At 43.7% G+C, this 1,120,820-nt stretch overlaps 2 protein-coding genes across 6 annotated transcripts; one reads left to right on the top strand and one right to left on the bottom strand.

Annotated features, from left to right (window-relative positions):
- Nucleotides 1–42,251: 42,251 nt before the first annotated feature.
- Nucleotides 42,252–280,449, bottom strand: LOC115097050 (carboxyl-terminal PDZ ligand of neuronal nitric oxide synthase protein-like). Of its 2 annotated transcripts, XM_029612482.1 has the most exons (12): nt 280,158–280,449; nt 247,497–247,568; nt 179,831–179,887; nt 132,985–133,077; nt 132,467–132,525; nt 124,300–124,408; nt 123,050–123,191; nt 122,401–122,555; nt 87,728–87,895; nt 56,234–56,399; nt 48,753–49,113; nt 42,252–46,786 (listed from the first exon to the last, which is right to left on the bottom strand). In XM_029612482.1, exons 1-12 carry the CDS (start codon nt 280,260–280,262, stop codon nt 46,219–46,221), a joined length of 2,055 nt encoding a protein of 684 aa, XP_029468342.1. In that variant the 5' UTR covers nt 280,263–280,449; the 3' UTR covers nt 42,252–46,218. The 2 variants fall into 2 exon arrangements, with proteins under 2 accessions (XP_029468342.1, XP_029468343.1); XM_029612483.1 differs by lacking the exon at nt 179,831–179,887 and having other exon boundaries at nt 280,158–280,448.
- A 68,341-nt stretch (nt 280,450–348,790) lies between these two features.
- Nucleotides 348,791–854,404, top strand: TTLL11 (tubulin tyrosine ligase like 11). Of its 4 annotated transcripts, none has more exons than XM_029612609.1 (10): nt 348,791–349,474; nt 430,824–430,923; nt 432,359–432,492; nt 550,143–550,718; nt 564,372–564,467; nt 567,583–567,701; nt 581,990–582,049; nt 597,215–597,239; nt 671,677–671,909; nt 771,313–771,437. In XM_029612609.1, exons 1-9 carry the CDS (start codon nt 349,262–349,264, stop codon nt 671,881–671,883), a joined length of 1,530 nt encoding a protein of 509 aa, XP_029468469.1. In that variant the 5' UTR covers nt 348,791–349,261; the 3' UTR covers nt 671,884–671,909; nt 771,313–771,437. The 4 variants fall into 4 exon arrangements, with proteins under 4 accessions (XP_029468469.1, XP_029468467.1, XP_029468468.1 ...); XM_029612607.1 differs by lacking the exons at nt 597,215–597,239; nt 671,677–671,909 and adding exons at nt 794,452–794,558; nt 853,029–854,404 and having other exon boundaries at nt 348,794–349,474; nt 771,313–771,570; XM_029612608.1 differs by lacking the exons at nt 581,990–582,049; nt 597,215–597,239; nt 671,677–671,909 and adding exons at nt 794,452–794,558; nt 853,029–854,404 and having other exon boundaries at nt 348,795–349,474; nt 771,313–771,570.
- Nucleotides 854,405–1,120,820: the final 266,416 nt, after the last annotated feature.

Raw genomic sequence — 1,120,820 nt, 5'->3', positions numbered from 1 at the left:
GGGGGCAAGCTGGTGTTGGTTTAAGTAATGGGAATTCAAATGCTCATCTACTCAAAGTAGTAAAGAACCAGAGAGGAAGACAACTGGGCAGACTGGATGGGTCAATTGGTTTTTTTATCTGCCCATCATTTACTATATTCAAAAAATACAAAGACTTGGTCGCTCTGTTCATCTACAAAGAAAATATAAGTAATCGAGATTATAACCATGGTAGTGGTCAGGAAAAAAGGCGCATGAGTAAATATGGGAATTTAGTCAGTAGTACGGTAGCGTATGAAAGATTATAAGCATGACACTTTCACTATTTTTCTGTGCTGGTCTGTGGGGGTTTGTAAATTCACTTGTCTGAAACAAACTAAGCTTATTGGTTTTTTATCCTATAAACAATGCTATAATTTTGTTTTGCATGTACAGTTGGAGCATCAAATATTAGAGAAATTTAAGTGAAAAAAAATTGTGTTGGTCCATCCTAGGTAGCCAATAAGTCTTGGTTATTTTTTTAAACTTTATATTTATTTAATTTCAAAATACTCCACAAGACAAACTTGTTAAACAGAAAAACCAAGATTTCACAATTGAAACTACTAAGACATTTAAAAAAGAGAATTAAAAAAAAGGAAATCCCAGCATTGTCGTCCACAATTTTTTTTTTTTTTAGGGGGGGCAGGGGTTGGGAGAGAAGAAAAAAAGAAATGCAAAGGGAGAAAAATATTTATGGAAACAGAGAAAAAGTAATTGCTTAATGGAAAGATTGGGCCAAGTAAACGCAGTACTCAACCATTACCATCCCCATCTTATTGGAACATTATAAGAAAAGACCTAGGTTGTTCAGGAAAAAGAAAAGCAATTAACATGAGCATGCGTAATTAAAAGTCAAATTTTAAAAGCCCTACGCGTGCCAAAGCCGGGAAGTATGCAAGTATTCTGGGATGGCGCACGCCATGCAGATTTTAAGAATTGCGCCAGTATGCGTGCATCTCCTGCTACGTGACAAATCAAAAGGTTTTAAAAGGTGGTGGGACATGGGCGTTCTGGGAAATTGCTTTGAATTGTGCGCATAAGTATTTACTCACAGAAGAGCGCGTCGGGGTCCCCTACCGCATAACTTTACTTCTGCTATGGATGGCCTGAAAGTATTAAAATAAAAAAAAAAAAAAAAAAAAAAAACTAGGCGAGTCAGCAGGGTTTTAAGAGTCGGAGTTAAAAGGGAGGCTACATAATGGGGGAAGGGGGAGTTTGGACGTCCAATCGATTAACTGGGTGAACTAGGTCTGAACTGGGGAAAGGGGCTATTGCGATGATGCGTGTTGCTTATAAAATCCCCCACTTCCACGGTAGAACTGGCATTTGCATGCACATGTGCACATCCATATAAAATTGTGCGTACAGCCGATTTTAGGTCATGCCTGCATACGTGCATGTTATAAAGTGGCCGCGTCCATTCGCGCGAGCCAGCATATTCTTGTACATGTACACCCGGTACAGTTGTTTAAAAATTACCATCTAAGGGGAAGATTGTCAAAGGATTTACACGTGTAGGGAGCTTATGCATGCCGGGCCTATTTTCAAAAGGCTCGGTGGCGCGCGTAAAGCCCCAGGACGCATGTAAGTCCCAGGGCTTGAAAAAATGGGTAGTCCAGGGGCGAAGGCAGGGCGGTCTAGGGCGTGGCCAGAGGCCTCTTCAAGACCACTGGGCCAGCAGGTGTAACTTGTGAAATAAAGGAACGGGGGGGGGGAGGGAACGGGGAAAGCCAGCTGGTCTCACCGATGGCTCAGCGTACGCAAGGTGCACTAGTGTGCACCCCCTTGCGTGCGCCAACCCCTGATTTTATAACATGCGTGCAGCTGCGCGCACATGTTATAAAATTGGGCGTACATTTGTGCGCACCAGGTTGCGCGCATAAATGTACACCGCGTGCTTATGTTTTAAAATCTGCCTCTAAGTGTTTACAAGGGTAATGCAATTTAAAAAACCCCAAGAGACCTTGTCACTTGCCACATTGACAAAATGTTCTCTCTTCTTTCCTGAGTAGATTTAGTTACTTCTGGGAAAACCCAAATGCATTGCCCATAAATTCCTCTGTGGCTTTCTAAAAATATAAATGAAAAACACTGTCCATATCTTACCTGATCACAAAAGACGCCAGCAGAATGGCTTTGTTGGATGCCTCATTTCTACAATTCTCCAGTAAATTAGGTAAGAGAGTCCAAATTATTCCTTGCTGGCGCTTTATATGAACCTACATTGAAAAATGGCTTCCTCTTCTTAGGAAGATAATAAATCTCATTTCAGGAAGACTTTCCTCAGCAGACATTAAAAGGATATTCATGAAAAGATGAATTTTAAAAGCCCGGTGCACATCAAAATTGCGAGATGTACACACATGTATGGTTTATGCAAGCTGCCATATTTTAAAAGCCATCCCAATGCGCATGTATCTCCTATGGTGTGCACATCTCACCCAGATTAAAAAAGGGTGTGGTCTGGGCATTTCGGGATGGGGGCCCAGGCACACGCCCAAATTCAGTGCTGTGTAACTTTTTCTTCTGCTATTGATGAAGTCTAAGTCTAAATAAAACCAGTTCCAAGCATCGCAGAAGGGTTTGAGGGATCTAGGTTAACTGAGGGGGGGGGGGGCATGCAGGCTATAAACTAGGAGGGGGGTCTTGAGGATCTACTTCTACACTGAATGAACTGGTGGACAAACTGCTGAAACTGGTCTTGGCATGGACGTGCACAGATTTTAAAATTCACTGATTTATGTTACTGAAACCTGATTTGCATGGCTGGGCATGCACAAACTTAAAATTGGGTGCACTTATGCGTGTGCCCAAGCTATTTTATAATATGCGCGCAAGTTATAAAATACACGAATTCCAGGGCGCACACCGACATACGCACTCCTGTTTTGAAAGTTAGAGTTCAGGTATTTTTCAAACGTTTCCAAAAGAGAAAGAAAATTTTCCAAAGGTTTTTGGAAAATTAAGAAAATGAAGGTTTAGTTGTTTTTTCTAGTTCTCAATCTGCTCCATATATCTATGAATAGAAGTTGTATTTTTTCAAGAAACATTAACTAGTTTGTCTTTCAAAACGACCAGCATCTCATTGAATACAGGGACAAGATCATTAACAGGACAAAAGGATTATCTGGAGAGTGGGGGCAAATGAGCTACATCTGGGAAAACTTGTCAGGGCAGTTCAGGGATAGGTTGTCATGACAACAGCATGATGTGTCTCTGTAAATGAGTCTTTGGGCAGTCACGTAATTCTAGAAACTTCGACAATACTGTATGTTTAACTATAAAAGAAGGGTCACTTCCTGTATTCAATGAGATGCTGGTCGTTTTGAAAGACAAAGGGCACCCAGTATCCAGCATCTCCCAAGAACACTTATAATGCCAAATAAAATTTACTTTATACCTTTTACTGAGTCTAAGTGTTCTTGTGTCCCTGGCCCTAAGTACAGAAAATTATGTACAAGTTAACATCCTTAAGATCTTTTTCAAGCTTATTCATTTTATCCTTCATATCTTTGATGTCTGCATCTTGTTTCCTAGCTAGGGCTTTAACTGACTCCTTTTACTTAAAAATCTCTCTAGATGAAGCAGTTATAGAGGAATCCAGCCTCACCAACACTGCCCAAATACAATCCAGTGTTACTACAGTGGGGGGTTACCAGAAGGAACCAAAAACTCACAATCTTGGAGAAAGAGTCCTGCAAGAACTACTGATTGTGAATTCAGCCTTACAGAGGGAAGCTCAAACTGCAAGCCTTCCAGGCTGTCCTAATACACCCAAACTGCAACTCCTCATCACATTGTGCTGAGTTATTGTGGGCCCAGGATGTTGAACCTGGATGGAGGCAGTAAGGAGTACGGAGGTGAGAGAGACTTCTTCTCCAGCTGATGGCAGCTCTCCCATGCCCACATTGGCAATGGATCTTTCCTCCTGCGAGCCCAAGTCAGTCATCAGGAAGGCATCGAGCTTCTGTTGTAACAATGGTAACAATGTTGCTTTAGGGAAAACTCAGACCTTGCCTTTGCATTTAGAAGACATCACAAGAAGAAAGCAGAAAAAAAACAACAAAAACAAAACAATGCAGCAAAGGTAAGATATTTTAGGAAAACAGCAAGTCAAGCACTACCCTTGCCTCACAAATCTCCTACATTTTTTTGAAGGGGTGAATAAACATGTGGACAAAGGTGAACAGGTAGATGTGGTGTATTTGGATTTTCAGAAAGTGTTCAACAATGTTCCTCATGAGACGCTTCTATGAAATCTAAAATGTCATAGGATAGGAAGCGATGTCCTTTTGTGGACAGAAAAGGAGAGAAGGATTAAATGGTCAATTTTCTCAGTGAAGGAGGGCGAATAGTGGAGTGCCTCAGGGTTCTGTACTTGGACCAGTGCTTTTCAATATATTTATAAATTATCTGGAAAGGAATATGACGAGTGAGGTAATCAAATTTGTAGATGATAAAATTATTCAGAGTAGTTAAATCTCAAGCAGATTGGATGAATTGCAGGAGGACCTTGTGAGACTGGAAGATTGAGCTTCCAAATGGCAGATGAAAATTTTTATGTGGACAAGTCAAGGAGAGGCATTTAGGTTAGGTTCTATCACAGGAGTTACCACCCAGGAAAGAGATCTAGGCATCATTGAAATCATCAGCCCAGTGTGCTGTGGAGAGAAAAAAAGCAAACAGAATGTTTCGCACTGAGGATATCTCCCCAAGGCCTACTGCCCAGGAGGGAAGGGTTAGGTCGGCAGTCATAGTTGGTGATTCGATTATTAGGAATGTAGATAGCTGGGTGGTGGGTGGGCGTGAGGATCGCCTGGTAACATGCCTACCTGGTGCGAAGGTGGCGGACCTCACGCGTCACCTAGATAGGATTTTAGACAGTGCTGGGGAGGAGCCGGCTGTCGTGGTACACGTGGGCACCAACGACATAGGAAAATGTGGGAGGGAGGTTCTGGAAGCCAAATTTAGGCTCTTAGGTAGAAAGATTAAATCCAGAACCTCCAGGGTAGCATTCTCTGAAATGCTCCCTGTTCCACGTGCAGGTCACCAGAGGCAGGCAGAGCTCCGGAGTCTCAATGCGTGGATGAGACGATGGTGCAAGGAAGAGGGATTCAGTTTTGTTAGGAACTGGGGAACCTTTTGGGGAAGGGGGAGTCTCTTCCAAAGGGATGGGCTCCACCTTAACCAGGGTGGAACCAGACTGCTGGCGCTAACCTTTAAAAAGGAGATAGAGCAGCTTTTAAACTAGAACAAAGGGGAAAGCCGACAGTCGCTCAGCAGCGCATGGTTCGGAGAGATGTATCTTTAAAGGATACTAATGATGCATTAGAATTAGGGCATCCTGACAGTGAGGTTCCAATAATTAGAAAAGTAGTCCAAGTGCCTGTAACTAAAAACTCACCTGAGCTAAAAAATTCTAACTTATCCCTATCAATTAAAAAGCAGAAAAAAATACAACAAAAAAACAAACTTTGAAATGTTTGTATGCTAATGCCAGAAGTCTAAGAAGTAAGATGGGAGAATTAGAATGTATAGCAGTAAATGATGACATAGACTTAATTGGCATCTCAGAGACATGGTGGAAAGAGTATAACCAATGGGACAGTGCTATACCGGGGTACAAATTATATCGCAATGACAGAGAGCAGCAGTCGGGAGGAGGTGTGGCGCTTTATGTCCGGGATGGCATAGAGTCCAACAGGATAAACATCCTGCATGAGACTAAATACAAAATTGAATCTTTATGGGTAGAAATCCCTTGTGTATCAGGGAAGACTACAGTGATAGGGGTATACTACCGTCCACCTGGTCAAGATGGTGAGATGGACAGTGAAATGCTAAGAGAAATTAGGGAAGCTAACCAAATTGGTAGTGCAGTAATAATGGGAGACTTCAATTACCCCAATATAGACTGGGTAAATGTATCATCGGGTCACGCTAGAGAGATAACGTTCCTGGATGGAATAAATGATAGCTTTATGGAGCAATTGGTTCAGGAACAGATGAGAGAGGGAGCAATTTTAGATCTAATTCTCAGTGGAGCACAGGACTTGGTGAGAGAGGTAACGGTGGTGGGGCCGCTTGGCAATAGTGATCATAATATGATCAAATTTGATTTAATGACTGGAAAAGGAACAGTGTGCAAATCCAAGGCTCTCGTGCTAAACTTTCAAAAGGGAAACTTTGATAAAATGAGAAAAATTGTTAGAAAAAAACTGAAAGGAGCAGCTACAAAAGTAAAAAATGTCCAAGAGGCGTGGTCATTGTTAAAAAATACAATTCTAGAAGCACAGTCCAGATGTATTCCACACATTAAGAAAGGTGGAAAGAAGGTAAAACGATTACCGGCATGGTTAAAAGGGGAGGTGAAAGAAGCTATTTTAGCCAAAAGATCTTCATTCAAAAATTGGAAGAAGGATCCAACAGAAGAAAATAGGACAAAGCATAAACATTGGCAAGTTAAATGTAAGACATTGATAAGACAGGCTAAGAGAGAATTTGAAAAGAAGTTGGCTGTAGAGGCAAAAACTCACAGTAAAAACTTTTTTAAATATATCCGAAGCAGAAAGCCTGTGAGGGAGTCAGTTGGACCTTTAGATGATCGAGGGGTTAAAGGGGCACTTAGAGAAGATAAGGCCATCGCGGAAAGATTAAATGATTTCTTTGTTTCGGTGTTTACTGAAGAGGATGTTGGGAGGTACCCGTAATGGAGAAGGTTTTCATGGGTAATGATTCAGATAGACTGAATCAAATCACGGTGAACCTAGAAGATGTGGTAGGCCTGATTGACAAACTGAAGAGTAGTAAATCACCTGGACCGGATGGTATACACCCCAGAGTTCTGAAGGAACTAAAAAATGAAATTTCAGACTATTAGTAAAAATTTGTAACTTATCATTAAAATCATCCATTGTACCTGAAGACTGGAGGATAGCAAATGTAACCCCAATATTTAAAAAGGGCTCCAGGGGCGATCCGGGAAACTACAGACCGGTTAGCCTGACTTCAGTGCCAGGAAAAATAGTGGAAAGTGTTCTAAACATCAAAATCACAGAACATATAGAAAGACATGGTTTAATGGAACAAAGTCAGCATGGCTTTACCCAGGGCAAGTCTTGCCTCACAAATCTGCTTCACTTTTTTGAAGGAGTTAATAAACATGTGGATAAAGGTGAACCGGTAGATATAGTATACTTGGATTTTCAGAAGGCGTTTGACAAAGTTCCTCATGAGAGGCTTCTAGGAAAAGTAAAAAGTCATGGGATAGGTGGCGATGTCCTTTCGTGGATTGCAAACTGGCTAAAAGACAGGAAACAGAGAGTAGGATTAAATGGGCAATTTTCTCAGTGGAAGGGAGTGGACAGTGGAGTGCCTCAGGGATCTGTGAGTGAGATAATCAAATTTGCAGATGACACAAATTTGTTCAGAGTAGTTAAATCACAAGCAGATTGTGATAAATTGCAGGAAGACATAGTGAGACTGGAAAATTGGGCATCCAAATGGCAGATGAAATTTAATGTGGATAAGTGCAAGGTGATGCATATGGGAAAAATAACCCATGCTATAATTACATGATGTTGGGTTCCATATTAGGTGCTACAACCCAAGAAAGAGATCTAGGTGTCATAGTGGATAACACATTGAAATCGTCGGTTCAGTGTGCTGCGGCAGTCAAAAAAGCAAACAGAATGTTGGGAATTATTAGAAAAGGAATGATGAATAAAACGGAAAATGTCATAATGCCTCTGTATCGCTCCATGGTGAGACCGCACCTTGAATACTGTGTACAATTCTGGTCGCCGCATCTCAAAAAAGATATAATTGCGATGGAGAAGGTACAGAGAAGGGCTACCAAAATGATAAGGGGAATGGAACAACTCCCCTATGAGGAAAGACTAAAGAGGTTAGGACTTTTCAGCTTGGAGAAGAGACGACTGAGGGGGGATATGATAGAGGTGTTTAAAATCATGAGAGGTCTAGAACGGGTAGATGTGAATCGGTTATTTACTCTTTCGGATAGTAGAAAGACTAGGGGACACTCCATGAAGTTAGCATGGGGCACATTTAAAACTAATCTGAGAAAGTTCTTTTTTACTCAACGCACAATTAAACTCTGGAATTTGTTGCCAGAGAATGTGGTTCGTGCAGTTAGTATAGCTGTGTTTAAAAAAGGATTGGATAAGTTCTTGGAGGAGAAGTCCATTACCTGCTATTAAGTTCACTTAGAGAATAGCCACTGCCATTAGCAATGGTTACATGGAATAGACTTAGTTTTTGGGTACTTGCCAGGTTCTTATGGCCTGGATTGGCCACTGTTGGAAACAGGATGCTGGGCTTGATGGACCCTTGGTCTGACCCAGTATGGCATTTTCTTATGCTCTTATGTTAGGAATTAAGAAGGGAATGGCAAATAAAACAGTTGATGTCATAATGTGCTTGATTTGCTCCATGGTGAGACTGCATCTTTAATACTGTGTACAGTTCTGGTTGCAACATCTCAAGATAGAGTTGCACTGGAGAAAGTGCAGAGAAAGGCGACCAAGATGATAACGGGCATGGAACAGCTCCCCTACGAGGAAAGGCTAAAGAAGTTAGAGCTGTTCAGTTTGGAGATGCGATGACTGAGGGAGATATGACAGAGGTCTACAAAATCATAAAAGGATTTGAACAAGTTAATGTAAATCAGTTATTTTCTCTCTCAGATAATTAAAGGACTAGGAGCACTCCATGAAGTTAGCAAGTAGCTCATTTAAAACAAATCGAAGAAAATTCTTTCACTCAGCAAATAGTTAAGTCTGGAATACATTTCCAGAGGCAGCTAGTGTAACTTGGTTTAAAAAAGTTTGGATAAGTTCCTAAAGGAAAAATCCATAAACTGTTATTAATTAATAAGCAATAGTAGCTTGAGCTCTATTTAATGTTTGGGTTCTTGCCAGGTACTTGTGACTTGGATTGGCCACTGTTGGAAACAGGATACAAGGCTTGATGGACTCTTGGTCTGACCTAGTATGGCATACCTTATCTTCTTACTCTGTGTCACATCGCCATTTTGTCTCCTACTCCTCCCATGTGTTGAATATTTTGTGTTTCCTTTTTTACCTCTTTTGCAGTCTTTCTTTATATATGAACACAGCATTGAATTTTATATAGACACTGAATTGCTATTGTTATATTTAAAAAATGTAATATACATTTTAAAAAAAAAAACATGTTTTTTCATCTAATAATTGTCCTGAATGAAGACGATCAGCGTTTCTGTACTTCTAAGACTATATAATATGTAATCCCTTCCTTTACTTAGTTTGCAAAAAACTGCCATCACACTGAAGTTCTTAGGTTTGTAGACCTATTATTCGAAGAGTGTGGTGTTTTGTTTTTTTTTTTTAATAAGGGATGGAGGCAGTGCATGCAAATCTTTCTCATGCATATTTATTGTAGATATCCTAAAAACCTGGCCTGTTTGTGGCACTTAAGGACTGGAGTTCGCCATCACTGTCTTAGGTTCACATCCTAAAACACCCATTCCCTACCCCTTTTTGAAAGCTTTCGAGATGTGCACACTGCAGGAGATACCCGTGCAGGGGCGGTTCTATAATGAGGCAGGGTGAGGCAGCCGCTTCAGGTGGGTAGAATTTTGAGGTGGCAAAAAAAATGCCCGTCTCAGAACATTGCTGTGGCATCTGCCTCACCCTTCCTGCCCCTGCCGCAGTTGCCTCAGCTTAGGCCGGCAGCGGCCAAAGAATGGCTGGGTGCTGCCGCCAGAGCTCAGGCCAGCGGCAGCTGAAGAAAGAGAAGATAGAAGAGGCCCCACCTGAAAGAGGCAGCTTGCTTGCATGTATGCGGGCGTGCACTTGTGTGAGAGGCAACTTGTGTGAGTTTGAGAGGCAGCTTGTACAAATCTGCATGCGTGTGAGGCAGCTTGTTTGTGTGTGTATGTGGGGGGGGGGGGGGGGGGGAAGGAGAGAGATTGCTAGCCTGGGGGTGGTGAGAGCATTTGTGAGGGTGTTTGGGGTGCTGTGAAAGAACATGTGTGAGGGTGGCTTGGAGGGGAGGAGAGAGCTTTCATGCGGGTGCCAGAGAGAGAGAGCCGATGGGGAGGGGCAGAGGGAAGGAGGGGGTGCCATCTCATCCTTCGCCTCAGGCAACAGATTGCCTTGAGCCGCCCCTGTACGTGTGTATCTCAGGCTTTTAAAATCAACTCGGTTCGTAGGAGCTGACTTCTTCATGCATCGGGCTTTTAAAATTCACTAAGTTTGAATAGGTCAGGGTAGGAAAGTTCTGGACCTTTCCAAGCTAATACTGAGGCCACTTACTTCAAGAAGGAAAGAGTATTAAAACACAATATGGTAACACTTTTTTGTCCAAAGATCTGTGAAAATATATGGGGGAAAAAACCTGAATAGCAAAGATTGCTCTTTTTCTTTAAAACTGGGGATTTATTGTTATGACAAAAAGACCTATGTACCAAATGTTTTCTCCCATTTCATGTCACACTAGAAAAATTGCTTAGTACATAGGACCCAGGGTCCAGAGTTTCCAAGTTTTGATATATGGAATTCTTGACACACGATAATGAATACTTAGTTGAGCCTGGAGGAAGAGAACTGTAATTTTACATGACACTAAAAAAGCCATTAGCTACAGTAGCAGTCACTACACCATTTCAACAAACCTTTTTGGATAAGGGACAGCGAGCTGAGACAAGTGATTGATGCTGTGTGTATAAGAATCCTCACAAATGATGCATGTGATTTTATCTTTGTTTTTCCATTGTCTTGGACAATTTATTTAATGTATCCTCCAGTGCTGTTACTACTTTGCTCCCCACAACTGTAGAACTGTTGAGGGGGGGGGGGGGGTCATGCCCTAAATAATTGAAGGATAAGTTGAGTTGGTAAGTACTAGGACATCACTTGAGATCTAGCCAAAGTTAATTGCTGGCTGTTCCACTATTTCAAGTTATGAGTAAAATCAGGCTGAAAGCGAGAGTATTTTTAGTAATAGCTATGTTTTGGAATCTACTATCAATGGAAATTATAGCTGAGAGGAATTATCTGACCTTTTGCAAAAAGGTCAAGACCTGGTTGTTTTCCAGAGTTGGTTGAGGATTGTGTTGGTGGGAGGTGAATTGAGTTGGGAGTGGGTGACTGGTCCGATAATAGCCTGATAACAGTATGTGGGTGGGTTTGAAAGATGCAGTTTTGTTTTTTAAACTGTTTAAATTTTAATGTTTAATTTTTTATTGTGAAGGGTTTTTTTGTGTTTGTGATTTTATTATGCATGGTGTGTTTGTAAATCACATGGGGCAATCCCTTTTTTGGCTTGGGAATACATTTATGATTTTTTCAAATAAACAAACTGGAATGCTTATAATAAATCTTTGTTTTAAATTAGGATTGCAGGGTTATCTCAGAGGAGAGGTTTTCAGCTGATGAGCCAGGATCCAGAAAAGGGGGTTTCAGATAGTTTGCAAAAGAGTGACACATGGAGACCCCAATAGGACAAAAGACAAAAGAAGAGTCATACCGCATTTTGCTAGAGATCCCATGATTGCATCTTGGCTCGAGTCAATCCAATAAACATTTGTAAACACTGTCTCAAAATACAATGCATATACTATAAAGAAATACATGCTGCAGTGCTCTCAAACAGGCCGATGCAATATTGTGTGCTGAGCCTGGTACACAGGTTAATGAGTGCTTGGACATACATTTTGGATGTGTGTCCATAACCTTCGATGCAATAAGTGAGATCTGCGCGTCCAAAATGTGCATTCAAACTCATGCATAGCTGATAGTCTCATCTACATGGAATTTACATGTGATGAGCGCTATTAGCTATTACCACGCGAAGCAAGAAATCCCTGTGCGCCTGAAGCACACTTTTTTACCTGTTAAATTGTACATAAAGCCTTCCTGCACATCAAGGGCTTAATTTAAAAACAAAAAACTGCTTTTCTGTGGTTCCTCCTACTTAGTATGGTCATGATACTAAGTAGAAAGAACCACAGAAAGCAGCACCATTGCAGAAAAAAAAAAAGTCTATGTAAAAAAAAAAAATTCAGGGTACACAGTATACACCCACAATATATATGCTCAGGGCCATATACATGCTTGAGTGTCCATTTTGTAACCTGCATGAACAGGATGCTTTATATTCATTTATTCACTGCTTCACTTAGGCTGATTGGTTCATTCAGTGTCACATATCAGTGAAAGGATCAATTCTCTTCCAGAATGCTGTTCTGAAAGGGGATTGGTCTGTCAGTGAAAAGGACCAAACAGAAACAGCCCTGCTGAGGAATGAGGAAGGAGCTCTGGCCAGGCTGTTGTGAACGCACAGCCACTTCTCCTGGGTGCCCAATGCAGAGCCCTAGAAATGATCAAGTTACCCAGTGTGCATCCCTTTCAGCATGGCAGCTCACTTGCGCATTGCATCAACGCCCAGGAGAGGTAGATGTGTATTCAAAAAACATGCATCCTCTTTGGACGCACTTTTTTTACATGCATGATATTGCAGCGGCCTGATAGAGAGCGAACCCACTTGCAAGAATCTGCTTCTATAATCATTTAGTCAGCAATTACATAGGACTCAGAATTGGGTAGTGTTAAACAGTTATTTATCCATTCAGCATCTTGACCTGGACCATGAACGCTTTCACCAGCTTTCTTCATTTCTTATATGTGAACTCTTCCATAACTTTCAACTTCCTTTGATAAGCATCCGATAGAAATACACAGCATACAGAATTTCAAAATAACTGAAGTCTACATCAATCCCCCTTAGTTTCATGACTCAACCAGAATATTCAATGCAGCAACTAAGTGACAAGCGAAGAGGTTTCAAACCCAAGTGATTATTTTTGCCCATTGGGAGAAGTATCATCATAGTCTTAATGATTATTACTGCAATCTTGCATGGCGGAAGGCTACAAACTCTGGAGAAAGCTCTTCTAGAAGGAGGCATAAACCAGATCTGTCCAACGTTGAAGACATTAAGAAGCTTTAGAGGTTACAGATGGAGGCAATAAAGGGAAACAAAACAGCAGAGAAATAATGAGACTCTTCAGGCTGGTGCTGAAGTGCCTCCAATGACACTGTTATACATATAATCATTACTTTATTCTAATATTCCAAAGCTTCAGTAAAAGTAGCAGCTGCACTGATAAACAAGAGAAGAGTTCAGAATGCTTTCAATTCAAAGAACTGATTATACTAAGGGATGAGATGCTGCCTGTCCAAATCCACAATATATAAAGCTAACAGGACCACTTTTGGGATATAGCTGCAATATAACAACATTTATGATCCAGCTTAGCAATTTTATGTCCCTTATCCTACACTATTGGCTTCTTTGTATTATTGGTGCAGAGATGGAAAAAATATAGCCAGACCATAAAGGAGAACAGCAGTAAAGCTGAATAGCTCCATTACTGGTACTTGCATTTTTTTTTTGCCTTGTGGACAGGTGATCCTATGGCACAGTTCTTGGCAAGGGCCAAAAACAGGTGGAGTTCTCAGGGTATTCACAATGATCAAGCATTTGATGCATCGAAATACATTTGGTTTTAAGAACCAAGCCTGTAATGCCTAGTTTGGATACCTGGAAAACCCAGTGTGGCCCTCCAGGATCAAAAGCTGAGACTTCCTACATTTTATGGGGGCAATTTTAAGAATTTAGCGAAAGGTAGGGTCTTCCGATACTCACAGATTTTACATCAGTTTTCAAAGGGGAAAAGCTCCCTTTGAAAATGTACCTGCACAGACTTGCACTTGCTAATCGTGTGAGCACTTTTTCCAGCAGAATTTACACGCAGACGTTTTTAAAGCAAAAGGTATGTCCACGTCTACCTCCAGGATTCCTCTCCAAATGTCCATGTAAGTTTCTGCACAGAATCTAAGAACGTGGGTGAGTCTGCATGCAAACCACGTGGGAAATTTTCACAGGAGCCATTCATGCAGGTAAAGCACTGCTTTGAAAGTTGCCCTCTGTATACATATATTAGGCATTTAAATTGGGTCCCTCTAACAGTGAGCCAAAGGAATTTTTACTAGTTGACATTCAATCAATATTTTTCTCTAGCATTACAGTTTCATAGTTAAGTTACAATAGGGAATAGGAGTGTTCATGGGAAACTTTCAGGATTGCTTTTTTTTTTTTGTAATCAAATTCTCCTCCCCCCCCATTTCTTTTCTGCATTTATCACATACTAAAACCCAGCACAACCCAGAAACTAATCAAAACTTTTCTTAGGTATCTCAGATTGGAAATGGCACAAAAAACTCACAAAAAAAACAAGCAATGTCATTGGTGTTTTTCGAGGTTGTTTTGAATGGTTACACATATGCTTACATGTTGGTTATCATGGTATTCACAGGGTTGCTCACTAACATTTCATGAAGAAGCTGCAGTGGAAATACAATAAATATAAAAGAATTATTGCCTCCACTACACAGTAATGAAATGTTTAAGCGGCATCTTATATCACAATTTCTAGTTCATTAAGTTTAGTAATCAACCATCACACATTCCTGCCTTTCTTTACCAATGTACTAATCAAGTAATGGTTTTCAGTCGCAGGGTGCCACAGGCACAGAGTTATCTCTTTCCTTCCACCATGCTATAGTCTGCCAGAACATCTGATATTTCTTTTTTTGTTTGGGGGGGGGGGGGCAGCATTTGCTATTAAACTAAATATATTTGGTATTCTTGTCAGCAGACATCTCTGCCCATCAGAAATCAATAAAATCAGAAAGTCTGTAGGGGGAATTATTTTTTGCATATATAGTAATAAAGAGTGAACATTTGTAGCTGAAATTTGAAGTAAAATTGACAGGTAAAAAGCTCCATTCCGACTGCCTGTCAAATACAATTAAGAGCCATCTGATTTCTGCACTGTATGAAGGGGCCAGAGCCCTGATCTATTGAGAGCGTGCATCATTAGCTGAAGAATGTAAACAAACCTTGCTGTTATTATATCACTCTATGTTTTGATCAAACACTGGATATATTGCAGAAATAAATATTTTTAGCTCACAAAAAATCTTAGGCAGTGAATGAGGACAATTTAATCAAGTTGCTAATGCTGAAGACTTTTCAATATAGAGAAAAGAAATAACAAGCAGAGAGTGGAGTAGTAGCCAAGAGCTAGCGCAACAGTTTATTGATCAGTGAAACCAGAGTTCAAATCCCTGCGCCACTCCTTGTGACGCTCACTTTATCTTCCATTGCCTCAAGTACAAACTTAGGGGCCGATGCAATATTTATTTATTTTAAAACTTTTCTATACCGTCGCTAAGTTAGGTACCATCGCAACGGTTTACAAACAGGCACAAATAATGTATGTATATGTATGTTATACATTCTAACAGGTGCCAAATAAATACGGTTACAAACTCATTAATAAAATCAATGTTTGAATAGTGATGGTCAATTCTGGGTGTGTTATTGAGATACTCTTCATATTTATGTTAATATGCATTTTTAAGGACTGTTAAAACTTCATTTTCAATTGCACTTCTGTCTTTTCTCTCCTCTTCCTCCTTAACCTCCCGTTTCTTTAGGAAAGGCTTGTTTGAAGAGCCATGTCTTTAAGGTTTTCTTAAAAAATTTGATATCACTCTGCAATCTGATTTCGGTGGGCACTGTGTTCCATAGGATGGGCCCTGCCAGGGATAGGGCCCTTTCTCTTACTTGGGTTAGTTTTGCTGATTTTACTGAAGGGATTGTTAGTAGTGCTTTATTAGCTGAGCGAAGGTTTCTTTGTGGGACATGGACTTGAAGGGCTGTGTTTAGCCAGTCTGCTTCTTTATCATATATTAGTTATATTGTGCGCTGAGGCTATCTCACAGGTTAATGAGCACTTGGACGTGCATTTTGGACATGGGTCTAAATAGTAATATTGTGCGCTGAGGCTCTCTCACAGGTTAATGAGCGCTTGGACGTGCGTTTTGGACATGGGTCTATAACTCCCGATAAAATAAGGAGACCAGCGCATCCAAAATGCACGTTGCTAATAGCACTTATCACATGTAAATTTCATGTAGATGAGACTATTAGCTACTACCCTATGATGCAAAAAGTCCCCGTGCTCCTGTGGCGATACTAAGTAGGAAGAACCACAGAAAGCAACACCATGCAAAGAAAAAAAAAAAAAGTTTATGTAAAACAAATTTTGGGGTTCACAATATACACCCACAATATACATGCTCTGGGCCATGTATATTGTGGGTGCATATTGTGCCAGCAAATTAGCTGCTGTGGGATAAAATGGATGCTCATAAATTGAGCATATGTTTTGGTAACTTGCACACACAGGGCACTTAATATTAATTTATTCACTGCTTCACTTACTGATTAGTCCATTCACTGTCACATGTGTGATAAAGGACCAATCCCCTTTCAGAAGGTTGTCCTGAAAGGGGATTGGTCCTTTCACTAACACTTGTAGGTAAAATGGACCAATCGAGAACAGCCCTGCCAGGGGTGGGGAAGGAGTTCTGGCCAGGTTGTTGTGGATGCACAGCCACTTCTCCTGGGTGCTCGATGCAGGGCACTAGGCACCCATGTGCCTTTTAGTGCAGCAGATCACTTGCGTATTGCTTTGATTGCCCAGGAGACGTGGATGTGTGCACATTCTAAAAACATGCGTCCACTTTTGAGGTACGTTTTTTTATGTGCATATTGCATTGGCCTCTTAGATGTAGATTTACTAAACGTTGATGATAGCGCATGGTAAATGATATTTAACATGTGTTAAATGCTATTTATCACATGATATAGACAAAGATTTCCTCCCCTTATAGAAATAAGCTGTTTGCAGTCATTTGCATGCATAAAATTTCCTATTACATGCACAGCAGCTTATGCTAAGGCAATCCAATGAAAATAAAATAGCAGCTGACTAGAGAGAGGTGTAGATACATTTCCTCTGGGAGCATTAGGAAACTAATGCTGGTCCCCGATGCTCCCTTGGAAAATTTAAATAGCCAAGGTGTCCAATACACCCTCTCCCCCCAAAGACATAATGAATTACCCTAGGGTCAATGTCAACTCCAACCAGCACCCTCCACTCCCTGCCGCCATCTAATGAGGTGGTACTTGGCTTCTAGGGAACTAAAGAAACTTTAGGCACACGTGCTACAACAGCCCTTATCCTCCACCCCTCCCCTTCAATTCCCAAACTGAAACAATAGCCCCTCACACACACCCCCATTGCACCTCCACCCCATATGAAACTCCCTTCCAAAAAAATATCCCTGGTGCCATATCCCCCACCTGTACCCCAAAAAGTAGGACCCTGGTGGTCTAGAGGGGGCTGGTACACCCCACCCTTCACCACAGTACCTTGCCAAATGGTCTTTGATAGCTTGCTGGGGGTCCAGAGTGCCCCCTAGCCTCAGGCCTGATCAGGGGCAAGGTCCAGAGTTGGACCTAGACCGCATGGCTTCTAATGGTGCCAACTGGGCCTGGGGTTTAGGGGGCACCTCAGGCTCCCCAGCGAACTATTTAAGACCATTTGGCAATGTACTGAAGTTAGGAGAGGTGGGGTGTACCAGCCCTCCAGGGTCCAACTTTTGGGAGTAGGGGAGCATTGGGGAGGGGGGGGGGGGACTATAGACACCAGGGATTTTTTTTTTAATTTGGAAGTGGTGGAGAATCACATGATGCGGTGAACCCAGAGGGACAGTTGAATTCGGGTTCCAGGTGCTGCCCCTGAAACATCTAGTCCCATTGCAGAGAAATTCATGCGTTTCTTGCCTAATTTTTGCAGGTCAACAGCTAGTATATGGATAGATTTATAACAAGAATTCCTAAGGTTATGTCTGCAAGGTTTGCAAAAAAAGATAAAGAGAAGCCATGCCTCTCTGAGTTTAAGATGGCCACTGCAAAAGAGAATGATTCCCCAACTTTGGTAAAAAAAAAAACCCCACGAACATTACAGCACTGACTGAAGCAGTAGTGGGAGCGTTGAGCAGCATATTTGATACTACATCTGCTCAGATAATGGGGATACAGACCACGATAGTGGACTTTGGCTCCCGATTAAATGTGGTGGAATGGAGAGTTGGAGTAATGGAGGACAACTCTGCTATAGCAGAAGGGAAAATACAGTGTCTGGAGAAATTACTTCTGAATCATATCTGAAAAACTTGAGGATTTAGAGAATCGCTCTCACCGCAATAAGCTGAGAGCCGTTGGAATCCCTGAATCGGTAGAAGAAAGATTCTTAAAATCGGTGTTAGAAACGGGTTTTGGCAAAGGAATTAGGTCTTTCGCCAGACAGTGGGCCTATAATTATTGAGCATTGCGCATATAGCCTCAGTGGTGTGATTGGCAGGAAGAACCAGGCCAAGAGTAGTAATTTTTAAACTACTTATGTGCAAAAGGTAGTGATCATACAATTATATTACAAGTGAAAAGAACTGCAATTATGTGATCAACGCATTCTCTTATTTCAAGAATTTTCTCCCGTGGTCTCTAAGAGGAAGGAGTTTGCAATGCTGTATTCGGCTCTAGTCACTAAGCATATACGCTTTTCCCTTCTTATTTAGAAGAGGAGTTTGGATGGGATGGGGGGGGGGGGGTGGATTGTGGAGCTATCACTTTGGGATTTGAAGGGAGGGGTAGAGGGTAAGGGCAGTCGTCACCATGCAGGAAGGAAAGGTACTGTAGCACGCTTATTGCACATTTTTTTGCTGCAATTAAAAAAAAAAAAAAAAATCACATTATGGTACAACTGTGCTAAATTTGTTGGGAAAGGGCCAACTTTTGCAGGGATGCTCCTCCATAATATTTGGTCCCTCCTGTGATAAACTATCGCAGATTAGTAAATCTCCTTCTTAGATTGTAAGACCTCTAGGGATAGGACCACACCTAAATGAAATGCACTGTGAACTAAGTGCCATAAAGGAAAATAAATAAGATAAAGGGAGGAGGGGAAGCACTTGCAGTTAGAGAAAACAAGCCATTTGTTCTAACTTTTCCCCACCACTGGCCTCCATATCAGTTCCAAGCACATTCAGAACCTGTTAATGTACTAACATCCACCTCCACCAACTCATCTTCCTTTCTGACTCTTACAAGACCAATACTAAATCCAACACCCAGGCTCCACCTCTGTGTTAGCAGCAAGGCTTTCTAAGAATCCACACAGGTACTAAAACCAGCAAGACTGTTGTCCAAAACACCCAGTCTCCCTGTGCTCTTTGAAGTAGGGCATTAACCAGAGTCATTCCATGCAGGTTACCCCAACTTTCTTAGAAGCCCAATGCAGTTATACTACTGCGATTTTTAGGGTTGTAAGCACCACTCTGTAGGTTACTCAGATTCATTCTTGGGAGCTGGATGCAGTCTGATCACAGCTGTTAGGGTCATAGCTTGATACATTTATACCACCGTCTTAAGAGTATTAATTGCCACTACATACAGTTTACCCCTATTGCTAACCCATGGACTAGTTCATCTTCCACTAGCCCTTCCCTATCCTAGGCCTTTATGAAGTCTTATTTTAGCCTCCACCACCCTTCTCCATGAAAAACATTTTTTTCCAGAAACTGTTTCTGACTGCCATCTTGGGCTTCATATCACCCCTACTTCTATAATTTCCTTTCCATCAAAAAAGGTATAATTTGTGGATTAAGAACACCTTTCAGATATTTAAATATCACTATCTTATCACCTCTTCTAGAGTATGCATACTAAGTTCGTTAAGTCTTGTGCCATTAGCCCACCACCACCACCATTTTACTTTCCTTTCTGTGGATCGCCTCTAGCTTGGCTGTATCCTTGCAGAGGTGCAGCTTCCAGAACTGAACACAGTAGTCTAGGTGAGATCTCACCAATGACCTGTACAGCAACATCACCACCACCTTTTTTCCTGATAGTTATGCCTCTCTGTATGCAGCCTTGCATCCCTCTAGATCTGGCCATCGCCTTATCACACTGCTTCACAACCTTGAGCTTTTCAGACATTGTTACGTCAAGGCCTCGATGCAGTTTCTCACCGCTCATTGTGCACTGCTCCCTCAGATTTCTGTACCCCAGATGAATGGCACTGTACTTTTTAGCACTGAATCTTAATTGCATCTTATTCTGTCTACTACAGGGGTAGTCAATGCCAGTCCTGGAGTGCCACAAACATCTGGATTTCAGGATATTCACAATGAATATGCATGAGGTATATTCATGTTCACTATCTCCACTGTATGCAAATATAGATATTCATTGTGGAGCTATTGACAACCAGATCTGTTTTACAGCACCAGGAGAATCCACTCCGTTGCAGATAATCATTCACAAAAAGGCAAACTTTTCCTTCTAACCCCATCACAATATCATTCCTAAAGATGTTTAACAAAACCAGCCCCTGGACCAATCCCTGAGGCACTCTAATAATCACGCTTCTCTCTGCATAGTAAATGCCATTTACCACTTTGCTTGTACATGCCCCAAAACATACAGTTTTCATAAATGTCACCTAATTTGTTTTGACTACTGGAGGGTTTGCATCACTTAAGCAAAGATATTAAATAGGGGGCCACTGACTTTTTGGCTCAGATACCCACACATTTCTGATCTGAAATCCCAGACTTGATTGAAGTGAATTTTAATCTCACCTGGAAAAGGAGATCATCCCTCCATCCCTAAATCATCCCATTTAAGAACATAAGAAAATGCCATACTGGGTCAGACCAAGGGTCCATCAAGCCCAGCATCCTATTTCCAACAGTGGCCAATCCAGGCCACAAGAACCTGGCAAGTACCCAAAAACCAAGTCCATTCCATGTAACCATTGCTAATGGCAGTGGCTATTCTCTAAGTGAACTTAATAGCAGGTAATGGACTTCTCCTCCAAGAACTTATCCAATCCTTTTTTAAACACAGCTATACTAACTGCATGAACCACATCCTCTGGCAACAAATTCCAGAGTTTAATTGTGCGTTGAGTAAAAAAGAACTTTCTCCGATTAGTTTTAAATGTGCCCCATGCTAACTTCATGGAGTGCCCCCTAGTCTTTCTACTATCCGAAAGAGTAAATAACCGATTCACAATCTACTCGTTCTAGACCTCTCATGATTTTAAACACCTCTATCATATCCCCCCTCAGTCGTCTCTTCTCCAAGCTGAAAGTCCTAACCTCTTTAGTCTTTCCTCATAGGGGAGTTGTTCCATTCCCCTTATTTTGGTAGCCCTTCTCTGTACCTTCTCCATCGCAATAATAATCTTTTTTGAGATGCGGCGACCAGAATTGTACACAGTATTCAAGGTGCGGTCCTCACCATGGAGCGATACAGAGGCATTATGACATTTTCCGTTTTATTTAGTTGGTATTATGTTAATGTGACTACTCCTTTACTATATGCATGGCTTTCTAATTGCAAGAAAAGAAATCCCAAAGTGAAATTTCGTGTCCACAAAAATAAAATAAGAATTTCACTGAAGTCCTATAAATGTCGCAAATAAGAGAAGCATCAAAGAAGTAGCACCCCCATGACTACATATATGTATAAGATGGACTAATGTTTGAAGCTGGTGCCTTAAATTTAAAGTCTTTGTGATGCACAGTTTTTCACTATAAATTATATAATTTTTTTAAATGCTTATAAAATCAAGTTGAAACAAAGTCTACACATATTGTGTGAAATCTGCATGAACTCTAGAACTGCCCAAAGCCCTCCGGGGGAGAATGGAATGGGACTGATCTTGGATTAAAATGTACTCAACACTGCAACATTTCCAGAGCCCTGCTCTCCATTTCAGGAAATCTGTGATTATTCAGTAGCATCTTCCATTCATTGAATAATGGTCTTGTGAAAAGAAATCAATAAAAGCTGTTCGGGACTTATTCTGACAGTCTGACGTACAGGTATGATTAACGAATGCACACTGAGTGTATGGTGGTAAGGGAGAGATGGTGCTTTTCAGATCATATTCTGCTACTCAATGTTTTTTAGGGAGATGAGGGAGGGGGTTGGGGAGAAGAGGTCATATGGTTGTCACTATCTTATTTCTCCTCACAGTTGCTGCTGCCTGCAGTGGAATGATATTTAGGAGGGCATAGCTCTGGGTTCCCAAACCTGTCCTGGGGGTTTCCATAGCTGGTCAGGTTCTCAGGATATTCACAGTGAATATTGCATGACAAACTGGCATACATTGGAAACTCAGTTCAATGCAAATTTATTTCATACATATTCGTTATGGATATCCTGAAAACTTGACTGGTTTCAGCAGAATGAGTTTGGGAAGGCCTAGATCTTTTATAACAGGCCCAAGACATGCTTCAGCTCATCTCAACAGCATTCACCAGTTTTTTGGTGGTTTTTTTTTTTTGTTTTTTTTTTTTTTTTTAACTGTGGCCATTATACAAAATATAGTTTTAAGATTAGTATGTTGGATTACTATCAGAAATAGCTTAATAAAGAACAGTTATCTGTTGGTACGCAGAAGAAAATAGCCTTGTAGTATTTAGAAGTTAAGGTAGCAGCATCTACTTACATAAGCATTTAAGATGAAACTTATTCTGTGGGTATGGTGTTTACACACAAAGGTGTTATGGAGAGGCAACATTATCTTGTAATTTTGATTGATATTAACTTGAGTTTATATCTATGAAACACCAAGGTCTATTTCCTTTAAAAATAGCATGTTAAATATCCTGGGATGAAATTAATTTCCGTAGCAGCCTAGGTAACTGTCAATAAAAGATGTTAACTACATTTATTTTTCCAAATACACTAATTAACATTTTTATCCTTGCTAGTATGGATATAAACCATGAGGCCCTGAGAGGGACAGAGTGCACAGTAGTTTAATTAAAGCAGAAATGATGGCTAATGGCTATGTTTATGAGAGCTATTAAAAAAAATGGAGAATCCACAGTGGACCAATAGTCAGCCTCAGGATCTGCACACATCACTGCCATCAGTTACTGTCACTGTAAATGCAAGTGATTGTTGCTCACCGATGACAATGCTATTTGAAAACTTTAGAAAATATTAAACCCATGTGATAGGGAAAAGTTATTGCCAGATAAAAATAGCTAGCTTAATGCAGTATTCAAACCTGCTCACTGCTTGAGATGCAGAAACGAGGACAATCAAAGGTGTTAACAGGTTAAGATTGGCAGCAATAGATTCTGGTTTATAAAAGTCTGCCATCCAGTTTTTTGTTTTTTTTTTATCTAATGGTGCTGGGATACATTTCATTTGAAATTAGAGCACATTCTGTCTCATAAGGGATTTCCAAACCCCAAAGCATCCTCTAACTCTTGTTCTGTGCCTCAGTGGTAAATGGTCTGATTTAAAGATGCAGAACTTTGTGATCCTTTTCTGTGACATCCAACTGGTATAGAAATTTAAACTACTACTAACATTGATTATTTAGATAGTGCTACAAGATATGCAGCATTGTTCAAGACCATGTCTTCTTTTGATCATGGTGAAATGGTAACATTATACATTACAACTGGTACAGTAATATAGTATTTGATGGCAGAAAAAGACCAACTGATCCATCCAGTCTACACAGTTAATTCTCTCCTTATCCAAGAAAATTGTTTTGCCTTTTTCCTTGGCACCCCAACATCTTGAATAATTGGCACAAGATCCCCTCTTGGTGCCATCCCGCAGACCACCTTCCTCAAGCCTAACCACATAGCTTTTTAATAAGGTAAACAGACAGCAATACTAGCAGGGACATCACACAAACATTAAGTCTCGTTGGTCCCCTGCAAAGCCTTCTGAGACACTCAGCTACATGAGCACCTGTGTTTCCGCCAGGTCTTCTACTTATTAGAGTCCTTGCAGCCTGCCAGAGAGTTGATAATTTGATTCTAGGATGGGTACAGAAGTTTGCTCCTCGAAAACTACAAGCAGGACTGGAGTTCAGGATATCCACATTGAATATTGAAAGGGGCGGGCCAGGGGCGGTCTCAAGTCCTCCGGCACAGCAGCCGGACAGCGCGCAAGATACGCTGCAAGAGGCGGGCATAAAAAAGAAAATAAGGTTGGGGGGGGGGAATTAGGAGGGCTGGGGGGGTGGGTTAGATAGGGGAAGGGAGGGGAAGTGGGGGAGACCGAAAGAAAAGTTCCCTCCAAGGCCGCTCCGATTTCAAAGCGGCCTTGGAGGGAACGGGGAAAGCCATTGGTGCTCCCCTCGGGCTCAGCGCGTGCAAGGTGCACATGTGTGTACCCCCTTGCGTGCGCTGACCCTGGATTTTATAACATGCGTGTGGCAGCGCGCGCATGTTAAAAAATCGGGTGTACATTTGTGCACGCCGGGTAGCGAGCACAAATGTACCCCCCCGCGTGTAAGATTTAAAATCTGGCCCAATGTTCTTATTTTCTTCTCCACAGAGGCCAAAGGATCTTGAGCAGAATTTTACTGGGTGGTTTTGCTTGAGCTCATGGTCTCTATGAGCCAAGCTGGAGTCATTTATATAACTGACAGATTATTGCATCTTTGACTAATCACTGAAAACATTCATGTATGTACTCTGAGAAGCAAACAATTTAGTTTATGCTAAGGGTGTGCAGGCCAAGAAATTGTGTCATTTATAGCTTTTTTTTTTTTTACAATTTTCTTTTTTAGGTTTCAGAGTGTGTACTAAAAACATAAGGGAAAAACTCAAAATTTAAGGGTTTTTTTCTATGTCCATTTTGAAAAAAAATTAAATAATGATGTTGACACTGCCTATGTCATTGCAAACTAAAGCACATCCCTAGTTCGTGTAGTTCATGAGATTTTGAATTTATTAAAAACAGTCTGCAGATTATAAAGCATTACATTCTTAAAATTGATAAGCAAATATAAAAGTCATCCCAAAATAATAATGCAAGAAACACACAAAAGTTCCGCTTTAGATCCTTATCGGCCTGCAAAGATGGACAATTATATAGATAGGCTGCTGCATGACTAATTAGGCAATACTGGTTATATGCCTGCTTGAACAGGTACATTTCAATGCCTTTGTAAAAGGGGTATGGCATGCAATTGTTTGCACCTGGATCGACAAAGCATTCCGGAAAAGAAGTCCTGCCATAGAAAATTCTCCTCTTGCAGCTTCTATTGAAAGACATTTACCTATAATAAGGATTTTGGACATGTATGAGCCACTGGTAGGAGGAGGATATGAGAGGTCAGGTGGAAGACATGGGGTGGAGGGAAGCTGTTGATGGTTTATATATGGGGATTCCAGAGGAAGTAGGGCAGACTGCATGGGCCAATTAGTCTTTAACTACTGATGTTTACTATTTACAAATTCAAGGCGATAACATGTGCTTGTAATGCATCTTGTGAAAGAATAGGCCCTGACTTTCAAATTTTCCTACAGTTTAAGATACTCCAAGAGTGTGAGCATTTAAGCTTTATACTTTAAAACAATGTTCTGGCTCCATAGGTCAATTCTGACCACCCTAGTTTTAGCACCTCTCAATTTCTTAGAAGGACAAAATATGAATATTACCAGAAATATTCAAACAAAAGGAAAGATGGCTTCTAGGAAATGTGAACTGTATGTCATTGCCTATATTCCTGTAAATGAAGGAGCAGTGAACAATATCTGAAGTTTGAGCCTGACCAACACTATTCTTATGGGGGATGCCACCCCCAGATAATTCAGTTGCATTTTATTTCTACCACAGATGCTGGGTTTCAGGTGGTGAAACTTATAGAACCCTCTGGTACAGCTTGGAAGAAACCTGGATAGTCTTGTAGCAGCAGTGGCGTATGGGGCAAGAGTTCTGGCCCAATTAGTGATTTTTGTTTAGTATTCCTGGGATGTTCTTGGGGTTGGTGAAGGAATAAATCACTAACTATTCTGGCTCTAGAATGAAACTCAATATCCATTTATATTCATGAAAGTTTATTTATGGTATTTCAAACTTCCCACATATTTAAAAGTGTTTACTATACTGCTTTCCGCAAATGCATCAGTTCAGAGGTGAACCACCTATCGTCAAGCTGGCATTGCCTTGCAATAAAAAATGTAGATCAATGACTTATAGGTTGGGTACGTAGATTGTTGATGACCCTGGCTAAATATCTGAAGATAATACGAAAAGGATATTCACATGTTTTGGTAAGTTGAAACTAGCTCCATGTTACACTGTAACCCTGTAATTAAATGAACACAATTCTCATTTTAAGATAACAGTAAAATATATTTAAATTAACATTTGAAATGTAATTTCTATATTTATAAATTTCAGGGGGAAGAGGACATTACATTGTTCAAACAACCAAAAAAAGAACAAGCATAAGCAACTCTATATAATGTGATCTAATTACAGTCTGCAATAAGGGGGCCAATCAGGATTTGTTCTATTAAGGAAATAAAGGCAATACAGCTTCCTTACTAAGTAGTTGCAGAACTTAGGAAAATGATATAGGAATAGGAGTCAGGAGTTCAATCATGCTCTGCTGTACATACTTATCACTTAAGAGCAGTGTTAACTGTGCAGGACTGAAAAATATATAGGAAACATTTTTATATTTTAGGAAACAAGAAATTTAATAAAAAATTGGGCTCCTCTTGGCCTCATTAGCAAACATTGCCTACACCCCTTCTGAGTTATCTTACAGATATCAGCAAAAACTAAATTTTACTCTAAGAAATTTGCATTATAATACCTTTATAAAAGTAAAGCCTTAATAGCTAATCTCTATTGGTATCTAACACAAAGATAGCTATGAGAGTTGCAGGTTTACTTTAGCCAGCGTATCAGAGGTCTTCAAGAAAGTGGTTAAGTCCAAATTATTCTCCGATGCTACCAGTTCTTCCTTCTCACATTCAGGCTCTTTCCCTTTAGAAAGAGGCAAATATGCCCATAATATTGGCAGAAGAGTTTGAGTAGGTACTTTGAGGACTTCAACCATCTATCTATGGAGCACTTCTTTAGCTGACAGCTTAGGCAGCCTGGGAAAATTTATAAAACAAAATCTGCCATCTTTTAAGGTGTTTTCAGTATTTTCAAATTTGACCAAAAGCCAGACATTATCCTTTATTATAGATTATTGAACTGCAGCAAGTTGATCAGTCTTAACTGTTAAGTACCGACAAACACTGTTCTGCTAGTTTCTTAAAATGTTCCAGATCTAAGTTTCTGTTCAGATTTTTCCCCCCAATCACCACAGCCACTTGGACATATAACTAGTCTCCCAAGACCCTCAATAGCTTCCCAGATTCCAGCGTAAACACAAGGGGCTTTTGCAAACAAAACCCTTCAAGACTGTTCAAGGGTTCAGCCCTAGAAGAAGTAGGAAGTATCTGTTCCTGTAAAGCAATTGGTCTTTCTGTAGTACAGAAACCGCCTTCCAAATTCCTGATCCCTCCAGATAGGCCGTCATTTGTCCCGCACATGGGTGCAAAACTCTGCTCCTCATCTGCACACCCTGCCCTGAGAAAAATGCTGCTGATGTCATTGATCTGTGACAGTTCTCGCCGCATCTAGAAGACCAAGCCACCAGATCTGGAGGAGGTGCCCTCACTGCAGAGCTCAACAAGTCTAGGGTAGCTGGAGGCAACACTCCCCCCCTTCAACGATGAAGGACAAAGCCACTGCCAAAACAGACAAATGAGTCCATAGCACCTGTTTCTACTGAGGAAGATGTTGCTGCAGAGTAAGCCATAATTCTTCCCTTCCTTCTCCTAACCATTGCATGGGTAAGGAAGCAAAAACAACACTGTAGACACAATAATCAGATGATAGATACAAGGACTCAGAGTGATAGATGCTGCCATGCTATCTTGAGATACAAGTTTTCAAGATCTGACAGAATTACCTCAAATGTGTACAGCTAATTGTAATGCTATTGAAAGGTGAACATCTGGACCGCACTAGAAAGTCAGTATTCTCTGGCATGGACACAGATTGCCATCTTCCTCTCAGGGATGGGCTATGTACTAATTAAAGTAAATTTACATTTATTGGATCTCCAGTGTATGGAGATTTATTTCTTGATATTCATTGTGGATATCCCAAAAAATACCTTGACAGGCTGTGAGGTTACCAGGTTAGTGAAGCCCTGACCTAAGCTGCCAATCACTGTTAAATAGGATTGCCATTTTAATCACATGGACACTTGTCCCCAAACACCCAGTGCCATCCACCTTGGCACTGGGTGTTTGGGGACATGGGCACTAGAAACACAGATCACTCCTCTGCAGACACTAGAGGTGTAAACAATTATGCATAGTCTGTGGAAGAGAAATATCCCCTGAGCCAGCCTGAATATTTTTATGCTGCAAACCAATTATCTCCAGGTATATAACCATTTACCTGATGCAGGAATTTTTCCAAACTGGTCCCACTGTCACTCCCAGATGACTCCTGATACTTCACAGCTTTAACAAAAACATATTTGAATTCTGTCCTTTAAAAATTATTTTTCTCTAATACTGGAAACTATGTCAAGTGATCATACTTTATAGTAACTAATCAAAACATCTGAAATGAATGTTTAAATGTTTTATTCAATTTTTAGAGAAGAAACCATAAATATTACAACATAAACCAGTAACAAAGATAAAACCAGTTTCTTAGATGCAGATATTTACTTCAATGTATCGTAATACCCCTCCCCTGCCATATCTCCCAGTTCGCAAGTCTAATTATCAATAACCCATATACATCTAGATTAACTATATTCAAAAATCATTCAAAATTGGCTGCGTTTATTATGTGGTAGCTTGGAGATATAAGGATGCCATATGTCCAATATCATCATCTTTCTTCTAGTTTTCATAGCTTTACACGACATCTGTTCCATGAATAAAGGATTGTGTATTTGAGTCGTCCAGAAGGTAACTGATAGAACTGGTTGACACCAGAAATGTAGAATTGTGAGTCTCGCCAATAATAAAACCTTCCGTAACCAGGATCTCTGAGATGAAGTACAATATCTTGCAGAGCGTATATCTCCAAACAGTGCCAACAGTTTATCACAAACCAAAATCTGCCACACATCTCCCATATAATCATACAAGCCGTTAAGCCCGTTAAAACGGGCTACATCCCTCTGTCTCTCACCTCCCCCTGATTCTCCTCGCCCCTCACTCTTCATCACACCCCTACCATCCCTCCCTCTCACCCACTCCCTCCCTCTCCTCTCACTCACTCCCTCCCCCTCTCTCCCTCCCTCTCCCTCCCCCTCAGTCCCACTCCCTCCCCCTCCCCCTCAGTCCCACTCCCTCCCTCTCCCCCTCCCTCCCTCTCAGTCCCAGTCCTCTCCTCCCTCTCACTCAGTCCCACTCCCTCCCTCCCTCTCACTCAGTCTCTCTCACTCCCTCCCTCTCACTCAGTCCCACTCCCTCCCTCTCCTCCCCTCTCACTCAGTCCCTCCCTCTGTCAGTCCCTCCCTCTCTCTCTCCTCCCTCGCTGCCGCCGCCGCCACTGCCACCCGCCGCCGCCACCCGACGCCGCTGCTGCCACCCGACGCCGCCATTTTTTTTCGGCTCAGACCAACGTGCTCGCCCGCACATGCGCGGTAGAGCTGGTCTCTACTGCGCATTTGCGGCACGTCAGTCATCCTTCGTTTATTAGGTAGGATATTTGCCTCCAAAAAACTTGTATTTGAGGTCATGCCCAGAAAGAATGCCCGGTAGTACCAACAGTGCTAGACAAGTCTGACGTTGTGAATCAAATGCTCTATTTAAAACATACAGGGGCAGATTTTAGAAGCCCTACATGCGTAAATCCAGCTGGATTTGCGCGCCGAGCCTATTTTGCATAGGCCCAGCGACACGCGAAGCCCCAGGATGCGTGTATGTCCTGGGGCTTGAAAAAAAGGGGTGGGGTGTGGGCATGGCCAGAGGTCTCTGTAGGGCCTCTAGGCCGGGGGATCCGGCAGGCACAACTTGCATAACAAAGGTATGGGGGGGGGGGGTTAGGTAGGGCTGGGGGCAGAGGGAACAGGGAAAGCCATCGGGGCCTGGCGCGCGCAAGGTGCACAAGTGTGCACCCCCTTGCGCGCACCAACCCCAGATTTTATAGCATGCGCGCGGCTGCGCATGCATGTTATAAAATCGGGCGTAGATTTGTGCATGCCGGGTTGCGCGCACAAGTCTATGCCCGCACGTAGGTACTAAAATCTGGCCCACAGAGTTTCCCTTAACGATACATTGCTTGTCAACTTTTGTATACCCAAAAAGCATGCTATAAAATGTTTTCATTGATAGTGATATACAAGTCCTCTGCCCATCTATTCCTTAAATTCATGAAATCCCATCCATCCTCAGCACAAAGTAGTGTTTGGTAAAGTGAAGATAATTTAGATCTCCCATGGTCCTCAATCTCAAACCATTCTTGTAAGCGTGACTAATTCCCTTTAGCCAGCTCTAAATGAGGTATAGATCCCATGTAGTGATGGGACTGGAGAAATGTAAAGCAATCATTCTCCAGTAACTCAAGAGTCCCACAGATCTGCAAATTTGAGGGGCTCTCCCCGATCATTTAGCATTTGTTCTATAACTATAAACCATTTATTTTTCCATCTGGTAAAAGCCGCTCTCTGTATGCCTGGTAAAAAGTTCCCATTGCCCTCTAGAAGCAAAAAGGGAGAGTATGAACTACTGAGCTGTAATTTACGAGTAAGCCTGAACTGAATTACAATGTATTTTTATACATATATTCTGATTTATATTTATTTTATTTATTTAACAGTTTTTTATACCGACCTTCATAGTAAATTACCATATCGGATCGGTTTACAATTTAACAAAGGGAAAAAAAGGGAAAAAACTAGAGTAACAAATTCACGTAAACGAAAGATAACAATAAGTAGGAATAAGTCAAAGTTACAATCAACAGGGGGAGAGAACTTGGAAGCTTGCAACAAGCTGGAAAGAAGATAGGCCGGTAAAAGAAATTTTACCATAGAGTGTACAAGTTAAAAACTTAAGGACGGTGCTTTAACCTGAATGTCTCCGAGTCCATTTATTTTTTCTTTGAGAAACGGAGTGCCAGACCGGGTAGGAATGAAGGGAAGGCTTGTTGAAAGAGCCAGGTTTTAAGTCTTTTTCTGAAAGTTAAAAGGCATGGCTCCAGTCTGAGGTTTGATGGGATACTATTCCAGATCAATGGGCCTGCTATCGAAAAGGCTCTGTCTTTGGTCGTAGCGAGGCGTGTGGCTTTAGTGGGGGGAACATTAAGAGTGCCTTTGTAAATGTCTCTAGTTGGTCTGATAGAGGAGTAGAGTTTGAAAGGTATTTCCATGTCAAGTTGAAGTTGATAATGGATGGTTTTATGGATTAAGGTGATTGATTTGTATAGAATTCTGTAATTTACTGGTAACCAGTAATATATAAAGCAATATTTTGCAAAGTCCAAAAGAATTAACCAGTTTTGTATTAACAAAAGGCTGTACCAAACAAAGCCATAACTAGGCATTATAGCAAACATTTGTGCTTCCATCCCCAACCTGATCCTTTGCCTCCTTCTCCCTCTATCACCTTCCCATGTGTGGATGGTAGGAGAGCTACACTCTTTCTAGTTATTCATCTGCTGCCTGCACACACTTGCTTTTAAATCATATTTCTATCTCCTGGGCAGCTGCTCACTCATTCACCCCTAGTTACGGTCCAGCAAAGAAATAAGTAAGGACATACCAATGTTTAGAAAGTTTTAGTGGATATTTAACCTAAATTCAAAAGTTGCTTAGTGTAAAAGTGACTAAATTTTGAACTAATAAGCAGCTTAAACTATAGTATAGTCCTGAACTATATTTATTAGGAATGTGCCCAGCCAAAATTTACAGATTGGTTCATTATATTCAATTTTGATCCCTCTTATTGTGCAATTTTGTTTTGGGATTTTTTTCTTTTATTCATTTATAATTGTTTCAGAAAATAGTGCATGCAATTTTCCAAAATGAACATAGATGAAAATTCTAGCATTTGTTTTATTATATATTTGGAATCTTGAATCTTCTATACCGGCTCTCTTGCATCTAAATTGAGGAATTCTCTGTTTTTTGGGGGTTCTCATGTTAATTGGCAAAAGACCGAAATTATGCCTTTAAATCTTTTAGGTGTCCAGGTAGATCTTGCAACATATCACTTCAAAAATGTGAGTGGAAGCCTTAAATATTTGGGTATCCACTTTTTCACTCTCTCTCAAATGATAAGTCATTGTGAAAGCTCCCTCATTCAAATGTTTCAGAATTCTTTCCTTAAATGGTCGCCACTCTCTCCTTTCATGGGGTTGTCTAGATACCATTAAAATGGTGATTGCCCCACAGATTAACTACTCCTTTTCCAAGGTCTCAGTTTTCTTTTCCCACTTTTATAAAAACTTGGATCAGATGCTATCCAAATTTTTGTGGAATCATAACCAAAAATTGTGCACTCTAAACGTAAAGTTCAGAGAGAAATGGGTGGAGTTAATTTCCCTGATCTTTATAGCTATCACCAGGCCTATATACTCCAGCAGGGATTTCATTGGATATATGTTTTGGATATCTCTAATATTCCAGACTGGTTGGGGATTGAGAAACATGCAGCATCGTTTTTTCATAGAAACATAGAAATGACAGCAGAAGACCAAACGGCCCATCCAGTCTGCCCAGCAAGCTACGCACTTTATCCTTTTTTTTCCTTTTTCTCACTCCCACCTGTTACTATTGGCTTCCAGTACCCTCCATCCCTAATTCCCCTCCACCCCACCACCAATGTAGAGGAGCAGCGCTGGATCTGCATCCAAGTGAACATCCAGCTCAATTAGGGGTAGCAACCGCTGCAACAAGCAGGCCACACCCCTGCCCCATACTCTTACCCACCCCTGTTTTTTTTTTGGAGATGGCAGCCCTCCATCCTTCCGCTCCGTGAAGGTGGAACACCAACCACTGGTATCCCACTCCGTGATTTTACATGGTACGGCTTTATCTCATTTGCTTATAGTGTTCCCAATAATTTACTCAACATAGAGCTTACCCTGAATTTGACAATGCACTCATCTTTTCTTCTAAATGGAAGTTTTCACTTTCTTCTCTAGGTACCATCTTTTTGTTAAAATTCATAATAGAAGTATAAACTGGACTATATGGCAGAATTATGGAAAACAGTTTTGTGGCAACTGATAATGCACAAATGCTCCCTTTTACCTCTTTAGCCTATTAGGATTACATGCATTGCAATATTTTCAATGGCTACAATTGCATTAATACATTAACTCTGGATCTGCAGGCTTAAATCTCAGACTGCCTTCCCAAATTAATATACTTATTTAGAGATCTGGGCTTCCAAGGCCCTCTCACTTATTTATTTATTTAAATACTTTTCTATACCGAAGATCATGTACAAGTACATATCGGTTCGGTTTACAGTGAACCAACATTTGGAAATTACATCAAACAATATGAACTTAATTTAACAAAAGATTATTTGTATAAAGCGATTAAGCAAATCAAATTTCCTGCAGTGGCAGGAAGATATGGCTCTCTGATTTGTAATCTGATGAGGAGGTTAACTGGTTTCACTTAAGGAATTCTACCATACACATTTCCAATCTTTCTTTCCGCTCCATCCAAAAAAACTGTTGGATTTTCTGCTCACCATCGCTATTAAAATGATTCTCTCTAATTGGAAGAACAGCGATTTCCTGAATGAACATTTTTGGTGGAATTCAGTATGCATGTACTATAAATAGAAGGCTGATGCCATCAAGTTCAATAGACTGGCTAAATAGCTAGAGAACTGGGGACCTTTACACCAATATTTTATGACAGCTCCCACCCTACCATCTGTTTAATCCTTTTGGTCTTCTGTTATGTTAAAGTGCCTCTATTGATTTTGTAACTAAACCTTACATTTATATTGCCTCTTAGATTGTTGTATTTTTTGTTTTATATATTTGGCTTATTTCTCCCTTCCTTTTCATATAATCTTTCAATAAAAAAACATTTGAACTAAAGATTTGGGGGGTTTGAGGCCATTATCTATTTGCTTCAGATTAAACAAAAAAAACCCCCCAAAAAAATGGCCTGATTTGGAAAACATTTGTTTAAAATGAATTCACATCCCTAGTATTTGTTAGCAAAGCAGACAAGGCATAAATCGGTTTTAAACATTTTTTTATGGCTTTTAAATGAACCTCAATACACTTGAACCCTCTGTAGAAATACACATTAACTGTTCTGCCAAGTCAAAAACTGATCAAAACAGGCAGTACATTGTACCTCTCTCAACTCTAGAATCTGACAAGGAATCAAACTCAAATATAAGAAATACTAATTCCTTTATGAATAGAGCTTCTGATTTTAGGTTTTAATTGATAAACCCCAATAAAGCATTCCAAACGCAAAAAATAAAAGTGTTTATTAGATAAATATAGGAAAAACACCACTTCCTCTAGAATTCGTTCATCTCATCTTTGCCTACACAGGATCTTCCGCTTTGTTTTTGAGCCTTTTCCATGCTAATGACTCCTCTATCTGCATACATTTATTGGATTCAACTGGAAAAAAAGGTACTACTTGCATCGCAGACAGAGCAATTTTTGGTACTCCCAAATAACTCCTAATTAGCTGGAAAGTAAACATCTATATTTACAAATTTATGAACAGCTAAAATCAGAAGCCCTATGTATGAATCCACAAGTGCAGATTCCACACCTTGCACAGAAATCAATGTCATGTAATATGTTCTGGGAAAAAAAATATCAATTAAAAAAAGGTATAAGATCAGCTTTGTTATTCCAAGCAAATGCAGTATAAGTTAAAATAATAAAGACAAAAAAGCATTAGAAAGAAGCCTATACCGCAGGGAATGTTCCTGGTGCATCCTGTGCTTTCACAAACACACCTCATAGGCCTTCATGCATGAGAAATAATCTTCTGGTATGATACAATCAGGCTTCCCACCAGGGGTACAAAATGCTCATGTTACACCTGAAATGTTAATTTACCTAATGCTTTTTGCAAGGCAGTATTTTCATTGAACAGTGCTAACTGCAGATTCTATGTTAACTATAAAGCCCTCTGAAACTAATATTGTTGGCTGGATGAGTATCATTTTGTCCTCCCTGAAGTATTTCCAGTCATCGCGAGTCCTTACTTGACCTTCAACAGCTAAATCATCCTTTATAGCTTAATTCATGGCCTAAGTAATTACAGACTAAGTTGCTTCCTGCAGTTCCCTAAATCCATAGGAACAAATACATTAGGAGGAGATTCAGAAATAACATCACACCCTACTGGCTCAGATTCATCCATCTTGGCTATGACATCACTAGCCTCAGGCATTGGTGACTTTTAAACCAGGACTGCTCCAAGAATTGCAGGATATTGCAAATAGTACCTTACAGAAATTAAAATAGAGGTGTGATTCTTAACTGACACAGTGCACATTACAAATTAACATATATACTTCTAGAATGTAGACTATGTTTTTCATGTACTCTTTTGAATTAAAATATTTAGCCCCATTTGGAACCACAGCAGTGACTTCAATCTCAATCTGGACCCAGGAGAAGTTAAGAGGAAAAAGCATCTTCAACAGGGTTGGGGGAGAGGAGAAACTTGAAGGGCAGGAGGAGAGTGAGAGCTGGGGGAAGTGAACTAAAAATATTGAGAAAGAGAGACCGACCTCAGTGAAATTCGGCGGTGGTGGGGGGGGCGGGGGGGGGGGAAGGAGAGCAAGGGTATACACATGCAATCAGGAATCAGAAGTAAATGGTGTGTGCATATTATTCTCTGGTGAATAAATCATGGAGAAATTTTAGAATCTTCCATAATAATGGAGATCCTTAACTGGACAGTCACAGAATGATAAAGCAGAGTTGCTTACCTGCAACAGGTGTTCAGAAAACAGCAGGTATCAGTCCTCACACATGAGCAATATCATCCAATGGTGTCCAGCCTGGAAAATTTATGTTAATGTTTCTCACTGACTGTGCCTCACTGAGCATGCCCACGTATTCCATTATGCCACATGTCCACACTTGAGTCCTTCAGTCTTGCATTTTAAGAAGAAAAATACAGAAAACTTCATAGGAAGGTGGACAGATTTCATGAAGATTAGCATCCTGCTGTCCTCTGAGAACACCAAGGACAAACAGAACGGCAGTCCTCACACCTGGGGAATCCCTAATTGCAAGTTGCTCCTAATGAATAAAGGGGGCACAACATTTGTGTTTGGCAACAAGCCTTTTCCCCCCCTCCAATATATACTTAACCTATGAGGACAGACTACTAAAAGCAACCGGGCCCTAGCAGGGAAAGTTATTGGATTCTACAACCCAAACAAATTCTGTAAAACAGACTGGCCAAATTTACTGTTGCATCGGTCATTCCTGTCCAAACAGTAGTGAGGTGAATGTGTGGAGAGAACTCCATGTCATAGCCTTGAATATCTCCTCCAAGGGGACTGATTGAGGGTGAGCCACCGATACTACATTTGCTCAGAGTGATCCTGAACATGGCCCACCAGATTTGAGCCGACCTGGGCATAGCAGAAAATGCAAGCTGCTAGCCCAGAGGTTCCCAATCCTATCTTGGAGGATCCTCCATCCAGTCAGGTTTTTAGGATATCCATAATGAATATGATGGAGATAAAATTTGCATGCTATGGAGACAGTGCATGCACATTTATCTTATGCATACTCTTTGTGGATATTCTGAAAACCTGATGGGTTAGGGGTCCTCCAGGACAGGTTAAGGGATCACTGTGCTAGCCAATTAAATAAAGTCTGTTTGGCAATAGTTATCCCCAGTTTGCTATCGTCAAAAGAAACAAAAAGCTGGGTGGACTTTCTATGGGCTTCAATCCACTCTAAAGCTAAGGCTCTCTTACAAGATGAACAACTACTGCATGGTTTGGACTGTAAGACATGAGGCCTAGGCAAGAATGTTGGAAGGATGATTAACTGGTTAAGATAGAAGTCAGACACCTCCTTTCACAAGAACTTTGGATGGGTGAGCAAGACCACCTATCATAAAAAAAACACTTGGTATAAGGTGGACAAAACCTCAAACGGGGGTCTTGAGCCCCGCTGGCGGGACTGGAATAGGAGAACCGTCTCCGCCTGGGGATATATCATTGACCCTTCATTCTGTGCCGGTCTCACCGGAGTCGTGGGGGAAGGTGAGGAGTTCCCTTGTTCCACTGCCCCGTCGAAACATCCACCCGGCAGAGACAGAGCTGCGACGTCATCCGCAGGCGACTCTGCCTGCATGGCGGGGCTTGGAGAGGTAGCCCTCGGCTGTTCTCGCGGCTCTGGTGGGGTCAATGATATATCCTCGGGATCACTGGTGCAGGTAAATAAGTATATTTCCATTCAATGGTAAATAACTGTTTTATTATTGAAAAGGTTCCAATATCCTTACTGTGGCAACTCCATACAAAGTAACAGTCAAGAGTTACAGGTCCCCCGACACGGTCCCGTGTTTCGCGGTGGCTGCATCGGGAGGGACCGGATGACATTCAAAATCTTATAAACAATCATCAGGAGCGCTCCTGATGATTGTTTATAAGATTTTGAGTGTCATCCGGTCCCTCCCGATGCAGCCACCGCGAAACACGGGACCGTGTCGGGGGACCTGTAACTCTTGACTGTTACTTTGTATGGAGTTGCCACAGTAAGGATATTGGAACCTTTTCAATAATAAAACAGTTATTTACCATTGAATGGAAATATACTTATTTACCTGCACCAGTGATCCCGAGTACTTGCTTATGTGCAAGGTTTGCTTCTGCTTATGATTGGATAGTCAATGATATATCCCCAGGCGGAGACGGTTCTCCTATTCCAGTCCCGCCAGCGGGGCTCAAGACCCCCGTTTGAGGTAAGGGCGTTGCATATTTTAAAATGACATGCTATCCGGTTGGAAGTGAGGGTTCGGGTGGATATACCCTCACTTTACCCTTCCTCTTATGAGGCATTACTGAAGAAAAGAAGTAATAAATTTGCAGAAAACGGAAATTTTCGGGAGCGTCTGAGTTTGCGACCACACAAGGAGCCATCTTGGATCTCTCTCTGAAGAAACAGTCTTTTCTTCTCTGTGTGAAAAATAGTCATATAAAATGGCAGCCAAAAACATTACATGGCCACAAAACTCCATTTTGTCTCGCTCTTCAGGACTATACTTTGGTTCAGTCTGTGTGCAGTGACAGGCTTCAAAGCTCATGCTGCACATCCTGTTTTAGGGTCACTGGCATCTACCTTACAGGTAGTTAAACCCTAGTAACTCCAATATCCAGATTGTCAAGTGCATAGATTCTACTGCTCCTGCCTCAGAAGTACTCTTGACCAGTACTTCAATCTCTTATTTTCGCCAGCACAGACTATTGTAATGCCTTACTACTAGGCCTACCCAACACTACAGTAAGACCTCTGCAGATTTTACAAAATGCTGCAGCGAGAATTCTCACTGGAAAAACCAAAAGAGATCATATAACAGGTGCACTCGCCACACTACATTGGCTTCCCATTGAACAAAGAATATAGTTCAAAGCGATGTGCTTAATACACAAACTTATCCACGACAAAAAAGCAGAATGGCTTAACACAGCACTTAGAGTACATGTCCCACACAGAAATTTAAGGTCAGCAAACAGAGCGCTCCTTCCCATTCCTTCTGTGAAAACCGCAAGACTTACCTAATTGAGGGAGCGAGCTCTGTCTCTAGCCGGTCCCATATTATGGAACTCCATGCCCCTTGACCTAAGACTCCAGAGCAATCAAACTTTTCAAAACAGCTCAAAACCTGGTTTTCATACAAGCCTTCAAAAAAGAAAATTGATGCAGGCATTTAAGCAAAGATATGCGGCATAAAGCACCGAATGCCTAATTTAACGCTCCTTACTGAAGTAGCTCAACCTTTTTAACTGTAGGCAACCCTCTGGACACATTACTATGAAACACTCAATCACCCAAAATTAACGCCTTTTTTTGTTACCGAATACTAATGGCACAACCTATGTAATGTATGACCCATACTTATTAATATAGGTGCCCTATTGTAAACCGTTATGATGGTGAATAATTTAATGACTGTATATAAAAACTCTTAAATAAATAAATATACTTTCACCCCAGCTTGCATAAGTGCACTGCTACCATGGCAAAGCATTTTGTAAACACTAGGCCAAATGGCAGCATAAAATACTGCAGGCAATGGTCTCCCACTATGAATCTCATATTTCCTGTGACAAGGAAATATTTCTATGTGGGTGTAAGCATCATTTAGATTGAGAATGCATAGTCAGACGCCTTTTTGTAGAAAATGCCCAGGGAAACCATCTTGAACTTTTCTCTCTTGATAAACTTGGTCAAGGCCCTTAGGCCTAGGATGGAACAAAATTCCTTTTTCTTCAGAATCAAGAAGTAATTGGATTAGAATCCTCACCCTCTTTCCCTTGGTGGAATGGGCTTGACCACAGTGGCTTGTAGGAGAGGAGAGCAGCTCCTTTTTGTAGCAGTTTGTTATGAGGTGAGTGACCCCCGAAATAGAGTCTGGTGGTTGATTTGGGGGGGGGGGGAAGATACCCAAATAGATTTAATTTGTACCTTCTTCAGACACTACGTGGGACCCACACATCTGAAGTTACTCTGGGCCACCAGTTTACAAAAAAAATTGCTACCTGCCTGTGATGGGAAGAACCCCCGGCATAGGTACTGGTACGCTGGCTATGCTCTCCATGATCCAGTCAAAACCTTGTTCCAGGTGTTGACTGGGTTGCTGTTGCCATGGATGGGCATGTGGGGGTATGTTGATAGACTGAGGGGCCAGAGAATTACTCCTCCTTGGTCAGAAAACGGGCTGTCTGCCATCCAGCTCAGAGTTATTTGAGCATGGCACAGTGTTCACGGGTCCGTGAGAATCTACTTTCTTCACACACTGAAGAAATTCTCTCCTGTACACAACACAGTCAAGTCCTGGACTTCTGGTCAGAGATCAGAGGCCCGCAGCCAGGCGAGTCTGTGGGTGCCAATCGCCATAGCAAAGACTCTCATAGTGCTCTCTTGAAAATATTGAAGTCAAGTAGACTATGTTTTCTACATTCCAGGCCCCTGTGAAGGGCATCTTGCTGATTTTGAGGAAGCTGCTCAGCCACCCCTTGAATCTGATTCAGCACGCCCATGAAAAGCTGGTAGGAAGCTATATGGGCACTGAGCATAGCTCACTAGAATACCTCTTCCCAAGGAGTGACCAAAGTCCTGGTTTCCTTCCCCAGGGGTACTGAGGAATGAGTCCTAGATATCTTGGCTTTCTTGAAAGTAGATCTGACCATCACCACAGACTGGTTCAGCAGCTGTCTCTTGTCAAATCTGGGAGCCTTCTGGATGAGAAATTGCACCTGCCTTCTTGCTGACAGGATTCATGGGGGGAGAGAGGGTGTTCTCTTACATAATCTGTAGCTCTTGAAGGATTATGTGGACTGCGTTGACTTCCTGGGAGATGGAGGAGGCTCCATGAACTGAAGGATGTCCAGTACTTTGTTTCTGATCTTATCAGTCTGTAAATACAATGGACTCTGCCATTCTCCTGAGAAAACCTGTGAAGGGACTTCCTTCTCTCTGGAGGAGTGGGAGGGAGGGTTGGAGGGGAGACTCCTGGTCACTTCTTCAAAGGAATCACCTAATTCATAGCCATATCCCCATTAGTATTCAGAATCTGATTTCTCCTGATCTAATGGAGGTGAGGGCTCCTGAGATGACCAATGCTCATGGAAGGTGCTCTTGAGTTTTTTAGCCTGGATCCCATGGAGTCTCATTGACACACAGAAGCTTCCTCCCCTAAGAAGCCAGAAATCAACAGGGAAGTGGGCATAGACCCTGATCCCCCTTTGGGAATCGGCACTGGTCCTGGCACCAGCACTGATGCCTTACTGCCATGCAGCTGAAGGGAATTAAGCAGCAGCTGGAAGATGACATAAGGGCAGTCATCAGTGCTCTCGATGCCATGCACCAAGGATCTATAGTGTCTTCTCCAAGGCCTCATCAGCCAATGCCAGCACCAACTGGGAGGTAAGAGGGGTAGCAACATCCTCCTTGGAACTGAGAGGAGTATCTGTGATTAACACCAAGATTGCTGGAGGCTGTCAAAAGTCTTGATGACTGGAAGGATGAGATCTCTTCACTACAGGAGGGTTCTTGGCAGGTGCCAGACTGTTCTTGCTCCCAGCATCGGTGAGTGATGCAGATCTGTCTTCAGCTTCCCTTGATGCCCGGTCTCAACTCCTCGCTGGTGTCAAAAAGGCAGAACCCTGTGCCTTCAAGTGGGAAGAACTGGACAATGGCCTGTCTCAGGGTTCTCAAATCTCCACTGGTACTGAGCAATCTGACAGTCCCTCCAATGCAAATGACACTACTCCCCGACGTAGCTCCTAGGATCCTCAATGTCGATGTTTCTAATGCCAATGGATCAATCTTCTGGTGCCCAAAATGTTTTTCCGGCAGTTCCAAATAGGAGCAGCAGCCCTTCTGGGTTATAGTCGCATATTTGCAAAACCCATGGACATCATGTGATGCCCTCAGGCACAGAATATATCTATCGTGGCGATCCATGATATACATAGTTCTGTTGCACTGGGGGCACCTCTGGAACCTGGTAGACATGTTCAACTGAAAAAGAACTAAAGCAAACGATGCCGTCGCCCGCCCCCCCCCCCCCCCACCAGGAACCAATGGCAGAACCGAGACGAGAACAAAACTTTTAGAACACAAAAAAAGCTTACGTAGGGAGCTATTGGGTAAGATAATCAAGAGGCCCCCCCCCTTCAGCAAATGTTCCTGCTTCTGGAAAAAAATTCCTGAAGGCCTGGAAGCAGGAGAAGGGAGACAAAAAACTGTCTTGAGGGCTCCACAGAAAAAGAAAGGAAGATTGAAGGTCTCCTGTATGAACACATGGCATAATGGCATGCGCGGGCATACTCTATGACGCACGAAGTTCTAGAAATTTTGACATGTTTTCCAGACCAAGCTCCATTGGAAGATGTCACTCATGTATCAGGACTGTCATCCTGCTTTTCCTCACAGAAAAATATTAGATTTCTACCTACAGTCCATACAAATTACTTCTCAGTCTTTTTGGCTAAGACCTAAATGTAAGATCCGAGGTGTGAACTGAGCAGAGGCCTTCTTGGCCTTTTGGCAGAGACAGAAGTTGTCTGTGAGGAATGGAGGAGATAATGCCCTGGCATGCGACACCAGTAAGGAAAAAAAACTGTTTGGACCTTCACCAAATCAGGAAGATTAAGCCTCCTGCAGTTAAAAAGTACAGACAACAATTTAAGAAAACAGTAGATATTTTTATTTTTTAAATTTTTAATACAGTGCATTCACATTTTCACCCAAACAAAATTGTATGTGTTATACTATAAAACAGATTTTAAAAATAGTCTCAAAAGTCTATGATAATTTTAAGACTTACTGGCTAACCAAGTTCCCATTTTTGTATATTGAATTTTAAATTTTTCTGCACAATAGAATAAAATTGGAGTAAGCAGTGCTGTAATCTGCTGGCCCTTGCTCATTGACATTTTTGTGCCCCTTAGTAATCTTGTGCACAGGTTACTAAGGAGGAGGTGGGTAAATCAGGTTGGGTTTGGAATGGAGACTCCACCTCGAACAGTCATCTGTCATCAGGGCCAGACGTGTATCTGCAGTAAGGATGTGCTAGCGTCCTGGTTCGGGGACCCCGAAACCAGAATGAATTTTTCCCAAAATTTTAGGAAAAAATTCTGTTTCGGGTTAGTGCGCTCTAACGGGACTTAGTGAGCGCTAACGTTACAAAGGCCCGAACCACGGGAAATACGATATTTCCTGTAGTGGGCCAAAAATTAAGGTTCAGGCTTTACACATCCCTAGTCTGCAGTCACATGGCAGAGCAGGATAAATGTTACTGGCCTATATTTAGAAATCAGGATTCAACATTCCTTGCCTGGCAGTACACAACAGCCTCCGAGTACAGATTACACAATACTAGTAAAAGCAACTGAACATTATGAGGGGACTGTCACTTATGTTGCTTGTACAAATGTTCGACTGTCTTTGTCCCTATTCCTACTTCATAACAAAATATCTTGTATAAATCACATATGTCCTTACTGCTTCTAGAATGTGGTGCTAGTCCACTGCAGAAAGGGTAGAACACTGCTTTCAGAAAAACACTGAAGACAGGTTCACATTAACCCCGTGTACCCCTCAACAGCTTGTACTTATTTGAAATAAGCAACAAATTAAAAAAAAAAAAAAAAAAAGAGCCAGAACTCAAAAAGCTGTTCCAGAGAAGGATTTTCTTTTGTAATGCAGCTTGGCAACCTAACTTAGGTCAAACCCCTTGTACAGAAGTTTAACAGAGGGAAAAATAAAATGTTCTTCACCATGCTAAACGCATTTGTCATTCTGGGTGCATAGACTCCAAAGTAATTTATGCTTTGGAGCCAAAAATTGCAATTGAATAAATTACCAAAGCAGCTAAAAATAGTTTCTGATGTATGATTCTTCATTGTTTGCTCCTATCCCATCTACTTTTTAGTGATGGTCACTCCCATCCAATAACATACCATATTACCTTGCCCTGGCTAACATCCACCTTTCTCCTTTCCCTAAACTTCCCATGCCCATATTCTGATGCTTGTCTTCTCCGCCTCCCCCCCCCCCCCCAACTCTGTACTCTGATGCCCACAGTTCATCATACCCAAACCTACATTCTTTCATGCCATCACACCTACCCCACACCAAGCCGTGCTCCAGCACCATCTTTCCCCCTAACAGTGCTACATACTTCAGGGCCCCAAGCTTCTTGCATTATCCCATGTCCACACTCCCTGCCCCTACCTTTTCCTTTGTGTATGCTTTCTGCATTCAGCTCTCATTAGCCATAGGACCTGGGCCATGCTTTTGGATTTAGTTCTACCACAGTTATAACAGAGAGGGCAAATTTTGCAAAAGTAGTAACTTTTTGTAATACATACACATTTTTTCACACACAACTGTCTGCTGCTCATGGTCTTCATCCAATAGTTTAATATCTGTGAAAGGTTTTGCTATATGGAACAGTTCTTTAAATGTACTATTGAATAACTGTCTCATTCCCTGGAGGGCGAGATGCTGCATTTCACAGTTATCCTGTTGAGTAACACTTTCTATAAATAAACTTTTGTCTGCCAATACCATACAGGAGATGAACATTGCACAGTGCTCATTGCAAGTAATAAGACGATTAATATACTATGTTTATTTATTTTTTTTTTTTTTAAATCCATCTAATTTTATATACCTTTAAAAAATATATTTTATACACTCTACATTTATATAAAATGCCTACATTAGCAATGCATTATCGATAAGGAGACTTGGTGCATTTAAGCTTTAACATCTTTAGGTTTTCAAAGTCTTGTTAATCTATGTTGACACCCTCAAACTGTCTGTCTGCCTTGCTCTCTGAAAAAAAGTAAAGAAATTAAAGAAAAATTATGGTAGAGAATATCCACAAAATTATAAAAATAGAAGTGTGTGTGACCCGTTCTTCATAAAACAAAAAAAACTTTTTTAAATCACTTCTCCAAAAGAAGTTCAGCCTGAACAGCCAAAATGGTGCACAAATCTCTTCCAGTGTGTAATGCAAGTATCAAATTAGATGGTGATCTTAAAAAAAAAAGGGGGGGGGGGGAGAGAAGATTCCTTAATTGAACAGATAGGCTTCTATGCACAGGAGGCAAGATTGGTCATTCCCAACAAACAATTCGAACAGCCATTCATTGCAGAACACACACATACAAAACCTCTCCCACTGATTCACAAGCAATCACCAGACAAGTCCATTGAAGGAACAAAACATCTAACAGCTGGTCAGAAAAAAAGAGGTTTTTGGCAGTCTTTCAAGAATGTGCTTAAAACTGTGGCTCAAGTTTTTTTTTTAACTGAATGCTTTTGAACATGCAGCTCCTTTTTTTGAATAGGGTGGCAAAAGGGTCGAACAAAAGATTTTTGGAGTCCAGGATCAGTATTACCCATTATCACAATGCTCACTGTAACTAACCACCTAAATAAGCCTGCTGATTATGGAGGGTCCCGCTTCAGAACTTCCATGGTGAAAAATTTGCAGTCACATTAATTACTAGCAAGCTTCATTCTAGAAGTTTTCATACAACAGTTTGTTAAATCTTACAAAACTATTCTGAGTTGACAATACACTATTAGTTTTGAGGGGGAAATGAATATTGCACTTGCACTGGATGGTGTCAAACTGTAGAGCATTACTGTGCTGTGGAGATGGCCCACATGACAAACTTTGCCCTTGTTCCTCAGTCTCAGTCCTGGAAAGCTCTTAGCTTCTGCTTAGCCAACTATATCTTATCTCTTTGTAGACACTTGCACGGAAGAAAGGATATATGCTACCAAAATGCCTAACCTTATAAAACAAATGAAGAGCATCTGCTTTAGAAGCTTTAAAAAAATAAGCTTGACTCTTCTATTAATAACCTATTCAGAACTGTAGTGGTTAATTTTTAAATATGGTTTGACCCTTGAACTACAAAGCTTAATTTCTAAGAATTACAACTTGAAAGTAAAGGAATCCATATCGTTTTAAGGGGCAGGTAGATAACAAACTGAGGAACTGTAGAAAACTATTGCTTGGTCATGAATGAAGTTGTCCCATTTGCCCTATGCCAATCACAAAATCCTACCTGCATGCAAGATTTTATTTAGGGCAGCAGATGAAAGATGACAGCAATTCCTAATTGCATATCACCTTACATGTATATATATTTTTTAATTATTAACCTTTTATTCATGTACATAGAGTCAGCAGCAACATATTGCATTTGTCAAAAACAGTAAAGGTCTTAGTTGAGTATCTAGTGCAGCCAGTTTTGGGCAAGAGTTCCAATATAGAGAATGGCAGACTTTACTTTTACTTCCTTACCATGTATCCTATATAGGTTTCCTGAAGTCTACACTTCTGCCATGTAAATAAATTCAGTTCACACGGAAGACTTTCCTAATTCAACTCTAACTGCTGTGGATATTTTACTGCCTCTCAACACAATGGTACCTCAAATCAAGGTGAAAGGCTTACATTGTATTGATATCAATTTAATAGGTTGCCTTCAGTGTAATTTCTTCAACCATTAGAGTCCCAATACTTTTTTTGAAAGCAATTATAAAGATTTATGCTATTAGAAATCTCAGCTAAAGATTTTGCTTTAAAAAAAAAAGTGCATTCAGAACAGAAGTTAATCTTTTGACTTAATTATTTCTAATTGAGTACAGCTGATGTTGCCCTCTTGGGGTGTTGTCCGAATCATTGTCTGGCATTTCATCTTCGGAAAAGCTGATGTGTAAGCAAGTTTCATTGGCCACAGATGAAAATGGAAGCGTATTGTCACTGGCAGATTCTGTTTGCTCTAAGCCTTTAACTGGGCTTTCACTGTTACCAAAACTAGATCCAGAAGAGAACGGCCCTTGCAAATTATCATAGCTGCCAGTCATGGAATAAAAAATTCCTTTCAATTCAGAAATATCATTGCTGAATGACAAACGAGCTGGTGGTTTGACAGGGGAGATGTCTGTATTTTCAAGACTAGAGACCTGGGATATTTCTGTTGCTGATCCCCTAGTTTTGGATTCAAACTCTGAGGCAGAAAGTGAGCAGGAAGTAATGTTAGTAAAGCTGGTAAGGTGGAGGTTTGAAAGGGTAGTGATACTTCCATTCTTCATTGACCTCGATTCTTCCTCCTGTTCTGAAGAGATCTTGGGTGGTCTTTTTCTGAAGATTGGTGGAGGAGGGTTTAGTTTCGGGATAGCTTGCTGCAATCTTGGAAACAAAATTAAAAATATTAAAGCAAGAACACGGCAATCTAGCTTTACCCTAACAGCTTTCACAAGATAACATGGAGACAGAAGCTTATCTTCAAATGCACAATCTAAGAACCTTTTTAGTGTATTTATTTGTTACATCATTGAGGAACAGTTATCCAACCATTGGGCACTCTTCAAATAATCTTCAGACAACAGCAAAAACCAAATGGGAAGTCATGCTATGCAGAATATGAACATGGTGTCTGCAGAGGGGATGTAAGATTTATGCACATTGTCTCCCGTGCTGTGTTCCATATATTTAATTGTGTTATACTGAAGGAGTGTTAGAGGCACCAAGTACTATAGATATTCTTCCGGTAGCCAAGAGTCTAAGCTGGTCATCTTGCTGCTCTAGTCCCTGTTGACCTGAGAAATAGTTCTTCACACAATTTCCTCAACTCAGCCCCCATGTATAAGTAAGGCTACAGAACCACAGGATGAAAAGGTTTATGAGGGAATATGTCACTGCAAAATTGAGTTGCGGTAATGGTTTGATGCCTGTAGGTTCTGTCACCAATAAAGGAAAGAAAGATGCCAGCCTCCATAAGTGCAATGCAAAAACTGTTTGATGAAGTTTATAACACGTCCATGATAAAGTTTTTGCAGAATGTTTTCCATTTAAATGTATTTAAAAAATGACCATGTCTTTTCCAAAATGCATAATATAAGTGCTCTTTTTGTTCTCCAACTGTTATATAAACTGTGTGCTAACTCATATACATTGTTTTACAATTGAAAGGATACTCATTCTCCATGAATTAGCTAACCATTGATGGATTGGGTACACTATAGGATTTTAAGAGAATCCTGAAGGTAACAAGTCTGAAATTGTGTGTTCTACTTGATTACTAAGTACATCAAACTTTAGAAAACCTCTTGAAATAATTATCTAATCTGCCAATTGCTAGCTCAAGTTAGTTCTTCTAGTGAAGGTTTGTAAAGATATTCTTTTACTCTATCAAGGTTTGATTTGTTTGCTAGGGAACCAAGAGCTTGATCCTTAGTACATGTTGCTTCCATATTTGATTTTGTCACACAGATTAGTCATCTCTGTTCTTGACAGCATTATAAACACAATTGTGAAAATGCATTATGCTACAAAACCTTCCTTGTAAAAAAGAATTTAACTCAACTAGTCTGCACTCTGTAGTTAGGCTATCGAACTAGTGGTGATGAGACTTACTATCAGAATGGCCATTCTACATACTTGTGATATCACATTATTCTCAAAATCCCTGGTTTCACATGCACTACTACAATAATGTTCCATGGTCAACCATAACACAGCCAAGAATTTTACTAGGTTTTTTTTTTAAACAAATTGCCTTTACTAATTTACTTGACCTTGAGGCACCTTCACCTCAGACTGCAAGGAGAGGCTCATTTTCCATTTCAAGTAAAATAATCATAGCTACAAATGCTTCTTTACAAGTGTTATAGTTTAGTACAGTAATGTTCTCTCTGGAAAGCAGCTCTCTCTTCTAAAGTAGAGAGAATGAAGTCTTTCTGGCCACATAAGACAACACCAAACATATTGAAATTAAAACTGCCTATCCAGATTTAGATACCTGTAATTCTAGTATGGTTTGGAACAACTGTCTTAATTCTTATTTGTCATATCAAATTCCTTTTGCTACTTGCTGCTCTTCCCATTTTTACAGGGATCTTTCTTGTTCACTATGATTAATGTTATAATGTCCTATGCAGATACATGTTTGACAGCATAAAACAGCTGGTTGAGTTAATATATAAATGGAGCCCATACAGTTTTTAGGGTTTGTACAACTTCATACCAACTTACTGGGGCCACAGTCAAAGTAGAACAGTGATGGGATATAGCTGTTGAGAACCCACAGCAATGAACTGTTTATTTTTATCATTTTATATCTATAAACAAGCAAGAGATTTGACCAGGTACCTACCTTTCATCTTCTATTCGGATACTCAAATCATCCAACTTCACTCTGTCTGTTCCATTATTTGAAATGTTTTTGGCAACATCAGAACCCTCCACCTTCCTGATGAGCCCACTGGGTTCATCTGAGACCAGCTGGAGATCTTTGCTCTTCTCTATGTTGGTGCAGCCATGGCCTTTGTCCATATTAATGAGACTTGGATAGGAATCAGCAGCAGTGACCCCACACAGTAAGCCAGTATCAGAGTTGGCTAGGACGCTGGATGGCGTGGAGGTGGCAGGAAGGTTTATTTCCAGGCTGTATAGGTTCTTCAGGTTAAGTGACAGAGACTGAGCAATTGTCAAATTTTGTGAAAACTTCTTTTCAGCTAGAAAGCCAGAAGGAGAATTCAACTTAAGACAAATATTTTAAAAAATGTAGTAAAAATAATGTATTAAAACTTGTCATTTGCTCACATTTCATTTATTGCTTACATATTTATTATTATTTTTTATTTAAAAGTTTTTATATACCGTCATTAAGTTATTTACCATCATAACTGTTTACAATAGGGCACATGTCAAAGAAAATATAAATCATAAATTACATAAATAGTGCCATTATTATTCGGTAACAAAACATTATGAATAATATGGTTTATGATGAGGAATTTACATTGTATGTTTATTGCAATTCAACCTGTTGGTTTGACTTATAAGAGGGGGAAACTAATTTCCAGTAGTATCTGGAAACTGTGCGCTAGGTGCTCTGTCCGCTTCCTTATTTGAACCATGAAACCAGGTTCAAAATCCTGCTCAATGAGCAGCACATTTAAAAATACAATCCTATAATCTGCATATATTTCATTTTATTCCAGCTAGAACCACGGTGCTCATATTTGTAAACCTGCAAAATACCTGGCCACAAGACTGAATTTTGAGCTTTGCATTGTTTAATTATTCTTCAAACAATTGATTCAATGGTACAACCACAGAGATGGGAAGTTAGAAAGCCATCGGATTTGAATTCAATCTTTGCCACACTCTCTATGACCTTGAGCATAAAATGCATGAATTACCAGGGATGAATCCACCCTAGCTTGTATCACACTATGCTGGATTCTAGCTATTCCCTATGGTAAAGGGGATTCTGTTTTCATGGCTGGACTTAGAAAAGAATCAGAATCGGCTGAAATGAGTGACTTTGGAGCATAGGAGAAATGACTACATCTGCTTTATGATGTATTGTACTTTTCATCTAGAGTGAAAGAAATGAGGCAGCGTGACAGAGCACTTTATATAGTTTAGCAGCAATGTTCACTTTACACCGGGGAAGGGGGAAGAGCAGTAGGGATGTTGCATTTTCAAATTTCTGCTCCCACAGCAAAATGTGTGTGTAGAATGGCCATTCTTTTTCTCTTGCGTCTTCTGGGAGATCCGTGCTAACCAGCAGTTCTAGGTTATTCATTGTATTTAGGGAAAAAAGACATGTTTTGCTGAAACACTCAAAGTACATAATTAAGAGCACACAGCATGGCTCTTCCACATCTCATTTTAAATCTATTTTAAGCATTTGCAGTTTTTCTTTAATGACTTTACTTTGAAGTGCCGTGCATTAGTTTTTATCCCTGATGTAATGAAGTGATTAACTGTAAAATGTTACAAGAATGAAGTTGTGAAGCTGCTATACACAAAATAGATAGATTAACACAACATGAATTGACAATAGGTCCATTACATTTCACAGCTGAGCTGTGTGTGTGTGTGGATCCTCCGTCATTTCTTGACAGTCTGAGTGAACAGCAATGTTGCTTTCAAAGCTGAACCTACCTTCTTTAAATGCCCTTTTTTTCCCCCCACTTAAACATGAATGCAGACTGGAAAGTGATATTGGTTCCCCAGTTATATGTAACAGAGCAAATGGATTGGTGGGTTTTGAAATGAAAAAATTCTACACATTAAGGTAAAAAACTGATTAGTAGACAGAAAAAATTATATTAAAAAACACAGCATCCCACAGACGTTAGATGTATGGAAGACAGAACATTTTTAATCTCAATTTTGAGGGCACGTCTGATTCAGCTGGAGAGTGGTTCCTTCATAGGCAAGTTTCTTAGCATATGGATAGGTAGATCCAGAACAAGTGGGTTATGCACCTCTACCAGCAGATGGAGGCGGGGCAAAGCTGACATCACGGTATATATACCCCTGCAGTGACTTCAGCCTGCCAGTATTCTCCATCTCCAGCAGATGGTGGATGTGCATCTCCCTACTGGGGATTGCTTAAAAAAAAACCACACATTTTTTTTTCCAAAGGAGACGAGAAGGAGATTTATTCACTCCGCTCTCCTGTGATGACACCTTATGGTCCCTCCCCTCAGTTGAGAGTTCCTGAGGTGATATTTTTGGATCCCACCCTCAGGTGAATGCCTTGGTCAGGTAACTGGTTTTTGAGCCAGCGTGGGCTTAGTTATATAAAAAAAACCAAAAAACCCACAACTGAAAGGCAAGCAGATGCAGGAAGCAGAGCGCAGCAGTGAAGGTCCTTGCCCTTTCCCCCCACAGAGACAGACCTTGTACTCAGTCAGGATGGGCTGAGCTCGGGTAAAGAGTAATTTAAAAAAAAAAAAAAAAGAAAGAGAAGGGTTCGGTAGGTATTGCTCATATTTGGGCATCCCAGCTTGGTGTTCCCTCTGACGTGTGTCAGCACTGTTTGGAGGCTCAAGGAGAATTGCCTCCATCTGATTTTACTAAGCCCAGTTCTTTACAGCCTAATGCGGGAATAGAAAGAGCTGCCAGAGGTGTTTCCTGATTTTGGTGCTTCCCTAATTGGTTCATCAGTGGAGGGAAGGTAGTTCAGGGGGTGCAGGTCCCATGCCCCCTGGTTTTGGAATGGATCCCCTCTGCCTTTTCTTGGGTAGAACGTTTAAGGACTGCAGTCCTTTCTTCAGGCACAGTCCTTGGCCCCAGTCAATTCATAACAGGTCAGGATTGCAGGCTGTGGATTCCCACACACCTGGTGCTGCGGGTGTCAGACTACACCTAGATCTGCTGTGGGTCTCCCTGATAAGGACCCAGATGGCACAGATGATGAAGCCAATCTTTACTCCCTGGAGGATGGGGAAATTCCTCAAGGAATGGAGCTTTATAGAACTATGTTACCTTTCTTTCCTAGAGATGAGTTACCAGCTCTGATTTCCCAGACACTGAAGATGCTGGAAGTACCAGGGGCTGAATCCATGTCTGAGCCAAAGAAAGAAGGTTGATTTCTTTGTGTAAAGCCTCTTGTTTCCCTATTATGGAGGATATTAAAGAGACTAAGACCCCTATTATATTTCCATGACTTCAGATATGTTCTACAAACAATAATATTCTCGAAAATAGATTATTGTAACTCTTTATTGCTTGGTCTACCCGCTAACACTTTGAAACCTCTACAATTATTACAAAATGCCACTGCGAGGATTCTAACCAAATCCAACAAAAGGGAACATATTACACCCATCTTAAAGAACCTTCACTGGCTCCCCATCAATCAGAGAATCTTCTATAAAACCATAACAATAATCCACAAAGTCATCAAAAACTCTTCTCCAATTGAACTCACCATCCCTTTACAACTTCACACCTCTTCCCGTCCAACGAGGCTAGCCCAGAGAGGCACGCTTAAGGCCCATCCGCTCAAAACTTCTCTTAGTAAAAGAGCTCTTTCCACCGCTGGACCTAAACTCTGGAACTCTCTCCCTCCTGACCTGAGATTGGAACAATCGACTCCCACCTTTAAAAAGAGACTCAAGACTTGGTTGTTTAATCAAGCATTCTCCTAATCCCAATAACTATTCTGATCTTTTCAATATTCGACCTCAGGCCCGACTCATTCAATTCCGAACATATATTCTCCTAAATTATTTTGTTATTTAAATTGTACTCTCCTTGCTCCGTTGAAGTTATTTATTGTTCTCATTAAGTTATTTTATTTTATTTTTCCAAGTTAAATCTTCCCTGTTCTCTGTAAGACATTATTCTACATTCTGTCAATTTTATTGTTACAATGTAAACCGAATTGATTAGTAACTTTGTTGCTAGAACTTCGGTATATAAAACTGTTAAATAAATAAATAAAAATATTCAAGAATTGATTGATCTTGAATGGGGCACTCTGGAAGCTAGCTTTAAAGCGAGACAAGCCTTGGAAGGGCTGAACCCCTTGGATCCAGCTGCAAGAGAACAATTGTGCTTTCCAAAGGTGGATGCGCTTGTGTGCTGCTACCAAGTGGACGACTATCCCCATAGAAGGGGGAGCGATCTTGAAGGATGCACAGGATAGGAGAATTGAGGCTATCCTGAAGCAGGCTTTTAATGCAATAGCAATGAATTTGCATATAGCTTCTTGTTGTTCCTTGGTTGTTCGCTCTTATTTAATTCTCTCTCAGGTGGTCAACGAATCTAGTGTCAATTTTAGAGCAGTGGTGCGATTTGGTCTGCACTTTGGTCAGAAGGATGGGCTTTGGTAATAGTGGCCAGGCATCAGCTATGGTTGAGAAATTGGTCGGCAGATACAACCTCGAAATCTAATCTTAAGAAGTTGTCCTTTAAAGGCTCGCTCTTGTTTGGGAGCGAGCTGCAGAAAATGGGCAATAAGTGGGGCGAGTCCCAGGCTCCTCTATTACCAGAGGATAAGAAACAGGCACCAAGCTCCTCCAGCATGAGAGGTTGTACTAGGGGGTTCAGATGTTTTCAATCCTACAGAGGAGCAGCTTTTTAGATGGCTCAACCTTTGGGTAGGTCTCAGTCCTTTCGTCCAGGGCAGCCCAGATGGGGTACAGGCTCTGGTAGTGGATAATACTTTAAAATTGTCGGCTCAGTGTGCTGCAGCAGTCAAAAAAGCAAACAGAATGTTAGGAATTATTAGGAAGGGAATGGTTAATAAAACGGAAAATGTCATAATGCCTCTATCGCTCCATGGTGAGACCGCACCTGGAATACTGTGTACAATTCTGGTTGCCGCATCTCAAAAAAGTTATAGTTGCGATGGAGAAAGTACAGAAAAGGGTGATCAAAATGATGAAGGGGATGGAACAGCTCCTCAATAAGGACAGGCTAAAGTGATTAGGGCTGTTCATCTTGGAGAAGATATGGCTGAGGGGGGATATGATAGAGGTCTTTAAAATCATGAGAGGTCTAGAATGAATATGCGAATCGGTAATTTACCTTTTTGGATAATAGAAGGACTAGGGGGCACTCCATGAAGTTAGCATGTAGCACATTTAAAACTAATCGGAGAAAGTTTTTTCACTAAACGCAAAATTAAGCTCTGGAATTTGTTGCTAGAGGATGTGGTTAGTGCAGTTAGTGTAGCTGGCTTTAAAAACATTTTGGATAAGTTCTCGGAAAAGTTCATTAACTGCTATTAATCAAGATGACAAAGAATAGCCACTGCTATTACTGTCATCAGTAGCATGGGATACACTTAGTGTTTGGGTACTTTGCATGTACTTATAGCCTAGATTGGCCACTGTGGAAACAGGATGCTGGGCTTGATGGACTCTCGGTCTGACCCAGTATGGCAATTTCTTATGTTCTCGGATTGATGGCGGCAACCCTATAGGTGATGCCGTAGGCGAGAGTGCATATGCGGCCTCTTCAGCCCACAATCTCAGAACTATTCTATTTGGCTCCACTTACCAATGGAGATCTGCATACACCTGCAGTAGTGGTTGCAAGCAGATCATCTAAGAAAGAGGGTTTCCCTAAGGTCACTGGACTGGCTAGTACTCATGACAGATGCGAGCCTCCAGGGTTGGGGAGCTCACTGTCAGGAACTGACAGTGCAAGGACACTGAGTACAGAAGTGTCTCTTTGGAGTCTCAAGCGGCTGGAAGCCTGTGCCGTCCGGTTGGCATGCTTGTGATTTGGCAACCGATTGCAGGGTTGAGCGGTTCGGATAATGTTGGACAATGCGACAACAGTGGCTTACATCAATTGCCAGGGAGGAACCAAGAGCCAGCAAGTGTTGCAGGAAATAGCCCTACTTATGGAATGGCTAGAAGTGCATCTTCAGGAGATTTCAGCCTCACATTTATGGGAAAAGACAATGAGCTGACTTTCTTAGTAGACAGAGTCTGGATCCAGGAGAAGAGAAATTGTCAAAGGAGGTGTTTCAGCTCATAGTGGATCACTGGGGCCTCCCATTTCTGGACCTGCTGGTGATCTCTTGCATTGCAAAAGTTCTTCGCTTCTTCAGTCGCAGGAGAGATCAAAAGTCATTGGACATAGATGCCCTTGTGCCTTGTGGCAATTTGTTTGATGCGTAGGGTTTCCGAACTGTAGGCCTTGCCATGAGCCCCTTCTATGGGTGACTCCGGGGGCGATACAGCTGCGTACTTGATCCTTCCTTTTTGCCAAAAGTGGTCTTGGCTTTTCAGTTGAATCAGTCAACTTCCCTGTGGAAGAATATCGCCTGCTATGGGCCTTGGATGTCAAGAGGCATATCTTGAGGTATTTGGAGGTTTCTAAACCTCTCAGGAAGATGGACCGGCGGTTTGTACTCCACATGGTGGGAGTAAACAGGGCAAGCCGGCGTCACAGGCTACAATAGCCTGCTAGATTAAGGAGGTAGTCACAACTGAGTATGTGGATGCTGAGCAGCCATTGCCTAGCCAGGTTAGGGCCGATTCCACTAGGGCTCAGGCTGTGTCATGGGCGGAAGTTAGACTGTCTCTTGTTGACATTTACTGAGCTGCAACGTGGTCCTCCTTACACACCTTTTCCAGGCATTAACTGCCTAGGTGTGCATACCTGGAGGGACACAACCTTTGCGTGTGTGGTGTTGATCGGACTGTGGACAGCCCCCTACCCTGTTTGGGAATAGCTCTGCAACATCTCACTGATTCTCAGTTTACCTGTTAGTAATTTCTCCTTTCTTAGTATACGATTTACTTCATAATATCCTTTTCTTTAATAAGCACAGTTGGATCCACATTCCTTGGCCCCTTGGCTGCTGGATGGTTGTGCTATTGTCTCCTATGTGGCTGCATATTCCACGGGGTTACTGGTGTTACTCCAGTCCCTAGCTAGTGTTAATATACTCTTTGTCTAAGGCTCAGTGTTTTTCTTGTTGGCTGAGTGCTGGAATGGTTATCCATTAATAATCAAGTTTTGTTAGTTTGTCCACAGTTGGCTTTTGCACAAAATACTGGTGGGCTGATGTCATTGCAGGATATATATACACCATGATGTCAGCTTTGCTCCATCTCCATCTGTGACTACCTCCTTAATTTAGCAGTACATAACCTACATGTTCTGGATCCACCTGTCCTTAGAGAAAAGGAAATCAGGTAAGTAATTTCTCCTTTTTGAACCCGTGCTTTAAGTATTCATCTTCTCCAATTGTGGGGAGTCATTTACCAGTTGTTAATACCTCAATATGACAGCACTGAAAATCTTTATCACAGACAAGACCATTAACTGGGGCTGTGCCCCACACACTAGATTTAGCAGATGCCTCACCTGTCTGTCGACTCTCTACCTTTACTTCCAGCTCCTTTAATTGTTTCACCAGCAGGGAAATGTGTTGCAGCAGGTCTCTGTTGGTGAGGAGCAGCTGGCGGACCCTTGCCTGAGCCTCGATGCGGGCAGCTGTTTCTGCAGTCAGCTGATCTTTTAGGAGCTGCACCTGTACAGAAACATCACACTTTTAAAATTCCAAAAATGCATATGAAAGGTTTCAACTTTTATGAGGTTGATGCTAGCTTTAAAGAGGCAAATGCAGCCACAGATTACATAAAGGCTGTCTAATGAACACAAGTACATAGCTTTCTTCACATTCCGTCTGTGCTTTGTCATTAAATGACAGCATTGATCCTTCTCATCTTTGGAGGGCAACAGATTTTTTCTTCTTCTCTTAATACTGTCTTTCTATATTTTTGTGGAACATATTAGGATACTAACTACTGTAAATCTAGCTGTCCAAGCTAAATAAAAAGAAAAAAAATAGGGCTCTAAACCCCAAGATGTTTCCATTTTTCTGATCATCAAATTAAAGTACACTGGGATTCAGTTCATATAAAATGCACTACATAAGATATAACTGATTATTCCCTTTCTGCTATTACCAGTAATTTTCACATGTAAGCAACTTGATAATTTTTGTGTTTGTGATAAAAACATGGACCAAGGTACATTTAGCCCTATTCACATTCTACTGGGGCAATTTTGAGACTTGTTTTGGACTTGCCAACTCATTTTCAAAAGGAAACTCCCCATAGTTTCCCTTTGAAAATTGGGGCTGGAAGGGGAATTTGGATAACTTTCCAGCTGCTTTGAAACAGGTAGAAAGTATATAGAGATTTCAAAATGAAAACTGCCATGTGCTTTCCCTCACCCAACCGATCTCAGTCCCTTTTTACCTGTACTGGAGGAAAACTATGTTCATATAAGCTTTTGTGTAAAAAGTTTTGAAAATTATTCTCCCCATACATACTCTGAATATTGCTATTGGATGACACCTGACATATAGGGGAAAAACCCATTGTTCTGTATTTTTTTTCAGGTTCCTTGCCTATTCAGGTTAATTGCCTATTTTTCATAATACTCTAACATGACTGCTGTGATATAACAGCTGCAAAAACATAAGAGCTAACATCAGGCATGGAAATGGTTTTTATGGGAGAGTTAGTGTGTATAGCAGTGAATGATGAGACTTAACTGGCATCTCAGAGACATGGTGGAAAGAGGATAACCAATGGGACAGTGCTATACCAGGGTACAAATTATATCGCAGTGACAGAGGAACATCTTAGTGGCAGAGTGGTGCTTTATGTCCGGGATGGCATAGAGTCCAACATGATAAAGATCCTGCAAGAGACTAAATGCATAATTTAATCTTTATGGGTAGAAATCCCTTGTGTGTTGGGGAAGAATATAGTGATAGGAGTATACAACCATCCACCTGGCCAAAATGATGAGACAGACAGTGAAATGTTAAGAGAAATTAGGGAAGTTAACCAAATTGGTAGTGCAGTAATAATGGGAGATTTCAATTGTTCCAATATTGACTGGGTAAGTGAAACATCAGGACATGCTAGAGAGAGAAAGTTCCTGGATGGAATAAATGACAAATTTATGGAGCACTTTGTTCAGGAACAGACAAGAGAGGCAACAATTTTAGATTTAATTATAAGTGAAGCACAGGATTTGGTGAGAAAATTAATGGTGGTGGGGCTGCTTGGCAACAGTGATCATAATACAACCAAATCTGAATTAATGACTGGAATGGAGACAATAAGGAAACCCAAAGCTCTAGCACCAAACTTTCAAAGGGAAACAGATAAAATAGCTTAAAAAACACAACCTGAAATGTGCATACATATATTAAGAGAGGGTAACAGGTGTGGTTGGTTATTGTTAAAAAAATCTCATAGAAGTGCAGTCCAGATGTATTCTATGCATTAAGACAGCTGGAAGGAAGGTCAAATGATTGCCAGCATAACTAAAATGTGAGATGAAAGAGGCTATTTTAGCCAAAAGATCTTCATTCAAAAATTAGAAGAAGGATCCATGAGAAGAAAATAGGATAAAGCATAAGTGTTGGCAAGTTTAATGTAAGATGTTGATAAGACAGGCTAAGATAGAATTTGAAAAGAAGTTGGCCATAGAGGCAAAAACTCAAAAACTTTAAAAATATATCTGAAGCAGAAAGCCTGTGAATCATTAAATGATCGAGAAGTGGGGGGGGGGGGGGGGGTGACGTGATGCATTGTAAGGGAAGTCGTGATTTCCCTTCGCATCGCTGGCCCTCCCTAATCCAGCTGCATCCACAGGCCAAATCGCAGCATTTTGTCTTGGGAACTCTCAAGGGGACTAGTTCTAGTGAAGCTGCACCTCACAGTAAGCTCATGGTATCCCGCTTGACTAAAAAAGAAAAGAGAAGGAATGGCCGCGAGCCCCGGAAGTGGCGTCCAACATGGCAACGGACCGTCCGGCACTACAGACTACGGCGGCGATCGCGGAAATTAAAGCGGCGATCTCTGAATTGTTGGGCCCCGAATTAAAAGTAATCTCGGCGAAACTTACCGAGCTCAACGAGGCCGTTGCAGGCTTTGAGACCCGATTCTTGGATCTTGAACAGCGCGTGTCCGATTTACAAGATGGCTGCCAGGTCTCCCAGGACGATATCACAGCGATCAAAGCTACATTAGAGAAACACACGGAGCATTTAGAGGACCTTGAAAATAGATTGCGGAGGTCTAACCTCCGATTTTTGGGGCTCCTGGAGACTCTGGCTGAATAGGACCTGCTGTCCTTTTTAGAAGGTTGGTTGCAGCAGGAACTGGGTATCTCACGTGTGCATGGTCCCCTTCATATCGAGCGGGCACACCATCTTGGCCCAAAGCGTGACAGACTGCTGGCCACGAGTTGTCATTGCGAAAATATTCAATTTCGCTCACAAAAGTGAGATATTGCAAGCAACTCGAGCTTGGCAGCCTTACAATAATGAAAATAAAAAAAATTTTAGTCTTCCAGGACTTTTCCGTGAACCTGGCAGCCAAACGGCGCATCATGGCTCCGTTCTGTAATAAGCTAATTGAGTCAGGGCTTCGCGCCTCTCTGGTCTATCCTGCACGGATCCGGGTTACTACACAGGGCGGAGGCAGTTAAGAACTTTATGCGCACCTCGTCTCCTCCTGCATCGCGGAGTCCCCAGGCTGCGAGCGACGACCCGGCCTAATGGAGTCGGCGGGCTGGGTAACTGGATGCTGCCTGGCTTCACACTGTTTCAGCAAAGGGGAAGCAAATTGGCTTTGCGCTGTTTTTTACGTCTCAGTTACAGCCTAGACAGCGGGGAGAGCCCTAATGAAGCAGCCTAATGTTATAGCCAGAGCAGAGGAGATGTGTTCCCTGGTGCTCAGCCTGTTAAAGGTTTTGCTCAACTGTTGTGGCCTTCTATTATGCCTTTTGAAAAGTTCCTATTACTTATCTTTCATACTTACTGTGTTTACTGTTCATTTGACTTTTTATTGATAACTTCTTATTGTGGATGGGGCTGGGAAGGGGGGGAGCGCATCTGTGTGCGGTTTGTGACCCTTATGTGGTTAATTGAGAGAGTGGGATGGGGGTTTTTACAGTGTTTTGGCTTCATTCCATGCTGTGTGGGCAGTCAGAGGTTTGGTTCAACACCTGTGTTACACTTTCACATGGGAGCCTCTGCTGGGAGGGCTCCCATGTGAAAGTGTAACACAGCGAAATACATTTGCTGGGTAAGCTACACCCTGGTAGAATAACTTGCTTCTAGTATCGGTACTAGAGTCTTATCCTGGAATGTTTGCGGAATAAATTCCCCCATTAAGAGATCCAAAATTCTCAGTCACCTAAAAAAGAAACAAGTTGATATCGCTCTTCTACAAGAGACCCATCTAACGGACAGTGAGCACATGAAACTATGTAGGGGCTGGGTAGGAGATGTATATTATGCCTCAGGTTCATCGAAAGCCACCGGGGTGGCGATCTTATTTAATAAACAGTTGCCCTTTCAGGTCCTAAAGGAGGTTAAAGATCCTCAAGGGTGCTTTCTCCTTTTAGTTACTCAGATATATAATCGCCAAATGGTGTTCTATAACATGTATGCTCCTAATACTTATACTCCCCACTTTCTTCCGTGACCTTCACTGTCTGCTACTTCCCTATCTCGATGACTTAATTATCCTGGGGGGTGATTTCAATGCCATCAGGGACCTGGAATTGGAGAAATCTAAAGCCATCTCTAGAGATGTTGGGGCCAGTAGGGGACTGCAGCAGCTAGAGTGCTCCTTATATTTGGTAGATGCCTGGAGTGCGCTCCATTCTACTGAGCGGGATTTCATGCATCTATCTCGAGCACACGACACGTCTAGACTACCTGTTTCTGAGTGCCCATCAGTTTGCGCAACTTGGTGATGCCTGCATAGGGGAGGTACTTTTATCAGATCAAGCTCCCATATGGCTGGATTTGCAGCTTTCCTCCAGTCCAGACATTAAACGCTTATGGAGATACCCCTACGTTTTGGCGAATGATCCCCAGTTCCAGACTTACTTACGCTCCCCAATGGAAAAATTATGCAAGCCTTAATGAGGAGCATGTGAACAATCCAGTACTTTTTTGGTACATGGCAAAGGTGGTATGAGGTGATATAATTTCCTACGTGGTGCACAGACGCAAAACCTTAGATCAGCGACTTCTTGCCTTAAGCAGTCAACTGAAGGAAGCTAGGGGCTGGCTGGCCCGTACAAATCTTCCCGCAGACAGAGACATTTACAGAACACTACAAGGAGCTGCTTAACTCCCTGCTTCACCAGAGGGCTAAAAAGAGTCTTCTTTATTACCAGTTTCACCTGCAATTTGGTAATAAATCTGGGAAGCTCTTGAATAACCTACTTAAAACATGTCACGCCTGACATATTACAGCCATTCGGTCATCTTGGGGGGGGGGGGGGACATTATTACAGAAGCCAAGGGGATCCTCTCTCAGTTTCGCCACTTTTTCTCAACGCTCTACACATCAGAGGGCTAGGAACAAGCGGCTTGTGATCGATTCCGTGCTAAATTTACTTTGCCTAGTCTTACTGCAACTCAGAAGGAATGGCTCAATAGGCCCCTGGGAGTCGATGAGGTGCAACTAGCTATTAAGTGGGCGAAACGATTTAAGGTCCCTGGTCCAGACGGTTACACCGCAAAGTTTTATAAATGCCTGCTTGATTTGGTGGGACCGGTGTTAACACGTGTCTTTTCAGATTTAATTGCAGTAGGAGAATGTCCCGTTCATGTTAACTTGGCCCATGTCACCCTCATTGCCAAACTGGGAAAGGAGGCCCATTCTCTGGCCTCTAATTGGCCGATTTCTCTTCTCAACGCTGATCAGAAACTTATGGCAAAGATTCTGGCGAATCGCCTGGCAGAGGTGATCCCTTCCTTGATTGGCCGTGGTCAAGTGGGCTTTGTTCGCAAGCGATATGCGCTTGCTAATATTCGGAAGCTTTTGGCAGCTATGGAAATGAGTCAGCAAATGGATTGGCCATGCCTTTTGATCAGCTTTGATGCGGAGAAAGCATTTGACAGGGTAGAGTGGCGCTATCTATTCCATATGTTGCGGGTGATGGGATTCGAAGGTATGTTTTATGATGCAATCCTACTTTTGTTTAGAGACCCTACTGCGTAATCATAGCCAATAGGTCACAGTCTGAGGTGGTTCCAATCTCCCGTGGTACACGGCAGGGGTGCCTGCTATCACCTGTTTCTCTTGCAGCTAGAACCACTCCTTTTATCTATTTTACATACCCCTGCAGTAAGAGGTATCCGGTTGCAATCAAAAGTGTTTAAATATGCGGCTTTCGCCGATATGGTATTTCTGGCGGAACCACACCACTTGCTTCCACCCCTCATGCAATTGCTCTGGAGTTTGTCCAGTTTGCGGGCTTATGACTTAATTTTGCCAAATCGGAAGCCCTAGCCTTTCCAGACACTCTTGGAGAGCGTTGGCCCGGAACCTTCCTGTTGCAGTGGGCAGAAGGCTCCTTTCAATATCTTGGGATTATTATTCCAAATTCACCCAGTCATCTGTATAATCTAAGTGTTCAGTAGAAAAAAAACTTTGCACCTGGAGGGGATTGCCTCTTTCCCTGGGAGGCAGGGTCAATTTATTTAAGATGCTGTTACTGCCTAAATGGCTATATTTACTTCAAAATTTGCCACTCTCTCTCCGCCGTATAGACTTAACATTGGCTAAGGAACTACGTTGTTTCTTTTGGAGAGGCGGAAAACCCAGAATTTCACTGGCGGGGCTTCGAGAATGGCAGGGGGAGGGTAGATGGGGTGTCCTGGATTTAAGACTGTACAATTTGGCTGGGAACCTTCGCATACTTAGGGATTGGATAGTGGGACAGTCTAATTATGTACACATCTCTGTGGAGCAGGCCCTAGTTGCCCCTCTGGCATTAACATATATTATGCAAGCTCCCTCCACTGCTCTCCCATCGTTTTTAATTCAGTCTCCCTCGATAAGACCCTTCGCCTTGCTTGGTGGGCTGTGACCAAATTACTGCAGATACCCAAGAAAGAGATCTAGGTGTCATAGTGGATAACACATTGAAATCGTCGGTTCAGTGTGCTGCGGCAGTCAAAAAAGCAAACAATGTTGGGAATTATTAGAAAGGGAATGGTGAATAAAACGGAAAATGTCATAATGCCTCTGTATCGCTCCATGGTGAGACCGCACCTTGAATACTGTGTACAATTCTGGTTGCCGCATCTCAAAAAAGATATAATTGCGATGGAGAAGGTACAGAGAAGGGCTACCAAAATGATAAGGGGAATGGAACTGCTCCCCCTATGAGGAAAGACTAAAGGGGTTAGGACTTTTCAGCTTGGAGAAGAGACGACTGAGGGGGGATATGATAGAGGTGTTTAAAATCACGAGAGGTCTAGAACGGGTAGATGTGAATCTGTTATTTACTCTTTCGGATAGTAGAAAGACTAGGGGGGCACTCCATGAAGTTAGCATGGGGCACATTTAAAACTAATCGAAGAAAGTTCTTTCACTCAACGCACAATTAAACTCTGGAATTTGTTGCCAGAGGATGTGGTTAGTGCAGTTAGTATAGCTGTTTAAAAAAGGATTGGATAAGTTCTTGGAGAAGTCCATTACCTGCTATTAAGTTCACTTAGAGAATAGCCACTGCCATTAGCAATGGTAACATGGAATAGACTTAGTTTTTGGGTACTTGCCAGGTTCTTGTGGCCTGGATTGGCCACTGTTGGAAGCAGGATGCTGGGCTTGATGGACCTTTGGTCTGACCCAGTATGGCATTTTCTTATTTATTTATTTATTTAACATTTTTCTATACCGAACTTCATGACAAGCTTCATATCAGGCCGGTTTACATCAAACTTAGGGATTAACTGAACATAACCATATAACAGGAAGGCCGAAGCGCAGGTACAAATAACAGGGAGAATGAACTTGGGGGCTAGAGTAGCCAGGAAATAAAGGACAGAAAAAACTGGAGAATCATAACATTTAGTTCAAAAAAATGCTATTTCAGATACCATGGAACACAGTCAGCATGGATTTACCCAAGGGAAGTCTTGCCTAACAAATCTGCCTCTTTTTTTGAAGGGGTTAATAAACATGTGGATAAAGGTGAGCCAATTGATGTAGTGTATTTGGATTTTCAGAAGGCATTTGACAAAATGTTATGTTCTTATATTCTTATATTATATATATTATATATATTATATATATTATATATATTATATATATTATATATATTATATATATTATATATATTATATATATTATATATATTATATATATTATATATATTATCTATAATATATATTTATCTATATGAGATATATTATATATATTATAATATTATATATATTCATCTATATATATATATATTATAATATTATATCTCTATCTCTTATATCTATCTCTTATCTATCCTATTCTATTCTACTATACTCTATATTCCTCCATCTCTTCTATCTCACCTATATATTATCTTCTATTCTCTTATCTTTCCCCTGTGCCACCTACTGTTGCCCATTCAGGGGAAGTGGAGACTTCAGTCCCGGTTCCCAAACGGCTGGCTTTCGCCAGTGGAGGACCACAGGCATTACACAACTGGGCCACCTACTCAATGGAGAGGGGCAACACCTACCTTTTTCAGAGTTGCGAGCACTGTATCTGTTGGGAATCAGGCCAGATATTCTGTTATCATCTGCAGATCCAGCACTATCATCCAGTCCTTACCCTTTGACCTCATGATCCCCCAGGGGTTTTTCATTCCTTGGACAACATATTTCTGTTCAAGAAACAGTCTCCTTCTTTGTCCTACTACTATAAAAAGCTTAAAGGCCTTACCAGGAAAGAGCCATATGCCATTTTGGTGAACCGGTGGAATGGGGATGGGGTGTTTGTACTTACTGTACCTGTTCTTCAGGCATGCTTTGGGCAAGTGTCCCAACTCATGGTTAATATGTACTATCGTGAAATGCAATTCAAATTTTTAAGGCGGGCTTATGTGTCTGCATATATTGCATGTCGCTCTGGAATTTCCACATCTTCCCTCTGTGGTAAGTGTCACCAGGTTATTGGTACCTTGCCTCACTCTTTTTGGTCGTGCCCCCCCCATACGAAGATTTTGGGGTCATATTGCCAACAATCTCATGGTGTTATTGGGGATTTCTCTCCCCATAACCCATTTGCTTTTTCTTTTTGGTTCTTGTCCCCACCTACCGGTGAGGAGGGGCCCTCGCCTATTTATCTTGAAGGCATGCTTAGTGGGAAAGAAAGTGATTTTGCTGCATTGGTGGACTTCCGAATGCCCTTCTTTTTGGACCTGGCATAATCACCTTCATCATATGATGCGAATGGATGATTTGAGTTCGCGTGCATAACCTCAGCTACGCAGGAAGTTCCTGATTTGGGATCTGCACCGTTCGAGAAGTTTAATCCTTAATGACTGAGTTGTTATTTATTTGTTGACTTAATCTTGCCTTCTACGCAGGGGAGATCTTGGAGCCTGATTGCACAGCATGGTTTTCTCGATGTCACAGATTGGAGTGGGGGGGGGGGGGGGGGAGATGTTGGGTGGGTTTTACAGAGGCCTTGACAATGTTTGTGGTCTTTGTCCAGAGAGAGTTAAGTACTCCAGCTCTCCTGGACCATTATTATTACATGTATTATGCCCTAAAACTTAATAAAAATAGTTTAAAAATAAATGATTGAGGAATTAAAGAGGCACTTAGGGAAGATAAGGCCATCGCAGAAGACTAAAATTCTTTGCTTCGAGTGTTTACTGAATAGGATGATGGGGGTGATACCTGTTCCAAAGACGGATTTCAAGGGGAACAATTCAGATAAACTGAACCAACTCACAGTGAACATGGAACATGCGGTAGGCCAGACTGAAACTGAAAAGTAGTAAGTCACCTGGACCGGATGGTATACACCCCAAGGATCTGAAAGACCTAAAAAATGAAATTTCAGACCTATTTCAATTCCAGTGGTCATCTTAAAACAAAGTTTCCATGCGACAACCTTTAAGTAACCATTATGGAAATCAAAGAGATTACCCCCCATCATCACGACAGACAGACTGAAATTTAAAAACCTTCATTGGAAGCCATCCTCAAGATGCCTCGCTCCAATTCCTTTAGTAACGAACTCGCTATTACTAGGTATGTCAATGTCTTTCTTACTTAATGCGCAATCTCTGGCAAAAAAATGCCTGTCTTCACTGATCTTGTATTGGTTAATAAACCTGATTTCTGCGGAGTGACCGAGACCTGGTTCAAAAAAAATCAGATACTATCACCATAAATAAATTACCAAAAAGCATTTATGACATTTATTCCATCCCCAGAATTAAAAAAGAGGTGGCAGTTTACTACTTATGATTAAGAAAATCTTTAAACTAACCTTACTGTTACTATTTATTTATTTATTTAGAAACTTTTATATACCGGTATTTGTGGGGACATCATACCGGTTCACATAGTAACTGAAAGATTGGAAAATACATTGCAACAGGGGAATGTAACTGGGCGGGGGGAAGAACAGAAAGGCAGTAGGAAGGATAGGAGAACAAGAAGGTAATAACCAAAACAATTTACAATGAAAGTCTCCTTAATAAGGAGGTTACCTGAAAGGGGACTGCGAGGGGGAGTGGAGGGAGTTATTCTGTGTAAGCATGGTTGAACAGGAGAGTTTTTAATTTCTTTTTGAATTTAAATGCACAGGGTTCAAGTCGCATGTGGACAGGTAGTGTATTCCAGAGAACGGGCCCGGCAATAGAGATGGCACGGTCTCGGGTGGAGGAGAGATGTGCCTGTTTCAAGGATTGAACGTGTAGGGTGCCTTTGTTGGTAGATCTGGTGGCTCGGATGGACAGGGGGGCAGTGAAAGGGAGGTCGAGCCAGTTGGAGTTGGTGTTACTACACCACCAAATTTTTTAATTGGGTTATTGAAATCAAAGCATTTGCAAATCTGTTTATTTTTATGCCTCACCCGGATTGATAGAGCATAATCCCTCCCCACTAATTGAATTCCTTGTTGATAATATAGAAATCGATCTCCCCACTATGAAACTTGGCAATTTCAACTTACATGTAGATACTGTATCCTTATCTTCTAGCTGTGAATCTTTATCTGCCATGACAGCCATAGGTTTTCAAATCATGAATCAGCCAACACAAAGCAGGCCATACTCTGGACCTCTTATTCATTAACTCTCAAATGCAATATATAGATCCACGTAGAAGTTTGCCTATCCCATGGTCTGACATTGCCTTATTTCAGCTCATCTTACTATTCATAATTTGAAACAGAACCCACCAACCCAAAAAAACATGTATCGAATATAGAAAAACTTGCAGCCAAGACGATCTAAGAACGCCTAGCAGAAGCTCTCAAAAAATTAGATCTTACTGATATTGATAACGCTGTTAACTCCTGGATGACAATCACCAATGACATAGCCAATGCTTGTTGCCCTTTAATTAAAAAAAAAAAGAAAGATCCCCTTGGTATACCTCAGACCGCTAATTAATGAAATGTTCCCTCAGAAATCTTGAAAAAAAAAAAAAGGCACAAAAATCCCACAACGTCTTCACTAAGCAACTATAGAATATTGCTTCATAAATACAGAATAAACATCAATAAAACCAAACGAGATTACTACTCAAAAAAAATTAATGACTTCCAATTCAATCCTAGAGTTTTTTCTTATGTCTCTGATTTAATTAATCCATCACCTAACTTAGATCCTTCTCATAATGCAGATACTCAGTGCAATGAGCTTGCAAATTTTATTTTTATTTATTTATTTATTTAGAGACAAATCCCTTAACTTGATAAATAACATTCCTACAGGTAAGACTAAAAATAACTTTGCTAACAAACATAGGAACTGTTAAGCACCCCATCCGCGCCTGGCCCTGCTCACCTCCATGGCTTCACAGCAGGTCCCGGGTCAGCCTCCCTAGCGGCAGGTGCAAATGCTTCCAGGCCTCTGTCTCCCGCGGCGGTGGTCGCCAGGCCTTCCACCGCGCACCAGGCCTCACGCCGGAGCTCAGCGTCCTCGGCTGTGTTGGCCACAGCCCTATGCGCGCAGACCGCCCGGCCTCTTTTAGGGCCATAGGCGGGTCCTAGCTCCGCTGCACGCCCTAATTGATTCCCCGATATAAGGAAGTCCCTGTTTGTACTTCCTTGCCTTGACAATCGGGTTGGCATTTGTGCTAGATTATCACTGTGTTTGAATCTTGCTCCAGTCTGTTCCAGTTCTGTTCCTGCTTCCTAGTTCTCCAGTGTCCTCCTGTGTCTCCCCAGGTAGTACCTCCGGACTGTCTCACTGGTACTGACCTCGGCTTGTTCCTTGACCTGCCTGCCTGACTCCAGTCTGTTCCTCGACCTGCCTGCCTGCTGCCTGCCTTCTGACCTCGGCCTGCCTGTGACCTTGTCTGACCTCCGGAACCTGACCTCTGCTTTGCTGACTACTTCTCAGACTGATCCCTGGACTCTGACCTTTACCCAGCCTGACCCATTCTCTAGATTCTGGCTCTGTTCCTAGCCTTGTCATCACCTATGCTGTTCTGGTCCTCCTCGTTCCATCTGAACTCGAGTCTTGAACCTGACTGCGCTCCCCTTCTGCCTGTGGGCACGCCGGACTTCCATCCTTCCAGGAGACCCTGTGAGGCCCACCTAAGTCCAAGCGGCCCAGGTCCCTATGGGCTCCTCCCTGGGGGACCTTGTGCTTCCAGTGGTGAAGCTCATCCTAGCCTCTGTCTCCTCCAGTGCTCCACCCCCTGGGGGCAGTTACTTCCTGGTCCCTACCAGGGAGCTGTTCTCCACTGCTCCAGGTCAAGGGTCCACCCCCGAGAGCAACAGGAACAACTTGGTCCAGCTTCAATAACACTTCATCCACCCAAGTAGAAAACTTCATAAAAAAAATGAATCCAGCTGTCCACCCCGCAGATGCAATACCCAAACTTCTAAAGTTAGTCCCTAACATTATCTCCAAACCATTAGCTGACAAACTCTCTCTCAACCAAGGCATTCTCCCTGATAAAATAAAATGTGCAATTATCAAACCAATAAAAAAGAAATCTAATTCATCCTCGGCAGATTTATCTAACTTTAGACCCATATCCAGCTTACCACTTATTTATTTTATTTATTTATTTGTTTTTATATACTGAGGTTTAGCTAGATGCCTTCACTCTGGTTTACATTTGCAACAACAAATTACATGTGTCGAAACCATTGGAAAACATAACGTTAACTGTCTGAATCAGGAATTACATAAAACGAGATAACATGTAACACCGTATGGGGGAGATAACTGTGGGGGTAACATAGTAAGGGGATGTAGCGAGTTATGAATAGATATAATAGTAACATATACTAATACCTAGATCTAACATTATACCGAGATGACTGGTACTTCCACAAATTTGGGGGTGATTAACAGAAAAGGACAAAAGTGGATGCGAGCGAGACATTATTCGCATTGGGTATGTCTATGTGGTTTAAATAACTGTGATTGTATGGTTTAAAGAAGAGTATGTATGTTTTAAATATCCATTCGGGTATGCTGTGCTGATTAGGTCGGGGGGATTAACTGATCCAGTCTTTGAAGGCCTGTCTGAATAGCCAGGTCTTGAGTTCTTTTTGAAAGTTTTAGTGTTATTTTGTAATCTTAGGTGATCCGGTAGTGAGTTCCAGAGGTGTGATCCTGCGATTGAGATGGCTCTGTTTCTTACAGTAGTATGTTTTTATCCAAGATCATCAAAAAAGTAGTCAACCAACAACTTTCAGAACATCTTGAGATCCATAATATCCTCTACCCTTCCCAATTCAGTTTCCGAAATTTCCCTCATGGACACGGTCCTAAGAGGCCTAGATAACGGACAATCATATCTTCTTATAACGTTAGACATTTCTGCAGCCTTCGATATGGTTAACCACAAGATTTTATTGGATAGATTAAAGGAAATAGGTTTAATAGGCACCACCTATCAATGGTTTGAATCATTTTTAAACAGGTCATACAGAGTTAAAATAAATACCCATGAGTCAGAACAAATAAATATTATTCATGGTGTTCTGCAGGGATCCTCTGTCATCAACTCTTTTTAACCTATATATGCTTCCTTTTTGCAAGTTTTTAGCAGGCCTTGGACTAACCCACTTTATTTATGCCGACGACATGCAGATCCAAATTCCAATTACCGACTCCCTCGAATCCGCATTGAAACTCTGGGAAGTCTATCTTTCCACCATCAAACAACTGCTAGCCCAAATGAGCTTATCTTTAAATCCAGCAAAAACAGAGTTTCTTATACTCCGTCCTAAAGTAAATAACCCAAATATTACACATAACGACACCAGCAAACAAATACTCTATTGCTCATGAAATCAAAGACCTGGGTGTTACACTTGACAGCGAATTAAACTGCAAAAATTGGATAAATAATCTTATTAAAGACAGGTATTTTAAGTTACATGTTTTAAAAAAATTAAAACCACTTCTGCACAACCATGATTTTAGAACAGTTCTGCAAGCACTCCTTTTTTTAAAGACAGACTATTGCAATGCTTTACTCTTAGGCCTTCCTGCTTCCACCATCAGACCCCTTCAACTCCTGCAAAACTCGGCTGCTAGAATCCTAACAAATACCAAATGATCAGAACACATAACCCCAATTTTAAAGGACTTACACTGGCTCCCAATCATATACCGCTCTCAGTTTAAAACACTATACAACGATAAGATGGAATGGCACACTGTAGCACTTCATTTTCACACTCCACAGAGAACCACAAGATCTGCAAGCAATGGGACTCTACCTATACCCTCTCTCCTAAATCAGCATACCTAAACACCATGAGACAAAGAGCCATATCAATTGCAGGTCCACAGTTGGGGAATTCACTCCCTCAAGGGCTTAGAATAGAACCAAACACCAGAACATTCAAAAAGGGTATTAAAACCTGGCTCTTTCAACAAACCTTCACCGAACAGTCATTATGCCCATAATTCTTCTATCCATTTTAGAAAACTTAAGAATTTTAGATAGTTTTACTTATTTTATAATATTGAATTGTATTTTAATGTATGTTGAATTTGTCATTGTATTTAATGTTTATTGTGCTTAGTTTTACTGAACTATATCTTATTTTATTGAAAACAGATTTGATATATACTTTGAACATCTGTATATAAAAACAAATAAAATAAATAATTCGTAACCTCATTAAAATCATCCATTGTACCTGAAGATTGGAAGGGGGGGGGTGTCAATGTAACCCCAATATTTAAAGAGGGCTCCAGGGGTGATCCAGGAAACTATAGACTGATGAGCCTGACTTCAGTGCCAGGAAAAATTGTGGAAACTGTTAAAGAATAAAATCACAGAACATTTAGACAAACTGTTTAATGAGACACAGTCAGCATGGATTTACCCAAGAGAAGTCTTGCCTCACAAATATCCTAGATTTTTAAAAGGTGTGAAAAACATGTGGATATAGGTGAACCAGTAGATCTGGTGTATTTGGGTTTTCAGAAGGCATTTGACAAAGGTCCACATGAGAAGCTTTTAAGAAAACTAAAAAGTCATGTGATAGGAGGCGATGTCCTTTTGTTGATTGCAAACTGGTTAAAATACAGGAAACAGTAGGATTAAATGGTATGTTTTCACAGTGGAAAAAGGTAAACAGTGGAGTGGTTTGGTTTTTTTTTTTTTGGACCAGTGCTTTTTAATATATTTATAAATGATCTGGAAAGCGGTATGACAAGTGAGGATCAAATTTGCAAATGACACAAAATTATGCAGTGTAGTTAAATATCAAGCGGACTGTGATAAATTGCAGAACCTCGATGTGGACAAGTGCAAGATGATGCATATAGGGAAAAATAACTTTCTGTAGTTACACAATGTTAGGTTCTATCTTAGGGGTTACTACCCAGGAAAGAGATCTAGGTTTCATTGAAATCTTCGGTTCAGTGTGCTGTGGCAGTTAAAAAAGCAAACAAGGTTAGGATTTATTAGGAAGGGAATGGCAAATAAAAGGTTGATGTCATAATGCCTCTGTATTGCTCAAGGTGAGACAGTACCTTGAATAATGGGTGCAATTCTGGTTGCCACATCTCAAAAAAAGATATAGTTGCACAGGAGAAAGTGCAGAGAAGGGTGACCAAAAGGATAAGGGGCATGGAACAGCTCCTCTATGAGGAAAGGCTCAAGTAGTTAGGGCGTTCAGTTTGGAGAAGAGAAGACTGAGGGGGGATATGATAAAGGTCTACAAAATCATGAAAGGACTTGAACAAGTTAACGTATATTGGTTATTTACTCTCTCAGATAATAGAAGGGCCAGGGGGCACTCCATGAAGTTAGCAAGTAGCTCATTTAAAACAAATCAAAGAAAATTATTTTTCACTCAGCATATAGGTAAGCTCTGGAATATGGCAATTAGTGTAACTAGGTTTAAAAAAGGTTTAGTTAAGTTCCTAGAGGAAAAAAATCCATAAACTGCTATCAATCAATAAGGAACAGTAGCTTGAGATCTAATGGTTGGGTACTTGCCAGGTACTTGCGACTAATTGGCCACCACTGGAAACAGGATGCTGAGCTTGATGGACCCTTGGTCTAACCCCATATGGCATATCTTATGTTATAGAATTCAAAAAAGAGCTACTGTTTTTCCATTCAATATACTCAATAAACAAACAAAAGGAAAAACCAAGTACAATTTTTATGTGCTACCACCACAAAATAAAATTTTTTGAAGAAATGTTTTGAAATAAATTGACCGTATCGACAAGCCTGGCGACGCACACCCTTAATTGTTAAAAGGGAGCCGTCCGGACTTATTTACGGTCAAAATTGATGTTTATCACATTTCTCATTGAATATATTTCTCACTGAGTTCTTATATTTTGTGTTCAATTTTATTCAATTTTTATATTTTTGCATTTTTTAGGGCATTTTGTTTTAAATATTCCAATGGACAAGAAGAGTAGGCTTGACACCCGGCCGATGTTTCGCTTCTGCTTCTTCAGGAGCGTTTACACAATTAAAGTATCTCCCGCCAATTTTTTTTTAAAGGACTCTGCTTCTTCGGGAGCATTACAAATACAATTCTTGTCCGCCAACATGTTTTTAAAAGCGGTCTCTTCTCATAGTTAATTGCCCAGTATCCTTCATCCTGGACGCTCCTCGTCTAGACTCACTTCCAGACCTGCTTCCGTTGGGATATTTAAAACAAAATGCCCTAAAAAATGCAAACATAAAAATTAAACACAAAATATAAGAACTCAGTGAGAAATATATTCAATGAGAAATGTGATAAACATCAATTTTGACCGTAAATGATGAGAAGTCCGGACGGCTCCCTTTTAACAATTAAGGGTGTGCGTCACCAGGCTTGCCGATACGGTCAATTTATTTCAAAAAATTTCTTCAAAACATTTTGTATTATTTTGTGGTGGTAGCACATATCTTATGTTATACCATCTTGGAAGCTCAAACCAGATGCAGTCCATACATTAGAAAAGGTGGAAGGAAGGCTAAACAATTAAGCATGTATAAAGGTGAGGTGAAAGAGGCTATAATCATCTTTCAAGCAATAGAAAAGGGATCCAAATAAAGAAAACAGTACAGCATAAGTACTGGCAAGTTAGATGCAAAACACCGATAAGGAAAGCAAAGAGATAATTTGAAAAGAAGCTTGTTGTGGAAACAAAAAAACTAAAAAATGTGTTCAGGTACAAAGTAAAAAGCATGTGAATGAGTCAGTTGGACCATTAGATGATCAAAGGGTACAAGGCCAGTGCAAGGGTATTAGGCACTCTAGGCAAACTTTCACTCTTGCTCCCCTCCCCCCACCCGCCTTGACCCAGACCTTGACCTCCTCCCCCTCCTAATAATAGTAAAACCAATATTTTGAAAAAGAATATTTCAAAAGAGCTGACAAACAGAATAACTTTCAATAATTAAAATCATTTAAAAAAATGTTCCAAACACCAAAAAAATATTGCAAAATAGCAGAGAGAAATCCGCCAGCTCTCCATACCTGAAAACTTTGATTAACCTGATGGGGGGGGGGGGGGGGGGGGGGGGGAAGGGGCTTTGTTGCACACAAACTTTTACCCTCTTTCTCTCACATACACATTCTCTCCACTAACATATACTCTGATCATAAAGAGGTAAAAGGGGTACTTAGGTATTACAAAGCCACAGCAGATACTCTAAAAGAATTATTTGAGGATAATGTAAGATATCCATGCCAGATATGATATTTAAAGGTGATGATTCAGAAGAACAGAAACAAATCTCAGTGTATCTAGAAGATATAATATAGGGCAAATTTACAAACTAAAGCGTAACAAATCACCTGGACCAGATGATATACAACTCAGAGTGCTGAAAGAACACATAAAATTGTGGGTCTGCTGTTAGTAATTTGTAAACTATCATTAAAATTGTCTATGATGCCTGAAGACTGAAGGATTGCAAACATAACACCAATTTTTCAAAAAGGGATCAAGGGGTGATCCAGGAAACTACAGACCAGCGAGTCAGATGTCTGTGCCAGGCAAAACAATGGATACTATATTAAGAACAATATTGCTGAACATTTAGATAGGCATAGTTTGATGGGACAAAGCCAACATGGATTTAGCCAAAGGAAGTCTTGCCTCACACCAATCTGTTACATTTTTTTTTGAGGGTGTAAATAAACATATGGATAAAGATGAGCCAGTTGATCTAGTGTACCTGGATTTCCAGAAAGTATTGAACAAAGACCCTCATGAGAGACTTCTAAGAAAATTAAATGGTCATGGGATTGCAAACTGCTTAAAAGATAGACAAAGAGAATGGGGCTAAATAGTACATTTTCCCAGTGGCGGAAATAGAACAACGGAGTGCCCCAGACATCTGTTATGGGACCACTGCTTTCATAAATGACCTGGAAATGGGAATGAGTGAGGAGATCACATTTGCTGATGACACAAAATTATTCAAAGTTGTTAAATTACAAGAGGATTGTGAGAAATTGCAAGAGGACCTTGCAAAACTGGGAGTTTGGGCATGCAAATTGCAAATAAAATTTAATGTGGACAAATGAAAGTGATGTGCTTACGGAAGAGTAACTCAAATTATAACTACACAATGCTATGTTGCACATTAGGAGTCTTCACCACTCAAGAAAAAGATCTAGGTGTCAGTTAATACTTTAAAATCTTCTACTCCGTGTGCGTAGCAGCAAAGAAAGCCAATAAAATGCTAGGAATTATTAGGAAAGAAATGGAGAATAAAAGAACAATGCCTCTGTATTGCTCCATGGTGCAACCTCATCTTGAGTGTTGTTGCAATTTTGATCACATCATCTCAAGAAATATAGCAGATTAGAAAAGATAGAGAAGGGCAACCAAATGATAAAGGGGATGGAATGATTCCTCTATGAGGAAATGCTAAAGAGACTCTTCATTTTAGAGAAGAGACAGCTGAGGAAGATATAATAGAAGTCTATAAAATAATGAGTGGAGTGGAACATAAACGTTAATCTGTTTACTCTTTAAAAGAGTATAAAGATCAGGGGGGACACAATGAAGTTAGGTGATACACTTAAAACTTATAAGAGAAAATATTGTTTTACTCAATGCATAATTAAGCTTTGGAATTCATTGCCAGAGGATGTGGTGAACGCTGTTAGTGTAGCTATGTTTAAAAAAAGATTTGGACAAGCTCCTGGAGGAAAAGTCCATAAACCATTATTAAGGTGGAGTTGGAGAAATCCATTTCTTATCCCTGGGATAATCCATATGAAATATATTTACCCCTTGGGCTCCTGACAGATACTTGTGACCTTGGTTTGGTCACCATCGGAAACTGGGCTTGATGGACCTTTGGTCTGACCCAGTTTGGCAAATGTTATGTACTAAGTAAGTGCTAAAGAATATCATGTTGAAATGTTAAACTTGAGTCATGGCAATGTATTGTGTTTTGCTGGAACTATTGAAAAACTGGGATAAACAGTATTCAATAACTAATAGCAAACACCTCCAGGAAACAGCATCACACAAGTCCCAAAATGTTATGGCTGTAAAGGAAAAGGTCTTGAGAATACGAGATGCATTGTTTAAAAGATTACTGCAAGGATGATGACTCTGCCCCAGGACCTCCATAAACAAGATGTTACATGGCGATGTCTCCTTTATCATACAAAGCTGCCCTGTCCCGCAGTGTAAGTACCCCCATGATGTTACCCCCATCCCCACTATTTCTTGTACTCTTTTCTATATCAGTAAATGCCACAGTGTGATCTGGAGCAGGGGTTCTCAAACAAGCCCTTGGGATTCACCAAGTCAAGTTGGGTTTTCAGGATATTTATAATGAGTATGCATGAGATAGATCTGCAAGCACTGTTTCCATAGCATGCAAATCTCTCATATGCATATTCATTGTGGATATCCTGAAAACTCAAGTGGTTGAGTGTCTCTTGAGAACTGGGTTGAGAACCACTGGTCTGGAGCAATGCAGGGATGTTGGAACTAACTGGTGATACACTGTTCACCCCACTGAACAAACAGGACTGAATATTTTAGTTAAGTCACACAGGTATTTTGGATTCAACCATAGCAGTAGGAATGAAATAGATTTGAATCAGGAATGCTTTGGGCTTCAAGCACCATCTAGTGGCTCAATAGTCCTTACTACAGCCTAAACAGTAGAAGACCTTTTGATTTTAAATGCTGAAAAACCTGGTATTCAGCAGATTTCCATTGCGGTGGGAAAGATTCCTTTACAGAAGAGAATTTTGTTGTATGGTCAAACAAAAATAAACAAACAGGGACTCTAAGCATGGGTGTTCTGCCTCCAGGAATCATAGTGAAACAGTCCATAGTTACAGCATGGCACGCCATTTAACTGCAAAGATGTTCTGCAAACATGATGCACATTTTAAAAGCTTTACTCATAGCTAAGCAAAACACCAACAGATCAGCACAAGCTTATGCTGATGGCATTCCAACATGTTTTAACCATCCGGTTACTGTCAGGTGATAAAATTAGTAAGAACGCAAGAATTGCCATGCAAGGTGAGACCAGGGTCCATCAAGCCCAACATCCTCTCAGACAGTGGCTAATCCAGGTCGCAAGTATCTGGCAGATCCAATAAAGTAGATCTAATGCCTGTTACTCACTCCCAGGGATAGCAATAGCTTTCTTTAGTCTACCTGGCTAATGTGTTATGGACTTTTCCTCCAGGAACTTGTCCAAACCTCTTAAATCCCGCTATGCTAGTCACATTGATCATGTCCTATGGCAACAGATTTCACAGCTTGATAGCATGTTGAGTGAAAAAGTACTTTCTATAATCTGTTGGTTGTTAGTTTCATGGAGTGTCACCTTGTTTAATTATTTGAAAGAAGATAGACAGACAAAGGAAAAAGCACAGAACTGCTTCTACGGACAAGTCCATAAGCAAAGCATGTCAAGCAACACTATAAATTTTCAAGAAAGCTCATCACCTAGTAAAAAAAAATTATATATATATAAAAAACATGGTAGCATAGTAATGATGGCAGAAAAGGACCAAAAAGTCCATCAAGTCTGTCCAGCAAGCTTAATGTAGTAACTACTGTTCTGTGCTGGTTACTCTCTTATTTTACTTACGGATAGTAACTCTCTCTGTGCAGTTATCCCCAAACCTTATGCTATCTATAAAATTTCAGCTAGTAGCATTTTTTACTAGGTGATGAGCTTTCTTGAAAATGTAGACGTAGTGTTGTGCTTGGCATGCTTTGCTTATGGACTTGGCCGTAGAAGCAGTCCTGTGCTTTTTCCTTTGTCTGTGTATCAGTACCCCAGACCATAGAAGTCAGGGCCCTCTTGGTTATCGTCCAAATTCAAATACCCTTTTCCCCCTGCTATTGAAGTAGGGAGCAATGTTTCAGGTCCATTTAAAGCATCAAGGTTAATTGGTTAAGGGTAGTACTCTCCATGCTTTTTGCTAAGGGTAGTAACTGCTGCACCAGTAAGTTACCCCCCCTGTACGCTATTCTTCATATAACTCAGCATTGTATATCTGTAGTTGGGATTATTTTTCCTTATGTGCATCATTTTGCATTTTTCCACATTAAATTTCATCTATCATTCAGTTGCCAGTCTCCTAGTCTCACAAGGTCTTTTGGCAGTTCCTTGCAATCCGTTGCTGTTTAACAACTCTGAATAATTTTGTATCATCTGAAAAATTTATCACCTCACTTTTTGTTCCCTTTTCCAGATCATTTGTGAATATATGTTAAACAGCACAGGTCCCAGTACCAATCCCTATGGTACTCCACTAAAGACCTTTCTCCATTTGGAAAATTGACCATTTAGTCCTAATATCTGTTTCTGGCCTTTTATCAGTTATGAATCCACAATAGCAACCTTGTACCCCATGACTTTGTAATTTCCTGAGGAATCTCCCATGGGAGACTTTGTCAAATGCCTTCTGAAAATCCTAACATCAACTGGCTCACATTTATTGACATGTATATTTAAATCTTCAAAAAATTCTAAAAGATTGGTAAGACAAGACTTCCCCCTGCTAAATCCATGCTGGCTCTTCTCCATTAAGCCACATCTATATATATGGCCAGAGATTTTAAGAATGGTTTCTATCATTTTGTCCATCACAGACATCAGGCTTGCTGGTCTATAGTTTCCCAGATCAAACCTAGAGCCCTTCTTAAAAATCAGTGTCATATTGGCCACCTTCCAGTCTTCAGGTTACAGATTACTAGTAAGAGGTTAGTGATTTCAATTTTTAGTTCTTTGAGTGGATGTCTTCTAGTCTCAATGTTACTCTTTAGTTCGTTAATCTGATCTTTTACATCCTCTGTCACAGATATTTGCTTTAGCTGCTCAGAATTTCCACCATTAAGGAATATTTCAGGTGCAGCTATATATCCGATATCACAGAAAAGGGAAACCGTATGAGTTACTCAGTTTTGCCCAACCATATGCTTATAACTACTAGTTTGTCTTTAATATTTTTGTTTTTAATTTTATTTTTATTTTATAAATAATTTGTAATGGACCACATCAGCAAGCCAGACAGTGTATCCCTTATGGAAAATGAGATCGCTCGGTCTAATCAATCATTTGCAGTGCATTACTGTGAAAAAATATTTTCAGAATTGGAAGTGATATCGTATCCCGATCTCAAAATGGACAGCAAAGATATCGCAACAAACAGTTCAAGACACATGTTTAGCGGGCTCAGCCACAGCCTAAATTTCGCTGTTATGCTTCGTGAGGAGCCTATTTTATAAATCTTCCGATATGTCAAAGAATCATTCAACATCTGTATAATCCAATATAAAGTTGAACCTTATATAAGAGAAAATAAAAAATTAGAAACTTAATTGTAATACTTAGCTTTCTTGGTGGCCAAGAGTTCCAAATCCTTACTTGGGACCAATGTGTCTCCCGCTTGTTTTTCAAAACAGAACAGAGTCCAGTACATGGATTCACTTATCCACTTATCACTTCTCTCCTCTGAATAAGTTCCATTTACCACATTTACTATCTGTCAAGCAGCCAGTTTGTAATCAATTCTACCATCTTGGAGGACCTCACTCAGACTTCTCATTTGATTCATGAGCCTTCTATGTGATTTAGGGAATGGCCTCTGCTATTACTGGCATCAGTAGCACGGATCTTAGTGTTTGGGTACTTGCCAGGTTCTTGTGGCCTGGTTCGGCCTCTGTTGGAAAGAGGATGCTGGGCTTGATGGACCCTTGGTCTGACCCAGCATTGCTGAAATCCAGATAAGTTACATTAAGTGCTCTTCCTTGATCCAATTCTCTAGCTGCCCAATCAAAAAAGTGAATCTGATTCATTTGACATGACCTTCCTCTGGTAAAACCATGCTGCCTTGGATCCCGCAACCTATTAGATTGTAGATGGTTCATTATCCTTTTCTTTAGTAGCATTTTCATTAATTTTCCCACCACCGAAGTAAGGTTTACCAGTCTGTAGTTTCCAGCCTCCTTCTCTGCTCTCACTTTTGTGAAGCGGGACCACCACAGATCTCCTCCAATCTTGCAGCACCATTCCCATTTCTATGGATTTATTGAAGAAGTCTTTCAAAGGCTCTGCTAGAACCTCTGAGCTCCTTTAGTATTCTGGGATGTATCTCAGGCTCAATGACCTTGTCCATTTTCAGTTTTAGTTCCACCCAAACACTCTTCTGTAAATGGGGTTGTATCTACTCCATTCCTATTTGTACTCTTGTCCACCACCAACTGTCTTCCTCCTCCAAGGATTTCTTGGTGAAAACTGAACTGATGTATTTGTTTAATATTTCTGCTTTTTCTTCATCTTTCTCCACACAATGACCCTTGTCTATCACTCTTACAATACCGCCTCTGGTATTCCTCTTCTCTCTACTATATCTGAAATTGTTACCTCTTTGGCAATCCTTTCTTCCACTCGAGCTTTCACCATCCTGATTTCTTTCCATATCTCTTTCAACTTTAGCAGATATTATCCCCTATATTACTTTTTGAATTCCTTTATACTTTTTGAATGCTGATTTTTGCCTTTATTTTTCAGCCACTTCTTTGGAGAACCATATTGGGTTTTTTTCTTCATACCTTTATTCACTTTTCTACTTCATCCAGTCTTCTAGTTCCTCCTTGAAGAACTTCCCGATTTAACAAAGTTTGTGTTTTTGAAATCTTGGACTTTGATCTGTCCTGGCTGCTATATCAAACCATACCATCTGATGATCACTGGTGCTCAGGTGGGCACCTACTCAGACATTAGAGATACCATCTCCATTTGTGAGCACCATACCCAGTACCGCTTCCCCCCTTCTGGGTTCTGTCACCATTTGTCGAAGCAGAACACTTTGAAGAGTATCCACAAGCTCTCTTTACTTATAGATTCTGCAGCATGGATATTCTAATCCTCATCCGGTAGATTAAAATCTCCAAGCAATACTTCACCCTTCCTTCCCATTTTTTTGTATGTCATCAGCTAGATTTCTGTCCATTTCTTCTATCTGATTCAGAGGCCTGTAGACCACACTAGTGTAAATGGAAGTGCCAACATCTTTTTCCAAGCAGCCTACAGCATTTTCCTCCTTTCGTTACACCCCTGCATTTCAGTTACCAGGATATTGTTTTGACAAAGAGCTACTCCTTCCCCTTTTCTATATCCTTCCTGAACAGATTATAGCCTGGGAAGGCAGTGTCCCATTAATGAGGCTCACTGAACCCACATTTCTGTGACAGCGACAATATTCAAATCTGCCTCTATCATTAGGGCCTGGCAAATCTAGAACTTTGTTGCTCAGATTATGAACATTTGTGCACATAGCTTTCCAGCGATTCTCCCTCAGCTTGCTGCTCTTCCTGGTTACTGTTTCTTCCTTTCTGCTTAAGAGTGGACTAATTTCTCTTTTCCCCACCCACTTCCTTTGTGTGTTAGATTATTGGGGGCAACATTCCCATTTCATCGACTTTCTTCTGCCACTCCTATCCTCTAGATTAAATGCCTGATGACATATGTTCTGAGTTTCTTAGGATCTTTTTCCTTGCCACAGAGATGTAGGCCATCTTTACTATATAGCCTTCTTATTCCATACTCAGCCCCAGCCCCCAATATATCTAATTCTTCTTTACACCAGGTTTTGAGCCATACATTAAAGTTGGCTATGTGGTTGAGTATTCCTCTTCCTTTTCTGCAAATATGTAATACTTTTGAAAAAAAGCAATTGTTTGTTATGTACCCAAGCTGCTTAGTCTAGAAATCTCTGTACTGGTTGGATGCTGTTTCTGGTGATGTTGCTGGTCCCCACATGGATACCATCATTAATTTTAAAGTCCTTGCTTTCTTCTTTAATGGAATTTACAATTTGATTTGCATTTTTGCCAGCAGAAAATCCTGGCAAGCATTTAACTATTGTTTTTCCCCCAAAACGAATCCCCAAGCTGGTGCTTCTAATGATAGTTTCCTAGCAGAAGGAGCTTTTTGTTATGCTGTTTGGTAGTATTTTGAGTTTTATGTGGGACACTGCTTACATTGCCTATCAGTTGAAGGGGCTTCTTGTTACATCTGAAAGTATTTAAGGGGTTTCTAGATATAATGGGTGTCTTTCTTTTAGATGCCACTTCAGTTTCATTTCTAGAACATACCCATACAAAACACCTTTTCTGCATTGAAAAGTGGGAATCATTTGAAAGAGTGGTGTGTCTGTCACTGGACTTACCCTTCCAGAGCCCACTGTAATCCATTCATTCCTGAGATTCTGAATCTTCTGTGGGAGTGAAGGCTGATATTTGGACTGCAGCACATTTGGGGAGAGTGGGTGCCTCTGGTCCATTGGTCTAATCCTCCCAGAGCCCACTATAATCCATTTATTTTTGGGTTTCTGATCTTTGTGGGAGCCGGGGCAGATTGCAGCATTATTGGGGAGGTTTTTTCAATCCTAAACAATTTCTAACGAGTTAGCATTTTTTTTTTATTGCAGACTGCTGAAGACAAATAGGATAAGAATTTAGCTTTCAGATACTATGCCTTAGAATTGTTGCACTGAATACAAGTCATATTAATGTGTTTATGATTATTAATGTATTATTGTGATTAAACCTAAAAATTGCTGCATTAGTTTTTAAATGACATGTACCAATATTTAACTTGGAAGCACATTTAAAGGGAAAAAAAACCTCTAGGTTTGATGAAAGGGACCCAAAAACTCCCTAGATTAAAATTCCTTTATAATCTCTTAAAAACCTATAACTAAACCAAGTTAAATTTAGAAAAAATATAGATTCCAGCAAAATTAAAACATTAAACACAAGTCAGTGAAGATTAATAGGAAGAGACCAAAAGCCTAAATTTGCAAATATTATGACATTTAACTTTTTATATTTATAATGTTATTTGAGTTACACAATTATCTTGCATCTATGCTACCACTATGTAACTGAAGATAATTAGTTAGAAAGACTATATAAGGAAAACAGTCTTGCTTAGCAACCCAGCACGGGAACCCCCACGTACCAGGTCGTGCATTCCACTGAGGACTAGATCTAAAGTAACTGCCCCTCATTGATTCTAGGACCAACCGCTGCACGAAGCAGTCATTTATGGAATCCAGAAAATTATTTCTCTAGCATGTTCTGATGAGACGACCCAATCAATTCTGGGGTAACTGAAATTTCCCATTATAGGGTTGCCAAATTTATTTGCTTTTTTAATTTTGCCTAGCATTTCAGTCTGTTTCTTCATTTTGGCCAGGTGACTATACGCTTGCCCATCACATAGAATTTCTGTCCATAAGGATTCCATACTGCATTTTGTTTCTTGCAGGATTTTTCTCATGCTTGATTCCATGCCATCTTTTATTTTTACAATTTTTGTTTTACTTCTATTTTACTCATATGTAATTGTATTATCCTGTATGTCATAATTTTAACTGTCTATTTTACCTGTTGAAATCATCTTAATGGTAGATGGTTTTAATTGTTTATATTTGTAAAGCGTTATGATTGTCAAACAGAATAGAGGTATATATATCAAATAAATGCATACAGTTATTACTAAAAGACTATGATTACAAAATCTAATAAATTCAATAATCCACTTTCATTCAATTTTTCAAATCCCAGTCACCATATATATATTTTTATTTTCACTTCTCGGACCTTCATAACATCCCGCGGATAGAGAGCACTATTACTCAATATTTTTATTGCTTCGGGGTAATCTTTAATCATTGGTCCAACAGTCTATAGTCTTTCTGAATTTTTCTCTTTCAATTTTAAGGAACCCTCCGGTATCCAGCTTGGCACTAGGGATTATTTTCTAACTCCTTTATTGCTCTCCTGTAAGAAAAATATTCATTTCAACACCATGCATTTCTGGAACAGCATACCTTCACTTTATATTAGACGCTTACCCTCACGCGACCATCTCATTACTATTACACGGCCCAGGGAATCAACCTCCTCAGATCACCTTCTTTATTGGCATTTTATATGCATACTTGCGTTTTAACAGGTAATTGGCCAAGCCAAAGCCCTCCCAGTCATCTCTGATCATAGCATTGATTACACTCATTTACATGAAAAGAGCCCAAGCTTGTGATTTAGCACATTCAGAGAAACAGATTGCAGCTGAAAAATCCAACGTTGTTCATGTTGTCGCAACTGCTTGACAGGATTCCCTCCTTGCTAATGCGATGGTATAAGTTCCAAAACGGTCCATTCTATGTCTTCAAAACGATGGTGAAATTCATTAAAATGGGCAACTAACGGAGCCCAATCGTATGTGAAGGATAGTTCCAGCATGCTACAATTTCTTGACACGTTAGTTGTACCTACAGATAGCCTATTAGTGACGTTGGACATTGAATCATTGTATATTGTGATACCTCAAGATCAACGGTTTCTGTGATTGTTAATGTTTTGGAAGCTTGTCCTCCTCCACAACGGATACCTTCCCAGTATGTGGTTGAGCTATTACAAATGGCTTTAAGTAGAAATTATTTTGTGTTTGAGGAAAAACTTTTCCTTCAGAGTCGCGGCACAGCAATAGGTGCTGCGATGGCCCCTGATGTAGCAAACATTTTTGTGACGGCATTTGAGTCAACCCATATTCAAAATTGTAAATGGAACCAGTACATAATGTGCTAGAAAAGGTATATCAATGACATCTTTATAGTATGGAATGGCCCCAAATCAGCATTGGTGGAACTTCATTCTTGGCTCAATTCATTAGATACATGCCTGAAATTTACATTTAATTTTCATAGCCAACAAATAGCATATTTAGACATTTTGATTACCAAACAAGGTACCAGATTAAACACTAGTGTATATTGCAAGAAAAATGAAAAATCTTGTACGTTATGATAGTTTTCACCTGGTTAATTTTAAGAAGAACTTGCCTGTAGGTCAGTTCCTATGGCTGTAACGTTTATGTACGGAACAAGCAGATTTTAAGATCCAGGCTAAGCAGATGGCTAAGCGGTTTTTGCAAAGGGGGTACCCTGTGTCATGTGTAAAGGCAGCATATCGTCATGCACTTTATGCTAACAGGGCTTTGGGCTTGGCCAATTACCTGTTAAGATGCAAGCATGCATATAAAATGCCAATATAGAAGGTGATCTGGGGAGGCTGATTCCCTGGGCCGTGTAATAGTAATGAGATGGTTGCTAAGGGTAAGCGTCTAATATATAAAGTGAAGGTATGCTGTTCCAGAAATGCATGGTGTTGATATGAATACTTTTCTTCCAGGAGAGCAATAAAGGAGTTAGAAAATAATCCCTAGTGCCAAGCTGGATACCGTAGGGTTCCTTAAAATTGAAAAAATGAGAAAAATTCAGAAAGACCTATGGATTGTTGGACCGATGATTAAAGATGACCCCAAAGTGGTAAAAATATTGAGTAATAGTGCTCTCTATCCATAGGGTGTTATGAAGGTCCGAGAAGTGAAAATAAAAATATACATATGGTAACTTAGATTTGAAAAATTGAATGAAAGTGGATTATTGAATTTATTAGATTTTGTAATCAACATCTTTTAGTAATAATGTTTTGATTTGTTGATCAAGGGAGGATTATTTTTTTTATAATATTGGTGTTTACATACATACAGTGCCATCTCTCTATCAATTTGATCTGCCCCATCACATCAATAAATTTTATACCCTGGTATCACAGTATCCCATTGGTTATCCTCCTTCCACCATGTTTCTAAAATGCCTACAAGGTCTATATACTCGCATGATGCCATACATAACTCACTAATCTTACTGTTCAGACTTCCAACATTTGCATACAGACATTTTAAAGTTTTTTTTTTTTATTTGTACATTCCTTTCTTTTTGTATTCACAAACTGCTTATTAGCAAATGATACAAGCAGTTTAAAATCATTCATATCTGGGTGCTCATTGTTTATGTCCAGAGCTACTTCTGCAAAGACCACCTCTCAACAGGGATATTCTAACTTCCCTACTTTGCAATTATCTTTGGAAAATACATCCCTCTGAACCATATGCTTCTGAGCGACTACCTGCTTTCCTCCATGGTCTAATTTAAAAGCTGCTCTCTTGTTTAAATATTTGAGCCAGCAGCCTGTTTCCACTCTGATTAAGATGGAGCCCATCCCACTGGAATTAGCTCTCTCTTCCCCAGAATGTTCCCCAGTTCCTAACAAATCTAAAACCCTTTCCTTGCACCATTTCACACAGACTCTGGAGCTTAGCCTGCTTCTGCAGTCCTACACGTAGAACGAGGAGCATATCTCAGAATGTAACCCTGGAGGTTCCAGATTTCAGTTTCTTACCTAACAGCCTAAATATAGCCTTCAGAATCTCCCTCCTGAACCTTCCTATGTCACAAATACTCACAAGTACCATGACAGTCAGCAACTCCCCCAGCGCATTCTAAAATCTTATCTAGGTGGCGCATGAGGTCCTCTACTGTCACACCTGCCAGGCAAGTTACCATGCAATCCTCATGTCCACCAGCCACCCAGCTATCTACATTCCTAATGATTGAATCACCCACTGTAATGGCCATCCTAACCCTTCCCTCCTGGGCATACAGTGCTTTAGGTACATCTTCAGTGTGAGAGAATAAAGCATGACTAGTAGGGTAGGCTCTAGCTACAAGATCACTTCCTGCTACACTAAGGTTAGGTCACCTGGGAGAAGAACATTTCTCCTCCAAAGCAGCACAAAGGCTACTTGACTGGAGTAGGGACCACTCTCCTATATCCCTGAAGATTTCCTTTACATACCTATCCATCCGCCTCAGCTCCTCCTGGTCTGCTATTGACCTCCAGGGTTTGGACTCATTCTTTGAGGGCCAGGAGCTTGCTACACTGGGTGCATACAAGCACATTCTCACCAACAAATAGATAATCATATACTGAAGCAAAAGACTGGATTCCCCTAACTCGATGCTGAAATTCTGTCTGCATCTTAATTTTATTGAGTTGCTAAAGTTTTAAAAAGCTGATTAAGGAATAGGAATGTCTTACAATTTATGGATTTTTAAATTATTTGGGGTTTTTTAAACCAAGGTTTTGAAATTGATAGCTGACATGTTAATTTGTTAGTGACCAGCAACAACATTGACTAATTTTAATCACTAAAAATGGGGTAATTGTATGTTATTCTAAATTACTGACTTATTTTGAAGATTTTTCTATTTGGGGCGGGAGATGGTGGTTATCTAATAAAACAGAAGTGAGTGGGGTAGGTGGGAATAAAACTAGTGACTAGTTGCCCAGGTACCAGTACTCTTACCTTTTCAGATCACGTAAGTGACTTTTGCAAATTCACGATTCTAAAGCTTACAAATACTAACTTGTACTAGCTCACAAATTTATTGCAAGTCTATTCTCCCTAAACATACAAAATTCTTAATACTTGCAAATAAATACTAGCCTTAAAAACTAACACACAATATACAGAGCTAGTAACAGTTTAACCCTTTAATAATTGTTTTTAAGCATTCTTTCCCAGAAAGACCTACTTCCCATCAGTAGATGAAGGTTCTGCAGTCAGCAATCTGTTATATACATAAGTCCATTTAATAGACTATTTAAATTTTTCAGAACTGCCTTCTGGCAATGAATAATTAAACATTGCAAGATTAGTATGTCCAAAAGCAATGTCACACCTTTCCACCATCTATGACTGCATCTCCAAATGATGGACTTTGGACTTGTGTGCTGAGAATGACAGTATATCATATTGATTAAATAGGCTACGTTCCATGTTGGCAAGTACAAACTGGGACAAGCCAGCTTGGTGCATAACAAAATTGTAGATCACTCCCAAATGAAAAACAGTGAGAAAAGAAGAGAGAAATAGGAGCGCGTGTCAACATTTAAATAAGACCCTCTAGAGTTTGTTGGGAAAGAGTGCTCACAACAGAGCTTTACCTGTGCAACAGCCACCTGTGTTTGTTGTTGCTGCTGCAGTAACTGGTGTTGGAGCAACTGGAGGCGATGTTGAGATGCCAGTGGTGTTGACAACGCAGAGGAACAAGAGCTGCTGGGGGAAAGGAGTTGCTGGGATGCTGTTCTATACAAAGTGCCATTTTCAATATCCTTCAAGAGAAAGTAAAAAAAAGATATATATATATATATATATATATAACTAGATTCAGATTTTGGAAAGCCAATTATTATGAATACATCCTTACAGTTAGTGCAAACTCAGTATGCCAGTCTAATATTGTATGCAGAGAAATTTATTCTTACCCGATAGTTTTCTTTCCTTGACTCCTCTTAGACCAGTCCTTACTTATGGGATTTCTCTCCCCCTCAGCTGACAGACAAGACATACCTGGTTCTAGGCAGTTGCCAGCAGCCTTCTGCCAAAGCACTATGACTAAGTAAAAACCCCTTTAACGAACTACCTCAATATAAAAACTGGGTCTGCAAGATCATATCCTCAGTGGGGCAAGAAATGAGATAGAAAGGAAGGACGTGCTCTAGTTGGAAGTGAAGTTTCTTACTGACCCTGTATTCCTGGGTGGGCACCAGATTGGTCTAACAGGAAGCAAAGAAAATTATCAGGTACGAAAAAATTTCCTCTTCCTTTTCTTCCTGCTAGATCAGTCCTTACTAATAGGAGTAACCTATGCTGACTCTCACTGGGGAAGGATGCAGACAGGAATTCCTACCTCGAAGGCTTCATCTGCTTTGGCTTGCATATCCAGTCTAATACCTCATAAAATAGTGTAAGGAATACCAGATGGCCGCTTTATAGATTTCCTCCAGGGAGGTCGAAGACACCTCTGCCCATGACTATCCTTGTGCCCTTAGTAGGTGCAAGTGAAAAGTGGCTGGCATTTGTCTGCCAGAGAAAAAGCAAGCTGAACTTGTCTTCCTAACCCATCTAGCTATGGTAGCTTTGCAGGCTTCTTCTTCTTTCCATGGGTTGCCAAATAACACAAACAGCTTGTCTGTTTTTCCTAAAGGCGTTTTGTCACCTTTAGATATCTCAATAGCACACCACGCACATCCAATAGATGAAGGCTCTTATCTTTCCCACGATAAATCGCTACTACTAAATGCTGGGTGTGACACCAACTGATTTACATGAAGTGAGGATAGCGTATTGGGCATAAAGGTTGGCACTGTTCAGAAGGTAAGAGAATCCAGAGAGAAAAAACAAGTTAAGAGTCCCTATGTGAGAGGGCCTGCAAGTCCCACTAGAAAGGCCATTTTCAAGGACAGGTCCTTTAGGATGCCTATTTTATTGGCTCAAAGGGGGACTTCCCCAATGCACTTAAGACTAGATTAAGGACTCACTGCAGGACTACTAGTTTAAAGGGAAGCCAAATACATTTAACACTCTTTAGAAATCTAATCTTATTTGGGTGGACTACTATCTGGATGCCTTTAACTTGGCCACTATAACGATATAGCTGCAGTATGTACTTTCAGGGAATTAAGAGCCAATCCTTTGTATAGGCCACTTTGCAAAAAGTTCAATATTAGAGATGTCTGACACTCCAGGGGGAGAGTTCATGGTCATGGCAGAAACCTCCAAACACTCATCAAATTCTGATATATGTTAATGAAGTAAAATGTGACTTTAGCATGGTCGATATTACCACTGGGGAATACCTTCTCCTTTGCAGGTGTGTCCTTTCAAGGGCCACCCTGTAAGAAAGAATAGAGAGGGGTCTTTCATTGGGACTGGCCCCTGCCACAGCAGGCCATCTCCCTGGGCAAGGGCAGTGGATTTTCCTTTAGCAACCTTATTAGGTCTACATACCAAGGTCTTTTCGGCCAATCTAGGGCCACCAGAATGACCATGGAGGGATATCTTCTATCCTTTTTAACACCTTGCCTATAAGGCACCAAAGTGGGAAAACAAAGCAGACTGTTTCTCAGCCATGGACAGATAAGGATATTTAAACCACTGCAGCCTCTTTATATGGTGGCTGAATACCACATTGGCTTTGGTGTTTGCATGAGTCGCTATTAAGTCTGTGTCCAGGTGACTCCACCAATCCACCATTTTCAAAGGCCATTGGACTCAGGTCCCATTCCCCTGGGTCTAGCCTGTTTCTGCTGAGGAAATCAGCCTGGAGATTCTCCTTCTCTTATACGTAGGATACTGAGAGAAGGAACAGATTTTCATCCACTCAATTGAACAGGTGGGCTGTTTCGTGTGCCAGTGTGGGACTGAGTAACCCTTGCTTGTTTACATATGCCACTGCCATGGCATTATCTAACAGAACTCTGACTGCCTTTCCTTTTATCAGAGGGAGAAAACATCACAGAGCAAGTCTAATGGCCCTGGTCTCTAGCCTGCTTATTGACCAAAAATGTTTCCTCCCTTGACCAGTGCTCCTGAACTATGTGACCTTGGTAATGGGCTCCCTATCCTTCTACCATAGTAATGATCCAGCTGGGAGATTCTAGGCTTACTCCTTTCTGCAGGTTGGAGGTCTTAGCCACCAAGTCACCAATCCAGGCTTTTGGCCACAGAGGCTTCCTGGCGCCTGAGCTGATAGTCCCAAGAGGTGAGGAATCAATACAACAGTATGGCTTGCTGTAAAGGGTGCATGTGTGCTCTGGCTCACGAGACGCATGAGACGCAGAACTGAAGGTACTTCCATACTTTGGGTACCTATTGGGAGCAGAAAACAAACCCCTGACTGATCAGTTTGGAAACTCTTGTGGGACAGAGCAACTTCTCCCTTTGCCCATATCAAACAAGGCCCCTAAAAATTGCAAGGTGCGACAAGGCTCTAGATTGCTTTTTGCATAGTTTAACAACCAGCCTAGTTACTGCAGGAGGTAATACAATGTTCCTTAAGGTTTGATGGTTGCCCTGGGCAAGTTTGGCCCTTATGAACCAACTATCCAGATAGGGGTGTACCATTACCTCTTGTTTACAAAGAGCTGCTTTCGCTACCATCATGAACTAGGTAAAAGTCCTGAGGGACAATGCTAGCTCAAAGGGCAGTGCCTAGTACTGAAAATGTTGGCCCAGAACAGGCTTTGATGGGAAACTTGGATGAGGATATGAAAATATGCCTTTACTATGTCGAGAGCGCTCAGGTTCTCTCCTTTTCTTACAGTCACCATGATCAAGCGTAGTGTTTCCATTTGGAAGTGGAGTATATGAAGGCATTTGTTGATTCCTTTTAAGACCAGGGCAGGACAAAAAAAACTGTCATCCTTTGGTATCACAAAATGGAACAAATAAGTACTTTGCCCCTTTTTCTGTGGGGGATTGGAATTATGGTCTGGAGTTGCTATACCTTCAGCAGAGTATTCCTTACTGCTTCACTCCTGAGCTAAGAAGTACATAGGGAAATTATGAAGGCCTTTGGGACCATCTTCATATATTCTGAGGCATTATCCCTTAGTACGATATCCAGAACCCATTGGTTTGTCATAATTCAGATCCACTCTGAATAGTACTGCAAGAAGTAGCTGCTCACTTGTTTTATTGCTAGAGGGACCTGCTGTCTGACTCATTGGGCAGAACAACTACCTTCTGTTGTTGAAGGGTGTTAAGTCTTAGTTCTTCTGGCTTCTCGAAAGGGATGGGTCATACTTCGTATCGCACATTTTGGAGACCTCCTGTCCGGCTTGTATCTGAACAAATTCCAGAGCTTTGGAGCCTGGGACCTTGCATTCCCATGTGAGACCTATCTTTTGATTCCCCCAGATCTAACTACTTTTCCAGCTTTTCTCTAAAAATAAGTCCACTTTAAAGGGGAGTTTACAAAGATGTGTTTTAGAAGCTGAATCTACTACCCAATTGCATAGCCATAGGAGTCTCCTAGCGGCCATCCAGAAGCTAGTGATCGGGAGTACATCCTAATCAAAGTCTTGCATAGAATCTGCCAGAAATGCTAAGCCAGACACTAACTGTGCTGTTTCCATGCTGTCTGGGAGCTGTTGGATCCAGTGTAAGGCAGCTTGTGCCATGTAATCTTCACAAATATAGGCCTGAATTGCCATGTCTAGAGAAATGGTCTGTTTAAGAATAGATTCTATCTTTCTATCCTAAGGGTACTTTACTGTTGGTCCTCCCGCTATCAGGATTGCCATTTTGTGAGTTACTGCCGAGACAAAAAGGTCTACCTAGGAGTAATCTAAGAAGATTGTTTTTCTCTTCCATCACCCTGCCTCCCTTAAGTTCCCCTTAGGGGTTGTCCCATTCTGCAAGTATCATACACCTTAGGGCACTATTTAGGGCGCATGCCCTCAGATACACCCTTATCCTCTGAAGAAATGGGGTCCCCTTATGCCAAATTTTTCAGCTGGGGTCTTATCTTTAGAGCTATCAAAATGCTAGAAATAAAGACTGCTAGCTTCTCTTTCCTGAATTAGACTATTGTTGAATCCTCTTCTGAGGAGCATTCTCTACTAGAAAATCGTGGTCAGAGACCTCTCCTAACCAGGAGCTTCTCCTAGACTCCTGAGTAAGTGTGAGAAAAGAGAAGGGTATCGTGTGTGCCTCCCTTACTTGCTTAAATGATTGTCTATTCAGGGAGTGACTAGATGCTGGGGCCCGAGGCAATGGAGGTCCCTCAGACTTTTGTAGGGCACAAAATGCATGGTGTATCATCAGTACGAATTCCGGGGAAAGACCTCCCTGCCATATCACCAGTGGCCCTGGCTGTACTTCTGATGTGCTAATTCCCTCCAAAATAGGGGCTTTTGTGCTTGAGCCCCCCACCCCCACCCTGCTGAATCTGATGGGGGGGATAATGGGACCTGCCCACCTGAAAGTAGTAAGCTGCCCTCCTCTAATGGTAGCTGAACTGGTTCAATCACTGAATCAGTCCTTAATTGCTCTTTAACCAGGGGAAGAGTGGTGTCCTCTTCCTCTTGTGAGCCAAGATCTGATCCTGCATCAAATGGGGCAAATATATCCCACGACGTTGGAGACATTCTTAGCTTCACAGCCCGCACAGCTCCTGCCTCTGTACATGGCTGGGTAGGGGCCACTTATCTGCCATGGCAATGCTTAACCTCACAGCTACAGCTTAAACCCCTGCAGAATATACTGTTGCTTCCCATAGTGGTTTTGCTGCTTGCTTCTGTTGTGGTACTCAAACCTCTCCTCACAGTGCTGCTACTGCTGGCAGCAAGGTTTTTTATATTAGCTCGAAGTACAGGCTACTTTACTGGCATGGCATGCCACCCAGATACACCTTGAATGAAAAGATGCCATGGTCTAAGCCACTTTTCTTTGTGTTCTCCTTTCCCCTGCTTCCAGGTGCTAAGGGAGAATAAGGCCATAGAGGGAGAGACTTTAATTAATTCTTTGCTTTGGTCTTTAGTGAGGAAGATATAAGGGAGATATACCCATGTCAGAAGTGATATTTGAAAGTGATGATTCAGAGGAAATGAAACAAATTTCAGTGAACTTGGAAGATGTACTAAGGCAAATTGACAAACTAAAGAATAGCAAATCACTGGACTAGATGGTATACATCCCAAATTGCCGAAAGAACTGAAAATGAAATTGCAGACCTACTGTTGGTAATCTGCAAACTATCATTAAAATCAGCTTCAGTACCTGAAGATAAGGCGGCGGCCAATGTTAACACTGGTTTTTAAAAAGGTTTCCAGGGCTGATCTGGGAAGTTACAGACTGGTTAGCCAGAGATCACAGCAATGAAAAAATGGTTGAATGTATGCTAAAGAACAAAATTACTGAACATATAGAAAGACAGTTTAGTGGGACAAAGTCAACATGGATTTAGTCAAGGGAAGCCTTACCAAAGGAAGTTTTGCCTTACCAATTTGCTGCATTTTTTTTTTTTTTTTTTAAAGGCATGAACAAAGATGTGGGAAAAAAGTGAGCCGGTTGACAGTGTATCTTGATTTTCAGAAAGCATTTGACAAAGTACCATATGAGAGATTCTTGAAGAAATTTTAAAAAAGTCATGGGATAGGAGGAAATGTTCTGTTGTGGATTGAGACTTAGTTAGAATATGGGCTAAATGATCAATCTTCTCAATGTAGAAAGGTGAAAGCAGAGTTGCTTACCTGTAACAGGTGTTCTCACAGGACAGCAGGATGTTAGTCCTCACATGTGGGTGACATCATCTGATGGAGCCAATCACGGAATACTTTTGTCAAAGTTTCTAGAACTTTCACTGGCACCTACTGGGCATGCCCAGCATGGCAATAACCCTGCATCCAGCAGGGGTCTCCCTTCAGTCTTATGTATAGCAAAAAAGAACATGCAAAAAACAATGAATCACAAGCGTACCCAACTCCGCGGGGTGGCGGGTGGTTTTCGTGAGGACTAACATCCTGCTGTCCTGTGAGAACACCTGTTACAGGTAAGCAACTCTGCTTTCTCACAGGACAAGCAGGATGTTAGTCCTCACATGTGGGTGAACAAACTGAGGATGCCCGCGCATGTACCGAAAACACCCAAAGACGTGCAAACAGGAACAACAACAGGGGTGATTGTGCGGTATATGGGCAGCCTAAATATCCCACCAGGTGTAGAAGGAAGTTGGGTATTACGCTGAGAATAGATTGCGTAGAACAGACTGGCCAAAGATAGAATCCTGTGAACCAGCCTTGTCTATGCAATAATGTGCTGCAAAGGTATGAAGAGAACTCTAGGTTGCAGCTTTGCAGATATCAATTAGAGGTACAGAACGAAGATGTGCAACAGACGTTGCCATAGCGCTAATGGAGTGCGCCTTAACTTGGTCCTGAAGTGGAAGGCCTGCCTGCTGATAGCAGAAGGAAATGCAGTCCGCCAACCAGGAGGACAGGGTCTGCTTTCAGACCAGGGTTCCCAGCTTAAGTTTATCAAAGGAAACAAAAAGCTGGGTGGATTTCCTATGGCCTGCAGTGCGTTCCAAATAAAAGGCAAACACACATTTACAGTCCAAGGAATGCAGAGCACGCTCAGCAGAAAGTGAGTGGGGCTTTGGAAAGAAAGTAGGCAGGACTATGGATTGATTTAAATGAAATTCAGATACTACTTTCAGTAGAAATTTAGGTTGAGTGCGAAGGACCACCCGATCATGAAGAAATTTTGTGTAAGGAGGGTAGGTAACTAGCGCTTGCAGCTCACTGATCCTGCGAGCAGACATCAATGCCAGAAGGAAAAAGACCTTCCAAGTGATATGCCGCAGTTTGCAGGAGTGCAGAGGTTCAAACGGAGGTTTCATGAGCTGCGTTAAAACCACATTAAGGTCCCAAGACGGGGCCGGTGGACAGAGAGGAGGCTTCAGGTGAAGCAACCCTTTCATAAAGCGCAGTACCAGGGGCTGTGTTGAGATAGAAACATCCCCTGTACCCTTATGAAAGGCGGCCACCGCACTGATATGCACTCTGATAGAGGAGGTTTGTAAACCAGACTCAGAGATGCCAGAGGTAGTCTAAAAACTGATTTGTGGAGCAGGTAAAAGGATCTAACCCCTTTGAAGTGCACCACAACGAGAACCTTTTCCATTTTGAATGATAAGACTCTCTCGTAGAAGGCTTTCGTTGAAGCTACCAGGACCTGAGATACAGATTCCGAAAGATTTAGAGGCTGAAGGATCAACATTTCAACATTCAAGCTGTCAGACACAGGGCCTGAAGGTTGAGGTGGTGCAATTGGCCGTTTCTCTGAGATATCAGGGACGAGTCCGAGCCTAGAGGAATCTGTGGACACAGTGAGAGATCCCGAAGGATGGGAAACCAAGCCTGACGTGGCCAATAGGGGGCTATGAGAATGATTAGACCCTCGTCCATGCGTAGCTTTACGAGAGTCTTGCTGATGAGAGGAAGTGGTGGGTAGGCATAAAAGAGACCACCTCTCTAGGACAGGCTAACGCGTCCCGAGGTGGAATGATGCGACTGCAATGGAGTGAGCAGAAGTTGTCTACCTTGCGATTCTGAGAGACACGAATAGGTCTATGGTTGGACGCCCCCACTTCCGTAATAAACTGTCAACTACAGGGATGAGGGACCACTCGTGGGGCTGGAATTCGACAGATTTTCCACTAAAACATTGTCCACATCTGCCAGGTAGGTCGCGCTGAGAAGCATAGCCTGGGATAGCGCAAAAGCCCAAATTTGTGCCGCTTCCTGACAAAGGACATAGGATCCGGTTCCTCCTTGTTTGTTGATGTACCACATTGCTACCTGGTTGTCTGTCTGGATCAGAATTGTTTTGCTGGACAAACAGTCCCGAAAGGCAGAGAGAGCATATCGGATTGCTCGGAGCTCCAGAAAATGTATTTGATGTTGCGACTTTTCCGCTGACCAGGTTCCCTGAGTTTGCAGGTTGACGACATGTGTTCCCCAACCTAGGTTGGAAGCATCGGTCGACAAAATTATTTGAGGTTCTGGAGCTTGAAAGGGCAGACCTTGAAGTAAATGGGACTCCAGGATCCACCATGCCAGTGAAAGAAGAAGTCGCCGGGTGATGTGGACAATGTTTGACATTGGATGATATGCATGTGACCACTGGGACTTTAATGTCCATTGAGTTACTCACATGGCTAGACAAGCCATTGGAGTTACATGGACAGAGAATGCCATATGCCCTAGTAAGACTAGTAGACAACGAGCCGTTGTGGTTTGACCAGATCATATGTTCTGTGCCAACGATGCCAGTGTGTAAGATCGGTCCCTGGGAAGAAAAGCTCTTGCTTAGACCATGTCAAGATCCGCTTCTATAAAGGAGAGGAACTGAGACGAGTCAGGTGAGATTTCTGATAATTGATCAGAAATCCCAATGAGAGTAGTAGATGCATTGTAAGTTGGAGGGAGTGGAGAACTCCTTCTGATGACTGAGCTGTCAGTAACCAGTCGTCCAGGTAAGGATAGACATGAATGCCCAGTCTTCTTAAGTATGCAGCTACTACTGCTAGGCACTTCGTGAACACCTGAGGAGCTGACGCTAGGCCGAACAGGAGGACCTTGTATTGGAAATGTTGGTTCCCAACAAGGAAGCGGAGGTATTTTCTGTGAGACGGGGTAATTGCGATGTGCATGTACGCATCTTAGGTCTAGAGAGCAAAGCCAATCCCCTCGAAGAAGTGGAAGCAAAGAGCCCAGGGTTACCATCCAAAATTTCTCTTTCCGAAGATGTTTGTTTAAAGCCCTTAGGTCTAATATCAGGCGAATCCCTCCCGTCTTTTTTGGGATTAAAAAGTATCGGGAGTAGAATCCGTGTCCTCTTTGGGCAAGAGGAACTGGTTCTATGGCATTTGCTTGCAGCAGGGAGGATACCTCTTGCTGCAATTGAAGACAGTAGTCGGAAGAGGGCCACCCCGGCCGAGGTGGAGTATCTGACGAAATGGAAAGGAAATTTAGATGGTAGCCATGAGCAATAACTGCTTGCACCCAGTGGTCGGTGGTGATGGTTAGCCACTTGGTGGAGAAGTGGCATAAGCGGCCGCCCACAGGTAGATTGGGCAATGGAGGATGGTCTTTGCTCTGAAATCTGGAATCAAAATCCCGCTGTAGGAGCAGTTTGCGAAGGAGCTTGAGCTTTCTAAGCTCGAGGCTAACGCGCTGTGGACTTCTGGAAAGGCCTTTGCAGGTGACCTCAAGACGCTGGTGGATAATATTTATGGGGCTTGTAAGTCGTCCGTTTAGTGTCACGCCTGAAGGAGCGTTTGGATGGAGTGGAAAGAGCCGCCTGGGCTGCCGAGAGCTGACGAAGCGTTTCACTATGGTCCTTCAGCTAGGCCACCATCTCCTGGATTGTATCACTGAACAGATTATCCCCTGTGCAAGGGATGTCGGCCAAACAATCCTGCACTTCAGGATGGAAATCAGAAGATTTTAACCAAGCCCAGCAGCAGGCGCTGATACCAGCCGCAGATAGACGGGAGGCTGTGTCGAAAGCATCGTATGCCGAGCGGACCTCATGCTTTCCCACGTTGAATCCCTTCTTTATGATGGCATTCAGCTGGTCAGGAAGGGATTCTTCAAATTCTTGTAGCTGCTTAAACAGGTTACGGGTGTACTGGGTCATATATAATTGATATGACGCAATGCGCGAGATAAGCATGGCCCCGAGAAATATCTTACGTCCTAAAGCATCAAGGAATTTCTGCTCCTTCCCAGGTGGCACTGAAGAATGGGGTTTTGGATGCCTGGCCTTCTTTTGGGAGGACTCCACCACCACCAAATGATGAGCTAGCTGCGTCTTCTGAAATACCGGGGAAGGCTGGACCAGGTAGATGGCGTCCATTTTACGGTTTACGGGAGGAACCGATCCAGGATGTTCCCAGTTGCGTTGCATCAGGTCTTGCAGGACTTCATGAACTGGGATGGACATGATTTCTTTAGGGGGGATCCAGGAATTGCAGGACTTCTAGCATTTTGTGTCTAGAATCTTCCTCCGTCTGCAGTTGGAAGGGGATGGTCTCTGCCATCTCCTTTATAAAACTAATAAAGGAGTGGTCTTCTGGTGGAGACTTACGCCTTTCGTCTGGAGGAGACTGTTCTGACGGAACTTCTGTGGAGTCCTGGGTATCCGTGGAATCATCCGTCCAGGGATCATAAGGCTGATTCGCCTGCATCCTTCGGTGGTCCAAGTGGAAAACCTGGAACTTCTCCAGCTGGAGGTCAAGGTTGGACAGGTATCTGTGCTGGCATCTGAAACCCAAGATCCGGCATCGGGGATTTCATCGGTGGCCTCGATGGTGGTACTCCTGACGGCCCCGGAACCAGCTCCGGCGATGTATCCTCCTCCGCTGAAGAAAGCGGGATGGGCGTAGATGGAATCATCGGTATTGGTGATTTTCCCAGTGCCCCGGTAGGGCACAGATGAGCAGATCCAGCTTATCCAGGAGAGGCAGCAGCACCGGAGGCATCGGTGTCTGTTCCGGAAGAAGCACCGATGCGGGCATCGGTGGTTGCGGAAGGCTTTGGATCGCCTGGACCACAAAGTATTCCGTGATTGGCTCCATCAGATGATGTCACCCACATGTGAGGACTACCATCCTGCTTGTCCTGTGAGAATAATGGAATGCCCTACAGATCTGTACTAGGACCACTGTTTTTTTAATATATTCATAAATGATCTAGATATGGGAACAATGAGTGAAGTGATCAAATCTGCTGATGATACAAAAATTTTCAAAGTTGTTAAATCACAAGATGATTGTGAAATTGCAAGAGGACCTTACAAGATTGGGAAACAGGGCATCCAAATGGCAGATAACATTTAATGTGGTCAAGTGCAAAGTGATGCATGTTGGGAAGAGCAACCCAAATTATAGCTATACAATGCAAGTTCCACATTGTGAGTTAATACCCAGGAAAATGATCCAGGTGTCATCGTGGATATGTTGAAATCCTCTACTCAGTGTGTGTCAGCAGCCAAGAAAGCAAATAGAATGCTAGGAATTATTAGGAAAAGGAATAAAGAATAAAACAGAGATCATGATAATACATCTGTATCGCTCCATGGTAAGACTGCACCTTGAGTACTGAATTTCTGGTCACTGCATCTTAAAAAAAGACATTGCAGAATTAGAAAAGGTACAGAGAAGGGTGATTAAAATGATAAAGGGGATTGAACAATTCCCCTATGAAGAAAGGCTAAAGAGGTTAGAACTCTTCAGTATGGAGAAGAGAAGTGGAGTGGAGGAGCAGCCTAGTGGCTAGAGCAGTAGGCTATGAACTAGGAGACCAGTGTTCAAGTCCCACTGTTGCTCCTTGTGACCTTGGGCAAGTCACTTTACCCTCCATTGCCTCAGGTACAAACTTAGATTGTAAGCCCTCTGGGGATAGGGAAATACCTACAGCACCTGAATGTAATCTGCTTTGAAGTGCTGAATAAGTGCGAAAAGTGGAATATAAAAATCTAAATAAATAAAAATAAGAAGGCTGTGGGGATCTATGACAGAGGTAAAAAATTAATGAGTGGTAATGAGTACAAAAATTCAATAAAGTTACTAGGTAATACATTTAGATAAATAGGAAAACATTTTTTTTACTCAATGCATAATAAAACTCTGGAATTCATTACCAGAGGATAAGGTGAAAGCTATTACTGTATCTGGGTTTAAAAAAGGTTTAGTAAAGTTCTGGAAGAAAAGTCCATAAACCATTAAGATGGATTTGGGGAAATCCACTTATCTCTGGGATAAACATGGAATCTATTGACCTTTTGGCATCCTGCCAGGTACTTGTGACCTGGATTTGCCACTGAAGAAAACAGGATACTAGGCTTGATGGACCTTTGGTCTGACCCAGTATTGCAAATCTTATGTTCTAATGGCTGCCTTCCTATTTCCTGCCCCTTCCTTTATTTTCCCCCTCAAAACTTTAACATTCTTAACAAGGCAGCATGGAAGGGATAGGTAGAAAGGAAAGGTGGGAAGAAAGAGAGAGACAGAGAGGATCTTTATACTCAGTGTCTGCCAACCTCTAACTTGTCTAGGGCCCTTCAGGAACCCCTTCCCTGTGGTATCCACAGATCCCTAAGTGTACTGGGATCACACTCAGGGGGAATGCAACCCCTGGTAAATAGGCTTCTTCTGGAAAAATCAACCCCAAGGGACTGTTGCTCCAGGAGTCAAGCTCTCTCTTCCCAGGCTAGGGCTGAACCTCTGCTCTGGGAGCCTTTGCAACCAGTTCTCCCTTGTCTGCAGTTTCCAGAGACAGACTACTGGCAACTGCTTAGGACCACATCTCCTTTACAGGCTAGAGTAAGGTTACAAAAGAGCTATGTCCTCTGTCTCCATCAGCCTATGGGAAGAGAAATCCTGAGTAAGGACTTGTCCAGCAGGAAGAAGAGGAAAGAACTGATGAAAATTGCACTAGGATCAATGGGGAAATTCAGGAATTTCACATTCATCAGAAAATCTTATTGAGCTCAACAACTGAAGTACACATACCAGCTCTTTACTATACTGAAAGTGAACAGAATGGAAAGGTGATAAACCCACATAGATAAATAAATGTAAAGCATCTCCAAGCTACTGAATTGTTGCAAAAATCAATTATCTCCATTAGCCATGCAACTTCTGTATAAGAAAAAGAACCAAGGCATGACTTTTTAGCCAGGTCTAATCTGTAAAGACCCTCAATACCCTAACTTAACTACTCAGACTACCAATTAAGGACTTCAAGCAACATGCCATTGCGCTCCCAATGGTAAGATTATCTTTAAATTTTATTCCAACTGTAAAGTTGTTTTATATGCAATTGTCTAATTTATCAGTCAATTTGCCTTGAAGCTATTCTTAATAAAAGGCGGAATATCAAATGTCTACAAACCAACTGATAAATCTCATATTCCAGAACAATAGTAAAAACAAAAAGCATAATTAAATAAATGGGGGGTGGGGGCGGAAGAGGCAGGAACATACCATACCTTAGGTAAAAACTGGGTTTCAGAATTTTATATTTTAAATTCAACACCAAATGAAATTGGAAGAGATGGAGTAGCAATCTAGTGCAGTGGTTCTCAACCTTTTTCCTGTTGGGACACACCTGACAGATGGTTCTCACATGTGTGACACACTGAACACTAGGGATGTGAATCGTTTTAGGACGATTAAAATTATCGTCCGATAATTTTAATATCGTCTTAAACCGTTATGGAACACAATACAATACAGATTCTAACGATTTATCGTTATAAATCGTTAGAATCGTGAGCCGGCACACTAAAACCCCCTAAAACCCACCCCCGACCCTTTAAATTAAATCCCCCACCCTCCCGAACCCCCCCCCCCCAATAACTTAAATAACCTGCGGGTCCAGCGGCGGTCCGGAACGGCAGCGGTCCGGAACGGGCTCCTGCTCCTGAATCTTGTCGTCTTCAGCCGGCGCCATTTTCCAAAATGGCGCCGAAAAATGGCGGCGGCCATAGACGAAAAAGATTGGACGGCAGGAGGTCCTTCCGGACCCCCGCTGGACTTTTGGCAAGTCTCGTGGGGGTCAGGAGGCCCCCCACAAGCTGGCCAAAAGTTCCTGGAGGTCCAGCGGGGGTCAGGGAGCGATTTCCTGCCGCGAATCGTTTTCGTACGGAAAATGGCGCCGGCCATACACGTATGGCCGGCGCCATTTTCCGTACGGAAAATGGCGCCGGCAGGAGATCGACTGCAGGAGGTCGTTCAGCGAGGGTTCCGGCGCCTCGCTGAACGACCTCCTGCAGTCGATCTCCTGCCGGCGCCATTTTCCGTACGAAAACGATTCGCGGCGGGAAATCGCTCCCTGACCCCCGCTGGACCTCCAGGAACTTTTGGCCAGCTTGTGGGGGGCCTCCTGACCCCCACGAGACTTGCCAAAAGTCCAGCGGGGGTCCGGAAGGACCTCCTGCCGTCCAATCTTTTTCGTCTATGGCCGCCGCCATTTTTCGGCGCCATTTTGGAAAATGGCGCCGGCTGAAGACGACAAGATTCAAGAGCAGGAGCCCGTTCCGGACCGCCGCTGGACCCGCAGGTTATTTAAGTTATTTGGGGGGGGGTTCGGGAGGGTGGGGGATTTAATTTAAAGGGTCGGGGGTGGGTTTTAGGGGGTTTTAATGTGCCGGTTTTTTCGATTTTTCGATTTTAACGATTTTTAACGATTTTTCACGATATTTTACCCCCCCAAACGGCAACAATACGATTCCCTCCCCCTCCCAGCCGAAATCGATCGTTAAGACGATCGAGGACACGATTCACATCCCTACTGAACACAACTCTCATGGGGATCCACCTTGACCTACCAACAATGGCTGCAGAACAGAACTAGGACATTCCCTGTTCAATTATCCATACAAAAAAGATATTTCTGGTGTCATCTCAGTAACAGAAACAAACACTCTCTCCTACTAGGTGCAATAGCCCTCCTTGTGAAAAAAAACTAATTTACCACCAATGCATGTCCTATTGAAAAAACACAACAAGTAATATTGATACAAATGCCTACATGCTAGTACAATACTTCACCTCGGTCACACACAGAATCGAACTTCACCAAGTACAGAAAGACCACAAATTACAAATATGGAAACAAACTGGAATGGAAACCCAAAAAAGCCACTTTGCATTCTGTGCAAAACAGAAATATAGCATCTAACAGACTTCCTGGATCTGCAATAATGTACACAAACTAATGCGCACAAAGTTACACTTGCATTATGGAACTCAAATAGTAATAACCCTACCTATGAAAAGGCAGCACTGCAAGAATTACGCCAGGCCCTAAACACCAATACACCTCCTATTAGGAAAACAGAACAAGCCAAGCTGCTATAGATCCCTACCAAGAAACTACAAGCTTGCAGAACACCCTTAGTTGGGTTACACACAGAACACAGACAGACCCTCACCAAATACAGAATAAAGTGACCATAAAACTAATGTTTTTGTGTTGTTGCACTGCTTACAGTTTGGCTTCTTGCTGCTTCCAGTTCAGTTTTTGTCTCCACATTTCTATTTATACATTCCTCGAGAAATATAAAATTCTAAAACTAGAATATAATAAATGTTTCAAAACTGATAAATGGAACATTCAATCATTAAACATTTTCAAAATTAAAAATTCTCCAAACACCAATAAAATATTTCTAAAAGCAGACATCACATAATACCCAATAATTAAAATGGCAGTCAATCAAGAAAGATAAACTTAAAAAGCCACTTTTACTTACCCTCTCCAGTAACTTTCCTACTCCTTTCCTTTGTAGGCCAATAGCACATACCAGAAGCAGCAAGGGCTGCTGAATCTGTCCTCAAGTTCTTCTTCCTTAGGGCCCATGACTAGTCTATTTCACACACACCAGTCACCTCCCTAAACAATCTTTCTCTCACACCAGTCACGTCCCTGACCAATCTCTCTCACACACACCAGTGACTTTCCTGAGCAGTATCTTGCTCTCACAAGTTTTCTCTCTTACTTACACACACAAATTCTCTCATACACTTACACACATGCTGGCTCACTCTGTCTCACTCACTCACCCCCATCCCCAACACATATGGCAGCTACAGCACAAGGTAGCCAGTAAGCTGCTATTAAAAGCAGAGTCCTGACAGGCTAGAAACTGCCACATCAAACAACCCACACAAAAAAAAAATTTTGTTATGTGCTACCTTACAATTTTTCTTCTTTTTAATCAATTTCACCAATAATAATTTTATAATATTTAAAAAATATACTTTAACCACATTTTTCACACTTGCATGTTACCTCAATGAGATTTCTAAACAAATTTTTTAAGGTGTAGAGTGATGCTTCATAAAGTTTCAGGGCACCATCCCGGTGAACCTTACTTAATTTGTTATTTAATCATAAGCACCACCGTCCACCTTATAATCCTTTTATTTTCTCAAAAACATTTTTTTTGTTATTTTGTATTTGTTCAAAAGGACATCTTATATGAAAGTGTGAAAAGATCAAAAACAGAGGATTCACAGTTCACCCAAACATACATTCAAAAACAGAGTGTAATCCCAAATGTCACTTAGCTTAAATTTGAATCCTAAGGCTTCAGTATAACCATTGGCGACGTTTGCCCCAACAAGGCCCGGTTTCGAATCGCTTCTTCATCAGGGGAAGCCACTTAGCCGCTGCACATCCCAGCTCACACTCATTCGTTGCTTAAATCCATAAAAAAGCTTGCAAAGCGCGGCTTAATGTTCCTCAAAAAATGGCGAACCTGCACACCCCTGTTCAACGTCCCAATTTAAAGGGACTCCATCTCGTGACTGCAGCAGGAATGACCTCCCTGCCCCACAGTGGTAAGAAAGCAGCACTCAGCTGATTGCTTATGCTATCACGGCACAGAGCAGTCAGCCTAGAATGTAATTTTATGTTTTTTCTTCTCCCCACCCCAGCATTTTATTTTTTTTGCAGTTTGATTATTTTTATGTTTCCTTGCTGGTATTGCGCTGATGAGAGAAGGAGAGGTCAGAGCCGGGGGGGGGGGGGGGCAGTGACACCGGTACTATACTCCTGCAGCCCCTAGCAAAGTGGCCAGCCAGCACCGATCTTCAGCTCTGGGCAGCTAATGGATGATTTCCCCAACAGCCGCACCGCAGGAAATCCCGATGGCCACATTCTCAGCTGACTGCTCTGTCCTGCAATGATCGCAGCACAGGCAAACTGCTGAGTGTAGCAGGGCCGGGGAGAGTCTTGAGATGTGATTGCTACTGCATGAACCTTTTCTTCTTCCCGCGTGCCTGGTAAACCACTTCCTCTTCCGGGCCACAGGGCGGGAAGAAGAAAAGGTCATGTTCCTGCTGCTGGCTTTCACCAACACTGCTGCCATTCCCCCTTGGGGCTTGAATGTGCTGATAGCCTGAGTAGGAACAGAAGCAGTGTGTCTCACTGAGGTGAAAGGGGGGGGGGGGAGGGAAGAGCAGCGAGTGTGCGATACCCCTGCCGGTGCTTTGCAACACAACAATGGGCCGCGACACACCGGTTGAGGACCACTGATCTAGTGTTTAGAGACGCAGACTGAAAAACTAGAATTCAAATTCTGCTGATGCTCTTTGTAACCTTGGACAAGTTGCTTCAACCTCTATTGCCCCAGTGTGATAGAGTATATGACAGAGAGCCTCAGACTGCGTTAACAGACCGGCTCCAGCTATCTGGCCCAGTCCACCTTAAGACAGACAGGAAAGGGATCCTCGGGTGGGGCATTTCCCTGAGATAAGGGATACAAAGGTGAGGCCCTGAGAGACTATGTGATCCAGATGCAGGACCGACTGGGGAGGGCAGGAGAGGCTGCCCGACTATGCCTGGAAAAGGCCCAGACTATCCATGCCCGGCAATAAGACCAGTCCGTTGTTCCTCGGATCTTCCAGCTGGGAGACCGCGTACTAGTGCTACTACCGATGTCGGAAAGAAAATTGCTGTCCCGTTGGGAAGGTCCGTTTGAGGTACTGGAGAAGATGGGCCCAGTGGATTATAAAGTGGCCCAACCTGACAGACGGAAGGCGGCCCAGATCTTCCACATAGATCTACTAAAAAAATGGGTTGCTCCGACTAGCAGTCTGGTCCAAGAAGACGACTTTGGTCCAGACGTTTCACAAACATCCGAGCCCCAGATGATCCCATATGGGGACCAACTTTCCACAACGCAGAAAGTGGACCTGGATAAACTAGTGACTCGGAATAAAGATGTCTTCTCGACTATGCCTGGGAGAACTCAATTAGCTTGTCACGATTTTATTACAATCCCAGGAGTAATAGTTAAACAACGGCCCTATTGGATTCCTGAAGCCAGGAGGCAGGTGGTAGAAGCTGAGTTGAAAGAAATGCTTCGACTTGGAGTAATAGAGGAATCCAATAGTGATTGGTCCTTGCCTATTGTAATGGTACCTAAACCAGATGGCAGTATCCAGTTCTGTTTTGACTTCCGGAAGGTCAATGAGGCTTCGAAGATGGACATACCTGATGCCCCGCATGGATGAACTTATTGAACACTTGGGAACTGCCCAGTTTATCTCCATGCTTGTTTTGACAAAGGGGTACTGGCAAGTTCCCCTGGCGCCAACTGCGAAGGAGAAGACTGCTTTTTCAACACCGAAGGGACATTTCCAGTTTACGGTCCAGCCGTTCGGACTTCATGGGGCTCCAGCTACCTTCCAATGCTTGGTAGACCGCTTACTACGCCCACATCAGGGTTATGCAGCGGCCTATCTTGACGACATCATTATTTACAGTGGAGACTGGGAGACACACCTAAGGCAATTACAGGCCGTACTTACAAGTCTACGAAAGGCTGGACTGACAGCCAACCCCAAGAAGTGTAAATTAGGGGGTCAAGAAGTACAAACAGAAGCAATTACCCGAGTTCCAGACCCACAGAGTAAGGTGAGAGCCTTTTTAGGCCTCATCGGTTACTATCGACGGTTCATACCAAACTTTTCAGAAAAAGTGGAGCCCCTCACATGCCTATTACAAAAGAAAACCCCAGAGAAGGTTAGATGGTCTGCAGAGGCGGAGGAAGCCTTCCAGGGTTTAAAGAAAGACATATGCTTGGAACCTGTTCTACTAAGTCCGGACTTTACCAAGCCCTTTATAGTACAGACAGACCCATCAGAGGTGGGGCTAGGAGCCATCCTCGCACAAGAGAAAGGAGACGAAGAACACCCAATAGCCTTCATTAGCAGGAAGCTATTACCCCAAGAGAGACGCTACTCAATGATAGGGAAAGATGCCTTAGCTGTCAAATGGGCCTTGGAGGCTTGTTATCTACTGGGCTGCCAGTTCACACTGGTAACAGATCACCAACCCCTTGTCTGAGTCGCTCTGAATAAAGTGTCCAATGGATGAGTAATGAGGTGGTTTCTGGCTCTCCAACCATTTGACTATAAAGTCAGACAGAGCAGGGAAGGCAAATATAAATGCAGACTTCCTTTCTAGAGAAGTCTCCCTTGTACAGGCAGGCACTCAACTAAGGAAGATTGAGTTGAGGGGGAGGGAATGTGAGAGTATATGACAGAGCCTCAGACTGCCTTAACCGACTGGCTCCAGCTATCTGGCCTGGTCCACCTTAAGACAGACAGGAAAGGGATCCTCGGGTGGGGCATTTCCCTGAGGTAAGGGATACAAAGATGAGGCCTGAGAGAGTTAGATAGGCCCCAGGGAGAAGAAGGAAGCTATAATGGAGTGCTGTGCTCTTTTGGAAAAACTGTTCTTGCATTGTCAGTCTGCTGAGGTAAGCAGCCATTTTGATTCTGTCATGCTGAACCTTTTGTAATTAAACTGTTGAAAAGCAGAACAGACTCCAGCCTGGTCTGTTCTCAGACCTTCTCCTGTCTTAGACCGCTCCAAGGGCATCACACCCAGGTACACAGAGGTTATAAGTCCTCCAGGGCTGGAAAATAACTAAAGTACCTGACACGTAACTTGCCATGAGCTCCAATTTGAAAGAGACGATTAAACAAATATTTTATAAAATCCAGATGGCGACTTTGGTGTAGCAGCAATGGACACTGCCTCTTGGCCAGTAGGTGGCACTGTTTCTACCTGCTTCCAACACACAGGGGATGTAGTTACACTTTACTGGGGACTACCAGTAGAGGGAGTGTTGTAGAGTGTAGACCCAACCTATTTCCTCATCTGTAGTTTCACTAATAGAACTTACTAAAAGGCCCTCACTCTAATTATGTACTCCTTAGATAGGCCTGAGAGACTCATAAAGGTAAAAAAAAAACCAACGTACAACCAAGCAGTGGTTTATATAAGATTTTATAATTTCAGAAAGTTTCCAGCGGGTTGAAAAACAAATGCACAACAAAACACCATTTTGTTTTGGGCCTATTAATTATTCCTTTCCCATCTTCAAACCAGTGCTTATAATACAGACTTTTCCCTAGAGAGCTATTCTCTCTGCTCTCAGTATTTCACCTTGGTATCCAGCCCTGTTAAGGCTAACTAGTGATAGTCTTGCATGCCTGATCTTAAGTTTCTGCTAACGACACATACATTCTTATGAAAGGTTCCTGGTTTAACTTCCAAGGCTTAATTCTTCCCAGTTTTAACTGCCCCAGACACCTACAAGTTACAGCAATTTAAATTGGCTGCATAACAAGTAAAAATGGAGCGCCTCAGGAATCTGTACTTGGACCAGTGCTTTTTAATATATTTATAAATGATCTGGAAAGGAGTACGATGAGTGAGGTGATCAAATTTGCAGATGACACAAAATTATGCAGAGTAGTTAAATCTCAAGCAGACTGTGATAAATTGCAGGAGGACCTTGCGAGGCTGAAAGATTGGGCTTCCAAATGCCAGATGAAATTTAACATGGATAAGTGCAAAGTGATGCATATAGGGAAAAATAACTCTTGCTTTAGTTACACAATGTTAGCTTCTATCTTAGGAGTTACCACCCAGGAAAGAGATCTAGAAATCATAGTGGATAATACATTGAAATCGTCAAGCTCAGTGTGCTGTGGCAATCAAAAAAGCAAACAATGTTAGAACTTAAGGGAATGGCAAATAAAACAATGGATGTCATAATGCTTCTGTATCACTCCATGGTGAGACTGTTTCTTGAATACTGTGTGCAATTCTCATCACTGCATCTCAAAAAAGATATAGTTGCACTGGAGAAAATACAGAGAAGAGCGATCAAAATAAGTGGCATGGAACAGTTGCTCTATGAGTTAAGGCTAAGGAAGTTAGGGCTGTTCAGTCTAGAGAAGAGATGACTGAAGGGGGATATGATAGAGGTCTAACATCATGAAAGGACTTGAAAAAGTTAATGTTCATCAGTTATTTACTCTCTCAGATAATAGAAAGACTAGGGGTCACTCCATGAAGATAGCAAGAAGCTCATTTAAAACTAATTGAAGAAAATTCTTTTCACTCACAGTGCATGGTTAAGCTCTGGAATTCATTGCCAGAGGATGCGGTTACGGCAGTTAGTGTAACTGGGTTTTAAAAAGGTTTGGATAAGTTCCTAAAGGAAAAATCTATCAATTGCTATTAAATTAATAAGCAATAGTACCTTATTTAATGTTTGGCTACTTGCCAGATACTTGTGACTTGGATTGGCCACTATTGGAAACAGGATACTGGGCTTGATGGACCCTTGGTCTGATCCAGTTTGGCAATTATGTTCTAAACTTTTAGTAGAGCAAATACTAGCGAGGCTTAAGCTGTCTTAACCACTCTAATCAGAGAAAGGACTTTCACCACCTGCCCTAAAGTTTACTAGGAATTAATTTCTCCAGTCAAACATTCAAGCAGTTTCCCAACACAGTTTCTAAACCATTCTAAACAAGGAATCTCCTTTCCTGAGCTTAAAGTTTACAGCGAATCAATTACTGCAGCCAAACATTCAAGCAGTGGCAGGGTTTATATGTCAATACTAAATAGTGAACATAGTAACTTTAAATGGACTCTTAGTAGCTTCAAAGCAAATCACTTTCATAGATTACTATAGCTTTTAACATTACCAAATCAAAAATACATAGCATATCTTATTCACCTTTCAGTTCCCTTTTGGCTAAAATACATGATAGAAAGAGAAAAGGAAGAACATTTAAATTTGCATGAGTTGTGTGTGCAGATAATTCCCCATCTGGCTCTGCTGCTCCTTCCTCCTCCCCTTCCACGTGGTTCTACAGCGGGACTGCTGCTGGCATTGGAACTGGACCTCCTTCATGACAGGGAACCAATTATGGGAAACCTGCCGAGTCACTCTAGCCCTGCCTACTCTGGCTCATGCTTGCTCAGATCTGCGTACCAGGAATTCAGGGGATTGTAGTCCCTGCTGGCATCCATCTTAGCTTTTCTTTACTCTGACAGGTAGCTAGATCCTGTCTACCAATGCATTATTTCTGTAGGGACTATCATGAATACTACCAATCCATCACAGCAACCCCAAACCCATCTGGCAGCCTGTGATAAGAAGTACACCATGGGATGAGAATTTGCTGCAAAGACTGTTGAGGGAACCCTGACTAGCTACACAGCCACAGTATTTACTATCGGTGCTTACTTAGAAGCTGCTGTTAAAACAGTTTAGATCAAACAGGAAAGCAATGAGAAGCCACAATTGCCACACACTATAAAGAGTTCTAGATGCCCAAAATTTGAACTATATCCTAAAGAAAAACAAACAATCAATAAGCTGCTCTATGACTTCCACACCTTCAACTAGCACAGCAGCTTTACCCCACTAGATGTCACTATTAGCTATTTAAGTTAGAAGAGTTCATGGGATAAATCCACTGAAAGCAAAAAACAAAACAAAAAAAAACCCTACAAAAAGCCAGCTTCCCTAATGAGGACAATCGCAGCATTTATTAAGTTTGTGTCTCAAACGTTATTGCTCTGTTAAAAAAAAAAAAAAAAAAAAAAAAAAAAAAAAAAATAGGCTAGGGGCTGGATTTGCCCAAACAAGACAAAGATATATTCCCTCCAAAAAGATATTTGTCCATCTCTGAAAACCAAAACCCACAAATCCTTTAAGAAAACATTTCAAAAGCCCTTGTATGTCAGGAAAACCATACAGATGCCCCCCCTTCCCAGGTGAGTTTTTTTTCCAACCTTCAATCCCCCATAATCAGTTTCATTACAAATACACAAGCCTAATTATCCCTTCTCTGTTATTCGTAGCTGCTCTCCTGCCATCATCCACATCTATCCTTAAGCAGAGATATCCTGCTCCCGCTGCCATGTCAGCTCAAGCGGAGCGCAAGTCATCAAAAAGCACTTGCCCACTCTTAAGTCACCATATCTCATTTAAATTTGCTCCAAAGCACTTTACTGCCCTACTTCATTGGATTCAAAGGGCAAAGAAAGATAAAGAGAAGCCTAGAATTTCTGGTTTAAAAATTTTTTTTTAATTAAAAACCATGGTGACTAAAATGAATATTATACAGGAGTTTGAGAAGGCTCATAAGTATGAAGAAATAAAATATATATATTGCCCCCCACCACACATACACTCACTATTAAATTACTATAATAGTTTCCACAGAAAGCATAAAGTCCACGGAACGGGGATAAGATTAAATACCACATACACTTATATAACTATCAGAGAGAGCGCGAGCAAACTAACTGCAGTTTCTCTTTATCCTGCCCTAGGTGACAGGGTGAGTGAGGCCTGGATTTATTTAGTCCATTGTCACACAATGACTTTGGTTCTCCTTTTCCCAAGAAAAGCCAGAGTACAAGAATCAACCTATTCTTGCTGTCCTGGCATTATTGGACAATCCCATCAAGCAACCCCCGCTTTAGTAAACATATGAGATATTCCTCAGCACCCATTACCTGTCCTGACCCTGAAGATTTTTTTTTAGCAATGCCAGAGGGTTGTGAAGCTGTGACCCACTGGCACCACTGTAAGAATCATCCCAGACAAGGAAGCTCCTTTGAAAAATAAGGTTCTTTAGCTGTGTTTCAAACTTGCAAAGCCAAAGGGAATTGATAGTTAACTCAATATGCTGTCTCCATTCCTGTTGCAGCTACCAACATGACTTTAGAATAGGGGGGGGGATTACTAATACATGGCTCTTGGGAGCAATTGACTGCTGTTGCAAACCGGAGAGCAGAAGTAAAAGAACCACAGCCATCTCTCAACAGGATGTCAGCACAAATCAAATAATCAAATCACTGATACCTGCTACTAGAGAGCTAGAATCACTCATATCACTGGGTGGTGCTTACAGCAATGTACAGACAATGGTAACGACATATTAGGGTCAATATTCAGAGGATAAGATAGCCAGATAAACTTATTTGGCTAACATACTGGATATTCAGCAGTGCCAGCTTTTGGGAAGTTAGCCAGGTAAGTTTATATGGCAATTCTTAAGACTGATTTTAGGTAGTCAAAAATGTTATCTAGATAGCTGAGCTTAATAGCTGCGGAATATCGGCATTATCCAGCTGACAGGGTCATTCATCAAAATGTGTTATGGTACTCTGTTATAGTGTCCAAGCTAGGGAGAGAGAACATAGCAGAAGTCTCATCTTTGAGACTTTCCTCACTTCTAAATGACATCAAATCTTCACCTCAGTGTACTACGCTGTTCATATGTCTCACTCTGCATCTAAATCTGACCCCTAAACAACCCCAACACCTCACCTCGAGCTATTAGCTGACCCTCCTATAGAGAGATAAATAGTTGACTACTGTGAAGGCCTTATAATAGGCTCTCTCCCTTCCCCCCCCCCCAATAGAAGTATCAAGGGGTGCGAAAGGTTTACCTAATTGTAAAATTACCATAAACATGCCCCTTTTCTTACCATGGGCGTTATCCATGCGTCGTCATAGCATTTTGATGAATCTAGGGGTGAGCTAGATAACTTAACTCTGCTCCAAAAAGCCTCTGGGTTATCCTAAGTTTCAGAGGGATAGCCCAGAGGTTTCAGCATGCAGGATTTTGTTTTGTTTACCCTGCTAAATCTTAAATCTAGCCAGACAAATGCACTGAATATTAGCCTCTGTATTTCTTGGAAATGTATAGATCAATAAAGCACAACTGTCTGGAGCTGAAATTTCTGCAAATCACCCAATGCTTTGAGGTGATCTAGTATCACTGCAAAATGTAACTATTTCCCCCACCAACAATTTCCCCAAAAGGTATTTATGAAATAAAACACTTTAGCAGAATTCACTAGGACAGAGGGCACTGCTCTGTGTTTAAGCAGGTAATTCCCTCATCTGCAGGTGCTAGACTTAGCGATCGCCAACAGCTGCTTGGATTTGTATTTTAGATTGAATTAGGCACCTTTCCAAACCCTCAAGATGAGTTACATTCAGGAACAGGTCTCTCACAGACCCAGAGGGCTTACAATCTAGGTTTTGCACCTGAGGCAATGGAAGGCGAAATGATTTGCCCAAGGTCACAAGGAGTGACACTGGGAAAGCGGGCTTCCTTGGTTCTCAGCCCACTGCTCTAACCACTAGACTACTCCCTCCTTCAAAAACAAAGCCACACACACACACAAATAAACTATGCTAAGCTTTCAAAAATAAATTCCTTCATTCCCAACAAGACATCCTTCATTGCATGACAAACTGTGGTGCAGAAGACAAATTTAAGCTACAATACTGTTTCCTAAACAAGAAAAGCAAACTAAAGGGATTCAGAGAGAGAAAATACAGGGAAAGCTATGATTTCTGATTGGGAAACCACTATTGTTCATCGAAAAATACGCCTGTGCATATCAATCAGTGATGAGGCCCAATTAAGATTAGCATAATAGGAATGTTACTCTTTTTATAGCTTCAGATTTGATTTCCTTCATCTCACAGTTCAATTAATACTTGCTACCTATAAAGCTCATCGTTCGTTTGTAAATGGACTTAACCCTTTACAGGTCACAGGTTCTGAATTACCCTCTCTCCAAGATATTAGAGATGGGCTGGAGCCATAGCTCAGGCCTGGATGACCTACAGATGTGGTGCACTTAGGCTCCAGGGAAGGAGAAAGTATGGTGCCACTAATGTGGTAGCCACCAATACCAGACAATGAGCAGCACAGAGGGTAGGCTTTGGAAAAAAGATGCCCTCTCCAGCTCTCAGGTCATGCCATTCTGACCTTCTGATTGGGGAAGGGTAGAGAGAAAACATGCATTTTTTTTTTTTTATGTATCCTATATTTTATTTAAATTAATTTGCTGTTGTGCACTGCTTAGTAATTATCAGCAGTTAATGTGTTATAATTAATAAAAGGAAAAAATAAATGGTTAGAAATGAGAATACTTTAAGCAAGCCACCATAAGGTGATATGAGACAGAATATAATGGAATTTGTCTATGCGAGAACAAGGGGCCCTGTGAAATCATAACTACAAGATAAGGTTTGTGTTGAACAAGAAAATGTATCCTATGTAAAAAGGCAGTGGTTTGTTTTCTCACTCAAGCACATGTGGCTGCAAAGAAAGGGATTAATGTTTTGAGGGGGCAGAAGAGGTACAAAATTCAGTTAGCAACCAAAGCTCCCTTCCTGATCCAGTTTTAGCAAGATTCTGTGGCAGGGAGAGGGGGGCAGCAATGTTTTTGGCAAAATGCCAAGAAGCCTGCCATACTGCTCTCTGCCCACTGAGGGGAAGGGGAGGACCAGCAGCAGCACTTTCAGGGCACTGGATGGGTCCCTCATGGCAAAGGTAATCTTCAAGCTGCCTGAATGCCAGCACAAACATTTTCAATATTCATGTGCTAGCTACATCATGAGATTACCACAGCCAGCCCACACACTTTGAAAAAAACAACATACATGGTGCCAGCTTGCAGGCAGGAGTGCTGTGCCAGCAGGAATGGCTTTTTGTGCCATATTGCTGGGATTGCCGACCATTGTTCTAGTTTACTAAAAAGGGAAAATATTCCAATCCAAGTAACACCCAGTCATATCCATACAACTATTTTGTAAAGCATGATTCAAAGTAGATAAATAATTTATGAGGAAACTGAAAATAAAGATCATGGGAGTTTTGTTTTTGGGTTTTTTTTTTGGTTTTTTTTTACACACCACCTAGCTTTTGTGGTTAGAGTAATATATTCTTCAGTCAGTCAAGTGAAGTATTATGGTTGCTGTGTTAGTCCACTCATATAAAAATAAGGTTATTTATTTTATTTTATTTATAGATTCTTATATACCGCGGTACGTATAGTTCTACATCACCTCGGTTCACAGTGAACAATAACTTAGCAACAGGCTTTACATATAACAGATTCTACAGAAAAACAATCGTAGTAACAAATATTACATATAACAGTTAATATATTATGTAAACAAACATTTTGTAGGTGAGACCTTTTTATTGGACTAACTAGCTAGGCAGTAGCTGATAGATCATGTACCAGGGAAGAGAGGCATAGAGGGGAATCACGTGATGCACTACAGAGAACAGCAGTGTGTCTCTGGGGCTCCTGCTCTCATCTTTAAAATATTAACTTTATCTGTGGCTATTTGTTGTTCCTGTGATTTTCTTTGATACCTAAAAGTCCTCAGAAGAGATCTATTCCAGAAATGTGGGCTGATTGTACTGTGAAACTGAAAACAGGTGAGCACGAATCAATCTCCGATGCTCTTGACTTAGGCCCTGCTGATGAAATGTCGTCCAATGGTGAGGACTGGTTCAAAATGGAGGTTACTGCTACCATGAAAGAAATGCTGGAACAGGTATTGAGCCAACTTAGAGAGTTTGACAAAAAGTAAAAGTATTGATACTAAATTGGAAATTGTGGTAGACAAGGTGGCACAATTGGTTTTGTCTGTTTGAGAACAAGAACACAGACAGCATGGAGACTAGCATGAGTGATTTGGAGGACTTGCTGACAGTGTATGACAGAAAACTTGATCATTTAGAACACCAATATAAATTAACAGAATTCTGGCAGGAATACTTAGAAAACCGCAATAAAAGGAATAATATCCAGGTTGTGGGGCTACCCGCGAAGGCAGAAGAGAGCAATGCGGTAGCATTCCTGGAAAGATGTCTGCCAGAGCTGCTGCAGATGGAAGTGAAAGGAGGGTGCCTGAAACTAGATCACTAGCTCCAGCTTCCGGCCCAAACAGTAGACCGTGAGCAATTGTGCTTCAACTACATAACTTTGGTGATAAATGTTATTTGATGGAAGCTGCTCACTATAAAGGCAAACTGAAATATGAAGCACATCGGATATATATTTTTTCAGGACTTTTCCCCAATGCTGCAGAAAAAAATGTCAAAGCTTCAGTGTACTCAGCTCACTTGATTTTTGAATCCGGGAAAGCCAATTCACTTTGATGACCCAGAGGCGGGGCTAGATGCTATGACAGGTCTCCTCCCTTACAAAATGCTGCGGAGCAGGAAGTCTGCGATTGAACAGCTTATCTTTTGCAGGTCAACAGAATTGAGGGTGAGAGTGGTCCCCATGTATATTCCTACATTTATTTATATTCCACTTTTTGGCACTTCAAAGAGTACATCAAAGCAGATTAATTTCAGGTACTAGAGGCATTTCCCTTTTCCCCCAGGGAGCTTGTGGGGAAAAGTGTTGGAATGAGTTTTTGAATTTTGTACCCGAGGCAATGGAGGGTAAAGTGACTTGCCCAAGGTCACAAGGAGAGCCAGTGAGATTTGAACCCTGATTTCCCTGAGTCATAACCCACTGCTCTAACCACTAGGCTACCCCTCTACTCCCTTGCTTCCTTTTTTGCATTATTTTTGCTATATGCAGCTTTTTATTTCACAATTTTTCTCTGATTGTAGCTTCACACTTACTGGTGACATGGTGTAACTGGTTTGGTCGTGACAGTATTATAACATGTCCTCCCCACCAGTTGTCGCTGGATATTAGAAATATCGCCTATGCACCTACGACAAGTGAGTAGTTGGCTAACTCTACAGAGGATGCATTACATGTTTTACTTTCTCCTTCTTCAGTTGTTGATGGCCTGTGCGCTGAGGAATTATTGCTTGGATCGATGGGTTTTTCTAAGGATGTATTCACAATATTTTGGATGCCACTTTCTGCTGGATTTTCATTGTCCCTTTTCCATTTTTTAATTTGTTCATAAGCATGAACATTGTGCTGCCTTGCAAATTGAATTTTGTTTTTTTATTGTTTTAATGTTTTGTTATTTTTATGTTACTTCTTTTTATTATTACCTGAATACGGTGTGTATGTGTTCCTGCCTGAGGCAAAGCTGGGTTTGGGCGAGTTAGAAGCAGCTATTATTGGGGAGTTTAAAAGTGGGCACTAGGGAAAGCAGCTTTCCGATGCGGCTGTTTTCTCTTGGTTTTTGAGCTTGTGGGGAAAAGGAAGGGCAGGTGAGGGGGGAGTTTGGTGTTGGAATGAGTTTTTGAAGAGGGTGCGGGGAAGGGGGTGGGGTGGGGGGGATAGAAGTGGTGTAGAGTTGAAAGGGAAATATGGGTTGTTGTATGGCTGGTATTGTAGTGGAGGGAGGATGTTTGTGAAGGCTGTTACAAGAGGGACATTACAAAAAAACTGGAGCTGAGCCTATTTCTGAGATGACCAGACTGAAATCAACGCGTATGGAGAGAAGGTCAACTATCAATGTGGTATTACAGGATCGATCTGTACCCTTTAAATTTAGAACAGATGAAACTAGATGGCTAAATCTTTGGTAAAAATAGTCTATGAATGTACAGGGGGGGTATCAAATCCTGTTAAACGTATGCACAAATAGTTCTGTTGCAAGAGACACTTATCTCGAAGCGAACATGTTAAATTGAGTAGGAGATGTGTGGGAGAAAATTATTCAGCGTCCTACAATACAATACAATGCATTCTCATTCATAAAATATAAACCTTTACAGTAGTTAATACCTTTCTAGACCCAGAGGGCACCATATATGGGAAGACAACAACAGTGGTGAATGATTGCGGCTCTAATAACTATCATAAGTTTTATGCTTTTTTTTTTCTTTGCTCAATTAGTTAACTGATACATAATCCCTGATTATGGGAGGGGGGATTGGAATGTATGTATGAATAATGCTACAGGTAGGTCAGAGTTGTTGTCTCAGACTTATCTCAAGTGAGCTGAGCAATGGGGTGCAAGCTTTGCAAAAGCGGGTTGTTTGGTGGGAATATAATCCTACAGGTAGAGATTATACCTTATTTCACCTCATCATAAAAAATTTACAGTCGAATAGATTTTCTTTCCAGTAGTCTAGCTATAGTTAAGGTCAGAGACATAGCCTGACTAGCTCTCTCTGACCACCATCCAATTAGCTTATCTCTGGACCTGATTGATTCGGTGCCTCAGGTTGCAGGTGGCATCTAAATCTCTCATTTAAAAACCCCTAAATTTGAGGAAATGGTTAAAAAAAAAGCTATTGAGGAGTTTACTATTATATAGCCTTCTAAGGAATACAATCCAATTCTTCACTGGGAAACCTTAAAAGCAGTGGTGTGGGGGGAAATTGTGTACATGAGCTATTTTAAAAAACAAAGACTATTTAAGCAGGAATAAATGTTGCAGATCAAGCGATTGGAGCAACAAACTCACTTGTAATGATAGGGTATATAGAGAACTGAGAACTGCCAGAGAGGAGTTACAATTGCAGGCTACTCAAATTGAGAAAAGTCTTCGCTATACAAGACAAAATTATTATGAATTCAGACAAAGTTGGGCCTTTGCTGGCTAATTTAACTAGAGAACCCTCAACCAGGGCTACTATCAGTGGGGTCAGAGATAACAGTGTCCTGCATCATTATTCTAAGGATATGAATAAGGAATTTGCCTCCTATTATGAACATCTTTACCATGTTGATGAGGGAGGTAATGGGGAAGAGATAGCTCAATATCCAGAGGAAATAGATTTACCATGAATTTCCCAAGAGGATCAGAAGCTTAGTATACCTCTAGCTGAATTTGAGGTCAGCAGAGCACTAAATGCATTACTGGAGGAGTTCTTGGCGTGGATACCCAGGTAGTGATGAATGAAGTTTTATCCTCATCCTTTAGAGTTCAGAGGGGTATTAGACAGGGACACCCACTCCTTTTTAATTTGGCTTTAGAGCAGTTTGCTTCTAAAATACAGGATACAGTAGGGATTAAGGAGATCGGAGTCAACGATTCAAATCATAAATTGCCCATGTATGCAGATGATGTACTATATTTATTACAAAGGTGGATAGATCAGGTCCTGTGTTGGTACAAACCTTTGCTGGATACAGCTTAATGTCAAGCTATAGGGTGAACTATGCGAAATCCAATATACTAGTTTTGGCCCTACTTGTAGTATTCCACAATGCTTAAATCACCTTTCCATATCAGGCCAGGTATAGAGTATTTGGGGATAAATATTCCTCTTAATCTTACTGAACTTAAGACCAATTATCCACGGTTATTGGCTAAAATCAAGGTGAATTTAATTTGATAGACCCCAATGCCTCTCACTGGTGGACAGAGTTAACCTGATAAAAATGGTAGAACTGCCGAAACTTATCTTTTTCAGCACCTCCGGGGAAAATGTTCACACAGCTCAGGTGCCAGATTTTCCTCCTTTCATTGGCAAAATAAAGTGCCTCGCATTAAACATTATGTTGCAGCTTCCTAAAGATGCCCATATTTGTAATATTATTGTTTCAGCACAGCTTGCGTGTTTGAGGGAATGGATATGATGGTGGGATGATACCCGACTTGAGACAAAGGACTAGAGTGGATAATATTTTAATTCAGTCTGTTGTGGTTCTCAAACTCATCACACAATTTTATCACTCACTTCTTTATAGTAATGATGAACAAGAGACTAGTTCTGATTTAATAAAGAAATGTAACTGAATACAGATTTTGATAATATGGGCTGGATGTTGCTTTGGAGATCCATATATAAAATCATCCCTTTGCAATAAAAATCAAGAGCTGATGTATCAGCTTTTACATCGTACATACCGATACCAGATATTTTTTTCTTAATTTAACGCTTTCAGTCATATGCTGGCAACTGTGTGGTGAGCAGGGAAGCTATATTCATGTGTGATGGGGGTGTAAAAAAATGCAAGCATTTTGGGAACAGACTCAACAAATAGTCATTGTTATAGTGGGGACCAATATTCAGCTCTCACCTCAATTATGTTTAATAAACTGCTGGAATAAACAAGAGTTATCAAGATCAGATAAATGGCTAACATCTCATTTGCTACTGTTAGGACCAGGAGGGACGTGAACCCTTGGAGCAACAGGAGGTTGGTATGACCTTTAGGAGATGGCTCCTAAAGTTCCCTGTCAGGTGGCGAGGTGGAAGAGAAGTTGGGGCTGGCTGGATCTTCGTTGTTGGAGACTTAGATGGGCCCCTGAGAGGGCGAAGAGGCGTGAAGGCGGAGCAAGGGCCAACTGGAAGTCCACAGCTCCCCGTGGGAGAAGCCCGTAGGGACCCAGGCCTCTGGGACTTAGGTGGGCCCTTGAAGATGGATGGTCTGGAAGGAGTCCAAGGTCGAGTACCAGAGGGATCACAACTTGCCAGTCCGAAGTCACACGCCGAGGAATACGTCAGAGAAGAAACAGAACCAGAGGCACCGGGAGACTCACCGGAGCGAGCACTCGTTGCCAAGTCAAAGAGAGACTGGGGCAGTCTCCTTAAGTAGTATTCTGGGCCTAGCCCATTAGGAACAGGTGATATCAATTTAGGGGACAAGGCCCCTTTACATCTCCCCGGGAGGCGAGGCCTCGCGCCTAAGGAGAGAGCCGGCAAGCTGTGCCCCGCAGGGCCTAGCAGAGCGGCCGGACGCTGCCGGGGGAGGCCCGGGGAACGTTTCCCCTGCCGGAATCCCCATGGAACCTCGCACCCGGGTCTAAGGAGGACAGAGCACGCTGGGGACCGACCCTGGCGCGTCTCCCGACCGCGGCTGCAGCCCTGACATCAGGAGGCAAGGTAGGGGTACCAGTCGTGGCCACCCACGACCGGGAACCATAACAGCTACATGCTAGACACTTGACTATAGCACACTTTTGGAAGACTTCACCACAGGTTTTGGGCTGGCACAACAAAGTTGTAGAACTAGCCACCTTGGAGCTATTCAATCTTTGCTTTAAAATCTAAACTGGAGGCTTACAACAATGTCTGGGGAAATTTTTGGAACTGGCATAATTCAAATTAGAGTATTAAATGAAATAGTTGATTGCAAGACATTTGTTGCAATGTTTGTGGGTTTCTGTTTTTGTACTAGTTTATTATTTAACCAAAATATGAATGCTTAGAAAGGCTGTTATGGATTGTCTATATCTTGTACTTCTTTTAAAAAAAAAAAGTTATAAAAAAGGAGAGGCATAGAGCAGAGCAATTCAGATATGAGCACTTACATCTGTGTTTTAGAGGTCATTTCAAATAAGGATTTCCTTCCACTGTGTGTTTGTAGCAAAATGTTTTGGTGAGTAGTACAGTATTGCTAAGTCCCAAGCCAATAAATCCTTGTTGATTAATAGCAGTTTATGGACTTCTGCTCCAGGAATTTACCCAAATCTTCCTTAAACCCAGCTGCACCAACTGCCATAACCACATTCTCTGGCAATGAATTCGAGCCCAATTCATTGAGTGAAAAAGACTTTTCTCCAATTTGTTTTAAATGAGCTACTTGCTAACTTCATGGCATGCCCCCTAATCCTCATATTATCCAAAATAGCCTATAATTTCCAATAGCTTGCTTTGAAAGACATTAGATATACTGTATTTCTGAAAGTTAGATGGGCACAGGTTTGTTTTTCTGTTGGTCCAATTTTACAAGTGCATTTTATATGTTTGGTCAGTCAGATCTCTTATTGTGTTTAGTATTACTGTGACGAAATTGCACACTTATTTGTGTTTGATATTCTCTAACTTTTTGAGTGTCTATACAGAAAGAAAAAAAATAAATTAAATTCTCAGAATAGAAATGAAGTTGGTTTTTTTTGTTAGCTCTTCATGGTGAAACAAGATGGCAGAGGCTGTCTCCAATTCCTTGGGCCTTATCGAACAAATAATGGGAACAAGCACGAGAAATGCCTGCCTCTGCCTGCACTGTCTCCTGCCCACCCTTTCCTACTTGGTCTAAATCAGTGACAGAAAAGCTTCTGGAGCCTTTAGTAAAAGATTATTTCTGCACATAAAACAGGGTTTTAAACTACAGAAGTTCCTTTGAAAATTATCCTCTAAGGGCTTTAAAAAAAAAAAGCCCTTGTTCAAGCTGGACTCCTCACTTTCAAGGATTGCACCTCAAATAGAGCTTTTAGGAGGCTGATATTACTTCAGGTATTGTCAATATAAACAAGGAGCAAATAACATGGTAAAATGAAACAGATAACTTCCGAGATGGCATCTCTATATTTTAAATTATTTAGGGTGGCACCAGTTCAGGGGATGGGAACCTCCTCTGCTTGAGGGCCGACACTGGACATGTTTTCAGAATATCCTTAATGAAATAGCTTTACATACAATTCAGGCAGACTATATGCAAAGCTAAGCTCTCTCATGCATATTCAGAGATATCCTGAAAACATGACCAGTATCCAGCCTTTGAGGACAGAGGCTTCCCCCCACCCTGCTCTAGTGAATAAGGCAGGATTTTTATTCACATTTCCCTGACAGGTAAGATCTCTGAAGTAAGCTTCTGAAATTTGTTTTAGAATATGTATTATAATTCTGACAGTACCTCTCTCATATAAAATGGATTCTAATACATTTACAAACATGTAGATTACTTATTTATCTTAAAGATATTTTATTTAAAAAAAACCCCAAACATTGTACCTGGCCATCTTTTAACAGCTGCATAGATGTATGGATGCCTGGTTCTGATCTGCTAGATGGTAGGTCAACAATCCCTTTCTCGGACCGGCAAACTCCACTGAAGTCAATATTCACTTCTTCAGTATCATCCTTTTCAGCTCCTGTCAGTTGACGGTCTTCATATAGTAGCATTAGGAAAGAAACACATTCATGACATCCTTCCTCTTACTGCCATGAAAGCATCAACACATTAACTTGTGATGAAACAGTATCTATAGGTTCAGAACGTAATCAGATGAAAGCAGTTTTCCTTAGATACTCCCTCCTGTCAACTATAGTAGCTGAGAGTGCGTGGGCAAGTGACATCCTAAATTAGGAGACAAAAAAAAAAAAAAAAAAAGGACTGCCATGCTAATGGAAAGAGCTATGGAAAGCAATTTGTGTGTGTGTGTAAACTATAACTATTTCCCAATCCTCTCCTGGAAGGACACCTATCCATCGGGTTTTCATATGCATGAGATAGATTTGCACGCTTTGGAGACCCAAGTGTGCGCAAATATCTCTCACACATATTCATTGTGGCAATCCTGAAAACCTGAATGGATATGTGTGTCACCAGGAGAGGGTTGAGAAACACTGACCTGTATTACTGTCTGGAATTTTGTGTTACCTTCAAGCTGTTGCTCTTCCACAGATTTGTCACTGGCCCCATCTGCCTGGCCATCAGCATTCTGTTGAGCATGCTGCAAACTCATTTTATGGCACACTTCAAAGGCCTGCCCTACTGTTCGAACAATCCGCATGGCCTGGCTCTAGGAACAAACCAGAACGTCTTAAATTTGAACATATGCCAGAGATCTATAGCAAAGCTCAATAACCTCCAATTCAAAATACTGTCAACTGCACAGCACTAACCCAGAGACAAAGTTGGTTAACCACTGCATGTGCTGGGTAACTTTCACACTATTTCAGGGCATGGAGTGGATGAAGTGACAGAAATGTCAACTGTGCATACCACATCAGCAAATTGATATTAAGTTGAGTCTAGCTTCTGATTAATTTAAATTTAATGCATATATTTTACATTTGAACAAAACACAGTAAGATAAACAGATAGGAGAGGGATGACGACAGTGTCAGAGACTGAAACAGGTATAGTCCAGGGTTAGCCAAGCTTTGAATTGTAATCTAAAGGGGGTAATTCTTAATTGGGTACTTAAGAGTCCTATTTTTTAGGGGGATTGTGAACTTTACTACATTCTATTTCCATTAATTTAGAGGCCAATGTAATTAGCTGAGTGTTAAAACTGTGCACTGAAATTCAGCACACAGTTTAACGCATAAACTAATTTTTAAACTCCCACCGCAATAAGTTTGTCATGCTTATGCATTGGGAGTTGAAAAAAAAAAAAAAAGTGTGCACATGCACAAAGGTGAACTGCACAGAAAAACGATTTCTGCACATAAATCATTTCATGTGCAGCAAACTTGCTTTTTGTACACAAAGCATGCTTTCTGTGCATAAAATACCAGCTACATGTCCCAGCACCGTAATTCTTGCTTCTGCCCAGACTAATACTAATGCTGGAAACCTTACGCCACCTCAGGCCAGAAGTAAAATTTCCAGTGCTAAGAAAACATGAGCTAAGTCAGCTCACCTCTCTGCATTCAGGGGAAGATGGGGTAACAGCTAATAGCTTCACTTGCATGAGATTTCCATGCAAGGTACTAAGCAATACACACAGTTCTATGCACATCACGCATCTGGAGTAAAGTTTGCACATAAAAACGTGTACACAACTGAGGTAAAACTGTGCACCACTTATTACATTCGGCCTCTAATAAAGCAGGTGGTAACAATAGTACCAGAATACCTACATCTCTTGCTTAAAAGTAAAATTAGGATTGATGTCAACCAACCTTCTTTTTAGATTTGAACACATTGCATCTGAATGTGTTACTTGCACCATCCCTTGCGATGTAACTGAAAATCTTAAGGTCTTGTGAGTCATGAGATACATAGAATATTCTAGAAAAAAAATAATTAGGGACATGAATATAACATTCTATTTTCCTAATCAAACTTGTGCTAATCCAACCCGTTGTCTATCCAAATGACAGTAGATAAGGAACAACTGGCCCCAACCAGGTCCACCAGTAGGAGTGTTCACTCACATTAGACCAAACTTTTTATCTTAAGTCAATAACATTTGAGTTTAAAAACCACCTTTAAGCTAAACAAGATTCTAAAATGTTAGAAAATTTAATATTTCAGTAGCACATGTACAGTAATTTCTGGAATGGATGACCTGACCAAACATATTTGATGCTCTGGATTCCATAAAAACTTCCAAACAGTTGAAGGGACATGGAATTTCATGACCTTATTAAAGTTAGGTAAACTGGGCCACTGGGAGATAGGCAATGACCAAGATTACAAGATGTGTGGGGTTTAGAAAGGATTAGGATTTGAATTTACCATGCCCACAGTTCTCTTCAACTTAAAGCTTGATGCTTTTCCTAAACCATTTACTTAGTAAGTACTGCAAGAAAGTAACTCACTCTTGTGGGAAAAGAAATGCAATGTTTGAGCGAATGGACCACTAGATGGACTGCTCAAGCTTAACAGGCTCTCTTACATCTCTTAGAAGACATAATGGCCTATTACGTTGTAACCTTCAATTGTTCTCAGACAATAATTTGAATGTAAACACCCTGGCCTTAATTATGGCAAACATTCCATTATAGACCACTACTTTTGAGACAGATTTTGACTTTTCTTGGAGAAAAATCACAGGTCTCAAACATCAGATATAGACAGGAAAATTTAGGACTCCTACTAAATAACACCAAGTGAGGGTGCCAGAAATAAGTTATGCCCAGAAGGGGCACACTATGAAAAATGTTAATTGTAGTATACAGTTCTGCTGAAATAGCAGCTAATAGAAATTCAAATATGATTTTTTTTTTAAAGATCTGCATGCCTGCCACAGAAAAGCAACCAGCTAGAACCTAGTATTATTAAAGATAGCATACAGAGCTAGCCCTTAGGTATGCTCATTAAGCAAGACAGCAACTGGAAAACCATTGTGTGATACATTAATACACCTCTTGAAACACCAGGAGTTCACTGCTCTGTCCATTTCAGACAGTGGGAAGCATTTCAGTACAAAGCTAAAAGAAAAAAAAAAGTCTATTCTACTTTTTGGTCTAGATGGATTTTGTCATTTCGCTTTGATAAAAGACATGTCAAAAGGAAGCTGCTTCAGAACTTTTTAAGTGAATCTTTGGGTGGCTATATGGCTCAGCCTTAATGCTTTGACTCAATTGTTGGAGCCTGTTTTGGGAGAATGGGGCCGGGGATAGAAAGGAAGGAACGAACATAAGAACATGCCATACTGGGTCAGACCAAGGGTCCATTAAGCAAAGCATCCTGTTTCCAACAGTGGCCAATCCAGGCCATAAGAACCTGACAAGTACCCAAACACTAAGTCTATCCCATGTTACTGTTGCTAGTAATAGCAGTGGCTATTTTCTAAGTCAACGTAATTAATAGCAGGTAATGGACTTCTCCAAGAACTTATCCAATCCTTTTTTTTAACACAGCTATTCTAACTGAACTAACCAAGTCCTCTGGCAACAAATTCCAGAGTTTAATTGTGCATTGAGTGAAAAAGAACTTTCTCCAATTAGATTTAAATGTGCCACATGCTAACTTCATGGAGTGCCCCCTAGAAGGAAGGTAGAAACATTTGTGCTATCAAGGTGATATGCTTGATCCGAGAAAGGGTAATAGTGAGTAATTGTCCTTAAGGGGACATCCCATCAGTCCTTGGGGCTGGTAAGGGATTCCGGCATCGCCAAGTTTACTATTTTGTAAGTTTTTTCTTTTATGTATTACTTTTATTACTTTGCAAAACATGTAAAACTGTCATATAACGTTATTTAAATCTTAGCCAGGAAAGGGGTGGGGGAGGGATAATGCTGGATTATTATACTGTAAACTTATGGTTCTTAAAAGGTAGCAATTGTAGGAGGAACTTCTTCAAAAACTAGATTCTTGACAAGAATGTCCATGTACTTAAGACTATTTTCGTTTGTTACTGTTTCCAGAGTTTTTCTGCATTTTGTTTTGTATTTTTTTTGCTAGTAAATTTGTCTAGTTTGTTTTGTTCATTTTACAGTACAGCATGAGCAGGCTAGAAGAGCAGCACTAATTTGATTCAGTTTTTGGTTCTTAAGATTTCATCCGAGTTTCACAGCACAGTATGAAATTCCATACAGGAGACCAGCATCTTGTGTGCTGCACTGAGCATAAAAAGGGATCGAAAATACCATATCTAGAACCATGACCGGAGCTGAACTTGTGCAATGTAGTTAGGGGGTTATTTTGTGACATCACACAAAATTAGCCAATAGGTGCATGCGTCATACCAACTTTCAAAGTGGAGTTGCGAGTTTAAGGTCATTGAAAATTCTCCCACTAAATCTACCTATACAAGTTATAGGTGTACAAGCATCCACATTTTTTTCTGAAAATGTATGCACATACTTTTAACATTCAAAAGTATACACAGAAGTCCAAACTCTGCCCCAAATCTACCCCCAGGAATGCCTTTGCTCAGTCCAGGTAAACTTATGCATGAACCTGACAATGCGCACATACGTTTTCAAGCATATTGGGTGGGGCTATTTGGGGAAAATTCAATTTCTGTGTGCAACACACTGTTTACTTGCAGAAATCCCTTTGAAAATTACCCTCTTATTCTGCCACTTTTCAGATGTTAGGGAGTTTAGGAAAGTGAATTCTTTTAACAGGGTGATGCTCTCTGTACTCTGAGGAGAAAATGCATCTGCCCCTCCAGCTTTACTCCATGTATTCTGGTAGAGGGCCTGTGACAGAAGGCACTACAGATGTCCTGTTATTTTTAAATTATGGGAAAATAAATTGTGTTTTTTCATTTGAAATGACACAAAAAACCCCAAGGAACTGGCATTTTGTTTCAGTTTTAGCACATGCTAAAACTGTTTAGTATATGCTAAAAACAATGAAACAAAATAAATGAACAGAAAACACTTTTTCCATGCACTCAATTACCTTGTTTTTTCAATTCTTTTATTTAAATAATTGTGTACATACACAAGTGGACCTGTACATGTCTACAACAGAATTTTGATTTCCAGGATATTATCTGGTCATGATCTGAGCTGCAGTAAACTTTCTTTAGCTAGTTACTTTGCCAGCTGTGATCTTAAAAGTAAAAAATGATCCCATACTTAATTTCTGAAGTAAAGCATAGTTGCTCACCTGTAACAGGTGTTCTCCTAGGACAGCAAGATGTTAGTCCTCACACATGGTGTCATCGGATGGAGCCAGGTACAGAAAACTTGTGTCAAAGTTTTAGAAGTTTGTGCACACTGAGCATGCCTAGCATGCCCTAAACCATGCTTCCACGTGGGGTTCCTCTTCAGTTTCATAACATATAATTATGAAAACATAAAAAACATACATAAGAGAAACCCAACTCCATGGTGTGGTAGGTTTCATGAGGACTAATATCCTGCTATCCTAGAAGAACACCTGTTACAGGTAAGCAACTCTGCTTTCTCCTTGGACAAGCAGGATGGTAGTCCTCACACATGGGCGAATCCTTAGCTACAGACTGCTCCCCAACAAAAAAGGGACCAACACACACCCAACCCAGATGCCGACTGGCACAACAACCACAGTGCTATTGGTAACAGAGGGGGCAAGAGCCTGAACCCAAACAATGGGAGAGATGGGATATACATCTCAAAGATTCCAGAGGACAGATTGGCCAAGCCCACTGTCACATCAGCCATCCCTATCCAGACAGTGAGAGGCGAATGTGTGGAGAGACCTCCACGTCGCAGCCTTGCAGATCTCCACAGGAGCTGCTTGCAAGTGGGCCACTGATGATGCTATGACTGAGAAAATAAGCCTTGACATGACCCCCAAGATGCAATCCCGCCTGGGCATTACAGAAGGAGATGCAATCTGCTAGCCAATTGGATAGTGTCTGCTTGGCAATGGAAACTCCCAACCTATTCCTACCAAAAGAAATAAAAAGTTGGGTGAACTGTCTCTGGGCTTCTGTCTGGTCCAGATAGAAGGCTACGGCTCTCTTTCAATCCAAACTGTGCAGGGCTCTTTTGCCTTGGTGTGAATGGGGCCTGGTGAAAAATGTTGGTAGGATGATTGGTTAAGATGGAAATATAGCACCACCTTAAGCAGGAACTTAGGGTGTGTACACAAGACCACCCTGTCATGATAAAAATTAGTATAAGGTGGATAAGTCACTAAGGCCTAGAGCTCGCTGACCCTGCGTGCTGAAGTGATCACCACCAAAAATATGACCATCCAGGTCAAGTACCTCAGGTCACAGGTACGCAGTGGCTCAATAGGAGCTTTTATCAGGTGAACTAGCAACTCATTAAGGTCCCAAGACACAACAGGAGGCCTTAGAGGGAGCTTCAATTGAAGTAGACCCTACATGAAGCATACAATTATATGCTAAACTGAGATGGGCATACCATCTTAATCTTGGTGGTATATGCCAACTGCGCTAAGATGAACTCTAACAGAGTTGGTCTTTAAACAGACCTCTGACAAGTGTAGGAGGTAGTCAAGCAGTTTTTGTGTGGGGCAGGAGAATGGATCTAGGGCCTTCTGCTCACACCACATGGAAAACATCCTTCACTTCAGTCCATAGGACTTACTAGTGGAAGGCACCAGGACCCAAGACATCCTCAGAAAGATTGAGGGGTTGCAGAATTAACCTCTCAACATCCAAGCCGTGAGCAACAGGGCCTGGAGGTTGGAATGTCAGAACCTGCTCCGATCTAGGGTGATTAGATCTGGGGAAGTCCCCAGACTTATCTGTTTCCAGACTGACAACTCTCGGAGGAGCGGAAACCAAATCTGTCTCGGCCAGTAAGGGGCTATGAAAATAATAGTCTCTCTCTCCTCTGGAAGCTTCAAGAAAGAGTCCTCACCAGAGGAATCTGAAGATACGCATACAGAAGACCCTTGTCCCAATGGCAGGCAAAGGCATCCAAGGCTGGATTCCCGTCTGACCTATACAGGGAGCAGAACTGGGCAATCTTCCTGTTGCAGGGAGATGTGAAAAAGTCCACCACCAGGATCCCCCAGAGATAGAAAATCCGGTTCGCTACCCACAGGTCCAGGGATCATTCGTGGGGTCTGAAGGCACGACTCAGTTCATCCATTACAATATTCTCCATTCCAGCCAAGTACATGGCCCTGAGAACCATTCCTTGGGACAGGCCCCAGGTCCAAATATGGACTGTTTCCTGACACAGGAGGTATGATCCCATGCCACCCTGCTTGTTGACATACCACATTGCAACTTTTAGTTGTCTGTCTGGATCAGAACAATTTTGACATCCAAACCCTGAAAGTCCATAGCTCCAGGAAGTTGATCTGACACTTTGCTTCCTGGGCTGACCACAGGCCCTGTGTGCAGAGCCCCTCTACATGAGCTCCCCATCCCAAGGCTGTTGGACCATATGGCTGCAACTCACTTGGCATGCTTGCACATGTGCAGGGCCCAGTGGGTCTTGAGGTCACAGTGGCGCCAGGCCACGTGCAGCCTCCAGGCTTGCATCCAAGTCACTCTGTCTCTCTGGGACTCTGTCCTGGTGGCGGGTTCTCTCAAACTTGGAGCGGGGAATATCCTTCCAAAATCCCCCCACCCGGATGCCCTGGTGGAACGGGCTCGACTGCTCTGGCCAATAAGTGGGTAGAGAGCTCTCTTAGTAGTACGTCCTGATTTTCTATAGGCACTCAAAACGGGCATGGAGGACAATCTGGTAGGGCACCCAATAAGTTCAATTGGTAGCCTTGGCGCACAATGGACAGAACCCACTGGCCCAAGGTTAAACTGGGCCAATGATTTGCGAAGAACCATAGCCTGTTCCTGACTGGGGACTCCAGTGTTATGGGTACAAGTGGCTGGTTCATGCCCCCTATGATCCAGTCAAAACCCCATCCCCAGGTTTGGCTGGGGTATTGGAGCTCTCTGGTGACTGGGATGGTCACAGGAGCAAGGGGCTGGAAGAGAGTACTTCCTCTGGTGATAAAAAGGTTTCCTCTGACCCTGTCTCGCAAGCTTCCTGGCTGAGGAGGGCGGGCCCGAAGTGGTGGCAGAGAGTTGTTGGGAGGGTCTCAAGGTGATCCCGTAACTGGGCCACCACGTCCCTCACCTTCTCTGAAGAAATTCTCTCCTGTACACGGCAAGTCTGCAAGTCTCTCATATACCTCTGGACGAAGTTCCGAGGCTCACAGCCATGCCATTCTGCAGGCACCAATTCCTGCAGACATACTCTCTGCTGAGTCAAAAACATCATAGGGGAACCAAAGAGGGACCCGGCATTGAGACATGGGCAAATACCGCAAAAATACATGAAAAAGTCTTCCAAGGCAATTTCAAGCAGAAAGGTCACAAACTCAATTTCACTGCGATGCGAACCACTCTGCGGAAGAGAGACTGAAGGGGGGACCCCACATGGATGCATGATTTAGGGCATATTATGCATGCTTAGTGTGCACAGTCAAAGTACTAGAAACTGACATAAGTTTTCCATGCTGGGCTCCATCTGATGTCATCACCCATGTGTGAGGACTAACATCCTACTGTCCTAGGAGAATTGACATTTCACTTTTATCTTTTAGTAAAGATGATACTCAGTAAAGTAACAAAAATTTGGGCTGTTAAATAAGACATACCGCTATGCCAAGATTTTTTTTCATGAACAGGGAAGTAAAAATAGATACTGAGGTACAATGTGCCCTCAAGGTCTTAAAGCACCAAAACTGAACACTGAGCAAAAATGCTGGGCAGATGTCTATATATAATAAGTAAATTAACTTGTGATAAGAATTTTTCACCTCGGAAATCCAAAGTTCAAGTGAAATCTAAATGTGTTTAGACTTCCACCCATTGACTGTTTGTATTCATTAAGGACTTTAATTGTTAGTATATAAGTGCACCAGCTGAGGCCTCCCAGAGCCCGCAATCAAATGAAGAAGCAATTCCACTATTGACTGCCTTGCTGAGTCACTCCTTCACAGCTCCAAGTGCTAATTTCCTGGTTTGTTCCACTCAACCTTAAAAATAGCCCAAGTAAAACTAGAGTGTTTCAGTCCATGCAGGCACCTGCTTAACACTTGCTGATTTTTCAGTTAATATGCTAATTTCATGCCTTGCTGCCATTTTTCTTGGTTTCAAGTTGACTGCTGTAAAACGCAATAACAAAAAAAAAAACCAAACTTTTAAACTGCATGAGGCATCGATCTCTTCATGGACAAAAGTAATCCCCGGCACAAATTATAATGTTGCTTATTGCCAGCTCCATGCCATCACTTGACCTACAGCTCAGTTTCATAAATTCATTTTTAGTTTTGGGTTTAATCAATGAGGGAAAGCCAGCAACTGGCTGTTCAATTAGTGAGACATACCAACAAATGTAAGTATTTCCTGGGAATTAAGAATTTATTTTAAACTATGCTACATAAAACCTCCACTGTTGTCATACAGCAGATCAATCCTATGGTTTTCTTTCCCTTGCTTGCTTCCCAAAGGGAAGAAGATTTAAGAGATCACTATGTCTGTGTGTGTCTCCTTCCTCCACTCCCACAATAAGTTTTGTATTTGGTGTCTATAAGACATATCAAGGAATTCAAGAGGATCCCAAACAAACATTTTTTTTTTAGATCCATGCATACCTATGCATGGGTCCTGGAAAGTAGGCTCCATCAGTTCTTCATGGAGCTTCTATAAGATTTCAACTTTTGTTAGCTCCAAAACTGACCTGCAATGCAAATCAGGAGCTTTGCTGCTCTAGTGACAAACTTTTCACATACTGACAATTTAGAAATGTGCGATGGCAGCATTGATGACAGAAACTAAATGAGGACTATTAAACTCGTATCACAAATGACCCAAAGCAGAATAGTTGCACTGGTATTTAATTACCCAGCTTCACTTTGATTACCGGCCCAAAAAGAAGAGAGCGTGTTACAAGAAAACATTCAGAAACCTACCTGTAGACAGGGTCATGCATAACCAACATTTTACTCTCATCCCAGGACCATTCTTTTCTCTGTAATGGAAACAAAATACTTAAAAGGAACCAGTGCAAAATGAATTGAGCTTCTGTTTCTAGCAAGGAGATGTTTACCAAACAACCCTAAATGTCACAGTACTTGGGATTAAATCATTTCAATATTTTACATGAAAATTTCATCTGTGATCCATATAATATGCACAGTTCTTGATAACTCCCAATTTTCAATCACTGGTTTGTTTTTTTAGTATTAAAATTGTTTTTTATAATTAAAGTCATGTCTTTATACAAAGTCTTCTCTTTGTATGTGACTTTGTATGTGCCACCCTGTTCCATAAAATTCACTGACTTTCAGCCCACTTAGAAAGGGTCCAATCTCAAGATTAATGAACATATTTGGCATCTAAATAGAACCATAAAAACACACTAATGTATAATTTAAAGACAGAAAAACAAACACCTGCCATAAATGTGTGTAGAAGCCCAAAGTCCTACCTTTTGCTTTTTCCGTAAAATAACTTTCACACCATCTACTGACACAATAATGCTCACTTTCTTTTTCTTGACATTCTTTGCTTTGAATTCATACTGAGAAAAAAAAAAAAAAAAAGAGGAAAGTGAAATCAGGAGGCGGCAAAAGGCTATTTCAATGATGACAGTGGGGTAAATATTTAAGGGAGAGTCTTGGGTTCCACCTCCGTGCCAAGCACTGTACAACCAAATACCTTTTGGTCAAAGAACATGAGGCACAAGGGAGAAAATATTAGTAAGTTATTAGCAATATTGTCTTGAATAAAAAATGAAAGACCATGTACGCTGCATCTCAACATACTCCCCTCTTATTTAATCACTGCTTCAATCCGGATCAGAAACATACTTTTACTTAACAGATATATAAAGATATATTAAATAGGAAGAGAGATCCCAGCTTGGATGACAATCTTCTCAGAAGCAGGCTCAGCCACTATCATTTTCTACCTGCCTAAAATCAAGCACATCATATCCCTTAAAATTATATTCTCAGGGATGGGAACTGATACCAGAACGCAGATACACATGTACCCCAGCTGATGCCAAAGGGTGCAGCCATTTTATAACATACGTGCGTATAAACATACATGGAATAAAACAGGCTGTACACGTACATGTGCGTACTATTTTATATGGACACGTGCATAAATGCCGCCTCTACCATGTGAGGGGATTTCAGTAGACACGCTCCGACGCAATTACCAATTAAACCAGTTTGTTCCCAGTTTGCCCAGTGAAGGGATCAGATTTCCTAACCCTTCTTGTTAATTAGCCCCAATTCTTAAAACCCAGCTCACCTCTTTAGTTTTTTTTATTTGTTTGTTTTCTGATTTACCCACCATCCATAGAAGAAGTAAAGTTATGTGATAGGGGACTCCAGGGTGCACTCGTGTGCGCAAGTATTTATTTGCTGGATTCATTGAGAAATCCTGGAACACCTATGCCCTGCCTAGACCATGCTCCACTCCTTTTTTGGGAAAAAAAAAAAATTGTGCGCACATCCCGGGAGAAAGCACATTTGTGCACACTTTCTAAAATCTGCGCAGCACACACTGGCCCAAGTTCTCCCTGTATCTCCCAGCTTTGGCATGCGTGAAAGGTTTTTAAAATTCACCCCTAAATCTCAAAAGCAACTAAGTATTTTAAAGGTGTATTTGGCTGGCTCGGGGAGAAGTCTGAGGCTGGCTGGCTTGGAAAAGTCTAGAGATGCAGGAGATTGGCTGGCTAGCCAGAGGGAGCATCTGAGTCCGGAGACTGGGGAGAAAGGGACTGAAGTTGGAGACTGGCTGGTTGAGAGGAGGGGGCGTCCAAGGCTAGAGGTAGGCTAGCTGGCTGGATCTAAGGCTGGAGACTGGCTGGCAGGCAGGTGGTGGGGGGTATTAGGCGAGACTGGCTGGTTGAGAGGAGGGGGCGTCCAAGGCTAGAGGTAGGCTAGCTGGCTGGATCTAAGGCTGGAGACTGGCTGGCAGGCAGGTGGTGGGGGGTATTAGGCGAGACTGGCTGGTTGGCTGGGGGAATATCTGAGACTGGAGCCTGTTTCACTGCAGGAGGATGGGGAGTCTGAAGCTGGAGACTGACTGTAAGAAGGGGAGGAGGGCTGTGGACTGACTAGTTGGTGGGAACATCTGAGGCTATAGTCTGGTTGGGGGCAGGGTGCCTGATGCTGGTTGGATGGCTTCGGTGTATGAGGTTGGAGATAGGCTAGCTGGGAGGGAGAGACTGGGAGTCTGAGGCTGGATACTGATTGGCTGGCTGGAGGTAGTATCTGAGGCTGGAAACTGGCTGAGGGGAGGGGGATCTGAGGCTGGAGAGTGGCTGGCTAGCTAGGTTAGCGTTTCCCAACCTTTTCAAGCCCAAGGCACACATTAACAAAAATTGTGAGTGGGGCACACCAACTTCCATGCAGCAGGCAATGCAGTCATGTTAAGGATTCATATAGTCAGAAGGAAGCAGTGAAAGACCTGTCAGTGTCTCTTTGAAACTGTAAAATAAAGACCAGGGCAGGGAGGGGCCAAGACATGACCCCACACACTAAGGACCAGTTCTCTCCACATATGTGCCAGTGGCATAGCAGGAAATGAATTTTTGGCTGGGCCCAAGGTTAACATGGGTGGGCACTAAAAGTCTGAGCCATGAAATTCATATTCTTATTGATAAATACTCTCTCTCACACACACACCTGACAATAGATTTCTAAATAATCTGCTACAGCTGTTATACTTTTAATATTTTAAACTCATTTACTTCAAGCAGCTACCAATGCTAAACCTAATATATAGTTATGGAAGCTTTTCAATTATACTTCAAGAGATCTCAAGTGGCAGTATCCCATAACTTACAAAGAACCATATACTAGTCTACTATAAAGACAAATATCCGCGACCTTATTAAGGTTCCAGTGGCACCAGCCTACACTTGAACACTTTCACCTGCCTCGGCGTTTACCGGAGCTCCTCCTGTGGTTGCATCGTGGCGCAAGGGTACACGAAATCACCAGAGATAGGTCCACTACTAGTGTTCTCACAAAACTCCTAATATGGAACCTAACATCATGTAACTATAGCATGGGTTATTTTTCCCTATATGCATCACCTTGCACTTGTCCATATTAAATTTCATCTGCCATTTGGATGCCCAATCTTCCAGTCTTGCATGGTCCTTCTGCAATTTATCACAATCCGCTTGAGATTTAACTACTCTGAATAATTTTGTACCATCTGCAAATCTGATTACCTCACTCTTCATATTCCTTTCCAGATCATTTATAAAATATATTGAAAAAGCACAGTTCCAAGTACAAATCCCTGAGACATGCCACTGTTCACCCTCCTTCACTGAGAAAATTGACCATTTAATCCTACTTTGTTTCCTGTCTTTTAACCAGTTTGTAATCCATGAAAAGTCATCACATCCTTACCCATGACTTTTTAGTTTTCTTAGAAGCCTCTCATGAGGGACTTTGTCAAATGCCTTCTGAAAATCCAAATACACCAACCAGTTCACCTTTATCCACGTTTATTAACCCCTTCAAAAACATTAAGCAGATTTGTGAGGCAAGACTTCCCTTGCATAAATCCATGCTGACTGTTCCATTAAACCATGCCTTTCTATATGCTATGTGATTTTGATCTTTAGAATAGTTTCCAGTATTATTCCTGGCACTGAAAGACTCACTGGTCTATAGTTTCCCGGATCGCCCTTGGAGCCCTTTTTAAATATTGAGGTTACATTGGCCACCCTCCAGTCTTCAGGTACAATGGTTGATTTTAATGACAGGTTATAAAATTTACTAATAGATCTGAAATTTCATTTTTTGAGTTCCTTCAGAACCCTGGAGGTGGATACCATCTGGTCCAGGTGATTTATTTATTTATTTTATTTAAAGACTTTTTTATACCGAAGATCATGTACAAGTACATATCGCTTCGGTTTACAGCGAACTAACAGTTGGAAATTACAGCAAACAATATGAACATAATTTAACATAAAAAACCACTCTTTAGTTTGTCAATCTGGTCTTCCTACATCTTCCAAGTTCACAGCGATTTGGTTCAGTTCATCCGACTCATCACCCTTGAAAACCATCTCTGGAACCGGTATCTCCCCAACATCCTCATTAGTAAACACAGAAGCAATTAATTAATTTAGTCTTTCTGCAATGGCGTTATCAGGTTTGAAGGCAGACTGGTTGGGAAACACTAAGCTAGGGGATTCTGAGGCTGGAAACTGGCTAGCTGGCTGGGGGGCTAAGGCTGGAGCCTGCCTGGCTAAGGAGGGGGGAGTCTATGGCTGAAGACAAATCGGAGTGAGTCAAACTAGAGATTGGCTGGCTAGGGAGGGGATCTTATGTGGAAGTTGGAGATTGGCTGGCAGGGGCAGAGTCTGAAGCTGGAGGCTGGCTGGTGAGAGGTCTGAAGCTGGAGACCAACTGGCTGGGAGAGTGTCAGAGGTGAGACTGGTTGGCTGGGGAAATGTCCAAAGCTGGAGCCTGAATGGCTGACGGGGGGGGGGGGGGGGGGTGTCGAGACTGGAGACAGACTGAGAGGGGGAGCATCTGAGCCTGGTAGTTGGCTAGCTGTGGGGTCTGAGGTTGGAGCCTGGCTGACTTGGGGGGGGGGGGGGGGGGGGGGGAAGGAAGGAGTCCAAGGTTGGAGACTGCTGGCTAGTGAAGGTCACTGGTAAGTAGGACTTGGGTTCTGGCTAACTAGGTAATTAGCTTGCAGGCTGGCTAATGGGAAGAAAATGGCTGGGGACAGTGACTGAGTAGGGCAAGACTAGTTGGTCAGGAGGAATGACTGATGGGGTAGGCTTGCAAGCTGGTGAATAGAGTGGAGGAGGCTGTGTGTAAGAAAGCATACAGGACTGAGGATGTGAGAGAGGCTACAGGGGGTGGGGAAATGAAAGGGAGCAGGACTAGAGAAGAACTCTTCCCTCCCTCTGTCTTATCTGCTCACCCCCTTTCCTCATCCCTGGTACATTAGTGGTAGTGGTGGGTGGGCATTTCTGTGGAATACAGAGTATATATTTACAGAACTGGAGGTACAGGATTTATATTGGGTTTGTCTTGCACATACAATGACAAGAATACATCTTATTCAGTTTATAATACTCATATACCGGAGATCACGTGAGCCAGCGGGGACAGCGGATGTGGAAACCTTAGCTCCGGGTCTCGTCCCCCCATCGGAGCCCATCCCCAGCCTAATACCTTTTGGCATTCTCTAATTTTTACTTATACCCTTCACTGCACTTATCTGCGTTCTCAGGGCGGTAGCAGAATGGCGACTCGGACGATCCGCAAAGATAAGGAGCGAGAGAGGCCTAGGGGAGCAGATCCGCCATCTTCGCCGGATCGCCCACCGCTAGGCCAGCCGGTGCCAGGTATTGAATTGGAGCATATAAAGACGGCGATCGGCCCTGACCTCAAAGCGATCGCCGAGCAGATTACAAGCTTGCAGCAATCGCTGCAGGGGTTTGAACCGCGAATACTAGAACTGGAAGCGCGAGTGTCTGAGACACACGATGACCTCGTGACGGCGAGGATCTCGAAAACCGATCGCGCCGCTCCAATGTCAGACTGATTGGGATCCCAGAGTCGGTGAAAGATCCGGACCTGCCGGCTTACTTGGAGAAATGGCTGTCAGAGCAATTGTCTCTTCCCCGGAATAACGGCCCGCTGAGGGTAGAGCGTGCCCATCGGTTGGGCCCGAGGCAGAATGATGCTGCGCGGCCACTGCCTGTTATTGTCAAGCTATTAAACTACGCTCACAAAATTGAAATTCTTCGGGCGTTGCGGGGTGGACGAAGTCTGCTACTGGACGGGAACAAAATCTTACTTTTTCAGGACTTTTCCGCGGGGGTCTCCCAACAACGGCGTGCAATGGCCCCACACTGCTCGAATCTGATAAATCTGGGCCTTAGAGCGACCCTTATTTACCCTGCGCGGCTGCGAGTGGTAACTGCTGGGGGACCCCGTTGGCTCGAAACGCCTGAACAAGCTCGTGTCTTCGTGGAGGAATACAAGGCGAGCACTGTGGCTGCCTCGTGAGTCCCCGGACGGGAGCTGCGAGTGGCGGGAGCTGCTGAGTGAAGACAAAACGGGTAGCGGATGTGCCCCACGTGGATGTGCAGTAGAGAGTTTACTTATTTTATCTTTTTTTTTGTTTATACCTATCATTTTTCTATTTCGCACGTCGGATCTTTTCTTTTCTCCTACCCTGGGGACTCCATTCTGCTGCGGGCCGGCGGGTTGACGCGTGGCCCGTTTTTTTTAGCGACCGGATCCTCTTGAGGTCCCCTGGCCTATGAGCTCCGGCTGTTATTTTCTTGAACTTTAGTTGGGCCATTGGGCTCCTGACTGAGTACTTCATCGGTATGGCTTTTTTGCTTCTTTTTGCTTCTCTGCAGCTGCCTCATTGACTTCCCATGTTGACTGCACCTGTTGGCTGCACACACTTTTTTCTTTATTTATTTTTTTTCTTTTCCGTCCACTCTCTTTCTAATTTCATTTTTGGATGGTGCGCCTGATACTAAGGCTGTGAGAGAGTACTGCGTTTTACAGCGGAAGGAAGATTCCCATTGACTGTACTCCCCTCCTTAAAAATATAAAAATTTTGTTTATTTTCGCTTATCCTAAGTTCGGGGGAGGGATTATTTGGGTTTTTTTTTTTCTTTTTCCACATATATTTCACTTTTTTATTTCTCTCTCCCTCCTGTGTCTTGTTTTCTTTTCTCCTTCCTATGTTGGACAACAGTGTTACAAGTGCGGGCTACTGTTGTTAAGTTTGCCCAAAACCAGGTTACTGCTGCCCTTTTGATGTAGCAGTAGTAGGATATGATGTTCTAAGACATGATGGAATGCTCTTGTATAGTTTGGATGTTGTCGGGTGGGGGTGGGGGCGGCTGGGGGGGGCGGGGGCCCACGCGCTGGTGGAGAGGGGCTACGTGATCTCTCTACAGGGGTGCCACATGGTTTAAATACTACTGGGTGCTCTGTTTTCAGTCGGGACGGAACAAGGGGGGGAGGGGGGTGGGAGGGGTAGGGAGGGGTGGGGGAGGGTAGGGGAGGAGGGGAAACTACTCTGTATGTACTATGTTTGTGTCCAGCTCGGATGCTTGGTATGTTCTTCTGTATATCATGCCTCGTGGCCAACTCGTACGAATCTGGACTCCGGCTGGGAGAGTTCAGATTTGCGGGACTGTATTACCCCTGCATCATCTCCTAGCTTAATCTCATATCTCTAGTAATCTTACACGATTAATATCCTGGAATGTTGGCGGGATTCATTCCCCGGTCAAGCGCACTAAGATCTTGACTCATTTGCAGCGGCTGGGTGCGCTGGTTGGCTTTCTCCAAGAAACTCATCTCAATGACGCAGAACACCTAAAACTATGTCGCTCCTGGGTGGGACAGGTGGTTTATGCGTCGGCCACCTCCAGGTCTGCTGGGGTGGCGATCGTATTTCACAAAAACTTACCGATTACTATTAGCAAAGAAATTAAGGACCCGGAGGGGCGCTTTATTATTGTCATCGCTGAGGTGTTTCATAGGCAGTTCGTATTTTGTAATCTCTACGCGCCCAATGTGTATGATGCCCAATTTTTTCAGACAATCTATGCACAACTGCTGCCTTATCTGGCAGACATTATTATTGTGGGGGGCGACTTTAACACAATTCGGGATCCCCAGGTGGACACTTCTCACGCAGGGCGTCGTGAACATGGGATGGGGAAAGGCCCTGGGAAACTGGAATCCACTCTCCATTTGGTGGATGTCTGGAGGTTGCTTAATCCTGGGGTCCGAGAGTTCACCCATTTGTCCAGAGCCCATACTACTTCTGCACGCTTAGATTATATTATGCTTAGTGGACACGCCTTTTCACTGGTGGCTGAGGCAGGCATTGAACCTATTGTTATCTCCGACCACGCCCCTGTGTGGGTGGATGTGCAAATTGCGCCTATTACTGCGGGCGCCAGGGTCTGGCGATTTCCGTATTATTTAGCAGAGGATATCGCTTTTCAGAAGTATTTACTAGACCGCTGGTCAGATTACGCTACTCTTAATATGGAGCACCGAGATAATCCATCTTTGTTTTGGTGTACGGCTAAAGCGGTGCTGAGGGGAGACATTGTCTCTTATGTGGCCCATCGCAAAAAGTCCATAAATGCTCAAATTATCCACTTAACTGACCAAATGCGGCGCGTAAAGCGCCAACTACTCCGAGGTAATACGGCTCAGCTTCGGGAACAATATCATTCAATACAATGTTCCTTGAACACAGTATTGCATTCCCGGGCAAAGAAAAGTATATTATACTATCAATACCAATTATATAGACATGGCAACAAAGCCGGGAAACTGATGTCCAATTTGATCCGCTCTGCCAGGGGGTCGCGACATGTGGCGGGTTTGAAAAATGAGACGGGTCAGATTGAAACTTGTAATCAAACTATATTGCGGCTCTTTAGAGATTATTATGGGAAATTATATAGTGCAGGGGAGTGGTCTGAGGAGAAGTGTAGCCAATTTTGTGACACATTGCCCATTCCGACACTCACCTTGGAGCAAAGACAGATGCTTAATGCCCCAATAACTGAACTTGAAATCAAGGGGGGGATTTTGCACTCAAAAAAGTTGAAGGCTCCCGGCCCCGACGGTTACACGGCTGAGTTTTATAAATGTGTGATCGATAAAGTTTGTGAGCCGTTACAAGCTTATTTCCTTGCTGTGACTACTGCGGGCAATTACCCACCTCAGATGAATACTGCGCATATTACTCTAATTGCTAAGCCGGGGAAGGACCCTCAGAGGGTGGACTCGTATCGTCCTATTTCTTTGATAAATTATGATCAGAAGCTTCTGGCAAAACTTTTAGCTGACCGATTAGCGCGCGTGCTTCCGACCTTCGTGGGCGCGCACCAGGTGGGTTTTGTACGGAAATGGTATGGGTTGACCAATGTTCGACAGCTCCTCACCGCCCTGGACCTCTGTCATTATACGGGCACTCCATCCCTAGTGGTCAGTTTTGACGCGGAAAAAGCGTTTGATAGGGTGGAGTGGCCGTATCTTTTTTATATCTTAAGGCGTCTGGGGCTGGATGGGTTTTTTTTTACAGGCCATACAGTTGCTTTATGCGGATCCCCAGGCGTTGTTATTGGTTAATGGAGTACAGTCAGCTCTGTTTGATATTCGGCGGGGCACGAGGCAGGGCTGCCCCCTATCTCCCTTATTTGTTCTACAATTGGAACCCCTTCTTTTGGCCATACAACAGACGACGGGTATTTGGGGAATTCGCTTAAATGATATGATTTTTAAAAGCGCAGCATTTGCGGACGATCTCCTGGTGTTTATAACCAGCCCGATGACCTCTCTTCCGCTATTGCTGGATAAAATGGGAGCCTTTGGTGGTTTTTCGGGGTTTCGATTGAATTGGGGGAAATCCACGGCGCTGGCATACCCCGATAAGTTACGAGATGATTGGCCGGGTGCCTTCCCCTTGCAATGGGCTACTACGGGCATTCGTTACTTGGGGATAAATCTTACAGTTCACCCGGATCAGGTGTACGCTGTAAATATTAGGGATGTGAATCGTTTTCCATATCGTCTTAACGATAGAAATCGTGTGGCAGGGCAAGAAAATCGTCTTAGGCACGATTTTTTTAGTTAAAAAATCGTTAAAAATCGTTTTTTCCGATTAGTGCGCACTAACTCGAGTTAGTGCGCACTAACTGGGAGTTAGTACGCACTAACTGAAAATGATACAATTTGACACTTTTCAGGTCAGTTAAGGTCAGTTTAGGAATGAATATGTATTCCTATTGGCTGCCCTCTTATTTATTCATGTTACCAAGTTTCCTACTGACAGTATATGGGGGATGGGAAATGGAAACAGTTGGTAGCTTGACAAAACAAGTAATGTGATCAGTCAATGTGACTAGAACTTGTGCCCTAACCCTGATACCAGGGGTATTGTGATCTTCCTGCACACAGTGCCCTATCCCTATTAATACCAGGAGTGTTGTGATCTTCCTGCACACAGTGCCCTATCCCTAATACCAGGGGTGTTGTGATCTTCCTGCACACAGTGCCCTATTCCTGATACTGGGGGTGTTGTGATCTTCCTGCACGCAGTGCCCTATTCCTGATACCGGGGGTGTTGTGATCTTCTTGCACACATCCCGATATCAGGGATAGAGCACTGCATGCAGGAAGATCACAACACTCCTGGTATTAATAGGGATAGGGCACTGCATGCAGGAAGATCACAACACTCCTGGTATTAATAGGGATAGGGCACTGCATGCAGGAAGATCACAACACCCCTGGTATCAGGGATAGGGCACTGTGTGCAGGAAGATCACAATACCCCGGAGGAGTGAGGGTCAGGCAGCTCCCCCCTGTCTGTGAAGCCAGCCTCTCACTAGTAATGCAGGGAGGGAGCTGTCTCAGACTTCACCATCCACCCCCCCCCCCCCCCCTCACCCACACACCATTCACTAGCTGGGACATGGGGGAAGTCAGGAGTGAGGGACAGGCAGCTCCCCCCTGTCTGTGAAGCCAGCCTCTCACTAGTAATGCAGAGAGGGAGCTGTCTCAGACTTCACCATCCTCCCCCCCCCCCCCCTCACCCACACACCATTCACTAGCTGGGACATGGGGGAAGTCAGGAGTGAGGGTCAGGCAGCTCCCCCCTGTCTGCGAAGCCAGCCTCTCACTAGTAATGCAGGGAGGGAGCTGTCTCAGACTTCACCATCCTCACCCACACACCATTCACTAGCTGGGACATGGGGGAAGTCAGGAGTGAGGGTCAGGCAGCTCCCCCCTGTCTGTGAAGCCAGCCTCTCACTAGTAATGCAGGGAGGGAGCTGTCTCAGACTTCACCATCCTCCCCCCCCCCCCCTCACCCACACACCATTCACTAGCTGGGACATGGGGGAAGTCAGGAGTGAGGGTCAGGCAGCTCCCCCCTGTCTGTGAAGCCAGCCTCTCACTAGTAATGCAGGGAGGGAGCTGTCTCAGACTTCACCATCCACCCCCCCCCCCCTCACCCACACACCATTCACTAGCTGGGACATGGGGGAAGTCAGGAGTGAGGGTCAGGCAGCTCCCCCCTGTCTGTGAAGCCAGCCTCTCACTAGTAATGCAGGGAGGGAGCTGTCTCAGACTTCACCATCCACACCCCCCCCCCTCACCCACACACCATTCACTAGCTGGGACATGGGGGAAGTCAGGAGTGAGGGTCAGGCAGCTCCCCCCTGTCTGTGAAGCCAGCCTCTCACTAGTAATGCAGGGAGGGAGCTGTCTCAGACTTCACCATCCTCGCCCCCCCCCCCTCACCCACACACCATTCACTAGCTGGGACATGGGGGAAGTCAGGAGTGAGGGTCAGGCAGCTCCCCCCTGTCTGTGAAGCCAGCCTCTCACTAGTAATGCAGGGAGGGAGCTGTCTCAGACTTCACCATCCTCCCCCCCCCCCCCCCTCACCCTCACACCATTCACTAGCTGGGACATGGGGGAAGTCAGGAGTGAGGGTCAGGCAGCTCCCCCCTGTCTGTGAAGCCAGCCTCTCACTAGTAATGCAGGGAGGGAGCTGTCTCAGACTGGTATCAGGGTTAGGGCACTGTGTGCAGGAAGATCACAACACTCCTGGTATTAATAGGGATAGGGCACTGTAAGAGATGACTGTAGTAGATTGAATAAAGATCTGATGTTTCTGCTCTCCTCACACCAAACAAAAACAACACACAAGCAGAGAAGCCCTTCTTACAAAGCTGAGCTAGTGAGTTAAGTAGGAGGAAAAGTAAACATACTGGTGCCAGTGTGGCTACTTAAAAAATACACTTACCAACAATCAATTACATATATTTGAACTGTGTACAGTTCCAGCCAGGACCACCTTTCTAAAATGCACAGTGATTGGCAAATTCAACATGCACTAGCATTTCAGGTGCCTGCTAACAAAAATAATAAACAAACAAGTTCTAGTCACGTGAGTGCTGATCATTACATTACTTTTTTTGTCAAGCTTCCAACTGTTTCCATTTCACATCCCCCCAACCATATTGGTAACATCAATAGATAAGAGCACAGCCAGCCAATAGGAATACATACATACATATTCATTCCTAAGTGACCTTTACTGACCTGGGAAGTGTGAACACTGTTTCATTTTCTGTTGGTGTTCGTTAGTTTCCAGTTCCATTTCCCATCCCCCCAACCATCACCTCAGTGGTAACCTTGGTAACATCAATAGATAAGAGGGCAGCCAGCCAATAGGAACACATATTCATTCCTAACTGACCTTCAGTGACCTGGAAAGTGTTTATTTGTATCATTTTCAGTTAGTGCGCACTAAATCGAGTTAGTGCGCACTAACGGGGAGTTAGTGCGCACTAACTCGAGTTAGTGCGCACTAACACGATTTAACGATTTTAACGATAAATCGTTAGAATTTCTATTGTATCGTGTTCTATAACGATTTAAGACGATATAAACATTATCGGACGATAATTTTAATCGTTGAAAAACGATTCACATCCCTAGTAAATATACCTCCGTTAATTCAACAAACACAAGAGCTGTTACTTAGATGGGGTCCCCTTCCCCTTTCGATCAGTGGCCGGGTGCATCTTTATAAAATGGTGATACTGCCAAAATGGCTTTATCTTATGCAGAATCTGCCCATTCATCTTAAACGCTCGGACAGGACCTTGTTGGATCGTGCCCTACGTGCTTTTATTTGGAGGGGTGGGAGGGCGCGCTTGCCTCTGGGGTGGTTACAACGGCCATGGGGAGCTGGGGGTTTGGGGGTGCCCAATTTATACCTTTACAATTTAGCTTGTAATATGCGCATTATTAGGGACTGGATCCTAGAGACCGCTACCTACACTGTTCTAGAGGCGGATAAAGCGCTGATTTCCTCAGTGGCTCTCACCTATGCATTGCAGGCGGAGCGTACCCGGCTCCCTTACGGTTTTATTCAATCGGTGAATCTGTGTCCCCTTAGAAGTGCTTGGGTGGCGCTCACTAAGTGGTTGCGCCTACCTCGCGTTTGCGCTTACCTGTTACCTGTGGGGGGGAATCCCGATTTCACTCCTGGCACACAGTCTCGCGTTTTCCAGCGGTGGCGCACTAAAGGTCTTACTTATTTGGGACATTTTTTCCATGAGGAAGGGCGACGTCTTACCTGGCCAGAACTCCGTGAACGATACGATGTGGGTGGTCGAGATGTATTCTCATACTTGCAAATGGATCACTATTTGAAATCTTTGCCACCGGCCTTCCTGCACCTTCCCATGTTTCAGAAGCTTGAGGAGATGTTGCACCTATCTAGAACTCAGGCTCCCTCTATTTCCATTTATTATCGCTCCTTAATTAAAGACAGTAGTGTAGAGGTCTTTGATGTTTTGGCTGCTCGTTGGAATACTGACCGGGGATGTCTTGTGACTGCATCTATGTTGAGGGTTTGCTTTAGGGGGGTGCCCAAGATCTCGAGTAATAGCGCATACCGGGAGACACAATATAAATTTTTGGGACGGGCCTATATTTCCCCTCAGAGGGCGTTCCAACAACGGCTAGTGCGCTCAGACTGTTGTCTTCGATGCCCAGACTGTGTTGGCACTTTGATTCATGCCTTTTGGTCCTGTCCGGGGGTCCTGCGCTTCTGGACTCTAATCGCTAAATACTTAGCGGAGGTTTTGGGAGTATCCATTCCGATTGCCCCTACTTGGCTACTTTTTGGGTATATTCCTGCTGTGCGTATCCGGGATCTGGGCACCCGCCTCTTCCTTCAAAAAGCTGGAGTAGTGGGGAAAAGAGTAATACTATTACAATGGCGTGAGGTGGACCCACCCTCCTTTTGGGTGTGGCGAAACCTCCTTTACACTATGATGCATATGGAATCCCTTTCTTTCTGTACGATGCCTTGGCTGAGGACCCGGTTCTTGGATATTTGGGAGCCCTATCTCCAAGCACTTCCTCATCACGCCAGAAGTCGAATCCTAAACGCCTGACGAATCCTAAACGCCTGCCGTCAAGGTGATTGCCCTGTTGGCTTTCTTCTGACTTTGTATCTTTCTCGTATCAAGCGAGATGCAGCTCTATGGACGAACTGGACACTACATTTGTGTAGACATGTTACGTGACAGAGAAGTTGGGGGGTTGGGTGGGGGGTGGAGGGAGGGCCATTGTCTGTTTTGATTCTATGATGTTGCTTTCAGTGTCGCTGGGAAGCGGGTGCAGAACAAACCCGTGACCAGACGGTTGTGTATGTATAACATGTGAAACTTAATAAAAATTGTTGCAACATAATACTCATATACCACATAAACCACTTTTATTATATGAACAGGTTAACAATAAGCCAGGGTAGAGGATAGCGGGTATGATCTCACACTCTCAAAGTTACTGCTAGTGTTCTTCTTACTACTTATATTATGCCAAACAGTTTCTGGAGTTTGTATGGTGTAATTAGGGTTGCCAACTTTTCCACAGACGAGGACTCCTCCAATCCTCATTTCCATAAGTTTTAGATTCTGCCACCAACTGCCTAAACAGTGTATTCTTGTATGCATTAAAGGGCAGGCTGAACACAGTCTCTCAGGGTAAAGAAGGGACACCCTCCGTCACAGCTGCTTCCCATTTCTTATCTCATGGATTATTAGGAGGTGGTAATATGGGGGGGGGGGGGGGCATAACGTTTCTCGCTCTCTCATACACATACATTCTCTCACACACGATCTCAGAGGGTCAGAAGCATGCGAGGCAGGAAAGGGGGAAAAGAGGCGAGCCGGAGTTATCAGGACACCGGCATCTGCCTGAGGGGCACTAAAACACCTCATCAGGGGGGCTGGGTACAAGCATGGACAGAAAGGGGGAGCGGGTCACTGCAGCACACTATTTGTTTTTGATTAAACAGCAGATATATTCCAAGTTTCTAAGGGACAAGGCGTGGGTCCGGAATGCTACCCGGGAGAGGAAGGTACAGCCTACAGAGCAACTTCCCAGACAGCTGCAGCTGTTCCTTCCCTCCATTCCCCCTCTCTAAATCTCAATCTTTCCAAGCTCTCCACCCTGTATCTATCTGCCCTTTCCTCTCCTCCTTTGTCCTCTCTCTCCTCTCCCCATTTGTACCCTTCATTCATCTGTCCATTCCTCCAGCCTCTCCCCCTCTGTGCCTGTATCTGTCTTGGCAAGCTCACTGCAGCCCCTCTCTTGGTTCCTGGCCCAGCACGTTGTGAGGGAGAAGGTGAAACCAAGAGGTCCATTGCCATAATGATTGGTGGAGCCAGTGGGAACTGAGGATGGCACAGCTCCCTGCCTTCTCACCCTATGCCATCCAATCCCAGCACACACAGAGGAGAGGCAGGATCCAGAGAATCACTGCTGAGGAGATTTGCAGAATCACTGGGAGCTGAGGGCTATGCTGTGCTCCAGGAATTGCGAGAGGGAGTCTGCTGGATTCCCCTGCCTGACAGAGCAGCCTAGCCTTTCCCTCCCCGAACCTCCCTTCCTTGTCCCTTCCCTGCTTCTGCTCTCCCCAGGAAGGCTCTCTCTCATATGCATGGCCTGCCATTCTGAAACACCAGAAGGTAAGATTTTGCATTTAGTTTTTCCCCCTACCTTCTAGAACAGTACAGGCTGCGGGTGGGACTCAAAGCCTAGGGAGAGCAACAGCAAAAGCTTGTTTTAATTAGGACTGGAGTTTCCTTTCCTGGTTTAGGTTTTTCTTTTTTTGTTTCCCCCTCCCCCTCTTCTCTTCTTCCATTTTGTGTTTTCTTAACCCCTTTAAAGTCCCTTCAGTGCTTGGTTTTTGTTAGGCTACAAAACTAAGTTAATTTTGGAGTGGAAAAATACTTTCTAGATTGAAAGAAAAAAGCCAAAAATGGGGGAGGGAAAAAAAAAAAAAGGAGGTGCAGGCAGAAGTGCCTCAGCCCCCTTCACAAACTAATGAAGGGGAAGGCCAGAGACCTGCGCCCCAAACAATGACGACATGCCCAGCGGCTCAAGGGACTAGTGAGGGAATTCTTTCCCTCCCCACCCCTAAGCCTTACTGGCAAATTGAAAAATCTGTTGCAGAAGAGTGGAAAGAAATCACCAGGACAGTCAAAACCCTCCAACAGAGTGTAACACCACCAGTCCGGGCCTTTAAAGGAAAACTTGGCTGTCTTTCAATTTTTGCTGGTCTGATGGCAGAAAGCCAAAGACAGAAAAGGGAGAAAGCCCTGGGAAGAATAGCAGCATCCGAGGCCCCCACACTCCAGGAAGGAGGGGAAGAGGAAGTTAGGGATACCACAGGAAGTCACAATGTGGCTATGCCCGACTCCCGAGGTGAAGATTTTCCTACAAACCCTGGAACCTCAGGAGAAAGCAACTTCGAACCCCTCAGTCAATAAGGAGAGGAGGAGGCGACCACTTCTAGCTCCCAGACTGGCGACAAACCACCTCCTCCCATTCTTTCCAATGTCCCTTCCTCAGCTCTAGAAGATGCAGTGGAGAACAAGGGAGGAGTTAAGGCCAACAACCCTGAAGATATCCAGCAGTCTCCTCCTTCTTCAGGAGAAGAGGAAAGCCTCAGCAATCTGGAAGTATCCTCAGAAAATAGCATTTTAGAGGTCAGAGAGTTCCTCGCTGAATCTAGGGTTGAAACAGAACCCCAAATTAGAGAATCGCAAGGGGAACCTCAAGAAGGGGTTACTACCCCAGGAACCCCAGAACAAAACAAAATGAGAGGGATAAGGAAGGAGAAAAAAAGAGGAAGGAGCAGGTTGTATTATTACGCAGGCACCTAAATTAGGATCCAGCCAGGCTCACTCAGATCCTGCCCCTACCAACCCACTCAACTGGAGTGACAAAAGAACATAATGTCATGGCAGTAGGTAAAGTGGCCCCTCCCCCCCAAAAGAAAGTTAGGCCATCTTGGCGACCCACCCCAGGGGAAAAAAGTTTTTTTCACTTTCAGGGCAGACCCAGGAACAGCTGACAACCACAGTGGGAACTCTGAAGTGCCAAACCAGAGTGAGGCTGCACGCCAGAAAATAGAGTTGAGATACAACTCAAACAAGGAGTACTGGCAGAAAGAGGCCAGAACAAACAACAAGAGACAATTACCGTGGAAATCTGAGATAGGTCCCCTTGATGCACAGAGGAAAAACCTGCCTGGCAGCAGAATCCTAGGTTGGCAACACCTGCTCTCCTGTCGCATGCTGCCAAGCTTAAACATATATCAATGCGCTTCTGCTGTAGCAAACGAGGTGAGCCCCAAAGATTTTAGCAGCCACAAAAGTAAGCGGGGAGGCAGTTCTCCTTTTTGCATCTGAAATTGCAGTAAAAAGAGCAATGGCAGGGGAAATTCAGATCAGGGGTACAATGCAGCAGCTTAAACCCCTGAAATAGCCTGGAACAAGGAGGGTACTGTCAAATGTACCACCTTATCTCCCAGATGACATTTTGCAGCAACAATTAAATTTGGAGAGATTATAGCAGAGACCTCCATTATCCCTTTGAGGAATAGAGAAGCAGGTTTGAGGCATTTAAAATCTTCCAACCGCCAGGTTATTGTCAAACTGCCCGAGGGAGGACAAGAAGAAAAGGGGTGGTTTAAAGGGTTTTTTTTTGCCCCTACACTGCAGGCGATGACAGGTGTTATCACCGTCACCAGACAGGGCACATCAAACGATGGTGCCCAAAGAAAATCACCTGCCCCACCTCACCTTGCAGTCAAAAAATGCCTCAACCTCACTCCCTACGAAATCTAAGGGAGTGGCTGCCAGGTCCAGGGGCACCCGAGTTCCCCAGGGGAGGTACCGCTGACACTAGAAGTCAACAACAATACAACCCCGAGGAGCATCTTTAGTCCTCTCACAAGAGGGCAGTCTAATGTAAACCGAAGTGATTTGTAACATGTTACAAGAATATCGGTATATAAAAGTGTTAAATAAAGGGGTCAGTGTTCATAAGCACAATAAAAGGAAAGTTGCAGGATCAAGTAAGGGGGAAAAAACCTCAAAGTGACCCCCAACCCTAGGATGGCAAAGTCAGAGGATAGCAGAGCAGGTCCAATTGAGACCTTTCCCCCCCTGACCCTCCCTTCCAAAGTTTCTGTGAAACCTCAAAGTTAAAAAAGTGACGCGAGATGCAACACAGAAAGTTGCCCCCTCGCCCTGAAAACTGCCCGGGAGAAGGATCATCCCCCCCCCCCCCCCGGAGACTTTAGGGTTAGAGGTGCAGCCACCCCCTTTGAAGGAGATGACAGCTGAGCCCATCCTCCTTTCCCAGATTTGTCCCCTCACCTCCCCTGGCAGGTTTAGGCCTAGGGTAAAGAAGAAGGGGGATAAAGTGCAGGAAATTACGAGCCGGGCCATAATAAATGCAGACTGAAGTCCTTGTCCAGGTACCAGAACCTCTTCCTCCCCCTGTAAAGTACAGAAAGTGGGAGGTGGGCAATGACGAGGGTGGTACAGGAGCTGGAGACCCTCACTGCCTCAGGCCAAGAGGGAGAACCTAGTGAGAAAGCAACATTAGACACAAACTCCCCAGGAACAGGATGCAGAGCCACTGGCAATGGCCGGTATTAGCTCCTCCGGAGGTACAGGCTCTATATCCCTCTCTTTTGTATAAAAAAATTAAAAAAAACATAGGCTGTCTGACATCGTGGCCTAAATAATACAAAATGCACAGTCAATCTAATGGTCTTTTTTCTGGTATAAGTAAAAGAAAAAAAAAAAAAAAAGATACAATAGGTTACTGTAGGGCTTTTTAAGACCCTTAGAATAATGTTTGTGTTTTTCAAACAGAACTCAGACTTTGGTTTCCTGAAAAGGTTTGAGTCAGGAAAGCGCAGGACCCAAACTAGGGGTCCTACGTAGGGTATTAGGGTTCTGGTTGCTTCTTTTTTCTATCCAGTACTGCACCCCTCCTCCTTTCTTCGGTGGGACGGGTCTGTGATGAGCTAAAGGACACTGAGCATCAGCGATTCCTTTCTGCCTCTGGGCAGTGTATGTTGATGAGCAGACTGACTGATCGAGTTCCCTGGTTTTCCTCTCTTTTACCTTTCTTAGCCTACTTTTAAAAAAAAATCCTATCCTTGAATACTAGTATTTTGTTTTAATGATAGATTGTGTGTGTTTCTTTGTGTGTGGCAGCACACGTTCTAGGATCCTCTCTTCTTTTCCGTGAGTTAAAGGACATTAATTTCTGCTTCGCAGAGTATACTTTGATGAGCAGACTGTCTCTCTCTTCCAAACCTTTCTATATTCCTTGAAAAGTAGTTTGCCTTGAATATACTGGACATTGTTTTATTGGTAAACTGTACCTGTTTTCCTTGTGTGAATTCCACGGGATGTGGCGCACACACATATTTAGGATTCTTTTTTTGACCAGAGCCTGACCCTTTGCTGCCTCCCACTCAGCCAAAGGCGCCCTTGCACTGGGGGGAGCTGAGGGTTGTGCTATGCCCGACCTTCTTCTCCCTATGCTGTCCAATCATAGCATGGGAAAGGAGGCAGGGATACGGCACAGCTCTCCTCCCATGGGCTCGGACTCTGCAATTCTTTTCCATTCACGAAGAGGCTGTGGAAGACAGGAGGAGCCGCCAGCAAACCTCACCATTTAGCATCCAGTCGGTACTTCTGACTGGATGCTGCACAGGACGGACTGAAAACCTGGCTGTCCGGTCCAAAAACTGGACAACTGGCAACCCTAGGTGTAACATATATAGGCAACATATTGCGAGGAGCGTGGAAACTCTTTTTAATCAGGAAAATGGTTCCTAAACAATTAGGACAGTTTCTGTAGCTTTAGGCCCCATTTTTGCATCTCTTGGTACTTGATGATCCTCTCTCTCTCCATATACACTGTCACTGTGTCCTATGTCTGCTTTTCTAGCATCAGTTTATTAATAATTGTCCTCTGGTTTACATGAAGAAAGCATATAAGAAAAGAGGACATTAAAGAAAGAAACTGGCAGTGGGAACTGGCGGGGCAGAGCTGGGGCTTGGTTGCACTGTTCCCCCGCCCCGTCTTTCTGTAACTCGGGCATAAGAGGTGTGCCTGCCCTGATGACCTTTAACAAGGTTGCAGTTTATGTTAATGCCATTACTAGCAGCCTTAGATAAGGGGGGGGGGGGGGAAAGCCTACATTTGAGCAGCTAACTCAAACATAACCTAAATAAGTTTCGTGGTTCAAAAACACAAGTAAGAAACCTAAAAATCTGTAATATGAACTGTAAACATTAGGAAACACGTGTGGTCTTTCAGGAGAGTTATTTTTACATCAGAAAACATTTAAAATGACACTCAACAGAACACCTCTAGAACTCGCTATTTAATACTAAAGCACCACCACATGGTTGATCACTACTAAGAACGGACTGCTCCGACATAGTGCAAAATCTGTCTTATTTACTCTGAAATCAACAGGGAAAGCCCAAGGTGGTTTTATTTGGGTGGTGGAAGAGGTGCCTCCTGCTCCTTTTGGCTTCATGGCTTTCAGCTCAACTGCAACTCAAGCGGGGACTCTAGCACCACAAGCCTTAAATTTGCAGTTACCACCCCCCCCCCCCCCCCTTTTTTTTTTTTTTTTTTTTTTTAATCCCACTCAACTCACTTTATTCCAGTCAGTGCAGTGACTAATGGCCAGGGGCCAAGACTCCTTCCAGAGTCCTGCAATCATGGGCCTTAAACTTGGCTACCAGCTGTGGCCACTGTGTGACGGTGGAGACGACTCCTCCCAGAGGCCTCCACAGCACCTTCAGCCCCAGCCAGCCCAGACGAAGGAGAACCCCAGAGACGTAGAAACCAAAACGCCCGATCCTCTGTACAACAGTGTGCAGCACCGACCAGCCACCGGGCTATTCCCCCAACAAGTATTTCGGATCAGAATGTGCTATGGATTTTATTTAAACAGGAGAGGGACAGCAGTATGTTGCTTTTTTTTTAAAAGAAAAATTGCACTTATTTCACATTCTAAAGGGTTCCTGAATTTTTGTCTTTGTATGAGTTACTTTGGCCCCCACACGTCCCACTCGCACAGTAAAATGAGGTTATATTTCCAGGTCCCACACACAAAGGCATTCCTCTCCTAAATGTTCTATCACAGCAACAAAAGATGTCCCTCACCCTCCTCACAGGGAAAGGAGCCCCAAAAATCACATGTAACATTTCTACTTTTCTCCAGTATTGCAGGAATGAGTTTCTCTCTACCTGAACTAGTAAAGAGAGGCAGAATGTGGGTTTCACAAAAGGAACAAACTGCTCGCATCTGCCCTGCCAGCAAAGAAAAGTAACAACATTCTGTGCGAGTGACATCCATGCGCGCCTACAACCATCACTGCGTTCGTGTGGCTCAGTTTTGGCAGCTGGCTGCATTGCTCAATGCAGTATAATACATCCCATTCTCATCCTGTCACCACCCACAAGCACATCTAAGGCACGTGCTCACTAGTAGCAATGGCCAAACACAAACTGCCTCAGTCAAAACAACATTTTTAATCCTCAAAAAATACCAGCCACTGTGCTACTTCTGATTTGTTTAAATAATTTTTGTTCATTGTTTGAAGAAAATGTAAACAAAAACTGTGCATGATCAACAAAAGACCTCCTTTTCCCTAAAATCTGTTCTCAGGATAAATTCTCTGATGAATTAGAGTTTTGTTTTGGGTTTTTTTTTCCCTTTGCCCAGCATTTTTCTTCCTGCTCCCTTAAGACTTCCAGCTCTATCAAATGCAAGAACCTTTATTTGCAACTACTTGGGGGTGGGGGGGGGGGGATTTTTCCTCTATATTCATATCCCTTTCCAATTTACTTTAGTCCAGGTCATTGCTGTGAAAGTCCTCGGCTGGTGGCCATGCCCCAAGGCTCCTTCCAGAGCTCTGCAATCATTGGTCCAAGATCTGGCTACTAGGAATCACCACTGGACAATTATTATTCCCTTCCCTGAGGGTCTGATCGCTGCCTCTGCAGAATTCCCACTGAGCAAAAGACCAGATCTAGAAATCAAACCTGGGACTCTCCCAGGATGGTCCAAGTCACAGAATGATTGTCACTGCGTGGAAGAGGTATGTGCTCCTTTAAGGGATGGGGGTGGAGGGCAAGGTGAAAGCTGGTTTAAGAGAGAAAAACCATCTGGCTAAGAATCCAGATGATTTTGAACAACCAAGTGGTGCAAAAAAAAAAAAAAAAAACACAACAACAAAAACTCAAGACCATAAATATAATAGCCAAAAGAAATCCCACATTTCTTATTGTATTATATGCAAATCAGAAGTTTGAACATTTAAGACAACAAAATTCTCTATTCCATATGTGAGATTTTTTTTTTCTGGTCAAATAAAAAAGGAGCATTAAAAACAATATTCAGACCAAAAAGAGCATTTAGATTTTGGAATGAAAAAAAAATACCTCAAGAAAAAAAAAAATAAGAAAAAAGAAAAAAAATACCTCAAGACAAATGCATCAACTGAACTAAGGAGAAGGAATTGTTGATGGCAAAGATGCTCCTCGGTTCACCTCGTCTTCCCATTTCCCCTTCATAATCTGCTTTATTTTAGACCCTCACTATCCTCACTGTTAAGGAACCTGCACAAAGTGTCAATTGCTACCTTTAACAGAAGGTAGAGACGGGGCGGGGATTGCCTGCATGGAACAGCAGCAGCTACTACCCTTTAACTCAGTGGTTCTCAACCTTTCTAATGCCGTGACCCCGCAATACAGTTCCTCATGTTGCTGTGACCCCTCGCCCCGCCCTCGCCCCGTGAGGGTGGGGTGAGGGCGGGGCTTTGGTCATATGGGGGCGGGGTTATGGATGGGGTTGGATTTTAGTGCACACTTATTTAATTATGACATTTATAATGTGAATATAACTCAACTCACCATAGGTTCTCACATGCATGGCACACTGACCCATGATCGTCACGGGGCTAGATGTAAAAGTACAGTTTGTATCCACAGGAACCCCCCTGACCCACAATAATGGATGTAAAGCAGAATTATGACATTCCCCATACAACTCACCCTACAAAAAAGATATTCTGGTTCTAGTGACATCTCAGTAACAGCAACTCAAACTCCTTCTATTTCCAGGCTCAATAGCCCTACTTATGAAAAGACAGCAGTTTACCACCAATGCATGTCCTCTGAGAAAACACAACAAATAAGACCGATACAAACGCTTACATGCTAGCAAAATATCTCATCTCGGTAACAGACACAGAACCGACCTAACATACTCCCAGGATCTGTAGTAATGCACATAAACTAATCCGCACACAGTTACACCTGTATTATGGAATACACTCAAACAGGAGCAACCCTATCTATGAAAAGGCAACACTACAAATATTAAATCAGGCCCTAAAAAACCAATACACCTCTTATTAGGAAAACAGAACTAGCAAGCAGCTATAGATCCCCACACAGAAATAATTGTAAAACTATACTAATAAGCAGAATAAATGTTTCAAAACAGCTATGAACATCCAACAATTAAAAACGCATAAAAACTATTAAACATGGGGGGACGCGTGACGTCACACGCCTAGATGGTAGCTTGATCCGGGAGCTCCTGTCGGCCCTCACCTAATCCTCCAGAATCTGCGATTTACCTTACCTTATTTTAGCCATCGCCTCCACGTAGTGACAGTCTAAGATCTGAGCAATGTCCGCCAGAAAGAAAAACCTGGACTTACAGCGATTTTCCTACCGAAAAGATGGATCTGATAATCCGCCGACCCTCGAGGAGGTGGACCAAGATGGCGTCGCTGAACAACATACGGGTCCGGAGCCCTCTCAGAATGCGGCCGATTCAGCAGAGAATCCGATTACTGAGCACCCAACCAGGGCTGAATTCAGGGAATGGTTCTCCAACATTCGGGCCGATATTAAAACGTACCGTCAGGAACTTCAGGCGCATCTAGAAGAAATGCGGGAAGATCTCAATTCACTGGGTCATCGGGTGGACGAGATGGATGTCCGGATTGAAGGTATTGCCGTGCACGCTTCCTCTAATAAAAAGTCCTGTGACGAGTTTCGTGTTGAAAGCGTACAACTTCAAGCAAAATTAGCCGACCTGGAAAATCGTACCCGGCGGAGTAATCTCCGCTTTCGGGGATTCCCCGAAGGCGCGCAGACAGAAGATTGCCACGCGCTTATTAAAAGTTTTTGCCTCCACGTTCTGCAAGAGACCGGTAAAAGCGACACAGAACCTTTGCTTAACCTGCGGTTTGACAGGGCGCATCGAGCGCTGAAAGCTCCCCAAACCAACAAGGCGAGAGATATAATTGTATGCTTTTCAGATTATCTCACAAAAGAAAAAGTGGCATCTGCAGCGAGGGAAAAACCCCAATGGACATGGGAGGGTCAGCCTATCTTCATTTTCCCGGATCTCTCTTTTGCTACCTTGCAAAATCGACAAACATTCAGGGATATAACGGCGTTCCTGCGCACCAAAACCATAAAATACAGGTGGCTACACCCCTTCGGGTTATCCTATACCCTGGAAGGAGTTACCCATAAGTGCATTCACCCCGATGAGGCCTACCCCGGTCTGGCGGCTATCGGTTTCTCTGCGCCCCAGTCCCCCCTGAAGAGGGGGAGCCTGCAAACAGCGCGTCCGCCATATCCGGCGTGGCAGAGGGTTGGCCCTCGCAATAGCCGCCTGCGCCGGCAGTCCGGGGGATCTTCATCTAGCCAGGGCCCCGCATGAGTTTCTTGAATGGGGTAACGATGGCTCACTGTTTTGTACCCGCATGCAGTTTCTCTGCCGTGTATATTCAATGCTGTAATGTTGAATGATTATTTGCTCTGTCGAATTTGAAGGCTTTAGGGGGGTTCCAGTTTAAGATGCAGTTTTAAGGTTTATCTTTTCCTACTGGTGTTTTATACCTTTGGAGGGTGGGTGGGGGTGGGCAGAGAGTATTGTGCTCCTGTGATCATACCTACACCCCCAAACCATGATGAGAGGATGCCTGCCTGGAGGGATTAGCAGGCTGTTCTTTGGGGATCGGAGGATGTTAACAGTCCTTCTGGGGATCATGCTGTTGTTTACTTATCTGTCTCATATCAGGAAGCCCATGCCAGTAATTTTTTTAGGCTATAAGGCGGCTGGCTGGTTTTTTGTATTATTTTATCTCGGGCTCGTGGCCCCTAACCCCAGTAAGCCCAGTTCAGAGTCCAGCGATACCATAGTTGGTATTGCAGGGGTGGTGGTCCGGGTTCCCTCTGTAGATGGATTCCTTGCTCCATACTTGTTTATAATACTATGGCGCAATTGAATATACTGTCCCTTAATGTTAAGGGCCTCAACTCGCCTCAGAAGCGCTCTCTCTTCTTTAAAGAGATGTCCCTTTCAGCGCCAGATATTGTACTATTACAGGAGACGCATCTTCTGCGACGCCACGAGTCTCTCATGAAAGCCCCGAAATTCAATAACCAATACTATGCTGCTGCCTCAAAAAAAGCTAAATATACTGGCGTTGGTATTCTTATAGCTTCCCATTTGGTCGTGGAGTGTAAAAAATGTGTTTCTGATCCGGGGGGGGCGCTACTTACTTCTTTGCCTCACTGTACATAACATGGATTTTACTATTTTAAATATGTATGCACCTAACATTGACCAGGCTGCTTTTTTCACGCAAATACAACATATCCTTTTACAACATGCCATGGGTCGGCTTATTATAGGGGGTGACCTTAACGTGACTATTGCACCCTCTCTAGACACTTCCAAAGGTCACTCTCATACAGCTATTGCACATACCCGTGCCCTTAAGGCCTTAATGCAGGCACATGAACTGGTGGATCCATGGAGACTCACTTATCCCCATTCCAGATCATATACATATTATTCTAAGGCCCATGATTCCTACTCTAGAATCGATTATCTTCTGGTAGACAAATTTCTTTACCATCATGTCCAGCGTTCTGAGGTGGGAATAATTTCTTGGTCTGATCATGCTCCGATCACGCTAAAGCTACATTTCGCGGGGGGGGACTTTGGGTGTAAATTTTGGAGACTTAACGACTCTGTTCTCATGGATCCCTCCTTCATCAGGGCCACTATGTCCATCATTAATGACTATTTTCAACTGAATGAGCGCTCTGTGTCCTCCCCTGTGACATTGTGGGACAGTTTTAAGGCCTACATAAGGGGGCATTTCATATCTCACTCAGTGCATCTCAAAAAACAGAGAGAAGCAGCCTGTGTCCAACTGAGAGACCAGATTCGATCCCTCACGCATCAGCATATACAGACGGGGTCTAAAAAGGTTCTTGCTCAGCTCAATAGGGCTAGGGAGGATCTTCAAAGGCTTGATATGGCACATATCGCTCATGTGCTCAACCTTACTAGGCAGACTTATTTTGAGGGGGGCAATAAGGCTGGAAGGATCCTGGCTCAGCAATTGAAAAAACAGTCTTTTCAAAATCATATACTAAAAATTAAGACAGACCAGGGCCGTATTGAGTCCTCTCATTCTGCTATAGCACAGCAATTCCTTAAATTCTACCAGTCCCTGTATTCGGCGGAATCTCATATTAAGCTGGAAGATATAGACTACTACCTACAATCCATGCAACTGCCCCAATTATCCTCTGAAATGACGGATCTCCTTAATGCAGAGATCTCCGTTCTTGATATTATGGAAGCCATCAAAACTCTAAAGGTTGGGAAATCTCCAGGACCGGATGGCCTTACTGCCAAATTTTATAAATCCTTTGGCTCTAATGTTGCACCATATCTACAGCGTCATTTTAATGCTTTGAGAGAGGGCGGTGTTTTAAATTTAGATTCTAATAAGGCAGGCATTACCATCCTGGCCAAACCCGGTAGGGATCCAACCCTATGTGCTTCCTACCGCCCGATCTCACTTATCAACCTGGACCTTAAATTGCTGGCTAAGATACTAGCCGATAGGATTAACCGTTTTGTTGCTCAAATTATACATCCGGATCAGGCGGGCTTTATCCCGGGGCGCATGGCCAGTGATAATGTGCGAAAAATTATTAACATCATATGGGGATCCTCCATTCAAAAAGCGGCCCATCTTTTATTAGCAATCGACGCTAAAAAAGCCTTCGATATGGTGCACTGGCCGTTTTTATTCCAAACCCTGCATCATATGAAATTTGGTCCCTTTTTTCATAACTGGATCCGCGCACTATACCATCTTCCCACCGCTTGTCTCAAGATCAATGGGAGGTATACGGCGCCTTTTCCAGTGTGTAGAGGGACTAGACAGGGGTGCCCACTGTCACCCTTGTTATTTGCCATTTTTCTAGAGCCCTTGGCAATCCGCATTAGGGATAATTTGAATGTGTGGGGCTTTGCTGTTAATACCAAGCAGTACAAGATGTCGCTATTTGCGGATGACATCCTTTTTACTGTGAGTAAGCCTGAACTCTCCCTGCCAGCGCTTGAACTGGAGCTAGCAAATTTTAGTGCCCTATCAGGCTTTAAAATCAATTGGGACAAATCTGAGATCCTTAACTTAACTTGTTCTCCAGATTTAGTATGCTCGTTGAAGGCCTCCCACGCTTTTAAGTGGGCCTCTCATAAATTGAAATATCTTGGGGTCCACCTTAGTAACAAAACGGCGGATCTGTTTCAGCTAAATTATGCCCCCCTCATACAGAAGATAGATAAAGATTTTGACAAATGGCTATCAATACCTCTTACGTGGTTGGGACGTTTGGCAACCCTCAAGATGAATATTCTCCCAAGGTTGTTATATCTCTTCCAAACACTACCTATTCCTGTAAGCAACAGCACTCTACGACTATGGCAGCGGAAACTACTACGCTTCCTTTGGCATCACCGCCCTCCTAGGGTTGCACGCGCCATTCTATATCTTCCCAAGACGGCAGGAGGTCTTAGTTTGCCAAATTTAGAATGGTATTACGCCGCGGCTCAACTGAGGCCCATAGTAAGCTGGCATGCAAAGGATGATCCCAAACCATGGATGCTACTTGAACAGGAGTGGCTGAGAGATACTCCCCTGGCATCGCTTATGTGGCAACCCAGAAATACGTGGCGGATGGGCCTTGCTATGACTCCTACCACCAGACATACACTGCAGATGTGGCGACGGTGGAAAATAAAACTGGTGGGAGATTTTGACTATTTTCTCCAATCCTCATTATTCCATAATACCCATTTTCCACCGGGTCTACCATATCAAGCCTTCCAGCTTTGGAAGATCAGGGGGATTACCAATATTTTTCATCTACTTCCTCAAGGTTCAGAGGCATCTTTCTCCACTCTTGTGGACATGTACCATATGCCACCTCAAGAATTTCTCTCTTACTTACAACTCCGACACTTTTTATCACAACTTCGATCTCAGGGACGGCTTTCCTTGACGCGTTCTCTTTTTGAAGGCTACTGCTCGTCGGGCAAGACTCCCAGTGGTATGGTGTCTAAACTCTACAAACTGTTGTCTCAACGTCCGTTTACAGTGTATAAGCACTTGAAAGCTTGGGAGCGGGATCTTGAACGGCCAATATTGGAGGAGGACTGGCTTGACATTTTCACCAAGATCACACAGGGGAATGTCTCAGCCAAGATAATTGAGGCGAATTATAAAATGCTGTTTCGCTGGCACTATACTCCTGCTCGACTGCACCGTTGCTTCCCTTCTGTATCACCACTCTGCTGGCGCAACTGTCACCAAGAAGGCACTTATCTGCATGTCTGGTGGGACTGTCCTTACATCCAACAGGTTTGGTCATACATCTCTACACTCCTGTCTACCATATTGGCGACCCCATTTATGGTTATGAAAGAACAAGCGTTGTTATCGCTCTTTAATGATGACCTACCACGAACCCAACAAAACCTGGTCTCCCAGGTGTGCGCAGCGACTAGGATGGAGATTGCTTTTCATTGGAAGAGGACATTACCACCCACTTCTCAGGAAATTCTGCATCGCGTTGATAGAAACTGCACTCTCTATAGGCTTACCGCCTTGAAAAACCACCGTATCTCAAAATTTAATTCAATTTGGGAACCCTATATTACTTGGAGGGGACTGACCTATTAGCATACTCTCGACCACATGGTACTACGGGCACATTATGGGGTTTCTTCCCCTGTATGTGCGACACCGAGCATTGGGCTTGGGGTTTTTCTTTTTCTTTTTCTTTTTCTTTTTCTCTGACTGGTATGATGTACTGTTAACATTATTTTAATGTTGTTATCTTGGATCAGCATGATGAAGGGGGGAGGTGGGAGGAAGGGGAAGGGATGGGAACATTAAGGATGTATTCAATTTGTTCTGCTTATCAGCTGTTTTTGTCTGACAATATCAGATGACTGTTGCTGTTTTTGTGTTATATGTCTGTCAGCAATAAAAAATTACAAATTAAAAAAAAAACAAAAAACTATTAAACATTCTCCAAAAACCAATAAAATATTTCAAAAAAGCAGACATCACACAATTAAAATGGCAGTCAAGAAAAATAAACTTAAAAAGCCACCTTTACTTACCCCCTCCAGCAGCTCTCCTACTCCCCTTCCCTGCAGGCTGTGGCACTCACCAGAAGCAGCAGTAGAAGCTAAGCTCTATACTTATGGTCCTCTTCCTTAGTGCCCATGTCTCTCACACACACACACCATACCAGTCATGCCCCCATGACCAGTTTCTGTCTCTCACACACCAATCATCTCCCAAACAGTCTTTGGCACACACACACCAGTCACCTTCCTGAACAGTTTCTCTCATGCCATACACACACACACACACACAGGCTTCCCACTCCCGTGTTCTACTTACATATACGGGCTTCTCACTCTCATAATCACTTTCTCACATACACACACACCAGTCACCTTCCTGAACAGTTTCTCTCATGCCATACACACACACACACACACACACACAGGCTTCCCACTCCCGTGTTCTACTTACATATATGGGCTTCTCACTCTCATAATCACGTTCTCTGTCTCTCTCTCTCTCTCACACACACACACACTCACTCACCAGTCTCTCACTCCCATGCTTGTTCTCTCCACATGCACAGGCTTCTCATTCCCATAATCACTTTCTCTCTGTTACACACACACCAGTCTCTCTCATTTCCATGCTCACTCTCCACGTGCACAGGCTTCTCATTCCCTGAATCACTTTCTCTCACATTCACACACACACACCAGTCTTTTTCTCTCACACACACCATCACCTTACCAAGCAGTCTCTCTCTCATATGCATGCACACTCACCCTGGTTTCTCACTCCCATGCTTTCTTTCACCCCCACAACACCAGGCTTCTTACGCCCATGCTTTCTCACATACCCAGACTTCTCCCTTCCATGCTTTTTCTCTCTCTCACACACACACATCAGTCACCTCCCTGACTAATGTCTCACACTCTCACACACACATCAGTCACCTCCCTGACTAATGTCTCACACTCACATACACATCAGTCACCTCCCTGAGCAATCACTTTCATTGTCTCTCACATACACATCAGCTCTCTGACCAGTCAATCACACACAGGCTGGCTGGCTGCTTCTCTCTCTTTCTCTCACTCACTTCCTCTTCTCCCCCGAGCCAAATGGGAGCTGCAGCAGCCTCCGCTGGCCAAGAAAGAAGAATCCCATCGGCCGCGGGAGGCTCGTGCTGCTCTCTCCTTTCTCCATTACCGGCTGCTTCAACTGCTCGGGGGCCGATCCTGCAGCCGCCGCTGCTACTTTTTCGCGCGGCTCTCTCTCCTTCCCGCGCACCACGATTCACTTCCTGTTCCGGGTCACGGGAGGGGGGGGGGGGCAGGCGCAGGAAGAAGAAAAGGCCCAGCCGCGGGTGCAGAGCTTCTTCTAGCGCTGCTGCCGTTCCCGCTGGGCTTGAACGTGCTGACAGCCCGACGGCAACGGCAGCGGGAGAGACCGGGAGCGCGCGACCCCTGCGTTTTGGGCGTTCGACCCCCGCCGGGGTCGCGACCCATAGATTGAGAACCGCTGCTTTAACTGAAGGTTTAGGGGTGGGGGACACGTGTAATCTGCAGAGTGACAGATACTACCTTAAAATAAAAACCAAAAAAAAAAAGAGACACCTTGCTGGGCAGTCTAGATGGACCTTGGATCTTTTTCTGCCATTTACTATGTTACTATGTGCAAAAAAAAGGAAATTTTTTAAATCTGCTTTTAAAAACAATAGTTAATTCCTTCCCACTGTACAGCAAAAAGATATGTTGTAACTGAATTTTATTTCAGAAGATTATGCTTTGAATGTCTTTCATGCAAAATCTCATTATAAATACATTTTTAATTGTGTGTGTGGGGGGAGGGGGGGGGCAACGCATGCAAAGCGATAAGGTTTGCCTGTGGTGCCTAATCCTCTTCCACCAGCCCCGGCTTCACGTGGAAAAGCAGGATTCTATGTGGAGCTGTGGGTCAGTGGCTCACCTCAGTCTTGGCCAGGCCTTCATTTCCTCTTTTTTTTTTTTAAATAAACAGAGGCGGAACAGGTGGGGTTTGAGGAGAGAGAGAGAGAGAGAAAGAGAAAAAGATGGGGCTGAGGAGGAATTAGAGATGGAGAGATTGCTGGGAACAAGGATTGAGAGAGAGAGAGTAATAGACTGCTGAGCATGGCTGCCCTGATTTGTGATGGACTTTCAGCTCTTAAAATATTTTGGAGAAAGAGAAGCCTGTCGAATGGCTTTTCTCATCTGAAAGTTTGCAGACCCCTGTACTAGTGGAATATTTATCTAGAAAGTGCCATAAGATTTTAGGAACAATGAACAACTATTTTTATTCTAATTTTTTTTTTCACTCTAAAAGTGTTAAGAACCATGGTTTACTTGTTCAATATAACTAACATTTTGGTTATGAAAATGCAGTCAGAGGAGAGGATCTGTAACAAAAAACAACCGCAAACAACTTTCCTCTAGGATATGTAACTTGATGACAGCATCTAAAAGAGTTGGGGGGAGGGTGGGTGCTCTAATTCACTGCTGTATTTTGAATCTCTCCTAAACAGTTTTCTCCATTTCTTTGATATAATTGAGCAAAAGGAATACGGTTTCAGGATGGACAGGAGCAGTGATTCCTAATATACAGAATATCTGGAGGTCTTATATTTTCAGTTTTGTAGATTATTCTTTTCCTTGGTAGAAGTTACAGCAATCCTTTTCTACGTTTTCTGCCTCACTGATTACTAAGACAATATTTTCCAAGCTCTGTCCTCCTATGCCATCAATTCATGTGTTTCCTTCTTTCCTGTGCAGTGATCATTCACTGCAGTGCACCTGGAGAGCTACAGGCTCTCTTGAAAGCTAAAATGACTGCCTTCTGCTTCCCATTTCATGGCTCTCTCTTTCGTTGTCTCTTGTAATATTTATGAACCATTTGAAAATTATCAAGTTCTTGAGGTATTCAAAATGAAGTATTCATTCTTATTGTTACACCTTTATGTTTCTGAAACCTTACCTTAGAAAGGGTAGAGACATGGAGACAATACAAAACAAAAAATCTAAACCAGTTTCACCATACTTCTAGAACTTTGATACCCTTCCCTCTTACGTCATCTTTAAAAATGTACCCTTTATTATAAACCAGCGATTCTCAACCGGTGTGTCACGACTCCCGGTGTCCCCCTGCCCGGTTGTGCTTCCCCATCGCCTGCCCCCACAGGCCAATCTGAAGCATCCTCCCTTCTACCTCCCAAGTGGGAGTAGGAAGAAGCGTCTGATTGGAAGGTGAGGCAGGAAGGAGGGGCATAGCATAGGCCGGAGGGGGGGCTACGAGGAGTAGCAATGTCGAAGCAAGGCCACCATGGGAGCTCATCCCCATAGCAGCAAAAAAGAAGGCCCACTGGAGCCCATCCCTGTAGCGAAGGAAGAAGAGGTTTGGCAGTGAGGCCCAGTGCGCATGCATGTGAGATTGGTCAGGGGTGTGTGTGTGTGTGAAAGATTGGTCAGGGGGTGTGTGTGTGTGAAAGAGAGATTGGTCAGGGGGTGTGTGTGTGTGAAAGAGAGATTGGTCAGGGGGGGTGTGTGTGTGAAAGAGAGATTGGTCAGGAGTGAGAGAGACTGGTTGTGGGCCTTAAGGAAGAGGACCGTGAAGACAGAACTTCAGCAGCCACTGCTGCTTCTGGTGTGCGCGCTTTTGGCCTGTAAGAGAAAGGAGTAGGAGAGCTGCTCGAGAAGGTAAGTAAATGTGGCTTTAAGTTTATTTTTCTTGATGGACTGCCATTTTAATTAGGTACTAGCGGTACCCCGCTACACGTTGCAGTGGCAGAGTCAGGTTCTTTTCCCTCCCTCCCTCTTGCTCATTTACCTCAGTCACTCACCCCCCTCTTCTCTCCCCTGACCCCACTCCAACTCTCTCCCCTCACTCTCCCTCCCCCCGCCTCTACCTACCCTTCAGATCAGAAAACTTTTGTCTTTCTATTTCTGTGGGAACTCCCCCACCCCAAATAAAACCCCCCAATCCCAACCCTTTCAATCAAATAATAACCCCCCACCCTCCTGCTCCCTCCCAAGACCTGGGAAATTAAAATTGTTGGTGCTACATGTGATCTGTCCCTGGGCATCTGTGCGCATTATGTAGCCAAATAGGGGAGTGCCTAACCAAATTTGCACTCCCAAATTTGTTTTGTGGTCTGGGGAGGGCTATTTTGGTGCGTTCCCGAGATCGTGCAAGTTTAGTGTATGTATGTATTTATTTATTTATTGTTTTTTGTTATACCGAGTTTCATGATAGGCATCACATCAACCCGGTTTACAAATAACAAGGAGTGTAAAGCATAACGTAACGTAAAAAACAATATTTTCAATAAGAACCTTGAACTTTAAATACAGTGAATCAGAAAAAGGGAGAGGGAAAGTTACAAAAAACAAGGAAAATAAACTTGGGATGGAAGGGGAGAAATTGAACAGCACAATATTTACATTTCAGCCTATTGATACATTAGAATAGCAAGTGAAAAATGAAACGGTACATAGGTAATCAAATGAATAAATATGACAGTTGTGAATGGTAATAGTATGATAAATATTCAGCAGGAATTAGTGAGAGAGGGTTTGAGGTTGGTTGATTCGTGTTTACATTCCATTATTGCATACGAGTTAGTGCTAGTGAGAGGAGGTTTTATTCAAGGCTTGGAAATGCTTTTTTGAAAAGCCAAGTTTTTAGTCTTTTCCTAAATGTTAAAGAGCATGGCTCTTGTCTCAAATCAGGTGGGATCGAGTTCCAGAGAGCTGGACCTGCTGATGAGAAGGCTCTGAGACTCAAGGATTTATGTTGGTAGGTTTTGGCCTTTGGAATTTGGAGTGACTCTTTGTAGTGTTCCCTGATAGGCCTGGCGGAGGTGAATTTTTTAAGTGGTATTTGTAGGTCAAGTTGCGTGTGTTGGTTGATAGTTTTGTATATGATGTTAATGGTTTTGTACATGATTCTATAGTGGATCGGAAGCCAATGGAGGTTTTTGAGAATAGGTGAAATGTGGTCAATTTTCCTGGAATTTGTAAGGACTCTGGCTGCAGAGTTCTGAACCATTTGTAAAGGTTTGGTGTAAGAAGCTGGGAGGCCTAATAGTAATGAGTTGCAATAATCTAGTTTGGAAAAGATTATTGCTTGCAAGATTGTTCTGAAGTCCTGAGTGTGAAACAGCGGTTTTATTCTTTTCAGGATATGTAATTTGTAGAAGCAATCTTTGGTGGTTTGGTTAATGAATGTTTTGAGGTTGAGACGATTGTCTAGGATGGCTCCTAAGTCTCTTACGTGGGTTGTTTGAAGGAGTGTGGGTGGTTTAGGAAGTGTGTTATTGTTTTCCGGTGATATGAGCAGGAATTCTGTTTTCGAAGCATTGAGTACAAGGTTTAGACTGTTGAGGAGAAGTTTAATTTCTAATAGGCAACTGTCCCAGTATTCCATTGTTTTTGAGATTGATTCTTTTATAGGGATTACGATCTGTACGTCGTCTGCAAAAAGGAAATGTTTCAGGCTTAATTTTGTTAGTAGTTGGCAGAGTGGTAGCAGGTAGACATTGAAAAGGGTGGGTGAAAGTGATGATCCTTGCGGCACTCCTCTATTAGAAGGGTGGTATTGGGATTCTTTATTATGAATTTTGACTCTGTATCCTCTGTTTTCTAGAAATGTTTTGAACCAGTTTAGTGTGGCACCTGTTAAACCAATGTTTGCCAGCTGTTTTAGAAGAAGGGCGTGGTTGACGGTGTCAAAGGCCGCCGAGAAGTCAAGGAGGATTAGAAAATATGCTTGGCCTTTATAAATACCAGAGAGTAGGTAGTCCATGAGTGAAATTAGTAGCGTTTCGGTGCTTGCGGCTTTGCGAAAACCATATTGGTTTGGGGACAGAATACTGTGGTCCTCTAGGTAGTTGGATAGTTGGGTGTTTACCAGTTTTTCCATGATTTTAGCTATAAATGGTAGGTTGGAAATAGGGCGGAAGTTGTTGGGATCACATGCATTTAGATTTGGTTTTTTTAGCAGTGGCTTGATTGAGGCAGTTTTTAGGTCATCTGGGTAGATGCCATGTGATAAGGAGCAGTTTATAATATCTGCTAGGGTTTTTGCTATTGTGTCCGGGATAAGAAGAAGCATTTTGGTAGGGATTTGATCAAATGGGTGTGATGTCGGTTTCATTCTTTTTAATACATTTTGTATCTCTGTGATTGTGATGGGTTCAAAGGCATTAAGCTGGATGTCTTTATTTTGGGGAAGATATGTGTTATCTGGAGACGTAGTGTTTGGAATCAGCTGATTAAGGAGATCCGATATTTTTTTGTTAAAATGAAGAGCCAATTCGTCTGCTTTAGTCTGGGCTTGTTCGGGTGGTATATCTGGAGTGATAGGTTTAGTGAGGCTGGAAACGAAGGCGAATAGAGCTTTTGAGTCAAAGCTGAGATGATGAACCTTTCGGGCATAGTAGTCTCTTTTGATTTTCAACGTGGTACTTTTGTAAAGATGGAGTGATCGTTTGTAATCAGAGAGTGAGGCTGGTGAAGGGGCTTTGCGCCATTTTCTTTCTTTTTGCCGAAGTAATTGTTTGAGTTTTCGTAGTTCATCATTATACCAGGGTTGACGTTTGGATGTATTAGCAGACCTTGTTTTGGTTGTCAGTGGGCAGAGAGTGTTTGCTATAGATTTTGTTATTTTGGACCAGGATTGGAGGGCAGCGTTAGGGGTAGATACTTCAATGAGTGGTAGATCCGAGGTTAGAGCTTTACTTAGATGTTCCGAGTTGCAAGGTTTTCTGTATAGGAAAGAGGGTCTTGAGTTGAGTTTGGAGTCTGATCGAGGTAAGGAAAAACTGGTGGAGATTAGAGAATGATCTGACCATGGGACTTTTTTGCAATTTGGTTGTTTTGTAAGAGAAATACCAGTGTTTGTAAAGAGTAGATCGAGCGTGTGACCTGCTTTGTGGGTGGGTTTATTGATTTGTTGTCTGAATCCCATCGCTGACAGTGCGGTGAGGAGGGCTTCACAGTTTGTAGAGAGGGGAACTTTGTCAACATGTAAATTGAAGTCACCCAGGATTATAGCAGGGGAGTCAAGATTGAGATGCAGAGTTATGGTTTCGATGATAGGAGAGGAGTCTGACTCTAGTAAGCCTGGCGGGGCGTAGACTAGCAGGATTTGGAGTTGTTCTGATTTGAACAATCCTAGTTCTAGTTTAGTTACTGTACTGATGGGGTGGTGAACTGATGGGGTGGTGAACTGATGGGGTGGTGAATTTGTGTGTGAACCTCCCCCTTCCCCCAAAAACAACCCTATGAGAAACGCTCTCTTAAACTAACCACCCCACACTCTCCTGCCCCCCCTCCCCCAGCCCTGCGAAAAACAGTAGCCCACCCCGACCCCCCAGAGTTGCCAAATGAATGAAACCTGCCCCCTCTCGTGACCCCACCCTTCAGACCCCCCCGAGATCTGATAAAAATGTCAGTCGGTGGAGCGGGCGTTCAGGAGCTGTCTGGGAGCGATGTATTGGCGTTGGGCCGTCGGCTGAGAGTACTGAAATGGGTTCAGACAGCCCTTTACCCTTACTATGCCAGTGGGATGGAGCAATGGCTTGCGCACCCCTACCACCTCCTTGCTAAGGAGAGCCTGAAGTGTGCCTACTGTCTGCCGGTTAGGAAAACAGACGCCAAGTTTATTGGCGTCTTTTTTCCTAAATGCCACACAGCCAGGTGTTCAGGAAATGGACGCTTCTAAATTGAGCGTCCGTTTTCTGCACCCAACTGCTGGCACTGTTTTTTTTACCCTTTTTTGTTAAAATTACTTTAGTTTTTCCTCCTACTTAATATCGCAACCATATTAATGAAAAAGGTGGGGCTGAGGAGGAATTAGAGATGGAGAAATTGCTGGGAACAAGGACAGAGAGAGAGTAATAGACTGCTGAGCATGGCTGCCCTTATTTGTGATGGAGTTTCAGCTCTTAAAATATTTTGGAGAAAGAAGCCTGTCAAATGGCTTTTCTCATCTGAAAGTTTGCAGACCCCTGTACTAGTGGAATATTTATCTGGAATGTTCCTAAAATCTTATGGCACAATGAACAACCATTTTTATTCAATTTTTTTTTTTTTATTAAGTAGGAAGCAATACAGAAAAGCAGTTTTTTCTGCTTTTCTGTACTAGTTTAAGGAGTGCTCAGCTATTAACGCCTGCTCCAGGCAGGCATTAATTTCTGATCACTAAATGTGCATCCTAGACGCACTTTTTTTTTTTTTTTGCATGGGGGTGAATAACTAGTTTCATTCACACGTGATGGGTGCTATTAGATTCATTCCGCCTCTATAATCCACGTCCAACTGTGGGTTAACAGTGCGCTCGGCTGAGCTCACTGTATTGCATGGGCCCCACAGTAGTAGAATACACCCTAGACCAGAGGTGAGTGAACAGAGTTGTGGGCCCTCTTCCATCCATGCAATTGGTTGCTATCCGTTCCCAAAGCTGGTTACATCTCTCAATTATATCTTAGATTCCTGATCTGGTATTAAAGTCTCTTGTCAACCAATCAGCTCTTGAACCAGTTGCCAAGTAATGTGACAAGCACAGTGCCAGCCAGTGTCTGACGCACACACAGTCTCTCAGACACAAACACCCACATACACGCTTTCAGACACCCACGTTTTGGGTCTCTGATACCAAGACTCCCATACACATACTTTCTCTGACACACCCATATGGTGTGTCAGAGAAAGTGTGTATAGATGTTTGTGTTAGTGCCTCCTTGCTAACGCGACCCCCTAATTTAAATATTGCATGGCGCCCCCGCCTGGGGGTGCGTTAAGAAAGCGGGTGCTGACTGTTCAGCGCCCGCTTTCTGCACCAAAATATTGCATCAGCCCCTAGTTATTTAGGGAACTTTGAAACACATCCCATCATTGTGCTGCTGCTTATATGCTCCTGAGTGCCCCTGGTCCAGTACTCCCACAGCATTATGTAAAAATTATCTGCATGCTGCCAGCCCTATCCCAAGTCTGAGCAGCTCTCAGTTTCTCATTCCCATCCCCACCGACTCCAGGAGACTCACTGGTTCCACAGCTAGTTAACCCTTTCAGAAGGAAAGGCCAGCCTACAGAAACTTCCAACATTGCACAGGTACTTCCCTCTTGGCTCACCCCGTCCCTTTTTGTGACTGGAGCTTGCATCCACTTCTCCGTGCCCCTGCCATCATTCCAGTGCACTACTACTATTTACTAAGTGCTACAGAATCTGCTGCTTTTCTGGTTTCCCAGGCTCTACATTGCCTACCTAACTTCAGGGGAGGGGTGGGGAGACTAAGACCTGTCCTGTTCCTCCAGGACCTTCAAAAGAAAAATGAACCCTGGCTGAGACTGGAGAGCACCACAGGACCCAGAGCAGTACAGCTCCAGAATTCTGCTTTCCCACGTGGATCCAGTGCAGCCACTGATGAAAGGGTATTAGGCATCATAGGAAAACCTTATAACCTTGTACCCCCAGCCCCTTCTTTCCCACACACAATTAATTATGCATTTATAAATTTTTACATTAAAAAGACATTCAAAGTACAGTCTTATGAGGTAAAAGATTCACTTACAGCATGTCCATTGTATTTACACGCACTACTGTGGTACAAACCAGAAAACCGTGCAAAATAAAAAATAAAGAGACACCTGGATCCCATATTGCATTAAGCCTATTGTAACGTTGGGTGTAGACTCTGCTCTCAGAAAGCCTTGGGTAACCTGAATTACAATTAAAATATAGTAAAACTCCAATATCAAAACAGCAGCAGCCAGCATTCAAGCAGTGACAACCCTACCATGGGAAGGCAATGCCTCAAATATTACACCAGGGTCTAACACCAATTTGGAAACGAGAACAAACTAAGCTACTATAGGCCCCTACACAAACTACATGCTAGCAGAATACCTCACCTCTGTCAAACCTGCAGAATACAGATCAATCCTAAATACAGAATAGAGATCATAAAGTTTAAACAGAAAAGTGCATACAAAAACTGAATTGGAAACTGCAACAAGCTAGATCCTGTATACAGTACAACAATGGAAAGAAACGTTTCTATTCCTCAAAATATCAAATCAAGAAATATAAATCAGCAATAGTAAAGCCATACTAATAAAAAGAATAAATATTTCAAAACAGCTGAACATCCAATTAAACTCATAAAACTTAAAAATTTACCAAAAACTAATAAAATATTTTTAAACAGCAGAAACATCAGATAATATCCAATAATTAAAAACAATAAGAATTTTTAAAGTTCCCAGTTTTCTATATTTTCCAGTCATTCTGAGATTGTTCTAGATTAGTGGGAGTGAGGGAGCGCACCAACTTTCTCTTGCCTCACACACATGCTGACACAAACTCCCTTGCACCCGCTGACACACACACATACACTCAAGCCCACTGTCACATACATACACGCTCCCTCATTCCCATTGACAGATAAACACAAACATCAGTCACACCCACAGGCTCAAAGACACACACATGCTCAGTCACACCCACTGACATACACTGCCTTGCACCCACTGACACATATGTACACATACATGCTCCCTCGCACAATCCCATTCTTTTCCCCTCAGACCTCTGAATATATATTTAAAAAAAAAAAAAAAAAGATTACTTACACTGGTGGGCAGGAGGGATCCAGGCAGGGATACTAGCTGATGGCCTTGCTGTGGGAAGAGATAGGTAGAAAAGCCCAATACAGCGGGGTGGGGATATTTTTTGCCTCGGCCCCAACATGAGGGGGGCCGTCGGCAGAAATGAGTCACAGGCCATCAGAGCCTGAGGCCGTGTTGAAGCAGCAGGGAGAGGTCTGCTGGTTGCCTCGCAATACAAAGAGCGATGGGGTGGTGTGAGGGAAGGCCTCTGAACGTTTATAGAGAAGGGGCAGGGAGTGACCCCAAAGCGCTCAGCAAAGTTGCAGAAAATAAAAATAAAAATGCAGGCCTATAGAGCCATGCTGCAGCTGTGGAGACAACAAATAAAGAGGTAAGCCATGGAATTGTGGCTGCAGACGCAGGAAAAGAAAAAAATAAAAAAAAATAGAAATGAGTGGAGAGCCTCTGTAGAAGCTCCCACTCTGCCAGAACAGCTGCTGCGGGCCAGGTTTAATCGCAGCGGCTCTGCTGGCATGGGGCCGCTGCGATCAACACTAGTGTCATGTGACTGGCCTGAACGGCCCACCGGGGCATGCCCAAAGTCCCGATAGGCCAATCCGCCCCTGTTTAAAAGCTATAGCCCAGTCTTTCCCTCTGTTACTGAATGTTGCTGTATGTTAAAGGGGCACAATAAAATATTTAAACAAATACAAGAATCTACTTATTTATTCATGAGGGGGGAATACCATGAACTTGTACATTAAGAGTTTACTAGAATGTGATTTATTAAAAGTGAAGAATGAAGTGATGAGTAGTGCAGGACACCACACAGGGGAAATAAAAGGTACTGAGAAGTCATCCTCGGCTTGGCATTTAGTCAACTGATTTTGCAAGCGTCCCAGTATGTACTGACAATGGGGCCGATGCAATAAAATCCACGCTAAGACCGGCGCTATTTTTTTTTTTTTTTTTGCTTATTTTTGACAGCTTGCAGGGTAAAAACTAGCAGCCCCACAGGATGTAATAGCATAATGGGTATGCAAATGAGACCTGCACTAGGAAAAAACCCGCACTGATGAAAAAAAAATGCTGCAGAGTTCCTTCTTGGCTGTTTAATGTGACATGGCCCAAACTGAAATGTAATTGGTGTGCACAGATATTCATCAAGTTCTGGGACATTCCTCCTTATAGGGTAATAAAAAAAAAAACCAGCAACTTCCAGGGCCATTTGGTTGGAGTAGGTATTTGAGTTGGTGGTAGTTCTATATTGTTGAGTATCTTTAGTACTGTTTGCTTTTGCCTTGCTGTTATCCCTTTCCTTTTGTCTGTGACAATCTTTGGTGTGCATCTACTTGTTGGTTTGTAATGGTCTTGTTTGCTTATTTAGGTTCCTGAAAGAGCAGAGTGGGTGTTCATGGCTGTGGTGAGAATGGAGTGTGACAGAGGGGGTGCTTGTTACAGGTGGCGAGTGGTGATGACTGAATAGGAGGAGTGTGATGAGAAAGCTGGTTGAGCATGGCCAGGGAGAGGCGATGAGGTGGGAGGAGAGTGATATGCATGAAGTAGAGAGTGCAGCTGGGGAGGAGAAGACAACGGGTGGAGGTGCCAGAACAGAGAGAGGGGGAGAGGGGAGGATGGGAGCTGGGAGTGGGAGTAGTGCCCAGGAAGGTAGGGTTTCACACCCCTCTTTTCAAATGCAGACAGAATTATTCACCAACAAAGGCTTTGTTATTGCATCATGGGAAATAGGAAGATTCATTCAAAATTAGCATGGATTATACATGAAACCTATCATAATAAAAATAGGTACCCTCAGAGGGGTTTATTGCCAGCACTAAGCCTATTTATATTTCTTTAATGATCTGCAATGACATTAAGTCTTGGCTGCCTAGCTCAGGCTAAAAAGGAATTCTAAATCTTTCATCTCCGTCAGAACACTGAAGCCCAGCTTAAAAGGCCTATTATACACAAAACCCAATGTCCTCCAAAGCATCTCTGTAGCCTAAGCTAATTAACCCATGTTCAAAATCCCAGAGACAGAGAATATGAATTCTAGATCAGGAGGGAGTTAATGTATTTCCAGGCTATTAAACTGCAGTCTCTGAATTCGATTTTCATATTCTGATTAGAAATCTTGATTAAAAAAAAACCCAGAGTTGGATAGTGGAGCTGAAATCTTATAATGTATTATCTCTTTACTGTTTGGATCTGGCAGAGGATTTCTAAAACTATTGAAATAAGCACACACCAATCATATTTAGCAGCAATTACAGATATTATTAAGTAGAAGAGGACCAGAAGGCTCATCTGCATATTTTTCCCAGCATCCCCCGAGAGAGAACTCCAGAGGTTACAATGAACAATCCAGGCTTCAAACTCCACAGCCCCAGCTTCCAGCAGCCCCACACCCTTTGCATTAGAAGAGGACCAGAAGCCTTATCTGCATACTGTTAAAAGCATCCCCTGGGAGAGGACTGGAAGTGTGCCATTAGGTGCACGAATCTCAAACCTCTCAATCCTTTGAGTAAAAATCAACTTAATGGTGGTTGATGAGGATTGGTAACTATAGCTTTGGGAAATCTTAGGACTTAAAAGTTTGGAGAGAGGTGAAACAGTGGGATATGGACTTTAGAGTTTGTGTGTGAGAAGCTGCAAGCCAGAGTTAATTCTAGCTCAACCCTTGATTTTTAGGCACCCCCTAGCTCAACCCTTGATTTTTAGGAAAGAGACCACTCATTAAAAATCAATCAAGCTCTTATCTAAATCATACTATTGCACTAGCCTTTGAGAGTTTAATCATCTCATTGTAGGTCACTAGCAGATTAAATTTATAGGTGTATTCACTAATTAAAGTACTCTAATTCCAACTTCTTTAGCAACCTAAACTAAGAACTCAACAAAATTAAGATGAAGGCAGCAGTTCAGCAGCTAGAGGGGGGCTTCCAGTCTTTTGCGTCGTGTCACATGTATGATTTTTTACCTGCTGGTGAGAGACTGAATGTGTGTACCTGGGGCAAGGAGCTCCTGGCTCTCAGAGAACAAGTCTGATCTCTGGAGGCTAGAGTGGCAGACCTGGAGGAGCTGAGGCAGACAAAGGTACATTAGCCAAGTCCCAAATCCATTCTGGCAGCCCTGGTGCTGCCTTGGATCAGAAAGGTCTCCCAGTTCTACAGCATCACCCTGGTGTAGCAGGAAGTAATCCTGTAGCAAGGACCTGCTCTCCAGGTGATGTTGTCCTCTTGCACCAAGGATTCAAACCAGACAGACTTCCTGAGAGAGAAGCTAGCAAAAGTCATCCACCAGGGAGCAGCAAGAGGCCATCTGCAATTCTCTGCCACATCCTTAAGGCCTGCTTAAGGATGGCCTCAATTCTCCTATTTTGCGCCTCCTTCAAGCCGCTCTCCCTTCCACAGGGATAGTCGTCTGCTTGGTGATAGCAAGCACCAGCGCATCCAGTTTCAGAAAGCTCAACTGCTTTCTCTGCTGAATCCAGGGGTTATAATGCTACCAAGGCCTGTCCCCCTTTAAAAATAGCTTCTGGGGCACCCATTCAAGATCAATCATTCTTGAATAGCATCCATAATGCATTATGCAAGGAATCTAAATGGGATTCTTTTTGGCTCAGACATGGAACATGGAATCAGTATCCGGCACCCCAGCATCTTCAGTGACTGGGAGACATGACCCAGCAACTCATCTCTATAAAAGAACACAACATTGTTCTATATGGCTCCAACACCAGAGGACTTGCCCATCCTCCAGGGAGTAAGGGTCGCCTTCATTGTCCATGCCATCTAGGTCCCTATCAGAGTGACCTGCAGCAGGTGTAGACATACTCAGATGCTTACCTGTGGCACCAGGCGTGCGGGGATCCACAGTTTGTGATCCTGAACTCTTAGGCCTACCATTCGGTGACTGAGCAAAGCCTGAGAGAAGGGCCTAGCCAAAGGCTGCTCAACCCGCCAAGCTGTTTTGCTGTAGACTTGCGTGTAGAAAAAGCACACGAATGCTGCCATAGTCCATACCAAAACCAGGGGTCATCAAGTCTTGTGCCCACTGAGTTGCCTTCCCTTGCTGACAAAGCAGTTAGGGGAGCCCCAAAACCAGGTGAAACCTCTGACAGATACCCCCTCTGGTCCCATTCCCACATCATGTTGGGAAGGGTGGGCTCAGTAAAATCAGCCAGAGATAACTCCCTGAGCCTCCAAGCAGCTCTGACACAAGTTAGGGGGAATGCCAGGCTGAGATGCATGAACGTGGCTAGCAGCATGCTCCTAAAGCATGACAACTGTGTGCCCAGCTATGCGCCTCACAAGCAAGCCTGGACAGGGCACCCAAAAACAAGCTCTATCCAATAAGCACACACTACGAACGCCTAAAATATAGGTGCCCAATTAGCAGTCCAGGTAGGCACCCACCTGAGCACCCACCCAGGTGCGCAAGCGCAAACTGACAGCCACTCTTATGCGGTAGACTTATGTATAGAAAAATGCGCGAACATCACTTACCATACGGTGTCTAAGCAAAGCCTGAGAGCAGGGCCTAGCCAAAAAGGCTGCTCAACCCACTAAGCTTTCACGACTCCACAAGCCCCCTCTGAGGCAGGAATGGATGTGAGATTGGTGCACCAAGGCTCGGAGACCAGAAGGAGAATGGAAGCCCTTTTTTTTTTTTTTTTTAAACTCTTTACCTGAGAGCTCAGCCTCCGCTGGCTGAGTATTGCATCAGCCTCCAGCTGCAGGGAGAAAGGGTAAAGGCTTTCACCGCAGAACTTGGCTTCCTGCACCCGTTAGCCTGTTAGCTGTTTCTCTCTCTACAGCTAAGTCCACGCCAGAAAACCAGCTACCAGACCGAGACACTCTACTGAGGGAGGGATCCGCAGATATCACACCTCAGGAAAATTCGACTGAGGGAGGGATCATAAAGGTATCACCACAAGAGAAAGTGGGGAAAATTGATTTCCTTCTTTCTTTTTAAGCAATCCCCAGTAGGGAGATGCACGCCCACCATCTGCTGGAAACTGAGAATACTGGCAGGCTGTTAGTGCAGGGGTATATATACCATGACATCAGCTATGCTGTCTCCATTTGCTGGCAGAGGTGCATAACCCACTGACTGGCGAGGATTAAAATGTCTGAATGCTAAGAAATATATCAGGTCAATCCAGTAACGAGTGGTAGGAAGAGCTGCGTTAGTGCCCGGCGCACCCGCGGTTGCCGCACGCACAGTGCAGCTCACCTACCGCTCGATCCTGTATGTAAATAGCTTGCTAATGCAAGCTGCGTCTAAGAAGCATCCGTGAAGCGTTAGGCCCGCGCAACCCGTTTTACTGTACTGTATAGAGCGCTATACAGCGCCTATACAGTAACCTGGGTGCGCGGGCCTAACGCTTCACGGACACGCTGGTATCTGTCATTTCAAATGTCATTTCAAATGTCAGGTACCAGGAAGTGGACAGTTCTCCAACGCTCGGGATTGTCAGCCCTCACTCCCCTCCTCCCGAAGCAACAAAAGCGAAAAAAAAAGTTGCAAGAGAGAGGGGAGAGAGGACAGGCAATCCTACGCTCAGGATGGCCAGTCCCTCTCCCCTCCTCCCGAGGCAAGGCACGAAAAGCAGCCTTGCTCCGGGAGGAGGGGAGAGAGGTCTGGCAGTGTGAAGGCGACCAAGCGACTTACTTTTTTTTTTGCAGCCCTCCGGAGACGGCCATCAGCAGAAACGGATCGCTGCTCCCGAAGATGGACGCCTGCACGGGGGAAAGCGGCCCCTGTGCGTGCAATTGGCCGCTCAAGACGTGACGTCACGACGTTTGGCATCACAGCATGTGACGTCACGTCTTGAGTGGCCAATTGCACGCACAGGGGCCGCTTTCCCCCGTGCAGACGTCCATCTTCGCCGGGAGGCAGGAGAGGGGAGCCGCGGTCGTCTTCGCCGATGTCCGGATGGGGGGCTGCAAAAAGTAAGTCGCTTTATACTGCCAGTCCCCTCTCCCCTATCCTCCCGGAGCAAGGCTGCTTTTCGCGCCCTGCTTCGGGAGGAGGGGAGGGGGGGGGACTGGCAATCCCGTCCTCGCCGATGTCCGGAGGGGGTGCTGCAAAAAATAAGTCGCTTCACACTGCCAGTCCTCTCTCCCCTCCTCCCGGAGCAAGGCTGCTTTTCGCGCCTGCCTCGGGAGGAGGGGAGGGAGGACTGGCAATCCTGAGCGTAGGATTGCCTGTCCTCTCCCCCGGAGACTGGCACCCATGGACGCGGCCAGGGCAGGAGAGCGGGGACTGGGGGAAAGTTTGCCATCTACCCTTACCCCTGCCTCTAACGCAGGGGTAGGCGGTAAGTTAGCAGGTTAAACGCGTGGCAAAACGGCAGGGTAAAATAGCGATAGTCGGGGCGTGCATTACTGGATGGTAGGGAATAGCTAATTCGCTCGTTTACATGCCGCGTGCGGAAGGGGTTGCCTGGGGATTTTAGGACGCGGTAGGAGTAGGTTAAAGGGGATCGGGGATCGCAGGAAGTGCTAATGCGGCCGGAAAGTGAGTAGAACGCGGGTTAGGAGCGGGGTAAACACGGCCGCACTTTACTGGATAGACCTGATAGCTTGAATCTGCTTGTTGGTTTCATGTAGTGGTTTTTTTAAATACTAAAACAAGGAAATACCCATCCTATATTTACTGTTCCACCCCAACCCATGGTCTTATACATTTCTATCATGTCCTCTCTCAGTCGCCCCTTTTCAAAGTGGAAGAGTCGTAGTCTGCATAGCCTCCTCATAAAGGATGTTCCATTCCCTTTATCATTTTTGCCACTCTCCTCTGCACCTTTTCTAGTTCTGCTATGTCTAAGATGGATTGACCAGAGCTACATGCAATACTCAAAATGCAGTCGCACTATGGCTCAATATAAGGCAATATGTTTTCCATTTTATTCTCCATTCCTAACATTATATTTGCTTTTTGACTGCTATGAATATTTAGAAGATATAAAACTGTAGCCTACCAGTTTAACCTAGATCAGACAGGGGCAGAGATTAATGTGAATCCTGCATGCTGATTGGATGGAGAGATAAAAGTCTTCCAAATGTTGAATTATTTACTGTAACTAACCCTTCCTCCTCTCAAAACTATCAAAAGATTACAGTGGTTTATTAAGGAAATATAATGCTTTCTACTATCTTAACTATGAATGAAGGCTGGAAACTTCCAGTAAACAAACTCATCCAGCAACATTTACAAGTCATTGTTCAATTATCTGTAAAGAAACTAACCTTTGCCTTCTCCACAGTCTTTCCACAAACATGTTCCTTGTAATAGTATATGATCACCTAACACAGGCAAAGATAAAATATTCTTATTGTCTGCGGCTCTTACAATCTGTACATCATGGCATAAGGTTGTTCCCTTCTGTGTACATATCATGCTTTTAATTAATGCAGTGAAGGCTTACATTTGATCAAAGCAATGGATCGACTAAAACATTTTGTAGATTATATAACCTGGAAAAAGCCATTGATTTTTTTTTTTTTTTTATAGTAAATGCAGTTTCTTTCAAATCCACTAGAATACTGTACCCAGAAGAGCTGAACAGAAGCAAGAAACTGAAGGGTGCTGGAAGGAGACATGTAGATGCAGTAAGCCAGATTTTATACATGTTAAATAAAAAAAATAAAAATTTAGCCAAATGTGCATTTAACCACATCCTAACTCTCCCTGCCTCTTTTGCCCAGTGGGAAAATCTTGGGTGCAATTGAGGGAAAAAAAAAAAAAAAGAGGCCTGCAGGAGCCAATTGCTAAGTAATATACAAGCTTTCCAAATAACCCTTTTTACACTGCTTTGATCACCATTTCATTATCAGTGGTGTTCCTGAAAAAAAAAAAAGGCAAGAGTTAAATGCTACACCATGTAGTTCCAGGAAAGGGCTCCCCATGGAGTAATCCACCATTGCTAATAGTCCTGCTGGGAACCAACTTGCCTCACAAATCTGACTCTGGCTTGCTCCTCTCTGTAGGGAATGCTCAATGTAGGAAAAAAGCTGAGAAATATCTTATTGCCATAGTGTTATCTTATTGTCTTCCTGCTCTACTGTCCTATATCTTATAGCAGGAACCTACAGCATACAGGGTTCTGAAAACGGAGGATCTGAGTCCCCTTATACCTTGGAAAGAGAAAGTAGATCTATTAAATGCAGTCAAATCTGCTCAATTATCTACTTACAACACTGTCTAGCTTTATGAAACAGATTTAACACCAAAAGACAGAACTTTTTTTTTTTTTGCAAGGTGGGGGGGGGGGGGGGGGGAGCGGGATTTTCATGGACTTAGAGTTAAAAGATTGCCCTGAACAGACCTGTAATTGATATGAAATAAAATGTAGAAAAAAAAATTGCACAACTGTCCTAGAATACACTGCTCCTAAAGGACTCTAAAGAACTGCAGAAAAAAAAAAAAGACAACCAGCCCATAGAAACTTGAGCTAAAAAGCATTGTGGAACTTCTGCCAATCTCTAAAATGTGGTTCATGTGGAAATTGCCAAGCGATGCCCAAATAGAAATCCAAAAGAAAATGTGCATTTATATAGAACTAATAGGCCCAGCATGGTACAAGACAATTAAAGAACTTACAATTTAAGCCAGAGCTTGGGGAGCTCAGGGAGGCTGAGAGACTCGTTCAAAGTCAAACAGATTGAGATAATGAATGAAATCGAGCGGGAGTGCCAGGAGGTTGGTGGCTCTGTGCAGGCTGCATTGCCAGCCTCCTAGTTATAAAGTTCCATGTATCATTTTATTACATAAACTATGCCGCACAGGAAAACAAAAGCTCTCTCTCCAATGTATTTAATTTTTATTTAAACTGCTAAAGATAGTGGGTGTAGCAATGAACTCTTAAGAAAATAATGTCTGCAGATTTAACCGCAAACTGATGTCAAACAAATGACTACCAATTTAAAAAAAAAAACAAAAAAACAAACTAAAAAACGGAAAAATAAAGTTTGTGTGCTACTGGAAAATTCAAATCGGCCAATTAAATCTGGTACAAAAGATTACAAGTACTTATGATTGGCTGATTTCACTAGCAAGCTGTTAGTCTTTTCCAAACAAAAGGATCTTTTTACTGGGAGGATAAAGCACCTTTTCACTGCTACTTCTTTGTTGGGGAAGCTTGCTATAGTCCACCCACGCTGAATGTCCCGATTGGTTTATGCAGGGTGACCCCCATCCCTTCTTTGGTGCCTTTCTGCATGCGGCATTACAGTACAGCTGCCGGGGACCCCCTGCAGTAAAAGCAAGGATAAAAGCAGGCTTAATGGGGAGCTCTCTCACAGTTAAATCAAGCAGGACTACAGCGCTCTGGTCAGGGCACATTAGGATGTACGCCTGGGTGGGATATACACCGAAGGTCCTATGAACAGAGACATGAGAACCTAAATATTTATACCCCACAAGAAAGAATGGGGGCTGGGGGAAGAGAGGCATTCAGATACCTCAAAAGTGATCAATAGTGCACAGGAAAAAAATAAAAACCTCTTCAAAGAAAGGATGTCTTAGATCAAAAGGTCATGGTATAAGGCACAAGGGGTAAACAAAGGAGCAACATCAGGTAATCCTTCTTCATGGAAGGGATGGTGGAAGCACAGAATAGACTCCCAGGGGAGGGGGCGGAGATAGAAACTCTGATCTAATTCAAGAAAGCCTGAGATAGGCACAGAGGATTTCTGGTTATGAAAGAGAGAAGGGAAAGGCAAATATCAACTGGGTTCTGTGTCACTGCAGCAGGAATGGATTTGGGCAGGCTATAGGGACCTTGAGGTCCTCGTCTGCTGTCACATTCTATGTTTCTGTCTAATTCAGTGCCTGCTCTAAATATGAATGTTATTCCTGAACCATCGCTGGTGACTATTTCAGTACTGTTTTGCCTAACAAATAAAATCCTGCCTCCCCCTTGAGAAGTTGCATGTCAGTGGATTTAAAGTCTAGCAGGGTTGTAGCCTTCACTTCCCCCTGCCTCAGCTCTAACTACCCAGTCCCATCCCACCAGGGATCGTACAGGCTCATTTGCTTTAAGTGGAAAACAAGTGGTCTGTTTTACATGGATTTGGGTGAAGAGGGAAGAATGTGTTCTCTACAATGGATACAAACTAAGAAATTCTTTAAAAAAAAAAAAAAAAAAAAAAAAAAAAACAACTTAAAATGTATAGCTTCACTTCCCAATACACAGAATTTGCTTTGTTTCAAAAGCTGCATCACCTCCACAGACAAACTTAGAAAACACATTCAGATGTTTTCCAAACAGAAAGAACTAAACATAACATAGGGAAGCAAGACGACAGCTCGCTGCTCCTGAGCCCCCCCTTCCCCTGTACACAATATGCTTACAACTTTATGGCTTAACAACGAGGCCGCAGTTTATTAACAAACATAGCCCGAGCCCGCAACTTAATACAATCCACCAAAAACGAAATTCCCCCCCCTTTCCATCCTCCGTTGTGCTCTTCACTTACCACCGCGTCCCAATGGTAAGCCTACTTCGACCCCCCCCCCCCCCCCCCCATAACTTACCCTGCCATGGCACCAGCGAGGGTAAGCGTGCGGCACCCCTCTTGCTCTTTAGGCCTTCCCGTGTAGCAGCCCCAAACTACATGGGCATTCCCCCCCCCCCCCCCTCCAATGTCCATAACAATTGAATACAAAACATTCCAACTTAGGGCTCGGGTTTTCTGCCACAAACAAAGGCAAACCCTTTGCCTTTGTTCCCCCACTAACTAGATTGCTGCTCTAATCCTTCTTCCAGGGCACTATTAAATAAGTCCATTCCGATATCCGAAAGGTGCACCCCGTCACCTAAGAAAAATCCTCCTAACCCCTCCCATGACCAAGCATGGCGAATCCAAAAACCCCCTTGTTGAACCATTTTCCAATTTGTCAATTCAACGTTTTTACCCCGTTACGCCATTAAGGCTCCGCGCAATGCTTGATGCAAATTATAATATCCGACCATCCTACTTTCGTATTAGGCATACCTAGCAGGATTTGGACCAAATCTTTCCGCATAATTGCCACTAATTTGCGGCAGGACATTTTTCCAACGTCATTTCCCCCTAAATGGATGATCAAAAGCCGTGGTGCACCCCAAGCGCGAACCTTCCCCCGGAGGAAAGAAAGCAACTCCCCCCACGTCATGGCCCCTTTGACGAACCATCGCACGGTCCATTGGTTGGTATTCAGGTTTTCGCCATAAGGCCTCTTAGCAGCCCGCCGCAGAGCTCGATGAACATAAGAATGGCCCATGACCCAAGCACATTCTCGAATGAACTCCACCCCGTCAACATCTGCAAGGCAAAGCATGGTATTCGTGAAAAGAAATGGCCCGCAGCTCCCCTCTATCTTATTTGTGCACATATGACCTGAAAACCGCAGACTTCCAACGGCCAAGCCTTTGACTTCTGCTCGCCAACCATCCCAACTCCGCTGCTGTAGTTGCTGCTCCTATCCTAAAAGAATGCGTCTAGTATCTCCCCGCGTCCCACCCTAACCCTTCCACCGCCCATTGTAACATACGAGCGAACTGAAAGATGGTTAGCAGAGAACCATTCTCATGCACTAAAAAGAAACCCCTTGTTGCAGACTGTACATGTACAAAATCCTGCGCACACTGCACTGGAGACACTATCACATCCCGCGCTTGCACCAGTGAAATCCAGCAACCTCTGCCAAATTGATCCATTTTGGATTTGCTAATGCGCAATTTGACTAGATGCTCGTAAACTCAATCGTCGTGCGCCCTCAAACCATGCCCGTCATCCTCTGTCCTAGCAACTAATTCGCTAACACGTAATGCTCCGAAGAATGCAAACGCGAAAGCTACATGGAACAATAGAACCTCATACCGGGACTGGCACACAGTCTCCAATTATTTTGCTAATTTTAATAAGTCCAGGTACCTGATAGGTTTTTGCTGGTCTTCCTTTAGAGCATATCCCCTACCCCAGCACCTCAAGACTCGCCTAACCAGAAAACTATTCATCGGATCCCTCCAACCGCTCAGTTTCTGAAAAAAGGCGAAGCCTGCCAATTGGTATCGAACCGACCCTAACGAGTAACCCGCCCCTTTGGCCCACAAAATAAACTGTACAACCTCTCCCTCGCTTACTTCCCCACCCCGAAGTCTGCAAGAAACGAGCAACTGCTCCTCTGCCTGACAGATAAGCCTTCCACGTCGCCGGTGCCAATGATTGTCGTATCAAGTCCCAGGTGTCGCCCTGCCGAGCTGCCACAGATTCACTGGGAAGACCTCTCCTCGCAAACTCTTTGAGGAGCCTCGGCCCTGAAGACGTCCCTGCATACCTGTTCCAATGCCCGAAGTACCGCTCTCCCTGACTCCTGATGCGCTGCTACTCTGGAGCTCGTCTACCGGCCACCTCGCTTCCGTCCTTCCTGTCTTGGACAGTTCTCGCCTCAAACTCCCGGTCTCTCCATGCCTCTTGACGCGACCGCCCTGGGACAGTCTCCTTCGGTGCCTGCAAGAAATCCTCCTGCCCCGTATGCCCCCTGTCTAATTTCTAATATGCTATTCTCCTGCCTATCATCCCTCGCAGCTCCTGTAGGAATGTCCTGTGCTCTGCTGTGACCCCGTGGCACCTCTCTGACCCACTCCTCACCCTGGAAAAAAGCCTCCCCAGGGGACTCGCTTGTCATCTGAGGCCATCGGGTGGGCCTCGCAGGTCTGCGGGTGATCCGCCTGGATCACCTGCAGAACTGCGAGGCCCACCCGGCCCTTGTCCCATGTAAATGTTTAATGATGTCTGCCACTAGCACGACTAGGATACAGCGCTCCTGCCCCCTTTGGTCCTCTGAGGAGCCCTGAGGGGGGGGGTGTCGCTGCCCTGTACCGGGTACCCTGCCCGATGGCCCGCTACCCCTGTCGACCCGGCTCTGCAGTATCCCTGGCTGAGTGCTTGCCCTTAGGTCTCTCCTCCCTATGCCTGCAGCTTGTGCCCTTCTCTCCAGCAGCACTACTTACGAGCTGCTCCTGTCTGTCCAATAAGGGCATGGCCCGCGCCCTAACACCCGGTCTCCGCCCCCTGCTCCTCCAATCCTTGGCACTCTTGCGCTTTGGGAGCCACAGCAGGGGGCCTGGGCTTCGCCACGCGTGGGCCGCACCGCGCTTTTTTGGGCCTGGTTTGCCCTGCAGGGAGGCCCCATCGACTCCCTCCAGCATCGGGTCACCCGGCCAGGCAGCTGCCTCGGTGGACGCTGGAAAATTTGTCACTGTACCTGACGCACACTCCGCCTCCAGTCCCGGGCCAGAAGAAGCCGCCTCCCCGGAAGAGGAGGCGGACAAGGAACATGTCGCCGCTAGCAGGATCAGAGGCGCCTGGTAATCTTCCGGTTCGGACCCGCTCTCGGAGTCGGAGGAGGGGCACCGGCCACAGAAACATGCGAGGCCGGGTCTGGGGAAACTTACCGGGTCCCGGCTGGGAGGCAGGTCAGGACCCGTGACCGCGGCCTCACTACCAGCAGCCTGACGCGATCAGGTCAACTGCATCCCGGAGGCGCCCACCGATTGCCTGGCCCTCACTCTCCTCATGATGCCACTCACGGCACAATGCTCTCGCGGAAAAAAAGAGCAAAAAACCGGCTGGCAAAAGCAGTTAGGAATGACAACCAAGCAAAAAGCAGAATTCTGCCGCTTGCTTCGTTGTTGATGCCCAACTGCCAACGTTCCCCCTCTGCAGCCTGTTATCAGTACCCAGCAGCCAATGGCAATGCAGCAATTCAAAATTGTTGCCATTGCCAATGCCTGCCTCCGCCTCCCCCGCTCGCCCACCCCCACCCTGCCCCTTGTGGCCATGTTACCTACAGCAGCACCAGATAAGCTCACACTGCTTACTATAATGTAGAATTAGATATCAATGTACATTTTGCCCATTCATGTGTCTAGATTTTCATAGATAAGCATATCCTAGACATCAGATGTTAGCCACACTTCAAATGTCATCGAAATAAAAGTGACGCCGCAAGTGTACTTCAAGAGCTTCCCCACTGCCAAACTCCTGCTCCACATTGCACTGCAGATGCCTCCCCCAACCAGATGGCCCAGATAGAGTATGGCCTCATCAACTGAGCTCTGGTAACAATTTTATACATGTGAGAGCTGGTCATGTTTGTCCTCTTCATGACACAAAATGGTTTATCAGGCACAGACATGGTAATATTCAACCCCTGAATGTCAAATATTTATATGTCTGATCTCCAGACCAAGCTAAATGCTTTGTCTAACAGCTGTTTGCTTTCTTGACTCACGCGAAGCTAACAGGCAATTACATGGAAGGCAAACCTTTAAAAAAACAAACACGCAAACTTCCCCTCCCCGCACTTTTACAGTCAAAATTAGTCTGTGCATCCAGTTGGGTTACAAAACAAAAAAAACTTTCTTCAGAAAAAGGTGAAATGTGGAGATTACTTACCTGATAATCTCGTTTTCCTTAGTGTAGACAGATGGACTCAGAACAAGTGGGTATAGTGTCCTCGTGCTAGCAGTTGGAGACTGATCTGATGTCAGCACGGGTACATATACCCCAACAGGAAGTGAAGCACTTCAGTAATCTTCCTTGCAAAAGCTGTTATGGATATATGTGTACTGACGATCAATGAAATAGTGAAAACAGGATTCCCCTGACCGATTGATAGCAGCTGGAGACCGCCAGCATTCCCAACCGGAAGGCGTCGACACCTGGCAGTGTGGACGCACTCATGTAAGAAGTGATAAGGCTTACCTTGAATCTGTGAAACCAATGTATACTGGCAGCTGGGCGGGATTCTGAGTCCATCTGTCTACACTAAGGAAAACGAGATTATCAGGTAAGTAATCTCCACATTTCCTGTCGTGTAGCCAGATGGACTCAGAACAAGTGGGATGTACAAAAGCTTTACTCCCAGACTGGGCGGGAGGCTGCCTGAGGACCGTGTAAGACTGCCCTCGCAAATGCTGTGTCCTCCCTGGCCTGGACATCCAGACGGTAAAACCTGGAGAAGGTAAGGAGGGAGGACCATGTCGCCGCTTTACATATTTCTGCAGGCGACAGCATCCTAGATTCTGCCCAAGAGGCCGCCTGCGCTCTGGTAGAATGAGCCGTGACTTGTAGAGGCGGTGACTTCCCGGCCTCTACGTAGGCCGCTCTGATGACTTCTTTAATCCAGCAGGCGATGGTGGGCCGTGAGGCCGCTTCTCCTTGTTTCTTCCTGCTGTGTTGGGAAAGAATCGCCTCATGGTTCGATATGGCTCAATCCCCGAGGGAAGCTCCCCCTCCTCGGAGGGTTCGGATTCGTCCTCTGAAACATCAGGGTCCGCCTGAACCGGACTGCCCGAAGGCAGGTGTTCTTGCCCACGATAAGGGCGCGAAGGTCCAGGGGCAGGATCAGCTGGAGCAGCAACAGCAGCAGCAGGGCCTGGACGGGAAGCTGATTGCATCTGTACAAAGGCATGGATCCCCTTAAAGAGATCCACCCAGGAAATGGAAGCAGTCTCAAGTCGTCGGGGTACCAAGTCCCCCGGGATCCCAGGTTGTTCGAGACTGCCCACTAGATCCGGGGTGGCCCCTGGGGAACTGTCGACAAACCTCAGTTGAGACTGGTCCTGGCCCGAGGCTCCCACTGCCTCCTCACATTGGGCACAAAGTGAGTCTGGCTCCTAGCTGTGCGTGGCTCTGACCTGGCATGCTGAGCAGAGGCCGAGAGCTTTCACGCCGGAATCAGAAGGCGCCGCCGCCGGAGACGCCGGGGCATTCGAATGTTCCATTGCGCGCTGAAGAATATGCGCTCAATACAATAAGCGCTCAATACAATATATGCTCAACAATATGCGTCAGTAATATACGGTAAATGATATACAATATACGCTCAATAAGAAGCGTTCAATACAATACAGGCGCCTATCATGGGCGCTCAATACCTTAACAAGGCCGACAAAATGGCGACCTCCGCGGCGTGCCGCATACAGGCAACGCCGCCGTTCCTCGTACCTCGGAGACCAAAAGTAAAAGATGTACGCCTTACCTGATCCTCTGCGCTTCCCGGCTGAAACCCGGGCGGTCTCCGGCTGCGGGGGGAGAGGGGAAATACCTTCACCGCCGCGCTTGAGGAATGCACCCGCTGCCTCTAAGTCCACGCCGGGACCAAGGCACCTCTCAGCCCGACCCAAGCCCTTCTTGCTCGGGGGCTAGGTCCCTGCCGCGATTCGGCCACCCGACAGAGGCCTAAACCTCCGAGGGATCATGGAAATCACCCCGGGAAACTCAACTGGGGGAGGGACCCGAGGGTATCACCGCAGGAGTGCAGGGCTCGATGTTCCTGTACAAATTTAGTAAGTAGAAAGTAGAAAATAGAAAGTAGATTGGAAACACACTCAGCGAGCATGCAGGCTCTCCAAACTGCTTTGGAGACGGAAATTACTGAAGTGCTTCACTTCCTGTGGGGGTATATGTACCCGTGCTGACGTCAGATCCGTCTCCAACTGCTAGCACGAGCACACTATACCCATTCGTTCTGAGTCCATCTGGCTACATGACAGGAAATATTTATTTTCAGAACTGTTTATTTTGGTTGGGGAAACACCAAAACAAGCATTTGCCAGGATATGGAACTAAAGATTCTTAAAAGATTTTTAAAACAGAAAAGTTACATGCAGATTATGTGTGTTTTCTTCTGCTCTGCTATCTGATTTATAAATTAGTCCGTGATTGCCAGTATGCAAATATGCAAATGTATTTTCATATACCACAAGTGACAGTTCATTCAGCCTCAACATTACAACTGCTTGCTGTTGGTTTTGCCCCCCCATAATCAGGTTGGGAAGAGGGCGAACAAGGCAGCAAGCATCAGTTCTAGGCAAAAAGTAGTTGTCATGAGGTTGGTTGTGTAGCATAGCAGTGAAAGCACAGAGCTCTCAAATCAAGTCCTTTGGTTCAAATCATATCTTCATCACTCTCAATATAGGAAGTTGCTGCCAACTGCAAAACACCCATTCCCCAGGTATACAATGGAAGAAATAAATCCAAATGGCTAAGGGTCAAAATACATAGATGTCCATATTTGGAAGCATTTAGCCAGATAATTCACTAGTTATCTGGCTAAATTAATATTTGACAAACCAATAAATATCCAACAATACACCAAAACAGCGAACTGCTATTAATCAAACAACAATCAAGAGCAAAAGCTCTGTCGCTGGACAATTGAATAAATTTTTTTAAAAATGTAATATTGTTTTTCTAGTGTTTTTAATTGAAATAAATACCTACACTCTCCAATGGAAAAAATTTTTTTTGTGTTTATGTGATTTATAAAAATATATAATGGAGTCAGAGAAAGGTTTCATACTAGTGTAGGTGCCCTGCACCTCTGTAAGGTGAACATATAATCATCAACCTTCCTCCTCCTCCTCGATAGATTTATAATATAATTTTTTTTAAAAGAATTTTTTGTGTGTCTGCTTGTGTTATCCCTGAAAACACCTACAGGATTCTTCCGTGGCAATCTAATTTTTAAATGCAATGCTGCAAACTAGTTACTCAGTACTACTCAACGAGAATGCTAATAAAGGGTGTAAAAACAGACTTCCCCGTTTTTGGTTGGTGTGTCCATGTTCCTCTATATTATCCCAACATGTTTCAGACGAAAGTGCCTTTCCTCAGGGGGTTCGATATTTCCAAAACCAACTTCACGGAATCTGCAACCCTCTTCTCAACGATTTCTCCTGAGTGATCTTCCTCTCCGGGCGATCCAGAGAGGAAGATCACTCAGGAGAAATCGTTGAGAAGAGGGTTGCAGATTCCGTGAAGTTGGTTTTGGAAATATCGAACCCCCTGAGAAACATAGAAACATAGAAATGACGGCAGAAGAAGACCAAATGGCCCATCCAGTCTGCCTAGCAAGCTTCCCTCATTTCTTCTCCCATACTTATCTGTTTCTCTTAGCTCTTGGTTCTAATTCCCTTCCACCCCCGCCATTAATGTAGAGTTCGGCGGGTTGGACGCGTGTTTTCGGCCCCTTACTGAATAAGGGGTAAGGGAAAACACGCATCCAATGGCGGGTTATCGGCCCACCAGTGAGGAATTAGGTAAGTTGTAGTGTTGTTTCCTTCCTAGATATTGTGGGCTGGGCTACGCCCAGTCAGGCTCCCATTGCCTGTAGGTAAAACCCTCCCTGTTGACCCAGCTGTCTTTAAGTGCTAGCCAGCAGAGAGTTCTCAGCTAGTACGATGTCTCCTGATCTTCCATTACTGAGTCTGAACAAGGATGCGGAAAGGCACTTTCGTCTGAAACATGTTGGGATAATATAGAGGAACATGGACACACCAACCAAAAACGGGGAAGTCTGTTTTTACACCCTTTATTAGCATTCTCGTTGAGTAGTACTGAGTAACTAGTTTGCAGCATTGCATTTAAAAATTAGATTGCCACGGAAGAATCCTGTAGGTGTTTTCAGGGATAACACAAGCAGACACATAAAAAATTCTTTTTAAAAAAATTATATTATAAATCTATCGAGGAGGAGGAGGAAGGTTGATGATTATATGTTCACCTTACAGAGGTGCAGGGCACCTACACTAGTATGAAACCTTTCTCTGACTCCATTATATATTTTTATAAATCACATAAACACAAAAAAAAATTTTTCCATTGGAGAGTGTAGGTATTTATTTCAATTAAAAACACTAGAAAAACATAAATTAATATTTGGGCACATATTCATCAAAATTTTAGCTGGAGATCTTATTAGCCGCATAACTTAGGGACATTTTAAGGAGGCGTTACATGAGCTGGGTAAGTTACCTGGCTAACTCTAGTTGCACCAATGGGCTTTCCTAAAGTTAACTTTATCCAGCTATCTGTCTTAAAAAAACAAAAACTATCCACCACCAAAGAACGAGCACTCTCTACAGCAGGCCCGGCCATTTGGAATAACATGCCCACTGACCTCAGGCTAGAACCCTGCCCTCTAACCTTTCGGAAAAAACTTAAGACCTGGCTTTTCCTCCAAGCCTTCCCTTAACTCTCAAAACCTTTAATACCCGACCAGACCAGACCCTCCACCTTCCCGACTAGGTGCCTCGACTAGCTTAAACGTTATAATTTATGCATTTGTTTAATTTATTCAGATACTCTGTCCTTTACCTTAGGCTACCCTAGCCACACCAAGTTCTACCTCCTTGTTATATGTAACTTCCGCTTCTTGTTAAATGGTTGATCAATGTTATCCCCCTGTTATATGTAAACTGATCAGATGTGAATTTTTTCATGAAGGTCGGTATAGAAAAGTGTTAAATAAATAAAAAACAATGCTTGAAAATGTTGCTCTCTCAACAAGCCTTCGTGGTACCAAACTCCTAATGGAAAAGATACATTGGCCTTGCATGAATAAAATAGAAAATATCTCCAAGTGCAGATTTTTTTCTTCAAGTGGTTCTGTTTTCTATAAGCTCAACGTCTTAAAGCTCAAACCCCTACTCCATACTCATGACCTCAAAACAGTCATCCAAGCCACCCTAGTTTCCAAACTGGACTACTGCAACTCACTGTACCTAGGCCTCCCCTACTCCTATCAAACCCCTTCAAATTTACAGAACGCCACCACCAGAATAATCATGAACGCACGCAAATCAGACCACATAACCCTCCTCCTAAAAGACCTCCCACTGGCTCCCCATCCCATCACGCATCCTATTCAAGACCCTCACCATCATACACAAATCCATCCACAAAAGCAACTCCTCCTGGCTCAGCGAACCCTTCAGATTAACACACTCCTCCCACCCAACCAGAACAAACCATAAAGGTACACTACACATCCCACCCCTCAAAAAAGCCCGCCTCACATCAACAGGGGACCGTGCCCTATCAATAGCAGGCACCACTCACTGGAATGCTCTACCGACAAACCTCCGCCTCGAGTCCTGCCCATACCAATTCAGGAAAATGCTGAAAACTTGGCTTTTCCACCAGGCATTTCCTGACTGGTTCCTTTTAACCACTGCCACCTTCACCTCTTCACCTTGCAATTAACCCTCACCGCCCTAAGCACTATGTTAATATGTTAATATGTAAATATCTTTAACCCTTTAGTTAAAATTTTTCAGGCTCACATATAGAGCCTTCTTCTAGCTGCAGCACCTTTGTTGCAACTTAACTCTTGTTGCTCCCCTTTCCCCCTCCCTGTTTTTTGTATTTTCCACCTTTTTGTTCAGATGTAAACAGATATATGCCCTCTAATGTCGGTATAAAAAAAGCTGTTAAATAAATAAATGTTCAATCTTGTAACACTAGTCGTAGAAAAAGATGGAAATATTTTTGTAATTTGAAAAAATGCTCCACTGAAATAATTTTATAGCATTTGTTGTTTCATTGTCTATTTTTTTTATTTTTATTTTTAATTTTTTAATTTTTAATTTTTAACTTATATTATGAATGTTTACTGTTTTTGTAATCTGAAGACAATAAAACTGCTTAATTATTATTGTGAAAGTGAACTGCATCAGCAAGCCAGTCGGCATCGGACCAAGAATTTTTATGGTGAGCGCCCGGTCTTCTCAATCATTTGCAGTCACTTGTATAGCTACATTTCTTCATTGTGTTTAAGCAAATAAAGTTTTAAACTGATGCAAACACTTCTAAAAGACGACGGTGAATATCAATGAATGTCTTTGAGAACGGCTCAACTGCGGCCGAAGTTTCGCTGTAAGAACAGCTTCATCAGGAGCCAAGTTTAAACAATTTTTCACAGGTTCCGTCTCTGAAAGAACAGCTGATGTTGCGTCTTCATGAAAAAGTGTTTAAATATAAGGACCGCAAGGTCTCTTTACTGCACTTCTGTATCCATAACTTCAATATTATCACTAAATGAAAAGACAAAAGAATATAAGACTAAAGAGTTTCTCTTATACTTATCTTAACACGGAGCAGGTAATCGTATCCTTACTCTGGACGCACTGGTCTCACCCTTGATTTCAAAATGGACAGAACGCTATCACTGATTTCTTCACCACTGTTATAGGGCCACTTAGCCCTTACGTAACCAATGAAAACTCAATGATGTCATTACGTGCTGAATCGAAATTCACAAAGAGTCTGACGTCATTGTGGACTGAGTTTAAAGAAACACCTGTAAGTCTGAACTTGCATTTAACCCTTTGGGCTGTAAAGTGTCCAAACGGTGTATCCAGCGTTGTTCTGACTGGAGACGGCGATCATAATCACCTCCTTGCCAAGACGGGCTTATTGATTCCAAAACACAAACCCGTAGTTGATCAAACGTATGTGTAGAATCAAGACAATGACTCACCATTGGTGCAGTTATTCGAGCATGTGTTAAACAGGAGCGATGCTCTATCAGACGTGTTTTTAAAGGTCGTTTTGTCTTGCCCACGTAGACCTTTTCACAAGGGCATTGGACCATATATATGACTCCCGAAGAATTACAGGTAGTAATGGATCTAAGCGTCAACGTAAAATGAATTGAAGCAAGGTGTAGAACAGTAACATTCATCATAATATGGCATACCGAGCATTGTCCGCAAGCGCGATGCGAACCCTCCTCAGTAATTGACGACCGCGGGGAAGAGTCTGTATAGACCAATTGATCCTTTAAATTGGCTCCGCGAGTGTAGGTGCATAAAGGCATCTGTGTAAATGCTTCATGACAACGTAAAATATGCCAATTTTCCAAAATTATGTTTTTAACTGTGGAAGACAATTACCTTCTTATGTTCGGGACTCCCAGCAAATGATTTCGCTACTGGAACACATTCTCTTCAATGTCTTCCACAGTTAAAAACATAATTTTGGAAAATTGGCATATTTTACGTTGTCATGAAGCATTTACACAGATGCCTTTATGCACCTACACTCGCGGAGCCAATTTAAAGGATCAATTGGTCTATACAGACTCTTCCCCGCGGTCGTCAATTACTGAGGAGGGTTCGCATCGCGCTTGCGGACAATGCTCGGTATGCCATATTATGATGAATGTTACTGTTCTACACCTTGCTTCAATTCATTTTACGTTGACTCTTAGATCCATTACTACCTGTAATTCTTCGGGAGTCATATATATGGTCCAATGCCCTTGTGAAAAGGTCTACGTGGGCAAGACAAAACGACCTTTAAAAACACGTCTGATAGAGCATCGCTCCTGTTTAACACATGCTCGAATAACTGCACCAATGGTGAGTCATTGTCTTGATTCTACACATACGTTTGATCAACTACGGGTTTGTGTTTTGGAATCAATAAGCCCGTCTTGGCGAGGAGGTGATTATGATCGCCGTCTCCAGTCAGAACAACGCTGGATACACCGTTTGGACACTTTACAGCCCAAAGGGTTAAATGCAAGTTCAGACTTACAGGTGTTTCTTTAAACTCAGTCCACAATGACGTCAGACTCTTTGTGAATTTCGATTCAGCACGTAATGACATCATTGAGTTTTCATTGGTTACGTAAGGGCTAAGTGGCCCTATAACAGTGGTGAAGAAATCAGTGATAGCGTTCTGTCCATTTTGAAATCAAGGGTGAGACCAGTGCGTCCAGAGTAAGGATACGATTACCTGCTCCGTGTTAAGATAAGTATAAGAGAAACTCTTTAGTCTTATATTCTTTTGTCTTTTCATTTAGTGATAATATTGAAGTTATGGATACAGAAGTGCAGTAAAGAGACCTTGCGGTCCTTATATTTAAACACTTTTTCATGAAGACGCAACATCAGCTGTTCTTTCAGAGATGGAACCTGTGAAAAATTGTGTTTAAACTTGGCTCCTGATGAAGCTGTTCTTACAGCGAAACTTCGGCCGCAGTTGAGCCGTTCTCAAAGACATTCATTGATATTCACCGTCGTCTTTTAGAAGTGTTTGCATCAGTTTAAAACTTTATTTGCTTAAACACAATGAAGAAATGTAGCTATACAAGTGACTGCAAATGATTGAGAAGACCGGGCGCTCACCATAAAAATTCTTGGTCCGACGCCGACTGGCTTGCTGATGCAGTTCACTTTCACAATAATAATTAAGCAGTTTTATTGTCTTCAGATTACAAAAACAGTAAACATTCATAATATAAGTTAAAAATAAAAAATTAAAAATAAAAATAAAAAATAGACAATGAAACAACAAATGCTATAAAATTTCAGTGGAGCATTTTTTCAAATTACAAAAATATTTCCATCTTTTTCTACGACTAGCGTATTTTTTGACGGAATTCTTGAGCTCTTTTTTTATGAGTTCAATCTTGTAACACACCACAATTACGGGAGTGTACGGCAAACAAAGAAATATTCTATAATGTGGTTGCACTATTGAATGTACCTCCAAAGTTAGCCAGATAAATTTATCCGGCTAACCTTGCCATCTGGACAATGACTGAATTTGTTCTCCGAAGAGCCAAAGTATACCAGTTAACAGATTAGATTTGCTGGAATGCTTAGCCACAGGTTCCTGGAAAATCTGTTCAGTCCACTGTTTGCAAAAATTCTTTCTGGTTAATACATTAAAGATTTCAACACCACACGTTAACAGTTTCAATACATGAAAATAATGTAGTACACTCTGGAAAGTACACAGAAAAATGTTATTTTGGGGCATAAGGATTTACAGTGTTGCAAGAAGTTTCCAACATCAGAATTAAAATGCAAACACACTGGCCTTGGGCAAAGTTGACATTTCAATTCTAGAACAAAAGCATTTCTTGATTTTATTGGCAGAGATACTATAAGGATAGAATATCAGGTCCAGGCCTGACATTAAAAGATGTTCATTGAGGAGGACAGATTGATAACCACTGCAGTGTAGCAACTGTTTCAGGAGAAGATAACCTGGTCTTCTTAACTCAGTTTCCCCATTTTGGTTTCAAGTATTTCAAGTAGTAGGTAAAGAAAATGTATTTTTTTTTAATTTCTATTGCTATCATACTTGCTAGCAAATAACCACTTCATTACCTTTTAGAGAATAGGAATCCTGGGAGCCATGGGGAGCGCCCGATCCGCCCTGGGCTGCTGAAGCCGCTCTCGCCGCCGGCTGTCCCCGGGAGGAAGGAAGAAAGAGAGGACTGGGGCTGCTCCGGAGCTGTCAGCGCGGGAGATCGGCACCCATGGACGTGGCCAGGGCAGGTGAGTGGGGGCTGGGGGAAAGTTTGCCCGATTCACTTTGGTCTTGTCCTGGGGAGTGAGGGGGTCAGGCAGCCCTTCTCCTGTATCCACTTCCTGGTACCTGTCATTTCAAATGTCATTTGAAAAGACAGGTAGCAGCACACCCAGGATGCTGTATAGCGCCTATACAGTAAAATGGATTGCGCTTCATGGATGCTGCTTGCATTTGCATGCCACTTAAATACTGTATCGAGCAGTATGTCATCCGAACTGTGCGTGCGGCAAACATGGGTGCGCCCGGCACTGCCACACTCTTTCTACTGCGTCCTTACTGTATCGGCCTGTTAGTTAACATTTTATGGACCTTTTTCTTCAAAAACTTGTCCAAAACCGTTTTTTTTTTTTAAACCCAGCTATACTAGCTGCCTTTACCACATCCTCCAGCAATGAGTTGCAGAGCTTAACTGTGCATTGAGTGTGTTGTGTTCTGCGCCCGCGACCCGCCGCGGCAAACACTGGGTGAAGAGCCCTGGTCCGGTGCCGCTGTTTTCCGCGTGGGCCCCCGGGGTGTCCACATGGCTGGGAGCTGTTCCTGCTCCCCCTGCGCGGCAGCTACAGCTTCTAACCTGCGGCCGGAATCCAAGATAGCCGCCGCCATCTTAGGCGCGAGGCCGCGCCTCCTCACTAGAATTAAAGGGACCTAAGCTCTTTAATTACCTACAGCTGCTTCCAATGATCCAGAGCAGAGGAAGTATAAAAGGAGGCTTCCTCTGCTCATTCCTACACTTGGCAACTTCCATGGTTGGTCAGGTCTGCTTGCTTCGGTGAGTTCTTGTGTCTTGAATCCTTGTTCCTGTCATCTTGGTGTTCCTGACTTCGGACTGGCAAGCGGTGATCCCTCGGTGTGTGACCTCAGACTGGTAAGCGACGACCCTCTGGCACTTAACCCTTGGACTTCTTGACCATCATCTCCAAGAGCCCACCTAAGTCCCAATGGCCCGGGTCCCTACGGGCTCCTCCGGGGGGGGGGGGGGGGGGGGGGAACGCAGGCTTCCAGGGGTGAAGCTCCAGTCAGCCCTTGCACCGAACATGCGACCTCTGAAAGGTCCACCTAAGTCCCAGCGGTCCGGGTCCCTACAGGCTCCTCCTGGGGTGACCGCAGACTTCCAGTGGCGAAGACACTTCCTTCCTACTACTCTTCGTCTGTCTCTACAGTTGCCTCTGTCTCCTGTGCCGAGGGTCAGCTGGTCACGTCTTCTGTTCCTGCCTTGCCACTCGACGGGAGAACCTACGGATCTTCCTCCTAAGGTATTCCATCCTCCCGTCGGCCCAAGGGTTCACAAGCCTGAGCATAACAGAGTGAAAAAATATTTTCTCAGATTTGTTTTAAATGTGCTAATTATCATGGGGGTGTCTCAGAGTCTTTGTAGTTTTTGAAAGAGTAAACAACCAATTCACATGTACCTCTTTCTTTAGCCATTTTGTCTCAGTCATGAACTGTGGATCACATTAGCTAGATTAGCCTCTAAAATTATTTATCTGCCTTTGTGAAGGCCCTCAAATACTTCATACATATGGAATTAACCATTTCAAGGATGTTCTCAGGTTGCAGTATGTGAGGCACTGAGTGAAAGAGTGGCTTAGCAGTTAGAGCAGTAAGCAGAGAACCAGGAACACCAGGGTTCGAATACCATTTCTACTAGTGCTCTTTGTGACTGTTGGCAAGTCCTTTCATCCTCTATTACCTCAAGTTCAAGCTTAGTGCCTGATTTACTAAGGATTTTTTCCCATTTAATGTCTGAGAAAAATGCTTAGTAACTGAGGCCCTTAGAGATTGTAAGCCCTCCAGGGATTGGGACCTCTTAACTGTACCTGAATTTGTAACTTGCCTTGAGCTCAGATTTTACAAAGGTGAGTAATTAAATCCAAGAGTCCTATAGTCTCCAGTTAACTGGTGATCAGTTTTAGGCACATTGAATTGCAGTTTCAGTTGAGGAATCTGGCACTCATGTTTTTAGAAAATACTCAAATATATGAAACTTTGCGGGTGTTTTGAGCTGTTTACACACCACCACATTTCATTATGAAAAAGTGTTATACAACACAGATTAAATTGGACCCCAGTCTCTTTGAAAGCACTGTATATACTGTATATAGACGATATACTGATGGTATGGCGGGGTACACCACAACAACTTACATTATTTTTTGAGTGGTTAAATGAGCAAAATTCTCATCTAAAATTTACGATGCAAAGTTCTTCATCTCATATTGCATTTTTGGATGTTCAAATCTTTTTGGAAAATGGGTCATTCCGAACCACTATGCACCGGAAACAGACTGACAAAAACAACTTATTGAAATTTCATAGCCACCACCCCCATTCCTTTAAATGCGGGTTGCCTGCAAGTCAATTTTTTCGCGCTAAACGCATTTGTTCTACCATGTATGATTTTGAACTACAAGCGTCTCTACTCAGGAAAAGATTCTTGGAGCGTGGGTATCCACAATCAGCGATTAAGAAGGCCTATAAACGGGCAAAATATTCTGATAGACAGAGTCTTTTGCAATATAAGCCCTCTAAACAAGATCCACAGCTTGTTTGTATACTTAAACATACAGTGGCTACTAATGCCATTTCCACATCAATACGCCGTCATTGGCATATACTGGCTCTTCACGATATTTTCAAGGAAACTCCATTGATTGTTACCACTTGGGGAGTTAATATCAAAGATAAGTTAGTACATGCACAGTTTCCAATGTCATCATATGGATCACCTGAAGGACATAGATGTTGTGGACAATGTTCCCACTGCATTAACAGTATTGATGGTCAGATGTGGCAAGAACTGATTACAGGCTATCGCGTCTATCGTAAATTTGACAACCTGTAATTCTGATCACGTAGTTTATGCAATTATCTGCCCATGTCCTTGTGTATATGTGGGTAGGACTACCCGCAGAATTAGAGTAAGACTCAACGAACACAAGTCAAAATTGAATACAGCTACGTTGTCAGCACCTATAGTTACACATTGTGTACAGCAAGGTCATTCATTCAGTGCATTAAAATGGACTGTCATCTATTATGTGCCAATATCACTGAGAGGGGGCGATCGGGAAAGGTTACTGAACAAGCGTGAAGCTTTTTGGATTTTTACACTAAAGACACAAGCACCTTCGGGTTTGAATGAAGCATTGGAATGGATCTCATTTAGATTCATACGTTATGACGTTTTTGTAATTTTTGTCCTTAGGGGCTCGAACGGAGCGCCGGAGCGGGCTTTAAATGAATTTAACAATCACGTCATCACGCAACAGCAACGAGTGTTGTGATTGGTAGCTGAACTATCTGTGTGTGCAGTTTAAAAGCAGAGAGGGTTAGTTGGTAGCGTTTCAACAACATTGAGCGCGTTATGGCGTCTTTCTGAAAAAAAGTTTCAACATCATAAGAGACTTGTGGTACACCGACTGATTTTGAAATAGGATAACATCCCCTGAAGAAAGGTCTGTTCGCGGACCAGAAACGTGGCTACGTCGGGTTGTCAACTTTCACCAGATAAGTCGGGACTTTTAAAATTACTACATGAAGTCAGTTGTTTTTTACATTTAAAAAAGAAAAAAAACGAAAAATTATACTAAAAAAAGGATATAGGTGTTTGAACTGGTTGCACATTTCTTCAAAAATTGGATGGAGGAGGTCTGGTTTATGATTATATTTACAAAATTGAGTTCACCCTGGTTGGGGTTCTAAACTCATATATATGAAACCTGTCCTCCATCTTTCAAAAAATTTTTTCATTTAAATAGTGAGGCTAGTTTGGGTCAGAACATAGATCCAACAGCCTCTTTAGTGAATAGTTGGGGCATTTTGACTGAAAGGATTCATGGTTTATGAGCCATTTAGTGTCTAGAGAATTCATTAAAAATAGTCTATAAGGGGGTTTTGAATGTGAATTGATTAGTATACTGTATCCAAGTCATCCTACAATTTTCTGCAGGCCTTTACTGCCAGAAGGTTAGAAATAGATGCACTGAAACCATAAAATAAAAATATTGCTTCTGACTAAGTGTGATGAACCCACCTGTGCAAAGAAACTGAAAATATATCCTTTTTCCACACACTTCCAGAAAATCACTATTAGCAGCGGGCTGTGAACCAGGAGACCAGGGTTCAAGTGCCACTGTTGAGCCTTGTGACTTGGGCAAGTCACTTTACCCTCCATTGCCTCAAGTGCAAACTTAGGCCTGGATTCACCATTCTCGTGCAGAATGGTGAATCCAGCGATAATGGGGGGCGGGCCTGCGAAAGCTGGCATCGATTGCACCACCAAGGTGTTATCGCTGCCGGCTTTCGCACCCAATAGCACCACCATGAAAGGTGGCGCTATTGGCAGCGATAACGTGGTTTACCTTATTGCCGCCAGCGAAGACATCGCAGAGTCCGCCCCGACTCCTCCCATTCCACCCCCGGCAAGCTATCGCACACGATAGGCTAGGAAAATGACCCCTTAGATTATAAACCCTCTGGGTACAAGGAAATACCCACAGTATCTGAATGTAATCCACTTTGAAGTGCTTAAAAAAAAAAAAAGTGTAAAAAGGGAATATAAAAATCTAAATAAGTGACTAAATGAGATCATTTAGATTTTTTTTTTTTTTATTAATACTTAGCTCATGTCTTTTCATTGGTAGCTCAAGGGGAAATGCCTACAGTACCTGAATGTATATATATATCTGTGCCCAAAGGGCTTACAATCTAAGGGATAGATTTTAAAAGAAGCACGCACGGCCTACATGTGCACGCACTACCTGGCGGGAGCACATGCGTGCGCATGTTATAAAATCCGGGGTCGGCGCGCACAAGGGGGTGCACAATTGTGCGCGCTGAGTCGCACTGCCTTCCTCTATTCCCTCCCCCCCAGCCCTACTCTAATCTCCCCGCCCCCCGACTCTTCTTACCTTTAGCGCCTGCCGGCACGTGACCATTCAACACAGCAGCAATGGCTGCTATGTCGGAGGCCTCTGGCCCCGCCCCACTCCGCCCTTTTGTAAAGCCCCGGGACAATAGGCCCGGCATGCGTAAACTTTAAAATTCGGCCCTAAGTGCATACAATTTATTATATATGGTCGGAAGTAGTTACAACTTGTGTATTCTATAAAACATCCAAAATACACGTGTATTTTCACATGCACATGTACTTATGTTAGAAAAAAATAAGAGTGGTCCAAGGGCTTTCCTGTGTAGGGCCAACAGTTACACGTGAAAGATGCTATTTTAAGACACTTTCGCGCAGACATTTTCTAACCTACTTGCATCTTTACGCACCTAATTATCTGGCATAAGTGATAAGTGTGTTTGTGGGAGGTCTGGGTGACCTGGGAGGAGTTCAGGCTGAAGAGCCAGGAAGGTCTCGATGTCCTGGGAAGGATGGGGCAAACTTGTGGATTAGTTAGTTAAGCTTGTAATTTCACTCATGCGCGAATGCCTTAGAATTCACAGATTTGTGCATGTAAATCACAACTCATGCAAGTACTTTATTTCCGCACATAAAATATATGCATGTATGTTTTAAAAATAGGTGGGTAAAGTAAACCCAGTCGATGCATTCAAATATATGCTTTCAATACATTGCACATAATCACGCATTGGCCTACATATGCACATATTTTGTGGGGCAAATATATGCGTACTTTATAATATGCACGTGTTAGAAAATACCATGTTAAACGTAGACGTGGCGAAATGGGCACAATTCTTTTAAAGTTATCCTATTCTGACTTCATTTACTAAGAATTTTTCCCCATGGAGACAGAATGGGAGAAAAGTCTTAGCAAATCAGGCCCTAAGGAGTACATTTTTAAAGGCCTGCACGGGCGTCCATGTGCGCACGGTTCTCGGCACATGCATGCGCCAATTTTCTAACATGCACGCTGCTGTAACCACCAGGCTACTCCTCCACTCTGAGTTTCCTAAGTCCATTGCCACAGATCATACAACCAGCCTGTGTGTTTCAGTGGCCACCTCATAATTACTATAGCTAATACTGCACAAGCAGACACTTTCTTTTTATCATTTATTTCAAAGCAGATGTTCTCTTTTATAACTCACTATCAAACCTGTAAATACAAAGCTAAAATTTCAAAAGCATTATAGGAACCACCTCCCCACACACCCTGGGGCAGATGCAAAAAAAAAAAAAAAAAAAAAGCATGGAAAGCGGGCGCTGAAAAGTCAGCACCCGCTTTCTTAATGTGCGCATGGTGCCCGCAAGGGGAGCACCATGCTATATAATAATTAGGGGGGTTGCGTTAGCAAGGAGGCGCAACTCTAGCACCTCCTTGCTAACGTGACCCCGCGGTCTGCAGATTATGAATACTGACGCTGATAAACTCTGCGTCTGTTTTCATATTGCAGCCAGCCGGTTATGAAAACAGACATAAGAACAAGAATATGCCATACTGGGTCAGACCAAGGGTCCATCAAGCCCGGCATCCAGTTTCCAACAGTGGCCAATCCAGGCCATAAGAACCTGGCAAGTACCCAAAAACTAAGTCTTTTCCATGTTACCGTTGCTAATAGCAGTGGTTATTATATGTCAACTTAATTAATAGCAGGTAATGGACTTCTCCAAGAACTTATCCAATCCTTTTTTAAACACAGCTATACTAACTGCACTAACCACATCCTCTGGCAACAAATTCCAGAGTTTAATTGTGCGTTGAGTAAAAAAGAACTTTCTCCGATTAGTTTTAAATGTGCCACAAGCTAACTTCATGGAGTGCCCCCTAGTCTTTCTATTATCCGAAAGAGTAAATAACCGATTCACATCTACCCATTCTAGACCTCTCATGATTTTAAACACCTCTATCATATCCCCCTCAGCAGTCTTCTCCAAGCTGAAAAGTCCTAGCCTCTTTAGTCTTTCCTCATAGGGGAGCTGTTCCATTCCCCTTATTCTGGTAGCCCTTCTCTGTACCTTCTCCATCGCAATTATATCTTTGAGATGCGGTGACCAGAAGCTTGCTTTCTCTTTGTTGGTATAAAATATATGGGTCACTGCTTTAAAATCTACAGGTATTTACAAAATTACCCCCTTAATGCTTAACAGTTATGAAGAGTCTGAGGGTGGTAAATCTAATGAAAGTAACATTTTTTCCCCAAATATCTTGTGCCTTCAAATAGGGAGTGGAAGAAGGGAAAGTAAAACAGTAGTCTTTTAGGAATTGCTCAGCTAGCCTGTAACTCATTGCTTTATGTAAAAATCTGGCCAGTAGGAAATGTTTAACTGCCTTTATGCCTAGCAGCGTACCATTGTGCTTTTCAGAGCATGTTTCATGGTTCATTTAGCATCAAAGTTATTAGATTTTGTCCCATACTCTGAGTATGGGGTGGGGTGGAGATTAACAACCTGCTCACAAAAATTTAACTCTGTACTTTCTGAGTTGATAGTTACTGTACCCTAAGCTCTCTCTCTTGCTTCAGCAAGGATTAAATTAGAAGAACCAACCAGGAAGTGAATTACTACATAATTGCCTTTCCTAAAAGCTATCTCAAATAATTTTACAAGTCAAAAACAGCTGACATATCCTGAATAGATGCTGAGAAGCGTACCATGTGCTCTAGAACACTGAGCCATGATTTGGGTGAGAGACAGGTCCCACAAAACGCAAACAGCAGCAATGGGATTACAACCTGGTGCATTTCTTGGCTGCTGACTAGGTTAGGACAATGGATCCAAAGAATAAGCCATAACAGTAATACCGCAGTTATTAAACTAAAGATAAATAATGCTACAGCTAATGCTAAAAGCACACCTGAACATAAAACAGTGACAAGTAAGCAAGTTGTTCTAGTTAATGATCAATTTCTTCTCATTTAGAGGCTGATGTAATAAGCTGCATTAAAACGGTGTGCTGAATTTCAATACAGTTTAATGCACATGCAAAAAATACAAAAATGTAATTGCCAATGCATTAAGCTAATAGTATGCTAATGCATGAGGAATTTTAAAAGCACATAAATCTGCTTAGTGCACATAAAAATACAATCAATGCACAGAAAACATTTTGTGTGCAGAAGTAGTGTTATCAGTGCATAAAGCATGATTTCTGTGTACAAACCATGTGTTAAGCTTATACGCCTCTCTGCATCAGGGAGTAATAGCTAATGTCTTCAACAACATAGGATGTAATTGGAGGAATGCTAATTTGAGTGCACAATTTCTGCACACAGAAGTTGTTGCAAGGGCAGTAAAATCTGTGCACAAATAAGATGTGCACATTCACAGGTAAAATTGTACACAGCCCTGCTCGCCTTATTACATTCAGCCTTTAGAGGTAGACAACCTTTCATACTATTTAAAATAAATGGATATGTTCAGAAGCATCCTTCAAAGTGTTAGGAAAATGATGTACAATAAATAGAAAAAAAATTAGATTCTTAAAAGTGTTTACCAACCTTTCATTTCTGAACTGTAAAACTTGGGTAACAATGGGCATAATGCAACTTTGAACTTAGTTTTCACAATATCACAGACAGCTGAATACCTGTTGAAAACACTCCTGCTTGTTTTCTACTGCAGTACCTTGAAAGGTTCCATCTCATGAGAAGTCAGCAAAAGCACTGAAGGAATTCATTTTTTTGCATTTACATAAAAACACATGACATCTTCCATATTTACAGAATGCCAATTGGTATCTTGCTAAATTCCTAGTTAAAAACAATTAAATATTTCTGGGAAGAGATTTTAATTCAACAAAGAAAAAAATGTTGGAAAATGAAATAGCATCCATGGGAAACTCCCTCTCGCATACAGCAAAAAAGGAAAGGCACACTTAAGAGACCTTGGAAAAGGCAGATATGGCTCTGTGACATCTTGCAAATAAGAAATACCTTATGAATAGAAGAATATTTAAGAGTGACTATAATTCCACTAAGATCGAGCAATTCTCTCACTCCCTGCAATTTCATTGGTTGGGCTGACAGGATTCTTTGAAGTTTGCTATACACAAGAAAAGTTAACACAAAAAATAATCAGTTATCTTCAAGATCAATACAGCTACTTGAACCCTGCATTCCAGATTGCTTCATGTTGATCAAAATGTTTGCCTTACTTTTTCCATTCCATCTACTCTAGCCATACTCTTTGGCAACCGAAACCTTCCTTCAAAGTGCAATTTCTCCTGGTCTACACAGGTTGCATTGGCTTCTGGTATTGTGTCGCATCAAGTTTAAAGTGTTATGCCTCGTCTTCCATGGGGTTCATAAGGGTCAACCTCAAATCTTTTTTTAAATTGTTGATTCCTTATACACCAGCAAGATCATTGTGCTCCTCTGAGCACAAACTTCTGCATATTCCTTCGCCTACAATTATTAGGCTTGAGGAAACCAGCTGTATCTTATTTAGCTACCGAGCTCTGTTATGGAATTCCCTGCCTCTTGATTTTAAGCAAGAATAGAATATGAGATTCAGGAAACTTGTGAAGTCTTGGATGTTCAGTAAGGCTTTCAAGTGATGAAATCTTTTTAGAGGTATGATTTTCAATTTGACATGCTGGGTCGAACCTGGGTTAAACGATATGGGGTTTTGTTTATGTACGGTCTGACAGTGATGTCTGTTTTTTATTTAATTACTGCTTTACCTATATTTGGGTTTTTTTCATGAATGCTTTATGATATAATGTAAACCACTTGGGTTCTTATGGGATTACAAGAGGTATACGAAATCAAATAAATTGCTAAGCTTACATTAGATCTTTTCACTATCAGGCAGAGCTTGAGGCCCTATTGCCTTCGCTCACACTGTAAAGTAAATCAACAATTGAAAAGGTTTTAGCCAGACGTGATGCAAATGTCAAAGCCAAAGCATCAAGGCCTTCACTCTACCCTCTCAGGATAACAGCTGCCACAGTCATGCACAGCCAGAGCTCAGATGGCAGGTTGCAGAGGCATCAGTAGAGAGGGTGGTGGAAGGAGGAGGTGGGGGTGGAAGAGGAGACAAACCTGGGATTTAAGGGGGGTTGGAGTTGGGAGGAATAAGAGAGGGTAGAAGGTATGGGATTGAGGGGCAGCAGTTAATTGGAGGCCTCAGAGTATTCAGATGACAATATGGGTCTGAAAACAAAAGAAAGGAATTGGGGTTGCATGGGTCAAAAATAATTACAGGTGCAGATTGTTGGCAGGATGCCAGAGACAGGAGTGTAAAATGAGTCCGAAGGTTCCCCTTCAGGAAACCACAGAAAACTGTTTGCTTAAACAATCTTGCCTAAGTCTTGAAAGCTGATTCACCTTAAGGAGGCCCTACAAATAAGTCCAATCAAATGAATTTGCAGGATGGAATAATAGCTTAAGAAAAATGGTTCTTGCTCTGACTTGTTCCATCTTAAGGGGCCAATAGATAGTCTTATTTCTATAAAATGATCTTTGGTAAAAGATGGGAATGATCAAAGAGAGCAAAGTGTGAGGGAACCATAACATAAGGGTTCAGCCAGAAAACTCCTACCATTCTGGGGTAGGTCTGGCAGACCCAAAGGCCCCCAGAAATTATTTACTTTGAGGATAATGCCTTTAATAACCCAAAAGAACCCCCCAGAACTCCAAGAACTAATTCCAGTTACCCCAGAGGAACCAGTATCGTAAAAGGGAAGAGAGACAGTGGAATGTGAAGTCTCTGAAACAAAATACCACAATTCAACACCTTCAGGGATTCTAAAGCTAATCCCTTATCCAACTTTCCCTAAGCAAGTTAAACAGAGCATATCCTGTTGCTAGAGAAATTTCCCCTCTTACAGGAATCCTCAAATAAAGATCATAACCAGTTGTGAGCCCACAAAATACAGTTCACATGGGCTTTCAAATGACTAGAAACCTTTGAGAGGTAGCTTGTCCTGCACGATCGCATCCATCCAGGGCCAGGATATAAAGAACAGAGATGGAATTAATGCTAGCCAGCCACTATATGGAAACCTCTGTGTTCTAAGAGCCTTTGAGGATTAGAATCCCCATCATGCATGATTAATCCTAGGGCAGGCCTAACTGGTGGCACCTGGGCAGTCACACATGAGCCACTTATCTGTCACTAAAAGAATTTGCATAGTAAAATGCTCCTGGGAGAGAAGGCATGTTTGAACCTCCCTGAGCAGCAACAGAGGAGATGGAAAGGTAGCTTGAAGACACTCGCTTGAGGGGGTTCTACTGAACTAGCCTACCACTCTTTTGGGCTCAAGGAGGACATGTAGGCAGCCTGGGAGTCTTAATAGCAGGAGACGCAGGGCATAGTTCACTACTTGCTGTGAACCCCCTAAACCTTTATTTGAATTTAATGGTCCCTCTCTTACATACGAGTGGAAAGAGCTCTGACTTGCTTTGCACCTGAGATCTGTTCCAGTCAATGACTGGAGTTTTGTCTGACCTTCTGTATGACTTTCTCCTCCAAACTCTTCAGTTCTAGGGGTACTCTGACAGCAACACTAGAGACAGCTGTGAGGACTCAACTGGCAGCCAGCAAAGGAGGAGCTGATTCTTCTGAGCTGACTTCACTATGAAAGCACCCTATGATCTCATGTCTGAGGCAGTGCTTTCCATCAAAAGTATACTCCTGGGGTGAAAACACTTCCAGGCATGGGCCTATCTATCAGACTGTTGAAATAATGATCGCATGGTCAGGCCCCCCAAGCCAAACCCCTCCATAGCAGCAACTACAGCCCCCCATATCCTCAAGAAGGACTACTCTGATAGAGCCCTGCCTTACAATGGTAGCTGGGCTTGCCCAACTCCAGATCGGTAAAGAAAACAAAATAAAACTATCCCATGTAAGGAAACTCCAGAGGTACCCCTGCTGACGGTCAAATGTTAGAGCCAGTTCCAAATGTTCCAGGGAGGAAGACTCAGAACCAATGTCAGGAAGTATTTCTTCACAGAAAGGGTGGTGGATGCCTGGAATGCCCTTCCGGAGGAAGTGAAGACAAACTGTGAAGGATTTCAAAGGGGCATGGGATAAACACTGTGGATCCATAAAGGCTAGAGGATGGGAATGAAGAGAAGAACCATGGGGTGGAGGCTAGTACTTGGTGATTACTACCCTTACTCAATAAGCCTTCGCACTGTTAATGTAACTCCAACATTTCCCCTTGCCGTTTAAGCAGAGAGCAATGTGGAAGAGAGGATTTGCATTCAGATAACCAACAAGGACTGAATTTCACAATCTGAGTAAACAAATAAGTGTGGCGGTAGCTTGCTTATTACGGCGGTTACTACCCTAAACCAATTAAGCCTGATACATCACTTTGAATGCATATATAGTGTTGCTCTCTGCTTTAACAGCAGGGGGAAATGTGGAAAACAGGATTTACATTCAAACATCCAACAAGGCATTGATCTGTGCAGTCTAGGTAAACAAGCATCGGGGTAACTTGCTTGATGCGGCCGTTACTACCCTTAATCATTAAGCCTTATGCTCACCTTTGATGCAACTCCAACATTACTCTGCAATGACAGGGGATGGCAGGAAATTTGACCAACAAGGGCACTGAACTTGGTGGTTGAAACAGTTAAGTATGGGAAAATAAGTGTGGAAACTTCTGGGCAGACTGGATGGGCAGATTGGTCTTTCTCTGCCATCATTTCTATGTTTACATATATATGTTTTTATGTAAGTGTTCCTCAAAGGGAGGTATGCCATTTCCATGCAGGCTGCTGCTCTGTACATAAACTGCTGAAAAAAAAAAGGCTTTACTGCTTCTGCTTTTTCCCCAGGTAAAGCTGCAGCTATCAGAAATCAGAGGGAAAAAAAGGAGGTAGGAAAAAAAAAAGAAGGATGAGGGCTCGAAAGGGCAGAAGGCAGGCTCTTGCAAGGAGAATCCCTGATTAATGTGAACTCTCCTAGGCTTCTGACCCCTCACAGCTCATACAGGCCTCTCAGGTTCACCTACCATGATCTTATCCTACCAGACTACAAGAGAGCCCCTGGGAGCCAGATCGAGGAACATTTCTACTAGGAGAATTATTGGTGTCCTAGGAGAAAAGATTCTTTCACCACCAGGGATCATGCAGCCTAAAACCCTGGGAGCAAGCTCAACCAGGGGAAGCAGCCCGTAAGCTGTTGCCCTGGCAGCTAGCTCTACCAGGAAAGAGTCCCCTTAGACTATTACCCTGCTTCATTAGTTCAGCACTTGATCACCATCTGCTGGAGACAGATGAAATCACTGAAAAAGATGTGTCCTCTGTCTCCATCTGCTAGTAGGAGGAGATAACCCACTTGACTAGACTGGTTTAGCAGGATAAGGAAACAATTAGCCAGGCAGATTTGGGAGAAAGCTATTGCTTACCTCAGGGAACAGGCAACAAGAAATGTATCCACTCTTTGGGATCTGCCGATACTTCCTAGAGATGCGGACTGGCCACAATCTGAGACAAGATTTTGGGCTCAATGGACACTTGGTCTGACCCAGCAGCACTTGCTATGTTTGTATACAATGTGACCTGAAAATCAGGTTGCTTTCAGTTATGAAAAATGACCAGACCACCATGACTAATCAAAGTTCTTCTGTAGCTGCACAGCAGTAACTACTTTTAAGTTCTTTTGTCCTCCAATTTGAGAACTGGTCTCTCATAGGTACATTTTTTTTTAAAACTTTCCAACTTCAAATCAGCAGGTAACACTTCTAGAGAGTTGTTTAGACTTGTACAGAATCTAATTAGATATCCTAAGTGCCTTGCTTCTGAGCAAGGCCAAATAAGAATGAACAGTTTAGTTGTGATGACTTCAAACATTTTCATTACAATAACTAACATTTCTGCAATATTTGCCTCTGATCCACCCAAAAACATTGACATTAAAACGGTCTTGTTTGAAATGGAAGTGACTCGGGAGATCTCTGGATTCTTCTGTCCCCTGAATGCTTGTAATGTTGACATACTAAAATCCTTGAAAGATATTATTGCACCTTTCCTGCCAACTATTGTTAGTCTCTCTCTTGCAGAGGATTCTATTCCAAGTTTGTTGAAACAGGCCTCTGTCAGGCCTTTGATGAAAAAAGTCTAGTCTTGATCCTGCTGATCTGGCAAATTATCGACCAATTTCAATACTGTCCTTTGTCTCGAAGATTTTGGAATCTTTAGCTTTACAGCACCTATGCGATTGTTCAGGACAATCACCTGCTTGATAGTTACCAATTTGGTTTTAAAAAGACAATCAGCACAGAGATTCTGTTGCTGTCTAATGTAGATATGGTTACACAAGGATTCCATGGTGGGCCAAGATATAGTCTTGTTTTGCTCGATATTTGTGTGATATATCACCAAATCCTCCTCTATCAATTAAGAATGTGTGGAATTTCTTGTGTTGTGTTGAGGTGGTTTAAATCTTATCTTTCTGAGCGATAAACAAGTAAGGATTGGTAGCATTAGCTGTACATAGAATCCTATATGCACTGAAGCTCCAAAGGGCATCAGTTCTATTATATAAACATCTTTTTATCTCCTGTCTGTAAGATGCTGGTTGGGCTCTGTGCAAGATATGGACTGTATGTTTTATGACATACAGCTTTCAGCCCAGGAAGGTCATACTGGGATATAAGCAGCTAGTATAGTGTGTTTATCCACTATTAAGCAGTGGCTTGCCTATGATATGCTTTCACTCACTCTCACTAAAACTGAGATCATTGTTTTACAGCGGTCTAGTACTGATGTGGTACCATCTTTTTTTTTTTTTTTCTTTTGAAGAACAGAGTTACCATGTCAACTATGTATAAAAAGTCCAGATGTCCTAATTGATGCAAACCTTATCTAACCTTAAGTTAAGCACCAATTATCCTGAAATCTTCTCCAGCCTAATGTTCACTCTACTACTACTAAACATTCCATCACTATAAAAAACAATCCCCCTTATAAATGACCTGCCAGAGGCTGAAAAACTTGGATAACCTACTCTTAAACCAAATTGATCACCCTAACGATATCTTTCACTTTCTGAGACCCAAACGAAAAGGAGACGACCTCTTAATAATCTGCAAAACAGATCTTAAGCTTAAACCATACAAAGTGGAGATACACCAACCCAATGAAGTTGCTATACTAAAATCCCCAATATTAAAATATTGGTCTGATCTATAACTCATCAGGGACACTCCAAAACTGTTCATCTTTAATCGAAATCTTCACTAGAGCATTCCCAGCTCCTGAGTCAACTATAATCATAGGTGACTTTAACCTTCATGTGGACAGCACACCAAAATCTACATTGTGCGAAATCTTCCTAGAAACCATGGAAGCCATGGGGTGGACTCAATTTGTAACCAACCCCACCCACAAAGTAGGACACATCCTTGACCTAGTATTCGCTAATCACAACTGCAAAATCAATCCTACAAAATATTACCATGGTCTGATCACCAGCTAATAAAAGCAGAAGTCTCTCTCCTAACTTCACAACAAAAACGTACATAATCTTTTAAGTACCGAAAAAAAGAGAACCTGAAACATTCAAAGAAACCATTAAAAATAAAATATCAGAACTTGATCAAGATAACGCTTCTTTATCTTTTGAATCCTGGGGGGGGGGGGGGGGGGGAAAATCAATGAAATAGCCAATAACCTCTGCCCAATCCAGGAAAAAAATGTTCCAAAACGAAGACCACCCAACTAAACAAAAGAAACCTTGGTATAGCAAAAAGAGCTATGACATGCTCAACAAACTGAGAAAATCTGAAAAGTAATGGAGAGAAAAAAAACCCGGAAAATCTAGAAAAATACAAATTACTTAACTAAATACCATGAACATATAAAGTGAAAAAAAAATACTACGTAAAACAAGTTAATGGTGTAATATTTAACTCAAAACTACTCTGAAACAGTAAAAAAAATTTAATTGAGGATCCATCCTCCTCCATCTCAAGCAACTGAGACTTCTCAAAAACATCATGCAATGAATATGCTAGTTCGTTAAACAAAATCAATACTCAAATTACAATTCACCCCCGAACAACCATCAAAAGAACCAGAAATACCATCTATCCATTCGACAGCTTTGAAACAAAGTAAACCAAATAATCACTAAAATGAAACCCGCTACCTACCCACTGGACCCTATTCCAGCAAGTACCCTGAAAAAAGTAAACAGCATAATAACCCCAATAGTCAAAACCATAAACCATTCACTAGCAGAAGGACTGGTCTCTAACAGGGCAAAATAAGCTGCAATTAAAACAATTCTTTAAAAAAAAAACCAAAAAAAACCTGGCAGAATTGACAACTGGGACAATTACCGATCAGTTTCAAATCTGCCTTTCATCTCAAAAGTCCTAGAAAAAGCAGCTTTATGACAATTAGAAAACCACCTTGAAAACAAAATATTAAACCCCCAAACCAATTCGGATTCAGAAAAAAAAAAACCACTTAACAGAAACCCTGCTCATCTCTAACTTACCCTGTGCTACAAGGCTTTAACAAATATATACTGGTTCTAATAGATTTAAAAGTTGCATTTGACACAGTAGACCACATCCTGCTATACCACCAGCTGAAAAACTGGAATAGGAGGAAGTGTCTAGACATGGTTTTCTTCTCTTAAAAGATAGGATATTCCAAATCAAACTTGGTAATCAAATCTCAGACACCTTTCCGATCAATACAGGCATCCTCCAAGGCTCAACTTTCGCCACTCTGTTCAACAATTATCTCTTGCCTGTATGCGCTCTACTAGAGAATCTGGGAATCATATTCTTCCTATATGCAGACAATATACAATTCTACATACCTTTTGACAAAACATTCAAAAAAACTGCGGCAACTTTCAATATACATGAGGGCCGTACAACAAAAACTCTCCCATCAGTTGAGGTACGAGATTTTGGAATTCAGATTGTCAAGAACTTCACTATGAAAAAGGCATATGAGCAAATTAATCAATTCAGGCTACACCAAGTGGAGAATTCTCCATCGACTACATCCTCTTAATACAAGACTTCTGCACTTTCTAACAAACACTTACCGGTATATTTTCAAACCTAGACTATTGCAACTCCTTTTTACTAGGCCTCCCTGCAAGTCTTCTAAAACCACTACAGCTACTTCAAAATGCATCAGCAAGACTCCTTCTAGGGACCAAGGAAATTCAAATACATCACCCCCATCTCTGATAGCCCTGCACTGGCTTTCTGGTCAATCCAGAATTCATTATAAAGTGTTATCCCTAATTTATCATCAAACAGTATTGATCCTTGCCTATTAGGAGTGACACTGCAACACTATAAACCACATAGAGACCTCAGATCACAAAACAAAGGTCTCCTAATGGTACCCTCCAGTCAGAACAGTCACTTAACACAAATGAGAGACAGAATGTTCACAATAGCAGGCCCTAAGCTGTGGAACTCTTATCTGACAATGGTTCTGGAAGAAAGAAAGAACTTAAAGCGTGAACTAAAAACAGAAAGGCATACGATCTAATGTAATGTAAGCTGCTATAAACCTGATAATTACATTGACTGTTCCTGAGATAGCACTGTTCGAACATACATTACATAAGATTCTAATCTTACTAGTAAATGAAAATTTATCCGCTAATTTTCGTTCCTGTAATACAACAGATCAGCCCAGAAAAGTGGGTTGTGTATCCCTACAGGTGGAGTCAGAACAATTAGAACTTTGGGCACTGCTACATAACGAGAGTGCCACCTGCAATCACTCAGTATTGACCTGTACATAAGCCCATGCTAATAGAAGTAAATAACGAAGGGTAGCACCCAACCAAATTTCCGGACTACACTTTGTCGCTGGCAAAAACCAGACTGAACTGCGAAAAACTGCTCCATGAATCATGTCTGCAAAAAAGAAGCTTCAACAATAAAAAACAAGCAGGTTCTGACCAAGACAGTCTTTCGTTATCTGAAGAAAGAGGTGGGGGCCTCTGGACTGATCTGTGGTATTACAGGAACGAAAATTAGCAGGTAAGAACCAATTTTCATTTCCTGAACATACCCAGATCAGTCCAGAAAAGTGGAATGTACCCAAGCCGCCTTTATACTGGGCGGGAACCCGAAAGACCCACACAAAGCACACTCTCCCCGAAAGGACGGTTCATCAGAAGCCTTAAAGTTCAATCGGTAATGTTTCGTAAAAGTGTGAACAGACAACCTCACCGCCGCCCTACAGATCTCCTGAGGCGACAGTAACTGACACTCTGCCCAGGAGGTAGCCTGAGCCCTAGTGGAATGAGCTCTGAGACCCAAAGGCATTTGACGCCCTCTGGCTACGCATGCCGCACAAATGGCTTCCTTAATGCACTGAGATATGGTCGCCTTTGACGCTTTGTCCCCCTTCTTTGGGCCACCAAAGAGAACGAACAAATGATCAGAACATCTGAAGTCATAGGTAACCTCCAGATAATGCAATAAGGTACGCTGCACATCCAAAAGATGAAGGTCTCTTCTGATAAGACTCCCGGGACCAGTTAGGGAATCCCGGAAGCTCCACAGTTTGATTGACGTGAAAGGCTGAAACTACCCTTAGGGACAAAGGACGGAACTGTACATAACGATACCCGATCGTCGTAAATCCGAAGAAAAGGATCCCAACAAGACAGCACCTGCAACTCAGATCCGACGGGCTGAGCAAATGGCCAACAAAAACACCGTTTTCAAAGTCAGATCTTTCAGGGAAACTCCACGAAGAGGCTCAAAAGGAGCAGCACATAGAACTCGCAGGACTAAATTCAAACTCCAATCCGGAGACACCTAACGGATGGGAGGGCGCAAATGTTTGACCCCCTTAAGAAACTGAGCAATATCCAGATGCGCTGCCAGCGAACAGCCGTCAAAGTTGCCCCGCAAAGTACCTAGAGCTGCAACTTGTACACGAAGGGAATTGAATGCCAAGCCCTTAGCGAGGCCCTGTTGCAGAAAGTCAAGCACTTGAGGAATATGCACTGCTAAAGGGTCGCAGGAACGCTGATGAAACGTCTCAAAAAGCTTCCAAACTCTCACATAGGCCATAGAGGTGGCTGGATGTCTCACCTGTAGGAGGGTGGAAATGACTTGTTCTGAATAACCCCTCAAAAGCCAAAACCGCGAGAGAGAAGCGATCCTCCCGATCCGAAAATATGGGCCCCTGCCGGAGCAGATGCGTTAGATGAGCCAGCTGAAGTGGACCCTCTAGAGCAGTGGTTCTCAACCCTGTCCTGAGGACCCCCCCAGTCAGTCGGGTTTTCAGGATATCCACAATGAATATGCATGAGAGAAAATTTGCATGTTATGGAGGCAGTGTATGCAAATTCTCTCATGCATATTCATTGTGGATATCCTGAAAACCCGACTGGATGGGGGGGTCCCCAGGACAGGGTTGAGAACCACTGCTCTAAAGCCAAGCATACCAGATCTGCGAACCACGGACGACGTGGCCACTCCGGCACCACCAGAATCACTCTTCCCAGGAGCTGCTCTATGCGACTGAGAAACCGACCTAAGAGGGGCCAGGGCGGGAAGGCATGAATCCCCATGGGCCAAGGACACACGAGAGCATCTATGCCTACCGAGCCCTGTTCTTGGCGACGGCTGAAAAAATGAACTGTTTTTGCATTCGCCTGCGTTGCCATCAGATCCAGCTGAGGAGTTCCCCCCCATCTGGTGCAAATGAAATTCCACGCCTCGAGAGATAGTTCCCATTCCCCTGGGTCTAGTTGCTGATGGCTGAGATAATCAGCTTGCACATTCTCTACTCCCGCGACATGGGATGCGGCAATGCCCTCGAGATGGCAGTCCGCCCAGGTGAGCAGAAGACATGCCTCCAGTGCTATGGGGAGACTTGAGTTCTGCCTTGCCGGTTGATGTACGCCACCGTTGTCGCATTGTCCGAGAAGTCTCACACCATTCTGCCCTGGATCCAGGGAAGAAACACCCGCAGGGCCAGACGTACAGCCCTGGTCTCAAGCAGGTTTATGGACCAGGATCTTTTCATTGCCGACCAGAGCCCTTGGGCGGACCTGTCTGCACACACCGCCCCCCAACCTGAGAGGCTGGCATCAGTGGAGATCAGCCAATTCGGAGTGTCCAAATCCACTCCCCGTTCCAGATTGTCCAGTAACAGCCACCATGACAGACTGGCTCTGGATTCTGTAAGTAAAGGCACTGAGAGATGGAATTGCTCAGACACCGGGCTCCAGCAAGAAAAAAGCGCATGCTGTAAAGGTCTTAAGTGAGCAAATGCCCAAGGAACCAGGAGCCCAGGACCTGAAGATGATGCCACACTGTGGGATTGTTCCTTCAAAGAAGGGAATGTATTTGTTCCTGCAGCTTCCCTATTCGGTCTATCGCTTGAAACACTTTGCCCAGCAAGGTATCGAATTGTGCTTCGAGATAATCAACTGAGTGGGTTCCAAGTGACTCTTCTGCACATTGATTACCCAACCTAGGGATTGCAATGTGAACATCACCATGTGCACTGATCTCTCAGTCCACTCGAGACTTCGTGCGAATCAACCAGTCGTCCAGGCACGGGTGGACCAAGATTCCCTCCTGACGATAGAAGGCCACCGCCACCATCACCTTGGTGAATGTGCGAGGAGCTGTTGCGAGACCAAATGGGAGGGCTCGAAATTGGAAGTGTCATCCCAAGACCTTGAATTGCAGAAACCTCTGGTGATTCAGCCAGATCGAAATGTGTAAATACACCTCCGTGAGGTCCAGAGAAGCGAGAAACTCCCCTTTTCGAACCACGGCCATCACTATCCTCAGGGTTTCCATACGAAAGCGAGGAACCCGAAGGCAACAGTTAACCTTCTGCAGATCGAGGATGGGCTGAAAGGTGCCCTTCTTGGGGACCACAAAGAACATGCAGTACCGACCTTGTCCCTGTTAAGCCTCTGGAACTGGGACAATAGCTTTGAGCTCGAGAAGTCATTGTAGAGTCACCCGGATCGCCTCTCGCTTGACAGTGGAGGCCACTCGGGACTCCACAAAAACCTCCCGAACCGGGCGTAAGAACTCCAGTGCTACCCGTCTTTGATCACTTCTAAGACCTAGCGGTCTGATGTAATTCTTGCCCTTTCCGTGTAAAAGTTGTATATCTGCCTCAGACAGCTTCGACGGAATGGGTGCTCGGGGCTTCATTGGAGGTTTTTATTACTTCCCCCCTCGAAAGGGCTGCTGGCGCCCCAAAGCAGGTTTATAAGCAGGAAGTGCGGATATCTACCCGATCTGAAGCGATGAGAGTCCCAAAACCTAGCTCGAGGAGATCTTTTATCTTCTGGCAACCGATTGCCCTTGGATTCGGCAAGCATCTTTACTAGCTGATCCAGATCCTCCCCAAACAGAAGCTTGCCCTTAAAGGGTAGATTACAAAGCTGGGATGGAGGACAAATCCACTGCCCAATTTCGCAGCCAGAGGAGATGCCGCGCTGACACCAAGGACACCATACCTCTCGCCGAGGTCCTCACCAGATCATATAAAGCATCTGCAACATAAGCAATGCCTGCTTCTGGGTGGACGGACTGCAGAGCCCCACTTTCGCCCGTACCAGCCCCGGCAGCCAACTCCTGGACCCAACACAGACAGGCCCTCTGCATGAGGCTAGCGCAAACCACCGCCCGAAGGCTTAGCGCGGCAACCTTGAATGCTCCTTCAACTGGATCTCCAGCTTGCGGTCCTGCATATCCTTAAGGACAGCCGCCCCAGCAACCGGGATAGTGGTCTTTTTCGTGACTGCCGAGACCACGGCATCCACCTTTGGAAACGTCAGTAAATCCAAAGCATCAGATGATAACGGGTACAGTTTCGCCATAGCTCTGCCCACCTTCAAGCCGGAATCTCCCACTCCCGGGTCACTAGTTTGCGAACCTTCTTAGGCAGAGGAAAAGATGTTGTGGGACCCCCTAATGCCATCGAGGACTGGATTGACTCCCTCGTTGTCAGACTCTTGAGAAACCTTAAGTCCCAGAACTTAAAGGACCTAGGGAATAAGGGGTCTTAACTCATCCCGCTTGAACAAACACACCATGCTGGGGTCATCCCCCTCCGCAGGAGGATCATCTGGCTAATCTGGATCATCAGTATCCACATCAGCCGAATCAGACCGCGGATCCGGGTCTGCCGCCCCTACTACCCCAGAAGCTGGCGTCGCCCCAGACCCCAGGATCGGATCTCGTGTACCCTGGGGAGAATCCCCTGTGGGGTGAGAGCCTGATCAGAGAGGCGCTGACGAGGGTCCATACCCAGACCTCTTTTCTTAGGCGGGTCTGAACCTGTGCCCAGGAGACCGGGCCACTTTACCTCTGAGTGTTTCCTTGCCAGGAAAGCCTGGTGCATAAGGAGGACAAGTTCTGGAGAAAACCCCTCCGGGTCCCCCTCCCCCACTGGAGAGTTGACTGGGGTGATATCAGTTCCCACAGTTCCCTCACCGGGGCTAGAACAGGCAGAGAATCCTCTTCCCACGAAGCCGAAGGCGAGAGACGTTCCCTCCCCTAGGGAGGAGGCAAGAAGCCCTGAAGAGCCCTCTAACCCTGGGGAACATGCTGCGCATAAGGAGGCCGCATCTAATGCCTGGCCGCGTGACCCACATGCGCGGCAGGCCTGCGATTATGTTTTCGGACCCATCCGCAGCAGTGCGCAGATAGTCTGAAGTGAAATAGAAAAGAGCGTGAATAAAAAAAAAGAAACACTCAGAGCCACGACACGGAGAAAATTTCAGTCAGGCAGGACCAAAAAAAACCACAATTTTCGTGCTGCGGGCTAAAACTACCAGCTGAGGAGAAAAAAAACGCGCGCAGTCATGCCGCGGGAAAGGAGCCTGTCTATAGTGAAATCGCAAGGCCCCCAGCAGGGAAGTGGTGAATAAACGAGGCACATGGAGAAAAACTCACCCTTGCCCTCAGAAAACGACCCGGAGCTGAGGGGAACACTGCTGACAGCTTCCCTGGCTGGCCTTAGACCCGGGTCCCTCCTGCACCTCAGCGCTGAAGACTGTCAGTCAGCCGCAGTGAAAACAGCTCTTTTTTTTTTTTTTTTTTTAAATTAAACTTTACCAAGACAGAGAAAATCTGTTGCAGGAGACAAGGGAGCAGAGATAGCAGAGACAATGGTGAGTAACCAGGAGCCCCTGGTAGTCAGACAACGAACTGTGGTGGGTGAAACCCTGACAGGAATATCCAATTCCCCGGGCGCCCAGCTTCTACTGAGGAATGGCCCACGAAGGCGCCTAACACCTCAGGAAGCGATCGTAAACCAAAAAATTAAAATTAAACTAAAAAATATAACTAAAGACTGCAGGTGTGCATCTGTACCACCCGCTGGAGTCAGAGAAATACTGAGTGACTGCAGGTGGCGTTATGTAGCAGTACCCAAAGTTCTAATTGTTCTGACTCCACCTGCTGGTGGGATACACAATCCACTTTTCTGGACTGATCTGGGTATGTTCAGGAATACCTGTCTTAACTTATGTAGACCTAGAATGTATTAATAGCAACTAAATTAGATAGGAACCTCTATGGTATCCTTTTAAAATGCTTAACTATGAATAAAATCTATAAATGCTGTGATGTTGAATTAGAAAGGTGAATGCTAACACTAGGCACATGATCGTTGACTATGAATATAAATGCTAATTCTGTAAACTGTTGTGGTCTTTTGGAACAATGGTATATAAAACACCTAAATAAATTTTTTTCTTGTAAGTTTGCTCATCACTGTTTATTGTAATTTGGTTTTATTGCAAGATTGTGTTTGGATTGTATGCTGCCTAGAGTTTGGCAGTAGGTGACTAATAAATGCCCAAAATAAATATACTATAGCCATAAACGCCTGAACACACTAATATAAACAAGGGGGAATGGCTTTTCAACCACATTAACAAGCAGAAGCAAGTTTTAACTTGTAATGGTTCCAGCTAAAGAGAAGTGAAAATGCTGAGATCATTTTGACTCCCATTTACTACGAAGCTCTTCAATCATCCACTAAAATACAGACTATAAAATTCTCTCATGTAATTACAAGCTGTGTGTATGTATATATAATCTCAAGAAAAAGAACTAGTCAGAATTAAAGCCAGATTTACAGATGTTCAGAGATTTTAAAAAAAAAAAAAAAAATACAGAAAAGTTCTATCCATTTCAGGCTATCCATTAGTGACTATGCACAGAATTCCTAATATAAAAGCACAGGTCAAAGTACATGCTAGCTGGATACAAAAGTTCAGTTTTTAATTTATTGCTGCTCCGCTCAGCCCCCTAAAATTATTCAGACTCCAAATGAATGCATTGAGCCCTGTATAACCTGCAGGAGAAGAAGCAGCTTACAAACATTGTGTGCACCTGCTGAACATATCTGAAGATCTAGAAAAAAAAATTAGACAGGCATGCACTCACCAATTATTTCTGCACATAAAGTACAAGGCCAATTATTTTATTCTACAGCTTGTTTCTGTTGTAATTTTGGTGAGATGTGGCTTTGCTGATTTTTTTAAAACCTTTAATATTGCCCGCACATGGGTAGTCACTTTCAGCAAGACCAGCTTCCTATATGAACTGCCTTCATGTCATGTATCAACCCTGGTAACATCCTTGCGGAAATGTTCATATTGGTTCAGTATCAGCACCTACAACAGTGCTTTTCAAAGTCCTTTTTTGGTTAAGCAAAGCCAATTTAATATATTGTGAAATTTTCTGTATCCTCAACTCGCTCCTCTCCCTGCTCCTCTCCTAGCGTATCTACAAAACTACACAGAAACCTTTAGATACGGTCATGGAATTCTCGACTTCTGAGGAGCCCGAGTTGGAACACACTGGTCTACAGACCTTAACACTGCTGTGACAGTAAGCTGTAAAAAAAAAAAAAATAATAATAATAATTAGGTTCACAAAAAAAAATAAAGTGTGTGCTGGGTCCAGGGAGGGGGAAAAAAAATACACATTCCCTTGCATATACAGCGACCAGGAAGAAAGTCTTAAGCTTCTCAAAAATCTCCTCTTTCTGGCTCGAGAATCCATTATAAAAAGGTATATGCATGCTCATCTATTAAATGATTTATCTAGCCACAGCATGCAGCAGCAAGTTAAATGATCATCTTCGCCTATGTTTTACTTCCCTTCAGGCCTAATCTGAAAAGCAAGCTGCTGCACAAGTCTTATTCAGAAAAGAAGTCCCAGGAGAAATAAAAGTAGATTTTCTCCAAAAAAAAAAACCGAACACATCCAGCTAGTCCCTGAAGGGGGGGGGGGGGGGGGGGAGGAGGAGTTTCCATACACAATTGCTGCAAGACAATGTCTTTGAAAGTCAATTTCTAGTCAAGATTTCACATGGGGGTTCATGAAAGGCAGAGGAGAAATGGAGCACTCTGCTGTTCTGCTACTAAAATATAAAAAAGTCTGAACAGATTGGCCTGGGCTCCCCCCCATCCCATATTTTTGAAAAGATTTTTCACACTTATTTGCGTTTGTCACCACACAGGATCCAGAAAGATTACTTTTTACAACTATTTTGAGCTATAAAATGAATCAAGCATTTCAGGATACTATCTGCATCTTATTTCATTAACGGAACTTGATAGCCTGGCCTTGTGTCACTCAAAGTACTCAAAAAAAAAAAAAAAAAAAAAACCCCCCAGTATAACCCCAGACAACCGTGAAACAATTAACCAAAGAAATTCTGGTTTTAAACTTGACAGAATACTGTATCAAATGAGAAAAGTACTCAGTACATATGTATATGTAGGACTGCAATGTAAACCAGTATCTTGAAGGCTGAAACAGCTTTAACAGTCTATATTAATATTTTAAAAATCACAAATATTTTCTCATTTACTAGTGTTATTTGATTTTTCATTTTGAAACTAAAATCAAATGACTAGCAATGCTCAGAAGTATAAGGAATACTCTAAACTTGAGCCAAATTAAACGTCACACAAAGATTGAATATCACAAAAACAAATCAACTTAGTTTAAATGAACATGATGATGATCCAAAGTGTCAAACACACGGTGCCATGGCAGCATTTTTCTTTTCCATGTGTGACTACAGAGCTAAGGACTGACTATCCCCCTGATACAGGACTCACAAAAAATGGCACTAAGTCAGGGATGTATGGGATTAACATCATGTACTGTACATTTCAGCTAAATTGATTCTTTTTTGTGAAATTCAACCTTTTTTTTCACATTTTATTTGGCTCAAGTTTGGAGTATTCTTCACAATTCCGAGAATTGCTGGTCATTTGATTTTAGTTGCAAAATGACCCAAAAATACCAAACACTAGTAAAAGAAAAATTAAAAAAACCACTAGGTGATTTAAAATATTAATATGGACATTAAGATTTTTTCAGCCTTCAAGAAAACACATTGAGGCTGGTTTACATTGCAGTCCTTGATACTGGATTTAAAATTAATGACTGGGAGTACTGTATTTGTTTGGTTAATTGTCATTCAAGCTGGCACATTTATTGATTTTAATTTTCAAAATGTATAGCCCGCTTTTCCACTAGACATACCCAAGACAGTTTACAATCAAAAAATCCAATTACAATTCAATAAAGATAAGATACAATAAATCCATTAAAAACCTTTACCTAGATTACCGAAGAACTACAGCCCACAGCAGAGCAAGCAGATCAGCGAGAGCGCCTAGCTATAAGGCCCTAAGGCCCACCTAGGTACTCGAGGTGAGGTGTGTGGGTTAGGGGTCACTTTGACAGAGTGACACGTATAACAGAACAGTGCACTCTTGTGAATATTTGATGACCTTCGGAGTGAGGAAACTCACCCAAAGATGAGATTTGTGCAATGTTCTCTCAACCTAGCTTGATGGACTCTCTACAGAGAAAATTGCTCTCAACCTAGCTTGGACTCTCTACAGAGAAAATTGTACAAATCTCATCTTTGGGTGAGTTTCCTCACTCCGAAGGTCAAATCTTCACAAGAGTGCACTCTTCTGTTCATACATCGCACTCTGCGTGTCAAAATGGCCCCTAACCCCTACACCTCACCTCGAGTAGCTAGGTGGGCCTCATACAGGTAGAAATACCTACCTAGTATGAGGGCCTTATAGCTAGTCAGTCTCTCTCCTAGCAGCTTAAACTGCTGAAAACGCTATTTGCAAAAACATTGCAAAGCGCGATACAGCCATATCGCATGGCTTAATGCAAATGAAAAAGGTATAGTTAAAATCCGCATTAAAACTGTGCAATATGACTTTGCAAATTGCAAAGCCAGCCCTCTTGGCCAGAAATCCCGCCCCAAACTCCTCCCCTTCTCCTAATTTGCACCACACTATGCGTTATGGTGTTTTCGCATGCAAAAACGCCTTATAGCACTTTGATAAGTGACCCCCTAAGTTTGGCAAGCCTAACCCCTTCACATTAGAGGACCCTTTTTCTGGAATCTGAGGAAGATGTTAAAATGAAATGGATGCCAACCCCATTATGTGCTCCTTATGCCCCTAATCATTTCTCAAAGCAAAGATAATCAACACTTATGGCGACATTTTGATCAGCCACAGATTCCAACAGAGCACACAAAAGCACATGCACACCCTATGATAGCATGTTTAACAGACTGACACAATGCGAGAAGAAATCCATCTGAATGTAATATCTGCAGCAACATTTATCAAATGCAATTAAATCCGGCAGAAGAGAAAAAAAAAGCCCCACACATCTTGAAAGGCCAAGCTCAATATACTGGAGTAAAATCCCTCTGGGTCTGGCTGAGATATGGAATGTCATTAAAACAAAATGCTTGGTATACTGGGAGGATAGACTGAACAGCAAAACGCTCACCGTAGTGGCACTGGTTTTAAGACAAGTCAGGCTGTAATCAATGATTAGTCAAGGCTTAAATCTCTTGCAGGCAATGGATTTGCTGAAAGCATTTAAGAACAGCCTGCAATGAAATACAGAAAAATCTATGCAAAAAAAAAAAAAAAAAATGAGAAGGGTCTCGAGGCAGTCTACATCTCAATTTCACTGTTAAAGAGATAGTCAATTCCCTCCAGATCTAAAAATGATCCATATATCTTGCACTGTAAAATGTTGTATAGAAACCCATGATATGAGGCAGAGGGAGACTGTCAGGGCTATCTAATCTACCCATTTCCATTTTCCTGTCTGCATTACTGTAGACCAGATTTGACCTCTGGCAATACTCTAAATCAATGCTATCATTCTGCCCAGAAGAAACGATCATTTTGAATTATGTAGCAAGACAATACAAAATCTCCATTAGTGTAAAGGTAATGCATAAAGCACTCACTGCAGTCCAACTTAAAAGTAGTGTGTCCCCACCAAACATTTTAATACTGGTTCTCACTCTGGTGCAAGACACATCAGTGGGAATGGGCACATAGTTAGATGTTAATCTTACCTGTTTTCAAAAAGTATGTTCTTGCAAACACCTGTCAATGCCCTTTAAATAGAGATTTTGAGGTTGGATTTTAATACTTTATCTAAGGGCTGAAATATGGTTGATTAAAACCCAAAATATGCAACACACAAACTGGAGCTGTAAGTGCATGTTTGAGTAATTCATTTGAAGGCCCACGCAACTAAATAAAAATACCATTATGATCTCTGACAAATGTAAATATATGCTTCTCGGTTTCTTCACTGGTAGACTGCAACTGTTTATAGCTTGCTCTGGGAAACAATCTGCATAAAATAATTCAGGACACAAGTAGCCAAATTCAAACCATAAATAGTAAGCAGCAGTACCCTCCCTTTATGCAGGAATCCTGAATAAAGTGGAAATGGCTGACACTTGTTTGTCAATATGATAAAGCTAAGATATTTACTAGAGAGAAGAAAAAAAAAGTTTTCTAGGTCAGTACAACAGCTTTTACAGCCACTGCTTTCAAAAGGCCATCACATTCAGCAGGCAGTGACTTTTTCTAACATCTTCATGTCCCAGTGGGCTAGGAGTAGGAGAAAGAGGTCAAGTGACAAGGAGTTAACCTCCTCCTCCTCTCCTGTGTGCTCAAATCTCAGCCAAAATGTCAAGGGAGTCTTCAACTTGTGGCTCAGATCATATAAATTGAGCTCCGTCAAAAGGCTGAGAAGTGATCCCTTTCCAAACCAGAATATACCTAAATCCAAAGAGACAAATACTTTAATCCAGATACATTAAATGACAAGAGCTAGAAGATCCCTGTTACACAGCCAAGAAAAGGAGTATGATCCAGCAACCTTAGACACTACTGCAGGAGGGACTCCACTCAGAGGGCAGTTACATACACATCTGGATGTTTGGCATGGTAGGCAGGATCATCCTTATTACAGGGTTGTTCTTAGTAAACAGAGGTTTGTTATTTTTAACAGCCGATTTACCTGTGTTTACACAAGTTTGTTATTCCTTGACAAGTACCTGTTCTCCTGTTCTTCCTACCTGCCCAGGTGGGAAGGGTTAGGTTGGCAGTCATAGTTGGTGATTTGATTATTAGGAATCTAGACAGCCGGGCGGCTGGTGGGCACGAGGATCGCCTGGTAACCTACCTGGTGCGAAGGTGGCGGACCTCACGTATCATCTAGATAGGATTTTAGACAGTGCTGGGGAGGAGCCGGCTGTCATGGTACATGTGGGCACCAACAACATAGGAAAAAGTGGGAGAGAGGTTCTGGAAGCCAAATTTAGGCTCTTAGGTAGAAAGCTTAAATCCAGACGCTATAGGGTAGCTTTCTCTGAAATGTTCCCTGTTCCACATGCAGAGCTCTGAAGTCTCAATGCATGGATGAGATGATGGTGCAAGGAAGAGGGATTCAGTTTTGTAAGGAACTGGGGAACCTTTTGGGGAAAGGGGGGGGGGGGGGGGGGGGAGTCTTTTCTGAAGGGATGGGCTCCACCTTAACCAGGGTAGAACCAGACTGCTGGCACTAACCTTTAAAAAGGAGATTGTTCTAGTTTAAAAGCTGCTCTAAGGGGGAAGCCAACAGTCGCTCAGCAGCGCATGGTTCAGAGGGAGGTATCTTCAAAGGATACTAACGATGCATTAGAATTAGGGAGCGATGTATTGGCGTTGGTCCGTCAGCTGCGAGCACTGAAACTGGTTCCGACGGCCCTTTGCCCTTACTATGCCAGTGGGGTGGAGCAATGGCAGCAGTAGGTCCTCTGACATAGTAAGGGCAAAGGGCCGCCGGCTGCCAGTCCTGAAAATGGCGCCAAGGGGCCCTCGCCCTTACTATGTCACATGGGCTACTGCCGCCATTGGTGTCCGAGTGGCATAGTAAGGGAAAGGGCCGTCGGCACCATGTTGATTGCTGGCAGCTGACGGCCATAGTGCAGATGTGTCCCGGACCAGTCCTGGCCCCCTGCTGGAGCCTCCCGGACTTCTGTCAGGTTTTGTGTGTTGTGAGGGCCTGGGAAGTAAATAAATTTGGCATGTGTGGGGGGGGGGGGGGTGAGGAGGGTGGTGGGTGTATTTTATCTGTAAAGGAAATAGTTATCTTCCGGCGAAAAAAGTGCACGAATGTGTTAAAATGGAAGTGAAACGTGGACCTGGACTGGCGAAATGATTAGTGTAGCGTGTGTTAGTGTAAGGTGTAACAGATGGCGCTTACGTCCAGCAGATGTCGCTGTTTTCTGGAAAAAAGTTTTAAACCTATTTTACCTGTCACAAGTGTGACATATCTGTAATGTAAGTACAGAAGAACCTTCCTGTATGCAAAATGAAGGTTGTGTCCAAATTTGAAAGCAATTTGTTCAGTGGTTTCTGAGATTAGCAATTTTGTCCAAACTATTTAACATTTTTATTTATATAGATTAATGACTGGAAGAGGGACAATAAGGAAATCCACAGCTCTAGTGCTAAACTTTCAAAAGGGAAACTGATAAAATGAGAAAAATAGTTAGAAAAACTGAAAGGAGCAGCTACAAAAAGGTAAAAAGTATGCAAGAGGTGTGGACATTGTTAAAAAATACCATCCTAGAAGCACAGTCCAGATGCATTCCACACATTAAGGTGGAAGGAAGGCAAAAAGACTACTGGCATGGTTAAAAGGTGAGACGAAAAAGGCTATTTCAGCCAAAAGATCTTCATTCAAAAATTGGAAGGATCCAACAGAAGAAAATAGGATAATCCTTAAGCGATGTAGAGATTACTTACCTGATAATCTCGTTTTCCTTAGTGTATGCAGATGGACTCAAAACAAGTGGGTATAGTTAATGTGTTAATGTATCCCGTACCTGAGGCGACTGTTCAGTTCCTTGTAAACCGGTGCGATATGTATGCTATACAGGAACATCGGTATATAAAAATAAAAATAAATAGTGTGCTCGTGCTAGCAGTTGGAGACGGATCTGACGTCAGCACGGGTACATATATCCCCACAGGAAGTGCAGCAATTCAGTAATCTTCCTTGCAAAAGCTTTATGGATATATGTGTAACTGACCGATCGATTAAATGAACAGGATTACCCTGACCGATTGACAGTAGCTGGAGACCGCCAGTGTTCTCAACCAGAAGGCGTTGACACCCGGCAGGGTAGATGCCCTATCATAAGAAAACACGGCTTACCGTGAGTCTGTGAATCCCCATGTATGCCGGCAGCCAGGCGGGATGCTGAGTCCATCTGCATACACTAAGGAAAACGAGATTATCAGGTAAGTAACCTCTACATTTCCTAGCGTGTAGCAGATGGACTCAAAACAAGTGGGATGTACAAAAGCTACTCCCGGACTGGGTGGGAGGCTGCCCGAGGTCCGTTCAGGATTGCCCTCGCAAATGCAGTGTCCTCCCTGGCCTGGACGTCCAGACGGTAGAATCTGGAGAAGGTATGGAGGGAGGACCACGTCGCTGCTTTACATGTTTCTGCAGGCGACAGCATCCTAGTTTCTGCCCAAGAGGCCGCTTGCGCTCTGGTAGAGTGAGCCTTGACCCGTAGAGGTGGTGGTTTTCCCGCTTCTATGTAGGCTGCCTTGATAACCTCTTTGATCCAGCGGGCGATGGTTGCCCGTGAGGCCGCTTCCCCTTGCTTCTTCCCGCTGTGAAGGACGAACAGGTGGTCCGTCTTTCGTACTGCTTCTGACATTTCCAGATATCTGGACAGTAGCCTGCCGATGTCGAGATGGTGTAGTATTCGACCTTCTTCAGACCGCTCCATCCCCTCTATCATCTTGGTTGCCCTTCTCTGCACCCTCTCCATTGCAACCACATCTCTTTTGAAATGCGGCGACCAGAATTGTACACAGTATTCAAGGTGCGGTCCCACCATGGAGCGATACAGAGGCACCATGACATCCTCCGCTCCATCAACCATTCCCTTCCCAATAATTCCCAACATTCTGCTTGCCCTTTTGACCGCTGCAGCACACTGAGCCGACGACCTTAAAGTATTATCCACTATGATGCCCAAATCTCCTACCTGGGTGGTAGCTCCTAACATGGAACCCAACATCATGCAACTACAGCAAGGGTTATTTACTATTTATATCTTTTCATATGGTACCCCAATCCCTGCACCTAGGGATAATTCATAATCTGGGCAAAGAGGGGCACCTATGTTTGTTATCTCAAGAACCCTTAGGTAGATCTCCCTGTCAGTAGCAGAGAGTCTCCCTTATCACAGTAATTCCCCCATAAAGGGTAAATACCAGCCCAACAGTCCCCCAGAAGTGGCAGGTTTACTGAAGAGGATGTTGGGGAGATACCCATTCTGGAGGTTTTCATGGGTAATGATTCAGATGGACTGAACCAAATCACAGTGAACCTAGAATATGTGGTAGGTCTGATTGACAACTGAAGAGTAGTAAGTCACCTGGGCCGGGTGGCATACACCCCAGGATTCTGAAGGAACTAAAAAATGAAATTTCAGATCTATTAGTAAAAATTTGTAATTATCATTAAAATCATCCATTGTACCTGAAGACTGGAGGGTGGCTAATATAACCCCAATATTTAAAAAGGGCTCCAGGGGCCATCTGGTAAACTACAGACCAGTTAGCCTGACTTCAGTGCCAGGAAAAATAGTGGAAAGTGTTCTAAATATCAAAATCACAGAACATATAGAAAGACATGGTTTAATGGAACAAAGTCAGTATGGCTTCACCCAAGGCAAGTCTTGCCTCACAAATAAGATTCACTTTTTTGAAGGAGTTAATAAACATGTACATAAAGGTGAACCAGTAGATTTAGTGTATTTGGATTTTCAGAAGGATTTGACAAAGTTCCTCATGAGAAGCTTCTAGGAAAACTAAAAAAAAGTCATGGGATAGATGGCGATGCCCTTTCGTGGATTACAAACTGACTAAAAGACAGGAAACAGTAGGATTAAATGGACAGTTCACAGTGTAAGGGAGTGGGCAGTGGAGTGCCTCAGGGATCTGTACTGGGACCCGTGCTTTTGATATATTTATAAATGATCTGGAAAGGAATATGACGAGTGAAGTAATCAAATTTGCAGATGATACAAAATTATTCAGAGAAGTTCAAATCACAAGCAGATTGTGATAAATTGCAAGACGACCTTGTCAGACTGGAAAATTGGGCATCCAAATGGCAGATGAAATTTAATGTGGATAAGTGCAAGGTGATGCATATAGGGAAAAATAACCCATGCTATAGTTACAAATATTAGGAGCTACCATCCAAGAAAGATCTGGGCATCATAGTGGATAATACATTGAAATCAGTTCTGTGAGCTGCAGCAGTCAAAAAAGCAAACAAAATGTTGGGAATTAAAGGGAATGGTGAATAAAATGGAAAAATGTCATAATGCCTCTATCGCTCCATGGTGAGACTGCACCTTGAAAACTGTGTAAAATTATGGTCGCCGCATCTCAAAAAAGATATAGTTGCAATGTAGAAGGTACAGAGAAGGGCAACCAAAATGATAAAGCGGGTGGAACAGCTCCCCTATGAGGAAAGGCTGAAGAGTTTAGGGCTGTTCAGCTTGGAAGAGAGACGGCTGAGGGGGGATATGATAGAGATGTTTAAAATCATGAGAGGTCTAAAACAGGTAAATGTGAATCTGTTATTTACTCTTTCGGATAATAGAAGGACTAGGGGGCACTCAATGAAGTTGCTGCATCCAGTCTCAGACTGCTTTGACCCTTGTGCCTCACCTTTTTCTCTGCTCTCCCCGCTAGCCTTGGGAAGATGGCTGTCGCCGCGTCTGCAAGCCTTTTTCTCCAGCATCCCCGGAACAGGTATGGCAAAGCCTCACTCCATGTTTCTCCTAAGGGCCTCCTAGGGTGCGCGCGCGCACGCCACCCACGACTTTATCCACGTCATGGCAGGAACCTTGGGGGCATCCCCCTCGAGTGACGTCACGCTATTAGGGTATTTAGCCTACGCTTGTTTGCTAGCTCGTTGAGTTAGCAAGGATTGGACTCGTCTGGTCTAAGCTACTCTGCCTCTTCCTTGCTGCCACTGGAAGCCCTCTCTGCCCTTCAGGGTATACCCTAACCTGGGTACTCGCACCTAGAGGGCCTGCTCTCCCTGCATTGGTCTGTTACCATCTACTTCTGCCTGGTGGAATCAACCTTTCAGCTACCATCTCGTGAGTAATCTAATTTTCAGTCTGTCTCATCTACAGCTCTTCAGGTGCTGTGAAACCTACACCTGGATATCCCTATACTATCTTGGTGAGACGGGTTCCCTCTGCCGAGGGTCCCTGGACTGCTACCTCTGGATCAACTTACTACTGCCACCTCTGGTGGTATACAACAGCTGTACAAATAAAAGACAACTGTGTTTGTGCGTCCTGAGTCTAGCCCAGTACTGTGGCTCCCCACGGGGCTCCTCCCCACGGGCGTGGTCATCTCCCACAGTACCCAAGAATCCACTCAAACACCTCGAAACCATAACAGAAGTTAGCATGTGGCACATTTGAAACTAAATCGGAGAAAGTTTTTTCACTCTGCGCACAATTAAACTCTGGAATGTGTTGCCAGAGGATGTGGTTAGTGTAGCTGGGTTTAAAAAAAGGATTGGAGTTCATGAAGGAGAAATCCATTACCTGTTATTAAGCTGACTTAAAAATAGCCACTGCTATTACTAGCAACAGTAGCATGGGATAGACTTAGTTTTTGTGTACTTGCCAGGTTTTTATGATCTGAATTGGCCACTGTTGGAAACCGGATGCTGGGCTTGATGGACCCTTGGTCTGACCCAATACGGCATGATCTTATGGGAGAGGGGGAATAGGATGAGGATGATAGGGGGAGAGGTAATTATGATGGTGGGGAAAGAGGGAAGGGAGAAGATGCCAATGGAATGGGAGGTAGGGATGAGAAGAGGAAGTGGTTGATGTGCCACAAAGTGAACCCTGTGCTAGGTGTTCCATGAAACAAAAACGGTCGGGAAGCACTGGATTAGCCTTTAGAGATATCAGAGCAAAATGAAGCTTCAAACTCAGGAGCAAATGAGCCAAATGATCAACTTTTAGAGGTTTATGCTCAGCTGAAGTCTGATTGTGAGAAGCAGACTCTGAACAAAAAGTTTGAGTTTCGTGAAATCATACTGCATCAAAGTATGAAAGTACTAGTGCAGCAGGGCATTCTGTAAAAGCCAGAGTTCAATCTGAATAACAAACAATAGTCAGAGCACATTGAAACAGAACCCATGAACAAGCTTACTGTGGACAAAGATGGGAATGAAGCAAGATGACATTCAAGGTCTACACAGAGTATGCCATGAAGCTGCAGGAGACACCGGCCAGAGTTCAGAAAGAAATGACCAATTGTCTATACCCAGGACAGGACAGACATGACTGAGCTGATGTTTCAGGGTTGTCAGCTTGATGAGGAGCATTGGGGGGAGACACACAAACACACTTCCCTATGGGGCTGCAGGTGGAACATTCGACTTAGACTGAGAAAGTCAAAACAGAGCCACAAAGCAAATATAAAACTAATTCCCAAGCATATGAAGCTGAGCTACAGAGCAACCACCAGAGGCATACGCAGCAACTGGCGTCTAGCCTGGATTTCTTGGAGCTGTTTGATCTGTCAGATTCAGATCATTCTAGGTGAACTCAGAAGGGCTCTGGGAGATATAAAAAAGGCTCAGCTGGAAAAGCTGCAAGAGGAGAAGATAGAGGCACAGGCAAAATTAGTCCCATAGACATCCTGGTTCTTACCACAGCATGGCCAGGAGATGCTGCTCTGGTTACAATGAATATGGAACAGATTAAATTCATGACAGGTGAGCAAGAAACTAACAAAATGAATCTGAATGCAACCATTCAAGGTCAGAGAAGCATGCTGGAAACAGATTCTGCTCAAAGTAACCACCAGGATAGCAGAGTGTCAAAGACCAGAATGAGGAAACAAGAACACAACTAATTTTTCTCCAGAAGGAGTGATTGAGAGAGAAATTAACAATTGTCAGTTTCTGAAGCAACTTCTCTCTTATAATATGGCATCTCCTCCTATGAGTGGAGAGAAGTGGACGAGTCTTCCCAGGTGGAGAAAGAGCGAGCAAGGCCCTGCGATAAGAATCCCTTTCATGTTCTCTCATACCTGGTGTTTTGGGGTTGGGTATTTTGGGGTTTTTTTGCTATTAAAAAAAAATCACTTTTGCAAGCTTTTTTACTTGCATTTTCTGCCATGGTGCACCAGTATGGATATGCATGTAAAGCAAGAAGCCTGGCCAGTCTTGCTGAGCTTCACTTGCACTTAAACTATGTCAACGTCTGTTATTGCAGCTTGACACATGAGACTAAAAAACAAATACAAAAAACTCACTAAAGCAGAAACACTGAAAACCCTGGCAAAGAAAAATCCTTTTCAAAAATCACTAATGAATCAGCAGTACTTTAATCCAGAAACCGAGGCATATGTTGCTCCTAACTCAATCAATATTACAATAATATACAATATTGCTTAAATGATTTGAGAGCTTAATTCAAATACAAGATCACTTTACAAATCTATCTGGATAAAGGCTAACTACACTTAACTCCTGAACAGAGAATTTAGGATAAACTCTTTACAACTAACACTCAAACACAATCATAAAATCACTGTTCATTTGGCAAGACCCCTTCAGGTCACAACTGATTAATGTAACTGACAGAAACCCTTAGACTACTAAACTGCTACCGTGTAGCTCAAACAAGATCTTGCGCCTTTCAGTTCATGACATGCTCAGGCTGATGCAATGAAGTGTGTACACAAAACATGTGTCCAAACTGGGTGCCTGGTTTTTGGTTTTTACCACGCGCACAATCACCTCTCTTGGGCGCTCGATGCAATAAGCAAATGAGCCGCTACGCTAGGGATAAATTGTGCATCCCGAGCACGGGCACCCTGGAGATGTGGCTGTGCGCAGGTTAGGAAAACAGACACTCATAAATTGAACATCTTTTCCTAACCTGAACGCTTTACAAATGCGTTTTGTCTCGTTACTTTTTGTGGTTCCTCCGACTTAATATCACAACGATATTAAGTCGGAGGAACCACAGAAAAGCAGAAAATTCTGCTTTTCTGTTAAGTTTTGAGACATCCCAATACTGAACGTGAGCTCAGAGGTTGGTGCTAATTTTTGAGGGGTAAAATGTGCGTGTTGGGCACATTTAAAAAAAAAAAAAAAAAACAAAGACAGTGGTTACTGGCTAATAGCCTCATCAAAATGGCATTTGTGATGAGTGCTATTAGCTACATGCTGGTTTGGGCGCGCGTTTTGGACACACTGATCCCCTTATCACATCGGGTTTATGAATGCGCATCCAAAATGTGTGTCCAACTGCGGGTTAACTTGTGCCTCAGCCTGAGTGTGAGAAACTGTAGCTTACAATTTGTCCACTTCAGTCCAGATGTTCCGTCATCTGGTAGACATCTTCTGGCTTGAGAATACAGACATACCACAAAAAAATCTAAGAAAAACTGTTCTCACACCATTCGTGATGTTACTGCTAGTGTTGGCTCCCCTGCCTCCCCCATTCTGGGAGAATATTAGAAAGAAAAGCTTAAATGTTCTACTGAATGGAGCAAAGCAACGCAGAAACAGAGAGGTACAGCTAGAGCAATGGGATGGATCCAGAAGAATGCTAGAGGTGCATAAGGAGAATTTTAAGTAGTAGGGGAGAAAGTGGTGATAATGCCTCTTTATGACTCATTGGTGAGATTGCACCTGAATTGGTAGAGGCCTGAAAAGGGTAAGCTCAAATACTATAAAGATATCCTTCACAGAAAGAATCATGGATACATGGAAGAGCCACCAAATGTAGGCAAAAATCAGTATTAGAATTAAAGAAAGCATGGAAAAGTACAGTGGATCCTTAGCTGTGGGGCAAAAAAGCAAGAAAATAATAGAAGAGAGTCACAGGAGACTATAGAGATATGGAGAGAGAAACCCAAAAGAGTAATACTGCAAAAGCAAAAGAGGGGGTAGACCTAGTAGAGTCATGTCCTTGCATAAATTCCCAAGATATAATTTTAACTAATTTCTCAACCTCTTGAATACAACAAAATTACAGAATAAAAAATAAAGTACAAATACTGTAATAATGTATAGTGCAAATGTTATTTACTTAATATATTAAGTAAGCACTTGCAATCAACAAGAAACCTACTAGCTTGAGAACATTTTCTGTTTCAGTGGAAGAGCAGGTGGCAGCATAACAATGCAGTGTTCCACAGTCACCAGCAGCTTGAACTGAAAGGCTTAATCCTAGAGTCAGAAAAAGCTGATCTCATTTATAACAGATTTTACATGAAAAAAGGACATTCAAAGACCAGTCTTTGGAGGTAAAAATATCACTTAAAACATTTATATTATATTTAAATGGACTGCTGTGGACGCATATGGCATTAGGCCTATTATAATGCATGTATGACATGGGTTTGAGCTTCAAAACCAAACTATTTCAGATACAAAATAGTAACCCATGCTATAATTACACGATGTTGGGTTCCATATTAGGTGCTACAACCCAAGAAAGAGATCTAGGTGTCATAGTGGATAACACATTGAAATCGTCGGTTCAGTGTGCTGCGGCAGTCAAAAAAGCAAACAGAATGTTGGGAATTATTAGAAAAGGAATGATGAATAAAACGGAAAATGTCATAATGCCTCTGTATCACTCCATGGTGAGACTGCACCTTGAATACTGTGTACAATTCTGGTCGCCGCATCTCAAAAAAGATATAATTGCGATGGAGAAGGTACAGAGAAGGGCTACCAAAATGATAAGGGGAATGGAACAACTCCCCTATGAGGAAAGACTAAAGAGGTTAGGACTTTTCAGCTTGGAGAAGAGACGACTGAGGGGGGATATGATAGAGGTGTTTAAAATCATGAGAGGTCTAGAACGGGTAGATGTGAATCGGTTATTTACTCTTTCGGATAGTAGAAGGACTAGGGGACACTCCATGAAGTTAGCATGGGGCACATTTAAAACTAATCTGAGAAAGTTCTTTTTTACTCAACGCACAATTAAACTCTGGAATTTGTTGCCAGAGAATGTGGTTCGTGCAGTTAGTATAGCTGTGTTTAAAAAAGGATTGGATAAGTTCTTGGAGGAGAAGTCCATTACCTGCTATTAAGTTCACTTAGAGAATAGCCACTGCCATTAGCAATGGTTACATGGAATAGACTTAGTTTTTGGGTACTTGCCAGGTTCTTATGGCCTGGATTGGCCACTGTTGGAAACAGGATGCTGGGCTTGATGGACCCTTGGTCTGACCCAGTATGGCATTTTCTTATGTTCTTATGCCAGCTCTCAAACAGTAATAATCTTACCTATGAAAAGACAAGACTGCAATTATTACACCAGGCCCTAACACACCAATACATCTCCTTTTAGGAAAACAGAACAAACCAGGTTGCTATAGATCCCTACACAGAAACTACATGCTAGCAGTATACCTCATCTCACAGACCCACATCAAATACAGAAGTGACCATAAAACTATAAACAGAAACCTGTAGACAAAAACTGAACTGGAAACCACAAGTCAGACTCTGTATGCAATGCAACAATGGAACAAATAGCACCATTCTTTATAAAGCAAACAAAATTAAATATAAAACATCAAAATAGTAAAATTATGATAATCAAAACAATAAATATTTCCAAACAGATGAATGAATAATATCCAATAGTTAAAAACTCATAACCAATAAAATATTTTGAACTAGAAGACACACAAATAACAGACCATAATTAAAACTAATAAGGCCAAAAATCCCCTGCTCTCCATACCATACTATTATTCTTCATTCTTTAGAAATCACTTGAATTTCTCTACCCCCCCAGATGACCGATGACTTTCCAGCAGGAGTGGATTGGGCATCTCCAGTGGGCTGGTTGCTCTAGTCACATGGCTTATCCTCTGCTCTTATTCAAATCGCCCGTCAGCAGCAAACATAGAGAGGGACCGCTGTGGAGTCCACCCTGCTGTAGCCCAAAGAGACCTGCAGGGCCGTGGTGGAACCCATCCTGCCATGTCCTGAAGAGAGGCCTGCAGATCTGTGGTAGAGCCCATCCAGCTACAGGTCAAAGAGGAGGCGGCCCCGAGTGTGACCCTGAGTGTATGTGGCTGTGTGAGTGAGGGAAACTGTGTGTCTTTGAGTGTGTGGATGGGAGGGTGGGTGTGTTTCTGTGCACACATGAATATCAGAGCCTGGATGGGGGGGGTGTGGGTATATAGACATGTCTGAGCATGGGGGGGCAGCATATGTTTGAGAGCACTGGTGCTCTCAGACATATGCTGCCCCCCCATGCTATACATACATATATGTATGTATATATGCTGCCCCCTCACATGCTATACATACATGTATGTATGTATACATACATACATACATGTATGTATACAGATGCTAGAAGTTACAGGAATTCCTGCTTCATCCATGAAAACTGGTTGCTCTGTGCTCTATTACTTCCATGCTCTCTGCTGGGTGAACATTACATTTCCAAACTGAACAGAAATGCAGCAATGGTTCCATCACTAATCCTGCAGTGTCAGCACTTCAGGCATGAAAGGGATTTGCCTCTACTTTTCACACACATCTGAGCAGCTCTCCCAAAGTCCAATTGTCAATTTATTTTGAGCCCTCTTGCCTTTAATGGTGTTTTATCAGACCATTGGATTTGGTCCTGTGTGAAACCACAGATATTACTGCCATTGAAATATATGATACTGCATGGAACTAAGGATGTGTGAAATTACCTCCGCCCTGCTAGTTATGGCCAGCTGCTGGTTTTCCAGAGTTAGAGGGATCTTAGCTCTGTGCATCTTGACACAGAACATGATTGTACTTAACTATGAGAAGAGCGTCTTGGATGATTTTGTGAGTAGCAAGGATCTACAATTCAAATACAAGAGTTGGATTTGACCTTCAACATCTCACCTTTCCAAACTCATGCGCAAGGCAAATAGGTAGGTCCCCACCCCAGATGGCTTACGATCTAAGTTGATACCTGAAGCAATAGAAGATGGAAGTAATTTGCCCATGATCACAAGAGTGAGACGTGGGATTTAAACCTAGACTTCCCTTTTCTGAGCCTGCTGCTCTAACCACTGGAATGAAATAGGTTTAGGATTACTCACATTTTCCAGAAATGCTTAAAAAATATGTTTTAGAATCTTCAGCCTCCCTCTGCATAATCCGCTAAAATCTGAGCACAACTTCAAATAGAGCCCAGTAACAGATACAGCATTTCTCTCCCCTCTCAGATGAAACATGTTTTTGGTAAGGGAAGAAAGATTAACATTTACTTCAAATCTGAAGAAAGATGGCTTTAGGCAATTACTAAATTTCAGGTTTGAATTACACCCAGGGAAAACATCTTTAATCTGCCCAGCTAGATCTGAGATACAAGACTCAACAAAAATAGGTGAAGCACATTAACTCTGAACTGCATAAAAATAAAGATTAAAAATTAAATCCCTTGTGGTCAAAATGATTTGAAATTGAAAGAATAGCAAGATGTGTAACCCACAGCTCAATACTCATGTCCTTGTCACCAGTCAATGACCGAGGCGTGCAGCAGAATTCACATGTTTGTAGGACTCTGACAAAAGCCACCCAGTGTAAACACTTTGCTACGGCCCCTGGGACTGAGGCCACTATAGCTAGGATTTGAACTGGTGGCCTAGAGGTGACAGGCTCTGAGAGGCTGTGACCATGCTGTGCTATTAAAATCAGTCGTAAGAAAAACAATTTAAAACATTAACACAGAATGGACAGAGTCAGAAATCTGACAATTTAAGACTGATATCCTGGATTTGGGATACAATAGGTATGGAGACGTTAACCCATGATTTAAGAGGAAATGTACCTTTGATTTGGGATATATGAGCTCCTGTTTTAATTTTTGTTAAATAATAAACAGGAGATTTAAAGAGACAAGGTACTGACTGGTACCAATCTTCACTGATTCTACCTTTCTGGTTTATCTGTTTTCACTCAGTGTGGGTCTTGGATGTATACTATGCTAATCTCAGTTCTCTGGGAGAATGGGGTAAGGAGTTGTATTATCTTCTTCTGATATATGTGATGACCAGTTGTCAGTGGGTGGCCCAAGGAATGTGCTGCCAGATGTCTGGAAGGTCACGTCTAGGCAGATAGAACAATGAGGACAGAGAAGCTAGGCATCTTCCACCTGCACCAACCACCTTCTTTTCAAGTTGAACCCTCAGGTGCTGAAGACCAGCGAGCAGGGCCAGAGGAACCACTAAGCAAGCTAGGCCTGTGCCTAGGGTGCCAAGACTTAGGGAGCGCCGCAGCAGGATTTTGAAAGGGCAAAAAGTGCCCTTTCAAACTTCTGCCAGCCCCCAACTCGCCCTGCCGCCCTCCTGGTGGTCCAGCGGAGGGCCCAGGAGCGATCTCGCGCTCCCAGGGCCTCGGCTGCCACTAACCAAAATGGCGCCGGTGACCTTTAGCCCTTACCATGTGACAGGGGCCAACCAATGGCACCGGTAGCCCCTGTCACATGGTAGGGGCTGAAGGCCACCAGCACCAGGGGCGGATCGAGCTTCCCCCAGCGTGCCGGTCTAGCTGATCACGTGGCCGAAGTCGCCGGCTGCGCCATGTGTGTGTGGTGTATGTGATATGAGAAAGGAATGGAGCTTCTGTGTGGGTATATGTGGTGTGTATGTGAGAAAGGAATCTGACAGTTTAAAAAAATGAAATGTGATAATACATATACCTCAACTTTTATGCTGGTAGCGTAACTTTTGAAAAGTTGGATGAAAGATGAAATTACTGAATTTTAAGCATCCCTCTTCTGGAAAATAAAATTTAACTTAAAGTGGGTAGAGACATTCTAAAGCAAAAGAAAAAAATTGAAGTATTTAAAATGTTCATCTCAGCAAGATCACAAATTTAAGATACTGATGCCAGGTGGGGTTTGGTTTTTTAAGCATAATTTAAGCACAAAGACTAGAATAGTTCCAGTCTGAAAATTTTTTTTTTTTTGGTTTTTTTTTAAGCCTTTAGAAAATGTATATTTTTTAAATGACCAAGACTGGAATCTTCCCATTTAAAAGAGAAGCAGACTAAGGATGTCTTTCGGTGCCACATCTCCCACATGAATAATCATACAACTGATAGTTTGAAGAAAGACACTTGCTTTATTGCCTGAAAGCATAAAACAAGAGAAGCTGTATGGTGTGGGTGGCTGTCCCTTGGGAGGACAGAACCTGAAGGAAGGGTGTCATTTTGCCTTCTGATAGGAATGTGGTTCTCTTATTTAACGGCTGAGCACACCACTTTCACTTTTAGTAAACGTGAAAAATCATGCAAGTTTGAAAGCAAGGTGCTTCTGTGAGAGTGTAATGTGTATGTGAAACAGGGAGGGTGCTTGTGTGTGTCAATGTGTGTGTGCGCGAGAGAGATGGAGCATGTTTTTGGCTGGCTTGTGGCTGTGATATAGAACATGTGTGATTGAGAGCCTGTGTGTAAGTAAGAGAGAGCAAGAGCATTGTGTGATTGAGAGAGTCTGGCCAGAGAGGTGATGTGTATGTGTGAGCGTGAGAGAAGATGATTGATGTGTGAGAGAGTCAGAAACTGGTCCTGAGGGTGTGACTGGTGTGTGTGTGAGAGAGAGAGAAGAGACTGGTTGTGGTTCCTAAGGAAGAGGACTGTGAGGACAGCTTCAGCAGTTACTGCTGCTTCTAGGGTGGCTTGCAAGGGAAAGGAGTAGGAAAACTACTGGAGAGGGTAAGTAAAGGTGGCTTTTTACGTTCATTTTTCTTGATTGACTACCATTTTAATTATTGGGTAGTTTGATGTGTCTGCTGTTTGAAATATTTTATTGGTGTTTGGTAAAGCTTTCAAAATTTGCATGAGTCTAATTATTGGATATTCTATTCATCAGCTGTTTTGAGATTTTATAATTATGATTAATGATTTATATATCTTGATTTTATTGATTTGTTTCAGGAGGAATGGTGAAATTTTTGGGTTTCCATTGTTACACTGTATAGTCTGGCGAGATGCGTTTTACAGTTCAGTTTTTGTCTGCACATTTCTATTTATACTTAATGTGGCTTTATTCTGTATTTGGTGAGGGTTTGTGTTCTGCATGCAAAGACTGAGATGAAGCATTCTTTTAGCATGTGGTTTCTCTGTAGGGATCTGTAGTAGCTTAGCCTGTTCTGTTTTCCTGATAGGAGGTGTATTGATATTTTAGATTCTGGTGTAATATTTGTGGTATTCTTTTTCATAGGTTGGGTTGTTATTAGAGTATTGGCAAATAGTACTGTGTTGATACAGGAGGACCATGCCGAAATATATCATAATAGGTATGATGCCATATGAATTCCAAGATGCAAAGTTTTCTTGTAGGCATCACAACCGTGCATGAAATTATCACAATAACTTGTATATTAATTTTACCTCAGAACATCATTTTTCATGTAAAATATGTTATAAATGCATAATTTAAAATTGTCTATGGGGAGGGGTGCCAGACTAAGGTTTTAGAATAAGAACTGTAAAATATATGATGTATTGATAAACTATATTTCATGCATCATAAACACAAGCTGAAACAGAATTTTGTATCCAAATATTTTTACCATGAATGTGATACCTCATATCAGTTGAGCTTCTCAATGTTTCAGAGAATGCTCACAACAAATGTGTCAAACTTGCACATATACCGTTTTGCCAGTATGTTTGAGAACTGTTTGACTGGATTGACTTTGCTTTTAATCATTGGTATCCACATTCTAAGTTTGACACATTTGTTGTGAGCATTCTCTGATAAACATTGAGAAGCTCAACTGATATATGAGGTATCACATTCATGGTAAAAATATTTGGATAAAAAATTCTGTTTCAGCTTGTGTTTATGATGTTGCATGAAATATAGACTGTAAGGTTTGCCTAGGGGGCTAACAGGGGTAGCCTCCAATCCAAGCAAGGAGCTAGAAGCCTGGAATAAAGCAGAAGACTGGAGTACAGCAGGAAACCAGAAACACGGAAAGCAGGAGCACCGACGGTAAGAACCAGAGGTGATAAATTCTTCCTGGTTCGGTTAACAAGAGTCAGAGTAAGGACCAAGCTCTGGTAACTGACTGCCAAAAGCCAGAGTATAAATACATACCTAAGCAGGACACAAAATGGCTGCTAGGTGGAAGTAAGGGGCACAAAGCTGGGAGGTCTGAAGAGATAGTCTAAGTGGCTAACAGCGCTACCTGCAGGCTGATTAATTTGGCAACAGATTCTCACACATTTTGTTACCTTGTTTTGATGTATTTCACAATTACGGTATAGATGGTTGTGTTTATTGGTTAGAATGCTTTACAGGATTTTTCTCATTATACACAGATTTTGGATGACAAATCTGAAGGTATGTTTGTTACTTTACAATGGATGATTCTAATAAAAATATATTAAATCAAAGTTGTAGAAACCATGATATATTACTCTAATGTATCAAATAAAAAAAATCTCTCATTTTACTTTTAAAAAAGATTGATGTCCTAGATGTTTGGTTAGTTTCCTCTAATACACAGTAAGAATAAGGTCAGCTGGGGGATATACAAATATTCTACTTTTCTGGTTGCAGAACCATTCTGGAGAACAGATCTTTTGCACAATTCCATCAGGAATCCAGCCATGCAATATTACTATTATATTGCTACTGCACATCTCTTTTATGGGCATTGATTCAATGTCTCTGTGCTCCAGCAACAAAAGTCCAATTGGCACTAATAAAATAAATTGAAAAAATGCTAGAGAAACAAAGTAAACAGCAGAAGTCACTTCATAGTAAATGTCAAGATAAAGTTACCAAAATTGGCCCATACATTCTGCCCAGTTGAGATAACTCCACTTTGGGGTTGATGAACATATAAATTCCCATATACCACCCAACCCCAGCTCTCTGCACCGCCCTGCCTTTTCCTCAACCTTTTACTTTTCTCCATAATCTGTCCTAAGCATGCACAAAATCTGTTAAACGTGTTGGCTTCCTCCACCTCTGTCGAGAAGTCATTTCAGGCCTTATCTTCAACTTTTAATTCTTATAAGACAAGGTAATCCAACATACACACCTCTTTCCATGTCTTAAACTCTACAACAATCTTTTAGTCACCAAAATTGTAGTGTTTAGTGTTAGGTTATGATGTAAATGTATTAATGAATTATTTTCTCTTGTTTTTTTACCTACAGGATAGGGTATCTGAAAAACAATTGTTACAGGTGGACGTTTCAGGAGTAAATTATGAAATATAGCTATTAGCTGCCGTGCTCTCTCTAATAAAAACTTGGGATAATAGAGTGCATGTTTTTAAAATATAGAAATCTGAACAATTTTGCAACTGCAGCTATTTAAACAAATCTTTTTACATAAAAGATCTACGGATTGATTAATGCTTGTATTTCGCTACTTCCAAGAAGAGTTCAGTGTGGATCACACAAGTACATCCAAAATTTAAAATCAAACATTAAAACTCTTAAGACTCTTTTTCATTCTTCCTGAGCCCTAAAATCAATAAGTTACCCTAGGTTTCTTTCACTGCATTTGGTGGTTTAACCCCAAGTCTCCCTCCTTAGAGGTTTCTTATCCTATTCCAACCATTTTGTGCCATTTTTGGGGTTTGTTTGTTTTTTTTGCAACCACATCATCCTCTGGCTAAGCAATCTGCTGTGGTCAAGTCAGCGTAAATCAGCTGGTCTGGAATGATTTCTGCTGGTGATTGAAAACATTTTTTCTAGAAATATAGCATTAGTCTTTTCAAATTTTGGTCAGATATACTCACTAAAACTCTATAGTCATAGCCAAGGGCTGCTAATATTATTTCAACATGGCTCCCAGCCCAAGTAGAAGCCAGGGATGGAAGTAAAACTGAGCTCTCTCCCTTTGACCGTGCAGAGTAAAGAAGGCGTAGCCGCCTAGTGGATCCCACAGAATATACTTTCTGACCTTCAGCAAGTCACTATCGCCCATTATCTTAGGTACCCATTTAGACTGTAAGCTCTTTGAGGCAGGGACTTGCATCTGAAAAAAAAAAAACTGCAGTCTAGAAATATGAATAAATTATTAAAGGCTCCATTATTCTGCAGATTAAGGCTATACCCTTAACATCAGTTACCCAATCAAGACTAAGTTTTTTTATATTTTGAGGAAGGGGATAGGGGTTACAATGGGATTGTAAATCTTAAACCACACCAGAAAAGCAGAGTACATACAATACATTCTTATTTCATGAAATGTTATGACCATTACTTTCAAGAATTCATGTTATGCTTACTTTGAAAAATTCTAGAACTGTTTTTGGAATAGATTTTAGACTACATAAACAGAGAAAACTTATAATGCAATGTGAATATAGGCACCACATGACAGGGTTAGTGAACAGCGGGACTAAATATGCTGCTAATATAAACAAACCCAAAAGAGGAGAAATGAAAAGGAAAAATTGTTCATGCCACAAAAAAAAAAATAAATTCCATCTTGCCAAATATTTTACTACCTGGCAGAGATAGGAACGATTTACATCTTAATGATGCACTAAATAATAAATATTCTTTGAACTAATACTGCAGGCAGTCAAGAGCTAAATCTACACAACTGTATGATAGTCTCGGCCCATTGGCAGTCAGAAACAAGTCTGGGCCAATTAAACTTTTGTCTAGGGCAGCAAATTCTGGGAGGTTGCAAAATTTCTCCCTGCCCAGACCCACCAATTTTTTCTATCATGCCTCCTCTCCTCTGGTGACCTCGATTCCCATAGCTGCTCTCTGTTTCCCTTTCCTCCTGCTATCTTTCCCTCCCCCCCCCCCCCCCCAAAGACCTAAATGCATTCTGACGACAGCACCACCCAATCTGGAGCAACAAGCACAGGGATGCAGTCAACCCACAAAACCCTAGGATCAAAAGGCACAACACGTGGTAAACTTCAAAATAATTATATAACCAGCTTTAGAAAATTAGTGGATAGTGCATAAGTATTGTAAGACCAGGATAATAAGAGGTTCTCAGTAATTCAATTACCATTAAGAACTTGTTGTGTTTAAATACAGCCACAAAAGTCAGTACCCAAAGGAAGAGACTCTTACATTTAATTTCCACCTGTGCATCAATCACCCCTATGGGAGGAGAATACTTAACGAAGACTGTCATAGTGAGCTGGAAACTACACTCTGCACATGAAAGACAAGGGCTTAGGAATCCACTTCCCAAATCATGTGGTCATGTCAAAACCCTTGAGGCCAGGGTAGCCACACTGCAGTGTAACAGACGCCTAACTTCGATATTGATTTTTGCTTCCAGCATTATAAAGCAAGGCCACTTAAGACTGTCAGACTGCAAGTGCACAGCCTCTTCATGAGGGGAGCCCTGATAAAGAGGTTGAACAAGAAAAGGAGGTGAAAAGCTCGTTTCCACAGAAGCCTGGAGAGGACAGGAATGCACCAGAAACATACTAGCAGGAAATGCTAAAGATACTAAAAATAATAAAATAACCAGATCCCACTCAACTTGCTGTGACAGAAGGCATCCTTAATCAATTCCTTTTACAGTGGGAGTTAAATCAACTTGACTACTATTCAGGAATTTTTCTCCTTGCTTACCATGATCGCCATTAGGCTGCCAATGTAGAGCAGTACAGCAATTAGGGCACAGGGCACAAAATGTCTGAGCATACCACACAGTGTCCCTTCTCACTGGACTGCAATTTTTGCCAACTCCCCCATGTCAATGCTGAAAATTGGTCACAGAGACATAGCAGCCCCACGTGAATTCTCTCTTCATTACAAACAAGAGAGCTTTGCTAATAGCATTTTCCATCTTGACATTGCTTAAGACAACTCAGTCTTGCACAGATTTTGCTACCTCTAACATAACTATTTAGAACGCAATGATGAAGAAATGCTTAGATACTTGGGGCAGTCAATATTTTGAAGGGACACCGGTTCAGTGCTACTGCACAAGACCAGCTTAAAACTTCCTACAAAAAGGGAGATTCACCATTGCTGGAAGCAGGTGCCAAGAAAGACAGACATTAAACCGGAAGCACTAGTCCTCAAGATTTTTTTTTTTTTTTTAAATTTTACAAAGCATAATCAACACCAGCTTAGCTGATCCTAGAAAGAGAACCCTTAAGACATCACATTTTGTAACAGCAGCTGTAATCTAAAGGTGGTACGAGTCACGGCTTGCACATAATTATGTTTTTAAACAAGCTAGATTAATGCAGCCAAGTGGTAAATGAAAAGGTACATTTTTCTCGATTTCAAAGACAGGAAACCAAAATATTTTAGTTCAAATACTTGAGCTATGTATAGAAAAGGATACACAGGCAAAACCAAACTCAAGGTCTGAAAATAAAGCAGATAGCAAATATTTCAGAGATTACTGCCCACAGACTATGGGGCTGATGTAATAAGCTGCGGTAAACCTTTTGCGGGGTTTGGGGTTTTTTTGCACCTAATTGCATGGGGTTTCCTGCGCTGATCTTATTCACGTAATAACTTTTTCAGGACAGAAAAACACATACACAAACTGGCGCAGAACAACCATGGCAGGATTTGCGAGAGTGCATATAAAGGAGGCAATTATCCATTCACGGGCTACACAGGGAGCTGTGCTAGCAGAGAGAACAGTTAGGGCAGGTTTTATAGCGCTTAGGTTAGGGCAGGAGTTTATTTAAAGTGCCTGTCTGGAGGCAGCAAGGGCTTGCTGATGGCGATCGCTTCTACTGCTATGGAAGCTTTCGGTCCCAGTCCTAGAGATGCTGTGGCTCCGGGCAATTTTGGCGCATGTCTGGAGCCCCCGGAGATCACCAGTCCATCCCTCCGTCCCGGCCTTCTGCTCTCTCCCAGTAGGGCAGATGCATGCTGAGCAGCCCCGAGCGCCCATCAAGCAAAAGGCTACACAGACATAACACCATGTTAATACAAGTAATGGAGTAAAGGAATGAAAGTGGTAGCTGAAAATTTATTTTTGAATAGTAGTAACTTGAAGATAATGTAGGTAGAAATGAGATTGCAACATTTTTCCATTAGTGCCTATTTTTCCCATGGCTTTCTGCACCTGGGCATATGTGGGTACTGGCGCGTGATTTAGGTATTCTATGAATCTCATTTACATGCCGTTCCTCCAGTTACATCCCGCAGAGGCACCTACTTGTGCCGCATACGTGTAAAAGATATTATGTGCAGAAAAATAGCACAGGATTTCAGCACAGGTCTTAGTACATCAGCCCCCTGTGTGTGTGATATCTTTTACACATAATGAAAGGAGAACATGTAACCAAAATGTATCACTGTGGCCCTTATAATAGCAAAGAATCTAACAGCATTGCACAGATAGTCATGGGGGAAATGAATTTGGATACAGCTCTGCAAATCTGAAAAGAGTCTTCTCTTCAAATATCGAGTTGCATCAGTATACAATAAAGAACACAAAGAAAAACCTCAAAACTTACCCTAATCCTCCTCATGGCTGCCACAATCTCCACACGACTGTTCGGTCTTGGCACATCCAAACTGCCAATATACTTAAAATAAAAGCAGACAATTTTAGTCAAAATTTAATGTGACCAGATTCTGTACTATACATATTTTATGCAAAAAACAGTTCAGTAGTTTCTTGAAACACCTCAAATTGAAAAAACAGGTTTACATTTCAAATTCAGGCCATTGTTCTTTTCTAGCCACAAAAGAGACCCTAAAATCCTTATCACTGCAGCCATCACTAAAGAAACACCTGTAAGCGCATTTTCTTTTTAAACAGTGGATGAACCAAACTTATGCTAAACTCTTCAGTCAACTATTCCTAATGCAGCTCTTGCTCCCTTCCTCCCTGATATTATATCTGAGTTTCAGCTCTTAGATCTCTTGCTTGTTTCCATTCTATTTTTTTTCTCTAGATATCTTTTTTTCTCTGCTGCTGGGACTGTTTGTGATGTTACAGTTCAAGGATAGTTGACAAATGACATTAAAGGTTGCAATCATACAGATGCATAGTATATGCCACTGTATTCATAAATAGTCCATTTATTCTACATTTTTTTTCCACAAATGCAAAACAATAAGTTTGCAAGTAGATCAAGCTTCAAAACGCAAGAACAAGTAAAGCAAGTGGCTTCCAGTTGAGCTCCAACCCACAGAAGTCATCATGGCTTAAACCTGAGAAACAAACTGACCCCAGTTATATCTATAATCTCATTTGAAAGCAGTCAAGCGTGGGATCTTAAATAAGGAGAAGGTATATGTCCTAGTTTCTCCCTGGAATGCAATTAAGTGGAAAAAAAACACAGAAACTGTTCAGAATAAGGAAGTGGAAAACGTGGTCATTTCTGAACAAATAAAAGTTTCCCTCCATAAAATAACTCAGAGGGAGCCTTTTACTAATCTGAGACATGCATGAATACTTGTTTATTGCCCATTATTGGCAATGAAGATGCTTCATTAATATGCACTGCTGCACATCACAGGTTAATCGTTAGACCCCAGGGCTGGCCATCTTGCAAGGGAGGAAGCCTTCAGTTATTAAAACGTCCTGATTATCCCATCACCCACATTTCTTTTACTTTGCTTGACACATTGGTTTTTGAATTCTGAAGGTAAATGCACAGAAATGATGCAGAGAAAAAAAAAACAGATTTCCCAAAATATGTACAGGAAAATCAATAGCTCCCTCAACACAAAGCTTCTATGTACTATGAGAAAACTTCAAATGTATTAGCCAGTGCTACTGTTCTTTAAAGCAACATGTTTTAAATGTATTTTTTATATATTTTAAAGGTTGTAGCTGTTTTTCCCCCATATGTTCACATAAATAACATAATATTGTAAGTTGTAAAGTGTTATGGGAAACAACAAAAAACAAAAAAAAAACAAAAAACAAAGCTCCTCATACAATTCATTCAGCTCCATGCAATAGTGCAGGGATAGGCAACTGCAATCCGGGAGTGCCACAAACCGGTCTGGTTTTCAGGATGTCCATAATAAATATGCATGAGATTTACATACAATGGAGATAGTGCATTCAAAAATATTGTATGCATATTCATTATGGATATCCTGAAAAACAGACCTCTGTGGCACTCCAGGACTGGAGTTGCCCATCTATCCTGTTAATAGTGAAATCTGTAAATAGGTGCCCGAGTGCTCTCCCCCTCACAATCATAATTACATAATACAAAAATCTGTTCTGACAAGTTACTAACTGAAGCTGTTGGTAAACTGCATATTGCTGAGGATTTGAGCCCCACCTTTTTTCCTGTTTGTCATAAGCTTAGCTCTAGGCTAAAGAACAAAGCCAACATGGTCTCACTCACATCCTATTTCTAAATTATGTATACGACAGTGTTCTTCTTACTGGCCAAACCTATTGGCATGCAAGGGCCTGAAGGCTTTACAGGATAAACGCAAAGGACAGCATTTTAAGTCAATGTTTTGGGAGCAGAAGGTGAAATTATTCTTTCCTGATAATTTTCTTTCTTCGATTCCTGCTAGACCAGTCCACCCCTCAGCTCCTCAGCTGACAGAAGACACACCATTTTTATGCCCTCACTCTGGGCTATAAGGGAGGTTGCCAGTAGCCTTCTACCAGAGCACTGTGCCAAAGGTGAAAACCTTAAGGCCATCCCCAAGTGATGGCAGAAGTGAGAATGAGATGGGGACATGCTTTAGACTTGACATTACTTCCTAGCACTGTGTTCCTGGGCGGGTTCTGGACTAGTCTACAGAACTTACGGAAAGAAAGTTATCAGGTAAGATTAATTTCACCTTCCTTTACTTCCTGCTAGACCAGTCCTTATGGGAATTACCTAAGCTGTCTCTTGTCAGGGCAGGAGAAAGACAGTACTGTCTTAAGGATTCTCACCCAAATGCAGCATCTGTCTTGGCCTACATATCCAGTCTAATACTTCACAAAGGAGTGTAAAAATGACCAGGTGGCTGACTTACAGATTTCCTCCAGAGAGGCTCCAGATGCCTTTGTTCATGATGATGCTTGCATCTTTGTGCAGTGCGCATAGAACACAGCTAGCAGTGAATGTCAGAAGGGAACTAAGCAGAGGTTGTTGTTTCATTGATCCATCTAATATAGCCTTGGAGGCTGCCTCCCCTTGCAAGGGCCACCAAACAGCACAAATAGCTTATTTGTATTCCTAAAGGAGTTTGTTATGTTTAGATATTTCAAGAGAATATAATGCACGTCTAGTAGATGTAGGCTGATCTTTGCCCAGATACTTGCTGCTTCTAAATGCTAGGAGTGATATTGACTGATTTAAGTGTAATGAAGAAGCTAACATGGGAAGGAATGATGGCAGAGTCCCCAGAAAACAGCAGATAAGGAGAGTCAAGAGATTCAGTAGTTCTGAGATGCATCTGGAGGAACAGATAGCTACCTGAAAAGGTAGTTTTTAGGGTTAGGTCCTTTAAGGATGCCAAAGGGAGGCTTCACCAGGCCCATAGGACCACATTAAGATCCCACTGTGGGACTACTGGTCTGAAGAAGGCCAAATGCCTTCCCCCCCCCCCTTTAGAAATCTTACTATGTCGGATTGCAGAATAGGTACCTTTAATTCAGCCCTTATAGCATGATGTACATGCCACCTATGCCTTCAAAAAATTAAGAGCTAATCTCTTGTCCAGGCCACTTTGAACAAAGTTCAATATTTGCAAGATATCTGCTCTCAAAGGGGAAACTTTATGGCTGTGGCAGAATTCTTCGAATATTTGCCAGCGTCTGATATATACTATTGATGCAGAAGTCTAACGTGCCTTTAGCATGGTTGATTATCACTACTGGGGCATATCTCCTCCCATACAGTTGTGAACTTTCAGGAGCCAGGCCATAAGAAAATGGGAACGGGTCTTCCATCATGACTGGCCCTTGCCACAGCAATCTGCGTCCCCTGGGTAAGCTCAGAGGCCTTCCATTCAATGGTCTTAAGAGGTCCACATACCACAACCTCCTTGGCCAGTCCGGAGTCACCAGAATAACCAATGAGGAGTGGGCTATCCTTTTTATCACTCTGCCTATGAGAAGCCACGATATGGGGGGGGGGGGGGGGGGGGGGGGGGGGGGGGGGGAAAGACAGACAGAAAAACTGTGTGCTGGCCATGGACATAGAGCATCTGTTCTGCTGAAGCCTCTCTGTCTAGCAGCTCAGGAATATGTCAGTTTTGATGTTCACCCAGGTCACCATTAAATCTGCATGTGGAGGAGGACTCTGCCCGTCTATCAGTTAGAAAGTCTCCTGGCTCAGTTCCCATTCTCCCAGGTCTAGCCAGTTTCTGCTGAGGAAATCGGCCTGGAGATTCTCCATCCCTGCTATGTAGGTTGCTCAGAGGAGAAGGTAGTTTTCTTCTGCCCATTCACAGAGCTGAGCTGTTTTGTGTCATAGGGAGATCTCATGTTTTACCAATGAATCACCAAGTATGAATCATAATAGCCAAGAAATGTACAGGCCAGTGTACTGACAGGCCCCCAAAAGCACTGTCACAGCAAGTGAAAGAACTTCTTGCCCAGATGAACTTTAACAGCACTGTCTCAGTGGAAAAAACAGATTTACCTGGATACACTGAACCTTGTCAAGTTGTGCCTGTTTGTAAATGTCTAAATAAAAAGCAGAGAGAGAATACGACTTAAGCCCATAATCAGGTGTCAGAACAGGCAAAGCAGAGCCCAGAGGTCACAAAGATCCTCACCCTTGGAAGAGAGGGAGGGCAGTCTGAGACTAAGAAAAACACTCTGGCATACAGCCTGACATACAGATGTGGCAGTTATCCCCCCAAAGAAATGGGGAGTGGGAAGACGACCTGAAATGCAGCAGAGACTCTCAACCCACGTGATTATATGCGAAGTTACAGAGAAGGGCTACCAAAATGACAAGGGGAATGGAACAACTCCCCTATGAGGAAAGACTAAAGAGGTTAGGACTTTTCAGCTTAGAGAAGAGACGACTGAGGGGGGATATGATAGAGGTGTTTAAAATCATGAGAGGTCTAGAACGGGTAGATGTGAATCGGTTATTTACTCTTTCGGATAGTAGAAAGACTAGGGGGCACTCCATGAAGTTAGCATGGGGCACATTTAAAACTAATCGGAGAAAGTTCTTTTTTACTCAACGCACAATTAAACTCTGGAATTTGCTGCCAGAGAATGTGGTTCGTGCAGTTAGCATAGCTGTGTTTAAAAAAGGATTGGATAAGTTCTTGGAGGAGAAGTCCATTACCTGCTATTAAGTTCACTTAGAGAATAGCCACTGCCATTAGCAATGGTTACATGGAATAGACTTAGTTTTTGGGTACTTGCCAGGTTCTTATGGCCTGGATTGGCCACTGTTGGAAACAGGATGCTGGGCTTGATGGACCCTTGGTCTGACCCAGTATGGCATTTTCTTATGTTCTTATGTTTATCAGCTGGAAAGTATAAGATTTGGGGGGAGGGGGGGCAAGGAAGAAGAAAGGAAGGAGAGCAGAAACCATAAAAGGGAGGCCCAAAAAAACAAAGGACCCCCTGGGGAAGTGTACCCTGAGGGGGAATCCTGAGAAAAACCCTGAAACCAGAGAAGGGACCCCTGAAAGAAGAGAAAGGAGAACCTGAAGCAGACCAGCAGCCCTGCTATCAAGGAAGGAGAAGACTAGGTGTGGCCAAAAGACTGGGGCAGAAGACCAGACAGAGGAGACACCCTGCTCAGAGGCAAAGAGTGACAGTCTGGGACGGTGAAGGGCGAGAGCAAACCCAGATATAGCCCGACAAGTACCAGAGCCAAAAGCAAGTCTCCTTCTAGGACCACCTGCTCTGCCAGAAAACAAGCTTCCACCTCTCTACATTCTCCAGACCTCCAGCCAGTGTCTGCTTCAGAGATAAAACACAGGGATATCGCCTAAAGCTGGGACTAGAGGTAAGTTAGCCATAAGTATTAATATATTAAGCAGGCTAAAGTTTATGGCATGTGTGTAACTACCCATGATACAGAACTTCCTTTAGGGAAAACTGGTGCTTAGTGGCCAGGATGTTAGACAAATTGTTGTGATTTTCTAAATGCTAAACCCTGCCAAATCTGAAAAAAATAAAGTGTTTCTGAGAAGCATATACGTTGCTTTTCCTGACTTAGGATCGTGAAGTAAGGTGGGAGGGCAATTGGAAGAATCCTGTAGCAGACAGGTCCCTGCACCCTTAAATTTGCTTACAGTGTCCTTGTGAGGCTGCAGGTGCTCCCTTGCTTGTTCACACATGCTTTGGTATTGTCTGATAGGGTTAGAGAATAAAATGTTGCAGTACAAGACTAATGGCCCTTGTTTCTAACCCATTTATCAACCATACTGCTTCTTCCACTATCCAGTGCCCCTAGATAAGCTGGCCCTGGCAGGGGGCTCTCCACCCCCATATGCTGGCATCTGTAGTTACCACAGTCCAGTTGGGAGACTAAGCTCATTCCCTTCTGAAGTTTGGAGGGCCTCAGCCACCAATCCAGACTCCTCCTTGCTGAACTGTATCTGGTATTTTTGTGAGGCAGGGGACCAGCGCAACAGTAGGGACTATTGCACAAGATGCATGTGTGCCCTGGCTCATAAGACCAGATCCAGCGACGACACCATAAGTCCCACCATCTGGAGATAGTCCCATAGTTTTTTGTATCAAAAATGCACCCAAAGAAACACCTGCTCGATTAGTTGGAGACTGATTAACTCACCCTTCTCCTATGTTGAACAGGGCACCTAGAAATTCCAGGGTCTGAGATGGTTCTTTTTGCAAAAACGTTATTACCCAGCCTAACTGTTGCAGGAGGTGGACCACTGCCTCTGAGGCCTGCTTGTTCTCTCAGGCAGTTTTGGCCATTATGAGCCAACTGCCCAAATAAGGGTGTACCATTATTCCGTTTGTGAAGGGCAGCCACCACTACCACCATAACCTTGGTAAGGGTTCTGGGGGCTGCTGCTAGCCCAAAGGGTAGTGTCTGGAACTGAAGATGTAGTAGGTTCTGATGAGAAACCTAAATGGGGATATGAAAATATGCTCTGCAAGGCCCAGAGTTGCCAAATACTCTTTTCTTACTGCTGCTGTAACTGAGCGGAGTGTTTCCATTCAAAAGTGGGGTATATGGAGGCATGTGTTAACTCCTTTGAATTATAGTAAAGGATGGAAGGAACCATCCTTCTTTGGTATCACAAAGTAGATTGAATAGGTAGCTTGTCCCTTTTCCTGGGGAGGTACTAGGATTATAGCCTGGAGGCACTGCAGCTTAAAGAGTAATCCTTTACCCCTTTTCTGCTGATTTGCACATTGTGGGGCATATTTCCTATGTAAGACATCCAGAGCACATTGGTCTTTCATACTTTGCGTCCACTCTGAATAGTACTATAAGAAGTGTCTGCCCACTGACACTATTGTCAGAAGGACCCACTGCATATGTTTTATCCAATGTGACAACTATTTTATGCATGCTTATTTTTAACCTGCTACAATCTTTGATTTAATTAGTGGGTAAGAAATTTTAAAAAAATGGAGAAATTACTACTTACCTGAATTTTGTTTTCCTTAGTGTAGACAGATGGAACCGGTGGGTTATGCTCCCCTGCCAGAAGATGAAGATAGAGCAAGCTGACGTCATAGCATATATACTCCTGCAACAACCTTAGCCTGCCAGTATTCTCTTCAAAAGCAACTCTGAATAGATCCAAGATGGCGCCTCAGAAGTAGGCTGTGTGAGAGAGTGAGCTCCTGAGCTGCACGGAATTGCTTTGAAAAATGCCGCATACTAAAAGAAAAGGGAGAGTCAGGGTAGAGACCCTAACAGCCCTGACTCCTACCTCTTTGCAGCCTTTAATCGGGAACTTCTTCTCGCCTAGTAGTGCGAATACCACGGGAGAAGTGGCCGGCGCTGGCGTCGATGAGGAGCAAACATTGACGCAGCAGGGCCTAAACATCTCGTTGAGTCCCGGGGCTCCCTTTAAGCCTTTACCTCCCCGTCTTGCCCTAACCCTGGATTTGGGAACGAAAGGTCGACCAGAGATGCCGGACTTTTCAGACCCCATCGAGGGAAATTAGAGGGGAGATGAGGCGAGCCAAAAAGCCAGAGGAGAAGGGAAACCCCCGACTTCAACACCAGAGGAGGGCAAGGACCGAGTGGAGGCCCCGATTGAGAGGCAAGGACTTCGTTCGGATGGAACAGTGAGTTAAAAAGCCATTTCAAGCGATTCACAAATGCCTATAATAACTCTGGAAAATGTATGGGGAGTCCTTATGGAATTAAAAGTATCTAGCGAAACCCTAAATAAAACTGTTAGAAACGCAGAGTCGTGTTTCTCAGATAGACCAGATATTGACTGTGCACAAAGAAAAATTCCAGAATCTTGAAAATCAGGTGGTGCAAGTGGAAAAAGCCCAGGTAGGGCTGATATATGGTGAAACGGCACACACTCGCAAAATTGAGACTATAGAAAATCAAACTAGATATAATAATCATAGAATACTCAACTTCCCAAGTGTAAGATTAATATCTTCCTATGAGATGTATAAGAAGTATTTAATGGAAGTTTTGATGTTATCAGAGGAGATACCAATAATGGCAAAAATCTTCTTAGTGGTGCATGGGAAAACAGAGAATGAGGATCAAGAAAAAAAAGAGGTTTTCAACAACAAGAGATGGATAATATTACAGCTTTCCTTGAACAAAGTATGTCCGAACAAATTGAACATCAAGGAACTTTGTGTGTGAAGTTTGCTCGCGCAGTGGACAGAGATAGAATATTAAAACTGTCTGTTAGAAATAGAGACAAGTTGTTTTTGGGACAAAAAAATATGGACATACCCTGATAATAAAAACTACACAAACACGTAGAAAAAAATGTCTTCAGATGTGCCAAGAGGCAAAAAACCTTGGAGCACAGATTATGATTTATTACCTCAGTAAATGTGTTGTAAAATTCCAGAACGATAGGTTTGTGTTTTTAGAGCCGCTTGAACTGCGTAAATTTCTTGATGCAAAATTACCTGTATCACTGAGACCTGATTAGGGACTATGATTGTAAGTGCTACATAACCTACTTAATGCCTAAGTTATATATATGCTTTTATTTGCTCATTGTATATCATCTTGGATCTCCCAATACTTTATAATGGGGGTTTGCTTTTTTGTTAGGCTATACTTTTAGTAACATACTGTATGAAAAATGTTTTCTTCTTTCAATGGTTTGAATTACAGTACAGCCTGAGTATTACTACGTATGTATTATTTGTACCCATTCTGTGGCATGCGGTCATTGCTGTCTATGTTTGTTTAAATGCATTAAAAATAAAATTAAAAAAAAAAAAAGCAACTGAACAAATTAGAAAATACTTGATTAAAAAAAAGTCAACCATTATTGTACTCACCCAACAAGAACACTGAACTCAAGTAAAGAACTTATGTACTCCAATCTAGGGACTGGATGAACACATCAGTAATCCCCTGGGATCCTGAGCCCCACAGGCGTTCCATTAACACAATCATTCAGCAGCCGAGGGCAGGAAGCTGAGTCCATCTGTCTACACTCAGGAAAACAAAATTATCAGGTAAATAGTAATTTCTCCATTTCCTAGTGTGTAGACAGATGGATTCAAGACCAGTGGGATATACCAAAGCTACTCCCGAATAGGGTGGGAGGCTGCCCGCGGTCCTGTCAACACCGCATGTGCAAAGGCTGCAATCTCCCGGGCCTGCACATCCAGATGATACAACCTAGAAAAAGTGTGTAAGGAAGACCACGTCGCAGCTCGGCAAATGTTGACAGGAGACAATCTAATCTCCGCCCACGACACAGCCTTAATTTTTTTTTTTATTTATGGTTTATTAGAGTTTTTACAAATCATATAGAATGCAAAAAATCAAAGAACATATTTGTGTATTACAAAATCAAATCAAGCTTTTCACAAGTACTTTTATCTGTACCTCAAATATTATAGTCCACTACATGGGAGGAATCTTATAAGTAACACTCGAAAAATGTATTTCTAAATATTTACATTTAGCTGGGTATATTTATTTGCAGCAATTTATAACTCAACCTCTGCCAGAAATGCTTCGAGATGGATCCTGAAAAATAAATTTATTTTTTTGAAAAACTACCAGGCATTTATAGGGGAATTTAAGGAAATATGTTGCCCCTAAGGCCAAAACTCGACTTCAGCAAAAGAAATTGCTTCCTCCTGAATTGCGTGGTTCGCGACACATCTGGAAATACCTGGACTTTATATCCACAAAATAAAAGTTCCTTGTTTTTAAAGTATTTCTGTAGAACATTAACCTTATCTTTCTCTCTACAGAAAGTTACCAGAAGTGTGGCTCTTTGTGGTATGTCATCTAAAGAGGATTCTAAGAAAGAGGTTAAATTTGGGTACTCTTGTTGAATACTGTCCAATCCTTCCTCTCCCTCCTGTCTCTTTAATTCTAGTACTTAATACATAGTAAATTTTTGAAACATTGATCTACATTTGTTGACAAGTTTTCAATTAAATACTTTAATAACTCACTGACTGATAGGAGTCTAGTCATAGGAAAATTTAAAAACCTTAAATTCTTTTACCCTGTTCTCATTTTCCAAGCTCTCCATCTGCCTGACTACAATATCCTTAATAAAGGAATTATTAACTGATTGTAATGTTGCTATCTGCACAGTAGCAGTTCTTCCTACTTCTTCCAATTGCTTCAAACGATCATGTAACTTTAAAACATTTTTTATTTCAGCATTCCCCTTATTACTCTGAGCCATAAATACAGTCATTACTTTCTGTAGATCATTGATTGCCCTCCAAACATCAGCCAAAGTTATATTCTGGGGGTCTATGGGTTCTGACAACATCTGTAGTCCAGGATCTCCACTAGATCCCAAGTCCTCCACTTCCCCACTTCCTGTGGGGTGTGGATCATCTTTATTATACATAATTGCTTCCCCCAATACTAAACTTGGTTGGTTGGGGACAGTCAACTCCAAATGAGGTTGAGGTTGTAGCTGCTGGCTAGGGCTATCAGTCGCTCCGGAGGAAAACGAAATATCGGGAATCGTATTGCGGGCCGTTTGACTTACCCGCCTTACGATGATGATGATCCATTGGTCCCTTAGCCTGCGTAGGCGCTGGAGATGAAGTCCAGACTTTAGATTTTATTTTCCTGCCCATATGGTTAGGAAAGGAATAAAAATGAAATTTTCACCAAGGGGCGTGCCATTTCGGCTGTGCGCCTCAGCTAGCCTGGATTTATCCCGGCGTCCGGCCCCTCCTTATGACGTCACCTTCGGGGCGTGGCTTTGGGACGGCTCACAGATGGAAAAAGAGCCTCTGGCCTGACCCTCTCTGCCGAGCGGTTTCCAGCCGAACGTCCTCATAGGAATGAGCCTTAATCTGAATAGGCTACAACTTTTCAACATCCACATGTGACCGTGACTACCTCCTTCATCCAGCGAAGCTAGTTCACTACGCTTCCATCCACCATGAAGGATAAAATGGGCAAACCATCTTACGGAAATGTTTAGACACCTCCAAATACCACACGACATGTCTCGACATCCAAGGGCCGCAAGAGGTGATACTCCTTCGCATCCCTATCCTTATCCAAGGACAGCAAGGAAATGGAACTGATTTGAATGAAAATCCAAAACCACCTTAGGCAAGGAGGAGAGAACAGTAAGCAGTTGATTGCTCCAGGAGTCACCCAAAGGAACAGATCCTGGTAAAACAAGGTCTGCAGCTCGGAAATTCGACATGCAGAACATAATCGCCACCAAGAACACGGTTTTCAAGGTCAACAACCGCAAGGAAAGGCTATGCAGTGGTTAAAACATAGGGCCCACCAAGAAATCCAACACCAGGTTAAGACTTCACCCTGGAACCAATAACTTCAAGGGAGGCCAAAGATGCTTCACAACCTTCAAATAATGGGCCACATCAGGATCAGATAAGGATTCACCATTCACCTGGCCCCGGAAACAGGCAAGAGCCGCAACCTGTACCTTCAAAGAATTAAAGGGCCAAGCCTTTATCTAACCCATCCTCTAAAAACTCCAAAATAAGCAAGGGAGGCCTCAAACACTCTCCAAACCCGCATATAGGCTAAGGAAGTGGAGAACCTTCAAGCGCGGAGCAAGGTGGCAATCACCGCAGAAGAATATCCACACTTCAACAAGTGAGCCTCTCAAGGACCAGACCATAAGACAGAACCAAGTCGGATCCTCGTGAAGGACCAGTCCCTATTGCAACAGATTGTGTGGCAGAAGACGAAGGGGGGGGGGGGGTGTCTTCACCGGAGTCCTTGCAGATCTGCATACCATGGTCACCTGGGCCAATCCGAAGCTACCATGAGCACCATCCCCCTGTGACTTTCAATCCTGCGAACTATTCTGCCCAACATCGGAAACAGGGGAAAGGCATAAAGCAGCTTCTCTTCCAGCCAGACCTTTACAAGAGCATCGATACCCATGGACCACAGATTTCTCCTGTGACCAAAGAACATAAGAACCTTCGCATTGCGAGAAGTCACCAGCAGGTCTAGGAATGTAAGGCCCCAGCGATCTACTGTGAGCTGAAATGACTCGTCCAACAACACCCATTCTCCTGGGTCCAGACTCTCCTTGCTGAGAAAGTCTGCTCTTACATTCTCTTTTCTGCAACATGAAAGGACGAGATCACCTGGAGATGCCCTTTCGCCCATTCCATAAGTTGGTCTATTTCTGGAGACAGACACTTGCTGACTCTTGGTTCTTCCCTGCCGGTTGATATAGGCCACCATCGCCGCATTGTCTGACATCACCGATTGCTTGACTCTGCAGTCTGTTGCTGAACTACAAACATGACAACCAAACCGACTGGACTTCCAGGCGACTGGAATGCTGGAGTCTCTCTGGAGCATCAATGTCCCTGTACTGTCAGTTCCTAACTTCGAGCTCCCCAACCAGGAGACTCGCATCTGTCATGAGAATCAACCAGTTTGGAGAGGTCAAGGAATCCCCCTTTCTCAGATGATCTTCCTGCAACCACCACTGGAAGTGAGAGCAGTTTTCTATTGGCAACTGGAGCTGAACCAAATAGTCCTGAGACTGCATGTTCCAACAAGACAGCAGTTAGCGCTGAATAGGATACATATGCACCTTTGCCCACAGTACCACTTCAGGGTTGCTGCTATTAAACAGAGTACCTGTAGATAGGACCACACTGGCATATAGTGTTCACCAGAAGACACACCTGCAATATATTCTGAATTCTAACATCTAGCAGGAAAACTTTGTCCTGCCTCATGTCAAACTGAACCCCCAAATACTCCAATGACTGAGAAGGCTGAAGACTGCTCTTGGCCAGATTCACCACCCAACCAAGCTCCTGCCAACAAGATCATCTTGTGAGTCACCAGGTGGCTCTCTTCCACAGACTTTGCTCGAATCAGCCAGTCATCCAAATACGGGACAATGCTATATCAGGGTAAGAATATTGCAATGATAGGATCAACTTGGTGAGGGTGTGGCACTTTATGTCCAGGTTGTCAGACTCCAACAGGATAAAGATCCTGCATGAGATTAAATACACAATTGAATCTTTAAGAGTAGAAATTACTCGTGTTGGGGAAGAGTATAGTGATAGGAGTATATTACCATCCACCTGGCTAAAATGGTGAGATGGACAGTGAAAGGCTAAGGAGACGTTAGGGAAGCTAACCAAACTAGTAGTGCAGTAATAATGGGAGATTTCAATTACCTCAATACTGACTGGGTAAGTGAAACATCAGGGCATGCTAGAGAGATAAAGTTCTCGGATGGAATAAATGAGTTTTATGGAGCAATTGTTTCAGGAACCAATATGAGAAGGAGCAATTTTAGATCTAATTCTCAGTGGATCGCAGGATTTGGTGAGAGGTAATGGTGGTGGGCTGCTTGGCAATAGTGATCAAAATATGATCAAATTTGAATTAATGACTGGAAGGGGGACAATAAGTAAATCCACAGCTCTAGCACTAAACTTTCAAAAAGGGAAAAACTTTGGTAAAATGAGAAAAATTAGAAAACAAAACTGAAAGGTGCAGCTACAAAGGTAAAAAAAAAAAAGTGTGCAACAGATGTGGACATTGTAAAAAAAATATCCTAGAAGCACACTCCAGATGTATTCCACACATTAAGAAAGGTGGAAGGAAGGCAAAACGACTACCGGCATAGTTAAAAGGTGAGGTGAAAGAGGCTATTTTAGTCAAAAAAAATCCTTCAAAAATTGGAAGAAGGATCCATCTGAAGAAAACAGGAAAAAGCGTAATCATTGGCAAGTTAAATGTAAGACAGGCTAAGAGAATTTGAAAAGAAGTTGGCTGTAGAGGTAAAAACTCATAATAAAAACTTTAAAAAATATATCTGAAGCAGAAAGTCTGCATGGGAATCGGTTAGAACGTTGGATGATCAAGGGGTTAAAGAGGCTCTTAGTGAAGTTAAGGCCATCATGGAAAGATTAAACTATTTCTTTGCTTCGGTGTTTACTGAAGAGGACATTGGGGAGATACCCATTTTGGAGATTTTCATGGGTGATTATTCAGATCAACTGAACCAAATCATGGTGAACCTAGAAGATGTGGTAGGCCTGTTTGACAAACTGAAGAGTAGTAAATCATCTGGACTGGATGGTATATATCCCAGGGTTCTAAAAGAACTAACATGAAATTTCAGATCAATTTCAATTAATTTGTAACCTATCATTAAAATCTTTCGATGTACCTGAACATTGGAAGGCGGCCAATGTAACCCCTATATTTGAAAAGGGATCCAGGGGTGATCTAGGAAACTATAGACCAGTGAGCCTGACTTCAGTGCCAGGAAAAATCGTGGAAACTATAATAAAGAATAAAATCATAAAAAACATTTAGACAGACGTGTTTTGATGTGACAGTCATGGATTTACCCAAGAGAATTCTTGCCTCACAAATCTCCTACATTTTTTTGAAGGGGTGAATAAACATGTGAACAAAGGTGAACCGGTAGATGTGGTGTATTTGGATTTTCAAAAGGCATTAGACAAAGTACCACATGACAGGCTTCTAAGAAAACTAAAAAAAAAGTCATGGGACAGGAGGCAATGTGCTTTTGTGGATTGCAAGCTGGTTAAAAGACAGGAAACAGTAGGATTAAATGGTCAGTTTTCACAGTGGAAAAAAGTAAACAGTAGAGTGCCTCAGGGATCTGTACTTGGACCGGTGCTTTTTAATATATTCATAAATGATCTGTAAAGGAGTATGATGAGTGAGGTGATCAAATTTGCAGATGACAAAATTATTCAGAGTAGTTAAATTTCAAGTGGATTGTGATGAATTGCAGGAGGACCATGCGAGCCTGGAAGATTGGGTTTCCAAATGGCAGATGAAATTTAACGTGGACAAGTGCAAAGTGATGCATATAGAGAAAAATAACCCTTGCTGTAGTTATACAACGTTAGGTTCTATCTTAGGAGTTACCACCCAGGAAAGAAATCTAAGCATGTCTGCTTAGTGTACTGTGGTGATCAAAAAGCAAACATTAGGAATTATTAGGAAGGGAATGTCAAAACAGAGGATGTCATAATGCCTTTGTATCATTCCATGATGAGACTGTGCACTTCTGTTCACCGCATCTCAAAAAGGATATAGCTCCACTGGAGAAAGTGCAGAGAAGGACAACCAAATGGTAAGGGGCATGGAAAGGCTAAAGAAGTTAGGGCTGTTCAGATTAGAGAAGAGACAATATGATAGACGTCTACAAAATCATTAAAGGACTTGAACAAGTTAATGTAAATTGGTTATTTACTCTCAGATAATAGGACAGGGGACATTCCATGAAGTTACAAGTAGCTCATTTAAAACAAATGAAAGAAAATGTTTTCACTCAGCACATAGTTAAGTTCTGGAATTCATTGCTAGAGGATGTGGTTACAGCAGTTAGTGTAACTGGGTTTAAAAAAGGTTTGGATAAGTTCCTAGAGGAATAATCCATAAACTATTTCGGTAATTAATAAGCAATAGTAGCTTGTGATTTATCTAATGTTTGGGTACTTGCCAGGCACTTGTGATTTGGAATGGCCACTGTTGGAAACGGGACATTTGGCTTGATGGACCCTTGTCTGACCCAGTATGGCATAGCTTATGTTATGTTCTTATGCCCTTATGATCCAACCCAACAGGATTAGTCAAAGCAGAGGACTGTGCCTGAAGGAAGGATTGAGATCCTTGGGAAAAACAAAAAAAAAAAAAACAACCTCTACCCAAGAAAAGGGAGAAGGATCCAGGCTGAACCCTGGAGGAACTGGAGCATAGCCCAAGGAGTTTCCATCTCCTGTGGAGGAACCAGTCAAGAGAGCTACAAGATCCGGCATACCTCCAGACAAATCCTTAGCCAGACCATCATCAGGCTGGGTAGACCCAGGCTTAGCAAAATCAGAGGAAGACTATTCATCTGGAGCCTCTAAGCAGCGCTGACACGTTGAGGTCACTCCAGGTTGAGATGCCTGAATATGACAGGCAACACAGAGAGAAAGGTACTTAAGATTTTTGTTCACTGGTGCCATTAGTGTACAAAAGACTGAGAATGTGCATCCAGCTGGCTCTCGCTGGAAAATTTCGAGCGCACAAATAAGGTGCCCCCCCAAGTGCAAGAACAATAAAAAAAAACCAAAAAAAAAACCACGCACAAACATGTACGCAGAGCCAGACACACTGCACACACAGACGTTCCGAAAGAGGGCAGTCGAGCATGCACAGAAGTGCGCAAAAACTCTGCCGCGGCCTACCACACGGTGCACAGGGAAAAGCCTAACTGCGGGGCCTATCCCACCCAGGCTGCCCAGTTCCCCTAACCCCTACGGGAGGGAAAATGAACGTCGGAACGGTACACAGACAACAGACCAAAGGAAGTCATGCAAACTCCTCAATGTCTGCCTGAATTTTTTTATTTTATTTTTTTTAAACTTACCAGAGCTCAGCCTTACCTGGCTGAGCACAAAGGTGGTCTCCAGCTGCGGGCAGAGAGGGCACCTGCCGTCGCCGCCATGCTCGGCTTCCTGCACTCGCTGCCTTTAAGCTGTACAGCCAGCTAAGTCCTTGCCTGCATAAACCAGCTACCGATCCAAGGTACACCTCTGAGGGACCACTGAAATCACCTCAGGAATTCTCAACTGGGGGAGGGACCATCTGGTATCATTGCAGGAGCACTGGGGGGGGGGATTTTTGTTTTTTTTCTTTTCTAAAATTCTCTTCCCAAATCTGAAGCACTCCCCATAGGGAGATGCACATCCATCATCTGCTGGAGACTGAGAATACTGGCAGGCTGAGGTCACTGCAGGAGTATATATCCTGTGATGTCAGCTTGCTCCATCTCTATCTGGCAGGGGAGCCCTAACCCACTGGTCCTGAGTCCATCTGTCTACACGCTAGGAAAATATCATTGGCTGGATCGGCTACCTCCTACTGCTGGAGGCATCTCTGCCTTAGTTCTCCTGGTCCCTCAAATGGATGGGACTTATTTTGTGGGGATCACTTGACTGGTTTGTATCTGCGTAAATCTGCGAGTTGCTGTGTCTGAGACTTCACATCCACAGCTGTGATCTTGCAATCTTTGGGATTTTGATTCCCCTAAATCTTTTACCAGCTTTTCCAATCTTCTCCAAAGAGCAGACCCCATTTAGAGGGCAACTTACATAGGCTTGCCTTATGTAGTCATAGGAGCCTACTCGCCACTAATCCAGAGGCCAGAGTCTAGGACGACAACCTTATCAAGTCAAACATGGCATCTGCCAGCAAATCTATGCCAGACTAGCTCTGCTGTTTCCATGCTCTCTGAAAGCTGTTGGATCCAGTGCAAGGCTGTTCAAGCAATGTCATCTCCACAAATGAACATCTGTAATAGCATTGAGTTTGTAGAAAAGACCTCTTTCAAAAAGGATTTTATATTCCTATCCTGAGAATCCTTCAGGGCTATTCCTCCTCCTACAGGAATAATTGTTTTGCTTGTTACTGTTGAGGCCAACACATCATCTTCCCAGATTATTCTAAAGATTATTTCTCTCCTCCAGGGGCAGAGCATACATTTTACTAATAACCCTAACCCCTTTGAGCCCCCCCCCCCATGAGGTCTGTCCCATTCTGTCAGTACATTATACTATAAGGCATCATCCACCTCCTTATTCTTTGAAAGATGGGGTCCCCTTCTGCCATGTCCTTTGGGATAAGATCCACTATCCTCAGGAGTGGCTAAAAACACTAGAGATAAGGGCTGAAAGCTTCTGCTTTTTGAACAGCCGCACAATAGGCAATTCCTTCATCTGAGGAGCATTCACCATCCTCCTGAGAGCCCCCAGGAAAATCATGCTCCAAATCCTCCCCTGACCAGAAGTCTTTCCCTGAACTCTTGAGTGAGCATTCAAAAAGAGTGGGCTCGGGAACCTCCCTTGTTTGCTTGCGTACAGACCCTTTTATAGGGTGGTTAATACCCAAGATCCCAGAAAGGGAAGGTCCCTCTGGTTTTTGCAGGGCACAAAATACTATGTGCATCAGCACTTTGAATTCCAAGGGTGAAAAAACTCCCTGCCAGGTCTCAGTAGGCCCGGGCTTCCTTCCCCCATGTTGACAGCTTTTGAACCCAAGCTTCCCTCTGCCACTCTACCCAATGGAGGAGCTAAAGGAGATTTCCCACCCCTAATACAAGCTGTACTGGTTCAATGATAAATCAAGGGTTGATTGTTCTTCCCTAGCCAAAAGGGTGGAGAAAGTGTCGTTCTCCTCCTGAGAATGGGCTCCAGTACACCCTCACAAATGGGACGGAAGATCCCTGCTACTGTAAGGACCGGCATCAACCCGCAGGCAGAACACTTCCTGCCTCTATGCATGGCAATAGGAGGGTCCACTCTGTACTTCCCTTAGTGGGGTTTATGCTGCTGCCACTTCTGTGTTACCACTTGCTGTTCACGGCTCCATTGATTTTTCCTTTTAAATGGGCTGCAGCGTGTGCGTTGGTTCCCCCCCCCCCAAAAAAAAGAAGAGACTGCCAAGGTCTGACTCAGATTCTCTCACCGTATCAATCCCCACCCGAGTACCTACCACCCCCCCCCCCCCCCCCCCCCGGGCCTGCCAAGAGTTAACTGTTCTGTAACTGGCCCTTTTTTCTTTTCCAAGCTTTGTTCTCCACCAGGCATTCTGTGTGGGGTTAGGGGTGAGAAAGAAGCTTTGCAGACCCTTCCTGGATACTCATGAAAAGAAACCTCTCTCTTTGGTTTACCTAGAAAAGACTAGGAAACCCCTTCCCTGAGGAGTCCATGGTCCCCTAAGGGTTCTAGGATCACCCACAGGGAAACTCAACTAGGCACTCTGGGAGAAAGTCTCTTGGGACTGATTTTTTCCAGTGGAAACCTGTTGTCCCAAGAGCAAAGAAAGCCCTGCCAGGCCAAGGTCAAACCTAAGCTCTGGACATTTGTACCACAGGTCATAATGTGTCCACCATTGCAGAAGACAGAGACTACTGGCAACTGCCCAAGGCCACACCTCCCCTATAGCCCAGAATGAAGGCATAAAATAGGGGTGTCCTCTGTCTCCATCAATTGAGGGGAGGAGAAATCCCATGCACATGGATTGGTCTAGCAGAAGAAAAGGAAGCCTCTTTTGAGCTAGATTGGCATGAGGACTGTGGCTAGCACTGAACTGGATGAACCAGAGCAAAATAAAAGGGGTCTTTCCCACCTACATTAGAAACTCAGGAAGGGAAAAAAAAATTAAAGTGGATTTGGGAAAATTCCTGTTTGAATCCTCACCCCTAAGGCAGCACACCCTGTTTCCTATAATGCATCTTGCTGCATTCTGCCGACGTGATGATTCGTGGTGTGCCTGTGTGGTCTGAAGCACCATATCCATTTAGCACACCCGAGTTGCTTGGATTTTAAAAAGAAAAAAAAAAAAATCATGGATTTTGCATATCACCGTGTGCTCAGCCAATAACCTATTATCTCCTTCTTCAGAAATGCAGATTTCTTTTCATGTCACAGAATTTCTACCTCTGGCATCAGCAATATTCCCACAGCAACAGACTGACATCATAAACATGTTTATGACTAGAGTTCAGTCACAGAAATGTTTGACTCTTGAGATACAAATCTGATTTTGATGCCAGTGTTACTTATTACCAGTGTTAATAAGTAATGGAAAAAAAAAGAAAAAGATTGTACAACAAAATGCACATAGAATTGCAGCTATATCTCACATCCTTTAAAGCCTTACCCCGAGGCAATGCTAATGCTCAAAGAAAAAAATTCATATACACACATTACATTATATTACTATGGAGCTAGCTCTTACAGATTTAATTTTAATCTACAATAACCACCCAACCAAATATAATCCCATTTACGTATCTAAAGATAGTTACTTGGGAGAGGACGACTCAATTTTGGTGAAAGGCCCTAACAACCAAAGGCTTAAAGCTAGATTTCCCAGAATATCACTCTGCTTACTCCTGGGATCTACTGTTTCCTCTTTGGACTGTGCAGCTTTTCATTAGCTGTTTTATATCTATTTGTGCATTTTTGTTATAGTTAGGGCCTGGATTTAAAATAAATCAAATCTCCTTCTGCAGTTTTGACCTGTCCATACTTTATTCAGGCTTTACATCTTCCTCCTTATATCCACGGCACAAATCAGCTATAAGGGGTTCGGGAGAATTCATAAATTCTTTTAGGCTGGACATAAGCTGCAAGAGGAACGCTTTAGCTACGCCCCTTGATCAAGTGTGACATCTGACTACAGTCCCTGACGAGGAGCTGTTCTTCAGCAATGTGTGCTATATTCATGCTTCACAGGACATTGGAGTAATTTATTTATTTATTTATAAGTTTTTATATACCGCCGCTCATCAAAGATATCACGGTGTACAGTAAACAGGAACTTACGCCGGAGCATTTTACATTTAACAGTAATGGTGGTTGCTTGGAGTTGAGAAGTTCTGCAGAACAGAACCTGGATTCATCTGGGGTTCATATTCAGCTGTTGTGCAGCTCGGCTAGTTAGCCAGATAAAACTATCTGGTTAACTTGGCCTGTATATTCAGTGGTACAGATGCACCACTGTATATACCCAGCTATCCTAAAGTTAGCCAATGCAGAATGATCAGACTTAGCCAGATAACATATCCAGCTAACTCAGATGCTCATTACACCCCCAGGACACCCCTAATGCATCCAGCCAAATATGTTATCTGGCTAGAATTTAGCAGGACAAGTGAGTTATCCAGCTAAAAGCTTCTGAATATGGACCTCATCTATATTCCCAACAGCGAGTGCAATTGGGCAGGAAGATGTGTCAAAACTTAACCAATTATCTTTTGAGAAATATAATTAAGAAATCAGAACCAAGTTTCTAACTGAATTATCTAAAAAAGTTATTGTTCATTGTGTTATAAATGTCATGGCTGTACACTTTATTTAGATTTATATTCCGCTTTTTTTCAGTGCTTCAAAGCAGATTACATCCAGGTACTGTTTGTACCTGAGGCAATGGAGGGTAAAGTCACAAGGAGCAAGAGTGAGACTTGAACCCTGGTCTCCTGGTTCATAGCCTGCTGCTCTAACCACTAGGCTACTCCTCCACTCTATATGGGATATATCCCATGCTTATGGTGCTGATGACTTTAGAGAAAAACAATGATTGCACAATTACATCCCTATTTGAGAAGAGGGCTGACTAAACGAGAATACCCACCGCTAGGGCTACGTTTGCCCTCAGTCTGAAAATCTATAATCCAAGAACAAGAAACTAGGAGCAATTAATATATTTTTCTTGTTGTGCATGATCTGAGCTTGTTATCCAATTTTTCTCAGAGGCTCACATTTTGGGGAGTGGTTCTCCTGGCAGTGGGATCGCCTGGAAAGCATTACAATTCATCCTGGTATTCTTATTGTATTTAAATGGAGAATTGACTTTGAAAGGGATAACTCTACTACTGGGGGAGTAGGGCATCGGGGATGGGTAGTTATTCATCGGAGATTTTGGGTGGAGGGACAATATGCTACATCAGCTGGTTGCTGTTCACCATTTTCTGGTTCATATTACTTGTGAGTGGCATGGGATAAAATTTAAAAGCCTAGGCATATGCACTTTGATATAGATAGAATTCCTAAATACAAAAAAACCTCATTGTAAACTATCAGCTCTTCTTCTCACAGGTGAACTTCATTTTTATTTCTTTTTTCAATATTTTTCCTTTCTTCATTTTCTATATATTGGACAGCTATGATTTCCCTAGTTAAAGTTCTCTTTGAATGTCTGGGATCTCTCTACTCGTCAAACATGCTAGGATCACGACATTTTTTTAATAAAAAACATGCCACCTAAATGGCCTTTCTACAGGAAGCTCATGTGAGCAGGGTATGTCGTGGTCTTCGCACCAGGCTTCGAATACTCTCCATAAGAACATAAGAAAATGCCATACTGGGTCAGACCAAGGGTCCATCAAGTCCAGCATCCTGTTTCCAACAGTGGCCAATCCAGGCCATAAGAACCTGGCAAGTACCCAAAAACTAAGTCTATTCCATGTAACCATTGCTAATGGCAGTGGCTATTCTCTAAGTGAACTTAATAGCAGGTAATGGACTTCTCCTCCAAGAACTTATCCAATCCTTTTTTAAACACAGCTATACTAACTGCACTAACCACATTCTCTGGCAACAAATTCCAGAGTTTAATTGTGCGTTGAGTAAAAAAGAACTTTCTCCGATTAGTTTTAAGTGTGCCCCATGCTAACTTCATGGCGTGCCCTCTAGTCTTTCTACTATCCGAAAGAGTAAATAACCGATTCACATCTACCCGTTCTAGACCTCTCATGATTTTAAACACCTCTATCATATCCCCCCTCAGTCGTCTCTTCTCCAAGCTGAAAAGTCCTAACCTCTTTAGTCTTTCCTCATAGGGGAGTTGTTCCATTCCCCTTATTTTGGTAGCCCTTCTCTGTACCTTCTCCATCACAATTATATCTTATGTACGTTAAAGATGTGAAGAACTTGCATGCTCGGAGTAGGGTGTCGATTACAGCCCCCGAGTATCTGCTCTCTCTCAAGCAAGCCCTCTCAATGGCCAGGCCATAAGAGAGAATCGAGCTGGATCCTCGTGGAGGATCGGCCCTTGGAGCAGGTATCTGTGTGGAGGCAGCGGCAGGGGGTCCCTGCCAGTAGCCTTCTCATGTCTGCGTACGACGGTTTTCTTGGCCAGACGGGGCCACCAGAAGTACTAATCCCCTGTGTAGTCGTAACTTGTGAATGATTGCGCCCAATAGGGGCCACGGCGGGAAGGCGTATAATAGAATCCCCGGTGGCCAGGTCTGTACCAGGGCATCGATCTCCTGGGCCTGAGATTCCAGTCTGTGGCTGAAGTACCGGTTTGCCAGAAGGCCCATGTCTGGCATTCGCCACCGGTTCACTATCATTTGGAACGCTGCGGTCTTGTTTCCTGGCTCAGGTAGCTGGCCTGCAGCCACCATCGTAGCTGGTCCGAACTCTGCCCTGGAGTGGTAGACGTACAGCGTAGTTCTGAGACAGTGGGTTCCATCGCGATAGAAGTGAGCGCTGTAGGGGCGTCTCATGTGAGCTTACGCCCATGGCACTACCTCCAGTGTGGATGCCATCAGACCGAGGACTCAGCAGGATTTGTAATTGGTTCCTCAGTTTTGATCTCCTTGTGGGAGTCAGGCTGACCTTGTCTTTGGTGTTGAATTGGCCTCCTAGGTATTCTAGAGACTGAGGGCTGCAGACAACTTGTTTGTGTTGACCACCCATCCGAGGCTCTCCAGTAGAGTTTTGACTGTTGGTTGCCTGGTGACTTTCCTCTGGGGATTTCACCCTGATCAGCCAATCATCTAGGTAAGGGTCTATGAGGATTCCTTCCTCCTCAGTGTTGCCGCCACCACCACTATGATCTTGGTGAACGTCCGGGGTGCTGTGGCTAACCCGAAGGGTAGTGCCCGGAACTGGTAGTGACGGTCCAGGATTTTGAAGCATAGGAAGCACTGATGTTCCTGATGGATTGGGATGTGTAGGTAGGCTTCCGAAAGATCCAGGGATGTGAGAAACTCTCCTGGTTGTATCACCCTTATTACAGAGTGTAAGGTTTCCATGCAGAAGCGGGAAATCCTCAGGTGGTGGTTGACAGACTTGAGGTCCAGGATGGGTCTGAACGTCCCCTCTTTCTTGGGGACGATAAAATAAATGGAATAATGTCCAGTATTTATTTCTTGTGGAGGTACTGGGGTTATGGCCTCGAGGGCCAGTAGTCTGGTCAGTGTAGCTTCCACTGCCATCCTCTTGAAGGGGTCGTGGCAGGGGGATTCCACGAACTTGTCCGGAGGAGTTCGTAGGAAATCCAGGTAGTACCCCTCTCGAATGATGGTTAGGACCCACTTGTCCAAAGTTCGACCCATCTGTGGTAGAAAAGGGCTAGTCTGCCCCCTATGGCTCCTTCCCTTGGACGGGTCAGCTGAATCTCATTGTGGGGTGCGGCTGGGGCCTGGACCCAAGCTGGTTCCCCTTTTGTTGTGCTTGTTCCGAAAGGGTGGTTTCCTGCCTAAAGAGTGGGGCGCTTGATAATTATTTCTGTATGGATTGAAGCGCTGTGAACCTCTGCCCCTGGAGGATCGGGGGAAGGGTCGCTGGTTTCTCTTGCTTTTGTCCTCTGGTAGCCGCGGTAGTGGGGACTCAACATTTGTCAGCCAATTTCTCTAGTTCACTGCCGAACAAGGAGGGATCTCTTGAAGGGCATTCTTGTGAGTCTCGATTTGGAAGACGCCAGAATTGTCTCCTGGCTGCCACAGTTTATGACACTCCTCTAGCTGCAGTGCGTACCAGGTCGGAAGCAGCATCTGCGAGGAACAATGCTGCTGGTTCCTTGGCTTCCCCAGGGGTGTTGCTCCTGGTCTGCGATAGGCAGGCACGTGTCAACAGTGCAGCAGGCCGCTATTTGTAGGGACATAGCGGCGATGTCAAAGGACTGTTTAAGGATGGATTCCAGACTACTGTCTTGCGCATCTTTGAGTGCTGCACCTCCCTCCACTGGGATAGTGGTGGGCTTCGAGACCACGCAGACCATAGCATCCACTTTTGGGCATGTCAGAAGGTCTTTGGTCGCCGGGTCCAGAGAGTATATGACTGCCATAGCCCATCCCCCTTTGAATGTGGACTCTGGAGCAATCCATTTCTGTTCAATTAGCTGTTGAACAGCTTGTAACAGAGGGAAATGGCGGGAGGTCTGATGGAGTCACTCTAGCAGAGGATTCGTCTTAGGTTCCCCCGAGGCACTTGTGCCCGGGATCGCAAGTTCCTTCAGGCTGCTGGTGACCAGGTCTGGAAGCTCGTCCTTGGTGAAGAAGCGTCTCATGGTCCGGTGAGGCTCTGTCCCCGGGAGTTCCCCTTCCTCCAGGGGCTCTAATTCCTCCTCCAAGATGTCCGTGTCCCCGTAAGTGGGGCTTCCGGGTGGTGGATTCACTACCCTGGGCCTAGCGGGGCCCGGAGCGTAATGGTCCTCTGGTGAAGGCTGTGGCCGTGTTACCGGAGGCTCCGTCTGCATGTGAACGAAGGTGTGCAGGCCTTTGAAAAATTCCACCCAGGAGATAGACGCTGGGTCCAAGCTAAGAGGTGCTGTGCCCTGGGGGGGAGGGGGGGGCCCCGCTGGGATATGCTAGATCCGGGGTGCTTATTGAGGAACTAGCATTCAGGCACGTATGGGGCTGGCCCTGGGCTTGATCCCCCAAGGCCTCCTCACACTGGATACACAGGGCGTCGGCCTCTTCGTGCTGTGCGGCTCTGATGTGGCATGCTGGGCAGAGGCCTGAACTTTGAGCTCCTTTTCTGGTGGTGCCATAGGTATAGACGCGGAAATCTCTCGTGCGAATATGTGCGCGTGGACGGATGTGCGCGCTGGTGTGTGCACAAGTCGTAGTTTCGCGCGGAACTTAAGCGTGTAACGTCGTGCGCACAAGAAAAGTTATGCACACTTATTGCCCTATGTGCAAGGATCGAGATGGCGGTCAGGGCGGCAAACAGGGCCAAAATGGAGACTGCGACCACGCGGGCAATATGGCGACCACCTCGGAGGGTCCCCACGTGGGAGAGCCCTTGGTTCTAACCGGGGCTGAGCCCTGCTAGGGTGGATCAACCCGGCGGCACTGGTCCCGGCCGGCGACCTGTGCGACTCCTCGAGCTTCAGAGACCGGAGACTAAACAAGATTTCTACCTTATCTCGGCGCTTCCCGATTTCGTTCTGGGCAGTCTCCGGCTGCGGGGAAAGAGGGCAAATACCTTCACCGCCGCGCTTGTGGTTGCACCCACTGCCTCTTAGCCACGCCTGAGATCGGGGGCTAGATCCTCACCGAGTATCGGCCGCCGGACTGAGGCTCACCTCCGAGGGACCACGGAAAACACCTCAGGAATTCTCAACTGGAGGAGGGACCCGAGGGTGTCACCGCAGGAGAGCGGGGCTCGCTGTTGAGGTAGGTTCTCTTCTTATTTTGGGTTTTCTCCTTTAAATTTTTCTCTAATGCTGTGAGAGCATGCAGGTAGTCCCTAACTGCTATGAAGACAGAAAATACTGAAGAGCTGCACTTCCTACAGGGGTATATGTACTAGGGCTGACGTCAGATTGAAATCTGATCCGTCTCCAATTGTTATCAGGAGTACACTATACCCATTGGACCTGAGTCCATCTGCTACACGCTAGGAAATGTTACATTGAACATACTGAATCCCTCTATATTTTCCTAGATTTAGCTCTGCCAGTCCTTTATGTTGGAAGGGTAGAATCTTATTTCCGTAGGTGGTGGGATTGTGACATTGTATCCACATTCTGGCCTACAGTCCATAAATTGATTTGAGATATTGTGGGGCATACATCTAGTTTTTCCTGCCACACTATGCTTCCTGGAGAGTGGGAGAAAGGCATGTACACTGCTAAGATAAAGATTTTGATTTCCATCTGTTGTATGCTGCAAATATTAAACTATAGCTTTTTATTGGCAGTCAACCCAGAGACTGGACTACTGGCAAGTGGTCAGGGTTGAAATAGCTACCATGTAAAAAGATTACTCTCTTGCTCCGTGACACTTCCAAGAGCTATGGACAAGTTTGGGAATCTTACTGGATCTGGCGGAGATCTGCTAGTTCTTACCAGCCCTAAGGAAATTGTATGGACACTGACTGCTTTCTTACTTTTATTTTTTTAATGTACAATTGCTTTCTTTTACCTTGTGTATTTTCTTTTTGCTTATTCATTTATGGTTTTTCTAATGTGTGCCTTTAAAATAAACAGTTTTCAAAAAAAAAATGCAGCTGCAGCCTCACAGGAAGAGGGACCCCACCCCCTTCTCCAGCCAAGTCAAAATACTGCATTCAGATGGTAAAGAAATACATATAAAATTTAATGAAGCCGACCCCCAAAGCCCCCAGAGAAGTCCACAATATATTGCAGCAGCTATTATTAACCAGCTGTTATTTGGTCTCATTACAGATGAATCCCACTTCATAAACAGACATTAAAAGAAAGCTTATGTGCCTGTAACATATGAGGTAAATCTGTACACATATACACAAAGAAAAGGCAGTGTACATGAATACTGTAGTGAAGGCTTAATCTCTTCAGAAAAAAAAAGAGAAGTGTAAAAATACCACATGAAAAAGGAAGCAATAATTAATCAAATCTGTTTACAAACTATGTGCCTTCTATGCACACAGTTTTGCTATCCTTGACATTTCTATGCACCCAGGTCACCTGAGAATGAGAAGTTTAATCAGAAATAGAAACAGACTCTGGTTGAAAATAAAGATGGTAAGGCCCATTTCTACCCAATTTCTCCTACTTGAAAAATATAAAAAAAGCAGAACATTCAGCACAGGGTTTTGAAATAACCTTGCGCTATAATTTACAGTGACTTGTTTTCCCATCATTGTACATTTAATTTTTCCATATTTATAAGGCAGCATGCATTCACTCTGCCTCTGTCATTCCCATTCGCATAGCTACCCCAAAGTCACTGAAGGCAAAGGCCTTGTTTTGGCTGAATTCAGAGATGTGAAAAGATAAGTTACCATGGAACAGAGCCAAACATTCCCCTAAAACTGCCCACATTTTTTAAGAATGGAAGTCAGAGAGGATGTTTTGATATGACAGGCAAACAGAAAAAAAAAAAAAGAAGAAGTAAAGTTACTTTGAATTTAGCAAGAGCCAAAATAAAATGCCCCTTCTGAAGCAAAAAAAAAACAAAAACATATCAGCAAATTCAGAAAGTATACAAAAGTATTGTTTGACAATCTGCCCAAGAGAAAGCTCCTTGGGAAGAGTCCAGTAAGGCAAGAAACTGCAGTTAGCCACCAATGTCCCTGTGGTACAAGGTGAAATGAGGAAAAACAAAGAATCATTACAATGGTGCAAAGAGGCAAAATCCAATTTAAATTTGATCCTCCAATATGGCATCCCCAGTAGCATACATTTACTCTGGCTATTTGCCAGCCATCTGCAAGGGATCAGATTTGGGAGGCTTTCCAAGAGGCACCAACCTTCTTAAACAAAACTGCAAGAAGAAATGGAAAATCTAAGCTGACAGTAACACTTTAATGAAAAGAAAGAAAGCATAAATGAAAAAGATACAATCTACTTAACAGCAACAATCTAAAGGAAACTACACTGGTTTTGGGGGCCCCTGAATCAACGCACAATTCTGAACACAGAGAAACTAAATGTACTTTATATGTAAAACAGCAGAATCAAGTCTAGCAGACCTATATTACATTTCCAGTCTAGATCAATACATTAATTTAGCATTACTTCTCTCTTTCTGGGCTAAACATGTTTTGTTATAAAAGGTGGGTTATTCCAGTGCAAGCAAAGCAGTGGGTTAACTTATGACCCTGAAAGTTAGATTTGAAAACCTGGTTGTTGTATTTTGTGTCCAAGGGAAAAACGCAGAGTACATCCGGCCCAAAGGCACATCATCCTGCTAAGAAATACAAACTCAACTGATAAAGATTGTTCTAATTAATTGCATCTAATTCTGTTACTTGTTGGAAGGATCAGCTTGCAATTCAGATCCCACGCTTTTGTTGCATTCTCTGAATTGGCCAATCCGCAGCAGCACTAACATCTCCGCCCTGCGACTTTTCTTGTACGGAGGACGACAGCAGGAGGAACAGACATTATAATCCTTAACAGTAAGAGAATAATTGCAAAAAAAAAATGTATGTGGAGGTGGGGCAATGGGGAGAGGAAATCCCTATTAAGGAAGGAAATTTTCTATTTGACCCCAAAACTGACACTGGCTCACTTTTTCCCTTCTAAATCATTACTTCTGATATGGATTGAAGCGCAGATTTCAGCCCATCTTCAGTACTCCGAGGTAGACTGGGGACGGATCCAGCACCCACCTTCGCCTGGAAGGCTTCCTCCTTGTGCGGCGGGAGTCATCCTCCACCACCAGGTTGTACCTGTTCCTCACAGATACAGAGAGGTAGATCCCCCTTCCGTTACGACGGAGGGGGACGGATCAGCAGGCCAGGCGGGGAACCTCTGGACGCTGAGGATGTACCCCGACTCCCCCCTCCTGCCCCGACACTGCAGGGGCCGGGGCCGGTCGGGCTTCCGCCTCCGGAATGGCCCCCTCTCTGCGGGGGCCCGATCAGGCCACGGAGCCCTCCAGCCTGCCCTGATGAAGCTGTCGTCAGGGCTCCTTCATTCCCTCCCTTCCTCCACTCCCCCTCTCTCCAACCTGGAAGATCCTTTCCCTCCCTCCCACTTCCTCCCCCTTTCAGAGATAGCAGCCTTCTGCCCTGCTCCCTTCCTTTCTGCCCCTATTCCCCAAACCCCCCTTTCCCGTACTCCCTCTCCCTCCAACCCCCGTCCCTCTCACGCCTCTCTCCCCTACCTCCCGCTCCCATCCCCTCCCTCTCATTTGTTCGCCCTCCTCGTCCCTCTTCCCTTGCCCCGGGTGGCCTGGCACCCAGAAGAGCAGGCCAGAGCCCTGTGGGGGCTGGGAGGGAGGGTGAGGGCGGTCAGTCGTCCTCCTCCTCTCGGAGGAACCGCCAGAAGAGCTCTCTACCACGGAGAGCCCACTCCGATGAGGGCGGGAACAGGTCCTGGGGATTTATTTATTTAACAGTTTTTTATACCGACCTTCATAGTAAATAACCATATCGGATCGGTTTACATTTAACAAAGGAAAAACTGGGGTAACAATTCTGGTAAACAAAAGATAACAAACGAAAGGAATAAGTCAAAGTTACAATCAACAAGGAATGGAAAACTTGGAGGCTTAAACAAGCTGGAAGAAAGCTAAAGGTAGAAGAATAATTATAGAGAGATACAACTGAGAGAACGGGTTAAGGCTTAAGTGCTTTAACCTGGAAATGCCAGGTTTTCTTGTAAACCTGGCATTTAGCAAGGAGGAGGGAGAGAGGGGTGCGTGTGAGGGGGCGAGCAGACAAGGAAAGGGGGCCATGGGCGGGCACAGGGTCCACAGGCCTCTCGGCCCCCGCAGACAACAGCTCCATCCCTTCATCAAGCAAATGGAGGCCGATCACTCGTGGCTTAGTCGGAGAAGGAAGGACGTGAAGCGGACAGCAGCGGTGCTCGCGAGCCGTCTCCCTCCTCAGCGAGGACAGCAGCGGTCACGAACCCCTCTTGACAGAGAATGGCTTTAACCTTCTGCACAACGCTAACGGCTGCCAGACTGGGTCCGCAGGCACTGGGTACTTTCCACCATCAAGCGTGGTGGGTACTCTGACCTTTTTACAGGAAACCCACACCACTCTTGACACCGAAGTAATCTGGAGTGGGACAGCATGACGGCCTTCAGTCACACCTCGGGAGTGGCTGGCGGGGTGGTCGTCTTGATTTCGAAGGTCTCGCAGCCGGCGGTGCTGAGCGTCGAGGCCGTCGTGCCACGCAGGATGCTGCACGTGAGGCTGCGGGTCGAGGGTTGCACGGTAAACTGCGTCAATGTGTATGCAACCTGCCCCGCAGCCAAGCAGATGGTATTCTTTCGCCAGTTGTCTGACCTCCTCGGCTCGGTGGATCCCAACGAGGAAGTGGCGTTCAGGGGCGATTTCAACCTTACCCTCGGCCCGCTGAATCGTGGGGGCCGGGAGTTCAGGGCCTCGTAGGTGGCCCATCTTCGGGAGCCTGTTCTGCGGAGCCGTCTGGTGGACGTCTGGCGTGAGCAGCACCTGGTCACATGCTCCAGCATCGACCAGTGGTATCTGTCCCGTTGGCTGATGCACCAGGCCACAGGGTGCACGGTGGAGCCGACCGCCCTCTCGGACCGCAACCAGGTGATCCTGAGGGTCGTGCTCAGCCCCGCACAGCCCAGGTCGACCCTCTGGCACTTCACCAACTCGCTCCTGGCAGACGAGAAGTTGGTGGCGGCAGTGCAGGAGTTCTGGGTGGACTGGCGCCGCCGGGAGGCAGACTTCCCGTCCCTCGCTCAGTGGTGGGACGTGGGCAAAGTCTGCCTCCGGGTTCTCTGTCAAGAACATGCCAGGGGCGTGAACACCGAACAGCACCTGACGCTCCAGCACCTCTAGTTGGAAGGGCGCCTCAGTGACGCCCAGGGACAGGGAGGCAAGTCGGCTGTACTTCTCGAGTACGAGGAGAAGCAGGCCCTGCGCCACCTCAAAGAGGTATTGTGGGGCATACATCTAGTTTTTCCTGCCACACTATGCTTCCTGGAGAGTGGGAGAAAGGCATGTACACTGCTAAGATAAAGATTTTGATTTCCATCTGTTGTATGCTGCAAATATTAAACTATAGCTTTTTTATTGGCAGTCAACCAAGAGACTGGACTACTGGCAAGTGGTCAGGGTTGAAATAGCTACCATGTAAAAAGATTACTCTCTTGCTCCGTGACACTTCCAAGAGCTTGGCAAACCTGTCCTAAGAAAAGGGGGGGGGGGGGGGGGGAGTAAACAGCTCCTCCAGGGACTTATGCCACAGTCCCCTGGCGGGAGGGGGAAAAAGTAAGAGGGAGCAAGGCAACTTGAGCCAACCAAAAAAAAAAAGGGGATAACTGAGAAAACTTTAAAAACAACAACCCTCTACTTAGGGACAAGAAAAAAAAAGGGGGGGGGGGGGTTAAGAGACTTTGAACAGAGTTCAAAATCAAACTTCTTACAGAAAAGGGGGAGAGGGTTCAGCACACAGTTTAGGTGCAGACCTAGCGTAAAGAGTTAAACTAAACCTGAAAAGAGGGAGGAAAGGACAGGACCTGCTGTAGGGCGAAACAAAGGTTGTGGGGCGGAGGCTACAGGCAGCTGTAGCCAATCAGCTAAGCACACAGGCTGCCTGCAGTCAGGAAGGGAAGAGGTGGGGGGAGCCGGGATCAACCCAAACTGTTACTGGAGAGAAGAGGGGGGGGGAGATAGTAAACGGTAGGACGAGGCAAGAAAAGAGAGAAAACTAGAACCAACTAAGGGAAAAGAAAAAAGTAACAGGAAGAAGCAAGAGAAAAGGTAGGCCGTGGAACGAATTCAGGGCCACTCGAGTGATGTCTCCCGTTCCCTAGGTACCCCCTGGTTCGAAAAGACACTCGCCTGCAGGGCTTGCGTGGCCACACACAAGCGGGGAGATGGAGATCTCTTGTCGGGGGCAGCACCAGAGGAGGGGAAAAGTAGCAAAAGGAAAAGAAGGGGGTGGGGAGAGTGCTGCAGCACTCGTGTGTGGACGGTGGGGGCTTCTGTTTAGACGAGGAGGAGGAGGATCCTCCGATGGTGGCCCTGCAGGACTAGGCAGCTCCCGGGGTTGATGGAGGTTGACTGGAATGGAGGTGGGTGGCGGAGCCTGCCTGGCTGTACACGACAGCTGGTCGGGGGTGAGAGCTGCAGCCCTGTTCTCACACACGCTATCTGCAAACACTGAGTGCCTCTGCGGCAGGGGAGGGAAGGCGAGGAGAATGTCCCCCTCGGCAATGGGGAGAGGAAATCCCGGTTTACCATTTCCTATTAAGGAAGGAAATTTTCTATTTGACCCCAAAACTGACACTGGCTCACTTTTTCCCTTCCAAATCATTACTTCTGCTATGGATTGAAGCGCAGATGTCAGCCCATCTTCAGTACAGAGAGGAAGACCGGGGACGGATCCAGCACCCACCTTCGCCTGGAAGCAGATGCCGTGCTGGAAGGCTTCCTCGTTGTGCAGCGGGAGTCGTGAATCGCCACTGTCCTCCACCAGGTTGTACCTGTTCCTCACCGGCATCTCTCGGCTTCTTCCCCTCCACCTTCTCCCTGCGCCCCCAAATTATCGCAGCCCTGACCCGCCGCCACCACCGGCAGCCAGACAAGCATTAGGCAGCCCTGTACAGACGGGCATGGTGCAGCCGCCCGCCCTCACTCTCTCCGGTCTTAGCCCAGCCCGCGAACACGAAGCAGAGAAGAGGTGTGGGCCGACTTCTGGGGGCGGAGCCTATTATTTAAGGCCGGGCAAGGGGGCGGGGGCGGCCAAAGGCCACCCCGCCCTCTTAAAGTAAAAGGGGAGGAAGAGAAAAACAACGAAAAAACATACCTTTTCTCTGGGGCCCCCTAGGGAGGGCACTGGAGACTAATAATGCATAATGGGGGGGAGGGGTGCCTTAAAGCTAAAAGGCCACAAGTTGCTATGTGGCCTAAATCCACCTCACCATCACTCACCTGTACTTCAGGACTTACCAGGGGTTTTCTACTGTCCACCTATTAGTCCCATCTGCAATCGTCTCCCCCTCATCGGAGGGGAGGGAGGGCAGGCACAGCCCACTGCAATCCGCACCGTTCCTCGGTCACCTGCAGCCGCTCTGTTCCCCTCATCTGCAAGGGGGGGCCCGCAATCTACCGCCATCTGTGCGGGGGATGGGGCGTTGAGGGGTTCGCTGACCATAAATAAGGGGGAGAAATCCCTTTTGGGACCGGAGGGGGGGGAACCCCTCGCCCCCTTTGCTTTGTTCCTGAGCAAGGGGTGAGGGGAGGGGAGGGAAGGCGGAAGGGACACCCAAAACGTGCACAACAGAAAATCAAACTACAACACAAAAAACTCAAATCTTAAGGGTTAACTCAAAAGGGGGGGAGGGAGAGGCCTATTTTTAAGACTGGAGGAAGGGGCAGGGCTGCCCCACCCCCTTAAAGAAAAAGGAAAAAAGTGAACAAAAGAAGGGGAATCATTTTCACTGGTGCCCCAGAGACCAATATGAGAAAATAGTAGGGAGGGGGGAGGGGGGCCTTAAAACAAAGAGGCCACAGGATAGCCTGTGGCCCATACCCACCTCTCATCTCATCACAACTGACCAGTATTCGGTGGAGCCAGCTGCAGTCAGTGCCTCCTGCGGGTTGCACTCGTCCTCACGCTGTTGACGCCGAGGGGAGGGGGAGGCAGGCCACACTGGCTCACAGCCAGTGCGGCCTCCCCATCCGGTGCTGCAGTTATCCCCTCTTCAGTGAGGGGGAAGAAAAAAGGGAGGGGAAGTGGGGCCGACAACCTCGGGGTAGGGGGCTCACAATCTGCCGCCACTGGGGCGGGGCGCCAACCAAAAAATCAGAGGAGGGGGAATCCCTTCTGGGACTGGGGGGACCCCTCACCCCTTTCCCTTTGTTCCTGAGTGAGAGGGAGGAAAGGGGGAGGGGCACCCAATAAGTGCACTAACAGAAAAGGGGGTGTGGGGTGAAATTCAACCAAAAACCCAAAAACAAACCTTTCAAAAAAGATAGGAAGGGGGTAAGCCTGGGGCACTGAAGCCCCAGGTGGAAGACATCCTCCTCCTACCCACAGAACGGACAGGAGGGGTCCTCCCGGAAAACCCACGCCTTGAACCAGCCGGTGGCCACGGCCCCGTGCACCAACCTCCAGGAGCAGTCCCTTTCGTAACTGGGGATCATCCCCATATAGAACGATCCCCAGCGGGGGCCGCCCCTGTCCCCTCCCTTCGGACCCAACACCTCCCGCCAGGTTGTGTCGGGCCTCGGAGCAAGGGCGAGGTGGTGCACGGTATGCACCACTAGCCAGTCCAGAACCTTCCGGGACACAGTCCAGAAATTCACTACGAGCAGTTCCCACAGCCTGCTAAGACTGTGGGCGCAAGGAGGAGCGTCAGCTCTGCGAGGAGACCCGATCCCATCGACAAACCTAGGCCCTACCAGCAGCGCCGGGGAGGGGGGGGGAGGGCCAGGGGTGCGGTCGGGTGGGGACCCCCGGGTCGCGGTGCCCCCTCGCTCGTGGCTCTCGCTAGAAGTCAGAAAGCGTTGGGCGCCTTCGTGAGGAGGCGCTCGATGAAGCGGGCCGGGGCTTCTAGCAAGTCCCCGCCCCTGGTCCCCCGGGCTCCGACCAGGTAGTGTCGCAGGCCCAGGTCCTCCAACCCCTCCAAACCCAGAGCGTGGTTGTGTAGGAGGGGCTCCCCCAGGAGGTCACTGGGCCCACTGGGCAATCCTCTGGTCAGGCCCAGCAACATCCAAGCTCTCAGCACATCTTTGTAGAATCCCGGCAACCGCGAGAGCAGCTTGGGGGTAAAGCTTCTCGGGTCTATCGCCAAAAGCTGCCAGTCATACCATAGATTGCCCGCTTGGAAGAAGAAATGCGTCGCCAGTGGGCACAATCGTGGAGCGGGGTCTGCATACAGGTATCTCTGCAGAGCCTGTAGACGGAATGTGTGCACCTGACTCCTCAGGCACACAAGCCCGTGCCCGCCCTCTCACGATGGGAGAGCCAGGACTCCCGCGGAGACCCAGTGCTTCCCGCCCCCCCCCCCCCCCCCCCCCAGAAGAAGTCCAGCAGCTTTTTCTGGGTGCGAGCGAGGAACTCCTGAGTCGGGCAAAAGACAGTGAGGCGGTGGTTCAGCATGCTGGCCACCAGCTGGTTCACTACCAGGGCCCGACCGCGGAAGGACACCAGTCGCAGCAGACCCCTCCACGCCCCAAGGCGAGCTTCCACCTTCTCTCCGAGCTTGCTCCAGTTGACGGGGGCCGTGGTTTCCGCAACGGAAAGGTTGACTCCCAGGTCCCTAAGGGTCTCCCTGCCCCACGACAGGTCAGGGAGAGCGTCCACCCTCTGCGGCCCTACGAGAAGGCTGGAGTTCTTGGCCCAGTTGAACTTGGGCGAGGATGCCGCCGAATAGACCTGCTGGCAGTCACGCACCCTCTCTAGGTCGACCGGGCCATGAACAGTCACGAGCACGTCGGCGTAAGCTGAGAGGATGACCCGCACCTCGGGCTCGCGCAGCACCAGGCTGGTGAGCCACCTGCGCAAAAGACATAAGAACGGCTCGATGGCCAGCGCGTACCGCTGACCCGAGAGGGGGCACCCTTGACGCACTCCGCGCCCGAACGCCAGAGGTGCTGTCAGGGACCATTGACTTTCACTAGGCACTCTGTCCTCGAGTTCAAGAGGTGGAGGTGCCCCACAAACCTGGGTCCAAAGCTGAACGCCTGCAAATTACCCATGAGATAGCTGTGATCCACCCTGTCAAAGGCCTTCTCCTGATAGAGGGACAAAAAGGCCGCCGACAGACCAGACCTACGGGCCTAATGGATGAGAACCCGGACCAAAAAGATATTATCAAAAATGGTGCGTCCGGGGATCGTGTAGGTTTGGTCGGGGTGGACCACCTCCACCTGCACGGACACTAGCCGCAGGCCAGGATCTTATAGTCCGTGCAGAACAGGGAGAACAGTTCCTGAGGCAGCATGGGTCCCCCGCCTTGGGCAGGAGAGTGAGCACCGCACGTCTGCAGGAGAGGGGCAGGCACCCCGTCTCGAGGGCTTCGTTTAGGACCCGCAAGAGGTCAGGCCCTAAGACGTCAAAAAAGAAAGAGACGAACTCGGTGGTGAGCCCATCGATGCCCGGGGTCTTCCCTCTTGGCATCTGGCCCAGAGCCTCGACGAGGTCTCCCAGGCCCAAGGGCAGCTCAAGCCACGCGCGGCCGACCTCGCTCACAACCAGTAGCCCCTCCCACAGGGTTGACAGGCGTTCGGATCTACCGGGTGCGGCGAGAAGAGAGCCGCGTAGAAATCGCTGACCTCCGCCCTGATCTTACCTGGCTCATCGAAGGGGGTCCCGTCGGCAGCCAGCAGGCACACTGTCTGCTTCCGGTTGCCCCTCCACCTCTCCAGCCCGTAGAAGAAGAGTGTGCCGCGATCCATCTCCTCCAGGATCTGGATGCGCGACCTCATGTAGACCCCCGTGTCCTTGCCACTCTTCGAGGTGGCGCAGGGCCTGCTTCTTCTCCTCGTACTCTAGAAGCACAGCCGGCTCGCCTCCCGGTCCCTGGGCATCGCCGAGGAGCTCCTCCAGCTCCATCACCTCCCCCGAGAGGCGCTGGAGCGTCAGGCGCTGCTCGGTGTTCACGCCCCTGGCACGTTCTTGACAGAGAACCTGGAGGCAGACTTTGCCCACGTCCCACCACTGAGCGAGGGAAGGGAAGTCCGCCTCCCAGCGGTGCCGGTCCACCCAGAACTCCCGCACCGCCGTCACCAACTCCTCGTCCGCTGGGAGCGAGTTGTTGAAGTGCCAGTGGGTCGACCTGGGCTGCGCAGGGCTGAGCACGACCCTCAGGACCACTTGGTTGTGGTCCGAGAGGGTGGCCGGCTCCACCGTACACCTTGTGGCCCGGAACATCAGCCAATGGGACAGATACCACCGGTTGATGCGGGAGCGACGCACGCACGCACTCCCCCTCCACCCGTACCCAGGTGAAACCGGAGTGGGCATCCGGGTGCTGCTCACACCACATGTCCACCAGACCGCTCCGCAGTAAGGCATCCCGAAGAATGGCCGCTTGTGAGGCCCTGAACACGCGGCCCCCACGATTGAGCGGGACGAGGGTGACTTTGAAAACCCCTGAGCGCCACTTCCTCGCCAGGATCCAACGAGTCCAGGAGTTCAGACAACTGGCGAAAGAAGACCGCCTGCTCGGCCGTGGAGCAAGGGGCGTACATGTTGACACAATTCACCATGCAGTCCTCGACCTGAAGCCTCATGTGCAGCATCCTGCCCGGCACGACGGCCTCGACGCTCAGCACCTCCATCTGCAAGACCTGCGAAATCAAGAGGGCCACCCCGCCAGCAACTCCTGAGGTGTGACTGAAGGTCTTCTCGCCGTCCCACTCCAGATGCCGCCGCGCTTGATGGCAGAAAGTACCCAGTGCCTGTGGAACCCGGTCTAGCAGCCGTTGACGTTAAGGGTGCAGAACGTTAAAGCCATTCTCTGTCAAGAGGGCGGTTTCGGGTATGCGCCCGACCAGCCCTGTCACAGAGCCGGCCGGAGCGCAAACGGTTCATGACCAATGTTGCTCTCCTCGCCAGGGAGGGAGACGGCTTGCGAACAACACTGCCGCCACCCGCTTCACATCCCCCTCCCCGACTAAGCCACGATCGATGGATCTCCATTGTGAATGAAGGGAGCTATCTGCAGAGGAGAGCAGGGGGCCGAGAGGCCTGCGGACCACGTGCTGGCCCGCGGTCCCCTTTCCTCGGCCGCTCGCCCACTCACACTCGCCCCTCTCCCCCTCCTTCTTGCTAAATCCCCAGGCCCAGGCCTGGGGGACCGGTACCTGTCCCCGCCCTCATCAGAGCGGCCTCTCAGTGGCCAAGAGCCCCTCCGGCAGTTCCTCCGAGAGGAGGACGACTGTCCGCCCTCACCCTCCTTCCCACCCCCCACAGGGCACTGACCCACTCTTCTGGTGCCGGGCCACCCGGAGCAGGGGAAGAGGGACGAGGAGGGGGAACAAAAGAAAGGGAGGGGATGGGAGCGGGAGCTGGGGAGAAAGGAGAGGAGCGAGAGGGATGGGGGTAGGAGGGAGAGGGGAGACGGGAGGGGGGGACGGGAGAGAGGGGTTTGGGGAATAAGGGCAGAATGGAAAGGAATTGGGACAGAAGGCCGCCAGCTCCGAAGGGAAAGGGGAAGGGGGAGGCAGGGAGAGGACCTCCCCCTCTTCCAGGTCGGAGAGAGGGGGAGAGGAATGGAGGGGGTGAAGGAGCCCTGACAACAGCTCCTTCAGGGGCAGGCCAGAGGGCTCTGCTCTTCAGTTGGGACCCCGCAGAGACAGAGCCCCTTCCGGAGGCAGAAGCCCGACTGGACCCGCCCCCCGCAGAGTTGGGGCAGGGAGGGGAGGTTCAGGGAGTGTTACCTCCACGGCCAGAGGTTCCCCCGCCTGGGCCACCGAGCCATCCCCCTCCGTCGGAGCGGACGGGGGGTCCGGGGTGGTAACAGCTAGCTCGGCGGGGGTTTGCGGTGGGGCTTCTCGGCCGGGGGCGGCGGAGGTGGAGGCTCGCCTACCTCCTGATCAGGAAGGGGCGGTGGCAGGGTGTCTATTGGGGATCGGGGCAGGGAAGGGCAGACCTCCGGAGAGGCGGTCACTAGTTGCACCCTGGGGGAAGGCGGGGACGATTCTACCTCACCCTCGCCCTCGGATACCACCTGGGTCCCGCCTGACATGCCCCGGTCTATTTACCCGCTTCTGGGGAAGTACCCGCTCGGGACCTCGGGCTAATCCCCGGGGTCGGCTCCAGCTCCCAGCCTGGATCGCCAGGCCGAAGCTCTGAGGGCCCGTCCCCCTCGCTCATGGCCTCCACGGCGATGATGATCGCTTCTTTGCCTGGCAGTAGACCCGGGAGAGGAGGAGAGGGTGCCTCGGATGCCCCGCGGGTAGGGCGGGGGTCCCTGGCGCTAGCTGGCGGGGGTGATGGGGAGAGGGCATGCTCCGAGGAAGGGGCGGCCTGAGGATCGTCTCCGGGGGCCTCTCCCTGGGCGAGTTTCCTCCGCTTTTTCGAGAGAAGAGCGGAGGGGCCAGTGCGCTCGTCACCGCTGCCCAACTCCACGAAAAGGACGGGAGAGGGGGCGGCAGGGAGTCCGAGGCGAGGGGCGGCCCTACTTCCCTATCTACAGGGCCCACCTCCCTCGCCTCACGCTGTCCCTGATCTAACACAACGGGGGGCTTGGAGCTCCCCTCGACAGGGGGCTCCGGCGCAGCGACAACAAGGGCTGCGGCTCAGGGCCAACCGTGGCCTCCGAAGAGTCCGGCGCAGGGTTGGAAGGGGCTGGGGTGGGGGCAGCGTTGGCGACCCCACGCTGGCCACCTTGTCCGGTAGGGCCCCCTCCTAGGGTGGCCGCCCTAGACTCAGCCCTGACGTGCACCCTCTCCCTCTTGCATTGCCTCCTGGTAGGCAGAGGCACAGTCACGGGGAGAGGACCGGGGTCGGGCCCGGGTCAGGCGTCTCCCGTGGTGGGGAGGGCGGAGGGGTTGCTGAGGGTGGAGGTGGGTGGAGCCCAGTTGGTCCGGTGGGGCGGGCGCGGGCGCTGTCCCACCCCATGTGGACGCCCTCAGGGGAGCCGTGGCTTCCGAAGGGGTGGAGGAGGCACCAGGGGGCCCGGCCGGGAGGAGGAGCACCGCCCTCTCCCGCTGCTGCTGGGAGAAGAGGCTTGGGCACATCCAGCAGGAATGCCCCAGCCCGCGACAGTAGTGGCACTGCGGCCCCTCCGCGGACCAGAAGATCTTAAACAGCACCTCCTGCTAGCTGACGAGTTTCCACCCCTAGGTCTCCCCTTCCCTCCTACGGCAGACGCACCCACGCCTGCATTCGGAAGGAGGAGACGTGCCGCAGCTCCCGGTGGCCCACCGGGATGGCCGTTACAGGGGAGGTGAACGTCCCCAGGCCACCGAAATGGAGCCTTAGGAGGGCATCCGGTAGGTGGGACGGTACATTGCTAAACACGACCCACGTGCCCTGCCCCACGATGGGTTCCACCGCGTGAAACACCCCCTCCAGGACGGCTTTGTGGACCACCGTGAGGGACCGGACAAAGAGCATGGCCTTTCCGTGCATTCTCCCCGCCGCCACGACCTCCTGGGCCCGACCAGCTTGGCCAAGGCGGCCGAAAAGCGGAGGGGGTCCGGGGTGGCCAGCATATGGCAGCGCAGGCCGTGCCGCAGGGTGAGGCCGGAGGAGCCCGCCGCCGCCAACGAATACAAATCGAGCGACGGCACGGGCCCCTTACAGGCGCTTGCTCCCTTAGCGGCGGCAGCATAGCTGCCCTGCGCTTCCACGGGGCGGGGGGGTGGCGGAAAGGGGGGGGGTGTCGGGAGGAGGCGTAGCGGGGCCCCTGGAGGTTGTCTGAACAGTGGCCGTAGCGGAAGAACCGCTGATTACAACGGCTGCGGTGGGAGATGCCGCAGGAGGGGAGGCTGGCACGGCGGGCGCAAGAAGGGAAGGGGGGGGAGCCCGGATCAACCCAAACAGTTACTGTAGGGAAGAAGGGTGGGGGGGGGGAAATAGTAAACGGTAGGACAACGCAAGAAAAGAGATGAAACTAGAATCAACTAAGGGAAAAGAAAAAGTAACAGGAAGAAGCAAGAGAAAAGGTAGGCCGTGGAACGAATTTGAGGTGGAAGGGGGGGGGGGGGGAAACCACTTCACTGATGTGTCCCGTTCCCTAGGTACCCCCTGTTTCGAGAAGACACTCGATTGCAGGGCAAGGGGCGAGATGGAGGTCTCTTGTCTGGGGGGGAAGCACCAGAGGAGGGAAAAAGTAGCAAAAGGAAAAGAAAAGAAGAGGGGGAATGCTGCAGCACTCGTGTGTGGACAGTGGGGAGGAAGAAAAGAAAGGGAAGGGAAGGGAGGACGGTGCTGCTCTTTAGAGGAGGAGGATCCTCCGATGGTGGCCCTGCAGGACTAGGCAGCTCCCGGGGTTGATGGAGGTTGACTGGAATGGAGGTGGGTGGCGGAGCCTGCCTGGCTGTACACGACAGCTGGTCGGGGGTGAGAGCTGCAGCCCTGTTCTCACACACGCTATCTGCAAACACTGAGTGCCTCTGCGGCAGGGGAGGGAAGGCGAGGAGAATGTCCCCCTCGGCAATGGGGAGAGGAAATCCCGGTTTACCATTTCCTATTATGGAAGGAAATTTTCTATTTGACCCCAAAACTGACACTGGCTCACTTTTTCCCTTCTAAATCATTACTTCTGCTATGGATTGAAGCGCAGATGTCAGCCCATCTTCAGTACAGAGAGGAAGACCGGGGACGGATTCAGCACCCACCTTCGCCTGGAAGCAGACGCCGTGCTGGAAGGCTTCCTCGTTGTGCAGCCAGAGTCGTGAATCGCTGCTGTCCTCCACCAGGTTGTACCTGTTCCTCACCGGCTTCTCTCGGTTTCTTCCCCTCCACCTTCTCCCTGCGCCCCCAAATTATCGCAGCCCTGACCCGCCACCACCGGCAGCCAGACAAGCATTAGGCAGCCCTGTACAGACGGGCATGGTGCAGCCGCCCTCCCTCACTCTCTCTGGTCTTAGCCCGGCCGCGAACACGAAGCAGAGAAGAGGTGTGGGCCGACTTCTGGGACGGAGCAGCGCAGCCAGTTTTCCACCAGGCGACTACTACACTAGCGACAGCTGCAGCCCACCAACCCACCTCAATTGGCTGAAAGTTGCCTCACGTGACTGGAGGGAGGTGTGTTGGTGTGGCCAGCGAAACGCCGGAGGAGGGACAGAGTTTCCGGGGCATGCACCTAGCCCACTGGAGGTTTTTAGTAGAGATGTGCAATCGTTTATCACGAATTAGGCAATTGCAACGAAATTGCCTAATTCGTCGTGGTTCGGGTGCCCAGAAACCCGAAAGGATTTTCACCGAACTTCGGGGAAAATTTGTTTTTCGGGTTTCTATGGGGAGAGGGGCACATTTTTTTTTTTTTAAATTAAAAACCACCCCAAACATTAAGATTAACTATAATACAACCACCCTCCCCCCATCCCGATCCCTCCCCAAGACTTACTAACATCCCTGGGGGTCCAGCGGGGTCCCGGGTTCCATTTGTCCCTCCGTGCCCGGTGTGCCACTGCAAGCCGTGCTCAAAATGGTGCCGAATAGCCTCTGAACTACTATGTCACAGGGGCTACCGGCGCCCTTGGTCAGCCCCTGTCACATGGCCATCGGCGCCAGGGTGTTATCCGACAATGTGACCACAGTGGCTTACATCAATCGACAGGGAGGCACCAAAAGCCGTCCAGTGGCAGAAGAAGCTCGCCTGTTATTAGACTGGGCAGAGTAGCATCTCCTCAGCATAGCTGCGTCCCACATAGCAGGGTGGACAATGTTCACGCGGACTTTCTAAGTCAGCATCGTCTCGATCCCGGCGCATGGGAGCTGGTGGACAAAGCCTTCCAACTTCTCTGCGACAGGCGACGTTCAGAAATTCCAAGGCTACGCGCTTCTTTGCTCGCCACAGGGACACTGGAGCGGAAGGAGTGGATGCTCTTGTGCTCCCCTGGCCGACGACGGTTCTCCTGTACGTGTTTCCTCCTTGGCCTCTGATAGGCAAGGTACTCAGGCGCATAGAAGGACATCCGACCGAGGTGATCTTGGTAGCTCCTGAGTGTCCGCGCCGGCCGTGGTTCGCGGATTTGCTTCATCTAGTAGTGGACGGTCCTCTGCATTTTCCTCCGATCCCGAACCTTCTTCATCAGGGACCCGTCTGTTTCGACCAGGTCGATCGCTTCTGTCTAGCGGCATGGCTTTTGAGAGGCAGCGTCTGAGGGGCAAAGGCTATTCCAATGCGGTGGTCACTACTCTCTTGCGATCTCGTAAGACTTCTACTTCTTTGTCTTATGTTCGAGTCTGGAAGGTCTTCGAAACATGGTGTGTGGCTAGGGAGATTGTACCCACTCGGGCAGCTGTTTCAGATATCCTAGGTTTCCTTCAGGTGGGATTAGCTAAGGGATTGTCTTGTAGTTCCTTGCGAGTCCAAGTGGCAGCTCTTGGTTCCTTACATGGTACTGTGCAGGGCGTACCGTTGGCTACGCATCCAGATGTCTCTCGTTTCCTCAAGGGAGCGAGGCATTTGCGTCCCCCATTGAGCTCTCCTTGTCCGTCTTGGAATCTGAACTTAGTTTTCAAGGCTCTGTGTGCTCCGCCTTTTGAACCCTTGCCAAGGGCAACTTTGAAGGACTTAACATTGAAAGTATTCTTTTTGGTGGAAATAACTTCAGCTCATAGGGTTTCCGAGCTTCAAGCATTGTCCTGTAGAGACCTTTTCTTGAGGATTTCAGATTCTGGTGATTCCTTGCACACAGTTCCTTCGTTTCTGCCTAAGTAGTTGCTTCTTTCCATTTGAATCAATCTGTGGAGCTTCCCTCGTTCTCCAGTCTGGATAGGTCAGACCCTCTTTCGCGGGATTTGCGAAAATTGGATGTTCGCAGAAGTCTTCTGCGCTATCTAGAGGTTACTAATGAGTTTCGGGTCTCAGACCACCTTTTTGTGCTCTGGAGCAGACCTAAGAAAGTTAACATGGCCTCTAAGGCTACCATCAGTCGGTGGTTGAAGGAAGCTATTAATTCGGCTTATTTACTCCGTGGTCGACCTTTACCGGAAGGTCTTCGGGCACACTCGACATGATCTCAGGCCACTTCTTGGGTGGAATGCCAGCAGATTTCACCTCAACAGATCTGCCAGGCGGCTACATGGACGTCCTTGCATACTTTTGCAAGGCATTACAGACTTGATGTTCAGATACCAGGGGTGGCTAACTTTGGGGAGGGTGTGCTTCGAGCGGGCCTCTCCGGTTCCCATCCCACGTAAGTAACAGCTCTGGTACATCCCAGGAGTCTGGACTGATCCGAGTACGTACAGGGAAAAGAAAATTGGTTCTTACCTGATAATTTTCATTCCTGTAGTACCACGGATCAGTCCATTTACTGTATTGAGGTAATGGAGAGTCCATTTCATCAACATTGGTTTACGTTTTCTCATCACCATATCAATTGGTATTCCCTGTTCTGGGGTCTGGTTTACAGTTGGGGTCAAGGCTTCATTCCGTTTACGGTTTTTGTATATAGTTTGGATGGCAACTATTCTGCTTTGAATTTACGTAATACTGACAGGCTGTGGGTGGCACCTAGGTATATATGGCAGAGGCTGTCAGAACTTTCTCTGTCTCCACCTGCTGGTGCCAGGACCAAACCCAGGACTCTGGACTGATCCGTGGTACTACAGGAACGAAAATTATCAGGTAAGAACCAATTTTCTTTTATTTTGTGGAAGTCAAAATGTTACATTGAAATAGAAGCAGTTTTATGATTTTGAAAGTTATTGTGGTAAGGCATGTTTTAAAAGAAAAAAAAGAGAAATTTGTGGAACTCTGCTACTTCAGTCTCTTGCACATTTTTCAGAAATGAAAACAATTCCAAATTATACTTAACTGAGATTCCTGAGTGTAAGAAGAATGCATTAAAAATGCATACATCAGAAGAAAATACAGATGGAAGAAGACAGTGGGTCAGCACTACTTTTAACTCTTTGCATGTGATTTACTTTAGGTCTGATGTACTAAAAGATTTTGTTTCCATTTTGTGACTGTGAGAATAAGACATCAAATTAATATTATTTTTTAATCTAGTTTAAGGGTGCTTACCTTAAATCCTGAATTACAGTACCTAAATGTAATCCACTTTGAAGCGCTGAAAAAATGCAAAAAAGTGGAATATAAATAAATAAGAAATAAATCGATTGAAATATTCATCATGCTTCAGCTGAGTTAAGCAACCAGGTTATTGTATGCTGAGCACTTTGCCCAAAGTCCATAAGGGAGTTCCTCTGCTTTTCAGTTCCCACTTTTTTTTTTTAACATCAGCTTTGTGAATACTTAGTCCTTGTGGCAAGAAAGTTTTCTTTCTAATCCCATTTTTATAGATGCTCACAGATGTCATAGACACCAAGCATTGCCAATATCCTGCTGTTGTCAAGAGCGGAACAGTATGTAGCTGTTTCCAGTCTGATAATTATACAGCAGGAGGGAAAATAGAAGGAAATACAGCCTGTTTGTTCAACAGATCATAACATTCAGTGCCCTTTTACATTGTGACCGTGGATAGCAACAACAAAACTCCTCTCTTCATATTGACATTGAGAGATCTTTTTCTCTCTCCGAACCTGATATTTTTTTTAGCTTTTTAACTTATGGAAGAAGTGAGGGGTTACTGGTGCTTGTGATCTTAAAAGCAACTTAACTTTTTCTTATTTCAATTTGCCATCTCAAGTCACCTATACAGAATCCTTTGGAAAACCTCCAGAGTGCACTGAAACAGCAGCACAAATAGAGCAAGATGTTGTGATTTAGACATAAGATGTGGGCCCTTGGTCACCGTGAGAGATGACACCTCCCACAGGGCGGAGCCTCACGGTGATAGGCTGGCTCTTGGCAGTGATGGACACAGAGAAGATATAATTTATTGTACTGCAAATGTGGTTGGAGACCTGAAGAACAGGTGATGATCCCAGCTAGGAGAAAGTCACTAAAGGTATACTCTGACAGAGGGAGTGCAGATTCAGATTTCCAGTCTCACCTGACACTGAGAAGGAGATGGGTCCGGTAGTGGTCCACGAGGCAGGGTAGGCTGAAAATCCATGGTGAGACGAAGCAGAGGCAGAATAGGAACTGTGGTACTCACTCTGAAGCTAGTGGATGATGGAGAAGGGAACCCCCGAGGAGCGAGGGTCCAGGACGAGACAAGGCCCTCGAGGAGCGGGTACCTTAGGCGTCCTGGTAGAAGCAAGTTACCCCGTAGGGCATAGAGGAGCAAGGAAAGACCCCCGAGGAGCGGGTACCTAAGTCGTTCCTGAGCGAAGGCATCTGGTAGCGGAGAGAGAGATCAGCATGGAGGATTCCAGCAGAAAACAGGAAGAGTCTCCGTGCAGGAGGGAATTCAACTAACTCAATTACCAGGACAAGCAGGGAGTTTTAAATACCCTCCTCAATGATGATGTCATCAAGAAGGATGGGCCCGGGTTTCCCACCCTGGGTCCTTTAAGGCAAAGGCTTGTGTTGGCACGCTCGTCCCTGAGATGTCAGGGGGCGGGGCCTAACCGTCAGGCAGCCCAGGGCTGCAGATGAGCGGCCTGAAGAGGCGAACACAGTCAACCACGGACCCCGTGGTCGACCGGCGCAATACAAGGGCAGTAGCAATAATGGATTTTTCTGTCCCTAGACACTATTGGTGCTGTCAAAGTCCCGTCCCCCCCCGCCCCCAACCACCAGCACCACCCAAATTCAGACAACAGGGAACAGAAGGTTTAAGTCACAGCCCCACAGTTTTCTGTAATAGCTCAGGAGTACATTCTGTGGTAAAAAGTAGAAAATTCTGAAGAACATTGCCAAACATTTCCATCTTTTATATTATGCTATAAAAGTAAAGTAGTTTTCCAACTTTTATTTGTGTCTCTATGATTTATTTTATGTTTACCGATTGAGGAAAAGGGATTTCAAGCATCAACACAGGGAGGAGATCTCAGACATAGGGAGAGGAAAAGGAGAGGGTGGTAGGACCAGGGATGAGGAGAAGAGATAAAGGAGGATAAGAAATGATGTGAGAAGAAGGTGAGAGGACAGGGGATGGGGGAAGAGAGGGAGAGATGAGGAAGTCTGAGGAACAGGTGGAAGATCTGAGCCTGGGGGAAGAAGAGGGAGGGAGGTTTTGAGACTAAGGAAGGGGAGGAAGGAGAAAGAGGGGGATCACAGGAGACAGCATCAGGAATCAGTGATATGGATATGTGTATGGGGAGGGAGGTCCAGAATCTGAACAGAAGAAAAAAGTAGGAAGGAAGGGAGATTCCAGGATCTGGGAGACAGAATCTGAAAACAAGGGAGGGGAAATCTTAAAACATAGAAATGACGGCAGAAAAGGAGCAAACCGTTCATCCAGCAAGTTTATGGTAGCATCTGCCGCGCCATACGAGTCACCCCCATACTTAGTTTCCCAAAATGTCAAAGTCAGGGCAGTTGATGTATAAGTCCAATTCCCCTTTACCTCTTGCCATTGAAGCAGAGAGAAATGTTGGAATTGCATCACAAGTATAAGGCTTATTGGTTAAAGGTAGTAACAGCTGCATCAACAAGTTACTACCATGTTTATTTGTTTTCCCAGACTAAAATTCAGTGTCCTTCTTGGTTGATGTCTGAAACTAATTCCCCTTTTCCTTTTTTTCCCCCTGCTGTTAAAGCAGAGAGCAATAATGGAGTTGCATCAACAGTATGAAGGCTTATTGGTTAAGAGTAGTAAATGCCACACCAGCAAATTACCCTCATGCACTCTTTTCCTCTTTTCCATTCTCTAGCCTTTAGGGATCCATAGTGTTTATCCCATGCCCCTTTGAAATCTTTCACCATTTTTGTCTTCACCATCTCCTCCGGAAAGGCATTCCAAGCATCCACCACCCTCTTTGTGAAGAAATATTTCCTGACGGTTCTGAGTCATCCTCGCTGGAGTTTCATTTTGTCACCCTTAGTTCTACTGATTTCTTTCCAACAGAAAAGGTTTGTTGTTGATTGTGCATCGTTAAAACCTTTCAGGTATCTGAAGTTCTGTATCATATCTCCCTTGGACCTCCTCTTCTCCAGAGTATACATATTTATGTCCTTCATCCTCTCCTCATAAATCATTTGATGGAGACCCCCCACCAGTTTTGTCACCCTTTTCTGGACCTCCTCCATCCTGTCTCTGTCCCTTTTGAGATACGGTCTCCAGAACTGAACACAATGCTCCAGGTGAGGCCTCGCAGGGGACCTGTACAAGGGGACTATCACTTCCTTTTTCTTACTGGTTATTCCTCTCTCTATGAAGCCCAGCATTCTTCTGGCTTTAGTGATTGCCTTGTCACATTGCTTCGCCATCTTCAGATCGCTAGACACTATCACCCCAAGGTCCCTCTCTTGCCCTGTGCACAACAGCCCTTCACCCCCATCACATACAGCTCTTTTGGATTACCACACCCCAGATGCATGACTCTGCACTTCCTGGCATTGAATCCCAGCTGCATATCTTCAACCACTGTTCAAGCTATCTTAAATCTCATCTCATCTCTCTACTCCTTCCGGCATGTCCACTCTGTTGCAGATCTTAGTGTCATCCGCAAATAGACAGACTTTACCGTCTGAAATGTCACTCACAAAGATATTGAACAGGACCGGTCCCAACACTGATCTTGTGTCACTCCACTTAACCCATTTACCATCACACGCTGTCTTCAATCCATCAACCAGTTTATAATTCTCGCCACTACCTTGGTGCTCACTCCCAAGCTTCTCATTTTATTCACAAGCCTCCTATGCGGGACCGTATCAAAAGCTTTGCTGAAATCCAAGTAGATCACATCGAGCGCTCTTCCTTGATCCAGTTCTTTAGTCACCCAATCAAAAGAAACAATCAGATTTGTCTGACCTGACCTTCCCCTGGTGAATCCATGCTGCCTCGGGTCCAGCAATCCTCCTGACTGTAGATAATTCACTATCTTTTCTTCAGCAGAGTGTCCATTAATTTTACCAGCTCTGAGGTGAGGCTAACCGGCCTGTAGTTCCCAGCCTCCTCGCTGCTCCCACTCTTGTGAAGCAGGATCATCACAGCTGTTCTCCAATCACTCAGCACCACTCCTGTTTCTAGGGATCTATTGAACAGATCATACAGTGGACCCACCAGTACATCTCTGAGCTCTCTCAGTATCCTGGGATGAACCTCATCAGGCCCCATGGCTTTGTCCACTTTCAGTTTTCCTAGCTCTTCCCATACATTCTCGTCTGTAAACTGAGTTTCTTCTACTCCACCCCCATCCACTGTCTTATTAACTAGCGTTGGTCCTTCTTCAGGGTCTTCTTCAGTGAACACTGAACTGAAGTATTCATTTAATATTTCTACCATTTCTTCATCTCTTTCCACACATTGATCCTTTTCACCTTTCAATTTCACTATACCACTTCGGATCTTTCTCCTTTCTCTGATGTATCTGAAAAATGTTTTTGTCACCTCGCTTTACCTCTTTGGCAATCCCTTCTTCCACCTGACATTTTGCTTTCTTAATTACTTTCTTTGTCTCCCTGAGTTTCACCGAATATTCTTCCCTGTGTTCCTCTTTTTGGGATCCTTTATATTTCTTGAATGCTGTTCTTTTTGCTTTTAATTTTTCAGCCACCTCCTTTGAGAACAAGATAGGTTTCTTATTTCTCTTGCTTTTGTTTACTTTTCTAACAATAATTTTAGCTTAAATGGAACTGTAGGGATTTTGTAGGATCCTCTGTTTACTTAAAGTGAGATGTATGTATGTATATATCTACAATATAAATGGGCTCTGACTGACGGCCCGCAAATGCGCAGTAGAGAGCAGCTCTACCGCACATGTGCGGGCGGGAGAGCACGTCGGTCACAGCGGAGCACAAGATGGCGCTGGGAGGAAATGCAGCAGCGGCATTCGAGCATCAGCGGGCCAGCAATGAGCCCGGTGGTGAGGAGCGAGGGAAGGACCCAAGGAGACCTCCCGTCTCCGTGTCTGCGCCATCCTGCGAGAGCGGGGCTGCACTTAACGGGACCCTGGGTGGCGGGCGAGCTGAAGAGAACAAGAGGGAGAGGGAAGGGGTTGTGGATGAGGTGAGAGGGGAAGAAAAGAGAAGATGAGAGGGGATGGAAGGAAAAGGATGTGAGTAAGTGGGAAGGGTAAGAAGTTGTGGAGAAGAGAAAGAAGGAGTGGAGAGGGATGAGGGTGAGGGAAGGGGTTGTGGATGAGCTGAGAGGGGATGGGAGGGGATGAGAGTGAGGGATGGGATTGAGAGAGGGTAGGGAGTGACTGAGGGGAGGGAGAATGAGGCGGGTGAGAGTGAGGGAAGGGGGTTTCAATGAGAGGGGAGGGAGGTAGTGGGAGCAAGTGGGTGAGTAAGACTGAGGGAAGTGAATTTGAGTGGGGAAGGGGTGTGAGTGACCGAGGGGGAGGAGGATGAGTGACCGATGGGGAGGAGGATGACTTACCGAGGTGAATCAGGAGGGGAAGGGGGAGTGAGGGAGAAGAAGTGCAGAAGGGTGCAGTATCCGAAAACGGATCAAAAAAAAAATGTTAATGTAGCCCGTTGTTACGGGCTGAACGGCTTGTGTATCTATATAGATATAATTTTTTTTAGATCCTCTCTTTTATAATTGCTAAGATTAAATATCAATACTGCACACTACCTGCAGCAACCTGAGCAATCTTCTAAGACACCCCAACAATGCAAACATAGAGACCTTTTAGCTATATTTCAAAGATTATCAGGCAGTAATATCATGTACTTAGTCTTGGAGTTTGGAGCCCTTGTGGACAGGAACTAACCATATTGCAGTAAAGGAGAGAGGACAAATGGATACCTGTTTTCTTTTCCATTTCCTCTCTAACCTACCACCCAATATGGCGTACACACACACACCAGCAATCCCTTCACTCTCACACACAGAAACACTGACCTCCCCTCACCATTCCCCCCTGTCTCACATACAAATAACCCCCTCCCCTAGTATATCCCCTCTCATCCCCAGCTCCTCTCCTCACCCTAATGATCCCTCTCTTAGCCCTTCCTAACCTCCTCAAAATGACCCCCTTTTGTTTTCTGCTGTAGGGTCACCTCCTCCCCTCCTGTCCCTGAATGACAGGAGACAAGGATCTGGAGTAGGGAGCAGAGTGGCTCTTTAATCTGCCTTGTCTGCTTCAGGCTCACCTCCTCCCCTCTTGTTTCTGAATGACAGGAGGACAGAGGCGGGATTAGGGAGCAGAGTGGCTCTTCCTTGCCCTGCTATGTCTACTCCATTCTCTTCCCCTCTCCTCCTGTTTCCTAAACAGTGCCTGAGAAGAAAGCAGAGGGCTGTTCTCTGCTAAGTGAGATTCAAATCAGCTGGAAGGCAGAAAATCTTCAGTAGGCCTGCTGCTCCCCATATTTTTACAGGCCTAGTGTGCCTATTGGCAAATCTAGGCCTGGGCAATGGAACACCTTTATGGTTGGGGAGGCCAAACCAACCAAGCTCTGCCCCCATTGGTCCACGCTTTTTGAAACACTTGAAAATATCAATGTCCTAACTGCTGAGAAACGGCAGCGATTCCAGCTTCATCTGTTATGTTTACTTTTGTTTTGCTCAGAAGGGGAACATGGCATCCCAAAACCTTTTTTTTTTTGCCAGTGTCTTCATGCAACACACGAATGCTGTTGTTACTTGAGCAGGAGCTGAAACCCTTATATTGTGACATTAGACCTATCACATGCATTGTAGCACCATGAAGCTGGAATAATCCCATGAAGAAGAAAGGACTGACCGATTGTTTATGTGCAATTTCTGTCGATCGCACAAGACTTTGCTCATATGCAGTAATGGTATTACATTTTCCCTGTTCATATTTATTTATGCCTTTATAGGAATTGAATATTTCCTATGAAATATTTGCAATGTTGAAAAATTGAGGGTTAAAACTTACATCTCTGCATTGGTTTCAGATAGCACTGAAAAATATATGCACATAGAGTAGCACACATACTTGTAGCTTCAAACTTTTACAAATTCAGTCCCATTATGTGTAAAACAACGACGACAAATCATCTTTGACATGTAAGAAGAATTCTCTAATAAGCATCACCGAGTCTGCAGATCTAAGATTATTTATTGTTTATATACTGCTCTCATGTTCAGCTCTGAGCAAGATAACCCTAAAGATGAACTTAAAATTAGTAAGGCTCATATTTATTTATTTATTTGTTTGTTTTATATACCGTCAATCTGGGACAATCTCGACGCTGTATATTTAGTCATATAAAATACATAATAGTACATCACAAAAAACATGACAATATATAAAACTTTAAAATTATTAACACAGGAGATTATTTACACCATAATACAATGAATAAATAAAATATCCAAACTTAAAACAATATTAGTATATTAAGAAATAAAAATAAAATTAAGATAAAATAAGAACAAGATAAAAATATAATCAAAGTCAAAAATCCAAAAAACAAGTGAAGCCAGATGTTATAACTTTAAGCACAAAAACAGCCGGTGAAGGGACACACAAACAATATTGATTATTACTCTGCCGCCAGATCATAGGCATTTCCAAATAATAAAGATTTCAGTTGTTTTTTAAAAATGTTCAAGTCCTTTTATAATCTGAGTTCTTTGGGTAACGAGTTCCATAGTTTGGGGCCTGCAACTGAGATTGTCCGTTCTCTAACCTCTGATAGATGCGTTGTTTTGATTGATGGTATTGATAACAAACATTTATTTGCAGAACAAAGGTTCCTTTGTGGAATATGTAGATGTAAAAGAGCATTTAGCCATTCAGTTTGTTTGTTGTTTATAGATTTGAATTTAAGGTAAATCCAAGCTGTATTTTCAGGTACACTAAGTATTTCCCTGCCTAAGTTTGCTTACAATGTAAGGATTAGATATACTAAGCTTTTTCCCATAGACACATAATGGGAGAAAAGCCTTAGCAAATCTGGCAACGGAGGGTGAAAGGACTTGTTGAAAGTCACAAGGAGCATCAGTGGAAGAAGCAGGGTTTAAACCATGGGTTCTCTTGTTCTCAGCCTACTGCTCCAGCCACTACGTTACACCTCCTCTCCATGGCTAGAGAGAAGCCACACTTTCCAGGTTCACAAGCCTGTGTTTTAAATACAATCATTGTGCAATTCAACCATTTCAAATTCCACATCCCAGCCCAAAATCCATTAGTTCCCAGGACCAGAGTAGAAGGGAGAAAAATGTAGGCCACTGTGTCTTTTACAACTGCAATGAACAAAGTGTAATTCTGTTCCAGTGTTGCTGGGATGTTAAGATACTCACCGAGTGGCACAGTATTTCCTATTGCCACTGTTATAAAGGACGCAGTAGACAATATTCACAATCAAAAAAAATCTTGGTATGCTCTTGTGATGGCTGCTTTTTTTCTGCCCCCTATAATTTCCACTTCAGAATGCTGCTTTAGAATTATAGTTGTTAGTGAGTCCCTGATTGCTGTTTATCTGTGATTCTGTGTACATGCCCTGAAAATTTTCCATCTGTGCAAATGTTCATATCAGCTGCATAAATCCTGTGAATTATTCTTTTGGATGAATAAGGGCACAAGTCTAATTTTCTTGAATAGCCTTGGTGACAGTTTCAGTATATACAGTACAATAAAGTATACTAAAGCAAGGATGGCTAGCTTTAGTGCTTATGGGCTAGAGACGGTTCCATTTTTTCAGGATAACCAAACATGCAAATTAACCTGGTACTTAGCCTTAATTTATGTGCATATATCTCATGAATATCCTGAAAGCCAGTCCTGTTCATAGTCCTTGAAGACCAGAACTGGCAACCTGTGCATTAAGTAGTCTGGTTGCAGAAATAAAGGTTAACCAAAAACATAATACAAGGTAATATGTTTTAATTGTACTAAATTAATAAATTTCTTGATTAGCTTTTGGAAGCTATACTCCCTGCATTAAGGAATAAAGGTCTGGTTATGTTAATAGGTTTTCTCCTGTAAGCTGCATAGGTGAATGAGAGGTGGTGATGGCAATTGGTGAGAGGGAGGTTGGGGTTGGAAGAGGGTTTAAAAATGTATAGAAGAACTTGTATTTCTCAGAATTAAACATTTATTTTGTGAAATATTTCTCAAATAAAAAATTATAATTCCAAAAATAAAGACATAAAGGTTTGCTTTCAGGATATTTATGAGCTTTATGCGCATAAATTTAATCTTAAGAACCAGGTTAATTTGTATGGTTGGTTTTTCTGAAAAAACGGAAAGTCTGCATTCCTTAAGGAATGAAGGTAGCCATCCCGGCCTTAGTGAATGAAGTGTAACTCCTGAAAGCTAGTCAAGAAATGTATTAAGTTAATACAATGAAAAAGATATCATCTTCTATTTTTACTAGTGAAAAGTATCCGGCTTTGCTAGGGAGTCTGGTCTATAACAGCCTGTGTGTGACTGTATGTGTGCCTGTGCCTGTGTGTGTGTGTGTGTGTGTGTGAGCATGCCTCTGCCTATGTGTGACCTGTATGTATACACCTGTGTATGTGAGTGCCTGCCTATATATATATGTGTCTCTGTCTGTGTGTCTGCTTGCCTACCTGTGTGTGTGTGTGTGCGTGCCTGTGCCTATGTGTGCACCTGTATGTATACACCTGAGTGTGTGAGTGCCTGCCTATATATATGTGTCTCTGTTTGTGTGTCTGCTTGCCTACCTGTGTGTGAGTGTGTACGTGCACGCACGACATTACAATGCAGGCAGATCATATTGTCGTTGCACAGTGCACCTTCCACTATTCAGGCATCATCTGGTGGCCGCAGACAGACATGACAGTGTGACTTGACCTTTTATATAATTGAATTTTTCTATAACTATAGTTAATGAAATGCTATAGAGCTGGTCAGTTATGATGATTAGACTGACATTGTTAGTAGCATATCCTATAGCTTGATTACTCAGATTGATTTCCCTAAGATCCTTTCTCAGGGGCTAATTGTTATAGTTAGTGAGGTTTGGGTGGACCCTTGGACACTGTGGCAGCTGACTACACCCAAGGGGGGGGGCAGTCCCGTGAGGGGCCAGAGGTCAGGCTCAGCTCTGGACACACAAACACAGATTCTTTATTTAGACAGTTTGAAAAACCACCAGAGGTGGCAGTAGTGAGTAGATGTTGTAGCCTGGCTGGGCTAGTATTCCCCAGGGCGCTGGAACAGCGGTTTCTCCGGTAGCAGTGCTGTAGTGGAGAGAACTGAGAAAGTGAGTACAATAGAACATTCACAGAGTCCCCAAGTATGGAGAAGCTCCGAGATAGGGAGAGCTGGCCCTCGAGGAGAGAGTACCAGATCCCTGGAGGGAGACAGACTTGTTGGCAAAGTACTCACACAGCGGTTCCAAGTAGGAGATGGCACTGGCGCTGGTACGGGGGCAGGCCCTCGAGGAGCAAGTACCTGGTTCCAGGGAGACAGCTCTGAGGAATCGATGGTAATAGTACTCACTGATGGTGTCTGTAGCGAATTCTTCCAAGTCGAAGAGGAGATAGATGCAGGCAGTGAGTCAGGGAACATGGGCCCTCGAGGAGCGAGTACCGGTTACCTGATAGTGACCTGAAAGAAACAGTGAGGCCCCCGAGGAGCGGGTACCCCATTAGCAGAAAGAGTCCAATAAGAGTTGGAAGGCAGAGTAGCTGGGTATGGAGAGCGAATCCCATCCGTAACTCACCAGCTAGCAATAAACAGTAGGCTTAAATATCCGGGCAGTGTGACATCATCCGGGCAGTGTGACATCATCACAGGGGGACGCCCCTGAGGAACACGCCAATGAGGAAATAAGAATGAGGGCCACTCAGCGTGCATGACCTAAGGTACCTGGAGAGCATGGTGGGAGGCAGCGCCCAAGCCGGTCCGGGGACGCCGGAGAAGATGGCAGGCAGATGCCGCAGCAGCCAGGTGTCCATCAACAGCAGGAGGAGCCACAAGAAAGGAAAGGTAGGCGAAGTGAAGACATCGGGCAGTGACGGCCGCAACACTAATCTACTAAACTGCATTACTTATCCTTAAATGCTACCTCAACCCTCAGCTTGCGTCTCCCACAGATCATGGCTAACTCAGACCTGCTTATCGATGAGGGAAAAAGCAAGTTTGCTTACCATAAACTATATTTTCCATACATAACAGGATGAATTAGCCATGAGATGTCTGCCCTTTTTCTTGGACAGCAAACTAATTTTATTCTAGCTTTGAAACAGACAGAGACTGAGGCAATACCTGTCTGGAAACTCCCACATATGCTCAAAGCTCTATTAGCTTGGAGAGACAGTTCCATTCATGCCGCCTGATTATGTCACCCACAGATCATGCCTAATTGATCCTGCTATCTATGGAAAACACCATTTTCGGTAAGCTAGCTTGCTTTTTCGTGCATTCTTTTTAAAATCAAAAGTATGCATGTAAATCTGAATCCTGCATCCTCCCTCCACCTCTGATGCCTCTTTTTTGGATACACAAAAGTACATGCAAAATTGAGTTACATGCATGTTTTTTTTGCATATTGAGTCTGGCAAATTTTCTAATCAAATAAACAAATATACCAAACTTATTCAAAACTCCGACCCTTATGCTGTCAACTTGAGTGCCTGAGTCTGCCAAATGATGGACCAGCTTTAAAATTACAATTAATATAGAATATTTTTAGTACTTTTGTTTGTTTTATGTATTTTTCCAAACTTAAGAAAGCTGGGATTTTTTGCAACTAACGTCAAATTTTCTAATGAGCCATTTATGCACATAAACTGTTTTATGCTCATAAATGACTGAAAATTAGCCTTTGAAAAGAGGGATTCCCTGTTAGTGGGAACAAGGATGGTTTGGTAATTTGGGGCATATGTGTTTCTTTATATTTTTTTTCTTCAATATTCTGTTGGCACTGGGAAATTGCAGTCAGCAAGCAAAATGGGAAAATGCTGCCATAGTTCTTAAAAAAAAACATTTTTCCAATAGTTACTTCCTGCTGCCTATAAAAAATCTAAACATGATCAATATGAATCATCTGGGAAGTCAGCCAGAAAATGCTCACACACAGAAACGGGGAAAAGGCAGACAATCACCAGTGTTCTTTATAAGTAATTTTCTAACATTCTGTCTTTAAAATATGTACAGAATTACTATTCCTTTCCATGGCAAAGCTAAAAAGTTGTTTTTACTGTCATAGCTGAAGAGTACTAAACACTAAGAGGCTGATTTTCAAAGGGTTTAGGCTCCTAATTTTTTAACTTGGGATCCTTAATTGACCCTTTTGAAAAAATAACAGGGCTGAATCCCTAAATGTGGGCTCGTAGTTTCACTAGGCTCTAATTTTAGGAGTCTTCAAAGTGGGTGGCTACAGGGGCGAAGTTAGGTGGAGCAAAAAAAGTTAGGAGCTTAGCACTGATTTTCAACACAAAGCATATAACTTAGGTTCCTAAAGTTAGGGTAAGTTTTAGGATCCACAATTTAGGTGAATTTTCAACTGAAAATTTAGGCTCCTAAATTCAGCTGAAAATAGACACCTAATTTAGGTGCCTAAATTTAGGAGCTCAGGTTTTTTTCTGAATATCAGCCTTCAAGAGGTGAATTTTCAAAGAAAGTTGGGTGCCTAAAGTTAGGAAAATTTTTCAACCAAACTTAATTGCATAAATTTTTGACTGAAAATTTCCTGACTTTAGGTACATAAATTTAGGACTGCTTTTCCTACATATAGATGTATGTTAGGCATTTGCCACTGAAAATCAGTGCTAAATACCTAATATATTTCCCTTGGCCTGACCCCACCTACTTTATGCACTTAAATTTAGGAGTGGGAAAGTACCAGAATGTAATCCTCTTTGAAATGCCAAAAGGCAGAATGTAAATCAAATAAGTAACAAATGTTTATTTTGGCAGATCTGAGTGCTTGACTTCTTGAATATTGTCCCTCAGATCTGTGCAGTGGAACAGTAATCTGTGTTTTTCATTTTATTTTCAGGTCATGGAGCATTTACCTAGATTGACATCAAATCTGACTCTTAACTTTGCCTTATAGTGCATACCCATAAGATGTTCAGATTTGGAAAAGATAAAAATCCCCTTGTACAACAAAAGCAAAGAATGCGTTGACCTTTTTCATCTCTAGATCTTTATTATTCCTCATCCCTTCCAGTGAAATCCATTTCAGTACCAAAACCCTTTTTCGCCTGTTCTATTAAAGTATTCATACCAGCAACATACCGTAGTTGGATGTATGTTTGAATATTACAATGCACTTAGGGAAATGTTGAATAAGCAAACTCGTAGTACCAAATAGGATAGAAGTGAAGGCAGACTACAATTCAAAAGAAAATGATCTCTATTGCTTTCTTTCATGTTATAATTAGAAAAGAAATTCATCTAGTAGCAAACAATTTATTTGACTCACTCTGTGGTCTACTTGTCATTGATGCATGATGCATCATCATAATTAATCACTGATATTTTTTCTCTCTTTTCTCTTTTAAGGTCTTCCTCTTTCTCCTTTCCTGTGTTTAGCCATGCCTACTTTGGGACCAGTTCCAACTTCTGCTTAAACTGAAATGCTCCCTCCAAACGTATAATGATGATATGTCATTATATATCTGCTTTGCAGGAGGAAATAACTTTCAAATATGTTCCTTACATATTTCTGGGTTGGTACTGAATGCTATACTGTCAACTGGACTTTAACTACTGTTGGGCTTATAGGAAGCAGATCTGGAAATGTCACTGAAAAGGGATGTAAAAAAAAACCCCACTGCTGGCACTTACATACCACCCAATTATAGAGGAGATATTTTTGTCTTAAAAATTCATGTTCGCCTGTGAAGGAGCTTTACAAGATAGCTCCAATTCAGGTCATTTAGGTTCAAACGCCGTAGGATAAGTACAGACAATGATACTGTCTGGCACCATAGGACCATAATTAACATTCTTCCTATCTTTCCTTTGGTCCCTTTTCTTTTCTCAAAATGCTGGAAAGATAAGGAAAAATGGTAAATGAAAGAAAAGTTCATGCATACACAGGGCCTTAACTAGGAATGGTTAAGAGGGGTCGTCACCTAGGGTGCAAAATCCTTTGTGGGCAGATAGGGATGACCGCAGGGGGGTTGCAGGACCCAGGATGATTCAGCTGGAGAGAGATCCCTCCCCACCCCACCCCCAAGATTGAAGATACGGGGGGACCCTGTACCTCCTGGCCTGGCTATGTTCGCTGTCTGCGCTGTTGGAATTTCCGGCCCACCAACCCTCATGAAGAAGTGATGTCAGATGTTGGGGGAGGAGTTATAGCAGAGCATCAGACCCCAATGTACAAGGCCCAGGGTAGTTGCCCCAATTTGCTCCTTTCCCCTAAAGATAGCTCTTAAGATGTTGAAAAATAACTGAAATACAAGCATGGGTTGGCAGGGGATAAAAAGTGCTGTTCTCCTAACATCCAGGTCTGAAGGAGAGTAAAAAAGGGAGAGAGGACTGGGGATCAGAGTGGAAAGAATGGAGTGAGAGAGGACCAGAGATGAAGGTGGGGGAAAGAAGGAGGTGCAAATATGCTTGCCTGCTTCAAGCATTTAAATGCCTAATTATGGCTTTGTGTGAGCCCTCTGGGGACAGGAAAATACCTATAGACCCTGAATGTAATCCTCTTTGAAGTGTCTGAAAAGTGAAATATAAATAAAATTGAATTGGATTTTGTGCCCAAGGACAGAGTGGAGGCCAAAGAGGTATCAAGAACAGTGTACCCCATCACAAAATACCACGTATTAAATATAGTTCACTGGTGTCTCTGTTTTACAAACTTAGGGGGTCATTTACTATGCTGAGTATTTTACCACAGGAGGGGACGAATAATGTAAAGCATGGTAAAAAAAAAAAAAACAAAACTCAAAACTGAATTTTTCCCTCTGTGGAATAAAACTGCAGTGGCTTTCCAATGATCTTTTTTCTCATGAAAAAACTGAGTGAGAAAAATAGTGCAGGGAAAGGGAAAATAATCCACGATGTAGGACCCCCTTCACCCAGAGCCACTACCTTCTTAAATGGACCAGTGTGCAAGCCCTCCTGGAAGTCTGAGATCCCCTAACCGACTGCCTCTATAAGCAGCCCAAATTAAAAAAAAAAAAAAAGTAAACCAAAAAATATTTAGAAGTTGTGCAGTAATGCCCCAACCTCTCCCCTTTCAAAATAAGTTTTTCCCTTCTTCCAAATACAGGTCCCTCACCCCCAGTGCAGCTCTCCTCCTACTCTCAGAGCCTCCCCTTATTTATAGCTTAATCCCTGGTGGTCTATTGGAACACCCCCCTCCCCATCCTCATACCCCACCTTATGTAAAAATGTCACCCTGATGGTCCAATGGGGGCACAAACTGCACCCCCCCCCCCCCCAGCCTCAGGGCCTGAGCGGCAGCCATTTTTAAAAATAACACTGCACAGCCTTTGCTTCTATTATGTGATTTTAACCAGGGGGTGGGAAGTCCATTAGACCACCAAGGATTATGTTGTGTGTAAGGAGGTTGGGGGGGGGGGGGTGAACAAAATCACCAGAAATAATGTGTGTAAGGGAGGATCTGGGGTCCTATATTTTTAATTGGGGAGGGAACTTATTTTGAACGGGGAGGGGTTGGGGCAGGGGGACAGGGTGTTGCTGCACAAGGTCTAAATATTTTTTGGCATACTTTGAGCCACCTCTAGAGGCAGCAGGGGGTTGATGGTGGTGGTGAGTAGGGTTCTCTCAAGTCTCCTGGGGGGTTATAATAGGGGAGGGGGTGCTTTTTTGGGTCATTGATAATGGCTTTTAAAAGTCTGCAAGGCATTGGAGCAAAACAATTGGAAAATCATTTACAATGGTATGAATCTAGCAGAAATTGTGCTCAACTAATAAACATCTACTGCAACTTTCTGTTGCTAAGGTTTTCGTCATAAACATCTGTGGAAAAGATCTTTGCCTTGTCTGTTCCATAGCTGTGGCATGACCTCCCTTTCAATCTAAAGGAAGAAAAAGATGTCCTTAGATTCTTAAAATTGCTAAAAACCTGGTAAATGGAAAGGATTTGTGAATGGAAAATGGAAAGGATTTGTGAACGGAAAATGTCATAATGCCTCTGTATCGCTCCATGGTGAGACTGCACCTTGAATACTGTGTACAATTCTGGTCGCCGCATCTCAAAAAAGATATAATTGCGATGGAGAAGGTACAGAGAAGGGCGACCAAAATGATAAGGGGAATGGAAGAGCTCCCCTATGAGGAAAGACTAAAGAGGTTAGGACTTTTCAGCTTGGAGAAGAGATGGCTGGGGGGGGGGGGGGGTATGATAGAGGTGTTTAAAATCATGAGATGTCTAGAACAGGTAGATGTGAATCGGTTATTTACTCTTTCAGATAATAAAAAGACTAGGGGGCACTCCATGAAGTTAGCATGTGGCACATTTAAAACTAATCGGAGAAAGTTCTTTTTTACTCAACGTACAATTAAACTCTGGAATTTGTTGCCAGAGGATGTGGTTAGTGCAGTTAGTATAGCTGTGTTTAAAAAAGGATTGGATAAGTTTTTGGAGGAGAAGTCCATTACCTGCTATTAATTAAGTTGACTTAGAAAATAGCCACTGCTATTACTAGCAACGGTAACATGGAATAGACTTAGTTTTTGGGTACTTGCCAGGTTCTTATGGCCTGGATTGGCCACTGTTGGAAACAGGATGCTGGACTTGATGGACCCTTGGTCTGACCCAGTATGGCATGTTCTTATGTTCTAATGATGGATTGATTTACTGTCAATTTAATTATTTGAATAAACTTATCCTGATATCTGTTATGTAATGGATGAAGCTCGGTTGGAATTTTGTTTTATGTTGTACATCTCTTAGATTTTTTATCAGTTAGGCAAATAAGAAATAATTTTTAAATAAAATAAATAGTGTCCCTTTAAATTTCTGTGTGGTAGCAATGGGACTTGTGTTAGCATCCCGATGCTCCGATGGAAAATTAGCTACAGCTCCTGAATTGTAGCTAGGATTTCAGGAAATAACATGGCTTGCATTATTTGAAGCAGGCTGTGTTATTGTATTTGCCTTTAATTATATATGAAGTACTTTGAATGCATTTGCAAATTTTATGTTGCGGTTCTGGCCGCGAGCACCGCGGCCAGGCCCTTACGTCTGGGTTCCCGGACCTGCTCCCGCTTCCAGAGCCTGGTTTGAGGCCTGGTTGGCGGCGTCCCCGCTGGGGCTGTGCCGCTGCAAGCCCTCCCATGGACGCCTGGCTCCTAGGCGCGTGCGCGCACCACTTGGGCGGTTTTCTAGACCGTTTCCCGCCAGTGGTGACTCCGCCCAACTTCTGACGTTATTCGCCATGGTCTTGATAAGCCAGCCGCGGCCATCCAGTCTTTGCCTTGCAACAGGTTAGACTCTCGGTTTCCTGTTGCGCTGTGCCCCGGAGTGACTCTCCTTGCTTCGTCGCTCCGTTCCTGCTACAGTACCTGCTGGTTCATGCTCACTTGCTACAGTACCTGCTGGTTCCTGCTCACTTGCTATAGTACCTGCTGGTTCCTGCTCACTTGCTACAGTACCTGCTGGTTCGTGCCTGTTTCTCAGTACCGGTTTGGTTCCTGCCAGCCTGCTACAGTACCCGGTTGGCCCCAGTCCGCCTGCTACAGTTCTTGCCTGGTTCCAGTACCTGAATCCTGCTACAGTCCCTGCCTGGTCCCAGTACCCGGTGCCTGCTGCTTTTCCTGCCTGGTCCCAGTACCCGAATCCTGCCACAGTTCCTGCCTGGTTCCAGTACCCGAGTCTCGCTACAGTTCCTGTCTGGTTCCAGAACCCGAACCCAGTTACAGTATTGCTACTGTCTTAGTCTGGTTCCAGTTACCTGTCCTGATCCACAACCCGCCTAAGTCCCAGTGGCCGGGCCCCTACGGGCTCCTCCCGGGGGGGCTTCGGCTTCCAAGGGTGAAGCCACCTAAGTCCCAGCGGTTGGGCTCCTATGGGCTCCTCCTGGGGAAGTACTAGCTTCCAGGGTGAAGAGCATCTACGTCCTGCCTGAACATCTGCCTCCCGGCCTGCTACTCACTAGAGACTTGACCATCTTTCCCCGTCTCCAGCAGGTCGGCCCTGCTGGAGACGGGGAAAGATCTGTTATGGGGTCCACTAAACAGAGACTCCCATAACAGATTGCAAGGCCATGGACTCGGCGGATGCACCCGCTCCCTCGGATCTGCCTGGGATGGCCCGGAGGATGCTACAGTCCCAGAGCTGCATAGATACTTTGGCAGCCACGGTGGTACGGCTATCCTCGCGCCTGGAGTCCTTGCCTTCCGCTGGTGGGGCCCCTGAGGGTCACAGCTCCTCTGTGACTCAGTTACCGGCACCCTCTCGTTATGCTGGTGATTTAAGGACCTGCCGCGGCTTCTTGAACCAATGTTTTGTACGGTTCTCTTTGTTGCCCTGGCAGTTACCCTCAGATGCGGTGAAAGTGGCATATAAAAGGCTCGCTCAAGGCCCCCCCCCAACAAATCCTCAGTCCACAACTCTATTCACAAGCGAGCACTTTCGACAGCAGGTCCACTCCATTGGAATTCGCTTCCCCCAGATATACGCCAGGAACAATGCCATTTCTCCTTCAGAAAGAAACTGAAAACCTGGCTGTTCACACAAGCTTACCGTTGAAGGAACCTCCATCAATCCAACATTGACTCTCACCCTTCGACCTCTTCCCCTATCCCTCCCCCCTCCCCGTTTCCAATCCCTCCCCGTTTCCAGTCCCTGCCCTGACACCACCACCCCCCCCTGCTCACCTCCCCATGTCTCCTCCTCCCAGATATATTATGTTAATAATCGCCTAGGATAAATCTCTGTTTATGTCTCGCTACTATATTGTTTTCATTAATTTTTATCACTCTCCAGTTGTTATCATTTAAAATCTTTCCTGTCTTCCATCTCCCATGTTTTCGCTCCCTGTTTAATGTAACTTTACCTTTCTACTTAGTTGTTAAATTTGTTTCCCCCTGTTCTATTGTAAACCGGTACGATAAGACCTTGTCTTGAGTATCGGTATAGTAAAAGAAGTTAAATAAATAAATAAATATATCCTGTCCCTGCTTGATGGGAAAGCCTTAATTTGGGCTTCTCCCCTCTGGGAAAACAATGATTCCTCGTTAACGAACTTACAACGGTTCATCACGAACTTTCACCAGGCCTTTGATGAGCCCGCCCGAGTAGCCACGGCTACGTCTGACCTGCTGCAACTTCGTCAGGGGGCTCGCTCCTTGGCAGATTATGCAATGGAGTTTCGGACTTTAGCCCAGGAAGTAGGTTGGAAAGATGGTAGTCTTAAGGCCATCTTCCTGGAAGGCCTCTCCGGACGCATAAAGGATGAAATTGCTGCTCGAGATCTGCTGGAGGACCTCAACGCCTTGATCGAGATGGCTGCCCGCATTGACCGCCGCCTACAACAACGAGCCAAGGAGCAACACTTCTCTCGCCATAGCCTGGCTCGTGGGCCGAGACCTTTGCCCTCGCCCAAGAGTTCCCGTCCAGACACTCCCACCTGCGAACCTATGCAGCTGGGATGGGCCCCGCTCTCTGCTGAAGAAAGGCAACGTTGGCGTTTGTTGAGGTTGTGCCTGTATTGTGGCCAGAAGGGCCACTTCTTTGCACGCTGCTAGGAGCATGTGGAAAAACGCCAAAGCCTAAAAGGTTGGGAGGAGCTCTTCCTAGGTTGTACTACAGCTCCTCAATGCACTGTCCCTGTTACCTTGGAATATCCTGGAGGCTCCTTTGAGATGATGGCGTTCCTGGATTCCGGAGCCGGAGGTAATTTCATCCTGCAGGACTTAGTCTCCCAGTTGCGAATCCCTACGCATAGACGGGAGGCCCTGTTACAAATTACCTCTATCCAGGGGACACTTCTTCCTGGACCTGTCCAGATGTCCAAAGCACCCATTACGGTCCGCATCGGGGCGATCCATTCGGAGGAGATAGCCTTCCTAGTGCTGGAGAAGGCTGTCCACCCGGTGGTGCTCGGGTTGCCGTGGTTGCAAAAACACTCGCCCACGATTCTGTGGGATATGCTACAGATTGTCAAATGGAGCCCTTTTTGCCTAGCTAATTGTATGACAGGGCCCAAGACTCCTGCACTACTTTTGATGCACACTGCCGTGAACCCTCTGGCACCTATTGAGGACTTTACGGATGTATTCTTCAAGCCCAAGGCAGAGTTTCTCCCGCAGCATTGTCCGTATGACTGTGCTATGGTCTTGCTGTCTGGTACTAAGCCCCCCCGAGGAAGGGCTGGTCCCTTACCCATATCTAGCAAGAAGGACGGCTCATTGAGCCTGTGCATGGACCATCGAGGCCTAAATTCTATTACCAACCGAGACTGTTGCCCGCGCCCTTCAATCCTGGAGCTCCTTGATCGGCTTCGAGGAGCGAAGATTTTCACAAGATTGGACTTGCGAGGAGCATACAACTTAGTCAGAACCCGTCCTGGAAATAAGGTGTTGTGGGACCTGCTGAACACCCGTGTAATGGTTTACCTCGATGATGTCTTAATCTACTCCCAGGACCAGCCGTCGCACCGGCAGCATGTCTGTCAAGTGCTCCAGGTATCTGGGAGCATGGCCTGTATGCGAAGCTGGAAAGATGTAGCTTTGAGAAGACGTCCTTGCCGTTCCTAGGCTACATAGTCTCTGCAGCTGGCTTTCGAATGGATCCTGAGAAAGTGGCAGCTATTAAGAATTGGCCTGCTTCTGTCTATCAAGCTTTTGAGGTCCTTAAAGAAACCTTCTCGTTAGATACCTGCCTTCGTCATCCGGATCCCAGCCGGCCCTTCGTGGTGGAAGTTGATGCCTCCAATGTGGCTGTGGGGGCCGTACTGAGTCAGTACTCTGATTCTGGACAGCTGTTCATATTTTTCAAGGAAACTCTCCCCGACAGAGAGCAACTACTGTGTTGGGGACAAAGAGTTGCTAGCCATGAAACTTGCCTTGGAGGAATGGAGACAGTGGTTGGAAGGAGCCAACCATCTGGTTACGATTTATACCATTCATAAGAACCTAGCATTGTTAAAGCAAGCCCAGTGGTCGCTGTTTCTTGACCGATTTGACTTTACGTTACGCCACTGATCCAGCTTGAAGAACGTTCGAGCTGATGCGCTCTCGCGCCCCTCTGAGGTCGACGAGACTCCTGATACACCCCAATACATTTTGAATCCTGAGAAAGTAAATCTTGCTGCAAACTTCATGTCCTCCCAAGGGAAGACCGTCGTTCCACGTCGCTCTCGGAGAGCAGTTCTCGCCTGGGCCCATGACTCCCTCCCTGGGGGTCATGCGGTAGGAAAGGGACTTTCTACTGGTGGCCAACGGTGAGACGGGACGTCCAAGCTTTTGTGGGCTCATGCCCTACTTGTGCTGTACAAAGGCCGCCCATCGGGAGGCCCAGGGGTCTATTGCAACTTAGTCTTTCGTCAGTGTTCCATCCTCATGGGCAAACAGAGCAAACCAATCGAACCTTGAAGACTTCCCTTCGTGCCTTCATGAACGAACCTCAAGATAATTGGGCTAAGCTACTCCCGTGGGTGGAGTCCTCGTATAATAAACACACGCAAGCTACTACTGGAAGCTCACCTGAACCTAGTGCACTCCCGGCAGTGCAACTCTCAGCTCGCCAGCTTCGTTCCTTGTGGATCTCTACCCAGGAAAAAACCCGTAAGGCCGCCCTGTCCGCTAAGAAGTGGGCAGATAGGCATTGTCAGCCAGCACGCATCTTCCTTCCAGGAGACCGTGTCTGGCTTAGCACCAGAAATCTACAGCTACGAATCCCGTTCAGACGACTAGTACCAAAATTCTGTGGGCCTTTTCGAGTCGTCGAGTGTGTGGGAGCAGTCTCTTACTGTCTGCGCCTGCCCCCCTCCATGCGCATACATGACGTCTTTCATGTGTCATTACTGAAGCCTCTTGTGTTATCCAGGTACCACTCCCGGGCTCTTGAACCAACGGATCCTTCGGTACCGGAAGAGGTCACGTATCAAGTGTGTGAGGTTTTGGATGTCCGGTTTCATCAACACCGATGGGAATACTTGTTTGCCTGGGAGGGTTGCGGACCCGAGGATAATTCTTGGGAACCGGCCCGCAACATCCTCGACAAGGACTTGTTACGGCAATTCCATCTGGACCACCCAAGTAAACCCGGACCGGCTAAGAGGGGGTGTAAGAGGGGAGGTACTGTTGCGGTTCTGGCCGCAAGCACCGCGGCCAGGCCCTTACCTCCGGGTTCCCGGACCTGCTCCCGCTTCCAGAGGCCTGGTTTGTGGCCTGGTTGGCGGCGTCCCCACTAGGGCTGTGCCGCTGCAAGCCCTCCCATGGACGCCCGGCTCCTAGGCGCGTACGCATGGCACTTGGACGTTTTTCTAGGCCGTTTCCCGCCAGTGGTGATCTGCCCAACTTCTGACGTCAGACGCTGCAGTCTTGACAAGCCGGCCACGGCCATCCAGTCTTTGCCTTGCAACGGGTTAGACTCCCGGTTTCCTGTTGCGCTATGCCCCGGAGTGACTCTCCTTGCTTCGTCGCTCCGTTCCTGCTACAGTACCTGCTTGGTTCCTGCCTGCAGGAACCAAGCAGGTACTGTAGCACTCACTAGAGACTTGACCATCTAGCACTCACTAGAGACTTGACCATCTTTCCCTGTCTCCAGCAGGTTGGCCCAAGGCTCCACTAAACAGAGACTCCCATAACATTTTATGCATGCAAAACAGCTCATTTCAATATGGGGCATTTTATGGGGTAAAATATCATACGATATTGCTGCAATAAACATATATCATCAATAAACATAGTTTTTCATGCATGAAATGCTTATTGCGGCTTAGTAAATATACCCCATAGTGTTGTGAACCCCGATCGCGTTTGCACGCGACTGGGCTCCCCTACCTTCTCCAGCCAGGCCAGCTCGGGTCCCCTTCCCCGCGGTCCCCGGCGCACGGGCCACGGCAGCAAGATGGCCACCATCCGGGAAGCAGCGTCGTCATGCCCGCGATCGGCCCCGCCCCTTAAAGGGGCTGGTACCCGGAAGAGGGGCCGGCCCCGGAAGAGGACGTCAGCAGGGAGGGATATTTAAATCCCTTGCAGTGTAGGGCTGATTGCCTTTGCAATAGGTCTGGTGGTTTGTTCCTGTTTGCGGTTCCCTGGTTGTTTGACTCCTGCCTGCCTGATTTTGCCTTGCTTGCTACCTGCCTAGACCCGGATTGGACTCTGACTTTGCCTTGCCTGCTGCCTGCCTGGACCTCGGATTGGACTCTGACTTTGCTTTGCCTGCTGCCTGCCTGGACCCCGGATTGGACTCTGACCTTGCTTACCTGCTGCCTGCCTGGACCTCGGATTGGACTCTGACTTTGCTTTGCCTGCTGCCTGCCTGGACCCCGGATTGGACTTTGACCTTGCTTGCCTGCTGCCTGCCTGGACCCCGGATTGGACTTGGACCTTGCTTTACCTGCGGTCTACCCGGACCTTCGGATTGGACACTGACCCCTGCCTGGAACCAGGACGCTGTACCTGGTTGTCGTTGGCCTGTACCCCGTTCATGCTGAAGCCAGCATAGGGTACTGAGGGGTTCTAGTACCGGGACTTCCACTTCCAGAGTCGAAAGGCACCTAGATTCCTCAGGTGGGTGACTTTTACTCTGGGTCAAGGGTCCACTTACATAACAGATTGCAAAGGCCATGGACCCGGTGGACCTGTCCGGTCTTCAGGCAATCCCAGGCCTCGCCCAGCAGTTGATGCAGCAACGTCAGCAGCAACAACAACAACAACTGAGCTTGGAAGCACTAACAGCCACGGTGGATCGGTTAGCTCGGCATCTGGAAAGACCCCATGGAGCCGAGGCCGCGGTTCCAGCACCACCTCCACCAACTATTCATGCTTCAGTATCTCACTTGCCCGCTCCTCCTCGCTTTTCCGGGGAGGCCAAGTTATGTCGAGGATTTCTTAACCAGTGTTTTATAAGGTTTTCGTTACAAGGACAACAATTCCCCAATGACCAGACGAAAACCTCTTTTATTATCTCTTTGCTCGATGGGAAGGCCATGGCCTGGGCATCCCCTCTCTGGGAGAGGACAGACCCCATATTGAATGACTTGTCTCGGTTTGTGACTACATTCTGCCAGGTGTTCGATGAACCCGGAAGACTGGCCACAGCCTCATCAGAACTACTAAATCTGCGCCAAGGTTCCCGTACCTTGGCAGATTTTGCTATCGAATTTCGGACACTGGCCTCCGAGTTAGGATGGCAATCGGACTGTCTTAGGGGCATTTTTCTTGAAGGCCTATCTCCCCGCATCAAGGACGAACTTGCGGGTAGAGATCTTCCGGAGGATCTAAATTCCTTAATCGACTTGGCAGGCCGTATCGATCGACGAATCCAACAGAGGGCCAGAGAAACAAGAACCTCTCGCCGACTATTTTCCTTGGCTCCCAATTTCTCCCGTCCATTGGTAACTCCCGGCACGGCCGAAGTTCCACCGGAGACAAAAGATGAACCCATGCAGTTGGGAAGAAGTCGGCTGACGGTTGAGGAGAAACAACGACGAAGGAGGCTGGGGCTGTGCCTATACTGCGGTAACCGAGGACACCTTCTGGCTCAGTGTCCCGAGCGCCCGGGAAACTACCGGTCCTAGGAGTCTCGGAGGGGCAGACCCTAGGGAGTAATCCTGCTCCTCAATTTGTTGTACCAGTGACACTTCAATGTGAGACAGGACCTTTCACCACCCAGGCCCTGGTTGATTCCGGTGCCGGAGGAAACTTCATTCTGGCAGAACTGGTCCATCAATTACAGATTCCGACTTACCTTCGTAAGACACCACTATTCATTTCCTCCATCCGTGGTGAGAACCTTCCTGGACGGATTACCTCCTGCACTACCCCTTTACTCCTCCTCACTGGAGTGTTGCATCAAGAAAAGATTTCTTTTTTTGTCCTGGAAAAAGCCATCCACCCAGTGGTACTGGGTCTGCCCTGGTTACAATGACATTCCCCTACGATTGATTGGAGTACTCTCCAAATTGCGGCATGGGGTCCAGAATGCCATGGGACTTGCATCCAATGGACTCATCAACCTGCAATTCCAGTAATCACCACGAAGCTGGCTTTACCACCACAATATGCCGAATTTGTGGACGTTTTTTCTAAAGAAAAAGCAGAGATTTTACCCTGTCATCGAAGGTTCGATTGCGCTATAGACTTACTCCCGGACACCATTCCTCCCAGGGGGCGAATTTATCCACTCTCGGGGCCAGAGTCCCAGGCCATGTCAGATTACATTAAGGAGAATTTATCCCGAGGATTTATTCGTCCTTCCACATCCCCGGCAGGTGCGGGGTTTTTCTTTGTACCCAAGAAAGACGGGTCATTAAGGCCATGTATAGATTACAGGGGTCTTAACGCCATCACTCGCAAAGATCGTTACCCTCTTCCACTGATACCTGAATTACTAGACCAATTGCACGATGCAAAAATTTTCTCGAAACTGGACTTGCGGGGAGCATATAACCTGGTCCGAATTAAGCCTGGGGATGAGTGGAAGACCGCTTTTAATACTCGTAATGGCCACTACGAATACCTAGTCATGCCTTTTGGATTGTGTAACGCACCTGCGGTTTTTCAAAACCTTATGAACGAAGTTTTTCGTGACATGCTATATAAACAAGTGATTGTATACCTTGATGATATCCTCGTTTACTCCAAGGATCTGAACACACACCGCAAAGATGTTAAACGAGTCCTACAACGTCTCAGAGAGAACCAGCTGTTTGTGAAACTTGAGAAATGTCTCTTCGAGAAACAATCAATACCTTTCTTAGGATTTATTATATCCACCACGGGGTTTCAGATGGATCCAGAGAAACTGGCCAGTATTCGAGACTGGCCACAGCCCAAGGGACTTCGAGCCATACAGCGATTTCTTGGTTTTTCCAATTTTTACCGGAACTTTATCCCACATTATTCACACATCATAGCTCCGATTACCGCTTTGACCAGAAAGGGGGCTGATACCAAGAGATGGTCTCCAGAGGCAATACAAGCATTTAAGGATATCAAGATGGCCTTTTTACAAGAACCATGTCTCCATCATCCAAACCCCAATCGTCCATTTATCGTTGAGGTGGACGCATCCGAGGTAGCTGTGGGGGCTGTCCTCAGCCAGTGTTCGGATCAAGGGGCACTAATTCCCTGTTCTTTTTTCTCTCGTAAGTTCTCACCCGCAGAAAAAAACTATGGTATCGGTGATAAAGAATTGCTGGCCATCAAGATGGCTTTGGAGGAATGGAGACAGTGGCTGGAGGGGGCGCAACACACCATCACCATTTTTACTGACCACAAGAATTTGGAATATCTTAACAGAGCTCAGCATCTCAACCCTCGCCAAGCCCGCTGGTCTTTATTCTTCTCACGTTTTGACTTCAACCTCCGGTATCGTCCAGCAGCAAAGAATGGGCAAGCGGATGCCCTATCCAGATCGTTCGAGGTCGAAGATTCACCAGAGACTCTTCAACACATTATCGATCCCGCCAAACTTATGCTAGCGGTCACTGAGACGGTGCCACCCGGAAAGACTGTAGTGCCTCTCAGACTACGCCCCAAAGTACTTTCATGGGCTCATGATTCGCTATCTGCTGGACACCCCGGGAAAGCACGAACCTGGGAACTACTTGCCCGTTACTACTGGTGGCCCCGGATGAAGGGGGATGTACAAGCTTATGTTTCCTCCTGTCCAAAGTGTGCTCAGCAGAAGCCGTTGCTGGGTCGACCCTGGGGTCTCCTCCAGCCCCTTCCACCCCCCCAAGAGCCCTGGACCCACATTTCCACGGACTTTGTAGTCGACTTGCCTCCTTCTGGGGGGAACCAGGTCATCTGGGTCGTTGTCGACCGTTTTTCTAAGATGGTCCACTTTTTGCCTTTACCCAAATTGCCTTCGGCTCCCGAATTGGCGGATCTCTTCACCTCGCATATTTTTCGACTTCACGGCCTTCCTCTTCACATCACTTCTGACCGGGGACCTCAGTTCACGGCCAAATTCTGGAACGCGCTTTGTCAGACGTTCGGCATCCAATTGGACTTTACCACTGCTTTCCATCCGCAGGGGAATGGTCAGGCTGAACGGGTCAATAGGGGATTAAAATTATTCTTACGTCTTTTTGTGAACCACCGTCAGGATGATTGGGCCAGCCTTCTCCCCTGGGCCGAATTCTCTCATAATTCGCATGTACATTCTGCCACTGGACACTCTCCTTTTTAAATTGTTTTTGGTAAACAACCTCGCCCTCCACTACCTCTCCCTCTTACGGTAGCTTCTCCTGCTGCTCAACTTTCGGCTCAACTCCTACATGAACTTTGGGTCACCACCAACGCTCGCCTGCACAGGGCTGCCACGGCAGCGAAACGGATGGCTGACAAGCATCGCCGTCCCGCTCCGCTCTTTCTTCCGGGAGATCGGGTTTGGCTTTCCACTCGTCATCTGCGTCTCCGGGTTCCTTCCATGCGACTGGCTCCCCGGTACATCGGACCTTTCCTTATCAGTAAACGTCTGGGTCCGGTAACCTACCGCCTCCGGCTTCCTACTAGTCTTCGAATCCACAATTCCTTCCACGTGTCTCTATTGAAGCCTCTGACTTCCTCTCCTTTCCATACGACCCCGGGTCCGGCCCCCGCCGTCGAGTCCGCTGAGGATGCCATCTATCAAGTCCGTGAGATTCTGGACATTCGGCGCCACCATCGACGGTGGGAGTACTTGATCAGCTGGGAGGGCTTTGGCCCTGAGGAAAACTCCTGGGAGCCTGTGGCAAATATATTGGATAAATCGTTGCTTCTTCACTTTCATCGGATGCATCCTGGGAAACCCGGTCCGTCCAGGAGGGGACGTAAGAGGGGGGGTACTGTTGTGAACCCCGATCGCGTTTGCACGCGACCGGGCTCCCCTACCTTCTCCAGCCAGGCCAGCTCGGGTCCCCTTCCCCGCGGTCCGCGGCGCACGGGCCGCGGCAGCAAGATGGCCACCATCCGGGAAGCAGCGTCGTCATTGCCCGCGATCGGCCCCGCCCCTTAAAGGGGCTGGTACCCGGAAGAGGGGCCGGCCCCGGAAGAGGACGTCAGCAGGGAGGGATATTTAAATCCCTTGCAGTGTAGGGCTGATTGCCTTTGCAATAGGTCTGGTGGTTTGTTCCTGTTTGCGGTTCCCTGGTTGTTTGACTCCTGCCTGCCTGATTTTGCCTTGCTTGCTACCTGCCTAGACCCGGATTGGACTCTGACTTTGCCTTGCCTGCTGCCTGCCTGGACCTCGGATTGGACTCTGACTTTGCTTTGCCTGCTGCCTGCCTGGACCCCGGATTGGACTCTGACCTTGCTTACCTGCTGCCTGCCTGGACCTCGGATTGGACTCTGACTTTGCTTTGCCTGCTGCCTGCCTGGACCCCGGATTGGACTTTGACCTTGCTTGCCTGCTGCCTGCCTGGACCCCGGATTGGACTTGGACCTTGCTTTACCTGCGGTCTACCCGGACCTTCGGATTGGACACTGACCCCTGCCTGGAACCAGGACGCTGTACCTGGTTGTCGTTGGCCTGTACCCCGTTCATGCTGAAGCCAGCATAGGGTACTGAGGGGTTCTAGTACCGGGACTTCCACTTCCAGAGTCGAAAGGCACCTAGATTCCTCAGGTGGGTGACTTTTACTCTGGGTCAAGGGTCCACTTACATAACACATAGATGCACTCAAGTAAAGAGCTTGCAATCAATTGCAACAAATAATGTCACAATTTGAGAAGAGAGTTTTGAAGCCTAGCACTGCACACTGCAGAAAGACCTTTTTACTATTCTGAAAGCTAGACTTTGTTATAATAATTTGGATTTATAAAGTGCCCTGAATCCAGGAAGACTCCCTACATGTTTAATTTAGCAGTTCAGAAACTTTCCATGCAGCCACCTCTGTGGTGGATGGCTTGATGATACATTTATATGCCTGGAATGTATGGAGGTTTACATAGGGAGAGGTTAGAATGAGGAACCAATAACATGGCCTTGGTTTGCTGCATGATCAATTCATACTTCTAATAAAAGTATTCAAAGTGTTCTGGGTCAGGCAGACATCCGAGTATCAAAAGGTCATGCATAGTTTCACTATATGCTGTAGTCCAAATGTTCCTTTTTTAAATTTCTAGCATCAGTGTTAAATATTGTATTTGAAAGTGTATAGCGGCTGTAGGGCTGCATGAATCTCACATAAACACTGTGAAGGGAAAGATTTATAGAAACAAAGTAAACATAAGAAATGACTTCTGATTACAGAAGAACTGTTTAAAACATTATGGCAGGTTACACTTATTGCATTTTCAAAATGAAGACTATGGCTCAGACAATGGCTCAGACTTTGGTTCACTCAGCTTACCCAGAACCCTTTGCTGCCTGTGGTCTATTTGCAAATCCTGACCATGAAAACCTCAAAATGACCCTAGATTGGAGACTCTGGGAGACATCTGGACTGCATTTGGAGCTGTTCAAATATGATGGAGGGTCATGAGGTCACAAAGAGCACATGGACGAGGTTACATTCTCACTGGATACCATCTCGACTTCAGGGGCCCCAGTGAAATCAGAGAGTCCTGGAGATCCCCTGGAGATGAAAAGCTGGCAGGACAATGAACTAACAGAAGAATGAAAGTGAGCGGCAGGCACGTGGGTCTCAATTGGGCCTCAAGGTGGGAGGGGGGAACAGGGTACTTAGATTTTAGTTTGTCTTATTTGGACACGAGGCACGTGGTACGTGATCCTCCCATAGAGTCAAGCACTTCGGGGATTGAGACTATCTGTTATCTATAAAAAAGAGGACTTCACTAATGTACAGAAAGATACACAGGAGTAGTTCTGTTAAGATGAAACTGCCTCTCTGTTTCTCCCAGAGATACCAAAATTGCCTTTTGATATGCAATAATAAACTTAAATTTGTTTCTACTAAATTTGGTATGGTACCTCTGTGTTCATGGGGCAGCACCTTTAAGCTGATTTAAAGCTTAACACAAACAATCTTCTTTGTTTTAGAACTGAATATATGTGTCATTAAATAAAGCATTTTGGATTTAAATTTTACAAAAATTCTCCATGCTGCTAAGCAATTTAGATAGTCCTACTGTCTGTAGCAAAAGTATACATGTAAGAAGACTCTTACTGGTGTAGCCCTTTCTTTTCAAGATTGTTACTGTTTCTAAGGACACACAAAAGAATTTGTAAAGGGGGCTGTATCCATTATTCTCCAGTCTAAGTCTCTGTTGTCCCCAATGTGTGGGTTCTTTCTGTGGGGGTGAAGGCAGACATTCTTGGCCCAGGCAGTAGTGTTCTCCCATATGTGTGTGTTATAGCTCTTTCGGACAGGTAGACTTACAAACCAAGATGGACTCTCTGGATGGGTGTTCAAATTGAAGTTTACTGTGATTTCTTTCAAAAGAATCAATAGTTGCAAAGAATAAAATGTCCAAGTACATCCAGGGTCCTTAGATTTACATGAGCCAGGATTTAACTGAGCTTTACCTCTGTGGATGTGTCCCTCCAGGTAGGGGCTTGAAACTTGCTTAGCCTCTATGGTAGGGAATGATGTGTCCCAAGTGTGCTGGGGTGTCCTAACCATGACAGGATCCCCTACCCAGTACCTGAGGTCCACGTTGAATCCCGAACTCCAACCTGGTAGTATCCTGTGTTCCAGAGGTGGAAACTCTGTTGGGGTCTCCAGGTGTCCTTCTCTTTTCTCCTTCTGACTCCTCTTCACAAAACAGATGCAGCCCTTCCTGGAGGAAAGACCAATTACTGCAAGCAGTCCTTACAACTTCTAGCTCTGGGCAAGGCAGGATGACAGAAAATCAGCTTCCTTCCCTTGGTAGCTTGACAAAAATCATTCTGAGAACACCTTCTCTTTACTAACTGGTCACTGTAACCTTCTCTTAAGTGGAGCGAAAAAGTACACAGTTCCCTCCTGTCTAGCCTGAACAGGGAGATAGAGCGTGCCAGGAATAGCACAGGTCAAAACTGCAAAAATACAGAATACTGGAAAATCCCTCTGCTTCTCTCTTCCCTGCAGTCCACTTCTGGTGTCTTTCCCTTCTCTGCTAAGCTCTGGACCTATCTTGGAGAGCACATTGAAATCACTCCTTATCCCTCAAAAATCAAATCTGCACTGCCACACTCTAAAACTTGGCTAGCCCCCATTGTGCCTAAAAGGACTTATGATTCCAATCTCTGGGGCAGGTGCTGTATTCAATAGCATGTCCCTTTGCTGCTGTATAGTCAAGGGCTGGGAACTAGGGCCATTTAGTGGAGACCTCATAATCTCTACACTGGAATTATGACTCAGCCTAAGAACAAGGTGCTAATAAATAATATTTCTTCTTGCTTTATTAACTTTTCACTTTTTCCTGTTCTGTTCATCTTTTATTTTAGACCAGTATAGTTATATAACAGCCTGTTTATTTAATAGAAAGATAACCTGGTAATCCTACCTTTGTATCTTTGTTACTGAGTGAAAACACAAGAGAGATTCAAGGTGGGTTATTTGTTGAGGTAAATGGTGCTGGGTCTGTAGACACTTGGAGACTAACTAGAAGCTCAACAATAGGATAAAAAATTATAATTTTGCTTCTATAGGGCCTATATGATCAATGAATATGTGTTATTGGCACTGTTCCTTGAGCCGTTCATGAACTGTGCAATCTTTACTTGTCCTTGAAATAACATCCTGTGATTGACTGAACACAATAAGTAAGCAAGGTCTGCCTTTTCAGGCTGTCTTTCTGTGCTTCAGATAAACAGAATCCACTTGATGTTACTGTATATTGTATATATTGCCAGTTTCCATCTGCGAGTTTTATTTTCATATTCTTAGTACAAGCAAGCTAAGCAAATCAATCTCATATATCACATATAGTTTGAAAAAGATACAGTTCTATACATCCTTAAGACTGCTTTCTATTGAAGATTTATCCCATGAATCCTCCATAAAAGCTAGATAATGTTAAGACAATTTCTCTTGTACTGCAGCTTCTCTGTGATGAATCTCTGATCATCACAAGCCCAGGATACAGAAATGTTTTATTGTCAGCATTCTTTGGCTAAGATCTCAAGTGTTACAAAATGTGAGGCGTATTGTGCTTGATGTGTAAATCCACTTGAATATGTAGAAATAATGTTCAACTAACAAGTTGTAGGTGAGACTTTTTTACTGGAATAACATAATACATCTGTGACTAGCTTTCAAGAGTTACATTCCCTTCATTAGGTAAGTGTACAGAAAACAGTCCTGATAGCAACTTACCCTGAAGAAAGGGTAGAGATTTATATATAATATAATTGAAACTGATTAAATTCCCCAGAGGCCCCTATTGACTGTCCTCCCCAGTCCACACCTAATCCTCCCTTCCACCCTCAGCTCTACCCTAGCATTTCCTTCCTTTTTCCATCCCCAGCACACTCTGATCCCCCCCTCTTCAGCCCCCACTGCAACACACTCTTCTACCCTCCTTGACTCACTTCAGCACACTCTGATCCACCTTCCCCAATCCCATCCCAGCACACCTTTCCATCCTCCTTTCACATGCCCAGTCATAACACATTCTGACCAACCTCTCTTCAAGCCAGCCTGAGCTCACACTTTCTGGCCACCATTTCTGGCCTGACCCCAGCATTCCCCTTCCCCCTTACTGGCCCATCCCCAGCCCACTCTGCCCCCCCCCCCCCCATTCCATCACCTGATCCCAGCACACTCTGCCCCTTTCACTGGCCAAACACCAGCACATTCTGCCCCCTTTCCCAGATCAACCCTAGAACTCTGACCCCCTCCTTGACTTGACCCCAGTAAACTGTGACTCACCCTCTCCAAATCAATTCCAGCACACTCTGACCCCTCAGTAGCTAGACCCAGCACTCCCTTTCCTCTTCACCAGCATAGCCCAGCACACTCTGCCTCCCTCTCCAGGCCAACCCCAGCACACTGCCCCTTCAAGCCCAATACACTCTGACTCCTTTCTTTCCAGCTGAACCCCATCATACTCTGACCCCCTCACCAACCTGAACCCAGTATTCCATGTCCCTCTCCTCAACCTTAGCCCAGTACATTCTGCCTCTCCTCCCATTAATTTGCTAAATTAAAATACATGAAAAAAGAAACCCCCAAAAATTCAGAAAAACAAAAACTAAAGGAAAGTACTCCCTCCCCCATCAAACCCTCTTAAACAAAGGACCACTGCCTCCCCCACCACACCACCAAATACTGAGCCCTGGTTCTGGTCCCTTATCTGCTTTAACAAAAGACCAACTACCACCCACCCCTTACTCCTTCAAGGGTCAGGGTCTTCCAGGGGCAGGATCAATCCCCAGTTGCTCTTGCCCCACTGCTCCATCATTGCACAATGGCTGCCAGTCATCCTGAGGCTGGTGCCATTATGTTGTACACTGTTGGAATGTGCAGCCTACCCTTCAATCTAATCCACTTAAACAAAGGTCTACCCCCAAGCCCTCAGGATTCCCCCGAGCACCAAGTGTGGGTTCTGGTCCTTTAACCCCCCCCCCCCCCCACACACACACACACACACACACCACCACCACCACCACCAATTAAAGAAAGGAACTCCCTAGCCTTCAGGAACCCACCCCAGCCCTTACCCCTTTAGAGCAGGAATGAACCTTAGATGTTCTTGCCCAACTGCTCCATCATTGCAGAATGGCCAACAGTCAACCTGAGGCCAATGCCATTATGCTACTGTAGAACATAATGGCACCAGCCTTGGGTTGAGCGGCGACCATTCTGCAATGATGGAGCAACTGGGGATCACTCTTGCTCCCATAAGACCCAGACCCGCAAAAGGGTAATGGCTGGGGTTGGGGAAACTCTGTGGAGGGGTCCTTAAGGCTGGGGATTTCTTTTCTTTATTTGAGTGGGGGAGAGAGGTGAGGAACCAGAACCATGATTTGGTGTCCTGATGGCCAGGGGGATCCTTTCTTTAAGTGGCTACTGTTGTGATTTAGACATTGAGTCGTGGGTCCTTGGTTGCTGCAAGAGATGACACCTCCCACAGGGCAGAGCCCAGTGGGGACTTGTAGCGATAGGCTAGCTCTAGCAGTAATGGACACAGCAGAATGCAAGTCTTTATTATACTGCAATATAATTGATAAGCCCGAGGACGGGCAGTGATCCTTAGCCAGAAGAGGAGGGTCTCTGATGGTGGTGTCCAGTCTGTATTCCACAGCGTGGAAACATAGGTGTAGGGTCTTACCAAGTTCTGGAAAGGTGATGGTTCCGTTATTGTTCCGCAGAGCAGGGTAGGCCGAGAACCCAGGCACTGATGGTATGCCAGTGAGGGTAGATCCGGTAGTGGTCCGCAGAGCGGGGTAGGCCAAGAATCTACATCAGAGGAGATGAGACAAAGGTAAGGACAGACCAATGGCAGGTGTACTCACTCTGAGGCTGGAAGCTGTTGTAGAAGGAGACCCCCGAGAAGCTGAGGTCTGGGACGGAGCAAGGTCTCCGAGGAGCAGGTACCTTATGCATCTTTGCTGGAAGCTGGTAACCCCAAAGGGCAGGTCGAAGCGAGGCAAGGCCCCCGAGGAGCGGGTACCTAAGTCATCCATGCTGGAAGCTGGTAATCCCGAAGGGTAGGTAGACGCGAGGCAAGTCCCCCGAGGAGCGGGTACCTAAGTCGTCCGTGCTGGAAGCTGGTAACCCCGAAGAGTAGATAGGAATGAGGCAAGGCCCCCGAGGAGTGGGTACCTAAGTCCTCTGGAGCGAGAACACAGGGTGGAAGCATCTGGTAACAAAGCGAAGTTGCAAGAAGGAATCCTTGCTAACTCATAGCTGGTCGAGCAAAGGGAGTTTAAATATCCGGAGTCCGTGACTTCATGAGGAGGGGACGCCCCCGAGGTTCCCACCATGACGCACATAAAGGAGGAGGCAGCGTGCGCATGTGCCCTAGGTGATCTCTGGAGCAAGATGGCGAATGCAATCGCCCATGCCGGTCCGGAGGGTTTGGTGTGTGGAAGCGGAGGCAGCCATCTTGCCCATGGAGACTGAAGCAGGCAGAAAAAAGGTGAGCAATAGTGGGCGCAACCGTCTGCGATTGACGGGCGCAACAGCTACATAGTCCCGCCCAGCATGTTAGGTACTGGTGGCATGCTTATGCATACTAGACATTGTATCCACTAGTAAACTGGGTTAGAATAAAAATGCACAAGCATCTGTTAGTACTTCTGGTTACATGATAGGTACTTCTGCTGGCTTAGAGTTAAGACACTTGGCCAACTAGAACTCGGCTTTTACTGCACATATCACATAACTATATATGATTTCACAGTATTCTATAAAGTAACATCTAACTTAAATGGAAATGTCACGTACATTTTTAGTTGGGTGGAGGTCACAGTAGATGTAGATAATAAATAGTTGACCAGGTGACTTGGATGTGCTGCCTGAAATTATTCAGTACAAACTGATGCTCTCTGAAGTTCTATTTATGGAATGTTTGATTGTGCTTTTTTTCAAGTAGAGGACAGCTCCATCTACAGGTTAAATAAAAGATCAGATATTGCCATTACTGCTTCTCCTTTGCTGATCTTTCTCTTTATTTATCTGCACAACAAATGCAAGAGATCTGTTAATTAACGGACACCATTGGTATGTATTTATGACAGGAAAAGCATAGGCAGACTTTTAAAACCACATAAAACAAGCTGCTTTTCAAATATAAAATACCCGTATAACATGCCCTGTGTGGCTGCTGGAAACTAAAAGCAGTGCGGACTCTTACACGTTTCAAGACCATGGTTTAAGATAGGTGAGTTAGTGGCATGTCTATGATGAGTGAACTTTCTTGGAAATTCAATATTTGAACATAGTTTTGAAACATCTCTTTTCTATTTAGTCATAAGTAAGTATGTTTGGAAAGTACATGCATAGTTTCATTCAAAACACCACTTACCCAGAGTATGGCTGACTTAGGCAGGTTAACTATCTTTCTACCTGTGTATTTACCCCGGATGTATTTATTTTTAGGAATAAAAAAGCTATCCAATGAGATATTATGTTGTGTATGTAAATATAGTATGGATGGATGAGTTGATGCTGATTAAACTGAAATCCTTTCTGACCTAATTTGTCTTAGATTCAGTTTGAGTTGGCTGAACTTAGTTGACAAAAATAGGAGACAACTCTGACGTGGCACTGACTTTCATTATTGATCTAGCCCATTACCAAATGAAAGATGATTCTGACTTGGGTTTGCAGCATTTAACAGCTGGAGATACTAGAGCTGTGAATCGGAACTGGATCGGTTCGGATTCCGGTTCCGATTCACTTGTGGGTTTTTTTGCATCGGGCCCGATCGCGGTTTTGTTTATTGGCTGCGCCCGAGCCGATAAACAAAAAACCCACTCCGACCCTTTAAAACGAACCCCTTAGCTTCTCCCACCCTCCCGACCCCCCCAAAAAACTTTTTACAGGTACCTGGTGGTCCAGTGGGAGTCCCGGGAGCGATCTCCCACTCCGGGCCGTCCTCCTGCTCCCGGGCCGTTGGCTGCCACTAATCAAAATGGCGCCGATGGCCCTTTGCCCTTACCATGTGACAGGGTATCCGTGCCATTGGCCGGACCCTGTCACATGGTAGGAGCACTGGATGGCCGGCGCCATCTTGTGCGGGAGATCACTCCCGGGACCCCCACTGGACCACCAGGTACCTGTAAAATGTTTTTGGGGGGTTCGGGAGGGTGGGGGAAGCTAAGGGGTTAGTTTTAAAGGGTCGGGGTGGGTTTAGGAGTTATTTTTGTGTGCCGTCTTTCCCGCCCTCCCCCAAAATGATAAGGGAACCCCCACGATCAATATCGTGGGGTTTTCCTATCGTTATGGGGGAGCCCCCGATTTCTGACGATTTTGAAAATATCGATGATATTTTCAATCGTCCGAAGCCCGATTCACATCCCTAGGAGATACTGCTAAAAGTAAAATATTATTAGAGAGAGCTGCTTAGATCATAAGAACCTTTCTGGTCCTCCCTCCATCTGGTAAAACCAAACAAACCTGAGTCAACTCACATTAAATTTCAAATCAGTTTGCCTAGAAATATGACTGATCCAAGTCAGGCAATTCCAAATGCCTGTACAGGTCCTTGGTGAGGCCTCACCTGGAGTACTGTGTTCAGATACTGGAGACTGTATCTTAAAAGGGACAGAGACAGAATGGAGGTGGTCCAGAGAAGGGTGACCAAATTGGTGGGTGGTATCCATCAAATGACTTATGAGGAGAGGTTGAAGGAGCTAAATATGTATACCCTGGAAGAGATGAGGTGCAAGGGAGATATGATACAGACCTTCAGATTCCTGAAAAGTTTTAACGATGCACAATCAGCAACAAACCTTTTCCATTGGAAAGAAATCAGTAGAAATCACAAATTGAAACTTCAGGGAGGATGACTCAGATGTTATGGGAGTCTCTGTTTAGTGGAGCCTTGGGCCAACCCACTGGAGACTGGGAAAATAAAGACAATGGCTCTGAAGAACAGTAGGCCGGGAGGCAGATGGTCAGGCAGGATGTAGATGCTCTTCACCCTGGAAGCTGGTACTCCCCCGGGAGGAGCCTGTAGGAGCCCAACCGCTGGGACTTAGGTGTCTTAACCCTTGGAAGCTGAGGCCCCCCCGGGAGGAGCCCGTAGGGGCCCGGCCGCTGGGACTTAGGCGAGTAGTGGGTCAGGAGAGGTAACTGGAACCAGACTAGAACAGCAGCGATACTGTAACAGGGTACGGGTTCTGGAACCAGGCAGGAACTGGCAAGACTCGGATACAGGAATCAGGCAGGAACTATAGCAAGACTCGGGTACTGGAACCAGGCAGGAACTGTAGCAAGACTCGGGAACTGGAACCAGGAAGGAACTGTAGCAAGACTCGGGTACTGGAACCAGGCAGGAACTGGAACAAGACTCGGGTACTGGAACTAGGCTGGAACTGTAGCAAGACTCGGATACTGGAACCAGGCAGGAACTGTAACAAGACTCGGGTACTGGAACCAGGCTGGAACTGTAGCAGGCAAGCAGGAACCAAGCAGGCACTACAGCAGGCAAGCAGGAACCAAACAGGTACTGTAGCAGGCAAGCAGGAACCAAGCAGGTACTATAGCAAGCAAGCAGGAACCGAGCAGGTACTGTAGCAGGAATGGAGCGATGAAACAAGACGAGTCGCTCCGGGGCACAACGCAACAGGGAACCAGGAAGCTAACCTGTTGCAAGGCAAAGACTGGAAGACCGCGGCCGGCTTATCAAGGCAGCGATCTCCCGTTCCCAGGCCATCAGCTGCGCTAAAAAAAATGGTGCTGATGGCCCTTTGCCCTTACCATGTGACAGGGCAAAGGTAGCGCCGGCGCCATTTTGAATATTGGCAATACGGCCTGAGTGCAGGAGATCCCTCCCAGACCCCCGCAGGACCCCCAGGGACTTTTGGCCAGCTTGGGGGGGGCCTCCTGATCCCCACAAGACTTGCCAAAAGTCCAGCGGGGGTCCGGGAGCGACCTCCTGCACTCGGGCTGTATTGCCAGTATTCAAAATGGCGCCAGCGCTACCTTTGCCCTCACAATGTCACAGGGGCCAACCGTCGGAGATTGCTGCACGCGGCCCCCCTGGACCACCAGGTATGTGTAAAAAGTTTTGGGGGGGGGGGGGTCGGGAGAGTGGGGGAGGCTAAGGGGGTAATTTTAAAGGGTCGGGTGGGGGTTTTTTTATTGGGCCATCGGCGCCATTTATATTAGTGGCAGCCAAAATGGCGCCGATGGCCCGAGAGCGGGAGATCACGCCGGGACCCCCCCACTGGACCACCAGGTAAATTAAAACATTTTGGGGGGGTTCGGGAGGGTGGGGGATTTGTTTTAAAGGGTCGGGTGGGTTTAGGGGTTGTTTTGGTGTGCCGGTTTTCCCGCCCTCCCCCGATTTACGATTTTTCACGATAAATCGGGGGAATTTCTATTGTATCGCGACTCAAACGATTTTTGACGATTTAAAAAATATCTGACGATTTTTTTAAATCGTCAAAAAACGATTCACATCCCTAGTAAAAAGAGCTCAAAACGACAAAGGCCAATGGATTCTAGAAAATCCACAGAGCCTGAAGTGCCGCAATGGGACTTATTGGCGCCAGAAAACTCGGCGCCTACAACTTCTGTGCCTACGGCGCCGTATGTGCATAAACAAGTATCGGCGCATAATACTTCGGCGCCTACAGATGGATCAGTGCACGATTTTTTTATGCCCACGGCGCCGACACTTCCGTGTACAACGCCGAAGAACCCGGCGCACATGGGGCAGAAGAATGCTGCATGCAGAGAAAATGCGCGCATGGCGCCGTCAACATCTGCGCGTACAGCGCCGACATCACCTACAAGCTCAACTCCATTGGAATCTATGTGCGCGGCGCTGAAGACATCGGCACCAAAGACATCGGCACCGATAACCCTTACGCGCACGAAAACAGAAAGATACGCGCGCAAGTCTACTTCCGCGCATAAATCTAGATCCGCGCACAAATCTCCATCAGCACATAAATCTATGTCCGTGCATAAATCTAAATCCACGCATAGTTCTAAATCCACGCTTACATCTAAATCTGCGCATAAGAGACATATTCATTCATCTCAGATGCTACAGAAGGAGTTGAAACGACGACGTTACCCTTCACGAAGCTCTTCTTCAGCTTCTTCACCAATAACTTCACCTCGTTCAGATATCTCCTTTTCTTCGAGCACTGACACCAAAGAAGTTACAGTAAAACGTAGGAAACTATCACCTGCTTCACGTAGAAGTCATACAGACTAGTCGTCTCACTATTATCATAAGCACTCACGACACTCTCACCATAAAAAACTGGCAAAGAGGAGTGCTACATGGGAAATAAGCCCTTCGACTTCTAAATCATCTCATATACATCCTTCCAATACCATCTTACATAGAGAGGTAATACAGGTGGTTTCCTCTGACACTTCTACAGATTCAGAAGATTCAAGGAACATAACGGGGAATAAAATACAAAACAACAAAAAGGTATCTGACACTTCACCTCAAAATACTCCAATGCACCCTAAAGCAGGTGTCTCAGGAGAACCAGATCATCGTACAACAATGCCCCCTCTTACAAGAGAGGCATTTTATCAATTGTCTCAATTCTTAGCAGATTTTTATGAAACTCTTCAGTCATCGTTCAAAATGACTAAAATTGCTGATGACAGTTCTCCGGAACACAAAGCACAGCTTACTAGAGAACCGTCGGTGGAACCGCCGACATCTCCCATAACAAATCGACCAGCCTCGCCAACTCATACTCAGGATAGATCTTTTGATTCTCCTTCAATGCAAGCATCCCCATCATCATCTACGAGATTCCCATCGATCCCCAAGAACAGCCTCAGGAACCGTACTCCCCTCCGGAAGACCTCACATACCCAAAATTCCTAGAAAAATTGGGTACAATTCTGCATCTAGAGGTCCAAAAAGAAACAGACCCTAGGGCAGAAACCCTGGGTCTCCTAAAGATTTTTGAGACTCCAGGGAAACCAACATCTCTTCTACCACAAGAACTCCTGCATTCAGTCTTACAGAAGTCCTGGGATGCGCCTTATGCAATTGCAGCCATTTCCAGGAAAACAGACATAAAATTTCATATGAGGAAAACATCACCGTACACTCTACCACAATTACCTCATACCTCGATAGTGGTGGAATCGGCGATGCAAAGATTTAAGAAAACAAAATCTCATTCCTCATTCCTACCAGGGAAAGACAACAAGTATTTAGATGAGTTCGGCAGAAAGATATATCATAACTCAATGTTGACTACCCGAATTATGCACCATCAATTCTATATGGTACAACACCTATATGAGTGCATGCAAGCTATGAAGGGTATGCTTTCCTCTACAGCGAATCAGATACCTCTGCCTCTTCATGACATGGAAGAGTGTTCTCGAAACCTTTTGAGGTCAATATACGAAGCACTTGAAACATCGTCTAGGGCATCAGCAGCAGCCATTGCAGCCCGCAGACTAGCATGGTTACTTTCAAGTTCAATACGTGAAGACTTGCACGAGAAACTAACAAACCTCCCATGTACAGGAGATAATTTGTTTGGAGAAAGATTCCAGGATGCAGCAGGTAAACTGAAGGAAGAAGCTTTAGCAGTACAATCATTAACGTCACATCCTAATTATTCGACCACACGTCGTTATATTGGATCTACTCGAAGGCAGTTATATGCCAGAAGACCCTATAGATCTTATCAGTCTTTTCGTACACAACCATACCCTTCCTACCAGCGTCCTGCTCCACAACAGAATACCTCAAACCAACGTAGAGGTAAACCACGTAACCAGAGACAACAGGCACAACAGCCGACTTCTGCAGCAAAAGCAGCTTCATCTTTTTAGTTACTCAGCCACCAGCACAACATCAAGCTCCACCAGGCAGAATTCGTTCTTGCCTGGAAGCCTGGGAAAGAATAACATCCGATCAATGGGTTTTGGAGATAGTACGTCAAGGTTACCAACTCCAATTTGCCACAAAACCCATATTGCCTCATCTTTCCACACTCAAGATTCACAAACCCCAACCACAACTGGGGGAGGAAATTGCTTTGCTTCGCAAACAACAAGCAATTCGACAAATTCACCCAGGCTCCAAATCAGCAGCATTTTATTCACCATACTTCCTCATACCCAAGAAGTCGGGGGGCCTTCGCCCCATACTAGATCTAAGGGAATTGAACAAATTTCTCACCAAGGAGAAATTCAAAATGGTATCATTGAAGTCAATCCTTCCTCTCATTCAAACCAACGAATGGATGTGTTCCATCGACTTGAAGGATGCTTGCACACACATTCCAATCCATCCATCCTTGTGGCGTTACCTATGCTTTCACTATAGACATCAGCACTACCAGTACAAAGTTCTCCCCTTTGGACTATCGGCTGCTCCCAGGGTGTTCACCAAATGCATGGTAGTGGTGGTGGCTCATCTCAGACAACAAGGTATAGCCATCTTTCCATATCTGGACAATTGGCTCATAATCACCTCAACTCCCAACATCTTACTAGGTCACCTCCATCGGGTGATACAATGCTTACAGGAATTAGGATTAGTGATCAATTTCCAGAAATCACACCTACAACCAACACAACAGTTACAGTTCATAGGTGCATGCCTGGACACTACGTGCAACAGGGCATACCTACCAGGCGACAGAATATCACACTTCCGTCACCTTCTACATACCTTGAACCATACTCAGAGACCGTCAGCGAGACAGGTCTTGGTAGTCCTGGGCCACATGGCGGTGGCGATTTTCACGGTTCCCAACACCAGGCTACACATGAGGCACCTGCAATGGGGACTAAAATGCCAATGGAAACAACATTCACAACCATTGATGCAGAAGGTATCGCTGACCGCCGAAATGAAAAAAGATATAATATGGTGGCTCCTAGACTCCACCCTGTCCAAAGGAGCGTTGTTCAGTCCCCCTCCTCACAACGCAGTCCTAACCACAGATGCGTCTCGCAAGGGCTGGGGTGCACACCTCGAGATTTACGAAACACAAGGGTTATGGACAATCTCGGAGCAGAACCTGCAAATAAATTTATTGGAACTCAGAGCAATTTGCAATGCATTACGAGTGTTCCAAGACCATCTGAAAGGACGCAAGGTCATGATCTACACGGACAATCAAGTCACAATGTTTTACATCAACAAACAAGGAGGGTCCGGTTCATGGTCCCTTTGCAAGGAGACCCTGCAAATCTTCGAGCATGCTCACCGAAATTGCATACATCTCCAAGTGACATATCTACCAGGAGTTGCAAACACAAGAGCGGACAGACTAAGTCGCATCTTTCATCCTCACGAATGGGCACTCAATACAGAAATAACCCAGGACATATTCACGCAGTAGGGGACACCATCAATAGATCTCTTTGCAATGGAGATCAATGCTCAAGTTCCCAAATTCTGCTCGATAAGACCAAGCCAATTCAGGATCGCTCAAGATGCCTTCCTCATCCCGTGGACAACAGGCCTCCTGTACGCCTTTCCTCCCATACCACTCATAACAAGGACAATTCAAAAGTGCATAGCGGAAAAACCTCAACTGATACTCAACTGATACTCAACTGATACTGGCCGAGGCGATCATGGTACAGTTTCCTTCTCCAGCTATCCATCATGGACCCAATTCGGCTACCGAATCGCCAGGATCTTCTCTGCCAAGATCAAGGGACGCTTCTACACCCGCTACACTCATCTCTCCACTTGACAGCGTGGAGATTGAGCGGCTCCTTCTAAGAGAACAAGGAGTTTCCAACTCAGCACAATTCGTCTTGTTGGAATCCAGGAAACTCTCCACAAGGAAACATTACAGTTATAAATGGAAACGTTACTCTACCTGGTGCACCTCCAAAGGTGTACCACCATTGGACTGCTCACCTGAGTTGCTCATGGACTATCTTCATACACTATATGTAGCTGGTCTAGCAACATCATCCATCAGAGTTTATCTCAGCGCCATAGGCGCCTATCTTAGACCAATCAATGATATTCTTATATCCAATCACCCATTACTGTCTCGTTTCATCAAGGGCTTAACTCACATTCGTCCTCCGGTATCTAAACCTCCAGTTCCATGGAACCTCAACATAGTTCTGGAACAGCTCATGCTCTCCCCATTTGAACCCATGGACTCAGCACACATTAAATACCTCACATGGAAAGTGGTATTCCTGGTTGCAGTAACATCAGCACGAAGAGTTAGTGAGTTGCAGGCCTTGGTCCATTACCCTCCATATTTGCAATTTCATCACCAGAAGGTAGTTCTCCGAACTCACCCATCCTTCCTACCGAAAGTGGTTACTCAATTCCATCTCAATCAGACCATGGAATTACCCACCTTTTTCCCTACCCCTCATGCAAATGATAGGGAAAAACTACTGCACACACTAGATTGTAAAAGAGCTTTAACACACTACAAAGAACGAACGAACTCGGACTCCCATGTTTCGCAACTCTTTGTCTCCTTTGACCCGAAGGCACCTAGATTACCAGTGGCTAAACGCACCATCTCCAGCTGGATAGTACAGTGCATCAAATTCTGCTATGATAAACAGAATTTACAATTACATTCTACTCCTAAAGCTCACCAAGTCAGAGCAGTAGCAGCCTCCTTGGCACACCTGAAGAATGTACAACCCATAGACATTTGCAAGGCAGCTACATGGTCATCGCTTTATACCTTCACATCTCACTACTGCCTTGACCAACAAGCAGCCACTGATGTGAAGATAGGTCAAGCAATACTGCAATCTCTTTCCTCCTGTCCACGGTGACTGCCACACTGTCAAAGATCATGTACAAACATATTTATCATAAATGACGTGATCGGGAGCTTGGGACTCCCATGACAGCATGGCTAATTCAGCCCTGCTATCGACGGGAAAAAGCAAGTTTGCTTACCGTAAACGATGTTTCCGTAGATAGCAGGATGAATTAGCCATGCTGACCCACCCTCCTCCCTGGCAGTCACAAAGTCTTCGACTACAATAATGCTTAATCACAGACTGAGGAGATTCCGTTACTTTCCTGCGCGGGAACACACGCGTAGCTGCAGAGAGCAAAGCTCTGTTCTCTGCTTTGACAAGCTCCGCCTCCTGGGCCTGATTGACAGATCCCATGACAGCATGGCTAATTCATCCTGCTATTTATGGAAACATCGTTTACAGTAAGCAAACTTGCTTTTATTCGACCTTCTTCCTCCCTGGCTGGAGTGGGATTCTTCTTCGTTGACAAAAAGTATGAATCTGTCCATCTCTGTATTGATTAAAAGGGTCTCAATGCCATCACTAAGAATTGATATCCTTTTCCACTTATCTCAGAGTTATTGCATTTCCTTCAGGAGGCAACAATTTTCAACAAGCTGGACTTACAGGGAACATACAATCTCATACACATACATGAGGGTGATGAGTGGAAAACAGCATTTAATACTAGAGATGACCACTATGAATATCTAGTTATGCCATTCAGACTTTGTAACGCCCCCACAGTATTCCAGAACATGGTAAATGAAATTTCCAAGAACTCCTGAACTCCCATGTGCTAGTTTACCTTGACAATATCATATTCTCCTGCTCGTTGAAGCAACACTGGGACACATCAAGCAAAGTACTCAGAGTTTGCGGGAGCAACATCTCTTTGCTAAACTAGAAAAATGTACCTTTGAGCTGGAACAGCTTCCCTTCTTGGGATATATTATCTCCTGGTGCGACTTTCACATGGACCCCACTAAGGTGAAAGCCTCAGAATTAGACTTTTATTTATCAGATTTGGCAGGATTTAGCATTTATAAGATAACAATTCCTGTCTCTAACATCCTGGCCACCCAGCACCAGTTTACCCTAAAGACATTTCTGTACCATGGGTGGTTTCAAACATGCCATAAACCTTAGCCTGCTTAATATATTAATACTTATGGCTAACTTACTTACCCCTGGTCCCAACTTCAGGTAATATCCCTCTGTTCACCTCTGAAGCAGGCTCTGGCTGGAGGCCTGTAAAATGCGGACAGGGGAAAAGGTTTGCTTCTGGGTCTTGTACTGAGATAGCTGGCGGGCTGTCTGGGGGCTTGCTTCAGGGGTCTGGTACTGGCAGAGCTACCCGGCTGCTCTTCGCTCCTTACCGCCTCAGACTCTGTGTCACTGTCTGAACCTAAGCAGGGCATCTCCTCTCTCCATCTCCTGGCCACACCTAGTCTTCTCCCTCCTCGATTGCAGCGAGTGCTGGGCTGCTTCATGTCTGCTCCTTACCACCTCAGACTCTGTGTCACTGTCCAACCCTAAGCAAGGCATCTCCTCTTTCTGGTCTCCTGGCCACACCTAGTCTTCTCTCTCTTCGATAGCAGGGGGTGCTGGGTTGCTTCGGGTCAGCTCCCTTTTCTCCTTTTTTGACCCCATCTTATAATTTCCAGCTGATAAATGTCTTTGCCACATTGTGGGTCTTTCCCTCCCTCCCCATTTCTTTGAGGGGGAGTCCTGCCACATCAGTATGCCAAGCTGTATGCCAGAGTCAGCATTTTCTCTGTTTCAGAATGCTCTCCCTTCACCCAAGGGTGGGGGTCCCTCTGATCTCTGGACTTTCCTTGGCCAGTCCATGACTGCTGCTTATGAACTTAAGTGGCTGCATTGCTCCTCTGCCTTGGTTTTATTTACAGAGGCTCTTACAAATAGGCCGATCTTGATAAGCATCCTTCAGTGCTTGTTTAACGTTCTTATCTGGGCAAAGTTTCTTTTCTTTAGCTGTGACAGTGTTATTGGCATGTCAGTATGCTTGTTGGCATACTTCTTGGCTACTATGATTCATATTTGGTGCTTTCAGTAGTAAAACATGGGATATCTCCTTATAGCTCCTCTTCTAAAATGAACACAGGCGCACAGCTCCTTGGGTACAAGTGCATGGGATCAACTCCTTGGTGGCCTGGTAGCATTAAAAGTTGAAGGAATTTAGCTCTTGAACACAATAGAACATCACATGCTGTAGCCTCTAAAGAGTGGAAACAAATCGATACACAGAACATTTAAACAGTTCTTTAATGCAGTGTTTCCTTGCAGCCTACAGCAGTGTACTTTGACTTGAAACTTCTGAAGCAGTCCTACCTTTTACATCAAGCAAAATTTTACTGTATTTTCAAGCTTACAATATATTACTCTGTATATATCAACAGTCTTGTGTATTCTCATCTACCAAATATTGCAAGAAAATAATTTAAGAAAGTTAAGAATAATGCATACACAAGACCAATTAGTAAAGCAATAATAGCCAACAGAGAGGTTATTTAATGAGTTAAATTAGTTCCTCATTAAGAAGCAGAAAATGTTTGGCCTGGAAGGCATTATCAATACCACAGACCACATAAAATAAAAAAACCCACATGCTTTGCTTGAACATAAATAGAGATATTATGAATTAAAATTCTGGATTCCTGTTTGTGTCTGGTGTCTGTGCATTAGATTTATCAGTTAATTTGCCAAACCAAAACTTGACTGGCACACACCAAGATTGTGTTAGGCTACATATTTAATTACATACAGTGCCTGTAGCTGTGGTTCCATAATGTATTTTTAATGTATTCCAGAAGATAATGGATTAATGGCAATGGCCAGAGTCCTGCATAGTGTGGATGCATCCTGCTGAAACATCAGCTTTATGACATGACCCCTGCTGCATTACTCCTGAGTCTGTCCTGAAATCATGTGAGGACAAATATGCTGAGTCTTCTAAATTCATTCCACTCGGGCCCTATACTGGAATTGGAAAAAAGACATCCAGAAGTGGAGTCTAGTACAAAAGTGCAATAACATTTTGTTCTACAAACTTCATCATGTCTTTGAAGTTTCTCTCAGGCCGTGATATTACTGTATTAGCAGCACTAGTTATATGGAGCTATGAGTCTCCTCTGAGTTAATCAACTTCTAAAATGATGCTGCAGAATATTGGATCAGTGAACTCACTTCTCGAGAGGTTTTTATATGCTCCCATAGAATAACAAATATACATACACTACAGAGGAACTCAGCAAATTATAATGCTAGAAAACAATTTTTATTGTATACATGCAGTTACACACTCTGCTTATACTCAACATACTTAATACATAAGACCCACTATCTGTGTTATAGTCTCCCTAACATTAAAACTATGATATCCATATATTACCCTCCATTCATTCACTATTCATTCATACTTATCACACCACCCAAACCTTATTACTCACTTCATCTAAAATTGCCAACATGATCGTATGCTTGACACAATTATACATGAATTTACATATTATACCATGTAGTCAACCTACATCTGTACATCTTACAGTGAATAGCAATAAATAACAAATTAGTTGCTTCAAAACATAGATTTAATTGCTCCAACGAAGATCTCGTTTCACCCATCCACGCGGGCTTCTTCAGGGAATGATAATTCACAATAGCGCAACTATATTATCATGTTGGTGTCCCTCATACATTACTGTCTTCAAATTAAGTGCTGCATATGTTCCCTTGCATTCTTCTCCATAACCGGGATAAACCTTCTTTACATCACCTTAATATCAATATTAATATCAATATTAATATTAATATTATTTTCTAGCATTATAATTTGCTGAGTTCCTCTGTAGTGTATGTATATTCAGTATTATGAACAGAGGTACTGCATGAATATTATTTACACATAGAATAACAATTGATTTACCCATAGAATAACAATTGATTTTCAACTACATTATATAGTCATAGAAATATGACAGCAGAAAAAGACTGTATGGCTTATCTCACCTGCCCAACTAATTTAGCTTTATAATTCCCATCACTCACTCAGAGATCCCCTGTATTTATCCCATGCTTTCTTGAATTCAAATACCATTATTGTCTCTACCACCTCCACTGGGAGGCCATTCCATGCATCCACTACTTTTCCTGTAAAGAAATATTTCCTAAGATTATGCCTGAGTCTACCCCCTTTCACCTTCCTCCCATGATCCCTCATTCTAGATCCTCCTTTCCATTGAAAGAGGCTTGCCTCCTGTGCATGGAAACCTTTGAGATATTTAAATGTCTCTATTATATCTTTCCTATCTTGCCTTTCCTCCTGGGTATACATGTTTAGATCTTTAAGACTATCCCCATATGCTTTAGAATGAAGAACACTGACAAAACAAAACAAAATACTGACCACAGTCAAAACACGAATGGAGAAACCCATTGGCAATCTGAGCTGATCAATCTTCTGGTTGACAATATCCAAAACTACAACTTGTGTTATATAGTCAGACAGGATTCCTGTAATGTTAATATTATACATTGTCCTCGTCATATCATTAAATTTATAACAGTCTTTACTGTTGAATTCAGACAACTGCTAATGATGGCTTTGATGGGTTGTGAAGTTGCACTTACCAAACAAAAGCATCACTGATTTACCCAGCAGGTGGAGGTGAAAATATTGGGTATCTAATCCAGTGGTTCTCAACCTTTTTTCGGCTGGGACACGCCTGACAGATGGTTCTCACATGCGTGACACACTGAACATATGACCGTCACGGGGCTAAATGTAAACATACACTCTGCATCCACGGGAACCCCCTTGACCCCTAACAATGGATGCAGAGCAGAACTAGGGCATTACCCATAGAACTCACCATGCAAAAAAAGATATTCTGGTTCTGATGACATCTCAGTAAAAGCAAAACAAACTTCCTTTACTACCAGGCACAATAGCCCTCCTTATGAAAAGCAATAATTTACCACTAATGCATATCCTATTGAGAAAACACAACAAATAAGACTGACATAATTGCCTACATGCTAGTAAAATACCTCACCTTGGGCACACACACAGAACCTACCTTCACCAAGTACAGAAAGACCATATAAATATGGAGACAAAATGGAATGGAAAACCAAAAAAAGCCACTCTGCATGCAGTGCAAACCTGGAGAAATGGAAAGAGAAATATAGCACCTAACACAGTCCCAGGATCTGTAATAATGCACAAAAACTAAACTGCACAAAGTTACACCTGCATTATGGAACACATGACAACCCTATCTATGAAAAGGCAACACTACAAATATTAAATCAGGTCCTAAACACTAATACACCTCCTATTAGGAAAACAGAACAAGTCATGCTGCTATAGATCCCCACACAGGACTAGGGGGCATTCCATGAAGTTAGCAAGTAGCACATTTAAGACTAATCGGAGAAAATTCTTTTTCACTCAACGCACAATAAAGCTCTGGAATTTGTTGCCAGAGAATGTGGTTAGTGCAGTTAGTGTAGCTGGGTTCAAAAAAGGTTTGGATACGTTCTTGGAGGAGAAGTCCATTAACGGCTATTAATCAAGTTTACTTAGGGAATAGCCACTGCTATTAATTGTATCAGTAGCATGGGATCTTCTTAGTGTTTGGGTAATTGCCAGGTTCTTGAGGCCTGATTTGGCCTCTGTTTGGAAACAGAATGCTGGGCTTGATGGACCCTTGGTCTGACCCAGCATGGCAATTTCTTATGTTCTTATGCACAGAAATAACTGTAAAACTATATTAAGAAATGTTTTAAAACAGCTGATGAACAGAATAATGTCAAACAATTGAAACTTATAAAAATTATTAAAAATTATCCAAATATCAATAAAATATTTCAAAACGGCTGACACATCACATAATACTCAATAATTAAAATTGCAGTCAATCAAGAAAAATAAACTTAAAATGCCACCCTTACTTACCTTCTCCAGCAACTTTCCTACTCCTTTCCCTTGAAAGCACATACCAGAAGCAACAGAGGCTGCTGAAGCTTTGTCCTTAGGGTCCTCTTCTTTAGGGCCCACAAGTCACACACACACACCAATTAAACCGTACGACCAGTCTCTGTCTCATAGACACCAGTCATCTCCCTGCCTAGTCATATCTCTCTCTGTCTCTCACACATAACCCAGTCACCTCCCTGCCCAGTCGCTCTCTCTCACACACCCAGTCACCTCCCTGCCCAGACTCTGTCTCTCACACACACCCCAGTCAACTCCCTGCCCAGTCCTGCCCTTCACACACACCCCAGTCACCTCTCTGCCCAGTCTCTGTCTCTCACACACACCCCAGTTACCTCCCTGCCCAGTCTCTTGTCTCTCACACACACCCCAGTCACCTCCCTGCCCAGACTCTGTCTCTCACATACAACCCAGTCACCTCCCTGCCCAGACTCTGTCTCTCTCACACACCCATCACCTCCTTGCCCAGTCTCTTGTCTCTCACACACACCCCAGTCAACTCCCTGCCCAGTCTCTGTCTCTCACACAGACTTCGTTTAGAGCCCCAATGCTATGTTCCCCTTTAATTTCGCAGTGGCAGATTTCCCAGTGCTGCCGCTGCCGTCTCAGCCGCACTGAAGCAGCAAACATTTATTTTAGAAAAATATGCCACAGCACTCAAGCCTTTCTTCTGGCTGTCGGGATATCCCTAGGCTCTCGCGGCCTCCCATGTGCCTGCTTTTACAGCCGCTGGGAGCTCCAATTGCCCTATCTGTAATCAGCATGGCTGAGTGCCACCTATACTTTAAATGCAGTTCTGCCGCACTCACTGATGCATCGGGGGAGGGGGGAGAATCCCCGGAGCAACCGGCCTCTTCGTGCTTGCGACTCACTACTGCTTTGGGGAATCCCTACTCTATCGCGGTTCCTGATGTGGCTCGCCGCTGTGTTTAATTTCAGCACTTCCAGCACGGGCCTGGACACTGCCACTCCTCCCAGCCCCCCTCAAACCACCCCACCCCTGGGCTATGAGATGCCTCCCTTCTTCCTGCCCCACTGGCCAATCAGAGGCTTCCTCCTCCCACTGGCAGGAAGAAGGGAGGAGGCTTCCGATTGGCCTGTGGGGACAGGAAGAATGGAGGAGGCTTCCAATTGGCCCTTGGGGCAGGAAGAAGGGAGGAGGTTTCCCATTGGCCCCCGGGGGCAGGAAAAAGGTAAAGGAAAGCATAACTGGGGCTGTGGAACACCGGGAGCCGTGACACACCAGCTGGTGCTTGGGGACACATTGGTGTGTTGCGTCACACCAGTTGAGAAGCGCTGATCTAATCTGTTGTAGAGAGAATAAAATAGAACTATGAAGATTTCTAGCACTGTTTGTATTATATTGACAATGGAAAGATCATGTCAATTGTTCCTCAGCTACATGTCATTTGTTCCTCAAGGTCTTGGCTACAGGTGATTTGATTAAAAGAAGGGGAAAGCTATTCTGAAATTTATTGCACAATTTTCAGAAGAAAGAGTGTAGTATACTGAATTTCATTTTCTGAACCAGTTTAAAGTTTCTCAGTAGCCTGTACTAAATATTCCATGATAATGCAATCTGTGCACAGCAGTCACAGAGTTGAAAATACTGTTTTACTCATACAATTCATCTCTAAAATGAATGCAGAGATTAACAACAAAAGTAATAAAAAGTAATGAAAATTAGGCATGGAATGACTGAGCAATTCTTCACTCTTGAGAATTTAAACATCACAATAAATAAGGAAAATAGAAACAAAAGGCCATAAGAAGGAAAGAAAGGGAGATTTACATAACATGGCAAAGTATCTGTATAAAAGAAAGCAAGTGGAGACTCATAATCACATAATGAGAATTTCTAAAAGGACTGAAGAGACTTCTGACTGATAAAAATAATTACTTAGTTCAGAGGTTTTTTTTAACATCTTTCCATTTTAGCTCAAGATGGTGCACAGTGTAAATATAAAAAATAGTTCATTATACTATATAACCTGCATAAAAGAACATGAATAATGCATATCTATTAAACCTATAACCCCATAACAATAATCCAAAATAAATGTCAATAATATGAATTAACATAAAAATCAATAAAAAAAACAATAAACCCCCTAAAAATGTTACGATTCCTCCTGTAGCTGTGCCACAGGAGGCCTTTCACCTTTCTCCGAAGGCCGCTCCGAAGCCAGGGCCTCGCCTAAGCAATTGTCCGGATCCTGCTCCACGGCCTGGGAGGCCTTCGGTGGTGTTCGAGGCCTGCTCCACTGCAGCCTGGACATTCTGGTTTGGGCTACACCCTTCTCCCTTGGGGCAGGCCCGCGGCTTCTCTCCACTCTTATAGGGCTAGTGAGCGGCGGTCCATCTGGACTCCTCCCAGGAAGTTGCCTGCATACAGCAGTATAAAAGGATCTTCACTTCAGTTCCTTTTTGCCTTTGGATTGGATGTCATGCTTGTCCAGGTTTCCACTGGTTTCTTTTACTAGGATGGTGCCATGTCCTGTGTCTGCTTGTTCCTGATGTTTTTCTCCAGTGCCTTCAAGTTCTCCTTACCTGCCAGCTCCTTGGTTCTCTGGGTGACACTTACTCTGTCATTGGAATTGCCTGCAGCTGAATTTGTTTCCTGAGTCTTCCTGACCTTCCAGCTCTTGCAGTTCTCCGGGTGACACCAGCTTCGTCATTGGAGTCTTGCCTTGGCTGGATCCTCCTCCTGCGCTCGTCCTGCTCTCCACGTGGTCCGTGACCAGCCTCTTCAGGTTGTGTAGGGTGCGCAGTGGGACGGGGTGGTCCGTGACCAGTCCCGTGGGTGGACTGTGTAGGGTGCCCTGAGAGACAGTGCCAATGTCTAATCCTCCCAAGGATGTCTAATCCTTCCTTGTCCTGCCCTAAGCCTTTGTCTGCAGTACCTTGTTTCAGAGTCTGTCTACAGTACCTTGCCCCAGAGTCTTCGTCTTCAGTGCCTTGTCTGCCCTCATCTTCTGTCTGGCCTGCCGCCTATTGCCGTTACCCAGTGGCAGGTCCAAAAGGACTTGGAACGGTCGGAGGACTGTTCATTGACCAACACTATGTTGCTGGTCATCCTGAGGCTGGCAGGTTCGGTTGAGGGTCAGACCTTCAGTTCTTGTCTTATCTTGTCCTGCTCCTGGCTACCCATACTTGCACCAGCTTACCTCCCATGGTGTGGCTTGGGGCTCCTCCCTGAGTCACGCCATGGCCCAAGGGCTCACAATACCTGCTTTAGAGGTGACTGCGCTCTTCGCGCTCGTAACAAAAAATTAATACTAGGTAAAATCAGTAAAACAGAAACACTTAGATGTGTGTGAAGGCAACTGGTCTAATTATTTGATTTCAGGGGGCCAGGAAACAATTTTTTACCTGCACACATTAGGAAATGTGGTTAAGATGCTTTGACCTCCTCCAACTCAGTACACATGAGGTCAGTAATACTAAAATGTTTCTCTTTTTCTGTTTATAGGGAAAACGGTAGAGCACATCTGGTCCAAAGATCACTAAATGTAAAAGGATGAACCTCTCAATTTGATGTCTACTTTCCGTATAAAATACTGTATCTTTGTCACTGGGCTCACTGTCAAATGTCATCTAGTACAATTATTTTTATTCTTTTGCTCTCATCCCTAATCAGTCCTTAACTGCTGGAGTCATATACTAAAAGTACACTTGCAAACAAAACAATTAGGTGTGAAACAAATACAAGCAATATGATTTGTTGACCTTAAACATTTTATAGGGCTGATTTTCTTATTTCATGTCTTCACCAGCTGCATGATACAGTAAAGTGCAGCATTATCTTTTTTTTTTTTTATTTATTTGAATATTCTGCCTTTTCAGGCATGTCAAAGCAGATTACAGTACTAGGATTATTTTTATTAATTGTACCTATTTCTATCTATCCTTCAACAAAAGGCCATTGCAAGGATAATTACTAAGCAAGGGATACTCGTCTGGTAGCTCCATAGATTGTCAAATAATAAAGACCTTAATCAGAATGGCTTAAAAATCTGATTCACAGCTGTCTGCTTTTGTTTTACTTTTATTCTCTTACACTTTTGCACAGGTAGGAATACGTCTTGTAGCTATCAACGTGGTTGTACTGTAGTTCTTTCAATTCTTTTGTGTTTGTTATTGTTTGTATCTCAATCATGTATATTTGTTTTAACTTTTGTGTACTTGTTTTAGATTTAATCATGTTTGTTTTAACACTGCATTTTCATGTTTATTTTATTTATTTATATTCCATTTTTTCAGGTACTTCAAAGTAGATTACTTTTTTCACTTTTTACTTTTAGAATTTTTAATAAGTACAACAACCACAGACTTGTAGTACAAGAAATGTTAACTTGTGCACAGAAAATAATAAAGCAAAAATCAATTATATGAAATATTATTACAAGATAACAGCAAATCCATAGTGTGAAGGGGCAGATAATACAGGATTGAGCAGAATACACTGCATTTTAAAATTGGATTAGGTCCATCAGAATTCAAACATATCCACCTAGATACTAAGGGTTACCTAAATATTAATTTTATTATAAAGACATCTCTTAAATGGTGTAGAACTTGTAAAAAAATAAACCTGTGCTTCTGATACACCACCACACCCTTACAAGGAAACTTATGAAATAAAAGATGCCCCCCAACCCTAATACTTGTGTCCTTAACTGAAGTAGTGTGTGCTTACAGAGGTTCAGGAAAACACTCACTATACTACCTAAAAAAGAATGATCTACTCCTGAAAAAGGTTTCATAACTAGGTCCCTATCCCTTCCCAGGGCAAAAATTACTATCAACATTTCCCTAGTCAGAACAATTTCGTGAGAAGTTTCTAATATAGCCCTGACATCTAAATTAGTAGCAGAAATTACTGCTGAACCACTTTCCTGAACATTTAAAGAACATTTATATGAAGGAATATAATTTGCTTTACATAGAGGTGGTATACTTTGAGGCAAAATCTTCAGAATCTCAACAAAATAGCTCTTAACCATCTCATAAGCCAATATTATTTCTCCTAGGAAATATCAAAAAACGTAAATTTTTATATCTGAAACATGAGTAAAGAAAGATTCTAGAAGAGTTGGGTGGTTAACCAAACAGGAACTCTATGCCTCAATGTTGATAAGAAAATACCGGGTTGTGTGAATGGTAGGGCATATTAAGTGTTACAACCCGTTAACAGTGGAGATTTAAATAATAATATCAATGTTTGCTGAGGCATTAGTGGAAAATTTACACAATTGTACCACACACCCTACCTTCCACATGGTTTAAGAAATGACCCACATTTTCTAGGGGTATATTCCTTCTTATTGAAATAGTTCTACCTCTCTGGGAATCTGTTAAGGAAAGTGGAACAAGGTGAGGGAAAAGGGGCATATACCTCCCCCTTTCCACATGCAGAATTAGTATTACCATTTATAATACATATTTGTTACTTGTAAACCAATGTGATGAGCAAACGAATGTCGGTATAAAAAAAGCTATAACATAACCTAGTCTTATAATTAGCAACTGTTTATTTAACCTACATTAGGCACTGTATCTTTTACTTATGCCTACATTAGGCAATGTATCTTTTACTTGTTAACCCCATTTATACTTATCCAAGTTATATCGACCTGTTCATTGTAAGACATTTACTTGTCAATGTTATTGTTACTGTTAAAATGTAAACCGAATTGATCAGTAATTCTGTTATTGGAAAGTCGGTATATAAAAATGCTAAATAAATAAATAAATATAAATAAATATAGAAGAGGGAGAGAAACTTCGAGAAGCAACTGCATAGATTTTCCATTACATACTTCCTTTAATTTTTGTTTGACTTTTGTGAATCTGTTTTGCGCCTTTGGTTAAGGAAAAAATGTAGAGCAAAATGTATGCACATCTAAGAGATAATCTTCAAACAGGCCGCCCACAAGATTCCCTGGTAAAATGTATTCACTAAATTTTCAGAGAAAACAGCAGGTGTAGATTTGAAAATCCAATGGGAGGCATGCTGTTTTGCCTGACACGCCCCTTCCCCGCCCCCTAACAACTCCTCGGCTCCGCCTGGCTACAATAGAGCAGGGCTGGGGAAATCTTGTGCCATCCTTCAGATTAGGGAACGTTACCTGCCTCTTTGGTTTTGAGAATTCTATTTACAGCCACGCATTTCTGACTTGTGCTAATTGAACCTCTGTGGTTAAGGGTGTAACGAAAGGTCCCCTAAACCGCTCGAGATTCCCAGTTTTCCTAGGATGTCCGGCCGAGGGAAACAACCGTTTTAACACAGGACAACGAAAACAGGCACAAAATTGGCTAGGCATAATTGCCAAGAGAGAGGAAAGTTGGTGGGTTTGATGACGAAAGCAGCAGGATTCTACGAGCGCTTCGCCTTGAGCTGGTAGTAACGGGGATTGTCCCTTCCGGGCCTCCGTGCGGTTGCGTTGTCAACCAGCCGACCCAAACAAGGCAGCAGCGGCCGGGCGTGGAGCGAATCTTGCCCCGCCGCCCCCTCCTCCTCCGTCCACGGGAGCCCGAGGGCCATGGAGTCCGCCCTGGCCAAGGGAGCGCCGGCTAGCCGAGGCCACGGCCGCCATGTGCCCAAGAAAGCCGAGGCGGCCAAGGCGAAGAAGGAGGAGGGTGGCGGCGGCAGCAGCGGTCGGAGCCAGCGCAGGCAGGTTACCGTGGACAGCTCCAAGGCCAAAACCTCACTGGAAGCCCTGAAGATTAGCCTTAAGCTGCTCAAGTGGAAGGAGGTAAAAGGCCTTGGGCACCGGGATCTCGCTGCGGACTTTCCTTAGTCATTCATTTTCTCCCTCCTTTTTCTCTTCCGTTTCTGCACTTTGCTGCTATCTTCTGCCTGTCCCCCCCTCCAGCTCTTTAATTTATTGCATTTTTGCCCACTGCTGGAGTCCGTGACTCTAATATAATTTGAGATTCCAGCAACTCAATAAGAAAATTTCTGAAATTCCCAGATAAAAAGCCGACAGTATGTATCCCAATGCGATTTTATTAGTTATACTTAGGTTTACAGTTTGGAAATATACGGTACAATGGTACATACACTAAAAAAAAAAAAAAAGTTGCTTGAATTCCAGATTTTAGTTTTTTCTAATAATGGTAAAATAAAAAGTCAGGTGCAATCTGCTGCAATTAAGTTTACAATTTAAAGAATCAAACATGTAAATAATGTTAGTGAAGATAAAACTTTTGAGTTGAATTGCATGAGTCGGGTAGCCTTTTAAAAATATTTTACAGTTTAAATCAGTCAGAGCTATTTGGCTTTAGATTTTATTGAACTGAGCTCTCATGCAGATATATTCTCCATGAGTTTTAGGCATCCTGCTGCACCTTATAAAAAGGTGCACCTTATAAAAAAAATACTCAAAATACATATATAAGTACTGGGAAAATGTTATCTTGGAGAACAAATGTCAGGGTGCTGTAAATTGTCCCTGATGTTTCATTGATTGTATATTACATTTGTTAGTACATTTAATACAAAAGCTGTTTTTATAGGATTCCAAGTAAAATGGGAAAATATAGATCTGCTGTATAACAAAATTCCTACCAATAGTCTGCATTCTTGGAGCTAATTGTTGTCTGAAGTTACAAATAAGTGGCGAGATCTAAAAAATGTTCTTAATTTATAATGCAGTAAGTTAAACAATTCTAATTCTGCTATTTTATTCCAATCTTTCTCTCTAATAAAAATTAGCAAGAGAGATGACTTTGTCAACTTGTAACCTGATCTGCAGTTGCTGCTCTGAAACTGACACCTGATGAAGGGAGCAGAGTTCTTGAAACCTAGTCACGAATGTATTACATTTGTTTAATGAAAAGATATAATCTAGAGCTTGTTTGTTGTTGTTTGTTTTTGTGTATCTAAGCAGACTAACAACAGCTGCCACACTTTATTCATAGGGGCCTGTGCAATAAAGTTTTAATGTGCTCATTAAGACTAGCCATCAATACATTAATGTGAACGTGCTACAATGAGCACTTACCCACATGTACATAAGGGAGCATCATATGCAAATGGGTCTTTATTGGGCCCATGGGAAATAGGGTCATGTATCACACCCTCCCTTCCCCATCTATTTACAGTGATCCCAGTAAAGGTAAATATGTACCACCTGTCTTAGACCAGGTGTTGCATTAGTACCTTGCACATTGAGGGCCAAAATCCCCTGAGCAACAGGCCTTTTAATTTTGGGCTGGCTAAAACTGTGTTTTCTCCTTATCCCCCCAAATCCCAGTATAGAGAATATGATCCCCTCTGCCCGCTGAGCACTATAAACCCCTAACCCCAAATCAATAGTTCCGGAAACATGGTTTACAATTCCTTACAATTCTGGAAGTGCTGGATCTTCATGGACAGGAGGGACATTGAAGTCCTTCTGCCCATACTACTGCTGCTGATCAATGACACTGCTAAAGGCTCTTCACCTCTACCATGTGAAATGGTCATAGCTGCAGCATTAAATAAGTTGTGAAACAAAAGGGTAAAATTTCAAAATGGCACACAGGTGTCCTTGTGTGTGCGGTTCCTGTGACCTCGCACCCGAGACTGTGCCAATAACATGTGCATATCGCCACACGCATGTTATAAAATTGGCTGCCCACATGCATGTGTGCCCAACTTTATATCGATGCGCGCGGGTGCAAACTCATGCATGCAAGAGGGGTATTTTGTAATAAACGCATGGTGATGCGATAGGGCCTTTCCCTAGCTCCCTCCCTACCTATCCTCCCTCTCCTCCCTGATCCCCTAAACCCCACCTACTTACCGTAATTTTTGTTGTTGTTGTAAAACTTACTTGGTCCCTGGAGCTGAAGTGGGTTCCTTGTGCCGGCTGGCCGCTTTTTAAAAGCCCAGCACTTCTTTGCATACCAGGAGATATGCGGGTGGCTGGGCTGCTCTGAAAATGCGCTTGGGGACGGATTTTCAAAGGGTTGCGCACGTATATTATGCGCGTAACCCCGAAAACCCGCTCCTGCACGCGCCGAGCCTATTTTGCAAAATAGGCTCGGTGACGCGCGTGAGCCCTGGGACGCGCATATGTCCCAGGGCTTGAAAATAGGGGCGGGGAGTGGGCGGTCCAGGGTGGGGGCGTGGCCAGAGGCCTCCGAAGGCCTGCTAGGTTGGGGGATCGCGCAACCTACACCTGCCCAGAGGTAGGTGCAACTTAAATAATAAAGGTGGGGGGGGGGGGCTTTAGGTAGGGTTGGGGGGGCGGGTTAGATAGGGGAAGGTGCGGGGAGGCGAAAGGAAAGTTCCCTCCGAGGCCCCTCCGATTTTGGAGAGGCCTCGGAGGGAATGGGGGAAAGCCTTTGGGGCTCCCCTAGGGCTTGGCATGCGCAAGGTGCACAAGTGTGCAGCCCCTTGCGTGCGCCGACCCCCGGATTTTATAACATGCGTGCGGCTGCGCGCGCATGTTATACAATCGGGCTTAGATTTGTGCGCACAAATCTACGCCGACGTGTAGGTTAGAAAATCTGGCCCTTGGTGCACAAGTGGCCCGGCCACGCACATATCTCCTGGTATTGGTGTGCACCAGGGATTTAAAATTCCCCCGAAAATAAGCATGTCTTTTGAAGATAGACTCTAAAGAAAATTGCTGATCTTGGATTGTAAGGGTTTTTTTTTTTTTTTTTTTTTTTGCAATATTTGGGGATGTGCAGGTTAGATTAAGTCAGATCATCACATTGTGGAAGTGACGTGCATTTAACTTAGCTGCTCCTAATTCTAATGCCAGTGAATATGAGATTCCTTTGCACTCAGGCAGGCTAATCCCCACGAGTGGGTTAATTATCTTTACCAGCAGATGAAGATGGAGTTAAAGCTGACATCATGTATATATAGCCCTGCTCTGACATCAGCCCACCAGTATTCTCTGTCTCCTGCAGATGGTGGACATGCATTTCCTGATCGGGGATTGCTTATAGTGAAAAAGAAAAAGATTAAGAAAAAAAGAAATTTACTGCACCACTTGTACTTTTGAAGTGAGACCAATGGGTTCCTCCCTCAGTTGAGCGCCTTTAGACTGGCAACCTTTTTTCAGGCGTGGACTTTAAGTTAAAAAAAAAAAAAAAGGCAAAGCGTTTGAAGGACAAGGGAGCCTCGGTGGTAAAGGCTTTCGCCCTCTTTCCCCCCCCTATAGCTGGAGACCCGGTAGTACTCTCAGCCAGGCTGAGCTCAGGTATTTAAAAAAAAAAAAAAATAAATGAAAAAGGAACAGAAGGCAGAGAATAGGGAGGTTTTATTTCCCCTATTCCTTTCTTACCAGGTTTCCCTCCTGAGGCATGAGTGGTCAGTGTCTCTTCCTTCCTCCCTCTTCTTTCTCTGGGGAGTTTAGTGAGGTATGGTGGCAGCGCAGGCGCAGTGGGTTGAGCAGCCTTTGACTCCCAGGCTTGGTTCTTCGAGGCATGAAGTAGGCCACGGCAGCATTTTCACACACTTATTTGTGCACATGACTGCTGCGTGGCACTGTGGTGACATAGTTGCGCACATTCTCGTGGCATACATTTGTGTCCTATATTTGTGGTGCACCTATTTGAGATTTAGCGCTGACATGAGTGCATGCTGAGCACTGACTTGTATGCACGCCAAGTGCCTACTTGAGTGTGAGCATGTTGTGACTGGTTGAACGTGTCTTTTATTTGGTGTCACAAGGAAAACGAGGCAATATGGCACCTGTGACAAGTCTAAGGCCTAGCGATCTGTGCTGCTTTCCATATAAGGACAATACTGCCAAGGATTTCTGTGAGTCTGTGCCAGCGCTGCCTGGCTGCTGGGTCGTCCCCTCTGTCAGGGGGGACTTATTGTAGGTGTCTCCTTCTTCAGTTGGCCGTAGGACAGAAATGACTTCAGGGGATGTTCAATTCGAGGATGTTAGATTGAGGCCTGTAGAACCTGGTATAGGCCCAGTCTCCTTATCCTGAGTGGGATTTTCCAGATACTACAATCAGAGACAGCGATACTTTCAAAGTGGGGTCACATACTCAGGGTTCCCAGTTGTTGTTACCATGTGCAAACACCATGGTACAGGAGTCCCTGTTGATATGGAGGAGGTTGTGAATACAGATGATTCTGATGAAGATTTGAGTTTCTCTCCTCTGAGGCAGAAATCCCTCCAGATTTAGAACCACATAGAACTCTGCTCCATTTCTTTCATAGTGATGAGTTACCTACTCTGTTATCTCAGACTCTGAAGCTACTGGGGTTGACTCTTTAGGTGTGCAAAAGATGGATCCCATTTTGGTCACCCTACGCAAGTATCTTATTTCTTTTTCCTCCTGGATGCATTTCAAGAGCTGATTATCCTAAAAACCTAAAAGGGGGTCACGCTTTGAACTAGTGATGAGTGAACAGTTACATTTTCTGAAGGTGGAAGCGCTGGCATGTTCTGTGTTTAAGCAGACCACCCTTCCAGTAGAAGGAGGGGCAGCTCTAAAAGATGCTCAGGATAGGAGAATTGAAGCTATCCTTAAGCAGGCCTTGAGACCATGACAATGAATTTGTCTTTACATATACACACCCCTGTACGTAATTTAAGATCGCTAGGGAAGGCACTTCTCTCAATATCTTATCCAAAATCAGCCCACTTAAATTCACTTAGGGAAAGGGCTCTATCGCTGGCCGGGCCAAAATTCTGGAACTCACTCCCACTCAAAATACGACAAGAAGCAAATATATAGTCTTTCAAAAAAATGTTAAAAACATGGCTTTTTGAGTAGGCCTACATTCAGCCAGGTTAAATCATTATTTTTATTGACTCTCCCATTGTATATTCATGTTTTATAATATGACAAGGAATTTTTATTTTTAGTTATTGTACTTTGGTATGTAAAAAATTGTATTTTTATTATTTTGTAATATTTTTAAATTAGTTTTATTCTGTTTTTATTCTTACCCTTATTTTTCTAGTAATTTATGGGCATTTCAACATCATTTTGATATTTTAAAAGTTTCATTACTTTTAAACTATTACATGTTTTATTAATGTAATTTTATCATTTTTTACCTTTTTCCTTTGAAATATTGAATTTAATGTTTATTGGACTAGGATTAATACCTGGTCCTCACTTATAATGTAAACTGACGTGAAGTGAATACAAATGTTCGGTATATAAAAACGTTAAATATAGTCTTCCACATTGCTAGAAAGGACAATGTAAGGGCCATTTTTCTCAGCAGTCAGAGCTTGGTCCCTGGAGAGTGGGAGTTATTGGCTGAGGCCTTTCCACTCATGGTTGCGCACTAGGATCACCCTTCTGGAGTTGCTGGCGACTTCAGCCGATAGTGTTTCAAGGTTATTTAGTTGCAGGTGGGATCTGAAAGTTCTGTGAAGCGAGGCTCTCATTCCAGCAGGACTGCAGGGCAGAAAGCTATATCCCTTCCTGCCATGACCACCACTATTAGGCAAGGTTGTGTGAAAGATCGCAAGACAGACCGAAACACGTGTTTCTGGTGGCTTCGGATTGGCCCGGAGGCCATGGTATGCTAATCCATGGAGGCTGCTAGTGGGCAGACTTCTCGAGCAGTTGCCTTGGACGGATCTACTGCAAAAGGACGTTCTGGGTTGATTTTGTCCTTTGTTTATTGAAGCATGGTTATTCTGCTGCAGTGATTCTATCTTGTGCCAGGTTGGAATGGTTTCTATGTCTCTGGCTTATGTTAGCATTTGGAGTGTTTTCAAGGCCTGGTGCGATGTGATCAGCCTCTCAAAGTGGAAATTCCATTAATTTTTGGAAGCTTCATGTGACAGTGCTTGCCTCTTATAGGGGGCGAGTCGATGGAGGGCCTTCCCCTCTGGATGTGTCTCTATCCTTGAAGGAGTTAAGAATCTTTGTCGTCCTTGGTGGCTACCGGTGCCCTTCTGGAACCTTGTTCTGGATTTTTGGTGGGTCCTGCCTTTTGACCACTAAATAGCCTCTCTTTGAAGCTACTTTCCTTGAGGACAGATTTTTCTGTGTTACTCTGGGACAGTGCAGTTCCAGACTGTGCCTTCTGTTGCTGAAAATGGTTTATAAAATTTCATTTGACTCTGTCTATTTTTCCTGCCCATGTCGGACAGCAATAGAGATGTGATTGTTTTTTGCATGCTTTGGATATTGAGCAGCATCTGAAGTGTTGTGTGGAGGTTACTAAACATGTTAGGAAGTCTGTTTGATTTCTGCTCCATGGTGGAGCAGAACTGGCAACATGGGCGACTATAGTTTATTGGAAAAAAGGATGTAATCACGGCCGCCTGTGTGGTTTCCGAGATTGCTTTCTCTAAGTGACTTTGAGTGCATTCTACCAGGGCTCAGGTGCTATTGTGGGTGGAGCCTTGATTATCTCTAGCAGAGTTTTCCCGGGTAGCGATGCGGTCTTTCGTGCATACTTTCCCAAGTTTTTCTGCTTGGATGTCAGGCTCCGCAGGGCAGCCTTTGCGCCTAAAGTGTTAACTGGACCGCAGTCAGCCTCCCACCGTGTCCAGGCTTAGCTTTGGTACATCCCAGTTGTCTGGATTGGCCTGCCTGAGTGCAGAGGAAGGAGAAATTACTACTTGATGATTTCCTTTGCTCTAAGAAAGGCAGGCCAATACCCGACCCACCCTTGGCTGCTGATTTTTGCCTGTGGTTCATCCTTTAGGTGCGGATGCTGCAGAATATTTGTTACAGTATGTGTAATGTGGATCCAAAGTAACTCCCAGTCTTACATTAGCCAAAGGAGCAAGGACGTCGCAGGCAGCGATAGGGTATCTCAGGGCTCTGCTGCAGGACAGCCAACACAGTCTTGAGTCAGGGAAGGGAGCAGGCAGAGCAAGTCCAGAATCCGATCCAACAGAAGGTAAACACCACGGAAGCACCTGCACAGCAAGCCTGTAGCTGAGGCAATGCTGTGCTGGTCTCAGCTCTTTAAATACTAAATTTTCCCACGCAAACGCGAGGACTTCCGGGTGGAAGTCTGACTTGTTCTGATGGGCGGGGCTTGCGGCTTGCCGTAAGTCATCGACCATCATCGGGGTCGGCCCCCGAAACCAGAGAACGCCGCGAGGTAACAATATTGTTGCTGCTATTCATTGGAGGGCAGGTAAGTGTTTGTTTTAACCAGTCTCTTAGTTTAGTGAACGTTAATTCATTTGTCTACACTCAGTGTTCGCTATTGGTTGGAAGCATGAGTGATTGGTTGTTAATAATCATTTTCAAATATAATAAGTTTTGCCACAGTTTGGCTTTTCCAGAGAATATTGGCAGGCTGATGTCGGGGCAGGGGAGCCGTTCCATCCCATTTATCATTTTGGTCACCCTTTTCTGTACTTTCTCCAATGCAGCTATACTGTATATCTTTTTTGAGATGTGGTAACCAGAACTGCAGATAGTATACAAGGTTCGGTCTCCCCATGGAGTGGTACAGAGGCATTGACATCCACCATTTTATTTGCCATTCCCTTCCAAATAATTCCTAACATTGTTTGTTTGCTTTTTTGTCCGCCACAGCACACTGAGCCAATGATTTCAATGGATTATCCAATATGATGCCTAGATCTTTCATTCATTGTAACCCCTAATGTGGAACCGAACATTGGTAACCACAGCAAGGGTTATTTTTCTTTATATGCATCACCTTGCACTTGTCCACATTAAATTTCATCTACCATTTGGATGCCCAATCTTCCAGTCTCTCACAAGGTCCTCCTGCAATTTTGATAATGCTATTTCTGTCATTGTTGCAGCTGACATTCAATCAACTAGTACCTGGAACTCTTTAGAATGAAGTTCAACCTCTGAAATAATGTCGGAGCTAGGAAAACTGAGTTCAGAATCTTGCCTTTAAATTCCTTAAGGAGATAAAGGATGAAATTGCGCTTGCAGTCATCAATATTGTAACCTCTCATTAACAACTGGCTACCTTCCTAAGACATTAAAGCAAGCCTAAGTCAAACCACTACTTTAGAAAACCACCAGCAGATCTTGTGGTATTGTGAAACTATAGACTGGTTTCATCTTTACCCTTTTTAGCTAAGGTTATTTACATAGGCATTCCTAATTATAGATTACAAACTATGCAGCTAGTTCAAAACACTGCAGCCAGAATACTTGCTAATATACCTCTTCATGACCATATTTCTCCTATTTTAATTTCATTACATTGGTGACAGATGAAGTTTAAGATCTTGAATCTAATTCACAAGGTACTGCATGATGACATTAAATGTTTGACCAGTTCTGTTCTGAGAATATACAGACTAGTACATTCTTTAAGATCTGAAGGAGAATGTCGTCTTGAAATTCTTTCAGTTAAAATAGCAAGACTTGAACTGATAAGAGACAGAGCTTTTTCACTAGTGGGCCCATCTCTTTGGAATACATTACCAACTTAAAAAGTCACTAAAAACATATCTAATTCAGCAAGCTTATAACCTGGATCCAGGATCTAATTAGGACATTTTGGGGCCAATGCACAGCCATGGGTTCGGAAAACGGATATTAGTTAACTGAACATCCATTTCCCAAACCTGACTGCTGGCTTTAAAAAAAATTTTTTTTTTTTAATCTTCCTCCAACTTAATATCACCATGATATTAAGTTGGAGGATGAACAGAAAAGCAGAAAATACTGCTTTTCTATACTTTTCACCTCAAGTTGCACAATATGAAGGTGAAGAAAAATAAGTGCAGGGCCTTCAGCAGTCCTTGTGTGCTGATAGATTCTGAGATGCCATGCCCCTCACTTTGCTTTGTTTATATAAAAAGTTTTGTATTCCTCTACCTCCAAGAATCTTGTCCAGAATGGATAACAATTAATTTACGGAAATATTTACCTGTAAAACACAAAATAAGAACAATTGTAAGGGGGAAAAAACTAGTATAGAATAATGGACAAAGAATTAACTAGTTAGAAATAGACTGACATCCAATTAAATCCCATGATCTACCAAGATGAACATGTTACTGTATAAAATACAAATTTTTATTGAAAAGACTTTTTTAAATAAATTTTACATCATTTTATAAAATACTTTTATATACTTGTTTTCTGAGCTCAGAAATAACTGTAAATATGGTCAATTGTCCAACCACCTGAATTCAAGATTGATTCAATTTCTATTTCTTTAAAGATCGTAGCTGGTAATTTCCTTGCTACTTAAAATTGGTGTAAATTTCTGCTAGATATCACAAACCAAACTGGCTATCAGAATACATTGGTTTAAATATTATGCCATTGACATGTTCAACTGATTTTTTAGCTGTATCTATTAGACAGTTCAATTGATTTTTTAACTATCTGTTGAACAATTCAACAACATGAATCAATCTTGCTCAATGACATTACAAGGATTGAATTATAAACTCAAATTGAACTTCCGATATCACACACACTTATGGTTACATCATAAACATTTCTTATGAGAAATTCAGTTGTATACAATCATTCAAATCAACCTTGGTTTGGATGCATATCAAGACAATTACAGAATTGACAATTAATTAAATCTTTGGATACTTCAGCATTAGTCGATGTGAAAATTTCACTAGGAAGCAGTCCCATTTATATAAATTCAGGTGCTGGACCGAATTCGGCTCCCAGCGATGACACTTCGTATCGACCAAAGTTCAAATTATGAATTTCAATGAGCAACAAATAAAGTTTTAAAAAATTTTGAATCATAAAGCCACACTATCTTCCAAGTTGGCTTCCGGTAATGGGATTTCCATAAACTGAATAAATCTAGTTTTGGTGTCACCCGACAGTGATGGTAACAGAAAAACCTGTTTAAGTGATGGCAAAAAGCCTATCTTGTCCCGACAAAAACTTATCTTGTCATCTCTTAGCCCACGTATCTTTTGGCTATGCGGTCCACTTCAAAACCTTAGCTGAAGTTGCCGCAATCGCTTCAATTTTTCAACAGAAACCGCCGACGTTGGCAACGTTTCGGAACCTGCATCAGGGCGAACTTACTGCTGGACAAGAACTACTCTTACCCAACACACATGGGATTTCTACCCATATAGATTCTACTGAGCATTTACTCTCTTGTATGATCTTTATCCTGTTGGATTCTATACCCTCCTGGACATAAAGTGCCACACCCCCACCAAGTTGATCCTCCCTATCATTGCTATATAATTTGTACCCTGATATAGCACTGTCCCATTGGTTATCCTCCTTCCACCAAGACTCTGTGATGCCAATTATGTCAATCTCATCATTTGCTGCTATACACTCTAACTCTCCCATCTTACTTCTTAGACTTCTGGCATTGGCATACAGACATTTCAAAGTATGGTTTTTGCTTGTTTTAACAACCTGCTTTTTAGTTGTTTGGGATAATTCAGAAATCATTAGTTTTGGTGATTTTTTACATATAGGCATATGAACTATGTTTGCTTAACCTCTCTGTTGGGATGCCCTAACTCTCCTGTTTCATTAGTATCCTTCAAGGATACATTTCTCCGAACCATGCACTGCTGAGTCACTGTCGGCTTTCCCCCTTGTTCTAGTTTAAAAGCTGCTCTATCTCCTTTTTGAAAGTTAGTGCCAGCAGCTTGGTTCCACTCTGGTTAAGGTGGAGCCCATCCTTTCGGAAAAGTCTCCCCTTTCCCCAAAAGTTTCCCCAGTTCCTTACAAAGCTGAATCCCTCTTCCCTGCACCATCGTCTCATCCACGCATTGAAACTCTGGAGCTCTGCCTGCCTCTGGGGACCTGCACGTGGAACAGGAAGCATTTCAGAGAATGCCACCCTGGAGGTTCTGGATTTCAGCTTCCTACCTAAAATCCTAAATTTGGCTTCCAGAACCTCTCTCCAACATTTTCCTATGTCGTTGGTGCCCACATGTACCACAACAGCGGTTCCTCCCCAGCACTGTCTATAATCCTATCTAGGTGACACGTGAGGTCTGCCACCTTTGCACCAGGCAGGCAAGTTACCAGGCGGTCCTCACATCCACCAGCCACCCTGCTATCTACATTCCTTTTTTTTTTTTTTTTTTTTTAATTGAACATTTTATTTGGACAACAGTAAATATACAAGCCAATAATGTAGCATACAGCTTCATCCCACAAGGGACTATCTTTTCATCCAAACATTTCCATGTATAATCCCCTCCCCTTCCCCCCCCCCCCCCCCCCCAGCCCATGTCCTGCATTGAACAACATCCCCAACAAGAAACCGCAATAATAAACATACTATTAGGAGATATTTCAAAGATCCTAAGAGCTAATACAATACAATAATTGGTACTTTCCTAACTCATGTACAAACACCGGCAATGATGTGTAAGATAATTAGTTCGGAAGGGTCACCCCGTCAGTGGGCAGACCCCGATGAAGAGTCCCACACCTCGGGCTCATGTTTCAAAAGCCACTTATCAAAGGGGTCCCAAATCTGTTCATATTTGACCACCCTATTCCTCCGGTAGGCAGTAATTTTTTCCATCGTTTTAATTCCTTTGAGTCTGGTGATAACCATCTTCAAAGGCGGTGTTTCCTGCTTTTTCCACCACTGGGCTATCGCCGATCGGGCAGCTATAGCCAAATAGTGCAATAATCGGGTATTACGCATTTCCTTCTCCTCTTGCCAGAGTCCCAGGAGCCATAACTCCGGGCATAAGCGTGGTTCCCTACCCACCAAGTCTTTAGCTACTCCCTGTATCTTTTTCCAAAACGCACATATTACAGGGCAAAACCACCACACATGAGCAAAAGTTCCTTCCACCATTTCACATCTCCAACACCTATCTGAGAGTGCCGGATACCATTTTGCTAAAGTCACGGGGCAAAGGTGCCACCGGTACAGCATTTTATATTCATTTTCAATCATATTTGTGGACATAGCATATCTCCCCATACTCAAAAAAACAGGTGTTCCAACGTTCCTTGTCCCAGGTCCCCCCCAAGTCTCGCATCCAGGCCTGGAGATGTGAGGCCTGATAAATCTCAGTATCTTCCAATATTTTGTATATTTTGGACATCAGTTTAAGTGGTCTTTTCAATGCTACACAGAAGTGCTATCTACATTTCTAATAATTGAATCACCAACTATGATGGCCGGCCTAACCCTTCCCTCATGGGCAGTAGCCCTCGGAGATTTGTCCTCAGTGCGAGAGGACAATACATCACCTGGAGAGCAGGTCCTTGCTATAGGATCACTTCCTGCTACACCAGGGTGATGTTCTCCTACTGGGAGACCTTTCTGATCCAAGGCAGCACTGGGGCTGCCAGAATGGATTTGGGACTTGGCTACTATGTCCCTGAAGGTCTTGTCAATTTACCTCTCTGTCTGTCTCAGCTCCTCCAAGTCTGCTACTCTAGCCTCCAGAGATCGGACTTGTTCCCTGAGAGCCAGGAGCTCTTTGCACAGAGTGCACACATACAACCTCTCACCAGCGGGTAAAAAATCATACATGTGACACTCAATGCAAAAGACTGGAAAGCCCCCCTCTTGCTGCTGGACTGCTGCCTTCATCTTAGTATTATTGAGTTCCTAAAGTTTAGGATACTAAGGGAGTTGGAATGAGAGTACTTTAAATTTACAGGTGAATTTAGTAATTAATCAGCTAGTGTCCTACAAGGGGATGATTAAACTTTCAATAAGGGCTGGTACAATATTATGTTTTAGATAAGACCCTGATTGATTTTTAATGAGAAAGTGTCTTGTGCCTAAAAATCAGAGGTTGAGTGGGTGGGAAAGACAGACACTAGAATTAACTATCTCTGGCTTGCTTATTACTTCAGACACACACAAACTCTAAAGAATATATCCCTTAATTTCACCTTTCACCAAACTTTTATAAGCCCAAAAATTTCTGAAAACTATACTTACCAATCCTCTTAAACCACGGTTAAATTAATCTTCACTCAGTCAAAGGAAAGATTTGAGATTCGCGCACTTCCGGTCTTCCTCTACTGCAAACCGTGCGGGGCCTCTGGAAGCTGGGGCGTGGAAGTTAATCCCTGGATCGCTTGCGGTGACCTCTGGACTCCTCTCCCGGGGGATGCTGGGAGCAGTATGCAGATGAGCCTTCCGGTCCTCCTCTACTGCAAACCGTGCGGGGCCTCTGGAAGCTGGGGCGTGGAAGTCAATCCCTGGATCGCTTGCGGTGACCTCTGGACTCCTCTTGTGGGGGATGCTGGGAGCAGTATGCAGATGAGCCTTCCGGTCCTCCTCTACTGTGTTTGTATAGCACTGCCATATATCTACTGATATATGCAGTGCTATACAAATACACAAAAAAGACAGTCCCTGCCCAATAGAACTTTCAATCTAATTAGGAGGAAATGACGTCGTCAGAGTGAATGGATGACTTTGAATGAGCTCTTCCACAGAGCAGCAAAATCTAAGCGAAATCTCAGGCATCGCTGAAAATTGAATGGTATTTTTCCTCAAGAAATGAGTGGCAATAACTGGCGTTGTCTGTAAAGAATAAAACAGTAGACTTGGGGAGACAAGATGGCCACGCATACACGCTGAGAGAACGCTGCTCTGAACTCTCTGGGAAATTTCCTTGAAATATGCCACTGAAAAGAAAGGGGAAAGTTCGGGTCTACCCCTCCGAACCACCCCCGAATGCAGGTCAGCGTTTGATAACATCGTACGCACCGGCGTTGGTGACAGATCTGGAGGAGAATGCCCCCGCTTCGGCGTTGGAGGAAGGAGCCCCCTCGCCGCAGGGGGAAGTGACACTGACTCCTCCTGATCCCCGGCGCCCGATAATGATGTCATCCACCGGCTCCCCCGTGTTTGCCGGAGAGCAGCCAGCCGAAGGGGTGGCTGTTGTGTCGGCAGTAGTGGAACCCGGACGATAGCTTCTCAGTAGGGATGTGAATCGTTTTAGGACGATTAAAATTATCGTCCGATAATTTTAATATCGTCTTAAACCGTTATGGAACACAATACAATAGAGATTCTAACGATTTATCATTATAAATCGTTAGAATCGTGAGCCGGCACACTAAAACCCGCTAAAACCCACCCCCGACCCTTTAAATTAAATCCCCCACCCTCCCGAACCCCCCCCAAATGACTTAAATTACCTGGGGGTCCGGAACGGGCTCCTGCTACTGAATCTTGTTGTCTTCGGCCGGCGCCATTTTCCAAAATGGCGCCGAAAAATGGCGGCGGCCATAGACCAACAGGATTCGACGGCAGGAGGTCCTTCCGGACCCCCGCTGGACTTTTGGCAAGTCTTGTGGGGGGTCAGGAGGCCCTCCCCAAGCTGGACAAAAGTTCCTGGAGGTCCAGCGGGGGTCAGGGAGCGATTTCCCGCCGCAAATCGTTTTCCGTACGGAAAATGGCGCCGGCAGGAGATCGACTGCAGGAGGTCATTCAGCGAGGCGCCGGAACCCTCGCTGAACGACCTCCTGCAGTCGATCTCCTGCCGGCGCCATTTTCCGTACGGAAAACGATTCGCAGCGGGAAATCGCTCCCTGACCCCCGCTGGACCTCCAGGAACTTTTGGCCAGCTTGGGGGGGGCCTCCTGACCCCCACAAGACTTGCCAAAAGTCCAGCGGGGGTCCGGAAGGACCTCCTGCCGTCGAATCCTGTTGGTCTATGGCCGCCGCCATTTTTCGGCGCCATTTTGGAAAATGGCGCCGGCCGAAGACAACAAGATTCAGTAGCAGGAGCCCGTTCCGGACCGCTGCCGTTCCGGACCGCCGCTGGACCACCAGGTAATTTAAGTCATTTGGGGGGGGGTTCGGGAGGGTGGGGGATTTAATTTAAAGGGTCGGGGGTGGGTTTTAGCGGGTTTTAACGATTTTAACGATATATCACGATATTTTACCCCCCCAAACGGCAACAATACGATTCCCTCCCCCTCCCAGCTGAAATCGATCGTTAAGACGATCGAGGACACGATTCACATCTCTACTTCTCAGCCTACCCGAATACCCCGAAGGCACTGCAGTGCGTGGAGTTGGAGGTTTTGAGGCGGTGGCTTTAACATCGACTCCTGAGCAAGGAGAGGGAGCGAGAAGGGGAAGGCTGATGACGGTGGAGGAAAGTACAGCTGAGAATGTGGGTGAGTTAACCCATTTTCTAATTCCAGCAAAGCCAGCAATTGTGACTCTTGACTCATTATGGGACTTAGTGGCTGGTTTGAGTAAGGCTCTGTTTGAGACTAATGCAAAAGTTGGAACCCTCAATACTAAGGTGGAAAAAATGGAAGAAAAAATGGCAAAAAGTGAATCTAGGATAGATTCTGTGGAAGCTATATTAGAAAAAAATACCAACATTACAACTAAGTTAATTAAAGATGTTACTTCAGCTTCCCGTAGAATTGAGAACCTTGAGAATTACTCCAAACATCTCAACCTTAGATTTACAAATTTTCCAAGGATTGTGGGGCAAACAATGGATGTGACTCTTAAGAAATATTTCCTTGAAAATTTGAAGCTTAATGAACAGGGTTTACCCTGTATAGTTAAGCAAATTTTTCTTATGCCACCACAGGCGGTTAGACCACGTTCTGAAAACCAGGCTGAGATTATGGAGAATTTGACCAGATACCTAGAAGATTCTTCAACAGAACTGTGTGATAGAGCAACTCTTCTAGTTACCTTTTCAACTGTGCATAATATGGGAATTGTGATGAAAAATTTCTTTAAAAATATTTCAACTCCATTTTATGGAGCAATGGTGAGAATTTTCCCGGACCTTGCTCGTGTTACACAGCAAAGGAGAAGGGAATTTTTGATTTACAGGTCGCAAGTTAAAAGTTTGGGATATTCTTATGTTTTGAGATATCCAAGTAGATGCATTATAAAACGAAAAGATGAATGTTTTCTATTATCCAGAGCAACTCAAATCATTTGTAAATGCTAGGGTGATTTCTGTAATTTCTCCTAGCGAGCATTAAGTGGGATCTAGAATAATTTGTGTTACCAATAATGCTAAGCCGTTTCTTAATGTAACATGAAAATGTTGGATTGCCTGAGTATACTCCTAAAATCCGTCTCCTCCGTATTTCCTTGTAGAGGATTCTGGCTAATTGTATTTGATTTCCTGATATATATGTCTGTATAGTTTAAGTACCAATTGATATGGCTGTATCCTATTTTTTTAGTAAGTTTTATCTTACTTTAATTGTTTGAAAATCACAATAAAGATTAAATAAAAAAAACAAACAAAAAACAGTAGACTTTCGCAAGTTTTCATACTCCAAAATGGAGGTAGGCTGTGAATATGAAGACAACAATAAGGCGATCCGGGAAGAAAGTGATACTGACACAGGCTCTGATACATTGCTAGCAGGCCCGGACATGGAAATTCCTTCCCGTAAAGATTTCAGAGCTTGGTTCTGAGAGCTAAAACAAGAAATCGGGAATCAAAAGCAAGACCTTATGAGCCTTATTATAGAGGTTAAAGAGGAAATGTCTGAATTGGGCTGTCGAATAGATGATACAGACATTAGAGTAGACGCCTTAAGTGAAGATTTGAAGAAGGTGAGATCTGAGCAAGCTGATGAATAATGGAAATAGACTGAGTCAATCAAAATTTAGAAGAACTCGAAAATAGAACACGTAGATGCAATCTTTGGTTTTGAGGAATACCAGAACTGCCTGAGTACACAAATTGCAAAGCTGTAATTATTAAGCTTTGCAGGGACCTCTTTTTAAAGGCGGAAATACCGGACGCAAGCACATTTGATGACCCGAAGGTTAAACTAGAACGAGTGCACTGAGCTTTGGGGCTCAAAATCGCTAACAAATCAAGACATTGTCTGCCTTCATTCTTATGAACTTAAAGAACAAATATTCCGAGAGGCCCGAAAACAGGCTACCTGACTTTGGGAGGGCCATGAAATAGCAGTGTTCGCAGATCTTTTCCCGTTCACCCTGAAAAAATGCCAGGATTTTTGGGTCATTGCAAACATCCTGTGCAAAACAAATCTGTGATATAGATGGCTATACCCCTTCGGGTTGGGGTTTACGATTAAGGGCACCTCCCACCGGGTGAAAACTGCAGCAGAAGTTATATCCATTCTGAAAGAGGCTAATAAAGCTTGTTATTAAGCAACCTGGTCAAAGCAAGCACTATTCACTTGAGAAGATAATCCATGCTGGCAGAGAGTAGCTAAAGGTGGATATTGACGCAGACGAAACTCGGAGGGATCTGCGCTGTCAAAAGATACGTGAGCGTAGGATGTACAAGTCGGGTGTTTGGAGGAATTGTGACTTCTACGCCGCAAGGATTTTACCTACAACACGTTGCATAAGATGGACATAAACTCTTGATATTAGGAAATCTGCAAGTATTTCTTTTGTTCTCGCAAAGGGGGAAGCAAATACATAATGCTAATGATCTCCCTGTTAACTTACTGTTTTTGTTAATATTTTGGTACTGATTTTTGAAGCAACATTGATTAATACCTGTCTGAGGTTTAACATTTTTCTTTTAAATTAAGTTCTGCTCAAGAACGATGAGCCATTCACATGACTCCTCCTCTTCAGAGACTTTGGGAATGGGAGAGAGTTGCAGGCCTCACTGAGGGGGGGGGGGGGAGTTCTTGTTCTCTTTGCTGCATGGGGGTATTATTGGGGAACTCACTATAATTGTCTTTATTTAAAGCTTTTCTATACCGACTTCCTTGAAACAAGTCAAATCAAATTGGTTTACATGGAACAAAGGCGTTAACCAAACGTAGCAGGAAAGTTACAATGAAACAAGGGAAGTAAACTGGGAGGATGGAAAAGCAGCGGTATAAACTATATAAATAGATTATGGGGTGTAATGTATGGGATGGTAAAGAGGGTGCGGGGTGCAATGTGGTATATAACCAAAGCGAAAAGGTTTGTTTTTCAAAGTTTTGTTGGGGAGACTATTCTAATGGTCCTGGTGCTTGGGAAATGTCAACATTACTTTTGGATATATAATGGCATCATTTAAAGCAGTATCCTTAAATGTTAAAGGGCTAAATAAGCGAAAAAATGCAATTTGCTTATTAAAGAGCTGGTTAGGCTTCAGGCCACTATAGTGCTTCTCTAGGAGACACATCTAAAACCTAGGTATGAATGTTTAATGCACACTCATAAGTATCCACACAGATATTGGGCAGCAAGCTCGAAGACTAATAAATATGCTGGGGTGGGGATATTGGTTCATAGAGATGTGGTGTTTGAAATAAAGACCTGTATTACTGATCCCAATGGGAGATATATTCTTTTAACTTTATTGGTTGGAGGAGGGCTTATCACCATAATCAATCTGTATAACACCAATCTACATCAAGAACATCTATTTACTTGTATTAGTGAATTAATAAGGGAAAAAGCATCTGGTGCTTTAATTTTGGGAAGAGACTTTAATATTACTATGAATCCTCTGCTAGATAATTAATTGCATAAGAGCATGGGTTCCAAAATCGCTAGAACAGTGTTGAAATCGTTAAAGCAGGGCACCCTATTTAGATACCTGGCGGATTAGATATCCCAAAACAAAGTGCTATACCTTTTCTTCACGTCCTCATAATTCGTACTCACAAATTGACGTGCTATTGGTAGATAAGGGGCTAATAAATAAGGTGACAAAAACAGATATAGAGCCAATCCCATGGACAGACCATGCAACAGTTTGGTTCACTATTTCCCTCAAAAATTATGACATTGGCCAACGCTTCTGGAAACTAAATGACTATCTGCTTAGTGATAGTTTCTTAAGAAAGCTTAATTTGCAAATAGATGATTATCTGAAGTTGAAAGATACAGGTGAGGTCACTTCTATGCTGCTATGGGAAGGCCTTAAAGTAGTAATACGTGGACATTTAATATCTAGAGCCTCCTATCTAAAGGAAAGGAGAGGAATATATTAAGCTTAAGACTCAGTTAAAAATTTTGGAACGATATCAGGCCTCACATTCCCTATTAATATATCAGCAAATAAAGCAATGTAGAGAAAATATAGATGTTGGATACAATGGCTATTGCTCATGCCCTGTAACTTACTTAACAAAGCTACTTTGAGGGAGGTAACAAAGCTGAGAAACTACTGGCCAAAAAATTTAAAAAACGGATGATGCAAAATAACGTAACCAAAATTAACAAGCATGGGCAACTGCTTTATGAGAATAAAGATATTTGGGTAACATTATCTCGCTTTGATATCATTCTCCATACATCATATAGCATAACATTCTCAAGTGATGTAGCCGAGACAATGCTATTAGAGATTCAGGTCCTTAAAGTGGGTAAATCTCCCAGGTTGGATGGGTATAGCAATACTTTTTATAAAAAATTGATACTTTAACACCATTATTAACAAATATATGTAACTCCTTATGGGAGGGAATGGCATTACCAAAATAGGTAATCCAGGAAGAGACCCCACATTATGCAGATCCTATCGACCAATCTCGCTAATCAATGTAGATTTAAAGATTTTGGCATGCCGCCTAAATAAGTTTATAGCCCAAAGTATACATCCTGACAAAGCAGGATTTATACCTGGGAGGATGGCAGCAGACAACATCCGGAAGATATGCGATATAATGTGGTGGGTTAAAAAGCAAAGAATTCCGGCATTATTTTTATCAGTAGATGCTGAAAAAGCGTTTGACCTTGTTCATTGTCCTTTTCTTTTTCAGCTTCTCGGTAAAATGCAATTTGGGGAGTACTTCATACAAAGGATTCAGGTGCTTTATTTAAACCCTAAAGCTTGCGTAAAAGTAAACAGGAGCTACTCTAATCTGTTCCCAGGCAAGGGTTTCCTCTCTCACCCTTATTATTTGCTATATTTTTAGAGCCCTTGGCTACAAAAATACGACAAAACTCGGCTATTTGGGGTGTTTTGTTGGAAAAGTTTTGTTCTAAATTGTCATTATTTGCGGACGATGTCCTCTTTACTTTGACGAATCCAAAAGACTCTCTGGCAACGACAGTTCAGTTTCTAGATACAGAATTAACTGGGACAAATCGGAGATTTTGAATCTGTGTTCCTCAGGAACAAGTGAGATCGTTAAAGGAAATATATTCCTTTAGATGGGCTGCCCATAAGATTAAATATTTGGGAATATTCTTAGGTGTTTAAAGAATTTGTTTTCTTTCATTTTTTCGCCGCTACTTAACAATGTCTCTAAAAATTTGGAAGCGTGGAATCGCTACCACATATCATGGATAGGGCAAATATCGGTAATCAAGGTGAACATAATTCCCAGGTTCTCATACCTGTTTTAGACTTTACCAATACAGATACTGTCTGATCTTTTAGAAAAATGGCAGGCTAAATTAATGAGATTCATATGGCTGGGCAAATGGCCTAGGATATCTAAAAAGGTACTGTATTTAACTAAAGCTAGGGGAGGAATGGGAGTCCCTCGACTATCCTGGTATTATGCAGCAGCTAATGTTGGGCCAATAGTGGATTGGCATAGATATAGACAGCAGAATGCTTGGGTTGTTCTTGAACAGACATTTTTACATCATATTCTTCTAAGATTCTTGATTGGCAACTCATGGGGCAGGTGATGTCCCCCAGAATATACCACCATGTGTGCTATTAACATTAGCTGTTTGGCATAAATGAAAGAAAGTACTAGTGGGATAATGATAAATTCCGGCTTGGCTTGGAGAACGCAGACTCCCGTAACTGGCAAGCCAAGGGTATAGAGAGTTGGGAGCATTTGTGTAGTGTACAAGGACTCCATAGCTTTTCTGACTTACAGGAGTATTATAAACTATCGAATTCAGCTTTATACGTATATATACAAATTTATAAATTTTGCGAAGCATAATAGCATAGCTAGTCACCTTACACAAGGAGTCTCATGTTTTGAAACAGTATGCGGATCGGATCTCCAGTACCGTATCTAAAATTTATACCATCTTAAATAGAGCTCCCCCAGTTAAACCTGCTTACATGAAAACTTGGGAAGCTGACTTGGGATATGAAATTACTGAGGATATGTGGTTGGATATATTTCAGACTACAGAGAGGGGCTTTATATCCATTTTCAATTAATGTAGCTGATATAAAACCCTATATATATGGTACATGACTCCTACATGTTTACATAAAATAAATATCCAGTGGTCTGATGATTGTTGGAAGGGCTGCAGTCAGAAAGGGACTTCTTGTGTTTATAGTGGGAATGCCCTGCGATTATAAAGCTTTGGCAGGTGTATGTCAATGGTTGATAGACATTTTAATATCACCTGTAGTGTTACAACCAATACATGCCCTGTTAAATGTAGATTATTTTAAGGAGAGAAAATATGACAGTATGTTTGTTCCGTTTGTATGGCTGTTAGATGCGAGATTGCCAGGAAATGGCGGGACTCCATATCTCCACAAGTAATTGATATCAAGATGTGATTGGATAAAATTTACCAACTTGGCAAACTAACTGCTTTCAAACTTAAGTCATTGGGACATTTTGTGAAAATTTGGAGTATATATGAACAATGGAGGAAAACATCAACTGTCCCATGATGCCTCATGTTATAGAGCTTGTGGTTATGGTGATAGATATGCAGCAAATTTAGCTACATCCAGCAGTAAAGAGAATTTGGGGGTGGAGTTGGGGTGGGGGGGAGGAGGAGGTAAAAGGAAGAAAATCATGATCAAACTTGTTGAAACTGTTTATTGAGACTTGATGTGATTATGTACCACGTGAATTTTTGCAATGTTTTTTTTGTATTATTACAATGGAAAGTTTGATTATAAAATCTTTAAATTAAAAAAGAACTTACAATCTAATATGATAAACATGCAGGACATGATACTTGGAGCATTCATAAAGTAAGACAATGGTTAAAAAGAAAGTTAGTTAATGAGGCTAAAAGCAGACATTCAGGCCTAATATTTAAAAGCAGCTTAAAAAAGGTAGGTCTTTAGATGGGATTTAAACTCGGCGAGAGAGGGAGCTGCCGCATCAGTTCAGGAATACTATTCCAAGCACATGGCCAAGGGTGGTTCTATGAGACAGGGTGAGGTGACCACTTCAGGTGGCAAAATTTTGGAACAGCAAAACGTTTCACCCAAAACGATTCTACAGCGGGCCACCTACCTTGCCACCAGACTTATCTAACATGCTAAAACAAGAGCATTGAAGCACTGATAGATGACATGCCTGTGGGGCTAAAAGAGGAGCTGAAGAACTGATGAGGCCCTGTGGGCCACCAGTGGAATCCAACCCGCCGATGGCAAAAAAGAGGAAGAGACCGTTTAGGCTGCTGATGGAGCCCAATGGCTGGTGGCGAAGAAGAAAGGGAAGCTGAGCTGGCTTCTGGCAGCAAAGAGAGGGAGGTTGCATGGGCTGCCGGAAGCCAACGAAGAGAGGCATAGGAGACAGTGAGGCCTCAGCTGCCTGCTAATCTTATCTGCCCACAGCAAAAGAAAAAAAAAAGGGAGATGCAGCTTAGGGAGACGCAGCATTTGTGACAGAGCATATATATGTATGAGAATGTGTGTGTGAATGCGTGCGAGAGCATTTGTGTGTGTGTAAAACAGAAAATGTGTGTGTATATGAGAGGAAAGGTTTCTCTCTTCCTGCCCCACACACTAACCCATGACAGTCTCAGGGTGACTGGAAATCAAGTTTCCAAGTATAGAAAGCGGGGATTTTTTTTTTTATCCTTTAGTTTTAATTATTGGGTATTATTTGATGTATCTGTTACTTTGAAATATTTGATATTTGGGAAAATTTGTGTTTTTTATATTCATTTTTAATTTGCTGTTCTATTCATCAGCTGTTTTTGAAGTATTTTTTTTTATTAGTACGTTTTTACTAATACGGTGCTCTGTAGTTCTTGATTTTATTGTTTTTTTTGGAATAGTATTTCTGTTTTTCTATTGTTGCACTGAATACAGTCTGACTTGTTGCAGTTTCCAGTTCAGTTTTTGTCTACATATTTCTACTTATGGTTTCTCTTTATTCTGTGTTAGATGAGGATCTGTCTTTATTCTGCATGTGTAACTGAGGTGAGATATTCTGTTAGTGTGTAGTTTCTATGTAAGGATGTAGAGCAGACTGGCTTGTTCTGTTTTCCTAATAGGAAGTGTATTAGTATTTAAAGCCTGGTGTAATATTTGCAGCATTGCCTTTTCATAGTTGGGGTTTTTACTATTTGTGTGCCCATAGTTAATGCTGTTTTTAGTATGAGAGGTTTACAATTGTAATTCAGTTTATTCTGGATTTTCTGAGGGCAAAACCCCCAGACCCAACATGCATTATAGTAGGCCTAATACTATATGCATTCCAAATGAGGTTTTTGCTTTTTTTCATGGTTGTGAAATTTTTACCTCAGAAGACTATTTTTTCAATGTCCTTTTTCATATAAAATTGATTATTATAAATGCAGAATTTTTAATTATGTGTGGTGAGGGCAGGGGTGGGTGGTCACAAGCCTGTAAAATTCCCCTGGAGTATTTAATGCACTTGCACTGGCCCGGAGAGTGTGTCACACAAAGACCCATACCATTTATTTTTCTCCCATTTCTCTAGGAAAAAATGCAGGGAGAAAAGGAGGGAGGCAGGTCTTAGGGTTCTCCGCTCCTTTGGAAACTCTGATCTCTGCTTTCTCCCTTCCACAGCATTTGAAATCACCAAAATGGCCAGATTACAAAGAGACCCCTTCTTGCCCCTCTTGATGATGTGACCTTTGCCAGGGGGATGCATCTCATCCCTCGCCTCAGGCAACACATTGCTTTGAGCTACTCCTGCACATGATACAGCCAAGTGGAAAGCATGGAGTCGGGAATTGGTGGTAGAGGAGAAGGACACAGATAGGAGTGACTTGTCTGATGAGCAGAGTGCACAAGGAGGGGTGTAAAGAGAGTTAAGAGAGGAAAGGTAGTGAGGTGCTGCAGAGTGAAGGAATTTGTAGGTGAGAAAGAGGAGCTTGAACTGTATCGGGGAGTGGATAGGGAGCCAATACAGTGACTTCAGAAGAGGGGTTATGTGAGTGTAATAACTTTAGTGAAAGATAAGTCACGCAGCTGAATTTATGTTAGATTGTAGTGGAGAGAGATGGTTTTCCAGAAGACCTGTGAGCAGCAGGTTGCAATAGTCTGAGGGAGGAGATGAGAGAATAGGTAAGGGTTCTGGTAGTGTGTTCAGAAAGGGAGGGGTGGATTTTGGAGATGTATAGAGAAAAAAATGGCACATACCTGATCATCTCGCTAAACCAGTGTACTTATGGGGTTCTCTCTCCTACCAGCAGATGGGGGTCAGAGTGTTTGACTTCTTTCTCTGTCAGCTGTATATAGGCTGGCCCACCAGGGAAACTGCCAGTAGTCTCTGCCTCCAGAAGATGGTGAGGGGCATGTGGAGATGCTGGTCCAGAAGGTGAAAGAAGCTCTAGGGCAATGGTCTTAAGGTCTATTTCCCTCCCCCCACTCCTTGGAAGCCTGGGCTGGGTGGGAGCTCAGACAGCCTTCATGGGTCTGTTATTCCCTTCCCAGGCAGCCAGTCATTCAGGTTCTCTGGCCTCCCCAGAGTCACAGTGAGTAAAAAAACAAAAACAAAAAAAACCCAGGGAGATAGTAGCCCAGCCAGAAATACGGTTCTTATGGAGAAGGACCAGGAAGTGTGCCAAGTGCAGAACCAGGTGTGTCCTGGGTGTCACTGGTTCCCTTTGCTGCAACTGCGATGGGGAGAAGCTGGCTGTGGTGGAGGAGGGAGGTAGGATCTGCAGCAGTGATCAGCATACCACTAAGAGTGCATCCTTCCCACTGTTGTTGGAACTGTCATTTGGGTGCCCACTGCACTCCTCGGTAGCATCAGAAGGAGGAACAGGCCCAGCGAAATAGCGGCAGAAGCCAGGCTCTCCACAGCAAGAGGAGGAAGGGGAATTTTCAGCTGATTTCATTTTGGCAATGTGTCTGGTATATTGCCAGTTGAAATGCAGACTGGGAATTGCAGGGCTTCCTCTGGGAGAGAAAGTGAAAGTCCACCCCTCATGGGAGGGGTGGAGGCCTGATATAAAAGCTCTGGCTGGGGAAGAAGAAGAAGAGGAGACCTCATTTCAGGAAGAGACAGCTTGAGAGAAGGAAGGAGATTTAAAAAAATTAGCTGTTAGGCTGTTTGGAACTGTGAGTAGTTGGGGACATTGATAACTAAAGTGTTATACGTGTTAAGTCTGAGAAGCCAGCTAAAGCTTTTCCTAGCCACTCAGCAATTCAGGATATGCTATCAGCAGAGTGGGAGATCCCAGAATCCAGGCTCAGGAGACGCAGGATAATGCAGAAACTATATTTGGTAGATCAGCAGGACAGGGTCAAATTTTTGAACTTCCCAAAAGTGGATGCAGCCAAATCAGCAGAGGCTAAGAAGACCACGATTCCTGTTTAAGGTGGATCAACCTTGAAGAACCTCCAGGATAGGAGGGTAGAGACACTCCTATAGAGGGCTTTTGAGTTGTCATCCCTAGAGTTACAGGCAACAATTTGCGGGGGTTGTGTGGCAAGTGCGCTGATTATCTGGGCCCAGCAAGACGCCCAGGAACCAGAAAGAGCAGGCTGCTTAAAGTGCAGTGGATCCTGCATTGGTAGAGTCAGCCACTACCTTTGTGACAAATACTATGTATGACCTGATTAGGATATCTGCTAAGCAAGCAGCGAGAGACGTGATAGCAAGGTCTTGCTATGGTTGAAAAATTGGTCAGCTGATTCAGCATCTAAGACGAAAGTGGGGAATTTATCCTTTAAGGGGGAAGACTCCTCTTTGGAGAGATGCTGAGAGAGCTTTTAAAGGAACCTAAAGCCTAGAGAAGAGACCCAGGATGTTTCCCAGAGGACGACCATGGAGGCAATGGCTGAGATACTACAGACAGCCCAGGTTCACTAGAGGTCTAAGCAGCTACACATCTAGACCGCAGGGGAGAGTGCAGCCCTTTCAAGCTAACAGATGGTGGTCAAGGGACAGTAGGGCCTAGAGCCCTGCAGAAAGCAAGCTCACACAATGACTCAGGGCAAGCCCACTCCTCTTTGCCACCAGTAGGGGGCAGGTTGCTGGAATTCTATCACAAGTGGGCCGAAGTAATGGAAGACCAGTGGGTCTTAGATATTATTCAAAGAGACTAACAGCCCGAGTTGAAATTCCCCATAAGGGGAATCCTTTGTTGCCTCACCATGCAAGGCTAGCAGAAGAGTGACAGTGTGACAAACATTGGACAAGTTACTTCACCTAAAGGCAATAACGCCAGTGCCAGAGTTAGAAAGGGGTAGCAGAGTGAACTCCATATATATTTTGTAGTTCCAAAGAAAGAACATACAGGCAGGTGCTACACCTCAAAGGAGTAAACAGAGCTTTAGTCTTTCCACTTTTCTCAGATGGAAATAGTAAAAATGGTGGTGCAGAAGGGAGAATTTCTGTCATCACTGGACCTAGCAGAAGCATACCTCCATATTCCCATGAATTTCAACGCTACCTGTGGTTTGTAATTGCAGGGGACCATTTCCAGTTCAGGTCACTACCGTTTGGCTTAGCAACACACCAAGGACCTTCACCAAGATAATGGTAGTGGTAGCAGCCTTCCTGTGCAAGGAGGGAATCGGAGTATACCCATATCTGGATGACTGGCTCATAAGGGCAGACTTGGTACAACTCAGTTACCTAGCAACCAAAAGTGTCAATCAGATCTTGGAAGGATTAGGATGGTTGGTAAGGCAAAGAGCCAGATGCATCCGATACAAATCCTAATTTATTTGAGAGTTCATTTTGATACAAAGAGAGTCGGGTATCTTTGAAAGATACTAATGAAGCATTACAGTTAGGGCATTCCAACAGAGAGGTTACAATAAATAGAAAAACAGTCCAAGTGCGTATAATTAAAAACTCGCTTGAGCTAAAAGATTCCACTTTAGCCCTGACAAAAGAAAAGCAGAATGTTAGCACAAACAAAAAACACACTTTGAAATGTTTGTATGCTAATCTACAAGATAAGGGAGCCCTGACCGACGTGCCGCAAATGCGCAGTAGAGAGCAGCTCTACCGCGCATGCGCGGGCGAGCACGTCGGCCAGGTTTGCCTATTTACAAAAATGGCGCTGGGAGGACCGGCGGCGGCGAGGGCGAGGACCTGTAGCGGCGGCGCGCACGCACGCCATCCAAAAGGGTTGTGAATGAGGAGGGGAGTGACTGAGGGGGAGGGAGGAGAGAGTGAGGTGAGAAGGAGTGGGAGTGAGAATGAGGGGGAGGTGAGAGGGAGAATGAGGGGGAGGTGGAAGGGAGAATGAGGGGAAGGGAGAATGAGGGGAAGGTGGAAGGGAGAATGAGAATGAGGGGGGGGGGGGAGGTGGGAGGGAGAATGAGGGAGAAGGAAATGGACCGAAAATTTTTTTTTAAATGTAGCCCGTTGTTACGGGCTTAACGGCTAGTAGTATATAAAACGTCAGGTTATTAAATTTGTAAATAGTTCCGATTGACAGCTTTATATTATATAATTTATAATTTCTTATAGATGATCAAGTGACTCTCATACCATCCCACAAACTTATTGGCATCTCTGCTCGTAAGTTGCATTAGGGATCATCTTTAATCATTGGTCACTGTTACTCCTATATTTATTTATTTATTTTTTTTATTTTTAGTTTTTTGTTTGAATTTTCTTTTTAGATAAAATTTTTAAGCAACAATACTTCCCTTTTCGGGGGTCTGAATTCATGGAGGGTGCAACCCTTCCTGGTCATTCAAAGTGCAGTGCAGAGTATAGTTCGACATGCACGTTTCGCGTCCTGTGCTGCTTCAGGAACTCCTCTGACTGTGGACATCTGCCAGAGCATATTCGGTAACTTTTAAATTTCTGGAAGAATAAAATTTGAAATCACAACCTGTTTGACTGGGATTACATTTACCTTACTTGTACTTATTGTCCCGGGAGCGTGAATGTTGCTTCATCGCGGTCTGGGAGAAACCTCCTGCTAAACAGCGGCTTTGGAAAGCTGTATATAAGCGCATGCATATGACTAGAATTCAGCTGATTTATCACTATGTGATTTGAATCACCTTGATTGCGCGAGCGCCTACTTATGAATCTGAAGAGACCTGGGATGTATTCAATCAATCTACTGATTGTTAATTCATTGCACTATCACACACACTGTGACCATTCTATTTCTCGATTTAGTCCGTGTGGTTGAACTGTATTCATTTGGAAGATCCACCGTTGTTCCTGTATTCTCAATTGCTTGACGCGGTCCCCTCCGCGCCAATGTGCAGGTTCGTGTTGTAACACAGACCATCTTATGTCCGTGAAGCTATGTTGATGTTCCACAAAATGTGACACCAAAGGTGCCTCCATCTTGCCCGTTTTCAAACAGCTCTTATGTTCAGTTAATCTTGTTTTTAATAAGCACTTGGTCATGCCAATATACATTAGCTCACAAGGGCAGAAAATGATATATACCACGAAGCTGACCTGCCAGAAGTCTAAGAAATAAAATGGGAGAATTAGTGTATAGCAGTGAATAATGACATAGACTTAATTGGCATCTCAGAGACATGATGGAAAGAGGATAACTAATGAGAGAGTGCTATACCAGGGTACAAATTATATCGCAGGGACAGAGAGGAGCATCTTGGTGGCAGCGTGGCGCTTTGTCCGGGATGGTATAGAGTCCAATAGGATAAAGATACTGAATGAGACTAAATGCACAATCGAATCTTTATGGCTAGAAATCCTTTGTATGTTGGGGAAGAGTATAGTGATAGGAGTATATTACCATCCACCTGACCAAGATGGTGAGATGGACAGGGAAATGTTAAGAGAAATTAGGGAAGCTAACCAAATTGGTATTGCAGTTACCCCAATATTGACTGGGTAGGTGAAACATCAGGACATGCTAGAGAGAGTTCCTGGGTGGAATAAATGAGTTTCATGGAGCAATTCGTTAAGGAACTGATGAGAGAAGGAGCAATTTTAGGTCTAATTCTCAGTGGAGCACAGGATTTGGTGAGAGAGGTAACAGTGGAGGGGCTGCTTGGCATATAGTGATCATGATATGATCAAATCTTAATGACTGGAAGGGGGGACAGTAAGTAAATCCATGGCTCTAGCACTAAACTTTCAAAAGTGAAACTATGAGAAAAAAAACCAAACCTGAAAGGTGCAGCTACATAGGTAAAGAATGTGCAACAGGTGTGGACACTGTTTAAAAACAAACAAAAAAATCTTAGAAGCGCGGTCCAGATGTATTCCACACATTAAGAAAAGTGGAAGGAAGGTGCAACGATTGCCAGCAAGGCTAAAAAGTGAGGTGAAAGAGGCTATTTTATCCAAAAGTTCTTCAACATTGATAAGACAGGCAAAGAGAGAATTTGAAATGAAGTTGACTGTAGAGGCAAAAACTCATAATAAAAACTTAAAAAAAAAATATATATCAGAAGCAAGAAATCTGTGAGTGAGTCGGTTGGACCAAGGAGTTAAAGGGGCTCTTAGGGAAGATAAGGCCATTGCAGAAAGACTAAATGAATGCTTTCCTTTTGTGTGTTACTAATGAGGATATTGGGGTGATACCAGTTCCAGAGATAGTTTTCAAGGGTAATGAGTCCGATGAACTGAACCAAATCACTGTGAACATGGAAGATGTAGTAGGCCAGAATGACAAAATAAACAGTAACTAATCACCTGGACCTGATGATATGCATCCTAGGGTTCTGAAGGAACTAAAAAATGAAATTTCAGATCTTTTAGTTAAAATTTGTAACCTATCATTAAAATCATCCATTGTACATGAAGACTGGAGGGTGGCCAGTGTAACTCCAATATTTAAAAAGGGCTCCAGGGGTGATCCGGGAAACTGTAGACCAGTGAGCCTGACTTCAGTGCCAGGAAAAATAGTGGAAACTATTCTAAAAATCAAAATCGTAGAGCATATAGAAAGACAAGGTTTAATGGAACACAGTCAACATGGATTTACCTAAGGGAAGTCTTGCCTCTCAAATCTGCTTCATTTTTTTTGAAGGGGTTAATAAACATGTGGGTAAAGGTGAACCAGTAGAAGTAGTGTATTTGGATTTTCAGAAGACATTTGACAAAGTCCCTCATGAGAGGCTTCTAAGAAATCTAAAAAGTCATGGGTTAGGAGGCAATTTCCTTTCGTGGATTACAAACTGGTTAAAAGACAGGAAACAGAGAGTAGGATTAAATGGTCAATTTTTTCAGTAGAAAAGCAATTTGAGTGCCTCAGGGATCTATACTTGGACCGGTGCTTGTCAATATATTTATAAATGATCTGGAATGGAGGTTCTCAGATTTGCAGATGATACAAAATTATACAGAGTAGTTAAATCACAAGAGGATTGTGATAAATTGCAGGAGGACCTTGAGAGACTGGAAGATTGGGCATCCAAATGGCAGTTGAAATTTAATGTGGATAAGTGCAAGGTGTTGCACATAGGGGAAAATAACCCTTGCTGTAGTTATACAATGTTAGGTTCTATCTTAAGAGTTACCACCCAGGAAAGAGATTTAGGCATCATAGTGGATATTGAAATTGTCTGTTCAGTGTGCTGTTGCAATCAAAAGCCAACAGAATGTTAGGAATTATTAGGAAGGGAATGGCAAATAAAGCGATGGATGTTATAATGCCTCTGTATTGCTCCATGGTGAAACCGCATCTTGAATACTGTGTGCAATTCTGGTTGCCACATCTCAAAAAAGATATAATCGCATTGGAGAGAGTGCAGAGAAGGGCAACCAAAATAAGGGGCGTGGAATGGCTGCCCTATGAAGAAAGGCTAAGGATGTTGAGGCTTGTTCAGTTTGGAGAAGAGAGGGGGGGGGGGGGATATGATAGAGGGCTAGAAAATCATAAAAGATCTTGAACAGGTTAATGTAAATTGATTATTTACTGTCTCATATATAATAGGAGGACTAGGGGGCACTCCATGAAGTTAGGAAGTAACTCATTTAAAACAAATCGAAGAAAATTTTTTCACTCAGTGCATAGTTAAGCTCTGGAATTAATTGCCAGAGGATGTGCTTACAGTAGTTAGTGTAACTGGGTTTAAAAAAGGTTTGGATAAGTTCCTAGAGGAAAAATCCATGAAGTGCTGTTAATAAGTAATAGTAGCTTAAGATTTAATGTTTGGGTACTTGCCAGGTACTTGTACCTTGGATTGGCAACTGTTGGAAACAGGATACTGGGCTTGATGGACCCTTGGTCAGACCCAGTATGGCATATCTTATATTCTTATGAATTTGGAAAATATTTAAAAATTGGTGCAAATGAAGAAGCATAGCCCCCAAGAAATGTGGAGGTACCAGAGATCCTACAATTCGTATAGGAAAGTTTGGACAAGGACCTGGAAGTAAATACACTAAGAGTTCAAGTAGTAGCAATAATGTGCTTTAGAGGTTACCTCGAAGGCAAGTTGGTAGCAGCCCACCCTGACTTGGTATTCTTTCTAAAGGGATTAATACGAGTTCATCTGCTGTGCAAACCAGTGGTGCTGCCTTGGGACCTTAATCTAGTTTTTGAGGAACTTGGCAAGACCACAGTTTGAATCTCTGAGGAAAATTTCCCTGAAAGACCTGACACTCAAGACTTTGACACTCATAGCAGTTGGCTCAGCTAGAAGGATATCAAAGTAGAGACCTGTACTTGTTGTGACCGTCTCTGCCCTACGTCTCCACTCCGCCCACCTTACCTCTTTGGCGACTCCCTCTTTGGTTGATGGAAGTTTGGCTGCCGCGGTGTCATTTTGCCGACCTCCGGCGTCCCCGGACTGGGTCGATGCTGCCTTCCGCCATGTTCTCCTGAGGTCTAAAGGCGTGTGTGCGGCGCGGCCCCGACTCAAGTACCGGCTGCGGCACAAACCTCAGGGGCATCCTCCTGAGATGTCATCATCGCCAGATATTTAAGGTCTCTTGTTTTGCTAGCTAATCGAGTTAGCAAAGGGTTTCCTACCTAGCTGCCTCCAGGTATCGCTGCGGATGGGATTCGCTCTCCGCTTACTTTGCTACTCTGCCTCCTCGGACTTTACCAGGGGTACCCGCTCCTCGGGGGCCTCGCTCTCTTACTTTTCAGGTCGCAGTCTGGAACTGGTACTCGCTCCTCGAGGGCCCACGTTCCCAGACCTGCTACTGAATATACCTTCTGCCAGGAAGTCACTGCTGCCTACAACACCAGTGAGTTACATCTCTCTCTCAGAGCTTTCCCTGGAACCAGGTACCCGCTCCTCGAGGGCCTACTTCATTCCAGCTCCTGGGCTGTTCCAAGAGACTATTGTGTGAGTGTTACCATCAAGGTTCTGTTCCTATACTCTGCCTACTCACTATCTCAGTTTCTCTACAGCTCAGCCATCCTGGGATCGCTGTTCCAGTGCCTGAGGGAGTACAGCCCAGCCGGGCTTTTCCAGCTCACTACTGCCACCTCTGGCATTTCTCTAAAACAGTTTAATAAAAGAACTAAGTGTGTGTCTGTCTCCCAACTCTGAGCATGACCGGTGGTCCCTCTCGGGATTTTCCCCTGAGGGCATGGTCATCTGCCACCGGCCCAAGGATCCACCCACAATTATCACAAATAACAGTACTTGACCTTCTCCAAGGAAAAGATGACAATTAGGACATTTCTGGCCTTTCTACCAAAAGTGGTGTCAGATTACCACATTAACCAGACCATTACATAGTCCTGGGGAAATTCTGTGCTACTGTGGAGTGCAGAATTTGTGCAGAATTCCCCCTTTGTGCAGAAATTCCAGTTTCTGCACAGAATTTTGAGAAGACGCCACTGTGCCACAAGCAGACCCCATCCTGCTTGCGGTGAAGAGGAAGGAGTCCCGGTGTGCCATGTGGCAGCAAAGAGGAGGGAGGCCCCAGTATGCTGTGTCACGGCGAAGAGCAAGGAGGCCCTGCGGCACGGTGAAGATGGAGGTGCAAGTCCCAGCATGTCGCAAGCGAAGCAGGCCCCAATGAGTCTGTGTAGTGGCTGTGTGAGAGACTGCAAGCTGGTGTGCATGTATGGGAGAGCATGAATAAGGGTGTGTGTGTGTGCTAGAGAGAGGGAGTCTTTGTGGGGAGATTGTGAAGGAATGTGTGTGAGAGAGAGGGAACCAATGTGCAGGGGTGTGTGAGTAAGATAGGTAGCCTGCGTGAGGGTGTATGCATGAGAGAGAGGGAACCAATGTTCAGGGGTGTGTGTGTGAGAAAGGTAGCCTGGGTGAGGAGGTGTGTGTGAGAGAGAGAGGGAGCCAATGCACAGGGGTGTGTGTATGAGAGAGAGAGGTAGCTTGTGTGAGGGTGTACGCATGAGAGAGAGGAGGAGCCTGTGTGAAGGGGTTGTGTGCGAGAGGGGAAGCCTGTATGTGGATGTGAGTATATGCACGAGAGGGAACTTGTGAATGTAAGAGAGAGGGACAGAGCAGCCTGTGTGAGAGGCAGTACTGAGAGAGGGGTCAAACTCTGGGAGTGGATATAGAGTGGAAGGGGTTGCTAACAGGGAAGGGGAGAGATAGTAGGGTGAAGGAGTTTGGGGGCCTGAGAAGGCAAAGTAAAGGAGACTGGCCAGGGGAGCAGGGAGAGAGGGAGGAAGGGACGTTCTTACAATGTGCTTCTAGGGAAATTCTGCTCAAAATATTTAAAACTCTACATCTTTAACTAATACATTTTTCTGTATTATATTTTAAATGAATTATTTAAAGATTGTCATGTATATTGTGCTATTTTAATCAATATAAAGTATGCAGAATTTTGCAGTTTTTCAATTTTTGTGCACAGAATTTTCAATTTGTTTGCGCAAAATTCCCCCAGGAGTAATTATACTACTAGGCTTTAAGAAGACAGAATTTGTAGGGAAATGCAGAGACTTAAGATTCTTGGATGTTCTCAGGTCCCTGCTAAGGTATATTGGAAGAGACCATTGAGTTCAGAAGGTCAGATAGACTATTTGCACTATGCTCAAGTCAGAGGAATGGTAAGGCAGCATCCAAGGCCTCTATTACCACTTGGATTAAGGAAGCAATAGCCACAGCTTACGTAATGAAGGGAAAACCAGTACCGACAGGCCTGAGAACACACTCCATGAGTGCAGGCTGCTTCATGGGCGGAATATAGAGTAATTGCGACATTAGATATATGCAAGGCAACTACCTGGGCATCGCTGCATACATTCATAAGGCATTATAGATTGCCTTCCAATAAGAGAAGGGAGACTAACTTTGCAATGGGAGTCATCAAAGCAGCTCTGGGTATCTCCCACCCAAGGTGGGAGGGTTTTGGCACAAACATGAGTACACTGGTCTGGTAGGACCATCAGGAAGGTTGTTAGGTTCTTACCTGATAATTGCATTTCCTGGAGTCCTGACAGATCAGTCTAAATCCCACCAGAGAAAAAAAATAATAAAAGAAAAGGGGGTCAATGGCTGAATAGAATTTACATAATCAGGTGCATTTGCAGGACAGGGGTGCAGTAGAGGGTAGCTCCATGAGGTGCAAATGGAGGGGTACTCTCCTTCTTTATTTCTTCATCCATTTCTTTCTTTTCGGAGGCCAGCAGGCAAGCTTTGTAGTTGGTTGATTTGTTTTTAGGGTGAGGAGTTCACCCAAGCGCCTGAAAGTTAGTCATCCCGTTTAGCCAGGGAAAGGAGTGCAGGACAGGGAATCAAAATGTAGCGGACCGAGGGCACAGACGCCAAGGAGAGGCTACAGGAGAGAATAGTCTCGGACTATGAAGGTAGCTTGGAAAATAGTGTAAAAAAAAGAAAAAGATGAATACAGCAGAGCAATGAAGAAACAAGCTTTGGCAAAAGACTACTGGCAGTCTCCCTGCTGGGCTAGCCTATATATATAGCTGCTGTGATAGAAGTCACTTTGCTACCATCTTCTTGTAGGAGAGAGAATCCCATGAGTACCCTGGTCGGTCAAGAATCCAGGAAAGGCAATTAGCAGTAAACACCTAATTGAACCCTTTAGCAGAGTTTTGGATATGCATAGAGTCATCTTTGACTCCTAGGTTACAGGCTTAGGGGACCTGGAGGATGATTGTGTTATCCATAAAAATAGAGAAAGGAGGAAGAGAGGAGGTAGGCTTGGGGGGTGGGGTGGAGATAAGGAGCTCCATGTTGGCCTTGTTGCATTTAAAGTGGCAGTGGGACATCAGGCAGCAATGTCAAGTCAAGCAGGCTGAGATCTGGGACTAGATTTCTGGTGAAATTTCTAGTATAGAAAGGTAAATCTGGGAGTCAGCATAAAAATGGTATTGAAAGCCATAAGAGGAAATCTGAGTACCAAGGGAATTAGTATATAGGAAGAAGAGAAGAGGGCCCAGGACAGAACCTTGAGGCACACCAATTGATATTGGAATGGCAGTAGAGGAGGAACCATCAGAGGAAATGCTAAAAGTGAGATGGGAGAGGTAAGAAGAGAACCAAGACAGGACAAAGTCCCGAAATCCAAGTGAGGACAGAGGTGGTGAGTGTTTCTAAATCCAAATTAATTATTTAACACCTCATTGCTCTCCAAAAACGCATCCAACTGAGACAGAACACATTTTTTTCCAGAACCTGTGCTAAGGAGGGAAGATTGAAAACCAGCCTAAAATTTGCCAAATCTTCCGCAGTTAGCCCATCCTGAAGGATCGTAGGGTATTGCTGACTTGAACTGTTTTGGCATGATACCCTCTGACAATGATTTATTCACTGTCATCTGGATAATCTGGTAAAAATTAACTTTCAAACGTTTAATGATAGAAAAAGGATATGGATCCGATTGTGTAGGATTAGATCTCAACTGGCCCATAGTGCGGTGATGGGAGGTGGGGGTGCGGGGCGCAGTAGGATCCATCTGCACATGAGAGATGCTGAAGGCCCCATACTGATTTTTCATCATCTTCAGGTACCACCAGAGGAGAGAAGCAGCATCGGGCTACAGACTCCAATTTAGGCATGGCAGCGCTGGTGACACTTCGGTGCCTATAAGAATTTGATGTCAGAATTAGTTGCTTATGCCTAAATCCTGGCCTGGTGATGTGAATGATTGATTTTTTTTTTCTACTGTGCTGTAGAATTGGATAACAATTAGTTTTTAACCTTTCTCTAGATTACCATATAACTGTAGTTGTTCAGAAAGCTAGACCCGACAGACCTCTGTTCTTTCTGACTAACCACCATGTAATTAATTAATTAATTAATTAATTTATTTATTTATTTATTTATTTATTTAAGGCTTTTCTATACCGGCATTCATGATACAATCATATCATGCCGGTTTACAGATAACAGGGGAGTGAAAACTTTGTTCATTTAACCAGTGCAGAAGAAGCAAAATGTTACAATATAACAAGGTCGTTGAAACTGGGGAATGAAGGAGAATAAGAATAGATAGGAATAAATATAAACTTTACAGAGGTAGATTATTTACATTGTGCAGTAATGTCTCTTTGTGGTTAGTATGTAATGTCCCTAGCCTAATCCTTTCCTTCCTATAACGTGGTTAACCATGGTAACCCATAGTTTATTGCTTTGCACTAGCTTAGGCAGTGCTAATAAATTATGACCCTCTGCTTCATGGCATTGAGTCTCTCTCCTCCCCTTTCATGATCAATATCTCCCTCACTCCAACTTTCTGTAGAGGAAGCAGTCACAAGCAAGATGGACCAAGAGTAGACCAGGAGCTCTTCATGGCTGATTACACAAGAGATTACAGGAACACGGTGTGCGAGCATTCCTCAAAGAAACTGACAGTCCATGCTTAAGTGGGAGCACAGCCAGACTTCCAACAGATGCTACTTAATACAATCCAAACAGTGATATAAATGGTGTAGTGTCTGTGGTGCCAAAGAATGAACAGCAAAGACCTCTTAGAAATGCAGTTAACACCGAAAGCAGTAAACTAATCTTCTTACATATATTGCATTTGCCTTTGCATCAGTGGAGTATTATATTTATCCATAGAAAACCTGCTCTTTTGGTTTTTCCACTCAGAATCACAAATGCAATATTATTATATACTGTTGTCTTAGTCAGAAAAGCTTCCACTGCACTGGGGAAAGGGTCAAAGAGAAGCTGTAATGTGGAAAAGCAGAGTCAACAGGAAAGACGACTGTAGGGTATCCAAACAAATATGAAACAGGTGTACTATTGCTTAGTGATACAGTGCTTGTATATCTTCTCCTCCGTGAATATTTTCATATTTCTCATGACTTGTGATTTTTTTTTTTTTATTTTGATTTCTGTGATCATGCACAGTGTTCTTTCTTATTATAGTAACTACATCCATTTATGTCCAAATCTGCTAGCTGCTCAGATAAATGGGATTTGGACTTTTCTCTCAATCTGTAGCCTTAGAGATGAATCTTTAAACCCGCGGGCGGCCACACATGCGCACATTTGCCAGCGAGTGCACATGAACGTGGCAATTTTATAACCTAGGCAAGTGTGTTATCAAATCGGTTATACCTGTTTACGTGTGTACACAATTTTATATTGATGTGCGCAAATGCCTCCTTGAGCGCGTAAGTGGGAATTTTAGTAGCTACATGCACCGTCACAATAGCCCTTTTTTCCAGTTCGCTCCCACTTCACCCCAGTAAAGGAGAGGACTTTCTCATCCCCTAGCTAACTTGCCTTCCTTTACCCTATTAGCCCTGACCCTTAAAACCCCGCTGACTGGCCTATTATTTTTTTGTTTTTGTTTCTGTTATATGACATACACCGTCCATAGCAGAAGTAAAGTTATGCAGTAGGGTCCCCGGTGCATGTTGACTTCATTATATAGTTGTGAGCCACCCAGTCCCCGCCCCTTTTTTATTTTTATGATTTGTGTGCATAGTGGGAGATACCCGCATACCCACTCGAGTTTTAAAAGCCGCGCAGTACGCGCTGCCAGAGTCACGTGTGTATCTCCTGGCTTTGGCGCACGTAGGGGTTTCAAAATCTGCCAGTTAAATTGGAGAGGGGAGAGAGAGAGAAATATCATGTTTTTACATTTTTGTAAGTTTATATTTTTCTTTCTTTCTTAAAGCTGGTCTTTCCAATGAATTGAGACTCCTAGGGCTTTATTCAATAAAGAATTTTTCAGTAAGTGCAGAATGCAGGAAAAGTATTGTAATTGACAATTTTCACAACTTTTTATGCAGGTAATAAGTGCCGCTGCAAATTGTCCCCCTTTTCTCCCTCACTGCGGGTAAAACAGTCACTTTTACGCTGTGCAAAATAAGAGGCATGGTTAGGAGGGGGGAGGGAAAGCATGCACACTGATTGCATTTTCTGATCCCCATGGGTACATCCTGGAGGTACACTTCTACCTACTTCAAAGCATGTGCAAATGAACCGATCTATATTTTCAAAGGGAAGCTCTACAGGAAGCTTTGAAAATGTTTACAGTCCCTGTGGGACTGCAAGCCCTGTGTTTACTTTAAAAATTGTCTCCTTTTATGCATGAGGTCCACAGGGGTTGGTTTCCAAAAAACTGCTCAGCAGCGACCCACCCAGCAAAATTTAATGAACTTTCGCATTGATTTTAGTGCAAAGACAGTAGTAATTGTAGAATTTTGTATCTCCCTGATGATAAGAAGTTATCAAGTAGTATTAACTACTTCTGTAAAGCAGCTGTCAGGGTAAATTAAATTATTTGAAACAGTTATTGTTAGCATCTGAAACTCAATTACTGAATAGAATATTTTAGTGCCTCAAGCTTTGTTTTGTTTGTGCCCATTGGTGTACGAAAATACAGTACCCAGTAACAGCAAGAATGTAATTTTATAATCTATGTGCATATATAATTGGAATCATCCAGTGTAAATCCAGAAGAGCTGCCACTTTGCATTTTAATAAAGGACTGTTGGACAAATTAAGCTGCATAATGCTCATAGTTAATGTTTGCTCCTTGCAAAATGAAAGTGATGCGCTGCTTTGTTGCGATCCATGCCAGCACCAGGGATAAAGGCACTGTACAAAGTAAAGATGAGAAGAGCAATTTTACGCAGGGTTAGAAAAATACCAGTTGCCCTGGCAACAAAAATTTGGTGATTGGCACCTAGCACTGTCTCAGGCTTAAGAGAGGAGCCGACACTGGCGCAATGCAGGCTCAGTTCCTGAGCGAAGCAGCCACTGGGGTGGAAGGAGGAGCTGGTGCTGCAGGGAACTGGAGGTCAGAGAGGGAAAAAAAATGAAATAAAAATATCTGAAAAAAAATAGATAAAAAATGTGCCAAAGGGAAAGAGGTAAATTACATAAGGAAAATTTTTACTTGGCTCCTAAAAAAAATATATTTGAGGTGGTGCCCAAATTTTCAAAATATTTTTTCAGACCCGGTTTTCCAGTTTACGGTATTGCTTTGTTTTTTTTTTTTTTTGTAGAGATTTTTCTGTTCATTTTGTATTTTCGAGAAATAGGATGCTCTAGTATGAGAATCTGGCTTACTATTTCTCAAAAATAAAATAATTGATTTCATTTTTATATCTTTTTATTTTTCAGTTTGTTGATTCAAAACAAAAACAGGCCCATTTGTCACATTTTATATTATTGTTTCAAAGAAATGCACATTCCTTCTAGTTATTTAGTTTTTGGCTAGACAAACACCTGGGCTTGAAGATAGGGCACCGCAGAATGTCCAGCATCTTGAATTTTCAACATATGTACAGTTGTTTGTTTTAGGTAGCATTACATGGTCTCCTGTTGAAATGATTTTGATGTATATGTGTCTCCACTTTTATGAAATACAGTCTGCCAAAATTTTCTCTTAACCATTGATGGTCTCCTATTCTGCCAATTAACCTCCTTCCAACATGTGTGTATTATAGCGGTCTTGTGACATTCTTAGCTACCCTGAAGTGTTTGAACTCAGTTGTGCTCTGAAACTCTTGCACACAGAGATAAATAGGACAGTATCAAAGCTTCTTTTGGTTACAGATTTGGTAGTTTGCATTGGAGTAGCCTAGTGGTTAGAGCAGCAGGGAATGAATCAGGAAAACCATGGTTCAAATCCCACTCCTTGTGACATTGGGCATGTCACTTTAACCTCCATTGCATCAGATACAAACGTTAGGCCAGATCCATTAAGGCTTTTCTCCCATTTTGTGTCTGGGAAAAACCCAGGGATGATAACTAACTTTTTTTTTTTTTTTTAAAACAGCTGCGCCGGCACACACATACGCCCATATGCTGGCTCGCACCAAAGGATGCCGACCTTTTAAAACATACTCGTGCATGGTATAAAATAGGCTGTACGTGCGTGCACAACTTTATATGGACGCATGTGTGCACAAATGCTGCCTCATCACATAAGTGGGAGGATTTTAGTAGATGTGCGCCAACACAATTACCAGTTTCCCCAGTGCATTGCCAGTTTACCCAGGTAAGGGATAGATCTTCCTAACCCCTCTAGTTAAATAGCCCTCCTTTTACCCTATTAGCACCAATCTTTAAAACCCCATTGACTAGCCTAGATTCTTTTCTTTTATTACTTACACGCCATCCATAGCAGTAGTAAAGTTACACAGCATGCGCTTGTGCATGTTAAAGTCCCCAGACCACGCCCATTCCCCGCCCCTTTTCTGCAACTTCTTATGTGTGTGCATACCAGGAGATGTGCACGTATACCCCTTAGTGAATCAGGTACCCTCTGTGGATAGGGAAATACCTACAGTACCTGAATGTAATCTGCTTTGAAGTGCTAAAAAATAAATAAACATTACCACCATAGGATAAATGGGATTTGCACATATGATTTCACATCATAGTGTGCTACAGTAGTAATAGAAACCTGCTGCATAATTCATAGCTGGTTTGTTTGTTTTTTTTTTATGACACCATGCACACTAGTTTAAACAAGAAACCGCAGACAAAAGTATAAACATTGAGCAAAAAATTCATACTTGTCTTAACTCTCTCTGTGATAAGAATGATCTCCAAAAATAAAGGGTATGAAGATATTTGGTCTGCAACTTTTAGTACTGAGAACTGAAACAATGATGATTGATTCTGACTCTGGTTCATTATCAGACTCTTGATTAAAAACAATATACAAATTTGAATCCTCCACCACTTTCCTGAGATTTTTGATAGCCTTCTAAGTAATTCTGTCGGACTCTTTATGGATGTGCTTTGCAGTTTATTATGCGCATGCATTTATTTCCAGTGTTATTGCATGTTTTTAATCATATTTGTGCCCTGTGCACTGCTCATGTTACTATTGTAAGGAACTGCGGGGTTTTGAGCCCCTGCCTTTGAATGGTTGCGGGTCTGGAGCCCTGCTGGAGGGGGAACTATGGAGGTTCTTGAGGAATAGGGGAAGCAAGGGTTTAGTAGCATCCATAGATACTGTAGGCAGGGCTAGGCCTAGTCAGGCCCCAGTTACACAGCTGTGCTTAAATAGTAGCCTACAAGGAAGACCTGTTTGCTGGCACAATGTCTCCCAAGTATTTGCGGTGGACTTTTAGTTAATGTAGCACCAGAAGGACTGCTAGCTGTTCTGGGTCGCTCCCTCTCTATTTCTGGGTAAGGGAATCTATACCTTGTCTACTTTGGTTACTCCCTCCTGCAGCTATAAGTCCAGAAATATGTTTTGTTTTTGCTTCAGTTTTCTGCATTAAAGAATCAATGCAACTGCAGCTACTGCATGGTCCTTTTTTCCCCTGACAACTGTGGTCTCTTCATAAAATTGATTTGTTTTTATTTTGATCTGCCCTTGCAGTTGCTACATTGGAATCCAAAAGGACTCATGGGTCCTAGTTATCTATGACAAAAACTCTTGAAAAATAAACATAGGGGCTTGTTAGTGTTTCAGTGCTTTTCAGCAACATGGTCTGGACAGCTCCTGTGACAGATGGACAGATGTCCACATGGAAATGAACAGTGCTTTTTCACATAACTTTCGGGCCGATTGCAGCCCCGGTGCGGCGGCTGTCAGTGGGTTTGACAGCCGATGCTCAATTTTGCCGGTATCTGTTCTCGAGCCCGCTGACAGCCACGGGCTCTGAAACCGGACGCCGGCAAAATTGAGTGTCCGGTTTTCGACCTGACAGCTGCTGGCCGACTTCAACATTTTTTTTCTTTTTACTTTTTTTTACCCTTCGGGACCTCTGACTTAATATCGCCATGCTATTAAGTCAGAGGGTGCACAGAAAAGCAGTTTTTACTGCTTTTCTGTGCACTTTCCCGGTGCCCGAAGAAATTAGCACCCGCTGAACCTAATAGCGCCCTCAACATTTGCATGTTGAGGGCGCTATTAGGTTCGGCGGGTTGGACGCGCGTTTTCCGCCCTTTACTGAATAAGGGGTAAAGGAAAACGCGCGTCCAATGGCAGGTTAACAGTGCGCTTCGTCGGAGCACACTGTACTGTATTGGCCCGTTTGTTGCTAAGGTATATTTTAAGTGTACATTACACATATTGCATACTTATACTTTCAGTTTCTATTGTCTTAATTCTTTTAAGGTAGTTAGGATATTTTTGATTAGCTTTTCAAAACTGACCACAGCTGGATGCCCTCTTAGGATTTTCTGTTTCTTGGTGTCTTGTGTGTCCAAGGTTTGCCACAGCTTTTTAAAAAAATTTATAGTTTATTAATTTTCATAATTATCATGACTTATACAGTCACATACAATACGGATATCTGTTGTCCTAAAAATACAATAGTCAATCTAATATCAACTTTAATATCTTAACAAACAAGTGTAACTTAAACTTTAGATATCCTAATTACCATGTAATAAGCAGAAATCCAACATTCAATAATGAGCTTTATAAAGAAAATATCTTAAGTAAAGAAAGTGTAAGCTTCTTATCTTACTTTATCGACAACAAATACTTAATCAACTTTATTCCCCAATATCTTTTTTGATTCCAGAAATATTTTCAGATCCTCTGGCTCAAAATATTATATCTAGTATTTTCATGCCTTACTAAGCACTTACACGGGTATCTAACATTTGAGCTCCCACTTGTTCAGCTAGTGCCTTCATATTTAAAAACTGTTGCCTTCTAAGTTATGTCGTTCTTGTTATGTCTGGAAAGATCCAAATTTGATGGTCACAAAATTTTACTGTTCTATTTCGAAGGAACAATCTAAGGACTGTGTCCCTATCAGAGGGAAATACAAATTTAACCAAAACCGTTCCTCTCTTCTCTATTATATCTTCAGTAGAAGACTCAAATACCTGGGATATATTTAAAGAAGATACTTGCTCCTCTAATAAGTTAGTTGTTTTTATATAATACAAGCCGTTAAGCCCGAAACAACGGGCTACATTAAAATTTTTTTTTTGGTCCATTTCCTTTCCACTCCCTCCCCCCACCTCTCTCTCTCTCTCTCACCTCCCCCCACACTTCCCTCTCTCTCTCCTCCCTCCCCCCACCTCTCTCTCTCCACCCCCCACCCCCCACCTCACTCTCTCCCCCTCCCCTCCCACCTCTCCCATCTCACTCTCTCCCACCTCCCCTCAGCTCACTCTCCTCCCAGCTCATCCACAACCGGCAGACAGGGGGTGTCCCTCCCGCGCGCGCGCTGCTGCCGTCGTTACTGCTCCTCCCTGCCTCTCGCACGCTGCCGCCGCTACTGCTCCTCCCTGCCTCTCTCTCTCGTACGCGCGCGCGTCGCCGCCACTATTGCTCCTCCCTGCCTCTCGCGCGTGTGCGTCGCCGCCGCGGCTACTGCTCGTCGTCGCCGCCACCGCCGCCGGTCCTGCTCGCTGCCGCTGCCGGTCCTGCTCCTAAGGAGCAGGCGCCATTTTTTTTCCTGACACACTGAGCTCTGGCCGATGTGCGCGCATGCGCAGTAGAGCTGCTCTCTACTGCGCATTTGCGGCACGTCGGTCAAGCTTCGTTTATTAGTATAGATATCTTAGAAATAGGAGAGGAAGCTTCTATTGGGATTTTTAACACTTCATACATATACTTCTTAAACTGGTCTTGCAATAGAGAAAATCTAGTTAAAGGAAAATTAATAATCCTTAAATTTAAATACCTTGCCTCATTTCCTAGACTCTCTAGATTTCTAGTTTGTGACTTTCCCCCTGTATTAAGTTACCTTGTACTTTTTGCATTTGAGATAACTTTTGCTCAATAACAACCAATTTTTCATTTTGTTTTTCTGCTTTTTCCTCATTTTCCACAACATGATGATTCATCTGTAAGGTAATAGTGGTTAATTTAGATGTAGCATTTTCAAGAGTGACAATAGCTGTCCAAACAGAGTCTAATGTTGTTATTATTGAGGGTTTCTCTAATTTCTTCATGGGGGATAAGGTGACTAGTTCTGTCGCCCCAGTAATCATCTCATCTGTGAGTGTATTGGCGTGACCTTCCACTTCTCCCTTCAAGCAAGGATCTTCATCCTTAACTGGGGGTATATTAGAAGATTTTTCAAAAGATCCAGTTAGTATACTAACAAGTGATGTATTTTCTTGCAGTGTAGCTTGACAGGAGATGGGGTTGTCGGAGCTCCCGGACTTAGTGATATCGGTGAAGCTAGCAGATCTAACCTTGGCTCCTCTGGTAGGCCTGCAGCGCTTCTCTCGGGAGATTTCTCAGAAGCTGATCTGAAAAAATTCTCAATTTTCCCTTGAGCTGGGGATGTCTAGGGAGTCGAAGCTGCCATCTCCCTTAATCTCCCTTTCCTCTTGGTATGAGGCATTAATTAAACTAGCAACGATAGTCCTTGATAAAATCGAGAGATTATCACGACTTACAAATATATGTTCAGTTGGATACTGCTTCAAGATGGAGGAGATGGTAAAACTTTAAAATATATATAAACCAGTTTTACCTGAGGAGAGGAGGTGAGCAGAGGGGCTTGTCAGACAAAGCTGCGCGCCAACGTCGACTGCTAGCCGTAGGCGGGGCGATCTTATAGGCCCTGAATGATGACATCAGACACGGAAATGTTAGAGTCCCGTCGGGGCAAGGCAATTTCTTACCCTCAGCGGTTCAAGGAAGCTGTTATTTCAGGTAATTATTTCTCAGTTCTGGCTCTCTAAACTCCCACGGGCTGCTCCTTGCTCCTTCTCCTCCAGGTTTGCTGCTGCTTGATGGTCTTTTTCTAAATCTTTTATGCACACTGTCATCTTTGGAACATTTTAAAGACCTTATGTTAAGAATTTTTTGTTTTATTTTGTTTTTGATAACTTGATGTTTTGTGTTGACTTGTTTTCAAACAAAAAAACGGAAATCCAAGAGAGGTTTTCCAAATGTTTTTTGTTTGCTTGACCTCCTTTCTTTTTGTGTTCCTTTGTTTTTCTTGTTTGCTTCTGTGTTTTTCAGCAAGATCTTCAAAAATGTCCCTTGCAGACATCCTGAGAAGACGGAACAAGATGAGAATCAAACCAACACAATATGAAACATTGTGCCAGTACTTTTAAATTACAGTCCTTGAGAACCTCTCAATAAGTCTTGTTTTCAGGACAGCATAATGAATATTCACAGGCTCTACTTTTATTTGGTTAGGATTGGGTTAATTTTCTTATATTTGGTTTTCCTGGAAATCCTGTTTGAAGTTTTCAGCTTCCAGATTTGAAATTCATGGAGGTAAACCATTGGGCTTGCACCCATAGCTTTCTTAACGTAGTTGTATTATAGAGATTGTGTGGCAGAGCCATTTATTAGAGTCAATAATTTCTTCCGCTTTTTAAAATAGCAGCTCAGCGCAACTGATTTCACTTTGGATTGCTTCCCTATGACTGAAATGATTGTTAAGTTTAGTTTTTAGGTTTTATTATATTTGATATACCACTAGTCTAATACAGATTTATGTAATTTACATAGTAAAACATATACATAAAGCACACATTAATCATACCATAGTATAACTAATAGATATGGAAAAAGACAAGGGCCAACTAGCTTAGAAATTAACTAACAATTCAAATCTGCCTTTTCTCTAGGGAGATTATATGGAGCCCAAGCAGGTAGTTTTTTACAGTTGCCTCCTGCAGGGAATGGATCTTAATTTTCCTTCATTGTTCTTTCATGCCATAGGCATGAGCCTTATAGGCTGAGAAGGGAGTTATGATCTGGGGACAGAAATCCTAATGTAAAACTAGCGGGTCCAAGTCTAGACCGAGGACAAGAGCCAGCTGTCTAGCATTCCAGAAATCCTGGCTTCTAGTTCAGAAGAATGCAGTCTAGGTGGTGGTCTATGTAATATCATGAGCACATGTGAACAAACTGATTTGAATCTAGTAGCCCAATGAATCAGATTTGGTCTGGGACAGAGTTCCTCTGCACCACCACAATCATACAGGCAAATGTTTTGAGCTGACACATTTGAAACCCTGCAGTGTAAGGACTGGCAAAAGTGGCCTTTGTCCTACTATGGGTCAGGTAGTAGATTTCAGATCATCTTGAAGCTCCAAGAAGAGCAAGTTCTTTAGTTGAAAAAGTAAAGCAGGAGCCAAGAGTTTCAGATGTCCTGGTAGAATGAATCATGATCAGCATCCAGTCTTTGGCATGCTTCTGTTAGAACCCATGACCTTCCCTGGACTGATTCTGATGGTACAAACAGGGGTGCTCCTTCATCCTTTCCCCTAGTCAGAAGACTTTTTCCTAGATTCCTTCTATTCTTTTAGACAACCTTGGTTGTTAAGAGAACCAGTCCACATAGTGTGGATAATTAATTTTGTGGGTTACGGTCTTTGGTAGAATGAAAGAGGACCATGTAGTGGACCTGACTTGGAGTTTGGAGCTTCTGTAAAGCAATTTTAAAGGAAGAAACACTATTACTCTTTAAGGAATCCATTCCTTCAATTTTGTCCTTTCACTAGAAGAGATTGGGATGAAAGCATAACTCACAAACCTCTTAGAGGGCAGAGACTGGCTCTGGCTTATTGCAAGAGAGACAGTCATGGAAGCTTTCATTACTTTCTTCCAAAGAGTGAAGAATACAAATTCTTTGCTGCGGGAGATCTTCTCATCTTGGAAGTGAGATGAGTTTTGAAGGGATATAGCATCCCTTCATCTCAAGCTTCATAGAATAGTCTGGCTTCTTGATGGCCTTCAATTATTTTGAAGGAAAAGGTATCTCTGTGCCCAATATGTTCCTTTTTTTTGGAAGATAATATTTCACTTCTGTTAGAATTGAGCTTTTCTGACTTATGATGGTGAGAAAGTCAGGCGATGTAGGCTTGCACAGGAATGGCCACTTAAGTCCATTATAGGTCACCTTTGAGATGTTTGTATGTGACCATTTTCTTCATGGATAAGTCTATTAATGTTTCCTATTAAAGAATAGTAGTTTCTAAACAATTTCGGGAATAATTGAGGAGAGGAACATGTTGGCCCACTCCAGCAGGAGTTTGCAGGTCTAAGGGGCCAGAGACCTTTATTTGACAAGAGTGCAGGAGTCCTTGTAGGCAGAGTCAGAATCTTTCTGGAAAATAAAGGCAGGGAAGTGCCCATGTCTTCATTGTATCTTTGCTGTAAGTACTTCAGTGTAGGTGTACTACAACCAAGGCAAAGCCTCTTCTGATCTGAAGTCCTAGGAGCTGTCATGGCTTCCTCCCACCAGGTCTGGGTAGAGCTTTGGTTTGGACTGTTCTAGTATGGACAATAAGGTGAAATAAAAAATTACATGTTAATATTCTTTTCCTTAGTCCTACTAGACCGGTCCAGAACCCACCATGGAAGCCATGGTAATCAAGAGCTCTCAGATTTCTGAACTTACCAGACTAACAGCGAGTATGTTATTGCCCACTCTGAAAACAGCAGGCCTAATTGTGAGCTTTGTGTAGGGATTCCTATTCTTGGATTAACAACCATGAAGTGAAGTCTTTTGGCTGTCTCTGGTTTTGGTTGTGGTAGTGATTTGGAAACTAAAATGAAAAATTGCCTTTGGTTGTCTTAGCTTTGACATAGGATACGGATGAGATGAAGGCAGCACTAGACTTTTTTTTTTTTTTTTATATATATAAGGGAGCTGAAGTCAGTTTTGAACTTTTTTTTCCTCTGTCTCCATCTGCTGGTACCAGTTCAACATAGCCTCTAATGGATGTGGACAGCTAAGAAAGAAAACCTAGAAGCTAAGTATTATAAATGTTACAGTAAAGTTTCATTCATGGGGTTGCTGTTGGTCCATTTGGAGATACTATTGTAATTTTCTGGGTCTGCTTGAAAAGGACATTACAGCAGCCACTGAGGTTTTAATTGCAAAAAAAAACCAAAAGAAAAAAAGAGAGAATATTCTACTTCACACAGAGTGGCTTCCTTGCACAGAACATGATACCAGCATGATGTATTGTTAATTTTGTAGGTTACCCATCTGTATGTTTTTGTTTTGTTGTGAATTGTTTTGTTAGGTTTTTGGTTTTTGTAGTTTCTATGGAGTGCAACTGATAAGTCTCTTTAGGCATTTTACTGTTCTGGGTTGACCAAGTGCAACAGTAATTAATAAGTGTATAAGTACTTTTAATGCACTTGGAACTGTCTGTGTAACAATGATTTTCTGGCTGTGATGGTCAGGTGTTCATATATTCAGGCATATTACATTCATTTTAATTTGTAACTACTGTATATATGTTCTATGTAAACTGTTAAGAACTTTAGAACATAAGAAATTGCCATGCTGGGTCAGACCAAGGGTCCATCAAGCCCAGCATTCTGTTTGCAACGGAGGCCAAAATCAGGCCACAAGAACCTGGAAAGTAACCAAACACGAAGAAGATCCCATGCTACTGATGCAATTAATATTATTATTATTATTTTTAATTTTTCTATACTGGTGTACCTGTATGACATACAAATCACATCGGTTTACATTTAAACTGAGAACAACAAGATTGCCTGGAGACGGTACATGGAACAAAGGATACAAACTGGGAAGTGGGAAACTATAATTTACATAAATACAATTACCTGCATGAGGAAATGTGAATAATAACATTAGGTAAAAATGGGAAATGCATCTAAGGTGAGTAACAGACTGACAGGTCTATCCAGTAACGAGCGGTAGGAAGAGCTGCGTTAGTGTCCGGCGCACCCGCGGTTGCCGCACGCACAGTGCAGCTCACCTACCGCTCGATCCTATATGTAAATAGCTTGCAAATGCAAGCTGCGTCTAAGAAGCGTCCGTGAAGCGTTAGGCCCGCGCAACCCATTTTACTGTATAGAGCGCCTATACAGTATCCTGGGTGCACGGGCCTAACGCTTCACGGCCACGCTGGTATCTGTCATTTCAAATGTCATTTGAAATGACAGATCCCTCTCCCCTCCTCCCGAAGCAGGGTGCGAAAAGCTGCCTTGCTCCGGGAGGAGGGAAGAAGGGACTGGCAGTGCGAAGCGACTTACTTTTTGCAGCCTCCTCCGGACATCGGACGACCTCTCCTGCCTCCAGCTGCTCGCGAAGATGGACGCTTGCACGGCCGCTGAAGACGTGACGTCACATGCTGTGACACCACGTCCATCTTTGCGAGCAGCTGGAGGCAGGAGAGGTTGCTTTACACTGCCAGTCCCTTCTTCCCTCCTCCCGAAGCAGGGCGCGAAAAGCAGCCTTGCTCCGGGAGGAGCGAAGATGGGACTGGCAGTGTAAAGCGGCGAAGCGACTTAGTCTTTGCACCCCCCTCCGGACATCGGACAACCTCTCCTGCCTCCAGCTGCTCGCGAAGATGGACGCCTGCACGGCCGCTGAAGACGTGACGTCATGACGTTTGGCGTCACGGCATGTGATGTCACGTCTTCAGCAGCTGTGCAGGCGTCCATCTTCGCGAGCAGCTGGAGGCAGGAGAGGTTGTCCGATGTCCGGAGGGGGGTGCAAAAAGTAAGTCGCTTCGCACTGCCAGTCCCTTCTTCCCTCCTCCCAGAGCAAGGCTGCTTTTCGCGCCCTGCTTCGGGAGGAGGGGAGAGGGGACTGGCATGGGGGAAGCCACGATGTCCGGAAGGGGGCTGCAAAAGTAAGTCGCCGAGCATATGATTGCCCGTCCTCTCCCCTCTCTCTCTTGCAACTTTTTTTTTCACTTTTTTTTTGCTTCGGGAGGAGGGGAGAGGACTGGGGCTGCCCCGGAGACCAGCATCAATGGACGGGGGCTGGGGGAAAGCTTGCCGCCTACCCTTACCCCTGCCTCTAACGCAGGGGTAGGGGTAGGCAGTAAGTTAGCAGGTTAAACGCGCGGCAAAACGGCAGGGTAAAAAAGGGATAGTCGGGGCGCGGGTTACTGGATTCTAGGGAATAGCTAATTCGCTCGTTTGCATGCAATATACATGCCGCATGCGGAAGCTGTTGCCCGGGGATTTTAGGACGCGGTAAGGGTAGGTTAAAGGGGGTTGTGGATCGCAGGAAGGGCTAACGTGGCCGGAAAGTGAGTAGAACGCGGGTTAGCGGGGTAAACGCGGGTTAGCGGGGTAAACGCGGCCGCACTTTACTAGATAGACCTGTCTGTGTTGCCTGGGAGAATACAGCGAGGGTCCAGCCTGCCACTCAGAAGTCTTAATAGGCTCAGAGAATAGTAGAAGGAAGGGGAGTGGGCAGGCTGGATGCGAGCAGGGGGTTGAAGTTCCTGGAAAAGCTTGGCTGAAAAGCCGGGTTTTAAGTTTCTTTCTGAAAGTAGTGTGGCAGGGTTCTTGTCGGATGTCTGGGGGGAGCGCATTCCACTGAGTAGGGCCTGCTGAAGAAAAGGCGCGTTTCATTAATGAAGATTGGCACTTAAATATTTTTAAATTAAAAAAGTCACTTGTCTGGATTGGTCTGGCAGGACCAAAGAAAAGGAAATTAACAGGAAAGTTTACATTTCACCTTTTTATTTATTTATTTATTTATTTTTTAACTTTAGAGAGCTTCAATGAAAAAAAAAAATAGAAAAATGGATTTGGAATCTTTTCCTAGCTGCTGCTTGTATAGTTTTGAAAACACTACTGTTTCTTACAATCGGGTATTTCAAGTTTCACAGGGATATAGTGAATTCTGATTGCTTTAGCCCAGAGGCGGGCAACTCCATTTCTTGAGTGCTGCAAACAGGTCTGGTCTTCAGGATATCCACAATGAATATGCATGAGAGAGATTTGCATGCACTGTATCCATTGTATGTAAATCTATCTCATGTATATTCATTGTGGATATTTTGAAAACCAGACCTGTCTTGGCTCCCAAGATCAAGTTGCCTACCCCTGCTTTATGTATTCAGAAGAACTGTAGAATAGACTTATTTGTGCCATTAATATATATATTTTATTGGACATTTTGTATGCAAAACATAGAACAGGGATAGCCAACTGTGGTCTTTGAGAGCCACAAAACAGGCCAGGTTTTCAGGATAACCACGATGAATATGCATTTTGAGATTTTCTTCCACTCCCACCATTGTATTCAAATCTATCTCATGCATATTCATCGTGGTTATCCTGAAAACCTGGCCTGTTTTGTGGCTCTCGAGGACCAGAGTTGGTCACCTCCTGGCACAGAGCTTCGCTTTCAGTTTAACATTAGGAAAATACACAGTTCCTGCAGAACTCAGCAGCCAGACTTCTGACAGGATCCAAACGATCAGATCATATAACCCCAATATTAAAGGACCTTCACTGGCTGCCTCTTAAAATCAGGGCCCAACATAAAACTCTTACTCTAATTCATAAAACGCTATACAATGACAAAATTGAATGGCTAACATCCTCCCTTCATTTCCATACTCCCTCAAGAAATACTAGATCAACAGGTACAGGAATGTTACCCATTCCTTCCCCTAAAATTGCTCATCTAAATGGTGTCAGAGAGAGAGCCATTTCTATTGCTGGGCCCCAACTATGGAACTCTATACCAAAAGAACTACGATTGGAACCTGACATCAAATTATTTAAAAAGGGCATCAAAACCTGGCTTTTCAAACAAGCCTTCCAAGAACTATTAAATTAATGTTTTAAGAATACTGGACATATATCAAGGTAATGTATACTTTTAAATTTATTTTCTCACAGGACAAGCAGGATGGTAGTCCTCACAAATGGGTGACATCGAGGATGGAGCCCTGTACGGAAAACTTTTCTGTCAAAGTTTCAACAAGCTTTGACTGACACTAGCACACTGGGTGCACTGAGCATGCCCAGCCTGCAATTATCCCTGTGAGCCACAGGTGTCTCCCTCAGTCTTCTTTTTTCCGCTCTGCAGTCAGCATAGCGGTTGGAGCTCTGTGAGGATTTTTTAACTAATTACCTCATGGAAACACTTAACTTTTCACTTCAAAAAACACTTTTCCCTGCACAGGTCTCCCTCCGCGTACATTTTTACGACGCTCGGTGAGTACTAATTCTTATTTTTCGGTCGGTTTCTGTCACTATCTTAAGGCTGTTAACTGACTGAAGCCTTCCCTTCCCCCATTTTTCAGTTAGCTTTAAACAGCTTGCGAGTATCTCTGTGACACTCTGCTTGCTTATGCTAGTGGGGTAGGGATTTTTTCCTTAACTTTAGGACCTCTGTAGCTTCAAGTCCTTCGTTCCCTGGTACCCTCACGCAGTCGATACCCTATCGCTACACCGGGACCCTCCTAAACCGCCCTGGGCTTTTATATGTCATCAGCGCCCCTCCCCCCACGGTGCCCTGATGCCTTTATCCATGTTTTTTGCTTTTCAGTGCTACCAGGCTTTTTCCTCCTACGCACTGTTTTTTTCCTTGGGCTTCCTCGGTGCCGTCCCTACCCGGATGCATGCCATTGACGCACACGCTGTTAGTCACTGCCATGCATACTCGGGTCGCCGCCACTGCTGCCCGAGACACTTTTTAACGATCCCAGGGTCACTTCATCGATGCCACCCACCCCCTTTTGGGGATGCCATCGATGCCCCATCCTCCCCACCGATGTCCAGCCCTTTTCCATCGGTGGGCATCGGTGCCACATCGATTCGTCGGTGGGCATCGATGCCGGATGGTCCCCATCGGTGGACATCGGTGCCGGATGGTCCCCATCGATGGACATCGGTGCCGGATGGCTTGTCCGTCAATGGCATTGGTGCCGGGCATCGGTGCCAGGTCCTTTTGCATCGATGGACACCGATGCCCAGGTGTTTCATCCATGGGCATCTATGTTAGAATGCATCCATCAAGGGCAGTCGATGCCAGGCTGCTCCCATCGGTGAAATTCGATGCCCAGGTGGGTCCCATCGGTGGGTATCCATGCCGGCTCGATTCCGTGGATGGGCGTTGATGCCAATGCCAGCCTTATGGCTGGCATCGATGCCCATGCCGATTCCAGGACTGGCGTTGATGCCGGGATGGAATTCATCGACTGGGAGATCCATGCCATCGATTCCATACGTGTCCATATCGATGCCACCGACACACGTGTCTGGGGCACCGATGCCATGTACACTTGGAAATCTGAGTCTGTCCAAATCGATACCGTCAACGTCTGTGGCCCTATAGTTGATGCCCGTGGCCATGCCACAAACGGCATAAATGCCCGCCTCCATGCATCGATGCCCTCGACACCTCCGTTTTCCTTCGGTGTCCTTGACGCCCTATTGATTCGACTTCGACTCAGTCGATGCCGGTATCTTTTTCAATAACGGCAATGTTTTTCGATTATTCGATTCCACATCGTTTCAAAGATACCTATGCCACTGCTGTCAGTGCCCGTCACTGTCATCATTCTCCTGGCCAGTCATCGACGATTTTTCATACCCATTTTGATGATATCCTCGAAGCCCCTTAGGTTGCCTTCAATATCGTCAATACCGACATAGCACCGCCACATAATACCCTCGCCTCCTCACATTGCTCCACGCTTTGGGTTCTTTTTTAAGCCCCGTATTAGCTTAAGACACTCCATTGTGTCAGGAGCAGAGCAGGCGTGCTGACAGTTCGTCATCGATCGCCTTCCAGGACGACGAGGGCTTCCATCTCGGAGCTGGGGAAAGACCGGGCCGAGCACCGTGGCACCCATCATCGCCGACATCGTGATCGTCCGCCGCTGACGCCATCCAGCACATCGGTGCCATCCTTCTCCAGGCTGGACAACGCTCGGGCAGAGCGACATCACCACTGCCATCAGCACTGTTCCTACAGTTTTGGCAGTCCTTGGTGATCCAGAACTTCCGGATCCAGGTCCGACAGCTTCTGCATTGGCGTCACGACACATCGAGCCGCTGTGACGAGGGAAGGGAACATGAGTTCCGTTAGGGCTTCTCTGTTCCTGGCGTGCCTCCACCGTCAAGTGGTGTGGGACTATGGCCATCTGTTACACTTAGCAGTCTAAACGCCACTCACGCCTGGCCTGTCTCCTCTGTACCTGTGCCACCATACCGGGTTTCAGAGCGAGATGGACGTTTACGTCCCCGGCCTTACCCTCGAGGACTCCGGAGACCGTCGGAGTCAACAATCTTCACCGGCTCGTCTTGCGGCGATCCACGTCGGATGGTAAGTACCCGCTTCGGCGGCATTCCCATAGAGTTGTGTTCTCCCATTCGGACCGTGGTTCGAAAAGTTCTGGGTCATGTGCCTTTTAGAACTGTATTAGTGTCACATATCGCTATGTTAGCTATGTTAGCCACAATATCAGGAGAACCCCTCTATCTTCTTGGGATTGCAGCAGGGCTTCTTCTCTTGTCAGTAACAAGTCCCTGTGCCGACCAATGCTCTGACTCTTGGTTCCCTCCCAACCAAGGTCCAGCTGCATTGGCTGATCTGCTAAACATGAGATTCAGCAACCATTGCCCCATGTACAAGTCCACCTTGAGGCCTGGCCACAGGTCTCAGTGTCTCCTTGTACAGCATACAGAAATGCGGGTACCACTTACCGCTCACACACCTGCAGGAGCCTACATGATATCCTCCATTGGGACACCTCCTGGTCTCCCATCTGGTCAGATATCAGAGCGGCCACCCCACCTTGTACCAAAGTCCCGGTACACTCCCCCATGGCGCTACGAAGTGCAGAGGGGAGAAGGGAGGGGGGTTGGGGAGTTTTAATTGCACTATTCTTTCTTTTAACAGAAAATAGTTACTCTCCGCACATCCTGGACCTAAGAAAATCCAACTTTCTTTAGACGTCACAGGTACAATGGTATCTTTGGTTACCATCACTCCATACTGCAGTAAGTACATTATTTTAATGTTTCTATGTGCTTTATGGTGAGTCAACATTACAACCCCAAGCTCTGCCGCCTGGCACCAGCTTCGGTAAGTGAACTGTCTCTTGCATCACTGTTGGTGAATGCTGTTTTCTCTGCGGAGTGTAACATCATTCACTTTCCTTGCATAGACTACTGCTAACCACTTTCAGTACATGCAAGGAGCTCTCACTTTTTTCAGGACTCACTATACATTTACTAACTGGGATTACTGTCACTGCCATAAATCCCTTCTGTAACACTTCTGGACACCACAGTCTTAAGACCCTCTTGTCCAGCATGCGCACAGACATTCTGATACATTGTTATATGTCCCTGCGCATATTTTCCATAACCTCAGCCTTTCAACTTTTCATGGTTGGGCTATGGGGTTTCTTCCCACTATGCATTTTTCTCATAATTCAAAACTGCTATGGGTTATATTCAGTGACATTCTATACTCAATGGACCTAAGTGGTTTCATTGCTTTCGTCCCTGATTCTTATCCCAGTTCGAACTAGGACCTAGTCTCCTTCGACTCATGCTCGCAATTCCTTAGGGTTATAAAGTTTCTCCTGAAAGCTGTCAACCCATTATGCATCTATTGCACTCCAGCATAGTTTCTCATAAACTTCCTGGACGTTGCACCCATGAGTTATGCCCTTATGCCTTCCAATACTGCTTTTGCAACAATTCTTTGTGCATACAGACAGACAGCATAGGGACAATGTGCTTTCCAACTCATAAGCACGCATTACCTCTTAGCTGCTCTGCTAGACAGCTGCGCAGCTCTACCCTTGGCCCTTGTTCACTTCATGCGTCCTTGGGCCACATATCTAAGAGATTTAATGAACGCTCTATCAGACCTTCTCCACGTAGGTTCTATCCTCTCGAATGGTCTCAATTACATGTGTACAGGGCAAATCTTTTAATGCTGAGTTTAACTAAACTTTCCTCGGCGTCTGCATCATTCCATACGATGCACAGGTTCTGCTCCCTGCACATGTTTCCTATGCGTTCCCTTAGATGCCTTTTCTTCTATCAAAGGCCTCTTCAATATATCTCTTCTGCTGCCTCTCGTAGCCAGCATTCTTCTAATGTTGAACTGGGATGGGGTTCAGTATTCTTTTCCCCACTCCCTGACTGAGATCAGTATGCTTTCCCATACTTCTCAATCCATCATATCAGTAACCTTTTATTCTCTCACCAGTCAGTCCCAAATCATAGACTTACTGATGTTCTTAGGTTCTGGTAGCGTCACAAAACCTTCTAAACATAAATCTTGCCGTTTAATATGGCAGGCTTTACCTCCTGACGCTAAAAAAAAAAAAAAAAAAAAAAAGAGGTATTACCCCTTTTACTTTTCCACCATTTTTTCTTACTCCCTCGGATTCTGTTCTCCAGACATCCTCCACATAGATACACCTTTCTCTTAGGAGGTGTATCGTTTTGGGAGTTGGGTTCCCGTTTTCGGTAATCCTCTCTGAGTCGGCTTACCATGGATTATCCACTGATCAAGCCGCCTCTATTTCTCTAATCACGGAATGAACATATATATTCTCCTTATAAGTCTCATACATTCTACGTTTGAGCCTTTCCATTCCTCTCTTCCACAGTTTGGCAAGGGAACTTCTTTCCCTCTTAATGTCATTCCTGCCAGCAGGGTCCGTGAGTTATGCACTCTTTCCATACTCACCTGACTCCGTTCCTCTGCCACTGAGTAGTTCTACGCATTCAACTTTCTATCCTTTTCAGGTAGATGTTGTATCTCCTTTCCTCAGGAAATACTCTATTAATTTTTCCTAACCTCTCTCTCTCGCCCTAGGGAGAGACTGGGTTTTCCACATTCCTGGACAGTAATGCTGCGCTTACATTCTATCTACATTGCACTGCATTCCATGTGAATTCCACTTGACTCTTTCCTTCATGCAAGGGTCAAGCTGCTACTTCCAGTGGCCACACAGACCTAATCCTTCTGATTAAGTGGTCTATATTTCCTTTCCTACCAACAAACAGACATTTCACTACAACACTGTGGGTATCCACATACTGTTGTGTCCGTCTTAGCCTTAACAGCTTCCCTTTGGTTACTGCTGCTTGTACTTTTTTATCAGGTTGCAGCCTGGAGTCCTCTCCATACCTTCGCAGCCTATTATTGCTTACATTGACTAGCCGGCATGCTCCATGTTTGGCCAGTCCGCCTACTCTTACTTTTTTCAATTCACTACCCAACATCCTTCCACGAACCCATTATGGTGTTGCGGATGCCCTCCGTTCCCATTTCCACCTCAGTCGTTACGCCTTTGCGCATCTGCGGTGTATCTGGTGCATTCCCGGGCATCCTCAGCTCGGTACTCACCCATTTGTGAGGACTACCATCCTGCTTGTCCTGTGAGAAAGCAAATGTTGCTTACCTGATGTAACAGGTGTTCTCACAGGACAGCAGGATGTTAGTCCTCATGAAACCCGCCCGCCACCCCGCGGAGTTGGGTCTGTATACTTTTATTTTAGTTTCGCTTGCGCTTTTTAGCTATAAGACGAGACTGAGGGAGACACCTGTGGCTCACAGGGATAATTGCAGGCTGGGCATGCTCAGTGCACCCAGTGTGCTAGTGTCAGTCAAAGCTTGTTGAAACTTTGACAGAAAAGTTTTCCGTACAGGGCTCCATCCTCGATGTCACCCATTTGTGAGGACTAACATCCTGCTGTCCTGTGAGAACACCTGTTACATCAGGTAAGCAACATTTGCTATCTCTGCACTCACTATCCTGCCTCTCTAATAACTTAAACTTTATTAACAATTAGTTTACTATGCTAATTAGTTAGTATTTTAGACTAATTATATTATGAAACCATGTATTTACTTCCTTTTCCTTTTGGAAATGCAAATATTAGTAAATGAATATTTGTTACCTACTGTAAACCAGTTTGATATGTTCACATGAAAAAATTCAGTATATAAAAAATTATAAAAAAATTTGATTCTCATTATAGCATGTGAAGTATTAGGTGGCCTTTTATGTGTTTGCTTTCATTAGACTGGAGGCACATAATTGCAGCTAGGAATTCTGTTCCATTTTGTTATATCATATATTTGTGAACTGATTTATCAGTAATGGTCAAAATTGTTCCACAAAGACTTATTAGGACACCATTTATTTTCATGGCGCATACAGGAGAGAGAAAATGATGTCCTCTTGCACTTGTAGACAGCTGGTGTCCTTTTTTCATTACTGTTCCATTGTACTGTGCCCTTCTGCTTTAGCTGTTGGATGGAAATATGGGTCTATTGTTGCTTATTATTTCATGTTTATAGTGTTCTGTCTGTGCACATTGCACTGTCCAGGCCAAATGTATAGTTAAAAATTCCATGCTCTATGGGACTTATAGGTTTTGAGCTCACAGAGCTATCATGAGATTTTTGATATTTCTCAGTATTTATTCCTCTTCTACAATTGTGAAATCATAAGTTAGTTTAAAACATAATGTAATTTATTAAAAGAAAATTAACAAAGTAAGTGGGTAGAGTTAATGAATAGTTTAAGACACAGGTTTTGGGACTACTAACACCCTTTCCTCAGGTAGTGGAGCTTCATAGTCAGTACCTTATTAGCCCCAAAACCTTACCTGTTTTAACATCAGAAATATCATCTCTACCCACCTGATTTGTTAGTTTTTCTTTGAACTCATTTTATTGTGGGTGAATTGGCATGGTACTTAAATATTTTTAAAATCAGAAAGTAAAACTGCTTAGCTAAAGCCCATGTTCCATAAGGGAACTAAACTTCCTAATGAAAATAACTTTAGAGTGGAGGACTAGCCTAGTGCAGTATTTCCCAACTCACTTCTGGAGACCCACCTAACTATGAATATCCTGAAAACCCAACTTAATGAATATGCATAAAATAAATTTGCATACCCTAGACACCTAGGGTATGTGAATCTCTCATGCATATTCATTGTGGCAGTCTTGAAAACCTGACTGGATAGGTATGCTTCCAGGAGAGGATTGGGGAAACACTAGCTTAGTGATTAGAATAGCAGGCTGAGAAATCATGGAAGTCAGAGTTCAGATCTCACTGATTATATTTGTGACTTTAGGAAAATCACTTTAGCCTCTTTTGCCTAGGTACAAACTTAAGGTCCTATTTACAAAAGGTTTTCTCCCATTTTTGTGTCTATGGGAAAAATTTGTTCTCTCAGCTTTCAGACAGGTTAATCCATGACCAGTGGGTTATGCACCTCTACCAGCAGATGGAGACAGAGCAAAGCTGAGGTCATGGTATATATATCCCATTCTGACAGCCTGCCAATATTCTCCATCTCCAGCAGATGGTGGACGTGCATCTTCCTACTGGAGATTGCTTGTTTAAAAAAAAAAAAAAGAGAGAAAGAGAAGGATTGATCATGCACCGCTTCTCCTGAGATATCATCTGGTGATTCCTCCCTCAAGTTGAGTACTCAGTCCTTTAGCCCTGGGGGCCCACCAGCCAGTCGGATTTTCAGGATATCCACAATGAATATGCATATGAGAAATTTTGCATGCACTGCCTCCATAACATGCAAATATTCTCTCATGCATATTCATTGTGAATATCCTGAAAACCCGACTGGTTGATGGGCCCCCAGGACAGGGTTGGGGACCACTGCTTTAGCTAGTTTTCTGGCATGGACTTAGCTGCCAGGAGAGAATCAGCTGAGAGGCTAGTGGGTGCAGGAAGCTGAGCGTGATGGTAAAGTCATTAGCCCTCTACCCCTGCAGACGGAGACCAACTTGGTTCTCACCAGGACAGGCTGAGCTCAGGTAAAGATTTAAAAAAAAAAAAAAAAAGAGTAAGAGATTTAGGGATTCCTCTCCCCTCTTCTGTTTCTGGTCTCCGAGCCTCTGCGCACCAATCTGATGTGCGTTCCCATCTCCGTAGGGGACTTGGAGAGTCACGGTAATTTTGGCGGGTTGAGCGGCTGTTTGGGCTAGGCCCTGCTCTCAGGCTTAGCTGGGATGCCACGTGGTAGGCCGTGATGGTGTTCGCATGCTTTCTTCTGTGCAAGTCTCCCGCGAACGCAGTGCCTGACATCGGTTCGCACCTGCACGTCCAGGTTGAGCATCCGTCTGGACTGTGTAGTTGGATGCTCAAATTTTGGGCATTTGTAGTACAAGCTTTCAACAGAGTATAGATATCTATATATTTGTCCTAATTTTGCGTGTCCTGTCCAGGCTTGCCGGGTACGGCTGCACTGTTTGATGCAATTGTCAAACGCTTGTTGAGCATGCTACTACTGGATATCCTTATCCATGGCGCCAGTAGCAAAGAAGCCTAAGAGCCTTGCGATTTGCACTGCTTGCCATATTTGGGCATCACAGCTGGAGTCCCTTCTAATCTTTGTCAGCATTGCTTAGAGGCTTAGGGCAAGTTGTCTCCATCTGATTTTGCTGAACCCGTCCCTTCTCAACAGGTTATAGAAAGGGAACCGAGAGGGATCTGTCAGTTTTGTCTGGTTTTGAGACTCCTCTAACTGGTTCATCAGCAGGGGAGGGCAAATCAATGGGTGCCAGACTGATGACCTCTGGTTTTGGTATGCACTCTTCCGCCTTCTCTTTGGGTGGAATTTTTTTCAAGAGATGCAGTGCTTTCTACAGGTATGTTCAGCAGAGCTGGCCAAACCTGAAAATTCAGGATCACAGATTGTAGAATCCCACAAGGCTGGTGTTGCGTCTGGCGGTCTTCGGCTTCGCCCCACTTGTTGCACCCCTATCTCGGCTCCTCCTGCTTACCTGGGCAAGATGGCTACCACAGCGTCGTCAAGCTGACTCCTCTGGCGTCCCCGAAATGGCTATGGTGCAGCCGTACGCCATTGCTCCCCCCAGGTACCTGCTAGGGTGCGCGCGCGCGCAACCGACGTCTAAGTACGCCCAGTGGCGTGAACCTCGAGGGCGTTCCCTCATCTGACATCACGCCACTCCGGATATATCTACTTCTCAAGATTGCTAGCTCATTGAGTTGGCAAAGGCTCGAATAGTCAGACTGTTTCTGTCTGCGCTACTCTGCCGCTTCTCTGCTGCCTGCGGGAAGCTTTCCTTCTGCCCTTCGGGGTTTGACTACTAACTTGGGTACCCGCTCCTCGGGGGCCCTCTGTTCTATTTCAGTTGCCATTCAGGGATCAAGCACTCGCTTCTCGAGGGCCTGCTCTCCCTGCCTCAGTGCCTCTACCTACTGCTAACTATCTGGTGGAATCGCTTCCATAACAGCTAACACCGAGTGAGTACTTTAACCTCTCATCTATCTCATCCATAGTATCTGCTGCGGAATCTCCTGATGTCAACCTGGAGAGAAGGGCTTCCTCTGCCGAGGTCCCTGAGACTACAACTCACCACTGCCACCTGGTGGCTACTTCAAGCTTTAAAAATAAAGAATTATTCCGGTATTTTGTGTATAGAGTCTAGCCCAGTGCTGTGGCTCTTCACGGGGCTCCTCCCAGAGGGCGTGGTCATCTCCACAGCACCCAAGGATCCACTAAAACACACGTAATAACAGCTGGTGCTGCAGGTAAACATCAGAAGGCATCTTGGCCTGTTGCCAGTCACACTGATGGGGACCTGGATGGCACAGATGAGGGACGTGATCCTTGCTCTCTGGAGAATAGGGAAATTCCTCCGGGGTTGTAACCTTTTATAGAACAATGTTATTTCAGAGAGATGAATTGCCAGCGCTGATCTTTGACACTGAAGATGCTAGGAGTGCCAAGTGCTGATCCCATGTCTGAGCCAAAGAAGAATCCCATTTTGGCTACTTTACATAAAGCATCATGTTTCTTCCCCATTGTGGATTAGATTCAAGAATTGATTGATCTTGAATGGGGCAGAAGCTAATTTTAAAGGGGGACGAGCCTTGGAAGGTCTCTCGCCACCCTGAATCCGGTGGCGAGAGAGCAGTTGCATTTTCCGAAAGTGGATCTGCTGGAAAGTTCCGTCACCAAGTGGACGACCATTCCAGTAGAATGGGGAGCGGCACTGAAGGATGCTCAGGATAGGAGAATTGAGGCTTTCCTTAAGCATACCTTTGAGGCAGTGGCAACGAATTTGCAGATAGCCTTTTGCTGCTCCCTGCTGGCTTGAGATTGTTTGCTTCTGTCTAAGGAAGTCGATGAGACTGGTTTGAATTCCAGGGCTGTGATGAAACAGGCAGCCGCTTTTCTGGTGGATGCGGGCTGCGGACCTGATCCATACTTCTGCCAGAGGGGTGGCTTCAGTGATAGCGGCAAGGAGTCAGCTATGGCTGAGAAATTGGTTGGCCAATACAACCTCAAAGTCTAACCTTATGCAGTTTCCCTTTAAAGGCTAGCTCTTGTTTGGGAGCGAGCTGGAGAAAATGACCAATAAGTGGGTGTGAGTCCCAGGTTTCTCTGTTACCAGAGGAAAAGAAACAGATGCTGCGTACCTTCAGCACGAGAGGTCGTACTAAGGGATTCAGATGTTGTGGACCCTACAGAGGAGCGACCTTTCAGAGGTCGCTCCTCTATAGGGTCCACAACTCTGTAGGGTCCACAACATCTCTTCACGGGGCTCCTCCCTCTGGGAGGAGCCCCGTGAAGAGCCACAGCACTGGGCTAGACTCTATACACAAAATACCGGAATAATTCTTTATTTATAAAGCTTGAAGTAGCCACCAGGTGGCAATGGTGAGTTGTAGTCTCAGGGACCTCGGCAGAGGGAGCCCTTCTCTCCAGGTTGACGTCAGGAGATTCCGCAGCAGATACTATGGATGAGATAGATGAGAGGTTAAAGTACTCACTCGGTGTTAGCTGTTATGGAAGCGATTCCACCAGATAGTTAGCAGTAGGTAGAGGCACTGAGGCAGATCCACTTTCGGAAAATGCAACCTACCCAAAGGTCAAGAGTACTCACTCGATGTTAGCTGTTATGGAAGCGATTCCACCAGATAGTTAGCAGTAGGTAGAGGCACTGAGGCAGATCCACTTTCGGAAAATGCAACCTACCCAAAGGTCAAGAGCACTTGACCTTTGGGTAGGTCTCAATCCTTTAGTGCCAGGCAGCACAGATGGGGTGCAGGCTTGGGTAGTGTAGCCTCCCAAGCCTTCCAGTGAAGGTGTGCCGACCCACTCGCGGAACAGGAGATGGGGGGTTGCCTTTTTTTATTGGAGGTGGGTCTAGATCATGTCAGAACCCAGTGGGTTCTGGAGGTAATAAGAGATGGCTATGTGCTGGAGTTGTGCGGTTTTCCTTGGGATGTTTTCATGGTGTCTTCTTGCAGCTCTCCGTTGAAGAGACAGGCAGTGGAGTGTACGTTGTCAAGACACTTCAGCTTGTGGGGTTGTGGTTCCAGTGCCCACTTCTCAAGAAAATATGGGCTATATTCCATTTATTTCATTGTGCCCAAAAGGAGGGCTCTTCTCACCCATCCTGTCATTTTGTGAGTGACTTGTTTTTGCCTGGAAACCATGTGCTCAGTGGTAATGGCAGTACAGTCAGGATTTTCTGATAACATAAGAACATGCCATACTGGGTCAGACCAAGGATCCATCAAGCACAGCATTCTGTTTCCAACAGCGGCCAATCCAGGCTGCAAGTACCTGGCAAGTACCCAAAAAGTAAGTATATCCCATGCTATTGATGCTAGTAATAGCAGTGGCTATTTTCTAAGTCAACTTGATTAATAGCAGGCAATGGACTTCTCCTCCAAGACCTTATCCAAACCTTTTTTTAAACTCAGCTATACTAACTGCACTAACCATATCCCCTGGTAAATTCAAGAGTTTAACTGTGCATTGAGTGAAAAAACTTCTCAGTTTTAGTTTTAAATGTGCTACATGCTAACTTCATAGAGTGCCCCCTAGTCCTTCTATTATCTAAAAGAGTAAATAACCAGTTCACATTTACCCGTTCTAGATATCTCATGATTTTAAAGACCTCTATCATATCCCCCTCAGCCTCCAAGCTGAACAATCTAACCTCTTTAGTCTTTCCTCATAGGGGAGCTGTTCCACCCCCTTTATCATTTTGGTTGCCCTTCTCTGTACCTTCTCCATCGCAACTATATCTTTTTTTGAGATGTGGTGACCAGAATTGTACACAGCATTCAAGGTGCGGTCTCACCATGGAGCAATACAGAGGCATTATGACATTTTCCATTTTATTCACCATTCCCTTCCTTATAATTTCTAACATTGTTTGTTTGCTTTTTTGACTGCTGCAGCACACTGAGCTGATGATTTCAATGTATTATCCACTATGACGCCTAGATCTCTCTCCTGGGTGGTAGCTCCTAATATGGAACCTAACATCGTGTAACTATAGCATGGGTTATTTTTCCTTATATGCATTACCTTGCACTTAGACACATTAAATTTCATCTGCCATTTGGATGCTGAAGTTTCCAGTCTCACAAGGTCCTCCTGCAATTTATCCGCATGTGATTTATTTATTTATTTTTAATTTTTATATACCGAAGTTCTTGTAGGGACTACAAATCACTCCGGTTTACATAAAAACAATGAACTGCCCAACAGAGAGCGGAGCTTTACATAGAACCGTAGAACATATGGAACAATATAACTGGATGACAATTTAACATAGTGATAAATAAATATTATAGTTTAACTGGTAATAAATAAAAAATTATATTATTTAATATAAGCAGTATAACTATTTAACATAGAAATAAAGGCATATTAACAATGCCAAATATATATATAAAATAAAATGAATTTTTGAACTCAAAGATAGTTGTCCAGTTGCAGAGTCTTAAAAGTAGGACTTGGTACGGTGTCCATAATTAGGGGATACCTAATATTTAGGATGTCTGTCCGTCTAAGTAGAATTAAGCGTCTGGGAAGGCTTGTTGGAATAGAAAGGTCTTCAGTCTTTTTTTGAATTCTTGATGACTAGGTTCTAGTCTTAGATCTGGGGGAAGCGTGTTCCACTGGTGGGGGCCTGCTGAAGATAGCGCTCGTTTGCTCAATGAAGATTTTATTTGCTTCTGATTGGTCTGGAAGAAGTGTGCGGTTGGAGTTGAGAGCTTAATGTGATGGGAGCTAGTTTGTTTGATTGAACTACTCTGAATAATTTTGTATCATCTGCACTCATCGTATTCCTTTCCAGATCATTTATAAATATATTGAAAAGCACGGGTCCCAGAACAGATCCCTGAGGCACTCCACTACCCACCCCCCTCCACTGAGAAAATTGTCCATTTAATCCAACTCTGTTTCCTGTTTTTTAACCAATTTGTAATCCACGAAAGGACATTGCCACCTATCCTATGACTTTTTACTTTTCCTAGAAGCCTCTCATGAGGAACTTTGTCAAATGCCTTCTGAAAATCCAAATACACTACATCTAGTGGTTCACCTTTATCTACATGTTTATTAACTCATTCAAAAAAAATGAAGCAGATTTGTGAGGCAAGACTTGCCTTGGATAAAGCAGTCCTGACTTTGTTCCATTAAACCATGTCTTTTTATATGTTCTGTGATTTTGATCTTTAAAACACTTTTCCACTATTTATCCTGGCACTGATGTCAGGCTAACTGGTCTGTAGTTTTTCGGATCACCCCTGGAGCCCTTTTTAAATATTGGGGCTACATTAGCCACCGTCCAGTCTTCAGGTACAATGGATGATTTTAATGATAGGTTACAAATTTTTACTAATAGATCTGAAATTTCATTTTTGAGTTCCTTCAGATCCGTGGGGTGTATACCATCTCTGGTCCAGGTGATTTACTACTCTTCAGTTTGTCAATCAGGCCTACCACATCTTCTAGGTTTCCCGTGATTTGGTTCAGTCCATCTGAATCATTACCCATGAAAACCTTCTCCGGAACGGGTATCTCCCCAACATCCTCTTCAGTAAACACGGAGGCAAAGAAATAATTTAATCTTACCGCAATGGTCTTATCTTCTCTAATTGCCCCTTTAACCCCTCGATCATCTAACAGTCCAACTGACTCCCTTTAAAGCTTTCTGCTTCAGATATATTTTAAAATGTTTTTACTGTGAGTTTTTGCCTCTATGGCCACCTTCTTTTCAAATTCTCTCTTAGCCTGTCTTATCATTGTCTTACATTTAACTTGCCAATGCTTATGCTTTATCCTATTTTCTTCTGTTGTATCCTTCTTCCAATTTTTGAATGAAGATCTTTTGGCTAAAATAGCCTCTTTTGCTTCACCTTTTAACCATGCCGGTAATCGTTTTGCCTTCCTTCCACCTTTCTTAATGTGTGGAATACATCTGGACTGTGCTTCTAGGATAGTATTTTTTTAACAATGTCCATGCCTCTTGCATACTTTTTACCTTTGTAGCTGCTCCTTTCAGTTTTTCCTAATTATATCTCATTTTATCAAAGTTTCCCTTTTGAAAATTTAGCACTAGAGCTGTGGATTTGCTTACTGCCCCCCTTCTAGTCATTAATTCAAGTTTGATCATATTATCTTTACTATTACGAAGCGGCCCCACCACCATTAACTCTCTCACCAAATCCTGTGCTCCACTGAGAATTAGATCTAAAATTGCTCCCTCTCTTGTCAGATCCTGAACCACTTGCTCCATAAAACTGTCATTTATTCCATCCAGGAACTTTATCTCTGTAGCGTGTCCCGATGATACATTTATCCAGTCAATATTGTGGTAATTGAAATCTTCAACAGAAAAAGTGCAGACCAACAAAGTTCAAGTCCCAATCAAGGAATTCCAAACTCAAGGTATATAAAGTGAATTGTATAATTTTATTGCGGCAACTCCACTGCGTTCAATTCCAAAAGTTACTTTTACAAGAGTCCCCCGACATGGTCCCGTGTTTCGCCGGAGGCTGCATCGGGAGGGACCACCAAATTTATAGCAATCTGAAAACAAAGCATATCAACGATCAGGACACAAAAATGGACTTAACGCCGAACTAAAAGTGATTACATATAACAGAATAAGCAGGTTTACATACCTGGATGCAGAAACTTACAGCATAACAGGGAGTGCACTAACCCTCAGTACAACACAGGTATTTAAACCCAGCAAAGTTTAGGCGTGAAAATTCAGGTGAGGCGATCACGAAACTCAGGGGAACCAATCACCGGCTCCCACAACCCTGAGGTGCCCAATCGCAGTCAAGCGGACTGATTGCCGTACAGGTAATGAAAAAAAAAAAAAAGTAATGAAAAGAAGTCATGTAAAAAGGTACCATTCAACTTCTCAATTTAAGCCTTTAGGTGATACAGTATCTAGAGTAAAAATCCACTTTTGTTCTTTACGGCCTAAATATTCAGCATAGTTCCCACCCCGAGACGGCCTAGGAACAACTTCAATAACAAAGAAGAACAAATCAGAAATAGTATGAGAATGACTGGCCCAGTGTTCAACCAAGGGTTCTTGCTCACGGGAAGTCCTGATATTTGAGCAGTACTCCATAATGCGTGTTTTTATCCTTCTAGATGTTTTGCCTACATAAAGTAGAGAACAAGGGCATTTGATAACATATATAACACCCTGTGTGGTACAGTCAGAGTCAGATCTCAAAGAGAGAGTTTTTTGAGTAATAGGATGTTTAAAGGATAACATAATATCCGTATGATGACATACCGAGCAGTTTCCACATGGTCTATGTGTAACTACTGTTGCAGGGTCCTCATCAACCTGCGAGTAATCCGCGTGAACCAATCTATCTCTTAGATTTCTTCCCCTCCGGTAGGTAAAGTGTAAAGAGCCCTGGAAGAGCTGATGCAGTGCTAGTGCCTGCCAGTGTTTACGCACAATGCTCGTTACCGCCCGACTCAGAGTAGAGAAAGGCAAGATGCAATTATTAGTGGTGTCAGAGGAGCGGACCTGGGGGAGAGAGAGCAAGTCCCGGTTTACGTGAAGGGCACACTTAAAAGCATTCCTAATCACTTTACTGGGATAACCTCTTACGCTAAACTGTGATGTCATAACTTTAGCTTGTTTTAAAAATTCCCCGCGTGTGAAACAAAGACGCCGAAGCCTCAAGAATTGGCCCGTAGGGATGTTATGCCTTAGAATACGTGGGTGACAACAAAGTATTCCTGTCCGTATCTTTTCGAAAGATTGTGGTATGGAACCTATCACCGTCAGCAGAAATAAAAATATCTAAAAATGCTATATGAGATGGATGTATAGAAAAGTTAAACTGTAAATGCGTTTGCTCGCATTCTTCTTATCTGGATTTTCCCTGTTTACTTGAGCGTTTAAATGGCTGCCGACGACCATACTTTTAGCTACACAGATGCAGAGTTTAACGCAGTCTTGACGGACAAGTCCTTCTTCTCTGAATCTCCTCCAGTGGACATACCTGCAGTATCCTAGCTTGATGTGATTAACCTCCAAAAGCGACTTACTCGTGCGGAACTTCATGCATCTACTTTAATAGAGTATTGTAGGGTTAGACGGATCCCGAGGTGTCTGCGGATCCAGAAGGAGCCTAGTCTACATACGGACAATTCTGCTTTTCTTACCCGTTGGAACCAGATTCTTAACAAATGCTCGTTCGATTTAATGGTTTTGATTATTGAAACAACCAAACAGTTGCAAACCTCTTTACTGGAGGAACTTTCAAACCAGTTGGACCTTATCAAAACCACCTCTCCCGTTGAGGTGTTTGACCAGCAATTGTGTGAGTTTCATGACAATCTAACTAAATTTAAAAACGAGCTGAAGGCGGTGAAATAAAAAAATTCTTAAGGGATGAGAACGACTACAAGACTGGTTTTGTCTACCAATGGATGTCAAAATCTCGCCAGCAAAACCCAAGAAAGGTTACATTCGCTCACGATTCATCTGGCGACTCATCAGGCGAGGAAGGAGTCCAGACACGGACAAGATCCAATCGCTCAGATGCTCTAGCTGTGCCAGACCTACCACTGGTGGCACCCGCTTCCACACGTTATGCTTCGGTCTCATCATCTTTTTTAGATTTTGGTCAGAGGCCTCCAGACCTGGTACAGGCACCGCGAAACGATCACAATACACGGTCCCGAGCTCGAGGGAACACACAGTCATCCCAGCGAGTAACCAGAACCACCCGGCTACCAGTGGATCCCTGGCAATAGAACCTGCAGCGGTATTTAATTTATCCTCTTGAACTTTGTCAGCTGTCGAACTTGATGTTCTGAGGAAGGGCCTTTCCTTTGTGCCAACAACTAAGTGTAATGTTTTTGATCTTCAGATACATCTACATCGGTTTTATAGATCGCTGAGGTTAAAATCATTTTTTGCTGACTCCCCCACTAGCCCGGATGAGTCTCTGGTATATGTGAAATCTCGGTGGACCCCTCCGGGCCCGGTTGATCCTCTTATATTGGCTTTTGAAAAATTAGTTAACCAAGATGTGCAACTGTTAGTATCTGCTAATCATTATACACATTTTAATTTATCTAGAAACGAGTTTGAGGCGATTACTATTCTTGAGCGGGATCATGACATCATCATTAAGCCCGCTGATAAAGGGGGAGGGATAGTCATTCAGGATAGGAGCCAGTATGACGCTGAAGTGTGTCGTCAACTTAGTGACTCTTCTTTTTATTTACCTTTACCTGGGGACCCTACGAATGATTTAAAGAAGCTAGTTCAGCATGTGGTTCAACAAGCTTTGGATGAGAGAATTCTTACGAACCGTGAAGGTAAAGTTTTGCTGGTTGACTTTCCCGTTACCCCTGTATTCTATATTCTTCCGAAGGTCCACAAAACTCTTGTTAATCCCCCCCGGTCGACCTATTGTTGCGGGGATTGGCTCCTTGTTGGAGCCTCTCTCCCAGTTTATAGACCTTTTTTTTTAAACCATTTGTCCCGAAAATAAAATCATATGTTCGAGACTCTTCACACCTTATATCTGTTTTAGAAGCTATGTCCCCTCCCGCGGATCATTTTTTCGTTGTCACTTTGGATATAGTCTCCCTTTACTCGAATATCCCGCAGGCGGAAGCTCTACAAGTTGTGGAGGACATTTTGAACTCACGTCCTGCCCCATGCAGGGTTCCTACAACCTTGTTGGTGAAACCTGCAGAGTTAGCTCTGACAAAATTTTTTTTTCGGTTTAAGGACACTTTTTACCAGCAGATCAAGGGCACAGCCATGGGGGCCACCATGGCCCCCAGTTTGGCGTGTCTTTATGTGGCAAGATTAGAAGAACTATTTATTTACTCCTCTGAATGGTTTAACCTGATTTCTCTGTGGTTACGCTTTATTGACGATGTATTTATCATCTGGTTGGGGACTGACATACAGTTCTTTTTGTTTTTAGATTGGTTAAACTCGCTTAATCATCATTTACAGTTTAACTTTTCTATACATCCATCCCATATAGCATTTTTAGATATTTTGATTTCTGCTGACGGTGATAGGTTCCATACCACAATCTTTCGAAAAGATACGGACAGGAATACTTTGTTGTCACCCACATATTCTAACGCATAACATCCCTACGGGCCAATTCTTGAGGCTTCGGCGTCTTTGTTTCACACGCGGGGAATTTTTAAAACAAGCTAAAGTTATGACATCACGGTTTAGCGTAAGAGGTTATCCCAGTAAAGTGATTAGGAATGCTTTTAAGCGTGCCCTTCACGTAAACCGGGACTTGCTCTCTCTCCCCCAGGTCCGCTCCTCTGACACCACTAATAATGGCATCTTGCCTTTCTCTCCTCTGTCGGGCGGTAACGAGCATTGTGCGTAAACACTGGCAGGCACTAGCACTGCATCAGCTCTTCCAGGGCTCTTTACGCTTTACCTACCGGAGGGGAAGAAATCTAAGAGATAGATTGGTTCACGCGGATTACTCGCAGGTTGATGAGGACCCTGCAACAGTAGGTACACACAGACCATGTGGAAACTGCTCGGTATGTCATCATACGGATATTATGTATCCTTTAAACATCCTATTACTCAAAAAACTCTCTCTTTGAGATCTGACTCTGACTGTACCACACAGGGGGTTATATATGTTATCAAATGCCCTTGTTCTCTACTTTATGTAGGCAAAACATCTAGAAGGATAAAAACACGCATTATTGAGCACTGCTCAAATATCAGGACTTCCCGCGAGCAAGAACCCTTGGTTGAACACTGGGCCAGTCATTCTCATACTATTTCTGATTTGTTCTTCTTTGTTATTGAAGTTGTTCCTAGGCCATCTCGGGGTGGGAACTATGCTGAATATTTAGGCCGTAAAGAACAAAAGTGGATTTTTACTCTAGATACCGTAACACCTAAAGGCTTAAATCGAGAAGTTGAATGGTACCTTTTTTACATGACTTCTTTTCATTAATTTTTTTTTTTTTCCATTACCTGTACGGCAATCAGTCCGCTTGACTGCGATTGGGCACCTCAGGGTTGTGGGAGCTGGTGATTGGTTCCCCTGAGTTTCGTGATCGCCTCACCTGAATTTTCACGCCTAAACTTTGCTGGGTTTAAATACCTGTGTTGTACTGAGGGTTAGTGCACTCCCTGTTATGCTGTAAGTTTCTGCATCCAGGTATGTAAACCTGCTTATTCTGTTATATGTAATCACTTTTAGTTCGGTGTTAAGTCCATTTTTGTGTCCTGATCGTTGATATGCTTTGTTTTCAGATTGCTATAAATTTGGTAGTCCCTCCCGATGCAGCCTCCGGCGAAACACAGGACCGTGTCGGGGGACTCTTTTAAAAGTAACTTGTGGAGTTGCCGCAATAAAATTATACAATTCACTTTATATACCTTGAGTTTGGAATTCCTTGATTGGGACTTGAACTTTGTTGATCTGCACTTTTTCTGTTGGATATTTCATGAAGTGCAGCGTTTGCTCGCATTCTTCTTTGGCTGGTAATTGAAATCTCCCATTATTACTGCACTACTAATTTGGTTAGCTTCCCTAATTTCTCTTAGCATTTCACTGTCCATCTCACCATCTTGGACAGGTAGACGGTAGAATACTCCTATCACTATACTCTTCCCCAACACATGAGGGATTCTACCCATAAAGATACGATTGTGCATTTAGTCTCATGCAGGATCTTTATCCTGTTGGATTCTATGCCATCCCGGACATAAAACGCCACCTTGCCTCCCAGATGCTCCTCTCTGTCATTATGATATAATTTGTACCTCTGTATAGCACTGTCCCATTGGTTATTCTCCTTCCACTAGGTCTCTGAGATGCTAATTGTCTGTCATTATTCACTGCTATACATTCTTGTTCTCCCATCTTACGTCTTAGACTTCTGGCATTAGCATACAAACCTTTCAAAGTGTGTTTTTTGTTTGTATTTTCATTCTGGACTTGTCCAAGGCATACATTCATATTCCCATCAGGCTAGAGCATCAACAATTTCTGCATTTTGCGGTTTCAGTTTTGAGCACTGTCTCTTTGTTTGGCCACTGCGCCCAGAACTTTCTCCAAGGGTTATGGTGATGGTGGCGGCAGAGCTGAGAGAGGATGGGATTCTGGTACACCCGTATTTAGACCACTGGCTGATTCGGGCCAAGACTCTGGAAGAGAGCCTTCGGGTCTCGTGCAAGTTGTTACAGGAGCTAGGTTGGGTGGTGAACCTGGCCAAGAGCAATCTTCAGCTATCACAGTCACTGGAGTATCTCAGTGTTTGGTTTGATATGAAGCAGGGCAGGTGTTCCTGCTGGAGGGCTGTATTCAGAAGTTGATGGCATAGGTGCGTCTATTGAGCACAATATGTCCAACAGTGTGGTCTTATCTTCAGGTACTCGGATTGATGGCGGCAATCATAAGAACATAACAAGAACATAAGAAATGCCATACTAGGTCAGATCAAGGGTCCATCAAGCCCGCTATCCTGTTTCCAATAGAGGCCAAACCAAGTCTCAAGTATCTGCCAAGTACCCAAACATTAGATAGATCACAAGCTACTGTTGCTTATTAATTACCATAATAGCAGTTTATGGATTTATCCTCAGAACTTATGCAAACCTTTTTTTAAACTCAGTTACACTAACTGATGTAACCACATCCTTTGGCAATGAATTCCAGAGCTTAACTATGCACAGAGTGAAAAAATTTCTTTGATTTGAGGTGGTGCCATGGATTAGGGCACATATGTGTCTTCAGTGCACTCTGTCTCATTACAGCCCACAGTCTCAGAACTATTCAATCTGGCTCCACCTACCATGGAGATCTGCATACAGCTACATTGGTGGTTGCAAGAAGATCATCTAAGAAAGAGGGTTTCCCTAAGATCACTGGACTGGCTATTATGACAGATGCGAGCCTCCAGGGTTGGGGAGCTCACTGTCAGGAGTTGACAGCGCAAGGGTGCTGGAGTAAAGAAGAGTCTCTTTGGAGCATCAATCACCTGGAAGCCCGTGCCATCCGGTTGGCATGTTTATGATTTGGCGTCCAAGTGCAGGGTCAAGCAGTCCTGATAATGTTGGAAAATGTGACGACAGTGGCTTACATCAATTGGCAGGGAGGAATCAAGAGCCAGCAAGTGTCGCAGGAAATAGACCAACTTATGGAATGGGAGGAAGTGCATCTTCAGGAGATCTCAGCCTTGCACACTGCAGAAAAGGACAATGTAAGAGCCAACTTTCTCAGCAAACTGTCTGGATTCAGGAGAATGGGAATTGTCAAATGAGGCTTTCTAGCTTGTAGTGGATTGCTGGGGCCTTCTGTTTCTGGACCTGCTGGCAACTTCTCACAATGCAAAGGTTCCTTGATTCTTCAGTCACAGAAGAGATCAAAAGTCCTTGGGCAGTGATGCCCTCATGCAGAGGAGTTGGCCAGAGGGCAAAATACTATATGCCTTTCCCCCGTGGCCCATGTTGGGTAGAATGATTCAGAGGATCGAGAGTCACATGGGGATGGTGCTTCTGGTGGCATCAGATTGGACCAGAAGACTGTGGTATGCAGATTTGCAAAGACTCCTGGTGGACTCTCCTCTCAGTGATCTATTATGCAGGGACCTGTTCTTCACGATTTTGTCTTATGGTATGGCTGATGATAGGGCTCGTTTGCTGAAGCATGGATATTCCACTGCAGTGATTACCACCTTGTTGCGAGCAAGAAAATTCTCCATTTCCTTAGCCTATGTGCAGGTTTTTATCGAGTGTTTGACACTTGGTGTGAAGATTGAAGGGCTCTTCCTCATTCGTTTAAGATCCCGCTCATTTTGGAATTTTTGCAGGATGGATTGAGTAAAGTGTTGGCCCTTAATTCTTTAAAGGTACAGGAGGCGGCTCTTACCTGTTTCCGAGGTCAGGTAGATGGTGGACCCTTCTTGGCTTATCCAGATGTGGCTCGTTTCTTAAAAGGAGTGAAGCATCTTCATACTCCCTTGCGGTTACTGGTGTCTTTTTGGAATCTTAATCTATTTTTGGATTTTTTGGCGAGCCCCACTTTTTGATCACTGTGTAGCCTTTTCCCCAAAGTTACTGACCTTGAAAATAATATATCTTGTGGCAGTTTGGCACATAGAGTATCCAAACTGTAGGCCTTGTCTTGGTGGGAGCTGTTTCTACAAGTGACTCCAGGGGCATATAGTTCCTTCTTTTTTGCCAAAAGTGGTCTCTGCTGTCTCTGAACAGGGAAAGAGATGCAGAGGAATATTGCTTCTCATGGCCCTTGGATGTCAAGAGGCATATCTTGAGGTATATGGAGGTTTCTAAACCTCTCAGGAAGATGGATCGCCTGTTTGTTCTCCATGGGGTGGGTGGGATGAATAAACAGGGTGAGCCGGTGTCGTCGGCTACAATAGCCCGCTGGATTAAGGAAGTAGTCACAGCCACGTATATGATGCTGAGCAGCTGTTGCCTAGTCAGATTAGGACTCATTCCACTAGGGCTCAGGCAGTGTCATGGGCGGAAGTTAGACTGAAGTTTCCCATTAACATTTGCCGAGCTGCAATGCGGTGGTCTTTAAACATTTTCTAGGTATTACAGTCTAGATGTGCAAGCCTGGGAGGACACAAACTTTGCACATGCAGTGTTGATCAGACTGCAGGCAGCCTCCTGCCTTGTTTGGGAGTAGCTTTGGTACATCCCACTAGTTTTGGATCCATCTGTCCTTAGGCTAAGAAAGGAGAAATTATTACTTACCTGGTAACTTCCTTTTCTTTAATAAGGATAGGTGGATCCACCTTCCCACCCTTGGCTGAGTTCATTGTTTTTCCTGTTGGCTGAGTGCTGGAATGGTTATCTGTTAATCGAGTTTTGTTAGTTTGTCCATAGTTGGCTTTTGCAGAGAATACTGGTGGGCTGATATCTGAGCAGGACTATATATACCATGATGTTAACTTTGCTCAGTCTCCATCTGCTGGTAGAGGTGCATAACCCACTGGTTTGGAATCCATCTGGCCTTATTAAAGAAAAGGAAATTATCAGGTAAGTAGTCATTTTTCCTTCCCATTTGACTGTAGCATCAGTGTTTTTTGTGGTTCATATTTTTGGGGAGACAGTTTCAAACACTGCCTTTTGGTTTGGCTACCGCATCCAGAACCTTCTCTAAGGTCATGGTGGTGGTAGTGGCAGCATTGAGACAAGATGGCATTCTGGTCCACCCGTATCTAGACGATTGGCTTATTCGGGCCAGAAGCTTGGAAGAGAGTCTTTAAGCCTCGCATAAGGTGGTCTCCTTGCTGCAGGAGCTAGGTTGGGTTGTGAACTTGCTCGAGAGCAATTTACAGCTGCCTCAAATGCTGAAATATTTTGGTGTTCATTTTAACATGAAGCAAGACAGGGTTTTTCTGCTGGAGATCTGCATTCAGAAGCTTATGGCTCAGATTCAACTATTGATAGAAGCAGTTCACCCGATGGTATGGTCTTACCTGCAGGTACTTAGTCTGATGGCAGCCTCCTTAGAGGTGGTTCCATGGGCATGGGTGCTTTTGTGTCCTCTTCACTGCACACTGCTTGCACGGTGGAGGCCACAGTCTCAGAACTACTTGATACGGCTTCAGTTACTGGTGGAGATCGGCATCCAACTGAAACGGTGGTTGCAGGCAGATCATCTAAGGAAGATAGTTTGCTTGCAAGTTAAGGACTAGCTGGTTCTCATGACAGATGCAAGTCTCCAGAGTTGGGGGGGCTCGCTGTCAGGAGTTGATGGCGTAGGAGCAATGGAATACAGAGGAGACTCTCTGGAGCATCAGTTGTCTGGAAGCACATACCATTTGGTTGGCATACTTGCGGTTTGTTGACTGCTTGCAGGGTCAAGCAGCCCGAGTATTGTCGGACAGTGTGCCAATAGTGGCTTCATCAATCGCCAGGGAGGCACCTAGAGTCAAGTGTCACAAGAAATAGACCAGCTCATGGTACGGGCAGAGGTACATCTCCAGGAGATCTCTGCCTCCTACATTGCGGGAAAAGACAATGTGAGAGCCAATTTTCTCAGCAGAGTCTAGATCCAGGAGAATGGGAATTGTCAGATGAAGAATTCCAGCTCATAGTGGTCCGCCTGGGCCTACCGTATCTAGACTTGCTAGCGACATCGCACAATGCGAAAGCTCCTCGTTTCTTCAGTTGCAGGCGAGATCCAAAGTCTCTGGGCATCGTGCAGGAGTGGGAAGCTTCTGTATGCCTTTCCTCTGTGGCTCTTATTGGGCAGGTTGTTTCGAGCACAAAGAGATGGTGCTTCTGGTGGCTCCTGACTGGCCCAGAAGGCTGTGGTATGCAGATCTGCAGAGACACTCCGGTTTCTGGTCCAAAGAGATCTATTACGACAGGGGCCTATTCTTCACAGAGATCTGAATCGTTTGTCTTACGGTATGGCCCTTGAAAGGGCTTGGTTGCTGAAGTGTGGATATTCTCCTGCTGTGATTTTCACCTAGCCTTCGAGCTTGGAAATTTTCCTTTTCCTTAGCCTATGTTTAGGTTTGGCGAGTGTTTGAGGCTTGGTGTGAGGAATGAGGGGGTTCATCATCATTTGGTTGTTCCTGCTTATTTTGGACTTCTTGCAGGATTGGTTGATTAAGGGCTTGGCCCTCCTTAATTCCTTGAAGTTACAGGTGGCAGCTCTTGCCTGTTTCCAATGTCAGGTGAATGGTGGACCCTTGTTGGCCCATCTAGATGTGGCCTGATTCTTAAAGAGGTGAAGCATCTTCGTCCTTCCTTGCGTTTGCAGGTGCATTTGTGGAGCTTTAATCTGGTTCTGGATTTTATGACAGGTCCCACCTTCCGACCATTGCGTAGCCTCTCTTTGAGGTTACTTACTGTAAAGACTATTTTTCGTGTGGCAATTTGTTCTGTGCATAGTTTCTGAACTGCAGGCTCTTTCTTGCCGGGAACTGTTCCTATGAGTGACTCCGGGGGCGGTCCAGCTGTGAACTATTATCTTTTTTTTGCCAAAAGTGGTTTCGAACTTTCACTTGAATTTAATCGATTTCCTTGCTGACATTGGACAGAGAGAAAGACATGGATGAATATTGTCTGTTACAGACGTTGGATATCAAGCAACATCTCTTGAGAACATAAGAAATTGCCATGCTGGGTCAGACCAAGCATCCTGTTTCCAACAGAGGCCAAACCAGGCCACAAGAACCTGGCAATTATCCAAACACTAAGAAGATCCCATGCTACTGATGCAATTAATATCAGTGGCTATTCCCTAAGTAAACTTGATTAATAGCCGTTAATGGACTTCTCCTCCAAGAACTTATCCAAACCTTTTTTGAACCCAGCTACACTAACTGCACTAACCACATCCTCTGGCAACAAATTCCAGAGCTTTATTGTGCGTTGTGAAAAATAATTTTCTCTGATTAGTCTTAAATGTGCTACTTGCTAACTTCATGGAATGCCCCCTAGTCCTTCTATTATTTGAAAGTGTAAATAAGAGTCACATCTACTCATTCAAGACCTCTATCATATCTCTTTCCAAGCTGAACAGCCCTAACCTCTTCAGCCTTTCTTCATAAGGGAGCTGTTCCATCCCCTTTATCATTTTCTAAACCTCTTAGGAAGACTGACCGGGTGTTTGTACTTCCATCATGGGGGTAAACAGGGTGAGCCAGTGTCACCTATAGCCCTGTGGTTTAAGGAGGTTATCACAGCCATTTATGTGGATGCTGAGCAGCCGTTACCTAAATAGGTTAGGGCTCATTCCACTAGGGCCCAAGCAGTGTCATGGGCAGAGCTTCAGTTGTTTTCCGTCAAAATTTTCCGAGTGGTGACGTGTATCTCCTTACACACTTTTTCCAGGATGTGCAGGCCAGGGAGGTTGCAGTCTTGGCACGTGCAGTGTTGGTCGGACCACGGGCAGCCTCCCGCCCTCTTCGGGAGTAGTTGGGGTACATCCCACTAGTCATAGATTAACTCGTCTGAATGCTGAGAAATGAGAAATTACTACTTAACTGATCATTTCCTTTTCTTTAGTGAAGACAGGTTAATCCACCTTCCCACCTTTGTGGTTTTATTGTCCTCCTGAGTGGCTGTGTTTCCGGGGATAACTTGTCAGTTTCAGTCCCTAGTTTAGCTATGTTTCACTCTTTGTCTGAGCTCAGTGTTTCCTGTCGACTGAGTGCTTGAGTGGCTGTCTGTTAATGGTTATAATAAAGTGTTGTTGGTTTGTCGGTTTGTCCACAGTTGGCTTTTACAGAGAATACTGGTGGGCTGATGTCAGAGCAGGGGTATATATACCATGACGTCGGCTTTGCTCAGTCTCCATCTGTTGACAGAGGTGCAAAACCCACTGGTTGTGGATTAACCTTTCACTAGAGAAAAGGAAATTATCGGGAAATAGTAATTTCTCATTAGTAAATACAGCTCTTAGATTTTAAGCCCTCTGGGGACAGGGAAATACATTCACATATTGTAGGTAACTCACCTTGATCTACAGATTTAGTGTGCGCTAAATCTAAAATCTGTGAAAAACCCAGAAAAAGAAAGATGTAGTGATTTATGGAAAACAAAGCAAAAATAGATCATCAAGCATATATGCAATAATTGTGTTTATGTTCCACAAGTTCTAATTTGAGTGGTGTGCTCAGGGTCAGCTTTATTCTTGAGACCCTGCCAGGCATTGGCAGGCCTTCTTAAAGTGGAACAAAATACTCATTACTGTTGGTGCTAGAAGCACTGCCCCTGAAGATTGGTCCATCCTCTGGCAATATGTTCTTCCTGTTGTGTCCGTCGCTGCTCGATGCCCTCACTCCGCCCTCTTTACCTCTGTGGCGACTTCCTCCGGGACTGATGGATGGCTGGCTGCCGCAGCTTCTCCATGCCATCTCCCTCCGGCGTCCCCAGACCGGCTCAACGTTGCAGATCCGCCATGTTTGCCTGATGACCTAGAGTGCGCGCGCTCTGAAGTACCAGCAAGGGTGAGAACCTCGGAGGCATCCCCCTGAGATGACGTCATCCGCTTCCAATATTTAAAGGTCTCTAATTCACTATCTAACTGAGTTAGCAAGGAGAGGACTCCGGATACAGATTCGGCTACGTTTCCTCCAAGCTACTCTGCCTCCTCGGACTTACCAGAGGTACCCGCTCCTCGGGGGCCTTGCTCTTTTCTTTACTTTCAGATTACAGATAGGAACTGGTACTCGCTCCTCGAGGGCCCATGTTCCTGGACATTATGAAGATTCTCTACTGCCTGGAAGCTATCGCTGCTACAAACAATTGTGAGTTACCATCGCTCTCTCAGAGCTTTCCCTGGGACCAGGTACTCGCTCCTCAAAGGCCTACGCCGTTCCAGCTCCTGAGCTTCCTTGAGACCTTATGTGAGTTTTGTCATCTAGTTCTGTTCATGAACCTTGTCTGTTCTACCTACTCACTTTCTACAGTTTCTCAACAGCTCAGCCATCCTGGATTGCGGTTCCAGTGCCTAAGGGACCACAGCCCTGCTGGGCATATCAGCTCACTACTGCCACCTCTGGTGGTTTCCAAAACCCTGTTTAATAAAAGAACTAATGTGTGTCTGTCTCCATACTCAAGCCTAACCGGTGGTCCCTCTCGGGATATCCTCCAGGGGGCATGGTCATCTGCCACCGGCCCAGGGATTCAGCACTACTGTCTCAGATTCATAACAGATTGTTAACTACCAGCTCTAACACAGAGCTTTCCCAACAGATTGCTATCTCCTCACGGAGTACCCTATTAGAAGCGGTATATAACTGAATCTGAAACACTATAAGATAGCTGACTCCTCCTTCTTAGGAGCCATTCATTCAGATTGCTCCTCCCATCTACGCCCAGCTTTCTCACCAGATTTATTACAGACTGTTAACTCCTCCCTCTTCAGGAGCGTGCATTCTAACTAACACCAGATTTATTACACTTCCACCAACGCTAAGAAAGCATAGCTCTTGCTTTTGCAGCCCTTTAGTAAATTCAGCAGGCTGCCATTAGTGTGGAGATGTAAGTTACTTATTCTTGTTTGTGTCAGACCATAGTTTGTATGAATAAGGATAGCACATTGCAAACTAGAGTCTGTATATTCTTGCCAGTTTTTGTATTGTGGGAAGTTTTCAGGCAGCATAGACCTTGGATAAATAGGCCCCTTGATACCCATAAAAACTTTCTATTCTAGTTGTAAAAATGCACAGATTGCAGAACATTAAAGGTCAGCATAGGTGAACATAAAATGAATGTTAAAAGTATGAAAAATATCCCCCAGGCTATAGTAAAACAGGGCTTGAGAGTAAGGACAAAAAAAGCAATCACTCATTGCAAGACTGCCACCTGGAACTAAAATGGTTATCAAAGACAGAAGACAATTAATGCCATTTGGATTATGATTAAAATAATTTGTGCAAGTTTTAGTTTTCTTAACCAAGTTTGGACATTCAATCAAAAACATTCATGCTTATCCAGATGAGGATTTATTATTTTTTTTCTTTACTGTTCTGTCACAAACCTCTTTTTGACTGCATCAGTCATGCTTGACTAGATTGTTTTTAGAGTTTGTGCTTTTATATGAAAATTTGAGAAACCACAGTAGTTTCAGGTGAAGGAATGGTCAAAAAGGTACAGCAGAGAACAAATTAGCATGTTGTTGAGAATCCGAATGTCTAAGAGTCACTTCATTCTGTTATGTTTCACTTTACCCAGCTAAGATGAATATTGCACGTCCCAGAAATTTGCTTTCATACTGGCAAGAAATATATTCAGAAGATATATTTGGTTTGAGTGGCTAATTTGCATACTTTGAAATCCAGACCTGTTTGTGGCCCTTAAGGGTTAGCTTTGTTTACTTCAGGGTTAAGAAGTACATGCTGAGGATAGCCGTGCTTCCAGCTAAGACATTTAATTCCATTTTTCCTCCACTTTCTTTTCAGTTTCCTTTGGGTCGCCGTCTGCCTTGTGATATTTATTGGCATGGTGTGTCTTTTCATGACACTGATCACGTTTTCTCTGGTCAAGTCAACAAGTTTCCAGGTAATTATTCTTTTCCTTACAACACTTTTTTGATCCTTATAAACTGCAGGTGACCTCGAATCCTTCAGCCCTGAAACAGATTTTCATTTAGATGATTAACTATCAAAGATAATATTAACAAACTATTGCCATTCCAATTCTTTGAGTTTGTGCGTTCGGTTTTTTCCATGTCTACCTACTTGGGTCTTCTCTTTTGTTTGAATACAATCAAAATAGGACTGACTCAAATTGCTAAGTATTATATATTCAGTTTTTCTTTTCCATTAAGTTTAGCAGGTTAGGGGCAAAAACTATTCTGACTGTCCTTTCTGCTATAGACTGGCCCAAAAAACAGAAAGGAAGGCAATCTAGCAAAGCCGTGAGGGATGTAAAAAAAAACCCCCAGTAAATCCGGAGTTCATTGATGATAGTTTATTTATAAAACAGTCGCCCAGTAGATGCCCGACTCTAGGCCTGAGTTTCACCCATGTGGGGGCTGCTTCAGGGGCTGTTAAGCATAAAATGGATTACTTAACAAGATGCACATTGAGCCTCCAGTGCCTCAGTTTGAGTGGTGTAATCATTGAATTCCAAAACAGTAGTAACGGGTCCGTTAATATCTCTTTGAAGTTCTTATGAATCTAAGAGTGTTGATGTTTTCATTTGTGAAGATTCATAAAAAAGCTCGAAAGCATATATAAACATCAGGTGGTATATTCATTTTGGAACCTTAAACACATATCGGCATGAAACAGAACATCAAGAACTTCAAAGAGATATTAACAGACCCGTTACTACTGTTTTGGAATTCGATGATTACACCACTCAAACTGAGGCACTGGAGGCTCAATGTGCACCTTGTTAAGTAATCCATTTTATGCTTAGCAGTCCCCACATGGGCGAAACTCAGGCCTAGAGTCGGGCAACTACTAGGCAACTGTTTTATAAATAAACTACTATCAAGGACCTCCGGATCTACTGTTTTTTCTTTCTGCTATAGATACATATCCTATGTAAGAGTAGGTCTGTTGCTAAAACTCTGATGAAAATATACAGTATACCAAATGGCTGCTAGCCTGATTTGAACGTTTTTGAAAGCTTCCATTGTGATGAACTGAAAAACTATTTTGATCTTTTTTATATGATTAAAGATTTTGGTTTCATAGCATACCTTTTTTTTTTTTTTCTGATTCGAGTTTGTGTGACATTTATTACTCATTTGGTAAATATCTACAAGGTGATTTTGAGGACAGATCTTGGGCATTACCATCCTATAAGTCAAATTGCTGCAGTACTATTCACTTCATTGGTTGTGTGTGAGTGCAGGAAACCTCCAGCAATTACTACCTCTGCTCATTTGCTTGATGGTGGACCAGATTCTGAGACAAATTTCACACACTATATAAAGATTTTGGTGACAGCACACTTAATGTTTCCTACATTAAATTTTCAACAGGCATGACAGATATGGTGCGGAAAATTACTCTGAGCCGAGCCATGCGAGCAATGCAAGAGCTGTTTCCAGAGGAATATAACTTCTATCCCCGTTCCTGGATTCTGCCAGAAGAGTTGCAGTTCTTTATTGCTCAGGTATTTTTTACCATCTACATCCTACAGTGTATTATTTAAAGGAAAAAATGTGAATAATAGATTTGGTTAGTAAAATAATACGATATGTAGAATAACCCACAGCAAGAGAATGTCAGGCTGAAGGCTCCCTACAGCACATTCAAATATGTATCGTGTCTCAGTAATGTGTGTGGTTGGTTGTTTTTTTTTTTTTTTAAAGAAACAGTGGCAAAATAATTCCTAACTTATGCACTGTGGGTAAATCTGACCGGTAACTCTCACAGTTGGATAAGGCTTACTTCCAGTTCAGGTATTTAATCTGGGTTATTTTACATTAGGTCCTCTTCAGAGACAGCACACAACACAATTGGAGACAAACGTCTTCTTACAGACAAGTAACAAGACTTAGCATCAATATATAACAGTAATACACACCACACTAAGAACTCACAGGTCTTCCTCCAGGATCCCAAACCTTCCTCTGCTGTCTAAATGCCGAGAACACCTTCCAGGTGTTCCAGCACTCATTTTGAATCTCTAAGGACCAATCTGGATCTTCAGGAGCGGGCCCATACAGCAGGCTATCTACCATCTGAAATTAGCTTTCTTTGAGCCAGCCTGTGGTTCTGTGCATGAGACACCAGCCCCATACTGAGCAGACCCTGGTTCAAGACCAGGAGCATTACCATTTTCTCCTGAAAGAGAAGCTTCAAATGTTCATAATCAATCTTTGATGTGTGTACCTTTATGGTGGATTTTCGAGCTATTGCAATGTTATTTGATAGCATATGAATGACTTAACAGCTGACAGGTCAATGGATGCACAACAGTTAATGTGACTTATTTAGGACCTCATACACTAGGCTTTTATTCCCATAGAGAGCAAATGGAAGAAAAACCATAGTGGATCAGGCTCTTAATGTTTTGGAGTTCTATCTGAAGCACAGTAAGAAATGCCGTACTGAGTCAGACCAACGGTCCATCAAGCCCAGTATCCTATCTCTGACACTAGTCAATCTGGATCACAAATACCTAGAAGGATCCCAAAGAAATGGTCCAGTCATTCTTGCTCACAACTGAGATAAGCAGTGGCTTCTCCCAAATCTGCATGGTTAAGAGTGGTTTATAGCCTTTTCTTCCAGGAATTTGTCCAAACCTTTTTTAAACACAGCTACATTAACTGCTTTCATTTCCTCCTCTGGCAACAAATTCCACAATTTAATTGTACACTTCGTGAAAAAGTACTTTCTCCAAGAAGAAGCAAGATGGCAGTCCTCACATGTGAATGACACTATCAGATGGAGCCTGTCACGAAATTTTGATCTAAAAAATTCTAGAACTTTCAGCATGCTCTACTGAACGTGCAGCTGTAGTCATCTCCCTGCCCCCTAGGCAAAGCTCCTCAGTCTTTCTTTTTCTGCGGAGCCATGTGGTCATGGTATTCAGCTTTGCTCTCTTCATTACAGCTACTGCTGTGAATTTTCTGTTGCTGCAGTTTTTTTCTACAGGAGCTTATTTATTTATTTAAAATTTTTCTATACCGTCAAGTTAAATACCATCACAACGGTTTACAGAAGGGCACGATAAAGAGAAATATGAGTGGTATAGATTACAAATTACTCGTGTGCCATCATAGTACGGTAACAATTTAAAATAGTAAACTAGGTTTGTAAGTTAAACCTGATTGTTAGGAACAAATTAGGCAGTTTGATTTTAACATTAATATGCTTATGTAGGTTACTAAAAACATCTAGCTTGGTGCATCCTCATCGCTCAACTATTTTTCTCCTTTTCTTTATCTCTATAAAATGCTTGTTTAAAAAGCCAGGTTTTCAGATTAGTTTTGAATAATTTCAGATTTGTTCTCTTTTTTCATCCTTTACCTTACAGTATTTGTTTTCTACCTTTTTTTTTCTCCTACCCAAGCCTCTGCTGGCGCATGGCAGGCCTAGTACACTGTACAGCCTGGCAGAGCCTGTTTTCTTTTCTTAATAAATAATACTGCATCTGCAGCTTATTTGTGTTCTCTCCTTAATCTTTGTTTTTTGTGACTTTGTCAGGTGCTGGTGTGACTGCAGTTGGGCAGACTTCCATGGCGCCCTATGGTGATGCTAGCCCCTGACTGCACCCAGGGCGCTTGATGGTGTTGAGTACCAATGATGCTTGACAGCATCCATGATGCTCATTGGTATCAATGACGCTCCATGGTATTGAAGGGCATCAATGGTGGCCATGGCGTTCGATGGCATTGAAGCTGTCCATGGCACTCTGTTCATGGTGATCTTTGGCATTTGCTGATGCCCACAGCACAAGATGGCTGTTGACAGCATCTAGGGTGATAGATAAAGCCCACGGCTCTCATTGACTCTTGACAGCATGGAGGGTTGCTATAGCGCCTCAATGGTGTCGAGGGCGTTATTCCATCTTCAGATGCTCGTTAAGTGCAGTTTTCTTTCTGGAGAGCTCTCTAGCCTCAGATTGGTTTTTGGTTGACTTGTCACTGAAGGAAAACTGTGCAGTCGCTGTCTGAGAGTCTTTCTCTGTTAATGCTTTGTGCTCTTTCCTGTGCAGCAGGACTGGGGCCTATTGGTACTTGTCAAAATTTTGCTGTCCAGAACATCTGACTATCTTGCTTTTTGTATTGTGAACTCGGAATGAGAAGTGCTGTACACATCTCACCCCTGCCTTAGGTGCCTATGCTGGCTTCAGGACTTTTGTCTTCTTCTGTCTTCCAGGTCTCATTGAGGTGTAGAACCCAACTCTCCTCCCTCCTAGACCCCATTATATGTCAGCTGCTTCGCAAACAAAAGGGGGCAAGGTGGTACCTTTGGTATTGTGGGATTTTCCCCATTTTATTTCTTGTTCTGGTAGCATTTAGCTTGGAATTCACCCATGTGTAAGAACTGCCATCTTGCTTGTCCTTGGAGAAATCAGCATTTCTTATCTGTAACAGATGTTCTCAGAGGACAGCAGGATGTCAGTCCTCAGAATTTAACCACTTGTTAGCTATATCATGGACTGAGGGGTGGGGAGATGACTATAGCTGCTCATGCTCAGTAGAGCATGCTGAAAGTTCTAGAATCTTTGAGAGCAAAGTTCCATGACAGCCTCCATCTAATGATGTCACTTGTGTGAGGACTAACATCCTGCTGTCCTCAGAACACCTGTTACAGATAAACAACTTCTGATTTCTACATTTGCTGGTCATGGCAGGCTGCCGAAACCAGATGCACTCACCTTCAGCCTTGCCGCAGGCCCCGGATGCCGCCAGTGCCAATGCAGCTTTGACATCACCATTCTGCTCCCCCAAGCTGCTCCTAGGTATGCACTTGTACAAATAGGTCCCGTGGTGGGAACAGTGGCAGCGGCACCCAGTGATGACAGTGCAGCTGGGTTTTTAAACCCCAGATATACTCCTAGCAGATGCCTCATTAACAGATCTCCTGCATCCTGTGCAGTGTGTGTTGCTTCACTGTTCCAGCCTGTCCTGCCTTGCTTCTCCAGTCTGTCCTACCTTGTTTCATCTTGTCCAGCCTGCCTTGCCTCAATCCTGTTTCTCCTTGGACTGATTTCCTACATCTGATTATTGCTGGACATTGATTACTCTTGCTTGCTGCCTGCCTTGACCTAGCCTGGCCTTGATCCTCTGTCTCTCCTTGTTCTGTGGGACTATCGCCTAAGTCCTGCTGGCCCCCAGAGCCCAAGGGCTCAACCTGTGGGGAAAGGGGCTGGTAAAGGTGAAATACCTACCCAATCCTTTCCCAGAGTATGCTCATGAGCCGTCAGTATGGGCCTAGGGGGTTCACCCCCCCTAGGCTGCACCAACCACATCACCTCACTAAAGGTCCACCTTCCTTACAGCTGTATACACCAGATAACTTGAAACCCAACTGGTTATATTCAAAGATAGCAGATTGGGGTTCAAAGTTATCCAGCTACATATAACTAGATAACTTTATTCAGGGATATTCAGCATGATATTTATCCCACCGAATATCCCTGATAACATATTTGCTTAAAATATTTTTAATTTTGGCCTCCCAATAATTTTGTTATCTGTTTACAAAAGTGACTAACAAATACAGCCATATAATTGCTGTGATGCCAGAACAGAGCAGAAGTATGGGAGCCAAGTTACCTTGCAGGTAATATATTTGGTCAGATGGTATGTTAGCACCTTCTAAAGATATCCTTTTGGAATATTTAAATACTATTACAGTGTGTTATTTCCTATTTCAGTCTCGCTTTGATCTCCATCCAACAGACTTTCTTGCACTTCTTCTTTATGCAGATGGTTAAAAAAACACTTAAGACTAATGACATACTGGGTTTCCAGTGACATTTGAAAAGTATTTGACCTGCTTTGTGATTTATGTTACCAAAAAACCCTGCCTGCATTTTAAAATAGTTCATTATCTGTTATTAAATTAGAAAAGAAATAATGCAATATTCTTATCTTAACGTCTTGTTTCCCACATGTCTAGGGCATAAATAACAAATTTGGTTTAATTACATTTGGTTATGGTCCCATAGGTTGGAATCCCAATAATTCTGTAGCATTTTAATTTTCTGTCAGGCCGATACAGTAAAGCGCGGCCGCGGTTACCCTGCTTCTAACTCACAATTTGGCCGAGTAAGTCCAACCCGCGATTCACTATCCCTTTTAACTCATCCTTCCGCTTCTTTAAATCAACAGGTAACCCTTTCCGCCCGCAGCATGTATATGAGATGTAAACGCTCTGATTAGCTATTCCCTCCCATACAGTAATGTGCGCCCCGATTATCTCCTTTTTAACCTGTAGTTTTGCCGCGCGTTTAACCTGCTAACTTACCGCCTACCCTTACCCCTGCGTTAGTGTGGAGCATCAAGTCAGAGAGATGAAATTTCATGGGCAAACGACCCCCTCACCCCCTGGGACCCTTACCCTGGCGTTAGTGTGGTGTGACAGCAATAGGCAGGCTCCGGTCAAAGTCCCCCCCCCCCTCCCAAAGCAAGGTGCAGGGTGAAAATCGGCTCGACATGTCATTAAAACAAAAGTAAATAAAGTGTAATAAAAGTAAACTTACTGCATGTGAATTTTCTTTGAACAGTCCTCTCTCCCCTCCTCCCGAGGTGCGCACTGCGGCTCCCCTGCCTCCCGGGGGCAGCCGGCGGTGAAAGTGGCTTCCAGCAGCCCCCGCCGGCGAAGGTGGATGAATGCACGCCCGCCGGAGAAGGTGAGTGAATGAATGCACGCCCATACGCGGTGGGAGCCGGTGGGCGTGCATTCATCCAGGCGGAGGGAGCCGGCGGCTTCCAGCAGCCCCCGCCGGCAGTGAATGAATGCACGCCTGTGTACGCCTGTGCGTGCAATTTGGGCGCTCAAGGCGTGATGTCACGACGTTTGACGTCACGGCGTGTGACGGCGTTTGCTAATGCACTGCCTTGAGCGCCCAAATTGCACACACAGGCGTGCATTCTTTCACCTTCGCAGGCAGGGGAGCCAAAGCGGCTTCCAGCAGCCCCTGCCGGCGAAGGTGAATGAATGCAATTTGGGCACTCAAGGCAGTGCATTAGCGAACGCCGACATCACACGCCGTGACGCCAAACGTCATGACGTCACGCCTTGAGCGACCAAATTGCACGCACAGGCACACATTCATTCACCTTCGGCGGGGGGCTGCTGGAAGCCGCTTTCGCGCCGGCTCCCCCCGGGAGGCAGGGGAGCCGCAGTACGTGCCTCGGGAGAAGGAGAGATAGAGAGGACTGTTCAAAGAAAATTCACATGCAGTAAGCTTACTTTTATTACACTTTATTCATTTTATTCACTTTTGTGTTAATTTTCGCCCTGCCTTGCTTCGGGAGCAGGGGAGAGAGGACTCGCAATTCCCCCTGGTACCTGTCATTTCAAACGTCGTTTGAAATGACAGGTACCAGCGCACCCAGGATACTGTATAGGCGCTGTATAGCGCTCTATACAGTAAAATGGATTGCGCGGGCCTAACTTCACGGACGCGGCTTGCATTTGCATGCTATTTCAATAAAGTATCGAGCGGTAGGTGATCCGAACTGTGCATGCGGCAAACGCGGGTGCGCCCAGCCGTAACGCACCTCTTCCTACCGCTCCTTACTGTATCGGCCTGTGTATTAGGAATAAAGGAAATACCTTTTTATTGCCAGCAGATGGCACTCTAGGAAAACAGATAAACTGTGTTCAAGTTTTGACTACAACTTCTTTTCATTGTTAATGTGCCAAAAAGGGAAATATGGCCAATAAAACAATCAGTAGCATGTCAGATAAATGTCTCCCCATCTGTGGGTTGAAAAATGAATAACTTTTGTCATCAAACAACATAGCTTGATAGCAGAATTCATATGCTACTTAGTATAGTTTTTATATAGTTTTGGAGCAGAGTCCAACTTTAAAGGTATGTCAGAAGTAACCTGATGTAATTAAATATTAAGACACTCCAGGTCATATTCTGTATGTTTATTAAAATAAGCCTTTTATACATTATGAGCCATAAGGCCTAGTGATTCCACTACCTTTAAAATGTTGTGGTGGTTGGTTTCTTTATTTCCAAACTTTTGATTTTCTGCTTTTTTGCAAAATGCTCTCAAAGCAAATTATAATCAATAACTTGTATACCTATAATCTATCTTTAACACTTCATCAAGGATCATGTGCAGTTATCATTCAGTTAGTCTCATGAATAGTGGATATTTTAAGAACATAAGAAATTGCCATGCTGGGTCAGACCAAGGGTCCATCAAGCCCAGCATCCTGTTTCCAGCAGAGGCCAAACCAGGCCATAAGAACCTGGCAATTACCCAAACACCAAAAAGATCCCATGCTACTGATGCAATTAATAGCAGGGGCTATTCCCTAAGTAAACTTGATTAATAGCCATTAATGGACTTCTCCTCCAAGAACTTATCCAAACCTTTTATGAACCCAGCTACACTACCTGCACTAACCACATCCTCTGGCAACAAATTCCAGAGCTTTATTGTGCATTGAGTGAAAAAGAATTTTCTCCGATTAGTCTTAAATGTGCTATTTGCTAACTTCATGGAATGCCCCCTAGTCCTTCTATTATTCGAAAGTGTAAATAACAGATTCACATCTACTTGTTCAAGACCTCTCATGATCTTAAAGACCTCTATCATATCCCACCTCAGCCGTCTCTTCTCCAAGCTGAACAGCCCTAACCTCTTCAGCCTTTCCTTATAGGGGAGCTGTTCCATCCCCTTTATCATTTTGGTTGCCCTTCTCTGTACCTTCTCCATCACAACTATATCATTTTATGAGATGCGGCGACAGAATTGTACACAGTATTCAAGGTGTGGTCTCACCATGGAGCGATACAGAGGCATTATGACATTTTCCGTTCTATTAACCATTCCCTTTCTAATAATTCCTAACATTCTATTTGCTTTTTTGACTGCTGCAGCACACTGAGCAGATGATTTTAAAGTATTAGCCACTATGATGCCTAGATCTTTTTCTGGGTGGTAGCTCCTAATATGGAACCTAACATCGTGTAACTACAGCAAGGGTTATTTTTCCCTATATGCAACACCTTGCACTTGTCCACATTAAATTTCATCTGCCATTTGGATGCCCAATCTTCCAGTCTTGCAAGGTCCTCCTGTAATGTATCAGTCTGCTTGTGATTTAACTACTCTGAATAATTTTGTATCATCCGCAAATTTGATAATCTCACTCATCGTATTCCTTTCCAGATCATTTATATATATATATTGAAAAGCACCAGTCCAAGTACAGATCCCTGAGACACTCCACTATTTACCCTTTTCCACTGAGAAAATTGACCATTTAATCCTACTCTCTGTTTCCTGTCTTTTAACCAGTTTGTAATCCACGAAAGGACATCGCCTCCTATCCCATGACTTTTTAGTTTTCGTAGAAGTCTCTCATGAGGGACTTTGTCAAACGCCTTCTGAAAATCCAAATATACTACATCTACTGGTTCACCTTTATCCACATGTTTATTAACCCCTTCAAAAAAATGAAGCAGATTTGTTAGGCAAGACTTCCCTTGGGTAAATCCATGTTGACTGTGTTCCATTAAATCATGTCTTTCTATATGCTCTACGATTTTGATCTTGAGAATAGTTTCCACTATTTTTCCGGGCACGGATGTCAGGCTCACTGGTCTATAGTTACCTGGATCACCCCTGCAGCCCTTTTTAAATATTGGGGTTACATTGGCCACCCTCCAGTCTTCAGGTACAATGGATGATTTTAATGATAGGTTTCAAATTTTAACTAACATCAGAAATTTCATTTTTGAGTTCCTTCAGTACCCTAGGATGCATACCATCCAGGTCCAGGTGATTTGCTACTCTTTAGTTTGTCAATCTGGCCTACTACATCTTCCAGGTTCACAGTGATTTCGTTCAGTTCGTCTGACTCATCATCCCTGAAAACCATCTCTGGAATTGGTATCTCCCCAACATCCTCATTAGTAAACACGGAGGCAAAGAATTCATTTAGTCTTTCTTTTTCACAGGCAATCAAATTGGGGGGGGGGGGGGGAATGCCTGATTGAACAGCCATGCTTTGCTTTCTTATGGAAAGGATGGTTCATGGCAAAGAGGTAGTGGAACCTCATTCTAGATTTTGGGTGCATATTAGCTGAAAGTCCAACATCTCATAGAGGTCAGTTTTGCTTAAGAACATAAGAACATGCCATACTGGGTCAACCAAGGGTCCATCAAGCCCAGCATCCTGTTTCCAACAGTGGCCAATCCAGGCCATAAGAACCTGGCAAGTACCCAAAAACTAAGTCTATTTCATGTTACCTTTGCTAGTAATAGCAGTGGCTATTTTCTAAGTCAACTTAATTAATAGCAGGTAATGGGCTTCTCCTCCAAGAACTTATCCAATCCTTTTTTAAACACAGCTGTACTAACTGCACTAACCACATCCTCTGGTAACAAATTCCAGAGTTTAATTGTGCGTTGAGTGAAGAAGAACTTTCTCCGATTAGTTTTAAATGTGCCGCATGCTAACTTCATAAGTGAGAGATGGGGAAGTGAGAGAGGCCTTTTGGGAGGATTGGAGTTCTCTGGTGAGGATTTAGGAGGCAGGAAGGTTAAAGAGAAGTATGACTTCTTTATACTGCTACTTTGTTCTTTATTTCCTGCCATGATCTGGTTGACTTATGTAGCAAACCTACACCACTCACCGCAAATTAGACTGTCTATAGATATCTATATATCTATAGATATATATATCTATATATCTATATATATATATATATATATCTATCTATATATCTATAGATATAGATATCATCATTTTTCCCCTCCAACCAGCAAGAACATATCTTCTTCACAAACCCCCATTTTCCATACCACTACCTACTTCGGTATCTAATCTCTTGCTGCAGGACACTTGAGACTTTCTCACTTATACGTTATAATTTTTATGCTCAATAAGACCTGTCAACTTAATTGTTTAAGTCTTTTTTTTTTTTTTTTCTCCTTTATCTTTTGGTCATCAATGTTACAACGTTATTGTTAAATTTTGAACTTATGTACACTGTTCCAAGTTTCATAACCTTGTTCTATGTAATGCCTTTTGGCAATTTTCATGTTCTGTTTCAATGTAAACCGATGTGATCTTTATTTCATATAGGAACACCGGTATATAAAAATCTAAAAATAATAATAATAATAATATCTTGAAAAACCTCCCTTTACAGGGCAACAGTCTACATCAAAAACTACTCTCCATTTTTTATTATTTAAAGATCACTTTATTTCTTTATCAAAGAAAGTCTCTATCATCTCACACTGTACTATTTAACAACACTTATATTGGGACATAAAAGTGCACATTTTTTCCCTCCAAAGCCCCTTCTTCTAACTCACACTCATTCAACCCACACTCACATGCATCTCACCACACACATTCAATGTCACACTCAATATACCAACATCCCTCCCCACAATCCCAAAACAGATTCAAACATTTATATCCTTCATATAACCTTAACAATGTTTAATCTTTATCCCAGGACAAGCAGGATGCTAGTCCTCACATATGGGTGACATCGGTAATGGAGCCCTATCACGGAAAACTTTCTGTCACAGTTTCTAAAAAGCTTTGACTGACACTGGCACACTGAGTGCACTGAGCATGCTCAGCATGCTATGATCCCTGCGTCTACAGGGGTCTCCCTTCAGTCTTCTTTTTTCCGCTCTGCTGTAAGCATAGCGATTAGGAGCTCTGTGAGAAATTCTAACACTTTTTTCCTCATGAAAAGATTTACATTTTTACTTCACAAACACTTTTCCCTGCATGGGTCTCCCTCCGCGTTGGTTTAATTCGACGTTCGGTCAGTACTATGCCATATTTTTTTGGTCGGTTCCTGTCACCTTTCTGGCTGCCAACCGACTGCGGCCTTCCCTCTCCCTATTTTTCAGTTAGTCACACATAGCCTGCAAGTGTCCCTCTGTGACACTCTGCTTGGCAATTAGTGCTAGTGGGACAGGGACTTCCACGATTACCGGTGCCGCCACTGCCCCGGTAGATTCAGGTCTTTTAGTTTCCTCGGTACCTTCGCGCAGTAGATACCCCATCGCTACCGTCGGTACCACCCTGCGTTTTTAGATGCCACAGGTACCCCTCCCCCTGTGGTACCCTGATGCCATCCTCCCTACATAGTTTCTATCAGTGCCATCTATGTTTTATCCATGGCACTGATTTATTTCCTTAACTTTTATCGGTGCTATCGTTGCCCGGGTGGATGCCATCGGACACCTTGTCTCGTCGCTGACATCCATAATCTGGTCAATGCCACCGCTACCCGAGGTACTTCCATCGCTGTTGGGGTCATTTCCATCGATACCATCCTTTTTATTATGGATGCCATCGATGCCAGGCTGTTTTCCATCGATGAAATCCATGTCAACATTGATTCCATCGCTGCTCATGTCCATGGCATAAATGCCATGGACGTCATTGTTGCCCAAGTCGATCCACTTGATACCGTCGATGCCCGTGGCCATACCGCAGATATTGTCGGCGCCCGCCTCCATACATCAACGATCTCGACACCCACGTCATTCCCATCGGCATCTTCTACGTTTTTATGGATGCGGTCATTGACTCAGTCAATGCCCATATCATTTTTTCTGAAACCAGCGATTGTTTTCGATTACCGTCAATGGCGACATAACACCGCCACATAATGCCCTCTCCTGAACACAGTGCTCCATGCCTTGGGTCCTTATTAAAGCCCCGTATCAGGAGCAGAGCAGGCATGCTGACAGTCCGTCATCGATCGCCATTCAGGACAGCGAGGGCTTCCATTTCGGCGCTGGGGAATGACCAGGTCAAGCACTGTGGCATTCATTGTCACAGACACGATGACCGTCTGCCACCGACGCCATCCAACACATTGCTGCTATCCTTCTCGATGCTGGACGATGCTCGGGCCGAGCAACATCACCACTGCCATCGGCACTGTTCCACACAGTTTTGGCAGTCCTTCTGCTTCAGAAACACCAGATCGAGATCCACAGAATTCTGCACTGGCGTCAAGAAACATCGAGCCGCTGCATCAATGGTTGGGTTCATGAGTTCGTTAATTGGCTCCCCTGTTCCCAGGCGTGCCCCACCGACATCGGTGCGGGATTCTGGCCCTCCGCTCATTCTGGTCTAAGCGCCAGCCACGCCCAGCCTTGTCTCCTCTATACCTGTGCCACCATACCAGGTATCAGAGTTGAGGCGGACGTTGACGTCCACAGGCTACCCCTCGAGGACTCCGGAAATCCACGGAGCCAGCAATCTTCACTGGCTCGTCCTTCGGCGGTTCACGTCAGATGGTAAGTACTCGCTTCTGCAGCATTCCCATTGAGATGTGTTCTCTAATTCTGGCCACATGGTTAGAAAAGTTCTAGGTCATGTACTTTCCAAGAACTGTATTAGTGTCACATATCGCTATGTCAGCCACAATACCTGGAGAACCTCTCTTTCTTTTCTTTGGGATTGCATCAGGGCTTCCTCCCTTTTCAGCAACGTGGCTCTGTACTGATTAATGCTCTAGCTTTTGGTTCCTGTTTCAGTACCAGAGTTCCAGGTGCATTCGCTGTTCTGCTAAACACGAGATCCAGCACATGCTGTCTCAACTACAAGTCCACCTCGAAGCCTGATACAGGTCTTGATGTCTCCTTGTACAGCACTCAGAAATGCGGGTAAGACTTTACCACTCTCACTCCCGTGAGAGGTTACCTGATATCCAAATTACATCAACCCCTCCAGTTGGACACCTCCCGGTTTTCCAACTGGCCAGATATCAGAGCAGCCACCCCCACCTTGTACCAAGGTTCCCGGTACACTCCCCTACACGCTTCAAAGCGCACAGGGGGGAAGAGGGGGGTTGGGGAGTTTTAATTACATTATTCTTTCTTTCAACAGAAAGTAGTTACTCTCCGCCCATCCTGGAACTCAGAAATACCAACTTTCTTCAGAAGGCACAGGTAAACTGGTATCTCTCGTTACCATGTTTCCAAAACGCAGTAAGTACATTACCTCTATTCTTTCTATGTGCCTCATGGTTAGTCAACAATATTACAATTCCAAGCTCTGCCGGTGGCACCAGCTTTGACAACTGCGGTATTTCATTGAATCAATATCGGTGACTGCTGTTTCTCTACGGAGTCCAACATCATTCACGCTTTCCTTGCATGGACAGCTGCATAACCACAGGTAGTCCACTATCTGGGATTACTGTCACTGCTATAATTCCCTTATACACTTCTGGACACCATAGTCAAATGACCTTCCTATCCAGCATCCGCGCAGACATTTTAATACATTCCTACATGTCCCTGTGCGCATATTCCATAACCTTAGCCCCCCAAAGATTTTACATTATTGGGCTCTGAGGTTTTTTCACTATGCACTTTCCTCATAGACCAAAACTGCTATGAGTTAGATTCAGTTAAATTCCATTATCAGTGGGTCTAAGCTATTCAACCGCTTTCGTCCCTCTCTATATCACGGATTTAGAACCAAAATCCTAGTCTGATCCTGCTCATGCTCGCATTTACTTCAGGTTGTAAGTTTGACCACAAATCTTCTCAACCCAGTATGCGTCTGTTCCGCTCCAAGCAGTTCCACATAAACTTCCTGGATCTTGTACCATGAGTTATACCCTTATGCCTTCTAATACTGCCTCTGCAACAATTCCTTGTGCATACAGACAGATAGCATAGGGACAATGTGCTTTCCAACATACAAGCATGCACAACATCTTAGCTGCTCTGCAATGAAGCTGCACAGCTTTATCCTTAGCCCTTGCTCACTTTATGCATCCTCGGGCCACTGATCTCAGACACTTACTGAATGCACTAGCAGACCATCTCCAGATAGGTCCATTCTCTCGAATGGTCTTGGACATGTGTAGCGAGAGAAATCTTCTAGCGTGGAAGTCAACCAAATGCTCAACCGGGACGGAGTTCACTGTTCTTCAGGCCCACGTCCTGCCCGAGACAAGTATGCTTCCCATACTTCATACCCAAAACTCTCGTGAACCTACAACAGGACAGAGGAACAATAGTCCTCTTAGCCCTATACTGGCCTCGACAAGTATGGTTTCCCATATTCTTCGACCTCTCGATCCGAGACCATTTCGCCTGGTCACAGCGCCCACTCTCGTAGCTCGGAATCAGGACAAGTTGCGTCATCCCAACCTAACAACTCTTGCCCTGACAGCTTGAATGTTGCAATTCTCCAACCACTTAATCTTTCAACACAAGTCTCTAAAGTTCTCGTAGCTTCATGAAAGCCTTTCGCACGTAAACCTTACCACTTTTAGTGGACTAGATTTACCAAGTGGTGCACATAAACAGGTTTTCACCTTTTTTCTTGCCCCACTCCTTCGGTACTAGATTACCTATATCACCTTTCAGATTCTGGTCTCCAGTCATCCTCTGTAAGGGTACACCTAAATGCCATAGCGGCATACCACAAGGAAAAAGGGTATACGCCAATAACAGCGTAACCCCTAGTATGTCAGGTTATCAGAGGCTTACTTCACCTTAAGCCTCCCATCAACCATTGATCATTAAATGAGACCTAATTGTAATACATTCCTGTGACAAGAAATTTCTTACATAAAAAGTATTTTTCTTAGTAGCCATTACATCGGCTAGGAGGGTCAGTGAGTTGCAACCTCTCGTCACATACTCACCCTACATGAGGTTCCTGCATGACAGAGTAGTCCTTTGCACTCACCCCAAATTCCTACCAAAAGTAGTAACAGATTTTCACTTAATCAGTCAACACTCTTGTTACTTTCTTTTCAAGACCTCTCTCTAGACAAGGAGAGAGAGTCTTATGCACCTGAGACTGGGAGCGTGCACTAGCTTTTTACCTGAACCACACGGCGGTCCATAGGACATCCAACCAACTCTTTGTTTCTTTTCACAAAACATGAACCAAGAGTTGTGGTATTAAAACGGACTCTCTCAGACTGACTAACAGACTGTATCGAAATCTGTTGTGAAAAAGCAAAAGTTCCTCTCCAAGGGCAAGTAACAGCACACGTAGTAACGGCTATGTCTACACCAGTAGTACACTATCGTTCAGTGCCCATTATTACCACATGTAAAGCTGCAACATGGAGTTCCCTTCACATCTTTGCAGCTCATTATTGCTTGGGCAAAGAAGAACAAGATTCGGCCTTTAGACAATCTGTCTTACAGAACTTGTTTCCAATATATTCCCAACTCCTTCTACATCCAACCTGCTGTGATTTTGGCTTCCTCATTTTTACCAACAATACTACACTCCACAATACAACAATTCACTACAAAATGACTCAGCTTCTAGCTTGCTAATCACCCATATGTGAGGACTAACATCCTGCTTGTCCTGGGATAAAGCAAAATTGCTTACCTTGTAATAGGTATTATCCCAGGACAGCAGGATGTAGTCCTCACAGAACCCACCCGCCACCCTGCGGAGTTGGGTCCGATACGTTTTATTATTTTTCTTTTATATTTTCACTTACGCATAATGCTACAAACGAGACTGAAGGGAGACCCCTGTGGACGCAGGGATCATAGCATGCTGAGCATGCTCAGTGCACTAGTGTCAGTCAAAGCTTTTTAGAAACTTTGACAGAAAGTTTTCCGTGATAGGGCTCCATTACCGATGTCACCCATATGTGAGGACTACATCCTGCTGTCCTGGGATAACACCTATTACAAGGTAAGCAATTTTGCTTTCTCAACTTCCAGATCCGTTTAAAAACAGTCCAAGTGTTTATTTGAAAACCTGTATACCACACAGTTTATCAATTCTTACAACACCCAGTGGCTCCACTATAGTCACTTCTTCTTTCCCAACACCAGCTATAACTGACTGTGGATCACATAGAAGGAATTAGGTTTTTTGACTGTTCGATATCCAGTGGGTCTGGTGTTTTTACATATTGCCAAAGATACACAAGAGGTTGGATAAACCACTGGGCAGACCGATTATCTCATCGAGGGGGGGGGTCTCTGCTTGAACCACTGTCAGTGTTTGTGAATAAGTTTTTTTCGACCATTTGTGGAATGCTTGTCGCCATATATAAGGTACTCAGGGCATATCATTAAGATCTCAGCCTGGTAATTCCTGCTTCGGAGATGCTGATGGTGACTATAGATGTGGGGGTGGTGATGTGCTGATGGTGACTATAGATGGTGGGGGTGGAAGGGAAATAGAACCAAAGAGCTAAGAGAAACAGATAAGTATGAGAAAAAAATGTGTGAAGCTTGCTGGGCAGACTGGATGGGCCGTTTGGTCGTCTTCTGCCGTCATTTCTATGTTTCTATGTTTCTATGTGGCCTCGTTATATACCAATATCCCACAGGATGAAGCCATTGATATAGTTTGAGAATGTCTTGAGCATAGATGGGAGAACAGGAGGGTCCCCACAGAATTTTTGGTGGAATTAACATCATGGGCAATGAAACAATTTTTTTCAGTTTCAGAAACCGTTTTTTCAAGCAGATAAGAGGCTGCGATGGGCACCTCTATGGTTCCGGATATCGCCAATTTTTATAGGGGGAAGTTCGAGGAATAGATTCTGGCTTCATCACCATATACACAACAGATATTGCTGTGGAGATGCTTTATTGATGACATTCTGTTATGGTTAGGTCCACGAAGAATACTGGATGAGTTCTTAGGGTGGTTAAATCGTCAAAATGCCCATTTACAGTTTAGTTCAGAAGTGAGCTCTACCAGGATATATTTCTTGGATATATTGAGTGCAGTATAGATCTATAGATCAATTTTTGATCTATAGAAAAGAAACAGATCGTAACATCAGAGCTGTCATCCATTGAAGTTGAAAGAGAACATACCGGTGGGACAGTTTTTGAGATTAAGAAAGTTATGTTCTTCTACCACTGAGTATATGGACAGGTCACAGGAAATGGTGAACAGGTTTAGGGAGAGAAGATATCCTAGGAAAATATTGAGACAATCATGGAAGAGGGGACATTGGGCGAACCGTGATTCATTATTAGACCCTCAAGGGTTAAAAATACAAGCAAGATTAGTTTGCATTTTACCATTTACTCCTGAAACCCGGTTGGTGCGTAGGAGTATCTTGAAACATTGGGGAGTATTGCAGTTACGTACGTTGTTTCAGGAAAACCCTTTGTTTGCTTTTTCAAGAGCGCCTAATTTGAGGGATCAATTGGTGCACTCTGCAATGGGTAGAGATTTAGTTGGGGTAGCACAGCAGGGTCATTCCCCTTGTGGTAAATGTAGTGTTTGCATATTGTCCTTTAGAGGGGACAGGGTTTGTCTACCGAATAGATGTCTGTTTAATTTGAGATCGTGTACTACTTGTGAGTCCAGTGGAATGATTTATCTGATCTGGTGCCCGTGTGGTTTAGGTTATATAGGTAAGACATCTCAAAAATTGAAAGTGCGGATTCAAGAACACATCAGTTGCATTAGATGCAGTCGACAAGATGCCCCATTGGTTATGCATTGGGAAGAAAAAGGACGTTCAAGCATGGATTAGACATTTGTAGCCTTGGAACAGTTGGTTCCCCGAAGGAGGGGGTGGGGGATTTTGATAGGATGTTGAGGTTTAGAGAACAGCGATATATTTTCTATTGGAAAACTGTGTACCCAGAAGGGCTTAATAAAGAAATTGAGTGAAAGGCACTCCGGTAAGGTGGATTGCTTGAATATAAGGAACATGGGTAGGGTTGTGAAGCATAAAGATTCAGGGGAGGTTGAAACATCTAGTTGGATGATTGAAGAGTGGATATATGATACTGATAGCACGTGTATTGGGAAAAGCATTTGAAATGGTTAGGCAGGAGCATAAGAAGGGAGAAACTATTATAAGGTTGGGGATGGATTTGTGTGGTGGGGATGGGAAGGTCATAGCAATAGGAGGGAGAGTAGTGATAAAAGGGGTAAGTATATAAAAATGTTATTTAGGAGTATGAATTTAAGTAGGGAGCAGTGGGGAAGAAATGTAGATTGGCCTTTGAGGGGATGCCATATGTAGTCTAGAGGGCATATTGAAGAATAGTACTGTTTATATAGAAAGGAAGTAAAGGAAGGAGCATTTATTTGCATTGTGCATCTGTGAAGGAGTTGGGGATAGATGGGGAGTGGATCAGAACATGCCAGAGGCGAGGAGGTTCTGCATTAGTGTAAGGACTGTGGGCTAATGGAGAAAGGAGTTTTTGATATGTCAGTGTTATTGAATTGGTAGGTGGGTGTATTTAGGGGTGGAGATAGTAGGGTTTTAGGACGCGCATGTGCAGGATTGAATGTGGAGTGTGGAATGCATGGCAGGGTTTGAGACGGCACGGTGAAATGGGTAAGTGGCGTTTTGGGGAAATAATGATGAGGAGATGGGTTGGGGAAGGTTTAAGGTGTTTGGAAGTGTGTTTGTTATTTTGATATTGTTTTAGAATATATGAACTGATCCCCTGATGCAGGTGACCAAGTGCCACCGAAACGCTGCAGTGTCTGGTGTGGAGGGCCGTTGAGCAGCGGCCATTGTTTGGGTTGTGAAAAGAAACAAAAATCCGCCACGCTCATCTCATCTACTTGTTTCATTTTTTTCTAACAACGTCGGGGGCGTAGACTGCACCCTAATAGTCAGCTTCAGCTGGTGTATGAACAAGGAGAAACTGTGTTGGGATTAAGCGTGGTGTGGTGTGACTTATAAACATCGGGGGCGGGATAGCCCTGAAGAGTCAGTTTCAGCTGAAGAGGCAGTTACAGCTGGTGTTTGGAAAGATTGAAAACAACATCGGGGGCACAGATAGCCCTGAAGATTCAGTTACAGCTGGTATTGGGAAGGAAGAAGTGACTATAGTGGAGCAATGTGGGTGTTGTAAGAATTGATAAACTGGGTGGTATACAGGTGTTCAAATAACACTTGGACTGTTTTTAAACTGATCTGGAAGTTGAGAAAGATTAAACATTGACCAGATGGGAAAATTGTTAGGGTTATATGAAGGATATAAATGTTTTAATCTTTTTTGGGATTGTGGGGAAGGATGTTGGTATATTGAGTGTGACATTGAATGTGTGTGAGATGCATGTGAGCGTGGATTGAATGAGTGTGAGTTAGAAGAAGGGGCTTTGGGGGGGAAAATGTGCACTTTTATGAATAAAAATTGAATGAGCAATATAAGTGTTGTTAAATAGTACAGTGTGAGATGATAGAGGCTTTCATTGACAAAGAAATAAAGTGATTGATATTTAAATAAAAAAATTGAGAGTAGTTGTTTATGTAGACTGTTGCCCTGTAATGGAGGTTTTTTTTGAGTGACTTCTGCCTAGGACAATCGGACATGTGCAACCCACTGAATTTTGTGTTCATCTCTCACCTGTGAGCCTTTTTGGAGGTAGATTAAACAAGTTATAATCTTTAACAGTAAATGCACAATCTAGATCTGTAAAAGATTTGTTTTTCGTAAAGTGCAGAACATCCAAAGACTTGGTGTTCAGAGTCCTCTTAGAAGCAGCTCATACCTTCGATGCTTACTGGAAAAACAAATTTATATTCTTGTGTAATTTTTTTCCATAACTAGGGCATCTCATATTCTACCCATCTTGTTAGTTAATGGTAGAAAAGAGAGGAGGTCCATTTTGCACACATCTTGGGTCCGTTTGTAAATTATGCTGACTCAGGCAATATGTTAGTTGAGTAAGATAAAATGAGGATGTTTTATAAAATGATACCTTGTGAATATAGAATAAATGCTACTATAACTTAAACTTTTGCATGATATTGTTATATGGTCAGCCTATAATCATACAAAATATAATGTGCAAATGAATCACACCAAGTAGATAAAGAAAATCACAAGGAATGGAACACAATATTCAAATTAAACAAGGTATCATATATGTAGGTGCCAGATTTCGTGCTATGTATAAACAGCAGTGCTGCATCAAGATATCTTTAGTGTGAGATCAATCACACTATTTTGATTGGTCTCACACTAAAGATATCTTCTTGCGGCCCTGCTAATGTTTATTCTTGTTAGGAAATCTGGCACCTATATATGACACCTTATTTGATTAATTTTTAAGACTATTTTGTGTTCCACTTTTTATGATTTTCTCATGTCCCCCCCCCCCCAACATATCTTTATTTTATTTTTTATAGACCGCAAATACAAAGATATTTTTCTAAGCTATGTACATAATTACATAAACCTCAATTAAACATAGATATAGTACAGTAGACCACATAGTAAAAAAAAAATAAAATAAAATGCATTAAATACGTCATAAACAACTTAAACAATTAATTAGTACCAAATGCTTCCATAAAGAGGTGGGCCTTCAATTGCTTGCGAAAGAGCTTCATACCAAATAATTGCAGAGACTGTGGAAGGGCAGTATAAGAGAGTGCCCGCTTTCTTGTTTCAGCCTGGTAAATTTCCTTTACTGGAGGTAAAGGCAATAAACAGTTCCAGAACGTAGTGACTGTTTTAGGCTCATATTTAGCTAGTAGCACAGATAAATAGAGTAGGCTACCCTTATAGTGTTTTAAAAGCTGGTAAAAGAATTTTAAATTTAATTCTCTGCTCGATTGGTAGCCAATGTAATTTTCACAACAGCAGGATTACATGGTGTCTTATTTTACTGCGCAAGAGCATTCTTGCAACTGAAATCTGCAAGAGCTGAATGACCTGTGTTCGATATTTAAGTAATCCCATTAGAAGAGCATTATAATAGTCAACTGATGTTGGTAAGAAAGCCTGTACTAAAATCTGAAGCTGCTAAAACATAACTGAGGTGATTTAAGTGAAGTTTATAAAAAAACAAACAAACCACTTTTCCTAATGATCGACATATATTAGAGAAGAATCCATTTCAAGCCCCAGATTATGACCTTTATCTTTAAATGGAATCAATGGAGAAATAACTACTTACCTGATCATTTCCTTTCCTTTGGAGAAGGGTAGGTCAATCCCAATGAGTGAGTTATGCACCTCTGCCAGCAGATTAAGATGGAGCAAAAGCTGGTGTTATGGCTACATAGTCCTGCTCCGACAGCAGCCACCAGTATTCTCTGGAAAAGCCAAACTGTTGTAAACTTAATTAAACTCGAACATTATTAGCAACAGGCAACATTCATATTATTCAACCAAAAGAAAGGAACATATCTAGCATAGTAAAGGCTAGAGAAGCCATTTACCAGTTATCAACGAAGAGCAGGAATCATACTCTGCGTAGCTCGTGTAAAGGATCGCCGCCACTACTGCGCCGGTTTCCCACTCCTCAAGCTCCAGGTTACCTCTGTGTCTCGCCCTTGGTCTCCTTCAGAATGTCCAGCTGCCTTTAAAGTCCCAGGCCTCTCCCTTGGCCTCAGCGGCACTAGCCTGGCTTATGCACAACTTTGAGCAAAGCCGGGGACAAGCCTAGCCAAGCTCCTCAAAGAGATAACATATACAAAAAGGCAGATTATATAAACAGTTTGTATTGAAACATAATAGTTCATTTCCTTCTCCTCCCAGTTTACTGCCTGGGTTTTCAAAAACCTTTCCAGTCCCCTGGAACACCAAAAAATTCTGGTTCAGCTTTTAAGCTAGCCACTACAGTTCCTTTTGGGGGACAGGGCACAACACTCCCCAGCTCCCCTCAGTTGTGCAACGGTCAGCAGCCTTCCCAAACCAAACAAACATATGCTGTACTGCACTTTAACTCTAAGATTAAAAAAACCAGGCTTTACACTGTTAAACCAGCCCTTCCCCCACTCTACCAGGTTACTCACTCTATCTCCATGTCTGAGGTAGAGGACTCCTTCGTCAGGGAGTCCACCTCCATATCGTCTAGCTCCTGCTCTGAGGAGCTGGGTTTTTCAGCCCATTTCCACCAGCTTGGCACATGGACATGGACTCAGCTGTGTCAGATTCACTCTCACTTGATTCAGCCAGCTGATCCTGTTTCTCCAGGGCCCTCAAGTCAAGTGGTGTCTCTAAAAACCTGGGAGTTGTAGTTCTCCTTGTCCCTTTCAGCACCCTCTGCTGTTTACCCAGGTTCTGAGTTACCTTTTTTTTTTCATATAACCCCACTGTTTCTGGCTCTGGTTAAGTGGTGCTTTGTCATACTCACACTAAAGATAATCACAAAATCCAACTCTGGCAGCCAAGGGTGGATCTGGGATTGATCTACCCTTCATTAAAGGAAAGGGAATTCTCAGATACGTAGTGATTTCTCCTTCCTCAGAGTTTGGGTAAATCAATCCCAATGAGTGGGATGTACCAGAGCTAATCCCAAAGGGTGGGAGACTGCCAGCAGCTCAGTCAAAGCCACCTATGCAAAAGTGGCATCTTCCCTAGCCCTAACATCCAAAGGGTAAATCTTGGAGAAGGTCTGCAAAGATAACCATGTTGCTGCTTGGCAAATTTCATCAGGTGACAACAAATGAAGCTCCACCCATGATACCATCTGAGCCCTTGTGGAATGCGGTCTAATCTGTTTCTGAAAGGCAACCTCAGCAACCACACATGCTGCCATAATGACCTCTTTAACCCAACAAGCAATCGTTGCTCACGTTGCTGGTGCTCCCTGCTTACCTCCACCATGGAGCACAAACAGGCTATCAGACTTCCAAACAGTCTTAATCATCTCCAAGTACCACAGTAAATGACACTTGACATCCAAGGAACGCAAAAAGCAGTAATCAGCTTCATCTCTATCCCTGTCCAAGCAGGCAGAGAAATGGACTGATTCAAATGAAAGTCTGAAACCACTTTGGGCAAAAAAGAAGGCACAGTCCAAAGCTGAACCGCACCTGGAGTCATATGGAAAAAAGGCTCACAGTAGGAGAGAGCCTTCTGCTCAGAAACCAGATGTGCCAAACAGATTGCTACCAGAAAAACTTTATTCAAGGTAAGCAGCCATAAGGAAAGAATATGCAATTGTCGAAAGGTCTGACCTACCAAGAACTTGAGGACCAAGTTAAGATCCCACAAAGGCACTGAAAACTGCAACAGGGGACAAAGATGTTTAACTCCCCGCAAGAAATGGGACACATCTGGATGGGAAGACAAAGACCCTCCATTGACTCTTCCCCCTGTATCAAGCCAATGCCACAACTTGAATCTTCCAGATGTTAAGCCAAATCCTGAAGCAAGGCATCCTGTAAAAATTCAAAAATCAAAGGAATATCCACTTTGAGTACTTGAGTACCTCGCTCAGAACACCAGGCCTCAAAGACTCTCCAAATTCTAACATAAGCTAGAGAAGTAGAAAATTTCCAGCCCAGAGAAGAGTGGAAGTTAAAGAAGGCGAATAACCGCGCTTCAACAGCCGAGCCCTTTCAATAGCCAAACTGTAAGACAGAACCAATCCAGATCCTCATGCAGAATGGGCCCCTGATGTAACTGATCCATTCAAGACAGTAGCCAGAGGGGACTGACCACCAGAAGTCTTTGGAGATAGGTGTACCATGGGCTTTGAGCCCAATCCAGAGCCACTAAAAGGATGGTGTTGGTTTGACTTGCAATCTTCTATACCAGCCTGGCTATCAAAGGCCAAGGAGGGAATTAATTCAACAGGACGCCATGTGGCCACTCCTGAACGAGTGCATCTATGCTCATTGTTTTTGGGTCTTGCCTGTGACTGAAGAAGCATGAATCCTCACGTTGTTGAAGTTTGCCAACAGGTCTAGATCTGGTAGGCCCCAGCGGTCCACCAAGAACTGACAGGCATCGTCCGCCAGCTCCCATTCTCCTTGGTCCATGCTTCTCCTGCTGAGAAAATTGGCTCTTATATTGTCCTTTCCGGCAACGTGAGACAGATATGCTTAGAATATGCTGCTCTGCCCATATTATGAGCGCATCTATCTCTTACGACACCTGTCAACTCCTGGTTCCACCGTGATTGATGTAAGCCACAGTTGTCACATTGTCAGACATTACCCGGACTGCCCAAGCCTTTAACCACTTAGCAAACCACAAGCATGCCAACCAAACCGCTTGTGCCTCCAATCTTTTGATGATCCATTACCGCTCCGTTGCATTCCAGCACTCTTGCACCACCAACTCCTGACAGTGAGCCTCCCAGCCCCGGAGGATTGCATCTGTCATGAGTACCAACCAATCTGGCATCATCAGGGAAACTCTGCCCCTGAGATTGTCCGTGGAAGGAGCAGCCTCACTGCATAGTCCTGTGACTGCTGAATCCATCAGGAGAGCAAGCCGTGCTGAAGAGGGTGCATATGTGCCCTCACACAGGGAGTCCCTTCCAATGTGGCAGCCATCAACCCCAGGACCTGTGGATAAGACCACATGGTTGGACGAACAGAGTTCAGGGATTGGACTCGCAGCATCAATATATGGATCCGAGACTGACAGAAACAATCTGCCATGCCTTATGTCAAATTGAAGCCCGAGATACTTCAGGGTCTGAGATGGCTGTAAATTGCTCTTGGCCAGATTCAAAACCCAGCCTAGTTCCTGTAGCAAGGAAATCACCCTGGGGGAAACACGAAGACTCTCTCTTCCAATGTCTTAGCTTGAATCAACCAATCATCCAGATAGGGGTGAACTAGAATGCCCTACTTGTGAAGGGCTGCCACTACACACTACCATGACCTTGGAAAAGGTCCTGGGTGCTGTGGCTAGTCCGAAAGGTAAGGCCTAAAGCTAGTAATGACAATCTAGGATGGCAAGTTTGAGAAATCACTGATGTTACTGCTGCATGGAAAGTTGCAGTTACGCCTCCATCAGATCCAGAGATGTGAGGTACTCCCCTGCTTGAACTGCCATTATGACAGACTGCACAGTTTCCATCCTGAAATGTGACTTGTTGGTGCCCTTGAGATCCAGTATCTGGTGAAACGACTCTTCCTTCTTGGGCATGACAAAATAAATGGATTATCGCCTGTATTTCACTGTGATTCAGGAACGGGAATCAGTGCTTTCAGAATCAACAGTCGTCATGATGTTGCTTTCACTTCTACACTCTTCTGAGGGGAGTTGCATAGAGACCATGAAGACATCTGGAGGAATACGAAGAAACTCTAGTTATAGCTGTTCCGAACCTCTTCAAGAATCCATTGATCCAAAGTAATCTGGGACTACCTGTGATGAAACTGGGATAGATGATCTCCTATCTCCCGCACCACCACGTGAGCCTGCAAACCTTCATTGGGAAGACCAAGGGGCTCCTCCTCTGGAGCCTTTATCCTTTTCATGACTTCGAGGGGTAAAAGAACTGAGATCTGTGGAAGGGACAGGATCTCTGGGAAGAACCTCCCTTATAAGGCCGAAAATGCCGGCACTCTTGAGAGTGGCCACTCGCCCAAGAAAATTCGGGGAACTGGCTTCGTATCCTCCAGAAAACGTGGGACCTGGATCTCTTTCCATTTACTTGCCATTTTTTCCAATTCACTGTCAAAGAAAAGCGAGACTTTGAAAGGCAATTTAGTCAGGCTGGACTTTGAAATTGTATCTGCAGACCAGTTGCGCAACCACAGTTGCCTCCTGCAATAACTGAAGCAGTTCTCTGGCGGCTGTGTGTACCAAGTCACAACCCGCATCAGCCAAGAAGGCAGCCCCTGGTTCTACCATAGGTCCCAAATTGTACCCAATGCCACCAGATTCTTGACAAACACGCAAGGTAGCCCAAGCTACCAAGGTGCAATAAGAAGCAATTTGTAAGTTCATTGTCACTGCCTCAAAGGCTTGCTTTAGAATAGCCTCAATCTTCCTATCTTGAGCATCCTTCAGTGGCATATCTCCCTCCACTGGGATGGTAGTATGTTTCATGACAGAACACACCAAGGCATTCCCCCTTATGGAAATTCAACTACTTTCTGGCCTGAGGAGCCAAGGGGTATAAACCTGCCAAGTCGTGTCCTCTTTTAAAGGATGCTTCTGGCGCATTCCATTCCAGATCAATGAACTCCTGAATTGCAATCAAGAGGGGAAAAATACAAGAAGTCATGGTGCAGGGGTGACCAAAATAGGATGATCCTTCTGCATCCCGAAGGAATCAGGCCCAGCCACTCAGAGGGACTTCAGGGTCTGAGATATCAGATCAGGCAACGTAACGCTCTGAAAAAAAAAACATAGAAGAGTTCTATATGGCTCCAAATCTAGGGGAATGTCTCCTTCCTCACCAGAAGAGCCCTCACTGTCGTCATCAGTATCATCCTGATCCATCTGCATGCAAGCTCTTGTCAGACCACACTACATTATAGCACTTGATTGTGGAGACAGATCCAGGTGCTCTGAGTGCTCCTTTGCCTATCTTAGTAGGAACTGTCACTTTAGCAGACCGGCCCTGTAGAAGTGTCTGCTATCCCTGGAAGAATTCCATCCAGGAAAAGATGCCAGGTCCATTCCAGGCTCCATAGGCCTGAACCTTATGTCCTGAGGACTTGACCCATGGATCAATCAGGGATGAGGACACCCCTGCTGTGTCTGTCTGTCTGTCCCACTCCCCTCAGACTGAGAAGATGTACATCACTGGCAAAATTATAATGAGGCAAATCTCTCCAAACATTCAGGCAGCGCTGACACAGGCTTAAAGAAAGCTCCCGCTAAATGGCCCTAATGTGGCAGGTAGCACTGATAGGCGCTTAGGTTTCTTCACTGCGGGCACCATGCTGTAAGCATACAACCCAATGAAGGCTCGTGCCTAGCTTTCCCATGTGCACAAACTTGTTTAAAATGAACGCACAAAAGTGCATCACATCCATGCAGCTAGGCTGCTCATCCTACTGGATGCCTATTCTGGGTGCACAAGATATGTGTCCAGAAGGAAGAACACCCAAATTGCATGAACAGACTAGAACGGAGACACACATGGATGTGCAAGCATGCGCAGACTGCCTGCAGCCAAAAAAAAACCCATACGAAAGTACCCCGGGGCCTACTGCGTGCCAAAATAGAAGTTTGGGATAGGGCCTAGCCAAATGGCTGATCAGTCCGCTGTGCCTACACTCTCTCCTTACCTCATAGAACTCCCCAGAGATGTGAGTGAGAGAGCTGAACGCCGAGAAACAGTCCCATCTCCTGCTGTCTTCCTGTCACTGACTTTTTTTTTCTTTTCTTTTTTTTTTGTGCATTGAGTGAAAGACGTTTCTCTGGTTTGTTTTATGTTTAAACATTTTATTAAAGTTTTTAACAAAGTATCATGTTACAGGTGTCTGGGCGCAGTTTGTTCTGCCAGTACCCCCAGCAATACTGACAACAATTACAGCTATATCAGAACCAGAACATAAACCCCCTAACCCTCCCTCCCCAATCTCCGTTGACCCATGTCCTTAAGCTCTCTGGTTTGTTTTAAATATGCTACTTGCTAAATTCATGGAGTGCCCCCTAGTCCTTGTATTATCCAAAAGAGTTAATAACCGATTCACATTTAACCATTCTAGACCTCGCATGATTTTAGGGGACCTCTATCATATCCCCTTCAGTTGTGTCTTCTTCAAGCTGAACAGCCCTAATCTCTTTATTCTTTCCTCACAGAGGAGCCGTTGTATCCCCTTTATCATTTTGGTGCCTTTCTCTGTACCTTCTCCATTGCAACTATATCTTTTTTGAGATGCAGTGACCAGACTAGAGGTGCGGTCTCTCCATGGAGCGATATAAAGGCATTATGACATTTTCCGTTTTATTCACCATTCCTTTCCTAATAATTCCTAACATAATGTTAGCTTTTTGACTGCCACAGAACACTGTATTATCCAGTATGATGCCTAGTTCTTTTTCCTGGGTAGTAGTTCCTAATGTGGAATCTAACTATGTAACTAGAGCTTGTTATTTTTCCCTATATGCATCACCTTGCACTTTTCCCATACATCAGGTGTATCACACAATGCAGCACAGATTGATCTCACACTAAAGAGAGGGGTTGATTAAAGAAGGTATAGAACAAGTACAAGACAAGGTACCAATCTGTAATAAAGTGAAATGTAAGTGGTATTAGAAGACTGGAATTAACAATGTTATAAGTGCTAAAACACTATCTAGTCAATTCGACCCCACTAGAAGACCTGAAAAACAAATGTTTCAAAAAGGTATATTTTAGTTTTTAGATGTAAATAAAAACATAGCAAGACTGAACATTGTTTAAAAGTCTATTGTAAGTGAGAAATTGAACCCAATCCAGCAGGCCTTCTAGGTCTTTTGGGTAAGATTGCGACTTTATACAATATGGACAGTTTGTGCATGTAGGGAAGAGATTAATTCTTTGCAACCTGACCTTGTGGGATATACAGTGATATTATGACCATTGCCAAAGCAGAAGGACTAGGTCTCTTTAAAATAAAATTCAGATCATGACCTAAGGCATACTTGTGCTTCTAAGAGTGCTTTATTTTGGGGAAACTGCCATCTGACTGGCAGTAGGCTCTGTTCAAAATCATAATTTAAATATGAGAATTCAAAAATCAGCCATGTCTGCGTGGAACTGTGGAGACTATACACCTTTGTTTGTAACAGAGCAAAACAACAATGCAAAGTGCTTCCTCAGTCATAGAATCACCTACATAACACAAGGTCAAGGGCAGTGCTTACCCTGTTTTCCTAGCATCCCAGTGTCTTAAGATGCTTTTTATTATCTTGCTTAATTCTTAATTATCTTAACTGTATTCTACAAGTCTGGTTTTTATGCTTCAAATTTTAGTGTTGCATGTAAAACTGGCTATTCCCGAAGTCAGCTTGACTAATAGCAGTTTATGGACTTCTCCTTCAGGAACTCGTTTAAAAAAGGTTTGGACCAGTTTCTGGAAGAGAAGTTTGTGAACTATTAGTCAAGTTGATTTAGGGCATAGCCACTGCTATTACTGGCTTTAGTAGCATGAGATCTATTTAATGTTTGGGTACTTGCCAGGTACTTGTATCCTGGATTGGTCACTGTTGGAAACAGGATGCTGGGTTTGATGGACCCTCAGTCTGACCCAGTATGGCAACGTCTTATGTTCAAGAGCTGATGATTTGTTACTTCTGTTATTGCTGAGAGATAACATATTTATCTCAAGCTCTTTCCTTTTTCATTGGTCCATATTTTTATAAACGTATGTTCTAAAATACTTTCTGTAGTTTTGGTGAGATTAGATCTGAGAAACCGGCAGGTAAACTCGTTTACAGCTGTGGGTTTGCTGCACACTGTCACAGTATGAGGAAATGCTTTACTTGGCTTCCATGGTTTATCACAGTTCTTGTGCCTTCCAGGCTGAGAACTGCTATTCTGCTGTGTGGTTTTGCTTGGTTGGCTAATAGTTCTAAAAGCAACTTAGTGACTTAGAGAATAAGGAAATGTGTTAGAAACTTAATTAACCATGAAAGAGCTCCGCGATTATAGAAAACATTTTTTTTAATCAACCAAGAACTTTACTGTATGGTGTAATTTAAATGTCATCCCATAGAGTGTGCCACTGTGGGATGTATTAATACCATGGGAGTTCAAACAGATTTGTTATGTCTGACTAACCAAAATAACGTTCTGCTTACTGCATTCGGTTTGGGTTTTTCTATAGTGCTGTGCATGTCCTATGGAGCATCTCAATCTTAAATGGCTTGGTTTTAATTTACGACCTCTAGTATAGCTAAAATGAAAACTAGTGGGTTAGCTGGGAGTGCTGATATAAAAACAGATAAGACGGATATGCACTTATCCAGCAGATGGTGACACTTCCTACCAGTGACCTAGATGCATGTTTTTTAAGTTTTCTGCTTAAAATATTTAGTTACAAGCTTGTGAAAAATTCTTTTATGTGCTTGTTAGATACATTAAGAGCTTAAAAAGACATTTCAGTTTGACGACTTAAAAGCTGTCATAGTTGAACTACTTGTTCTCTCTGTGGGTGTGCAATCTTAAAATATACATCTAAGCACACTGAAAAGGAAAAAATAGCATTTGGGGATTGTATACACCAGTAGAACTTAGTACTTCCCTGATAGTGCTCCAGCATTTCCTTAAACCCATCTTTTGTAGCCCTTTAATGAGCTTACTAAGAGGATAGGTGCCGATCATTTGAAAGAAATAACTATTTAAAAGACGTTTTCAGCTTTTGGTACTAGACAACACTATATATTTTAATAATCTACTGCCATATACCCCCAGGTAGAACATTTCACTCAGCTGAAATGCTCCGTTAAGCAAATTGAATTTTGAGATTGTGCATTCTTGAAAAGGTACATCAACCTAGTTGATTCAAAAAATCAGCCAGATTGAAACATTACCTGTGGGTGTATAAGTACTAAAATATATTGCTTTAGTCTCATGAGGACATCACTTTTTAATTAAAAATGCTTTTCTTTGCTATTTGGGGCTAGTGCCTACCTAGACAACATTTGATCCTTTCCTGCTGGTGCTCTGAGATTGGAGAATGTTTGTTTTTAGGCAGCCATGTGATCCAGAAGCTTTTTCTCAACAAGGGAGTTAGAAGGCATCAACTTGAGAGTCCTGAAATTGCAGAAAAAAATAATTTTTCTGTAATCAGATTGAAAAATGGTTTCAGAATCATGAGCAGCAATTCTTTTTTTTTTTTTCAATTTAATTTTTATTCAGCTTTAATCATTTACATAAACTAAAGCAAAGAAAATAAGCTATAAAAAGGAAAACTCTAGTGGAATAAGAAGCAATACAATAAAAGGCAAAAATAAATATGTAGCTCATGCAAGTCCCCGTAAAGGGAGATTTAGAAATTCGTAAATAAGGAAAAACAGAACAAGAAAAGCTGAGTAGTATTTTACTGACTAAAATAACCCTCTAAAAATCTCACAGCCCTTACACTACTGTAGTTTTATCTAAAAGAAATTGCTGTAAATGAGTAGGGTCAGAAAAGATATTTATTCCCTTGATAGGCAGCATGATACTTGCACAGAAATTTCAATGTGAAAATTGGCTCACAAAGCAAGAGCACAAGGTTTTAAGTGAAATTACTTTCTTCTTGCCTGGGTTGGCTGAGCTACATCAGGGAGTATTTTAATTTTCTGACCACAAAAAACTTCCTGCTTATATTTAAAATATTGTTCCTTAACCAGATCCTTGGCTTCTAAGAGAAGAGTTACAACCAAGGTAGCTCCTGTGGTAATATTATCATAAGTTTGTAAGAAACTTATTATCATAAGTTTGTAAGAAATCAAAAGAAGCAAAATATGCAAGCCTCTTTCTTCCTCATTAAGAATCCATTTCAAAAAAAGGGACATAGTAGCATTTAGACACCAAAATGTTTTTATCCTGCTCAACCTGTAACACCTCCTTAACTTATTCATTAAAGAGTTCAAAAGGAGATAACCACCTACATTTTGGAAAAATTAAAAACCTCAGATCTAGCAGTATTTTCAATAGATTTCATCTTAAAAAGATTGTAGAAAGTTGATCATTTAGAGATGAGACCCAGATATCCATTCCTTCCATACGATGCTGTATTTCAGAAAATGTTTTAGATGCTCCCAGGGAGCAATCACATAGTTGTGAGATGGTCCATGCTAGTGTGCTGTCGTCTTGTCACTTCTTGCCAAATGCCCCTCAGTGAGATGTCAACAGGATTTATGACAGAAAACTGAGCCTCAGGATATTCATATCCTTAGTCTTTAGATCTGAGTGTCCTACAAACTGTTTTATTTATTTATCTATCTATTTAACATTTTTTATATACCGTCGCTCAGAGTCCATCGAAACAGTTCACAACAGATCAAAACAGTTAAAATTAGAATACATTGTAAAACGTAAGACTAACATAACTTGTAAAACTTAAAACTAGTATGCATTGTAAAACTTAAGACTAGCATCCATTGTAAAACTTAAACTAGAATGCATTGTAAAACTTAAGACTAGCATACATTACAAAATCTAAAATAAATCCCTTAACATAAAATTTCTAAAACCTTACATATAAAAGTTCCTAACATATAGCTCCATTTATGTCCTACCAACCCCAAAGTCTTCTGCAGCATAAAAGCATATCTAAAAATTAATACAAGCATCTGAAGATAAAATTAGCTAGATACCCCAACAAAAATTATAAAATATTTAAATACTCAAAAAAACCTTCCATTACAAATTATAAGCTCAACTAATTACAGAACCAGGAAATATGTGTTAACTAGCCCGGGTAGGCTGTCATAAAAAACCAAGTTTTCAGCTCCCGTTTGAATTTTTTAAAATTTGATTCTGGCCTTAGGGGGGAGCTGGAAGTGAGTTCCATATTCCAGGACCTGCCAAAGATAACTATGCTCTTTCCCTCACCTGATTAAGATGAGCTGACTGAACGGCTGGCAAAGTCAGCAAACCCTTATTTGCTGATCGCAAATTTCTCTGCGGGGCATGTAATTTAATGGCTGCATTCAGCCAATCTACCTGGTCAGCGAAGATTAATTTATGCAGGATACACATTGAATTTGATTCGAAAATCGATTGGCAGTCAGTGTAATTTAATTAGAGTTGGTGTTATATGTTCATTTTTCTTTACCCCTGTTAAAATTCTGGCTGCCATATTCTGCAATACCTGCAATGGACGGATTGTAGAGGCCGGTAGTCCCAACAAGAGGGAGTTGCAGTAGTCAAGACTCCCATTTTACTGTGGGATTTTGTGTGGCTTCGGTGAGATGTCGGTGGGTTTGAGAGGAACCTCTCCTACCTTCACTTCCTGAAAGACCTGAACAGTGGCACAGCAGCCAGCACCAGGACACTACTCACTTTGTGGAGCTCACTTCCAACGGGGATTTCAATGCCAATAGGCAGATCCACTGTAGTCTGCAGTATAGACACAAACTCAGAATGCAAAGGTGGGTGTGGTCCAGTGTCCAGGGCTCAGAGAAACCTCTGCCTCATTACCACTGATATCACTATGTGTGAGCTTAGTGGATGCTGAACATGTGCATTCATTGGCTCTTGTTGAAATGGAAGCTGTGGAAGGATTTAAACATTTTGCTGCCTTCTTCCTACCCATTGGCAAAAAGATAAAAGTAAAACATTTTTACATCGGGGTGCATGGCTTTGGCTCCAGCCCGGTGACTCTGCGCTGCAGGTCCTGCTACAAAATAGGGAACATAGGCACCTCCAGATGACATGAAAGGTACCACAAAGCCAATGAAAGAACAGGCAGCCAGTTTTGCAAAGTATTAGTTGTTGTGTTTGTATATTTGAATTTGTAGTCTATAAGAATCTATATATAGTTAGACTCAAATTCCTGGAAAAAGCATCAGTAAAAGCTATTTACCTGTTGAAGTGGCTTAACTAATGGTTTAACATGCAAGTTGCTCTTTTTTTTCCTTCTCAAGAGCCAGTCCTGTCCTGGAGGTACAGTCGAGTAGTCATCTGAATAACCAAAATGAATGTGCATGAGATGGATTTGCTTACTATACTGTTTCCAAAGTATGCAACTAACTCATACATATTTGTTATGGATATCCTAAAAACCAGACTATTTAGATATACCTCCAGGACAAGGTTGGGAGCCACAGTTTTAGGGAAGAACAAAAAGCAGCTTACATATTAAATCATTAGTTAAGCCATTTCAACATGTGAGTCGCTTTGATGATTTTTCTCAGGAATCTCTTTGAATCTCTCTGTATTCTTTGAGAAGATATTAAGTATAGACATACTGGTCTTATTTTTTTCGGTACCTTTCTACTAGAATACTCTATATGTCTTGTCCCTATATGAGTACTTTTGTGTCTTGTCTTTGAAGTCCCTCTTTAGCTAAGGAGGTAGGGTTTGACAGAGTAAGCCTTCTTGTTTGGATTCTATAGCCAACTTAGGCCTGGATTTATCAAAAAGCGGTAAGTATCGCAGCAATAATGCATGCGATAGCAAAATGGGCGTGTGTATGTTAATGAAGGCCTGTACCGCTTTGCAAAGAAATGTTTCGCATATCGTGGTTGGTATCGCAATGTGCGAAGTAGCTTCGCACATAGCAGAGTGACTTCACCAACAGCAAAGTCACTTCGCAATTAGCAAAATGTCGTTGCTGTTTGCGAAACTTCATCGCATTGGGTGAAACGTCGTCATGTTCTGCGAAAACGTCTTTGCATTTCGCGATAATGTTTCCAGTATAAAAGCATACTTCCTGCACCTTCCCCTTTGAGGGTGTGTTAGTGGTTGGAGGTGTAGGAGAGGAGTGCATTTTATTGGAGAGCTTTTCATCGATTACTGAGTGAGTTGTACTGTCTCTTTGTTGTCCTTTGTGTCCCTGAACCTTTTGTCTTCTGTCATATTTGTTGGCGTGCAAATGTTGTTTGTTAGGTTTGCCTGTTTGTGTGGAGGAGGACTGGCGGAGGAGGCATGGGAGAGAATGGAGCGCGAGAGAAGTGGAAAGAGAGGTGAGAAGAGGAGTGAGGATAGTAGAGGGAGGAGGAGTGAGAGGGAGGAGGAGGAGAGGGATGGCAGAGGAATTAGAAGTAGGGCCAGGGCTAGCAGCAGGGACAGGCAGGAGGGAAGGGATAGGAGGGTGGGGGAGGGGGGAAGGGGGAAGGGGTTAGTCAGATAAGAGTGGTGGGAGGAGGGGAAGAAGTCAGAGACACAGGAGAGAGGGGAAGAGATAGGGCAGGATGAGTTGGGGGGGGGGGGATGAAGGGAGGGGAGATGAGAGCGGGATGGAGAGTGAGGGCAGGGAAGGCACCCCTCCGGGACTGGAAGTGGCACCCCCTCACGCAGCCAGCCAGCACCACGCATGAAACTGCGGGCCATTCGCTTTAGCAGCCAGGAGAACGAGCTGTTGATAGTCGGTGTGTTGGAGCACTATGCCTACCTGTTTGGAAACAGAGCAGCGAAGACCAGCAAGGCAGCCAAGGTCCAGATTTGGAAAGTTATAGCTGACACCATCACCCGGCACAGTGGCATACCACTCACATGGGAGCAGGTATCACACAGATATAGCGATGTCAAGGCCCAGCTGAAAGGAAAAATTGCCACCCGCAGGAAGTACCAGCAGCAGACAGGTGGAGGGGCACCTTGTCCTATTGTTATAACACAAATGGAGCTGAGGTTGCTGGATCGGCTGGGCCCGGACGTGTTTGAAGGTTTGGAGCCATGGCTGGACACCTCACGAGTTGCAGCTGGTAAGTTCCCATGGTCCATAAAGGCCCACCCAACAACTATACACACCTACTGTGACAAACACTATGTGTGTTTGCCATTCGCATGGAATGACCCAAACACAGTAGTGGATGCCACACAGAAACAGCATTAGATGATCACTCTGTAATCTCACAAAGTGGTCCTCTGATGGCAAACAGCTTGACAGCTTGTTACGCCATATATACTTATGATGATTTTATTTTGTATTCTGTTTCGACAGCTCGCCTTCAGGAATGCCCGGGTCCCAGCCAGGAATTGCCAGGACCCAGCTGGCAAGGGCCATCTGTCAGCCAGCCCATCCCTCTCATGCAGCGTCCCTTACAGCTGGATGCAGATACACAGGTGGAGCAGGAGGAGCTGATTACCCCCACAGGAGTCCCCACCATTCACCGGCCTGAATGTCTCCCTGGATATCAACACTTTCATCAGGACACAGCTGGCTGGAGAGCAAGAACCAGCAGCCCTACGCATTCCTCAGGCAGTAAGGGGATGCCAGTACTGAGGCCCCATGGGCTATCAACCCCATCTAGCCAGCCAACACTGACATATTCAGCTCCCCCTGCAGCACCACCGGCTGCACCCCCTACAGCACCACCTGAAGCTCCACCGGCAGCAGCACTGGATCGGCCCATGACAACCTCACAGGGCCTGCGCTTGGGAGCAGAAATCCGATACCTGTGTCTGGTAATGCAGAGACAGAACAGGATCCTGCAGCATGGGATAGCTTCCAGTTCCCAGGATGCGAGCACCATAGCCGCTGCTGTCACCACCATGACCAATGTACTCAGCCACATCCTGGAGCGCATGCCCTACCAGACATCAGAATCCTCCTCACTGGCGTCAACCCCCCACAGCAGTCCAGGCCGGGGATGAGGCCGCAGGGGACGGCCCTCCAAAACAATGCCGCCTCCAAGAGGCAAGGGCCCACGTGGCAAAGGACCCTAAAGTTGATCCCATGGTCAGATAACCCCTTCCCTCCAGTTACTCTGTGTGGGTCCTTCACAGAGTTCCTGTGCCGTCTAGATGGAAGGAAACGAATTATCGTGCGCTAACCTCTTCTCATCTGCTCCAAGATCTGGCTGCCTGCTGTGGGGTGTCTCCTCTTCTCATCTGCTCCAAGATCTGGCTGCCTGCTGTGGGGTGTCTCCTCTTCTCATCTGCTCCAAGATCTGGCTGCCTGCTGTGGGGTGTCTCCTCTTCTCATCTGCTCCAAGATCTGGCTGCCTGCTGCGGGGTGTCTCATCCTGGGCCTCCTGCTCCCATGCTGCTGTGTCTTCACCTGCTCCATCAGTGCTGCTGCTGGACCTTGTGCTTGTTCTCCTGCTGGCTGGTTGCTGGAACTCTGCTGCCCTGGCTCTCTGGCTGTCCTCTTTCAGTGCACTCTTTCAACATGGACAGTCTTGGGCCTTTGCTGGAACTCTGCTGCCCTGGCTCTCTGGCTGTCCTCTTTCAGTGCACTCTTTCAACATGAACAGTCTGGGGCCTTTGCCTTTTATCACATTGTACAGCATCATAACCTTATCTGTTACCATCAGTACTTTATCAGTGGTGCCACTTCCAGTTTCTACATGTTCTTTGTGTAATCATGATTCTGCTATATGTCTACATTGCGATGCCTGTATATGTCATTCTGCTGTTTCCATATATATTACGTACAGGTTCATAATGACAGTGCTGTTCAGTGAACAGGAATAATTGTAAGATGTCTTCACATGTCCTGGCAGATTTTGATTACCTAAGACATTGCCGTTTATGCCAGCAGTGGAATACTACAATCTGTTAATAAAATGCACATAGCTTTAATAATGTATCCTCATGTGTCTATGCTGTCCTTGTGGTTCATTATTGTTAAGGGTTGCACATGGTTGACGTAATGCTTATGGGGCTTTCAACTTCCAGTGTCACACAGCTGTGTACATTAAATGTCAACACTTCATATAGTGTGCAGTCACCTGCTGGGTGTTCAAGGCAATTATAAAGGACTTTCAAGGATGGTACTGTATACATAATGTGAAAGGTTGCAAATGTCCAATACAAGGGTATGTCACAACATACAGGTAATGTTGTTGTACAACAAAGTACTGTAGGTAATAGTGAGTGCTAGTAAGAAGGCATGCTGTGTGTCACACTGCATTGTGAGCTTTGTACATTGCCAGACACACTGTGACAAAAAGGGTGCATATCCAAATATATACCTTGCTAGTGGTAGGACATGGCAGGTTCAATGAGTCAAACCTACTATTTAAAAGCAAGCCAATTGTTCTGTCCATGCCTTTTGCCCATGGGAGGGTGCCATCTCACTGTTCCTATGACAGTGGAATTTACAGCACATGAACTCGCCATCAACGATGCAGTACACAAAGAACATGGCCTGCTATGCAGATCCACATGGGTGTACAATATGCCCTTACAATGCATGTAGTAGCTGTATCTGTTTCTTTCCAAGAGATAGCTTGTTATTGACAAGCTGCTATGCTATTAGCGTATAACATTAAAGAAAGGTCACATGCCATCGTATTAATGAAGCCCTTAAGTTTAGCACTGCTTACATACCATTCACGGGATATTGTGCTCACTCACAGCACAATTCAGAGCTGTTGTCATGATAATGGTTTACGTTCCATATTATGGTACTGGCCATCTGCATACAACCTTTCTTTGGGAGTCTGTACAGTAGGTAAAAGGGAAGCCTTATTACAAACATACGTAACACACCCACAAGGGAGCCCAGCACAGGCATGGGAGTCTGACTGTACAGGTGTTCCTGATACAGAGCAAAACACCACTGTGCTACTTGCCACCTTAGCAGATGCTGTTCCACACAGTACTAATGTAGGCCTGCTGTCCACGTGTGGGAAGGCAGTTTAGAGAGTGCAAGGGCATGCACTCCAACCACAGCTACCTTGAACCCAATGGTGGTATAAGGTATATACCATACACAGATTTTGTAAACGGGACATCCAGGCGTCCTCAAAAACCTTACATAGGGTACCTGTAGTATGACACTGTAAAGGTTCGCTATATCATATGCCCCATACAGAGCTGGTGTAGGCAGATTATGTGAGGGATGCAAATAGGAGTGATGCTGTGGGGTATGCTACGGGCATACCGTCTGATCAGACATAAATACATATTCTGAGCGACAGCTGTACACAATGCCGGTGTGTGGGGTGTGATTGCATGCCATCCATACACACATAAAGCTAATCAGGCACTTTTCTATTTACATGCATGCTGGGAATACGGCAGTTACAACTATTTTGAGTAAAAGCTGTACATAATCATTATGTACTGTGACTCTCCAGGCTGTACCACATGCACACAGGCATGTGCTGCTCAGTTCAGTATAGAAACTGGCAGCATGAATAGTCAAGGGTATGTGAAGGATGGAGTGGGCAAGGCGCACATAAACAGTACATAATATGACTACGTACAAACGCTTGCAGACCAACCGTTGCTGTGGTCGTTAGTGCAGGCTCAGCCAATATAGCAGATGGTGAGTAACAAATCAATATATAACACTGGGTCCTGCCACATCTCTGCACCTGCATGAACAGCACATTCACTGAGTGCTGTCATAAGTTGTAGAAATCGAAGAGTAATATATGAAACTATAGTGACCCTAGTACATAGTGGTACAGTGTCTGAGGGGCCCTGGGCTACAGACACAGTCTACCATCTAAAAGCACACTAAACTGTAGGTTAGAACAAAACCTGGAATCAGATTACCTCCTATACCCTTATGTTCACTACACATAAAGGCAGACGTGCCTAAAGCAGCAGCGACCGCACACTACAAGTGAGCATGGTGCACTCAGAACTGTATAACATACGTATCACACACGTATGTTATGACAACCCCGTACAGGTTGCTGTCCCTTCACAGACAATTGGTCCAACGGTACTCTGTGAATGTCAAGCCTGTACATATGGGTGAAGGGGCTCATAGACAACTAACTGTACCTGCCTCTCACTCAACTCACCTCCCGCCTTCACAAACAGTAAGTATAGCTGCATTCTGAAAACACCTCGCCAACAGCTAATATTCACATAACGTTCATGACTCATTTGATAAAGTGCCACACAATGGTGTGACATACTGTACAGGGCAGCTTGACACAATGCCAACATGTAAAGGACATAATCTATCATGATGTACACCTAACATCTGTGTTTGGAGTTGATCACCCAAATGAGAATGCGGTGCATCTGATGAATCTTTCATGTTCAGTTCACCCAAGTTAGGCTGCTGAAACAGCCATAGAAGCCGCCCTTCATGGACTGGACAGGCCCAAAGGACAGGTCTAGAATCCTACAAATGGTGACAGGTAACAGCACAAACACTGCTCACCTTTGCTGCTGTTCACAGACCTCCACACACATGTGGAGGAGCTGAAGGTCCACATGATGTAAGCCTGCAAGTGTTTTGCATAATGTTAGGTGGTTTGCAGTACAATATGGTTAGTGTGCAAGACTATGTGCTTTGCAGGGCCTCACACATAACACATGCCCTGTAGACTTCAGTTTGTGTGCCATTCCTGTAATGGTTATCATGAGGGAACAAACTGAAGTGCTGATTGTTAAAGCTGTATAGGAGCAGAAACAGTGTAATGACTCGGACATCAGAAAAGGCACCCATATGGATATTATAGGTGGCCATCATGTGAAAGACAACTGAAAGGATGGTAAACCCTCGGCGTGCATGATGGTAACATCTGTAAGTGTAACCTGAGAGTGCAGTATGACTGTAAGTCATACTGTCATGTGCCTTCACAGTCCAGCAAGTGGATATTCACATGTTCATATGAGGGACACGTGTCATATCAGCATGATACCACCACAGCCAATAGGCTGACCTTGCGACCATGTACTCAGTTACCCTTGCTTTGTGAAAGGCCAAAGGCTGGTTTCAAAAAGCTATGCACATTGTGAAACCTGAGTCATATCACCCAAGATGTTCAGACTGCTTGTAAAGAAAGGTGAGCGGGTTCTGCTGTGTGATGTGTGTGGTATTGTGGGCACCCATGGTACACACTTCCAATGTACATGAAGAACTGTCCCCTGAAGGTGACTTTGATCCACACTTTGTACACCAGTACACCAGTACACATGTATGGAATAGGATGTGTACCTGTATGTACACAGCGAAGTGTTATGCAGATCGTCATGCATGTGAGGGATTACAGGTCATGTGAGGAAGCCCAGGTTTCACAATTAACTGGGAATGTCCTTGTACATACACACAGACACGCAACGAATGTTGAACCACTGTGCATGGTGCTTACGCATGTTGGCCATTTCAACTGTTAGAAAGCTGTGACATGGACATATCAAAACGGGTGAGAAGTGCATCCTGATGCCTATCACCCCACATGGTTCTAGGTAGCTGACAGACTGTGTTAACAGACCAGCCTCTCTTACTGTGTCATGCAGGCAGAACAGAAGGTGGCTACACCATGTATAAAACATAAACTTGGTAGCACAGCTTTTATTCCAATGCCAGTGCAAGGGTCCATAATACAGAAAGTAATGAAAATAGGCCTGATACCTAGGCATACACATCATATCAAATTACAAGTTATGACTGGAAGCGCTGCACTTATTTGTCAGCCACACCTACCTATGCCATTCCAACACACATTCCATTGCCCAGGGCCATCAGGCAAAGTGTGAAACTATAAGGTTCTGGCAAATCTGGCTGCCAGTCGCTAGGGTCTCCTGGCTCGGTCATTCACACATGCGGGATCCTGTGGGAGGTCGGGACATATATCCATTGGTAGTCCATGACATACTGCCACATTATGGAAAACACAGCACAGTAAGATAATCCTGGCAGCTTTGTCTGGGGCATAAGAACATGCCATATTGGGTCAGACCAAGGTCCATCAAGCCCAGCATGATGTTTCCAGCAGTGGCCAATCCAGGCCATAAGAACCTGGCAAGTACCCAAAAACTAAGTTTATTCCATGTTACCATTGCTAATGGCAGTGGCTATTCTCTAAGTGAACTTAATAGCAGGTAATGGACTTCTCCTCCAAGAACTTATCCAATCCTTTTTTAAACACCGCTATACTAACTGCACTAACCACATCCTCTGGCAACAAATTCCAGAGTTTAATTGTGCGTTGAGTAAAAAATAACTTTCTTCGCTTAGTTTTAAATGTGCCCCATGCTAACTTCATGGAGTGCCCCCTAGTCTTTCTACTATCCGAAAGAGTAAATAACCGATTCACATCTACCCGTTCTAGACCTCTCATAATTTTAAACATCTCTATCATATCCCCCCCCTCAGCTGTCTCTTCTCCAAGCTGAAAAGTCCTAACCTCTTTAGTCTTTCCTCATAGGGGAGCTGTACCATTCCCCTTATCATTTTGGTAGCCCTTCTCTGTACCTTCTCCATCGCAATTATATCTTTTTTGAGATGCGGCGACCAGAACTGTACACAGTATTCAAGGTGCGGTCTCACCATGGAGCGATACAGAGGCATTATGACATTTCCTAGCGTGTAGCAGATGGACTCAAAACAAATGGGTATAGTGTGCTCGTGCTAGCAGTTGGAGACTGATCTGACGTCAGCACGGGTACATATACCCCCGCAGGAAGTGCAGCAATTCAGTAATTTCTGTCTCCAAAGCAGTTTGGAGCTACCTCACGTGTTTCCAAATTCTAACGACTAAATTCCTAGAAGAAACCTATTGAAGCAAGCCCCGCACTCCTGTGGTGATGCCAGGAGGTTCCTCACACAGTTGAGTTTCCCGAGCTGACTTCCGTGGTCCCTCGGATGCAAGAGCCTCGGTCCGGTGGCCGGTTCGCGGCAGGGACCTAGCCCCCGAGTGAGAAGGGCTCGGGCGCGGCTTGGCCCCCGAGCGAGACGAGTTCGGGCGCGGCCTGGAGGCAGCCTCGGTCCCGGCGTGGACTTGGCCCCCGAGCGAGACGGGTTCGGGAGCGGCCTAGAGGCAGCGGGCGCACTTCCTTATGCGCGGCGGTGAAGATACTCACCCTCTCCCCCCGCAGCCGGAGACCGCCTGGGTCACAGCCGGGAAGCGCCGAAGACAAGGTAAGGCGTATATCTTTACTTGGTCTCCGAGGAAGTGTGGACTAACTGGGCCTGCCTTACGAGGCAGCACGGCAAGGAGGTCGCCATTTTGCCTGCCTACTGACCTTCGCCGATATTGCTTAGCGCATGTTTGCGCACGCGATAGGCGCACGTTCGCACAGTGTAAGCTGCCCGTTTCTAGGCGCACATTTATAAGTCGCCAGTGTATAGGCGCATGCTTATAAGACGCCCGTGTATAGGCGCACATTTATAAGATGCCCGTGTATAGGCGCACGTTTATAAGACGCCCGTGTGTAGGCGCATATTTTTAAGACGCCGTTCATAGGCGCATGCTGTTAAGCGCTCTTGTTAGGCGCACTTTATTGGGCGACACCGAATTTCAGGCGAATGGAGCATAAGAGAGCCCATGCGGCCGCAGAGCCGGCACCTCCAGAACCTGGCATGAAAGCTCTAAGCCTCTGCTCAGCATGCAACCTCAGAGCCACACAGAGCGAGGAAGCAGACTCACTATGTGCCCAATGTGAGGAGGCCATGGGAGTTCCAGGACAGGACCGGCCCCAGCCCAGCGGTTCCTCAGGGAGCGGCGAGCTGCCAGGGAACCCGAGAGACCTGGTGCCCCTACGGCCAGATCCGGCTTCGCTTTCCTGGGTGGAATTATTCAAAGGGATTCACGCCTTTGTCCAGATGCAGCCTGCTTCTCGAATGGGTCTTTCCGTCCCGGTTGATCTGGTCCCTGGACCCTCGAGACCTAGGCGCAGCCACTCACCACCCGACAGCCCCGCTTATGGGGATTCGGATTGCTCCCAGGAAAGTGAGGAGCCCCCTGAGGTGGGTGAACTTCCCTCGGAGATAGAGCCATATCAGACCATGAGGCGCTTCTTTCGGAAAGAGGATCTTTCAGGCCTGGTCTCACAATGCCTATCGGAACTGTCCATTCCGGGCCAGGATCCCCCAGGGGACCCTAAAATGAACCCCCTGTTAGAGGGCCTGCGCCAACCGGCTCACCATTTTCCCCTCCTACAGGCTGTACAGCAGCTAATCGATCTGGAATGGAAGGCACCGGAGGCCTCATTTAAAGGGGGTCGGGCCTTGGCAGGCATGTACCCTCTGGATCCGGCGTCCAAGGAGCTGCTGGCGTGCCCCAAGGTAGGCGCCATAGTTAACGCAATAGTGAAGCACACCACCATTCCGGTTGAGGGGGGAGCGGCCCTCAAGGATTTGCATGACCGACGCATGGACACCATTCTGAAACAAGCTTTTGAGGTAGCAGGCATGTCCCTACGAATCGCGACCTGTTGCACCGTGGTGAAGCGCTCCTGTTTATCACAGGCGAGAAACAACACCCAGGGAGCAGACATGGAATCAGCTCTCGCATTTCTCACTGACGCAGCCTCCGACCTCGTCCGTACGGCAGCCAAGGGAGTGTCCTCCTCAGTGGCAGCCAGGAGACAGCTTTGGCTACGTAATTGGTTGGCCGACTCGTCCTCCAAGACACGACTCAAAAGAATGCCCTTTAAGGGTTCCTTATTGTTCGGCAGCGATCTCGAGAACTGGGCTACTAAATGGGGTGCCTCCCCATTACCCCGTCTACCAGAAGACAGGGTGAGGAGGAGCCAGCATTCTTTTTCTAGACCATCTAGAGGTAGAACTTCGCAGCACTTCAACCCTTACAGGACTCGCTATCGAGCACCTCGTTCCCAGGCCAGGAACCAGTCCTTTCGGACTAAGCACAACAAGAAGAGAACCGGCTCGGGTTCTGGCCCCGGCCGCACCCCACAATGACAATCAGCCGACCCATCCGGGGGTAGCAGCCATAAGGGGCAGGCTAACCCTCTTCTACCGCAGGTGGGTCGAGATTACTTCGGACCAGTGGGTCCTCGCCATCATCCGAGAAGGATATTACCTGGATTTCTTTCGGCTTCCGCCGAACTAGTTTGTGGAATCTCCTTCTTCACCGCTCAAGGCAGCGGCACTAGAAGTGACCTTACAGAGGCTCCTGGCCCTAAAAGCCATAATCCCAGTACCTGCAGGAGAGATAAATTCTGGGCATTATTCCATTTATTTCATAGTACTCAAGAAGGAGGGCACTTTCAGGCCCGTCCTGGACCTCAAGTCAGTCAACCGACACCTACGGGTCCCCACCTTTCGCATGGAAACTCTACGGTCGGTCAAGAATTCCGTACAGCTAGGGGAGTTTCTCACCTCCCTAGATCTGTCGGAAGCCTATTTACATATCCCAATCCATCGGGATCACCAGCGCTATTTACGCTTCAAAGTCCTGAATCAGCACTTCCGGTTTCGAGCTTTACCCTTCGGGTTAGCCACCGTGCCGCGAATCTTTACCAAGGTAATAGTAGTAGTGGCAGCGGCACTCAGGAAGGAAGGAATTCTTGTCCATCCCTACCTGGACGATTGGCTGATCAGGGCAAAGTCACCGGAGGAGAGCCACCGGGCTACCAACAGAGTTATAGCTCTTCTGGAAAGCCTCGGATGGGTAGTCAACATAAACAAGAGCTCCCTACAGCCGTCTCAGTCGCATGGGCAGTCAGGCTAGCATGCCTGCGATTTGCCCACAGACTTCGCGACAGAGTGGTCCGAGTGATGTCAGACAATGCCACCACGGTGGCATACATCAATCGTCAGGGCGGAACCAGAAGCCAACAAGTGTCCCTGGAAATAACTCCCCTGATGATTTGGGCAGAAGCAAATCTCCAGGACATCTCCGCCGTCCACATTGCCGGGAAGGACAATACGATGGCAGACTTCCTCAGCAGAGAAAGCTTAAACCCGGGGGAGTGGCAGCTGTCATCCACAGCCTTTCAGATAATTGTGGATCAATGGGGGACGCAAGCCATGGACCTCTTAGCGGACAGGTCCAACGCTCAAGTTCCCAGATATTTCAGCCGCAGGCGGGATCCTCGGGCTCAGGGGATCGATGCCCTGGTACAGCCGTGGCCTCAGGGGATCCTGCTATACGCCTTTCCTCCATGGCCCCTGCTGGGTGCCATTGTACACAGGATTCAGCGACACAGAGGCCTAGTTCTTCTAGTGGCCCCGGACTGGCCAAGAAGACCCTGGTACGCAGACATGAGAAGACTACTGGCAGGGAACCCTCTACCTCTGCCTCCCTACAGGGACCTGCTGCGGCAAGGTCCCATCCTCCACAAGGATCCAGCTCAATTCTCTCTTACGGTCTGGCCATTGGGAGGGCTAGACTGAAGAAAAGGGGATACTTGGAGCCGGTAATAGATACACTCCTCCGAGCACTCAAGTTCTCCACATCCCTAACATATATCAGGATCTGGAGAGTTTTTGACACCTGGTGCGACTCTCATGGTACCAACTCGCATGCCGCTAAGATTCCTATCATTTTGGACTTCCTACAAGATGGACTTAAGAAGGGTCTGTCCCTCAGCTCCATCAAGGTTCAGGTAGCAGCGCTGTCTTGTTACGGTCCCAGGAGTGACGGCAACACCATTGCCAAACACCCAGACGTCTCACATTTCCTGAAAGGAGTCAAACACATTCGCCCGCCACTGCAGTGGCCAGTGCCCTTGTGGAACCTCAACCTAGTATTGGAATTTTTGCCAGGATGAGCCTTCAGGCCCCTTCGAGGCCTGTCCCTCCATTTGATAACCTTGAAGATGGTGTTCTTGCTGGCTGTGTGTTCAGCACACCGCATCTCAGAGCTACAAGCACTATCCTGTCGAGATCCATTTCTTAGAATCACTCCAGAGGCTATCCATCTTCGCACAGTTCCATCCTTTTTACCCAAAGTGGTCTCTCACTTTCACCTCAACCAAACCATATCCTTGCCTACCACGGAAGGTTTGAAGAAGTTGGAGGAAGGTTGAATGCTACGCCATCTCAACATCGGCAGACTGCTGTCCAGATACCTGGAAATGTCTGAAGCAGTACGAAAGATGGACCACCTGTTCGTCCTACACAGCGGGAAGAAGCAAGGGGAAGCGGCCTCATGGCCAACCATCGCCCGCTGGATTAAAGAAGTTATCAAGGCAGCCTACATAGAGGCGGGAAAACCACCGCCTCTACAGGTCAAGGCTCATTCTACCAGAGCACAATCGGCCTCTTGGGCAGAAGCTAAGCTGCTGTCGCCTGCAGAGATATGTAAAGCGGTGACGTGGTCCTCCCTCCATACCTTCTCCAGATTCTACAGTCTGGACGTCCAGGCCAGGGAGGACACAGCATTTGCGAGGGCAATCCTAAAAGGTCCTCGGGCAGCCTCCCGCCCAGTCCGGGAGTAGCTTTTGTACATCCCATTTGTTTTGAGTCCATCTGCTACACGCTAGGAAATGTAGAGATTACTTACCTGATAATCTCGTTTTCCTTAGTGTATGCAGATGGACTCAGCATCCCGCCCGGCTGCCGGCATACATGGGGATTCACCGACTCACAGTAAGCCATGTTTTCTTATAATAGGCCATCCACCCTGCCAGGTGTCGACGCCTTCCGGTTGGGAACACTGGCGGTCTCCAGCTACTATCAATCGGTCAGGGTAATCCTGTTTATTAATCGATCAGTCAGCTACAGCTTTTGCAAGGAAGATTACTGAATTGCTGCACTTCCTGCGGGGGTATATGTACCCGTGCTGACGTCAGATCCGTCTCCAACTGCTAGCACGAGCACACTATACCCATTTGTTTTGAGTCCATCTGCATACACTAAGGAAAACGAGATTATCAGGTAAGTAATCTCTACATTTTCCGTTTTATTCACCATTCCCTTTCTAATAATTCCCAACATTCTGTTTGCTTTTTTGACTGCCGCAGCACACTGAACCAACGATTTCAATGTGTTATCCACTATGACGCCTAGATCTCTTTCTTGGGTTGTAGCACCTAATGTGGAACCCAACATTGTGTAATTATAGCATGGGTTATTTTTCCCTATATGCATCACCTTGCACTTATCCACATTAAATTTCATCTGCCATTTGGATGCCCAATTTTCCAGTCTCACAAGGTCTTCTTGCAATTTATCACAATCTGCTTGTGATTTAACTACTCTGAACAATTTTGTGTCATCTGCATACATTAAAGCTCCCCCCGTCTTGTCCAAACAGCGAAAACAGCTTTTAAGAAGGCCAAAGGTGTGTTTAATGACTGTGCGGGTAGCACATAAAGCGTCATCATATCTCATGTCTGCAGGCGTATTAAGCATGTGTAGGGGGGTGAGAAGCCATGGCCGCCAGCCATAACCTAAATCTCCTGCACCAATGACATAAGAAACACATTACTGTAAGCTATGTTATAGCCAGATGTGACTGGCTACCCACAACATCCAGTTATACAATGCAAGATAGCCTGGAACATTGCTGGGCCTTAAAGGCTTATGCAGTGAAAAAATGTTTAGCAAAGGACAACAGGAAAATAGAGACAGTGTATTTTCACTGCACTCATTAGTGTTGCCTAACTGCAGTACAGTTAGGAGTTGTTACCTATTGTGCTAAGCAGCTGCTATGTCCATCAGTACAGCATTGCATGTGGCCTAACTGCCTGTTCGAATGCAGGAAAGGGTACAGAGGTGTAGCTGCCAGACAACTGCACACACCAAAATTACAGCTGTGAGACCTGTAGTGAAAGGATTGACCGTTGCTTATATTGTTATGGTGATTGTGCATTGCAGGGGTGCAGGCTGTGGTGTCTGACAGGTTGTGGCACAATAGCCTATCGAGGCAATACCAGGGGCCAGCAACATCCAGGACACAATACTTTGTGTACAGGAGGCTAAGGGTACACATTTTCAGTAGCTGGCAAGGTGCTAAATGGCTCGGTATATGATCACACATACAGGGAGTATGGCATCGGTGTGCAGTGTACAGGCATTGGAATGCCACCACAGGGACTCATAGGAAAAGGGACACATAGATGAACCATACTAGGCACCTAGATACAGCATCGTATTTCACACCATTACTGACTCCTTTGCCCACAGACCTGCAGCAGGACAGTGAACAAGGATGTTCAAAAGGCATACAATAAGCTTATCACTTGCTCAGGACACCATGTATACTGGGTTGCAACACTGAACATGGCCATGGCAAGCCCACAACTGTTAGGCTCCCTTTTGGGTGATATGACACACTTCAACAATGCATGATATGGAATAGAGAAAAGATGACGTCTGTACCTACAAGCCAAGCATCACCGTACAGGCAGCCTCAAAGTCGTCGAAAAGGCCCGGTTGCCTTAGTGTAAAGGAATCATGCATTCCACCCGGGTACCTGGCCACCGCGTCCAGAATATGCATTCCTGCATCACAGACCATTTGGACATTGAGGGAGTGGAATAGCTTCCTTTTGCGGTAAGCTGCCTCCTGTTCACGTGGTGGAATGATGGCCACATGGGTGTAGTCAATAGCTCCAATAACATTGGGGAAGTGTGCCAAGGCATAAAAAGCTCTCTTCAAGTCCATCAAGCCCTGCCTGTTGCGAGGAAAGTATATGTAGCGATGAATGCTGGCCATGACTGCTTCAATGACCTCATCCAGACAGCGTGAAAATGTGTTCCGAGACATTCCTCCCACAACTCCTACTGTGGTTTGGAAGGAGTCGCTGGCGGTGAAATGGAGTGCAGCCAGCAGCTTGGTCATGCCACGGATGGCATGGGACCTTGTGGTCGCAGGATCCAGATCAATTCGCATGTCTTCATATAACTCATGTATAGCCTGAGTGCTGAGACGATACCTGCTCACCACTATGTCCTCAGGCATGCCATCCAAGGAAGTATGTGGAGGGAATATATGGTACCAATTTATCCTCGCCTGGGCCCTGGCATGTGGCCTGCCCCGACCAGGCCTGTGACCCTGCGGGAGTGCAGGCTCTGCCTGCACTGCTGGTAACTCCCTGTGATATCTTCGATGTGGCCTGGCCTGTTGTTCATGTTGTCCTGCTTCCACATGCTGCGGTCTGCGACGTGACTGGCGAGGCATGAGGTAGCCATCTATATATACACTTGGCAGTAAGCAGATGGTCTCCTGAAGGTTCACCTACTAAAAACAAGCATTTTTATTGGTCCAGAAAAGCTGGGTAGCAGTTTACAGGTTTTATCGCACGCGGTATACAGCACGATAAATAGCACGGTACGCGATATCGCATGTGATCTGTCCTTAGCGCAAATAAAAAAGGTGTAGTTATTTTCAGCGTTAATGGCCTGCGGTACTGGACAAAATCTATCGCAAAAAACAAGGCAGGCGATCTAGCAAAGCCGTGAGGAAGCAACAAAAAAAGTAGATGCCCAAGAGAGTCTTTGCTAATTCTTTAATAAGTGGAGACGTATAAGACAAGTTAAAACGCCCGACTCAGGCCGAGTTTCGCCACATCCCAGTGGCTACCTCAGGGGCTTAAATTAAACAAACTCAAATATTCACAAAGGAATACAAATTGTCATCCGCAGTGTAGGCATATCTGATGTGTAATAAGTAATGCTTAACCATCTGTCGGGTCCATTCACTGATGGTCCCGCATACGTCTTCTGAGGATAAACTTGAATCGTCTCCCCTCTTGTCAGATATGCCTACACTGCGGATGACAATTTGAATTCCTTTGTGAATTTTTGAGTTTGTTTAATTTAAGCCCCTGAGGCAGCCACTGGGATGTGGCGAAACTCGGCCTGAGTCGGGTGTTTTTAACTTGTTTTATACGTCTCCACTTATTAAAGAATTGGCAAAGACTCTCTTGGGCATCTACTTTTTTGTTGCTTGCAAACAGCGATAGCAGCACCTACTTTACATTGGACCTCCCCCAACTCCTTCCCTATTCCTCCCCTTTTTAAAATTTGCATCGCGATGTGCGGTACGGGCCTCTTCGCATGCGTTAACACGTTTTCACATGCGTTCAGGGCTTATCGCATGCGAAAAACGCCGTTAACGCATGCGATAAGCCCTGAACGCATGCGAAAACGCCTTACCGCATTTTGATAAATGACCCCCTTAGCAATAAAATGTTTGAACTCTTTCACATTGGTGCTGTTTGCAACCAGGCCCACCACCCATTTTGATTCCTAATCTTTTGTATAGTACTCCCTGCACTTTTTATAATGAGCCGGGGACATCTTTGCTTTCCAATGTCTATAGCATGCTATAGTGGACTAATGACATTATTGGAGAAACCAGATCAGACTAACTGATCAACACAGGGTATCAGGCAGGCAGAAAATGTTGCAATTGGTCCTGTTTCCTTTCATCTTGTAAAATTATTCTGCAAAGCAAAACCATAATTGCCAGTAAAGGCTGCAGAAGCATACTATCTGGGTAATGTCATAGAATCATGTGTTGCCATGCACAACAGACACAAACCCACTTAAAAATAAATGTCATTCTTTATTTTTTACATGTATCTCAATAACAATAATCCTCTGACTGGGTTAAAAGTCTCTCCTCTTAATGCTTGCTTTTGACCTTGGCTAATAGGGCCATACATTTTGCTGAAATAATATTGCAGAATTCAGTACAGCAGCAGTATTCACCATGGAAACTTTTGCTATAGTAACATAGTAATTTTAAAGACCTTTTGCATGGAGGGGATGGCATCCTGTGCATAAAATGTGGTTTCCCTGTATCTTTGGAAAATGAGGGAATTTGAGTTACAGTAGGGTAGGGAAGGAGGAGGGTGTTGGGTTAGGGAGGGGGAGAGAGCAAAATTTAGGCTTTTTGGAATTATGATTCTGAAGAGTAGAAAATCAAAGGGTGGTTTTTCACAAGGTTGTTTTAATGGGTTGGGGTAGACCTCAGCTGGGAGAGGCTCTCATCTCATCTTGTCCCATCCCATCCTGTCTTGGTGCACGAATAATAGTCTTGCGCATATGAAGAATAACTCTGATTAAGCTGATTAGATGGAAAGCAGGGGGACATTAACTGGGCTATTAAAAGACAAAAAAAGCGAATAAACAAGTTAGACTGTTTGTATTTTTAAATGGTCAGTCAGTAAGGCAGCTAGTAAGCAGTAGTTAGTGTGTTTATTTTTAAAAGTCTGTAAGCAACTAGTAAGCAGAAGCTAGAAATAAGCTAGGAGCAGTATATACCTAAGTAAAAAGGTTGAAAAGTTCAGTTCAGTTACTCACCTTGGAAAGGTGTTGAGGTAGTGTGATTTGGTTTGATTGGTACCAACATTTGATAATCAAGAGAGCAGTGAGTCACTCTGGCTGACTAATGAAGTTAGACTGTTTGGATTTCCCAACCTTCCCACCCCTAGCTCATCCTTTAATTTATAGGCAGGTGCCACTTTCACGAAACCCCCCCCCAAAAAAACAACAAAAACTTTATTGAGAGTTTGATCAGTCCCTTGTAGGCCACTTGTAGGCCACTTGTAGGCCACTTGTAGGCCACTTTATTGAGAGTTTGATCAGTCCCTTGTAGGCCACTACTAAACATACTGTGAATTCACTAATACATTTAAAGGACGTTAATTAGACACATTCCTACTCCCTTAGCAACCTAAAACTTAACTAGGAACTGAACAAAATTGAGATGAAGGCAGCAGCCCAGCAGCAAGAGGGGGGCTTCCCAGTCTTTTGCATCGCGTGTCAATTATGATTTTTTACCTGCCGGTGAGAAGTTGTACATGTGCATGTGATGCAAAGAGCTCCTGGCTCTCAGAGAATGAGTCCGATCTCTGGAGGCTAGAGTGGCAGACCTGGAGGAGCTGAGGCAGACAGAGAAGTATATAGATGAGACCTTCAGGGACATAGTAGCCAAGTCCCAACTTCAGACTGGCAGCCCTGGTGCTGCCTTGGAGGAAGAAGGTCTCATGATTGGAGGGCATCAACCGGGTGCAGCAGGAAATGATCCTGTAGCAAGGACCTGCTCTCCAGGTGATGCATTGTCCTTTCGCACCAAGGATATCTTCCCAAGGCCTACTGCCCAGGAGGGAAGGGTTAGGTCGGCCGTCATAGTTGGTGATTCGATTATTAGGAATGTAGATATTCGGGTGGCTGGTGGGCGTGAGGATCGCCTGGTAACATGCCTACCTGGTGCGAAGGTGGCGGACCTCACGCGTCACCTAGATAGGATTTTAGACAGTGCTGGGGAGGAGCCGGCTGTCATGGTACATGTGGGCACAATGACATAGGAAAATGTGGGAGGGAGGTTCTGGAAGCCAAATTTAGGCTGTTAGGTAGAAAGCTTAAATCCAGAACCTCCAGGGTAGCATTCTCTGAAATATGCTCCCTGTTCCACACGCAGGTCACCAGAGGCAGGCAGAGCTCCGGAGTCTCAATGTGTGGATGAGATGATGGTGCAAGGAAGAGGGATTCAGTTTTGTTAGGAACTGGGGAACCTTTTGGGGAAGGGGGAGTCTCTTCCAAAGGGATGGGCTCCACATTAACCAGGGTGGAACCAGACTGCTGGCGCTAACCTTTAAAAAGGAGATAGAGCAGCTTTTAAATTAGAACAAAGGGGAAAGCCGACAGTCGCTCAGCAGCGCATGGTTCGGAGAGAGGTATCTTCAATGGATACTAATGATGCATTAGAATTAGGGCATCCCGATAGTGAGGTTCCAATAATAAGAAAAGTAGTCCAAGTGCCTGTAACTAAAAGCTCACCTGAGCTAAAAAATTCTAACTTATCCCTATCAATTAAAAAGCAGAATGAAAATACAAACAAAAAACAAACTTTGAAATGTTTGTATGCTAATGCCAAAAGTCTAAGAAGTAAGATGGGAGAATTAGAATGTATAGCAGTGAATGATGACAGACTTAATTGGCATCTCAGAGACATGGTGGAAAGAGGATAACCAATGGGACAGTGTTATACTGGGGTAGAAATTATATCGCAATGACAGAGAGGAGCACCCGGGAGGCAGTGTGGCGCTTTATGTCCGGGATGGCTTAGAGTCCAACAGGATAAACATCCTGCATGAGACTAAATGCAGAATTGGGTAGAAGTCCCTTGTGTGTCGGGGAAGACTATAGTGGTAGGAGTATACTACCGTCGACCTGGTCAAGATGGTGAGACGGACAGTGAAATGCTAAGAGAAATTAGGGAAGCTAACCAAATTGGTAGTGCGGTAATAATGGGAGACTTCAATTACGAAATAGAGAAGAAGCAAAACCTTGCACATCCGCAATTATAGAAGACCACTGGTGCAGGACAAATCTCGTAACCACCAACAGTTTCAATAAGCACTTTATTATTGTTCAAAAAGTGTTCAGTATATCAGAGTAATAATGGCAACTCCGTGATTTTAATAACAACAATTTATAGCGGTCCCCCGACAGGTTCTTATGGCCTGGATTGACCACTGTTGGAAACAGGATGCTGGGCTTGATGGACCCTTGGTCTGACCCAGTATGGCATGTTCTTATGTTCTTAAACAAAAGGCCAATATAGTAATGTTACAAGAGATGCATCTAAGTGATTTACTGCATCAGAAATTGGAGTGTTGGTGGGTGGGGGAGGTGTGGTTTGCTTCTATCTTAACCAAGAAAACTGGTGTAGCTATTCTAATATTTACATTGATTTCTTTGGGTTCAGAAAAGTGATTAAATGTCCAGAAGAATGGGTATTAATATTGGAAGCAGATCTGTTTGGGTAGCCTATTGTGTTATGCAGTGTTTATGCAGCAAATAATTATGACCATACTTTTTTTGTTGACCTAGTGAGAAAAATGTTAGGGTATGGACTGCAGTCTCTCGCCATAGGTAGTGACCTGACTTGTGTAAATCACCCAGCTTTAGACAGTTCTGACTGTACAGAGTCCTGAGAAAATAGTCATAAAGGAAAAGGAATGCCTTACTTACGCAAGTTGTTGGGCCCTTTATCCACTAAGCAGAGACTTATATGCATTTGTTTCATCCTCATTCTTCGCTATCCAGGATAGATTACTTTTTGATAAATGGACCTCTCTTTTTTAAGCCAACTGCTGTGGGATAAGGGGTCATTGCAATTTCAGATCATGTGCCTTTCTGGCTGAAATTGGACTGGGGAGTAGACTAAATGTTGCAAAATCTTGGAGGTTCCCTATTTACTTAGCCAGAGATCTTACATTTCATGAATATTTGCAGGCAAAGTGGGATTTAGTTCTAGAAAATAACAAAACCCAAATAAATACCTTGTCTCTGTTTTGGGAGACCATAAAAGTAGTAAGGCTGAAATTATAGCATATACTATCAGAAAAAGAAAGGATATGGATAAGATATTGAGATTGGAAAAACAGCTGAGGAAAGATAAACAAGAATTAGCTCAGCATACTATCGCAGCTAACAAAACAATATATATAGCAATAGAGTGACAAAGGAAGGTTGCTATACTCAAACTAGGACATAAAGTTTTTTTCAGAGTATTATAAAAAAACCTTGTCTCTCAGAACTTACACAACTGGATTGTAATTTTTTTTAAAAAGTGCTAGATTTACCTAGGATATCCTTATAGTAGTTAACTAAATTAGTCATCTAACCATGCAATAAATATTCTTGGCAATACATCAAGAGAAATTGTGAGTTTCCAGGACCTGATGGGTTGAATACTATAAACTTAGAATAGACAAAGTCATAGCTCCTTTGTAGTCTTTTTATGCTGAGGTAGTATCCTTCCCTTACAGTACAAATAGAGCTTTGAAAATAGGTCTGTATCTTCTCATTTTGTATCACTATTTCATTGTTCAATTTTGATAGAAAGCAATTTTCTAAAATCATGGCGGATAGACTTGCCTTAATCCTTCCCACATTGATCTCAGAGAGCCAAATATGGTTTCTTAGGCAAAGGTACCCAGTGACTAACGCAAGAAGAATCTTGGCAGTTATGGAATCTTCCAAGATTATGCATGTGCTATCCTTAGTAGTAAGTTTTAATGCCGAAAAGACATTTGAAAGGATAGAGTGGAGGTACTTTTTCAGGGTCTGGGAGGGACTTTCTCATCGGACAAGCAGGATGGTAGTCCTTACACATGGGTGATGACATCAGATGGAGCCCAATGCTGAAAACTTATGTCAAAGTTACTAGAAACTTTGACTAGGCACTGGGGTAGATTTTATAAATCTGCGTCCGCGCGTACTTTTGTTCGCGCACCAGGCGCAAACAAGAGTATGCGGGATTTTAATAGATATCCATTAAAATCCGGGGTCGGCGCGCGCAAGGCTGCCCAAAATCGGCAGCCTGCGCGCACCGAGCCGTGCAGCCTGCCTCCGTTCCCTCTGAGGCCGCTCCGAAATCGAAGCAACCTCGGAGGGAACTTTCCTTTCACCCCCCCGCATCTTCCCCTCCCTTCCCCTACCTAACCCACCCCCCCAGCCCTATCTAAACCCCCCCCTACCTTTGCACAAGTTACGCCTGCTCGAGGCAGGCGTAACTTGCGTGTGCCGGGCCGGCGCGCCATGGTCCGGTCCAGGGGCTGGTCCGGAGGCCGCGGCCACGCCCCCGGAACGCCCCCGATGACGCGCCGGCTGCGACCCGCCCCCCCAGGAAAGCCCCGGGACTTATGCGCACCGCCGAGCCTACTCAACATAGGCTCGGCGCGTGGGCCAGGTTTTCGGGGGGTACACGCGTATCTTATGTGCATACCCCTTTGAAAATCTGGCCCACACTGAACATACCCTATACCACGTGCCCACAGAGCTGTGAGCCTCGTGGTCTGAGCTCTAAAAATTTTGGCTTTTTGCCTTGTGGAAACTCTGATTTTGCGGTTTTTTTTGCGATCTTTTTCCTTTGGTCCGTCAGTGGGTCTCCCCGTAGTGCCCTCAGTCAGAGTTTTCGGCGCTCCAGTAAGTTTATTTTTGCAGTCTGTTCCCCCATGGTGGCAGTGCCTCTGTGCCCATATTCCATCGATGCCTGCTACCATCGTTCTGTGTTTTTCACCATTTGTTTCACCCCATCATGGCCATGGGTTTCCGCCGATGCTCCCACAAAAACTGCTTGACTACTTTCTACACCTATTGGAGTCTGGTTTAAAAACCAACTTTGTTGGAGTTCATCTTAGTGCGATTGGTGCATACCACCATGGTGTAGATGGTACGCCCATCTCTGTACAGCCTTTAGTTGAATGTTTCATGCAGGGCCTGACTTAATTGAAGCCTTCCCTAGGCTTCCTGCTGTGTCTTGGGACCTCAGTGTGGTGTTGGCTCAGCTGATGACAGCTCCTTTTGAGCCACTGTGCACCTGTGACTTGAAATACCTGACCTGGAATGTCATATTTTTGGTGGCAGTCACTTCAGCGCGTAAGGTCAGTGAGCTCTAGGCCTTAGTGACTTTATCCACCTTATACTTTGTTCTGTCATGACAGGGTGGTCTTGCTTACGCACCCTAAGTTCCTACCTAAGATAGTGACAGATTTTAATCTTAACCAGTTAATCATCCTGCCAGTATTCTTTCCCAGGCCACATTCGCACCAAAGTTCAGAATAAAATACAAAATTCTCTCTATTATCCATAGTTTAATTCATAACCATAATCATACTTCTACCTGGCTTTGTTCAATACTGCGCATATACAAACCGACGCGACACTTAAGATCACTTAACCAAAATTTACTAGATATCCCTTCTCCTAAACAAGCCAGATTAGACCTCACTAGAAAAAGAGCCTTTTCAATAGCCGGTCCAACACTTTGGAACACTTTACCAAACCATCTTCGCTCGATATCCAACCCTGCACATTTCAAAAAATCTCTCAAAACATATCTTTTTCAACTTGCATTCAATACGTCTTCTAATTAAACTTAATCATCAATACCGAAATTACCCTCTTAACATTACAATCCCATTTATACTACACATAACTACAACATACCTGCTCATTCACACGTTTCCAACTATCATACCCTTCTCCCTTCTTCCCTTTATCTCATATAATTTTTACGCTCTATTTCTCCCACTTCCCCTTCCTCCTCCCGTTCCCCTTCCCCCCCTTTTTCCCCTTTTCCCCCAAAACAATAAGCCCATGGTTCCAAACTTTTTATATTTTTAATAACCTTATATACTAGCATTCTGTCTAGTTATTACCAATTTTTATGTAAAGTTTAAAAATTCCATTTTATTTTGATTATTTTATTTTTGGTTTTAAATCTGTGAACCGTTTTTGATAAAATTTCTTTTTTAAAAAACGGTATATAAATACTTTTTAAATAAATAAATAAGGCGAACAAGCACTGCAGAGTTTGGACTACAAGTGAGCCTTAGCCTTCTACCTGGAGCGGACAAAAGTCCATAAACAATCCACCCAACTTTTTATTTCTTTTGATAGGAATAGGTTGGACATTGCCATTGCCAAGCAGACAATATCCAATTGGCTAGCAGATTGCATCTTCTTCTGTTATGCCCAGTCAGGACTGTATCTTGGGGGTCATATCAAGGTTCATTCTGTCGGAGCGATGGCTGCATCTGTGGCCCACTTACGAGCAGTTCACGTGGTGGAGATCTGCAAGGCTGCGACATGGCATTCTCTCCACTCATTCACATCCCACTACTGTCTGTATAGGGATGGCCAATATGACAGTAGGTTCAGCCAGTCTGTCCTCCGGAACCTGTTTGAGGTGTACAACCCAATTCTCTCAACATAAGGCCTGTTGTTTGGGTTCAGGCTGTGCCCCCCTCTGTTACCAACAGCACTGGTATTGTGCCTTTTGGCACCTAGTTAAGTGTCTGGTCCCCTTTTGTGTTGGAGAGTAGCCTTTAGCTAGGGATTCACCTATGTGTGAGGACTACCATCTTGCTTGTTCTTGGAGAAAGCAGAGTTGATTACCTGTAACAGGTGCTCTCTGAGGACTGCAAGATGTTAGTCCGCATGAAAACCAACTGCCACCCTGTGGAGTTGGGTTTCTCCTAGTTTTATTTTATCGTAATTCTGTGTTACGAGAATGAAGAGGGACCCCACGTGGACGCGTGGTATAGGGCATGCAGGGCATGCTCATTGTGCATAGTCAAAGTTTAAAAAAATTCTGACATAAATTTTCCGCATTGGGCTCCATCTGATGTCACCCTCGGAGAACACCTGTTACAGGTAAACAACTCTGATTTACTTCAGATATTACTTCTACTTTAACCAAAAGGCAGTGATGTTTGTAAATGGAGAGCTGTCTGAAGAATTTTGTCTGAGGAGTACCAGGCTAGTTGCCGTCTTTTGTTCCTTTTGTCTTTATAAAAATTGTTGTGTAAAGTCCAAGCAGAAAGGTGAGTAGAAGATAGCCAATTGGGTGGGAAACAATTTAAAATTGTGGCCTTCGCAGGCAAAATTTTAATCTCTTATTAATCCTAAACACTCACTCAATTGTTTGATACATTTATTCAGAGAATATGGGTCCTTGTTAGAGTTCAAGCTAAAATGGGAGATGTCAGAGGCAATGTCCCTTCCAGGAAGTGTGAAAGATTTGAGGGGCGACTTTTCCACTGAAATGGGCTTCGGGGCATTCACTTATTTAGGAATTAATTTACCTAAGGATCCCAAGGAGTTATATATAAGCACTGTACTAATTTTGTTTTTGGAATTTATCCAAAATTTAATTACAGCAGTGGCAGACTCTCCCTCTTTCAGTTGCTTAATGCATACATTTTTACAAGATTTTATTTCCTAAGTGGCTCCTGTTACACCTTATATGATTTTTGAAAAAAAGATATTAAGATTTTTGATAAGCAGCTCTCAAAATTTCTGTGGAATTGCGCCAAACTCAGAATTTCATTGTGGTGGTTGAAGAGGGATTGTAAACAGGGGAGAGGGTGTCCACAGTTCCAAGATTTGGAATCCTATAATACTTGCTTGGCCAGAATATTGAAAGACTGGTTGTATCTATAGTCATGTTACATTGATTATGGATGTTGAGATTACATTCATAATGCCAATTCACCCTTGGTTTGTTTTGCATACTGAGATGAGCAAACTATTGATATTTATCACAGTATGCCAGTAGCACATTTTGTGTTAAGATTGGAAATGAATTACTAAGATATTAGGTCATAATTCAAATTATAATTAGGTCATAATTCATAATTGTTATGATTAAAGGAAACTTAATTTCTTGCCTGGGGATCAGGTTAAAATATTTTCATCATGGGCTCAAAAAGGAATAAGACAGGTTGCATAGGTACTCGGTGACGAGGTGTGTATGTTGTCCTTTCAAAGTATTTAGGATCAATATGGTATAAATAACAGAGACTCCTTTGTGTACCTCTAGTTAAGGCATTGTGTAGGATCCTTGCATATGCAGGGTCTAAACAGAAACCTAGTTCTCCAAATAGAGAGGTTCTTTAAAATGGCTGTCCATATCTATTGAAGAAATCCATTCAGGAATAGACGCCCCAATGTTCATTAACAGGACATGGTAATGGATTGGAGGAGAGATTCTAATATTGAACTGATGACAGAACAATTAGAATATGCCTTCCTTAGAATTAAAGAGGTCACAGAAAATATGATGATCAGAGAAACAGTACACATTTTTGCATAGAGTATATCTCTTCAAAGATATAGAGCAAGTAAGGCAAAATTTGCATATACAGATATGTGTGTTAAATGCAAGGCAATAAAGGGCACTTTTGACATGCATTCTGGGTTTGTACCCATATACAGGCCTACTGGGGAAAGATGACAAGTTTTTAAGTGATGTAATAGGTGAAATAGTTAGCTGATAATAGATGCCATACTGTCTGATATCATCACAGTGTTAAACCGTCAAGATGGACACGTAAGTGACCCCATGTGCGGTATATAAAAAACTTTTAAATAAATAAAATAAAGAGAAATGAAAGGGTAAAGAGGTTTTTGCAGAAAACCTTTCGAGTAGGGAAGAAAGTAATTCTGACTACATGGAGGAATACTATCCCTCCATCTTACAGACAATGGAGGAACCTTCTACCTGATACAATGCAGATGAAAATCTAACATGTGAAATTATTATTATTTTTTTACAAAGGAAATTATTTTTGGAGACCTGAACTTTAATATTCTGAGGCTTCCCACAAAAATCAGGAGTGAAATTCTTAATTATATGCAGAGCCCCCAGTTTCCTGCAATAGATTTTTCCAGATTCTACAGCAAGAGTTAGTAAATGCTGTGGCAATTATGTGGCAAATTTAAATAATGTTGCATAAAGTTTCACACCTCTGACTGTGCAAAAAAGTCATTTTTGTTTATTGAAAACCATTCATATTGTTTGTATTTCGATATTTAAACTATATATAAATGAAAAATGTACCAAGTACAAAACTCAGCAATTTATCTAGTTAAGACATATAGCATGCAAAATGTCACTTTTGTCTTGAATTGAGTGCAACTATCCTTTCTGATTTTTCTTGAGAAAATCCTTATCTTTCCGAGTATATGAGCTTATGTTTGCTGAAAATGCCCTCAGTATCAGCAGTTTGTCATGCTGTTAATTACAAAGAAAAATGTGTGCATATATTGGACACATGATAACAGATACAAAAAGGAGTTGAATTAGCACAAATTGAAACCTGTTAACAGTAGTGTCAGTCATCAAAGCTTTTATGAATTGAAATTAATGCCCTCTCTGCCAGCTGGGAGCCATCAGCAGTGGCAGACTTTCAAAACAGATCGAGGTCTTTGTAAATGGTGTATAATTGGCCACATATGCAAGCATCTTAACCTTGGCATAAAGATGAAATTATTCCATAGGGACATCACTCCATCCAGGAATTATATCAAAATCTTGTGTGATAAGGTTTTTAAATTATGTTTTGAGGGATCAAACATTCTGACTGTTTTCTCTGTCCATTCCAACTTCACCTTCCCCTCACCCCGCTTCACTTGAGAACAGGAAGAGAATGAAGACAGGGCTTGTGCCCAGCAGCTTATTTCAAAGGATTGAATTAAGAGGTGTTAATAGCTTTCAGAAATGTTGATTCTGTAATAAATTGTAAAATATGTGGCAACAAGCTAATTATGTGGTTTCTATTGCTATCTCACAATTGCGGATGGGTAGGATGTAAGAACATAAGAAATTGCCATACTGGGTCAGGCCAAGGGTCCATCAAGCCCAGCATCCTGTTTCCAACAGTGGTCAATCCAGGCTACAAGTACCTGGCAAGTACCCAAACCAGTGGCGTAGCCAGAATTGATTTTTTGGGTGGGCACAAGGTTAACATGGGTGGGCTGTAGGCATGCAGGTCTACTAGTTGTTTTTTTACTGATAAATAATGCCAAATTATGCAGCATAGCATTCACATCTACGCCTAAGTATGAGGTTTACTTAATGATACAAACATAATTCACGGTGATTTGTGGTACTTTAGCCTTCTTATTATTACAATTTTATACACGGCTCCTACCTGTCCATAAATTTTGAGAGAGCGGTTGTGTTGCTTATATTTAAATTGCTAACATCTCAAAATATAGATATATATTTTTACCTTTGTTGTCTGATCTTTGTATTTTTCTAATCAGTTGGTCCTGGTCTCTTTTTCCCATTTTTTCCCTTATAGCTCATTTCCTAATTCCTTTTCAGTGTCTTTCTTCTATTACTGTCTTCTTCCCTTCCACACACACACACACATACACGCTTTCTCTCACAGACTCCCTCTCACACACTCAAGCTGTCACTCTCATATGCTCCCCCCCCCCACCCCCCACAAGCTCACATTCAAGTTCTCACTTTCTCACCCCTCCCCAGGCTTATATTCTTATACACACACAGACGCACATCCAGGCACCCATTCTCACCCACACACATAAACCCAGACTCCCATTCTCACCCACAAACCCATGCTCCCAGTCTCACCCACACATATTCAAGCTCCCATTCTCATCCATACATATACACATTTAAGGTACTATTCTCACCCACACATACACACATTCAAGCACCCATTCTTATCCACATATTCAAGCTTCCATTCTCACCCACCCACACAAACCCAGGCTCTCATTCTCACCCATATATACACACATTCAAGCTCCCATTCTCACCCACCCACAAACCCAGGCTCCCATTCTCAACCACACATACACACATTCGAGCTCCCATTCACCCACATATTCAAGCTTCCATTCTCACCCACATACACACCCAGGCTCCAGTTTTCACCCACACACACTCCCATTCTCATCCACACATACACATTCAAGCACGTGCACAGCTTCCGCTTTCTCCCCCAGAGCAGGAAGATCAGCTGCCTCTCCTGCTGCCACCGGCCTCCTGCTATCTTCGGGCGTCGGGCCGTACTGCCCGCCGAACTTCCTGTCGGGGGGGGGGAGCGGAAGCGCAGCGCACAACGTCCGCTTCCTCCCTCCCCCCCCCCAAGCAGGAAGATCGGCGGGCAGTACGGCCCGACGCCCGAAGATAGCAATAGGCCGGTGGCAGCAGGAGAGGCAGCTGATCTTCCTGTTTTGGGGGAGAAAGCGGAAGCTGTGCGCGGCGCTTCCGCTCCCCCAAACAGGAAGTTCGGCGGCCGTTTGGCCCGAAGATAGCAGGAGAACGGGTGGCAGCAGGAGAGGCAGCTGATCTTCCTGCATTGGGGGGAGGAAGCGGAAGCTGCGCGTGGCGCTTCCGCCCCCCCCCCGAACAGGAAGACCGGTTGGCCATGCGGCCGCAGCAGCGCTTCCCCATGTGTGCCGTGATGGCGCGCGAGGCGTGGGTTCTCTTGTTCGCTGTCGCGGGGATGGGATCCCGCGACAGCCTTGCAGTTCCGGTGCCAGTTGGGTGGGCCTGGGTCTAAGTTGGGTGGGCACCTGCCCACCCAGGCCCACCCGTGGCTACGCCACTGACCCAAACACTAAGTAGATTTGATGCTACTGATGCCAGTAATAGCAGTGGCTATTTCTAAGTCAACTTGATTAATAGCAGCACATTTAAAACTAATCGGAGAAAGTTCTTTTTTACTCAACGCACAATTAAACTCTGGAATTTGTTGCCAGAGAATGTGGTTCGTGCAGTTAGTATAGCTGTGTTTAAAAAAGGATTGGATAAGTTCTTGGAGGAGAAGTCCATTACCTGCTATTAAGTTCACTTAGAGAATAGCCACTGCCATTAGGAATGGTTACATGGAATAGACTTAGTTTTGGGTACTTGCCAGGTTCTTATGGCCTGGATTGGTCACTGTTGGAAACAGGATGCTGGGCTTGATGGACCCTTGGTCTGACCCAGTATGGCATTTTCTTATGTTCTTATGTTCTAATGGACTTCTCCAAGGACTTCTCCAAACCTTTTTTAAACCAAGCTACGCTAACTGCACTAACCACATCCTCTGGCAACAAATTCCAGAGTTTAATTGTGCGTTGAGTGAAATAATGTTCTCCAATTTAGCTTCAAATGTGCTACTTGCTAATTAATGGAGTGCCCCCTAGTCCTTCTATTAATCAAAAGAGTAAATAACCAATTCACATTTACCTGTTCTAGACCTTTCATGATTTGAAAGACCTCTATCATATTCCCCCTCAGCTGTCTCTTCTCCAAGGACTTATCCAAACCTTTTTTAAACCATGCTACGCTAACTACACTAACCACATCCTCTGGCAACAAATTCCAGAGTTTAATTGTGCGTTGAGTGAAAGTCCTAATCTCAGTCTTTCCTCATAGGGGAGCTGTTCCATCCCCTTTATCATTTTGGTTGCCCTTCTCAGTACCTTCTCCATCGCAACTATCTTTTTTGAGATGTGGTGACCAGAATTGTAGACAGTAGTCAAGGTTCGGCTTACCATGGAGCAATACAGAGGCAGTATGGCATTTTCCATTTTATTTATCATTCCCCTCCTAATAATCCATAACATTCTGTTTGCTTTTTTGACTGCTGCAACACACTGAACTGATGATTTCATTGTATTATCCATTATGTCGCCTAGATCTCTTTCCTGGATGTTAGCTCCTAACAGAGAACCTGACATCATGTAACTACAGCATGGTTTATTTTTCCCTTTATGCATCACCTTGCACTTGTCCATGTTAAATTTCATCTGCCATTTGGATGCCCAATCTTCCAGTCTCGCAAGGTCCTCCTTCAATGTATCACAATCTACTTGTGATTTAACTGCTCTGAATAATTTTATATCTGCAAATTTGATTACCTCACTCATCGTATTCCTTTCCAGATCATTTATAAATATATTGAAAAGAACTTTCCAAGTACAGATCCCTGAAGCACTCCACTGTTTACCCTTTTCCACTGAGAAAATTGACCATTTAACCCTACTTTGTTTCTTGTCTTTTAACTAGTTTGTAATCCACAAAAGGACACTGCCTCCTATCCCATGAATTTTTAGTTTTCTTAGAAGCCTCTCATGAGGGACTTTTGTCAAACGCCTTCTGAAAATCCAAATACACTACATCTACTGGTCATCTTTATCCACATGTTTATTAGCCCCTTCAAAAATATGAAGCAGATTTATGAGAGAAGACTTGCTGTGGGTAAATCCATACTGACTGTGTTCCATAAAACCATGACTTTCTATATGCGCTGATTTTGATCTATAAAATAGTTTCCACTATTTTTCCCAACACTGAAGTCAAGCTCACTGGTCTATAGTTTCCCGGATTTGCCCCGTAGCCCTTTGTAAATTTTGGGGTTACATTGGCCACCCTCCAGTCTTCAGGTACAATTCATGATTTTCTACTCTAGTAGTAGGCCAGATTAGTTTGTCAATCTTAAGGTTCACAGTGATTTGATTCAGTTCATCTGACTCATCACCCTTGAAAACCATCTCTGGAATCGTTATCTCCCCAACATCCTCATTAGTAAACACAGAAGCAAAGAATTCATTTAGTCTTTCTGCAATAGCCTTATCTTCCCTAAGAGCCCCTTTAACCCCTCAGTCATCTAAGTATCCAACAGACTCCCTCACAGGTTTCTTGTTTTGGATATATTTAAAAAAGTTTTTATTATGAGTTTTTGCCTCTGTGGCCAACTTCATTTCAAGCTCTTTCTTAGCCTGCCTTATCAATGTTTTACACTTAATTTGACAAGGCTTAGGTATTTTTCTGTTTTCTTCAAATAGATCCATCTTCCAATTTTTGAAGGATTTTTTTTTGGCTAAAATAGCTTATTTCACCTCACCTTTTAACCATGCTGGTAATTGTTTTGCCTTCCTTCCACCTTTCTTAATGCATGGAATACATCTGGACTGTGCTTCTAAGATTGTATTTTTAAACATTGTCCATGCCGGTTGTACACTTTTAACCTTTGCAGCTGCACCTTTCTGTTTTTTTTTCCATTTTCCTCATTTTATCAGTTTTCCTTTTGAAAATTTAGTGTTAGAGTTGTAGATTTACATATTGTCCCCCTTTCAGTCATTAGTTCAAATTTGATCATGTTATGATCACTATTGCAAAGTGGCCCACCACCTTTGCCTCTCTCACCAAATCCTGTGTTCTATTAAGAATTAAATCTAAAATAGCTCTCTTTCTCGTTGGTTCTTGAACCAATTGCTCCATGAAGCAGTCGTTTTATTCCGTCCAGGAATTTTAAGTTTCTAGCACAGCGCTTCTCAACCGGTGTGTCGTGACACACCAATGTGTCGCCAAGCACTAGCTGGTGTGTTGCAGCTCCCAGTGTCCCACAGCCCCAGTTATACTTCCCTTTACCTTTTTCCTGCCCCCGCGGGCCAGTCGGAAGCCTCCTCCCTTCTTCCTGCCAGTGGGAGGAAGAAGCCTCTGATTGGCGGTGGGGCAGGAAGAAGGGGGGCATCTCATGGGGTGGGGGTGGTTTGAGGGGGGCTGGGAGGAGTGGCAGTGTCCAGGCCTGTGGAGGCGAAGAAGCCTGACCCTGTGCCTGCCACTGGCTGGAAGTGCTGAAATTAAATAGCAGCGAGCCACAAAGAAAAGAGACCAGCCGCACCAGGAATCGCGATAGAGTAGGGATTCCCCAAAGCAGCAGTGAGTCGCAAGCACGAAGAGTCCGGTTGCTCCCGCCCCATGCAACAGTGAGTGCGGCAGAACTGCATTTAAAGTAAAAGTGGCACTCAGCCATGCTGATTACAGATGGGGCAATTGGTGCTCCCAGCGGCCGTAAAAGCAGGCAGATGGGGGGCCGCGGGAGCCTAGCGATATCCCGACAGCCAGAAGAAAGGCTTGAGTGCTGTGGCATATTTTTCTAAAATAAATGTTTGCTGCTTCAGTGCGGCTGAGAAGGCAGCGGCAGCACTGGGAAATCTGCCACTGCGAAATTAAAGGGGAACCCAGCATTGGGGCTCTAAGCAAAGTGTGTGTCAGAGATAGAGACTGGGCAGGGAGGTGACTGGGGTGAGTGTGAGAGACAGAGACTGGGCAGGGAGTGTGTGTGAGAGACAGGGAGGTGTGTGTGAGAGTCAGGGAGGTGACTGGGGTGTGTGTGAGAGACAGACTGGGCAGGGAGGTGACTGGGGTGTGTGTGTGTGAGAGCAACTGGGCAGGGAGGTGACTGGGTTGTGTGTGTGAGAGAGAGCAACTGGGCAGGGAGGTGACTGGGTTGTGTGTGTGAGAGAGAGCGACTGGGCAGGGAGGTGCCTGGGTTGTGTGTGTGAGAGAGAGCAACTGGGCAGGGAGGTGACTGGGTTGTGTGTGTCTGTGTGAGAGAGAGCGACTGGGCAGGGAGGTGACTGGGTTGTGTGTGTGAGAGAGAGCGACTGGGCAGGGAGGTGACTGGGTGTGTGTGTGTGTGTGACTTGTGAGCCCTAAAGAAGAGGACTGTAAGGACAGCTTCAGCAGCTGCTGCTGCTGCTCCTGGTATGTGCTTTCAAGGGAAAGGAGTAGGAGAGTTGCTGGAGAGGGTAAGTAAAGGTGGCATTTTAAATTTATTTTTCTTGATTGACTGCCATTTTAATTATTGAGTATTATGTGATGTGTCTGCTATTTTGAAATATTTAATTGATATTTGGACAGTTTTTAATAATTTTTATGAGTTTTAATTGTTTGACGTTATTCTGTTCATCAGCTGTTTTGAAACATTTCTTAATATAGTTTTACAGTTATTTCTGTATGGGGATCTATAGCAGCTTGGCTTGTTCTGTTTTCCTAATAGGAGGTGTATTAGTGTTTAGGACCTGATTTAATATTTGTAGTGTTGCCTTTTCATAGATAGGGTTGTTATGTGTTCCATAATGCAGGTGTAACTTTGTGCAGATTAGTTTCTGTGCATTATTGCAGATCCTGGGACTGTGTTAGGTTCTATATTTCTCTTTCCATTTCTCCAGGTTTGCACTGCATGCAGAGTGGCTTTTTTTGGTTTTCTGTTCCAGTTTGTCTCCATATTTATAATGTGTGGTCTTTCTGTACTTGGTTAAGGTTAGGTTCTGTGTGTGTGCCCGAGGTGAGGTATTTTACTAGCATGTAGGCAATTGTGTCAGTCTTATTTGTTGTGTTTTCTCAATAGGATATGCATTAGTGGTAAATTATTAACTTTTCATATGGAGGGCTATTGTGCCTGGTAGTAAAGGGATTTTGTTTTGCTTTTACTGAGGTGTCATCAGAACTAGAATATCTTTTTTTTGCATGGTGAGGTCTGCATCCATTGTTAGGGGTCAAGGGGGTTCCCGTGGATGCAGAGTGTATATTTACATATAGCCCCGTGACGGTCATATGTTCAGTATGTGAGAACCATCTGTCAGGTGTGTCCCGGCCGAAAAAAGGTTGAGAACCACTGCTCTACCATGTCCTGATGTTACATTTTACCCAGTCAGTATTGGGGTAATTGAAATCTCCCATTATTACTGCACTGCCCAATTGGTTGGCTTCCCTGATTTCTCTTAGCATTTCATCATCTGATCATTTTGGCCAGGTGGACAGTAGTATACTCCTATCACTATATTCTTACCTAACACACATGGGATTTCTATCCATATAGATTCTACTAAGCATTTAGTTTCTTGTATCATCTTTATGTCCAGGAGGGTATAGAATCCAACAGGATAAAGTGCTACACCCCCACCAAGTTGATCCTCCCTATCATTACGATATAATTTGAACCCTGATTTAGCACTGTCCCATTGGTTATCCTCCTTCCACCAGTTATGTCTATCTCATCATTCACTGCTATACACTCTAACTCTCCCATCTTACTTCTTAGACTTCTTGCCTTGGCATACAGGCATTTCAAAGTGTGTGTTTTGTTTGTATTAACAACCTGCTTTTCAGTTGGTATGGATAATTTGGAATTCTTTAGCTCAGGTGAGGTGATTCTTTACTTATAGGCATATGGACTACTTTTGCTTTTGTTGGAACTTCTCTTTTAGGATGCATTAACTCTCCTGTTTCATTAGTATCCTTCAAGGATACATTCCTCCGAACCATGCACTGCTGAGTGACTGTTTGCTTTTCCCCTTATTCTAGTTTAAAAGCTGCTTTATCTCCTTTATAAAAGTTAGCGCCAGCAGCCTGGTTCCATTCTGGTTAAGGTGGAGCCTGTCCTTTCAGAAAAATCTTCCCTTTCTTCTCAGTGCAGTTACTGGTTTGTCTTATAATGATGATTATAAACTTAATTTGTTAGATGACTATATTCCATTCTTTATTATTACTGTAGTAAGTGTGTTGGGGAAGGGGGGGTTGGGAAGGGGTTTAGAGGTTTGTATTCAAAATTTTATTGTTCACAGTATAGGATATCTGTTCTCACTATTATGAGACTTATGTCTTCTCTCTTGTATTCATAATATACTAAGAAATCAGTGTGCAGGAAGTCTTTTATTCATTATGTCGAAATAAACAAGTTTTTATGAAAAACCTTTTGCATATGTTACTTTATTATACTGTCAAGCATTATTGTTCCCTGTACTGAATGCCTCAGTACGTGACCTTGAGGCATACTGTGTAACTTGGGTAGTAGCCCCAGAAAAGGCCATAACAGCAAGAAGCTATTGCTTCAGTGTTGTACAAATGTCTGGCCTTTTTTTTCAAAGAAATTCTGACTTTTTTTAAAGCTGGTCTTTGTCTTTCAAAGTTTTTATATATTTTTGTATATTTTGTATATTTTATACATTTTTGTATATTTCTACCTGCTGTAAAACTAAACATCAGCTTCCATAATCAGGTGAATTTCTATTCCTAATTAAGGTAGGTTGTGAGTATGGCTGCTCATGGAGTTATTCCATTTTAATGACCAACTACTCTGTAAAGAATGTTTCCTGGGGTTTGTTTGTTTTTTTAACATTCTGTTTATTAGAATCTGTGGACAGGAATACAAAACAACCTCAAAAAGGTAAAGGCAGAAAAAGGAATAATACAAAAATTGTACATAAATGTGGTCCAATCCATAGCAACTCCAATTTTTAGCTTTCAAAACTGTGAACCTCAGTCCCACCCCATTCAGCCATACCATCAAGCACCCTAGTTACAACATCCATACACTGCATACTACCAATCACACTGTCACACCCCAGACTCAAGAAACTTTCAGAAGCTATTGAAAGAAAGCCAAGACTGCTTCCCATAACCGAACATACTCTCCCTGATTGGCCATTGCCCTTGGAGAATGGGTGCTGTTATACTTTCATAGGTGCTCAGTTTGTAGCATGAACTGTCTTCAGCACCTGAACATAGGCACCTTATCACTATTCGAGAACATTAATACTCCTTTTTTTTTTTAGCTAAAATAAGTGCCACCACAAGAAACTTAGTTCCCCCTTTTGGCAACTCCTACCCTTTGTCAAAAACATTAAGAAAAATCAGCAAACCTGACCAGGTGAGTATAATTCCCATAATGCATTCTAGAGAGGACTAAATTTGTTTCCAATAAGTTTGAAGTTTAGAGCACTCTGTAAACATATGATACAAAGTACTTTTCAGGGCCTTGCACTTCAGGCAGAATTCAGAATCCCAGATATTCTTGCGATGTCCCAAGATCCTAGTAAGATATATTCTATGAAGCAGCTTAAATTGTATCTCCCTCATATTAGCCACCGTAAAGTACCTGTATAATCCTGCAAAAGCAATAGAATATCCTCATTAATTTCTTCTCCAATTTTTTCTCGCCCCCTTAGCATCCTTGGTACCACTAGTCCATCAATGCCTTCGGGCACCGGTGTCTGTATTGATGCCACTGGGCTGAGGATGTCCACGGGCACCTGTGACGCCAGGATGGTGCTATACACTGCCAAACTGATCAAGACATGGTCAAGCGCCATCAAATCTCTGGTTGCATCTTTGTTTACCATTGAGGTGATCCATCGTTTGTGAGTGTGAGAGCTCTATGGGTGCCGTCACCACACTGGGCACCAATGGACGCGGTCAGATGCTGCAGGACACGACCACACAACACCAAAGGCACAGTCTGTCGCCATGGACTTCACTGCTGCTGTTCCATGAGGGAAACAGCGGTGAGCCATTCCCAATACAATTTCAAGGACTGTCCAGCTTCTTGGAGCGTTATCAGGTACTGGAGGTACCATGGGGGCGATGCCATAGAACTCCACCTACCACCACGCCATAATGAAAACCCCAGTAGTATTGGGGAGCCATCGCCATACTGTTCCATTCCACTCCTTTGGGAGTTAGTGTGACAGTGGAACGCAGCATGCCCGGTTGGATACGGCAGGGCAACTACTCCAAGCACCTCAGTGCTGGCAGGTGGCATTCTCCCTATCTGTTCAGTACACAGCCATGCCAGGGTTCTGCCATCATCGCATGAAGGTATCAGCCTCCTCGTCTGTTCTGTACTGGCGAGGAAGGCACCATCACATGCTTTGTGATTGCATTTTGGCAGCATGCTGCCACTGACTCTTAACAGGTGGTGCTCGGTCCTTCCTGTGCCATGGGATTCTATCCACAAGCATGGTGAGTAGTAAAAATTTGTAACTTATCATTAAAATCATCCATTGTACCTGAAGACTGGAGGATAGCAAATGTAACCCCAATATTTAAAAAGGGCTCCAGGGGCGATCCGGGAAACTACAGACCGGTTAGCCTGACTTCAGTGCCAGGAAAAATAGTGGAAAGTGTTCTAAACATCAAAATCACAGAACATATAGAAAGACATGGTTTAATGAAACAAAGTCAGCATGGCTTTACCCAGGGCAAGTCTTGCCTCACAAATCTGCTTCACTTTTTTGAAGGAGTTAATAAACATGTGGATAAAGGTGAACTGGTAGATATAGTATACTTGGATTTTCAGAAGGCGTTTGACAAAGTTCCTCATGAGAGGCTTCTAGGAAAAGTAAAAAGTCATGGGATAGGTGGCGATGTCCTTTCGTGGATTGGAAACTGGCTAAAAGACAGGAAACAGAGAGTAGGATTAAATGGGCAATTTTCTCAGTGGAAGGGAGTGGACAGTGGAGTGCCTCAGGGATCTGTATTGGGACCCTTACTGTTCAATATATTTATAAATGATCTGGAAAGAAATACGACGAGTGAGATAATCAAATTTGCAGATGACACAAAATTGTGCAGAGTAGTTAAATCACAAGCAGATTGTGATAAATTGCAGGAAGACCTTGTGAGACTGGAAAATTGGGCATCCAAATGGCAGATGAAATTTAATGTGGATAAGTGCAAGGTGATGCATATAGGGAAAAATAATCCATGCTATAATTACACGATGTTGGGTTCCATATTAGGTGCTACAACCCAAGAAAGAGATCTAGGTGTCATAGTGGATAACACATTGAAATCGTCGGTTCAGTGTGCTGCGGCAGTCAAAAAAGCAAACAGAATGTTGGGAATTATTAGAAAAGGAATGATGAATAAAACGGAAAATGTCATAATACCTCTGTATCGCTCCATGGTGAGACCGCACCTTGAATACTGTGTACAATTCTGGTCGCCGCATCTCAAAAAAGATATAATTGCGATGGAGAAGGTACAGAGAAGGGCTACCAAAATGATAAGGGGAATGGAACAACTCCCCTATGAGGAAAGACTAAAGAGGTTAGGACTTTTCAGCTTGGAGAAGAGACGACTGAGGGGGGATATGATAGAGGTGTTTAAAATCATGAGAGGTCTAGAACGGGTAGATGTGAATCGGTTATTTACTCTTTCGGATAGTAGAAGGACTAGGGGACACTCCATGAAGTTAGCATGGGGCACATTTAAAACTAATCGGAGAAAGTTCTTTTTTACTCAACGCACAATTAAACTCTGGAATTTGTTGCCAGAGAATGTGGTTCGTGCAGTTAGTATAGCTGTGTTTAAAAAAGGATTGGATAAGTTCTTGGAGGAGAAGTCCATTACCTGCTATTAAGTTCACTTAGAGAATAGCCACTGCCATTAGCAATGGTTACATGGAATAGACTTAGTTTTTGGGTACTTGCCAGGTTCTTATGGCCTGGATTGGCCACTGTTGGAAACAGGATGCTGGGCTTGATGGACCCTTGGTCTGACCCAGTATGGCATTTTCTTATGTTCTTATGTTCTTATGTTTGTAGGTGTGCTGCTATCCGTAGGATGGGATACTGCTGTATGAGTTCTACTTAGCATGCTTTCTTCCAGTTGTCCTCTACTGTTTGGGTGTGTGTGTTTCCCTCGTGGTGAGTACAACAGGTTGTGTGCCACAGCCACAAGACTGACCTAAGACTGCATCCCTGGTCGAACTCCCATGGAAGTGGGTGTTGGGAGTCTTCTCCTTCCTCAAAAGAGGAATGTGTTTTGACCCCTCCCGTATTAGAAATCCCCTTTGTGGGGAAGCCCCTGGGGCTTTATCCCTTGTAGATTTATCACCGAACTGGAGCCTCAATTCTTTTGAATCGGTGCTTCTCACAGGACAAGCAGGATGGTAGTCCTCACAAATGGGTGACATCGAGGATGGAGCCCTGTACGGAAAACTTTTCTGTCAAAGTTTCAACAAGCTTTGACTGACACTAGCACACTGGGTGCACTGAGCATGCCCAGCCTGCAATTATCCCTGTGAGCCACAGGTGTCTCCCTCAGTCTTCTTTTTTCCGCTCTGCAGTCAGCATAGCGGTTGGAGCTCTGTGAGGATTTTTTTAACTAATTACCTCATGGAAACACTTAACTTTTCACTTCAAAAAACACTTTTCCCTGCACAGGTCTCCCTCCGCGTACGTTTTTACGACGCTCGGTGAGTACTAATTCTTATTTTTCGGTCGGTTTCTGTCACTATCTTAAGGCTGTTAACTGACTGAAGCCTTCCCTTCCCCCATTTTTCAGTTAGCTTTAAACAGCTTGCGAGTATCTCTGTGACACTCTGCTTGCTTATGCTAGTGGGGTAGGGATTTTTTCCTTAACTTTAGGACCTCTGTAGCTTCAAGTCCTTCGTTCCCTGGTACCCTCACGCAGTCGATACCCTATCGCTACACCGGGACCCTTCTAAACCGCCCTGGGCTTTTATATGTCATCAGTGCCCCTCCCCCCACGGTGCCCTGATGCCTTTATCCATGTTTTTTGCTTTTCAGTGCTACCAGGCTTTTTCCTCCTACGCACTGTTTTTTTTTTTTTTTTCCTTGGGCTTCCTCGGTGCCGTCCCTACCTGGATGCATGCCATTGACGCACACGCTGTTAGTCACTGCCATGCATACTCGGGTCGCCGCCACCGCTGCCCGAGACACTTTTTAACGATCCCAGGGTCACTTCATCGATGCCACCCCCCCCTTTTTGGGGATGCCATCGATGCCCCATCCTCCCCACCGATGTCCAGCCCTTTTCCATCGGTGGGCATCGGTGCCACATCGATTCGTCGGTGGGCATCGGTGCCGGATGGTCCCCATCGGTGGACATCGGTGCCGGATGGTCCCCATCGATGGACATCGGTGCCGGATGGCTTGTCCGTCGATGGCATTGGTGCCGGATGGCCGTCCGTCGATGGCATCGGTGCCAGGTCCTTTTGCATCGATGGACACCGATGCCCAGGTGTTTCATCCATGGGCATCTATGTTAGAATGCATCCATCGAGGGCAGTCGATGCCAGGCTGCTCCCATCGGTGAAATTCGATGCCCAGGTGGGTCCCATCGGTGGGTATCCATGCCGGCTCGATTCCGTGGATGGGCGTTGATGCCAATGCCAGCCTTATGGCTGGCATCGATGCCCATGCCGATTCCAGGACTGGCGTTGATGCCGGGATGGAATTCATCGACTGGGAGATCCATGCCATCGATTCCATACGTGTCCATATCGATGCCACCGACACACGTGTCTGGGGCACCGATGCCATGTACACTTGGAAATCTGAGTCTGTCCAAATCGATACCGTCAACGTCTGTGGCCCTATAGTTGATGCCCGTGGCCATGCCACAAACGGCATAAATGCCCGCCTCCATGCATCGATGCCCTCGACACCTCCGTTTTCCTTCGGTGTCCTTGACGCCCTATTGATTCGACTTCGACTCAGTCGATGCCGGTATCTTTTTCAATAACGGCAATGTTTTTCGATTATTCGATTCCACATCGTTTCAAAGATACCTATGCCACTGCTGTCAGTGCCCGTCACTGTCATCATTCTCCTGGCCAGTCATCGACGATTTTTCATACCCATTTTGATGATATCCTCGAAGCCCCTTAGGTTGCCTTCAATATCGTCAATACCGACATAGCACCGCCACATAATACCCTCGCCTCCTCACATTGCTCCACGATTTGGGTTCTTTTTTAAGCCCCGTATTAGCTTAAGACACTCCATTGTGTCAGGAGCAGAGCAGGCGTGCTGACAGTTTGTCATCGATCGCCTTCCAGGACGACGAGGGCTTCCATCTCGGCGCTGGGGAAAGACCGGGCCGAGCACCGTGGCACCCATCATCGCCGACATCGTGATCGTCCGCCGCTGACGCCATCCAGCACATCGGTGCCATCCTTCTCCAGGCTGGACAACGCTCGGGCAGAGCGACATCACCACTGCCATCAGCACTGTTCCTACAGTTTTGGCAGTCCTTGGTGATCCAGAACTTCCGGATCCAGGTCCGACAGCTTCTGCATTGGCGTCACGACACATCGAGCCGCTGTGTGACGAGGGAAGGGAACATGAGTTCCGTTAGGGCTCCTCTGTTCCTGGCGTGCCCCACCGTCAAGTGGTGTGGGACTATGGCCATCTGTTACACTTAGCAGTCTAAACGCCACTCACGCCTGGCCTGTCTCCTCTGTACCTGTGCCACCATACCGGGTTTCAGAGCGAGATGGACGTTTACGTCCCCGGCCTACCCTCGAGGACTCCGGAGACCGTCGGAGTCAACAATCTTCACCGGCTCGTCTTGCGGCGATCCACGTCGGATGGTAAGTACCCGCTTCGGCGGCATTCCCATAGAGTTGTGTTCTCCCATTCGGACCGTGGTTCGAAAAGTTCTGGGTCATGTGCCTTTTAGAACTGTATTAGTGTCACAAATCGCTATGTTAGCTATGTTAGCCACAATATCAGGAGAACCCCTCTATCTTCTTGGGATTGCAGCAGGGCTTCTTCTCTTGTCAGTAACAAGTCCCTGTGCCGACCAATGCTCTGACTCTTGGTTCCTTCCCAACCAAGGTCCAGCTGCATTGGCTGATCTGCTAAACATGAGATTCAGCAACCATTGCCCCATGTACAAGTCCACCTTGAGGCCTGGCCACAGGTCTCAGTGTCTCCTTGTACAGCATACAGAAATGCGGGTACCACTTACCGCTCACACACCTGCAGGAGCCTACATGATATCCTCCATTGGGACACCTCCTGGTCTCCCATCTGGTCAGATATCAGAGCGGCCACCCCACCTTGTACCAAAGTCCCGGTACACTCCCCCAGGCGCTACGAAGTGCAGAGGGGAGAAGGGAGGGGGGTTGGGGAGTTTTAATTGCACTATTCTTTCTTTTAACAGAAAATAGTTACTCTCCGCACATCCTGGACCTAAGAAAATCCAACTTTCTTTAGACGTCACAGGTACAATGGTATCTTTGGTTACCATCACTCCATACTGCAGTAAGTACATTATTTTAATGTTTCTATGTGCTTTATGGTGAGTCAACATTACAACCCCAAGCTCTGCCGCCGGCACCAGCTTCGGTAAGTGAACTGTCTCTTGCATCACTGTTGGTGAATGCTGTTTTCTCTGCGGAGTGTAACATCATTCACTTTCCTTGCATAGACTACTGCTAACCACTTTCAGTACATGCAAGGAGCTCTCACTTTTTTCAGGACTCACTATACATTTTACTAACTGGGATTACTGTCACTGCCATAAATCCCTTCTGTAACACTTCTGGACACCACAGTCTTAAGACCCTCTTGTCCAGCATGCGCACAGACATTCTGATACATTGTTATATGTCCCTGCGCATATTTTCCATAACCTCAGCCTTTCAACTTTTCATGGTTGGGCTATGGGGTTTCTTCCCACTATGCATTTTTCTCATAATTCAAAACTGCTATGGGTTATATTCAGTGACATTCTATACTCAATGGACCTAAGTGGTTTCATTGCTTTCGTCCCTGATTCTTATCCCAGTTCGAACTAGGACCTAGTCTCCTTCGACTCATGCTCGCAATTCCTTAGGGTTATAAAGTTTCTCCTGAAAGCTGTCAACCCATTATGCATCTATTGCACTCCAGCATAGTTTCTCATAAACTTCCTGGACGTTGCACCCATGAGTTATGCCCTTATGCCTTCCAATACTGCTTTTGCAACAATTCTTTGTGCATACAGACAGACAGCATAGGGACAATGTGCTTTCCAACTCATAAGCACGCATTACCTCTTAGCTGCTCTGCTAGACAGCTGCGCAGCTCTACCCTTGGCCCTTGTTCACTTCATGCGTCCTTGGGCCACATATCTAAGAGATTTAATGAACGCTCTATCAGACCTTCTCCACGTAGGTTCTATCCTCTCGAATGGTCTCAATTACATGTGTACAGGGCAAATCTTTTAATGCTGAGTTTAACTAAACTTTCCTCGGCGTCTGCATCATTCCATACGATGCACAGGTTCTGCTCCCTGCACATGTTTCCTATGCGTTCCCTTAGATGCCTTTTCTTCCATCAAAGGCCTCTTCAATATATCTCTTCTGCTGCCTCTCGTAGCCAGCATTCTTCTAATGTTGAACTGGGATGGGGTTCAGTATTCTTTTCCCCACTCCCTGACTGAGATCAGTATGCTTTCCCATACTTCTCAATCCATCATATCAGTAACCTTTTATTCTCTCACCAGTCAGTCCCAAATCATAGACTTACTGATGTTCTTAGGTTCTGGTAGCGTCACAAAACCTTCTAAACATAAATCTTGCCGTTTAATATGGCAGGCTTTACCTCCTGACGCTAAAAAAAAAAAAAAAAAAAAAAAAAAGAGGTATTACCCCTTTTACTTTTCCACCATTTTTTCTTACTCCCTCGGATTCTGTTCTCCAGACATCCTCCACATAGATACACCTTTCTCTTAGGAGGTGTATCGTTTTGGGAGTTGGGTTCCCATTTTCGGTAATCCTCTCTGAGTCGGCTTACCATGGATTATCCACTGATCAAGCCGCCTCTATTTCTCTAATCACGGAATGAACATATATATTCTCCTTATAAGTCTCATACATTCTACGTTTGAGCCTTTCCATTCCTCTCTTCCACAGTTTGGCAAGGGAACTTCTTTCCCTCTTAATGTCATTCCTGCCAGCAGGGTCCGTGAGTTATGCACTCTTTCCATACTCACCTGACTCCGTTCCTCTGCCACTGAGTAGTTCTACGCATTCAACTTTCTATCCTTTTCAGGTAGATGTTGTATCTCCTTTCCTCAGGAAATACTCTATTAATTTTTCCTAACCTCTCTCTCTTGCCCTAGGGAGAGACTGGGTTTTCCACATTCCTGGACAGTAATGCTGCGCTTACATTCTATCTACATTGCACTGCATTCCATGTGAATTCCACTTGACTCTTTCCTTCATGCAAGGGTCAAGCTGCTACTTCCAGTGGCCACACAGACCTAATCCTTCTGATTAAGTGGTCTATATTTCCTTTCCTACCAACAAACAGACATTTCACTACAACACTGTGGGTATCCACATACTGTTGTGTCCGTCTTAGCCTTAACAGCTTCCCTTTGGTTACTGCTGCTTGTACTTTTTTATCAGGTTGCAGCCTGGAGTCCTCTCCATACCTTCGCAGCCTATTATTGCTTACATTTGACTAGCCGGCATGCTCCATGTTTGGCCAGTCCGCCTACTCTTACTTTTTTCAATTCACTACCCAACATCCTTCCACGAACCCATTATGGTGTTGCGGATGCCCTCCGTTCCCATTTCCACCTCAGTCGTTACGCCTTTGCGCATCTGCGGTGTATCTGGTGCATTCCCGGGCATCCTCAGCTCGGTACTCACCCATTTGTGAGGACTACCATCCTGCTTGTCCTGTGAGAAAGCAAATGTTGCTTACCTGATGTAACAGGTGTTCTCACAGGACAGCAGGATGTTAGTCCTCACGAAACCTGCCCGCCACCCGCGGAGTTGGGTCTGTATACTTTTATTTTAGTTTCGCTTGCGCTTTTTAGCTATAAGACGAGACTGAGGGAGACACCTGTGGCTCACAGGGATAATTGCAGGCTGGGCATGCTCAGTGCACCCAGTGTGCTAGTGTCAGTCAAAGCTTGTTGAAACTTTGACAGAAAAGTTTTCCGTACAGGGCTCCATCCTCGATGTCACCCATTTGTGAGGACTAACATCCTGCTGTCCTGTGAGAACACCTGTTACATCAGGTAAGCAACATTTGCTATCTCCTTGTAGGCCAAGACCGGGGGACAGCAGCAGCAGTCATTGGACCATTTTTGCTGGGGTCCCTCCGTTGATTACTGTGGTAGCCTACTTATCTGAGGGTGGCTGTAATTGGCAGATTGGTCACTTCTGAACCTCAGCAATCTGTGGCTGTAACTCAGCTCTCACCTGGAGAGTTAAAAGGTTTATTGGGATTGTGAGGCCCCAATTCCCAGCTGCTTTCCTGTCCCTTCAGGAAAGGGAGATACGACTGTTTTTTTCAGGGCAACCCTTACAGGTTCCCCTTTGGATGCCTGGTTGTCTGCCCCTACAAAGGGTGGTCCTCATTCTTCATTTCCCAGAGAAGGAATGTCACTCCTTCTGACTGGCAGTCACTCTCAGTTCCTTGTGGGATCTGAGAGCTGGTTGTGTGGTAGCGCTCTCCTTAGGTCGTCCTAAGGCACAGCAGGCCTAGTTCGTGAGGGATCCATTCCAGGTTTGGTCTCCCCATCGTACTAGGAGTCTCTCTTTCAGAGTACATCCCCGGTGAAGATGAGGGGTTTCTCCCATTCAGGAGTCACCTTTGATACCTGATGAGCTCAATGGAAGTTTTTCGTCGATGACCACTATTGACACTCATTCTCGCACGTGGGACCCTACTTCAGTGAGGAGGTTCTAGTCCATTTAATTGGCAAGTTTGCTTTTCAACCTGTCGCAATATCCATGGCTGAGGGAGTTGGGGAATGAGGGACCCCGAACAGAGGTGCTGCTCTTTGGGTTGCAGTAGCTTGCAAGCTATACGTCCCCATTTTAGGAATAACCCTGTCTGCAGACAGGGGAGTCCTGATTCATGCAATGATTGTTCCATTTACTGGACTGCGTGCTTCCTTGGGGGAAGTATATGTAATCATGGCAGAGGTATTACTACCTAAGCCAGGTTTGTCGGCAGTCTGTTCCGAGACTGATCCTGCCCTGATACCCATAGGGTTTCCAGGCCGGTGAAGAAATTGTGTTCGGGGGTTTGCACTTATAGCACCCCAGCTTCCTGTCTCTTGGTGGAGTGTTTCTGGATTTCTTCCCTGGGGGATTCGCCTTCAGTTTCAGCTGTTCAAAGCAGACTGAGGGCTCTATCTCAGTGGGTAACTGCCTACTTGAATCGTTAGTTATTCGCTTGGGGTTGAGATATACAATCTACTGACTTGTTCTTATCCTTGCAGTCCAGCGGTCTGCCTCCTTGTGTTCTTTGTGCCTTCCAACTTCCAGTTGGAATGTCAAAGGGAGGTGAAGAAAAGCTAGGGCATTCGTGGTATATCTTAGTGTATGCCTGCAGGGAAAGGAACACCACTATTTCCCTATATTTTCGCCAAGTTCTGGCCAATACTGCCTTTAGCTTTTCTCACTTCACTAAGTTGCCCAACATGCCTTCCTGCTCACCTAAACTATCCTATAGAAAGGATGGATAGCCCTGCCCTTGACAGGGTGCAGTGTGGGTGAGCTTCAGGTCTAACTTATTTCCCTGCTCATGGGTTTGGGTTAGCGATTTCAATCAGTAACTGCCTTTCATCCTCTGAAACTCTTGATGCAGTCCTCCATGGTCAGCTAGGATCTATCACAGACCCTGCTGTTGCTGATTATTCTTCCAAGCATTGCTTGGTTTTTTTCCTGTTGTGCCTATCAGCCAAACATAAGTACACTTCTGCAGTTGCATTCTGTCCTTCAGATGCCAGTGGATCGCAATTTCTTGGTCCACTGGCATCTGAAGTTGGGTTTTCAGTTGCCTTATAACACTGTCTTCATCCAAGAGTCTTTCTCTTGTTTATATCTCTAGACTTTTTCCATGTATCCAGGAGGTTCTAGACCTAAGGTTGTCAAGGTTTACTGATCTGAAACCCTGCTTGTAATGTTTTCCGTGATGCGGAATATGTTTCTTTCTGGCACTCGCATCACTCCCCCTGCCTTAGGCACCTCTGCTATGCATCGGAGTTTTGTGTCTCAGTATGTTCTATGGTTTTCTTTTTGTAGAACATAATTCGTTTCCCGCCTAAATCCCTTTGTGGGTCGGCAGCCTCACAGGCAAAAAAGGAGAGAGGTGGTGCTTTCAGCATCGTGCGGTTTCCTGCTTTGTCCTACTCGGACAGCCTATAGCTTGGGAATCACCCATGTGAGAGGACTACCATCCTGCTTGTCCTTGGAGAAAGCAGTTGCTTACATGTAACATGTGTTCTCCGAGCACATGAGGATGTTGGTCCTCACGAAATTCACCCGCCTCCCCTGGGAGTTGGTTTCTCCTTGTATGAGTTATATCATAGACTGAAGGACTCTGACTAGTGGGCAGGGTGATAACTACAACTGCACATGCTCAGTAGGGCATGTTTGAAAGTTCTAGATTCTTTGAGATCAAAGTTCCTTACTGGGGCTCCATTCAGTAATGTCACCCATGTGTAAGGACTAACATCCTGCTATCCTCAGAGAACACCTGTTACAGGTAAGCACTTCTGCTTTCTCTCATGCATGGATTCAAGAAAGTTTCTTGGGATAATGATGCTGCTATCTTGAATTGCATGTGTTATATTTGTAATAAAAGAAGCCTGTAATTTTCATGTCCTATAATATTACACTAGAGGGTGCCATAATACATGCAAAAGACAAATCTAAGCTAATATAATTTGTCATTCAATGATTTTGCAAACAGCAGTGTGCTGTCCTAAATTATGTTCTAAATGGGTCTCAAATCCATATACATGTTAGAATTTTGTACATTTGATAATTATCTGCTGTGACTGATGTGAAATAACACATTTAGACATCAACTTTCAAACCGGCGCACGGGCACATTTTGGCGCATGTGCGTTGGCCAACACCCAGATATGCCACCATTTTATAACTTGCACTCATGTTATAAAATAGCCTGGGTGCTTGCACATGTGCGCAGAATTCAAGTAGGCGCACAAATCCCCATTCTACTGCATAAGTCAGGGTATTTTATAAAGGGTGCACATCTGCGCCATTGCCAGTTTCACTAGTTCATCCACCACTTTGCCCAGTTAAGTGCTAGGTCCTCCAAACCCCTGGTTTGATCGTCTGCAGTCCCCCCATTACTCCAGACCCTTTAAACCTCTCTGAAATGGCTGGGGTTTTTTTGTTGTTGTTTACAGTTTACACCTCTTCCATAGCAAAAGTAATGTTATGAGACAGTGGACTTGGGTGCGCACGTAAGTATCTACTCGCACATCTCTTGGCCACACCCAGAAATGGGTGGGCCTGCAACAGAATCAACGGAGCCCACCTTTAACGGCAGCGGGCCCTAAAGATGAGCGAGCGGAGGACGCGGGGGTTGAGGGAGGGACGGAGCCCAGCGATGGCCGACCACAACCCCCATGTTTTTCCTTCTTCGGTTGCAGGGATCACCTACCTATAGCGCCCCCTTTTACCAGACAGGGAGAAGGGCCTCAGCCCGGCCCGGAGAGCGGATCCTGACGTCATCGGTGGCGCCGGCGCCGTCCGATGACGTGCCCTGCCCCTTTAAAGGGGCCGAACACGCGGCAGGCAACCCCTTTTGCCTGCAGCAGCGCGAGCAGCAAGACACGAGCGAGTAAGCAGGAGAGTGCGAGCACAAGCGAGTAGAGTTGTGGCATTTCCAGCTTCCCTCTCTCGCATTGCCGGGCCTCGTAGCACAGGTTAGTAAAAAAAAAAACAAAAACCTTTAAAACTTTCTATCGCCGATTTGGCGGGCGGTTTACTTACTCTTTCCTATACACGACGGGGTCTTCCAACGACGGGGTCTTCCATCCGCCTGGGGGCCCCCTCCCGCCATCCGACCGCGCTCGTTCGCTCGCCGAATTTTTTAACCACGGCGCCAGTGTATTTGTTTGCCTCGGCAGACCTGGGGGAACTTTGCCACGCGCGCCCCCTCCCCCCAGCGACGGTACCTGAGCTGCGCGTTCTGGTGCCATGGCGATGGTGGAGCTTTGCCGTAGCGGGCCTGGGTGGAACTTTCGCCTCTTGCACCGCCGGGAAGGAGGAAGTGATTTGCTGTGACCTGCCTCTAGCAGTTAGTCCGGGCTGGGAGCCAGGAAACCGCGATCAGATCCTGCTCCGGCCACCGACACCCAAGACATGGGGCGAGTCTCTGTATCTCCCAGGCATAAAAAGGGCTGCTGGCAAAAAAGGTATGAGATAAATTCTCCCCCCTAGATGGCGCTTGTTCGGCGATTACTGGCCAGGGCGATGCGGGTGCTGTTTAGTCGTCCAGGTGCGCGGGCGTTCGTATCCCGGTTTTTGTATTTCGCGCGAGTGATGCTCGGGCGTTAATGATTTAGTCCACGTTTCCCAAGGGGAGTTTTCCTTGTCCTAGCCGCGGTCCCGCTCGCTTGCGCGGCGGGGCCCCCTTCAATGCAAAAAAAAAAAAAAAAAAATATGCTGGGAATTTTAAATTGTCTACCAAGGGGGTTCGCAATATGCAAACCCCCCCCCCACCCTACCGGCAGGGGCCGGAGGGAGCCGTGGGCAGGTGCAAGCTGTAGCCGCACCTCAAAGAAGGGGGGGGGGGGTGTTTACCATGCATGCATGCATGCATCAGGCGTAATTATGGATTTCCTATACATTTGCATGCTCGCTGCTAATAGGTAAGGCAGTTACCAGGCATATGTCTTCTATGATGCCGTATGTGGAGCACATTCAAGCAGTAATTCATGAACAAGTAGACCACGGGGGTAGACCCTCATCATGATGCAAAAAAAAAAAAAAAAAAAATTTAAACTATACCAGCAAGGGATGATGAGCAGCGAGATCCGGGGCTCATGCCCATGCCCCCATACTTTAGATAATTCACCTTTGCTACATACAGTCGCTAACAAACTATTTGCTATTATCCATCATCCTTTAATAAATAATTTTCCCCTTTCTTTCCTTTTCCCTCCATTTCCTTCAGGACCTGCTATTCCCGGCCAGTGATAATTGTCATAGATAATGCATAAACAAGTGTTCACTCTACCTTTTCTTTACATATCCATAGCTAGCAGGTTACCTCGCACGCCAGTTGCAACATGGAGACACGCAGATCCGGCAGAAAGGGATTAGCAAAAGGAAAGAAAAACCCAAAGCAGAGCAACACTATCCCCGCGAAGAAAATCGAGGCCTCAAAAAATAGAGGTAGAAGTCGGACACTCAAGGGGAAGAATCGAAAGTCCGATACCAGCCAGGCAACACCCACCGCTCCAACCCACGACGCGGTACCAGACGTGACCGGCGGCGTCCCCGCAGACGAGCCAGTGGGGCATACCCCAGCCCCTCCTTTTACCCCAGATGCAAGGATACCGTTACCAGTTGATGCAAGGATACCATTACCAGTTAGCGGCGGGGGCGACAGTTTACTGCGCCAGGGGTACTACCCACCTCAAGGATTACAGCCTGGATGCCCTCCCCAAGGATGCCAGCCCAGATGGGATCCGCAGATTCCTGGCTACAGGTCAACAGGATACCAGGACGAAGACAATTGTTGGTATCCAAGGCCTCCGTGGGAGAGTGATGCAAGGAGCAATCGACTCCATTGGAATCTCGAAGAGGGGCAGTATCGAGGAATGAATCGAAGATATTATGACCAGCCGCCGTGGTGGTATTGGCGACCACCTCCAAGCTCTGACTATGATCAAGGGAGAGAGCCACCTTGACAGATGAGACCTGCACCTCATGACAACCGAAATACAGGTGCAGCCGAACCGGAGGTGGAGCAGCCTTTTATTAACACCACAGACAATCCCGCCCGCGGCTGTGGATGAAATACCAAGACAGGACGAGACCACAGTAACTACAGACAGTAGGGCCAGCGACGACATACCGTCTACCAGCTCACAGGTCGATAGAGGCCAAGGCAGCCGAGAACACGAGATTGGTGAGTCTGTAGTTAACGTTAAACACCCAGAGGCAGTGACTGATACGTCACGAAAAAGGTCAAAACACAGGCCGAAGCACAGGCGTAGATCTACTTATAGCTCTAGTAGCGATTCTTCTACCTCGTCCTCTGACTCATCCACAGACAGCGACCGGCAGGTCACCCCCAACGTAATAGAAAGGGAGTCCAGGGGTCCGCCAGCTCTCACCACTCTGTCTGAGTTGTGGGAGGGAGTGCCAAAAAAATTAAGAAAGAAAATCAGAAAACGCAAGTATATAGATATCTTCTCAATTCTTCACGGTCGGCAAAAGCCGAAAGAGCGAAAAAAACGTAGGGCCGCTTCAATAACATTGAGCAAGGAATCAAAAATACCAAAAACCATTGTCAACTGGGCCATGGCTTTCATGTACATGACAAGCGTAGGCCACCACGACCCCACGCAATACGGTCCAATGTTAAGTTACGCAGTCACTATCTTGAAGGCATATCAGCAGCACGAGAATTGGGCTTGGCTCGATTATGACGAACAATTCCGGGATAAGATGGAAGAGAACCGTTTCATGACCTGGGGTACACAAGATGTGAACCTATGGATCAACCAAATGACGCGCAAACCCTCCGACCTATCAACCAGGTCACGGTTTACTAGGAGGACATCCCCCCCTCCCCGATTCACGACAAGGCAACCGCGGTCCCAGGACAGTACATGTTGGAGGTTCAACAAGACAGGCTGCTCCTTTCCCGACTGCAAATATAAGCATCTTTGCACAGATTGCGCCCTACCACACCCATTATCAAGATATCCCAAAAAGCAGGCCGCGGGGAGTAAGCCAAAAGTCATCCCTAACGGCTCCCTTTGAAAAAGCTAATTCCCCAGTAAGATTGGAAGCCATGCAACCATGGCTTAATATGTACCCAAATCAGCAAAAAGCCCACAAATTGGCCATGGGCTTTCTTCAAGGTTTCCCTATACCATTCCAAGGAAACATAGCAGAGATCAACTCGAGCAATGGGCGCTCGGCATCGCAGCACAAGGATATTGTCCAAGATAAATTAGATTCCGAAATCAGACACGGAAGAATTGCCGGTCCATTCCAAGATCCACCGTTTCCACACATGATTTGTTCACCATTGGCGGTCATTCCAAAAAAAGAAAAAGGAAAGTATCGCCTAATTCAAAATCTCTCATACCCCCCAGGTCGATCGGTTAACGATCACATACCACAAGAGGAGTGCACAGTACAATATGCTTCCTTCGATTCGGCGGTGACCTTGGTTCAAACTTGCGGCCGCAGAGCTCTGATGGCAAAGGCAGACATCGAATCTGCATTCAGATTACTCCCGGTGCACCCGGAAAGCTTTCCCTTATTGGGCTTCAAATTCAATCACCAGTATTTCTTCAATAAATGCATGCCCATGGGATGCTCCGTCTCCTGTGCCTACTTCGAGCTATTTAGCTCTTTCTTACACTGGGTAACAGAACAGCGCACAGCTTCCCACAACATAATCCATTACCTCGATGATTTCCTTTTCGTTGGGCCAAGAGAATCCAACTCCTGCTCCGAACACCTAACAGAATTTCAAAAAATTACTGCTGAATTTGGGATTCCCCTAGCGCACAGTAAAACGGAAGGCCCGGCAACCATTATTTCCTTCCTCGGGATTGAGATCGATTCCAATCGAATGATAGCCAAACTCCCGGACGAGAAAGTCAGCAAGCTAAGATCCATCATACAGCAAGTGGCAACTTCTAAGAAAATTACTCTATGGGTAGCGCAATCCATCCTGGGTTCTCTAAACTTTGCCTGCCGAGTCATCCCCATGGGACGTGCATTCATGAGGCGACTGGCAGCAGCAACCGTGGGGATACAGCGACCCCACCACTTCCTGCATTTATCCAAGCCCATCCGCGACGATTTTGCCATATGGAATTCATTCCTTACGAAGTATAATGGAAAATCGGTGCTACAAGGAGCGCCACTGTCCAACGTTGATCTAAATATTCACACCGATGCATCAGGAGCATGGGGTTTTGGCGCCATCTGTCAAAATTCCTGGTGCGCAGAGAAGTGGCCGGATGATTGGATAACTAGGGGTGTCACAAGGAACATTACATTCCTGGAACTATTTCCCATATGGGTAACGCTGGTACTTTGGCGCAAAAAGCTACGAAATAAGTACATAGTTTTTCAGTGCGATAATCAGGCAGTAGTGCAGGTACTGAACGCGCAGACGGCTAAGTGTCCCATGGTGGTCACGTTACTCAGGGAAATCGTCTTAGAAGCATTGCATACTAACATCACGCTGCACGCTAGACATGTGCCAGGAATATCTAACGGCGCAGCTGATTCCCTTTCCCGTGCTAAATGGGCTCTGTTTCGCAAGCAGGGTACCGGCGGCAGAAGATTGTGGAACACAAATGCCTGCACAGTTATGGAACATTGGTCGACTAACACACAAGATCTAATACGCAGATCTCTGGCCCCTTCCACCTGGAATTCCTACTGCCGAGGATACGACTCCGTCGCCAAATTCCTAATGAAGAACGGTTGGCAACCGGGCCCCATAAGCGACGACCTGATGGTAAAATTCATTACGGCCGCAAAACAAGACGGCATCACACGGAACACCGTCATCAAACATATGGCTGGCTTTGCATTCTTTACCAAAGCTAGGGGCTGGGGTGACCCCTCCAAGTCCTTCCTTATCAAGAAAGTAATGTCTGGATGGGCGAGGCAAGCGGGTCATGCCAAAGATAGCAGACATCCCATCATGCACGAATTGCTCAGAGCGCTGTGGACACAGTTATCTTCCATCTGCTCATCGCGTTTCGAATCCCTACTCTTTCGCCTGGCCTTTTCCCTGGCATTCTTCGGTGCATTCCGTGTCAGCGAACTTGTGGCCGAGAACAGAGGGGATAAAGGACGGACCGGGCTACTAGCGAAAGAATGTGGTATGGACCCCAACAAAATAACCATTACCATACACAAGTCAAAGACCGACCAGGAAGGAAGAGGTACCACGCTATCACTCTCAAAAGTTCCTGCCTGTGATACATGCCCAATCGAAAACATGAGGCAGTATATGGCAGTGCGGCCTACGGGAGGAGAGCACCTGTTGATTCACGCGGACGCATCACCTCTTACCAGATTTCAATTCACTGCAATTTTAAAAGCATCTATCACAAAAATGAAGCTGGACTCAAAAAAGTTCACATCACATTCCTTCAGGATTGGTGCAGCCACAAGCGCAGCGCAAGCCGGTTTGCAATTCGAGGCTATCAAGCAAATCGGCCGCTGGAGATCCAGTGCCTGCAACTCTTACGTCCGGCTGGACAAGGTCTACTCGGCAAACAAACAATCATAACCGCTTGAATAACAGCATTCTTAATTGTCATTCACAGATGGGACGAAGCAACAGAACATTGCATGGATTATCGGACATTCCTACGTCCGATGGGCAGCTAAGAGAGCTCGTGACCGGCCTTACGGACTTCACTTGGGCTTGGCGCAAAAAGGCTGGAGTATCGAGTGGATGGGAAAACCAGGCATGCACTGGGATCAGTTACTACCCATGATGTGTCAACTAAAGAATGCGAGGGCACCACCAGATTTTGTGATAACGCATTTGGGAGGCAATGATTTGAGATCTGTGACATGTAAGAATCTGATTCGTATGGCAAAATGTGACATAACCGAGATTTTGCAGTTATACCCAGGTGTGGTCATATGTTGGTCCGATATCATTCCCAGACCAAAATGGAGCGAGTCAAAATTATGGGGCCGGGGGAGAAAGAAAGTGAACAGACAGATTGGGTCATGGGTACAGAAAATCGGGGGACACCAAATAAAGCACCAATGGGCAGACGACATGTCCCCAGGGCTTTTCCGCCCGGACGGGATACATCTATCCGACATAGGATACGACATCTTCAATATCACGCTACAAGATGTCATTGAGGCACAACACAGGTGAAAAGGGCCACAGCTTTATTGAATGGGGGACACGGGGCAAGGGTCTCCCTACCCCGTGTTTTGGCCGGTACCCGGGCCGGTTGGGCAGGATTACAAGCGGTGCTGGTGTCATCGCACAACAGTACGGTAGCCGATGGCGCCAGGAGGCGTAAAAGGCGACGGCCCCCTTGCTTGGAACATGGCGGGGGGCCTACAGAGCTGGGCTGCCTTGCTAGGAACAGGTGGTGGGCAGCGGAACACGAAAGCCCCCGGCTCGGGTAGCCAGAAAAGTTAACATGTTATGTTTTAAAATAAAGCTGCGGCCATTTTACACCAGATACAGTCTCAGCGTGATTACTAGTTTAAGGGTTAAAGCACAGAAAATATTATAGAACGGATCTGCTATTGCTGAAAGTACGACGGGCGCAAGAATGTGTGGCAGTTGCTAACGTTAATGCCCATGCCTTACCCAAACCACGCCCTCACCATGTCACTTTTTGAAATCAAGTGAGATGAGCATGCAGCGGGAGATATGTGCATCTGGGTGGCTTTTAAAATTTGGTAGGAGTGCACAAGCCTGACTTGTGCATGTATCTCCTGATTTTGGTGCGCGTCGGGCTTTTAAAAATCATCTTTTAGCATGTGCGTATGCATATACTTTATGAAGCTGCTGGAGATTGCTTGTTTATTTTTTTTTTTATCATTTTTATACAGCCAATTCAGCTTTTAGAAGGTTATTAGAAGTAGTATACAAACCATGGAAAATAGCAACAACACAATATACATAATAAAATACAATAGACAAGCTTTATCAGTACTGTCTGTTGAAAGCAGTGCAGTTGTCATAAGAAATAAGCAGGTCCAGTCTTTATTAATGTGTGTTTGCCTGCGTGTGCACAGCATGACAATCTATATATTGAATCAACTTCATTACGTTGTTGTAAAGCTTTTCCTAAGATTTAATGTAAGCAAATGAAGCTCTTGCTGGGCTCTCCTGAGGATGTAGTACTGTGAAATGTGTATTGGACTAGGACCTTTCTTGTGGATTTGACACTTCCTGCATATCACTTTTTATGATGCCTTGGTCTCTTAGGTAGAGGGCTCACTCATTTTTTAATTGATTACATATCTTATTCTGAAGGGCATTTAATCCATCCGCCTTCTGCTTCTCAAGTGATTATTGTGCTCAACTTTCTTATACTTCAGAGAAAGCAAAAGTATTTTCTCAAGTATAGGTGAGAGGGCAAAAGGGTTGTCGTAGTTTGATGCAGGAATATAAAGAGAGGTTTTATGGATTGCAAGCTAGTTAAGACAGGAAACAGAAAGTAGGATTAAATGGTCAGTTTTCTTACTGGAAAAAGGTAAATAGTGGAGTGCCTCAGGGATCTCTACTTGGTCCGGTGCTTTTTAATCTACCTTATAAATGGCCTGTGACCGACGGCCCGCAAATGCGCAGTAGAGACCAGCTCTACCGCGCATGTGCGGGCGAGCACGTCGCTCTGAGGCAGCTTCAGAAAGAAAAAAAAATGGCGGCGTCCAGTGGCAGCAGCGGCGGGTACCGGCAGCGGGCGGCGACGGCTGGTTAGCGGCGACGGCGGTGGCGACGGCGGTAGCGGGCGGCGACGGCGGTAGCGGGCGGTAGCGAGAGATGGAGAAGAGAGAGAGAGGGAGGGACGGACTGAGTGGGAGGGAGGGACGGAGAGAGAGAGGGGGAGGGAGTGATTGAGTGAGGGGGAGGGATTGAGTGAGGGGGAGGGACTGAGTGAGAGGGAGGGAGTGGGACTGAGTGAGAGGGAGAGGGGGGGACTGAGGGAGGAGTGGGACTGGGAGAGAGAGGGAGGGAGTGGGACTGAGGGAGAGTGAGTGGGACTGAGTGCGTGAGAGGGGGGGGGGAGGGAGTGACTGAGTGGGAGGGAGGGATTGAGTGAGGGGGAGGGACTGAGGGAGGGAGTGGGACTGAGGAGAGGACGGAGGGAGTGGGGACTGAGTGAGAGTGAGTGGGACTGACTGAGTGAGTGAGAGGGAGGAGAGAGGGGGGGAGGGAGTGAGTGAGACTGAGTAGGAGGGAGGGGACTGAGTGATAGGAGGGGAGGGTGGGGAGGAGTGGGTGAGGGAGGGGGTGGTGAAGAGTGAGGGGAGAGAGAAAGAGGGGGGAGGTGAGAGACAGAGGGATGTAGCCCGTTTTAACGGGCTTAACGGCTTGTATAAATATAAATGATCTGGAAAGGGGAATGATGAGTGAGGTGATCAAATTTGCAGATGACACAAAATTATTCAGAGTAGCTAAATCACAAGCAGATTGTGGTGATAAAATGCAGGAGGACCTTGCAAGATTGGAAATTTGGGTGTCCATATGGTAGATCAAATTTAATGTAGACAAGTGCAAGGTGATACATATAGGGAAAAATAATCCATACTGTAGTTACATATTAGGTTTCATGTTAGGAGTTACACCCAGGAAAAAGATCTAGGTGACATAGTAGATTAAACATTGAAATCAACGGTTTACTAGTGTGTAGAAGGTTGCACTCAGGACCAGTGGGTTATGCTCCCCTGCCAGCAGATGGAGACGGAGCAAGCTGACGTCTCAGTATATATACTCCTGCAGTGACCTCAGCCTGCTAGTATTCTCCATCTCCAGCAGATAGTGGATGTGCATCTTTCTATGGGAATTTGTCTGTTAGTTTATTCATAGATATGATTTTGAGTTTGCTCAGAATTAATTTTATGTGATTTTATTTTATTTTATCTTTTCCTTTAACAGCTAATTTATTTCGTATTCTCTTTTGTAGTGTTAGCTGTTACTACATTATAAAATATTGTATTTCTATATTTGTTTTTTAACTTTGTAAACCGTTGTGAAGGTACGTCTGATGTAACGGTATATAAATGACAATAAACTAAACTAAACTAAGAATTTCCAATTAGAAAAAGAAAAGCCCTGCTCTCCTGCGGTGATACCAGATGATTCCTCCCCTCAGTTGAGAATTCCTGAGGTGATTTCCATGGTACCTTGGTCCAGTAGCTGGGTTTCCTGATATGGATTTAGCTGATTGTATAGCTTAAAGACAGTGGGTGCAAGAAGCAGAGCACAGCAGTGATGGCTAATGCCCTCTTCCCCCCGCAGCGGGAGTCCGTCTCTGTACTCAGCCGGTAAGGGCTGAGCTCGGATTAAAAAAAAATAAAAAAGGGTTTTAAGAAATTAGTGATGGACAGAGACATTGTAGAAGGTTTGCAGGACTTCTCCAGTCTCCATGCTTGGCGTGCCGTTCAGACGTTCGTTCCTGCTCTAGGGGTTAGGGGAACAGCCTGGCGGGTTGAGCAGACCTGGTGGGATAGGCCCCACAGTAAGGCTTTTTTCTTGTGCCACATAGAAGGCCGTGGTGGTGTTTTCGCGCACTTCTGTGCGTGCTTTACTGCTCTCTAGCGGAATGTCAGTGTGCATAGTGTGACCAGCCCCGCATCAGCACTGTGCGCCCAGTTTTGGATGTGACATTTGTGTGCACAAGTTTTTAAGCTTGGTGCTGCGCGCAGGTTTTGGCACACAGTTTGTGCTTGTGTTTGCGGCAGTTACTATTGGTGCATGTAAATTTTGTACGCTTGTAATTTTTCAGTGCGAGCTGGCTGGATGCACGTTCTCTGTCAGCTGTGCATTGATGGCGTAGGAAGCAAAGAAACCTAAGCGCCTTTCTCTGTGTTGCCTGTCATATTCAGGCATCTCAGCCTAAGTGTGTCCATCTAACATGTGTCCTGCGCTGTTTAGAAAGCTCAGGGAGGATTAATCTTCCTCTGATTTCGCTAAGCCTGGATCCTCCCAGCCTGATGATGATCTGGTTATGGATCTGTTTGGAGGTACGCCGGATCTTGGAAAGTCCCTTGACTGGTTCTTCCGCAGGGATGGCAGTTCAGTGGGCCCCTATTCCAGTTCCTTCTGGGTTTGGCCTGGATCTGGCTGCTTTTTCTTGGATGGAGTTTTTTCAGGGTTTGCAATCCTTTCTTTCAGGCACAGTCCGTAGCTTCACCCAATCCTGTCAGGTCGGACCCTCAGCCAGTGGCCCCTCCCTCTTCCAGTCTTATGTTTAAGCGCTGGAGCATGCCTCGGTTCACTGTGGGTATTCCTGACAGGAACCCGGATGGCTCCGATGATGAGGCAGATCCTGATTCCCTGGAAGATGGGAAATTCCTCCTGGACTGGAACCATATCAAATCATGTTGTGTTTTTTTCATAGTGATGAACTGCCCGCCCTGATGTCCTGGGGCAGATTCCATGTCTGAGCAAAGAAGCATCCTATTTTGGTTTTCTTGCATAAAGCCTCTTGTTTTTTACCTGTTACAGATGCCAATTCCAGGAATTGATTCATCTTGAATGGGGAACCCCATAGGCAAATTTCAAAGGGGGGTCGGACATTAGAAGGCTGTATCCCCTGAATCTAGCGGCGAGAGAGCATTTGCATTTCCCAGAGTGGATGCGCTGGTCTGTACCGACTCTAAGCGGATGACTATCCCTGTGGAGGGAGGAGCGGCCTTGAAGGATGTGCATCATAGGAGGATTGAGGCTATCCTTAAGCAAGCCTTTGAAGCAGTGATGATGCCTTTACAGATAGCTTCCTGTTGCACCCTAGTGGCATGATCTTGTCTGCTTCTCTCTCTGGAATTCACTCCAGAACCATCAACTTCCTGAGCGGTTATGGAACCTGCTACCACCTTTTTAGAGATGCGGGCTGCAATTTGGTCCATACCTTGGCCAGAAGAGTGGCTTCGGTAGTGGTGGCCAGGCATAGACTATGGTTGTGAAATTGGTCAGCAGACATGGCCTCCAAACTAAGCTTACGAAAATGCCTTTTAGAGACTCACTCTTGTATTGGAGCGAGTTGGAGAAGTTGGTCAGTAAGTGGGGTCCCTCGGTTGCCGGAGGATAAGAAGCAGTGGCAAACACCTCTCTGGTATGAGGGGTCGTCTCCGGGGATCCAAGCATTTTCATCCCTAGAGAGGGTTGACCTTTCAGAGGACTTGGCCTTTTGGTAGGTCTCAGTTCTTTTGTCCCAGTTAACCCAAGAGAGGAGCGGGCTTGGGTGGCAGATACTCCCAAGCTTCCCAATGAAGGTTTGCTGACCTGCTTTCAGGAACAAGAGATATCATTGGATCAGTGTGTCCTGGAGGTGATATGAGAAGGATATGTGCTGGAATTTCACAGTATTCCTCAGGACGTATTCATGGTGTCTCCTAGCTACTCCCCGCAGAAGAAGCAGGCAGTAGAATCTGTGTCTAAGGCTCCTCCAGCTGAGGGCTGTGGGTCCAGTGCCTATGTCTCAAGAAAGTATGGGGGGATATTCCATTTATTTTGTTGTGCCCAAGAAAAGGGCTCTTTTCATCCCATCCTGGATCTCAAGTGTCAACTGTCATTTGATGGTGACACATTTTCACATGGAAACCTTACTCTCAGTGATTATGGCCGTGCAGTTGGGGAAATTTCTGACCGCCCTGGATCTGGGCGAGGCCTGCCTTCATATTCCCATTCATTTGGAGCACCAGCATTTTCTGCATTTTATGGTGTTGGGATACCATTATCAGTTTCGGGTGCTGCCTTATGGTGGTAGTAGTGGCAGTGCTGAGAAGAGATGGGATCCTGGTACTCCTGTATTTGGACGACTGGCTGATTTTATGCTGAGTCTCAGGAAGAGAGCTGCCTGGTGACCTGCAAAGTGATCATCTTGTTGCAGGAATTCAGTTGGGTGGTGAACCTGGCCAAGAGCAGTCTTCAGCCATCTCAGGCGTTGGAGTATGTGGGTGTTAATTTCGACACAAGGCAGGACAAAATTTTCCTGCCAGAAGTTTAGATTCAGAAATTGATGTCACAGGTGCGTCAGTTGGTGAGCACTATATGCCTGATAGTGTGGTCCTATCTACAGATGCTTGGTTTGAAGTGGTGCCATGGGCGAGGGTGCATAATCATCCTTTTCAGCGCTCACTGCTGTCTTGTTGGAACCCGCAGTCTCAGGACTATTCAGTTAGGCTTCACTTGCCGATGGAAATCTGCTCTTGCCTCCAGTGGTGGTCGCAGGAGGCTCATCTGAGGGTGTTTCCTTGACCTCCCTGGACTGGTTGATATGACAGATGCGAGTTTCCAGGGATGGGGGAGATCACGGTCAGGAGCTGATGGCCCAAGGACGTTGGAATGCTGAAGAGTCTCTCTGGAGCATCAATCTCCTGGAAGCCTGGGTGGTCCATTTGGCATGCTTGTAGTTCAGCCACAGACTGCAGGGTCAAGCGGTCAGAGAAATGTCAAACAATGCAACTATGGTGGCCTATATCAATCAACAGGGTGGAACAAAGAGCCAGCAAGTGTCGTAAGAAATAGACCAATGTATGAAATGGGCTGAAGGACATTTATAGATGATCTCAGCCTCTCACATTGCAGGAAAAGACTATGTAAGAGCAGACTTTCTCAGCAGGGAGAGTCTGGCCCCAGGAGAATGGGTTTTGTTGGACAAGGCATTTCAACTGTTAGTGGCTCGCTGGGGCCTTCCGTTCTTAGAAACTGCTTGGCGACTTCTTCGCAATGTGAAGGTCCTCCGATTTCTTCAGTCGCAGGAGAGATCCATGGTCCCTGGTCATAGATACTGGTCGTACAGTCTGGCTGAAAGACTTTGCTTTATCTTCCCCCATGGCCCTTGTTGGGCAGGATAGTTATGCAGGATCGAAGGCCACAGGGGGGTGGTATTCCTGCTGGCACCAGATTGGCCCAGACTGGAATATGCAGATCTGTAAAGACTCCTGGTGGGGACCCCCTTTCGTCTTCCGCTGCATAAGAATCTGTTGCAGCAGGGACTTGTACTTCATGAAGATCCAATTCTGTTTTGTCATACGATTTGGCACTTGAGAGGGCTCGCTTATTAAAGTGTGGATATTCTTCTGTGGTGATTGCTACCTTGCTCTATGCTCTGATGTTCTCCACTTCCTTGGCCTATGTATGGATTTGGAGAGTATTTGAGGCCTGGTGTGAGGATCGAGATGTTCTTCCTCATTTTGGTTAAGATCCCGCACATTCTGGAATTTTTGCAGGATGGATTAAATAAAAGATTGGCCCTTAATTCCTTGAAGGTACAGGTTGCGGCAATTGCCTGTTTCAAAGGCCCGTTGAATGGTGATTCCTTGTCTCATCCTTTATATGGCTCATGTTTTTGAAGGGAGTGAAGCATCTTTGGCCTCCCTTGAGGTTACCGATTCCAGTGTGGAGTCTTAATTTAGTGCTGGAATTCTTGGCAGACCCTACATTTTGATCGCTGCATAGCCTTTCTTTGCGGTTATTGACCTTGAAGACAGTGTTCCTGGTGGCTATATGTTTTGCGTGTCGAATTTCCAAGCTTCAGGCCTTGTCTTGCCAGGAGCCGTTCCTTTGGGTGACTCCAGGGGCATTTCAACTGCATACAGTTCCATCCTTCTTGCCTCAGTCTGGTCTCAGAATTTCATTGAATCAGTTCATTTCCTTGCCGTCCCTGTATAAGGTCAGGGATGTGGAGGAATATTGTCTCCTGTGTCCCTTGGATGTCAAGAGACTTGTTGTACGGTATCTGGAGGTTTCTGAACCTTTCCAAAAGACAGATCACTTGTTTGTCCTTCATGGAGGAAGGAAGCAGGGCAAACCAAGCTTCTCAGGCTACTATAGCTCGCTGGATTAAGAAGGTTAGGCACGGCCGCATACGTGATGCTGAAAAGCTGTTGCCTACTCATTCCACTAGGGCTCAGGCAGTGTCATGGATGGAGGGTTAGATTGTTGTCTTCCATCAACATTTGCCAAGCTGCGATGTGGTCCTTCTTATATACTTTTTCCAGGTTTTACTATCTGAATGTGTAAGCCTGGAGGAGGATGCAGCCTTGTATATGTGGTGTTGACTGGACCATGGGCAGCCTCTCACGCTATTCGGGAGTAGCTTTGGTACAGATCCCACTGGTCGTGAGTCCATCTGTCTACAGACTAGGAAAGGAGAATTACTACTTACCTAATCATTTCATTTTTGATAGTGTAGACAGATGGACTCAGTTTCCTATACTTGGCTGCCGAATGATTGTGCCAATGGTGGTCCTGTGGGGCCATGTGTTCCAGAGGATTACTGGTAAGGTTCATCCAGTCCCTATTTTGGGATACATACATTCCTTACTTGAGTTCAATGTTTCTTGTTGGTTTGAGTACAGTAATCGTTTGACTGTTTTTATATCAAGTTTTTTGCTAGTCCACAGTTGCTTTCGAAGAGAATTCTGGCAGGCTGGGGTCACTGTAGGAGTATATATACTGTGACATCAGCTTGCTCAGTCTCCATCTGCTGCAGGGGAGCACCAGAGATGAATTAATTGCTGCATGCACCGACATCCCCCCAATAACATTGACCTTTCAACACTAGCTCCATTATTTCTCTTCCTGGTATAGCATCACTAATGACATTGCCAACAAAATTTGTCCCCTTATAACAAAAACAATAAACCCTTCCCGCAACAACCGAAAGCCATGGTACTCTCCTGAATTAAAAAAACTGAAAAATGACTTAAGAAATAAAGAAAGACACTAGTGAAAGCACCCTTCACCTGCATTACTTGCCTCTACAAAGCATCCATGCACTCTTACAGAATCACAATCCTAATAACAAAGCGTGACTTCTATGCCCTGAAAATCCATGACTTCCAATACAATGCCAAAGCTCTCTTCTCCATTATCTCTGACCTCACTAAAACCCCCTCAACACACTCCCCTGACTCCATAAGCAAATGCAATGACATTGCCCTCTTCTTCCATCACAAAATCTCCAAGCTTACAGCAAACTTTCCCGCTGACACCTTCAACTCCAACTTCCTCTCTTTAAACCCTCCTGTCAGCCTTGACTCCCTCGAAACCACCTCGTCTTCTGAAATAGAAGCACTACTAAAGAAAACCAAACCCTCCTCCCACCCAACTGACTCTATTCCCACCAAACTCCTATTAACCATACCCAACTTAATAGCGAAACCACTATCTGAGATCATCAACTGCTCCCTATCACAAGGTCACGTCCCCCCCACCCTAAAACAAGCAGTTGTCAAACCCATTCTAAAAAAACCCAAACTCGACCCCACAGAATCCTCTAATTTTCGACCTATCTCTAACCTCCCATTTCTAGCCAAAATCACAGAAAAAATAGTCAACACCCGTCTCTCGGAGCACCTAGATAACCATAAAATCTTATCCTCATCTCAATTTGGCTTCCGTAAATTCTTCAGCACAGAAACTCTCCTACTAACACTCACTGACACCATCCTTAAAGGCATAGACAAAGGGCACTCCTACCTCCTAGTAATGCTTGACATTTCATCTGCGTTTGACACCATCAGCCACAAAATACTGTTAAACCTTCTCTCTGACATCGGCATCACTGGAACAGCATTACTATGGTTTAAATCCTACCTTGAAAATAGACAATTCAAGGTCAAACTGGGCAGCAACAAATCCAATCCTATTAACCTTCCCCGAGGCATTCCTCAAGGCTCCTCCCTATCATCTACCCTCTTCAATATCTACATGTTACCCCGCTACAAACTACTATCTAACCTAGGTATTACACATTTTGTATATGCGGATGACGTCCAAATCCTCATCCCCATCACTGACTCCTTACCCAACGCCTTAAAGACTTGGGACAACTGCCTCACCTCAATCAATCAACTCCTCACCAACATGCACCTAGCATTGAACACCTCCAAAAAGAACTACTGTCATCTCTTCTGATGCCCACTCTTGTCCCTCGCAGACTCCAACTCTTCGCCCCCCCCCCCCCATACCCCCTTCCCCACATACAGGTAACCTGGACATCACCATCGACACCCATCTAAATCTAAAAGCATTCATAAAATCCACACTAAAAGAATCCTATTTCAAACTCCATGTTTTAAAGAAGCTAAGACCTCTCCTACATGGCAATGATTTCAGAACTGCCCTCCAGACCATAATCTTCTCCAATATCGACTATTGTAACTCCCTCCTCCTAGGCCTACCCGTCTCCACCATCAAACCCCTACAACTGCTACAGATTGCAACTGCCAGAATTCTCACCAATACACGCAAGAATGATCACATCTCTCCCATCCTAAGTAATCTACACTGGCTCCCTATTTCCTCAAGAACTCGCTACAAAAGCCTCTCACTAATTCCAAGACCCTATAAACGAAAACACACAATGGCTACACGATTCCCTCCACTTCCATACATCCAGCAGACCCACCTATCAAGGAACACTCCACATACCATCCCCTAAACTTACTCATCTCTCTTCCACAAGGAGCGAGCATTTTCATTAGCAGGTCCCGCCATTTGGAATGCTATGCCACCCGACCTCTGCATAGAATCATCCACACAGAAGTTTAAGAAGACGCTAAAAACATGGCTCTTCAAACAAGCCTTTGATTAAGCATCATTCATGCCGCGTTAGTCTCTCCCCCCCCCCTTATTGGACTTCCTACTTATATTCGCCTCTCCATAACTTACCTCCCTCTCTTTCTCTGCTTCCCTGCCCCCCCCCCGTCCTCCTATATGCTCCTCTTTGCCCTCACCCTAAACATGTGTTAAACATGCCTTGCAGCCTTAGTCGTCCTCCCTTTTCTACATTCTTTCTCCTCGCGCCCATTATAATTTTCTTCTCCCCTCCTTCTCCTCGCCTCTTAACATGACTATAGCTTAGCGCAATGCATATACTTTGGGTTTTCCCTCATTCTACCAATGTCCTATGTAAATATAAATGGTTTGCATTATATTTCAGTTATGCTAGACCTCCTTACCTCCTTGTTCTTGTAATCCAATACTATATAATCACAATGTTTATTGTAAATATATCATATGCTATATCTGTTTATTGCGTTACCCTTATATTCACAGTGTTCCTTGTAACTCTATATGTTATAATCTCAATGTTCCTTGTAAACTGATACGATGTGTAAACGGTTATCGGTATATAAAAACACTAAATAAATAAATAAATAACCCACTGGCCCTGAGTCCATTTGTCTACACTAAAGAAAACAAAATTATCGGGTAAGTAGTAATTTCTCTCTGTGTGCTGCAGCAGTCAAAAAAGAAAACAATATTAGGAAGCAAATGGTGAATAAAATGGAGAATGTCATAATGCTTCTGTATTGCTCCATGGTGAGACTGCACCTAGAGTACTGTGTGCAATTCTGGTCGTTACATCTCAAAAACGATATAATTGCATTGGAGAAAGTACAGGGAAGAGCTACCAAAATGATAAACGGCAAGAAACAGATCCCCTATGAGGAAAGGAAAAAGAGGTTAGGGCTGTTCAGCTTGGAGAACAGACGTCGCGTGTGGGAAGCCAGATAACATCAAGGGGCACCCTGCAGCGCTTCTCACCCCACAGTCATGGGAGGGGAAGTGAAGGAAACAGCTTGATCTTCACCTGGAGAAGAGAGGGCTGAGGGGGGATATAATAGAGATCTACAAAATCATGAAAGGACTTGAATGGATAAATGTGAAACGGTTATTTACTCTTTCGGATAATACGAGGACTAGAGGGCAAGCCATGAAGTTAGCAAGTAGCTCCTTTAAAACAAATCGGAGAAAATTCTATTTCACTCAACGCATAATTAAGCTCTGGAATTAAGGCTGTGGTTAAGGCAGTTAGTATAGCTAGGTTTAAAAAAAGGTTTGGATAAGTTCTCCTAGGACAAGCAGGATGGTAGTCCTCACATGTGGGTGATATCATCTGATGGAGCCTGGCATGGAAAACTTTTGTCAAAGTTTCTAGAAGCTTTGACCAGCACACTGAGCAAGCCCAGTTTGCCACTATTCGTGCATCCATGCGAGGTCCCCCTTCAGTCTCTCTTTTTCTGCGTAGTTTCCTCGCGGTCCATGGAGCTCCTTTCTTTTTGGTTTTTGCTTTAAAATAAAGTATTTTTCCTAGTTACATCATTGGGTCCCCCTTCATGGTCGGTGCCTCCTCGGCACGGTAGGTTAAAAGTCCCTGTTTTTCTACTTCTTTGCAGTTGATTCCCAGCATCTCGCTTTTTGGTGACCACTGGTCATCGACTACACGTCGGGTATTTTTATGGCGTCTGGCTTTCGTCGGTGCCCCCAGTGCCTGCGGACCATGACCCTCATGGATCCGCATGAGGTTTGCATCCTCCTGCCTTGGAGGCTTCACATGACGTCCGAGGGTGTCAGCTGTGTGACCAGATGATCCTCAAAGGACGGCGTGTGCGCCTTGATAAGATGGAGAAACTTTTAGGTTCTAGAAAGTCTGCTCCATCCACATCCGCGTCGGAACTATCGGCGCTGGGGGTCGAGGGGAACCCTTGATACACTCCCTCTCGCCACTCCTCCATCCTCTTCTTCGAATGATCTAGGAAACAGTGATCGGTCCTCCATAATCTCATCGGTTTTCAGGACATTGGGATCCTCCATCTCCTCAGTGCTGGGGAAAGACCAGACCGAGCACCGTGGGAGATCCTGCAAGCATCGACACCAGTCACTGTTGATGCGAGGCGCCGGTTCTGGTGTGTACTGGCGGCTGTTGTACTGTCACTAAAGCGACCTTGTCCCTCTGAGGCCCCATCCTCCTCTGTACCTAGGAGTCCCCAGTGTGCCCCATGACATCAATACCGGGCATTGTGCCACCTCGGAGGACTGAGGAAGAGCCGGAGCCTCCTCGTCCTCCTCCCTCAGTCTGGCCTCACCGGACTTTCAGGAGGAGCTGGACTGCAGAATGCAGACTGCGATGCTCAGAGCTCTGCGGAGGGTCGAGCCGCCCCCATACCGGTGCCGAAGCCTCTGCTGTCTATTCTAGCACCTCTGCTGAAGCGCTGGACATCCTTCTTGGCACCCTCCCAACACAACTGGTGCCCGAGGGACCTTTGGTTCCTTGCGGCCACCAATGCCACCCTCAGGAGCGATCCCTATCATTGGATCCTACGAGGAGAAAGACTTGGCCGGTGCCACATTCCCAAGGCCTCGGTTCCCTGAACCTTTTGCCCCGGGCCCTCTGGCCTCCTACGAGCCTCTGTTCCCCATTGCCCAGGGAACCATCGATTCCCGTGGGGTCCTCGGGGCCTCCGAAGCCATCGGAGCCCAGGGCTAGGATCCTCCACAACCCTCGCCTGCAATAGCTCCGCGATGGCCTCAGTGAGGAAGAAGGCCCTTATGACCCATGGGGGGACGATTCCTCGGAGTTTTCCTCTGAATTTTCGGATGACCCCCTCTCCTTGCCTTCCCCGCCAGAGGATCTCTCCTTTGCAGGGTTCGTCAGTCATGGCCGAGACTATCCCTTTCCAGCTCTTTGAGGAAGAAGATGAGCGGCATAAGATGCTGGAGGGCTCCAGTTTGACGCTCCCAAGGAAATTGTAGCAGTTCCCATCCACGACATCTTTAAGGACCTTCTTCTTCGGATGTGGGAACACCCGATTTCCATCTCTCCAGTCAGTAGGAAGGGCAGATGCCACCTATATGGAAAGGCAGGCTTTGGGTTTGAAAGGCGGCACCTCTCCCACCAGTCGGTGATTGTAGATCCACCCTCAAACAAGCTAAACTCTCCTGCACTCATGCTTCTGCCCCTCCTGGGAGGGAACATAGGGAGCTGGATGCTTTGGGCAGAAAAACTTTTCAGGGCACTATGCTCAACACCCGTATTGCTGCCTACCAGTTGTATATTTTATTTATTTATTTATTTAATGCTTTTATATACCAACATTCATATGGCACATCACATCGGTTTACAGTAAAACTTAGGAAGGAAGAGAGGGAAATTACATTACAACAAATTGAGAGACAGTGTCTTAACTAAAAAGGAAGCAAGATGTAACAACTGTAAATTTCAAATGCGCAAAGGGGTGAGGAACATTAGTGATCAAAATGAGATAGGAACAAGTAACTAAATGTTGTGGCTGTCAAGTGAGAGAGGGGTAGGATGTTCAAGTGTGTGATTGAGTGGGAGAGAGGGGGGGTTATTGGAAGGCTTACTTGAAGAGCCATGTTTTCTTTTTTTTTTTTTAAAGGTTTGAGTTTTGGGTTCAAATCTTAGATCAAGGGGCATTGTGTTCCATAAGGAAGGGCTGGCAAGGGAGAATGCACGTTCTCTTTTAGAGATGAGGTTGGTGAGTTTGGGGGAGGTTATAGGTAGAGTGCCGTTATTGGCGGATCTTGTGGATCTTCGTGGGGGTTGGAAGTAGAAGGAGGAGTTGAACCAGTTTATTTGTTGGTTGTGAAGAGGTTTGTGTACTAGGGAGAGACTCTTGAAGTGAATTCTGAGTTGAATGGGGAGCCAGTGTAGGTTTTTTAGAATAGGGGCGATGTGTTCAGTTTTTTGGAGTTTGTGAGGATTCTAGCAGTGGCATTTTGGAGTATTTGTAGAGGCTGTAGCGAGGTTGCAGGCAGACCTAGAAGTAGGGAGTTGCAATAGTCGATTTTGGATAATATGAGAACTTGGAGGACTGTTCAGAAGTCCTTTTGATGAAGGAGGGGTCTAAGTTTATTTTAGTACGTGGAGTTTGTAAAAGCAGTCTTTTATGGTTGAGTTTGAATTTTTTTAGGTTTAATTCGTGGTCTATTGTGACGCCAAGGTTTCTGACCAGCTTTTCCTTCATCTCTGGGCAGAGGTCAGAAGCCAGGCCATTCTGCAGGTGTCGATGCCCACTGCAGCTACTTGGGCTGTGGCCTAAAACATGCTGTACGTGGACCTCACTTTGTGCAGGGTAATAGCCAAGAGTGACTTCCTGCTGCACGAAGTGAGGTCCACGTACAGCGTGTTTGAGACCGCAGCCCAAGTAGCCGCCGTGGGCATCGGCGCCCGCAGAATGGCCTGGCTTCTGACCTCTGCCCGGAGGTGCAGTAAAAGCTGGCTGACCTCCCATGCACAGGTGACAACCTCTTTGGGATAAGTTCATGGACGTGGTGACTCAGTTGAAGGACTCCCTCAAGACCTTTCAGCTCTCCACTAGTGCCTCTGACTCTTCTTCCTCTGTCTGGAAATCTTCCCGGCCAAGCTCTCCTGGAAGACCTTTTACAGGCAGAGGAAATATTATCCCCCTGCCTCTCAAGCTCATACACCGTGTACTAGCTCCAGCAGCTGCTCCCATCACTAGCGGGCACCCAGGCCTCAGCCTGTGCCCCAGCAAGCCCTGGCCATGAGCTTTTGACTGGCGGTGAGGGAGCACGAGTCAGCAAAATGTACCCCCTGGCACCAGATCCCCCACTTCGCCTACCACTGGGGGACCATCACTTCGGACCGATGGGTCTTTTCCATATTCCACCAGGGTACTGGCTCAATATCAGATGGCTCCCAGAGAACTCTCCCCCATGTCCATTGTGTGGTTCGTCCACCCAGTAGGTGTGCTTTGGACAGAACTCTCCGCCCTTCCAGCAGGAGCGGTAGAGCCCGATCCTCGCTCTCAGCTGGCCAAGCGATCTATTCGAGGTATTTCCTGATACTGAAGAGATCCAGAGGCTTGCGCCGCATTCTTAACCTCAGGGCATTGAACACATTTTTCTTAAAAGAAAAGTTCAAGATGGTTTCTTTGGACACTGTGACCCCCCTCCTCAAAAGAGGAGACTGGCTCTGCTCCCTTGATCTCAAGGAGGCTTATGCTCACATAGCTATCTTCTCCAGCCACAGAAAATACCTCCACTTCGTGGTGGGGAGAGCTCATTACCAGAGCAAGGTGCTGCCTTTTAGGTTGGCCTCAGCCCCTTGCATCTTCACCAGATGCTTAGCGGTGGTGGCTGCATACCTCAGACATTGTACATTTTCCCATACCTAGACGACTGGTTGATCAAGAGCGACTCCCATGCAGGGGTGATGAGCGCTTTGGCCCTGACGTGCAGACTTTGCAGTCCTTGGGGTTTGTGATCAACCCGAAGTCTCACCTCTGCCCGTCACCTCAGCTGGACTTTATAGGAGCCAGGCTGGACATGGTGCAGGCAAAAGCATTTCTGCCCCGCGATCAGGCTCTGGTCCTCATGTTGTTGGCAGCCTTTGGGTGCAGCAGCTGACTGGTCACGGCTTGCCTTCTGCTCCGGTTGTTGGGCCATATGGTGGCTTTGGTCCATGTTACCCCTCTCGCCCACTTGTGCATGCGGAGGGTACAGTGGACCTTGAAGTTGCAGTGGCAACAGGCCTCCCAGGACCTCGAGACCTATCTCTCAGTCATGGAACCTCTGAGGGCATCTCTATCCTGGTGGGAAAACCTCTCCAATTTGGAGTGGGGAATTCCCTTCTGGGCTGCCCCGCCTCAGATGATGCTCACCACTGGTGCCTCTCCTCGGGGCTTGGGAGCTCATGTGGACGGCCTCCACCTGCAGGGTCTCTGGACCACTCACGAAGCTCGTTGTCAAACGTCTTGGAGCTTCGGGCGATCCATAATGCCTTCTGTGCGTTCAGGGATTGGTTATCGCACAAAGAAGTCCTGATCCAGATGGACAACCAAGTTGCAATGTGGTATATTCATAAACAGGGAGGCATGGGATCATTCCTCCTCTGTCATGAGGCATTGCAGGTGTCGTCCTAGGCTCTGGCGCAGGGGATGTAGCTGCGAGCGATGTACCTGCCAGGGACTCTGAATGTGCTGGTCATTGTTAAAAAATACCATTCTAGAAGCACAGTCCAGATGTATTCCACACATAAAGAAAGGTGGAAAGAAGGCAAAACGATTACCGGCATGGTTAAAAGGGGAGGTGAAAGAAGCTATTTTAGCCAAAAGATCTTCATTCAAAAATTGGAAGAAGGATCCAACAGAAGAAAATAGGATAAAGCATAAACATTGGCAAGTTTAATGTAAGACATTGATAAGACAGGCTAAGAGAGAATTTGAAAAGAAGTTGGCCATAGAGGCAAAAACTCACAGTAAAAACTTTTTAAAATATATCCGAAGCAGAAAGCCTGTGAGGGAGTCAGTTGGACCGTTAGATCATCGAGGGGTTAAAGGGGCACTTAGAGAAGATAAGGCCATCGCGGAAAGATTAAATGATTTCTTTGCTTCGGTGTTTACTGAAGAGGATGTTGGGGAGGTACCCGTAATGGAGAAGGTTTTCATGGGTAATGATTCAGATGGACTGAATCAAATCACGGTGAACCTAGAAGATGTGGTAGGCCTGATTGACAAACTGAAGAGTAGTAAATCACCTGGACCGGATGGTATACACCCCAGAGTTCTGAAGGAACTAAAAAATGAAATTTCAGACCTATTAGTAAAAATTTGTAACTTATCATTAAAATCATCCATTGTACCTGAAGACTAGAGGATAGCAAATGTAACCCCAATATTTAAAAAGGGTTCCAGGGGCGATCCGGGAAACTACAGACCGGTTAGCCTGACTTCAGTGCCAGGAAAAATAGTGGAAAGTATTCTAAACATCAAAATCACAGAACATATAGAAAGACATGGTTTAATGGAACAAAGTCAGCATGGCTTTACCCAGGGCAAGTCTTGCCTCACAAATCTGCTTCACTTTTTTGAAGGAGTTAATAAACATGTGGATAAAGGTGAACCGGTAGATATAGTATACTTGGATTTTCAGAAGGCGTTTGACAAAGTTCCTCATGAGAGGCTTCTAGGAAAAGTAAAAAGTCATGGGATAGGTGGCGATGTCCTTTCGTGGATTGCAAACTGGCTAAAAGACAGGAAACAGAGAGTAGGATTGAATGGGCAATTTTCTCAGTGGAAGGGAGTGGACAGTGGAGTGCCTCAGGGATCTGTATTGGGACCCTTACTTTTCAATATATTTATAAATGATCTGGAAAGAAATACGACGAGTGAGATAATCAAATTTGCAGATGACACAAAATTGTTCAGAGTAGTTAAATCACAAGCAGATTGTGATAAATTGCAGGAAGACCTTGTGAGACTGGAAAATTGGGCATCCAAATGGCAGATGAAATTTAATGTGGATAAGTGCAAGGTGATGCATATAGGGAAAAATAACCCATGCTATAATTACACAATGTTGGGTTCCATATTAGGTGCTACAACCCAAGAAAGAGATCTGTTATGCTAACCTTGCAGATAGTAGTGGAACCACCAGTTAGGCCGCTTACCTGGAGATGAAAAACGTGGTACGCGGTCCGAGTCAGGGCAGGTAGCAGGCGATCAGGAACCAGGAGCAGATAATCCAAAGGCGGGCAGCAAACAGCGAAGTCTAAGACACAGTCCGAGTCGGGGCAGGCAGCAGGCAATCAGAGACCAGAAGCAGATAATCCAAAGGTAGGCAGCAAACAGCGAAGTCCAAGACACAGTCCGAGTCGGGGCAGGCAGCAGGCAATCAGAGACCAGAAGCAGATAATCCAAAGGCAGGCAGCAAACAGCGAAGTCCAAGACACAGTCCGAGTCGGGGCAGGCAGCAGGCAATCAGAGACTAGAAGCAGATAGTCCAAAGGCAGGCAGCAAACAGCGAAGTCCAAGACACAGTCCAAATCAGTATGGGCAGCAGACAGCGAACCAAGGCAATCACCAGACGGATGTTCAGGAAACAAACGTGGCCGAAGCAGCGAGTAGGGGAAGTAGCTTCCTTTAAATAGACTAGTTTCCCGCGCAGAGTGCCTCCGCCGGCGTCTGACGTCATGGGGGCGTGGTCTAGCCTCGAATCGCGCGAGAACTGACTTCCCTTGTCGCGCGGAGGTGCCGGCTTGTTTGCCGGTGAGAAATGCCCCGATCCCGCGCTGCCGATGCCGCTGAGTCCGGCCCGCCATTCCCCGGACCCCGGACAGCCCTTCCCGTGCGCTGTCTCGCCGAGAGCCGCGCTACCGAGGTAACAGTACCCCCTCCGCAAGGTCCCCTCCCCCTTCCACTGGGCCCCGGCTTGGAGGGACAACGAAGATGAAAGGCCCGAAGCAAACGGGGAGCCTGTATATTAGAAGAAGGCTCCCAGGAATTATTCTCTGGACCAAAGTGTTTCCACGAAATAAGGTATTGAAGCTGCCCTCTCATGCGTCTGGAATCTATAATCTTCTGCACTTCGTACTGACCATCATCGGGGAGAATAGGTATGGTGGACCTCCGGCGCGGCTGAGGCCAAGACAGGATCGCAGGCTTCAGCAATGAGATATGGAATGTGTTGTGAATACGCAGAGAGGGCGGTAGACAAAGCCCATATGTGACTGGGTTGATCCGTCGCTGAATAGGAAATGGTCCAATGAAACGTGGCGCAAACTTAGCAGATGGGAGACGTAAGCGAAGGTGTCGAGTACTCAACCAAACGAGATCCCCACGATGGAGAGAAGGGGCTGGAATCCGCTTCTTATCTGCCTGCCGCTTCATGGCAGTAGCGTGCTTAGTCAACAAGGCATGCATGGCGGACCACAGACGAGACATAGAGGTGACCGTGGCGTTGACCGCAGGACAATTGGAGGAGGTGCGAACAGGCAGAGGAAAGTTTGGATGCCTGCCATACACCAAGAAGAACGGAGATCCGCCGGTGGCCTGGTGAACATGATTATTATGGGAGATCTCAGCCCAAACCAGCAGAGAAGCCCAATCGTCCTGTCGTTGACTTACATATGCTCGAAGAAATGCCTTCACCGATTGATTTGTGCGCTCAGTCAGACCGTTGGACTGGGGGTGATAGGCAGACGAACAATCAAGCTTCACCCGTAGAAGTTTACAAAGAGTAGTCCAAAACTGGGCTGTAAACTGTACCCCCCGGTCGGAAACAATACTAAGAGGAAGTCCATGGAGGCGAAATACGTGGTGTAAAAAAAGATGTGCCAGTTCCGGGGCCGAGGGCAACCCAGGAAGAGGAATAAAATGTGCCATCCGGGAGAAACGATCCACCACCACCCAGATGACAGTATTACCACCGGAGGGCGGAAGATTAGTCATAAAGTCAGTGGCAATATGAGTCCAGGGGGACGTGGGAATAGGCAGCGGGTGCAGTAAACCAAAAGGTCTCCGGCGTGGCGTCTTCTGAGCCGCACAGACAGAGCAGGAATCCACAAAATCCTTGACGTCCCTCTCCCACTTAGGCCACCAATCGATCCAGGACCCCCGTGACTTGGTCCAGGACTCCCTGCTGTTGTTGGATCTTATTAGCCATCCCGGGAATGGCTTGTAGAGCGGACAAATCCACTGGTTCCATGGCTTCGGCCAACTGTTATGCTAACCTTGCAGATAGTAGTGGAACCACCAGTTAGGCCGCTTACCTGGAGATGAGAAACGTGGTACGCGGTCCGAGTCAGGGCAGGTAGCAGGCGATCAGGAACCAGGAGCAGATAATCCAAAGGCGGGCAGCAAACAGCGAAGTCCAAGACACAGTCCGAGTCGGGGCAGGCAGCAGGCAATCAGAGACCAGAAGCAGATAATCCAAAGGTAGGCAGCAAACAGCGAAGTCCAAGACACAGTCCGAGTCGGGGCAGGCAGCAGGCAATCAGAGACCAGAAGCAGATAATCCAAAGGCAGGCAGCAAACAGCGAAGTCCAAGACACAGTCCGAGTCGGGGCAGGCAGCAGGCAATCAGAGACCAGAAGCAGATAGTCCAAAGGCAGGCAGCAAACAGCGAAGTCCAAGACACAGTCCAAATCAGTATGGGCAGCAGACAGCGAACCAAGGCAATCACCAGACGGATGTTCAGGAAACAAACGTGGCCGAAGCAGCGAGTAGGGGAAGTAGCTTCCTTTAAATAGACTAGTTTCCCGCGCAGAGTGCCTCCGCCGGCGTCTGACGTCATGGGGGCGTGGTCTAGGCTCGAATCGCGCGAGAACTGACTTCCCTTGTCGCGCGGAGGTGCCGGCTTGTTTGCCGGTGAGAAACGCCCCGATCCCGCGCTGCCGATGCCACTGAGTCCGGCCCGCCATTCCCCGGACAGCCCTTCCCGTGCGCTGTCTCGCCGAGAGCCGCGCTACCGAGGTAACAAGATCTAGGTGTCATAGTGGATAACACATTGAAATCGTCGATGCAGTGTGCTGCGGCAGTCAAAAAAGCAAACAGAATGTTGGGAATTATTAGAAAAGGAATGATGAATAAAACGGAAAATGTCATAATGCCTCTGTATCGCTCCATGGTGAGACCGCACCTTGAATACTGTGTACAATTCTGGTCGCCGCATCTCAAAAAAGATATAATTGCGATGGAGAAGGTACAGAGAAGGGCTACCAAAATGATAAGGGGAATGGAACAACTCCCCTATGAGGAAAGACTAAAGAGGTTAGGACTTTTCAGCTTGGAGAAGAGACGACTGAGGGGGGATATGATAGAGGTGTTTAAAATCATGAGAGGTCTAGAACGGGTAGATGTGAATCGGTTATTTACTCTTTCGGATAGTAGAAAGACTAGGGGGCACTCCATGAAGTTAGCATGGGGCACATTTAAAACTAATCGGAGAAAGTTCTTTTTTACTCAACGCACAATTAAACTCTGGAATTTGTTGCCAGAGAATGTGATTCGTGCAGTTAGTATAGCTGTGTTTAAAAAAGGATTGGATAAGTTCTTGGAGGAGAAGTCCATTACCTGCTATTAAGTTCACTTAGAGAATAGCCACTGCCATTAGCAATGGTTACATGGAATAGACTTAGTTTTTGGGTACTTGCCAGGTTCTTATGGCCTGGATTGGCCACTGTTGGAAACAGGATGCTGGGCTTGATGGACCCTTGGTCTGACCCAGTATGGCATTTTCTTATGTTCTTATGTTCTTATGACCTGCTGAGCCGCTCCTTTCAGCCACATGAGTGGTCCCTCAATCCAGAGGTGGCGGCCAGGATTTTTCATCAGTGGAGTACCCCAGCTTGTAGATCTTTGCCTCCCCATACCACTAGAAGGTGAGCAGCTTCTGCTCCCTGACACTGGGGGGAGAACATCTGGCCTGAGACACACCTTCTCCCTTCACTGGGGAAAAGGTCTGCTGTACGCAAACCCTCCTCTCCCGCTCCTCTTGAAGACCTTGCTGAAGCTTCAACAGGACCGAGAGACCATGATCCTCATGGCACCTTACTGGCCTCAACAGGTCAGGTTCCCTCTCCTGCAGAATCTGTCGATTAGGGACCCCATGCAGCTGGGGACTGCGCCCGATCTGATAACTCAGAACCAGAGTACCCTGCACTATCTGAACTTTCGGGCATTAACCCTCACGGTATGGATATTGAGCACCTAGTTCTTCAGCCCCTAGACCTCTCAGACAGTGTCTCCTGGGTGCTGGTGGCTTCCAGAAAGTCTTCCACCAGAAAGTCTTTATAGTTTGAAATGGAAAAGATTCTCCACCTGGTGTGCGGGGTGTGATTTGGATCCATTCACATGCCCCCTTCCCAAACTGTTGGACTACTTGTGGCACCTTTCTGAGTCTGGGCTTCAAACCAGCTCAGTCAGGGTCCATCTGAGCACTGTTCGTGCATAACATCGGGGTGTCGCTGGCATGCCCATATCGGTGCAGCCTTTAGTGGGCCACTTTATAAGGGGCCTGCTTCGGTTGAAGCCTCCTATTGTGTCCTGGGACCTCAACATTGTCCTGGTGTGGCTCATGTGCCCTCCCTTCGAACTGTTGCGTTCCTGCGACCTGAAATTCCTCACCTGGAAAGTTATATTCCTAGTGGCGATTACTTCGGCTCGCAGAGTCAGTGAGCTTCAGGCCTTGGTTACGTACCCGTCCTACACGAGGTTTTTTAATGATCGTGTAGTCTTGCGTACACATCCTAAGTTTCTGCCTAAGGTTGTGACCGAGTACCACATCAGTCAATCGATTGTTTTATCCACCTTCTTTCCCAAGCCTCATTCCCATCCAGGGGAATGGGCCCTTCATACTTTGGACTGTAAGAGGGTTTTGGCTTTCTGTTTAGAACATACAGCCGTTTACAGGCAGTCCACTCAGCTCTTTGTATCCTTCGATACTAATCAGCTGGGAGTGGCGGTGGGTAAACAGACTCTATCCAACTGGCTGGTGGATTGCATTGCCTTTTGCTATGCACAAGCGGGCCTTCAGCTGCCAGGCCGCATCAAAGCTCACTCTGTGCGGGTCATGGCGACATCGGTGGTGTTACACGCTCCTCCTCCAGAGGGGAGGAGTTAGCAATCTGTTGTTGCTCACCCCGCCAGGAGGGCGAAGTTAGCAAACTGTTCTGCTTTTCTCCTGAAAGGGGGAGGAGTAGCAATCTGTCATGATATGCTCCTCCAGAGGGGAGGAGTTAGCTATCTGTAGTGCAAGAAGTAATCTGTTAGCGAACTGCTGTAAGGAAAGGAGGTAGCAATCTGTTATGGATCAACTCCCCAGGGAAGAGGAGTTGGCAATCTGTTCTATGACACTCTTCTGAGGAGAGGAGCTAACAATAGGTATATTGTACTTCGCTACTGAGATAGCAATTATCATGCCTCCGCTATGGAGTAGCAATCTGTTATATATATAGGCTGCTGGCAAGTCCCATAGAAGAGAGGGTAGCTATCTATATAATACTTCCGTAAGCGGTGTTAGTGGTCGGTAGTGGTTGGCTCCCGCAGAGTGATAGTAGTGTAAGGAATGACCACTTGGAGGAAATGGTGAATCCCTGGGCCGATGGCAGATGACAGCGCCCCCAGGAGGAGATCCTGAGAGGAACCACCGGCTAGGCTAGAATATGAAGTAAATACAAATAGTTCTTTATTAAGCTGGAAGCTGGACCACCAGGGGTGGCAGTAGTGAGTCGATGTGTTCGGCAGGGCTGAAGTCCTTCTGATACTGGAATGTAATCTCTGGGTCGTTGAGCTGTAGAGAGAGACTAGAAGTAGTGAGTAGACAGGGTATACTGGATACAAGATTGTACACTCACAATAGTAGATGTCTGCAATGGTCTCTATGCCACAGAGAGTGTTCAGTACATTCAGGAACAGGAGCCGTAGGCGAGCACTGGTTCCCACAAACAGTCTGTAATAAGAACTCACAATAGTAGTATATGAAATGGCTTCTAGAGTAGAAGAGAGTCTGTAAAGGATTCTAGGAACATGGGCCCTCGTGGAGCGAGTACCGATTCCTATCTGAAATCTTGCCAATGTAACTCTCGATCTCCGTACCTGCAATAGCATCTTGGATGGAAGCGCGTCTTCAGAGCTATAGGAATGTAGGCCCTCGTGGAGCGAGTACCGATTCCTATCTACAACAGAACTCACTGTGTTCATGTCCGCGATCGCTTCCAGGCAATGAGGAGTCTTCTGAGTATTCCAGCAATCTGAAATCAAGAAGAGAGAGCGGAACCCCCATGGAGCGGGTACTCCTGGTAAGTTTGAAAAGGCCGAGCAGTGGAGAAGGATTCCCCGGGCTGACTCGGATCGTTGTTGCAAGTATCGTGGACTGCCGAAGCAAGTCCTGTTGGAGTTCCTTGCTAACTTGTTAGAGGTTAGCAAACAAAGACCTTTTAAAGTGGAAATGGATGACGTCACTACGGGTGGACGCCCCTGAGGTTCGCGCCCTTGCTGGTACAAAGTCTGGAGCGCGTGTGCGCGTCCTTACGTCATCGGAAACATGGCGGATCCGTAGCGTTAAGCCAGCCCGGGGATACCGGGACCAAGAGGCAGGGAGAAGTCGCGGCTGCATCTGTCCATCAGAGCCGAAGGTAGTCGCTCCCAAGGTAGAGAGGGTGGAGCGAGGGGCGAGAAGAGGCACGAACTCCACAGGTGGCTCATCTCTGAGCGGTCCCCATCGTCGAAATTTACCGTGCCGCAATGTGGAGTTCTCTTCAAACCTTTGCGGCTCACTACTGCTTAGACAAAGATGGGCAACAGGACAGTGCCTTTGGTCAGTGCATCCTGCGCAATAATTTTCAAGCTTGAACACAACTATTCCTGCCTAGTACCCCGGTTGAACCCAAGCAGTCTCCTACCAATCAGTGGCACCACAGTTGTTTTGTGCCCGTTGGCACTTTGTTCGGCACCTGTTGGTCTCTCCTGTTGACTGAGACAGCCTGGAGCTTGGTATTCACCCACATTTGAGAACTCTCATCCTGCTTGTCCTAGGAGAAAGCGCAGTTGCTTACCTGTAACAGGTGTTCTGTCGTTATATCTACCACTTTTATGGGGAGGCTGTTCAATGCATCCTCTACCTCCTCTGTAAAGAAATACAGCATATCCTTAGATTATTCCTCCCTTTCACCCTCATCCCATGACCACTAATTCGAGAGCATCCTTTCCTTTGAAAGAGGCTCACCTCCTTTACATGGAAACCTTGGATGTATTTAAATGTCCATATCACATCTCCTGTATCCTGCCTTTCCTCTAGAACAGTGGTTCCCAAACTTGTCCTGGCGGACCCTCAACCAATCAGGTTTTCAGGATATCCATATTGAATATGCATGATCTAAATTTGCATGCACTACCTCTAACAGGCAAATTTTATCATGCATATTCAATGTGGATATCCTGAAAACCTGACTGGCTAAGGGTCCTCCAGGACAGGTTTGGGAATCTCTGCTCTAGAATATACTGTACATATTCAGATTTTTAAGTTTGTCCCCTTATGCTTTTACATGTGTAAAACCCAGTTTAAGCATGTAAATCCTTTTGAAAATTATCCCCTATGTTTTTAAGTTGATATACTATAAACCTCTGATATTATTTGCAAGGCTATACATGTAATGAAAATAATAAATTATATTATTAAAAAAACATGTAAGGCCAAATTGATGGCCCTAGCAGTAGCTTGATATGCTGCTGTGCAGACACCCAGGTTCAATTCTCAAACTCGGTTCATGGCACTTGGGTTGGGAGTGCTACACAGCCAGCAATCACAGCTCACAGGAGTCTAAGCCATTACTCATGATTGACAATTAAAAGCAGACTCTTAGTATGCCTTTATGCTGGGTTCTAGAGGGAACTATGGGCCTGAGTCATGAAATTGTTGCTAAAATGAACTGGGAAAGAGTGGAATAGGGAAGAAAATGGGAGAAGAAATCCCAATCTAAGCTGGGGCAGGTTCTAATTGAACTGGAAACCCAAGGAAGCAAAACAATATATTTAAAAAAATACTAGAATAATAACTTGTTTTATGACTCTAGGACCTGCATGTGTGAACACAGTAACATAGTAACGATGGCAGAAAAAGACCAAATAGTCCATTCAGCCTGCCCAGCAAGTTTTTTATGGAAGTAACTGCAGATTACCTCCAAGCCTTATATTAAGGGTAGTAATATTAACAATAAAAACCAAAACCAAGCACCTTCAAACAAACCAAAATTACTGCTAACATTTTTTACAGGATGAGCAGCCTTCTTGATAATTCAGACAATGCTGCTTGAATGTGCTTTGCTTTTGGACATGGCTGTAGAGGTAGTCCTGAACGTTTCCCCTACTGTCCACATTAGTGCCCTGGACCATAAAAGTCAGGCTCCCCCCCACCTCCCAGTCAAAGTGGAGAGCGATGTTGCAGTGTGTGGGTTATTTTTCCCTATATGCATCACCCTGCACTTGTCCACATTAAATTTCATCTGCCATTTAGATGCTAAATCTTCCAGTCTTGCTAGGTCCTCCTGCAATTTATCACAATGCACATATGATTTAACTACTCTGAATAATTTTGTGTCATCTGCAAATCTGATCAACTTACTTGTGGTATTTTTATTTATGTATTTATGTATTTAACGTTTTTATATACCGAACATTTGTATTCACTTCACGTAGGTTTACATTATAAGTGAGGACCAGGTATTAATCCTAGTTCAATAAACATATTAAATTCAGTATTTCAAAGGAAAAGGTAAAAAACTATAAAATTACATTAATAAAACATGTAATAGTTTAAAAGTAATGAAACTTTTAAAATATCAAAATGATGTTGAAATGCCCATAAATTACTAGAAAAATAAGGGTAATAATAAAAACAGAATAAAACTAATTTAAAAATATTACAAAATAATAAAAATACAATTTTTTACATACCAAAGTACAATAACTAAAAATAAAATCACTTTCCAGATCATTTATAAATATACTGAAAAGCACTGGATCCAAGTACAGATCCAGAAGGCACTCCACTGTTTACGTTTTACCACTGAGAAAAAAAGTAGAAGATTTGTGAGGCAAGACTTCCCTTGGATAAATCCATGCCAATTGTGTTCCATTAAACCATATCTTTCTATATGTTCTGTGATTTTGTCCTTCAGAGTAGTATCCACTGTTTTTCCCAGCTCCAAAGTCAGGCTCACTAGTCTATAGTTTTCCGGATCACCCCTGGAGCCCTTTTTAAATATCGAGGTTACATTGCCACCCTCCACTCTTCAAGTACAATGGACAATTTTAATGACAGGTTACACGTTTACAAATAGACCTGAAATTTCATTTTTTAGTTCTTTCAGAACCCTGATGTCCATACATCTGGTCCAGGCGATTTGCCACACTTTGTCAATATTTTTGGATAATTTTTATAAAAGGTATCCGAACCTGCAAAGAATTCAGCTTTCTCCAAGACCAACGGGGCTATGAGAGAGCACTGCACTGCATCTTCTCAGTGAGAGCATTCAAATCCAAAAGTTGACAGGAGTTGGGTGGCACCTTATAGACTAACCAATTTATTGAAGCATGAACTTCCGAGGACAGTGTCTACTTCGTCATGCACCTGACAAAGTGGACACTGTCCTCAAAGCTCATGCTTCAATAAATTGGTTAGTCTATATGGTGCAACCCAACTCCTCATTTTTTTGCTACACCAAACTAACACAGTTATCCCTCAGAAGGTTTGTTAGATCCAAAATGTGTGACATGATCATTTTTTTTCTACTGCTAAAAGCTAGAGTGTTTCCTGCTGCTGAAATAATTTGTCAGAAGGAAAATCAAGTGCATATTTTCAGATCCAAGCTGTACCACAGAAAAATATAAAAGTACACTGTAATGGGCCAGCTGGTTGCAATTTCTAGCCTGAATGACTAGAAAAGCTAAATTGTTATCCAAATCATGTCCGGGATCTAAATTCTCTGCCTTGCCCCAATCCAAAGCTTAAAAGTACACAGTTTTGAGGTTGTGAGAATGGGTGCAAATTCTGTTCCCTCTTTGTAAATGTGGCTTATAATGTTTTTTGTAGTTATTAATAGCTGTCTTATAAAGTTTTTGCTAGCTCACATGCCTAGATAATACAAGATGTTCAATTAAGTTTAAAAACAAGTATTTCTAAATTCAGTTTGATGCATCTCCTGCTGTGCTTTCTTACTAGCACCTTTTACACTTTTAAGTGTTAGTTTCCTCTAAGTTTTAATGAACATGCAAAGAAGAATTACACTGGAAACAACATTAAGATTTTTACAAGGGCTTATACCCATTGCTATACATGTAAAACTTCACACTGCACTTTACTTGACAAGGCAATTTCATATATATATGTATGTGTATATCTATATATAATATAGTTATAGATATACAGAGATCTCTACCTATATATCTCTATCTATCTTGATAGAGATAGATAGATATGCTCAGCAGAAAAAACGAGCTGATATTGCCCCTGTATAAGCTCCTGGTGAGATCTCTTTTGGAATACTGTGTACAGTTCTGGAAACTGCACCTTCAAAAGGATATAAACTGGTTGACATTGTTCCAGAGATGATCAGGTACCAGCTGTAACCGCATTACATTCTTGCTTTTCAGAAGTTGCCTCCTTGGTTATAATCTTGCATTTTAAAGTTAAATTTAACCCAATATGAATCTTTCTAAATTGATGCTCTTTTTCTTTTCTCATGAGTCTACTTGAAGTCTGAGGAGGAGGTGCGTAGCCTGGTGGTGTACTTACTCTAAATTATGTACGGAACTCCAGGACTTCTCAATTGTCAAAGCTACTTTCATGCATTTTCATCAAATTAAGCAGCTTTGTCCATTCTGCTTAAAAAAAAAAAAAGAAAAAAGACTTAACTATTGTTTGCTGCACACTCATTACGAGTAGAATACTGTCAGAGTCCCCTTCTCAGATTTTTAAAGTATCTTCAGCTTCTCCAAAGTACGGCTGCCAAATCTTTGTCAGGTGCAAAGACTATTAACCATATTTCACCATTAGCAGAACTGTATAGGTTCCCGGTACTTTGGATAGTTATATTTAAGATAGCAATATTTGCATTCAACTGTTTGTATCAGATGGGCCTGAAGTATCTCACTGATTTGTTGATGCATTACTTGCTGCCTAGGATGCTTCATTCTTCTCAGCAGGCCATTTGAATGTTCTGCTGCCTCATTTGACAAAGTAACATGTAAAACTGCCTTGTGAAATCTCATGCCATTTCAGATTAATTTTCAATCATTTTGTCTCTTAGGAAGAAACCCCAAACTTGGTATTTTGAACAGGCCATTGGTGGAGGTTTATAATATTGAGGCCTGCTAAGTCTCCCTGGGGCTACTAATTGAAATGCTTGCAAGCTTTTGGCACAGTGGGGGATTAACAAGATAAGTTTTACAGTAAGATACTGTAGGGGTAATTTTATTTTAATATGTTTGTTGTTATATGGATTTTGTATTTTTGGGCTATATATTGTGTGTGTGATTTTTTTTTTTTTTTTAATTGTAAACCACTTAAAGATTTCTTTGAGATGGCATAACAAAACTCAATAAATAGCTCAATAGCAGCCAGTTCTGTTTGACCTGGAAACCCAAAAGAGCTGGCCAAAAAGAATGAAAAACAGTAGTGAAGGTAACCTTTACAACTGTGTCTGTATCTTTTCAATTAGAATTAATATTTATGGAGAACTTGCAGTGTTATATTGAGAAGCAAATGTACAATCAGTGTTCTAGGGGTTATATATCTGCAGATGACCATTTTAATACAGCCACTTACTGTATATTGGAATGTTGCCTTAAAGCACTGATTTATCATTAATTTTCTTCTTCATCCTTTGTCTCTATTCAGGTAAATAAGGTGAAAGGAAATGACCCATCTTGGAAGCCTACTTTCATTGTAAAACCTGATGGTGGGTGTCAAGGTGATGGAATCTACCTCATTAAAGACCCAACTAACATTCGAGTGATGGGAAGTATGCAGAACAGACCAGCTGTGGTTCAAGAATATATCAGCAAACCATTGCTTGTTGACAAACTGAAATTTGACATTCGCCTGTATGTTGTACTTAAATCTTTAGAACCACTAGAAATTTATATAGCCAAAGAAGGATTATCAAGGTTTTGCACAGAGCCATATCAAGAGCCCACCCCGAAAAACCTACACCATATATTTATGCACTTAACAAACTATTCCCTGAATATTCATAGTGGCAATTTTGTCCACTCTGACAATGCAAACACTGGCAGCAAAAGGACTTTCTCAAGTATTCTTCACAGGCTTTCTGCCAAAGGGGTGGATGTGAAGAAATTGTGGTCGGATATAATTTCGCTGGTAATCAAGACTGTTATTGCACTGACTCCAGATCTAAAGGTTTATTACCAAGCTGACATACCACCAGGGAAACCTGGACCTTCGTGCTTCCAGGTAAGTTGAAAATGTTTCTATAAAGGCTCATCCTTTCTACTGTTTGAATATTGCATTCACAGGTCAGCTAAGTAACTGTAAGGGAATAATTCTAATAGCACATTTGTTGTTCAAATTCCAGCAGACAAAAGGGCTATCATAGAACTCTTAAATATTGACTAGTGGCCCACTTCTTGAATTGGCACACTCATTTGAAACTAAGAGCTGCCGAGGTGGAAATGGTCTTATTAATCCCAGGGGTATAATAGATAGATAATTACATTATTGTATTTTGTTTCCTCATCAGTATTATATTTTAAAATGTTCTAATCTTACAGGCTGCCCTTTACCTTTCAAAAGTATCCACGGCACATCTACTATCAAGCACAAATTTACTAATTAGGTTGGGCATCTTTGTAAGCTGTGTTAAATGTTATAGGACCAACAAAAAGATGTTTACTATTTGAGCTTTTAAGCATTGCTAGGTGAAATGAACTTGTGAAATGCTGGTCTCCTTTCAAAAGAGCAAAGAGGCCTCCAGGAAACCCCAGCAGGGGGAAATTTTAAAGAAAAATTAGTTTTAATGATTTTCAAATGTCTGTCTTTGGCAGGAGTGTTTATATACAGGGTGGCAGGAGCAGAATGATATGGGGATCAGAATCAGCTATACAACTTTCTGGGTGTTTGCTATAGGAATCCTTTGGGGGGATACTGCCCCAGTATACTGTGAGACTGACTTTTTTTTTTTTTTATTTACCTAGGTTATTCTGTTGACACCCATTCATAAACTGACATCAGCTCCATGTGGTATGGAAGCTAAGAAAAATATAAAAAGACATTTAAGAATTTAAAATGTCCCTATTTGGCCTTTTTCCTTAGTTTGGGAGCTTTTTAGAGCAATGCTTGAATAAAACTGCCCAGGAGCTAGCAAATAATTTTCCCCTAATTGCTAACTTTTCACACCAACAATGAATAGAGAACTCAAGTGAACCCACTTGTCATTCATTGAAAACCTAAGATATTTTTAAATTATAGATAAGGTGGCCACTGAAGTGAAAGCTCAAATTACCACAGTGTATTGATTGCAATTGCCCGTGATGGACATAGATTAAGACCCTCCAATCTATTGATGAAGTCCACACTGCTGCATTTGTGACCTTGCAGGGGTCTAGTTAGATGACAGAGTAAAAAGTGAAAGAGGTTTTGTGGAAGCTCTGCTGTTGACTATTAATGAAACAAGAAGGCTGTTAACAAAGGAAAAGGTTGTGCTCCCTTTTAACATTTCTGAAACACATTGGCTTTTGTGTGGCACATTCTCTGTAACGAGATCCTTACAAAATGAATTGTGTCTGCAGTGAACTTTTGGCATATTTTCTGGCTGGTTCCACAGGCGCAGCTTAATTAAATCAAGAACACCTGTAACTTGTTTTCAGGCAGAAGGAAAGATATACAGCCCAAGCTAGGAAAAAAAGCAGCAGCATTCCTGATCCAAAACAGGACTGAATCCACAGTGAACAGATAAAAACCTTGTTAGAGGCTTGGTAGATTAGCCACCCTGTCTGTGAGAGATAAGTAGCCTCCATGGAGGCACTGGAGCCAATTTTGGCACATCATTAAGGGTGCTGAACTCAACATAAATTACAGCACCTAGAGCATAAAAGAAATAGTGGGTGGTGGGTATGAGTGACTAGCCTGTATTTACATACTCAGGTGCAGGTAATATGGATTCAAAAGAAAAGCTAGGGAAGCACTCGAAATCCCACCATCCTCCTTCCCTTCCCCATTCCCAGCTCATCCTCCTCCCCTTTCCCATTCACACTATTGTCTCTCCTAAAAACACTTGCCTGACCCCATCACTCTCTCAAGCCCCCGTTTTTATCTCACATTCTCCTAATCCTCTTCACTTTTTTCCCCCTCCCTGCCTTACTCTCTGCACTTTTTAAGTTCTCCTGCATGGGCATACATTAACTTTTATATTTTGGGTCAGAGGGTTTTAACACCTCTGCTTACTCCACTCCCTTCTCCCTCTTACCTTGCTCTGCTTCCAATTTCCCCATGACCTCCCAGTTCCTCTTCCCATCCCATACATAACTCCCAGCAGGTTCCTCATCACTCCTCCATAGCCAGATCTGTTCCTCTGCAGACTTAGTTCACTTATCCCTTCACTGCTCCCCATCCTTCACCCCTTCTCAGCATGTTTGGCTTTCCTTCATTGACAGGCTCAGCTCACCTCTGTTTGTGATTTCCCCTCCTCCACAGGCTTGGATCACTTTCTTGCTCTGCCCTCCCTGAGACCAGGTATAGCCAGAGGCGTAGAGTATTTGGCACCTGGGGAGGATACTTCTTTAGCACCCCCCTCCCAATATATAACTTTAAAATTTCCTAAACTGATAAAATATTTCAGAACAGCAGACACATCAAATAACGCCCAATAATTAAAACTAAGAAGGATTTTAAAAGTCTTCTGCTCTCCATATCTTTCATCCTAAGATTGTTGTAGACTGGGGGTACGCATGCACACACACAAGCATACATACAATATTCTCCCTCTCCCTCATACACACACATACATGCTTAGTGAGAGACAGAGGGAGCATGTGTGTTTGTGAGAGATACACACACACAAACTTTCTCTGTACCTGTCTCACACACAGACAAATTTCCTCTGTCTCTCTCTCACACGCTAATTCACTCTTGCTCTCTCTCAAACTGAACTGGAAAAAACAAGCCACATGTCTGTATGCAGTGCACCAATGGAAAAGCAGAAAATCACTATTTCTCAAAACAATGCAATCAAGAAATATAAATCAATCATAATAGAAAAACCATACTAAAACATATACATTTCAAAACAGCTGATGAATAGAATAATAATAATCAATAATTTGAAGCTCCTGTACAAATTTTTAAAAATTTCCTAAACAATAAAATATTTCAAAACAGCAGACATCAAATAAAACCCAGTAATTAAAACTAATAAGGATTTTAAAAATCCCCCACTCTCCATACCTTTCACCCTGAGATTGTCATGAACTGGGGGTACACACACACAGAGACACAAACAAAATATTCTCCCAGTCTCTTACAGGCATACACACTTGGTGAGAGACAGAGGGAGCTTGAGTGTGTGTATGAAATAGACACGTTTCCTCCTTCTCTCTCACACATATATGCTTCCTCTTTATCTCTCACACAGGATTCCTGTCTCACCCATGCACACATACACATGCTTCCTCTCTCACCCCCACCTCTGCACACAGGCACCCTCTCACACATATGCACCCACAGGCACCCACACACTCACTCTTCTATACACTCACCATCTCATACACATACAGACATCCTCTGATTATATATACGCATGCACACCCTCTCAAACATGCATGCACGCCCTCTCATACCCACTCATACATACCCCCACACAGTCACGCGCTCGCACACCCTCTCATACACACACACCCACGCGCACCCATACCCTCATACACTGGCACTTACTCTCACAGGGGCCAGTCTCTTCCTTCTTCGGCCACTGGCAGCACTGGCAACATTGGGTCTGTTCTTTGCTGCCATGCCGGTGGCACTGCTGGCCTCTACCATTGCAGCTTCTTGCTTTTGTTTTCGAGGTTTTCCCTGCCACGTCACTGTTACGCACCACCGCAGGACCTTTCTGCCAGTGGCAATGGCACCCAGGGAAGGATTGCAGGAAAATATTGGTCCGGGGGATTTTTTTTCAAAACTGGCCCATGGGGTATCTGACGCCTTCACGCATTTTCCCTGCTGCAAATGTATCAACAGCTTCCAAAAGCACACTAAGTCATCTCTGAAACCCAGCAGAATTGAGCCAAAACATCTCCAAAATAAACTTAATCTTTCCTCAATAACTAAGAAGTTGAACAGAGTTGCAGCTCCCATTCTATCCATGCAAACTGGTTGGGCCCCCTACATATCTGCTTATAACTTTTATAGAGATATATTCTGGATTCCTGGTCTGGCTCTTGAACCAGTTGCAAGTAATGACACTGCCAACCAGTGTCAGACACATGCTCAACCCCAAACAGATTTTTTTAGATTGCAGAAACTTTATTGGCACATACACACTAACAATGACAGACATACTCTTTTTTCAGACACACCCACACACTGAAAGTGTGTCTGTCTGTGTCAGAGACAAAAATGCCCCCCCCCCCCTCCACACACACACACACTCCCTCTCACAGACAAAGTGTGTATGGGTGTGTGTCTCTCTCTGTGACACAGACACACAAACACTCTCTCTGACATGCACCTTTTGTGTACTACTGCTGATGTGCTCACAAAGTGAATGCCCCGAGTCTAGCATTGCTGCATCATGGTGTAAAGTTCTTGCTTGCTGCCAGCCCTTCCCTATTCTGTAGCAGCCCTCTCCCTTTCCCAATCTCATTCTCTAAGAGATTCTATGATTCCAGGGCCAGCGGCTTCTCTCAGCTCAGTGCAATCACCTCAGACAGACGACTCCCCAACACTGCATAGGCACTTTCTCCTGGCTTACCCCCTTCTGAACTGTACCTGTAGCTTGCCTCCACTTCTCCGCAACCCCCCTCCCCCATCACCACCACTCCAGTGCATTTGCAATGACAGCAAGCTACACAGTCTGCTGCTTTTATGGTTCCCCAGGCTCTGCTCTGCCTCCCGACTTCAGGGGAGTAGGGACAAGAAGTGACCCCCTACTGTTCCCTGGGCTTATAAAAACAGAAAATTAAGCCCTGGCTGAGACTGGGGTTATTTCCCAATAACCCAAAGTAGCACAGCTCCAGATGGAATCCTACTTTCTCTTATGGAGCCAATGCAGCCAGAGCTGGTGCGAGGATATTAGGTGTTATAGGCAAACCTTACAGCTTTGAGCACACACTCCTGCTCCCACCCTTCCCACAAATAAATTAAAAATATTTATTTATAGTAACAGATTTTCTATGAAAAAGAACATTCAGTGTTGTAAGGTAAAAATATCACTTAAGAACATAAGAAATTGCCCATGCTCGGTCAGACCAAGGGTCCATCAAGCCCAGCATCCTGTTTCCAACAGAGGCCAAACCAGGTCACAAGAACCTGGCAAGTACCCAAACACCAAGAAGATCCCATGCTACTGAGGCAATTAATAGCAGTGGCTATTAGCTAAGTACACTTGATTAATAACAGTTAATGGCCTTCTCCTACAAGAACTTATCCAAACCTTTTTTGAACCCACTACACTAACTGCACTAACCACTTCCTCTGGAAAAAATTCCAGAGCTTAATTGTGCGTTGAGTGAAAAAGAATTTTCTCCGATTAGTCTTAAATGAGCTACTTGCTAACTTCATGGAATGCCCCCTAGTCCTTCTATTATCTGAAAATGTAAATAACCAATTCACATCTACTCATTCTAGATCTCTCATGATCTTAAAGACCTCTAACATATCCCCTCTCAGCCGTCTCTTCTCTAAGCTGAACAGCCCCAAATTCTTCATTCTTTCCTCATATGGGAGTTGTTCCATCCCCTTTATCATTTTGGTTGCCCTTCTCTGTACTTTCTCCATCGCAACTATATCTTTTTTTGAGATGCGGTGACCAGAATTGTACACAGTATTCAAGGTGCGGTCTCACCATGGAGCAATACAGAGGCATTATGATATTTTCCGTTTTATTAACCATTCCCTTCCTAATACTTCCTAACATTCTGTTTGCTTTTTTGACTGCTGCAGCACACTGAGCCGACGATTTCAAAGTATTATCCACTATGATGCCTAGATCTTTTTCCTGGGTGGTAGCTCCTAATATGGAACCTAACATCGTGTAACTACAGCAAGGGTTATTTTTCCCTATATGCAACACCTTGCACTTGTCCACATTAAATTTCATCTGCCATTTGGATGCCCAATCTTCCAGTCTTGCAAGGTCCTCCTGTAATGTATCGCAATCCTCTTTTGATTTAACTACTCTGAATAATTTTGTTTCATCTGCAAATTTGATAACCTCACTCGTCGCATTCCTTTCCAGATCATTTATAAATATATTGGAAACAGGATGCTGGGCTTGATGGACCCTTGGTCTGACCCAGCACGGCAATTTCTTCTGTTCTTCTGAAAAGCACCGGTCCAAGTACAGATCCCTGAGGCACTCCACTGTTTACCCTTTTCCACTGAGAAAATTGATCATTTAATCCTACTCTCTGTTTCCTGCCTTTTAATCAGTTTGTAATCCACAAAAGGACATCGCCTCCTTTCCCATGAATTTTTAGATTTCTTAGAAGCCTCTCATGAGGGACTTTGTCAAACGCCTTCTGAAAATCCAAATATACTACATCTACTGGTTCGCCTGTATCCACATGTTTATTAACCCCTCCAAAAAAATGAAGCAGATTTGTTAGGCAATACTTCCTATGAGTAAATCCATGTTGACTGTGTTCCATTAAACCCTGTCTTTCTATATGCTCTATGATTTATGCTCTATGATTTTGATCTTTAGAATAATTTCCACTATTTTTCCTGGCACTGAAGTCAGGCTCACTGGTCTATAGTTTCCCGGATTGCCCCTGGAGCCCTTTTTAAATATTGGGGTTACATTGGCCACACTTCAATCTTCAGGTACAATAGATGATTTTAATGATAGGTTATAAATTTTAACTAATAGATCAGAAATTTCATTTTTGAGTTCCTTCAGTACCCTAGATTGCATACCATCCGGTCCAGGTGATTTGCTACTCTTTAGTTTGTCAATCTGGCCTGCTACATCTTCCAGGTTCACAGTGATTTTGTTCAATTCATCTGGCTCATCACCACTGAAAACCATTTCCGGAACTGGTATCTCCCCAACATCCTCATTGGTAAACACGGAAGCAAAGAATTCATTTAGTCTTTCTGCAATGGCCGTATCTTCCCTAAGAGCCTCTTTAACCCCTCTGTCATCTAACGGTCCAACTGACTCCCTCACAGGTTTCTTTCTTCGGATATATTTTAAAGAGTTTTTATTATGAGTTTTTGTCTCTATTGTCAACTTCAGTTCAAATTCTCTCTTTGCCTGTCTTATCAATGTTTTACATTTAACTTGACAATGCTTATGCTTTATCCTATTTTCTTCAGATGGATCCTTTTTCCAATTTTTAAAGGATTTTTTTTTGGCTAAAATAGCCTCTTTCACCTCACCTTTTAACCATGCCGTTAATCATTTTGCCTTCCTTCCACCTTTCTTAATGCGTGAAATACACCTGGACTGCGCATCTAGGATTGTATTTTTAAACAATGTCCATGCCTGTTCAACACTTTTAACCTTTGCAGCTGCACCTTTCAGTTTTTTTCCAACTATTTTCCTCAATTTATCAAAGTTTCCCATTTGAAAATTTAGTGTTAGAGTTGTAGATTTACTTATTGTCCCCTTCCAGTTATCAATTTAAATTTGGTCATGTTATGATCATTATTGCCAAGTGGCCCCACCACCGTTACCTCAGTCACCAAATCCTGCATTCCACTAAGAATTAAATCTAAAATAGCTCCCTCTCTTGTTGGTTCCTGAACCAATTGCTTCATGAAGCAGTCATTTATTACATCCAGGAACTTTATGTATATTATTTACATGCACTACTGTGGTACCAGCCGGAAAACTCTACAAAAAAGACACCTGCAGTCATATGGTATTGAGACTATTGTAAAGCATGTCTGCCCTCAGAAAACTTCAGATAAATTTAATTACAATAGTAAACCTCCCATACAAGAACCGCACTAACTGGCAGCACTCGAACAGTAACAACCCTACCTATGAAAAGGCAAACAGAACAACCCAAGCTGAAACTACATGCTTGAAAAATTCCTCACTTCAGTCACACATGCAGAACACAGATGGACCCTCACCAAATACAGAATAAAGAGACAAGGTATAACTAGAAACATTCAGACAAAAACTGAATTGTAAACCGTAACAAGACAGACTCCTTATGAGGTGCAACAATGTAAAAACAGAAACATCACATTTCTCATTAAACATCAAACAATAAAATCAAGATGTATGAACCATCAATCATAATAGGAAAACCATAATCATAAAAAGAATATTTAAAACAGCTGATGAAAAGAATATCCAATAATTATTTTTTAAATTATTCCTAAATACCCTTAAAAGCAGAATGTAAACCAAATAAATAAAATATTTAAAAACAGAAGACATCAAATAACACCCAATTATTAAAACTAATAAGGATAAAAAAAAATCCCCTGCTCTCCATACCTGGGAGCTTTTGATTTCACGTCACCCTGAGACTATCATGGATTAGTTCGGGGAGGGAGTGATACAATTTTCTCCTCTGTCTCTCACATACCCATATTCTCCAATACACATACTTGCTTACTTACACATCCTCACACACATGTTCTCTCTCATATGTGCTCTCACATTTTCTCTCACACATACATGCACATACATTCTCTCTCATGCACACTCTCTCCCCAGAACATACAACAGAGGCTTCCTCAGGCCTGTAAAGCTTCTTTCTCACATACTCATGCAGTCTTACATGCTATTTGCTCGCATGCACACTTGCTTTCTTGCTTCACGGAGTATACCATGTCAAAATCTAGCACCGGCCCGGGATCCCCATAGGCATGTCTAGCTGTTGCTGCTGTCATCATCTTGCCCTTGGGGCCTGGGATCAGCACGGGCGCGTCATAATTCTGTGCTGCCGCCGCCGCCGCTATCTTCTTTCTGCTTGCTGTGTCTCTGATCCCTGCGGGCACTTCATAATTCCAGCTGTCGCCAGTGTCTTCTTTCCAATGGGGCCTGGGACCCCTCTGGGCGCTTCATAAATGCATTCAACCACCGCCATCTTCTTGCAGGTGCTGGATCCCTGTATTGAATCGGCCAGTGACAGGGATCTCTTCGCTTCAGTTGCGAAGAGATCCCTGTCACTGGCTCTTGTCAGCCGGGCTGCATGGCTGAAAAGAAAGAGGCCTGGCAACCCAAATGACAATGGCTTCTTCTTTTCTGCTGCACAGCCCGGCTGACAGGGGTCTCCTCCTTTTCCGCAGCCTGGCTCACAGCGGCGGCGGCTTCCTCTGTGTGGCACAGGACAAGTTAGCCTTGCAACCTCGTGACTGGACTTACTGGCCCACTGGGGCATGCCTGAAGCCCCGATAGGCCAATCCGCCCCTGATGACACCCACTCCCCCTATTGCCACCTGGGGCAGGCTGCCCCCTCGCTCCCCCCCTTTAGCACGCCTCTGGGTATAGTTCTGGTTTTGTTTGGGGTTTTTTGTTTTTTTTAATTGAGCTGCTCCTGCCTCCCCATCTCTTGCAGCACTTCTCCTGGCACTCACATATTCCAGGCCAGAGTCAGTCCCATGCCTGCAGAGTCTACATAAGACACTTCTGCACCTGCATATCCTCAGCCCTGGTAGCTCAGTAGTCACCATCTCCTCAGTTCTAGGGCCATAACTCCCTGTGGTGGTTCCCACTCTCTGCTTGGAAACCCCAGAGATAACTGCTGTATCCTGTGTGATATAACAGGGGAATTTTTTATTTTTTTATTTTTGTCAAGCCTTGACCGCAGCATTTCTCAATATTGGAGATGTGTAGGGGGTAACTTTTTATGAGAGATTTTCAGCCAGTAGCATGACATGCCACCATAACACTTCCCCATCCTTCCATTAAAATTCATTATTTACCCCGGTGACTGCAGGGCTGGGAGAAATGGGCAGATACCACCTGTCCCACACCCTGGATCCATCCCAGATAGCACAGAAATCTTCACCAAACTTAAAGTAATTTTCCAACTTTGTGTCTATAGTCTGAATTTATCCTCTCTCTGCTTGCTCTTAGCTTTCTCTTTGTTTCCTCTCTGCCTCCTCATTTTTTTCTAGTCTTCCCCTCAATTCTTAGCATTTCTGTTGTTTTTCTTCCATGTGTATATATTTTTTTTCACTCTGCCAGTTGTCTTTTCACAGCTTATCTTCTCTCATCTCCTCCTATTTCCATCCCTTTCCTCGCCCTTTCATGGCACTTTTCTCCACAGTGACTCACTCTCTTCTCTCAATCCTTCTCTTGATTTCCCTCCCCTGTCAGACCCCCTTTTCTCTGTCGCACACAGCTTTTTTTTCCAGTCTTTCACCTCTATCACCTTTTTAAGTTACTTTTTAATCCCATCTCTTCTAATTACAACCCATGTCCTCTCTCCCAGCTTGTATCCCTTTATTCCTTCTCTCAGCTTCTAGCCCCTCTTGTCGTCGCAGCTTGTCTACTTTTCTGCCTCCCCCACAGCTCCATTATCAGCCCCTCTTCCACTCAGTTCTTCAGTTATTTATTTATTTATTTAGTGTTTTTCTATACTGGCATTCGTGATAGGTATCACATCATGCCGGTTTACAATTAACAAAGAGGTGTCAAAAAAGATACAATAAAAAACATTAACAGGTGCTGAACTAAACGTTGCAGTTACAATAAACAGGGAAATACACAACTGGGAGCAGAGAAAAGACTGTAGGAATTTGAGAGAGAGAACAAAATTTACAAAATTTTGGTATTTACTAAAAGTTATGGAATTTTGCAATGTTATTGTTTACCGTGTTATGGTAAAGTCTGAGAGTGTTAGTGGTGAGTTAAGGTTCAGTTGGGGGCTGGATAAGTTAGCCAACATTCCCTCCCCATCCACTAGTTCTGTCAGCCCCTTGTTCCACAATGCAAGCCTATTATAGCTCCTCCATCCCTCTTTCCCCCCTTCCCAGACTCCCTGTTAGCAGCCCTTTCCATCTCCACTGCACCTCAGAAAGCCAGTCTGTCCTACACCTTTACTTCTCTCTAGTCCCCTGCAGCCCATTGCTTAGACATTTCAAAGCCAGTCAATAGACTGCGGGGAAGGTGGGAGCAGAAGCAGGGAAAAATATAGTAACCTAGTAATGATGGCAGAAAAGGGCCAAATGGTCCATCCAGTCTGCCCAATAAGCTTCTTGTGGTAGCATCTGCTGTAACATGAAGATTGCCCCTATGTTTCTCTTAAGGTTAGCAACTGCCGCTCCGTGCAGTTATCCCCAAGCCATATGATAACCCATAAAAATGTACTGCTAGCAACATTTTTACTGGGTGATGAGCCTTCTTGAAATGCTGTTATGAAATGCTTTGCTTATGGACTTGGTCGAAGAAGCAGTCCTGTGCTTTTTCCCATGTTTGCTTATCAGTACCCCAGACCATAAAAGTCAGGGCCCGTGTTGATTGTTGTCTGAATCCAATTCCTCTTCCACCCTCCATCCCCCACCACTCTCAAAGCAGAGGGCGATATTGCAGTTGTGTCAAAAGCACCAAGGCTTATTGGTTAAGGGCAGTAATCCTAAGTTAAGCGTAGTAACTGCTGCTCTGTGCAGGTTACCCCCATGCTATCAGTTCCCCAAACCATAAAATTCATGGCCCTTGTTAGTTGTTGTCTGAATCCAGCTCCCCTTTTCCCCCTGTCATTGAAGCGGGGAGCAATGTTGCAGTTGCATCAAAAGTATGAAGGCTTATTGGTTGAGATAGTAACCGCCGCACCAGCAAGTTACCCCCCATGCATCCTTTTCTTCTTTTCCATCCTCTAACCTTTAGGGATCCACAATGTTTATCCCATGTCCCTTTGAATTCTTTGGCTGTTTTCGTCTTCACCATCTCCTCCAGAAGGGCATGACAGGGATCCACCACCCTCTCCATGAAGAAATATTTCCTGACATTGGTTTTGAGTTGTCCCCCTGGAGTTTTATTTCATAACCCTTAGTTCTACTGAATTCTTTCCAACAGAATGGGTTCAAAGTTCATGCATCATTAAAACCTTTCAGGAATTTGAAGGTCTGTATCATATCTCCCCAGCATATTCTGTCTTCCAGGGTATACATATTTAGATCCTTCAGCTTCTCCTTGTAAGTCTTCTGATTCTAATCCCATACCATTTTGATCACTTTTCTCTGGACCACCTCCATCCTGTCTCTCTCTTTTTTGAGATACTTCCTGCTTCCCTTGCAGCATGGAGCTCTCAGCTCCTGATTCGCAGGAGTACAGAAGACAATATTGGGGGTGCTCAAGCTCTCACAGAGCTGGCACCTATGCATGGAGGCACACATATTGTTTTCATGACCTCTATTACCCTCCTTATTGGAGGAATAGTAGAACATTCCAGAAAATGCTTGAGTAAGTGCGGTCAAGCAACTGCTGTGACATTTTGTTTTGATTTTTCTGTCTTCCAAGGAATCTTCCTTCTAATCTGTTTACAGTTTTTTAATCTTAAGAACAACTTGCTTCCTGACTATTTTTCTTCTTGTCTTTTGTTTTATCTCCGTTAGGTGTTCTAGCCGGTTTTTTTTGTTTTTTTTTAAAGTTTTCTTAGTTTTTCTGCTATGCTGAATTATGTTGAGCTAGGTTCATGGCAGAGTTGAGATGGTTTTGTTTGGTTTTTTTTAATCTATTATATTGTCTCTTCCTAAAAAGATCTCTTCCTTCAACTTTGCTTCCACTATTCCCTTGTCATCAAAGCGGGTCAGCAACTTTAGGAGGTGTTGCCAGTACTCAGTTTGTTATACTTTGGATCAGATGCCTCTAATGTTGCTCTTTTTATGGTGGATTGCAAAGTGAAGCTGAAAGACAGATTACTCAAAATTCATATCTTATATGCAATGGGGTCGATTTTAAAAGTGTTGCTCACACTAAAATGCCCACATATGTGTGTATATGGGCCGTGCGTGAGCAACGTAGATTTTAAAAGCTGTGATTTGTGTGCGTGTATGCGCTTGAGCAAAACATAAGGGGGCAGAAAAGGGGCGGAGCATGGGCATTCCAGAACGGTTTTACATGTAACTCTGTATTTTAAAACCGGAGGCTGCAGCGGGCGGCAGCTTGTTAGCTGCATAACTTTACTGCTGCTCCTGATGAGGAGCAAGCCTTCAAATCTTGCGTCTTAGGCCTTACACGACAGAGTAAGGGACCTGGGAGGCGTGCAGGATGAAGAACCAGAGGGCTCTGGATGACTTTGAGATTAACTGGGCCAACTGGAGGACTAACTGGAAAAACTGGTAAAGTCCCCTGCACAATCATGTTTTAAAATCTGCTTACATATGTGTTAAAACCGACGAAATCCTATGGAAGATACATGAAGTAAGTTTGCCCGAGCAACCCCTTATAATTAAGAGAATACGCGCTATAGCCGTATTTTAAATCATACACGCACAAGTATGTACGTGATTTAAAATTCTAGCATATCTCTGCTCACGTGCTGATAGGCACATGTATGTGCGCATGCACGCTCATTTTAAAATTAGTTACTATCTATTCTGAGGACAGTTTTCAAATTAATTTGCCCAGTTACCTGGGTAAATTCCTCAGGCTGAAAAATGCCCTTCCCTCAGCAGCCAAAGATAGGGATGCCTTTCACTTTTTTTTGGTGGTGGGGGGAAGAGGGTCAGTAAGCAGAAGGCAGTGTGTGCCATGTACTTGTAACCTGCTGTAAAGGGTCCCTGCCAACCTTGAATTTTAAAAGTTTCCCTTTGTGCCTGAGGACCTGCAAGCTGCCTCATTTAAAAGTGGCCTCCTCTGCTCTTGGATGTACAACTTAGTCTGCATGTATACTGCTTCATCGATGAGGGGCTGTGCATGCACGTAGTACTGCAGCTGACGAAACTGAATCAGTAATGAAATAATGGTAATCTGTGATTATTATTCAGATTTTAGGCTTTGACATCCTTCTAATGAAGAACTTGAAACCTGTATTACTTGAAGTAAATGGGAATCCAAGCATGAAAATCGATCATGAGCAAGAAGTAAGAAATTTCAGTCTGATTACTATCTTTTTCTCATTTTTTTTTGATGAAAGACCAATTTTCTGTCACTACGTATATGCTGGTCTTATAGAAACAGGACTTGCTAGGGACTGCTGTCAGCTGTTTTGTACACTATGGTTGATTTTCACAGTAGGGGAGCTGAAAATTTGTGGTGGCTGAATTAGGGTGACCAAATTTTTGAGGGAGCTAAAATTCTGCTAGATACTTTGCCATGCAATCAAAGACAGGTTTTTCTTCAAACAGATATAAATTACCTAGAAATATATTACAATTCAAGCTTTGTTTGAGTCTCTCTACTGCTTCCTTATTTGAGTCATTAGAGGGGTCGATAAGAGAGATTTAAGCCCTCTTCCCCACTGATGTCTCAGATGTGTTCTTGTATTGTGCTACATTCATATCAGCGGAACAAAATATTTGTGTAGTAGAAACTTCATAAGAACATGCCATACTGGGTCAAACCCAAGGGTCCATCAAGCCCAGCATCCTGTTTCCAACAGTGGCTAATCCAGGCCAATTACAGTGCTGTAACTGGTTTCATACTGTGGTATAAATTTTGTGTGTTTACATATAGGTATCAGTAATGGATTGCAATAAACTGTAGATATTAAAAGAAAACAAAATATAAACTAGTACTTTTATAAAGGATTTGGGGATTAATTAAAAACTCCTTTTTTAATAGTGAATACTTCAATCTCACTAAGCATTTTTCTTCAATCTGACTCTGCTTGTTTCATTGTCTGGATGATGCCATCAGACCATTAGTTTCTCCTACGACAAGCAGGATGGTAGTCCTGACAGATGAGTGACATCATCAGATGGAGCCTGGCACGGAAAACTCTTGTCAGTTTCTAGAACTTTGACTGGCACAGTGAGCATGCCCAGCATACCACTATCCGTGCGTCCATGCGGGGTCCCAGTTCTAGAAACTTTGACAAAAGTTTTCGGTGCCGGGCTCCATCTGATGATGTCACCCATCTGTGAATACTAACATCCTGCTGTCCTAGGAGAACACCTGTTACAGATAAGCAACTTTGCTATCTCCTGTTATTTTGGGTATTGCAGTTTTCTACCCAAGTGGCAACACATTGTTAGAGTCTTCAGACCTGCTTATTTTTATAATAACTGTCTCACATAAAGGCCAACGCAATACCATTCGCTGTGGCCAGCGCACGGCTCAACACACAATTGGACACGCGTTTTAGACGTGCGTCCGTAACCCCCAATGCAAAATGGTTAGCGTGTCCAATCGAGCACATAGCTAATAGCGCTCATCACATGTAAATTCATGTTGATGAGACTATTAGCTATTACTCCCTGATGGAAAAAAAAAAAAAAAAGTACACCCAATGCAGAAAATACTGCTTTTCTCAAGTTCCACCGACTTAATATTGTGGTGATATTAAGTCTGAGGAACCGAAAAAGAGAACCGTAAAAAAAACAAAAAAAAGTTGCCATGGTCAGGTTAGAAAATTGGACAATCGTAAATTTGAGCGTCAGTTTTCGTAACCGGCTGACAGCCACCTCTCCTGGGTGCCCAATGCCGAGGATGTGCTAGGGATGCTACATTTTCCCTAGCGCCTGCTTTTTACAGCAGCCTTGAAAGTCTTTGGAGATGAGGGGTAGTCTAGTGGTTAGAGCAAAAAGCTGTGAACCAGGAAAGGCAGGGTTCAGATCCTGCTGACATTCCTTGTGGACTTGGGCAAGTCACTTCACTCTCTGTTGCCTCAGCTACAGACTGAGGGGGTCATTTACTAAGCTGCGATATTTTATCATGGGAAGGGTGAAATACCATGAGGGAGCATTTCTGTGACATTTCGTTCCTCCCTGAGAAAATATCATGACATTATCGAGACATTATTTCTTATTTCTGAAAAACTCCACAATAAAAATAAACTAACACGGCAAGGGCCCAAAAACCACATGATGTAGAGCAGCTAATTTGAATAGGGGCAGATTCTAGGGGTAAAAATAAAGATGTAATATCGCTGCAATGTGGGTATATGACGTAATGAAGTGTTTTACGCATGTTATACCTTAATCACGGCTTAGTAAATGAACCCCTAAGATTGTAAGCCCTCTGGGGACAGGGAAATATGTAGAGTACTTGAATGTAACCTGCTTTGAAGTGGCTGACCAGTCAATAAAAGCAGAATATAAATAAAATACAATAAAATGGGGAGACTGCAAAGCAATGCTGAGCATGTCGTCCTAATACAAATGATGCCACTTCTTATAGTTTTTCATTGCGCCAATACTGAAGATTGGGGAGTCAGGGGAAGAAATAAAATCCCAAACTAAATTGAAAATGTGGCTTCTTGGCCTGAGTGTTTCATTGTGATGTCATGGACTTTTCATGTAAAATCCTTTATGGGCAGGAAGGGGGCCTTCTGCGCAAAGTGAGGAGGGTCTCTGATTTGCTGTTGGCATCTCTGTGATCCATAATGGCATGTGCATAAATCCATTATGGTCTTGTGATGAATAAATCCTTATAGTTTCTGGAAAGTAAACAGGTTTTTATGCATCCTTTGCTTAAAATTTGATAGGCATTTTGTACCTTAACCCTTAGGGGGCAAATTTTAAATTGGCCACATTGGGATAAAGTCTGCACCTGCTTTTAACACATGGACTTTGTGCCAATTTTTTGAATGCGTATTTCAAGTGTACTTTTGCTTTGAAACTTGCCATGGGTACAACGTGCCAGAGACATTTACACATGTTTTTGTGTGGTTAAAATGTTGTTGGAAAAATATGTGCATAGAGATGAAAATACAGGGTGCCCCATGGAAAAGTAGCCTGCCTGCATGGCACTGGTATTGGAGGCGGGCTACTTTTCCATGGGCCACCCTGTACAATCTATGCGCAGTTCCCCCCAGAATGTTTCCCCTCAGACTTTTAGCCGCACTGGCGAAAGGCAATATTCAGGCAGCTGATTTGCATGGGTAAATCACCATTTACCCACATTAAATAGCTTTGAAAATTGCCCTCAAGAAACAAAGGCTAGACCCTTTAGTGTTTTATAGGCCATGGACAAACATTCTGTTCTGAGTAATTGTAATTTACTAATTTCTATACTGTTTTTGTCTCTAAATTGAAGCTTTCTCCAGGAGTGGTTGAATATATCCCTAGCCTTGTTGATGAAGAAGTGAAAGTAGCAATTATTCGAGACACCCTCCGTCTAATGGATCCCATAAAAAGAAAACAAATTCAGAAGCAGTGAGTGTTCTTATATCCTTTCATTTTTGTTTTGTCATTGTGCACTCCAAGCAAAATCAGAAAGCTTTGCTTTGCATTGTTGGCTTCTAGATTTTGTGTTAGGATTTCCAGGAGACTAAATTATGATCTAGATTTATAGATCACCGCAGTCTATAATCTCTTAGAGTCAGAGTAGAGAAAAGGGATGAGGGGGGTAGCTCTTTGTCAGGAATAAAGTGGTAGCCGCTGAAATAAGGAGAGAGCAGGGAGAAGCTGAATTACTGTGAGTTGTCCTGGAAAAAACCTAGGAGACATTCTGTGTGGATGGGCATGTTACACAGGCCTTCAGAATAGATAAAAGGAGATGGACTCAGATAGAAGAGGCATCACCTGGATGAGGGAAGATCTGCTTTTAGAGACAATGATAATCTACTGGCTGTGGACTGGCATCTACCTGTCTCAACATCACCTAGTCCTGGAAGTTCTGGGGCACTCCTCAGACCACTAATGGGAAGAGTGCCCACTGGGTCTGGTACTGACAAATGGAGGACAACGTACTTGAAGTACTTAAATGGATGGCAGTGGATAAGGCTATGGAACTCAAAGGTATGCACACCAGAATATACTATCGTATCTTTCACAACTCTTTTTAAATTGCCTTTGGAGAAAGGGGAGGTTCCAAAGGAATGGAGGAGAGTGGATACAGTCCTATTACATGTGGGGCAAGGAGGAGGAGGCGGGCAGATACCAACCTGTTAATTTAATTTGAGTAGTAGGCAAAACCTTAGCTACAATACAACAGCAGAAAAGAGTGCAGCTAAGGTTGTAAAATATTAAACAAATGGTAAAGTTCTGTTTAATCCTTTAATATTTTCTGCTGCTACTGCACGGAGCCAGGGACAGGCTCAGGCTGACCCGTGACTGACATTTGGATTTTTCATTCCTGGCATGTTGCATGACTCCCCTTGTTGGGACATGTCGGTTTGCTATTGACTAGTCCGGGGAGTGTGGGAGCATATTGGGGTGAAGTGGTAAGGGGGACAGTAAACTATTTAAAGAATGTTTACATCCTTAACTGTAGTATCTTGAAACAGATTACAGGATGCCATACAACACGATTTCATAAGCGGAAGATCTGTCAGACCAATCTGAGTTCTTCCAAAGAACTCACAAAAGTGCATCAGGGAGGTGTAGTAGACATTACTTACCTGGACTTCAGTAAGGCTTTTGACACTGTTCTGCCTAGTCTCTGAAGGTGTTCTTCCTCAGGGGCCCTGGAGGAAGAACAGGGGTAGTGACCTTTTTGGTTATTGCAGTTTTGTTAAGACCTTGCTTTTAGTGCAGTTTTATTAATGCCCTCTTTGTAGCAATTGTGTACTCTGCATATCACCAGGTTACTACATTAGTAGTAAACCTAATTTTTAGTGTAGTTTTGATGCACCAGCTCCTTTAATCAGTAAGTTCATAGGAGAATAAGAATAAGATGCAAAATTCTCTTTTTAGTCACATTCAAGCAAGGCAGCTGAAAAGCAGCATGTGGTTTTTTTTTTGCTTTGTTTTAAGGACATGCTGTCAAGACTAAGAAAGGAGCATTGAGATGTTTTGACTGAGAAATTATCTATGATGAAATAAACCACCATCTCGCTGCAGAATTAACTCTGTTCTATTTCTTATTTTTGGATTATTTGGTTGCAGATGATTAACATGCTTCTGGGTATCCACACCATATGGTGATTCATTCATTGCTAAGCCTAATTCAATAATGTACATTGTGGGGAAAACTACATCTTAGCAGTAGACATATCAAAAGCCAGGGAAACTGGAACAAATCTGGAAAGCCAATAGTATGACCTTGTTGTGGAGCGCTAGGAGAGCGATCCCACTTCCTGAGAGAGGTGTGTCCTTGGGCCGCGGCTTGACCCCAGAGGATTCCGAAGAGGGCCGCGGGAGGCGTGGCATGCCCGAGCATGGGTAGGACGGAAGCAAGACTGGAGTGATGACCAGGCGACAGGCCCTCCTCCGGACCTGCACGCTTCGGAAGACCCAACAACGCAATGCTGGTCTTGTGAACAGTCCTCCGACCGTTCCCAGCCCTTTCGGACCTGCCGCAGGGTACGGCATGAAGCGGCAGGCCGGACGGAGGCCAGGACAGCGAAGACTGGAACATAGATTCAGACGAGACTCAGAAGCAGGGTACTGGAAGTGCAGACGTAGACTCAGAAGCAAGGTACTGGACGTGCTGACGTAGACTCAGAAGCAAGATACTGGACGTGCTGACGTAGACTCAGAAGCAAGGTACTGGACGTGCTGACGTAGACTCAGAAGCAAGGTACTGGAGGTGCAGAGGTAGATTCAAAGGTGAGGTACTGAAGATGCTGAGGTAGGTTCAGAAGCGAGGTACTGAAGGTGCAGATGTAGACTCAGGAGCAAGGGCTGAAGGAAGACATGGGCACTGTCCCTCAGGGCACCCCGCTCAGACCACTCCTGGGACTGAGACAAGGGCCACCTTGTCCCAGGCGTCCCCAACACTGCCTTGGAGGGCAGGTCACGGACCACGCTGAGAACAGGAGAATGCAGGAGAGATCCAGGCGAAGCGAACTCCGATGCTGGGATTCTGACATCCGAAGCTCCGTCGGCTGGCAGGAAGGGAAGCTCCAAAGCATAGGGACGAATCCCACCTGTTGGCCACTTCAGGGCCCAACAGGCCAGAAGGCTCAGGAGCCAGACGAAGACAAAGGGCAGAACATATGGGACTGGATCAGGAACTGAATCTGGCACCGACATCAAGGTAACAGGGAAGAAGCTGGTTTGCTGCACACCGGCAGCCAAAGCAGGATTGCTGCACACCGGCAGCCAAGGCAGGTAACAGGGTCAGGAACAAGGACTTCTCAGAGACTTAGAAACGAGGTACATGGCTTGCATCACAGATGGCCCTAATCAGCCTGCCCCGAGGGCTGGTCACGGACCATGGCGTGGCTTGCCGCGAGGTACCAGGACATTGGAGGACACAGGATCAAGGTGCTAGCTTTTAGAAACGAGGTACATGGCTTGCATCACAGATGGCCCTAAGCAGCCCGCCCCGAGGGCTGGTCACGGACCACGGCGTGGCTTGCCACGAGGTACCAGGACATTGGAGGACTCAGGATCAAGGTGCTAGCTTTCAAGAGATTCAAGAGCAAGGTACTTAGCTTTCAGGCGAGTTTCAGGATCAAGGTGCAAGGCTTGTAATATCTGGGCTGGATCATGGATACCGGATTAGGAATCAGACCTCAAGGCAGGAACAGGAACAAGCGAACATCAGGACTGGAACAACTGAAGACATCAGGACTGGAACAACTGGAAACATCAGGACTGGAACAACTGGACAAGAAGCTCCGACAGAGAACACTGGACCTTGCAGAAGGCTGGAACACAAGGCAGCTCCTGGAACGAGGATCTCAGGAGTGACCAACTCCTTGCGAAGGCAAAGACAGACTGAAAGTTGAGCCCTTTAGTAGCGCTGAAGTGGACAACGCCCAGGGAGGGGTCAGCAGGGGGCCACACCTGGCTGACCCTTGAAGAAGAGCAGAGAGGCGCGCGCTCGCGCCCTAGGAAGCTGGAGAGCTGGTGCTGGAAGCCGGTGGCGTCCTCAGCCACGTGGAGGACCCATGGAAGCCAGGCAAGCATGGGGGCAGCCCTGCCCTGAAGCTGGAGAAGTGGCAGGCTGCTGGAGCGGCTTCCAGCCGCAAAGTCAGAAGCAGGAGAGAAGGTACGGCTAGCTGCAGGGGAAGCAGGAGGCTGTAGCAGGCTGCAGGCACTGCTCCACGCTGCAAGGCTGAAGAGAGAAGTGCTGGCTGCAGGGAGCTGTGAGAGGCTGAAGCAGGCACTGGGAGGGACGCCTCCCTGCTGGCTGAAGGTCCCGGGATCGCAGCAGCATGTCAGGGGAAGGCAGAAACAGGAGCAGAGGAGCCGGCCGCATGGCAACAGCTGCGGGGACGGCCCCAGCTGATTCAGGGAAAGAGAAGCAGCAGCGTCAGCAGCCCAACTGGCTGTGAGAAGGTAAGAGCCTGCCCGTGCTCCTCGCGGGCAGGATCGCAACAGATCTGCCTTAATATAAAGCTGCTTTTCTCTGCCGTATTTGCTTTTTATACATACTTAAAAATAGTTGAGAAAAACATTTGAGAAGAATCATTTCCTTATAAAATAATAGCAGGAGTAACATTATACCATTAGAAAAGTAACCATTGATCTGCTTGGTCAAACATTTCCCTGCTGGACACAAACAGACTCATAGAAATCACAGATAAAATGCTCAAAATCATGGTTTACTTGACAGGCCTGACAGCCTATGTCAGTTAGTCTTTCTTAATCAAACCATTGGTTTGCTCTATTGGCTAATAATTGCCTGCAGTAATTGTTGTATCTCGATCTGAAAAAGTGGATGTATTGCATTGGGGAAGGGGATCAATATGAGTAGTAGATAGCAACCAAGCTTAAAGATTTGGGGGGGGGGTGACGGACTGGAATCTTAACTGCTATGAATCTTTCTCTGATCTTTAAATTATGGGCAGAACTCTTGGGTCCTGTTTCCATTAATTTGTTAGTTGAGGCTGCCTGTCAGTATTGTCTGTTTTGTGAGTAGCCAGACTTTGAGAAACATTTCTATCCTCCAAAAAGAAAGTGGAAGAGTCAGGCTTTTTGGTTCTCTTCTTATTTGACCATTTCTCCTATTATCTGTTTATTATAGACTGGCATATCATCCACATGACCTGTTAGGATTAAAGAGAAATGGGGGAAGAAGGCTTGTTTCTGTTCTGAAATAGTGTTTCATGAATTTAAGAAAGCTGATCAATAGCTTTGGAACCTGTGCTATAAAATAGTCTGAGAATTTAAACATTTGTCTTATTCAGATTTGAATCTAGTATAATATTTGTTTCCTTTTAAGCTAGTACAATGGTTACCCTTCCCTCTTTCTGTGTTTGATATCTGTGTGTAAGCATACTGTTAGCTAAAGTCTAGTCTCCATGCTGGAATGCACCTGCTATGTATCTGTTTTTCTTCCCATTGATGAATGGTGAGCAGTCACATATCTGCAGGGAAGATGCATAGAAACTGGAACTATGCTTTCAGAAATTAATTTGAGGTCTTCATTCTTGTTCACATGTATATACTAAGAAGATCTCAAAATTCAATTTTTCAGTTTACTGCAGGCATTTACTAACATTGGGCATCTTTCAAAGTTTCTGTATTGGAGTAAAGTCTGTGTGTACTTTTTACCCGTGGCCTTTGCACCAGTTTTCAAAGAGAAGTTATACATAGACTTGCACTTTGAGTTTTGTAATAGGTACAAAGCACCCATGCATGTTTGCAACTGTTGCCGGAGGATGTGGTTAGTGCAGTTAGTGTGGCTGGGTTTAAAACAAAGTTTTGGATAAGTTCTTGGAGGAGAAGTCAATTAACTGCTATTAATCAAGTTGGCTTAGGAAATAGCCACTGCTATTACTAGCATCAGTAGCATGGGATCTGCTTAGTGTTTGGGTGCTTGCCAGGTACTTGTAGGCTGGATTGGCCACTGTTGGAAACAGGATGCTGGGCTTGTTGGACTCCTTGGTCTGGCCCAGTATGGCAATTTTTTATGTTCTTATGTTTTTTACGCAGGTACTTTTTCAATGGAAAATAAAATGTATAGTGTTCAAAATGCAATCTACATATGTTATTTTCTTCCCCCAACCTATGCATGCATGGCTCCTGGAATACTGCCCCTAAATGTGGCTAAAAGTACACTTGTAATGAAACACCATGCATGCTTTTAGCTGCATTGAAGGAAGGCAGTTTTCAGACAACCAGTAAATGCGTGTAAATTGTTATTCCCATGCATAAATGACTTTGCCCTTACAACAGGCAGTTTTCAGTGTGGGGAAACCTGGTACTGCTAGTGTTCGGGCTATACTTGTTCTTTAGATGGAAGGGGACTTTGGTTTCTGGTGCTGTTAATCAGGTACCTTTCATGAGCACTTCAATTAGAATGATTTCAAAGGGGCGGATTTTCAGAGCCCTGCTCGCGTAAATCCGCCCAAAACCGGGCGGATTTACGCGAGCAGGGCCCTGCGCGCCGGGAAGCCTATTTTACATAGGCCTCCCGGCGCGCGCAGAGCCCCGGGACTCGCGTAAGTCCCGGGGTTCTCGGAGGGGGGCGTGTCGGGGGCGTGTCGGGGGGCGGGCCCGGTCGTCGCTTGCGTTTCGGGGGCGTGTCGGCAGCGTTTTGGGGGCGGGTACGGGGGCGTGGCTACGGCCGGGGGGCGTGGCCGCGCCCTCCGTACCCGCCCCCAGGTCGCGGCCCGGCGCGCAGGAGTCCCGCTCGCGCGCGGGGATTTACGCCTCCCTCCGGGAGGCGTAAATCCCCCGACAAAGGTAGGATGGGGGTTTAGACAGGGCCGGGCGGGTGGGTTAGGTAGGGGAAGGGAGGGGAAGGTGAGGGGAGGGCAAAGGAAAGTTCCCTTCTAGGCCGCTCCGATTTCGGAGCGGCCTAGGAGGGAACGGGGGTAGGCTGCGCGGCTCGGCGCACGCAGGCTATACGAAATCGATAGCCTTGCGCGCGCCGATCCAGGATTTTAGCCGATACGCGCGACTACGCGCGTATCTACTAAAATCCAGCGTACTTTTGTTTGCGCCTGGAGCGCAAACAAAAGTAGGCTATTCGCGCTCGTCTGAAAATCTACCCCAAAGAGAATTAGACTGTTACAGGTCCTCTTTTTTTTTTTTTTTCTTTTTTAAATGGAGGCATAAATCAACATCAAAAGTAAAACTAATCTGTGGGTATGATGATCTTGTGGGGGTGTCTGAGAAGAGAAGAAATTCTACCTGCAAAAATCATGCCTTTTCTCAGTGTCCAGTCAGATGAATCCAGAATAAGTGGGTTATGCACCTCTACCAGCAGATGGAGATGGAGCAAACTGACATCACAGTATATATACCCCTGCAGTTACATCAGCCTGCCAGGATTCTCTGTCTCCAGCAGATTGTGGATGCGCAACTCCCTATTGGGGATTGCTTCATTTTGAGAAAGGAGACATAAGGAAAATAAATTTGCTCCGCTCTCCTGCAGTGATACCAAATGGTCCCTCTCCCACTTGAGAATTCCTGAGGTGATTTCCGTGGTCCCTCAGATGAGTGCCTTGGTCCGGTAGCTAGTTTTTCAGTGTGGACTTAGCTGATTAAGCAGCTGAAAGGCAGCAGGTGCAGGAAGCCAAGCACAGTGGTGACAGCATATGCCCCTCTTCCCTTACAGCCAGAGACAGTCTCTGTACTCAGCCAGGTAAGGCTGAGCTCATGTAAAAAAAAATTTTACGGAGAAAGAGGGATTTTTTTAGTGTAGGGCTTCCTCTGTCCCCCGGGCTCCATGCTCGGCATGCTGTTCCGATGTTTGTCAAGGATCATGGGCAGCCTGGCGGGTTGAACGGCCTCTGTAGGCTAGGCCCCGCTCTAAGGCTTTTTTGCTGCTTGACGCGTGGTAGGCCCAAATGGTGTTTCGCACGCTTTCTCTAGGCTGCTTCTACAGGATTGTCGGTTCGGTGTGTGTCTAGCTGGGCATCCAGGTTGTGCGTCCAGTTTTTTGATGCTTAGTCGGACCTTGTAGTCTGTGTGTCCAAATTAAGTGGTACTTTTAGTGACCATACGCTTATTTGTATGCAGAAGTTGTGCGTTTCTGTGCATTTAAGTTGTGTGGTGCTTATCCTAGTGATGCCTAGGTCTTGGACGCTTAGGTGTGAGATGCCTAGAATTTGGATGTCTTTTAAAAAAAACAAAAAAAACTAGACGCATGTCTCCAGTCACCACTCAATGCACTGTGGACCATAATGGTGCCTATATTTAAAAACCTAAGCGCCTTTCTCTTTTCATTGCTTGTCATATTCAGGCATCTCAGCCATGAGTGCCCGCTAACTTGTGCCAACGTTGTTTGGAGGCTCAGGGAGAATTATCTTCCTCTTCCTCTGATTTCACTAAGCCTGGTTCTTCCCAACCGGATGTAGGCCTGGGTGAAGATGTCAGGCGGGGTGCCTGAATTTGGAACTCTCCTAACTGGTTCTTCAGCAGGGGAAGGTAGCTCAGTAAGTATGCCTCAAGGACCTCCTGGTATGGCTACTTTCACATTTTCCTGGGTAGAATTTTTCAAGGGATTGCAATCCTTTCTTCAGGCACAGTCACTCAGCCCTGTCCAATGCTCCCAGAGCAGAGTCGCAGGTAAGAACCTTGCATGGACCTATTATTAAGCGCCAGAGTACTTCTAGAGCGGCAGCAGGACTGCCCGATAGAGATCCGGATGGCACAGATGATGACACCAATCCTGACTCCCTTGAGGATGGTGAAATTCCTCCAGGGTTAGAACCATATAGAACTATGCTACAGTTCTTTCATAGAGATGAACTACCAGCTCTGATTTCTCAGACCTTGAAAATGCTCAGGGTTCCTGGGGCAGATTCCATGTTTGAGCCAAAGAGGAATCCCATTTTGGTTTCCTTCTGTAAAGCCTCTTTATTTTTCCCAGTGATGGAGGCCATTCAAGAATTAATTGATCTTGAGTGGTGCGCCCCAGAGGCTAATTTCCAAGGGGGTCAAATTTTGGAAGGCCTGTACTCTCTGGATCTAATAGTAAGAGAGCGATTATATTTTCTGAAGGTAGATGCACTTGTGTATGCAGTCTCCAAGTGGACCAATGTTTCCATGGAAGGAAGAGCGGCCTTGAAGGATGGTCATGATAGAAAGATTGAGACTATCCTTAAGCAAGTATTTGAAGCAGTAGCAATGACCTTGCAGATCGCTTCTTGTTGTTTCTTGGTGGCGTGCTCTTGTTTGCTTCTCTCCCAGGAAGTCGATGACTCGGGGGTAAACTCCAGGGCAGTTATGGAACCAGCTGCTGCCTTCTTGGTGGATGCAGGCTGTGATTTGGTATGCACTTCAGCATGAGGGATGGTTTCAATAGTAGCGGCCAGGCGTCAGTTATGGCTGAGAAATTGGTTAGCCGATGCAGCCTTGACCTCACCAAATTGTCCTTTAAAAGCTCGCTCTTATTTGGGTGCAAGTTGGAGAAACTGGCCAGTAAGTGGGGTGAATCACCGGTTTCTTGTTTGCTAGAGGATAAGAAGCAGATGCCGCACTCCTTTAACATGAGAGGTCATGCTAGAGGATCCAAGCATTTTCGACCCTATAGAGGAGTGACCTTTCAGAGGACTCGACCCTTCAGTAGGCCTCAGTCCTTTAGTCCCAGACAACCCAGAAGGGGTGCAGGCTTGGGTAGTGGAACCTCCCAAGTCTCCCAGTGAAAGTTTGCCGACTCACACCTGGGAACTGGGGATAAGGAGACTCTTTTCTCTCTTTTTTTATTAGAGGTGGGTTGAAATCACATTGGATCAATGGGTCCTGGAGGTGATACAAGAAGGATATGCGATGGAATTTCACAGTGTTCATCGGGATGTATTCATAGTCTCCTGCCACTCCCCGCAGAAGAAGCAGACAGTGGAGGGTACATTGGCAAGGCTTCTCAGTCTGAGGGCTGTGGTTCCAGTGCCCACGTCTGAAGAAAATATGGGTGATATTCCATTTATTTTGTGGTGCCCAAGCAGGTCTCTTTTTGTCCCATCCTGGATCTCAAAAGTGTCAACAGTCATCTGTAAGTGAAACATTTTTGCATGGAAACCTTGCACTCTGTGATAATGGCCATGTAGTCGGGGGAATTTTTGACCTCTCTGAATCTGACCGAGGCATAACATCACATTCCCATCCAACTAGAACATCAACGCTTTCTGCAGTTTGCAGTTCTGGGATGCCACTTTTAATTTTGGGCACTGCCCTTTGGTCTGGCCTCCAAGCCCAGGACCTTTTCCAAGGTAATTGTAGTAGTTGCAGCAGAGTTGAGAAAGGGTGGGATCCTAGTGCACCTATAATTGTACGACTGGCTGATTCAAGCCAAGTTGCTGGAAGAGAACCACCTGGTGGCTTGCAAGGTGATTGCCCTGTTGCAGGAGCTCAGCTGAGTGGTGAACCTGGCCAAGAGCAGTCTTCAGCCTGCTCAGTCATTGAAAAACCTCTGGATCTTGTTCAACATGAAACAGGGCAAGTTTTTCCTGCTTGAAGCTCAAATTCAGAAGTTGCTAGCACAGCTCCGTCTGTTGATGAACACTCTGCACCCTATTTACGAGTACCTGGATTAGTGGCGGCGACCCTGGAAGTGGTATCAAGGGCGAGGGCACATATGCATCCTCTACAGCACTCCCTGTTAACTTGGTGGAACCCGCAATCTCAGGACTATTCGATTCTGTTCCATCTGCTGATGGAGGTCTCCCCTCCCCCCCAATTGCAGTGGAGGCTGCAGGTGGACCATCTAAGGAAGGAAGTTTTTGTAACACCACTGGACTGGCTAGTATTGACAACAGATGCGAGCCTCCTTGGTTGGAGAACTCATTGTCAGGAGCTGACAGCACAAAGGCACTGGAATGCAAAAGTCTCTCTGGAACATCAATCAGGTGGAAGCCAGGCCAATTCGGTTGGCATGTTTGCAGTTTGGCGACAGGCTGCATGGTCGATCGGTCCAGTTAATGTTGGACAATGCAATGGGATCTGTGGTGTACATCAATCGACAGGGAGGTACCAAGAGCCAACAAGTACAGCAGGAACTAGATACCTTGATGGAATGGGCAGAATTACATCTCCAGGTGATCTCAACCTCGCACCTAGAAGGAAAATGCAATGTAAGAGCAAATTTTCTCAGAAGGGGAGAGTCTAGACCAGTGATGGCAAACTCCAGTCCTCGAGTGCCACAAACAGACACAGGAGAGTGAGCATTGTTAGACGCGTTTCAGCTGATTCTGGATTGCTGGGGTCTCCCATCCCTAGACCTGCTGGCAATTTTGCACAATGTGAAAGTTCCGCAGTTTTTCAGCCACAGGAGAGATCTGAAGTCATTGGGAATCAATTCTCTAATGCAGGAGTGGCCAGAAGACAATTTGCTATATGCCTTTCCTCCATGGCCCATGTTGGGCAGATTGGTTTGAAGGATTGAGCGCAACAAAAGCTTGGTGCTCTTGGTCACTCCAGATTGGCCCAGGAGACCGTGGTATGTGGATCTGCGGAGGCTCCTGGTGGACTTACCTCTTCGTCTTTTGGTGCACAGGGACCTTCTGCAGCAGGGGCCTGTTCTTCATGAAGATCCGACTCGATTTTGTCTTACGATATGGCCCTTGAAAGGGCTCGCTTGCTGAAATGGGGATACTCTGCAGCAGTGATTTCCAACTTGCTAAGAGCTAGAAAGTTCTCCACTTCCTTGGTCTATGTGTGGGTTTGGCAAATGTTTGAGGCCAGGTGTGAGGATCGAAGTACTCTTCCTTCTTTGGTCAAGATCCCGCTCATTTTGGAATTTCATCAGGATGGCTTGAATAAAGGCTTGGCCCTCAATTCTTTAAAGTTACAAGTGGTGGCTCTCACCTGTTTCAGGGTTCAGGTGAATGGTGGTTCCCTATTGGCTTATCCTGATGTGGCCCATTTCCTGAAAGGAGTGAAATATCTTCGTTCTCCTTTGCGGTTTCCGGTGCCCCTATGTAATCTTAATTTGGTATTGGATTTCTTGGCAGGCCCTACATTTAGACTGCTGCGTACTCTGTCCTTGGGCTTACTAACCTTGAAAACTGTGTTTCTTGTGGCAATTTATTCTTTGCGTAGGTTTCCAAACTGCAGACCTTGTCTTGCTGGGAGCTATTCCTCCAGGCGACTCCAGGGACAGTATAGCTGTGTACTGTTCCTTCTTTTTACTGAAGGTGGTCACTGAGTTTCACTTGAATCAGTCCATCTCCCTGCCATCTCTGGACAGAGAGAGATGTAGAAGAGTATCGTCTGTTGCAACCCTTGGATGTCAAGAGACATATTGTCAGCTATCTGTAGATTACTGAGCATAAGTGGAAGTTGGATCACCTATTTGTCCTTCACGGCGATACGAGATAGTGAGAGCCAGCCTCGCAGGCTGCAATAGCTCACTGGATTAAGGAGGTAGTCACGGCTGCATACGTGGATGCTGGGGAGCCATTACCTAAGCAGGTTAGGGCTCATTCCACTAAGGCTCAGACAGTGTCAAGGGTGGAGGTGAAATTCTTTTGTCAACATTTGCTGAGCTGCGACGTGGTCCTCCTTAAACACCTTTTCTAGGTATTATTGTCTGGATGTATAAGCCCAGTAGGATGCGGCCTTTCCACATGCGGTTTTGACTTGACTATAGACAGCCTCCTGCCCTCTTCGGGAGTAGCTTGGGTACATCCCACATGTTCTGGATTCATCTGACTGGACGCTAAGAAATGAGAAATTACTACTTACCTGATAATTTCCTTTTCTTTAGGACAGTCAGATGAATCCAGCTTCCCTACCTTGGCTGCTGACTGATTGTGGTCCTCCTGTGTGACTACATATGACAGGGATTACTGGTAAGTGTTAGACTAGTCCCTGGACTAATGTTATTACATTCTTGTCTGAGCTCAGTGTTGCCTGTTGATTGAGTATTGAAATGGTTATCTGTTTTTAATCAAGTTTTTTGCTAGTCTGTCCTTTTGCTTTTGAAGAGAATACTGGCATGCTGATAACACTGCAGGGGTATATATGTACTGTGACATCAGTTTGCTCTGTCTCCATCTGCTGGTAGATGTGCAAAACCCACTTGTTCTGCATTCATCTGACTGTCCTAAAGAAAAGGAAATGATCAGGTAAGTAGTAATTTCTCATTGAAAATGACCCCCCCCCCCCCAAAGTGGGTAAAATTACAAGGGCTATTCTGCAACACACAAAATTCTACCTGCATCATTTAGAGTTGTTCACATGGGTGGGAGGGAGGCAGGAACGCATATTATTCTGGATTTTCAAAACTAGGTGTGTTGGTTTTGCCGGAAAAGGTACTTGCAGAAAAAGCTGGCACCAATCTCTGCAGGTACTTTCTCCTGGGGTGTTAATCAAAGCCAAGCTAACTGGTGCAAATTCCATGGGTAGAAAGTACTCGCAGAGTTGACACTAATGTGCAGTGTGATTACTGCACCCAATATGAAGTAAAAGGAAGATGTTAAGGCAGCCTGGCCCCCTATGTATTCTTGCTCAGTGCAGTTTTTATATTGCTTATTTCAAGGAAGAGTTGATGAATTAGAGCATACATTATCCATAATATCTAACCTCCAGGCACAGGGAAAATGTGCTCTATTAAAACAGAAAATGACCCAGTTTTCTTCCTTAGTTTTTCATTAGCAGACAAAATCCTTTCAGGTTTGATCTATTCTTAATTCTTGACTAGAAATGTAATGCAGGTAAATAGTAAATCAAATTTCCTTAAAGACGTATTGCTGTTTATTTGGCAAGCAATATAATTATGCAGTCACATTTGGGGGGTTTCTCATTTTTAAGATTGAATGTTGGATTAGATATGCTTTTTTCTAATGCATTTGGTACACAAAGCTATTTTGTTTAGTGATAATATTGACATCCATTATACCTAATTCAGTGTAATTCGGTGGCTCAGCATTCAAATTTACTGTATATTTTTCCTTATTCAGGGTTCCTGTCTGCTTTATATTTGCATCTGAAAGGAAGCAGCATAACTAACATTAGAAAAAGAGAGGAAAAGGCTGTGATAAGCAATATTCCTGGCCTCTCGTGCTCTGTCCCTCCTTTTTCCTTCTATCCAACTAGGCCACATTCCCTTGTCATTACTTATATGTGCATTATATTATCTACATAAGACATAGGAAATGCTGCAGAAGTTAGATATGTAACGCAATTTACAAAAACTTGTAATTCTTTTCTAGTAGGAATATTTAGTGGTCAGTACAAACAAGAACATACTACGTTCCTGGCCTTTAATTATGATTTTTACCAGACTGTGTTGTCAATACCATTGCATTACATCATTATTGGTACAGCATAATGTGCCAGGTTCCAGTATAAATTCATTTGATCACCAGCATATTCTTGTTCATCGAAACATAGAACATGATGGTAGATAAAGACCATACTACCTATCCACATCTCCTGCTGACCTTTATAGTCCCTTTTTATTCCTCAGAGAATTTCTGTGCTTCTCCTAGGACAAGCAGGATGGTAGTCCTCACAGATGGGTGACTACATCAATGGAGCCCGGCAAGGAAAACTTTTGTCAAAGTTTCTAGAAGCTTCGACTGGCACACTGAGCATGCCACTATCTGCGCATCCATGCAAGGTCCCCCTTCAGTCTCTCTTTTTCCGCAGTGCAGTTGCCTCGCGGTTTGTGGAGCTCTGCTTCATTCTTTTTTTTTTTGTGTGCTTCTTTTCAGGAATTTTTCCCTGTTCCATCGACGGGTCCACCTTCACGGTCAGTGCTTCCCCTCGGCACGGTAGGTAAAAACATTTTTCCTCCTTTTTTGCTGGTGATTCCTGGAGTCCCACTTCTTAGTGTCCCTGGTCATTGACTGCGCGCTGGTTGTTTTTCATGGCAGTGTGCAGCTTTCGTTGGTGCACCCCCATGCCCACGGACCATATCCATCACGGATCTGCATGAGGTTTGCATCCTCTGCCTGGGGGCCTTGCACAACATCCGAGGGTGTCAGCTGTATGATCAGATGATCCCCAAGGGCCATCGTGCTCATCTCGATAAAATGGAGAAACTATTTGGTTCTAAAATGTCTGCTCCATCAACACCTGTGTCGGAATCCCCAATACTAGGGGTTGAGGGGAGCCACTCGATACTCTCCCCTTTGCCACTCCCCCGACAATATCTTCTAAAGACCGAGGGAACGGTGAATGGTCCTCCATGACATCGGGATTTTCCAGTTCCTCGGCGCTGGGGAAAGACTGGGCCGAGCACCATGGGAGATCTCGTAAGCATTGACACTGGTCGCCGTTGACGCATTGCTCCAGTTCCGGTGCGGTGCTGGCAGCTGCCACATCGCCACCGAAGTGACCCTGTGGTTTGGAGGCCTCATTCTCTGATAAACCTGGGAGTCCCAGGCATTCCCCTCCAACATCTATGCTGGGCACCATGCCTCCTCAAAGAACAGAGGAAGCACCAATGATGCCTCGTTCCCTTCCCTCAGTCCTGGCCTCACTGGACTTTCAGGAGGAGCTGGACTTCAGGGTGCAGAGTGCAATGCTTCGAGCTTTGCAGAGCGTTGATCCGCCCCCCTCCACCAGTCCCCACACCACTGATGGAGCCTCCGTTGTTTATCTTTGCATTCCTGCTCAAGCGTCTGGATATCCTCCTTGGCGCCCTCCAGACGCAACTGGTGCCCAAGGGGCCCTTGGTGCCTCAGTGGCCACTGATGCCTCCATCGGGAGTGATCCCCATCATTGGGTCTTCTGAGGAGGAAGATGTTGCCGGTACCACGGCCCTGAAGCCTCGGTTCCCCGAGCCTTTACCTGGGCCCTCTGGCCTTCTGTGACTCTCGGTTCCCTCATTACTGGCAGGACCACAAATTCCTGCAGGGCCCTCTGTGCCTTTGAGACCCTCAGAACCCAGGGCCAGGGATTTCTTCAGGCATCGCCCGCACAGGACCCGTGGTGGCCTCAGTGACGACTCTTCAGAGTCTTCGTCCAAAATCTTGGATGACCCCCTTTTAGAGCCTTCCCCACTGGAGGAAAGGTGTCTGTTTCCCCCAGAGGACCTCTCCTTTGCGGGGTTTGTTAGGGCCATAGCCAAAACTATCCCCTTCCAACTTCTCATGAAAGAGGATGCATGACATAAGATGTTGGAGGTACTCCAATTTGTCGACGCTCCTAAGGAGATAGTGGTTGTTCCCATTCATGACATCTTTAAGGAGCTTCTCCTTAGAATGTGGGAACACCTGATCTCCATCTCTCCAGTGAATAGGAAGGCGGATGCCACCTATCTGGTGCAGCAAGCATTAGGGTTTGAGAGGCAGTATTTCCCTCACCACTCTGTGGTTGTGGAGTCCGCTCTTAAAAAGGCCAAGTGCTCCCGCATCCTTGCCCTCTGCCTCCGGGGCAGGAGCATAAGGAACTGGATGCTTTGTGTAGGAAGATTTTTCAGGGCGCTATGTTCATCGCCCATATTGCCTCCTACCAGTTGTATATGACCCAGTACAACCGAAAGCTGTGGAAACAGGTCCAGGAACTTGCAGAAAGCCTCCCCCAGAAGCAACAGGAGTTGCTTTCTACTGTTGTCTAGGGTTTGGAAGCCAGGAAACACGAGGTGAGGTCCACCTACAATGTTTTTGAGACAGCAGCCCAGGTGGCAACCATGGACATTGGCGGCTGTAGGAGGGCCTGGCGACAAGCTTCCTACCTCCGTCCAGAGGTGTAGAAGAAGCTGGCTGACTTCCCCTGTACGGGTGATAACCTTTTTGGGGATAAGTTCAGAGATGTAGTAGCTCAGTTGAAGGATCACCACGAAACTCTCCAACAACTCTCAGCTGGTGCTTCACACCCACCCTTCTCTGCCAGGAAATCTTTCAGGCCAGGCTCCAGGAAGTCCTTTTACCAGCAATGGAAATATTACCCATACCCCATACTAGCTCCAGGGGCCATTCCCATCAACAACGTGCAAGGTGAGCAATTTTTGCTCACTGTTCACACGGGACGGTCATCCGGCCTCCGCCTTCTCCCTTCACTGGGGGAAGGGCCTCCTGTACAAATATCCTCCTCTCCCGCTCCTCTTGAAGAATCTTTTAAAACGTCCACAGGACCAGGCCCATGATACTCATGGCGCCCTACTGGCCCCGGCAGGTCTGGTTCCCTCCTCTTTCGGATCTGTCAATCAGGGATCCCATCAGACTGGGCGCATTGTGCCATCTGAACCTCCGGGCATTGGTCTTGACAGCGTGGATGTTGAGCGCCTATTCCTTCAGCTCCTGCACCTCTCTGAAGACGTCTCCCAGGTGCTGGTGACGTCTAGAAAGCTTTCCACCGGGAAGTCTTACAGATCAAAATGGAAGAGGTTCTCCACATGGTGTGAGGGGCATGGCTTAGAACCATTCACATGGAAGCCTAATCAAATCTCACTCTGTGAGGGCCATGGTGGTGTTGGTAGCCTACCTGAGGGCGGTCTCCATCTCCAAAGTTTGCCGAGCAGCAACATGGAGTTCCCTGCCCATTACTGTTTTGTCCTGTCGACTATCCTTGGCCAGTGCCTTCGGCCAATCTGTCCTCTGCAATCTCTTCCAGGTTTAGACCCAACTCTTCCTATCTAAGGCCCCTGTTTGGAACCAGACCGTCCCCTTGCTGCCCAACAGCACCACAGTTGTTGCTGTGCCCATTGGCAACTTGTTCGGTAACTGTTGGTCTTAGTTGTGGCTGGGAGTGCCAAGGAGCTTGGTATTCACCCATCCCTGAGGACTACTATCCTGCTTGTCCTAGGAGAAAGCACAGTTGCTTACCTATAACAGGTGTTCTCTTAGGATAGCAGGATGTTAGTTCTCAGGAATCCCACCCGCCACCCCGTGGAATTGGGTCATCATGCATTTTATTTTATTTTTTCGCTTGTATTTTTGCTGTGTTACAAGACTGAAGGGGGACCTTGCATGGACACGCTGGGCATGCTCAGTGTGCCAGTCAAAGTTTCTAGAAACTTTGACAGAAGTTTTCCATGCCGGTCTCCATCTGATGATGTCACCCATCTGTGAGGACTAACATCCTGCTGTCCTAGAACACCTGTTACAGGTAAGCAACTGCGCTTTCTCCTATGTTTCTTGAGTTCTAGTACGGTCTTCATCTCCAATACCATAATGAGTGAAGCTTCTATTTTGTGTATTAAAAAAAAATAAAAAAAACTTCAGCAACCATCACAAACATTTCAGTGCTTGAAGGCAAGGTATCATAGAGCAAGTGCTTTGATTACTATTAGCACAGTCATTATATCGGCAGTATAATATAATCATATACCATGCCATAAGCAATGATAATTAAGTGCACCCAAAATATAATCCAAACTTGCTCAAAAATCCAACTTATGTAATATCAATGTGAATTACTTAATAAATATTCCCCAAAATCTTTGCACTTAGCTTTTGTAATGAGATGTTGAAAGATCACAAAACCAGCAGTTGTGAAGTATTCCATTCATCAAATGTCCCAACACTGCTGGTGTTTTGGCATAAATGCTAATGCCTTCTTCAGGGAAAAATTTCTAAAACAAAGAATAACATAAAAATTAATAATCATGTGAGGTTATTGAAAAGAACAAAAAGAGCACTTATCAAGTTCATATGGACTCCAGTGTCTCAACAATATCATAAAAACGGCAGCGTGCCTGGTAGGTGTTTTAAAGAAGTCGCCTGATTTCAAACTGACCAATCAAAAAAGACAAAGCTTAAAATTGGAGCTCAAAAATAGACATTCCAATTAGTATCTTTATTTAACCCAAAATGGGCAACAAAATTCAAAATGGAGATCCAGCACAGTTCACTATGTAACAAAATAGAATTGTGATCATCTGTTTGTTGCAAGAAGATAGTTCTAAAACAAAAATAAGAAACAGAGAATATCACCCAGATGTTACTTGCCCAGATATAGAATACAAAAGCTTCATTAATCAGAATTTAGCTGGATGATCCATTGTGCAACTTTTTACACATCAGTTTTAAGATTTAATATTTCTGTTTTAGAATAACCTTCTTGTAATATAATTGTTAGTCGGATTTTTTTATTTTATTTTTATTTTTCAATACAGTCCTCATCTCCACCACCTTCATAATTTTCCATTTCTGTTTCAAGCTGTATTCTGCTTTTCTCAGTAACTCATTGTAGCTTACAACAAAGTAAACATAAACAATAACTACATATTAATACAATGCAATCCATAAATTAAAAAAACATAAACAAAACAGCAACCACAATACCACTCTCCAATCTACCCCAAAACACACTTTCTCCTGATGGACTGGCCCACACTAAACTCGATCCCCCTCACACCTAATGAACTAGTTAATACTCCCACACAAACGTTTTGTCCTGTTTGTCACTATCCCTCATAGCATTTGAACTGAGAAATTTATAGACCTTAATTCATATTTAGAAATATTGATAGTGTCATAAACAGTTCTTTTGTACACTAAATTCATTGACACATTAAAGTATGCGGGGGACAATGTGTTTTCCTATTGCAAGATGAAAGTTAAAAGGGTTGCAGTGTATTTTTTAGGTAGCTGCTCTTCCCTAATATACCCAGACCATATCTTTTGCATGCAGTTACTGTTTAACTTTGTGTTCTACTTATACATATACTAGTGTATGCTTCTCAACTTGACACGGGAAGTTGTTAAATATTATAATTACTTCAGACAGTTTTTTGTATTGAAGCATTGTACTAGCACTAAATCTGGAGAAAAATAAAAAAAAGACATTTCATGATGTCTGGTTTCCTTCTTGATACCACAATTTGCACCTAGTAACATAGTAAATGACAACAGATAAAGACCAAAATGGTCCATCCAGTCTGCCCAGCAAGGTGTTTAAGGTTGCAACTGCCATTCCATGCAGGTTACCCCAGGGTAGGGAGACCCCATCCAATTTCTGTGTAATAAGCACATCATTAAACATTAGCGACACATTTTTTCTGTAGAAAATGAGGCAAGAAATGGTATCAACTGATGTTAACAGGGAGGGCAGCTTTAAAAATGATTGAAGACTTCCATGAGGTTTCAGCTGGGTAAACTAAACTGATGTTTCCTTGTAGGAAATAAAAAGATTGGATTCTAGTGCTGGGTTTATCAAGGGTGAATGAATAGCATGAGCTGAGGGTCGCCATATGCTTTATTTTCTGTGGTGCAAATCTGAATGAAATTGCATGAATGGTTCTTAAGTTATTAGTGGATGTGTGGAATGGGTAGGTGGCAAGACAGACATATCCTATAAGGTCAGTTTCCATACAGGAAACGAGGCTAAAAAGATTTTGGAGGATGAGAACAACATCCTAATCTAGGCCTACAAAATGCTAGTTGCTATTTATTTGTTCTTATATTCTGTGAATTTCAATCCAGTCATTTGATGCGGATCACAATGAACATACATGTCATCTTGAATTCAGGGGCACACAGTTGTCTCTTCCGGTTCTTTCTTTTCCTCACACCAAACAGTCCACTTGCCCTGGGGAGTAAGGGTTCTTTCCAGCAGGGAGAAGGATTTACCTTCTAGGGCTCCTAAGCTCACAAGAGTGGGGACGAACACACAGTCTGTCTTTCTGCTGTTTCTTTCCTAACAATACTCATGCTTGGGATATCCTTGCTTTAGGGCACCTTAAATAAGACACTGGACACGTTGTTCTAAAATAAATTTACTGCAACAACAATTCTTCATTTGATCTTCTCACAAAAAAAATTAAACAGTCCAAAGGTATTTCTTTTCTTTGTTCTGTCAGCTAAGTCAGTGTCCTGAAGGTGGCAAGCACTGGGCTCCTTGTGGGGCTTGGGATCTCCTATCTCTTTCTCTGGTGTTAGAGGTCCTAATGGCAAAAAAGGTCTCCCAAAACAACTGGAACAAAACCTTCTCCAAACTTGCAAACTGATAGTCTTCTCGGTTAGTTCACTGCTGTCCCTTCTTAGTGTGGGCAAAAGGAATCACAGCAACATATCCTGACTTTCCACAGGCAAAGGGAAGATATTCCTAGGCAGGATCAGGATCCAAAACAGAAAAGCTCTTCTCAAAAACACCTCTTCCACTCTTACAAAACCTTTCCTTCCATACCAGGGATAAGTCGCTTTCCCTGGATCACGCTATGTGGGGGCCAAAATTAAGGACCACTACAACCATAGAAGCCAACAAATCATTGGGAGTGCTGAACTCAAAATTAATTACAGCGCTCCCAGCAAAAAAGAAAGGTAATGTGGGCATGGGAAAGGTTCATAAGGTAAAAGCAAAACTCGGAAGCACTCACAGTCCCATCAGTTATTCTTCTCCCAAGTCCCAGCTCATCTAAATCAGTCTCCTCCCCACCCCTCCTCTCATTCCCAAACTCTCCTCTCCAACACTTGCCTGTCCCCACCACTCTCTCTCAAGCCTCTCCCTTTTTTATCTCACATTCTTCCAATCTCTTCTTCCTCCTCTATCTTATTTCCCTCCCTCCTCTCCTTACTTCCTCTGCACTTTTTAGTCTCCTCCTGCATGGGCATACTTTGACTTATATTTGGGGTCAGAGGGTTTAACCCTTCCTTACTCCACTCTCTACTCCCTCTTAGCTTGCTTTGCTCCCATTTTCCCTTGATCCATCCTTCTGTTCCTTCTTAGTTCCCATCCCTCATCGCCCAGCAGGTTTCTCCTCACCCCTCCGTAGCTGAATCTCTTCCTGTACAGGCTTAGTTCACTCATTCCTTCACTGCTCCCCACCTGTCCCCCTCCTCAGCATGTTTGCTTTTCCTTCATTGACAGGCTCAGCTCCAGGAACGGCTCAAGGCAAGGATGAGATGGTGCCCCCCCCGCTCCCCCCAATAGGCTTCCTCTCTCTGGCACTCACACATGCCCTCTGCCCCCCACCCAAGCACCCTCACACATGCTCTCTCATGCCCCCCAGGCTCACAGTCTCTCTTTCTCTCTCTCTCTCACACACACACACACACATGTGCACATACACACAAGCTGCCTCTCTCTCATGTGGGGCCTCTTTTGCCTTCTCTTTCTTCAGCTGCCACCAGCCTGAGCTCTGGCGGCGGCCCCTCAGCCGTTCTTCAGCCTCCACTGGCCTGAGCTGAGGTAGCCGCAGCATGGGCAGGCAGGGTGAGGCAGAAGCCACAACTGCGTTCTGAGAGGGGCATTTTTTGCTGCTTCAAAATTCTGCCACCTGAAGCGACCGCCTTACCCTGCCTCATTATAGACTTGGATTACTTTCTTGCTCTGCCCTCCCTGGACCCAGGTACAACTTACTTACTTACTTACTTACTTACTTACTTACTTTATTTATTTATTTATTTATTTATTTATTTATTTATTAACTGCTCCTGCCTCCCCATCTCTTGCAGCACTTCTCCTGGCACTCACATATTCCAGGCCAGAGTCAGTCCCATGCCTGCAGAATCCACATAAGACACTCCAGCACCTGCATATCCTCAGCCCTGGCACTCAGTAGTCAACATCTCCCCAATTCTAGGACCATAGCTGCATGTGGTGCTTCCCCCTCTTTGCTGTACCCTCTGGGATATAACAGGGGAATTATTTTTTTATTTTTGCCAGTCCTTGATTGCAGCCCCCCCTCAATATTGGAGCTGCCAAGGAGGAACAATTTTTGAGAGATTTTCAATGCATGGCATTGCCTGCCATCATAGCCTCATTCCCCTTCTCCATCTTATTTATTTATTTTATTTATTTATTTATTTAGCATTTTTATATACCGAAGTTCATGTAACAGGTTACAAATCACCTCAGTTTACATTATAACAAAACCATTGCATAATAGTGCATTACATAGAACAGGGGTGAAACCAACTTGGGTCAAGGGTTTAACATAAAGGCAAGTGGGGGAAAACTTTAACCGGCGTGCCGGGAGCTAACATAGGAGTATAGCCAGTTGTCAAAGAGGAGATACTGGTAGGAGAAATTGAGGAAGAGCATTATTAACTCGTCTGTGAAGTGCGCGGCTTGTTAGAGAAGAAGGTCTACTAACGAAACCTTAGGAAGTTCCTTGGGTCCTCAGAGTTAGGCAAAGGCTTGGCCGAACAACCAAGTCTTTAGTCTTTTTTTAAAGGTGGTTGGGCATTTTTCAAGCCGAAGATCCGGCGGGAGTGAGTTCCATTGCGTTGGTCCAGCCGTGGAAAGGGCTCTCTTCGTTAATGAGGTTTTAATGGGGTGGGCCTATAGGGAGTCTCTGTAAGCTGCTCTCACTGGCCTGGAGGATAAGTGAAATTGCAGTGGGATCTTGAGATCCAGTGGGGTAATGTTGTGAATGGATTTATGAATGATTGTTAGAACTTTGTATAAGATTCTGAATTTGATTGGAGCCAGTGTAGGTTCCGCAGGATGGGTGTAATGTGGTCTTTTTTGTTGGTCTTAGAATCCTTGCTGAAGCGTTTTGCAACATCTGTAAAGGTTTGATGGTATTAGCGGGGAGGCCGAGCAGGAGTGAGTTACAGTAATCTATTTTTGAAAAAATTATTGCTTGGAGAACTGTCCGGAAGTCTTGGAAGTGGAGGAGAGGCCTCAGACGTTTTAAGACTTGAAGTTTAAAAAAGCAGTCCTTTGTAGTGCTGTTGATGAAACTTTTACAGTTCAGTTGATTGTCCATGGTGACTCCTAGGTTTCTGACTTGGGGAGAGAAGACTGGGTGAGTAGCAGGATGTGTGTTGAAGATTGAGTGGTTTCCGTCTTGGGTAATGAGGAGAATCTTCGTCTTGTTGTTGTTCAGAATCAGGTTGAGGTTTGTGAGGAGGTTGTTTATGGATTTGGAGGCAGGTGTGCCATAACTCCAGGGATTTAGATAGTGATTCAGTAATCGGTATGGTAATTTGGACATCGTCAGCGTATACATAGTGGACTAGATTCAGTTTGGAAAGGAGGTGGCAAAGCGGGAGCAGGTAGATGTTGAAGAGGGTTGGGGATAAAGAGGAACCTTGAGGGACTCCCCCGGTGGAGCAGATAGGGTGTGACTCTTTGTTGTTGATTTTGACCTTGTAAAACCTGTTTTGAAGGAAAGACCTGAACCAGCCGATGTCCGATAGGTGATCTATGAGAATGGCGTGATTCACCGTATCAAATGCAGCTGATAGGTCCAGGAGAATGAGCAGACATGGTTGTTTTTTGTCAAGATTCAGGAGAATGGTGTCTGTTAGAGAGAGTAAGAGGGTTTCTGTGTTTCGGGCTTTATGGAATCCGAACTGAGATGAGGCGAGAATTTTATTGTTATCCAAGTATTCCGAGAGTTGTTTATTTACTATTCTTTCCAGAATTTTTGCTATGAACGGCAAGTTTGCTATGGGGCGGAAATTGGCAGGGTTGTCTGGAGACAGATTAGGTTTCTTTAGTAGCGGCTTTAGGATAGCAAGTTTGAGGGGGTCAGGGACTATACCTTGAGATAAAGAGTAGTTGATAATCTCTGCAATAGGTTTGGCTATGGTTTTGGGGATGGTGATGAGTAGGTTGGTTGGGATAGAGTCCAAAGAGTGAGAGGCCGGTTTGAGTTTCTTTAACACGTTTTCGACTTCTAAAGAGGAAGTCGGCTCAAAGGTTTCCAAGATTGAGGGCAGAAGTAGAGATGTGAGGCCGGAAGGTGGGACACGAATGTCTTTATTATCTGACAGTGGAGCGATGAGATTTGAGATTTTGTTCTTGAAGTAAATGGCTAGTTCTTCAGCTTTGGTAGCAGCTTGTTCATCTGGGATAGGCATGGGGGATGGTTTGGTGAGGGATGTGACAAGAGAGAATAGGGCTTTCGGATCAAAGATGAAGTGGTGGATTTTCTGCGAATAGAAGTCTCTCTTTGTGCGGAGGATGGAGGTCCTGTAATGGTGCATAAGGGATTTGTATTCCATCAGATTGAATGATGAAGGATTTTTACGCCATAAATGTTCTTTGTTTCTGAGATCCCGCTTGATGGTTTTTAGTTCCGGAGTATACCATGGATTTCTGTTGTCTTTATTTGCAAGATGGACTTTGATAGTTAAAAGGCAAGTTAGGTCTGCCACTTTTTTAGTGATTTTAGACCAGGATGAGGAGGCCGAGACCGCGTCTGAGAGGTCCATCTGGTCTAACTCTTCAGCTAGGTGAGAGATGAGGATGTCCTGGTTGCACAATTTCCTGAATTATATCATGGTTTTTTGCGTTGATGAGGGGATAGGATGACTGTTCTTCAATGTCATGGAGATCATCTTATGGTCCGACCATGGGAGAGGAGAATAAATTACAGTAAAATGCAATTTACCCCGGTGACTTCAGGGCTGGGAGAAATGGCCGGGTTCACACCCTGGACCCATCCCAACCAGCATAGAAATCTTCAACAAACTTAAAATAATTTTCTAACCTTTGCAGTAAATTTTCAAAGGAGTTGCGCCTGTATCATTTGTTGGTTTTCTTCCCTGGGTATATCTTTTTTTTATTGCCAGTTTCTCTCCACAGCTCATTATCCTTTCTTACCTCCTTGTCTCATCCCTTCCTGCTACTTCCATCTCTCTCCTCACCCCTTCATGCCTCTTTCCCTCCATCATGATTCCCTTTCTTCTCTCACAACTCTTTTGATTTATCTCCCCTGTCAGACCCCTCTTCTCTGTCCCACACAGCTATACCTCTCTTACCCTCTTAAGTTCCCTTCACCTAACCTCTTATCCCAGCTCTTCTAATGAAAGCCCGTCTTCTTTCCTAGCTTGTATACCCTATTCCCTTCTCTCAGCTCATGTTCCCTCTCTCAATCCTTTTTTATCTCCCTCAGCTCCTTTTCCTACCCCTCTTAGGCTGTGATATCTACTCTTCTGCCTCACTGTCATCGCCTGTTCTGCTGGAGATGGAGAATAAGTATGGTAGCTAGGGAGGGGTGAACCTTGGAGAGGCCGGGTGGTCTTGAGCTGTTTTTCTTCCTGAAGGCAGCCGCTGTTCCCGACAGGTTGGACTCTTGAGTGCATAGGGCCACCAGGATTTCCAGGCAGAACCAGGAACCAGGTGTAACACTTGGCCGGCTGCAGGCCATCCCGTAACCAGCCTCCCTAACCCAGAATGCTACAAGGGTTTTTTCATGGTGAGGACGCCACCATCTCGCTCCCCACCGGCCATGCCATGCACACCTGCTCCAGCATTCCAGGCCCCACGGCGGAAAGGAGACTCGCGGTGCTCCCCGATGATGTCAGCACGGCTGGGTATTTAAACCCCAGCAATGTTCCAAGCCAATGTCTCAGCAATAGGTGGTCCTCTTGTGCTTCTGCCTGTGGTTCATGTTGCTTAGTTTCCGACCCTGCCTACCTGCCTGTCTTGTTCTAGCCTGACTTGCCTCTATTCCAGTCCCAATCCTGTTGCCTCTGCCTCAGCCCTACCTTATCTCTGCTCCAGTCTGTCCCCTTGCCTCCTAGTCCTCCTCTGGCATTGCTGTCTTCCTCCCTGCTTGCATCCTCAGACTGCCTCTTGGATCTGACTTCTTGTTTGCATACTGACACCATATGATGTCTCCTTGCCTGGACCTCCTGCCCGGACACCAATGCTGCATGATCTTCACCTGCCCTGACTTCCTGCTTCGATACTGACTCTGTCTGATCTCTGCCTGCCCTGGCTGTAGCCTGGTTACTCGCTCAATCTGTCTGTGCTCCTTAGAAATTTTGCCGAAGTCCTGCCAGTCTCAGAACCCAAGGGTTCAACCTGCATGGAAGAGGCTGGAACAGTTGGAGTCTAGCTTCAGTCTCAATGCGCGCAAGTTTGCCTCCTGGCGGTGGGGGCCCAGCTGCTTTGTCAGTCAGGCAGTGCCAATCCCACCACAGCTGAAGGGCTTTCACCCTGACACCAGGGGGACTGAAGGCCAAGACTGGAGCAGGAAGCAGGAGTGTAGTTGAGGGTCAAGACTGGTGCAGAAGCCAGAAATGCAGAAACATGGCCAGACAACAGTATAACATGGAGCACACTCTGTATGAACCATTAGACCAGCAAAGGTGTGTCGAGCTAGAGCTCTTTATATACTGCTCTCTATCTGGGACAAACATAATGCTGGTCCAGTAGGGAGCCTCCAGAATCGGGTCTCCCTGGCTTTACTTTGTATAGTATTTTCTGCAGGATTCTTGCTGATTCAAAATCTCTGTGGCTCTACTGCAAAATTCCCTGGCCTTGAAATTCAGGGCCACTGTTTTGATCCCCGCTGCCCCTGACACTCTTCCTCAGCTTCTCTATCAGCCCTTCTTCCCCTCACAGCCCCTCTCCTAGTCTGTATTCCTTCCCCATCTACCAACAATTCTGTCAGCCCCCTCTCTCCACCTCTCCCATCATAGCTCCTCTGGCTCTCTTTCCCTTTCCCAGACCCTCTATCAGCAACCCTCTCTATCTCCACTGCACCTCAGGAAGCTAGTTTATCCTAAACTTTTGCTTCTCTCCAGCCCCCTGCAGTTTGTTGGTCAGACGTTCCACAGCCAGCCAATAGGCTGCAGGAGGAGGCAGAAGCAAAAGCAGAGAGACAAGCACTTCCTTCCTACTTCCCCTGCAACATGGAGCTGTCAGCTCCATATTCACAGGAGTGCAGGAGACAATACTGTAGATGCTCAAGCACCACTGAGCTGGTGCCTATATCTGCAGTAGCTCTCCTTATTCTCCAAAACTCCAATAAAATTTCCACATTGTTTATCATGCATTTCTGCTTTTAAGGAGCTAACTGACCAATCTAAGGAAGCTTTTCTGGAGGTACACCTAAGGGATAGTCAACAAATTACTATCTCTTACCTAATTCTAGCCTAGGGTTTAACCTAGGGCAATTTAGTGAGGGACAAAGAAAGTCTCTTACATACATAATCTGTGTTGACTGATTTTATACTACTTAAAACAAAACAAGAAATAAAATTATAGACACCTGCACTGAGAAGCTCTAGTTCTGCTCCTTTCAGGTGTGGTACTTTGCACAGCTTTGTACAGCTTAGTTTACTCTCCATGGGTTTTATCCCTTTCAAGGTGGTGGAAGTGATTTGATCTTAGGAAATGTGCTCAATTACATGGACAGCTTAATGAAGCCCAGCAATACTGCCACAAATCGGCTTTGCTTGTATAAACAGCACTTTAATTAAAATAATCACTGATGCAGGATATAGCACACACTTCCAACTGAAAATAGGTTTCAAAAGCTTTTTTTTTTTTTTTAAACTGTTACTTTTTTGCTCTTTTGTGCGTATTTTAAGCTTAGCTGTATTTGGAACAATAGTTACCAATTTAAATTAAAATGTTTAACTAATAATGATTGTTTAATTGCTGGCAATTTGTTCCTTTTAGGAAAAACATTAGATTAAGAAAGGATGTGCAGCCTTGGATTTAAATTTGTGTAGTAAATTTTGCATATTCTCTGTCGGACGTTAGATGCACATCATTGGACCGGTGCTTAATTGGATACCGTGTATATCATTTTAAAGTTTATGCGTTCTAAATGTCTTTTGAAGATCATTCCGATTATTATACTTCCTTCCAGCACTAATGATTTGCTTCCCTGTTGTGTAGAAAGGAAATATTTGAATCCCAGTTTAATAACGCTAATTAGCCTGGAGAAAATAAAAGAATTGCTTTTCATAAAATAGTTATGGTGGAGCATATTTTAAAGAGTTATTGTTTTAATTTTGGGACTTACACTTTCTTCACCAATCCAGCTTTAGACCTCCTGGCATGTTTCTCGTTTGTCTACTTAATAGCAGTCTTGGACTATATAGTACATATTTGATATTAATGGGAACCTGCTTATCAGCAGTGCTTTTCTGGGAACTGAATGTATTTCTAATGAGTTTAAACATTTTGTAAAATTTGAAATACAGTTGACTCAGAATACAGTATGGGATAAACCTATGAGCTAATTCTCTTATTTGCCTTGTTTAAATAGATTGCAAGCTCTATGAAGCAGGGACGGCCTGTATATTTGTACAATGCTGTTTAAGTCTAGTAGTGCTATAGAAATTAGTAGTAGTCGAGGTACTAAAGTTATACAAATGTGGTATTTGCCCTATGAGAGTGCATTTCCTGTGGGAAAATGTGAAAGGCCATTGAGGGGCCAGTATATTGAACTGCTTTAATGCGCATTAAACATGTTAACATATATGAGCATTAATGCGCTTAAGCACATTAATCCAGCAACAGTAATTCATCATTTAACTAGTACCAAAAGCCTGTCTTTACACGCCTTAGTATACTGGGCATTAAATCAGCTGGTAATGCATGTGTTAAAATTGCCCATTAATGTGGCCAGCCCCTTGGCTTAGTGAAAATGCTATGTGCTACCATGCAGAGGTTCCCTGGTTCAATTCCTGGATTGGGCTTTCTATACCCTAGGTTGGCTAGGTATGCTGCTGAGAAGGTGTTCACTGCTCCTGAGGGGAAGGACTTATGGTCATCGTTAATAGTTACACCTGGTGACTGGATTTATAACCCAAAATACAGGGACAAGAAGGATCCCCGGTGCATAACTTCCAGCCTCAGGTCCATTACTACAATGACTAGACTTGGAATAGTGTGAGGGTGGATCTATTAAAATAGGAGAAAAATCCCCCATGCAGTTGCGAATAAAGTTTACAGAACCAGGATCTCTACACTGGTTTAAATCTGAGCTGGAAGAGAAAGGAACTATTAGACCAAAAAAAGTGATTGTTAATGCACATTATCAGACAATTTGAACACAGCTTAGTACATTGACCCCTAAGTTTGTTGAAAGAATCACTTCCAGAACTCACTCTAGATTGCTAGTTTAAAATGAATGAAATCATAATGGAGAACTGAGGTAGCTTTGTTTTTAAAATAAATAAATAAATCAGTAGACAAACATCTATGGTAATGCAGATAATCTAGAAATGCTCCATTCATCCCCTAATTATGTTCTATTAACAGTATTTTTTTTTCTGATGCTATTTGCTTTTTTATAGTTTTTATTAATGCATATTATTTTTTATTTATTTGATATATATTCTGCCTTTCAGACACTTCAAAGCGGATTACATTCAGGTACTGTAGGTATTTCATATGTACTTCAATGACAGGATTTCCTAATGCCATTTTCCTTTGTTTTGTTTCTTACAAAAATGGTGTTCAAGCCAGAAGGGCTAACCCTAAGTTATTTTTTTATGGCATTTATATATCGCCCTAAGCCTGCACACTTTATAACAAATTGCATACAGGTAATAACATAACAGTTGATAGTAAGTAAAGACCAATTGGTCTATCTAGTCTGCCCAGTTATATATCCTAGCTGCCACTTGTAAGATATTGCTTCTTATTTCATTTAGTACATATTTTGCTCACCTATACAGACAAGTTACAAAATAAAACATAAAACACTAAAGCAACAAGAAAAAATAACACACACACAACAAAGCAGTTATAATACAAACAAAATACATAAAAAAAAAACATATAAAAAGTCAAGTCAGCCAGACTTATCCAAGTCAGTTTTTGTCTTCCTCATTGGCTCTCTACCATCCTAAATAGATGAGCATACAAATTCCCATTCTTAAACCAACACCCAGCTCCCCTCTCCCCAGCACCAAGCTTTTCAATAATAAAAATATAACCTGACATTTAAAATTAAACAATGTTTAGAAAGGCTGAAATTTCAACTGTACATTAGCATTGTTATAGAAACGGTGCAGGTATATAAGGTGTGTTTGCTTTGTCACATCAGGGAATTGAACCCTGATCTTCCATATTAGTGTATGCACTACTATAATAAAGAACTGGAATGCAACAAATCCCTGACCCAATTTAAATTAGTGGCTACTTGAGGCTATGAGAGATAATGGCCTGCCTAAGATCACTGTAAGTGTCCATGTCAGAAGCAGGATTTGACTCCATCTCCTAGTTCCCAGTCCATTATTCTCACTATTATCCCTCCTGCTTTCATTTTTCAATTTTTTTTTATTGTTCTGCCTTCATGTGCCCTATCCATACTACCACTATACCTGTTTATTCAAAATGGTTTTTTTGTAGAGCCAGATTCAATCTGAATTGATCACTATATATAGTTTTGATTGTGGACCACGTGGATTCTTCTGATTACAAGCAGTATGTTAAGTTCAAATAATAATAATAACCTGTCCCTGAGGAAGTCTTAGAACATTTGAGCTATGCATGGTTTTGATATTTTATAATAACCCAAATGTAATACAATTCCACTCATCTTTTGATTAAAACCTTTCAATAATGCCTTCTAATGAATAAATGAAAATAGGTATTTGTTGCTATTTGCACTTAATCTATCATAAGGACTTTCATATCAGGGGCTAAACCATTGCAAGATCATAGAGAAACAACAATGTTGCTGTGCCCATTATACTAATAAGTATCAAGGGACTAATGATTGCATAATAGATTAGAAGGCATTATCAAACAGTGTTAAAGAAAAGACGAGTGGAATTGTATCATATTTGGGTTCTTATAATATATCAAAACTATGCATAGCTCAAATGTTCCAATGTTATTATTATTTGAACTTTACTTTTGGGTAGGCGATAATTTCTGAAAGCAAAATGTGCGGCTTGGCTGCACATTTTGCTTTCTGAATCGCGCGGGAATACCTAATAGGGCCATCAACATGCATTTGCATGTTGCGGGCGCTATTAGGTTTGGGAGGGTGGTTGGACGCGCATTTTGGACGCGCTATTACCCCTTACTGGATAAGGGGTAAAGCTAGCGCGTCCAAAACGCACGTCCAATCGCGGGTTAACAGTGCGCTCCGCCGGAGCACACTGTACTGTATCAGCCTGATTGTGATCAATTCAGGTTGAATCTGGCTCCCAAAAACATTTTGACTAAACAGGTATAGTGGTAGAATGGATAGGGTACATGAAGGCAGAACAATAAAATAAACCAAAAATGAAAAGTAGGTAGCATTATACTGAGAATAATGGACTAGGAACCAGGAGACTTGCATTCAAATCCTGCTTCTGTCATGGACACTTACAGTGATCTTAGGCAGGCCATTATCTCTCATAGGCTCATGTAGACACTAATTTAAATTGGGTCAGGGACTCGTTGCATTCCAGTTCTTTATTATAGTGGTGCATATTCTCACATAGAAGATCAGGGTTCAATTCCCTGATGTGACAAAGCAAACATGCCTTATATACCTGCACCCTTTCTATAACAATGCTAATGTACAGTTGAAATGTCTGTCTTTTTAAGAAGTGTTTAATCTTAAATGTCAGGTTATATTTTTATTATTGAAAAGCTTGGTGCTGGGGAGAGGGGAGCTGGGTGTTGGATTAAGAATGGGAATTTGTATGGGATAAATACTGTGGATCCATAAAGTCTAGAGGTTGTGAATGAAGAGAAAGAGGCATGGGTGTGGCTTGCGGGAATGACGGCTACTACCTGGAAATGAATATCCTTATTCAATAAACATACACACGGTTAATGCGACTCCAACATTGCTCTATGCTTCAACGGCAAGAGGAAATGTGGAAAAAAGGATTTGCATCCACATAAAAGCAGGGGAGTTGCTTGTTTGTTACGGCGGTTACTACCCCAGTCAAGCCTGATACTTCACTTAGAATACATATCCAGCGCAGCTCACTGTTTCAATGGCAGGGGGAATGAAGAAAAGAGGATTTATATTCAAACAACCAACAAGGACTGAATTGCATAGGCTGGGTAAACAAGCGAGGGAGTGGCTTGCTTTTTACGGCGGTTACTACCCCAAACCAATTAGCTGGATACTTCACTTAGATGCAGCTCCAGCACTGCTATCTACGATGGCGGGGGTGGAAGAGAAATAGAACCAAAAAAATTATTTAAAGGGACAAGAGTTACAGAAAAGTATGAAAAAAAAAGTGTAAAACCTTGCTGGGCAGACTGGATGGACCGTTTGGTCTTCTGCCATCATTTCTATGTTCTATCTGTTTAGCATGGTAGAGAGCCAATGAGGAAGACAAAGACTGAATTGGATAAGTCTGGCTGACTTGACTTTTTAATGTTTTTTGTATGTATTTTATTTCTTTATAACTGCTTTGTTGTTGGTGTGTTGTTTTTGCATTGTTGCTCTATGAGCATTGCGATGGTTTAGCCCCTGATATCAAAGTCCCTATAATAGATTGAATGCATATAGCAACAAATACCTATTTTCATTTATTCATTAGAAGGAATTATCAAAAGTGTTAAACAAAAGACGAGTGGAATTTTATGACATTTGGGCTTTTATTTGCAGTTTTCTACTTTGGTCTATTGGCAGTTTTGATATTTTATAGCCATTTTTTTTTTAGATGTAGCTATGAGATATTTATTTATTTATTTATTTATTTATTTAAACGCTTTTATATACCGACAACCGTTTGCACATCGTGTCGGTTTACATATAACTTAAAACCAGGGTATATATAGGCATAACCTATACATAGAACAAAGAACAAGTAAAAACAGTAGTAAAACAAGAACTAAATAAATTTGGGGAAGGGAGTCAACAGGGAGCAACATTAGCAACATTTAGTTAGCTATTTTGTGGTTTTATGAGTTATGTATGATTTTTGTGTGTAAATCTATGGGATTATGATATAATGCAATTAATAAATTGAATGATGATCATAACTGCTGTAGCAATCCTTAGACATGGATTCAAACCATTTTAAGGCTCTTATATCAGCAAGGATAATCTTGTATAAGCTAAGAGGAAGCTAAAAGAAACTTCTAATCTTGTTGAGGAGCATCTAAAGGAAACTTTCTTTTTTTCAGAGTGAAAATAATTCCTTATCTTTTTTCATGGGCTAAAGGAGAAATCTAGCTCAGTATGTCAAAGACACTCTATCCATGTAGTTTTAGTCTAGAGCAGAAAATGGGTAGAAAATTGGGTGATTCACTTACAAAATCCATTGAAATAAAAATGGAATTTGTCTGTCATGTTAAAAACGCAGCACTGTTTTTATGACCTGTATAAGCATGCTATTTTAGGCAGAAAAAGATTTTCTTTGCATTCTGCATAGAACCAGCTTGCTAGGTTAAAAGAAAGCAATCTACATATTTAAAATAATTTTAAAAATAGCTGCGATATTATGCTAAATTATCAAGCAGAATCCATATATTTTTGTTGCCGAGCACATGCAGGTTCATTGATGCAGAGGCATTTTAATAGGAAAAATGTTCAGTATTATTTATGAGTGTTCCTCAGCATTTATCCTTCGTCAGAATTTAATGGAATACGTTTTGACATTCATGCCTGTTGCACACTGTGAGATGACATTCTTGTCATAGAGATTATAGAAATATTTTCCATAAATGACTACCATTATTTCTGCCTTATCGCCACATTATTATTGTAAATAAAAATGAGCTAAGTATGAATTTAGTTGGTATGGTAAAGAAATGTACAAGTTACCTGATGCATTAATATGATACCAGAAAACTGGCATGAAAATTTACAGATGGTGTTCTAGCAAGCAATGGAAGTAATGTTCCTGCGGCCAGTAATGAATGAGCCTAACTTTAAAAAAAAAAATGGCAATAAATAAGGAAGGCAATAAAGTCATTTCTGCAGTAAAACTGTTTTACCTTCAGAAATAGACTCTTTGAACATTGCCCACTCTCAGTGCACATAAAACTATGTGCATTGTTTAACAGCACATGGAATTTTACACACGTTGGTTAGGGGTGTTGCTGAGGGAGGGGTTAGGTCACTGGAGGAAATAATGCATTTAGTTATGCTGGGAAAAGTACTTGCACAAAAAGCAGATGCGGATTAATGCGGGTACGTTAAAAGTTTTTGTAGGTAGTCAAATGAAAACTACCCACATAGTTTTCCTTTGATTATGAGGGTAAAAAGTACCTGCCAGATTTGCACGAGCAGTTTTGATTATTGCTCCCTTAAGGACTAAATGGGCACAATGGACTACATGAAAAAGTGTCGGATGAAAAGAAGGGATCCCTGTGTCTCAAAAGTTCATGTATTATGACATCTTTTTTGTTGATCCAATTAATGGTATCTCAACCTGTAAAGATTCCAGTTTTCTCCAGCACTGATAGTTATTTACACTCCAAACATTGGTCTTGAAAGCCAGTCCAAAAATGTTGATAGTTAAATAGAAAAATTAAACCTTTATTTTCATTTGTTAGCATTTTGTATTTATCTTATGCTTTTAATCAAAGTGCGTAGGCATAGCAAAAATGCCAGATCAAACGTAAATGAACACGAGAGGGATTCTATCTGGATTTCTTAAAGTAAATTACCATGGTTACTATACTGTTTAATTAGTATTTATTCTCTTGCTGCCTAATTGATATAGTCATCGTATATAGCCCATTAAGTTGATCTTTGACTACCATTCCTACCCTCTGAATCTGCAGCAGCGCAGTTTTGTCTAACACACAAGTTTTCATCTGAAGAAGCCTTTCTTATTTTTGAAGGTACACATCAACCATAATGTAGTCTGCATAGGCTTGGTCAGGAAAACAGATTGTAGATTCTTGAGATGTTCTTATCATCTTCCGTCTGCATCATTGTATCTTTATAGCAAATCCTAGTTCTGAAATAGTCTTCTCAATTGCTGCTTGACAGACAACACGTTTATTTGCAACAATTTAGATTTGCACCATTAAATTCTGGTTTAACACAAACAAAACCTGCTGTTGCTGAAGGGATATGTGCTATACTTATGTAGCTGGAAACTGTAAACTCTGTATTCTCTTCTGTGAATCAAAGGTCAAGAAGTAACATAGGAATCTATGCTAGCTATACCGTGAGAACTCTTGGCAGTGCTTGAAAACATACTAAGATGCAAAGAGAAATCTGAGACTTGTAGGCTGCCTTAACAATTTTAATTGAGAAGCACTGATGCGAGCTGAAGTTTAAAAAAAAAAGTTTTTAAGTTTCAGTAGTGGGAAATAAATAGCCCCAAAATATAGCAAATTGTTGCAGTAATTGGAATGCTACCATGCCCCTAACTCTGGATTTCACATTAGATTTTTTATACAGTCAGATAGTGAATGTCACAGCCCGTTCTGCTGGGGACAAAGACAAGGAATGGTTTCTGGGCAGGAGTGAACATTGGAGAAGCTGGGCAGTCCAGGCAGAAGCAGGAATCAGGAAGGAGACTAGGACTGGAGCAGAAAAAAAGAGACTATTATATTTGTTTGTTAAGAATTTTAGTCGCCAGTACTAGAGCCTAAGGCAGTGTATAATATAAACTATTCATAAAATATCCACATTAAACAGAATAAAACACACAATCACAAAATAATAAAAAAAAAATACAGGCTTAAATAAAATTTGAAGCTTCAGGATACCTAACAGTTAGCTAGCTGGAATAAAAAGGTCTTTAGCATTGCTTTAAACATCTTAATACAAGTTCATCAAAAGCCTTTGGGCAAAGAGTTTCATAGCAGCTGAGCCACAACTGATAAAGTTTGCTCTCTGTACTCTTCCAAGTGCACCTGCTGCATTGATGGGACATTTAAAAAGGCCCCGCTGAACAGAGCAGAGGGTATGGGCAGGATTATACATTTTCAACATAGTGTTTTTGCCCAGGGAAGAGAGTCAGCTTTCAGTAGCTTAAAAACTGACCACACAATCTTGTATTTCACATGCCATTTTACAGGCAACCACTGCAAGTCAAATAATACTGGCATAATGTTCTTCCTCAGTTTCTTTCCTGAAATTACTCATGCTGAAGCATTTTGCAGCATCTGCAATACCTTTAAAGCATAGGCAAGCAACCTGATATATAGTGAGTTATAATAGTTGAGTAATGGTAAAATCATCACCTGCATGACTGTTCTAAAATCAGATCCATGTAAAAGTGACTTTAAGCCCCTTAAACTCAATTTAAAAAAACCCCAAGTCTTTACTACTGATTTAATCTGGCTTCACAAAGTCAGATTATAATAATAATGCCTAGACTCTTTACTTGAGAAACAATTGGAATATCTATGGAATCAACATGCAAACTTGCCAGCACAGCATTATTACTATGTTGTAAAACAATGATCTTAGTCTTTGACTAATCAATCAATAGTTTGTTTTAGCCATTGTCTGATTGCAGACCAACAAATCGATATTTCCTGGCGTGTAGCCAGATGGACTCAGAACGAATGGGATAGTATCCGCGTGCTAGCAGTTGGAGACGGATCTGACGTCAGCACGGGGGTATATATATCCCCACAGGAAGCGTAGCAACTCAGTAATTTCCGTCTCCAAAGCAGTTTGGAGTGCCTGCACGCTAGTCGAGCGTGCTTTCCAAGACTACTTTAATCTTTTTCTCTTTTCTTATAATTCTAGATTCTACTTCCTACTTTCTGTGAAAATATCGAGCCCCGCGCTCCTGCGGTGATACCCGGAAGTCACTCCCCCAGTTGAGCTGCCCGGGGTGAAGTCCTCGGTCCGGCCGAATCGCGGCAGGGACACAGCCCCCGGGCGAGGTTCGGGTGAGGCTTACGAGGCGCCTCGGTCCCAGCGTGGACGAGGCAGCGGGTGCATATCCTCAAACGCGGTGGTGAAGGTAGTTGCCCGCTCTCCCCGCAGCTGGAGACCGCCTGGGTTCCAGCCGAGAAGCGCCGAGATTCAGGTGAGGCGTACATCTCATTGTTCAGGTCTCCGAAGGAACAGAGGATCGGCGGCGTGGCACGCCAAGGAGGGCGCCATTTTGTGGGCCTCGTTCAGGTAGGGCACCGGTAATCTGCGCAGGTTTCTTCCTCCTTGTGCGTATCTTGCCTTATTGTTGTGAGCATATGCCACTGAGCGTGTATTGCTAAACCGCCTGTTGCTGAGAGCATATTGAATGCCATTAAGCGTGTATTGCTCACCGCATATTACTGTGAGCATATTGAAGGCCGTTAAGCATGTATTGCTAACCGCATATTCCTGAGTGCCTGTTGACTGTCATTAGGCGTGTATTATTAACCGCATATTACTGTGGGCATATTGAAGGCCATTAAGCGTGTATTGCTAATCGCATATTACTGTGAGCATATTGAAGGCCGTTAAGCGTGTATTGCTAATCGCATATTCCTGAGAGCCTGTTGAATGCCATTAAGCGTGTATTATTAACCGCATATTACTGTGAGCATATTGAAGGCCATTGAGCGTGTATTGCTGCCCGCATATTACTATGAGTATATTGAAGGCCATTCAGCGTGTATTGCTAACCGCATATTACTGAGAGCCCATTGAATGCCATTGAGCGTGTATTGCTAACCGCATATTACTAAGAGCCTATTGAATGCCATTAAGCGTGTATTGCTAACCGCATATTACTGAGAGCCTATTGAATGCTATTAAGCGTGTATTGCTAACCGCATATTACTGTGAGCCTATTGACTGCCATTGAGCGTGTATCGCTCACCGCTTATAGCTGAGGGCCTATTGTACGCTATAGGGCGTGTATTGCTAACTGCATATTGCTGAGTGCATATTGCATATACTTGAGCTGTGTTCATGACCGCCTATTGCTGAGGACATATCGTGCATATTACTGCCGCATATTATAAGTATTGTGCGCCTGTTCTATTAAGCGCATATTGCTGCCGCATGTTATATGTATTGTGCGCCTGTTCTATTAAGCGCATATTGCTGCCGTATGTTATTGGTATTGTGCGCCTGTTCTATTAAGCGCCTATTGCTGCCGCATATTTTTATTATTGTGCGCCTGTTGTATTAAGCGCCTATTGCTGCCACATATTCTTATTATTGTGCGCCTGTTGTATTAAGCGCCTATTGCTGCCGCATATTCTTATTATTGTGCGCCTTGATTAGCGCTGTGGTCCAGCGCACTACCATTCCAGTTGAAGGGGGGACGGCCCTCAAGGAGCCTCATGACCGGCGACTGGACGCCATTCTGAAGCAGACCTTTGAGGTGGCAGCTGTATCTTGGCGGATCGCGACCGGCTGCACAGTGGTGACGCGGGCCTGCTTGTCACAGGTTAGGAACAACGCTCCAGCAGCTGACATGAAGTCAGCTCTCTTGGATGCTGCATCAGACCTCGTCCGGACAACAGCTCCGGGGATTTCATCCTCCATGGCCACCAGGAGGCAGCTCTGGATCCGGAAATGGTCAGCTGATGCGCCTTCAAAGACACACCTCACCAGATGGCCCTTGTGGGCTCTTTCCTATTTGGCAGCGACCCTGATAAACTGGCCAGTACATGGGGTGCCCCTACAGTGCCTAGACTGACGGGTGATCGGTGCAGAAGGAGTCAGCGCGCTTTTCCTAGGCCCTTCCGGGGCAGGGGTTCACAGCGCTTTGTTCCCTATGAGAATCCGCCGATTCCTCTGGAGGACGGAGCCATAGGGGGCAGGTTAACCCTCCTCCGCCCCAGATGGGCCGAGATTGTGTCGGACCAGTGGGTTCTCGCCATTATCCGGGAGGAATATTATCTGGACTTTCATCATCTCCCTCCGGACAAGTTTGGGGAATCATCATGTCCCATACACAAGAAGGCAGCATTGGAAGCTACCTTGGCGAGGCTCCTGTCCTTGAAAGCCATCATCCCAGTACCCGCCTGGGAAGTGAATTCTGGACACTATTCCATTTTACCCAAGAAAGGGGGCACCTTTCGGCCTGTGATGGTCCTCAAATCAGTCAAACGCTACTTACGGGTGCCGAGGTTTCGCATGGAGACTCTGCGCTCCGTCAAGGCGGCAGTACAGCCAGGAGAATTCCTCACGGCGTGGGACCTGTCAAAGGCGTACCTGCATATCACGATCCATCCGGATCACTTCCATCCCTACCTAGATGACTGGCGGATCAGGGTGAACTCTCGGGAGGAGAGCCTTCGGACAACCGACGGAGTGGTCGCCCTTCTGGAAAGCTTGGGCTGGGGAATCCACCTCAGCAAGAGCGGCCTACAGCCTTCCCAGTCTCTGGAACACCTGGGAGTGCAATACGACACGCAGGCAGACACAGTCAGGCTCACTGCCAAGAGAAGGTTGAAACTTCAGGCGCGTATCCAGTACTTGATAGAAGCCAGTTGGCCCATCGCGTGGGATTATCTGCAGGTTCTTTGGCCGCATGGCATCCACCCTGGAAGTGGTACCTTGGGCAAGGGCCCATATGAGGCCTCTACTCTCTCGCGGGAGCCCTCGTCTATGGAACTGTTCTACGCACCTACCTCTGCCTGCCAGAGTCCGGACACGGTTACGGTGGTGGCTGCAGTCCGACCACGTGAGCAAGGGGTCGAGGATGTCCTCTCCCGCGTGGACGCTGCCCACCACAGACGCCAGCCTGAGCGGCTGGGGAGCACACTGCGAAGGACTCACCGCACAAGGGCGGTGGCGCGGAGAAGAGTCAGCGTGGAACATCAACCGTCTAGAGGCTCGGACAGGCCGATTGGCTTGCCTTCGATTTGCGCACAGACTGAAGAACAGAGCAGTCAGAATGATATCCGACAACGCCACCACGGTGGCATACATCGACCGTCAGGACGGAACCAGAAGCCGACAAGTATCTCTGGAGATCGCCCCACTGATGGTTTAGGCAGAGGCGAATCTTCGGGACAAGTCCATTGCCAAAGTACCCAGATACTTCAGTCGCGAGTGCGTCTCCCACAGAATCGATGCCCTGGTTCAACCATGGCCTCCAGGGACTCTGCTATACGCCTTTCCTCCGTGGCCTCTGCTGGGCGCCATCATCCCAGAGATTCAGAAACTCCGGGGCCTAGTTCTTCTAGTGGCACCAGACTGGCCAAGAAGACCCTGGTACGCAGACATGAGAAGACTACTGGCAGGGGAGCCTTTCCCCTGCCTCCTCTCCGGGACCTTCTACGTCAAGGCCCCATCCTCCACGAGGATCCAGCTCCATTCTCTCTTACGGTCTGGCCATTGAGAGGGCTAGACTGAAGAAAGGAGGTTACTCGGAGCCCGTGCTTGATACACTCCTCCGAGCTCGCAAGTTTTCCACATCCCTCACCTACGTTCACATCTGGAGAGTATTCGAAGCAGTGTGCGACACTCATGGCCCCGATCCACATGCGACCACAATCCCTATTGTGTTGGATTTCCTGCAGGATGGACTTCAGAAGGGTCTCTCCCTCAGCTCCATCAAGGTTCACGTGGCTGTGCTGTCTTGCTATGGTCCCAGGAGGGATGGCAAGACCATCGCCATGCACCCAGATGTTTCTCGCTTCCTGCAAGGAGTCAAGCATATTCGTCCGCCACTGAAGTGGCCTGTGCCTTTGGGGAACCTCAACCTTGTTTTGGATTTCCTCGCGGGGTCCACCTTCAGACCCCTTCGGGACCTATCTCTTCGTTCTCTAACCTTGAAGATGGTGTTCTTGCTGGCTGTATGTTCAGCCCGCCGCATCTCAGGGCTACATGCACTGTCCTGCCGTGATCCATTTCTCAGTATCACTCCTGAGGCTATCCATCTTCGTATGGTTCCTTCCTTTCTACCTACAGTGGTTTCACAGTTTCATCTTAGCCAAACCATATCCTCGCCTGCCACGGCAGGTTTGAAGAAATCTGAAGAAGGGCGTTTATTACGCCACCTCGACATTGGCAGAATGCTGCACAACACAATACCTACGAAAGACGAACCATCTATTCGTCCTGCACAGCGGGAAGAAGCAAGGTGAAGCGGCCTCGCGGCCCACCATCGCCCGCTGGATTCAAGAAGTTATCAGAGCAGCTTACGTAGAAGCTGGGAAGTCTCCGCCTCTACAAGTCAAGGCTCATTCTACCAGAGCACAAGCGACATCCTGGGCTGAATCCAGGATGCTGTCGCCTGCAGAAATCTGTAAAGCGGCGACGTGGTCCTCCCTCCATACCTTCTCCAGATTCTACCGTCTGGATGTCCAGGCCAGGGAGGACTCAGCATTTGCGAGGGCGGTACTTCATGGTCCTCAGGCAGCCTCCCGCCCAGGCTGGGAGTAAAGCTTTTGTACATCCCATTCATTCTGAGTCCATCTGGCTACACGCCAGGAAATGTTGAGATTACTACCTGATAATCTCCTTTTCCTTAGTGTAGACAGATGGACTCAGCATCCCGCCCAGCTGCCTGTGTACATGGGTTTCACCGATTCAAGGTAAGCCATGTCTTCTGTTCCATAAGAGCGTACACTCTACCAGGTGTTAACGCCTTCCGGTTGTGAATGCTGGCAGTCTCCAGCTCCTATCAATCGGTCAGGGGAATCCTGTTTTCACTTTTCACTGAGCGTCAGTACACATTTCCATAACAGCTTTTGCAAGGACGATTACTGAGTTGCTACGCTTCCTGTGGGGGGATATATACCCCCGTGCTGACGTCAGATCCGTCTCCAACTGCTAGCACGCGGATACTATCCCATTCGTTCTGAGTCCATCTGTCTACACTAAGGAAAAGGAGATTATCAGGTAGTAATCTCAACAATGTTTCTGCAGTTTCAGACCAAGAGGGGGGAGTAAGGGAATAAAAAATGCGATATCGTCAGCATATAACCAGTATCCCGCATAGAAACCAGCTAGCAATTTACAAATGGGATCATGTAGATGTAAATAATATGGCTAACATTGCTTAGGACCAGGACTGGAGCAGGAACCAGGAGAAGAACTAAACACCAGGATCAGTGCCAAGAGCTAGGAAGAGAGCAGGAATCCTGATACAGCAAGAGCAAAGAGTCTCAGGAAATACGCCAGGCAACAGGATATCACAGAGCAAACTCTGTGAGCACTTGGACTATTAAAGATGTGTCGGGCTAGAGCTCCTTATATACAGCCGTCAATTTGGGGGACACCTAATGCTGGTCGAATAGGGAGGCTCCGGAGATGGGTCTCCTAACTTTGCTTTTCTATAACATTCTTGCTGAGCCAGAGTGAGTCTCAGTGGCTCTACTGCAAGATCCCCTGGCCTTGAGGACCCAGGGCTGGAGGTTTGATCCACAGCTTCCAACAGAATTCCCCCCCCCCCCCGAATAGCCCCTTCTGGTGCTCTCAGTCTTGGCATTTCTGGATGTCCTTTGTAAAATTTGGACACCAGTTCTTTGACTTGGACATTTTGGGCTAGCTCAAACTACAGTCTTCAGGATTTTACCTTTTCCGGTCCACCAAATAGTGCAGAATTTGGCAGATAATGAATCTTGGTGCCCTTTCACTGTGATTGGTACTGAAGGAGGGGCCATCTTCCTGGGAATAGATTAGGTTTATAGGGCTTCAGAAGGGCCACGTGGAACACTGGAAGAATACCCAAAATGGATGGAAGATGAAGCCTGAATGCCACCGGATTTATTTGTTCGTGAATCAGAAATGGTCCTATAAAATAATGTTCACGTTTATTCAAAGATCTCTTGCTCCTTATGTGCCCTACCATGAAATGTGGGGCTTTCTGGTATCACCTATCTGTAAATGTTTTCTGTGACTCTTAAGCCCATTCTAATTCACATTAGATTTGCATGTGTAGCTCTGTTAAGGCATTTACCCGTTGCACCGCTGTGGGGATTCCGGACTGCCGAGTCTCCTCAGAGTGAAAGCGAAGATGAATGCTATAGCATGCAAAGAATGGGGAGGCCTTAGTTGCTGAATGCTCGGTATTAATATATGCAAATTCTGCCATAGGGAGTAACACTGCTGAATGTATTTGATGAAAATTACAAAAGTATTGGAGAATACTGTTCCAGGGTCTGATTTAACCATTGTCTCTGCCTGTTGGATTGTGGGTGGTATGCTGAAGACAAATTGACATCCAAAAGTTTAATGATCGCCCACCAGAAGCATGTGATGAACTGGGCTCCCTAGACCAAGACGATATGAGATGGCAGGCTATAAAGATGCACTACTACTTAGACTAGCAGGTTTGCTGATTCACTGGAAGAGGGAAGATCAATAGTGGCTATTAAAAGAGCTATCTTAATAAATGAATCCACCACCACCAGAATCATGGTCTTTCCTTGTGAAGGTGGTAAATCAGTAAAGAAGTCCATTAATACCCATTCCCACATTCTCGAGGGTACTGCTAAGCAGGATGATGATGTGGTTCCATATTCTGGATGTATACTTCACAAGAGGTGACATAGTCTGTTCCATTTTGGCTCCATCCTAGCCACCAAAATTTGTGGGCATCTAGTTCCTTAGTTTTGTGGCAGCCAGAATAACTTGCCAACATGGAGCCATGGTAGCTTTGAAGAACCTTCAAATGTAAAGTGCCCTTGGGTACATAGTCGATATATTGAGGCTGCAATCCGATAGGAAAAAGTTCCGGAAAGACTATTTCAACAGGCATACCCGAGTGAGAGCCAACCCCAAAGCTGAAGCCTATTTCTAGCTTTGTATAGATCTTTTTATAATTGAACACATAGAAATCTTAACTAATTTATGCTTTATTGATTTTTAGATGTTATTATTATGAAGGATTGTTATTTTATTTCGTTTTTCTATTTCTTTTGATGTTAAAATGAATGTAAACCATCAAGATGGACTATGTCCGTGCAACGGTATAGAAAACTGTTTAAATAAATAAAAAAATAAATCAAAATATTATATAAAGGAAGGTTTCCTGCTGGCTACATACAGTATCTTTTTCTTCCTTTTCCAATTCCTGCAACCAGGCCTGTGCTAACTCATCTTGCTGCAGATTTCCACACATTGCCTTCATTAAATCAGGGTTCCTGGTTCTGAGGGCAAAGTTGTGTTTTTTTCAGCTGAAGGATCATGATGGGAGCTTTCAGTTCTGCAGGCTTTTTCCTTCCCTCTGTGAGAGCATGTACCTTACTGTTCATGGTGACTGGTTGGCAGTGTTCCCTCCACTACTACTATTGCTGCTTCTGCTGCTACTATTACTACTACTACTACCACTACTATTACTACTACTACTACTACTTAACATTTCTGTATCACTACTCGACATACACAGCACTATACAAACAATATATAAGAGACAATCCCTGATCTAGAGAGTTTACAATCTAATTAAGACCAGTGGCGTAGCCAGAATTGATTTTTTGGGTGGGCACAAGGTTAACATGGGTGGGCTGTAGGCATGCAGGTCTGAGACCTACTAGTTGTTTTCTTATTGATAAATAATGCCATATACTGCACCCTAGAATGGCTTAAGTAATTTGCAACAGCCATTATGTGTCATGTATGAAACTTTAAAATAATTTACTTCAATTATTTCAAGTATAGAAAACAATCAGATCCAATCATGTAATAAAACAAAAATTAATGTATTCTTTCATGAACCGTCTTTGCAGAAACCCAGAAATCTTCATAAATACAATAAAATATAATTAATTATCAGAATATGTGCAGCGCAGAGCTAGGGCAATTCACATTACAGCTAACATGAAAAAAAAAAATTCAAATTCTGGTGTCACCTCAGCAAAAAATAACCCTCCACTGCTATTTTGTGAAGTAACACAAACTCTTGCAAAGAAAGAGGCATCTAGAACCTTGCCATACAATCACAGCACTGACTCTCAGGATTCAAACAGCAACCTTATGAAAAAGCAGCAATGCAAATACTACACCAGGCCCTAGAACATTAATATTTCACCTACTGGAATAACAGAACAAGCTGGACTACTACCACAGAGAAACTATATGCTAGAAATACTACATTTCTGTCACACACAGGCAAAACTGAGACCGACCCTTACCTAATATAGAAATAAGAGACTATAAATTAGAAACAGAAACATGCAGATAAAGCCAAAATGCAAAGTCTGAGAAACTAAAATGTCTGAACGGTGGAATACTTAAGAAAGAGCAAAATTCAAAAATATAAGAAATGCACATTCCTAAAGATGACATATTTAAATTGCTAACATCTCTCTCTCTCTCTCTCTCTCTCTATATATATATATTTTTTTTTTTACCTTTGTTGTCTGATCTTTGTATTTTTTTAATCAGTTGGTCCTGGTCTCTTTTTCCCATTTTTTCCCTTGTCGCTCATTTCCTAATTCAGCTCTCACTCTCATATGCTCTCCCCCTGCCCCAAGCTCACATTCTCTGCAGACGTACATACAAGATCTCACTTTGTCACCCCTCCCCAGGCTTACATTCTTATGCACACACAGACGCACATCCAAGCACCCATTCTCACCCACAAACACAAACCCAGACTCCCATTCTCACCCACACACACACACATTCAAGCTTCCATTCTCACCCACCTATTCAAGCTTCCACTCTCACCCACATATTCAAGCTTCCATTCTCATCCACAAATTCAAGCTTCCAATCTCACCCACATATTCAAGCACCCAGTCTCACCCATATATTCAAGCACCCATTCTCACCCACATATTCAAGCTTCCATTCTCACCCACACACATTCAAGACTCCATTCTCACTCCCATACACACCCAGGCTCCGATTTTCACCCCCACACACACCAAGGCTCCCATTCTCATCCACACATACACATTCAAGCCTGTGCACAGTTTCTGCTTCCTCCCCCCCCAGATCAGGAAGATCAGTTGGCCTCTCCTGCTGCCACCGGCCTCCTGCTATCTTCAGGCCATTCGGCCGACCAATCTTCCTGCTGGGGGGGGGGGAGCAGAAGCTGTGCGTGGTGCTTCCGCTCTTCTCCCCCCCCCCCAAACAGGAAGATCGGTCGGCCGTACGGCTCGAAGATAGGAGGCCGGTGGCAGCAGGAGAGGCCTGCTGATCTTCCTGCTTTGGGGGGGAGGAAGTGGAAGCTGTGCGCGGCGCTTCTGCTCGCCCCCCCCACAAACAGGAAGATCGGTCGGCCATATGGCTGAAGGACCGCTTCCCCATGTGTGCTGTGATGGCGCGCCAGGCCTGGGTTCTCCTCTTCACTGTCGCAGGGATGGGATCCTGCGACAGCCTTGCAGTTCCGGTGCCAATTGGGTGGGTCTGGGTCTAAATTGGGTGGGCAGCTGCCCACCCTGGCCCACCTGTGGCTACGCCACTGATTAAGACAAACATACAGATCAAGAGACTTAGGAAGTTCCATATAATGGGACAATGGTTAAAATTAGTTAGAGGCTGAAGGTGGACAATCAAGCTTAAGATGTAAAAGCAGCATCAAAAAGGTGGGTTTTTAGATGGGATTTAAACAAGGTGAGAGAGGGGAGCATGATGCATTAGCTCAGAAAGTCTATTTCGAGCACATGGTGCAGCCAGGTGGAATCAGAGTCGAGAATTGACGATAGAAGGGCATAAATAGGAATAACTTGTGTGATGAGTGGCGTGCATGAGGAGGGGTGTGAAGAGAGATGAGAGGAAAGGTAAAGAGGAGCTACAGAGTGAAGGCACCTGTAGGTGAGTAAAAGGAGCTTGAACTGTTTGTGGGATGAATAAGAAGCCAGTGCAGTGACTTCAGGAATTAAATGGGTGTAGTGACTTTAACGAAAGATAAGTCATGCAGCTGAATTTAGGATAGATTGTAGTGGAAAGAGATGGTTTGCTGGGAGACCTGTGAGGAGCATATTGCAATAGTCTAAGTAGGAGGAGATGAGAGAGTGGATAAATGTTCTGGTAGTGTCTTCAGAAAGGAAAGGATGGATTTTGGCGATGTTATAGAGAAAGAAACAAATTTAGCAGAGTTATGGATATGTGTAGAGAAGGAGAGAGAAGTTGAAGATGACTCCTAGCTTACGAGTTAAGGGGATTGGGAGGTTGATTGTGTTATCCACAGAGAGAGAGAAAGGAAGACGAGGGGAGGTAGGCTTGTAGGAAAAGATAAGGAGCTCAGTCTTGGCCATGTTAAGATGGCAATGGAACATCCAGGCAGGAATGTCAGACAAGCAGGCTGAGATCTGGGACTTGATTTCTGCTGACATTTCTGATGTAGAGGGGTAAATCTGGGAATCATCAGCAAAAAAAAAAAAAAAATGGTATTGAAAGCCATGAGAGGAAATCAGAGTACCAAGAGAATTGGTATAAAGGGAGAAGAGAAGAGGGCCCAGGAGAGAACTCTGAGGCATACCAATTGATAGTGGGATGGCAGTAGAGGATTTTCCACCAGAGGAAACATTAAAAATGTGATGGATGAGAACCAGGAAGAGAACTAAGATAGGATAGAGTCCAAAAATTCAGGAAAGAACAGAGTATCATAGAATAGGTGGTGATCAACGGTGTGAAAAGCAGCAGATAGGTCGAGGAGGATAAAGATTGAGTAAAAGCCTTTGGTTTTAGCCATAAACAAGTTATTGGAGACTTTGGCAAATGCTGTTTCAGTTGAATGTAAAAGGTGCAAACCAGACTGGAGTAGATCAAGAATGGCTTGAGTTGCAAGAAAGTCAAGATAGTGGTGGTGAACAGCACATTCAAGTAATTTGGAGGTAAAAGGGAAGAGGAAGATAGGACAATAATTGGCAGGTTAGGTGGAGTCCAGTGAGGATTGTTTAAGGAATGGTATGATCACAGCATGTTTGAAGGCAGCAAGAACAGTAGCAGTGGAGAGTGATAGATCCAAGGATATGATAGATGGAAGGGGGTGACTGCAGTGCAGATAGAGCTGAGGAACTGGGTGAGAATAGCATTAGGAGGAAGAAAGAAAGTGCTGCTTTTTTTTGACACAAAATGCCTATCAATTTATAAGCAATGAACTGAAATTTTATGCTGAAGGCCAAGAGAAAACAGAATTACAATACAATAAACTTTCTATATTGAAACAGCACTAACTTCCAGCACTCAGAGGAACAACCCTACCTATGAAAAGGCAATACTGCAAATATTAAACCAAGCCCTAAAACACCAATATACCTGCTATTGGAAAAACAGAACAATTCAAGTTGCTGTAGATCCTTATACTGAAACTACATGTTAGCAGAATACCTCACCTCAGCCACACATGCTGAATACAGAATCTTACCAAAATACAGAATAAAGTGACCAGAAAGTATAAATAAAAACATGCAGAGAAATTCTGTATGAGTGCAACAATGGAAAAACAGAAACATTACCATTCCTCATAAAAATAATAAAATAAAGAAATATAAATAGCAATAGCAATAAAGCCATACCAATAAAAATAATTCAAAATATCTAAAGAATAGAATAATATTCAATAATTAAAAACATATAATATTTCAAAACGTACATCAAATAACATCCAATAAATGAAACTAATAAGGATTTTAAAAAAAATTATCTGCTTTCCATAGCAGGTAGAGAGGATGGGATATCATTGTGCACAGACTTTATCCTTTCTCTTTCTTTTAAGCTCACACACTCGTGCTCTCATATGCACACACATATAAAGGCTCTCATAATGGTAGTTGCAGTCCATCCTTCCTCTCACTGATGATGACCCTAGACAGTAGAAAGACTGATGATGACCCTAGACAGTAGAAAGAGAGAAGCTAAGTTGGGGGGGATTGGATTCTTTGTTACTTCAGCTCCACAGTGTCTAGCACAAGCATACAACTCTATTAGTGCCACCAAGGATCTGCAGTGTCTTGATCTTCTCCATCCCAATGCCCCCCCCCCTTCCTTCCCCCCAGACCCAAACCAAGAAAACCCTGCACAAACACTTCCAGTGCACACACTTCTCCCCATCCAAATACTCCAACCCAAAGCCAAGGTTCAACAGCTAACAAATAAAATAACATCCACTAATTAGACTCATATTAACATTTAAAAAAATGTACCAAACATTTATTATTTATTAAAAATGTTCATGTTCTGCTTATAATGGGATCTATTGCTATGCGGATTACAACAATTAAACAATTGACAATAAAACTTACATTTAAACCAGCAATTAAATTACAAAAGAAAGGGTAAAAGCATAATTACAAAAAAAGCTGCCTGATACAGTAATGTCTTCAGCTGTTTACGGAAAATCTTTGTTGTCTATTGCTTGAAGAGAATCCAGCAAAGAGTTCCATTGAAAAGGACCAGAAACTAGAAAAAAAAGCTCTACATTGAGTTTCTCTTAATCATGCTTTCTTGATCAAGGGAACCTCTAATAAAGATTTCTCCTGTGAGCGTAGGTCACGAGAAGGCTGATAAAATTCGAGAAGAGAGGAAAGGTAACTTTTGATTTCCAGTCCCCCTGAGATTGTCATGGATTAGTAGGGGAGGAGGAAGAGGATGAACAGACTTTATCTTCTCTCTTTCTCTCATACACACATACATGTTCATTCCTCCCTCTCAAACACACTCTTACATGTTCACTGTCATACAAACTCCCTCTATCTCAAACATGCACACATAAACAGGCTTTCATCTATTCACGCACCACACTGGTTCTCATACACAGGATCTCCCCCTCACACTCCCTGGCTCTCCATCTCACACACATACACAGGTTCTCTCTCTGGCATACAGTTTCTCACTTACACACTCAATGGCTCTTTCTTCCTTACACACTCAATGGCTCTTTCTTCCTCACACACATACAGATGCTTTCCCTCTCTCACACACACACAGCCTCTCTCACACTTATTGGCTCTCCTCCCTCTGCTGTCTGAAAAAAAGGCCCAGTGGGGTCACTGGTACCTCCCTTCCCGCTCACGGTAGAAGAAAAGGCCTTGGGGGGGGGGGGGGGGGGGACGGACTGCCAGCATCTCTTCTCCTGTTCTCTGAAGAAAAGCCCTAGGTGGACATTCACTTGTACGTTCCCCTCCCACTTTCCAAAGAGGCCCAGAAGGGCCAGCACACCCCTTCCACCAATTGCTGAATACAAAGGCCCACCAGGGCCCCAGCACATCCCCTTCCTGCCTGCAGCAAATAAGGAGGCCTGGTGTGAGACAGTAAGGGAGAAAGTTAACGTGTTGTAAGGGAGAGAGAGCCAATAAGCATGAGAGAGGCTGTATGTATGTGAGAGAGGGAGAGAGCCTGTATATGTGTGTGAGGAAGAAAGAGCCATTGAGTGTATAAGTGAGAAACTGTATGCCAGAGAGAGAACCTGTGTATGTGCAGGAAAGCACGCAACTCACCCCTATTGCTGTCAAACATTTCTGGAAGCGGCAATTGGAGCTCCAAATGTGGTGGGTCCAGGTAGGGCTGCTAATCTTGATTGGCAGTAGGGCCTTGGAGGGCATCCACCTTCAGCTGCAGGGCATGATGCCGAACCTGCATCCCTTGTGCTGCCTCCATAAGGTCCTTCAAATATTTGGGGTCTGCAGGAAGCTGCTTCATTCTAGTCAGGCCTCTCTTTGGTCTGGTCCAAGCTGTCATGGCTTGCTGCACCGGGGTCAGAGAGAAGGTATGGGTGTCTATACAGGGGTGCACCTTAGGGAGGCTGGTTGTCCAGAGCTGCTGTTCTCTGCCTGAAGCAGCTGCTGTTCCCTGCAGGTACAGTTGGCTACCAGGACTTCCCAGGTGGAAGCAGAAGTCAGGAAGGAGCCAAGGACTGGGACTGGAGCAGGAACCAGGAGCAAAGCTGTAGACCAGGATCAGCGCCGAGAGCCAGGAGCAGAGCAGGAATCTGGATATAGCAGGATCCTGAACTCACAGAGAATAGGCAGGTAACAGGATATCACAGAACAAGCTCTGTATCAGGCTAGAGCTCCCTCAATTTGGGACACACCTAATGCTGGTCCAAGAGGGAGCCTTTGGAAGTAGGTCTCCCTAAATTTGCTTCACTTAGTATTTTCTACAGGATTTTTAGAGTCCCTGTGGCTGCACTGAAGGATCCCAAGGCCTTGAGCATCAGCGCTGTGGGTTCAGTCCCTGATCTCCACTGCCCCCTGACGGTGAATAAGGACAGGTTTATTGAGTTAAATTTGAATCATGTTTAGAGAAGTGATTTATCTGACCCGCTAATTGCTTTTAGTGACTGCTTACCATTTCTGTTTTTTTTATTTTTTTTTTATTTTAGAAGTTTTTTTACAGCCTAAATCAAATTACAAAACTTCTTCCTTCAGAGTTTCCAGTATATTGTATTAGTCTATTCGTAAGATAGCCCCAAGTATAAGATGGTCCTCTTATAATCAGTCTAATGCAGAAAAAAAAATTGGTTACCATAATCCAGTGGTGCTGCTTCTTCCCATGCTGGGCTATTGCATATATCCTCCATGACTGGATTTGGTGGGTGCCACCACATCCTCACCTGCTAGGCTAGGCAGCAAATGTAAGATTAGAAATGATTTTGAAAACAACAGTTTAGAAAAGCCCCATCTTATATTTAGACCAGCACCATGTTTGTGAGCCTAGAGAAAGCTGCTTGATGAGCAATGGATATGAACTCTAACTTAGGTTCCAGGATTCCCAGTTCTTTGTTCTAACTATTATGCTGCAGTATCGGGCCTCTATAGCGAGTTTTGTGATAATGATCCCTATGGATGAAGGGTAGCGAAGTGTATTGCGTTTTTTGGTTTTGGTCTATAAGATGCTCTTTTGCCCTTAATGTTGTGAAAAATTCCAGTCTGTAGGCTGTGATATGCTGTATGTGAGTAACGCTTGCTTTTTTATGCTTATGGCCTTGATTATGCACACATGGAGTATTCAATAGTTTTTAATCTGTTTTCACTTCATTAAGAGGTGTGATCATTAAATTATTATTCTTAGTTTGAACAATTTTTATTAGTTTTTAAGAACACAATACAGAAATGATAGCAGTCCGGGAGGGTTGGATTTCTGAACCCTTTCCGAACCAAGACCATAATAATTGTCAAATCAACCACATAACCCCCTCCCTCCCTCCCTCCCTCCAACCCTTCCCAAACATTGACAAATCTCTACCGCATCGCTCAAGAAATTATTATTCTTAATACGCACTGGTCCTCTCATTCCTGTTTAAATCTGAACCACCAAATCCAGGTCTCCTTTGTTGGTGCAGATGGTGACCACTTAACTAAGATAGATGCTTAGTATTACTGTGAAGGCTACACTGTTTTTCAAGTATCTTATTTCTGTAAACAGATATAAAGTATCAATCATGTACAACTCTCTCCTCTGTTATTAGCTTTTTATGACAAGGCTCTTTATCACTCTGTGGTGATCACTAGCTTGTAGGAAACATACTTAACGAAACCATTCATGAGGAACGCACCTATAGTAAGCACTTTTATTAACCACTAAGTCTATTTTTGAGCAAACTCATTCACACAGCCACAACAGACATATGCAAAAACACTGTAATCTTAACTTTTTGTTGCAACAAACATGGCTGAGTTTGGGATGTTTTTTTTGCCCTAGCAGGTTCTTCCTACTCATTTGAGCTTCCAGCTCAATCAGAATCAAAGCTGGAATCTGGGGGCTCAAGCCTTCTTTTGCAGTTATTTGTCGAATGTTTCCCTCTATTTTATAACCATTCCCAAATTGCTTAACCCCAGTCATTACAGCATCAGTCTTCAGCCACACCCCAGGGTTCCTTCTGGAAGCCTACAGTCATAGGCCTTAAATTTGGGCAGTAGGCCAATACAGTAAAGCGCGGCCGTGGTTACCCTGTTTTTAACCCGCTTTGGACGCACATTTTGGACGCGTATGTCTAACCTGCGATTCAGTATCCGGTTTTACGCGTCCTTACCGCTTACTGAAATCGACGCGTATCCCTTTCCGCCCGCTGCATGTATATGATATGTTAATGATCGGATTAGCTATTCCCTCCAATACAGTAACATGTGCCCAGATTATCGCTTTTTTAACCAGCTATTTTACCGCATCTTTAACCTGCAAATTTACCACCTACCCTGACCCTGGCGTTAGTGTGGTGAACTTAGCCGCCCAGTCCCAAACCAACCCAATCCACAGAAAAAAATGCTTCTCGCACAAGGGAGCAAAAATTAACCCAACCTGGCACCACAGCGCTTAACCTCAGAGTACTTCGGTTCCGTAGGGAAGAACGGACACCGTTTCCGGGGGCTCCTCTGGCCTTCTCGTGGGTTTGGGCTCCTTGTCGCCGCTGACTTGCAGTGGGCACGAGCTCCTGTATCAGGCCCTATCCCTACACACCCTACGCCATGACCTCGGACGTCCAGCCAGGCGAGGCTGGACATCCAGCCTTGCCCAGGATGTCCAGCCTCGGACGTCCAGCCTGGCGCTCAGGTCGTGGCGTGCGTTCATGCACCTTCCCGCTGCCTTGAGCGCCCAACTTGGACGTCCAGGTGGGCGCTCAAGGCAGCGGGAAGGTGCATGAAAGCATGCTGTGACCTGAGCGCCCGGCTGGATGTCCGAGGTCACAATTATTACAAAAAATAAAGCAAGGTGCAGGGCGAAAATCATTTCTGTATTACGCTTGGGCATCGGGGATTGCCAGCTTGACTCTTTCACAGAAGGCAAGCATCAGGCAAGCCCCAGCAGCCGGCGATCGGCAGCAGGGAGCGCAACAAAGCACCTGTACGCACAGCTCCGATTTTCCGCCTCCTTCGGACGGGCAAGCGAGAGACGAAATTTCACGGGCAAACTTTCCCCCAGCTCCTGCTCACCTGCCCTGGCCGTGGCCACGCAAGCCCCCAGCAGCACCAGCAGCAGGGCGTCCATGGGTGCCGGTCTCCCATGTGGGCGCGCTGACAGCTCCGGAGCAGCCCCAGTCCTCTCTCCCCTCCTCCCGAGGCGTGCACCGCGGCTCCCCTGCCTCCCGGCGGCAGCTGGCAGCGAGAGCAGCTTCAGCAGCCCGGGGCGGATCGGGCACTCCCCATGCGATGCGGCTTCCAGCAGCCCCCGCCGGCGAAGGTGCATGAACGCACGCCGTGACCTCGAACTTCCAGCCGGGCGCTCAGGTCGTGGCGTGCGTTCATGCACCTTCCCGCTGTCTTGAGCGCCCGCCTGTTCGTCCAATTTGGGCTCTCAAGGCAGCGAAGGTGCATGAACGCACGCCGCGACCTGAGCGCCCGGCTGGACGTCCCAAGGTCACGGCGTGCGTTCATGCACCTTCGCCGGCGGGGGCTGCTGGAAGCCGCCTCACATGGGGAGTGCCCGATCCGTCCCGGGCTGCTGAAACTGCTCTCGCCGCCGGCTGCCGCCGGGAGGCAGGGGAGCCGCGATGCGTGCCTCGGGAGGAGGGGAGAGAGGACTGGGGCTGCTCCGGAGCTGTCAGCGCGCCCATAGGGAGACTGGCACCCATGGACGCCCTTCTGCTGCTGCTGCTGGGGGCTTGCGTGGCCGCAGCCAGGGCAGGTGAGCGGGGGCTGGGGGAAAGTTTGCCCGTGAAATTTCGTCTCTCTTGCTCGTCCGAAGGAGGCGGAAAATAGGAGCTGCGCGCACAGGTGCTTTGTTGCGCTCCCTGCCGCCGATCACCGGCTGCTGGGGCTTGCTGGCGCCGGGCACTCAAGGCAGCGGGGTCTGTAGGAGAACCATCCACTTTCCTGGTGGAATGACATTTCAAATGACATTTGAAATGACAGGTACCAGCGCACCCAGGATACTGTATAGGCGCTGTATACCGCTCCATACAGTAAAATGGATTGCGCACGCCTACCGCTTCATGGACATGCTTTGGACGCCGCTTGCATTTGCGTCTCATTTGAATACTGTATCGAGCAGTATGTGAACCAAATTGTGCGCGAGGCAAACGAGGGTGCGCCCGGCACTGCCGCACTCTTTCTTACGCGTCCTTACTGTATCGGCCTGATTGTGTGGTGAGTGGCACTCCTCCTCCCTCTGAATGCTTACTCTGCTGCAACCCCAACTGATCCAGGGAGCAGAAGATCTGACCTGAGAATCAAACCCAGGTTCTCCGTATTATAGCGTGCATTGCCACTGAGACCGCAAACATTCAACATTGCTGAATTATTTTTTTAATACAGTTTTTTTATTGAAGAATTTTAACATACAGCAAAAGACAATAGACTGTCCAAATAACATAAACACTTAAACCAGTAAACCATAGTACCCATCCAACTGTACCTTCAGTCCCCTGCAGCCCTCCATACCTCAAATCTACTCTTCTGTATCCTCCTCCTCTTCCCAAACTACAAGTCATATTCCATTTTTCAAGCAACGTTCAATCACCGAAAAAAATTTAAAACGTATTTCTCCATATCAGTTAATTTTTCAGTCTGATAAACATCCCATATTTGCTTGTACAAAGAGAGCACAAGGAGCATTTGTCCTTATCTAGTGAGCTGCCACTTCACATCAAATATCCAGGTGTATGTAGGCAAGTAACTTAGCCACTTTCACAGGTGCACCCTCCACAGCTGCATTAAGTATTTAAAAAAAAAAAAAAAATCATAGCATTTAATTCAACTTTTAATTTAGTGATTTCAAAAATATATTGAACTTTTCTTCATAAGAACATGACATAAGAATTGCCATACTGGGTCAGACCAAGGGTTCATGAAGCCCAGCATCCGGTTGCCAACAGTGGCCAATCCAAGTCACAAGTCCTTGGCAAGTATCCAAACATTAAATAAATCTCAAGCTACTGTTGCTTAATAATAGCAGTGTATGGATTTTTCCTCTAGGAACTTATCCAAACCATTTTTAAACCAGCCCACACTAACTGCTTTAACCACATCCTCTGGCAATGAATTCCAGAGTTCAACTGTGCACTGAGTGAAAAGAAATTTTCTTCGATTTGTTTTAAATGAGCTACTTGCTGTCTTCATGGAATGCCCGCCCCCTAGTCCTTCTATTATCTGAGAGAGTAAATAACCGATTTACATTAACTTGTTCAAGGCCTTTATTGATTTTGTAGACCTCTATCATATCTCCCATCAGTCATCTCTTCTCCAATAGCCCTAACTTCCTTAGCCTGAACAGCCCTAACTTCCTTAGTCTTATTTATTTATAACTATTTCTATACCGGCATTAGTAAGAAACATCATGTCGGTTTACAATTTAACAGTAGAGTGAAAGTACATCATAACAGGGATAGGGGAAGGGACAACTTAGCAAAGCACTGGAAGAATAGGTAATACAACATATGTAAAAAGACAAAAACTGCAAAATAACAATAGATAAAATCAAGCGTATAACTGCAAGAGATAGTAACCATACAAAGTATAAATGCAAGAGGTAACAAAGTCAAGCTAACAATGTGTCGTCTTGAGGGACGGGATAGGAGACGTCTTACCTCATAGGGCAGCCGTTCCATGCCCCTTATCATTTTGGTCGCCTTTCTCCAGTGCAACGATATCTTTTTTGAGATGCAGCAACCAGAATTGCACACAGAATTCAAGATGTGGTCTCACCATGGAGCGATACAGAGGCATTATGACATCCATCATTTTATTTGCCATTCCCTTCATAATTATTCCTAACATTCTGTTTGCTTTTTTGATTGCCACAGCACACTGAGCCGACAATTTAAATGTATTATCCACTATGACACCAAGATCTCTTTCTTGGGTGGTAACTCCTAAGATAGAACCTAACATTGTGTAACTACAGCAAGGGTTATTTTTCCCTATATGCATCACTTTGCACTTGTCCATGTTAAATTTCATCTGCCATTTGGAAGCCTGATTTTCCAGTCTTGCAAGGTCCTCCTGCGATCTATCACAAACTGCTTGAGATTTAATGATTCTGCATAATTTTGTGTCATCTGCAAATCTGATCACCTTATTCATCGTACCCTTTTCCAGATCATTTTTAAATATATTAAAAATCACCGGTCCAAGTACAGATCTCTGAAGCATTCCACTGTTTACCTTCCAAAAAGGAACAATATTACATCCCCACCAAATTTGCCCCATTGTGCCCATTTCTCCATACTCTAACCAACACTGATCAGATACTCGAGCATATATATATTTTTTCAATCTATGCTGGGTATGATACCATGATAATAAACCTTATAAGAATTTTCAATTAAATTAGCTAAAATGGAAAACTTTGCTGCTCTCAGAGCTTTATCATTCCAGTCATCCTCTTCAGCCTCACAATTTAAATTCCTCTCCCATGCTTCTCATAAGTAAGTTTCTCAACCGATATGGAGGATAATAGATGATAATAGCCCTTTAAAAATACCCCCCTTGCTCACAAATATCTCAAATGCTGATTTAGTGTTTGTCTCTTTCCAAGTCTAGTGTTCCAAAGTGTCTTACTTGAAGGCACAAAAAAAAATCAGTATTCCCTAACTGGTATTTCTCTTTCAGCACCCTTTATGTCACAGTTGACCCAGGTTAGATAGCCCTTGCAAACCCAATGTCCTGAAAATTCCAGTTCGGCCCTTAGGGAAAATCAATATCGATTGGAAGCCACTGAGGAGTATTTCTCCCAGGATATCAACCTCGATTGAACTCTCTTCCATATATTAAGCATGAACCTTATATATGGATTCTTAATGCTATGTAGGATCTCATCTTTCCATATATCCCAAGGAAGATAATCATAGGGAAACTACCCAAAATAATGCTGTTCTATTCAAACTCAATGCTTAGGCTTACTCCTCCTTTCTTCCCACCATTCCTTAAGGCTTCTCAATTGTGCAGCTTTATAATAATTTTCCATTAATGATATCCCTAGGCCTCCCATCATTCTAGAAAGATAAATCACTTCCTTAGCTACCCTCAGAGATCTCCTGGATGCATTTAGCATTTCTTTCAAAACTTTAATAGGCAATGTCTGAAAATAGTAAAGTAGTATTGGTAACACATTCATTTTGATGATATGCTGATTCTAGTTTAGGTCTCTGCGCAAGAGTACAGTCTTTAAGCAAAAGACAGAAACAGTTTGAAGCTGGGGTTGTGGGCTACTCTAGCAGGACTACAAATCCCAGGACGCCAATCACCTAGCTTGAGAAGGCTGGTGCAAAAAAGGGACTGAGATAGAGGGAGGCTTTCTTTGCTCACCAATAGGCTGCTAGTTCCCATTAAAGGATCCAGAGGAGAACAGCAAGCAGAGACGGAGGGTAGAAAGTGGACAGAGACAGAGAAGGGCACCTGGGCTAACTATGGCATACAGTGCTGATTAGGAGACAAGCAGATGGACATTCCCATTTCTAAGCTAAGCCTCTTGCCCAGAAACAGCAGGGAAACTGTGGCTATTTTCTTGGGGATTTGGGAAACATGTTTAAGAAACAGCAGACAGTTAGACTTTGAATCAGTGTATTAGAAGCCACTGTAGAACACTAGCTCTAATATAGCACAACTCCTGGCTGTATCCCAATCATGAGAATTTGTGAACAGTGTCTCTGTAACAGCAACAATGTCAATGTCCGCCTCCACCATTAGGGCTTGCAGGTCTGGGATTCTATGCCCAAACTACGAACATTTGTAATCAGCTTTCCAGTTTTTCTCCCTTGATTTGTTGCACTTCTTAGTCACCTTTTCTCCTTTTTTGAGCTGATTGATTTTATCTTCTCCTCCCACTTCTATATTGCTTGGGGGTGCCATGTCAGTTTCATTGGCCATCTCCTGCCACCCCCATTCTTTAATTTAAATGTCTGATAATATATGATCCAAATTTCTCACTTAGCATCCTCCTTCCTGCTACAGACAAATGTAGGCCATCCTTACCATATAGCCTTTTACTGTTCCGTACATAACCCCAGCCTCCAGTGTATCCAAAACCACTTTCTGTACACCAGGTTTTGAGCCAGGAATTGAAATTATATGGCATAGCTTTTCATTTCCCTTTCCATGAGCAGGTAATACTTCCGAAAAGGCAATAGTTTTTGTAGTATGACTTATTTTTCCTAGATTTTGGAAATCTTTCTATACTTCATGCATACCATTTCTATTGAGGTCTTTGGTCCCCAGATGGATGATAACACTGATATCAACGTTCCTACTTTCTTCTATGACCTGGACTATCTGGTTTGCATTTCTGCTAGCTGAGGATCCTGGAAGGCATTTAACTGTTGTGTTACCATTAAAATGTGCTTTGATTACAGCAAAGATTATAGAAAGTGGAAGTGGCACCCCACTAGCTACAGTACAGCTGTAATGTTTGAGCTGATAGCAACATAACTGTGATGGCCAGAAAAAGGCCCCAGACAGTCCATGTAGAAAGAGTGCACTGAAATGGGATAGCCTAAGGGCCACAGTAGCAGAGTTCAAGTAGCAGGCAGTAGGACCAGGACTGGGGAGCCCAGCTTGGAGGCTGAGGACCAGGACTGGAGAGCTCATCTTGTAGGTAAGAGCCCCAGAACAAGATACAGCAGAATGGAGATAGGAGCCCCAGGACAAGACACAGCAGCATGGTGGCGGCAGCAGGATGAGATGAGACACTTCAGCATCAGGAGCAGGAGATGAGACATGAGTAGAGACAGTAGATGGACTGTGACTGTACATGGCAGCAAGGGGGCTGGAGTATGAGCCAAGCATCAAGGAGGGCATTTGAAATAGGCAGTAGGACCACACACACACAGGTTGACAGTTGATCACCCCTATCAGCAAGCTGGCACAGGAACTCTGTAGTCAGGAGGGCCCAGCAGCTTTATCCCATCTAGCTGTCACAAGATCTCTGCAGTCAGGAGGGACCCAGCAGCTTTCTTCCATCTAACTGGCACAGGAACTCTAACTCTATAGAGAGCCCTGGCCAGTCTTGTTTGTACAAGTCTTCTTATTCTGTTTTCATGGACACCACCTTTGCTGCCTCATGGGTTATGCTCCCCTAACAGCAGATGTAGACGGACCAAGCTGACATCACAGTATATATACTCCTGCAGTGACCCCAGCCTGTCAGTATTCTCCATCTCCAGCAGATAGTGGACATACATCTCCCTATGGGGATTGCTATGAATTTTAAAAGGAGAATTTTAAATTGAAAAACGAAAGCCCTGCTCTCCTGCAGTGATACCTAAAGGTCTCTCCCCCAGTTGAGAATTCCTGAAGTGATTTCCTTGGTCCCACAGAGGTGTGTCTTAGTCTGATAGCCGGTTCCTGGTGTCAACTTAGCTGCTTGTACAGCTGAAAGGCAGCGGTGCAGAAGGCTGAGCATGGCTGTAATGTCACATGCCTTCTCCCCCTGCAGCCAGAGACCGTCTCTGTGCTGAGCTCCGGTAAGTTAAAAAAAAAAAAAAAAAGAGGATTACTTAGAGACAGGGAGTTTTTAAGCCTTCCTTCAGTCTCTGTTCTCTGTGTGCCATCCCAATGACGTTCCCACAACCATTGGGGTTAGGGGACCTGGGCAGCCTGGTGGGTTGAGCAGTCCAGGTGGGCTAGGCCCCATGGTAGGCTTTTTGTGGTGTACCATGTGATAGGCCACCGCCTTGTGGTAGGCCTCTGCAGCGTCTTTGCGTGCGCTTGTGTGTGCTTTACTGCCCTTTGCAATCATGTGCGTGCTGTACTAGGCACGACCTTTGTGCTCATAATTTTTTTGTGCGTGGTGATACGCTCCAGCGGGGTGCACTAATAGTGCGTGCGCCTTGCTGCACTTATTGCTGGGGTACCTTTTAATTTGTGCGCTCAACTATTTTGAGCATGACCCGTTTGAACGCACAGTTACCACCGCTCATGGCGCCAGTAAACAAGATGCCTATGCAGCTTTCTCTTTGTGCTTCCTGTCATATTTGGGCTTCTCACCTTGATCTGTCTTTCAACAAGTGTCAGTGTGCTCGGATGCTCAGGGAGAGTTGTCTTCCTCAGATTTTGCTAAGCCTGGATACTCTCATTCTGATGATGGTCTAGTTATGGCATTGGCTGGAAGTACACCAGATCTTGGTCCTCCCTTAACTGGCTCCTCCGCAGGAGATGGCAGTTCAGTTGGGCCCTGCTCCAGTACCTTCCTGGGCTTTGTCTGGATCTGGCTGCTTTTTCTTGGGTGGAGTTTTTTCAAGGTTTACAAGCCTTTGTTCAGGCGTTGTCCTCCACTTTGCCTACTTCGGTCAGGTTGGACCCTCAGACAGTGGCTCCTCGCTCTTCCATTCCTATGGTTAAGTGCCGAGGCATGCCTCAGTTCGCCATGGGTTTTCCTGTGGAGACCCAGATGGCATGGATGATGAGGCACATCCTGATTCCTTGGAAGATTGTGAAATTCCTCCTGGTTTGGAGCCATATCAAATCATGTTCCAGGTTTTTCATAGGGATGAATTGCCAGCCCTGATTTCTCAGACATTGAAGATGCTGGAAGTGCCTGGGGCGGATTCTGTGTTGGAGTTGAAGAGGAATCCCATTTTGGTCTCCTTTCATAATGTCTCTTGCTTTTTTCCTGTTATGGATGCCATTCAAGAATTGATTGATCTGGAGTGGGGCACCCTGGAGGCAAATTTCAATGGGGGGTCAGGCATTGGAAGCCCTGTACCCTCTGGATCCAGCTGTGAGAGAACATTTGCATTTTCCCAAAGTGGATGCACTTATCTGTGCTATATCTAAACGGACCACTATCCCTATGGAGGGAGAAGCAGCCTTGAAGGATGTGCATGATAGGCAGATTGAATCTATCCTTAAGAAAGCCTTTGATGCAGTGGCAATAACCTTACAGATTGCTTCCTGTTGCACTCTTGTGGCATGCTCTTGTCTGCTTCTCTCTCAGAAGGTATATGATACCTGGGTGAATTCCAGAGCAGTTATGGAACCTGCTGCCACCTTTTTGGTTGATGCAGGCTGTGATTTGGTCCATATCTTGGCCACAGGAGTGGCATCCATAGTGGTGGCCAGATATCAGCTATGGTTGCGGAATTGATCAGCTTACGCAGCCTCCAAGGCTAATCTTACAAAGATGCCCTTTAAAGGCTTACTCTTCTTTGGAAGCGAGTTGGAAAAGCTGGCCAGTAAGTAGGGTGAATCTCCAATTCCCCGGTTACCAGAGGATAAGACGCAATTGCAGATCACCTTTCTATGAGGTGTCGTCTAAGGGTTTCCAGGCATTTTCATCCCTACAGAAACATGACCTTTCAGAGGACTTGGCCTTTTGGTAGGTCTTAGTCCTTTTGTCCCCAGCAGTCCAAGAGAGGAGCAGGCTCAGGTGGTGGACTGTCCCGTGCTTACCAATGAAGGTATGCCTACCAACCTTCTGGAAGAGGAGATAGGGGAATGCCTATCTCTCTTTTATCAGAGGTGGGTTGAGATCACATTGGATCAGTGGGTCATGGAAGTGATACAAGAAGGATATGCGCTGGAGTTTTGCAGTATTTCTCAGGTGTTCATGGTTTCTCCTTGCTACTCCCCGCAGAAGAAGCATGCAGTGGAATCTACGCTTCTGTGGCTCCTCCGGCTGAGGGCTGTGGTTCCCATGCCTACATCTCAGGAAAATATGGGGCACTATTCCATGTATTTTGTTGTACCCAAGAAGAACGGTTCCTTTCGTCCCATCCTGGATCTCGAGTGTCAACCGCCATCTATGGGTGACTCATTTTTGCATGGAAACCTTACGATCTGTGATAATGGCTGTACAATCGGGAGTTTCTGACCTCCCTGGATCTGTCTGAGGCTTACTTTCATATTCCCATTCGTTTGGAGCATAAACATTTTCTACATGTTACGGTGCTGTGTCACCATTATCAGTTTCTGATGCTGCCCTTTGGTCTGGCCACCGCCCCAGAACATTTTCCAATGTCATGGTGGTTGTGGCGGCAGCTTTGAGGAAAGATGGGATCCTGGTACACCCATACCTGGACGACTGGCTGATTCAGCCAAGTCTTTGGCAGAGAGCAGTCTAGTGACCAACAAGGTGACTTCCTTTCTGCAAAAGCTTGCTTGGGTGGTGATCCTGGCCAAGAGCAGTCTCCGGCTTTCTCAGTCGTTGGAGTATCTGGGATTTTGCTTCGACACGAGGCAAGGTTGTTCTATCAGACACACGGATCCAAACGTTGATTTCTCGGATGCATCAGTTGGTGAGCACTATCCTTCCGACCGGTGTGGAGCTATCTACAGGTGCTCGGCTTGATGGTGGCAACCCTGGAAGTGGTGCCATGGGCAAGGGCACATATGCATCCTCTTCAGTGCTCACGTCTGTCTCATTGGAACCCGCAGTCTTAGCATTTTCGGTTCGGCTCCACTGGCTGATGGAAATTTGCTCTTGTCACCAGTGGAGGTTGCAGGAGGATCAAATGAGAGAGGAGATTTCCTTGTCCTCCCTGACCTGGTTGGTGCTCACAACAGATGCAAGTCTCCAAGACTGTCAGGACTGATAGTCCAGGGATGTTGGACAACCAAAGAGACTCTCTGGACCATCAGTTGCTTGGAAGCCTGGGAGGTCAGGTTGGCATGCTTGCAGTTCAGCCACAGACTACTGGATCAAGCAGTCCGTGTGATGTTGGACAACACGATGATGGTGGCCTACATCAAACACCAGGGAGGAACCGAGAGCCAGCAAGTGTTGCAGGAAATAGAATCATTTATGGAATGGGCGGAAGGACATCTTCAGGTGATCTTGGCTTCTCACATCATAGGAAAAGACAATGTACGAGCAGACTTTCTTAGCAGGGAGATTCTGTACCCCGGAGAATAAGTGTTGTCTGCTGAGGCATTTCAACTGATAGTGGATTCCTGGGGCCTTGTATCCCTAGACCTGTTGGTGACTTCTTGCAATGCGAAGGTTCCTCATTTCTTCAGTTGCAAGAATGATCCATGGTCCCTGGGCATTGATGCTCTTGTATGGGTCTGGCTGGAAGACAAGTTGCTTTATGCTTTTTCTCCATGGCCCTTGCTGGGCAGGGTCATTCGCAGAATTGAAATCCACAGGGGACTAGTATTCCTGGTAGCTCCGGATTGGCCCAAGCATCCATGGTATGCGGATTTGTGAAGAATTCTGCTGGGAGGGCCCCCTTCATCTTCCACCGCACAGGTAAGGTAATTTCCGCAATATTTATAGCATTTTGAAAAATTTCCCAGTTAGTTTGGGAGAGATACAAGCTCAATATTAGGGGCAGCAGGAAGGCTGAGCAGGATATATACCCAGACGTAGTAGGCTGAAACTACTTTAACTGGTGCTGGGATAGCTTGCATGTGTATTAATTTCTTAATTTGTGGTTTGCAACCCTTAACATTGGGAATGTTGAAGTGATATAGTGGAAGTTCTGTATTTTGGAGCCATGCTTGATCAGCTCTGTGCCGGTATGCTTTTGGGGAAACTGGGGTATTTAGAAAACCGTTGAGTTTGAAATGAACTCTGCCATTGGTTATCTATAACTTGTGCATCAAGCTATAAAAGTAGAAGTACAGAATGTAAGGTTTACTCTATTTATTTATTTAAGATATTTGTTATCCACCCTACCATAGTTCAGTCAATCACTTGGAAATTCTGGCATGAAAACCTTTTAGTCTGTGCAAACCAGCCCCGGAGAAGTAGGACTATGAGCAGTACTTTTCTCCTTATGCTTGAATCTGCTTAAAGGTTGAGCTATCTTAAGCCTTGCTGCATACTTGTTTCAAATTGTTACTGCTAAGCTTGAGTGTTAGCTGTTGTGTTCTGCGGCCGCGTTCCCCTACCTGACCCGCGACAGCGGGCCGCCGCGACAGCGTCTGAGAACCCACGGGAATCTTGTGCCAGTCATTTTCCGCGCTTCGGCGTGGGCCTCCACGGTGGCCACCGGGTTCGGGAGCCGTCCTTGCTCCTCCCTCGCGTCATCGGGCAGCTTTCCTCCGTGGCCAGGAATCCAAGATGGCTGCCGCCATCTTAGGCACGAGGCCGTGCCTCCTTACTGAATTTAAAGGGACCTCGTCCCTTTAATTACCTTCACCTGTTTTCAATGAACCAGACCAGGGGAAGTATATAAGGAGACTTCCTCTGCTCACTCCTTGACTTGGCAACATCCTTGCTCAAGTCAGCTTGCTTCGCTGAGTCTTCTAGTGCTTCGGATCCTTGCTTCCTGGTTCCTATTTCTTCTCAGTGATTCTTGGTATCTGACTTCGGATTGGCAAGCGGTGATTCCTGGTGTCTGACTTCGGACTGGCAAGCGGTGATCCCTTGGTGTGTGACCTCGGACTGGTACTCGACCTCGTGTGGCACTCGACCTTGGATGGCTTCCGGACCATCGTCTCCAAGGGCCCACCTAAGTCCCAGCGGTCCGGGTCCCTACGGGCTCCTCCTGGGGGGACCGCGGGCTTCCAGTGGCAAAGCTCCAGTTGGCCTTTGCACCGACCTCACGACTCTTCGACCTCTCAAAGGTCCACCTAAGTCCTAGCGGCCCGGGTCCCTACGGGCTCCTCCCGGGGGGACCGCGGGCTTCCAGTGGCGAAGACCCAGTTGGCTCTCCGATGTCTTGACTCTTCGCTTTCTCCACAGTCTCCTCAGTCTTCAGTGCCGAGGGTGAGCCGGTCACATCTTCTGTTCCACCTTGCCACCCGACGGGGGAACCTAATGATCCACTTCCTAAGGTATGTCATCCTCCCATTGGTCCAAGGGTTCACAAGCCTGACCATAACAGCTGTTACTGAATAACAAGAATTTGGGTAATTGAATTGTAGCTTGGTTTTGGAGTCATTACTAAGGACTGGAATGGTGCAAGGGTTTGGGAAACAGATGTAGAACATTACAAGAGTTGCCACAAGACTATGAAAGTCCAGTTCCAGGTTTTATTTTGAGTTTAAAAAGGGGACGTCCCCACATGGTTGTCAAAGATGCAGTTAAGCTACAACTATTAGAATTCAGTCTTTTGCATGGAGCCTTACTTATTGATTGAGACTGGGGCTAAACTGAAGACACAGGATTAGCCCCACGCTAGGGATAAGAACCCTTTTCCTTACTGTGAGAGGTTTTACGACTTATGAGTGGGGAAGATTCTGGCAATAGAAATCCCACTGATGTATAGAGGGCACTCTACCTCCCTAAAGTCCCATCTCTTGAAATTGCCATTTTTAACTGTAGAAATCAGCCCCACGGAGACCCTGAGACTGGGCCCTACATCACACTAGCCATAATCATGGTTATATTAACCCATACTTGGAGGTCTTTATTGATAGATTGACTAGGGGGCCATAATTTGCCTACCCCGTTTTCCTTTGTTCCCCATAATCTTAACTCCCAAGTACTTCAAATATTCTTTAGCCCATTTAAAAGGAAAATGCCTTTTAATATTTATTTTTACCATTTCTATAGAAATGTTAACATTTAATAGCTCAGATTTGAACGTATTCACTTTAAACCCTAATACCCTGTCGTAAAGATTCATCTTAGATATCAGATTAGGTAGTAATATTATAGACTTTGATATAGAGAATATCACATTAACTGCATATAGTAGAATTTTGTGTTCCTCCTGGCCTATTTGTATCTCAGATATATCTTGGCACTGTCTTATTTTTTTCTGCAAAAGGCTCCATTACAATGAAAAACAATCACAATGGCAAACAGAGCTGGCAAAGGGCATTTCTGTCTCATTTTGTACCTAATTTAAAAGTGTCCAAATAATTCAATTTGATTCATACTTTTGAGGATGCATATAACTTTTGCAACTAAGTGCTAAAATTCTCCCTAATTCCACCTTTTCTAAAACTTTGAACATAAAGGCTCAATGGACTCTTCAAATGCTTTTTCCATGTTAGTTGACAGCAGTATAGATAGAACCCTTTCCTTCTAAGCAGCTCACAACAAATTAAGGACTTGCTGTGCATTATCAGAAGCCCGATGAATCAAATATGGAGCTACTATCGCTAGTCTGTTGGCTAAAATCTGGAAAAAATCTTGACACCTATTTTTAGTAGTGATATAGGTCTAAATCAGTGGTCTCTAACCCTGTCCTGGAGCCCACCAGCCAGTCGGGTTTAAAGGATATCCACAATGAATATGCATGAGAGAAAATTTGCATGAACTGCCTCCATAACATGCAAATTTTCTGTCATGCATATTCATTGTGGATATCCTGAAAACCTGACTGGCTGGTGGGCCCCCAGGACAGGGTTGGGGACCACTGGTCTAAATTACTCATGGAGATTCTTATTTCTCCCTTCTTTTAAAAGAACAGTTATGCCATGTTCATCAAAGGGAATAGTTCCTGTTCTGTTAACAAAGAGTTGAATGCAGCCTTCAAAGGAGACAGTAATAATCTACAAAACTGCTTTTAAAAGTGGGTTCTATAACCATCCAGATCTGGAGTATTACCGTATTTTCCAGTGTATAAGCTGCACCGATGTTTCAGTTGCACCCCTCCATAAACATCAGTTTTGCAGAAAAAGTTTGTAGATATGCCGCACCAGTAGATGAGATGCACCTATTTGTCTTCCATGGGGCTCGCAGATTTGGAGTAGTTGGGAAGTGAGTCTGCCAAGTGTCATGCAAGTACCTAAGGGGCCGATGCAATACAGTGCGCTCAGTCGAGCGCACTGTTTAACCCGCTGTCGGACAAGGTTTAAATAGGCGCTAATCCACCCCCTAATGCAATAGGGGATTAGTGCCTATTTAATGCGTGTCCGACGCGGAGTGAATGAGTTAGCATTCATCACATGCCTGGAGCAGACGTTAATAGGTGAGCGCACTGAAAAAAAGTGCAGAAAAAAACTGCTTTTCTGTACTTTTTTTAAAGTAAAAAAGAAAAAAAAAAATCTGCCGGCCGCTTTGAAGATCGATGCCGATATGTTTGGCGTCGCTTTTCATAACCGGCTGACTGTAGTTATGAAACCAATGCCGAGTTTATCAGCATCGGTGTTCATAACTGGCAGACCGCTGGTAACCGTGGGGCCGCATTAGCAAGAAGGTGCTAAGGTCGCGCTAGCGACCCTAGCACCTCCTTGCTAGTGCGACTCCCTAATTTGTTTATTGCATGGCGCCCCCCTTGCGGGCGCCATGCGTGCACTAAGAAAGCGGGCGCTGAAAAGTCAGCGCCCACTTTCCGCAAATTTTATTGCATCGGCCCCTAAGATAGTAACATAGTAATGATGGCAGAAAAAGACCAGAATGGTCCATCTAGTCTGCCCAGCAAGCTTCCCAAGGTAATAACTGCCGCTCTGTGCAGATTACCCCCAAGCTTTTTTATATATTCCCACCCTCTAGCCTTTAGGGATCCAGAGTGTTTATCCCATGCCCCATACATGAGCGCACTGAGTCTCTTCTTTGGTCGGCGGGGAAGGACGCGCCCGGGGGTGGGGGGGGAGAAATCTTGGTTGGCGGGGTACGGACATGCCAGTGAGACAGAGAATAAAAGCTGTATATAAGTCACACCGTAGTATAAATCGTGCCAATTAAATTTTTGAAAAAAAACAAAACATGACTTATACACCTAGAAATATGGTATCTACTTTCAATGCTTTAATAACCATCATTATTTCCAAATCCAATATTTCCCTATTTAGCCACTCCCTTCATTCACATGTAACTTAAACAAAGATATTTCTCTAAACTGAAACACACTATCAGTGTCTGGGGAATAGAGGAATGATATTGAAAAAAGTTTCTTCAATTAGGTGTGGGTCAAATACAAGATTCCCCCTGCCCCCGCCACCAATCCCTAATCTGAGTGATCCGAGATTGTTCAATTTTCTTCTTTAATTTCTGGGCTAACAATTTTAATGACTTATTGCCCTGCTCGTAAAACATCTGTTTGGTCATTTGTATTTGATATCCAATAGTCAATCAACAAAATATTAAATTTGCCTCTCACCCTCTCTAAATTTCTTAGTATTCTTTTTGAGCCAGTATTTTTACGTTGTTTTTCTAGATCTCTGCAGGCATCTGGTTTTACCCCTCTTTTTTTCTCTAGATGCTCTGGCCATAAATTTATAGAAAGCCTATCAAAGTAGATGATCTTATTAATCTTTTGCCTCAAGCCATCGATAATCTTTCTTTTGAAAATTCTAACTCTGCCACTTCCTCTTGAGTGACACTTTGTCATCTTGTGGATAACATTAACCCCGATATTACTAAAACCATTCCAAGAAATAAGAAATTGGGCTCCCCTTGGTATACCAAAGAACTAAAAGCTGTTAATTTACTTTTAAGAAAAAAAGAAAGAACGTGGCGTAAACACCCAAATGATAACATCATATACAATTTTACTTTCCAAATACAGAACTGCGACTAATAAAGCTAAACGGACCTATTATGGGAATAAAATTCAAGATTTGAAATTTAACCTTAAAGCTCTTTTTATCTTAGTGCAGAGTCTTTCACCTTGCACAGCAAATATTATGCTAAACTCTGAAAACACTCAAAAGAAATTTATTTATTTATTTATTTATTTATTTAAAGAATCTTCTATACTGATATTAGTGGAGACATCATATTGGTTTACAGTGAACTTATAGAGAGGAAATTACAATAAACAGGGAAAGTGTTTAGAGCCAGATGGAGGTTTGTGAGTAAGGTATTGATAGCTGCAAGGCAATTTCCCCAGAATTCAAGGGTGTTAGATAGTGAACCTTGAATGGGTATAATGATTTGCACGTCATCAGCATAAAGATAGAATTTGAGGCCGAGATCAGTTAAGAGCTGGCAAAGAGGGGTGAGATAGATATTGAATAAAGTAGACGAGAGGGAGGAACCTTGAGGGACTCCCTGGGAGAGGGCGTAATAGGTGGATTCAGCATTGCCTATCTTAACGGAGAATTGTCTGTGAGATAGGAAATGAACCACTTAAGTGCAGAGCCAGAGAGGCCAATGTCAGATAGGCGGGTGAGGAGATGATTGTGATTTATGGTGTCGAAAGCAGCCGAAATGCCCAGCAGGGCAAGGATGTAACAGTGTCCTTGTTCCATGCCTCTGATGAGGTAATCAGTTAATGAGAGAAGGAGGGTCTCCGTGTTGAGATACTTGCGGAAGCCGAATTGGGAGGGATGAAATAAGTTGTTGGTTTCAAGGTAGTCTGTTAACTGGGTGTTGATGACCTTTTCCATAATTTTTGAGATGAAAGGGAGATTGGATATCGGGCGAAAGTTAGCGGGGTCCTTAGGGTCTAATGAGGGTTTCTTGAGTTTAACCACTGCATGCTTGAGGGAGTCGGATACAATGCCAGAATTGATGACATCAGCAATAGGTTTGGCAATGGTGTCAGGTATCATAAGGAGGGCTTTGGTGGGAATAGTATCAGAAGGGTGAGTTGCAGGTTTAATCTTTTTGAGGATTGATACGATTTCGGTGGATGAGACAGTGTCAAGGGAGTTGAAAGTAGCAGAGGTTGAGCCTGAGCCTACAGGGAGTGGATGGGGGTCAGGGGGAAATCTAAGGAAGATATTAGCAATTTTATTGTGAAAGTAGAGGGCCAGTTCTTCACATTTGCTACTGGCTTCGTTGTCTGGAATAGCGGGGGGGGGTGGGGGGGGGGGGGGGGGGGGGGGGGGGGGGGGGGGGGGGGGGGGGGGGGGAGGAGGAGGTGCGGGCTTGGTGAGATTGGAAACATAGGTGAAGAGGGCTTTAGGGTTGAATTTGTAGTCAAGTATTCTTGAGGCATAGGAGTCATGTTTAGCTTTCAGTGTGGAGGATCTGTAGTGGTGTAGGAGGGATTTGAAGATGGATGCTTTTTGCGGGGTGGGGTCTTTGCGCCAGGCTCTTTCCTTTTGTCTGAGGTCATTTTTTATTTGTCTTAGATCAATGGAGTACCATGGTTTTTGGTTTTTCGCAGATGGGTTCACCTCGCGTCTGAAGATGGGGCTGAATGTTGGCAATACCTAAGGTGACATTGCTCCATGAGTCAATGGCAGCCACAGGGGAAAAGCAATCGAGTTTGGACAAGGATCCAGCTAAGGCTGAGATGAGATCCTAGCTGGGGCAAGGTTTTCTATAGACAATAGAGGTGCTTGTGTGAGGGTTGCATGAATTAGGTGTCTTTATAGAGAGGGAGGTTTTGATAATGGAGTGGTCGGACCATGGAACAGGGGTACATGAGGGTTTGTTAGAGGAGTGGTGTTAATAAAGATGAGATCAAGGGTGTGCCCTGCTTTGTGAGTCGGAGAAGAGATGATTTGTGTGAAACCAATGGCGTCGAGTGAGTTGAGGAAGGCTTCACAGACGAAGAGCGGGGGAGACATCAACATGGAGGTTGAAGTCTCCTAGAATAATGGCAGGGGCTTCAACGTTAAGGTTATTGGAAATGAATTCAATAAGGGGGGAGGGGTTGAGTTCTAGGAGGCCAGGGGGGACGTAGAAAAGGCAGATCTGGGAGTTCCTGAGATTTGTACAACCTGATCTCAATTCTGTGTGGGGTGTTAGTGTTCACAGGTTTGAGTTTCATGTGCTTTTTGACCGCTAAGAGGAGGCCTCTGCCTCGTTTCTTAGGTCTTGGGATAGTGAAGATATCCTAAGTGATGGTAGGTAGCTGGTTGAGGAGGACAATGTCTGAGTCTTTGAGCTTGCTAATTTCTTTAAGTCAAAATTTTCTAATCTTCTAAAAGGCTTAACATCTATTCCATTTCAAAGGATCACTCTACCTATAGACACATCATTTACGTGGTCTAGCTTTGAGACTGCCAGTGTATTTGAAGTTCATTTTATCTTATCCAACTTAAAACCAGCTAATCACCCTTTCAATTCCATCTCTCTCAAATTTCTCAAACCAATCCTTAATCTTATTGTTCCTTCAATCACCAAGATAGTTAATTTATCTCTTCAAAAAGGAAATGTTCCCAATATTCTAAAATGTGCCATTGTTAAACCCATCTTAAAAAACAACAAGTCCGATGTTACTGATCTTAATAATGTTCGACCTATTTCCAATCATCCTTTACTAGCAAAAGTGCTTGAAAAAATAGTTCAGAAACAGTTATCTGAATATTTAGAAGCTAATGAAATACTTTATCCTTCCCAGTTTGGTTTTTGTAAATTTTTTAGCACTGAATCCCTCCTATTAGCCTTATCTGACACAGCCCTCAGAGGCTTTGACACCGGCCATTCGTTTCTCTTGATCCTGCTAGACTTTTCAGCAGCTTTTGATACCATCAACCATGACATTTTAATTCAAAGATTAATAGATATTAGTGTTATACTCTGGTGGTTTAGTGTGCCCATGGGCCTCAGCCCGACCCAGACCTTCTGAGCCAAGCCAAGGGTTGACGGTGGCCCCGCATGGCTGATGGTCTACCCTCCGCCAGGCCGGCAAGCTCCCATGGCCAAACATCCGAGGATGTTGGAAGGTGAATGGTCCTCCGACCATTCCGGGCCCTATCGGACCTGCTGCGAGCAGCATGGAGCAGCAGGCCTGGCCTGAGGTTGAGGGCAGATGGGCCTCGACATGAAGACATGACTGTGGATTGATGCGACGGCATCCAGACAAAGACACATGGCTGATGCAACGGCATCCAGGGACGAAGACACATGACTGATGCGACGGCATCACAAGGCACGAAGACTCGGGGTTGATGCAACGGCATCCATGGCGAGGACACAAGGCTGATGCAACGGCATCCATGATGTAGACACTTGGGATCGATGCGGATGGCATCCAGATGAGACTCTTGACATCCACAAAGGCAACACAAGGCATGGACATTGGCACTGTCTCTCAGGGCGCCCTACTCAGGCCACCCGCAGCCCTTGCAGACTGGTCACAGACCACGACGGGAGCGGGACAGCACAGGAACATACATCAGGACTTGACGGCTCAGGAGCACAGGACAACCGTCCACCGGCAGGCTAGTCCACCCAGGAGTACTGCATCTGAGGGACCCCCGGCCTACCGGTACCAGAAGGCTCGAGAGCGTTGACGAGGCATGGAGTAGGAAGGAACATCACAGAAGGCAGGATCACCAGGACGTAGGAGAACGAAGACACCTGGACATGGACCTCAGGCACGAAGACTTGAACATGGAACAATGAACACGACGAAGAGCTCCACGACGAGAAGACTGGAAGACCTTACATGGACTCTGGCAGGCCGGAGCCTCCAGAGTGAAGACTCACGATGACGATGCAAGGCCTGGAACAAATGACGGAGCAGCCCTTTATAGGGCTGGAGCAGGAAATAGTCCCAAAGGTGGGGCCCAGACACTTCCTGTGTCTGGCCCTTTAAATACAGAGAGAAGACGCGGCCGCGCGCCTAGGAGGAGAGTGCAGAGGCTGTGCAGGACCATCGCCAGCGGCCTGCACAGCGTCTGTGTGTCAGACGCCAGACGAGGCAGGGCTGAGCCTGGGAGCAGGCTCCAACGTGAGCAGCGGCTCCAGCTGCTGCCGGAGGCCCCGGGGGCGGCTCCTGCCGCTAGTCCAGCCCGGGGCTGCGGCCTGAACGCCGCGAAGATGGTGATGACGTCAGGGGCACTCCTAGCCCCGAAGAAGGCCGCGGCTCCGACCGCGGAGCGGAGGATGAAGCAGGGCGGCCTCCTGGCCGCGTGGGCAGGCTGACAGCGGCGTCCTGCCGCGTCGGCGAAGAAAGCTGCGAGGGTAAGTGGCCTGCTCGTGGGGGGACCCGCGGGCAACGCTGATTCATAACAATTGGGCTAAAAGGGACACTACTCTCTTGGTTTAAATCCTTTCTTAATGATTGTTACTTTCAAGTCAGGTTAAATAACTGTCTTTTTGAAAAAAACAAAATCGACACTGGAGTACCACAAAGCTCCTCCCTATCCTTTTTAATATTTATTTATTACCATTATGTAAACTGTTGTCTGGTCTCCGTATCATTCATTTTGTTTATGCTGATGATATACAGCTTTTAATTCCTATAAAGACCACAATTGAAGATTCAGTTATTGGAAGTTTTTATGTCTCCCATAAGACAGTTGCTTTCTCACATGAAGCTAATTATAAATACTAAAAAAAAACAAAACAACAAACTGAGCTGATATTCTTGAGTAGAAATTCATCTCCTGATAAAACAGTTCAGTTTAATACTGACTTTATGCAACTTAATTCAGTCACTTATGTCCATGATTTAGATTTTATAATTGATCAAGAGTTAAATTAGATGTTAAACGAAAAATTAAAGACTGCTACCATAAATTACATGTTCTTAAACGTTTAAAACCTCTATTAAAACTCAATGACTTCTGCATGATCCTTCAATCCTTAATTTTCTCTATTCTTGATTATTGTAACGTTCTCTTTAAGAACATAAGAAATTGCAATGCTGGGTCAGACCAAGGGTCCATCAAGCCCAGCATCCTGTTTCCAACAGAGGCCAAACCAGGCCACAAGAACCTGGCAAGTAGCCAAACACCAAGAAGATCCCATGCTACTGATGCAATTAATAGCAGTGGCTATTCCCTAAGTAAACTTGATTACCGTAATAGCAGTTAATGGACTTCTCTTCCAAGAACTTCTCCAAACCTTTTTTTTAAACCCAACTACACTAACTTCATTAACCACATCCTCTGGCAATAAATTGCAGAGCTTAATTGTGCGTTGAGAGAAAAATAATTTTCTCTGATTATTCTTAAATGTGCTACTTGCTAATTTCATGGAATGCACCCTAGTCCTTCTAGTATCTGAAAGTGTAAATAACCGAGTCACATCTACTCATTCAAGACCTCTCAAGATCTTAAAGATCTCTATCATATCCCCCCTCAGCCGTCTCTTCTACAAGCTGAACAGCCCTAATCTCTTCAGCCTTTCCTCATAGAGGAGCTGTTCCATCCCCTTTATCATTTTGGTTGCCCTTCTCTGTACCTTCTCCATTGCAATTATTTATTTATTTATTTATTTATTTATTTATTTATTTATTTAACATTTTTATATACCGAAATTCATGTAGCAAAGTTACATATCATTTCGGTTTACATTATAACAGAAACAAGCATGTAAGAATGCGATTACATCAAACCGGGAGAATAAACTTGGATCAAGGAACTGGGGAGTAACTTACAAAGATTACGATTAGGTAGTGAGATTCTATAACTGAAACCTGGCTGAGTATCTGGACGTCATGTTACATGGTGCTTGTTGCAAGGTGTATAACTTACAAAGATTACGATATGGTAATGAGATTCTACAACTGGAACCTGTCTAAGTGTATGGGAGTTATGTTACATGGTGCATATTGCATGGGGCATATTGCATAGTGCATATTGATGGGCGATTATTGGTAAGGGTTAAAAGCTTGTTCGAATAGCCAGGTTTTGAGTCTCTTTTTAAAGGTGATAGGGCAAGGTTCCTTCCGGAGTTCTGGAGGTAGAGAGTTCCATTGCGCAGGGCCTGCAGTAGATAGATAGACTATAAAAACTATATCTTTTTTGAGATACAGCGACCATAATTGTTCACAGTATTCAAGGTGCGGTCTCACCATGAAGCGATATAGAGGCATTATGACATTTTCCATTCTATTAACCATTCCCTTCCTAATAATTCCTAACATTATGTTTGCTTTTTTGACTGCTGCAGCACACTGAGCCGACAATTTCAAAGTATTATCCACTATGATGCCTAGATCTTTTTCCTGGGTGGTAGCTCCTAATATGGAACCTAACATTGTGTAACTACAGCAAGGTTTATTTTTCCCTATATGCAACACCTTGCACTTGTCCACATTAAATTTCATCTGCCAATTTGGATGCCTAATCTTCCAGTCTTGCAAGGTCCTCCTGTAATGTATCACAATCCACTTATGATTTAACTACTCTGAATAATTTTGTATCATCCGCAAATTTTATAACCTCACTCGTCGCATTCCTTTCCAGATCATTTATAAATATATATTGAAAAGCACCGGTCCAAGTACAGATCCCTGAGGCACTCCACTGTTTACCCTTTTCCACTGAGAAATTTGACCATTTAATCCTACTCTCTGTTTCCTGTCGTTTAACCAGTTTGTAATCCATGAAAGGACATCGCCTCCTATCCCATGAATTTTTTGTTTCTTAGAAGCTACTTATGAGGGACTTTGTCAAAAGCCTTCTGAAAATCCAAATACATTACATCTACTGTTTCACCTTTATCCACATGTTTATTAACCCCTTCAAAAAAATGAAGCAGATTTGTTAGGCAAGACTTCCCGTGGGTAAATTCATGTTGACTGTGTTCCATTAAACCATGTCTGTCTATATGCTGTATGATTTTGATCTATAGAATATTTTCCACTATTTTTCCCGGCACTGAAGTCAGGCTCACTGGTCTATAGTTTCCTGGATCACCCCTTTAGCCCTTTTTAAATATTGGGGTTACACTGGCCACCCTCCAATCTTCAGGTACAATGGATGATTTTAATGACAGGTTACACATTTTTATTAATAGATCAGAAATTTCATTTTTTAGTTCCTTCAGTACCCTAGAATGTATGCCATCCAGTCCAGGTGATTTGCTATTCTTTAGTTTGTCAATCTGGCCTACTACATCTTCCAGGTTCACAGTGATTTGGTTCAGTTCGTCTGACTCATCACCCTTGAAAATCATTTCTGGAACTAGTATCTCCCCAACATTCTCATTAGTAAACATGGAAGCAAAGAATTCATTTAGTCTTTGTGCAATGGCCTTATCTTCCCTAAGAGCCCCTTTAATCCCTTGGTCATCTAATGGTCCAACTGACTCCCTCACAGGTTTCTTGCTTCGGATATATTTAAAAAAGTTTTTATTATGAGTTTTTGCCTCTATGGCCAACTTAATTTCAAATTCTCTCTTCACCTGTCTTATCAATGTTTTATCCTATTTTCTTCAGATGGATCCTGGGGCTAAAATAGCCTCTTTCACCTCATCTTTTATCCATGCCGGTAATCGTTTTGCCTTCCTTCCACCTTTCTGGGGTTACCTGCCACCACTATTACAATTATTGCAGAATGCAACTGCGAGAGTGCTGTGTGGAGGAAAGAAGTTTAATCATATCATATCCATCCTAATAACCTTGCGCTGGCTTCCTATTAAACAAAAGATTGAATACAAGGTACTGTGCCTGGTTCACAAATCTTTAAATCATGGCAAAACAGAATGGTTAAATGCTGCCCTTCACTTAGATCAGCTAATAAAGGTTTACTCAACATTCCTTCCATTCAAACTGCGCACCTATCAGAGGTTAGGGAAAGAGTAATTTCGATAGCTGGCCCAAAATTGTGGAACTTGCTTCCTATGGACTTGAGACTGCAAAAGGATTATATAAAATTTCAAAAAGATCTTAAAACTTGACTATTTAAAAGAGCGTATGAAAATTGAATATCAACCAGCATTTAAGGGTCCCAGAATAACTCCTTCGTGGTCAGAGCAAAAATTCTTAATCATTGTTTATTTTAGGATTTTATTTTTTTTTATATTTATTATTATTATGTATTGTATTTTGATTTGATGTATTTTACTTTATCTGTTTTATCTGGTTTATTTTAATGTTTCTCTTACATTGTTTTATTTTTCTTAGCATTGTTTCTTTTCATGGTACACCATTAAGATTGTTTACAGATTGACAGTATAAAAAAAGAGATAAATAAATAAGAGAAAGCTTATATTGGTATGTAGTACATTTTAAACAGCAGTTACATTTCTTGCCCTGGAGGATAGTAAATACATTAGTTAAAGTTGTCACAGGCAAAATATTTGTGTTACTTAGAAAAACAAATGGATGTACCAGAGAAATAGAATTGTTTCTATGTATTAGATTATCATCAATTTATATTATACCTGTCATACACTAATTTTCATAGATATAGTTTAAATTTCCATGGACTACTGATGGGTGTCCATTTATTTTTGGTCTCATGCTCTGAATGTAACCTCTGTTAAAAAGTCAAGAATGGTCAAAATATATTGATTATTAAGAGCTGACCGTAATCCACATGCACATTCTTGCATTTATTTCTGAATGTAAGCATGGCAGTCTGTGTGTGTGTGTGTGTGTGTGTGTGTGTGTGTGTGTGTTGGGGAGGCTATATAAAAAGGAGCAAAAGTGATACATATATATTTTTGCTTGTAAGAGTCCTGTGTTGTTCTCGCCTTTTGAAAGTAACTTTCTCAATAGAGAACAAATCCTTTCTATAGGGCTCAGAATAATTTTATACAATTCTCTCAATTTCCTAGTGGAGAACAAGGACCTTTATTCTTTTCAATACCTCAGTCTGTTCACCCCAGTCATCTTTTTCAAGTCTTTGTGCCCCACAGTCTACAGCTTTCCCCTGCAAGTACAAATACATTCTTTTAAGATCACAGAGAACATTTTGTAATTCTTCCTTAAGTTAAAGCTAAGCTAAACATTTCCATTTGTACAATTTCTCTTTTGTTCCCATTTAAAATAATTCTTCCTTGAGCATTATACAAGTGCCACTTCATCCCTTTCTCACCCCTAATATATTAATCACAGCCTGTGTGCTAACAGAATCAAAATAGGAAGATGCTTTTTATATTATGGGTGCTGATCAATCTATTTTCCTAACATTTCATATATTTTAAAGAAAGACATATACACATACATTGGATGCATTGTTATAGATGTAAGTAGGGATTGAAGTAATACAAGTTTGAAACTTATGAACAGTAATGCTAATCGGAAGGCTTCAATCCCAAATACTGTCCATTTCAGATTCATTCATAATTCAGTAGTACTTTCCTTATTCAGTTATCTTAAAAACAAAACAACCTCTCTAAAGTGAGAGTGCATCTTACATTCACTCCCTTTGTGCTTGGATCAGAAAGGGCTGAGCATTCTGACTGCAAACTCATAAGGAATTTTCTTCAGAAATTTAAATATCACTGGGGGAATAAGTTTGTAAGGGGGACATGATTGTCTAGGGATGGGAGGCAAAATGGGCCGTAGGAAAGAAAAAAAATTATAAAGAAACAATCCCATATCTATCATTTATTCTTCAATCCTAGTTTTTATAAAACCAAAAAAAATACTGGTATTGGGGCATAGTCGTATAGTAAATGATGGCAAATACAGACCTAAATGATCCATCCAGTCTGCCCAGCAAGTTATTTAGAGTAGTAACTGTTGCTTCTTGCAGGTTACCCCATATCTTCTGTTAAGAGTAAAACTTCTGACTCACGCTGTATGCAAGTGTGTTCTCTTTCAAACAGAGTAATGAAAAGTTTCTAAAATAATCAGCAGTTAGAAACAAGTGGTAGCTGGAGCCATCCTGCTGTTCTCTTTAGCTGTAGGTAATATTGCATTGTGTACTTTGCAAAACAGCAAATTCTTCCATCATACACATGATTACAACACACAAAGAAGCATATAAATTGAGAATCAATAGACTGCTGCACTTGTCTACCTACTGCAGTATTGCAGATCAGATTTTGTTCTGGCTTTCCTACCACTTGTAACATTTCGGCCAGCCGTGGGAAGGCCCTGCAATCAGCCGCACCTACCTGGAGCACTGCCGAGACCAGGACGCCGCCATGTCTCACCTGATCCTCTGCCTTTCCTAGGTGTGCACGCACTGCTGCTTGTTATAGAGCCCGTGATGGGAAAGTCCCTATGGCATGTCCCAATGAAATTATACACTGGAGCTATTTAAACACCGGCAAGACAACAGACTGATGGCTCAGCAACAGATCCTCCTGTCTTCCAGTGCATGTTGCAACCTTCCATGCCTCTTTTTTTCACATAAACTGTTTATTATCTTCCAATCAACTATACAAAAGCATTATAAAACAAACATAGTAATTAGACAACCACACCCCTTCCCCCTCCTTCCCTCCCTACAGACTCTACGTTACAAAGGATCAACATATAGTGTTGTAACTTGGTATTAGGTGAGGTATATAAAACTGGCAGTACTAGTTATAGAGAGTCCATTCCACAAAAGTGGTACTAAAGACCTGTAGGTCCGACGTGTAATCATAAGTTTAATGTCCTCTGGTAACGTTTGTATAAAGGGAGTCCAGCTTCTGGTAAATTGCTGTAGATACGATGACATCTTTATCTGTATCAATTGTGATTCCAAACACAACACCTCAACCAGTTTTTTATGCCAGAGGGCGTCTGTAGGAGACTCAGTTAAACCAATTCAACAGGATACACTGTTTCCCCACCAGGCAACACTTAAACAGAAACATATTCCCCTCCTTACCCAATCTTACATTATTGGAATCTAAACCCAAAAGACATATCGCTCCCATACACTGTGTAAAGAGGTTCCTCACCATCTACTTAAGGATAGAAAAATAGTTTCCCAGAAGAGATGAATCTGTGCACACTCCCATAATCCATGACTCAAGGTGGCATCCTTGTGCCCACACTTAAAACAATTACCATGTTCTGCTATACCAGCTTTAAAAGCTTGCAATGGATAGTATATCATTGTGTATAATTTGAAATTTTAATTTCCTAAGTACTACTGATTCAAATCTTCTATATAGAGAATTGATACAGACAAAATTGTCATCAACAACTTCTAACCGCAAATTTCTACTCCAGATTGCTGCCAAAGAATGCAGGATCCCATAAGATTAAATGGAATGTAGAAATTTGTACAACCCTGACAGTGTATAGGTCTTTCTAATGCTCAAAAAATAAAATCTTTGAAAGGCCCCTGAAGTGTAAGGAGTAGATTGTAAATGAAAGAGAGAAGTTATAAAACTCTTAATTTGTAAGTAAGCGAGGTAGTCTTGTGATTAGAATCTCAGTTTAGATACAAAGTAATCAAAGGAGTGAACATATTTAGTCTGTAGGTTAATGAAGGGTGATACTAATGGTGCTCATTGCTTGTCGTGTGCTTTATAAATAGTCATAGTCTCCCCAGGTGAAAACTGAGGATTGCCCCTAAGTGGCAATAAAAAGGACCTTTTCCGTGGAAGGTTCAAATGAGTTCTTAATACTTCCATGCAACTCGGGAAGCTCTAACCCAAAATAGTGAGATAGATGTAGTGGGAGATCGTTCCTCAGGGAATGAAGTATAAAAGGCAATGAAAATGGAGCTGCCCATGATTTTTCTAATTCCAAATTCTTATCCAGTCGCTCACATACCTCAAATTACAAGCAGTGTTATAGAAATGAACACTGGAAAACCCAACCCCTCCATGCTCTTTATGTACCATCAGCTTTTGTAAAGACTCTTGGCCTTTTTCCCCTCCAAGCAAACCTTGACCAAGTTCGTAATAGTCCCAGAACCTCCCTGTGTAGTAAAATAATTGGGATCATGTGTAAGACATTCAAAGGTTTCGGGAGCAGCATCATTTTTATAAGCACTATCCGGCCCATGAGTGAGACTAGAAAATGCATCTGTTTCTCACATGTTGCCTGAAATACTTTCAAGAGAGGAATGATACTCAGAGAGTACCACATATGTGGGTCCTTATGAATTTAAAGATCTATGTACTTAATTCTATCATGTTCCCACTTCTACTTGGACAAATTTTCCTCTGTTCGTAGGTTACCCAAAATATCTAAAGCTTCAGATTTGTCCAGATTTAACCTCAAGCCAGAGATGCTTCCAAATAATGAAAATATCTCCCATGTGTTGTGCATATAGTCTCTGGCTTTCGGCAGAAAGAGTAAAATATCATCTGCAAGCAATTTTAAAGAAAGGTGAACTGGTTGTGCCCTCTGCCTTAGTCATCAGTTCGTTCAACCTCACCACCAAAGGTTCAAGTGTTAATATAAATAGCAAAGGAGATAAGGGACAGCCCTGTCTAGTTCCCCTTTTCAAGAGAAAGGGCTGAGAAAAAAACTCATTCACCCACACCTGGGCCTCAGAGTTAGAATAAAGAACCCAAATAGCATCATAAATTGGGCCCTGAAACCCATATATAGGCAAAAGCGATTGTAGATAGGACCAAGAGACCCTATCAAATGCCTTTTCTGCATCAAATCTTATCAGGATAGGATCCTTAATTCCCACCTGTTGCCAGTTTTCCAATAAGGTTAGAACTCTCTGAACATTCAAAGCAGTTTTCTGACCATGTTCAAAACCCACCTGTCCCGCTGAAATAAAGTTAGGTAAAATCATCTTCAGTCTGTTTGCATTTACTTTAGCATATAGCTTACTATCTAAATTCAGCAATGAGAGAGGTCGATAAGATGTAACCAAAGTAGGATCCTTCCCAGGCTTCAGCAGCACTATTATATTAGCACTCGTCAAGGAGTCAGGCATCTAGTCTTTCTGTATCATAGCTTCGAATAACATTTTTAAGCCCGTTGCTATATGCCCTTTGAGTATTTTATAGAAATAAGCTGTTAAGCCAACCGGGCCAGGGGACTTTATTAGGGAAAGCTCCATAATTGTATTTCTTGGATATGCAGTGGCCTATTCAAGGAGTCCAATTGTAAAGGAGATAACTTATGTAAGACCACCCACTGCATAAACCTCTCCAGATTATCTGCATTACTATCCTCAGCTTCATATAAAGTCTGAGAACATTCCCGAAATGCCTTAATTATCCCCTGCGGAGAAGTAAGATAAGCGCCCCCTGTGTCCCAAATCTGAGTAATAAAGGAAGATGTAGACTTAGTCTTCACCAGATTTTTTTAGCATCCTTCCTGGCTTATTGCTATACAAAAAAAACTTGTGCTTCAGATTAGAAAGGGATGAGGAGGCCGTTTGATGTAATTTGTCATAAAGCATTTTAAAGGCAGGCCAAAAGCCCCTCTTAAGCTGTTGGGAGTTTTCTGTGGTTAACTGTTGTTGGAGAGAATGAGTCAGGTTTGTAAGAGAGAATATCCCGATTCAGTTCTTTTTTTTTTTTCCTCATGATAATGTATCTAATAATTTCACCCCATAAAACCACCTTTGCAGTTTCCCAGAATAAAATTGGGTCTTCCATATGCTGGTTATTGTTATGAGCATAATCCATTTTATAGCCAAAAATTTCTCAAACTCTTTATTTTTAATCAGCCATCTAGGCATCCTTCATTCAGATTTCTTGGAATAAGGGGCTACATTTTCCAAAACACAGGAGATTGAAACACTGATGATATCGGATCATAGTCCAATCTCTGATTTCAAATGGGAGAAATAATGTAATGATATTAAAAGGAAATCGATCCTAGTTTTAGTGTCATGAGGCTCTGGCTATATAAGTGAAACCTAACTCACCCGGGTGCAATATTCTCCAAGAATCTAAAAGCTGTAAGTTCTCATACAAGAATGGAATGCCCTTGCCCCTGTGCATACATGGAGGAGAAGAATGTGATTGCCTGTCCAAAGCTGTGTCCACTATGGAATTAAAATGTCCTCCCACCACCAATGGAGTATTTCCCAGTAAATCGAGAACTGTAACAAGTTTAGTAAAAATAAATAAATAAATGCATGTTTTCATGTTTATTAGAGGTATATACTGAAGCTAGCCAAATCAGCTTTCCAAAAAGGGATCCACTAAAAGCTACAACCCTGCCTTGGGGATCAGTAATAATCTGAGATAGATTAAAAGTTAAGAACATAAGAACATAAGAAATTGCCATGCTGGGTCAGACCAAGGGTCCATCAAGCCCAGCATCCTGTTTCCAACAGAGGCCAAACCAGGCCACAAGAACCTGGCAATTACCCAAACACTAAGAAGATCCCATGCTACTGATGCAATTAATAGCAGTGGCTATTTCCTAAGTAAACTTGATTAATAGCAGTTAATGGACTTCTCTAAGAACTTATCCAAACCTTTTTTGAACCCAGCTACACTAACTGCACCAACCACATCCTCTGGCAACAAATTCCAGAGTTCTACTGTGCGTTGAGTGAAAAAGAATTTTCTCTGATTAGTCTTAAATGTGCTACTTGCTAACTTCATGGAATGCCCCCTAGTCCTTCTATTTTTCGAAAGTGTAAATAACCGAATCACATCTACTCGTTCAAGACCTCTCATGATCTTAAAGACCTCTATCATATCCCCCCTCAGCCGTCTCTTCTCCAAGCTGAACAGCCCTAACCTCTTCAGCCTTTCCTCATAGGGGAGCTGTTCCATCCCTTTATCATTTTGGTTGCCCTTCTCTGTACCTTCTCCATCGCAACTATATCTGTTTTGAGATGCGGCGACCAGAATTGTACACAGTATTCAAGGTGCGGTCTCACCATGAAGCGATATAGAGGCATTATGACATTTTCCATTCTATTAACCATTCCCTTCCTAATAATTCCTAACATTATGTTTGCTTTTTTGACTGCTGCAGCACACTGAGCCGACTGTTGGTTTTCCCCCATGATCTAGTTTAAAAGCTGCTCTGTCTTTTTTTAAATGTTAGCAATAGCAGCCTGCATCAGAATAGGCTGTCCCATCCCCAGAATGTTCCCCGGTTTCTAACAAATCTAAAACCCTCTTCCTTGCACAGTCATCTTATCCATACATTGAGACTCTGGAGCTCAAGCCTGTCTCTGGAGTCCTGTGCATGGAATAGGGAGCATTTCTGAGAATGCAACCCTAGATTTTCTGGATTGCACATTCCTACCTAAGAGCCTAAATTTAGTCTCCAGAACTTCCCTCTTGCACCTTTCTATGTTATTGTCACCCACGTATACCACAACAGTCAACTTCTTCCCAGCACTCTCTAAAATCTTATGTAGGTGTTGCATGAGGTCCACTTTGCACTAGGCAAGCAAGTTACCAAGAAATCGTCACACCCATATACCACCCAGTTATCTACATTCCTATTTATTTATTGATTGATCACTTAAAAGTCTAAGAAATTTACCTCACATACATACGGTATTAGTCTCCAAACAGAAAAGACAATACTGGATTACAATACAATTACTACAATTACAATACAGGATTATTCCAGTTCTGTATTAATAGACATGTATTTATTTATTTTAAGCTTTAAATACCACCTAAACAAAAAACAATGTATTAGGCAGTTTACATATATCATCTTATGCATGTACACAAAGACATACCATAACATAAAAATAGCCAAATCAATACAATTAATAAAATCATGTAATCATATCGGGAACTGCCTATATTGAAATATGCACATTGCTCTAAATCCCCTCACAGCTAGGAAATTAAAATGAAAGATTCCCATAAGCTTCCTGATATAAATAAGTACACTTAGCAAGGAATTCCATAATATTGGGCTGATGACAGAAAATGCCCCAGATCAGTTTTCTTACCAAGCGACTCTGTTTCAAAGGAGGATCAGTCAATTACAGATCATTAGTTGATTATAAAGCCCAAAAGAGAACACATCTAATCAATACTGAAATCTGTGCATGGACTAAGCCTTAGATTACATCAAAGACGTGGTCCAATAATAATCAAATCACCCACCAAAATGGCCATTCTAGCCCTTCCCTTCTGGACTCACAGCCCTGGAGTCACATCCTCTATGCGAGAAATTAAAGCATCACCTGAAGGAGAGCTACAGGATCACTCCCTGCCAATCCAAGGTGATTGTCTCCTGCCAGGTAATCGTGCTCCTCCAAATCAACACAAGAGCTTCTTGACTGGAGTTGGGGCTGCTCTGTCTCTGAAGGTCTCCTCTGTTTACCTTTCTGTTTGCCTCAGCTCTTCCAAGTCTGCCGTTCTCTGAGAGCCAGGAGCTCTTTATACCAGGTGCCCACATATAACCTCTCTCCAAAGGGTAGATAATCATACTCGTGGCACTCGGGCTAAAGACTGGATAGCCTCCAACTAGCTTCTGTACTTTTATCTGCATCTTAATTTTATCGAGTTGGTAGAGTTTTAAAAACTGATTAAGGAATAGGTTTTTAAATTTGACAAGGGGTTTTAAAATATTTATTTGGTGCCTTTTAAATCTAGGAAGGTCCACATTCAGACACAGTACGGCTAACAAAGTTAGCTAGATAAACTTAAACGGCTACCTTTGGAAGTATATTCAATAGTGAAACCGCATTATTGAATATAGCCAGCTATACTAAGGTTAACCAGCTAACTACAGTCTCCTAACTTTAGGACAGCTCTTTGATCCAACCAGACTTAACCGGCTGAATCATAATTCTATTTTACAAGACTGGAGAGGGACCCCGCGTGGAAGTGAGGTATAGGGCATGCTGGGCAGGCTCAGTATGCCTAATCAAAGTTTTAGGCACACAGTGTGAGGACTAACATTCTGCTGTCCTCTGAGAATTCCTGTTATAGGTAAGCAACTCAGCTTTATCCCTAAATGCACACAATTTTTGCACTTGAAAATAAATACTAACCTTAAAAGGTAACACACAATGGGGTAGATTTTAAAACCCCTGCGCGCCGGCGCGCCTATAGCCCCAGGACGCGCGTGAGTCCCAGGGATTCATAAAAGGGGTGGGAGGGGGTGTGTCCAGAGTAGGGTTGGTCCGGAGGTGTGACTGTTCGGGGGCAGGCTGGGAGGGCGGTCCCAAGTCCCCCGGCACTGCAGCCTGTGCCGGGGGATGCCGGGGCGGCGCACGCAAGTTACGCCTGCTTCAGGCAGGCGTAACTTGCCCAACAAAGGTAAGGGGGGGATTTAGGTAGGGCTGAGGGGTGGGGTAGTAGGGGAAGGAAGGCAAAGGTGGGGGGACGCGGAAGGAAAGTTCCCTCCGAGGCCGCTCTGATTTCGGAGCGGCCTCGGAGGGAACGGAGGCAGGCTGCGCGGTTCAGCGCGCGCAGGCTGCCAATTTTGCACAGCCTTGCGCACTCCAACCCCGGATTTTATAAGATACGCGCGGCTACGCGCGTATCGTATAAAATCTGGTGTACTTTTGTTCGCGCGCGCGTATGTTTTTAAAATCTACCTCAGCATGCATAGCCAGTAAAATTTTAATCTTTGAAGAAAATTTTTTTTTCAAGTTTTAATTTCTATCCTAGCAAGTCTAACTTAACCATCAGTAGATGAAGGTTCCTCAGTCAGCATTTTCTCTGGATTCAGTTGTTTATTCATTCAAAAAATAGAGAGTAGGGGATAGTCCATAAAGTCACTAAGTAGCACATTTAAAGCAAATTGGAGAAAATACTTTTTCACGCAATGTACAATGAAGCTCGATATCATTGCCGGAGAATATGGTAAAGGCTGTTAATATAGCTGGATTTTAAAAAGTTTTAGACAAGTTTCTTGAAGAAAACTTATAAACCATTATTAACCAGCTTGACTTGAGAAAAGCCACTGCTTATCCCTTAGTGTAAGCAACATGGAATCTATCTACTATTCAATCCTGCCAGGTACTTGTGACCTGGATTGGCCACATTTGGAAATAGGATAGTTGGCTTGAATGAACCCTTGGTCTAACCCAGTATAGCATGTAACTCTGTCGAAGGAAGTGGACACTTGTGGCTGTGGTGTGGTTAAGAACATAAGAAAATGCCATACTGGGTCAGACCAAGGGTCCATCAAGCCCAGCATCCTGTTTCCAACAGTGGCCAATCCAGGTCATAAGAACCTGGCAAGTACCCAAAAACTAAGTCTATTCCATGTTACTGTTGCTAATGGCAGTGGCTATTCTCTAAGGGGCGGATTTTCATACTCCGCGAATAGGCCTACTTTTGTTTGCGCTCCAGGCGCAAACAAAAGTACGCTGGATTTTAGTAGATACGCGTGGAGCCGCGCGTATCTGCTAAAAACCTGGATCGGCGCACGCAAGGCTATCGATTTTGTATAGCCGGCGCGCGCCGAGCCGCGCAGCCTACCCCCGTTCCCTCCGAGGCCGCTCCGAAATCGGAGCGGCCTCGGAGGGAACTTCCTTTTGCCCTCCCCTCACCTTCCCCTCCCTTCCCCTACCTAACCCACCCACCCGGCCCTGTCTAAGCCCCCACCTTACCTTTGTCGGGGGATTTACGCCTCCCTCCGGGAGGGCCAGCGGGCCTCTTACGCGCCGGGCCGCGACCTGGGGGCGGGTACGGAGGGCGCGGCCATGCCCCCTGACCGCCCCGGGCCGTAGCCACGCCCCCCGTACCCACCCCGAAAACGCTGCCGACACGCCCCGAAAACGCCGCGACGACCGGGACCGCCCCCGACATGCCCCCTCGGAGAACCCCGGGACTTACGCGAGTCCCGGGGCTCTGCGCGCGCCGGTAGGCCTATGTAAAATAGGCGCACCGGCGCGCAGGGCCCTGCTCGCGTAAATCCGGGCGGATTTACGCGAGCAGGGCTCTTAAAATCCGCCCCTAAGTGAACTTAATAGCAGGTAATGGACTTCTCCTCCAAGAACTTATCCAATCCTTTTTTAAACACAGCTATACTAACTGCACTGACCACATCCCCTGGTAACAAATTCCAGAGTTTAATTGTGCGTTGAGTAAAAAAGAACGTTCTCCGATTAGTTTTAAATTAGTTTTAAATTAGTTTTTAACTAATTTAAAAACTAAGAGGTCTCGACAACAAAAAAGGTCACCTTCTGATTCTGCTGGACCTCTCTGCAGCCTTCGACACAGTGGATCACAAAATTCTGCTTTCCAACCTTGAATCTATTGGGCTTGCTGGCAAAACTCTTAGTTGGTTTACTTCCTTCCTTAATAACAGATTTTTCAAAGTTTCTTACAACAATTCATCTTCAAGCCCTATCCCCCTCGAAACAGGTGTACCTCAGGGATCGGCTCTATCTCCCATTTTATTCAACATCTACCTTATTCCTTTATGCCATCTCTTATCAAGCCTTGACATAACTTATTACATGTATGCCGATGACATACAAATTCTTGTTCCAATCTCCTCTACGATAGAAGATGCCATGTCAAAAGCAGCCTCTCACCTTGATGCAATCAGAAACATGTTAATCCACCTCAAATTATGCTTAAATATGAGCAAAACTGAATGTATCCCAATTAACAGAAAAAACCTTGGATTAAAAACAATACCACCCTTTCACTTCGATAAGACCCTCATCCAACTTAAAGAAAACGTGAAAGACCTGGGTTTTTGGTTAGACATTGATCTAAATTACAAAAAACACATCTCTACAAAAATTAAAGAAGGCTTTCATAAACTTCAAATAATCAAACACCTAAAACCTCTTCTTCACCCTCACGATTTAAAAACCGTACTTCAAGCCCTCATCTTTTCCAGTTTGGATTACTGCAACTCCCTTTTGATTGGTTTACCAAAATCATCTTTGAGGCCCTTGCAGCTACTTCAGAATGCTGCTGCCAGATTTCTAACGGGTAAAAGCAAATATGATCACATTACCCCTGTCCTCAACCAATTACAATGGCTCCCAATAGAAAAAAGAATTGAATACAAAGTTCTTTCATTGATCCACAATGCAATCTACAAAGCCGACTACACTGCCTTTGATGACATTATACACATACTTCGCCCTCAACGCACAACAAGAACCTCTAGTAAACTTCAACTTGTGATTCCCTCACTCCCAAATGCCAAACTATCCTCCATCAGAAACAGAGCCTTCTCCATCATCGGACCAAAACTATGGAATTCACTACCCCACTTCCTCACCGCGCAAGAAAACTCAAAATCCTTCAAAAAAGAACTAAAGTCTTGGCTTCTCAACCATTCTCTTAAGGACAACTCTCAATAACTTTATACTATAATCCCTTAACTGCCAACTTTAAATATTCCATTTGGACAATCTCTACTGACTCAAGCCACTGATGCCTCCTTTTTGAAGAACCCAGTTATCTCTGCCTATCTATTCAGTGTATCTACCCTGTTTACACTATGTTCTTTGTTTATATCTCTTCTTTTGGTGCCATTTCCCACTATTGTTAAATTTAAAGTTTAATATCTTTCAATGTAACAAGTTGTTCTATATGTAAACCGGAGTGAAGGCAACTATGCTATACCTCGGTATATAAAAAAAATGCTAAATAAATAAATAAATAAATAAATAAATGTGCCCCATGCTAACTTCATGGAGTGCCCCCTAGTCTTTCTACTATCCGAAAGAGTAAATAACCGATTCACATCTACCCGTTCTAGACTTCTCATGATTTTAAACACCTCTATCATATCCCCCCTCAGTCGTCTCTTCTCCAAGCTGAAAAGTCCTAACCTCTTTAGTCTTTCCTCGTAGGGAAGCTGTTCCATTCCCCTTATCATTTTGGTAGCCCTTCTCTGTACCTTCTCCATCGCAATTATATCTTTTTTGAGATGCGGCGACCAGAACTGTACACAGTATTCAAGGTGTGGTCTCACCATGGAGCGATACAGAGGCATTATGACATTTTCCGTTTTATTCACCATTCCCTTTCTAATAATTCCCAACATTCTGTTTGCTTTTTTGACTGCCGCAGCACACTGAACCGACGATTTCAATGTGTTATCCACTATGACACCTAGATCTCTTTCTTGGGTTGTAGCACCTAATATGGAACCTAACATTGTGTAATTATAGCATGGGTTATTTTTCCCTATATGCATTACCTTGCACTTATCCACATTAAATTTCATCTGCCATTTGGATGCCCAATTTTCCAGCCTCACAAGGTCTTCCTGCAATTTATCACAATCTGTTTGTGCTACCTAGTGAGTGAGCTCGCTTAAACCCATGCTGGCAGCTGGTGGAGAAGCCCATAGGCAGGACTGGCTGGAACTTCACCTGTACTGCAGGTTGAGCCCTTGGGTTCTGGCGACTGGCAGTTGGGTCCTAGGGCTATCTTGAGCAAGAGTCGTGGCAGACAGCAGAATGGATAACAGGCCAGAGGGTGGGGCAATCTATAGATAGCAGAACGGGTAACAAACCAGAGGTCGGGGCAGGCAGCAGACAACGGAAGGTCAGGTGGCAGATCAGAATCAGGTAGTCAGTCCGAGACAAATAGGACAGACGAGGGACAAGGCCAACAGGACAAGCACGAAGGGAACAAGCAGGGCCAAGGAACAAGGATGAACAGGCAAGGAATTAGACAAGGAACAGAGCATGGAGGAGGCTAGGACAAGACAGGGAACAACAGAACAAGGCTCAAGGCAAGAACGAGACAAGGATATGAACGCGCACTGGAATAGAAGGGCACCAGGAGACTTAATTCTGAGTCACTAGCTGGTTGCAAAGGAGTTCCTTAAATACTCATGGAGGATGTGATGACATCAGCTAGCACCACGGGAAGACCCGGCTAGGGGACCTATAAAGGAAGAACAAATTTACAGGACGTTCTGTCCCGAGTCCTTGGAACAGCATGTTGCCGGAGTTGCTTCAGATCAGAAGTGAGGAACTTAAATAGTAGTTCTTATGTAATTTATGAGTTGCAATGATTTTTTTTTTAAAGATATGCTGTTTTACTCATTTTAAAATTGGACTTTCATATTTGAAATTATAGAATTCCTTAGAATCATTATCGAGGAATAAAAGCATAGTTTTAAAAACGTAAAAGTAAGCTCCTTCAAGATCTTTCTATTTGATTATGTGCTCTCATAACATATTAAAATAAGGTCAATGTGTTCTGCACCATGTAAGAAATTTCATAAGAATCTATACTGATATTTCTACTGAGAATATTCTACTGTTATTCTTTTTCAGGTAGAATGCTATTTCTGTCTCTAAATATCTAGTTTGTCATGCCTTTTGAATGAATGTTTCAGCAACACATTCGGCTGACTCTGTATCTTGTAAAATAGAAAAGAAATGGCTGTAAAACTGCATGTGATCTGACTTTTAGTTCAGCATCCCGGAAGTCTGTAGTGCATAAGTTACCTTTAGTTATTGCGGTAAACTCCAGGAATTCATAGTATCTTTTTCTGAGAAGAATAATTTCCACCAGGAAAAAAGCCAGACTAATTAATTGCAACTTAGTCCCCTAAACAAATCCATAGCAATAAACTCAAAACTCACGTCTTCCATCTAGCCTGCTTGTAAAGCCCCATGTGGGTTACTTCCTACTGTCTCTGTACTGCTGCATATGGTTATCCTGAAAACAAATTGGAAGCCGATCCAAGGTTGCTGTATGGCTATCCTGAGACAGAAATGGCTTGTCAGTCTTCCTGATAAGGGTGCCAAAATAAATGCATGTACAAACACACAAGCTAAGATTAAAATTGATGTATTTACTAGATTTTTTTTATTAATAAAATAGTATTATATATTTTATCCCAGGACAAGCAGGATGCTAGTCCTCACATATGGGTGACATCAGTAATGGAGCCCTATGTACGGAAAACTTCTTTAAAAGTTTCTATGAAACTTTTGAATGGCACCGGAGTGCCTACTGAGCATGCCCAGCATGCTATGATATTCCCTGCCACAGGGGTCTCTCTTCAGTCTTCTTTTTTCCGCGAAGTGGTTAGCCTCGCGGTTTGATTGGAGTCTGAGGTGAATTTTCATCTCCAAAAAATTCGGAAAATTTCAAAAAATATTACCTTCACCATAGGGGTTTTCCCATTTCCCATTTGGCGGTAACTTTTTTCTCTTTCGATTCCCGGCTGGGAACGATAAAATTCGGGTTTTCGCCGTCGACGGCCGTCCGGCGCCATGGCCTCCGGGTTTAAAAAGTGCCCGAATTGCTCTAGAACAATGTCGATTACCGACCCGCATTTTGAATGTGTTCTTTGCCTAGGCAAGGATCACAACATTCAGGCATGTTCATCTTGTGCTGAAATGACCACTAAGGGTCGGCGACTTAGGGCCGAAAAGATGGAGCAGCTTTTTTCAGTTCAGCTGCTTCCAAGACCGTCCACTTCGGCTCAGTCTTCGCCATCGGCCTCGGTTCGGCAACTGCTATTAAAAAAGAAACTCCCGGCTGCGGGAGACGCTTCCACTCCATCCCCGTCGATTTCATCGAAGGCATCCACTTCAGGAAGCGACAAACAGCCTGAGAAGCATCGACATCGACGACGGCGGGAGTCGGTGTCTGGAGACACTACCACAGGTACGGCCTCTCCGGCAAAGAAAACCCGGACGGAAGCAGAGGCTCCAAGGCCTACTGATGGGCGATCCCCACCGATATCGGTGCCGGGTTCCGAACCTCCTCAGGGCCCTGAGGAGGAATCGGCATCGCCAACACCGCCTCCCTCCACAGCTGCTCTGTTTTCACCAGCTGTGCGAGTGGAACTTGACTCCCTCATACGTCAAGCGGTGCAACAGGCTCTCCGAGACGCAATTCCACCATCGATGCCGATTCCACAACCATCGATGCCCATCTCTGCACCAACGATTCCGGGGTCATCGACGATGCCGCGGGAACCGACATCGATTCCAACCCCGGTGCATTCACCGATACCACATACGCCCCCTCCGATTCCGTCTTCGGTGCCACCGATGCCCATGCCGGTGCCCTCACCAGGAAGGCCGATTCCAGCACCGATTACTCAGGAAGATGTTCCCATTCTGCACCCAGTTTTCAACAAATTGGACACACTACTGGGGATCTTGACAAGACAAGTACCACAGGATCCACTTCCAGGCCCTTCAGGGGTACCGGGGCCCCCTAGGCCACACTCACCTGTAAAAGCGTCAGTTCCTTACCCCAGGCCACAGGATGAACCGGATGATTCCAATTCTGAATATTCTTTGGAGGAAGATTTATTCTCGGAACCATCTCCAACTGAGGATCACAGAAAGTCTCCACCTGAAGACCTCTCCTTTACAAATTTTGTTAGGGAAATGGCTGACACCATTCCATTCCCTATACAAACAGAGGTGGATCAGAGACAAAAGACTTTGGAAGTCTTACAGTTTGTAGACCCTCCAAAGGAGATGTTGGCAATCCCAGTTCATGAAGTCTTACAGGAACTTCAACACAGAATCTGGGAGCATCCAAGTTCTGTCTCACCGGTTAACAAACGAGCTGAAGCCACGTACTTGGTACAACCAACTCCAGGATTCCAAAGGACACAACTGCCCCACCAATCAGTGGTGGTAGAATCCGCCCAAAAGAAGGCAAAGAGACAAAAATCTCATGCTTCAGTGCCACCTGGGAAAGAGAGTAGGTTGTTAGACAACCTAGGCAGAAAAGTTTTCCAGGGTTCCATGCTGGTATCAAAAATTACATCTTACCAGCTGTACATGAACCAATACCAAAGGAACCTTTGGAAACAGGTTCAGGAACTTTCTCTTGCCCTTCCGGATCAATACCAAGAGGCATTTCAAACACTTGTACATAAAGGCCTTGACTCTGGCAAACACGAAGTCAGAGCAACTTACGACTGTTTTGAGACAGCAGCAAGGTTGTCAGCATCAGCTATAGCGGCAAGACGATGGGCATGGCTGAAAGCCTCGGATCTTCGCCCAGAAGTCCAAGATCATTTGTCTGATCTACCATGCTTAGGGGATAATCTCTTCGGAGACAAGATAAAAGAAGCTGTAGCGACACTTAAAGACCACTCGGAGACGTTAAAGCAATTGTCGTCTCAGCCTCAGGAGTCACAGGCCTCTTCTAGAAAGTTTCCAAGAAGAGACACTCGACGGCCTTACTATCGCCAACGTAGATACTACCCCCCAGCAGGTAGACAAAGACCTAGCCGCCCAGCACAACGCCAGCAGCCTAGGCAAAGGCAGCCGAGGGCTCAGCCACCTCCACAAACGACAGCCACTTCTGGTTTCTGAACATCCCCAGAGAGCAGCAGCATAAATCCGTTCCCAGAAATACCTGTAGGAGGCCGCATTCAACACTTCCTCAGCAATTGGGGCCTCCATCACCACCGACCAGTGGGTGTTATCCATCACAACTCACGGTTACAGGTTGGATTTCTCAACTACCCCTATAGAGAATCCACCACTTCACTCTCACTCAATAAATCAACACTCCATAATTCTTCAAACAGAATTATCCACCCTTCTGAGAGCCAGGGCCATAGAACCAGTTCCTGGTCCTCAAAAGGGCAGAGGATTCTACTCTCGATATTTCCTCATTCCAAAGAAAACAGGAGGCCTTCGTCCTATCCTAGACCTCAGGAATCTCAACAAATTTCTCAAAAAAGAAAAATTCAGAATGGTATCCCTAGGCTCCATTCTACCTCTTCTTCAAAGGGGAGATTGGCTCTGCTCTCTGGATCTTCAAGATGCCTACGCTCACATCCCCATCTACCCTCCTCATCGCCAGTACCTGCGATTTCGGGTACTAGATCAACACTTTCAATACAGAGTGCTGCCATTCGGCCTCGCATCAGCACCAAGAGTATTCACGAAATGCATGGCTGCAGCAGTGGCACACCTACACAAACAAAAAGTGCACGTGTTTCCTTATCTGGACGATTGGCTCATCAAAAGTCATTCAAAAGAAGGTGCTGTCACTTCCCTCAAGCTCACCATCCAAGTCCTTCATTCCTTGGGATTTCTCATCAACTACCAGAAATCCCATCTGTCACCAACTCATCTACTACAGTTCATAAGTGCAGAGCTAAACACTACGCTAGCGACTGCTTTTCTACCAAGAGACCGTGCTCAGACACTTGTCCTCTTATCTCACGATCTCCGCAACCGATTCAAGGTGACAGCTCACCAGTGCCTCATTCTTCTAGGGCACATGGCTTCCACGGTTCATGTAACTCCCATGGCCAGACTGACCATGCGACTTCTACAATGGACACTCAAGACACAGTGGATACAAGCCACTCAACCAATGTCCACTCCTATTTACATCACACCAGAGCTCAAAGCTGCACTTCTCTGGTGGACGTTAATGCCCAACCTGCTCAAAGGTCTACCTTTTCAGCAACCAGTTCCACAAGTGACGTTGACTACAGATGCATCCACCTTAGGGTGGGGAGCGCATATTGGTCATCTAAAGACACAGGGCAAGTGGACACGACTCGAAGCCACTTTTCAGATAAACTTCCTAGAGCTTCGAGCTATACGCTATGCGCTGCATGCATTCAAAGACTGCCTATCACACAAGACTGTTTTAATCCAAACGGACAACACAGTAGCCATGTGGTACATCAACAAACAAGGAGGGACAGGTTCGTACCTTCTTTGTCAAGAAGCAGCACAAATTTGGGACTGGGCCCTGACACATTCAATTCTTCTACGGGCCACCTACCTAGCGGGCATCCACAACACAGTGGCGGATCGCCTCAGTCGTCAGTTCCAACCACACGAATGGTCCTTGGATCCAACAATAGCATCCAAGATCTTCCAGCGCTGGGGACAACCCACGATAGATCTCTTTGCATCCCAGCTCAACTGCAAGGTGAACAATTACTGCTCTCTACTCCGACAGCAGAACAGCCTACCAAAGGACGCATTTGCTCGCCATTGGAACTCAAGCCTGTTATACGCGTATCCTCCGATACCACTTATAACCAAAACACTAGTGAAGCTACAACAGGAAAAGGGGACTATGATACTCATAGCCCCATATTGGCCTCGACAAGTATGGTTCCCCACACTGCTAGATCTCTCAGTCAGGGATCCCATTCGCCTGGGAGTAGCTCCCAATCTCATAACTCAGGAACAGGGTCAGTTGCGCCACCCCAACCTTCAATCCCTGTCCCTGACAGCATGGATGTTGAAAGCTTGATCTTACAGCCATTCAACCTCCCATCCGCTATATCTCAAGTACTTATAGCTGCACGTAAACCTTCCACTAGAAAGAATTATTCCTACAAATGGAAACGGTTTACGCTGTGATGCACTCAGCAGGATTTAGATCCTTTCACTTGTCCCACTACATCGCTACTTGATTACCTTTACCATCTTTCAAACTCTGGTCTAAAGACATCATCTGTAAGGGTACACTTAAGTGCAATCTCAGCTTACCATAATAAGCTGGACGACGCTCCTATCTCCACACAGCCTCTCGTCAGTACATTCATGAGAGGCCTAACTCACATTAAACCTCCAGTTCATTCCCCAAGCATACAATGGGATCTGAACGTAGTACTCACTAGACTTATGCGTTCTCCCTTTGAACCCATAAGTAACTGTGACCTTAAATACCGGTATTTCTCATAGCCATCACTTCGGCCAGAAGGGTCAGTGAATTACAAGCACTAGTCACATACGAACCTTTTACAAAGTTCTTACATGACAGGGTAGTCCTCCGGACACATCCAAAGTTCCTTCCTAAGATTGTCACGGAATTTCACTTAAATCAATCCATAGTTTTACCTACATTCTTTCCTAGGCCTCATTCCCATCAAGGTGAAAGAGCCCTACATACGTTGGACTGTAAGCGTGCGCTCTCCTTCTATTTAAACCGCACTACAGCCCAAAGAAAATCCAGTCAGCTGTTTGTATCCTATGATCCAAACAAACCAGGCAAAGCAGTGGGTAAGCATACTCTGTCAAAATGGCTAGCAGATTGCATACAATTTTGTTATGAAAAAGCAGGCCTTACTCTTCAAGGGCGAGTAAACGCACACTCAGTCAGAGCAATGTCAGCCTCAGTAGCACACCTTCGCTCTGTGCCTATTCTGGACATTTGTAAAGCAGCAACATGGAGTTCGCTTCACACCTTTGCAGCTCACTTCTGTTTAGACAAGGAAGGAAGACAAGATTCAGCATATGGACAATCCGTCTTAAAGAACTTGTTTCCAGTATAATCCCAACTCCTTCTACATCCAACCTGCTGTGATTTCGGCTGATTCATTTCAATAACAATACCTTACGGTTACTTCAGCACAAAATGACTCAGCCTCTAGCTTGCTAATCACCCATATGTGAGGACTAGCATCCTGCTTGTCCTGGGATAAAGCAAAATTGCTTACCTTGTAATAGGTGTTATCCCAGGACAGCAGGATGTAGTCCTCACGAAACCCACCCGCCACCCCGCGGAGTTGGGTTCGATACGTTTATTATTTTATTTTTGGCTAACGCTAATTGCTACAAAACAAGACTGAAGAGAGACCCCTGTGGCAGGGAATATCATAGCATGCTGGGCATGCTCAGTAGGCACTCCGGTGCCATTCAAAAGTTTCATAGAAACTTTTAAAGAAGTTTTCCGTACATAGGGCTCCATTACTGATGTCACCCATATGTGAGGACTACATCCTGCTGTCCTGGGATAACACCTATTACAAGGTAAGCAATTTTGCTTTGCCCACTGTGTTGTACTTTACTTTTTAATGTACATTTGGAAAACGAGACAAATTAGAAATTATCTAATTTACAAGAACTGCTTCTGAGAAAGCCCAGTGGCTTAGGCTTTAGCACCATGTGCAGGTGATCTGGGTTTGGATTCCCCATCCATCAGGGTTTCTTGGACTTCGGTGTGCCACAGAGTGATAAATTATGGGGAGAGGGAATATAACTGTCTATATTGTGGTAAGTGTGCATTGGAGTAGGTGACTCTCCAGTTCTCAGGTTGGTGAAGGGGAGGAAAAACCCTCTTATATTTTGCATCCTTAAAATTCCAAGCCTAGTAACATGCCATTAGCAAGCTAATGGAGCAGCTCCTATGTGTATAGGTATATTTTCAGTGAATACTCTTTCTTTTTTCAAGTCGACGATTATTTAAAAAATAAATGTAAACACGACATCAACCAACAGTTGGTTCAAATATCTTAGGAATTTTCAAAACAAGATCCCATTAAACAAGATCCCGTTATTTATACATTGGGTGCAATGGTTTATAGACCTTCATACCATCCCGCGTTCTTTTGAGCATCTCTGCTCTTTGTTTAAGCCGCTTGTGGGATCGTCTTTAATCATAGGTCTTTTTCACGCGTATCAAAAAAAATTTTTCCTTTTTGTTTTTTCCGAAAAAGACCTATGATTAAAGACGATCCCACAAGCGACTTAAACAAAGAGCAGAGACACTCAAAAGACCGCGGGATGGTATGAAGGTCTATAAACCATTGCACCTGATGTATAAATAACGGGATCTTGTTTAAAGGGATCTTGTTTTGAAAATTCATAAGATATTTGAACCAACTGTTGGTTGACATCATGTTTACATTTATGTATATTTTCATACATGTTTGCTCTGCTCTTATTACTCCACCCTGTGACATGATTTCTTTCATAAGTAAAAAAAAACCAAACAAAAACACACTTTTCCATCAATAAGTTGGCTGAATTAGCCATGACATGTGAGTGATGTCATCTGGTGGCACCAAATGGCCTCGTCTCTGCTAATTAGTAGAGCTTTTAACTCTACTGAGCATGTGTGGGAGTTCCCATATGGGCATTGCCTCATGGGCTCTTCAGTCATTTTTTTTGTCCAAGTACTGCATGAACATGTACTCAGTCTCTCCATTCTTTCTTTCTCTGAATTCTCAACTTGTTACAATTTTTTCTTCAGTCTACTTTACTTTCAAGTTGCCTTGCTGCCTCTGCAGCACCCACTTTTCAGTGCTAAACAAAAAAAAAATAAGATTTTGCCTCTTGAACATGTCTGGCAAAAACAAACCCTCTGTGAGTGGATTCAACAACTGAATCTGTGGTAAGGTAATGTTCTTCACTGATGATCACATGCTGTGCTATCGATGCCATGGGCTGAACCATGATCAGGTAAACTACTTCACCTGTGGACAGATGACCCTGTGTTCTCAGTGTTCCAGAACTTGTAAGATCAAGTTGCTGCATAAATCTCTTCAGAGTCACAGCAGATTATCTTCCCACAGTGCAATGTCGTCTATCTTGCTGTTTAAATAGTTGAGCAAGAGCTCCTCAAAAACTCCCCCCCCCCATCAGCACAGGGGATCAAGTAGTGCAAGCTGCCCTGAGTCAAGGAACAAGCAGCATCTCTGGGGCCATTGGAGCTTGCCTTGAGGAAACATAAATCCTCAAAGTGTACTGCATTGGCACTGTCAACACACATTGTATCAGCATCAGTGATGCAACAGGTTTCAACACCATCAGTGCAAGGTATGTCAACTTGGTCAACTCATGGCGCATTGATGCACATGACACACCGGTGCAATCGATGCATCAAAGCCCTCAGTTCATGGGGCCCACATGTCTGCACCTTGATGCATCAATGCTACTATGCTCGCAGTGCACATGACCCATCGAAGAACAGCACAAGAACACACTGCGAAGAAGCTCCTTCCAGACCGACAATCCCAATGCAGCAAATGAATGCTTCAAAAAAACATCCCCACTCTGCCCCAGCTTCAACTCAGTTCAAAGGAAACCACTTACAATTAAAGAAACATTTCTATGCAGCTTCCAGTCATTCAACTCCTTTGAAGCACAAGGCTCCTATAGTGCGGCAATCAATGCACCAAGCCCTCAAGCAGTTATCATGCTACATTATCTACATAACTTTTTGCCGGTCACCCTAGATTAGGTACAGAAGGGGATTTGTTGCTTCTGCCCCGTCCAGTTCCAAGAATCCTCACATTTTCTGCTGTGGGCTGGAAAGAAGCGCTTAACATTAGCAGCTAAAAGAGAAACATCTTTATTCAAGGAAATGGGATATCCCAGGCGTGTGCAGGTCACTTGAACAGTCAAAGATTGATGCAGACTCAGATTGTTACTGATACAATAGGCTAAATAGGTCATCAGCTCTTACTTGCACACCAATGAGTTAGCTACTTAGTTAATATAAGATTTCCTAATTGGTTGGCATTATCATTTTATCTCATATATGCTAATAAGATAGGATTCTTGTAAGTCATGTGATTTCTTGTAAATTGAGCCCAGAAAGCAGAAACAAAACTCAGTGATGACGCTTAAAATACATTTCTACCTTTTACATAATTTTTAGCATTCTCCTAGGACAAGCAGGATGGTAGTCCTCACATATGGGTGACATCATCAGATGGAGCCTGGCACGGAAAACGTGTGTCAAAGTTTCTAGAACTTTGACTGGCACACTGATCATGCCTAACATGCCCTAATCCACGTGTCTACACAGGGTTCCTTTTCAGTCTCTTTTTTTCCCACGGAGCTTTCACCTCGAAGTGTTGGAGTTTGTGCTCTTTTCTTCTGGAAAACTTTCCACTGTGGGATTTTTTTCATTCTTTTCCTGCGCCAGGTCCCTCTCTGTTCTCCCTGCTTAGTTAATCCCTGCTGTGTGGTAAGTTGTTTTTTTTTTCTCTTTTCGTTTCGTGATCTGTTCCCGCAGCGGTGGTGCTTCGGTGTTCGCCAGTCATTGACCATTTCACTGCTATCATTATGGCATCGTCGGGTTTTTGTAAGTACCACCAGTGCCCCCGGATTATGGCTATCACAAATCCACATGATGTGTGCATCCTTTGTCTGGGGCATCCTATGATGTTAGGGGGTGTCCTTTTTGTGACCAAATGACCCCCCCAAGTGCCAGCATGCCCGCCTTGATAAGATGAAGAAGCTGTTCAGCTCGAAGAAACCCGAGCCTTCGATGTCCGTGTTTGTCATCAACGCCAAGGGATCAGCAGCAACCAGTGGACACCGATCTCTCAACATCGGCCCCTCCACCGGTGCCGCTAAAAGAGGAGATGGTGGATCAGATATCTTTGGTATTCTCCAGGTCGAGGGTGTTTGGATCTTCGACTTCCATCTGGGTGCTAAGGAAAGACCAAGCTGAGTACCAAGCAAAAGCTTGTAAACTTCACCACCAGTCTCCGGTGCACAGAGCTGGGCTCTAGTTGGCATTGTTTCTTGCTGCGATGCCCCCGAAGCATCCCTGTGGCGAGGAGGTTGTACCCTTCATCGATGCTGGGGGTCCAAGGCAGTTCCCACCTATCCTGGTGTCAGGTAACAACCTCCTTCGTGCCTCCAAGAAGGATCAGGCCACTCCTTTTCCTCCATCCCAGCCAGTCCTGGCGTCTGTGGCCTTCGAGGAGGAGCACAGGATAAAACTAGCCATGGATAGAGTCCTACGGGGAATCGAGCAGTTGCCGCCACTGGGGCTGGTTTCCACGATCTCCCTGCTGGAGCCATTGTTGGAGCAGCTCAATGTCGTCCTGGGCGCTCTCCCGACCCAGCTGGTGGCAGTGCCCCAAGGGCCATCCTTGCTTCCTCCAACCGATGCCATCCTTGTTTATGCTCCTCCGATGAGGAATCCATTGGGGCCAGCGGCATCATTGTGCCCCCCCCCCCCCCCGCCCCACAGCCAGCGTTGCTGGGTCCGCCTGCAGAATTATTGGTGCCATCGGCAGCATTGTAGCCATCTCTGCATTCAGTGCCTAGGCCTCGGGCCATAGGCAGAACCCACGGGCGTTTGTCCCATGGTTTTTAGTGAGGATGCCGCCCCTTATGACCTCTATGGGGATGATGCCATCTCTGACTCCTCTTCAGAGGATGTTGATGGCCTCCTCTTGGACCCATATCCTCTGGAGGAACATCGGAGGTCCCCGCCTGAGTTTCTAAAAAGAGAAATATTAAAGATGGTTTCTCTGGGCACCCTGTTTCTCCTCCTGCAAAAAGGGGACTGGCTATACTCCTCAATTTAAAAGATGCCTATATCCACATTGAGATCTTCTGCAATCACAGGAAGTATTTCAGGTTTGTGGTGGGTGAGTGCCACTTCCAGTACAGTGTTGCAGTGTTGCCCTTTGGTCTGGCCTCTGCACCACGCGTCTTCACCAAATGTCTGGCTGTGGTGGGGGTGCCCCATCGATGATTGAGAGTGCAAGTCTTCCCCTACCTGGACAGCTGGTTGGTCAAGAGCCCTATCCAGGCGGGTGTGACATGGTCCCTGCATTTAACTGTCCAGGTGTTGGAATCACTGGGGTTCGTTATCAAATTCCCAAAGTCTCATCTACGCCCGTCGCCTCTGCTGGACTTTATTGGCACTCTGTTAGACACGGCTCAGGTGAAGGCCTTCCTGCTCCGTGCCAGGGTCCTTACCTTGGCATTCATTGTGGGATTTGTGCAACAGAGTCAGCAGGTCTCAGCGTGGCAAATGTTGCATCTATTGGGCCATATGGCTGCAACAGTGCGTGTTTGCACATGCGCAGAGCCCAGTGGACCATGAGGTCCAAGTGGCAACAAGCCACCCAGGGCCTCCAGGTACGCATCTGCATTACTCTGCCCCTCCGGGGCATTGTGGGGGAGTCTCTCTAATTTGGTGCAGGGACTGACGTTTCAAACTCCCCCTCCCTAAATAGTTCTCACTATGGATGCGTCTAACTTAGAGTGGAGCCCCCAGTACCCAGGGCTGGTAGTCTGCCCAGGAAGCACAATGCCAAATCAACTACCTGGAGCTACAAATGATCAAATACGCTCTCTGAGTCTTCAGGGATCAGCTAGCCAATAAGGTAATCCTGATCCAAACCAACAGCCAGGTGGTGACATGGTACATCAACAAACAGGGGGACACGAGATCATTCCTCCTGTGCCAGGAAGCGGTCCAGATCTGGTCTTGGGCCCTATCCCAAGGGAAGGTGCTCCAAGCCACGTATCTGTGGGAATGGAGAACGTGGTAGCAGACAGCTTATGTTGAACCTTTTCTTCCAGGGAAGGAGCATAAAGTACTGGATGTGCTGAGGAGGAAGATCAGAGCCATGGGTAATGTCAGTGGCCCACTTGCGTGGAGTTCCTCTCGTGGAGATCTTCAAGGCTGCAACATTGAGGTCTCTTTACATGTTTGCCTCTCATTATTGCCTAAATAGGGATGGTCAGCATGACAGTAGTTTTGGCCAGTCCATCCTCCAGAATCTTTCAGCTTAAAACCCAACTCTTCCTGCCTAGGGCCCTCTTTTTGGGTTCAGTGTTGTTGTGGCCATTGGCACTTTGGTTAGGTGTCTGTTGGTCCTTTTTTTGGGAACAGCCTGCAGCTAGGAATTCACCCATTTGTGAGGACTACCATCCTGCTTGTCCTCTGAAAAAGCAGAGTTGCTTACCTGTAACAGGTGTTCTTCTAGGACAGCAGGATGTTAGTCCTCACGAAACCCGCCCGCCCGCCTCACCATGGAGTTAGGTTTCTCCTCTGTTTATTTTTTTTTCGTAATTTTATGTTACGAGACTGAAGAGGGACCCCGCGTGGATGCGGGGATTAGGGCATGCTGGGCATGCTCAGTGTGCCAGTCAAAGTTCTAGAAACTTTGAACCAAGTTTTCTGTGCCAGGCTCTATCTGATGATGTCACCCATATGTGAGGACTAACATCCTGCTGTCCTAGGAGAACACCTGTTACAGGTAAGCGTCTCTGCTTTTCAGAAGCCTTGAATAGTTTTCCAAGTCTGAGAGATACCTTTTACAGGTGCATTTTTTATAAGAACTTTGTGGAGTGCCCTCACACTTCAAGATTACTGGTGGAGGGCTTCCAGTTGGAGGCACCAGACCCATTATGTTCCATATTACTGCTCACCTCCAGTAGACCTCCTCTTATGGAGCAGGAATTTGTTCTTGTCTCCACAGAGGATGTTCACTTCCTACACCAGGTCAGAGGACACATTAGTCACTCAACCAGATTGTAGATGTGGTAAAACATTTCTTTACCTCTTTGACTAAGGAGACAGAAGGAACTAACTATCCTTTCTTCTCCACTTTCACTACAGCGGCCTCAGACCGGAGTCCCAGTTTCAACTATTGGAATGAACACATCATCAGAAATTTTGCTACAGAGTTCTTCATCATCCCAGTCAATTGTAGCAAATTCAAGTGAGTCAAAGGTGACAGACAAAGGCATTTCTGCTTCAGAGCAATTGGAAAAAATCCATCACAGTGGAAAAAAACAATATTGGCCAAAAAAGCTACTTTCCTAAAAAGATATCTCAATGCCGCAGTAAGGGTAAGTATACAATCAATTTCAAAGACATCTATTAACATACAGTCATAAAAAGTTCTTATTAGCTTAAACAATTTATATTGAATCAGATCAACTGTTAATCTGTTTACAGTCAAGTACAAAACAATTTACATATCTCCTTAATCATTGGGGTCCCGAATTAGTAAGTCCACACCACTCGATGCAGAAGAGGGTTCTACAAGTATACCTTCTGACCCACTTGTAGATCCTCCTGACTGTACATCACTCCTGGAGGACCTATCTTATTCAAAATTTGTGGAAAAGGGAAAGACAAAGATAGAGACCCCCCGGTTGGAAGTCTTTGGTCAACTCCAAATATTGGACATTACATCAGAACCAGCGGCTTTGCCAGTCCATGACATTCTGAAACAGTTACAGATGAAAATGTGGGAAACTCCTATTTCTGGCATTTCTATGGCAAGAAAGCTGGGTCTCAAGTTTAGAGTTCAAAAGTCACTGGGGTTTGGAGTCTTCCAACTACCTCATCAGTCTGTCATTGTCAAGTCTGCCCTGAAAAAGGCAAAAAAGGCAAGAATTAATTTGAATTCACCTCCAAAGACCATAGGCTACTAGACAATTTTGTAAAGAAAGTATTTCCGAGCTCCATGCTTATCACTCATGACTGCATTTAAAAACTAAAGCCTTTTCTACAACCTGCAGATGGCAATACTTATTACCTCCAACCACCATTGGATGTTGAGGACTGCATAAGACAACATATTTGTTCTGAGTGGTTTGATTTCATCTCATTTACAGTACCTTATCAGCCTCCATTGGAACTTAATGTCTGCTATGGTTTAGAGCCAGTAGCATTTGAGACTGTTCATGAGAAGTTGATGGACCTCCCTTGTCTGGGGGACAATCTTTTTGGCAAAAAACTCAGAGAAATGATTGCTCAAATAAAAGAACAAAATGTGATTGTCCAATCCCTTTCAAAAGTCTCTGAGCAGCCTTCTTCAAGATACTTCTTCTTTTCCTACAAAAGGCCATATTTTTAGAGATGTCCATTCCATCCTTTTCAAAAGTACCGCCTCCCGCTTCTTCTGGCTCAACGACAGCAACCACTTTTGGCTAGATCTCGGCAGTAGGAACATTATCAGCCTAAAACACAACAGGCTCAGCCTAAACCTGGGACCAGTTTTTGATCTCTCTAAGCACTCAGTAGCCCTCTGGGGGGGGGGGGGGGGGGAAGGGGCAGAATCCAGGCCTTTTTGGATCCTTCTTGGATCAGGTCTTAAATATCATAGAGTCTGGATACTGTTTGCATTTCTCCCAGCTACCTTCACTTCCACCATACTCGACCTTCAATCTAGATCTGTCTCGCTTTACGTAGCTTTTTCTGGAGATGCAATCACTTCAACAATGGACAATAGAGCCAGTCCTCTCATCCTGACATGGCTTTTATTCCTATTTCAATATCCCCAAGAAACTGGGAGGATTTAGGCCCATTCTGGACAAACATCTATTCTGAGAGAAACTGAAAATGAATTCCCTCAGCACGATTCTCCTCTAAATCCAGAAAGGAGAATGGACGTGTTCTCTCGATCTGAAAGATATGTATGTTAATCCCTCCCCTCCCCTCCCAATGGTGCTGTTTTCACTTCAAGGTAGATTCTTCCATTATCAATACAAAGTTCTCCTATTTGGCATGTTGGCAACTCTAAGAATCTTCACTAAATGCCTCGCAGTAATAGTGGCACACCTGTGTTGCCAGAGGATTCAGATTTTCCTGTTCTTGGACAACTGACTATTCACAGCAACCTCTCAGAGAAAAAGTGTTGCTCTTTCTGCACAAGATGATCCATCTTCTACAAGATTTGGGATTTCTGATGATTTTGAGAAGTCTAATCTAGTGCCGACTCAGAGGATAAAATTCATGAATGGATAGACTCACTGCGTTTCTACAATCAGATTTCCAGAGAAATGGTGGGAGTTGCGCTGGTGGTTAAACACCCGCATGCTTCAAGATGAGGTTCTACTTCGTGCTATCCCCCATCAAGTAACCCTAGCAAATTATACCTCCATGGAAGGATGGGGCACCCACACAGGATCCTTTTGGAGCCAGGGCACTTGGTCGTTAAAGAAAAACCCTTTTCAGTCTGTTACAACTACAAGCAATTGGATACACTCTGCCAATGTTCAGACATTTTCTTTAAAAAGGAGATAGAGCAGCTTTTAAACTAGAACGAAGGGGAAAGCTGACAGTTGCTCAACAGTGCATGGTTCGGAGGGATGTATCTTCAAAGGATACTAATGATGCATTAGAATTAGGTCATCCCAACAGTGAGGTTCCAATAATAAGAAAAGTAGACCAAGTGCCTGTAATTAAAAACTCACCTGAGTTAAAATATTCCAATTTATCCCTATCAATTAAAAAGCAGAATGAAAATACAAACAAAAAACACACTTAGACTTCTGGCATTAACATACAAACATTTCAAAGAAGTAAGATGGGAGAATTTGAATGTATAGCAGTGAATAATGACATAGACTTAATTGGATTCTCAGAGTCATGGTGGAAGGAGGAAAACAAATGGGACAGTGCTATACCGGGATACAAACTATATCGCATTGACAGAGAGGAGCATCTGGGAGGTGGGGGTGGAGCTTTATGTCCAGGATGGCATAGAGTCCAAACGGATAAAGATCCTGCATAAGACTAAATGCACAATCAAATCTTTAAAGGGTAAAAATCCCTAGTGTGTTGGGGAAGAGTATAGAGATAGTATACTACCATCCACCTGGCCAAGATAGTGAAGACAGACAGTGAAATGCTACAAGAAATTAGGGAAGTTAATCAAATTGGTAGTGCCGTAATAATGGGAGACTAAATTACCCCAATATTGACTGAGTAAATGTAATATTGGGACATGCTAGAGAGATAAAGTTTCTGGACAGAATAAATGACAGTTTTATGGAGCAATTGGTTCAGGAACCAACGAGAAAGGGAGCAATTTTAGATCTAATTCTCAGTGGACCACAGGATTTGGTGAGAGAAGTAATGGTGGTGGGGCCATTTGGCAATAGTGATTATAATATGATCAAATTTGAATTAATGACCGGAAGTGGGACCGTAAGCAAATCCACGGCTCTAGTGCTAAACTTTCAAAAGGGAAACTTTGATAAAATGAGAAAAATGGTTAGAAAAAAACTGAAAGCAGTTACAAAGGTAAAAAGTGTGCAAGAGGCACAGTCCAGATGTATTCCAGACATTAAGAAAGGCGGAAGGAAGGCAAAACAATTACCGGCATGGTTAAAAGGTGAGGTGAAAGAAGCTATTTTAGCCAAAAGATCTTCATTCAAAAATTGGAAGAAGGGTCCAACAGAAGAAAATAGGATAAAGCATAAACGTTGGCAAGTTAAAAGTAAGACATTGATAAGATAGGCTAAGAGAGAATTTGAAAAGTTGGCCGTAGAGGCAAAAACTCTCAGTAAAAACTTTTAAAAATATATCCGAAGCAGAAAGCCTGCGAGGGAATTAGTTGGACCGTTAGATGATCGAGGAGTTAAAGGGGCACTTAGAGAAGATAAGGCCATCGCAGAAAGATTAAACTATTTCTTTGCTTCAGTATTTACTGAAGAGGATGTTGGGGAGATACCCGTTCCGGAGGTTTTTATGGGTAATGATTCAGATGGACTGAACCAAATCACAGAAAACCTAGAAGATGTGGTAGGCCTGATTGACAAACTGAAGAGTAGTAAATCACCTGAACCAGATGCTATACACCCCAGGTTTCTGAAGGAACTAAAAAATGAAATTTCAGATCTGTTAGTAAAAAATTGTAACCTATCATTAAAATCATCCATTGTACCTGAATTCTGGAGGGTGGCTAATGTAACCCCAATATTTAAAATGAGCTCCAGGGGCGATCCGGGAAACTACAGACCAGTTAGCCTGAATTCAGTGCTAGGAAAAATAGTGGAAAGTGTTCTAAACATCAAAATCACAGAACATATAGAAAGACATGGTTTAATGGAACAAAGTCAGCATGGCTTTACCCAAGGCAAGTCTTGCCTCACAAATCTGCTTCACTTTTTTGAAGGGGTTAATAAACATGTAGATAAAGGTGAACCAGTAGATGTAGTGTATTTGGATTTTCAGAAGGCATTTGACAAAGTTCCTCATGAGAGGTTTCTAGGAAAAGTAAAAAGTCATGGGATAGGTGGTGATGTCCTTTCGTGGATTGCAAACTGGCTAAAAGACAGGAAACAGAGAGAAGGATTAAATGGACAGTTTTCTCAGTGGAGAGGGGTGGGCAGTGGAGTACCTCAGGTATCTGTTCTGGGACCCGTGCTTTTCAATATATTTATAAATGATCTAGAAAGGAATACGATGAGTGAGGTAATCAAATTTGCAGATGATACAAAATGACTCAAAGTAATTAAATCTCAAGCAGATTGTGATAAATTGCAGGAGGACCTTGTGAGACTGGAAAATTGGGCATCCAGATGGCAGATGAAATTTATTGTGGATAAGTGCAAGGTAATGCATATAGGGAAAAATAACCCATGCTATAGTTACATGGTTACGTTCCATATTAGGAGCTACCACCCAGGAAAGAGATCTAGGCGTCATAGTGGATAATACATTGAAATTGTTGGCTCAGTGTGCTGCGGCAGTCAAAAAAGCAAACAATGTTAAGAATTATTAGGAAGGGAATGGTGAATAAAATGGAAAATGTCATAATGTCTCTGTATTGTTCCATGGTGAGACCGTACCTTGAATACTGTATACATTTCTGGTCACCGCATCTCAAAAAAGATACAGTTGCAATGGAGAATGTACAGAGAAGGGCGACCAAAATAATAAAGGGGATGGAACAGCTCTCCTATGAGGAAAGACTAAAGAGATTAGGGCTGTTCAGCTTGGAGAAGAGTCGGCTGAGGGGAGATATGATAGAGGTATTTCAAATCATGAGAGGTCTAGAACGGGTAAATGTGAATCAGTTATTTACTCTTTCAGATAATAGAAGGACTAGGGGGCACTCTATGAAGTTAGCATGTAGCACATTTAAAACTAATCAGAGAAAGTTTTTTCACTTAATGCACAATTAAACTCCTGAATTTCTTGCCAAGGGATATGATTAGTGCAGTTCATGTATCTGGGTTTAAAAAAGGTTTGGATAAGTTCTGGGAAGAGAAGTCCATTACCTGCTAGTAATTTGACTTAGAAAATAGCCACTGCTGCTTTTAGCATCAGTAGCATAGAATATACTTAGTTTTTGGGTACTTGCCAGGTACTTGTAGCCTGGATTGGCCACTGTTGGAAACAGGATGCTGGGCTTGATGGACCCTTGGTCTGACCTAGCATGGCATGTTCTTATGTTCTAAAGCAGCGCTTCTCAACCGGTGTGTCGCGACACACTAGTGTGTCGCCAAACACCGGCAGGGGTGTCGCGTCTCCCAGTGTCCCACTGCCCCATTGTACTTTCCTTCCCCCTTTTTCCAGCACCCGCGGTCCAATTGAAAGCCTCCTTTCTTCCTACCCCCTCTGCCCAATGGGAAGCCTCCTTCATTTTGCCTTCCCCCGCGCAGGCCAATCGGAAGCCTCCTCCCTGCCACCTGCCAGTGGGAGTAGGAAGAAGGGAGGAAGCCTTTGATTGGCCGGTGTGGCTGGCATGGCACTGCCTGGGAGTGGGGTGGGAGGAATAGCAGTGTAGAACCCCGACGAAGCAAGGCCGCTACGGGAGCCCATCCCCGTAGCGGTGAAGAGGAAAACCCGACCGCGACGGTGCAAGGCCGCTACGGGAGCCCATCCCCGTAGCGGTGACGAGAAAACCCGACCCCGACGGTGCAAGGCCGCTACGGGAGCCCATCCCCGTAGCGGTGAAGAGGAAAACCCGACCCCGACGGTGCAAGGCCGCTACGGGAGCCCATCCCCCCTAGCGGTGAAGAGGAAAACCCGACCCCTAGCGACGAAGAGGAAACCCGACCTCTGACTGAGGCGCCCATCCCTGTGGCGCCGAAAAAAGAAGGCCCGCCGGATTAACGCCACGGCGGAACCGGAGCCCATCCCTGCAGTGAAGGAAGAAGTTATTTTTGGTGAGAGCTGGTGTGTCTGTGTGTGAATGGGGGCCTGGGTGAGAGCTTGTGTGTGAATGGGGGCCTGGGTGAGAGCTTGTGTGTGAATGGGGGCCTGGGTGAGAGCTTGTGTGAGAATGGGGGCCTGGGTGAGAGCTTGTGTCTGAGGGTGTGAATGAATGCCTGGGTGAGAGCTTGTGTCTGAGGGTGTGAATGAATGCCTGTGTGAGAGCTTGTGTCTGTGGGTGTGATTGGATGCATGGGTGAAAGCTTGTGTCTGTGGGTGTGAATGGATGTCTGGGTGAGAGCTTGTGTCTGTGGGTGTGAATGGATGCCTGGGTGAGAGCTTGTGTCTGTGGGTGTGAATGGGTGCCTGGGTGAGAGCTTGTGTCTGAGGGTGTGAATGGGTGCTTGGGTGAGAGCTTGTGTGTAGGGGTGTGAATGGAAGCCTGGGTGAGAGCTGGTGTGAATGGGTGTAAGAGCTTTTGTGTGTGATTGAGAGCTTGTATATAAGAGAACATGAGTGTGATTGAGAGAGCGAGACTGGTCAGGGAGGTGATGTGTTTCTGGGTGAGAGAGAGAAACTGGTCAGGAAGATGACTGGTGTGAAAGAGACCGAGACTGGTCGTGGGGTCTAATTGGGGGTGTGTGTGTTGTGAGTGACTGGTTGTGGGTGCTAAGGAAGAAGATTGAGGACAGAGCTTCAGCGCCCTTGCTGCTTCTGGTTAGTGCTATTGGCCTGGAAGGGAAAGGAGTAGGAGAGTTGCTGGAGAAGGTAAGTAAAGGTGGCTTTTTAAATTTATTTTTCTTGATTGACTGCCATTTTAATTATTGGGTATTATGCGATGTCTGCTGTTTTGAAATATTTTATTGATATTTGGACATGTTTTAATAATTTTTATGAGTATTTAATTGAATATTATTCTGTTCAGCAGCTGTTTTGTAACATTTTTGGTATAACTTTACAATGATTTCTGTGTGGGGCTGTGTAGCAGCTTGGCTTATTCTGTTTTCCCAATAGGAAATGTTTTAGTGTTTAGGGCCTGGTTTAATAGTTGTATTTCTTAGATAGGGTTGTTACTGTTTGCATGTGTTCCGTAATACTGGTGTAACTTTGTGCAGGTTAGTTTGTGTGCATTATTGCAAATCCTGAGTCTGTTAGGTGCTATATTTCTCTTTCCATTTCTCCAGGTTCGCACTGTATGCAGAGTGGCTTTTTTGGTTTTCTGTTCCAGTTTCTGTCTCCATATTTATAATTTGTGTTTTTTCTGTACTTGGTGAAGGTCAGTTCTGGGTGTGTGACCAAAGTGAGGTATTTTACTAGCATGTAGTCATTTGTATCAATTTTATTTGATGTGTTTTCTCAATAGGATATGCATTAGTGGTAAATTACTGTCTTTTCATAAGGAAGGCTATTGTGCCTGGTAGTAAAGGGAGTTTGTTTTGCTTTTACTGAGATGTCATCAGAACCAGAATATCTTTTTTTTTGTATGGTGAGTTGTACGGGTAATGCCCTAGATCTGCTCTGCACTCATTGCTGAGGGTTGAGGGGATTCCTGTGGATGCAGAGTGCATGTTTACATTTAGCCCCGTGATGGTCACATGTTCAGTGTGTCACGCATGTGAGAACCATTTGTCAGGTGTGTCCCGGCCAAAAAAAGGTTGAGAACCACTGTTCTAAGGAACATCTTGATTCAAATCAACAACCAAGTTGCCATGTTTTGTCAACAAACAGGAAGGCACTGGATCATGGTGCCTTTGCCAGGAAGCCTTAAAGATTTGATAGTGGGCAATTAAGCTGCCTTACAAAGCATCTATCTCCCAGGGATCTCCAATACTCTGGCAGATCACCTCAGCAGTGTTTTGTCCATTAGAGTGGTCTCTACAACAATCAGCAGCCATAAATACTATTCAACCAGTGGACAAAATAGTACAGCTGTGCTATTTGTTCTAATTTTCTTGCTTTTTCTAGTACATGGAATTTGTTTAATTGTGGCAATTGCAGACTGCTTTTTCTTTTGTCAAGTTTTTCTTGATTATTAATTTTGAAATAAAGATAATTAAATATTGTTCAGCTTATGGAGTCTGACATTGGATCATCTATTCACATCGGAGCAGAATAGAAAAGCTCAACAAAATTTCTTCAATTTTACATAGCAATCTGTTTAGCTCAAGACACTTTACTGCTCAATTGGGGAACAAGCGTCATGTACAATTTTCCACTGATACTATTGATCACCAAAATAGTACAAAAGCTACTGTAAGAGTGCACCCACTTGATCCTCATAGTTCCAGCATGGCCTAGACAGATGTGGTTTACATATCTTGTACAACATTCCAGCAGCCGCCCCCCCCCCCCCCCCCCATACATCTAGGGACAGACTGTGCCTTCCTAACTCAAGACGAAGGAATATTGTAACAGCCTCAGCCATGGATGTTGAATGTTCAATCGCTAGTTTCTCTTTGTCCAGATTAAGTTGACTTATATAATAACCACCGCTATTATTAGCAATAGTAACATGGAATAGACTTACTTTTTGGGTACTTGCCAGGATCTTATGGCCTGGATTGGCCACTGTTGGAAACAGGATGCTGGGCTTGATGGACCCTTGGTCTGACCCAGTATGGCATATTCTTATGTTCTTATGTTCTAGAGACGTTAAAGATATAGTGGTTTCAACTAGAAAGCCCACAAGTAGAAAAACTATGCCTTTAAATGGAGAAAGTATTCCAAATGGTGTTATCAGAAAACCTTGGATCTGTTTTCTTGCAAGCCCAAGCATTTTCTAATATACTTGCTATTTCTTTCTAATTCGGGTCTTCTGTAAGAGTCGGGTACCTCTCAGCACCATAGCAGCTTACCATGTTATGATAGACAGTAAACCCATTTCTACTCATCCACTGGTTTCAGGATTTATGGAAGGTTTATGGCCTATGAGGCCTCCAGTGAAAAAACCCCTGGCCCTATGGGACTTGAATGTTGTCCTTTCTCAATTAATTAAGCCATCTTTTGAACCTTTAGAAATGGCTTCTCTTATGTTTTTGACATGGAAAGTAGTTTTCCTGACAGCAGTGGCTTTGGCTAGAAAATCCAAGCTCTTTTACTATCCACCATACATGCAATTCTTTCACAATAGGGTAGTGTTCCACACTCAGCCAAAGTTTGCAAATCACAGACGCTGTCAAAGCTCATCAAGTGAGAACTATTACCAGTTCTGTTACCCTTTATGAGAAGTACCCCTCGAAGAGATCTGCAAAGCTTCAACTTAGTTATCTGTTCACACCTTTACATCCCATTACTATCTGGGCAATCTCACAAGAGCTGACAGTAAATTTGGACAAGCAGTTTTGTGCAACCTTTTCATGCAGTAGTCTCAGTGGTAGAGTCTGGGTAGCTTACTTAATAAACGTTTTGCTGCAGCTTGGGACTCCCCACAAGTCATGGCTAATTCATCCTGCTTATAGCTAGAAAAAATGTTTGCTTACCGTAAACAGTGCTTTCCATAGTTAGCTGGATGAATTAGCCATGCTGTATGTCTGCCTGCCTTCCTGGAGTGTCAGTTACTTGGCTAGGATTAGCATTGTTATCAAATTAGGAGGCTCACAAGGCAATGCCCTTGCAGGAACTCTCACACATGCTTAGTAGAACAAAAAACTATTAACTAGAAGAGATGAGTCTGTTCAGTGCCACCAGATGATGTCACCCACATGTCATGGCTATTTCAGCCTGTTATTTATGGAAAACATCATTTACAGTAAGCAGACTTGCTTTTTTCCCAAATGTATGCCACTTTATTCTTTGCCCAAGGCCTAAGCTACCTAGATATCTGTGTATTCCATCATCTTGTGAATTTCCAAATTCTGCATTTATTAGATAGCTTGATCTGAGTTAGTCTTCCTAAATAAATATTCTGTAACTGAAATAGTAGAAAAGTAATCTCTTCCTTTTTCTAATTACTCCACCACTTGATTTCTTTAATTTTTTAATGGTTTGTATTAACAACTACAACCCATTCAGACTCCAGTACAGCAGGAAAATCAGCATTTCCCCATACTGCTCGATTTTTCTAATGATCACAAACAATGGGCCAGATTTTAAAAGGGTTATGTGCATAAGGTACACACGTAACCCTTTTAAAACCCCCCTGCGTGTGCCGAGCCTATTTTGCATAGGCTCGGCAGTGCGCACAAGCCCCGGGATGCAAAAAGGGGCAGTTGGGGGCGTGGCCAGGGGGCGTGGTTTCGGATCGGGGGCGTGTTCGGGGGCGTGTGGGCGATCCGGGGCATGGCCTGCCGCGCCGGCGCGCGTAAGTTACTACTGCCTGGAGGCAGTAGTAACTTTTCAGATAAAGGTAGGGGGGGGGGGTCTAGATAGGGCTGGGAGGGTGGATTAGGTAGGGGAAGGGAGGGGAAGGTGTGGGGGGGTGGAAGGAAAGTTCCCTCCGAGGCCATTTCGATTTTGGAGCGGCTTGGAGGGAACGGGCAGCATGCGCAAGTTGCACAAATGAGCACCCCCTTGCACGCGCTGACCCCGGATTTTATAAGATACGCGCGTATCTTATAAAATCCAGCGTACTTTTGTTCGCGCCTGATGCGCCAGCAAAAGTACGCGCGTGCGCTGTCTTTTAAAATGTACCCCAATGGTATTGAGATAGTCAAGTGGATGCTTTCATAGTCTCAATAAAATCCTTTTTTATTGCTTACTGTTGCATATTTTCTTAGCATTTAGAGGAATGTGCTTGTTTAATATTTGTCTCAAAAATGTTAGTTTCTGATTGAGTGATCAAAATTGTGACATCTAGTGCTGTGGTATATCATCAATTTTTTTTCAAGAATACGTGCCCTTTTGTGATTTACGGATTAGCCTAGCACTTTTTAACTCTTGTCCTTGAATATGACAGGTTAGAATTGTGTTTTCCCAAAAGAATGATGATAAGGTTCACTGAATTCTCCTGGTTTTAGGATTTTTGTTTTTATTTTGATATTTCTTTTGGGCTCTTGGATATGATGATGATCAGTTTCCAGAATGGTATAAATAACAAAAGTACCATGATGTATGGTTCTTGTTGACCTGATCTTGACAATTGCTGTACAAAGAACCTAATTATGCTATGTGAAATACAAGGTACACAATCATGCCATAGATGGTGGGAAGTATTTTGGACATGTTGACTGCCAGGTAGTTACAATGTTTGGTCTATAATGTTTTCCTTTCTCTTGCCTCTCACTAAGGTCTTTTAGAAAACATAAAATGCAAATACCCACTTGTGGCAGTTAACTATTACTGTAAATTTGCATGTGTGGAGAATTATTTAAAAATTGGGATAGAGTTCTAGTAGCTGAATTGGTCCAGGAGTAAACTAGAGTCTGGCAGTTGTACTGGGTGTTGCATGAACTTTGCCTTCTCCCCCCCACCCCCTCCAGCGCCCAACTGGATTATCCTGCTAACATAATTTTTGTACAGTTTGGTAGGCCATTCCATTTGGAATTTAACAGTACCTTACACATTACTTAAATTTATTATTTACTGCCAGAATGTACGATAGCGAAAAATAGTCAGTATTAAGTGTATTGCACTTCATGTGGCATATGATGCTGGAGCAAACTTTATTCAGAAAAAGTGGATTGCCGAAAAATTAAGTGGAAGTGAAAGCTGGGTTCAGTGGACCTGAGGCAAGACTGCTGAGTGTTTTAGGGAATTTGGTGACAGTTGACCACTAACATTGTTTCAAGAAAGCCAAAAGATTATTGAAAATTCCAGCAACAAGAAGGAAAAAAAACTTTCCAGGTGGCATGAAGATTTTGGGTAAGAGGAGGAAAAAAGTTGATAGAGGAACAATTTGTTATCAAGTTAGAGCTGGTATTCAGATGTTTCATGTTATTTCAAAACTATTGAAAACTGAAACTCATATCTAAGACAGGCTCTGGCTAGCGAAATGGTTACACATTTCAAATGAAGAGAATTTCCTTCATTTAGAGCCTTCTGACAAATTTTTCATTTGGTCAATACAAAAACCAAATTTTCAAAATGATAGTTTGGTCAAAAGCTTTGAATGAAATTATCGACAAGGAACATTATCGCCAAATTGTCAGAATCCCTGCTTGCATTGGTCTTTTTCTCATGTTCACAGTGAAGAAAATATTGTGTATAATCAAAGAACGTGGGGAACCTTGGGATGGTGCCTATTTTCAGAAATGTTATTCTATATTTGAGTGATCCAGAAAACATTTTGGTAGTAGGCAAAGCTACTTTTGTCCTTAAGACGCTATACAGGCAAGCCAGTGTCATGCGACAGCTGCTTAAAGAAAATGGCATTGATTTTTGGGGTAATGATGTTTGGCCAAGAAACTATCCAAACTTGAACACTGTTGAAAACACAGGTGCCATTATTAAGGATGAGGTACAGAGTTCAGTGTTGAAGGAAAGTGGTCAGGGTCATTATTCCATCAAAACTTTGCATCAAAATTTGGAATTGGTCATATAAAATTTGGAAAATGATACCAATTTATTTCAAAATTTGTTGTGTTCATACCCTGCTTGTTTTAAAGCTTTTTGCAAGCTAACAGTGGGCACATCAACTATTAATTATATGTTTAATTTCATTTTGAATGCTCCAGTGGGAGCACTGAGAGGAGCCTACCGAAAAGCAGTCCAAGTGCCTATAATTAAAAACTCACCTGAGCTAAAAAATTCCAGTTTATCCCTGTCAATTGAAAATCAGAATGTTAATACAAACAAAAAAACACACTTTGAAATGTTTGTATACTAATGACAGAAGTCTAAGAAGTAAGATGGGAGAGTTAGAGTGTATATTGGCATCTCAGAGACATGATAGAAAGATGATAATCAATGGGATACTGCTATACCTATGGTACAAATTATACCGCAATTATAGAGAGGAGCAACTTGGTATCAGGGGTGCGCTTTATGTCTGGGATGTCATAGAGTCTCAACACGATAAAGATCCTGCAAGAGACTAAATGCACAATAGAATTTATATGGGTAGAAATTCCTTGTGTGTTGAGGAAGAGTATAGCAATAGGGGTATAGTACCTTCCACCTGGCCAAAATGATGAGATGGACAATAAAATGCTAAGAGAAATTAGGGAAGCTAACCAGATTGGTAGTGCAGTAATAATGGGAGATTTCAGTTACCCCAGTATTTACCAGGTAAGTAAAACAGCAGGACATACTAGAGAGATAAAGTTCCTGGACAGAATAAATGACAGTTTTATGGAGCAATTGGTTCAGGAACCGACAAGAGAGGGAACAATTTTAGATCTAATTCTCAGTGGAGCTCAGGATTTGGTGAAAGAGGTAATGGTGATAGGGGCCACTTGGCATTAGTGATCATAATATGATCACATATAAATTAATGACTGGAAGGGGGACAGTAAGTAAATCCATGGCTCTAGCACTAAACTTTCAAAAACTTTCCTAGTGCCTTGCACACCTGGGTACATTTGGTGCATTCTCGTTCATCCTCAGCTCGGTACTCACCCATATGTGAGGACTACCATCCTGCTTGTCCTGTGAGAAAGCAAATGTTGCTTACCTGTAACAGGTGTTCTCACAGGACAGCAGGATGTTAGTCCTCACGAAACCCGCCTGCCGCCCCGCGGTGTTGGGTTCGTAATGTTTTCTTATTTTATTTTTCGGCACTGCCTGTAGCTTTTAAACAAGACTGAAGGGGGACCCCTGCTGGCTGTAGGGTTAATGCCATGCTGGGCATGCCCAGTAGGGGCCAGTCAAAGTTCTGGAAACTTTGACAAAAGTGTTCCGTGATTGGGCTCCATCCTGTGATGTCAGCCATATGTGAGGACTAACATCCTGCTGTCCTGTGAGAACACCTTTTATAGGTAAGCAACATTTGCTTTCGCTTGGCAAAACTATACATACCAAATAGCAGGTGTAATTATATACATGTAGTTTTGCTTGAATAATTTTCAAAGTGTACTTATGTTCCTAAATCTGCTTTGAAAATTGGTGTAACTTGTGTGCATATTTGCTAGTTAACTTATCCCGTAAAGGTTCAGTGGAAATGATACTCTAGTACTTGAGCTTTGGAGACCTGGCCGGCCCCCTCTTTAAATGACATATTATAAGGTTGCAAAAGCCTACCTGCTGCAATTTCTTTTGGGGCTCGTCCTTTTTAAAAGACTCTCAAACTGTAAAGGCTTAGGATTTTCAGAAATTCTTCACTACTTTTGAAATATGGTGCAAGTTGGTGCCTTCATGGTATAAATAACATAGTACAAAGAGAGAGCGGAGCTGAAAGCACACACATTTAGGTAATTAGCAACAAAATAATGTGCGGCAAATAATTATACTAGGCAATAATATTTTGACGAACAAAATAGTTTTTTTATGATTCTGTTTGTGCACACATCAATTGTGCACAAGTATTCAATACCTCAATAAACCAATGCTCACGCATCATGGGGTTTTCCATTCATGAGCATTGGTTTATTGTGGTATTGAATACTTGTGCACAATTGATGTGTGCACAAACAGAATCATAAAAAAACTATTTTGTTCGTCAAACTGTTGTTGCTGATAAATAACATAGTAACATAGTAATGATGGAAGAAAAGGATCAAATAGTCCATCCAGTCTGCACAGTAAGCTTCTTATGGTGGTATCTGCTGTGCCGTGCAGGCTACCTCCATCTTTCTCTTAAGGGTAGCAATTGGAGCTCCGTGCAGATATTCCCAAGCCATATGATAACCCATAAAAAGTTTTCTGTTAGAAATATTTTTATTGGGTAATGAGCCTTCTTAAAAATTCAGAGTGCTGCTTAACATGTTTTGCATATGGACTTGGCCAAAGAAGCAGTCTTGAGCTTTTTCTCTTATGTCTGTCTATCAGTATCCCAAACCATAAAAGTCAGAGCCCTTGTTGATTGTCTTCTGAATCCAATTTCTATTTCTTCCCCCTCCCCCCACCCCTGCTATCAACATGGAGAGCAATGTTGCAGTTGCATCAAAAGCATCAAGGCTTATTGGTTAAGGGTAGTAACTCCTGCCCTGTGCAGGTTACACCTATGCTTATCAGTTTCCTAGACTGCAAAATTTGAGGCCCTCATTGGTTGTCTAAATTCAATTCTTCTTTTCCCCCTGCCATTGAAGCTGAAAGCAATGTTGCAGTTACATCAAAAGCATCAAGGCTAATTGTTTGAGGAATAACCGCCGCACCAGCAAATTATGCCCATGTGCCCTTTTCTTCATTTCCATCCTCTAGCCTTTAGGGATTTACAGTGTTTATCCCATGTCTGTTGAATTCTTGGACTGCTTTCATCTTCACGACCTCCTCGGGAAGGGCATTCTAGGCATCCACCATCCTCTTTATGAAGAAATATTTCCCGATGTTGGTTCTGAGTTGTCCCCCCTGGAATTTTATTTCATGACCCTAGTTCTACTGTTTCCTTTCCAATGGAAAAGGTTCAAAGTTTGTTCATCATTAAAACCTTTCAGGTATCTAAAGGTCTGTTATCAGGTCTGTATCAAAGTTTCATGTCTTAAGATTTACTTACAAAATATACATATTTTTCCTAAGACATTTTCTCTTTGCTACAGCACTGGAATTTGTAAGACAGATGAGCACAAAATGTCCCAGAATGCTACAGATAGCAATCTTTCTAGAAACTTCTGGTGCAATTGTACATGACTCATCTTATCAAAGTTCTGGCTTCTGTTACTTTTTCATGTGGGTGGTGGTGGAGTTTCACCATCTCATCCCCAAGAAAGAAAATGTTGATCTTCTCTTTTGCTACTTTCATGGAATGGCATAGGTCTGCATGGAGCAAGCCTCAATCTTACAATTCTGTCTCAGCTTTGCTAGACTTTATTACTCTCAATACCGCAGGCTGTCCAGAAGCAAGTCATGCTCAGAAGCTTTGCATAATTCATGTCCATGTTATCTGAAGTTTTGGCACTGTTTACTGTTGCTGTTCCATCTGGAATTGCATCATAATGTAAGAGGATGGGAAAATGGGAATTTAAGAGACAGGAAAATTAAGTACTTGGGATTTTGGTTTGATTTTAAACAAGTATGGAGCAGAGAAAAAATATTTTCTTTTACAAATATCCTTTAGGTGTGAGTTCTGCAATACCCTGGCTTTACTACATCAATCACAAGCAGCTTAAGGCTTCCAAAAACATAGTCATAGACAGATGTTAAGCCTGTGTGGGGATTAGAAATATCCTTTTCCATTAAGTATAAATTAACTTAATCACCAGGTATAGAAAGATAAGCAGCATAAACAGTATTCCCTAAAGCTTTCATTAAAATTAAAATTCTATTTAAAACTGAGTCGCTATTTTCTAGGACTTGATCATCCTTCAAATAAATTATATCCAATGTACCTTTTTTTTTTCCTTCTCACAGTAACAGAGTGGTAGAAATTAATGTATTTGAGACAGTGATGAACTATATAATTTAACTTCTCCTGGTATTCATGTTTTAGGGGAAGAACTGAGCCAAACATTTTATACAATAATTAGTCTCTAGTTGCTGAAAATTTTTCAAAGCAGTAAAACTGCTGATCAAAAAGAAAACACAGACTACCCTATTTATGCTTTTTATAGTAGCAGTTCTCAAACTGGTCATCTAGATTTTCCTAGCCAATCTAGATTTTTAGGATATCTGCAATCGATGCGCATGCATATGTCTCAGATATTCATTTTTGCTATTCTGAAAACCAGACTAGCTGGGCAGGTCTTGAGGACCAGGTCAAGAATTGCTATCATATTGCCAACTGAGCAGCAACCCTTGCTTATTTCTATGACTACAGCATATTCTCTGGAATATTCTCTTATAAAGCTGTGATTATAAGTTACGATTCCTAACACCTATAGAGAGTACTGTAAATCTCCCATAATTTAATATTAATTTTTGTTTGCTTCATGACAATGAGATTACAGAAGAAACTAATAAGATAGTGTACAAATGTATTTAATACATCAGAACTCATTAACAATATGTGATTGTTGCTATAGCATGCAAATGCTTTGCAAAAGGAAGGAGGTGGTGGCCTGGCCACACTGGTACAAACAGACAGGAGCAGATGGTGCCCCAGGGCTGTAACATAAAGTAAATGAGCAATTTTCTGTATTTCTGCAGCAGTTGCTGTGGAATTGTGGGAAATGGGGGGAACTCTACTTTCAAGAGAGACATTATTTGTAATGGGACTGATATCTATATACTCTTTATTTGATCAAATAATAAATATCACTACGGTATATGTATGTATATAAAACAAAGGGGACAATTTTAAAACTGCCTGTGTAGCTTGCTTCTCAAAGAGTTTCCCTTTGAAAAGTAAGGGCCAGCAAACACTGCCTGTACAAAAGTACCTGAGGACTCGAACCTACTTCAAAGTACACATGAGGATTTTGAAATTAAATACCAGTGTATACTTTCCCTTCCCCCATCTCCTGGCCCAGTTCTTTAAATTAAATCTGAAAGTATTTTTGCTTGCTGATGGGAAGGCAGTTTTTACCCAGGAGGATTTAGCCAGGCAATTACTTTGTTGCAAAGGCAAATCATATAAAATTGCCCCTGCCATATCTAGTCTGTCATTCTTTATTGTGACAGGGTTTACAACCTACACAGTAGAAAGCTGAGCATAGGACAAACAGCTAAAGCCCCAAAGGAAAACATGAGGAAGGGAGATCACCTTGAGAATATTAAGGCATTGAGGATGGAGTTCTAGATTGTGAGAGGGCTGAGACTCCAAATTTCTGCTTCAGAAATGTGATACAGATGGGAAGGGACCAAGGGCAGAGGGTTGCTAGGAAATGGAATCCAGGAACCCAGGCAGCAGTTGCTCAGCCAAGAACAGGCTGAAAGCAGAGGAGAGAGGAAACAGAAACAAGTGGGATTCAAAAAATGAACTTTCTTTCTTTTGTTTTTCTATTTTTAAATTTTATTTTTATTGAATTTTACAAATAACACAAGAATAATCTTGTTCCAGAAAAAGAGAGATATCTTAATTAAATAAAGAAAAAAAAATAAAAAGAAATAAACAGTGAACATTACACTTTTATATCGTCAATCTAAATATCAGAATAGCAAGAAACATAGAAGACAAAGGTAATTACAGAGCAAAAAAAGTATCAGGAAAGAAAAAAGCATAGTAGTCCTGAGTGCAAACCCTTTCACTTTACATCAAGCTGAACCAACATACGAGGAACATTAGGTATGAGAATCTAGGAACATCCATATTTGCGATGGTTCAAAGAAAACATAATTGGAATTTCGATATTTAAGTAAACATTTTCAAGGATACCTCTAATTAAATTTAGCCCCCCCCCCCCCCCCCCCCCCCGTGATATCACCTCTGGACCCATTGAGAGAAATTTCCTACATCATCCTTGAGTTGTCCTTGTAATATCAGAGTATATCCAAACTTTTTGTCCATGAAATAACTGCGAACGATTTTGTAGAAAAAATCTCAACACATGATTTCCTTTCTGAAACAAAGGCAAAGTAACAAATAAAGTTCCTCTTTTATGAATATCCGTCTCCTGGGGAAAGTTATAGAATATCTGTCAAATTTAAAGCAGAATCTGGTACTTAATCTTGAGATGGTCCCTCCTCAGATGATGGCAGGCAATAAGCTTTAGTTATAGCAGGAATAGCTTCTAAAGGAAATTTGAGAATTTGAGACAATTCTTAAACAAATCACTTGGAGAAACCATTTTGATAAATGAGAAATTTAGAACCCTCGAATTCAAGATTCTTAATGAATTTTCCACATTTTTCTATTTTATTTTAATTTTTATTTATTTATTTTAGAGTAGATTAAATCAGATTGAACCAACTTATGCTGCACAGTCTCCACAGTTGAAATTCTTGATTCCAAATCGGTGGCTACTTGGCCTTCAGTGGCCAGGACACGGAGATTAGTATCCGACGATATGGCAGTTAGAGAAAATAGCAGATTCCAGGGAAACGAGCATTCCAAACTGTATCTAAAGTTATCATGGGAGGTTTAACCAAAGTAGTTTTAAATGTCGGACATACCTTAGGATTCCCATCACCTTCACTCAGCTCCAGACAAGTTTGAGGTAAAGGGGGAGGCCCGTGGAATCCTTCACACACAGATTCTCCAAAGGAAATAAAACCTCAATATTCCTTCTCGGGGTCTCAGAACTAAACTCTCCTCCTTGTCTCATATCTTGGAGCACTGACTGAGCTGCGAGAGTGGCAGAAAACGCAGCATACAGAGGTAAAGGCACCATCAGCATATCAGGGCTAAGTGACACATCTTCAGCCATCGGAGCCGATGTTTGCTCCGCTTCGAGCTCCGAAGCAACCCTCATATCCGGTGTAGTGTGTAATGAGGATGCGAGGAAAGATTCAATCCGGAGCTGAAGCTGTTCCTGAAAGGGAGATGAACAAGAACTCTCCCTTAATTTCACCTTTCTCTTGGTGTGCGGCCTATTTGGTTAAGAAAGCAAAACTCAGGAGGACAACAACGGAGAGAGCTTCCATAGCGTGCAGCCATTCAAACAGAACTAGGATTTTGTTTGCTTCCATAGTTTATGTGCACTTTAAAATACTGTTTCTATAAATAACCTTCTCTTCTTTGCAGACTGAAGGAGGTATTTATGGTTTTAAGAGATGAACCAGTGGACTTGGGAAAATTTGAAAAAGGGCAAGGCTAGGATACTGATGCAATACTGCAGAATCTACACAATATCCAACTCTACCCACGCATCTGCACAACTGTGCTTATTTTCTTGAATTCTGTTACTGTTTTGGCTTCCACCACCTTTATTGGAAGGCTGTTCCATGCTCTCTATGCTTGATTTAATTTAAGGGCATATCTAAACATTTTATTTATTTACAAGCCGTTAAGCCCGTAACAACGGGCTACATTAAAATTTTTTTTTTGGTCCATTTCCTTTCCACTCCCTCCCCCCACCTCTCTCTCTCTCTCTCACCTCCCCCCCACACCTCCCTCTCTCTCTCCTCCCTCCCTCCCTCTCACCTCCCCCACCTTCCTCTCTCTCTTCCCTCCCCCCACCTCCCTCTCTCTCTTTCCCTCCCCCCACCTCCCTCCTCTCTCCTCACCTCCCTCTCTCTCCTCCCTCCCTCCTCCTCTCTCCCCACCTCACTCCCTCTCTTCTCCCCCCTCACTCTCCCCCCCCCCCTCCCCCCCACTCTTCCCCTCCCCTCCCCTCTCTCCCCCTCCCCTCCCACTCTCTCCCTCCCCTCCCCTCCCACCTCCCTCTCTCCTCTCCCCCCCCTCCCCCTCCCACTCCTCCCCCTCCCCCCCCTCCCACTCTCTCCCCTCCCCCTCCCACCCTCACTCTCTCCCACCTCCCCCTCAGCTCACTCTCCTCCCAGCTCATCCACAACCGGCAGACAGGGGGTGTCCCTCCCGCGCGCGCGGCGCCGCCGTTACTGCTCCTCCCTGCCTCTCGCACGCTGCCGCCGCTACTGCTCCTCCCTGCCTCTCTCTCTCGTACGCGCGCGCGTCGCCGCCACTATTGCTCCTCCCTGCCTCTCGCACGCGCGTGTCGCCGCCGCGGCTACTGCTCGTCGTCGTCGCCGCCACCGCCGCTGGTCCTGCTCGCTGCCGGTCCTGCTCCTAAGGAGCAGGCGCCATTTTTTTTCTTGACACGCTGCGCTCTGGCCGATGTGCGCGCATGCGCAGTAGAGCTGCTCTCTACTGCGCATTTGCGGCACGTCGGTCAAGCTTCGTTTATTAGTATAGATGTTAAAGACTTGTATACCACTGTTCAAATTTCCTACGTGGTTTACAATAAAGATTTATAATAATAAAAACCAAGACATACAACTAAAATAAGAAAATCATTAAACAATATCAAAATAACTTATAAGCTGTTAGTCACCTCAATTACACATAGTAACATTTTCTACTGCCATTATATTACCCTTGATAAAATTTTCAGTTAGTTTTTTAACACTTGCTGCTGTATTATTCAAATTTCAAGGCCTAGGAAATTTCATAAGTTTGATTAAACATAGTTTTAATCTACTTTCTAAATCTAAGAAAAGATGTTTCTTTATTTTATTTCTCCTAGTAATGAATTTCACAATATTGGACCTTGGATCAAAAAAAGCCGCTCACAAAATTCGTCAAGTCGTATATGTTTATAGGATCTTTAGACTCAAGCTGAAGTTAAGCTTTCTTTTTGGTTTTCTGTTTTCCTGAAGAGCACCAGAGAGCTAATTGAATGGCTAAGACTGTGCTAGAAACAAGCTTTTCCACAGACCTGTTTTTTTCTGTTTAAACCTAAAATGTTCCTCTTGCTTTTCTTTTTCATTAAAACCTGTACAAAAGAGATCAAAAGCAGAAAGGATGAGGCAAATAGGGATTAAGTATAAACCTCCCCCACCCTCCAAAAGAAACACTCAGGCCCGATGTAATACCATGCGCTTAGGCTAGTGCACAGGTTAACCCTCGGTTGGACTTGTGTTTTGAATGCACGTCCATAACCCCTGATGCAATAAAGGGATCAGCACATCCAAACCAGGGCATAGTTAATAGCGCTCATCACATGTAAATGTCAAGTTGATGAGGCTATTAACTATTACCTCCGATGTAAAAATAAATAAATAAATAAATAACCATGCACCTGAAGTGCACATTTTAACCCTCAATAATTGCCAGCCCTGGAGCTGGCGTTAAGTTTTGAGGAGCCTCAAAGTTGAACTGAATAGCAGAAAATACTGCTTTTCTGTGGTTCCTCTGACTTAATATGGGAAGAACCACAGAAAGCAACAATGTGAAAAAAATTTTTCAAAAAAGTCTTGACAGCGGTCAGGTTAGGAAAACTGACACTGGTAAGTGTCTATTTTTCTAACCCACACACAGTCACGTCTCCTGGGCACCCAGTGCCAAGGAGGCATTAGGGATGTACAGTTTCCCCTAGCACATCTTTTTTTAACGCTGCGGCTCATTAGCCTACTGCATTGCGCACCTGGGAGAGGTGGATGGGCGTACGTTAGAAAAGTGGGCGCTCAATCATGAGCACCCGTTTTTCCCACGCAGATATTGCATCAGCCTGATTAAACCTCATGCAGCTTCCCCCATGGAAAAGGTCATGGAGGGGTTTGAGCAAAAGAACCAGGAACTAGCCAGAACTAGGGGAAGGTCAGACTGCAGAAACTATTGAACACATCAAGAATTGAAGGTAGAAAGGGAGAAGAGTTCAGGCCCCCCAAGAAGGACAGAGCCAGCATTCCCCAACTCAGCAGGAAGAAACCCAGAGGAAAACCTCCTTGTTATCCTCATTAATCAAGGGGGAGAGCTCCTCAGTTACCTTTTCCCAAGAGGAAAACCCCCAAGGTACCCCAAGTTATTCTAAGGGATTCAGTACTTCCATTAGGGATTTCCCAAGGGCAAAACACCCCCCCCCCCCACCCCGGTGGAGGTCCTCCTCTCTATAGAGGAAGCTCCTGAAGATGGGATAGAAGAAGATGGGGGTAACCAGCAGTCTTAGACATCCCTCCCTGAAGATGCTTTAGAAACCACTGCCATCAGACCAACTGTCGCTCTGCAGAGGCTAACCCCTCCCCCAGAAGAATGCCCTCTCCCTATCACCAATGAGAGGGGTGAAGGACCGATGGACTCAGAAACATGGCAGGCAATTGAGCAAACCCACATTTTCCTAATGGAAAGAGGAGAGGAAGAGGGCAAACACATTTAGAAGAAGAAGAGGGTGAGTTTATTATTCTTCCCCACAATCTGAAATGAAAATAGAAGGAAGCAATATCGGGCCAGTGCTCCCCCTCCCCGTGGAGATATGTCCACTAATCAAAATGGCGCCGATGGCCCTTTGCTCTTACCATGTGACAGGGGCTATCGGTGCCATTGGTCGGCCCCTGTCACATGGTAGGTGCACTGGATGGCCCGTGCCATTTTTAAAGATGGCGCCGGACGTCCATTGCTCCTACCATGTGACAGGGACTGGCCAATGGCACGGATACCCTGTCACATGCTAAGGGCAAAGGGCCATCGGCGCCATTTTGTTTACTGGCAGCAGACGGCCTGAGCGCAGGAGAATGCTCCTGGGACCCCCGCTGGACTACCAGGTATTTAAAAAAAAATTTGGGGGGGGGTCCGGAGGGTGGGGGGATACTAACAAACTCATTTTAAAGAGTCGGCTGTATTTTTTGGTTATCGGCTCGGGCGCAGCGTTAAAAAAAAAAACCCGATGGACACTCTACCTGGGCAACAACAAGCTAGGTGGAGAGAACATTATCCAAATCTCATCTTGGAGTGAGTTTCCTCACTCCGAAGGCCATCAAATCTTCACAAGAGACCACTGTTCTGTTCGTACGTCTCATGTTGAATGTGAAAGTGGCCCCCAACCCCCTACACTAATACCTAATCCCCACCTCGAGTTACTAGGTGGGCCTCCCATAGGGATACAAATACCTGTTTAGGGAGGAGACACTATAGCAAGGCGCTCTCTCTCTCTCTCTCTCTCTCTCTCTCTCTCTCTCTCTCTCGATAAACCTTTACCGGCCTCTAGCGCACAACGTACCGCAAATGAAAGAGGTGTAGCTATTGGCCGCGCTAACACTGCGGCTGTTTCGCACAATAACTTTTTTCCTACTTTACATATGCTCCACCCCTGAATACAAAATTAAAAATTTGCATTCGCAAATCACGTTAACGGCTGTTAGCGCGATTTGCGGAATTATCTCCTGCGGTAACTCCTTGGAAAATGACCCCCCTGGAGAGTGTGTTGACCTTTAATTCCTTGCATCTAGGTGGACTAACATAGAAACCATAATTCCTTGCTCAAGATGGAAGATACAAATACAGTATCAAATCTTCAAATGAAACTTTTTTTAAAAATAGCCCGATTCTTAAACTAATCGGTTCTTCATTTGCCATGGCTATTGGGTAAGAGAAATTGATAAAATCAAAGAAGATTTAAAATAGCTGTTATATATGTAACAAACAGCTTAAGACATACCATAACTGTGTCTTGCAAATGGGTGAGAATTGGTTTAATTATCTTAACTGGATGCAGAAATTGGTAAACACATCAAGGAACTTGTCATTCTAATTGATACTAATGTGGTGTTTGCAAACCTTTGCTATTTCTTTTAATCAATTACTGGTGTTATGCACTGTTACCATTATTAATTTGGATGCAGCTGGCACATTATGCATGTCAGTGCAAACCCCTATGTGACATTATAGGAGACCATTTGGAAAGACTAGGGATGGAATGTTTTTAAAATCCGTTTTATGTTCATTAATTAATAATGATGGAAAATAAATCATAATAAAAAGGGATACCACCTCATACTGAAATATTTGAGTTAATGGATAGTGTAATAGCTACTGATATTTTTCCTAGATTTTTTTTTTTTGCTTAAAATTATGGCCCTTTTGCATTTGCTATTTGGTACTCTGTAAAATATCTGTGATTTTGTATTTTGATGAGTGGTGTTCCTCTTGGTAGTCATTCACATCCTCTCAGCTGCCATAAAAAAAAAAAGTCATGTAACCCTGTCATGTAATGAACTTTTCTGAATATCTGGTTTCCTTCCCTGGTATTTCAATGGAGAAAAGCTCTTGTTATAGAGACAAATCTCTGTGTAGAATATTATTTTCTCTTTGTTTTGTAATGACAGTATATATGTATGAAAAGCTTAGAGGATAACTGTAAAAGAATTGCACACAAGCCCATTTGCACTCTCAAATAGACTTGCATACTCATGCACATATTTTATATCATGCGCACAAAGGCGTGTGTATGATATAAAATATGTGCAACTTTAATATTGTTGCACGTAGAGTTTGCATACATTTGCACTCAGCTTGTAGTTTATGTGCAAATATGTGCATACTGTCCACATGCATGCTTCTGCCTCGCACAACTTCCACTTCTTCAGGGGTGTATTCCTGGATTTTCGCTCATTTGGCATCTGAGGAGGTAGAGAATGAGCGGGACCTCTTCTTGATTCCTAGGTAAGTAGGCCTGGCACATGGCCACACAATGTTTAACTACGAAGCTTCGTATCGATGTGGGGTAATAGAATGTGGGCTATCTTAAAGTTAGCCGGCTAACTGTAGCCGCCTAACTTTAGGACAGCTCTTTGGCCCAACCAGACTTAGCCGGCTAAATCATCCAGCTAACTGAATATTAGAGTTAGCCAGTTAACTTAGCTGGCTAACTTAATTCCTCCCAATTATGCCCCCAGAACACCCCTAACTTAGCCAGCTAAATTCTAGACACCTGACTTATTAGGTGGCTAAAGTTTAGCCAGATATGTGCCCAAATATTCATTTAGCTGGCTAACCTCTGAGTTAGCATGCTAAATGCTTTTGAATATGGACCTCTCCATTAATAGTATGATGTATGTACATATGTTGCCAATGTTATATAAGGCAAGAGTAAAATACTTGGCAAGGATGACTAGAGAAGACCAGCCAATAGTTCAAAGTACAGTAAAGGTGCACCTATGAGCTAGATCTTCCTACGGGATATGTCATAGATTTAATGGTGGCCCTAGTAGCAGAGGAAATATTTGGCCTCCTTTCAACAGGGAGAGTTTGGCCCTTTCACATGGTTCCTGTTACTTCCCAAAGCTTTGTGCTGTATAGAAAGGAATATTCCCATTGGCTGGACTATACAGCTTGCTCCTTCATGAAAAGGAGTGCCATGGCAGTTCATAGAGTATCCCCATTTAGGGGCTGCCCTGGTAGTTGCACTCTACTACTGAGTGCATTAAGGGAGTACAAAGAACCATGCTACTCACTTCAGATGACAGTAGAATACATTGATACATAACAGTATGGAGATCACATTTACAGCTGCAGGGCACACTCAATGTTGTCATCCTATTTCTCTCTATAGATCGAAGACCTGAAAGCCCAAGCAGTGTCGGAAGAGACCAAGGTGGCTGGACTAGATGAGAGCCAGGCAGGTTGGGGCCAGAGATAAGTTCATGATATGGCCATTAGGGAGATTTTCACAAGGTCTTTCTATGTCCTCTTTCCATCACCAGCCACACTACAGGCTGATCTCTCAACATGATCCTGTCTCTACTGTGAGATTACACTAACTTCATGCAAACATATTTACACCTTGGCAGTTATCTGAGTCATGGGCAGCACTGTTACCAAGCGCTACTTGGAAGGCACCACTCCATTTATTCCCACAAAGTATGTGGCCCCTATCCTGCATAACTATGTACTGACTCATGGCCCTAGATGCCTTGCTATGTAGACCACAACCCAGTGCTTCTCACCCTGACTGAGACTAACTCTAAGCTCATATCACAAGCAAGGCACCATCAAATAAAATATAACTGCAATTAATCTTCTGTATGACCTTGCCACCACTTACATGACGTGGGTGTCTCATAGCTAACAGCACTTCCCTTTGCTGACATCTCTCCCAGAAAAGGCATGCTCTCTAACTGCCTCTGTGAACCTGCACAGCACACTTTGGAGCATATGAGCACATGACATGACACACAATTGCTATTCTCTTTACAGATGACAATTCCCTGTTGCCACCCAAGGAGAAGGAAGACAACGAGGTACCGGCCCCTGACCTAGCCCCAGCTGATGCCACCACTGGAGAGGTACAGATGCTCCTCCCCACCCTTTCCACCACTGGAGGACCTAGCAGTGGCAGTCCAGCCCATCAACAACGGACCCCAGACCTGTAAAATCACAGATCCCTCTCCCCATCTTAATAGGACCTTCTTCCCTTTCTGCCCAGGGATGCTGGGACTTGTACTGGTCAGCCCAAATCCTTCTCTACCTCTCCCACGCATCGTCTTCTGCCCTGTCAAGGACTTTTGAGCCAGGCTCATTGTCTGGAGCAACCGCTCCAGGTGATGAGCCTGTGTCTCTGTGCCTTTTTGGGGAGGGTAGGCAGTTGATGGTGGATGAGATGAGGGGAATCTGAGAAGACCTCAGCAATCTGCTCAGTATGGTGAGATGCCTCAATGAGACCCAAGGGCATCTCATGGTGGTTGTGCAGCTCATTGCCATAAGATTCCCAACATACCGACCAGACTACTAAGTCTGCAACACCTGTTCTCCCTACTTCCCTGGGCCTTTTTATGTTTGTGTAAATAGTTTGCTCTCTAGTCCCATTTTATTTTTAAAAATTGTAAATAGTGTGTGAAAATTATAATAATTTTGATAAAAGTTAAATATATTTGGCTAAACTTTGGGTGTGTGTGTACCTTATTTACTATCTACTATGGTTTATTTTCTTCTACAGTAAAGACCCTTTCAGCATATCCTATAGCCATAACTTCCTCAACAACACATAGCCCTACATGTCACTTGCAATGCTGTTTTGTCTAATTGTTGGCCTCCTCTTAGCTATGCTTACTTTAGCATATTTAGTTGCTAACCTTGCACCCCTAAAATAGCTACCAAGAAGGGAGATCATAAATCAGAGGTAGATTTCTATATGTACCACTTTCCTCTCCAAAGGGCACCAACAGTCAGTGTGGCAAAGCCACAAGCAGGGATTTGGTCTATAAAGTTTCTAGTATGTTAGGTATGCCCTTAAATTAAACCACAGCATAGAGAGAGATAGAACACTCATGAGAGAGCCCTTTCTGATTCACTACACTACAGAATAGGTGTTCTATAGATGTTCTGTTAGGAGCTGCTTTCATCTGAAGCAGGAAGCTGTTTAAAAGTCTTAAGAAGTCTGTGTCCCATGGACTTCTGATGTAACATAAAGAAATGGTATATTTCATATACTACATGACCTGTACCTTGCTAACCCTGCTCCATGCTCAAAAGGGCTATCCTTACAGGTAAACCCCTGATTTCTAGCTGAAGGATCCCATTAACAAATACCTTAAAAATCTAAACAAACAGCTTTCAAATACCTGAATTTCAAAGGACATGAGCCTGCTAGAAGACCGCTTTGTGATTTTGTGGAACTCATACACCAAAACTCCCAGATGAGAGCAGTTGGTCACTCCTTGGTTAACTAATTAGCTGGATCTTTCACTCTCTTCCATTAATGGTAAGCATAATGGACTAGAACTGTAATCTGTTTAAAGGGAATTCTCTGAGCTTGCCTAACACCTGGAGGTTGGTGTGAAGTGTAATTGTCAGCAGCAATTTCCCAGTCAACTAATTTAAGAAGAAAAAGGGATGGGAAGGTAGAAGAAAAGACGAGAGTATGAATAGAAAATCTGGGCTGGATATATAGTAGGACACTCATAAATGCCTAGGAGATATACTTCCAAATATAAGGTCTATTTGCAGATGGAGAGAAATATTCTACAAGACCTCTGATGTTCTTGTATTCATTCACACATTCCATGCTCTCCAATAATCCAATCCACCTTGTGGTGGTAGTTTTACACGTGGATCCATGTCATCAGGGAAAAGCAGCTCCAGTCCAGGTCTTTTCCACCTGGCTATTGTGCTGGAGAAAGAACCAACCGGATCCAAAAGTCCCAGAGAAGATGGATCCTGTTGGTATCCATTGTATAGACCAGGGACTTGAAACCCAAGCTCAGGACACATGTAGGCAATCAGGTTTTCAGGACATCGAAATGAGTATGCATAAGCTTGATTAGCATTCACTCTATCTAGGTATGTTCCAAAGACTGGATTGGGTTTGAGTATAAACCATCTTGTTCTGAAAGAATACACGTATACCGCATAAATAAAGAAATTACACATGAAAGTTACAGGTGTATACACAAGTAACAAGGATTGCACATTATTTTCCTATATATTTTAATTGTTTAGACATGTAATATTTATAGGTATAAACCATTCCCCCATACACACGCAAATGCATTCAGTTTACGTATCTATGTATGTATAAAAAGGTTGACTCACATTGCATGTCTTCTTACTTGCACCATGTCCCAAAGGAGTGGAGCATTTGTCCAGAAGTCCAACTTCCTACCAAGGTAGGTTGACCACCTTGTCCATGAGATCATGAAGGTCCAGCATCTCCAAACCAGGAGAATGGGATTCTACAGAAAGGTGCAGCTGTAGGAGAAGATCCAGCACTGGCTCAATGCAGTTTATCACAACTGCAGTGTGAAAGACATAAGAACATAAGAAATTGCCATGCTGGGTCAGACCAAGGGTCCATCAAGCCCAGCATCCTGTTTCCAGCAGAGGCCAAAACCAGGCCACAAGAACCTGGCAATTACCCAAACACTAAGAAGATCCCATGCTACTGATGAAATTAATAGCAGTGGCTATTCCCTAAGTAAAATTGATTAATAGCCATTAATGGACTTCTCCTCCAAGAACTTATCCATAAGTAGCAGGACCTCTGAAGAGGAAGCAGGTTAGGATGACAGCTGAAGGGCATGATAGCCAGATCATTTTCACCACAGTGAAACGGCTGGTGCTGAGCATCATTTTGGATATAGCTATGAGAGGAGCTGGCTAATTGGACATCTCCTAACCATAACGCCACCAAGATAACCACTGTATTCAGGAAAGTTAGAATAAGTGTGTATATGAAATGATTTCTGATGTGTAGTGCATCATAATGTTATGACTGTCGCTGCCCGAAGTCTCCACTCCGCCCTCCTTACCTCTTTGGCGACTCCTCCCACGGTTGATGGACGTCTGGCTGCCGTGGCGTCTGCCTGCCGTCCTCTCTGGCGTCCCCGGTCCGCCTTGGGCGCTGCATCCCACCATGTTGTTCAGCTGCCATAGGGCGTGCGTGCTGCGCGGCCCTGCTTCTTATTCTTTCTTTGGCGTGAACCTCAGGGGCATACTCCTGTGATGATGTCACGCATCCCGGATACAAAAGCCTACTCTGTTTGCTAGCTAAACGAGTTAGCAAAGGACTCCTGACCGATGGGATTCGCTCTCTGTACCTAGCTACTATGCCTCTCCTTATTGGACTTACTCTATCGGGGTACCCGCTCCTCGGGGGCCTCTCTTTTCTTTCAGGTCGCTGCCTGGAACCGGTACTCGCTCCTCGAGGGCCCATGTTGCCGGACTCGTTGCCTGAGCTCACTTCTGCTTGGAAGAAACCGTTGCCTACACCATCAGTGAGTTACCATCTAGACTCTCTCAGAGCTGTTCCCTGGAACCAGGTACTCGCTCCTCGAGGGCCTGCCTCTATTCCAGCTTCTGTGTTACCTTCCGGAGAAACCACTGTGTGAGCATTCAACCAACGAGGCTCCATACCAGAACCCTGTGTATGCTCCATTGTACTCACTATCTCAGTTTCTCTCCACTACAGCACAGCTATTGAGGGATCGCTGTTCCAGTGTCCTGAGGGACTACAAGCCCAGCCGGGCTTCATCTCTACTCACTACTGTCACCTCTGGTGGCTTCTCAACTCTGTTTAATACAAGAATTCTGTGCTGTGTGTCCTAAAGCTGAGCCTGACCTGTGGCCCCTCATGGGGCTTTCCCCTGTGGGCATGGTCATCTGCCACAGTGTCCAAGGGTCCACCCAAAACCTTACAAACAATAACAGATTGCTAACTCCATGGATCCGGCACAGCTTAATACCCTGCAGGCCATTCCGGGCCTGGCCCTGCACATTTCTGAACAGCAAGATGCATTGGAGAAACTCACTTCAGCGTTTCATCAGCTACACGCACAGAAGACCCAAGGTGCTACTTCCAGTAATGAAGGTCAGTTACCTGAAGTAACTTTAAAGACTGCTGTACCACTGGCTGCTCCAGTTCGTTTCTCAGGAGAGATTCAGAAGACTAGGGGCTTTTTAAACCAGTGCTGCATGCATTTTGCATTACAGCCTTCTCACTTCCCCACAGCTTTTGCCAAGACTACTTACATTCTATCTTATCTTGATGGAAGGGCCTTGTCTTGGGCCTCTACACTGTGGGAATGCAAGGATCCTATTTTGCAGGATATAGATGGATTTTTGGACTTATTCAAATCCGTTTTCGATGATCCTGCCTGAGTGACCGTTGCCGGTTCTGCTCTGGTGGACCTGAAGCAAGGCAACTGACCACTGGCTGATTTTGCGATATAGTTTAAGACTCTGGCTACAGAACTCTGCTGGGACCCCAAATGCCTGAAAACTCTCTTCTTCAGAGGCCTGGATACTCGCTTGAAAGAGAGCTGGCCGCTCATGAAACACCTGACTCGCTGGATGAACTAGTGGCTTTAGCTACTAGGATCGACCACCGGCTTCGTGATAAGGTGAAAGAACTCCGGCCTAATAGAGGACCAGGTCAGAAGGAGGCTAGTGCTAAACCTGCACCTCTGATGGTTCCAGTAATTCCTGCTGCCGGTGGAGATGAACCGATGCAACTTGGTCGCAGTCATTTGACTTCCAAAGAGAGAAGACTTTGGAAGAGGCATGGTCTGTGTATGTCCTGTGAACAGGCTTGTCACTATGTCCCAACATGCCCAATTCGTCCGGGAAACGGACAGGCCTAAGTCCTGCAGGAGGACTGTTCTTAGGCCTTACTACGCCCTCTCCTCCGCTTTCTCTCCCAGTCTCCTTGATCTGCGGACTGTCTGAGTTTCAAACTCTTGCCCCGGTGGATTCAGGGCCAGAAAACAGCAAGGTAGGCAATCAAACAGCGCCGTGGAACATTTGAAGATCCCCCTCGTCACTTTGAAGGCTCCACTTCTCCTATCTTCCATCCATGGGGAGCCTTTACTGGGTGATGTGACTTGCCAAACTGTATCAGTAACTCTTCGCACCGGAGCTCTCCACACCAAGTCAATTCCCTTCTTTGTGTTAGAGAAGGCCATACACCCTATCGTCCTGGGGTTACCCTGGTTGCAGTCACACCAACCCCAATTTGACTGGGCATCCTTGGAACTCTCCCGCTGGGGCCCAGGTTGTCATGGAAAGTGCCTTAAGGAGATTGCTCCTGTCATCTGCATGCCTACAACTCCAGTGATGCTGGGACTGCCGCCCCAATACACATCTTTTAGTGATGTGTTTTCCAAAGAAGCTGCTGACATTCTTCCTCCATATAGGTCCTATGACTGTGCCATAAGACTGAAACCCAATACTGAACCTCCTAAAGGATGTGTCTATCCACTCTCAGTGATTGAGAACAAGGCGATGTCCGAATACATTGAGGAGAATTTACAGAAGGGGTTTATTAGACCATCGAAGTCTCCAGCTGGCGCAGGCTTCTTCTTTGTGGGGAAAAAGGACGGTACCTTACGTCCTTGTATCAATTACTGAGGTCTGAACGAGATCACGATTAAAGACCGTTACCCCCTGCCTTTAATTTCAGAGCTGTTTGATCGGCTTCAGGGGACCAAAATATTCTCAAAACTTGACCTGAAGGGGGCCTACAACTTAGTTCGCATTCGCAGTGGCGATGAATGGAAAACAGCCTTCAACACTCAAGATGGCCATTTTGAGTACTTAGTAATGCCCTTTGGCCTGTGCAACGCACCCGCTATATTTCAGAACATGATGAACAACATCTTGCGGGACCTGTTGTACAAGAGTGTCGTGGTATACCTGGATGATATCCTGATATTTTCTCAGGATTTGCCCACTCATCTAGAGGACGTCAAGCAAGTACTACGCCGACTCCGTGAACACCGGCTCTACGCCAAACTCTACAAGTGCAAATTTCATAAAGACTCCGTGCCTTTTCTTGGCTATATCGTATCTAAAGATGGCTTCCAGATGGACCCTCAAAAGCTAGAGAGTATCAAAAATTGGTCCCAACCCACCAGCCTAAAGGCCCTGAGACAATTTTTGGGGTTTACCAACTAATATCGAAGCTTTATAAAGAACTACTCTTCTTTAACAGTACCCTTGACTGCAATGACCCGCAAGGGTGCCAACGCTTCAAAATGGTCTGCGGAGGCCATTTCTGCTTTTGAGAAATTAAAGACTGCCTTTTCCACGGAACCATGCTTGTGGCATCCTGACCCCAAAAAGCCATTTATCGTAGAAGTTAAACGCTTCGGATGTCGGCATGGGGGCTGTATTGAGCCAAACTGTAGACTCTAAATCCATACGTCCCTGCTCTTGCTTCTCACGACGTTTCTCCCCGGCAGAGAAGAACTATGGGATCGGAGATAAAGAGCTCTTGGCTATTAAGCTAGCATTCGAGGAATGGCGGCCTTGGCTCGAAGGCACTCAACATCAAATAACCGTATTCACGGACCATAAAAATCTAGAGTATCTCTGCCATGCGCAACATCTTAACCATAGACAAGCTAGATGGTCCTTATTCTTCAGTCGTTTTGACTTAGTGCTTAAATATCGCCCCGGAGACAGAAATACCAGAGCTGATGCCTTGTCATGCTCCTTTCTCTCGGAGGATGTGCCTGAAGAACCTCAGCATATAACTGACCCGAAAAAAGTCATCTTGGCGGCTACACATTTTGTGCCCGCTGGTAAGACCATCGTGCCTAAACACCTCAGGAAGAAAGTGCTCTTTTGGGTGCACGATTCCAAGCTGGCTGGGCATCCTGGTCAACACCGTACCCTGTTCAAGATCCAGAAGTTCTGTTGGTGGCCTACTATCAAGAAAGGTACCCTATCCTACGTGGCATCTTGTACCAATTGTGCCAAACACAAACCTGCTTCTGGCCAACCGTGGGGATTGCTGCAACCACTGCCAGTTCCAGAACAGCTCTGGTCACACATCACTACTGACTTTATAGTCGACTTTCCTCTTTCTGGAGGAATGAATACCATCTGGGTAACTGTTGATTGCTTCAGCAAGATGGCCAATTTCGTGGCGCTGCCTGGCTTACCTTCCGCCTTGGAGCTTGCGAAGCTCTTCATATCGCACATTTTTCGCCTTCACGGCCTACCAAGACACATTGTTTCAGACCGAGGATCTCAATTCACGGCAAGATTCTGGAGGGCCTTGTGCAAGTTATTCGACATCTCTCTAGACTACACTTCAGCCTATCATCCGCAATCAAATGGCCAAACAGAACGGATGAATAGAACCTTAAAACAGTTCATTCGAGCCTACGTGAGTTGTCGTCAGAATAACTGGGCTGAACTCTTACCTTGGGCTGAATTCGCCATCAATTCTCATCCAGCAACATCAACTGGATCAACACCTTTTGAAGTGATATATGGACGCTCTCCAACACCGCCACTTCCACTGAAGCTCTCCGTGACATCCCCAGCAGCTCAATCTACTGCTGATGAAATCCATAACCTGTGGACTCAGACGAAAGACATGCTAGTTAAAGAGAGTGACCGTGCTAAGAAGTTTTATGATGCTCACCATTCTCAAGCGCCTGTCTTCAAACCCGGTGACAAAGTCTGGTTATCTACCAAACATCTCAGACTGAAGTTACCCTCCACTCGTTTTGCTTTTCACTACATTGGACCATTTCCAATCCTCCGATGTCTTGGCAACATCACTTACAGTCTGAAGCTACCACCCGGACTAAACATCCACAACGCTTTTCACGTTTCACTCTTGAAACCTCTCATACTCAGTGAATTCTCTTCCAAGACTCAGGAACCACCTGCCTTCAATGCAGAAGATGACCTAGAATTTAAGGTCAAACAGATTCTTGATGTCCGAAGACGAGGCAAAACACTTGAATACCTTCTTTCTTGGGAAGGTTTCGGCCCTGAAGAAAAAACTCTTGGGAGCCTCAGGCTAACATCCTTGATAAAGCGATGCTCCGTCAATTTCATCTCGTGCATCCTTTGAAGCCTGAACTTGGTACCCGCAGAGGAGACCGCCCTTTGAAGGGGGGTATTGTTACAACTGTTGCTGCCCGGCGTCTCCACTCCGCCCTCCTTACCTCTTTGGTGACTCCTCCCGCGGTTGATGGACATCTGGCTGCCACGGCATCTGCCTGCCATCCTCTCCGACGTCCCCGGTCCGGCTTGGGCGCTGCATCCCGCCATGTTCAGCTGCCATAAGGTGCGCGTGCCGCGCGGCCCTGCTTCTTATTCTTTCTTTGGCGCGAACCTCAGGAGCGTCCCCCTGTGATGATGTCACGCATCCCGGATACAAAAGCCTACTCTGTTTGCTAGCTAAACAAGTTAGCAAAGGACTCCTGACGGATGGGATTCACTCTCCGTACCTAGCTACTCTGCTTCTCCTTATTGGACTTACTCTATCGGGGTACCCGCTCCTCGGGGGGCCTCTCTCTTTTCTTTCAGGTCACTGTCTGGAACTGGTACTCGCTCCTTGAGGACCCATGTTCCCGGACTCGCTGCCTGAGCTCACTTCTGCTTGGAAGAAACCGCTGCCTACACCATCAGTGAGTTACCATCTAGACTCTCTCAGAGCTGTTCCCTGGAACCAGGTACTCGCTCCTCGAGGGCCTGCCTCTATTCCAGCTTCTGTGTTGCCTTCCGGGAGAAACCGCTGTGTGAGTATTCAACCAACGAGGCTCCATACCAGAACCCTGTGTATGCTCCACTGTACTCACTATCTCAGTTTCTCTCCACTACAGCACAGCTATTGAGGGATTGCTGTTCCAGTGTCCTGAGGGACTACAAGCCCAGCCGGGCTTCATCTCTACTCACTACTGCCACCTCTGGTGGCTTCTCAACTCTGTTTAATAAAAGATAATTCTGTGTTGTGTGTCCTAAAGCTGAGCCTGACCTGTGGCCCCTCTCGGGACTTCCCCCTGTGGGCGTAGTCATCTGCCACAGTGTCCAAGAGTCCACCCCAAACCTTACAAACAATAACTCATAATTTGATGTATGATCCTCATCCAGTGAAGATCCTGGGCACACTTGGAGGGCCAACAGGCACCCTAGGCCTCCTGAGCTCCTGGGGTTTCTGCACAGGGTGAAAAGCGGAGTATTGTAGTAACCCTAATGCGCTTGTGAGTACTTACACTTTATCTCTTCCTTTGTCAAACTCTCCAATAAAATACTCTGTACACTTATGGTATAGGAGATGTATAATAGAATGATGGCTTTGAAATGAATCTCTAACCAGGAATCTTTTTTGTATTGTGTAGCCATAGTCTATGTATGCATACAGAAAGTACTGCAACCTGCTTTCGTGCCACCTCCAGGCTCACAACACTAAAGAAGTCTTTGGACAGGTAATACTTCCACCCTGGGCCCCCTCCTCCAACTAGAATAAAGTAGCTTGCTTGCTAAATCTGCAGTTCTGTACACCAGAGCCAGTTAGAAACCCTTTTCAAGAGCCACACCATTTACTGTGCCTCTTTCTCTGGTATACCATGTTGGCCACTGAAAGGGAAGGCAACATTCATGAGTGTTGCCTGCTACCTCTGAGGAGGATTTGGAGGCAGAAGAGGGAGGAGTAGCGACAGCCTGAGGAGGAGGAGCTGGAGACCCAGTGGGCCACTACTCTTGCAAAGTCTCCTGATCTAGGCCAGCTGCACAGATGACCAGCCGGAGGGTAGCTTGCAGAGGTGGAGCTTGCCTCTGCTTCAGCAGAAGAGGTGCATATCACTCCTGCTAGGCAGCAACTCACATACATCAAATGTCAGAGTGGTGGGAAGAGATAGCAGGACACTGCATGGAGATGCATGCCTCCATGATACTGTGAGAGAGGAATATCAGATCCTCTGGGATGTTGTGCATGAGAAGATGCAGGGCATTTCTGAGGGAACAGACAGCAGTGTAGAGGGAGATGCTGCAAAGAATGCCCCATGCCAGCTGCAACCCTAGATGCACCTACCAGGCTGAAGTTCCACCTGCTTCATTGCCTACTCCTTATATGCCTGTACCACCACCCATCATACTACCATTCCTGTAATGCCACCAACACTACCACTACAACCAGAGAGAGATGTTCCCACTTCTCCCATGGCTGAGGAGACAAGGCCTTCCACAGCTGCTAGGCTATCTTTGTGGCTCACTTGAAGCCCTGCAGAAGCTGCAATGATGTCCTTCTGCTCCCAGGTCCTGTGCCTCCAAAGGCAGAGTAGGCAGCAACAGGACACCACTGTGGAGGCACTCCAGAATTGGACAAGCAAAGGCAGCAGAGCTTCCCCCAGCCCCAAACAGAGGGCAGCAAAGGAAATACTAATTTTGTTATATATATTAGTCATCACCTAGAATTACAGCTTGTAAATAAATGCATATTTGTCTTCCAAAATATCTTTGTATCAGAGTGTTGCTTTCCTCTATAGCATGCCTTTGACTCATGTGATGTATCCCCTGCAATTCCTACTGAGTCAGCTCTTCTTCCTCCTCCTCCTCGTCAACCAGATTCTCTTCCACTCCCTCTAGAGGAGCCATGCATCTGGTTTTGGCCAGGTTATATAGTATATAGCAGGTTAGAAATATCTCACAGACTTTAGGTTGGTTGTAGAGAAAGCATCCCCCAGATCTGTCTACACAGTGAAAATGTGCATTGAGTAGACAGAAGGTTCTCGCAATGATTTCCCTGGTCTACAGGTGGGCCCTGTTGTAGTGAGCCTCTTCAGCTGTCTATGAATTAGCCATCGCGTTTTGAATGGATATCCTATAGGGGAGAAGGCAGAGAAGAGCAGAGTTAGATATGCCTTAGGCTTGGGTAGTGGGCCATCCACAGGACAAGGTTAGAGTAGTGTTTTTTGACCCAAGCTGTCAGTCTGCCTAGATATGAAAGTGACAATACAAAGAGGTTAGTTGGTGTATGATGGTAGCGATAAATGTCTTCCTACCTAGAAGCCAGCTCCCGGTGATGTGGCTTTCCTATAAACTGTCATGAATTCCTGTCTGTAAGAGGATATAGGCATAGAGAGTGAATCCTGGAAACCTGGGTACAGTGTCCAGAATGGTGCCCTTGGCATCGCAGACTACTTGCATATACTGAAGGAGTGGAAGCCCTTGCAGTTGAGAGATCGGTGGCCTCAACATCCTCTCGGTATGCAATCAATAGCAGACAACTGAAATTTGTCATTACTTGATGATGCTGTCTTCTTTCGAGGGCAGGATATATAGTTTCATTTTCCTGAATAGCGCTGCCAGGACATGATCTATACACACCAAAGTGGCAGACTGGTTGATTCTAGATATCACCTGTAGAGGTGTCTGGGGAAAGTGCCAGTGGTGAAAAATGCCAGGGTGGTAGTAACATAGATGTGTACTGACAAGACATGTCCCCCTTCAACTGGTAGGTTGCAGGTCTTGCTCTAACTGCTGGCATAGGAATAATATGGCTTTCTTGTTTAATCTGAACCTGCACATGACTTTCTCCTTTGACAGATCCAAAAACTGTGTCCTAGTCCTATTTTCTCTCTGTAAGGGGTAACTCCATTTCCTCTGTTCTCTTGTCCTTCGCAGCTGTTATAAACCTGAGTATCCGTAGGGCTATTAGTTATATTGAAAATGGCTTCTCTATCAATGACTGCTATCTTCATTATGTCCCAATAACACACACTTCCTCCTAATAGTCTTTCAAATTTTTGACAGGTGATGTATGCAAAAAATGTTTATGCAGCAATTTATAAGCTGATTTCAAATTTCTGAGCTATGAGCTATGGGGCAGATTTTCAAAGGGGTACGTGCGTAAGATACGCGTGTACCCCCCGAAAACCTGCCCGCGCCGAGCCTAAGTCCCAGGGCTTTCCTGGGGGGCGTGTCGCGGCGGTGTGTCATTCGGGGACGGGGCTGCGGGCGTGGTTCCAGCCTGGGGGCGTGGCCGAGGTCTCCGAAACAGCTCCCGGGGTCGGGGAATCGCGCGCCAGCCTGCCTCTGGCAGGCGTAACTTTTAAAACAAAGTTAGGGGGGTGGAAGGAAAGTTCCCTCTGAGGCAGGCTGCGCGGCTCGGCGCGTGCAGGCTGCCAATTTTGGGCAGCCTTGCGCACGCTGGATTTTAAAGGATATGCGCGTTTCTATTAAAATCCGGTGTACTTTTATAAAATCTATCCCTAAGTGTGCCTGAACAAATATTGTTGTAATGAAAATAATTTTTTTAAATTAAATTTTGAGTTTCAAATGTTTTCACAAAGATACACCTTGCTTAAGTAACATGATACAATTTCACAACAAAATAAGAAATCATCAAATTTTCAATGAAGAAACATAATAACTTTCACCCTAAGAATCTGTTAGGCCCAAAAGCCTTGGGGATGGAGACTATCAAGGAGATACAAACAAGAAATACTTATAGGAAACGACCTAGCAGGACACTTTACAGCTACATTCACCTATTATGTCATTCAGAGATTCCACTTGCTGTTCCCTGTTTCCTTGAGTCAATAAATTCTCTCAACTGTTCTGGTGCTGTAAACACAAAATTATCTCCTCTTATTATCACTAAACATTTTGCAGGATATCTTAGATAAAAAGAAGCCCCAATATTCAGGGTTTCTTGTCTTAAGGCTAAAAAGCCTTTTCTTCTTTCCTGAGTGATCTTAGATAGATCAGGAAATATTCTTATTGGTTGTCCCATAAATGGGTTATTTGCTCTTCTAAAATACTTCATGACTGCACTCAGATCAGTTTCAGTCAAAAAAGTGACCAATAATGTAGCTCTTTCTATAATTTCATAATGAGATGACTCAAGGTAATCTGTGAGGTTTTCAAGATCCATGGGTTGTATTTGCACTTGAGGCATTGCACCCGATGGTAGGAAGTAAACCTTATCCATAGGGGGGGGGGGAGGGTTTGATCAAGGGTATATTCTAATATTTCCAAGAGGTATCTCCTCAATGTAACACGAGGTAATTTCCCCACCACTTTTGGAAAGTTTAAAAAGCGCAAGGTCAAGTGTCTCAATCTATTTTCCACATATTCGACCCTTCTACTCAGGATGTCTCCATCCTGAATAAGGGAGCTCTGCACTCCTTTGATTGCCTTTAAATCTTCTTCATTTTAGAGAATTTTTCTTGATTTTCCTTAATTTGTTCTTTGTTATTATTTGAGATTATTTCCATTTGTTGAGATAAAGTTGATATCTTCATTGAACAGTCATTCACAGCATTACCCATGCTTTTTAATAAATCCCAAATAGATTCAAGAGTTATTGTCGCTGGTTTAGGAATCATAGTAAAGGCTGGCTGAGAAATATTCAGCGTCTCACCTTCACCTCCAGTAGCAGATGTTTCCTCTGCCGGGGTTCTATCCATGTCCCCGGTTGAGGATTCCAGTGTTCCTGGAGTGAGTACACTCCCTGCATTCGCTCCCTTGGATACCAAACCAGTAACTACCGTTCTGGGGCTCTGGCTGGTCAGCTTCTGCTGGTGTTCTCGCTCCTGCGGTGGAGGTCTGACATCCGGGCTCAGGGAAACTTCTTCCGAGGTTGAAGGTAACTCTTGTCTGCTCCCTTTGACAGCCGGACCTCCTGGCCCCTTCATTGTAGCCATCTCCAAACTCTGCTGGATAGTTTGCTGCCCGGAAAGAGTTGAGGGGTCCGAGGGATAATTCTTTGTTTTCCCCTTCCTTTTCGCCAGCATATTGAAATTCTAAGAGGAAAATTTTCAAAGAAACAGGGACCTTGAGCAGAGCAGTGCTAGAGTCCTGCTGCCATCTTGGCTCCACCCCTCCAATGAAAATAATTCTAATTCAGTATATAATTTATTTTAAATACATAAGAAGATGAAAAAACTAGCTGGTGCAACAATAGAATATTGCTGGTGTTTAATTACAAAGTATCTATTGTGCTGGAGGTAGACCCTTGGCCTGGTGCAGGATTGGTACGGCCCTCCGGTCAGACTCGGAGAGCGCCTGCCACCAGGAGGCGGAGCATAGGAGACAGAAGCTAGCTAGAGCTTCACCAATAGCAACCCGGGGTTCCCTCAGGTTGAGCCCTTGGTTACTCGGGCTGCCTGGTCTTAGGTGGGCCTCACAGGGTCTCCTAGAGAGGAAGTGCAGGGGAGTGCCACAAACAAGGATGCGCGGTCGATGTCCAAGCAAGAGGTCACAGGAGGCCAAAAGAGTGTCCTAGAGCAGTGGTCCCCAACCTTTTTTGCACCAGGGACTGGCTTCAAGCAAGACCATTTTTCCATGACCCGGCAGGGCGGGGTGGGGGTGGGGCAGGGGCAGGGCTTTGGTCATATGGGGGCGGGGTTATGGATGGGGTTGGATTTTAGTGCATACTTATTTAATTATGACTTTTATAAATCCTGCACCTTCAGTTCTCTAACTCTATGCATCCACTGAAATTCCCCCAAACAATGGAGCTTGGATGTTTCCCTTACAGCTCATCATACTAAAAGATATTTTCTAATTCTGGTGTCACCTCACAGTAACAGCAGCAAAAACACCTTCCACTGCCAGACACATTGTGAACTAACACAAAACCCCACAAAAAAAGACACTCAAAATCTATACTGCAATCCCATCGTAACATAACAGTAATAACACCAAGGACTCAAACAACAAAAACCCTACCTGTGAATAAGCAAGGGTAAATATTACACTGGGTCCTAGGATAACAATACACCACCTACTGAGGAAACAAAACAACCCGATTGCTATAGATCCCTATACAGACACTACATGCTAGCAGAATCTCTCATCATGGTCACACTCACAGAGCAGAGACAGACCCTCACGAAATACAGAATACAAAATAAAGGAGCACAAATTAGAAAAAACTGAAATGGAAACCCCAATAAGCCAGACTCTGTATTAACAATGGAAAAACAGAACCACCATTCCTCATAAAACAAATAAAGTCAAGAAACATAAAGCATTACTTATAATAGTAAAACCATACTAATAAAAGAATTCTTTAAAACTACTGATAAATAGATTTTCTATTAATTAAAATCATATACATTTTTTACAATTTCCCAAACACCAATAAAAAATTTCAAAACAGCACATATATCAAATAACACCCAATAATTAAAACTAATAAGGATTTTAAAAAGCCCCTGCTGGCCAAACATGGGAGCTCTTGATTTCCAGTCATTCTGATATTGTCGAGAATCAGGAGGTTATCCTCTCTCTCACACACATACTCACATGTCCATTCTCTCTCACACATACACTGTCACATACATACATATTCATGCTCTTATACCCAACCATAACCTCTCGCTCTCACAGACACTGACACACTCTCAGGCTGTAAGATACTCTCTCCCCCTCCACACACACCCCTCCCACACACACACTCTTACTCCCCTGGATTTTCTCATACACACTCATGCTCTCACTCTCACTCTCACTCTGGCTCCCTCACAACCTCAGGGCCTCTCTCATTCCTCTGCTGCCACTGTCACTGCTGCCGCTTGGCTATTGGGGAGGTGCTGATTGTTGCTACTGGCACTGAAGCCCATTCTGCTGCCTCCTCTGTGCAGGCCCCATGGGCTTCCAGTTCCTCCATGCTGATCTCGTACATTGTGAGATCCGCATAGAGAAAGTGCTACTCTTGCACATTCCCAAAGATTACATGTGCCAGTCAGTAATAAGTAATTTATTTTTTTTTACATCTACTGTCTTATCTTAGTTTTCTAATCGGTTGGTCACAGGCTTTTTTTCCCCACCTTCCCTTTCTTATTTTTTTGCCAATTCCTTTTATATTGCCTTTTTTTCTTTCTTTTCTCTCCATCTGTCTTCTTCCCTCAAACACACAGTCAGGTTCTCATTCTCACATGCTTTCTTTCTCTCTCACACACACACACACACACAGGCTCTCGCTCTCACTCTCACATGCTCTCTCTCATACAATCAATCATACACACAGTCTCTCACTAGCACATGCTGTCTGAGTCTCACACACACAGGCTCTCTCTCACTCCCACATGCTGTCTTGCTCTAGCACAGGCTCTCACTGTCACATGCTCTGTCTCATACAATCATTCATACACACAGGCTCTCACTGTCACATACTCTCTCTCATACAATCATTCATACACACAGGCTCTCACTGTCACTTGCTGTCTCTCTCTCACACACAGGCTCTCACATGCTGTCTCTGCAAACATTCAGGTCCTCACTCCCACACACAGTCTCTCATCTCACTCTCACACACAGACACACAATCTCTCAACTCATCTCATACTCGCACACAATCTCTCAACTCATCTCATACAGACACTCTACGGGCCCTCAGCCTCTCTCTTACCTCTGGGCCTCCTCTTTACGGGTCGCTGCAGGATGGGCTCTGCAGCGGCCCTGATCTTCTCAGGCCGATCCGCGGCGGGGGCGGCCTTGATCTTCTCGGGCCAATCCGCGGTGGGGGCCCTGCTACCGGGCCTCCTCCTCTTCTCAGCCCGCTGCAACAATGCTGCTCCTCTTCTGCACATGGCTGATGGTCCTCCTCCTTCCTGCCCACACGGCTCTGGCAACATGTTTCTTCCGGGGTCGCGCAGGCAGGAAGGAGGAGGAGCACCTGCACGTTTAGAAGTGACCTTGTTCTTCAGGCCCTGCCGATCTTCCTGCTGTGTGTCTCTGGCACAGCACAGCGATATTTCACTACTCAGCCGCCAGTGGGATGAGGTCCACCGGCGGCCGCATTGGCTCCCCCTGACCTCTCCTTGCTCTGCCCCGTCACGTGCACCGGGCTTGCGCGACACACTGGCACACTGCAGGCAACACACTAAAGTGTCGCGACACACACTTTGGAAAGCTCTGACTTAGAGGGTACAGTGCTCCCACCCGCCTTTAATGCCATATATGCCACAGTACCCTCAGTGTGTTCCAGTAACTCCCTTGTATGCTCCCTTATACCCCTTAGCCCGTTCCTTTGTCCATTTCCCTAGAGAAGTTAACCTGCCAAATGCCAAATCCAAAATCAAAATAAAGTTTGCACTTGTATGCGTAAGTAAGCAGTAGTAAATGAACATTTGTAAGCTGGATGACATTCACAAGTACGTCGCTTTTATAATACCTCATTATGCACATGCTAACCTTGCTCCATGTCCCCAAAACACACCTTTTTTGTGCATGAACTTTTACTTACACATTCACATATAACATGCTTATGTGACCTCTTTTTAAAATACACATGTATGCACTTGGGCCACATACAATGCATTTATGGCCTTTTTTGCATCAGTAAGCCTTTGAAAATTCATTTTTTAATTTGTAATTACTTTATAAAGCAGGACTGAATGGTTCAGATGTAGATTAACAAAATTATTATACAGCCAATTTGTTTGACCTAATGCAAAATTTGAACATGCAAATAGTTTAGAGAATTCAATAGATCAAGGTGACAAATATTATTAAAAAAGCCAATACGAAAATTATGAGCACAGTAATACATTATATAAGTTATTTTTCTTCTTTTTTTATTTTTTTGTTTTGGGATACCTTCTTTCCATTTTTTCAGACCAGGATAAAACCTGTCTTGACTGACCTCTTTAAGACCTGAATTCCAGTAATAACACAGCATTGAATAATCATACTTGATCACTGGATTTTTCTTCACATTTTTAGCATCTCCCCTTCCCCCAGTCTAAATTTGTATATCTAGTACCAGGCCTGAATCTTTCAACATAGGAAGCATAAATTGGGGTACTCCAGGAATACTGTCTTGTATCCTTGGCCCATCAGGAAGACCCTGTCTTCAACTATCTCCCTCCTAGGCTCTGGGAAACTGCCTGTACAGTGCTTTCAATCTTTGGTAGACTGACAAAGCAGAAATGAGCATAGAATAAAAACCCATAAAATCTACATGATAGCACAATACAGGGGTACTCAACCCAGTTTTTGGAACCTGCATGGACAGTCATGTTGACAGGATACTATATGGTTTTTACCCCAGTAGACAAGACATGAGACTCAAGAAATTTTTGAAATTTAGTAAAATGTTTATTATAGGAAATAAATGATTGCCAATCACATAATGAATGTCTGGGAAGGAAAAATGGAGGCTCAGCAAATCGCTGAACACCATAGGCTCATCCTTGCCTATGTCACAATCTTTGTAGGGACAGAGATTACAGGATATAGCAGAAGTAGAACATAGACTACAGAAACATCATTGGAACAATAGTCCTGTGAAACAATTACAAAGTATCATTTCTTGTGGACTGTGATTCAATTGTATCCCCTTTTTAATGAAGGTATCTTCTATGTGACTCATTTGCAAATCACAAAGTATCTTTCTTGAAGTCCAGCTCTATTGCAAGTGTATCATTATTTCATTACAAGCACTTTGTATATATTTTGACGATGTTTTATGTCTATATCTATACATGTTATAAATGAATAACACTACAGAGAGTTTAGAAGTGGTGCGAATGAGGAATGCATGACTAGAGCAATTGATAAATGTGTGTTGTTGTGCCAGTTTTGTTTTTTGAATTATTTTTTGAACAGTTTTGATATTCTTTGCCATAGTGTAAGAAAGATTGTAACATTAAGCATCTTTCAAATCATTTAAAACATTAGTGGTATTACTTATCTATTTTAGGGTTCTCTGATGGGTTTTATAGGCCACCTTTCATTGTGTGTTCAATGTCAGACCTACTGTGCTCAGCATAGCCTGCGTAACAAAAGTTCCACATGTGCAGTTACTTGAGTGACTCTCCACCCTACAATGAAGTATTAGCTTAGGTCCTTGTTTCTTAGCAGCTCCCATTTGTGCTCAGCTTACTACTCATTATATTTTAGGTATCTGGAACAGTTAAACTCAGGTGTGGCATATACTCCCCACCCCCCATCAGTGGTGCAAATCAAAAATGAAAACAAAACCCCTGTGTCAAAAATCTATTGTAGTTCTCTAAAAAAAGAAAATTACTGTCTGAATATCGGATGGACATACAGATAGAATATACTGTTGACCATGAACACAGAGATGTAAGGACTAATAAAACTACATTAATTCAGACTTTATCATTAACGTGAAAATCTAAATAATGTCTGTAAGTAGGCATGTAGCTAGATATTAACTAGGTGTATCATAAAATATTTTGTTTTGACAATCAATTATTAGATGTCAAATAAAGGTATATTATCTCATAAAACAAAGGAAAGCAGTATCCAAGTAAGGCCACCCCTCATAGAGCAAGAAAAACATGAAACAGAACATCAGGCATAAAGTGTGAGCACTTAATTCCATAAAATGAAGGGTGCAAGATGTCTTCCTTGGCAAAGGATGGGATGATTTCTGAGATCAATGACAAATGGTGTATACAGTTCTCACAGGACGGCACTTCTCTGACATCGAAGCATAGCCTCATAACTTTCATCATTAAGTTAGATTTTTGTGTTATGGATTAAAGCCTCATATAAGAGCAAAAATATTCAAATAACCAATAAGAAAATTCCATAATAAATGTCAATAACTCCTTGCATCGAATGAATGTTTGGGGGCAGGTGATCTAGAGAAAGGAAGGCAGGCCAGAATGACATATTTAGAAAAGATCAATATTTGGCAAAGGAAATCAAGAAAAAATGTATATAAGCATTGTAATATTGTGACATAGGCAAGGACAAGCCTCCGATTTTCCTTCCCAGACACTTATATTGTGATTGGCAATCATTTATTTACTATAATAAACATTTTTCTAAATTTCTAAAATTTCTCTGAGTCTCGTGTCTGGTCTGTTGGGGCAAAAACCATACAATACCTATACTGAATATGCATGAGACACATTTGCATGTACTACCTTCATTATATGCAATCAAATTAGTGCACCACGCAAACATCAGAGACCGGTCATTCTCTACCGCAGGCCCTTCCATTTGGAACGCCATGCCTCCGGACCTCAGACTGGAGACCTGTCTAACAACCTTTAAAAAGAAACTAAAGACATGGCTGTTCAGCCAAGCCTTCCCCACTACAAACCCCATTGCCTGATCTAGAACTGTCCACCACCCACCTATGTAAACAAATTTTCCATATTTCTCATGCATAGTACCTATTAAAGAGGTTGGCTCCTTGCCTCCCTCTCTTGTATATAGTATTTATTTAAGTATTTATTTATTTACTTTTCGTTCACCCCCTTCTTTATTTCTTACTCCAAGTTTAAGGTATCCTTGTTATAATGTAACTGTATGCTCCTTATCTCTTGTTGATTGGTTAATTACATTTTCTGCTTAGTTCATTGAAAACCGAGTAGATTTGATTTGTATCAAGAAAGTCGGTATATAAAAGCATTTAATAAATAAATAAATAAATAAATAAATAAATATGCAAATATCTCTCATGCATATTCATTGTGGATATCCTATAAAGAGTGGTTGAGCAGGTCCAGGGGACCAGAATGAGAACCACTGATATTTATTTTATTTATTTATTTAAAATTTTTATATACCGGCATTCATGATACAATCACATCATGCCGGTTTACATAGAACAGGGGTGTACAAAGAACAAATGAGTAACCTATTAGTGAGGAGGAAGCAGTTACAAATAACAAGGTACTAGAACTGGGAGTAGAGAAGAAAGGGAGAGGATATAGGGGGTCCAGTTGTGGAGCTGAAAGGACATCAAGCCGCCCTGGTTCAGAGCTCGGGGATTGAAAGCGCCAGCTAATTGCCATCTAATAGCGTGCTGTGAGTAGCAAAAGAACCAGCAATTAACAACAGCTGAGCCCGAGACTGTACGTCATCACCAGGTACCCGGGTCTTTAAAACCTGAGATACGCCGGTAATCCAGTGGGGTCCGTTGTGGAGCTGAAAGGACATCAAGCCGCCCTGGTTCAGAACTTGGGGAGTGAAAGCGCCAGCTAATTGCCATCTAATAGTGTGCTGTGCGTAGTGAAAGAACCAGCAATTAGCAACAGCTGAGCCCGAGACTGTACGTCATCACCAGGTGCCCGGGTCTTTAAAACCCGAGATACGCCGGCAGTCCAGTGGGGTCTGGTTGTGGAGCTGAAAGGACATCAAGCCGCCCTGGTTCAGAGCTCGGGGAGTGAAAGCGCCAGCTAATGCCATCTAATAGCGTGCTGTGAGTAGCGAATGAACCAGCAATTAACAACAGCTGAGCCCCGAGACTGTACGTCATCACCAGGTACCCGGGTCTTTAAAACCCGAGATACACTGGCAGTCCAGTGGGGTTCGGTTGTGGAGCTGAAAGGACATCAAGCCGCCCTGGTTCAGAGCTTGGGGAGTGAAAGTGCCAGCTAATTGCCATCTAATAGCATGCTGTGAGTAGCGAAAGAACCAGCAATTAACAACAGCTGAGCCCGAGACTGTACGTCATCACCAGGTGCCCGGGTCTTTAAAACCCGAGATACGTCGGCTTTGACTGGGATTTGGCTGTAAAATTGGAAATTTATTGAAGGCTTGATGGGACGGAAAAGAAAAGCCAGATTTACCACATTGTCTTCAGCCACAACTAGAATAGGCCCTATGGATGCCCATGTGAGTTGGCAGGGACCGCCAGTAATGGACAGTATGCGAGACTCATCTGAAGCCTTGCTTAGTCCAGGCAACGGGCCTACTCCCCCTCAACCACAAAAAGGTCCGAGAGAAGTGCAGCAGGATGAAAAGGATTCACCTAACGTGAGTGCAAAAAATTTGCAAGTAGCGCTGGTTGACCCCGATTCTTTCCCATGCCTCAAGTTTTCTTCAATTGAAGCACGAGAGGAAAATCTTGTTGTAACCATTGGCAATACCCAGATAAATTCTGTGGACCCTACCAATGTGACTCTCTCGGATTTGTGGAGGGTACTGGTAAAGTTGGACATGAATTTGACTCAAGTTAACTCTTCTCTCTCATCATTAGTAAATGTTAATAGAATTTCAATATTGGAGCAGGGTAAAAGATTGAGTGCAGTAGAATCCACGATGAGTGAAGTGTCTGGGAAAATTGGTAACGTGCAAAATTTGGAAAATGTATTGATTAGAGATAATACTTCCTTGCATATTGAATTGGAAAATGTGGAAAATTTACTAAGAGTTAAAAACCTAAGATTGGTTAATTTTCCAATGACTAGGTTATTATCTCTGAAAGAGATGTTGGTTAAATATTTAAAAGAAGTTCTAATGTATGAAGATAAAGATATTCCAGCTATCTCTAAGATATACTATTTTTCCTCTCGTTATAATAAAAATAATAAGATGAGTGAAGAAAATATTATTGGTATTATTACTTTCTTAGAGGAATCAACAGACATTATTAATAGTAGAGCAACTCTCTTTATATCCTTTATGGCTGAGAGAGATAAAGAGTGTTTGCTTGAGAAATTTTTCAGGAATAAAGACATGCAATTTTGAAGCCAAAAAATGTACATATTTCCAGATGTTTCAAGATCTACACAGGCCCGCAGGAGACAGTTCTTGGCACTAAAAAGTAAGACCCTTGAAATTGGAGCAATGTTTTATTTGAGATACCCATCAAAATGTTTTATACATTTTCAGGGCAAGAAATTTAGTTTCAATGAGCCATTACATCTAGAAAAGTTCCTGAAAGACAAGTCATGTCTCAATAGTAACCAAGAATCAATTCTAGGAGATGCCTTAGAATTCAAGAAAGATAATGCCCTTTCACAAAATGTTTAATTATGGAAGAGTTATTTGTAAATTAATAGACCTCCTTCATTATTAGTATCTAACTTGGAAAATGTTGGTTTATTTTATCGATTTATTTTATGTATATAATGATATGCTTCCAAGTTAGGATTACCTATGGATTTGTGAAGTAACATGTTTTATGTAGAAATTTGGAAAATGACTAATAAAGAGATAATTGAAAAAAAAAAAAAAAGAACCACTGATATAATAAAGGATGTCAGCACTATATATAGATATAGATATCTATCTTTTCTTATTTTGGATCATTGTGGAATTAAAAAAAAAATAGGAAAAAAACACGAAATTTTGGGGTTTTCTTATTTATTTTATGGGGGCAAAAAAGCACTTATTTAAAAAGACAAAAACAAAAAAAATGAACCCTCTTCAATACCTCCTGTTTGTTTAAATATTCAGCCCCACACACACACACACTAGCTGACCCCCCCCCCTCCCCTCCCCGGTCCACTTTCCCAACCCCCAGGACTCACCAAAATGTCTATGGTGATCTAACGAGAGCCCAGGAGCAACCTCCTGCTCCGGGCCCAACAGCTGCCATTATTCAAAATGGTGCCAGCCGCCCTTTGCCCCTATCATGTGACTGGGGCTGCTCAATGGCAGTGAAGGGAGTCGTTTGGTAGGAGTGCTCAATATTTTAATAAACGGGAAGGGTTGGGGCAGATTCTGGGTTTAAAAAAATTATATATATATATCTCCTGAAAAGACCCACCCCCAAAGCAAAAGGAAAAATCACACAATTTTTTGGGACTACCACCCCTAATAGTTATAGATTTATATATTTTTATAAAATAACTGAGGTAAGACTAACAAATAGTCATTCTCTATCTTGTTTTAGTTTCCTGCATTCTGTGTTATTGAATGATGGCACAAGTATTTAAACAAGTATTTTCTTTTGTATGCCTTTAGACAGTCTTATAGGGCAATTGATTGAGCTTTTATGACAGTATTGTTTATAGTAGTTAAAAAAAAACAAAACCTCAAGTAGATTTTAAAAACATACGCGCGCGCGTACTTTTGTTCGCGCACCAGGCGCGAACAAACGTACGCGGGATTTTATAAGATACGCGCGTAGCCGCACGTATCTTATAAAATCCGGGGTTGGCGCGCGCAAGGGGGTGCACATTTGTGCAACTTGCGCGCGCCAAGCCCTGCGCGCGCTGCCCGTTTCCTCCGAGGCCGCTCCGAAATCAGAGCGGCCTCGGAGGGAACTTTCTTTCTACCCCCCCCACACCTTCCCTTCCCTTCCCCTACCTAACCCACCCCCCGGCCCTATCTAGACCCCCCCCTACCTTTATCGGAGAAGTTACTACTGCCTCCCGGCAGTAGTAACTTACGCGCGCTGGCGTGGCAGGCCCCGACACAGGCCGCTGTGTTGGGGCACTCGGCCATGCCCCCGGACCGCCCACACGCCCCCCGGACACGTCCCGATCCCTAACCGCTCCCCCTGGCAATGCCTCCGACCGCCCCTTTTTGCAAGCCCCGGGACTTACGCGCGCCGCCAAGCCTATGCAAAATAGGCTCGGCACGCGCAGGGGGGGGTTTGGGGTAGGTTTTCGGAGGGTATGCATGTACCCCTTTGAAAATCTACCCCTCTGTGAAATTCAAATCTGATTTACTCTACTTTTTTTTTACTTTTTATCCCTACTTCTCCTCACCCATGTACCTCATCTTCTGCTTTTCTTATGTAGATTGCTTCTAGGGTAATGATTTTAATTTTGACTGATTCACCAGTTACGTAAACTATTGATTCTTTACCACTTTACTTAATTAAAGCTTCTTACTATTTAAGCTCACCTAAAAGCCATCTGGTTTAGTTCCTTTCTACTTTAAACTTCCTCAGTCATGGCCTTGCTTACTTAACTTGAAATCTTTTTTTTTTTGCTGTGTGTCATCTATCTAGAGTAGATTGTAAGCTCCAAGGAGTAAGGATTGTTCTTTGTGTCTCAATACAGTGCTGTGTGCATCTGATATATGCTAAACAAATGACTAAAAATAATGACTGGCAGGTTTTTATGATGCAAGTCACTTGCATATGAAGGCACATAATGAGGTGATTATAAAGGTGTTAAAAGCAGAATGTTTATTTTTATAACACAGAATCATGACTAGGCAAAGGAACAACTCTATGATAAGCACCTGGCTTCAAGCTGTAAGGAACAGCTGAGCCAATCTCAGTTTATAAAGGCCTGTTTCAAAGTAATCTGTGCAAAACTTGGAAAATGGAGTTGACAAGTCAGGGCTCACTGGGCTCTGGATGATCTGGAGCTGCAAGTGAAAATGAAATGTGGAGCTTCTAGTTCCTGCAGGGAGTTTAATCTAGTCCTGGTTTTTGAACCTGCATCTCATTGCATTCTGCTATTTGAAATCGGTGCTGCAGGTACCAGAATGCATCAAGATCGGGTTTGTCAAGACCAGGACTGGCCTGAAATCCCCCTTCAGATATTGGGTGACTTGGCAGCTATGAACATTCGCTTTCTGTGCATGCATTATCCAACTGTAAGTAGATCTGATGATGATAATCCTAAGCAATACAATTTGAATGACAGGCACTATGGGCCTCATTTTCTAAAGGGATCGCACGCGATAAGGGACGTTTCGCACGCGAAATGTCCCTTATCGTGTGCGATACCAAAATGGGGGCGGAGTCGGCCCCGGAAGAGGAGGAGTCGGGGCGTCACCAGGGCCGACTCTGCGAACGACGAAAAGGTAAGGCCCTTTTCGTGTCCGAGTTCGCACCCAATAGCTACACCTTATATGGTGGCGCTATTAGGTGCGAAACCGGCAGCGATCGCACCGCCCTATGTAAATTAAATGAGGCCCTATGTAAATTAAAAAAAAACCCCACAGTAAATAATAATATAAATAATGTGGCTGCTGAGTTAGTCCACTTGAATAAACTGAAATAAAGGTTAACAAAAACAAAAAATAAATTGTAGAGGGATATCTTTTTACTATACTAACTTAATACATTTCCTGACTAGATTTTAGGCACTAATAATCCCTTTCTTGGGTCAGAACAGTATCTATAAAAAGGTATCATCATATATGTTTTTTGTTTTATTTATTAACCTTTATTCTTATAAAGTAAATAATAGCAGGTATAGGTTAATTGCTCCAGTCAGTCTTGAGGTGGAGTCAGGACAGGTCAGCACATTACAGGTAAGAATTAAAATCTACTTGCATCCCTCCTTGTTTTTTTCTAGATTTTCAATCATTTTAGAAAAGTTAAAATAGCCATCTAAATGTTTGTGTCGTGGGCATGTGACCATAAATAGGTTATAGTCGTTTTCTGTCATTAATGTAGATGTTAAGTAATCTTTCTGTGATGAAGTGGACAAGTTCCCCATGCTTTCTTTTGGGGAAGAGGGCTAAAACTCTTGTCAAAACATATTGCCAGAGCTGCAGAGACAGCAACCTACAAATGACCAAGAAAAATAATTGAGTGTGTGAGAGTGGCTAATAAGGCCAGGCCTTGAAAAGCAGAGATAATTTTTTTCTTGCAGTTGGGGATTTTAGGGAGCTCAAAACAGGCAAGTTAAAATCCTCACTGGCCAGCAAGTTTGAAAACTAGTGATTTTCATTCGAGTTCTCAGGGCACAGCTCACCAGTCAGGTTTTCAGGATATCCACAATGAATATGCAGGAGATAAATTGGCATGCAAATTCATACCATGCATATTCATTGTGGATATCCTGAAAATCCAACTGGCTAGGTATGCCTGAGAACTGGGTTGGCAACACCTGCTCTAAGAGAAGAATCCTATTTTATTTTTAGTACTAGATATTCTTAGGAACTCTCTGTGAGCAATTTTCTCAGTTCATTTTGCTCACTTGCCAAGCCTACAAATGTAAGAAATTGTTCTGGGCAAGGTAGGTTGCTTAGGTGTTAATCCTGCAAAAGAAAGAGAATTATGTTTTATAAACCATTTGTGTGGCTTATCAAACCAACTGTAGGACAAAAAAAGGATTTTCATCTAAAACCATTTTAAATGAAGAGCAAGTATTAAACAATGGTTACCAGGTTAGCCTGACACCCTTAAATATAGTCACTCTGAAAAATTATCTAGATATTCCCCATTGTGATGAAAAATTATCAGACCTTCCAGCACCCTCATCTCTGTGAGATCGTCCACTGCAGTATGGCTTTTCCATGTATGTTAATGGCATCACTTTTTATTAATATTCAGTAAACTGCAATATTTCATACTTGTCTGAAATAAAATAATTCTTATTTGCAAATCAGTAGGTTGTAAGTTCCATAGCTAGGAAATAGTACTACAACTAAACAAAGGTATCCCACCGATATATAACAATGTACTAAAATTGTCTTACATACAAAACTTTTTATTTATATTTCAAAAAGAGCAATTTTTTACTTACGTAATTAACATGTATCATCATACATAATCATCAAATACTACTAATGTGATGTAGCTTCATCCCACCTAATATAACATTACCCCAAGAATATCTAACCTCATCATAATCCTAAAAACAAACCATGCACACACTTTCATACACACCACATACATACATTAAAAAACTAACCATCCTAAAACCCAATGGTAAAAATTTTAAAATTTTTACATGTATACTGTCAATTATTACATATGTATTATGAATACCAATAATGAAATGTTTTTGAAAGAAACTTCTAATTAGAAAAAAATATATATGTAAGTTAAATCCCTGTGCTTTCATTGTCATGCAGCCAAAATATTTTAGGTTGTGTTATTTTAGCAGTAGCTTTGAAAATAGATGTTCAGCTATGGAATAATTTTAGATTGTAAATTTACTCCTGGGGGAATTCTTCACAAAAAATTAAGAATTCTGCACACATTTTAAAATTCTGTAAAATTCTGCAGACTTTAAATAAATATTAGAACACAGTTATTAAAATAGTTATATGCCACACTACCCCAAGTTCCAGGGGGCTTACAGCTATAACTTCACAATTAAAATAAATAAAAAAGAAATTAGCAAAATAAGCAAAAATTAAAATACAACAAATATAAAATTAAAATATAAAATAGATTACATGCAGAAGAAGACACCCTGTCAAAAATAAAATTGCTTCAGCTCCCTGTATCCTGCTAGTAAATCAGTGATTTAGATCAAATGCCTAACAAACCAAATTAGTTTTCACTTTTGCTTAAAAAGCTTAATATCATTCTCCTCCTGCAAAGCTTCAGTCAGGCTATTCCATACAATCAGTTTAGCAAAAACAAGCGTAAAATCTCTTTATTCAGCAAGTCGAATGAAGCTTGGTGAGGGAACATACAACAGACGCTGAGGTAGATCTTCAAAAAATACGCACATGCGTACTTTCGGCGCGAACAAAAGTACTCCAGATTTTATAAGATACGCGCGTAGCCATGCGTATCTTATAAAATCCGGGGTCGGCGCGCGCAAGGCTGCGCGCGCTGAGCCGCGCAGCCTGCCTCCGTTCCCTCCAAGGCCGCTCTGAAATCGGAGCGGCCTCGGAGGGAACTTTCCTTTCGCATCCCCCCACCTTCCACTCCCTTCCCCTATCTACCCCATCCCCCAGCCCTACCTAAATCCCCCCCCTACCTTTCAGCCCGATACTGTAAAACCGCGGGAGAGCGGACGAATGCCCGCTCTCCCGGCGCACGCACCGGCCCTTGGCCGGTGCGAGCGATCCAGTATGCAAATTAGGCGACGCGGTGCAAATGAGGAAAAGGAGGCGCTAGGGACACTAGCGCGTCCCTAGCGCCTCCTTTGGCCTGGAGCGGCGGCTGTCAGCGGGTTTGACAGCCGACGCTCAATTTTGCCGGCGTCGGTTCTCGAGCCCGCTGACAGCCACAGGCTCGGAAACCGGACGCCGGCAAAATTGAGCGTCCGGTTTCGGCCCGACAGCCGCGGGCCGAATTCAAATTTTTTTTTTTTTTTTTTTTTACTTTTGGGGACCTCCGACTTAATATCGCTATGATATTAAGTCAGAGGGTGCACAGAAAAGCAGTTTTTACTGCTTTTCTGTGCACTTTCCTGGCGCCGGAAGAAATTAGCGCCGACCTTTGGGTCGGCGCTAATTTCTTAGAGTAAAATGTGCGGCTTGGCTGCACATTTTACTTACTGGATCCCGCGCGCATACCTAATAGGGCCATCAACATGCATTTGCATGTTGAGGGCGCTATTAGGTGCCGCGGGTGGGCTGCGTGTTTTCCTCCCCTTACTGAATAAGGGGTAAGGGAAAACACGCGTCCAGAGCAGGCTGACAGTGCGCTCCGACGGAGCACACTTTACTGTATCGACCTGTTTGTTGGGCAAGTTACGCCTGCTTGAAGCAGGCGTAACTTGCGCGCGCCGCCCCGGCATCCCCCGGCACAGGCCGCAGTGCCGGGGGACTCGGAACCGCCCTCCCGGCCCGCCCCCGAACCGTCGCCATGCCCCCGGACCCACCCCGGACCGCCCCCTGCCCCCGGACCCGCCCCCCTGGACATGGTCCCTCCTGCCCCTTTTAGGAAGCCCCGGGATTTACGCATGTCCCGGGGCTTTGCGCGAGCTGGCGGCCTAAGCAAAATAGGCGCGCCGGCGCGCGAGTGCCCTGCACGCGTAAATCCGGGAGGATATACGCGCGCAGGGGTTTTAAAATCTACCCCATAGTGTGGCTGAGAAGGTGGTCAGCCGCAATAAAATAACACCTCTTTGAAAAGTGTTAGATGTGCGGCAAAAGTTAGGGTCCTGAGGCTCCTGCCGCACATTTAAAGCAGTAGAAAACAAAAAAAAAAAAAGTGCAGCCAAATGGGGAGGTTGGGCTGAGGTCAGTGCTGGCCCTGTCTCAACCTGGGGCTGCCATCACTCCCAAAAAGTTTTAAAATAGAAAGCGATCCTACGCAGTGCAAACCCTAGCCCCCCCGTCCATGTAAAAAAATAATCAGCTTTGGGTTCTAGCCCGCCCCCCACCCCCCCAAGTAACAAAGATCCTGACCCAGTCCCTCCCTTCCTACCCCTCCATCATGTACCCTGCTGCCTCCAGTCTGGGTCTGCACAGAGCAGCAAACCTGTAATTTCCTTTCTAGTTCCTGTGTAGGCCAACACTGCCACAGCTTCAGCCTCCTCTTTGCCCATGCACACTGGTACTGAAGTCTTCTAGTTCTCCCAGCAAATTTTGCGGAGAACTGAAGAATTCTGCAAAGAAAGGGCAATTCTGTCAAATTTTGCGCTGTGCAGTTGTGCAGTATTGCTCCAGGTTTATAAATTGTAAGCACATTATTTTTTTTAAAATTAGATCAGTAATGATAAGCTAGTACAAAATAATGCAGGTGCTTCTTTCTTTTAACCTCTGGCCTTGTCCCATATGTGAAATATTCCTTTTGAACATTCTTGGAGATATTACAACAAGTGGTTTCTGGAATCCAGTGGACTACAAGATACAAGGCAGCATGGTTATTCCATCTCTATAGGTCAATTTCTTTGACTGGGTAACCAGAGAGTTGGATTAGGAGAGGGCTCCAGATGTAGTATACTTGGATATGAGTAAGGCTTTTGACATGGTTCCACATAGGCAATTAATATCTGAATGCCCTTGGTATGGGCACTAAATTGACTGACTAGGTTAGAAACTGGTTGAGTGGGAGGTGTCAAAGGGAAATGGTGAATGACGTTCACTCATAGGCTACTAGTGGTTTGTGCAGGGTTCACACCTTGGACCAGTATTTTTCATTATTTTTTAAGTGATATTGCAAAAGGATATCGGGAAAGGTTTGTCTTTTTGCAAATGATACCAAAATCTACAACAGGATAGACACCAGAAGGATATGGAAAACATGAGTTGGGATCTAGTGAAGCTTGAGGAATGGTCTAGAGTTTACCAGCTAGGATAAAAGCTATAAAATGCAAACCTATGTATTTTTGCTGCAAAAAGCCAAAAGAGCAAAACTATATAGGAATAAATTCTAAGCATAAAACAAGAGCATGATCTGGGGGTAATCAAATCTGATGATCTCAAGGTAGACAAATAGGTGGATAAAGTGATGGCAAAAGCTAGAAAGATATGTGCGTGCATAGGAAGAACAGTTAGAAAAAAGGTGATATTGCCCCATATAAGTCCCTAGTGAGACCTCTTTTGGAATGCTGTGTACAGTTTTGGAAACCACACCTTCAAAAGGATATAAACCAGATGGAGTCACTCCAGAGGGTGCTACTAAAGTGGTCAGTGGTCTTTGTTCTGTAGTATATGGGGACAGAGTCAAAGATCTAAACGTATACCCTAGAGGAAAGTTCAGCTAGAAGAGACATGACAGAGACATTTAAATATCTTCAAGGTACCAATGCACAGAAGGCGGGCATCTTTCAATGTCTGGAAGGACAATGGGATGAGGGTGAAAGGGGGTAAACTCGGGAATAATCTAAGGAAATATTTCTTTACAGAGGATTGTGGATGCATGGACAGCCTCTCAGTGGAAGTGGTAGAGACAAGGACAGTATCTGAATTCAAGAAAGCATGGGATAAGCATGACAACTTTAATTAAAAAAAAAAATAATACAGCTAAGCAGAAATCAAGAAAATTGCTTTATTTTTATTTTATTTATTTAATTCTTTTATATACCGACCATCATGACATGGATCATATCAGATCGGTTTACAAGGAACCTAGGAGTTAACATACATTAACAACTGATTAACAAGAGGACTTTAACTGGGAGCAAAGTTACATTTATCAAGGTGTAGCAAAACTTGGAATCTGGAGAGGAGACAAGGAAGGGGGAAGGGAGAGAATAACCATTGGGTAAATAGAAATTAGCTACATGTCTAGCGAGGAACGTTAAATTGAAAGGCTCCTAAATTCGGACCGATTATAGGAAAGCTTGGCGGAATAGCCACATTTTGAATTTTTTCCGAAACGTTTGTAAGCAGGGTTCAAGTCTGAGGTCCGGTGGGATAGAATTGCTTTATGTGGAGTTATGGCTGCAGCATATAAGAACAAAAAATTAGCCAACAGTACAATAACACAAAACAATTAAAATGCCCATTAACATGTAGGATTTTGCTATTCCCTTATTAGGCTTATTGTAAGATAGATGCCATAAAGAATTAACCAAATGCCTTTTCAGTTATCTGGCCATTGAAGCAATTCTGCTATTGCTCATGCTCTTCTGCCCATTAAGTTGGAAACCCTGTTCCTTCAAAATCCAGGATCCTGCAGTTCACTCTGCTGATAGCATGTTCCCTACTGTTAAAGCCTTGAACAGCATTGAACTTGCATAAATCAACACTGCTGATTTTGGCAAATCACAATGAGTAGGACTATTTACTTCATCCCCCAGACCTTTGGCATCGTCACTCTCTGCACTATATGCGGCTTTGCCTGCTGGCCACTCCTCCTGATAGTTTTGAACAAGACCGTTTTATTATTTCCTTTATTGCTATTGTTTGTTTAATGATTGTGCTATACTGTGATGCAAAAAATAGTTTAATTTAAAACACATTAAAACTAAATATATATATATAACACACACACATCTACCTCTTTTATTTTAGAACGACCTCATGACCACAGCAATAGAAAATCATTGACATGCATTGTTGTAATTCTTCATCTCTGCATGCCATTTAAGAAATTTGTCACATCTAAGGGCATTCAGCTTCAGTAAACATGCTGTGATTCTGTATACAAACAAATGCCATTATCGCAGGAGTTTGCCCCAAACAGCAATCTTGTACTAAAAACAGATGCTTTGTGAAATCCAGCATGACAGTCTCATCAGAGCAGGCAGTAGCCTGGCATTTACAATGACTAAGCATCACAGAACATGAACATGTTTATTTGAGTGCACAGTGGTTCTCACCATCCAGTCACTAAGAATCCAGTCCATCTGTGCAGGCAGTTGTCATCTTGTTTTTGTTGTACAAGGTTTGTACTTAAAAACTGAAATAAAAAGTATTTATGTCTATCAGTAAGAATGTTACTGGGGATGAGAATTTGAATTTTTTTTTTTTAGGATATTTAATTAACTGTCATTGCATTCACACAGTAGTCATATCATGAAGTAAATCAAGACCCAATCTGAGTGCCTATTCAGGGGTCCTCAGATTTGGTCCTTCAACGCTGCAAACCAGTCTGGTTTTCAGGATTTCCACAGTGAATATACATACAGAGTTATTATGACATTCTCTGTTTTATTCTTGATTTTTGTCCTAGTAATTTCTAACATTGCTTTTTTTGCTCGCTGCCACACAAAGAGCAGGATTTCAAAGTATTGGCCATAATAACACCTAGATCCTTTTCTGGGTGAAAACTCCTAATATGGAAAATCTTGTAAATACAGTTTGGATTACTTTTTCATATGGGCATTACTTGGCACTTGTCCACATTAAATTTCATCTGCCAGTTGGATGCCCAATCTTGCTAGGTCCTCCTGCAATTACTCACAACTTGCCTGTAATTTAACCATTTGGAATAATTTGTAATTGTCTGCAAATTTGATCACCTCATTCTGGTTCACTTTTCCAGATTATTTATAAATATATTAAAAAGCACTGGTCCCAGCAGCGATCCTTGAGGCAGTCTACTGTTTATTTTCCTCCATTGAGAAAAATGACCATTAAGATGTATTCTGTTCCTTATTTTTTAACCAGTTCACTATCCACAATAGGGCATTGACTTCTAACCCATGGCTTTTTTTATTTTCTCAAGAGGCTCTCATGAGGGATTTTGTCAAACACCTTCTGAAAATGCAAATATACTATATTCACTGGCTCACCATACTCTGTATGTTTAATAATCCCTTTAAAAAAAAATGTAGTAGATTGGTGAGGCAAGACTTTCCTTGAGTAATCCATGTTGGCTGTGTCCCATTAGACCATGTCTTTCTATATGTTTTGTAATTTTGTTCTTTAGAATAGCTTTTTTTCCTGGCAGGTTTAGCAGGCCATAGTTTCCTGGATCACCCCTGAAACCCTTTTTTAGTATTCGAATAAGTGGATCCAGAACCAGTGGGTTATGCACCTCTACCCCTGCATAGACATCAGCCCGCCAATATTATCCATCTCCAGCAGATGGTAGATATGCATCTCCCTACTGGGGATTGCCTTTAATTTATTTATTTATTTTTTTAAATAGAAGGAGAAAAGTAGAGAGAATTTTATTGTCCTGCTCTCCTGTGGTGATACCTTATGGCCCCTTCCTCAGTGGAGTTTCCTAAGGTGATTTCTTTAAATTCGTCTCTCAAATGCGTGCCTTGGTCTGGTAGCTGATTTTTGCCAGCATGGACTTAGCTGTTTAAAAAATAAATAAATAACTGAAAGGCAAGAGGGTGCAGGAAGCAGAGCGAGGCAGTGTTGATATATGCCCTCTCTCCCCCGCAGCCGGAAACCGACTCTGTACTTGGCTGAGATGGGGTGAACTCAGGTAAAGAGTATTAAAAAAAAAAAAAAATTGAAAGAGGTGGGTGTTGATTTTAGAGATTCCTCTCTCCTCCGGTCTCCGTGCTTAGCGTACCGATCCAATGTCCATTCCCGCCTCAGGGGAGGTTGGGGGACTTGGCCAGGTTGAGCAGTCTTCTGGGCTAGGCCCCGCTCTCAGGTTTTGACTTTTCGCTGCATGGTAGACCGCGGTGACATTTGCACACTTTTTCTCTGCTCATAAGGCCTCCCTCTTCAGGTATATCTGTTCACGCTTGTATGCCAGGCTGTGCGTCTAGTTGTGTGCATAAGGATGCCTACCTGGGTGCTCAGTTGTGTGCTAAAGGGAGCTTAGTTGGACACACAGTGGTGCACTTCAGGGCATATAGACTGGCGCTCAAGTTTTCACCTATCTGAATAGTACATTAGGCATCTAATTTTTGGGCACCTAATTTTCACAAGCACCTATTGCAAGCATAGTTGGGTGCACACTTTTCAGACACCTGTTTAGAGCATGCTATTAATTAACTGTGGCACTGATAGCAAAGAAGCCCAAGTACCTTACCCTTTGTGCTGCTTGCCATATTCGGGCATCTCAGCCTAGCATTCCCTCTAACTTGTGTCAGCACTGTTTGGAGGCTCAGGGAGACTTGTCTCCATCTGATTTTGCTAAGACCGGTCATTCCCAGCATGATGTGGTAATGGTAAAAGGGTTGCCAGAGGGAAATGAGTCTCCCCTAACTGGTTCTTCAGCTAGGGAAGTAGTTCAGTGGGCACAGGTCTGGCACCCCCTGGTTTAGGCATGGACCCCTCTGCTTTTCCTTGGGTGGAATTTTTTTCAAGGGCTGTAGTCCTTTCTTCAGGCGCTGTTGTTGGCCCTGGTCAAACTAAACAATTCAGGATCGCCCGCCTGGTGCTGCAGGTCTGAGTAAGTCTAGACTGATAAGGACCTGGATGGCACGGATGATGAAGCCGATCCTTACTCCCTGGAAATGGGGAAATTCCTTCAGGGCTAAAGCCATAAAGAACTATGTTGCGCTTCTTTCATAGAGATGAGTTACTGGCTCTGATTTCTCAGACATTGAAGATGCTGGGAGCACTGGGTGCTGATTCCATGTCTAAGCCATGGAAAGAGCCCATTTTGATTTCTTTGCATAAAACCTCATGTTTCTTCCTTACTAATGGAGGCTATTCAAGAATTGATTGATATTGAATGGAGCACCCCAGAAGTTAATTTTAAAGGGGGGAATGAACCTTGGAAGGGCTGTACCCCCTGGATCCAGCTGCAAGAGAACAATTTAATTTTCTGAAAGTAGATGCACTTGTGTGTGCCATCACCATGAGAATGAAGTCACATGTATATTATGATTCTTTTCAATAGGGTATACCCTCATTTATGGGCTAGTGCACACTTCCGCCTACCGGCGTTTTTTAACTTTTAGGTACAACTGCCACTTTGGCTGCCCATTCAAAGTACGATCATAGGGTTACCCATTTTTTAAGAAAAGATCATATTTAACACCGCCGTTTATTTTAACAAAAACGGATAATTCATAGAATTTTTCTTTTTCAAATTTTTCTTTTTTTCTTTTTTTCAAATTTTCTTATTTTTTGAAGATGATTATTCACATTAGTCTCTTTTGCAACATTTTACTTAGAGAGAAAAAATCCACTTATCTTTTTAGTGGAAAAGCAGAAGTCCCCAAAGCTCAACTGCAAACCGCTCTGCTAGCTTGCCCCGCTCTGCTAGCTTGCCTGGGCAGAGATTAGATTGCTGTCTCCTGTTGAGATTTGCCGAGCTGCAACGTGGTCCTCTTTACATACCTCGTCCAGGTATTACCGCTTGGATGTGCAGGCCCGGGAGGACACAGGCTTTGCATGTGTGGTATTGATTGGACCACGGGCAGCCTCCCACCCTGTTTGGGAGTAGCTTGTGTACAACCCACTGGTTTTGGATCCAACTATCTGAATGCTAAGAGAGGAGAAATTACTACTTACCTGATAATTTCCTTTTCTTTAATAAGGATAGGTGGATCTACCTTCCTACCCTCGGCTTCTGGGTTTTTGTGCTATTGTCGTCCTGCATGACTGTGTATTCCAAGGATTACTGGTAAGTATCAATCCAATCCCTAGACTAGTGTTATTACACTCATTGTCTGAGCTCAGTGTTTCCTGTTAGACAAGTACTTGAGTGGTTGTCTGTTAATAATCAAGTTTTGTTAGTTTGTACACAGTTGGCTTTTGCAGAGAATACTAGCAGGCTGATTTCTATGTAGGGGTATATATACTGTCGTCAGCTTTGCTCTGTCTCCATCTGCTGGTAGAGCTGCATAGCCCACTGGTTCTGGATCCACCTATCTTCATTAAAGAAAAAGAAATTATCAGGTAAGTAGTAATTTCTCCTTTTTAAAAATCGGTGTTACGTTAGCCACCCTCCAAACTTCAGGTGCAATAGATGAATTTAATGATAGGTTACAAATTACTAGTAAAAGATCTGCAATTTCTTTTTTTAGTTCTTTTAGAATATTGGGGTGTATAACATCTGGCCCAGGTGATTTGCTGCTTTTTAGTTTATCAGTCTGCCTTATTGCATCTTCTAGATTCACCATTTGTTTCAGTTCCTCCAGATCATCACCATTAAATACTGTTTTTTCCCCAACATCCTCCTCAGTAAACACCGAAGCAAAGAATTAATTTAGTTTTTCCTTATAGCTTTGTCTTCCCTAAGTGTCCCTTTTACCCCTTGATCATCTAATGGCCCATCTGTAGCAGAAAGCCTTCACAGGCTTCGTGCGTTTGATTTTGATTTTTTTTTTTTTTTTGCCTTTACAGCCAGCTTTTTCTCAAATTCTTTTTGCTTGACTTGTCAGTGTTTTTCATCTGCTTGCCAGTGCTTATGCTTTCTCCTGTTTTCTTTAGTTGGATCTTTCCATTTTTTTTTTAAAGAAGTTCTTTTGGCTAAAATAGCCTCTTTCACCTCACTTTTTAACTGTGCCAACATTGTTTGGCCTTCCTGATGCCTCTTTTTAATACATATAATTCATCTGGTCTTTTTTTAAACAGTGTCCATGACTGATGTAGACTAATAACCTTCGCAGCTGTACCTTTTCGTTTTTTTCTAGCTACTTTTCTCATTTAAGCAAAATCTCCCTTTTGAAAGTTAAAAACTAGAGCAGTAATTTTTCTTAATGTCCTCCTTCCAGGTATTAAGTCAAATATGATTTCATTATGATCACTGTTGCCAAAAGCAGCCTCACTACCATTGTCTTTTGCACCAAATTCTGCTTTCCACTAAGAATTTGGTCTGGAAAAGCTTCCCCTATGTTCTAGTTTAAAAGTTGCTGCATTTCATTTTTAAATTGCTAGACATTCATTGGATGCTGAGGGTTCAGAACAGACCTGAGTAAGAATAAAACTAATCTAAAGCAGAGGTTCTAACCATTTTGAGAAAACTGGATTGTTTGTAGCTTGTGTTACACATCACTAGAGAAGTATCCAGAGATGTTACAATCATGTACTTGAATAGACTTCCTGAGCTGGTTCCTCCTACTCTTTCACCTTGTTTAAAACCTTGTTTAAAATCTTTTTGAGGCTGCTTTTAAATCTTATGCCTGTTGCTCCACCTTCAGCCTCATTAATTTTAACAATTCTCTGTTGACCTGTATGTTTGCCTTGATTAGAATGTAAGCTCTATTGAGTGGTGTTTGTACAGCGCTGTGAGCATCGAGTAGCACTATAGAAATGTTGAGTAGTAATAGAGGTAGTGCTATATAGGAGCTTTTGAAAACATACAGGCTTCTTATATGCATCTGAAGAAGGGACCTATTTGATCTCAAAAGCCCATGTACAGTATTGTACTTGGAAAATGATCATACTGGTCCTGTAAAAAATATTTCAACCTGCAAAGAATTCAGTTTTCTCCAGGACCAGTACAACTAATAGAATTCTGCACCATCTAAGAGCGGTGATAGTTTTAGAAGATATGATAAAAAGCAAAAATGGACTCTCAGCAGGTCTCAAGACTTAACTGAAAATAAGTCTTGAAGATATGATCCTGATTATTTCTACTGATAGAATTTTTTAAAAATCTTGCAACACCTATTTTCATGTTGGACCTGATTGAATCCTGTGCAGATTCCTTCTCCATGAGGAATCTGCACAAGAACAGGATAATTTAGATGGTGGTAGGGTTTTTGTTTTTTTGTTTTTGTTTTTTTTTTTTAGAATATAGGTGAAAATGCAGCACTAATGTGGGTTAGAGAATCATTTTTCCACTGAAACACATTGCATATGTTCAGGTTGTCCTTATTTTTAGTGCCTCTGATGGAGAAAGGGAGTAGTTATCTATGCTCATGGTAGTCATCGTTGCCATCTCATGGGCGGAGTGTATATTCTACCATTTCATGGTATATGTTGAGGCTGAAGATAAAAGCCAAGTAAGTTCAGTAACCTGAAAAAGATAATATGTAATACATAAACACAGAAATTGCCTTCTTGCTCTGTAGAAACTATATAAAGTGAATTTTAACAGCCTGATACACACATCAATTAGGGATGTGCAAATATGTTGGACCAGCGTGCGCAGAGTAGATTTTAAAAGCTGCCTGGGTACGGGCATATCTCCTGCTTCACGCATAAATGAAAAGTTTGTAAAAAGATGTGAGGGCGTGTTGAGGCCTCGCCAAGAGATGAGCACATAAATATGCGCATTGGCGCGCGCCTTGGTCTGTACGCAAGTTTAGGGGTACAGGGACGAGTCTGCTACAGGATACTTCCAGTTGCCCTCCCACCTTTCTTAATGATCCTAAGTCATGAAAAAGTCAGAAACATATTTTTATTTATCAGATTTTTCCTGTCTAACATCCTGGCCATTAAGCACCAGTTTTTCCTAAAGAAAGTTCTGCACCATGGGTGGTAACAAATGTTATGGTTTTGAGGTGTTGGAGTGGATTCTTGGGTACTGCGGTGATGGCCAATCCCACGGGGAGGAGCCCCGTGAAGAACCGCAGTACTAGGCTAGACTCGAGACACACAAACACAGAAGATTTGTCTTTTATTGTACAGCAGAATGATACCACCAGAGGTGGCAGTAGTGGGGTGATCCAGTAGTAGCAGTCCAGGGGCCCTCGGCAGAGGAGACCCGTCTCACAATGGTAGATGTAGCAGCACACGATAGTATAGGGAGTTCCGGATGCAGGTTCCCAGAGCTGAGCTGTAGATGAGACAGACTGATAAAAGTTAGATTACTCACTAAGTTGGTAACTGTATAGATGAAGATTCCAACAAGCAGAAGTAATTGGATTGCAGGCACCAAGGCAGGGAGCACAGGCCCTCAAGGAGTGAGTACCTGGTATCCCAGACAGGGACCTGAAAGAAAGTAAAGGGCCCCCGAGGAGCGGGTACCCAGGTTAGGTGAATAACCCCGAAGGGCAGAGAGAGTTTCCAGCGGCAGCACGGAAGTGGAAGAGTAGCTCAGACCGGAGGCATTCCAATCCTTGCTAACTCGATTTGTTAGCAAATGAAGGGCAGGCTAAATACCCGGATGGCGTGACATCACTTGAGGGGGATGCCCCCGAGGTTCCCGCCATGACGTGGATAAAGACGTGGGTGGCATGCACACGCGCACCCTAGGAGGCCCTCAGGAGAAACATGGCGGACAACCTTGCCATTGCTGTTCCGGGGATGCCAGAGAGAGCGGCATGAAGACGTGGTGGCAGCCATCTTCCCAAGGCTGGCAGAGAGAGCAGGAAGAAAGGTGAGGCACAGAGGTTGAAGCCGTCTGAGACCGGACGCAACAACAAACATTCCATAAACTTTAACCTGCTTAATATTTAATACTTATGGCTAACTCACTCATCCCTGGTCCCAACTTAGGTGATACCCCTCTGTTCACCTCTAAAGCAAACTCTGGCTGGAGGTCAGGAGAATGTGTGCAAGGAAGGACTTGCTTCCTGGGTTTGATACTGGCAGAGCTGGTGGTGATCTGGGAAGGAGATTGGCTTCTGGCTCTGGTACTTGCCAGGCTGTCTGGGGCTTGCTTTCGCCCCTCACTGTCTCAAACTCCGTGCCACTTTCCTCGCCTGAGCAAGGCATCTCCTGCCTTGGTCTCTTAGCCACCCCTACTCTTCTCTCTCCTCCATAGCAGGAGGTGCTGGTCTGCTTCGGGCTCCTCTTTAGCTCTTCTGGTTCCTTTTCTTTCAGGGGTCTTGCCCCCAGGGTTGCCGTCAGGGTTCGTTCTTTCAGGGTCTTGCTCCCCTTTCAAGGTCTCGCTCCCAGAGACCTCTCCAGGGGATACTTCGTTCCCAGGGTCCTTTATCCTCCTTAATTGTCCCCCTGTCTTATACTTTCCAGCTGATATATATGCATAAGCTCATGTATAATCACGTGGTGGGTGGAGGGTCTTTGCCATATTGTAGGTCTTTTCCTCCTTCCCCGATCTTCGAGGGGGGGGGGGTGTCCTGCCACGTTGCAGGTCTTTTTTCCTCCTCCCCATTTCTCCCCATGGAGAAAAACACTCTAGCTGTTATGCTAGAGTGTTTTTCTCCATTTCTGACTGCTCCCCATTTCTTCCAAGGGTAGGGGTCTTTCTGACCTCTGGACTTGTTGATCGATTCATGACTCCTGCTTAGGGACTTAGCCACTTTATTCCTTTGCCTTGCTTTTTTTTACATAGGAGCATACAGACAGGCAGATCTAGATAACGTTTCCTTCAGTGTAAAGTTCTCATCAGGGCAAGGTCTATTTTTCCAGAGACAGTGCTTTGGCCTGTCAGTATTTGGTCTGCATATTTCTTGACTATTGTGATTCATATTTCATGCTTTCAGTGGTGAAACATGGGATATCTCTCTACAGTCCCTTGCCACGTAACTTTACTTCTGCTATGGATAACGTGTAAGTTGTGAAACAAACATTCCAGGCAGATTACTGGGGTTTTAAAGGTTGGGGCTAACAGGAGAGAAGAGAGGCTATTAAACTAGGGGGGTTTGGAAGTCCTATCCCTTAATTGGGCAAACTGGGGACGAACTGGGAAATCGTCCAATGGCGTTGGCGTGTGGCTTTTAATTTCCCCCCATTTATGTGGTAGAAGCAGCATTTGCATCACAGGCATGAGCCCACTTAAAATTCCCCGCACATGTGCACACAGTCAGGCTATTTTATAACGTGCACATATATGCTCGTTTGTTATAAAATGACCATGTCTCTGGGTGTGGGCTGACGAATGTGCGCCACTATGAAAGTTATAGGTATTTTTAATTTTTTACTTTACTATTATCTGTTCACATTCTAACCTGTTTTTGAAACTTGATGTTTAAAGGCAGTGCTCACATAAATGTATATGAGGACTCTATTATCATACTAAGTGCACGGTTTGGATTAACCAGCATTCAGTGTGAAAATGTTTTTGAAATACAAACTACTTGAGTTTGGTTTTATTTGATATAGTATAGAGAAAATGTTTTACTCCAAGCAATGCTACAGAAATGATAGGAATTGCATGACCTTTAGAATGTATTTAATTCCTTTCTTAAATGGTAAAATTGCCTGATCAAGCTAGATGTCTAGAGAATGGTGTGTACTGTTTATAAAACCTGTGTCAGTCACTGTTATTTAAACTGAAAAGAATTACCAGTTTGTTTGGAATAACACACATGTTTTGTAGAAATATGCATTAGCACGTGACATTTAAAGGTCAATCGCTGTTCTAAATATTGATGAGTTTCATTTTGTTTAATCGGAAAGTCACTGAAGTTTGTAGTGGTATAAAATTATATCAAAGATTTAACTTGCAAATGGCAGAATGAAAATGATGTAGAAAGGGAGAAATCTTAGGACCAGAGGAAATGGCCCCATTTTTCTGACTTCAAAAATTAGTTGAGACACTTCTTATAAAGCCAATGTTTCCTAGTATAGTGATAATATGATGGGGTATGGTGAGACATGGGTAAAATTGGTAACCCTGGAATAATTATTCTCAGGTTCAGGAGTCACACATCTTTCAGTGTTCCATAACTAATCCCACTGTGGGGGCAGATCACTCCCGAAAGGATAAAGCTAAGGGAATTGCTCCTTTGGGAGCTGCTTCAGGAGGGACTGAGGGTTAGCATCATTAGGTAGTGTTGGGCAGGCTGAAAGTACTGCAGTATGATTGGATGAGTTGTTCTAGTAGTAAATTGATAATTAACTGGTTTATGGCTTAGCTTCCTTATTGAAAGTAAGATTAGTTTGTTTCCAATTTGATATATTGATGTATTTTTGATGTATTAACTGGTTTATATTTATTTACTGATGAATTAGTTTCTTGGAGGTCGATATTAAAAAGGGTTTGTCTAGTTAGCTTTTGTGTTACCTGGACAAACCTCAAGGTTTAAATATCTCGCTCTTGTAACCAGCTAAGTTTTAATTAGATAAGGCATTATCCTTGCAAAATTTAGTTGACAAATTGAAGGCGTTCTGGGAGCCTTCCAGGGTGGGGTGAAGTTAGGCAGATAACTCTGATATATTCAGCATTATCTGGGTAACTTATCTGGATAAGTCTGGTCATTCCTGAGAGAATTCCAAAAGTTGTCTCAGGACATGGACCCAAATAACTTTAAAATTAATCAACAATATAAAAAATATAGCCATTAAGTAAAAAAAAAAAAAAAAACCTGCCAGACCAGTAGGACCAATTTCTACACCGCAAACCCAGAATAATTAACAGATATAAATATATCAGGACATAGCACCCAATTTCCCTTCCCCACTCCCCCCAAAAAATAAAATTCACAAGCCATTGTGATCTGAGGGTGCCCTCCCCCATGTGAAAATTTTCAGGCCTAGCACTGGGCCCCCTCCTGCCCTCTGTCCTTACCTGGAACTCCCAAAACCTCTAAGGCCACAAGAATGTGGTATTCTTACCAGCAATGTTGGTAGTGTACGTGCTACCATTGCTGCTGTCAGAGCAATACTGGATGATGCCACCAGGAATGGCAAGAATCTACCATGTTCCCTGTGACCTTGGAGATTTTGTGGGATTTCAGTTGGGGTAGAGGAGAGTGGATTGGAAGTGGGGCAGGAGTGTGCCCAGAGCCAAGCCTTTAATTTTCATATCATTTGGGGAGAGGGGGGTGCCATCGGTCTGTGGGCCTCTATGGCCTGCAGTGTTTTGTTTTGTTTTTTCTCTTTTTAATTGAGAGGATGGGAAATTGGCCTTTCTGGCCTGGTAGATGTTTAGTTAACTAGATATGCATTGAATATAGCCAGTTACATGAGTGTTTGGGATAGCTTTTCTTGGGAAACTTTAGCCAAGTGTATTCAGTGGGATGAATATTCGGCTAAAATTATCCAGGTAACTTTACCTGGATCAATTTTCCACTTGGCATACTAATGATGTATTAAATTCATGATGTATTGATATGTTTATTGTACTATTATTTTTCTTTGTAAACCACTTTAGATTGTACTTTGGTACAAGTAAGGCGATCTAGAAATAGAACTTAACATAATAGTGTGGAGCTTTTATCCCATTGAATTTGTTTTTTGTGGCAGAGGAGAAAATTGAACTCTTTGCAAAACTGGTAAGTTTAAAAGTAATACTTGGAAAATGGATTTTTAGAGTTGAGCTCTCAGCAATGAGTTGTTATTGATAGAGGTGTTTATGGATAGGATAAAGGATCAGTCTAATTTTATGTGAAGGAACCCACCTGGATGATAAAATTGCAGATGAATCCCTTCCACCTCTAAAGTGGTGTTGTTGTTGTATAGTGAATGATATATTCCGATTTGTATAGCTATGCAGTTCATTCACAGACATTTTTTTGTTTTGATAGCAATCTAATTACATAAAGTTTTAATTGTGAGATATTTTAAATATTGTTTTTTTAAATATGATACTGTGCCTGTTGAGGTAGAAGAGTCTTTTAGAACTTGAAGCATAAATCCTTCCTGCTATTTGATAACTCCAGGATAAGCTTTATATCTCCCTGTATCCTTCAGTTCCCTGAAATTGCTACTTGTTATGAAATATTGAGTTGGAAATATCTCAACTTTAGACAGTCTGGTGATAAGGCTGTACAGTGTGCCCTTCCCTTAGGCAAGAACTCATCCTGTAGTCTTAATAGCAGATACTAGTGATGGGCAAAATTTGACATTTTTACATTTATCAATTAATGAATGAACAATGTTTTTAAACAAGACTCTGATGAGTTGAACTTTTGTTGCCTGGCATATTTGATTTACTTTCATGCAGATTAGAAATTCATGAGGACAGATGGATAGTTCAACTACAATTGTTTAAATATGTTTTGCTGAAGCATTTTTGTCATTTGAACATGCCATTTCGGGAGTTTGGTGATAAGAAAAAAGTACTTGCCAGGTTTCTTGAAGGACTTGGCTTTGTGTTGTCTAGGCCTGTGATATTTCAGCTGTCTATTTCTTGCTGTTGATGTAACCTATCATAAATAAATCTTTCGAGTGCTTGGTGTCAGATCTTACTCTGTAAGGTATTTTTAAAAATATGCTCCTATTATGGAAGGGCTGTAGCTAGAGTTTAACTTCGAAGGATACTGCAGCTGGTCCAGTGCACAATCTGTTCACATGGGTCAAAGAAATTAAAGCAGAACAGCCCCCTAATTTATTTTGTACTATGTCAGAGTAGTCCCAAAGGGCTGACACAATTCTGCCTGCTACTCAGCTCTGTCAGCACAGATCTTCAGGGAGCCCCGCTCACAGCCACTCTAGTTGCCTCCCTGCTGATCACATTGTAGCAGTTCCAGGCCTATTTAGTCCAGCCCCTCCATACACTCTTTGCCTCTTCATCAAGTCACCTCTGCTCCTTGACCTGGCCATTTTGACCTTGCTTTCCTGCCTTGTGGCCTTTCTTGGCCTCCTGCCTTGCTCATTGACTGCCTGGGCCTCCCTTTCCTGCCTTGCAGCCTTCAGGTTGCCTACCCTAGCCTTGTGCCCTGTTTGGGCCTTCTTGTTTGTTGTTGCTTGTTCTAGTCCAATCCTTGTCCTGCCCACTCCAGATCTTCAAGCCCTTATTTGCCTGTCTTCAGTCCCAGCATTGTCTCCTATTCCAGGCCTTGTCTCCAGCCCCGGCCTTGTCTCCAGCCCCGGCCTTGCCCTTGGTTCCAGTTCATGTCTTCAGCCCTATCTGTATCCAGTTCCTGCCTGCCATCAGTACCAGCCTTGCCTCCAGCCCTGCCTGTATCCAGCTCCTGCCGCACTCAATACCAGCCATGACTCCAGGCCAGCCTGTGCCGTGTTCCAGCTAAGTTGTGCCGACCGCCAGAACCCAAGGACTCAACCTGCAGGGGAAGTGGCTAGTACAGGCAGAAAACCCAGTCTGGCCTTGCTGCAGAGTCTGACCCTGCTTTTGTAGGGGTAGTCCCTGATCCCAACTTGCCTGGCCGTGACAAGGGCTCTGAAATATGAAAGAGAGGAGAGGTAGTATATAATTATTGCTAAAAGACAATAGTAATGTTATGATAGAAGATGGTCTCAGAATGCCAACTTTGGCTTTGGACATGGATTGAATCAATCATGTTCTCATTTTATTCATGGTGCAATTGCAACATTCTCTCCCATTGCATACTGCTGTTTAAAGATTTCATCTTCTAAACACACTGAAGAATACTTTCAAAGAACTGCACACAGCCCCATAGACGTGTGTATGTAGGGCCACATACATATATGCTCGTATTTTATAGTCTTCGCACATACATCTGCACAGACTATAAAATAAATGTATGTATTATATAACAATTATGTGCGTACATGAACTATTTGCCTTAACTGCTCAGTTACCTTGCTCTTACTCTTTCCCACAGTTAGATTAACCCTGTTTTAATGTAACTTTATGACCTCTTTGCTTCTGTTTAAGTTTCTGTTTTTTATTCACACCCCCTGTTATCTGTAAACCAGCATGATGTGATTTTTAATCTCGAATGCCGGTATATAAAAACTCTAAGGTGTAGATTTTCTAAATTTGCGCGATCGCGTACTTTTGTTCGCGCAGCAGGCGCAAACAAAAGTACACTGGATTTTATAAGATACGCGCGTAGCCGCGCGTATCTTATAAAATCCGGGGTCGGCGCACGCAAGGGGGTGCACATTTGTGCAACCTGCGCGCGCCGAGCCCAGCGCGCGCTGCCTGTTCCCTCCGAGGCCGCTCCGATTTCGGAGCGGCCTCAGAGGGAACTTTCCTTCGCCTTCCCCCCACCTTCCCCTCCCTTCCCCTACCTAACCCACACCCCCGGCCCTATTTAAACCCCCCCCCTTACCTTTGTTCCACGATTTACGCCTGCTAAAAGCAGATGTAAATCTGCGCGCGCCAGCGGGCTGCTGGTGCGCCATTACCCGACCCGGGGGCTGGTCCGGAGGCCTCGACCACGCCCCTGGGCTGGCGCCACGCCCCCGGGCCCGCCCCCGCAACGCCGTGTCACGCCCTCGAAATGCCGCGTCATTTTAGACGCGCCCCCGACACGCCCCTTTTAGAAAGCCCTGGGACTTACGTGCGTCCCGGGGCTCTGCGCGCCCCGGCGGTCTATGCAAAATAGGCGCACCGGCGCGGGAGGGCCCAGCGCGCGTAAATCCAGCCGGATTTACGCGCACAGGGCATTTAAAATCCGCCCCTAAATAAATAAATAAATAAATAAATAAATAAATGAATAAATGTGCGCAAATGTTCATAAGTGAACTCATACATGTGTGTATTTTTGCTAAATTGCAAACGTACACATATGTTTTTCCCACATACAAACTTCTTGTTCTTCTGAGGAAAGCTCATTCCAAGATGACGTCCCCAGCAATGTAGTTGAAGTTCACCACCAAGGACATATATACACTGTTGTCCTTGGTGGTGAGAGATGACCATCCGGTGGGGAGGGGCCAACGGAATAATTGGGTCTTGTGGCAGGTCTGAAGGAAGCTGCAGAGTTGCTACAATCGTCTGGCTTTGTTTCCCTGAGGAGTAAGTACAATGTGAGAACTGAAGGTGGGTGGGACTAGAAGGGTCGATGTATGGGTAGGTGTTAGGGGCAGTGGGAGATGGGTGTATGGGTAGGGTTGTTAGGAGTGGGTTAGAAGGGCAACAGGGATGGGTGTGTGATTAGGAGTGCAAGTGTGCAAAGGGGTGTTAGGGATGGGCTATGTGGGCAACGGCGGGTAGGTGTGTGAGTAGAGAATATTAGGGGCAAAACAGAGGTGAGTGTGGTGCTGGTGTGGGTTAGGGGAGCAGTTGTGTGTTGTGGACCTTTCTTGAGGTCATCGATTCAGCTACATTGAACTAATTGCTTTGTATTAGTATTTCTCTATATAGATTTAAGACCTCAATAAGAAGAAGGCCTGGGAACTGGGATGAAACTAATGGGAGTACTTGGACCAGCTATGTGACTGGCAGGAGTGGGGCACAGAGGCAAGTTAATAGCATGATCATCAGGGAGATATCAACAAGGTTTGTCAATTTCCTACTTACCGTATTTTTCGCTCCATAAGACGCACTTTTTTCCCCCAAAAGTGGGGGGAAAATGTATGTGCGTCTTATGGAGCGAATATAAAAAAAAAAACAAACAAAAATCTAACAACCCCCCCCCCCTGCTGACTCCCCCAAGACCTGCCGACTTAATTTACTGCAACCCCCCCCCAAGACCTGCCGACTTAATTTACTGCAACCCCCCCCCCTCCCAAGACCTGCCGACAATTTACTGCAACCCCCCACCCTCCTGACCCCCCAAGACCTGCCAAACGTCCCTGGTGGTCCAGCGGGGGTCCAGGAGCGGTCCGGGAACGATCTCCTCGGCTTCGGCCGTCGGCTGCCAGTAAACAAAATGGCGTCGACGGCCCTTTGCCCTCACTATGTCACTGAGACCGCCCAATAGCAGCGGTCGGTCCCAGTGACATAGTGAGGGCAAAGGGCCGTCGGCGCCATTTTGATTACTGGCAGCCGACGGCCCACACCCAGGAGATCGATCCTGGACCCCCGCTGGACCACCAGGGACGTTTGGCAGGTCTTGGGGGGGTCAGGAGGGTGGGGGGTTGTAGTAAATTAAGTCGGCAGGTCTTGGGGGGGGTCAGGAGGGTGGGGGGTTGCAGTAAATTAAGTCGGCAGGTCTTGGGGGGGTCAGGAGGGTGGGGGTTTGCAGTAAATTAAGTCGGCAGGTCTTGGGGGGGTCAGGAGGGTGGGGGGTTGCAGTAAATTAAGTCGGCAGGTCTTGGGGGAGTCAGGAGGGTGGGGGTTGTAGTAAATTAAGTCGGCAGGTCTTGGGGGAGTCAGGAGGGTGGGGGGTTGTTAATTTAAAGGGTTGGGATGGGGGTTTTTTTTTGGGGGGGGAGGGGTTCCCAGAGAAAGAAAAGTTTTCTGATCTGGGGAGTGGACCGAAATGGCCCTCCCCAGACCCGAAAACAAAATGGGGAGAAAAAAAAAAGCTATACACTCCCCTAATTTGCTCCATAAGACGCCCAGATGCAGAGCCGGTTTAGCACAAATTTTTTTTTTTTTTTTATTTTCCCCCTCTGAATCCTAGGTGCGTCTTATGGTCAGGTGCGTCTTACGGAGCGAAAAATACGGTATATCACTTGTCCCATTATTGCCCTGCCACTTTACAAGACCCTATCTCTGTCTACACCTTCCTGATGAACAGTTATTTCCTTTATAGCGTGCAGGTCTTGCTCTAACTGCTGGCATAGGTACAATATGGTTTCCTTGTTGAGTCTGAACTTGCACACAACTTGCTCCTCTGACAGATCCCAAAACTATGTTGTAAACTCTCTGTAAGGGATACTTCCTCAACCTCCTTGTTTTCTCTCCCTCCTCAACCACCACGCCATGAGGTCTTAGTCATTTTTAATTTAGATTCTCCAACACTCATTCCCGCCCCCACCCCACCAGTATGGCCCAGACTGTCCCAGGCACACTAACTCACAGCCCTAGCCTACTGCTGTGTCCACTCACCTGGAGAAGCTAGCCTGCCAAATACCAAGTTGAAAAACACCAGGAAAATTTTAACTTGGCATGTACAATAGCTGTAGTAAATCTACATGTACAGTGTTGATGACTTTCATGCCAAAATTGCTTTTAAAATAGCAATCTACACACGTGTGCAAACTATGCCCCGATATGCCCTTAACATACCCACTTTTTTCATGCATACTTTTACTTGTACATATATGACCCATTTAGAAAATATGGATTATATGCAAATGCTTCACATACACAAATATGTATTAAGTTTTACATGCTTAACTTTTTCAAATTCACTCCTAAAATTAGCAATATGCTTCTATTTATACCAGGAGGAAAACATATATTTCAAAAACATCTCTTATGGGTTGTCTCATTAGTCCTTGAATTGATTTTGAATGAAGCAGACCAACTACAATTTAATTTGGAGTGCTTTTCTTATCGAACGTTTTTGTTTTGCACTGCAAGAGGAGTAAATGAATAACTCAGAAGCATTCTAATATTTTTGTAGACTACCTGGTTAAACTTAACAGTGCTTAAATCCATCAGGCAGCAGTGAGGTGTGCTTTGTACTATTAATGATAATAGCTATATTGCATACATTTTGGATTATGAATTGTTTTCGCATGCCTTTTTCTAAATGTGCCTACTATATTTGCAAATAACAAAATATAATTAACAGTTTTTAAGTCTTTAAGGTTGATTTCTTTTAACTCTTTTAAAATTCTGTGTAAGTAAGTTTTTGGTCATTAAGGAAAGCAAACAAATTTGTAATCCATGATTCTTTCAACCATACGATAGTTTGATTTTTGCAGCTACAACATATTGTGGTTCAGTTGGGGCTACTATCTTAGTATATGGTCTGATTTGGGACATTTGAAACTTATTGTGGTTTGTTATGGAAAACTAACTTATTATGTGTTTTCTATGGAAAATTAAGGTGAATAGATTTGAAAATACAAACTATGTACATTATTTTCCCATCTCGCCCATAGCATGTCTTTCAAATTACATTTCTAAATGTAGCTACAAGTCCACGTGGTGTTCCTCAACACACATACTCTTAGTTGCTTTAAGGGAGGCAGTTTTCAGTTTACATGCACATATTGCTATTTACTCACATAAATGAATTTCAGAATTGCTCTCATTTGTGGCCCATCCCTTGCAAAATCCTCAAATAGTTATGTTTGGCAAGTAATACATTGCTTAGATTATTAATATGTCCAAGATACACCCAGTTCAAATTGGAATTGAAGTCCATGTTCTAAAAGAGAAAAATTGTGACAGTGGAACAGGGTGCACACATTTTTTCTTTTTTTTTTCTTTTTTGGAGGGGGGTGATTTAGTTAACGCCTTTTCCTAGGAAGCTCAAGGTGAGTTACATTCAGGTACTGTAGATATACCTTTGCCCCAGAGAACGTACAATCTAAAAGCCTCATTTACTAAGCATTTTCCAATAGATACAATAGAGAGAAAAGCCTTAGTAAATCAGGCCCTAAGTTTATACCTGAGGCAACAGAGGGCAAAGTGATTTGCCCAAGGTCACAAGGAGCATACATAGGAGAAATGGGTTTTGAACCCTGGCTTCCCTGATTTGCAGTTTGCTACTCTAACCACTATGCTTAGGCTGCAAATCAGAGAAGCCAGGATTCAAATCCCACTTCTCCCATTTAGGCCCCTTGTGGTCTTGGGCACTTTGCCCTCCATTGCCTCAGGTACAAACTTAGGCCTAGATTCAAAAAATAGCACCTGCAATTAAAAAAAAAAAAAAAAAAGGGGGGGGCATGGTTAGGAAAATGTGATGGCTATAACTAACGCACGTGGTGAAATTTAACCGCATGTGGGGAAATGTCATCGTACGCGATGCAACAGTAACATACGCAGCGCTACATCATCATGTACTACGTTGGGTCATCACATAGCGTGTTATTTTTGCAGGTTATATATACAGCCTTCCTGCAGCTGTCTCTTTGAGGGTGTGACAAGGCATGTTGGAGAGGAGAAGAGGGTAGTTGTTGTGGTGGTGATAGGAGTTTATAATAGCGAGTTCTGAGTGTGTTATCTTGTGCTTCCTTTTGTGAACCTTAACCTTTGTCTTTTGTCTGTGTGTGTCTGAAAGTTTGTGTTTGTGAAGTTTGTCTTTTTCTGTTAAGGGGTGGAGGAGGTGGTGTGTGGAGATGTGAAGGAGATGGAGAGAATGGGGCATGAGAGGCATGGGGATAGGATGAGGGCAGGACTGTTAGGGGAAGGAGAAGTAGGAGTCTGAATAGGAACAGGAGAAGAGAGAGGCAGCATGGAAGGGATAAGAGGAGGTGGGTGGAGGAAGGGGATAGACATGCAAGCTTGGAGGGAGGAGTAAGCCAGGCTAGAGATAGGCAGAGGGGAAGGGAGTTTGCAAGGCAGGGTCGGGAGGAAGGGAGGGGAGACTTGAGTAGGACGGAAAGTGAGGACAAGGGAGGCCATCTCTCCAGAAGAGGAAATGGCACCCCCATCTGGCAGCCAGGCAGCAGGATGCTTTCGGAAAGGAAAGGAATATGACGAGTGAATTTATCAAATTTGCGGATGATACAAAATTATTCAGAGTTCTTAAATCACAAGCAGACTGTGATATATTACAGGAGGACCTTGCAAGACTGGAAGATTGGGCATCCAAATGGCAGATGAAATTTAATGTGGACAAGTGCAAGGTGTTGCACATAGGGAAAAATAACCCTTGCTGTAGTTACACGATGTTAGGTTCCATGTTAGGAGCTACCACCCAAGAAAAAGATCTAGGCATCATAGTGGATAATACTTTAAAATCGTCGGTTCAGTGTGCTGCAGCAGTCAAAAAAGCAAATAGAATGTTAGGAATTATTAGGAAGGGAATGGTAAATAGAACGGAAAATGTCATAATGCCTCTGTATCGCTCCATGGTGAGACCGCACCTTGAATACTGTGTACAATTCTGGTCGCCGCATCTCAAAAAAGATATAGTTGCGATGGAGAAGGTGCAGAGAAGGGCAACCAAAATGATAAAGGGGATGGAACAGCTCCCCTATGAGGAAAGGCTGAAGAGGTTAGGGCTGTTCAGCTTGGATAAGAGACGGCTGAGTGGGGATATGATAGAGGTCTTTAAGATCATGAGAGGTCTTGAACGAGTAGATGTGACTCGGTTATTTACACTTTCGAATAATAGAAGGACTAGGGGGCATTCCATGAAGTTAGCAAGTAACACATTTAAGACTAATCGGAGAAAATTCTTTTTCACTCAACGCACAATAAAGCTCTGGAATTTGTTGCCAGAGAAGGTAGTTAGTGCAGTTAGTGTAGCTGGGTTCAAAAAAGGTTTGGATAAGTTCTTGGAGGAGAAGTCCTTTAATGGCTATTAATTATACTTAGGGAATAGCCTCTGCTATTAATTGCGTCAGTAGCATGGCTTCTTCTTAGTGTTGGGGTAATTGCCAGGTTCTTGTGGCCTGGTTTTTGGCCTCTGTTGGAAACAGGATGCTGGGCTTGATGGACCCTTGGTCTGTCCCAGCATGGCAATTTCTTATGTTCTTATGTTCTTAAGTTAATCCTCCCTATCATTGCGATATAATTTGTACCCTGATACAGCACTGTCCCATTGGTTATCCTCCTTCCACTAAGTCTCAGTGATGCCAATTATGTCAATCTCATCATTTGCTGCTATACACTCCTAACTCTCCCATCTTACTTCTTAGACTTCTGGCATTGGCCTACAGACATTTCAAAGTGTGTTTTTTGGGTTTTTTTGTTTGTTTTAACAACCTGCTTTTCAGTTGTTTGGGATAATTCGGAAATCATTAGCGATTTTTTACATATAGGTATATGGACTGTGTTTGCTTTTAATGGAACCTCTCTGTTGGGATGCCCTAACTCTCCTGTTTCATTAGTATCCTTCAAGGATACATTTCTCCAAACCATGCACTGCTGAGTGACTGTCAGCTTTCCCCCTTGTTCTAGTTTAAAAGCTGCTCTATCTCCTTTTTGAAAGTTAGTGCCAGCAGCTTGGTTCCATTCTGGTTAAGGTGGAGCCCATCCTTTCGGAAAAGTCTCCCCTTTCCCCAAAAGTTTCCCCAGTTCCTTACAAAGCTGAATCCCTGTTCCCTGCACCATCGTCTCATCCACGCATTGAAACTCTGGAGCTCTGCCTGCCTCTGGGGACCTGCACATGGAACAGGAAGCATTTCAGAGAATGCCACCCTGGAGGTTCTGGATTTCAGCTTCCTACCTAAAATCCTAAATTTGGCTTCCAGAACCAATGTCCCACATTTTCCTATGTCATTGGTGCCCACATGTACCACAACAGCCGGCTCCTCCCCAGCACTGTCTATAACGCATGAGGTCTGCCACCTTTGCACCAGGCAGGCAAGTTACCAGACGATCCTCACATCCACCAGCCACCCTGCTATCTACATTTCTAATAATCGAATCACCAACTATGATAGCTGGCCTAACCCTTCCTTCCTGGGCAGTAGCCTTGGGAGACTTGTCCTCAGTGCGAGAGGACAATACATCACCTGGAGAGCAGGTCCTTGCTACAGGATCACTTCCTGCTACACCAGGGTGATGTTCACCTACTGGGAGGCCTTTCTGATCCAAGGCAGCACTGGGGCTGCCAGAATGGATTTGGGACTTGGCTACTATAACCCTGAAGGTCTCGTCAATGTACCTCTCTGTCTCCCTCAGCTCCTCCAAGTCTGCTACTCTAGCCTCCAGAGATCGGACTCATTCCCTGAGAGCCAGGAGCTCTTTGCACCGAGTGCACACATACAATCTCTCACCGGCGGGTAAAAAATCATACATTTTATTTTATTTATTTTGATTTTTTCTATACCGGCATTCGTGATAACATCACATCAAGCCGGTTTACAGTAAACAATGGGGTAATAACCGGAACATAGAACAAAATATGTAATATACATATTATAAATACATATTATAAATACAGTTACAATAAACAAGGATACGTACAACTAGGAGTAAGAAGAAGAAAAGATAGGAACTTTAACATGTTGTATTAACCTGTAGAATGGTAAGGTTTCCAAAGATGGAAGTGAATGATTTACAATGAATTATACATGTGACACTCAATGCAAACGACTGGAAAGCCCCCCTCTTGCTGCTGGACTGCTGCCTTCATCTTAGTTTTATTGAGTTCCTAGTTAAGTTTAGGATACTAAGGGAGTTGGAATGAGTGTACTTTAAATTTACAGGTGAATTTAGTAATTAATCAGCTAGTGTCCTACAAAGGAATGATTAAACTTTCAATAAGGGCTGGTACAATAGTATGATTTAGATAAGACCCTGATTGATTTTTAATGAGAAAGTGTCTTGTGCCTAAAAATCAAGGGTTGAGTGGGTGGGAAAGACAGACACTAGAATTAACTATCTCTGGCTTGCTTATTACCTCAGACACACACAAACTCTAAAGAATATATCCCTTAATTTCACCTTTCACCAAACTTTTATAAGCCCAAACATTTCTGAAAGCTATACTTACCAATCCTCTTTAACCACCATTAAATTAATCTTCACTCAGTTAATGGAAGGGTTTAAGATTCACGCTCCATTAGGGGCGCGCTTCCGGTTCTCCTCTACTGCCTTCCACAGCTGAAGACAAGAAGGAAGTCCAAGAAGGTTGGGGGTAGAGCTCTTCCTGCCCCACAGCATAACACACAAAAACAGAGGACCACAGGCAAATCCCATCCGACCCACCCACAAAAGAAAAGGGCTGCAGGCAGAGCCCATCCTGCTTATGGCTGAAGACTGGAAAGAGAGAGGACTGGGAAGAGCTACAGGTGGAGCTCATCCCGCCCACAGCTAAAGAAGATAAGACTGGAAGTGAAAGACCAAGGGAAGCCTGTAAGTTGAGAGAGGAAGCCTGGATGTAGGTATGGCTGAGTGCATGGAAGTCTGGGGGGTGAGTCTGCCTTTCTGGGTGAGTATGTCTGAGTGTGTGAGAAAGAAGAAGCTTTGGTTTGTGTACGTAAGAAAGAAGAAGCCTTGATGTATGTGTGTGAGAATGATGAAGCCTTGGAGTGTGTGCATGAGGGAATAAGGGTGTATGTGAATGAGAGAGAGAGAATAATAGGAAGTATTTGAGTGAGTATTTGAGTGAGAAAAGAAGTCTGTAAGTGAGGGAGAACGTGTGTATATATATATATATGTGTGTGTGTATGAAAGAGAGGAAAAATTGTGTGCACAATAAACCCCCTCTCCCCACCCCATCTGCTAATTCATAACAATCTCAGGACATCTGAAAATCAAAAGTTCCCAGTTATGGAGAGTAGATGATTTTTGTTTCTCCTTGTTAGGTTTAATCATTGGGTATAAATTTGATGTAATTGCTGTTTTGAAAATTTTTTGGGTGTTTGGAATATTTTTTATTTTTAATGAGTTTTTAATTTTTGAATGTAGTGTAGTTTGTTTTTGGTTTGTTTTTAATTTTTAATTTATGCATTTTCACATACAATTATGTAATTTGTAATCAATACAGATAATAGTGATAATTCTAATTTCTTATAACAAAAAACATTGGGGTAGATTTTCAAACCGCGCGATTTGGCGTACTTTTGCTGGCGCATCAGGCGCAAGCAAAAGTACGCGGGATTTTAGTAGATACGCGCGTAGCCGCTAAAATCCTGGATCGGCGCGCGCAAGGCTATCAATTCCATATAGCCGGCACGTGCCGAGCCGCGCAGCCTACCCCCGTTCCCTCCGAGGCCGCTCCGAAATCGGAGTGGCCTCGGAGGGAACTTTCTTTTGCCCTCCCCTCACCTTCCCCTCCCTTCCCCTACCTAACCCACCCGCCCGGCCCTGTCTAAACCCCCACCCCCTTACCTTTGTCGGGGGATTTACGCCTCCCGGAGGGAGACGTAAATCCCCGCGCGCCAGCGGGCCGCTAGCGCGCCGGGACGCGACCTGGGGGCGGGTCTGGAGGGCACAGCCACGCCCCCGGACCGCCCCGGGCCGTAGCCACGCCCCGGGCCCGCCCCCGGAACGCTCCCGACACGCCCCGAAAACGCCGCGCGGTTCGGGCCCGCCCCCGACATGCCCCCCTCAGAAAACCCCGGGACTTACGCGAGTCCCAGGGCTCTGCGCGCGCCGGTAGGCCTATGTAAAATAGGCTCACCGGCGAGCAGGGCTCTTAAAATCCGCCCCATTATATTTATCTGTTATCCTAATAGTTTGTGGTAATTCCCCAGGAAGGGAGTCAAACAAATTCTAAGCGCTACTAAGGGAAAAAGAGAGGATGAATCCTCTCTTACAACAATTGAAAAAGGAGATATACAACTGATTTCATTTTACTTTGCCTCGAGATCCAGAGTAACAATCTCTTTGGGATAGGAGGCTAGAAAATTTTGCAATTGTGGAACTTCAAAGAATATATATTTCTGATTTTGCCAAAAGAGCTCACACTTGCTTGGAAATTTTAGAGTCATTTTTCCCCCTTTCTTTTCAACAGTTCTTAGTGCTAAGAACTTCCTTCTCTTATCTTGTGTTGACCTGGAACAGTCTGGATAAATCCAGATCTTCTCTCCATGGAATAAAGCTGTTCGATTTCACATAAATAGAAGAAAAACTGCTTCACGGTCCATAGCAAAAGCCACATGTAGTGTGGCTCTAGTTGTTATAATTGTATCTAAAGTTGCTTCAATAATTCCAGTCAAATTCAAAGAATTTACCTCTGGTTTGTTCGCTGAAGCAATATTTGCTCTTGCAGGAATATAATACATTTTGGAAATGGCAGGCATTGCCTGTTGAGGCATTTTTTAAATTTGTTGTAAATATTCCTTGAGCATGTCCTGTGGTGTTATTAGATCATGCTTGGGAAAGTTCAGAATCCTAAGGTTGAGGTACTTTAAGGTATTTCCTATAACTTCCAATTTTTTATCTTATATTATTTCAGCTCTCGTGAATCTTTGTTGCCAACTTTCCAGATTTATCATTCTTTTCTCTATATGTTCCATTTTTTCATCTGTTTTAACAAGGGAAGTCTCAATATTCTAAAAACGTTTATTTGAATCCATGGTTACCTTTGTCAGGTCTACTATTGCCAATTCTAAGGTTTTTACCGCCTGCCAGAAAGAATCCAATGTAATTTCCATTGGCTTATTGACAAGTATAGAACCATTACATATAGATCCAGCTTCCATTTCTCCCATTGTTATCTGGCTCCTTTCTCCTGAGTATTAGCATGTATTTGTAAAAAATCAGATGGAATTAATTGAGGTGGAGGAGGTGTACTTGGGGCTTAGAGATATTTCAGCCTGGAAGGTTGGAACCCGCTCTGTTCCTATTCCTTCAGTGGCCTACTCCACCAGACTTTTTTCAGTTGTTGGAGCGAAAAAATCGATATCCGAGACTGAGTAGGTTCAGGCAGGGGAGAGGATGTAGCCATTTCCCTGACCTTGGCCTTCTGTTTAGTGTGGGGCATGTTTCTCAAAGAAAATTTTTAGTCTCTGATTGCTTACTTCGCTACTAATCTCTAATTAAATCTTAGAACCTTCCTGGGTGGAGGCTTCGGTGGAGAGTTTTAAAGTATATAAAGTAATATTTTACTCACAGTTCCACTTTGAATGATTTCTTTTTCCTTTTGCCCGTTGGTTAAGTTGGCAAAATTCTTAAACAAAGCTGCGCGGCTTCGGCGGCACGCCAGCGTTGACGGTGCGCTGCATGGGGGTTGGGTTTTGTAGTCTTCACGGGTCGCACAGCAATGACTTCACAATGAGGAAATTGAAGCGCCGAAGTCGCTTCTCGAGCCAGGAAGACTTTCCTCACCCTCGAGCGGCAATAGCCAGGTAATCCTTCCTTTACTCAAGGCCTTCACTCTCTGCCACTTCCATGTAGTATAGTTTTACAATTAATTTTTTTTTATTTTATTGTTTGATATTTTATTTGGCATGTCAATGTTTCCATTGTTGCACTGTATACAAAGTCTAGCTTATTGTGGTTTCCAGTTCAGCTTTCATCTGCACATTTCTATTTATATTTTATGGTCTTTTTATATATATGGAAACATAGAAATGATGGCAGAAAAAGACCAATCGGCCCATCCAGTCTGCCCAGCAAGCTCCCACATTTATTTTCCCATACGAATCTGTTTCACCAACCACCAATTTCAGGGCCCTAATTGGTAACTGTTTGATTCAAGTTTCCTGTCATCCCCTGCCATTGATGCAGAGAGTAATGTTGGAGTTGCATCAAAAGTGAGCATAAGGCTTAATGGTTAAGTAACCGCCGCATCAAGCAAGTTACCCCGATGCTTGTTTACCCAGACTGCACAGATCATTGCCTTGTTGGATGTTATCTGATTGTAAATCCTGTTTTCTACATTTCCCCCTGCCGTTGAAGCAGAGAACAACACTATATATCCATTCAAGTGATGTATCAGGCTTAATTGGTTTAGGGTAGTAACCACCGTAATAAACAAGCTACCCCCCACGCTTATTTGTTTATCCAGATTGTGAAGTTCAGTCCTTGTTGGTTTTTGTCTGAATGCAAATCCTCTTTTCCACATTTCCCCTTGCCATTGAAGCAGAGAGCAATGTTGGAGTTGCATTAACCTTGTGAAGGCTTATTGAGTAAGAGTAGTAATCACCATGTAGTAGCCTCCACTCCAGTAATCCAACTTTCCAGATTTATCATTCTTTTCTCTATATGTTCCATTTTTTCATCTGTTTTAACAAGGGAAGTCTCAATATTCTAAAAACGTTTATTTGAATCCATGGTTACCTTTGTCAGGTCTACTATTGCCAATTCTAAGGTTTTTACCGCCTGCCAGGCTCAGAGTATGGAGACAGGTACATACTAGTTCGTTTATTAAACAGTATATTGAACCACCAGAGGTGGCAGTAGTGAGCTGGAAGTGCCCGGCTGGGCTGTAGTCCCTCAGATACTGGAACAGCGATCCTGGATAACTGAGCTGTAGAGAAACTGAATATAGTGAGTAGGCAGGGTATGCAGATTTCAGGAACAGAACCTCGATGGTAATACTCACACAATAGTTTCTTAGAAGCAGCCCAGGAGCTGGAATGAAGTAGGCCCTCAAGGAGCGAGTACCTGGTTCCAGGGAACGCTCTGAGAGAAAGATGGTAACTCACTGGTGTTATAGGCAGCGAAGACTTCCTGGTAGAAGTGGTATTCAGTAGCAAGCCCGGGAACGAGGGCCCTCGAGGAGCGAGTACCGGTTCTAGACTGCGATCTGAAAAGCAAAGAGAAAGCGAGGCCCCCGAGGAGCGGGTACCCCTGGTAAGTCCGAGGAGGCAGAAAAGCAAGGTATACGGAGAGCAAATCCCATCCGTTGATACTTGGAGGAAAGCCCGGTAAGCTTAGTCCTTGCTAACTCGAATAGTTAGTGATTTCAGAGACCTTAAATATCTGGTGAAGATGATGTCACCTCAGGGGGATGCCCCTGAGGTTCACGCCACTGCTGGTACTTGAATCGGGGCCGCACCACGCGCTCACCCTTAGGCTACTGGGAAACATGGCGGAGTGCAGCGTCTAGCCGGTCCGGGGACGCCGGAGGAGAACAGCAAGATGATACTGCGGCAGCCAAACCTCCAACAGGCAAAGAGGGAGTCGCCAAAGAGGTAAGGTGGGCGTAGTGGAGACGTCGGGCAGCGATGGTCGCAATACTGTGCAGCCCAGCATTCTTCTGGCTTTAGCTATCACCTTGTCACATTGTTTCGCAGACTTCAGATCATAGACACTATCATCCCAAGGTCTCTCTCCTGCTCCGTGCACATCAGCCCTTCACCCCACCTCCCCCCCACATCAAATACAGTTCTTTCGGATTTCCACATCCCATATGCATGACTCTGCACTTCTTGGCATTGAATCTCAGCTGCCTTATCTTCGACCACTCTTCCAGCTTCCTTAAATCCCGTCTCATTCTCTCCACTCCTTCTGGCATGTCCACTCTGTTGCAGATCTTAGTATCATCCGTAAAAAGACAAACCTTACTTTCTATCCCGTCCGCAATGTCGCTCACAAAGATATTGATCAGGACCAGTCCCAACACTGATCCTTGCGGCACTCTGTTTAACACCGCTCTCTCTTCAGAGTAAGTTCCATTTACCATCGCACATTGTCTTCTGTCCTTCAACCAGTTTGCAATCCAGGCCACCACCTCGGCACTCACTCCTAAGCTTCTCATTTTATTCACAAATCTCCTGTGCGGGACCGTAGCAAAAGCTTTGTTGAAATCCAAGTAGATGACATTGAGTGCTCTTCCTTGATCTAATTCCTTAGTCACCCAATCAGAAAAGTCAATCAGATTTGTCTGACAGGACCGTCCCCTGGTGAATCCATGCTGCCTCTGGTCCAGCAATTCTTCTGTATGTAGATAGTTCACTATTCTTTCTTTCAGCAGTGACTCCATTACTTTTCCCACCACCGAGGTGAGGCTAACCGGCCTGTAGTTTCCAGCCTCCTCTCTGCTCCCACTCTTGTGAAGTGGGACCACTTCCGCTCTTCTCCAATCACTCGGCACCACTCCCGTTTCTAGGGATCTATTGAACAGGTCACGCAGCGAACCTGCCAGCATATCTCTGAGCTCCCTCAGTATCCTGGGATGAACCTCATCAGGCCCCATGGCTTTGTCCACTTTCAGTTTTCCTAGCTCTTCCCTTACATTCTCTTCTGTGAATGGAGTTACATCTACCCCACTCCCCTCCAGTTTCTTGTTACCTACCGACGGTCCTTCTCCAGGGTCCTTTTTACTGAACACCGAACTGAAGTATTCGTTTAATATTTCTGCCATTTCTTCGTCTCTCTCCACATATTGATCCTTTTCACCTTTCAATTTCACTATACCACTTTGAACATTTCTCCTTTCTCTGATGTATCTGAAAAAATGTTTTGTCACCTCTCTTTACCTCTTTGGCAATCCTTTCTTAAGCTTGACTTTTTGCTGTCTTGATTACTTTCTTTGTCTCTCTCAGTTCCACCAGATATTCTTCCTTGTGCTCCTCCCTTTGGGATCCTTTATATTTCTTGAATGCAGTTCTTTTAGCTTTAATTTTGTCAGCCACCTCCTTTGAGAACCCAGATAGGTTTCATTTTTCTCTTGCTTTTCTTTACTTTTCTAACATATAGATTAGTTGCCTTAGTAATTGCTTCTTTTAGTTTGGCCCACTGTTCCACATCTCTCTTGTTCTTCCAGCCTTCTAGTTCTTCTTCCAGGTACTTCCCCATTTCATTAAGTCTGTGTGTTTGAACTGCAAAACTCGGGTCTTCGTGCTTCTTCTCCGTATCCTGTTTGTGATATGAAACCATACTGTTTGATGATCACTGGTGCTGAGGTGGGCCCCCACCTGGACAATTAGAGACATTATCTCCATTAGTGAGCACTAAATCTAGTATAGCTCCCTCCCTCGTGGGTTCTATTACTAATTGTTTGAACAGAGCCCCTTGCAGGGCATCCACTATCTCTCTACTACTGTTAGATTCTACAGAAGGGATTCTCCAGTCTACATCCGGCAGATGAAAGTCTCCAACAATCACCACTTCTCCCTTCTTTCCCATCTTATGGATGTCTTCAACCAGATCTCTGTCAAGCTCTTCCATTTGATTTGGAGGCCTGTAAACCACTCCAATAAAAATGGAATCGCCATCATCTTTTTTTAGGACGGCCCATAGTGCTTCTTCTTTGCCCCATCTTCTTTGCAGCTCAGATGCTTGGATATTGTTTCTACTTAATATAATACTCAAATAATATAGCATGTAGAAGAAATCACATATAATACAAAACCTGCTATACGAGGAAACTCAATGTTAAATCAAGTTTACCTTCATACGATGCCACAAATTTAATGGCTATCGTGTCTGGGAGCCTAAAAGCTGTTAGGCTTCTTAATCATTAGGTAACTGGATCTGTGTATCTGTTTGCACTTGTCCGTGTATGTTTAGTTGGAGTCCACTTCAAAAAATGTTTTTTAAGCCTGTGAGTAGATTACACAGTCGCACTTATCTTATTATTGCTGAATTTAATGCAGCCAATTCATGTTCAGCCAATAGAGATTTTGGTACACATTTGCTTTTTACAGTAGCCTGTAGCAATAGCACTCTGTATCGCTTAGACCATTGCGAAGCGTCTCAGCCTGCAGTGACAGCTTGCCGCCCGCAGTAACGCCGAATTTGTTGTCAGTGAATAGCTCGCTGGCCTGACAACTCACAAGTATGTACACTTTTCCAGCTTCGGTATCCAATATTTAAGTGTATTTACAATAAATTAAGGAGATTCTCATTTTCTGTGCAGATCGACAGTGTTTTGCAGTCCACTACTGCCAATGTTAAGCCCTTGAAGAAAGAGCCTATTCGCTCCGAAACATCGAGATGTCGGCTTCACCGAATTGGCTGCATTAGATTCAGCAATAATAAGATAAGTGCGACTGTGTAATCTACTCACAGGCTTAAAAACTTTTTTTGAAGTGGACTCCAACTAAACATACACGGACAAGTGCAAACAGATATACAGATCAAGTTACCTAATGATTAAGAAGCCTAACAGCTTTTAGGCTCACAGACATGATAGCCATTAAATTTGTGGCATCGTATGAAGGTAAACTTGATTCAACATTGAGTTTCCTCGTATAGCAGGTTTTGTATTATAAGGATATTGTTTCTGACATAAGGAGCCACTACTCCCCCTTTCCTGTCCTCTCTGTCCTTCCTTAAGTTATAGCCCGTTATTGCCGTATCCCAATCATGAGATTCCGTGAACCACGTCTCCGTGACAGCAACAACATCCGAGTCCGCCTCCACCATTAGGGTTTGCAGATCTGGGATTTTATTGCCCAAACTATGAACATTTGTGCTCATAGCTTTCCAGCTTTTCTCGTTCAGGTTACTGCTTTTCTTGGACTCCTTTTGTGACTTATTTAGTTGAGTTTTGTTATCCACTTCACCCTTTTCCATTGCATTTGTATTTGGGGGGTGACATTCTAATTTCTTTCTGCCACCCCCGACATCTAGTTTAAATGCCTTATAACATAGGATTTGAATTTATCTCTTAGGATCCTTTTTCCTGCCACAGACAGATGTAAGCCATCTTTGACAAAGAGTTTTTTACTGTTCCATACATGGCCCCAGCCCCCTATAAATCCAAAACGTTGTTCCTTACAGCAGGATTTGAGCCATGCATTGAAGTTATTAATATGGCTTAGCCTCATCTTCCCCTTTCCATGAACAGGTAACACTTCTGAAAAGGCAATGGTTGTCGCCATGTGGCTAATCTGCTTCGCTAGAGACTGGAAAATTCTCTGTACCTCTTGGATGCTGTATCTAGCAAGGTTGTTGGTTCCCAGATGGATGATAATATCAACTTTAGAGTCTTTGCTTTCTTCTTTGATCTCTTTGACTATTTGTTGAGGGTCTGTCTATGTACTGCATGTATGATTGAAGTGAGGTATTCTGCTAGCATCTAGTTTCTATGTAGGGATCTCTAGCAGCTTGGCTTGTTCCATTTTCCTAATAGGAGGTAAATTGGTGTTTTAGGGCCTAGTGTAATATCAGCAGTTTTGCCTTTTCATAGGTAGGGTTGTTAATGTTTAAGTGCTGCCAGTTAGTGTTCTGATATGGGACGTTTACTGTATGGTAATTATGGCTTTCTGAGTGCCAAATCCACACCCAATAAGTTTTACAATAGAGGGTTCAAAGTGTCTTTTTTGCTTTTTGCAGAGTTTTCTGGTTGGCACACAGCAGTGCTTGTAAATATAATATATATGGTGTAAGTGATATTTTTACATCATAAAATTGAACATTTTTCTGTCCTTTTCATGTAAAATTTGTTATAATTGCATAATTTTTAATTGTGTGTGGGATGGTCTGGGGGATGGATGGGGTGGGGGGAAGAGCACAAAACACAAACCTGTAAGGTTCACCTAGGGCGCCAGATGCTCTTGCACTAGCCCTATCAGTACTACAGCCACCAGAACCGTTACTATGTTTTTAGAGATAAGCCTGACTCAGCTTTCAGAGAAGCTTCAAATGCAGCATTTTGTTATGCTGTAAATGTCTGTTTACTGAAAAATACAGGCAACAAACATGTATTCTGAAACATTGCCCGATTTACATTGCATGAACCTACATTATGATTATGTTCTGTCAGTGTTCCATGCTCAAAATAAGTGTAAAGATTGTATCAATCATTCAGTGTCTGTGGGTGCATGCAGCTCTGCGCACTGACAGAAATAAATGCCTTTAGTGGACTTAAAGCTTGTAATCAACTCAGATGCCATGTAATAATATTTGTGACTGCTTGGATACAATTCACGCAATTCCAGTTATCTCCTGCTGCTTCTATTATTCAACGTATGCCTTGCTCTCTTACCGAGTTTCTGGGTTTTTCATTCCCCATATCTATGAATATAAATTTTCCATTTAAGGATGATTGTTGCTGGTTCGGTGGATATTCATTCCTTTTAGAAAAACAGATCCGTTACTTATGATACATTTTATACACTATAAAAATGTATGACATGCTGCATACAGCACTAGTTTATTTTACAGCTATAGTGCAAAATAGGCATCTCAATATACAAAAAGATATTTCCCTCTCTGGCAAGATGACATATATATATATATAGGTACTATGTATGTATATATGTAAACATACAGTATTGATGATTTTTTAAAAAATGTGTTAAAAACTCTTCATTTGGCAATTCCCAGTGACTGCCTAAAGAGTAATACTGGAAATACTTTGTGTCTGAGCTGCATTCTTCCTTTCTAGCTATAGATTGTTGCATTATTTGACCTGGGGGGGGGGGGGGGGGGGTTTGAGTTTTTGTTTTGTGGCCAGAGGGGATACACAATGGCACTTTAATGAGTTTTATATGACAAAGTTTAAGGAGAGGGGTCTTGCCAGGGAGGATAAAAAGTGTTGTAGCAGGTTTGTAAGAACAGCATGCTAATTATCTGTATATAAAGTTGCATACCGTATTTCCACGCATATAACCCGCGGGTAATGTGCGTTTTTACCTACCCCGCATGCCCCCCGCGGGGTATAAACGTGGGCGGGTTATCCAGAAAAAATTTTACAACCAATAAAGTTTCCCGACTCTGAATAGGCTGCAGCTGAGAGGAGTCCGTCCTATCCCTGCGCCCGGCCGCTTCCTGATTGGTCGCGTGTTAAATCTAGGCCGCAGGCGGGTGGGCGCTTGTTCCAGGCGGCGGCGGGGGCGGGTGGACGCGCGTTAGTTCGAGACGGCCGGCGGGTGGTCGCGTGTTAAATCTAGGCCGGGTCGCACAGCTTGTTCCAGGCGGCGGTGGCGGGTGGACGCGCGTTAGTTCGAGGCGGGTGGTCGCGTGTTAAATCTAGGCCGGGTCGCTCAAGGCAATCTAGGCCGGGTCGCTCAAGGCAGTCACATGCCGTGACGTCACGGCATGTGACTGCCTTGAGCATCGAATCGCAGGGGTCGCATTCATTCACTGCCGGTGGGGGCTGGGGCAGCCCCCACCGGCAGTGAATGAATTCATTCATCCAGGCGGAGGAGCCGGCTGCTTTCAGCTGCCGCTGCCGGCTGCTTTCGGCGCTCAAGGCAGTAGCGGCGAAAGCAGCCGGCTCCTCCGCCTGGATGAATGAATGCGACCCCTGCGATTCGATGCTCAAGGCAGTCACATGCCGTGACGTCACGGCATGTGACTGCCTTGAGCGACCCGGCCTAGATTGCCTTGAGCGACCCGGCCTAGATTTAACACGCGACCACCCGCCTCGAACTAACGCGCGTCCACCCGCCACCGCCGCCTGGAACAAGCTGCTTTCGGCGCGCATTCATTCACTGCCGGTGGGGGCTGCCCCCACCGGCAGTGAATGAATGCGCGCCTGTGCGACCCGGCCTAGATTTAACACGCGACCACCCGCCGGCCGTCTCGAACTAACGCGTGTCCACCCGCCCCCGCCTGGAACAAGCGCCCACCCGCCCGCGGCCTAGATTTAACACGCGACCACCCGGCTCCCGCCGCCCGCCTGGACCCACGCGGCCCTCCGACAGGTATTTAAAAATTTATTTTTTTTTTGAATTGCGGGTTATATGAGGAGGCGGGGTATATTAAAACTTTTTTTCATAAATCTTGAAAACCTGCGGGTTATGTGTGTGGGCGGGTTATATACGTGGGCGGGTTATTGTCGTGGAAATACGGTAATTAGGCAGAACTGATTCTTGACATGTCAGCTGATGGTGAATTATGGCACTTGTCTGCCAGTCTGAAGATATCATTAAATGTGGGTTCACCTTTTTTCGGGTAGAATGGTGTTCAAGGGCTTGCAGTATCCTGCGCTATGTACATAATTGAATCTTTTTAAATCATTCATACTTCAAAGGACCTAAGAAGCGCAGTATTATAAAACAGTTGCTTTATTTTAACATCCTATGTAAGTTCCATTTGAAACCACCTTCAGATTGAAGACAGTTGGTTCCAGAGTTTTAGTTAAATTGTTCTCATCTGAGAGCTGCAGTATTTTGATTTCATTGTCATCCTTAGAATTGTTTATTTGTGCGTCATTTACAGTGCGTTCATCCTTTTTTCATTACACCCCTGCCTTTGTTGAGTTGGAGAAGAGAAATAATGTCAGCTGGACTTGATTTGACGTTGCAATGCTATTTACTAAAATACATTGGATTGTGTACAAATTGATTGATATGCAGTCTTCAAAAGAACTGTTTGTACAACACTGCAAGCTCGTATCTGCACACCTTAAGTGTCAACAGAAATTTAGCTCCCAGTGCACTGGAGTCTAATCTAGTTCTTGAAGAAAATAGTATTCTGGATACAGCCACTCATGGGAGGGAAATTGGTAGTCTAAATCCACTTAAAAAGTGAGGCCATTCAATAAATTGAATAAAAGCGGTCTCTCTTCCACTAGCATTTTCACTTTCACTTTACCGTAAGCAAAAGATTCATAGAGGAGACTTAAAAAGGATAACTTTCAAACAACTTTATGCGGTCCCGTATACACGATAGTATTTTATAACCTGCACATATCAGCTACTCACGTTTATAAGATACGCATATTTCTATGTATGTTTATGCGCAAATACATACAGTGCATTGAGAGCAAGTATTTCAATGTATTGAACATGCATGCTTTTCCTACACATTTTAAAATTATGCGCCCATGTATGTTATGCGCAAAAATAAAGTAGGACTTGCGTAAAAGCCTGATTTATGTACGGAAGTCTGTATATTTTAAAACATTCATGCATAATTGAAATTATCAATTTACCAATTACTCTACCAGTACTCTGTCCTTCTCTAGATCATCGAGACTCTCCTGGTTATTTAGCCAGACCTCCCAGCCTGCTAATAATACACTATAAAAAAAGTCTATCAGTTTTACAAGATAATTAGCCAGTGTAAAATTACGCGAGTAAATTGCCAAATGTATGCACATAAGTGTCTTATAAAATAGCAACTTGCACGCATAACTGTTGGCACCGCCCCGGAATGCCTTTAGACTGCCCCTTTTTTCACACTTCTATGTATGCGTGAAACCAAAAGTACGCACATACTTTTGATTTTTCTAAAATAGCAATTGTACAAGAATAGGCTACTTGTGTGCATGTATGCTAATTTTTATGTGCATAACTCTTTGAAAATTCAGCCCAGCATATATAGCAACTGCTATGTATGGCTACTCACTTCATCAGTTTGGTTCATAAAGTTAGTTCAGTACAAATGTGTTGCCTACAGCTTGCTTGTTGTTCTTAATTTCTATTTAACTAGGTCAATGAAATTTGATATTTTAGTTAGAGAACTATTATTAGGTCATTGATTTAACAGGCCTCCCAAACCTGTCTTCTAAATTTCCATATACTGAGAATCTACTATATACAAATTTATTTCATGCATATTCATTGTGGATGTCCTGAAACCCAGACTGGATGTAGGGTCTCCAGGACAGGTTTGGGAAGCCCTGCTCCAATCACTAAGATCTGATTTAGCAATAAACATTTAGCAAATCGGGGTTCTTTATATGTGTGCAAATCTTGACTTATTTATTTCTGGCCTTTCATATACATATATAGTGGTTTGCAAAAGTATTCGATCCCCTAAAAAGTCAGCAGATTTGTGTGGATTACAAATGACACTCAGATTGTTCTACACAGTATGTTTATTGCAAACTAGTCTCCTCTTAAAGTACATTTTCAAAGTCATAATTCATTATTTCTCTGCATTTTTTGTTAAAATTAAAAACTGAAAAATGCTGCTTTCATAAGTATTCAACCCTTCAGACTAGTACTTGGTAAAACCACTTTTTGCTGCAATAACAGCTTTAAGTCTGTTGAGGTAAGTTTCTACAAGCTTTGCACATAATTTGGGAGTGATGTTTGCCCATTCTTCCTGGCTCCAGATTGTTCACGTTGGTTGGATGATGCTTATGGACTGCAATTTTCAAATATTGCCACAGATTTTCAATTGGATTGAGATCTGGACTTTGATTTGGCCATTGTAGAACATTTATCTTTTTATTGTTCAACCACTCCTGAGTTGCTTTGGCCTTGTGCTTGGGATCATTGTCCTGCTGAAAGGTGAACTTTCTCCCAAGTTTTAGTTTTTTAGCCGATTGAAACAAGTTTTCTTGCAGTATCTCCCTGTATGTTGGTCCATTCATCCATCCTTCAATTTTAACAAGATGCCCAGTCTCCATTGAGGAAAAGCATCCCCACAACATGATGCTGCCACCCCCATAATTTACTTTTGGGATGGTGTTTGCTGAGGAATGGCAGTATTAGGTTTGCACCACATGTAGCATTTTGAATTTTGGCCAAAAAGCTCCATTTTTGTCTCATCTGACCACAAAGCCTTATCCCACATTTTAGCTGGGTCACTCTGATGCTTTCTGGCAAACTTCAGATGTGCTTTGATGTGGTTTTCCTTCAGTAATGGCTTCTTTCTAACTACCCTTCCACAGGCCAGTTAAGGCAGAGCTTTTTATATGGTTGACTGGTGCACTCCACTCCAGTCTCAGCCACTGATCTCTGCAATGCCTTAAAGTAATTTTTAGCCCTTCTGTGGCTTCCCTCATAAGTCTCCTTCTCACTCTGATGCTGAATTTTGAATCATGGCCTTGTCTAGGCAGTGTCCAAGGGGGTATGATGCAGCTTCCATTTCCTCACAATTGTTGACTGGGATATCCAAGCACATGGATATTATTTTGTAGCCTTTTTTCTTTCTTGTGCATGTCTATAACTTTTAGGGATGTGAATCGTTTTTTAACGATTTAAATTATCGTCCGATAATTTTAAAATTGTCATTAATCGGTAAGGGACTCGATACAATAGGAATTCCCTCGATTTATCGTGAAAAATCGTTAAATCGAGTACGGGAATTATTTGGGGGGAGGGCGGGAAAACCGGCACACCAAAACAACCCCTAAACCCACCCCGACCCTTTAAAACCAATCCTTTACCCTCCCCCACCCTCCCGAACCCCCCCCCCCCAAAATGTTAAATTACCTGGTGGTCCAGTGAGGGGGGGGGGGGTCCCGGCGCGATCTCCCGCTCTCCCGCTCTCGGGCCATCGGCGCCATTTTGGCTACCACTGATAAAAATGGCGCCGATCGCCCGATAAAAAAAAACCCACCCCGACACTTTACAAATTACCCATTTGCTTCTCCCACCCTCCCGACCCCCCCAAGAACCTTTTACATGTACCTGGTGGTCTAGCGGGGGGTCCGGGAGCCATCCCTTCAATCATACCCTTGGTGCCGGTGCTGGACTGGTTTGAAAATGGCGCCGATCGCCTTTGCCCTCACTATGTCACAGGGAGCGACCGTTGCTCCCTGTGACAAAGTGAGGGCAAAGGCGATCGGCGCCATACTGGCAGTCGATCGCCTTTGCCCTCACTATCAGGTCTATCCAGTACCGAGCGGTAGGAAGAGCTGCGTTAGTGCCCGGCGCACCCGCAGTTGCCGCACGCACAGTGCAGCTCACCTACCGCTCGATCCTGAACTATAATTTCATGCAAATGTAAACCGCGTCTAAGAAGGGTCTGTGAAGCGTTAGGCCCGCGCAACCCATTTTACTGGATAGAGCGCCTATACAGTATCCTGGGTGCGCCGGCCTAACGCTTCACGCCACGCCGGTATCTGTCATTTCAGATGTCATTTGAAATGACAGACACCAGGAAGTCGGGACTGCCAGTTCCCCCTAGCGACTTACTTTTTGCAGCCCCCTCCGGACATCGGACGACCTCTCCTGTCTCCAGCTGCTCGCGAAGATGGACGCCTGCAAAAAGTAAGTTGCTTCGCCGCTTCACACTGTCAGTGTCTCTTCTTCCCTCCTCCCGGAGCAAGGCTGCTTTTCGCGCCCTGCTTCGGGAGGAGGGAAGAAGAGACACTGACAGTGTGAAGCGGCGAAGCAACTTACTTTTTGCAGCCCCCTCCGGACATCGGACCTCTCCTGCCTCCTGCTGCGCGACTTTCTTTTTTTTGCAGCCCTCCGGCCATCAGCAGGAACGGATCATGGCTCCCCTGCCTCCCGGCGAAGATGGACGCCTGCACGGGGGAAAGCGGCCCCTGTGTGTGCAATTGGCCGCTCAAGACGTGACGTCACGACGTTTGGCCTCACGGCATGTGATGTCACGTCTTGAGCGGCCAATTGCACACACAGGGGCCGCTTTCCCCCGTGCAGGCATCCATCTTCGCCGGGAGGCAGGGGAGCCACGATCCGTTCCTGCTGATGGTCGGAGGGCTGCAAAAAAAAGTAAGTCGCGCAGCGGGAGGCAGGAGGAGTCTTCTAGTCTCATTTAACGCAAGCCTGGTAACTGGGACAGCTTCCTTCACCCGATCGTCCAGCCTGTGGGAGTAAGACACAATGCTGCTGACAGGACAGACCAAGACCGGGAGGCAGGAGCGGTCCGATGTCTGGAGGGGGCTGCAAAAAGTAAGTTGCTTTGCCGCTTCACACTGTCAGTGTCTCTTCTTCCCTCCTCCCGAAGCAGGGCGCGAAAAGCAGCCTTGCTCCGGGAGGAGGGAAGAAGGGGCTGGCAGTACGAAGCGGCGAAGCGACTTACGTTTTGCAGCCCCCTCCGGACATCGGAGGGGGCTGCAACGTTTTTTTCGCTTTTTTTTTTTTTTTTGCTTCGGGAGGAGGGGAGAGGACTGGGGCTGCCCCGGAGACCGGCACCCATGATCGCGGCCGGGGCAGGTGAGCGGGGGCTGGGGGAAAGCTTGCCGCCTACCCTTACCCCTGCCTCTACCGCAGGGGTAAGGGTAGGCGGTAAGTTAGCAGGTTAAACGCGTGACAAAACGGCAGGGAAAAATAGCGATAGTCGGGGCACGGGTTACGGGATGCCAGGGAATAGCTAATTCGCTCATTTGCATGCAATATACATGCCGCGTGCGGAAGGGGTTGCCCGGGGATTTTAGGACGCAGTAGGAGTAGGTTAAAGGGGATTCGGGATCGCAGGAAGGGCTAACGCGGCCGGAAAGTGAGTAGAATGTGGGTTAGGAGCGGGGTAAACGCAGCCGCACTTTACTGGATAGACCTGTATGTCAGAGGGAGCGACAGTCGCTCCCTGTGACAAAGTGAGGGCAAAGACGATCGACTGCCAGTATGGCGCCGATCGCCATACTGGCAGTCGATCGCCTGTGACATAGTGAGGGCAAAGGCGATCGGCGCCATTTTCAAACCAGTCCAGCACCGGCATCGGCACCGAGGGTATGATTGAAGGGATGGCTCCCGGACCCCCCACTAGACCACCAGGTACATGTAAAAGGTTTTTGGGGGGGTCGGGAAGGTGGGAGAAGCAAAGGGGTAATTTGTAAAGGGTCGGGGTGGGGTTTTTTTTATCGGGCCATCGGCGCCATTTTTATCAGTGGTAGCCAAAATGGCACCGATGGCCCGAGATTGGGAGATCGCGCCGGGCCCCCCCCCCCACTGGACCACCAGGTAATTTAACATTGGGGGGGGGGGTTCGGGAAGGTGGGAGAGCAAAGGGGTCATTTGTAAAGGGTCGGGGTGGGGTTTTTTTTATCTGCTCAGGCCTCACTAAAAAATTAACGATGTGAATTGGAATCAGAACCGAATCCAATTCACATCTCTAACGATCCGATCTTTTCTCCCTCCATCCGAACCTGATCGTTAAAACGATTGGGCACACGATTCACATCTCTAATAACTTTATCTTTAATTTCCTTAGAATGCTCTTTGGTGTTCATTTTCTCAGCTTTCCTTTAGCAATGGTACTTAAATTTGGGGATCTTTTATCCAAAAAAGCTGACTCTTTTAATGATTCACAGGTAAAGGCCAATTGTTAGTGCAATATCTTTCATCTGTATAAACTTGAAGCTTCCACAGCTCATGGGTTTGAATACTTATGCAAGCAGCATTTTTCAGTTTAATTTTATTTTACAAAAAATGCAGCGAAATAATGAATTGTGTCTTGGAAAATGTATTTGAGCATACTAGTTTGCAATAAACATATTGTCTGGAGCAATCTGTGTAAGTGTCATTTGTAATCCACACAAATTTGCTGACTTTTAGGGTGTTGAATAATTTGCAAGCCACTGTATAAGAGAACTCGTGAGGCCTGAAATTCCTTGATGGACTAAGTGTTAAAAAAACTTTGCCTTAGACACTAGGAGAAACGTTTTATGGGGTACTGCCCCCTGTTCAAATGTAATTTATACTCTATTGACCTTCTGCTTAATACAAAGTTTATCACATTTTGTACCAAAGGGAAAATCAGCATTCAAGAAGGCTTTTCATTAATTTAAGTTCCTAAAGTTTGTTTTACTAAAGTAACTTGATTTGTTTTACATATATTTATATTTATACTACAGCTCTAATCTTGCGGATAACTCATTGGAGATAAAGGAACAGCATCAGGATGCCAATTCATCTGCCAAACATGAAAAAGATGCAGTTATAAATCCAGAAAGTAGTTTGCCTTCTCTTTGTCTAAAACAAGTATTTCCAAAATATTACAAACAGTTTAACTATTTGAGATTGAAAGAACGGATAGCTGCATTGTTCATAAGATTCCTTGGAATAAAAGGGACAATGAAATTGGGACCCACCAGCTTTCGAACATTTATAAGGTTAGTAACTGAAATTCTTATGACTTCTCTTGCCATTTTGTTAATATGCTTAACTGAAGGGCTCAGTCTAGACTCTTGAAGGATACTCTTTCAAATGTATCTTGGGTCAGTCATCCATAACTATTGTGTTGCTGAAAGTGAGTGGAAGAGAGGTCTGAATATAGGACTTGAGAGCGTGAGGAGTAGATTTCTGCACATGCAGTGACATCATTTACATTCTCCATTTACAACAGGGCTAAATTAGCCATGGAATGTGGATGACATCATTCGATGGTGTCGAATGGACACCTCTCTTAGCTCATAGAGCCTTTGCTCTACTGAGCAAGTGCAGGGAACAAGATCCCTGCGAGCGCTGCCTCATGAGACCCCCCAGTCCTTTTTTTGTCTGAGCAATAGCACCCTTCTCTGTTCTTTCTTGATTCATTTTCTTAACTCTTTTTGGCATTTTCTTACTTTCTTCATCTTTTTGTATTTTCTTGTTGCCTCAGCAGCCCCAAACAGCACTTTTCAGTAATACTTACCAAAAAAAGAGAAGAAATGTCCGGCTCCAAGAAGCTGCCCTCAACTGCTTTAAGGATTGTATATGTAGGAAGATGTCTATCACCGATGGCCATGACATTGATTACCGATGTTTTGGACCCAACTATGATGCACTTAACCTCTACAATTGCAGCCATGTGTCTCCATGGACTCAGAGATCCAGAGCTTGGAAGATGGAGTAATTGCAGAGGTTAGAAAAAGCTGCAGTCGATCCTGGATCGGAGCCTCTTTTAGCTCCCCAGTTGCTGAGTTGAGCAGGAGCTCCTCAAGCAAACCTCCCCACCCCGCAATTTGAAGCAGGCCTTAGGACCCTCCACCTAGTCAGGATCGAGTAAACAATGAAAGCATTCCTCAAGCTTTAGTGAGCCCATCTCATGCACCACAGGGCTCTGTGCTGGGCAAAAAGAAGTGCCATGCATCACAGCCAGCAGCACAATCAGCACCAACGTAGCAGCACCAAGTCCAGTCCCAGCACTGGTGGCACCATTGATGCGTAGAGCCTTGGTGTTGTCGATGCATCGCTGTCAACATATTGAGTCCCGGACATGCATCAGGCTGCAACATCATTCACACATCACATCCCGGTGCCTTCAACATATTGAACTTTGTCACCGCTGATGCGTCCCCCTTGGCTCTGTCAACGCATTGTCTCACTCCTCACTGCTCCATCTAGAATTAGTCTGTCTACCCTGCCTCCACATGTGCATGATGCACTAGGGCCTCTACACCCAATGAGACCAGTTAATTCAACTGTTGACAGTCCTGGTGAATGTCTCACAAGAAATGGCAAGAAGATTGATGGTGGCTGGGCCTATTCATCTTTTAGAGAGGGAACCCCCCCTTGGTCTGTGTCTGCAATGTCATGTTTGTAACAGACAAATATCAAAGGGCACCGAAACTATTTAAGAAAGATCCTTACAATACTAATTGAAACCTCAAAGCAAATCCCTCATAATAGCTATAACTTCTTATATTGAAATCCTAAATCCTCATAAAAAGAGTGAAAAAATTTGAACTATTAACAAAAAAAAAAAAATTTTATGGAAGGAGAGGAACGTTTCATATGCATAATCATAAATCCCCACCAGGGGGAATATGAATGTCAATTATAATCATAAACATCCCTCCTCCGATCAATGTGTACAATCCATGTGCAAACAGTGCTACAATCAAAAAACTTTTTTTAAATGATTTTTTGTCTATTACTCTAAAACATTTTACGTTGTCAAGAACGGTGAAAAAAATCACTCCAGATATTCAAAATGCTGTCAAATGAACGCTCCTCGCAGCCTTGTAAACTAATCCCAACAAAGGGTATAAATCTTGAAAAGCCGCTGATGGCGCGACCTAGATAGGCTTAACCGGCAGTCTCTTATGGCTTAAAAATAAGCTCATACAACACCCCGACTTATCTGGTGGTTTGGCGGGTCACCGACGTAGCCACGTTTCAGGTCCACACTGAGACCTTTCATCAGGGAGTTGATCCTCTTACGATGTCTCGTCGGTTAGTGTTGAGCCATTGCCTGCTAGGTTCATGGCGTGGGTCTTGCGACTCTATCCAAGGCTGACCAACTGAACTATAACTTCTTATATTGAACTCTATCCAAGGCTGACCAACTGAACTATAACTTCTTATATTGAACTCTATCCAAGGCTGACCACCTTGGTCAGCCTTGGATAGAGTCGCAAGACCCACGCCATGAACCTAGCAGGCAATGGCTCAACACTGACCGACGAGACATCGTAAGAGGATCAACTCCCTGATGAAAGGTCTCAGTGTGGACCTGAAACATGGCTACGTCGGTGACCCGCCAAACCACCAGATAAGTCAGGGTGTTGTATGAGCTTATTTTTAAGCCATAAGAGACTGCCGGTTAAGCCTATCTAGGTCGCGCCATCAGCGGCTTTTCAAGATTTATACCCTTTGTTGGGATTAGTTTACAAGGCTGCGAGGAGCGTTCATTTGACAGCATTTTGAATATCTGGAGTGATTTTTTCACCGTTCTTGACAACGTAAAATGTTTTAGAGTAATAGACAAAAAATCATTTAAAAAAAAGTTTTTTGATTGTAGCAGTGTTTGCACATGGATTGTACACATTGGTCGGAGGAGGGATGTTTATGATTATAATTGACATTCATATTACCCCTGGTGGGGATTTATGATTATGCATATGAAACGTTCCTCTCCTTCCATAAAAATTTTTTTTTTGTTAATAGTTCAAATTTTTTCACTCTTTTTATGAGGATTTAGGATTTCAATATAAGAAGTTATAGTTTTCATGTTTGTAACAGATGCATCCATTAAGAGATGGGGAGCATACATGGGTCTCTTCCAAACATAGGGAACCTGATCGTTGGCAGGACTATGTTTTAAAATCAACCTGTTTGAGCTTTGAGCAATCAGATATACCTTGAGAGCTATTTCACACCTTCTTAGGGGTTAGAGAAATCTCATCCAAACTGACAAGCTAAGAGCCATGTTTTGCATCACCAAGGAGGTGCAGGATCATGGAACCTATGTCAGGAGTCCATAAGGATTTGGAAGTGGGTTTCTGAACCCCAAGCTGTCCTACAGGCAACCTACCTTCTAGAGATTTCCAGCATGTTGCCAGATCACCTCTGCAGGGTATTTTGTCCTCATGACTAGTCCTTACATCAATCAGTAGCAGACAGACCATTTAATCTTTGGGGATATCCATTGATCGACCTATTCATGTCAGAGGAAAACAGAAAAGTGGAATGATTTTGTTCCATTCCTCTGAGCAATCTCAGCTTCGCTCCAGATGCTTTACTGCTCAGCTGGAAGCAGTTCTCATATATTCTTTTCCACCACTTCCATTAATAGCCAGGATAGTGCAGAAAGTGTTCAAAGACTGGGCTCGCTTGAAACTTATTGCTCCAGTATGGCTTAGACAAATATAGTTCTTGTATCTCACTTCTCCCCCCCCCCCCCCCCCCCCCCGATCCCTCTAGGAGTCTATCTGACTTTATTGATTCAAGAAGAGGGCCATCTGTATCATCCAAACCTCCTCTCTCTCAAACTGACAGCATAGATTTTGAGCTCTCCCTCATTGCTTCCCTATCCCTGCCCAATGAAGTTGAAGATGTATTGGTATCTACCAGGAAGGCCTCAAACAGCCAAGTTTACAACTATAGATGGAAACACTTTTCATCCTAGTGCCAGTTGAACTCTCTGAGTCCATTTGCTTGCCAACCACAGAAGTTGCTTTAGTACTTATTCTCTCTCTTTCCTCATTGGGTCTTAGTACCTGTTCAGTCAAAGTGCATCTCAGTGCCAAACAGCCTACCATACTCAAGTTGAGGGAAGACAGATGTCCACTCATCCTTTAGTGTCAAAATTTATGAAAGTTTTATGGCATATAAAACTTTGGTAGCCAAAACCACCAGTGACTTGAAATCTTAATGTGGTGCTGGTGCAGCTTATGAAGCCATCCTTTGAATGTTGGAGTTAACTTATTTGAAGTTTCTTACATGGAAAGTGTTATTCCTTGTTACGATCACATCTGCTAGCAGGGTTAGTGAGCTTTAGGTATGGGTACATTGCTCTGCTCATAAGCAATTCTTCCACAATAGGGTTGTGCTCTGCACCCACCTCAAGTTTCTGCCAAATGTAGTGTCAACTTTTCATATAAATCAAGCCATTATGTTACCTACATTCTTTCCAAGACTATAGCCACACTAAGGAGAAGAAGCCTTCCATTCATAGGACTATAATAGTGCTTTAGCTTAATACTGAAAGAGAACTCAGGCACACTGTCAGGCCTTGCAACTATTCATCTCTAACAGTGCTAACGTTTGGGCATAGCAGTTGCCAAATGCAGTCTGTCCAACTGGCTAGCAGACTGTATCACACAATGTTATGTTCTCACTGGTCTCCAGATTACAGACTCCATTAAAGCTCATCAAATGAGAGCCATTGCTACATCATTGGCTCAGTTACGAGCTATATCTATTGCAAAGCTGCAACTTGGTCATTAGTTTACACCTTCAAGTCCCATTATTGTCTGGACAGTCTATCAAGAAGTGACAGTAAATTTGGACAAGCAGTTTTGTGCAGCAGTTCATTGTCTACAATGGGGGTCCAGGTTACTTTATCTGGTAAGCCCTCCGCTGCAACCCTCAGCTTGGGATTCCATACTTGTCAATGCTAATTCATCCCTGCTTGTCAATGGAGAAAAGAAGTTAGCTTACTGTAACCAGCATTCTCCATAGTCATCAGAATGAATTAGCAATACTTAATACCCACCCACTTCCCTGGAGAGTAGACTACATAGCTAAAGCTTAGCTCTGAAATCGCCAGAGCTAAGAGACAAGGGTTCATTCGGCGGCATCAAATGATGTCACCCATGGGTCATGGCTAATTCTTCCTGCTGTTTATGGGGAACACCATTTACAGTAAACAAACTTGCTTTTTTAGCCATGGTAATACATTACCATGAACTAATTAAATACAAAATATTATATCTGACATCAGTGCCAGCAGTGGTGCATTGCATTCCTGTAACTGATAAGTAATTATATTCTGTACCTTACATTTTTTTAAAATACTCCTGAATCTTGGAAATAAATCTTCCAGTTTGACATTAATCAAGGAAAATGCAATGAAATTGAAAAGAACCTGTTTCACGGGGCAGAAAACCATACATATTTCTCACATTAACTTTATTTTTTTCAATTTGAACAGAACTCTGTATATGATGTCAACTTGGAAATAATTGCTTTTATCATTCTTTATTCAATTTGCTGCATTTGTGAAACCATTGGAAGAATGCTTTCTCCCCCGCCCCCCACTCTGCTACAAGAAAAATCAGCAGACTTCAGGTGCTTTCTAGTAAGCGTGAGGAGGTGGATGCTAAACTTTAGAAACAAAAAAACTCAGTAGTGTTAATGTTGAACAAGCAGCACACTGGCTGTGTATGCTGACTGATTTATTTTTTTACAATATAACTTATTTTCATTAAATGTTTTGCAGAACTGTGGAGTCTTGATACCATGAATTATTCTCAAGTCTAGTTATATTTTCTGAAAGTAAATTGAAATGAAATGAAATGAAATGTCTGTTTCCCATATTTTCTTAACTATTAGCCTGCCAACTGTGGTCCATTTTCATACTGCACCAAAAAAAGAACCTACAGAGCAACATCACCTTGCAGTGTCTGTTAAAAACAGTATGTAATATGTAGTATAAAGCCTATGCACTGAAATTTATCATGCACAAAATTGTACATGTAAAAAAACGGCTTACCACAAAAGCTAAACCGGTCCCCCAATATGTTAGAAAGTACATGCTAAAATTAACATGAATTCACATTTAAATGAAGGTATATATATTAGGCCTTTACAGATGCAGGTGAAATAGCATGGTATGCTGTCCTCCATATGCTATTATCACACATACTAAGGCCTAAAATGTAACATCTCCCTTGAAGCAGATGTTAGCATTAGCATGCATGCTAAATACTGAATTTCCCCATGCTAACCAGCCCAAAATGAACAGGCCAGTTAATGAATAATTTCTTCTATCTACTAATAAAAATCTGAAAAATCCCTTGCCCTAACCAAGGTCAGACTGCCCCAAGCAAATCTCTCCTGCATTCTGTACTTTCAAGTAAACTCCCCTGAACTATTCAGTAGCTCCATCAAGTCCAACCCTCCACCCCTCTGTAATGTATCCTTAACCTTTTGAGGGATCTGATTATTGGGGGAAGGGGCACCAGGCTGATCTTGATGGTTTGGTTAGCATGAAGAATTTTAACATACACCATTTGCACGCTAAACCTTTTATGTTAACACGGACAATTTATTTATTTATTTGGGTTTTTGGGGTTTTTTTGCAAACTCACTATAGTAGCTTCATTTTGAAGAAGTCGTGGAAAAAAATGTGCATCCTAAAGTGAGGGTTTAGCATACAACTTAAACTTTTAAAAACATGCATGCTAAAATTTTTACCCAAAGGTTTAGTGCATAGTCAGTCCTCTGAGTGTCATCTTTGAAGCTATTCTTGTAAGCACAAGACTTTGGTATTGCCGAACCTACAGCTGTGCTGACTGCACAAAAAGGTAAACAAAAGTCTGTATAATTTAGTCATTGGTTATTGTATAGTTCATTTAGTGCAGGCGTAAATCTACGCGCGCCAGCGGACTGCTGGCGTGCCGTAATCCGACCCGGGGGCTGGTCCGGAGGCCTCGACCACGCCCCCGAAACGCCGCGTCCTGCCCCCAAAACGCTGCGTCATTCGGCCCCGCCCCCCCGACATGCCCCCTTAAAAAAACCCCGGGACTTACGCGCGACCCGGAGCTCTGCGCGCGCCGGCAGCCTATGCAAAATAGGCGCGCCTGTGCGCGAGGGCCCTGCTCGCGTAAATCCAGGGGGATTTACGCGAGCAGGGCATTTAAAATCCGCCCGCATGTGTAGTTTGTGAAAGCATTCTTTCATTGTGTTCTTGACAAATTTTTTGAGGTTCAGCCTATTGTCGATAGTAACGCCAAGATCTCTTACGTGTGTGGGGGTGATCATTAGCGGTGTGATTAGGTTGTTGTTAGCCTGAAAGTTGTCATCCAGAGTGATCAGCATAAGTTCCGTTTTTGACGTATTGAGTACTAAGTTAAGGCTAGTGAGGAGGGAGTTTATGGACTGTAGACAATTGTTCCAGAAGTTAATGGTGTTTGAGATGGAGTCGGTGATTGGCAGCAAAATCTGGACATCATCGGCGTATATGAAGTGTGTGACCTTTAGACTTGAGAGCAGATGACATAGGGGGAGAAGATAGATGTTAAAAAGGGTAGGGGAGAGGGAGGATCCTTGAGGGACTCCGAGAGTGGACTTGACCGGGTGAGAATCCTTGTTGCTTATTCTGACCTTGTATGTCCTATTGTTAAGGAATGATCTGAACCATTCAAGGGCTGATCCTGAGATGCCTATGTCTGAGAGCTGGTTGATTAGGATAGTGTGTTTTACGGTGTCAAATGCTGCAGATATGTCGAAGTGCCAGGAGGTAGGGGGTCTTTTTCTCCAGCCCAGTGAGGATGCTATCTGTCAGTGAGATTAAGAGGGATTCCATACTGAGGGATTTGCGGAATCCGAATTGGGCTGTTGTGAGAATCTTGTGGTCTTGTAGGTACTCCGACAACTGTTTGTTAACTATTTTCTCCATAAGTTTGGCGACAAATGGTAGGTTAGCGATGGGGCGAAAATTGGCCGGGTCTGCAGGGTTCAGGTTGGGTTTCTTGAGGAGAGGTTTGAGGGTGGCTAGTTTCAGCATGTCTGGTACTAATCCTTGGGTTAGCGAGCGATTGATGATCTCTGCTAACGGCTTCGCAATGATGTTTGGGATGGTGAGTAGTAATTTCGATGGAATGGAATCTATCGGATGAGTGGAAGGTTTCATCTTTTTGAGAATCGATTCAATTTTGAGTGCGGAAGTGGGTTCGAATGATTCTAGGTTTGCTTTCTGGCTGAAGGGGGGAGCTTTCTGGCTGAAGGGGGGAGTGTAGAGAGAAGGAGGTTCTATATTATATATTGCCAGAGGAGCTATTAGATTGAGGATTTTGTTTTCGAAAAATTGTGCGAGCTCTGTGCATCTGGATTGTGCTTGATCATCAGGGATAACTGGTGAGGTGGGTTTTGTGAGCTCTGAGACAAATGAGAACAGTGCTTTGGCATCGAAGGAGAAATTGTGAATTTTGTGGGCATAAAAATCTCTCTTTGTGCGAAGGATGTTGTTTCTGTAACTATGCATGAGGGTTTTGTACTCAGTTAGTGTAACGTTAGATGGCCTCTTTCGCCATGCGTGTTCTTTTTTTCTCAATATCCAGAATTTCTCAATATCCAGAATTCTCAATATTCAGAATTGCTCCCGTATATTCAATTAAGACTCCCGATTTCCCCTTCTTGGAGACTCATTGATATGCTCCAAAACACCCCAGCATAAGTCTGCAAATGAATGGTTGTGCTTCAAACAATGTGTGATTAAAGGAGCATTTTCTTTTTTAGTAGTAAGACAGTTCTGTGCTCTGTAAGGCGGGTCTAGACCTTCCTTTTAGTTCTGCCTATACAGACTTTGGGCAAGTGCATACAATGAAATAAATTATAAATGTGGATTGGCAATCTGTGTATAATGTCAACGTGACTATGCGACCAGATTGAAGGCCACACTGGCTTGTACCTGTGATGGTAATTGAGCAGAATGAGCAGTTTCCACATGCTTGATGATTCTTAGGAGAATCCTTACATATTTGTTCTTTTGAGGGAAGATATGCATGCACAAGGTAATCTCTAATATTTTTGCCTCTTGTGTTTCCAAAAACACTGTATGTAATTGTAAAACTTCCCAATGTTTAAAAATAATGTGAATGATTTTGGAAACAATATAGGAATATTTCAGCATGCACACTGTCTTTTTATTTGACTCCTTGACTTGGTCACAGAGTAGCCACTGACATTTTTTGCATTGTTTGCTCTTTTATATGGCTTTTTAATTACTGAGAGTGAATAACCTCTCTCCAAGAGGCAGGCGCTCAACTCTCCTACCTGATTGATAAAATCTTCTTTACTGGAACAAATCCGTCTTATTCATAGAAACTGTCCTACTGCTAAATGACACCTAAGACTGTAAGGGTGAAAGCTTGAAAAGGTTAATAAGGAATTTCTCTATATAGGCTTCCGGTGTAACAATGTTCCCAAATGAGTGTTTGTTGTAAAGATCATAATATCTAAAAAGAAATTATTTTGATTATCATAAGTGACTGAATTGTAAATTTGCATCAAGTGTTTTCAGCCACTCAGTAAATGATAGTAGATGGGCTATGATGAAGACCCCGACGATGGCGACTGCCCTAATGGAGGTTTTTTCACAACTTGGGCTGCCCACGTTGATGCTGACAGATAAGGGGAACCCCATTTGTATCTAATGTAATGAAACAACGCTTCAACTTGCTCAGGGTAAAAACTCTGCATACCTCAGTATATCACCGCAGACCGATGACCTTGTCAAACACTTCACTCAGATGCTCAAACAAATGATGAAGTTTGTGGATGAAGACAGCAAGAACTGGGACGCATTGTTACCCTACATGTTGTTTGCAATCCGCAAAGTGCCTCAAAACTTGATGGGGTTTTCCCTTTTTGAGTAACTAAATGGGAAGAGACCGAGAGGAATCTTGGACATAGCTAGCAAGATCTGGGAAGATGAAGGGAATCCTGGGCAGAACCTCGTTGACTATGTTCTCTGAGTACAGGATTGCCTAAAAAAAGGCTAGTGAGGTGGCCCGCCTATGCCTAGAGAAGGCTCGGGCTACCCAAGCCCAAGGTTACAATCATCCTATGATCCAAAGAATATTCCTGCTGGGGAACCGCATCCTTATCCTCCTCCTGTTTTTGGAAAGCAAGTTGTTAACCCGTGGTCAAGGACCCTATGAAGTTTTGGAAAAACCAGGGCCCATGGATTACAAAATAGCCCAGCCAGATAAACAAAAGAAAACTCAAATTTACCACGTAAACCTTCTGAAAAAGTGGGTTGCACAGGGGTGTGCGGAGTGGTGCAAGAAGCAGAGTTTTTGGTCCAGAGGTTGGATGTGAAATAGACCAAACCCAGATTCCTTTCAGAGAGCAGCTGTCCATCACACAAGCAGCTGACTTTAAGCAGCTGATGGAGCAAAATGAGATCTTCTCAGACCTACCAGGTCGTAACCACCTGCTGCAGTATGATATTATGCCTCCTGGAGTTGTGGTATGGCAATGACCCTATCAGATTCCTGAGGCCAGGTAAGGTGTATTTGAGACTGAAGTGAAGGAGATGCTCCGGCTCAGGGTTATAGAGGAGTCTAACAGTGATTGGTTCTCACCTATAGTATTGGTGCCGAAGCCATATGGAGCATAAGGTTCTGCACTGACTTTAAAAAGAACAAGGTTTCGCAACTCGACGTGTACCTGATACCTCATGTGGTTGAATTGATTGAGCAACTGGAATCAGCCCAGTTCATTTCTACCCTGGACCTTACAAAAGGCTACCTCTAACATAGCGGCAAAGGAAAAGACTGTGTTCTCAACACCAGATGGACTTTTCCAGTTTAATGTCCTCCCATCTGGACTCCATGGTGCCCCCACAACATTTCAACACTTGTTTGACCACCTGCTCTGCCCACATCAAGTGTACACAGCTGACTGCTTGGATGACATTGGTGTACAGCCCAGATTGAAGACACATCGAAGTCAACTCTAGGCCATGCTAACCAGTCTGAGGAAAGCAGGACTGTCAGCCAACCCTAAGAAGTGCTTGTTGAGAGGGCAAGAAGTCCAGTATTTTGGCTACACCCTGGGGAAGGGCAAGTTCCATCCTCAGACCAGGAAGATCCAGGCAATCACCAGGGTGCCAGTCCCACAAACAAAAGCAAAAGTGGGCTACTATAGAAGGTTTATCCTCAATTATTTGGAGTAGGTGGAGCCTCTCACAAGGCAGCTATTGAAGAAAGTTCCAGAGACTATCCAGTGGTTAGCTGAAACAGAGAAGCCTTCTGGGCTCTGAAAGAGGCATTATCCTCTGTACCAGTTCTGATGTCCAGACTTCACCGAACCTTTCACGGTGTAGAGCAATGCAGCAGAAGTCAGCTTGGGAGTAGTCTTAGTCCAAGAGAAAGATGGTCAAGAACATCCTGTGACTTATATTAGCTGGAAGCTGATGCCTCAGTAGAGGCATTACTCTACATTCGAGAAGGATTCCTTGGTAGTCAAGTGGGTCTTAGAGGTCTTGTGCTACTATATACTGGGACAGCAGTTCACATTTATAATGGACTACCAGTCCTCCTATGGATAAATAGAGACAAGGAGTCCAGTGCAAGGATGATGAGACGGTTCCTGGCCCTATAGCCCTTCAACTATAAAATATGACATAGAGCAGGAAAAGAAAATGCCAGTGCAGATTTCTTGTCCAGAGAGGTATCTCTAGTATAGGTAGGTGCTCACCTGAATAAGGGTGAGCTGAGACTGAGGGTATGTAAGGGTGGATACCAAAAACTCCCTCAACTCACATTAAGGGACTGGCCACAGCCATCTACCCCTGCCCTCCTTGAGTCTTGCAAGGAATTCTGGGTGAAGGGAGGCTCCCCTCACCATACTATAAGGAATCAGGGCCAGAAGATTTATACAGGCCCCGGGGAGCAGGCAGGAAGCCACTCTGAGAAAATCTGCTGTGTGTGATGCCTGTGCTACCTGAATTTTAAGGTGAGCTGCATCATTTTTGTTTTGCTTTGCACTTCGTTTTTCCACTGTAAATAATTGCAAAACAGGGAACATTCATAGTCTGCCTTCATATTCCTTTTGACTGTTTCCCAAGCCTCTATCACCCAAGTTACCACATTTCAAACAAACTTTCCTTTTGAACTTCTAAATATAAAATCAGGAGAAGAAAAAGAAAAACCTAACAGCAGAACATCCCTTTCCCTTCTAAAATTCCTCCCAATAAACTAAGCAGTAATGATCCAGCAAACAAAAAAGCAATTTAAACAATTACCCCTTTGTAAGAAATAAGAAAAAGCAGTGACAAAAAATCTTTTTCAAAATAAGGTCACTTAAATCAAGCCAGAAAAATTACCTATTTGTAACTGAGTTCCCTTCCCTTTTTTTCACTATTTTGCATATCCTCATCTTCACTCCCAATCACTGATCCTTCTTAGTATCCCTTGCACCATAGAAGCTAGCTCCCATTTACAGGCCTTCTTTGTTTTGGCACTTTCTGTGAAACAAATCACCAGCTGATGCTTAGGGCACTTTCTCTCTTTCCCTCTTTCATTCTCTGTGAAAAAATACACCTTAACAGGCTCATATGTAATGATCTAATTCTTATTAAAAACAAAAACAAACAAACAAAAAAAATATATATATAAAACAACTTACTGCAATTGTAAAGGGAACTTGTGTGCTTGGACACCAAATTCCTTTTCATACATCAATCATGGAAAACATGCATGCATGGTAAATTAGCCCTTTATTTTAATGTCTGTTGACCACCAGCCTTCAGTATGGATTACTATATGGCCAAGCTGGTTTGTCACATTAGCTAAACTTTGAAACTGGTATACCTGGAGGATTAATCTGGAGTAGGTTCACATATCTTCAATTGAAGAATGATGACCAGTCAGCAATCTATTTTTGTGTGGAGATAAAAGAACAAAAGTGAAACTGTACTAGATAGGAAGAAATTGAGAAAACATTTTCATTGGCTGCTATGATTGTTTGTTCAGGCTTTCATTTGAACTTTAAATGGTTAGAGTTTAGACATTCATGTCACTCAACTCACCGTTAAAGAAGGAGTTGTGGACTTTTCCATTCCAGCAGTTATGCTGTTTGTTTGATCTGTGTGATAACACCTGGGTGCCCATAACCATTTTAACTAAGTAGCATGTGGGAGCTAGGATATTCATTCCAGCCTTATCTTCATCCACACTCAAGAAAGCAGTATTGCTGTGTCTCCTTTCATGTGTCATTGCTGCCAAATGACCATATTAACCTTTTGTCCTGAAGCTAAAAAACTTTCATTTCCAGCTTAAACATTCAGTCTGATTCCAATAAGTGATTCTGGTCAGTTCTTATTCTTGAGTCCTACTCCTTTCTCCTGCTAGGAAATGAAATGTAAAATCTCTCTCTTGCAGGAAAATTGAATTCATTTTCCCATCAGGATATCTCCTGACATCCCAAGAAATGTAAGCACAGGGGTTATTTTTTTTCTCCTGTATACTGCCTATCCCTATTTATATTACATAGCTAAACATATCTTTCTACATTCTTGCTTTACCTATCTCCCTCCCCAGGCCAAAGGAAAAAAATAATGTAATCCTTTTCCAAAAAAGGTAGGTTGTTGTGGTGTATAACCACCAAGTTCATATTATCAGAGAGAATTCTGATGTCATGAATGCTGTAAATGGTTATTATGGTTATTGGACTCTACAAAGGAAAACATTAGCTTTCTATTATGTTTTATGAAATTAACTATGCTTTTCCAAAATACTATTAATGACTTATTATTTGATAGTAGATATTCCAAATAAAAGTGAAGAGATTTATTGTAAAAGTATTACAGTCCTTTCTGAAGGAAAAGAAAGCTTATGAGATCACTATAGTAACATAGTGAATGTTGGCAGATAAAACCAAAATGGTCCATCTAGTCTGCCCAGTAAGGTGTTTTTTTTTAGGGGGGGGGGGGGGGTTCCCTTTAGGATAGTAGCACTACTTTTCCATGCAGACTACTCCCAAGCAGAAATGTAAGCTTTAGGTATAATAGTAAAGTTACCCCATTTGTTCATTTCGTTGTGAGTGTGTGTCCCCTAATTTTCAGGACATGTCAGGAGGAACATGAGAACTCGTGGTTTATTTTTCAGATCCATGCATGTGTTTCAGGTGCACACATCCTGGAAAAGGAGGATCCTTTAGTTCAGAGTTGAGCTCCTAGTATTTTTAATTGGGAAGATTTAGAAGGTGAAATTTGAATAATCCATTTTGTGTAGTGATACCAGGCTTAATCATGTGAAAGTAGACAGGGAGAGTGTTCCCTCTAAGTTGCACAGCAGTCTGGCCCTGCAAGGAAGATCCTCTCAACACATGAATTGGGATTTGAGTCACTGCATTGGGGTTGGTATATGAAAGCCGCCATTCCAATTTTCAGTCAAACAATTTAACCATGCAGATGCTTTGAAAATACTCTGTTTCCATATTAATTGTGCTTCTCTCACATGCAGTATGATTTTTTTTCTATGTGGTTTTAATACCTTCATTTTTCTAATGTTTTGCCATTATTTGCAGGAATAGTCTTGCTTTGGCGTATATCATCATTTGACTGTACACCTATACTGCTAAGACAGCAATATGGTTCCATTGCCGATTGTCATAATGTTCAAAGCACTGGAGTATAATAAATACCCCGCCTTGCTAGCACCAGTGCTTTAGCACTTTCTGCCCTTTGTACTTTTAGCAAAGGCCTCAGTATGTCAACCCTAATAAGTTTCTTGTGTATGCAGATGGCATAGCTGTAAGCTACCAGTTTCTAAACATAGAAACTGTTTTCTTAGAAATAAAGGAGGTAATTGTAAAAGACGTTCTCACAGGACAAGCAGGATGGTAGTCCTCACATATGGGTGACATCACAGGATGGAGCCCAATCACGGAACACTTTTGTCAAAGTTTCTAGAACTTTGGCTGGCACCTATTGGGCATGCCCAGCATGGCACTAACCCTGCAGCCAGCAGGGGTCCCCCTTCAGTCTTCTTTTTTCCACGCAGCAGTAGCCACGTGGTTAAGGAGCTCCGCAGAGATTCCTGACAGGAATTTTCCTCACGGAATTACTGAAAACTTTCTTACCCCACAGGGGTCCCTCCTTCAACTTTTTCAAGCCGCGGTACTCCAATAAGTTTTTTACCCGTTTTTGATCGATTCCCATCGAGTTTGGCCCTCGTGGCCTACTGGCCATCTACCGTACCGCGGCTACAATTTTCCAAGGCCATGGCGTTGGGGTTCCGTCGGTGCCCGGACTGTAACCGTACCATGTCCATAACAGACCCCCATAAGGTCTGTGTAATGTGTCTCGGATGTGAGCACGATGTCTTGACCTGCACCAAATGTGCCCTAATGACACCAAAAGATCGCAAGGCCAGAATGGAGAAGATGGAACTTCTCTTCCGTGCTCAAACCCCGACGCCGTCTATTACATCGACGTCGTCAGAACCGGCACCGTCCACTTCGCGCCAGTATTGACCACTGGCCGGTGACCCTCCTGCATCAACGACTTCTCGGCCTTCAACTCCCTCTACTCCCCCTCAGGACCGAGGGGATTGTAGAGAGCGACATTGCCATCGACATCGGAAGTCTCAGACCATCGAGGGAGCAAAATCATCAACCTCGCCATCGTCCAAACTGCCGAAGAAACCCTGTCCACAAAAGGCACCGACCTTTTCTGCGACCAGGTCACCGAGGCAACCCTCACTCGGATGGGTATCGGGAGCCATGACTCCGCCTTTAACGGTGATCCCTCCGGCTATGCCTCTGCCTCCTTCTCCCCTTCCGGAGCCGGGGCTGATTGCTCCAGGTCTCCATGAAGAACTCGACCGGATGGTTCAGGGGGCCATCAACAAGGCGATGCATCAACTACAAGTTCCTCCGGCACCGACACCGGTGCCGATTGCGGAACCGACCACCGACCCGATTCCGGCAGCGTTGGCCCCGCTGCTCTCGAGGATGGAAGCGCTTATTGCTGCTTTTCCACCAATGGATCCCGGGTCACCGATGGCTCCGGTGCCCTCTCTTACTTTGTCATCGGGAGGAGAAACACTGTTCCGCATCCCTCCATCGGGAGTCTTACCAATGCCTTAGCCATCGATACCGATCCATCCATCCATCGATGCCTGCACCAGTGCCTTCGATGCCTTTATCGGTGCCTCCAGTTCCTCCTTCGATTCCTTCAGAACCTAGACCTAGGCCTTCAGGAATTCCACTACTCCGTCCCCCTCTGGTTCCTAGAGGGGCAGGTGCTGATCCCGATGATACCTGGACTGATGATTCTTCACCAGACATTGATGACTTGCCTTCACCACCTTCTCCTACTGAAAGCAGGAAGCGTTCTCCTCCAGAGGACCTTTCCTTCATAAATTTTGTGAAGGAGATGTCTAAATTGGTTCCCTTCCAATTACAGACCGAACAAGATGACAGGCATCAAATGATGGAGCTGTTGCAATTCCTGGATGCTCCCACAGAAATAACCTCCATCCCTATTCACCAGGTTCTTCTGAATCTCCTCAAAAAGAACTGGGAACACCCTGGCTCTGTTGCTCCAGTCAACAGGAAGGCTGACACCATTTATTTAGTACAGTCGGCCCCAGGTTTTCAAAAACCTCAGTTGGATCACCAATCAGTGGTTGTAGAATCGACCCAAAAGAGGGCAAGGAGATTGAAACCCCACTCTTCCATTCCCCCAGGCAAGGAGCAGAAATTTCTAGATGCCATTGGTCGCCGTGTCTTCCAGGGTTCAATGCTCATCTCCCGAATTGCCTCTTATCAGCTCTATATGACCCAATACAACAGGGTCTTATTTAAACAGATACAAGAACTGACAGACTCCCTGCCTCAACAGTTCCAAGATCAACTTCAAACCCTAGTGAACAAGGGCTTTGAGGCAGGCAAGCATGAAATAATATCATCTTACGACATCTTTGACACTGCTACCAGGGTATCTGCAGCTGCTATTTCGGCAAGAAGATGGGCCTGCCTCAAGTCTTCGGACCTTCGCCCTGAAATGCAGGACAGATTATCCGACCTGCCCAGTGTAGGAGACAATCTGTTTGGCGAGCAGATTCAACGAACGGTGGCAGAACTCAAGGACCATCATGAGACCCTGAGACAGCTCTCGCTGATGCCTTCTGAGTATTCCTCAAAACAGCCTCTCCAGAAGGACACTAAGAAGTCATTCTTCCGTCCGAAGAAATCCTACCCACCACCGTCTAGGACTTGTTCTACGAGACCTTTCCAAAAAACCCAGTCTCGTCAACTACAAAAACAAAAGCCTGAAGCAGCTTCTGGTTTTTGACTCCTGTATAGGGAGCAGCAGCCAGCTTCCACTGCCACAGATACCAGTGGGAGGTCGATTGTGCCATTTCAACAACAGGTGGCACTCAATTACCTCAGACCAGTGGGTCCTTGCGATAATCGCTCAAGGTTATCATCTGAACTTTCTCTCCATTCCACCGGACTCCCCACCTCTACCGATGTGGAGAACATCCGACCACTCCAACCTCCTGGAACAGGAGGTCTCCCTCCTCCTCCAGGCCAAAGTTATAGAACCAGTACCATACTCTCAGCACAGCCTAGGGTTCTATTCCCGGTACTTTATAATCCCCAAAAAATCGGGAGGCGTTCGTCCAATTCTGGACTTTCGTGCCCTCAACAAGTACCTCCATCAAGAAAATTTCAAAATGGTAACCTTGAGTTCTCTTCTTCCTCTTCTGCAATGAGGAGACTGGCTCTGCTCTCTAGTCCTCCAGGACGCATACACACACATTGCGATAACTCCATCTCATCGCAGATACCTGAGATTTCTGGTAGCCCCCAAGCACTATCAGTACCGAGTGCTTCCATTTGGCCTCGCATCTGCACCATGAGTCTTCACAAAATGCCTCGTAGTAGTTGCAGCCTTCCTCAGGACTCAAGGTGTTCACGTCATCCCCTGTCTAGACGATTGGTTAATCAGGGCTCCCACTCAGCAAACTGCTCTGTCTTCCCTACATCTTACCTTACACACTCTGATTTCGCTAGGATTTCTCGTCAACTACGACAAATCCTACTTAGTCCCATCTCAAACTTTATCATTCATAGGGGCAGACTTGGACACCTTGCAAGCAAAAGCTTTTCTGCCTCAACAGCGAGCTTTCACGTCTCTCTCGCACACCAGCTACAGTCACAGCACCACACATAGAAACATAGAAATGACGGCAGAAGAAGACCAATCGGTCCATCCAGTCTGCCCAGCAAGCTTCACACTTCTTTTTTCTCATACTTATCTGTTTCTCTTGGCTCTTAGTAACCTTAGGTTCTATTTCCCTTTCACCCCCACTATTAATGTAGAGAGCAGTGATGGAGCTGCTTCCAAGTGAAATATTAAGTTTGATTAGTTGGGTTAGCGGCAGCATAGCTCTCTGCCGTTGAAGCAGAGAGCAATGCTGGATATTCGTGAAGTATTAGTTTTTCTTCTCCCCTGCCGTTGAAGCAGGGAGCTATGCTGGATATGCATTGAAAGTGAAGTATGCCTTGAAAGTCACATTAACCATCATCAAATATTGAAAATCCTAATAATTGGTAATTGAATAAGCCTAATAATTGGTAATACCTATAGCCCATGAACCCATCCCTGTTTTATTTTTTTGTTTGTTTTTTTTCTTTTTTTAATTGGGAGATGGCAGCCCTCCATCCTTCCGCTCCGTGAAGGTGGAACACCAACCACTGGCCACTGGCATCCTGCTCCGTGAATGCCTCTGTGGCTACTGCTGCTCCGTGCAGTGTTTTGCTGCCTGCTCTTTATACGCGTCCTCTAGACCTGATGGATCCACAGTGTTTATCCCACGCCCCTTTGAAGTCCTTCACAGTTTTGGACTTCACTTCCTCCGGAAGGGCATTCCAGGCATCCACCACTCTCTTCGTGAAGAAATACTTCCTGACATTGGTTCTTAGTCTTCCTCCTTGGAACCTCAGCTCGTGACCTCTGGTTCTGCTGATTTTTTTCTGACGGAAAAAGTTTGTCGTTGTCTTTGGATCGTTAAAGTTTTTCAAGTATCTGAAAGTCTGAATCATATCACCCCTGCTCCTCCTTTCCTCCAGGGAGTACATATTTAGATTCTTCAATCTCTCCTCGTATGACATCCGATGAAGACCCTCCACCTTTCTGGTCGCCCTTCTCTGTACCGCTTCAATCTTGTCTCTGTCTCTTTGTAGATATGGTCTCCAGAACTGAACACGATTGCACACCACTTCCTCATCCTGCTTTGACACATGGCGTCCTCAGTTTAGGTTTCCCCAATGGCCCGCTTGGCCATGAAAGTCATGCAGTGGACTCTAAGGTCACAATGGACTTAATCCATTCAGCCCCTGTCGACCATTGTCCACGTCACCGACTCACTTCGTCAGTCTCTAGCTTGGTGGAAAAATCAGATCAATCTCCGCCAAGGCTTGCCCTTCCAGGCTCCAGACCCTCAAATCAGTCTCACCACCGATGCTTCCAACTTCAGTTGGGGAGCCCATGTGGCCGGACTGCAGTCACAAGGATCTTGGTTTCCAGAGGAAGCCAAATACCAAATCAATTTCCTGGAGCTACGAGCAATCAGATATGCTCTCAGAGTATTTCAAGATCGCCTGTCCAATCAGGTCATCCTGATTCAGATGGACAACCAAGTGGCCATGTGGTACATCAACAAACATAGAAACATAGAAATGACGGCAGAAGAAGACCAAATGGCCCATCCAGTCTGCCCAGCAAGCTTTGCACATTTTTTTCTCATACTTATCTGTTACTCTTGGCTCTTAGTAACCTTTTGGTTCTATTTCCCTTCCATCCCCTCCATTAATGCAGAGAGCAGTGTTGGAACTGCATCTATGTGAAATATTTAGCTTAATTAGTTAGGGGTAGTAACCGCCGCAATAAGCAAGCTAAACCCATGCTTATTTGTTTTCCCAGACTATGTAATTCAGTTCTTTTTGGTTGTTGTCTGTATATAGATCCCCTTTTCTTCATTCCCCCTGCCGTTGAAGCAGAGAGTTATGCTGGACATGCATTGAAAGTGAAGCATCAGACTTTCTCCCCTGCCGTTGAAGCAGAGAGCCATGTTGGTTATGTGTGAACCATCAGTCTTTCTCCCCTGCCGTTAAAGCAGAGAGCTATGCTGGATATGTGTTAAGTATCAGTCTTTCTCCCCTGCCGTTGAAGCAGAGAGCTATGCTGGATGTGTGTGAAGTATCAGTCTTTCTCCCTTGCCGTTGAAGCAGAGAGCTATGTTGGATATGCATTGAAAGTGAAGTATCAGGCTTATTTGGTTTGGGGTAGTAACCGCCGTAACAAGCAAGCTACTCCCTGCTTTTTTGTGAATGCAAATCCTTTGCATTCACAAAAAACAGGGAGGGACGAGCTCCTACCTTCTGTGTCAGGAAGCTGCGCAGATATGGGTGGAGGCCCTCTCCCAGTCGATGTACCTCAGGGCCACCTACTTGCCGGGAAAGGACAATGTGTTGGCAGACAAGCTGAGTCGCACCTTTCAGCCACACAAGTGGTCTCTCAACCCTTCAGTGGCGGATTCGATCTTCCAACAATGGGGTTACCCTCATATAGATCTCTTTGCGTCACTTCAAAACCACAAAGTAGAGAACTTTTGCTCTCTCACTTGCAGCCAACACTCTCAGCCAAGAGATGCGTTCTCCCTCTCATGGGCGACCGGTCTCCTATATGCATTCCCTCCACTTCTACCTCTCTCAAAGACTCTTGTAAAGTTACATCAGGACAAGGGAACCATGATCCTGATAGCACCTCACTGGCCACGCCAAATGTGGTTTCCAATACTCCAGGATCTCTCCATTCGCAGGCACATTCCCTTAGAAAGGACCCGCTTCTAATTACTCAAAACGACGGGTGCCTACGCCACCCCAATCTTCAAGCCTTGTCCCTGATGGCCTGGATGTTGAAAGGTTAATTCTTTAGCCACTTAACCTTTCGGAACCAGTTTCCTGTGTCCTGATTGCTTCACAAAAGCCTTCCACGAGAAAATCCTACCTTTACAAATGGAACAGGTTTAAGTCATGGTGCTCTTCTCAATCCCTTGACCCCTTTACTTGTCCTACTACGAAGTTTCTAGACTATCTCTGGCACTTGTCAGAATCAGGTCTAAAAACTTCCTCCATCAGAATGCATGTCAGGGCGGTAGCCGCCTTCCATAAAGGTATCAGGGACATTCCTATTTCAGTACAGCCCCTTGTAACACGCTTTCTGAAGGGCTTGCTTCACCTCAAGCCTCCACTGTGTCCCCCAGCCCCTTCTTGGGACCTCAACCTGGTTTTGGGTCAGCTCATGAAACCACCATTCGAGCCTCTCCATTCCTGTGATCTTCGCTATCTCACATGGAAAGTGATTTTCCTTTTGGCAATCACTTCTGCTCACAGAGTTAGTGAATTATTATTTTTATTTTTTATTTGTTTTTATATACCGACATTAAACATGGGTATCACATCTGTTTACAAGATAACTTTTGTGATAATGTGACGGCGGTCATATTATCTTTACATTGTAACATTATAAATAACATAGCTATGTATTGGTTTAAATGATTGGAACATTATAAACTATCTCACATGGAAAGTGATTTTCCTTTTGGCAATCACTTCTGCTCGCAGAGTTAGTGAATTACAGGCTCTAGTTACCTATCCGCCTTACACTAAACTTCTGCAGGACCAGGCAGTACTCCGCACTCACCCTAAGTTCTTACCTAAGGTAGTATCAGAGTTTCATCTCAATCAATCCATTAAACTACCTACCTTTTTTCCCAGGCCCCATTCCAATCCAGGAGAACAGGCTCTGCATAGCCTTGACTGTAAACAGGCTCTAGCTTTCTATCTAGACCGTACAGCTGCCCACAGGAAAAGCACTCAATTGTTTGTCTCTTTCCATTCCGTCAAATTGGGGCAGCTTGTGGGTAAGCAGACTCTCTCCTCCTGGTTAGCGGACTGCATATCCTTTTGCTATCAGCAAACGGGCATTCCATTTCAAGACCGTGTTAAAGCATACTCTGTGAGGGCCATGGCAACTTCAGTAGCACACCTACATTCGGTGCAGCTTCCTAACATTTTCAGGACTGCTACCTGGAGTTCTCTCCATACCTTTACAGCCCATTATTGCTTAGACAAGGCCGGACGACAAGATTCCATCTTCGGCCAGTCTGTCTTGCGCAACCTATTTACAACTTGACATACCAACACCCTTCCACCTACCCGTTAGGGTTCAGGATGCCCTCCACCAAATTCAACCCCAATCCTAGTGCCTTGCACACCTGGCTACATTTGGTGCATACTCGGACATCCTCAGCTCGGTACTCACCATATGTGAGGACTACCATCCTGTTTGTCCTGTTAGAAAGCAAATGTTGCTTACCTGTAGCAGGTGTTCTCACAGGACAGCAGGATGTTAGTCCTCATGAAACCCGCCTGCCGCCCTGCGGTGTTGAGTTCGTAACGTTTTCTTATTTTATTTTTCGGCACTGCCTGTAGCTTTTAAACAAGACTGAAGGGGGACCCCTGCTGGCTACAGGGTTAGTGCCATGCTGGGCATGCCCAGTAGGTGCCAGTCAAAGTTCTAGAAACTGACAAAAGTGTCCCGTGATTGGGCTCCATCCTGTGATGTCACCCATATGTGAGGACTAACATCCTGTTGTCCTGTGAGAACACCTGTTACAGATAAGCAACATTTGCTTTACATGTGTAAATATAAAATATTATGTATTTTTTAAAAGCCATTTACACATGTAAAGTGGACTTACGTGGGTAAATCCTATGGACAGTTCAATGGTATATATTGTAGCAATTTTCAAAAGCCCACTTATGTGGGTAAAGTGCATTTACATGTGTAAAACCCAATTTTAATCATGTAAATGCTTTTTATAATCTGGCCCTATTGCTCTACTGGGGATATTTCATTGCTGCTACTTTCCACTGTTCTGCAAACTCATTTTTGTCAACCAGGCAGTGCTTTAAACTTGCAGCGTTATACTGTGAAATATGATCTCTAGTCATTTGTCTTGCCCTTCTTTTTGCAGAAACTGCAAACTGAGCAACAGCACTTTTTCTATGGCATCTGTTGATATCTTGTACATTGACATAACAAGAAGGTGGAACAACATGGGGCTGGACCAAAGAGAACCAGGTAATTTATATGCTAGGTCTGAGAGTTTTGCAACTGTTAGGCCCTTTAATGACTGCTTTCCTTCCATGGCTGCCATTGTCATGAGCGGAGCTGTGAATAAGACCTGTACAGAATATTCTAGCAAAATGCCTAGCTTCAGCTGCAGTTTGGCATCAAAGTGTAAAAATAAAAAAAAAATAAAATAAACTACTTTTTTCCCTCCAATAGAGTGGCTTTGTAAATATTTATAATTGATTGTTACTGTTATGGGAGTCTCTGTTTAGTGGACCCTTGGGCCGACCTGCTGGAGAGTGGGAAAGGTGGTCAATGTCTCTAGTGAATAGCAGGCCGGGAGGCAGATGTTCAGGCAGGACGTAGATGCTCTTCACCCTGGAAGCTGGTACTCCCCCGGGAGGAGCCCGTAGGAGCCCAACCGCTGGGACTTAGGTGGCTTCACCCTTGGAAGCTGAAGCCCCCCTGGGAGGAGCCCGTAGGGGCCCGGCCGCTGGGACTTAGGTGGGTTGTGGATCAGGACAGGTAACTGGAACCAGACTAGGACAGTAGCAATACTGTAACTGGGTTCGGGTTCTGGAACCAGGCAGGAACTGTAGCAAGACTCGGGTACTGGAACCAGGCAGGAATTGTAGCAGGATTCGGGTACTGGAACCAGGCAGGAACAGTAGCAGGCAGGCAGGAACCAGCAGGTACTGTAGCAAGCAGGCACTGTAGCAGGCAAGCAGGAACCAAGCAGGTACTGTAGCAAGCAGGCAGGAACCAAGCAGGTACTATAGCAGGCAGGCAGGAACCAAGCAGGTACTGTAGCAAGCAGGCAGGAACCAAGCAGGTACTATAGCAGGCAGGCAGGAACCAGACAGATACTGTAGCAGGAACGGAGCGACGAAGCAAAGCGAGTCACTCCGGGGCACAGCGCAACAGGAAACCATGACGCTAACTCGTTGCAAGGCATAGACTGGATGGCCGCGGCCGGCTTATCAAGGCCGCAGCGTCTGACGTAAGGAGTTGGGCGGAGTCACCACTGGCGAGAAACGACCTAGAAAAGCGCCCAAGTGGCGCGCGCACGCGCCTAGGAGCCGGGCATCCATGGGAGGGCTCGCAGCGGCGCAGCCCCAGCGGGGATGCCGCAAACCAGGCCTCTGTAAGCGGGAGCAGGTCCGGAAGCCCGGAGGTAAGGGCCTGGCCATGGTGCTCGCGGCCAGAACCGCAACAGTTACCATAAAGTTAGTGTGTTCTTATCTATACAGTGTGTGGATCAATAATACAGAACTTATTTTAGATACCTACAAGGAAGAGTGCCTATTATTAAGGGAGCTTTTTGAAAGCCTCCAGGCCAAAGAAAAAAAATAAAAAATGGCCTACCATCATTTTGGGCAATAGTTGCAGACTACTATTACAAGAATCATGTAATAAAATATTTCCCATTTTTCAAGACTTTATATAACATTCTATTAGACAGTACAGTAATCCTGACTCGGGGTTGGGGGAGAGACCTTTTGTTAGGTAGTTTCGCTTCTTTGTTTAGCTAGTTTCGCTTCTGCATAACCCATTGACATGGCAATGTTCTACTTCCTTTTATGGTTCAAAAGACAATGCAAGCTTCGTTAACATAATAAAAACTTCTCTGTGTGGTCATGTTAGTCTGTAATAACAAAAATGATAGAAGTTGGTGACACTTTATTAGACTAACGGATTTATTGCGGCATGAGCTTTTGAGGACAAGAGTCCACTTTGTCAAAGCTCATGCCTCAATACATCTGGTTATCTATAAGTTGCTGCTACTCTTTGTTTTGGTTTGTTGAACCAAAATAGTTCCAGCCTTGCTAGCTGGATTGCATTTTGTAGTGTTACTTAAACTTAAAAAATCATTTTAGTTTGATTTCATAGTTGTTATTTCCTTTTTGCAACTCATATAGAAACATAGAAATGATGGCAGAAAAGGACCTACGGTCTATCCAGTCTGCCCAGCAAGCTCATGGAAGTTTCTGCTGTGCCATACAAATCATCCCCATACTTATCAGTTTCTCAGACCATCAAAGTCAGGGCCCTTGTTGCTGTTTCTTGCTGTTTGAGTCCAATTCCCCGTTATCTTCTGCCATAGAAGCAGAGAGCAATGTTAGAGTTGTATCAAGAGTTTCAGGCTTATTGGTTAAGGGTAGTAACAGCAGCATCATCAAGTTACCCGTATGTTTGTTTTCCCAGACTGCCAAATTCAATATCCTTGTTGTTTGCTGTCTGAATCTAATTCCCCTTTTCCTCTTTTCCCCCTGCCGTTGAAGCAGAGAGCAATGATGGCTGGAATTTAGTAGTAGTTTTTCTTTACAAGTGAACATAAACAAAAGTGTATATGCTCTGATACAGAGCAAATCAAGACACAGGAACATGACTGAGCAGAATGAATGTGCAAGATTAAAATATTGCTCAGCAGTAGGAAGTATTTATTTCTATTGTCTTAGGTTCACATTACCATCTGGCCCATTGTTATTTCTGGGGTAGTTTCTCTCATTTTGTTGTATGAGCCGGAAATTGCTTTTATTTTTATTTATTTTTGTGCTGTCAGTACTTTTGCTGACCCAAACAAGAAACAAAATATTTCTTTTATAGAAAATATCATAAGCAAGTTTCAGCTGCAGTAGATTAACTTAGCTCTGTCACACACCTTTGTTTTGTTGGGGGTGGGGGCACTTTACATTTATAACTGTGTGGCACTAATTTAATACTTCCGAATTATGGCTGACAGCTTCAGGATATTGCTTTACCAAAATATTGCTGATTTTAGTTTTCTTAGTAACTGTAACCGGTATTTCTCCAGTTCATTTAATCTATTATCCTCGTAAGAAACTAAAACAACTGCGGTCAGATATAGATATAGGGCCTAATTTAAACTCGCAACAAAATGTACATCTGGATGCAGACCTGCATGACTATAAAATTAGTTTAAAAGAAGTCATAGCAGTCAGACATTTTCAACTCTGGTATTCATTTTTCAGTTTTTAATTTATCCTGGTTCTTTTATCTATGCCAACATTTGAAAGCTATTCAAAAGGATATTCTTTTTATGTTAAAGTATTACTATTCAAATGTGAAAGGCAGTGTTCAGCATGTAATGGGTTTTGCCCTCTCTGGCTCTCAACTCCCCCAGATAGTCATGCTGGGTGAGTAGACCTACCTAACTAGTTGAAGGTTGGAAGGGAGTTGAAGTGGACACTGAGCCTATCGATGATGCCCTCATCTGCAAGTTTAAAAGTTACTAAAGTGACATGCTGTTCTAAATCCTGATATATGAAAGAAGGTACAAATCACTTCTCTCAAAATATATCACAACTACGCAATCAAATGAAAGGAATATACATAAATACACTTCACATATCGAAATATCTACTATATCATAGTAATGCAATTTACAAATCACAAATAACTCTATGAAATCACTGGTTAAAAATGTAAATATGTAAACCATATCATGCTATTCATTCATTTCCACACTAATCATACCATATACTCTTAAAATAAAACTACTCTCTACAGAACAATTCCCAGTATGTAATTAATTAAACCTTCATTTTCATATATACATCTGCTTGATTCTATCTCTTTAATTTGCTTTTATTGTTCTCTTCTTTGATAGTTGGCAGACTTCTAATCTTCTCTCTTTTCAATACATACACTATGTAATCGACTACCCCAATATATGTGCCTTTGAATTAATTTATATTAAAATTTCCTAAAAATATTTTTGAATATTGCGTGATATAAATATTAGCACTCTCTCATTTGACTATATCATGATATTGCACACATATTTGTTGCGTTTAGTGTAGTTAATATTTTGTTATTTCTTTAATTGATCCTACATTTTTTAAATTCTTCCATCTACTATGCCTGGATCTGTACTCTAAATTCTAGATTGTTTTCTTTTAATAATCCCTTTTCTCAGATAGTAGAAAGCATTTTATGGTAAATGTTTTATCTGTTGAATATAAAATATATCAAGTTTAATGTGATGAAAAGTACTGTATTTAAAAGTTATGACTAAAGCATTCAGATGAATCTTATTTGCTTTAAATAGTGTATTGCACATCTTATAGTCTTTTAACATAGATTAACATTGCATTTATAGCAAATAAACTAAATACTGTCAGAGGATTTCGATCTCTAGCCCTAGTAGCATAAAAATAAACCATTTAATGTTTATTTCATGATTTATAAAGTTCTCAGAAAACTTTGATAACATTAAATTTGATAAGGTGCTATTGAGGTGGACATTTTCCTTGAATAATGTGTTTTTCTTAATGTATAACTTTTTTTTATTTTTTTTTTTTAACAACTAATGAGGAAACTGAAATTTTTGCTCTCCTGAGCTTGGCACACATTTCTTTGCTCTCACAAACGAATACAAATGTTTGAGGCCAGCCTGATGGCACGTGGTAGATCCAGATCCAATTACCACGCATGGCTTCTGTTTCTCACTGGGGATACTGTGAAGGAACTAAACTATTCACAGCCCCCAGGAAGTAAAAGCCCCAAACTTTGCTCAACACCAAGATCTGCTGGTCAAGTTCAAGGTGCACAGAGATGGTTCAAGAGAGACCGACAGTACAGGATTGTTTCTGTGTTGGCTGGAATAAATGGAAATGGGCACTAAATATTGGAGCAGGGGAAACCTGGTAGTTGGAAAATGAAATGACACTGTGCATCCAGTAAAAGATCTCTTCTAATGAAACTGGAGCCCAACAGAGTAAGGGGAAACTGACAGCCCTGCCCCTTCCTTGCAACAAGTATTTTTCTTCCAGTACTTGAGTGATATAATAAAAATGGATCAACATACATGCTTACATCTGAAGCACCCTTTGTCAAGAACTAAGATTACTCCAGGACTTAATCTTCCTTAAGATTTTCCCTCCAAATTCTTTGAATAAAAAGGCGCAGATTTTAAAACCTGTGCGTGGGCGCAGATTTGTTCATACAACCCGGCGCGAACAAATCTACACCTGATTTTATAACATTCGCGCGCCCTGCCCCCTGGACCGCCCTGGACTGCCCCGCCCCTTTTTGCAAGCCCCGGCACATATGCGCATCCCGGGGCTTGCGCACGCCGCCAAGCCTATACAAGATGGAAACTGAAATTTTTGCTCTCCTGAGCTTGGCACACACTTCTTTGCTCTCACAAACGAATACAAATGTTTGAGGGCAGCCTGATGGCACATGTGGTAGATCCAGATCCAATTTCCACGCATGGCTTCTGTTTCTCAGCCTGTCTGTCACTGGGGATACTGTGGAGGTACTAAACTATTCACAGCCCCCAGGAAGTAAAAGCCCCAGGCAAGATAGGCTCAGCGCGCGCAGGGGGAGGTTTTTGGGGGTTGCGCGCGTATCTTACGCTCAACCCTTTGAAAATCTACCCCTAAGCTTTTATTTCTATCACCAGCATTTTTCTTACTGTACTAAATATTGTAATAATTGCTTATAACTACTGAACCACAAAATATTTTTGGAGTACAATATGTGCAAGATAAAATATTTTCTCAGAGGGCAAGCAGGATGGCAGTTCTCACAACTAGGTAACAACATCAAGTTGAGCCCAGTATGGAACTTTTATCTCAAAGTTTCTAGAACTTTGAGCATACCCAGCATTTCATGCCATGCATCCATGTGGGAGCTCCTTCAGTCTTATTTTTTCCATGGAGCCCACATGTTGCACACCTTCATGCTCCTGTTTCCACGGGATTCTCTGTCTTCTTAATCTAGCAGGAATCTCTTCGTTGTGGGGCCCCACTATCTATTTCTTCCCTTTAAAGTATCCTTAGGGGCGGATTTTAAAAGCCCTGCAAGCGTAAATCCAGCCGGATTTACACGCGCAGGGGACTTGTGCGCCGGCATGCCTATGTTGCATAGGCCACCGGCGCAAGCAAAGCCCCGGGACGCACGTAAGTCCCGGGGCTTTGCTTGGGGGGACGTGTCGGGGCGGGGCGGCATTCAGGGGCATTGCGGGGCCGGGGGCATGGTGCCGGCCCGGAGGCATTCTGGGGGCGTGACTGAGGCCTCCAAACCAGCCCCTGGGCCGGAGAATGGCGCGCCGGCAGCCCGCTTGCCTCAGGAGGCGTAACTTTCTGCACAAAGGTAGGGAGGGAGATTTAGTTAGGGCTGGGGGGAGGGTTAGGTAGGGGAAGGGAGGGGGAAGGTGGTGGGGGGGCCAGAAAAAAGGTTCCCTCCGAGGCAGGCTGCTCGGCTCGGCATGCGCAGGTTGCACAATTGTGCACCCCCCTGCGCACCGACCCTGGATTTTATAACATGCGAGCGGTAGCATGCGCATGTTATAAAATCGGGCATAGATTTGTTGGTGCCAGGTTACGCGAACAAATCTACGCCTGCGCATAACTTTAAAAATCTACCCCTTAGGTTTTTTGGTTGCTTTTTAAGCTTTCTTTCAGTTTTTTAGCTCCCATGTGATATAGCAGTCATTAGTCAATCATGAAGTCCTTTGATTTTACTGCATTAGTTGGACTGCAGTAGTTTTCTGTCCCCTTGAGGATAAATTGACGAATAGTTTTAAATGATGTGCCCTCGGAAAAAGGCTTTAACTATCATGGATTCCCATGATAGATATGTCCTGTGCCTGGGGGGCTAATCACGATATCCGAGGGTATAATCTCTGTGTAACCATGACCCTAGGGGACATAGGCCCCAGCTTGTTCTAAGGAAAATAATTTCAGGCAGCCTAAGTCCAGCCCATCAGAACTAGTAATGAAGGCATAGACAGTGATGGACCCAGGAGTTGCACGGAATGCTGGTAGAGCATAGAGCCTCCTTGACATTGAGCACAGGAAAGGACTGGGGAGACAGACCTTCCTCTGTTTCTTCCCCCGAAAGAAAGTCAAGAATTCAGCCTCTTTGGTTCTGGCATTGAAGACCTCTGATGCCGAGCCTTGAGCAAAGGCCAAGAAGCATCAGCATTGGTCTCAGTCAATGCACGATGCCAGACACGGGGACATTTTGGCTGCAGCCATAAAAGCCCCAAAGTATTCCCATGGAGAGGAGCTCTCATCTTTGATTCATTACCAGCAATTGTGACAGTCTCCAGAGGTTCAAATGTCTATCTATATGGCTCTAGTTACCCAGGAAGAGTGGCTCCCTTCCTACCTCCCAACTTGTGCTGGCACTGGCAATCTTCAAGGAGGAACTGGACAGGAAGATCCAGCAGGTCTTGGACAGAGCACTGCAGTGCATTGGTGCCACTGCATTGAGATCGATTTCAGGCCGGTGCTGGATACCCTACAGCTGCCCAGCATCCCAGTACTGTAAGAGGACTCAGGTTCTGGAACCAGGCAGGAACTGTAGCAAGACTCGGGTACCAGAACCAGGCAGGAACTGTAGCAAGACTCGGGTACTGGAACCAGGCAGGAACTGTAGCAAGACTCGGGTACTGGAACCAAGAAGGTACTGTAGCAGGCAAGCAGGAACCAAGCAGTTACTGTAGCTGGCAAGCAGGAACCAAGCAGGTACTGTAGCAGGCAAGCAGGAACGGAGGGACTAGCAAGGCAACTCACTCCGGGGAACGACGCAACAGGTAACCAGGAGGTAAGCCCATTGCAAGGCAAAGATTGAGTGTCCAGGGCCGGCTTATCAAGGCCATGGCGTCTGACGTCATGAACTGGGCGGAGTCACCACTGGCGGGAAACGGCCTAGAAAAGCGTCCAAGTGGCGCGTGCGCGCACCTAGAAGCAGGGCGTCCATGGGAAGCTTCCCGGCGGCGCAGCCCCCGCGGGGACGCCACCAAACAGGGTGCAAACCAGGCCTCCAGAAGAGGGAGTAGGTCCAGAAGCACGGAGGTAAGGGTCTGGTCGCGACACTCGCGGCCAGAACCGCAACAATCAGTGTGCAGAACCATCCAGGTTTGTCATCAACTACTCCGTGTCCCACTTGAACCTGTCATCTCAGTTGGAGTTTATACGAACACTACTAGCTCTCCCACATCAAAGGGCTATCTCCTTGAAGTCTGCAGTCGAGAGGATTCAGGAGAGTCAGCAGGTACTTTGATTTGCTTTACAACTGTAATTAATTGTGATTAATCAAGAAATAATAAACAACATAAAAAGAGTCAGCAAGTATTAGCATGGGACATGTTAAGGTTGCTGGGCCTAAACAATGGATGATATTCTCTACATGAGAGGAGTCAAAAGGACCCTCCATTTACAGAGGATTCAAGCCATTCAAGATCTTTGAAGTAGTATCCACATCGCTCGGCTATTCAAGGGCTTCCTGTCTTGGTGGTGGATTTAATTAAATCTGATCAGAAGTATACCCCTCCAAATTCCTTCAGTTCAAATTGTCCAAACCATGGATGCATCCGACTTGATATAGGGAGCCCATGTGGAGATGCTTTGTACCTAGCGACTTTGGTCTGGTCAGGAAAAGCTTCATCAGATAACCTTCCAGGAAGTATGGGCAGTTCAGAATGCTGTGAGGTTTTCCAGAGATTGGTTGGCCAACAAAAATAATTCTTGTACCTACTGTGTGAGGAGACTGTCCATATGTAGGACTGGAACATCTCCAAAGGATGGTCCTCAGGGCCACGTATCTGGCAGGAAAGGAAAATGTTCTTGTAGGCATTTGTATCAGATCATGGAACCCTGCAAATGATCTCTGGTTCAGGGATAGTAAACCAGATATTCCTCAAGTGGGATACACCCGTGGTAGATCTTCTTATATCTCCTCAGAATAGGAAAGTACAGCTCTTCTGGTTTAAGAAAGGAAATCAAGGCAAACTAGCCCTCAATTGCCCGCAATTGCTTTCTGTATGTGTATCCTTTGGTTCCACTCATCACAAAAACCTTGTTGAAGCTCAGAAAAGATCAAGGACTATGATTATCTTGGTCACAAGGGTGCTATGAGAAATTTGGTTCCCACTCCTGCAGGAGATGTCCATTAGAGATCCAGTCAGGCTGAGGCATTCCCCAACTCTCATCATTCAGAATCAGGGGCTGTTGCGCCATCCCAACATCAGGTCTCTGGATGTTGAAAGAATAACCTTACAACCTCTAGATTTTTCAGAAGAATTGTCTCTGATCTTTCTTCAAGGAAGATGCCACGAGGGAGTCCTATGAACTGAAATGGAAGAGGTTTACTTTTTGGTATGAGTAAAAGTCCCTAGATCCTTTCTTCTGTTCCAAACAAAAATGTCTTGATTATCTTTTACTTCTGTCTAAGACTGCTCTTAAGACCAACTCAGTAAGAATTCATCTTAGTGTAATTGCACCTATCTCTGTACAGACTTTGATTGTTTAATTCATGTGGGACTTGCTTCATGTCAAGTCTCCCATTAATCCTCCCGCTGTGTCTTGGAACCTCCATGTGGTACTGGCCAAGCTGATGAAAGCTCCCTTAGAGCCAGTTGACTCCTATGAGCTGAAGTATCTGACCCAAAACGTTGTATTTTTTGTGGCAGTGATTTTGGTGCACGGAATTAGGGAGCTCCAGGCTCTGGTAACTTATCCACCTTACACACAATTTTTTTCATGACAGGGAGATGATTCTGCACACACACCCTAAGTTTCTGCATTTGGTGATGTTGAACTTCCATCTTAATCAGTCCGTCATACTTCCAACATTTTTTCCATCAATAAACAGGGCTGAATTAGCCATGACGTGGGTGACATCATCCAGCGGCACCAAACAGACTTTTCTCTCCTAGTTAGAGCTTTTAGCTAAACTGAGCATGTGTGGGAATTTCCACATGAGTGTTGCCTCAGTCATTTTTTTTGTCTGATCATTTATTTCTCTTCTCAGTTGCCTTGCTGTGTCAGCAGCACCCCCAATAGCACTTTTCAGTGCTAGTTAAAAACAAAAAAAAAAGTTTATTGCTTGCCTCTTCAAGATGGCTGGCAAAAAGAAGCCAACAGTAAGTGGATTTAAGAACTGCATTTGTGGCAAGGTAATGTCCATTGCAGATGGTCATGAACTATGCTACTGTTGCTTGGGACTGGACCATGACCAGGCAAACTGTTATAATTGCAGACTGATGGCCCCCACATTTAATGCGCCAAGGATTTTTAAATAGAGAAACTACTCTCTATCCTCGCCTCTCCAGTTTTGCTAGCCCACTTCCACAGGATAGAATCCCAGTATTCCCAATTCGGGTGAATACACTATCAGAATCCCCACTAGGAAGTGGTTCTTTATCACATTCACTTGGCAACAGAGTCTAGCCATTCAAAGGTTGTCCACCAGGGCTATTCCTCTTTGAGGCAACTGAGGGACCCCCTGATTCACCATCTTCATCATTCAGATCCTGTATTAGGGTTCTCACACCCTTGGGTTCTGAGGAAGGATTAGCGGGAATACCCTCTGACCTGCTACTGGAGCCTCTACTGCATTCCACTCATCCAGAAGATCTTTATTATTCAAAGGTTTTAGATTAATTTGGAAAAATATTTAGAGTGAATGTGCGCAAGGATTAAAATCCTTGGCCAGAGGTTTTTGGACTCCTTTAAATTTTGGACACTCCAGGGGAATCAGCAGCTATCCTTCTTGACAGGGCCTGAAGAACTCATTTTTTCAAGATGCTTCTTCTATACTTTTAAGAGGCTATACTTCCAGACGCTCCTTCTGGCCTTTTCAAAGATGCCAGCTCCCACCTCTTCCTGCTCAGCAACAGCAGCAACTTCAAGCTCGTGCTCTTAAAGAAACCCAAGAAATCCAGCCCAAACCTGGATTTTTCCCCACATTACCTCTTGCCGTTGAAGCTTAGAGCAATGTTGGAGTCGCATTAACTGTGTGTATGTTTATTGAATAAGGGTATTATCTTATTCGCTTTCAGTGTTAACTGGTTTACCCCCGAGTTCATTGTAAACCGGTACGATAAGACTTGGTTCTTGAGCATCGGTATATCAAAAGAATTTAAATAAATAAATAAATAAAATTATTCAATGTCTGGTAGCTGGTTTTCTTGCTGCTAAAATTTATTTATGTTCCACCTTTCATGATACATCAAGGAGGATTACGTTCAGGTAATCTGTTTCACTTTTTAAAAAAACAGCAAGGCCATAACTGCCTTGCTCTCAATAGCCATGCAAGAGAGTCAGAGATTAGAGTTTTGGATGAAGGAGAGAATCTTGAAACTATGTGAAACTTGGAAAGATGGGAAGGTGAACTGGCAGTGCTATTGCTAATCTTTTTAGCCATGGAAACTGTAAGGAATCAGGTAGGCGAGAACCAAATCTGATATGGCTGAAAAAGAGCTATGAATATCATTTGCCCTGAGTCATTTCCTAATTTTACTAGTCCTTGAAATTAGTGGACTGGTGAAAAAGCATACGAGAGCCTTACTCCATGGAATTAGAAATACATCCTGAGCTTAGGCATTTATCACTGGTCTCTTTGAGCAGTAGATAGGTATTTTGTGATACTGTGATACAAAAAGAGGTCTGTGAGGGGTGTTTCCCATTCTGAAAGAGATTTTCAAGTCCAGTTAGATAAATAAACCATTCATGAGGTTGAAGGTGTCTGCTGAGTGAGTCCACTACGATGTTGTCCATGCCCAATCATTTAAATAAAGAAACACTAGAATGCTGTTTTTCCTGAGGTATGCGACCACTACTGCTACGCACTTTGTGAATACTCTGGAAGCTACTACCAGACTGAAAGGCAGAACTCTATACTGGTAATATTGTACCACTAGAATAAATCAAAGAAATTTCCTGTGAGTGTTGTGAATAGGAACATGGAGATAAGCATGCTTCAAATCCATTGTTGTAAGCCAGTTGCTCTTTTCTAGGTGAAGGAGAAAGGAGTCAAAACATCCTCATATAGGAGTGGGAAGGCCATAACTGGGGTGGTGCTCTACCTCTGGGTCCCAAGAGTGTGGCTCAGGGAGAGAAGGCAGAGGTTGGGGAGTAGACCAGCAGCCACAATATGGGTGGGCTGACCCGCCCATCTGCCTCTTCTTTTTTGCGGCTTTTTGAAGAGCATACCTTCATTCAGTCTGTGCCACTTTGTCCTGGTCCCTCCAACGGTGCAGGCAGTCTGTCATCTGTTTGGTAATTTAGAAAGAAAAGTACCTTTCTTTCCATCTATGCATTGGGTTGCTGTCTCTGCTCTGATCAAGGCCACCTGTGCCAGCTCAGCTGATCGCCTTAGGAGCCTACAGTTGCAGGGCCATCTCCCCTCTCTCCACCCAGCTGGGCCATGGGATGAGGAAAGTTAGAGAGGATGTTTACACATGGCTGCCCCCAAAAGAAGGCAGACACCCAGGGAGCAGCACTGGAGCAGCTAGCTGCAGCCAGAAATCCTCCAGCCTGGAACTCAGTTCTATTGGGGACATTTTCTAGCAATGTTTTAACCCCTGTGTCATGGGGAGGGCACATGCATGGGTGGCAGGCTGATGATTCTGGGTTGAGCTAGTAGACTATGCCACCCCTTGCAGAGTGCTGTTAAGTTGCCTTTGAAAAAAAAAAGGAGGGGGGCAGGTTTGTTGGTGTGAGTCTGCATCATACTATGGGTATTTATACTGCTGGAATTCCAGGTTGTATGGGGGAGTCACTGTTGTCATGCACCCGGAGCCTAAGAAAATGGTGCTGGGGCAGAGATAGAAGTGGTTCTCTGTCTGTGACAAGGCGATAGCTAAAGCCAGAAGAATGCTGGGCTGCATAGAGAGAGGAATATTAAGTAAGAAAAGGGAAGTGATTATCCCCTTGTACAGGTCCTTGGTGAGGCCTCACCTGGAGTACTGTGCTCAGTTCTGGAGACCGTATCTATAAAGGGGCAGAGACAGGATGGAGGCTTTACAGAGAAGGGCGAGCAAAAAGGTGGAGGGTCTTCATCAAATGTCTTTTGAGGAGAGATTGAAGAATCTAAATATGTACACCCTGGAGGAAAGGAGGAGCAGAGGTGATATGATACAGACTTTCAGATACTTGAAAGGTTTTAATGACCCAAAGATAACAACAAACCTTTTCCGTTGGAAAAAATCAGCAGAACCAGGAGTCACGATTTAAAGCTCCAGGGAGGAAGATTCAGAACCAATATCAGGAAGTATTTCTTCACGGAGAGGGTGGTGGATGTTTGGAATGCCCTTCTGAAGGAAGTGGTGAAGACCAGAACTGTGAAGGACTTCAAAGGGGCATGGGATAAACACTGTGGATCTATAAAGTCTAGAGGATGTGTATGAAGAGTGGGTGGCTCGCGGGAATGACGGCTACTTCCTGGAGATAATACCAATGATGGCTATTACCCGGAGATAATACCCTTATTCAATAAACATACACACAGTTAATGCGACTCCAACATTGCTCTAAGCTTCAACGGCAAGAGATAATGTGGGGGAAAAAAAAAGGATTTCCATTCACAAAAAATGAGGGGGGTGGCTTGCTGGTTACGGTGGTTACTACTCCTAACCAAATAAGCCTGATACTTCACTTCCAATGCCAATCCAGCACACTCTCTGCTTCAACAGCAGGGGAGAAAGTCTGATACTTCACTTTCAATACAAGTTAGCACTCTGCTTCAATGGCAAGGGAGAAAGTCTGATACTTCACGCATATCCAGTACAGCTCTCTGCTTCAACAGCAGGGGAGAAAGTTTGATACTTCACACATATCCAGCATAGCTCTCTGCTTCAATGGCAGGGGGAATGAAGAAAAGTGGATCTATATATAGACAGCAACCAACAAGGACTGAATCACATGGACTGGGTAAACAGGTGTGGGTGTGGCTTGCTTATTGCAGCGGTTGCTATCCCTGACTAGTTAAACTAGATATTCACTTGGATGCAGTTCCAACACTACTCTGCATTATGGCGGGGGTGGAAGGGATACCGAGCCAAAAGGTTACTAAGGGCCAAGAGTAACAGATAAGTATGAGAGGGAAAAAAAAAAAAAAAGAGTGCGAAGGCTTGCTGGGCAGACTGGATGGGCCATTTGGTCTTCTTCTGCCGTCGTTTCTATGTTTCTCCCCACCCCCTAATCTGGATATTGGTGCTAGCCCTTCACAAGCAATGGTTCTCATAGGCTTTGGTCGAGCAGCCAGCTGCACAGATGCAACAATCCTTCATGGGTAGCCAGGTTAGTTATTTGTTTTTTTATATTCCGCTACCTCCAACAAAACTTGTTCAGAGCCTGTATGCAAATTACTAATGGTCATAGAGAAGTCTGTGGACCAGCTCCCTCTCTCTCTTCCAGAATGGCGAGACATATGGGGCTGACACAGTGCAATTGGATATGATTATATGTTGCTTGCTGGTTATGGCATCAGTCATTGTGGGCAGTATGTTTTGATGGGCGTAGCCAATTTGGCCACGGGCTATTGATGTGAATAGTAGTGGCCATCTTTGCATGGGGCATTTGATAGGAGGTGACAGTGGCCATCTTTGGAAGGGCATCTCAAGAGAATTGTGGTAGCCATCACAGGAAGAGCATGCAAAAAGAATAGTAGCAACCATCTTTGAGAGGGACACGTGTGTGGACTGCAGTTTCTCTTGGCCATTTGAAGTGGAGAGAGAGCTCTTTCATCTAGGTGATAGCAGGCATTCTTGCATGGGCCCCTTTTGAGAGATTGGCGGTGGACCTAGGCAGTCATTTTGGAGGTTGGAATTCTGTGCTTCCCACCACAGGGAGCATCTATTGCATGATTGCATTGGTCTGATGGTTTTCAGGTATTTGCTAGAATATGAATTAAAAAAAACCAAAAAACTGTACTTGACTAATGGGAATGATACAAAAAAAAAGTCATGCAGGATATGCAAGCAGCCATATTTAATAAGGGCATTGACAGCTTTGGTAGAATCACCATCTATGACAAAAAAAAAACAAAAACATTTTTAGGGTAGCACTAGGGCCAGTCTCTGGATCTTGACCTGGATGCACAGGTATGGAAGGCTAATGATCATGTGGCTAATTGCATAATAGCCGGTGCTAAGGTTATGATGTAAGTGTGCCATTTTCAGCGGGGCATGTTCAAATAGTGTCAGCCACTTATGTTGAAGTGTTAATACTGTAATTGACACATTGCAGCTGTGCTATAAAATACATGGATGTGCAACGTCAACAAGGCAATCTATTCAATAAATAAACCACTTTCATTCTGTACAGGTTATGGTGCTCGTATGAACAAGATAATAGGCAGGTATTTTGAACCTGCTTTTGGTATGAGTATGGGCCATTATACCCCTTTTGTTGTACTGGTAGACCTTTGAAGTTGTTACTCTTAGGTTCCACCCTTGCATTGTTGCTTAGTCTGTCAGCCATCTTAGGTGAGGGCTTCCTAGTATGCATGGCCTTTGAGATAACTGATTCAGTTGTTTTGGTAGAATCCTCTCACCGTTTCGCAGCCAAGACTCTTGCAGCTGTTGCTGTAGCTGATATTGTTGCTTTGAGTATGGTCTTTGTTTATAATAAAATATGGGAAATATGTTCTTCTGCTATGGTAACTATAAAGCCTTTGAATGGGTACTGGTGGTATCATCTCTGTATTGGTTGATCAGCAAATGCTGATGTCATAGAATACAAAGCAGTGTGGTATTCCTTGATATTCACAGCTTCTTTCATCTTCTTGCCAAATAAATGATCTCTAGATCATAGAAGATCCGCTTTTCTATCATGGACATCCTCCCATAGCGGAAAATCTTGATGAGGTATCAAAAGCATCATGCACTGATCTAGCTATGTCCTTTGCATATTCATCGGCTTTATTTAAAAGTGGTAATAATTTATCTTGTTCCTCTCTAGATCTAAGGAGTGAGCAGTATCTTTTAGTTTTGTAGACTGATATATAGATACTGGACCATTTGTAGCTGATGGGCTGCTATTCATGACTAAAGCATGACCATATGAAATTGTTCCTTTCCAATGGTATCCATAAGCCTAGAATCTTTCAAAAGTGAAACAAATGAAAAAGCCTTAGATTTTTTTTAGCTTTCCTCATTGCTGACTCAACCCCAATGTAGTCATATGGGAGTTGAATTTTCCGTTGGCCTAGATACTATTGTACCTTATTCTTTCTGCCTAACTTCTTTGCTATTAGAATTACTTTGAGCAGATTTTTCCAAATCCAAGTCTGCAGATCCTGAAAAGCCTTATGTACACAAACTGCCTTTATTTATTTTTAAAGATTGTATAAATTTCAGAAGTCCTTGGAAATCTTCTTCATGTTCAATTGACTTTTCAAGCTGAAAATGAACAATTTGTAACATTTTCTGCAAGAGTACTTGCATACATCATATCCTCAGAATGGGTATTTGTCCTGTGAGGCTCTGATGATATATCCAGTACTAAATCAAGAGAAAGTTCCAGTAAATGAAGAGGGTCTGAATTGTCTGAATAGACGAGCATTCATAATCCTGGATAACAGTAGGGGAATCCTTTTGCTGTAGAGCTTTGTCTTGAAGCCACAGACTCTGATTCTCGTAGAATATTCTTTTGGTATGGATGGAGTGATTGGAGATGTCATTGAAATTCTGAAGCAAAATTCTCTAGAACTGGAAGAGTGGTGTCCTCTCTAGAAGTGGATGGTTTAGTTACATCCAATATATAGGATTTAACGAAATCCTTTCATATTTTTTTAATACATTTCTGAGGTAATGGAGGCATTGATTGCTTTGGAAGGGCTTTCCATGATGTGGTGTAGAGGTCTTTCCACTCCTCGTTGAATATTCAGCACTGATCCTTTTTGTGTCGTTGCTCAACACGGCACTGAATTACCTGGCTCCAACAAATGTGGCACTGAGGACAGCTTCCGCATCAACTCATCAGTGCTATACTTCTGCAAATATGGCTGCAATAGCTTATGTGTTCTATTGGTGCAGTGATCTTTATTTCTCAGCATTGCAGCATCATGTTTACTCTTTATAGAAGTTTTGTTCAAGGAGAAAATGTTTCTCTCCTTTCTCTTTGATGCTGACCTTTTACATTCTGGCCTTTTTGAAAAGAAGCAGTCTTTACCTGAAGCAGAGGAGAGTGCATGTCTTAACTTCATGGGTCTGTATTTAATCACATGAGGCAACATTTCACCGCAATTGGAAAAAGAGAAGTAAACCAAAATTATTTCATTTTTCTTTTAAATAAAATAAAATGAAAGAAATGAAAAATTGAAGATTGGAATAGTAAGAAACCTAGTTTAAAAACAAAATGCAGTAGTAGCGATCAGAAAGGCAAAAAAGTCACAGTGCATCGGCGGACAAAAGAAAACTGTGGGGTCTTATGTGGTGGCAGCAGCACAGGAACTTCCAAGCATGCTCAGATTTTTTAATCTGCTAGAGCTAGAAAGAGCATTTTTCTGCACCTGCGCTGCCAGATGAAATCACCCACTTGTTTGGCTGTTTGTTCCTGCTTGTCCTTGGAGAAAATATTGTGATAGGGCTAATTTGCATTTTTTTAAATGTTTAAAGCAATTAAAAAGACCCCTCATGGCACTGGATCTCAAACCAGTCCTTGGGACTCATCTAGCCAATCAGAGTTTCAGGATATCCAAAATAAATGTTCATGAGAGAGATTTACATGCACTGTTTTAAATATATACAAATGTATCTCATATTCGTTGTGGATATCTTGAAAATCAAACTGGCAGAATGAGTTCCTAGGACTCTGTAGAGAATCACTACCTTATGAGACTTCCATTTAATGCAATGTAGAATACAATGTAGCAGGTTAGGTATTTATTTATTTATTTTTAACTTTTCTATACCGATGCTCCTGTACAGGATACATATCGCACCGGTTTACATGGAACTGAAAACTGTCGCTGGAAGGCGTATACAATGAAACATAGGAACCAAGAACGTGCGGGGAAAATAAAACAGATATGTGCAAAACTTTAGCAACATAAGAGAATACACTATCATATAATGTGGTAGATATAACATAATATTAAAATGAGTAACTTTAATAATAATAAGAATGGGAACGAGGCCTAAGCCTCGGGGAAACGAGCCGATAGGGGGGAAAAGGGAGAGAGTTAAGGGAGAAAACCACAATGAGCAATGGGACGTTTAGCATTGGAAGGATTCAAGGGGGAGAGAGAGCATGGGCGAGGGGATTATCTGTCCGAAAAGGTAAACTCTTTCATGCAAGCATATCACTACTGTAGGTTCCATGTGGCAAGTACTGTAAATTTCATAGTGGCTTGTTCCAGTACAGTCCTATAAATGAATAATAGTTTTGTTTGTGCTGATAAAATATAAAATTGTATGACCTTTTGGAAGAATTTATTATTAATTGGCCACTGTACCTGTTGATAGTAAGCCAAATATATTTTGCAAATGAAGGCATGGTGCCTGACTGGAGAGATTTTTCTAGTTTGACTAAGGCAGATTGTTGTCTATAATTATCTCATTTTATCTTCTGTTCACATCAACTTTTCTAACACTCATTAAATTTCTTTATCTGTGAAATTTCAGAGTTGCTAGGTGTATTTTTCTTTCTTTCTTTCTTTCTTTCTTTTTTTTGCTGCAGTAATAATTATAGAATTCTATTATTGTACAGTACAGAGCCCAATTTAAAATGAGATTAGGTACTAAATTAAAATACAGAATGAGTTCCTTATATAAAAGAGTTGGGGGAGGAGGGCCAAGAATTAATCAAAAGCTGCAGGCAGGATGTATTTTGTATGAGATTTAGGAAGATATCATGGACTTCATCCGATATGTGCTATTAGCCAATGGACATGGCTTAGTTAAGAGGATTTAAGTAATGGAGTCACTGTTGAAAGAGAGAATAGTGAACTATCTACAGTCGGGAGAATTGCTGGACCAGAGGCAGCATGGATTCACCAGGGGAAGATCCTGTCAGACAAACCTGATTGACTTTTTTGACTGAGTAATCAAGGAATTGGATCAAGGAAGAGCGCTCAATGTCTTCTACTTGGACTTCAGCAAAGCTTTTGATACGGTCCTGCATAGGAGACTGGGGAATAAAATGAGAAGCTTAGGAGTGAGTGCCGAGATGGTGGCCTGGATTGCAAACTGGTTGACGGACAGAAGACAATGTGTGATGGTAAATGGAACTCTCTCTGAAGAGAGAGCGGTTTTAAGCAGTGTACCACAAGGATCGGTGTTGGGACCGGTCCTGTTCAATATCTTTGTGAGCGACATTTCAGACGGGATAGAAGGTAAGGTTTGTCTTTTTGCGGATGACACTAAGATCTGTAACAGAGTGGACACACCGGAAGGAGTGGAGAGAATGAGATGGGATTTAAGGAAGATGGAAGAGTGGTCGAAGATATGGCAGCTGAGATTCAATGCCAAGAAGTGCAGAGTCATGCATATGGGGAGTGGAAATCCGAATGAACTGTATTCGATGGGGGGAGAAAGGCTGATGTGCATGGAGTAGGAGAGAGACCTTGGGGTGATAGTGTCTAATGATCTGAAGTTGGCGAAACAATGTGACAAGGCGATAGCTAAAGCCAGAAGAATGCTGGGCTGCATAGAGAGAGGAATATCGAGTAAGAAAAGGGAAGAGATTATCCCGTTGTACAGGTCCTTGGTGAGGCCTCACCTGGAGTACTGTGTTCAGTTCTGGAGACCGTATCTCCAAAGAGACAGAGACAAGATGGAGGCGGTCCAGAGAAGGGCGACCAAAAAGGTAGAGGGTCTTCATCAAATGACTTATGAGGAGAGATTGAAGAATCTAAATATGTACACCCTGGAGGAAAGGAGGAGCAGAGGTGATATGATACAGACTTTCAGATTCTTGAAAGGTTTTAATGACCCAAAGATAATGACAAACCTTTTCCGTTGGAAAAAAATCAACAGAACCAGAGGTCACGATTTGAAGCTCCAGGGAGGAAGACTCAGAACCAATGTCAGGAAGTATTTCTTCACGGAGAGGGTGGTGGATGCCTGGAATGCCCTTCCGGAGGACTTCAAAGGAGCGTAGGATAAACACTGTGGATCCATAAAGTCTAGAGGACAAGAATGAAGAGTGGGTGGCTTGCGGGAATGACGGCTACTACCTGGAGATAATACCCTTATTCAATAAACATGCACATGGTTAATGCGACTCCAACATTGCTCTAAGAGTCCAACATTGCTCTAAGCTTCAACAGCAAGAGGAAATGTGAAAAAAGGATTTGCATTCACAAAAAAGCAGGGAGTAGCTTGCTTGTTACGGCGGTTACTACCCCAAACCAAATAAGCCTGATACTTCACTTTCAATGCATATCCAGCATAGCTCTCTGCTTCAACGACAGGGGAGAAAGACCGATACTTCACGCATATCCAGCATAGCTCTCTGCTTCAATGGCAGGGGAGAAAGACCGATATTTCACGCATATCCAGCATAGTTCTCTGCTTCAACGGCAGGGGGAATAAAGAAAAGTGGATCTATATACAGACAACAACCAACAAGGACTGAATTACATAGTCTGGGTAAACAAATAAGCATGGGTGTAGCTTGCTTATTGCGGCGGTTACTACCCCTAACTAAGCTAGATATTTCACTTAGATGCAGTTCCAACACTGCTCTCTACATTAATGGTGGGGGTGGAAGGGAAATAGAACCAAAAGGTTACTAAGAGCCAAGAGAAACAGATAAGTATGAGAAAAAAAAAAGTGCAAAGCTTGCTGGGCAGACTGGTTGGGCCGTTTGATCTTCTTCTGCTGTCATTTCTGTGTTTCTATTTGTTTCTTAGAATGCAAGATGTGAGGCAGGGCCTTTTTGAAATGAAAATTGTGTGTAAATGTATGGTGTATTGTTAGACCAGAACATATTAGCCCATGCCTTGTAGTTTGAAAGATGACTAGTGAGCTCTACATTATATCATGCTACTTAAATATGCAAAAAATAAAAGCGAACAAACAAGTTATGAAGCCTTTTTATTGGACTAACTCAGTATCTCTGTAACTAGATTTCAAGAGCTCTGTTCCCTTCATCAGGTCAGTAAAGAGGCAGTGCAATTACACTGGTTTTAAACAGTACAGGGTCAGCTAGGCATGAAATCATCTATATATACACTAGGGGGGGACCTTGTCTGCTTCTCGTCTCTGTTGGGACCTGGAGGCTTCTGTCATCTGCGAGCACTTTCTGAGACACCTTGCCCCAACGAGGACCCCTGAGGACTATTCATTTTGGTGTCCTGCGGCTCGCCAAAGGGGCGCACCCCTTATGCCATTTTTTTCCCTGATCTCTTTAGTAAGTTATGGGAAGGAAAAGGAAAGTTAAAGCTCTAACGTCTGCTTCTACATCAGCCTCTACACCATTATTAGTCCAAGAGCCAATGGGAAAACATATTTTTAAGACTCGTTCATTATTGAATGATTCAAGTACAAAATTAGCAGGGATATCCTTATCCCCAGAAGCACGATCTCCTCGTCCCAAACCCCAATCTTCTGGTATGTTACAAGAAAATCTCATTACTCTCTTAATACTTCTAAGCATTTAAGTAATATGACCACACAGGAAGTTTTGGGGGATTTAGATTCCAATCATGCACCCAATGAGTACTTGACTGGAGGAGAAATAGATGTGGTTAAAACTTTTGCTGAAGATAGGTCTCTTTTGTCATCTGTTATTGTACCAGTTCCTGATCCGGTTTCCTTAAATTTCTTAAAGGAAGGATCATCATCTAGTATTGTAAATGATGAACCTATAGAAGTCTCTCTTAGAGATATTTGGAGAGCTATTTCTAGAACTGAAAATACTTTAACAAATTCAGTAAGTAATTTATCCTTATATACTGAAAAAGCCTCCCTTAAGCTATGTGAATTAGATACTAGATCATATAGGGCTGGATTTACTAATACTGCCAGGCTCTTTGAATCCTGCAGTAACGGGGGGGCGGTCCTGCGATAGCCGGCAGCGATCGCACCTCCGCGGTGCGATCACTGCCAGCATCGCACCAAATAACTGCACCATAAAAGGTGTAGTTATTCAGCACGAAACTGGCAGCGAAAATGCAGCGTACCTTTCGCTGTCGGCGAAGTCTTTGCGGCATCAGCCCCGGTGCCACCCCGACTCCTCCTCTTCCGGGGCTGATGCCGCCCCCAACTCCGCCCGATCTTGGTATCGCACGCGATAAGGGACTTTTCGCGTGCGATCCGCTTGGAAAATGACCCCCTAAGACTAGAATCTGAAATGAAATTGCAAAATGGAATTATATCCAAATTGCAATCATCCTCAATCCTGAGCATAAAAGATAATTTGATTATTCATCAAAAATTTGAAAGTTTGGAGAACCGCCTTCGCTCAAAAAAACTTGCGTTTATTACATTTTCCTATAACTCACCTCTTATCTGGAGTTGAATTATTTAAAAAATATGCTACGGAGGTTCTCCAGTTCTCGGATGATAAGAGCCCAGCCTCCCAACCTTCAGGAAGAGACTTAAGACCTGGCTGTTTAAAAAAGCTTTCCCGGACACCGATTAATTCTATTCAGCCAGATTCTACCACTTCCACATGTAAAAATGTTATTACTAATGTAAATACCTATACCTAATGTTATTCTCTTTCTTTTCTTCTCTCCTCCCAGTTCTATTACCTTGTTATTTGTAACTGCTTCCTTCTACACAAATAGGTTATTGAATTGTTTACTGTACACCCCTGTTATATGTAAACCGGCATGATGTGTTTGCAACATGAATGCCGGTATATAAAAATTTTAAATAAATAAATAAATAAAATCTAATTCATATTATTTACCTGTTAAAAAGAGGGGGGGGAAATCAGCTAGATGGGTCTTTTGAAGTATTAACACCAATAGTAAGTCCTAATATGTCATCTTTATTTGAATCAGATGGTATTAATACAAGAGCTACTTTTGTAGTTACTTTTGTACTAGATTCTGATAGAGATGTGTACTTTCAGAAATACTTTAAATATAAGGAAAGTATTTTTTGTGGACATAAAATTCAAATTTTTCCCGATGTCTCTAGAGAAACCCAGTCAAGAAGGAAATAATTTCTGCTAATGAAGGCTAGGGTGTTAGATTTAGGAGCATCCTTTTCTTTGAAATTTCCATGTAAGTGTGTCATTTCCTTTCAGCAGATCTTGACAGATTCTTGATAGATAAAAATAATCCTGGTTAAATGGGATTGAGAGTTCCCGGCAATTTTTTTCTTTTTTGTATGTAAAATTGTCCCCCTTATTATGTGGACTTTTGCATGATTTATAATTACATATTTTAAGATTTCTTATATAAATAATTGGCAAATGTGCTTTACCTATATTTCATGTGAATTCATTATATATATATATATATGTTATATTACAATTACAAACTAGTACAGGGATGGGGCAGTGGGAGTGGGAGGGGGCTGACAGATGACGCTGTACATTTTTACAGTTCCAAAAAGCTTATGTTTGAAAATGGGTGAGAAAGCCAATGTCTTAATTAAATTCTTTTGTGTAGGTTTCAAAGTATCATTTTAATTTCAAATGTTTTGCCTAAAACCAAGCTGATCTAAATAAACTTATGCTTGCAAAGCCATATATAGCTTACCCCTATCAAACACCACAATAAAGCACTGCAAGATTCTTAACTGCCTTTTTACCTTTGAAGAATATGGGAAACGTTTGTTTTTTTTTAATTTATGGCCGCGGGCCGATTTAAAAAAATTTTTTTTTTAATTTAAAATTTTTTTTTACTTTTGGGGCCTCCAACTTAATATCGCTATGATATTAAGTCGGAGGGTGTACAGAAAAGCAGATTTTTCTGCTTCTCTGTACACTTCCCCGGTGCCGGCCGAAATTAACGCCTGCCTTTGGGAAGGCGTTAATTTCTGAAAGTAAAATGTGCGGCTTGGCTGCACATTTTACTTTCTGAATCGCGCAGGAATGACTAATAGGCCCATCAACATGTATTTGCATGTTGCAAGCGCTATTAGTTTCGGGGGTGGGGGGGGGGGGGAGAGGGTTTGGCAGTGCGTTTTCAACGTGCTACTACCCCTTACTGTATAAGGGGTAAAAATAGTGCGTCAAAAACATACGGCCAAACGCGGGCTAACAGTGCGCTCCACCGCCCTGTTTGTGATATATTTTATCGTAAATTTCAAAATCGGGTTCTTTTCTTCCACACAGCCAGATTAGAAACACTTTGTCAGTCTAACATGCAGGCATTTCAGGCTGCTTTATATCAAAGGGAGGGACTGATTCATCAAGGCATTTTCCCACAGACACAGAATGGGAGAAATGCCTTGGTAAACCAGGCCCTGAGTAAGATAAAATACATTTGAATTGTTTTTTCTAAGACGGTGAGACTCCGATGAGAGAAATAGCACTATTATGAAATATTCCAACAATTCTACAATAATATAATGGAATTATACTTTTATGTATATGTCAAGCAGTATTTTGTATAAGGGATGTCTATTCCTTTTAGAAAATGGAAGCTACATTTAGTTGGAAGTAAACATTGATAGTGAGAGATGTCTTCTTCTCAAAGATATGCATACATTTGTTTAGACTTGAGTTCTTGAGTTACTTAAATGAAGTCTTCTGTGCTTTTGTAGTGAAATACACTGTAAGAATGTAATGGACTTTGAGATACATGAACATTTCAGCTAGGGTTGACAACTGACTCCTTTCTTTTCAGGACAGGCTTATCCAGTCCCGGTTTTTACCTCTGGTATGCATGGATTATAATTCAGATTTCTTTTTCTATTAGAAAAGCAGGACTTTGAGTCCATGCTTGCCGTGAAGTAAAACCAGGACTGGATCAGCATGTCCTGAAAAGAAAGGAGCCAGTTGGCAGCACATAATACAAACATTGGCAATATGCTCACGGACTGGTATTCCTCTGTATTCCCTGTTTAGCATATTGCCTATGCCCTGGGTGAAATCATAACAGAGCTGCCAAGTTATCCACTTCTAATAGAGAGATTTTAGACCAGTCCTTAAGTATTCTGGTATCCTCAGCGCTGATGTCAATGGGCATCTTCAGGGATGATAAATACCACCATGCATCAGGATAGATTTTTAACACCAGGATTGGACAAAAAAAACAACTCCCTACTGGAAATAGGTTACTTGGCAGCTCTGAAATAAAAGGGCTAGGGCAGGGGTCGGGAACCCATGGCTCGCGAGCCAGATATGGCTCTTTTGAGGGCTGCTTCTGGCTCGCAGACAGTCGCCACACTTTCCCGCTGACCCAGCTGCTCCCCGGTCCTCCTCCGCCCGGGCTTAAAATGCTGTCAGCCCGGGCAGAACGCGGCAGGACAGCTGGAGTCAGCGGCACCGGCGTGCTCTCTTCTCCCCCCCCCCCCCCCCGCGGCCCGGAAGAGGAAGTGGAGAGTATCGGGTGCGTGCGCGGCAAGAAGAGGCCACGCTAGTGCGATCGGCATCGGCCCGAAGAAAAGAAGACTGCAGCGCGGCTCGTAGGAAAATGAAGAGGATCAGCCGCGGCCGATGGGACTCCGCCTCCGCGAGGGCTGAAAATGAAGAGGTTAGCGTTGGGAGAAGGCTGCTGCTGCCGCGAGTTCTCTCTCTCCCCCACCCCGGGAACTCGCGGCAGCAGCAGCCTTCTCCCACGCTAACCTCTTCATTTTCAGCCCTCGCGGAGGCGGAAGTCCCATCGGCCGCGGCTGATCCTCTTCATTTTCCTACGAGCCGCGCTGCAGTCTTCTTTTCTTCGGGCCGATGCCGATCGGAAATGTTTTATATGAGTTTTTAATTATTGGATATTCCACTCATCAGCTGTTTCAAAATATGTTCTTTTTGTTAGTACAGTTTTACTGCTGATGATTTTATATTTCTTGATTTGTTTTATAAGGATGGGTGATGTTTCTTTTTTCCTTTGTTACACTGCATACAGAGACTCTGGCTTGTTGCAGTTTCCAATTCAGTTTTTTCTGCATGCTTCTTGTTATGCGTTTTGGTCTCTTTATTCTATGTTAGGTGAGGGACAGCACGTGATTCAGGTGAGGTTTTCTGCTGGCGTGTAGTTTCAGTGTAGGACTCTATAGCAGCCTGACTTGGTCAGTTTTCCTAATAGGAGATGTATTGGTGTCTTAAGGCCTGGTGTAATATTTTCAGAGACTTATTGTACTTTAAAAGTGTGATCTTACATAAAATGCACACATTTACTTGTATTTAGTTTTAAACATATTGTATGGCTCTCATGGAATTACATTTTAAAATATGTGGCGTTTATGGCTCTCTCAGCCAAAAAGGTTCCTGACCCCTGGGCTAGGGTGTTCTCTCATCAGGAGAGCTGAGAGGAAAAAGAAGCCTTGCATTTGCAGTAGTAGTTTTTATTTTCACTGGCATAAGCCTGCATTGTTTGGTGAATCTCTTTCAAATTCTAACCAGTGAAAAAACTGATCCTGACCTTCCAAATACCAGCTACCGTATTTTTCGCTCCATAAGACGCACCTGACCATAAGACGCACTTAGGATTCAGAGGGGGAAAATTAAAAAAAAAAAAATTGTGCTAAACCGGCTCTGCGTCTGGGTGTCTTATGGAGCAAATTAGGGGAGTGCATAGTTTTTTTTTTTCTCCCCATTTTGTTTTCGGGTCTGGGGAGGGCCATTTCGGTCCACTCCCCAGATCAGAAAATTTTTCTTTCTGTGGGAACCCCCAAACCCCCCATCCCAACCCTTTAAATTAACAACCTCCACCCCCCTGACCCCCCCAAGACCTGCCGAATTAATTTCCTGCAACCCCCCACCCTCCTGACCCCCCAAGACCTGCCAAACGTCCCTGGTGGTCCAGCGGGGGTCCAGGAGCGGTCCGGGGAACGATCTCCTGGGCGTGAGCCGTCGGCTGCCAGTAAACAAAATGGCGCCGACGGCCCTATGCCCTCACTATGTCACTGAGACCGACCGCTGCTATTGGTCGGTCTCAGTGACATAGTGAGGGCATAGGGCCGTCGGCTGCCAGTAAACAAAATGGCGCCGACGGCCCTATGCCCTCACTATGTCACTGAGACCGACCAATAGCAGCGATCGGTCTCAGTGACATAGTGAGGGCATAGGGCCGTCGGCGCCATTTTGTTTACTGGCAGCCGACGGCCCACGCCCAGGAGATCATTCCCGGACCCCCGCTGGACCACCAGGGACGTTTGGCAGGTCTTGGGGGGGTCAGGAGGGTGGGGGGTTGCAGGAAATTAATTTGTCAGGTCTTGGGGGGGGGGGGGGTTGTAGGAAATTAAGTCGGCAGGGTCTTGGGGGAGTCGGGGGGGGGGGGGTGTTTGTTAGATTTTTGTTTGTTTTTTTTTTTATATTCGCTCCATAAGACGCACATACATTTTCCCCCCACCTTTGGGGGTAAAAAAAGTGCGTCTTATGGAGCGAAAAATACGGTAATTTGTAAATGTTTATGCATAAGATTTCTTTTAAAAGTATACCAGTTCACTGCTCCAAATTTGTAAAAGCATGAACTCGCTACATATTGTATTCACAAATGGACAGAATAACTTACAACACTCATCTGACTGGTGAAATTTTGAGATTTCGGTCCTGCTATCGAGGTCCCAATATTACTTTACCTTCTTTCCCTTCTCCTGGAAACTCTTCTTGCCAAGTAAAAGCTATGAAGCCAATTTTTCAAAGAGTTTAGGCTCCTAACCTTTAGAATTAGGATCCTAAATTGGCCCTTTTGAAAATTTACTAGGGCTAAATTCCTAAATTTAAGCTCCTAGTTTCATTAGATCTCTAAATTTAGGGACCTAAATGTGGGTGGCCTTGGGAGCAGAGTTAGGAAAGGGAAACAAAGTTAGAAGTTACCATTGATTTTTCAGAACTAGGCACCTAATTTAGGATCTTAAATCTAGGCTAATAGCAGATCTAAATTTAGGGGTCAAATTTTTATAGACCTAAATTTATGTGAATTGTCAGATGAAAACTTAGGCATCTAGATTCCACTGAAAATAGGTGCCTAACTTAGGGACCTAATTTAGAGGCCTAAATTTAGGAGCTCAGCTTTTTTTTAATATCTGCACCTCCAAGGTTTAACAGCATGCACCAGCTGTTCTAGGAAACAGAAAAGGAATTTTGTATTTTATTTAGAATATTTGTCACCCTATCTGTAGTAGTTCATAGCAGATTACACTTTTTAACATAAAACTATCAAACACTTGCTAAAAACAAACCACACACAATAAAATTCAGAGCACAAAATATGATTGAACAACATGTACCTAAACAGGCACATGATTAACCACCGTAAGCTTAAGCAAAATAAAAGATTTCTAGCTGATTCCTAAATAACCAATAGGGCCAGTGCTAGCATTTTTTGCTGCCCTGTGCGAACAAATATTGTGCAGACTCCTCCCCCCCCCCCCCCCCCAAGATGTATTCAGTCTCTGTCCCGGGACTGTCAAATAAAGCCCAGCTCCCTCCTGCAGTCTATATTTTTAAAAATTGACATGCGCCTTTTCTAGAACCAATGGATAGGGAAGGTTATTAGATGCCCTAGACAAAACTTACAGCCTTGCACCTACATTACACCCACACTCCCACACCCTTTACAAATACATACAAATTATACATTTATAATAAATTTTACATGAAAAAGACATTCAAAAGTACAGTCTTTTGAGGCAAAAATATTACTTAAAATATGCATATTATATTTATATGCACTGCTGTAGTGCCAACTAGAAAACTCTAAAAAAAAAAAAACAACAAAAAAAAAAAAACTTGGGAACTCTTATTTATTTATTTATTTGATGCTTTTCTATACCGACGTTCTTTTGCACATCACATCGGTTTACAAGGAACAAGTAGCAAAAATAACGTTAAACGATTACAAGGAACAGATAGTAATAAACAATAGATATGCATGGGGAAAGGGGAAAAAAAGAAAAAAACAACTCGAGTCCTTATGGAATTACAGTTTCTAATGTATGTTGGGTGTGGTCTTGGCCCTCAGAAAGCTATGAATAAATAGAATTAACATTTCAATACTAAAACAACCCTAACAATCTTATCTATGGAAAGGCAACACTGCACCAGGCTCTAGAACACCAATAAAATTCTTATTAGGAAATTAGGCAGCTATAGATTCCTATGCAGAAATTATAAGCCAACAAAATACCTCACTTCAATCATACATGCGGACCACAGATGGACCCTCCCCAAATACAGAATAAGGAGATCAGAAAATATAAACAGAAACGTGCTGAGAAGAATTGCAATGGAACCCACAACAAGCCAGCCTCTATATGTAGAGCAACAATGGAAAAACAGAAACATTACCATTTTTTTATAAGACAATAATAATAAAATGAAGAAATATAAAACATCAATCATAATAGTAAAATCATATTGATAAAATGAATAAATATTTCCAACTAGTTAATGAATAGAGTATCCAACATTTCTCAAGCACCAATAAAATATTTCAAAATATCTGATGAATAAAAAATCCAATAATTAAAAAATGTTCTAATCACCCCCCCCAAAAAAAATTAAATATTTCAAAAGAGCAGAAACATCAAATTACACCCAATAATTAAAACTAATAAGGATTAAAAAATCTCCTGCTCTCCATACCTGGGATCTTTTGATTTCCAGTTACCCTGAGATTGTCATTGATTGGGGGAGGTAGGGCAGCACAAATTTTTTCTTCTCTTGCAAACATGCCCAATAACAGTCATTTTCTCACACACACTCTCACATACTTAGGCTCCCTCTCCCTCACAGATACATTGTGTGTGTGTGTGTGTGTGTATGCCTGTGAGAGCCTATATGTGACACACAGGCTCTTACAAACACACACCACATGCACACAGGGTCACTTACAAATACAGAGACACACATACAGGCTCTCACACACACACACGGCCTTCTTTTATCGTTTAGCCATGGTGGGATGAGCTCCACCATGGCCCACTGGCCTTCCTGCTTGGGGGAGGGGGGGAGAGAAAGCGGAAGCTGTGCACATCTGCAGGAAAAGTTGTGCATGGGCACGCGCACACATGCAAATAAAAGGGATCACCAGTGGGTTGAGCTCCGCCAGCGGCCTCTCTCCTTCTTCAGCCGTGGGCAGCTTAGGTTCTGCTAGCAGCCCCTCAACCTCTCCTACTGCCACTGGCCCACTGCACCTCCCCATGCCCAGGTGTGCTGCCCCGTGCAAATACATGGTATGCACACCTGGTTGCACCAGGTCTGGTTAGACTTCCCTGAAAGATAGAACCATCATCAGATTCTTGTCTACAGACCGCAAAATGCAATTAGATCTTTTAGGTACTGAGAACCTTCCCCCATCAATATTTTAACAGTTACTGATTTGAATTTGGCCCTCTAAGCCACTGGCAGCCAGTATAATTCAACCAACTGTAATATAGCTCCATATTTATCCAACTGTAATATAACTCCATATTTATTTTGTTCTCTTGTATTTATAGAGGACTCCTTATTTACATTGTACACTTGTATATAATTATCCTCATCTATCTCTTTTATTTCTTATAGTCCCAGTTCATGAACCCTTGTTAATTGTAACTGCTTCTCTTCTCCATGTTTATCTATGTTTTTGGTTATATTTTTGCACCCCTGTTTTCTGTAAACCGACATGATGAGAACGAGTTCTTGAATGCCGGTATAAAAAAACCTTAAATAAATAAAATAAATAAATAGTATGATCCTTTAATGGCCTTCTAGTAATTAATCTATGAACAGCGTTTTGCAACGTTTGGAGAGCACTAAGGCGATTTGTTGGCAAACCAACATATTGGTCATTGCATTAATCCTTAGCACTCAATGTAATAGACTGGACAACCATACGAAAATCATTAGCAGAGAGAATATATTTCAACCTGCATATGATTTTCAACCTATAAAAGAAAGATTGCAGTACTGCCTGAATCTAAGATTTCAAAGAAATTTGCAAGTCAAGCAGGATACATAGATCTTGAACTTCTGCGATGATTTTAATTTCTGTACCTTTAAACCAAACTGATGGGAAGTCATCAGGATATCCTGACCGACTGACCCAGACAATTTCTGTTTCCCTGACAAGTGGAGTGAGCTTATTCTATGCCAGCCATCTATGAACTACCTGAAGACCAAAAGTAAGAATCTCTATAGCACTGTCCAGGCTAGGTCCCATGTAAAATAAAAGCTGGACAACATCTGCATATATTCGATTTCTAATGCCAAGGGAAATCAACAATGGTCCTAAAAGTTGGGGGATACAGGTTGAATAGGGCTGAGGAGAGTGCAGGCCCCTGAGGTAACCCAATATGAATAAATCTCTATCCAGACCTATTTTTACTCAGACACACTTATTGCACTTGCCCTCCAAAAATACTGAAACCAGTGCACCATCCCCTCACCAATCCCCACACAATGGATATGATTTATTAGCAACTGATGATCAACTGAATCAGCAGCGAAGAAGACATCTACTGGTACTAATAAGCCTCCCCTAGCTTCAATTTCACACAGTAGTGAATCTAACAGAGAGGCCAACATCTCTGTGCTATGTCCATGTCATAACCCACATTGAAATGGATCTAACACATCATGATAATTCAAAAAATCAAATAACTAAGTCAAGGCACACTTCTCAAGTATCTTCATCAAGTATAGCAAATTTGAAATTGGATGATAGCTTGCCAAGACTATTCACATCAAGGATGCTCCAGAGCATGTTTAAGCAAATTAGGAAAGGGTAGAGGCTTAGCAGACAAAATGTACTTCAGCTAAGGTATCAACAACTTCCCTTATGTGACTGTTTAAAAACTGGAGCACAAAACCTCAACAGAAGGTGCTGACACAGTCACATAACTTGTACTCCATTACAGACATAGCTAGCAGGTTTAGCTTCTTATAACAGTATGTTGCAAATTTTACACAATGATGAGAGACTGTCTCCTCCTGTAGGTCTTTCCAACATATCCTTGACCACTCTAAATAAATTGTCTAATGAATTTTATAAACAAGTAGTTAAAAAAAAAAAAAAAAGGACCACTTTGCAGCAGCTATCACAACTTTATATTGCCTAAGAGCATGTAAGATCTGTGGACCCTTGTTGCTGTGGTGAGGTTGGCTCAGCCTACGGGGTAGGCTGTGTAGGCCCTCACTTGACAGCTGGTGGAACTATGCAGGAGAGAGACTGAATAGGAGCTTCGCCTATACCAACCCCTTTCCCCTTGAGTTGTGTCCTCGGGTTCCAGGTGCCAGCAGATCTTAGGCGAGAGTCTCTGTGACAGTGGTATAGGTGTTGATCCAGGGCCAGGCTAGGGTCAGAGGCAGGCAGCAATTAAGAATGGTGAATGTACAAGCAAGGGTCAGAGACAGGCAGCAAACCAGAATGGGCACTGTCCAGGCAAGGGGCAGATCCAAAAGTCAGTTTGAGAGAAGGCAGGGAGATGAGGCAAGGGAGACTGAAGAGATAAGGTGTGCCAAGTTGGAGAGATGAGGCTGGGGTGGGCTGGAGAGAAGAGGCGAGGCAGGAAGCAGAAACAAGAATGCAGGAACCAGGAACAGCAACACACACTACACACAATGATGCAGGAGACCCGTTGCTGAGGCAGAGAAGTTTTGCAAGACTGAGGCTTATATAGATCCGACGGGGTGATTTCATCAGAGAGTGCTGATCCTGGTTTCCTGCCAGTGAGTGCATATCATGTGCAAACCTATGGGAAAGTAGAGCTTTGGTGGCATGACAGTCATGGAGGTTGGAGCCAGCCACGTTCCCGGCATGCTGTGGATGGCTGTCGAGGGGGTAGACATGGTGGTGTGGGAGAGGGGCTCCAGTGGCTTCCTGGTGTGCTGGGTCTGAGTGGTGTCAGGAGGTGCGCACAGCAGTTAGCAAGCTGCCAAACATAACAGAGCAGCCTTAAACATACACAATCTCAAGTCTTACTCAATTTGGCCACTTTCAAAGGAGCAACCTTATCCAAGGTCTCAGATAATTGTGTGGCAAAAGAATCAACTAATGTTGCATCGGAAATATCAAATGTATCTTGCACTAAGGCTCACTGTGTATCAAACACTGCATTTTTTAGTCAACCCCCTAGAACTTCTCACAGGATGTGTGGAAGTTGGCAAAGGTGCAGTCAGTACAAGCTGTCAATGAATTAAAAAATGATCAGACCAGGGAACTTGACAAATCGCCAGAGGATGCACACCTCCATTGGCTAATACTGGATCAGATACTAAAGCCAAATCCTAGAATATATCCAGTTATATGGATGGTCATTTGGATGAACTTGGAAAAAACAAAAACAGCAAAAACTGAAAGGAACTCCTCCACTGAACAATACTGAGCCTCATTTACATGTACATTGAAATCCTCTAAAATGATGAGTTACTCAAAAAATAATTGCAGTGAAGCAAGCTGTTCTGCCAATAGGAGTAGGAAGATAGGGTGGGTTGTATGCCACACAAATAGAACAGGTTTGTGTCCTAAGAACTAAGGTCTCACATTCCTCAATAGTGCTAAAAGGATAATGTCTCAAGTTAAGAATCTCCCTATGCATGAGTAATCCCCCACCACTCGGCTTCCCAACCTATGGCGGATGCTCATAAACAAATTCAGATGGACTTGATTTAAAATATCCTGATCAGCATCAGAGAGCCAGGTCTCTGTTACACAAAAAATATCCAACTGTAAGTCTAAAAGTAAAGTACCATACTCTGAGTTACATTTTTTTTCCATCACTGGTGATTTTTGCTTTGAACTAGCCTGGATATGGGTCACCTTTCATGTCACTGTTCCAGTAAAACAATAACTTAACTATTTTTTTTTTAATGACATGCCTGGAATTTGTTGCTAGAGGATGTGGTTAGTGCAGTTAGTGTAGCTGGGTTCAAAAAAGGTTTGCATAAGTTCTTGGAGAAGTCCATTAACGGCTATTAATCAAGTTTACTTAGGGAATAGCCACTGCTATTAATTGCATCAGTAGCATGGAATCTTCTTAGTGTTTGGGTACTTGCCAGGTTCTTATGGCCTGGATTGGCCACTGTTGGAAACAGGATGCTGGGCTTGATGGACCCTTGGTCTGACCCAGCATGGCAATTTCTTATGTTCTTACATGACAACCACTTGTGCAAAAAAAATATTTTATGCAAATCAATTAGTTGTCTCTCAAAACATCATACTCTGCACCCAGATAACAAATTGTTTTGCAACCGCTTGCTACAGAGTAGTAAGTGATCCCAATTGCCATCTTTATTGACTGAAATTGTACTTATTTAAAACAATACTGCTTCCTTTGGTATCAAAATCTAAATGTATTTTTAAATGAAAATCAATTTATTTTAAAAATAATCCCTGCAGTTTTGTACCTGCACTTTATGGGGTTCGCAGAAATCACAGATTGGAAAATTATTTCCTACTGGCATTTTTGTAAAAGTGCACTGAAGCAGGGTCCTTAATTAGCATTAAATAGAATGCTGATTTACTACTTACATCCTGCACATACAGGAGAATTAGTATTTTTTTTGCAGTGGACTTTGTCTACTTCTGTAGCCACTGCAGCAATCTATGGCAATCAGCTGATTAAGATTTTGAAACAGCTGTAAAACATAAGGCTTATATTTTCATTTTAGCACAATGGATCTATTAGTCCTGGGGGAATTCTGCGCTACTGTGAAGCACAGAATTGCCATTTTCTGCACAGAATTGCCAAAGGTGACCCGGCATGCCGTGAACGGAGCACGTGAAGATGAAGGCTCCTGTGTGCCACAGGACGTGCTCCGCTCGCAGTGACAATGAAGGCCCCGGTGAGAGTGAATGTGTGTGTGTGTGAGAGGAGAGGGAGAAGGGTGTGAGAGGGGAGAGAGAGCAGGAAGGGGGTGTGAGTGAGAGCATGGGAGGTGAGAGAGCCGGGGGGGGGGGGGGGGGGGGGTGCTTGAGGGTGGGTGCCAAAGTGAGGGAGCCTATATGAGGAGATTGTGAAGGAGTGTTTATGTGTGTGAGAGATTGGGAGTGAGTGTGTATGAAAAAGGGATCATGTGTATGTGAGGATGCTAGCCTGTGTGAAGGGATTGTGTTTGTGTTAGACAGAGCCTGTGTGAAGGGGTGCATGAGAGAGAGACATAGGTAGCCTGTGTAAGGATGTATGTGTGAGAGAGAAAGGGAACTTGTGTGAGTGTGTATGCAAGAGAGAGGGACCCTGTATGAGGGGATGTGTGTGTGAGAGAGTGAGGGAGCCTGTATAAGGGTGTGTGTATGTGTACTAGAGAGAGGGAGCCATGTGTGTGAGAGAGGGATGGATAGAAGGAGCCTGTGTGAGGGGCAGTACTGAGAATGGGATCAAACTCTGGGAATGGCGATAGAGTGAAAGGGGTTGAGCCTAGAAGTGGAGGCCTGAGAGGGCAAAGTGGCCAGGGGAGTAGGGAGAGCGAGTGGAAGGGACACTCTTGCAGTGAATTCCTAGGGAAATTCTGCTCAAAATATTTAAAATTCTGCAGCTCTAAGTAATAACTTTTTTTCTGTATTAATTTAAAATGTAATTACTTAAAGACTGTCATGTAAATTGTGTTATTTTGACCAATATAAAGTTTGCAGAATTTTAAGTTTTTGTGTGCAGAATTCCACCAGGAGTAATCTATGCACTGGATAGGCCAATTGTTTTTAAACGGTTTTTGCTTAAGGAGCTCTATCATAATTGTAAAATTCTGTGGAACCCTAACTTGCTCTGCCTTCTTTCCTCCCATTGTCTATTTAAAATTGCATAGAACCCTTAGATTCCATTGACTATGGTTGAAAAGATACTGTACTAGACTGTTTTCTTCATTTTTGATTTGGATTTTTTTTGTTTGTATGTGTTGTGGAGCCAAGAGATTGATTCTTTTTCCACTGCCAGCATTTGTTCATTAAAATGCCAATATTATTTTCTTGTCTCTGCATTCCCAAAACAAATGTGTCCTTTGTATGAATGGGAGTTTGCTTGTTTCTCTGCTCTCTTCAGCTTCAGAAAGACAGAAACCATCCACCTTTTCAGCTGCTTTGCCATCTGTGTGATGGGAAGCAGGCTACCCAAGTTTCCGGAGCTCAACTTTCAGTCTGTGATTGTCATTCTAGTGATCCATTTGATGATGAACAGGTCTTTCATATCTTTGAGTTCTTTGTTTTCAACATGTTTTATCTTTTAAAATGACTTTTCCCTTTTTGTTTTGTCTGGAATAATCATTTGTCTTTCTGGGCTTAAAAATCTAAGCAAAAGTACTTTTGTGTATGTATTGAAAACAACTGTATCTGCTGAGAATACAGCAATTTAGTCCGATTTTGTGTATGTGCTTTTGGTTTGTTTTTTTTTTATAGTGAGGCACCTAGGGAGAATAACTACTCAGTAACAAAGTAAATGGAACAAATTATTTACACACAAACCTTTGATTCAGGATAACACGCAATGTTTTACTTTGCAGCAGGTTTCTAACAGGTGTGAAAGGAAGCCTCACATTTTCCACTAGTACCAGAAAACAGCCTTTGGGAAAAGATCAGCCAAAGTAGCAGTGATAGACCAGCCACAGAAAAAGCAAACACTTCCCTGGTCTTGGCACCTTTGCCCTGTACTTGACAGGACACCCTTGTTTTCATAGCCTGAGTAATTTGATTACTATGAATGAGGTATAGTTGCTACTTGCATACATAGAAGTGATGTGCCAAATGTAGTAAAAAGATTATTTATTTATTTAGCACTTTTATATACCGACTTTCCAATAACAGAATTACTGATCAATTCGGTTTACATTCTAAACAGAAACAATGACAAGTTAATGTCTTACAATGAACAGGTAAATGGAACTTGGATACAGATATATGGGGTTAATAACATAACATAAATGCTACGGAGCCTAATGTAGGCTAAAGAAACAGGTGATAGGTATAAGGCTGGGTTTTTGATTTTATGTAAAATGTTTATGTAAAAAGATGAAAAGACTGTTTAGTTTCATACAACTGCAGGTTTGAAATAGTGAGACAAAAGTTTGCACGCCATTTATTGGCCTCTAGGTTCATAAAAAGGTTAAAAAAGGCCCAAAGGTTAAAAAAAAATGAAGCTAATTTGTTATTGTATGATGAAGATATTTTGCTACAGTGTGCCTTCAGTGTTCATTCATTCATTTTCCCAAATGAATGAATGAATGAAAGCCCCTGCAGGTTAAAGCTGTATGCAAAGGTGAGTGATAGGTTGTTCTGCAGTATCTTTTTCTTAGCTCTTGCAGTTAATGTATGAAATGGGAATATAATATGAATGATGTAGAAATATAACAAATGGATATGGATTTTACTATCAGTTATAGGATAGAAAGTTAGTATTTATTTGGTATATTGTCCAGCGCACTTTACACTAAATATTGCATATAACATAAATAGTATATAAAACAATGGAAGATGAATCAAAAATTAACAAAACTTAATTAAATAGAAGTCAGTTTAGACATAGCTGTGGTAAAGAAGGTTTAAGTTTTGATCATACTTAAGATGTCACTCCCAACTCTTAAGACTAGGGCATTGCCAGCCAGTTGGATTTTCAGGATGACCACAATGAATATGCCTAAGGTAAATTTGCAAACACTGGGTTTCCAATTTATGTAAATTGATCTCATGCATACTCATTGTGGATATCTGGAAAACCAAACTGTCTAAGGGATCCCCAAGTCTCATTTTTTGTGTACAAACCAGTCAGGTTTGTCCAGTGATCCTTGTTAGGTCAACTTAGTGTAGGAGTTGAAAAGAGGAAACTTAGTATAGAGTGTTGAAAAGAGGAAAATATTTTATTTCTTTTTTCTAAGATCCACAGTATAAGAAATATACCTCAGGCTAAATGTATCAGAATCTGAAGATTATGGGCTGTTGTGATTATACTGTGAGAGTAGCTTTAGAAGCCATTCACTTTCTTTGTAAAATAGTGTCTTTTTTGAGCCAATATCTTTCATTTAATTACTGAATATTTAGTGTGTTTAGTCAAAATTGGCTAATTTTATGTTATAGAGCTAATCCATGACTCTACAGCATAAGCACTATTAACAAGACATAAGATAACAGAAGCACTCAGAATAAAATAGTAGTCAATTTTAAAATCTTTAAAATATAGTGCTGTTTGAAATTGTCTTCCATCCTGAAAGGTACAAAACCCATTCATTATGTTTATGGACTGTGTAGTGGTGCCATACCCTTACCCTGGCAGGGCAGTGTTAAGTAACTGGACAATGTGCTTTGTCTCTGTCTAAGATATTATATAAAGTCTCTGGACTTCAATGTGTGCCTAGTAATCTGAGATAATGAAAACAGCAGTGGTCTGCTTCATGTCTGATAAAGATTTCTGAGACTTAGACATGACCCAAGTTTGGCTTGGCCTGGTAGTGCATGGCAGTGCTATGTCCTGCCATGTTAGAGGATCCTTTGATGCACGACTCCTGGGCCCAGGACCATTGCTGAAAACACGGTGTACAATTCTGGAGACCACACCTTCAAAAGAATATAAATAGGATGGAGTTGGTCCAGAGGGTGGCTACTAAAATGGTCAGTGGTCTTCGTCTTCATTCTAAAGCATATGTGGATAGACTTAAAGATCTAAACATGTATACTCTTAGAGGAAAGGTGAGGTAGGGGAGATATGATAGAGACATTCAAATAAAGGTTTTCATGTACAGGAGGTGAGCCTTTTTCAGTGGAAAGGAGGCTGTAGAATGAGGGATCATGAGATGAGGTTGAAAGGGGATAAACTGAGGAGTGATCTTAGGAAATATTTTGTTACAGAGATGGTGGTGGACGTGTGGAACAGCTTCCCAGTGGAAGTGGTGGAGACAAAAACAGTATGACAGTAATTTTGAAATAGCCGCGCGGATGCACATGTACACACATATGTCGGCTCGTACCAAAGGACGCAGCCATTTTATAACATATGTGTGCATGGTATAAAATGGTCTGTATATGCGTACATGTGCACACAATTTTATATGGACCTGTACATACACGTGCCGATGCAATTACCAATTTCCCCAGTTTGCCCAGGTAAAGGATAGGACTTCCTAACTCCCCTAGTTAATTAGCCTCACTTTTACCTTGTTAGCCCCTACCCTTAAAATCCTGCTGACTAGCCTAGTTTTTTTTTGTTTTAGGACTTGCACACTATGCATAGCAGAAGTAAAGTTACGTGGTAGGGGATCCCTGCATGCGCTTGTGAGTGTAAGTATTTATGTGCTGGTTTCATTCATAAATCCTGGAATGCCTGGACCATGCCCCTGCCCTGCCCCTTTTTTGTAAAAAAAAATGTTTGTGTGCATACCAGGAAATACTTGTGTACGCGGGCACCTTTTAAAATCCATGTGGCGCGCTGGCCCAACTTGTGTGCATTTCTTCCGGCTTTTGTGCGCATCAGGCTTTTAAAATTCACCCATATCTGAATTCAAGAAAGCATGAGATAAATTCAGGGGATCTCTAAGGAAGTGATGAGAATTATAATGCAAAATTAGTTGGACGGATGGGCAGACTGAATGAGCCATATGGCATTTTTCTGCCATCATGTTTCTATGACAGACCAGGAACAATGTAAGGAAGAGTCTATTGAAATAGGGAAAGAAATCTCTAGGTGGTTGTAAATGAAGGCTCTTGATGCCAGGTCTCAAATGGAAGAGAAAGGGAGAACTACTGGGTCCAAAAAAAAAATGCCTAAGTCAAATCTGAAGATTCTTCCCCCCCCCCCCCCCAGTGCCATCTTATTTAACATGTCACCATAGAGACATTTATATTTCTACTGTATTATAAACTAGCATCAGCATTTTCTTTTTAAATACTTAAAAAAAAAAATGCATTAATTTAATTAAAAAGAAAAATTGTTGAGCCAGTGTATGCATGCTCAGTTCCCTTAGCAACAAGAATGCTGAAATTTCATATTGCCATTACCAGGCTAGCTGGTGAACCCATCAGCATATATATGTTCTCTGAGTTGTCACCAGTGCTCTCTTAACATGACTTTATTAGGAAGGACTTTGTGTTTAGATGAAAAACAAAATGAACTATTTCAAAATGAATGGAACCTCCACAGCTTGTGATATTTAGGTAGTGATAAGAAGTTGGTCCTCTTCCTTGTCTTCATCCTGGTCACTGCAGTAAGTGTACTCAAAGGAAATGATCATTAAGACTAGTGCTAGCAGCACAGGAACTGAAGCCTGGAATCATAAAGTATGTTCAGATTTCTTCACTGCCATCACTATGCAATCTCAAGCAAGCTGCATAACTTCCATCTACTCCAATTCAGTTTGTAAACTTTTAACTGTGATTTTATCTTGTACTCCACCTTATCTGCAATACTAAACAGTGCCAAGATCTTCAGAATCCTGTCTCCAGTTTGTAGACACTCAAAACCATTGCTGTACAGTACATGGATCTTCCTGCAGATATCCACAGAAATCTATTTGATTACGCGTTTTTCCTAAACCACAAAACAGGTTACAATCAAACATAACAGCAAAATACAATAAAGCCCGGATTTTAAAAGGGCTATGCACGTAAATTTCAGGGTTTACGTGCATGGCTGGGCCTTGCGCGCGCTGCACGCATTTTACAAGGAACTCAGCCATGCACGTAAACCCCGGTACGCGCAGAAGTGCCGGACAAAGGAAAAGAGGCGGGCCAGGGGCCAGCTGGGAAAGTGGCTATTAGGCCCTGTCCAAGGAAAGCATGTGCTGGCAGTCGGCCAGCGCACAGAATTTACTTCTGCTCGTCAGAGCACAAAGATAAAAAGACAAAAAAAAGTTAGAAAAGTTAGAGAGGATATAGGGGTCAGGGAGAAGAGGGGAAAAGGTTGGAAGGCCAAGGAGGGGTGTGGGGAAGTTCCCTCCCAGTCTGCTCCTTTTTTGGAGCGGACTGGGAGGAAGCTAGGATAAAGGCAAATTGTGTTGCTACGCGCAATTTCAAAAATCCCCCCCACCGCACGCAAAAGAGCCCACCCACCCATACATGCGCATGCGGATATTAAAATCCGGTGTGCATGTACGCGCGGGAACAGGATTCTATAACATGCGCGTGCCGATGCGCGCATGTTATAAAATCGGCGCGTCCATGTGCATGCACCGGGAACCACTTGCTTGGGTCTTAAAATCAACCCCTAAATAAAAATCATTCAAAATCCAGCAAATAAATCATCATATATCACGTAAACAGGTTACTGAATTACACTTTAATCCATTCTCAAAATTAAGCAAATGCTTCATTAAATATCCAAATCTTTTTTCTCCTTCATAAAGGTTAAAGATTTCAAATAGCTGTAACATCTTAGTGACCTGTCCTATACGTATTGAAGACAATTTTCAAAGCCATTTATGCAGATAAATAGCAGTTCACACATGTAAATTGGCTGTCTAAATGTTGCCCTCTCATGCAGCTAAAAGTACACATGGTGTTGTATAACATGTACTTCTAGAGTCATATAGAGGAGGTATTCCAAGGGATGTGTTTGTCAGGGAAGAAAATAAGGATCCCAGCAATGAAATGGAATAAGGGAATAGGACACAACATAGGGGTGGGGTAGAGTTGCAAGGAAGGAGCAAGGGAGAGAAGGAAGAGGAGACCAGGGAAAGGTTAAGTAGGTGGAATGTGGGAGGGCTGAGAGAAGGAAATAGGCAGGGCAGCGAAACAACAGTAGGGCAAACAAAAAGGATTTAAAAGACCCTGCATTAGGACAGGCAACCCCTTTATGACCGGAACTTCACAAGAACTTCCGAATTTCAAAAGCTTACCTTCCCAGTGTTGGAACTTGCCCCAAAACTAGACTTCCACAGGAAAACAAGAGGCTGTGTTGGCTCAAAGCTGCAATATGTGGGGAACAAAGACATACAGGACTGCTGGCACAGTAAAAATTTAAAAAATAATAAATGCATAAATACAAGAGAGGAGAATGAGAGGAACGCATGGCCACACAGGGCTCAGAGCAAGGGCATTAATGGAGCCTGGGTGAAGACTGACAGGATGGCTGCGAGGCAGCAGATACTGGGTCTTCGGGTAGGCGAACTGTGTCAACTCTAGTTGGCGACTATCCTTTCACCTCAAGCAAAAAAAAAGGGGTGCTTTCCCTTGAGAGAGGTGCGTTCCCATTCAAGAGGTATGTTGTGATGTCTGGTTCTGGGCAGGCGATGTGACTAGCGTTGTAGGAAGAGTCAGGCAGAACTTCAACAAGATTTCAAGACTGGGGCCTTTCAGGGGTAGGCCAGCTGTCTGGCAGTAGTGATCGAAAAAGGTCTCTCGTGTCAACTATTTCCAGACATTGAAAGGCTCTGTCCAAATACAGGCAGGCAGCACTGGCAGCAGTTAGTAATATGTGCAATGTGCAGCTGCCACTATGGGAGCCCCTGAAAGAAGTCGATTATGCACAAGCGTGCCCCCCATATTGCAGTAGCCATCTGGTTAGGGGCGTTAAAAGGAAAGGATAGTGGCTATAATGGAAAGGTCACAAGCTCCTATAGGAGAAGTCAAGTATCATTTACAGTCAAATGGTACAGTGGCCTTATATATTTACAATGTTTGTGTATATAAATAGATATAGCTATATAGTCCAAAAATAAATTTATTTAGATTTTTATATTCCGCTTTTCACACTTTTTTCAGCACTTCAAAGCGGATTACATTCGGGTACTATAGGTATTTCCCTATCCCCAGAGGGCTTACAATCTAAGTTTGTACCTGAGGTAGTGGAAGGTAAAATGACTTGCCCAAGGTCACAAGGAGCAACAGTGGGACTCGAACCCTGGTCTCCTGGTTCATAGCCCACTGGGTGGTGCATCAAGCCACAGTAGTGCTCTTACATGCATCAAACAGTGTATATCATGTAATATACACAATATTTTGCATGGCCTTGCCCAGTTTGCTTCCCCTATTAAAATGAGCTGATTTGCATGCTGTTTGCATGCATGCAAAGTAGCTCATTACTAAGCAGTTTGAATTTAATATATAATTGCAGCCAATCAAGAACTTGGTAAGGTTCAATAAAATAACACCTCCTGGAATTTTGATAAATGTAATGTTAGAGCCCTGGGATCCTAATGCAGGCCCCAAAGCTCCTGTGTTACATTTAAAGGGGCACTACAAAAAAAAGTGCTGGCAAAAAAGAAGTGGAGCGGGAGTCAGGGCTGATCTTTAGCTCAACCTGGGGCCGCCACTAGAAGCCTTGACCCCTAAAAGTATAAAAATAGATTAAGTGCTAGGTGTGATGACAGTCCCCCAACTCTGTTTTCAATTAAGTCCATCCCCCACCCCCTTCCCATTGACATAATGCCTTCAAGGACCACATTCCACTCCAATAGTCCCCCAAAATCTTGGTGGTTTAGTGCTCCCCCTTTCCACACATCCCCCAAAAGTATTTAAAAAATTCATTGATGGTGGTGTGGGACCCTTTCCCCTTGCATCACCAGGCACCCTGACCCCTCACACTCTCAAACCTTGAAAAGATAGGAAGTTCTCACAATGGTGCCCAGGGCGCCCCCTAGCCCTGGGTCCAGTCGGTGCCATTTTGAAAAATGGCGCTGACCTGCCTTGCTGCGGTTATGTGACTGGAGCACAGTCCAGTGATCAGACTTCATGGCCAAGGTCCGATCACAAGATCTGTCAAGTCGGCACCATTTTTCAAAATGGTGTCAATCAGGCCCGGGGTTTGGGGGCACCACAGGCCCCATCGTGGAAACTTCAACTATTTTTTCAAGGGGTAGGGAGTGCCTGGGATGCGGGGGCTCGCACACCACCACCACCAATTAATTTTTTATACTTTTGGGAGAGAGGGGGGCACTATACCACCAATGATTTGGGGGTTCTGTTGGGCTAGGAGGGGGTTCCTTGGCTGCACTATGTCAATGGGAAGAGGAGGTGGGGGGCATGGACTTAATTGAAGCTGGGTGGGTGGAGGGCCATCATTGTGCGTGGCACTAAATCTATTTTTATACTTTTAAGGGTCGAGGCCGACTCGAGCTGTGAAATAATGGAGCAGTTCAGATGGGAGTGAAGCAGATCAAGTTCTGTCTGATGGGGGCTAATGATTGAATTTTCCCTCAGCATTTGTACTTTCCAGATTGATATCCACTGCCAGCATGGTTCCCAGGAAGCATGCGTTAGTAGCGGGCACATAAAACAGGAAGAGCATAACAGCTGGAAAGAGCAAAGCCCACAAGCACAGCATAGTGGACAAGATGGCCATGGTTCCGAAAGGTACAATAATTTCGTGCAATCCCTCTGTCTAATGTGTAACCAAAAAACTGATATACCAGAGGTAAGTAGGCAAAAATCCAAAGCCCAATGATTAAACAAATTTATTAAATGTATTATCATTGTACACCATGCTGACTTCATGTGAAACATATACACATCCTAAAATCTAATAACGTAACATCAATGATATCTCAATCATACCGCATACATCCATTCATTCCATAAAATCCTAAGACATACACAATGTAAACATTATGACATGAATTAATACATGCTGAGAAATGCCCCTATTAACATCAATCAACCCACTCCATGTACATTTAACATATATTTTCCAAAAATTCCCCTGTTAACATTAGTCTACCCCCCATTTAACATATGTTTTCAAAAAAAACCCCTGTTAGCATTAGAAATTCTCTGCTCCGACGAGTTCACTCGTTTCGCCTGTGAATACAGGCTTCCTCAGGGAACCTCTATATATTGTCAATCAGGGTCACTTTCCTTATAAAACTTCTGCTTTTAATATTTCCTGATCTCTCAGTTCTTCTCCCAATCATGGATTCATCACCATGCTTTGTAAATCTCCTTCCAGATATATGTTTCTCATTCAGCCATGCTATAGTATATTAATAGAAATAACACACCCATAAATAAAGATCAATTATACATGATGAATTCTACATCTCACCCAACAACCAAATATAATATAGTGTCCAGGTTTATTCTTACCATTATTGTATACTGGCTTATCTCAACAATATTCCTTATATAGACCGCCGGTAACCATTTGGCCATGTACAAACAAATCTTCACAATGAAGTACGCATCTCCGTATTAACGCTCTGCACTCAACTACAGTGGTGATCGTGACCACCTAGAACATATTTAAATAAATTAAACAAATTAACCTAAATATACTTAAACGGGTCCACAATCTAAACCCATATTACCAACCACTATTATATGACCGATATATACGACTCATTTACCAGTATATGTCTTGTATCAACATCTCAAAACTTCCATTCTCGTTCCAAATGTTACCGTGTGTGGTCCGCCGCTTCTCCCGTTACCTTGCTATCAAAACGCCGCCATCGAACTGAAACGCTAACCGGTGTTTAAATATCCCACTTCCTGTAGCGTGACGCTCAACGGCGTCACGTGTTGACGTATTCAACATAATTATTCAGGGGATCTAACAAACCATACCTAATCTATTACATGAAATGATTGTCCTCACAATACAACTTTAAGACCCAAAAAACGCCTCCCATTCAATCATCTCATTGAGACCATTGGGATAAACGGTCTTCCATTGATATATGAATTTCTGCTCAATTTTCCTTAAAATATTCGAGACATCTCCCTGCTGTCGTATACAGCATTGCTGAATGACAAAAAATCGTAATTGGTCAACATCATGATCCTTCTCCTCCCAATGAGATACTAAAGGGGCCCCCGTTTTTTTGGTTCTTAATCTACTTTTGTGCTCTATTATCCGTTGTCTTATGGTTCTTGTAGTAAAACCTATATAAACCAACTCACAAGGACACATAATAGCGTAAATCACCATTTTACGCGCGATGAAAAAGATTACACTACAGGCTATGTTTATCCGTGGATGCAGACAAAAAGAATTAATAGGTACAAGCAAAAAGGTGACTTTTCATCTTCATCTGAAGATTCTTCAGAAGAAGAGAGAAGAGGTAGTGATAGAAATAATGATAGAGATGGTGGTAGGCAGGTGAGATTCCAAGAATCTAATACACATCAGGAAGGTAATCGTCCCACAAAAGATGGAGGTACTACTCGTGGTCGAAGTAACAGGGGTGATCAGAGTTATAAAACTAGGAAAACTTATGGTTCCAGGGAACCGTATAATTTTCGTAGGTAACAACAGTTTATTGTCTGCAGGCATATTGACTCAGGGTCAAAAAGATAATGTAGTAAATTTATCTAGTAAGGTATTTGATGATGCCACATTAGATTTACTTAGCAAAGGCATGTCATTTGTTCCGGTCAAAAAATACGATGGATTTCTTACTCAGGTTGATTTAAAAAAGTTTTTTCGTAGATTGAGGTTGAGGGACTTTTTTGGTCCTGACCAAGCGGGTTATGTTAAAGACAAGTTGTTTAAACCATCCTCTTGGATGCCTGATGAACCACCTAACCCGCTACTTATCGCATTTGAAACGGTAATTGGTAGAGAAGTGGCTCTTATCGAAGATCAGAAGGAATGGACTAGTTACAATATTACTAAACAGATGAATATTATTCATAATTTAAGTCAAGACCCTAGTATTACCATCAAGGGAGCAGATAAGGGGGGTGCCCTGGTCATAATGAATACCACAGATTATGATAGGGAAGCATGGCAACAACTTCATAATCAGCAGTTTTATGAGCAGATTAATTCAGACCCAGGTCAGGACATAAAAATTCGCATCAATGATGTAGTCACGGAAGCTCAAGGATTAAAATCCATTACTAACCGTGTTGCGAAATTTTTACATGTAGATACTTTTGTCACGCCTTACATTTACTTTGTACCGAAGATACATAAATCAATGGATAAACCCCCAGGACGTCCAATCGTCTCAGGTAGGGGTTCACTGTTTGAGAATGCTGCAAAGTATATAGACAGCATGTTACAGCCGTTAGTGAAAGACATTAGATCCTATGTGAGAGATTCCACTGATTTCATTAACATGTTAGAGCAAATGAGTAATATAGGCAGGAACAGTTTGTTAGTTACAGCAGACGTAACTACTTTATATACCAATATACCGCAACAGGATGCGTTAACGATTATAAGTAATGCTTTGGATAAATTAGAGGTACGTCCCTCAAAAAAATGTATGATCATACAATTGGCGGAAATAATCATTACTGAGTTTTATTTTGATTTTCAGGATCATTTATTTAAACAGATAAAAGGAATCCCTATGGGTTCTCCGTTGGCGCCTTCTGTCGCTTGCCTCTATGTGGCGGCGTATGAGGAGAAGTATTTATATACATCTGTTCATTTTGATTACGTAATATTTTACAAACGGTATATAGACGATTTATTTTTTGTCTGGACCAGTGATATGCAACACTTGCAGGCATTTACACATTACCTTAATGAATGCGATTCTAATTTGCACTTTACAGTTCAATTAAATAATATACAGATACCATTTTTGGATATTTTAGTGAAAATATGTGATGGTAATATCACAACATCGGTATATATCAAACCCACTGACAAGAATACAACACTACATTTCGACAGTTTTCATCCGAAGAGACTTAGGGAAAGTATTCCCATAAGTCAATTTTTGAGATATCGTCGTATTTGTTCCACTGTCAATGAGTATAAATACCATGCAGAAAGTTTAATTCTGAAATTTAGGGACAGAGGATACCCATCTGGGTGCATTAAACGGGCATACAAGCGGGCATTATATGCCAATAGAACTAATTTGCTTTTACCTAGCTCCCGTAACCAAGTCACTAGATCCATTTGTACTTTACCGTTTTCAACGAAATCTCACGTTATTAAACGATGTATTCTTAAACATTGGCATATAGTGCAGTCTCTACCAGGTTTTGAAGAACCTCCGATATTTGCAATGCGCCGAGGGGCCAGTATTAGATCTTTATTATCTAAATCACAGAATAAACCGGCTCAGGATAATTGGGGTCAATTTAAATGCGGTAAATGTTCCACATGTCAAAATGTGATGGAAATTAAAACATTAAAAATTCCCCATTGGAGACATAATTTTGTTATTAAGGGTCATTTTACCTGCGATTCTAAAATGGTGATTTACGCTATTATGTGTCCTTGTGAGTTGGTTTATATAGGTTTTACTACAAGAACCATAAGACAACGGATAATAGAGCACAAAAGTAGATTAAGAACCAAAAAAACGGGGGCCCCTTTAGTATCTCATTGGGAGGAGAAGGATCATGATGTTGACCAATTACGATTTTTTGTCATTCAGCAATGCTGTATACGACAGCAGGGAGATGTCTCGAATATTTTAAGGAAAATTGAGCAGAAATTCATATATCAATGGAAGACCGTTTATCCCAATGGTCTCAATGAGATGATTGAATGGGAGGCGTTTTTTGGGTCTTAAAGTTGTATTGTGAGGACAATCATTTCATGTAATAGATTAGGTATGGTTTGTTAGATCCCCTGAATAATTATGTTGAATACGTCAACACGTGACGCCGTTGAGCGTCACGCTACAGGAAGTGGGATATTTAAACACCGGTTAGCGTTTCAGTTCGATGGCGGCGTTTTGATAGCAAGGTAACGGGAGAAGCGGCGGACCACACACGGTAACATTTGGAACGAGAATGGAAGTTTTGAGATGTTGATACAAGACATATACTGGTAAATGAGTCGTATATATCGGTCATATAATAGTGGTTGGTAATATGGGTTTAGATTGTGGACCCGTTTAAGTATATTTAGGTTAATTTGTTTAATTTATTTAAATATGTTCTAGGTGGTCACGATCACCACTGTAGTTGAGTGCAGAGCGTTAATACGGAGATGCGTACTTCATTGTGAAGATTTGTTTGTACATGGCCAAATGGTTACCGGCGGTCTATATAAGGAATATTGTTGAGATAAGCCAGTATACAATAATGGTAAGAATAAACCTGGACACTATATTATATTTGGTTGTTGGGTGAGATGTAGAATTCATCATGTATAATTGATCTTTATTTATGGGTGTGTTATTTCTATTAATATACTATAGCATGGCTGAATGAGAAACATATATCTGGAAGGAGATTTACAAAGCATGGTGATGAATCCATGATTGGGAGAAGAACTGAGAGATCAGGAAATATTAAAAGCAGAAGTTTTATAAGGAAAGTGACCCTGATTGACAATATATAGAGGTTCCCTGAGGAAGCCTGTATTCACAGGCGAAACGAGTGAACTCGTCGGAGCAGAGAATTTCTAATGCTAACAGGGGTTTTTTTTGAAAACATATGTTAAATGGGGGGTAGACTAATGTTAACAGGGGAATTTTTGGAAAATATATGTTAAATGTACATGGAGTGGGTTGATTGATGTTAATAGGGGCATTTCTCAGCATGTATTAATTCATGTCATAATGTTTACATTGTGTATGTCTTAGGATTTTATGGAATGAATGGATGTATGCGGTATGATTGAGATATCATTGATGTTACGTTATTAGATTTTAGGATGTGTATATGTTTCACATGAAGTCAGCATGGTGTACAATGATAATACATTTAATAAATTTGTTTAATCATTGGGCTTTGGATTTTTGCCTACTTACCTCTGGTATATCAGTTTTTTGGTTACACATGGTTCCGAAAGCACATCAGTGCATAGCATCACCAGCCACGAGTGGGAAGAAAAGCAGGACCTCAATGACATAATGATGGAACTCAGGCAACAGGCCCGGAAGCATGGAACAGCCTGGCTGAGGCAGCACTTGGTAGATAATGTCTTAACACCCCAGAAAGGGCTTGCTCAGGCCCTGGGCACACGGCCATTAACACAATGCTAGAAGGACAGGAGGAACAGGGTAAAAGTCTCATTTGACTAGCCCTGGTACAGAGAGCGACTTCAATTCTAATGCTAATACTAATGATGAGATGGCTTTAGCAACTGTAATGCAGAGTGCTCTCAAGACCTTCAAAAAGAGAGATCCAGCATGAAGATACTGGCATCTAGGGTCAAAAGACTATTGGCACCAGCTCAGGGCAGCGAAGAAGTACTCTCGGTAGAGTGTGCAATTGACAACGTCCTATGTGGCATCACCACATTAGCACTTGGGGGTGGCACAAAAAACAAAAAAAGAAAATCTGGAGGCATGGGTACCTTGATATGTTTTCATTGCTCATTAGAGACCAGGAAGGAGTAAATAGTGACACAAAAGAAAAAGAAGGGACTGGTGAGAACAGAAAAAAAGCAAAAATACTGAAAACCATAAATTGGATAAATTAGATGTCAGCATTTCATATTTTATGAATGTTGTACTTGAATGTGAACCAGAGTGGAGGGTGCCTTATCATGTATGTACACAAATAATTTAGGGGTTGGGCATGGATAAATTATGGCATTATTTTCAGAAAAAGCATGGAAGAAGACAGATCTATATTCTGGAGGCATAGGGTGCTCAATCTGTGGTTGGATGAGATGACCACACAGAGGCTTGCCAACACCGAAAGGCTACTCAACATTCCAAATAGCTTAATGGACAAGGGCACATCATGGTCTGGAGGGAGGCAGGACATGTGTAGGCTGTATAATGCTGGCCATTGCTTATGATCCCCCCTACCGATTTCACCATACCTGTGCGAATTGCGACTCAATCCACCCAGCCATTCAGTATAGGTTGCCAAAAGAGCACAAGCAGCAGTTAAGACCTGCGTAACAAAACAATGAGGGAACTACTTCCCACCCAGTATGCACCGAGTCCATGATTTCATGGCTAAGATAATACCCCTTGTTAATTAGCTGGAGAAAATCACTTGGGGTTTCACACAAGGTTTTTCTATTTCGTACAGGAGTGACTCCATCCCACAGTGGAACAGATTCCATAGTTCCATATTCTTGTCCCAATATAATTCAATGACAATGGAGAAGTTTAATCAAGAGCTAAACCTGGGGACAAAAGGAAGATTCCCCATTTAGAGATATGATCATTCCCCCCTGGGGATAATTTAAACAAAAAAAAAAGGAACCTGCAAAATTCTGGCTCATCCATAATCTCTCGTACCCTAAAGGCTGTCCAGTAAATAATGCCATTGACCCAGTGCCATGCACTATGCATCCCTAGACCAGAATATAGCTATCGTAAGAAACTTTGGCAGCCAGGTACACAGCACAAAGCATATACTGAATCTGCTTTCCATCTCCTGCTAGTTCATCCAGATTCATTTCACCTCCTAGGTTTCCAATTCAAGGGTCCTTTCTGTTTCGACAAGTGCATCATACTAAAACAGTAATGACAGTAGAAGAAGACCAAATGGTCTTCCCAGCAAGCTTCTAATGGTAGTATCTGGTGCGCCATGCAGGTTACCCCCATTTTTCTCTTAAGGGTAACAGCTGATGCTCCGTGCAGTTGTTCCCAGGCCTTATGATAACCCATAAAAACAAATTTACTGCTAGCAATATTTTTACTGGGTGACGAGCCTTCTTGAAAATTCAGACAGTGCTGATGTGATTTGCTTATGTACTTGGCTTTAGAAACAGTCCTGTGCTTTTTCACTTATGTCTGACCATAAAAGTAAGGCTCAATCTCCTGTGTATATTTCAAGAAATTTAACTTGTTCGTGCAGCGGGTGATGGAGCAAGTCTCTGGATACTTGAATACTGTTTACTACTTGGATGACTTCCTGTTCATCAAGAAAGATATTTCAGAATGCACATTTTTACTGTCACCTTTCAAGACGTTGGCATTCAAATTTGGCATCACATTGGCCCAGGGCAAAATAGAGAGTCCTGCATTTGCCATTCAGTTTTTAGGTATTGTTAGATGTCTGTGCAAGAGTTTCCAGGCTGCCTCAAGAAAAAGCACAGAGACTAAACAAGGCCATACAGGCACTGAGTTGAGTGAAGACGGCAACATTGGGGCAATTCCAAATGCTGTTGGGGGTTGCTCAGCTTTGCTTGTTCAGTAATGACCATGGGAAGAATATTTATGAAGAGACTCACTTTGGCCATGGCAGGTTCCAGTAAGAAGCACCACCATATTTGGGTCACAAGGACAATAAAGCAGGACTTCTGGATATGGGAAGAATTCTTGCATTCCTTCAATGGTTTGGCAATGTGGCCATACCCACCCAGATACAATAGTAAACTTGAGCTTTTCAGACACCTCTAGTGCATTGGGCTTTGATACATATTTCAGAAAGGCATGGTATGCAGAAGCATGGTCAGAGAAGTGGCATAGATTGGGCACCACCTGAGATATCACTTTCCTTGAGCTATTCCCAATTACAGTCACCCTGAATCTATGGGGGATTTAGCTATGTAATAAAAATGTCATCTTCAGCACGGACAACATGACTGATATTGAATCTATCAATAGGTTGTTGGCCAGGACAGAGGGAGGGATGGCATTGATAAGAGAAATTGTTTTGAGTTACTTGCAGCAAAACCGCTTAGAAAGTTTGACTTCCAGTATATAAATATTTAAATATTTAATAAATAAGCATCTGTTTTCACGCCATGCATGAACTGGGTACTGAAAACAATATTGCCAATTCTCTCTTAGTTGCAGTGGTCGACATTCAGAATGCTAGCCCTAGGATGCTCATGATGACCCCTCCAGAAGTTTGACAGCTTGGAACCCCCTCCCCTAAGTTTTGGGGTCTGATGCTGGACTTGCTGTTGATTGAAAGAACAACTTGAAAACTCTACAAGACTTCCAGAAATTTCATGCATGCCTCACATGGCCTATTACTGTGGCGACACTGATACAATTAATACTGCTTCACAAGAGTGAGGGTTGTTATGATTTTGAATGTGAATCCACAGTAGACCATGGTCTTACCTTCTGAGGATGGTAAACCCCGGTAGTGTTGTTAGCGAGCGGCGTCTCTCTGGCCAGTCGAGACTAGACAGCAACAAACAAGTCCAAATCCGGGCAGGCAGCAAGCAGAGAAGTCCAAGTCCAGTCCGGTAACAAGGCAGACAGCAAGCAGAGAAGTCCAAGTCCGGTTCGGTATCAGGGCAGGCAGCAAGCAGAGAAGTCCAAGTCCGGTCCGGTATCAAGGCAGGCAGCAAGCAGAGAAGTCCAGTTAACAGTCCAACTCAGAGCACAAGCAAAAGCAGAAACCCACAGGAGCACCAGCACAAGCAAGCCTGTAGCCGAGGCAAGATTGTGCTGGGCTCATCTCTTTAAATAGTTGAAGTTCCCGCGCAAACGCGGGAAACTCCAGCTTGACGTCAGACGCGCCGTGGTGGGCGGAGCTTGTTGTGATTCGCGTCGAACCGCGTTGCTGCCAGAGGACGTCGGCCGGGAGGCATGGACGCCGGGACTGCTGCGCGGCGCGAGGTAACAAGGGTATGGCGAGATCCATGGTGGCAACTTGATTGGTCGGTCTATGGTTCTTCTCCAAGACCCTTGGATTTGATAACCCCATATCAATTTTTACATTATGAAGGATGATGCAAGGATGGGCCCACAGTATGGAAAAATCATGGCATGCAAGGTGTTCCATTACATAAGAAATGAAATTGATAATGAATGCCCTAAAAAGTGTTGCTTCAATAATTTTGAGACCCAACTATTTTGTTGCATGTTCTCAATAGCCATTTAAGTGTCGCTGTGAATCAGTGAACTAAGGGTTCATTCGAGGCATAAGCCTCTTAATGGCGGCCTTCTGTGAAATGTTCCCAGAGCAAGATTATTCTGATGATACAGATGGTTGTGGATGCTAAGATAGAGTTGAACAGAACAGAAAAATATCTCTCATGTCCAGTGCAAAACCTGAGCTGTTTTATAATAGTGCACTCCCCGATTAGCAGAGCCCTGCTCATCCACAAGAATGGACTCCTATTGTCCTGATTCTATTTCTCAAAGGTCTTAAAAGAAACTGATGTTGATGCACAAAATACCTCACTTTCTTTCAAATTCGGTGTGGCTATGACAGCCACAGCAAAATATCTTAACACCCTTCCTCCTGCTGAAACCGTAATGTTGGTGGGCAAATGGCATTCCAGGAGATACCAATTATATGTACAACCAAAAGAGTATTTCAAGGAACAATAGTCTTAATAGCTGTGCTTATTTTCAGGTCTCACTCCACAGATGTACCACGTATGGATCATTGGGCACTCTTTTGTTCAACGGGCCCACAAGCAAGCAAAAGAAATGCCATTGGGCAAACATTTGGGTATGGCTGCCCATCATATTGCTCTAATCTGGAAAGGATATCCCAGGATGAGATGGGACCAATTACTAACCATCGTACTCCAAATGAATGGACAATTACCCCTGCAATGGGCTGCTATCCTACATGTTGGAGACAATGATCTGGCATTATCGAATGGTGACAATCCAAAAAATCAAAAACCTCCCGATAATTTTAACTAGACACTTCTATTAGTTATATTTGACCTTCATAATAGGCATCCTCATATGGTACTCTGACCTTATTACTCTGCCTTATATTTAATCATCGGACAATGATGGAAGTAATATCTTTTTGTAATTTTTATATATATGCTTTTTATCCAAATACCAAATTCCCAATGTGATCAAAAGTTAAAACTTATCCTGAGATTTAATGCCATTAGTTCACGTTAACTTATTATGATGCCAAAAAAGCCCAACATGGGTCCATGTTTCGAACACGATTCATTCTTTTTCAAGGGCGTAGTCAGCGTTGTTGGCGTGTTTGTCTCACATTTACCTTGACGATGTAATCAGCATTTTTCCGGTGATTTGAAAAAGAATGAATCGCGTTCGAAACATGGACCCATATCTGGCTTTTTTGGTATCATATTAAGTTAAAGTGAACTAGCGGCGTTAAATCTCAGGCTAAGTTTTAACTTTTGATCACATTGGTAATTTGGTATTTGGATAAAAAGCATATATATAACAATTACAAAAAGATATTACTTCCATCATTGACCGATGATTAAATATAAGGCAGAATAATAAGGTCAGAGAACCATATGAGGATGCCTATTATGAAGGTCAAATATAACTAATAGAAGCGTCTGGTTAAACTTATCGGGAGGTTTCCTGCGTTTTTGGATTGTTATCTTTGATAAACACCACAACCAAGAAACTTAAAACCTGGCTCTTCCTCCAAGCCTACCCCCCTTCATCCTCACCTTCTAACCCTCCCCCTCCTTGACCCATCTCCAACCTTCGTCTTCTAACAGTTGCCCCCTCTTCCCCCCCTCTCCCTATTTCTTCCCCCCAAACATGAGCCAGCTGTATATACGAATGTATTTCTGAATTTTGTACATAACTTTATCCTGTTTTACTACTGTTTCACTCCTTCCTCTCTCCCATTTTACGTTACTCCCAGTTATACCCCCCCCTCTTAACATATCTAGTTTTTGCTTTGTTACTGCGTTTTATTGTTCTTTGTTCCATGTAAAGGCAATGCCTACATATACCTTGGTTATTAAGTTACATGTAAACCAACACGATGTGAAAACGGTTGTCGGTATATAAAATTATTTTAAATAAATAAATAAACCTTATAATTCCATCTAATAGCAGGCATACGTGGCAATTATTAGATTATCGAATGGTGTACATCTGGTCCAAAAAATGCAGAAGGACTGTATCTTCTTGGCCAGTTTATTGCCGGATACTTGCATCATTTGGTCTTGCATCACACCTCGGTGCATCTGGAAAGGAGAGCATTCCCATCAGGCTTTAGAGAGAACAAGAAAAAAGATTAACAAGTGGTTGTGTAGATTAATGCCTATTTTACTAGGTATTAGTCTTAAGTATGACCTGATCGATAATAACTATTTAGGATTATTTTATGTTAAAGAATTTATATGCCATCTATGCATCGTTTTAGACAGATTGGGGGTGGGGCTTAGACATAAGCCTGGATATTTTTAATAGTGATTTGCACAATATTTTGGAAGCTTGGTTGCAGGGGCAAGGTCACAGTAGTTAAATGGGGGGAGCCCCTTGGCAAATAAGATTGTTACCAAGGGGTAATGGCAGGGTGGCCAGCGTTTAGTGACACCAGGAATCAATTGGGTGAATAAGCTTTGTGGGGGAAGAAACCCAAATATAGCCCCCCCCCCCCCCAGCAGTGAGAGATTCACTTATGGTGGGGTGAATCTTGACTTATATGGGAGGGGTCCATAAAACTGATTCACAAGATTAGATCAATGTAGCTACAGTGGCTTGAACAGTCTAATTGTTAAGTAGGCATTTTAATTGGCAGAGGTGACGGACAGGACACCTCTGCTAATTAAAATGGGGTTAGGATGCTGGTCAGCTAATGCTATGAGCTAGGCTATAAAAGGCAACTTTTAAAAGTGATGTTGATATGTTAGCATGAAGCTTATTCAGTATGCAACATTTGCTTTGTTCTTCTGTTTATGCTGAAGCCACTTTGTATCCACAAATGTTAGAGAAATAAACACAGAATTTGCAAGAAGTAATGATGTGATTATTGATTGAAGTTATAAGGGGGCCATGGGTGTTTGTGGTCTCTTACCCGGGACGGACTCCTGAGGCGCCCCATGTTGAGATCCCAGTGACAAAATGGAATAAGGGAGCAGGGCACAACATGAGGATGAGGTGAAGTCTCAAGGAAGGGCAAGGAAGGAGTTAGGTCGGGGGGGGGGGGGGAAGCAGCCAGGAAAAGTTAGGTGGGTGGAATGTGCGAGGGCTGAGAGAAGGAAGTAGGCAGGGCAGCAAGGCGGGGCTAGGGTGGACAAAAGGGGTTTAAAAGGCCCTGCATTAAGACAGGCAACCCCTTTTTGTCTGGAGTTTTCCAAGAACTTCCGACCTGTCTGCCCTGATTGAAGGTAGGCAATGGGGGGAGAGATAGATTTGTCATGGCATGAGCAGGCGGGGTGGCCAACATTTAGTGACTTTTGGAGAAAATTGGGCGAGCAGATAAGGTTTGGCGGGGGGGAGGGGGCGAATATGACTCCATCAAGAAGAGATCCACTTATTGTGGGATAAATCCAGCTGGCAATGCAAGTTTCCACCGCTTCAATGGTAAGGGGAACATAGTGACAATGGCATAGCTTTAGGGGAACGTCAACTTATAGGGAATAGGATCCTTAAAACAGTGACAAAATTAGATCAACGCAGCTACGGTTGCTTGTATGGCATAATTGGCAGAAGCATTGGAAAGGACATATGGGGTAGGATCCTGGTCACCTTGCACTATGAGCTAGGCTATAAAAGGGCACATTTTAAAAGTGATGTTGAGATGTTAGCATGCAGTTAATTCAATATGTAATGTGTGCTTTGTTCTACTGTTTATGCTGTGGCCATTTTGTATCCATAAATGTTAGAGAAATACCCAATTTGCAGTGAGCAATGGTTTGATTGATTTCAGTTATAAGGGGGCCAGGGGTGTTTGTGATCTCTTATTTGCAGATACTTTGTACCCACAACAAGTTTCAGAGTAAAATGCATGCATACTTTCCCTTTGTAAACTGGTGCAAAGTCCATGAGTAAAAAGTACCTGTGAAGTTTGGCCCAAAGAAGACAGTTTGAATATTGCCCTCATAATTAGCATCGTTAGGCAGTTCTGGAGGCCTCACCTTTAAAAGGATTTACCCAAGATATAGTTAGTCAGGATGGCTACTAAAATGGTCAAATGATCTTCATTGTAAAGCATATAGGGACAGACTTAAAGATCTAAACATATACCCTAGAGGAAAGGCAAGATAGGGGAGGTATGATAGAGACATTTAAATACCTCAGAGGAATCTATGTACAGGAAGTGAGTCTCTTTCAACAGAAAGCAATATCTGGAACAAGGGTTCATGGGATGAGGGTGAAAGGGGTAGACCTCAGGACTAATCTAAGGAAGTATTTCTTTACCGAAAGGATGATGTGTGCATGGAATAGCCTCCCAATTGAGGTGGTGGAGATGAGGACGGTATCTAAATTCAGCAAAGCATGGAGCAAGCATAGAAAATCTCTGAAGGAATGGTAGGGATTGTAGAACCTGAGTAGTTTTGGGTGAATGGGCAGTCAAGGTAGGTTATAGGTTCTTTTTCTGCCATCATGTTTCAATGTTTCTAAGACTTGTTTCATCCTTATAGTGGGATCTTTTGGCCAACTTGAAGAGATTATAGAGAAAAAAATAGTTGAGTGGATTTTGTCAGTGGTTTGAGACAAGAGGAGTAAACTTGGGTAAGGGCTTTAAACTAAGGTCTCTGTGCCTATCACTCATGCCTTGAATATTTGCTACCAATTATGTATGGTTGCTAACTCAACGCTATTTAACTGAAGATTAAAGTACTGATGGAACCTTTCAGAATGCTTTTGTGGTTTCCAGATTTATTTTAAGTCTACTCTTGACAAGGCAATGTAGTCTCATCTCTATGAACATGGATGACTTAGCAACAAAAATTCTTTACTGCAAGAACATATTACACAAGATGTATTGTGGTTGCTATATCTAATGTTGTGAAGAAAAATGGCAGCAGGCATAGCAGTTCTCCCTTTCCCCAGCATCAGGGGTAAGGACAAAAGAAATCCATGGGGTGGATGGGAGTTCATTTTCCTGTATGTGAGGGCAGGGAAGTCAGACTAAATAAAGAAGTGTACAGAAAAGGTAAATACAAAATATATTTGTCTTTATAACAAGGCACATGTATTAGTACCTTTCTTATTTCAACCATTTCAAAATGTCATGTTTGTTGCAGGTAATCTTTAGAAAACACATCAGAATTCATAAAATATAATCTACTGTGCTATAACTACTACTAGTCCTAATACAAATTCTTTTCTTTTAAAGGAATGTGTTTGCAGGCCTTTACAGAAGCTTTTATATACCTGGCTCAACGGAGATTCAAATCCATTCCTCTTCATGAGCAAGTGGAGGCGTTGATTGATTTGTGTGAATGCCAGCTGGAAACATTGGATGAAAAGCGGAAAGGACTAACAGAATGTAGAACAACTCTGAGCAATTGGCAGACGGATGAACTACAAGTAGTTCCGCCTGCTCATGTTCCTCTTTTAAACCGTACAAGCGCTACCAGTAAACTTGTTGATTACAGAATGCATCGGTCTTAAGGGATGCTATGGCAGGGCTAACAATGTCTGTTTAAAAAAAAAATAGATATTCTCCTTTATTACAAGTTCTGCTGATTTATTGTCTTCGATGACTGTCACAAGTTATTTTTCCAAAAAAAAAACAAAAAAACTATGGCTCCCAATGGCAATCTTTATTATTAGGTGGTACACACACCACATAGATTAAATGACAAACTGCCTCTCATTTTTAGTCTATGACAAGCTCATGAAAGGAGACAAGATGGGCATGATGACAACAAGCATCATGGGATTGATGTGGCCTGGAATGATAGAGCCAGCTTCAGAAAAACAACAGATAAGAGAAACTAGTTTGCTAAAGAATGAATATAGTGCTTCTCCTGTAAATAAAAGCTGTTAATGTGCCCAGTTTGAACGTGTATATACATACATATATATATATATCTTTGTATATGTATGTATGTATATAGAGAGAGATACATCACAAAGAGAGATTTTTTTTCTAGAAAATGCATACATTTTTTGGCTATTTTTGCACCTTTGGTTTGTTTCTTTAAATAATGACTATAGTTTTAGCGCTGACAGCAAGAAATTTATTATTGTTCCTTATACTTATAGATTCCTGTTTAAGTTCTGCATAAACCTATAGAAGCAACATTTGAATTCATTGTGGTAAATTGGATAGAAAATCAGCACAAAGAAACTAAACTGAGCCTGTTGAAAGAAGAAATGTTATGGGGCTTGTGCTATATCTTCTTTTTGTAAGTTGTACAGCAGTCAATATTAAAGATGTAAATAGTGTTTTAAAAAGTTAACCATTTAAACTATTGAAATTTAAATGGTTAACTGTTTAAATGATAAATACAGAAACAGCTGTCTGTAGCTGCGGGGAGGGCTCTCTGGGCTGGCTGATCAGCGGGAGCCATGCAGCATGCCAAGAAAGGAGACCCCCAAAAGCCAGGCACAGGATAACTTGTGCCTGTTCCCAGCCCTCTGCAACAGGGCCGAAAAATTTTAAATGGTTAAATGACTAAATGATGTTTATGCTTACTGTTTGACCATTTCATATTTTACATCCCTACTTGGCATGTAAGTGGTAACAAAGAAAGTTTCACTCTGTTTGTTGAGTCGTTACTTGGGCCTATTTAGATAACTAACGTAAGACTGATAATTCTACAGAAATGAGCAATCCGAAAATATGTAAATATGAAGACTGAATTGTGCTATGCACTTACTGTGCTCTGTTTTTCTTCTCTGTTGCTTTCGGTTATCTACAAAGTACTGTTCTTGCTTTCTTTGTATGGCAGCTATAGCTTTAAGATTTAAAACATTACTGCAAGACAAATGAGATATAATTTCTGTGGACTGTCATATAGCAATGAGAAATCAAGATCTGATTGCTATTTGCCCATTGGAATGCAAGACAGATAAAATTGTGACTTTGAATATTTAGGGCTCATTTTTTTGGACAATTATTCGATAACTTGAATTTTCCTAAGTACAACATAAATACTATGTGGCATCTCTATGGTCAGCCACCTACAGCTGTGTGTTAAAGCTCTTGGCTTACCTTTGACTTATATCTTGAACCATGAAGAAAGAGGGGAGCCCAAGTTGATCATATAGGGCCGGATTTTAATACCTACGCCTGATTTTATAACATGCGCGCGCAGCCGCGCGCATGTTATAAAATCCAGGGTCGGCACGCACGCAAGGGGATGCACAATAGTGCACCTTGCGTGCGCCGAGCCCTTGGGGAGCCCTGCTGGCTTTCTCCATTCCCTCTTCCCCCCCCCAACTTCCCCTCCCTTTCCCTACCTAACCCGCCCCCCAGCCCTACCTAAAATCCCTCCTAACCTTTATTTTATAAGTTGTGCCTGCCTCTGGGCAGGCGTAGGTTGCGAGCGCCGGCCAATGGCCGGCCCGCGATCCCGGGCACAGCAGCAAATGGCTGCTGTGCCTGGAGGCTCCGGCCCCACCCCTGGACCACCCCGCCCATTCCCCGCCCCTTTTTTCAAGCCGCGGAACTTGCGCGCATCCCAGGGCTTTATGCGCACCGCCAGGCCTTTTGAAAATAGGCCTGGCGCTCGTAACCCCCCTACGCGTGTAAATCCTTGAAAATCTGCCCCTTTGTGAAGCATTGTAAATATATATGGTGCTTTTTAGTATCAGGTGAAGGCCCATACTGAATTTTAAATACCCCCAGACCAATAGTCTGGTCATTTATTAGGCAAAGACAGTTATTTGCACTGAGATACTAAATGAAATTCCAAAAACTAAAAAGAACATTAGTTTGAACAATTTTAGATTCCTGCACCCAGCTATTGATCCTTATGCTAGCCAGAGCTGTGGATGTTGCAGATACAGGGTTCAAAATTCTCAATAGAGAGTGATGTGAGGGTGGGCTTGAGGATGCAAGGAGTCCTAACTATTGTGCAGTCCATACCCCTCAGCCAGATGACTGTTGCTGCAATAGCTGGGACAAATAGAAGGAAGTGAAAAAAACAGAGGTGGAAAAACCCAGTTGACTACAAATGAAAATTCATGGCACTGTATCCACAGTAGGAGCTGGTTCCGAATGACTTAGAAGTCTAAAAGAACAGAGAAAATTGCTAGGCTGCTAAAATGGAAGTGCAATGCCCCCAAAACCGAGTTGTGAATGTGTTTTGTTTTAAATGTCTGCTTTAATAACATGAGTCATTGAGCTGCTGGCATTTAATGCTCAGTGAATGTGGCAGCTGATTAGCCAGTGGAACTATTTCAATTTCTCATCTATGATTATGCCATAGTGTCTTTCCCCCAAAGAGCTTACAATCTAAATTTAAGAACATAGAGGTTAAGTGACTTTCTCAGTCACACAATAGAAAGTGAGTGAGGGAATTCAGTCTGGGCTTCCAGGTTTCATAGCATAGTTTTCTCACCATTAACCTACACCACTAGTCCATTTCATGCAAACCTTCCTAAATTGTCAGCATTTCCTGTTTAAACCACTCCATTAGCTTGTTTTTTTTTTTATATGGAGGTGTTATTCTAACAAGCTTGTAGCCAAAATGTCTGCAGTTCTAGTCTTTAGCATTCAGATACATTTGCTCCTCCTACCTGCTCTTCTATAGACTTGGAACATTGGTTCATTGAAGTTTCCAGCCATCATTACCCCAAGATGAGAAAGTCCTAATGTGCTTTCTCATCACCAATGAATCCAGGCTTTTGGGGTGGAAAAGAGGGGAGGGAATGACATGTTCCATGATTGCATTGCTATTTCATGTTTGCTTTTCTATGGTATTGTGGCCATTAACCATAAGCATCTTTATTGAAAGCAACTATCGGACTTAAAAAGCCAGTTTGTGTACATAGGACTTTTCTGACCTGTTCATTGTGAAGGCAGTTTTCAAAGCCATATACCAAGGCTAATTTTCCTCCTATGTCTGGCTAAAAGCATGGCTAATAGCATATAATTCCTACATAGATTCACAAATAGATGCAAAGTATTTGGGTGCTTTTAGCTTGTGTACTTTATACTCTCTAATTTTCAGAGAAAGTACATGGGTGGCATCTTTTTTAAAAGAAGGTAAAAGTATCTGTATAATTTGCAATTATGCACAAGCTTTTTGAAAATTGTGTTCTATTGAAAAATCTAGGTGTGGTAATCTCAGGCAATGCTATATGGTTTAAAATGTTTGGTTTCTGCCCACTCAGTCTAATTGACGGGCGTGAAGGGCATTAATCCTCTAAATCTCCATGTTAATTGGCTATACTCCTTGAAATGTTGAAGTTTTTGTGGGGTAGGGTTTAATGAGAGTAAAACCACAAAATCTTTTTACAACAAACAGTTGTTGACATAATATTAATAATCCCTTTTGTCACAGTATTGTCAGTTAATGCGCTGTCTAAACTAGAGCATTAGCTTAATCTTTTTTCTCTTCAACACCTGCTGGCAGAGAATTAATTTCTAGTACATGCCCTGACTATATCAGATTATTGCTTAAGTATACTTTTGTTGAGGAGGTCTACAGTTCATCTTCTGTACAGTCTCTCATGTAGTGTTTTGCACAGAAAATTAATATTGTCTTGCAGTTAACCAATCGATTCCATAAATCTGTATGTAGTGTTAGGAGGTGTTGTCTGGTATTGAACTTAAAAATGTTTCTTTGCAGACAGCAGTAAAATTCTAAATCATTGCATCTGGCCTCTGGTAAATAACAGAGAAGATAAAAAGCAATAGCTACTGGTGGCATGTTCATGTCGCTATAATTTTTTTCAGTTTGCTCAATTCTTATAAGTACAGAAATAGATCAAGTGTTGTACAATATCTTTCAGCACAGTCTAGCTTCTGTTACATAATGGCTGTTTAATGCAATTAATGTTATCATACTGGCAAAATATTTAGTTTTACTTTTCTTGATATCCTACTTTAGTAATAAGCTATTGCCAGGTAGCTGCTATTAACACTATAGAAGGAGTTGACTGCAAGGTAGGTATTATGGTTATTGAAACTGCTTTTACAATAAGGGAAAGTATTCTTAATCTGCTTTTGTTATTTAAAGCACTGGAAGGAATTCATTTGGATAATCATGTCATGTCTTCAGTAACTAATGGCTAGTCAAGAACAATCTTGTAAAATGGGAAAGTATACAGCATATATGCTGCAAACCTCTTTAAGAGGAATCTGGTATGTGAAGGGAGACTAGAGTTGAGAGAGGACCTGACCCAGACTGAGACTTTGCAGTCATATGTGTTTGTGATTTGAAAATTAAGGACATTCTGTTTTTTAGTCAGTAATGACCAACATGGAATGTATTTTCAGGCACCTATTATCTTGTTGAAAATTCAAATTTAGAGTGGGTCCTGTAATTTTATTTTTTCAGTAAGCCGGGAATGGAAACCTTTTTAGGAACTTTGGCTTTAATAAATGCTCTCATCTTAATCCTTCAGAATCTAAGACTTGCTGAATATTATGTAGAATCATCTATTTGTTTATGATACATACATCAGTAATTGGGGGCCCCAAGAAGTTAATAAACCCCTGTTAATCGTTTTCCCTATTATATTATGCAGTATTTGTGCATGTTGGCACTAATCAGTTGATATGATTGTTGCAACAGTAGCCCAAAGGAACAGAATGTAATGGATTAGAGATGATAGAGGTAAAAGGGTTCTGATATCCAGAATAGTTGATCACCAATCTACATTCAGGAAGACCTACCAGCTAAGAGAAGATAATTTTGGTGCAAATATCTTTTCAGACACAATGGTCTTATCGAGTAAGTTTCATATTCATAACATGAATAGCTAATTAATTTGATTCATCCAATAATTAGTTCGAGTAGATGAATTTCATTAACAGGTAAACCTAAGAGCTGTACTTAAAATACATCAATTTCACAATATGTACTTAAAACCTGAATAAAATTATATTTAAATGTCTTTTAAATGTCTTACCTTTTTAACACACACAATTATTCCTACTAGGATTTTATTAATTATGGCAATCTCATTTAACATAAGTATTGCATTACCAAGTAGGTTTATGTCTGTGCAGAATTGTTAAAGTTCTTCTCTTTCTCTCAGAAATTAATATAATACAGTGATAGATCTCTTGCAGTCAGAACATTGAAGGACCCAACATTTTCTAATTGTATGACATTGAAAGAATCTTTCACATTTTTTACATCAGAAATCATTGAAGTTGAACAGGAATAAATAGAAAATGTATTTTCTCCTTTTCCCCCAATTGTATTAAACTTCGCCTTTTGATTATCCAGGGCAATATCTTGATATAGAATTTTCAGTTCTGTTAGGATGCGCTTATTGCCTTCAATTGGATTCTGTCTGGATTACAGATCTGCAGAAAATGTTATATGTTTTTTTGTTTGCCTTCACTTGAATTATGCAAAGGGTGTCAATAATACCAAGTGGATCAGGACAGTTTACATCATTTCTTACTCATCTGCATGTTTCATTATTTAATAGCTCTGACTTAACCTCAGTTGATCAGACAGGTAACCCAGACTGTTTTCCAGGTTACCCCGTAAAATCTCATAAGATTTTTGCAGCAACTGTGCTTTTCCCAGCAGAGGTAATCTGAGATAGTGCAGTTTTTCTAAATACTGTTTGGATCAGTTAGAGGACAAGTTATCCAGCTAAAGTTAGCTGGATAATTTGTCCCTTTTATTTAGCAGGAGAAATGTCCCGTTGAACATATCAACCTAAAGTTATCCAGATAACTAAAAACCTAAGTGGCTGTGTTTGAATATAGCCACCTAGGTTTTCAAGTTATTTGGCCAGATAATGCACCACTTAACCAGATATCTTGAAAAGACATCTGGCTAAGTAGCACTATCTTCTTCAAAAGTAAAAGACCAAATAAGCTAGGCCATCCCCTCCCTTCCTCTCCCCCCCACCCCCAAAGCATAATAACAGTGCTACATAATATTCTAAAACCCTCACACCACGCCACCCCCAAACCTTTTTTAAAAAAAAAAAGTCATGATTTCCCTGGTATTGGAAGCCGGACTCCATCCCGATTAAACTTTTAAAAGGAGCTCAGCCTGCCTCTCCCCCTTCCCACAAGAAAAAAGGGTAGCTCCTGCACCCCATCCTTGTCAATATCTTCGTCTTCACTGATGGGAGGGAGGGAAGTGGGTGGTTGGGAAGGGGAGGAGGCAGGCTGCGCTCCCTTTAAAGGTTTAATCGAGACGAGGCCTGGCTTCCAATACCAGCAAATCGTGAGGATTTTTTTTTTAAGTTTAGGGGGTGGGGGGAAGGGTTTTATAATATTATGTAGCACTGTTATGTTTTGGGAGAGTGGGAGGGAGGGGCAAGGCCAAGCTTATTTGGTCTTTTACTTTTGTAGATGGCAGCCCATTATCCAGCCACACAAGGCCGCATATACCTGATATTAAGCTAGATCTATTTATTTATTTATTTAGCACTTTTATATACCGATATTCATGTAAAAAATTTACATACCACTTCGGTTTACAGCAAAATGAAAACAAGCATGTAAGAATGCATTACATCGGACAAAGGATACTAAGAACTGGGATCAACAGAATAAATAATAATTAGGTTTATTGCATCGGACAAGGGATACGAGAACTGGTAACAACAGAGCAAATAATAATAGGCTCTTCCAGAGAGCAAGAGATTAACGACGGTACAAGAGTCATGTTACTACGAGATTGATAAGAGTCAAGTTTCTAGGGTAAATACTTGGATTGCTCCTCTGAAATAAGAAGGTTAACTTGAGAGCTAGACCAATACTAGAAGATGGAAGAATGCTGGAAGGATCATCTGAAATTAGGAAAGGCTTGATCGAACAGCCAAGTTTAAGTCTTTTTTTGAAGGTAATCGGGCATCGTTCTAGCCGGAGCTCTGGTGGGAGTGCATTCCATTGCGGAGGGCCAGCTGTGGAGAGAGCTCGTTTCCTTAATGTGGTTTTGGCGGGGGGGGGCATAGAGAGTCTCTTTAGGCAGATCTCATCGGTCTGGAGGGTAAGTGGGGACGAAGTGGGATATTAAGAATGAGGGGAGTGAGATTATGAATGGCTTTATGTAAGATCATTAGGACTTTGTACATAATTCTGAATTTGATAGGGAGCCAGTGCAGGTTCCGCAAGATGGGTGTAATATGTTCTCTTTTATTGGTCTTCCTCAGCCCCTTCCCTCAGAATGCCTTCCCTTCCCCTTCCTCAGCCCCTTCCCTCAGAACGCCCTCTACACACCCCTTATTTTTATCTAGCTATATTCTAGCCGGTTAAGGGCTGAATATAACCGGGTAAACCATATAGATGGATAACTATTAGGTTATCCGTCTCAATGACTTTTAAATATCTACCCCAGTTGTGTTTTGGTAACATTTTTATAAATTGTACCAAGTACGGGGGCAGCCAATGATAGGTACAGAACATACGTTTATGATAATGTGTTGTGGCACTGGTGCTGCAGGAGGGTTTTGGAAACCTCCTCCAGAGTGGTGCAGGATAGCATGATGAGGCTAGGGCTAGACTGGGGCAGTCCAGTGAGGCTGGAGCAAGGCAGGCCATGCTGGAATTCAGGAACAGACTGGAGCTAACCTGCTTTAACCTGAAACCTCTTTAACCTGAAACCTGCTTTAACCTGAGACTTTCAGGTTAAAGCAGGTTTCAGGTTAAAGAGTTTAACCTGAGACTTTCAGGTTAAAGCAGGTTTCAGGTTAAGGAGTTTAACCTGAGACTTTCAGGTTAAAGCACCGTTTTTAAGTTTTTAACTTGTACACTCTATGGTAACAATACTTTTACCGGCCTTTCTTCTTTCCAGCTTGTTGTAAGCTTCCAAGTTCTCTCCCCCTGTTGATTGTAACTTTGACTTATTCCTACCTATTATTATCTTTCGTTTACTTGAATTGTTACTCTAGTTTCCCCTTTGTTAAACTGTAAACCAATCCGATATGGTTATTTACTATGAAGGTCGGTATAAAAAACTGTTAAATAAATAAATAAATAAAATAAGGCCAAAGGTCAGGAATAGGCCTGAATAAGTCGCAAGCAAGGAAGGAGCTGGAAGGCCCTAAGGCCACAGGGAAAGGCTAAGAACAGAGGGCCAAAAGGCAAGACAAGGGAATGCTAGGGACAGAAGGCCTGGAGGCCACGAGACAAGGCTAGGCAAGGCAGAGGTCAGAAGGCCACAAGGCAAAGCAAAGGAAGACTGGAGTCAGAAGGTCACGAAGCAAAGCAAAGAAAGTCTTAGGAAGGCTGCAGGCAGAAATGGCTAGAACAAGGAGCCTATAGGAACTCGTTGCCAAAGCACTAAGGCAAGGGATAGTCAGGTTTAAGTAGGGCTGGAGTCTAGACCTGTTGCAGGCAGAAGAGAGGAGCTTAGCCAGATGGGGTAATGAGTTCATGGAGATCCCCTTCTGGAATGGAGACTGTACAACAGGCTGAGGTATGAGACCAGGATCGTGCTGCAGCTTACAGTTCAGAGTGGAGCTCGATGGGGTCCCCCAGTGGAGGAGAAGCTGCATCATAGTTGGAACCATAACAATGTGCACAGCATTAAAAATGTCTTTGTGGTTGACTAACATCAAATCTCACAAAAATGTAAATTCTGTGCAGTAACATTCATATTTATTTAAAGACTGGCACTGTAGTCTCTAACAATTACAGTTCAACCTTTTTTTCTAATCCCAGTGTTTCATTACATGAAAAGTATCAATAGATAGGTGATAAATTATTTTTGCTGGTGTAATTATGCTGATAATATGTGTACACTTAAATGATTATTAAGGATCCAACTGGCTGTCAAAGTACAACTGTAAGCAGGAGAGACAATGTCTGCAAATACCAACTTGAATTGTGAAACACTAACATAGTAAATGTCAGCGGATAAAGACCAACATGGTCCATCCAGTCTACACAGCAAGGTGTGTAGTAATGTAACTGCCACTCCATGCAGGTTATCCTAAGGGTAGGGAAGTTCTATCCAATTTGTAAAAGCAGGTGATAGCCAAACCTCTCTCTTTCTCTCTCTCTCTCTCTCTCTCAACTTTATTCATTCCGTTTTGCACTGCCTGCCTTGGCTGTAGAAGCACAAGAGCAGACTGCTCCTGCCCTACAGCCATCATGCATGAACTTGATCAAACTTTGTTGAAGTAATGTAAACAACTAGAAAGCTAAACTGTGTGTTTACTGTAAGCTTTGCCCATTTGATTCCTTTGAATGCACCACTAGCTGGTTGTAACTGGTGCTCTGTGCAGTTATCTGCCTGCAGAAATTTCACCAAATTTACCACAGTTAACCCCAGTCTTTCATTCCATCCTCAGGTTCCTAAGGAGTCTCTGTATTTACTCACTCTTTTTTGAATTCTGTTACCATTCTTGTCTTCATCTTTTCCGGGAAGGCATTCGAGGCATCTATCACCTGTTCTGTGAAAAAATATTTCCTGAAATTCATGTCTACCTCCTTGAAGCTTCATATCATGACTTCTAGTTCTCCAGATTCTTTTCCATTGGAAAGGTTTGATTCTTGTGCACCATTAATCCTAGCTCTCCTGTCTCTCCTTTCCTCTAGGGATGGAGTGGGCAAATTATGGCCCACAGATCAAACCAAGCTCAATGACAGGCCTTTTCTGGCCGTCCTGACAAATCCATTTGCCCCATTATCTCTGGCCCTCCGATACCTTGAAAGAGGTCATCCACAATGGCCTGACATCATAGGCCTTTGTTGATGACATTATGCTGGGTGTTGGTGGCCAGCAGTGACGTCCTCCTCGCACAGGCATAGCTAGCATAGGCAGAACATCACGACTCCGCCTGAATTGACAGCGTGACCAGGGAGACCTTGAAGAGGAGGAGATTGCAGCCCCAATGGAATCAAGAAAGAGGAGGAGCATTGTGGCCTGCTGGAATTGGCAATTTGGCCAGCAGGGCCTTATGTTAGGAGGAGCAGCATCACATGGTTTTCTCTTATCAAGGTCAGAAATCATCCTGTTGGCCACGGGGGCTGAAGACTGACTGCTGCAGCTTCAAAAGGGGAGGAAAAAGTGAGTGAAATTGTGTGGGTGAGTGAGAGTATGTGTGTGGTTGGATGGGAGCGTGTAGGGGTGGGTGACAGCATGGGTGAGGTGAGAGAGAATTGTGTGTGGATGAAAGCATTGTGTGTGTGTGTGTGTATGTGTGTGTGAGAGAGAGAGACAGTATTGTGTGAGGGGTGAGCAAAAGCTTTGTATGTGGGTGTAGGTGAGGAGCATTGTGTGTGGGTGGTTGAGCAAGAGCTTGCAACTGTGGGATGTGGATGAGTGAGAGAGCACATGTGTATGTGTGCATAACAACCCCTTTCCTCTCTGCCTGCTAATCCATGACAATCTCAGGGCATCTGGAAATCAAAGTTTCCTGGCATGGAGAGTGAGGAATTTAAAAAGAAAATCCTTACTAGTTTTAATGATTAGATATTACTTGATGTGTCTGTTTTGAAACATTTTATGAACATTTTGAAAATTTTTATGTGAGCTTTAACTACAGTATTTGATGCTATTCTATTTAACTTATTTTGAATTATTCATTTTATTGGTATGGTTTCTGTTTTGGTCCTCTCACTGTGGGATATATATATGCCACTGAATTCTCTCCCCAGTTCACAGAGTTCCAAGGGGACTCCAGCCCTCGGTTCCGATGAGCACAGATAATGTGGCCCTCTTTGAAAAATGTTTGCCCATCCCTACTCTAGAGTATACATATCTAGGTCCTTCAGTCTCATCTCATATGGTTTTGGTGCAAATCCCACACCATTTTGGTTGCCTTCCTCTGGTCTGCCCCTAACCTATTTCAATCCTTTATGAGATATGACCTCCAGAACTGAATGTAGGACACCAGTGAGGCCTCACCAATAGCCTATACAGAGGCATTATCACTGCCTTTTTCTTGCTGGTTCTGCCTTTTTATATACAATTTAGCATCCCTCTGGCCCTAGTTACTGCCTTTTCACATTGCTTCGCCACTTTCAGATTATTATAAACTCTCACCCTGTGGTCCCTCTCCGAGTCCGTACACATAGGTCTTTTGCCTCTCTCTCCTCCCCCCCGCCAACATGTATAGTCCTTTGAATTTTTGCATCTCAAATGCATGACTTCACTTCTTAACATTGAGCCTTAACTGCCAAGAGTTTGACCACTCTTCCAGCTTTTTTAGGTCATTTATCATCTGGTCTGCTTCTTCAGTGATGTCCAAGCTGTTGCAGATAGTGCCAGCTTCAAAAAGACAAACGTTTCCTTGTAATCCCTCCACAATATCTATTGCTCACAAACATAGTGAAAACTATTGCATTTTGTAAATATGTTCTAGATAAAATATTTGGAAATGAAATCTGCAAGTCAATAAAGAACAGGCACCATGAAAACACTGAAGGAAAATGATGCCTGGGAAATGCAAGCTCTTCTAAGCTGGAAGTTAAGGGTTCAACTGGGGTTATAATTAACATGTTTACATTTTTTTAAATATATTCCACCTTTGGAGAGAGGTCAGCCACTTCACAGCCAATTATATTCAGATACTGTAGGCATTTTCCTGTCTCCAGAGGGCTTACAATCTAAATTTTGACGTTCTCTAGTTTTTAGGAGTATTTGATTCTGTTCATAGAGTAGATTAATTTCTCACTCAAGCAAATTAAAAACTGGCTTAGGGACAGGATTTTAAAATTATCAATGAAACTGCTTTGTCAAGAGGAAAAAAGGAAACGGTAGAATCCCTTGAGATGCTTATAGAGCTCAAAGACTTTTTTTTATTTTTCTTTTTTTTAAATCTCTGCTAAAATATTTGTGGTGGTGGTGGTTGCCCTTGTTGATGAGTGTTGGTTGAAGTATGTGTGGGATTAAATGCAGAGAAAAATTTAAATACACAATGAATCCATACTCTAGCAATTAAAATATCACATACTATAATAAAAATAATCCATCCATACAAGAACTGAGTGTAGCCATGAGATGGGGTCATGATGAAAGTCTATACCACATTGAACAGGAGTAATTTCAATGTAAAATTTATATCCGTGCTTAAAAACACAATCCATACTATTTGCTTCTGTAGTTTGTATACTGTTCTGACCAGTCTTAGTAATTTAAGGGACCTGCAGCAACAGTCAGTATGAGAATTGCTCCTCTTGATAGATGTTCTGACCGAAAAATGAGTATCAGCATTACAGAGATGGCAGCTCATAATGAGGTAGATCTTTAAAAAGTACGCCGGATTTTATAAGATACACGCGTAGCCACGCATATCTTATAAAATCCGGGGTTGGCGCGCGCCAGGCTGCGCAAAATTGGCAGCCTGGGCGCGCCGAGCCGCGCAGTCTGCCTCCGTTCCCTCAGCATTCCCCTCCCTTCCCCTACCTAACCCAACCCCCGGCCCTACCTAAATCCCCCCCCCCCTTACCGTTGTTGGGCAAGTTACGCCTGCTTGAAGCAGGAATAACTTGCGTGCGCTGCCTCGCATCCCTCGGCACAGGCCGCAGTGCCGGGGGACTCGGGACCGCCCTCCCGGCCCACCCCCGAACTGTCGCCATGCCCCCAGACACCAGACACGCCCCCAGGCACAGCCCCTCCCACCCCTTTTACGAAGCCCCGGGACTTACGCGTGTCCCGGGGCTTTGCGCGTGCCGGCGGCCTATGGAAAATAGGCACGTCAGCGCACGAGTGCCCTGTGCACGTAAATCCTCTTGGATTTACACGCGCAGGGCTTTTAAATTCTAGCCCAGTGTTTGCTACCCAGAGCACTATTAATATTTAGTGAAATTAAGATGTCTGCTGTCTGTGGCCATGAATGCCCTGAGCCTATGACTTCATGGAGTAGAAGTTACAGCCCAAATCAGCTGTGGTATGACTGCATTTTGCTTCTTCGAAGGCATGGGGTAACTTGCATGGAGCAGTAGTTACAATGCTAAAAAACACATGAAGGAACTGGGAAGTGAGCATCGGATTCCATATAGGAATTTGTGTGCAATCTACCCAAAGCTCAGAAAGGCAAAATTGCGCACTGGCACTATGCAGGTCTCCTTAATCTAATTTCTTCCACTGATGCGAACGGATATTAAACTGCTCTCTCACCAGCCACAAAATTTTGTCAATTTAACTTTGGTGGTTCTTTTTTATTTTTCCTCATCTCCTCAGTAAGAAATAAAAAAAGATTTTGATTTTGAGGAAACATGTCAGACAAGCAGCTCTTCAAATTGTGGGTCAAAAGTTGCTACAAAATGGCATCTCTGGACCTCTACACACTCTTCCTAAGGTGTCTAGGACCCTCCCATGACACCACGCACTGCAAGGTCTGTGTCAGGATGTCTCCATGGGTCATCATGTACTGCCTACATCAGGTAACCTGCGATACCTCTACAAAAAAAGAGAGCCTCCTAGGTCAGAGGCATCAGTTTGCACACTTTCATTTTAGGTATTAAAGTGCGGCAGTAAACTGATCTTCCACCCTTACTTATCAAAGTAACAAAAGGTCTCTATCAGGTAACAATTCTTGGCACAGAGATTATAAATCAGCATATAGCACAGATGGGTATATCAACTAAATCTGCACTGTTTACAGATACCATCTCAATGCTGAGAGAATCTGCTCCTTCAACATCAATATCCTCAGTGCTAGATTTCCATCAGTGTTGAGATCTGAATTGGATTCATTCTCAGTTCTTGTATCATAATATGAAACTTCATCTGTAGCTTTTTCTTTAAAATCAACAAATCATACATTACTGCAAAAATGTGGCAAAATTGTTTTTATAACTACATATCAAATGTGAAGGGGCTTCCTAAAGAGGCAACTTGAGAATAGTTGGATTTTCCATCACCCATTTTATTTAAGAATATAAAAAGTTGCCATATTGGGTCAGACTGAGGATCAATCCAGGATACAAATACCTGGCAAATACCCCAATATTAAATAGATCCCAATCTACTAATGCCGGTAATAAGCAGTGGCTATTCCATAAATCAACTTGACTAATAGCAATTTATGGACTTCTCATCCAGGAACTTGTCCAAAACTTTTTTAAACACAGCTAAGCTAACTGCCTTCTAACCACATCCTCTGGCAAAGAATTCCAGAGCTTTATTGTGCATTGAGTGAAAAAGAATTTTCTTTGATTTGTTTTAAATATGCTACTTGCTAACTTCATGCAGTGCCCTCTAGTCCTTCTATTATCTGAAAGAGTAAACAACTGATTCACATTTAGCCTTTCTAGTCCTTTCATCATTTTGTAAGCCTCCATCATACCCCCCATCAACCATCTCTTCTCCAAGCTGAACAGCCCTAACCTCTTTAACTTTTCTTCATAGGGGAGCTATACCATTCCCTTTATCATTTCAGTCATACTTCTCTGTACCTTCTCTAATGCATCTATATCTTTTTTGAGATGTGGCGACTAGAATTGAACACAGTACTAAAGGTATGGTCTCACTATGGAGCAATACAGAGGCATTATGACATTCTCCGTTTTATTCACCATTCCCTGCCTAATAATTCTTCACGTTGTTTGCTTTTTTGACTGCCACAGCATACTGAACCAATAATTTGAATGTATTTTCCACTATGACACCTAGATCTTTTTTCTGGGTGATAACTCCTAACATGAAACCTAACATCGTGTAACTACAACATGAGTTATTTTTCATTATATGCATCATCTTACACTTGTCCACATTAAATTTTGACTGCCATTTGGATACCCAATCTTACAGTCTCGCAAGGTCCTCCTGCAATTTATCACTATCCACTTGTGATTTAACTTCTCTGAATAATTTTCTGTCATCTGCAAATTTGATCATTATTCCCCTTTCCAGATCATTTATAAATATATTAAAAAGCACTGATCCAAGTACAGATCTGTGAGTCACTCCACTATTTATCTATCTCCACTGAGAAAACACCATTTAATCCTTGTTTTTTGTCTTAACCTATTTGCAATCCACTAAAGTACATTGTCTCCTTTCCCATGACTTTTTAATTTTCTTAGAAGTTTCTCATGCAAGACTTTGTTAAACACCTTCTCAAAATCCAACTATGCCACATCTACTGGCTCACCTTTATCCACATGTTTATTGGTGCCTTCAAACAATTATAGCAGATTTGTGAGGCAAGAGTTGCTTTGGGTAAATCCATACTGGCTGTGTCCCATTAAGCCATATCTATCTATATGCTCTGTGATTTTGTTCTTTAGAATAGTTTCCATGATTTTTCCTGGCAACGACATCAGGCTCACTAGTCTATAGTTTCCTGGATCGCCCTGAAGCCCTTTTTAAATATCAGGGTTACATTGGCCACCTTCCAGGTTTCAGGTACAATGGATGATTTTAATGATAGGTTACAAATTACTAGCAATAGATCTGAAATTCAATGTAAGTTCTTTCAGAGCCCTCTGTCGTATACTATCTGGTCTGGGTGATTCGTTATTCTTCAGTTTGTCAATCTGACCTACTACATCTTCCAGGTTCACCGTGATTTGGTTCAGTTCATCTGAATCATCACCCTTGAAAATCATCACCCTTGATCCAGAGATGGTTTTCGAGTATCTCCTCAATATCTTCATTTGTAAACACCAGAGCAAAGAATTAATTTAGTCTTTCTGCAATGGCCTTATTTTTTTCCTAAGTGCCCCTTTATCCCCTCAATCATCTAATGGTCCAGCTGACTCCCTTGCAGACTTCATGCTTCGGATATATTTTAAAAGGTTTTTGTTATGTGTTTTTGCCTCTACAGCCAGCTTCTTTTCAAATTCTCTCTTAGCCTGCCTTATCATTGTTCTATATTTAACTTGCCAATGCTTCTGCTTTCCTATTTTCTACAGATGGATCCTTCTTCCAATTTTTGAAGAAAGTTTTTTTGGCTAACATTGCCTCCTTCACTTCACCTTTTATCCAAGCTGGCAGTTGTTTAGCCTTCCTTCCATCTTTCTTAATATGTGGAATACATCTGGACTGCGCTTCTAAGATGGTATTTTTAAAAACCGTCCATGCCTGTTGTACACTCTTAACCTTTGTATTTGCACCTTTCAGTTTTTTATATCTTCCTCATTTTATGAAAGTTGCCATTTTGAATGTTTAGTAATACAGCTATAGATTTAATTATTGTCCTCCTACCAGTCATAAATTCAAATTTGATCCATATCCTACTTTCCATTAAGAACTAGATCCCTCTTTTGTTGGTTCCTGAACCAATTGCTCCATGAAGCAGTCATTTATTACATCCAGGAACTTTACCTCTCTAACATGTCCTGATGTTACATTTACCCAGTCAATATTGGGATAATTGAAATCTCTCATTGTTACTGCATTGCCAAATTGGTTAGCTTCCTTTATTTCTCTTAACATTTCATTGTTTAACTTATTATTTTGGCCAGGTGGATGGTAGTATACTGCTAACATTATACTGTTCCCCCAACATACATGAGAATTCTACTCGTAAATATTCAGTGTATTGCAGGATCTTTATCTTGTTGGACTCTATGCCATCTCAAACATAAAGCACCACCCAACCCCCAAGTGATCTACCCCATCATTGTGGTATAATTTGTACCATGGTATAGCACTGTCCCATTAGTTATCCTTCTTCCATTAGGTGTTAGAGATACCAATTATGTGTACCTCTTCTTTCAGTGCTATACAATCTAACTCTCCCATTGGAATATAGATGTTGCGTCCGTCGGTCTTCGACGTCTTCGCCCCACTTGTTGCACCCCTACCTCGGCTCCTCCCGCTTACCTGGGCAAGATGGCTACCGCAGCATCATTAAGCCGACTTCTCTGGCGTCCCTGGAACGGCTATGGGGCAGCCATACGCCATTGCTCCTCCCAGGTACCTGCTAGGGTGCACACACAACCCACGTCTAAGTACGCCCAGTGGCACGAACCTCGAGGGCGTTCCCTCATCTGACGTCACGCCACTCCGGATATATCTACTTCTCAAGATTGCTAGCTCATTGAGTTGGCAAAGACTTGAATGGACACGAACTGTTCCTGTCTGCGCTACTCTGCCGCTTCCCTGCTGCCTGCAGGAAGCTCTCCTTCTGCCCTTCTGGGTTTACTACTAACTTGGGTACCCGCTCCTCGGGAGCCCTCTGTTCTATTTCAGGTACCATTCAGGGAACAGGCACTCGCTCCTCGAGGGCCTGCTCTCCTTGCCCCAGTGCCTGTACCTACTACTAACCATCTGGTGGAATCGCATCCATTACAGCTAACACCGAGTGAGTACTTTAACCTCTCATCTGTCTCATCCACAGTATCTGCTGCGGAACCTCTTGCCGTCATCCTGGAGAGAAGGACTCCCTCTGCAGAGGTCCCTGAGACTACAACTCACTACTGCCACCTGGTGGCTATTTCAAGCTGTATAAATAAAGAATTATTCCGGTGTTTTGTGTATAGAGTCTAGCCCAGTGCTATGGGTCCTCACGGGGCTCCTCCCCGTGGGCATGGTCATCTCCACAGCACCCAAGGATCCATTAAAACACACGTAATAACAACAGATTGCCAACTCCATGGATCCGGCTCAGCTCACAGCATTGCAAGCCATTCCAGGCCTGGCCCAGCGGATCGACGAACAGTAGACTGCGCTGGAAGGACTGACCGCTGCATTCAATTTGTTACACAAACAGATGAACTCCCCTTCCACCTCAGGTAAAGAGGCTAAACCATCGGAGGTGACGGTCAAGACAACTGTAACTCTAGCAGCTCCTACCCGCTTCTCGGGAAAAGTATGGAGATGCAGAGACTTCATTAACCAGTGCTGCATGCACTTTGCGTTACAACCTAGACATTTTCCCACAGCTTATGCGAAGACTACGTATATCCTGTCATACCTAGAAGGACGAGCCCTATCCTGGGCATCTTCGCTGTGGGAACGCAAGGACCCGATCCTTCATGACATTGAAGAATTCCTTGAACTGTTTAAATCAGTTTTTTATGACCCTGCCCAATATTCTGTTGCAGGATCTTCTTTGGTTCACCTAAAGGAAGGGAACAAGACCCTAGCTGACTTCGCAATCAAGTTCAAGACACTGGCGTCTGAATTATCCTGGGACCCAAGATGCCTAAAGATGCTGTTCTTTGAAGGGCTGAACACTCGCCTGAAGGATGAACTCTCAGCAAGAGAGATGCCTGAAACCTTGGCTGAACTGGTGAAACTGGCAACCAGAATCGATCGCCGGCTTCAAGATAAAGTTCAAGAAATCAAGACTTCCAGGAGACCCTTCTTGAGTGAAGTCTGAGTCAAGACTGCATCCAGGGCTGCCCCTACGGTTCCAGCAGCCGGCAAAGAGGAACCGATGCAATTAGGCTGCAGCCACCTGATGTCTAAAGAGAGAAGAACGCGGAAGAAGTTAGGGCTGTGTATGTACTGTGGACAAGCTGGTCATGCTGTCCAAAATTGCCCTATATGTCCGGGAAACGGACAGGCCTAAGTCCTGCAGGAGGACTCTTCTTAGGCCTCACCAATCCTTCTCCTCTGCTCTCTCTTCCGGTATCTCTCATCTGCGGTCCTCTACAGTACCAGATTCTTGCCCTACTGGACTCAGGGGCAGGAGGCAACTTCATTCTTCAACGACTAGTGGAACATCTACGGATTCCCACTTCCACCATGTCGCCTCCCTTACTTCTGTCATCCATCTATGGAGAACCCTTGCCGGGAGAAGTAACACTACGTACCGAACCAGTGTGTTTACGTACCGGTGCTCTCCATACGGCGTCTATCTCCTTCTTTGTTTTAGAGAAGACTATGCACCCCATAGTACTGGGATTACCGTTGCTACAACAGCATATGCCTCAATTGGATTGGGTCACTCTGGAACTGTCAAGTTGGGGTCCAGACTGCCATAAGTGATGCCTGACTGAAGTTAAGCCATTACCTTGTATGCCTACCACCCCAGTAATGCCGGGCTTGCTGCCTCAATACGCATCTTTTCAAGATGTTTTTTCAAAAGAAGCTGCAGATATACTTCTGCCTCACAGACCCTATGACTGCGCCATTTGTCTGAAGCCGAATACGGAGCCACCCAAGGGCAGAGTGTACCCCTTGTCTGTGGCCGAGAGCAAGGCCATGTCTGAATACATTCAGGAGAATCTCAACAAGGGCTTCATTAGACCGTTCAAGTCTCCTGCAGGCGCAGTCATCTTCTTTGTGGGCAAAAAGGACGGCACATTGCATCCTTGCATAGATTACAGAGGCCTTAACAAAATAGCAATTAAGGACCGTTATCCCCTGCCTCTGATTTCAGAACTCTTTGATAGACTACAAGGAGCCCAGATCTTTTCAAAACTAGATCTGAAAGGAGCATACAACCTACTTCGCATTAAAGCTGGCGATGAATGGAAGATGGCCTTCAACACTCGAGACGACCACTTTGAGTATTTAGTGATGCCGTTCAGCCTGTGTAATGTTCCGGCTGTCTTTCAGAACTTAATGAATGGCATCTTCTGAGACCTCCTCTATAAATGTGTTGTTATCTACCTAGATGACATCTTAATCTTCTCACAATACATCATCACTCATCAAGAAGATGTCAAGAGAGTACTATAACGGCTTCGTGAGAACCATCTCTACGCCAAGCTATCTAAATGTGAATTTCATAAGGAATCAGTGTCTTTCCTAGGCTACATTGTCTCCAAAGAAGGTTTTCAAATGGACCCACAGAAGCTGGAGTGTATCAAAAAATGAGCACAACCCACCGGGTTAAAGGCTCTCAGATGCTTCCTAGGGTTCACCAATTATTATAGGACCTTCATCAAAAATTACTCCTCACTCACAGTACCACTGACCGCTATGACAAGAAAAGGTGCCAACGTGGCTAATTGGTCTCCCGAAGCGATTGCAGCATTCCAAAAACTGAAGGATGCCTTTTCTACCAAGCCATGCTTTCAACATTTATTTGTTATCCTGTTATTTGTACCCACTTGTTTGATGTAATTTCCAACTTTGGTTCTATGTAAACTGACGCGGTATGTACTAGTACATGAACATCGGTATATAAAAGTCTTTAAATAAATTAAAAAATAGCATCCAGACCCCTCAAAACCTTTCATCGTAGAGGTCGACAACTCAGACTTTGGCGTAGGGGCAGTACTAAGCCAGGCTGGCGATTCTAAGGTACCACATCCATGCTCCTTTTTCTCACGTCGCTTTTCTCCTGCTGAGAGAAATTATGGAGTTGGAGACAAGGAACTTCTGGCTATAAAGATGGCATTCAAGGAGTGGCGCCCTTGGCTTGAGGGAGCACAACATCAAGTACGTTCTTCACAGACCATAAGAACTTGGAGTATCTCTGCCACACACAGCGCCTGAACCATAGACAAGTGAGATGGTCTCTGTTTTTCAGCAGATTCAACTTCATGCTCAAGGATTGTCCAGGAGAAAAGAATATCAGAGCTGATGCTCTTTTATGCTCCTTCCTCTCCGAGGACGTACCCGAAGAGCCGCAACACATCATTGACCCCGAGAAGGTCATATTGGCAGCTACCCATTCGGTGCCTGCAGGAAAGACAATGGTACCCAAGAACCTCAGGAAAAAGCTATTGGCTTGGGCCCATGACTCCAAACTCTCAGGACACCCTGGGCAACGAAGGACGTTGTCTAAACTGCAAACCTTTTATTGGTGGCCCAACATGAAAGAGGACACGTTCGCCTACGTCACTTCCTGCACAAACTGCGCTAAACAGAAGTCACTGCCAGGACGTCCATGGGGTCTCCTCCAACCCTTGCTGGTCTCGGAAGAACCATGGACACATATTGCCACTGATTTTGTGGTAGATTTACCATCATCAGGAAGGAACAACACCATTTGGGTAACCGTTGACAGGTTCTCGAAGATGGCACATTTTGTGGCTCTCTCAGGCTTACCCACTGCCATGGAGCTTGCCCAATTATTCATCACGGACATCTTCCATCTGCATGGCTTGCCTAAGCACATAGTCTCCGATCGCGGCATTCAGTTCACTGCTAACTTCTGGAAGGCATTATGCAAGAAATTCGATATAGCCCTAGACTTCACATCGGCATATCATCCTCAATCCAACGGCAAAACAGGATGAACAGGACACTCAAACAGTTCATTCATGCCTACGCGAATACCCAATGGAATGATTGGAGCGAACTGTTGCCATGGGCAGAATTTGCCATAAACTCTCATCCAGCAACATCCACTGGATCAACACCATTCAAAGTGGTCTATGGACGACTACCACTACTACCACTGCCACTTCCATTATCAGTGTCATCCCCAGCAGCACAGACAACTGCTTCTGATATCCATCAACTCTGGACTCAGACTAAAGGATACGATGCTCATCATGCTCATCATCGCAAGGCTCCAGACTTCAAACCTGGTGACAAGGTCTGGCTTTCAACAAAGCATTTAAGACTCAAACATCCTTCAGCTCGATTTGCTCCTCGCTTCATTGGACCATTTCCCATTCTCCGACGACTGGGCAACCTCACCTACAGTCTGAAGCTACCAGCTACTCTAAAGATCCACAATGCATTCCACGTCTCACTATTGAAACCAGTGATACTCGGTGAATTTTCCAACAAGATACCCGACTCTACTCCAGTAGATACAGAAGAAGACATCGAATACAAAGTCGACGCAGTTCTCGATGTAAGAAAACGAGGCAGAGTATGGGAATACCTCCTGTCATGGGATGGTTATGGCCCAGAAGATAACTCTTGGACTCCAATGTCCAATATCTTGGATAAGAAAATGCTACAGGATTTACATCATCTACATCCGCAAAATCCTAGACCTGGTAGGTCATTGCGTGGACGCCCTTTGAAGGAGGGTACTGTTGCGTCCGTCGGTCTTCAACGGCTTCGCCCTGCTTGTTGCACCCCTATCTCGGCTCCTCCCGCTTACCTGGGCAAAATGGCTACCGCAGCGTCATCAAGCCGACTTCTCTGGCGTCCCTGGAACGGCTATGGTGCAGCCGTACGCCATTGCTCCTCCCAGGTACCTGCTAGGGTGCGCGCAACCCACGTCTAAGTACGCCCAGTGGTGCGACCTTGAGGGCGTTCCCCCATCTGACGTCACGCCACTCCGGGTATATCTACTTCTCAAGATTGCTAGCTCATTGAGTTGGCAAAGACGCGAATGGACACGAACTGTTCCTGTCTGCGGTACTCTGCCACTTCCCTGCTGCCTGCAAGAAGCTCTCCTTCTGCCCTTCGGGGTTTACTACTAACTTGGGTACCTGATCCTCGGGGGCCCTCTGTTCTATTTCAGGTACCATTCAGGGAACAGGCACTCACTCCTTGAGGGCCTGCTCTCCCTGCCCCAGTGCCTGTACCTACTGCTATCCATCTGGTGGAATCGCATCCATTGCAGCTAACACTGAGTGTGTTCTTTAACCTCTCATCTGTCTCATCTACAGTATCTGCTGCGGAACCTCCTGACGTCATCCTGGAGAGAAGGGCTCCCTCTGCCGAGGTCCCACAATTGTACAAGAAGCCGGATATGAGGTGCACAATAGTGCTCAGAAGCCAGGGAGTACAACTCAGCAGAAGGAAGAAGTGCCGCGTTAGCAAAAAATGGGAAAGGGCAGCAGACGTCTTCGCATGAATTCTGATGGTGCCATTCCCGATTCAGAAAATACATGACTTTGCTGTTGCTGATTCGTCAAGTTCTTTCTTTGATTTGGCGAGTCAACAAGCAGCCTAGTTGGACTGTTTCGATGGCTGTAATGTTTTTGACTTAGGCTATTTCAAATATTGCACTATGCTTATATTTTATTTTTTCTAGGTGTAACTATTTAGGAGCAGATTTTAAAAGGCCTGCGTGCATAAATCCCGGGGTTTATGCGCGCTGCGTGAATAATCAAAGGGACCTGGGCACGCGCATAAATCCAGGAATGTACACAAGTGCCGGGCCTCTTCAAAGGGGTGGGCTGGAATGGGGTGGGGTCTGGGCAGGGCAGGGGGCAGGCCACATCAGCACCATTGTACTCTGTCCTGATGACTCGTGCGCCAGCAGCTGGCTGGCGTGAGCAACTTACTTCAGCTCCAGGCATGAAGTAAGTTGCGAAACAAAAAAAAATAGATCGGTAGGGTTTAGGAGGAGAGGGAAGAGGGGAGGGAGTTAAGGTAGAGGGGTAGGGAACTGGGGAAGTTCCAATTGTTTGCTGCATGGAAATTGCAAAAGATGACCCCCCCTTGCACGCACCACCTGCACCTATGTACGCGGCCCCCCAATTTTATAACATGCATGCGCCAGTACACGCATGTTATAACATCAGTGCATCCATTTGAAAATCTACTCCTTAATGCTTACTTTATTTACCTAAGGGGGTGGGAGCCTAGGGTCTCTGACAAATCCTCCTATATTTTGAATGAACTGCCACCTTCTTTAGGCGGTTACACATGGAGGGGGAGGGGGAGGAGAGTTGGGCTGGGGGGTTTATAGAATGGGCTTGGTTTGTTAGGGTGATATTTTTGAACAGTGATTATATGGGAGGGAATGATACTGACTTTGATTGGCAGTTATTGTTTTGTTCTGCCTGGTAAGAGTGGTCTTCTGGATACTGCCAGTGAGTTTTTGCGAATGATTCTTTTTCTTTTTTACTTTCATTTCATCATGGCCACTTTTAAAATATTGGGGCGGATTTTCAGAGCCCTGCTCGCGTAAATCCGCCCAAAACCGGGCGGATTTACGCGAGCAGGGCCCTGCGCGCCGGGAAGCCTATTTTACATAGGCCTACCGGCGCGCGCAGAGCCCCGGGACTCGCGTAAGTCCCGGGGTTCTCCTAGGGGGGCGTGTCGGGGGGCGGGCCCGGTCATCGCGGCGTTTCGGGGGTGTGTCGGCAGCGTTTTGGGGGCGGGTACGGGGGCGTGGCTACGGCCCGGGGCGGTCCGGGGGCGTGGACGCACCCTCCGTACCCGCCCCCAGGTCGCTGCCCGGCGCGCAGGAGGCCCGCTCGCGCGCGGGGATTTACGCCTCCCTCTGGGAGGCGTAAATCCCCAGAGAAAGGTAAGGGGGAGGTGTAGACAGGGCCGGGCGGGTGGGTTAGGTAGAGGAAGGGAGGGGAAGGTGAGGGGAGGGCGTTAGAGGATTCCCTCCAAGGCCGCTCCGATTTCGGAGCGGCCTTGGAGGGAACGGGGGTAGGCTGCGCGGCTCGGCGCGCGCCGGCTATACAAAATCCATAGCCTTGCGCGCGCGCCGATCCAGGTTTTTAGCAGATACGCGCGGCTCCGCGCGTATCTACTAAAATCCAGCGTACTTTTGTTTGCGCCTGGAGCGCAAACAAAAGTAGGCTATTCGCGCTCCTTTTAAAATCCGCCCCATTATCTCTAAATGTTAAAGGGTTAAATTCCTATCACAAGAGGCTGTTATTTGCTGATTTAAACAGAATGCATGTCTCAATAGCGTTAGTACAATAGATACACCTAAAAAGCAGACATGCACATCTTATGCTTTCAGTTATGTACCCCTTTCAGTCTTGGACGGCATGTCCCAAAGAGGCGAAATATTAGGGATGTGAATCGTTTTTGAACGATTAAAATTATCGTCAGATAATTTTAAAATCGTCCAAAATCGTTAGAGTGCACGATACAATACAAATGCCCACGATTTATCGTCAGGGGCATTTGTATTGTATCGTTAAATAGGGCACACCAAAAAAGCCCCTAAACCCACCCTGACCCTTTAAATCGACCCAACCCGACCCATCGCTATTTTTTTTTTACGGAGGCCTGCGCCGCAAAAAAAAAAAAAAAACCCATCTGACCCTTTAAATCGACCCCCCCCCCCCTCCCGACCCGACCCATCGCTAATTATTTTTTTACAGAGGCCCGCGCCGCAAAAAAAACAAAAAAACCCATCCGACCCCTTAAATCGCCCCCCCCCCTCCCGACCCATCGCTAATTATTTTTTTACGGAGGCCCGCACCACAAAAATAACAAAAAACCCCATCCGACCATTTAAATCGACCCCCCCCTCCCGACCCGACCCGACCCATCGCTATTTTTTTTTTACGGAGGCCCGCGCCAGAAGAAAAAAAAAACCCATCCGACCCTTTAAATCGACTCCCCCCCCCCTCCCGACCCCCCCAAAACCTTTTAAAGTTACCTGGTGGTCCAGGGGGTCCTCGGGGAGAGAGCCAGGGGGGCCTTGGGGAGAGGAGAGATCCAGGGGGGCCTCGGAAAAAGATTTCCCAGGCATCAGCTGTTCTAAAAAAAAAAAAAAATGGCGCCGTTGCCCCTTTGCCCTTACCATGTGACAGGGTATCCGTGCCATTGGCCGGCCCCTGTCACATGGTAGGAGCACTGGATGTCCGGCGCCATCTTTACTCATCAGCCCATATTATACTATGGGCTGATGGCCGGCGCCATGTTTAAAGATGGCGCCGGCCATCTTTACTCATCAGCCCATATTATACTATGGGCTGATGAGTAAAGATGGCCAGCGCCATCTTTAAAGATGGTGCCGGCCATCCAGTGTTCCTACCATGTGACAGGGGCCGGCCAATGGCACGGATACCCTGTCACATGGTAAGGGCAAAGGGGCATCGGCACCATTTTTTTTTTTTTTTTTAGAACAGGTGATGCCTGGGAAATCTTTCCCCGAGGCCCCCCTGGATCTCTCCCCGAGGTCCCCTGAGGCCCCCCTGGACCACCAGGTAACTTTAAAAGGTTTTGGGGGGGTCGGGGGGGGGTCGATTTAAAGGGTCGGATGGTTTTTTTTGTTTTTTTTGCGGCGCGGGCCTCCGTAAAAAAATAATTAGCGATGGGTCGGGTCGGGAGGGGGGGGGTCGATTTAAAGGGTCGGATGTGTTTTTTGGGTTTTTTTGCGGCGCGGGCCTCCGTAAAAAAATAATTAGCGATGGGTCAGGTCGGGAGGTCGATTTAAAGGGTCGGATGTGTTTTTGTTTTTTTTTTTTGCGGTGCGGGCCTCCTAAAAAAAATGTGAATTGGAATCGGAAACGATTCCAATTCACATATCGTAACGATCAGATTCGAGCCCCCCCGCAGCCGAATCTGATCGTTAAGACGATCTGGCACACGATTCACATCTCTACTAAATATACAAGGATAGGTATCCTTTTTCCAAAGGATTTTATTTTTGAATGTGCATCCTGCACTAAAGACCTACATGGTAGATTCTTCATTTTGGTGATTCTCATGGAGGGGGGGGGGGGGAAATACACACTTGTAAATGTATATGCCCCTAATACGAGTCAGGGTTCCTTTTTCTCTACTTTGGAAGAAGCTATTTCTATTAGATCTGAGAGCTATTTATTGATAGCAGGCAACTGCAGTATTACCATCAATTCTGTTCTGGACAACTCTCAGGGATTTAGCACACACTTTGTTTAGAGATTTCATAGACACAGGAAATCTTATTGACATCTGGAGTTTCCGATATCCTAAATCCAGAAATTATACATATTTTTCAACTGTACACAAGTCTTATTCTCGAATAGACCTGTTACTTCTAGATAAAGGGCTTGTGAATAAAGTATCAGCAGTGGACATAAAGCCAATAACCTGGTCAGACTATGCCCCAGTGTGGTTATCTCTGGTCTTCCAGGAATATGATAGGGATCAACTTTATTGGAAATTAAATGATAGTTTATTGGAAGATGAGCCATTTGTTGAACAACTGAGGGCTGATATTAAGGAATACTTGGATTATAATGATATGGGGGCTATATCTCCTATTATGTTATGGGATTCCTTAAAGGTAGTGACCTGGGGAAAGCTAATTGCCAGGTCCTCCTTTGTTAAGAAGTGAGCAGAGAAGTATAGGGCAGACTTAATGACACGAATAGCCCAGTTACAGCTCACTCATAAGAGGATGGATTCTCACTCCTGTTTGCATCAGTTGAAGGTCTGTAGAACAAAATTAGTGGAGTTAGAGTCTGCAAGGATTGCCCATCATTTAGAAATGGTACAACAGATGTATTATGAAGAAGGAAACAAGGCAGGCAAATTATTAGCTAACAAATTAAAGGCAAAAATGTTGCAAAACAACATAGTTAAACTCAAGGATAAGTCAGGCAATATGTTGACTGCAAATAAAGATATTCACCTACGGTTCATGCGCTTTTATTCAGACTTGTATAGCGCCAATACTTCCATTGATATGGCATCCATAGATCAATTTTTAATGAGAATCCCTCTACCTGAGTTAACTGATGCTCATCAATTACATTTAGAAAAGGAGATTTCTCAATTAGAAGTGGCCATGGCAATAAAACAGTTAAAATTTGGTAAATCGCCAGGCCTAGATGGCTTTACAGCCCGCTTTTACCAAATACTGTCATCGGTTTTTATTTCTCCCTTAACAAAAATGTTCAATTTTTAACATGGTAATTGTTTTCTACTACAGAACTCCAATCTGGCAGGCATTACCTATATAGTTAAACCGGGATGAGATCCTACATTATGTGGGTCCTACCGCCCAATCTCTCATTAATATTTATTTTTTTTATTATTTATTATTTATTTATTGTTTTTGTTATACCGAGTTTCATGACAGGCATCACATCAACCCGGTTTACAATTAACAAAGTGTATAAAACATAACATAACGTAAAACAATGTTCTCAAAAAGAACCTTGAACTTTAAATATCGTGAATCAGATAAAGGAATTGAGAAAGTTACAATAAATCAGGGAAATCAACTTGGAACTGGAAAAGGGGGGAGAAATTGCACAGAGCAATATTTAATATTGATTTAAAACTGTTGGCCAGCTTCATCCCTGGGCGGATGGCCTCTGATAATGTCTGTAAAATAATTGACTCTCTATATGGTGGGCCTGTAGGCAGCAATTCCAATTCCTGCTTCTCACGGTTAATGCGGAGAAGGGCCTTTGACCTAGTTCATTGGCCTTTTTTGTTCAAAGTACTTGAGAAAATGCAGTTTGGGCCCTTTTTTATCACATGGCTTCGCAAGCTTTGAGTCCCCCAAAGCTTGTATAAAGTTAATGGAGGATACTCGCAGGCCTTCCCTGTCTGCCATGGCACTAGGCAGGGATGCCCGTTATCCCCATTTCTTTTTGCTCTGTTCATGGAGCCCTTTGCTCAGCATATCAGAGATAATGATAAGATAGGGATTAGAGTTGGGGATTATCTTTCTAAATTATCTCTATTTGCAGATTATATTTTCTTCTCTCTGACTGTGACCCTACCACTTCTTTGAGAGAGATTGCTAGCAAGATGTCCCAAATTAGCCTGGTGTCGGGTTTTAAAATCAATTGGGATGTTGGAAATATTAAATATTTCTTTACCTGCTTTGCAAGCAGAGGTGCTACTTACTGGCTTCCCTTTTAAGTGGGCTTCACAAAAAATTAAATATCTACAGGTGTACATTGGCAATAGTATGGACTTGCCTCAACTGAACTATCCTCCTTTAATGGCTCATCTTTATAAATATATGAAAGAATGGGATCGTTACCATATCTCCTGGCTGGGTTGGATTGCCACGGTGAAGATGAACATCCTGCCTAGACTTAGTTATCTCTTTCAGACTCTTCCTCTGAATGTTACCCCTGTCCTACTAAAGAAATGGCAAAGACAGATAATACAATTTATTTGGAAGGGCAAGCACCCTAGAATAGTGCAAAGAATTGTCTTTCATTCTAAATTACAGGGTGCTCTTGGGGTCCTGATCAGTGACTTTATAATGATCAAGTAAATATATTAAGTTTTCGGTTGTATATTTTGGGCCCGCTGTTGGTTGGATATGGGTCATATACTGTACCTTTATTCTTTTGTAGTGTGATTTCTAATAAAAGTTCTAATTTTAAAAAAAAAGCAAATAAGTGGAAGGTCTTTGTCTTTCTTCAACGAATTAGCAAATATTGTAACTGATTCAGTCAGTGCACAGTCAGACAACTGTGTTGGCCAAAATATTTATGGAGTTCTTCGATCATGTGACGACCACATCCACATAACTCCTTCTCCTGATTACACATAAGATGACCTCAATGGCATCTAAAATGGCATTGGAATCAACATTCTCAACAGCTGTTATACAGGATACCTCTCACTCATCTTGTTTTACACTCTCAATTGATGGAATCACCCACCCAATCTCCTTTTGGATCAATTCTTTCACCTTCCTCTAATTCAAAAGACCTTGACAGATGCTTCTGATCAAGCCTGTGATGCACATTTAGACAGTCTGTTATCAGGGCTGATGGACCAAACAGGAACAAAAGCTTCACTTAAATCTTGTGGAATTAAAAGCCATTTTCAAAGCGCTCATAGCTTTTGACTCATTCATAAAGGGATGGATTACTCTAATCCAGACCAACAAAGTTGTAGCCATGTATTACATAAACAAACAAGGAGAAATAAGATCTTTCAGTCTGTATCAAACACTCAAGATATGGACGTGGGCAATAGACAAAAACAATCACCATTATGCCACACATCTTTCAGGTCATCCAAATACCATAGCAGAGAGACTGAATGAATTATTTGCTTTGGTCATTATTGATGAAGATACCCAGGCCAGAAGTGATATTTAAAGGTGATGATTCAGAGGAACTGAAACAAATTTCAGTGAATCTGGTAGATGTACTTGGACAAATCGATAATCTAAAGAGTAGCCAATCAACTAGTACAGATAGTATACATCCCAGAGTACTAGAATTGAAAAATAAAACTGCAGACTTGTTATTGGTGAAATCAGTTACAAAACCTGAAGATTGGAGGGTAGCAAATGTAACTACAATTTTTAAAAAAGGGTTACAGGAGTGATACAGGAAACTACAGACTGTTGAGCCTGATGTCACTGCCATGAAAAAATGGTTGAAAGTATTCTAAAGAACAAAATTACTGAACATATTGATACATAGTTTAATGGGACAAAGTCAACTTGGATTTAGCCAAGCGAAGTCTTGCCTCACCAATTTGCTACATTTTTTTGAAAGCATGAATAAACATGGATAAAGGTAGATATAGTGTATCTGGATTTTCAGAGCATGTTTGACAAAGTACCTCATTAGAGAGACTTGAGGAAAATAAAAAGTTACATGATAGGAGGCAATGTTCTGTTGTAGATTGAGAGCTGATTAAAAGATAGAAAACAGAAAATAGGGATAAATGGTCAAATTTCTCAATTGAGAAAGGTGAATAGTGGTGTGCCCCAGGGATCTGAACTAGGGCCACCGCTTTTTAACATATTCATAAATGACCTAGATCTGGGAATGATGAGTGAGGTGATCAAATTTGCAGATAATTCAAAATTATTCAAAGTTATTAAATCAAAGTGGATTGTGAAAAATTGCAAGGGGAGCTTGCAAGACTGGTCATCTGAATGGTGGAATACATTTAATGTGGACAAGTGCAAAGTAATGCACGTAGGGAAGTGTAATTCAAATTATAGCTACACAATGCAAGGTTCCACTTTGGTAGTCACCACCCTGGAAAATAATTTAGGCGTCATCATGGATAATATGTTGAAATCCTCTGCTCAGTGTGTAGCAGCAGCCAAGAAAGCAAGTAGAATGCTAGGAATTATTAGAAAAGGAATGAAGAATAAAATAGAGAATATCACAATGCCTCTGTATGCCTGTTGGAAACAGGATGCTGGGCTTGATGGACCCTTGGTCTGACCCAGTATGGCATTTTCTTATGTTTCCATGGTGCGACCTCATCTTGGATATTGTGTTCAGGTCTGGTCACCGCATCTCAAAAAAGACAGCAGAATTAGAAAAGATACAGAGAAAGGCAATCAAAATAATAAAGGGGATGGAATGATTCCCTTATGAGGAAAGGCTGAAGAGGTTAGGGCTATTCAGTTTGGAGAAGAGATGACTGAGGGGAGATATTACAGAGGTCTTTAAAATAATGAGTGGAGTGGAATGAGTGGAAGACTAATCAGTTGTTAACTCTTTCAAAAAGTATAAAGACGAGAGCATTCAATGAAGTTACTAAGTGATATATTTAAAACAAATAAGATAAAATATTTTTTACTGAACTCATAAAACTCTGGAATTCATTGCCGGAGGATATAGTAAAAGCTGTTAGTGTAGCTGAATTTAAAAAAGGTTTAGACAAGTTCCTGGAAGAAAAGTCCATAAACTATTATTAAGGTAGACTTGGGGAACTCCACTGCTTATGCCTAGGATAAGCAGCATGGAATCTATCGACCTTATAGGATCCTACCAGATACATGTGACTTGCCTGGCTTAATGGACCTTTGGCCTGACCCAGTGTGTCAAATCTTATGGTTTTATGTTATGTTCTTATGAATCGTCATCTGCAACCCCACGAATGTTCTCTCCACCAGGACACATTTCTAAACATTTTCAAGCAATGAGGAAACATGCAAGTGGATCTTTTTGTAGCTCCTTTCAATCACAAACTTCCACACTATTGTTCCGAGAGACCAGACCCCAAAGCCATGGCATCAGATACATTTGCAATCTCTTGGTCACATGGCCTATCATATGCATTTCCTCCCAATTCTACTAATTGCCAAAACAATCATCAAGTTGTGTCAAGACAATATCAAAATTATTCTAATAGCCCTGTTCTGGCCACACCAAGTTTAGTTTCTTTGACTTCAAAGAGTGGCAAAAGCTCACCCAGTTCCCCTCACAATCTCTCCATACATTCTCATCCAATGTGGTAGGTCGTCTCCTCACCCAACTTTCACCCTCTAGTGCAGGGGTCGGGAACCTTTTTGGCTGAGAGAGCCATGAACGCCACATATTTTAAAATGTAATTCCGTGAGAGCCATACTAACTACAACCCCCCACCCTCCTGACCCCCCCAAGACCTGCCAAATTAATTTACTACAACCCCCCACCCTCCTGACCCCCCCAAGACCTGCCAAAAGTCCCTGGTGGTCCAGCAGGGGTCCAGGGCTCGCAGACAAATCTTTAATGAAAAAGTAAAAATCTAACAAAACCCCCCACCCTCCTGATGCCCCCCAAGACCTCCAAAATTAATTTACTACAACCCCCCACCCTCCTGACCCCCCCAAGACCTGCCAAAAGTCCCTGGTGGTCCAGCGGGGGTCCAGGAGCGGTCCGGGAGCAATCTCCTGGACTTGGGCTGTCGGCTGCCAGTAGTCAAAATGGCGCCGACGGCCCTTTGCTCTCACTATGTCACTGGGGTCGACCAATGGCGGCGGTAGCCCCTGTGACATAGTAAGGGCAAAGAGCCGTTGATGCCATTTTGGGTTGTAGTAAATTAATTTTGGAGGTCTTGGGGGGCGTCAGGAGGGTGGGGGGTTTTGTTAGATTTTTACTTTTTTATTAAAGATTTGTCTGCGAGCAAGATGCAGCCATCAAAAGAGCCACATCTGGCTCGTGAGCCATAGGTTCCTGACCCCTGCTCTAGTGGATAGCATATATGTTGAGTGCCGAATCTTAGACAGTATAATTATTTCGTGAAGATTACTACTAGCATCAAGAAAATCGTCCACTAGACCTTCCAACAGTTTCAAATGGAAGAGAATCTCAGGCTGAAGTAAATCCAAAGGCCAAAATCTTTTGCACTGCAAGACCTCCACATTTTTACAAAACCTTTTTCATCTTTCGAACTCAGCAAGCATTGACTGTCGAATTGGGTCAGAGTACATGTAAGAGCTATAGTGGTATATTGCCACTCTTCTGAAAGACTTCTGGTATACTGCCTTCCAATCATAAGAGTCATAAAAAGTCTTTCATTTACATCAGGGGTGACCAAATCTGGCCTTTTGCGCTCTCAAACAGGACTGGTTTTCAGATAGCCACAATGAATATACATAAGATATAGTAGCATACAAGAGACAGTGTATTAAAATCTAATAAATATTCATTGTAGATCACCAGAAAACCAGACCTGTTTGTTGCTCTTGAGGACTGAAGTTGCCACTCTGATCTACATCCTTCTATGAAGGAACTTCCAACTCAGTGTCAAGATCAATGAAACTGCCATTTGAACCTTTGGCATCTAATCACATAAAATTTCTATCCTGGAAGATTCTTTTTCTCATAGCAGTTACTTAGCTCATAGGGTAAGCAAGCTCTAGGCATTATTAGCAGTCCCTCGGTATACTCAATTATTCAAAAACAGAATAATATTGAGAACCCCAACATTTCTGTCAATATATTAGAGGGGGCACTCCATGAAGTTAGCATGTGGCACATTTAAAACTAATCAGAGAAAGTTCTTCTTCACTCAACGCACAATTAAACTCTGGAATTTGTTGCCAGAGGATGTGGTTAGTTCAGTTAGTATAGCCGAGTTTAAAAAAGGATTGGATCAGTTCTTGGAGGAGAAGTCCATTACCTGCTATTAATTAAGTTGACTTAGAAAATAGCCACTGCTATTACTAGCAACAGTAACAGTAACAGTATCTACAGAGAACACCTGTTATAGGTAAACAATTTTGCTTTATTCCTACATAGAAAAATAGCATGTATTATAGTTAGCACTGACATTTTTAGATTTTAGTCAATAAAACACCCCAGTGAAAAAAAATGAAATTGGTGTTTACTGGATAAACACACACACAAAAAAAGAACTACTAAAAAGCATTCCTTCTGCCCCAGTATTTTCTTAACCTGTCCCTTTGCTCGGTAGTGGTTGGGGAACTGAGAGAAATGAAAAATTACAGAAATCAAAGTTATTATGTACCTATTTTATTCTATTAATGTCTTTTATTTTAGAGTAAATCTACAAAAAATGGTGAATTTATATCATTACAAGCTGCACCATGAAAACACCAATTTTTTAAATATCCACAAAGATACCCTACTTGGAAAATAACCATTGCCTAATTATAATACAGTAACTCATTACTTGGGTTGAGTCATTGGCCTAATTGGATTAAAATCAACATGTTGCTGGTCTGAAAACCCAAGTATACTCAATTACTTTTCAGGTTGGTTCCAGTTTGTTGATCTGCAAGAATATTTTAAGTTAGCGTTTAAAAATTTTCATTGGGCCACAATAGTCTGTTTTTCTTAATGATAAATGCCTATACTATTGCCAAAGTCAATTATGTTTTTTATGTATGTTTAGCTCATGCCTTTCCATTTGTAACTCAAGGCAAGTTACATTCAGGTACAGTAGGTTTTTAATAGACTGCAGGATAGAGCTATGCAAAATACAGTGTATTGTTCTAGGAGTAGGTCTTACTCTTTTTTTTTAGAGTTCTATGTGTGTTGAACTTGTATGGAACTGGGTTCTTGTGATCAGTCCAAAATGCATTTTCTTGGGGTGCTTTGAAAAACAGCCACACATCCTATTTTAATTTATTAGCCCAGTAAATTTAATTCTGCTTTCTTAGGCTTCTAGCTCAACTGGAAATGAATCTTTATTGGGCTTACATCACCCTGAGTCTTCATGCACAGGAATTTTCATTTTTAATCTTTTATCCCTTCCTACCTATCCCAGCCATTGCAGTGGCAATCCTCAGCCCATGGTTCACAAACCTGGGCCCCTTCCCGAATCTATTATGTGTGCGCCTTGAGTCTGACAATTAGGTGACACTCTTGTGCAATGGCAGGGACCTCCCATTCGGAGGCTATGAATGCTGCCAATGCAGCATTCCCAACCCCAGCTGGGCAGAAAAACAGAAGCAGTTCTTGAGAATTGGAGGCTTTTTAAAAATATATATGTTGGTTATAAAATTAACAAAGCAATAGAAAAAGCAGGCAAGCACAATCATGCATCAGTATCAAGTCAACTGACATGGAGAACAAACAAAATGCATCCCTTATGCAGCTTTCCAGGAGAATCACAATGGGGCGGATTTTAAAAGGGTTACGCGCGTAACCCTATTAAACCCACTTCTGGTTGTGCTGAGCCTATTTTGCATAGGCCTGGCGATGCGATCAAGCCCTGGGATGCGCGTATGTCCCAGGGCTTGAAAAAAGGGGCGGGGCGGGGGTTGGGAGGTGCGGGGGCGAGACCAGAGGCCTCTGCTAGGCCGCTGAGCTGGGGGATCGCGTGTTGGCACTTGACCAGCAGGCGTAACTTCTGCAACAAAGGTAAGGGGTTTTTTTATTTTCGGGCTAAGGGGATGGTTAGGTAGGGGAAGGTGGGGGGGGGGGGGGGGGGGGCGCGGAAGGGAAGTTCCCTCTGAGGTAGCTCTGATTTTGGAGCGGCCTCGGAGGGAACGGGAAAAGCCATTGGAGCTCCCCTAGGGCTCGGCGCGCACAAGGTGCACTAGTGTGCACCTCCTTGTACACGCCGACCCCAGATTTTATATAAAACCCCAGATTTTATAACATGCGCGCGGCTGCATACGTATGTTATAAAATAGGGCATACATTTGTGCGTGCCGGGTAGCACACACAAATGTACCCTGCACGCGGAGATTTAAAAATCTAGCCCAATATGACTTGCACACCACATATGAAAAAATAAACCATCCAGAGAGGAATTACACACACAGTTCCAAAGCTTATCCATGCTTTGCTGAAGTTTGAGATGTGAGCCTTGAAGGTTGCACGCTCAGCATTTTTAAGAAATAAGATACTCTTGACCCAATTGGTAAGACTCAGATATTGTAGGGTTTTTCCTGAGTAGAAAAAAATAACTGCATGAAGAACAATAAATAGTGCAGGAGCTCCTCCTTAAATTTAGGGCTTCTCAGTTCTTAAATTCTCTCCCCCAACAATGCAATTACTGCATTCAAGCAAAAATGAATCATAGCGGGATCCTTAATTCAAATAGACATTTCATTCCGAAAGAAAAAAAATGCACATCCAGCATTTCATAACTATTGGTTATGTTCTTGATAACTACAGTTATTCCTAGACCTCAAAACTGAACTAGCAGAAAAGTTGCAACAAGTTCTATTGAAAAATTAGTAACCTCATTAATTTATGGATACTGTAATTGATAAAAACAGGTTGTGAGGATACTTAATTAGGTAACAGTAGCAAAGTAAATGGCCCATCCAATTGGAAAAAAAAAAAAGAGTGAATGATGGCAGAAAAATACCCAAGTGGTCCAGCCAGTCTGCCCAGCAAGATTTTTTTTTTTTTTTGTAATGGTTAGTAACTGCCGCTCCATGCATGCTACCCCATGCCTTCTTTTAAAGGCAGTAACTGTTTCTTTGTGCAGGTTGCCGCCATGCAGATTACCCTTTTTCTTCATTTCCATCCTGTAGCCGCTATGGCTCATTTGTTTTTATCCCATGCCTTTTTGAATTCCATTACCATTCTTATGTTCCCAACCTCTTCCAGGAGTGCATTCCATGCATTCACCACACTTTCCATGAAGAAATATTTCCTGACATTCCTGCAACTCTTCCCTTGAGAATTCTTATTATGACCCCTAGTTCTAAGGCTTTCTTTCTTGTGTATCATTAATGCCTTTAAAGTATATAAAAATCTTTCATATCTCCCCTGTCCCTCCTCCAGGGTATACATATTAGGGATGTGCATTTGCACACTAACGGGAGTTAGTGAGCACTAATACAAAATTCGGGTCCCCCCGAATTTAAAAGGCCCGAACCATGGGAAATATGAAATTTCCCACGGTGGGCCGAAAACCAAGCCCGAGCCAAAAGGTTCGGGCTTCGCACATCTCTAATACATATTCAGGTCCTTCAGTCTCATCTCCTGTCTTCTGGAGCAGACAGACCTCACATCATTTTGGTCACCTTTTTCTGGACTGTTCCATCCTGTCTCTATCCTTTTTGAAATACAATCTCCAGAATTGAACAGAATACGCCAGGTGAGGCCTCACCAAAGACCTGTAGAAGGGCACTATTACCTCCTTTTTCCTGCTGGTTATACCTCTGTCTATGTAACCCAGGATCCTTCTGACCTTAGGCACTGCTTTGTTACGTTGCTTCACTGCTTTCAGATCATCAGACACTATAACCCTGAGGCCTCTTTCCCAGTATGTGCACATCAGTCTTTTGCCGCCCCCCATCACATAGAGCTCCTTTAAATTTCTGCACCCCAAATGCATGACTTTGCACGTCTTTGTATTGAATCCCAGCTGCCAAATCATTGACCAATCCTCGAGCTTTCTTAGATTATGTCTCATTTTCTCTACTCCTTTCATGTATCCATTCTGTTGCAGATCTTAGTGTCATCTCCAAAAAGACAAACTTTTCCTGCTAACCCTTCCACTATGTCTCTCACAAAGATATTAAACAGAACCAACCAACCTGCTAGGCCCACACCAACAGCTGGTAGACGCGTTCTTACTGGAACTGGAGCAGGACCTTCATCTATATCAGCTCTGTTCCCCGCAGGTTGAGCCTTTGGGTTCCAGGGGTGGCAGGGCTTAGAAGAAAGTCCCATAAGGAGTGGTCAGACAAAGTCAAGGTGTGGGCAGTGTTCAGGGCTGGCAGTGAGTAGACAGTATCTGAATCCAAGCCAATGTCAGGGCAGATAGTGAGCAGATAGTATCTGGGTCCAGGCCAAGGTTGGGACAGGCAAAAAGCAATCAGGCTGGGGTCAGGGCAGGCAGCAATTCAGAAGTGAAGTCAGTATCCAAAGCAGGGGTCAGAACTAGGTATCGGGCCCATTTAGACAAGATGGAGAAGACAAGATACTGAAACCAGGACCAGGCAGGGTGGATAGGGTAAGGAAAAAGAGGCAGGGCAAGAACAAGGTAAGGCAAGGCACAAGGACAGTGAGACAAGGCACAATGACTGCAAGGCATGGCACAAAGAGTAGCAACAAGCACTGCAAGGCAGGTGGACCTGTTGCTGAGGCACCTGCCTGTTGTTTTCCTGGCCTTTAAATAGGTCCAGTGTGTGATGTCATTGGGTCACGCCGCAGGGACTTTCCTGCTAAGGGCACTTTAACCAGCAGCAGCTTGCTTGCATGCCTAGGAATAGGTAGAGGATTTGGTGAGTCATGGCGGCATCTTTCCTGCGAGAGATTCTGGCAGTGGCTTGGCCTCGGCGGCACTCGATGTAGGGGCGGCTGGTCACGGAGCCTTCCCTCAGCCAGCCAAAACATTACAGCTCTTGTCTGTAAGTCAACCAGTTTCTAATCCATCCTAGCACCTTGCGACCCTCTCCCAGGCTTTTCATTTTGTTCATGAGCTTCCTATGCAGGACTGTATCAAAAGCTTTGCTGAAATCCAGATAAATCACATTGAGTGTGTGTCCTTGATCTTGTTCTCTAATCACCCAATCAAAAAAATCAGATTCATTTGATTGAATCTTCCTTTCGTCAAACCATGTTGCTTTACATCCTGCAACCCACTGGATTATAAATAGTTCACCATCCTTTCCTTCAGCAGCCTCTCCATTAATTTTCCCACCACTGAGTTAAAACTAATTGGCCTGTAGTTTCCAGCCTCCTCTCTGTTCACACTTTTGTGAAGCGGGACCACCATTGCCCTTCTCCAATCTCAGTGAACCACACCCGTCTCCAAGGATATATTGAACACGTTTTTCAGCTAGGGCCGGCAGAAGCACTAGGCAGGGGCCTAGGGCGCCAGGGTCCCAGGGGTGGCAGCCATGGTAGCAATGACCGATGAGCGATCCGTCCGTGCTCACCCAACCCAGGACTTCTCTCTCACTCAAAGGCACTGACAGCTTTCTCCATGCGGAGGAGTGGGAGAGAGTGTGTGAGCCTGGGCGGCACGACACAGCGCAATAGGGTGGTTGGCCCAAGGCAGAAGGTGCCTAGGGTGCCTAATACCCTTGCATCGGCCCTGCTTTCAGCAGACCCATCAGCACCTCTCTGAACTCCCTTAGTATCTTAGGATGTATTTCATCAGGTCCATAATGTTGTCCACCTTCAGTTTTGCTAATTACACCCAAACATGCTCTTCTGTAAAAGGGCTTGGTCTACCCCACTCCCATGCCATCCCATGTCTACCCCACTCCCATGCCATCATTCACTCTTTTTTTGTCTACCAGCAATGGTCCTCTTCCAAGATCTTACTTACTAAATATCAAACTGAAGTATGTATTTACTGTTTCTGCTCTTTTCCTTATCTTTCTCCATAGAATGACCCTTATCTCCTTTCAGTCTTATAGTACTGCCTCTAGCCTTCCTCTTTTCTCTGATATATCTGAAAAATGTTTTATCACCTCACTTTACCTCTATGGCCATCCTTCCACTTCAGCTTTTGCCATCCTGATTTCTTTCCTCATCTCTTTCAGCTTCACCAGAAGCTGTGTTCCGCTTTTTGAGTTCCTTTGTACTTTTTGAATACTGATCTTTATGCATTAATTTTTTCAGCCATGTCTTTGGAGAACCATATTAAGATATGCAGTTTAAAATGGCATCGTAAACACCAACATTAATTTCATTTTGACTTCTTTCCTATCCAAAATTATATATTTTGTTTTTGTTTTAGCATATGTTAACATGCAAAAAGCAAACTAAAAATAAAATGAAACAATCATTTCTTTCTTGGCATATCCCTAAAATAAATTCCAGTTGATTAAAAAATTGTATTAACTAGCTAGTATGTTGATATCATATGTAATATCTACATGCTATTCTCCTTATTCTTTCAGTTTCAGAGATGCTTTCTCCTTAGTTTGCTGTACAAGTTCAAATATATGTACCATGGATGTGCAGTTGATAGGGTAATTCAGGCTCGTGTTACACTCCTCAGCCTTGTTTAAGTTTCATAAAGATTATTGGAATATGATGATAAAACACTAGTCCTTGGGTTTTGTCATCTGTCAAAACAGATGAAGCTGAAAAGGCTGTTTTTTCACACTTTCATTGTAATATGTTTGAAGACATTCACTAGTTGAAAAATGGTTACCTCTTGTTCTCTGGCATCTGACATTTGTCTTGTGATTGGCAGTGTGTTCCCAGAAAATAGCTTACAGATTCTTTCATCTGATGATTGATGCCCTATATATACACACAGTCTTATATGAGAATTTGGCTTGAAATGTTATGAATTTCAGTACCTTTCCTTAGATCTTTCAAGTGGTAAAATCCATGCTTGAAAGATCTATTTTCTCCATCTTACAGCAGAGTTGCAGTCGGGTGTAGGTGGAATAAATTAACTTTGTAAAGTAAAAACCAGAAAGCCACCTTTTTCTTACATATTTCTGACCTTTTATTTGTTTTGATGATAATTATACAGGTTTTTTCTGTTTTATATATATTTCTTCCCTAGGAAACCTGCCAGATTTCTTTTTAAAAGATTAAGAATTCCTTGGGGTTTGGTTTTTTTTTTGAAAAATCAATTTTTCAGCAGTTGCTTTTAACTAATCAGAGCCCTCAGCTTGCTGCAGAATTACAATAAGTATTCTGCCACCATAGCCCTGGGATCCCGGCATGTTCCCTATTTTTATATATCACTCTCCCAACTCAGCCAAGCCATAATCATCATCATTACAGCCTTTAGCCAGGGAGCCACAAACTGAAGGTCTCTCTGGGACACAGCAAACCTAGACCCTGTGTAGCCATTGTGTGTCACAGTGAGTAATGGCTGAGAATTTCTCACCCTGTGGACTGTGAACAAGGCCTTTGCAACATCCTAACCTTTATATCCTGGCCCAGCAATCAAACCCAGGTCCACTTCGTGGCTGTGCACAGCACCTCCCACCGAGTCACCAGGTTGGCCCACAACATATGTGTTTTGTTAAGACAGAACCTGAGGTCACGAATGTTCTAGGGACCATCCACCTGAATCTATTTCCATTTATTAAAACTTATTAAACACCTAACACAAAAAGGTCTAGGCGATTTACAGCATACATACATAGTATCATTAAAACAACATGACAAACATATCAAAAACACAAATCATCAAGTTTCATAGAAACCACAATCTCAACAATATTATGTAAACGCATAATACACATGTAATCAGACAAAGATAAATCCTAAGTCATACCTAACAAAAAGGTATAAAAATTTGTCATGGTCATAAATTCTAGAAAATCTAAAGACCCGATGGAGCAGAAAATCTTTCAAAAGCCTCTTAAATTTCTTTATGTTGTCCAAAGAACGCAGCTCAAGAGGAATGAGATTCCATAAAGATGGAGCAACAATTGAAAACGATGACTCTCTTGTATAGAATAGACGAGCTTGCCGCACAGAAGGAATATTGAGCAAGTTTAGTTGAGAAGATCTCAAACCTCTAGTTGGTTTATAAATACGTAGCAATGCATTTGCCCAATGAGAACCATCCAGACTGAGAAGCTTAAACAAGATCATTACAATTTTAAATTCAATGCATTCACGCACTGGTATCCAATTCAATTTACAAAGGATTGGTGAAATATGTTTGGTCCGTTTCGTATGAGAAACCAGCCAGGCGGCAGCATTTAGTAAAAGTTGCATAGGTTGCAACGTGATCTTGGGTAACCCTATAAACAGGCTGTTACAATAATCTAGATATGGAAACATTATAGAACGAACTACAGTCAGAAAATCATGATCATAGAAAAGATGCCTTAAACCAGTGATCAAACGAAGCTTAAAAAAAACAGTTTTGATGACCGCTCTAACCTGTGGTTTAAAAGATAAGGACGCATCAAGCAGAATTCCCAGACTCTTTAGGGGCTTAGTAATAGAAAATGACTATCCGCCAGCATACTAATCACCAATTCTTATTCGGGGCAGCTGAACATTTGGGAATCACTATTTTTTTAATATTCGGGCTAACATCAGGTACAAATTTAGGCCTGAATTCATCATTCTTTGCAGAATGATGAATCCTGCGAAAACGGGGAGCGGGGGGCGAAGGGGGGGCAGGCCTGCGAAAGCCCACAGCCTTCGCATCACGGCAGTACGATTTTGGCGGCTGTAGTGCACCGGCTGCCGGCTTTCGCACCGAATAGCGCCACCGTGAAAGGTAGTGCTATTCGGCACAGACTCCGCCGACTCCGCCCCAATCTAATTTACATGCTATCGCACGTGAAAAGAGCCTTTTTGCGTGTGATAGAGGCTTATCGCGTGCGATAAGCCTTTGATAAATGACTCCCTTAGATTATAAGCCCTCTGGGGATAGGGAAATACCTACAGTACCTGAATGTAATCCATTTTGAAGCACTGAAAAAAGTGCGAAAAGTGGAATATAAAAAATCTAAATAAAATAAATAAACATGAGTTCCTATGTGACAAAAAAGAAAAAGGGACTTCACAGCACCTCAAAATGACAACTGTCAGTAACAAACCCGATGCGGTTCCTGTATCTAACCCAACTGTAGTAGAGCTGACAGAAGCAGTAGTTCAAGCTTTAGACAGTAAATTAGAATCTATGGTAAGATAAAAGTAGTTTCTTATTTTCTGGCTGAATTTAAGGGATGAGTGATTGAGATGGAGCAACACATCTCCAATGTGCAGGATGAGGAACAAGGGATCTCTTAGAAACTGGCCTCAGTAACAAAGGTGTTGCATGCATGTGAGGAGAAAGTAGAAGACCTGGAGAACAGATTCCGACAAAGAACCTTCGCTTGGTTAGCTTACCAAAATCTCTGACTGATGGGGAAATTTATGTATTTATTTATTTAACAACTTTACTATACAGACATTCATGGGTACATCATATCGGTTTACATGGAACTGAGGGAAATACAGCGAAACGGGGGGGGGGTAGCAACAACAGAAGGGGGATAAACAAGGCAAATAGCATAGAGTGCAATTATCTGGGGCTTCTTAGTGCATTTGCTGCCGAGTATGTTGAATCTGGTAGAGACTTGTTCCCCCCTGCATATTGAACACGTACATCATGTAGGCCTGAAACAGGCAGTGAATTCAAGACCTTGAGTGGCGATTACTCGGGTGTTGCATTTTGCTCATAAAGCCGTTATATTGCAAGCACCTTGATCTGGAAAATACAAGAATTGGAAAATACTGGTGTTTCAGAACTTTCCAGTGAAACTTGCAGCAATGCGTCGAACGTTCTCCCTGGTATGGTTGGCCCTATTCAAGTGCAAGATAACGTATGTGTTAGTATATCTGGCCAAGCTGAGAATCCATCACTACAGGACTACAAGATGGTTTGCTTCTCCAGCTGATGCATAGGCTTTTCTGCAGGGCCTCAAGATCAGTGGCAGAGATTCGGTGTTGGCTTCACAAGACAATTATGGTGGAAAGAACCAAGAGCTCACTTTAGCTTCAGATTTCCGAGTTTTTGGCTGGCCAGCTTCTTAGATCAAAATGGATCTGTGACAATGCTATCATCAATGGCCTGTGGAAATTACTCTGTGCCTTGCCACAGGTTTGGTGGAGGTTTTTTTTTTTAAGAGACCATCGGCATTGAGATGATTTGGCTGCACCGATTTCCAAGTATTGATTTAACCATGACAAGTAGAAAGAACAAGATACTTTATTCATTTTCAGTGAAAGAAATGACACACTTGAGCAGCAATCTTTGTTTTTGTTTTATTTTCGTGTAGACAGAGCAGCAATGGACTGGCTACCTGTGGGACTTGTGCATGCTAAGTAGTATTCTTTCAAAGATCTAATAAAGTTGTTTAACCATTTTTTTCTTTTCTTTTTTATTTCTCTTTCTCCCCAGGCCAATGGGGACATGAATCTGAGGGGTAGTAGACTGGAATTTTGAGGTTTGTTTTAATTATTATCCAGTAGTGGTTCTTGTTTGGGAATTGTTAAGGGTTGGTATTAAGGATTGGTGAAGGGTCATTAGGGGGAAATGGTGAAGGTAAAATGATTATTGCGATTGGAGTATAGACGAGGGGGGGTTGGTTCCTTAAGTATCAGTTGTGACCTAACTCTTCCGGAGGGGGAGGACCAGGTAAGGGGGAGAGATTTGGGGGAGGGAGGGAAAGGGAGTTTAGAAGGATACGGGGGATGATTAGATGTCAGGAGAGAGGAGGGATCATCAAGGGAAAATGGGAGATAAGGGGGGGTGATAAAGGGGTGGGTTAGCAATATCAGGAGAGTTATAGTAAGGATCTTTACATGAAGAATGTTTAGAGATGAGAGCCCTGGCTGGAGAGCTCTGGCATGCGAATTAAGGTTTATTAATCTGATTATGTATCAATAAAAGTTCATTGTGTGGAGGGATGAACCATAATACACATACATTGATCTCATGGATTCTGTGAGGGATTCATCTGCAATTAAAAGACAAAACATTCTGTCAGTTTTGACTAAGAATAAAGTGAATATTGATTTTTGCAACAAATGCATCTCTCAGACGTGGAGTATGCAAAATTTAAAAAAATGGGTGGGACATATAGGGTGGGCATCTGTATCAATGAAGAAAGCTGGTATAGCAATATTAGTACATAAATCATACCCTTTTCAGGTAATTAAATCAATCAATCAAGATCTACTCAGTTGTTACTTAATTTTGCAGGCGGAACTATTTGGACAACCTGTGGGCCAGATTTTAGAACATGCACGCGGGCGTAGATTTGTTCGCACAACCCGGCGCGAACAAATCTACACCCGATTTTATAACATGCGTGCGCTGCCGTGCGCATGTTATAAAATCCAGGGTTGGCGTGCGCAGGGGGTGCACAATTGCCTCCGTTCCCTCTAAGGGAACTTTCCTTCCGCCGCACCTTCCCCTCCTTCCCCTATCTAACCTGCCCCCCAGCCCTAACTAACCCCCCCTGACCTTTATTGAAGAAGTTACGCCTGCTGGCTCTCCATCCCCCGGCCCGGTGGCTGTTCCGGAGGCCTCGGTCCAGCCCCCGGAATGCCTCCAGGCCGGCGCCCCGCCCACGGCCCTGCCCCAGGAACGCCCATTTTTTCAAGCCCCAGGACTTATGCGCATCCCGGGGCTTGCGTGCGCCACCGATCCTATCTTGCATAGGCTCGGTGCGCGCAGGGGGAGGTTTTGGGGGTTGCACACGTATCTTTACATGTATCTTACATGGATACATGTAAAATGGGGGAAGGAGACTGTTACTCAGAGAATGTGGAAGTTTCCTATATATTTAGTGTAAGACCCCAAATTTCAAGAATTCCTTAAGAATAAAGGGGAGGAATTTTGCTTATAATAAAGAATATGTGGATAATCCCATTTTATTCTGGGAAACAGTGAAAGTTGTTTTAAGAGGTGAGATAATAGCTTATATGTTTAAACAGCAGAAGGATTCTGATGCCCAACTGCTCTGGCTGGAGAAGCAGTTGAGGAAAGAGAAGCGTATACTGTCTTTTAAAAAATCCATGGAACATAAAGCAAATTTCTTAGCAACACAGGTGGTTATCAACATCTTGCATCAAAGAGCTAAAAAAAAATCTTTATTTTATTTCAAGTATAAACTATTTCAATTTGGGGAAAAACCTGGGAAGTTCTTGATCAATTTAGTGAAAGGAAGTAGAGGTCTCAAATATATCACAGCACTACAGAATAATGAAGGACCTTAGTGACATACTTCAAAGATATTGGATATTATGGAGGGATATTATAAACTGTTATTGTCATCTCAGGAAGGTGATATGGATAAAGCTCGCCAGTTTCTAGAGGGAGTTCAGCTCCCTTGAATAATGCAAGCTCAGTTAGAGAGGTTGAATGCACTATTGTCTTGAAATGAGATTAGGGTGGACATTCAAATGGCCTATTTATGTAAAGCCCTAGGATCCAATAGGTTCAATGTGGAATTTTAACGCATTTTGGCTGATAAAATAGTGGATTCTCTATTTTCTTACTTCACAGCCTTTTCCAATACTGGGCAATTCCAGTTAGCCTCTAAGAACATAAGAAATTGCCATGCTGGGTCAGACCAAGGGTCCATCAAGCCCAGCATTCTGTTTCCAACAGAGGCCAAACCAGGCCACAAGAACCTGGCAATTACCCAACACTAAGAAGATCCCATGCAGTAATCACGAAGCTGGGTAAAGATCCATCTCATCCTGAATCCTATCGACCTATTTCTTTGTTGGGCGGATTTTAAAAGCCCCATACGCTTGGCTGGGCCTTGCGCATGTCGGGCGAATCTTCAAAGGGGCCCGGCCACGTGCGTAAACGCCAGTACAAGCATAAGTGCCAGGCTTCTTCGAAAGGGTGAGCCAGGACAGCGCCATTGATCGCTGTCCTGAAAACTCAGCTCCCAGCGTGCTCAACTTACTTCAGGTTGGGCCCTGAAGTAAGTAATAAAACAGAAAAGAAAAAAAAAGAATAGGTATGGATTAGGGGATGGAGAGGAGAGGGGAAGGGGAAAGAAGGTTAGGTAGGGGGGTAGGGAACTGGGGAAGGCTGGAAAGTATCGCCGCAAAGAAATTGCAAAATTCCCCCACCCCCCCCTTGTGTGCACCGTCCGCACGGTTTTTAAATCCGTGGATTTTCTAACATGCGCGCGCCAGTGTGCACATGTTAGAAAATTGGCATGTCCATGCCAGAAAGTGCATGCACGTTTGAAAAACTACCCCTAAGTTGTTAGCCAAAATATATGCTGACAGATTGGCATTGGTGATAACCTTTTTAGTTTTGGAGTCACAGGTGGGGTTTGTTCGGTAATGTCACTCTGTTACTAATATGCGACTGGAATTAGCAGCCATAGAACAGACTAAGAAATTAGGGGGTAGATTTTCAAATGTATGCTGGGCGTACATGTGCACGCGCTATCCGGCGCGCACATGTATGCCTGAATTTATAACATGCTCGTGCCTGTTATTAAATCAGGGGTCGGCGTGCGCAAAGGGGTGCACATTAGTGCACCTTGCATGCACCCGACACCCGCAGGCTTCCCCCGTTCCCTTCCCCCTAAACTAACCTTTCCCCGCAGCCCTACTCTAACCCCCCCAAATTTATACCTTTTGCACGTGCCGGCACATAATCCTCCGACACAGCGGCAAATGGCCACTTTGCCGGAGGCCTCTGGCCCCGCCCCCGGACTGCCCCTTTTGTAAAGCCCCGGGACTTAGACGCTTCCTGGGGCTTTACGCGCATCGCTGGGACTTTATAAAATAGGCCCGGCACATGTAACCCCGGCCCTAAGTCTCTCTTCTTTGATGCGGACAAGACCTTTGACCACGTGGAGTGGCAATACTTATTTTTGCTTTTAGAAAAGATGGGCATAGAAGGTGGTTTTTCCTGGGTCCTCCAATTGCTTTATGCTGACCCTAAAGTAGCGATCCAAGCGAATGGAGGATGATCAGATGAATTTGTCCTGGCTAGAGGCACTCAACAGGGCTGCCCTCTTTCACCTTTACCATTTCTTTTATCTCTGGAGCCCCTTTGAAGAGCAATCCAAAAAGCATCTTCCATGCGAGGCATCAAATTGGGGACTAGTTACTTCAAAATTGCAGCCTTTGTAGATGATCTTTAGGTGTTTCTCACTCAGCCCAAACAATCTTTGGTGGGGTTGATGGCAATTTTTGAAGCATTTGGAGTTTTTTTCAGGGTTTAAATTTAATGTATCCAAATTAATGGCAATGGCCTTCCCAGCTTCTATTAAATTATGGTGGAATAATGATTTCCCTTGTCAATGGGTTCCACAGGTGATTCAGGATCTTGGAGTACTTAGTCCTGAGGATCTGAGCCAGCTTTCCAAATATAATGTATCTCCTATATTGGATTATATGCAATTAAAGTTCAGTCAATGGTGATGTTTACCTCTTTCTTTGCTTGGATGATTTAATGTGTTTAAAATGGTTATTTTTCCTAAATGGTTGTATACTATTCAGACCATTCCACTTTATATATTAGGCAAAGATACAAAGTGGCTTGATTTCCTAGTTGAGACTGCTGCAATGGATAAAACAAGATTGGGAACGGGGCGAATTGGCTCTCCCCAATTTATGGGTATATAATGAAGCATCTTTGATAAGAATATTAAAGGATTAGATGTTTGGCACCTCCAGTTAAGCAAAAATTTCTATGGAGGCTGAGATTTCCTCTCCTTACTCGTTAGTTCATGTAGCTCATGCCAAGGGGCTCGGGCTTTCTAAGACACTGCATTGCAGAGTCCCAATCAAAACTTTATAGCCGTCTTGGAAGCAGTTTTCTAGGATGGTAGGGGGTCACTCTGAATATTTGGCTCTGCTTCCTGTCCTGGGGAATGGGGACTTTCCCGCAGGAGATCAGGTTTTATCAATGGACAGAGGGGAATTTCCCAACTAAAATGTATTGAACACCCTCCCTTCAGCATTATCTTTTCAACAATTAAAGGATGACTATGGACTCACTGATAGGGATTTTTTTTAATTACCTACCAAATTCAACATTATGTTCATTCATTGGAGGTGAGGATCCTTAATTTAATTCCTCTTTCGAAAGTGGAAGATTTTTCCCTAATTGAAAACGCAAATAAATTAACTGCTTCTAAAATATGCAAGGTCTACAAGAATTTGGATCCACCAAATTCATGTGATACTTTGGCTACTTCATGGACCAGAGATTTACCAACAACACCAGCCCAAAATGATCTTTTAAAATGTTTTAAGCCTTTGAGGGCGCTTACAGCTAAAAGATATTTGAGAGAAATGTATTTTAAAGTTTTACGGAGGGCATTTGCAATTCTGATTAGGGCTCAAAGAGCACACTGACAGTTGGATTCTTGTCCAAAATGTCTTTTGGACATGCCTATTGATACAGAAGTTTTGGAAATGAATCGCCAGCTTTCGTGGTTAACTGGTGAATGGGATGGTTCCATGTCTGGCAGCATTGATGTTATTTGATGGTTCCACAGTACTGCACAATTATCACAATGGAGATTGTCTACTGATTAGGAAGGGGGTTCTTGATGGGGGGAAAAGGTGATTTTAACAGTGTGGAGAGATCCAGACCTCCATGGTTTTGGCTGTGGCAGAACCAGTTTCACACGCTATTGCAAATGGATAAATGTGGCAAGTCTATCATATTTTAAGCAAAGAACCTTCCTGAGTACCTGAGATAATTATATACAAAAGGGCCGATGCAATAAAGTCAGCGCCCGCTCTCTTAATGTGTCCCAGGCGCCCCCAAGGGGGGCGCCATGCAATATTTAAATGAGGGGGTCGGTTTTCCTTACAGTTGTACGCTGGTCATGAAAACTGATGCCAGGTTTATTGGCATCTGTTTTCGTGGCCAAGTTTGGTTTTCGTGACCGGCGTACGGCAGTCACGAAAACCGATTGTGTTCGCATTAGCAAGGATGCTTTTCTGTACTTTTTTTTTTTATGCGCACAGCTATTAACGCCTGCTCCTGATGATCACTATTTGATTCACTCCGCGTTGGATGTGCGTTGAATATGCGCTAATCCCCTTATTGCATTAGGGGATTGATTAGCACCTATTCTACCCGTGTCAGACTGCAGGTTAACAGTGCGCTCGGCTCAGCACACTGTATTGCATCGGCCCCAAAGTTTATCTCCTAAAGCTTGAAGTTGGATTCTAAATAAATAATTTGGGAGCTTTTATTAATATTCTTTATTTAATACTATCTAAAAGCAAATAAATGGACTTTCAGGGAAGGGGAACAGGGTTGGAAAGGGTGGGGGGGGGGTTAAGCTCATTATACTGAAACAAAAGAATGTATGCAAGGTCTTGGATTTGGGGGGGGGGGGGGGGGGAGGGTGAATCCACACTCCCTGTAGTGGCTCGGGATGTTAATGGTTATTCTTTTACTTCCAAGATGTGATATTGTAAACCAATGAAATGTTATATTATGATTTTTAATAAACATATTTAAAATTAAATACGAAGCCCGCGAATCGCCCTCTTTGTTGCCGCTTACCTGGGAAGAGCTGCTGCCGCTCCTGCCGCAAGGCCTGCGCAATCGGCGCCGGCAACCCATCGGGGTAAGGCCTCTTTAAAACCTCTTACCCGGACGGGGCCACCGCGTTTAACCAACCTATTACTGAAGCAACCAGCCTCCATCCCAGCAGTCAGCCAACAACAAACTATCTCCCCACCTTATTGCACCCAACCAGCACCAGACAACATCCTCCTGCCTTCAGCAGTCAACAACTCTTACGGTTACTGTCCTAACATGCACTCCCTAACCATCCCCATCATCCACAACCAAAGGTGGAGAGCACCCAAGCTCCCCACCACACCACTCCACCACAACCGCCAACAGAGACTCAGGCCCATCATGCTGACTCCTATCACACAATGCCTTGGCCTGGCTCTTTTCTCTATCACGCTGTTTAACGCACAATCCATATCCAAGAAAACACACATACTCAATGACTTCCTATCCGACTCTAAACCAGATATCTGTGCCATTACAGAAACCTGGTTAAAACCAACTGACACAACTCTAATCAACCAGCTTCCCACCCAGACCTATGACATACTGTCCATACCCAGACGCAAAAAAAGAGGAGGAGGCCTCCTCTTAGCAACAAAAAAATCACTAGGTCTGACATTGCAGACATCCAATACCATAGCCAATATGGAATTCGCTTTATTCAACTCTAAACATCTGACCATCGCCCTAATCTATGCTCCTCCTGGTCTTTTGGAATCAGACCCTTCCCCAATCATAGAACTTACAGCAAAACACTTAAACTCAGGAAAACCGGCCATCTTGATGGGAGACTTCAACCTCCACGTGGATGTCCAACCTCATTCCTCCAACTGCAAAACCCTTCTCTCCTCTCTCAACCATATGGGTTGCAGACAAATTGTGACAGAACCTACCCACAAAGCTGGTCACACCTTAGACCTGATCTTTATAAACGAAGGTCTTTCATCCCACTCCACCCCAACCTGCCTTGCGGTACCTTGGACCGACCACCGAGTCATATCATCAATGTTAGAGATCAAGAAGCCTCTTCCCCTAATAACTCAAACAATCAACATATCAGTCAGGAAACAATGCTCAGGAGATCAACTAAGTAAACACCTAGCAAAAGAACTAATAAATCTGGACCTCACTGACGCTAACTCAGCAACCTCATCTTGGCTCAACATCACCTACAAGGTGGCAGATCAAGTGTGTCCCTTGACAACAAAGTCCATCAACCCGGATAAAGACAACAGGAAACCTTGGTTTACCACAGAGTTGAAGTCCCGTAAACACGAGCTTAGAAACAAAGAAAGCCAATGGCGTCAAAGCCCATCTACGACAACCCTCCTCAACTACAAGTCATGCCTCAATACCTACAGAAACGAAATCAACAAAACAAAAAGAGAATTTTTCTCCAAAAAGATACACCATTTCTCATTTGATTCAAGAGCCCTCTTCTCTTATGTTTCAGCCCTCACTAAACCCCCCGGACCAAACATCCCAGACGACCAAGCTCAAAAAAAAGCCAGTGAACTTGCCGACTTTTTCAACAACAAAATCACAGCACTCATAGCCCCCCTCAAAGGACTAACGCCACACACAAGCCTCGCAAACAACCACAACCAGCAATCAACTACATCAACCGCTTTTCAACCCATCACACACACAGCTGTCCTTGAATCTCTTGAACCCACGTCCACCTTAGAAATAGCGAATATCCTAAAGAAGATAAAACCGTCCTCTCACCCCTTAGACCATATACCATCAAACCTGCTGAGTTCAATCCATGACATCATTGCCAAGCCAGTTGCCAATATCATTAACTGCTCCCTCGCCCAAGGCCAAGTTCCGGACCAACTCAAGTCAGCACTGCTCAAACCTCTCCTCAAAAAACCCAACCTTCCCACCACAGATCCGGCCAACTACAGACCTATAGCTAACCTCCCCATGCTAGCTAAAATTATGGAGAAAGTTGTCAACAGACAACTTGCTGAATTCCTTGAAGAGAACAATATCCTCACCAATAATCAATATGGATTCCGAAAGAAAAAAAGCACCGAATCCTTATTAGCCACACTAGCGGACACCATCATCTTCAATCTCGAAAAAGGCCAACCTTGTCTCCTCGCGCTCCTGGATCTTTCTTCAGCTTTCGACACCGTGAACCACCCTAACCTACTACAACAACTGACAAATATCGGCATCACTGGAGCAGCTTTTAACTGGTTTAAATCCTTCTTAGAGAACAGATCATACAAAGTTAAGATAAACAATATGGAATCTCACCCCATCCAAGCCAAGATGGGGGTACCACAAGGATCATCACTCTCCCCCACCCTCTTCAACATTTACCTTCTCCCACTCTGTCATCTGCTTACTAACCTCAAACTCACCCATTTCCTATACGCGGATGACATACAAATTCTCATACCTATCACAGAGACCATACACAAAACCATGGATCATTGGAAAAAATGCCTCTCATCCATCAACGATCTTCTAACCAGCCTCAACCTCGTTCTAAACACCAAAAAAAACGGAAATCCTCATAATAGCACCAGATAAATCTGCCCCGCCAACATCCAGCAACCCTCCAGACGCCTCAGGATACTCCACAGCACCTCAAGTCAGAGATCTGGGAGTACTACTAGACAACAGACTCAGCCTCAACAAATTCATAAATAACACCACAAAAGAATGCTTCTTTAAATTACAAGTGCTGAAGAAACTAAAGCCCCTTCTACTCTATAGGGACTTCCGCACAGTACTCCAGGCCATCATTCTCACTAAATTAGATTACTGTAATTCACTCCTGCAAGGCCTTCCAGCATACACTACCAAACCACTCCAGATGGTACTGAATGCCACTGCAAGAATACTTACCAATGCCAAAAAAAGGGACCATATCACCCCGATCCTCCAACATCTCCACTGGCTTCCCATCAAATATAGGATTCAGTTCAAGACCTGCATGATGATTCACAAGGCCCTTCACAACATCTCCCCACTCAACCTAACTTTCCAGCTTCAACTACACTCTTCTAACAAACCAACCAGAACGGCATACCAGAATAGAATGATCACACAACCTGCAAAATCTACCCTGAGAAAACGTGCTCTATCCACAGCGGGCCCGTCTCTCTGGAACTCACTACCACCAGACCTCCGTCTTGAACCATGCCACATTACTTTCAAGGCGAAACTCAAAACTTGGCTATTCCATCAAGCTTTCCCAGAGAGCTAATAGCAATAAGAACAAACATCCAGCCTTGCCTTGCAGCAATAATGTAATGTTCATCTTGCTTCAGTTACATGTACCAAGTTATTTCCTAAGTTTATCTCAGTTGTTTTAAATTAGATTGTACTTTACTATAGTTTATTCGATATGTTCCATGTATGTTCCATGTAAACCGCCTTCCCGGCGATAGTTTTCTCTGTTAATTGTGAACCGGAGTGATATGTATTGTATACAGGAACTTCCGGTATATAAAAACCTAAAAATAAATAAAATAAAATAAATAAATAAACATAAGATACAACCCTATCTCCTCTCCATATTATATATAACCTTGGTTTTAATGGGAACTAAGTGTCAGTTACTTTTAGTTCTGATGAACTTCCTTTAAATTTTGTTTGTAGTCCCATATAAAATGTTTTACTAGTGAACCCTCAGCATTGCACAAACGGTACATAAAATGACCTATAAAACATCTTTAGCTTTAAAGAATCTCATTCAGGCCGATACAGTAAAAATCACGGGAGAGCGTACAGGCCACTTTCCTGTGCGCACGATTCAGTAAATAAAATTATTCAAATTAGGGCCCGTGGTAAAAAGAGGCATTAGGGACACTAGCGCGTCCCTAGCACCTCTTTTTGGACAGAAGCGGTGGCTGTCAGCGGGTTTGACAGCCGACGCTCAATTTTGCGGCATCGGTTCTCAAACCTGCTGACAGCCACGGATTCAGAAACCGGACGCCGGCAAAATTGAGTGTCCGGTTTTCGAGCCGCGAGCCGATTTTACTTTTTTTTTTTTTTTAAATTTTTGATTATTTTTAACTTTTGGGACCTCCGACTTAATATCGCCATGATATTAAGTCGGAGGGTGTACAGAAAAGCAGTTTTTAATGCTTCTCTGTACAATTTCCCAGTGCCGAGAGAAATTAACGCTAATTTCTGAAAGTAAAATGTGTGGCTTGGCTGCACATTTTACTTGCTGTATCGCGCGGGAATAACTAATAGGGCCATCAACATGCATTTGCATGTTGCGGGCGCTATTAGTTTTGGGGGGGTTGGACGCGCATTTTGGACGTGCTATTACCCCTTACTGAATAAAGGGTAAAGCTAGCATGTCAAACGCGTGTCCAAATGCGGGTTAACAGTGCGCTCCGCTGGAGCGCACTGTACTGTATCGGCCTGATTGAGTATTTTACTGGTAATTTGATAATGCAATTCAGACCTCATGTTGTGTTCACTGCTTTGGTGGACCCTTCCCAGGAAAAAGTTCAATGCATGTAGAACTAAAAAGAAAAACCTATTTGAACATTGAAAATCCATTTTTTTCATGTTCATAAAATTCTCAACCTTTACCAGCACTGACTGTAACCTAGGTGTGTGTGCACATCACTGAAAACAAGAATGAATTGCAGATTTTTCTTTTTTGTCCAAGTGTGAAAGTCTTCTGCAAGAAGACTGCTCTCATCACCTACTCCAGGATTTATTTATTTGATTTGTATGCTGCTTTTTTTGCACTTCAGGTACTGTAAGTATTTCCCTATCCCCAGACAGCTTACAATCTAAGGGCCATATTTACTTAGCATCATAGGCAGAGAATGGGAGAAAAGCCTTAGATGGTAACTTTTAAACAGCACACGGGCGTACATGCACACACGTATGCCAGCTCGTGTATATGCATGAATGATATAAAATCGACTGCACACATGTACACGTGTGTGCAATTTTGTATGGAAGCGTGCTTGTGCGCGCAAATGCCGGCTCTATCTCGTAAGTGGGGGGGATTTTATTAGATACACGTGGCGACGCAACTACCAGTTTCCCCAGTCTTACCAGTTCACCCAGGTAAAGACTAGGACTTCCTAACTCCCCTAATTAAACTTCCTTCCTTTTACCCTATTAGCCCTGAGCCTTCAAATCCCACTGACTAGCCCTGATTTTTTTTGTTTTAAAAATTTCCACACCATCCATAATAGAAGTAAAGTTACGCGGTAGGGGACCCCAGTGTGCACTTGTACCAGTAAATATGAGCATAGTTCAGGTTACAGACCCGGAACACCCATGTGCTAGCCATGCCCCATCCAGACTCTGCCCATCCCCCACCCCCTTTTTTGTAATTAAAAAAAAAAAGTGAATGTACCAGGAGTTGCAGATATACTTGCACGCTTTTAAAATCTGCATGGCACACACCAGCCAGACTTGTGTGCTGATCTCCTGGCTTTGGTATGTGTAGCCCTTTCAAAATTCACTTGTTAGTAAATCAGGCCCTACGTTTCTACCTAATGTAATGGAGGGTAAAGTAACTTGCCCAAGGTCTCAAGGAGTTGCAATGGGATTTGAACCCTAGTTTCCATGGTTCATAACTGCTTTGCTAACCACTAGGCTACTCCTCCACTCTTATATACACTTCAGCCCACTCAGATGTCTAAGAAGGCAGATTTAATATAATCAAACCACAAATCTTGACCAGGAATCCAGTTTCTTGCTCTTGGTTTTCCCAATAATTCCAGTATTGATTTCAGTTATAGTGCTGCATTAAACATGGGTCCAAAATATTTTTATTTCAGGGAAAACGTAATTGTTGATAGAATTGTATTTGCTATTGCTGTGGAGCTGGGAAGAAAGGGGCTCAGAAATCTCTACCAGGCATCAAACATGATTTACAGATTTGAGAGGTGAAGGATGTAAAATATATCCTCGATACAAAATCACCTGAGAAGGTGGGCTAAAAGTAAGAAAGAAGAATGAAACATGTAATTAAGGCCATTCCCAAGCATTTTAGGATTCTTCGGGGTACCTTATAGACTCCCAAGACCACCAAATTTAGCCTGTCTAGATTGGATGAACTGGGTTTTGCATATATAGATTAGATACCTTCTGCAGCCCAAATTTTCTGCACAAATCCAAAGTTCAATAAAAATTTCCATCCAGAACTAATAGAGCCTACTTTCTGGGACACACGTGTGTCCATGGGTGTAGGATGATCCCAAAAAATGCTTGTGTCAAGGGATTTTTTTGGACTACTGAAATTTTCTGAAAATGTAGTGCTGATAGGGTACCAAACATGCAAGTTATTAAGGGATGGAGGGGGAAACACATGGACACACATGCATGCCCAGACATGCCAATCTCATAATCCTTATTCCCTTTGGTAAGTAGGCTAAAAATAGCATGATTTGGGTTTAATGAGTTGCTCTGTGTCTAGTGCATTCTAGTAATGAAAACATTCCTTGCTGGTAGATTCTGGCACAGCTGCTGTGCTCCTAACAAGTGTTAAAGCTACTTACTTTACTTTGGAACATATTTTGTGTCCTTGTCTAATCAAAACAGAGTTGCTGTTTGCTTATTTTTTATTTTTTCTGTCTACCCCTCGGCCATCTGCTTTCAATTTTTTTAAAAACTGTATTAATTTCTGTATAGCGCTTTATGCCAAAAAACTTGCACTGCAAAGAGGTGCTAGCATAATTTCATCAACCATAGTTGTATATGTGACAATTTCTCTTTTTCTGCTTAAACTAAATCAAAATACCCATCATGTATTTTTTTCTTAAAGACATTTACTCTACTTTTAAACCAACCTATTTTGGGAAGGAAGGACAACACTAACTCTTAGGATCCAAAAATTGTTATTATCATGATTTATATATACTATAGCATACCAGATGTCCATTGTGCTGTACAGAGACGCAAAGAGGGCATTTTTTTTAAACAGGTACTTCAGATAAATTAATGCTTAACCTGTAGCAATGGCAGTTTAGAAAATTGTACAACCAATCTGTGTATAAAATCATGATTATACACACAAAGGATAACTTTCCTCAGCATTGAGCATTGTCTCCCTTGCTTTTCAACATCTATTTGGCCCCCTATGTTAACCTGTTGTCCAGCCTCTGTGAGGGCTTCAGAGTGTATGCAGATAACATCCAGTTTTATATACCGATGGAAAAATCCTGGGAAGAAACAACACCTTCTCTTAATAAATGTATGATTGCAATTAGGAATTGCCTCTCTGAGAGCAGGTTAGCATTGAATCTTGCTAAGACAGAACTGTTGGTATTAAGATATTGTGAATCTGTTTCATAGAAACATAGAAATGATGGCAGAAGATGACCAATCCAGACTGCCCAGCAAGCTTTCACATTTATTTTCTCATACTTATCTGTTACTCCAACCGCTGAGTTCAGAGACCTTATTGGTAACTTTTTTATTCTAATTTCCTTCCACCCCCGCCATTGATGCAGAGAGCAGTGTTGGAGCTGAATCAAAATGAAGTATAAGGCTTAGGGGCAGATTTTAAAAGCCTTGCGCGCATAGGCCGCCGGCACGCGCAAAACCCCAGGACGTGCGTAAGTCCCGGGGCTTTGCTTGGGGGCGTGTCGGTGGCAGCGCGGCATTCAGGGGTGTTCCGGGTGCGGGGCTGTGGTGCCGTCCTGGGGGCGTGACCGAGGCCTCCGAACCAGGCCCCGGGCCGGGGAATGGCCCACCGGCGCGCGCAGGTTACGCCAGCCTCGGGCAGGCGTAACTTTCTGCACTAAGGTGGGGGGGGGATTTAGTTAGGGCTGGGGGGTGGGTTAGGTAGGGGAAGGGAGGGGAAGGTGGGGGGGGGCCGGTTAAAAGTTCCCTCCAAGGCCACTCTGATTTTGGAGCAGACTCGGAGGGGACGGAGGCAGGCTGCTCGGCTTGGCGCGTGCAGGTTGCACAATTGTGCACCCTCCCTGCGCGTGCCAACCCTGGATTTTATAACATGAGCGCGGCAGCGTGCGCATGTTATAAAATCAGGCATAGATTTGTTTGTGCCGGGTTGCGCGAACAAATCTAGGCCTGCGCATAACTTTAAAAATGTACCCCTTAATGTTTGAGGGTAGTAACCGTCGTATCGAGCAAGTTACCCCAATGTTTGTATACTCATACTGCTCAGATCAATGCCTTGTTAGATGTTGTCTGGATGTAAATCCTATTTCTTCATTCCCCCCTACCGTTGAAGCAGTGAGCTGCGCTGGATATGCATTCAAAGTGAAGTATCAGACTTAATTTGTTAGGAGTAGTAACTGCCGCAAAAAGCAAGCTACTCCCGCGCTTATTTGTTTACCTAGACTGTGCAATTCAGTGCTTGTCGGTTGTTGTCTGAATATAAATCCCCTTTTCTTTATTCCCCCTGCCATTGAAGCAGTGAGCTGCGCTGGATATGCTTTCCAAGTGAAGTAACAGACTTAATTGGTTCGGGGTAGTAACTGCCGCAACAAGCAAGCTACTCCCAAGCTTATTTGTTTACCCAGACTGGGCTACCTTGTTGGTTGTTGCCTGAATGCAAATCCTCTTTTCCACATTTCCTTTTGCTGTTGAAGCATAGAGCAATGCTGGAGTCACATTAACCATGTGAACGTCTATTGAATAAGGGTATTAATCACCAGATAGTAGCCAACCCCATACCTCTTTTCATTCCCATCCTCCAGGCTTTATGGATCCATAGTGTTTATCCCACGCTCCTTTGAAATCCTTCACAGTTTTGGTCTTCACCACTTCCTCTGGAAGGGCGTTCCAGGCATCCACCACCCTCTCCGTGAAGAAATACTCCCTGACATTGGTTCTGAGTCTTCCTCCCTGGAGTTTTAAATTGTGACCCCTGGTTCTGCTGATTTTTTCCAAAAGAAAAGGTTTGTTGTTGACTTTGGATCATTAAAACCTTTCTGGTATCTGAACGTCTGTATCATATCACCCCTGTTCCTCCTTTCCTCCAGGGTATACATATTTAGATTCTTCAATCTCTCCTCATAAGTCATTTGATGAAGACCATCCACCTTTTTGGTCGCCCTTCTCTGGATCGCCTCCATCCTGTCTGTCCCTTCGGAGATAAGGTCTCCAGAACTGAGCACAGTACTCCAGGTGAGACCTCACCAAGGACCTGTACAAGGGGATAATTACTTCCCTTTTCTTACTCGATATTCCTCTCTATGCAGCCCAGCATTCTTCTGGCTTTAGCTATCGCCTTGTTACACTGTTTCACTGACTACAGATCGTTAGACACTATCACCCTAAGGTCTCTCTCCTGCTCCGGGCACATCATCCCTTCACCCCCCATCGAATACATTTCTTTCGGATTTCCACACCCCATATGCATGTCTCTGCACTTCTTGGCATTGAATCTCAGCTGCCATAACTTCGACCAGTCTTCCAGCTTCCTTAAATCCTGTCTCATTCTCTCCACTCCTTCCAACATGTCCACTCTATTGCAGATCTTAGTATCATCTGCAAAAAGACAAACCTTACCTTCTATTCCTTCCACGATGTCGCTCACAAAGATATTGAACAGGACTGGTCCCAACACAGACCCTTGTGGCACTCTGCTCATCACTGCTCTCTCTTTAGAGTACGTTCCATTTACCATCACACATTGTCTTCTGTCCTTCAACCATTTTGCTATCCAGGCCACCATCTTAGCATTCACATCCAAGCTTCTCGTTTTATTCACAAGCCTCCTGTGTGGGACCGTATCAAAAGCTTTGCTAAAATCCAAGTAGATGATGCCAAGCGCTCTTCCTTAATCCAATTCCTTAGTCACCCAATCAAAAAAGTCTATTAGATTTGTCTGACAGGACCTTCCTTTGGTGAAACCATGCTGCCTCTGGTCCATCAATTCTGCTGCATGTAGATAGTGAACTATTCTTTCCTTCAGCAGTGACTCCAATACTTTTCCCACCAACAAGGTGAGGCTAACCAGCCTGTAGTTTCCAGGCTCCTCTCTGCTCCCACTCTTGTGAAGCAGGACCACCGTCGCTCTTCTCCAATCACTCGGCACCACTCCCGATTCCAGGAATCTATTGGACAGGTCACGCAGTGGAGCCACCAGCACATCTCTGAACTCCCTCAATATCCTGGGATGAACCTCATCAGGCCCCATGTCTTTGTCCTCCTTCAGTTTTCCTAGCTCTTCCCATACATTCTCTTCTGTAAACAGAGTTTCATCCATTCCACTCCCCTCCAGTTTCATGTTAACTAGCAACGGTCCTTCTCTGGGGTCTTCTTTAGTGAACACCGAACTGAAGTATTCGTTTAATATTTCTGCCATTTCTTCATCTGTCTCCACCCGTTGATCCTTTTCACCTTTCAATTTCAGTATACCACTTTGGACTTTTCTACTTTCACTGATGTATCTGAAAAATGTTTTGTCACCTCGCTTTACCTCTTTGGCAATCCTTTCTTCTGCTTGGCTTTTCACTTTCTTGATTACTTTCTTCGTCTCCCTCAGTTCCACCAGATATTCTTCCTTGTATCCTTTATATTTGGGATCCTTTATATTTCTTAAACGCTGTTCTTTTATCTTTTATTTTATCAGCCACCCTCTTTGTGAACCAGTTAGGTTTCATTCTTTTCTAGCATATATATTAGTCGCTTCAGTAATTGCTCCTTTAAGTTTGGCCCACTGTTGTTCCACATCTCTCATTTTCTCCCAGCCTTCTAGTTCTTCCTCCAAGAACTTTCCCATTTCAACAAAGTCCGTATTTTTGAAACACAAAACCCGGGTCTTTGTGCGACTTCTCTGTATCCTATTAGTGATATGAAACCATACCGTTTGATGATCACTGGTACTGAGGTTGGTGCCCACCTGGACGTTAAAGACATTATCACCATTAGTGAGCACTAAATCGAATATAGCTCCCTCCCTCATAGGCTCCATTACCATTTCTTTGAACAGAGTTTTTGCAGGGTATCCATTATCTCTCTACTACTGTTAGATTCTGCAGAAGGGATTCTCCAGTCTACATCTGGCAGATTATAATCTCCAACAGTCACCACTTCTCCCTTCTTCCCTATCTTTTGGATGTCTTCAACCAGATCTCTGTCTAGTACTTCCATTTAATTTGGAGGTCTGTAAACCACTCCAATAAAAACGGATGCCCCATCATCTTTTTAAGGATGGCCCATAAAGCTTCTTCTTTGCCTCATCTTCCTTGCAGCTCGGATGCTTGGATATTGTTTTTGACATAAAGAGCCACTCCTCCCCCTTTTCTGTTCGCTCTGTCCTTCCTTAACAAGTTATATCCCAGTATGGCCGTATCCCAATCATGTGAATCTGTGAACCACGTCTCCATGACAGCAACAATGTCCAAGTCCTCCTCTACCATTAGGGCTTGCAGATCTGGGATTTTATTGCCCAAACTATGAGTATTTGTGCTCATAGCTTTCCAGCTATTCTGGTACAGGTTACTGCTTTTCTTGGACTCCCTTTGTGACTTATTTAGCTGACTTTTGTTATCTCCTTTGCCCTTTTTCATTGCATTTGTATTTGTATTTGGGGGTGACATTTTAATGTTCTACTGTCACCCCCGTCCTCTAGTTTAAATGCCTTATGACATAGGATTTGAATTTATCTCTTAGGATCCTTTTTTCCTCCACAGACAGATGTAAGCCATCTTCTGTTCCATACACAGCCCCAGCCCCCAATATATCCAAACCATTTTTCTTTACACCAGGATTTGAGCTATACATTGAAGTTATCAATATGGCTTAGCCTCTCCTTCCCCTTTCCATGAACAGGTAACACTTCTGAAAAGGTAATGTTTGTTGCTATGTGACTAATCTGCTTCACTAGAGACTGGAAATCTCTCTGTACTGCTTGGATGCTGTTGTTTCTCTGCACTTACAGAGGTTTATCGATGGCTAGGAACTCAAGATAGTTTCCCACACTAAAAGTCTTAGTGTTATCCTAGATTCAAAGCTTTCCCTTACCCATCGAGTAAAAGCTGTGATTAAAAGGGGTTTTTATAAGCTCAGGCTTCTCCGTGGTATTAAACTACTTCTATATTACAATGACTTTAGGGTGGTCATGCAATTGATGATCTTACCTGTTCTCGACTATTACAACACATTTTACCTAGGTTTGCCTAATGCTGTAATTATTATGCTATGAAGTTGTTGCAGAATGCTGCCACTCATTTGGTTTCAGGACAATCAATGCGGGAGCATATTTGTCCTGTGTTGGCTGACCTGCATTGGCTCCCTGTATATACAAGAATTGAATTTAAAGTTGCTACAAATGTCTACATACTGTTTTCTCAGAACCCTCCTCTGGATATAATGTGCTGATTCAAAAATATGATCCTGACCGAGCTTTACGTGCTTCCCAGAAGGTGCCGTTGGAGGTCCCACATGTGTGTCTACTCGGAATTGTGCTTTTTCAGTTGCTGCACCTAATGTATGGAATAAGTTACTTGAGGCTTTACTATTTATCACATGTTTGAAAACATTCAAAATTCAGCTAAAAACCTTCCTTTTTCAGGAAGCATATTTTAAATAACATGGCTTTCTCGTTTGTTGTTTTAATATTTTTTTGTTTTGTATTACAGGTCTGTTCTTTTAGAATTTTAAAGTTTTGAACATCTTTAAGTGTCCATTAGGAACACTTGTATGAGTTCTTAAGTAATCTTGTCATGTTTTTCTATTAATTGATTTTAGCAATGTTTTTGTATACTGACATTTTATTGTGAATGCCCTTTATGTTAACCACTTACCGGCTCATTCATCAAAATGTGTTATGCACCGTTTTTCCAGGCATTAGGCTGTTCAGTATGCCCAAAATGGCCATAACACAATTTGCAACAAATTTTTAGAATTGCCATTTGGCCATTTTTGGGCTTGGGAAGGGAGAGGGAGTGGAGTATAGAGAGCGAGAGAGAGAGAGTGACTCTGGGGAGGCCCTCACAGTGTGCAACTATTTATATCTCTATAGGAGGGCCATCTAATAGGTCAAGGTGAGGTGGAGGTTTAGGGTTTGGGGGCCAGTTTCTCATGTAGAGTGAGATGTACGAACAACACAGTATGCCTTGGTGAAGGTTTGACGTCATTTGGAGTGAGGAAAGACTCACAAAGATGAAATTTTGCACTATGTTATCTCACCCTAGCTTGATGGTATCCTGTTTATAGAGTCCATCAAGCTAGGATGAGAGGACATAGTAGAAATGGCATCTTTGTGAGACTTTTCTCACTCTAAATGATGTCAAATCTTCCCGTGCAAAGGGGGGAGACAACGCAATTTCCACATGGCAACGCATTCCGGCCTTCCCCAGTTCTCTCCCAGTTCGCTCCAATTAAGGAGCAGACTGGGAGGGAAATGTCCTACTCCCTACCTAAATTCCCTCCCTCTTCCCCTCTCCTCTCCTCTCCTCCCCACCCCTAAACCCTACCTTTTTTCTTTTTTTCCTTTGACAACTTACTTCAGCTCCCGAGCTCAAGTAAGTTGTGCACGCCAGCAGCTGGCCAGTGCACGAGACTTTGGGACAGCCATCAATACCTCTGTCCCGGCCCGCCCTCCACCCGACCCCTTCCAGGAAGCCTGGCACTTGTGCGTGTACCAGTTTTTATGCGTGTGGCCGGTCCTCTTTGAAAATTCACCCAGCGCACGCAAGGCCCGGCCACGTGCTTAGGGCTTTGAAAATGTACCGTTTAGAAAATAGCAACTTCCACACATACCTCTTGGCCCCACTCAAAACAGCCCTAAACTCCCCCTTTTTTGCGCAGGTAAATGTACTTGTGTAACTGAAAACACATGCATACCTTTGATGTTTATAAAATAGCATGTACACAAATACTGGCTACTTCTGCACACAATTTTTTTTTTAAATTAGTTCATAAGAATGCAAGTACTTATACACACATAAGGGAGGAGTCTTTGCGTCGCTAAGACATGCATAAGTTTTATTTTAAAAAGTATGTGCATAAACTCAGCTAACGTGTGTGCATAAATAAAATAGGTATAATTGCGTGTGTCTAGTTTTGCTGGGAAAATTTTAAAAGTAGGCTTATGAGTGTAAGTCCACTTTGAAAACTGGCGTAGCTTCTGCATATATTTACTAGCTAACGTGTGTGCGATATTGCAAAATTATGTCCAAAATGGAATTTCGCTAGCACTTGGAGCTTACAGTCTAGTTAAGACAGCCAGGCAGGACACACAATGATAAAACAGATAGGAGGCCTTTAGCTTGACAGCGAGGTCATGACTGAGAAGCATTATGGTAGATGTTAGGTTTACAATAGGAGGGGAAACTTTTAATAGAGCATCTTCAGAGGACTCAGTTACATGGGTAGGATGAGGTGGGGTTCAGGTATTAAAAAGAGCCTCACAGGTGAAAATTGCCCTTGCCTAAAGGAAGAATTGATAATCTCAATACTTGATACCATGACAGGAGGTTGACACTGAGATTGGTGCTTTAAATCAGAAAAACCAATTTTCTTGTATGAAAACAAACATTGCGTATACATAGAATAAAAGTATTCTGTTGAATTATCGATGCAGATAATTATACTTCCAACCCGGGCAGTGGAAATTTCCAGAGGAACACTGACATCAGATATTGATCCCATATTTGGATTTTAATTTTGTAAATTTCTCTTGCCTTCTTTCCTTCTCTATTGGAATATTATTTGCAGTTGTTAATCTTGCTGATTCCTGACCTTTGACATGGAAGGCTATTGTTAATGAAGGATGATTTGTTTTTAACAAAGTGGCCCAATTTTTTGCACTTTTATATAAAAGGTGGTGTTGGGGGTTTTGATAGCTATATAGAGCAAACCAGTAAGAAGCTTCATCTTTCTTTTTTGAAAATACTTTTTTTATTCAGCAGAGGATACAGTAATTATTAACAGCCAATAAGCATAGATTAAACTGGGTTATCACCTAACCATTTGAACTTTGCTCTGTCTCAATATTTTACTTAATAGTCCATCCCCTCCAAGAATATCAGACACCCTTACATCAACATCACCCATTCTGAACATTCTCGCACCATATATCCAGACATGCATTCCCCATTCATACCTTGTTGCTAACATCACTTCCTTCCACTATCCACTCACTCGTTCATACTCTTCATGTTTATTGGAGGATTTGGTGCCCTCTAGTACTTCGCTAGAGTGGCATCATCAGTAGGCACTGCATTACAGGGAGGTTTGTGGGGTTGCTTCTATGGCCTATTTGTTTAAACAGAGTTTTGAACCAATGGAACACCCCAGACCACCATGTATCCCAAAGAAGTTAAATTCTGAATGGCATCTCCTGGAAGAGAGCCATAAAACTTCCTCCAGGCCTCCACACAGTTGGCTGATGTCTTTTGCCTACCAATCAAAATATCCATTCTTTCCATTTGCATAAGCCAATTATTTTATTCTGCCATACAGACACACACTAGATGGCAATTTATCTATCCATAAGTGCAAGATGCATTTTCATGCCAACTCTAGGGCCAGTTATAAAAATAGATCTGTGACTTTGGTTATATCAAGAATCTCTGCTACATCATCAATAAGATGTCCTCCTAAAAGCAAGTAATTTTAGAGCATGTCAAAAATCTGTGAACTAACGTGCTATTGCTTAATTGATATCAAGAGCTTCTGAGGGCAGTCTGCTGGCGACTCCATAGAAAATGGGCGTCCCCTGTGAGTGCCCAGGTTTCCTTGAGAATTTACAGCTTTATGGCAGCCTGTGTGGTCCTTCATTTGTCTTTCTAAGCATTTCAACATTCTGAAACCCAAATATCCTCCTCATTATACTGTTTTTATTAGATGTACCATCAGTTCAGTGCTCTAATAGCTTTTATTGGTTCTTAAGAAAACAGGAATCCCTTTCTTTTATTGAGACCACACATGTCCTGCCCTCTGGAGGTTAGGTTGAGAGCTGATAGAGCCTATGGGATCAGAACATCTTATCTAGGACTATTGCTTTGGCTGGTTGTATGACAGCATTCAGACTTCAGATATACCACAGCATGGTACAAACTCATATTCTCTACATTGTAATCTTTTATATTTTTATAACCTGTTTTAAGCCCAATTCATCAAGGGCATTTCCCAGAAAAGGAGAAAATCCTTAATGAATTAGGATGTAATTTTTTTTATCCCATCATATATAACTAGAAATTAAACTACCCTAGTTATCTTGGCCTGGGAGGATTTACCTTAGGCTATTTTTTTTTTTAAACAGCTTAAGCATAATAAGTATTTCTTCAGTTTTAGGCGTTTCACCAATTTTCCTACTGAAATTGTAAAACAATTTTTCATCTCCTTAAAGATTCTAAGTACTTGTGGTATTTGAAAGTTCTTTTAATATTCATAGTTTTATTTATTTTGTGTTAAAACTTCAGCTTAATAGTCCTTATTTGCAACTGAGGGCCAAATCTTCCCATCCTTGCAATGCCAACTTTATAAATAATAAATTCAGCTTCATAAAACCCATGTGCCTGCAGGAAAAGATTTACATATCGGGTCATTCCTTCTAGTGATGTCAGGAAAAGAGTCATAATTACAGCACATCCCTGGAAGATGTGCTAAGACTTTAGCTTGGACAAGAGGTAGACGCTAGCTATCTTTATTAATAAGCAGCTCAATGCATAGTTTTCTGATGCAAAAATGTTACGTGGGTAAGTCAAATGCCTGGAACTGTGAAGAACTGGAACTTTAATGAGGGTTGAAAAAGAGAAGCTGGAAGATTGCATGTTTAGCATAACACTGTCCTCAAGAGATGAATGCATGAAATGTATCTGATTCATGTATCTCCGTCTCTTTTTTTAGCTAAGATCCAAGTACAGGGTCTAGACTACAAGCTGAAGGAAGGGTCCCTTGGCCTTCTGGCTGAGATTGAGGATATGTACAATACTGGGTAAGAGGTTGGGGATTTAACCCTACTGGGAAGACAAGCATGTTACAGCCATTGCCAACTCAGATTAAGTCTGATAAAAATTAAAAAAAAAAAAAAGTCCATAGGGATGCGTAGTAGCAAATATTTAGTAAAATTTCTCCATTGTCTGTGCATAAATACGCATCTGGTGAGTTACAGAAGCAGTTTAAACACTTTCATCCGTAAAATCACACTACACTGATTTATAAAATGAGCAAACAACAAAACACCAAACGGGTTTCCAAAATAAAACTCATTGACTAACATTGAGGTAGCAGACACCTGCCTGTAAGCACTTCCAAATTTATTTATTTCACATATCCTATGGACTGTGAGCATTATGTCATCTTCTAAAGACCAGTGCAGACATTCAATTCCCTTGCTGTGGGGCATATCAAAAACAAATAGAAGAAAATTCTTTCACTCACAGTGCATAGTTAAGCTCTGGAATTCATTGGCAGAGGATGTGGTTACAGTAGTGTAACTGGGTTTGAAAAAGATGTGGATAAATTACATAAATTCTTTGCAAAAATCATAGATTACAATTATTCATTCCCAGATCTACCAATAAAATACTTGATGCTAGAAAACTGCTAGGGTCTTCTTTCTTCCTAAGGGCAGGGATAGCCCTGCCCCTGATAAAAACAACATTCCTAATAGAAGTGTCAATATTAAGCGACTATTCTGTATGGAGAGAGAGAACATAAGAACATGCCACACTGGGTCAGACCAAGGGTCCATGAAGCCCAGCATCCTGTTTCCAACAGTGGCCAATCCAGGCTATAAGTAACTGGCAAGTACCCAAACACTAAGGGCCGGATTTTAAAAGGGTTATGCGCGTACCTTATGCGCGTAACCCTTTAAAACCCCCCTGCGCGCGCGGAGCCTAAGGCCCGGGATGCGCGTAAGTCCCGGGGCTTGCAAAAAGGGATGGTTGGGGGCGTGGCCAGGGGGGCATGGTTTCGGATCGGGGGCATGTGGGCAGTCCGGGGTGTGCGAACAAAAGTACGCGCGCGCGTAGAATTATAACATCTACCCCTTAGTCTATCCCATGCTACTGATGCTAGTAATAGCAGTGGCTATTTTCTAAATCAACTTGATTAGTAGCAGGTAATGGACTTCTCCTCCAAGAACTTATCCAAACCTTTTTTAAACCCAGCTACACTAACTGCACTAACAACATCCCCTAGCAATAAATTCCAGAGTTTAATTGTGCGTTGAGTGAAAAAGAAGTTTCTCTGATTAGTTTTAAATGTGCTACATGCTAACTTCATGGTGTGCCCCCTAGTCCTTCTATTATCCGAAAGAGTAAATAACTGATTCACATTTACCCATTCTAGATCTCTCATGATTTTAAACACCTCTATCTTATACCTCCTCATCCGTCTCTTCTCCAAGCTGAACAGTCCTAACCTCTTTAGTCTTTCCTCATAGGGGAGCTGTTCCATCCCCTTTATCATTTTGGTCATCCTTCTCTCTACCTTCTCCATCACAATTATATCTTTTTTGAGATGCGGTCTCACCATGGAGTGATACAGAGGCATTATGACATTTTCCATTTTATTCACCATTCCTTTAATAATTCCTAACATTCTGTTTGCTTTTTTGACTGCCACAGCACACTGAGCCATCGATTTCAATGTGAAATCCACTATGATGCCTAGATCTCTTTCCTGGATGGTAGCTCCTAATATGGAACCTAACATCATGTAACTATAGCATGGGTTATTTTTCCCTATATAAATCACCTTGCACTTATCCACATTAAATTTCTTTCTTTTTTTTAAATTTTTTATTATGATAGATGTTTAAAATCATGAGATGTATAGAACAGGTAAATGTGAATTGGTTATTTACTCTTTTGGATAATAGAAAGACTAGGGGGAACTCTATGAAGTTAGCATGTGGCACATTTAAAACTAATCGGAGAAAGCTCTTTTTCACTCAATGTACAATTAAATTCTGGAAATTGTTTCCAGGGGATGTGGTTAGTGCAGTTAGTGTAGCTGGGTTTAAAAAAGGATTGGATAAGTTCTTGGAGGAGAAGTCCATTACCTGCTATTAATTAAGTTGACTTAGAAAATAGCCACTGCAATTACTAGCAACAGTAGCATGGGATGGGCTTAGTTTTTGGGTACTTGCCAGGTTCTTATGGCCTGGATTGGGCACTGTTGGAAACAGGCTGCTGGGCTTGATGGACCCTTGGTCTGACTCAGTAGGGCATGTTCTTATATATTTCAAGAAAAACACTTGAAAATGCAATCATATGAGACACTGAATAATTATAAAAATAATAAAGATATTCAATTCAACAAACAAAAGAGAAAATTTATCATAGTCCCATAAATTCCAAGACCTCTATAGAGATTCCAACATCACATCTTCAGGAAAACAATTCCCATTAAAGGAAGAAAAAAGGTAAGAGACTAGTCAGAGAGGTCATATACAATATAGAGCGACTATCATAGATATAAACTTCCTAACTGATATTAGGTGAAGAAAAAGTAACAGGAGGAGATTTATTACTCAGAAAAAAATGACAATTGTGATGGTAAGAAAAAAATATATGATGCATTCATGTACTTAATGATACACTTGCAAGGATACTTTAAGATAAATAAGGCCCACAACTCAATAACATTGGGTCGCAATAATAAAAATTGCTTCCTTTGCTTCTGAGTTTGCCGAGCAAGGTCTGGAAAAGCATTAACTTTTAAATCCAGGAAAGGTTCTGAGTGATGACGGAAAAACATTCTAAGGATCCAATCTTTATCAGATTCTAAAAGGAAAGAAACAATCAATGTGGCTGGTTTAACCAGATTCTTTTGGGATGTTTCTAAAACTGCTGTTAAGTCTAATGGTGACTTCACAACAGCAGAAAGGACCTGCATGTCATTCGAATCAACAATTTCCCTCTTAAAAGGGGGAATATAATATACTCTTGAGACCAGTGGGAATGTCTTTTCTGAGCTCTTCAAAATGTCTGTGAGATATTTCTTCCACATTTCTTTTGGAGCTACAGTTGGATGTTTAGGAAAGTTAATAAAGCGGAGGTTCTTCCCTCTCACTTGATTTTCCAAATGCTCTACTTTAGAAGTAAGCCACTTGTTTTCTTTCAAAATACTTCGTTGTAAATCCATAGCTGAATCAAGCTCTTTTTTTATAAGCAAGAATTTGAGTTTCCATATCTTTCATACGACCATCTTATCTAAAGTGGCCATATAAGCAATTACAGACTTAAGCTGGTTAGAAATGTTGATATTTAAAGCTTGAGTCACAGTCCAAATAGATTCTAAAGTGAATACATCAGGTTTTGCCAATTTAGACATCAGAATGAATGGCAACTGCACACATTCTCTCCCAACATGCCTGGAAATATCACCGTCTTCAACATCCACTGTAGATTCCAAATCTCCAGATGGCAAAGGAGCAGAGAGGGCCAGGTCACATATCTCCACCTTGGTCTTGGCGTCCTCGGCAGTTGCAGCCAGCATCTTGACCTGAAGCGAATCCGACGCTCGGGCTCCCACGAGATTTACAGGGGGAAGACACTCCTCCAGGGACAAGTAGATCACTAGGTCAGGGAGGGGGATGGGTATTACTTCTTCCCAATCCTCCTCCAGCAAGCACAGCCCTGGAGCCAAACCACCCAAACGAACATGAGCATCCATTGGGCCAAGCAGGACACCAGGAGGAGGAACAGGAAGTTGTTCCCACTCTCTGGCCCTTTGCCTTCTGGAGTGAGGCATTGCAGGAAAATATTTCAGCGCCCGCGGAACAGCCTCAGGCACATCCAGCTAAATTGCCCATCTTGGAATCTCCATCCACATTAAATTTCATCTGCCGTTTGGATGCCCAATTTTCCAGTCTCACAAGGTCCTCCTGCAATTTATCACAATCCACTTGTGATTTAACTAATCTGAATAATTTTGTATAATCTGCTAATTTGATTACCTCACTTGTATTCCTTTTCAGATTATTTATAAATATATTGAAAAGCACGGGTCCCAGTACAGATCCCTGAGTCACTCCACTGCCCAACCCCCTCCACTGAGAAAATTGTCCATTTAATCCTACTGTCTGTAATCAGAGGCCAAGAAAATGTGGTCTAAAGATATTGGGCTCCACTTGCCTGCTTAAAAAGAACATCCAAGCTCACCTCGATTTGCCACCCCTAGCATTTGTTTCCTAGGGAAGTGGAAGATTGGTGAATGGTGAGGATTTTTGTGTTGTGAACTCTCTCATGTTTGATGCAAGGATATCAGGCACACTAAGTGAATCTTACAGCCTTGTGGAATCCCCCCCCCCCCCCCCAGCACACACAATTAATAATTATGCATTTATATTAGATTTTACATGAAAAAGAACAAAGTTACAGTCTTCTGAGGTAAAATTATCACTTATAACATGTATGTTATATTTACATATACTGCTATGGTGCTAATGAGGATACCCTGCAAAAGACACTGTAGAACCCATGTGGTATCAGGCCTATTGTAAAATGTGTTGGGTTTGGGCTTGGCCCTCAGAAAGCCATATGTAAACTAAGCTACAATTACAATATATTAAACCTTCCACAGCAAAACAACACTAACTGATAGCATTCAAACAGTAAGAACCCTACCCATGAAATGCAACACTGTAAATATTACTCCAGGCCACTAGACTGTGCCCTCAATGTCCTCTGCAATGCTCTTTTCACTGCAGCCTTGGAGGCAAAGAGGAGAACTGCTTCCCCACTTGCCTTTGTGGCTGCTAGGATGGCCTTTGGGCCCACCACTTTAGTTGCAGCAGAAGCAAATTGATGGATGTTAAGGCTTGGCAGCATGCGACAGGATAACATCTTGCTAGCTGAGGGCTCCGCTGCCAAGTGAGTGCTTCCACTGTTTATTAGGTGATGCCAATTCAGATTTCTCTGGTGGCTGTATTCCATTGCTAATATGTTGGTTTTTATTTTTGTTTTTGTTTTCTTATGGCTTCCTTCTGCCTGTGCTACTTGCTTAGGTGGGGTCCTTACTCTCTCCTTCAGTGCACCACCTGTTTCCTTTGACCCAGCTCTAGTATTTGCTGGAGCTCTTTGGCAACTCTCCCTGCCTTCAGATTCACCGCTATAGGTGACAACTCCTCCCGGGTTTGTCCTGAAGGAAAACACCTCATCAGGAGTTAGAGATGTTCCAGGCATCTGAAAGGGAAGAGACGCCCCAGTTAGGGCGCCAAAGATTCCCTGGGGAATCTCTTCTCCTGGGGTAGAACTCTTATGTTCTGCTCACTTACATGTTCCATCTTGCCTTTTTTCAAGAGAGGGGGAGGGACGGGTCCATTTTTCTTGTTGCTATAATATTGATTATGTTTGACATTCCAGATGAGAGTAGGATGGAAAAGAGGGGATCCAAATGGGTCTGGCTGGATTCTTGGTTTTAGTTCTGCTAAAACCAAGAATTTTCTGCTCCAAAATCCTAATTGAAAATATAAGGGCACAAACAAACAAAAGCTTCTTTGGTAGTTGCACCTGCTCTCCCCCAGGCACACACCCCACCCAGCTGTCCCTGCTGCCCCAGAAGATGTCCCAAAGAAAAGCAAAAAGAGGGACTTACTGCCTTGTTTCTTGGAGCAGCAGGGGAGTTCAGCCGGTTAGCGGTCTCTGGAGAGGAGTAGAGGCAAGACCAAAAGACGGGGTGGGGGAGGGGGGAAAAACTTGATACAGCAGTTGAAAAATGGGGGTAAAATGAAAAAGAGTGGTAGAGGTGGGGAAAATAAGCAGTATTTTTCCCTATAAAAAGTGCTACTGCTCCTGGCCAGCTGGCTCCGGCAGCCTCGCTCCGAGCTGAGCTGTGGCAGGAAACACAAGGGACCGTGGAGGAGTCGCAGGACTGCCTGAGTAAAGCAGAAAATGTTTTGACCAAACATCAAGGAGCTAGCTAGAAACAGAGCTTCTGACTGTGGTTTTATGATTGCTGCGTGGGCAGGGGATTGAGACTGAGGAAAAGAAAAGCTGTGGTTTGTGTGTGATCCACACACACAAACCAGAGGAAGAACAGTGTGCTAGAGGAAGGTATTGCTGAGAGAAAGGGAAGATGTTTCAGCTGTGGAAAGGAGTGGAGCTGCCAAAAAGCTCTTCCCTGTTTTTCCTCACAGCTGCAGCCACACTGTTGGAAATCTGCTTCTTCTCACCCGGGACACATGGAGAAAAGTAAAGCATTCTAAACCCTGACACAAGGGCTGATTGCCCAGAGGTTTCCCTTGTATGTGTTTCCTTGTTCTGAGTGCCTACATAGCACTAAATACACAGCCTGCATTAGACTATGTGTTACGATTCAATGAATCGGTGAACCGTGGGCCACAATGACAAGGTAGAAAGGCTTACTGTGGTTCCTCGTCGGCAAGAGATGAACCTCAGGGCCAGCAGCCGGAGTAACCAGCAGGGCAGTGGTATAGACAGTCCAGAGTTGAGGCAGGCAGCAAAGAGACAAAGTCCAGTATCCAAAGCAGGGTCAGAGGCAGGCGGCAAGCAAGGCAGAGTCCAGTATCCAAAACAGAAATCAATGCAAGGCAAACAAGGCAGGAGAAACACCAAGCTGGACCCATTGCAAGGCACTGGCAATCCTTCAGAAGCCTCCTTATATAGTCCTGGGTGAGGAAGTGGTTCCTGGCAGCCTGGAACTACTTCCTGTTGCTGCTCCTATAAGTGGGGGGAGGAGCCAAGCGCCTGCATCAGAGAGGGGCTAAGGCTGCCCCTGTGGGAATCATGCTGCTGGCTCCCTGCTGTCTTAGCCGATGATGAGGACCGCGCAGAGAGTACCGAAGAGACCCGCCTCTGCCACTGCCAGTAGGTGCAGTCGGCCATGGGGGTTGGCCCCCACTGATTGCAACAGTATCCCCTCCTTTAAGACCCCCTTCCAGGAGGCCTAGGTTTCTCCAGGTAATTGGCATGAAAATCTACAAGGAGTGTTTTGTCAAGTATATTCTCCATGGGCTCCCACGAATCTTCCTCTGGGCCATACCCCTCCCAAGCTATGAGATATTCCCAATGTCTCTTATGATGGCAGACATTCAGGATCTCTCTGACTTGGTATGTCTCCTCCTCCTCCATGGAGATTTCCTGGGGAGTGGGCAGTTTTCATACAGGCCACGACAGTATCACTGGTTTCAAAAGTGAAACATGGAAAACATGGATTTTAAATGATGGAGGAAGACGTAGTTGGTAGGTGACAGGAGGGACCTGTCTCAAGATTGGAAAAGGACCTACGTAGCGAGGGGCAAGCCTCATGGAAGGCACATGTAGATGTAGGTTGTGAGTGCTAAGCCAAACCTTTTCTCCAACCTTAAGGTGAGGTGCTAGCCGCCGATGCTTGTCTGTAGTATTCTTTGTTCTCTGGGCAGCTTTGCTGATCATGGTTTCAATCTGAGTCCATAGCGCATGGAGATCCTGTGCTGTCATGGTACGGATAATGGTATTGGAATGGGAGGGAGTGGTTGTCTCCCACAGACACAGGGAAAGGGGGAGGATCCTGTAACTGCATTGGCATGACTGTTATGGGAGAATTCTGCCCATGGGAGAAGGTTGGCCCAATCATCCTGTCGTTCATTCACAAAAGCTCTTTAAAAAGTTTTTAAGGTGCAGTTAGTTCGTTCGGTTTGTCCATTGTCCTGGGGGTGGTAAGCTGTAGTAAAATCCAGTTTAACCCCAAATTTGTTGCACAAAGACTGCCAATATTTGGCTGTGAACTGGGTTCCACGATCGGACACAATATGGCGAGGTAGTTCATATAATCGAAAAATGTGTTTTGTAAACAATTTGGCCAATTCTGGAGCAGAAGATAGTGTTGGGAGAGCGATAAAGTGGGCCATTTTAGAAAAATGGTCAATGACCACCCAAATTACTCTATTACCATTGGAAGCAGGAAATTCCACCACAAAATCCGTGGCAATATGGGTCCAAGGCTCCTTGGGTGCCGGCAGAGGTTGTAATAAGCCCCAAGGACGTCCAACTGGAGTTTTCTGCCGGGCACAGGTTGGGCACGAATCTACATAGGCTTTCACATCCTGGTACATCTGTGGCCACCAATAATATCTTCTGAGGAGTGAGAAAGTTCAAGCTCGGCCTGGGTGTCCTGCTACTTTAGAATCATGGCCCCATTTCAACAAGCGTTGTTGTAACCAGGTTGGAACGACAGTCTTCCCTGGGGGAACAACATGGGTAGTGGCCATCAGGATTCGTGCTGGGTCGAGAATGAACCTCGGTGGGTCTAGAAGATCTTCGGCCTTGGAAGCGAGCGAGAGAGCATCTGCTCTGACATTTTTGGTGGCTGGCCTGTATTTCACCAGGAAATTGAAACGGTTAAAAAATAAGGACTAGCGCGCTTGACGGGGGTTTAGATGTTGAGCTTGGTGGAGATGTTCTAGATTCTTATGTTAAGTATAGACCGTAATAGTGTGTTGAGCTCCCTCCCACCATTGTCGCCAAGCCTCAAAAGCTAGTTTTTTGGCCAGGAGCTCCTTATCTCCGATACCATAGCCTTTTTCAGCTGGGGAAAATTTACGAGAAAAATAGAAACAGGGGTGAAAAATCCCCTTAGTGGAAATTTGACCCAAGACAGCCCCAACGGCAGTGGAAGAGGCATCTACTTCCAAGACAAAAGGACATGCAGGATCCGGGTGGTAAAGGCAGGTTTCAGAAAGGAAGGCCTTCTTAAGCCTGGAAAAAGCATCCAATGCCTCCACAGACCACTCTCTGGTATTGGCTCCTTTGCGAATTAGTGTGGTCAATGGAGCAACTAATTGAGAGTAATGAGGAATGAAGTGTCTATAAAAATTGGCAAAACCCAAAAATTGTTGTAGGGAGCGCAGACCGGAAGGCTGGGGCCATTCCCGGATGCAGGCCACTTTATCTGGATCCATTTGGAACCTGGGATTGGAGATATTGATAATGTATCCTAAAAAAGGTAAGGACTCCGCTTCAAAAATGCATTTTTCCAATTTTACATAGAGCTTGTGGGCTCGCAAGCATTGCAGTACTTGTTGGACATCACTGCGGTGAGATTGCAGATCTCAGGAGAATATCAACACATCATCCAAATAGACTACTACTTTATTATATAATAGATCCCGAAAAATTTCACTCATCATGGACTGAAAGACTGCAGGTGCGTTACACAGTCCGAAAGGCATTACTAAATATTCAAAATGTCCATCCCAAGTATTAAACGCAGTCTTCCATTCGTCACCCGGCCTGATGTGGACTAAGTTATATGCCCCTCGAGGATCAAGTTTCATAAACACTTGGGCGCCCTGTAACCGGTCCAGTAATTCAGGAATGAAAGGCAATGGGTAGTGATCTTTCCTGGTTATGGCATTTAATATTCGACAATCTATACAAGGCCGTAATATATCATCTTTCTTAGCCACGAAGAAAAAAACAGCTCCAGCTGGTGAAGTAGATGAGTGAATGAATCCCCGGTCTAAATTCTCTTGGATATATTGGGCCATGGCCTGAGTTTCAGGGAGAGATATACCCTTCCCCGAGGAGGTATGGTCCTGGGAAGCAGGTTGATGGCACAATCAAATTGTCTATGTTCAGGAAGAATTTCTGCATTTTCTTTTGAAAATACATCAGCAAAACTGGCATATTGTGAAGGGAGGTATCCTGAGGTGGTAGCAAGACATACAATAAGAGGACGTGTCACTGGAAGAAGGCATTGCTGTTGACAATGTGAGCTCCATTTGGTTAACTGAAGTGTTTCCCAGTTGATTGCAGGGGAATGTTTTTGGAGCCAAGGCATTCCTAAAATGACCGGATGAATGGCTTTGTCAATGACATGAAGAGAAATCTCTTCCATATGTAGTATACCAGTCCTTAGGTGCAGTGGAAGAGTAGTCTGAAGGATTCATCCAGGGAGTGGGTCTCCGGATATTGAAGAAAGTATCAAAGGTGTATCTTGTGGCATGGTAGGTAGACCAAGGTGTTCGACCAGATTACTCATAATGAAATTTCCCCCTGCCCCAGAATCCAGAAGGGTTAATGTCGAGAATTCTTGTTGGTTTTGAATTATAGTTACCGGAAGGATGAGCTGGGGAGCAGAGCCAGTACAACCTAGAACCATCTCCCCTGTTGGTTCTAGGCTCTGGAGTTTCCCCCTTTCTCGGGACAATTGGCCAAAAGATGTCCTTTGCCAGCACAGTATAAACATAAACCTTGAGTTCAGCGATGCCGTCTTTCTTCAGTCGTTAAAGGACTCCTCCCTAGTTGCATTGGTTCTTCCGGCTGTAGGTTCATAGCCGTTGGTTGAGAACCCGTCAGAGGCTGAGAGAAGGAGGGTGCAAGAGTGATTGATCTACGTGGTCCTCGCAATTCTCTGGCACGTTGTTGAAGGCATCGATCAATTGTGCCTGCTAGATCAATCAAATCATCCAGAGAGTCAGGGAGATCTTGAGCAGCTAACTCATCTTTGATGCGGGTGGCTAGTCCTTCCAAAAAAATACTTCGTAAACTGTCCTCTCGCCAATTCAATTCAGTAGCCATTGTCTGAAATTCAATGGCATAATCGGATAGCTTATGACTACCTTGGCGTAAATGAAGAATGCCTGACCCGGTGGCCGCCAAACGCCCAGGATCATCAAAGGTGCATTTAAAAACTTGAAGAAAATGTTGAAAGTCCTGAAGAATGGGATCTCCTCTTTCCCATAATGAAGATGCCCAAGCCAGAGCCTTGCCATCTAACAAGGAAACTGTGTGGGTTGCAGTGAAAAGTGCATTGAGCATTGGTTAAGAAAACCTTGGCATTGTCCTGGATCATCTGCATACCAGGGAGGGGCCGGTAGCCGCACAGGAGAGGTATTGTGTGCCAGAATAGTAGGTGGTCCACTGGAGGGTCCAGAATTATCTAGCTGAGAGTTCAGACGTTGTACAGATGCCACCAGGGAGTCCAGGCATTGTTGCTGTTGCTGTATCTTTAATGCTAGGCCTGGAATAGCTTGCAGACCGGAGAAGTCCATAGGGTTCATGGCCTTGCAATCTGTTATGATTCAATGAATCGGTGAACCCTTGGGCCGCAATGACAAGGTAGAAAGGCTTACCATGGTTCCTCATCAGCGGGAGATGAACCTCAGGGCTGGCATCCGGAGATACCAGCAGGGCAGTGGTATAGACAGTCCAGAGTCGAGGCAGGCAGCAAAGAGACAAAGTCTAGTATCCAAAGCAGGGTCAGAGGCAGGCGGCATGCAAGGCAAAGTCCAGTATCCAAAGCAGGGTCAGAGGCAGGCGGCAGGCAAGGCAAAGTCCAGTATCCAAAGCAGGGTCAGAGGCAGGCGGCAGGCAAGGCAGAGTCCAGTATCCAAAGCAGAAATCAACACAAGACAAGCAAGGCAGGAGACACACCAAGCTGGACCTATTGCAAGGCACTGGCAATCCTTCAGAAGCCTCCTTATATAGTCCTGGGCGAGGAAGTGCTTCCTGGGAGCCTGGAACTACTTCCTGTTGCTGCTCCTATAAGTGGGGGAAGGAACCAAGCACCTGTGTCAGATTGGGCTAAGGCTGCCCCTGCGGGAGCCATGCTGCTGGCTCCCTGCTGCCTTAGCCAATGATGAGGAACGTGCAGAGAGTACCGAAGAGACCCGCCTCTGCCACTGCCGGTAGGTGCGCTTGGCCATGGAGGTCGTCCCCCGCCGATCGCAACACTATGCCATCTGTATGCAATCCACTTTGAACACTGCTGGATGTACAGGTTGAACAGGGGTTCATTCCTGAATTAATAATCCTTGCTTATAAAACTGGGACACATAGTTGCCTTCTGCATCAGCAAATATATAGTTGAAAAACCATTTATCCAGCAGGGTCCTTCATCTATCAACACACTGCAGCATTTTGTGAAGTGTTTTTTTTTTCCTTTCAAGGGAGGCCAGGACCCCACAGAGTTTTATTTAGTTTTTTGAATGGTATGTATACACAATCAGGACTGGGGACTGTGTTGTGTGCTGGGTGGCCTTGCTTCTAATACACCAGCGCTGAAAGGATTTCAGGGTTGGGGTAACTGCCTGCTACGTATAATAGGGTACACTGATTTTCAGGCAGGCTGTTTTTGTTTATTGCTGTTTGCTTTTCCCTTGTATTTGCTGTTTCATCATTTTATGGTTCTTTCCACCAGATAAAAGGTAAGGGTTACCACATGTGGCGTTTTATCCTGTGTCACTCTGCTCAGGAATAGGGTCATTTCCCCAGTGTCTGAAGAACCCACGCCCTCCATCTGGTCCTATTACACGTGGGCTGGTAGGGTCTTTTGTTGCAGCACACCTCCAGCAATTGGCAGCAGGTTTTTCCCCACGTCCCCTGGTGGGGGTGCAACACAGACAAAAACTGAACTGGAAACAGCAACAAGCCAGATTCTGTCTCTCACTCACTGACTCCCTCTCTCCGGTCCCATCACTTCACCACACACACACATCCATTTTCTCTCTCTCCTTCCCTTCCCTCACACTCTACCCACTCACAGAGTCTGCTTCTTCCCCGTGAGCACATCATGATACCGCACCTTCATGGGTTCTTCTTTCTGCTCCCGGGGGTGGGAACCCCATGGGTGGGTCAGCATTTGGCGACACTGCAGTCAAAATATCTGGGATCTTCCTTCTGCCTGTAGGCAGCAATGGGCTTGCCCATGAGCTAAAGTTGGATGGGCTGGGACCTGGATGGCCCACTCCATTCCAACACCTACGCAGTATTTCCAACTCCTACTTGAAGAGAGTCACTAGATCCACTGTGAAAAGTCTCCAAATTGGGTAAAACATAGTTAAAAATATCTTGTTGCATAGTAGTGTAAGCATAGCTGATAAGCCTAAGATTGGGAGGGAAAGAGGGGTGGGTCACATTCACACATACCCTCTTGCTCCCTCAGAAACTGGCACATATATACTCATATTCTTTCAGTCACAAACATTTTCTGAGACATATTCAGACATTGACACACACTCGCGCTCTCTGACACTCTGACATACACACACACACACACACACTTCATCTGCTGCTCATATACTCATTTATGGGCACATTTTTAAAGCCTGGCATGCTATGGGCCTAGCCCATAGCTAGGCCGTGCACGCACCGAGCACATTTTCGAAACGGCCCGGCCTCGCGCATATCTCCCGGTACGTGCAGAAGTACCAGGCCTTTAAAAAGGGGTGAGATAGGGGCAGGATCTGGGCGGGGAACAGCCAGGACAGCGACCATTAGGCTTTAGCCCAGGAAACTGCATGCCAGCTGGCTGCCGGCGCGCGGAACTTACTACTGGTCCTGGGAGCAAGTAAGTAAAAAAATGTAAAAAAAGAATGAGGGTAGATAGGGTAGTTTAGGGGTCAGGGCGGAGAGGGGAAAAGGGAGGAAGGATAGGTAGGGGAATAGGGAACTGGAGCAGGCCCAATTGCGTCGCCACGCATTTTTTACTAAAATCGCCCCCCCTTGCACTCACGACTGGGCACCCGTGTGCACATGCGCGTGCCGATCGTATTGTATAACATGCGCGCACATGTTATAAAATCAGCGTGTCCATGTGTGCGTGGCTTTTAAACTGTACCTCTTAGCGAGTATCCCCTTCTCTGAACTGGCACTACAGCAGTATCGTGTAAAGTTCCTGCTCTTGTTGCCAGCCTTTACCCAGCCTGCAGCAGCCACCTTTATACTTTCTCCTCCCTCTTCAGGCACTCACTGTCTCCATTTGCTCTGTCAATGGCCTACTGCACTGCCTTTCTCTGAGATCAGCCAAGTCAGTTCACACGGCAGAGCAGAGAACTTCCCCTGACTCCCAGCAGCACAGCAGTAAAAAAAAGCAGATTACTGATGATAAAACATAGCCCTTGCCTTGCCTTCTGTTCTTCTCCTGCTGTCAGCCTATCATAAGGTGATAATAAAATTGCAGCTCCTGATTTTATTTTTTTTTTTTTTGCTGGCTTTGATTTGATCTCCTTCCAGCAGAGAGAGCTTGTCCATGACATCATCATATTGTCTGGAGTGGGGAGGGAGAAGAAAGAGGGGAGAGAGACTGAATCAGCAGAGCCTATTTTGAGGAGTGAGGGGGCTGGACCAGCAAGCACAGTACTCTAGCCAGAGGACTCACTCTCTTGCATTCTCCTGCAGCACTCTAACCAGAAGAGGTCTCACTCTCTTGCATTCTCCTGCAGCACTCTAACCAGAAGAGGTCTCACTCTCTTGCATGTTCAGCTTCCAGATATGCTTAGTAAATAGGGAACCCAATGGAAATTTAGAAGGGGAGGGGTGAGCAGTTGTTGCTGGCAGTCTGAATTTTGGGGGGGCCATGGCTTCTCTGGCCATTCCCTTCCTTTCTGACACCTATGTGTGGAGGAGTCTGCCTTGGATGAGGAAGATGGGCTTGAGGATCTGGAAGCTAGTAAACATGCCTTCCTTGTTAAAAAGCTAAAGGAAAGATTCATAAATAAGATTTCCAACAGACTGGAATCCAGGTTAGATTTCATTGTCGAGAAAGTGGCACAATTATTCCAAACTGTACAGCAAAATACCACTAGAAAAGAGGAATCTAAAACAAGGATCACTGACCTAGAAATGTCACTTACCTCAATCAGTGCAAAAGTGGGAAAAATAGAGCACATCCACACTTTGATGCTGGATAAAATTGACAATCTTGAAAATCCATCAAGACGCTACAATATAAGAGTGCTTGGTCTCCAGGACAAGGCTGAGGGTAATGACAGTTATCCATCTAAATGGCTTTTGAATATGGACCTTATGATCTTCTGTGACTTCTCTGCTGAGCTACAAAAGAAACACAATGAATTCGCTGGTGTTACAAAAGAACTCCAAAAGCTAAACTTGCGATTTGCGATGCTATACCCTAATAAAATGAGAGTGTTCGTCATGGGTAAGACCCTGGTCTTTGATACTGTTAAAGCAGCAGAAAAGTATACTTGAGAGAAAAAACAGAGGTGAGGCTGAGATCTAAATGGTAGTTTCCGCCCTGTTCTTTATGTTGGGTGCTGCAAACTTCGACGGGTGGGTTAGCAGGCATGTTGGTGTACAGCCCAGCAAATATCTGTGACCTTGGTTCAATGTTTGTTAACGGATTCAACCCACTTCCAAACAATGTTTTTTGCCAATTAATTTCAATCCGTAGCTTTCACATTGGCGATTTTATTGGGCCCAGAGCAATTGATTGCGGTATCGCTGCCTTGCTTGCTGGGCTTTTAGCTCTCTACCAGACTGGACTGTAACAAATGGCTAGTGCTAAATATTTTTTGATTGATTAGACTTCTCTTCTATAATGGGTTCGGGAAGTTTTTCAGTGAACTCCTGGTGGTTACTTTTTTTATTTTCTTTCTGTTTGGACAATACTTGTGCATTATACATGGGTCTGGCTTGTCTATTCAGTGACTGCATTGTCCTCAGCTTCAAAACTGTCCTGGATGAGCCGAAGCTGTATATTATAAGGTTGCATTTTGATGGCACAATACATCACCGTTTTTCATTTTCATTTTCATTCACTTTTACCCTCATCTGGACCGTCCTCTCATGTACTGCAGACCAAGCGTTTTCAGCTAATGTTATGCCTTGCAGCGTTTACAGACTCCGCAGCTGTCTTTATTTTTTTTTGTTTTCTGCTCTTTTATCTTTTTGGCACTGTTCTCGCTGCAGTGAACTTGGCTGCATTATTGTTCTGGGAGTGGGGGGAAGGTTGGGTATGGAGGGAGAGGAAGAAGAGTTGTTTGTGGGTTAGAGGGGTTCCATTTTGGTCTGCCTGGCATTTCCAGTCCTGATGGAAATTCTGCTGGAGAGGTTCATGGCGGTTAAAGTTTGTTAGGGTTCATCAGAAGGAGGTTTTAATGGGTTTGGGGTATGGTTGAGGTTTAGCTTTATTAGGATCATTTGGGTGGGAGATTAGGTTAGTGTTTTAGATATGGGCTTGTTAGGATGAGTGGAGGGAGTAAATGGCATGTTATTATAATAAATGTTTTGATGTTTGACATGTATGTGCAGTAAAAAAATGTATATACTTATATGTTAAAGTTTATCTCCTCACATTTCTGTAGATTCTGCTTTTCCATATGTGTGCTGCACTGTTTATTCTTTCTTTCATGGACACTTGCGTTTTGTTATGAATGGCCTCATTAAGTGCGTTTCCTTCAATGTCCGAGGGATAGTCTCTCTAATCAAAAGGAAATGCATATTATAGTTTGTGCACAGATATCCTGCTACTGCAGGAAGCGCATCTAATTAACCAAGTTCATGAAAAATTAAAATGTGATTGGGTGGGGAAAATATTTTACTCTTCATCTAATTCAAGGAGTAGAGTTGTTTGTGTTCTGGTTGACAAAAATTGATCTTTAATAATTCACCGCTTTACTGCAGACATAGAAGGGAGGTATGTTATATTAGACTGTTCCCTATGCTCAGTAAAATTCACAATGGTTAATGTTTACAGTCCAAACTGTGATGAAATAGAATTTTACAAAACCTCACTGATGCTATAGCAGTCTTTGACTTTGTGCAGCTATGTATGTGGGGGAGGGGGGGTGACTGCAATGTTTTTTCCTAATTTTTCTTTGGACAGAACCTCATTGTCTGGATTGGCACATCCCTTGGAGCCTAGTAACAAGGATTTGTTTGATACCTTCCAACTTACTGACATTTGGTGTTCAAAACATTCTGAAGAGAGCCTATACTACTTATTTCCCAAGACATAATGGAGGTAATCTTATGTGGATAAATGTAACATATTATTGTAGCATATTATTGTAGCAATATTCAAAAGTCATTTACTTAAGAAAGTTGCCCTTACACGAATAAATCCTGTGGCCGATTCAATGGCACATATTATAGCAATTTTCAAAAGCCCACTTACTCAAGTAAATTGCATTTACAAATATTAAACCCAATTTTAAATGTATACATACTTTTTAAAATCAGGCCCAAAATGTATAGTAGACTAGATTATTTCCTTTGTAGTCCTAACCTTGTTTCTAGGATCAAGGGAAATAGGATTTTGTCCAGCACCAGATCACATCATTGTCCGGTTGAAATTTATAATCATTTTGGTGCCCTTAAACCTCACACCTTTTCATGGAACATACATACATCATTGTTGAGTTACAAACATTTTCCAACTCTACCCAAGGAGATGATCACTGCATTACCCTGAGACAGACTGTTTGCCTGTTCTCAGAGGGGAAATCTTTAAGGCTTACCTCAGGGGTAAAATAATCAGCAAGCTGCCTTAGGATAGAAAGTATGAAAAAGGTGGATGCTCTTATGACTAAAATTAAGGAATTGAAAGTCCAACCCATAACAGACTGCTTAGCCAGGACTTAAAAGCTACTGGTAACCTGTAGGAGAGATTTGAAGGGTTTAGAGGTAAACAAAATTGAGAAGGCCCTAAAATATACTAAATTTAACTTCTTGGTTATGGGAATAAGCGTGAAGCATTCTTGACCTAAGCAACATAACCTGGTGATTGTACAGTAGACCCTGAGAAAATTGAAAAGCTATTTATACAATATTTTTCCAACATTTATATAGATTCTACTTCTGCTAGTCATGCCTAAACTGTCAGATGCCTAGAGGGTCATGCTAGCAGCTCTTATTTCCTTGAGTGAAATACAAGCAGCGATGAAGGTGCTGCCAGGTGGAAGATGCCCTGGCCCTGATAATTATCAAATAGACAAACTTTTTTTTTTTTTTAAATCTGATGTTGTACTCTTCCTTGTTCAGATCTTTATGCTGCTGGGCTGCAGAGGGCTTCCCTGGGAAACAATGCTGATGCCAATGTATCTCTAAATTACAAAAAAGGGAGAGATGCTACAGACTGCAGCTCATACAGGCTTATCTCACTTTCTACATCTAATACTAGGAGGCTATTCAGCATCATGCATGTGACCAAATGCAATGGCTGTTGCAATGTGATGGAAGGGAGCGCTAGGGGGCGCTCCCCATTGCGGGACGAGAAGTGTGTGCCCTTGTGGTGAGACGGAACCTCATCTGGGAGTGGAGCAAAACCAGACCCCTGCCGAACCTGTCGCATCAAGAGACCCAATAATGCAATGTTGGTTTCTGAAGTAGCCCTCTAGCCACTCAATAGCCCTTTCGGACCTGCCGCACGGGAGCAGCAAATGTGACAGGACGGACAGTGGTGAAGACTCAGACGTGGACTCAGACAAGGACTCAGGAATGAAGAAGGATTCGGAAGGAGTGCTGCCACGCCACGCGCCCTACACAGCCAGCCTGGCTGGTCGCGGGCCATGTTGGAGGCGAAGCAGACAACAAGCTGACATCAACTCAAATACATTGGAGTTCAAGATGGCAGTGAGTACTGAAGAGAAGGGCTGGAAATCCGAGATGAAGGATGCCAGGACAGACGGATGAAGGTAACCAGCCATGGCTCCTGGTAGCCACGTTCTGGACTGAGCCTCGGGAACCTGGCGTGATCGACGCACCTGACAGGTCAGTCGATGGAGGACGGAACCTCTGACCCGGCGTGGAATTCGCATCTGAAGGTATCCCTAAGTTGGACTGAAGATGAACCACAAGGAGGTAATCTCTGGAACCCGGAACATGAAGGTGATATGAAGAATGAAGAAGAATCCTCGGCCACCGCAGATGGAACTGTTCCACCGAGCGCCCTACACATCCCAGCCGGGATGGTCGCGGACCACTCGGACCACTGCATGCCCTACACAACCCAGCTGGGCTGGTCGCAGACCACGCAGGGATGGAACAAACAGAGCCTCGGAGACTTGGGATATCAGGATGAGGAGACATTAGGACTTGAAGACCAAGACGGAGACATGGGACGAAACAAGAGACCAAGACGAAGACTCGGGATCCCACGAAGAACGGAGTGCCGAAGAGGAGCTGGGATTCAGGAAGTCCAAAGGAGGACTTGATCCTTGCAAAGGCAAACTTGAAGTGAAGCAGGGCCCTTAAATAGGGCTGAAGAGGACGACTCCCACAGTGATGTCATCAGGTGGAGTCCAGGAACCACTCCCTCGCTGGCCCTTTAAGAGAGGGAGAGAGGCACAGCCCCGCGCCTAAAGGATGAGGAGTGCAGGAACATGGAGAGTGGCGCTCCTGCCGCTTGAAGACGCAGGAGCAGAGCTGGGCCATGGGACAGGCCCCGACACTGAAGCTGGCTCCCTGCCGCAGGAAGGGAGACAGAGGACAGCTCCGACCGCTGGGAAACCCCGGCGCCTGCAGCCTCTGGGCCGCAAAGAAGAGCAACGAATGTCGGCAGCCCCATGCCGCATGAAGAGAACAGGGGCGGACTCCGGGCCGCAGGAACCACAGCGACAGCGACTCCCGCCATGGAAGACCACACGGGCGGCCTCCTGCCACGAGGGAGAACCCCGGCGCAGCTCCTGCCAGGCCGGCACAACGGTGGCCTCCGGGCCATGGAAGAACGGCAGTGACAGAGCCGGCTAGAAGGAGGTAAGAGGCTGGCCATGGGCAGAATCGCAACAATGGCATTGGCCTCATTGTCTCATTAGATGCAGAAAAAGCCTTTGACTGATTTATCCTGGTCCTTTTTATTTGAAGTACTTAGAAATACCAGATTTGTTCATAGCCTGGGTCACTGCCTTGTGTGCTAGACCCAAAGTTTGCCTCATAATTAATGGTTCCCTTTTCTCCTTCATATCAATAGTGCATACTAGACAGGGATCCCTTTTTTTTCCATTGATTTTTTATGTAACCATTAAACCTTTAGCAGCCGCCATTCAACAAAACCCTAAAATTAGGGATGTACAGATTAGGAGAAGGGAACATAAAATTTCCCTTAATACAGACAATGTTCTCATTTATTTAACTACTCCACAGGCATTGGGCCCAGCACTTTTAGAGCTCCTGAGGGTATATGGTGCCCTTGCAGGATATAAATTCATTTTGGATAAGTCTGAACTCTTCCTCTTTGGAGTTAAAGTAATATTTCCTGAACATATGTCTAGCTTGAGAATTGTAAGAGATGGTTTTAAATATTTAAGTGTTTTCCTTGCTAAAGACTTTAAGGATTTTTTCCTTAAAAATTCTGATGGCCTATTGGGTAAAATAAAGTAGGGTTTACAAGCATGGGAGGACCTGCCTATTTCGGGGGCTGGTCGAGTTAATCTGTTGAAAATTAATATTCTCCCTAAAAATTCTAACATGTCTCTTGTTCAATACAATCTAGTGTTTGAAGAGCTCCATGGTTTAATGACTAAATTTATATGGAGACACAAGTGGGCGAGGATAAAATTGAGTCAGTTATGGTTGCTCGAACATCAAGGTGGAATGGCACGACCTAATCTAAAGATCTGTTATTGCGCAGTGCGATTGGTCTGTCTTAAATTCTGGTTTGGGCATAGTGAAGCACCCTAGCTTAAACTGGAAAAAATGCAAGCAGATGTGGCTAAATTGGCTATACTGCCTTTCTTACTGTGTGAATCTCCTGTAAGGTGCCAAGCGAAGCGGGAAAATCCCATTCTTGTGCAAACACAAACTATGGAGCCAAATTCTTGGGTTCCTGGTTATGGAAGGGGAAGCTCTTTCCCCACTTGCTCCCATATATGAGAACCCAAGTACTTTGGGATGTACCTTTTCTCCAGTATTTTAGGAATGGAGGGAGCAGGGTTTTTTCTACATTGCCCAGTTTTGGGAAGATGTAGATTCTCAAATCTTTGTCTCTCTTGGCCAAGAATTTGACTTGCAATCACACACCCATGCTAATTATTTACAGTTAAGACCAGCGTTGGCAGGCCTGGCTAACTTCTCAGTTTTATTGAGGCCCTTAAATAGGATGGAGGAGTTCCTTAGTGACCTAGATGCCTCTGTCAAAGGCATTACAGCCATATACTGGGATATCCTGACTGGTAAAGTTGTGATACCAACATCACAATCATTGATTAGATGTGTGAAATGAAGAACTGGGTATGACTTTGGACAATAAAACCTGGAAAATCTAGGTTGCTGCCCACCATAGTTCCATATGCACTGGATGGTCGAACTAATGGTAAAGATATTACATTGAAGCTATTGTACTCCAGTTTTTTATTTCAAACTATTCCCTAACTCCAGTATTACTTGTTAGAGGGGACATAGTGAAAAAAGCACCTAGATCTATATGTGATGGCATTGTCATGGGGTCTGACAGTTTTGGTCACAGGTTACACCAGAAATTGCAGATAATTTAAGTCTTCCTAGACATTTTATGCCATTAACAGGCCTTCTCGGCAGATGGGAGGGGTCCTTAGTCCCTCAGGAGTACAGAATACTAGTTGCCTAGCTTTTTCTAGGACCAGATTTACTATCACCATATTTTTTTGAAAAACTTATTTTCCAAAGAAGGCAATGCAGCACCATAGAGTCATTAATGCATATTGTAAATGTAATGGGCTTGGATGGGACCCAAGTGAGGAAGATGCAACCAAGTAGCTTACCCTTGTCATGGCTGGCTGCAGATTCAGATGAAACAGGAGGAGTTGGAGACTAACTAGATTTGGGACAGGCAGCTGGCTGAAGTTGTGACAGGCAGTAGGCAGGGTGTGGTCAAGGTCTATTCCAAGGTAAGGACAGGTAGCAGGCAATACATGGTCAAGGTTCAGTCCAAGGTCGAGACAGGCAGCTGGCTAGGCATAATCTAAGTCTGTTCCAAAATCGTGACAGCGGCAGGTAATACATGGTCATAATCCAGTCTGAAGTCACTGTAAGGAGACAATCAAGAGGCAGGGACCAGAAAGATACAAGGACACAAGGTGAGAATGTGTTGAAGACAAGAAGGCAACCAGGGCTGGCAAGCAAGGAGCACTACTCACTGTGGGCTTGTGCTCGACAGGGGACGTCATCAGAGTGTGCCAGCATCCAAGTTCCTGCCATGGGGCCCATATCCAAGACGCGCACCTATCAGCAGCAGCAGATGAGCATTGCCAGGTCCCAAATTCACTGGTAAGGTGCACTGGCCAAGGGATGGGGTCCACAGTCAGTACTACGTTACACTAAGTAGAGGTGTGAATCGTGTGATCGATCGGCAGCCTCCTCCTCCCACAAAGGGATCCACGGGAGAGCTGCAATTTGTTCGTCACCAGGGCCACTGTTGTAAAAGCCTGGATTGCTGCTTCCACCGACTCTGCAGACTGGGTGAGTGCCTTTTCTGCAGTGCCAACACCATTTTAATTTTAAAAGAAAAAAAAATAAACACAAAAATGCCATGATTGATGTCAGAGGGCCTAAGTGAAGCCCCTGAATGACTACTGACTAGGCCACATACCCAATGACATCATCAATAACATCAGCGGGTATCCATGGCTCGGGGGGGGGGAGTAAAGGCTATTAATTTTTCACAAAATAAGGAAAAATAAGTCAAATCTAAGGGAAACAATGGTGATGGCCAGGTAAAGGGATCCTGGCCACCTGTCTGACACCAACTCCCCGGCCCTTGGTGATAATTAAAATTTGAAATTTGCCCCAATGGAAGTCCTACTCATTTAGGGACTAAAAAAACTTTAAAAACAAGCAAAAGCCTTACAAAAGAAAAAGGGAAACATGTAAATACCCTAAGGATACCTGCTTAGCTATTAATGATAATTTTAAAATTATAGTTTTTACAGAAGAAATATTTATAGCAATTACACAAATTGGCCAGGTATTTTAAGGAATGAAAAGTGCAGGAAAAGCCAGGAATAAATATAGGGAATAATTGTATAGGATATGAGAGAATTTTAAAGGCATAAATATAACAGAGAATTTAATTTTAAAATGACTTGGTACCATCCAGACACTCATAATTGTGTTGATCCACTCCATAGCATCTTAAAAGAAACAGGGATTCCCATAGCAACAGGAGGATGAAGCAAAGCCATAGTCATGGAGCCTTGACAACAGCTTCCTTGGGGGGAGCTGTAAGCCATAGCGCAGGATCCAAATGAAAAATAAAGATCATCATATCCAGTAATAAAGTTACCAAAACATTTTTAATGTTAAAAATACTAAACATAAAGAGGAATTGACCAAGCAGCAAGAATTAAAGACACCAAATGGACTATTCCCTCACTATTTCCTAGAATGATATCACCAAGAGCAGGGATATTCCAAGCTTAGAAAACTCAAAGTCAGTTATAGAATTCAGCAGTAGTAAGCCTGAAGTCTGAGAGAACAGAAGTGCTGTCAGAGTTCTCTGTTCCCAGGCCTAGTTAAAGTGCAGAAACATTTCATGAAATGAAAGAAAAGTTACAATAAGGGAAAAGTATGCATGTTATGAATGGTAGATGCTAGACAGAAAAGTTTAAAAGTAAATCCTATTGCTGTACCAAGTATTAGCACAGCATTTATAAGGATTAGCAATTAAGTGTGAATGATTTTTATTTATTTATTTATTTATTTTTGACTTTTATATACCGATATTCCTGTACAAAACTACAAATCACACCGGTTTACAGTGAACAAAACTTTGCATAAGAGCATTACATTGTTATTGTTATGTTATTGTTATTGTTATTGACATTGAACACTGAATACCAGCCTACTCAGGACAATTCAGTGGTTGGTTGCTGGTTGCTGGAGTCACTCAGAAAGTGGTACTCTGTCCAAAATAGCTTACAGCAACTTTGGAAAACATGAATGTTGTTTAAGAGCAAAATGTATTGCATTAGAGACAATTGAGTAAACCATTGTCTACAGAGAAGATTCTGCCTATGTGCACCTAATTGACATTAAAAGTTACACAAAATAGGACAAGATGAACCCATAAATAAATATTTTTAAAAAGAAAGAGAAAAAGAGCAAAAGTTTAAATGCAAAAAGTAATTTATATTATCTTTTAGTTTTCATTAGTTAAAAGCAATACAGTCACAATAAGACAACAGAGATACATACCCCAGGGAACACACTGATTTACCTGCAGAAGAACCTAGAGTGAATAGAGGGAGTTAGTTTTCTTTTTTAATATATTTAAAGTGTAAGTTTGTAGGCTGGAGAGAAAGTTACAAGCAGACAGAAGACAGAAGAAAGAACAACTGGCCAGCACTGACAGAAGAAGAAGGAAACAACAGATGCATTTTTCATTATAAAGAAAAAGAACATTGGCAAACACAGCCACACACAAACAATAGACTTTTAAACACAGAAGAAACAGAAAGTAAGAAAATAGGAAAGAACCTTAAGGAAAGACTATACTGCTTACCTGAATCCAAAAAGGAGAACTTGTCTTGACCTGAAAAACAAGAAAAAGAAAACAAAGAATCAATTCTTAATAGAAGAAAAAGACATTGATAATTAACTTCTGAAAAATAACAAAGTAACAAAATAGTTTTACATGACAATACTTATCTGCTAGAAGTGCATCCTAAATGTATTGACAATTGTTTTGGTATTTTCTTGCTTGTTTTGTTCAGTAATTTTTTTTAATTACTATATGAAAAAAGAATTATTAGTGACAGTAATGTAAAAATGAGTATGCTTATTTAAATTAGAGAGAAGTTAAAGACATCATATACATGTGCACATTTTAACAACATTGAAACATAGTATTGTTCCAAATGTTTAAAATAAAATACATAAGTTTTTGAATACTGAAAGTGAAACATATTTCTTTATTTTATTAAATTTGATTCCGCTTTTACCTTGAGAGTCTTTATTGAGTAGGAGACCTGGTTGGGAAGAGGGAACTGTACTGGTTGGGAAGAGAGAACTGGTGATTCGATTATTAGGAATGTAGACAGCTGGGTGACATGCCTACCTGGTGCGAAGGTGGCGGACCTCACGCATCACCTAGATAGGATTTTAAACAGTGCTGGGGAGGAGCCGGCTGACATGGTACATGTGTGCACCAACTACATAGGAAAATGTGGGAGGGAGGTTCTGGAAGCCAAATTTAGGCTCTTAGAAAGCTTAAATCCAGAATCTCCAGGATAGCATTCTCTGAAATGCTCCCTGTACCACATGCAGGTCACCAGAGGCAGGCAGAGCTCCGGAGTCTCAATGTGTGGATGAGACAATGGTGCAAGGAAGAGGGATTCAGTTTTGTAAGGAACTGGGGAACCTTTTGGGGAAGGGGGGGGGGAGTCTCTTCCAAAGGGATGGGCTTCACCTTAACCAAGGTGGAACCAGACTGCTGGAGCTAACCTTTAAAAAGGAGATAGAGCAGCTTTTAAACTAGAACAAAGGGGAAAGCTGACAGTCGCTCAGGAGCGCATGGTTCAGAGGAAGGTATCTTCAAAGGATACTAATGATGCACTAGAAATAGGGCATCCTGACAGTGAGGTTCCAATAATAAGAAAAGTAGTCCAAGTGCCTGTAACTAAAAACTCACCTGAGCAGAATGAAAATACAAACAAAAAACAAACTTTGAAATGTTTGTATGTTAATGCCAGACATCTAAGAAGTAAGATGGGAGAATTAGAATGTATAGCAGTGAATGATGACATAGACTTAATTGGCATCTCAGAGACATGGTGAAAGGAGGACAACCAATGGGACAATGCTATACTGGGGTACAAATTATATCGCAATGACAGAGAGGAGCGCCCAGGAGGCGGTGTAGCACTTTATGTCCGGGATGGCATAGAGTCCAACAGGATAAACATCTTACATGAGACTAAATGCACAATCGAATCTTTATGGGTAGAAATCCCTTGTGTGTTGGGGAAGACTATAGTGATAGGAGTATACTACCATCCACCTGGTCAAAATGGTGAGAAGGTCAGTGAAATGCTAAGAGAAATTAGGGAAGCTAACCAAATTGGTAGTGCGGTAATAATGGGAGATTTCAATTACCCCAATATTGACTGGGTAAATATATCATCGGGACACGCTAGAGAGATAAAGTTCCAGGGTGGAATAAATGACAGTTTTTTGGAGCAATTGGTTCAGGAACCGACAAGATAGGGAGCAATTTTAGATCTAATTCTCAGTGGAGCACAAGATTTGGTGAGAGGGGTAATGGTGGTGGGGCCACTTGGCAATAGTGATCATAATATGATCAAATTGAATTAATGACTGGAAGGGGGACAGTAAGCAAATCCATGGCTCTCATGCTAAACTTTCAAAAGGGAAACTTTGATAAAATGAGAAAAATAGTTAGAAAAAAACTGAAAGGAGCAGCTACAAAGGTAAAAGGTGTCAAGAGGCGTGGTCATTGTTAAAAAATACCATCCTAGAAACTGTCCAGATGTATTCCACACATTAACAAAGGTGGAAAGAAGGCAAAACAATTACCGGCTTGGTTAAAAGGTGAGGTGAAAGAAGCTATTTTAGCCAAAATATCTTCATTCAAAAATTGGAGGAATGATCCAACAGAAGAAAATAGGATAATGCATAAGCATTAGCAAGTTAAATGTAAGATATTGATAAGACAGGCTAAGAGAGAATTTAAAAAGAAGTTGGCCGTAGAGGCAAAAACTCACAGTCAAAACTTTTAAAAATATATCCAAAGCAGAAAGCCTGTGAAGGAGTCCGTTTGCTGTTAGATGATCGAGGGGTTAAAGGGGCACTTAGAGAAGATAAGGTCATCATGGAAAGATCAAATAATTTCTTTGCTGCTGTGTTTACTGAAGAGGATGTTGGGGAGGTACCCATACCGGAGAAGGTTTTCATGGGTAATTATTCAGATGGACTGAACCAAATCACGGTGAACCTAGAAGATGTGGTAGGCCTGATTGACAAACTGAATAGTAGTAAATCACCTGGACCAGATGGTATACACCTCAGGGTTCTGAAAGAACTAAAAAATGAAATTTCAGACCTATTAGTAAAAATTTGTAACCTATCATTAAAATCATCCATTGTACCTGAAGACTGGAGGGTGGCTAATGTAACCCCAATATTTAAAAAGGGGTCCAGGGGTGATCCGGGAAACTACAGACCAGTTAGCCTGACTTCAGTGCCAGGAAAAATAGTAGAAAGTGTTCTAAATATCAAAATCACAGAACATATAGAAAGACATGGTTTAATGGAACAAAGGCAGCATAGTTTACCCAAGGCAAGTCTTGCCTCACAAATCTGCTTCACTTTTTTGAAGGAGTTAATAAACATGTAGATAAAGGTGAACCGGTAGATGTAGTGTACTTGGATTTTCAGAAGGCGTTTGACAAAGTTCCTCATGAAAGGCTTCTAGAAAAAGTAAAAAGTCATGGGATAGGAGGCGATGTCCTTTCGTGGATTACAAACTGGCTAAAAGACAGGAAACAGAGAGTAGGATTAAATGGACAATTTTCTCAGTGGAAGGGAGTGGGCACTGGAGTGAAACAGGGATCTGTATTGGGACCCTTACTTTTCAATATATTTATAAATGATCTGGAAAGAAATACGACGAGTGAGGTAATCAAATTTGCAGATGATACAAAATTGTTCAGAGTAATTAAATCACAAGCAGATTGTGATAAATTGCAGGAAGACCTTCTGAGACTGGAAAATTGGGCATCAAAATGGCAGATGAAATTTAATGTGGATAAGTGCAAGGTGATGTATATAGGGAAAAATAACCCATGCTATAGCTACACAGTATTAGGTTCCATATTAGGAGCTACTACCCAAGAAAGAGATCTAGGCGTCATAGTGGATAACACATTGAAATCATTGATTCAGTGTGCTGCAGCAGTCAAAAAAGCAAACAGAATGTTGGGAATTATTAGAAAGGGAATGTGAATAAAATGGAAAATGTCATAATACCTCTGTATCGCTCCATGGTGAGACTGCACCTTGAATGCTGTGCACAATTCTGGTCGCCGCAGAAGAAGGTACAGAGAAGGGTGACCAAAATGATAAAAGGAATGGAACAGCTCCCCTATGAGGAAAGACTAAAGAGGTTAGGACTTTTCAGCTTGGAGAAGAGATGGCTGAGGGGGCAGGGGGCTATGATAGAGGTGTTTAAAATCATGAGAGGTCTAGAACGGGTAGATGTGAATCGGTTATTTACTCTTTTGGATAATAGACTAGGGGACACTCCATGAAGTTAGCATGTGGCACATTTAAAACTAATCTGAGAAAGTTTTTTTTCACTCAACGCACAATTAAACTCTGGAATTTGTTGCCAGGGGATGTGGTTAGTGCAGTTAGTGTAGCTGTGTTTAAAAAAGGATTGGATAAGTTCTTGGAGGAGAAGTCCATTACCTGCTATTAATTAAGTTGGCTTAGAAAATAGCCACTGCTATTACTAGCAATAGTAACTTGGAACAGACTTAGTGTTTGGGTACTTGCCAGGTTCTTATGGCCTGGATTGGCCACTGTTGGAAACAGGATGCTGGGCTTGATGGAACCTTGGTCTGACCTAGTATGACATGTTCTTATGCACTCATGAGGATCCATCTGAGAGCTTGCTGACCTGGTCACACTCAGAACTATACTGTAATACAATAACCTCTGCCACAACAGCAGAGTCTTTCACCCTCAGGAATGGCGGTTTACGCATCCCATAAAACTGGAGCATCAGTATCATCAACTGAGCTATCATGGATGAAATTCGTCGGAAATTGTTTTGAAAATTTCTCAACATTGTCATGGAAAAACTGACCTATTTGCTCAACTTCCAGCGTACATTTTTTAGTTTCTTGGGGAAAGGCTGGAACAGAAGTCATAGATTTCAGAATGTGAAATAATTCTTTTGAACGGTTGGAAGCTGCCTGTATCTTAGGAAAAAAATCATTTTTTTAAATCAATTTTCTGTCTATAATGATCCAATTTGGCAAGATAAGTCTCTTTAAAACTATCATTAGGAGTTTTTCACCATTTGCACTCCAAGCATCTTAATTGTTGCTTTTTGAACGACTAACTCCTTGTTGAACCAAGGAGCTCTATGTCCTTGACTGACACTAGTTCTAACTGGTGCTATGGAATCTAAAGCATTCTTCAGGATAACTTTCCACTGGGCAACTACTTCATCAGTGGAATTCACCTGACCATTAATTAATTCAGGAATCCAAGCCTCTTTCAAATCATTGATTTAAAAAAAAAGGGTGCTTTTTAGAAATATTCACTAGTGATAACATCTGAAAATATGAAACTTGCCTTAGATCATCTAAACAAATTAAAAAATGATCCAACCCATGGGACTTGAGAGTCAGAATAGTGAACATCACTGAACCAGGAGGATTTTTTTTTTTTAATTAAGTCTAAGGAGTGGTTTATGATTGCTTTTATTAACAAGCTGTTGCCACCCCATAGCATTCATAGTATTAGACACTAATTCACAACTTTTTGGCCAAGGAACATAAGAAATTGCCATGCTGGGACAGACTAAGGGTCCATCAAGCCCAGCATCCTCTTTCCAACAGAGGCCAAACCAGGCCACAAGAACCTGGCAAGTACCCAAACACTAAGAAGATTCCAGGCTACTGATGCCAGTAATAGATCAACTTGATTAATAGCAGTTAATGGACTTCTCCTCCAAGAACTTATCCAAACCTTTTTTAAACCCGGCTACACTAACTACACTAACTGCACTAACCACATCCTCTGGCAACAAATTCCAGAGCTTAATTGTGCGATGAGTGAAAAAGAATTTTCTCAGATTAGTCTTAAATGTGCTACTTGCTAACTTCATGGAATGCCCCCTAGTTCTTCTATTATCCGAAAGTGTAAATAACTGATTCACATCTACTCATTCAAGACCTCTCATGATCTTAAAGACCTCTATCATATCCCCCCTCAGCCGTCTCTTCTCCAAGCTGAATAGCCCTAACCTCTTCAGCCTTTTGTTGAGGGAGCGCTCTCGATTCCAAGGAGATGTGTGCCCTTGGACCACGACACGACTGCAGAGAGGAGCTCCGTGGAAGCGCCACAGCAGGCAAGATGTGTCAAAACATGGGAGGAGCAGGCTGACCACCGCCCTAACCTCTTTCAAGCCTGCACGCACCGGTAGAGACCCAGCAATGCAATGCTGGTCTCTGGGGTAGCCCTCTGGCCACTCGATAGCCCTTTTGGACCTGCCACTAGGGAGCGGCAGATGCGGCAGGATGGACAGAGGTCGAGGACAGGCGATGGTATTGGAACTAGGAAGAAGACGGGACCTCGGACTTGGACAAAGCTTTAAGACTTGAACAAGGCGAGGTTACTTGGAACTTGGAACTCAGGTGAGACGAGGATGCTTGGAATTTGGGACTCAGACGCAAGATGTTCAGATGCGGAAGGAAATTGAACGTAAACTGAGGAGAGATTCCGGTTACTCAGATGAGGACTCTTGGAACTTGGAAAGGCTCGCACGAGGACTTGGAACTCGGATGAGACAAGACAAGAATTCTTGGAACTTGGAAAGGATGAGGACAAGGACTCAGGATACTCGGAGACTTAAATAGGCACTGCTTCAGAGGGTGCCCTACACAGCCAACATGGGCTGGTCGCAGACTACCCTGTCCATCTGCGCGCCCTACACAACCTGAAGAGGCTGGTTGCGGACCTCATGGAGAGCGGAACATGCCCAGGACTGAGGATCAGGACAAAGGAGGAATCTGGGCAGTGCTCGAAGACAGATCCAACCGGAAGAGGGCTCCAGCCAACAGACATGGACACCGGATCGATATGGATTTACTCCCAGGAAAGGTCAGCTGGAGACTAGGTCCGGGGCAAGGCATAGCTGGACATGGAGCTAGGAACTGACAGTACTTCAGGATCAGGATTGGACGAAGGACATCAGGATCGAGACTTGGAACTGGGAACTCAGAACATCAAAATCAGGACTTGGAACTTGGGACTGGAACACAGAACATAGGATACAAAAGGACACTGGTATCTCGAAACATCAGGACATCTGGACATCTATGGCATCTGGACATCAGGGACCTCTAGTGAGGAGGACTACAGAGAAGTCTGGAACATGACGGACGAAGACATTCGTCCGTCATGTTCCAGGAAAGGGACATCCGGAAACAAGGAGACATCTGGACATCTGAAGACAGGGAGAGCTGGACATCAGGAAACACGGAGACGGGATCTGACAAGAGACCAGGATATGGAACGGAGATCAAGACGAAGGTTCAGGAACCATGGATGAAGACGAGGAGTACCAGCGAGGAACAGAATGCCTTGAAGAAGTAAAGAGGGATCATGGAGGACTCCTGGAACGAAGAGCTGGAACTGAAGATCCAGGAGAGGTCCGACTCCATGACCAACTCCTTGCGAAGGCGAAGGCTGAGTGAAGGAAGGCCCTCTTTATAGGGCTGAAGAGGAAACACCTAGAGGATGTCAGCAGGAGGAGCCTAGGAAGACAACCCACTGCTGGCCCTTTAAATGGACAGAGGAGGCGCGGCCACGCACCTAGGAAGAAGGAAGAACCTTGGAGAGCGGCGTCCTGCCGCACAGGAAGAAGCAGGCCCTGGCGACGGCAGCTCCCTGCCATGAAGTAAGAAGAGGATGGTGGTTTTCAGGCCTCATGAAGAAGAGCTCCGGAGTGGCTTCCAGTCCGCGGAAGAGGACCCAGATGATGGCGGCCTCCGGGCCGTGGAAGAGGAGCTTTGGGGCGGCCTCCAGGCTGCTGAAGAGGAAGGCTTCAGCGGCGGCTTAGCCGCAGAGAAATGGCTGAGTTCAGAGGCGGCCTCCAGGCCATGAAGAGATGAAGGAAGCGATGCCCAGGCCGCAGGGGAGCAGCGGAGTCGGCAGCGGCCTCCAGGCCGCAAAGAGGAGCAGCTTCAGTGGCAGCTTCCTGGGCGCAAATAGATGGCGCTGACAGCGGCAGCTTGAGCCGTGAAGAATGGAAGCTTCGGCGGCGGTGGCTCCAGCAGTGTCGGGATGGCCGTGGCAGCGGCCACCAGGCCACAACAGAGGTGAGAGGTTGCTTGTGAGATTAGCTCACAAGCAGAATCATAACATCTTTCCTCATAGAGGAGCTGTTCCATCCCCTTTATCATTTTGGTTGCCCTTCTCTGTACCTTCTCCATCGCAACTATATCTTTTTTGAGATGCAGCGACCAGAATTGTACACAGTATTCAAGGTGCAGTCTCAACATGGAGCGATACAGAGACATTGTGACATTTTCCATTTTATTTACCATTTCCTTTCTAATAATTCCTAACATTCTGTTTGCTTTCTTGACTGCTGCAGCACACTGAGCCGACGATTTCAAAGTATTATCCACTATGATGCCTAGATCTTTTTTCTGGGTGGTAGCTCCTAATATGGAACCTAACATCATGTAACTACAGCAAGGGTTAGTTTTCCCTATATGCAGCACCTTGCACTTGTCCACATTAAATTTAATCTGCCATTTGGATGCCCAATCTTCCAATCTTGCAAGGTCCTCCTGTAATGTATCACAATCCACTTGTTATTTAACTACTCTGAATAATTTTGTATCATCCACAAATTTTCTAACCTCACTCGTCTTATTCCTTTCCAGATCATTTATTTATATATATATATATATATATATATATATATATATAAATATATATATTGAAAAGCACCTGTTTAACCTGTTTGTAATCCATGAAAGAACATCACCTCCTATCCCAGTCTCCGATGACCAGTATAATCTTTTTTGTTTTTATATCAAGAAACAATAACAGTTCCAAAAATAATGAAGGAGACTAAGTTAAATTAGGGGAGGACAGTATAAACAAACTCCCCAATACTCATTAGGTACTAACAAAACTGCAAGTTACTCCGTAATTTCAACAGGTAGCAGAGATAAATTCAGAGATATCTTAGCTAAAATCAACAATCTGCCCCTTGCCTAACTGACCTAAGTTGAGATAAAATTGATAGGAAATTGTAATTGTAATTGTCTAAGTAAAACAGAGCCTGTGTCCTTTAACCAAGACTCTGTTATACAGAATAAATCAGGTTTACACATAGCTAAGTAATCCTCTACTCTAGGGATTTTTTTCCAAATTTCCTAAATATTAATTAGCAACAACTGAAAGGGAATAGAATTCTTTACAGTATTAACTGGCTGCTTGGGAACTGAGACGAGAACCCTGTTAAATGGGCGCACCTGAAAATCATGTTTGCATAAAATACTGGCATAACGATCCGTACCCATAATTACCAGAATAGAAAAGTAAGGCATGATGAAAAGAACCAGTGTAACACAACAAATTAAGACAATTAAATCCACAGAATAGGTGTCCAGCCTCCCACCCTGTGTCATCAAAGTGCAGCTAACTATCTATGATAGTGCCAATAGATCCCCCCCTCTATCCCAATCTCAGAGCAAAGATCCTAAAAGGATTTATAAACAACACTATTTTCCTTCCAAAATTGCCCAACAAACTTCAGGCCCAGTTTCCACCAATTGGCAGCCTCTCCACAAATAGTATGTGCCAATAAGGAAGGGTTGCTGCAAATAGGAGAAAGAGGTTACAGGGGGTCCCCAAGCACCTCCCCAAGGTCTGCTACACCCTCAACATATGCAAGATGAGAGGGTTAATTTATCAGGCCTTTTTAGCCCAAAGGGACTAATCAGACCGAACTAAAAGAAAAGCCAACCTGCCAGCCAGTTTGTCTCCAAGGGGTACCATGGAATCAGTTTATCCCTATGCAGCCATACCTTAACACCTTGCAGCCCAGCGGCCTACAGATTCTGCAGAGCCATTCCCCCTGCTTCTTTGGCCTCCAAAGTGTATGCTATTTGATCTACAGTTGCTGATGATAACAAATGAACTTGGAACCCATTCCATTAATATTAGCAAAAATGTTATCAGGCAAAAAAGCATGCGATGTGCTGGAACAAATACATAAGACTAGGCAATATATTTATTATCAGTACATTGACTCTACCAGCCCAAAACAAAAAGTGATCATCCTACTCCACCTGGGTTGCGTTGGATCTTACTAACAACAGGGGCTATGTTAGCCTTATATAGATCTGAGAGCTTCCTAGGCACACATATATCCAAGTAAGTGATATTGTCCAATTCCCTCTTAAATTGAGAAAAACACCATGGTATGTCTCAATCAGTATCCACTCCAATGGGAAACACCTTAGATTTATGAAAATTAACCCTATACTCTGACAGTCTTCCATACTGGAGCTGAGGACCCGAGGATTAGACAAAAATATCAACACATCATCTGTCCAGAATCTCAATGGCCAGCTCAAATAGCATTGGAGACAGCGGGCATCGCTGTCTAGTGCCAGTAAAAACTAGAAACAGGTTACATGTGCATCCATTAGTCAACATACTAATTCTTGGATGAAAGTTAAGCACTTTAACCCAAGCAAAAGAGGCCCTGGAAGGCCAAATTTCTCCAGAACTGAAAACAAGAAAGGCCACTGAAGCCTATCAAAGGCCTTCTCTGCATCTGCCACCACCAAACCAACTATCTTGTACCTCTAAGTCAAGGACATAACGTTAAATAACCTCCGAGGTTTAATAGTGAATATCCTTCCCTTTATAAAGCTAGTCTAATCAAATATTCAAAAGCAACCTACAATCTAAGCTGGATAACTTTGGCCAGAATCTTGATATTAGAATTCAATAACAAAATAGGATGACATTTTGTTATTGAACCAGGGTCCAACTTTTCTCTGCCTTTTTAAATTTCAGCACTATTGTGGCATCCAGCAAGCTATTCTCAAGCTCAGTTAATCTCTGCAAATGGTCAAGCACACTTAAAAATGCAGGTGTTAGTTCCTGGGAAAATCTTTTGTAAAAGTCCAGATGATGGCCATCTGGGCCAGGGCACTTTCCATTAAGGAACCCCACCATCGCCATTGTCTTCAGGATCTCTGCCTCTGAAATTGGCGCAGTTAATCTAGCAGCCTGTCTGTCAACACAGGTAAATTCATCTTGTTCAGGTAGGCATTGATCTCATCCAGGTTGCACACTTTGCACACTTTGCAATTGGCATAAAGTTCAATGAAGAACTCCCTAAAAGTACCATTAATTTCTGCCAGATGATATATGACCATTCCCTGTAGACTTTGAATACCATGAATCAAAGTTTGAAGTGATCGCTTCCTAAGGGTCGTAGCCAACAGATCCCCAGTCGTGTTGCCATGCTCATATCACCTATGACGAGCGAATGTAAAAGATCGCTCAATTCCATGGATCTGAAGCTTCTGGAGCAACTCCCTTCATTTCTAAAACACCATATTAGATCTTAAGGTAACAGTTATTTTAAGTCTGATCTCCGACTGGATCGTGTTTTTAAGAGAACATATTACTCTAGTGTTATTATCCCCACACTGGCTTCCAGTAAGTTACATACTTACAGGGTCATTTATCAAATTGCGTTATGGCATAATTGCGGGCGTTAGGGCACTCTCTACCTAGCTGCTGTCAAGCTAGGTCGAGAGAACAATGTACAGATCTCATCTTTGTGCACCTGTCATCACTCCAAATCTTCACTGATGTCTACTGTGCTGTTAGTACCTGACTGTGCATGTAAAACTGCCCCCAAAACCTCTGCCACCACCAAAACCTCACCCCAAGTTACTAGTTGCCCCTCTTACAATGGTATAAATAGTTTACTTATATGAGAGCCTTATAAAGAGGTTTTCTCTTTCTCTGCCTCTCTCACCAGAATCACCTGAAACTAAGGCCCCCTTCCAGTAATGAATGAAACCCGCCAACATAGACCAAACACTATTCACTCTCACAATAAACACTGAAAAGAATATTCTAAAAGGAGTTGGGTCACCAGTTCTACACAAAAAGGTCAGCTTCTTTCACACTGGCTAATATGAAGACTTTGCTATTATGTTGAACATGCAGGATACAGTAGAGGATGTCATGCTGGCTGAGCTCTTTTTTGATAGCAGTGATACTCTCTGTCTTTGCTTCTGAAGCTTGATGGAGAAATCTTGAAAGAAAAAGATATGATGGTCTTGATAAAGAATTTCCTTCATCTTCCTGCTGGCTTCAAGAATCTTGCTTTTTTCCCTGTAAGTAGTGCAGCTTCAAAATTATGGTGCAGGGACAGGAGTTAGGGCTCATGCATGCTATCAATTTTAATCAGGCCGTTTTTACAGTCCAGTTGCAAAATGTCAGGGATCCATTTAATTAAGAATCCCACCGGGTCTCCCCCTTCTGCTTTCTCCAGGAGGCCGACTATACGAAAATTGCATCTTCTGCTCCTATTCTCCAAGTCATCTTACTTGTCAGTGGTCTACTGTTGAGTGTACTCCAGCACTACTAAATGCCTTTGAGTTGCAATCAGAGACATCTCCAACTCCTCTACTCTCTTGGTCATACTGTTGATCCAAATGTTGGTCTCCCTGATAGTAGAAAAACAAACTGTGCAACTCTGTCCACCACTGATTCGAGTTTTACTCCAAGACTAGTGTTGATCTTTTCTCCCAGCTGCTGCATAATAGCCTTGACCACTTTCACCATACTCCCGAGCAATGTGGTTTCAATTAAGACCATAGGCTTCACGGCCCCCAGCTTGCAGCTGGATTTCTTTGGGTGAAGTACTTGATCAGTTCACAGCATGAAGATTGGCTTCTTGATGCCTTTGTCTGCCATCCCCAGAAAAAAGTAATATGGGGGGGGGGGGGGGGGGGGGGGGGGTAGGGAAGGAATGCAGAATTAGCAATTGGGAGCAGGAGCAATCCATGCTGGCTGCCACCGGCTACAGAAACATTATGTGACTCCTGACTATCGCCACATTTTGGAAATTGAATCCAGGTCTGAGACATTGAACAACTACACTATACTTTGAAAAATGAAAATTTTAGTATGAAACTGGGTGGGGGATTTACCTCAGAGTCTATGGGTCTGAATAGATACTGTTTAATCTTGTTCTCTTTTTATAGCCTAGCAGAATCCCAAATTGCTTCATTACACAACGAGAGAGAGAGAGATGATTTGTACAATGCAGTAGAGACTGTTTTTACAAATCAACTCCTCTTGTTGGTACATTTAATTTATTCAAATGATAGAAATTCATCAGTCCTATCAAACTTGAAGTTAATTCCTCCGGCTGTGTATGTAACCCCCCCCCCCCCCCCCGCCCAAACCCGCCCCAAGTTGATGCTCTCTCTCTCTTTCTCTTGTACCTGAAATGTAATAAAAATTCTAAACAGGCTAAAATCTAGCTTAGGATGAGCCTTTCTTTGGCCTTTGGCTGAGGTTGAGAACCTGCACAATGTGGTTGTGGTGGTGAGTGGATGAGTAGTGGATACAAAACTGGACAATGGCCTATTCCTCCAGAGTATTTGAAATAATGCACAGTATTAGAACATAAGAATTTAAGATGGGTCAGACCAAGGGTCCATCAAGCCCAGTATACTGTTTCCAACAGTGGCCAATCCAAGTCACAAGTACTTGGCAAGTATCCAAACATTAAATAAATCACAAGCTACTATTGCTTATTAATTAATAGCAGTTTATGGATTTCTCTTCTAAGAACTTATCCAAACCTTTTTTAAACCCATTTACACTAACAGCTGTAACCATATACTCTGGCAATGAATTTCAGAGCTTAAGTCAGTGCTGAGTGAAAAAGAATTTTCTTCAGTTTGTTTTAAAATCAGCTACTTGCTAACTTCATAGAATGCCCCCTGGTCCTTCTATTATCTCAGATAGTAAATAACCAATTTACATTAATTTGTTCAAGTCCTGTCATGATTTTGTAGACCTCTATTATATCCTCTCTCAGTTGTCTCTTCTCCAAACTGAACAGCCCTAACGTCTTTAGCCTTTCCTCATATGACAGCCATTTCATGCCCCTTATCATTTTGGTCGCCCTCTCTGCACTTTCTCCAGTGCAACTATATCTTTTTTAAATGCAGTGACCAGAATTGCACATAGTATTCAAGATACAGTCTCACCATGGAGTGATACAGAGGCATTATGACATCCATCCTTTCATTTCCCATTCCCTTCCTAATAATTCCTAACATTGGGGTAGATTTTAAAAGAAGCGCGATCAGCCTACTTTTGCTTGCGCATCAGACTCAAGCAAAAGTACGCTGGATTTTAGTAGATACGCGCGGAGCCGCGCGTATCCACTAAAATCCTGGATCGGCGCGCGCAAGGCTATCGATTTTGTATAGCCTGCGCGCGCCGAGCCGCGCTGCCTCCCCCCGTTCCCTCCAAGGCCGCTCCAAAATCGGAGCGGCCTCGGAGGGAACTTTCCTTTGCCCTCCCCTCACCTTACCCTCCCTTCCCCTACCTAACCCACCCACCCGGCCCTGTCTACACCCCCCCCCTTACCTTTGTCGGGGGATTTACGCCTCCCGGAGGGAGACGTAAATCCCCGCGCGCCAGCGGGCCTGCTGCTCGCCGGGCCGCGACCTGGGGGCGGGTACGGAGGGCGCGGCCACGCCCCCGGGCCGTAGCCACGCCCCGTACCCACCCCCAAAACGCTGCCGACACGCCCCCGGAACGCCGCGACGACCGGGCCCGCCCCCGACACGCCCCCGACACGCCCCCCTCCGAGAACCCCGGGACTTACGCGAGTCCCGGGGCTCTGCGCGCGCCGGGAGGCCTATGTAAAATAGGCTTCCCGGCGCGCAGGACCCTGCTCGCGTAAATCCGCCCGGTTTTGGGCGGATTTACGCGAGCAGGGCTCTGAAAATCCGCCCCATTCTGTTTTCTTTTTTGATCACCACAGCATACTGAGCCGACAATTTCAATGTATTACCCACTATGATGCATAGATCTCTTTCCTAAGATAGAACCTAACTCCTGTAACTACATTGTGTAACTACAGCAAATGTTATTTTTCTCTATTTGCATCACTTTGCACTTGTCCATGTTAAATTTCATCTGCCATTTGGAAGCCCAATCTTCCAGTCTCGCAAAGTCCTCTTGCAATTCATCATAATCTGCTTGAGATTTAACTACTCTGCTTAATTTTGTGTCATCCGCAAATCTGATTATCTCCCTCATCGTACCTCTTTCCAGATCATTTAAAAATATATTAAAAAGCACCGGTCCAAGTACAGATTCCTGAGACACTTCACTGTTTACCTTTTTCCACTGTGAAAACAGACCATTTAATCGTACTCTCTGTTTCCTATCTTTTAACCAGCTTGCAATCCACAAAAGGACATTGCCTCCTATCCCATGACATTTCAGTTTTCTTAGAAGCCCCTCATGTGGGACTTTGTTGAAAGCATTCTGAAAATCCAAATACACCACATCTACTGGTTCATTTTTCTCCACATGTCTATTCACACCTTCAAAAAAATGTAGATTTGTGAGGCAAGACTTCCCTTTGGTAAATCCATGCTGACTGTGTCAAATTAAATTATGTCTACCTAAATGTTCTGTGATTTTATTCTTTATATGTAATGAAACTGCTATCTGATGGGAGGAGCAATCAGATAGGAGTTAGCAAACTGATGTGATCTCCGTGAGAAGTTAACAATCTGTAGTATTTAGGAGAGTTGTGAGTGGATCCTTGGACCAGTGGCAGATGACCACGCCCTCGGGGAAGACCCCGAGAGGGACCACCGGTCAGGCTCAGAGTATGGAGACAGACACACACTAGTTCTTTTATTAGACAGTATACTGAACCACCAGAGGTGGCAGTAGTGAGCTAGAATGCCCGGCTGGGCTGTAGTCCCTCAGAAGCTGGAACAGCGATCTCTAGAGGCTGAGCTGTAGAGAAACTGAAATATAGTGAGTAGGCAGGGTAAGCAGAGTTCATGTACCGAACCTGATGGTAACACTCACACAATGTCTCATAGAAGCCCAGGAGATGGAATGTATAGGCCCTCGAGGAGCGAGTACCTGGTTCCAGGGAAAGCTCTGAGAGAACAATGTAACTCACAGATGTAGTAGGCAGTGCTGACTTCCAGGCAGAAGTAAATTCGAAGAAGTCCGGGAACAAGGGCCCTCAAGGAACGAGTGCAGGTTCCAGAGTGCAATCTACAAAGAAGAGAGAGAGCAAGGCCCCCGAGGAGCGGGTACCCCTGATTAGTCTGAGGAGGCAGAGGAGCTTAGATAGAAAGAATCCAAATCTGTTGTCATTCCTTATCCTTGCTAACTCGATGTGTTAGCAAATTCTAAGACCTTAAATAACCGTCGCGGGTGATGTCATCTTCGGGGGATGCCCCCGAGGTTCGCGCCATCGCCGGCACTTCAGTCAGGGCCGCGCCATGCGCGCGTCCCTAGGCCTCCAGGAAACATGGCGGTTAGCAGCGTGGAGCCGGTCCGGGGACGCCGGAGGACCACGGCAGGAAGACCCCGCAGCAGCTAATCTTTCCGCGGACGAAGAGGGAGGCGCCAAAGAGGTGAGGAGGGCAGAGAGAGGGCGTCGGGAACTGACGGACACAACATTATATCAGTTTCCATGATTTTTACCAGCACTGAAGTCAGGCTCACTGGTTTATAGTTTCCTGGATCACTTTTTAAATAATGGGGTTACATTGACCATCTTCCAATCTTCAGGTACAACGGATGATTTTAATGATAGGTTACAAATTAATTGAAATAGGTCTGAAATTTCATTTTTTAGTTCTTTCAGAACCTTGGGGTGTATACCAGTCAGTCCAGGTGATTTACTACTCTTCAGTTTGTCAATCAGGCCTACCACATCTTCCAGGTTGACCATGATTTGGTTCAATTCATCTGAATCATTACCCATGAAAACCTTCTCCGGAACGGGTATCTCCCTAACATCCTTTTCAGTAAACATGAAGTAAAAAAATCTTTTAATCTTTCTGAGATGGCCTTATCTTTTCTAAGTACCTTTTTTTTTTTTTGATAAAACAATTTTATTGGATTTTTCAAAAATAAACATACAACAACACGGAGACGGGTGGTTACATATCCCTCTCCGCTAGAATCTTTACCAACAACAGTTTACGCAAGCCCTCCCCCCCCCGCCTCCCTCCCCCCCCCAATCCCCCCTCCCCCCCCCCTTCTCCCTACCAGAATTCTAAGTACCTTTTTAACCCCTCGATCATCTAACAGTCCAACTGACTCCCTTTCAGGCTTTCTGTTTCTGATATATTTAAAAACATTTTATTGTTGGTTTTTGCCTCTATGGCCACCATTTTTTCAAATTCTCTCTTAGCCTATCTTATCAATGTCTTACATTTAACTGCCAGTGCTTATGCTTTATCCTATTTTTTTCTGTTGGATCCTTCTTCCAATTTTTGAATGAAAATCTTTTTGCTAAAATATCCTCTTTCACCTCATCTTTTGCCTTCCTTCCACCTTTCTTGATGCATGGAATACATCTGGACTGTGCTTCTAGGATGGTATTTTTTAACAATACCCATGCCTGTTGCACACTTTTACCTTTGTAGCTGCACCTTTCATTTTTTTTTAAACTATTTTTCTCATTTTATAAAAGTTTCCCTTTTAAAATTTTAGCGCTAGAGCTGTGGATTTACTTACTGTCCCCCTTCCAGTTATTAATTCAAATTTGATCATATTATGATCACTATTGCCAAGCGGCCCCCACCACTGTTACCTCTCTCACCAAATCCTGTGTGCCATTGAGAATTAGATAAAATCAGGTAATACATAGTGAAATTTTATGAAAATAGAATGTTGCAGCTTGCCTCAAAATCCACAAGCTGCATTATTTGGTTGAAAGTTAACTACATCTTAAGAAGTGCAGCTATCTTTTCCCAGGAGTATCGGGAAGTTAATACATATCCCAATGCTCCTGGAATGTATGCTTAAAGGGCCTGAGCAGCCCATATATGGCTCCTTGCCCTGGTAGAGTGAAACCCCTTAGGAGGTCAATAGAGACCCCAAGCTCAAACCCTCTCCCTCAGTCCACTGCCCTGTGAGGTAGCTAAAGTAGAAAATATATCTCCTTAGAAGTTATGCCTTCAGCCTGGCCCCAACCTCCCCTTTCAAAAGCTGCCTCATAGAGTAAATTAATTACTCCCCGCCCTATCCCTAGCCCCTCTCAGTATTCACAACAAGTTCCCAGAGATCTAGTACAGCCAGGAACACTACCTAGGGTTCAGGTTTGGCAATGCCATTTAAAAAATGGCAACAAAAAAAAAAGTGGTGGGACCTACTTTTGGATTTTAATGATCTTGTGAACCTTTATTTGAACTTACATGTCTGCTACTTTGAATGATTTGACCGACTTTGATTCAATTTGCTTTGACAACAATTTTTGGTCTTCCCAGACCTTTACTCTTATTGCAACATGTTGTTATTTGTGCTATACCTATGTGTGTTTTGCCTTCTCTACACTTTATTCCTGGTTCCTGGTTACTGAACAAACTGATCCTATCAAACCTTGTATTTCTTCTCTTAATATGCAACTGTAACCCCATTTCAAGGTGTCTGCTGAATTGTGCTAAGGGCCACACTTAGTCCTGGATCTAAATCTCAATTGTGTTGTCACCAGTCCTTTCACCCTGAGGCACGGTTTCATCTTGAGGGTGGGGGAAGGCTGTCCTTCAAGGCCCAAAGTGTGTAGGTAGAATCCCTTCTCTGTAAGCTACTAGCAACTCTGTGGGGTAGGTACACTGAAAAAAACAGGCTGAACCCACTGGCTGGATGTTCCAAACTAAAAGTTTACTTTGATTTGTACCAAAATAATTGATTTGCCTCAAATAAGCTGTTCCCAGTTAAGATCATAGTCTGACCCAGCATGGCATGTCTTAAGATCCGTCAAGCCCAGCATTCTGTTTCCAACAGTATCCAGTTCGGGTCACAAGAACCCCCTCAGATCCCCAATAGTTGATCTATTTCTTATATTTCACTCCCAGGGATAAGCACTGGCTTTCCTACATCTATCTGGCTAATAACTAGTTATGGACTTTTCTTTCAGGAACTTGTCCAATCCTCTTTTGAATCCAACTAAGGGAGTTATTTTCTAACCCTATCGCGCAAAAAGGGACTTTTCGCACACGATAGATCGGGGCGGTGTCGGCACCGGAAGAGGAGGAGTCGGGGCGGCGTCGGGGCAGACGCTGCGGAAACTTCACTGGCGGCGATAAGGTAAGACCCGTTATCGCCGCCAGTAGCACACCCAATAGCACCACCTTTCATGATGGCGCTATTGGGTGCGAAAACCGGCAGCGATAACACCATGGTAGTGCAATCGCTGCTGGCTTTCTCAGGCCCGCCCCCCACCCCCCATTACCGCGCGATTCACAAAGCCCTGTGATTTTAGAAAATCCAGGCCTAAGTTAGCTCCCTTGACCATGTCCTCCAACAACAGATTCCATAGCTTGATTGTGCGCTGAGTGAAAAAATACTTCCTATGATTTGTTTTAAATTGGCTGGTTGCTACTTTCATGGAGTGTCCCCTAGTCCTAGTGAGGTTTGAAAGGGTAAATAACAGTTCCCTATTTATCCATTCCACTCCACTCATGATTTTATAAATTTCAATCATATCCCCTCTGACATATTTCCAAGCTAAAGAGCACTAATCTGTTTTCAGCCTTTCTCCATAATGTTTGGGTATTTACCAGGAACTTGTGACTTGGATTGGCCACTGTTGAAAAGAGGATGTTGGGCTTGGAAGACTCATGGTCTGACCCAGTATGGCAGTTTCTTATGTTCGTATGTAAGGGAGCTTTTTCCACCCTTTTTCTTATTTTCATTGCCCTTCTCTGTACCTTTTCCTTGTCCACTTTGATTTGTTTTTGAGATGGGGTGCCCTGAACAGCACACAGTACTCAAGGTGCAGTCATACCATGGATCTATACGAGGGCGATATGGTATTCTCAGTTTTGTTCTCTATTCCTTTTCAAATAATTCCTAACATTCTGTTTGCCTTCTTGACTGCTGCTACACAGCAGCAGTATTATTATCCACAAGGAATCTTAGTTACATCCATGTTCAAACTATTCTCTTGGATCAACTGCTTTTGTCTCTCTCTGTCTTTCCCTCTGTGGAGGTGTCCCTCAGTACTGGATCTTGAGATTGGCTTAACTTCCAGGGAGTGGAAGGATAAGTGTCACAGGTGGGCCGGGGTGACCTATGTGTAAATGGATCCCTTCCCCAACAGCATCTGTGGCCCCAGTTGAACTCCAGATCTTCAAAAGCTAGTCTATGTCCTGTGTCCCAGGGTGAAGACTCCAGTGGGGGTCTCCAGATGTCTCAAAACATATCATGCTGCCCTCTGCATGCTGCTAGTTGGACCTTTCTGGGGGGGGAAGGGTCCTCGGCTGGGAGAAATCAGATCTTCAATTTCCCCAACCTTAGGTTAAGGAAGGGTGGCTTCAAAACGTCCTCCCCACTCAGGAAAAATACCCAAAACCCCAAATCCTCTTAATGCCAAAGAAAACTCTCTCTCTTATGGCAAGTTATTCCTGTCTCTCCATTGACGGTGAGAGGGGCACAGCAAGTCTTCTCCACCTGTCCCTCCTCCGTTCAGGACCAGGGATTCACTAAAGAAACAAAACTTCAAAATTATCTTCACACAAAATCAGTACACTGTTTTCAAACCCTGTGGTAAACCCTTCCAGGCAGGAAGCACACAGTTAAGGGGGAAAACCTCTCTAGAAAAGGTTAGGCTGAGAGGCCCAAATTAAAGACAGGAAAAAAACAGCACCTCAAACTCTAACCAAAAGTGCAACACTACTCTCTCTGATCTCCCTCCCTTCTGCACACAGGAGCTCCCCACTTCAGCGAGCCTCAGAGGAAGTGCTGTTCAGAAAGGTAGTCCCTTTTCTCTAACCCCAGGGATTGGATTAGGGCCATCTAGTGGAGACCAGGAGAGTCTCTACACAACAATATATACAGTAACTATTATGGAGACCTTCATATATCATGCCGATGATGACCAAAATGTAGGTCCCGTGTCTTGGATCGGACATGTTGTTCATAATCATTAGTCTCCTGTGAATTTAAACATCCAAAACAAACAGTGCTTAAGTGTCCAAAATATCTAATACTTCTTTTTCTCATTCACTTCCTCCATGGAATGCAAATCTATCTCATGCATATTCATTGTGGATTTCCTGAAAACCAGTCCTGTTTATGGCTCTTGAGAGCAGAATTGGCCATCCGTCTCTAGTGGTTAATTTAAAAACATGGAACCAGTTGGCCACATAGACACTTTTGCTCAACATGTGATGGGGCAAAAGTGTTTATGCAGCCAACAGCACCATTTTTAAAAGGCAACCAAAGGCCCAGAGTCCTATATTGTGTTCTATGTGCTGCAGCAATCGTTGGTTAACCAATCCTAGTTAATCAACTGAACAAATAGATTATGGTGCCCCTAGGCAGAATACCAGGGGTGGGGCATTTCACCCCTGGAAATGAAAGAAGAGTGGGGCAGTCCCAGTTTTTGGATTCTAGTAGGCACTTGCCTTTTTGCCAATGCCTAAATCTGGCCCTGGACACACTGCTGTCAGCTTTCAAAGCCAAATAACTCTCACCTTTACCAGGAGCTGGAACATCTGGTGATGTATACTGAAAGGCTAACCTCATTAACAAGGTGAATGAGATTATATGCTATATAATCAGACCTGAGCTGGTTAAACTGGTCCATGACTTGATCTGTCTGTTTCTTTGACTAGGGGAAAAATGGGTGCCTCTTATGTACATTTTGAGAAGTTCAGCTGCTTACTTTTTACCACTTTCCAGCACCATTGGTTGGACCAGAACAGTTTTTTTAACTTAGGGCAGAAGTTTCTAGTTGCTCATTATGGCAAGTGCTGTGCTAATGTAATAGTCCTGTCTACTGTGTTAATTACAAAGCTCGTGTCTTCTTACTAGTGAGCTGTAAATACAGGTATTATTTTCCTCCTGTTCCTTCCTACTGGGGTTCCAGTGCAATGAGCTTCATTCCTTAATACCCATGGCTTTTTTTCTCCTTTCATTTTTAACCCTTTTCCTCCTCCTATTTAGTCCAGCTATTGCAGTGGGTTGACTAGCTAGGAGGGGCTACGGTCTATGGCTTGTTCTTAAATGTACTTGTACATGTGCATTCTGAGTCTGGCCACTGGGTGTCACTGTTCTACAATGGGTGAGACTCCCAAACACATTTGGTTGAGAACTTATGCTTAAGTTGCATAAGCCAGACAGACTTGGGAAATGAACATAGGTCTTCCACATGACAGTGCTTCCAACTATGATCCTGCTTGTTAAAACTATCATATTGGGGGTATACATTAGTTATACCTCTTCATTGGTCTTGCAGTATCTACTCTTGCAGTTCATTATATGTAATATCTCATGAAGAATTGCAAATCAGCATCAAACACTAAAAACACTATTGTAAAACACAGAACAAAAATGTCTTGCTACACAAAGAGGAAAACAGTGTCCCTTCCTTTGTTGAATCTGGCATTAAATGGTTTCAACACAGTAATGAGATCAAGTTGGAAGACATCATCTTATTAGCAGCAATGGTAAAATGAGTTATTTTCAATGTCAGAAAATGTAAGCTAAACCTTTTAAAACTGGGGGTGGGGGTCATCTGTGCAAAATGTTAAATAGCTGCATGTATAAGAGCTTGCATTGTTGGCAGGCTTTGATTAATAGAAAATTGAGTAATCTGAAAAGATTCTTGTTTGATGTTGTCACTGACACTCAGTTAAGCAAGACACTTTCCAACCTCCCCCTCCCACCCACCCCCACGCACACTTTGATTCCATTTCTCATCAGATATGTTTCCAGTTTCAATTCCTGGCACATGATGCACCCTGCTGATCCATACTCTTCTGTCTGGGGTCATATGATTTCACAATGCAGTTCTTGTCTAAACATAAATAATACAATAGTGGCAGGCAGTTTCATGCCCAATTTTCAGAAGTATCAACAACAGAGGCTGGTGCTATTTATCCTGTGGCACCTGGGGAATGACTCCTACCATCACAACGTCGTTTAGCTAATCTAAACCACTTCATAGCTTGCCTGCTCCTGTCCTCCAACTTTAGAGGGAGATGTGATTAGGAGCCATTAACAGCATAATTGATTTGAAATGAGGCAACCCTTTGCTGGATGGTACATGTGCAATGTAAAGTGCCTCCATTACAAATGCATGCTAGATAAGATCAACATTGTGTGACTTACAGCCCTTTTCCCTGCAGAACCAATGTGCTTTTAAAGTTCTACCTTCCAACTGGATACGTGGTGCACCTTAGCTACAGCTACTCAGTGACATACTGGAAGCAGTCGTTAGAGGCTCCCAGGAACTCCTGGTTACTTTTTTTTAATGAAAACAAAGTGGAGCAGGATTGCTGGGTGCCTCTCAATAACTAGACCTTGCTGGCACATCTTTGTTCCTAATCTAGTAATACAAATCCATTAAAGTATCCTTTCTTCAATGTTGCTTCATGTATCCCCTTAAATTGATCCAGGTGAAAACAGATCAGCTACAGCCTCAGATTGTATCTCTGAGTCTTCACCGCCTTTACCTTGAAAACCATCAGCACATAAAGCATAGACTGGAGATAGGAAACTTCTGCAGAGCTCCTGGCTATAACACAAATCTTTTCATTTCTGTTTGAATGACCAAGCACAGATACATTAATTCAGGCAGGCTTTTTTGTAACTTGTTTTTGTTTTAACATGGATTCCTTATGCATGATGATCTATGTTATGTCGATTATCTGTTAGTTTTGTTTTCAGGATCATGTATGTAATATTGTGAGCCGACTAGAGATCTGGCATTGGCAGCATTACATGCAAATAAATAAATGAACAAACCTTTTCTGAAGAAAAAAAACAATTGACAGGTCACCAGTACCACTAAAACATATACATCTGTGAACCTGTGAGGCTGTTTAAATCTCAGGTTTGACAACATAAATTGCCCACTGAGGGGGGTATAAGCATTATTGTACTACATACCATACTGGGGAGGCTATGAAGCAGTCATGTTCCTACTGGTACCACATTTAAGAGGATATTTTGTCTGTTTTTTTGTTTTCACTCAGCAGTTTCCTCCTTTGTATTTCCAGCTCAGTTGGAACCAGGACTGGGATCTGGCACCATGTGCCTTCAGTAGGGATTTTTCCTCTATTTTATATCTCCCTGCTCTTCCTGCTCCCAACATGCTTAGTCTGTTTTTTGCAATGATGGTCCTGGGCTGGGTACCATGTACCAAGGCACCTTCTGGAACCCTCTATTTCTATTTGAGATTTCTATTTACCTGTAGTACGTGGATGTAATCTGCTTTGAAGAAGTGCCTGAAAGGCGGATATAAATCAAAATAAATAGCCAAACAAATAAATAAATAAACAATGCCGTCCTGTTTCCAAAGCACTCAAAACAGCTCACAATATAAAATAATTCAAAACCTCATAGCAAATAATAATGTGAAAAAAGCAATTGTTATAAAACATTCAATTATTTATTTATTTCAAGCAATTGATATTCTGTCTTTTGCCAAATATGGTCTCAAGGTTGATTACAATCAAATTAGAATTAAATTTGCAGGAACAGTAACAATTAGGGATGTGAATCATTTTAGGATGATTAAAATTATCGTCCGATAATTTTAATATCGTCTTAAACCGTTATGGAACACAATACAATAGAGATTCTAACGATTTATTGTTATAAATCGTTAGAATCGTGAGCCGGCACACTAAAACCCCCTAAAACCCACCCCCGACCCTTTAAATTAAATCCCCCACCCTCCCGAACCCCCCCCCCAAATGAGTTAAATAACCTGCGGGTCCAGCGGCGGTCCGGAACGGCAGCGGTCCGGAACGGGCTCCTGCTCCTGAATCTTGTTGTCTTCAGCCAGCGCCATTTTCCAAAATGGCGCCGAAAAATGGCGGCGGCCATAGACGAACACGATTGGATGGCAGGAGGTCCTTCCGGACCCCCGCTGGACTTTTGGCAAGTCTCGTGGGGGTCAGGAGGCCCCCCACAAGCTGGCCAAAAGTTCCTGGAGGTCCAGCGGGGGTCAGGGAGCGATTTCCCGCCGCGAATCGTTTTCGTACGGAAAATGGCGCCGGCAGGAGATCGACTGCAGGAGGTCGTTCAGCGAGGCGCCGGAACCCTCGCTGAACGACCTCCTGCAGTCGATCTCCTGCCGGCGCCATTTTCCGTACGAAAACGATTCGCGGCGGGAAATCGCTCCCTGACCCCCGCTGGACCTCCAGGAACTTTTGGCCAGCTTGTGGGGGGCCTCCTGACCCCCACGAGACTTGCCAAAAGTCCAGCGGGGGTCCGGAAGGACCTCCTGCCGTCCAATCGTGTTCGTCTATGGCCGCCGCCATTTTTCGGCGCCATTTTGGAAAATGGCGCCGGCTGAAGACAACAAGATTCAGGAGCAGGAGCCCATTCCGGACCGCTGCCGTTCCGGACCGCCGCTGGACCCGCAGGTTATTTAACTCATTTGGGGGGGGTTCGGAAGGGTGGGGGATTTAATTTAAAGGGTCGGGGGTGGGTTTTAGGGGGTTTTAATGTGCCGGTTTTGCGATTTTTAGATTTTTAGATTTTTCACGATTTTTTCACGATTTTTTCACGATATTTTACCCCCCCAAACGGCAACAATACGATTCCCTCCCCCTCCCAGCCGAAATCGATCGTTAAGACGATCGAGGACACGATTCACATCCCTAGTAACAATAGCAATTGAAGGTTCATGTGCAGCCATTATTCAATCAAATTTCTAGCCATAGTGAACACTTCTTCTTCTCTAACAAGCAATTTCAGGGAAAGCCCGGCTGGAAAGCTATGCCTTTGCTTTTTTTTCTGGAGGCTATTTGGGAGGACCGGACTTCTGTAGTGAGGGTGTAGGAGGCAAGAAGAAGGGAGAGATGCTCCTAGGCCTCTTTATTCACACATTTAAAGAGAAACAAAAAAGGTTTTGAATTTTATCCTGGTTTTTGACAGGAAGTCAGTGGAGTCTAAATTGCAGGATTGCTGTTTGAGGAGAAAACCCTTGTAAGATTTTTAGGAGATCTGATGGAGTTGGATTTGAGAGGAGCTAAAGTCTCAGTAACAGAAATGAATTCATCATTCCATTGTTGGAACAGCAGTTTGAGTGGGTCTACAGTACTTAGAATTTTTATTATGTTGAGGAGCTTGATTAAATTTTCACTTGTCATGGTGGACATGTCCCTGGCAGGAGGTATGAGTGGGGGAGAGAGATGAGATTGTTATAGGATTGGAATGGTGGCCCTGACCACCAGAAGATAGGATCCACTGTTATTGTGCTAGCATCTAGATTAATGTTTGCAGAATGAAAAATTAAGTTGAGAGAGTGATTGTGCTTGTGTGTGGGAATCTTGATTAAATGGGTAAGGCTGAGATTATCAGAATATTAGGTAGCATTACCTCTTGGAGGAGCCCCTATGTAGTAGTTAAAGCATCCTAGTATTGTGAGTTTCTGGGATGTAGTAGCAATGTTGCATAGGAATTCAGAGCTCTTAAGAAAGGAGTGAGGTGTATTATCTGGTGAGCAGTGGATGACAAATTATGGCCCTTTGTTGAATTAGAATTTCAATACTAGGCAATCAGATTTACCTGTTTGCTGGGTGGCAACTAGATCTAGGGCCAGGGAGTGACTGAAAATGACAGCAACTCCCCCTGCATGGCCAGTGGGTCAAGATCTGTGATATATTTGGTAGCCAGGTGGGCAGACTTGAGCGAGAGTGACAGCATTCACCTTCTCATATCCAGATTTCAATAAGACATAGGATGTGTAGTTTGATTTTTTTTTTTTTTTTTTACTAAGATCAAGGATGTGGTGAAATTTGCTATTTGACAAGAAAGCAAGTTGTAGGGAAGGAGGAGCAATTTGTATGCATTGAGTGTAGTTCTTATGTTGTGGGATGATAGGAAAAAGATGCTTTGAATGAAATTGTTTAGGTGGTTGGGGAGCTCTCCTGCCCCAAATCACTTGTATAGGAGAGTGGTGCTGTTGAAACACATTATGGTGGTATATTAAAGTCTTCCTTAGTGGTGATATTTTGTGGCCTACCTCTTCTTCTTAGTCTTTGCCCTTAGTACGGGAGTTAGGAATTTAAAGATGAGGTGGATTTATTTTTATGGGGTTGGTTTACATTCAGATTGTATGAATGGATGCCAAGAGTGGGGTTGATGACATTGATAACATTTAAATTGCTCCTCGGTCATTTAAAATTAAAAATATGGAGGTTTCCACCATACAGGGCCCTGGTTGAGAAGTGGAGCATATCTAGAACTTATAAGTGATTTCTTTGATTGCTGATGAACATATTAGAACCTCTAGCAGGGTTAGTTAATTGGAAGTTGAACATAATTCAGAGCATTAATTATTTCCCAAATAATAGGATCAAAATAGCTACTGTTGAAAGACAGAATAGATAATGATGTAAGAGGCTATGATTTTATAAGTTGCTCCCAAAGTTATGCACAAAGGATGCTGCCCTTTGGTGTGGCCCTTTGGATTCAGACCTGCAAAGTTCTTATGAAAAATACATCTGTAAAAAGTACATCTCAGTGTGGTGAAGAGGCAGAGATGCAAGGCAAAGGCAAGCCACTGTATGTATTACTTTTATATATTGTATCACATTTTTAGTAAAGGAATGTTCTGGAGAAGACTAGTGCTGCAAGTTAACTGTACTTAGAAATACAGAAAGGTGTCAGATGTCAGTACCTGCATCCTATCTTAGCTCTAGGCTCATCTTACACACTGACAGTACATATTATATTGATTAGAATTGTAGGAATAGACAAAGCTGCTGAAATGGTAAAAAGTGTACAAAAGGTCAAAAATATACTAAGGGTCAGCACTGAGTTTTGTTTTTGCCTTCTGGGCTCAAGTTACAAGAAATCACATAACCTACAAGAATCATAGGGGCGGATTTTCAAAGGCCCGCGCGCGCCGGCACGCCTATTTTGCATAGGCCGCCGGTGCGCGTAAAGCCCCGGGACGCACGTAAGTCCCGGGGCTTTTGTAAGGGGGCGTGTTGGGGGGGTGGGGCATACTGACGCGGCGTTTCTGGGGCGGGCCGTGGCATTTCAGGGGCGGGCCCAGGGGCGTGGTGCCGGCCCGGGGGCGTGGTCGAGGCCTCCGGACCAGCCCCCGGGACCGGAGGACGGAGCGGGGCTGCCGGCCGACACGCGCAAATTTACGCCTGCTTCCAGCAGGTGTAACTTTGCCGACAAAGGTAAGGGGGGGTTAGATAGGGCCAGAGGAGTGGGTTAGGTAGGGGAAGGGAGGGGAAGGTGCGGGGAGGGTGCGCGCAGGCTGCTGATTTTGCGCAGCCTTGCGCGCGCCGACCCCAGATTTTATAAGATACGCGCGTATCTTATAAAATCAGGTGTACTTTTGTTCGCGCCTGCTGCGTGAACAAAAGTACGCGCTCGCGCAACTTTTTAAAATCTGCCCCATATTGTATTAGTATATATGAGATATAGTTATAATGTCAATCATTAGGAAAATGTTAAGTTAACAAAGTTGCTAACTCATTGGTGTACAAATTAGAGGTGGTGACCTATATAACCTACTGTTTCACTAACATTCTCTGAGACTGCTCCTGAATTGCCCTTGGTGGTAATTGTACTCTCCAGGGATATCTCAATAAATGACTTTTCTCTTTTAGCTGCCGGTGTTAAACATTTCTTTACAGCCCATAACAAGGCAGCCCTTTTAAGGGACCTTCTGTTGGTGATGCTATCAGTGGGGTTGGTCCAGAGGATGAACTGGCTGGTCCTCAATCTTGCCCAGATATTCTAGTGGTAGCAGAGGAAAGAGAGCTCTAGTAAGCAACAGTGTGGTCTCCCCTTTTTTTCTCCAGCTGCTGCTTACAGCATTGGCTGCTTAGTCTTCAGCTCTTAATTGGGCTATTTGTTGGTGATGCTGTCAATGAGGGCAATTCAAAGGAGAAGCTGGTCATCCCTCAGGTGTTCCAGTTGCAGCAGAGGGAGGGAAAGGGGGATCCAGTAAGTAACAGTGGGGTCTTTTTTCCTCCTGCTGCTTTATAAATAACAGTTTTTAACACTCTTATCTCACAAAAGGATTGAAAAACCTCCCAAACCCTAACTCTCCACGAACAATTATTTAAGTAAGCAATTAATACAAATCCCCCATCTCTCCAGACCTACACAACCTCATCCCTCTTCAACTCAAGAGAGAAGAAGAAAACAATACTACTTACTCCAACATAAGGAAAAGACCTCTCTGAAGGAACATGCCTGAGAAACCTCCTAGGACAGTGTAAAGGACTAGTCCCAGCCATCCTAGTCCCAGTCCTCTTTGTATGGATACCAAGTGGCTCAGTAGAGGGGCACAGGGAGAGGACTGGAAGTACAGGAGAAGCCAGCTCCTTGCCACAGAGCTGTGAGTAAAGAAGGTAAGCAGCCTAGAGAATAGGAATGCTTAACTGTTTTATGATTATGAATGCTCGGGAATGCTAAAGATTTAAAGCACTGAGAAAAGCCTTGACCATTCATGTGTTGTGCCACACCTCCAGGGAAAAAAAGGAAAGGAAATTTTGTTTGAAAGCCTGATTGCTTTAAGTGTTCTACAGAGCAATGCTCAAGCCTCCAAGGCAGGAAGAGAGAAAAAAAGAGAAAAGGAAAAGGTTTTCCCACTGTTTGAAAACTTGTGTTATTAAAGAGGTCATAGCACCTGATTTGTGGAAAAGAAGCACAAGGGGAGAGAAAACAGAAAAGAACATTTTCCAGGGCCTGGATGCAAAGGCAGTTTAAAATAAAATGGTTACAGCAGCAGACTAAACGTTTAAAGTTTAACAGGCCAGAGAGAGAGAGTAGATCTGCCAGTGTAGAAAGGAGAAAAGAAAATTTAGTGGGTGCTAGCAAGGTTTTATTTTGCCTTTTTTTTTTTCCTGTCAGAAGAAACTGTGTGTGTGTTGGAACAGGGTGTGTCTCTTCAAAGGAAAAGTTCTGCTGCCAGTGTGTCTCCAGAGAGAGGAGAGAAAGTAGGACTGCAACAGGGTGTGGCCCTTGAAAGAAAAACTCTATACTGCTTGAGTGCTTCCTCGAGAGGACGGAGAAAATATGTAACTCTTAATAAAAGCAGGGGAGCCAAAAAAAAAGTATCTGCCAGGACCCAGGAAAAATATGGAAGCTTGGTACCAATCCTTTGTAGAGAGGCAACAGTGGCAGCAACAGCAGCAGTTGGGAAAGAACTTTAAGACCTAGCAGCAAGGCCTTCAGCAGCAGGGACAAAAGATGAGAGAATTGCAACAATCATCACAAGGACTAATATAGAACCAGTGGGGGCAGCTGCTCGTGCTGCCCAAAGAAAAGCAATTAACAGCAGCTGAAAACCATTGAGAAAGTAGAGAGAAATGAGGAATTAATAAAGCCAAAGAAGAGATTGGAACCCCTGGAAGCAGAGGATGATGATACATACAGAGCCTTCTTGCACCAATGTGTCCACCAGGCTGAGAAAGAGGATGAGCCAGAGGAAGAGTTGATGGAAATCCAGGGGGCAAAGCATTGCTGCAAACTGAAGAGCCACGGCAGTACCTTAGTGAGCAGCGGCACTGCCTTACCATGTCTAACCCATTCCCCACGGACTATGTCAAAGAGGGATCTGAAGTGCTGAGGCCAGACATGGAGAGTGCTGTGGTAGAGGTATCCTCCTTGGGCCAGGATGGCCAGCTGGCTGAAGAGGAGTCAGATTACATTCAGGAGTATTGGCCCACTAACGACCAGGAAGTGGAGGTAGCAGAGAAGACCAAAGATCAGAGCAAGAAAGGGACAAGAATCCTTGGAACTCGAGCCATGAAGGGCAGAGAGAAAACAGGGGATCCCAGGGGTCCAGCTGGAAGAAGATAGGTAGTTCCATCTTGCACCTAACTAGACATTATAAAGATTGGGACTCTTGGACTAACCACGAGGGTAGTCCACAGAAACAAGAGAAAAGTTTGTAGTTAATCAAAGAGAAAGTGGGGATGTACAGGGAAGCTTCAGCTGAGACCCTAGAGGGGTGGGGGAAGGATACTTGGGAAAAAGTGAAAGGACCCCAGTTTAAGTGGATTCCCTTAAGTTAAAGAGCAAGGCAGTCCCTGGTCTAGATAAGGGTCAGAAAATAAAAAAAAGAAGGCCCCCAGGTCAGGGCAACACTGAAGCAAAGGAATAGAGGGTTTCTACTGCGGTACATAGCCCTAGTAGAGTAGCCACTCAATCTGACAAGATTGAGCTAAGGGGGGAGCATATGTGAAGGACAATGCCTGAGAAACTCCCCTAAACAGTGTAAAGGACTAGTCCCAATCCATATCTGGTCCTGGTTCTGGTCCACTTTTCGAGAGAGCCTTATGGGTACTGGGTGGCTCCCAAAGCAGGATATAACATAGCTTCAGAGGGGAGTAGGGAGAGGCCCGGGAACTACAGGAGAAGCCAGCTCCTTCCCACAGAACTCTGAGAACAGAAGGGAAGCAGCCTTGAGAATAGGAATACTTAACTGTGATTATAAATGCTTGTGAATGCTGAGGATTTGAAGCACTGTAAATAAAAAGCACTGAGAAAAGCCTTGACTACTCATGTGTTGTGCCATAGCCTAAAAATGAAAAAACAGTCTGTCCATGGTATTATATTACCACAGTTATCTAATTTAAAAATCTCAAAAAATTACTAAAACCTTAAGGATTTACATTTGAAGGGGCATAACCTTGAACCCTACAATCATGTGCAACCAGATGTCACACTTAAGCAATGATGACCATAACTTCCCTCTCTACCCATGCTTCCCCCTTCCCCCTCCCAGGGCCTGTGAGTGCTGCCTCCACGGCATCCCTGGCCAACCTAGGAGTGGAAGACCTAACTCAGAGATTGAACTGAGGACATTCCTTTATGGCAGTGCACAGCACAAGGCTCCAGGTCAACCCATTTAAAGATTATTTTATGGTAGCAGCATCCCATCTCCTGAAGGATCGGTCTGAAAAGTAGGGAAATTTTGAAAACTACATTGTTTTTAGAGATGTGCATTTGTTTGAAACAAAAAGTCATGGGATAGGTGGCGATGTCCTTTCGTGGATTGCAAACTGGCTAAAAGACAGGAAACAGAGAGTAGGATTAAATGGGCAATTTTCTCAATGGAAGGGAGTGGACAATGGAGTGCCTCAGGGATCTGTAGTGGGACCCTTACTGTTCAATATATTTATAAATGATCTGGAAAGAAATACGACGAGTGAGATAATCAAATTTGCAGATGACACAAAATTGTTCAGAGTAGTTAAATCACAAGCAGATTGTGATAAATTGCAGGAAGACCTTGTGAGACTGGAAAATTGGGCATCCAAATGGCAGATGAAATTTAATGTGGATAAGTGCAAGGTGATGCATATAGGGAAAAATAACCCATGCTATAATTACACAATGTTGGGTTCCATATTAGGTGCTACAACCCAAGAAAGAGATCTAGGTGTCATAGTGGATAACACATTGAAATCATCGGTGCAGTGTGCTGCGGCAGTCAAAAAAGCAAACAGAATGTTGGGAATTATTAGAAAAGGAATGATGAATAAAACAGAAAATGTCATAATGCCTCTGTATCGCTCCATGGTGAGACCGCACCTTGAATACTGTGTACAATTCTGATCGCCGCATCTCAAAAAAGATATAATTGCGATGGAGAAGGTACAGAGAAGGGCTACCAAAATGATAAGGGGAATGGAACAACTCCCCTATGAGGAAAGACTAAAGAGGTTAGGACTTTTCAGCTTGGAGAGACGACTGAGGGGGGGATATGATAGAGGTGTTTAAAATCATGAGAGGTCTAGAACGGGTAGATGTGAATCGGTTATTTACTCTTTCGGATAGTAGAAAGACTAGGGGGCACTCCATGAAGTTAGCATGGGGCACATTTAAAACTAATCGGAGAAAGTTCTTTTTTACTCAACGCACAATTAAACTCTGGAATTTGTTGCCAGAGAATGTGGTTAGTGTAGTTAGTATAGCTGTGTTTAAAAAAGGATTGGATAAGTTCTTGGAGGAGAAGTCCATTACCTGCTATTAAGTTCACTTAGAGAATAGCCACTGCCATTAGCAATGGTTACATGGAATAGACTTAGTTTTTGGGTACTTGCCAGGTTCTTATGGCCTGGATTGGCCACTGTTGGAAACAGGATGCTGGGCTTGATGGACCCTTGGTCTGACCCAGTATGGCATTTTCTTATGTTCTTATGTTCTTAGAATAGGAAATTACAATTCGAAATTTCATTTTATTTAAAAAAAAAACAATAGCAAAAAACCACAACATTTTTTGTTTTTTCCTATTGTTTACCCCCAAAAAACAATATTTTATTTAAAAAAAAAATGCTTACAGAACCCACCCCAACCCTTAACCTTTATTTAAATATTCACCCCCCACAGCTGACTTCCCCCTCCCTGGTGGTCTAGTGGAGACCTGAGAACGACTTCCCGCTCCCAGGCCTGGTGGCTGCCATTATTCAAAATGGCGCAGGCCGCCCTTTGCCCCTATCATGTGACAGGGGCTACCCAATGCCATTGGTAGTCCTAACACATGATGGAGCAAAGGACAGTCCGTACCATTTTGAGTAATGGCAACCGCCGGGCCCAGGAGCAGGGTTATCACTCCCAGGCGACTCCTGGGGGGCTTGGGAGGTCAGGTGGTGGTGGTTGGGATGAATATTTTAATAAAGGGGAAGGAGAGGCAGGTCCTACAAGTGGTAATATTTTTTAGTATAGAAACAAAAAAAAAAAATGGGGAAAGCTGAAGTGCCAGACAAAACACATTTTTTTGTGTGTACAACCCTTATTTATTTATTTATTTGGAAACTTTTATATACCAGTATTAGTGGGGACATAATACCGGTTTACATTCGAACAATAAGGCTTGAAAATACATGTTAACAGGGAAGATAAAACTAGGAGGGGGGTTAACCAAGGGCAGCGTTGAAGACATAGATTAACAAAAAAGAGAAGATTAACAAAATAATTGGTTCCTTAATATGAGGAAAGTGTGGTCACCATGGAGAGGTGCATGGGATGATGTGATGGGGTTGATCTATTCTGGATAAGCTTGTTTGAACAGTAGTGTTTTTAATTTCTTTTTAAATTTGATCACACATGGTTCAAGGCACATATGAACGGGCAGGGTGTTCCAGAGAGCGGGGCCAGCAATAGAGAGGGCACGATTGCGTGTGGAGGAGAGATGGGCTGTTTTCAGTGAGGGTACAAGTAGGGTGCCTTTGTTGGCAGATCTGGTAGGTCGAGTAGACTGGGGGGCATTGAAGGGAATGTCAAGCCAATTGGAATTGTGGGTGTGAATGGATTTATGTACTATGGTCAGGGTTTTGTAGTGAATGCGGGAGAGAATGGGGAGCCAATGTAGATCTCTGAGGACAGGGGTAATATGTTCATGCTTACGTGTGTTTGTGATGAGTCTTGCTGTAGCATTTTGTAAAATTTGGAGTGGTTTTATCATGGAGAGGGGGAGCCCTAAGAGGAGTGCATTGCAGTAATCTAATTTGGAGGAAATGGTGGCCTGGATCACTGTACGGAAATCCTGGGTGTATAGTAGAGGTATGAGTTTTTTAAGTACGTTGAGTTTGAAAAAACCTGCTTTGAGAATGGTGTTGACGTAAAATTTGCTTTAATATATTTCTGTGCCAGAAAGAGCAGATATTGTAGTTAATACATTGTAACAGCACAGCTTTCTTAAAGAGGTGTTATTATATAAGTCAGATATGTTGAATCTTTGCTGCATGCAAACTCATGCTGTTTATTTCTGCTCCATTTCTATAAATCAGTTCTAAAAACTGAGACTCTTGGCTAAACTCTGTGTCTATAGCTGTGGCATTAGAATTGAACCAAGCATTTTTGCTTTGTTTAGTTGCAGAGCTTTTCAACTATTCTGTTGCAAAGAGAGTTACAAAAACTCAAAGATGCCCCACTGCTTCAAATCAGCAAGCAAAAGTTCAGAATTTAGCTGTGATCAAGTGTCAATTATATCTTAAGTGGAAGGATCAGGAGATTTTCACCAAGGGGGAAATCCAGTACTACAAAATACTAGTGTATTGTCTATCTTTGTCCTCTCCTATTCTGACTATTTTGGAAATGCTAACAAGACTAGGGATGTGAATCGGGCTTCAGATGATTGAAAATATCGGACGATATTTTCAAAATCGTCAGAAATCAGGGGCTCCCCCAAAACGATAGGAAAACCCCACAATATTGATCGTGGGGGTTCTCATCGTTTTGGGGGAGGGCGGGAAAAACGGCACACAAAAATAACCCCTAAACCCACCCCAACCCTTTAAAACTAATCCCTTAGCTTCCCCCACCCTCCCGACCCCACCCAAAACTTTTTACAGGTACCTGGTGGTCCAGTGGGGGTCCCTGGAGCGATCTCCCACTCCCAGGCCGTTGGCTACCACTAATCAAAATGGCGCCGATGGCCCTTTGCCCTTACCATGTGACAGGGTATCCGTGCCATTGGCCGGACCCTGTCACATGGTAGGAGCACTGGATGGCCGGTGCCATCTTGTGCTCCTACCATGTGACAGGGGCTGACCAATGGCACTGGTAGCCCCAGTGACATAGTAAGGGCAAAGGCTATCGGCGCCATTTTGAATACTGGCAGCCGACGGTCCGAGTGCAGGAGGTCGCTCCTGGACCCCCGCTGGACTTTTGGCAAGTCTTGTGGGGGTCAGGAGGGTCCCCCAAGACTTGCCAAAAGCCCCTGGTGGTCCAGCGGAGGTCCGGGAGCGATTTCCTGCACTCGGGTCATCGGCTGCCAGTAATCAAAATGGCGCCGATAGCCTTTGCCCTTACTATGTCACAGGGGCTACCGGTGCCATTGGTCAGCCCCTGTCACATGGTAGGAGCACAAGATGGCGTGGGCCATCCAGTGCTCCTACCATGTGACAGGGTCCAGCCAATGGCACGGATACCCTGTCACATGGTAAGGGCAAAGGGCCATCGGCGCCATTTTGATTAGTGGCAGCCGACGGCCCGGGAGCGGTTGATCGCTCCAGGGACCCCCACTGGACCACCAGGTACCTGTAAAAAGTTTTTGGGGGGGGTCGGGAGGGTGGGGGAACCTAAGGTATTAGTTTTAAAGGGTCGGGGTGGGTATTTTGTTTATCGGCTCAGGCGCAGCTGATAAACAAAACCGCGATCGGGCCTGATGAAAAAAAACCCACATGTGAATCGGAACCGGAATCCGAACCGATTCCGGTTCCGATTCACATCTCTAAACAAGACTTGATAAAGGTTGTACATTTCATATACTGTTTTCTTTGTGCTTGATGCAGAGTGGGTGTCTTTGAGTGAATGAATTTCTATATGTATACCACTTCCCTCAAACAGAAGTTTAACCCAAAGCAGTTGACAACTATACAATAATCAAACTACAGCAATTATACTGATGCAATACAGCAGTAAAATACAAAAATAAATAAAAAATAAATCAAATAAACTTAACGCTTCCTTTCAGACACAAATACCAACTCTAATTCATTCTGTGACTCAAACAGGGAATGTGCAATTGAGTTATACCAAAAGCAGCAGTAACAGGAACTCTGTTCTAACAATAGGATCCTTGATGCAAGAACAAGATCAGGAGACCTCCAACTAGATCTCCAACCATAGGACCAGGACGGGCTGGGTGACTGAGGAGAAGATGATGTAAGGTAGTATTTTTTGCTGTGCAGTTGGGGACCTCTTCACTAGGATTCCTGGATAGTCACTCGGTGAGCTTTGTGCATTAAATATCACCATGGGGCTCTACTAGGATGCCTGAATAGAAAGACACCTATCTACATAGAGATACACTTGAACCAGCAGTCAGATGTAACTTCAGCATCATTGACAAATGGACTTTAATTTGTGATTAATAATCAACAAACCTTTTATGTTAATACCCAGACCCTGGTCCTGTCTGATTTCTTATGGCCTCTCATCTCAAGGGAAGCATCTACATCATTTAAACTCACTGTGTAGTAAGATACCATGGTCCGGGCCACAAGCGAGAGCTTACTCCCATAAAACGTCCCTGTCCCCCCCACCCAGGACTGAGAATCAGGCATGGGATGGAGTTTGCTAGCCGAGGCAGCCCTGAAGAAATAAATATTTGTGAACCTTGTGATTAAAAACCCTGCTAAGGGTTACATAAGGAGTCATCGGCACCTGCAGAGAACGACATTAGATCTTTTCTGGATCCGTTGAGTTTGCCACATATTCTGGTAGAGGATGCTGAGGTATTAATGACACCTATTATCCCTGATAAAGTAACTTGGGCTATGAAAGCACTGGCAGGGGAAAAGTCCAGGACCAGATGAATTCCCTATTGAATTTTATAAACATTTTGCGGATGTGTTAGTGCCCCAATTAAGCAATCTCTATAATTACTTAAGAACTCCTGGGGCTAGGGTAGGGAATTTGATATAGTCTTACTTCAACTAAACTCCATCCATCACGAATGACACAATCAAATCAAACACATTTAATTCAACAAACCCTACTCCAGTGACGAACTAATCAAAGAACTACCAAACAATTTAAAATCTTTAAACAAGACAGACACCAACTCTGCCATAAACTCCTGGCTCACCATCACCTCAGAAATAGCAGAAAAGAAATGCCCAATCATCCAGAAAATAATTAAACCAACCTCCAAGTACAAAGCCCCATGGTACACCCAAGGACTCCAGAAAATAAAAAAAATCCTAAAATTAACAGAAATAAAATGGAGAAAGAACCCAAAAGATCAGCTAAAAGATAAATACAAAACTATTCTCCACATATACAAAACAGATATTGACAAAGCCAAAAAAGGTTTCTATGCAAGAAAGATACACAACTACCAATTCAACCCCAGAGAACTTTTCATTTACATCAAAGAACTCACACAACCCGACAAAACCCCTCCACCTCCAGGCAACCAAGTGATCACATGCGACAACTTTGCAAACTTCTTCCAGGACAAAATCCTGAACCTTATCACAGAAAGCCCAACCACTGATTAAGAGACTGAAACCACTCCAAGCAAACCTGATACCAGATGGTCACATTTCGAGAGCACAGCCTCCACCGAAGTTGAAACCATCATCCGAAAAATGAACCCTGCATCACACCCAATTGACGCTCTCCCAAGAAAAACACTTAAACTACTCTCCAACATCATCACCAGGCCAATCGCCAACATAATCAATCTTTCTCTAAATGAGGGCATCTTCCCAGACAAACTCAAATGTGCTGTTATTAAACCAACACTCAAAAACCCCCAACTCTATCAATCCAACATCGCCAACTTCAGACCCATATCCAACCTCCCCTTCATAACCAAAACACTGGAAAAAATCGTCAATCAACAACTATCAGACCATCTAGAAAACCACAAAATACTTTTCTCAGCTCAACATGGATTCAGGAGCACCCTCAGCACAGAAACCCTTCTACTATCCCTCTCAGACACAATCCTCAAAGGCCTAGACAACAGCCAAAGATATATCCTCATACTCTTTGATATATTGGCAGCCTTTGATACCATCAACCATAAAATCCTCCTTAACAGACTAAGAGAAATTGGACTATGCGACATCACCATCAGCTGGTTCACATCATACCTATCCAACAGATCATACATAGTCAAAACCAACAACATAGAATCCAAACAAATACCCCTTCCACAAGGCATCCCACAAAGATCCTCATTATCATCCACCCTCTTCAATATCTACTTCCTACCTCTATGCAAACTCCTATCTGGACTCGGACTATCATACTACATATATGCCGATGATGTCCAAATTCTCCTCCCAATAAGAGACACCTTGTCTAGTACCCTAAAAATCTGGGGCACCCACCTCAAAGCAATCCAACAACTACTAACACAAATGGCCCTCAACCACAACAAAACCTAGATACTCTATATATCCAACAAAACCTCACCCATACCTGACCCCCAATTCAATAAGTGCATAATAAACAATGAAATCATCTTCACTGCAAGAGATCTAGGAATCACACTAGACACCGAACTAAACCTCAAGAAGCATATTAACAATACAATAAAAGAAGGATTCTACAAACTCCAAGTCATAAAGAAGATCAAGCCTCTCTTACACCTCCAGGACTACAGAAGAGCATTAGAAGCCCTCCTGTTCTCCAAACTAGACTATTGCAATGCAATCCTCCTAGGTCTACCAGCTTCAACCCTTAAACCACTTCAGCTCCTACAAAATGCAGCAGCCAGATCACTAACCAGCAGCAAAAGATCTGACCACATCACCCCAATTCTCAAACAGCTACACTGGTTATCGATCCCCTACAGAATATAATACAAAACCTTATCCCTCATCCACAAAGCATTACAATAACAAAACGGAATGGATGAATGTCACACTTCACTTCCAAAACCCACAAAGGAATCTACACTCCACAAACACCAGTCTTCTCACAACCCCCTCCCCAAAACTAACCCACCACAACTCAACCAGAGAACGTGCTTTCTCTATAACCGGACATGGTTCTTCCAAAAAGCCTTCACAACATCTTGAGGACAATCACTACTCAATTCACTCACACCCTCTCCTCCTCCCACCCATCCTATCCTCCCCCCCTCTTCACTCACCCACCAAAACCTTCACTCCACTCACCATCCCATTTCATCCATGAAATGCCCAATTCCCCATTCTCCACTATCCATCCCACACACTCCTCCACTGATCCTCCACATACATAAAAGCACGTAAGAGAAACCCCCCTCCCAAAGTTATTCTTTATCTGCTTTATTTTCTTGTTAAATTTTCTTTATTTGCCTTATCTCCCTGTTAAATCTCCCTCCCCCTGTTTTGCTCTCCCAGTTACCATACCCTGTTGCAATGTAACTTTCTCAACTTGTTCTATGTAAACCGATGTGATAACATGTGTTGAATGTCGGTATATAAAAATAAATAAATAAATAAGACTGGAAAGGATCCTGTGGAATGTTCCTCATATTGGCCAATCTCTTTGATCAATGTGGATGTGAATATTTTGGCTAAAATACTTCAGCTGTGGCTGGAGGATATCCTACCTACCTTATTCCATCCCGATCAAACTGGTTTTATTAAAAGGCAGGTATCAACTAATAATACATGACAATTATTTAATCTGGTAGATCAGGCCAATAGACGGAAAATTTCAGGAGCCATAATATCAATGGACATAGATAAAGCCTTCGACTGTGTGCCATGGCCTTTTATGTTTCGTATGTTAAAACACCTACAGTTACCAGAGGTTTTTATTTCCTGGATTCAAACGTTGTATACTGGTCCAACTGGGAAGGTGGTTTTGGGATGGGGAAAGATGTCAGACCCCATTCGTATAGGCAGAGGAATGAGGCAAAGGGTGCCCTCTATCCCTGTTGCTGTTCAATTTGGTAATTTAATTTGAGAAAATACATTCATAAAATATCGCTATCTGTGGAAGATACTCTCCTTTATTTAACCAATCTTCCATGTTTGATAGCAGAACTGTGGAAACCTCTTGATTGGTATGACTCTTTGTTGGGGAACATGATAAATTATTCTAAGTCAGAAATTATGTTGATGAGTGGAATGGATGGTCAGGCTTTAAGTACTTGGGTATATGGATCCCCAAAGATCTCTCAAAATTGTATAACAATAACTATGCTGCACTAATAGTCAAAATTAATATAGGTTTGGGAAGTTGGACATCCTTCCCTATCTCCATGATTGGCAAGCTGAATTTTATAAAAATGGCTGTCTTTTCCTAGCTGATGTACCCTTTTATGCATATCCCTTGTTTTGAGCAAGCGACAACCTTTCAGTTCCTTAGAGGAACAATGACTAGCTTCCTTTGGAGTGGGAAACCACTGAGATTAAAATATCAAGTATTGGTTAAGCATAGAGATACAGGTGGACTGGGACTCCCAGAGTTCCAGTGGTATTATTGGCCATGTAGTATGGTGTATATACAAACATGGGTGAGCGGGGATCCCTCACAATCTTGGCTTGGGATGGAGAGGATAGCAGCAAGAGGATGTGGCTTGGTCTCCATGCTGCAGATGCCCTCTTCCTCCCAGACCCTCAGATCTATCCTTCAAGACACTCAGTATTGGCACATACTCTGAGGGTGTGGAGGGCGGTAAAACATCATATTACTGTCTTGAATACAATGGCATCTTATATTGCATCACTAGTACAGAATCCATAGTTGTCTAAAAGCACATTCTCTCTGGATATGAAGAGATGGGCAATGGCTGGACCGAATCGTCTTAGTCAATTGATAGATAATTGTCACACAAAGCCCTTTAATGATTTAGTGGCAGAGTATCAGATCCCTACCTCTACAACGTATCTGTATTTGCAATTGTCCAAAGACATTATTAAATCAGTCCCACTAGATTCTGATATGGAAGAGAGTGAGGGGATTAAGGAGATGCTGTGAGGGAAGGGGAAGGCACAGCACTTGATTTCAATATTGCACAACTCCATTAGTGGTAAACTGTGTGAGCCAGAGACCTCTGAAAAATTGATACAGATGTGGAACGTAGACTTAAATAAAGATTGGGATACTAGAACTTGGAAATCAATATTGAAGAGGTCAAGAAAATTATGATTTGCTGAAAGGAGCAGGAACTGCTCTATAAATTACTGAATTGTTTTTTTGTACTATACCCCAGTTTTCTTTGCTAAATTTAGCAGCATTGGTAAAGAATGCTGACAGGGGTATGGGGAAGAGGGAACATATAAACATATGTGCTGGGAATGTGTGCATGTTCAACCATTTTGGCTAGAGGTCAGGGACCAAATCTCTAAAATATGTTAACAGAGGCTGCAACCAAATCCTGCACTCTATCTCACAGGGTCATGGTCTGACAGATTTAGTCTGCGGGGCAGTCATGCACTAGTAATTGATCACTTTTTACATGCTGCACGACTTACCATAGCATTATCTATGGAAACGATCCCAGTTGATTGATTGCTGAGAAACAAAGACAGCAACATTGCTCAGACAGAAAAAATGACTCATCTATTGCAAGATCAAGAGGATAAATATAGGAATATATGGAGACCATACTGGACATGGAGGGGAGAGAATACTGTTGCTTAAGAGATTTAAAATCAGGGCAGTTTAAGAGACAGGGAAAATGTTATGTATTATTCTTTATTATTGTGCTTCACTGATTGATCTGTGATGATTATGTTGTGAAATGGAAGAACCATGATGTATTTCAGTGCTGTTGAAAAATAAAAAGTTATAAAAAAAATCTACAAAAAATGAAAAATAATTTTCATTTTTATGGTTATATTCTGATAGTCTCCAACAATTCACATAATTATGGCCTGAATAGATGCCAGTTTTTTAAACTGACTGCCAACTCATTATGAACAACTTCTGGTAAGGCTACATAGCAAGGCCATAGAAACATAGATTCATAGAAATGATAGCAGAAAAGGACCAGATGGTCTATCCTGTTTGCCCAGTAAGCTTATGGTAGTATCTGCCGCGCCGTACAGGTCACCCTCATACTTAACAGTTTTTCAGACTGTAAAATTCAGGGCTCTTTTTTATTGCTGTCTGAATCCAATTCCCCATTATCTCTTGCTGTTGAAGAGAGAGCAATATTGGAGTTGCATCAAAAGTTTCAGGCTTATTGGTTAAGAGTAATAATAGCCGTATTAACAAGTTTCCCCCATGTTTATTTGTTTTCCCAGACTGTAAAAGTCAGTGTCCTTATTGGTTGCTGTCTGAATCCAATTCCCCTTTTCCTCTTTTCCCCCTGCTGTTGAAGCAGAGAGAAATGATGGAGTTGCATCAACAGTATGAAGGCTTATTGGTTAAGGGTAGTAACTGTCACACCAGCAAGTTACCCCATGCACTTTTTTTTTTCATATCCATCCAGTCTAGCCTTTAGAGATCCACAGTGTTTATCCCATACTCCTTTGAATTCTTTCACTGTTTTTATCTTCACTAGCTCCTCCAGAAAGGCATTCCAGGCATCCATCACGCTCTCCATGAAGAAATATTTCCTGACATTGGTTCTGAGTCGTCCTCCCTGGAGTTTCATTTCATGACCCCTAGTTCTACTGATTTCTTTCCAATGGAAAAGGTTTGTTGATTGTGCATCATTAAAACTTCTAGGTATCTGAAGGTCTGTATCATATCACCCCTGCACCTCCTTTCTTCCAGGGTATACATATTTAGGTCTTTCAACCTCTCCTCATAAGTCATTTGATAGAGACCCCCCACTATTTTGGTTGCCTTTCTCTGGACTGCCTCCATCCTGTGTCTGTCTCTTTTGAGCAGCAACAACACAAAGAGCAAAAAATTTGCGACCCTGTCGAAACTAACTAATATATACAAAAGGTATCGCCAAAACACCTATAGAAGATCACACCATCCACTTAAAGGACGGAGAAATTATTTAGGAAAACAGGACTGCATCAGCAAGCCTTGTCAACGTGCTCAATGTAAACTTGTTGAGCTGTCCGGTCTTTTCAATCATTTGCAGCCTGTTGGTATTCAAAAGCGCACTCTCTGGTATTCAAAATCACACTCTCCGGTGCATCTTAAATTCCATTATGGTGTTAGTTCACATGTATATAACTGTATAAATTCTTGTTGATCAATGTGCTTCAAAACCCACAATGGATATCACTCTCTTTTTAAGCAATTTCCCAGTGCATCAATTTCAAACACTCTCCATAGACAGTTTCCCAATGCGTGGATTGCTCTAGCAAGATGAAATGATAGCGAATTCAAACCTCAAACACTCTGTTCCATTCCATTCATACAAAATGACAGCTTGTTCTCAATGAATGTTGACCGGACGGCTCAACAAGTTTACATTGAGCACGTTGACAAAGGCTTGCTGATGCAGTCCTGTTTTCCTAAATAATTTCTCCGTCCTTTAAGTGGATGGTGTGATCTTCTATAGGTGTTTTGGCGATACCTTTTGTATATATTAGTCTGTCTCTTTTGAGACATGGTCTCTAGAACTGAACACGGTACTCTAGATGAAGCCTCATCCAAGGACCTGTACAAGGGAATTATCACCTCCTTTTTCTTACTGGTTATTCCTCTCTCTATGCAGCCCAGCATTCTTCTGGCTTTAGCTATCACCTTGTCCCACTGCTTCACCATCTTCAGATCACTAGACACTATCACCCAAGGTCCCTCTCTTGGTCTGTGAACAACAGCCTTTCACCTCCATCACATACAGCTCCTTTGGATTACCGCACCCCAGATGCATGACTGTATTTCTTGGCATTGATTCCCAGCTGCCAGATCTTCATCCACTGTTCAAGCTTCCTTAAATCATGTCTCATTCTCTCTACTCCTTCTGGTGTATCCACTCTGTTGGAGATCTTAGTATAATCTGCAAATAGACTAGAGATGTGAATCGTGTCCTCGATCATCTTAACGATCGATTTCGGCTGGGAGGGGGAGGGAATCGTATTGTTGCCGTTTGGGTTTTAAAAATATCGTGAAAAATCGTTAAAATCGTGAGCCAACCCCCTAAAACCCACCCCCGACCCTTTAAATTAAATCCCCCACCCTCCCGAACCCCCCCCAAAATGCTTTAAATTACCTGGTGGTCCAGAACGGCGGCGGTCCAGAATGGCCCCCTCAATTGAATCCTTTTGTCTTCAGCCGGCGCCATTTTGCAAAATGGCCGCCGCAAAATGGCGGCGGCCATAGACAAAAACGATTCGACACAGGAGGTCGTTCCGGACCCCCGCTGGACTTTTGGCAAGTCTTGTGGGGGTCAGGAGGCCCCCCCAAGCTGGCCAAAAGTTTCTGGGAGTCCAGCGGGGTTCAGGAAGTGATTTCTTGCCGCGAATCGTTTTCCGTACGGAAAATGGCGCCGGCAGGAGATCGACTGCAGGAGGTCATTCAGCGGCGGTCCGGATCCCCCGCTGAATGACCTCCTGCAGTCGATCTCCTGCCGGCGCCATTTTCCGTACGGAAAACGATTCGTGGCAAGAAATCGCTTCCTGAACCCCGCTGGACTCCCAGAAACTTTTGGCCAGCTTGGGGGGGCCTCCTGACCCCCACAAGACTTGCCAAAAGTCCAGCGGGGGTCCGGAACGACCTCCTGCGTCGAATCGTTTTTGTTTATGGCCGCCGCCATTTTGCGGCAGCCATTTTGCAAAATGGTGCCGGCTGAAGACAAAAGGATTCAATTGAGGGGGCCGTTCCGGACCGCCGCCGTTCTGGACCACCGCTGGATCCCCAGGTAATTTAAAGCATTTGGGGGGGGGGGGGTTCGGGAGGGTGGGGGATTTAATTTAAAGGGTCGGGGGTGGGTTTTAGGGGGTTTTAGTGTGCCGGTTTTCCTGCCCTCCCCCTTCCCCCGATTTACGATTTTTTAACGATAAATCGGGGGAATTGGTATTGTATCGTGGCCCTAACGATTTTTGACGATTTAAAATATATCGGACGATATTTTAAATCGTCAAAAAACGATTCACATCCCTAAAATAGACAAACTTTACCTTCTATCCCTTCCCACAATGTTGCTCATGAAGATATTGAACAGAACTGGTCCCAACACCGATCCTTGTGGCACTCCACTTAACACTGTTTTCTCTTCAAAGTAGGTTCCATTTATCATTACACGCTGTCTTCTATCCATCAACCAGTTTGTAATCCACGTCACCACCTTGGCGCTTGCTCTCAAGCTTCTCATTTTATTCATAAGCCCCCTATGCGGGACTATATCAAAAGCTTTGCTGAAATCCAAGTAGATCACATCGAGTGCTCTTCCTCGATCCAATTCTTTACTGACCCAATCAAAAAAATCAATCAGATTTGTCTGACAGGACCTTCCCCTGGTGAATCCATGCTGCCTTGGGTCCAGCAATCCTCCTGACTGTAGATAATTCACTATCTTTTCCTTCAGCAGAGTCTCCATTCATTTTCCCACCACTGAGGTGAGGCTAATTGGCCTGTAGTTTCCAGCCTCCTCTCTGCTACCAGGGGCAGTGGAATGCATTTCTGCTTGGGGGGGGGGGGGGGGGCCCAACCGCCCCGAGCTCAGCTCATGTTCCCACTGCCTTTTTACTTTACATTTACTGTTAATGTTTCTATATATAACATATTCCTTGCATAAATTATAGAGTATAATTATTCATTCCCAGACTAATTAAATACCTGATGCTAAAAAACCAGACAAATTGGGAAAGGAGAAAAGCAACAAAACAGCATTACTAATATAAATAGCAGTACTAAATGACTCTTCTGTAATCCATGGAGAGAAGATCATCAAGTACCAGGAGTGAGAGCTGTTATATTACATAACACCCCTCACAAGAAAACGACAAAGGCTCAGCAGTGTCCACATAATATGGGATTATGTTGGGCAGATGAGCCTTTGTTGTTTTTCATGTGGGAGGTGGGTAGGGGTTGGGGGCAGGAGGGAGAATAAAAGAAAGAAGAGTAGGAGCAAGGAAAAGAGAGGAAGGAGGGCTGAAGGGAGAGAGCGAGAGCAAGTAGGAGTGAAGATAGGGAAGGGATGTGGTATGCTGAAGATAGGGAAGGGATGTGGTATGCTGAAGGGGGGGAGAAAGGGAAATGGGAGAGAGATGTATGGAGCTGAAGAGGGGAGAAGAGGGGGATGGGAAGAGAGCAAGAAGGAGTGGGGATAGGGAGAGAGGTGGGATGCTGACGAAGAACAGTGATGTGTAGGTGGAGGGCTGAAGAGAAAGAGGAAGGCACTGAAGGGGAGTCATGAGAGAAAGAGGTGATGTCTAGAGGCCAGGAAGAGAGGCCTGCCTCCAAAAAAACAACAAAGGCTCTGCAGGCCCCAACATAATTGGGGCCTGCAAGCCTTTGCTGTTTTTCTTGTGGGAGGAAGGGGTATGGGCAGGGCCGGAGAACCACTAGGCAAACTAGGCCTGTGCCTAGGGCGTCGAGACTTAGGGGGCACCGTGGCAGGCAGCAGAATTTTGAAAGGGCAAAAAGTACCCTTTCAAAATTCTGCCAGCCCCTGACTTGCTCTGCCTCCCCCCCCCAGTGCCACCTTCCCGACGCCCCCCCTGGTGGTCCAGCGGAGGGCCTGGAAGCGAACTGCTGCTCCCAGGGCCTCTGCTGCCACTAAGCAAAATGGCGCTGGTGACCTTTACCCCCTACCATGTGACAGGGGCCAACCAATGGCACCGGTAGCCCCTGTCACATGGTAGGGGCTGAAGGCCACTGGCGCCATTTTCGGCGCCTGATCTCCGGCTGCGCCAATCTTCCTTTCTTCGGCCATGTGATCAGCTAGACTGGCTGCGCCGATCTTCTTTCTGTGTGTGTGTATGTGATGTGTATGTGAGAAAGGAATCTGCAAGTTTAAAAAAATGAAATGAGATAATACATATACCTCAACTTTTGTGCTGGTAGTGCAACTTTTGAAAAGATGGATGAAAGATGAAATTACTGAATTTTAAGCATCCCTCTTCTGGAAAATAAAATTTAACAAAGTGGGTAGAGACAAATACTAAAGCAAAAAAAAAATTAAAGTATTTAAAATGTTCATCTCAGCAAAATCACAAATTTAAGATACTGATGCCAGGTGGGGTTTTGTTTTGTTTGTTTGTTTTTAGCATAATTTAAGCATGAAGACTAGAATACAATATGAAACGGTTTTGCTTTTTTTTTTTTTTTTTTTTTAGGCCTTTAGAAAATGTATATTTTTAAATGACTAATATTGGAATCTTCCCATTTAAAAGGGAAGCTGACTAAAGATTTCTTTCTCTTCCATATCTCCCACATGAATAATCATACGACTGATAGTTTGAAGAAAGACATTTGTTTTATTGCCTGAAAGCGTAAAACAAGAGAAGCTGTACGGTGTGGGTGGCTGTCCCTTGGGAGGGTGTCATTTCGCCTTCTGATAGGAATGTGGTTTTCTTATTTAACGACTGGGAGCATCACTTTCACTTTTAGTAAAAGTGAAAAAATGCTGCAAGTCTGAAAGCAAGGTGCTTCTGTGAGAGTGTAATGTGTATATGAGACAGGGAGGGTGCTTCAAGTATGTGTGTGGGGTATATGTGAGTCAGGGAGGGTGCTTCTGTATGTGTGTGGTGTATATGTGAGTCAGGGAGGGTGCTTGTGTGTGTCAATGTGTGTGTGCAAGAGAGATGGAGCATGTTTTTGGCTGGCTTGTGGCTGTGAGAGAGGGCATGTGTATGATTGAGCCTGTTTGTAAGTGAGATAGAACATGGTGTGATTGAGAGCTTGTGTGTAAGTGAAATAGAGAGAACATGTGTGTGATTGAAAGCCTGTGTGTAAATAAGAGAGAGCGAGAGCATTGTGTGATTGAGAGAGACTGGCCAGAGAGTTGACGTGTGTATGTGTGAGAGAGACTGATCAGGGAGATGACTGGTATGTGTGTGCTTGTGTGTGTGAGAGAGAGAGAGAGAGACTGGTTGGGGAGATGATTGGTGTGTGAGAGACAGAAACTGGTCCTGAGGGTGTGACTGGTGTGTGTGTGTATGTGTGTGTGTGTGTGTGTGTGTGTGAGAAGAAACTGGTTGTGGTCCCTAAGGAAGAGGACTGTGAGGACAGCTTCAGTAGCTACTGCTGCTTCTGGTGTGGCCTGCAAGGGAAAGGAGTAGGAGAACTGCTGGAGAGGGTAAGTAAAGGTGGCTTTTTAAGTTCATTTTTCTTGATTGACTACCATTTTAATTATTGAGTAGTATGTGATGTGTCTGCTGTTTGAAATATTTTATTGGTGTTTGGTAAAGCTTTCAAAATTTGCATGAGGCTTTAATTATTGGATATTCTATTCATCAGCTGTTTTGAAATTATTTTATTAGTATGATTTTATAATTATGATTCATGATTTATATATCTTGATTTTATTGATTTGTTTCATGAGGAATGGTGAAATTTTTGTTTTTCCATTGTTACACTGTATAGAGTCTGGCGTGATGCGTTTTACAGTTCAGTTTTTGTCTGCACATTTCTATTTATACTTTATGTGGCTTTATTCTGTATTTGGTGAGGGTTGTGTTCTGCATGCAAAGACTGAGATGAAGCATTCTTTTAGCATGTGGTTTCTCTGTAGGGATCTGTAGTAGCTTGGCCTGTTCTGTTTTCCTGATAGGAGGTGTATTGATATTTTAGATTCTGGTGTAATATTTGTGGTATTCTTTTTCTTAGGTGGGGTTGTTATTCTTTGAGTGTTGGCAGATAGTACTGTGTTGATACGGGAGGACCATTCTGAAATATATCACAATAGGTATGATGCCATATGAATTCCAAGATGCAAAGTTTTCTTGTTGGTATCACAACCGTGCATGAAATTAACACAACAACTTATATATTAATTTTACCTCAGAATGTCATTTTTCATGTAAAATATGTTATAAATGCATAATTTAAAATTGTGTATGGGGAGGGGGTGCCAGACTGTAAGGTTTGCCTAGGGTGCCTAATACCCTTGCACCGGCCCTGGGTATGGGTAGGGATAGGGGTGGGGAAAGGAGGGAGAAGAGAGAGCAAGAGGAGGGGAAAAGAGAAGAAAGGGGGCTGAAAGAGGAGGAGGTGGAGAATGGAGGCCAAAGGGAGAGGAGGGGTAATGGGGCAGGCCAAAGGGAGCAAGAGTGGAGAGAGACAGGGACTAAGGAAAGAGGCTTGGAGAGAGGGGTAGGATGTTGGTGGGGAGAGTGGAGAGGACTGCCTCTTCACTTATCCTGGTTCCTTCTCTCCCTCCCTTCCTGTACCTCTCACTATTCCAGTTCTCCCCCTCCCCCTGCAAACCCTTCAATTTCCTCAGTTCTTCCCCCTTCCCCCCACAAGTCCCTTGCTCACTCTGGTTCACTCCCTCCTTCCCACATGGGTCACTCCCCTCCCCCAAGGATCTCCGGTTCACTCCCTCTCTGCCGCCTCTGGCTCCCCTCACTCACTGGCTCCTCTCACTTCCAAACAGGAGGAAGAGGACAGAAGCCTTGCAGCATCTCTGGCACATCCTCCCTCCTCCCTCTTCTCCTTCCAAGTGCAGGGCCTGGGCATTTTACTTTGAGCTATGTGGTTCACAGTGCCCCATTCAGAGCCTAGCAGGGAAGGATGATGGAGAGAGGGCACGCTGGAAGAGGTGCAAGGCTGCCACCCTCCTGTTCTGAAGTGAGAGGAGCTGGTAAGCTAGGGCGGGGGATGGCCACCTTTTCATATGTCAAGAGCCACAAAACTAGAATTCACAGTAGCAGAGAGCCACCTCACCTTTGAGCAGGGGAAAGGAGGGTGCACCCCCCCAAAGAAAAAGCCAACTTTCTCAACCTCCTCTTAGTTTCCACCAGTCTTAATCTCTCTCTTCCCCTCCCCCCATCCTAGCTCACCAGTAATTGTGTGTGACTATTTGTGTAGGGGATAAGGTCCTGGGTTCAAGCCCCCAGGTATAATCCCAGTAATTGTGTGTTTATATATTGTAAGCCCCCCCAGGCAATCCTGTGTGCATGCAGGTGATAAGCCCCTCAGGTAGCCCCCAGTGTAGACCTCAGTGAGATTAGCGCCCCCCCAGGTCGGAGCCCCTGGGCAGAATGCTAATGTGCATGGTTTGAACCCAGAACAACTGCCACTAGAGCTGTTGCTGCTGGCAGCATTGAAAGAGGTGCATTTTTGAGTTAGGGAGCCTCATGTGGCTTGAACGTCATTGGTTGACCACCCCTCAGGGGATACAGGTGGGGTGGGCGGAGGGCAGACTGTGCCATCCACTGCCATCAATGTTTCTCTTTCGGGGCAGGTGGGAGGGATAGGGGAAATATGCTGTCCACTGCTACCAATGCTTGCTGGCTGAAATTTTGTGGGGGCCATGGTCCCTGCAGCCCCACCCCTCTGTTCTGTCGCCTATGGGTAGGGCAACGTAGGATGAAAGGTAAACAATTTATTGGAATAGGAACACAAGTATATAAAGAATCATATACAGGAGTAACATCATCATAGGTAGTTTCCAGTACGCCTTGTGCGGCTTTGCCTGTAATGCCCAATACATATTCGGTAATACTGCAGGTCTGCAGAGCTGACAGAATTTGAGAAATAACTCAGAGTGGTGAGAATGATAGACCGCAGATGGCTCTCTCATCTATAACAAAAATTGCATTTAAAATTCTATTACATTTCTCTAACTGGGTATGTGCTGAACAACAGAAAGCTTTACTTCTGCTTGAAATTCAGATCATAGTCTTTAGGTAAAAAACATGGGTCAGGAATATATTTACCTTGAGATGTCCACAGGGACTCCCAAACTGGGCAGATAAATAGGGAGCAGCACAAATGTATTCCACAGCATGTACATGGGACAGAGACAAATACCACTAAGGACTCCAATCACTGAAGGAGCTATTTTGCATTCATGTTTTTGCTATTGCGATGAAGTGGGGGAGAGAGAGAGAGACTAGAATAAGTCTGTTGCCAAAACAGTGATACAAACTGTGTGACAATTTAAATAAAATCTTTGCATTTCTGCTATCAGAGCAGAAGGAAAAATGCAAAGATCTTTTTGGAGGCTAGCACAGTTTCATTACATCTGTTTGATGATTTTCTACAGCAAAACAAAGAAGCAAATAAATAACCCTATAATATACAAATCTCTCAAAAAAGGGTTGTGAAAAGAAACCTTTTTAGATAGATTTGATGATTTTCTACAACAAAATGTTTAGATATGAATGTTATCTGCTTAATGGAAGTGCTAGATTTGCGAGGGCTGTGATTTTCAGTCCAGTCCTGGGGAGTAGGGACACACCCACCCAGTCTGGTTTTCAGGACATCCACAATGAACATGCAAGGGATAAATCTGCATGTGCCACTTCCATAGGAAACGTGCAAAGTGATGGAGAAAAATAATGACAACTACAGACGCACAATGCTGGGTTCTATATTAGGAGTCACTACCCAAGAAAAAGACCTTGGAGCCCTTATGAACAAGACATTGAAATCTTCAGCTCAATGTGCAGTGGTAGTCAAAAAAGCAAATAGAATATTAGGAATGATCTGAAAAAGAATGGAGAATAAAACAGAAAATACCACACTGCCTCTATTTCAATCCATGGTGCAACAACCTCTTGAGTGCTGTGTGCAGTTCTGGTCACCCCCATCTCAAAAAAGACTAGTGGAATTAGAAAAGGTGCAGAGGAGGGCAACAAAAATGATAAAGAGGATGGAACAGCTCCTCCCTGATGAGAGGCTGTGCAGGTTAGGGCTCTTTAACCTGGAAATGAGATGGCTGAGGGGACAAGATAGAAGTTTATAAAATTACTAGTGCGGTGGAACAAATAAACATAGGACAGTTAATTACCATTTCAAATAATACTAAAACAAGGAGACATGGCCGTGAAACTAACAACCAGCTGATTTAAAACAACTTGTGGGAAGTACTTTTCCACTCATCACACAATCAAGCTGTGAAATCTGTTGCCAAAGGACCTGGTTAAAGTTACTTTCATAGCGGGATTTAAAGGAGGTTTACACAAGTTCCTGGAGGAAAAGCCCATAAAACATTAATAGCCAGGTAGACTAAAGAAAGCTAGTGCTATCCCTGGGAATAGGTCTACGTTTGGGATCTTCCATGTGCTTGCAACCTAGACTGGCCACTGTTGGGGACAGGATGCTTGGCTCGATGGACCTTGGTCTGATCCAGCATGAAGAGAACATAAGAAATACCATGCTGGAAGGTAAGAAAGAACATCTGTTCTTAAACGTCTGAAAACTCGACTTCCTAGGTGTGTTCTGAAGACTAGGCCGAGAACCACTGCACTAGGGGCAGTGCAAGGGTTGCAGGTTCAGTCCTTCAGTATTTGGCTTAGAATATCATGGAGACGTCCTTCAACAAGTCAGAAAACAAACTAGCCAGATTCTGCGTAGTTTTACTGAAGGGGCAGAGCAATTCATAGTGGGGCAGATTTTTAAAAATACGCGAGCGCGTACTTTTGTTCGCGCACCAGGCGCGAACAAAAGTACGCTGGATTTTATAAGATACGCGCGTAGCCGCGCGTATCTTATAAAATATCTTATATCGTATATCTTATATATATATCTTATATATATATTATATTATATATTATATATATATTATATATTATATTATTAAATTAATTAATTAATTAATTAATATATTAATATATATATATATATATATATATATATAATATATTATATATATATTATATATATATTATATTATATATCTTATATCTTATAAAATATATATATTATAAAATATCTTATATCGTATCTTATATCGTATCCTCATCTACAAATCATGCCTTAACTCATACAGAAACAACATCAACACAACAAAGAGAATATTCTTCTCCAAAAAAATCCACCACCTCATCTTTGATTCAAGAGCTCTTTTCTCCTATGTATCAACCCTCACAAAACCCCCGGCACCGACCATTCCAGATGATCAAGCACTCACTAAAGCGAACGAACTAGCAGACTTTTTCGACAACAAAATCACTTCACTTCTAGCTCCCCTCAAGGGACCATCTACACATCCAAAACACGTAATCAACCTCACCCCCCAATCTTCGCAATCACCCGCTCAACAAACACCTCATTCAACCGCTCAACCACCACTCCCAACAGATCAACAACCATCGCACCCAAATGTCAAACAACCTAACACTAACACTTCACTAACACTACTCAACACTTTTGAGCTCACATCCACTCTAGAAATAGAGAATATTCTCAAGAAGATAAAACCATCCTCTCATCCATCAGACCACATTCCATACAACAAACTGTGTCTGATCTCCAACACCATAGCCAAACCTTTAGCAGACATTATTAACTGCTCCTTCTCTCAAGGACATGTCCCGAACCAACTCAAGTTAGCCATGCTCAAGCCGCTCCTCAAAAAACCTAACTTACCCACCTCAGACCCAGCAAACTTTAGACCCATAGCAAACCTCCCGTTGATTGCCAGAGTTATGGAGAAAGTTGTAAACAAACAACTTACAGAATATCTTGACGAAAACAACATCCTCACCTCAAACCAATTTGGCTTTCGCAAGTCTATGAATACCGAATCATTATTAACATCATTATCAGACACTATCATTTTCAACCTAGAAAAGGGCCAACCTTGCCTCCTCGCTCTCCTTGATCTTTCATCAGCGTTTGATACCGTTAACCACTCATGCCTCCTGCAACGCCTAATAGACATTGGCATTACAGGAGTAGTTTTTAACTGGTTCAAATCATTTTTGGAGAACAGAACATACAAGGTCAAGATAAATAACAAAGAGTCCCACACCATCGAATCCAAAAGGGGGGTACCACAAGGATCATCCCTCTCCCCGACTCTTTTCAATATTTATCTACTCCCACTTTGTCAACTTCTCACTAACCTTAAGCTAAGACATTACCTATACGTGGATGATATTCAAATCCTCATCCCTATAGAAGATTCCATATACAAAGCCATATCATTCTGGAATAAATGTCTGTCAGCTATCAACAATCTACTCACCAGCCTCAACTTGGTTCTAAATAAAACAAAACTGAAATCCTCATTATAACTCCGGAAAACTATACCCCTTCCTCACATTCTAACACTAATCAACATCCGGTCACCACAGGGCTCTCCACCACACAACAAGTTAGAGATCTGGGAGTCATCATAGACAACAGACTCAGTCTCAACAAATTCGTCAACAACACAACAAAAGAATGTTTCTTTAAACTTCAAACATTAAAGAAACTCAAACCTCTCCTCCTATACAGAGACTTCCGCATGGTTTTACAAGCCATCATACTCCCAAAGCTGGATTATTGTAACTCTCTCCTCCTAGGCCTTCCAGCATGTACCATCAAACCACTTCAGATGGTCCTGAACGCCTCTGCAAGAATTCTATCAAATGCCAAAAAGAGAGATCATATCACCCCAATTCTCCACCATCTCCACTGGCTTCCAATTAAATACAGGATCCAGTTCAAGTCTTTAATGATGATACATAAGGCCTTACACAACATCGCACCTCTCAACCTAACATTCCAAATTCAATTACACACATCTGTGAAACCAACCAGAAGCGCCTATCAGAACAGACTAATCACACAACCTATGAAATCCGTTCTGAGGAAACGTGCATTATCCACAGCAGGCCCTTCACTTTGGAACTCGCTCCCTCCAGACCTTCATTTAGAACCATGCCACTCTACATTTAAAGGGAAACTTAAGACTTGGCTTTTCAAACAAGCTTTCCCCTAGAGCCAAGAACACGAAGAAAAGTCTTTTCAAGCCCACAACGAGTTATTCAGATCTATTTTTTTCTTCCTTTGTTAATCAGAAATTTACACATGCTGACTTCAATGTAAAACTTATTACTTTGTTTTTGTTCAATGTAAAACTTCTTTTATTCTGTTCTATGTAAACCGCTATTTGTAGCGATAGTTACTGTTCTTTGTGAACCGGGGTGATATGTATATTATACAGGAACCTCCGGTATATAAATTAATTTAAATAAATAAATATATATATATATATATATATGTGTGTGTATATATATATATATATATATGTATATATATATGTGTGTGTGGCTGGGGACTACAATACAGGTCCCTGTCCTCATGAGCAGGCAATTGCATGAGGCTTGAGTGGTGGAAAGACTATGAGTGATACTGAACTGCTGTGCTGTCTCCAAGTCACCTAATACGGTGATAGACCCACAATAAGCTGGCATTCCCCTCCTCCAAGAAATAAAACAAAAGTAAAGGAGACTGAAATGAACTGTCTGTGGGGTTAAAGACAAGTTTCACTGCTCTTCCAAAACCTTAGGAGCAGGAAGTCCTCCCCCTCCCTTCCTGATAACAGAGCAGAGCTGAGACAGCAAGCACGCCGGACCAATAGGGAGCCTGCTGAATTGCCTGGCACCTATTTTTACAGGTAGATACCGCAACGCCAAAGGTAGCTCATTGCCAGGGCAACACTAAAATTCTAAACTAGTGGTGGTTCCATATCCCATGGATTCCCACAATAAAAAGTTATCCACCCTTAAACTAGTTGCCCTTGTTAAGTTTGGGCACTAAGGGCAAATCGCTGACTCCTGATTGGCCAGTCGTAAATTATAGGGCAAGGAATAAGTTACTCCAGGTCTCAAGTCATCTTCTTTCAGTTGCGAATGTTTTAATGTTATACTCTCCCTTAGTATTAGAGAACTAGGTCATTGTTTATCTTGAATATTTGAACAAGCTTTCTAAAGACCTCCGTTTGTGCACAGCTGCTTGGACTTTCATTGATGTGGTCTTGCATTCACTGGGACTCACAATCACAGTCAGTGAAAGTAGAAGTCTAAATTATTTCCATTCTTATTTCTCACCATGAGGGGAGTAACTACCTACTCCCTGTTCTTTCTTTGCCAAAGAAAAAGTGGCTTAATGTAGCAGGGTCCATGAGTCTAGCCTTTGTAAGTGTGGGGGTGTTGGTGCCTGTGTTGGCACCACAGTCACATCGCTTGATCTGCGTTGCTTGGATCATGCTAAAAGTATCCATATTGTCTGGGTCCAGGTGGTGAATGTCCTCATTAAATTCCAAGTGTAGTGTTTCTCCCACAAGGAGGGGATTTTCTCATCTTATGACTGAGGCAGAGAGCACTTCTGCGTTCAAGGTGACTGCTCTGTGAGAACTCTTTTCCTGCCAAAGAGGAATTAGATCTTCCAGTTCTCAATCAAGGTCATTCTCTTTTCCCCCCACCTTCTATGCTTGGGAGAGGAGGTGGAAGGCTCGACCAAGGAAACCATGGGAATGTGCTCTGCATTCACCACCTTACAGTGAGTGGCCTCTTAGAGATTATTTCTCCTTGAATTTGCTGTTGGGTCCCTTTTTATCCAGTTTTAGATTCCATACTGGAGGGAGGAGGGCAATGGTGGTGACTCTAAGATCTCTGGGGAGGGAGGTGATCCTGGAGCTGACCCCCTCCCTAGTGTGAGGGCTCCTTCTCTGCAACTCTCCCTTTTTTGCTGCTTTTATATTTCTACTTCCCTCCACTCCTTTAGGATGGGGATATGTTAGGTGAGTGGCCTCACTCAGTATGGGTTTTGAAGTACCTTTGGAGGAGTAGACAGCTGCCCTAAGTTTCTCCTCCTTTTCTACTTCCACCTGTCTAGTAGTAGCCTCATGAACTTCCTTTTTTGCCTATGATGTTTCAAGGGTTTTTCTTTAGGGAAGATGACAAAGATGACCTTCAGGGGCACATTGCTGCTGGTTTCTAGGGTTTGAGTTCCACCAAAATGCTTCCGGACGTAGATGGTTCTGCAGCCACGCCACTAGATATTTTGGGACACTGGGCTGTGGCACCCTTTCCAGGTTTAAAAGCCCTGAGGGGGGGAGGCAGTGCTTTTCCCTCAGGGCACCACCATTTGGTGTGTCTAGGCTTATGCACTGAAAGCACTTTTCCTCACTGGTAGCTCCTGCAAGGAGTGGGCCCGGGGAATGTGTTCTGGGTGGGGAGGGGCGGGCCGGGACAGCGCCATTCCTCGCTGTCCTGGAGCCTCATGCACTGACCGGCTGCTGGCACGCGCAAGTTACTTCAGGTCAGGCCCTGAAGTAACTTGTGAAATAAAAGGTACAAAAAAAAAAAAGGGGTTGTAGAGGGTGGCGAGGAGAGGGGAAGGGGAAGGGAGGTTAAGGTAGGTGGTAGGAAAGCTCCCTCCCAGTCTGCTCCAATTTAGGAGCAAAAAACTGGATAAACCCCATCATACTTCTGAACTACTGTTTGCACACTTTGGCTTTTGAACTGCTATACAAGTTAGGTTTCACCTACAATGGTTTTGTTGACCTTTTATTTCTATGTGAATAGAATATGTGAAAAGTTCAAAGCAGAATATAAAAGTGAGCTTGCCTGTACTAATAAATATTCACAAATTTATGATCAGAATTTGCCATGAGAGTCAAAGGTTAGTCACACAATCCAAGCCAGTTTGGAAGAAAGCCCATGGCCTTCCACTTCAAAACACTATTGTGCATGCTACAAGAGAATCTGTTTCTTTCAGCAATAGAGATAGCATTGTTATCCTCTTCAATCAGACATCATAAAGTAGAAAATGACTCATTGCAATATTTATGGCCAAGTACAGCAACAACATTCAGTGGGTCTTTAATTCTTTCTAATTAACACTATACTAAGAAAAGTAGCAAAATAATTCTTTGAAAATGGCCACATTGTGTCCCCATCAAGGCATTCATTTTCTCCATCTCCATGCTTTTGCAAAAGAGAAATGCATCTTCATGATCTGCACTGTGCATTTAAGAAACATAACCATCAAGCATGAACTATAAACCCTTCAGGTGCCAGATGTGGTCCCATAAATCCCATTGCATTACTTATACAACATCACTATGGTTCAAGGATTTAATTTGAACTTTATTTACTGTTGTCTACTTTTTCATAATGGCCTTTATCCAAACCAGCATCTGTTCAAAAATTATAGGTGAAAATAGGCATAATCAGTTTTGACAAGAAACTTTTAGTGACAAATATATTGTGGTTTGTTTTACTGTCAGTCCTGGAAAGAATGCTTGGTAGAATTTTTTGGCAAGGGCGGTAAGGAATTATAAGGTGTTAATGACTATAAGACCTGCAAGATAAGTGTGAATTCTCTGAAATGTATGGGGGGTGAGTGTTTTTCTTTCTTTGGTGTGTGTGGTGGGGATGAGGGAGTCTAATACCATATTTGTGCCATTTTAATCTGTGCTATAAATAAAGAATCGAAACGATTGTAGACAACCTTGTGACTCCTATTCTGAGCAATGGTGGATGTTTTGGGACTTTTCTTTGTAATAGCCATTGCTAGGAAACCATATTATTTGCCACCGCTTTTATGTGATCGTTAGTTACTGGTAGATAATTGCTTTTGCATTCAAGAATGTTGCAAGGAATTTCAGTTGCAAGCATTGAATTAAGGAAGTATTAGCTTCACAGTGTGCTTCATACATAATCAAATGTACATCTTTCATTTCTTAGAGTATTTCAAAATGCAGCGTAGGCACTAAACTAGTGGAGTTGGATGCACTTTTCTTTTTTGAGCTTGATTGGAGAGCACCTTTTCGGTTAAGATTCTGAATAATCCAGAAAAACATATTAAATATGTGAGCTTGGATTTTCCAATCAATATCTCTCATGATATGAATAGTCCATCATATAAAGATGCTAACTATTTTAGCAGTGCTTACCAGGCAAAAATTGGGCTATGTAGAAAACATGCTGGTTCATGTAACAGCATGAGAGGTAAAGGGAACATATGGCTGTTAGTTGATGATATTATTATTATTATTACTTAACATAGAATCATAGAAATGATGGAAGAAAAGGACCAGTGGTCCATCCAGTCTGTCCAGCAAGCTTCCCATGGTAGTATCTGCCATGCAGGTTACCCCATGTATCAGTCACTGCTGCTTGACGTGCTATGCTTATGGGCTTGGCCGTAGAGGCAGTCCTGTGGGGGGTTTTTTTCTTAACATTTTTTTCTTAACATACTGTGCATCAGTATCCCAGACGGTAAAAATGACAGGACTCATCTTGGTTGTCCTGAATACAAATTTCTCTTTCCCTCCACCCCACCTCCCCTCCTTTGAAGCAGTGAGCGATGTTGTAGTTGCATCAAAAGCATCAAGGCTTATTTGTTAAGGGTAGTAATCCATATCTTCTGTTAAGACATGGATTACTTACATACAAATCAAATATATAGAGGTTTGATTGTCAAAAACTGTTCCTCAGAAATAAGTAAGTAGAAGTTCAGATGCCATATATATTAACTTTTTTGCATGTGTAGCTGGTCCTCGGATAGTTAGGAATCCTCAGTGAGGGATGCTATGAATACAAGTCCAATGTCCAGATGGGGAGAAAGAATGATCTTCCAGGGCCCCTGGTGTGATCAATCACAATTTCTGTAAAAATCTCCAGCAGGTTCCAGATGGTAAAGAATAAGAGCAGGGAAGCCAAAATCAACCACACAGGCAGAAACCATGAATCAAACCAGGGTCCATCCTTTCACTTCCAAAAAAAGAGAACAGAGTCAAAAGAAAACTGCAGGAGTCCAAATTTGATGTTCAAATAAAAGATTATTTTTACTGTAATTTAAAGAAGAGGATCCATGCCAAGATCTCAAAAATCAAAATCAGCATACAGCGAATAATCAAAACAAAGCAGATGGTTTCTTTGTCTATTCTTGTTTCCTTACTTCCCTCTTGCACCTTCATCCATTAATAGGATAGCTAGAGTGTAACTCCAACATCAACCAAAAACAAGTGGAAAAAAATATCCCTAAGACCAAATATATCAAAAATTGGTTCTAACCTCCCAACATTTCAAACTGTAATCCAGTTATCCAAAGGTAGAGTCTCTTGATTCCTTTTCTCAAAAGTCTCTGAATTTCTCCTCCACCCCTTGCCTTTTCTGGTTGCTTGAGTAAAAAGATTATTTAATCCAAAATCTTGAGATACTGGGGGGTACGCTCTTCCCTTGAGACTGATCAGATGGAAAAATACCACAGTCTAATACTGGAATCAAAAGTAAGTCTGATGAGCAGAAGCCCACCAAAATATCCTTCTCTTCTGTTGAGACCCTGGATGATTCTCAAGCTCTCTCTCTTCTCTCACTCCTTCATGCCAACTCACCCACTAAAACACTGAGCATGCTCCAGGGGACTTTGTAATCCAACGAAGCTTATCCCCCAAAAAATGATATAAAAATTCCCTTCCACTGCCCATAGCTGAAAAATGTACGTGTGCTCTGTCACACATGAAATCAATGCTCCTACCAGGATAGCAGACTGTACTAAATTGCTCCAAAGCTTAAAAGCTCTTTGAAAGCCGTAGGATCTGATTAACTAAAGCTTTTCTTCTATTGCATTCTTATGGAAACAGCTTTTGATTAATCAAGTTTTTAGTGTTACCTTGTGTCACCATGGTACTCCTCATAATATTAAATGCCTCTTAAACTCTTGATCTAGTGCGAATAGTTCCAGTTGCTACCATCTTTCCTTCTGACTCAGATCTTCCAAACAACATATCCAGTTGGTTTTTATTTGTATGTTTTCCATTATGAAAGTTATAATCATAATGCAATACAAATACAATGACCAATATTTCAAATGCTATCTGCTTCCTACAGTAGCAATAAAGGGGGCTTTCTGTAATGACAGTGTATCAATAATGATGGGAAAGGTGAACTATCCTGTTGTACCTAATAAAGATTTGGAAGATGCTAGATATTGGAAACATAGACATTGTTGGCAGAAAGGGCCGATCGGTCCATCCAGTCTGCCAATTTTACATGCTTACTGTGCTGTCACTGGGCTTATTTGATTTGTAATCTTCACCCTCCCTCCATAATTAAGATCCTTTTGGTCTGTCCCATGCATGCTTGAATTCTGTAACTGTCTTGGCTCCTATCATCTTTGCTGTTAATCTGTTCTAGGTGTCCACCACACTTAGAAAAAATACATTTCTCTCATTCCTTTTGAGCTTCCCTCCCTTCAGTGTCATATGATGACCCCTTGCTCTTGATCTTTTCATTCTTCAGAAACTGGTTCCTTCTGGAACTTTAATCAAGCTTGTTAAAGATTTGAGTGTTTGTATCATATCTTCCCTTTCTCTTCTTTCTTCTAGAGTACACCTTTAGAAGAATATAACTGATCATTATCTTGTAGTATAATCTATCTTTGTTTTATGGCAGCCTACAGCAATCTGTAGATGTCCACAAGCCTTTGGAAATCATATTCTGCTCATGGGATTCTCTGTGACTCTGCTAAAAGGTCCAGTAACATATCTTGATTCTATAGACAGTAAACATTGCTGAAACATGGGAGGCTTGAACCTGTGCAATAAGGCCTCACAAAATAATAACAAATACCAAACAAGAATGTTCTGAAAAGTGAATAAAAGTTCTTCATTGTTCTATGGCTGATGACATTACAAATGTGTACATTATAGCAAATTTTCAGCATATGATGCATTATGCCTTTTGGAACTTATACTGTAATTTGGGCAATTAATCATGACACTTTTCTCATTATATTGCTAGCATCTGGAGAGGAATGGGAATAAAGGCTTAGAAGCACAGAGCAGGCACTATGAAATAAGTTAAGTGAATGAGTCGGATGGCTGTGCAGTCCAAAATCTGGAAATTGAATGCAGCAAAAAAAAAAAAAAGGTCTCTTAGTGTAGCACAGTGGTAAGAAAGCTATGTACCTGAAGTCCCATTTTCATAATTCACTGTGTAACCTTGAGCAATTCCTTCAACCTCTCTAGATTCAAACTTTTATTGTGAGGTCTTTTAGCCAGAGTTGTTGTAACACTCTTTGTGCGGTGCTGCATACAGTGTTTGGCATTAACTAAATAAGAGATGAGGAGTTACCAAGATTCCATAATTATACATGAGATAGTGAATATTCTGATGCTGAATCCAATGACGCGATAAATACATTGTGGACTGATTTATTTAAATTCATTTCTGCAATGGGATTGTATATAATTACATAAATCTCTAATTTACTTGCTCTGAGTTAGACTGCTGTTGGGGGTTTGCTAGCATGCTATTTCTATGATCCATTGATTTCTATGAAGTGCATAATTCCACACATGCTGTGTACTATATATACCTTGTCACATGCAGTGCTGGCACTTTATGTGGGGTCCCAATATATTTCAAGCACTGCTCCTGGAAGAGTGGGGGGGTCAGAAGTATTTTTAGCATAAATGTAAACTACTGAAATAACTAACAAAACTAGAACAGGTAAGTACGTGAGATGCTAATCTCTAAGGAAACAAATGTGCATATGTATTAAAATAGTCCTGCACTGTACTAGAGAGCTGTAAGGGAGGCAGATTAGAATTCATTTATACCATACCTTTTTATGAAGTTTGACTTAATATATGAATTTATTTCCAGTAAGGCAAAGATTTATGTATGTTGCAAGCAAGTTGAAAAATATAACAGGAATTAATATGAGGTTAATACAAGGTGCATTTTCTTTGCTGATTTTATTCTAACCCATTTAGCAAAGGAAATCTGGCAAATCCAGGTTGATTATAACTAATCAAAGTTTGACTGCACTTATAGAGCTGAGTTTTATGTTATGCAGAGCTATACTTTATTTGATTGGGTCTATTCTTGGTTTCATCTGTTATTTGGTTTCACATCCACCTTATGGTTTCTAAAGGTCTTTGTACTTTAAGAGGGCAATTTTCAAACTATTTGCAGAAGTGCCATATTTGTGGGTACCTTTTACTCATGGACTTTGCATCAATTTTCAAACTGAAAACTTTCCCTTTGAAAATTGCCTAATCTGCACCTCTTTTTTGTGTGGTAGTTTATCCTCTTAGAAATATGCAGGTACATTTAAAAAAATGTAAAGTAAGTGTGTGTTTGCAAACCTTTCCTTAATTGTACCCCCTGGTAATGTTTCCTTTCACGTGGGAGCACTGAGAGGAGAGGATCACCTTACTGGTGGCTGAAAGGAATCAGTAAGTTTTTGCTTGGGACATTGTCTTTTTTAAAAGTATTGGGGCAAAGTTAACTATTTGGGAATATTATTTAGTGTGTTTGTGTGTTTGTGCTTTTAATAGTCAGTAAGGCAGCGAATAAACAAATTAGACTGTTTGTATTTTTAAATAGTCAATCAGTAAGGTAGCTAGTAAGCAGTAGTTAGTGTGTTTATTTTTAAAAGTCTGTAAGGCAGCTAGTAAGCAGAACTGAGTGTTTGTATTAGAAAAAAAAAAGTAGCCAGAAGCTAGAAATAAGCTAGGAGTAGTGTATACCTAAGTAAAAAGGTTGAAAAGTTCAGCTCAGTTACTCACCTTGGAAAGGTGTTGAGGTAGTGTGATTTGGTTTGATTAGGTACCAACATCTGTTAATCAAGAGAGCAGTGAGTCACTCTGGCTGACTAACTGAAGTTAGACTGTTTGTATTTCCCAACCTTTCCACCCCTCGCTCATCCTTTAATTTATAGGCAGGTGCCACTTTCACAAAAAAAAAAAACCCAACAAAAACTTTATTGAGAGTTTGATCGGTCCCTTGTAGGCTACTACCAGACATATAGTGAATTCACTAATACATTTAAAGGACGTTAATTAGACACATTCCTACTCCCATAGCAACCTAAAACTTAACTAGGAACTGAACAAAATTGAGATGAAGGCAGCAGCCCAGCAGCAAGAGGGGGGCTTCCCAGTCTTTTGCATCGAGTGTCACATGTATGATTTTTTACCCGCCGGTGAGAAGTTGTACATGTGCATGCGATGCAAAGAGCTCCTGGCTCTCAGAGAAAGAGTCCGATCTCTGGAGGCTAGAGTGGCAGACCTGGAGGAGCTGAGGCAGACAGAGAGGTATAATGATGAGATCTTCAGGGACATAGTAACCAAGTCCCTACTTCAGACTGGCAGCACTGGTGCTGCCTTGGAGGAAGAAGGTCTCATGATTGGAGAGCATCAACCTGGTGCAGCAGGAAAGGATCCTGTAGCAAGGACCTGCTCTCCAGGTGATGCATTGTTCTTTCACATCGAGGATATCTCCCCAAGGCCTACTGCCCAGGAGGGAAGGGTAAGGTCGGCCGTCATAGTTGGTGGGCGTGAGGATCGCCTGATAACATGCCTACCTGGTGCGAAGGTGGCAGACCTAACGCGTCACCTAGATAGGATTTTAGACAGTGCTGGGGAGGAGCCGGCTGTTGTGGAACATGTGGGCACCAACGACATAGGAAAATGAGGGAGGGAGGTTCTAGAAGCCAAATTTAGGCTCTTAGGTAGAAAGCTTAAATCCAGAACCTCCAGGGTAGCATTCTCTGAAATGCTCCCTGTTCCACCAGAGGCAGGCAGAGCTCCGGAGTCTCAATGCGTGGATGAGACGATGATGCAAGGAAGAGGGATTCAGTTTTGTTAGGAACTGGGGAACCTTTTGGGGAAGGGGGACTCTCTTCCGAAGGGATGTTCTCCACCTTAACCAGGGTGGAACCAGACTGCTGGCACTAACCTTTAAAAAGGAGATAGAGAAGCTTTTAAACTAGAACAAAGGGGAAAGCCAACAGTCGCTCAGCAGTGCATGGTTCGGAGAGAGGTATCTTCAAAGGATACTAATGATGCATTAGAATTAGGGCATCCTGACAGTGGGGTTCCAATAATAAGAAAAGTAGTCCAAGTGCCTGTAACTAAAAACTCATCTGAGCTAAAAAATTCTAACTTATCCCTATCAATTAAAAAGCAGAATGAAAATACAAACAAAAATCAAACATTGAAATGTTTGTATGCTAATGCCAGAAGTCTAAGAAGTAAGAAGGGAGAATTAGAATGTAAAGCAGTGAATGATGACATAGACTTAATTGGCATCTCAGAGACATGGTGGAAGGAGGACAAATTATATCGCAAAGAGGTGGTGTGGCGCTTTATGTCCGGGATGGCATAGAGTCCAACAGGATAAACATCCTGCATGAGACTAAATGCACAATTGAATCTTTATGGGTAGAAATCCCTTGTGTGTCGGGGAAGACTATAGTGATAGGGGTATACTATCGTCCACCTGGTCAAGATGGTGAGACTGACAGTGAAATGCTAAGAGAAATTAGGGAAGCTAACCAAATTGGTAGTGCAGTAATAATGGGAGACTTCAATTACCCCAATATAGACTGGGTAAATGTATCATCGGGACACGCTAGAGAGATAACGTTCCTGGATGGAATAAATGATAGCTTTATGGAGCAATTGGTTCAGGAACCGACTAGAGAGGGAGCAATTTTAGATCTAATTCTCAGTGGGCACAGGATTTGGTGAGAGAGGTAACGGTGGTGGGGGCCGCTTGGCAATAGTGATCATAATATGATCAAATTTGAATTAATGACTGGAAGGGGGACAGTAAGCAAATCCATAGCTCTTGTGCTAAACTTTCAAAAGGGAAACTTTGATAAAATGAGAAAAATTGTTTGGAAAAAACTGAAAGGAGCAGCTACAAAAGTAAAAAGTGTACAAGAGGTGTGGTCATTGTTAAAAAATACCATCCTAGAAGCACAGTTCAGATGTATTCCACACATTAAGAAAGGTGGAAAGAAGGCAAAACGATTACCGGCATGGTTAAAAGGAGAGGTGAAAGAAGCTATTTCAGCCAAAAGATCTTCATTCAAAAATTGGAAGAAGGATCCAACAGGATAATGCATAAACGTTGGCAAGTTAAATGTAAGACATTGATAAGACAGGCTAAGAGAGAATTTGAAAAGAAGTTGGCTGTAGAGGCAAAAACTCACAGTAAAAACTTTTTAAAATATATCCGAAGCAAAAAGCCTGTGAGGGAGTCAGTTGGACTGTTAGATGATCGAGGAGTTAAAGGGGCACTTAGAGAAGATAAGGCCATCGCAGAAAGATTAAATGATTTCTTTGCTTCGGTGTTTATTGAAGAGGATGTTGGGGAGGAACCCGTACCAGAGAAGGTTTTCATGGGTAATGATTCAGATGGACTGAACCAAATCACGATGAACCTAGAAGATGTGGTAGGGCTGATTGACAAACTAAAGAGTAGTAAATCACCTGGACCGGATGGTATACACCCCAGAGTTCTGAAGGAACTAAAAAATAAAATTTCAGACCTATTAGTAAAAATTTGTAACCTATCATTAAAATTATCCATTGTACCTGAAGACTGGAGGATAGCTAATGTAACCCCAATATTTAAAATGGCTCCAGGGGCAATCTGGGAAACTACAGACCAGTTAGCCTGACTTCAGTGCCAGGAAAAATAGTGGAAAGTGTTCTATTTTATTTATGCGCTTTTATTTATGCGCTTTTATATACCGATGCTCATGAAAAATCATATTGCGTCGGTTTACATTGGTCAGCCCCTGTCACATGGCGCCGGCCATCCAGTGCTCCTACCATGTGACAGGGTCCGGCCAATGGCACGGATACCCTGTCACATGGTAAGGGCAAAGGGCCATCGGTGCCATTTTGATTAGCGGCAGCCGACGGCCCAGAAGCGGGAAATCGCTCCAGGGACCCCCACTGGACCACCAGGTACCTGTAAAATGTTTGGGGGGGGGGGTCGGGAGGGTGGGGGAAGCTAAGGGATTAGTTTTAAAGGGTAGGGGTGGGTTTAGGGGTTATTTTTGTGTGCCGTTTTTCCCGCCCTCCCCCAAAACGATAAGAGAACCCCCACAATCAATATCGTGTGGTTTTCCTATCATTTTGGGGGAGCCCCTGATTTCTGACGATTTTGAAAATATCGTCCGATATATTCAATTGTCCGAAGCCCGATTCACATCCCTAATAGTGAATAACATATTGAAATCATCAGTTCAGTATGCTACGGCAGTCAAAAAAGCGAAAAGCAAAAAAGCAAACAGAATGTTGGGAATTATTCGAAAGGGAATGGTGAATAAAACGGAAAATGTCATAATGCCTTTGTATCGCTACATGGTGAGACTGCACCTTGAATACTGTGTACAATTCTGTCGCCGCATTTCAAAAAAGATATAATTGCGATGGAGAAAGTAGAGAGAAGGGCTACCAAAATGATAAGGGGAATGGAACAGTTCCCCTATGAGGTAAGACTAAAGAGGTTAGGACTTTTCAGAAAAACTGTATAATCTTCTTGTATCACCACATATGGCATCTATTTTCTCTAGGTTTTTAAATTTTCTTTGTATTAAAAAAAGTACTCAGCCAGATTAAATCACACTTCCACCAAATTTTCTGTTATATTTAAAATAAGGAATACTTAGCCGGATCTGATGTTTAACTTTTGCATAATTTCACCCTTACCCTAAATATAACAGAAAATTTGGTGGAAGTGTGATTTAATCTGGTGGCTGAGTACTTTTTTTAATACAAAGAAAATTTAAAAACCTAGAGAAAATAGATGCCATATGTGGTGATACAAGAAGATTATACAGTTTTTCTAATAAAAATGTTTTCGATAAAGTAGAAACAATATAAGGAGACAGTAAATGATTAAAGTAACAGTGCTTAAAAAGGCTGATACTGCCTGGGGCCCATTGCGGGTGAGTGACAGTGGATTAGAACTATAAGCACGGTCTTCTGATACTGTCATCCTTAAAATAAAAAGAAAAATAAAAAATTGCTTGGATAAAGAATTTTGCAATATTCAGTTTTGAATATTTTTGCCCTCTTGTGTGGTGGTTATTGGATATCATTATTGAGAGGACGGTGCTTCTGTTTTTTGTGATTGCACATAAATAAAGGACCAGAAAGTGGCAGTGAAATCTCTCTCAACAGCTCCTGAACAGCCCTCCACATCGAGACCTCATTTCAACCCATACAAACGAGCATACGTCCACAGGCAGCTAGACAAAACCTTGACAAAGAGAACACCATCAGTTGAAATCACACAACAGGCACAGCCTAAACTTTGTTCCCTCCAAACAATCCATTCCCTGCTCTCCCAGTAGGGGGGAAAATCCAACATTTCATGGAGGAATGGCATCAGATAACCAAGAACCCCTGAGTCCTCCGAACCATGCAGTCTTGGTATGGGTTATATTTCTCTTAGCTGCAATCCCTTCCACATTGTTTGGTGCTCCATCCAGATCATTCGCATCTGCCGCAGCTTCATCTAGAAGTCTAATCACTTCTCCAATAATAAGTGATAGAGCCAATCCCAGCGTCTCAACATATGCAGGGTTTCTATTCTTGGTATTTCCTTATCCCCAAGAAACTGGGGGGATTGCAGCCCATTCTGGACTTGAGACATCTAAACAAACATATACTCCGAGAGAAATTCAAATTGAACTCCCTCAGCATGATTCTTCCTTACATACAGAAGGACAAATGGATTTGTGCGCTGGATCTAAAGCAGCGGTTCTCAACCGGTGTGTCGCCAGGCACACGCAGGTGTGTTGCCATACTTCCCAGTCCCCCACTGACCCAGCTGTTCCCCCTACCCGAGCGAAATAGGTCCTCTGCCCGGGCTTAAAATGATAGCCCGGGAAGATCGCGGCAGCAGAGCTGGAGTCAGTGGCCCCGGCATGCTCTTATCTTCCGGGCTCCCCCCCCCTCCCTCCCGTGGCCTGGAAGAGGAAGTGGTGGGCAGCAGGTGTGTGCACGGGAAGAAGAGGCCATGCTAATGTGGGCAGCATTGGCCTGAAGAAGAGAAGAGAGGCGTGGCCTGAAGAATGAGCAGCGCGGCTCGGAGTAAAACAAGGAACAACGTGACAATGAGACTCCTTTCTCCGCGAGGGCTGAAAGTGAAGAAGGTTGGTGCTGCCTCTAGTTCGGGTGGGGGGGGGGGAGTGAGTGAATGAGCAAGCATATGTGTTTGAGGTGCTCTGTGTGTATGTGTGTGTGTGAGTGAGACAGCATGTATATGAATGACTGAGGCATGTACTTGTGAAAGAGAGTATATGTGTGATTGAGAGCCTGTGTGTGAGAGCATGAATGGAAGTGTATGACTGAGAATCTGTATGTGTAAATTTGTGATTGAAAACCTGTTTGTGTGAAAGAGTACGTGTGTATGATTGAGATCATTTGTGTGTGAGAGAGATCATGTGTATGTATGATTAAGAGCCTGTTTGTATAAGTAAGAGAGAGAGCGTATGTGTCTGTGTATGATTAAGAGCTGGTTTAGGTGAGGGAGGATGTGAGTATGTGATTGAGAGTCTGTGTGTAAATGAGAGAACGAGAGAGAGCATGTGAATGAGAGTCTGTGTGTGAGAGAAAAAGACAGCATGTATGTGTGCGATTGAAAGCCTGTGTGTGTAAGCATGAAAAGACAGCATGTGTGTAAATGTGTAATTAAGAGCCTATATAAGTGAAAGAGAAAAAGCATGTGTACATGTGAGCGATTGAGAGCCAGTGTAAGAGAAGAGAAAGTTGCAAGCAAACCATCCCTCCTCCTGCTAATTCAAAACAATATCAGGGCACCTGGATATCAAATGTTCCCAGGTATGCAGAGCAAAACATTTTTTGTATCCTTATTATTTTTCATTATTGGGCATTTGTGTCTGCTATTTTTTATATGAGTTTTCAGTTAGTGGCTATTCCATTTATCAGCTGTTTTGAAATAATCTGTTCTTTTTGTTAGTATGGCTTTGCTGTTATTGATTTTACATTTCTTGACTTGTTTTATAAGGACTGGTGATGTTTCTTTTTTTCCTTTGTTACATTGCGTACAGAGACTCTGGCTTGTTGCGGTTTCCAATTCAGTTTTTTCTGCATGCTTCTAGTGATGCATTTTGGTCTCTTTATTCTTTGTTAGGTGAGGGTCAGTACATGTGATTCATGAGTCTTCGCCCATGTCTATGTCTACAGTGTCTTCCATGTTTCAAGGTCTCCGTCTACCCTCGTCCTCTGTCCGGCCTGCTGACTATTGCTGTTACCCAGCGGCAATCTGCTGGCGTGTAGTTTCTGTATAGGGCTGTATAGTAGCCTGGCTTGTTCTGTTTTCCTAATAGGAGGTGTATTGTGGTCTTAAGGCCTGGTGTAATATTTTCTAGGGATGTGCACACATTTGTTTTTCATTGGTGTTTTGCTTTCAGGTCCGGGGTGGGCCATTTCGGTCCACTCCCCGAACCAGAAAACATTTTTCATTTCTATTTCGGGAAAACCCCCAAAAAACAAGAAAAACCCACCCCAACCTTTCAAATTATTTAACTATAATCCCCCCACCCTCCCGACCCCCCGAAGACTTACCAAAAGTTCCTGTTGGTCCAGCGGGGGTCCCGGGAGCTATCTCCCCCTCCCGCGCCATCCATTTCTCCTACCATGTGACAGGAGCCAACCAATGGCACCAGTAGCCCCTGTCACATGGTAAGGGCAAAGGGCCACCTGCGCCATTTTGATTACTGGCAGCCGATGGCCCGAGAAGGGGAGATTGCTCCCGGGACCTCCGCTGAACCAACAGGGACTTTCAGCAAGTCTTGGGGGGGATCGGGCAAGTCATGGGGGGTCAGGACGGTGGGGGTTTGTAATTAATTAAATTTGAAGGGTTGGGGTGGGTTTGGGGTTTTTGTTTTTTTAAATGTGCCCTTTCTCCCCCCCAAAAAAGACGATAGGAAAAGCACACAAAATTTCATGGCTTTTCCGTTTGTTTTGTCAACCCCCCGAAATGCAATGAAATAGGAAATATGGTCTTTATTTCCTATTTCGTTGCAAATGAATGCACATCCCTAATATTTTCAGTGTTGCTCTTCTTAGGTATGGTGTTTACTGTTTGAGTACTGGAAATTGGTGCTGTTTTGGTGTGGGGTGTTTACTATTTGTGCAATTTCTGTTCAGACAGAATACGAATCTTTCCCTTGTGTCAATCTTAACAAAAAAAATAATACTGGGCCTTTATTTTTTATTTCCTTCATGAATTGTAATGAGTAGTGTGTCACACATGTGAGCATGGTCTGTCAGGTGTGTCACGATGGGAAAAAGGTTGAGAACCACTGATCTAAAGGATCCATCCTTCGCATTGGCACAACCTCCGCTTCCAGGTGGATTCTTCCCATTATCAATACAAAGGACTCCCATTTGGCCTCTTGTCAGGACTGATGGTCTTTACATAATGTCTTGCAGTAGTGATAGCTCATCTGCGTCGTCAGGGAATACAAGTTTTCCTGTACCTGGACAATTAGCTCATCACAGCAAAATCATGATAGGAAGTGCTCTGCTCCCTGTACACACCATGTCTTCTGGTCATCTTCGAGAAGTCAAGCCTGGAGCACACTCAGAGACTTGAGTTGATCAGGGCTTGGATAGACTCGCTGCAGGAAAGAGCATTCCTACCTCCCAGTGAAGAAATAAAAATAATTACAGCACCAATGGGGCCTATGTACCAGTGGGATCAATTAACTCAACTGCTTTCGTCTCCAGTGCAAATAACAGCGATAATGAAATGAGAGTTGCAGTGGTGGCTGTGCCCCCGAATTCTCTAGGAAGAAGTCCCTCTTTACTCATTTGCCTATCAAGTAGTACTAGAGATGGGAGCCTTCACCAAAGGGTGAGGAATTCACAATAGAACTGTTTGAAGATAGGGCATCTTGCTCTTCAGGGGAGCCATTGCCAAATAAATCTATTGGAGTTGAGAGCAATCAGACATGCCCTATCAGCATTCGCACATCTCCTTTAGGGAAAGAGCATCCTCATTCAAATCAGCAATCAAGTTGTCATTTTTATATCAAAAAGCAAAGGGAAAAGGGATCATGGCCTTCTTCCAAGAAGCTCTACAAATCTGAAATTGGGCAGAAAGAAATTGAACTGTTCTATAGGCCACCTATCTGCTGGGCATCTCCAATACACTGGCAGATCAACTCAGCAAAGTTTTTCAGCCACATAAGTGGTCTCTACAGCTTATGGGTTCTGCCATCGATGGAACTATTTGCATTCCAACAGAGCACAAAACTAAATCAATTTTGCTTAGTTCTGCCAAGTGACCACAGACTATCTCAAGATGCTTTCCTCCTTGATTGAGGACAAAATCTCAAATATGATTTTCCACCATTACCACTGATCACCAGAACAGTGCATAAAGTTTTTCAGGACTGTGCTCAGTTGGTCCTTATAGCCCCAGCATGGCCCAGACAGATCTAGTATGCATATCTTGTACAACTTTCCAACTTTTGTACCGAATCCAGTGTTGTTAACTCAGGAAGACAGAACGTTGTATAATCCTATCCTTTCTGCTCTCACCCTCACAGCTTGAATGTTGCATACTCAATTTATTTTATTTAATACCTATCAATAATGTCAATTGTAAAGCCTGTTGCTAAGTTATTGTTAAATGTAAACCGTGGTGATGTATTTCTTTACGTACTGCGGTATATAAAAACCCTTAAATAAATAAATAAATAAATAAATAAATAAATGATTAAAGATCTTGACTTTCCTACAGAAATTGAAAGTAAGTCTGATCTAGAAAGCCTTCAATTAAAATAAATTATGCCTTTAAAAGGAATGGGTACTCCAAATGGTGCCAACAGAATGGTTTGGATTCATTAACTTGGAAATCTAAGCATCTACTGAATACTTACTCCACCTTTCTTACTCAGGTCTCGCCAGCTCATGGGTGTGAGTACACTTCAGTGGTAAAGTGGCATACTATACTCAACTGATAAAATTATCATACTTCATTGACAAAATTAACTTGCTTGTTCCTTCTTTTCAGACGCAAGTGACTGATTGCTTGATTAGCCTTACAGGAAGGAAAGACTGAAGAAACAACAATTGATGAAATCAGTAATGTAATGGGAAACTTAAAAACTAATCTTTGCACACTTAATGATTGCTCAAATGAGTCCTTAAAATGTCTTAGAAATTAAATTGCTTCTTTTCTTAGTAATCTTGTGAATTGTTCATTGAGAGAGGGCCACATGCCAGAAGCATTAAAGGTTGCACTGGTAAAGCCTATTTAAAAAAAAAATTTAGCTGCTAATGATTTTAAAAAACTGTTGTCCTGTCTCTAATCTACCTTTTGTCACAAACATTTTAGAAAAAAATGGTTTTAAAACAACAACATGCCTTTCTGGATGATCATGAATTCTAGATTTACATCAATATGGGTTTAGGCAAGGCCATAGCATAGAGGCGTTACTGTTATCTCTATGTGATATATTTAGAAGATGATTTGACTCTAGTTCAAAGTTTTTACTTGTGCTGGATTTATTAGCAGCATTTGACACTGTTGATCATTCCATCTTGCTGAGACAGCTTCAAGGCATAGGGATAGGAAATGCTGTCCTGAAATGGTCTCTTCTTTCTTAGACGATAGGAGTTCTAGGGTTCAGACAGCAGGTGTAAAGTCTGGAGGGATTTAGCCTCCAACAGGAGGAGTGCCTCAGGGTTCAACTTTATCAGCCTCACCAGGGGCGGATTGGCCTATTGGGGGATCGGGCTTCCCCCAGTGGACCGGTCTAGTTGGTTACGTGGTCCTGCCTGCGTGGCTCTTCCTCAGCCCAGCCTCAGCACCTCTCAGCCAGCCCCCGCCGGAGACAAGCCAGCGGGGGCCGAAGAAATAAAAATCGAGGCTGGCAGAGGCCGAAGAAAAGAAGATCAGCCAGCCCCCGCGGGAGTCCAAGCCGGCAGGGGCCGAAGAAATGAAGATGGGAGCCTCCCAGCCAGCCCCCGCCGGAGACCAAGCCGGAAGGGGCCGAATAAATTAAAATTGAGGCCGGCGGAGGCCGAAGAAAAGAAGATGTGCGCAGTTGTGTCAACTGTAGCCATATATCTGTAACATCCAAACCACCAGTGGTAGTTGAGAAAAAGCTGGGGTTTGCAAAACATCCTGTAGATGAGAATGTGAGAAACTAAAAACCTCCTGCCAGTCAGGAGGCGTCTATAAGATATGCTGATACGAGGTGTCCCCTGACGAAGGCTGGAGACAGCCGAAACATGGTCCATGTTGGGACAGTGTTTTGGAACACTAAAGGGAGCTAAGTATTTTTAATAGTAAGCTTGTCAGTTTGTTAGTTTAATTGAAATAAAATAAAAAACTATTGATGGTAGAGAGAATTTGGGCTTAGGAGATAAATAAATGGTAGTGAAGGGTTGGGGTACAACGTCAAGTGATTACATTACAGAGCTATTAAACAGCTGATGCTGTTTGCGGCCCATTGCATGGCGAGAGACAGTGGATTAAAAATATTGCGCTAAGAGTCTGATGACGTTGTCCCTATTAGTTAAATAATTGGATATGAGTGGTTTGTAGTAACTGGATTAGTTTCCTCTCTTTTTTTGGGAATTTGATAATAGTGAGGGGATTGTGCTTCTGTTGTATGATTATTGAATATCAAATTTATGCAGATGATATTCAATTCTATGTGCCTTTTAGAGGCTCTTATTCTAGGGCCTTGGGTAAGGCTTTGTAAAGTCTTTTGAGTTTACAATTGTGGCTATCTAGGAACAGATTAGTCATTAATATGGCTAAAAAAGAGATTCTTTACTTGTCAAGATTCCCATCAGATAGTATGCCAAAAGACTTGCTAATTGACAGCACTAAACTTTCACAAGAGGCATGTTATGTGGGCATTATTTTGGACTCCAAGCTTTCTTTTCGTTCACAAATAAAGCAAGTAGTGTGAGTATCTTACTTTAAATTACAAATGTTACCACGTTTGTGTCCTTTTATAAATGAAAATTATTTGGAAACAGTTACACATTTCTTAATTATGTCTTTAACTGATTATTGCAATGTGCTATATGTTGGTTTACTCCAAATTACAACGCATGCACTACCATATGTACAAAACTCAACTGTATGATACATCAACATATAACACCATTTCAAAGAGGCATTGAAGTCTGCTCCAGATACAGTTACAGCAAAGAGGCTTGAAAAGGTTTCCAACACGCTAAGAAGACATTGGAAATGCACAGATGATTATGCTGCATTTAGCAAGCTGTTAATTAACAACAGTGGATGTCTTGAGACACTGAATTGGCAAAGCAACAAATAAAGAATCAACAATGAGATCAAGTCCTCTTCACTAAATACAGTCCATGGTGTCAATGCAAGAATAGCTATGACCAATATTTTCTCCTAAGGAAGCCTGGATGGCGAAACAGAGGCCTATGTAGGGACAGAGAGAATACAGGATATAGCAGAAATAGAACAGAGACTACAGAAACATCATTGGAACAACAGTCCTGTGAAACAATTACAAAGTATCCTTTCTTGTGGACTGTGATTCAATTGTATTCCCTTTTTAATAAAGATATCTTCCATGTGACCCATTTGCAATTCACAAAGTATCTTTCTTGAAGTCCAGCTCTATTGCAAGTGTGTCATTGTTTAATTACAAGCACTTTGTAGTAATTTTGACAATATTTTATGTTAATATCTATACAATACAGAGAGTTTAGAAGTGGTGTGAACAAGGAATGATTGACTAGGCAATTGATAAATATATGTGAATGTTATTGTGCCAATTTTATTTTTTGAATTACTTTTTGAATAGTTTTGATATTCTTTACCATTGTGTAATAAAGCTTGCAATATTAATCATCTTTCAAATCATTTAACCATTAGTGGTGTTGCTTACCCTACTTTAGGGTTCTCTGATGGATATACCATTTTTTATAAAGTATCATTGGCTGCCAGTTATTTGTAAAATCAATTTTACTGTAGTGATGTTGGTTTTTAAAGGTATAAATGGGCTGGCTCCAAACAGTTTTAATTCAGCTTTGACATTGTATCAACCAACAAGAGCACTGAGATCTGGCTCTCAGAATTTGCTGAATATTCCATCATTTAAGATAATTTGCTTAGACAAGTCAAGAGAATGAATTTTTTATGTGCATGGACCAATACTTTGAAATGCGCTGCCTGGGTGTTTGAAAGCTGCAACTGAGCTATTAAAGTTCAGAAAAATGGTAAAAGCTGCCTTTTTCAGCAGGCCTTTAATATATGATCTTAACAGAACAGCTGTAAGTATAATTATGAAGTACTATTATGATGAGCAGATAATGTAAATTTTATGATCAGATACTGTACCTTGATGGGAAGCAGGACATCATTTTATTGTTTTATGGTTTGTATTATTGTTTAAAGGGTTAGTTTTGTTTTTAAATTTGTGTAAAGGGTTCATGTTTTATGTTTTTATTATTGTGTTATGTAATTGTGGATGTTTTATTGGAAACCTCCAAGATTTGTTGATAGGCAGTTAATACATTTTTAAATAAATAGACTGGATGGCACACCCATTTCTAGTCATCTGCTGATATCTCATTTCATGAAATGTCTATGGTAGGTCAAGCCCTCCCCCTATAAAACCAACCTGTTCTATGGCATTTTTTTTATTTTAATAATCCGTTTTTTGCAGCACTTCAAAGCAGATTACATTTAGGTACTGTAGATATTTCCTCATCCTCAGAGGGGTTATAATCTAAGTTTGTACCTGTGGCAATGGAGGATAACGTGAATTGCCTAAGGTCACAAGTAGCAACAGTGGGACTTGAATGCTGCTCTCGTGGTTCATAGCCTTCTGCTCAAACTGTTAGGCTACTCCTCCACCCCTGCACTCTGTTGTGGCTTGTGGTCCTTTCACAACTAATGAAGCATCCCTTTGAGCCATGTGATCAGCTTCTCTAAAGTACTTGACATTTAAGGTGGTATTCCTGGTTATAGTGGCTTCAGCTAGAAGAGTAAGTGAACACTAAGGGCCGGATTTTAAAAGCCCTGCGTGCGTAAATCCGGCTGGATTTATACGTGCAGGGCACTCGCGTGCTGGCGCACTCATAGCCCCGGGATGCACGTAAGTCCCGTGGCTTCGTAAAAGGGGCGGGTCTGGGGGCGGTTTGGGGCGGGTCTGGGGGCGTGGCACAGCCCGGGGGCATGGCACCAGCCTGGGGGCGTGGTCGAGGCCTCCGGACCAGCCCCCGGGTCGGGTGATGGTGCACCAGCAGCCCGCTGGCGCGCTCAGATTTACGCCTGCTTTCGGCAGGCGTAAATCTGCCAACAAAGGTAGGGGGGGGGGTTAGATAGGGCCGGGGGGGGGGGGGGTTAGGGAGGGGAAGGTGAGGGAAGGCAGAAGGAAAGTTCCATCCGAGGCCGCTCCGATTTCAGAGCGGCCTCAGAGGGAACAGGCAACGCGTGCCGGGCTCGGCGCGCGCAGGTTGCACAAATGTGCACCCCCTTGCACGCGCCGACCCCGGATTTTATAGGCTACGCGCGTATCTTATAAAATCCAGCGTACTTTTGTTCGCACCTGTTGCACGAACAAAAGTACACTCTCGCGTAAATTTATAAAACCTACCCCGGCGCTCTTGTCCACTATTCTCCGGTCATGCAATTCTTCCACAACAGAGTTATTTTCTGTACTCACCTGAAGTTTCTGCAGAAGGTAGTCTTGGCATTCCATATCAGTTATCATATTGCCTACCTGCTTTCCTAGGCCCCATGTGCATGAATACGAAAAAGCCCTATAGACTGCAAAAGGACCTTAGCATATTACAAGAAATGAACTCATCTGCAATACAAAACCTCCCAATTGTTCATCTCATGTGACCCCCAACAAGCTAGAAATAGCAATCGCCAAGCATACCTTGTCTAACTTAGCTGAGTGCATTCACCACTGCTACACTTAGGGGCGGATTTTCAGAGCCCTGCTCGCCTAAATCCGCCTAAATCCGCCCGGATTTAGGCGAGCAGGGCCCTGCGCGCCGGTGCGCCTATGTTCAATAGGCCTACCGGCGTGCGCAGACCCCGGGACTCGCGTAAGTCCCGGGGTTTGGCGAGGGGGGTGTGTCGGGGGGGGCGTGTCGGGGGCGGGCCCGGTCGGCGCGGCGTTTTGGGGGCATGTCGGCAGCGTTTTGGGGCGGGCCCGGGGTGTGGTTACGGCCCGGGCGGTCCGGGGGTGTGGCCGCACCCTCCGTACCCACCCCCAGGTCGTGTCCCGGCGCGTTAGCGGCCCGCTGGTGCGCAGGGATTTACGTCTCCCTCCGGGAGGCGTAAATCCCCCGACAAAGGTAAGGTGGGGGTTTAGACAGGGCCGGGTGGGTGGGTTAGGTAGGGGAAGGGAGGGGAAGGTGAGGGGAGGGCAAAAGAAAGTTCCCTCCGAGGCCGCTCCGATTTCGGAGCGGCCTCGGAGGGAACGGGGGTAGGCTGCGCGGCTCGGCGCGCGCCGGCTATACAGAATCGATAGCCTTGCGCGCGCCGATCCAGGATTTTAGTGGATACGCGCGTATCTACTAAAATCCCGTGTACTTTTGCTGGCGCCTGATGCGCCAGCAAAAGTACACCAATTTGTGCGGTTTGAAAATCTACCCCTTAGCTAATTCAAAGGCTTTGTGAAGGGCTAATCAAGTGAGAGCAATGGCTGCTTCCATTGTTCATTTTTTAAAAGTACCCATTCAGAATATCTGCAAAGCAGCACCTTGGTCTTCAATTACATCCCATTATTGTCTTGATAACCTTTCAAAGACTGAGAGTAAATTTAGACAAGCAGTTTTGCGAAATCTGTTCTTGCTATCATGGGATAGGTGGCGATGTCCTTTCATGGATTACAAACTGGCTAAAAGACAGGAAACAGAGAGTAGGATTAAATGGACAATTTTCTCAGTGGAAGGGTGTGGGCAGTGGAGTGCCTCAGGGATCTGTATTGGGACCCTTACTTTTCAATATATTTATAAATGATCTGGAAAGAAATACGACAAGTGAGGTAATCAAATTTGTAGATGATACAAAATTGTTCAGAGTAGTTAAATCACAAGCAGATTGTGATAAATTGCAGGAAGACCTTGTGAGGCTGGAAAATTGGGCATCAAAATGGCAGATGAAATTTAATGTGGACAAGGGCAAGGTGATGCATATATGGAAAAATAACCCATGCTATAGTTACACAATGTTAGGTTCCATATTAGGTGCTACTACCCAAGAAAGAGATCTAGGCGTCATAGTGGATAACACATTGAAATCGTCGGTTCAGTGTGCTGCGGCAGTCAAAAAAGCAAACAGATTGTTGGGAATTATTAGAAAGGGTGGTGAATAAAACGGAAAATGTCATAATGCCTCTGTATCGCTCCATGGTGAGACCGCACCTTGAATACTGTGTACAATTCTGGTCGCCACATCTCAAAAAAGATATAATTGCAATGGAGAAGGTACAGAGAAGGGCAACCAAAATGATAAAGGGAATGGAACAGCTCCCCTATGAAGAAAGACTAAAGAGGTTAGGACTTTTCAGCTTGGAGAAGAGACGGCTGAGGGGGGATATGATAGAGATGTTTAAAATCATGAGAGGTCTAGAACGCGTAGATGTGAATCAGTTTTTTACTCTTTCGGATAATAGAAAGACTAGGGGGCACTCCATGAAGTTAGCATGTGGCACATTTAAAACTAATCGGAGAAAGTTCTTTTTCACTCAACGCACAATTAAACTCTGGAATTTGTTGCCAGAAGATGTGGTTAGTGCAGTTAAGTATAGCTGTGTTTAAAAAAGGATTGGATAAGCTCTTGGAGGAGAAGTTCATTACCTGCTATTACTTAAGTTGACTTAGATAATAACCACCGCTATTACTAGCAAGGGTAACATGGAATAGACTTAGTTTTTGGGTACTTGCCAGGTTCTTATGGCCTGGATTGGCCACTGTTGGAAATAGGATGCTGGGCTTGATGGACCCTTGGTCTGACCCAGTATGGCATGTTCTTATGCTGTAGTCTACTCTCCACAGTGGGGGCCAGGTTGCTTATTAAATAAACACTTGCTGAAACCCTCAGCTTGGGGCTCCCCACATGTAATGGGTAATTCAGCCTGCTTATGAATGGGAAAAGCAAGTTTGCATGCCATAAATGTTTTCCATAGATAGAGAGATGAATTAACCATGAATTAATCTGCCCATCTCCCTGGAGAATCGACTACATAGCTAGATTTAGCTCTGATATAGAGTAAGGAGGCTTGCAAGGCAGCAATGCCCTTGTAGGAATTCCAACACATACTCAGTAGAGCTCAAAGCTCTGTTAGCTTGGAGAGTTGAGTTCATTCAGTGCCGCTGGATGACATTATCCACATTTAATGGCTAATTCATTCTGCTAACTATGGAAAACACTGTTTATGGTAAGCAAACTTGCTGTGTACGTAGCCTTGGCCTAGTGATCTTGTCTTTTCCTCACTTTTTCTTATGGTGATTGGCTGGTTATTATTGTGATTATTGTCATTAACAATAATAACATTCCCAACACTACCAGCCCAAACCGGAAGCTACTATTGCAGTGTGCTTAGGTGTTATCTAGTGGTTGGAACTAAGGATCAGAGAATCCCTGGAATATGAGTTTGAATCTCTGCTCTGTTGTTGGTTCTTTGTGTGAACCTTGTCAAGACACTTTTTCTCCACATCTCTCATCTTTTCTACCACAACTATGTAGTGGCAACAGAAATGATAGTAACACTTTATTCTTTGTCCCCATCTCCACTATGGAATTCAGTGACACTGGTCCAAGGGCTTAAGATGTTGTGCTGGACCAGCCATTCCATAGATGGCTACATATCTGTTATAAATGGAGTCAGAATAAAAGGTGCATAAATACCATAAATATCAATTATTAGAAACTGTATTATATAATATCATGTTTGAAAAAATTCAGCATGAATACACCAGTGATTAAAAGATCCTGACTGGGTTATTGTGGGGTCATTTTTAACTATTCCTGGAGAGCATCCAGGCTGATGCTGCAGTTACTTGTGCATCGATTAAGGATGTGCTTTTGTTTTGAAAATGAAATAAAGTAACATGAACAAAATTGTGTCCATTTTCTTTGGTTTCATTTTCCGAAGCAGCTGTCAGCTCTAGGGCCACACCCCTGGATACACCTCCCCACCCCCCCAGCTCCCCTGGCGCTGAAACTGAAAACGTGAAAAATGAATGCCTCTCCCCTGGGTCTTCCTCCACCCTTCCTGGACCCATCTTACCATGTCTGGTGGGTCTTAAGAAATTCAGATGAGGCAGGAGTGAACCCCAGGTATTGCTGACTCACTTGGTTGGTATGTAAGAATTGGGCTCTCCTCAGGGTCACCTGTTCTCATTTTGAATATGAATCCAGTGGAGCAAGAGCACCTGGGGATCATGCATATTAATTATGATAACACTTATGAACATTTCCTGTCAATACAATAGCTTACAATAGGTTCTTATGGCCTGGATTGGCCACTGTTAGAAACAGGATGCTGGGCTTGATGGACCCTTGGTCTGACCCAGTATGGCAATTTCTTATGTTTTTAACAGGATATAAAAGTATATTACTTACCTTTGCAAGAAAAATAAAGACAACGTTGAATTTTGGGTGCCCATGTAGCATATGCACGTGTCCATCCATTTTATAATATCTCACATTGGGGAAAAAAAGGGGGGGGGGGGGCAGAATGTGGGCGGAGCATGAGCATTCTTAGGTGGTGCCAAGAGCTATGCACACAAGTAGCTCCTCATCTGGGAGTGCGCCCAGTTATTGTTGAGCGTAAATGTACGGAGGATGTGTACGTTTTTATAAAGCTATTTCCAGGCATCTCTGAGGTGTTTGAGGGGTCTGAGTTAACTGGGGGGAGTGCAGGCTAAAGAACCAGGGGGTTTGGAGGAACTAGATTTAGATTGGGAAAACTGGTAGACAAACTGGTGAAACTGGTCATGGGCTGGATGCGCGTCTGTTATAAAATTCCCTCACTTACACGTCCCAAAACCAATTTATGCAGCTGTGTGCACACAAGCTTAAAATTAAGATCTCACATACATGCTCCAAGGCTTTTTTATAACATGTGCATATGTAAGCTTAGAATATAAAATTGCCACGTATCTGGCTGAGTGCCCAATCACACATGTATATGTGTGCCCGTGTGTTCATTTGAAAGTTACCATCCCTGTGCTCCTTCTCAAAATATAATCAACTTGACAGATCCACAGTAGCACCTCCGGCCCCTGAGCATCAACTGACTAGTCATCTGAAGGAGACCACCTAGAGCAGTGGTTCCCAACCCTGTCCTGGCCCCCCCCCCCCCCCGACAGTCGAATTTTCAGGATATGCACAATGAATATGCATGAGAGAAAATTTGCATGTTATGGAGGCAGTGAATGCAAATTTTCTCTCTTGCATATTCATTGTGGATATCCTCAAAACCCGACTAGCTGGGGGGTCCCCAGGACAGGCTTGGGAACCACTGACCTAAAGGGTACTGCAAACTTTAGTCAATTCTTAAAGGGAGCTCAGCATTTTTATTAAACTCTAAGTGCAGGGAAATCATAGGGGGTAATACATTTGTATATACTGGTTCTCCATTGCATCTGTACAATAGTGTTATGTATATTCATTATGGATATTCTGAAAACCCAGCTGGCTGTGGGATTGCCAGGACAGGTTTTGTGAAGTCAAAGAGTACACCCTTTGAGAGTTATTTGTACAGTAATCCATCAGGATATTTTCATCATGAGAACAACATTTTTTATTTAATTCATGAGTTTGTCAGAATCTAATGCATTTTGGTTACCGTAGCAGAAATGCAATGAACTGGTGAGTTAAATAGAAGTTTTGTTTTTAATCATCAGTTTCTTGTTTGCTGCTGTGAGAATGTTTTCAGAAGGCTGGTTTTTACTGACTTGATGGCAGGAAGCGATGCACCTAGTGTGAACAGATTTGAAATTAAATTCTTTCTGCTTCCTGTTTTTTTTAGCACGTCTCAAGAAATTGCTCTCTGAGAAGCCTCTGCATTTTGTGACTATCCGAAAGACATGTCAAAATGTTGATACTATAGAGTAGCAAGTACTTCTAAAGGCACAACAGAGGAGAATATTTATCCATAGGACATTTTAGTTTTCCAGTTTGCTAAGCAAAGACTAATTCTGTACCTTCTCCTCTTTCTCATTGAATTGGTTCATGCTCTAAAGACTTACACACATTTATTTGGCAAATTTCACAGCACATCACAATCAGGCCGATACAGTACAGTGTGCTCCGGTGGAGTGCACAGAAAAGCAGTAAAAACTGCTTTTCTGTGCACCCTCCGACTTAATATCATGGCGATATTAAGTCGGAGGTCCCGAAAGTTAAAAAAAGTTAAAAAAAAAAATTGAAATCAGCCCACGGCTCGCGGGTTCAAAACCGGAAGCTCAATTTTGCCGTCGTCCGGTTTCCGAACCCGTGGCTGTCTGCGGGTTTGAGAACCGATGCCGGCAAAATTGAGTGTCGGCTGTCAAACCCGCTGACAGCCACTGCTCCTGTCCAAAAAGAGGCGCTAAGGACGCGCTAGTGTCCCTAGCGCCTCTTTTTGCCGTGGACCCTCATTTGAATACAGAATTGTGCACACAGGAGATAATCTCCTCCCCCCCCCCCCCCCCCGGAAGTTGATCTCCAAGACTCACGCAGCTTAATATTCGATAATGAGAGTTTTATTATATTGGACAAATTAATGGCCGCAGCCCATATGCATTACATTAACAAGTAATAGATAATAATAATTCAATACAGCAACAAGGAACATTATCAATCATAAACCATCCTGAAACTCTGTTAACTTAGCTAAAGATTAACTCTTAGTGACCAGTGCTCCCCCTGCTAACAAGTGCTAATCACATAATTCGCTGAGGCACATGCACCCCCCCCCCTCCGGCCGTAGAAGCTGGGGAGCTGCCACTGACCCCTTGGCCATGGAAGCCAAGGCATCAATACTGGTGACCCGACCATAGAAGTCAGGGTCGTTTGGTCTAATCTCCTCAGTCCTCATATTGTCCCTCACCCCTCTTGGCCGTTGAAGCGTCGAGGGTCTGTGTTGTGGCCACTGGCCCAGTCAGAGCCGCCGGCCCCCGGGCTGTGACCTACGTTACATAAAGGCGGGTCACCACACCATGCACAACGCCAAGGGTTGCGACAGGTTCCTAAACCCGCTCTAGCTACTCTAGCTAAAAATTAGTGGGAGGGTGGGAGGGAAACGAAAGTAACCCGGAAGTGCCTGGCTGAAAAGGAGAGCACAGGCGCTGTGCTTCTCCTTTTCTACCCAGGCACCGCCGGGCCCACCCCACCCCCTTCGGTACCCACCCACCTTGCCTTCCCCGCCCACATTGTGCCTTGTTCCCTGAAGGAGTCTTGGGCTCTCAATGCGGGCAGTGGAAAGGCTTCGTCTATAACCTCCTCCCTCCCCCAGAAGTTGAGCTCCAAAAGACTCACACAGCTTAATATTCAATAATGAGAGTTTTAATATATTGAACAAATTAATGGCCGCAGCCCATATTCATTACATTAACAAGTAATAGATAATAATATTTCAATACAGCATCAAGGAACATTATCAATCATAAACCATCCTGAAACTCTGTTAACTTAGCTAAAGATTAACTCTTAGTGACCAGTGCTCCCCCTGCTAACAAGTGCTAATCACATAATTCGCTGAGGCGCATGCACACACACCCCTCCTCCCCCCGGCCGTAGAAGCCGGGGAGCTGCCACTAGAGATGTGAATCGGAACCAGAATCGGTTCGGATTTCAGTTCCGATTCACATCTCTATAGATGTGAATCGGAACCAGAATCGGTTTGGATTTCAGTTTTGATTCACATCTCTAGCTGCCACTGACCCCTTGGCCATGGAAGCCAAGGCATCATTACCGGTGACCTGACCATAGAAGTCAGGGTCGTTTGGTCCAATCGCCTCAGTCCTCATAATGTCCCTAACCCCTCTTGGCCATTGAAGCATTGAGGGTCTGTGTTGGGGCTGCTGGCCCAGTCAGAGCCACCTGCTCCAGTGGTCCAAGGGCCGCCGGCCCCCGGACCGTGACCTATGTAACCTAAAGGTGGGGTGTCGCTTTGCTGCTCACTACGTCAAGGTTCCCTGGTAGTGAATCTGCTTATTGGGAAATCCCCCCCAACCTCTCAATCGACTGCGGCCATTAGGGGCAAGATAGCCTCAAAACCATCTTGGAGATCACTGTTAAAAATATCCCACCCTATATCGGAGAGATGTACACCATCTGGTCTAAATAAACCTGGGCTTTCATCCAGCAAATCATGCTTCAACAATAAACCATTAGTTGTAGGCATGAACTTTGCAATCCACTTATTAATTTTCTTCTGAACCTTTTCCATAGCACGGTGTGATCGCTCACCTCTCCAGGTCCTACAGGGGGGGGGGGGGGGGGGGGATAAAGGACTAGATGATTACCGACTGTGGGAACATCTAACTAGATAAATGAAGCTTGACCAACGTGCCGCAAATGCGCAGTAGAGAGCAGCTCTACTGCGCATGTGCGGCACAGAGAACTCTGAGCGACAGAGGGGAGGAGGAAACGGCAGGGACCTGCCGTTGCGATATGTTAAGAGCCTGATCCCGTCCCTCCTCCACTGCCCGGGGGGGGGGGGGAGGAGTAGGGAGAGAGTCGCCAGCAAGTGCAGTAGAGACCCACGTGCTGCAAAGGGGCCTTGCTCCTTACCTCCAGCTGAACATTAGAAGCAGCAGGAGCACAGCCAAGACAATGGAAGGGAGAAAATTTGAGTCAGCCTGCCCCCTGAGTCCCGCGGATAAGGAGAAGCCAAGTAAACATTCAGCAACTGCAGCAGGGGGGAGGGGGGAGCAGTGCTATCAACCCGTGGGGGGGGGGGGGGGGGTCTCAGCCACCAGGGGAAGAGTTTACTTGGGCATTCCTCCACCCCCACTCCCCACAAAGCAGAGCAACAAAAGTAAAAGCCAGAGCCCTGCTCCCTGCTCCCTGCTCCCTGCTCCCTCTCAAGTCCCTGAGCAGATTTCTTAAAGGCACAGGTCTCCCACAAAGAGAGCAAAGCAAGCCTTTACTTTGATGGAGCTCCAGCACTGCTCTCTGCATCAGTGGCAGAGAGGAAGAAAATTAGAAACAAAAGGTTTCCAACAAGGGCCAAGAGTAACAGACTGCTGTGCCACAAGGGAAGGAGTGAGTCACATAGCGTAGTGACTGAGAGGGGATGGGAGGGGATGAGAGTGAGGGTGGGGAGTGACTGAGGAGGGGAAGGAGTGAGAATGAGGGAAGGGGAGGTGAGAGTGAAGGAAAGGGGGTTTCAGTGAGAGGGGAGGGAGGCAGTGGGAGAAAGAGGGTGAATAAGACTGAGGGAAAGGAGTTTGAGTGGGGGCAGGGGAGGGAAGGGAGGTGCGTGGAGGAAGGGGGGTGAGTGACCAAGGTGAATGAGAGAGGGGAAGGGGGAGTGAGGGAGAAGAAATGAGGAAGAGTGCCGTTTCCGAAAACCAAACTGAAAAAAATTGTTTTAATGTAGCCCGTTGTTACGGGCTTAACGGCTTGTATTATATAAAGTGACCAAATCTTTTGTATTTTTGTGTGAGAGCAATACTCATAGTGAGAGGCAGGTCATTACCTCCCAGATGTAAGATTATAGCAGATGGAGGGGGGTTGTTTTTATTAGTTCAAGGACAGTTGGCATCAACCGGTCCCACCTCATTCCCAGGATCCCTTTCCAAAGCAAAGAAACTTGATGCACCACCATACCAAGGTGTTCACCCGGATGCTGTTCGAGGGCCCTTCTATGTGCCCAGTGCATGTAAGAGTGCCCTATAATCCATGCGATGTGCGGCCTCCGATCTGTCGGCAGATAAAGGCAGATATGATGAGTCATGTTATATGCAATTGGTAAAATAATTATTTGGTCTTACATAACGGCTAAACCTTCCTGATCACCATCTGCCTATTGCCATTATCTTCTTGTCCTGCAATCCTAAGCTTGCAGCCGTGGTTGCCGCCCCTATACGGAAAGATTGAAATGAGTAACCTGTTACTACAATACCCGCTGCATGCACTGCTTTGTGGAGGACCCGACTAAACTGGTATCGGGTAAGAGCATTACCACCCTTGTGTACCAGCAATTGCCCGCCACAAGGTGGGCGGTGATGTAAGTATAACGTGGTGGACCACACAGGGCAAGTGTTCTCCCCAGACCATTCTTGGAGGATGATATTGGAACAAACGCCCAATTGGTCGGTCTTTGACCTGCGGATGTGAAGGATACATTTTTTACATTCAAGCACCGTATCTTCCCACAGTAAACATGCAGAGGAAGGCCTATTTGTAGAGTGCACAGTCAACTCGCTAACGTGGAGGGCTGCATAAAATGACAAGGAGAACGCGCACTTAAATAACTGAGACTCAAAGTTATCCGAGCAGACGACATCCAGGGACCGAAAGATTTCTCTCAGAATATCCAAAGTTATGGGCCTCCTAGCATCTTGTGTCTTACCTGCCTCCCTATGCCAATGTAACATAGCCCTCTTTATTGGGAATAGTGATGTGCAGCTGGGGAAACCTAGTATTCTGGAAAAGAAAGACAGGCCAGCTAGGCGGTTTGCCACTGCGGCTCTGGATTTTCCCTGGGTCTTGCAGTGCAGTATGTATCTCAATAGGGAGTACATCAAGATTGGCCACTTTGCGATTTCTTGTGTTTCGGTTATCAGGAAGCTCTGGAAGTCTAGCAAGGCCTGTTGGTAACTCCGTCGTGTGTTTTCGGATAGGGATCCCAAAATTAAGTCCCAAAACTCGGGGGGCCAAGTTGCCAGACCTCCTTGGGTATGGGGGGTTGGTAGACGATCTGCTTTTGGAGCGAGGCATCGGAACGTTGTAAACTGTAATGTGAGAGAGAGTCTGCAATGTAATTATGTACACCGGGAATGTGCGCAAGAAAATGCAGGCTGCTGACTGCAAGCAGAAACGAAAGAAACCCGGTGGTGCCTGGGTAGAAAAGGAGAGCGCAGGCGCTGTGCTTCTCCTTTTCTAACCAGGCACTGCCGGGCCCGCCCCCCCCTCCCCCCCTTCAGCTCCCACCCACCTTGCCTTCCCCGCCCACATTGTGCCCTGCTCCCTGAAGGAGTCTCGGGCTCTTGAGCTGCCTTGGCCTAATCTTGTTTAGTAACTTCCATCAAGATCACTACAGTACTCTTGCTAGGTAAGAGAATAGCAATCACTGAAGCCCCTTCTTGAATGCTACCGCTTTTGAGTGAATTAGATCATAAAACTGAGATGCAACAAAACAGGTGCACTCCCCGACCCACGCACGTATCTCCCAGTACACGCAGAAGTGCAAGGCTGGTCAAAAGGGGCAGGCCAGGGGCAGAGTCTGGGCGGAGCGGGGGCAGGGAGGGAGCCGGCCAGGACAGCAGCCATTAGGCCCTCTCCCAGGGAAGCTCACGCCGGCAGCCAGCCTGTGCACGGAACTTACTTCATCTCGTAGGATGAAGTAAATTCCAAAATAATTAAAAAAAAAAGGTAAGAAGAGGGGTTTTAGGTGTTAGGGAGGAGAGGGGAAAAGAGAATTAGGGAAATCCACTCCTTAATTGGAATGGACTAGGGAAAGGCTGTTCATGTCGTCGTGCATTTTTTTAAAATCACCACCCTTGGGTGTGCGAGTTGCAACCCGCCCGCATATTCACACACCGTTATATAAAATCAGGTGCGCGTATCATATTTTATAACATGCATGCAGCGACGTGTGCATATTATAAAACTGGCATATCCATGTGCACGCACGGCTCTTAAAATCTACCTCTTAATAAATAAGGCCCTAAGTTTGTACCTGAAGCAATGGAGGATGAATTGACCTGCCCGGGTCACAAGAAGGGGATTTGAACTCTGGCTTCCAGCCCACTGCTTTAACCACTAGGCTACTCCTCCTTAGAACTGAGTCAAATTCACAGACAAAAGGATTCCCAAATCTCCTATACTTTGATAATGTTTAGAGCCTGAGATTGTAATTGTAAACTTACATCTTTAGCCTGAGAATGGGATTTATTGGAATGCAGTCACAAATTGCATAAGTAAGATTTGAGACAAAATTTAAATGAAAGTCAGAATTAAAAATCAAATTAACGTATTTACTTTTTTTTCTTTCTTTCACAGGACAGCTTCCTCTGATCTCTGCTCCAACACAAAATATTAATTTCCATTAAAGTTCTCTAGTCTGTGCAGGAAAAATGGCAGCTGGTTTCTTTATTTCTTGATTCTTTGCTTTAATACCATCCCAAAATCAGTTAATTTTTACTGGGGACAGGGCAGGGTAATACAGATAGCTAAGAAGAAAAATTAATAATATATTTCTAAGAATTTCAAATTGTGGCATGATTTTGCTCAGAAAATAACTGCTGTTAATTCCTCTCTTCTTACAATTGATTCCTTCAATAATCAAGATTATGATTATTATTATTATTAGCACATACCAAATATATGCAATGCTGTACAGAGACCCATATGAGTCAAGTTTTCCAAATGAATGGGGGGTGCTAAAATCGACACATATTACCGCTCCCTGGACACAGTGAGTTAGCTCAATATTGAGGGTGCTCAAAACCACACAGCACTCACAGTGCTGGCACCTGTGCAGAGGCTCAGAATGGACAGTCCCTACTTCTTAAAGCTTGTAATCTAGTCAGGTCAACAGAAAACAAATAAGAGGCTCTGAGTTAAAACAGTGAGGCTGTGATTGGGAAGGACTAAACCCAGTGGGATTAATTGAGGAAAAGGCAATAATTCTATAGTTTGAGATCCCAAGTAGGTTTGTTTGGTGTTTTTTGTTTTTTTTTTTTTTATCAAACAGCTTTCTCCACTTTAGAAGAAACTATGAAACAAAATTAGAAGCAGTAAACTTTTTGTATCAATTTTGTTTGATTTGCTGTTTTGAAAAAGATAGGGAGGAAAACAGAAATATGGCACCTTTGTTTGACATAATACTCTATTTCTGGGTAAATTTAGGTGATTTATGGCATATGCTTGAATTATGTTGAACTTTGGAAAGTCACTTTGTTTCAGAGGTGCCTGGATTTGAATCAGTCTCCTGAAGATTCTGGGGCAAATAATCTCTCACCCTATGACCCTTCATTTGTAGGCAAATGAAGGGTCATAGAGCCATAGCCCAACAGAGGTTGATTCTGATTGAACTGGAAGGCCAAAATGAGCAAGAGGAGACTGCTGAAAGCAAAGGGTTTGGCATATACAGCTAGAACTCTTGTTCCCTCCCTGAACGCACAAGGGGTCCAATGCAATAAGTCACGCGTAAAAACATGCATCCAAATTGGGCACCCTTTTTTTTAAAGCACGCACAACCACATCTCCTGGGCACCCGTTGCAGTATGGCAATGAGGTGCTGCACTTAAAAGGATGCGCTAAGGATCAGTTATGCATCCCTAGTTGTCCTTGGCATCGGGCACCCAGGAGGCAAGGCTGTGTGCACAGCTACAGGTTAGGTAAATTGGACACTCAATTTATGAGTGTCCATTTTCTTAATCTGCATGTAGCCTCAGGTTAGGAACAGATGCTGGTAAATTGAGCATCCATTTCGTTAAGCTGGTCATGGTCAAGACTTTTTGTTTATGTTGCTGCTTTCTGTGGTTCCCCCTACTTAGTATCGCGATGAAGCTAAAAGTAGGAGGAACCACAGAAAGGATTTTTTGATTTTTAGTGAGCCCTTGACGCTCAGCAAGACTTAACGCCAGCTCTGGGGCTCACATTAAATTTGCCATGTTAAAAAAGTGCACATCAGGTACGTGGCAATTTTTTTGCATCGGGGTAATAGCTAATAGCCTCATGTACATGGCATTTACATGTGATGAGTGCTATAGCTACACGCGCTTTGCACGTGCTAATCCCCTCTTTGCATCGGGTATTAGCCTAGCATGTCCAAAACGCGTGTCCAATTCCTGGTGAAGCTGTGTGCGCTAGCCTGAGCACGTGATATTGATTGGCCCAAGATAGTCTATGAAGCTGGAGATGCGTTCAGGTAGGGATCACGAGTTCTATCTATGCATGCCCCTGTCTCCCCCACTCAGTGGCTTTCTGAAAGGTGCTGATTCCTTTCCAGAACTGGTCTGGTGTCCTGTGTAACTACAATATGAAAATGAATCCAATTCTTATATCGAGTATATGCAAAAATGATTCATGCCATATTTATGGTGGGTATCCTGAAAACCAGGCTTGTTGGGAGCAGGCCTTAAGAACCAGATTGACAGCAACCCTTACAGGCTTAAGAAAGGGTTACAGCCTAGCCTAGTGTATGCTGCCTGATAGAGAGCCTTGAAAATATGGAGAAAAATAAGTTCCAATTTAAAAGCTATTTTCTCATACCAAGGGCCGACAGCGCTTTATTTGTAAGTGCTCCTTTGACCTCTCTGCCATAAAATGGTGGTGACTTAGTGGGAGGGCTGAGATCTCTTCGCTCAAAAGAAAAAAAAAATATTTAATTTTGCACAGTACACCGTATATTTTTAGCCACAGGCTTGTCAAGGAAAAATCCATTCTATCATATTCTCCTGCTGGAGGACAGTTTCAATAATCACTCCTGTTGAAATGAAACTCTTTATTTAATTGAAATGCTTGCTTCACTAAAACAGAGAGCGCAGCGGATTTGAGATTGATAACAGCTGAACCGGGGCTGCCTCTCGAGGTTCTATTTTTGCCAGCGGTGCCTCTAGCACAGCAATGCATATGTTGAGGGCGGATCGGCAAAGCTGCCTCAGCAGGGAGGTAGCTTTAACCTGAAGCTGTCTGCCAGCAGGAGAAATCTTTAGCTTCTCATGTTGTGATTTCAATTCAGAGGGGTATCCGAGAACTACTGCCATGATCTGCAGAAATGTAAAAGAGGTTTGAGTATATCTGTTGGCAAGTGGGACGGCCATGCCCTGAGTCTCCCGTGGCTTAGGCCCATAAATGACGACTTCTCATGCTGCTAGAGCCAGGAGTAAAAGGAGGGAGAAAGCACGGTGTCAAGTTCATTTATTCCAAGTGAACGGTTTCCCATTTTCACAGGATAAGCCACCAAACTATAAAATGTAATTTCCTGTCCCCCCAGCATTGTAGAGAAAAAGCAAAGGGTTTTCTGCTTCTAATCTATATGTCTGAAGCTGCTTTCATAGTGCATGAAAAATACTTGCATTATTCCAGAGTTTGGCGTGCTATTTTCAGAAACTGTTGCATCCCTTCCCATTTTATGGCAAAATGCTTTATGCCAAAAAAAAAAAAAAAGAGCTTTCTCAACAAGAGTTCAAGGGTGAAACAGCATTAAATAACAGGGTTCTTCTGAGGTACTTTATTTGTATACACACCACTTATGTTAATCAACTTTTGATCTGTGATTCCCTACATTATAGACTCCTTGCGGATGTATGCTGTTGGCCACGGTAACTCACATTTGCATGAATGACCCACCATCTAGGGAGCAATTTAATTGTAAAGTATACACATTTTCAAAGAAAGAACACAAGTATTTTCTTTTGGGAAAATCTGCATAAAATGCACACACTAAAAACTGCCTAATTTGCATTTTCTCTTTTTATGAGGGCTGCTAAGAGGGAAAAATTGCATGCTTACTTGTGAAATTGTCATGTATGTGTGCTATTTTTTTCTCCAACCTAAACACACCTCTGGGATTGCCTTCTCACAATGCAAGGTGAAAAGTACGCACACTGTGGAAGCCTGTACATATTTTAAGCCAGTCAGAAAAGTATAGTCCACCCCATGGTCTACAGTGAAACCTGGTTATTCAGTGGAAGACATCTGCTGTCATCTGTAGCCCAATTGAAAGAGCCATAAACTATAAGAACATTGCCCTGGATTGAATTTCTACGTGAACTAAACTGTCTTGCCTAGGGCCTCAAACTTTACCAGGTGCTGGCTAGTTTCTTAAGGAAACTATATGTACAAGTGAATGAGCGCTATCCCTGTTACCCACTCTCATCTTTCATGTCTACTATGCCTTTGCTCTGCTGTTTATTGTTCTGGCCTATTGCAGAAAACTGTTTAGAACAATGCTTGTCAGTCCTTGGGACTGCTTGAATCTTTAGGGTTATCATTTGAGAATGAAACATTTGCAATAAATTAATATTACATGAGCCCATTTGATACTTAGTTCTTACAAAAGATCTTAATGTGCAAAGCAGATGCACCAAAGCATTTCCCCAGTTTTATACAAAATGCTTAAATATATCTGCCTCATGTCATCAGTGTATTAAACGCTTTGAAAATAAAAGCAGAATAATATAGGTGATCCAAGGCGAGAACTGCATGTACTGAGAGTATTGTTTTTTCTTATTAATTCCAGGTCCAGGTCTGACGTTTCCTTTATTGTCTCTCTACAATAAAAAAAACTATTAAATTACTATTCTTTGTGAATGATTCTTTCATAATATAGGTTATGGATTCCATGTGGAAGACTTGTCAGCACAATAAATCAAAGTCAAGAGACATGGGACTTCTGCTATTCCGGTTTCATTTCTCTAAAATGTAGCACAAATCTAATGACTGAGGTGGTTCAATAATAGCTCGTTCTAACTGCAAGAAAATCCAATCTTGTAAAGGTCCTGCATTGGAGTTATCTCTGTGAGGACAACGCATCGCCCCAATCATGGGAGCAGGAGAATATCCCAATCACTAAACCAAGGCATCTCTTCCAAATATAAATATCACACACTCATTTCTTTGAATAAATCGATAGCAGCAATGGAAAGCAAGTCTTAACAGGCTAGATTAAAAAAAAAATGTTTGGTACGAAAGATGGAGATTAATAAAGGTTTGATTTTAATTGCCTGACTTGTAGGCATGGAATAGCAAGACAGAAGCATGAAATGTGAACTTGAATCTTTCTCTTTTATTATCTTATTTTTGGTGTTATAGAACAATACTAGTTTATTTAGAATTATATAATGAGAGATACATGTTTGTTTGCTTTTTTTTTTTAAAGAATGCGACTAAGAAAATGGAGGTATTTGGCCAGACAAATCTGATCATATTACAAAGGAGCTCCTTGCATTATAAGGGCTTAAAATGTAAGAACTGAATTCCCAGAGATGGTCTGAAGCTTGAATGGATGGATGGATTAAAAACTTTTCAGGGGCATACATATTGGGATAGAATTTTTAAAAAAGCGCGATCGCGTACTTTTGTTTGCGCAGCAGGCGCAAACAAAAGTACGCTGGATTTTATAAGATACGCGCATAGCCGCGCATATCCTCTAAAATCCTGGATCGGCGCGCGCAAGGCTGCTGATTTTGGGCAGCCTGCGTGCGCCGAGCCACGCAGCCTGCATCTGTTCCTTCCGAGGCCGCTCCGAAATTGAAGCGGCCTCGGAGGAAACTCTCTTTCGCCCTCCCTTCACCTTCCCCTCCCTTCCTCTACCTAACCCACCCCCCCCGGCCCTATTTAAACCCCCCCCTTACCTTTGTCCCTAGATTTACGCCTGCGAGAAGCAGACGTAAATCTATGCGTGCCAGCGGACTGCTGGCGTGCCATCTTCCGACCCGGGGGCTGGTCCAGAGGCCTGGACCACGCTCCCGGGCCGGCACCACGCCCCAGGTCCCGCCCCCGAAACGCAGTGCCCCGCCCCTGAAATACCGTGTCATCCGGCCCCGCCCCCGACACGCCCCCTTCAAAAAGCCCCGGGACCTACGCGCGTCCCAGGGCTCCGCGCGTGCCGGCGGCCTATGGAAAATAGGCACGCTGGCGCGCAAGGCCCTGCTCGCGTAAATCCGGGCGGATTTACGCGAGCAGGGCTTTTAAAATCCGCCCGATTATGAATACCACCCAGATAAATGCTAAATATTCTTTGATTTGGTTTTGACTTATATATTCCCTTTCTATTTGTAACCTTTGGGAGCTAGGTGCTTTGAGCATGGGCAGGGCTAAGTGCCCATTTTCTCTAGGCCACTAACAGAGGTGGAGTTTCTGCAGGAAAAGAATGTTCAGCATATTGTGTTGTTTGTTTTGCTAGGAACTTAAATCTAGGTGAATGAACTGGAGGCCTAAATTTAGGAAATTTTACACTAAAATGTAGGTTCCTGAGTTTGACCGTAGGCACCAAAGTGAAGCAGTGAGGTTTGGTTTCTTTCTTATTGTTAATTGACCCTCCTAAGCTTTTTTCCCTTATAGAGACAGCATAGGAGAAAAGCCTTAAAAGGTGAATTTTCAAAATGTTAACATGCACAAAAATTTAGCATATGCATGCATAAGTAGCCTCTACTCATGTATTCCATATTTTATAATCACAAATCCAGAAGCAACCTCCTCTCAAATAATCACTCAAAATCAAGGCGAAACCAGAGAGGGAAATTATAAACCTATTACCACAAATCTTAATACAAGACCAGAGACAATATCATCAGCACATGCTCAAAGTGATTTAATCTGCTGTCTCTCGCCCGCAATGGGCCGCAGACAGTTTTCAGGCCATGCTGCTGAATATCCCTTGTAAGTTAGCCAGATAATCATTATCCGGCTAACTTACATAGCCATTCAGCTTTGAGGTCTTAGAGAACTACCCAGATGAGAATTTGATTTCCATCATTTTACTTTCTATGTTTTGTAGAATGTTCTAGAAACTGATATTATTTTATATTTAAGGAATAGTAAGGGTCTACACTGGCAATTTCTCTAGCATTGACAGTTGGCTTTCTTTGGGTTTTGTTTTGTTTTACTGAGAGCCTGGTCCATTGTGAGCTTTAACTTGTTGTTCTATTTTTATTACAGGAATCAGAAGTACAAGTTTGTATAGGCTATGAGGTAAAGTCAGGACTGAATCAACCTGCCAGTGGTGCTTGGGGTATCTCACGCCTCAGATCTTTTGAAGTCCATTGTGTTCTCCTGGCAATGCAAAGGAAGCTTTTATAAAAATTGTTCAGTTTTTGGCAATGTTTACTGTTGTCCATTGTTTCATGGATTTGAGCATTTCCTACCATAGCAGTCCCAGTAAAAGACAGGACAAATTATGATATATATTAATAAGCCAATAAAAAAACATTTAACTTCTGGGACTCTCTGAAGAAGGAAACTAATACCCAAAAAGCTCATGTAAACTAACTACTGAATGTGCAATTTAGACTTCAAAACAAGGAAGTCCAGTTTCCTGTAATGCACACAGGGACCAGAGAATTACACTTTCTCCAAGAAAGCAGAATACAAGTCCATAAATGCAATGGCGTTCAATCAAGATTGGCAGGGATGGTAACTTACAAACCAGCACCCGGGAGCACATTTGCACTCATGCATCGGCCCGTGCCTGGGGTGTGACTATTTTAGAACTTGCGCACATATATGCGGGCATATTATAAAACAGCCTGGCTGCGCGCCCATGTGCACCAAATTTTAAGTGGGCGTGCAAGTTCCGCTTCTACCACACAAGTCGTGGGATTTTAAAAGGGCCGCGTGCCCAGGCCATTCCCAGTTTACCAGCTCATCCACCAGTTTGCTCAGTTAGTAGCCCCCCTTCCCCCCCAGTTACCCCAGACCCTTTAAACCCCTCGGAAATGGCTCGATCCTTTTATTTTATGACTTACACATTATCCATAGCAGAAGTAAAGTTACGTGACGGGAGACCTGGGTGTGTGCCAGGGAGTGTAAATATTTATGCGCGCATCTCTTGGCAAAGCCCTGAAATGCCCATGCCCCACCCCTTTTTGGACATTTTTCAGATGTGCACGCTGCGGCATTTACACGCGTATCTGGGTGCTTTTAAAAATACTGTCGGCGTGCGTACGGAGAAAAACCACCCTCATTTTAGATACACGATAATGGGCTTCGTCTTAGGCGTAACCACCCAGGAAAAGGATCTAGGAGTCTTTGTTAGCAGAGCACTGAAATCCTCAACTCAGTGTGCAGCGGTGGCCAAAAAAGCAAAAAAGAATGCTAGGAATTATTTGGAAAGGAATGGAGAATAAAACGGTAGGGATGTGCAGAGCAAAATTTTATGTTCATATTTTTTATGTCCGAAAGGGGGTCCCACTTGCGGCCAATATGGACATAAAAAAAATCCAATGAGTTGGGTATATGTACATATGTGCAAAAAAAAAAATTAAACCCCCTCACCCTCCTTAATCCCCCCCCCAGACTTACCACAACTCCCTGGTGATCGAGCGAGGAGTGAGGACGTCATTTCTGCAATCCTTGGCGAGAAGCATGTGACGTCGGTGGCACGTCGAGTGACGCGGCGTCACGTGATTCCCGGCTCGTTCGCGCCGGATGGCTCGTTCGGCCCAAAAAGAACTTTTGGCCAGCTTGGGGGGGCCTCCTGACCCCCTCAAGCTGGCCAAAAGTTCTTTTTGGGCCGAACGAGCCGTCCGGCGCGAACTTGCCGGGAATCACGTGACGTCGCGTCTGAGTGACGCGGCGCCACGTGATTCCCGGCTCGTTCGCGCCGGACGGCTCGTTCGGCCCAAAAAGAACTTTTGGCCAGCTTGAGGGGGTCAGGAGGCCCCCCCAAGCTGGCCAAAAGTTCTTTTTGGGCCGAACGAGCCGTCCGGCGCGAACGAGCCGGGAATCACGTGACGCCGGCGTCACTCGACGTGCCGCCGACGTCACATGCTTCTCGCCAAGGATTGCAGAAATGGCGTCCTCACTCCTCGCTCCATCACCAGGGAGTTGTGGTAAGTCGGGGGGGGGATTAAGGAGGGTGAGGGGGTTTATATTTTTATTTTGGCTCAACAATCGCGATTTCCCACATATCGAACATATCTATGTTCGATATGTGGGAAATCCGATCGTTTATGTCGAATCAATTTTTTAAGTAAAAAAAAAATATGAGTTGCGTTTTACTAATGCGGTCAATCCGAATGCACACCCCTATAAAACGGAGACCGTCATAATGCCTCTGCACAGATCAATGATAAAGCCACACCTTGAGTATGTTGTGGTCACCCTCTCTCAAAAAAGGATAGGACAGAGTTAGAAAATATACAGAGAAGGGGAACAAAATTGGTTAAGGGGTTGGAATATCTCTCTTATGAAGAAAGGCTAAACAGGTTAGGGCTCTTTCTCTAGGAGAAGAGATGATTGGGGGGGGGGGGGCAGCGGTATGATTGAGGTCTACAAAATCATGAGTGAAGTAGAATCGTTATTTCCTCTTTCAAATAACACTAGGACTAGGGGACGCCCCTTTAAAGTAACAGGGAGAAGATTTACAACCAATTGGAGAAAGTATGTTTTTTTATTCCATGCACAATCAAGTTGTGGCATTTGTTGCTGGAGGATGTGGTTCAAAAAGGGTTTAGAGAAGTTTGTGGAAGAAATGTCCATAAATAATTGTTAAGCAGATGAATCAGGGAGACCCACCGCTTGAGTGAGCAGCAAGAAACTGAATCTACATAATAAGACAAACTTCTGCAGGCAAGGAATTCCACAGGAATGGAACAGCACAAGGAAAAGCTTGTTTCTTTTTCGATTAAAAAAAAAAAAAAGTAATCCCTCATAAACACCTATGAATTGTAAATTGTATTAAAATGCATACAATGATTTTCTTCATTGTTCTTTAGCTGAAGAAGATATGACAGCTGAACCTGTGTTTCATGCCACATTTAATAATGCCCTCCACCGCCTTTTCTGTTATCTTCACTGGAAAGGGGTATTTGGGGAGGGGGGGGGGGGGAGAAGAGAGGATCCTTTCCCAATAGGGGGAAGGTATATGTCAGGGGCCCAGCTATCAGGACCTGACACTCAAGCATTTGCCTGGCAGGAGGAGTTGTTACGAAGAAATGCAATTCTACTACAAATCAGTTTCTTCTCCAGTGACAATTGCACATAAGGACATCTAGCAAGTGATAAGTCTACATTCCATTCATGAGACTCAAACATTCAATGTAGCTCCAGCACTTTCCCTCTTACAGAAACTCATATTAGGATCTGACTGTCCAAAGGTAATTTCTCTGTTAGGCTGCTTTGTTCCAGTGTTATGGGGTCATTGCAGTCAGCGACTCTCTCTCCCACACTGTTGTGTTCTTGTAGATATATGTCTTAGCAAAATAATTTGCTACTCCCTATTTGATCTATCTACTTGAGCTCACTACAAACTCACTAGGAGTCTCTATATCCCTTTCTAAGAATACTGGTATGAGAAAGGTAGACATTTATTAACTGTAGCAAGGTTACTACCGAGCTACACTTCCTTGCATGAGTTAACATTAAATTAAACATTAGATGCAATAAATGTCTGCAACTAAAGAATTGGTTTGTTTGTTTAAAAATAATTCTTTATTTATAGAAGATAAAAGATTAAATGCTCCATTAGCTAGTTGCTGCAACAATCACTTTGACAATTTTCCATATTACAATTTAGGACTACTTAATATCACTCAAATACCTGCAATTTGTTGCATTTGGCAGTCTGTGGAACAGGCCCGTGAACCGCCACACTTATCTCCAGCCCTGACCCCAATGGAAACAACACCGACAGCAGGAAAGCCCCGAAAGAACATGTGGCAGGCTACCATGCTCAACATGCACTCCAATGCTGTGTCCCTTGAATGCAACGCCAGTCCTAGCTGCGCACATGCATCACTTCTGGAGATTTAAAGGGGCCACGGTGGAAAAGTCTCTGCGGCCCCTGCTCATGATGTCATCAAGGCTGCCTATTTAAAGGCAGCTCTCCTACAGAAATATGCTTTGGCAATAGGTCGACTATCTTCGGTAGAGCAAGTTGCCTCAGCGTGTTCCTTGTCTCTCTTCTTGTGTTCCTTGTCTCTCTTCCTGTGTTCCTGGTTTTAGTCTTGGCAGCCCTGGTCTTCATTCCTGAGTTCTTTGTCTTCATTCTGTGGTCAGTCTTCAGTTCTTCAGTATTTCTCTTGCCCACCTGTGCTGTTCCTCACCTCCCTGCCCATCTGTCCCGTCTTCTCTCAGACGGATCTCTGGTTCTGACATCAGCTTGCTTGACACTTGACTATGACTGAACGCCACCTGCCATTGACCATTGCCTGATTCTCATCTATGACTGAACTCTGACTGCCACTGACCACTGCCAGACTCTTGACCATATCTGAATGCCACCTTTCCTGACCGCTGCCTGTCTGTGACTATGCCGGTACTCAGTTTGCCCCAGACCCTGACCTGTGACTTGACCATCTCCACTTCATCACTAGAGGCCTGCGCCTAAGTCTGGCTGGCCCCAGCACCCAAAGTCTCAACCTTGGGGGAACGAGATATGGTATAGATGGGCCTCTGCTGCAGCCAGCTCTGCTAACTGATGGTGGGGTCTTCCCTGAGTTGAATGTGCCTGAGACAGGGTTAGATATATAGAGTTATGCTCACTCTCTTACAGTGCTCGCTTTCTCTCTCTCTTCTCCCCCCTCGCCTTAGCGAGTGCTCCCTGCTGCTGCCCCTTCTTTCACATTTTGAAAATGGTGCTCTTGTGGACCCCGCTGGGGCCCCTTCCACTGATGCTACCCTAGGTGACTACCTAGTCCTGCCTAATGGTTGCGCTGGCTCTGAGGAGAGGTACTGGTTTGGACCGATTCTGGTCATGGGTTTCCTTGCAGATAAGGTGGTCATTTGATGGCTGATTCATTTCTAGAAACTTCAGATGATTATTTCATCAGAGGTTATCAGTACTTGACCCTTACTTGCAGGCTATTATCAGTAAAGATGCATGGCACAGGAGAAACTGGTCTATCCTGGTGAACATTCAGGCCCTATGTTTTTAGGTAACTTACTGATCATTGTCATGCTATACACATTTGAAGGATCTTTTGTTTATGGGCTTTTGTCTTGCTTGGATGACCTGTTGATGGTGTCCTTCCTAGAATCTCTCCAACTGATAAGTTTTGCTTTGTGTGGGGGAAGATTACAGCATCCCAGCATTTCTAATTTCATTAGTCATTTATCTTTGTTTAGATCATATAATTCTGTATTAGTATAATTAATTATTCAGCACAAATTATATATATATATATATATATATATATATATATATATATATATATCTTATTCTACAAGAATACTTTATTTTCATTTGAAAACAAAGGGATTGTTTCAAAGCTGGGTAAACTATTATAGGCCCTGTAAAGAACATATCAAAATATATACAGTTGATCAAACTTTTACTGTTACAGACCATGCTAGAGATCTAGGCATTATGATTGATAGTGAACTTAATTTGAAAAAATGTATCTCTAACACAATCAAGGATGGTTTTAACAAGTTACACATTTTAAAGAAATTAAAACCTTTATTACATTTTAATGATTTTAGAATTATATTGCAATCACTTATTTTTCCAAAATTATATTATTGTAATGCGCTTTTACTAGGTTTGCCATCATCACTTAGACTGCTTCAGTTATTGCAAAATGTGGCAGCCAGAATTCTAACAGGGATTAAAAAATATGATCACCTCACCCCAATACTAAGAGAACTGCATTGGCTCCCCGTTACATATAGAGTGCAATATAAAGTGTTATGTATAATTTACAAATCTTTGAATAATAAGAATATTGAATGGTTAAATGCGTCATAACACATTCATGTTCCACAATGAAACCTCCAGTCAGGGAACAAAGGTCTTTTAACTATTCCGTCTCTAAAAATGGCATGATTAAATAAAGTAAGAGAGAGATCTTTACCTCTGGCTGGGCCTAAATTATGGAACTCTATGCCAATGGAGTTAAGATTAGAAATGAGTTTTTCATGTTTAAAAAAAATTCTTAAAACATGGCTTTTTAGACAAGTGTTTGGAGACGTGAAAGAGTAATACATAGCTGGAAATGAATTGGTATCGCTGTATTTTATTGAATTTTATATTTTATGCATCTTATGCTGTAATTTAAATATTTTTTACATATTTTATGATATATTTTATATTGTTGTAAACCAGTGTGATTGAGCCAGAATACCGGTTTATAAAAACAAATAAATAAATACACTAATTCTGTGGGGTCCCAGTGGAGTCCCTATGTATGAGTGTATGTATATATGTATATAAATCTCTATACAGTTTCACAAACAATAGACAGTACTCATATACCTATATAGAATCCTCCTAAAACATTACTACAACATTTATATGTGAGGATAAATCGCCATTATCTTCTTTTCCCAAAAATGTTTTATTTATCAAATAAACTTCAAGATTAGGATACAGTGGGGAGTTTATCCATGAAAATCTAGGACACAGCTGTGGAAGTGTGATTCTTGTAAGAAGAGGAAGGTGTTTTACCTTTGAAGATACAGCAGGATGGGAAAACATGGATAATTTTGTTGAATAGTGGGGTAAAAAAAAATTTTGGGAAGATTTTAGTAAAATTTGGTGATAGAATTAATATTAAAATTGAAAGCTGGATATTATGTATTAGGGATATAGTATGATGTGTTTTTAGTAATGTGGATGTCGAGTTTATTTGATAAATAAAACATTTTTGGGAAAAGAAGGTAATGGTGATTTATCCTCATATATAAATGTTGTATAAATATATATATATATATATATATATATGTATGTGTGTAAGTGTAACTGTAATAACAAACATATTAGTTATTACAGGATGAACAGATAGGGCCAGATTTTAAGATGTACGTGTAGGCGTACATTTGTGCGCGCAACCCGGTGCGCACAAATGTACACCCGATTTTATAACATGTGTGCACAGCCACGCGCATGTTATAAAATCCGGGGTCAGCACGTGCAAGGGGGTGCACACTTGTGTACCTTGAGCACGCTGAGCCCTAGGGGAGCCCCAATGGCTTTCCCCATTCCCTCAGAGGCGAAATCGGAGCGGCCTCAGAGGGAACTTTCCTTCAGCCCCCCCCCCCCACCTTCCCCTCCCTTCCCCTACCTAACTCGCCCCCCAGCCCTACCTAAACCCCCCCCTAACCTTTATTTTGTTAGTTGCGCCTGTCTCTGGGCAGGCATAGGTTGTGCACACTGGCCAAGTGCTGGCACGCGATCCCCGGGCCCAGCGGCAGTGGAGAGGCCTTTGGCCATGCCCACGCCCTGCCCATTTTTTCAAGCCCCGGGACTTACATATTCATCCTGGGGCTTGCGCGAATCGCCGGACCTATGCAAAATAGGCTCGGCACACGTAAGCTTTGAAAATCGGCCCCATAAAGTGTTACTTTAGTGGGGAAAGCAAGATGGCATCATATAGATGCATGCTACTCTGATATTCTTTACAAATCAATAGTAGCCATCTTGAATTTCTGTGTGAAACTGATATTTTACATAGTCAAATTAACCTGCAGGTGGTACTCTTCCATCCTTTATAGTTTGAGCACTGCTACCATATTCTTTCTGGAACCCAAAGACTTCGTTTCCCAGAAGCTACCTGGTAGGTCATGAAAAGAAAGCCACAGGATCACTAGAAGTCAGAATCATTTATGGTCAGAAATATGATGGTATCTGCCCATCTTTGAACCTCTGACTTTCATGCTTGATTAATGAAAACATTCTGGGCAAATGCTTTTACTTTAATTTGTCTTGCAGCAATTTAAAATTTCACCTCTAGCAACACAAGTATCCCCTCATTAATCATGGCCACGTTCCAAGAACTAACAAAATGGAACTGGAGTCCTATTCCATTATTTCCAATTGAAGTATCTTAGCTTGAGAAAAAATTAATGTGTTCAAACTAGGCTGGCACAAACTAAAAAAGAAACTTGTGTGATAGAGTCAGAAAGCCACCAAGGAAAAGGGAAGCCATGATTCTAATAGCTACCTGAGGGCATCTTTGCAATTTAATTTGAATTAGATTTTTAAACCATGTTCTCACCTCCAAAAAGAAAATATGCCCACAGCAGAAGGATTTAACATGAAAAAGCATTTGGGGTTACTATATGATGAACTGTTAGTTTAAGGACTTGACATCTGCTTTTAGATGGGGCATATGAGCTAGAGAAAAATGTATTGTACATGAGCATCAAGTAGGAAGCCCAACATAGACGAGTTCAGCATGAACGTCCTGTGTAGGGATGTGCAATACACTTTGATTCAGAAAGGGCAGATTTCAGGCTGGCTTAAGTTTGGAGAAAAAAAAAGCCAATGGATTTTTTGCTGAAGATTTAGGTAGTTCTCTATAATCCTTCTGTGACTATGTGGAAATACACGGTGGATTTTGCATGACTACATCAGCTGACTTTGCCATTACCATCACCATTTCTTAAACACAAATCAAAACAAAAGTTTCATGACTGACTTAATTTTTTTATTTTGTCCTATTTTTGTGCACTGGTCTGTTTGGAGTAATACTGAAAACATTATTTATGGATTCCAGAGGAATACAATTACCATGTTAAACCAAACCACATGGGAAATGACAATACAGAAAAATCACATCAAGAAAATTAATTATACAAATAGCACGTCTGACTTGATGAAGCATTCTGCTAGTAAACTGCATAGCTGTTATGTAATAATAGACCGAAAAAAAATGCTTAGGAAATTAATGAGCTTTTCACCTATCCAGAGCAGGTCTTATAGGAAACCTTGAATGAGGAACATAAGATAAGATAAGACCATAAGATGTGCCAGGCTGGGTCAGATCAAAGGTACAGCAAGCCCAGCATCCTGTTTGCAACAGTGGCCAAGTCAGGTCTTTAAGAAGTATACAGCAGTGTATGTTCTACACACATGTATTGTTTCATGTTGATGTTCTTGTTTGTTACTTGAAAATTAAGAAATAAACATGTAAAAAAAAAAAGAAGTATACAGCAGATCCCAAAGAATAGATCCAACTTTTTGATGCTCATTCCCAAGGATAGATAAGCAGTGATTTTCCCAAATCTATCTAGCTAATAATTGTTTATGGATTTTTTTCCTCCGGAAACTTGTCTAAACCCCTTTTAAGCCCAGCTATGCTAAATGCCTATACTACATCCTCTGGCAATATTTATTTATTTTATGTGTTTTGTATACCGTCATTCGGTTTCGCCATCAGAACGGTTTACAGAGTCATGGAGTTAATTCCATAACTAGATATATCAGAAAAACCACACTATCCCCTGCACAGATCAATCCTGAGGTGGTGGAAAAAAATCACTGAAACAAAAAATATTCCTCCTACCTTCAAATTTTCAAACTACTGATTTATAAAGCAGATGCTATGATAATGACCATCATAATAGGCATCATCGGATTATGCAGTACGCATTCAATACTCAGCCTTATTTTTAATCATAAGTCATTTTTGTAAATATAGTTCAAAATTACTTTATTGAAAAATATTCTTTTTTTAAATATCTTTTGCAACTGAAATCCATAATCCATGTTGTCATCACCATATAATCCTTTTTTGCTATTAATATCCTGTTCAAAATCAGATTATCATTTTAAAAGTCAAATCAAACACTTATATTGAGTAGTTAATGATTTTCTCAATCCTCTTAGAAACGCCATAGAATGCAGCAAGATGCCATGGTAGAGAAAAGCCACTGTAAGTCCACGTCAAACGCAGGTCCGCGTTTCAAACTCCAATAGTTCTTTATCAAGGGACAACCATCTTGTATATGTCTACATCCATTGATACTTATTATATTGCAATTTGATATATTACTTACTTGGTCTATGTTTTTTGAAAAATGCCGGCATTCAAACAGGAAATGATGTCACACTTTATGAAAGCAATCCAGAATTGCTCAGAATAAGCAAATCTAACTATCAATCATTCCAAGTCATGACCGTATATCTTCCCATAATGATATCATTACCTTCCACTCTTACATACATTTATAATAATGAATACCAATCTATTTCATTATTTAATCCTTTTGGGCTAACGGAATCAAGGTAAATAATCCATTGTTGTTCTCTATAATTTAATAAAATTTGAGGATCACCCCCCCCACCCCCCCATGGATTCAATCACACTTTTTCGATGACCCACCACTTTAAATCCTTAAAGGTATGTCCCTGTTGTATACAATGCTGAACCATCTGTGCTTATACCTTCTTAGTTGCTATACAACTCCTATGATCTATAAGGCGTATACGGATAGACCGCTTTGTTCTGCCCTCATAGATTTTTGGGCAAGGGCAACAGATCAGATAGATCACATGAGAAGTTGTAGAATCTGAATATTTTCTTCCACGAAATTTCAACCAGAAACAGCCTCCATCCATTCTGGACCCACGATTGTTTGTTCACATAAAGAACATTCATTCCATCGCCAATATTGACCATTGGCTTTACTGATGAATCATCTACTGTGGGATCAGGAAAATTCATCCATGAATGTACAATATAATCTTTGACATTCTTCCCTCGAGTGTAAGCAATAAAAGGATGTTCAGCAAAAACAGAATATATTTGTAAAACAGGCCGAAAACGATGAATAATTACCGCTACTGATATGGATTTATCAGAATATTTCAAAACGCACACCATCATGTAATAACAAGTTGCATGCTAATACAGTATTATTTCTGTGTCTCTGTTATGGGTAAACTATATTTGCAAATCCTTATGCACCAAATTAACACTACATAATGAGGTAGATTTTAAAAGGGTCACGCGCATAAGTTATGCGCGTAACCCTTTCAAAACTCCCCTGCGCACGCCGAGCCTATTTTGCATAGGCTCGGCAGCACGCGCAAGCCCCGGGATGCGCGTAAGTCCTGGGGCTTTGCTAGGGGGCGTGTCGGGGGCGGCACGACATTTGGGGCGTTCCAGGGGGCGTGTCAGGGGCGTGTTCTGGCCCCAGAGCATTTCGGGGGCATGGCCGAGGCCTCCAAAATCTCTCCCGGGCCGGGGAATCGCTTGGCGGCGGCCGATCGGCGAGCAGGCGTAACTTTCACGATAAAGGTAGGGGGGTGTAGATAGGGCTGGGGGGTGGATTAGGGAGGGGAAGGGAGGGGAAGGTGGGGGGAGGCAAAGTAAAGTTCCCTCCGAGGCCGCTCCGATTTCGTCTCTGAGGGAATGGGGAAAGCCATTGGGGCTCCCCTAGAGCCGACCCCGGATTTTATAAGATATCTTATAAAATCCGGCGTACTTTTGTTTGCACCTGATGTGGGCGTACATTTATAAAATTTGTTTGCACCTGATGTGGGCGTACATTTATAAAATCTACCCCAATGTCTTCTACTAAAAATTGCAACTCACTTTGAAAAAGACAGCCAATATTGTCTTCCTCTAAATTGTACCACATAATTACAAAGGTTTGTTTTGGTTGATTTTTATTTTGTGATCCTGAGCACAGAAATTACACAGAAGATATATCATCAGATGGACTTTCATTAAAAGGCACTATCAGAGCCATAGCCAGGCAATTTGGCACCTATGGGCAACTAAAAGAGTGTGCCCGCACCCTATAGACAACATCAGCTTAGAGGCTCTTTTAATTTTTTAACTTAAAACGTTACACTATTATTTATAATCTACTAGTATTAAGTCTGTTCAAGGACAGGGTAATACTTTGAAGTGTAGGAAATGCGTAATTGAGAAGTGTGCAAAAGAGAGTACGTGCTGAGCTCAGATGTACTGTGTGCTGGTGGAGTGAATTTGACAATTCAGAGAAAGAGGGGCAGAGCTCAATTTCCATATGTGATAGTAGAGAGTGGAGTGGACAATACAGAAACAGAGAGGTGGAGCTGGAGTATGGCCTGGAGCTGGATAATGTAGGGAGAGAGAGGGCAGAGCTCAATTTCCAAACAGAGAGAGAGGGTTGGAGCTGGAGAGTACAGAGAGGGAGGGGGCAGAGCTCAGTTTATATATTGATGTTGCAAGTGCTAAATAAACATAAATGTGACCTTCATCCCAAAATTGTGATCCATATGTATGGATGTAACCCTTTACCTCTACACATCTTATTATATATTTATTTATTCATTCATTCTTTCAATTTGATATATACACTTGCTATAAAAAAAATCTCTAAGTGGTGGCCTGGAGAAGAAAACGGAAAGGAGTTTTTTGGGGAAGAGGTTGGACTTTTTCAGAAGAGACGTTTTTGGACTTGATCCCAGTTTCAGGAGGGACGACCCCCCCCCCCCCTCCACCTGAGGGAAAGAGAAGCCTTGGTGCGTTGCTGGCCGTATGCCAAGCTGAAGTGGGGTGGCTTCTGCATCTGCCTGGGAAAGAGACATTTTTGAGAGAAGTTTTGGGTCTTTGACGTCCAAGGTCCAGAGGTGAGGACTATTAGACAGACTAAGACCTGGCCCTTTTACCAGGAGCCCACTTCCAGTCACTCAGGAGTGTGGATCTTTCAAAAGTCCCTATCCCATAGGGATTACTGGCTAGAGAACAACAACGTGAGAACAGGCACTACTATGAACATTTGCATTTTTGTGAAAATTCCTGAACTTTATTTTTTGAATAGACTGCAGTTATTTTTTATTACGGTAAATTTTATTTGAACACCACCTACAGTGTCCTGTCTGTTTTTACCCTGAAGGAAGGTGGAGGTTAAGCCTCCCCCCCACCCCATCGAAATAATCCGTGCCTCGGTGTTGAAAGGACTGGTGTTCCCAGATCTGGGACTTTGCCCCAGAATCGGATGGGTCCCCTGCACCAATTTGGCGCTAATACCAACGTAGGAAGCTACACTTGCACTACCTCCTATGCATGCAAATAGTTCTCATACATATTCATTCAGAATAACCTGAAAAACTAACTGGCTAGGACTGGCCTATGTTTGAAATCTCAGCCCCATTATTTGAACCTTGGGGCTCTGTCTTTGCAGTGCCCCATGTGGTTCACACAACGGCTATTTGAAATGCATGATCAAAACTGCTGATGGTTGAATCCTGCGGCTCAAATAACGGGGCTGAGCTTTCAGCCAATGGGTGGATGAGACGCCAGTCGCCAAGGCTGAGGTGGAAAAGGGGGAGCACGCACTCCTCTTGCGTTGCTGACCCTGCGGGGGATTAGCCATTCATGCAGTGGGCTGGCAGCATCCTTCAGCGGTAGTGCTTTTGACCGAGACTAGATTGGCTCTAGGCTAGCCATGTCTCTGAGCACAATAACCTTCATTCTGTAAATGTTGTTCAAGCATCAGCTCAAATATGCACACGTCTATGCTCAGTTCACTATTACGTAGGACCTTTCCAATTTCCTGCACTATAAGGCATTTATTGCGGCTGATCCTGTCACAAGTTCTTTTTAGTATCCTGGTTCCTGAACACGAGTGAGACTGCTGTGTTCTTGGTAATTTACTGCTGAGCTGAAAGTGGTGAGGAGTTGGAGAGTGAAGGTGGCTGATATTGACAAGATGAGGCAGTTGTCACTGCTGGTGATTTCCTGTCAAAGATGACCATTAAAAGCATATGTCATGTTCAAGAAGTCCTTTAAAAAAATGCAGTTTGGTGAGCTTAGTATTGATTGTTACTGGCTAATGATTTAAGAGAGCTAAATCATGGCAGCTGAAAATTCCAAGGGGATTGTCACTCATAGTTTTCATGTCTGGCTGTCAGCAACGTGCATTAACTTCCTCCATCGGCCAGGGCTCATAGGATGGCATTTAGTCCCGAGATCCCCCCTCATCTCCTCCCCTGTTTACTGGCAAAAGTAGGAAAGTTTCTCCTATTGACTTAGTTAAAGAAAACTTCTTACTGAACCCATTCTAAAGAAGACTAGAAGCCTCTTAGGGGTAGATTTTCAGACGAGCGCGAACAGCCTACTTTTGTTTGCGCATCAGACTCAAGCAAAAGTACGCTGGATTTTAGTAGATACGCGCGGAGCCGCGCGTATCCACTAAAATCCTGGATCGGCGCGCGCAAGGCTATCGATTTTGTATAGCCTGCGCGCGCCGAGCCGCGCTGCCTCCCCCCGTTCCCTCCAAGGCCGCTCCGAAATCGGAGCGGCCTCGGAGGGAACTTTCCTTTGCCCTCCCCTCACCTTACCCTCCCTTCCCCTACCTAACCCACCCACCCGGCCCTGTCTACACCCTCCCCTTACCTTTGTCGGGGGATTTACGCCTCCCGGAGGGAGACGTAAATCCCCGCGCGCCAGCGGGCCTGCTGCGCGCCGGGCCGCGACCTGGGGGCGGGTACGGAGGGCGCGGCCCCGCCCCCGGGCCGTAGCCACGCCCCGTACCCGCCCCCAAAACGCTGCCGACACGCCCCCGCAACGCCGCGCGCTCCGGCCCCGCCCCCCGACACGCCCCCCTCCGAGAACCCCGGGACGTACGCGAGTCCCGGGGCTCTGCGCGCGCCGGGAGGCCTATGTAAAATAGGCTTCCCGGCGCGCAGGGCCCTGCTCGCCTAAATCCGCCCGGTTTTGGGCGGATTTAGGCGAGCAGGGCTCTGAAAATCTACCCCAATATGTTTAGAACATCATTAATGTAGACAGTGCTGTACAAGAAGGAAGAAATAGACAAAAAGATTATTGATCATATCAGGGCGGATTGGTCTATTGGAGGATCGGGCTTCCCCCGGTGGGCTGATCACTCCCATCTCATGTTTTTTTTTTTTCTGCTTCCCGATTCTGTGAGGCAGGGTGAGGTGGCCACCTCAGAAGACTAAATTTTGGGAGTGGCAATATCCCCCCAATAAAACCTTACTATGCCTTTTGATTTTTAAAGCCACTCCCTGCCAGCTCTAGAGAAGGCCCCGTAGCAGCACTGCAAAATGACGTGCTGGCGGAGTTCCTATTCCCTGCCAGCAATAGGAAGATCCAGGAGGGCTGCCAACATTTCTCCTGCAGCCAGCGGCAAAAGTGGAGGCCCAGTGGGGCCACTGGTGTTTCCCCTGCAGCTGGCCGCAAAAGAAGAGCTCCATTGTGCCGCTGCCGCCAGCTGAGAAAGATTTAGTGAATGAGAAAATTTGGCGTAGGCTTGACCCTGCACGTGAGAGGAGGCTGCCCCTTCAGTCTGGGCTGCACTGCCTAAGGGAGAAGGCTGTTGCCTCAAGCTGGGCTGTGTGGCTGAAGAGAGGACGACTTCTGCTGCCTGTACTGTGCACATTCCAGGGATAGAGAGAGAGGGATTGAATGTGTGTGTGTGTGTGTGTGTGTGTGTGTGTGTGTGTGTGTGCGCGTGCGTGTAAGCAATAGCATGTATGAGAGCTAGTGTGTGTGAGCAAGAGCATTAGAGCATATGAGAGCTAGTGTATGTGTGAATGTGAGAAATAGCATGTGTGAGAGCTTGTGAGTATGTGAGTGATGTATGTGTGTGGGCTGAAGGAGGCTGCAGCTGCTGCCTACATATTCCAGGGAGAGAGAACATGTATGCATGAGAGAGAGAGAACATGTGAAAGAGTTTGTGTGTGATAGAGAGAGTGAGCATGTGTGTGTGGAGACCCCATAGAGGATGCTGCTGCGGTCTGCATATTCCAGAGAGGGAAAGAGAGAGCATATTTGTGAGAGCTTGTGTGTGAGAGAGACACTGTGTGTGTGTGTGTGTGAGAGATGCTGCGCAGGCCCAAGGAGAAAGTTACTGCTGCCTCTATGTTAGAGAGGGAGAGAGAGAGAACATCTGTTTGTGCATGTGTGTGTGAGAAAGAGAGCATGTGTTTCTGTGTGTGTGTCTGTGAGAAAGATCATATGGGAAAGGGAGAGAGAGTATGTGTGAGTAGACAAGTGTTAATGCATGTCAGGAGAAAGTCTGAATGCCTCCCTCCCACTCCCCCCATCAAAGCAGATTGCATTCAGATACTATAAGTATTTCCCTATCCCCACAGGGCTTAAAATCTAATCTTGTACCTGAAGCAATGAAGGGTAAAGTGACTTGTCCAAGATCACAAGGAGTGACAGTGGGATTTAAACCCTGGTTTCTCTGGGTCATAGCCTGCTCTAGCCACTAGGCTATTCCTCCACTCCGTAACAATCTCAGGATGACTGGAAATCAAACACTCCTATGTATGGAGAGCAGATGATTTTTTTTTAATCCTTATTTTGATTATTGCATGTTATTTGATGTTTGTTGTTTTGAAATATTTTATTTGTGTTTGGGAAATTTTAATAACTTTTAATGAGTTTTTAATTATTGCATATTTTTTGTCAGCTATTTTGAAATATTTGCTCTACAAGTATGATTTTACTATCATGATGTTTTATATTTCTTGATTTTATAGTTTGATGTCTTATATGTCATGGTGATGTTTCAGTTTTTTCATTGTTACACTGCATAAAGAGTGTGGCTTGTTGCGGTTTCCAGTTCAGTTTTTGTCCACATGTTTCTGTTTATACTTTATGATCTCTTGATTCTGTGTTTGGTGAAGATTTGTCTGTGTTCTGCATATGTGACCAAGATGAGGTATTCTGCTAGCATGTAATTTCTGTGTAGGGATGTATAGCAGCCTGACTTGTTTTGTTTTCCTAATAGGAGGTGTATTGGTATTTTAGGGCCTGGTAATATTAGCAGTATTGCCTTTTTATAGGTAGGTTTGTTACTGTTTGAGTGCTGGTAGTTAGCACTGTTTTTGTATGGGAGGTTTACTATATTGTAATTCAGTTTACTTAAAGCTTTCTGAAGGCTGACATGCTTTACAATATCCTAATAACATATGGCTGCAGGTGTCTTTTTTGCAGAGTTTTCTGGTTGGTATCACAGTAGTGCATGTAAATAATACGCATGTTGTAAGTGATATTTTTACCTTAGAACACTGAATGTTAATTATCATGTAAAATCTGTTACTATAAATGCATATTTTTGTTTAATTTGTGGGAAGCAGAATTTTGAGATGGCAAAGAATGCCCCTCTCAAAACACCACTATGGCATCCGCCTCACCCTGCCTGCCCCTGCCGTGGCTGCCGACCCAGGCTGGTGGCGGCAGAAGAGGGTCACTGCTATGGGAGAGAGGAGGGACGCCATCGACGCCACCAGAGGTCAGGCCGGCAGCGTGGAGGAGGGAGAAGGGCTGACGGCGGCATGGAGGGTATAGGAGGGCCGACGGCAACACAGACACCGGAGGCCAGGCCGGTGGCGAGGATAAGGGATGACAACGCCGTTGCTAAAGGCCAGGCCAGCGGCAGATGAAGGGAGGAGGGATGTGGATGGGGCGAGCAGGGAGCGGAGGAAGAGGAGGGCCATCTCGTCCCTTGCCTCAGGCGGCAGATTGCCTTGAGCCACCCTGCATCTATAATATCCGCCCTCAGCCGTCTCTTCTCCAAGCTGAACAGCCCTAACCTCTTTAGCCTTTCCTCATAGGGGAGCTGTTCCATCCCCTTTATCATTTTGGTCGCCCCTACTCTGTACCTTCGCCATCACAACTATATCTTTATTTAGATGCAGCGACCAGAATTGCACACAGTATTCAAGGTGCGGTCTCACCATGGAGAGATACAGAGGCATTATGACATCCACCGTTTTATTAACCATTCCCTTCCTAATAATTCCTAACATTCTGTTTGCTTTTTTGATTGCCATAGCACACTGAGCTGATGATTTGAATGTATTATCCACTATGACACCTAGATGTCTTTCCTGGGTGGTAATTTCTAATATGGAGCCTAACATCATGTAACTATAGTAAGGGTTATTTTTCCCTATATTCATCACCTTGCACTTGTCCACATTAAATTTCATCTGCCATTTGAACACCCAATCTTCCAATCTCTCAAGGTCTTCCTGCAGTTTATCACAATCCGCTTCAGATTTAACTACTCTGCATAATTTTATGTCATCTGCAAATGTGATCACCTCACTCATTGCACCCCATTCCAGATCATTTATAAATATATTAAAATGTACTGGTCCAAGTACAGATCCTTGAGGCACTCCACTGTTTACCTTTTTCCACTGTGAAAACAGACCATTTCATCCTACTCTCTGTTTCTTGTCACTTAGCCAGTTTGTAATCCACGAAAGGACATCGCCTCCTATCCCATGACTTTTTAGTTTTCTTAGAAGCCTCTCATTAGGGATTTTGTTGAAAGCCTTCTGAAAATCCAAATACACTACATCTACCTGTTCACCTTTCTCCATATGTTTATTCACCCCTTCAAAAAATGTAGGAGATTTGTGAGGCAAGACTTCCCTTGGGTAAATCCAAGCTGGCTGTGCCCCATTAAACCATGTCTTTCTAAATGTTCTGTGATTTTATTCTTTATAACAGTTTCCAGGATTTTTCCCAGCACTGAAGTCAGGCTCATTGGTCTATAGTTTCCTGGATCACCCCTGGAGCCCTTTTTAAATAACAGGTTACATTGGCCACCTTCCAGTCTTCAGATACAACAGATGATTTTAAGGATAGGTTTCAGATTAATTGTAATAGGTCTGAAATTTCATTTTTGAATTTTTCAGAACCCTGGGGTGTATACTATCAGGTCTAGGTTATTTACTACACTTCAATTTGTCAATCTGGCCTACTACATCTTCCAGGCTCACTGTGATTTGGTTCAGTTCATCTGAATCATCACCCTTGAAAACTATCTCCGGAACAAGTATCTCCCCAACATCCTCTTCAATAAACACAGAAGCAAAGAATCTGTTTAGTCTTTCTGCAATGGCCTTATCTTCCTTAAGTGCCCGTTTAACCCCCCTATCATCGAACGATCCAACTGACTCCCTTGCAGGCTTTCTGCTTCGGATATATTTTTAAAAGTTTTTGTTATGAGTTTTTGCATCTAACTTGCCAATGCTTATACTTTTATCTTATTTTCTTTGGATGGATCCTTCTTCCAATTTTTGAATTAAGATCTTTTGGCTAAAATAGCCTCTTTCATCTCACTTTTTAACCATGCTGGCAATTGTTTGGCCTTCCTTCCACCTTTCTTAATGCTTGGGATACATCTGGACTGTGCTTCTAAGATTGTATTTTTTAACAATGTCCACACCTGTTGCACACTTTAAACCTTATTAGCTGCACCTTTCAGTATTTTTTTTTAACTATTTTTCTAATTTTATCAAAGTTTCCCTTTTGAAAGTTTAGTGCTAGAGCTGTGGTTTTTTTTTCTGACCCCCCCTGCCAATCATTAATTCAAATGTGATCATGTTATGATCACTACTGTCAAGCGGTCCCACCACCATTACCTCCATGGGCCAGTTTTGAAAAAATCCCCTGGGCCGATACTTTCCTGCAATCCGCCCCGCATCATATAGTTATGGGAACAGCATAAAAAGCAAAACAGTCCCTTCTCTAAACCAATTTAGGCTAAGTATAACGGACAAAGGACATAGGGGACGGTATTTAGAAGTAGGAGCACTGATGGTTGTACACTAAAGGAAGTCATGAGCTAGGTTTCTAGTAGATGATGTCCTGGAGTAAGTGTCTTTTGAATTGAACTTTGAAGATGTAAAGAAAGGGAGCATAGTCACTAGAGGCTGGAAGGAGTTCTAGAGAGAGATTTCCAGAAGATATAGTGGGATAGCACAGAGGAAAGACAGAAGAGAAATGAGGCATTTTGTTAAGCATAGAATGAGTCTATGGGAGTACAGGGAGAGATGGAGACTGAGATATAAGGCATGGCAGTGAAATGCAAGGCTTTGAAAGAGAACATGGAACCTCTACTAACTCGCTGAAAAGACATATTCTAAGATAGCCTAAGTTTTATTGGAGATGACCTGAAAAGCAATTTGTAGACCTGTTACAGACTATTAGTTTCAGGGAATTTCTACAACAAAGACAGTGTGTAAAATGATAAGATTCTCAGGGCACACCAGGTGGAGGCCATGGCTGACTGCAGCAGCAGCTTTAATTCCATCTCAAACCCACTGAAATAGAAAATAAAATTAAAATTAATGAAACCTTAACATCTGTGGAAGTGGGTAAGTAACAGGTCTTGAATTGCCACTGAAAGGTCCTTTCAAGTGCTCTATCAAGAATAATCTGCTGGTTTATCATTGGAACAGGTGTTCTTTTTGGCCCCATTACACTTGGGAAATAAGAATTTCGATAGTGATATGGTGCTGACAGGAACCGCAAGATGTGATTAGCGACATTTCTATTTGGATTCCCAGAAACTATTTTCTGTGAGCAGTTTTATGGAAATAAATTAAACATCAAACAAACAGGTTTTTGAATGAAATAGTGTTCATTATCAACTATGTATTCCTGCATTCCTGTTTCTATCATTTAACAGTATGTCAAAGCACACTGTTGTATCTGTGGACCCTTAGGCCGAGGCAGGATTGACTCTACCTGCAGGGAGGAGCCAGGTGAAGCAGAAACCAGTTGGGACCTTCACCTATACCAGCCCATGTTCCCCTCGGTTTGAGCCTTTGGGTACTGGGGCTAGCAGGACTTAGGTGGAGTCTCTGGTGATGGCATAAGAGAAGGTCCATAGTAGCTAGGGTTGTGGGCAGGCGACAGTCAAGCATTTCTGAGGTCCAGGCAATGGTGAGAGGCAGGCAGCGGTCTGTCATATCCAGGATCCAGGCAATGGTTAGAGGCAGGCAGCAGTCAGTCATATCAGAGTCCAGGCAATGGTTAGAGGCAGGCAGTGGTCAGTCATATCAGAGTCCAGGCAATGGTTAGAGGCAGGCAGCGGTCAGTCATATCAGAGTCCAGGCAATGGTTAGAGGCAGGCAGCAGTCAGTCATATCAGAGTCCAGGCAATGGTTAGAGGCAGGCAGTGGTCAGTTGTATCAGAGTCCAGGCAATGGTTAGAGGCAGGCAGTGGTCAGTTGTAGCTGGGGTCCAATCTGAGCTCAAAACCAGGTATCTGTCCAAGGGAGGAAAAGAGAGACAGATAGACAGGGCAAGCAGGCAAGGACACAAACAAGTGGGCAACGAGAATGGAACAGCAAGGAACGAAGACAGAAGTCAGGCTGGACAAAGGCTAGCAACATGCATTACTGGGCAGTAGCTGGACCTGTTGCTGAGGTTCGTTGCTTCCCAAGAGCTGCCCTTATATAGGGCTGAGGCGATAATGTCATCTCTAAGGGCCGTTAGGACCTTCCCGCCGCAGTCGCTTTAAATATCCTGAAGTAAATATCCTAGGGGAAGGCGGGGCACATGCTGGTGGTGGCATCCCGATGGCGGCATCCTGCTGCATGGAGGAGCTGCGTCCTGCCACATGGCTGACTGGCAGCATTTGCCACGTTGAAGAGGGGCAGAGCTGGCCCAGCCGGGGAAGGTGACTGTGGCGGTTCGCTGGGGCAGCCCGCGGACTGCCAGATGCAACACACAGCAACCATACTTTTCTTTATCATTGGGCCATCTTAATGATTTCATGCTTACTGCTGGCTTGTGAGAGGCCTGGGTTTGCATTTCTGGCCCAAGCTTATGCATCTCAGCCTGTCTGGGGGTGGGGGTGGGGGCTGGGAAATGCTGCTGAACACTCGCGCCATGGAAAGGAGTAGAGCCTATCACTGTTCTTATGATGGTAGCTGGGTGAAAGGGGGAGCACTGCACATGTGGCTCTTATGTTCATGTGCTAAAGTTACCCCAGATCACATGGGGCAGCACCTAGTTCCCTGTAGCACTTTTGGTATGTGCCAGCCAGGAGGGTCGAAGCATGTAGAGGAAGGGGGATCCCTGAAACCCATGGAGACTGCAGAAGGTTTCTCAGGGCACTCTCTCTCCACGCCTGAGAACTGTTTTGTCTTACCCCGCAGTCTGTAGTTTGAGCCCAGTTACTGGAAGCAGATTTCATGGGATCTTTGCAAATTTCCCTCCAGAAATCCTGACCATCCTGCTGCTGTGCTCACTTGTGATCGAAGATGCTCATGGTAGCAGATTTTTGATTTGACCTCTTGGATTGGCAAGAGGTAGAAACTGCTTACTGTCAGCAGAAGAGCTCTGTGCTTTTATTTTTGAAATGGAATAAAGACTGAGTCCCTCAGGAAGAGTCATCTGTAAGAAGTGCCTACCTGGTGGAGAAGATTTTGTCTTTAGATTTATATATAATATAAGAGACTGGGGCTTTAATTGAAGATTCTTATCCCCTGTTTTGAGTTTTTGAAAGTAAAAACACAGTTTGAGAACTCTAAACCTTGCGAGTAAATTTTTTTTTTTTTCCCAGAAGAAGATTAGTGCATTGTTCCAACAGTAGAGCCCAGAAACTTGTGTTTCCCTCTATGGGCAAGAAGCCTGGAGAATCCGTCTGGTACCACCTGAGGCCAAAAGAACTACATAAGGGAGATGCATCTTTGTTTTGTGATCACAAGATGTCACTGCAATGCATGCCTGTGTATAGAAGTGTATAAAAGGATTATACATGTAAAATAGGAATCTATCAGAGGCTTGGAATGATGACTGTCAGATGGGGCCTTACAATGAATGATAAACAGAACATTTCTAACAAAAAAGCCTGTTCATAAAATGGTGCATCTAATTTGGACAAACTATTTTGAGTGTGCATGATTGGCTATTGCAATGTTATTTTGGCGAATTGAATGGCACTCAGCTGGTTCTAAATATGATCTTACTTTAAAGAGAGTCTCTCCTACACTTTTGTAGTAGAATCTCTCCTACACTTTTATAGTTTAGAGTACTTGCCTTATCCCAAATTGCTGATAGGATGACATTACAGCACAAAGTAAGATCTCTGTGGGAGGTGCCATAAATAAAGAAAACCTGTGAAAGTATTAAATGATGTGTTGCTATCCCCGCTCAGTATGACATACAGTCAGAATTATACTTTTTTTTTTTTTTTTTAAAGAATCATGCACTACATTGTTTGGGATAAAGCTTCAGACACTGCCATCATATTTCTTTTTGCTAACTAGTGAAAGGTGCTTTTATATTTCAACGCACAAAGATCATCAAGCACAGCTTTTAACAGCTGAACATCTGTTGCATGTGCTCCCTTTTATGGCAGAACAGATGTGGTGCACATTCTGACATTCAGAATTTATCTACTCCTACCTGCCAGGTTCTTAAAAATGGAATCCACTTCTTCTCCCCTTCCCCCTTCCCTGCCCCTCAGCCATTTCAAATATGATGCATTTTTTTAAAGACAAAAAACCCACATTTTTATTTTCTTAAGCCTGCAGTTTCCTCCTGCTCCATTTGCATTTCCTCCTGCTCCATTCTCATTCAGAATCAGGGCTGGGATCTGGTGCCATGCGCCTTCATTTGCAAGAGCCACAAAATCAGAAGAAAAAGCTGATAGCTCAAAACTATGGCAAAATGTATTGCTTACGCAAGAGAGAGCTTCAATGCACAAAACTGCAACACAATTATCAATAGGTTCATATTCATAAGAATTCTGATAATTCTTTTGCAAAATTCTTTTACATAGAAACATAGAAATGACGGCAGGAAAGGAACAAACGGTCCATCCAGTCTGCCCAGCAAGCTTAGTGCAGTATCTGCTGCACCATACAAGTAACCCCCATACTTATCAGTTTCCTGGACCATCAAGTCAGGGCCCTTATTGGTTGCTGTTTGAGTCCAATTCCCTGTCACCTCTTGCCGTTGAAGCAGAGAGCAATGATGGGAGTTGCATCAAAAGATTCAGGCTTGAAGGGGGTCCCGGAGCGATCTCCTGCACTCGGGGCATCGGCTGCCAGTAATCAAAATGGCGCCGATAGCCTTTGCCCTTACTATGTCACAGGGGCTACCGGTGCCATTGGTCAGCCCCTGTCACATGGTAGGAGCACAAGATGGGCCGGCCATCCAGTGCTCCTACCATGTGACAGGGTCCGGCCAATGGCACGGATACCCTGTCACATGGGAAGGGCAAAGGGCCATCGGCGCCATTTTGATTAGTGGCAGCCGATGGCCCGGGAGCGGGAGGATGGCCTGGAGCGGGAGATCGCTCCCGGGACCCCCACTGGACCACCAGGTACCTGTAAAAAGGTTTTGGGGTGGGGTCGGGAGGGTGGGGGATGCTAAGGGGTTAGTTTTAAAGGGTCGGGGTGGGTTTAGGGGTTATTTTTGTGTGCCGTTTTTCCCACCCTCCCCCAAAATGATAAGGGAACCCCCACGATCAATATCGTGGGGTTTTCCTATCATTTTGGGGGAGCCCCCGATTTCTGACGATTTTGAAAATATCGACGATATTTTCAATCGTCCGAAGCCCGATTCACATCCCTACTAGTTATATTGATTTCTTTCCAACAGGAAAGTTTGTTGTTAATTGTGCATCATTAAAACCTTTCAGTTATCAGGTCTATATCATTTCTACCCTGCACCTCACCTCCTCCAGGGTATACATATTTAAGCCCTTTAACTTCTCTTCATAAGTCATTTGATGGAAACAACCCACCATCTTGGTTGCCCTTCTCTGGACCGCCTCCATTCTGTCTCTGTTCCTTTTGAGATACGGTCTCCAGAACTGAAGACAGTACTGTTGCAGATCTTAGTATCATCCGGAAATAGACAAACTTTACCTTCTATCCCTTCTGCAATGTCACTCACAAAGATATTGAACAGAACAGATCCCAACACTGATCCTTGTGGCACTCCGCTTAACGCGTTCTCTCTTCAGAGAAGGTTCCATTCCATTTATCATCACAGGCTGTCTTCTATCCGTCAGCCAGTTTGTAATCCACGCCTCCCCCTTGGCGCTCACTCCCAAAGTTTCTGTATTGATGCACTTTTTTGTATAACAAATGCATTTTGCCACAATTTTGAGCTACTAAAGTTCTTTACTGGTTATCCAGAAGTAAAGGTCAATAAATCAAATACTATCGTAAGACAGCAACTGCACTACATTTTCTATAGTTGAAATAAAGCCTTGGTTTCAATGAACTACTTGGGTAGTTCTTTTCAGAAATAAAGGTCAATAGACAAAAACACTAAGGTGATACCTTTTTATTGGACTAATTTATTTTTCAACTAGCTTTCAAGAGCTAACACTCCTTCCTCAGGCTCTTGTAACCTTTGAAATGAGTGAAGACCAGCTGCCACTTTCTTGTTTTCATGGTTTGCTTTTCTGGGCCCAGAACCAGAACTATGGAGGCACCCCTGAGCCCAAGCATTTATATGGTTTCCTTCTGCTCTGTTCCAGTACCTCCGACTATAATGTAAACAGTGAAGCAAAAAATGAATTTCAGTGTTATATATGACAGACCCCTTTTTTGGGTTTGGGGGGGGAGAATATTGCTATTGAAAATGCATGCTAAATTCCCAGATTCTTTACAGGAAACAGGTGCTGGTAGAATTGCTCTAGTCAATAATGAACTCAGTTCTGGGTGTTTTATACAGGTCTGGCTTCACATGAATATTCATTAGATTTGTTCTGCAGATCATGAAAACCAGACCCGCTGTGGCAGCGGAGGGCTTGGGTTTGCCGTATCTGCTCTAGCTTTAGCTTATTATAGCTCTTCATTTGATAGGCTGTGGGACAAACAGAAGCACTCGTCTTCACTTTGCTTCACAGGTCATCCTGTTGGATGAAATCTCTCATCGTGTAAGAGCGCTCTCTCTCATTTTAGATGTTAACAGATAACTCACAGAGATTACTACAGAGTGCATTGTATAGTAGGTTCTGTGCTTTGTTTTGTTTTGTTTTTGTATCAGACTTTCAGAGGAATGTTTTGTTTTGTTTTTGTATCAGACTTTCAGAGGAACAATTTTAAAACTGAGGGGAGCTTGCAGGCACTCCATATTCGCAGACTTTCAAGCTCATTTTCGAAGTGAGATTACCTTTGAAAATTCTGGGCCAGCATGGACCACAGGTAGTTTTGTATCTGCTTTGAAGCCAGTGCAAAGTATGCACAGGGATTTCAAAATAAAATCTCAGCCCCAACCCTACTTCTTTTTCCTGTTGGGAGAAGCCTGCACACCATGAAATCACATTGCTCATACTGAAGATGGGCAATGTTCAAAAGGCATTTTTTCTGTGGGTAAACATAGGTTTATCTGTGTAAAAAAAAAAAAAAACAAACCTTTGAAAATTCTCCTCTTAGTGCCAGGCCATTCACTCAGAAAGTGACTGCATATAGGATTTGGAAATATTACATTGTAAAGCCCTCGGTGATCCTATTCCATTGCTGTATGAAGTCAAATTATTAGCATTATTTTCCTAACTTTGTATCCCACTACATCCCTATAACAACTCATTTTGTCAGATTGTGTGATTGCTGACAGCTGCACTAGTCCATGCCTAGAAGGAGCGAAGAACTTGTCTATTCTGCATCTTGCTGATTTACCAAGAATTAGAAGAGAGGACATTTCCAATTTATTTTTCTGTAATTGTCAGGCATATTTGGGCATAATGTTTCAGTTAGGCCAAGTACTTTGCTTTACTTTTCACATGAACTGACTTTGTCTTGTCCATCAAATAGTCTTCATTTTTAAAAGGTTTTAATATGGAAAAGATTATTTTAAAACTTCCCAGTCCTCAGTGATTAGTTTATTTTGCATTCTAAGATTGATATAAATCCTTGTAAGGGTATAATTACTCCATCCTTATTAGCATTGATGAATTCTGGACTACAGCTACTCCTCTAGATTAAAAAAAAAACCAAAAAAAAAACAAAACCCCTTTGTGTCGTTCGGGCTCGACAATTTGCAATTCAGAATCTCATTTTCTCTAACTTTGCTTCCTGACGACAAGTGTAGCTCATGTTATTAACCTGCTGGGAAACACTTCAGTGAGATGCTGTAGCCTCGATGTTGAAATCTGTCAAATGCATAAGCAAAATGTCCTGGTTATTTTCAACTGAGAATTCAGTGTGGCCTAATGAAGCTGTGTGGTAGCCCTCCAAAGGGCTTTCTATTCAAATCAACTCATCACTAAATAATCCTCTCATAATATATTTAGTTATGATGGCTGTGGCTTTTTTTTTTTTAGAAGATATTTAAAAATATTTTATTTGCCTCACTTATATAAATAGCAGGTTTGAAATGCTGACGTTGATTAACTTGCAGCAGTGGGGGATCCAAGTGGATGCTGACGCAGTCACGGCAATTACCTCAAGCCCCTGAATTTAGCACTTGCTCTTACTTTCTTCTTTTCCCTTCCTTGGGTTTTTTTTTTTCCCCTTCGTAATGGCGAAGATAAAGAGGAGGTTCAGGATGTTTTTGAGGAGCATAGGCTACTGAGAATAATTAAGAAAAGGATGGTTTGAAAAAATATACGACACAGAGTCACAAGTTGATTCCCTTGGATTGCCGCATCATTTTTGATCTGTGAGATATTGAACATTTTTGCAAGAATTATTTTTCAAGAAGTAGGAACAAACTGCAAAAAAAAAGGTTTTCCATCAGTGAATATATATATATATATATAAAGCCACAAGTTGTTCTTTTTGGAATGTGTCATCATATTTGGCTTGTGTAACATTGAACTTCATGAATTTGGAAAAAAGATTTCTGCATCAGCACAAAAAAAGTGGTGACTATTTGGGATATTTAGGTTTTTATATGAAATAATTGCTTTATCCTGTTTTCATCTGTCTTTGTCATTTTTATGTATTTTTGTTGGGACTTCAGCCATTAGTGTTAGCATAGGTTTATTTTATTTATTTATTTTAGATGATTATATTCTGCTTTTTGGCACTTCAAAGCAGATTACATTGAGATACTGTAGGTATTTCCCTATCCCCAGGGGGCCTACAATCTAAGGGGCAGATTTTAAAAGCCCTGCGCGCATAAATCCTGCCGGATTTACGTGCGCAGGACACTCATGCGCGGGTGCGCCTATTTTGCATAGGCCGCCGGCGCGCGCAAAGCCCCGGGACGCATGTAAGTCCCGGGGCTTGCTAAAATGGGCTGTCCGGGGGGGGGCGTGTCTGCGGTCCGGGGGCGTGGCCGAGTGCACTGACGCAGCGGCCAGTGTCGGGGCCTGGCCAGCCGGCGTGCGCAAGTTACCCTGCCAGCAACAGGCGTAACTCCATCGAACAAGGTAGGGGGGGGGGGATTTAGGTAGGGCCGGGGGGGGGGGGGTTAGAAAGGGGAAGGGAGGGAAAGGTGGGGGGGGGGAACAAAAAAAAGTTCCCTCCGAGGCCGCTCCGATTTCGGAGCGGTCTCGGAGGGAACGGAGGCAGGCTGTGCGGCTCGGTGCACACAGGCTGCCGATTTTGCGCAACCTTGCACGCGCCGACCCCGGATTTTAAAGGCTACGCGCATATCTTTTAAAATCCGGCATACTTTTGTTTGCGCCAGTTGTGAACAAAAGTACACGTGCGTATTTTTTTAAAATCTGCCCCTAACTTTGTACCTGAAGCAATGGAGGGCAAAGTAACTTGCCCAAGGTCATAAGGAGTGACAATGGGACTTGAACTCTGGTTTCTCTAGTTTGTAGCCCTCTATTCTAACCACTAGGATTCTCCTCCACTCCGGATAAGAGCTGATACATTTTAGATTTGTTAAAATCTATAGTATTATTTTGATTGTATTGTCTGAAGCAATAGGATCATTTAATGAATGATTTGCTTGAAAAAAATGTTTGCATGTTCCCTTAGCTACAAAATGCGGTTTGTTTCATTTAAGTATTTGTAACCAATTTTTTTCTAGTTTTTTTTTTCTGGTTCACACTCAGCAAAAAATGTACCTTGCGCGCGCCGAGCCCTAGGGGAGCCCCAATGGCTTTCCCCATTCCCTCCGAGGCCTCTCCGAAATCGGAGCCCTATGTGTATATGAGGCAGAGAGAGCTAGTGAGTGTGAGAGAGCCTGATTCTATGTGTATGTTTGTGTGTGAGGGAAAGAGATTCATTGAGTGTGTGAGAACCTGTATATATGCATGTGTGTGTGTGAGAGAGAGCGGCCTCGGAGGGAACTTTCCTTCAACCCCCACCACCTTCCCCTCCCTTCCCCTATCTAATCCCCCCACACCTTTATTTTATAAGTTGCGCCTGCCTCCGGGCAGGCGTAGATTGCGCGCGCTGGCCCACGGCCAGCCTGCGATCCCAGGCACAGCAGCATATGGCCACTTTGCCTGGAGGCCCCGCCCCCACCCTGCCCATGCCCTGCCCCTTTTTTCAAGCCCCGGGACTTACATGCGTCCCGGGGCTTTACGTGAGCCGCCGAGCCTTTTGAAAATAGGCCCGGCGTGCGTAAGCTTTTAAAATCTGCCCCATAGTTCTCTCACACTAACTGGCTCTTTCTCCCTCATACACATACATAGGATCTTTCTCCCTCATAGTCACACGCTCTCACACTCACTGGCTTTCTTCCTCACACACACACACACACACACTCACTCTCATACTCACTGGCTCTCCCTCATATACACACGCACACACACACAAATATACACAGGCTGTCTCAAACTCACTGGTTCTCTCCCCTTCACATACACACAGGTTCTTTTACATTCACTGGCTATCTTTCATTCACTCACACACACACATACACGCTGTCTCACATTCACTGGCTCTCTCTCACTTACACAAACACATAGGCTCTCTCACACTCAGTGGCTCTCTATCCTTCACACAAACACACAGGCTCTCCTACACTCACTGGTTGTCTCTCCCTCACACACATACTGGAGAAATTACTTCACTGATAATTTTGTTTTCCTTAGTGTAGACAGATGGACTCAGGACCAGTGGGTTTATGTTACCTTGCCAGCAGATAGAGATGGAGCAAGCTGACGTCACAGTATATGTAGTCCTGCAGCAACCCCAGCCTGCCAGTATTCTCCGTCTTCAGCAGATGGTGGACATGCATATCCCTATGGAGAATTCCTTTGTGTTTTTTTGAAGGAGAATTTTTAAATTCTGATTTAAGGAAAAGAAAGCCCTGCTCTCCTGCGGTGATACCAAAAGATTCCTCCCCCCAGTTGAGAAATCCTGAGGTGATTTCCGTGGTCCCTCAGAGGTGTGCCTTGGTCCGGTAGCTGGTTTCCCAAAGTGGACTTAGCTGCCAAGCGAGGTGGTGACGGCAGATGCCCTCTCCCCCCCCCCCCCCCCGCAGCTGGAGACCATCTCTGTACTCAGCTGGTAAGCACTGAGCACAGGTAAAGTTTAAAAAAAAAAAAAAGGTGAAAACTTTTACTTTTTAAGTCGAGACAGAGTGGTTTTTAGGACTTCCTCTAGTCTCCATGCTCGAAGCACTGTCCCAACGTTCGTTCCCGGTCACATTGGGTTGAGTGGCCCCTGTGGGCTAGGCCCCACAGTTAGGCTTTTTTCTTGCATGCCACATGGTAGGCTGCGTTTTTCGCGCGCTCCTGTGCATACTCTGATGCCCTCTACAGGCTGTTGATGTGCGCAGTGTGTTGACTCTGTGCACTTGTTGTGTGCTCATTTTTGGGCATGCCTTTTATGCACACAACTTTTTGAAATTTTCCATGCTTAGGGACTTGGCGCACAAGTTGAGCATGAGCCTTGTTGCGCTTAATTCTATGGTGCTTCAGTTTTGTGTGCATAAATTTTTGAGCGCATTTACTGCCACAATGGTGCCGGTAAGCAAGAAGCCTAGGCATCTTCCTGTTTGTGTTGCCTGTCATATTAGGACTTCTCAGCCTGACCTGGCTTCTAACCTGTATCAACGCTGCTCAGATGCTCAGGGACAGTTGTCTTACTTAACCAACCCATCATCGACATTCTGGTGATGGGTTGGTTAACAGCCTTGATTGGAGGGAAGCCAGACCTTGGTTATCCCTTGACTGGCTCCTCTGCAGGCAAGGGCAGTTCTGTGGGGCGAGCTCCAGTTCCTTCTGGGCTTATCTAGATCTGGCTGCTTTTTCTTGGGTGGAATTTTTTCAAGGCTTACAAGCCTTTCTTCAGGCACAGTGCTCTGCTTCACCCATTCCTGTCAGGTTGGACCTTCAGCTGGTGGCTCCTCCCTCTTCCAGTCCTATGCTAAAGCGCCAGATTTCGCCTCATCTCCCTGCAGGTGTTCCCGACAGGAATCCGGATGGCACTGATAATGAGGTGGACCATGATTGCTTGGAAGATGGGGAAATTCCTCCAGGACTGGAACCATATCAAACCATGTTGCGGTTCTTTCATAGAGCTGAACTGCCGGCCCTGATTTCCCAGACCATGAAGATGCTGGGTGTTCCTGGATCGGATGCCATGTCAGAGCCGAAGAAGAATCCCATTTTGGTTTCCTTAGGTAAAGCCTCTTGTTTTTTCCCTGTGATGGATGCCATTCAGGAATTGATTGATCTGGAATGGGACGCCCCAGAGGCAAATTTCAAAGGGGGTCAGATATTGGAAAGCCTGTAGCCCCTGGATTCGACTGTGTGAAAGTGTTTGCGTTTTCCCAGAGTAGATGCACTGATATGTGCCGTCTCTAAGCCGACGACTATCCCCATAGAGGAAGGAGCAATCTTGAAGGATGTACATGATAGAAAGATTGAGGCTATTCTTAAGCAAGCCTTTGAGGCAGTGGCATTGACTTTACAGGTCACTTCCTGTTGCACCCTGTCTGCTTCTCTCTCAGGAGGTTGATGAATCTGGAGGGAATTCCAGAGCAGTTATGGAGCCTGTTGCTGCCTTTTTAGCAGATGCAGACTGTGACTTGGTCCGCACCAGAGGAGTGGCTTCAGTGATAGTGGCCAGGCATTAACTCTGGTTGCACAATTGGTCAGCAGATGCAGCCTCAAAGGCTGATATTACCAAGATGCCCTTTAAAGGCTCGCTCTTGTTTGGGAACAAACTGGAGAAACTGGCCAGTAAGTGGGGCCAATCTCCAGCTCCTTGATTGCCAGAAGATACAAAGCAGTTACAGCGCCTCTTTGGTAAAAGGGGGTCATATCCAGGGTTCCAAGCAGTTTCGTCCCTACAGTGGGTCAGCCTTTCAGCAGACTCGACCTTTCGGTAGGTCTCAGTCCTTTCGGCCCCATCAGCCCAAGAGAGGAGCAGGCTTGGGTGGCAAACCTTCCCGAGCTTCCCAATGAATGTTTGCCAACCCACCTTCGGGAACAAGAGATAAGGGGGCATCTCTCTCTCTTTTATCCAATGCGAGTCAAGATCACATCGGACCAGTGGGTCCTGGAGGTGATATAAGAAAGATATGCACTGGGATTTCACAGTATTTCTCAGGATGTGTTCATGGAGTCCTCTTGCCACTTCCCACAGAAGAAGCAGGCAGTGGAGTTCACGCTTCAAAGGCTCCTCAGGCTGAGAGCTGTGGTTCCGGTGCCCATGTCTCAAGAAAGTATGGGGCGATAATCCATTAATTTTGTTGTGCCCAAGAAGGAGGGCTCCTTTCGTCCCATTCTGGATCTCAAGCATCTCAACCGTCATTTGAAGGTGACTAATATTTGCATGGAAACCTTACACTCTGTGATAATGGCGGTGCAGTCGGGGGAATTTCTGACCTCCCTGGATCTGTCAGAGGCCTACCTTCATAATGCCATCCGATTGGCACACCAACGTTCTCTATGCTTTGCAGTGTTGGGGGTGCTATTAGCAGTTTCAGGCACTGCCCTTTGGTCTAGCCACCACAGCCAGAACATTTTCCAAGGTTATAATGATAGAGCAGCAGCCTTGCAAAGGCCTCCTGGGCCTTTTCTTCAATATTAGTGGGAGGGGAGGTGATGGGGCCAGCTGTGCCTTTTTATCCAGTCACCAGTGGAAGCTAGAGATGTGAATCGTGTGATCGATCGTCTTAATGATTGATTTCGGCTGGGGGGGGGAAGGGAATCGGATCGTCGTGGTTTTGTTTTTGTAAATATCGTGTAAATTGCAAATCGGGGGAGGGCGGGAAAACCGGCACACTAAAACATCCCTAAAACCCACCCGACCCTTTAAAATAAATCCCCCACCCTCCCGAACCCCCCCAAAATGCCTTAAATTACCTGGGGTCCAGAGCGGGGGTCCCGGTGTGATCTTTTACTCTCGGGCCTGCGGTGCGTTGTAGAAATGGCGCCGGCGCTACCTTTGCCCTGTCATATGACAGGTCAAAGGTAGCGCCGGCGCCATTTTGTTTTTTGTCCCCCGACGTCAGGAGCGTAGGAGATCGCTCCCGGACCTCCGCTGGACCCCCAGGGACTTTTGGCCAGCTTGGGGGGGCCTCCTGACCCCCACAAGACTTGCCAAAAGTCCAGCGGGGGTCCAGGAGCGACCTCCTGCACTCAAATCATTTTGCCGTACGGCCGGCGCCATTTTGTGCAAAACAATTAAGAAAATGTTTTTCCAATTTAGAAAATGGAAGAGATGGTTACCCCATCCTCAGTTCTGTCATTCACAAAAATAATCTTGATAGCTGGGGATCGTTAAAAAACAAACAAACAAACAAAAAAAAAACATTTTGGTTTCCCTGAAACTTGACTAAGCATTTATTTAGGAATGAAAAATAAAATTCTGCTACTTAGGAGGAAATCTCCTAGTCCATTTTCAGAAAATGCTTCCACATAGTCTCTGTAGATTTATAAATATCAAAGAAAATTCTAATATTATGTCCCAGGAAAAAAAAAGCACATCTCATTATCTAAAAGAAGAGTTTCAATATTCAGTCCCAATGATGAATGAACCCTCTAAGGTAGCCCTGAGTGAGATCTTGTTCTAAAGGCCTCTCCAAGGTCTGGGTCAGCTCTAGACTGTTGATGGGCAATAAATCTTTCATCAGTTCTTCCTCATTTCCAACCCACTGTTTCTTCATAAAAAAACATAACATTTTGCAATTAAGTGGAATAGACTTGGAAGGAATATTTAGGACCTCCAGTAGGGGTATTTTTTAAACATACTGGGGCAGATTTTCAAAGGGTTACACGCATAAGTTATGCATGTAACCCTGAGAATCCGCTCCTGTGCACGCCGAGCCTATTTTGCATAGGCCCGGCAACGCACACAAGCCCCGGGACACGTGTATTTCCTGGGGCTTGAAAAAGGGGGCAACCTACGCCTGCCCGGAGGCAGGCACAAATTCTAAGTTAAAGGTAAGGGGGGGGTTAGGTAGGGCTGGGGGGCAGGTTAGGTAGGGGAAGGTGGGGGGCCGGAGGGAACGGAGGAAGGCTGCGCGGCTCGGTGCGCACAAGTTGTACAATTGTGCACCCCCTTGCGCGCGCCGACCCTGGATTTTATAACATGTGCGCGGCTGTGTGCACATGTTATAAAATTGGGCGAAGATTTGTGCGCACTGGGTTGTGCGCACAAATCTACGCCCGCGCGTAACTCTTAATATCCAGCTCCAAGCGTAGGACAACATTAATAGACTTGGGGAAAATGTATAAATCACAAATTAAAATGTCAAACAGAATTCTCTGGACCTTCCATTTTTATTTTTTTTGCATAGCCATATTATCTTTATGTAACTCTCCTGATCAGTTTGGGGTTTCTTTTTTTCTTTTTTTCTTTTTTTAAATTTTTCTTTATAGAATTTTTACCAAACATTACAGGTAAAGTGAAAGGAAAAATACATATAGGAATTGTAGTTTCTTCTATTCGTAATCATAACAAATAAGAAATATATTGTAGCTAACATAATTTCTAACTGCTAGATCATCTCATCCTATATAATATTAAAGTAATAAAGCAATTCCAATGTAAGAAAATAATAAGCGGGTTATTTAAAGAAATATAGAATGCTGAATTGTTAGAGGCTATCATGAATCTTTTTTTTTTTTAACATTCCGTAATCAAAAACATTTTAATCTGGAGATCTCAAGTTACTTGCATCTAAGAAATTACGCAAATGTTCAGGTTCAAAGTATACATTTTTTTCACCCTGCTTATTCACTACACATTGACATGGGAACCTGAGATTAAACCTGGCCCCCATATCCACTACTTCAGCCTGTAACCGTCTTAATTAGTCAGGAAAGAGGTCCAGACAACTGATCCGTAAAGATAGACTTTTATTGCCAGCAAGATGCAGCTAAGACAAAGGCTTAGAACAAACTGCATGCCACTCCCCATCGGGAGTGGGCTTTTATACATTCTTTCAAGTAGGTGTAGCTTACAATCAGACCACTACACACGTCATTTAACAGACATGATATGATCGACATTTTATAGCAGCAATCGTATTAATACAATACAAAATATTATTACAAAATGGTAGTGCGTTTCACTGAATGTCAGTATGTAAGTGCGTAGTGCATTCCATTGCGTATCAAATGTTAGTACATTTAAAATGGCTGTGCGTTTCAATGTGTTTCACTGCTGGCGTTGTTAATCAGAGATTTTCAGTTTTTCTCATTCAATGATTGTTCATAGGAATCTGAGCTCCTACATTCCCCCCTTTGATACTTCAACTTCTTTAGAAGGCGCAAGTATCATCTTATGAGGTAGCTGAAAAGACAAACAATAATTAGTACCATAATTATTTTATGCGGACCCTAATACTCTGTTAGGTTGTTGGTTACTTCACCGGGGTTGAGACGAGGCGTCCCTAGAAGAACACCCCCCCCCCCCCCCTTTGTATCCAGCTCCCTCCACTGACTTTTTCGCCCATGACAGTGGATCAAGAATAGCTGCAATCCAGGCATCGATATATGGTATATCTTCTGGACATCCCGGATTCCCTTCTACAATTACTATATTCTGAACTTTTGTGGCTGTCTGAAAATCAAAAGTTCCTTTTGGAGGCCAATTCACGGATTCTCCTAAACTCGGCCACTTATATGCACATCGCTGAATCATTCCTGCTTTTGTTGCTTTATGCTTATCGTACACTTCACTAAAGTGTTCCGTCATGATTTTTAATGGAGTAGAACCTCCCCCTCCCATTTTAGAATAGAAATACAGACAAAGGAGGGAGGGGAAAACGGATAGGTAAGGGGTCCGTATCCGCCAGACACAATAGGGTCACAATCACCCCGACTAGGACACGGTCGCCCGGCCTAGAACTGCGAGGCCATTCACTCTCTTTCACACAACAAGAAACTTATTCACTTAATCCTCCCAAGCCGCTGTGGGGTTTCAGAACCTAGTTCTTACTCGGCCACTTGGCAGGGCGTGATCAGGGCCCCCTTCGATCCTCCGTTAATGGATTGGTCTAAAATTCCCAAAATACTTGCCTGCAAAGTTCCAGTTTCCGATCGTCAAGAAAGCCTTCTTTCTGGATCACCAAGCCCAGAGGTCCCAGAAGAATTTTGTGGAATGGTCCCCTCAGAAACCTGATCACTGAACTCAGCGGTGGTCACTCACCAGGTAAGTCTTGGGGATCACTCCGCCACAAACTGCTGGACCAACTGGGGGGCTAATATAGCGTCCCCGGCACCTCCTGGCTAGCTCGCCAATGTAACCGTCTTAATTAGTCAGGAAAGAGGTCCAGACAACTGATCCGTAAAGATAGACTTTTATTGCCAGCAAGATGCAGCTAAGACAAAGGCTTAGAACAAACTGCATGCCACTCCCCGTCAGGAGTGGGCTTTTATACATTCTTTCAAGTAGGTATAGCTTACAATCAGACCACTACACACGTCATTTAACAGACATGATATGATCGACATTTTATAGCAGCAATCGTATTAATACAATACAAAATATTATTACAAAATGGTAGTGCGTTTCACTGAATGTCAGTATGTAAGTGCATAGTGCATTCCATTGCGTATCAAATGTTAGTACATTTAAAATGGCTGTGCGTTTCAATGCGTTTCACTGCTGGCGTTGTTAATCAGAGATTTTCAGTTTTTCTCATTCAATGATTGTTCATAGGAATCTGAGCTCCTACAAGCCCGCATAGCTAAGGATTTTTTTCTACGTTCCTGAGTGGAACATGTAATGTCTGGGAAAACCCAAACCAACTGACCAAAGAATTGAGATGATCTATTGCGAAAAAAGGCTTTCAATAACATTTTTCTATCCTGAGCAAAAACACATTGTAGAAACAAAGTTCCACATCTAGTTATCTTTATTTCTGTAGATGTCTCCAGGAACTGTGTAAGATCCAAATCAGGTTCAGACATCTGGTCAAGTTGTTCCATCTCTTTAATTTTTGTCATGTAAACCTTAGCTATGGTAGGCATCATTTCTTTAGGAATTTTAAAAATTTCTGTTATATATATTTTAACCGTTTCCATAGGAGGTATCCACTTCAAAATTGGAAAATTTAATATACGAAAATTTTGATATCTAATAGAGTTCTCTATATTTTCCAATTTTCGTTGTTGCATCAAATCCGATTTTATCAATTGTTCTTGATTTTGTTGTAGAATGGAAACTTTGGATTCCAAAATTGTAATTTTCTGAGTATTTAGAGAAATGTTAGTTTCCACAGTTGAAAATGTTCCTGTTAAATTTGAAGTAACATCTACTAATGAGGTAATAGATTTCTCCAGTACCATTATAGCACCCCAAATAGAGTCCAAAGTTATCTCAGTAGGTCTAGGAATAGCAGGGCGCAATAAGTTTAGCACAGTAGCTTGATTCTCCTGTTGTCCTTTTGATTCCCCCTATATTTCTATATTCCCTCTGGAAGTAGAGGCCTTTAATGCAGTGGGAGATAGGACTTCTACTCCCTGTGCTAGACCCTCTGGTGTTGCCACTACTCCGGGATCTAAAACAGGGCCAATCCTTAGATTAGCCCTGCTTGCAATAGGAGATATTTCTCTGTTGCACACTAATCTATCTGATGTCATCAAAACCTCAGAGGGAAAAGGGGGGGGGGGGGGTAGACGGAGCTCCAGGGCTTAGAGTGACTTGCACGTCCGATATCTGATCCACCCGCTCCTGCGGAATCAATACCAAGGACGCTTGTGGAGTAGAGGAATCCATGACTGGAACCATAAACCCTGTGATGGTAGGTTGAGAGGTATCTGGGTTGGGGGTATTCATCCCCAATTCCCTGATCCTTGCTTTTCTCTTGGAATGTGGCATTTAAGAATCCAATTTTAAACAACACTAATAAATGGGGCTTACTTCCAATTGCCTCTAATTATTTATACTCTTGGAATTACTTTGAATGGGGGCATTTGAGAGAGAAAGATACTAGAAAAAAGCAAAGTATTTGCTTACTGGGAAATCCAATTTTTCTTTGTTTAATCCCTCTCGAGTCCACAATATTTTCCTAAGCCGCGCACCGGCGTCTCTTGTGCGCTGCAGGAGGGGCCGGTTTTATAGCATTCCGGTCCCTCCTCGATGATGTCACCAGTACGACTCTCCCTCCGACGGGCCGGGACAATAACCTCACTATCGGGCGGGCAAACAGAAGCAGTAGAAGCAATTTTCTTCCAGGTAATAAGCTCGAGCTGTTCTCTTTCTCTCTTACCCCAAAGAGATGCCGCAGAAGGGGCTGGTTTTATGGCATTCTGGTCCCTCCTCGATGATGTCACCAGTGCAACTCTCCCTCCGACGGGCCAGGACAATGACCTCACCCTCGGGCAGGCAAACAGAAGCAGTAGAGGCAATTTTCTTCCAGGAAATAAGCTCGAGCTGTTCTCTTTCTCCACAGTTTGGGGTTTCTTTATCTGTGTGACCGATGGTTCAACTTGTCCTTAAAATCTGGAGTCAGTTGGCAATCTTAGGTAGTATGGGGTAGATTCTAAAAAATAGCGCGATCGCGTACTTTTGTTCGCGCACCAGGCGCAAACAAAAGTACGCTGGATTTTATAAGATATGCGCGTAGCCACGTGTATCTTATAAAATCCGGGATCGGCGCGTGCAAGGCTGCCGATTTTGGGCAGCCTGCGCCTGCCAAGCCGCGCAGCCTGCCTCCGTTCTTTCCGAGGCCGCTCCGAAATCGGAGCGGGCTCGGAGGGGACTATATTTCGCCCTCCCCTCACCTTCCCCTCCCTTCCCCTACCTAACCCACCCCCCCCCCCGGCCCTATCTAAACCCTACCTTTATCCATGGATTTACACCTGCTGGAGGCAGACATAAATCCACGCGCGCCAACAGGCTGCTGGCGTGCCAAGACACTGTTGCCAACAGTGGTCAATCCTGGTTACAAGTACCTGGCAAGTACCCAAACATTAAATAAATCAGATACCAGTAAAGCCGGTAATAAGCAGTGGCTATTCCCTAACACCCAAATTTTAAATCCCTCCCGCGGGCAAAAAACGGGGGTTACACATGTGGCCGGGATTTCCACACGCAGCATGCATCTTCAAAGGGGCCCGGCCATGCGCGTAACCCCAGTTACGCACCATAGTGCTGGGCCCAGTTAAAGAGGCGGTCCAGGGAGCGAGAAGGAGTGTTCCAGGGGGCAAGGAAGGGCAGGGCTGGAGGTGGCCGGTACAGTGGTTATTTGCCGCTGTACCGGGGAAGGATCGGAAGGCGCGCACAAGTTGCTACTGCTCCATTGGCCCAGCCAAGCACGTATCTGCTGGGATTTGCATGTGCCGGGGATTTAAAATCCCCTTTCTAGCCTATATATTAAGTGTAGTGACCGCGCTACTGAATATATCCAGCTATCCTAAAATTAGCCAGAAAAGTTTATCCGCTAACTTTAGGACTGGTCTAATGGGCAACCAGAGTTAGCTGGATAAAATGTATCTGAATATCAGAGTTAGCTGATAACTTATCCGTCTAACGCAAGTCCACCCCATTACACCCATTCCCCTCTTGCCTGATAGATGGATAAATACTTAGCTAAGTGGCGGCTGCTGACTGTGGTCAAATATTTAAAATGCACCACTTAGCCAGATAAGTCGGAACCTATCCAGTTAAATGGCTCTGAATATGGAGCTCATTTATAGTATCTGGCTGTTTTTTGTTTTATGTTACTATTATGAATGTTTTATATTGTTAGCCACCACGATTGTTGGAGTGCACTCTGGATAAATAATTTTAAATAAATAAATATGTTTTCATGTAAGCTGCTAAGAATTTAGGATTATGAGACATACAAAATAAATAAATAAGATGCTCTGAGTCTCTACTTCGCCTACCGGCAAATCCCCTCCCACCTGTGGTCAAAGAAGAGTCGCAGCGTGTACTCTGACACATCCGCTTCCACTAGGGATGTGAATCGTTTTTTGACGATTTAAAATATCGTCCGATATATTTTAAATCGTCAAAAATCGTTAGAAGCGCGATACAATAGGAATTCCCCCGATTTATCGTCAAAAATCGTAATTTAGATTAATTCAAGAGTGGGATTAATTAAAATATTCATACTGGTGAAACAGTCAGGCTCGGTGAGAGGGACACAGTGAGGATATATGTTATATTAAGGGACATATTTCTTTATTATTCTCTGGAATAAGGTTCTTTAGGGTATTTTTATTGTTAGTGTGGTGAATGGTATGTATGAATGCATGATTGTGTAAAAAATGTTTTAAAAAATGATAGAATTATTTTTGTAATATGATTTTGTATTCATATGTTGTGCACCAGTGGTATGCCTGTTTATAATAAAATTTGCTATGTTAACAAATTGTATTTTACTGATTTAACAAGCAATTCCTTTCTGTATATATATATATATATATATATATATATATGATATGACTCTGATGTTTTATGGGGTGCAAAGTCAAAAATCCCCAAACCCCAGAATGGATTAACAATGTTCTGGACTTAGTTCAGACCAGCTTGCTCATTGCTTTGTATGTTTCATCTTGTTTACATTAAATATTGAGGCAATAATAATGCTCCTTTACATGTTGGTGCATAATGGACATGAAGAAAACTGAAGTCTTTGTAGGTTGTGAGACCAACAAAAAAAATTAAAGGTGAATGTTAAAAGCCCGGTGCGAGCTAAAACTAGGAGATACTCGCACAAGTTGGGCCAGCATGCACCGAGTGGATTTTAAAAGCCGCCTGAGTACGCGCGTACTTACCACTACACGCACAAATGAAAAGTTCCAAAAAGGGGAGGGGCCTGGGCTGAGCTGGGCGTTCCTAGATTTCACTTTGAACTTAGCACGTAAATACTTATGCACACAGGTGAGCGCCAGGGCCCCCTGCTGCCTAACTTTACTTCTGCTATGGATAATGTGCAAGTTATGAAATAAAACATTCTAGGTAGATCAATAGGATTTTAAAGGTCGGCACTAACAGGGGAGAAGGGAGGCTATTAAACCAGGAGGGTTTGGAAGCCTATCCCTTACCTGGCACTCGTGTCTATTAAAATCCCCCCACTTATGCGGTAGAAGCGATCTTTGCGTGCAAAGGCGCGCATCCACTTAAAAGTGCACACATGTGCGTGCGATCGGGTTATTTTATAACATGCATGCTTATACATGCGTGTGTTATAATATGACTGTGTCCCTGGATGCAGGTCGACGAATGTGTGCACATGCCCCTGTTTAAAACTTACCATCTTAACTGTCACAGATTAGATGGCATAAGTGCTGTGTGTGTTATAAGACCATCTAGCTAATAAAAAAAGCAAACAAATAACCATTGCTTTATGGTACTCTGAATTTGATCAAGGATTTTTATTCTACTTTCCTTAGGGAAAGACGTTTTATGAGGTCACTATGACTGGGGTGTTTGTGCCCCTAATAATACTTTGATAGTCTATCTATACTAACAGTTTAATTTTAAATGGCCAGCGAGCATAAAAACCAGGAGATGCGAGTGTGGCCGGGCCATGCGCGCGCCGTGGGCGTTTTCAAAGGCCCACGGCCAGGTGCCTATCTCCCGGTATGCGCTGAAGACCGGCATCGTGAAAAAGGGGCGGGCAGAGGGCAGGGTCTGGGTGGGCCGTGGACGGAGCCGGGCCCACCGAAAAGTGCGCCAGGATCGGTCCGGCACGCGCAACCTGCTGCTGCATGGTAAATAGTAAAACAAAAAAAAGAAGACAGAGGGGTTTTGGAAGTTCCCTCCCAGTCTGCTCATTTATTGGAGCGGACTGGGAGGGAACTGGGGAAAGGCCCTATCGCATCGCCGCGTGCTTCTTAGAAATCCCACCCCCCCCTTGTGCGCGTGCCGATATAAAATTGAGCGCGTATGTGCCCGTGGGTAACGGATTTTATAACACGCATGGGTCGATGCGCGCATGTTATAAAATCGGCGCATCCATGTGCACGCACCGGGAACCGCTCGCACATGGATACCTTTGTGCAAGTTTTAAAATTGACCTTTACATTTGCAGGACAAGTCAGGTGCTCTTTTTTTGTCTGATTCATGCGTATGTATGGAGTCTGGACTGCAGACGTATATGCACATGTCCTGGAAAGCAGATGACACTAGATGAACTTCTTGCCTTTTGACAAACGTACACTGGGAGAAAGCCCTTGCAGAATCGGGCCCAGAGGATGGATCTGAATTCACATCCATGCAGATTAACGAAAGAAAGACGATTCCCATGATTGTACAGCATTATCCTTCCTGTCAGCAACTCCCCCCTTAGCTTTACATCCAACCGAATGAAATCATCCAGCTTGTTCTAAATTAAGAAAAAAAATCTCTGCAAATAATAAAGAAAAATGAGCTCTCATTCTGCTGATGGGAGTATAGATGGGTCAAAGTGGTTCATAAATTTGAAAGAATAAAGTGTTTTCACACTGCTGCATAAATTTCCAGCCAGTTCCATCTGTGTTTCAGCATTTATGGGATTCAGATGGTAGTATTCTTACTTTTTTTTAAATTTACATCCAGATGAGGGCAATCTGTGTCAGAAAATAGATTAACAGAAAATAAATTTGTGACATTGTGTTCTCAAACTTAGTCCCCAAATGCTAAGAACATAAAATTCATAAAATAAAGCCCTTTCTGTAATGAAAAACTTACATACTAAGCCCATGATCCGAAGAAGAAAGTGTTACCCTTTTTTTTTTCAAGGTAAATAATTTGAGGAATTGTTAAGTAAAACACATATTCCACATATGTCTTAAAACCTAAGTGGTGGATTTTCCAAGGGTTACGTGCGTATATAACACGCATAACCCCGAAAACTTGCTCCTGTGCGCGCCGAGCCTATTTTGCATAGGTTCTGCGACGCGCGCAAGCCCCAGAATGCGCGTATGTCCCGGGGCTTGAAAAAGAGTGCGGGGCGTGAGTGATCTGGGGCAGGGGAGTGGTCAGAGACCTCCAAAGGCCTGTTAGGCCGGGGAATCGCACACCGGCAACCTACCCCTGCCCAAAGGCAGGTACAACTTAAATAATAAAGGTAGGGGGGGGGAATTTAGGTAGGGCTGGGGGGTGGGTTAGATAGGGGAAGTTCCCTCCGAGGCCGCTCCGATTTCGGAGTGGCCTTGGAGGGAACGGGGAAAGCTCCCCTAGGGCTCGGCGCGCACAAGCTGCACAAGTGTGCACCCCCTTGCACGCACCAACCCCGGATTTTATAACACGCACGCGGCTGCGCACGCATGTTATAAGATCGGGCGTCGATTAGAAAATCCGGCCCTTAATGAAACAAAACCTCTGTGTACACAAGACAGGCTTCACCGTCTCAGTGGGAATTGCTGGGCTAGGTGCTAGAGTGGAGTGGGAGGGCCCCTCAGAAGCTTTGGGATTGGAACAAGAATGGGTTCCAAAGAAGCACCAAAATCCATAGGTATCGTGCCTCCTCCCTCTAGGATACCCTCTTTCTCCTTCACCTGCCCTCCTTAAGGGAGCATAGCGTCATCTAGACACAAGGCAGCACGAGGCAGGTGCCTATACTCTGCCTAACAGGGGTGTCACTTAGTTTCTCATGTCATTTTATGAGTATGCATTTTCAGTTTTGTAAAGTTTTGTTGGGGGGGGGGGAGGTTTCCATTTAATAAAATAGTGCACATTATTGCAAATAGCATACACTATTTTCCAACAAGAAAAATAAAACCCAAGAATTAGACCCTAGGGGTCTCCAAAGACCCCACCACCACCACCACCATTATGTTGCCCCGGAGGCAGCCAAAGTTCTCGCCAAAAGATAGTTTTAGTGAAAAATATCCATGTTCTCATGACTTGCTCCCAATTTTAAATAGCTCTCAGCCACTAGGCCTCACATCACCCACCCTAGTGCACCCACCTGACCCCCCTCCCCAGATTTAATAAAATCCTCCTGGTGGTCTAGTTGGGTCCCAGGAGCTTACTCTTTGCTCCTGGACCTGGTGGCTGCCATTTTGAAAAATGGTGCTAGCCTCCCTATCCCCTATCATGTGACAGGTGCTACCCAATGGCAGCAGTAGTCCCTGTTACATAATAGGGACTAAGGGTGTGTGCCATTTTTTTAAATGGCTACTGCTAGGGTCTGGGAGTGGAAAGGTTGTTCTTGGGCCCCCACGAGATCACTAGGATGATTTTAAGTCTTAGGGGGTCAGAAAGGCGGGCTAAAATGAGTGATGTGGGGGCTGACAGCTGTGGGGAGAGGAGAGGATAGGGGCAGGACATGGGAATGGGATTTTTCCACTAATACTACCTTATGGGGAACTTTTTCCATCTCTAGGGGCAGCAGGGGTGTGGGATAGGGGGTATCTGCAGGCCCCTCCCCAGGTTACTATGTTTGTCCCGGAACCTGTGTGTACTGTTTGCAAACAGTGTGCTTAGATAAACAATAGAAAATAAAACACAAAATTGTTCCTATCATTTAGTTTAGAAAATGACTTGAAGCAACACAGACAATCTCAACAAAATTGTCTATTTCATTTCAGATGACAGCACATCCCTACTACCTAATGGGGAATCAAGCCCTGGGAAGAGGGTAGGATTATATGTAAGAATTCAATTCACTTTTCTTTTTGGGAAGTCTAGAAATGTCATGTGTTTAAAATCTTAAAGTCGTCTCCTGTTTTGGATGTCAAAATAACCTGAGCGAAAATGCATTAGGAAATGCATCAGTTTTTGGACATCATGTGAAGTACATTTATTCTCTGGATTCAAAGGGCTGGATTTTAAATGCCCTGCGAGCGTAAATCCGGCTGGATTTACGCGCGCAGGGCCCTCGCACGCCGGCGTGCCTATTTTGCATAGGCCGCTGGTGCGCGCACAGCCCCAGGATGCGCGTAAGTCCCGGGGCTTCTTAAAAGGGGCGGGGAGGGGGCGTGTCCACATGTATTATAAAATACTATAGCAAATATGCACGCAGCTACATACATGCATATTTGATGCCGCCCACAGTTTGAAAGTTATTCTCAAAAGTAGCATATATTGTGGCAATTTTCAAAAGTCCATTTACCCTTGTAAAATCCTGTTTTATGCACGTAATGTCTTTTGAAAATTACCTCCATAGGTTCTGAGATCTATGGCAATGGAAGTAGGGCTTCTGAAAACTTCAAACACTTATTTCTGCAAAGTTGTGGTTCCATTAATTCCCATTGGCTATCCCCAACTTTGATCCCACTCTTGTGAAGAGGAGATATATCTGCTTTTCTTGTCCTCTGAAACTGCTTCTCTGATTGAACAGAACTGCTGCCAGCTCTTCTTTAATGTTCCTTAATTTAACATACAAGAATAAAACATGATTTGGTATAGCAGAAATACACCCATTTGGTCATGCTATCTTAGTATGAAATGAACCAGCTCAGAATACTGTAGAACTTATTATATGCAATATTTTTTTTCTGGTATAAGAAAACAGGTTTTGTTCTATAAATGTAACAGCTGAAAGCTGAAAATTCCCAATGGCATGAAATCCAGTATACAAGATTGCCAAACTCATAATGTGATGACAAGCTGAAAAACGTGGCCGTTACTGGTAATAAACTAGACAGTATGCACTCACTAGATACATGACTAATGTGCCTACAAGTGGTGCTGATTAAGCACTAAAATGTGCTAGCAGCAGATGATAGAGGAAGAAGCCAGTTGAAGCCAGCAGTGAGGAAGTTACTGTGCATAGACTCCAGCAGGGTTTAGAAGAGACTCTCGAGTGAGTTGAAAAGCCTAGAATGGATATGCAATGCCTCATGAAATCAGCAAAGAGGAAACTCAAGAGCCCTGGCAGAAAAATGAAATGATTCCATCAGTTAATGACAAGGACACAGTACAGGGATTGCAACTTTGTGCAGTGGAGGGTGTTTTCCCCCTTATATAAATGAACTTATGCAGAAGAGTGTTTAAAAATTCTGCTTCTGTTTATCACCTTTATAAAAGAACTGTTGAAATCGTTTGAACCAGTGCTAGAGCCATTTCTCCAACAGTTTCATCCTTTTGTGTTTCCATTTCTTCCCATTATAACATGGCTCTTTAAAATGGCCTACCCTGATCCGGATCCTACGTAGTCCCCCTGCTCCCTCAGAGAAAGAGCCCTTGTCATTAACGTACTCATAGCCTTCTCCTTTATTTATACTCTGTTTTGTCTCCCATTTCTCTGCACCTCCTTATATACCCCCCTTTTATACCCCCTTCCCCTGTCCTTAAACCCTACCTTTTCCCTATAGCAACCCTTTTATACCCCTTTTATTTACCACCCTCCGCTTTCCTTTAAACCTTACTTTTCCCTATAGCAACCCTGCTAGTCTATATATAGTTGCCTTTCTGAACGTATAATTTATAATGTCATATATAGCGTCTTCTGTATGTACTAGTTAAAGATATTGTATATTATTGTATATAATACTTTTTATTATTATTGTATATAATACTTTTTGGAGTGTATAATTTATATAAGGTTATCCACAGTGTATAAGGTTATACACAGTCCCTTGTTGAGTGTATAATTTGCAATGTTACTTATTATGTTCTTTTGTTGTTTTCCATCAGGTACTGTTCCTTTTCTCCTCTTCCTGTTTTTCCCTCTCTTCTCTCACCCCTTCTCTCTTCCTATCTTCTCCCTCTCCTCCCACCCTGGTTTTTTGTAATTTCCTCCATCAGTTATATTGTAAACCGGCATGATGTACCCATGAATGTCGATATATAAAAGCTAATAAATTATAAGCTCTCTGGGGGTCAGAAAATCGCTTGTCTGTTTTACTTATCTTGTAACATAATAAAACAATGGCAGATAAAGACCAAAATGGCCTATCCAGTCTGCTCACTTGAGATTTGCTCACTCTGGGTAGATACACATATAAATTCCTATATGCAACACAACACCAACTCACCTTTCTGCCCTTTCAACCCTGTCTCTACCACTGCCAGGGGAGAATTGCAACAAACTATCAGCCCGGGGGATTTTTTTCAAAACAGGCCCATGGGGTATCTGACCCCCTCATGCACTTTCCCTGCAGCACATGTGTCAAAGGCTCCCAAAAGCAGACCAAGTTAACCCTGGAACCCGGCAGAATTGAGCCAAAATATCTCCAAAATAAACTTCACTTTTCCTAAATAACTAAGTAGTTGAGCACATTCTAGACCAAGGGTGGCAGAGCTCTAGTCCACATTTCATCCATGCAAATTGGTTGGGCCCCCTCCTACACATCTGCTTATCTTTTACAGAAATATAACCTGGATTCTCGGTCTGGCTCTTAAACCAATTGCAAGTAATGACACCGCCAGCCAGTGCCAGACACACACACACACACTCAGCCACAACCAGATTTTTAGACTGCAGAAACTTTATTGTCACATACACACTGACACAAAGACATATACTCTTTCTCAGGTACAAAGACACACCCACACACACAGAGTGTGTATCTGTGTCTGTGTCAGAGAGAAAGATACCCCCACGCAACCTCTCTCTCATAGACAAAGTGTCTATGGGTGTGCATTTCTGTCTTAATTTCTCGGACACAGACACACAAACACGCTCTCTGACATGCTACTGTTGTTGCGCTGCTGCTTATGTATTCATGCGGTGATTGCCCCCAGTCCAGCACTGCTGCATCATGGTGTAAAGTTCTTGCTTGCTGCTAACTCTTCTCCATTCTGCAGCAGCCCCCTCCCTTTCCCAATCCCATTCTCTAGGAGACTCGCTGGTTCCACAGTCAGCTGCTTCTCTCAGAGCTCAGTACAGTCAGCTCAGACAGAAGCCTTCCCAGCACTGCATAAGCACTTCCTCCTGGCTTGCCCCCTTCCTTCCTGTGTCTGTAGCTTGCCTCCACTTCTCCACAGCCCTCCCACCACTCTGGAGCTTTCCCATTGACTGCAGGCTACACGGTTCTGCTATTATGGTTCCCAAGGCTCTGCTCTGCCTACTGACTTCAGGGGACCAGAAGTGACTCGTACTGATCCCTGGGCTTATAAAAAGACAAAAGTAAGACCTGACTAAGACTGGGGGAGAGCCACTAACCCAAAATAACAGTTCTAGACGGCATCCTGCTTTTCCTTGTGGAGCCAGGACTGGTGCAAGGTTATTAGGTGTTATAGGTGAGCCTTACAGCCTTGCACACACTCCTGGCCTCACCCTTCCCAAAAATAATTTAAAAGTATGCATTTATAGTAATAGATTTTACATGCAAGAACATTCAGTGTTGTAAGGTAAAAATATCACTTGCCCTACCTACAACCCCTGGGGGGGGGGAAGAGAGAGAAATAGAGACTGGCCATAATATCCTCATACTAGGTAGGTATTTATATCTCTATGGTAGGCCCACCTAGTAACTCGAGGTGAGGTTCAGGTATTAGTGTAAGGGTTAGGGGCCACTTTGACTTTCAGTGTGAGACATACGAACAGAACAGTGCTCTCTTGTGAAGATTTGATGACCTTCAAAGTGAGGAAACTCACCCAAAGATGAGATTTGTGCAATGCTCTCTCAACCTAGCTTGATGGACTCTCTACCTGGGTAACACTGGGTAACATCAAGCTAGGTTGAGAGAGCATTGCCCAAATCTCAACTTTGGGTGAGTTTCCTCACTCCGAAGGTCATCAAATCTTCACAAGAGAGCACTGTTCTGTTCGTATGTCTCACTCTGAAAGTCAAAGTGGCTCCTAACCCCTACATTCCTACCTAAACCTCACCTCGAGTAACTATGTGGGCCTCATATAGAGGTATAAATACCTACCTAGTATGAGGGTATTATGGCTAGTGTCTCTCTCTCTCCCTCTCTCTCTCATGAGGGCCCTGATAGCTAGGCTGGCTCTTCAGCAGCTTAAATACCAAAAACAAAACTCCACATTACAGCCATGCAAAATTGTGAAGCCAGCCACTTGGCTAAAAACTCCTCCCTTTTTTCTGATTTGCATCGCACCAAGCATTATGGTGCTTTCAATTGCGTTAAAGGTGCTTAACGCATGCAAAAATGCCATATAGCACTTTGTTAAATGACCCCCTTAGTACTGGAGGGTATCATAGAGAAGAACAGAGAAATGTCTGGGGTGATGACATAAAAAAAACTGGTTGAGATATGGAAAGCTGAGCACAGAGAAAACTGATAAACATATTAACAGACCTATTGTTGGTAATCCATGCAAAGTTAAATACATCATACTGCAACAGCAACAGGAACATACCTTTCTTCTATACATGTAATGTTGTCAACATGCTCTTACAACCAAACTGTTGCAAGTTGAGCCTTTTTGATCACTTATTAAACTGAGTGCTAAAATGATGACATGTGCTGTACGTTCAGCTTATACTTCTCCCATCCTGGTTTCCTGGGAAATCCCAAATGATGATAGCATTGATCTGGCCCCTGCTATGACCTACATTGACCCTACTGGTCATATGTTGCGTTATGATTTTTGTAGTCAGACAAGCTGGGTTGAAATCAATTGGATTGTTTACTGAGAGGAACCTACTTTACAAAATTATTTTCTCTGCAGTTTGGTAGCATGGAATAGACATGGGGTTTCCAGGGCTGAAATGTAATGCTAATGCTGTTTGAATTGGTATTTTATTTAATTTATTGAGTGGGCTAGGCATTTTTATTTCTTAACCAAGGACCCGTGAATGAGTTTAGTAATGAAGATACAATAAATTAATTGTGGCTTTCCCCGGAGGAGGTTTTTGGCTAATAGTGATAGCAGTCATAAGGGTCTATTTACTAAGGTGAAGTATGCCAATAATGCGTGTTATTATTTACTGTGGCTCCCATTAGTTCCATTGGGAACTAATAATATGTGATAAAATGCATTAATGTGTGTTACAGTGCCCCACACCTTAATAAATAGACCCATAGTGGCTTAAATGTAATAGTGCTGTGCATGGATATGGTGCAAGTAGTTAGAATTATTTTATGCTTCCGATTCCTCAACTGTTCTAGCATAGAGCAGGGGCATTAAATAGAACAGGTGGAATCACAGAAGCAGTAACACTATTAGGCCAATAAAGGCAGACAGGGTAAATACCACTAGGAATATGAAAACATGCTCTGAACCCACAGGAATATCTGAGATTGTGTAGAATGAAAGTTAAAACAAACATTAAAAAATACCCCCAACAGAACATCTGCAGAATCCCCAAAGTATATGGAACCATCTAGTTATACAAATAGAGGAAGCTTGATGATGACATAAACCATGCGAAAATCTTAATGAACCTGATATTTCTAGAACACATACAGGGTCATTCTTTATTCTGCGAAAAGGCCCTTCTGCCCGCGATGCCATGCAAATTAGGGGAAGGGGAGGAGTGTGGACGGAATTTGGGCAGAGTTATGGCCCGGTAGTGCTGCCACTGATAATGTTTTCCACATTAAAAATATAGCAGAATGATGAATCTATGGGCAGGATAGACATTTAAAATTTTCATAATAATGGCTTTCTATTATAGATTTATATATAGGTTCTTTCAAGTTCAGATCAACAACACACTATCAGACAAATTCAATCTTGAAACAGGTGTATCGCAGGGATCAACCTTATCCGCAACCCTTTTTATCATATACATGCTCCCATTATGCCATCTACTAGCAGGATTAGGAATCATACATTATATCTATGCAGATGATATTCAATTAATTCTACCAATCGACGACATAATAGAAACAACATTAAACCTAGCTAACATGTACCTAGACATCATAAAACAACTTTTAAACCGAATGGAACTAGTGATCAATATTGAAAAAACGGAATTTCTACACTTAGAAAGAAAAAATATCGAAATCATTCAAACCCCAATTATACTCAAAAACAGCCAGAAAATAGAACTAGCGGAAAAAGTAAGGAACCTTGGAATAATAATGGACCAGTAACAAAAATTGTGGAAATCGCAATATTGTAAATATTAGCCTAAGAAGGTGTCAGCAAGCCTGACGTTATATGTCTTTATAGCAGACACTAACCGGTCTACTCAATCATCCACCTTCATCAGTTTTTAATGCTTTAATACTACAAAAATTATTTTTATAGAACTTTTTTCTTTTTAGTTAAAATTGTCCTCCATGGAATTCAAAGTATATCAGACTCTTATCGGACAGCTCATTCTTATTGCCCTACACGGGCCGGTGTTTCGCTTGCTAAGCTTCGTCAGGGGCACATCAAAAGATGTTGTACCAAGAGTCAGTTACCTACAATAACCATATAATAATTAATTTATATATCGAAAGAGGAAAAAATAGTACTTATCTTAGTAGAAGCAAGGCTACCGTTCAAAATGGACTTCACGTCTCAGCCATCTTGTCAAAAGGGGTTTGGAGGAACTGAAACAGAGGTTCAGGACTCTTTAAATTCACCTGAATTCTGACATCAGTGACCTAGGTCAAGTGTGGTTGAGATATCATGAATTGAACAATGAAAAATCATTTAAAGAGCATAATCACCCCAGAAAAGCATGCAGTTCTAATTCATTATTTAACCCAATTGGAAACACAGTGTTGAGTCTATATATCCAGCGCTGTTCAGCTTGCAGTAAAAGGCGATGTCGGTCTCCCCCGCGCCACACTTGTTCTGTATGCCAATCATCGATGTCTATTCAAGATCAATTACTGTTACCTTCAGGATATAAAATATTTTTAAAACATGACACTACTTGCGATTCTTCGATGGTGGTCTATTTGATCCAATGTCCGTGTTCATTACTCTATGTTGGGAAAACTAAGCGTCTTTTAAAGACCAGAATGATAGAACACCGTTCTAACATCAAAAACAATCGAGAAGACGAACCGCTGGTATTGCACTGCCAAGAACATAAACATACTTTTGCTGATCTACGTTTCTGTGCTATAGATCATACACCGGCCCGTGTAGGGCAATAAGAATGAGCTGTCCGATAAGAGTCTGATATACTTTGAATTCCATGGAGGACAATTTTAACTAAAAAGAAAAAAGTTCTATAAAAATAATTTTTGTAGTATTAAAGCATTAAAAACCGATGAAGGTGGATGATTGAGTAGACCGGTTAGTGTCTGCTATAAAGACATATAACGTCAGGCTTGCTGACACCTTCTTAGGCTAATATTTACAATATTGCGATTTCCACAATTTTTGTTACTAGATTATTTCTGTGGTTATCTACTGACTCCCAGTTTGTTTGTTGTGCTGCAATAATAATGGACCCCAATATTAATCTAAAACAACACATATCGCTAAAAGTAAAATAAGGCTATGCTAAACTCATGATCCTCAGAAAACTTAAACCGTTACTAACTCCTGCAGATTTCAGAACAGTGCTTCAGGCACTAGTTTTCGCCAGTACCAATTACTGTAATGCACTTTTTCTGGGACTCCCAAATACAACAATAAGACCACTTTAAATTCTACAAAACACAGCAGCGAGAATACTAACTGGAAAAAGAAGAAGAGACCATATAACAAACTCTGGCCGAACTTCACTGGCTACCCATAGAACAAAGAATAAAATACAAAGCACTATGCACCATACATAAACTAATACATGATGAAAAAGCGGACTGGCTAAACACTGCACTACGGGTACACGTACCACACAGGAACCTTCGTTCAGCAAACAAAGCACTCTTAACCATTCCCTCAGTCAAGATAGCGAGACTAACCCAGGTAAGAGAAAGGGCATTGTCTTTAGCAGGACCCACACTCTGCAACACAATGCCTTTGGAGATCAGATTACAGAGAGACCCCAAAACATTCAAGAGAAGTCTAAAGACATGGCTTTTTAAACAAGCCTTTTATAGAGACTGGAAAATAGAAAATACACTGGAATAAACAGAAGAGCACCGGCATACAGCACTATTCTCATAAATGTGCATTACAATATTTTAACAAATTGAGTACACAATGAATGTAATAATATAACACAGTAAATGTGATTTTTTTGACCTGTAAAAGTACCTTCTAGGTACACCTGGCCAGAACCTACATCACTAAACATTTGTACATATTTTTATGATTTAATGTAACCGAAACTTAATGGCACCTGTTAGAATGTACTATAGTATGCTTACTCCAAACTTACTTATGTGCCTACATGTAAACCGTTGGTATATAACATAGCGATGGTATAGAAAAGACTTTAAATAAATTATTTGAAGCACAAGCTTCCACCTGCTTCCTTGAGCTTCCATCTCAAGCTGAACTGTTTTTTGTGGTAATATACTGCCATGAGTTTTCATTTACAGCTCCTCAGTGGGAGGGGGTCCCTCTTTTATATTTCCCCCTCCCAACTCATTTAGCCCAATCATTGCAGCGACACTCCTCAGTCAGAGGCCACATACTAGGAACTCTGCAATCATGGGTCCTGTGGGTATTGCGTGATTAGTGGAACACCCTATTCCCCCCCCCCCCCTTTCCCCCCAGGGCTGTGAATGCTACCCCTGCAGCATCCCCAATTCCAGCCAACTAGAGGATCCCAAGACATGATCTGGAAATTGTCAAGGTCCTTTTGCATGGCGGCGAAAAGCACTGCCGCTGAGCCACGAGGCCAGCCCTATCATTATATAGAAATGCCCTTATTACTTATTAGGTAAATACTTTTTTTGGGGGGGTCTTTTGTAAATAAATATATCAAAAGACATTACCTTCTTCCCACAAAAGCTTACAGTTGAAATGATAATCTCTAGCTAGGGCATTTATTTCCAGTTAAAGTACCATTTGGGATTCAGAGCCCCCTTTTCCCTTGGGGGTCCCATCTTTATCTTTATTAAAATGTGTTAATTGCTTAACTGCATATGCCTTCATCTCTTCTAGATGGGGAAGTTATTCGTTACGTTCATCTCTGATTATTTCATTAAAAATTTGGCCGGATCTAAATGTAAAAAGAAATCTTGTAAACAAGTCAAAAGCAACATAACTGGTTGGTGGTGATAGAAGAGGCATTGGAATTGCGAATTTAACGTTTGCTGTATTCATTCTATTAGTATTTTGTGTAGAATGATGCTTCAGTTAGTCACCCACTTGTCAATCAAACTGGCATCATGTTTTAACTGCTGGGCCAAGAAAGGGCTTTCAAAAGAACCTGGGATATTTGTTCATTTTTGGCTACTTTGGTATCCTCCATGGCTTTGCATGGCACATTCTCCACTATTTTTAACCAGTAGTAAAAATCCCATCCAAGGACAGAGAAATACTGTGAAGTGTAGGAAGTGCCTAATTGAGAACTGTGGTAGTAAAGAGTGCAAGCTGAGCTCAAGTGCACTGTGTGGTAGTAGAGGATTGATTGGCTATTCAGAAAGAGAAAGAGAGAGAGAGGCAGAGCAGGAGTGCACAGCCAAAGAGAGGGGCGGGGCTCAATTTCCAAATGTGGCAGTAGAGTGGATTGGACAATACAAAGAGAGAAGGGTGGGGCTGAGCTGAAGAGTAGAGGGGAAAAGAGGAACGGAGTTGAATTTGAATACAGAGATTTAGAAAGGCAGTGTTGGAGAGTACAGGGAGGGAGAGGAAGGAGCTCAACTTGCATACCCACTATGCAAATGCGGGGCAACTTTCCTCTTTATTATACTTCAAAGTTAGCAGTGTGTTGCTACACAGTGGTGCTGATTCAGCAAAGAGTAGTTACACAATGCTAGATTCCATATTAGAAGTTACCACCCAGGAAAGAGATCTAGGTGTCATAATGGTAATACTTTGAAATCATTGGCTCAGTGTGTTGTAGCTAGGGATGTGAATCGTGTGCCCGATCGTCTTAACGATCGGGTTCGGCTGGAGGGAGAAAAAGATCTGATCGGTGGAGAAGTGAATCGGTATCGGTTCCGATTCACATCGTTAATTTTTTTTTAGTGAGGCCCGACCCTTTAAAATTGACCCCTTACCTTCCCCCACCCTCCCAAACCCCCCAAAACTTTTTACGAGTACCTGGTGGTTCAGTAGGGGCGTGGGGACCGATCTCCCACTCTCGGGCCATCGGCGCCATTTTGGCTGCCACTCAAAAATGGCGCCGATGGCCCGATAAAAAAAACAACCTTACTACCCGACCCACGCCATTTTTAAAGATGGTGCCGGCCATCCAGTGCTCCCTCCATGTGACAGGGGCCGGCCAATGGCATGGATACCCTGTTACATGGTAAGGGCAAAGGCCATCGGCGCCATTTTTATTAGTGGCAGCCGACGGCCCGGGAGTGGGAGATCGCTCCTGGGATCCCCACTGGACCACCAGGTACCTGTAAAATGTTTTTGAGGGGGTCGGGAGGGTGGGGGAAGCAAAGGGATTAGTTTTAAAGGGTCGGGGTGGGTTTTTTGTTTATCGGCTCGGGCGCAGCCAATAAACAAAACCACGATCGGGCCCGATGGAAAAAACCCACATGTGAATCGGAACCGGAATCCGAACTGATTCCGGTTCCGATTCACATCTCTATTGGCCACTATTGGAGACAGGATACTAGGCTTGATGGACCCTTGGTCTGACCCATTATGGCATATCTTATGTTCTTATATTCTTATATGATGATTAAACAGTTACCTTTATCTTGTCCCTGGCTTTTATATGTTTAGAGCTTCTTTTTTGCTGTTGTGGTCACGGAGACATGATTCATGGATTCTCATGAGTGGGATATAGCCATACCAGTCTATAACTTAATAAGGAAGGACAAAGAAGTCAGAAAAGGGGGAGAAGTAGCTATTTATGACAAAAACAATACCCAAGCAATGAACTGCAAGGAAAGTGGGGTAGAAAAGCAGCATTATGAGCTGTCCTAAAAAAAAGATGGTGGTGCATCCATTTTTACTGGAGTAGTTTACAGGCCTCCAACTCAAACAGAAGAGCTAGACAGAGATTTAGGTGAAGACATCCAGAAGGTGGGAAAGAAGGGAAAAGGTTTGATTATGGGAGATTTTAATCTGCCAGATGTAGACTCCTTTCTGCGGAATCTACCAGAAGTAGAGAGATAGTGGATGCCTTGCAAGGGGCTCTCTTCAAACAAATGGTAATGGAACCAATGAGGTAAGATGCAATACTTGACTTGGTGCTCACTAACTGTCCGGGTGGGAGACCATCTCAGCACTACTGATCATCAAACGGTATGGTTTGATATTGTAAATAGGATGCAGAGAAGTCACACAAAGACCTGGGTTTTGAATTTCAAAAATATGGACTTTGTTGAAATGGGGACGTACCTGGAATAAGAACTAGAAGACTGGGAGAGGTGGAACAACAGTGGGCCAAACTAAAAGTAGAAATTACAAAGACAAATCTATATGACAGAAACAAGAAACCAATCCGGTTCTCAAAGGAAGTGGCAGATAAAATAAAAGCAAAAAGAATAGCATTTAAGAAATATAAAGAATCCCAAAATGAGGAACACAGGGAAAAATATCTGGTGGACCTGAGGGAGACAAAGAAGGAAATCAAGAAAGCTAAAAGCCAGGCAGAAGAAAGGATTGCCAAAGAGGTAAAGAGAGGTGACAAATAATGTTTCAGATACATCAGAAAAAGGAGAAAGGTCCGAAGTGGTATTATGAAACTGAAAGGTGACAATGATCAATATGTGGACAGAGATGAAGAAATGGCAGAAATATTAAACAAATTCTTCAGTTCGGTGTTCACTATAGAAGACCCTGGAGATGGACCTTTGCTGGTTGACAAGACTGTAGGTGGAGATGGGGTACATGAAAATCCATTTGCAGAATAGAATGTTTGGGAAGAACTAGGAAAACTGAAAGTGCACAAGGCCATGGGGCCTGATGAAGTTCATCCCAGGATACTGAGGGAGCTCAGAGATGTGCTGGCGAGTCCACTGCATGACCTGTTTAATAGATCCTGGAAACGGGAGTGGTGCCAAAAGACTGGAGAAGAGCAGTGGTGGTCCCGCTCCTAAAGAGTGGTAGCAGAGAGGAGGCTGGAAACTACAGGCCAGTTAACCTCACCTTGGTGGTGGGAAAATTAATGGAGGCTCTGCAAAAGGAAAGGATAGTGAACTATCTACAATCAGGAGGATTGCTGGACATGAGGCAACAAGAATTCACTAGGGGAAGGTCCTGTCAGACAAATCTGATAGATTTTTTTGATTGTGTGATTAAAGCATTGGATGGAGGAAGAGCGCCCAATGTGATCTACTTGGATTTCAGCAAAGTTTTTGATACGGTCATAAGAACATGCCATACTGGGTCAGACCAAGGGTCCATCAAGCCCAGCATCCTGTTTCCAACAGTGGCCAATCCAGGCCATAAGAAACTGGCAAGTACCCAAAGAACCTGGCAAGGAGACTTGTGAATAAAATGAGAAGCTTGAGAGTGAGTACCAAGGTGGTGGCATGGATTACAAACTGATTGACGGACAAAAGACAGCATGTGATGTTAAATGGAATCTATTCTGAAGAGAAAGCAGTGTCAAGTGCAGTGCCACAGGGATCAGTGTTGGGACCGGTTCTGTTCATTATCTTTGTGAGCGACATTGTGGAGAGGATAGAAGGTAAAGTTTGTCTATTTGCGGAAGATCTGCAACAGAGTGGACACACCAGAAGGAGTAGAGAGAATGAGACATGATTTAAGGAAGCTTGAACAGTGATCAAAGATATAGCAGCTGAGATTCAATGCCAAGAAGTGCAGAGTCATGCATCTGAGATGTGGTAATCCAAAAGAGCTGTATGTGATGGGGGATGAAACACTGCTGTCTTTAGCGATCTAAAGACCGCTATCTTTAGCGATCTAAAGATAGTGAAGCAATGTGACAAGGCGATAGCTAAAGCTAGAAGAATGCTGGGCTGCATAGACAGAGGAATATCGAGTAAGAAAAAGGAAGTGATAATCCCCTTGTACAGGTCCTTGGAGAGGCCTCACCTGGAGTACTGTGTTCAGTTCTGGAGACCATATCTCAAAAGGCACATTGACAGGATTGAGGCTGTCCAGAGAAGGGCAACCAAATTGGTGGGTGGTCTCCATCAAATGACTTATGAGGAAAGGTTGAAGGACATAAATATGTATAACCCTGGAGGAGAGGCGGTGCAGGGGAAATATGATACAGACCTCCAGATACCTGAATAGTTTTAATCATGCACAATGAACAACAAACCTTTTCTGTTGGAAAGAAATCAGTAAAACTAGGGGTCATGAATGAAACTCCAGGGAGGATGACTCAGAATCAACATTAGGAAATATTTCTTCACGGAGAGGGTGGTGGATGCCTGGAATGCCCTTCTGGAGGAGGTGGTAAGGACAAAAACACTGAAATATTTCAAAGGGGCATGAGATAAATACTGTGGATCCCTAAAGGCCAGAGGATGGAAATGAAGAAATGATTGCATGGGGGTAACTTGCTGGGTGGCAGTTACTACCCTTAACCAATAAGCCTTCATACTGTTGATGCTACTCCATCAGTGCTTTCTGCTTCATCTGCAGGGGGAAAAGAGGAAAAGGGGAAGTAAGTTCAGACAGCAAATAACAAGGACATTGAATTTTGCAGTCAGGGAAAGCAAGTAAGCATAGGGGTAACTTGCTGATACAGCTGTTACTACCCTTAACCAATAAGCATGAACTCTTGATGCAACTCCAACACTGATTTATGCTCCAACAGCAGGAGGTAACGGGGAACTGGGCTCAGACAGAAATTGATAAGTGCAGAAATTACCATAAGCTTGCTGGGCAGACTGGATGGACCGTTGTCCTGTTCTGCTGTCGTTCCTATGTTTCTATGTATTCAGATATACGTTTTTTTTCATTTGAAGATATTTATCAACCAAATCTCATTTTCTGGCATAGAATGAGCAATAAGCAAATAATAATAATAGTTGATAGTCCAACCATCAAAGATGAATAGACAACAAGAAGAGGAAGAAGGACATCTTAATGTCCATTAAAAAACTATTTTCGGAACTTTATGGGCATTGTAAAGAATTTGTTGTCCTTCCTCCTCTTATTGGTTACAGAATGAGCTCTGTCAGCACAGCTGTCAATCCATATCTGTTCTTTCCACAAAAATTAGTTTCCATCTTTAATTCTGTTATTTGTTTCACCTCTTATCATGAATATTTGCTTGTTTTCCCCATGCTTAGTGGACTTTGCTGTGCGTTCTCATTTACAACCAAGAAGGAATTTCTGATAGAGTATTAGGGAGTACTTTTCAAAAGGATTTACATGCTTAAAACTGTATTTGACATTTATTAATACACCTTACATGTGTGAGTGGGCTTTTGAAAATTGCTACAGTATATCTCATTGAATTATCAATAGGTTCTACATGAATAAGTGTATTTTAAGTGCGTAAATGGGCTTTTGAAAATTGCTACAATAGTATTCTAGATTTACATGCATAACTTTTGTTCAAAAATAGGAACTTCTTTATTATTTTTTTTTTAACATCGCCTAACTTAAAGGTCTTTCAGTCAATGGTAAAGATAATTATGCAGGAGTTTGGGTTTATGCAATCCCTTTCATCCAAACATGATCCCAATGCATTTTGCATGATTAGAGAATACATTACAGATATACTTGGTATACTCTAGGAGAGATGACCTAGCAGTATACGTCACAAGGGAGTTTCCAAAGAGGAAGATGGAAAAAGATTAGAAATAAAGTTAAAAAGGAAAGGTCTCAGATTACTTTATTCAGGCATCGAAGTAGTTGCCCAGGTAAAATGGTGCCACTGCAAATTGCCCTTTCCTTCTGTGTGAAAAAGGGTGGGGGAAAGGGGCAGGCAGGGCTAGCAAGCAATGCACAAGGATTTCACTTTGAAACCCCTGCATCTGTTTTATATCATGAGATGCGTCCTCAACACTGGCTGAGCCCCAAATTTTCAATGGAAGTTTTCCTTTCCCACGGGTCTGCAAACAACATGAATTGTGACCCAGGGCAAATGTTAATCAAAGACCAGAAACTGCACATTAGACATACTGAGGATGGAAAAATGTGTATACATGTAAGAAAGGTTTATATAGGTGGAGAATGAAAGGAAAAAGTAAGAACAGGTGTGTTTTTCACAAAAGGATCAAAAGCTTGATGAAAGACTGAGCTAGTATGAAAGTGGAAGTTAAAAAAAAAGGCAGGATGAATTGCTCCTGGAGGATGCCCTGCTCATAGTACAGTTGAAAGACAATGATGAAAGCCTGGTTTGAAATCTCCCTTGAATTCAGGAATGACAGGGATAGCATAAGAACATAAGAAATTGCCTTACTGAGTCAGACCAAAGGTCCATCAAGCCCAGCATCCTGTTTCCAACAGAGGCCAATCCAGACTACAAGTACCTGGCAAGTACCCAAAAACTTAGTATATCCCACGCTACTGATGTTAGTAATAGCAGTGGCTATTTCTCAAGTCAATCCAGTTAATATCAGTCAATGGATCTCTCCTCCAAGAACCTATCCAAACCTTTTTTTAAACCCAGCTACACTAACTGCACTAACCACATTCTGCTTTCAGTTTTTGAAGGAAGATCTTTTGGCTAAAATAGCCTTTTTCACCTCACTTTTTAACCATAATAGCAATCCTTTGGCCTTCCATCCACCTTTCTTAATGCATGAAATACATCTGGACTGCGCTTCTAAGATGGTATTTTTTAATAATGTCCATGCCTGTTGTACTCTCTTAACCTTTGTAGCTGCACCTGTCAGTTTTTTCTAACTATTTGTCACATTTTATCAAAGTTTCCTTTTTGAAAGTTTATTACTAGAGCTATGGATTTTCTTATTGTCCTCCTTCCAGTCATTAATTCAAATTTGATCATGTTATAATCACTATTGCCAAGCGACCCCATCACCATTACATGTCTCACCAAATCCTGCACTCCACTAAGAATTAGATCTAACATTGCTCCCTCTCTCATCAGTTCCTGAACCAATTGCTCTGTAAAGCTGTCATTTATTCCATCCAGGAACTTTATCTCCCTAGCATGTCCTGAGGTTACATTTACCCAGTCAATACATTGATAATTGAAATCTCTCATTATTACTGCACTACCAATTTGGGGCCTCATTTTCTAAACGGATCGCACGCGAAAGGTCCCTTATCGCGTGCGATACCAAAATGGGGGCGGAGTCGGCCCCGGAAGAGGAGGAGTCGGGGCGTCACCGGGGCCGACTCCGTGAAGATGCCATGGATGACGAAAAGATAAGGCCCTATTCGCGTCCGAGTTCGCGCCCAATAGCTATACCTCCTATGGTGGCGCTATTGGGTGCGAAACCAGCAGTGATCGCACCATAATGGTGTGATCACTGCCGGCTAGCGCAGGCCCGCCCCCCCATTTCGGCCCCCCGCCCCTCATTCCCTAAAGTATCGCAGGCCTGCGATACTTTAGAAAATGAGGCCCTTGGTTAGCTTTCCTAATTTCTCTTAGCATTTCATCATCCATCTTATTATTTTGGCCAGGTAGACAGTAGTATACTCCTATCGCTATACTTTTCCCCAACGCACATGGGATTTCTACCCTGAAGATTCTATTGTGCACTTAGGGCCAGATTTTAAAAGGGTTATGCGTGTAAGTCCCGGGGCTAGCAAAAAGGGGCAGGGAGGGGGCGGGGTCAGGCTCCCGGCACAGTGGCCATATTTGCCGCTGTGTCGGGGATCGCATACTGGCATTTGGCCGGCACGCGCAACTTATTTCAGCTGAAGTAAGTTTCGAGATAAAAAAAAAAAAGTAGTAATCAAAGGTTGGGGGGAAAGGGCGAGGGAGATAGAGGAAGGGAAGGGAAGGTGCAGTGGGGGGAGGGGGGTAGGAAAGTTCAGATTTAGGAGTGGCCTGGGAGGGAAAGGGGGAAGGCAGCGCGGCTCGGAGCAGGCTCGGCGCATGCAAGGTGCACGTTATAAAATTGGGCACACATGTACGCCTGTGCGCAAGCTTTTAAAATCTACCCCTTAGTCTCTTCCAGGATCTTTTTCCTGTTGGATTCTATGTCATACCAGATATAAAGGGCTAGTCCCCACCAAGTTGCTCCTCCCTATCATTGCGATATAATTTGTACCCTGGTATAAATTTTAAATAAAGATAAAGATAACTACTTAGTACTATATCAATGCAATTTCAAGTTACTATTTAGTTTCTTTGAGTCTGAGTTCCACAATTCTATTTGTGCTAATATTTTAACAGGATAAATGGCATATCTGGCAGAAGAAAAATAGTCAATATCCTAAACTGGAAGTGCATTTTACACTAATGTTGCTAGTTCTTTGGTATCTGGTAAGATGTATACATTGCTATAAGAGGATCAGAGAGAAAGAAGGAAGTCTCTTACAGGAGCCATCAGTTAAAGAGTCGCAGATTAACCGTTACTCAATCAAGACCCTTTAGTGTAGTAGACCCTGTTTTCGGCTCAGAAACTTAGCTTTCCTTTCATAAAGAGCTAAAGTTGGGATAATGGTCTTGTCTGACGAGAAGTTATATAGGATGTTTTTGAGTTTATATTATTGTATTTATTGTTTTCTCTGTAAGAGTCTCTTTTATCTGTCACTCTGAAGGGAGGTTATATGAGATGCTTCCATTTTTTATCCTTGTATTTTCTGTAATTTGTCAGCCAGTGGCATGTACTAAAACCAGAACTCATCCCCTGCCCCAACTGCCATTTTAAATTCAATTCTGCATCTCTGATTTAAAGAAAAACCGACAACAAACTACCCTGGGATTTCTCTCAGCTCTCTGAACCTCCCTGGACTCCTTCCAGTGCCCCCCCCCCAACTTATCTGCATTAATAGTGTCCAAACAGGGACAGTTACACCTGTGCCTCTGGTGCACTAATTCAAAATGGTACAGACTAACCCAAGGCCAGCACCATTGTGATATACAGACTGTACTTCACAACGTCACCAGCCTTGGATCAGATGGTACAGACTAACCTGAGGCCAGCACCGTTGTGATATACAGACTGTACTTCATGACGACACCAGCCTTGGATCAGATGGTACAGACTAACCTGAGGCCAGCACCGTTGTGATATACAGACTGTACTTCACAACGACACCAGCCTTGGATCAGATGATACAGGCTAACCTGAGGCCAGCACCGTTGTGATATACAGACTGTACTTCACAACGACACCAGCCTTGGATCAGATGGTACAGACTAACCTGAGGCCAGCACCGTTGTGATATACAGACTGTACTTCACAATGACACCAGCCTTGGATCAGATGGTACAGACTAACCTGAGGCCAGCACCGTTGTGATATACAGACTGTACTTCACAATGACACCAGCCTTGGATCAGATGGTACCATTTTGATTTGCTTCACGGGCATGGAAGTAACTAATGAGGATTGCACCTGCCCCTGTTTGGCACTACCAATGCAGATCAGGGAAGTCCAGAAAAATCCCAGGATGGCTTTTCAAAATTAGAAGAGTGCAGGATTTAATTTAAAATGACAGCTGGGGTGGAACAATAGCAAACCAAAACAAAAAACAAATAAAACTTTGTTTTTCTTGCATTTTGTTTCAGAACTGATACAAAAGGACATAGGAAATGTCATTCCAATGATAGCACATCCTTAGGAAACAATGATCTAGACTGGGATGCTTCCAGTTTAGATCATTGCTCTTTTTCCTTCTACTGTAAAAGCCTTTGGATTAATTACCCTTTTTGAAGGAAGATTATGTGGATGAGGATGATTGTAGTTCAGGTCAATGAAATTTTGGTTTGCTGTATAAGAATATTTGAGAGGTTTATGTTCTCATCCTCTGCTCTTTCTGGGGATTATGGGTTTTCTGTATTGTATCATTGAGGTCTGGATTAACAATGAGAAGACCTATATTATTTTTTTTACCATTATCTTTAAATAATGTGCTTTCATTTGAAATTATATTTCCTGCTTTGTTTGAAAACAAAACTTTTAAAAAAGCAACATTTTTTGTTCATACTGGAGTAGATTTTAAAAGGTTGCATGCGGGCGCACAAGGTGCACAATTGTGCACCTTGTGCGCGCCGAGCCGCGCAGCCTTCCCCCATTCCCTTCCCCCTAACCTGACCTTCCCACCCCTTCCCCCTCCCTAGCCCTACTCTAACCCCCCCAAAAGTTTTGTTGTACCTTTTGTGCCTGCCTCCGGCCAGGCGCAAGTTGCACGCGATGGCAGATTGCCTGCACGCGATCTCTGGCACAGCGGCAAATGGCTGCTGTGCCAGGAGCCGCTGACCCCGCCCCAGACCGCCCACGCCCCGCCCCCTCCCTGCCCCTTTTTGCAAGCCCTGGGACTTACACGCACCGCCGGGCCTTTTGAAAATAGGCCCGGTACGCGTAATCTTTTGAAAATCCGGCCGATTGTGTTTCATTAAAAGAAATCACTTGCAGTTAGCTCTGCTGCCACTGCAAAAATATATGTGCCAAATATATATATTTAAAAAGCCCCCACTCAGCAGGTTACCCCCATCCAGGAGTCTTCTGGGAGTGTGCTCCAGGATAACTTTAGCCATTTAAAAAGTAAACTGTGTGGGCCACGCAGTTTGATTTCTAGCCTCCCCCCCCCCCCCCCCCCATTCAATAAAAAAAAGTACACTCCCCCCCCCCATCCACACACACACACTCCTTTCCACACTCCAAACCCCTCCAAGTTTTATTTAAAAATCAGAGTTTCACGGGTCAGTACTAGACTCCACTGCTCCCCTTGCCCCCTCTCCAGTAAATCTTACTCTTAAATGAAGGCCCCTCCCTCTTCTCCCACCCACCCACTGACACATCAGTCAGCCCCCGTCTGCTGCTGCTGAGATTGCAGTACTCCGTGAGGTCGGTGTTTCCAACATTGCTCAGACAACAATGCTGGAAGTTCTAATAGTAACACTAGTAGCTTAGGCCTTCAAAGTTGTTGTCTGAGCAATGTTGATACACATGGGAGCACAGCCTACCATGACCTCAGCACTACGCAGGGCTTGACCAAGGGCCAGATTTTAGTACCTACGTGCGGGCGTAGATTTGTGCGTGCAACCCGGCCGCGCGCATGTTCTAAAATCCGGGGTAGGCGCACGCAACGGGGTGCACACTTGTGCACCTTGCGCGCGCCGAGCCCTAGGGGAGCCCCGATGGCTTTCCCTGTTCCCTCCGAGGCCGCTCCGAAATTGCTGTATCTGGCAACGTGGCCTTTGCAGGCCACTTGGTCCTGCCTGGGCCTCATCTCGGCTCCCTGCAACAGTTAACACGGTGCATGTTGATGTTTCACATCATAGGGGTGCACGTTTCTAAAGAATGGCTATTTTCACGATCAATTCAGGTCCTCAACTCCTCTTTCTGCACCTCCTAAGACTCTTGAAAAGGGTCACTTATTGGCCTTAGATCTGGTGCTCAGCAAGCACATCTATCACATTTAAGTCATATGGCTGAATACAAAATCTGGCATTTAGTTGGGTCTGGAGGTAAGAGGACACTAAATAGCACTAGGTCATGTTAACATACAGATATGGAAAGTACAAAAATTATCCCATGTACCAGTCTCCTACTAAAAAGGCATGTCCTCTATGTGCAGACCATAGGTCCAACTATAAAATCATGGCACATACAAGTACATATCTTTTAATGCAGTGACCTATACTCCAGACCTGATGCTCTGGAGCCAAGGGGTAAATCATGCTTTTGTCCGTGGGCACTTGTGGCCTACATCATGATAGTAGAAGGATCGGGTATGGCCATACTACTATATGCCATGTAATTATTTTAATTTAACACATATTCTTCTCACAGTTCTACTTTAATTAACCTCTCAATCAGTTCAAGATTATTGTTATTTCTATGGTTATTTCTAAAAACAGTTCTCCGTAAAACTTACACGTTGTTTTTTGTTATATGTAAACCGATGTGATGTGCCAACGAATGTCGGATTAGAAAAACTTTAAATAAATAAATATGCCCTGTAGATACACCAGCACTAGGAATCTTATAAAGACTACTCAGCGTGCTGCTGGGCAGGTTGAGAGGTGTCCAGGTCCTCCACTCCACTCACAGCTGACTCTGAAATGGTGGACAGCACCATCCGCTGTGCAGCTGTGAGAGTGACCCAGGAGTCTGCCCCCTCTGCTAGCACCCGCACCTGCTTTCTTTTGAGCAGACATCGCAGGTCCCTCCACTTGTGGCACAACTCGTCCACACACCTGCTGTTTCTAAATACAGCATTAATTTTATGCCGAATCCACTGCCAGATCTGCTCCTTCTGGTAGGAGCCCACAGTTTTAGCCCTCACACCGTAGAGAACACTGTGGGGGCTTCCTGAGTTCCTTTACAAGGAGGTCAATCTTACGCACGTGTCCTGGCTGGCCCTGAGATATGGTGGCGCAAAGAAAGGAGGGCCAAACTCCCTCCTTTTATGCCCGCAAAGGCACGTGGTGCGTGTAAAGATACGCACAGAGGAGCGTAATTCATGTGCAAGTGGGTGGTGCTTCCACGTGTACATCTTACGTGCATATTAAATGAAAATACACAGCATTATTATGTGCATGAATTAATACACACATAAATACATTTGATTTACACGTGTTACTTATTCTTTTTCCAATACTGGTGAGCCACCCATTAATCTGAGTGAATGTGAAACAGCTGCTGACAATTACACTTCCCATCAACCTCCAGGTGTAAGGCAAGCTCTCAGGACTTTACCTTAGCATTTACCATATATGGAAGAGGTAGTGATGGAGTGCGCGAATGCCTTCAGCTGGGAGCTTGAGTCAGACAAAAGCACAGGAGCCTGCATGTCCTACTTTTCAAATATGCTGTGAACAAGGCACAGGTAGGTGTTACAAAGGTTCTTTTTTTTTTGGGTAGTCTTGAAAGAAATGTCCTTATGACAGCCTTCAGCTGATTAGATGGTGATTACCAGCTAACACTTGTGAGCATGGAGAGCACTGGGTAAGGTACAGCTCATAATTAAGCCAGCTTTTTTAAAACAGGTAGGCATAGCATAGCATGTGTTTAGGAAATGAAGTATAGCATTTATTCTCTCTTATATCTTAGGTCCAAGGGGCAAAGAGGGATGTTAACAGGACTATTTAGACTACTATGACACTATTGTTCACACTCTTTATATGTTTGATGAGCACTGGTAGGAGAAGGGTGGTTGGGGGATGGAAATGCTGGATCACAGAGCTGAAGAGGAGAATGGGGCTTTATCTCTTCACAAGGCCTGGTCTTCTCTGCTCTGACCCTCCATCATCATTCTCCTTCCCCCATCCCCTGATTTACTATCTTTGCCCTTTTACCCTAATTTGGGTGATCATCAGCCACAGAGGCAGCAAGGCCTGAGGTGATAGCCTGAGAAGCTGAAGGCAGCACACCCAGGAGTGTGTAAAGCAGTAGCTCAGAGCGGCATTCATGAGCTCAACAGTTTTTGACTAATGCTAAATCCCTCCCTTTGTGTGTGGGCGTTTCGTGCTCTGCTGTGTAAGCCCCAATGTGACCCCTTCCTGTTCTTCTCCCAGCTACACAGGGAGAGAGCAAGGGGGAAGGGGAATGAAGATTGGAGAGCCTAGAGAAGAACAGCCCTACAGGTTGGCTTCTTAAGCCTGACAAGAGGTTGCGGAACAGCAGTACTGGCTATTTGCTCTCTAAATAAGCCCTAATTGCTACTAAAGAAAGGATAGCAACACATGCACACCTCGTCTCATAAGAGGAAATATTTTTTTACTCCACACATAATTAAGCTCTGGAATTCATTGCCAGAGGATGTGGTAAAAGCGATTAGTGTAGCTGCATTTAAAAAGGTTTGGACAAGTTCCTGGAGGAAGAGTCTGTTAACCATTATTAAGGAAGAGTTGCAGAAATCCACTGCTTATTCTTGGGATAAGTATCTTGGAATCTATCTACCCCTTTGGATCCTGCCAGATATTTGTGACCTGGATTGGCCACTGTTGGAAACAGGATACTGGGCTTGATGGACCCTTGGTCTGCCCCAGTATGGCAAGTCTTATGTCTCTTTGCAAATGTCTCTCCCTCCCTCCCTCCTGAACTCACCCATTGCCTGTCCCACCATCCACCTTCACTCACCTCTTCTCTATACATGAGTAATTGCATTCCTAATTTTAAGTGGTGCCATCCTTTCCAGGTCCCCGGGGTATGCAGAATTGTGTGAAGGTTGCATTGCAAAAGTATTTAATTTTATTTTCTTTTTTCAGGTGGATGTCAGTGAAATCACTCATCGCTGCTGGATGTGGATATGGTGATTGTGTGCTCCAGCCCTTCCTTCCAGCGCAGATACATCATCTCACGCCTGCACGCCTCATCTCTTCGCAGCTGCGTCTCTCTCCTCGACCATTGCCATGTTTCTTTAATGTGAAATAAACTACATGAACTGATAATACATGGCTGCAGTTTATTTTTACAGTCTGCTCTTCATTTTCAAGTTTTTTCATTCTCACTATGTTCTCCCTCTCCCACCTCCCCTTCACCGCACTCCTCCCTTCCTCCTCTCACTAGGTACTCAAACAGACACATTATTGGTAGCAGAATATCTCTTTTGTTAAATTTTGGAACAGTAAGTAAATGTAAAAAAAAAATTATAATAAAGGAATAGGAGAGTAGAATCTAGGGTCTAAAGATTGTACAAAAGTTTAAACCAAAAGAAAAAAAAATCCCAGGGAGTTAGGGGAGGATGCTCAGGATGGGGGCATCCTGCAACCCAGAAACCTTATAGCTCTCCTGAGGAGTTGTAAGGCCTGTAAGGTGGGCATCCAGTAGCCCGAGCACCCTCCTTTGGTAGGCATGCAAAGCTCTCTGCTTCGCTGCCATCCCCCTCAGAAAAGCCTCAAATGCACGCTTTGTGAAAGGCTCATCGTGGGGAGAAACCTGGAGAACATTAATAATCTCTGCTACAAATTGTGATATGATTGCAAAGCCATATACGACTAGTTTTAAAGGAGGACCTACAATATAAGCAGACAATGTAACATGATATATTGCACAGTACTTTGACAAATGACTTTTGCTGTAGGTAAATCAACCCAGGCAGCATAAAATGAGTTATATTATGGCAACCCGGTCATGAAGTAGGATAAGTTTGTAATGGTCACATGTTGCTACCATAGTGGGTAGGGGTGTGCATTCGGATTGACCGCATTAGTAAAACGCAACTCATATTTTTTTTTTACTTAAAAAATTGATTCGACATAAACGATCGGATTTCCCACATATCGAACATAGATATGTTCGATATGTGGGAAATCGCGATTGTTGAGCCAAAATAAAAATTTAAACCCCCTCACCCTCCTTAATCCCCCCCCCAGACTTACCACAACTCCCTGGTGATCGAGCGAGGAGTGAGGACGCCATTTCTGCAATCCTTGGCGAGAAGCATGTGACGTCGGCGGCACGTCGAGTGACGCCGGCGTCACGTGATTCCCGGCTCGTTTGCGCCGGACGGCTCGTTCGGCCCAAAAAGAACTTTTGGCCAGCTTGGGGGGGTCAGGAGGCCCCCCCAAGCTGGCCAAAAGTTCTTTTTGGGCCGAACGAGCCGTCCGGCGCAAACGAGCCGGGAATCACGTGGCGCCGCGTCACTCAGACGCGACGTCACGTGATTCCCGGCAAGTTCGCGCCGGACGGCTCGTTCGGCCCAAAAAGAACTTTTGGCCAGCTTGAGGGGGTCAGGAGGCCCCCCCAAGCTGGCCAAAAGTTCTTTTTGTGGATCTCAATGTTGCAATCGCGTCTGTGGCCCTGAGGAGGGACGCGAGAGCGCAGTCGTCTGCTCCAGGAGAGTTGAGCCCTTGGCCCGTGAGGCGACTCGGGGAGGAGCCCCAAGACATGCCCCAAGGGAGGTGAGCATGGACAGGAACTGAGACGAATCAGCCCCCTGTTGGGCTACACGTCCCGGTGATGTCAGAGGCAGAGAGCTGGGAACGAGGTGACCCGGAACTAGAACGGGAAACTCTGGATCCTGGAACAAGAAAAGAGTCAGAGTATATAGACAAGACAAGACTCTTGGAGACAAGACGTGGAGCTTGGAAATCTGGAGACAAGACATGGAGCTTGGAACTCTGGAGACAAGACGTGGAGCTTGGAACTTCTGGAGACAAGACGTCGAGCTTGGAACTTCTGGAGACAAGAAGTGGAGCTTGGAACGAAGATTTAGACGAGGATTTGGAACGAAGACTCAGATGAGGAACTTGGAACGAAGAATCAGACGAGGAACTCGGAAAGAAGACTCAGGCAAGGAGACTTGGAACGTGGACACAGACGGGGACGAGCAAGGCCCCTCAGGCGCCCTACACAGCCCGAGGGCTGATCACGGACCACACTGTCCCCTACGCACCCTACACAGCCAGAGGGCTGGTCGCGGACCACGAGGGGAGCGGGACAAACTCAGGACACCTCACAGCACAGGAACGAAGTAAACCCTTGGATCCTCTGGAGTCGGAACTGGATACAGATGAGGAGTAAAACTTGAAACTTGGAAACCGGAACTTGGAATTAAAAGCAAGGAACCTCTGGAGGCATGGGTTATTCAGGACTTGGAGCATCAGGACGGATTACTTGAAGACATGGACATCAGAGGACATGGACCACAGGACAAAAGCTTCTGGACATCTAGAGATGGAGGGACATCTGGACATCGAAGGACGTCTGGACATCTGGAGACAGAAGGATGTCTGGACAAGGAACTCCAGGGCTTCGGGAGAGAAGCCAGGAACTGGACATACCATGAAGGAGTTTTGACAAGGGAGGAGACCCAAGACATCGAAGGAAGACATCAGGAACACGAAGAACAAGGAGTCATCAAAACAGCTTGAGGGGGTCAGGAGGCCCCCCCAAGCTGGCCAAAAGTTCTTTTTGGGCCGAACGAGCCGTCCGGCGTGAACTCGCCGGGAATCACGTGACGCCGCGTCACTCGACGTGCCACCGACATCACATGCTTCTCGCCAAGGATTGCAGAAATGACGTCCTCACTCCTCGCTCGATCACCAGGGAGTTGTGGTAAGTCTGGGGGGGGGATTAAGGAGGGTGAGGGGGTTTAAATTTTTTTTTTGCACATATGTACATATACCCAACTCATTGGATTTTTTTTATGTCCATATTGGCCGCAAGTGGGACCCCCTTTCGGACATAAAAAATATGAACATAAAATTTTGCTCTGCACATCCCTAATAGTGGGTACTTTTCAAAAGCATTTACAAGCTTAAAACTGGATTTTACACAAATCACTTTACCTGCATCAAGTGGCCTTTGAAATTGCTACAATATATGCCATTGAATTGTCCAGGGTTGGTAATTTTGAAAAAGGTTGTGTGGGTGCACATGTAGGCACGTATGCCGGCTCATGCTAAAGGATGCAGCCATATTATAACATATGTGCGCATATGCATGCATGGTATAAAATAGGCTGTATGTGTATGCATGTGCACAGAATTTTATACAGACGTGTACACGTGCGCACAAATGCTGCAGCTACCGCGTAAGTGGGGGGAGTTTTAGTAGACACTCTCGCTGATGCAATTACCAGTTTCCCTAGTTCATTCCCAGTTCACCCAGGTTCACCCTCCTAGTTAAATAGCTTCCCTTTTACCCTGTTAGCCCCTACCCTTAAACCCCGCTGCCTGGCTTAGCTTTTATGTTTTAGGACTTGCATGCCATCCACAACAGAAGTAAAGTTACGCGGAGGGGGTACTGCGGCGCATGCTTGTCCGTGTAAGTATTTATGTGCTGGTTTCATTAAGAAATCCTGGAATGCTCATTCCTCATCCAGACCACCCACGCCCCTCCCCTTTTTTGGAAAAGAAATATTTGCGCGCGTACCGGGAGATGTGGGTGCCTTTTAAAATCTGTGTGGCGCACGCTGGTCCAACTTCTGTGCGTATCTCCTGGTTTTGGTGGGCGCAGGGCATTTAGAATTCATCCCATAAGTAAATGCACTTAACGTGAGCAAAACCTAACACAGGTAAATGATTTTTGAAAATTACTATGAAAGTATGTTACGTTTACATGCGAAGCAACTTTGAAAATTCACAAGCATTGTTTCCTCCAATTTGTTTGCTCTTTCTATCTTCTCACTCATTATAATTTCTGCCTTCCTACTGTAATTCCAGCTAGTCATGGATGTGGTCTTCTGAAAGCAATTCCACTGTCTTTACTGGATCTACCGTACTTATGCCCATAGTATGGCAACAGGAAGGGAAATGGGTAGATGAAATAGGTCTTGTGTTCTTTTCCTGCCATCAAAATCTATGTTTCTGTAGGTATTTATCATGTCTATGTATGTATGTATGCATTTATTTATTTAAGATATTTCTATACCGTCTTAACAATGTATAATTGACCAAAACGGTTTACAATAGTATTAAAATAAAATCATGAAAAGAAATAAAACTAAAATAAGAGAGCATAACTAAGAATAACATTATATAGCTTACATTGTTTAAGCAATAGACATAATGAAATATAATATAATAAAATAAATAAATAAAAGTTGGAGAAAAATACAATTTCCATAATAAAACCCTGTACTTTTCTGACATCTTAATATGTCATAGAACTAAACTCTCTATTCTTATGGTTACATTAAAGAAAATATAGATGCAGCATCACATTAAGATACTAATCCACTGAAACTATGGCTCCTAATAGCACCTATTTATAATTAAAAATATGGCTCTGTGTATGATAATGAATATCTTTGCGTTTAACATATCTATAAATATATATATGAACAAAAAAAAAGGTCGACACCCCCTCTTGTCTTAATAAGAATGTTACTTTTACACATCTATTTCTATGGGTAATTTTTTTTTGCAATTATATTTTTATTAATATAGAAAAAGTTCTTTATAATATATCAAAATTAATGTAAAAAAGGTTTTTAAAAAAAGCTATAAACAAGCAAATGTTATAGTAAAAAAACTTACCCTCACACAAATACCACAAAAATATAAAACATAGCCTAGATACACAAACCCCACCTTTACCCTCCAAAAAATTAACAATCAAGCCAAACCACTTGCGGGAACAGTAAATCATTCAGTTTTCTTAGAATGCATCCAAGGATATAGTCATGTGCTCAGTGGGTAATACATTTGATGTGTGTGTATATATATATATATGTGTGTGTGTGTATATATATATATATATATATATACACACAAACACACACATCAAATGTATTACCCACTGAGCACATGACTATATCCTTGGATGCATTCTAAGAAAACTGAATGATTTTTATATATATATATATATATATATATATATATATACACACACACACATATATATATACACAGTTATATATATACATACATACAGTGGCTTGCAAAAATATTCAGCCCCTTAAAAAGTCAGCAGATTTGTGTGGATTACAAATGACACTTGCACAGATTGCTCCAGACAGCATGTTTATTGCAAACCAGTATGCTCTTAAAGTAAATTTTCAAAGCCACAATTCATTATTTCTCTGCATTCTTTGTAAAATAAAATTAAAAACTGAAAAATGCAGCTTGCATTAGTATTCAACCCCTTCAGACCAGTGCTTGGTGGAACCACCTTTTGCTGTAATAACAATTTTAAGTCTGTTGGGGTAAGTTTCTATCAGCTTTGCCCACTGTTTGGGAGTAATTTTTGCCCATTCTTTCTGGCAGAATTGCTCCAGGTTGTTCAGGTTGGTTGGATGATGACTTATGGACTGAAGTTTTAAAATAGTGCCATAGATTCTAGAGATGTGAATCGGAACTGGAATCGGTTACGATTCCTGGTTTGGGGAGTATAGTGAAATCTTTTTTGTGCGGTCTGATCGGGTTTTTTTTTTTATCGGCTGGGCCCAAGCCGATAAACAAAAAACCCACCCGACCCTTTAAAACATATCCTTTAGCTTCCCCCACCCTCCCAACCCCGCCCCAAAAACTTTTTTTAAATTACCTGGTGGTCTCTGGGAGCCATCTCCCACTCTCCGGCCGTCGGCTGCCACTAATCAAAATGGCACCGATGGCCCTTTGCCCTTACCATGTGACAGGGTATCCGTGCCATTGGCCGGCCCCTGTCACATGGTAGGAGCACTGGATGGCCCATGCCATCTTTAAAGATAATGAATATTTTTGCAAGCCACTTTAAAGATGACGCGGGCCATCCAGTGCTCCTACCATGTGACAGGGGCCGGCCAATGGCACGGATACCCTGTCACATGGTAAGGGCAAAGGGCCATCGGTGCCATTTTGATTAGTGGCAGCCGACGGCTGGAGAGCGGGAGATGGCTCCCGGGGACCCCCACTGGACCACCAGGTACTTTTAAAAAGTTTGGGGGGGGGGTCAGGAGGGTGGGGGAAGCTAAAGGATATGTTTTAAAGGGTCGGGGTGGGTTTAGGGGTTGTTTATGTATGCCATTCTTCCCGCCTTCCCCCAAAACTATAAGGGGTAGATTTTCAAAGGGGTACGCGCATACGCCCCCCCCCCGAAAACCTACCCTAAACCCCCTCTGTGCGCGCCGAGCCTATTTTGCATAGGCTCGGCAGCGCGCGCAAGCCCCGGGAAGCGCATAAGTCCTGGGGCTTGCATGGAGGGGTGTGTCAGGGGCGTGCCGCGAGTGACGCGGCGTTTCGGGGGTGGGCCGCGAGTGACGCAGCATTTCAGGGGCGGGCCCAGGGGTGTGGCACCGGCCCGGGGGCGTGGTCGAGGCCTCCGGACCAGCCCCCGGGTTGGGTGATGGCTCGCCAGCAACCCGCAGGCGTAAATCTGCCAAAAAAAGTAGGGGGGGTAGGTGAGGGGAGGTGGAGGGAACAGGCAGCGGCGCTGGGCTTGGTGCGCGCAGGTTGCACAAATGTGCGCGCTGACCCCAGATTTTATAAGATACGCGCGTATCTTATAAAATCCAGCGTACTTTTGTTCGCGCCTGGTGCACGAACAAAAGTACGCCCGTGCGTACATTTATAAAATCTACCCCTAAGAGAACCCCCACGAACAATTTTGTGGGGTTTTCCTAGCGGTTTCATGGAGCCCCCGATTTCTGACAAGTTTGAAAATATCGTACGATATTTTCAATCGTCAGAAAAACGATTCACATCCCTAAATTAGATTCTCAATTGGATTGAGATCTGGACTTTGACTTGGCCATTGTAGAACATTTACCTTTTTGTTTTTTAACCACTCCTGTATTGCTTTGGCCTCGTGCTTTGGATCATTGTCCTACTGAAAGGTGAACTTTCTCCCAAGTTTTAGTTTTTTTCAGTAGAGTGAAGCAAGTTGTCTATATATGTTGCACCATCCATCTGTCCTTCAATTTTAACAAGATGCCCAGTCCCCATTGAGGAAAAGCATCCCCACAACATGATGCTGCCACCCCCTTACTTTACTGTTGGGATGGTGTTTGCTGAGGAATGGCAGTATTAGATTTGAAACTAATATAGTGAAACTTGGAATATTAAAAGTTAAGTACTACATTTGATTTTTAATTGCATAAAAAATTTGCTTAAAAAAATTAGAGTCTATTGGGACTGTTCAACTAAAAATGACTTATGATTATAAATAAGGCTGAGTCCAAACAGCGTGAGCTTAAACGATGAGGTCTAGTATGATGGTCATGATATAAAGATATCTTTTTGGGAGTGGCGTCTTTGAATGATGAGCATATGTGGAAAAGTGTTGGTGTAATTATCAAGTGTTTGTTGACCAATACATTCCCTTATAAAAATCGAATTCCACCTTCTGTTCCATAATAAGTGAGTATTAGATTTGAGCCATACATAGCATTTTGAATTTTTACCAAAAAGCCCCAATTTTGTCTCATCTAACCACTAAACCTTACCCCACACTTTAGCTGGATCACTCTCATGCTTTCTAGCAAACTCCAGATGTGCTTTGATGTGGGGTTTTTTTTCAGTAATGACTTCTCTCTAGCCACACTCCCATGCTGGCCAGTTGTATGCCGAGCTCTGGATATGGTTGACTGGTGCACCTCCACTCCAGTCTCAGCCACTGAAATCTGTAGCTCCTTCTAAATGATTGTTGGCCTCTCTGTGGATTCCCTCACAAGTCTCTTTCTTGCTCTCATGCTGAGTTTTGAGGGACAGCCTTGTCTAGATAGTGTCTGGGTGGGATGATGCAACTTCCATTTTTTCACAATTGATCACACAGTGCTCTTGGATATTATTTTGTAGGCTTTTCCTATCTTGTGCATGTCTATAACTTTATTTTTAATTTCCTTAGAATGCGCTTTGGTCTTCATTTTCACAAATTTCCTTCAAATTCACAGTCTGATCAATGGTACTGGAATTATGGGGTCTTTTATCTAGAAAAGCTGAACTTTTTTAATGTTTCACAGATAGAGGCCAATCGTAATCCAGTTATTAGGGCAATATCTTTCATCTGTGTAAACTTGAAGCTTCAACAGCATGTTGCGTCCGTCGGTCTCAGATGGCTTCACCCGACATGCCTCACCTCTATTTCAGCCTTCTCCACCAGCCTCGGGAGAATGGCGTTCTTGGCGTCTTCTTGCCGCACCCTCCGGCATCCCCGGAGTGGCTTTGGCGTGGCATCCCGCCATGTTGACCTGAGGCCTCCTAGGGCACACGCGCACGCCTCACATCTTGTAGCAGTGTTGGTGCAAACCTCAGGGGCGTCCCCCTTGAGCGACGTCACTGCTTCCACCTACAAAAGGTTGCCCATTTGCTCTTGCCGAGTTAGCAACGGATTGGATTCGTTCCAGTCTGAAGCTGCTCTGCCGCATCTGCTGCTGCTGGAAACTATCTTCACCCTTCGGGGTTCTACTAACTTGGGTACCTGCTCCTCGGGGGCCCTTTGCTTACTTCCAGGTGCCTATCCTGAATCCAGGTACTCGCTTCTCGAGGGCCTGTGTGTCTATCCTGGTGCCTGCTACCAATTCTTCTACCTGCTGGAACACTACCTATCAGCTACAGAGAGTGAGTACTACTTCTCCCAGGCTGTTCATCTACAGCTCCTCGTTGTCTATCTGCATCGGGCCCTACACCACCATTGTGGAATGGGACTCCTCTGCCGAGGATCACAGACTGTTGCTACCTATCCTCTCTCTACTGCTTATTGGGAACTCTATCTACTCAGCTACAAGGGAGTGTGTAATAACATCTGCCAGTCTGTCTCTCCTACTGTGCCTCACTGGATATCTGCATCGGGGCCTTATACCACCATTGTGGGATGGGTCTCCTCCACCGAGGATCACAGACTGTTGTTATCGAATTCACTCTCTACTGCCACCTCTGGTGAACCATACAAGCTGCATAATAAAGATATATTCTCTGGGGTAGATTTTTAAAAAATGCGCGTTCGCGTACTTTTGTTGGCGCACCAGTCACAAACAAAAGTACGCTGGATTTTAGTAGATACGCGCGTAGCCACGCGTATCTTCTAAAATCCAGGATCGGCGCGCGCAAGGCTGCCGATTTTGGGCAGCAGGCGCACGACGAGCAGCGCAGCCTGCCTCTGTTCCCTCCGAGGCCGCTCCGAAATCGGAGCGGCCTCGGAGGGAACTCTCTTTCACCCTCCCCTCACCTTTCCCTCCCTTCCTCTACCTAACCCACCCCCCCTAGCCCTATCTAAACCCCCCCCTACCTTTGTCCACGGATTTACGCCTCCCGGAGGGAGAAGTAAATCCACGCGCACCAGCGGGCCACTGGCGCGCCGAGACGCGACCCGGGGGCGGTTCCGGAGGGCGCAGCCACGCCCCCGGACCGCCCGGGCCAAAACCACGCCCCCGGGCCCGCCCCCAAAACGCCGCGTCGATCGGCCCCGCCCCCCAACACGCCCCCGACACAAAACCCCGGGACTTACGCGAGTCCCGGGGCTCTGCGCGCCCCGGCAGGCCTATGGAAAATAGGCGCGCAAGGCCCTGCTCGCGTAAATCCGCCCGGATTTACGCGAGCAGGGCTTTTAAAATCCGCCCCTCTGTGTTTGTGCATCTGAGTCTAGCCTGGTGCTACAGTTCCCTATGGGGCTCCTTCCCGTGGGAGACACTTATGCAAGCAGCATTTTTCAGGTTTTAATTTTTTTTTCAAAAAATGCAGAGACATATGACTTTGATAATTTACTTTAAAAGCATACTAGTTTGCAATAAACAAACTCAGGTAGATTTTAAAAGCCCTGCGCATTCCCAAGCCAGGAGATACTAGGGATGTGCAGAGGGACACCATACATTGCATTCGGGATTCGTATTCGTCAGGGGGGCAGATAAGTTGCATTCGGCAAGGGGGGCCCCCGATACGTACATGCGTTAATTCGTATTCGTTTCCCGGTTAAAATTGAAGTACAACCCCCACCCTCCTGACCCTCCCAAGACTTACCAAAACTCCCTGGTGGTAAAGCGGTGGGTCCGGGAGCCATCTCCTGCACTCACACCCTTGGCTGCTGGTATTCAAAATGGTGCCGATAGCCATTGACCTTCTATGTCACAGGGGCTATCGGTGCCATTGGTCAGCCCCTGTCACATGGTAGGAGCAATGGATGGCCGGCGCCATCATATCTATCTATCTATCTATATCTATATATCTATTTATATATATCAACACACACACACACACATACATATAGATGTATGAAGCCAAAATGTAAAAACACAGAAAAGGATAACTTATCCAGCTAAAGTTATTGGAGATATTCAGTGGGAAAGCATTTTGCTGAATACCCTTCAATAAAATTATCCAGTTATGTATAGAATACATTTGAAATCTAACAGGCTATGTTTGAATATCGTCAACTAGGTTTCAAATTTATCCAGGGTATGTGGTGATTGGCCCCATAGACCTTAAACTTTGCCACTATGTTTGGCAGGGTTTGGCCAGATCCCATGTTTCTATCACTGGGGTTGGGGGGAGCAGGGGATCATGCTTTTTTTTTTTTTTTTTTTTTAATGATGGTCATCACTTTACCTGCTATATTCTTTGAATATAGCCAGTTGAGATTAAAGTTAGCCAGGATCACATTCTCGGATAACTTTAACCCTGCTCTTGCCATTGTCTAGAGTTAGCCAAATAGGTTATTCAGTTAACTCCAAATATCAGAATTAGCAGGATAGGTTAGTTGGCTAACTCCATCTCAAAATGCCCCCCAAACACTTCCAACATATCCAGATAGATTTGATATAAATATAGTATGCTGTTAATGTGGGGTTCTGCAAGGTGGTGAGCTAATATGACTTTACCACACAGAGCTACGTTCTACTGTTACTAAAAATAGTATGAATGAGGCAAACGAGTACTTCCAAATTTATGAAAACATTCAAAATGTCAGCCTCAAACGTCAAACTTTCAGATAAGTGTTAGTTTTGAATTTTTTCAGGAATTTGGAAGTACTGTCTTATGTTTTTAAATGCAATGAAAAATTCCTAAAGAATCTTTCTAAAAAAACACTCAGTGACCGATGATTAAAAGTAAGGCAGAAGATGTATAAATGTCTTGCACGCATTTATCCTGATGATGCCTAGTATGATGGTCATACTGTGGGCGTTATATGATTACTAAATGAAGAGGGTATATTTCAGACATTTAATTTGATGTATTAATTTCTTTCTTCAACTAGGGCAATTTTGGACAATGGTGCTATCTTTAAATGATATCCAGTTAAGTAACGCTGTCATAAAGAATCCAAAGCAAAGGGGCCCAGTGGGCCAGTCCCCTCCCTCCCTAAAATATCTTATAAAGGTCCCGTGTGCCGTACTCTTCTCACTCCTTAAAACCTTTAAATGGCAGAGAGACCACCTGTCCTGGGGTTTTATAGATGAAATATCAGCCTACTCCTCTCTCTTCCCTCCCATAAGGATGCTAAATGGTGCTGCGCCCATCCTCCCCCTCTCCTGACCCTCCCCATCTCCCAAACATAGCCAGTTAGGTTTTTAAGTTATCTGGTTATATGTGGCCATATAACTTTAGGCTTGTATATTCAGTGAGACAATTATCCCGCTGAATATACAGGACAAGTTATCCAGCTAACATGTCCTCTAAATGACCTATTGAATATTGATTGGCCTCTTTATCTGCACCTCCTACTGAACGGTGAGCCTACTGCAGTTCAGACAGATAACTGGAGGTTAGGTAAATCTCAGGAAATAATATGATAAGAGATATCTGCATTCTTAGCAGGTTGTGAAATTTGGGGGGTAAAAAAAAGGAGAAACCTATGTTATCTCAAAAACTCAGACACATCATTTGTGGGGTAAGTTAGGAGAGAATCAGCTGCACAGCTGGCCAGGTACCATCCCCCTTGATTTGTTCCAGAAACCATTCACTCAATTTACTAGAGACATTTAAGTAAAATAGCTAAATAAATCTTTAATATTTCTAATTGCAAATGTACATAAATTGCACTGCCACATTATTTGTTTTCACACCAACAACTTTCTCTGTACATTATTACATACTTTAAAAGTAGGCTGATGGAAGTTCAGCAAATACTTAAGTTTTTTGCATTTTTAACATACTTACAAAAACATTTTTTTGTTTTGCTTTTATATAAGAGGATACAAAACATAGTCACTGCTCTTCGGGAACGAGTATCAGGCTCAGCAGATATACATATACAGAGAGAGGTATATCTTAAGACAGTGATGTGCATGAAAGGAGGATGTGAGGATGGAAACCTCACGTTGGGTACTGATCTTTGTTGCACATATAATTTACATGTTAAATCTTTTGCCATTTTAGCACTCACATTCAATTGTAAACTTAAGTAAAAATGAACTGGCACCTCTCCCCCCTCCCCCCCCCCCCCCCCTCCGTAATCCTTTACATTTCAAAAACACAAAACGTATCCATGTTGTTAATACTTTCCATTTTGTATTTGGTTTGGAAAGGTCATGCACAGCATGTTAACAGATCTGCCCACCCACAAAAATCCCAAACAAATAATAAACGTTACAAATTAAATATACGACCAGTTTCAAGAAGTTACAGCTATAGCATGAATGTATTAACAGTGCACGTGTTAAAGGCAGGGGAAAAAGGACCATGATCCCTTAAGTATCCAACTGCTGTTTACTGTATGGTAAGCAAAGAAGGATCTGCATCCCAGAACACAGGATACGGATGCTAAAATTAGATTATGCCCTCTAGGCAGCCCAAAATATGCTCAAAGTGCACCCTTCATGAAGCGGTACTGTGTGTCATAACTGAAGCTTTTACTCCAAACCCTTGGGTGCGGATGTATTCACAACAGTGTCACAACTTACTCCACAAGAGATGGCTGGGTTACGTTGTGCGTGTGATGTTATTCACAATGCTGATAACAATATGAACCCGTGAGAGTGACGTAACTTCTCTCTCGTTAACACAGACGTTTCCCAGGGCATCAAAGACCTTCACAAACACCACTACAGTTTTAATCGATACAGATTACTGGTGCTACTGGTCAGGTAGAGGTCTGAAAAAAGTGGTACTGAATATGCGTAATCCGCGCTACATAGAGTCCAGCTCTATTTACGGCAAAGGAAAAACTGCCAGGAAATGAAAACTTGCTGAATCCAGTAGCCCAAGCCCACTTCCATACAAAGGCGGTTTCTCCATTGATGGGGGGAAGCTCCTGTTACGCCAATTTCTTTACAAGTCA

This window comes from Rhinatrema bivittatum, chromosome 8 (genome assembly GCF_901001135.1).
Source record: "Rhinatrema bivittatum chromosome 8, aRhiBiv1.1, whole genome shotgun sequence".
Taxonomy (NCBI): Eukaryota; Metazoa; Chordata; class Amphibia; order Gymnophiona; family Rhinatrematidae; genus Rhinatrema; species Rhinatrema bivittatum.
The sequence above is the reverse complement of the archived record's forward strand: the minus strand, read 5'-3'. Positions and strand labels throughout refer to the sequence as shown.

Bases quoted from the DNA above. Each gene is read 5' to 3' on its own strand.
- TTLL11 (XM_029612607.1), top strand. From the start codon at position 349,262: ATGGAGTCCGCCCTGGCCAAGGGAGCGCCGGCTAGCCGAGGCCACGGC. The intron at 432,493-550,142 runs GTATTTTTTACC...GTCTCTATTCAG, and splicing joins TGCAGTTCTTTATTGCTCAG to GTAAATAAGGTGAAAGGAAA. The intron at 550,719-564,371 runs GTAAGTTGAAAA...ATTATTATTCAG, and splicing joins CTGGACCTTCGTGCTTCCAG to ATTTTAGGCTTTGACATCCT.
- LOC115097050 (XM_029612482.1), bottom strand. From the start codon at position 280,262: ATGCCGGTGAGGAACAGGTACAACCTGGTGGAGGACAGTGGCGATTCA. The intron at 247,569-280,157 runs GTGGGTGCTGGA...TTTTATTTTAAG, and splicing joins GCATCTGCTTCCAGGCGAAG to TATATTGGCAGTTTGGATGT. The intron at 133,078-179,830 runs GTTAGTTTCTTT...TTTTTTTCTCAG, and splicing joins AGACTGTGGAGAAGGCAAAG to TATGAATTCAAAGCAAAGAA.